At 41.8% G+C, this 1008901-nt stretch overlaps 4 protein-coding genes and 2 long non-coding RNA genes across 23 annotated transcripts; 3 read left to right on the top strand and 3 right to left on the bottom strand.

Annotated features, from left to right (window-relative positions):
- The first annotated feature begins 6248 nt into the window (after positions 1 to 6248).
- On the top strand, positions 6249 to 91854 carry LOC142830044 (uncharacterized). Of its 3 annotated transcripts, none has more exons than XR_012905061.1 (7): positions 14523 to 14637; positions 17695 to 17816; positions 18746 to 18889; positions 52489 to 52570; positions 52799 to 52838; positions 53342 to 53444; positions 90459 to 91854. It is a non-coding gene; the product is annotated as an uncharacterized LOC142830044 (long non-coding RNA). The 3 variants fall into 3 exon arrangements; XR_012905059.1 differs by lacking the exon at positions 90459 to 91854 and adding an exon at positions 79530 to 81075; XR_012905060.1 differs by lacking the exons at positions 14523 to 14637; positions 17695 to 17816; positions 90459 to 91854 and adding exons at positions 6249 to 6303; positions 79530 to 81075.
- A 19081-nt stretch (positions 91855 to 110935) lies between these two features.
- Positions 110936 to 710303, top strand: TRPM3 (transient receptor potential cation channel subfamily M member 3). Of its 2 annotated transcripts, XM_075931703.1 has the most exons (26): positions 110936 to 112547; positions 532798 to 532877; positions 533607 to 533811; positions 542873 to 543086; positions 547171 to 547295; positions 552923 to 553094; positions 575755 to 575929; positions 590129 to 590252; positions 617044 to 617116; positions 630613 to 630713; positions 632398 to 632532; positions 634669 to 634719; positions 651061 to 651096; positions 651238 to 651378; positions 652930 to 652959; positions 655204 to 655493; positions 656306 to 656534; positions 659598 to 659765; positions 670040 to 670180; positions 673892 to 674020; positions 677311 to 677562; positions 683370 to 683544; positions 695381 to 695531; positions 696735 to 696934; positions 697998 to 698130; positions 702332 to 710303. In XM_075931703.1, exons 1-26 carry the CDS (start codon positions 112371 to 112373, stop codon positions 703776 to 703778), a joined length of 5154 nt encoding a protein of 1717 aa, XP_075787818.1. In that variant the 5' UTR covers positions 110936 to 112370; the 3' UTR covers positions 703779 to 710303. The 2 variants fall into 2 exon arrangements, with proteins under 2 accessions (XP_075787818.1, XP_075787817.1); XM_075931702.1 differs by lacking the exon at positions 651061 to 651096 and having other exon boundaries at positions 110937 to 112547.
- LOC112543827 (uncharacterized) lies at positions 620669 to 773713 on the bottom strand. 8 transcript variants are annotated; one of them, XR_012904672.1, is made up of 4 exons: positions 772989 to 773713; positions 763908 to 764022; positions 747283 to 747436; positions 620669 to 633000 (listed from the first exon to the last, which is right to left on the bottom strand). It is a non-coding gene; the product is annotated as an uncharacterized LOC112543827 (long non-coding RNA). The 8 variants fall into 8 exon arrangements; XR_012904669.1 differs by lacking the exon at positions 772989 to 773713 and adding an exon at positions 772097 to 772223; XR_012904673.1 differs by lacking the exon at positions 772989 to 773713 and adding an exon at positions 772097 to 772223 and having other exon boundaries at positions 620669 to 621589.
- Positions 773714 to 776852: 3139 nt separating this feature from the next.
- KLF9 (KLF transcription factor 9) lies at positions 776853 to 799684 on the top strand. 7 transcript variants are annotated; one of them, XR_012904668.1, is made up of 3 exons: positions 777944 to 778084; positions 786661 to 787378; positions 788561 to 789078. XR_012904668.1 is itself a non-coding variant. In XM_006137837.4 (2 exons), exons 1-2 carry the CDS (start codon positions 777583 to 777585, stop codon positions 796501 to 796503), a joined length of 732 nt encoding a protein of 243 aa, XP_006137899.1. In that variant the 5' UTR covers positions 776853 to 777582; the 3' UTR covers positions 796504 to 799684. The 7 variants fall into 7 exon arrangements, 1 of the variants encoding a protein (XP_006137899.1); XR_333023.4 differs by having other exon boundaries at positions 777945 to 778084; positions 779813 to 787378; XR_003087072.2 differs by having other exon boundaries at positions 777946 to 778084; positions 786720 to 787378.
- A 17438-nt stretch (positions 799685 to 817122) lies between these two features.
- On the bottom strand, positions 817123 to 900873 carry SMC5 (structural maintenance of chromosomes 5). 2 transcript variants are annotated; one of them, XM_075931701.1, is made up of 24 exons: positions 900497 to 900868; positions 894334 to 894475; positions 893144 to 893196; positions 887351 to 887513; positions 886124 to 886258; positions 883974 to 884114; positions 876872 to 877033; positions 857996 to 858067; positions 856622 to 856877; positions 854906 to 855060; positions 850508 to 850621; positions 848409 to 848503; positions 848052 to 848184; positions 845574 to 845747; positions 845261 to 845430; positions 840622 to 840745; positions 838314 to 838436; positions 832299 to 832424; positions 830023 to 830118; positions 828719 to 828823; positions 824486 to 824605; positions 821040 to 821219; positions 820835 to 820930; positions 817123 to 817462 (listed from the first exon to the last, which is right to left on the bottom strand). In XM_075931701.1, exons 1-24 carry the CDS (start codon positions 900670 to 900672, stop codon positions 817325 to 817327), a joined length of 3249 nt encoding a protein of 1082 aa, XP_075787816.1. In that variant the 5' UTR covers positions 900673 to 900868; the 3' UTR covers positions 817123 to 817324. The 2 variants fall into 2 exon arrangements, 1 of the variants encoding a protein (XP_075787816.1); XR_012904664.1 differs by having other exon boundaries at positions 817325 to 817462; positions 821129 to 821219; positions 900497 to 900873.
- Positions 900874 to 905194: 4321 nt separating this feature from the next.
- On the bottom strand, positions 905195 to 1006810 carry MAMDC2 (MAM domain containing 2; the record flags this gene model as incomplete). Its single annotated transcript, XM_014581011.3, is given in 16 exon segments — positions 905195 to 906201; positions 907293 to 907377; positions 910636 to 910895; positions 921102 to 921254; positions 922865 to 922958; positions 939377 to 939642; positions 942020 to 942166; positions 947867 to 947960; positions 949594 to 949850; positions 952177 to 952314; positions 956510 to 956594; positions 959004 to 959275; positions 1005875 to 1005988; positions 1006380 to 1006472; positions 1006475 to 1006528; positions 1006531 to 1006810. Coding segments are annotated over 16 exon segments (2457 nt in total), but the record flags the coding sequence as incomplete, so codon positions are not given.
- Between the last annotated feature and the right edge of the window lie 2091 nt (positions 1006811 to 1008901).

Here is a 1008901-nt window from a genome sequence, read left to right as displayed (position 1 = left end):
TTTCAAAAGAAGCTATTTTGAAATTACCTCAAAATAAGCTACACAATTTGTGTAGCTTATTTTGAGATAAGGTTGTGTCTACACCCTTAACTGCTCAACTCAACTTATGATTTTACAAAATCAAAATAGCATGTCCCTGATAAGAGGAAGCCTCAAAATTAGTCCAAAGCAGGCTCTGTTAATGTGGATGTGCTACCTCGACTTAGAGCCCCAGGAAGCTCAGGGGAATAATTAGTTTGAATTGCTCTGGGGAGTAGTCATTTAGAAATAGCGGAACCAGAGCATCCACACTCCTGCTATTTCAAAATAACTATTTTGGAATTAGCATCATTCCCCGAGAAAATCAGGAGAACAGATTTCAAAATCAGTGGCCCCTTATTGTGAAATAGGCTTGGTAGTATGGATGTTCTGCTTATAAATTTGACCTAAGGGAGGTTATTCTAAAATAAAGACCAGGGTATGAGCTATTTTGAAATAGAATTCCTGACTCTCTCCTGTTGTGTAAATCACAAGACCTTTTACCTTGTGTAAGGGTGAAGTACATCGGAGTACAGTTGTACCATTTAGAATTGGTAGTGTTTTGTACCAATTCAGCATGATTATACAAGGCAGTGGCAAATCAGGTTGATAAAATTTACTCTGGAGTTTGTTTAGGGTATTTGTTTCAAGTGATACTTTTTAGTTATGGGTTCTATAATCCAAAATCCTGCCAAGGACCTTCCGGCTTTGTCTACATGGCAGGGTTTTTGCACAAAAAGCTTTTTGCAGAAAAGTGCATCCACACCTCAAAAGCACATTGCAAAAGCGATGTGCTTTTGTGCAAGAGAGCGTCCATACTGCATGGATGCTCTTGAGCAAGAAAGTTCTAATGGCTATTCTGTGAATGGCAATCAGAGTACCTGCACTTTTTCTGGTAGGTTCTTTTAGCACAAGGAACCCCTGCGGAGCGTCCGCACGCACCTTTTTGCTCAAGAACTTTTGCGCAAAAAGGAGTTATTTCTTGTAGAAAGAGGTATACCTATACCACAACGCCCTCTGTTCTGCCACTTTACTGTACATTTTCTTGTGCAAAAAACGCATTTGAGGTGTGGATGCTCCGAGGTTTTTGCACAAAAACCCTATTGTGTAGACATAGCCTCCAGGTAAAGGAATATATATCCTACTCTCCACACATGACTTCTTGTCATAAAATGCAATTCTCTCCCAGTGGCATCCAGAGTTTTTTTTGAGGCACCTTCCCATCCTCTGCTGTTAGCTATCCCAGAGAGGCATAAGGATCTTGAGCAAAACGGAAGCGGCTACGCTTCTTTTTGCGCAAAAACCCCTTGCACAGAAAGAAATGGAAGAAAATATGCTAATGATGTCATGACTTATGCTAATGAGGCTCTCTAACACATTTTCTGCTGAAAAAACTTGTGTAGACATAGCCTAGATCAGGGGTTCTCAAACTTGTGATACCATGACCCCCCCTCTCCATTGCTACACCCAGCCTCTCAGTTGCTCGCGACCCCTCGGGGGGTTGGGACCCAGAGTTTTAGAAATGCTGGCCTAGATGATGGTTTCTGCAATGATATTGATGTCCAGGGTGCTATAAACCCAAGAGATAATCGTGGCTCACTCCCTCCCCTCATCCTCCGCTTCACCCTCATATCAGTTGGCATTAAGAGGCTCTTGGGTCACAGTATAGCTATGCTTGTTGACATCTGTGGTCTTCATTACTTAAAGACCTTTTAGTTTTTTCCTGTGGACTTCAGTCAATGTCCTAACAATACCTTTGAGAATGCCAATGCCTTTGGTGTTTCTAGGGTTTTTCTGGTCTTATGATCTAATTTCTTTTCCATTTCCCACTGATGCTGTGGCAAGCAGATACACAGTAACAATCTCCAATATCACATTAGGCTATGTCTAGACTGTAGAGCTTTTCCAGGATACTGGCGGTTTCCCGGAAAAGCTCTGCCACATCCAAGGATCACGTCTGCTTTTTTGGAAGTTTCAAATAAGGGATGTTCTGAAAGAAGAGTTTTTTCCAAATTTTGGAAAAGCCTCTTTTAGGAAAAAATGCAGAGAGATACACAAATTGCAGTTCTTAATTTGTGTATCTTTTTCCATCTTTTCTCAGCAGTAGATGTAGCCTTAGTTTGTTTTAATACCAGATGCAGGAGAGGGAATTATCAAAGCATGTAAACCAAACTCACTTAGCACTGTGATGACTATGGGCTTCATTAACCATCTTGGGCATTTCATAGTTATGTAACAATCTAACATGTTGGCAAAATTTTGTCTTTGACAAAACTGTTCTGTGTGATGGGGTCAGACTTGCAGACAGAATCCTTTTAGCCCATCTCACCTGTCTTCTGCCATGTAATACACTGTCCTTTGTTTAAACAGAAGCCCACAGCTTTTATGGCAAGACCTGAAAGTGATAGAGTAGTCTGGAAAGATTCAGAGCCACTGATGTAGAGACATAAATCATTCCATCATATGAGGTCAGTCATGTTTAGTGTCTCCTTGTGTCCCTTCCTCGTCCTTTCTCAAACCCACCAGCATAAATACAGTGCAAAAGAATTTTAAAACACACATATTCTTGAATTGTTTTGTTACCGTAATGTATTTGGTATATCAGTGACATAGTTGTATGACCAGCTCACAGAGCTGCTCAAAGGGGTTTTTAAATTGTGCCAAAAAAATCTCAAAATTGTTTGCACTATGCTTGCCTGTGATTCAGTTTAACAAATCATTTACACCACAGCACTGCAAAGTTGCATTGAAGTTGAAATATGGGCACACCTTAGCATCAGTGTTTGTAAGTCTAATGCTCTCTCCTGCATTTATCCCCATTAACGAGGACCACTGGCTCCGCCTGTAACCGACATTTAGTAACATGCTTTAAAGAGGAATGTTGAATGAGTGGCCTTAAACCACAAAATTAAAGTACTAAAAGATACTTCCTGCAGCTGGGCAGCCCTCCCGCTGATGCTCTCCCTAGGCACCCATGCCCCTGGCGGTGGGAGGAGACCTTGCACGTTCGCCCTTCTGCCCCTAGGCCAATCAGGGCTTGGGCCGGGGGGCATGTGCCAAGTCTCCTCCTGCCCTGCTAGGAGTGTGTGGCACCTCTAAGCACCACACATTCCTTGTAGGGTGGAGGACACTTCATGCGCTTCCCCCCTGCTCCCAGACCCTAATTGGCCTGGGGGCAGGATCAACTCGCTTGGTGTGGCGGATCCTGCCCACAGGGGCCCCCTTGTCTACCCCTGGTTTAACATGTAGGTACTGATGTATGTACAGACAGTACTGTGCTTTTCTTTTCTGAACAGAACCACTTCAGCACATCATCTTGTTGTGAATACAGGCACTCTGTTTCCACTAAGGCCAGGTCTATACTGCAGGAAGAAAGTTGGTTTAAGGTATTCAATTCCAACTATATAAACAACATAGCTGGAGTTGATGTATCTTCACCTGAGCTTGGTGCCAGCTCCACAGCTGGAGGTTGATGGGAGAAATGCTCCTGTCAACTTCCCTTATTCATGACAGCAAGGCATACTGGCACCAACGGGGGTCTTTACTAGACCCACTAAATTGAACCCCAGGAGATTGATCACCAGAGCATCCATTCTTCGGTAAGTGGAGACATGGCCTATGAAGCTTCATCTCTTGCATTCCAAGTGCCATGTTTCCTTTTGCTTTTCCTGAGGAATGGCCCATCAGTATTTCCTAATCATTGTGGGAATTTGGAGTTGTGATGCCTTTTCAGCTGTTTTCTCTACCCCCATCTCTTTTTTTTTTCCCACATGATCCTCTTTAAAGGTTCAGTGTGTCTGAAAGGCGTCATTACCCTGAAGATAGTATCCAGGAAGTAGCATGAGCACAATTTTGTGTGTGTGTGTGGTATAAAACTTTGTTGAAAATGAATAAACTCTAGACTGTGTGGATCCAAGCCAAGGTCACCCAGCCAGCCAAGTTGAGAGAATTAAATGGAACAGAACTGCTGTGAAAACATAACTCTGCTTTCTCTTCAATATATAATGCTATTTGTTTAATATCAGCCCCATTGTAAACTGTGGTTAAAGGCTGGGTTTCTGTTCTTAAAGGGCTGGCTTGTTAAATCTGAATTGTGTGCTTATTGTACAAGAGTTTTATAATCAGTATTATGTGAATTAGCGATGTGAAACTTACAAAGAAAAGCGATGTTTGTTACTACTTAGGACTCCAGTTACATTACTTTCAGATCAGTGTCTTTAACTGAGCTGCTTTTAAAAAAAATTCCTAGAAAAGGTTCTAAGCAAACTACATGATGTTGTTATAAGTGGCGTGTAACCTGATTGCTAAAGCAAGGCTAGTAAACTAAGGAACATTGTTAGCATGTGTTTCTATGATATTTGATTGATTAGAAGAGAACAGCTTAGAAGAGAACAGATTATTAAACATGAACTGCAAAGCTTTATATATATATATATATGTCCTAACTCCAAGTTAAAAATTACAAAACTATTTTTTTATACTTAGTTGTGAAGTCCTGAAATTAGGGTTCCATGCAAGAGTAAGTGACATCATATAACTTTGGGTACACTTTTAAGTTTCAGTTATGCAGTCTTTTATTTGGAGGGGAAAAAATAACCCTGAATGCAGATTTTTATAGGTAAGCAAATAGTTTCTTCTAGGTTATATTGTACTAGAAGATTTACCTGGCATTGCTTAAGTTCTTAACTCCAAATAATTTTTGTCTTTTGGAAAATAAAATGAAAATGTACGTGCTTCATATAAATCATTGTTCTAGGCTGAGAGGTTCAGTATGAAGGCTGACCTGGGGGGAGAGGCCTACCCCAGCCTTCTCTCTCACTACAGTGGCTGGGGGCCAACTGAGAAATGACTCTTCATGGCTGCTGCAGTGGGCACAGCTAGGGGAGTAGTGCATGTCCCTCACCTTGGGAGATCCAGGTCTGTCTGCCCCTTCCCCCTCCCGCCGATCCTCAGCAAAAGTAGCAATGTAGCAAACTGCACACTTTCCCATTGTTCCCTGATGAAGCAGGACAGTCAGCAATGTTTCAGTATGAATCTGGGTCTGTGGGAGGCTCAGGGCTGTGGCAGTCCCCCAATGAGCCCTTTTCACCTGTCTGGGGATGCTGTTTCTCTTCTGTCTGGTTTTATGAGAAGCAGTCCTATTCCAGGGACAGCATATTTTCTTGGAAAAAACAAACCCTGACCTTGCTTTAAGTTCTGATAAGAGGAAGCTGTATACCAAATTTGGAGATCCTGGCTCTTACTGTTTAGAAGGAGTTTTTGAACAAACAAACAGACAAACACTCTCAGATATATAGTATCAGAGGGGTAGCCGTGTTAGTCTGAATCTGCAAAAGCGACGAGGAGTCCTGTGGCACCTTATAGACTAACTGAAGTGTAGGAGCATAAGCTTTCGTGGGCAAAGACCCACTTCGTCACATGCATCTGACGAAGTGGGTCTTTGCCCACGAAAGCTTATGCTCCTACACTTCAGTTAGTCTATAAGGTGCCACAGGACTCCTCGTTGCTTTCTCAGATATATAGTAGATTAAGATTTTAGTCTGAGTTAAATATCCTTGATACGCTGTCGTAGATGCCCACAAACACGGAAGACAAATCTGAAAAAGAAAATGAATCCATATCTGTAGCTGACGGACTCCTCTTCATTTGTTTCCTAATGATACTGCAACAAAGTGTGCTTTACAAATGTGAAAAAGTTGGAGAGATGTGGAAAGAATGTCAGGGCAAAGTTCATGAGCAGCTTGGCAAAAGAGATTACACTATGAAAATAAAAATTGAAATTGTTCATCATGGCAGTGTTCCTAATTATTGCCTATTGATTAAACAGGGCTACTGCAATATAAATGTTAATAATATCCTGAATGTTCTACAGCACACAGAAGAGGTCATGGGCACTATGCAGAAGCTAACTGTCTAAAGCGACCACACAAATGGCATGCACGCACAGAGAAAAATTGTTAGGCCTCATTCTCACAATGAGCTTTATACAGGGATATCCCTGCACTTCCACACAGAAGGATTGGGCCCTTCACATGTTTTTATGCATACATGCTGTGCCATGGCAGGTTAGAGGGCTGGATGAGTGAGAGGGTTACTTCAGGGCAGGCAGGAGCAGCCAACCTAGGCTATTAAGGGCAAAATGGAAGCAGCTGGGGTGGGGCTGCTATAAATCAGTTAAGAGCCAGGTGATTTGACTTCAGGCAGCCATGGAGCCTTTTGAAAAGCATTCCCTGCTGTGGGGTGGAAGAGGAGTTTGGAGATGAAGAGGAACTTGTAACGGATAAGGTGAGTCAGAGAAGCTGAGAGACTCAACATCAGCATGTCCAGAGACTACAGAAGAAGGTGATGGGCTCTGACAGGGAATCTTTAGGCTCCCTTCCTTCAATAGCCTGACTCTCTAGCCAGTACTGGTACCTGGGGAGGACTGGTCACTCAGCTCGCCCTATTAGCTGGAAAACTGAAGTCCAACCTCAGCAAGGGCAGGTGGAGCCTGGTCCACAAAGCCATAAACTGTAGCATGATGAGCTAACCAGGGGTCTGGGACCTATGAGTGGGACTGGCCCTACCACAACACATAGAGAAGGCAGGAGGCATGCACCCAGAGAGATGATTCTGAAAACATTTATTCACATTGGCAGTCTTAGTAATTTCTCACATGTATGAGAGTACAGACTCAGAGCTTGTATGTGTAGTGATTGGATGGCTGTGGTGGGTTTTTTTTTGTGTGTGTTATTGTATATGAATTTTGCAGTGTGTGCCTGGACACAGTATTTGTGCTTTATTTAATGTTAGTTTTTGCTTTATTCACTACTCTCATTGTGCAAAAGGGAACTGCATTCTTATATTGTGAATGTGAGGCCCCTTCATGTACAGTTTATCCCCACTGTGTGTAATAAAGGGAAGGGAGGGCAGAGGTTTTCAAAAGAGTCCCTTAGGCCTGCGCTGCTTACAGATTTTGCACTGATAGAGCTGTTTTGGCTAGGAGCATGATTTCTTTGACTTGATTGTTAAAAAAGCATTATACAAGTGGATGCAGTAACACTGAGGGAATGTTTTAGGAATACATAGCACACAAACCTGTTAGAGAACGTTTTAACCTGTGTGGGCATTCTAAGGCTATGTCTACACATCAACATAGTTTAACAGCACGCATTCACACTACAAGCTTTATTTTGAAATAACGTTGAGCTGGAGGATTTCTTACTCTGACTCATGGTAACGCTCATTTTGGGAAGTGTGAAGGAAGAGTGTTCTTCCTTCAACTTTTTGCTGTGTAGACAGCACCAGAAGTCAAATTAAACTACTTCAACTTCAGCTACACAATTGATATAGATGAAGCTGTGCAGCTTAATTCAACTTTAGTCCTACTGTGTAGCTGTACCATAATGGACAAGATTTCCCCCCCCCCCTTCTCTTTCCCTCCCCATGCCCTCTTTTTCTGTTATTTATTTGCACCTCTAGACCCCTTACTTCTATATGAAAAAGTGGGTTGTGTCCATGAAAGTTTGATACCATCTACAATTGTTTTTGGTCTCTAAGGTGCTGCAAGGCTATTTGTTGTTTGTTTCACTTATATCCATATAACTGCTTTTGCACCTGGAAACTGGGGTGTATGGCAGTAGGGGATGGAATATTACTTTAACTATAGGGTATAGCTAAAGCAGCTCAACTTGTGAAGTAGACATGAATTTAAACCTGAGGTATGATAGGAAAATCCAAGGCCATTGTTAAATGTAAGTATTGGGTGTGTTTAAGCCTTTGCTGACTTGTTTTAAGATCCTTAATAAAATTCTGTTTTAAAGTTTGGCAGCTCTTTCAAGCTTAGAAGTTGAGTTCTTCTAGAGGTTTCCTTTCACAGGGGTGGGGCTGAGGTGGAGGGTTGTGGTGGTGGTGGTAGTGGTGGTGGGGAGAGGAGAATGGAGGAAGTCATAAAGATGCAACCACTGCAGAATGCTCAGAGTACAGTAAGAGAAGCAGATCTGATTCTGATGATGGATTATTTTGTTTTAGAAAAAAGGCCTGTGAAAGTTACTTGGTGAAAGTTAACATGTTTCTTTCCTAGATAAAAGTCACAAACAGGAATAGGTTGTCATGCAGGAAACACTTCTTCTGTTAAACAGGGCAGAGCACAAAGTGTCTTAGGGCATGGCAGCAGCAGTGCAAACACAACAAGGACAAGCAGCTACTGACTTCCTTCCCGTATTTAACAATTTAGTGCTGCTTTGACAATTTTTCCCAGGTCCAGAACAATTTCATCATAATGTGGATCAAAAGGTACCTGCTTAAGGAAGAACAAATGGAGCCAGCTGCATCTTTGCTATCAAAGTGTATCTTCTGGAATGATTTAAGTTGAGATGTTAGCTGGAAAGAGGAAGTTCTCTTACTGAGAATTATTAAAGGGAAAATGAACATATAGACTGCAGAATGTGGCTATTAAGAGACATTTCATTCTTTGTAGAACCAGTTGGCTGGTGTTCATATATTACAGGAAGTGCTGAATGAAAGAGATACAAGGAAGATTTAGAATAAACATTTCCTTTATTGGAATTGCTAGAGTGTAAAAGGGAAGTGTCACCTACAGAGCATTTCAAGGCCTTCCCCACTCAGCAAACATATGAGCATCCGCAGAAAAAAAGCTTTCTGAAGCACATGCCACGTTTGTGCCATTCACCAGACCGCAATGAAGAAAGCAAAGCAATCTGAAACCAGAGCAGGAAAGTGATTCCACAGCCAAAAGGGAAGAAAGCGGTGCTTTCTTTTTGACTCATAAATTTAGGCATATAAAATACATCAGTGTATTCCAACCCTGACTAACTTTTGCGTTACCAGGATCTGCTGGCATAGTCTCCCCAGATGGAGACTAAAATGCGTGCTGATAACAGCCATTTTGTGGGGAACTCTAAATTCCCTTGAAGGTTTATAGCCACAATAATCTCAATTCCTTAGGAAGGGACTCTGTCTGGTGCCTACTGTGGGGATCTTTTGTTGTTTTACCACTTGGCGTCTACCCAGCAGAGGTTGTTGTCTAAATATAATTGCTGTCAAGGAGAGAGGGAGACAGACAAAAAAGGACTTACCATCATATTAACTAATTAAGGTGGAACTGCTTTAATAAAAGGGGGTCACTTTAATTATTGGGTTAATGTGAGCCACTAAATTGAAACTATGAGGGAGGGAATTAGAATAACCTTTGGTTGAACTGAGTTAACACCATTTACAGAGCCTCAGCCTAAAGAAATGTAAAGGGCTGTTGCCATGGATACAAATGAAAGGATACCTTGGGAGGGGGCATTGGAAGAGTGAGGGATAGATTAAAATAGGCACCGCAAATGACTTTGACTAAAGATGAGATTTTTTTTCCCATGTCTCTATCTTCACTCTGTCTAGAGAATTAAGTTCCAGATGTTCACCACTGAAAATATTCCAACAGATGTCCATCTTCAAACAAAACGTGTTGGTTATTTAATAAAATATCAGAATCAGCCACCTTTCTTAGGACATGGTGCCACATTTTAATCAGCACAAACTCTACTTCTGATTTACATGGGTACTAAAAAGATAGAGGCAACTTTTGAAAGCTGCTGTTCGCTGCATCAAACGTGGAGAAAATGCATACTAGATAGGGGCAAAGTGATTCCTGATGAAACAGGCCTCCATTCAGCTCATCTGTCTTTGCCAGTTCATCTGAGTGTTTTTTATAAAAAGCTATGATCATTTCAATGTAACAGATGTCACTTGCTGGTACCAGAGAGCATATCTGATTAAAATAATTACTTGTTTCACAGACAAGACTTAGGAAGAGCTTAGGCCCCAGATTTAAAAAACAAAACAAAACCAGAATGGAGAATGATTCTCCTCCCTCCTCTCCCCCCCCCCCCCATGTATTTGGGGTCAGCTAGTGCTCCCACCACATTATACTGCCCAATATCTGGTGCCAGGGTCTGTTTAAAGACTAAGCAGCACTAGGTTTAAGCAGCACTAGGTTTAATCAACACTTTTTTTTATAATCCCTTTCAGTATTACAGAGATGAACCTGGCATGGAGGAGGAGCTAATCAGACCAGAAAGCTTCCAGATAGGTGGCAACACTCCTTTCTCCCCCTTCCCCACATATTGCTCCTCCACCAGACTTTCAGATTAGTCAAATGTCTAAAGTTGATTAGTCCTCAATAGCTGTCTAAGGAAGAGCTAACTAGCTGTGCATTATTTTAGATTCAACTCTCCCAGTTCTGCCTTGAGTTGTCCATGTTTTTTCCTAAATCCATTTAAAAAAAATTCAATCCAACAGTCAATAAAAGCCTACTTATTATTAAATGCCTCTTCTTTCAAAGTATTAGGATTACATGCTAATTTTACCTCTTCCATGTGCTCCTACAGCTTGATAATATATCAAGGTTTTAATAATCAAATACTTGCAAATCAAAATCAACCCTTCCTACTTTGCTGTTATTTTCTGCTGCCATTGTAAAAGACAGGGTAGGTGCGATTATAGCTTTTATGGACTACAGCCTGTTGGTGAATGCGACAAGCTTTTTGCTTTTGAATGACTACCCACCACATTCACTAGTGAATCTCGAACATCAGATTAGCTCTCTGAGATGGTGGTTGAAAACCGTGATATGTGGCTATAGCATCTATGTAAAATAAGGAGTGAAATTTTTGTACCTAAAAGCCTTAATGTAAAGGGAAAGCCACAGGTACTCCTAAGCTTTTTAAGGCCAGTCTTACTGTTTGCACACTGGAAAAAAAATCATGGCAGTATCATGCCTGATGTATTATGGAAATTGTGTGGAGTTTTTTTGGTCGCAGCTCCATATTTCAGCAGAGGGCACTGTGACCTTACTTACAACTGAGTGTTTTAATTGGACCACATAGGACTAAGGGAAAGACTGTAACATTTCAGTTTGTAAGTTAGAGTTATATGTGCGGAGACAACTTGCTATACAGTTAAATCATTTTCATGATCCCTGCTAAGTGATGTGGCGGAGGGAAAAGACCCTTCTGTAGAATTAGTATATATTTTAAAAAGCCCTGACATTTTAATACAGGAAAGTTGGCTAAATAAAGGCTTGGACTTCCCCTCCAGAGAACGTAATCTTCCCCTTTACGCTGTGCAGTGGGAAACATTTATAGCAAATATTTTATAGTGACTGCTTTATATTAATAAAAGAGAACCTCCCCAGCTAACTCCCCTGCCAGAGACTTCTACTGGTATGAAGTACAATCTGCTATTGTATAATTCATTGGGGCTATTCACTACCAATGTAGCTCTCTTAAATCACATCCAAGCAACTCAAACAAAATCAATGGGATTGCACAGGCGTAACATGTAGACAGAACATTGTCTTTTGTAGTCAAATTGACTCTATCTAAAACCAGGGGTGGGAAAAATACAGGGCCGATATGGCCTGCCAAACTGTCAGATCCAGCCCATGGGCCAGCAGGAGCCTCAGTCTGGATCCCTGTCTGCCCCCCCCCGTGCTGCTCAAAGTGGCTGGCTGTGGGGGCCATGTGCTTCTCTGAGTGCTGAGAGTGGGGAAGGGGTTGGAAAAGCTTTGCGTGCTGCCCTGCCCCCCCCCCCAATCTTTCAGATTTAATTGGAGCTGCCTGGGCCATGTCTGCAGCACAGGTAGCATGCAAAGTGCCCCCTCCTGCCTGGGGTTCTTAGTGCTCAGAGAAGCACATGGCTCCTGCAGCTGGCCACTTTCAGTGGCATGTGGGGACATAGACGGTAGGAGCCTGCCTGAGGGATTTGTTGGGTTACTGGTCTGGAGCCAAATAGATAAGCATGTCTTGGCCACAGCCTACCTCTAGTACTCTGTCCCCTTCCTCCCTCCAACCCTCTTCCTGAACCCCTGCCCCAGGTCACAACCCTATCCCAGACCATGCACCCCTCCTCCAGATCAGAATCTTCTTCTGCACCCATACCCACTCTTCAACCTACTACCCCAATCCCCTGTCCAAGGTCACAACTCTCTCCTGCCCTAGATCACAACCCAAACCTCTACCTCTCCTCCTGTACTCCATTGTCAGAATTGTCTCCTGCACCCATACCTTTCTAGTCCCTGAACCTGTATCTCTGCCCTGAGCTCTCTTCTGCACCCAACATGCATCACAGACCCTATGCCCCTTCTATCAATGTCATGGAAAAGTCTAGCCCTTGACCACTTACCAAATTCTTGGAGTGGCCCCCAATCAAATTGTTCTAAAGTGTTTGGCTCCTACCTTTTCTATAATCTTAGATGGGGAAACTCACCTTTCTTCTGTGCCTTTGCTGATCAATGCTTAGCTATGGACACATGATCTGCTAAATTGACACCACTGCATTAGTCACAGCAATGCTGATCTACAAGCAAGTCTCAACATGGCTATGACAGAATGCTGGATTCTTTTCTTGCTTATGCTAGTGTAGCTCTACGAATGTCAGTGGACTTATTTACATCAGTTTAAATGAGAAGTGAGAGGAAAACTAGGTCCAGCCCTTTTTCAGAACTTGAGAGCTAGTTTAAATTGAGGCCATAATAATATGAAAATGGCTTTGGCTCTGAATGAATACAAGGAAAGAGCACATTAAGCAATAATGTGATTCTAAATGAGCTTTTAAAAAGGCGCGCGTGCTCTCTCTTTTGTAAGAGGAGGAACATCAATATAGGCAGACTGCTTTTTGTCACATGGTGTAAATTGCTGCAATTGGAAACTTATCAATCCTTCTGTCCATGCAAAGCCAAGCCATACTGTAGTAACACAGTTCCCACATTGTAACATAACTAGCCTGGTGAGAGATTAATGACTTCTTAGCAGGCAGGGGACAAAATGTCCCTTCTAAATACATTTCATCATTATATATCTTTTTAATACACTAATTACACAGCTAGTCACTTACAAAATGGGGGCAGAGAACACCTAAACAAGAGAGAACATACCTAACACTGTGTGATTTGATATGGCTTGCAGTCAATGCTACTGCTAAACCAGATTCTTCTTCTAAATATGGAGACGTCTATGTGACTGCAGGCTTCTTTACAAAGAAGCTTTTCCAGAAGAAAGCGCCCACACAGCGAAAGTGCATAGGAAAAGCGATCTGCTTTTTTGAAAGATAGCGTTCACATTGATTGGACGCTGTCTCGCATTTAAGTTGTGATTACTATGGATGGAGTGGCCTCTTGGGCACCTGTGCTTTTTCCTGGAGGCCTCTTCTTTTGGGGGGGAAACCCCCTTCCCCCATACACACACGTCTTTCTGCAAGAGCTCTTTCTATGAGGAAGAAGCCTCTTTCTGAAAGAGGTTTACCGTTATTGGAAAAACCTCTGCGTTCTTTTGACTTTTTGTAGAAAGAACACAATTGCAATGTGGACATAAGTGTAGCTTTTCTGGGAAAATGGCTGTTTTTCCAGGAAAAACTCTGCAGTGTAGACATACCTTCTGTATGTATGTGTCTTATACATAAGAGAGAGAAGAGAGCCTGAATGGATGCTACTATTTTGGGCTATGTCTACACTGCAAGGTTTTTGCACAAAAATGGCCGTTTTTGTGCAAAACCCTGTGGAACGTTCACACCTCAAATGCGCTTTTATGCAAGTAAATCCTCAGTAAAATGGCAGAACAGAGGGATTTTGCAGGTAGGTAAACCTCCTTCTACAAGGCATAACCCCCTTTTGTGCTCCAGCTACTGCGGTGCAAAAAGGCAAGTGTGGATGCTCCAGAAGGATTTCTTGCACAAGAAACCCATCGGGGGGAGGAAGGGGGAGAGAGGCCATCAGAGCTTTCTTGCACAAGAGCAGTCATGCAGTGTGGCAGCTCTCTTGTGCAATAGCATGTCACTTTTGCAATGTGGTTTGAGGTATAGATGTGTATTTTGCGCAAGAACTCTTCCGCAAAAGATTTCTTGCGCAAAAAACTTGCAGTGTAGACATAGCCTCAATCTTTGAATTGTCTCCTCCGTCACAATGTACTTGCCTAACAATTTTCAGTTGCCATTTTTTTTCCCCTTAGAGGAGATACTTTTATTCCTTATGAATGACACAAAATTTGACAAGTACAATGGTTAGTTAGAACTCCCTAACTAGGAAAGCTTAGCTAAGCTAACATCTGCTACTCACTCCCTTCACTTTTTGGGGAGGGTTTTGCCAATCTTTGCAGAAAACCAGCTTAATGTCGCAAACATTTCTCCCCCTACCCCAATAGGGTTCATCGTACTATAGTTCTGGTTTAGAATCTTGGACATTCTGGCATGTGCTTTAATTCTCCAAACTGACAAATCCTAGGTACGACTTCTCTATAGGCCTATTATTTGTATTTAGGAAAACAACTCATTTCCTTGTTCAGCATTAATGTTTTGGCTTGGTATTGGTTGGTCCAGTTAAATTCTTGCTTCCCCCGAAAGGTCTCTTTATAGGGCATGTCTACACTTACTGGGGGATCAGTGCTGTGGTGACTGGTCCCTTGGTGGTTGATTTAGCAGGTCTAGTGAAGACCTACTAAAACGATTGTTCTCTTATTGACTCCAGTACTCCACAGAGAAGAGAAAATTAGGTGGAGCCAACAAGAATTTCTCCCATCAACTCCCCTCCCCCTCACTGGAGACCCCACATCAACTCAACCTAAGGTACAACAACTCCAGGTATGGTATTCACGTATCTGAAATTGTGTAAATTAGATTGATATTGTCTCATAGTGTAGACCTGCCCTTATAATGGGTGTGGGGGCCGTGGTGGAAATGAAGTCTGCAAGTGTCTAGAGTTGATCCTGGAGATCAGCTTTAATGCTATTACCAAGAGGTTTTCCTTTAGCTGAAGTGGGAGAACCTTGTCGTTTGGGAGCTAAGCATCCTAAATTCTATTTCCAATTCAACAACTGACACCCACAATGGCTGTGTACTGTACACAGGAAAAGGTTCATAACAGCAGCACTAGCCTTCTTGCTGACTGGACAGATTGCCCTGGAAGTGACTATCAGCAGAATCTCTTTATTGAGAGACATGTTTCTTCACAGCAGATTTAAACACAAACCCATCTAAAAATAGATGCCACAAGACACCCCAAGAGAATCCCAGTTCATTAATTTCTTCCTCAATCAGTCAAAGTTGTTTGAAGCTTTCTGAATTTTTTTTTTTTGGGGGGGGGGGGGGGGAGAAGGGGAATGATAGTGAATAGGGACAATGACAAATTGGAAACAATGTTTTGTTCTTTAACGTTCACACACCGAGTGTCACCAAACTTGCTCCTTTGTGAAGAGTGACAGGTTTGACTGACCAGCTTCATTTGCTTGGTGCTGTTTTCGTAATGATGCCTATGGCAGTAACAATGGCCAGAGCATTAAAATCAGAGATCTCTTCATCACAGTAATGATTGAAATGTATTTGAGGATGCATTATTCAACATTTCTCACACACAGTTTCCCCCGTCTCCTCCCCCAAGTCATTAATGGGTCATTTACAGGCCTGTACAGAGGAATTTGTGTGTGGGGAGTATATGCTTTATATTTGTAAATGTGGACTGCAATTTTTTTAAATACAAAGGAATTCCAAATAGGCATGCAATGAGTGTGCATAAGACAGGTTAATGAGAAATTTGAGTGGAAACGGTGACTGGTAAAATTTTGGTATAACATACTAAATATGTACACAGTAATCAAGGTTTTATAGAAATTACCTTCCGGGATCACGGTGGGCAGTGCAGCTGCCATTGCCCCCACTCCCTCAGCCATCTTTGCCTGCTGCTGTTCTACTTGCTCAGTGAGGCTGCTGCGGGCAGGGCTTCTGGCCAGTGGGGCCAGGCCTGGGCTGTTCCTCACAGGTGGGAGACACCATTCTCCCACTCCTGTCATGCTGTCACCAGCCCCCTTCCACAGCATGGTGCTCTCCTTTAACCCTAGCACGGGGGGAGGGTGCAGGAGTGGCCTGGGATGTGGGGGTCTGGGGATGAGGGGGTAGGGCCAGATTCCTGCCAATGGGAGCAGTGGGGAAAGACTCCAGGCCAGGCATCGGTGTGCTGTTGTGCTCCCAGTGGGGGAAAGGGAGCTCTTCTTCCTCACAAGCTGGATAGCAAAGCACAGCAAGGCTTTCCCTCCATCCCCTTCCCACCAAGTGGGAAGCTGATACTAGGGTTCCAACCTCGTGAGGGGGAAGCTGGAGCACCAGTGTGGACTCTTCACTGTAGGAGGAAGAAGGGGGGGGCTGAGCTTGATCCATGGAGCCCTCTCACATTTATGGGAGACCATGGGGGGGGGGGCGAGGGTGGAAGGAAGAGGGATGTTTACACCCTTTGCAATACCCCAGTGTATGGGCCTGAATTAGGTGGATAATTGTCTTCAGGTTTTCAATGTCCCATGATCATGTAGGCTACGTCTACACTGGCACGATTTTCCGAAAATGCTTTTAATGGAAAAGTTTTCCGTTAAAAGCATTTTCGGAAAAGCACGTCTAGATTGGCAGGATGCTTTTCCGCAAAAGCACTTTTTGCAGAAAAGCGTCTGTAGCCAATCTAGATGCAATTTTCCGCAAAAAAAACCCCGATTGCCATTTTCACGATCGGGGCTTTTTTGCGGAAAACACTACTATGCTGTTTACACTGGCCCTTTTGCGCAAAAGTCTTTTGGAAAAAGACTTTTGCCCAGACGGGAGCAGCATAGTATTTCCGGAAAATCACTGACGATCTTGCGTGAGATCATCAGTGCTTTTCCGGAAATTCAAGTGGCTAGTGTAAACAGCTGGCAAGTTGTTTCGCAAAATCAGATTTTTGCGGGAAAAACTTGCCAGTCTAGACACAGCCGTAATGTAAACAGACTGCTAGCAAATCTTGGTTGGTAAATCCATTTAATAGGACTATCAAAATAGTTATATTATCACTCTCAGTACTGCCTCCTCACCCAAATGCTCTTAGAATTATATTGATAGTCCCAAACTGGGTTTTTTTTATTCCTAACCTTTGAATTAATTAAAAACTATGCTTGGTTATGATTTATGTATTAGTTAACAGCAATCCTGGTTACAGAATGTCACTTACTTCTAAATATATGCCTGCTACTTCCATTTTTTTAAAATTCAGACATGCCACATCATGCTAAAAAGCCAACTCGTGCCACTGTTGTTTGGATAGCACTAACTTCTAAAAGTGGTGAAAAATAAGGGATGGTTCTTGGTCCTGCGTGAGGGCAGGGGACTGGACTAGATTACCTCTCAAGGTCCCTTCCAGTTCTATGAGAGGTATAACTTTTAATCTCCTTCCATGAAAATACCTTATACTGTACTGCAAACTTACAATACAGACTTGGCAATTATCTCTCATCAAAACCCAATTACAAAGAGAAACAACTGAACTGGAGTTCATTTTCAAATTAAATACATCAGTTTAGAATTGAATAAAGATCTTAACTGGTTAACACCTTACAAAGGCAATTTTCTTGACTTCTACGTCAACTGCTGTGACTGAGCCACTTCTACTCTGACTTGATGAGCCTCATTTACACAAGTAGCCTTTCTTCCATTGTCCTTATATATGCACCTGTAAACTCCACTACAATTCATCTGATGTGGGTTTTACCCACAAAAGCTTATGCCCCAATAAAGTCTCTAAGGTGTGACAGGATTGGTTTTCAGTATAGAGCTATTTACCTGACTCTGCAAACAGCCTGCAGGAATAATTTGGAAAAGGAAATTGTCCCCTTTGCTTCACTGTAGTGTTAACATTGAAGATTAATGGTGGTGATGTGAATGGCAACACTGTTAACTGTTTCCTGGCTTGAAGCAGGAGAGCTGCTATGTTGAAATTCTGCACAACTTGCTGTGACACTGTGGAATGGGTGAGCTCAGTGTGTGGACCAGGGGTTGGGAGATTGGGGAGGGTGGGAGTAATTAGTAGCCATCTGATTGCTGTAATCACAAAGTCCCATGTGGCATCTGAGGCTCCTCTGTACCCAACAGTGAGTAGAACTAGAGTATCTCAGTATAGTTAGGGTTGCTAACTTTCTATTTGCAGAAAACTGAACAGCCTTACCTCCTCCTCTGAGATGCCTCTTCTCCAAGGCCTCATCCCTGCTCACTCCATTCCCCCTCTTTCTTTTACCCCCACCATCACTCACTAATGTATTTTCACCATGCTGGGTCTGGGGTTGGCATGTGGGAGCCGGGGGAGGGCTCCAGCTGGGGTATGGGCTCTGGGGTGAGGCTGGAGATGAGGAATTTGGAATGTGAACAGGACTGGGGCAATGGTTTGGGGTAAATGAATGGTGAGGGCTTTTACTGGGGATGTGGATTCTGAAGGGGACCAGGAATGAGGGGCTTGAGATGCAGGAGGGGGATCAGGGCTTGGGCAAGGAATTGAGGAAAGTGAATGGAGTCGAGGTGCAGGATCTGGATGGTGCTTACCTCAGGCACCTCTCAGGAAGCAGTGACCTATACCTATGGTTCCTAGGAGCAGGGGCATCCCAGGAGACCCTGTGCATTACTCCCCAGCACCGACTCCTCAGCTGCCATTGTCCAGAAACTGCAGTCCTTGAGAACTTAGGGGGAGGAGCTTGGGGACAGCTCTCAGAGACTCCTTGGCCAATGCTGCTCCTTGAAACTGCTGGGACATGTCACAACTTCCTGGGAGGCACCCGAAGTGAGCTCTGCATTTCCCCTCCGCGCCCCCCATTCCCCCCCCCCCCCGCCGCATGTCCTAACCTGTTCAGGGCTGATTAGATTTTTAATGGCAGTGCTGATGTGAGCATGGTCCCTCTTTTTCAACTAGGTGCTCCAGTTGAAAACCGGATGTCGGGCAACCATAGTTGTATCCTGGTGATTATCCAAGCTCCAGTGAGGTGGGACCAAGCCAACCCCAGGCTACTTATTGGAACCCAGGAGAGCCCATCAGACTAACCTAAATGTCTTACAGGTATATTGTATTGCAACCCTCTTCCCGTGCCAGTCAGGGCTGTTCCCCACAATGGCACTCCAAGTGTAGAAGGCAGGGGCCTACAAGAAACCTTAAATACCATGCCTCTATAGGCTTCTAAGAGCTCCCCAAGGTCACAGATTCCTAGCTTTGGAAGGTAGCTGCCACCATCAAGCTCTTTTGTCACAAGGGAGCTTGAAAAAAGAAACCAAGTACAATTCAGTCTAGGCAGGCACCTGCACAGACCTCCTGTTAACTTCCGGGACACAAGAATCAAATCACCTTGTAAAATCACCTTTTCTTTAAAAAAAACAAACTTTGGTTACTAGCAGTTACAGGGCAACTAAACAAAGAGCAGATTAAAAGACAGAGGGGGGAAAATGATATCTCTGAGCACAGCTTGAGGTATAGTGAATGGGGGGGAGGGAGAACTTTCACACACAAGTTTTACCAAACAGTAAAATGAAGTAAAATAACCTGATCATGAATAAATATACACTTTCCCTTTACTCACGATCTGTACTGATCTGTTCCTCAAGGCCCAGTCCATTTCCATGCAAACATTTCTTATAGGCATCTCATTGATTATTTCATGTTCCTCCAGCTGCTAACTTAGAACTCTCTCAAAAAGAAAGGGCAGCAGGATTTAAATTTTAGCACTGTATCCCATTGGTTCTTCTGAGCCCCTACCAACTCCCTTAGCTACCTGAGTTTAATCCTTTAGTCACCGAGTGCTGGCCAGCACTCATCCTATCCATCACACCCCCAGGTAGAGGGTTGGGAAGGTGGGGTTGCAATAGAACAGTATCTGTAAGAAATTTGTGTGTGTGTGTGGAGGCTCAGGGCAGAGGGCAGTTGTGCGTGCGTGTGGGGAGCAGGGGTTGTGAGGGATCAGGGTAAGAGGCTAGAGGTTGTGAGGGGTGCAGGGGTCCAGGCAAATGGTTGGGAGTTGAGGGACTCAGGGGTACAAGCATCAAGGCAGGGGTGGGGAAGTGGCCCGGGCGGGGAGGGGCAGCTCAGAGCGGGGGTATGGGGGTTCAGGAGGCAGGGCAGGGGATTGTGAGGGCAGGGCTGTGTATGGGAAGCTCAGGTCTAGGGGTGCAGCCACCATGCTTGCCCAGCCACTCGATCACTAGGGCAGTGGGAACTGTGCTTGCCCAACCACTGAATCACTGGGAGGGCACGGACCAAACTGCCTAGCCACCTGAGCACCAGAAGTATACCCTGGATGCACTGTGGTCACCCTGGATGTGCTGTGGTCACACTTCCCAGAGTGCTGGCAGCATCCAGAACTCCACCCCCAGTCTCTTACAGGTATGCCACACAGGGGCGCACCAGCTTACTTTCACCTTTGCTGAGCCCCAAAGAAGGGGGCACAAACTTGAGGAGTCCAACAGAACCCAAGAGGTTTTCTGTGATCATATTTTGAACATCTGCACGTTCTTCTGTAATTTGTTGTACTGACTGGGGTGAATGGCACTCCACTTGTGGGCAGTTCAGAAGCATGACACTATGTACATTTCCCCTCAGATTCAACAGCCTCTTTGGAGGTAGGTTGGGCCTCAGTGAGGAGGGTGTTGTAGGAATCTGTAGGGGAGAGAGAGTATATCTGGGAAGAGAGGAAATAGCTGAGATGATCTGGTTGAACAATTTGCCCCATATGCAATTCATTTGCTCTGACCACTTCTTTTCAACCCTCCTGAATTCCAGCTTGTAAATATTCTCCTTTCCTTGAAAGACAGAATGTCTCTTGTCACTTGATAGTGTCATTGCTGAACAGCGAATGTATACAATGCATGGTATTAGCACCAAAAATTATTTGAATCACTAATCCTATTAAAAGCTACCTTCAAACAGTTTAAGGTAATCTTTGTACATTTCAACGGTTCCATATTCCTGCCTTTAATACCACAAGTTTTGTAAACCCGAATGGCCAGGCTCAGCATAATAAAAGTGGTATAAACATAAAACAGTGAAGCAGTTGTGATTTCCATTTGACAATCTCTTCTGGCAAATTTGAGCTCAGATAGCCCTGAAAACAGTCAGATGCACGCTGACTGTGACTTGTCTGATCACGACAAATGAATGGATTTTATTCCCCTTCATCTCCCTTTTATCTGAAGCTCTGTTTAGTTCTGCTGATTACTGGTTAGCCCTCTCAGCAGTAGTATTTTTCATAATAGATTTATTTAGCATCTGTTGCTGTGTGTACACACCGAGACTGGTGATTAGGAACTCATTGGATGACAATACACCATGTCATTATCTAATGAAATTAGTGTGGGTTGAAAGATCTGTGACTATTTTCATAATACCAAGACATTATCAAAATTTGCAGAGCCAGGGTGTTATGAATTGATTGAAGTCAATATTTGTAGGACTGTGAGGAGAGAGTAATTCCTCAGAAATTAGTGATGGAACATGATCTTGTAGCATTCTTTCCTGCAGCTAGGGGATGCTGTGAGTCACAGACCTGATGTATAACTTAGACAATAGACCTTTCCCAAAACAATTCCTACAGCAGATCTTTTAGAATGACATTCCCATCTTGATTTTAAACATATCAGTGATGAACACTCTACCATGACCTTTGGTAAACTACTCCAATAGCTAATTACCATAACTGCCTTATTTCCAGTCTGAATATGTTCAACTTTCAGGCATTGAATCCTGTTATCTCTTTCTCTGGTACTGGAGAGCCCATTATTAAATATTTAGTTCCCACGTATGTACTTACAAATCATATCTTCCCTTAATGTTCCTACTCAAGATTCCCCTGTTTATGCATCTCAAAACTACATTAGGTTTTTGGGGTTTTTTATTGACCACAGCATTACATTAGGAGCTCATGTTTGGCTGATTATCCACCACAACCCGGAATTGCTTTTAGAGTCCATGCTTCCCATGATAGACTCTTCCATCCTTTGAGTATGGCCTATTCTTTGTTCCCAGATGTACACATTTACATGTAACCCTATTAAAATATGTATTGTTCGTTTGCACCCAGTCCACCAAGCAATCCAGATCCCCTGAATCATTGACCTGTGCTCTTCATTATTTACCCCTCCCCCAATGTTTGTGTCATATGCAAACTTGATCAGTGAGGATTATTTCTTGGAGATCACTGATGAAAAATGTTCAGTGGTGAAGATCCCAGAACCAATCCTTCTGGGCTAGTACTAGAAACATGTCAGTCCATGATGTTTCTGCACTTTCGGTTACATTTTGTGAATTATCAGTTAGCCAGGTTTTAATCCATTGAATGTGTGCCAAGTTAATTTTATATCACTCTAGATTTTGTAATCAAAATGGTGTGCGGTAGTATGTCACAAACATTCCAGAAGTCTAAGTGGTATATTACGTCAATACTATCACATTTATCAACCAAATTTGTAATATCATAATAAGCAAGATATTGAGAGTTTGACAAGATCTATTTACCATAAACCTATTTTCTTGACAGATATTTGTGACAGGCTTATAATTATCTGGGTCATTCTATTTACCCTTTTAAAGAAGTCACAACGTTGGCTTTCTTCCAGTTGTCTGGAACTTCCCCAATGCTCCAAGACTTATTGAAAATCATCGTTAACATTCTAAGAAAGAACTACCCTGTGTTGGCTGCAATACTTAATAGCTGACAATTTCTTAACTCAATGTTTAGAAAGTCTAAGGATGCTTAAGTACTGGCCTCAGCGTGTATTACTCAAATTGAAGTACCCCAAGATTATTCAGGTTCCCCCCCTTACACAATATATGCTGATAAGGAGGTAGCCAATTTATACCCTAGTGTAAGTTGGTGGTCTGTAGCAGACATCAACTAATCACCCCAATGGCACCTCCAAGCGGGAACCCAACTGGAACTGGGGTACCATCCAGACCTCCTAGCCTCATATCCCTTTAACACTGTGCTGCTGTGACAAGTTGGAAATCTGTCTCTAGCCTTTCCCTTCACCAGCACACAACCAGGTAGGGACACACCTAACTGCAGATACATGCAGGTGATGTGATCAGCACTGCATTGGAAGGTTCCAGATTGGGAGCTTCCCAGCTACTAAGCAGATCATCTAGCAAATGCACAAAAATGCAAACTAAGCTTAATATTCTAAATAGACTGGATAGTAATAGCAGATCCTATCCAATCTTATAAGCAGGCTGCAGATTCTTAAGGGGTATAGCTTGGCAGACACAGGTGTTCCATTTGCAGGCTAAAAATCTCTTTAGCCTGGGCCCAGTACCCCCGTCCCCAGCACACCCACTTCAGTCTTTTTTTCTCAGATGTTTCCATGAGTCTCTTTGGGTGGGGAGTCAGTGAAGAACCATGAAGTTGACACCTTTTTCTCCCTTACGTAGCTTTTGCATATGGCAACAGCCCTTTGTTTTAAAGCTTGGTTCACATGCTAGTTAAGGGAATAATTCTGATATTCCAAGATGGAGTCCAGCACCATGTGATCTGGTCATGTGTGCCTGTAGTATCCCAGCGACCGTTACTTCAAGGCTGTCTGCAGTATTCTCAAAGCTTCCCCCCCTCCCAGTGTAAGAGAAGCTTCTTCTAAGGCCTATTGTTTTCTCTAAATGGTGCTTCCACACCCAGCTTTTCAAAATGAAAGCATCTTGTGTAATGGGTGCTTCCCCAGGTGAAAACATTTGAAATACAGATGGATATGTGATGTGCCCACTTTTACAGAACTATGTTATTTAATAGGAATATGCCTAACTTGAATATGCTTTTTTGTAAAATGTGGCATGTAATCTATCATTGGAAAGCTTCTGAATGTGTATATTCTATTTGCATGCATATACCATTTCTGTATTTGTTAGATATATGAAGTATAAACGTGTATACATATAGGGCACATCTATGCTACACAGAAGATCAACACTGCCACAGTCAATATTCTAGGGTTCAATTGAGCAGGTGTAGTATAGATCTATTAGATCCAACTCAAAGGGTACCCCCATCAGTGCCAGTACTCTTGCTCCTCATGAGGAGCAGAAGGGAAGCTGACAGGAACTTATCTTTCTTTGACCTTCCCATGTAGTATAGAACAGGCCCTAGAGGTGCTAATGAAAGCCAACAGTAGTACTCAAAGAACATAATGGCCCAGTACTCAAAACAATGATCTGTAAATAGTTTTGTTCTTCCTGTAAGTCGGTCAAGACACATGCTCAGATTGCTGGAACCCATGTGGATGTGAAATTTTTCCTCTGGAGAGTGAACGGACTGAAACGGAACATAAAGGAGTCTTACCTTCACAAAATCTATTTATAGGCAAGGAACTAAATAATAACAGAGTTGGCTATTACCAGACATGACAATACTCCTGCTTACCACTGAGATGACTACTGGAAACATCTCAGACCGAGCAGGGGAAAGGATTAAACCTGAACTAGGAGACTGCCAAGCTTGTAAATAAAAATAGGGTAAGAAAATTGTGTGTAACAAGTTTCCTGGAGCATGAAGTGTAGCTGGTGTGCTTTGTGTTTAGCTTAATTTATTTTGATCTGTCTGTTATCACTTGCAACAACTGGACCCCTAATTCTCTAATAAATTCACTTTTATCATTGAACCCAGTACGGGCAGGGAGAGCAACAGGTGTGCATCTCTCCTCCATTGATAAAGGGGGCCAATAACATCTGAACATGCTCTGTGTAAAACTTTTATGCAGCATAAGATGGATTTTTCAGAGGGTTCTGGTCCCATTGGGGCTGTGAACCTAGGTGCTATATCAAGTTATTGTGATTGATCATTCCCTAAGCTGCGCTGCTCTGTGTCTATATTGCTTTGCTATGGGCTCTGAACAGAGGTTCTAGCTCAGCAGAAAAGGGTGGGTGGGTGGGGTGGGGTGGGGTGGGGGGGGGGCCCCAGAGGACAGACAAGAGGGCTCAGTGGTCTGATCATCCCATCAGGTGACAGTCACAGAGATCCCCTTGAGACTGAACCTATCACAGCTTAATCAATATTCCTAACTTCAGATACAAAAATGATACATGCATGTAAATAAGTTCATCACATTTAGCAAACCATAATCTCTCCAATGTCATCTCAGATGACCTATCTTTCAGCAAATACATCACAACTATGTCATTATCATTATATGGGGTGCAGTGTCACAAGCCCTCTTTTTTTTTCTGGTAGGGTGTTGATGCATAAGCATTCAAGAAAGTTTTATTCTGAGTTACCAGTGTCTTAGAAACAAGATACTGTAATTTTTGACATTGTGTCATTTCCCCTTTTGCCTAAATAGGATATAGGTAGCCATTGATTTTTAACACTTCTTCTGTTCATGTTACTTGAATAGGAGGAATAAGGGATCTTGCGGAAAAGGGTTTATTTTCCGCAAGATCTCGTCTAGACTGGCGCTTTTCTCCGGCAAAACCCCGAGCCGGAAAAAAGTGGCAGCCATGTTCATGCAAATGCCGTGGGGGATATTTAAATCCCCCGCGGCATTTGCAATTCTGACTGGTCTCATTAGCATCCCTTTTCCAGAAAAGGGTGCCAATGTAGACACAGCCCTTGTGCTTGTATCTTCCCTTTTTTTACTCTTCCCATTAGCTATTAGCATAACTTTCTCCTTTAGGTAGCCTGCCTATGAGGAGATTGGGCTGCCTTCTACTGTGGATGCCATCCAACCTATGCAGTCCCTTCTACCCATAGAGTGTGGATTGATGTATCGCAAACCGAACCTTGAATCAGTTTAACAGTGCTAAGACCGAAGCTTTTCCAGGGAGACAGATGATCCCAAATTCCAGTATCAACTCCCACGCATATGGGACTGGCAAGTAGATTAGTGTTAATGGCAATCACTGATAAAAGTGGCTGCTTACAATGCCCCTTCTACACACCCACCAGTAGGCCATCTGAGCATGTGTCCCCTACAATAGGCAACTCTCCACTGCAAACACACTCAAATGCAGTTCAAAGACAACAGTAGCTAAAGACTAGTTTTCATTAAAACCGATCTCTGCTAAATTAAAAGTAGACAGCAGGAAAAATCCTGATGGCATGAAGATCTCGGGGATACAGGCAGTCCCCGAGTTACGTGGATCCAACTTACGTCGGATCCGCAGTTACAAACGGGGACCTCTCCCTGGTCTCCAGCAGACCAGGGAGAGGAAGAAAAGCAGCAGAACACGCGGGCAGCGGACAGCCCAGACGGGCAGCCCAGCCCAGACAGTTCCGCCGCTTTGCTCTGCTTTGCTCTACAGACCAGGGGGACGGGGAGCAAAGCAGAGCAAAGCCTCGGAGCACGCGGGCAGCGCAGACGCATCTGGGCTGCCCGCGTGTTCCGCCGCTTTGCTCCCCGTCCCCCTGGTCTGCAGACCAGGGGGATGGGGAGCAAAGCAGAGCAAAGCCGCGGAGCCCGAGGGCAGCAGGACAGCCACAGCGCGTCTGGGCTGTCCCGCTGCCCCCATGGTCTGCGGCTTTGCTCCGGACGCCTGTGGTACAGCAGCTGGGGTGCTGCCGGTTGGTCCCGTAGCGCCGCTCTGGGCGCTACTGGACCAACCCGGCAGCACCCCAGCTGCTCTGCCCCAGGCATCCCCAAGTCAGCTGCTGCTGAAACTGACCAGTGGCTGACTACAGGAAGCCTTTGCCCCGGGCTTCCTGGAATCAGCCACTGATCAGTTTCAGCAGCAGCTGACTTGGGGACGCTTGGGGTTCTTAAGTTGAATCTGTATGTAAGTCGGAACTGGCGTCCAGATTCAGCCGCTGCTGAAACTGACCGCCAGTTCCGACTTACATACAGAATCAACTTAAGAACAAACCTACAGTCCCTATCTTGTACGTAACCCTGGGACTGCCTGTATCTACAGCTTGAATAAAATCAGGAGGATGGTGTAAAATTATGGCAGTGTGTAATAGTCCTAGTGCCAACACTGGGGGAAGACACAGGCATTTTGCATTATATGTAGTTTTTTAACATAGCTATTTGTGAAGTAAAACTGTTTCCTGCTTTTGAATGATTGATTTACATTTATTACAGCAGCGGTTCTGCAGGTCAGCATCAGGCAGATTGCTTTTTCCCTGCAGGGAGCTGGTAATTATTATATTATCAAAACACTTTTTAAAATGTATTCTATCCTGTAAGCAAGAAATACAGCTAAGCCTCAAGAGAAAAACTCAATTATTTTGACAGTATTTCCTTGTGCTGTGCAATATGCTTATTTTTAATTCTTGAAAGAATGGGGGGAGAACTCATGATAAACTTAAAACAAAATACAGAAACAACTCCTGGCACTCAATGTAGCTTCCCATCTCAGACTTCTGCACTGTCTTTCCTATAGTCTTCCTAGGGACACCCTCAGGATATGTCTTCCCTCCCCCAAAATCCCACTGGTTTCTCCTCTGGTGTGTCCCTGAAAGGCTCTCAGCCCACTGCAATCCTTTGATCTTTAACCTCTTTCCCAACAGCCCCTTTTGCTTTGACCAAGATTCACGGCCGCCTGTGATCTCCCCTACCACTATCCAAAGGTCTCTTTAAATGGCTACTGGCATAACCACCTCCTGATAGGCTCCCAGGATTACTCCTTCTCCTTCTTCACTCTGTCATCTTCTCTAAGCCTCAAGGTTTCTAGAAAACAACTTTAACATCCTCAAGGTGCACACGCATCATGTGCTGAAGGAGCTCTGTTGGGCCCTCATTATTGCAAATTGGATGCTATTTGTATTGAGTATATTAGTATTCCTGAAATATTCAAGTTGTCAGAGGTGAATGCTATGAGATTTGAATTCTGATTTCATCCCCTCATTCCTTTCCTGCTTTCTCACCTCACCTCTTTTTCTCACTTACCTTGAGTCATTTTCAGTGGTTGTGACAGGGAGACGTGGCAGTTGATTACATATCCTGTTACATTTAAAGGAGACATTTCATTCAACCATGTAAAACGCATGTCAAGCGAGTACAGAAAGGACGTGTGGAGAAATCAGTTTTTGCATCACTGTATTATATTAACAGTAAAACAACTTAGTGGCATCCTCTACTGGACCACATATTTTACCATTTATTAAATCATGTTCTAAAACAGTGTTTGTGTGGACTTTAATCTTTGAAAGAAATTGGATTTTATTTCTTTTTAAAAGACTTGCTCTGTAGAACTTTTGGATAAAGTTACTTTTCATTTTCTTTATCTTCTCTTCGGGCCACTTGCATGTATTCTTGCTGTCTACTATTTTGATTTTTAATGACACACTCACACAATACATGAGGATTATAAATGAGGATTCTGCACCTGAAAGACACAGCTAATAATCCTGGATTTGTTTTACATACAAAGGTTCGTAAGGTCTTTTTGGTAACTGTAAGTCATTGTTAAAACATGGGTGTCAGTAACCCCAGGGCACTAATATGACTATGCCAACATTAGTGAGAACTGCTGCTTAGTCAGATATTTGGACGAAAAAGCAATGGAGAATAAAAGGCTTTGGATAATGAGAAGTAGCTCCAATGGCTCAGTCCTGTGTCATGCTTCAGTGTCACTCCCATTAGCTCTATTAGATGTTAAAGACACTTAGCCCCACAGGATCAGACTCTTAACTGTTGTTGCTCTGTTCTCCTTTGAATTTGTTTTTGCATTTTTGTCACAAACTAATTGTTCTGGTGAATGGTTGACTTTAAATGTATAAAGAATGATGTGTGCTATATTTATACTGTGTCCTCAGCTCCCATTAGCCTATGTAAAAATCTGAAGACTTAGAAGAAGCTACATTCAGGGAAAATTAAGAGAAGCCACGTGACTCAAGCTCTTTATATTGCAACTAGAAGATTTACCCAGCATTGCTGAGAGAGGACTAACCCAGCCCTTTTCTTACCGCAGCACCCTGGTGCAGATCAAAAGCACCTCTTTGTGCTGCATGCACAGATGGAGGAGAGGTGCATGTCTCCCAGCTGGGGCAGTTCCAGGGTCATCTGCTCCCTGCAATCCCCAGCCAGAGTGAGAAATCTAGCAAACTGCACTTTCCCCTGATTTCCCCAACCAAGAACAACTAGCAATGTTCCCATTTAAATTGGGGAAGGGGGAAGCTTTATCCCCCCCCACTCCCTCCCTGGAGGGTGGCAGGTTTGGGGCTGGGGCAATCTGGAATGGGGGATGCACCCCCCAGCCAGCCCCTTTCTCTTGCCTGGTAATTCTGTCTCTCTTCTGTGTGGTTTTAGGAGAAGCAAACCTATTCCAGGAACATCTCATTTTCCTGGCACAACCAAACCATTATGTTACTTTCAGTTATAAGAGGAAGTCGTATACCGAATGTGGTAGTTCTAGCTCTTCCCACTTAGGACAAGTTCTTAGACAGACAAACATTCTTCAAATACATGGTGGTATGTGTGTGACAGAGAGAAGACAGAGTGCGTGCCAGTTGGTTAAACTGCGGGTCAGACAGCTGAGTTGTTTCCTCATTCTACTCTGGGAATCCACAAACATAGATTCCTGCCCACGAAATACACATGCACCCTTAAATCCTAGTAGAGCCAACTTTAGGTTACTTCTTTGTGCTCTGTTGTTTAGGACTAAGGGAACTGAAACACAATAGTTGTGTCTAGACTGGCAAGTTTTTCCGCAAAAGCAGGTGCTTTTGCAGAAAAACTTGCCAGCTGTCTACACTGGCCGCTTGAATTTCCGCAAGAACACTGACGATCTCATGTAAGAAATCAGTGCTTCTTGCGGAAATACTATGCTGCTCCCGTTCGGGCAAAAGTCCTTTTGCGCAAAAGCTTTTGCACAAAAGGGCCAGTGTAGACAGCTCAGATTTATTTTGTGCAAAAAAGCCCCGATCGCGAAAATGGCGATCGGGGCTTTTAACAGAAAAGAGCGTCTAGATTGGCACGGATGCTTTTCCACAAAAGCACTTTTTGCAGAAAAAGCATCCGTGCCAATCTAGACGCTCTTTTCTGTTAAAAGCATTTGCGGAAAATCATGCCAGTCTAGATGTAGCCAATGTGTTGGCTCGTTGAAAGAGGCCTGAAGTAAGACTAGGGATTTTTCTTTAGGCCAGGTGCACTGTTGTGGAATCTCTTTGCAAAGAGTCACTAGACCAGTGGTGGCAGCACCATGATCAAGAACTTTACTGCTTCAGGGGGACAATAAGGGGGTAATCCCTAAAAAATGGATCAGGCAGAGAGGAGGTGAGAGAGATCTTACCTTTATGCTCCCCCCAGGATAAAATAGAATGGAAAACAGTCTAATTGACCACTTGGAAAGCACCCGTATGTAAGAGGAGGATAGCTAATACCCAACAGATGTTGAGAGTGAATGTAGTAAAAGGCTATGAGGCAGTATACTGAAGTTGGGACAAAGATTAAGCAAGGAACTGGTGCCATCAGAGACAGGAAGGAATGCTGCATGTAAGGGGCATGTCTTTCTCCTTTCCTATGAACACACTAACATAGGAGCACCAGAAGAACCATGCTGGTGTGTGTTGGGAAAATCTTCACTTTTGACTCCCCAAGACAGAGAAGAAAGCTTCAAGGTGATGGGTTCAGACCGTTGGTTGCCTTAGTCTTGACTAAATTTTAGGTATCTGATGCTTTTTCAACTCTCAGTAGTGTGAGGTCTTGGAAAACCAACTTATTTTCCTTAAAGGTGTCAATATTCCCCATCCCTGATCATGACCTGCTTTATTTTCTTCTTACATATTACACTAATGTATTTTAATAAGGACAACTGTGTTCTTCCACTTTCCTTGAATTTGAGCCCTCTTTTGGCTTAATGAATCATTATTTTTCTTTCAAGGTGTTAGCATATCACACATTTGTAAACCAGTCTGATTAAAAACAAACTAATGAAATACAAGATGTTCTGTTATGGTAGATGCCAGACTCCTTCAAGAAAAATGTTTGATGCCAAACGAAAAAATATTGATAGAAATATGGCTCTTTTATATGAATCCTTTCAGTTTGTGCTGAGTTGTGATCACTTATGAGAACTGGAATGCTTTGACTGAAGGCAATAAACAAATTAATCTGTCAAAATGAAATTATACATGTAATTTTTTATATAGCACTTAGCACACTTTTGTTGCTATCTAAAGTAATAGATACAAAATACTTTTTTATATTTGTATGCTTTACCAATGCAATATTTCAAGTCTTCTTGCAATATTCACATTAGCCTTTGGACATTTTTACATCAAAGCAATTTAGATAACATTGGGATCAGTTACTCCAAGATATCTAGCATGCCTGCCAAAATCTTTTTCAGCAAGTAACATATATGCAGATGGTATCTGTACTGGAGAAAAACTTAACTGTTTAATAATAGAAATAAGGAAAATTCAGGTGCAAATTTTGGAAGACTCATCTTAATTTTTCTTGCTTGGGAGTATAACAACCTGCTTTTGTATGTGTGAAAGGATAGTCACACTTATAATTAGGTACTTGTGAGGTTGAATACTGAATTTCTGTTTTTTCTCATGCACAGATGCCACATAAATATTGCAGGTGTAGCTATGGAAACCCTTTGAAAGTTTGGCTTCTCATGCTCAAGTTTTAGATGGACTTCAACTATAACTCCAGATCTGAACATGCTTGTATTCTGTAGTATCTGAAATCCAAATTTTGTGGGTTGGGCTCACTCCTAGTAAAAAATCTTGTGTTACTTTTTAAGGGCCAAATTTAGACCCATGTGAAGTCGATGGAGTTGCATGTGCCTGACAGCAGCTATGTAGTTAGCCCGAACTGTTAAAGGCAAAATCTTTTAATCAGCATAAGCTGTGTCAACAGGAGACCCTAATATAATAATTTAATTAAGAAAGCTTAATATTGAATATATTTTACAGTTTATGGATGGCAAAAGTTGCACCCGCCATGTGAATATTCAAAGTGCTCTACTGAACAATACGGGTGACGTTTTGTAGAAGTTGTTATTGACTGATTATATTTTGTTTATGACCTTGTGTAGATGGAAAGTTATGTCAATATGAGCTAAGGCTTGAATTTAAATCACTATGGGTATGTCTACACTACAGCACTAATTTGAACTAACTTAATTCGAATTAGTTTTTGGGTCTAGATGCACTAATTCGAATTAGCTTATTTCGAATTAACTAATTCGAATTAGCCTTTTGCTAATTTGAAATAGCACATCCACACTGATTGGACGCTGAGTCACATTTAAGGGCAGCTGAAAACCGGTTCTGGCAGGGCATCAGGTCAATAGTTGCTTTGTGTGGCTGCTGTCTGAGGCTATCTGAGGCTCGTGCTTAAAGGGCCCCCCCCCGGACAGCCGGTTCTCAGCTTTTCCACTTGCTTGCCTACCTCGCCAAGGGACAGCAAAGCGTTTTCCTCTCCGCTTGTCTGTGTCAGTGGTTCCCATTGGGGACGCCGCCACAGTTGGCCCCATGGAGCTAGAGCTTGCCCTGGGCATGCTGCTCCAGTTTTTGGACTTGCTGCTGCAAGCCTGCCAGAGGTGGCTGGAGGCTGCTGAGCACCATCTGGTGCATGTCAGCCCCCTGCCTCTCCCCCTGGCCTCCCTAGGGGTTGTGGAGGAGCGGCAGCAGCGCACGGATGCCAGCATGCCCGGATGCCAGTGTGTCCTGCTGCATCTGGCGTCTGGACACTAGCAGCAACTGGTGGGACCGCATCATCCTGGAGCACTGGGGAGACCAACAGTGGACCCAGAACTTCAGATGAAGAAGGACACCTTCCTGGAGCTCTGTGAGTGGCTCGCCCGTGCTCTGCGGTGACGGGACACTTGCATGAGGCCCGCCATCCCCCTCCAGAAGCGTGTGGCCATCGCCCTGTGGAAGCTTTCCACGTCGGACAGCTACCGATCCGTCGGGAACCAGTTTGGCGTGGGGAAATCCACCGTTGGAGCAGTGCTCATACAGGTACGGCACCCACCAGCCACTGGGCCAGGGGGGAGGGAGGGCTGCAAGGAGGGGATGGGCCGCCCCAGGGAAAACGGGGGGGGGGGAGGAGAGGAGGTGAAAGTGCCCCGCACTTTCAGTCTGTCTCGGCCATACTACACACCGCCTGCAGAGGTTGCTTCTGGGAGTGGGGCGGCCGCTGGGGCTGGAGCAGGAGGAGGCAGGAACCTGTCCACCAAGGTCTGGAGGTGACCTCTGAGGGCACGGCTCTGCTCCTCCAAGCTCCGCTGCCACAGCCGCAGGTCCTCCTGGACCCAGTGGTCCTGGATGTGGAGCTGGTGCTCCAGTAGCCGCAGGTTCCGCCGCTGATAGTTTTACTATGCTGACTTCTAGTTGGTAGCATTCACTAATGCAATCTGAATCCAACAATGTTGTTTGTAGATATTGAAGGTGAACCCAACCCATCTATTTACCTGAATGTTCATTTTTGATTAACTTATGTTTCCAGGGAAGCCAAGCTCAGCAGCTTCCTGTGCCAAACAAGTTCTGAGTCCCTTTAAAGACATACAAGCTAGGAAATGGGACGGGACGGAAGGGGAGACTTCCTCCTCCAATTAACCTCTAGTTGTTTTGAGAGAGAGAGAGAGGCCTCTCCTACTTTGAGCTATCATTCTGAACTTTCCCAAAGCACAGTAATCTGTGTTTCATGTTTCTTTCCCTGGAAGCAGCATTCTCTGTCCGTTGTTGCCTCTTTTAAGTAACATCTAGGTTACTGGCCCTTGAAAGTGCCTTTTTCTTCCATGTCCCTCAGACGACTGCCCTGGCTGCATCCCTTCCCTTTGTCTGCATAGTCTGCTCTGCCTGATGGTAATATTCTCCCCTGCTCCTCCAGGCAAATAGCCTTGTTCATGGTGCATCTTCTCAGGCTACTTTTCCCCTTAGCTGCTCATCTCAGCACTGTGCATAGTTTCTGCAGCTCCTTGTGTCTGCCCCTGTTCAAACCACTGGATGACTTTGACCCAGCACCTGCTCTGCAGCTTTTCCTAAGTGGCTCCCCCAGGTTTCTCCCAGCCCCTTAGTTGCTTCCCCATTCACTGGACTGTTTAGTTTAGCTCTGAGCTTCATTCCCTAACTCTTCATTGGCTGTATCTCATGGCTTGCAGGATGTTTGTATTTTGCCTTGTTCTGGCCAGCTCTGCCTCTCCGACATTCCATTCTTGCCTTCCCATCTTGATTACAGAATCATAGAATCCTAGAACTGGAAGGGACCTCGAGAGGTCATCAAGTCCAGCTCCCTGCCTCACGGACCAAGCACCGTCTAGACCATCCCTGACAGGTGTCTGTCTAACCTGCTCTTAAATATCTCCAGTGATGGAGACTCCACAGCCTCCCTAAGCAACTTATTCCAGTGTTTAACCACCCTAACAGTTAGGAAGTTTTTCCTAATGTCCAACCTAAACCTCCCTTGCTGCAGTTTAAGCCCTTGTCCTATCCTGCGGCCAAGGAGAACAATTTTCCCTCTTCCTCTCAGTGACACCCTTTTAGATACCTGAAAAATGCTATCATGTCCCCTCTCTGTCTTCTCCTTTCCAAACTAAACAAGCCCAATTCTTTCAGTCTTCCCTCATAGCTCATGTTTCTTAGACCTTTAGCCACTTTTGTTGCTCTCCTCTGGACCTTTTCCAATTTCTCCACATCTTTCTTGAAATGCGGTGCCCAGAACTGGACACAATACTCCAACTGAGGCCTAATCAATGCAGAGTAGAGTGGAAGAATGACTTCTCATGCCTTGCTCACAACACACCTGTTAATGCATCTCAGAATCATGTTCAGTGTCACACTGGCTCATGTTTAACTTGTTGTCCACTGTGTCCTGTTGTCCATTGTCCCAAATCCTTTTCAGCAGTACTCCTTCCTAGATAATAATTTCCCATTCTGTATGTGTGAAACAGATTGTTCCTTCCTAAGCGGAGTACTTTGCATTTGTCCTCATTAAACTTCATCCTGTTTACCTCAGACCATTTATCTAGAGAGTCCAGATCATTTTCAATTTTGACCCTATCCTCCAATATGCCTAAGATAGTGCCATTGGGAAGGTGTAACCATCCTGCAATATGCATTTCCTGTTTATTGGATGGCACCAGAGAGAGCAGCCGTCATCTCAGGCCTGTGTGTGTGCGCGCTCTTCTTTTTAGTGTGTGTGTGTGTGTGTGTGTGTGTGTGTGAATATGGACTGCAAGGATACGAATGCATGGTCCCCAATGGTCCCCTAAGTAAGCATGCTCTGCCCAGCTGGGGGAAGGCTGAGGCTGATTTTCCTCCCTCCATCAAGAGCAAGGTCCAGCTCTGGCCTCCCTCCCTGCCTTCCCCAGTCAGCCAGAGCATACTTACTTGGGGGGCCATGAAAGGGTGTATTCACACACTTTGCACCTCCCTGCCCCTGCATATGGACCTGCTATATCAAACATACACCTTTGGGTTATTTTGTCTTTTACATAGAAACATTCATCCCTTTCTTGTAAATTTTGATCCTCACACACATCCCGCATTTTCATGGGCCACACATTGAAACATGTCAATGGTTTTCCATTGTTGATTTTCTTTTATATGCCCAGGAATGATGATCGGTGGAATACATAAGTAATGGTTTTTGTTAGCTGGATTCCCATAGGTACCACTGGATCGATATCAAAAGTTAGGCTAGGGCACGGGTAGGGAACCTCAGGCTCAGGGGCTGGATGCAACCCCCCTCCCCAGCTCACCTGGATCTGGCTCCTGAGGCTCAGCCCTCCCACCCCCCACATTGGGGAACCCATCTGGCACAACAGCCCCGCCCTCACTGCCTCCCCATGGAGCTGGAGCACACAAAAACATCTATTAGGCCTGGCCCTCTTAAGCTCTGGTGTGCAAGGGGAATGTGAGGAGTGTCTTTCTCCTTCTCAGTCAGGGGCCACATCAGTGAGGTTGGTGGGTTTTTTGTTTGTGTGTGTTTTGTTTTTTTCCTTTTCACTTGTGTGCAGACCCAGACTACTTTTTTTGTGGGCCAGTGGCCTCCGACTCAAAAAAGGTTCCCCACCCTTGGGCTAGAGTGTACAGTAATTACATATGCTTGTAGAACCGTTTGATCTTTGTTTAAGATGAAATTTACCAATTTCCACCATGCCATTAATTGTCTATCTCCTTCTGTAACATTTTTCCCTCAAGAGTTTTCTTATTTCCAAAAGCAAACTTCCTTGCATACCTTCCTGGATTATTTGAATAATCAATTGCTGACTTATTTCCTTGGGCTGTGTACAGGCTAATGCTAGGGACACATTTTCTTGCATTGATCCCATAGTTCCTGCTAACAGTAACAAATCTTTCACCCTGCTGTAGCATTACTGGCAATAATTATCCCATTCCTAATTTTGAGAAGGAGGTACTGTTTGGCTTGCACGACTCTTCTGTTTCAGCGGTAACATAACTGCTCAGTCCTGACTCCCACTGCCCCAGGAGCTAACCCCCTTATCGACTAATAGAAATTCCAGCAACTACTCGATTAGCCTACTAACTGCAATTTAACATCCCTAACCTTTAAGAGCACAGTCAGGAAGCTGCTCTGTACTCCAACGTCAGTACGTTTTGCCCTGAGAGGGGAAATGAAACACCCTCTCTGTGCCCTTCCACTCCTGCCTTTGCATACTTGGCAGGTGGTTCACCCTCCTGTTAACTGTTATCCCTTTGTTCCTCCCTATGTGGGGACAAAACCCCTGTACAGGGGCTGGGAGTATCTCCCCCCCGCCCCCGAGCCAAACCCCAGCTCTTACTGCCTCCCCCCACATACCTGATTTTTTTTCCCCCCTCCAGCTCTTCTGCCTCACCCTAAAGTTACTTGACCCTCCCCTTCGGCTGGTTAATATCAGCACCCTGCCCATCCCCCTGTTGTGATTTGCCCCAAACCTGTTTTTAATGCTTGTAAAAGACCAGAAGCAGAATCTGAGTGAGTACAGTAACTCTTATTAAGCATGGTCAGTTCCAGTGCGTGTGCTCAATACATTCTAAGTAGCAAATTCTGACAAGCAGTTGCGTCTGTCGCTATAGCAGCATAGGGGAGGGGTTGACTTGCCTCCTCACATTTGGCAGACCATGGGGGATTCTGGTGGGGTGTTTTCGCACCTTTTGCACACCCCCTGCATATAATCCTGCATCTGAAGATAGTCTGTCTTCCTGACCTTCTATTAGACAGATTATTTGCCAAGACACCTTTGGTCCCTATCCTAGCCATCTAGGTCATTCCAGAGTGACAATAGAAGTAACCTAGTAAGAGCTCCTGGGATACTTACAACAGGAAAACTAAGAAAAAAAATCTGAAAATGTAAGGCAAAAGGAAAGGAGAGGTGCGTGTCATTTCTGTATTAGTAGATTTTCAAATTATACCAACTTTACTAAAATATTTAGTAGGCCTCTCCCACCCCCCTTTTCTGATCCCTACACACAAGGTTAGTAATTCAGAGCATTTGGACATTCAACATCTTCCTTTGGGTGTCTGTCTTCTCTCTCTCCTACCCCTGCACTCTTACTATTTCATACTGCATCAGTTACAATGCCAATACCAGCCTGTAGCTCAGTGGTAGAGTCAAGTGAGAGCCGGAACCATCTCCAGACCACAATGAATCATCTCTGCCCTTTAATCATATTACGGGAACCCACATTCAAAAGAGACACAGTAGATCCCTATTACGATAATATGTTTATGGCATAGTTACCCTTTCTTCATGCCAGTTTGTTCTCTTATTTTCATTACTAGAAAATTTAAACAGACAGTAATGTGATAGATAAAACTGATATAGCCCACAAAACATAAGCAGTTAAGTAAGTGACAATAATATTGATATTTAGAACACTTAATGAGCATACATAGTGAATTTGATGCCTCCTATTGTACCACAAATTCTCTTTAACTTCAAATGCTCGTGAAATGCTTTAAAATAAATAAATGCAATAAAATACATTTTTAAAATTGATATATAATTGATTTATTACCTTTTTACTGGTATTTAGGTAAGTTTTCCTGTGTTATGACGATCAATTTTGTAAACAACTTTAATAATTGTAATTGATCCTTTTTGCTTATGTTCTTAAGTTGTCCTAGTGTTGTTTACTTATGCAACTTCATTCATAGATGCCAGAAGGGCATTCATGGCCAAAGGGATCATGTAGTCTGACATCCTGTATTGCACAGGCCATAGAACTTCCCCAAGTAATTCCTAGGACAGATCTTTGAGGAAAAAAATAACCATTTTTCATTTAAAATGACCCTTGGCAAACTGTCCCAGTAGTAAACTAGATTGAGCTCTTCAAGTCTATCATGTATGGTTTCTAATCCTTTAATCATTCTTGAAGCTCTCTGAACCCTCTTAATTTTATCAGTGTCTTTCTTGAATTGTGGGCATTGAAAGTGGACACAGCATTTCAACAGCAGTCACACCAAAGGCAAATAGGAGACAAATAATTTCTCAGCGCTTATTCAAGATCCACCTCTTTATGTATGTCAGACTCACATTAGCTCTTTTGGCCACGGTATCACATTGGGAGCTCATGTTATCCACGTGGCACGTTTCAGCAGTTACGTCTAAATTAATTTTTAAAATGTGTGGTGGTGTTGGAACAGAATCCTCAGTGCATGCTTTTCCAGGATTGTTTGTATTTCTGTGGTGAATGTGTCATTCAGTTTATACAGTTTGAAAAAGCATCTTGAGACCGGTTTTGAATTCTGGACGAAAGGGATGTTATGTTACATCAGCTCAGTTCCTGTAGCCCAGTTCTTTTCTTAAATCTCTTTTTACATGAGATCAGACTTGTCCTTGGTGTATCTCCACTGAAGTTGAGTGAGTTGCACTAAGGATAAATTTGACACATGATGTTGGAATAGTATCAGTAACACCTGCCCTCAATGCAAACTTGTCATTTTAAGGTGACAGAAAATTTCAAGGGTCTTAGTGACTAAGGCTGCATATTAGGAGTGGGATATTAGAAAAAATAAATTATCCATCTAGTTACATAAACTGGATGAGTGAAGTAGACCAGTTAAACTAAAATATGACTGTGCAGAAATGAGAGGAAAATCAAACAAGTAAATATTCCAGGGACAAAAGAGGTAAGCTGTCCTCATCTATTTTGCATGTTTTGGTTTGACAAATTGCTGCAGATATTTTACCATGTTTTACTTTGTATTTTTCAGAGCTTTCATTTAAGGTTCTTAAAGCACTGTAGAAAGATGAGGTTCCAAGCAGCATCCTTCTACAGTTGGGGAAACTGAGGCAGAGAAAAACCTGAGTGATTGTCCATAGTTACAAAACAAGCCAATCAGTGTCAGAGTCCTTAATAGGTCCTATCTTCTGCATCAGGACTAAACAGCACTACACCTTTATCATGAAAAATTTCCGGGGGGGGGGGGGGAGGGAGGGAATCACCAAAATGAGTATGTGTCATATATCTAAATAACAGATCCAATGGACACAGACAGAGGATGGGTGCATATCCCTTGGCTGGGGCAAATGTAGGTTAGGCCAGATGGGGGCCATAGAAGGACTACCTGGGCACATCTACACAGCAGAGCTAAACTCGAAATAAGCTATGCAACTTGAGCTATGCTAATTGCGTACCTCAAGTTGAAATAGCTTATTTTGACTTTTGGTGCTGTCTGCACAGCAGTTATTTTGAGAGAGAGCACTCTTCCCCCAACTTCCCTTACTTCTTGTAGTCCTAGCTTCATTGTACTCTACAGAGTTTTTGCGCAAAATGCATGGAGTGTCCATCCGCACCTCAAGCTCATTTTTGTGCAAGTAAAATGAAAGAACAGAGGGGGTTTTCCAGGGTAGGTATTCCTCCTATGAGGAATAACTCCTTTTTGCACAAGAGGTCTTGCACAAAAAGGTGTGTGTGGACGGGGAACAGGAAGTTTTTGCACAAAAAGAGGCAATCGAAAAAAGCACAGGTGCCCTGGTGGCCATTCTGTAAAGAGCAATCAGAGTTTCCTTTCAAGAGAGCGTGAATGCAGTCTGGATGCGCTCTTTCACAAAAGCGCATCACTTCTTTGATGCGCTTTTGCAGTGTGGATGCACTTTTGCACAAGAAGCTTTTGCTGAAAATTTCTTCTGCAAAAAGCTTCCTGCGCAAGAAGCTTGTAAAGTAGACATAGCCTGAGGATTACAGGAGTTGGAGTAAGAAGTCCTCCAGCTCAACATCATTTTGACAAAGTCCACATCTACACTACAAGCAGTTATTTTGATAATGTTATTTCAGAATAACATTAGTTATTCTGAAATAATGCTGCTGTGTAGATATAAACCTTGTCTCCTGACAGTTGCAGCTCTGGGACAGTTCCAAGTTGGGTGCCATGACTGGGAGAAGGGGGAGGGGGATAATATATGCCTCCTCCTCTGGCCCTATCATGGAGCAGACACAGCTGTGGGGGGGAAAGGTGCTCCCTCCCATGGCCCCAGCACAGAGCTGCCACAGCTAGGGGGAAAGGCACAATCCTTTGTGCCCATCTGTGTGCTGGGGCTGGCAAGCAGATGTAAATAGGTGCATTCTGTGCACCCATCCTGAGCTCTACTCTTCCTGAGACCACTCTGAGTCCTCTTTCAACATTTGCTCAGTTATGTCAGTTTTGAGGACTGTACTCGATTTGGTGATGGGTTTTTTTTCTATTTGATTTTTATGAGAAGCAATTCCATTCCAGGCATATCCCATTTTCCTGGCACAACCAACTCCTTACCTTGCTTTAAGTTTTGATAAGAGGAAGTGGTATACCAAATTTGGTGGTCGTAGCTCTTAATGTTTAGGAGTTCTTGAACTAACAGACAAACACTCAGAAAGACAGACAAACTCTCTAAAGGTTTGTCTACACTTCATTCCTCTTACAAGAGAGGAATGCAAATTCAGCTGAATGACATTTCAAATGAAGCAGGGATTTGAATTTGCCTAATCACATCCGGCTGCTATTTCGAAATAACCACGTCTAGACAGCATTTTTTATTTCGAAAGAAAACCCTCCTTTTCAAATAACCCTTAAACCTCATTTTATAAGGAGTAAGGGTTATTTCGAAAAAAAGGGTTTTCTTTCAAAATAACCGCGTCTAGACAGAGTTTATTTCGAAATAGGGTATTTCGAAATAGCAGCTGGATGTGATTATGCAAATGAAGAGCAGGAAATTCAATCCCCGCTTCATTTGCAATTTTGCTCTGCTGAATTTGCATTCTTCTCTCGAAAGAGGAATGACGTGTAAACATACCCTAATATATGGTCGATGAGTTGTCCTCTTTAATGGATCATTCACCAGGCTACTCCTTTGTAACTATTGAAGGAATTTGTTTTAGCACTTAATATATTTACTGTAAAATAAATGTTGTTGTTTGTGATGTGCAATGTCTATGGTTTCCCCTATCTGCTTCTCCCTTAACAAAGAGTTTCTGGTCAATAGATTCTGGGAAATACCAAGATCAGCTACTGCCCATTTGAATCACAAAATTATTTCATAATTCTGTAATAACTGGTAGGAAAGAAACCATACAGTACATTGTACTGTAGATTATTCATGTGCAAATGAGGTCTGCTCATTTTACACTGACATTTGTACTTCATTTATGTTAGGAATACATTTTGTGATAAGTTCTACCTACTGAAAATGCTCAGGTTTGTGAAACCCACTGCTGATTTTCTGTATGTGGGTCAGGTGCATCTTTTTCTGTGCTAATGACCACTACGTAGGGCACTTATATACCCCCGTTCCTTTTTCATAGTTCTGTGCATGCCTAAATAATTGATTCTCACTATATTCTTATTAGGTTAATAATAATGACTATCTTCATTCATAGAGATAAAGTGATTTACCAGTTAATCAGCAGCAAAACCGAGATTAGAATTCAAGATTTCCTATATCAAACCGTGAGTTATTTCCTCTGTCCTATAATGTCTCTCCCTCTGACCTGTTTAGACTTTTTTTTCTCCTGGCAGTTTTTATACTGCTTGAGTGAATGGCTTTGTGGTGCTTTTTCCTATCACCTATTTATATAAAGATTTTACTTTGAATTTTTTTTTTGAACTATTGATGGTTCCTGTAACCAGTGGTGGATTTAGAGTTAGTCGGGTCCTGTGCTCAACTTCATTTTTGGGGGGTCCCTGGGGACCCAAACAAGAAAAAGAACATTCACTCTTCCTGTCCCTCCTATTTTTCATTCTCTTTTCTTCATCCTCCTATATCGAATATATAAAGGAGAATGTTTGTATGTTTGTGTGCTAATAACGTGACTACTATAAGAGCTACTGCATGGGATAACCTTTCCTCCAGGAGAAGGTTTTAAGGTAGTGTGGGAGGGAAGAGATGAGAGACCGACGCCTCCCCCCGGGGCTGCATGGAGCTTGGCAGTGTGGGGAGAAGCGGCTTCCCAGGGGAAGTGGTAGGGACAGTTGCTCACTAAGGCTGGCGGAGGGACAAGGAAGCGGAGGGAGGGTTTGGGCGCCGGCGGCAGGCTCATGGCTCCCTTCTCCCTCCCTCCCTCCCCTCAGGCTCCTCCCCTCAGTTATATCAACTGTCAACTTATCCATCAAAACTTATCCATTTATCGTTCAAAAAATGATAATGGACTACTGTTTTTCTAAATTTTGTTCCTCCACTTTCCCGAGCAATGCCGGGTAACTCCAGCTAGTTGTAAATAATAAGTAAATGAAAATAAAGTGAGGTTCCTTGATTGTTTTTGTAGTGTAACTTTTTTTTATAGATCTCTTGAAATTGCTGAGGGTCTCAGTGCACTACTTAATGATCTTTCCAAATATTATTTGTATCATTAGCTGACTATTGTAAAGTGCTCTTGATAAGAGCAATTTAGTAAAAACAAAACAAAGACAGCAAAAACCTTTCCTCCATCCATCTGAATGGAGTTCTTGGAGCACAGTTTGAGAATGTCTGGTCTAAGTGAGAGCTTGTATTTGCATTAAGCTAACGTGGAAAACATGTTTAAAAAAATTAAATGTATAGATGATGCATGAATGGAAAAATAAGTTAACTTCCTCTGAAGAAACTTACTCCATGTATTTACCTGAAAGTGGGGGGCTAGGGGCAGGGAGGGGCACAGTTCCATCGGCCACCTGACTGCCCTCCTGCCCCGGCTTCTCCATCCCCCAGCTGCTCTCCCCTTCACCCACAAGCAACCACCCCTTACCAGGTGGCAGCCAACCAGGGCTGGCTTGAGTGCTCTTCCCCCCTCCCTCCCCCCCCCCGGAATGCAGCATACCTTACAGCTGCAATAGGGCGTGCAGCGCCGGATTGCAGCTCTAAGGGGCACCGTGCAGCCGGGCGCTAGCCCCCTCCCCTTAATCCGGCCCTGCAGCCAACAGCAATGCAGCATTACAGGGGCAGTAGAACTCAGGAGGAGAAGGCAGCACAGCCAGATGCCGGAGAGAGGTGATGCCTTCTCTCATCAGAGTGCAGCTTTTTCCTGCTGGCTGTGCAGCTTGTGGTTCCTCCATCTCATGGCTGCACCCACCCTTGCCACAGGCAACTGCAGTCAGCTGCCCTTCCCACCCCGTGGGCTTCAGAGGAGCACGGAGTAGCCACATAGCCCTACAGCTGGAGAGAAGCAGCTTTCCCACTTCAGAGAGCAGCTTTTCTCCCGCCAGCTGTGTGGCTGCCCCATGCTCCTCTGAAGCCTTCCGGCCAGTGTTCATGCTGCTGGCCAACTCCTGAAAAAATGAGGAGTATGGGTTCTTTTTTTCGAAAAAAACACATCTAGATTGCAGTTTCACTTTTGAAATACTCTTTTTCGAAACAGCAATTGGATGCAAATATGCAAATGAAGCATGAGATATTTAAATCTGTGCTTCATTTGCACTTTCAATTGGGCTCATTTACATTCCTCTTTCCATAGAGGGATGTAGTCTAGAGCCCTAAGACCAGGAGTGCCCCGTTAGCCTAGGCGAGATAGGCAGCTGCCTAGGGCACTGCTGGCCCGGGCGCCTGATGATGACATCACGGGGTGCCGCGGTGCCCTGTGATGACGTCATGGCCATTGACGGCCGTACAGGCAGGGGCGCCGATTGTGCCGCCCCACCTAGGGCACCAGCTGCTGCAGCCGGCCTTGGGCTGCTCCTGCCTAAGACAGACCTCACATCTGATTTGCCAGAATGACTTGGAGGGTGATATTTCTAAACCACAAGAATCCATGGTCAGGCCAAGAAGACTTTTGGCTTTGACCAGTCTCTCTATGCATCTGAAGGAGGCTTCTGGCAAGAAGTGCTGGAATGGGTCATCAACATCAACCTTAGATATCGAGCAACACAAGATATCTAGCAACACAAGTCGCTGTGGATTGTTAAAACACAAAGATAAACACGTGAGCGAGCGGAGAAATGCTGTGACCATGTATATTCATCTGCTCGTGTGTATTACCATTGTTTTTACCAACTTATACCATTGCATGAAGTAGTCCACCACTTGATTATTTTCGTGTTATTTTGGGGACGGTTGTGTTTGTCAAAAAAAAGTTCCCTAAAAAAAATCGTGCTATTGCAAAAATGTGTTAAGATGGCACGTGTTAAATGAGTAATTACTGTGGGTGTGTACATACATACATAATATTCTATAACAAGAATAATTATATAAAGAGACATAATACATACAACTATAAAAAAATTAAAGATTATCCAATTTTCAAAACTTAAAATCTAGAGAATTTAAAAGTAATATTGCCATTTTTAGTTCTCTCACTTAGCACCTTGGTAATTAGATATTTAAATAGCATTGCCTTTATATTTGTAGTATTCACCAAATATTCTATGGTAATTATGGAGAAGCAATAGAGAGGGTAGTGCAAATAATGGATATTTTTAGATAAAACTGACAAGTTTAAAGGATGACCTCTGTATACAATGCATATAGTCAACACAATTATTTGTCTTTCTAAAATGTTTTCTGTATCTTGCAGGCAGTATCTTTTTTTCGTTGTTTATCTCTGAATCCTATTTGACACTAAATGTCCCCCCTCACAGGTATAACCACATGATCTCCCACTTACATGAACAAGCATTTGCGAACTAAAACCAATAGGTGCTAAGCAGTGTTCCCTGTAAGATAAACGCTTGTGCAGCCACCCAGAAGAGATTCAAATGCCACCCAGCTGATTAGAAGAGCACCCACAGCACTAACAGCTGGTACCACGTGTTTCTATTGGTGGTGCACATAGGCACATGCCTCTGCACATAAAAATTAGAAGGGCTGCTGGTGCTAAGTATAATATATCTGTATAATATGCAGTAGCCCACTGGATCCCTTTGTGCCACTGTGTCAACTCCTCCGGGTGCACTAAGCTGCTCTTCCTGAATTCTTCACTGTCCAACGATCCTGCCTCAGGCTCACTGTTATCACTCTGACCTTTCTGAACTAGCCAGTGCCTGCCATTTCAATGTTCCTTCTAACCTGGAATTGATCATGACAAAAAAGAACCAGAAAATAAGGTTATAATAGACTGCTATTTTATTTTGCACCTTCTGATGCCCTTCTGATAGCTTTTCCTGCTGCAGTTTTGCCCTCTCTTTTCTCAGTATATAAATTACAGCAACTCATACTTGCACTGACCTGCCAACATACAACCTTTGCACCAAATTTGCTATAGTGATCTAACAATTTGGGTAGCAGTGCTGCATTAGCCAGTCATTCTGTACTTCCCTCTGTGTTCAAGAAGAAACTGTGGGATTAATTTATGCTGTAGAAATAAATTCAATGAGCTATTTCCTTGGGAGCTGGGAGGCAGGAAATGAGAGAGGTGAATAAGGTACAGCATGCCACCAGGCTCACAGGGGGTAATTCACAGATTTGCATTTTATCTCTGAGGTTGCGGTGATTCTGTCTTCATATGAACTATCAGATAGGATTAAAAAGAGATAAGATAAATAATGCATAGTGTTACTGGCTGAAAAAGTATTGCTAGAGTTCACTTCAAACAGCATACTGTATTACATTGTTAGATTCTTAGAGAGCTTGTTCCATTACTGTCCATTTAAATGTGTGGTATATCCCAATTAAATATGTTGGTAGAAATGATTCATTTTAATAATTAAAATGTTTCCAGAGCTCCCTAAAGAGTGTTACCATGGAGGATTAGACCCACTGCTGGCAATATTCTCAGCATGCTAATGTACAGGATAGGGTGACTTCTTAATGTCAATCCCACATACATATGAAATCCACACCTCAAGCACGTAGCAGTAGTAACTGCATATATGAGACCTTTCTGTGCATCTTTCAAAGATAAAGGTTCTTTTCAAGGTCTGGGTCTTGTAAAGCTTAAGAGTAGCATTTTTTCCTTATAGTTTATGTTGGTGTTTCCCCTTCTCCCTTCCCCCCGCCCACACACATTTTTCTCTCTCTTAGGTTACCTCATCAAGACAAGAAGGGATGGTTTAATGTGCTCAGTGTTGGTTCTAACATTCTGAGGCTACGTCTATATTGGCAAATTTTGCCACCTGTCAACACTGGCTGCGAGTACTTGCGCAAGAACACTGATGTTGCACATTCAGCAACATGAAAATAGTTCAGACCTAGAAATTTGTGCCAGGATACTGCTAATTGTCAGCCAGGCAGAATTTCTGTTGGTTGTTTTTTGCAATATTTGTCTTATATTTGCACATTGCTAGAAGCTATAAGAAGCAATAGTTTATGTTCTTTGAACTCTGTTCCATAGAGCTGATCGGAAAATTTTTCACAGCAGATTATTTTCCTTTGGAAAAATATCAATTCAGCATTGTTGAAACTTTGTATGGGAAAGAGTCAGTTTCAACAACTTTTGAGCTCCAATTTTTTTAATTGAAATGGTCAAACTATTTCATTTTGATACTTGAAATGAAAAATTCCAGTTTTGGGTAATACTGATTTTTGTTCATAGATTTAAGAAAATGATAGCAAACTTTTTAAAAAAAAAATTGTAAAAAGAAACAAAACGTTTCAAAATCGCCAAAAAGAAAATATTTAATTGACCTGACCCAAATTTTCTCAGAATTTCAATTAACAAAAAAATTCAAGATTTTGCTTGTGTGTCCCCTTTAATCTCCTGAGAAAAAGGAAATGCATGTAAATTAGGAAGAAATATCCCCTATGGGCAGTTTATAATAGCAGTCTATAATAGCAGTCTATAATAGCAGTTTTTTACTCCTTCATTTGAAGCATTTGCTATAAAATAAGGTCAGACGAGATGCTGGACTAGACGAATCATTGGTGAGATGTGGTAGGAAAATTCCTACATAATGAAATCGATTGCCTACCAGCTTTCACTGACTTAATGGACCTATTGCAATTTACACCAGCTGAAGATGTGCCACACTATTTTGTTTTAAGCTAATTGGATCAGTTGTGATATATATGTGGTATGTTCTACAATAACTATTTGTTATAAGCCTTGCCCTTTTTGTGCCCATAAATGTAGAGGGAGTAACAGACAAATCTGAAAAGATCCAAAAGTTTGACTCAAATCTACAGAAGCTCATACTTGTATCCAAATTTACAGTGCTGAACCCCTTAGATGAAATCTTCTTTTTCACAGTCCTTTCCTGTATTACATATTTTTATCTTCCCGGTTTAATAAAATTGTTTCCCTTTTCCTCTATCACTGCTGCCTATTCAATAGCCAGTTCCAGACTGACCTCATCATTCCCCACTATACATAAGACCAGCAATTTTAGCTCTGATCAATGGTCCCTCTATCCCAGCATCCTGTCTTCCTGTGGTGGCTGATGCCAGGGGATTCAGGACTATTCAGTTTACTATTGACTTCAGTGGCTTCCACCTACAAACTCTTATTTCTTCCTCTATCTTTATAGATGAACTCCTCTTTCCTGCCTTGAACCCTAATCTTGCTTTCTATGGCTCTTCCATCTCTTCCATAAGGGCTGATATACTGCCACGTTCATCTTGTGGTCTCTGCTTGAGCTGTCTTCAGATCACACGTGTTCCAGGGTCTTCCCAGGTTTGGTATCCCAGAATGAATCATGTGCTTATTCCAAAATAAGCCACACCATAAAAGATTTGACTCTACATGGGCTAGCAGGCCTGTCTGGGTGCATCTACACAGCACCCTAAACTCAAAATAAAATACTCAGTTGGCACTACACAAATTGTGTGGCTTATTTCGAATCTAATTTGAAATTTGATGCTGTCTACACTGCACCTAATTTTGAAATAAAGCACAATTTCGAGCTATCACTTACTCATACAATGAGGTTTAGAGGGATGGCAGAATAGCGCGTCCGCTATATTTCGGAATAGCTGATGCATTCAAAAGACCACAAGGTAGCTATTTCGGGATAATGCTGGTACCCTGAAATAACTTTGATGTGTCGTCATACCCTCTGAGACTCTGCAGTGGATTTGCAATGGATGGGATCAAAGTTAGAGGAGCTAATTTAAGGTAAGGACAACTGTATAATCCACAGAAATTTGTCTTCAGGTGTATTAAAGCTGAAGTTTGGGCCAATAAACTTTATTCCTTAACTGATTCACGCACCCTTAACTATCGTGATTTGCAGTGTTTGTAGCAATAAGGGGACATCATTGCTCGTAATCCTGCTTGCATCAGAGAATAACCAACCCCAGAGTCATTTACCCAACCTCTCCTCCATAAATATTCTAGATCTGAACCACCCTGGGGGTTTTGCTTTTGCTAGATCAGAAACTACCCATAATTTTGCATAATTTAAAGCCATCCAGTTGTTGTTCATCTCTAATTTGAATGCCACTTATCAAGATTATTTTAATCAACGTTAACAATTTTTCATATCCCTTGTGGTCTTTAAACTCCATCTACATTTTCTGATTAAACCAAAATTTCTGAGTAGTATTCAGCTGGATATCAGAGAGCAAATTTGGATTTGAACAATTTATTGTGGATCAGGGCTATGTAGCGTTATGTGGGACAATTAAAAACTTGGAAGTGCATTTTGCACATTAGATTCTCTCCAACATTCACATAGCTGAGAAGTCTGTATTAGGTATCCCATTGGAGGCATATAGTTTATTACATCTTGAATCTGGGAAGATGAAATTCAGATTTAAAAGAAAAGCAGGTGAAACAAACATTTATACCTTTTTGCAAAATTGTATCCAGAATGAAGTACAGGATGCTTATTTGTCTCCCCTTGGGAATCATATATACTGCAGTCTGGATTGGCGAGGGGAAGGAGCTTATGTGATTGTTCTTATTTGTTGCATTGGACAAATGATGGCAGCAAGGTCAGAGATATCTGTTGTCCTTATCCTCAATGTTAATGGAGGAGCACTAGAGTGATCCAATGGCAGTAGAGCAGCGGTGGGCAACCTGCCGCCCATGAGGGTAATCTGATTGCAGGCTGTTAGACATTTTGCTGATGTTGATTTGTCGGCAGACACTATTCCCCACTGCTCCCAGTGGCTGTGGTTCACCATTCCTAGCCAATGGGAGCTAAGGGAAGTGGCAGCCAGCATGTCCCTGCAGCCCCTTTGCCTGCAGGTGCTGCACCCACAGCTCCCATTGGCTGAGAACTGCAAACTCCAGCCACTGGGAGCTGCAAGATGTGGTGCCTGCAGACAGTCAAAGTCAGCAAAATTTCTTGTGGCCTGTAGTCAGATGATTTTCATGGGCCACAGGTTGCCCACCATAGCAATAAGACTAATGTCATTTTTTTGGTCAAGTGTTTTTAGTTTGCGTAGTGCAAAGAAAGAAAGGAAAGAGATAGGCACTGCCCTTGGATGACAGGTGCCACAAGAGCAGTTATTGTATCTTCCCACCTCATGGTTAGAAGCTACATCAGAATTATCCAGTTATCAGACTTCATTGTCCACTGGAAGGATTTGTTGTCTGTGTGTGACTTTACAAATCTCTGTGGCCAAATCTAAAGTTGGGCCCTCCTGAATCACAATCATCCATGCTTCCATTGTGCACCAAGCATTAGGATCTAAACTTCTTCATGTATTGCTCTGTATCATATTTTAAATTCATGTGCCAGTGGAACCCTTCATTATCCAGTGTTAAGAGATTGTAAAACACCCTTAAAATATAAAAACGCATTTAGAAAACTCTAGGGAGATGGGAGATAATGCCATGCACATGAGCTAAGACGGTTTTGCCTGATGGCATATCGGTCAAAACAAAAAGCTATTTTCTACATCTCCAACAGGTGCAGGATACCTGGGAAAAATCTGACTTGCATTTAGTGTCTATCTTTAGGTTAGGGAAATTGGCTGGTTGGCTGATCAGGAGAGGCATAGAAGGTTCACCAAACCCGATTAAAGAAATCTATACACAAAATGTCCTATTTTTAGTGACAGCCCTTTGCTAGCTGCTGAAGCAGTAAGAGTATATATAGCAAACCATTCAATTTTCCCCATGCTTTGCTACAGTCCTGACCTGTTTCTTCTCCACCCAGCTCCCCCTCCACCTGCTTCCAACTGGTTACCAATCTGTGACATTTTTGCTCATTTGTTACAGTTGTGCAAGCTGGTCCTGCTGTGCATGAAAAAAAACCGGGCTCATTTCCTCTCTGTGTTGCCATCCCATATGCACACCATCAACACAGGGCCCTCTAAAACGATATTACTATAGCAACTGGGCTCAGATCTCTCTCTTAGATCTGTTGTTTCAGAGAAGGGATTCAGTACTATAGGAAAGGCTCTAAACTGGATGTTTTAAGCTCTCAATTTTACCTTGCTACGGTTTTTGTTATAGTATAAAGGGGCATTCAAAAGTGTAGAAAAAATAAACAGTTTATGTGTCAGATAGAAAATATTTAGCACTCTAAAGCATTCTGTCTGCTACATTTTAACATTGATACTTGTGGTACTTTTATACTTATTTATGAAAGTTTTAAATGGTAGCAATTTTTTTTCAAATTCTTTTTTTATTGGTAGCAATTATGAGGTCCATGCTATAATCCTAGATTTTGTAATTTTTTATTTTTGAGAGATACTTTCATGCAGTATCTTACTAGCAGTGACAAACTGTTCCTGCAGCCCATATCTACACACATAAATCACTATACTTGTGAGTAGCCCCTCAAGTTCAAGGAGGTGACTCAACTGTGTAAGTATTTGTAGGATCAAACCCAATAGCTGATTTAAAAACTGGGGTGTTTTTGGTGCAGAATTCTAAACGTGACTACCTAAGGCTAGGTTCCTACATAAGTTGATTGAGCATCGGTTGAAAACAAAACCTTTTTGAGTTCTAGAGACAAAAAGTGCAATATAATGCCAATGTCTTTATCATGGTTTTAATTATTAAATAATTTAAAGAGAAGCTAGATAATTTCATAGAGGTTAGGTCCATAAAAGGCTATTAGCCAGGGGATAAAATGGTGTCCTTGGCCTGTCTGTCAGTCAGAGGCTGGAGAGGAATGGCAGGAGACAAATCACTTGATCATTGTCTTCGGTCCATCCTCTCTGGGGCACCTGGTGCTGGCCACTGTCGGTAGACAGGATAGTGGGCTAGATGGACCTTTGGTCTGACCCAGTACGGCCATTCTTATGTTCTTAATATGGAGATCTGTTTCCATTCCTTTAAAACTGAGGCTCTTCATACCACATTCTTCCTAGTTTTAATGCTCAGTGTTATTCTTTAAGCCCTTACTACTACTTATTTTTCACTTAAGGGAGATTGCCAATTTAAATTTGTTTTAAAATTCAAATCTAAAACCACCAGATTTGTTTTGACAATTAAAAATATTAATAATGGAAATAGTTATTTGAACAATAATACATGCTCCCTTCTGAGTCTTTTTATTTTGAAATAAATGGGGCTGTAGTTCTTCTTCTTTCCAGGATGAAACTAGAGAAATGTTTGACACATTTCTACTGTTGCATTCACACATTAACTCATTTAACTAAGATGAGAAGATTCAGGACACTTATGTGAATGAGTCTCTTCTAGCCAGTTTCTCTTTCTTGTTCTCTTCCATTTTCTAGATAAGTCTTAAAAGAATGAATTAGTCAGCACAAAGAGTATGACTAAACTATACAGCTATCAGCAACAATGCTGTGCACAGCCCTGTCACTAAAAGTCAGTGCGTGTGAATGCTGTTTGTTGGCACTTTTACCACCAGCCACTTTCACTGTGTCGACAGGAGCATGCTCATTCACATTTGCGTTTGCCATGACCAAACTTTTGTCATTCGGGGGAGAGGAGGAGTGGTTAAGCATCCATTAATGAGAAAAGTTTTGTCTGTCAGTTGCAAGTGTAGACATAGAAAGAAAGCAATAAAAGAACACCTAGCTTAGCGCACAAAACAGAGAAAAACACGATTGAAAATGTATTCCTGCCAGAAGCTGAGTCCTCCAAGGCTCTGACTAGACTTTAGCTTTTGGACATGCTAATTAACATGAGAAAACATTCATCTAAGATACTTAGAGGGCCCCAATTATTATGTTTTTATCTTCACACCCCTGCGATGTGGGGGAGCATTGTAATTCCCGTTGTTCAGACCACTACCTTGGAGCAGTGACTCACAAGGCAGTTATGTATTTATTCTATCCCAGATATTAAGTCTTTAACATTATTCTTTTTGTGTGTGTACTGACTCATATCTATGGCCTGGATCCTGCAAACAGTGGGTCACATGAGCAACATTTCAGATGCACGTAGTCCCATTGAACTGAGAAAACTCTGGAGAGTTAATTTCTTGCAGCAAACAAGTCAAGTTGTGAGCTGCCCAACATATTTTCCAAGGCCACATCCACCTACTCTTTGTCCCAAAATTAAGAAAAGGAATAAAAACACCATTTTGTCTTTTTTTTCTTCTCAGAACTATAACTGGCAATCTGAAAGAGACAATATGGGTTGTCTCTCCTCTGATTCTGACCATTGTAGAAAGATGAATTGAACTGGTAAGTGTTTTCCTTCTTGGGGCAATAAACAATGCATGAAAATAAAGAGTATGTTGGGTGGTGCTTTTTGTGGTAGCCAGAAGATGCTGTTTTGACCTCTGATTGAAAACAGTCCCTTTTCTGTTCCTATATGAAGGTAGAGCAGCTGGTACACCTTAGTCTTAATTTATTCAGACATATTTAAGCCAAGTGAACTGTTAAGTAATCACCAACTATTTTTTTTCATAGTATGCCATTATTCTGAAGTGGCAAACACCTCGCAAGTATAGTAAGTATTGATATTTCCTAAGGAAAAGTATAGTGGAACAGTCTCTTCCTGAATCCCACAAAGATCAGTAAACAGAGATTGCTTAATCTATAAATAGAATTACACCAAATGAATTCCTGTGTCAGAAAGCATTTCACACCAGTGTTGTTAATAATCATCAGTCTACTTCACAAATCATTGCAAGAGACAGCTGAAATAATTACCTACTTTTAAAGTCAACATAAGCACTAAATGGAGGAAATTGATCATTTTAACCTCAGGTGTCAGGGGACACAATTTTTTCCTCACTATGCATTTATTATCTCCACAGTTGACACAACAAAAGGGCTTACTATAGGAGTCAGCTTAAGGTACACAGTGATTAGTCTTCATTTGCACACTCACAGCTCAATAGGCAGTAATGTCACAGGCGAGAAGATCAGCCAAAGCTAATTATTGCAACCTGTGGCAGACACACCATGCCAGAGCCCTTGAACTGCTGTAAGGTTTGACTCCCTTTCCAGCCCACTGCCACACTGATTCCCCAGAATGAAGAGACAGCTGGATTCATATTGGTTCATCTGTTGAAAGTTACCTGCCCAAATGAAGAATAAGCAGACAAATTTGGTGAGTCTCCTCCACTTCTCTAAATGTATTGAAATGAAAGTAAAGGCTTAATTTTTATTGCAGGAATTCAGGACTGATCTTTCAGGCATCTTTAGTGACCTTGTTGAGTCTGAAATTGTTGGAAGGAAAGTTTCATTTAAGCATTTTTTAATCAAATCAGTGTGCAATATAAAATAGAGTATTTATTTTTTTACAACAGGGACAAAACCTGAATGGATAAAGGCGACATAGTACCAGAGCATTACAGATGTTATCTTACAGAGAAATGAGTTGAATTGTTCTGAGATTTGTCACCTTAGAAAAGACAGATCAGATAACGAAGACTTCAGGTTTCCCATTTTTAACTAATTTGACCTCTTCCACATGATAGTTTTAAACTATAGTATTTCCATCATGGAGCTTAACATACCTTTAGAATGTGTCTGTACAATGTAAATGATTAAAAACAAATAGAATAATTAGAAGTTATGTTTTTGGAAAATGGTGGTACTATATTAGATAAAATAGTTGTTAATTTCTATTTAGGCTCAACTGAAGACCTTTTAATGTTTTAATATATTTTAATGACATTTTAGTTCTGTACACACATGCATGCATACACACACACAATCTTTTTGGATGGTATTACATATGCTTTGTTGAATAAGCTGTTTCTCCACTTGTCTTTTAAAGGACTGTAACGCAAATAAATTGAGAAGTAAAGCATCAACTTCATCTTCTGTATGAAGGAATAGAAAATAGCTAGTAGATGTGATACGCATAAATATAGAAATTTGTTTTAGATGATATATATGAAAGCTAAAGCTGCATTTCATTAAAAAATATGGCTTGATTATCAACTAAGAAAGTGCAGTTTTCATCTGAAACTTTTGTCTTTATTATTTAAAATGCTGAGGGGAAATATAATTGAAACAGATATTATAGTGTCTAAAATTGTATAAAATTTGTTTCAACAAAATGCAGATAGCAAAACATTTTCTCAATACATCTGTGAAAGGTACCTCAGTGAAATTCTATTTATGACTAAGATTACGAAAATCAAAATAATTTCCCTGCGGGAAGTTAATTTGGAAAAGTACATTGTCTATGGTAAGTGATCATACAATGAGTAGACTGTAAACTTCAGCTTTCTTTGATATCTTATTGCTTCATTCTGCTATTTTTTGGCATCTTTATCAGTACTTCAGAAAGGTAGATTTGGTGAAACAGCCTAACAGAGGTAAGTTTAAGAGCTGGCATGTACCAGCGAATCCCTACGTGGGGGTCTGCCTTCTGTTCTTAGGGCAAATACTAAGCATTGATGCATTCCTTTGCTTGATAGTCTTTTATTTGGTACATGGAAATCATCCTTATAATTTAAAAAAGATGAATGTATGTGCGGATTGTAGCACATTGCATGCCAGCTTGTTTATTTGCCAGTCTAAAGTTATTTTACTATTGTAGTTTGTAGATGTTTCTTGAAAGATTTTTAAACTATAAATGTATCTTCTTGTCCCTGGGTTGTAACATATGTTAGGTCCCATTCTTCTGATATTATCAAATTCCATGTTTGCATCTCTGACTTGAGTGTGTCAACGTTATGGGTGCCAAAAGCATGTAATACAATTGGTATTAATCTCTTGGGACTAATAAGACTGTCATTTAGCTCCTTGAAGAGTGTGTGTGTGAGGCTACAACTTAACAGAGCCATAAAGATTTATGGGAACACAACCCCAGTGTATGTTTTGCTATAGCTATTGGAATGCAATCCACTTTGCAAATTCTTTCAAGTCACATGGCATTTGTCTTGGCTGGTAGGCGTCTTAAAAGGTTAAAATTATGGCTTTGTCTACGCTGTAGAGTTAGGCTAATATAAGGCATCTATTTTTGAGAGTGTACACATTACAGCCTGGCCTGTCACCACAATGTAAGTGCCCGACTAACCTAATAACTGCACCCCATGAGAGGTGTAGGGCTTATACTGGTGTAGTTAGGGTGATGCAGTGTCTGTGTAGGCACTGCATTACTTACTTCCGCTGTCAATTTCAGTCCTCTGGGCTTCCTGCCCAACTGCTGCCTGGACTCCCCACTCCATGTGATTGCCACTAGTAGAAACAGTGTGCAATTCCTTAGCTCTAAAATAGATGAAATCATTATAAAGCACATTAATAGGATTTTAATATTTTCTTAATTCCATGACAAAAATAATAAAAGTTGATGATTGTTCATAACATTTTATAAGCCACTGATATGTCAGGGGAAACTTTGAACAATATTCCACCTACATTTTCAGGGCTTTATATTTTCTCTAGCCCTTTTTATTAATACAGACATTTGCACAAAAACAGGATATTTGGTGATTAAGATCTCATCTACTTCAGCTGCTTTTGACATCATAATGATCTCCACAGCAGTTAAATAATGTCACAAAGAAAGGATTATAATGGGAAGTGAGACATAATGAGCAGGGGATGAACACTTAAGCAATAAACATATGCTCTTATCAACTTGTGATAATAAAAAAGGAAATAATATATCAATATTAGAATTCTCTCTAAAGATACTATTTTCAAGGGTTTTTTAAACTATTAAACTAGATTTAGAGGATCACACACATGACAAAGATGAACATTTAAGTTTTAAATATTTCACTATTCTACAGTGCAAAGCCTATATTTCCTGGTGTAATGTTGAAAATCTTAGCGATTTACTATGCTAGTCATAAATAAAATCACCTACAATGGTTAAGAGGAATGGTACTGATGTATTATAACTGAATTTATATTGCCATAGGGCAGTATAACCAATGCAAGTCATACAAAGTCCTAACTTCTACAAAGTCAGTGTTTTTATAGACAAGATTAATACTGTGTTAGTATGTGCATATGTTTATATGGATACAGGCACATTTAGAAAGCGTTTATTTTCTTTACATTGCTGTGTTATGCCAATGCTACATTTTATTGTTTGAAATAGAATTTTGTACTGTATTAAAAATTTGAATTTCATAGAATTAAACCAACATATTTCATCTGCTACCAAAAACAAAATTCCTCACACAGTTGGTATGTAGTATTTTGTTAAAAATCTTTAGTTTGCAGCAAGGAAAATATCAAGCTGCTGTTGAGAAAATCATGCTGTGACTGCTAGAAAACAGCAATGGCATATTGGGCTTTTGATTTGCTGGGGGCTAGCGCTGCCACTTTCATTCTCGTAATAAAGAACAATCTTCTTCTCTAGAATCTGTAGACTTAATTTCTCTCCTCTACTATCTGTTACCACTTCTATACTCACAGATCCAATGTGGCAGACAGACCTTGACTACATCACCAAGTTTTGTCACCAAAATCTGCATTTTAGCAACAAAACAGAGAGAGCAGTTCACATTACAGGCTAGACATCCCTTGTCTAGCACCCTATTCTGAATGATGGAATTTGCCAGATCCGAGGAGGTCCCCTGCTGCCAGCCTCCTATGATGCTCCCTTCTCCCTAAGGTTGGCTCTGCTCCAGCCCCACTTCCACTGGGCTACAGCCTGCAAGACTTGGACTTGGGCTCCAGCTCACTGGGGCTCTGCAGATTTGCTTTTGCGCAAAAGCATCCGTGCCAGTGTAGACGCTCTCTTGCGCAAGAAATTAACGTTGCTGTCTACACTGGCCCTCTTGCTCAAGAGGGCCAATCCCTGAGCGGGAGCGTCAGAGTATTTGCGCAAGAACCACTGATTTTGTACATTACAAAATCAGTGTTCTTGCGCAAAAACTCGTGGCCAGTGTAGACAGGTGGCAAGATTTTGCGCAAAAGCAATTGCTTTTGCGCAAAATCATGCCAGTCTAGGCGCAGCCATGGCGATCAGCTCTACATTCCCATAATACTGCACTATGGGATACATACCCACAGTGCATGCTCACAGTGTTCATGATGGTGCCCCCGATGAGGACAAGATGTGTCAATGGAGGGGGCAAGTGTGTACACCCGCTGGTGATTTTTGCTTTTGGGTGTCAAAGTAAATTTTGGTGACGAGACTTAGTAGTATAGACAAGAGGCTATAATTCAGGAAAACGTGGGGGGGGGAGGGGAGGAAGGGGGAGAGAGAGTCCATTCCTATTCAAGGAAGCATGTGTTTAAACTGTCCTTATAAAAAAAATACTTTGTCCTTAGGGTGCTTTTAATCCAGAGTCGTCATAGGCGTTAGAAAGGAAGTAAGTGTAATTTATCTTCATTTTACAGAGGCACGTGCGTAACTGCTGTTCTGAATCAGGACTAGCACTTCCCAGGAAGTTACTACAACAGTTCCAGTTTGTCATGCTACATATCTATTCTTTACAGTTATAAGTTGCGTATTCCTGTGCCTTGCCCCCGGACATAGACACCCCCAGCTTTCTGTCCAGCTGCCATTGGCCTGCTCAGCATGATTCCTGAATTGAGGCTCCAGTGTTTGTCTTATTGTTAATAAGGAATAGACTGTGTTAGTTTTGGTTAGCATCTGAATTATATCTTGGTGTTTTAGAAACACATTACCATTAGACTGAGCCAGTGTTTCCCCTAATAGGGTAACATACAAGCACGCAGAGGAGTTGCAACTGTATCCAATTGAAGGGCTCTTGAGCTTTGCAATGATAGGCTCTGCATCATGCATCACAATCACCTTTCACAGAACAAAGTGCAGACTCTCTCCCTCTTATACCCTCTTGATTTCTGACCATGGAGTGGCTTTTTAGAGTATAGAAAGAACTTGTTTGTCTGCAAGAGTCAAGCCATGATGGTGGTAATTTTGGATAGGAAGGAATAGGCTATTAAAAATGACAGGGATGCTGAAAACTCTAACATCTGACTCAAGAGACCTAATAGAATTATGTTAAAAGGGCAATTCTGATTTAAGGATCACATTTGTATGTGAATGTTTTAGCCCAGATGGCAACTAGATGAATAGCACTAAAAAAGTTGAGAGGAAAAAATATTTTCCTTGAATTTGTTTACTTTTTGTAAGAGACAACACTTTATAAATAATCACTTCTGTTTCTAATTTCCCTGTTTTTGTTGTCATTTTCAGAGGCTGTAGCTGAAACCTGAAACTACCTTTGACTCTCTTTTTAAAATTGCCTGATTTCAAACTGTCTTTTTAAAAAATGGTATCTCTTCTGAATGCTTGTTATATTATCATGCAATATATGGATCTACTAAAACACACTTTGGAGCTGAATAAAATTTGGATTACACCTTTAATAATAGACAGCCCAGTTTAATATAATTACAGTCTGATATCTCCTGGAGCAGACTTTCCAGGATTTCTGAGCTTGCAGTGTCTTCTCAGGTGTATGTTCTGAGAACTAAAAGTTATTAGAACAGTCACATGAAATGTAGATTGGATCATTTAAATATTACCCAAAGATACTGCAAACAGTAGAGGCTGTGAATTAATCCTTCTTCTTGCCTAAAAAACCCTGAAATGTACAGAAGTTCTGTTTTTTTTTCTTATAGGACAAAATATATGTAGAGCAGACTGTTAACAGCAGACAGGAATTATTCAAAATGATCAATGTTGCTTTTTGAGCATTTTGGTGTGAGAGTAAAAATCCTATGAACATTCAGATATGTTAATTATTTTCTGCCAGCAAACTTAGTGCAGTTTTGACATGGCTTGGAAATGAAATTATGGCTTTTGTACCAAGAAATTGGTGTTTCATCATGTGCAAAATAATAATTTTACTTAGGAGAAAAATTGTTCCTGGCTACTCAGAGACCCATGGAAAGGGAAAATCTACAGGTGAATTGGCAAAATGCTTAATAATGTTGGGAAAGTGTGATTTCCCTCCCAAGCTCTCTCCGATGCTCTGGTTTTGCCAGTTGTGGAAAATATTTGCATGCATTTCTGTTCAACAGCCCGTAGAAGGGGAGTGGAATGTATGCAGAGGGGATGTATGATAGTGTCACACTGGAAAGATGAGGTGGTCAGAGAAAACTGACCCTCCTAATGATGAACTCTTCTTTTTTTCAGCTAGAATTTTTCAGAACATAGAACTTACTTTCTGAATTGCTAGTTGACTTACACTTCAGTTTTAGGACACTTCAGTTTTAGGACCCATAAAGCAAAAATATATTGGTACAGTGAAGAAAGGTATGAGTTTTGGCTTTTTTTTTTTTTTTTTTTTTTTTTTTTAAACCATGGAAGTTCTGATACTACAGATACTTAGGCACATGCATAATTTGAATATCAATGTAATCTTCTCATTGAAGTAACTTAGGACCCTAACATTTACCCCCCCACACACACTATTATTTGCAAGATAGGGGCATATTATTGCTTAACTGTTATGTAATTAATAGTGAGGTGTAAGAGTTATCTATTTAAACTTTCAAAAGGCTTTTGAAATTCAGGATCCAATTGTTAAGAGGCTTTTCCTTGATGAAACCTGGCTGAAATAAATAAAGAATAAATGACCAGTGTGGAATAAATCTCAGTGTGGAAATAATTTAAAATAGGACTAGTAGTAGGAGTACTGGAGGCAGTAATGTTCAGTGTACTGAATTGGTTAAGCATTGGGAAAAAGTAGAGGACTTGAAGATTAGCAATCTAAAGTTATTTGTGTTCAAAGGAGCACTGCAAAGAATTTTAGATGGAGGCAACAGATCTAGTTGTGATATGGACCCCGTAGCACAAGAAATTTCTGTTTAGAGTAAGAGCTGTTGATGTGTTTTAAGTTCAGCTGTACTTTTTAGTGTGTAGAATGTCAATGCTGTTTAAGTATTTGTCACCTTCTCTTAGCAGCCTCTAAAAATAATTAACTGCTGACAGTTAATGGAAATTCTCCTTTGGCTTATGTACCACAAACTTTTGTTCAACTCATTTAACTCTAAAAATCAATACTGTTGGTACATCTACAGCACACCAACTAGTTACAAACTGGCACTTCATGATTGAATGCTGCATTTCGCTTGCTTTTTGCTTTGACAGTCATATTGCCTAATGGAACTGTGCCACTGCCCTCCCCTCGATAGCAGCTCAAATGTGTGTGTGATTTCTTTTTGCCCTCTAGTGGCTTGCTGATGTCCAGTGGAACTAGCCAACCTAAACAGCAGAAAAGAATTTCATGGGGAGAGAATTCACTGTCTCCCCCCCCCCCGCCTCCAGCTTTGTCAGGTCTATGGACAAATGTTAAAATAAATAAAAGGGGGTAGATGTTGAAAAGTGTACATTTTTGAACATCATATATGCCTACTAGACAGTGTAGAGGTAAGTAGAAATAATGTAAAACACAATGTTTATGGTATCTTCTGAACAAGACACTGAATCCACTTTTATCCAACATGTTCTTGATGCAATAGTTAAATAGAAACACCTTACTGAAATCTGTGGCATTCTGCTTTTTTGAGGGTACTACAGTAGTGTAGGGATTTTCATATGAAACAGCAAAATGAAGGCCCAGCTGTGTAGGAATGTTTGTCCCAAGAAGGCTTTAACTCCACTTTACTGCTAAGGAGCTTTGTTCCTCAAGCTTCTTGGATAAAACCAGAGTTCTTGACTGGGTCCTCAGCCACCATTTCTTCCTCATGACCATCCTCTTTACACTTGCACCACTGGAGAGTAGCTAATCAGGGAGCTAACTTCATGCCTATATATTGCATAACATTTTGTTCATGTGTATTATATATTTAAAGGAATGTTTCCATGATGAGCATGAGATGATGAGCATCTTAATGTTACTGACAGCTAAGACTGGTGGGTAGCTCCCTTGGTAGAGCTGGTCCAGTTTATTCGGTGACTGTGCTATCTGTATGCAGCAAATTTGTTGCAATAGGAAGGTATATTTTTCCTTCCTACTGATAAATTCTCAACCCTTTGTAATGTGTAAACTCCTTTTGCTCACCTTTTTAATTTTAATTTTCTATCCTTAGTTTTATTCTTTTTCTCCTCTTTGAGTTCTCTCCCTTTTTAATTTCTCTTCTCTTTCTCTGTTTCTCAATTTCTACTCTTTTTCCATTCTTTTTCTCTTTCCCCTATTCCTCAATTACATGGTTGTTACCATGGCACCTTAGAACTTAAGCACTTCCCAAAGTCTCCATCAGAATTGCTATCTCTCTGCACACATGTTCAAGCACCCTTGTCATGCTGTGTCTCTTCTGCAGCCTGACAATGTAGTCCTTTCATTTACTTTTCCTCCCTCCCTCCTTCTGTCATGCCCCATGTCCTTGGCTTAGGAACAGTGAAGGTGACCTGGATTCTGCTTCTTTCTGTCTCAACATCCCTTCTCCTAGGAAGTTGTCTGCTTTGATGGCCTGACCAATTTCCAACCAAGAAAGGACTAGGTGATTCAGAACTCCCAACTGGTCAATTGGGAAATGCTTCAGAAATTGGATCAGACATCCTGCACCTCAACCACTCGCTGAGTTCCACAAAGAACTAGTAGGTGGCAGCAATGGCTTTTCCCTAAAGTGTAGTACCTAGGTAGCTACTTAGCTTGTGATTGTAGCTGCCAATGTTCAGAAATGCCTTGCTTTAAGTTTAAGGGAAACATGTATGGAAGACTGCCATTGGAAGACACTTCCAGGTCTTAAAAATTATGATAAATTCTATTTGGAATATTTAGAACAAACACATCATTATTCTTATGATTTATTCTATTATAAACACCATATTTACTAAATGCAAAATACGTTTTATTAATTTATATTAAAAATGCTACAAGATGAGACATTACTTTAAGAAATTGGCAAAGGAGTGTCTCTGAGAAACATAGCAAAAGCAACTGAGTCATCTCAACTCAGAAATAAATCCATTCCCTCTCCCTATCATTTATTAATATGACACTATATTTCAGACCAGACAAACTTGCATTCCTGAGATTTGTACCACAGGAGTTTTTGCTTCCAGGAGTTTAAGTATTAGGTCAGGGTATAGTGCATGTGTCCAATGAAAATAATACTAGAATAAGTGACGCTAATGAGCAGTAACCCTGAGGTGGGTTTTTGTCTCTTTCTATTGAATTGAAAGGATGCCTACACTCAAAATAGTGAGGGGTTAATCAGTTATAATCCAGTTTTGGGGTTAGATTTGGGAGTCTGCTCAGGACCATGCCTCACCTGCCACAATGTTTCTGGAGGAGCAGGGAAGATGAAGAAAGCACACTGGCAGTTGGAGAGAAACTCTGTCTAATCTAATTAATAAGGAATGGGCAGGATCATGCATGGTGAGGAGAGGCAGGACAGGTAGGACAGATCCTAGAAATATCTGTGAAATATGAGCCACCACTGGGGTCACCAGAGCTGCAATTAGATCTCAGCACTGGCAACACTTCTGACAGAGACAATGAAGCGTACAGAGATGTAAATTACCATCTGCTAATTTAGTGAATAGCTCTCAAGATTAAATAGTGACTTTTTTGTTTTTAAAATAAAAATCTCTTCCAATTAAGTATACTTTTCTATTCTAAAGGACTGAATCAGTTTGTCTATAGTAATAAATGTATTTGCTAAACGACTAATGTGCATATTAGTAATAAAATGTATTATAAATAAGTAAAGGAATGTAGGAGTTAGACTTAGTGTTCAGTCCATGTAAAAATAGCTTATTGTTTGAGAAATAATAAATGTATTTCTTCTTTTTGCATAAGGAATAGACATCTTATGGTTACTCAGTTTCCCCGTAGTGCTTCCTAAAGGAAAATCATTAGTAAATCTCCACATTTTTAAGGGCTTGATTTTATAGTCCTTTTATTATCCCTATTGAAATCAATAATCTATACTAGAACTGGTTGAAATATTTTAATAAAAAAATGTCTTTAACTGAAAGGAAATTTTCAATTTTTTTCCCCACTTTGGTTGATATTTTCCAATTTATGGGGGGGGGGGGAAAGCTTTGGTTACTGAAAGTGATTTTTTTCATGTTTTGATTTTAGTTTTTTTCTGTTTTACTCATCTAGTTTTACTTTTCCCCCGTGGCAAAAAGGGGGAGAAAGGAGAAAACCCTAAAATATTTTTTTCAATTTTGACAGCAAAAATGTTTTCAAGCTTTTTGCTTTGTCTCAATTCTGCTTCAAATTTCAAACCAATACGATTTTTTTTTAGTTTGAAAGTTTTCATTGAAACTTTCCAGAATTTTTTTTAACCAGTTCTCATCTACATGTTAATAGATAAAATTGCTTTTCTTAATGCTGACACTTGGTACACTTTTGCTGGTTCAACAAAGCATTGTACTTATTTTAAAGAGATGGTGTCATGTTAAAAAGGGATAGGATATTTACTTAATATATGTGTTTATCTTTTAGCTATCACATTTTCTCATGCTGAATTTAGGTGTAAATGCTTTAGATTCTCTCCTCTTTTTCCCAAGCAGTTAAAAATTGCTTCAGTAACTTGTCTGAGCATAATGTAACATTTTAAGCAGAAGTAGGCAACACTGGTAGCATGAACTATAAACCTTATCTCTTGCCACAGAGATAAAGAGGAACTTTACAAATGATTACTTGTTGACTGTCACACTTAGAAACTTTTTCCATGGAAGCACAGGGCATCCATCAATCACCTGGTATTTCCAGCATCCCACCATAGATTCTGTCCGTCACTTGTGCCGTTTTCACAGCATTACTGTTGTTCTATCCAACATTAGCTTTGGCAAGTCCTGAAAAGATTTGACTTAGATACTCAGCAGCTGGGTTTTCAAATGTATGCTATTTACCTTCAGACATCATTTTATGACAGCCATGGCATCTCTGATGTAACAAAGAAACCACAGTGTACATGCTTGTAGTTCATGAATTCTTTGTTTGACCATTCATCTAATGTAGGGGTGGGCAATAAGCAGTCCACGGGCTAAATGCAGTTCACCAAGCTTAGCCCCTGGCAGGCCACCAGATGGTTTATTTTACCTGTGCGCCCCTAGGTACAGCCGTTCGCAGCTCCCATTGGCCAGAAACAACATACTGAATCCAATGGACTTGGCCCACACCACTTCCCACAGCTTCAGTTGGCCAGGAACAGCGTGGCCAATGGGAGCTAAGAGCAACTGTGCCTGCAGACATGCAGGTAAATAAAGCACCTGGTGGCCAGGCAGGGGCTAACCCTGGCAAACCACGTTTGGTCCATGGGTCGCTAATTGCCCATCCCAGATCCAGGGGCATAATTCCATTTTGTTTGTTCTTCCAATAGCTACATCAGCATGGAAGAGGGACATAGGCACAAGTCCTATTTGGTGAGTAAGAACACTTGCCACTGAAACATCATCTCTGCATATTGTGAAGGGCAATTTCCAGACTTACAGCTGCTGGGGGTGTCCCTCCCTTGCCAGACTTAAATGTGGTCATCTTAGCCATGTCAGCAAATATTTTGATGACAGATTTATTGATCATGGAGGAACTGTGTGCCTCAACAGAATCAAGTGCATGTCTCTCAAAATCTCTCCATATGTGCTTCACCAACAGCTGTTCTTTTTAGTAGAGGCTCTGTACATCTGAGGCTTTATGCAGTAAAGTAGATATATTGATAAGCATGTCTGGATGAGATTCAGGATCAAATGGGTTTGCCATATGGTTGACCTGTTTAGTGAGAGAAATATTTTTTTCGTCACTCTTCAGTGCAGAGGCACAAACTTTTTTGTGGACTTTCTCTTCACTAGTTCTTGCTAGGCCACTTCTTTCTCTCATAGCTTTTTCATGTTCATAATATGGAACAGTATATTGTCATATCTAGCACTAATTTGACCTGTGCGTACATGTCACTGAATTAAAAAGCTGGTTTCTAGAATATTCCCAAGGCTAGTGATGCATGCACAGTCAATTACATATTCAAACCTTCAGCCAGGCAGACTAGATGCTTCATTGCATGTGCAAAGAATTACAAATGGAGAAACTATATTATACAGAAATGTACATAGTTTGTACTGCATAGCATACAGGAATTTATGTGCACCATAATAGCAGTAGCTTGCCCCATCTTCAACGTGAGAACGATCAGGTCAGAAAATTTAAACTGAAAATATAGAAAACCTACTTTTGAAAAATATTTTTGATGTTTAAGATTCTGATATATGAAAATATTTTATAACAGATTACAAAATATTGATATTTGCTATGTTTGTCACTTGCTAAACAACTTTCTCATTTCTGGGAAAAAACCTTTTGTCCATGCAATATCAATAGAATTTTTTTAAGTTACATTGTCATTTAGTAGCTTGAACCAATAATTTCAATACCTTATCACAGTTACTTTAAACATCAAAAACAGTATTCGTCTTGCAGTGTTTTATGGAACTGTATAAAAAACGAAATTCCCATTTTGGGAACCATGGTTTCAACTCACTTGCAGGTCTGTGTCACTGCTCGACACATTCATGACATATAGGACTGCCAACGCTCCCATCTGGACACCAATGACAATTTGTGCAATGGTGTCCAGTTCAAGAGAGATGGCAACCCTAAATGTATACCTCATGTAAATAAACATAGAACAATCTTTCAAATGATGTATGATATTGGTGTCTCTGGTGTGGATACATTCAGTTGAAAATATGGCCCTTTTCTTGCTGAATGCCTTTAAGAAGGGACTGAAAAGAATAACCTAGAGAAGGTCCCATTAATTGTTCCAGAAAGAGGGACTGCAAATTTCGGAAGGAAAGTCTTCTGAAGGAAGCTGCCAGATATTGCTGGTTGGACTAAGTCGAAACAAATGAATGTTCCCAGATATGTGAGTAAATTCTTACCCATGCTTATGGCTCTTGCTAATAAATGAGACCGTTGGAAAAGAATGTGCTCTTTGGGGGGGAGGGGATCTTTTTGAGCTTCTCTGAAACATGGGAGAAGAGAAGCGAGAGAGAGCGCAGAAGTGGAGTTGCACCTGACTGAAACGGGTTGCATAAAGGTCACCTCCACACCAGCAGGTGCCTCCTCTTTTTCCCGCTGTTTCTTTCATATTTTACTTTCTGCTGTACAAATTCAGCACCCAGCATTCTGAGCACCATGCACAAAGGTTAATTAAGGGTAATTACTGCAACTATACAATTTATTTTTTTAGCAGTTTTAAATCGCAGTGTTCATTATAATCTTTCTACAGCACCTGACTTAAAAACCATTTGAGCACTAACTAAAAATGCATTTGCAGAAAACCAGTGAAACATTTTCTGGCTCAGGTGTTTAATTACATTTGTGTTTAATTAAGAGGTGGATTTTATTTAACTTGCAATAATGATCTATCTAAATCCTTATTAGAGAAACATGATTTCAAGTGTTACTAGACTTCACTAGCGTTACAGAAACACTTTCAAATTTTTTTGCCTGGAAAATGTTTTTAATTTTTGCTCATTTTTGTATTTTACTTTCCAACTAAAAGTTTTAATATACCACAATGAAGACTCAAAGGAGAGTTTAAATTCAAATATAAAAGGCTCTGGTTGTGTTACCTAATGCATTTTATCTTCAGTAATGCTGGTTTCAGAGTTTAATTAAAGTATTATAGTTAGGCAAACGCAAGCAAATGAGTAATTTACAAAATTAATTTTGCCTGAGCTAACTACAAGCTAACCAGAATATTAGCTGCATTGTGATCACAGTGGCCTTGATCCTGCAAGAGATTAACCAAGGAGCTTAGGTTTAGTTTTGGAAAAATAGATATTGTTCAAATCCAAGTTCAATAAAGATCAAGGGAGGAACAGTATACATAAAAAATTGCTTCAGCCTATCTTCAGTTAAAATTAAATATAAAACTAGAGTTTACTTGGGCTGCATAAATGTTTATTCAACTGACAAGCTGATTTAAAGCTTTCATGTGAATGAGATGGACCTGTATGAAAATAAAGGCAAAGTTGTGAAGCTGAATCTTAACAGTGATAAAACTTGAGTGCCATTTTAGTACAAGTTGGATCTCCAAAAACAGGGACTGCCTTGTCCTGCTACATTTGTGGTATTAGAATGAATGGTGAAGGAAAGAATAATTAAATTCCTAGGGTGAAATGGTAAAAGTCATGTAATGCAATATGTTTGTACCAAAGGTAGTTCATGCCAGATAAACCTGATTGCCATCTTTGAGAAAATAACTGATTTTTTTTCTAGATAAGAGAAATGCAGCGGTTCCAAAATACTTAGATTTCCGTAAAGCATTTGACACTGCACCACATGGGAAATTATTAGTTAGGGGATCAGTACAAGCATTGTAAGGTGGATAAAGAATTGGCCAAAAAGGAGAAGGCAAGAGGTTCTGCTGAAATGTGAATCATAGGACTGGAGTGCAGTCCCTCACGGATCTGTCTTGGGACTTATTTTATTTAATATTGATTACCTCGGTGCACAACGTAGGAGTGTGCTAATGAAATGTGCTGATGAGAGGCATTGTCAATACAGAGGAGGTTCAGAACATTATATGGAAAGATCTGGAAGACTGCAGTGATAGATGTGGACTGAGATTCAAAGTGCAAAATCTTGCCCTTAGGCTCTAATATGAATTTCTGCTACAAACTGGGGGTTCATCAGCTGGAAGTAACTGAGAAGGAAAGAGATGTGGGTATGTGCAGGAGAACCAACAGACTGGCTAGGCCCCTAGGCAAAGTGTCAAGGAGTGGCTCTGTGCTCCCTAAAAGGGCAGGGCTGGGGGGCAGTGGCCTTCAGTGCCACCTGGATTTCATCATGTCCCTCCTCATAGGTAGCCCTCAGGGTGCACCATCTGGTGCTCTGGTGGTGGTTCACAGGGCCCAGGGCTCTGGCCACTGCCACAGTAGAGCACCATTTATGAGGGGTTTGGGTGGCAATAGCCTCCTCCCCCCAACTTTGAACTCCTGGATTTCATCCTTGAGGTCTGCTTGAAGCTGATGCCCCAGCTGCAGAGGCAGCTCTTAAATGCAACAGAGTTTGAGCTGCTTGCAGCTTTGCCTTTGAGCAGGAAATTTGTTATAAGAAAAGGGAGGAAGGATGATTAATAACAACAAAAGGCTGGGCATTCAAGTAATTGAAGGATCATTAGAGCAATGTGAAACCATTGCCAGGTTCTCCACTTAAAAGATGGGGGGGGGAGGGAAATCGTGGGAATGTGTTGTGCTGCTAGGATTTGCATTTGGATCACTATGTTCAACTTATAAATGTTCTTGAAATAGGGGTGAACAGGGACTAATCCAAAGTTGACTGCAAAGAGTTACAAAAGGATTTTACAAAACTGGGTGATTGGGCAATACAGTGGCAGATGGAATTCAGCGTTGATGAGTACAAGTTAATGCACATGAAAAATATAATCCTAACGATAGATACAAAAATGATTGGGTCTAAAATAGTTGTTCCCACTCAAGGAAGAGATCTTGGAACCATTGTGAATAGTTCCCTGAAAACAACAGTTCAATGTGCAGTGGCAGTCTAAAAACTAACAAGCTAACAGAATCCTGGGAATCATTAGGAAAGGACTAGATAAGACAAAATACCATATTGCCTCTACATACAGTCATTGGTCATTGTATGCCCACATCTTGAATAGTGTATGTGGATCTGGTCTTCCCATCTAAAAAAAATATTGGATTTGGGAAAAGGTACAGAAAAGTCAACAGAAGTGATTAGGGCTAAGGAATAGCTTCCATATGATGAGATTTACAAGACTGGAACTTTTCAGCTTGGAAAAGAAATGACTAAAAGGTGTGTGTGTGGGGGGGGGCGGGAGAAATGTGTTAGAGGGCTAGAAAATCATGAGTGGTACGGAAAAATCGCTTAAGGAAATGTTATTTATTCCTTCACTAACATAACACAAGAGGCTGACCCAATTACATTTATAGGCAGCAGCTTTAAAACAAATAAAATAAATTATTTTTTCACAATCAATTTGTGAACTCTTTGCCAGGAGATGGTAGAAAGGTCCAACCTATGACAGGGTTCCAATAAGAACAAAATAAGTTTGAGGATAGGTCCATCAATGGCTGTGAGCCAGATTGGGCAGGGATGGTGTCCCTAACTCCTGTTTACCAGAAGCTGGGAATGGGTCGTCATGATTGCCTTTCTGAAGCAACCTGGCCACCATTGGAAGACAGGATACTGGACTAGAAGGACCTTTGGTCTGACCCAGCATGGCCATTCTGATTTAGAGCTGAAATGTATCTGCTCCCTTGCTGTAGCCCACTAGATTCCACACCCCTTGGAAAGCTGAGCTAGACTCCAGGGGTGTGTCTAGACTACATGCCTCCTTCGACGGAGGCATGTAGATTAGCCAGATCGGAAGAGGGAAATGAAGCCGCGATTAAAATAATCGCGGCTTCATTTAAATTTAAATGGCTGCCCCGATCTGCCGATCAGCTGTTTGTCGGCAGATCGGGGGAGTCTGGACGCGATGCCCCGACAAAGAAGCCTTTCTTCATCGACACAGGTAAACCTGGTTTCACGAGGCTTACCTGTGTCGATGAAGAAAGGCTTCTTTGTCGGGGCATCGTGTCCAGACTCCCCCGATCTGCCGACAAACAGCTGATCGGCAGATCGGGGCAGCCATTTAAATTTAAATGAAGCCGCGATTATTTTAATCGCGGCTTCATTTCCCTCTTCCGATCTGGCTAATCTACATGCCTCCGTCGAAGGAGGCATGTAGTCTAGACACACCCCAGGAGTCCTGACGGGGTCTGTCTCTTCTCACAGAGTTAATAACAAAGTAAACTATACGTTAAAATTTTAAGACTAACCAGTGTCCCTTAAGCGACTTACTACAAGATGTCAATGTTAGTTTTAGATCTGAGTGGGTCTAATATTTTATTTAATTTTCTCTTTTTTACATAGGAATTAGATACAGTGCTCCTGTCGGCTAACTGCTAAGTTGTCTGCCAAAAAAGTAGAGTTTTCCAGTGCTTCAATAGCTCTTTGATGAGAGGAGTGTGTGTGTGTGTGTGTGTGTGTGTGTATATGGAGGAGGGCTGATGGGGTTAGTTCTCCCCCACCCCATTTGGTGCTTGGCTTGTACTGAGCATGCTCAGTAACACTGTTAAAGCCTCTGTCCTTAGTCCCTCACCATGCTCTCACTCTCTTCTCCCTCCTCTCAACACAGCATGCATAGGTTAGCCCCCCCAGTCTAAAATGGTGCCCCTTCCCTTCCTGTTAGCAGGCCTATAGATGTGGATGACTCTGAGCAACTAACATGATGAAGCTTTGAAAAGGCAAATATGATCCTAGAATATATTAGCTGATACATTTTCCAGTTAATACAGAGGAAATATTAATGTGATTACACAAGGCATTGGTAAGCCTTCACTGGAATACTGTGTGCAATTCTGGTCACCTATGTTCAAGAAAAATAAATTTAAACTGGAACAAGTGCAGAGAAGAGCTACTGAAATGAGAAGCTAAATGAAAGGAGGCTGAAAGAGCTTGGCTTCTTTAGCCTAGCAAAAAGGAGGCTGAGAGATGGTATGATTGTTCCCTATCCCCATAATACCTTGAAAATGGGGGTGAGGGTGTTTTGAGCCATTTAAGCTAATGGCCAATTTTGGCACAAAAAGAAACGGATACAAATCAGGCAAAAAACAAATTCAGGCTGGATTTTAGAAGGTTTCTATCGATCAAAGAGTTGAGGTTCTGGAATAGTTACCTAATAGGAATTGTGCGGACAAACAACTTAATTAGTTTTCAGAGACGGTAAGAAAAATTTATGAGAGCATTTGCATGATGGTAGGAGGGAGTCTCAACAGCCCTGAGGCTCATTTCTGGTTTACATGTTATGTCCTAATACTCCTGCTTCAGGGTTTGAACAGGACACTAGCCAGGGTCAGGAAAGGATTCACCTCCCCCAGAGCATTCCGGAAGGCTTAAATCTCCTCCTCTAAAGCATCAAGGATGGCTAAGGCTTGATATGGGGGACTGAGCTGGGTAGCAAAGGCTCTGAAGTGGCACAGAGCATTCTCTTTCTCACAGGTAGTGGGCTGGCTGTTTCTTGCTTAGTTGTGCAGCCTCTAACTGATTGCCATACATGGGGTCAGGAAAGTATTTTCCCCAGGTCAGATTGTTTGTTTTATTGACTTTTGCCTTCCTCTGCAGCATATGGATGTGGGTTACTTGCTAGGATTACTGGTGTAGATCTCACTTAATCATTTCCCTGCCATTGCAGGGGCCTCAGGCATCGACACATCTAAGTCCCTCCTATTACCTAGCTGTGGCCCATAATAATCTAGTCTCCCGTGGGTTGTAATACTTCAGTCTCATTTCAGTTGTTAGTCTGTGTGTAGGTGCTAGCTGTCACTGGTAGCTTGTGATCTACAGGAGGTCAGCATACATGAGATAGTGGTCCCTTTAGGCTTTAAATTCTACAACTCTCTGAATGCTGTTATTGGTACATGATCGTGCTGCAAATTAGCGTCTACTTAGCTGCTGTATATTTATAAAATATCTAAAAATATCTAGATGACTGAGTTGAAAGTTAGTCCTCCTTTTGGAGTGAACTGATATCTAATAATTAAAACTCTAATGGAAGAAGAATGGGAGGCATGGCTATATGATGTAGCGCACATTAAAGAAGCTACATGTGCTATATGCACAAATTAGCAATAACTGTTCCAACTAAAAGTTTTTCCTGAGGTGGTATAAGATTACATAATAACAGTCTTGCTAAATGAGGTTTCAATATCTCTATGGCAACAAATTTTGAGTTTAAATGTGTAAGCTTTCTGTGATTTGGGTAAAGGAGATCTAAAATAAAATGCATTGGAACCCTGATAAAGAGAAACTCACCTCCCCCCCCCCAAATTACCTGTTTATTGGGAAAGCCATTTCCCTCTACTTAGATATCTGCACTTCTACAACAATTGCAGCTGTGAATCATAAGAAAAATGTGGGGTTTTTAATGTAATCTTTTGGCTGGGTAAGGACAAGCCTGAGTCCTTCAAAGCATTGGCTTTTAGGTACACTTCCAGATTTTCTCTGTTCTAATGAAAGGTATTCAGTCTGTTTACAAAAAGACCCAGTTTACCAGCAGTTGAGTTTTCAGATTATTTTATAGAAAAAAAATATATAATTCCAAATCTCTTGGATCTGTTTTATTCAGGACTGTGATCTATCTTGGCACTAACGGAAGCTCATGTTAGCTCTGTCTGGACTATTACATTTGGGTGAAGCTAGGAGAGTTTATAGAAATATAGAAGTGTTGATACATTGTCATTATCATATTCAGTAAATATGTATGGGAAAATGTTTTTTTTTTTTTTAGTGCTAAGTGTACGATCTACAGCCTGAGTGTTTCTCTGTTTTCATCCTCATTGATTAATTTAATTTCAGAGCAAGTAATATGGAGCAAGTACTCTTTAATTATTTGATTTAGGATCAATATAGAGAACTCCGTTTCTGTGCACCCTGCTGATGACTTAAAATTAGAACAAAATGCAATGCAAAGAGCTCAATCTTTCAACCCATAGCATAACATCGCCAACCCACATGTATTGGCACATACTGTAATCTCCCTACCTCTGATTAAAAGTCAAATGAAACCAACTTGCCATGAAGGTCAACAAACCGGGGCTGGGGTAGGAGGGCATTCTGAAGTCCTAGAAACCTTACACAAAATGCCCTGCTAGCCACCCCCTCTCTTATACCTCAAGGGGGATCTACTATCAGCCCCCCTGCTGCGCACACTGCACTAGTGTATCACAAGGAGAGAGGCTGATCTGCCCTAGACCATTTAGGGCTATATAAGTCAAAACCAATATCTTTAAACCCAGCAGTTGTCAAGTGTAACAAGTAGGGTATAATTTCCAGTTCAAGTAAAAGCCAGACCTGCACTGGTTCTGTTCAAGCTGTAGCATGAGCAGTGAGATGAGCTAGATGGCCTGAGGAGAAGCTCATCTGAAAATGTAGGTAAATACTCAGGCAGCTACAGGCCATGTCACGGCTCGTGCCATTGTGGCCACACAGTGCTTTTCAGCACAGTACGTTGATCAGAGGTATGTCTACTTGAGCTAGACATTGCATCTCCAGCTGCAGTGTACACACATCCTTAGAGTCCGTGTACACTGACCCCAAATCACATTACAGGGATCTCACCTTAGGCCGGGGGGGGGGGGGGGGGGAGAGTGCTTGCCAGCAGTCCTGTGTCAGACCTTGCTTTCACTAGTCACTTCAGACACATTCATGACCCTCTGAAGCTAAGTGATTACAGGCACGGTCTGGTATAATCAGTCTGTAGCCTGGAAAATGAGACTAAGGTCACTGCACAGGGTGCACTGAAGTTGATGTGTGGAAAGAGTACTTGTATACCCACGAAAGGCAGGGCAAAATCTGTCTCTTGACCCCGTCTCTGCCACCACCACCAGGAATAATAATTACATGCCTCACAGTTAGGTATAGTTAAATTCAGTATATTTGTTAGAATGCTTTGGGGTCCTCAGCTAGAAGGCACGATATAAGCACAACCTTATTAATGTTGCACTCAATACAGGTAGGACCCACTGACAGACCTATTTTTTCCCCTCTCCCATCACTTTCTGTGTATGAACGCCAGCCAAGCCACTGAAGGAGGACTGGTTTTCAGAACCCGAACAAGTTTCGTGGGATTTCTTATGGTAACAGATGAAAGACTACTAAATCCCTTTGGCTACGTCTACGCTACAGGCTTTTTACTCAAGAACCGTTTTGAGCAAAAGGTCTTGCACAAGAGCATGTCCACACTGCCATGTGCTTTTGCACAAGAGCGTCCATGGCAGTGTAGATGCTTTCTTGCGCAAGAAAGCACTGATGGCCATTTTAGCCAGAGGGGTTTCTTGCGCAAGAAACCCCTGTTGCCCATCCACACTGCCTTCTTGAGTAAGAGCTTACACAAGAGGGCTTATTCCTCGTGGGGAGAGGAATAACTCTTGCGCAAGAAGCCCTCTTTTTTCCGATGCTTTACTGTAAATTTACTTCTGCAAGAACATGCGTGCAGTATAAACGCTCCAAGTTTTTGTGCAAGAACAACTGTTCTTGCACAAAAAGCCTACAGTGTAGACATAGCCTGTACGTATTTGGACAAGTGTGCCTTAGCTCCTCACCTTGTATCTTGCATCACCTGAGACTCATTGGGAGGTAACAGAATGAGTAAAGATGAGGAATAAAATGCGAGAAGGAGCCCTTTTATGTCCATTGAGATAAACATTCAAAACATTCTGTTGTTGATGCTGATGGAATGGCTGTTTAGTTCCATGCAGTGAGGACTGGACATAGTATCCATGGGAAAGAGAATCTCCAGTGGACTGACACGTTTTTGTGGGCTTCTTCAAGGTTCAATGCCAGCCGGGCCACATCTATGGAGGGAGCTGAACTACAATAAGAATCGCCCATATTCCCCATTTGCTATCTCTAGGGGGAAAAAATGGAGATCTGCAGAGGAAGTCTCTGCATGGGAAGAAGTTTTAAGATCTGTCAGGATAACTGGATAAAAAGGATAACTAAATATTTGTCTGCTACCGGCCAAGAAAAGAACCCCAAGAGCTGTAGCAGATGGAGAGATGGAGCCCTAAAGGGGATTGAGCAGATTCAAGGGGGGCATCCGGGTCAGGATCAGAACTGGAAAAGATCTTCTGTTTCAGATCCACAACAAAAAAAGATAGGGAATGGAGTGGGGTTTTTTTATACCTGTCTGTCAGACAAAGAGGATGATTAAATGTCAGAAATAGAAACATTGTTTTTCAAATATATATGTAGCAAATAATTTTAGTAACATGATATTTGTTTATATTTTCCTCATCAGACTGGTTCAGTGAATTCCAGGGTTGGAAACAGAGTGGGTGTCACAGTATGAACAATTACTTAGTGTGGGGAGAAGGTTTGGGGTCTTATATTGACTCGCCTACTATAACTAGATGTTTATATAGGAAAAAGCCATCTGTTTTATTAATCTTTGATATAACAATCCACTTTCTAATATCACATGGGTGCCAGCTTATTTTAGAATAACTGAAGGGATACAATTTTACCATACAGCCAGTATCTCGAAGTTAGCAGTTTTATAGACTTACTAGAAGATTTACCCAGTGTTGCTCAAGTCCTTAACTCAAGTTTTGTTTTCTTTCATTTTAATCCTTGTTCTGAGGATGAGGGGTTCAGTATGCAGGCTGCCCTGGGAAGACAACACTGCACTCCATGGAACCCAGCTCAGGCAGCTGGACTCCCACATTGAAAGCTCTCATCCAGTATGTCTAATTTTATCCTGGAGGAGTGCAATTCTGACTCACAGGACTGCAGCTGTGACCAGATCCCAACTGCCCAGTAAACTCCCTCACAAGCTTGGGGAACTGGAATGCGGCAGGCTGATGACAGCCTAAACCACCTCCCCCCCTTTACACAAACTCTTGAAAGCCCAGCTGTGGGATGCAAGAGAACAGCAGTCTAAATCCTGTTTGTACCTATGTTTCTGGGAGTCCAGTTTGGGGAATGAGGAATCTGTTAGTCGCTCATGTTCCTTATACATAGTTTTCCCCCACCCCCTTCTTGCTGGTCCTCTGACAGTTGCATTTGACAAGATGGTCTCTAGACCAAAAAAAAGCTGCCCTCATTTGTACTGTAGGTTCCAGAGCTACTCAGCATGCAGGTTTCACAACTCAGTACAATATTTGTATAAGACTTATTTAGCGCTTAGCATTTCACCTTTTTTGTTTCCTTTCCCTCACCTGTTTTTGATTTTTCAAAATCTTTCTTTTGCCAGTTTGCAGCAAGAGAGGAAAAAAAACCCTAAATACATATGTTCTGGATCATTATTCTTTTTGTTAATACAGTTCTATTTCTGACTTTTTTTTTTAATGAGCTGACTCACTGTTTACTTGCCAGGGACTCCTGCTAAAGAAGAAACTATTTTCCTGTAGCCTTCCATAAAGCCATTAGATCTATTAAATTCTGTGCTAATGTAGAGATTAAACTGCTCACCAAAAAAAAACAGTAATCAGGAGCCCCATTCCTTTCCGTGGAAGAACACTCCTCCACCCACCCCCGGATGTGACTCAGAAGGATATCTCCTGGATGTGATGCACTCGCATAGGCTGGTGTGTGGTAAGGTTCATATTTGTCATATGTTCTATGGAAGCAAGAAAAACATAAGGGACGTAGAATTCTGTGGTAAGGGTCTCCCTTCATTCAGCCCAGAAGGATGCTAGTATTGATATCCATTCTCTAAATTCTGAAGAACTAAAAATGCTTTGAGCAAATCACATCACCCTATAACAGGGTACTGGGTCATCTGGTGGATGGGCCTATTTTGGTGCATCTGTCATAGCACTGGAACCTATGAAACTGGAGCTGTTGGTCATAGAATCATAGAGCTGGAAGAGACCTAAGAAGGTCATCAAGTCCAGCCCCCTGCTCTAGGCAGGACCAATCCCAAATAAATCAACCCAGCCAGGGCTTTGTCAAGCTGAGACTTAAACACCTCTGGGCTACGTCTAGACTGCAAGCCTCTTTCGAAAGAGGTTTTTTCAAAAGATACTTTTGAAAAAGCTTCTTTAGAAAAAGAGCATCTAGACTGCAATCAGTACTTTTGAAAAAGCAAGCTGCTTTTCGAAAGAGCACCCCAGGCAGTCTGGATGCTCTCTTTCAAAAAAGCACAGTTTGCATTACATAGCGCCTTTTTTCGAAAGAGCACTTTAGAAAAAAGGCGTTATTCCTCATGAAATGAGGTTTACTGCCGTCGAAAGAAAAGCTGCATTCTTTTGATTTAATTTCGAAAGAACATGGCTGTAGACTAGACGCAGGTGAAGTTTTTTCGAAAAAAGGCTACTTTTTTCAAAAAAAACCTGCAGTCTAGACACAGCCCTAGGGATGTAGACTCCACTACTTCCCTAGGTAACCCATTCCAGTGCTTCACCACTCTCCTGGTGAAATAGTTTTTCCTAATATCCAACCTAGACCTCTCCCACTTGAGATCATTGCTCCTTGTTCTGACATCTGTCACCACTGAGAACAGCCTTTCTCCATTCTCTTTGGAAGCTCCCTTCAGGAAGTTGAAAGCTGCTGTCAAATCCCCCCTCATTCTTCGCTTCTGCAGACTAAACAGACCCAACTCCCTCAGCCTCTCCTCATAGGTCGGCTCATGGTCCCATGTAGCTATGTGAGTGAGCCAATGACTGCATGGGTTGTGAGTGGGCAATGCTACAGGGAGGCACTAGTGATTAGGATGGATCGATCTCCATGGCTATCACTAGATATCCCTAGGGCTGTACTGGTCACCCTCTTAGCCCCTTGTCTACAGTGATAATTTCCTCTGGAGAGAGAATCTGCTGGAATCTTTATAAGGTTGATGCACTGAGCTCTTGGCATTTTCCTCACTCCTCCCAAGTTTTGTTTTCTTTGGAGAGGCTGGTATCAGCTGGCACTTAGACTTTGAAAGTGCAGGCTGAATTTTTCCATCTTTTTTCAAAAGGTGAACCATATTTTTGTTGCAGGAAATGTGGGAGAAAGTAAATGTTATACTTAAAAATGAAATAAAAATCCATGCTCCTGCAAAGATTAAGTAAATAAATGTCTATATAGCTGCAAATCAGTTCAGCCATAAACAGCATCCTAACATGGGATGGCTACAGAAAACATGTTAGTATGACTGGCAAGGAGTGGTTCGGATAAAATTGCACTATATTATCAATAGTATTTTGGTGCAACCTACAGCCTCTCATAGCATTTAATCAAATCACACTCAGCAAAAAAAACCACCACAATTGCTTGAATTTTTTAAACAAAGGAATGTTTTGCTTGTCAAATATTATTCCATAATGTTGTCAGTTCCCACTAGATTCACTGACTTTTCATTCTTAAAGACACTAAACATGCATAAGAAGGGACTATTAATTGGACTCTCTGTTCCCTGGGCTCACTAAGCATACAGACCACAAGGATTTTTGAGAACCTTGCATGATCTGTAGAGAAGACATGCATAATCCATTTCATTCTGTATTGGGCATAAGAGTATTTTGATTCATTTATGAACCAAATCCTTCACATTGTTGAGACTGCAATGATGTTGTGTTCCCTATTGTTTGTGTACCTTTTCATTTCTCTGTAATATTTGTTGAATCTAAAATTTTGAACCCATATTTTTTATAAAGGTGATCATTAATTACTGTTTTACTATTTCTGTAAGAAATTCATATTTGAAGTTAAGGTACAATGAAAACCTATATGTGATCAAATTCCAGAAATATCTAGCTTTATTCAACTTTTTCATGTCTGCTCCATCTCCACCTATTTTTCTTTCCTAATATGGTTCCAACTCAGGATCTCCCAAGCCACTTTGAATATATTTTTAACTAGAGGGATGATGCCCAATATTAATCGTTATCTGTGATGAGCACTTCTAGCCAGCTTTCTATCTTGCATTTTGGGAAGTTGCAAGCTTCCCAAACTGAAAATTCTGTTAGTTTAGTTTTCAGAGAATTTCCCCGATTGAATTTTGAGAGCTGGCTGAATCTGGCAGGTAGGGAAATTTAAGAAGCGAATTCTTCCAATTTACATCTACATTTTTTTATTCTACCAGAGTAACTGTTCCTGTTGAATTTGAGAGAAACTCCTACTGACTTCAATAGAAACAGAATTAAATCCTTTATTTTAAACTACTGTTTAAAGAGGGCGGGAAATGTCTGTGTACTGTAATCAGAAAAATGTCTTATTCAGTTCTGTTTGTTATGGCAGTTCTCTCTCAGATCTGATGTGGGTGAAGTGTCCATGTCTGTGCCTCTTCTAAACCTCTGACTTTGCTTCTGTCTATGTATGTGCAATTTAATTGAAATCTTGGCTCCATTGAAGTGAATGGTTGAACCCCATTAGGCTGCCTATTTGTTTCCTAGGGAAGTAGCTCAAGTTAGGATTACATTCAAAGTCCCAGAATAACATTTACACAGCAGCAAGGCTTGTCCCTGTCACTGTGTGAGAAGTACAAAAATTTCAGCTATGACACATGTGAGTAGATACTCTGAACTGTCATTCCTTTCATTACAGTAAGGTGTGCAATCTCATCGCCCATTTATATAAGCATTTTCTGTTACTCATTCCCGCATATATTTGTTGTCCTGAAATAAACAAAATGAATGGCTAATTTTCATTATTTTTTTTTTACTTTGACATATTAAGGGAAGACTACTAATAATCAACTATTTTTCCCCATGAAAGATTTCAAAGCGATTCACTTAATTGATATGGGAACGTCTTGAAACAATTTTTCTTTTGTTTAGATTTTAATCAGTCAACACTGAGGAGCAAGCACCCCTCACAAAACCGGAAGAGAAGCAGCAGCGGCAGCAGCAAGTGGTGTTATAATTATTTGTATAAAATGGAATGGCTTGAACAGGAAAGAGAGATCCCACACAGACTATACCCCATGTTGCCTTCAATGTGGCAGACCCAAGTTCAAATCCCTGTTCCAAATCCAGCAGAGTGGAGTCTTGAGCTCAGGATTCCACATTTTGATCAAGTTTTCAATAACAGGGCTACACAGGGGAAATCATCACTTCCTCCCACTGCATTCTTGTGGATAGTGACTAAGTCTCCTTGTGGAGATAGAAATGTGTTTGGGATGGAACTATCTGGTGACTTGTACTATATTAATAAAGAGTTCAGTCAACCTGAAACTGCATTTTTTCAGTGAATACACTTAGTCTGAAATTCCACCTAGGGGTGCATCTAAACAGCACCTTAAACTTGAAATAAGATATGCAATTTGCGCAGCGAAAATTGCATATCTTATTTCGAATCTATTTCGAAATAGCTTATTTTGAAATTTGGTGCGTCTACACACTATTTTGAACCATCCCTTAGCCCTTATGCAATCAAGTTTACCTGGAAAATGATTGAGTATAGAATGACTACCTGAGGCAAAACTGTGTGCTCTGAAATATCCGTGCAGTGAGACGTACCCTTGGTGTGCTGCCAACCTCTACAATTTAGTACATCCAAAATTGAATTTCTTCTCTCTCCTCCCAAAGTTGTTGCATCGCTATCATCCACGTCACCTGAAGTTGAATTTTGATTGACCATCTTCTATTGCTCCTTCATTCCTTTCCCAACAGTGATGTGCCAGTATGACCTGTTACTTCTTGCTCTTTCTTCTACTGCTAAATCTGCGTTCTATACCTCAGGTAGTCATTTTCTCAATTGGTGTCATTTCTTCTTCTGCATCTCAATTTATTCCTCACCTATCCAAAAGACCACTGCTTTTCACTTTTGCTATTTGACCCACATCATACTTGCTTTTTTTAATCTCCTCACTTGGCCCCTTTAATTTACAACATCAGCTTCAAGCTTCTCATCTTCACCTCCAAGGCTCTGTCTCTACTGACATCTCTGCTCTCATCTTTGCTTCTTGTGATACTCCCAATCCTTTCTCCTAATAGCCTCCTTTCTCTCCAGTCTCCTGGAACTCTGCTTCACCCCTTCCATTCTACCCTCAACACCTGGAAGAGGCATCCAGTCCAAGTATGTCAACCACTTTCTCGCTACAGTAAATTCCTACACCAAGTCTGCTACTCAATAAGCTTTCTCATGTTAATCTTTTCTCACTTGAGACTTGTGGGTGCATACACACAATTGCTCTATCTTAGGTGTTTCTAAGGTAACTATCCCTATTGCAGCTAAGCACCAATATGTGTGTTGCATGATTTGGCTTGAAAGCTTCTCTATATCTTGCCAAATGCTGTTTATTCTATTTTACAGTATTCCATAACACACCCTTTCCAAAACATTTCTATTGTTAAGATCCTGCAAATTTGCTAAAGCTGTATATAGTTTGATGTAATTGAAAAACATGCCGTGTTGTATCTTATATAAATGATAAAGATACTGAATAAAAGGTAATTTGTTGGACATAAGCAAATTAGGATATATAATTTGTTGTATGATAGTACTATGGGTGCATGCAGTTTTATGCATGTTCTGTAAATAGCAGAATTGATTTAGCATCTTTCAAGATAAAGTGGTGTTGTGTTGAGGTTGGTTATCTTTATTTCTTGCTTTTCACAAGTCCTTCATTGTTTAAAGCAAATCCTTCAGGTCTTGAGACTGTCTCATCCAAGCTATGGTTTTTCTCCAAATAAATATTTTTCTGTATTCTGTAGAATTGGGAGACTCCCAAAACATAGTAACGCTAGGCATTTTTCAAAGGTGGATGTGGAACGATTGTGTAGCTCTCTAATATGTCCTCATGGTATTTATAGTATACATAATGTAGGGCAAGTAGAAAGTATTTTACCCAGACTCTTTGAATATCTGCAATTTTTTTGCTATTACGTGTTAGCTGAACCTGTGCAACTGACCTCTGTGGAAAAATATATTGGGTTTACATGATTTTTGTTTTTAATGAGCACACAAAGTAAACTTGTTTGAAGAAAAGAAGCACTGAAAGTCTCTGAGAATTTCAGAATCCTCTGAGAGTGCTTTAATGGTGTGTGTGTGTGTGTGTGTGTGTGTGTGTGTGTGTGTGTGTGTGTGTGTGTGTGACTGAGATCAAAAAAGGCCAAACCAACCATTCATTTATTACATGGTAATCACTCCTACAGTAATTCTGAAGAATGGATATCTGTAGAAGAGATTAAAAGCAAAGCAGAACTATAAGTCTGTGTGTAGCACATCAGCAGTGTGTATGAAGCACCACTAGGTATTGAAATATTGTAAGACAAAGAAGTTGTACCATGATTTTGGTGTATAATTTATGCACACAAATGTATGTACAACTTTTTTAATTTTGTAATTAAAAAGAGTATGAGAATATGGCACTTGAAGAGTGTAGTGGAACAGCAGGACTGGTTTCCAGAGGGAGGAGGAGAGGGAGAAAAGTGTAATGCGCACTGCTAGAGGGCTTGAAGAGGACACTGTGGTCCTGGGAGCGACATGGGACCAGAGCAAGTGCATGGAGAGACTATGGAGCAATGATGGGTGACACACAGGACAGAAGGGGGCACCCAGACAGAGCTAATTCCCAGTGTGACCATCAGGAGGAAGCATGATGGTGAGTCTACAAGTGGGCACTGACTTGGGGTGCATGGCTATACGCTACCAGCACTGTGGCATAAAGCAACCTGCAAGATCTGAGATCAAAGCTCTAAATATTTTCCATTAGTAAAGTGTATATTCCATATCCTGCTTGATATTCATGCTTTTTCTTCAGGAATGCTATCAGCAGTCTCAAAATATTCTTTCATTAAGAGAACAACTCTTTTTCCTTGGCCATGCGATGGAAACATCATTGAAATAGAAAATTCCATGTTTTCCACACTGAATACTCTGCCTCCTTTCTGCTGGAACTGTTTTTGCATAACACCATCCCTACTTTTCAGGCGGCTATGCTAAAATACCATTCTGTATACTGTAGGGGGTCATCTTGAATATGAATAGCTTGGAGATCAGATAGACGATTAGACCTATGGTTAGCAGGATTGAAGTATTCAGACCTGTAAGCTAACCTTTACAAAATCTTTTTAAAAATGTGAAATAAAGATGTGTATCTTTTATCAAGGACTCCACAACTTGTAAAAATCATAATGAATGTTCTAGTCTCCCTATGTCCTCCTTATGTTCCTTAGCTACCATTTGCCAGATGCTAGGAACGAGTGACAGGAGATGGATCACTTGATGACACTCTGTTTTTTTCATTTCCTCTGGGGCACCTGGCAGTGATCACCATCAGCAGACAGGATCTTTAGTTTGACCCAGTATGGCCATTTTTATATTCTAGGTCCCATTTTGCATTTTTGTGATACACATCCGCACCAACTTAAAACCCAAATCTGTAGTCATGAAACTGTTGTGTACAATGTGAAAATAAGTAACTCCATGAGAACCTTGGTCACATTTCTGTTCTTCCTCACCTGACTTCCTCACCTCTCTCCCTGTCACATATCTCTCCTAAGGCCAGCTCCGGCACCTGTTACTTACAATGAGCAGTACTTTACTCCATGAACAGATCCTGGCAGATTAAGGAACTCCTCAATATAAGGAAGGAAGGGAGAGTTCAACCCCTACACTGGATGATCACAGAGATGGTTCTGTTTTGGGCTAAGTCTCTTGAATCATGACCCATGAAGTATGCAAAGCACTTGGGCTCTCTCTCCTCTGCCTTTTTTTTTTATTTTATCTTATCAACATGTAAATAGCTTTCAAATTAAAAAACATCTAAAATATATTACCATGCTCTCTTTTCCATTTTGGTATTTTAGCCCTAAACAATAGGTAAATAAAATATTGATCTTTCACCTATTTTTTAAAAAATTTATTCCAATGACAGGACTGGCTGTCACTTGACAGAAGATAGGAATTGTGGGTACTAGAAAACATTCTTTTTTGGTATATCTGTCATTTTGAAGAAGTAGTCACATTAGATGTCAACAGCAACAGCCCCAAGAAACTATGAGCTTTCTAAAAAAAACTGAGGGCACCATGGTAACTCTTATTTCCAGCATTCTCACGATAGACATCTTATTAACTCAAAGTATATCACTATTTATGAAAAATATCTTACACATATAAATTGGATAAAGAGGCCAGAAGCTAGAGCTGAGAGGTGCAGGGTGGCTGTTGTACTGGCTGTGGCCATGATGCAAATGGTGACCACATTTCCCCATCTCCTTCTGCTGGTGCCCGAGGCCTCAGGGCTGCAGTTACTCCATGTCGCTCTTTGTTCGCAGGCAGTAGCAGTAGGTCAGTCGGGGCTGCAGTGGGGAACCCCAAACCCTCCATCTGCCCTGAGCAGTATGCCCCAGCAGGTGTGTACATGGGCTGGGAGGGAGGGATGCTCTCAGACCCCTCATCCGCGCGCGCACGCACACACTCTCTCTCTCTCTCTCTCTCTCGCTCTCTCTCCTTCTCTGGCTTACTCCTGCAATGCTGGCTGCAATGTCAGAGCTGGCTGCCTGGCCAGCAACTATCACTCTTTCCACTCGGCCTTCAGAGTTGGGTGACTATAGAGTGGTGGCTGCCATGATGTGGCTAGTGGGATGCTTGGGAAAATTTTGGGATGGCGGTAGCCCCCACAGCTTCCTAGTGCTGCCCTTGTTTTTTCCGATAATTATAGTACTGTATATACTTTAATGTAAAATAACACAAATTCCTCAGATCCTTTTTGTATGTCTAACTTTTCTGCCAAATGCTGTCACCTGCAACCAGGGCCATACTCAAATAGCCAAGGGTATCTCTTAAAACAAACACTGCCAGCTCAAGCCACTACACAATTTCTGGCATTGTTAAATATCTTTCCTGAGCACCTTTAATAGGCAATACTTTCCCACTAACAGAATAGAGAATTATCTTAACATAAGAATGACCATACTGGGTCAGACCAAAGGTCCATCTAGCCCAGTATCCTGTCTGCCAGCACCGGCCAATACCAGATGTCCCAGAGGGAGGGAACACAAACAAGGAATCCTCATGTGATCCCTTTCCTGTCATCCATTTCCAGACAAACAGAGGCTAGGGACAACATTCCTACCCATCCTGGCTAATATCCATTGATGGACCTAATCTTCATGAATCTATCTAGCTATTTTTTGAGCCATGTTAAAGTCCTAGTCTTCACAATATTCTCTGTCAAGGAGTTCCACAGGTTGACTGTATGCTGAGTGAAGAAAAACTTGCTTTTGTTCTTCTATTCTGGGAATAAGTAAATAACTTTTCCTTATTCACTTTTTCCACACAAGTCCATGATTTTATAGGCCTCTATCATATCCCTCCTTAGTCTTCTCTTTTCTAAGCTGAAAAGTCCAAGTCTTTTTAATCTCTCTTCATATGGGACCTGTTCCAAACACCTAATAATTTTTGTTGCCCTGTTCTGAATCTTTTCCAATGCCGATATATCTTTTTTTTTTTTTTTTTTTTTTTTTTTTTTTTTTTTTTTGAGATGAGGTGACCACATCCGTACACAGTATTCAAGATCTGGGAGTACCATGGTTTTATATAGAAGCAATAAGATATTCTTTGTCTTATTCTCTATCCCTTTTTTAATGATTCCTAACATTCTATTTGCTTTTTTGGCTGCCACAGCACATGGAGTGGATGTTTTCAGAGAACTATCCACAATGACTCCAAGATCTCTTGAGTAGTTGTAGGCAAATTAGTTCCCATCACATTGTGTGTATAGTTGGGGTTATTCTTTCCAATGTGCATTGCTTTACATTTATCAACATTAAATTTCATTTGCCATTTTGTTGCTCAATCACTTAGTTTGGTGAGATCTTTTTGAAGCTCTTCACAGTCTGATTTGGTCTTAACTATCTTAAGCAGTTTGGTATCATCTGCAAATTTTGCCACTTCACTGTTTACCCCTTTTTCTAGATCACTTATAAATAAGTTGAATAGTATGGATCCCAGAACAGACCATTGGGGGACCCCACTAGTTCCCTCTCTCCACTCTGAAAACTTCCCATTTATTCCTACCCTTTGTTTCCTGTCTTTTAATCAGTTATCAATCTATGAAAGGACCTTCCCTCTCATCTCAGGGGAACACAGCAACAATACAGCTATATGAATATGTAAAACACTATCCCATGGTACGAGAAGCAGTAAGCCATTACTGATTCCCCGCCTCCTGGTGTGGATGTCCACTAGGCAAATGTCCCGTTACCCTATTCCTACTTCCTTCCTCATCCATTAGACTCTACTCACAGTTTGTCACTGGACAGCGTAAATCTGAGTTCTGTCTGGCATTTGGGCAGGCCTCTCTGTAGTACTTCTGGGAAGTGCTGCCTTGTTCTTTCCTGAGAGTCCACTACCTAACCCAAATATATGAATTTCAGCTTTTTTTAGTGACTGTAGAAGAGGGGCTTCCTCAAAATCAATTCAGTTTTACTGCTATCCTCCGGTTCAGTAAGAGCGATCATTGCATTATCTCCTGTGCAGTCTGACAAACAGCACAAGTTTGTCAGGGGAGGGGAACCTGTAGCACATAGGAAACTCATGTGCAATTCCAGTGATTCCCAAAGTGTCACTAGGAGGAACTGTGGATTGGAAGCCTGTGCAAATAAAGCTCTCTTGGTAGCTATGCTTCCAACCTGTTCACCAAAAAAATCCTAGGGTCAAAGCGAGATGACAGAAAACTTAACAATGAATAAAATGAGTCATTTCAGAAAATTATAACAGGTTACTACTGTATAGAAATGATTAAATATCTAATTAAGCAGTCTACTTTCTTGCCTATTAAAATATAAAAAATCTCCATAATTAACCTTAATGTAAGAGAGAGAAAAAGGTGCACAAAACTTGTGTGTTGAATTCACCCTAAGAGGCTTGTGTGGATTTCAACTTGCAGAACTAATTGCAAATGACAAGTAAAGAGAGAAGCCCAAATCTGCACCATTACATCAGATGGGAGCTTTGTCATTGATTTTGGTGAGCATGAGATCAAGCCTGAATCCTGCAGATTCAGGTAATATCACTGTTGACTTTAGTGGGAATTCCATATGAATAAGCACTATGCAACTTTCCCAAGGAATTTTCCTCTAGAAGTGAAGAAGGATAAAAAATAAATCTCTATTTTATTGAAGTCACTGAAGACCTGTCTCATGCACTGAATGGCGTTTACCCTCGGAGGACTCTTCTGTACGCCGCAACAGATTGATTTCCATGTGTGTGGGAGAAAAAGTAGGTGTAAAGACTGAAAAATAGTAAATGATTCAGAAGTGTGTGTGTGTGTGTGTGTGTGTTTACTAACTGATTTTTCACAGTTTTTGATTAAGTGGGAATTGCTCTCCCATGTAAATAAATTTGTTGATCATTACAATGAAACTAGGATGTAATCCACACGGATTAGTAGGAGGATCACTCGTAACTCAAGTTGTTTTTTAAGATGTCCAAATTATTATATAAATGTTAATGTTTATATAGTACAAAAATGTGCATCTGCTAGAACCAAACAAATAGACTCCAAGACAGCTGAACAAAAAAAAAACCACCTGTCATCTAAGGGTTACATAATGGTATAACTGCAGCTCATCCTATAATTGTCACATCTCTTTTAAACTTCTCATCCAGAAAGCTATTAATTAGAATGTAGGGACTTGCGCTGGAAAACAAGGTAGAAATTTGTTCCTTTCCAAATCAGAAGATGTTTATTTCCTTGTTCACTTGTTGAATGATAATGGGAACATTAGATGGCTGGGGTTCATGTTTTTACCAAAAGTGACCTCACTTAGCTGTGCATTGCAGACCTAACCTTTTTGTATCTGGTAAAAGTGAACACACAGCTTGCTGAAAGTACATAATGTAATTAAATATTGTGTTTATTGTCACTCACCTGAAGCTATGTGATGATATAGAGATCATCATTTTCATTTCCTATCAGTTGACTACAGTTACATTCAAGTACAAAATAATAATACATGCTTGGTAATTAGGGCATTCCGGTTATCTAAAAATTCTTGTTGTCTGAGGATCCCATCAACCAAGGAAAAATGCATGGACAATAATAGTAAAACTCAAGTTTTTAACATGGGTAGTTTTGTAGTGTGAGGCTGTTGGTCTCACATTTCTATTTTGAGTTAAAGATGATTAGTACTTCTTAAATAAAAAATTAAGCCAATCATGGTAAACCAATCCAGGCCTGTGTACCTGAAGATGTGACAGTATTGTGGCTGGGGCCTTTGCTGGTTAACAAAATTTTCTGGTTAACAGAGTGCCTGATAACGAAGGTTTCATTGTACTATGAACTCACACCACAAAAAAATATATATTAAGGCCATATAAGGTACTACTAATAAATCTGTTTAATTTAAATGAATTTGAATTAAATGTTGATTTAAAGTTGTATTTTAACTAAGTAAGCAGAATAGCCTTCAGATTTTTTGTTTTTTTTTTGGTTTTTTTTGGTTCCCTGTAACTTTTATATGGTTGAAGGATAATTTATCTAACTATAGTGCATTAAGAAAATGTTGCAGTCATTGAAGAAATGTGTCTAAATTAATTGTGATCTTTCAACCATGATTAAATATGACACTATAAATACTAACTAAAAAGTAGTGACAAGAAAATGTGATTGGCCCACCTTAAACGTCAGTAAAATAATATTGCCATCCTTATTCATAGGCAATATTTTAAATTAACGTTCACTAACAAAAGCAATGATGGGGCTATCCCTAGGTTTTTGGAGGACCATACCTGATTTGGTCTTTTGAGGATGGCCTTCTCAAGGTATGTCTGCACTAAAGAGGTTTTTTTACGGAAAAACGGCCATTTTCTGAAAAAAATGTGAGCTACGTCCACACTACAATTGCATTATTGCATTCTTTCGAAAGAAAATTGAAAGAGCAGAGAGATTTTTCAGCTATTGGTAATCCTCATTCTACGAGGAAGAAGCCTTTTTCCAAAAGAGCTCTTCTGGAAAAAGGCATGTGTGGATGGGAAAGAGGGAGCTCTTTTGAAAGAAGAGGAAAGAGGAAAAAGCACAGGTGCCCTGGTGGCCACTCCGTCCATTGTAATCACAGCTTACATGCAAGATAGCATCCACACTGAATAGACACTATCTTTTGAAAAAGCAGATGGCTTTTTTGATGCGCTTTTGCAGTGTGGACGCTTTCTTTTGGAAGAAGTTTTTCCAGAAGATGCCTTCCGGAAAGGCTTCTTCCAAAAGAAGCTTGCAGTCTAGATATAGCCTCAGAAAGAGATGAGTAGTGTGACTTTTTTTTTAAAGTAGAATTTTAGTATTTCTCTTTCTTGAGTGGGAAGGGGTAGCCTGTTCCTCCAACAGGATGACTCCATACCAAGTTGATATTCCAAGATTCTTATGGAAACCTCAGGAGAGACATTTGGGAAGCATGATTTGCTTCTGATTTGAGACCTGTGAGATTAGGTCACGAATAGTGCAAGATCATTAAATGATTGAATTAAACTAAACCTACTTAAAAGTAAGTCCTACTTGTTGCTTATCTGTTGTCAGCTAATACTTGAAAATCTTTCTATGTTCTATGTCTTTATTTTGAGTGAAATGAGTGTATTATAAGAGATACCGGTTGTGATGCCTATGGTTGAGGTTGCCTAATACTTCTGAATAAAAGAATCTTTAGTTGCTTATAAGCTTACCAAACTTCGGCCATTTAGGTTTAAATTTTCTCTGATGGGTGACTGCACTGGGATTAAACTAAACAAAATTCAAATAAAATGGTTCAGCTATTTTTGAAAAAATATGTTGGTCAAAAGCTGGGGCGTGGATAGGAGCAATAGTGGCAGGCAGCGGACACAGAATCTATAATCACCAGAGAAATTGCTCCTGCAGATTCTAGACCTGAACCCACTAGTGCTGAGTCTCACTATTCCTGTGCTCTTCATGAATATATGTGAAACCTAGTGGCAAAGTACATGTTTCGGCCCCTCTTTAGAGGCTGGATTACATAGAAGATTACAACCAGCTACTCCTATCAGTTACTCTACTAACTCAAATGACAGAGGTCTAACCCAGACCCACTGATGGGAAGCTGGGGATGGGCAAAGGGGGCAACTGCCATGGGGTCTGGTGATTCTAAAAGTCCTGGGGCTCCAGGCCACTGCTCAAAGCCCTGGGTCCTTTAAATCATTGTTGGAATGCTGCACCATGTGCTCTGCACAGTTCTAACATCTGTTGGGCGGCGGCATGGTATACTCCAGGTGGCACTGAGGGCAGGCTTCCCCACCCCTTTTGCCAGAGGCTTCTCGCTCCCCTCCCCCCACTTTGCCCAGAGGTCTGACATGACTGTGAGGCCCCCCTGGTTTACCCACGCAAATTTAAAGATCCAAAACCTGCTGCTGATGCAAGCTATCAGTGTATTTCCACATGATAGAATTATTTTTTAATTAGGAAACTATATCCAAAAATCTATTTAAAATAACTTTGTGCTTGTATGTTTAATTTTGAAATGTTAAAGACCCTTTCGGGGGGAGGGGGGAACAAGAAATAGCATGTGAGCTTATAATTAAAGGATTTTTAATAATGCTTATACACAAGAGGGCAAAACTGAGGTTTCACATGCAATCTTAATTCTGCCTCTTCCTAGTTTTTTGATCGACTTCTCAACTGTAACGATTTAAAATTTGGTTTCTTAGATATGTGTACAATGTATGTGAAGGATGGGAAAACAGGTAAATCTTTCATCTATTCTGCAGTCTGCTCAATATGAACTAAAGGTGATATTCTCTCCATTTTGCAAAAGCAGGGCTTCATGTGGATGGAATGTAAGGAGGTGATATTTAGCCTCTCAACCATGCCTACCATGAAGCTTCTTCACAGCCTGCAGTTCTAACGCTAACCTATGAGCTGGAATAGTGACTACTACCCATCAGACCTGCTTGCACAGAGCCCTGGATCTGCATAAATGGGTATCTTCCATGCTTCGTCCATTCCCAAAGTGACCATGTGTTGGGCTGGAGACCAAGTATCTAAAGGCTGGCCATTCTCTTCTGTGCAGATAGGAGCTGTATATAAACTGAATATGTGCTATTTAATTAGTGCTTGTGCTAGTCCTCCATATCATGGGTGAATTTCATCTTTGGAGCCCAATTACATATTGTTGAAACATCCTCTGAGTATTGTCGCAGCAAAAATAGGATCTGAGAAATTTTCTTCTTATAATTAAAGAATCTTATTAAATATTCTGGAAATGGAATCCAGTTCAAGCAATGTAGTTTCTTAGTTCTATTGTAAATTTGCTGCTTGTTCTTATACCAGGTAAAATCCAAGAGTCTTAATCAACCATTCGGTACAATTTATTCATGCTGACTAGCTACTTTCCTCAGAGACCTTGCAAGTATTCCTGACAGAGTCACAGTGGAGGATTATGACCCTTCACCATGAAAAGAAGGAAGAAGAGAAAATTAGATATAATTAAGATGTAAATATTGAGGGCTTGATCCTGCAGTCTGTACTCAAGCTAAAGTCTCATAGACTGCAGTGAATAAACACTATATGCCAGGGCTGCTAGTGCGTAGAATAAACACATATTGCATAATTAGTTTTTTTGAGACACATATACTTTATCTTAGAGCTGAGCATATATTTAAAAATGTGTCAATTATGAATGTTTATCATTCTGTGTATTTACAGTAAATGAATGAGTCAGAAAGTGGTATAACCTACCTATTCATGATTTACCTGCATTGTCCTAATGGTGAGGAAGAAGAGTCTAATGGAATGGGTACTAGAGTGGGACCAAAAGATCTGAATTCAAATCCTTATGTAAACCACAAACCTTCTGGATGTAGTGTACTGTCTTAGCTAGTGGCACCCAGTGCATTTATATAGAGAACAATGAGTCTGTTCCACAGCCTTAGCTAATAACACATGGCTTTTAGCTCATGAGTTGAGGCTCATGCACTAAACTCTAGAAGTCCCAAGTTCAATTCCACCTGTTAGCTTTACACTTGCTCAGTTGTAGAGATGTGGTGACCCTATAGAGGTCACGTGATTTGTTCTATCTCAGTTCCCCATCTCTTTCTTACCTCACAGGGAGGTTGTGAGAATAAATTCCACTTCTGCTTGTCAAGTGCTCGGCCATTTGCACCCATTGAAGTCAATAGCAAAATCCCAGTTGACTTCTCTGAGAGTAAGACTGGGGCTTCAGCATTCTGTACAGAATTTAGGTACCCAATTTGGTCAACTTGATGTATCCCCTTTCTACACATGTATATCATACATCATTTGAAAGCTTATTATGTCTGTTTTAGGATGAGATGTAATGCAGATCTATCAAATGGTGCTGTTACTTTACAAATGGGGATAAACAATGACCCTGTCAACACATTAAAATACCTAATGTGAAACATTTATATTTACCTGCTAATTCAATGACTGTATTATTGCAAGACAAATGGAATTTCTTTGTGACCCCATAGCATAAGTAACTAGGGGTAAGGATACAAAGAGGGTACCAGCCATGTGACGTCCCCACTCCCATGTGATTTCTCCCTACACCAACCCTAGTCTGGGGGCCACACACTGTGCCAATCCCATCCTGCCCCCTCGCATATTACTAGGGGCAAAAGGATTTCTGTCCCACTATGATGCACTGCAAACAGCATCCCCTAGAGCATGCCTAGAGGCTGCCAGGGGGAATGCAGCCACCTCCACCCCCATACTACAGCCTGCAGGGCAGCATCCCATGTAACGTGGCTGGAGGCTGCCTGGAACTCAGGCTACATCTAGACTGCAGGCTTTTTGCACAAGAAGCTTTTGTCAGAAGAGATCTTCTGTAAAAACTTCTTGCACAAGAGTGTGTCCACATTGCAAAAGCTCATCGAAAAAGCAATATCCAAACTGCCTGGATGGTCTATCACAAGCAGTGATTGCTATGGACAGAATGGCCACCAGGGCACCTGTACTTTTTCCTCTTCCCTCTTCTTGCACAAAAACCCCTTCTTCCCCATCCACACATGCCTTTTTGTGCAAGAGTTCTTCCACATAGAATGAGGATTACCAATTGCACAAAACCCCCTCTGATCTTTCGATTTACTTGCGCAAAAACGCGCTTGAGGTGTGGACACTCTGAGTTTTTGTAGTGTAGACATTGCCTACTCTGTAGTGCAGACATAGAGTGCTGCTGCACAGTTCCCTTTCCTTCCCTCCTTTTCCTATTACCTGGTGGGGAAGGGGAATCTGTCCTTCTCTGCTGTATCAGGCTGGGCAGCATCTCCTCTCCTAGACAGCATGGTTGGAGGCTGCCTGAGAGAGTTCAGCAGCTGAACAGTGTGGCCAGAAGAGGGAAATCTATGGCACTGCTGATCCTTGCCTCCCCCTTATGCATTGGAAGGCATGTGACTCTGCTCCTCCTACACACAGCCCCTTTCACAATCCAATGGGTAGAACAAAACCTAGAAATAAATGTGTACAGGTATCTCTGAAAAATAGTAACGTGTGGATCTGAGGCCTTTTGCAGTAAGGTTTTGCAGCCACAGCTATTAGCTAAAAGTGGGAAGCTGCATCCCATGTAAGCTGTACAAAAATAGAATATTTGGTTATTAAGAAAACATTCCTGCCCTAAGACAGTATAAGCACGAAGAGTGACCAGATCAATAGACAGACCTTAAGATGAGAATAGAAAACCTTGCATGATAACATTCTGTCTGGCAAGGTAAGTGTCAGTTGAGAAAATCTATACTTTCCTTTTATGTTTACCTTTTGTCTGTTCTTTAATTGCTTCTGTCAGTTATGCAACTGATTTCACAACATTTAAATTAACTTTTACATATAAAAGGTGGTGAACTAGGAGTGGTGAAAAATAGTGTTTAGTAATATTTTATTTTGAAATTATTGGTTAAGGTATAGCTAAGTAGGACCCCCAAGTTTTAACTAGAGAGCCAAGAAGAAATTCTTTTGAACCTAACTCCAAGACCCAGCCCAATGTCAGAGCTGCTAGACATCAACACCCAGTAGAGTTACTACACTGAAGCCAGAACCCCAAATGATCCTCATCTGCCTTATTGGGAGTGGTGAGCTGCGTATGCTTTGTGTGTTCTGTTGATTCATTGTTAATAAATATAGGTTAAAGTTACCATGTAAAACTCTTTGACTGGAAAAGAACCCATAGAGCCCTGAGTCCACCAGAAAGGAATGTTAACCCTGAGCCCATAAAGGGATAAATTTGGGTCCCTTACTCCCTGAGTATCCAAAAGAGAAGGTAGGAGGGTGAGAGTCCTAAATTGTACAGGTAACAGATGGTGACATTTCTAGTCAATATCATTATCATCATCTCGTTCATCATTATGATCTCTGTTGAGAATGCGTGGGTAACCACAGTCTTCATTGTCTTGGCATGTACACAGTTCTTTTCAGGGAAGACTATTCTCGCTCCAGACATGATTGTTCAGGTACCCCTATTGTTATAGGCACATATAGGGCTTTGTAGAAGCAGAGATGCCACTGAGCCCTTGAACACCAGAAGTAGTTTATCATCTGTGTTTTTCCATCTATGTTGTAGTTGTGATCCCATATCTGTTTTACCTACGAAAAAAGATATCCACATCTTTGTTTGCCAAGCTGCTCTTCTGAAATGTCCTTCCCTAGTGGGAGTTTGGCGAGTGATTTGTTGCTTGTGATAGCTAGATTAAGGTGAAAGCAATTCAGATCTTTCTGTGTCTTCTTTTCCCCTTTGCTCTGTGCCTCTTCTGTCACACTCTCCCCATGTAGCACGATCTCTCAAACAGAAAATTCCCTTTGTTTTGGGAACATGAAACGGCTATTTTCCCCTAATACCAAGTAGGGATGACACAAAGTCACATCCTATCAAATCAAATACATCAGGTCAAAAAAGCAAACAATGTTAGGAATATTTTTTTTAAAAAGGGATAGTGAATAAGAGGGAGAGTGTCTTACTGCCTCTATATAAATCTATGGTATACCCACATCTTGAATACTGCATGTAAATGTGGTTGCCTCATCTAAAAAAAAAGAGATCTTGGCATTGAAATAAGTTCAGAAAAGGGCAACAAAATGATTAGGGGCTTGGAAGGCTGCCATATGAGGAGAGATTAGAAAACTGGGACTCTTCATTTTAGAAGACTAAGGGGGGATATGGTAGAGTTATGTAAAATCATGACTGGTGTGGAGATAGTAGATCAGGAAAAATTATTTACTTGCTCCCATAATACAAGAAGTAGGAGATCACCAAATGAAATGACTAGATAGTAGATTTAAAACAAACAAAATGAAGTACTTTTTCCACTCAACGCATAGTCAACCTGTGGAACTTCTTCCCAGAGGATGTTGTGAAGACCAGGACATTAACAGGGTTCAAAAAAGAGCTAGATAAATTCATGGAGGTTAGGTCCATCAATGTCTATTAGCCTGTACAGATTGGAATGGTTCCCACCGCCTCTGTTTGTCAGAAGCTGGGAATGGGAGACTGAGGAAAGATCACTTGTTGATTACCTATTCTGTTCATGTCCCCTGGAGCACCTGGCATTGACCACTTTTGCACGACAGGATACTGGGTAAATGGGCCTTTGTTCTGACCCAGTATGGCCATTCTTATGTTCATTCTCAAGTTCATTTTGAATCCTGTATTCACAAAGGAATTTTACAAATGACTATTAAATGTCACAGTTAGAAACTTTTTTCATGCAGGCACAGAGTGTTCACCAATCACTTGGTGATTCTCACATTGAACTTTAGATCCGGTCTGCCACTGTCTTTCTGCAATTTTTAGTTACTGTGGTCCTGTCTGTCAGACTTTGATTACAGCACTAGCTTTGTCAAATCCTTTCAGGACTTGCCCTATGTACTGAGCACACAATTCCCCAAATGTATGGAATTTGTCTCCAGACATCATTTGTATGATTGCTATGGCATCTCTGATGGACACTGTGGTTTCTTTGTTGTATGTTCTTAGCTCATGGATTATTTCAGCCTGAGCATCCTGATAAAGCTCTAATTCAGCTTGGTCTGTTGTTCTCATGGTTTCATCAGCATGGAAGAGGGACACAGTCATTGAATAGGACCCGGGCCTAAGAATACTTGCCATTGAAATAGCCTGTGTTCTGCCTGTTGTGAAGAACAGGGCTGTGATGGATTGAATAACAGAAGTCCCCTTAGTGTGTTCTGATCATGCCACTTGTGCTCTGCCTTTTTGCTCTCTGGTGCTCCCCATCACCCTGTTCTGCTGGTCAGACCCTCTGGTCTCCCCAGAGACAAGGTGCAGAATTGGGTTTATTACCACCTTCTTGCAAAGCAACATAGGCACTGATCCAGTTCAACTCCAGGAAGGCTCAGCACCCATGAAACCAACCCTCAAAAGGGACTGAAACTCCAAACAAATTCATCTTACCACATGTAAAAGTTTTACATGATGAAAGCTCATAAGGTCCACCCACTTTATCAATGAAAGAGAGAGATGCACAGTGGTTGTTCCCCAGTCTAGATAACAATTATTTACACTGGGCTTGATAATAAAATAAAGTGTTTAAGAATACATTTTTATATATTAAGTATAAAAAGTAGGATTTAAATGGTCTCAAGTGAAAAATGATCAAAGAATATACTAAATTTAAATGAACAAAAAATAACTAGTTCTAATCCACTAAGAAACTTACTTAAGAATGGCCATACTTAGTCAGACCAAAGGTCCATCTACTCCAGTATCCTGTCTACTGACAGTGACCAATGCCAGATGCCCTAGAGGGAGGGAACACACCTCATGTGATCACTCTTGTTATCCATTTCCTGACAAATAAAAGCTACGGACACCATTCCTACCCATCCTGGCTAATAGCTATTGAGGGACCTAACCTCCATGAATCTATCTAGCTCTTTTTTTAACCCTATTAAAGTCCTAGTCTTCACAACATCCTCTGGCAAGGAGTTCCAAAGGTTGACTGAGGAAAAACTTGCTTTTGTTTCTCTTAAACCTGCTTCCTAATAATTTCATTTGGTGACCCCCTAGTTTTTATATTATGGGAACAAGTAAATAACTTTTCCTTATTCACTTTTTTCACACCACAACTTATTACATGAAAATTCTTACTGTAAACAGCTGTTCCTATCTCAAGTAAAGAGCTTCAAGTTTGAGCCGAGCTTTATCTGACTTGGGTCTACAGTTTCTTCAAAGTTCTTTGTATCATCTTAGAGCGTGCCAGGCAATTTCAAAGGCCAGCTGAAGAACAGGGCTGATTGCGACCCACCCAGGAAACCAAATAGATGTCCCCCCCCCAGGGTGGGAATCCTGTGTTTGGCACCCGCCCATCCCCATGAAAAATACCAGATTCAAGATGGATTCCAGTACCAGGTGGCACAGTCAACAGAAGCTCACAAATGGAGAAGCATTACATTAGGAATTTGTGTCCTTTTTTTTTTCTATTTGCCCACTATACCAGGGGTAGGAAAACTTTTTACTGTGAGGGCCACATCAGAGCTCCAAAATTGAATGGAGGGCCGGGAAGGGAAGGTTATGGCTTTCCAAACACTCCAGCATGGCTTGCCCCCGTCCCTCCTTTAACTGCTCCCCACTGGGCCTCCCATCTCCTTTTTCACCCCCGTGCTCTCCACACCCTAGCCACACCACCCAGCCGGAGATGCCAACACACTATCCAGAGCATTAGGGCCGATAGTGCTGCAGCCATGCTGCAGGCCAGAGTTCAGAAGGAGCCATGACACCTGGACCATGGGGGCTGGCAATGTGGTGAATGTGTCACCGAGGCCCTGAGGGAGCTGAGGCTGTGGGGGAAGGGGCAATCAAGGAGTGGCCAGGGGCTACCCTCCCAGGGCAGGAGCTTAGGAAGGAGCTGGGCAGAAGGGTCTGGTGAGCTATATGTGGCCCGCTGGCAGTAATTTGCCCCTGTCTGTACTATATAGTGCTGCCTATCAGCATGCAATCTGCTGCTACTGGTGACAACTTTCTTTGTGAAACAGATCTGGTCAGCAAAATTGAAATGAAAATTTAAAGAAATCTATTGTAATCACTTTAGGCTATTTTGACGTTAAGAATATGCAGTATGAAAACCTTTCCTCTTGGTATATTGCAAAATGCTACCGTTTGCTATTTTTGCCAGATGCTCAATAGCTTCAATATTTCTTAAAAAAACAAACACAAAATCTTGTCAATGCAAAACGAATCAATACCTTTTAATGCATTAAGATGTTGAAATTAACTTAAACAGTTAAAGCACAAGATTTCAAATGATATGTGAGTGTGTGTAATGGGTACATTGAACATATAAGGCCCTTTTTGGAGATTCTCTATACACCTAATTTAATATAAAGTTTAATGCATACTATTTTTATTGTAAAACCTGCTACAGCTTTGTGTTTATTAATAACAAAATGTTCATAGAGTATGGTTTCTTTTGCAAAGTAAAACTTACCATTGTTATTCTCAGGGTCTTTTTAATTATTTTTGATAATTACCTGAATTTGATATTCTAGAGACTCTTAAATAAGCCAGTTCAGAGAGTGTTTTTTGGTTCTGTTGTTTAGTTTTCCCAAACTGTCTGATAAAGTGAATGGTCATTCTAAATAAAAACAACTCAAGATTACTCACTCTTTTGTTTTTTTAATTAAAGCACTCTTTGATATGTCTGATACTCAATAACAGTAGCAGATACTGTGTTTGATGTAAATATTCTGTACATAGCAGATATCCATATATGGTGTTTGGATATGATTTAACTAAATAAAATATTTAATGGTATAATTTATTTTTATAGATGTACAAAAAAATGTCTGTACTGCATTAGGAAATCTTTTGGTTTGATTAAGAAGGAAGGACATCAGGGAACTTATGGCATCTCCACAGAGCCAATAATTAGCATAAAGATGTGTGTGTATTCCTCTTGAAGATTCATCCAGGGAGAAGGTGATCGCCATGAAAAATTTATCTGTACCAGTAACGTCTCATTGTTCGTTCTGGAAGTTGAGACTAGAACATCAACAACGGCTTTGGGCCTCTGTGAAAATTATTAGCGCTGGAAAGTTCTCCCTTAAGTCTTTCTGATCCTGAGCATGTGAGTGAGTTTAACTTCCATAATTAAACCCCAATGAAAAAAGAGGATGAAGGAGATTCCCTTATGATACTAATATTAGATTCATACAAACATATTTTCCTCCTATTAAGATTTTTAGGCAGGAGAGAAAGTATATGATGTTAATAATTCTCTCATTAGGCATGTTCTGATCTTAATAGCAACAGTGAAAATTCACAATAGTTCTCTAAGGATTTCTTTTTAAAGAATGAAATTTTTGAGAGCTGTTGAGTTTTTCATTTTTGTTTTTTAAAGAAAATTAAAATCTTTTTATGTTGGAACTAATAAGAAAAATCGATAGGAAATTTTGCCTTAGAAAACTTGCCTTTTCACATTGTGACTTGCAAATTCAAGCAATTCTCATGGGCCATATCCCTATAGCAATTGCATACATGAAAAACTAATATAGGTAAAATATATAATGTATGTTTGTATGTCATTCATGTGAGTTAGCAGCTAGAAACTCAGAGAAAAAACAGCAACTACTACATCTCCAGCCACCACTCACAAGAAGCAAGTATTCTGCAGAGCACACTTTGAGATTCTCCGTTGTATAAGATATGTAAGTAGGAACGGATATAAATATTTTAGATCGAGTTTTACCACAATGCACCATAAGATATTGGTGAGGACAAATTGGTGAGGATATTGGCAAAAACAGGACCGACACATGCATGGAATTAAATGACAAACAACAACTTCTATTAACGTTTAATAGAGGAGAGATGCATTACCCACCATTGTTCTCTGTAATCTCTTCCATGCATGTATGGATTTTTTTTCCATCCAGGTGCAGAATATTTTTTTTCTGTGTGCACAAAGTGTGCACTACCAGTAGAAACAAAACCTAGTTGTGGGTCTTTTGCTAATCAGATGTGTGGCATTTGAATTGCTCATGAGCAGCCAGTCAAGCATACAGCTTACAGGGAATGCTGCTACCCCCCATCACCCTACTCTCCTGTACCAAGTATTTAACTGGCTCCAGAGCAGGGGTTACAGAACTCCATACCAAATAACCCATAATGTGTGCCATGGTTACAGGGCTCTATCCAGTATAACTCCCACCTCATAGTAAGCTCTTCTCTGCCTACCCATCATCTCTGTCATAGCACCTCCCACCTGTCACATGAGCCCAATTCCAAAATCCCCAGTCTTTTCTTCTTGGCACCATTCATTTTAGTTTCTTAACCATTCTGTAACCTGTCTATAAGCTGTGAGGTATAAACAATTCTGCCCCTTTGCTTGAGTTAGATCCTTAGCCCACTTCTACTCAGCCCACTGGGGCTTGAAGGTTCTGTGAGGAAGGAAAAAAAACCTCCATCTCTGCCAGTTGTCCTATGGAAGAAAAAAATCCCTTCCTGATCCCCTAAAGAGATGATCAGCTAGACCTGCAGCACCTGTCAAACTGGATTTCCATTAGTAATTCAGGTGCATAGGGTGGGCTGCTGGAACAGAATCGAGAGGGGCTCCACAAGAAGGCTCCACCCTGGGCTAAATCCTGGGAGCTAAGAAATTATGGTTAATCAACAGCTTTCTCTCCCAGCTGTCCAGTGGGTGCCAGAGACTCTCAGGTGAGGAGCTACCTACTGACCCTTAATTTCTCTGTCCCTCACCGCTGGGACTATCCCCCTTACACTGCTAACCCCATCAAGTTCTCCCACTTGTAAAAGTGGAGGGTAGCATGTGTCTTTAGATGGGGCGAATTATCAAAGCTCTCCCATGGAGAGAAGTTGCACACAATATATGTGAAGTCATAACTTATATTTTTATTTTCCTGTGCACATAATTGCTTTTGTGCATGTAACTTGTATAATTGCGTATTAAAACAGGCTTGGCAACCCCAGCATCCATGCAGGCAATGTTTCTTCTGAGTTCAGGATTCAAAGGTCACCATAATGGCCATGGGACTATTCCAAGTAGCTCTTGGCTCAGATGGTCACATTCTTGATCCAGTATTTGGGTTGGGATTAGACTTAGGAAACGAGACATAGGCACCAGTCTTACAAAAACTTAGTCACATATTTAAAATTAAATGTAAGCAAGCACTAAATAGACACAGATTCAACTCTGCATGTACAGAGTGAGCTATCCCAGAGCACTACATGAATGTGACATCATCACGTTAATACTGTGGTATGAAACAGCTGAATAATGCAATATTGAAAAAACAAAGTGCTGTCCAAGTGCTCAATGTGTACAACCTTTCCATCTAATACTTTTCCATCTAATCTATTCATTATACTAACCTCAAAAGTTAATTGTTACAATAGTAGGTGTAGAATTTGTACCTGGAAATATGGTTTTTCAGGTTGACTATTTATTTTATGGAGTGTTTCACTGGCAACATGTGACATCAGCAATTGACAATATGCCCTGGCTCCTATTAGTTTCTGTACAGGGTTTATGCAAGGTGTTGGTATTGACTTTTAAAGATCAACATGGATTAGAATTTGCCTGCTGGAGAAATGGTCTCATATCCTGGTTAAAGACACTAAAGTTGTCACTGCTTTATTGTAAAAGACTAGGCCTATCATTAAGGTATCTTTCAACAGGAGCCTTTAACTTTAGAATAGACTCTTCCCCACATATGTTTTGAAATATCCCAAAGTTCTTAGATTTTAAGGCACCTTGAAGGTCATCTAGTTTTTGGAGCAGGAAGTATTATATGCAGAGTTTGACTATCACACTTTTTATTTTTAGCCTTGTGGGTAAGGAGAAGCTGGTTGATATAATCTTGTTCATACACTTATACTATACATAAAATGTGAATAGAGCCTTTGCTAGATGGATAATATTGTTAGAAAACCAAAACCAATCATGAAATAAAGTCCATCACCCAAAGAACTTCTGCAATAATATTTTGTGCACAAAAGTACTTGTGCGTTTTGACCAGCTCAACACTCTGAAAATATTCCCAGAAAGAATTAAAGTAGTGTTATGATAGTCCTGTCTTAATGTCCAGACAAAGGAATCCACTAAGCACCTGAATGTTAAATCTGAAATTCCAAATGGTTTTAAGATTCATGCTTCAGCAATATTTAAACACATTTTGTATAATTATTCTCAGTTTTTCATCTCAGTAAGCAACAACAGATGATGGTCTTAGGAGAGATTATGAAATATTTGTATTACTTTGTGTATATAATGAAGCATGAAGCAGAAGTTTACCATAACAGATGCCATAGTTTGAGTACAAGCTTAGAATGAAGCTGTTGATATCAGTAAAATGACTGAAGGTTTTAAGACCTCATCATTTTAAAAAACATATTAATTTGAATACTCTACAAGTTATTTTATAATGCAGCAAAACTAAGATTGGGAATGGTTTTATTTATGCAAATACATTAGTAAGGAAAATATTATAGCCTACTACTATTTACTCAATAAAATGTATTATATCCAGACTTCTGTGTTCCTCTCCTAGTAATAGGGCATGGACGTGGGAAAAAATCAGCGAGTGCCACAAAAATGTGTTGCACACGTTGTACAGAGGTGAAAGATGCCTATATAATAGTATACTCCTTTGGGAGCATTATCTTAGACTTGGGCTCCAGTTCATGTCCAGAGGTCTACATCACATTTAAATAGCCCCTAAAATCAAACCCGGCAAGTCCCAGGCAGCTGATCTGGGCCAGTCTCAGATGTAAACATGCTACTGCTGGGGGACCCAGACAGTGACAGGATGACCTGCTTGCTAGCCAGGTCTGGAGGAAGGGGCAGGAGGAGCATGGATCATGTGAATTAGAGTGAAGATGGCCTGAGAACTATCAGGTTTTTCACAGCTAACTCCTTGAGAACAGTTGGCTTCTTTTCCAATTGATGTCCATGGCTTTAATGCAGAATTGCACAGAGGCTGGTTTGACTGAAAGAGGGGAGGAGATAGTGGAATCTAGCCCAGCAGGTCCCTCCCTTTCCTTTTGTTGTGTGGCATATATGGGTCTGTTTAGGAAACTCACTCAAAATCAGACTGATTGTCACACAATGGATTGTCTTCAGAAAATGCTTGGAGTTGGGACAGTCTGTGAATGTTTTTATATTTTAATGTAAACACTACTACTTCAGAGGAAATATTTACCCATGTTGTGAGTAATTAATCATGTAATATTTATAGTAGCAAAAACTTATGAGTGTGTATTGTTCTACTATAAACACAACATCTAGATAAAGTGTATATTTTTAATAATGGGAGGACCTGATTCAGGACAACATTTTAAGCATCTGCTTCTGTCAACGTATAGTTAGGAAAGCACCACTGAATGTGTAGGACTGACACACATGTTTAAAAACCCTTTCTTAATGGAGGTATTTTCCTGCAGGGCCCAGGTCAGTAGGTGGCTTCTGTGACTGTCAATTTGATTGGGCCTACCAGAAAACACTGGGGAAGAAGGTGGTGGTGGCACCTCCCTTATAACTTTAAGCCAGGAGATTAGACCATTCACCCACAACATAGTGGACTCATGTTTAATTCCCCACCCCTCCATCTGCTTTGTGGCAGGGATTTGAACTTAGATTTCCTCTATGCTACGGGAGGGTCTGAAATTGCTAAGATATAGTTAGTTCTTTTGCATGAATTTCTCAATCTCTCCTATTGAAACTGTGCACGGTGTATAAATTAAATAGTAATTAGGACAGAACATAAATGAGTGACTCTTTGGCCAAGTGGTTAGCACACTTACCTGTGATGTGAGTAAAGATCATGCCCCCTGCTCAAATGCATATTTAAATTTTAGATATAGTGATTCCTCATTTAACTCTATAGATATGTTTCAGAAAATGATCGTGTTAAATAAAAATGTGTTATGCGGGGTCAATTTTCCCATTGAAAATAATGGAAAAGGTGGGTGTCTGTTGGGACCAGGACATAAGGTTGGGGGAGAAACGGGACTAGGTTACAGCAAGGAGGGGAGGTGTTTGGCTCTGGGGAAGGGAAGGGCAGGAGAGGGGAGGGGGATTGATTTGGGAGTATGCCCCTCTGATGGGTCTGCTGGGACCTGCACTGTATCAAGCAAGGGGGGGAGGATCGCTGGGGAACGGTGCAGCAAGCGGAGAACCCTCTTCTGCTTTGCAGGGAGGTGGGGGAAGCCCCGTGCAGCTGCCAGCAACGGGCCGGCTGGGAAATCGTGTTATTCTGGGGACAGTCATGTAATTCAAAAAACGCTCCATAAAAAGAATCGTGCTATCGCGAAAACCTAGTAAGTGGGCACGTGTTAAATGAGGAATTACTGTACAGTAGAACAGCTCCAACAGAAAAAATTAAGAACAACCTACCCTAGAATATCCCAGGCCAGTGGTTTGGACACCTTCTGGAAGATGTGAACTGAAGTCCTTGCTCTGCATTAAGCAGGGAAGGGAATTGAACCCAGATATCCCATGCCTTGATGAGTACAGTAACTAGGAGGTTGAAAGTTATAAAGAAATACATTTTCCTTCTCAACTCTATACAAGAAAGGGCAAAATCACCTAACGGAACAAAATGGCAGATGAAATTCAATGTTGATAAGTGCAAATTAATGCACACTGGAAAATGTAATCTAAACTATGCATATAAAATGATGGGGTCTTAATTAGTATTCAAGGAGGAAATCTTGCAAGTCATTGTGGTTATTTCTCTGAACACATTCATGCCATGTGCAGCGGAAGTCAAAAAAGCCAACAGAATATTGGGAGTCATTACAAAAGGAATCGATAAGACAGAAAATATCATATTGCCTCTAAATAAATCTAGGATATGCTCACAGCTTCAATATTTCATGCAAATATAGTTGCCCTATTTCAAAAAATATATATTGGAATTGGGAAAAGTTTCAAGTATCAGAAATAATTAGAGATGTGGAACAGCCTCAGTATGAGGAGAGATTAATAAGGAGTTTTCAGCTTGAAAAGAGATAACTAAAAGGGGCCATGATGAAGGTCTCTTAAATCATATCTGGTGTGGAGAGAGTCAATAAGGAAGTGTTGTTTACTCCACATAAACACAAGAACTAGGAGTCACCAAATGAAAATATTAGGCAGCAGGTTTAAAACAAACAAAAGAAGTCTTTTGTCTCATAATCTTCAACCCATAGAGCTCCTTTCCAGAGGATGTTGTAAAGGCCAAGACTGTAACAAGGTTCAAAAAAGAATTAGACATTTCATTGAGGATAGGTCCATTCATGGCTATTAGCCAGGGATGGTGTTCCTAGCCAGTGTTTGCCAAAAGCTGGGAATGGGCAATAGGGGATGGATTACTTGATGATTATCTGTTCTTTTCATTCCCTCTGGGACACCTGGCATTGGCCATTGTTGGAAGACAGGATACTTTGTTCTGACCCAGAATGGCTGTTCTTATGATCTTCTCTCCAGGAGAGGGTGCACCAGCGGCAAATTGCAAGCAGAGAAGATGGTGTTTCCATCCACCCCCAGCTTAGGCACTGAAATACTTTTGAGAGATGTGACATAGGCTCCACCCTTTCATATTAGCTAGTTTAGGTAGCTTCCTGATCAGCTTGCTGGCTTTTGTGGATTACTTTGTTAGGGGCCGAGCCCTTCCCACTAATTGTATAGAAAGCCTAGTTGGAGCAGAGGATTCACAGCAGGATGCCTAAAAATTAGATATTGAAAATGCTGTATGAGTCCCTCTAGTGGATTTAACCCTTTGAGCTTTCATAAAAAGGGACAGTTAAATAACTTTCACTTCACTGACCAATGACCATGAAAAATGTGATGTTTCAGTAACAGTGACATGTAAGCAATTTTCAATGCATGCAAACACTTCCACATAAGAGTTCATAGGTGTAATACTGATGACACAGTAAATGCCTTTGACATTGGTAGAGTATCATTTTTGATAGATAGTGACAAAGTTTTATATATGGCCAAATTTCTCTCTCATGTAGTTTCACTGATGTTAATGGTTAGACAAGAGATTAATTTCATGGTCCATTATCTTTCATCTACCTAGTGTTGCATTTAAAAAAAAAACTATAATACACACACACACACACACACACACACACACACACACACACACACAAAACATACATATTATATAAATACATATTTTGAAAGCAACCAAGGAAAGGTAGACATTCCCTTAAAATCTTTCAGTACTATAATAGAGTCCTTTTTCCTGCATGGAATAATATTACAAGAAAAGATGCTATATTACTGTTCAATAAAAAGTCAATATTTACCAGCCTGTATCATTTGAAATACTGTAGTATTTTGCTTAGCATAGAAGGTAGCTGCCATAATTTAGAAAAAATAATTTTGATAAATTCTCCCTACTTCACAGCAATCAGTGTATCTAATTCAGAGTGCACAATTTTCTGGACAATGCTTTATTATACTGTCTGCTGACCGGTCTTGTTCTTGTGTCTTCTGGCTTACTTAAGTATTGTGATAGTTTTCAGGATAATAAAACATCTAAGGCTATCCTAATAGCTTAGTGACCTATTTGATTTTGATTTCCAGTTCCTTGCTTCCAAGGCAAGAAGTGATTGGAAGTATTGGGGAGAGATTGCATTCAGTCTCTTGGATCAGTGAACAACGGCACATCTGGAAACTAAGCAAAACTCTCAGATGCTTAGGGAACAGCAGGTAATCTTCCTCAAATGGAAGAATTGATGGCAGTGAGATAAGGTTGAAAGATGTAAAAGGAAAGGCCTTGTACATTGTAAAATTTTCAGTGTTTGGCATAATTATGTATTATTAGGAAGATGAAGTGGGAATTAGATTGATATTTGGTGTGTACCTGAACTATAAAAATAATGTAGGTATTCATGTACTCTTCTGGCAGTGGAAGATGAAATAGAAGATAGCTTGTGAACAGAATGAGTATTAGGTGTAGTGGGTTAAGAGAAACAACGGCATAGTCAGTCTTGAATTCCATCTGACTATTGTAATATAATCATAATATAATATAAATCTTCTGACAATTGGAGATTTAAACAGAGTTTCAAAGTCTTCCCAACTACCATGGGAATAAAATATATATACAACTTATGTGAACAGAATATAAGGGGCATTTGAACATGACACTTCTGCTGTTCCCTAGGAGAAGGTGAACCTAGAGGAAGATGCACTGGGCTGGGACCCAGAGGCTATGTCTATACTGCATATTTATTTTGGAATAAACAATTTCGGAAGAAATATTCCAAAATAGCTTATTTCAAAATAGCATGTCTACATGCCAAGAGCTCATCAAAATAGTGCCGAGCTTTTTAAAAATAGAGCTCCCACACTGATTAAATGCTAACTCGCATTTAAGGCCACCAGGAACCACTTCAGACAATCCCTCAGGCAGCAGCCATGGGAAGTATCTGAGGCTCTTGCTTAAAGGGAATTTTCGAATGAGGAAGGACACCTTTCTGGAGCTCTGACTGGTTCACCCCTGCCCTCAAGCAACAGGACTCTCACATGAGACCCACCATCCTCCCTCAAAAAGTGGATTGCGATAGCCCTCTGGAAGCTTGTGCAGGTATGGTGCTCTCGGGCTATTGTCCCAGGATGGGGGAGAACTGCTGGAATGGAGTTCCCTAGGGAAAGGGGGAACTTTGGGGTGGTAGCACTGGTGCAAGTCCCCAACCCTGCCGGGGGATGGGGTAAATGGTGGAGTTGCTCCTGGTGTGTGTGAAAGGAGGGGGGATGGGGGGAGTACATCTTCCAAGGGCTCTTGCCACCCTCTGATTCTGTTTCTTTGTCTGTCTCTCCTTTTACAGGTGGTGCTGGCCATCAACACCATTGTGCTGCACAGGGTCAAACACCTCAGCGTAGTGGAAACCATCATTGCCGCCTTTGCCAACATGGGCTTCCCCAACTGCAGGGGAGGGGAAAGTAAGGGCACCCACATCCCTATCCAGGCATCCGTCTATATCAACCAGAAGGAATATTTCTCAATGGTCCTGCAGGCCATCAAGGACCACTGGGACCAGTTTACAGACATCTACGTCGGGTGGTTGGGGAAGGCTCACAACGTTCCTGTCTTCTGCAACTCCAGCATGTTCCAGAGGCTGCACGCAAGAACTTTTTTCCCCAACTGCACCATCAGGGTCAGGGACGTGGACATGCCCATGTACATGGTAAGGGATGTGGCCTACCCTCTGTAGCCCTGGTTCATGATGTCCTACACCAGCCACCTGGAGCACTCTTGTTTAATAATTTACATAAAGATACTTGATTATCTAAGAGGCATATGAGGCTAAGAAAGATACGATTATCGATGAAATAAAAGATCCCAAATATTATGGTTATCTATCCATTCCTATTCTAACCCATTATCATCTATTGCTTTTCTTTTTGCTAAATTTTAATTATTTGGCTGAAATTTTCTAGATACATTCTTTCTCTGTTTTTAATGTTTCTTTATTTAAGTGTTAGGAAAAAATGTGAAGCACTTTCTGACAATGAGTGAAGTGAAAATAGGTAGTTTTAACAATCTTAAAACTATCTTTTCAGAAATGTTCCCTCTAATCTTTTTAATCTATGTGAAGATTTATTCTGTCCATGTGCAGAATAAATTTTATGTGCACCAACACATGTCAATGTGCACCACTAGTAGAAACAACAACCCCTAGCTGTGGATGCTCTACTAACCAGTTGGGCGGCATTTGAATCTCTTCTGAGCAGATGCACAAGCACACAGCATACAGGAAACACTGCTTTCCAGATTTTTTTAAAGAGCTCTAGCTCCTCAGGAGTTTTCAGCAAGACTTGAAGGCTACGTCTAGATTGGCAAAAGCACTTTTTGCGGAAAAGCGTCCCTGGCCAATCTAGACACGCTTTTCCGCAAAAAAGCCCCAATCGCGAAAATCTGAGCTGTCTACACTGGCCTTTTTGCGCAAAAGTTTTGAGCAAAAGGGACTTTTGCCCGAATAGAAGCAGCATAGTATTTCCGCAGAAAGCACTGATTTCTTACAGTAGGAAGTCAGTGCTTTTGCAGAAATTCAAGCGGCCAGTGTAGACAGCTGGCAAGTTTTTCCGGAAAAACGGCTGATTTTCCGGAAAAACTGGCTGGTCTAGACACAGCCGAAATGTATCAGACAGTTCAGTGGTGAGAAAGGTGGCCTTGTTTTCCCTGTGAAAATTCATCCAGACTTTGCTAAACAACAAGCTTCAGAGAGCCACTGTCTGCACATGTGCAGAAGAGCTTAGAATCATAGGGCTAGAAGAGACCTCAGGAGGTCATCTTGAATCCAGCCCCCTGCCCAAAGCTTGTTAAACTCTGAACATTCTCCCTGCCCTGCACATCCTTCTCAGTCTTTAATGAAACTCTTCCATCATTTTGAAGCAACCATATAGACAAAAATGTATCCTGCTCCTGCTTCTGACCTAGCATAAAATGCATTGGGTTGGGACCCAGGGAGACCTTAGTCCAGTGACTCTGCTTTCCTGCTGACTGATGTTGATAATTCTTGTGCCTTCACAATCCTTAGTACTAAACTAAGCCTCTACCCCTTGATTAAAAAGGGAACATGACTCAGCCCTCCTTGCTCCTCTCTCAATTTCACAATAAACTTTACCCCCTTACACTGAATGAAGCATGGGACTTCTGGAAAAAAATGGAAAGTGATATGTAACTAAAGACAGTACCATAATTCATCTGCATAAAGGGAATTGAATTATGGTCACAAAGGCAATTTTGGTTTGTTTGTTTTGTACTTGACTTTGCATCCTTAATAAAAACTGAAGAGATACAAACATCAGCCTAAGTATTTGTTTGTATATATAAATTAGATTGTGGCCATTCACAAAATCCTGCTTTTTCATGCCATTATCCTTATGAATTACGCCTGGTGTCACATGCACGATGAGAGAGAAATTCTACTGTTTATGGTTCAATTTTTTGTTTAATGTGGAGTTTTGATTTTAATCTTTTTGCCACAAAATATATCCCCATTTTGTAAGTGAGGCTGTCAACGCCAATACTCTAAATCAGAACTCCCACCCTCCCTAAAATCAAACTTCACTACATTAAATTAATGTCTTTCTATCACTGGGTAACAAAACTGGTGAAATAACCTCACTTGCTTTTTCAAGCACCAAAGGGACTGACTTCTCAACTGTCTATAGCTTAGAGTTCTAGTTATTGAAGTATTTCTGTATTCATAAATCCTGCCATAGACTCTTACTCTACTCCCTCCTCTTTCTGAAAGACAGAGAATCCCAGCTTCCTTGAATCCTATCATGAAAGGGAATCTTCTGTCTTCCTTGTGACCAGAGAGTGTCCCACATTTTTGGTGGGTTCTAAGATATTTTGAATACAATAGACAAATTCTCTAATGAATTAACGTGAATAAAAACCATCCACACATAAGAAGGCTTTAGATTTTACAGTGGCTAACTATATTCCCTGATTTGGGTGGTTTGCTTTCTAACAGTTACGGTCAGAGCTTCAGAAGCCAGAGGAAACATCATAGTAGACCTTGGCTTATAAAGGTTAAAATATTAATTTAACTTTTTACAATGTGTGTGCCCATTGTAAACATAAGATTATGAATTTGCTTCTTATGACTCTCTTTATTGGGCAACCCTACTGATTTGAGTGCAGATGCATTTCACTAAAAAGCCATTGAAGCTACTTAGGAAAGGAACTGAACCTCATTGCTATGTAACAAAACCTTGGAATATTTACATCTCTTGGGAAGAGAAATATCCTCTCAAATTACCTACTTGATCAGATTCTATAACAGAAGGCATTAGGCTTCCTAAACTCATAAAAAGTATTTGGCTATTAGCTTCCAATCTACATTTAATAGAGCTATTAGCATTATTTTGCATTTGCTGACCTAGCCTTCCTGCTATTACCATGGCATTAAATATGCTGTGAAGCAAGTGCCAACAACTCTCGACTTTACTGAATCACATTAGATAACCTGGATATAAATGGGAATAATGTGCACCAGGCTATATAGAATGGATCTGATTTGGTTTAGATATTTAATTTAGATGAGTGATGTACACAAGTATAGCAAATTACTTCCACTAAAACATTTCCTTAGAAATTTGTGTAAGGAGGGTTAACTGGTATGTGCAAATCAAAAGCTTTAAACATTTCTTAGGTATTCCTTGACACCTATGTTATACCTTGGCATCCTAAATGATCCTTGAATAAGTGGAGAATTCCAGATGATCTTTTTAAGCATTACCTTTATAACTACAAAAAGTACAATGGAATGTGTGTTCAAGCTCAAGGATTTACTGTGCTGCACCTTGAGACACCTTGTAGTCAATATTCTAAATTTGAATTTGGAGACAAGACCATTACAGTGCTCTAATCGTTCCTAAGCTGTAGCCTAATAATTACAAAAGGGAACTACTAGCCCAAAGCCTTTCCTGCTCTTGAGTTGTACCGTCAGTTCTATGCTATGGTCTGCCTGTGACCTCCTATAAGTTACTGTAAACTTTTGTTTCTCAGTTTCTTCATTTACAAAATGGGGACAAATAAGAGTGACCTACACCTCACAGGAGTATTGAGGGACTTGGATTTATGTTGCGGAAGCTCTTTGAGATTTTTAGGGCGCGAGCCACTTTACTACTGTAAAAATGTTACTCCGTAAACCAAAGGATACAACAACTCTCCTGCTCCATCAACAACTCCATTAGCAATGGCTGAATCCCAAGCCGGGAATGATTTTGTGTCCTACACGGCGGCGTGCGCTGCCTAACCACAAAGAGCATGTTCCAATAGCGAAGGCAATTTACCTCTCCTTCTCGCACAAGGTAATGTATTTCCTTGCTTGCACTGCCTCAGATAACAATTGCATGCTTAATTCCCTGGTTCCTGGGTTGCAACTTCAATACACTCTGTTGCAAAATAATAACAGTTTAATTGTCTCTCCGCTCTTGCTTCTGTGAATGAAACTTGACCTTTCACATCACGGTCGTTTCGGATCAAATTTAGCAGGTTAATATACAGCCGCTTCTTCATAGCTCTTCGCCCTTGGGGATCAAAATGATTAAAACCGAACAAACTCATGGGGGGAGGGGAGGAATCCCACACGTGTCCGGCTTGCTGCTGCAACAATCAACCTGCAGTGCAATTCGGCGGATGAGTTTCACCTGCCACCTCTCTCCAAACTCGGACGGGGAGTTATTTTTGCCCGCGATGGGAGGCACATCCCGGTAAATGAGTGTCAGGAAAGGGGAAGGAGACGCTTCCAGCGTCCCCTGCAGTTGGCACTGACCATCTTGGGAAAGACCAAGGCACAGTGGAGCCTTTCTCCAGCGGGGAAGGTGCTCGGAGAGGGACAAGTTCTGTGCCCACGAGCTGCCGCCAGCCTGTCCCTCCTTCGCCAGGTGGGATCAGGTGTGCGAGAGGCTGGCAGGGGAGGGGGCAGGGCCGCCTGTCCCGTTATCTCCTCCCTTGCCAGCGGCTGGGGAAGAATTGGGCGAGGGGAGCGGAGACGGAGGGAAGAGCGGCTGGTTCTGCGCCAGCTGCTCCCCCCGGTCTCTTGGCAACGTCATGACAAGCGCAACCTGGGCGCTGCTGTGGTAGCTGGCGAGCAGCGGGAGCCGGCTCCTCGCGACCCCGCCCCAGCGGCAGCCCGGCGCCTCCCGGGCGCGCAACAGGCGCGCGGAGCGGGCGAGCCAGCGGGATCCCGGCGTGGCGGCCCCGCCGCCGCCGCAGCAAACTTGGCTGGAAGATGGGGAAGAATTGGCGGAGCCCGAGCGAGGCGGAGCGAGGCTGCTCGGAGCAGGAGGACGCGGGCAGGAGACGGAGCCGCAGCGCCAGTCGGGGGCGCTTCGCCGAGTCCTGGAAAAGGCTAAGCTCGAGGCAGGGGTCCACTAAGCGGGCTGGGCTCGCTTCCCAGCAGGTGCCGGTAAGTGCGAGAGCCCGGGCCAGGCGCCCTCCCTGGAAAGCCCTTGGACTTGCTGCGGGGGGACTCGAGGAGGGCTCCGTGAGCGGCCTCTCCCGGGGGCAGGGGAGGGTTTCTGCGGGCAAAGCGGCTTCACGGGGGCACCCGCTTCATTGCGCGGGCTGTGGGCAGCTCTGGGGCTCGGGTCCATCCTTCATCCTCCCTAACCGCTCCAGCGCTGAAAACCCGTCTGCGCGGGGGGAACGCCACTCCCTCCTCGCACTTGTTGCGCTAGAAGCTTTCTCCGTGAGCCAGTCGTTGCTTTGGGTCTCCCTCCCCTTGTTGAAATGACCAGATACAACCGCGCCCCCCTTCCCCCCCAGTTGCTGGAGGTATTCTAGAAAAACATGTCTTATGTCTTCTGACTCTGTCTGGAGACAGGGGCAGGGAAACCTGTTGCTTGTAGCTGCTGGAAGAGCTGAGGAAAAAAGAAATGTGTTTACTGTCTTGGTTATACTGGTGATGGAATGGACTGAATCCTCAAACCAGAGCCCCCAAAAACCATGTACATACCTACTGGCATCTTCACACGACATTGGGATTTTCAGTTTCCTAATGGTCGGTAACTGCTACTGGAACCATCTCACATCCCTCCTTTTATGGTGGGTTTTTCTTTCCCCTTAAACTCGCGTCTGAAAGTTTGTCTCTTGAAATAATTTTAAATCCTCTTTGGAGGCAATGCGCTATGAACCGTGTGAGCTGTTGAAACGTGAGGGAAAACTGCATTCAATGAGACACACCCTATTTTAGGTTTTAACTTTTATTTTTCCCAAATATGAGGCTTTCATAAAGTGTATTAAAAAGCTTGTATTTCTTGCTTAATAGAAATTTTGTAAGGTGGAGTGACAAACATATTTATGCATATACACGCGTACATGTATTTGAAAGTACATCTCCAGTATCTTTTCCTGACAAAATTAACAAGAAAACTGAGGGGACAGTATAAAACTCTTTGGGCTGTTACAAATTTATTTTTCTCACTTTACTTTGAGTACTACTGCTGTCTTCATTTGCTTAGGAAAATACCATATGTTCTTACCAAAAACCTGTTGCTTTGGTTCTCAAGTTGTGCATTTGGTTTGATAGAATTAGTAATCCTCCCTCGTTCTCCTCTCCCCCCCTCCCCCCCCCCCCAAAGTATATGATAACTTGTTAGCTGTCATATTGGAAGGAAAATATCCACAGGTTGACTGCCCTATTGGGGGGAAAACATAAGGGTAAAAGGTCCTATAAGTGTGCTATGACAACCAGAAGACATGTGGCGAAGCAATACTACTCTCATCTATAGGGAAAACTCAGTCATCTGTAACACTTGTAGTTTAAAATTATAATCTGTTTTTTAAAAGATGAAATCATGGTACTGTTTCAAACTTTTTTTTTTTACAGTAGAAGTATTTCAGTTTAATTTGCAGATGAGTTCTATTGATATTTCAGAACAATATTGTATGGTCTTTTCTAATCTTGGTAAAACACCAGACAACTATTTTTGTGGGTTATAACTAAGATTATGACTGAGTTAGATTCATGTTATAAACAAAATGTCATAACAGGTTGAAACAACAGTACAATGTTAGCTAATATAAGCACAGTAACAAGGGGAGGAGGGAAGGAAAAACTTTTTCCTTTAGAGTCTCTATATGTAAATGACCAATTTTCACCTCTTCTTTCTTGAAATGGCATCAAAGTGGTTTTACTTTCTACTTCTAAGGTAATACAACTGCACCATCACTTCAGTTCCAGAAAGTGTCTGGAGAGAAATCACAATAAATAAGAGACTGATTGTATAAAGCTTTGTTTATTGCCGCCTATTAAACAAATGGGTCAATGGCTGTTTTTACAACATGTCTTCCTATTTTGTGATACTCTTATTAGTTATTCTCAAATTTATATGAAAATATTAATCTTCTATACACTGTATAAAAGCAAGTAAGAGTAGGATATCTTCTCAACTCTGTTCAGAACATAGTTAACGCATGTTTGTTCTGTTTTTGGAATTAGAGATGCAAAACCCCAAGAGCTGTGGGGACTGAACTCAAAACAGAATCAAAGTTCAGCTCCCTTTACAGAATGAAATTTTGACTTGATCTCATCTATATTCTAAAACTTTTCTCATCTCTGGCTTTGTTCTCAACTGTCTTGGTTCTTGTGTAGTCTTTTATCTTTATTCAACCCAGTATAATGCTACAATTCTGATTTGTCATAAAAAGACTATAGCTGCAAAGCAGTGGAGACTCAACTCTAAACTTTTTTTTAATCAATAATCTGCTCCTAAGGGTTTTTATGTTCTATTCATATGCACAGTTACCCTGCAGGAGGAACAAATAATGGAAACACGCTTTTATGTAGCATTAAATGGTTCAGGTTGAGAACTGGGAAGTGAAATCTACTGTACATTCTTATGCAAGTACGGGAAGCCTCAGTCCTGGCAATACTTATTGTAAAGGAAAAGCTTTGTAACTCAGATGTAACCTTAAATGCTAAAAAATTAATCTTTTACACTAAATCTACTGTTCACACTAACACCTTTAGATATGTGGTATTTGTCCTGGCCTCCTCCACTTGTACCATATGATTTTCACAATTACAGGCAGTCCCCGACTTATGCGGATCCGACTTATGTCGGATCCGCACTTACAAATGGGGCTTTCTCGCCCCGGAGCTCGCAGGCAGTGGTCCCGCCACCTCGAACTCCGGGGCGAGAAAAGCTGCTCCCGGTGCCCCTGGTCTGCTGGGGACCGTCTCCAGCAGACCAGGGACACCGGGAGCAAAGCCGCAGCCGCGGCGGGTTCCCGCGCTTCTGAGGCTTTGCTCTGGCAAAGCCTCAGAGGCGCAGGACCGCGCCGCGGCTGCGGCTTTGCTCCCGGTGTCCCTGGTCTGCTGGAGACGGTCCCCAGCAGACCAGGGACACCGGGAGCAAAGCCGCAGCTGCGGTAGGGTCCCGCGCCTCTGAGGCTCTGCCAGAGCAAAGCCTCAGAGGCGCGGCACCCCGCTGCCGCTGCGGCTTTGCTCCCCGTGTCCCTGGTCTGCTGGGGGGGGGGGGTGCAGCTAGTGTGCCCCCCCCCCCCAGCAGACCAGGCTTTTGTTGTGGACCCTAGGGCAGAGCAGCTGGGGCGCTGCCAGTTGGTCCCGCAGCGCCGCTCTGGGCACTACTGGACCAACCTGGCAGCACCCCAGTTGCTCTGCCCCGGGCTTCCTGGAATCAGCCGCTGATCAGTTTCAGCAGCAGCTGACTTGGGGACGCTTGGGGTTCTTAAGTTGAATCTGTATGTAAGTCAGAACTGGCGGTCAGTTTCAGCAGCGGCTGAATCTGGACGCCAGTTCCGACTTAGATACAGATTCAACTTAAGAACAAACCTACAGTCCCTATCTTGTACGTAACCCGGGGACTGGCTGTATAATGGGTTGATGGATCTTACATCTTTAAGGCAGTATATTCAAATAATCAGTAACTAATATAGATAAGGAAAATACTATTTTACGTCCTGACATATTGGCCAAAGGAGGGATGTTTCCATTAAACTACTTGTATATTATATTGTTAAAATGTTTTCCCCATCACACACACATGCTAGTAAGGATATAAACTCAGGGTATGTCTACACTACCCCGCTAGTTCGAACTAGCGGGGTAATGTATGCATACCGAACGTGTAAATGAAGCCCGGGAATTGAATTTCCCGGGCTTCATTTGCATAAGCCGGCCGGTGCCATTTTTAAATGCCGGCTTGTTCGAACCGCGTGTAGCCGCGCGGCACGGGGTTCGAACAAGCCGGCATTTAAATATGGCACCGGCCGGCTTATGCAAATGAAGCCCGGGAAATTCAAATCCCGGGCTTCATTTGCACGTTCGGTGTGCCTACATTACCCCGCTAGTTCGAACTAGCGGGGTAGTGTAGACATACCCTCAGAGTTATTTATTCTAATGCAAGGTGTCTGGGCTATTTGCCCAGAACATGTAGTTACCTAGCACTGTCTTTTAAGAGAGGAGGTTCTATTTGGTAGGTATCGGCGACAGAGGGGCAAGATGACATCTGCCGCACCCATTAGCTGCCTGGCTGCTTACTGAGTGTAAACTGTATGTTCTGGAATTGTAAGTTCATGCTTCATGAGTACAGGTACAACCAAATCTTAAAAAGACCCAATCTTTGATTTCCTAATTTTGCTACAGGAAAAGGCAATTATAGCCAAATTTTAGACATTATACAAGGTATAGTTCCAGTATCTTTATTGCATGCCCTAACATGGAGGAAAACTTTGCTCAATCTTCTGAGACATGGTGATGCTAGGTTTGTAGTACAGGCAGTCCCCGGGTTACATACAAGATAGGGACTGTAGGTTTGTTCTTAAGTTGAATCTGTATGTAAGTCGGAACTGGCGTCCAGATTCAGCCGCTGCTGAAACTGATCAGTGGCTGATTCCAGGAAGCCCGGGGCAGGGGCTTCCTGTAGTCAGCCACTGGTCAGTTTCAGCAGTGGCTGACTTGGGGATGCCTGGGGCAGAGCAGCTGGGGTGCTGCTGGGTTGGTCCAGTAGCGCCCAGAGCGGCGCTAAGGGACCAAGTGGCAGCGCCCCAGCTGCTGTACCACAGGTGTCTGGAGCAAAGCCACGGAGCACGGGGGCAGCGGGACAGCCCAGACGCGCCGTGGCTGTCCGTTGCCCGCGTGCTCCGCGGCTTTGCTCTGCTTTGCTCCCTCCCCCCTCCTGGTCTGCAGACCAGGGGGATGGAGGGGGGGGGCAAAGCAGAGCCAAGCCCCGGAGCGCGTGGGCAGCGGACAGCCCTGTCCGCTGCCCACGTGTTCCGCCGCTTTGCTTCCTCTCCCTGGTCTGCTGGAGACCAGGGAGAGGAACCCCGTTCGTAACTGCGGATCCGACGTAAGTCGGATCCGCGTAACTCGGGGACTGCCTGTATAGTATCTTTCAGGGTCTTAAATGTTAGCATTCATATCTTTCTTATGAAAAATAAGAAATAGCTGAGAAAATATCAGTTAATATGCAGCTAAGGTGTGTCTAAACTGCACCTATAATCAAAATAAGCTATGCAATTTGAGCTATGCGAGTTGCATAGCTTATTTCAAAATTTGGCACTGTCCACACAGCACTTACTTTGAAATAAATAGCTGTTCTGAAATGTCCCTTACTCCTTGTGGAATGAGGTTTACAGGGATGTCAAAATAACGAGCTCATTATATTTCAAAATAATGGGCATGCTGATAAGATGCAGAATAGCTATTTCAGGGTACTTCTGGTATCGCAGAATAGTACTGCAGCGTAGACATAGCGTTGCTGCCTGAGTTGATTGACTTCACTTCCCCCTCATCCGTTGTCGCTGGGAGGTATTTATCAAAGTTATTGATGAAAAATTGTTTTGTTATAAATAAATCAGTAACAAAACCCCACTGTGCCATGGTGCAGGAGACATGTAGGTGCTAATACCTGTCTGCTCTTTTTAGCTTCTGTAACTGGAAACATTTAAACCATGAATAGCCTAGTAGTACCTTAAAGACTAACAAAACATGTAGATGGTATCATGAGCTTTCGTGGGCAAAACCCACTTCTTCAGGTGACTGGAGTATTAAAAAGTCCAGATCAAGAATAAATAAGGGAAGTGTGTGTTTGGGGGGCGGGGCAGGGAGGAGGAAAAGGAAAAAGAAGAAAAGACAGTGAATAGATACTCTGGTCATCTGAAGAAGTGGGCTGTGCCCACAAAAGTTCATGATACCATCTACATGTTTTGTTAGTCTATAACAGTGATCAGCAACTGGTAGATCTTGGAGCCTCTGACAGGTAATCCTGACTGGTTTGGCCAAGAGACTATCAAGTGCTGGTACTTCAGCTGCCTCTCCCTCTGCTGCTGCGCACCTCCTGCCCTTTGCCTTGGAGATGTCTCCCCCGCCCCCCGGAACAGAGGGAGAGGAGGCTGCTGATGTCAAGGTGCCCCTTCTCCCACCCTGAATCCTATCTCTACAGAGCAGAGGGGGCACAACAGGACTTGGGATGGAGTTTGTTGGCTGCTTTAGGGCATGGTGTGGGGCCAGGGTAGGGGTGAGCCTGCCTTATTCCCACTGCACCACCACCCAGGAGCAGCCTGAGGTAAGCAGTGCCCAGTTGGTGCCCACATCCTGAAATCCTACCCCAGTCATGAACCCCCTCCTGCATCCCAAGCCCCTGCCCTAGCCCCGAGCACCCCTGCATCCAAACATCCTCCCAGAGACTGCACCTAGAACCCCTCCTACATCCCAACTGCCTGCCCCAAGCTCAGCTCAGAGCCCCTCTCGCACTCCAGATCCCTTAATCCAAGACTGGAGCCTGCATCCCAACCTCTTGCCCCTGCCTGGTAAAAGTGAGGGAGGATGGAGTGAGCAGGAATGGGGCCTCAGAAGGGTCACCAAGGAGGCGGGACAAGGGTATTTAGGTTTGAGGTAGATCTTGGATTGCACTTAAATTCAAAAAGTGATCTCATGCTTAGAAAGGTTGAAGACCAGTAGTCTATAAAGTGCTACCAGACCACTTATTGTTTAAGTTTAGTGAATAGATTGTTCAAGTAATTGCAAGAGGCTGATGAGAACAATTAGCACCTCCATTGTTTGGTTGATTGGCTAATCATAGAATAATAGGACTGGAAGGGACCTCAAGAGGTCATCGAGTCCAGCCCCCCCCCCCTCAAGGCAGGACCAAGCTCCACCTACACCATCCCTGACAGATGTCTATCTAACCTGTTCTTAAATATCTCCAGAGAGGGAGATTCCACCACCTCCCTTGGCAATTTATTCCAATATTTGACCACCCTGACAGTTACGAATTTTTTCCTAATGTCCAATCTAAACCTCCCCTGCTGCACTTTAAGCCCAAACAAGGCTAAGCACACTTCCTTCCACATCCTAATGACTTAACCAACCAAACAAGAAAAGTCCCTTCCCTTATTCACTCTTGGATCTGGACTTTCAATACTCTAGTCATCTGACAAAAATGGGTTTTACCCACAAAAGCTCATGATACCGTCTACATGTTTTGTAGCACCTTTAAGGTGCTACTAGACTATTCATTGTTTAAGGTGGGGTTTTTCTCTTGTTTACAAATGTAGTCTCATAAAGCTCCAGATTAGTTTATGGAGAAGAAGATATACCTAAATTAAAATTTGACAGCACTTCTCAAGGTAGAGGGGTTATTTTCTTTACCAATGTCTTTCTCAGCAATACACTTGAATTGTCACAGTGAAACTATCTGTTTGTTTTTTTAAATAAAATTTACATATGAGGATGCAGTAATACCTATTCTAGGTATTTCCAAAGTTTTGGAAATTGGTTGCTTTTGTAACACTGTTTCATGGACTAGCATTGCCACCTGGATGGGTTGGACCTTTAGGCCACAGTTGAACTAGTGTGTTATGACAAACCTTTTCATTGAACTATTTCTCTGTTTCCAGTTTGTTTTAAGCCTCTGTTTCTTAAGCATTAGAAACTCTTAACCTGACTCCAGCCCCATTCTTGTCACTTCATAGTTTTCCCTCTTTGCCATGACTTATTTTAAAGTAACCGTACTTTATGGAATATGCAGCCTCATCAAACAGTTGATTTGCATAGTCTTGCTTAGGTCAGTAATGTAGAAGATAGTTTGTGTGGATTTTTTTTGGTCTTGACCCTACTGTCAATAATTCATTCTTCGCTGAGTTGGCCTTACCTATCTCTCATTCTTTGTTCTGGAACAGCTTCGGTACCCTTGAAGCTTAGCTTTTTTTGTTTGTTTGTTTTTTGATGTAACCCTTTGCCACCCACGCCCCAGCTAACTGTCTCCTCCTCTTGTCCTTAAGCTTCTGCTCTGCATTAAGTTGCTGCAACCTTCTTGCAGTATGCCTTAGGGTAGACGACACTACTGCCGAAGCCCTTTTGACCGAAGATTGTAGGTAGGGTCATGGTTATGCACCAGAAACACCTTATCTCAGCAGCTCTTTATGGCAGTTAAAGATTTCATTTCTTTGGGGCCACCAAGCGAAGGTATCGACATCAGAATAGCCTTAAAAACAAGATTCACTGAAAATAAAAGTTAGTGGTTGGTGGGTTTGTTGTGTTTTGCATAATATATCACATCTGAGTATTTTAGAAAGCACAGTTAGGCTTTAAGTAGGTTACAAAAGGGTACAGAAGAAAATTATGCATCTTTACAAATCAGTTCTTGCTGAACAGTCTTACTGCCCATCTGACCTGATATATAGTTCCATGCTGCTTTATCATACCAGGGTGAAGTTGTAGCAACAGATCCACAATTTGTTTTGGTTAGGAGCATTGCCTGGAGGAAATAACTAATCTTTTGCTTGTACAAGGGTTATTGTTTCCTTATTGAGAGGTTTCAAAGTCCAGCATATTGAAATCAACTTTTTCAGTCTTTGCTTATCACAAGGAGTCTGGATTTTTCTCTTTCATGCTGGGAAAGTTGACAAGGATTACAACAAGCAAAGTATTGATGGCTATTACGGATATTATTGCTCCAGTTCATCATACAATTATTGCATAATGCCCAAATGGACATTGGAGAGCTTCAATTCTGCCTAAACTTAAATTCAGGCATCACTTGCATGGCTGTAGAGTTCACGGAGTGAGTACGAAACTTCAAATTGTGAGAAGTAAAAAGTAACAGTTAGTAATTCGGTGTCATTTTAATTTTGTTAGTCCTTTCTCTTTGGCTAGCAGCCTGTAACCTTTTTCCTTTTATAGGTGAAGTTTTGTCAGTGTTGTGGTGGTTTTGGTTTTAGATTGTGATGAAGAGTGACTAAACCAGTGTTGAAACAAAAAACAGGACTATGTAGCACTTTAAAGACTAATAAGATGGCTTATTAGGTGATGAGCTTTCGTGGGCCAGACCCACTTCCTCGGATCAAATTGTGGAAGAAAATAGGCATGACCATATATATATATACACACACACACCAAAGGGCTACAATAAAAAAAAGTGAACACACAAAAAGGACAAATCAAATTTCAGAACAGAGGGGGGAATGTGTGTGGGGGGGGAGGTAAATGTCTGTGAGCTAATGATATTAGAGGTGATAATTGGGGAAGCTGTCTTTGTAATGGATAAGGTAATTAGCATCTTTGTTAAGACCCCAGCATAAAGTGTCAAATTTAAGCATGAATGACAGTTCAGAGGTTTCTCTTTCAAGTCTGGTGTTAAAATGACTTTGAAGCAGTATGAAGGTAATCAAGTTGTTGAGACAATGCCCCTTCTGGTTGAAATGGCAAGAAACTGTTTTTCCTTTGTGACACTGTCTGATATCTGTTTTGTGTGCATGGATTCTTTGGAGAAGTGTCTGAGATGTTTGTCCAATGTACATAGCAGACAGACACTATCGGCACATGATGACATAAATATATTCCTGCTCAGCCAGAAATACAGTGTTCTTGATCTTATAACTGAATTGGTTAGGTCCAATAATGGTGTCGGCAGAGTAAATATGCGGACAAAGCTGGCAACGGGGTTTGTTGCAAGGAAAAGTTCCAGGGTTGGTATTCGTGTGGTATGTCCCGTGGTTGTTGGTAAGAATCCTCCTGAGGTTAGGTGGTTGTCTGTAGGAGACTATGGGTCTGTCTCCCAGAGCCTCTCGAGTGTAGTATCCTGTTCTAGTATAGGTTGTAGTTTATTGATAATGTATTGGACGGGTTTAAGTGGGGGCTATAGGTGATAAGTGGTGTTCTATTGTTAGTTTTCTTGGGTCTGTCTTGAAGTAGATGGCTTCTGGGTATTCGTCTGGCTCTTTCAATTTGTTTTCTTATTTCTCCAGGTGGGTTATTGAGGTTTATAAATGCTTGGTAGAGATCCTGAAGTTTCTGGTCTCTGTCAGTGGGATTAGAGCAGATGCGGTTGTATCAAAGGGCTTGGCTATAGACAATGGATTGTATGGTATGTTCTGGATGGGAGCTGGAGGCATGAAGGTAACCTGTGTTAATTGTGGACTAGAGAGATGAAGGGGAGAAAAGCTTGCCTGATGTTGGTAACTTATTATAATAAACAACCCATAGACCACAGAAAGGTACAAGCAGCAAGATCTCAACAATCTTCAATACAGGCAGTCCCCAAGTTACGTGGATCCGACTTATGTTGGATCCGCAGTTACAAACGGGGCTTTTCTCGCTCCGGAGGACGGGAGCGGCGGGATGCCCAGATGCGCCGCGGTCCGCCGCCCCCGTCCTCCGGGGCGAGAAAAGCTATTCCCCCTTGCCCTGCTCTGCAGGGAGACGGGGAGCAAAGCCTTGGCGCACGCCCACAGCGGGACGGCCCGGGCACGCTTGAGCTGTCCTCCTGCGGGTGTGCTCCGCGGCTTTCCTCCCCGTCTCCCTGGTCTGCAGGGAGACGGGGAGCAAAGCCTTGGAGCACGCCAGCAGCGGGACAGCCGCGGTGCGCCTGGACTGTCCCGCTGCCCGCGTGCTCTGCGGCTTTGCTTCGCGTCTCCCAGGTCAGCAGACCAGGGAGACGGAGCCAAGCTGTGGAGGACTTGGGCGGTCCCGCCACCCCTGTCTCCCTGGTCTGCTGGGGAGGGGGTGCAGCTAGTGGGCCCTCCCCCCCCCCCCCCCCCCCAGCAAACCAGGCTTTTCTTGCCTACCCCTGGGGTAGAGCAGCTGGGGGCTGCCGGGTTGGTCTCGCAGCGCCGCTCTGGACCAACCCGGCATCACCCCAGCTACTCTGCCCCAGGCGTCCTGATTCAGCCGCTGCTGGTCAGTTTCAGCAGCGGCTGAATCAGGACGCCTGGGGCAGAGCAGCTGGGGTGCTGCTGGGTTGCTCCAGTAGCGCCGAGGAGCTACTGGAGCAACCCAGCAGCACCCCAGCTGCTCTGCCCCAGGTGTCCCCAAGTCAGCCGCTGCTGAAACTGACCAGCGGCTGACTACAGGAAGCCCGAGGCAGAGTTGCTCTGCCCCAGGCTTCCTGGAATCAGCCGCTGATCAGTTTCAGCAGCAGCTGACTTGGGGACGCCTGGGTTTCTTAAGTTGAATCTGTATGTAAGTCAGAACTGGCATCCAGATTCAGCCGCGGTTGAAACTGATCAGTTTCAGCAGCGGCTGAATCTGGATGCCAGTTCCGACTTACATACAGATTCAACTTAAGAACAAACCTACAGTCCCTATCTTGTACTTAACCCGGGGACTGCCTATATTGTAATAGAAAATGACAGATGAAGTAAAGATGAGAAAATGCAGCTAATTTACGGGTGGGATTTGAAGAATATAATGGAAAGTTCACAACTTAAATGTAGGATACTTGGATTATCTTTTTCCTGTCTTCATCCTCCTTTATTTAGATGTGGATGAAATCCTGATCCTATTTAAATCAATGGGACTCTTATTTTGACATTCCCTTCAGTGGGGCCAGGATTTCATCCTACATCATAGAATTCTGGCAATAAGCGGTGCACTTAGTCTGTCACCAAACTCAGTGGCCATACTAAGTGCTTCCTATATATTGTGGTGTTCAGGGGTTGGCAACCTTCAGCATGTGGCCCATCAAGACAATCCAAACTGAGACATTTTGTATTTTGACCATCCACAGGCATAGTCCCACTGCACTTCCCAGTGGCCATGGTTTACTATTCCTGGCCAATGAGAACTGGCAGAGGTGGTGGCCAGCATGTCCCTGTGGACCACGCTGCTTCTTACAGCTCCCATTGGCCAGGAACAGTGACCCGTGGCCACTGGGAACGGCAGGGTTCTGTGCCTGTGGATGGTCAGTGTAAAACAAACAATCTCTCAGCCCATCAGCGGATTAACCCAAAACTGATGGGTTGTACGCCAAAGGATGCCTAACCCTGTTTTAACCTATTATGGGTTAGCTTTGCAATACAGAAGCTAAATAACAGTATAACCACTCACTTTCCTTAAAATATGATTTTCTTTTTAATTGAAACCTTGAATAATAATGAAAAGACGTCTTCCTCCAGGTTCTATACGGTAGCACTGAGATGAAAAGAAAATCAGTGAGATACTTTGCTTATGTCTATTTTACATTCTGAGCAGTGTCTGTGGTCCTCTTTGAAATCTTCAGACACAATTTCTCTCATGCAGCACTTGAAAGTTAGAGTGTATCCGTCAGCGAGCTCATGGCATAGGTAAGGTGTGGGCATATACATATTTGGTTTAAGGATGAATATGGGGGTTGAAGACATATGCGCTTCATGACTTCATTGTGCTGACTCAAACTTGGGAACAGAACGCTCAATTGTGTTTTGTCATTTACATGCTGGCTGACCTTCAGTCACTTGCACTCTTAGAGGCCTTAGTATCCTTACTTGTAAAATAGGGGTGAGGCTTGCTGCCAGTGTTTTTTGAGATCTGTTGATGAAGAACAGTAGGTAAGACAAATGTATTCTTATATATATATTATGTAAATGTGAGGAACTTAAAACGGTCATCATAAGATTGCAGTGTATTAATTTTTTTTAATGGAAGAACAGTGTTAACCTAAGTGTCAATCTGGCAAAAAGAATTAACACCCTTTAATAGGGTTTCTTCAAATAAGAAAAAACACTTTCTGCAAAGTTTTATTCATTTTTCAGAGGGAGCATTTCCCCAAAACTTCCAACAATGGTTCAAATTTGTGGCATTATTCTATTTTTTTAATTTGTTTTCCAATATTGGCCAGTTGGAAAACAGTAACAATTTGTTTCAAGAGGTAACATTTTTGCTCTTTAAAGTGAAACACTTTTCATACTCTTGTTTCCTGACCTTATCCAGTAAGAATATGCAAATATGGAGGCGGAGAGGAACTTTTCAAAAATATAGAGAAGTCACTTAGAATTTCTAGAGGGGAAAACTTTGAGAGGGAATTCTTGTAGGGAATCTTGTTACCCAGGTAGAGCTGGCTGGGAATCTTTAAGTTAGAATTGTGTTCTGCTTGCCTAATTTCTCTTTTTAGCTACTGAATGTAGTACTGTATGCTTCACTTCAGTTCATATCCTAAGCAGTTGCTTCTGAGCATGTCTTATTAAGCAGTGTGTGTATTCCACTCCAGAGAGAGTTCACTTGAGTTTATGCAGAAGTTACGCCACCCATCCTCTAAGTGCTTTGGGATCTTTTTTATGTTGTATAAAATAAGTAGGACTTTCTCAGTCTTAGGTTATGAGCCAGTGTTTGCAGTCACAGTAGAATGTTACTTAACGTAACAGAAATATGTAGGAAAAAGTGGTTAGTATATAGATATATTCAGTATTTGGTTTCAGTACTCCTTCTCCTTAACTGTGGAGGACCCAGACCTATCAGAACAAGGACAACAGTGTTGAAGAGAGTAGGAGATGGACATACTGGTTAAGTGCAGGGAAAGCTTCTCTGGTTCTCTGTGCTCAAGCAGTTACGGGAATTGGGGAGGGACCCACTACATGAACTCGGGAGAGGTATCCACTTTCCTTCTTTCAGTCTTAAATTCCTGCAGAGAACCCCAGACAGTTGCCTGGACATTTGTCCTATCTGGTGGGTTACAGTATTTAGCCCAAACAAGATCGGACACAGGTGTGTGGTTTTTTTTAAACTGAATGGGTATTTCCTCATTTTTATTCAAGATATCAGTACATGGATAGTGAAGTCATCAGAAATGCAGTAAAGCCTTTGCTAGCATACCCATTGGTTTTGACTAGAGAGAGAGGGGTGAGGACTAATGCCAGTAATTCAGAAAATTTGTGAAGATCAGGCATCTGGTGGATCAGATATTGATATGCAGTTCCACTACAATGAATGTCAGTACTGAAATGCTTAGCCTTAATGTTCAAAATTTGTTTTGTCATTCTTACTAACAGTTCTTTATACTGGTGGTGATTCTCTTGCTGAAAGTGGAAGTAAACTTTTGCAGAGGGAGCCCACGGTAGTAGCAAGGTTGAATTTTGTAGAAACTACTCTAGTCATTGGTTGTCTTTGTCTAGATATCACACTTAAAAAATATTGTTTCTTAAATCTGTGTGTGTGTGTGTGTGTGTGTGTGTGTGTGTGTGTGTGTGTGTGTGATGGCCTCCCAAAAAATACCGAACATGCGACCCCCCCCCCCAAAAAGACACTTCCACGAACACACATGCTATGTTTAATAGTTAACTTTATAATAAACAGTCTTCTTTTTATCCTGCAGCTGAAAGGATTGTAGAGAACTCCCAGTGCCGGTCGTGCCCCACCTCCCAGTTAGTCCCCCGCGTTACACCCCCCCCCCCCCCCCCCCCCACAGCTAGGCTTCTGATGTGCCCAGAGCAGCGATCGTGGGCCCGCCTCCCAGCTGGGATTCTGAGGCTGGGAGGCGGGGCCACGATTGGTGCCGGGAGCCTGTGTTTGCGCAGAAGCTTGGTGGGGGAAGTGGCTGGGAGTCCATGCCCCCCCCTCGCCCCCACCAGGCTTCTGCGCAATCACAGGCTCTTAACAATGATTGTGGCCCCACCTTCCAGCCTCTCGCCCCGCCCATGCCAGGCTTCTGTCCAGTGTGCAGCCGGAAAAATCTGAAAATACCGGCCATTGCACATGTCCGGTATTCTGATTTTTTTATACTGGACTGTCTGGTAGAATACCAGACACCTGGCAACCCTGTGTGTGTGTGTGTGTGTGTATATATATATATATATATATATATAAAAAAAAAAATTTGGTTCAAACAATTTCCTGAATGTTGTCTGTTTATATGCTTTTTTTATTATTATTATCCGTATTTAAGCATAAACATTGACTTGCTGTTCCTTAACCTGTGTGTGAATTAATTTGACTGAATTCTCAATTGGTCTGTGACCCAAAGCTGTGATTTGCCCAAATTTTTTTTTTTTTTTTTTTTTTTTGGGCCATTTATAGTCTCTTTACACCTACTGTAAAGTTTGTATGATTGCCTTCTCGCTCTTTTATTGCTTTTTTTTACTTCAATTTGATTCTAGAATAAATCATCCTGTATTACTAATGAGCTAATCGGAAATTGTTCCATCAAATTCTGTGCTGACATGTTTGATCGCCAGCTCTTTTTGAAGTTAATGGGTTAGATTCTGAGCTGAATAGTTCTGAAGAATGTATCAGTGGCGCTGAGACCAGAACTTTTGGTTTAAGGACTTCAGTGGGTTATATGGAAGGCAAGTCATTACTGAATTTAGCTTTCTGGTTTCTCTGTAGGATCAAAAGAGAGCTGTAGGAGGGAGGCCAACCTTGTTATAACACATAGCTTTAGTAACTTTACAAACATGGTAGGGAAAACTGGCAAGTTTGAATTCGAGTATTTTTGAATTTTTTTCCCAGTATGTCAGGACCTCTTGGATAGGCCTTGAGGATCTTTTATTGAGCAATGAGATTTAGTTGAGTTTTCTAGGAGAAATGACTCCCCACTTTGTTAATTCTGCAATGATATAAGTTAGGTAAACATCGAAGCATCCAATTTAACTTAGTGAGATGGTGTGTATGCAGTCTCTTTCCAAGTTGGAATTAAAGCAATTGCCTTATTGTATTGCATCAAGAGGAGATGGAAATTTATTTTTTAAAGTGGGATAATAGTGTTCAATTCAATGGATGAGACTTCAAAAAGTGATTAGAGGTACAGGTTGAACCTCTCTAGTCCAGCACCGTTGGGGCCTGACCCAAGCCAAACCAGAGAATTTACTGAACCACAGGAGGTCAATATTGTTTAGCAGTATTACCAACATTTTCACTGCTTACTGGGCTTTAACAAGACGTTTAGGAGTACATTAGAGATAACTAACAGCATAGAACAGTGACAGCCAGGACTGGTAGCTAGGGTTGCCAGATGGCTTCAACAAAAATACCGGACACACTTGACATTACATCACAATCTACATTACATCTTATTTAGAAAATACCGGACATTTATATTTTCTCAATTGTTTTTCCCTAAACAGAAAGCTCAAATACTGGACTGTCCAGTTCAAAACCGGACACCTGGCAACCCTACTGGTAGCTGTAAACAAACTTTATGGGACTGCAGGAAATCTGGCCACACCCCTGATAAGTGGGCGTTTGGCTAACTAAAATTTTGCCATACCATGGGTGTTGCCAGCCCAGAGAGTGCTAGACTAGAGACATTCAACATGTATTTGGGTGTCTAAATTTTTAAGCAGGTGACTTTTTAAAAAAGTGGTGCTTTTTATTCAGGAGGATGGATGAAACTTGTCCCCCTATTAATGAGTCTTGGTCTGAAAATCCAAAGTCAATAAACACTTTAAAATGTTAACCCTTAGTTTGGTTGCCTTAATTCAAGCAAAGTACCCAGATATGGCCCTTCATTTACATAGACACCAAAGGCCACAAAATGTTTTTTTTTTATTTTGTGTCAGTAGTATGTAATGAGCATGAGAGATGGAGTCAGCCTAATTACAGTCCACAAACACTTATTGTGTGATAAGCAGTTGGCTATAGTGTACTAGGCAGGGGAACATGGAAAAATGCTGCTCAGAAAGAACATGTTGGTTCAAAGCAATGTTTGTTGCCTTTCAAAAAATTAATGCACTGGTCAATAGTTGGAGGAATCTCTAATAGAAAAGTTTAAAAAAAAATACTGCAGTGGCCATACTATGATTCTTCCGGCTTGGGAATGCAACTGGAGTGGCATATTCTTCTTGATGCATGCAGAACTGATGACGTGAATGGGAATATCTTGTGTGCATCCAGACTGGATTATTTTCTAAGTACATGGGTGGGCTATAAATTATCTGATAAACATTACACTTTGCAGGTGATGCTGACCATTAACCGCTTTTTGCCTGGGCTGGAACAGACCCTTCTGCCCCTGCCCACAGTGTGCCATGGGAGATGGGCCGCTCCAGCCCAGCTGGGCCCACCACGGCGCACTGGGGAAGGGGACTGCTCTAACCTGACCGGGCCCACTATGTGGTGGGGGAAGGGGGCAGTTAACTGGTTCAACAGCTTAATCCATTAAAATTTTAAATGGGATTTTACATCCCTGGTCATTGCTATAAAATAATTTCATACTGAAAATACAAGCTGTGCAAGTTCAATACAACATAAAGAAGTCTGCTTCTAGGCCATTTCTTCCTCCACCCCCTTTCAGGGTGCTTACTAAGCAATTGCAACATTGTATGAGAGTATGGCTAAGGCATTTTGAGCCTTGAGCTGAGAATTTTTTTGGACTCGCATAGTGGTAATCTCACTGCACCGTAACTATTATAACATCAACATTTTTCACTGGCAACTTAATTTCTTTCTAACTTTATCATCTTCTCCATGGATACAATCGCAGAACAATCTGTTGTTGCAAATGTGGATGTGTGTAGGTATAAACTGCTTATACAACCATTTAAAATTTAATATCCTGGAGGCAGAGTTTTTTTTATAGGATACAGTTGAATATTTTTTTCAAATTATGCAGTTTTTATTAATACAGATTAGAAAGCTAATTGCACCTGTTATACTAATGATCAGACTGTGTGTAGGTGTCATAGCCACCTAATGAGATCATACCATACTACTAGTACCATGCATGTATGCTTTCTATTACCAGCTACATGCACTGTAGAATAAGTTTTTAAAGTTGTTTAACCATTTAGGCAATCTGGATGGACATCCTACTGAGCCTTGTGATCAGATCTAACGGCTTAGGAATGTTCACTGTACAGATGTCCTGAAGTGTTTCCTAAGTTAATTCATGTCAGAATATCAGTTACTGTAAATGTGAAGTTTCTGTGTCTTGACTGTTGAAGGTAGGAAGTTATTGATGCTCTGCTAAAGATATAGGGGTGGGTGGGAGATGATCTGTCTCAAAAGTTGCCATTTATCTGTGGGAGAAGATAAAATAAGATGAACAGCTAATCTTGTATGTTAGAGATACTTATCCTGCCAGGGGAACGGCTGGTTACAACTAGCTATACTGGTTTTGCAGCTGTGTGTTAATGAAAATGAATTGCATATTTACTGATTAATAATGATCTTATTACTAGTATCTATTTTGTTGCATAACTGTAGAATCAATTAATTGGAAACTGAGTGTGTTGGCTTAACAGGACAAGAAAATAAACTGGCTTGATGGAGCAGTTCTCAAACTGTGTCGGACCCCAGAGTGGGTCTTGATCCCCTTTTACTGGGGTCACTAGGGTTGGCTTAGACTTGCTGGGGCCCAGGGTCATATACATTCTGAGCTCCATTGCCAGGGGCTGAAGCCTGAGGGCTTTAACCCCATGCAGTAGGGCCCAGGTTATTGGCCTCTGTCTGGGGCTGCACTAGGGCTGCATCTTTGTCTCATTCCAGGGTAGCAGAGGTTGGGTGGGCTCAGCTTCAGTCCCTCCTTCCAGGGTTATGTAGTAATTTTTATTGTCATAAGGGGGTCATGGTGCAATTAAGTCTGATATCCTGCCCCCCCCCCCCGCTTAATAGATGCCCTGACAAGACCTTGCATCAACAAGTAGCATTGAAAAAGCTCTACTGTCTAACTTCTTAGCACTGTTTTTTTTTTAATTAATACATGTTGCCAACATTTAACATTGCTTAATGTTTCTAACAAGAGACTAAGACATGTTTTTAGATGAGCTGTGCATGACCAAAATGCAAAGGAGATTTTTTCTAACGTTTAGCCTTAATTTTTGCCAGATTTCTGATATTAAATACATCCTGCATAGCTCTATAATCTTTGAGGTGTTTATATATATATATTTTTCCCTTGGAGTAAAATGTTTCAGTAGGTGCAGCAAAATACCTGATAGTGATCAAAGCCTATTTGAATGAGTTAAAAGAAATACACCATCGGGAATCTAAAAGGGATTATAGTTTAGCCCTGATTTACTTATCTTTCTCCTTTCACATGTATCCCTCATTTAAAAATCAAAATATTGTCAACTTTATACGCCAGAGGAGGCAATATGGGAGAGGCATAGAATTGAAGATATATTAAAAAAAGCCCTTCAAACTAGAAATTGTCCTGACATCATAAAGGTTGTGTTGTAAGCCTGGAGCCTACAAGATGAAGGCTACGTAAGCTACCTAACTATGGAAGTGCCTTCAGTTAAATTGGGGTCCGCTGATGTGAGTGCCTCTCTAAGCAGGTTTAGTAACATCACTTCTCCAAGAAGTATAGTGTCCTGGTCGATTGTAAACGAGTATGTACACCACAATGCTTATGTCAATAGTTACTGGCTTTCAGGAGCTGTCCCGCCGTGCTCCATGCTGACAGTACAATAGATACAAGCATTCCTGGTGTACCCTCTAATTTTCCCCATCCCTGAGTGGAATGGATTTTCTTATGTACATCACTTATGTGGTGCATGTGCACTACTGACACAATGAATCAAGTGTGTGCGCACACTTGGCTCATTAATGTATGTTGATGTAAGTTAGCTTGACCCAATTTTGTAGCGTAGTCCTATTTTAAATATGGATCTTGTTCTGAATTTGAAAGCTTGAGTATCTAGTTAAAAAAATAGGAGGAATGCGTGTTTGTATACCCATCCTAACTCTTCCAGGAATGACACTTTAAATATACCAGTTGAGAACTATGAGAGAGATCAGAGATTATGACTTCCCTTCCAGTTTTCTTTGTTTCATTGCTGAAGAGACTAAGAATACAGAATCGGTCACTCAACGGGGGGGGGGGGAGTGTTGTCTGGTATGTCTGCTGAATAAAAGCAATTCTTAGTATATAGCTTAACAGTTATGCAAGTCAAATTCAAAGAACAGTTTCTTCTATTGAAATATTAACCTAAATATTAATGGAATGAAATGGTGGACTTTAAAGACATAAGGCTGGTGAAATAATATCTTTTATTGAACTAACTACTCTTGGTGGGAGAGAGAAGAGCTTGAAAGCTTCTTCAGGTCATGAATGGAAAATGCAACAAAGCTAGTAACTGCAAAAAGAGAACAATATTGGAGTGGATTTTCGCAAATGAGGTTAACTTGCTATGATACATTTCAAGTTGACTTTTACATAATTTGAATATGGAACAAAATGAGTGATTTACTTTTCTCTTCTGCTGTTGTCTTAACAGTTACTCAAATAACATTTATTAAAAGTCTTATAAAATTCTTCTTAAACTTAGTAACAAATGCCAACAATAACCCCCCCCCCCCCCCCAATAAATCAACTCTCAATAAATAAATAAATTTTTAAAAGGGCAGATTCACCTATTGCTTTTGGAAAGAAAGGCAACATTAAAAATTTATATATTTGAAGGGCACATCTATGTACCATGACTTGCTTCTTGTAAGCAAACATCTTGCTTTTTTTAATATTATCCATTTGACAACTAAATCAGAGGGCAGATTTTTGGAAAATACTAGGGAAAAATATCAAAGTTCCATAATTATGGAAAAGCACAATGAAAACTAAGCCTCTTCAAATCAATTTTGAATATGCCACTGGAATTTCTCCACACATTATAATTATTATGCAGGTTTTCCCTGACAGAATATTCTGTAACCTCTGGAATTCTGTAACTTTTCAATTCTGGGGTTTGAATAATATACATATCAGCTGAGCCTGATATGATTATTGTATACAAAGGCACATAAGAAAAAAACAGGAATATGAAAGTCTCCTATGAGGAGACAAACATCTAATTTAAAGGTTAAATTCCCCCTCAAACCAAGCAAACTCACTTTACGGTAATAGAATTAATTATGACTTTCAAAACCTGTGAACTATATAAAGACTATCAACAGCATTTTATAACATAGACTCATTAATTACAGAAGACTCTCCAGTCATGGAGATAAAAATGTGGATGTGACTGAAAAGTTGGTGAAGGCCTGAATTCCCCCCCAATGATTAAAATCAGTTTTTTGCAGGTATATGTAGCTGCTTTTGTTGTTGTTTTTTTTTTTATATATATATATATATATACCTGCAAGGTGTGTGTTAAATGGAAATGAGCTGGTACAAAAATGTCAGAATTTGAGCCCCCTCTTTCTCCTCAGGCCCGGGCCAAATGGCCCTCCTGGCTTCCCCTCTGATAGGGCCTGACTGGAAGCTAAATCTTTGTATAGCATACTGTGCATGAGATGCCCCGTATTGCTTGCATACTTATTTTGATGCTGTACCCTTTTTCTTTGGGCAGAAAGCAGATGGATAGGAAGAATTCTCCTGTCCATGAATACTGCAGTTTCATCTAAGCAAATGATTTATATTACCTTTGTATTGCATTGCATATGAAATTCAGCAGACAGTATTGTAGGTGGTATGAAGTACATCTGTTAAAATGAAGCATTTAAAATAATCAAAAGAAGAAGAAACTATTTTTGTGAAAAGAAGGAAAAGCAAAGATTGAAGAAGCTAGTGTTATTTAAAAGCAGTTTTGCCAGAAAGTGTTTTAACTCCGAAAACAGTATTAGAAAGCTATTCAGGCAGATCTCCTGTAACTAAATCCTACCATCCTTTTGAAATATCTTCTGAAAAGCCTGTTGAGCAGGTCTGGGGCCCGTGTTCACACAAACAATACAGGAATTGTAGTTAGAATATTTGTAGTATAAAATGGATACATTTTATTATGTCAGTTGGCATTTTTACAAGTTATAATATATTTATGCTAAATGTGATCTAGTAATGGTGCAGTTTACGTACATTTTTTTTTTTAAACATCAGATCTAGTTATTGGGAATGCAGTCCACTCTGCATTTCAACACACATGAAACTTTTCTTTCTCTCAATAATAAGCTGAGGAAAGATTCAGGCAAAAATTTAAACCATTGGCATTGTTCCAGTAGCAGTTAGTGTCTTGATGTGCAACAGATGCTTTGATTAATTTGCTCCTACATAATTGCAGACATCTTTGTTTTATCTTATTTTTAAATATGATATACAATTTGATGCTCATAATGATTTGGCATATGTCTCGCTGGCAAGTTTTCTCCCTCTTATTTTTGATATTTATATTTGATATTTATATTCAAAAAAGTAAAAATTAATGTGCATAGCATCAATATTTTAGAATTTTGTGCATCTGGAACTTGTCCCTGAATATAGGTTATCAAATGTGACAAGTGGTGTTAGGTTTTTTTGGGGGTTTTTTTTCTTCTTTTTTTTCATCTCAACTTAAACTAATCTCTTCTCTGATCTTCAGACCTGGTTGGCCTGTGTTCAGCCCAGGATTTGAGCAATGTGACAATACAGTAGAGGCCCTATCATCCGACCTAAACGGGACTGACACATGGTTGGATTACTGAATATGTTGGATGATACGGACTCTACTGTAAAGAGTAACGGAACAGTCGATGCCACTCCTGCCGGGACAAAGTGTCCCCGGCAGAGCAGCATCAGCTGTTCCCTTGCTGCTGCTGCCGCTTCTGCTGGGGCCACTTCGTCCCTGGCAGGAGCGGCAGCAGCTGCTCCTACAGAGCAACAGGGCAGCAAGTGGGGCCGTTCTCTCAGCCCGCGCTGTATCTGACCCTGCAGCTCCCGGGGACTTTGTCGGATTACCAGGTGTCGGTTAATCCCGACTCCACTTGTACTTTAAAGCACTTGTGAAGGTGTTTTGCTTATTGGCACAGATGGATAAGTTTAGACAGTCCTGTACTAAACTTGTTGTACATGGTATATGTGGGCAAGTAGAATGGCCTGCCCTAGGAGCACTAGATTGTGGAATGAATTGCAGATGATATTTCAGTGGTCCTAACTGCATTCTGTAGATGTGCAGGAATGTCATGTAGTAGGTTAGATACACATTCTAGCTGATGGTCTGAACTGCACCTCTTTGATTTCCCAGAGGAAAAGCTCGTCTGTGCAGGCCCATTTCTTGATACCAATTGCAGTCTTTTAGGAGAGCACATTGTATCTAGAACCTATAATGTACTATGATTAAATGTGCTTTCCCTGTGGGATAATCATGACTGCTGTCCATCAGTCGCTGTGCATCAATCTAGTCTATGCAGGGTATCTCCTAATGTGCCTTCCACTTAATCACCCTTGCCATATTGTTACAAGTAAAAAGCTTAGGGTGAGATGGTGGGCAGAGCCAAGGCATCTCAGAGGGTACAGCACAACATGTTCTCACTGCCCCCAAAAGAGCTTGCAAGAGGGTACTCGGAGGCAACCCTTAGAACTGGCCCCTGCAGTACTGGTTGGACCTGTTGGGTCCAGCACCCTTGGATCCGAATAGCCTCAAAGGAGGGATTTTGCTGGACCACAGGAGGTCCTTTCTGGCCCCTCCACCATGGGCACCCCAGCCCAGCTCCTGTTCTCGCCTCCCGGCCAGCTCTCTGTGCACTACCAGCCCCGCTGCCCTACCTTAGCATCCCACGGTCCTGTTGCTGGAGCTTTCAGCTCTGCTGCAGCAAACCACTGTCCTATTGCTGGCTCTCCCTGCTGCAGCAGCAGCGGCTCAGCCAGCCCACAGTCCCATTGCCAGTACTTCCCTCTTCTCTCTTCCCCCCCCCCCCCCCAGTGCAGAAGACCATTGCTTAGCAGCTGGGGTTTCAAATCCTTCCAGCCTTACTGGGGCAGAACCAGCCCCACTGCCAGGGCTCCCTGGCCCTGCCAGCCCTGCTCTGGCAGCTTGCAGTCCTGCTTCTGGGGCTCCCAGCCCCACCACAGAAGACCACTATCTTGCTGGAGCCTGCTTGCATTCCAGCTGCTCTGCTATCAGCTCAGCTAGACTCCCATGGTAGGGCTTCCAGCTACGGGCCTCCCTGCAGCCAGCCTGGCTGGGTTCCCAGCCCCCACAGGGTTCCTGCCTCTGGCCTTCAGCTGGGTCTCTGGTCCAGAAACATCTGTGGTCATGGAGCATCTGGACCATGGATGTTGCTGGACCAGGCAGTCCCACTTGAGAGAGGTTCAACCTGTATTTGCATTGTTGGAATCCTCCTGCAACTTGGAGGCCCCAGTCTAAAGGGTTGGCATGAGGCAAGTGTCTTGGGTGCATTTTTTTTTCTCTACTATTATATCTGATTAGTTAATGGATATAGCAGAATATTCTGGACTTGATTCTGCTTGGAGCGGCTATGTAGAAATTGGCATTTATATCAGATTTGATCCCTCTTGCTTGTGAAACCTTCCTCCCTTGCTCATACCAGTACTTCCTCCTGGTCTAGAGATTTCAGTGCATGTACAGCCTTGTTTAAATGGATGTAAATTCCTTTAGCTTTGTGTCACTGGAGTCTGAGGGCATATCTGTTCTTTTTCCATTTCAGAGGTTCTGCCAATCTGCTTTTTCTGTGCCTGAGTGATTTTTTTTTTCCCTACTAACCTAGGATCTTGCAAAGAATGTTTGTAGGAATGTGAAGTTACCTAGGGTACAATTTGTTGTGTTGAACAGCTGTGTCCCTTCAGTTCTCCAGCCTGGGGTGCAGTAGCACTGCTTTGCTAGGGGAGCTACCGTTCCTGGTCTGCTCTCATACAACCTATTGCACTCCCAGCTACACTGTGCGAGCTTTATGGCTCGCAAATTTCCATTCCTAGACTTCCCCAAGAAATGCGCATCTTGTAATGACCAGCCCTCTCCTTTTCACATTCTCTAATATAAAGTCTGTCGTTTTAGCAGTTAGTAATAAGATGGGGTGTGTGTGTGTGTGTGTGTGTGTGTGTGTGTGTGTGTGTGCGTGCACGCGTGTGCAGGCACCCCTCCATCTTATTACTGAGTTTCACAGACACTATAGTCAAAACACGGTAGCCTCAATGAAACAGGTTTATTAACTACAGAAATATTTCAAACGGTTACAGTGAGGCATAAGTCAGAACTGGTCACAAGGAAACAAGTAAAATGCACATAATACCACGCGTATAAAGCTTAACAGTCCAAAGCAGTTCTCTCCCCATATGCTTCAGCAATCTAACTGTCTGAATTCCTTTGTCAGAGCTTTTTTTATTTGTTTTTGTTCCTCCGGTATTAGGGCTGCTGTGGACTAAGAGTAAGGGAGGAATATTTTTGGGACATCTGTTCCCCATTCTTATACTTTCTCTCTCTCCTTCTGAGAATTCTCTCCAGCTGGGCTTCAGAAGACGATCCATGTGAATGGGAGTGAACCCCCAATGTTTCTTTGCCAAGATATACATTTTGCGTTCACACCCTCTTCCCTGCCATAGAATGGCCACTTAACTAGGTGACGGTCCACTTGATTTAGATGACATCTGGCCGAGGTGTCAGTTTGCTATTCATGGCTCCTTCCCCAGATTTGGAATATGCTTTATCATACAGTAGAATCTCATAACTTTTTATACGGTGTTGCCACACTCATTTTACCAGATCATACACAGCAAATTAAATTTTCAAATGATTTTCAAATGTTAAAGGTCACTGGTACTGTAGTCCCTTCAGCTCTCTGCTACCTTCACCCAACTGGTTGTAGTATTAACCCTCAGACCTAGGCTATGGGATTCTACATTGATCTGTCCTCCACCTGAACTAATTGGAGGCTCTGTGAATGTCAGAGCGGTCAATGAACTGAATAAACAGTTCAAAATGTGTGACCATTTTAGCAACATATAGCTTTTAATAAAACTTTGTGTACTCCTCCTTTCTTCCCCCGCCTTATTTTTTGGGCAAAGAGAGTTTCTCTCTATTCCCTTATATATGTTTATACAAAGGTATCCTGGACCATGACTGGAGCTCCTAAATGTTGTTACAATACAAGTAATAAATACTTTGTGTGAAAATTCAAAGAAGAGCAGTTCTGTCCCTACAGTTCTTCAGAGTCTCTAGCCAAAATTTCATTTGCCTCAGGTAAGGTAGAAATGGTTTATAAAGGTTGGGTCATCAGAGAGTAGAAAAAAATACCAAGTAATCTCACAGCTATAGTTTTAAAAAAATCCAACACAATGGATTTACTTACAATTGATAGGCTAAATATCCTTATTTAATGTCTATTAATCATATTGAGAGAGATTATTCTAATTTGTTCTATTTGCAAATAATTGTCAGAAAATGGGGGAGGTGGGGAGATCAGGAAGGATAAAATCACTGAATAATTCAACTGATTCTTAATCTATTTTCTTCAAACTCCAGGGCCAGTATTTTTTGTTTACATATCCTCCTGAAGCATTGTGCAACAATTGGGGCTTTTTTAACAGATAAACAAATCCCAAGAGTTTAGGAGGATTTAAATATTTTTGAAGGAGTTGAATAATATTTGTCCAACAGAGAAGCTATTTCAGACTGCACAGTTACTGTCAACTATTTGATTGTAAGTTGCTAAAATGTTTGAACTTCAAGTCTATATTTGGGGAAATTGACACTTCAGATTCTTATCCTCCTTTTAATATTACTAGCTTTAGATGACCTCATATCTTGTATAATCCTGATCCAGAGGGTTGCTTAATGCCTTGGAGAGCTCTCCATTGAAGCAGTTGGAGATGCACTGTCCCTTTTTCAGGATGGGGATTTGTGTATACAGGCAGTCCCCGGCTTACGTACAAGATAGGGACTGTAGGTTTGTTCTTAAGTTGAATCTGTATGTAAGTCGGAACTGGCGTCCAGATTCAGCCACTGCTGAAACTGACCGCCAGTTCTGACTTACATACAGAATCAACTTAAGAACCCCAAGCGTCCCCAAGTCAGCCGCTGCTGAAAGTGATCAGCAGCTGATTCCAGGAAGCCCGAGGCAGGGCAACTCTGCCTCGCTGCCGGCTTCCCCGAGGCTTTGCAAACCCGTGGGGGGGGGGGGGGGGGGCTCGGGCAGCGGCTTTGCGCCGCGTCTTCCTGGTCTGCAGACCAGGGAGACGCGGAGCAGCTTTTCTCGCCTGGAGTACACGGGCGGTGGGACCGCGAGGTCCCGCAGTCCGTGTACTCCAGGACAGCCCCGTTCGTAACTGCGGATCCGACATAAGTCGGATCCGCGTAAGTCGGGGACTGCCTGTATAGTAGTAAAAAGAGAAGGCTTTAATAGTGAGGGACTGAGAGCTCCTTCCACTCAACAAAGACTGAGATCTGAACTAACCTTGCCAAAAGGCACTTAGTTATGGAAATCAACAAATGGAGCAATTCTACATGTTTCCAAACCAAGAATATTCCATTTTAATAGAGGAGATGGCTTAAAATAGATACTGGAGAAGAGGTCTACCCTAAAACGTTCTGCTGCTGCTATTTGTGAAATGTTCAGAGAGCTAGTTTCAAACCTCTTCCTGCAACAAAGGTGTCCAGGCTTATTCTGTGGCTAAAGGAAAACTACATTTCATCTAAGACTTGTAAATGCACTTGCTTTGTCCCCAGTGCAATGTTGATGCTTTGCTTTGTTTCCTTTTGACTCCGTGTGAGAACCTCTTATTCCAACAAGTCCAAAAACTATTGTCTTTGTTCTGCGGTGTCTTCCTGTTTCTGCATCCTGTGTCTAGCTCCTCTCCTTTTTCATAATCCACCTCTTTGCTATTTTGCTGTGTATTCCACCTACTCATGCTATTTCACACTGACAGCCTCTGTTAATACAACTTACTGATGCCACTACATTTTGATGTATCAGAATGCTGTTCAGGATGCATGTTACCCACAACCATTTGACACTTTGGCTGAAGCTTCTAAGAGAACCTTTGTTTTTCCCCCTAAAGTGCACTTGGCTAAGTGCTGAACCAGGGTATTTCTTTCCTTCTCTCTCTCTCTCACGTAATTTGGAGGCATGGTAGCATTTTGCTTGAGGAAGATGTTCCCAACTCAGTTGTATTGATAACAGCAGCTGGCTTTCAGCAAGAGTTAGTATTTTACCATTAGAAGATATGAATTTGGTTTCACCTTAGACAAATTGTCACATCCCTAGGCTTAATGTATTGAGTTTGCCAAGGTCTTTCTGAAAATGTTGAACGTGGTATCTGTTCATCAGACAGTCCTAGAATTCTTCATGCATTAACCAAGAAATTGACAAAGCTTTGAGAGCTGCAAACATTACCTCTTCTGCTATTCCTGTTACAATTTAATCATTGTTTCTCCCAAGTAGAAAGCAAAATGGATCTCAGAAATGAGATAATAAATAACTCTCCTCTTAAATCTTAGTCCTTGTCCTCAATTAAAAAGTTAATTCTACTGTTTTCTGCAGCCCACTGCCCATATACAGAGTGATCATGAACTGAAGGAGCAATTCTAAATTGATTTTAATATTCATAAGAACAGTAGACTGTTAATGGATCTACATTTTGCACTTACATTTTCCTTTTAAAATGGAATGTTGCACAGAGGGAAAAACCTCAACTGATGGTTTTTAGCCAAAGGTTTCTTAGAGCTACGACAGTCAATGTTATCCGATTTTACACACTAAGTCTAATTGAGTTAAAGAATCTACAATACAATTAGCAGATTCAGAGGAGAATCTTACCCTTAGGGGAGTTCTAAGTTTTAGCTAATATGTAGCTAACCTAGGAAAACCATCATTGGAAAGAGCAGTAACTGACAATAGTCATCTCTCTGAAAGATTTGGTTGAAGGATTGAATATTGTTTAAAGCTCTCTTCTGAGATGCCAATGGAAGAGGATAACTTTTTTTCGGTTTAATAGGAAATTCCTTCTAGATTACAGAACACTTAACTTTGTCATGGGACACTTTCAATATTCCAATATCATACGAAAATAAAAGATTCTCCTAGACTTATTAGGAGAAACAAATAAGCACTGGATATGTCTGTCCATTAATAATCTCCAATAAATGCTGTAGACCTGGATTTAAACCATATATCCTCTGGTTTTTTTGATCAAACTGAAGTAGTATATGATCTCTGCTGAACACAAGGCTAAAGGTTCCAGATATGTAGGCAGAGTTGGAAGATTCTGGTTCTCAAATGTAGGTGTTTGTGTAAAGGAATATGTGGTGTCGTTCTGGCTGAATAGTCAGAATTAGACACTGGTGCAGGGGTGGGCAATAATGTTTGATGGAGGGCCACTTCAAGAATTTGGAAAGTGGTTGAGGGCTGCACTCTTCCATGATATTGGTGTGGGGTCTGGGATGGAAGTTAGGTGCAGAAGGGAGCTTGGGATAAAGGAGGACATTTGGGTGGAGGAGGCAGTTGTGATATGGGTGTTTGAGCAGCATGCAGGTGGGGCAATGCAAGCTGGGAGCCTGCCTGGGGCTCCTGCAGGATCTGGGGCTGGATCCAGTGGTTTGGCAGGCCATAGCCAGCCTGCAGGCTGTATTTTGCCCAGGCCTGCTGTAGTGAATGGTTCCTACTGGGATTGCTGTATATCAGTTATTGGAATGCTAGGTGAGTCAGAGGAGGAGTTAATAGATGAGTAATTTGATGGATCCACGGGCTCTTCTTCTAGTCCTTGGGGCCAATGCAAGTTTGAAGCAAAAGTTGCAGCCACAAAGTAGCTTTGCTGTTTATGGGCAGAAAGATTTCTTGGTAAAAATACCTAGGACTGAAAAGAAACCTAAAAGGAGGAGCAAAATAATACTGTAGAAAACTTTAAATACTGCTGGTGCTACAGAGTGTTAAGTCTATACACTGTATAAAGTAAAAATGTACTTATTTAAATAGTTGCTTTTTTGTGCTTAGACACAGGGTTGTCGTTAGGCTTTATGGGGCCCTATGAATTACTATTTAACCTGGTGCCTCATGCCCGATGGCAACCCAGGGAGGGATGACTTAGATGGGATTAAAAAAAAAAACTTAAACAACATAGTAATATTTCTAAAGCATAGTTAAACTAAGGTCCCCTAGACTAACAGTAAACGCAAGCTGCCAGTATGTTCCTGGGGTTGGCAAATGCCTGTTAAATAGCTTCCTTACCACTTGAATAGTTCTTTCACAGGTTCAGTATTCTGGAAGGCTTTCTTACTTTTACTTTAACTAGATCTTATCCCTGTCCTGTGGTTCTGTTTCCTCTGGAGAGAGAGAATGAAGGGTGGGGAGGGTGGTCATTAAGGGCACGTCTACACAGCAGAGCAAACGTTGAATTAAGCTATGCAAGTTAAGCTATGTCAATTGCATAGCTTAAAGCGAAATAGCTTAATTCAGCTCTTCCTTCAACTTCCCTTACTCATAAAATGAGGGTTACAAGAGTCGAAGACCTCCAGCTCAAGTTTATTTTGAAACAGTGGCTTGCTGTGTAGACGCACATGATGTTATTTTGGAATGTCAGTTATTCCAAAATAAAGCTGCTGTGTAGACCTACCCTTACTCCTCATGGAAGCAGGACTACCACCATCGACCGGAGTGCCCCTTTCAGTTTGAATTAGCGTGTTTTCATGAGATCCTTTAATTCAAACCCTGGAAGATTGACAGTGGCAGCTTTGATCTTCTGTCATCTTCTCTGTAGTGTAGACATACCCTAAGACACAGTGATACCACAAATTTTCATGTGCCCTGTGCAGCTGCATATTCTGCATATGGGTAAGGATGGTCCTGTGCATGGGCTCATGCAATGAGGCAGTAGCAGGAGAATGGGCTTCTTAAGTCTCTTGTTGGGCAGGAAAAGCTGTGTGATCTGAATATAATCTACATGAGGAGTTGGAGATGACTTCCTGGTTATGGGTTTCTGATAGCATGGGAGTGATAAACTAAGATGCCCTGGGTCAACTGTCCTAGTCACAAAAGGCCTGTTGACCTGATCTTCACCAGTCACTGAAAGTATGTGTGTGTTCTCTTGCTGCTCTGTCAGCTAGCCTCTCTACCTCTCACATCAGTCTCTTGTGTCTCAGCCTTTCCATGACTTCCATTCCATCAGTGCAAATGATTTCTCATCTGCTTACCAGACCTCTTCCCTCAGTCACTATGGTTGAGTCTCTCCGTTTCTCATTCCCATGATCTTTTTACTTTTCTATCCCTCTCTCCCATGTAAGGTCTGCTCTGCCAACCCTGAATCCTGACTCATCCCCGCATTCTCTGCTCTTGTGCGTGGAGCACTTCTGACTAATCTCCTCTGCTACAAACTCATTCTCTCCTCTTTCAGCTCTATCTTTCTTATCTAAACAATTCTACTTCTCCAATTGAATTGAATCTCACACCTACAGTCCTAACCACTTTTTTGTCATGTTTGGCTCATTCCTCAAATAATTTATCTCTTATGCTGTCTGTATGGGATCTTGGATTTTTTTTTTCAGACGATTGTAAAAAATACACTGTCATTTCCTTCCTCCCACTACAACTCTCTCCTTTTTCCTGATCGCAAACGTGGAACCTCTTCTATCAGGCTTCTACTTCTTGCATTCAACTGAAATCTCTCTCACCCAAAGTCACTTTATCCTAATCTCTGTGCCAATACTCCATTCTCTTTTCCTCCTTGATTTTCACCAAAGTCACTTTATCCTAATCTCTGTGCCAATACTCCATTCTCTTTTCCTCCTTGATTTTCACCAAAGTCACTTTATCCTAATCTCTGTGCCAATACTCCATTCTCTTTTTTCCTCCTTGATTTGTCTATCTTCAACATAGTCAACCATGCTCCTCTTCTTGAAATCTTATCCTCTCCTGGGTTGTCCTTCTTAATTATTCCTCATTTTCCTTATCGCTCCCTATTCCTATCTTTATCTGTAAAGTTTCCATGGGGCTCGCTACTTGGTCCCCGCTGTGGATGAGAGAAAAAAAACACAAATTTAACTATCATCTCTATCCAAACAGCTCACAGATCTACCTTTACTTTAAACCTGGCGCTAAATATCTAAAGTAGAGGTAGATGATCTGTTGAAACTAAAATCATGCCTTCTCTCTCTGATACCTTTTCATGAATGTCTAGCCATCAGCATGATCTTACTATGGCTAAAACAATGTTCTTTTTTTTTTTCTCTCTACCTATTTTCTCCGGTGGTGGTGGTGTTTTTCACAACCTTAACATCACTCAGCCCACAAACTGGGTGTCATCTTTGACTCCTGCCTTTCTTTCCCTAAGCATTTCAATCAAAGCCACAATTGTTTAGGTAAAACATAAAACAGGTTTAAATGCAGAAAAATAGATTTTAAGTGAGAAGTAGATCAAAGTAAAGAAATAGAATTTACACCGAGATTTTTTTTTTTAACTTGATTTGACTAAAGATTTGAATCAAATAGAATCTTATGCCACTGGAAGCTTCAGGACTCTTGCTGTTCTCAATACTCAGACTGAGCGCCTTTCCAGCTGGGGACTAATCTCCCAAATTCAAAGAGTTTGTCTTGCATGAAGTCCTCCGCCTCCTGCTCCCTGTACAGACTATTTATGGGTAACTCAGTAGAGGCAAGAGTTACCATGTTAATAGGTACCTCTGAGACCTTCTCATTCTATTTGTTTTGATTCTTCATGGGGCCCATTATCCTTTCAGAATTCCAATAGTCTTATAGATAAAACACTTCAAAATGATGCAACCTTGGGCAGTCTTGAAACAATTTTAAAGCATGCCCACAACTCCAATTCTCCAACAACATTCCAGTGTGCATTGGCTTTTTCTTAGCATGAGGTTGAGGAACAGCATAAAAAGTCAAGAGAAAGGAACTATAGGAGTATACTGAGGCAGTCCATGGTATCTTGTCGAGAACTGACAAACTCAAATCATTAGGTCAGCCTGAAAAGCATACGCTTCAGCAGTTACTGTGACCCTGGTTCCCCTGGCAACCACATTCCAACGGGCCTCACTTTGATAAGGCTGGTACCAAACAACCGCGCGGGATTGTTTTTACGGTTTGCTTTATTCCTAGGAAATAACGTTGGTTCCAAAGGAGCTAGCTGGCTTTTAGCTCAGAGAATAGAGACTCTTATGTCCATCAGTGAAAGACCCCGTCCCAGAACCAGGACACCTGTCACTGGTCCTTACCTTGGTGATGTTCCACACTGGTATAGACCAGCTGTATGCTAGACTGGCTAATCAAGTTGGCAAGTGCCTGATTAGGCAATGACGGGGCTTAGCAGATACCATCACAGACTGGTTTGGGCCTGGAAACTCTGTCAGCAACACTCATGTCGTAGCCCAGAAATTGTATGAGAATCCAGGCTGGTAGATGCAGTAAAATCCAGTGCCCGTAATGGCCTAGACACCAGCCAAGCTAATCAAGTGATCCTAAATCGTTTGAAAGATCTGTCCAGCTCTGTGTCCACTTCACTAGACCTAACCAGATATTTGGACCAGAGACTAATTGGATTGTTAATTAATGGAACTTAATGGAACTAAATTAAAGGTATTAGAAGAGCAATGTTGGAGGATAGCTTTGACCACCCAGCCCTTATGGTGGTGAGTCCCCATCTCCCCTGTGCCTACCCATGGGAGTAGGAAAGTAGAGAATCCATGAGGACCCAAAGGCCCACCTGCACAGGCCATAATATAACCGTTTGTTTTTGGCCCCTCTGAGGATTCCTCACTCAGATCAGATCAGAATAGTAACCTCCCTGCCCGTACCAAAGCAGGGGCATATAGATAGAGTTGAGGGCATTGCTTATTTTGAAGGTGTGGGAGCCTCCCTATACCCAGGGATTGTTGCACCCACTTTGATAAGGAAATTTTATGTACCTGCCCATTTAACATCATGACGAATCTGCCTAGGTTTGATGTGGTTGTCTCAGAGAAACAAAAACATAGAGCTGGTCCAAATGAACGGTACCTACTGGTGTTTGACTACCCAGACAGATCACTCCATCCTGCCCCTCTACATATCCGTCTGTGTGCATAACAGCCCCTCGCTGGATGATCCTGACCATTGATGGAATGCGGCTCTATTGCACTTTGGCAGTAATGAGTAACCTAACATGAGATCCTGAGTGGCACGGCGGAAGTAAGTACCTAGAGGAGGGTTTACTGGCCCTGCAGGCGAAGATCGAGGAGTTGGTGGCCAATGCCCAAAGATATATCGGGGCTGGCCGTCTGAGGTACACACAGATAGGGAAACACCGTGGACCATGCCAAACACCTACCTCTGCAGCACTCAAGCAGGCAGTAGAGGTCAAACCTATAATCGTGGGCAGCGCCAGTAAGGCAACGAAATATCTTGGGGATGGATTTGAATAGTGTTTGCCAAATTATGTGGTAAGTTTTGATTTTAACATGTATAATAATGCTGGTGATGTACCAGTACTTCCAGAGTAAATTAAAACCCCTTAAATTGTTGTATTTAACTTGGTGAGTTAAGGAGAACCCCAAAGTCAAGTATTTACCCACAATTTCATATGTATCCTTAAGTCTATCACAGTCTGCTTCCTGTGGACAAGTCATCTTGGTCCACTGTCTCAACAGTCCACTACACCAGAATTTTTAGGACAGCTTAAATGGAGCACCTGCCTTCTATTTGCATAATGTGAACAACTAACCCAAGAGTTCAAAATTGCTGTATCGAAGATTACAAAACTTAACTGATTGCTCCTTAATTAATATCTTGTTTGTTCTCAGTGAGAAATAGATTTGTATTTCACTGTTACCACTTCCTTAATTCTGAGGTTAGGTTTTCTCGTGTGTCACTGGAAATATTTGTGTCTAATTTATAATTGCAAAAGCTTCTGGACATAGTATGTCACTTTTTAACTTAGAATTCTGGAACCAGTTTTACCAATTTTTTTTAGTTAGCTGCATATACATACTTTAATTAGCAAAAAACCCTAAATTGTAAAGTATGTAGTCCACCTCGTGACTCATTTGTTTTCACTTGCTTTTCTCAAGATCTTTTTAGTACCTTTTCCAGTTAAGAATCAATTAAGATTCAGAATGTGACTATAAACATATGCTGACTTGGGAGCACTAACAATTTTCTTTTGTGACCAGGAAAAGGTTTAGAAATCAATGATGTCAAAGTAGCAGGGCAAGCTGGACATATATTACTAGCTTTGCTTTTTGCTATTTTGTTGTCCTAATTGGCAATTGTAAGAGAGCCTGAAACTATCACTTAAGTGTTTTGGATTTTATGAAATAATGGCAATTGTTGATTCTCAATAAGCCTTCCCTCTTTTGTACTATACATAATTTAAATAAGCAAAGCACTAAATTTACTAGAGGCATTTGGGTTTATGAAAGATAGATGTCCATTAATAGATAAAGGAATATGCTTCACTTTTTTTTTTTAAAGGAATACTGTGATATTACAGGCCAGTCATCACTACACTGTACAATCCTAGAATTTGGTGATGAACAGTAACTTGTACATAAGATGCCTTTTTGGTCTGTTGAAGCATGGTAAAATGTGTACAATAATATTACATGAAATAATAAAAGTAGAGATTTCATAATGTCCAATAGAACTGGTAATGTGAGTTTTTATGTGGAAGAGTGCAGGTATCTGCTAGATTTCGATGCACAGACTGGTCTTAGGCTCAGTGCTATAATGCTCAGCTTCTAGGGGCTTTTTTGGTGCCCTAGAATCATTATCCCTGAATAGGCATCCAGGTGCCATGTACAATGCATGGGGACAGTTGGGATTCACTGAAAACAGTACTCTGGGAAACCGCCTCAGCCAGCACAAAATGTCAAGGAGGTGGTTGGTGTTTAGGCCCCAGCCCTGAAATCTGGTTAGAATTTGGGATTCACAGCTGTAAAAACTCTTCTGGATTTAGGGATCTTATGCAGATCAGTTTTGTCCCCCACTCAGTACTAGTGGCACCACCTTAAGTCTTTAGAGCATGAATCTGGATGTGGGAGATACAGGTTCAGGACCTCTGTCTGACTTGGAGCGGGGACTCAAACTCAGGTCATATAACCTCAAAGATTAAGTGACTATATTCCATGTCCTCATATGCATTAGGAAGATATAGAGGAAAAATAAAAAGGTGTAATTTTAAATTGCGTTCTTGCACACTGGGACTAATAAGAGTACTGAATATGCATCCACTTATCTGGGAAACAGTGCCTCTGGAGTGTGCATCCAAAACAATTTGAAGGTTGTTTTGCATGTATATCAAAGTTGTAATACAATATGGTATAGTGCATCATCACAAAGCACCATATCAGCAATCAAAGCATGTAACTCTTGTTAGTGTAGGCTAACATTGTATGTGTGGCTTGAGAACAATATGGTGCCTACAATGTGAAATGCTTAATAAAGACATTTACAATTGCCAAGTAACAATTGTGTAGTTTAGGGGTGTGGGGAGAGTATTCAGGAGAGCTGGTATTTTTTCCTCAGTTGGCTGCTGTGCCTATGCCAATGCAAAGGAAATATAGGAAGAATAGTAAGATGTGTCTGTTTCAAAACTGAAACCTACAAAAAGTGAAAACATGGACAAGTTGTTCTTTTGTTCTCATTCTGAGCAATTCGACCTGTAGAGACAAATCAGAGGTAAATGCACAAGATGAGTTAAACTTGACAAGGAACTTAAAAGGCAATAAGAAGAGGCCCTAACTATGTGAGGAAAGAAAGGCAGAGGGAAGTCTAAGGCTATAGCTGAGGAGAGCTAATAAAAGATGACACACAAGGCTGAGATACTTAATTCGTCCTTTGCTGTAAAGGTTAATGGTGACAAGATAATTAGTACAATTAATATTAAGGGAGAAGGACCACAAGCCAGAATAGGGAAAGAACAGGTTAATATAAATTTAAGTAAGCTAACGACATTCAAGTGGTAGGGCCCAATGAAATTCCTTGTTGGATACTCAAGGAACTAGTTGAAGCAATCTTGGAATCATCAGAGATTATCTTTGAGAACTCGTGGAGGATAGATAAAATCCTAAACCATTAGATAAGGGCAAATATGGCAGCTGTATTTGAAAGGCAGAACAAAGAGGACCTGGGGGAATTACACAACAATCAGCTAACTTTTGATCACTGGGAAGACACTAGAACAAAATGATGAAACATTCATTCATTAACTCCCTCCAGGGGCTTAAAGATTGACTAATAGCCACATGGAATTCTCAAGAGTACATCATGCCAAATGAACATAATTTTCTTCTTTGGCAGAATTATTGACCTAGGAAGCAAACAGATGTGGTAAATCCTTACTTTTGATGAAGTCTCTCATGACCTTTTCATAAGCAAACTCAGGAAATGGGCTTTAGATGAATTTACCATGAGATGGGTGGAAAAACTGATTGAAAGACCTTACTCAGAGTTGTGGTAGAAATGTAGCCATGTTAGTCTGGTGCAGCTGAAACAAAAAACAGGACTGTGTAGCACTTTAAAGACTAGCAAGATGGTTTAATAGGTGATGAGCTTTCGTGGGCCAGACCCACTATTTGATCTGAGGAAGTGGAAGAAAATTGTCACAACCATATATACCAAAGGATACAATTAAAGAAAATGAACACACATGAAAAGGACAAATCTAATTTCAGAACAGAAGGGGGCCGGCGGGAGGGAGAGGAGGTAAATGTCTGAGCTAATGATATTAGAGGTGATAATTGGGGTAGCTATCTTTGTAATGGGTAAGATAATTAGCGTCTTTATTCAAATTTGAGTGTAAAGTGTGGAATTTAAGCATGAATGACAGTTGAGAGGATTCCCTTTCAAGTGAAATCTTAAAAGGTCTTTAAAGCAGGATGCAGATAATCAAGTCGTTCAGACAATGTCCTTCCTGGTTGAAATGGCAAGGAACTGTTTTCTTTGTGATCCTGTCTGATATCTGTTTTGTGGGCATTGATCCTTTGGCAAAGTGTCTGAGATGTTTGTCCAATGTACATAGCAGACGACACTTTTGGCACATGATTGCATAAATAATATTTCTGGATGCTCAGGAATATGTATTCTTGATCTTATAACTCGGTTAGGTCCAATAATGGAATCAGCAGAGTGAATACGTGGACAAAGCTGGCCAACAGGGTTTGTTGCAAGGGAAGGTACCAGGGTTGGTATTAGTGTGGTATGTCCTGTGGTTGTTAAGAATCATCTTGAGGTTAGGTGGTTGTCTATAGGAGTCTATGGGACTGTCTCCCAGAGCCTCTTGGAGTTTGGTATCCTGTTCCAGTATAGGCTGTAGTTTATTGATAATGTGTTGGACAGGTTTAAGTTGGGGGCTGTAGGTGATGACAAGTGGTGTTCTATTGTTGGTTTTCTTGGGTCTGTCTTGAAGTAGATGGTTTCTAGGTATTCATCTGGCTCTTTCAATTTGCTTTTTTATTTCTCCGGGTGGGTAGTTGAGGTTTATAAATGCTTGGTAGAGATCCTGAAGTTTCTGGTCTCTGTCAGTGGGATTAGAGCAGATGCGGTTGTATCGAAGGGCTTGGCTATAGATGATGGGTCGTATAGTGTGTTCTGGATGGGAGCTGGATGCATGTAGGTAACTGTATGAGTCGGTGGGTTTTCTGTAGAGTGGTGTCTAATTTTCCATTGCTGATTTGTACTGTCGTGTCCAGGAAATGGATCTCTTGTGTAGAATGGTCCAGGCTGATAGTGATGGTGGGGTGTAGGTTGTTAAAATCTCTGTGGAATGTCTCCAGTGTTTCTTGGCCATGCGTCCAGGTCATAAAGATGTCATCGATGTAGCGTAAGTAGAGAAGAGGTAAAAGGGGATGGGAGTTGAGGAAATGTTGTTCTAGGTCAGCCATAAATATATTAGCATACAGTGGGGCCATGCATGTACCCATGGCTGTGCCGCTGATCTGGAGGTATAAGTTGTTCTCAAACTGGAAATAATTGTGGGTGAGAACAAAGTTACATAGGTCTGCTATCAGGTTGGTAGTGGTGTCCTCTGGGATAGTATTTCTAATTGCTTGTAATCCGTTTTCATGTGGGATGTTGGTGTATAGAGCTTCTACATGCATAGTGGCAAGGATGGTGTTATTGGGGAGGTTATCGATGTTTTGTAGTTTCTTTAGGAAGTCAGTAGTATCTCGGAGATAGCTGGGGGTGTTGGTTGCATAGGGTTTGAGAAGAGTCTACATAGCTGGATAAACCAGTAGTGAGCATGCCGATACCAGAGATGATGGGACGTCCAGGGTGTCCAGGTTTATGGATTTTGGGAAGCAAAACAATCCTGGTCAGGGGTCAGAAGGTATTTGTGTGGATTTGTTCCTGAGTAGCTGTAGGGAGGCTTTTAAGGAGACAGTGTAGTTTCTTTTGGTATTCCGAGGTGGGGTCAGAGGAGAGAGGTTTGTAAAATGTGGTGTTGGAGAGTTGTCTGGTTGCCTCCTGGTTATAGTTGGCCTTATTCATAATGACCACAGCACCCCCTTTTGTCAGCTGGTTGGATTATAATGTCCAGGTTGTTTTTGAGACTCTGGATGGCATGGTGTTCAGGGTGGCTGAGATTGTCGCTTGTTGTCGTTCGCGAATAATGTCAGTCTGTGCGCTGTTTCGGAAGCTTTGTTGATTACCTGCATCCTGCTTCAAAGACCTTTTAAGACTTCACTTGAAAGAGAATCCTCTGAACTGTCATTCATGTTTAAATTCCACACTTTACACTCAAATTTGAATAAAGATGCTAATTCTTACCCATTACAAAGATAGCTTCCCCAATTATCACCTCTAATATTAGCTCACAGACATTTACCTTCCCCCTCCATCCCCCTTCTGTTCTAAAATTAGATTTGTCTTTTTCATGTGTGTTCATTATGTGTGCACATAATGCTTTGATATGCCATCTTGTCCTCTTCTGTGATACTCACTGAGGCTACATCTACACTGAAATGCTATTTTTGGGATTCCAGAGTGTAGCTATCCTGGAATAGGTAGCCCTCATCTTAAGAACAAGCCTGTTATTTTGGGCTCACTATTCCAACATCCCTGTAAACCTCATTGCATGAGGAATAAGGGATGTTTCGGAATAGTGGATTATTTCAAAATTTGGCGCTGTGTAGACAGCACCAAATTATGAAATAAGCTATTGTAAAATAAGATCAAAATAAGATATGCAATTTGCATAGTGTAAATTGTGCATCTTCTTTCGAACTATAAAGTTGAGAAGTTCATTTTGGTTGATGAAAAGTTCGCTTAATGTTTGTAGGGTTTTCAAACTTTTTGAAAAATAAAATGCAAGTAAAATTTTAAACAAAGTTGCTTTGAATCAAAATGTTTAGTTTCAGCTTTTTATACGGAACACTCATATTTTTTCCAGACTCTTCTTTTGGGGGGGGACTTTAATTGAAACAATTTGGGAAATTTAACATGACTTACTAAGATGTTTGAGACAAATCTGCATTTTTTTTCAGGGAGTGGAAAAGTTTCATCCAAAATAATTTCCCAGCTCTAATTATCATACTGCTCCGTGAGTGCAAGGAATCCCTGAATACCTTTCAATCTTGCCATAATAAATATCTTTTTAAAACAAACTACCTGATCATCTGACTAATTCCCTTTTTAGTCTCCCTGGTGTGTGTTTGCGTGGGGTTTTTTTTTGGGGGGGGGGCAGGTTTGGTGTGTGTTTGGTTTTTAAACATAAGATCTTGGGGGTAGAAACACATTGTCTCCAGTATTTATAAAATTATGGGCATTATGGGACATGAGCAGGTAATTTGATTAAATGCTGAGTGCTATCCACATGTAGGAATATGCACATCATGCCCTGAAAGCTCAGTTTAATTAGGTTCTTTTGCACTTTTAGTATAATAGTTGTAAGGCGCACAGAGATACAATACAGTAGTTAAAAATAAAAATGTCACAGTTAGAATATAATAGTGGTAGCTACTGCGCTAATAAAGAAATACCATTCAACAGTGTGTTGCAATGTAAAAATAAGTAACTTAAACTTCATGCTTCACTGCACTTGTATAGGCTGAAGTCCAGATTCTGATCTCAGCTACATCATTGTGAAATCTAAAGTTCTTCCACTGATTTCAATGAAGTTGCTCTGGATTTATAGATGTCTCTGAAAGCACACTTTGGATCTGTGTCAGAAATTTTGAAAAGTTTTAAGAGTTTAGAAGCTTCAGAATTTAGTATTTGCAGGAAAAAATACTCCACTAAGCTCCAGTTTGAGACTTCTACATTATGAGAATAGCAGGCAAAAATAGATGCCTAAGAACTGGATTAGAGTATCTAATAAGCTTCTACCCCTTTGGACTAATCAGGAGATGGAAGGAAGTCAGAAACTGACTCCAGCCAGCAGAGAACTTTCTGCTAGGAGGGGAAATTCCTGGATCTGTGAGCTCCAAGTATTGCACCTTTCCCCTCTATAGGGTCCAGGCATGGGTGGTGGATGAAGGTAGGCTGGGGATAAGCAAGTCCCCAACCCAGCCCTGCTCCTTTTGCCCAAGCCCCACCACTGTAATTGGGGGAAGGAGCAGCACATAACCCAAGCCAAGCTGCCTTGGCCCTGGCCCTGGAGTACAGGGAGGGTAGGCGTTTCGGGTCAGCAACACTCTGCTCCCAGCATGCCTACAGTAGGCATTGTGGGGGTGGAGAATGGGTGGGGTCAGGCTGGTGGCTTGGGAAGGTAATGTCTTCCCTTGCCTATCATGGCCAGGCCTGTTGATGTGGGGAAGGGTAGAGGGGACAAATGGGGAAACTGCCCCAGGGCCTGCTAATTCAAAAGGCCTGGGGATCCAGCCACTACTAGTGCTGCTACCATTGCAGCGGTGGCACTCTGGGACCTTTAAAATGCCATTGGAGCCCCATGTGGTTGTGACAGACTAGGCCAGGTCTGGCCACCGCTGAGAACGTCTGCTCAGGGTGAATTGCTCGAAATCAGGGCTATTTACAGCCCTTGCCTTGGAGACCTTTCCAAATAGGCCACAAACCAGTTACCCAGAGCACTTCAGCTGCCAATATGGCCAGCAGGAAGCCTCACCAGCAAAACCCCTCAGACACTCCAGCTCTCCCTGTGCCACAATCAGCCCCGGGCCTACACACAGGTGAGGGGTGTTATGACCCAATCTCACCTACCCCGAACAAATCCTCCGGGTCCCAAAGAACCAGTCATAGATCTCTGGTCAATTTATACTTTAGATCTTACCCACAAGAGCACGCTGTGCCAATCCTTTAGAATTTAAAGGTTTATTAACAAAAGAAAAGGTTGAGTTGAGAGTAAGGTTAAGGAGAATACATTACATGTACCAATCACCAAGTTCTTAATGCAGGCTCTTAGCAGAGATGGTACAAACAGCTAGCTTAGAAGTCTCTGGTATACATCCTGTGTTAGGACGGGTCAGCAGTCCTTCCCAGCTCTTTGTCCCTAGCAAGGCTGCATCTGGGATCAGTAGCAAGACTGAAGACAAGATGGAGAGCACCACATGGCATTTTATATCCCTTCCTGGTACCTCCCAAGCTGGAGCTGGTCACATGGTCGAGTGACCTATCTCTGTTCCACGTGCCAGCTGCCATTATGCTCTGGCTGGTTGCAGGTTTCCAGTTGCATTCCTCAGGTGAGTATTGGCCTCTCTGAGAGTGATTGTCCCTGAAGCCGTGCTAGTTAGCATAGTCCTTCATTGGACATTCCTTCCTTACAGCAGGCAGTCCAGGCCATTGCTCTCTCTGACAAAACATTCACAGTACCAACACAGAGTCCCTATTCATAACTCCACATACAAACATCACACAAGCACGTCAGTAGCATACATAGGACATGAGCTTTCATTTGATACCTCACACGGCCCACTTTGTACCAAATTTGGGGCAAAAATACCCCCTCCCTCCTGTGGATGTAGCTGTGATCTATCTGATCATTATAAAATCCAATAATGTGACAGTGGTGTCCTCCAGATGGCGCTTAGGGTTGGCGGGGATGAGGCATGGTACAGTTTGGGCAGCACTGCGGGTTGGCTGTCTCCAGTTCCCTCTTTCTGCTGGAGGATTTGCCACTTCTAGGAGCGTGGAGTTGCACCCCCACCTTGCTCGGGGGGCCTGGCAATTCTGTTGACCTCCCTGGTCATGACACAGGTGACTTGTGATAGAATGTGGGAGTTTCAGCTCTCCTGTGTGCCCCTGCCAAAATGTAATTGTAAAATGGGGTGCTCCCTCACACCTGTACTCTGGCCCTCAGGGTGGCCCTTCCTCCACCACCTCCCACAAAGGCACTAACTTATGGGTCAGAGGAGGAATGAGCTGGGGGTGTGGCTAAATTCCACATTCTGCACAGGTGTAGGATTCGTTAAGAACAGTGGCAGAAGCTATAGGTGTATGGTTTCATCCTGGGATAGCATTAAATATTGGCAAGTTTAGCTTGGCAGAGAAGAGAATCTAGCACTAATTCTTCATGAGCTGTGTCTGGGATCCTTGGAAAATGCTTGCTTCTGTATGACCAATGCTATTTGTGACTAAAAGTCAGTGAAAGAAACTCGCCACTGTCAGTAGGGTTTTGGTTAATTTAAGAAAAGATAAATATTGAGCCATTTAATTTGCATAATATTAGGATTGAACAATGCTCCATAATTTTATATAATGCAGAGTATTTTGGCTTTATTCAGCAGGAAAAATGCTGACTAATTTTAACTTTTTGCCCCTAAAATAATACAGACTTCAAAATTGACTATATCCAGGTTCACTAATCAATATGTTCCTAGCTTAATGCACGTGGTGTCCACTATTTTGCATGTTTTTAGAACCCTAATAGAAACACTGAAGAATGAATGTCAGATATGAGAATCATTTTCATTAACTTCCTTTAGCCTGACTTTAGGAAATATACTGGGGAGTCTCTCTCTTCATTGATGTGTATTTAATGTAGAGTTTAAATGTCACTGATGGATTGAAGTTACTGGCAGCTTTCAGTCCATAAAGGCAGGGGCAATGTCTATTCTCTGCTCTTCAGGAGCAATAATTAACAGTAATTGGTGACTCATAGAACACTCCGCTGCTTGAAATCAGTCAAGCTTAGCAACTGAAATGCTAGAAGATTTACATTTGCTAAGTATTTGTTATGTTTCAAGACTCTTGAGAAGCCTAATTTGTTAATGTTTGTCAGAATGCTTTGGAGCCCTAGACAGGGAAATGTTATGTAAGTGTAGATGATGATGGGCATTATGATAGCAATTTCAGTATCTTCATTAGACAAACCATTGAAGGTAAACTAACAGATATAAATATCCTACAGATAAAGTTTGGTTGCTGGATATCAGCGTGTTTTCTTAATCCTGTGATTTAGTTGCCTTTTACTTGAACTCGCTGTAAGCGGGGGAATGGTCCCGCTATTGTGGGGAACTTTCCTGGCTTCTATACACCCCGGTGAAATGAACCAGCGAAAGGATCTGAGTCCCCGCTCCCACTTCCTTTACCCCACGGCTCCCTGATCCTGAGGGCTCCCCCTCCACTCTCCTGAGTAGCAGAGCCCTTGAAACCCCAACAAGGCTGGGCCCAGGTTTCCTGGGGCTTAATCCCCGACCTTGTAGTCACTAGGGGCAGGAGTTAGGGTGTCCCCACTCCAAGGTGCTCTCTTTACACTGCAGGCCTTGGCCCAGTGATCACTTCATAAGGTTCAAAGCAAATACAATTTATTAAACAACAACGGATTAAAGAGAAAAGAATAAGAAAAAATGAGAATGGTTAAATGAGAACACACAGCCCTGCTCTGTAGCACGGGGACATCAAAATAGCAGCCTGCAGAGTATAAGGACAGTCCACAGTCTCTTTCTTAGAGGCCCTGGATATGCTGCGGGGGGGGCTACAGGCTGGACACGCTAGCTCTGGTAGTGACCACACAGTTTCAAGCTCGAAGTGGCCAGACCCCTCTCCCAGTCCAGAGCCTTTCCCCACACTTTGCTGGTCCCAGGTGCTCACCACATCCAGCTGCAGGCTGTGCTGCTTGGCCAGTTCCAGCTCCTTGTGTTGCTTCTCTGTTCCTTTTTGCTCTCTGAGCCCTGCCAGTCTGCTGCTCAACACAGGGTCTGCATTCCTTGTGCTCTGTATGCCTGGCTCTGCTGCTGCAAAAACTGCCCCTCAGCACAGCTTGCACTCCTCTTAGCAGTGTCTCAGCTCTCTGTTCCTTTTGCAGGACTTCATACAGCTTGCACTGCTCTTTTCAGCTCTCTGTCTTTGCAGGACCTCTTCTGCACACAGCTTGTTTGTTCAGAGAGAGAGAGAGAGCCAGAACAATCCCAGCTCACAGGGAGGACGGGGCCTGGCCTCTCCCCTTCCTCACTGGCCTGTCCAACCTGTCAATCAGGCTGAGCTGGAGTATTAGCTGCTTTCCATTGTCTCTGGGGTCAGTCAGTCTCATGAACTCTTCCCCTTCAGATACTGCGAGCTGGCAAACCAAAAACTCCCACAGAGTTTTAGTAAGGGGTAGCAGTCCCCTTACATCTCAAACTTAAATTGGAGCTGATCTAATGCTTTAAAGTTTAGTATAGACTCTTTTTTATTTTTGTGTTCTGAATGAGAAGGGTCTGAAACATTTTTTTTCCCCAAAGGTAACATGACTATAACAGACTCTGAGTTTATTGAAGTCCTTTATACACTATGAAGCCTACTATATCTGGAAGCTAATTCACAGTGATCCTAGAAAGTTGAGATGTTGCAATAAAAACAAATACCCTGTACTATCTGGACAATACCTAGTGTTCTATAGCAATTTATATGTATATGTTACAGATAAAAATAAATTTAAGTTGAGGAACAACAAATCTAGCATTTCACTCTTAACTTGTATTTCCCTTTTTATTTTTCATGATGACAATATTCCAATATCGATATCCCAGACTCAAGAGATGGCTTCTGGCCCTGACTCTTGGACAAGCAGATGAGCTAATGACAGAATTTCAGAGTTTTGTTACTTTCTTCCCCTCATATTTAGAATGCCTGCTCCCAGTGTTGATTCTCTATCTGCTGACCATATTAAAATCTAGTGGGGGAGGGGGGGGTATCAAAGAATTTCCCCTTCCAGTTATAGCCACTGTAGATCAAAGATAATCTGCAGGTCACCTGGGAGCAGGCAACTGCTCACTTCTTGCGTGGGTGCTTGGAGTTATTGAGGATAATGGAGATCGTGGGAAGATCCTTAAAGCCTTGTGCAGATACAAATTTTGTATCCTCATGCATATCTGCAAAAATAAGCCATAGATATCCATGGAGGGCCCTAAAGAGTCTAAATATGGTATTGAATAAGTGGAAATATTCTACCTATCCATCTGCAGCTATTCTCCAGTGATAGGAAGAATATCACTTGGTGCTCCATCTGGGTATGTCCTGTATTGTTCTGTTAGGGTACCTTGGTAGCTTCTGTTAGCAGCTACTGCAATAGGAATAGTCAGTGAGAATAAATGGAATTTTATGATTTCTTCCTACTGCCAAAGTTGGAAGTAGGAGCATTACACAGCAAAATAAGGTGACAATGCAATAAACTAAAATGGAATACTCATTGTAATGATAATGAGAAGTTCTCATGGGACATTTAATCAGTTCAGTTAAATGTGGCAACTTACAGATATGGATAAGATTTTTGTCAATATGAAATTAAGCACAATTCACAGAATAGTCATGGTAAAACACAAAATTAAGGTATGTTCATGGGAGGGGGACGGGACGGGACACACAGGGTCCTGGCCTTAAAGCGTGGGGGCTGAGAGCCACAGCTGAAGTAGTCAGGGAGGTCTATTTCAGTCACAATCTGTGACCAGATTGTATCATTACTTAGACATTAAAGTAAATGTAACCACTAAACATAACTGCTAACATTTACTTTTATATTAACACATTCAACTCTTTGTGAAGTATGCACTCTCCCATAGTTTTAAAATTCCAGATACTTTCTTGTGTTGATACACTTGTTAAGTGGCATTCAGGGGCAGGACTAAGTACTCTTTAGGTAGTCTGAGTGAGATACTTTTGCATAGAGCTGATTAAAATGGATACAGTGGTAGTTGGTAATAGTCATAGTTACAAAGCAGCCACCAACTCTAAGTAGGTACCTCACTTTTCTTATATGCTCTTTGATCTTCACCTGAGTTAGCATGAGATGAGACACTGTCCCTAGCATAAAGTATTTCATGCAAGATCTCCTAGAGGATGAACATGTTGTCTCCACACAAGGAGAATGGTTGGTGTGCTTGAGGGCACTGCTCAGCCTTTCCCAGTACAACCTGTGTCTTTGAATGATTGGGTGCTGAAGTGCAGTGCATGTGCTGGAGGCTGGTGCTAGCAAGTACAGCATAGGGCTTTTAGTCCTGTGGTCTCAGCAGGAACAACTTGACAATGGAGTCTCCCAAATCTCTAGATCTAAACACAGGCAACTGCTACCAGCGCCTTTTCTGCTGAACACCTAAACCTTGTAAAGTTCCTGCACAGAACTCACTCATGGTAATGTTGGAATGTAAATGGCTCTTAATTACTCGTGTCCACTCAAAGGACATGAGAGCCAGAATTTCAATGCAAAGGATACAAACTTCTAAAATTGTTAGCTATTATAATCTTTAAGGCTCCTTAATTCCTCTGCCCTGTTTACAAAGGGAGGAAAAAGTGCTTTTTAAATCATTTGCTCAGTTATGTTGTCTCAAGGGATTTTGCAATCATGTTAACACTCTCATAGACGCTTTCACAACAGCATTTGCTGATGATGTTCCATATGTGATGATGATCTGAAAGGATTATCAAGGTTTTAAATGCATCAACAATTAAGGGGTGTTTACAATTCATGTTTGCTAAACTACACTTTTTTTTTTTTTTTTTAAAGCACCATTTTCTTCAGATATTGTGACTGGACAGGGCATTGAAAGATCATTTCTTCAGTTTCTTATGATTGCTCTTTGGAGCAGGGTAGGATTGAACTTTATTCCCTCTTCACTAGTATCACTTTTCATGCTTATATTCAGTCTTACAAAGAAGAAATTGGACTGCACGTGTAGTTCTGCCCTTTCACTATATGTTTACAGTGACAGACTCTTCCCCTACTTTGGCTATGTAAATAGTGACTGTTCAAATTTTTTAAACTTCCCTGGCAATTCTGAAAAAAAAAATTAAATGTTTTTGAGGATCATGACCAATTTTATTTTAGGCAAATTGAAACCACCCCCAACAAAATGGATTTTGGGTGAAATAGTGTTTCATTTCAATTCTGAACATCTTTGTTTTTCCTTAATATAAGGAAGTCAGTCCTCATAGCTATGGCTAGAAAGCCAGTGTAGTGCCATTGTAAATAATTCTTTTTACTAAGAGCAGGTTAATTTTAGACATGTGGAGTCATTTTGTGATGTTATCAGAAACACAGTATATGAAACAAATTCAATTTTTAAAGAGAAGGAAAAGGCATGTTTCAAAACTGACCTGTCTCTTTCTATAAAAATGGTCTGTTTATTTTGAGGTTTACGTCTCTGGGTTTTGTAAATATGTTTGATATTTGTCAGCAACACTTTTTTTAAAATAAATCATGGGAGAAGCTCTTATTCAGGAAATAAAAGAACCATCCATTTGCAGCCAAGCTGGAGGAACTAAACAGCTTGTTGTTTACCTGGTTTTTTTTGGTTTTGGGTTTTTTTCTACCTTGCAGCTAGTTTCCAGTCTCTCAGGCATATATTACAATCTTAGGGTCAGTGGTTAAGGTGTTCTGAGTTACTAATTGATTACAAATTAATTTGTAAAGTACCAGTTAAGAATTCTTTGAATTATGAGTTTACTGTAAAGCACTGTTCTTGATCCATCTAGCAAGAAGGACCCCTAATTATAAATGTAAATAATCAATTGAGACACAAGCCAAATATTTTGTTCCAATCAAATTTTTGTTGTCAAGTTTCAGTATTGTCTCAGATGAGGATGCAGTGAACATGTTGAGGAAAGAAATTTTGGTCCCACACTTCCTTCACCAAAAACCACATGACACATACAGTGGGGGGAAAAAATGCATACTAACAACAAAATTCAGCTCAACCTTTCTTCTCCAGGCTTGGCTGCTGGTACATGAGAATGGCCATACTGGGTCAGACCAAAGGTCCATCTGGCCACTGTTGGAAGACAGGATACTGGGCTAATGTCAGATGCCCCAGGGGAGTGGACAGAACAGGTAATCATCACGTGATCCCTCTCCTGTCACCCTTTTCCAGACAAACAGAGGCTAGGGACACCATTTCTACCCATCCTGGCTAATAGATGTTGATGGACCTAACCTCCATGAATCTATCTAGTTCTTTTTTTGAACCCTGGTAAAGTCCTGGTTTTCACAACATCCTCTAGCAAGGAGTTCCACAAGTTGATTGCGTGCTGGGTGAAGAAAAATCTTCCTTTTTATTTGTTTTAAATCTGCTACCTATTAATTTTATTTGGTGACTCCAAGTTCTTTCATTATGGTAACAAGTACATATTTTTTCCTCATTCACTTTTGCCACACCAGTCATGATTTTATAGACCTCTATCATCTTCCCCCATTAGTCTCTTCTTTTTCTAAGATGAAAGGTCCTAGTCTTTGGAATGGGTCCAATATGAAGAGATTAAAAACCCCTAATAATTTTGTTGCCCTGTTCTGAACTTTTTCCAATGCCAATATCTTTTTTTTTTAGATGAGGTGACCACATAGTACACCCACATCCTGAACGCTGTGTACATATGGTTTCATATAGAAGCAATAAGATATTCTCTGTCTTAGTCTCGATCCCTGTGTTAATGATTCCTAATGTTCTATTGGCTTTTTTGACTGCCTCTACACACTGAGTGGATGTTTTGAGAGAACTATCCACAATGATTCCAAGATCTCTCTCTAGAGTAGTTGTAGCTAAATTAGTCCCCATGACATTGTATGTATAGTTGGGATTATTTTTTTCCAATGTGTATTACTTCACATTTATCAACGTTAAATTTCATTTGCCATTTTGTTACCCAATCGTTTAGTTTGGGAAGATCTTTTTGAAGATTCTTAGTCTGATTTGGTCTTACCTATTTTGAGCAGTTGAGTATCGTGTACAAATTTTGCCACCTCACTGTTTGTCCCTTTCTTCAGATTATTTATAAGTAAATTGAACGGTATCAGTCCCGAGACAGTTTGGGGACTCTACTAGTTACTTCTCTCCTTTCTGAAACCTGACCTTTTATTCTTACCCTTTGTTTCCTGTCTCTTAACCAGTTATCAGTCCATGGAAGGACATTCCCTCTTACCCCATGGCAACTTAGAGCCTTTGGTGAGGGACCTTGTCAAAGACTTTCTGGAAGTCTAAGTACACTAGGTCCACTGGATCCCCCTTGTCCACATGTTTGTTGAATCAAAGAATTCTAGCAGATTAATAAGGTGTGATTTGCCTTTTTCTCAAATTGTTTTTCTATGTGTTTGAAAATTATATTCTTTACTGTAGTTGCTATTAATTTGTCTGGTACTGACATTAGATTTACCAATCTGTAATTGACAGGATCACTTCCTAGAGCCTTTTTAAATATTAGCATCATGTTAGCTATCTTCCACTCATTAGGTTCAGAAGCTGATTTAAAGGGTAGGAAACAAACCACTGTTAATAGTTCCGCAATTTCACATTTGAGTTCTTTCAGAACTCTTGGGTGAATGCCATCTGATCCTGATGACTTGTCACTGTTAAGTTTATAAATTTGTTCAAAAACCTCTTCTAATGACACCTCAATCTGAGACAATTCCTCACACCTGTTGCCCAAAAAGTGTGTCTCAGGTTTGGGAATCTCCCTGACATCCTCAGCTGTGGAAACCAAAGCAAAGAATTAATTTAACATCTCTGCAATTACTAGATTGTTCTTGAGTGTTTCTTTTAGCATCTTGATCGTCCAATGGCACTACCGGTTGTTTAACAGGCTTCCTGCTTCTGACATACTTAAAAATTTTGCTGTTACTTTGAGTTTTTGGCTAGGTGTTCTTCAAACTGCTTTTTGGCTTATCTTTTTACACTTAATTTGACAGTTTATGCTCCTTTCTATTTTCTTCGCTAGGACTAACTTTCACTTTTAAAATGATGCCTTTTTATCTCTCACTGCTTCTTTTACTTGCTTGTTAAGCCACTGTGGCACTTTTTTGGGCTTTCTTACTGCTTTTTTTTTTTTTTTTTTTTTTTTTTTTAAACATGGGGTATACACTTAAGTTGGGCCTCTCCGTTGTCTTTGAAAAGTTTCCATGCAGCTTGAAGGAATTTTACTTTAGTCACTGTCGCTTTTAATTTCTGTTATAACTAACCTCCTCTTGGTCTAGATCCTGCGCTCCACTTAGGACTAAGGGTATGTCTACACTACAACGTTAATTTGAACTAACTTGTTTGAACTAACTAATTCGAACTAAGCTAATTCGAACTAACGGATCCAGACTAAAAAACTAGTTCGAATTAGCGTTTTGCTAATTCGAACTAGCATGCCCACATTAAGTGGACCCTGAACCGGACTTAAGCATGGTCAGAAGCCGTTCTGGCAGGGCATCAGATGAGGACTTAGAGCGTGGAGATGCTGTCTCAGGCTAGCCGAGGACTGTGCTTAATGGGTCCCGACCCCCACCCCGGACAGACAGTTCTCGGGGTGCCCCGCTTGCAAAGCAGTCCTGGCTTGAATTGCCCAGACTATCCACACTGGGCACATCACACCACTCAGCCATCAGCCCGGCTGCACTTGCCGCAGGCTGCCATCTGGGCAGACGGGGCAATTGGGGGGCTGCAGGAGAGCTTCCACCCCCAGAAGCCCGCAGAGCCAGCCCAGTCCTCCCCATCGGGGGCTTGTGCCCCATTCCTCCCTCACCTCCTTCCACTTACTCTTCCCTAGCCCCTCTTCTTGATGTACAAAATAAAGATAACGTGTCTTCCAAAATGGAATCTGTCTTTATTGAACAAAACTGGGGGAGACTGGGAAAAGGAGGTGGGAGAGGGGAAGAGAGAGGCTGGGAGAGGGGAGGGCAACTAAAATGATCAGGGGTTGGGAACAGGTCCCATATGAAGAGAGGCTAAAGAGACTGGGACTTTTCAGCTTAGAAAAGAGGAGACGGAGGGGGGACAGGATAGAGGTCTCTAAAAGCAAGAGTTGGGTGGAGAGGGTGCATACAGAAAAGTTCTTCATTAGTTCCCATAAAGAAAGACTAGAGGACACCAAAGGAAAGGAATGGGTAGCAGGCTTCAAACTAGTAACAGAAAGTTGTTCTTCACAAAGCAAAGAGTCAACCTGTGGAACTCCTTGCTGCAGGAGGCTGTGAAGGCTAGAACTAGAACAGAGTTTAAAGAGAAGTGAGATCAAGTCATGGAGGTTGGGTCCATGGAGTGCTATTAGCCAAGGGGTAGGAGTGGTGTACCTGCCCAAGGTTTGTGGAAGGCTGGAGAGGGATGGCATGAGACAAATGGCTTGGTCACTGTCTTCGGTCCATCCCCTCCAGGGTCCCTACGGTCGGCCGCTGTCAGCAGACAGGCTACTGGGCTAGATGGACCTTTGGTCTGACCCAGGACGGCCATTGTAAGCTCAGGGCTCAGGGTCGGGGGTCTCAGTGGACCCCCTTGATTCTCTTGCACACCTGCTCCTGGGTGGCCAGGCTGGCAGCTCTCCTGCCCTAACCGGCCACTTTCCTGTGCCTAGTGCGGAGATCGTGGACGAGGTCCACGATGTCTGCACTAGCCCAGGCGAGTGCCCGCCTCTTGCGGTCTCGGGCAAGCTCCCGGGAGCCGCCAGCCTGGTCCCGGGAAGAAGGGGAGGGCTGGGGGGCATCGGGTGGGTGGCTCGATCCATGCCAGGTGCAGGGTCTGCTGGCTGGGTGCTGGCAGGCTTGCACCTGGCACGGGCACAGTAGCCAGCCCGTGCCCCTTTAAGGGATCCGGGGCCAGGAGGGGGGGCAGACGAGTTTCCCTGGTGTTGGCCAGAGGTGGCCACCAGGGAAACCTGGGGAGGGCTAGCCTCCCACTAGTTCGAATTAAGGGGCTACACACCCCTTAATTCGAACTAGCTCGTTCGAACTAGGCTTAATCCTTGTAAAATGAGGTTTTCCTAGTTCGAACTAAGCGCTCCGCTAGTTCGATTTAAATTCGAACTAGCGGAGCGCTAGTGTAGCGCCTATTAAAGTTAATTCGAACTAACGTCTGTTAGTTCGAATTAACTTTGTAGTGTAGACATACCCTAAGTCAAGAATTGCCTCTATCCTTGTGTGTTCCAGAACCTGCTGCTCCAAAAAGCAGTTATTTAAGGTATCGAGAAATATTTCTCTGCATCTCCTCCTGAGGTGATGTGCACCGAGTCAATATGGGGACAGTTGGAATCTGCCACTATTATTGAGTTTTATTTTGATAGCCTCTCTTATTTCCCTTAGCATTTCATAGTCACTACCACTCTCCTGGTCAGGTGGTAGATAATATATCCTTACTGCTTTATTATTATTACTACTATTATTATTACATGGAATTACTATCCAGAGATATTCTGTGGAACATTTTGGTTAATTTAAGATTTAGACTTCATTTGACTACATTTTGTTTCATGTATAGGGTCACTCCCCCTATGGCCTGTTGTGTCCTTTAGATATTTTGATTTTGTACCCTTTATGACTGCCCCATTGATTGTCTTCATTCCACCAAGTTTCTGTGGTATCTATTCTATCAATATCCTCCTTTAATACAAGGCATTCTTGTTCACCCATCTTATTTAGACTTCTAGTATTTGTGTGTAAGTACTTCAAAATGTGTTCCTATTCATCTGTCTGCCATTTCCTGATGTTAGACTCTTCCATTTGACTGCTGCTTATCTGATCTCATCCATATTTTATCATCTTCCATCCTCTCCTACTGACTAGAACATAGAGACTCTCTACTTACAGACCCTTCCCTAAGATGTCTATCCAATCCATGTGCTCCTCCACGTGTGTTTGCTTTCCCCCCAGCCCTTAGTTTAAAAATTGCTCTACGACCTTTTTAATGTTAAGTGCCAGCAGTCTGGTTCCATTTTAGTTTAGGTGGAGCCCATCCTTCCTATATAGGCTCTCCCTATTCCAAAAGCTTCCCGAGTTCATAATAAATCTACCCCCCTTCTCTCTACCTACACCATCGTCTCATCCATGCATTGGGACTCTGAAGCTCTGCCTGCCTACCTGGCCCTGCATGTGGAACTGGAAACATTTCAGAGAATATTGCCATAGAGGTCTTGGATTTCAGCTGCTTTCCTAGCAGCCTAAATTTTGGCCTCCAGAGCCTCTCTCCTACTCATCCGTCATTGGTACCTACAGGTACCACAACCATTGGCTCCTCCCCAGCATTACACATAAGTCTACCTAGATGTCTCAAGTGATCCACAACCTTCACACCAGGCAGACAGGTCACCATACAGTTCCCCTGATCATCATAAACCCAGCTATCTATGTTTCTAATGATCAAATCACCCATTACTAACACCTGCCTCTTCCTAGTGACTGGAGTTCCCTCTCCTGGAGAGTTATCCTCAGTGAGAGAATACCATAACATCATCTGGAAGGAGGATCCCAACTAAGGGATCATTTCCCTCTGCCCCAGTTGAATGCTCTCCTTCCCTGGGCCTTTCATCCTACTTAACAGCACAGGGGCTGTCTGACTTGAGGTGGGACAGTTCTACAGTGTCCCGGAAAGCCTCATCTACATACCTCTCTGCTTCCCTTAGCTCCTCCAATTCAGCCACCCTCGCCTCCAAAGCCCATACACAGTCTCTGTGGGCCAGGAGCTCCTTGCATCAAATGTGCACACATGCCACCTGATCATAGGGCAGTAATCATCCATGCTACATTAGGTGCAATAAACAGGATAGCCCCCACTCTGCTGCTGGGCTTCTGCCTGCATTCTCTCCTACAGAGAATTAGATTGATAGGTTTTTTTAATTTAAAGCAGGTAGTTTGGTTTTTAGGGTAGTTTAAAAGTTGTAAAGCATGTCAAGTGTATTAGCCCTCTTCCAACTATCCTTCTAAACTCCCTCATGAAACTCCTTGTTAGCTTTCCTTGTTTGTAAAGCAAGGTAGGCTTCCTGCCTCCTGAATTGCCTACCCCAAATCCTCTTGGGGTATGTTTGTTTTTAGGGACCAGAGATCCATCTCTGTTAGGTCACCCTTTATCCATAGGAATGCCTGCCTTTTCCCTTCACACCCTTGCCCTTCTCCACCCCTGCCCTTCTCCAAGGCCTTGCTCACTACTTTGCTTACACTCCCCACTCTCACTCGTTCATTTTCCCTGGGCTGGGATGCAGTATTGGGGTGTGGGAGAGCGTGCTGAGGATGAAGGGTTTGGAGTGTAGGAGGGTGCTCTGAGCTGGGATGGAGGGGTTCAGAGGGTGGGTGCAGGATCCGCACTGGGCCAGGGAGCTCATGAGTACTGCCACACTTAGCTCAAGCAGCTCCCAGAATCAGAAGCATGTCTCACCTCTGGCTCCTACCTGTAGGTGCAGCCAGGCGGCATTGTGGGCTAACCCCAGGTGCCAGCCCCGGAGCTCCCACTCACCACAGTTCCTAGCTAATGGCCGCTGCAGATCTGGCACTTGGGGTGGGGACAGTGTATGGAACCCCGGGATTCCCCCTATGCACAGGAGCTGGGGGAGGGGAATGTGGCCAGGGGCCAAGTGGCGCCCCAGCAGGTAGGGAGTCTGCCTTATGCAGTAGGACTAACTGACCAGAACAACCAGGGTCTCTTTTTGAATGGGCACGCCACCTTGCCGTCACGCCGTCAACTGTACACCTGACAACTCTACCCATCTGCCACTCCATCAGGCCAACTCTGTAGCTTTCTCTTGAGCAAATACCATTGTGATGGTCAGAAGACCTGCTGTTAATGGCATCTACTTTCATGAAGTCACAAGCTAGTTTCACATAACCCACTGAGCAAACCTGGAAACTTATTCAGTCTTATCCCACAATAATGGGCCAATGCAAGAAGCAACAGCAACTTTACCATCCCAGCAAGATACGAAAGCGTGCTTGCCACCTCCAGGAGTGCATAACTTTCTGCTAGAAGGGAGCAGAAGAAACAAAGGAGAACACCACAAAACATGAAAAGCTTAAACTGAAATGGATTAAAATGAAATGAAAAGCAGAGAGATCAGAAAATAGTTGATATGTATGTACTACACCAGGCAATGGTGTTGGTGATATGAGGGGAGTGGGAGTACAAAACCTTGTCACCCTGTTGCAAGGAAGGCAGCAATAACAGCATGCTAGATGCTGGAGGGAGTATTGCATGCAGATCAGAGACTGTATCCATCATATCATAAAAGCTGACTTTACTCAATGGAAGATGAACAATAAACCAAAGAGCAGATCCCAGTCCCCAAATACCTTGTCTTGAAAAATATTGTATGTAGATACCAATGGAATTGAAATTAGTTTCTAAACCTGGATAAAACTAGGGGAAAATGCCACCAATTGTAAGATCTAAGGTGTGTGGGCACTTGATTACTGTGCTGCATTTAATCTACTTGCAAAGAATCCTTTTTGTTTCTTTAGGTTGTGTTTATAATTCCAGTCTTGCTTGAGACTAAGCCTCAGTAAAAGCCATGCAAAAAGCATGATAGCTTAATTCCTCTGGATGCATTATTGTTTAGGGTCTGCTGCATTTATTGTCATTCAGTAAATGATAGTTGAATGGGTTATATTGATATTGGAGTATCAACAGTGTGTAATCTGCCCAGAAGAGCAGGGTCTACACTAAATCTGGGCATACTTGAGTTATGGTAAACAGCAAAGGAAATAATCATAAATTTAGAGTGAGATTATCCTGCTTTCAAATTAGTCTTACTGATTTGTATTATCACTAATTACGAGGAGATTTGCGGTCTTCTCAGTTTCATTACCAACACTGTGCTCTTAAAACCATTTTTTAAAACTTATTTCTCTTACGTGTGTGTAGGGTTTTCATTATAAAGCTTTCTCCAGTAAATAGATAGTGAAGGAGATATCTAGGAGAGAGTGAAGCACTGACGGTGAAAGTTTCCTAAGGAAAGTTAGTGAGCTGTGAACTTTTCCAATGGAAAGGACTCTATAAACATTGTTTCCTTAAAGTCTTGCTTCAGTTTTCATATATAAATTAACAGTTCACCCTAATTTATGATTATACAGATGCATTTGCTGCTAAATATGGTTACTTTTGTCAAGCAAGACTTCACTACTATAATTTTTCTTCCTACAAGTTTCACAGATGTAGCCTGTCTATTTACTGGAGAAAGCTTTATAATAGAAACTCTACACACATGTAAGAAGTTTTAAAAAATGGTTTTAAGAGCACAGAGTTTGTAGTGAAACTGAAGATCGTAACTTATTCCTAACAGAGGGATATGGCAAAGTTGATTTTGTAAGAGGCATTGAGAGCTTTTTGACTCTGAACTACAAAGATGTTAATTTCTTTCTACTACATCTTAAACTGGGATTGGAGGCAAATTTATTCAAGCTTAGAGTGACGGCATCTCCAGTGTTTGTGCTTCCTTTATGGCTGTGTGAAGAATGTCAGAGTTCAGTTGAATCAGGAATAACTATCCAAGGGGAAAGGAGAGCTCATTAGCACAAGCTCTTCACTTTGTAAGGCCCTTCTGCTGCCTGGAGCCATGAAAATAAAAAACTAGAAAATAACTGGGAAAAGTCAGCCAGGTGTAGAGGCAGTGATCTGGCAACTTGTTTAGTGTAGTTTGTGGCAGAAGTCTCTATGAAAGAGCTAGTCTTATTGAATCCAGATGGGTATTCTGTACATGTAGTTCTCAAAATCCATTGGATTCACAGAAGAGTAAAATACCTATTACTGCTTGATATCTGAACTTTGGAGGGGGGGGGGGGGACACGACACTTTTTGCAGAGGAGTCAGGGCAGAGTTCCAGCAGAGGAGAGATTGCTCTAATGCAATAAACTACTTCTGTGTAACACCACAATAATAAACATTAGAAGTGAACTTAAAAATGTTTTCCCCATTGAATATGAAGGGATATATTTTTTTTATTTCAGTGAAGGGCCAAATTACTGTCTTTTAAATGCTGTTTCATTCAATGCGCTGTCTGAAAACCATTTTCATAGTAATGTCCATTAGCTGGAAATCACAGATGTTTTATGTGCTCCGAACAGAACACTTCATCATTAAATATGTAAAATCAGAGGGCCTCTTGGTAAATTTAAAATGTCTGCCTGTTGAATTTTTTGAAAGTCAGCCAGTGATTTCATGTATTTCTAATCTTCTTGTGCTGAATCGTTCATGTTGCTTTTCCTTAATAGGCAGAGACATTTTTTAAAAAATATTGAAAGCTAAAATGTTTTAAGTCTAACCATGTCAAGATCTAGTGCCTGTTAATTGTGGACAGCAGGTGATTTATAGTCTTAGAGAGAGGAAGGGATACCTTACTATTTATTTCAGAAATTATAATGCACACTCAATCAGATGAGAGAGAGAATATCCAAAATTGTGAGAGCAAACCTATTTCTGAATCATGATTAAAAAAGCTGCAGATCTAGAATGTTATATGTATGCTGAAGATATTGGTCAACAGCCTGTCAGAATTACCAAGGAAAGAAAAATAAATAAACTTACTGACAAAATTGGCATTCAGTGCTTCCATTTTACCTTCCTGCTTGGGGTAAAAGGGACAAAAATGAGGGCAATCCAGATCTCCCTCAAATTTTTTTTTGGGGGGAGGGGGAGGAATGCAAGTTCTCAGAACCTTGAGTTGACAAATCTGGAGACAAAGGAATGTTATTGTAACTGTGGACAAGACCTGGAACAGTAGTATGCTAAGTTTCTGTGCTAAGACAACATAAATCCATCTAGAGCAGGCCAAAATGTGTGGCCCTTTTTAGAAGCTTTGGGTTTACGAAATTTGATTGTTCCTCATCAGAATGAAACCAAATTTGCTAACATTTCTCAGCAAAAAATTTTGTTTCTGAAATATGATGTTTCCAAACCAATATGTGAAACTGATGTTTCACCACTTTTATTTATTTTACACTCTCTTTAACCCCTTTTTTCCCCTAATGGGAGTGAATGGGTATGGGTGGAATTAAGTGAAAGAGAAAAGTGGGTTTCTTTTTTTCTTATTTTATCTGAAAAGGTGCATACTATTTTTTTAAGCGAATTATAGTTTTTATATTAAATCTTTTTTTTCCAGGAGTAAGGAAAGAGGTAGAAAAGTGAGTAGTCCTCATTTTATTTTTACTTTTCATTTTGACTTTTCATTTTGTATCTCTTCCTCCCCTCCCCCCCTTGGCAAAGGAAAGGATGGAAGTAAATAGGTTTTTAAAAATATTATCCTGATGTATTGAAAAATAAATAAGGTTTTTTACTAAAAACGTTAGTTTTCAATCATTTCAGAAATGTAATCTATATTGAGAACTCTAACTAGCCTTACTGAACATTGCTAGAATAGCAAATAATGTGCTTTTTTCCACTCTGATCACTATGAAAGAAGTAAAATGACTTTTTTCCTCAATTTTTTTAGACTGATGACATTTTGCATTAATTGCATTAATCACATCAAACCAAACCAGAATAATAAAGCCTGTTTGAATCCAGTTCAGATTAAGCCAACAAGCTAACCCCAACTTGCTTATGTATGCATTTCCTTTAATGCAGTGGGAGAAAGATACTGGAGAGAGATTTATTAAGGGAGAAACAATGGTTCACTGGTTATGGTACCACCCTGGGACTCGGGCACAAGTGTTTTCCCCACGATTTGAAATTAGAGGAGGGTGTTTGAATTCATGGAGATCAGGGAAGTTTGAAAACAACTAAATCGACAACACAGCAATGATGTAACAAGTCGATCGAGGTGCTGAGTGAATTTGGTGGGTAGGAGGTGTGCAACTGCTACAAACCTTCTGGATGACCTTAAACAAGTCAATTTTTCTTACACTTATTCCCATTTTAAAATGGGGAATAAAGGCTATCCTCTTCTGAGGGTAAATCTACTGAGACTGTTACAGTAGAGTTCACATAAGTAAAGATATGTTTGCGCTTAGGAATTTATCAAGCAAACAAAGAGCTAAGAACATTCATTACATATTCCTCCAATATTAAAACAGCTCATTCTGTGGAAGGCATTCAAGTAAGAGATTTCATGCACAAAATATAGATCAGGCCATTCATATGATGAATTTTACAACGGTCTCATTCAAAGAACCAAACAACTTCTCCATGCTTCTGTTAACAGTGGGAGTTGGATCTCTTATGGTACATTGTGAATTCATTGAAAGAGGAGGGTGAGTAATAGCACAATCTAAACAACTAATAGTTTAGGGGTGCAAAAGAATATTTGCAAAGGGAGAAACAGTTTTATGAAAAAGAAGCTGCCATGGTTTTCTTCAGATATCAGCTACAAGAAGTGGTACCTTGAGCGCATTCCATACAAGAGTATCATACGTGCAAACTACCATTCACTTACAATGTGGGCAAAACAATAGGTTGGTAGTATTATAGCTAGTCTAGAAAGAGAAGCAAAACTTATTTTGAGTTAGTGACTTGCAGTGTTCGCTTTGATAAATAGTATGCAACATGTTGTGTTTAGAGCCAGAATCCCAATTGGCTCTAGTACATAGATTTTGAAGCATATGGAGATAACTATCGAAAGCTTCTCATTATATTGCAGGCAGAGCACTTCTGTTATAATAATCTTAGATGACAATCTGAATGGTTTTATATATAGTCAAAAGATTCATCCCATGGATGGTGGTAGAGAGAGTGAGCCAGCCACTCTAGAAGGACAGACACTTGGGAAACATAAAATGGAGTGTTTGTTCTGGAGTAGCATTGAGGACTCATTGAGTGGTGAGCCAGTATGAAATGACTACAAGAACTGTTGGTTAGGTAGGTCTGATGGAAGAAGTAGCTACAGTAGGAAAGTTTCAGTTTCTTGAGCAGAGGTAGCCAATAAACGGATCATAGGCAAACTTGAGCCAACAGATGCTTTGGGATGGATCCAAAATTTTTTTTCGTTTTTTATTTTCTCTGGAGTCTGAACCTTGAACATACCTTAACAAAGAAATTTGGACTTCAGCAAAAAATAGACTACCCCAGTTCTTCAGCCTTTGGAAAGTTTGTCATATTGCTGGTCCTCCTGTAAATTTATTATCTTTATAGCCTGTTAGGAGGGAGGGGATGCTGCCCCAAAGGCTCATGTGAAGCTAAATCTTAAGGGAAATGGAAGCTCAAATTAGTAGAGGTTAAATATTCCACCCTAACTTGTATTTGACAGAACCTTCCTGTTGCTGATAAAAGGAGGATGGGACTCTTGACTGCCTTGCTTGCTTCTGTTCAAGCAGGTTTCCACTCCTTCCCAATGCCATTGTCACTTGCTTGGTGATGGCTTTTCTGGCACCAAAGCCAACTCTTCCCTTCAGCTTTCTAAGCAACAGCAAGCCTTCATTCTCCCATTGTCAACACCTACACTTTTTTTTGTTTTCATTCCTCACAGGCCATTTCCCTATCTTCTCCCGCCCCCAGTACAGCTGAGGATCCATCGTGACTTGTGTGCTCATGTTAAACATTCTGCCTGGAACTTTGTGAAGAGTGTAATATAAAGCTTCAGTCTGACTCATTGTTAGCGCTTCAAAAATGATAATGTGTGAAGTCTCTGTGGGCAATTCAGATGACATCAGGTTCTGATATTCAAACATAAAATCTGCCGACTTGTATCTGATGAGAACTTCTTCAGATGTTAGTATCTAAAAACCCCTTTAAGTTGCCACTGCTTGAGAAATTAAGTAGGAAGATTTGAAACATAAATTTTAAAAGTTTGTGCTAACATTTCATTCTTTTCTATACTCTATATACAAAAAAGACACATTTTATATTAAGTAAATGTATGGCATAACCCTGAAATAAAACACTAACATGCTAATTTCATATGTTGCCAAGCCCGAAGTTACTAGTAGACCTTTCTTGCAAAATTCACATTGTCAGCTGGACCTACTGATTTCAATGCAAACTGGGATGAGTCCATGGGAAAGACAAACCAGGTGTAAATACAGCTGAGCAACAGATTATCTTTCTGAGAATTTAGCTGCCACAGCAAAAAGAACCTTTTATACAGGCATCTGCTATGGAGGAAAATCAATTGTATAATCTGTCCACAGTAAAACCTTTCATATCAGCTTGTTTTGGTACAGCCTAGCAGATTCATCTTTGAAAGAATTACTAGTAGCAGCCTGAGAGCCTAGTGGAAGGCAGATAGAGGGGGAGCTGGGTATTCAGTTTTATGTTCCCATTATAGGCTGCCAGAGACTGTGGCCCAGCAGTTCAACACCTGAAGCCTATCTGTGGTCAGCCTGAAGGGAAGGCTGATCAGAACACCTGAGGCCAGTTAAGGCTGATGAGTGTACCATAAATAACCCTCCCTCAGGCCAGGCAGGGGGAAGGAGTGGAGAGATGGACCAGAGGGGAAGTGAAGGAGAACAGCCCAGCACAAGAGACTGACTCTAAACAGCTGGCAACAAAGCCTGACCCAAGGCATTGGGAGGAGGTACTCAGGAGGAGTTGGGGAAGTGGCCCAGGGAGGGGCCACTGTTCTAGGGGGCAAGAGCCAGGCCTCACAACCCACTTGGGTCTACACCCCCTCTCCTCCACCTCATATGGCCCTGAGCTGGAACCTGGAGCAAGTGGGTGGGACCGGGTTCTCCCCCCCCCCCCCCCCTCCTGGCAGGTGGGCTGCCTACAAGAAACAGGAGAGGCCCTGTGGTCTAATGGAGGGACTGACCTCCCATACCCTGGACTTGCCTATGATGAAAAGGGCTTGGAAAGTGGGATACTCTTGCCTTTGTGTTAAGGACACTGCGAGCCTCTGAGGCACACGAAGAAAACCTCACCAAGAAGCACAGAACCTAGGGGCTTAGCACCAACCGGCCACATACTTCATAAGAAAAGATTGTTTTATCAGACCCTTCCTTACTTAGTACTTCTGTCCTGATGATCATCTATATATATATGAACTGAACAGAAGGTTTTTTTTTATTTCATTGTGATGTAAGATAACATGCTGTAAGGACACAAGCTGTCTTAGCCATTACAAAATAATGAATAAATATCAAACTTGTAAATTTAATGGTACCTGAAATTTTTTCACTGGTATGAAGAGGTTTAATAAAGAGAAATGCAAAGTGCTCCACTTAGGAAGGAACAATCAGTTCCATACATACAAGATGGGAAGCGACTGTCTAGGAAGGAGCATGGCGGAAAGGGATCTAGGGGTCATAGAGTTGAATATGAGTCAACAGTGTGATGCTGTTGCAAAAAAAGCAAATATGATTCTAGGTTGTATCAACAGGTGTGTTGTAAGCAAAACTCGTGAAGTCATTCTGCCGCTCTACTCTGCGCTAGTTAGGCCTCAGCTGGAGTACTGTGTCCAGTTCTGGGCGCCACATTTCAAGAAAGATGTGGAGAAATTGGAAAGGGTGCAGAGAAGAGCGACAAGAATGATTAAAGGTTTAGAGAACATGACCTATGAAGCCAGGCTTCATGAACTGGGCTTGTTTAGTTTGGAAAAAAGAAGATTAAGGGGGGACATGATAGCGGTTTTCAAATATCTAAAAGGGTGTCACAAGGAGGAAAGAGAAAATATGTTCCTCTTGGTTTCTGAGGACAGAACAAGGAGTAATGGGCTTAAAGTGCAGCAGGGGAGGTTTAGATTGGACATTAGGAAAAAATTCCTAACTGTCAGGGTGGTCAAATATTGGAATAAATTGCCAAGGGAGGTGGTGGAATCTCCCTCTCTGGAGATATTTAAGAACAGGTTAGATAGACATCTGTCAGGGATGGTGTAGACGGAGCTCGGTCCTGCCTTGAGGGCGGGGGGCTGGACTCGATGACCTCTTGAGGTCCCTTCCAGTCCTATTATTCTATGATACCTTGTTAGAGAAACAACATCATGCTGTGTATGCTGTGCTAAATTAACAATCACATATTTTGGTATAAACTACAACTATTTTGATTTCCACTGAGATCTGTAAATAATTGGTAATTTAAAATAACTGGGTTAGTAAGGTTGATTGTCAGAATTATTATCCTGCCCCACAAATAGTCATTATCGGTACCATTCACTTCAGGGTATGAGTCCTGTGTCTGCATTGTTAGTCTGCATAAGCTGCGAACATGAGCTAAGGTGCAGCCCTTCTCTACTAGAATGAATTTCACTCCTTGAGTAGTCTCGCTGATCTCCTTTGTCTTGATTTTTACTTCTACTCCTTAGTCCAGGGGACAGTAGAAGTGACATTTCATTTAAATACTTACTGTCAAGGAAAATTTTGCCTGAATTACAGCTCCATCTTTTTGCCCATTAAAAACCGTGATCCATCAAGAGGTTAAGCAATGAACAACTTAAATATATGAATTGGATCAGAAGTTCCAAGCGGAATGGGACCATTTTCATACTGGAAGTTACAGCTGTTCTTAAGTGTTTGCTCCTTTCCGGTCGTCATGCTACACAACCATATCATAAGCATCCAGGAACCCAGCCCTACAATCAACTGTGGTGCCCACTCTGCCCACGTATCTATACATGTGAATTCATCACTGGAGCCAACAACATAAGCTACCAAATCAAAGGCTCATTTAATTGCACATCCAGTAATTTGATCTATGCCAGCAATGCCCCACTGCTATACATATTGGACCTCACTGCTATACAAACTGCTATACAAACTGGACCGTCCCTACGGAAAAGAATCAATGGACACAGATATATGTAAAAGGAACATACAGAAACTTGTTGGAGAACACTTCAATCTATCTAATCATTCTTTAAAAGATCTCCAGTGGCTGTCTTGTCTCAAACCAATTCTACAAGCCAAATACACAGAGAGGCATTGGAATTACAATTGATCCACAAATTCAATTCTCACACTGATAACCTCCTTAATCGAGATAACAGATGGCTGGGACATTATCAACCTAACATTCAACGAAGGTGCCAACAGCTCTTTGTGTAGATTCTTGTTTGTGTTCTTCTTAATCGAGATAACAGATGGCTGGGACATTATCAACCTAACATTCAACGAAGGTGCCAACAGCTCTTTGTGTAGATTCTTGTTTGTGTTCTTCTTATCTAATTGCTATCTCTACGATCCTTATCTGCTTCTTTTTAACTGTCCAATCTTTAGGTGCTTATGGGTTACCAGTTCTGCCTACTTGTTTTTTTTCCTTTGATATTTTCATATCCTCTGCTCCTTGTTTCTCGCTCCCTTCCCCCCCCTCCTCTATTTTAGGTCTCAAAACTCCAGTCATCTGAAGAAGTGGGCTGTGCCCACAAAAGCTCATGATACCATCTGTATATTTTGTTAGTCTATAAAGTGCTACCAGACTCTTCGCTGCTACAATATTGCTAGACGTTTTGACCCTATAAAATTGGGCTCTTTCACTTTTGAGTGTATTATATTTTTCTGCCATTTGTTCACACTTTGGTTTCAGAAGTCAAAACATTTTTCACTTCATAGCAGTTTCCATGGCAACATTGTGGTATCCCAAACAGAACAGTTAATACTAGATTTTCAAAGAGCTGCAAACACTTGCATGCACCTATTTGTTTGCACCTGATGTATGAAAATACCTGATGGGTTATGTCAATTAAATGGTTAAACTGTTTTGTATGCATTTGATCCCTGAACTACTTTACTTTGAAGTTCTGTTCTTTGGATTTCAAGTGAAGAATAAACAACTGCAACAAAAAAGTAAAATTCCTTTTTTTATGTATGTATGTGTATATATAGAAATAAAACGGGAGAGAATAAATGCTTGTATGACCTCACTAAACAGACATAAGAATAGAATTCTTCCTGAATTTATCCTGTGAGCTGGTCTTCTAAACTACTGGTAAATCCTACTACATATATTAGAATGGCAGCACACTGTATTTTATAAATTCATAAATTGATAAATTCATTTGCATTCCTAAAGTGATTGTTGCCTGCGCCTCTACTCTTTAAAACTAAACAGAAAGCAAAATCAGATTCTAGATTTGAAGGCTTGGTCTAGGGAAGAAGTACAATTTTTTTTCTCTATCAAATTATGATGTGAACTAAAGATTCCTGAAATTGGCACATAAGCAGTATTAGAATTCTACAAGGGTTCCTCTCCCCTCCCCCCACACTCAGCAAAAAGAACATGAAACTTGATTTACACAAGACCTATTTGGTTGATTTCCAGTGCTCTGGTCCTGGCATAGATGTTAAGCGCACAGTGTCTTCTGACCCTAAATTGTTCCTGAGTATTTGATAAATATAAGTGTGTCCTCTTCTCCTCACCCATTTGTTTGTTTTTGTGTGGCTAGCTGTATGGAACTGAAAGCATTCTCTCCATGGCTCTGGATTCTGGTAATCTAAATTTTACTACAACTATGTCACTGTGCCAGTTTGTAATGCATATGTAGGTTCCTTCCTATTACTCACTAGAAGTGGAGTGAATTCAGGGATTACAGATCAAAATCCCTAGTCATATGGTAGTTATTAAACTTAAACCAGGCAATGCAAATAAAAAATTACAAGCAGTATAAATAGACAGCTAAGGTACCTTAGATAGAATCGCCAACTACAGTGTTCTATTAATCCATGAAATTATTGCGTTGTAACCTTCACCTCAAAACAAGGGTAGTCAGATGGAGCCTAGGTCCAATGTGGGCCAGTAGACTATTTTGGATAGACCCCAAAATCTTTACTTAAAAGTTGAAAATTGTATCTGGAATATAGATTTGACTATCCCTTGATCAAGTAATTTGGACCTTGACAAACAATTTAACTACCACTGCTCATAACTGTCATGGTTTAAAATTTTTCAGAGTCCAGGATCTTGACCATCATGATTCACTGAAGGGTAAATGGTTGATTAGACAAATTGCAGACTCAAATATATTATTCACAACTTCTTATGCCCCAGATTTGAAAGCACTTGAATGTATTCAGCCTCTTGTATGATCAAAACTTGTGAGTATACGTGCCAATCAATGATCAAAGTGTTGTTAAAATCTGAACTAATGTACCTACAATGAAATAATGAAGTCAGTTATACTCTTGCTGTATATTTATGGCACTCAATCTGTCAGCTGTGTAAGTACAATGCCCGTTCAGAATTTAATCAAAGTTTTTTTCTGTTTTTAATACGAAGTAACTTTAAAAGGAATAAAAAAGGTATCATGGGAGGTAGGGAATCAGGGCGTGACAGAGCTAGGATTATTTGAATATGTAAATAAAATGATAGCCTATGATTGTTTAATGCAGACTGCATTCAGCATTGCACAAGACAGAAGACAGCCTACAATACAGTAAATGAACAAAAGAAGCGCAATGTACTGGTTGACGAAGAATGGTTTATCATGCACTTGAAAGGAAATATAGACCCTCATGATCTCTTAAGCCAGCTTTCAACTGACAAATAGGAAGAAACTTAATCTATAGTCAAGTTATTTCATTACTGATTGTATTCCTTACTCTGAAGCATTTGGTAGTAGTACTCACTGTTGGAAACACAACATTGGAGTAGATGTGCCTTTCATCTGATCTGAGTTTACAACTTTTGAGTTGCTATGTAAATTTTAATGTTGAATTGACTCAGCCTTTAGAAGATTTGATCCTTTGCCCTGTTGCATATTAATTAAAACGTGAACTCTTAAGACTGTGTAAGAGAACTAATAATCTCATTTGATTGGGAAGCCCCAGAAATGCTTAAGGGCCAGATGTTTAGAGATATTTTTTCTTAAAGATTGAATTTTAACAGTGACAGTTGTTTAAGAAAGCTAATATGATTAATATATATTTTAAGTAGTTTAATTTGGCAGAGGACTTGAACTAATGGGTTTATATAAACCTTGACTGTTTTTCTTGAAAGGGTGAAAGTACCATGGCTATACTTAATGGAGACACTTCCTTCCTAGGGTACTGGTAAATTTGAAAGTCTTTCATTTTTCTCGTAAGCTATTGGTTTTAGGTAAGTATTTAATAAAGCATGATAAATTCTCTCGCAGCTAAAATGTTGAGTGTTTTCCATAATAGAGATTGAAGAACAGGGTTTTAATCTGTCCAGAACTCCTCAAATAACTGCATGAGTGTTATGCAGCTTTTCAGAATTAATTACATATAGTTAGTAACAAAGGAACTACTGTATAATTTGTGTAAAATTCTCCTTGATTGAAACCACATAGTTTACTAAATTGAGTAACATTCCCTTCTTCTTTGAGAGATGTCCCTGTGGGTGCTCCACATTAGGTAGGTATGGTGCCACCAAGCCTTAGATTGGAGATTTCAGAACAGTGTTGCATATGAGCCTCTTAGGCTGCAGCAAAATGCAGGACAATGTAGCACTTTAAAGACTAACAAGATGGTTTATTAGATGATGAGCTTTCGGGGGCCAGACCCACTTCCTCAGATCAAATAGTGGAAGAAGCTGCAGGTATGCATGAGTCTTCCCCCAGCGCCCCTCCCCCCCGCCCACTCCTCAGTTCTTTCTCTATTGCCTCTGGCTACAGATGGACTCAGCAGTGCTCCCTAGCTTGTTCGTATCTACATAATTATCTCCATTTAAAACCAAGTATTTTCTCTCCCCAGTTTGTTACTATTGTAGTTAGTTAGCTAAAATAAAAAACTAGATTAGTGTAAGTTTTTCTCCCAGTTAACGCCTTCCTGCAGGTATTGACCGGTTTCACAGTCATGCCTGGCTCACTGGGGTTTAAATGCTGCACCTCCTGTAAAGAGCTTATCCCCTTATCAGATAAGTATTCACAGTGTGTCCGCTGCCTTGGAAGGCAGCATATCTCCCAAATTGCTCTCAGTGTGCAGAGTTGAAATCGCATGCATGGAAAGACAGAGACCTCGACCTCAAGCTATTTTTATTTGAAAATTCTCTTAGACCAGCTTCAAGAATGTAAACAGTGGGGAACCAAAAAGCGAGCTGCCTCTTTACCTCAGGGGCCTATGGCACCAGAAACAGCCAGCGCTGAGAGCAGTACCTCAGCACCTATGACACTCTGGGTATCTCTGGACCTAAATAACCCCCCGCCCCCCAAGTGGAGGAAGGGCTGTGCCCCCAGCTCCAACTACCTCATATGATGATGCACATTTCCAAGACTTTTTTTTAAACATTTGGCTGCTGAATTAAACATTCCTCTTCAGGGGATTGTGGAGAATCAGCATGAGTTAACTGACATATTGCACTCAGCACCACAGTCTAAAATAGCACTGACAATTAATCCAGCAAGAATGCAACCGGCAAAGACAGTGTTGCAAACTCCAGCACCAATCTCTTCTTATGTTTTTTTTAAGTGGTAGAAGTATTATGTTCCATCCAAAGGATCTGAATTTCTTTTTACTTACACAGTACCTAATTCCCTTTTGGTGGAGGCTGCACATCAAAAATCCAAACAGCAACAATTTCAATCCATTCCATCAGACCATATTGCAAAAGACTCGACTCATTTGGATGCAATATACATACGTCTTCCGCTTTACAATTTTGCATTTCTAACTACGTGGCTTTATTAAGCAAATATGACTAGAGAAATTACACCAAACTTAATGACTTTACTGCAGATATTCCCGAGGCTGAGACAACAGTACACAGCACTAGCATCGGAAGGGCACACAATTGCTAGAACAGCATTGCAAGCTGCCTTAGATGCTGTTGATGTGGTTGCATGATCCACAGCAAGAGCAGTAGTAACGAGAACGGTATCATGGTTTAACTCCTCTCCATTACCCAGATGCTATGTCTACACTGGCATGACTTTTCGGAAATGCTTTTAACGGAAAACTTTTCCGTTTAGATGCTCTTTTCTGAAAATGCTTTTAAGTGGCAGGACGCTTTTCCGCAAAAGCAGTTTTTGCAGAAAAGCATCTGTGGCTAATCCTAGATGCGCTTTTGCGTAAAAAAGCCCCGATCGCCATTTTAGCCATGGGGGCTCTTTTGTGCGAAACAGCACTGTGTCTACACTGGCCCTCTTGCGCAAATCATTTGCGCAAGAGGGCTTTTGCCCGAACGGCAGCAGCACAGTATTTCCGCAAGAACACTGGCGATCTTACATGAGATCATCAGTGTTCTTGCGGAAATTCAAGCAGCCAGTGTAGACAGCTGGCAAGTTTTTCCGCAAAAGCACATGATTTTGCGGAAAAACTTGCCAGTCTAGACCCAGCCAGAGAGATTTAATCTACAGTGGAAGATCTTCCTTTCAACAGTCAAAGTTGTTTACCACTCACTCCAATGAAGTTCTTTACTTCATGAAATACTCCAGAGTAACACTTCGGTCCTTGGGGAGCCACAACCAGGCACCTAGAAGAAGGCAATATAGGTATCAGTCCTACCCAAGACCTTGATACCCTCCATATGCCCAACATTACAACAGACAAGACCAACAGAACATAGGCAGAATCCAACAACAATGCCCTTCCTCTACCAACTCCCAACAGTTGCAGCAGTCCAATAAGCAAATCTGAACATCAGGCTGATGGTTGAGAGAAACTCTCACCTATTCTAACACCGTGCATGTAGAATAGTAAGAGATGTAGCTGTGTTAGTCTGGTCTTGCTGAAACAAAAGACAGGACTATGCAGCACTTTAAAGACTAACAAGATGGTTTATTAAGTGATTAGCTTTCGTGGGCCAGACCCACTTCCTCAGGTCAAATAGTGGAAGAAAACTGGCATGGCCATATATACCAAAGGGATACAATAAAAAAAGTGAACACATAAAATAGACAAATCAGATTTTAGAACAGAGAGGGGATGAGGGGCGGGAGGTTAATGTCTGAGCTAAAGATGCTAATTCTTACCCATTGCAAAGATAGCTTCCCTAATTATCACTTCTAACATCATTATCTCATAGACATTAACTTCCCCTCTTCCCTCCACCCCCCTGATCCTCTTTCCGTTCTATAATCTGATTTGTCTATTTTAGGTGTTCACTTTTTTTATTGTATCCCCTTGTTGTATATGTTCATGCCACTTTTCTTCCACAATTGGATCTGAGGAAATGGATCTGGTCCATGAAAGCTAGTAAACTATCTTGTTAGTCTTTAAAGTGCTGCATTGTCCTGCCTTCTATTCTAATACTGTTGTCGTAAGCAAACTTGTTTCTATCACCAACTGCTACCCTTCTTTAACAACTGGCAATGTATAACCTCTGAGAGATGGGCCTTCCAGATAATTGAAAGGCTATCTTATTCCCTGTGTGTGTCTTCCCTCCTCTCACCCCCTTCCTAGTCCCCCTGCCGGGACCACTCTCACGAGATTATGCATCAAGAAAAGATTGAGCACCTTTTGCACATAGGTAGGATTGAACCAGTTCCCACACAATTTAGGGGCAAGGGGTTCTACTCCCATTATTTCTTGACCGAAAAGATTGGGAGGTTGGAGATGCATCTTAGAACTTTGGATCCTCAATAAATTTGTTAAAATAAAAATTCAAGATGGTAACGCTTACCACTATATTACTGGTATTGGAACAGATGATTGGTTCTCATCCCTCGACTTGCAAGATGCATACTTTCACATTCCATTCACTCTGTTCAAGCATTTTTGTTGTAGATTCTCAACCTTACCAGTACAAGGTGCTTCCATTTGGATTCTCTAGGGCCGTGGTCCCCAACACGGTGCCCGCGGGCGCATTTCCCTGCGCCCGCCAAGTGCTCAGGGCTGGCCTGGCCCCGGGCACGTGGTGCATCCGCGGTGCCGGAGCCGGCCCCGGGCGCGTGGCGCACGGAGAGCGCCGGCCCCGGGGGCGCCGCGGATTCACGCCCCACGGCGCATGGGGGGAAGGAGGGGGAGAAAGCGCTAGCGCCGGGCATGCGGCGCTTGGGGGAGGAGGGGGAGGGGAGAGAGCGCTGGTCCCGGGCGCGTGGCGCTTGGGGAAGGGGGGGGGAGAGAGCGCCGGCCCCGGGCGCGCGGCGCTTGGGGAAGGGGGGGGGAGAGAGCGCCGGCCCCGGAATGCGGCTATGGGGGGGCCCTGCCCCCCCGGCCGCCCGGCGGGCGAACGGCCACGCCCCCTGGCGCCCGGCAACCCCAAATGGTTGGGAACCACTGCTCTAGGGTACTGATGGTCTCTTCAAAGGTTCTGGCAGTTGTCACTGCATATCTGAGAAAACAAAGTGTTAGCCTATTTCCTTAGCTGGATGACTGCCTCCTCAAGGCACACTCACAGCGATTCCTGCCATTCTGTCAATCACAAGACACCCATTCTGACATCTCAGCTCCAGGTGAATGAAGCCAAATTGAGATTTGTCTCCTACACAAAAGATACAATTTATAGGAGCCTGCCTTGACTCAACAAGGGTCACTTCCAAAAAATTGTAGCCTTGGTAAACACCTTAAGATCCACCACCCAGACAGTGGCATTTGAATACCTTGGGCTGTTGGGGCACATCACAGCATTCAATTTAGTCATCAACAGTGCTTGCCTTCACATGAGTTGCTTACAGGGCTGACTGCGACACATTTACAGACTCAATGTCCAGCCATTATCCAAATCCCTGGTCCTCCCAATGATAGTAAAGGGATCTTTACATTGATGGTTAAGACCACAGAACCTTTGTTCTGGAGTCTCCATCCACCTAGCAGAACCATCTGTCTTCATGATGACCGGTGTGTCTCAAACATTATGGGGTGCCCACCTACAACATGATACGTGCCAGGGTCTGTGGTCCAGTAACAACAAGAACCTACAGTCAGGAATTCATGTATCAAATTTCTCCTGTTCACCAACAGTCATGTCAGACTAAACATAGACAACGTTACAGCAATGTTTTATGTAAATTGTCAGGATGGAACCCAATCTCAAGCACTTTGCACAGAGGCCATAGCAGTTTGGACTGGTGCCTGAAATACAACACAATTATCACTGCAGTGCACTTTCAGGGCACCCTGAATACAACAGCAGATGCACTCAGCAAAGCTCTTCTGATGGAACATGAGTGGCAAATGAATCTGCACATATTGGCAGACCTCTTCCAAAAGTCGGGTCACTACACCATAGATCTGTTTGCCACATAATCCAACAAGAAATGTCCCCTATTCTGTTCCAGGATGGGCATCGGCAAGGGATCAATGGGAGATGCCTTCCTTGTCAGCTGGACATCCCACCTAATGTATGCTTTTCCTCCCATGCCCCTGTTGAAAAGGGTAGTCCACAATACAAGAGACAAAGCCCATCTAATACTTACAGCTCCAGCATAGCCATACCAACCATGGTTCCCCTTAAACAAAGGGGCCTTGCAGTAAGTTCTATTAAAGTTCATCCTGCTATTACTACCTTCCAGTTGAAGATAGATGACTTGGCGAGTGGATGTGTAAATATTGACAAGAGGCTTTTAAAGGATCTTCAGGCACTCTATCCAGACCTACATTTAGTACTGAATGCTTTAACTTAGCCACCTTTTGAACCAATGGCCACCACCTCCTTACGTTTATCCATGAAAACTGTTTTCCTCGTAGCCATTAACTTAGTGAGATGGGTAGGGGAGATCACAGCCCTACCTAATCAGCCCTAATATCTTTTTTTAAAGACAAGGTCACTTTATTTACCCATCCCAAATTCTTCCCCGAGGCACACTCATCCTTCCACCTCAGACAATACTCCTTCCCACCTTCTTCCCCAGCTACATGCCAATTCCTTTGAGTTGAAAATGCATGCCCTTGATCTTCAGAGAGCACTCTTTTTACCTGCAGTGAACTAACCCTTTTTGAGCCTCTCTGACACTATTCGTGTCGATAGCCTGGCCCTTATTATGGTTTGCTGTCCTATCACAGAGACTCTCCCATTATGTCTTGGATTGTATCAAGCTCTATTACGTGCAGTCAGATGTGTCCCCTCCAAATAGCATAAGGGCACACTCAACCAGAGCCATGGCTACCTCAGTAGCATTTTTCCGCAAAGTACCCATAAGAGACATTTGCACAGCTGCTACGTGGTCCTCCGACCACACATTTGGAAAGCTCAGTGAACTTACACAGGGACCTCTCTCCAATCTGAAACTAGCTAAGGGAGGCTCTTTCCACTACTTTTCTGCCAGAGCTGAAGTCCCTACCTCCCTAAACAGAAAAAGCTTTGTAGCCACCTAATGTAGAACAACTATGGGAAGATATCTCTCTCTCTCCAAGAGGAGGTTATTCACCTCAGTAGTAATTGACACTCTTTGAGATGTGTCCCCGTGGGTGCTCTACAACCCTCCTTTACTCCCCTCTATACTGAAATTCTGGCCTTCTCATGGCGTCGCTCTGGGGTAGAGCAGGAACTGAGGAGCAGGGGAAGTGGAACGCAGGAGGGCTTGTGCATGCGCTATGCTGCAGCCTAAGAGCACACTGATGCAGGTGCACGCATATGTGACCCCAGAGACACTGCTCTGATATCTCCTGTCTGAGGCTTGGTAGCAGCGCACTGACCTAATGTGGAGCGCCCATGGTGAGACTTCTCAAACGTCAGTTACTATCGAGGTGAGTAATCGCCTCATACAGTGTACAGACAATGTTAGTCAAGACTGAAAAGGCAATTTGTTAAATAGTATTCATCCTACTTCCTTTTAAGTTTGTCTTATTTCATAAGCTTTTAGTCTGAGAACCATCAGACCAATCACAATATAAATGTAATATGACAACCATGAGTTGCTTTTCATTTGGAATTGTTCATCCCTGACATCTTTGAGAACTACATGACAAGATCTGCAAAGAACTGGTCACACGTAGACGTATATGTATAAAATATAAAATCAGTTGATTAAGGAAAAGTTGTATTTTTTAGTAAATGTACTTTCTCTTAGGTGGAAGGAGGGAGGATTGGTCTTATCTTCCCTCCCCTACCCCAATCTTCTTTGTAGCTCAAGTAGGAAGTCAGGATATATGCAGGTGGTATGCTATGACCTTTTTTTACCCATGTGATGTTATCATGTGTTGTAAGGGATTTTACTTATGACATAAAGCCATATATTTCTGTGCAGCATTGAGCAGATATTGTAGAAAACATCAAATATTTAACTTTGATTTCAACATGAATATAATGCAAAGTCTGCTTAAAACTTTTGAGATAGAGGAACTTCACAGTACAGGTAATAGAGGTTACTGTTTTAGATCTTGAGGTCTCAGATTCAAGTCCTGCTGAAAGGGCCCCTGGGGCAAGATTCTAATTTATTAAATCTAGAACAGTTTTAAGATCAAACATAGATTTTCATTCTGTCTGCTTCTGTAGAAAATGTGGGTACTTTTCGTCAAAAATTCAAATGCCCCAAAATAAAAATATTTTGTTTCATTTATGTCAACACAGTGTCTTGTGCTGTAATTCTGTTGCCTTATATCCCAATTGTCCTCTTTCGAGTGAGTTCTTCACTTGGATTTCAACTCCTACGATGCATTGCCTCCCATCCCAAAGAGGGGAGATCATGGTGCACTATGATTGATGTGGATTGTTCCAGGAATCCATTCCATCGAGGAAAATAGGAGCATGAGACATATAAATTAGAACTCTCATGAGGCACTCTGGCATTTCTGAACAAATATTTAAATGAATCAATGTATATTTTGACATTTTGGAAAAATATGAAATGTTCTGCTAGGGGGAAAAAAATCTGACCAGCTCTATTGACCACCCATCCATCCAAGGGCATTTTATTACAAGTGATGAATTAGGTATGGATTTTAGTTGTAGTAAAACTCAGGAACTTCTTCCCTGATCAGAAGGAATTATTCACACCCTGTATGAGTGTCAGCCATTTTCTCGTATGTCCAATCACAGACGTGAGACAGCTGTATTGCCTTGATCTTTCGGCCATGTTTACAGTTACAATTTTGTCATAGTAAAATTAAGCAGCAGTTACATGGAAAAATGTACAAAAACAGGGTGTGAGGCTGAAGTTAAAGCCAGAGTTGAAGTATTGTTGATCTGTTATTGAAATCCTTTACCTTCATGACAATCATGTGCTTGTCAATGCCCCAATCTTGGCTTAGGTACTGTCCACAAAATTCAAAGACAATGTTGTTGAGGGATGATTATGAAAAAGGACAACATGAACATTCAGGGGAAAATTAAAGAGCACTAACATTGTCATCAAGATTGAATAGGACATATAAGACAGCCTACACTGAAACTTTTAGTTGAATTTTTTCCAGATTATTATCTCAGTACTATAGCAATCTATTTACTTAAAAAAAAACCAGTGATCCTTGAGCTTGCAGTCAGTGCCCAGATTCCTGTAGTGGCTACAACTACAACATGTATGTTCAGATTCATATCCTTGAGAACAATTATGTTGAATAAAAACATAAGATGCCATCATAAAAAAGGTTTTCAGTTATTAATTTAAGAACCGTAGGAGGAAAATGCAAACTTTAATGGTAAATGTTAATACAGGTTCAACCTCTTTAGTCTGCATCTATTTGGAATTATAGAGGGTTTTTTTTCTTTTTTAATTTTTCCCAAATGATTAGGTCAGTGGACAGCAACCAGTAGATCAGGGTATACTGGTAGATCTTAAAGCCTCTGACAGGTGATCCTAACTCGATAGCCATGGGACCAAGTAAGTGCCAGCCCGTCAGCTGCTTCTCCTCCCACAGCTGTGGATCTCTGGCCCTTTGCCTTGAAGCTGTTCCCCCTGGAGCCTCCTGTTTGCTGTGCAGGGCAGGGGAAGGGGAACAGGGTGCTGATGTCAAGGTGCCCCCTTCTCCCACTCTGTATCCCATCTCCACAGAGCAGAGAGGGGGCACAACAGGACTAGAGGTAGAGCAAGTTTGCTGGCTGCTTTTGGGAGTGGGGCTGGGTTAGGGCAGTGGTGAGTAGGGTTGCCAGATGGTCTCCCAAAAAATGCCAGACACCCGGTATTTTTTGGTCGGGGGAGGGGGGAAAAAAGGGAATGAAGGATAAGCGGTGGGGCCATGAATGCTGCTGGGAGCCTGTGATTGCACGGAAGCCTCGTGGGGGCGGGAGGAGTGGCTGGGACTGGCAGCAACCGAAGTGGCCAGTTGTTCGTGTGATAATCGTTCTGAGCTATGGGAATGTGTGATTATTAGAAGATCAGTAAAAGTCCAAATCCAATATAATTTACCATACCTTTGTTATATTATCACGGTCTGCAAACATACAATCTAAATGTGTGAATGTTCTTTTACTGGGAATATATTAAATGCTATAGATAAGAGACATGATCAGAGCGCTGATCTGGGAGCTAGAAACTCCTGAACTGTAATCCTAGCTCAGTTACTTTTTGCAAATCTGGCTTTTACTGTTTCCTCTCCTTTAAAAATGAGGATAATACATACTACTTTGTGAGGACTAGTTAATGAACTTTTTACAGTTTTAAGATCTGTATAACTACAGATCTTCTCTTGTTTTCCATATGATTGTTTGCATAAACCTTGCCTTGTACTTCTGTCTCCCCATCTACGATTCATGTTCAGGGCCCTGTGTATTCCACAGTATGCAGAATTTGCCACAAAATGTATTCCTTGCCATGGAATTATGCTTCAGAACCAATTTCTAGCATTCTGCAGCAGAATGCCACAGAATGCAAGAATCTTGCAGCAGAAGTTGTCTAACTTGCTATTGGGCATACAAACTCTCAAATGCCTTGCTAAGATGCCCATTATTACTGCTGTCATTATTTAATTATAAGGCACCAGTGTATTAGACACTGCACAAACAGATTTGAAGACAAATTCCCAGAAGTGTTTTAACTGGAAAAAATAGTCCATTCTTCAAATGTCATTGAGATGAGAAACTTAGTTGTTTAAAATATTTTCCTGGCATCATTCTTTTATAACTTAGTTGAATTCTAGTTGTAGCACATTTTATCTGAAGCTTTTCATAGACTTAATTGTTTAATAAATGAACTTATTTAAGATGATGATCTGGCTTTTTAAGTGTGGCTGTGTTTGGAGTTTAATTCTAATTATAGTTTGAGTGTACAGCTGCTGCAAATTTGTATAATTAAGGGATGAACAGCTAATTAATAAAAATAAGGCACAGGTGCAATGGTGCATGTTAGCAGAGAAGTCTTCTCACTGTATCTTGATTCTCTTCCTTTTTTCTCACTCCTCCCCTTCCCTCTCCCCACCACATCGCCCAGTGTAAAAAAAATCCCAGAACTTCTAACCTAATAATCGGATGCCCAGAATTGTATCTGGAAAATGTACTTGTGCGCATTCTTCCTAGGTTATAAGGTGCATTTTGGTGTGAAACGTGTTGTGATTGTTACTTTGCATCCAAAAAAACTCTGTGCACATTGAGACCCAGAGTCAGTTGAGATAAGACTCGTGGGGCTTGGCATTATAAATGGTAATACAGATGTTCCTCCTTAAGCTGGAGCCTAGGCTCTGAATCCTAGGGTGGGTCTCAGGCTTCATCTCAGGAAGAAACATCTACACTGCCAGTTGTAATCAATTGCACCAAGTCTGAGCCCATGGCGGAGAATTTTTTTGTTGCATTGTAGATGTTCCTTCAGTTCTGTCTGTAACAGGGTAGCATACACCTGCTGTGAGCACCCCTGTCTGCCTGAGTATGTGTTTGTGCACTTGCTCAGCCTTTTTTGGGCTGGTGTGAGCCACTTCAAACCCCTTCTAAGGTACATGTTAACCTCTTCACTCAAATGGAGAGTGGTGCTGCCAGGGCTGTCCCTCCTGGAGACAGTGCCTTTGCCCTTACCTCAGCCTGCACCACTGTTCATCATATAGTCCACAATAAATCCCTTCACAGAACTTTACATGGTGCTGCCGCTTCTTCAGCCAGCCATCCACCTGTGGTGGTCTTTACTTGTGCTATCCAGTGGCACTGAGCTGACTCGGGTCCTGCAGCTCCTTTTATAGGGCCTTCTTTCACCCTGATTGGCTGCTCTCTCTCAGAGGACTTCTCTGTGGTTTTCTGGGATGGGGTATGGCGAGGCCACAAGCCTTCAGGGGCTTTGTCCACCCTATCACACTGCGTCAGTGTGTAATGTCTTTAATATGTTTGCATAGCGCCTACTTGCTGTTTGGCTGGGGCCTTTCCATACTATCACAATACAGCAGAAATTGTAAGGAAGAGTAGTTCTTCGGTTGATGTCCCTATGGGTGCTCCACAGTTTGTCGGGCTCATCCTGGCACCACAGATCGGAGACTTTGAGAGCAGTGATCGGGCAGGCTGCGCATGTGCGAGCAGAGAGTGGAGTTCCCGGCTTCGATGTAGTGTGCGCAGCCCGCATATCCTCAATTTCTTCTTTGCTGCCCTTGACCATGGATGGAGCTCAATTCTCTCCTTTTCAGCACACTCTGCAAGACAAAGCAGAACCATTTAATCAGCATAAGCAGCGAGGAGTCCTGTGGCACTTTATAGACCAACAGAAGTGTTTGGCGCATAAGCTTTCGTGGGCAAAGACCCACTTCGTCAGATGCATGTAGTGGAAATTTCCAGAGGCAGGTATAAATATGCAGGCCAGAATCAGGCTAGAGATAATGAGGTGAATCCAATCAGAGAGGATGAGGCCCACTTCTAGTAGCTGATCTGGAGGTGTGAATACCAAGAGAGAGGAAGCTGCTTTTGTAGTTAGCTAGCCATTCACAGTCTTTGCTTAATCCTGAGGTGATGGTATCAAACTTGAAGATGAACTGTAGTTCAGCAGTTTCTCTTTGAAGTCTGGTCTTGAAGGTTTTTTTGCAACAGGATGTCTGGCTACCTTTAGATCTTCAATTGTGTGTCCAGGAAGATTGAAGTGTTCTCCTACTGGACACACAATTGCAGATCTAAAGGTAGCCATCGTGCAAAAAAATGGCCCCTCTAACTAATAAAAGGGCTGATAGGAAGTATTTTGTGCCATCTTAAGGCATGGACTTTCTCTACCTGCACCCTCAAACAAACTCCTTAATGGTTGACACTGCCAATTGAAGGTCCAAGAACCCTCAACACAAAACTGTATCTTGATAAACAGGACAAGGACCACAGGACCAGGACAACGCTTGGATGTGTTTGAGAGAAAAGTGTACTCCTCATTGACCCTCCAGCTACGCATAGCTAACTCTACAGCACTGCTTGCAAATCATGATTTTGACAATTACATGAAATTAACAGAATTCATGCATGATATTGCAGAGGATAAAAGACCTATCCTCAAGGCAATCATTAAGGAGGGTCACACTATATCCCGTATGGTGCTGCAAATGGCCCTGGATGCCACAGACACTGATGCTGTGTCTAGACTATATCCCTCTGACGGCAGAGGGATGTAAATGAGGCACTTTGAAAGTGCAAATGAAGCGGGGATTTAAATATCCCATGCTTCATTAGCATAATTGCATCATAGCGCTGTTTTGAACAAGCGCCATTTCGAAGGTAAAACTGCGGTCTAGACGTGGTTCTTTTGAAAACGGCAGACTTTTTCAAAAGATCCTGTAAACCTCATTTTTTGAGGCGTTTCAATGAGCAGAAATCCATATTGCGCTCCACACCATCTTTGGAGTTCATAGAGGCACGTATAGACTCCAACAGCGTGAGCCTATCTCCCCAACCACCATTTTGACAACATAAGAAGCCTCATTATGACCATTACCACCAACCTAATGGTACCCATCGTAATGTGCCTCAACCTTATGGGGCACATGGTGGCTACCTGCATGCCAGGCTGCGCTTCCACTGTTTCCAACATTGAACTCTTCAGTGTGTACACCAGATCCACAGGCACGTTTCGCCTCCCCTAAAAGTCCTCACCTCCGTACCATGGTGGACACAGGTACATGACCTCTGCAATAGGGTACCTTCCTATCATGACCAGCTGTCCAAACAAATTACGAGGGATGCCTCACTGATGGAATGGGGGAGCACACTCCCAACAACAGTTTGCTCAAGGGAAATGATCTAAAGATGAGTCAAGATTGCACATAAATCTGCTCAAGCTTTGAGCAGTCCACAACACATACAAGCACTTCCTCTCTTACATCCAAGGCTCTTCCATGCATTTCCTCAATGACAATGACTACTATGTTTTACATTAACCACCATGGGAGTGCGAGATCCCAGTCATTATGCATGGCTATCAGGCTTTGGAATTGGTGCATCCGCCACAATATTACCATCTCGGCAGAATATCTGCTTGGAGACAAGAAGGTTATGGCAGATACCCTCAGCTGCAACTTCCTCACAGAACACCTCTCATGGGAACTACGTGACTAGATCACCCACAAGCTGTTCCACCAACGGGGGCGACCACAGAAGGAGCTCTTTGCCACCAGGCAGAACTCCAAATGCCCTCAGTACTGCTGACGAGCGGGCATAGGATGTGGCTTCCTGGGCGATGCCATGATTCTCAGTTGGGGGCTCACCTATTATATGCCTTCCAACCCATTCCTCTCATTCCCATAGTCGTGTGGGAAGATACAGACGGATGGGGCTCGAGTGAACTTGGTAACCCCAACCTGTCCCTGACAGACATGGTTCACTTGTCTTTATCACCTTTCTCTACGACCTTCCTAGCTGCTTCCGAAGTGCCCAGATCTGCTCTTCCAGAATTAGGGGTCAATACCTCTCCCTCCCCCCCAACCACAAATGCTGCACCTGACAGCATGGTACCTATATGGTTCTCAGAAGCGGAGCAACAGTGCTCCCAACAAATGTAAAATGTTCTTCTGCATAGCAGGAGACAAACAACATGCAAGACTTGCCTATACAAGTGGCACCAGTTTACACAGTGGTGCACGCACAGGGCAATCGAACTATCCAGGACACCGCTCCACCAAGTACTAGAATACATCTTGCACCTGAGACAACAAAATTGGTCAATTTCCTCATTCCAGGTACATAAGACCACCATTATGGCCTTCCACCCTCCTATTGATGAGTTCTCCATATTTCCACACCCCATCTCTAAAAGATTCTGGAACTGTCTACAGAACTTTCACCCACCTCAAAAACCCATTTTCCTCCCCACTTAGAATTGGTCCTACACTCACAAGACCACCCTTTAAACCAATGGCAACCGCACCACTTACCTTTCTTACCATGAAAATGTTGTTCCTTCTGATAATTGCTTCTGCAAAGAGCGTCAGCCAACTTGTAGCTTTCACGGCCTCATGTCCATACACAAACTTTCACAAGCACAAGGTCATCCTGTGGCCACATCTATCTGTCCTTACCCAAAGCGAGCTCAGAATTCCATATAAATGAACGGATAGTCCTTCCCACTTCCTTTCCAAAACCACATCATTCCAGAGAAGAAGCCATATTACCCACCCTGGATGTCAGAAGGGCAATTACTGTCTGTCTGGATAGGACTCAATCCTTTCCATTATCCCAGAGATTGCTCATATCCCTGGCTGAAAGGTCCAAGGGAAAACCACGGTCTTCCCAGCGCATATCAAAGCTCATAATACCATGCATTACTACACGCTCCAGAATAGGGTATTACCAACATATCCAAAGGCCCACTCTACCAGAGCTATGGCGACATCAGCTGCTTTCCTAAAGGAAGCCTCACTCCAGGAAATAGGCAGAGCAGCGACATGGTTGTCTAATCACACCTTCATAAAGCATTACGCTATTCCACCATGCTCCACAACCAATACCGCAGTAGCCAATGCGGTTCTCTCCACAATGTGTAGCAATTGATTGAAGCCTACTGTGTCCATCTGAATGAGCACTGCTACACAGACACCAGCTGTAAGCACCCACAGGGACATCACTTGAAGAAGAAAGAGGAGTTACTCACTGCATGCATCCTCATAGGTGCTCTACGACCTGCCCTCCTCCCCAATTTTTCAGGCAATAGCAGCAGCCCATGAGGGCATCAAAGAAACAGAGGCGAAGAGGGCTGTGCGTGCTACTTCAAAGGCGTGAGTGCCGTTCTCCCCTCGCATGTGCACAGCTGATCACAGCTCTGTCTCCAGTCTGTGGTGCCAGGATGAGCCCAACACCAACAGTGGAGCACCCACAGGGATACACATCTTGAAGAGAAATAAGTTACTCGCTTGTGCAGTAACTTTCTTTAAGTGTTTCTTTTGACTCTTGAAAAGTAGCCTCTGGGCCACTTTGCGAATAGACAATGAAAATGAACAGGAGAACCTTGCACAAGCAGTTATCATCTGCCTTTCAATTTAGTGCTGGAGCAACCGTTACAGGAATACTGTGGCCTATTACTGTATCCCATAAATCAAGAAGTATGCTGAGAATTGGCAGAACATTCAGTAAAGAACAGGAATGATTATAGATTTTGTAAACAGATTAAGTGCTAAGGATGTTAAATTGCAGTTATGTGGCTAATGGCATAGTTGATACAACTACATGATTAGTCGATAAGGATCACTCTGCAGAGCTGTGGCGGGATTAGCTCTAGGATCTGGCTCAAGTTGGGACACAGCAGTCCCTGCTCCTGACAGCGCTGGGAGCCACCCACACTGCAGCTCTGCATTTTAAATGTACGAAGAGTAGTACTTTTAAAATGCACGGGCGCAGCGTCCCAGATCATTGTGAGCCAGGACTGTTCGGTCACAGCCAGCTTGGACTGTCACAAACCACAGCTGCTTGGCCACAGCAGCCCCTGTCCATGGGGAGGGGGACTAGCTCCCTGCTGGGACCCCCATAGACAGGGACTGTTGCTGGAGCAGCCTCTGCCCACAGCGAGCCTCGGCTTCACAGCAGCCTCCCATATCCCCTGTCTGATGGAGGCGGGGGGGGGGGGGGTGCACTGTGGAGACTTTGCTGGGGGAACTGGCTTTTAAGCCAACTCCCCCTAGTGTTGCCTCCTGTTCTTCCCCTATCTCCTGCTGCCTCTCAGAGGTAGCAAAGCTGGACGGTTTGGGGGGTGGGCGGGAAGAGCGAGTAGTCAATACTTCAGTCGACTATGTAATTAGCTTATTCTTATTGGGTGCCCGACTACTTGCTAGCACCCCTATTAAGCACCTTTACTCTGAAAGGAAAAGGTTTCAGGGTTCAGTTTATAAATAAAGTTCAATATTGTTTTTGTTTAAATTTGAGGGTAATTAACTATTTGAACAATTTAGTAAGGGATGTGGGAATTTTTAAATCAAGACAGGCTATTTATCTAAAAGATACTCTAGTTCAAATAAGAATTAATTTAAGGAAGACCTATGGCTTGTGTTAGGCAGGAGTTGCTCTTAGTAATAATAATGGTACGTTCTAGCTTTATAATCTATGAAAAATTTGTTTTCTCCATCAGGTTAACTGATAGACTTGTGTCTACTTTTCAAATAAACAGGAATTTATTAAACATCTTACTACATGCCCTTGACAGTACCCACTACATGAACAGGAGATGTTAAATTGTGAGTAATTTACTAATTGAATAGTCGATGCATTTTGCATCGACTATTCGATTAGTTGATAGGCCGCCTCCGCCTTTGGAAGTGTAGGGCTGTTGAACCCTAGGGCTGTTGCTACACTTCAAAGGTGAAAGTGACACGTGGAGCACGGGGTCAGCTGGGGACTCTCCTGCTGACCCAGGGCTCCCTGCAGGACTCCAGGTGGTATTTCAAAGTGGCAGCACCACACTGAGCCCAGAGCTAGTGGGGGAGTCCCCAGCTGACCCCAGGCTCCATGCAGAATTGCCATTTTGAAATACCCCCTCCTCTTTCCCACCCTTGCTGCCTCTGTCTGATAGAGGCAGCAAGCGGAGGGGGAAGCAACTAGTAGACTAGCCTGTTGACTATCTGATAAGCATTTGCTTATTGGATAGTTGACTAATCTCTCACATCCCTAATATGGACCAATATTAAAAATCTCTATTTCACATTTTGTGGTGGTATGTGATTTAATTTTTCTAACAGACTTGACCAGGCCCATCAAAGGGGGCAGGGGCAAAGGGAACAGTTACCCTGGGTGCCTGGTGATTGAAAATGACCCTTAACTCCCGGTTACTGCTGTGGCTGCTATAGTCCCGGGCCCTTTAAATCCCTGCTAGAGCCCTTCACATCACACTCTGGGTAGCACAAAGATCTGCTTGGGGGGAAAAGGGGTGGGGAGGACACACGTCCTGGGTGGCACCGAGAGCTAGCTGCCCCCAGTCCTACTCCTCCCTTTTCAGAGTGTGGAACCAGCTCTTCTCCCACCAGATAGGTGTGAGAGGCATGCACGGAATACAAATACTTTCCCCTCATTCCCTGATAGTCCAGGGAACAGGAAGAAAAGCAAGTCGCGACTGAGAGCGCACAGCTGTTGCCATCCTTACCCTCCTGAAATGCTATCCTTGTCTTACTAGTGCACATTTTTGAGTGGATTGATGTACATTGAGTATAGATTGATGAGCGTTTGCAAGTTTTACTCTGGATAAGATGTTCTTTCACCATGTCTTTTAGTGCAAAGATTGTAGATTCACCCTTTCCTTGAAGATTTTATTAAAATAGAAATGAGGAGAAACTTTTCCTTTGTCGGTATCATGAGAGAAACCTATTCCTGGTGAGTTAAGAGCAATTACCTGGACCTTGATAAATCCCAAGGAATCAATTTGTCATCACAACCCTAAATTGTGGTAATCGTCAGTGTTTAATCTCTGGAGAACTTTTTAAATTGAAACTTTACTACAGTGTTTGCAACTTCTGCCTCATATGTCATTTTGTTAGTTTCTCTTGCAGGCTGCGTCTAGACTGGCATGATTTTCCGCAAATGCTTTTAACGGAAAAGTTTTTCTGTTAAAAGCACTTGTGGAAAAGAGTGTCTAGATTGGCACGGACACTTTTGCACAAAAGCACTTTTTGCAGAAAAGCGTCCGTGACAATCTAGATGCAGTTTTGCGCAAGAAAGCCCCGATTGCCATTTTTGCCATCGGGGCTTTTTTGTGCAAAACAGTTTTTAGCTGTCTACACTGGCCCTCTTGTGCAAATACATTTGCGCAAGAGGGCTTTTTCCCAAATGGGAGCAGCATAGTATTTGCGCAAGAACACTGACAATCTTACATAATAATGTCCGTGTTCTTGCGCAAATTCAAGCGGCCAGTGTAGATAGCTGGCAAGTTTTTCCGCAAAAGCACATGCTTTTGCGGAAAATCTTGTCAGTCTAGACGTAGCCACAAAGTATAGCAGTACTATTAGTGTCAAAGCACTCTTTTATTTTGGCTGCTGAAGTGTAAAGTAATTTATAATTAGAGCATACGCACAATTCCTAATCTTAGCTGGGACAAGAAAAGAAAATGGTTTAATATTTTCAATTAAATTTTAGTTAATAAGAGAACCTTAATTTGCAGTTAATAAGGAATTGTGTGTGTATAATGACAGGTCTGTCTAAAACACATCAAGACTTAGAACTGCAATTTATGATAGGTGGCTGTTGGTTAAATGGTTGCTTATTATACCTTAAAGGTTTACATCAGCAATTGCTATTTAAATAATATACCATGATTCTATTAATTCATTTTGTGCCACTTGTGTTCACACTAGAAATCATATATATATTTAGCACGAACATACTCAAGTGCATGTTATATATGGTAACTGTGGAAAGGATAAAGCAGGAGTATGACAAATGGCAAATAGTTTAAGTCAATATTTTCAGTTCTATATCCCCAGGAGGTAAATGCACCTCCTTAGGATTTGGAGGCAGGGAGGAATAAACAATTACTCAGGTCCTTACAAGATAGAAATAAAATTGGGTGCTTGACCTTTAGTGGTGCTTGTACTGAGATTAATAAGATACCTGAATCTAGAGTTGGGGAAATAATTTCTCATTAAGGCACACATTACCAGGTATCAGATACTTTAATCTTCCTCCATAGAATTCAGCAGAAATAATTTGTTTGCATCAGGAGGGCATATTTCATAGTAACACTTTTCTGCATTCACAAGGATGGATGGGTAATGGAGTTCCTTTCCAGTTTCTTAGTTAAACATTTTGAATATACTAATGCTCTTGCAGCAGTTTTTTCCCTGTTAAGTATTCTTTATTCCTCAGAATGGTTTTAATTCTTGAACTAGGCAGTGTTTCTGTCAAGGTAGAAAGATATATTGCATACTTACTGATGCTTAACTATATTTTCTCATATGTAAGTTCCTTGCACTCTTGTAAGTGAGAGATTTGCATAATCACTTTGTAATAATCAATAATAATGTACATGTGTTTCTGTGTTTTGGCTGCTAATAGCTGTCCACCAATCACATGTAAAAATATATGTAATTGCCCTGTCAAAATTCCTCTTTTTAGTGCTTGTCTCAGAATTTATTTCTTATAAATGCCTCCGTCAGAGAGTTTAATCAGGCCTAGAGACTGTTCGGATGATTTGCCTTCAGTTGTTCATCGTGGCAACTGTGATTATTATTTTTTTAAGCATATAAAACATTTAAATATTTAACAAATGAATTGAAGCTATCTTATTTGGTGTCACCCCACAGTCCCTTATTTCTGTTTGTTACATAAGAACTGGGTATAAACTAGTGGAACTGGACTTGCATAAAAATTAAGGCCAGATCCACAAAGACATCTCTAAATTCCAGACTTCAACCACAGTTGCACGCATCACAGTGATACATAAGAATCCTGTTTAGCTGCCACCTAACTCTGGTATAGGCACTTAGTGCCTAAATCTTTGGTGTAAAAATTCCTTCATCACCTAGATGTTCTTTATTTGGCAGCGCATGATGGGCCAGAATCTGTTGTCAATTACACAACTATAGGCCGATTGCACAAATGTAACTGGGAGCACAATTTGAATCCTTTCCTTTATTACTACAGCTCTTGTTTGTCAGTAACATGCTTTGATTCTTGCATGTATGTTAATGCATGCCCTACAGAAAGGAAAAGCTCAGGGAGATGAGGCTAATAATGGATAATAAGCTTGAAAAATAAGGTCTGCAAGCCCTTGAATGTTGAAGTCTCGTGCTAATGTATGTATAAAGATTTGCATACACACAAAAAGAGTTGAGTAGTAAGCTAGAAAGGCCTAGACCTTTTAACAGATATGAGCATTATACAGTCCTGATTTCATTAGACAAATCTTTTCAAATACAAATATCAGATAGTGATCTCAGAGGTTCAGTAAACACAGAAACCGAGAACTCCTGGTCTGCAGACGAGGGAGACGGGGAGCAAAGCAGAGCAAAGCCATGGAGCACGCGGGCAGCGGACAGCCCAGACGCATCTGGGCTGTCCCGCTGCCCCCGTGCTCTGCGGCTTTGCTCCAGACGCCTGTGGTACAGCAGCTGGGGTGCTGCCGGTTGGTCCCGTAGCGCCGCTCTGGGCGCTACTGGACCAACCCGGCAGCACCTCAGCTGCTCTGCCCCAGGTGTCCTGATTCAGCCACTGCTGGTCAGGGAGACAAGCCCCGTTCGTAACTGCGGATCCGACTTAAGTTGGATCCGCGTAACTCGGGGACTGCCTGTATAAGTGACTGGAGCGGAGGGGAAGGGAGGATGGATCTTTTCTATTTTTTTAATCATTTGTCACAAAGTAGCACCTAAAAATGATAAAAGGTTGACTAAAGAGACAAAAGGCATGGCCCAGTATTGCTACATAAATGAATATATTTAATGTAGACATTGCAGAAGCTCAAGATGTTATTTTCTGCTGGATTGCTGAAATAAGTTGATGGCAAGAACTCGGTCTTAAGGAGGCTTAGAGCAGCAAATACACTGAAATGAGAATGTGAAAAGAAATTCAAAAATGTCTGAATGAATGGAAAAGCTCATTTGAGATTAAATGATCTTGTGACAGTCAGCTCTTTGACAGCAATAACTAATTTAAAAGATTGAGTTCGAAATACTGGAGTTCTAGAATACTCCTGTTTGTTAGTGGGCGTTCTTATTAACCACTGAACTTGAAAATAATGTAAATAACAAATTCTGTACAGCCTTGTAATTATAATTTGGCATTTTATGTATTAATTTTATATAATCTCATGGCTGTTGTATTAGAAAAAGCAGTCTTTATTAATATTGCCTTACAAAATTATTCTAGAAACTTGCTGACCCTTCTATGAGTCATACACAAAGGAGATGTATGATAGCTTTAAAAATCTATCTATTTGCAATAGGATCAAGGTTTTGTCAAAGGTTCTTCTCTTAAACACTTTTTTCTAAACAGCACATTTTTTTGGCTGTGTCCTGATGGCAGTATTCAGGTGTTTTCCTTCCTTCAAAGCAATCTGAAAAGGATCCTGCAGAGCTTCTTTGAAGTGTACATTGAAAGAAGCCTCCATTTTCTTAAATATTAAATGTTCTATTAAGTAGAAAAGTTACAATGAATGTTGTGTGAGTGCAGATTTAATATTTCATATGTCTGCTGTAGAACTGGAATGACCTAAAGGGCAGGATTCTTACGTGTACCAGGATTTGTGAACCCATTCTTCAGCTCTGCCAAATCCATCTGGATATTCCACTCCATCACCATGTCTGACCATCCGCCCTGTGGATGATAGACAGATTCTCAATGCTCTGAGGCTTTTAAGAGAAGTGGCACTGAGATGGGAGCCCATGATTCTCGTTTTATCTCTGCTGACTTGTGTTTATATTTGTGCGTTTGAAACCCCGTGTTACAGAGCAAGGCATCATGCCCTACTCCAAAACATAATCAAGGTTGTTTCCTCTATTTTACAAGCTTAACTGAGAAGTTGTGTGAAATCACTTGTAGCAACTTTGGCAATAGTACTCATGTCTGTGGGTCTCTTCACCCATCCACTTTGCCTCTCACTATGTATGTACCATGCTTATGGACCTAAGGTATTGTGTCTAACCACTAAAGGCTTCTCTTTTCAAATACAAAAGATCCCAGAATTCCTGATCTGCAACATTCTACTATTGTTTAGCAAATTCTTGTGTAACCCATTACATGTCAAGCCCCCTTCTCTTTACTGGTTCATATAAAGATGGTATTATTTCAGTTAAAATTAAAAATCTGTTCTGGGGAATTGATCGTCCAGGGCAAATTCTGCAGATAACCCATGCAGGTGTGCCTGATGGCTGCATTTGCTGGAATTCTTCTCCTCCTCCCCCTCCCCCACCCCATTTTCTCACTTTAAGAAAAAAAAGGTTTTAATTCATATTACAAGCTATCAATTAAGCCAGTAGTACAGCATGCCATAAAACACATTTAAGCAGGCTGACAGTTCAGAGGTATGCTAAATTGAAAGTAATTGATAATTGACAGTGGGCTTAGTTTATATTACAGTATGATTTTGATTCCTCCACCTTAATTTACTTCCCTGTGCATATGCATTATGATACAGACTTTGATTACATGATCACGTGTTATTTTTTTCTTCTTCGGGTAGTGTCCCCATGGGTGCTCCACTGTAGGAGACAGGCTCGTCCTGGCACCACAGTTCAGAGATTCATCATCCATGCCTCTCGCGCGGCTCCTGAGTGCGCGCGGTCCAGCTCCCGCCAGTTCCTCCTAACCATTCACAGTCGTAGTTGGAGTGAACTGCTTCTCCTTACTCTGACTGAAAAAAAATCAGAATTAGTTAGTTTTTAGTTTTAGTCATAGTTACTTGTTTTAGTCATAGTTTGATCTGTTAACTTAAAAAAAAATTGTTCTTTACCTGTCTAGCTTAATAGTGTTAAAACTACTCGTCGGGGAAAAATGCTGGGTTCCCCCGGTTTCAAAAAATGTGCCACTTGCTGCAATGCAATGCCTGCATCAGAGGGCCATGCCAGCTGCATTAAGTGCCTGGGAGAGGGCCACATACCTAAAAAATGCCTGCACTGTTCCAGACTAACGGCGCGCACGAGGTGAGATCGTGAAATGCGCCTCAAAATGTTGTTGCTCAGCAAGGCATTGCAACCTGCTGACAATGAACCGGTGGCAACCCCTACGGCCGCAGGAAAGCCGTCAGCCCATAGGACCAGCGTGGCAGATAAACTCAGTACATCTGGCTTGCCCGTCAGTACACAGGCTCACAAACATAGAACGAGCCATACTGAATGGGAGCCTAATCCAGCCTCACACAGGGAGGTGACACATGCAGCGCCAATCGCCCCAAGAGTGGATTCAGCATCAGCGCCGAGTAAGCAAAGGCCATTGGCACCATGGGGGCACGTGACGGCACCGAGATTGCCGTCTCTGGCACCTCCATTAAGCCCATCGATGTCTTCAGGTTCTACAGCAAGCTCAACAGCGCCAAGTTCTACGGTGCCAAGCCGCACGGAACCAACTCGCATGGTGCCCGAGCTCACCACACCGAGCCCAATGGCATTGCCTACAGCAGCACCGAGCCTTGCGGCACCGGCTGCAGCAACGCCATCTTCCACCACGCAAGCACCAACGTCAAAAGAGCAGCCAGCACCGACGTCAAAAGAGCAGCCAGCACAGGCACCACATACAGCACTGATGTCTAGAAGCTGCAAAGCTACATATAAGTCTAGGAAAATAATTACACCTTCCCCTAGCCCAGGCCCAGAACCGGAGGTTCTTTCCCCCACACCCTCTCCTCTCCAGCCTTCCTTTCCAATTTCTGTATGCTCGGTCTCTATGCAACAGGAAGGTGGTCCCGGCTCCTACCAGAGACACTCATCATGATACACGCCATCACCTCAGCATCGCAATTAACGATCATACTCTCCGGCATACTACAGAAGATGATCTCGTTCTCCAAGATCACCTAGGAGGTCATTTTACACCAGATATCACAACAGCCTACATAGGAGATACTCACCATTTTATTCTTCCTTGCCGTTATCGTTGTTGCAGCAATTACTATTCCTGCCACTACTCCTACAGCCATTCCTGTTCGTCCTCTTCACACCATCATCGAGGACACTCACACAGTACCACCAGATTGCCTCCATCACCTCAAATGGTAACAGACCACCAACTCTCTCGGAAGATGTACACCCACCACAATCTGAACACGAATCCCCCTCAGAACAGGTTCAACCACAGACGCGGTGCCCAACAGACCAGTCTTCCTCATCCCTGGATGATGCAGATTTTCCTGGAGATTCCTCTCCGGTGGGCGACATTAAACAATTCCATGACCTGTTCAAAAGAGTGGCAGAGTCCCAAGAAATACAACTAGGTAAGGTGCAACAAAAACAATACTGATTCCTTAAAAACCTTCAACCCTCACAGAAAACCAAGATGGCCATACTTTTGGATGAAGCCATATTGGAAATTGCAAGTGACATATTGCAAACTCCAGTTTCCATCCAGGCGACGCATAAGAGGGCTGACAAGAAGTATTTTGTTCCCTCCAAAGGGATGGAATTCCTATTCACGCATCCACAATCAAACTCTCCTGGTAGTCGATGCAGCCCAACAACGTTCTAAGACATGTCCCCCCCCCCCCATATAAAAATACTTCCTCAGACAAAGAGGCCAAACGCTTAGACCTGTATGGTAGGAAAGTGTACTCGTCTGCCACATTAACGTTAAGAATGACAGATGACTCGGCTCTTCTGTCAACTCACAACTTTGACAATTATTCAAAACTGGCCATTTTCCTAGAACATTTGCTGGAAGACAAGTGGCAGATCTTAAAATCAGTGGTTCAGGAAGGTTATGTGGCATCAAGAACAGCACTGCAAATTTCCTTAGAAATCACGGATGCTGCAGTTTGTACCACCGCAACATCTGTAGCAATGCAATGCTCTTCCTGGCTTCAAATGGCCTCTGTCCCTAAAGATTTACAGGCAAAGGTAGAGGGTGTGCCATTTGACAGGCAAAGCTTGTTCACCACTAATACAGATCAAGTGTTCCATTCTGGGAAGGATTCGAGAACAACACTTGGCATATATATGCCACCATGCCGCCGCAAACATTATACGCTATACTACACACAGTGACTGGCACCATACACCAATCCCTGGTTTAGGCAATATGATCCCCAACAAAGGGGGAAACCACAACAGCAGAGACGCTTCCCACAGCCAAACAGAGCACCCATCCAGCACAACAAGAAACAGACAATTTGACGGGACAATCGAGGGACTACTGACCATCTCCTTAGTAGAACAATCAGAAGCTATTTCATCATTGATTTCAACTTTTCCAACACAGGGGGTTTGCCATCACCACTGACCGGTGGGTACGGGAGCTCAACCTCTGGATACACTCACTATACCCCTTCTATCTCTGCCACCCACCTCTCCCCTGCCCACATCCCTTTTCAGGAACCCATCTCACAAGACGCTCCTGATGCAGGAGGCCCTGTGTCTTGTCAATATTGGGGCAGTAGAGAGAGTGCCACAACAATACCACGGCGGAGGGTTTTACACCCACTATTTCCTCACTGAGAAAAAGTCAAGAGGGTGGAGACCCATTCTGGATCTCCAGCATCTCAATCGGTATATCAGGAAACACAAGTTCAGGATGGTGATGCTAGCTTCTATTATTCCAGTGCTAAATCTCGGAGATTGGTTTATGTCTCTCGATTTACAAGATGCGTATTTCCACATCACAATACACCCTGCACACAGACGTTTTTCTCAGGTTCGTCATAGACAACCATCACTTACAGTACAGAGTCCTCCCGTTTGAACCTCTGTCCGCCCCCAGAGTTTTCTCTGAAACTCTAGCCATAGTCTCAGCTTCTCTCCATCGCCAAGGCATCGTGATATTTCCATATCTGATCAATTGCCTAATAAAAGCTCCCACATGCGAGCAGGTACTTTGAGCCACTCACACTACAAGAGTCCTGTTTACGGCTCTAGGACTCATAATCAACGTTCAGAAATGATCACTCATTCCGCAAACATCCCTCGAGTTCATTGGGGCTCGGTTAGACTCTACAACAGCGAGGGCTTATCTTCCCAGGGACAGATTCAACAAAATACAAAGTCTTGTCCACAACATCTCTATCAGCCCTAGAGTAACCATACTAACATGCTTGAGACTCATGGGATATATGGCGGCAACCACCTATGTGGTATAACGCGCGAGGCTTTGCCTTGGAAGCCTATGGTACTGGATAGCGTCAATCTATTGCCCAGGCAACCTAGATGTCTACAGACTGCTCACTATACTGCGTCAAGTGAGACACTCCCTGGAATGGTGGATGTCCCACATCAACATGCTTTCAGGACTTCCCTTTCATCGCCCACAACCAGATATCCAGATTACTACTGATGCATCCCTCATGGGATGGGGAGTGCATTGTGCGGGCAAACACGTACAAAGCCAATGGACTGTGGCAGAAACGCTTCAGCATATCAACCTGCTAGAACTAAGAGCAGTGTCCAATGCCTGCAAAGCATCTCCTGCCCAGAATCTGACAGCACACGGTACAGATTCTTACTGACAACACCACCCACGGTATAATCTATCAACCGACAAGATGGAGCCAGATCCAAGTCCCTTCATACAGAAGCCACACAACTATGGAACTAGTGTATTCGCTATGGGATCACCAATGTCATAACATACTTACCGGGCAAAGACAACACTTTTGCCGACACACTCAGCAGGCACTTCTTTCCCCAGCATGAGTAGGAATTCAGTCAAAGCATAGCGCAATCTCTTTCACTGTTGGGGATAACCTCACATAGACTTATTCGCTACACACGCCAATACAAAATGCCCGAAGTACTGCTCCAGAGCAGGGCTCAGACCAAATTCCATAGGGGATGCTTTCCTGCTAGACTGGGGACGAGGCCTACTCTATGCTTTTCTCCCAATTCCACTTCTTCCGAGAGTGTTGGAAAAGATAATCACAGACAGGGCAACAGTTATACTTGGAGCCCCGTACTGGCACAGACAAACATGGCTCCCACTTCTAATACAAATGTCTCTACAACCACCATATCGATTACCGGAGAGACCAGATCTGACACAACACGGGCAAACCATGATACACCCACAAATAGACTGGTTACACCTCACGGCCTGGCTCCTAACTCGTTCCACGAAACAGTAACCATCTGTTCTCAAGAAGTAAAGCATGTGCTAATGCATAATGGGTGCGACTCCACACAGAAAACTTACCTTTACAAGGGGCAGTGATTCCACTCTTGGTGCAATGACAATAACTTTGATGTCGTGACAGTTCCTATTCATCACATATTGGATTATGGCCTGCATCTTCAACACTCCGGTCTAACGGTACCAATTATAAGAGTTCACCTCTCGGTGATATCTGCCTTCAGACAAACAATAGGTTATTCAGTATTCGCCCAACCTATAACCAAAAGATTTTTAAAAGGCCTCATGAATCTCTACCCTAGTGGCAGAATGCCTCCGGCGCCCTGGTACCTGCAGTTAGTCCTGGATACTCTTACATACCCACCATTTGAGCTGACAGCCATCTGTGAATTCTCCATACTTACCATGAAGGTGATCTTTCTTCTAGCTATTACTTCAGCACAATGGGTGGGTGAACTCGCAGCCCTTTCAGCTTACCTGCCCTACACTTTATTTACTAACCAAGCAGTAGTGCTACATCCATACCCCAAATTCCTACCAAAAGTGAACTCAGAATTTCATATCAACCAATAATTCTTCCTATCTTCTATCCCAAACTAAATGTGTCATCTCTCAAAGCTTGACTTCATACACTAGATGTCAGAAGAGCCTTTGCATGCTACTTGGAGAGAACTCGACCCCTCCAACAGTTGCAACATCTCCTATTGTGCCTGGATGAACGATCCAAAGGTCGTATTTCTAAAATAATTGTAAAATGCATTGCACATTGCTTTTCTTTGCGCCGTAAACCACTACCTATTTACAAACACACACATTCCACCAGAGTGACATCCAACAACCATGGCCTTCCTTCAAGGTGTTTTGCCGCAAGATATTCAAAGAGCGGCAACATGGTCTTTCGATATGACATTTGCAAAGCGCTATGCAATCGATACCATTGTTCGTGATGCGACATAGCATCAGCGGTGCTCTCTACAGCACAAAGATCCTGACTCCGATCCTCCTGCAGTGGTTAGACAACGGCTAGATACTCCTGTACAGTGGAGCACCCATGGGGACGCTACCCAAAGAAGAAGAGGAAGTTGCTCACCCCGTGCAGTAACGACAATTCTTCGAGGTGTGTGTCCCCATGGGTGCTCCATGACCCCCCTCTTCCCCGCTTGGAGTTTCTCTTTGTCTTACAGAATGACCTGATCAGGAGGAACTGGCAGGAGCTGGACCGTGCACACTCAGGAGCGGCGCGAAAGGCACGCACCATTGCGGCGCATGCGTGGCCTGGCTAAGCGATGGGGATGAATCTCCGACCTGAGACGCTGGGACGAGCTCGTCGCCTACAGTGGAGCACCCATGGGGACACACACTTCGAAGAACCACCGTTACAAGGTGAGTAACTTCCTCTTTCCACAGGAACATGACTCAATCAGGGTGTGTCTTGACTACAGGGATATTTTGAAAAATGTGGCCTTTTTTCAAAAAATCTTTACTTGCATCTATACTGCTGCTATGCTCTTTTGAAAGTAAGTCAAAAGAACGTGGCAGTTTTTTCAACCACGGAAAACCTTGTTTTATGAGGAATAACGCCTTTTTTTGAAGATGCTCTTTTGAAAAAAGGTGCTATGTAATGCAAACTGTGCTTTTTCGAAAGAGAGCATCTAGACTGCCTGGGTGCTCTTTCAAAAAAGCAGCTTGCTTTTTCGAAAGTACTGGTTGTAGTCTAGATGCTCTTTTTCAAAAGAGGATTTTTTGAAAGATACTTTCAAAAAAGCCTCGCAGTCTAGTTGTAGCCTCAGTGAAAGGGCAGGTTTTTTTTATCCTCCTTATTCAGTGACGCCCCAACTCCTATTTAATCCAAATCTGTGCTGAATACGAAACCATTTTCCTCTTGGTCATTTCTATGGCTTTCTTTTCAGAATACCTGAGTGTTAAACTCAATGTGTGAATTTCCAGAGTTTCCATAAATGAATGAGTGTCAGTATTGCCTTTTTACACAAGGAGAACCAAAGCACAAGAATGTTAAGGCAAAATTTGTCAAGTGTCTCTGAATTGTAGGTGCCAGTTTGAAACACCAGGAGCCTGATTTTTTTCCCTGAATATTTACCATTTTGATAAAACTTGAAACAAGAAGTTCAGATGCTCAGTCTTTCTGAAAATCCCAGGTGTCTAAATGCTGGGCACGCAGAAAATAAGAAATGCACACCATTGTTAAGGCCGTAAGTTTTGGCTTAAGTGGATAAGCCAAGCAGCATCACAAAGGAGCCCTGTGGCAGAAGTGTAAATAGAATGTGACACTAAAGGACAAAATTCTATTTCCTTAAACATGAAACCATATTTTCTCCTCCTGCAATCCCTTGCATTGTTCACTACACACTTTCCAACTTCTGCAACAAATAAGGTACTCCAACACACTGCACAAAATCCAATGACTGTCCGACTTAATGTGCCTCCTCCATGGTTCTAACATGGGGAACAGACATGCTCTAACATGGCAAAACATGCCTAACTATATAGCCGGTATCCCACATCCAGATACACTTACCTCCACAAATGGCAAAGTTTCTCATTTTGGTGCCATCAGAAAAAACTATCACTGACCATGGCACCCCTAATCACTATTCTGTGTATTGCATACTGAATCTTAAAGAATCAGGACTAGCCATAGCACTCCCAGTGACCCTTAAAGTCCACTTGGTAACATATAAGAACAGCCATACTGGGTCACACCAAGGTCCACCTAGCCAGTATGCTGTCTTCTGACAGTTGCTAATGCTCAGTGCCCCAGACAGAGTGTACAAAACAGGTAATTGTCAATTGATCCCTCTACTGTCATCCATTTCCAGCCTCTGACATACAGAGGCTAGGGACACCATTCCTATCCATCCTGGCTTACAGCAGTTGATGGACCTAACCTCTATGAATTTATCTAGTTCATCACAACTTTCCATGAGCTGGTAGATGGCTCATCCATTTTTTCCCCCCTATCCTGCCACTAAACATTTCTTTCCTGGAATCCAGAATATATACCCAGCAGAGCATCTATCCATGCCTCCCTGGTACATAAGCCATGTCCTCAAGAGACTTATAAGAATTTGACCCTTAAGCCACTTGCGCTCTCCTCTATATGTTGATGGAGGATACATTTCTAGCGGCCATCACTTCAGCCAAAAGTATTTGGTGAAATAGCAGCCCTTATGGCAGACTCTCCCTATTTGTGAAAATAGCAAGATAAAATTACACTATGATTTCATACCATATTTTTTCCAAAAGCTACTTCCACTTTCCATATCAGTGAATCCATACATTTACCTGCATTTTTGGTAAATCACATAAGGACACAATGGAAGTGTCCCTTCACACTCTAGACATCAGGTGAGTTGTTGCCTTTTACCTAGACAGGACCAAGCCAGTCTGCAACTCCTCTAGACTATTTGTCTCATTGCAGAGCACTCCAGAGGTGCAGTAATCTCTTCCCAATTTTTCTCCAAGTGGATATCCTCCTGTACAGACACATGCCACACAATAAATGATAAACCTCTCCCACAGGAAGTTACAGCACACTCCATCCAAGTGATGGCTTCCTCAATGGAATTCCTGAAGACTGTCTCATTAGACACATGCAGAGCTGCAGCCTGATTTTCTAAGCATACCTTTGCTAAACATTATCTCAAGCAGTCCTATCCCTGCCACCACCTGTGGCCTTGCTGTACTATTCTCCACATCGAATACCAAAGACCTTTATGGGAGGCACTGCTTTACAGACATCTAGAGTGGAGCACCCAGGAGGATGCCACGTGAAAAAAAGTTACTTACCTTGTGCAGTAATGATGGTTCTTAGAGATGTGTGTACATATGGGTACTCCACTACCCACTCTCCTCCTCTTTGCTATAAAGTTGACCTACTAAATTCTGTTGTACAGAAGGAATTGGATGGGGGGATGGGGATGTACTGCATCATGTGAGTGAGAAACGGGCACCAATGGCACCATCAGATGGGCTACTGTACATACACAACATGGTGAGGCACTGCTAGTGAAAATCTCAGATCACCAGTGCAAGGATATACCGACATGTAAGCTGGGGCACCCACAGGGGGACAGGTCTTGAAGAGTCATTGTTACTGTACAAGGTGAGTAACTACTTCTTCTCTCACCGCTCTAATTATAGCTTGCAATGTTCAAGGTAAAATCAGTGAAAAATTCTCCACTTTTTACAAGCAGACAACAAATAGGGTAGCAAGTATGTAAACAGTGTAAGAGAGTTTTCCCATACTTTCTTAAGCAAATTGCATTGGGCTAGACATGACTGAATTACCATCCAATAACCTGTTCAGTACTAAAACAATGATGGAGCTCTGAGTTCAACAGCCAGATTTCTGTGGTATGTTTGGGGAAAGAGATATGTTGGCATTTACTAGTAAATATGCCAATGTAAATTTAATGAGCCATATGTCGTGCTGTGATTTAAGCTACCCAGTTAAATGACTGTTCATTTTTTCAGTTCAATAGCTATTGTGTATCTCACTGACTATTTAGACAAAATATCCTTTCTGTATAACTTGAATTACAGGGTTTATTTACCAAACAATAGCTCTGATGCCATCAATTCTACATTCTTTGTTGGAATAATATATTCGGAGTAATTAATTACTGATAGAACTGTGCTAATGTTTCACCCAGCTGCTCAATTTAGCATTCTCTTAACAAGGTTATTTTGAATGGAACCACTAGCCATTCTGGTGAATGAAATAAGCATAATTTGGTAATAAAGTGAAATATCATCCTAATTTTGGCTATTTGTGGCTCTCAGATCTGATGAATGGCATATTGTATACATCATCAAGACTGACGAGTGATGTCATGCAAGGGTCTACTACAGACCACCTACCCAGGTAGAAGAGGTGGATGAGGCCTTTTTTAAGCAACTAACAAAATCATCCAAAGCACAGAATTTGGAGGTGCTGGGGGACTTGAACTATCCAGACTTATGTTGGGAAACTAACACAGTGGTACACAGAGTATCCAATAAGTTCTTGGACTGCACTGAAGACAATTTTTTTATTTCAGAAGATTGAAAAAGCTACTGAGGAGAAGGTGTTCTAGATTTGGTTTTTAACAAATAGGGAGGAACTGGTTGAGAATTTGGAAGTGGAAAGCAGCTTGGGTGAAAGTGATCATGAAATCATTGAGTTCACAAGTCTAAGGAATGGTGGAAGAGAGAACAGCAAGATAGAGACAATGGATTTCAAGAAGGCAGAATTTGGTAAGCTCAGAGACCTGGTAGGTAAGGTCCCATGGGAAGCAAGACTAAGGGGAAAAACAACTGAAGAGAGTTGGCAGTTTTTCAAAGGGACATTATTAAAGGCCCCAAAGCAAGCTATTCCGCTGTGTAGGAAAGATAGACAGTATGACAAAAGACTGCCTTGGCTTAACCACGAGATCTTGCATGATCTAAAAATACAGTGGAAACTAGGACATATATTACAAAGGATGAATATAAGCAAACAATACAAGTATGCAGGGGAAAGATTAGAAAGGCAAAGGCTCAAACTAGGTACAGACATAAAAGGAAACAAGACGACTTTCTGTAAATATACTAGAAGCAAGAGGAAGACCAAGGACAGGGTAGGCTCATTGCTCAGTGAGGAAGAAGGAACAGAAACAGGAAACTTGGAAATGGCAGAGGTGCTTAATGACGACTTTGTTTCGATCTTCACCAAGAAGTCTGATGGTGAAGGAATGCCTAACATAGTAAATGCTAGCAGGAATGGTGTAGGTTTTGAAGATAAAATAAAAAAAACAAGTTAAAAGTCACTTAGAAAAGTTAGATGTCTGCAAATCATCAGGATCTAATGAAATACATCCTAGAATACTCAAGGAGCTGATAGAGGAGATATCATCTTTGAAAAATTGTGGAAGACATGAGAGATTCCTGAAGACAGGGAAAGGGCAAATATAGTGCCTATCTATAAAAAAGGAGATAAGAACAACTCAGGAAACTATAGACCAGTCAGTTTAACTTCTGTGCAAGGAAAGATAATGGAGCAAGTAATTAAGGAATTCTTCTGCAGACACCTGGAAGATAAGATAGGTAACAGCCAGCATGGATTTGTAAAGAACAAATCCTGTCAAACCAATCTGATAGCTTTCTTTGATAGAATAATGAATCCTGTGGATAAGGGATAAGTGGTGGACATGGTACACATAGACTTTAGTAAGGCATTTGATATGATTTTGCATGATCTTCTTATAAATAAACTAGGCAAATACAACTTACAAGGGGTTATTGTAAGGTGGGTGCATAACTGGCTGGATAACCATTCCCAGAGTTGTTGTTAATGGTTCACAATCCTGCTGCAAGGATATAAGTGGAGTTCTACAGGGGGTTTGTTTCAGGACTGGTTCTGTTCAATATCTTCATCAACGATTTAGATATTGGCATAGAGAGTATGCTTATTAAGTTTGCAGATGATACCAAACTGGGAGGGGTTGCGACTGCTCTGGACGATAGGGTCAACATTCAAAATGTTCTGGACACACTGGAGAAATGGTCTGAGGTAAATAGGTTGAAATTTAATAAGGACAAATGCAAAGTACTCCACTTAGGAAGGAACAATCAGTTTCACACATACAGAATGGGAAGCAACTGTCCAGGAAGGAGTACTGCAGAAAAAAATCTAAGGGTCATAGTGGATCACAAGCTAAATATGAGTCAACAGTGCGATGCTGTTGCAAAAAAAGCAAACATGATTCTGGGATGTATTACCAGGAGTGTTGTGAGCAAGACACGAGAAGTCGTCATTCTGCTCTACTCTACATTGATTAGGCCTCATTTGGAGTATTGTGTCCTGTTCTGGGCACCACATTTCAAGAAAGATGTGGAGAAATTTGAGAATGCCCAGAGAAGAGCAACAAAAATAATTAAAGGTCTAGAGAACATGACCTATGAAGGAAGACTGAAAGAATTAGACTTCTTTAGTTTGGAAAGGAGAAGACTGAGATTTTCAGGTATCCAAAAGGTAGTCAAAAGGAGGAGGGAGAGAAATTGTTCTCTGAGGATAGGGCAAGAAGCAATGGGCTTAAACTGCAGCAAGGGAGGTTTAGGTTGTACATTAGGAAAAACTTCTAACTATCAGAGTGGTGAAACCTTGGAATAAGTTGCCTAGGGAGGTTGTGGAATCTCCATCTCTGGAGATATTTAAGAGCAGGTTAGATAGACATCTATCAAGGATTGTCTAGATCAGTGGTTCACAAATTTCTTGGCATCATACCCCATTTTTGAGAAATCCACACACCTCCTGTCCCCTCCCCCCCAAAATAGCAGCAAGACTTGATGAGCCAAAACAAACAAAAAAAGGAACTGATTGGGGCTGAAAAACAATCAGGGGCCCTTTAATTCCTGGGATGGGTGTTTAAAAAAAGTTCTGGTGCTCCAGGGGAAAGGTTGTTGCCCCCCCCCCACCCAAAAAAGTTGCCCTTTAAGAGCAGAACAGGCATTGCCCTTTTAAGGCAGCCATTTTGAAGTCATCCCAGGATGATCGTCCCCCCCCTTCCCAGCAGATGGAACAGGCTCTCTCTGGGGAAGGGATTGTTGGGGGGAGGAGAGAGAGGGTTGCCTCACAGCCCCCCTGGAATTGGTTCTAGTTTGGGAACCTGTGGTCTAGATGGTACTGGGTCCTGTCGTGAGGGCAAGGACTGGACTCGATGACCTCTCCAGGTCCCTTCCAGTTCTAGTGTTCTATGATGATTTCTATGTCTTAAGAATATAGATTTATAATGGTAGTGTTGAAGGAGCCTCAAATGTGGCAGAGCTTTAAGCACAGTGGAATTAGCTGTAACAAGCAAAGCACAATTTCTTAACAAGGCTACACAACATGTTAGACAACCGACTACCAGAAGGATTACTTGCGTAGCTCCATCTCTCTGTGTGTCTCTAGTAAAGCAATGTTGCTGCTTACTTAGAACATTTCAAAATTTCTACAAGTTTGTGCCTTTCAATGTCATGGCTTTGACAGAGGGTCAACACTGATCTGCTTTTTTATGTTCATATTTGATCTTATATTTTTCCTCCAAAGGGAAGGCACCTCCTATTCTTCTATTATTGCATGATTTCTCAGAAGCTGTTGCTGGGCCTGTTATGTCATAATGGCAGGATACCTTATACGACTGCTGTTCTGAAGGAGGATTTTTTAAAAACTTTATGTATTTGTATTATAAACAAAAATAATGATGTACAATATACATAAATGCATGCACAAGATGGAAATGCCAAATAAATAACAAAATTCACTGTTTGTTATTTGTAAAGCCTAGAAAAACAAAACAAATAGAGAGCCTGTAGAGATTATGCAGGGCATCAAGTGACTATAACAAAGTCCTGGCGGGTCCTTTAACCTTCTGCAGTTTCTGTCTCCACAAACCAGGCAGATATGTCCGCTTTGGTGCAATCACCAGTGCTTTTTATGGACACAACCAACTCCTACCACCTTATATTTAGACTTCTTCAGGCTTGCTGCCTCAGGAATGTTAGTTTCTGCTGCCTAGCAAGGGAGCAAGCCTTTGACTCCTTGGCTTCTCCTTTGCTTCCCCCTATTTCCTTGCAAGCCTTACGTAGAACCTGGCCAGTGAATCCGGTAGTTGTTCGGTAGCTGCTCCCGATTTGCCACTTAGGCTTGGCCTTACTCAGCCAGCTCCAATTAACTTTTCTTAATTGGAGCTCATAAGACAGAGGTCTGGCTCAGGGCTTCCTAGCTAGCATCCTGTTGGTGACTAGATGGATAAATAAGTAAACTTAACTTAGTATATACAATAAAAGCCTCAATACTCAACTCCAAAAGTATGAAATAGTCTCATGTCAGTAAGAATATTTGAGATGTTTCATATTGCTATTAAATGGCATTTGTTAGAAAGGGCCTAGTAATAAAATAAAATGTTAACAAAACGTATCTTGCATAATTTGGCATCATTCTAATGCGTTTGAGTAGTGTCTGCTTAAGAGATTTTTGGGGCAGACTGGAGAGATTTGCAATTACGTATGTTCCTTAAGTGGTCCCACTGGATTAAAAAAAAGATAAAACTTTAGAAATGGGAAACTGTCCATCCCTGATATACCTTCATTTTAAATTTACCTTAATCCAATTTTCCTGGTGTGTGTTGTTTTTTTTTTTTTTTTTTTAAACACTATAACCCTAGCAGCAAACCTGAATGGATTTGTAGCATCTGCTTCAATAGTCTTCCCTGGAAATTGATTCATATTTTCATTTCACTTTTCATGAAATGCTTCTAGAATTCTCCCACATTATTCTGCAACTGTTTGGGTCAGCTATTTTCATCATATACTCAATAAGCTTCCAAACAGATTGTGCCAAAGAGTTGGTGATGAGGCCACCTCCTAGTTTTTGTAGCCCAGTTTGTGCCCCTCCTTGCTTTGGAGTAAGTTGCACCCACAAGAGCAGCTTCTATTTCCTCAGGCCTGGGAGAAATGACAGATATTTTACACCCATCACATAGCAAGACTGCTAACCTAAGGAAATGAGAAGAAAGCGCCAGTCTTTTACTTTTCATTATTTACAGCATCATGAGTCAAATATTCATCATCCCAATGAGAATAAAGCATAACTCTTCATTGCATCTTTAGATTTTTGAACAACCCCAGAGCAACTTTTTCTGTGTCAAAGAAAAGCTGGTTCTGAACACAGTATTTAAAATCTGAATACCAGTGATGCTCGTACCACCACTTCCTTACATGAAAGTTATCCTTATTTTAGAATTACAAAATAGGGAATTTTATTTTTATATTAAATTATGTAGCAATAATGCCACATTGCTGCCTAATATTTCCAGATAACTATTTTTTCTTAGTAATAGAAATGTAATGCATTTGATATGTTAACTGTACATATGTCTTTATAATGAATGCAGCCAGGGACATCTAGTGGCTTAAAGGGAAAAATGTAGCTAGTTTTATACCTATTCTGACGCTGACATAAGTATACTTTATTATGCCTTAATAGTGAGAACTAAATTTTATTCAAGCACCTCTAGTTGCAAACACCAGGTTCTATGGATAATCCAAAAGATTATGTTGACCCTAACTATGATAGCATCTTGATCTTTTGAGCTGGGAATGTGAAAGAACAGGAAGACATGCCAGAGAGAGAGAATGTGAAATTATCAACAGTATCTCTTATCAGACCTGTGATTAAATAGCACACACAGTCTGAACTCAACCTTTGCTAGACATAAGGACATATGCTAGACATAAGGACATATGTCCAGTGGTTCATCTAGCTCAGTTTCCCGTCTCTGACCATGACAAAAAAGATGCTTCAGAGGATGGCATAAGAGCCCTATAAGGTGTATGGGTAATTTACACTTTTCTCTCTATTTGTTACTTTTCATTTATGGATATTGATTTCCATTTGCAACAGTTGCCCATTAGCTTAGCTTGTTTAGGTTTTTCTGAACTTCCTCAGAGTCTTTTCTAGTGAAAACTAACTTAAATAATTTTGTCATCTTGACATTTTGCTAAATCATGAGTCATCCTCATTCTAAATCATGAATGAATGCATTAACATGGAACCTAGTTTAGAACACTAAGGTGCAACCTTTTGCCGTGTGATGACTATTTTAATTCAACTCGTAGGTTTTTGTCTCCCTGACAGAAATTTACCTCTAATCCAGGGGTGGTCAAGAGAACCTCCATGGGTGGAATCCAGCCCACCAAGCAGACTGATCCAGCCTGTGGCCAACCTGCTGCTCCCCTGCCCCCAGGCCAATTGAGACCTGGGGATAGGAGAATGCGTGACGTCGCCTCCCCTGCCAGGGTCATGTGATGTCTAGAGTGAACTGACAACTGTTCAGAGCAGCTGGCGTTTCTTTCTAGGTGCTGGGGATTGGGAGGCAAAGACCTCACACGCTCCTCCACCCCCAAGCCACGGAAAGTGTCCTGGCCCTGCCCCTTCTGACCTATGCCACACCCTTTTTGGGCAGCCTGGGGCCACATCAAAAATTTGAAGTGCCCCCCCCCCTTGTAAAATTATTGCCTGTCCCTGCTCTAACCCCATAACTACTTTTACTTTTATTGTAGCCTTGTGTAGGACCTTGTCAGAAGGCTTTTGGAAATCTAAATACATGATTTGGTTCTCCACTATGCTGTAGTCATGTTGAAAGAATTCAATGCGATTAATGAGGGTATAATCATGATTAGGGCCCTGCCAAATTCACGGTTCTAATTTTGGTGAATTTCACAGCCATAGGATTTTTAAATACAAAGTAAAATAACTGAAATAATGAAAATCTGAAATTTCAGTGTTTGTAATTGCAAGGGTCCTGGCCCCAAAAATCAGTTATGGGTGGGTTGCACAGTAGTTATGGATGGGGAATATGGTACTGCTACCCTTATTTCTGTGCTGTTGCTGGTGGCAGCATTGCCTTTAGAGCTGGGCAACTGGAGAGCCGTGTCTACTAGCTAGTAACCCATCTCTGAAGGCAGAGGCGCTGCAGCAGCAGCACAGAAGTAAGGAGGGCATGGTATGGTATTGCTACCCTTTCCTCTGTGCTGCTGCTAGTATGGCATGGCCTTCAGAGCTGGGTGCTTGGCCAACATCTGCTGCTTACTGGCTGCTACCCCTGAAGGCAGTAGTGCAGAAGTAAGGGTGATAATACCATACCCTAAAACAACCTTGTTACCTCACTGCAAATAATTTTTGGGTCAGAAGCCCCAATTTGAGAAGTGCTGGTTGCTCCCATCAGATCTGTATAGTATAAGATAAAAGCACACAGACTACATTTCATGGAGGAAGACTAGATTTCATGGTCTGTGACATGTTTTTCATGGCTGAATTTGGTAGAGCCCCAATAATGATCTGACCTCCTGCACAATAGTCCAAAGAATTTCACCTTTACTCCTGCATCAAATCCTTAACTTCTGGTTCAAGCAATGGAGAACCTACTATGTCTTGTGGTAAATTGTTCTACAGGTTGAACCTCTGTAATCCAGCTAGTTTTGGTCTGGCATAATTATAGTTAGCTGAATGCCCACATATCATGGTTGTGGCCAGGTTTCCTGCGGTCCCATAAAGTTTTTTTTTTTTTTTGAGCTACCTGGCTCTGTGTTCTGTGTTGTTGTTTAACTCTAATTTACCCTTAAATGTCTTCTAAGTAAGCAGTGGAAGTGTTGGTAATGCTGCTGGACCAATTGTGGTTTGGTAAATTCTGCTGGACAATATTGACCGGCTGTGGTTTGGCACCGATCGGGTTCCAGGAGTGCAGGACAAGAGAGGTTCAGCCTGTAGTAGCTAATTGCTTTACTTTTATGCTTTAATCCTATTCTGAATTTGTTTTGATCTTGCTGGCAGCCATTGGATCACATACCTTCGCTGAATTTCTATGTTTCTGTCTGTTGTGATCCTCTGCATTAAACCATGCTGTTGACAATAGATTTTAAACTTCTTTCCTTTTACAGTAATGTAGTGGTATTTTAAGATTTCTGGTGATGCTGTGGACCTAAAAACAGCCCCCAAAGCATGGATTTATTTATGATATTTAATTTTGGCACTGATGGTGCAACTGGTGTCTTGCCAACAATCTTCTAAAATCCTAACACCACTTTGAGGTTTTGTACGTATGTGTATAAATTAGCAAAGAGTGTTGTAATTATTTGTAGTAGCATGTATTGGGCAGAGACACTGATTGGTACATTAAAGATGGAAAATACTTTTACTTGGTAAATCTAATTTTGTAATTCCTTTGCATCTCACACCCTAGCTTGGATCTAGCTAGCTCCAACAATAGTGGCAATGAACCCACCACAGTACAAGCTAGCAGTTTGAGTATAAACTCAGGTTTACAGATGGGCTTTTAGAGGCCATACTGCTCTAGCTTCATTGGTACTTTTATTCGTAAGAGCTAGATGATAGCTTACTCAGGAATGTCTATGTGTACTGCAGTCACAACACTTAATTGGCACATAGACCTACCATAAGTATAAGATCAAAGACAACAGGTGGAGGCAGATAGTTGGGGGAGTTTAAAGAAATAAGGAGACAACATGGGTCAGTATAATGTGTGAAAATCATTGCCTGACAGCTACGGAACTGTTGTCATGTTTTTGGTGAGTATTATGGCAGAGAAGAATCTTGAAGAGGAATAGGAAGGGAGATAAGATGATTTTATGGTTGTTTATCTTTCATCCATGGGGGTGGTGGGGGGGGGGGGGCAGCATGAGAGAAAGAATTAAGGGACTTGCTTGGTGGTTACTCTGGCATGGAGCCTGAAGAGAAGTAGTTTGTATTTGAAGTGATGGAGAAAGAGGAGTAAATGTTGTGATGTCAAGAGAGGGGTGACATTCTTAAAGTGATGAGCTAGAAAATTGACACTACAGTGTTTTGAATGTAAACATCCTATCCACTCTGCAAAGACATCCAGACTTACAGGATTTGAGAGCTAGTTTAAAAAGTGTTTTGAGCCTATAATGTCACTGTGAGAGGGTCCTGTCCCCTCCCCAGGGCCCCCAGCCCCTTTTTCTTGCTTTAGTCAATTACACCCACACTTGGGATAAGTCCAATATCTTTATTGCTCACACTCCAGTCTCACTCGGACTTCACTGAGGCCCTCATGACTCTATGAGCACTCCTTGCCTTACTAATGTGGGGCGGGGAGTAGGGGGACCCGGGCCCGCCCTCACCTCTGGGTCCCAGCCCCGGACCCTAAGGAAAGGGAGATTGCTTTCTCTCCGCCTCCTGTGGTCAGTGGGGATGCCGCCCGAAACGCACTGACCGAGGGCCAAAAGTCCTGTCCTGGGCCTCTTTCTACTTACCCCTTCACACTCCTGGGCTAATGTGTCACAACTCGAATGCACCTCTCTCCGGACCTTTCTACCCGGATGCGTTCAGCCCACTGGAACCCGGGCACTCTCTGGGCTCTGTCCTGTCTCTACCTAGGGGTTGGCCAGTATTAATTCCAGCGCCCTTGGGGTCACCCTGCCCCCTGGGCGCATCCCCACCTGCGCCTACGCCCCTTGCTGCAATAAGCAGGTTCCCCCGCGGGTACCTGCGGAAACTGGTGCGACTGCACCGGCGTCTGGCCGCAGCGCCATTCTCCCACTGGCTTCTCCCCCGGACACTAGTGCGCCGGCATCTGGCTGCAGTGCCATTTCCCACCGGCTTCTCCCTCTGGCGGTGCATCCCGGGCCGCATCTCCAAAGTGTGTGGCCCTGGTGCAGCTGCCGCTGCGGTTCCCTGGGTGAGCCGGGGGGGCATCTGGTTGGGGGTGCGAAGCCCACCAGCTCAGTCACACACTCAAAAATTTCACCATATTATTGCTGAACATGAAGAAAATATGGTTTAATTCATGTTGGCATTAATACAGTTTTTTTTAAATCTGATTCCGATTGCCAATTTAAGTTTGCCTTGTATTTTTAGAAATCTAAAATCTGTATATGAAAAATTGTCATTTTTATCATAGTGAAAAAATAAGGCAATTCCAAGCCAAACAAACTTGAAGAGATACCTAATTTTAATCTTAACTATCTAATTTTTAAGTAGGGGAGGGAACTTATGTGTAGTTCAACTGCAAACATTCCAGTGTCAGTTAACATTACGGAATTAATTATTTTTTTTGGCAAACTTCTCAGATGTCCTATTCTGGAATTACAGAGTAGGTGTCAATTACACTTGACGTCAATGTGAATTGCTTATACCCTGCAGAACCCAGGAATTTATTAAGAAATCTGGGTGCCAATACATATAACTAACACACATAATTTGAACCAAGTGATTGTTTGGGCACCCCAAACCTCTCCTACCTATGTAATAGGAAAAATGCAATCATGGGCACAGTTGTTGATGTCATTTTTCTAAAAATCAGACATTCTGAGGGGCATCCTAGTGCTGGGAAAACAATTTAGTAATACTTAAATCCTTCTCCTAAGTAGTGTTTCTGTGAATCACATGACATTAGAGGGTCTTATAGAGACTGGTTAATTTTATTGCATTGATCAATATTATATAGTTCATGTGAGAAAATGATATTAAATAATAGTTTCTCAAATATATTGATATAAGTATATAGAGTAAAATTAACTAACCTCATTCAAAAGACTTCGCTATGCTGATCATCTTCCCAGATATTAACTGCTGTACCATACTTATTTAGAGACACCCTGCAGAAGGAATGAGTCATCTGGATTCCATTTTATGTGATCTCAAGCTAGTTGCAAACAGAGTTTTGCTTTTATATTATGCAACTGTCTTCATTTTTTGTTGTAAGCTATTCAGTTGACCGATGTTACTAGTAAGCTTTAGACCAGATTTGTGCAAGTTTTTCAGTAGTATTGCTAGGACTTTTATAATAAGTTGACTGTAATCTAGAGCTGTGTGGAGAACAAATTCCATTTCAGGAAGGATTTTGAGATTTCAGCTTTTGTCTCCACTCCAATTAGAGACAAGTGTATGAACTTCACAATCTTGATTTCTGTAGATCAAAACCTCTCATCTGGAAAAAAAAACTTTGTTTCAATTATGCTGACTTATATAATGCAATAGAAAATTTAAAAAAATGAAAAGTGATTTTTCATTCTGAAACATATCTGTCACTTTGGCATTATTGGATTTTTTTTGTGTTTCTTCAAAATGAAATTGTTTGCAAAATCTAAATGTTTTTCCAAACCATTTCAACTTTTGATGGAATTGCATTCCTCAGTGGAAAATAGTTCAATTGAAGATATTCCAACTAGCCTTTTAGTACAGTCAAGCATTTAAAGATAGCAGCTACAATCTTTGAAAAAATTAGTCACCAAATGTATTCACAATTGTGTGGCTAATTTGCAATGCAATTATCATAATTGCGTGCTCAAATCAGGTACTAATTCATACATATGGTTAGTTAGATACACTTCTGCTACCAAATATGCAACATGAATGAGATATGCATTAACATGTTGTGCACCTAACTTGATTATAAATCCGACACCATGGATTGTTTTTCCTTTCAGATTGAAATTACAAAATGCTATGGGGATCTGTAAGTATAAATAATTAAAATAAATTTGTCATTTATATTTAGAAGACCACTGTAGTACTGATATATTATTATACTAAACGTACCTGAATATACAAGTATATGCTGGTAGGCACATCACACAATTTTCTTAAACCAGATATTAGTCCCTCTGTTTTTAACATGAATCATGAATATAAGCTGAACCAGGAAACTGTAGAATTTGTAATCTACAACAGCAGTCCTTTGTTAGACAATTGGAACAAACTAGATCATTGTCACTATATGTTTTCATTAAAAGCGTGATACTCCTGAGATAAATATACTTACCTGATTTTGAGAGATTTTTTTTCCCATATTGTACTCCAAAACTGCTTCAGGGAGTTTAAGATGGATTGTTCCTCAACACAGATGGTTTGACTTGCCTCTCATCATTTAAATATGTTTGAATTTTGGATGAGGTGAAGGTAATGGAGAAAGATCTAATCCAAAAGTCAACTCCATTTTGATCTGACTCTGTGTTCTTACATATTATGGTGTCTGTCTCCAAAGAAGAGGACAAGTTGTGGGAGTTGAGGAAGAATATTTGGGGTAGACAAGGAATAGTTAGTGGTCTTCTATAGAACGATAGAAATATAAGACTGGAAGAGACTGAAAGTCATCTAGTCCATTCCTCTGCACTGAGGAGGAATTAAGTGTTTTCTAGACCACTTCTGTCAGGTTTTGGAAAATCTTTAAGAACAGGCTAAACAATGACAGATTCAACAGCCCCCTAAGTAATTTGTTCTAGTGCTTACCTACCTTATATTTAAGCTTTTCCTAACGTTTCAAAATCTTTCTGGCTGCAATTTAAACCCAGTGCTGCTCTTCCTGTTCTTAGTGGCTAAAGAGAAAAATGATTAGCTTCTTCTTTATAAACGTCTTTTACATACTTGAGGACTGTTATCACTTCTTTCTCTCTGGACTACACTCATACAATTCAATCTTTCCAATAGATAAGTTTTCTAGACTTTTTTCATAATTTCTGTTGCCATCCTCTGGAATTTCTCCAATCTGACTATATCTTTCCCAAAGTGTCGTGCCCAGAATTGGACATAGTACTGCAGTTGATCCTTATCACTTCTGAGTAAAGTGGAAGAAATATTTTTGTGCCATTATCCAAATCATTTATTAATATAGAAAGTAGAACCAGATCCAGGACAGATCCATGTGGGAACCCCACTTGATATTCCTCTCCAGATTGATTGTAAACCATTGAAAACTATTCTGAGTATAATTTGCCAACCATTTGTGATCCCACTTTTATAGTAGGTTTTTCTAGGCTATATTTCTCTAGAGAGTCCTGTGAAGTAGTCTCAAAAGGCTTACTAATGTTGAGATCTTAACATCTGCTCATTTCATCCTCCCCATCAACAAGGCTTTTTATTCTGTCAAAGGAGGATATTAGGTTGATATAATTTGTTCTTGCCAATGGATTATTGCCAACAGATGGCTGGTTAGTTGAAGTCCCTCACCATCACAGAGTCTCTCGTTTTGAATGATTTTGTTAGTTGCTTTTTTAAAAGCTTCATCTGCTTTCTCCTGTTTTATGGTGTTATGCTGTATCTCGTTGAAACAGATTAGAGAAGTGTCATGAAGACCAGCTACTCTGAATAGTTACATTAAAACATAACCTGGTCTCATCCGCTAAGGGATGGTATCTTAGGTGTGGATCCTTTACCGTATCTAATCACCGGGAGTGTAATTTCTCAGGGATATTGGACACATATTAAAATAAAACGTAACATAAATTTAAGCGATAACCACAGGACTATATTTTGAACAAAATAAATTTAACAAACATATACCTCGAGTGACTCTGTACTACACTAAACCTATCCTAAAAACAAAACCCTATCTAAACCGCGATGCGCCCGACGGACAAACTCGACGACGGCCGATATGCATCCACCGACGCAGCCTGCCGAACAAACTTGATGACGGTATCTAATCTATCTAAGGCACTAATCTAACTAAAACCTAATCTAAGAAAGAGGAGGTCTGACCTTCCGTCAGCCTACCTCTAAAAGGACTATATTAGCTTAAAAGGAGGAAGCATGACCTTCCATCAGCTTCTCCAAAAGAATACTTTACAGGACCTCTTTCATTCTAACCTAGGACAAGATTAAATTAACTCTCTCTGTCTCTCTCCCTAAGCCTTAAGTCCTATCTCGACGGAACCCAAAAACCCGACGCGACAGCAACTGCTGCGCGGCAGAGGCTTATATAGTCTAGGTTCATACATATTCATAGGTTCCGTGGTACAACCTGATTGGTTAATAGAAGATGTGCTTTAAGCATGGTTTAAAATTATTGGTTGGCACTGTAACTCATGCATATTCATAGATCCAGTTGTTATTTTCAAATCTCAACTGATAAGTACAGATAATTGTAGGACGTGATTGGACCTTAATCTGAAATGGACGTCTATAGAATTCTTCCAACTTAAAATGGAGTTTTGGACTCCATTTTAAGATAGGACCATGTTTTCTTATATATTCAGATCTTACATTCATAAAACATAATGAGCAGATACATATACATGTACCAGTTCTATAATTCACATGGACTGTACAAGGTGATACATTATAAGCTCACATTGGGAGTTTTACAGTTGCATTCACTTGTTTACATTTGCAATACATAACTGTTGAATTGTTACATATTACATTATTCTGCCATTCTGCTTTACAATGGTCTATAGCAGACCCCTTGTTTTTTACTCTTTATCATTATCTAGGCTTTCAACCAGTGTGCTTCCTCTTCTATCTCAACATCAGTGTTAGTATGTACATCTTCTATATATAAGGCAACACCTCTTCTCTGCCCTTCCTCATTGAGCTGTTCCTTTCTATACCAGTATTCCACTCACGAAGTATCCCCCAAATTTCTGTACTGTAACTGTCATTATTATTCATTAGTATTTCTAGTTCTTCCTATTTATTCTTCTTGCATTAATGTTCATACATCTAAAATGTTGATTAGATTTTCCCTCTGTTTTCTCTCATCTCTCCTTTGTTCATGCTGTAATTGTCCCTGTTTCCTCCCCAATTCTGACCCATCACCTAGGTCCCCATGTTTGACTTACCAATGAATTGTTGGTAGTTTTCCTCTTCCTTGGCAAGTGCTCCCTTCTCTGCTCAGCAGTCCTTCAAAGAGCATCTTATGGATATGGCTGCCAAAGCCGTCCTGGTGACAAAATTAGTCCAGCCATGCATGCACCTCCAGAATGGGTCTGCCTCTACTCGTGGCCTTACCTTTAATTGTAAGGATTGGTGAGAATACCACCTGTGCCTTCAGTGCCATCACCTTCACTCTGAGCTGTATAGATGCTTCTGATTTGGTCAGGTCATGCTTTCAGTATCATTTTTACAGCGCAGTATACATTTCCCACTCAAGAATGACCCACTCTTACAATGTCCTAGAGATCTGAATTTGAGGGCAGTGGGTCAGTGACTGCAAGACCTGTTCTAACAGAGGTAGAATGGCGGTATGTACTATGCTGAGTGAAATTCACAACTTTTGATGTTAGGGCATCTGACAGAAAGGAAATGTCTCATGAAGACAGATGACATCTGTTTTAGGCTTGTTGGCAAGAGATTAAAGAACGGAGCATTGGTAGCTCAGACACCTTCAATTTTTGGCTGAAACACTAAAAGGGTTGGGCAAAGGTCCAAGATTTCTTGATCATTGGTTAAGATCATGGAGATTGCTTGAAAGTTCATGCTGGCCAGGATCTCAAAGTTTTGGCATGCTAGTTCCAGCTTTTTCACCTGCTGAAGCAAGGGTATGGGGTTTACATTCAGATCACAGGTGGATACCCCCGTGATCATCAGTAAATAATACTAGTGTAGTGTGTATTCTAGTATTCATTGAATGTAGTAAAGAAGAAATTTGACTATATAGTATAAAAAGTTAATAACTTAGTTATCTTAAATAGTATTCAAGATATGGATATCAAATATATTTTCACTGAAAATGGGAAAATTGTTGAATTATGTATTTGACAAAGGTCAGCAGAGAGAGTCATGCAAGCCTCACTTACATGTTCAGAAGAATACACATGATGAAGACCTACAATGAGATACAGGCTAAATTAAGATTTTTCCAGTTAAGTGAAAAAAGCTTTCCTGCCAAGAATAAAAATGGACACTTTTTCATTAGCAATGAAAGAGATGCCATAGGAACAAGTGTTTTGTCTAAAACATGCATTCAGTTGTTGGTAACTATTTTCAGCAACCTGGCATTGAACTTTTTTTTGCTACAAAATATTTCCTCATTTGTATGACAGAAAACTCATGCTATGAAACGAACTAAATTATAAAATTATTTTGCAAGTACGTTATTTTTTATTTGCAATCATCACTGGTTTTGACTTCATAATTTCACATTGTGCTTTAAACTACTTAGGTAGCTTTTCATTGTGATTTGGGGCACAAAATGATACTGAGGATTTTAGGCTGGAGCCAAAAACATCAAAATGTTATGATATCTGACTAGAAAAGTATTACGACAGGTACAGGCAGTCCCCGGGTTACATGGATCCGACTTACATCGGATCCCTACTTACAAACGGGGTGAGGCAACCCCGCACTAGCTGCTTTTCCCCCTAGCAGACCAGGGAGACGCGAAGCTGGCGCCCCACCCAGCAGACTAGGGAGACGCAGAATGGCTTTTCTCAGCAGACACCTCAGCTTGAGAATAAAGGACTGAGGGAAGTGAGGTGTGGGAGAATAAAACTGAGCTGTGGAGAAATGTTTGGCTAGAGTTTCCCCTACAATATGTACCAGTTCCGACTTACATACAAATTCAACTTAAGAACAAACCTACAGTCCCTATCTTGTACGTAACCCGGGGACTGCCTGTAAATGATTTACCCCCTCCTCCTCTCTCACACAAACATAAGAACAGCTATACTGGGTCATACCAAAGGTCCATCTAGTCCAGTATCCTGTCTACTGACAGTGGTCAATACCAGATGCTCCAGAGGGAGGGATTACAACAGGCAATCCTCCCGTGATCCCTCCCCTGTCACCCACCTCCAGAGAAATAGAGGCTAGGGATGCCATTCATACGCATCCTGGACCTAACCTCCATGAATCTATCTAACTCTTTTTTGAACTCTGTTAAAGTTCTAGTCTTCACCGCATCCTCTGGCAAGGAATTCCACAGGTTGACTGTGCTCTGAGTGAAGAAAAGCTTCCTTTTTGTTTTAAACCTGCTGCCTTTTAATTTCATTTGGTGATCCATAGTTCTTTTATTGTGGGAATAAGTAAATAACTTTTCCTCATTCACTTTTTCCATACCAGTCATGATTTTATAGGCCTCTTTCATATCCCTTCTCCCCCAGTTAGATCTTACACCGGATCTACCTTCAGGTCATCATGAAAGTTGCTACCTATTTGCACAAGAAAAGTCCAATCCCTGAAGGCACAGTAAAGTCCACTGACTAATTTAAGGAATGAAATAGAAGAGAATAATGAAAGCAGCTTGAAATGACTTAATATAATTGGAAGCTATGACATGCAGATTTTTCTTTTATCTCAGATGCAGCAAATCAACAGCACAGAAGAGAATTGATCAGCAACTAAAATTAATTTTGCTTATTGCCCGTTCCTGGTTTAGAATGCACCCTAAGGGCTATGGGTTTCAGGTAATTAGAAGGGGGCACAGAGAACTGTATATGTCAACAACACATTTTCAATGTGTTTTAATGTCCATTTCTCAAAAAGGCAAATCTCAGTAATGGAATCTGTGGGTAGAGAAGGGGAGAAATGAAGTCTATCCTGTAGATTAACTATTTTCTATTTGCATTCTGGATCAATTAGTATCTGTTCAAAACATTTAGTGCAGCTGTCTGTTACTTAATTACAAAACTATTTGCTGTCAGAAAATGATTTATTTATTTTATCAAAACTAAATTTGTTTTCAGTTACTCTGTATCCAAATAAAGGGTCACAATTGTGAACACACAGTCATTTCTTACAATAGTATTTATAATATGTGCATGAATCTTTGTAATTACCCTCTCTCTTACCCATTTCCATTTTAACAAATCCCCTTTATTCCTTTCTTAAAAGGACATATATCTTCCATGTGGAGCAGAGATCAGTGTCACCAGGGGAGGCCTCAGAATCCAATGAAAAACTGGCACCTCTTTCTCTTGGCTATGCTATTTTGGAAGCAGTTACCCACATGTTATGAAGACAGGTTTCTGAATAATCAACACTAGAAAAAAATTTGTGATCCATTAGCAAAGTGTGTATCACATCCCCTTTAACCCGTGTCTTCACTATGACAAAAAGGTGTGTTTTTAACTCAAGTTAGTTTTCAAATGAGTTACAGATCAGGTTAAACACTATGGGGGAGCATACTCTTTAATTCAGGGCTACTCAACACGCAGCCTGTGGGATGCATGTGGCTCACGGCCTGTTTGTTTGCAGCCCACGATGCGGTTTGGATTTATGCGGGGCTCAACATGCAACTCGCAGATGGGAGCCAAAACAAAAAAGTAGTCAATATAATAGTCTTTTGTTGATATGTGTTTTAGTAGTTAAATTCCTGGACTGTCACTGCTCATTAAAAGTGCTGTCATATGGGTGGAAATTGGATAAATATTGCATTTTATTAATATCAGCAGAACTGACTTAAATGGGGCCTGTGTGTTGTGTAGTCTTGCTTTAATCTTTGTATTCATGCCCATCAGCATGAAAAGCTATTTGCATTTATTTGCATATATTTTTGCATGTATATGCAACCACTTAAGTTGTACCCCTCGGCATGTGCTGTGAGTATCATTGTGGTCCCCAGGGCTTCCAAAGTTGAGTAGCTCTGCTTTAATTCAATCTGGTAACTTGTGTGAAAATTACAAACTGCTTTGTCTGCATTCAGGTTTTACCTCATGTTAGCTGACTTGAGTTAAGAACACAGCTTTTCATTTCTCAGTGAAGTTACAACCATAGAGGACAGTAGATTACTTCTGTGACCTTTAGCTTAATGATAAAAATTTGTTCTGAGGCTCTTAAAGTCTGGGGTTCCAATCTTGCCCTATGGGGGATGTTAAGTATGGTTCCACATAATTGATTTATTGTCTCAATTTGTCTCTTTGGGGAGGGGAAAAAAACCTAAGGAATTGCATAAAATGCAACAGTAAAACAATATTATGGGGCAAAGTCAAGCATTTAAAAGTTAGAAAAGCCATAGTTAAGGTTACACATTTAATCTAAAAATCAGCGTTCATATGTGCATGAATGATGATACAGGATTCCCGTTTAACTCAGTGCTCTGGATGGGCAATGAATGAGACAAAGGTCTGCAAGAAGAAAAAGGATGTTTTCTTCCTTTTAAGGCCATGTACCAAGATCCAAGAAAGCTGAGCTCTGCCACAGTGACACTCACTGTGTGAGAGAGCTTAAATTAAATTTCATGAACAATTTTAAAATCGTACTTCCTAATTTTTATGTGCTTGACTTAGTAACAAATAAGGCTCTTGAAATATAGGTGATTCTATGCCAGATAGGAAAAGTAGGTGTGACAATCTGATGCTAATTAAGGCAAATGACTGCCATTCTTTCTCTCTCTCTCGTGTGTGTGTGTGTGTGTGTGTGTGTGTGTGTGTGTGTGTGTACACGTACATACACGTGGTTTTTATCTTGTTGATATTCCCTTCCATGCATCTCTGGGCTAATGTATCTCATTTATAGTCTCCCAACTTCTTAAAATGGAAATGGACCACAGCCCAGTAAACAGGAATTAGTGTCAGAAAGTGTTTACAGTTAATAGTGATCCTAAAAAAATAAAATTGCAGATAATTGACCTGCATTAGTTCATAAAATGTTTATTGATGCTTTTTAAAAAGATATAATTTGCTACTCTGCATTTTTTTTGCTATAGTGCTTTGTAAATGTCAGTTCATTTTTATACTTTGTGTCATGCCTCTCCCTTCCTTGCTGCTGATTTGAGACTGAGATTATTGGTCCTTACTGGGTGGAAGATATAATGGCCAAATGGGGTACTTGGGATTAACAAAAAAAGTAAAGTCAATAAAATCAGAGTGTTCAGCTTTTGACCTGGCTGATGTATGTTACAGAGTGATGTTAATCAAGTTGATTGGCACATGTCAAACCAGTAGTAGGACCCACATATACTCATTCAGAATGACATGATAATCTTGATTTAGTACCCAATATGCACTTGGGGACACTTGTAAGTGACAGGAAATTATTCTTAAACTAACTCAAATGATCCCTTTGAGGAAGAGAGGGGGGAAAATTGCCTCTGATTGCTTGTTTGAATATGATCATATAAATGAATAATTTGAATTTCACCAGCATCTTTGATCCAAGGATCTCAAAGTAGTTAAATGTCTGCAAAGTGTATAGGTCTCATGTTCCTTGTGAGATGGATAAGGGTTATGTAGGGACCATTTTATCCATTCCATTTACTGAAATGCTACTATGTGTGCAGTGGAAAACAGAGGCTGTTTAGAATCACTACACAGTTTGTGTGTGTGTGTGTGTGTGTGTGTGTGTGTGTGTGTGTGTGTGTGTGTGTGTGTGTGTGTGTTTTTAATTCTTAAACTAAACTGGCTAATCAGAATGCATTTCTCTAGTTAATTCTTACTGTTATAAAAATGCAGATCACTAATTACACTGAAGATCTGGCCTTTCTGTATTGCATTAAATCCAATGTGATGACATTCTGCTTTCACAAAGAATGAGCTGGGTGTATCCATGGGAAATGGAATCAGTGTAGCCGTCAGAAGACAAAATCAGTGTAAGATTTGAATGCTGTCATCTGTGTCAATATTATCATGAGCATTTTCTGTTTAAATGCCATAATTGTACATCTCTGTGCCCTAAACTGGAAGTTTCATTAAATCCTGAGAACTATTTACACTTGAAATTGGATTAAAAAAACCCAACAAATCTGGTTTATGCTAAGATGGTTTTAGCTTAATGCTTGCTTTGAATCTTTCTCTGATAATACAGTACTGCAATATTAATCTTCCTAAAGGTATTATTCAATGCAAATAATTGCAGTTTCATTTGGAGCCTATTTCTAAGAGTTAAGCACCTTTTGACAGTGTGTATTTCAGCTTCTTTTAATTAAAAACTGCAGTTTTAATAATAAGGTAACTCAGGGCAATGCTTTTTCTCAGAGTATATTCCCTTAGGGTATTGTTGCCCTAGGGACGTGGACAAACAATTAAATCAAAATGGCCGATGGAGTGGATATAAAAGGGGAGAGGGAGTCCCTACACAGAAGAGAGATCCGTCCTGAGAGCCGTATCTAATCACCGGTGGATCTTTAGCCACAAATCAGGCATACACAATTTAGGGCCAAACCATGTATTTTTGAGTAAATAATGGAACAGATATACAGTTAACAGTAATTTTCAACAAACCAACCCTCCCTAACCCGAAGAAAGGAGATAGGACAGTTCCCTAAATACATAAGGTATATACAAAGCCTGAGGCGATCGATGCCTGCGACCTGCAACCCTCGGGCTATTTGTAAGCCTCTGGGGAGGACAAGCAGGGAGATCCCACGGTAGTGAGTCCTCTGTGAAGAGACGACCCCGATATGGATCCTCGATCTGGAAAGGAATTCCCTCTGGACACAGTCTGATCTGTCCTTCGACAACACCGTCTGCTCCAGTAGGTGAGTAATCCAATAAAGATGACAGGAAAGAGAGTCCCAGTTCCAGTGACCAGTGCAGACAGGAAAACCTTGTGGGTATTTACCACACAAGGGTAGCACAGTTCAAAAGTCCAGGCCTCTGATTACATAGATGGTATCCAAGCTTCAGGCAAACCATACAAGGAGCAACAACAACAACAACCACAAAAAAAAAAACCAAGGCTGGGGAAAATCCAAGGACCCAAGCCCCTGATACCTCAGGGCTCTTATTGGCCCAGAGGCAAGAAAAATATGCTAATGAACTTAGGGGTTGAGTGCAGCTTCTTAGGGGCTGTGTGCAGTGGTTTTGGTGCTGAGTGCACCTCTTTTGGTGCTGAGTGCACCAGATAGTAACGGGTGCACAGCCTGCTTGAGAGGGGTGCACAAGGTAGTGCCGTGTGCAAATCAACAGGTTAGCGGGAAAAACCTCCATCATGTAGAGAAAAGAAACTGTCTCTTTCAAAATGGAGCCCACTAAACTAAACTATAATACAGCCCCCCTTTTCTAGGGTAACATATCCCCTCCTTGATAGTCGGTGTACATACACAGGATGGACCAAGACTATCATGATTCAACACTATTTAACAACAATTAAACTATATTTACAAAATAGTTTACACCTCTGGTGTAGGCAGGTTAAACTTATATAACTTGTGCTGGTGCGCATCTTGAGATTTTTTACAGATACAACATGTTAAAATATAAACATGTAAGATGAGATATCCTTGTATAATAATACACAGAATTAACGGATGACTAAGAAAAGATGAAACAGATATATTACTTAAATCTATCTCCCACCATTTGGCTTGGCTATTCTCTTGTATAGCTTTTCCAATGTTTTTGATACCTTGAACAGTGTGTTGTATTACTATCCCTAATTTTGACCCTGTGTCTTCTACTTCTTTGACCATGCCAATTAATTTTTCGTGATGTAATAGGGATTGAACGATGTTAAGGTCGGGACCAATGTGTATGGGCTCGATTATTCGCACCATACGAATGTCTATAGTGATATCCTCGTGAGATGGTTCAAATAAGGACAACTCGACATCACATCCCTGCACATGGAATACACCACATATACACAAATTAGCTTTTACAGAGGCATTTACAATATAAAAGTGGTTTACAGTGAAGGTGGGACACAAACTGCGCACACATATACATCCTTCACTGGTTTGTACTATGACAGAGTGGTTTACCTCAGTGGTAGAGGGGTGCAAGTCATAGTGACATTCCCCTTCTTCTGAATTTAAACATAAATGGGTCTCTTCCCACAATCCAGTGGTGCATGTATAGCCTAGGCCTTTTTGTTCGACGCAGGCTTGTAGATTTACAGTCCAGATAGTGTCGTCTTGGAAGTAAGCCCATACGCGATCATGTATTGGGAGCATGATGGTGTGATTAAGGAACAAACCTAATGGGATAATGGGATAAATTCTTTCTTCAATTGCTTCATGGATGGTCAGAATCACTAGTTGTAACACATCTTGTTCGGGATTGTATTGTGAATCTAATACGGATCACCATTCCGTATGTGTTCTTTCGAAATCATTGACGTGCCCTTCTAGTAAGTTGGTTATTTCTACAGGTACCTTCCCTGATAAACTATCACGTATGATGTCTTTGGCGAGATCAATTAACACTGCTTGTATTTGCACACAGGTTATGGCCAAAGATAGGTTGGCTTGTAGCGATCCAATTACGCCTATTATAGTACGATGGTCTTGTTCCTGTATATCTAACCATACTGGTAGCACTTTAGTGACATCTAAATGAATCTTATTCAATGATAATAGTGCTTTATTGAGTGGATGAGTCATGTCTGACAAGCTAGTAGACAGTGTAGACATCCTTCGGGCCATATTCAATTGATTCGCTGTAGTAATGAGTCCTAAACTGGATCCTATGCCTCCCATAATTTTCGCTATTCCATCTCTTTTTGCTCTTCTGCCTCGAGAATGGATGGGAGACGTATTCATCACTTGGACCCATTTATTCCATCCTACTAACATAGGACCAACGAACGCTCTGCACTTTGGATTGATCCCGACTGTTGATAGATGTAGAGGAATGTTAATATGCTTAACACTGTATTTAGGTTCTACTAGGACCATTCTGGAGACGTCTCTTTTGATAACATATGGACCCATGAATTTAGTAACAGGCGGATGGGCTACAGTTAAGTTTAACTGATATTTCACTCCATATGGACCTTGGATTACCCACATCCCGGATTTGGTAGCATTAATCTTAAAACTTCCGACACAACCATATCCTACCATTTGATCGATGTCTTCTAACTGGCAGAATGGAGAACTCTGATGTGTGGAGATCTGTGCGGATTGTCGAGGAACCTCACATGGAATTTGCATCTCCTGTGTTCTTTCTTGTGGCCCGAGGATCGTGACTGGGATACTCTTCACTGTTCCTTCCTGATGTGTGAGTTTTATAATCGCCACATGGGGTCCAGGTTTTATTATAACAGGACTCAATACATCTAGGAAAACACACTTGGTTGCTGTCCATCCTTCTAACTGTTTATTGCAGTTTATTATACAACGGAGAGGGGTTTTTAGATGACAAGTTGGATCTAATTCCATGTTCCAATCACATTTTCCATTCGGTCTTAGACTCATGGGCATCCAATTCTTAGTAACGATGACTACTTGCTCTCTTTGTGGTTTTGGGGCAACAAAAACTAATTCCTTATATCCCGTATTCACATCAGTAATTTGGTGATAACATTTACCATCCCATTCGTATCCATACAGGAAAACGTTCTGTGATTTGAAAACTTCCGTCACCCGAAGGTTTCGTTTCACTGGGTTGACAATCATCATGGACGTTCTTGGAATGTTCCAAAACCGTAAAGGTCTATCGATGATGGTACATTTCCATATATCATTTTCACCAAATTCCAATCCGTTTTCTGAGTACCAGATAGTAAATAAAATAATCAACGTAGATAACTTCATATTCCTGTAAGTAAAACAAACATAAACAAGTATTATATACAAATCAAGGTGTCTTGGAAGTTTTTTTTTTTTTTTTTTATGGAGGTTTTGGCACATCCGAAGCAGCAGTAGTTGATGGTTGTATCTGAGTGATTGCACTACTCTTCCACCTTTTCAGTTGAGAACTGTGGAACCATTTCTTATATTTCCGTTTTCCAACAGTAAGTTCTAATTGATACACTGTAGGACCTGCCTTATTTGTGACATAGCAAGGTCCCATCCACCTAGGACTTAATGGATGTGATTTTTCACTGTAGTAACGATATAGGAGTTGATCTCCTACTTCCCATTCCTGATTCTGCAACTGTGTACCTAGTCTCTGATCTACTTTTGCCATGTTCCTTTTTAAATTCTTAATCACTGATTGTTGTATCAAGGATATAGTCTGTACAAGTTGATGGATATATTCTTCAGTAGCTTGCCTTGGTTTAAATCCATCAGGTGGCACCCCTCCTTCAATCCACCACAGCTCCGGTGTTCTCATGGGCCGTCCCACTAGCGCTTCATGAGGTGAGTATCCATTGGCACTAATGGTAGATCGCACAGCCATTAAAATTAAGGGTAGATGATCATCCCATTTTTTCCCAGATGACTCCACTACTTTTCTTAAGGCAGTTTTTAGAGTTCTATTAGTTCGTTCTACTAGACCTGATGACTGCGGGTGTCCAGGAATATGGAACTTTTGTCGAATTCCTAAGGCTACACAAAGTTGCTGGGTGACCTCGCCTGTGAAATGGGTACCTTGGTCAGAATCTATAACTTTGGGGAGACCAAACCTTGAAAAGATGTCGTTTAGGAGTACTCTTGCTGTGGTTTTTGCTGAGCAGTTCTTAGTGGGAATTGCTTCCACCCACTTTGTAAAAGGGTCCACAGCAACTAAACAATACAAATTTCCTTTCGAGGTCTTGGGCAATGGTCCAATAAAATCAATTTGCAGTCTCTCCCACGGTCCTGTGACCGGCTGGTGGCGAATAGGACGACTGTGCATATCTTGTTTCGGATTATTTAATGCACACCGTAAACAGTTATGTACAAAATGATCTACATCCGCGGCCATCTGAGGCCACCATGCCACCTTCGACAATCGGTCTGTTGTTTTTCCGGCTCCATAATGACCTTGTGCATGGGCTAACGATATTAATTCGGAGCGGAGGACTGTAGGCAGGACCACAACAGGTATCTCGGATGATCCTAAGTCGGTTTGTTTTTGGGCCATAATAATTCCACTGTTATGTCGAATAATAAGGTAATTCTTGTATTTTCCTTGTTGGGCTAGGTTTTCAACTTCTCGGTCTTTAGACTGTAACTGTCGCAAATCTAGCATGTCTGATGCTTCAGTGGACTTAATTAAAGATATGGGCACAGGGGGTGACTTCCATATTTGATCGGAAGGTAGAGTAGCTGCTCTTTTCGCTAATTGATCAACATAGTTGCTTAATTGAGAAATTTCTGCTTGATTTTTCCTATGGGCTCGTACTTTAAAGAGGAATACTTTCCCACTGCGATTTTTGGCAAGGTTCCAGGCATAATTCAAGAGATGTCCGTGTGCTACTGGTTTTCCGTTTGTAGAGCACATCCCTCTCTCCTTCCAGATTGACATCCAGTCCACGAATGCACGAAGTACCCATTCGGAATCTGTGCAAATGGTGATATCTTCTGTGGGTGCACTGTTTTCTAGGGCTAGTATAACTCCTATGATTTCCGCAGCTTGAGCAGATATGACTTGTATTGGCCGTAAGATTTCTTTACGAGATTTTGTATGTAAGGCAGCTGCTCCTGCCGAAAGCTGTCCTTCATTCCTATGGCAGCTTCCATCCACCACCCATATATGATCTGGAGTGTGTTCTTTTACAGCTTCATACTTTTCTAATAGGATGAATGGTGATGATTCTAAATGCATCGATACATCGGGTATAGGACATTCATGGTCTTTCTCTACTGGTAGAGGTTGACATAATAATGCTGGAGCTAGGTTGTAAGTTTTCGATGGTTCTATCTTAACTGGGTGATTCATTAAGGACAGCGTCCACTGGGCAATTCTGGGATGGCTGACGCGTCCATTATTGGCTCTCCCTGATAATATATATCTCACAGGCGTATGACAAGTTTTTAATATCACGGGGGCCATACCAATGATATATTCCCAATGTTGTAGGGGCCAAACTAGAGCCAACACCTCCTTTTCACAGCTATTATATTGTTGTTCAACTTCTGAAATTGTTCGGGATCCGTATGCGATAGGTTTAATAGAGGTCCCATGCTTCTGTAATAATACAGCTCCTATTGCTTCAGGACCAGTAGACAATTGAAGATGAAATTCCCTACTAGGATCCGGATATGCTAAGGCAGGTGCTTGCATCAGTGCAGTTTTCAGGCTGACAAAGGCCTTCTGTTCCTTTTCTCCCCAGCTCCATTCTTGAGACTTTTTCAGCAACTTGTAGAGGGGTTTTGCTTTTAAGCCGAAGTCCTCAATAAAATCCCTGCTGAATCCTAGTAGACCGAGGAACATACGTAGTGTATGGACATCAGTTGGGGCGGGTAGCCCTGCTATTAATTTTACCCTTTCATGGTTGGGTTTTCGGCCTTCTTCTCCCAACTCTACTCCAAGATAGACAACCCTTTTTTGGAGGAGTTGGGCCTTGGACGGGTTAACTAAAAATCCCGCTTGTTTTAATGTACTTAGGACCTCTTCAAGTGCTTTCAGGTGTGTATCTCGGTCCTTGGTGGCAATAAGGACATCATCTACATAGCTGATAACATTTGAAGCATATTTCAGGGTTTTCCATAATGCAGACACGGCTCGATGACAGATGGTCGGTGCGTTGTGGAAGCCCTGGGGTACTCTGGTGAATGTATATTGTTGGTCCTTGTATGTGAATGCAAATTTGTACCAAGATGCTTGTTCTAAAGGTATAGAGAAGAATGCATTAGACAAGTCTAACACAGAAAACCATCTAGCCCCATTGGTGATTTGTGCAAGGATCTCGTGGTATTTAGCCACGACTGGTGTCATTCGAGGCGTAGTCTTGTTAAGTTCTCGAAAGTCGATGGTTAAACGCCAGGATGTCCCGTCTGCCTTTTTCACAGGCCAGATGGGGGAGTTACAAGGACTATTACACTTGACTAGGACTCCTTGTGTTAGCAACGCATTTATAGTCTCTTTTATTCCTTCTTCAGCCTCTTTTGGGAACCGGTATTGTTTTATCGGTTTTGGATCAGGACCTTGCACCACAATGGTTTGGTTAGTTTTTCCACAACTGAGCTTGTGTTTGGCAAATACTTCTTGGTATTGTTTGACCAAATTTTGAACCTCTGATTCCCAGGTTGGCATCACAAACTCTTGACATCCTTTAATAGCTCCTAAACGATGACTGGATGGAATTGTCTTGCCAGCTTCCTTGATGTTAGTGGTTTTATACAGGCATTGATTAGGTAAATCAATAACTATTCCTAGTTTTTTGATTAAGTCAATACCTATAATACCTAAATTATCAGGCAAATCTTGCAGTCCTATCTCATTATTCGTTTTTAAATTTCCTATTGCACATAATACATTGTCTATAAATGGCACTGTAGATGATTTGCCATTATAGGACTGTAATGTTTTTATAAAATCAACTGATGTTCTTGTCATTGCTGGTAGCTTATCAATATTAATCAAGCTGGTGGAGGCCCCTGTATCCACTAACGCTTGTTGCTGGATGGTTCCGAACTCCCCTTGGTATTTGATTGTAGTAATAGGTCTTCCATAGAGATCAAATGATAAGAAGGCTATTGGTTCCATGGGATGGGGCGAAGGAGCTCGGCATCTTCAATTATGATTGTACTGGTTCCCACGGTCTTCTTCAAAATGGCGGTGGTTCCCACGGTCAGTATCGTCATGATGCTGGTTCCCACGGTTGACGTTGTCGTGATGTTGGTTCTCACGAGGGACGTCATTACGGCAGCCTCCGTGATGATCAAAATGGCGGTCTTCACGCGACGAACCAAGATGGCAGCGGTTCTGTGATGCATCACAAGATGGCGGTTCCGTACAGTCTCTCACAGCACAACATGGCGGTTCTCTACTCTGATTAGATTTACTTTCCCAGTAAATTAATTCTTTAAATATTTCATCTGTGTTTAATGATTTTATCTTTTCCCATGGCATAAATTTTGACAAACGCTTTAGCAGCACCTTCCTAGTGACAAATATTTCATCTCGCTTCCCAACCAAGGTCCTCGGGGTGAAGTTAGGGTTTTTCTGAGACTTTGCTTCCTTTTTAGGCAGCACCTCAGACTCTTCTAAAGCATTAACCTTCTGCACTGATGGTTGGCTGCCAATGCCAGCAAGCTGCTGCAACTCAAACACCTCCCTCAACTTATTTTCCAAGTCTACAAGTGGAGCTGTCAAATAATCAAAGGACCCTAATGCCAGCTTCAAAGAAGGCGTTAGACCTTGGAAGCATATCTTTTTGAAACGGGGAGTGTCACACTTGACTCTACCACCTCTCTGCTCACCTATTCCCGCTAACCAGTACAACAGTTTTTTCCTTATTAAATACTGATCCGGGTTTTCAGTGGGTTTTTGTCGGTCTGTATACAAAATACCCAAAACGTCATCATGGGGAAAATACAAATGATACACAGCTTGATAAATTAACACATGCTCAATATTCACATCATTAATTACAGGGTAAGGCAATGAAATAAATTCACTGGATGACATACACTCTTTCAGCAACATGACAATATCTTCAGCACTTAAATTAGGAGTAGCACTTAATTGGGCTAACCAATCCAGAGCTCGGTCTTTGTTGCAAGGTCCCAAGGTCTTGCCTAGAGCTCTTGCCTGCTCGGGGGTGAACACCTTTTGCTCTCGCTTGACCACTGGTCTACCTTGGTCAGGGTAATGGACCATAGTAGTGGTAATAGGTGCCATTGCCTCTATTTCCCCTCCTTGATTATAATAAGCAGGGGGAGCCGATGGATCACAGCCTTGCTGACAAGCCAGTTGCTCATCTTTTTCCCCAAGCCAATCTATATGCTGGGAATGTGGCTGTATAGCTGCTACCATTCCCTTGGCTTTTCTTAGCTGTTGCTGCAACTTTTCAATTTTTAAGTAACACTCTGCGTGGTTTTCCACCATCCTTTTATTGCTGCTAGCCTCTTTGAGCAATTGCCGCACAGTAGCTTGAGTGTCATTCAGCTGACTGGTTTGTTCCAAGATCACCTCCTCAGAATTTTCATTTTTATGTTCTAAATCAGTAATTTTCATTTCTAATTGGGACACCTTTACATTTAGGTTATGGATCAGAGTATTTTTAGACTCAACTTCAGTAACACTCTGAGTTAATTGAGTCTCTAGAGTATTCACCTTTGTAATAAACTGATTATTTACAATATTTACAGATTTTACCTGGGCTGATAACTCAGTGCTAACCATAGCAAGCCCATACAATAAAGCTCTTTTCTTGGATTTTCTATTTGGGAGAGGCTTGGTGCTAATATATTTTTCCCATAAAACACATAGTTGATCAAATGCATTTTCTCCCTTAAACACTCCTTCCACCCAAGGATTTGACCCACGACCAAAATCATTAACAGCCAGTTCCAATGGATTTTTATTGTTGACTGGTCTCCAGCCGTCAACACCGAACTGCTGGGCAGATGTCATCTTCTGTAACGGGTCGCTTACCAATCAACCCGGGCTAGGAGAAACTGAGGGACCAGGTTACAGGCTTGGCTGAATGGTATCACGCCTGCCTGTGGTCCTCACTACAAAATTTTCCCCAAATAATAATAAAATGAAGTACAGTTGGTATCAGGAAGCTAACCGGCGCGTATAGAGAAAAACTGCAAAAGGGGTTTAAAATCGGGCGGCTCTGGCAGCAGACCAACTGCTCCAGAGAACCAAAATTTGCTTCGCGACCTGATACCGGGGACAGCCAAGCTATGTCTACAGCCCACAGGGTTGGGAACCTGTGGCTCTTGGAGAACCATAAACCTTTTACATTCTCCGTACCCCAACGGGGGCAGAATGGGTAGGGAACGTCCGCGACGGATCGGTCTGACAGAAACCCGCGCTGTATATCTGTTCCTTTGGCCCCACCTATATAAATGTAGGTGGGCCTTTTCAGGGCCTGACAAGGACTAAATAAATCCTCCTCAGGTCCTGCCGCGGTCGCCAATCTGTTGCCCTAGGGACGTGGACAAACAATTAAATCAAAATGGCCGATGGAGTGGATATAAAAGGGGAGAGGGAGTCCCTACACAGAAGAGAGATCCGTCCTGAGAGCCGTATCTAATCACCGGTGGATCTTTAGCCACAAATCAGGCATACACAATTTAGGGCCAAACCATGTATTTTTGAGTAAATAATGGAACAGATATACAGTTAACAGTAATTTTCAACAAACCAACCCTCCCTAACCCGAAGAAAGGAGATAGGACAGTTCCCTAAATACATAAGGTATATACAAAGCCTGAGGCGATCGATGCCTGCGACCTGCAACCCTCGGGCTATTTGTAAGCCTCTGGGGAGGACAAGCAGGGAGATCCCACGGTAGTGAGTCCTCTGTGAAGAGACGACCCCGATATGGATCCTCGATCTGGAAAGGAATTCCCTCTGGACACAGTCTGATCTGTCCTTCGACAACACCGTCTGCTCCAGTAGGTGAGTAATCCAATAAAGATGACAGGAAAGAGAGTCCCAGTTCCAGTGACCAGTGCAGACAGGAAAACCTTGTGGGTATTTACCACACAAGGGTAGCACAGTTCAAAAGTCCAGGCCTCTGATTACATAGATGGTATCCAAGCTTCAGGCAAACCATACAAGGAGCAACAACAACAACAACCACAAAAAAAAAAAAAACCAAGGCTGGGGAAAATCCAAGGACCCAAGCCCCTGATACCTCAGGGCTCTTATTGGCCCAGAGGCAAGAAAAATATGCTAATGAACTTAGGGGTTGAGTGCAGCTTCTTAGGGGCTGTGTGCAGTGGTTTTGGTGCTGAGTGCACCTCTTTTGGTGCTGAGTGCACCAGATAGTAACGGGTGCACAGCCTGCTTGAGAGGGGTGCACAAGGTAGTGCCGTGTGCAAATCAACAGGTTAGCGGGAAAAACCTCCATCATGTAGAGAAAAGAAACTGTCTCTTTCAAAATGGAGCCCACTAAACTAAACTATAATACAGCCCCCCTTTTCTAGGGTAACAGTATGTCTACACTACCCCGCTAGTTCGAACTAGCAGGGTAATGTAGGCATACCGCACTTGCAAATGAAGCCCGGGATTTGAATTTCCCAGGCTTCATTTGCATAAGCGGGGAGCCGCCATTTTTAAAACCCCGCTGCTTCGAACCCCGTGCAGCACGGCTACACGGGGCTCGAACTAGGTAGTTCGAACTAGGATTCCTATTCCGAACTACCGGTACACCTCGAGGTTTTAGTTTTCAGTCTTTCTTTTATTTCTTCACCACAACATTTGGGAGGGAGACCATATTTTACAAAGGGACAATAGGACACTGCCAGCCACCATTCCCACCCCCATCCCCTTGATAGTGGCTAATATGGGACCCTATCTCCCTTCCCCCCCCTCCATCTGTGGTTTCTGTTCCTCCCATGCTGAAACACTACCTTCCCTGGTGTGACATTTCAGCTCACTGTTCCCCCCCCCCAATATTTCTCTCCGCTGCAGCCCACCTTTTTCACAAAAGTGGGCATTTATCTCATTTGTTCATATCAAATTGGCAAAAGTAAACAGGATAAATGACACACAAAATGGGAGGCGGTTGATATAGCTGGGACCGCATTTAAACACTGTCTAGGCCAAAATGAGATGTATGCTCACTCTACCTTTTTACTGATTCATTTTAGTATACAAGGAAGTGTCTTTTAAATAAATTAGAAGATGGAAAAATAATTAATAAATATGGTATTTATTTTAAAAGGTATAATACAGAATCAGAAAAATATTGAAATAGGAGCTATCATCTTTTCTACTTTCTATATGATGAAAATTCAGTCAGTTTCCCTAGCTCATAGTGCAGTGATATCTCTACATTTTCATCTGAGAGATTTAAGTGGGTGTTTCACATTAGCCAGAGAGAACAACTTGTTTGTTATCAGACAGATTGAATTTTGCTCTTTGTCAAAATGCCTCACAACCAGATTTTATCTATCTATTCTAGGCATGGATAAGAAAAGCAACACCCACACTCTGCTGAAATTTTCTGAAAAATTTTATATTTAATCTTGTTTCTTTCTTAAAGGTTATTCTTTGTGTTATACCATGAGACATAAATATCTTGTTTGGTAATGAACTCTAGGTAGTTAAAATTCTTTAGCTGGAGTGTTACTAAGACGTACCCTATATATTTAATTGCAAAAAATTTATAATGCTACAAGATCTACCTGGCATTTCTGAAGTCTTTAACTCAATTTTAGTTGTTTTTTTGTTTTTTTTTTTTAAATAAAAGAAAATGTACATGCTTCAACTGTGGGGTTGGGGATGAGCGGTTCAGTATGCAGGCTGCCCTGGAAAAGAGGACTTCTCCAGCCCTCCATAGCTGCAGCAGCTTGGGGGAAGTTGAGGAGTGCTTCTCCATGGTTGCTGCAGCTCCAGAGGGCACAGACGGGGGGAGAGGTGCATGTCCCCTGGCTGCAGTAGGTAAAGGTTTGTCTGATCCCTAATCTCCCCAGCTAAAGTGAGGAATGAAAAAAACTGTACACTTTCTCTTTGCTCCATGATGAAGGGGAACAGCCAGCTATGTTCCTATTTGAGTTGGAATGGGGGTAGGGTGAAAGTTTCAGTCCTCCCTAAAGTGTGCCTGGTGGTGTGGATGGCTCAGGGCTGAAGCAGTCCCTGACCGGGGGGATTTTGTCTCTTTTCTGTATGATTTTGAAAGAGACAGTCCCATTCAAGGCACATCCCATCTTCCTGGCACAACCAAAGCGTTACCTTGCTTTAAGTTATGATCACCTGTATACTGAATTTGGTGGTCCTAGCTCTCACCATTTAGGAGGAATTTTTGAACAGACCAACAAACTCAAATACATAGTAGATTATGACTGAGGAATAGTTTATTGGTAGTTCTAAATGGTGTCAGCATTACTATGCTTTAAAATTATTTTTACCTGCAAAATACACTGCTGTGATTGTGTCCCTCAGTGCCAGCTGGAAGTGGACCCCAAATTATTACTCACATCAGACCTGGCACACTTGTTGCTCCCAACATATTGTTGTCCTAATGTGTGTGTCAAAGATATTGCATCAATTATATATCAGTAGTTTACATGGTATACAGGGGAGGACAAGAAGAGAGCTGCAGGAAAATATTTGTATTACATGTAAACTGCTGACATTCTAGTCCCAAAATCACTGTGTGATGTGTGAACAGGTAATAGACAAAGTTATACATGTATACTGGAAATATGTTCTTAAAACATGTTTTGAGATGCAGTGCACAAACTCAGCCTGCCCTAATAAAAAGGAATGTGTATGTATCTAACCAACTGGCTTGGCTAGGCAAAGAAAACAATGAAATTGGAATTACATATAAGGTAAATGTAGCTATCAAGATGGAGTTGACTACTAAAAGAGTCCTCTTCAAAGCTGCATTTAAGACATATTGGCCTGTGACAGAAGGACACTTTGGAGGAGTTTTACAGATGTGGGATGGTCAGACACACATTAAAGGCAGGCCCTTGGGGAAGTGTGTGATGTTGCTGTGAATGAATAAGAATGATCTTCAGGATACAATCAGTAGGGAAGAAGCATGTATAATCTATGAACAGGAATATGCAAGCCTCAGGAACCTGAACTGCAGCAGGAAGGGAAAGTGAAACCCCATAGATTTGGGGGAGGAAAGTGAACCATAGAATAATCCACCAACAAAGATGTCATAGGGCAGATTTTACACACACCTTCTCTCACTCAGGAGTAGACTGTTCCAGGAGTGGACAGGAAAGAGATGCAGGAAAATATTTATATGGCTGATGAGAATTGAGTGGAGGTTTTTGACTAGCCCAGCAGTCCTCAGACCCAGGTGGCAAAATGTTTGGGGGCGCAGGCGTTGAGTGCATCCTAGGCCATGTTGAGGGTCAGGGAACAGAACTTTGAATTTAATACTGAATGGTGTATATTGGGAATGCAGACATTGCCCCATAGGGAAATGCTGAATGTGTTTGTAATTACAGCTCTTCCCTCATCGTTATACATGATAGCAACTGGCAGAAGAATGTCAGGAAACTCTGGGGGAGGGGGAAGGGGCATCTACTCTTGATTGTGAATAAGCTTGAAGAGGGATTGGGGCATCTGGATGCACAGAGCTGAAGACAGAAAATATAAGTTAACTGCCTATGTGGAGTATAAGATGTCAGACTATAAGTTGCCGTGTTCCTTTTAAAAGTCATAGAATCATTCTATCCTCTGGTCCACTGACCTTTTCAGTATGAAAATGTTGAAAATCTTTTCTGATTTAGTGTAACAGAGACTGATTGTATACCAGTGTTCCCTCTAAGCTGCAGGGCAGCACAGATTCACAGGTGATTAATCAGCCCAGCTGAGTCAGAGGCTCAGGGCTCCCTGGATGGAGCTCACTGACTGGGCAAGGCTGCTTAATCACCTGTGAAGTTGTACTGTTGCACAGCGTAAAGGGAACACTGTTATATACCATTATATATTTCACAATATATACCTAATAGGTAAAGAGCTTTTTAAGTTTTTTCATTATTAAAATCTATGGGAGGTTTCTTTCTAATAGATTCAGTTCCATATGTAAGGGAGGGAGGAGAAAGTGGAAGGGATAACTGCGATGATATATCTATGGTTTTCCTTCAGCTATAGTACATATTATAACTATCTAAAGGGAAGTCTCCTATGTATTAATGAAAGAAGAACTTTTCTTCTATCCCAAATTTCTAGGCTGGCACAAAGGAGGCCACATCACTCGCCGTTGCAGATCAATCTTCCAGACTTTGATTTAGCAGGTGTAGTAAGGACCCACTAAATCAAATGCAGAAGGTTCCTCTGGTTTGAACTGATTCACGAGAAGTACAGGAAGCTGATATCATTTGCTCCCATCGACCTACAGCTATAGAGATGGTGCCAAGCTCAGCTTTACGTAGTTGGAGTTGTGTACTTTAAGCTGACCTTCCAGCTCTAGTATATATCTGGCCTGAGTGTGCAGAGCACTATTTATGGTATAGAACAGTCTACTGTGGTTTTGTATTAAAAGCTCTCTGTCCATCTTTTTACTTCTTTATTTTTCCAGGTCACCAATTTTTCCTTGGTGCAGCTAGTTACTAGCTAGTTACTAAATGATACTTGGTGCAGCTAGTTACTAAATGATACATTTAGTGAGGAATAGGAAGACAACTTCTAAGTGTCAGCAGGTGCTCTGAGAGTAGTATTTCTTTTCTAATGTCAACAGTTCTGTTTGATTGTCTTTGATGTATCCTCAGATGCCTATTTCAGATTAATAAACCAAACTATGTTTTTTCCATTGAGTAACACAGGTATATAATACATTTTAAATTATTCTATTTTAAATTAATTGACATGCCTTGTTGCTTAATATGGCAATAAGTGTAGGTGGGGTTTTTTTTGGAGTGTAATATTGAAATGCCTTTACCTTTAGCAAGAATTAGAACAAAGTTGTGCTACTTGTTTTCAGCTCTGATATTCTGCTTTCTTTTGGATGCAATTCAGTTAGCTGAGTGAGCTGCTCAAAGCCCTGACCTCGACAATGTAGTAGAGATGTATATCATGCCATCAAATTTCATTTCTGTATGTATGTTAAAGGAAAAATACTACTATAGTTTATTAATCACCTGCAGATACATTAAAGGCAATCAGATGAAAGTGTTCACCTCAAAGTCTATTGACTTTCATTTTAATATCTTGTGCCCATGTTGAAAATCAGAAATTATTTTCCTTCTCTTCTCTGGATTTAACCATCCTAATTGTTACTTAAGGAACATGAATTACAAGCCTCGTAATTTATCTTTCACAATGCTTGGGGTTTTTTTTGTTTTTTTTTATAAAGACTCTTGTACACTGCTTAATATTGGTGTCAGGTACTATAGCTCTCTCCTAGATAGTTTTTTCTCTACTATTTTGTCTCCCCACAACTGTCTCTGGTTGTTTTTTTTCAGGAGAGTTCTGAATATTATTTACTTTAAATCTGCAGGAGCTGCATTGCTTTAGCCTTCTTCTGTCTATTCAAGTAAAGGTGTTTTTTCCCCCCCAGAAAGCAGAACAAAGGATATGTCAGTGAACAGCATCAACTTGTACACAGAGTTTAATCCCAAGCAATGAGAGCTCTGCAGTCAAAATCACATGGAATTTGAATTCTTGATATCTGAAAACTGTCAATTACAAGTAGCATTTAATAGCTAATTTTCATATTATTTTGTTTTGTATCAGCACACTGTACAGAAAGTCTGATGCCAAACTATGGAAGAAAAAAAAATTGTTGAATTGTATTCTGTCTTCACTAAAATATGTTATAGAATTCAAAAGGAAGTAAACCAATAGAGTTGAAGAGAAATATAATGGAATTTTATAGCTATACAGAGTGGACTTCCCTGGTGTGGCACCATAGACACTTGACTGATCCCAAATGAGGGCATTTGCTCATCAGGCCCCGCTGTCCCTCCCCGCTACTGGCTCTGCTCCTAGCTTGGCTGGGCTGAGAGTCATCAGCAACCCTTACCACACTGCTCTCTGCCCAGGGCTCTCTGTTCCAGAAACATCCAGGCTGTGTCTACACTGGCATGAATTTCCGGAACTGCTTAAAACGGAATACTATTCCGTTTTCAGTTTTTCCGGAAAAGGAGCGTCTACATTGCCAGGCTGCTTTTCCGGAAAAGCCCTTTTTCCGGAAAAGCGTCCGTGGCCAATGTAGACGCGCTTTTCCGGAAAAGAGCCCCGATCGCCATTTTTGCGATCGGGGCTTTTTTTCCAGAAAAGACTACTGGGCTGTCTATACTGGCCCTTTTCTGGAACAGTGTTCCGGAATAAGGACTTATGCCCGAGCGGGAGCAGAATAGTTTTTCCGGAATAGCGGCTGATTTTGTACAGTAGAGCGTCGTTGCTTTTCCGGAAATTCAAGGGCCAGTGTAGACAGCTCGCAGCTTATTCCGGAAAAGCGGCTGATTTTCTGGAATAAGTGGCCCAGTGTAGACACAGCCCCAGGGTCCTGCTGGACCTTGGATGTTGCTGGACCAGAGAGTCACGGTTTAGAAAATTACAATCTGTATCTCTGAAACCCATATATTTAAATGAAGAATGGTATCTTTTTGCTGGCCTCTATGGCAGGGATACAGTTTTTTTTCCAACTGCAGTCTGTACTAATTCATAAATCTTGTAATTGGCTTTAAATTACATGTGCATATGCACAGGATGATTTTAATGAGAAATGTACTGTTACTCTATAGTATTAATATTCTTTGTAACAATTGGCATAGTATTTTAAAATGGCTATAATCTAGTAAGAACAACGAGAAGTCCTATGGCACCTTATAGACTAACAGATATATTGGCGCATAAGCTTTTGTGGGCAAAGACCCACGTCATCAGATGCCCACGAAAGCTTATGCTCCAATATATCTGTTAGCCTATAAGATGACACAGGACTTTTCATTGTTCTTGCAGATTCAGACTAACATGGCTAACTCTGTGATACATATAATCTAGTAAAGGTTCATTTCACAACTGATATTTCAGATATTTACAGTTTATCACTAGGGTCTTAAATGTGCCTAATATTGTAATTCTTTTGAATTAAACCAATGTGCTCTCTTCCTTTTAATTTAAAAGCATGGCATGAGGGGGAACTGAATTATTAAAATTCTTCTATGAAAGAATTTAGGGGATTAATTAGGACAGGAGTCCATAAATGTAAAATTCATAATGTCAAATGACAATGTAAATAATATTTACAACACCCACTTGGACTAGTTCTTCAAGCTTTTTTCTAAGGGTTTGCTAATTTTGACCACTAGATGGTATTATAGTTGAATCATATCCCCAATATCATATTAACTCCCTAATCTCTTCAGCCACTTGATGGCATCTTTCCATCATTTTCAAAAGGAGGTCTTTCTAAAAAGAAGCTGACCTATGCAACTGATTACTTTTGCTTTGTTGCCTTCAATTAGTCTTCTGATCAGTCTCTTCTTTTTCTAAATGCAGGCAAATACTAATGTTATATAGATGTCTCCTGTATTAGTTTTCTTAATGAAGATTTAAAACTAATTTGACTGATACATGAGACACACTATTACGTAACTGCCTTATTTAAATGGAAACTTCTTTAAATGTAATGGAACACTAGAGGAAATGCAATCTACAAGATCCATTAAATCTGTGATAGATCAGAGAAACATCAAAGAAGAAAATGTTTTTAAGATTTGTAAAAGGAAGTGATTGCTTTAGTGGTATTTGTGCTCTGTTAGAAGCAGCATTGTATACGACAGCTGTGTCTTTACCCAAAATCTTTAGTATATGAAAATCCCTTTGACTATTCCAGTACCTATATAATTAAAAATGCAAAGATTATTTTCAGAGAAGCATCACCTTGTTGTACATACGATCACATTAAGAATTTGGATAGTCATCACATCATAAACAGACATTACATATGCTTGTTTAAAAAAACAAATTCAGCTGTTTTGAATTTGAATGGTCCCCCTCTTTTTGTAATCTGCCTTCAGATTAGTTTACCTAATTCTTCGGTAAAAGGATTTTATTTAAACGTATGATTTTGTTAGAATTTTCTGCTAGAGGTAAATTGGTGGGGAGCAGGGGAGCTTAAGTGCTGGGTTACTACCAATATAGGAGGCATACTCCTCACAAGCCACTGGTGGCATCCTGTATTAACCTGCACCCTTCCACTCAGCTACCCTAGTATGGGGGTAGGGGTAGGAGCCTATTCCTGACATTACAGTCCTTCCAGATTCATTCCCACAAATGATAAAGAGAGGTATGGAGAGATCATGGCAGACATGGAGGGCCTAAGAGAATAGGTGGGGGAACCTAGGGCAATCTTTCTCGTTCTCCTCCTCGTCATATTTTTGGATTTTAATGGGAAAAAACAGATGCACTCACTGTTATGTGTTTGACTCAAATTCTGCGCAAAGTGGGCCAAGTGAGGTGTCTAATGAAAGCTTATGCTACACTGATTTTATTTTTTCAGTTATAGCCTACTTGTGTGTATATATATATGATTTTTGTATGTAAGGTTATGCATATGGGCTCTGTACATGTATTTCTGTCTGGGAGACAGCAACAGTCATCGATCACCTATTGGGAGGGGAGGTAATGTAATAGCTATGTTGCATGGACAATGCCACTGAATTGAGATTTTGTATACGTTTTGTATCTCCAAGTCAGCGGCACAGCCATGGGTACCCACATGGCACCATAATATGCCAACATCTTTATAGCTTGCCCCCTAATACCTCTACTTTACTTATGGTACATCAATGACATCTTTATCATATGGACCCACGGTAAAGAGACTCTTGAATAATTTCACAAGGATTTCAACAACTTCCACCCCACCATCAACCTCAGCCTGGACCAGTCCACACGAGAACCTTTGGGACCCGGAGAACCTGTTTGGAGTTGGTGTGATTGGTTTTCATAACCTCTCACCTGTGTAAGGAGTGGTGCCGGTTGTGGCACAAGAAAAGCTGGAGTGTCTAAGGAGATTGCTGGCGTAACTCCTCGCTGGCCAGAGTGGCAGCTGAAGTGCTCTGTGTGACTGGTTTGGTGTCTTATAGAGGAGGACCCCAGTTTTGGGCTGCAAATAGCCCTGGTTCTAAGCAGTGCTCCCTGTTTTGATCCTTGTGGTCCACCCACACTACCTGGTATATTACACCTGCATCCTTCCACTCATGGCTACTCTGGTGTAGGGAAGGCAGGAAGCTATTCCTGGCATTCCTTATTTGTGGGAATGAATCTGAAGGGATTTTAAGGATAGAGGGAGAGATCCTGGCAAACATGGAGGGCTTTGGTAGGAGAACCTACAGCAATCTTTCTCATTCATCTTCTCCTCCCTATAAACCTCTGTAGAACTGACTCCTGTCTTGCCCCCTTCTATCACCTGCCCCACCAACTTCTCTGTCTGCATTCTGTCTTTTCCAGTTGCTCATTTCACTTTATCAGCTGCTGTCCATGCCAGCTCAGCCTTTTCTCTGGGAGCTCCACTGTAGCTTGGCATGAGTCAAGAGGTATGATAAAGAGGTTATTTGCCTGTAACCTGCCCTGCTCTGGCCCCTGGCAATCCGGGGTATGAGTTGTCTCTGCATTCATGACATCTCAGCTGGACTGTGGGTAGGCATGACAGGGCTGCCAAATGTGTCATGCAAGATGAATGGCAATTGGCAGCCCCGACTGTCACGAGCAAAGCCCATCTGTGCTTCAGAGGGTGAGAATATTGGGGCTTAATTACATATCCTGATTACTCCACCATGAGGAAGATGTTAACTTCATACTTTCTGATCCTAAACCTCACTAAGCTGTTCTCTACATTCAGCTGAAAACTTTTAAGTTCTCTATTAAGGCCAAGTTGTTATTGCTTACTGGTCCAAGCAGTTAAGCTGTGTGAAAGGAGATGTGCTAGTACGTTTTAGACGGGACCCTTTCATTTTCATGTCTGTTGTTGATCTGAAGCTTCAATTTTTCCTTGTTGGATACTTTCTGTCCCCTACAGAGAAGGGGATTGTAAATTCCATCTTGCCACCTATGTGATGGGGCACAGCCTGGCACATTGACAGAGGGAAGGGCCAAAGGGGCAACTGCCCAAGGGCCAGGCGATTCTAAAGGGCCCAGGCCTCCCAGCTATCCTATCTTTTTAAATCACTGCTGGAGGGCTGTGCTGTGTGGTCTGGTCTGCTCTAAGGGCTGGGGGCACTGGGGGGATGGTCCATGTTCCTGGTGATGCTGAGGGCTAGGGTGGGGGCTTTCTGGCACACTCACTGCCTTAGCCATGCTTCTTTCACCCAAGCCCCACCCCTTTGGGAACATGGAGTTGGTTTCCCCCACCTTGTCCGGGGGCCCAGCATGGCTTTGGGCTCCCCAGGCATAGCAAGTTACCATCCATCTGTGTTTCATGGTGTACAAGAGAGTTTGCATCCTCTCTGTGGGTATCTCAGGACTTGGCAAGTGCACTGAGTCTGCACTACTTCTGCTCCCTACTGTGCCCTTTGTGCTGCCTGAGGAGATAGCTAGCAGGGTTAATCCCTCAACATTGATTTATAGGTGTGTAACTTGTAGAAATGTCTATGAGCCAGTTTGTACTGGATTTCATCAGTTGTTCAGTTACCCAAAGCACAGATGAAACCAGTGAGCGTTAGACTTTTTTTAGCCAGGTACATGTATTAAATATTAATTACTGCATGATAAATCATAGCAACTCTAAAAGCCACTGGAAGGGGGAAACCTTTTATGGCTTGGTCTAGGACATAGCTGTTTTATTTATAAATAACAAAACCTCTTACATATTGCAGAGGTGCAGTATTTAACCCCACAGAAAAAACAAAACAAAGCTATACTTTGTTTAGAAGCTTCCAATGCATCTTTGATTATTGTGATACATTCCAAGGGAATCCAGGTCAGTGAGCCACTTCGGTAACTCCTGTTCTTACCATGAGGAAGCTTGTCTGTGCCTGCTGTAGATGAGCTCTCTGACTCCTGCAGCTACAGGACACAGAAGGGCTCTGTTCTGCCTCTGTAGCCAAGCCATAGGCCCTCTGAACCCTCAAATCCTCTGAGGCTATGTCTACACTACAGAGGTTTTTTTTGAAAAACGGCCTTTAAAAAAAAAAAACTCGAACATCCAAACCTTAAGTGCATTTTTGCACAAAGAAATTGAAAACACAGAAGGGGTTTTTCCGGCGTAGATATTCCTCATTCTTGGAGAGAGAACACCTTTTTGCGAAAAAGCTCTTTTGCAAAAAGGGGTGTGGACAGGGAAGAGGGTATTTTTCACAGAAAGAGGAAAAAAGTACAGGTGCCCTGGTGGCCATTCTGTGCATAGTAATCAGAGCTTACTTTTGAGAGAGTGTCCATGCTGTCTGAATACTGTCTTTCGCAAAAACGCATTGCTTTTTTGATGCACTTTTGCAGTGTGGACGCTTTCTTGCACAAGAAGTTTTTGCGGAAGATCACTTCTGATAAAAGCTTTGTGCATAAGAAGCCTGCAGTCTAGATATAGCCTGAGTGTCCCCTTGAAGCATCCAATCCCCGAGAACTGGGCACTTGAAGAATTCACAGATCTGCTACTCCCAAGGGAATGCCATTTACAAGCCTATCCATTTCACTTCAGGATCACTATGCTGCTCAACTTGCAGCAGTTAATTTGTTTGGTGAAAACAAGTAGTCCTTTATTTTAACAGGGACTAGAGGTTTGAGAAGAAACAAGTTGTTACATATAAAATGTAATCCAAATGCTAGAGACTAAACTAAGGGTATGTCTACACAGTGTGGCAATTTCAGGATATTGGCGGTATCCCAAATTAGCTACCTCACATTTTAACAAGCCACCCATTATTTGGAAATATTTTTTGAAATATTATTTGGAAATATTTCAGTATCCCTGTAACTCTTGTTCCATGAAGGTTAAGGGATGTCTCGAAATAATGAGTTATTTCAAAATATGGTGCTGTGTAGATGCACCAAATTTCAAAATAGACTGTTTTGAAATAGAATGGAAATAAGATGCACAATTTGTGTAGTGCACATTGCATATCTTATTTTGAATTTAGGATGCTGTGTAGACGCACCCTAACATAACATCCTCCTGTCTCCTAAAGGGTAGCTGACCCAAAATGTATCACTACCCGTGTTTAAATATGCAGGCTTTCAATGATCCTTCTAGATAGTTTGTTTTATCTCAAAGTTTTCTCCCTGGTGAAGGGTACATAAGTTTACTTTCTCCTCCTCTCCCCCCCCCCCCCCCCCCCCCGCCTTCCAGATGTAGTTCCATTCATGAATTGTCTTCATTTGTAAGGAGAGTATCTCTTGCATCTTGTTGTTTTTCCTTATAGAGGATCTTAGGGAGACTTGACAATCACTGGATGATATTTTGCTCAGTCTGTGGGTGTCAGTTGTGATCCGTATAATAGGTTGCATGTGGCCAGCTAAATAAAAGTCTCCTGCCTGAAAAAAAAATCTGTTGTTCCGCCTCAAATCACAGGCTTTAAGAGCAAAATGTTCAACATATATGTATGTATCTTACATATTATTCATACATATATGCCTCAATGATTGGTGCTCAGTATGACACAAGCTTTCAGAAGATAACTTGTGTGACAGCCTTTAAAGTATTGTGTCAAGACCACTCCCAGCAGATCCTTGTAATCCCCTTCACCTTATGACAGTTGACACTAAGAGGTCCTGGGGTCCCAGTTACACATGAGGGTACTTCATTATATGTCATTTAGTTCAGTATGAAGTTAGAAGTAAAATATAAAATCTGATCCAATACTGGGATTCGCATATACATTTATTTTATTATGCACATTAAAATAATCCTGCTCCACTGTATTCACTCATCAATCAACCTAATCTAAAAGTAAGAAAAACAAACAAACCTTCAAACCATTGAGAGGTGGGTTTGAAGTGAAGGACATCCAGAAACTGAGGAGTGAAACTCTGGATCTTACCTTTAGAAAAGGAAATTGAGCTAATTAAGAGAGCCTAAAAAGTTGCTTCTTTTTTTTCTGTGTAACTTGTTTGCTTTTCCTTCCAATTTAATCTTCAAATATTAGATTTTGTATATTAAACTTTTTTTTACCTCAAACAGGTGTGTGGGTTGTGTCCCTCAAAGTGTACTATCCGTTGCTAGGAGCAGGTTTAGCTTCTGGGGTGATGAACCAAAGGGGAAAAGTATGAGTACTTGGTAGTGAAGAGTTTGAGGAGCTGGACTTTGATAGACTTGGGACAAGATGTTCTGTTGAAGACACCCTGAAAAGAATGAATAGTGGAAGCTGGGATAAGACCTTCATGCTTATGGCTGGCTACTGGTACCAGTAACCCTTCTCTGATCTAGATGATTCCCCAAAATATCACAATTTACTCACTATAAAAATGCAAATGGAAGGTATCCTTATACTTAATATGAGGGGTAAAAAAGAAGCACATCTTTACATGTGTTGGGATAGTTTAAATATCTTGTACTCTTAAAAAAAAAAATAACATGTTTTAATTGAACATGTTTCTGAGGGAAGTCCTTTAGTAGGTTTACTCTCTAGTAACAGATCAATTACTGTAGCAGATTAAACCAACAGGGTAAGAAGTCTTCCATCCTTATGGTAACAATGTCAAGTTTAAACTGTACAGAATTAATCCATTATAATAATGCTTCACACACAGTGCTTTAGATTTTCAAATAGCTGGACAAACATTTATTAATCTAATTTAATATTGCAGCTACTTGCTTTTTTAATTTGAAGCTTGACTAGTTTTTATTCAGTGTTTCATACTTAGTCCTCTTAGATGTCTCTTGTGGGGTAGGTCTCCTCTTCATGTCCCCTGAGTATTCCATGAAGCTTTTCGGGACAGGGAGGGGTTGGCGCTATAACAATAAAGTTGTATGCCACTGGTTAGTGAATCACTGTTTTTGTTTTCCTAACTGCCTCTTCCCTGTTTGACCACTACCTGTATGTTATCTGTATTGTAGTAGAGGTTCCAGACACACTATCTTAGGAAACACAGGAACTATCTCTGCAAACATAGGAACAAAGAAACCATTATTGGCCTCAAAGAGATTACAACAAAAATAATCTTCATGCAGCTCATTTCTCCTGTTCCTCCATCTATTATTCCAGTTACAAGATCTCTCTGTACAGGTGTTTTTCAATAGCTACCTGTTTCCTGCCACATTGATTCCTATTAGGTGGCATTAATTCCAAACTCCTATTTTTATTCAAAAATAAAAAAAAGTAATCAAGACCAAAAAGGTTAATTGGGTACAAGTAGGCTAATCTACACTAAGAATATGTTGAATAGATCTGGTCAGAAAACTTCCCATGAAACACTCTTCTGTCATAATCTGTTGATTAGTCAAAATGAAAACATTTTGTGGAGACAGTTTGATTCTGACAGAGATCAGAAGATTTTCTGAGATCACTTGTAGGGTTACCTGCTGTCCGGTTTTGAACCAGACAGTCCAGTATTTGAGCTTTCTGTTCAGGAAATAAATTGAGAAAATATAAATGTCCGGTATTTTCTAAATAAGATGTAATGTAGATTGTGATGTAATGTCAAGTGTGTTTGGTATTTTTGTTGAAACCATCTGGCAACCCTACTCACTTGCCCAGCTCTTTTTGGCAGCTTACCTGGCAAACCAGCTGGGAACATCAGAGCATCCAGCATCCCATGTGTTGGGGACAGTCCGCCAGGCAGACTTGTCTCAGAACTGTGCCCCATTCCCTTTTATAGAGCATTTCAAAATGTTTGGCTTTCATTCAGAATCAGAACAAAATTAAATTTCAAAATATTCCATGAAGCAGAATAAGTTTCTCTACCCAGCTTGAATATTGTTTTTATTTATTGTACAAAATACAGCAGTAATACTGATCCAGACACACTCAGGGTAAAATACTAGCCCTGCAGAATTCAATAGCAATAATTCAATTGAATTCCTTTGGCCAAAATCTCACCCTTGATATTTTATATCTGCCACCGAGTGAATAAATTGTTCAGCAGAATAGAAAAACCCTCTGACTTTGGCCTTACACCTACTCTGTATTTGGCTCTCTGATAATTCCTATTTGTTAAGTGACAGTAATTTGCTGTCCAAGATTTATTTGCAACTAGTTTCAAATGTAGAGTGTAATTCAGAGTTGGTTATAAAGAAAATAAAAGTATCTACAAAACTCTTTACATACTTTTTTAAAAGCAAAAATTAATAATGTGTTTTTGAGTGCCTACCTATGTATATAGTAAATGAGTATATAAAAACACAATGTATACCCTTATTTGCAATCAATAAAGAAAACTACAGGTTGAACCTCTCTAATCCAGCAACATCAGATTAGAACCAGATAATTTGCTGAACCATAGGAGGTCAATATTCTCTAACAGCATTTCCAAAACTCCTGCTGCCTACTGGGCTCTTAGAAGACATTTAAGAGTAAATTAGAGCTAAAAAACAGCACAGAACACTGAGAGCCAGGACTTATGGCTGTAAACAAAATTTACTGGGCCATAGAAAATCTGGCCATGTCCATGATAAGCTGACATCTGGCTAACTAAAATCATGCTGGACCATGGATGTTGCCAGATTAGAGATACAACCTTCAGGTCAATTGAATCTGGTTCCACTGCAATGCCGTGCCAGTAATCATCAGAAAAGCTAACACAATCTGACTAGTGAAAGGATGAATCATAAAAAAGTAGAAAGGAAAATGGTTCTTTACATTTAACTTCGATTTAGACCAATGAATTTACATTTGTAAAGGAAATTCAGGTCAATAATTGCATTTTGTGCAAATATCAAACTTTTGTCAAAAAATCACTTTATTATAGTAGGGTTGTTTTTATAACTAGCACTGTCAGTACAGTGATGTTGGGCAAATCTCCCACATGTTTGCAGCAAACCAGTATCCCATTGAACACATTGTATTAACCTGCTGCAGTAAACTGTTGCGTACTCCAAAGATAAGGAGCTTTCAAGTTACATTTATTGTTCTGCCATAATCTTGTGCACGAACACATAATAAAGCATCCTGAATGTCACATTTGATATGATTTGACCATATTTAAGTTTTTATCCCTGAAAGCATTAAAGATTCCTTCTGTAAGTCATAAAACCTACGTCTGGGTTTTAAGCAACGGAGTTTCTAGCCCTGCCTTCTCACTGGCACCCAAAAGGAGTTCTTGGTAGGCACACAGGTTGGAATGCAGATCTAATGGCACTTGAGGTTTGGTGACTGTATCTGTGCTCCCTAAAAAATCTATCAATGGCTCTTATCTGGGTGTATGAGGCATGGTATCCTGTGGCCTTCAAAAATTGATTTTCATATTCATTAATATAGAATGTTTTGTCAATGAATACCTGATGGATTTTTTAAAAAGTGTAAAGATAGCTTCATTTTCCACTTATTTATTTATACATGGTATGTTCTGTGTTTGTAAACATCTTTTACAAAAGATCAAAACCTTTCACATTAATGACTATTGAAACTTGTATGTAGTGGATATAAGGAATAAATCTGCAAGGTGTCCCCTGCTAATGTCAGTTACTCAGAAATACAATGAAATCCATTTTAAACCTGGTTAGCTTTTATAGTCTTCTCTCTATTTAATAATGGCATACATCAATCTATGTATTTCTGCTATGTCTATAGTAATGATCACTGTATTCAGTGTGGTATAGTATAAAAAGCAGTGTTTGCATGATGCTTTTAGGATATGCATTGACGTTTTCATTTCAATATTGGCAAATGTCAGTAAAAGCTTTCAAAACCAATCTCACATTCCCTGTTTTGAATAGTAGCTCTCATGTGGCTGAGTAAATGTCTGTTTCAATTGAGCTTTTAGCTTGCTGATTCCTTAATTTAACTGCAGTGCAGATTTATGCATTTATAATGTAGTTAAAAATAGAGGAGTAAAGAGTGATGTTTTAAGGATGATCTATACATACATGCAAACACTGTAACATCTCAACTATAGCATGTCAGAAATAGAGATTGCTTATAGGGTGGTTGTTGTTTTTTTTAAATATACTACTAGAAAACCTCAAATTTTGAAATTAAAGCAAAAGAATGAACTGAATCTAAATAGACATTGTCAAAATACATAAACCTCTTTATCCATTTATAAAAATAAACTGACTTTAGAAATAATGCATTTTCCACCTAAAACAAATGCTCCAAGTGCTCTTTTAAAAAAAAATCAAAATAAAATATGCCTATGCTGGTAGACTAACTATTATGTTGTGTACAATAACAAGGCAGTATGGACGTGTGAAATTCATCCATGTGCACAGAGGGTTCACAGAAGCTCTACATTGTGAACTTAACTAGTACATAGGATTTTGTGTGGTTGTCTTCTCAGCATGAATTTTTCCTGGGATGAAAGAGAACAAACGTCATCAAGAGTGAGGTTTTCATTTTTAGGCTTTTAATGTTACTGATATAATAAGCAATAAGATGCTTAAAGCAAACAAAAATGCTTTGTCTTTTTTTACCCAAGTATTACTGAGATGAAATCAGTTGGATGAGTCAGTTATAATAAAAAATAACTGCTAAGCTGAATACCCAGTTAGGGACAGATTTTCATATGTGATCCTCTATGTTGAGAGTAGGGATCTAAAACCCAGGTTAATCAATTAACTGGCTAAACACTACGTTTAACTGGTTAACTGATTAAACATGGGGAGGTAGTAGGGTGCTCCAGCCCAACAGTTAACTGAAACCACTAAGCATCACCTGGTATTGCTTACCAGTTAACTGATTAATCATTCACGATCCTAGCTGAGAGTGGTTATTGCAAGTACAAATGTCCCCTTTATTAACCATTAGTAATCTTTTTATTTCATCTATGGTTGTCTCCTTCCAAAGATCTTAAATAGTTTCACACACAGCCTCACAAGACCCGTTATGGGTTAAATATTTTAGGACTTCCAGGGCTTATCAGGGCTGGTTGTAAACTGCTGTGAAATCTGTTCACATTGAAATGGAGAATAGAAATGTGATGGTAAAGGACTCTTCAAACTAGCAGACAGTGGGTATACAAAGATGAAATGGTTGGGAGTTGATTTAGAGAAATTCAGACTAGAATTCAGTTTAACAGTGAGGTTCATTAATCATTGGAATAACTATTTATAGGTTGTGGTTGATTCTCTTTCACAGGGAACTTTTTTAGAAAAAATAAATTAAAAGGTATGCTCTCGTTCAAATAGGAATTAATTCAGGGAAGTTCTATAACCTATGCTATGCCAAGAACAGACTAGATGATCATTGTGGTTCATTCTGACTTATAACCTACCATCCTAAGGTAACAATACAATGCTAGTCTTTAAATGTAGCTCTATTACAAACTCACTGTCACTGCTTGCTTCCCTCTCTCTGGCTGGGGTTACAAACTAACCATTTTTGCTGCTTATTCCTCATAACCTTGAGTTGCCATTTCCTCTCCTTTCCTCTCTGTGTGTGGTTGTGAAGGCAATTTCATCATGTAGAAGGAAAATCAAATTGATCTTCAGGAAACCCATAGCACAATTAAACCAGGTTCGGTCCTCAGGGCAGTATGGGGCCTGAGACGTAAGTAGAGAGTTTTGAATATGCTGGGTGAGGGGCTCCCCCCCCCATCTCCATCCTTTGCCCCAAGGCCTCACCTCTTCCCTGATTCTTCCTGCCTCTCCCCCACCTAGTTCTGCCCTCTCCCCCACCTAGTGCTTCTTGGTGCTGCAAAACATCTGATCCATGGTAGGTGTTGAGAGAAAGGCACTGATCGGCAAGGCCTGGACGTTGGCAGGAGACACTGGTGAGGAGGAGCTGGTTCTGGTAGGAATCAGCCAATGGGGGCTCAACACCTACCATTTTCCCCCTCCCCCCCCCCCCCCCCCCGTGTACCCATGAAGTTGGAATCTATCCTATTGAAGTGTGGGATCCTTCAAAGTGTGGGACCCAGGGTGATCTGCCATACCCAAGGGATGATCTTCTATACTTGGTGAGAAGGTGCTGAACATGCTCCATTGCAATTCAAGTCAAATTGATCACTACAGAAGCTGTACTCAGCATAGTGCCAGATAGGGCACATTTTTGTGTGAAAGAGAAAATTGAACTTACTTGCACAATTACCCACTTAGATGTGCAAATACCTTGTTTACATACATGCAAAAATGTCCTTGTCTTAAGAGCATGCTGATCTTTGGGAGGTGCAATTTAGGGTTCAAATTTTCCTGTGTAAACAAGTCCTCATTTGTGTATGGTTTAATAACTGGTTAAAATCCACAGGTTGAAACTTTATGGTCCAGCATGATTTGAGTTAGCTGGATGTCCACTTATCATGGGTGTGGCCAAGTTTTCCATGATTCCATAAAGTTTTACAGCCACCAGTCCTGGTTCTCAATGGTCTGTGCTGTGGTTTAGCTCTGATTTATCCCTGAATATCTTCTAAGACCCCAGTAAACAGTGGAAGTGTTGGTAATGCTGACAATATTGTCCTCCATGGTTTAGCAGATTCTCTCATTTAACACGAGTGAGGTCCTGAGTGTGCTGGACTGGAGAGTTTCAAACTGTACCGAAATTAGAGAGATCACGTGGTATTTTTGGATAATCTGGTTTGTGGGGACAAGGAAGGGACTTCCTACACTTGTCAAGGAAATTGCTATCTTCTTCTACAATAGTTGTATTTAAATGTGGTTATTGCTAAAATGAGTTTAACTACAATGAAGATTGTGAAAGGAATGGGTACGTTGTTACCACTTAGTAGCAAGCAGCATTTCTGAGAAGCTGGAAAGCCAATTTAAATGGTTTCTCTGAGAACTGACCTTGTGACAGGAAAACCCCAACTGCAGGGATGGCTTAGCTCAACCTCTAGACAAAGCCCTTTACTAGTGTGAGCATTCAGGATCAAACTGAAGATGTATCAAGTATGGAACAACCTAACCAGAGGGACGGCAAATATTCTTGTTAGTCTATCTCTTTGCATTCGTGAAGACTGGTCAGCACCTCTGGAAATAATCACAAGCGCTAACTGAATTCAGCTACACTTGAAGGTAACATTTAAAAACTGGATGTACTGTACTTGGCAATGAACGTCCAATTCCCACTGATTCCAGCTGCACTTTCTTTGAGGGTGAAATAGGGTTCCTAAGTGTCTGTGATACACTTTCATTTGCATGAAAACAATTGCAAGGCAAGAGTTTCTTCATATATGGCAGTGGTAGATGATAACCAGCCCTCAGGCCGTACGCTGTTCACCAAGGTTAGCCTCTGGGGGGCTGCTGCTGCTGTATTCATCTGCACCTCCAAATGTATGGGCACTTGCAACTCTCGTTGGCCACAGATCACCATTCCCAGCCACTAGGAACTGTGGGAAGTGACGTCCCAGTCCTCACCACTTCCCGCAACTCCCATTGGCTGTACCTGTGGAAGTGCAGCTATATAAAGTGGTGCTATCACCACTGTCTTATTGTCATCCTGATGAATGGAATACCCTCTATTACAAATACACACCATGCATGGAGCCTGGGTTATTTGTAACCTATACTGTACCCTTTTCAAATAAAAATTGGGGGCATATGGTCATGTACCTTGTAGTCTCAGAAAACATTTTGAATGTGAACTGGTCCAGTACTAGATATTGTCTGGGTCTGAGGTCAATTTAAAATAAAATCAAAGAAGAAATGACTACTGATGTTTCATGAGCAAATAAACTCCCTCTCGCTCCAGTACTCTGCTATATGTCAGATTCGCTGTTGGTTTGTTTTTAACCATTGTTCATATTGATGTTTTTTCAGCTTTATACAGCTATGGAAATGGTTATGGCCATCCCAATTATCACTTATTTCATATTTTCAGAATGAAAACATATTTCTGCTCCAAAAATTTTTGAATGATTTAAGTTGTGCAACTTTGCTTAATCACACAAACTATTTAAATGATAAAATGTCAACTAATTGCTTAGGTACGTGCATTATAGATACGCCTATTTTCAATTTGAAATATTACAAATTACTAATCCAGGATATAAGATTGGGGTCTTCAAAATGCAGAATGCATGCATTTTAAGTGACCACGGCTGATCATGTGTTAATATGGAGAATGAAATATTTTAGAAGCTAGCGTGTGGCATTGGTTCTTGTGTAAAATGCACAGTGCAAAAAATCAGTGTAATTTCTAGACCTGCAAGTCATCTTGCCAGGCTATATTGGTTTCTAGCTGCTGTAAAGCACTTCAAGGAACAGGCATAAAATTTTAATCAAATCATTTTCCTTGAGAAATGCACACAAATTGTTACTTGGCTTTGTTTGAGTAGGGGAAAATATCTTAAGATGTTCAAGGTTCTTTATAGTTATAAGAACAGCCATACTGGGTCAAACCAAAGGTCCATCTAGCCCAGTATCCTGTCTGATGACAGTGGCCAATACCAGATGCCCCAGAGGGAGGGATCACAACAGGTAATCCTCACGTGGTCCCTCCCCTGTCACCCACCTTGTGAGAAACAGAGGCTAGAGATACCATTCCTACCCATCCTGGCTAATAGTCATTGATGGACCTAACCTCTATGAATCTATCTAGCTCTTTTTTGAACCCTATTAAAGTTCTTGCCTTCACTGCATCCTCTGGCAAGGAGTTCCACAGATTTTGCGCTGAGTGAAGAAAAACTTCCTTTTAATTTTCATTTGGCAATCCCCAGTTCTTTTATTGTGGGAATAAGTAAATAACTTTTCCTTATTTACTTTTTCCATTCCAGTCATGATTTTATGGACCTCCATCATTCCCCCTTAGTTTCCTCTCTTCTTATTTGAAAACACTTTTTTATCTCTCGACACGGGACCAGTTCTAAACCCAAAATCATGTTTGTTTGCCCTTTTCTGAACCTTTTCCAATGCCAATGTATCTTTTTTGAGATGAGGCGACCACATCTGTATGCAATATTCAAGATGTGGGCATACCATGGTTTTATATAGAGGCAATAAGATATTTTCTGTTTTATTCTCTAGCCGCTTTTTAATGATTCCTTACTTTCTATTTGCTTTTTTGACTGCTTCTGCACACTGAGTGGATGTTTTCAGAGAACTATCCACGATAACTCCAAGATCTTTCTCTTGAGTAGTTGTAGCCAAATTAGTCCCCATCGTATTATGAATATATAGTTGGGATTATTTTTCCAATATTTATTACTTTACATTTATCAACATTAAACTTAATTTGCCACTTTGTTGTCCAATAACTTAGTTTGGTCAGATCTTTTGAAAGATTTTATAATGTCTGATAGTGGATGCTGATTTTTTTTGTTTTGTTTTGTTTTCCTTTTTGACCTGCTTGCATCCAGCACAAGAGTTAGATGATACTGAGTAACCTATTAATTTTATATAAATTACAATAAAGCATTTTATAATCCATCAGCTGTTGAAATTTTATGAACAATGTAATGGATGAACCCATAACGAATTGGCTATAAAACTACTGAACAATTCTCCATGATGTGTATAAATCAGATTCATCTTATTCAATCTTCCAAATAATTGTGGGTGAATACTTAGCAGGATACAGTTAGACACCAAAGCAAAATTTAAAAAAGCACAAGAAGTTGAGAAACCATAAGTAATGCAAAACAAAAGTTTCTTTTTAAAAAAGCCCTAAAATTGTTGTATGGTTTTTATGTGACTTGGTGCTTACTGTTCTTGACACTTTTAGAAATAAGTAATACACATTCACTAGGCTGTGTCATGTATCTTAATGTGACTTTCATGTGCACCCAGAGATTTTTGATGCAAATGGTTCAAATGTAAATACAATACATACAGAGTATCTTTCTAAAAACTAAGGTGGTGTCTTTTATTCAAATCAATTTTAGTGGATGAATGCCACTTCTATAAGCACTTTTAGTGTTGTTCATGCATTAAGAATAGGAAAGAATGGAACTATGAAATGTCCTGATAACTATTTTTTAGTGTGGGTTGGGGGGAGGGAACTTCTGCCATTATTTCATTTCTCAATACATTTGAATATAGATTTCTTAGCAGGAGGTTTGTGGCATGCTCTCCCATTTTCTTGGTTTTGGGGGAACCTTTCCAAGGGTCCACCATAGTCAGCCTCATTGGTCAAGAGAAGGCGCTCTCCACTTTTATCCCCTGCAAATTAGGAAGAACAAGATACAGGCAGTCCCCGGGTTACATACAAGATAGGGACTGTAGGTTTGTTCTTAAGTTGAATCTGTATGTAAGTCGGAACTGGCATCCAGATTCAGCCGCTGCTGAAACTGATCAGTTTCAACAGCGGCTGAATCTGGACACCAGTTCCGACTTACATACAGATTCAACTTAAGAACCCCAGGCGTCCCAAGTCAGCTGCTGCTGAAACTGATCAGCAGCTGATTCCAGGAAGCCTGGGGCAGAGCAACTCTGCCTCGGGCTTCCTGTAGTCAGCCGCTGGTCAGTTTCAGCAGCGGCTGACTTGGGGACGCCTGGGGCAGAGCAGCTCGGGTGCTGCTGGGTTGGTCCAGTAGCGTGGCCGCTCCTCGGCGCTACTGGACCAACCCAGCAGCACCCCAGCTGCTCTGCCCCAGGAACTGATCAGCAGCAGCTTAATCAGGACTCCTGGGGCAGAGCAGCTGGGGTGCTGCCAGGTTGGTCCAGTAGCGCCAAGGAGCGGTGCTGCGGGACCAACTGGCAGTGTAAATATTTTTAACGGAAATAGATCCCTGAAGATTTATAGATGAAGATGTTTGATTATACTGTTTTACTAGCAATACGAGCTAGTGGTAGAATAACAAGAAAAGAATCTGCTTTTAACCATGAAGTGTGAAGTACCCAAAGGCTACGTCTACATTGGCCCCTTTTCCGGAAGGGGCATGCTAATTTTTCAGATCGTAATAGGGAAATCCGCGGGGGATTTAAATATCCCCCGTGGCATTTAAATAAAAATGTCTGCCGCTTTTTTCCGGCTTTTAGAAAAGCTGGAAAAGAACGTCTACACTGGCCCCGATCCGGCCCGATCCTCCGGAAAAAAGCCCTTTTCCGGAGGATCTCTTATTCCTACTTTTCTAAAAGCCGGAAAAAAGCGGCGGACATTTTTATTTAAATGCCGCAGGGGATATTTAAATCCCCCGCGGATTTCCCTATTACGATCTGAAAAATTAGCATGCCCCTTCTGGAAAAGGGGCCAATGTAGACGAGCCCAAAGTGTTTAAACTTGAATGAGGAAAAACTAAACATGAAGCCCTACATATTGGCAGACTACTGGAAGAAGGAAATGTTGTTACATAATTTACAGTGTTTTCTCCCCCATACCCTCTTACCTCTAAACCTAAACTCTAGTACCTGAGGTCAGAGGGAGGCTATACTTTTGTTCAGACAGATTTTCTAGTAAATGAGTTCTGAACTAGTTACATGGCTAGAGTAGCGTGACTGTTATCCTGGGTTCGGCCATATATGAGGCAACTGAGTATTTCTTGGCGTTAACCAAGAAAGAGCGCTAGATGAGGATGTAGATTCTGACTTCAATAAGTGTAATATATCATGCTTAGTTGTCAACAATAAGCAGGTTGATGTGATGTTTGTAGCCAATAATCCTCTTGTTTTTCTAATTGTTTAAGTGGATATAGCTTGATTTCAAGTACGGTACTCTCTGACCTAGAAGATGATGCATTTTATGCACTATGAGGGACAGAGCAGAAATACTGCCGGGAATGCTTAATGGTGTAGAGGGAGTAACTCCAGTCTGAGGACCAATGCAGAGATGGGGGAGCTGTTGCCCAGCTCCTCCCTGCCCCCTTTACGCTTCACAGGCAGGAGTCAGGGAAGGTGGCAACGAATAGCCCTCCTCAGTCTCTTCTATAGTGATGGAGCTCAGAGGCATCTTGTATGTACCCACTTCTGACTCCCACTATCTCTCTGGTGTGCTTTTCCCAGGCATGCTCACAAGCTATTACTGTGTTTAATGCGGAGCATGCTACATAGGAAGGCATAAGGTTTTTCAATTAAAGCTGCTTTTACTCAATTTGCAGTCTGCAATGAAGTGACAGAAATGATCCATTCTTGACCCTTAGATTTAAAGGCCAGTAGTCATCTCTATCTTATCAGTGAGGCTAAAGTCTCTACCCCCCTTCTTATTTCTCTGCAGATGGGCTTTTTACATCTGTGTGATTTTGTACTAGTTATGAATTGGTTTCAAGAATAATCTAAAAGTTACCTGGATTGCCCTATCTTAATTGGCCCTATCCATCTCTAATGAATTGCTTCTCTCCGTTCCATTGAAGAATGTTAGGAAGCAAGTAACCTGTGATTTATGCAGTGCTTACATTAGAAAAAGAAAATGACTGGGTAGGTGCTTCCTTTCCCCACAGTCAAGCAGCATAAAGAGTGATTCTCCCCTCTGATCATGTTTAGACTCTTCCCTTGCTTTCAAATCCCTTTTTCTGCAAGAGCATTTAAATCAAATGTAGAAATAAGAAAAGTTGCAGATGCTTTTCATTGCTCTTGTACTCTCCTTTATTCCTATTTCACCATGACCTTTTTCCTTTCTCATCAACCATTTCTTGGTTTCATCTTTTCCCTCTATTTCCATGTTCCTTTTCCTTCTTTCTGCTTGGTATTTTCCATCCCCTCTTCCTCTTGCACTGAAAACAGTACTTAGGTATTGTCAGGAGGTCTTAGTCGTGTATTTCAAGGCCTCAGCAATGCACTATATAAACAAATAATGAAGACAGCTCATAAAGAATAAGACACAACAGATGGCACAAAAAATAAACAAGGAAAGTTTAAGGTGATAATATAGTAATACTGGTCAGCATGATAAGCAGTGGTTATAGGAGAGATCATGGCAGAAGTGAATTTTAAAGGGAGGATTTGAAGGAGGACAATGAGGTGGCTTTGGGAATGTTATTTGGTTGCTTCTCCCATGTTTGGTGGGCAGCTTAGGAGAAAGCAGGCAGATCCTTGTTCAAAAATTTAACCCATGAGCCATGAACGTTGGTATCATTGGTCGAGGCAAAGACTTGAGATTTCAATAATTTGAGAGAGCAGTTGGGCAATGATGGGCCATAAAGGGCCTTAAAAAGTGATGACAAGTAGTTCATGTTTGTGGAGGAGATATTCTATTACACCCTGGGAAAAATAACTGTCGCTTTCTCTTTCCTCTCTGCATCCTAAAAGTCTTTCTGGGTTAATTTTACCAGTTTTGTCAGCAGACAGTTCCTTGACTTTTAAAAGCACAGTTTGACATACATAGTGGCACCAAGAATTGTTTATTGGGAAGCAATAGTACAAAACTTCATCTCAAGACTTTTCATAATTTCAGACTGATCTGAAAGTTTGTGTAGACATAAGAGAGAGAAAAGCTGATGTTTATTGTTCCCAAAAGCCCATTTTAATTGGCAGGGGGGAAAAGCAGAACACATTTCCTCAAGTTTCACTCAGTATTGAATGAACTTTGAATTAACATCAAAATCATAGTCAATCCTTACTGTAGGAAAATGATTTTCGGTTGGGGGAGAGGAAAGGAGCAAGTTATTTGAAATAGCAGCACTTGGGTGTATTTTTAATACATGGCCATTTTCATACAATTCTGTCTAAGATGTCTGTTAAGATGGGCAGATTGTGTCACCAATTAACAAGCCATGCAAAAAACAGTTTCCCAAACCTGACCTTCATGTAGTGGAACCTAGGTAGCTGTCTATGGAACCTAGGTAGCTGTCTATCTGCCTAACCGTGCTCTCGGTATCAACTTGTGATACACTTTAATGCTAATAGCTAAACTGAATTATAAAATTTATTTACCTACATTTGGGTTATTACTGAATATGCACTATATGTATCCTATGAATTTCAAAACAGGCTTTCTATTCATAGATAATTTAAGCACTATATCCAGATGTACTGACACTTTCTTAATGTGCATATTATGTACATTTTAATATTTAATAACAATTTTAACCTAGGTTGCTGTTCATGTGACAGTTTTTGGTATTCTTTTAGCTTCCTTCCTTTTGTTACCATTAACCACTTTACTACCACCAAGGAAAATTTGAGTTCTTATTTAAAATGGATAATTTAGGTTTTGCGCAATGAGTCCATTTGTATTAGCTTTTACTGTAAAATCATTGCTATGAGAGAGAAACATACCCTGTAGAGTTGAATAAATGTGTTTAATGTTGTGTAAAAAGATTTTGGAGAATATTCCAATTACTGGATTTCTCTTTGTTCTGGCCCTGGCTCTAGCTGGTGATCTGTTCAGGTTATATACTTCTTTTATTTATTGTGCCGTCTTACTTTATTGTATAATATTTAGGTCCTTCACAAATATAATCAAATAAATCTTATGACATGAGCACAACTATCCAACCCTAGAAGTGATCCTTAACCACGATAAAGCCCTACAGCTACGCTGTAGCCTTCTTCCAAAAAAGCGTATGCAAATGAAGCATGGCATGGAATATCGCCACACTTCATTTGCATAATTAATTAGCAGCTGCTTTTGTGCAAGAGGCTTTTGCGCAAATAGGAGCTGTGCAGATGGCTCCTTTTTGCGAAAATAACCCTCTTGTGCAAGAACCATTCTTCCTGAAAAAATGAGGAGGGAACTGCTCTTGCTCAAGAGGGGGGGATTTGCACAAAAGCGGCTGTTAATTAATTATGCAAGTGAAGCATGGCGATATTCCATGCCGTGCTTTGTTTTGCATAAGCTTTTCTAGAACAAGGCTACAGTGTAGCCGTAGCCTTAGAAGCAAAAGAAATACAATACAAACTCTTAAAATATCAAGCAAAATGCAGGGCAATGTAGCACTTTAAAGACTAACAAGATGGTTTATTAGATGATGAGCTTTCGTGGGCCAGACCCACTTCCTCAGATCAAATAGTGGAAGAAAATAGTCACAACCATATATACCAAAGGATACAATTTAAAAAAATGAACACATATGAAAAGGACAAATCACATGTGCTTATTCCATCACTTTTAGCAGTGAACCACTTATTCAGAGCTCTCAATAGCTAATCACATTAGTGTTCAGGAACAAAGGGGAGTTCTTTGTGGAAGAATGTCTAATACAGTTCCAGATCAATCAAATTTCTTCTTTGCAGGAAACAGATATTGCAGGAAAAAACTCCTTTTTTTTTTTTTTTTTTTTTTTTTTTACCATCTTGCAAAGTACAGGTAACACTTCTCTTACCCGGCCCAGCAGCATCTGTAGCCAGAAGGACCAAGGATGTTCTTGGACAAGAGCTCCAGGGCAGGAGGCTTAGCAGCTGGGAGCTCAGTAGGGCTGGGAGCCTGGAGGGCTGGTGGTATAGGGGCCAGAGCTGCCACAGCCTGATCAGCAACGGGACCAGTGCAGCCCAGCATAGGAAGCCCAGCCTGGACCACTACAGCCTGGAAGGGGCTGCGTGCCACTGGCAGTGGGGCCGGGGCTGCAGGTCACTTGGGTGGCGTGGGTCCAGGGCCATGGCAGTCCGTCAGGGAAAGCCTGGCTGGCCACGGCAGCCAGGCATCAGAACCAAGCCTGCAGTAGTGGGGTCTTGGCCACTGCAGCTCAGGTGGCAGCAGGGCCGGAGCCACCTGTTTCCCGGAATTGGGGCTAGAGCTGCAGCAGCCCAGCTGGCAGTGGGGCCAGAGCTGGGATCTATGGGGCAAGGGCTGGGGACAGTCAGAAGGCTGCCTGTTTCAGATGGAATGAACCAGTGGCAGGGGCTGAGGGGTCATGGCAAGGGGACCTCCCTTGAATCCAAGGGTGCCGGACCAGTATTTATATATCTAAAGCTTATTTCCTTTACCGATAAAGCCTCTCTTTATTCGCCCTTTGGTCTTTCCTTTTCTGAAACCTGAGTAATTTTCTTCATGCGATAGCAAATCTTGGGTCAGATTTACACTTCTCTTGAGATGATATTGCTAAATGCTGTCTTGAATGTCCTAGTATCTCCATTTTATGTTAACTCATGGAAGAGTTATAGCAGACAGTTGTGTTTACATATTCAAATTGAAGTTTAACATCTGGGATTTAGGCTAATCCTTGTGATTTAATCAAATACTTATTGCTGTTACAGTGGACGTCTTAGAACTGCTAGATCGTTAATAGTACTTCAGTACTTAACTATATATTGGTGGTATTCATATAGCAACACTAAACATAGTACCAGGATATTAAAACAGTAGTGCTTATATAATTTAAAATAGTGGATTTATAATGCTCAGTTTTAACAGTGTAAATTAGTGTGTGCAAAATATAAACCTTGTTATTACTCCTATATCAGTCAATTCAAATTTATTTTGCTATGGCCCATGGTGCAGTGTGCTATGCAAAGCAATATGTCCTGATAGTACATCCTAATAACTGACCAATGGGGGATGCTCTAGAAGAGTAGCAATATTAAACCAATATTTAAGCAAATATGTGTAACTACTACTCCTCTTAATTTTGTTCTCTGTAATCTCTTGAAAGAGGAATCTTAGAAATAAACATTAGCTAATGTATTGCCCAAACCGCTTAAATTACAAATAGGTAGACAAAATACAATTATCATGCAATTGTGTTTGACTGCAAAAATCACTTTCACTTAGTGTGCTCACTTGCTTCGCCCCTCCAAAAATAGGATGTGATTTTTTTTTTCCTTTTACTATATGAACAGATGAGCAAAATCAGGACTGGTTTTACAAAAACTTGGGGTTTGGTTTTGGATTTCCCATTTCACCAGAATTCTACCCTTAACCAAAGTTTGGGAACAGATTGTTTATATAAATTACCTGTTGTTGCTCATTTCTCCCTTCACCAAGCAGCTGTGAGAGGCATGAACAGAATGCAAGCACTTTGCCGTCACTCTTTAGTGTCTGGGGAACAGGATGAAAAGTTAGCTTCATCCCAGAGTGCATGGCTGCTGGTCCCCCTCCCTCCCCCATACCCTCCCGAAAAGGTGCCCTTCTTTGTTACGTTTCTGATGCATTTCCACCTTGAAGACTTTTTAAGGAGAAGTCTGCACATGTAAAATAGTTCATATTTAATAATGTACATTTAAAATCTGTTTGTTATGATACTATTACAAACCAAAGTCTGGAGAATCTAGAGAAACAAGCACGCTCTTTAGACCTGTGAGAGTATCCACCGGGGATTTCATGTGAAAATGCAATTCCCTCTTGTGATAGGGTGTCCACCCCACACAAGGATTGATGGCATAAATTAGGACAATTAATCTATAGGCCACACTTGGAAGAGAGCTAGGGAGTGCTCAAGCCTAAATTCCTGATGGAATCCAAGTGGAGGAGGAGCTGCGCCAGGTTTATAAAGCCAAGAAGCCAGCAACAGAAAGGGACTATAGGAGAAGTTGTCAGAGGGGTGTGTTTGAGGCTACAGGACTTAGTAGTAAGAAGAAATCTAGGGAAGAAGCTGCATGAGCGAGGGGAGAGCTGACCAGGTTCAGGGTCATAGAATCCCAGAGCTGGAAGAGACCTCAGGAGGTCATTGAGGCCAGCCCCCTGCCCAAAGCAGGACCAATCCCAACTAAATCATCACAGCCAGGGCTTTGTCAAGCTGAGACTTAAAAACCTCTAGGGATGGAGATTCCACCACCTCCCTAGGTAACCCATTCCAGTGCTTCCCCACCCTCCTAGTGAAATAGTTTTCCCCAATATACAATCTAGACATCCCCCACTGTAACTTGAGACCACTGCTCCTTGTTCTGCCATCCGTCACTACTGAGAACAGCCTTTCTCCATCCTCTTTGGAACCTCCCTTCAGGAAGTTGAAGGCTTCTATCAAATCTCTCTCTCCCCTCTCCCCTCCCCTTCTGCAGCCTAAAACCCAAATCCCTCAGCCTCTCCTCATAGGTCATATGCTCTTGCCTCCTAATCATTTTGGTCATCTCCCACTTGACCCTCTCCAGTGCGTCCACATCCTTTCTATAGCGGGGGCCCCAGAACTGGACACAATACTCCATATACGGCCTCACCAATGCCGGATAAAGGGGAATAACAACTTGTCTAGATCTGCTAGATATGCTCCTCCTAATGCACCCAAATATGCCATTAGTCTCCTTGGCTACAAGGGCACACTGTTGACTCATATCCAGCTTCTCATCCACTGTAATCCCTAGGTCCTTTTCTTCCAAACTGCTTCTTAGCCAATTAGTCCCCAGCCCATAAGATCCACAGTACTTAGGATTCTTCCATCCCAAGTGCAGAACTCTGCACTTGTCCTTATTGAACCTCATCAGATTTCTTTTGGCCCAATCCTCCAATTCATCTAGGTCACTCTGGATCATATCCCTGCCCTCCAACGTATCTACCTCTCCCCCTATCTTAGTGTCTTCCACAAACTTGCTAAGGGTGCAATCCATCCCATCATCCAGGTCATTAATAAAGATGTTGAACAAAACCGGCCCTACATCTGATCCTTGGGGTACTCCACTTGAAACCAATCGCCAACCTGACATTGAGCCATTGGGGCCCGACTATCAAGCCAGCTTTCTATCCACCCTACAGTCCATTTATCCAATCCATACTTCCTTATCTTGCTGATAAGAATATTGTGGGAGTCTGTAGCAAAGCTTTTGATACGGTATATCATATCCACTGACTTCCCCATGTCGAAAGAGCTAGTTACCTCATCATAGAAGCTAATCAGATTGGCCAGACATGTCTTGCCGTTGCTGAATCCATCTTGACTATTCCTGATCACTTTCCCCTCTTCCAAGTGCATCAAAATGGATTCCTTGAGGATCCCCTTCATGAATTTTCCGGGGACCCAGGTAAGGCTGACTGATCTGTTTTTCCCTAGATTGTCTTTCTTCCCTTTCTTAAAGATGGGCACTACATTTGCCTTTTCCCAATCATCTGGGATCTCTCCCGATCTCCATGAATTTTCAAAGATAATGGCCAAAGGCTCTGCAATGACATTTGCCAACTCCCTCCGTACCCTCGGATGCATTAAATCCAGACCCATGGATTTGTGTACGTCTATCTTGTCTCAATAGTTCTTAACCTGCTCTTTCTCCACCGAGGGCTGCCCGCCTCCTTCCCATACTGAGTTGCCTAGTGCAGTAGTCTGAGAGCTGACCTTGTCTGTGAAGACAGAGGCAAAGAAAGCATTGAGTACTTCATCTTTTCCCACTTCATCTGTCACTAGGTTACCCCACTCATCTGGTAAGGGCCCCACACCCTCTCTGATCATCCTTTTATTGTTAATATGCCTGTAGAAACCTTTCTTGTTACCCTTCATATCTCTTGCTAGCTGCAATTCCAATCGTGGTTTTGTCTTCCTGATTATTCCTCTTTCATTCTTGAGCAATATATTTATATTTCTCCCTAGTCATCTGTCCAAGTTTTCACTGCTTATAAGCTTCCTTTTTGTGTTTAAGCTCACCAAGGATTTCCCTGGTAAGCCAATCTGGTTGCCTACCATATTTGCGTTTCTTACTGAGCACCGGGATGGTTCCTTCCTGTGTCTTCAATAAGCCTTCTTCAAAATACTGCCAGCTCTCCTGGACTCCTTTCCCCTTCATGTTAGTATCCCGGGGAATCCCAACAGTATCCCAACAGATGTCAGGGTGATTAAAATCCCCCATGAGAACCGGGAACTGTGATCTGGAAGCTTCTCTTAGACGAGGCTTTCTTCAGACAACTATCTCGTCCACCTGATCTAGTGGTCTATAGCAGATAGCAACCACAATATCACCCCTGTTGCTTTTGCCTCTAAACTTTACCCAAGCCTCTCAACGGGCTTTTCTCCCTCTATACACTGGAGTTTTGAGCAATCATACTGCTCTCTTACATACAGTGCAACTCCTGCTTTTCTCCCCTGCCTGTTCTTCCTGAACAGTTTATTCCCTTCCATGACAGTGCTCCAGTCATGTGAATCATCCCACTAATTCTCCATGATTCTAGTTTTTTGACTGTGCCAGGGCTCCTGTTTGTTTCCTAGGCTTCTTGCATTCATGTATAAAAACCTTGGGTAACTAGTGGATTGCCTAACCTTGGTGCTAATGCCAGGTTGATTTGCGCTTATAAAAGTGCTGCTAAAGCAGTCATGGGACCTTCATGAATATATAGTGTTGCTGACATACTTCATGAAAATGTCATGGAATTGATAGAATGCTTCTGGGATTTATTTAGTCCAAAGTAGTTCTGAAAAGGAAATCTGAGATATGTGTGACTCAAACTTGATGAGCTGCTTTGCAGCAGATTACAATAGTTTTTGTCTTTTTCTGGTTGTGAGCTTACTAAAATGTTATCATTCAAAATAGCCATTGATGATGTTTCTGTAGATTGTAGTAAAACTAGTACTTTTTAGGCAAAAGCAGTTTTGCATTATATTGCAACAGATGCTTCAGCAACTAAAAACCTATTTTTTGATTAAATTGATTAATTCAGTTTAGCTGCTGAATTAGAAGTAGGAATCAAGACACATTCAAAAAGAGAGCTTGTTAGCTATGAAGGAAGTTACAAGGAGTTGCTACATGCAGTGCTGTTTTATTTCCAATAATTTTGGGACTTCTAGGTTTTCAGTATTTTGCATCTTCAATGGACATTGCTGGGAATCTCATGTTATTCTTCTTGATTTCATGTAGACTGATTATAGGGTATTATTTTCAGCGGCTGAAAATGTGGCCTCTTCACTTAGTTATGGTAATTTGATTCTGTGGAGTTTCAGTGGGTAACCTGAATAGTGCTTTTAGCCAGAATATGACTGTAAAAAGAGACATTCTTAGAGAACACATTTGTGTTTTTGCTACAGTGAGTACTGCAAAGCCAATATCACGATGGAAGAATAGCCTGGATTTAGTTTGCTTCATTCACCCTCAACAGAACTGTCAATTAATTTTGACTGAGGAATTCTCATTACCAGGCAATGTGAGGGGCAAGAGAGCCTGAATGTGTCACTAGTTTTGTTGTCAGACAAAATAATTTATTTACTTGCAAAATGAGCAAATTTCATATGCGAGTCACGGAGAGAAAATACTTTTTACAATAGATAACAGCATTTTGGAAACCACTACATCTGTGCCGTTGAACAAAGTGTTGAAGGGAAGCAAACCTTATACTATTCAATCATTTTGGTCTGTCTGCATAACATGATGTAGAGCTTCCTACTCCGCTTCCAGAGACCTTAAATTTTGAATATAGTAGCAATGTACAGATTGGTACATTAACAATTGGAAAAAAATCTATACATATGGAGGAGTAATAGAGTTTGGGGAAGACACAGTACTCTGAGTTAGCATAGATTACTTCCAGGTTATTGTACTGGATAAAATTGTATACTACAAACATGAAAGCACTAAAGCAAGCTCAGGGAATTTTTAGCTACATTTTCATTCTTTCTCTGTCACGTGCCAATAATTATAATGTCGTAATCTCTGAAGTACTCTAGAATCTAGGAATGCAAAGTGATTGTTGCAGTAATGGAAATTAATCAAGAGAAACTTGCTGACTGTGAAAACACAAAATAATAACTTGTTCTTAATACTGGGCATGTATAGGGAGAAGCTGTATCCATATTTATTTGCTGATATTTCAAATGTAAAAATGGTCATTCTATAGTAGCAATTATTTGCATAGGGGGGCAATGTCTAGAGGTTTAAGAGCAGTTCAGGATTTATTTTTTTCGAATTGTGTATACAGTAGGTTTATAAATGTGTCAGATTTGTATATACGTTCAATATTTAAGGCCAGGTCTACACTACCACTAATTGATATTGCTCAGAGTTGCGAATTAGCCACCCCTCAACATAAGTAAAATCGACCTAAGCACCAGCATGAACAGCAATATACCATCAAGAGAACTTCTCCCAATGAGATAATGTCCATCTCTTTTAGAGGTGGGCTTATTATGTCAATTCAGACAATTTTCTCACCAGTGTAGAGTGCCTTCACCAGGTGTGCTACTGCGGTACAGCTGCCTCAATACAATGACAATTTCTAGTGGAAACCAAGTCGTCCTGGGTTTAAATGTAAGAGTATTATGTATAGAACACTTTACTCCCCTTTGCCCCAGTTGAATTTAAATGTTCCAAGTGACTATGCTTTTAGCACTTACATAGGCAGTAGTAATTCAACTGATACAAATAACTGTCAAAGTTTTCTGTGAACCCCACTGAGGCAGGCATTTGAGTCCTAGTCTCTGAATGGGGCTTCTAGGTGCCTTGGATATACAAGTAATAAATGAAATTAGACTGATTATTTTCTTTCTTACTCCAATTATTCTTAGTTAATGCACTTGAATCACACAAAATAATTCCTTTTCCTCTACAGTACTTATATAAATTTCAAATATTTTTTGTTATTGTCCTATTCCCTTCCCACAAAAAACAAAATCCCAACAACCCAGCAGCATAGTCTTAGTCATTTCTTAGTCAAACTATCTATATTTAGCTCTTTTAATCATTTGTCATGGAATGAGGGCAGAATAAACAAGCTTATCAGGAAACATTAAAGAGCTTTATATAGAGTGCTTTGTGGATTTACAATATGATGGCATTCAAGTTCTTCAAAGTTAGTGAATATTTTTGTCTGAAATACCCATCTTTTTCGTTTCAGTCTAGTATATCTAAGAATGTCTGAGTTGCTTAAACACTTTTATGCATTTTACTCAGGGAAGTGTTGAGTTGTGGGGCCTCGTAGGTCATTTTCCTATACAGAGTGGAAATTGTGATGTAGATTCAGATGTTTTGAGTGTAATTTGTTTATGGAGTACAAACAAGTCTCTTTCCCTTTGATAGGGGTAATAACATACTGTACACAGACAACTCTTCATTTCAGTAACCTCTAACCTGTCCCCAGGAACAACTGTCTCTCTCAAATGACATTACTTTACAAAACAATTTCCTCTGCCTGTCCCAGTCCTTGTTTTTTACATACGGGGGGTACCTCTAGTCCAAGTCCACTCATTGAAGCTGTTGGGAAGTCAGGTGAGCCTGCACATGTATTCTGTCTTTTTGGTGTGTGTGCCATGATCACAAAAAAGAGTGATTTAGAATAGCACTGTAAAACTTACTGGGTGTAACTACTGCATGACACGTTGAACTCTTTCTATGGAGAAATTCACCCTGCACGCTTGTATACGAGTGAACCGTAATGTACAAGCCATTAGCATCTTTGTGATATTTTGGGAAATAGTGGAGGATTAAAGGCAAAATATTGTTCATACATTATTTCTGGGTGCTATCATGCTTACCGATTATGCTTCCAAGTGAGTGACATGGGAACAAAGGTATTGGTTATATTATACTTTCCTGTATTGCTTTCCAATTAAAAATTTCAGAGGGTGTTTTTATTACTACACAATGAAAAATGTCAAAGTTTTGACATTTCTTTACATAAAATGGAACTCTTATTTGTGACCTTTCCTACTAGTAATTGTGGAGTTTTAAAATATTTTTTCAAGTGTGACCCTTTTAATATTTGTCAAAGCTGAAAATCATAGTTGGCATAAATTTAGGAATCTGTAGACCCATATACTATTTGGGTTTATTTTTTACAGTAGCTGATAGAAGCAGAGATGTTTTCTGGTTAATACATTTCTTCTTAGGTGCTAAATCCTGGGAAGATTTAGCTTTCTTTTGACTTCCATGGGCCTGGCCATCTACATAAAGTCAAAGTGTGTCTCGTAAGGATCTGAGCCTTATTCTCCAGCTTATCCATTGAATCCTTTTGTAATAAAGAATTTGACATCTAAACCAGCAAGAAATTGAGTATTTTTCTTATCTAGTGCTAATAAAGAAAAATTAGAAAAAGCAACAGAAAATATTCTGGACAATCCTGTATTGGCAAATAGGACTGCAATATATATATGTCTCTCTAATTATGTTGAGGAATGAACAGACATTGTGGTCTTAAATTTTGGTGAGGTAAAAGAGAGCACACTGGCTGTCTGCTTTTTCCCATATATCTCACTATATATTTTAGAAGTGTGCATCTGTCTGGGCATCTGTGAGTCTGCTAGTTCAAGAACTCCTAAACACTAAGAGCTAGGACCACCAAATTTGGGATGCAGCTTCCTCTTATTAGGGTTGCCAGGTACTGGACAGTCCAGTATTTGAGCTTTCTGTTCGGGGAAACAAATTGAGAAAATATAAATGTCCGGTATCTTCTAAATAAGATATAATGTAGATTGTAATGTCAAGTGTGTCAGGTATTTTTGTTGGAACCATCTGGTAACCCTACCTCTTATCCTAACTTAAAGCAAGGTTGGGGTTTGGTTGTGCCAGGACAATGGGATGTCTGTGGGATGTGATTGTTTTGCATCAAATGGAAAGGGAGGAGTATGATAGTAGGGACAATTATACTCACAAATGAACATGGGGGGGGGGGGGAAGCAAGCACTCAGTCTCCCCAAGGAGCATACCCACTCTGGCAACACAGCCCCTGCCACCTCTGGGAGATTTTGCTGGGTGGCTCCGGGTGGTTATACCACTCCAGGCTGCCCTGTAGCTCCAAGCCTGCCTTGTGCCCCATCGCTCCTGGGCAACCCTTGGGCCGCCTCAACTGCCGCATGGCCCCTGCCACTCGAAGCCGCCCCTGCCCTCCAAGCCACCCCCAGGGGAAGCCTGCAGGTGGGCCACACACCTCCTCACCCCACCTCAGGCTGGCCTGTGAAGCTTGTCCCAGGCTGGCCCAGACCCAGGAAACAATATATATGAGAGAGAGGGAGATTGGTGTCACTGTGCGTATGCACATTATAACCTATCATATTGTAACTTGTTTGCTCTCCAGGTAAGATAGCAATGACACTACACTCACTTTTCATGGCAATCCTTGAGATGAATTTCATTTACCTTGGCTGCCTGTATGTATGAACCAAATCCTTTGTTTTGTTGGATTATTTCCTGCAGCTCTTCTTTGCCCTCTAGTTTCCCTTTCGATTAGTTTCTGTTGCAGTAACGGGCACTCGTGTGACTAAGATTCAAGAGTAAGTAGGAATGGAAAAACTGTTAACAATTTCTAGCTGCAGATCACAGTTCAATTGGTTAAATAGTTAAAGGCTGATGGAGCTGCCAACTCCTGATGGCTGCCATCCCTCTGGCCTCGCAAGCTGCCAGTGCTGTGGACTCCCAGCCCCATGGGCTGCTAGCCAAGAAGGCTGCTGGTGCTGTAAGCTCCCAGTACCACCAGCCCATGAGAGTTTAACAGTAGTAGAGTAATAGAGTACAATTGGAACTTTGAACAGTAACGCAGAAGAACAATTCTGCAGATGAATGTCTAAATGGCTATATGTCACCTTCAGGGCAAACTGTCTGCTCCCGGAGCTCCGTCTGCTCCCATAATTCTTATGTCTGTTTCATTTTTTTGGAGCTTTACTAGATGAGTCTGATCCTTAGGTCTGATATCTAATTTATTTCTGTTTTTTCCACATGCTTCACAATTATGCGTAAATCTGGTGCTGTTTTGTGGGTGAAATTATTAATAACATAAAAGTTGTCCACTCTGCCACGTGAGGGTGACTTCATTTGCCCACAGAGTGCCTTATAAATTACAATGTTAATTTAATGAAAGAGCACTCATGCTGCACGTAGAATTACACTACACCTCTTGATATTCTGTTAGACATCAGAATCCCCCTACATGACATACCTTTGTGCTTTCTGGAGGTATGGTATGGAATGGATGACTAGAAGATGTGGTATTAATATTCTTAGTTTCAGAATTTTGACCTAGCAAAGGTAGATACTTTAGTAACTGGGTTATTCAAGTGTCAGCATTATCATCTTTGTTGCACTCTTACTGGCATGCATACTTATGTTTTTTTAAATTAAACTTTCAGTAGATGAATTTTAACAGGATGATAATGCATATCTAAATGGAGGGCAATGAATTTTTTTTGGTTTTTGTTTTTTGTTTTTGTTTTTAACTGATGAATTGGAGGCTGCCATGTTTGCATGTTATTTTTTGAGAAAAGAGATCCAACTATTAGTCAATCAGCATAACCTGATAGTATAAGATCAATATGGTAAATATAATAAACAATATCATTAGAGCAGGTGTGGATGCTGAATGTGGTTCATGAAGAGATTAGGAAGAGCAGGAAAACTGTGACCTTCCTTTTGGTTTGCTATCATCTAATTCTTCAGACCATGTTTGTAATAGGATACTACAATACTTTAAGTACTATGTGGAACCATAATATTACTCCCATTGAGCAAAATTTTAAGCATATCGTATAAGATGTCCTAGATGGACCATTTTTTTCCATGAAAAATTGGTGGAAAAGGACATTACTTTCATCAGTTTGCACAGATGTTCAGTATAATGTTCACATGAAGACCTGGGCATAGGTAATAAGTTGCCAAATTTCTCATAAAATATGGGGAATTGTGTAATTCATACTTTCTTTTGCTGTGTTAGCTATACTGAAAACTGCTGTTACTTTATTGCTATGTTCCATTGCTTACTGTCTTTTGGGTAGAAGAGATTTAGATTTCGGTAGGGAATGAGACATTTAAAAAATTTATGAATAAAATCTTTTTACTTTATTTGACCCAAATTAGTATGATAAAACTAGATGTTCCTGCACCACTACACTCAACCAGCATTGCTTTTATCATGTGCAATTGATTTCTAAGGAAATTCAGTAGCTGTGACTGCTCTGCTGCTGCAGTGAGAAGATCAAAAACTCTATCAAGCGGAATTTATATATGCTTGGATTTGTTTTCCTGAGGATACTGTTTTTCAAAACCATAAAGCTCTAAACACAATAATAAGAGTTTGCAGAAGTGTGTGTGTGTGTGTGTGTGTGTGTGTGTGTGTGTGTGTACACGTACGAGCGTGCATGCGCACACTAGCTAGGATTTGGTAAAAGAGAACTCAATGCTAGAGCCCTCTAAAAAGTGCCTACAGGATGCCACCAATTTCAGCCAGCAGGGAGCAGATGTTTGTGTGCACACGCATGTGTGTTATATGGAGGCATCTGGAAGTACTTCATAAACAGAGTTGTTTTCTAAAGCGGACTTGCAGTTTTGTGGCTGTTGATAAAACCTTAATTTTGTCCATTGTGAATGTCCATCCTGTGGTAGTGAGACCATGCAATTGAAGACTGTATCTTAAAGCTTACATACAAGGGGACTAACAAGTTGGATTGGTTCTATGCAACTACAGTCTTATCCTCACTCCACTGGTTGCTGCCAGATGTTCCCCTCACAGTGCACTGCTACTGCTTTTGGTGGCAGCAGCCTGCCAGCCTTACAATATTCATTTGCAGTTACTTTATCAAGTTGCTGAAACACTCATGAGGAGTACATGCAAGGGAACAAAAGGGAAGTAGTGACTTGTTTAGTCTCAGCAAAAGTTGAATGGAATTCCATGGATAAAGGACACACATTGGTCTATCCTGAGGGCTTCCTCCACCCTCACCCCTGTAGAATATTATGTCCTGTTGCAAACCCTAGAGGTATGAAATCTTCTAAATGAACAGGTCACAAAAATGTCTTGTAATGCCAAGTGTTAGGAAGGGAAACCTAAATACAGGGGTTACTACTAGCTCCCCAATAACAAATGTCCGTGTATAAAAATGTAATGACTATGCCTATTGAATGGGGTCTTCAGATTTAGCTTTCTTATGGAAAAAGTACATTCAAGTATTTGTTAGTTCTTTACCTGACAGGGTGGCTTCCCCTCCTGTCTTCTGCTCTGTCTACTCAGAGTGAGACCTTCTGTTGTTAAATGTACCCAATGTAGTACATTTACATTTACTCTTCTCCCCACTTTACTGATCCCTTTCTCTGAGAAGAGATTATTGTAAATAATTATGATGTATGGAAGAGAAATCTCTGCCCGGAGATTCTTCTTTGTTGCAGCAGATATTGCGATTTAGGTATTTCACTTTATCATTTGAAAAAAAATAAAAAACCCTCTACAGTTCAAAAGAGAGCCAGACTAAAGAGGTTCAACCTGTATTAACATTTACCAGGAAAGTGTGCCTCTTTCGTCTATGATTTCTAAAAGAATAGCTGCAAAAACTTATTTTTATGATGTTATCTTTTTTATATTTTTATTCAACATAATTATTTTCAATTAGATGAATATGTACATACATGTGGAAGGCGAATCCACTACAGGAATCTGGTATAGACTGCAAGCTCATGGAACAATCCAGGAAACTACAGACTAGTCAGTTTAGCTTCTGTGCCAGGGACTATAATGGAGTAAGTAATCAAGGAATTAATCCGCAAACATCTGCAAGAAAATAAGGCGATAGGTAACAACCAGCATAGATTTAGAAAGAACAAATCATGCCAAACCAATCTGATAGCTTTCTTTGATAGGATAACAAGTCTTGTGGATAAGGGAGAAGCAGTGGACATGGTATATTTAGATTTTAGTAAGGCATTTGACATGGTCTTGTATGACCACCTTATCAATAAACTAGGGAAATACAACCAAAGATGGGTCTGCTATAAGGTGGGCACATAACTGGCTGGATATCCATTCTCAGAGTAGTTATTAACGGTTCACAATCATGCTGGAAGGGAATAACAAGTGGGGTTCTGTAGTGCTCTGTTTTGGGGCTGGTTCTGTTCAATATCTTCATCAATTATTTAGATATTGGCATAGAGAGTACGCTTATTAAGTTTGGAGATGATACCAAGCTGGGAGGGGTTGCAAGTGCTTTGGAGGATAAGGTCAAAATTCAAAATGATCTGGACAAACTGGAGGAATGGTCTGAGGTAAATAGGATGAAGTTTAATAAGGACAAATGCAAAGTACTCACTTAGGAAGGAACAATCAGTTTCACACAAACAGAATGGGAAGTGATTGTCTAGGAAAGGAGTACTGCAAAAAAGGGATTTAAGGGTCATAGTAGATGACAAACTAAACATGAGTCAACAGTGTGACACTGTTGCAAAAAAAAAGCAAAACTGATTCTGGAATGCACTAACAGGAATGTTGTGAGCAAGACACGAGAAGTCATTCTTCTGCTCTACTCTGCGCTGTTTAGGCCTCAGTTTGGAGTATTGTGTCCAGTTCTGGGCACCACATTTTAAGAAATATGTGGAGAAATTGGAGAAGGTCCAGAGAAGAACAAAAAAAAATGATTAAAGGTCTAGAAAACATGAGCCGATGAGGGAAGACTAAAAGAACTTTTGTTTAGAAAAGAGAAGACTGAGAGGGGATATGATGGTGTTATAGGAAGGAGGGAGAAAAATTGTTCTCCTTGGCCTCTGAGGATAGGACAAGAAGCAATGGGCTTAAACTGCAGCAGGGAAGATTTAGGTTGGACATTAGAAAAAGCTTTCTGCCGGTCAGGGAGGTTAAACAGTAGAATAAATTGCATAGGGAGGTCGTGAAATCTCCATCACTGGAGATATTTAAGAGCAGGTTAGACAGACATCTCTCAAGGATGATCTAGACCAGTGGTCCCAAACTTTTCCAGATGGGGACCCATTTTGACAATTCAGGAAGACTTAGTGACCCACGGCAATTCAAAAATGGGGGGAAGAGAGAGGGCAGAGCCACCTGGGGGAGATACTTGGTGACCCTTTTGAAATGTAATGACGACCCATATTTGGGTTCTGACCCATAGATTGGGAAACCCTGATCTAAATAGTGTTTGGTCCTGCAATGAGGCCAGGGGTCTAGACTCCATGATCTCTCAAGGATAAACCAGCTCTTCCCCTGCCTTGTTCTTCCAGCTTTTTCTTGCTGCTTGCCACTGGCATGTGGTTGTCTTTCTGCTCTTTGACTGGTATAGTAGTATTTGCAAAACCTGTGCTTAAAAAAAGGAAGCCTCCCCAAAATCATGTGAATGTCTTTAAAATGATGAAATTTTTAAAGAAAAAATAAATTGTGTTTATATTCTGGTTTTCAAAACTTTGTCCACAACTGTGAAAGTTAGAAACTGATTTGGCAGAGAAAAAGAAACAGCTGAGATTTGCAGATAGTCCAGGAGTCGAGGCTTTATGAAGAACTCCAAGTATCACTAGATTCATCTTAAAATAATGAGAATTGTCAACATTGTTTTAAAGCAGCATGCCAGCTAGTAGTTACTTTGGGTCTCTCTCTTTACCTCATGTGTTGGCTAGCTCTGTACGCTCCCCATCTAACCCACTGCACCCTACTCCCTGCTTTTCTTCCTCTCTTCTGACTAACCCGGTCCCAGTGTTTCTTCTGTTGGAGTCTCATACACCACAAACCTTACTGCTTCATCTTCGATCTCTTCCTCCAGATATCATTATTCCCCACACTCTTCATATTTTGGAAGAAGTAATGAATGAGAGACTTAAGCCTTGTAAACTTGATGTTACTGATGGTTAAATTGATAGAGAGAGATTAAAGCTAAATCTTCACCCTCATTTCTGGAAATATTCATTTCTATTGTGTGAGTGAAGCTAAAAGCATCAATCAGCTACTGTGCACCTATTCATTTGTCTTCTTGTTGCTTATGCCTCGTCCTGTCACTCACGCATTCACTAACAAACGATGGGCACAAAACCATGTGGGGATGAAGCCATCTGCCAATAGCAGATAGTGGTAGGCAGTTTTTGCAGATAGATATGGTTAGACGACATACACTTAGAAAGAAGGAAGAAAGAGACAGAACATCCAACAATTTGACAGAGGTAAAGAGAAGGGAAGACCCCCGTAGAGAGTAGTTGTGTGGTTTGAGAGAGATTTATTGGGTGGGTAGATAACTTTAAATCAGCTTCTGTACCCAAGGACTGGAAGATAGCTAACATAATGCCAATATTTAAACAGGGTTCTAGAGGTGACCCTGGCAATTATAGGCCAGTAAGTCTAACATCAGTATCAGGCAAATTACAGTATACTTCCGATAATCCAGCACCTTTGGGACCTATTATCAGATATGCTGGAGTATTGGAACGTACTCCGGCAGGGGGCTGTGACAGGTTTGCCGGGACCTGCACTGCATCTGGGGGGGGAGGGGGGGGTTGATGGGGAACGGTGCGGTGAAGGGTAAACCCTCCACTGTTTTGCAGGAAGGCGGGGGAAGCCCAGCGCCGCCGCCGAGAGTTTCTGGGAGGGGAGCGGGCCTCCCCATCCCACAGACTGCAGTAGTTATTGCCAAGGAGGGGGACGAGGGGCAGTGCTGCGGGACCAACCCGGAAGCACCCCAGCTGCTCTGCTCCGCCGCTTGTCAGTTTCAGCGGTGGACCTGGGGAAGTGGCAGAGTAGAGCAGCTGGGGTGCTGCCGGGTTGAATCATTGGGAAATACTGCTATTGGGGAAAAAGAGCAACTAAAATAATTAGGGGTTTGGAATAGGTCCTATATGAGGAGAGGCTAAAGAGACTGGGACTTTTCAGTTTAGAAAAGAGGAGACGGGGGGGGGGGGATATGACAGAGGTATATAAAATCATGAGTGGTGTGGAGAGGGTGAATAAAGAAAAGTTATTTACTTGTTCCCATAATAGAAGAACTAGAGGACATCCAATTAAATTAATGGGTAGCAGGTTTAAAACTAATAAAAGAAAGTTCTTCTTCAGACAGTGCACAGTCAACCTGTGGAACTCCTTGCCAGAGGAGGCTGTGAAAGCTAGGACTATAACAGAGTTTAAAAAAGAGCTAGATACATTCATGGAGGTTACATCCATAAAAGGATATTAGCCAGGGGGCAAGGAATGGTACCCCGGCCTCTGTTTGTTAAAGGCTGGAGAAGGATGGCAGGAGACAAATCACTTGATCATTGTCTTCGGTCCACCCCTTCTGGGGCACCTAGTACTGGCCACTGTCAGACGACAAGATACTAGGCTAGATGGACCATTGGTCTGACCTAGTATGGCCATTCTTATGTTCTTAAATGTGGAAGGGCATGGAAATGTAGGTTACTTCTACTAAGTTTCATTGAATTTGCCCTTGTGGGAGGGAATCTGAATAGTATTACACCTTGAAGTGAAATATTTTTGTCAGCTTTATGGGTTTTCCTCTTGTGTTTTTGTTTGGCAAAAATTATTTCCTACAGGGTACGTCTAGCCTACATTCGTTCTCTCTCCCTGTCTCTGAACCTTTAGGATATGACTTGAGAAATGTTGATAGAATTTTCCAGGAGGTTCAGAAATGGAGAGCTCTGATCGGCTGCTGAGGAGGTAATGCTTTCAAAATTCTATAAAGAGCCTTGCAGTGTTAGAGGCATTTGTTTTCAACATTCAGTTAGCATTTGAGCAGGGGACAGGGTAGAAGAGTTCACATGGAAGGTGCATTATAATGATTTTCTCTGAAGATTTGCACTATTGACTGGATGTAAGTTGAAAGTTTACTTTCAAGTCACTGAAGGGATTTTACCCTTCACTTACAGGGGAAAATCTACTTTCAGAATTTATTTTGCTACTTAGTTAAACTGTCTCAATACTCTAAGGTGTATTAAGACTAATATAAATAAGATTTAGCCACAAGGGAGAAAGAAATCTATTACAGACAGCATAGAATTTCCTAACAATATCAAAAGTATATTCTAATGAATACTTTTTAAAAAATCTGAACTCTTCAGGTCTCATTGTCTCTGTTAGATATAGATCCTCTGAACATATTTTTTTTTCTGTTGCATAGAAACAAAGTCCTTTAAAGTTTTGTATGTTGTTAGTGGCTGTTCTTCCACAATAAAGACACCTTGAAAAGTTAACTGACATTAAGGGCTTCACTCCTAATTGTACTCTGGATAAGCAGGGCTCTTGTTGACCTGACGGGACAGTAGCAGTAGTTTATATTCTTGCAGGCCAGCCACCAAAGCTAGGCTTGTGGATAATCCTGTTTAGCAGAGACTGCACAATTTTCTTCAAATGGGCCAAACTCAGTGTTGGAGTAAGCTGCTTTTAATGGAGATGTCTGCTTAAACCAGGACTGAATTTGACCAAGTACTTTTGGTTTCCTTAGGGAAAATGCATTTCAGTTACTTTTCTCCATTCCATCCTCAGCCAGAAGAAAGCTATAGAAGAATGAAGGGAAGGGGAAGTTTCAAAATAAGAAAGGATGTAATGTACTGTGCATGTATTATTGCATTAAGCCAATATAAAGGGAAGGGAAAAAAATATAGTCCATATTGTATACAAATAATAGTCTTTGGTGGAAATCATCTCTCTCTCTAAAAGTTTTTCCTGACGCATGCCAGAATGACATCATCAGGCTCTCTGGCTATGAAAGCAGCCAAAGAGGAGGGGGGTTGGCGAGCATAGCGAGCAGTGGGCACACACCCCTATTTTTTTCTTATTGTCACCATTTTTCGAGTAACAATCTTTTGAAGGACCCTTCATGATTTTAGCTGAATGGATTTTACCTGGGATTAATCATCTGATTTTAGGTGACTGAACACTATGATGTATCTGATAAATGTTTTGCTTTCACTTCTCAGTAGCCAGTTTTTTACTACGCAGACAGGTCTTCAGGTTGAGTATTAGTCATGGGATTTCACAAGTATAGTGAATAATGCATTAACTGTAATCCACCTTACTTACAGTGTTCAAAGAGAACATATCAATATTAGACCTGTTACCAACTATGGAGAATAATGGAATTGTATCTAATTATGCAGTTTCAAATTAAAATACCCCCAAAAAACTATATTTGGCATTATGCCACACTTTTTGTAATCTCCAAAATAAATGTAAAAGATAATATTTAAACTCCTAAATCCAATATCCACTGCTGTTGATTTCAGCACAGAATCTAAATCAAAATTGCATTAATGAGGGAAGTGAAATTGAAGGAATGTTAAAAAGTTATGACTTAGTCCTCCAATAATATGCAAAACTTCTTACCTTACTTAGAAATATTTTTCTATATGAGGATTCAATCCAACCTTCTAGATTTCTGTGGGAGTTTTCCATTTATTTCAGTGATAATAAGATGGGGATGTACATAGAAAAAAATTCACAGAAGAACATTTTTTCTTTTTTATTAATATACATGTTAAAAACTACTTTAGGTCTTAAAATTGAAACCGAAAACTTAAATAAACTGATTGTTTCTATACTGCATATAATCAGAAATAAATGCTTGCATTGCTCTTTAGCGATTCCTGCAGTGGGTGTGAGGAATAGCATTAACTTTCTGAAATAGGTGCTTACATGAAATAAGACATTCACAAGCAGTACCATGTGGTAGTTTTCAGATTTCCTTTGGGTGTCTGTTGCCCCCCAAAACAAAAAAACCCACACCTTTTACATCAGAGAATAGCAGTCCTAAATAAATAAATTGTGAAAATGCATTTCTTTTCAACTTTAGCAAAATAAATCTCTGCAGACAGGTTGGTGTTATATTTCTCATTACGATGATGTCCTTGAAGTTTTAAAGTTTCATTTTGTATAGTTGCTTCCCCATACAGAGAATAACCAAAAATTTTACTAGACTTTATCTTTTCAAAATGAATGAGTCAGTCTTTATTTTTAATGTGGCATGGATAGGTTTGTTAGAATTATTCTTTCTAGTCCTGTTCCCAGAGTTCGTGACTTGGCTACAAAGAAGCAGCTTGAAAATGAAAACTACTTGTGCTATGTTTCAAGTGATTGTTTCAACTGTGTTTTAAAATAATGGCGAGGAAAAAAAGGACTAAATGTTTACCCTGAGTACTAAGATTAATTTTAAGATGGCGTATAGAAAACATAGTACATTAACAAATTAGGTACTAATCTTAGTATGTTATCCCCTGTCTACTTCCAGACATTGTGAAAAGGGATGCGAAATAACAAGTGCTAAACTGATGCATGGATCATCTTCCACAATGTTTGTGCATGCAACTTCCATTCCAAATCAATAATTTAAATTTTTTGAAATCTACACAATACAAATGTCTTCTGAGAGTAGGCGGAATTGCTACATGTCCTCTATGTTGTAAACAGATGGTAGCACAATTTGAATCTCTCTAGTCCAGCATTTTCTGGTCAAGTAACATCCATGGTCTGAATTTATTATGATTTTAGATAGCTGGATGTCCACTTATTATGGGTGTGGCCAAGTTTTCTGTGGTCCTGTAAAGCTTGTTTACAGCCACTAGTCCTGGATCTGTGTTGTGTGCTGTTATTTAGCTCTAATTTACCCCTAAATGTTTCCTAAGAGCCCAAGAAACAGTGAAAGTGTTGATAATGCTGCTAGACAACATTGGCCTTTCATGGTTTGGCAAATTCTTTGGTTCAGTATCAGTCATGTCCCAAGGGTGCCAGACTAGAGGTTCAATCTGTAGTTGTGAAATTAACAAATATTCACTCTTAGCTTGATTCTACATGTCTCGAATGCCTGCAATATCTTATCTAATTTGTCTAACCTACAACCATAACATTTATAGCTCATAAATGACTTGCGAGCCATGCTAAGTAGAACTTGCTTCCAATGTCTGCTGCTAGTACAGTTTGGGTATAATATGAAGAAATCTTTCCTCTGAATTAGGAAATAGATTACCAGAGGTGTTCATTCTTGAATGGATGACCACCTGCCAGTTGCACAATGTTTATATTGACCCTCTTTTCCCATGCAAATTGTACAATACACCTCTTCATTTTGAGGCTGCATTTTAATTCTGCATGTCTCATTGATCTATTTTCTTTGTGAGACCTTAATCTCACAGGGTACTGTGGTTACTGAAGCCTTGTTGATATGAGAAAATTATATTGCTATAACTTAAGTTGTGATGGGAGGAGTGCACTTGCTGACTAAAGGGTTAAACTCAATTAGCCAGTAAGGGTATAGGCAGGGGGCCAGAAAAACCAGTGGGGAAACAGTGCTGAAATTTGAATTGGATATAGTCACCTGGTTTGCTCTTCCTCTGTGTATTCTAAGTGAGGGCTGGAGAGAGCAGAGGCAGAGACCAGAATTATCATGCCTATAAGAAATATTGGTCATGGGAGTAACTGGACCTTGAAGTACGGATCAGCATGGATCACAAATAGAGGGAAATGTGTATTTAGTCGCAGTTAGAGGATTTTTCTTTATTTTTGTGGTTTGGTTTGAACTTCTCTGTGTGACTCCATTGCCTCCCCTTCCCTGTTCACTATCTAAGAGTTGTTCCCAGAGATTTTCTGTTTTAATTTAGTTTTGCTTAGTTGCTCTGTAACACGTTGTCAGCCGACGGTCAGGGCAGTGTGTGTGTGTATGTTTCCGAGAAAAGGTTTAACGTCCGTGCCTTTACTGCTAGGACCGGGGTCCCATCGCAGAGGGTGGCCAGCAGGCCAACAGACGCCCCGTTATATAGGAAGAGCTTATTACATCTTAGATTTCAGCTGCTAGAATTTCATAATTCCTTCGCAGCGGGCAGCCTTGTGGAAAGACTGAAAGATGCCCCAGTGGGTCCTGTCACCTGGGAGTGACACAGATCCAAACGCCCAAGCTCTTCCTATAACTGTCCCTTTAGACCGGCTGAAGTTCTTTTAAATTGTGCTTGGTTCTGTTACAGCAACTGAAGGAGTCAGGTTAAAGCTTAAACAGTTACAGGTTTATTGAGGAAGCTTATAAATCATATGGTTACAATGGCTATTGCTCTATTTCTTAACTATTAGCAAAATATAGGTCTTAAAAATGGTTACAAAGAAGATAAAGATAGAAAAATAGAAATAATGGTACCAAGTAACAGCTTACTCTTTCTATGTGTACACTTAAGACAGAGGACCACATCCAGGTACCATTTTTACCCCCTTCTGTGCCTCTCGACTCCAGCATGTCAGGCCAGGGCCGGTCCCTCAATTCCTAGGAAAGACGAAAATACGAGGTGGGCGTCCCCATAGAACCTCGGGAGGTCAAACACCTAACCCGACCAGCAGGTAGAGGGTAGAATGACACTCAAAGTGAGTGTGTGCTGGGCCCATCTTTTATAATCATGGGGTCACGTATTTCTCTTTCTTATCTCTCATGCCAATTGATGCTGGTCTGTCTGCTGTGAGACCAGTTCTTACAAGGGAGTTGTGAACTTAATTTACACTTGTAAGAGATTTGAGGTGATTAAATTTTGAAGTACAGGACATTGTTTTCTCAGTGGGAAATTCCTCTTCCTGGGACTGTGTGTGTTCGAATCAACATAGATGCCAGCCGCCTCTCTATCCACATATCTGTGTTTCAGCTTCTCAGGATCAGATGAGCCAGCATAGACTATGCTGATATTATTGCTCCTTCTCTGCCCTGTGCTTCAGAGAGGCAAATAAGATGGATGATATGGAGGCAGGCTGTCTGGCCACACACGTAGCAATCAAGTATGCTTTATCAGGTGTAGCCCAAGGTCCAGTGTGTTTCAGCAGCAGCCCTGGGAACTACAAGTTGTGGACTACACACTGCGGCATGTTGGGAGAACTTACTGGTTCCTGCCAGGATGTGCCCTCTGCCTGCAGCAGGGTCTCAGCAAGGACTGTGCTAGAAGCAGCACACAGGGTGCATGCTGAGAGAAGGGGCTGCTGAACTGTTTTCCTCTTCTATGGTTTTTACAGAATAAAGCCTGTTCCTGGTGATTTGTCGGAGTGGGTCTGGTCTGAGGTGCACTCACACATACACAACGCAGAGCACACCAAGCAGCCTCAGGCCTAGCCCCCCCCCCCCCAGTGGTGTAAGAAGTCACAAGCTTCCCCTATGCTGAATAACCTCACACTGGGCTAGCCAACAGGAGGGGTTACACAAGTATATCTTTTGTTAATAAACAATAACTTTAATTTGATGATTTGATTCTTGTGTCCTGGAAAGTAATAGGGTGTGTGTATTTGCCACCTAAGACTGGTTGGTCATTTACCAGAGTGAAGCTTGTTTCTCTATTCCTTTTTCAAGCTCTTTTGGGACAAAAGAGCTTAGGGTACACCTAAGGAAGGAATTCAAGTGTTCCCTCCTAGTTTTTTAGGGTGAAATCACTTGATGGTGGCAGCACTTTGGTGGGGGTTTTTTTTAGCCAGTCCATCTGACTCTGGGAAGGTTTTTTTAAATTTTTATTTTATTTTATTTTATTTTTGTAAGCAGAGCCTATAGAGGAAAGGAATTTAAGGTCTTTGCAGGGGCCCCCACCTTTTGCAATCTGAGTGACAGAAGGGGGAACAGCTATGACAGAAGTGCAAGAGGTGAAGTAATGCCCACATCCCACACCACCCTAACACCTTCTCCATCTAAACTATTGAGTACTGATGCCATTGCTAGATCCACTGGCTGAAAAAAAGGACATTAGCTTTCATAATGCTCTGTATGGTAAAAGCTGCCATTCTTTCTTTTGTACAACTGTCTACTTAGCTGATGATGCAGGTATAGTTGTGCAAATAACCATTTTTTGAGCTTGGTAGCTGAACCAAAAAGTCAATTTTTGTTTCAAATCAAACAAAATATTTCATTTAATCTGAAAAGAAATGATTCTTGTTTTGTAAAAACTATTTTACAAGGAAATGAAGTAAAATTTTGAACAAGTAGTAGTTTCAGATGGAAAAAAAATCCAAATCTCTTATTTCAAAAACTGAATAAGAAATGTTTTTTTTTTTCAGATTTTTTTTTTACAGTCAAAATTTATCAAATGTTTCAGTTGAACCAAATGTGCATTTTTCAGCCAAAAAAAAAAAAAAAAAAAAAAATCCAGTTGCAAACCTTCAGCTGAAAATTTAGGAATTGGGTTCTGGTTTGGGCCATTTATAAGGAAGGCACATTTCTGAAGTGTAGCATTAAACTTTCTCAGAATTTCAGGGAAGGAGGCTCTGAGTGGGGCTTCTAGTTCAGAGTGATTGTGCTAATACTTGTATGTTCTTTTGCCATCCAACTCTCAGCAGTACAGCACCGTTTCTATGTATATTTTTCATGAGATTGATCTGCACTAACACTTTGGGTGGTAAAACTTCTGTTGGTCAGGGGTGTGAACAGGCCTGTTGGCAGGAGAGGCAAAGGGGGGGACAGTTGCCCCAGAGCCCAGCAATTCTGGCAGCCACCACAGTTAGTGCAGCAGCGGTGGCACCCAGAGTCCTGGGTCCTTTCAATAACAGCTAGAGAGCTGTGCCGTGTGCTCTGGGTGGCTCTCAGGGATTGCAGGGGACCTGCCATAGTATGGGTGGCACTGAGGGCTGGCTGCCCTGGTCCTGCCCCTTCTGCCTGAGGTCCTGCTGCTTCTGAGAGAATGGCTGTTGGCTCTCCTTGGTGTGGAAAAATCTCCCCCAGAGCAATAAGTTTCACCAACAAAAGTGCTGGTGTGGACAGCACTATGTGGAGGGGACATGCTCTCCTGCCAACATAGCTACAGCTGCTTTTTTGGAGTTGATTTAATTATACCAGCTATAGAACTCCCCTCCACTGCTCACATAGAGCCACACGGGAGACCTTACAGGGGCACAGCTGAGTAGCTGTCAGGTCTTTCTGTAGCACACAATGGTTGTCTAAAGTTCCCCCATATCTTTTCCATGCATGTGCAGATTTTTTTTTCCATCCATGTGTGGAATAAATATTTTTATATGTACCAAAGCATGCATGAATGTGCACCACCAGTAGAAACAACAAATCTACCTGTAGGTGCACTGCAAATCAGCTGGGTGGCATTTGAATTAGGGATGTTAAGATGATACTTTCACACAAAATACCGAACATGATGGGGGAATAAAACAGGTTGAGCAAAAAAAAAAAAAAAAAAAAAACCCAAAAAAACACACACAGAAGCATGGAGGGCCAAACTTGAGTGCAAAAAAAGAGGCACTGTGCCTTTAAATCCCCACATTCACTGTTCCCCTTCCCCCTGCCATACGTGGCAGGGGAAGAATGTCCCCGACGGCCTTCCATATGAGAAAAACAGAAAATACCGGACACTTCATATGTCCGGTATTTTCTGGGTTTTTTAACCTGACAGAGGCCATAAACACCAGACTGCCAGGGCAAAAACAGACACCTAGCAACCCTAATTGAGTAGTGGATAAAATTTGTATCTATTAGTCAAGAAGGGAAGGCAGCCTCACTTAGTCCCAGCTCAAACTGGGCCCGGAACCTACCCCTGCTGCGGCTCTACATTTTAAATGTGGTAAGAGCCAGGCTGCCCACCTGCCCAGCACTTAATATGTTTAAACTGCAGAGCCGCAGTGGAGGCAAGTCCCAAACTCAGCGTGAACCAGGCTTGAGCCAGACTGTTTGCCTGGCTGCAGCAGTGTGAGTGGTGGGGAAAAGGGGAAGCTGCTGCAAAGCAGCCTCTTCCTGCAGCAGACCCAAGGTCGCTGCTGGCAGAGGCTGCTCTGCATCCAGTGGAGCAGCCTCTGTCTGCTGCTGAGCCTGGGCCTGCCCTGGGCAGAGGCTGCTCTAGCAGCAACCCCTGTCCATGGGGTGGTCCTAGCTCTCTGCTCTGATAGATGCAGTCACACAGGGGAGGGAGGTGGCACTTTTGATACAGAGGCAGCAGGGGGGAAGCGAGTAGTTGACTAGATCAACCGATAAGCATAGGTGACCACGCAAGCACACATCTTACAGGAAACACTGGCTATGCCTTTGTTAAACTTCACTATAGGTGGTTGAGGAGGTGGTAGTCACCTGTGCAGGCTATGTCTATACTACAAGCTGTACAGCTGCAGCTGCCAGACCGTAGCACTGTAGAGTAGACATAGAAAGAAGGAAGGTATTTTGAGGGAAGGTATTTTGCCATTGTTATAAATTCACCTTCTCCAGGCAGTAACTAGATTCATGGAAGAATTTTTCTATTGATCCAGTGCCAACTATATCGGGGCTTAAAGTGATTTAACTATCTGTCTGTGGGGTATGAATGTTTACACTCCATCAGAGATCTAGCTATGTTGACCTGGTGTAGACCAGTCCTGAGATTTGAAGTAGATACCTCTCTTCTCTGGGCATACAAAAAAAAAATCAATCAAGTAGGCAATCAGTTTGCAGACATCTAGGAGATAAAGCGATAAAGTTCAGACAGGAATCTAGGGGTCATAGTTAAATATGAATCAACAGTCTAACACTGTTAGATGAACACAGTCTAACAACAGTTTAACACTGTTGCAAAAACAAAACAAACATAATTCTGGGATGTATTCACAGCAATGTTGTAAGCAAGACATGAGAAATAATTCTTCCACTTCATGCTGATATGACCTCAATTGGAATATTATGTCTAGTTCTGGCTGCCAAATTTTAGGAAAGATGTGGACAATTTGTAAAAAGGAACAAAAATGAATGAAGACCTAGAAAGCATGATCTTTGAGGGAAGACTGAAAAAGTAACAGGTTTGTTTTAGTCTAGAGAAGAGAGAATTAAGGGGGGGACATAACAATTTAAGTTTACAAGTACAAGTGTAACAAGGAGGATGAGGAGAAATTGTTCCCTTTAACCTCTGATGATGGGGCAAGAAGTAACTGGCTTAAATTTCAGCAAGGGCAATTTAGGTTGGATGTTTTGAGAAAAAAATACCAAACACTCAGGATAGCTAAGCGCTAGAATAAAAAACCTTCCTGAGAAGAGAATAGTGAGCCATGATTACTACAGTCATAGTTTTGCTGCAGAAGATGCTTATGCCCTGAATCCAGATTATGGGGATGGTTCTGTTTCTGTCCAATGTTTGTTCAGGATTTGGAAGTAGCCCAGAACACTGCCTTTTAATTATCCCAACAATCTGTCATATATTCTGAACAGCACAAATAGAATTTTACTTCTGCTATCATATTCTGAATACCCATGAAGAACTACCTAAAGCTCACCATTTCTTTAGAGGTTTTATTTCAGGTTTGAATGGATTTCTTCATGCCATCGATCCACTGTTGCTTTTTTTCCTGTTAGTTGGTTTGTGGTTTTTTTGTTTCCCATCAATTATATGAGCCACTTGTGTAATCAGGGAAATTAAATCAAAGTTTCAGAGACCCAGTATTTGAAAAGCCTTATTAAATATAGTACACTGCTATATACTGATATAGAAAAGAGGCCCTTACTGATGGACAGTTTTTCAAAAGGTTTTCAATGAAATTTCTATTTAATGTAACCCCATGTACTTCGCAAGCCACATCTGTGTTTTATACTGTTCTTCCACCATGATATTGCAGTTTATTTCCAAAGAAAGGAAGGATAAATATATGAATTATTAAATACTTTCAGATGTACCCATCATAAAAAATTAAGACTGAGTAAAATAAGAGCCAACATGAGCTTTCACCTAAAATACAAACTGAACTACAGGCTATGCAGTTCTACTCCTACCGTGACCCTGTCTTCTAGCAGGGCTGTATGACCCTAGATAGGAGAGACAGGTCACACCCTGAATGTCTATGCAGAGCTGCAGCCTGCCAGCACACTCCAGTCACACCCTGGTTCCTATCAACTTGGTGTTAATTGCAGAGTGCCCTCCTCAGACATCCAGATGTCCCCTCAAACAGGTGTGTTCTGCTCGATTTTGGAGAGTCCCGTTATTGGAGGTCAGTTTTCCCTTCATTTTCTAAAACGAGAGATTTTAAGTGAGTACAAGAATAAGGCATTAAAGTCAGAAATAGTTATGGGAAATCAAGATAAAAATTACTTCTAGAAACTAAACTTAACAAACTTAACTTAGTCTTGATTCAAAATAAAATTATTACCACAGGTTCCCAGAAAATCTCATTGAGGATCTGCCCACAATGTCTAAAGAGTTTGTTTTTTCCCTCTCTTCTTTTTTGATGAAAAAGCTAGATAGAGAGAGATTTCATGGGGGTGTGTGTTCTTTTGAAATGCATTTTCCTGAGGATTACGCTAGGCTAAGGATAGAGTTACCCTAGTCATAACTGTGAGGATGGAATGAAGTCTTGTGGTAAAAGAGATGTTCTATGCTGTTTGCTAAAATGCAGATTGACCTGCGTTCCTGCCTCTTTGCTATCTGAAAAACCTTGATCACTCTGTACATGTAAATTCAGGCAAGCACACATTCCTTTGTTTAACAGAGAATTGTTTACCCATTTCTGCCTTATTGGGGCTTTGTGGGGTTGAACGAGAGCTACAAACATTATTCAAGAGGAATTTGTAACTTTACATATAATGTTGCTGCTTACAGTTCACCATTATATTATTGACCATCATAGTATTCGAGAGAAGTGTATGAATATAGGGGATGCATTTGGTCACAATATGTGGTTGCTAATAAATATTAAACATAAATATGTGATAAAATCCAATGTTGACAGCTCCAGTGGTTAGGAAGAGTTTGTTACTTTTACTTCAGGAGATTCCTCCCAAAATGTATTAATAGTGTTAAATTAGAATTAGTGAATTCACACACTAAAGATTTTTGAAGGAGCCCAAGGGAGTTAAGCACCTAATCAGTACCCATACGTATGCAGTGAGATTTGGGTACCTAATTTCCAGTGTTTCCTTTGAAAATTCCAGCCAATGGGAATATTCTAATCATTTTCAAGAACCTTTTAATGTATGCTGTACAGCACTCCATTTTTCATTAACCTTATTCGCATCCAGGTTGTAATACTAACTAGATAGAAAATCTGATCTTTCTTTGAATATTCTGCTGGTATTATATAATTACATTGCTGTCTCAGTCTCCTTTCAGTACAGGCAGTCCCCGGGTTACGTACAAGATAGGGACTGTAGGTTTGTTCTTAAGTTGAATCTGTATGTAAGTCGGAACTGGCATCCAGATTCAGCCGCTTAAGAACCCCAGGCGTCCCCAAGTCAGCTGCTGCTGAAACTGATCAGCAGCTGATTCCAGGAAGCCCGGGGCAGAGCAACTCTGCCTCGGGCTTCCTGTAGTCAGCCGCTGGTCAGTTTCAGCAGCGGCTAACTTGGGGACGCCTGGGGCAGAGCAGCTCGGGTGCTGCTGGGTTGGTCCAGTAGCGCGGCCGCTCCTCGGCGCTACTGGACCAACCCAGCAGCACCCCAGCTGCTCTGCCCCAGGCGTCCTGATTCAGCCGCTGCTTAAACTGATCAGCAGCGGCTGAATCAGGACTCCTGGGGCAGAGTAGCTGGGGTGTTGCCGGGTTGGTCCAGTAGCGCCAAGGAGCGGTGCTGTGGGACGAACCGGCAGCGCCCCACCTGCTCTACCACAGGCCCCGGGCTTTGCTCCACATCCCCCTGGTCTGCTGAGGGGGGCACTAGCGGAGCAAAGCGGCGCAGGACCCGGATCTGCGTAACTCGGGGACTGCCTGTATACAAAACTGTCTACAGTGTGAGAAGTATTACTTATCAGCTGCTGAAATGCTGAAAGCAAATTTAACTGCATAACAGTTTTTCTGCTGAAGCCTGTTTGGCACAAACATATCTACCTAGGCCTGCTGATGGGCAGGCGGGAGCAAACGTGGCAATTGCCTTGGGGCCTGGTAATTCAAAACAGCCAGGAGCACTTAGTCGCTGCCACGTTCTGTGTGGTGCTGAGGGCTGGCTGGCCCCAGCTTTGCCCTTTCTGCCTGAGGTTCTGCCCCTTTCAGGAGCACTGAGCCCTGCCCCTACTCTCACACACCTTGCCCTGGGGCCTGCTTTGACAAATTGACTACAAGTCAACAAAAGATGATGCAGTTGCAGAAAATGCTAATATCATTCTTTGGAGTATTAGCCTGAGTGTCAGACTTGGAAGGTCCTGCTGTGCCTGGCACTGACTTCAACTGCAGTATTGTCTATTTTTTGAGACCTCAGCTGAAGCACTTTGTCCAATTTTGGGTGCCACACTTTAAGAAACATGAGCAGATGGAGAGGCCGCACGAGAGCAATAAAAAATGATAATTTCGGAATGCCTGACTATCACAGGGTGGGATAGGCCCTGAGATTCCCTGGTGATCCTGCCACAGCTCACTCCAGAGAAGGGCAGTAGAGAAGTCCTCCAACTTGGCTGGGATAGCTGCGAGGGAAGCAGCTAATCAACGGCCAGCAGGTCAGTGTAAAAAGAGCTATAGGGTCAGAGAAAGAAGAGTTGCTTGCTGAGGAAAAGTGCTCTGGGCTGGCTGCTGGAACTCCACTGGGACAAGAAGGTGCTAAGGCCAAGGGGATGTGGCCAAGGGAATAATAGTAGTAATGCAGTTATGTAAAGAGCTGTTGCAGATAACTGCTATCTATAGGGTCCCTGGACTGGGACTCTGAGTTGAGGTGGGCTCAGGTCCCCTCCCCGACCCACCATTAGCTACTGTGGGTGGAAACATCTTAGGTAGTGAGCCATAGTGACCCAGTGGAAGGCCTGGGGCCAGAAAGGCCCTGAGAGGACTAAGATATTGCTTTCAGAGAAGGATCCATGGGGCACTGTTCTGTTCCAGAGCGTGGACAGAGACATTACCAAGGGCATTGAGAGATACATCTGTTTGACTTGTACCCCAGAGAGGGTTTGTTTCTGCTTATTTCACATATAGACTATGTGTCTTGGCCGGAGGACTGTCACTGAAGAGTCACCACAAACAAAGTGCAGGCACGTGCGAATATTCATGGGAGGGGGGAGTACCCCATTACACTGACCTATGAAGAAAAGTTAAAAAAATTAAATGTTGTTCTTGAGAAAAGATGGAGGAGAGACTTGATAGGCCTTCAAATGTATAAATGGCTGCTCTAAAGAGGATTGTTGATCTCCATATCCACTAATGGCACAATAATACATTTATTCCAAGCATCTCAATCTCCTTTGCTGTAGGTTAACTTTCTAACTATAAGGGCAGTTAAGTTTTGGAACAGGCTTCCAAGGGAGGTAATGGAATTTCTATCATTGGAGATTTTAAAGAACACAATGGACCAATGTGTTATGCTTAAACGAAGCATACGAGATCTTTTATAGGGGAAAAGGCAGTACAGGCAGTCCCCGGGTTACGTACAAGATAGGGACTGTAGGTTTGTTCTTAAGTTGAATCTGTATGTAAGTCGGAACTGCCGTCCAGATTCAGCCGCTGCTGATTCCAGGCTGATTCCAGGAAGCCCGGGGCAGGGGCTTCCTGTAGTCAGCCGCTGGTCAGTTTCAGCAGCGGCTGACTTGGGGACGCCTGGGGCAGAGCAGCTGGGGTGCTGCTGGGTTGGTCCAGTAGCACCGCCGCTCCTCGGCGCTACTGGACCAACCCAGCAGCACCCAAGCTGCTCTGCCCCAGGCGTCCTGATTCAGCCGCTGCTGAAACTGACCAGCAGTGGCTGAATCAGGATGCCTGGGGCAGAGCAGCTGGGGTGCTGCCGGGTTGGTCCAGTAGCGCCCAGAGTGGCGCTACGGGACCAACCGGCAGCACCCCAGCTGCTGTACCACAGGCGTCCGGAGCAAAGCCGCAGAGCATGGGGGCAGCAGGACAGCCCAGACGCGCCGTGGCTGTCCTGCTGCCCTTGGGCTCCGCGGCTTTGCTCTGCTTTGCTCCCCGTCTCCTTGGTCTGCAGACCAGGGGGACGGGGAGCAAAGCCGCAGAACACGCGGGCAGCGGACAGGCCAGACGCGTCTGGGCTGTCCGCTGCCCACGTGCTCCGCTGCTTTGCTTCCTCTCCCTGGTCTGCTGGAGACCAGGGAGACGACCCCGTTCGTAACTGCGGATCCGACATAAGTTGGATCCGCGTAACTCGGGGACTGCCTGTACACCTCATTTATTGAGAATACAACAGTTACATATGCTTTTCAATCATTCACACACAAACACCACACACACACACACACACACACACAGTCCCGTCAGACGATGTTATAGTTACCAGTCCAGAGTCTGGTTCAATCTAGCAGCCAGCCAGATTAATCACAAAGCGGGAGCCGGGTTCTGTTGGTTGGTTGATCCGATGCTCCTGGAGTTAGTGGCAAGACGAACCCAAAGTTCCATAGCAAAGCATCCTGCTTTTATAATTCTTTTCTCTGTTGAAGTCTATGGATTCCGCTGTGTCAGCCTGTGACCGGAGTGTTATTTTTTTGGTGCCAGTGTTCCGAAAACATTTCCAAAACTCATCCTGTAATCAATCATCTTTCAGGGGTGCTGGCTCTGCTTTAAGGCCATCAATATGCCCTGTGAATAGGGGTACGGATTGATGGTTATAGATGGTTCTTCTTTGACTCCAGGTAGTCTAATTTTCACCCTCTTTCTTTGGCCATTTGGTTCTGAGCAATAACTTTTTCACCTTTTATCTCGACACATACATACCACTTTCACACACAAACAGTCTTTTACAAGGACTCTCGAGGAAGAGCATTACATCAATATCTGCATTGGGCAGAGGAAAAAAAGGCATTGTAAATCAAACAGTTAAGGCCTTAGCCTTCAACATTCCTCTAGTCTCATTAACACAGACACAATACCAAAACTCTGTTTTTCTACTTAGGCCAATTACTAAACTCACTAAACTTTAAAATGAAGTAATATGCATTTAACTAAAAGGACTTAGTTTAATAAAATATTAAATGTGTGTTAATGTTACCTTACATTACTATATTATTGCTACATCATTAAACTACACTGCTACTTTGCTTACATCATTAAACTAAAATACAAATATAAAAAGGATAAAACTTTTAATTCTAACATGCATCTCCTCTTAGGGAGAGTCTAGGTTTGCTTGGTCTCGCGTTAGCACTAGGGACTTATAGTCCCTTCCAGCCCTGTATTTCTCTAGGAGTACATCTCTAGGAGTACATCTCTAGGAGTACGTCTACACTGCAAGCTTCTTTTGGAATAAGCTTTTCCAGAATATATCTCCGGAAAAGCTTATTTTGAAATAGAGCTTCCACACACAAAAAGTGCAACAAAATAGCAATGTGCTATTTCAGAAGATAGTATCCAATCAGTGTGGATGCTATCTTGCATTTAAGATCACCTGGAATCAGTTCAGGCAGAGCATTAGATCAGCAGTTGCTTCCGGTAGCTGCTGCCTAAGGCTATCTGAGACGTGCTTAAAGGGACTCTTCTCCCCCCCTTCCCCCCTTCAGATTGTTGTCCTTGCTTGCCTACCTCTCTGAGGGACAGCAAAGCATTTCCTCTGTTTGCTCAGGTTGCCTGCCTTTGGACACCACAGCACACCTTACTATGGAGCCGGAGCTGCCTCTGGGCATGCGATGGTCCCACGCTGCCATGTTGCATTTTCTACAGGCTACCTTCATGGCCCTGCATGAGCTTGACCCTGAGCTCATCTTTGAGAACCTCTGCCTGTGTGCAGGAGCAATGCCCTTGCAACCACACCCCACGGTGGAGTGATGGTTCTGGAGGCTGCACACCAGTTCCAACTGTTGATGGAGTGTTGGGACACCCAACAGTGGCTCCAAAATTTCCATTTGAGGAAGGAGACATTTTTGGAGCTTGTGGCTCACCCCTGCCCTCCACCAACATGACACCCAGATGCGACCCGCCACCCTCCTGGAGAAGCGGGTTACCATTGCTGTCTAGAAGCTCACCACACCCAACAGATACTGGTCTGTGGGCAACCAGTTCGACATGGGAAAGTTGACCGTTGAGGCCCTTCTCATGCAGGTATAGCACACTTGGGCTGTAGTCCCTGGAGGGAGGGTGGGGGAAGTACTGGAAAGGGGGACACTAGGGAAAGGGGAGGTTGGAGGTATGGGGGGTGGGGTTAGGGGTGGTCGGGCAGAAGCCCCGTTCCCGGGTGGTTCTGCAGTCTTGCCCTCACACAGCCCTGCTGGGCTGGCTCCTATGGACAGGCAGAGGAAAGTAGATCACAAATTTAAAATAACGAAAAATGCATAGCTAATTCTGAAACTAAAATCTCAGTACAAACTTATTACAAACTCACCCTAAAATTGTTGTTGTTCCAGCTAAGCCTCCAAACCAGGGAAGTCTCCTTTTCCCTGGGGTCTTTAGTTCATTCCCTTAGGTGTGCAACACCGGACAAAGACAAACTCCTAGTTTCCTATTGTTTTATATTTTCCACCTTACGATGGACAATTACTTGGTCAGCCCTTACCAGATGGGGTGGACAAGTGACTTCCTAAGACCAACCATTGCGAAGATTTAAATGACAAAAGAGAGTGTCTGCAGTTGGTCATCTAGACATTGAGGATAACACCCTTGATGGCTTCATTTGCACATTTAAAACCATAAGCCATTCCATACTCCATATATCTAACTTTACACACAAGAATGATAAACACCCCAAACTAAGATATACAGAGCCAGTGGATTATGACATGAAGATTGATAGGTTACATGAGATAATTTGGGCAAAGCATATTTGAGTTAGGCATATCTGTGTCCACAAGTCCAATTTCTAAAATATCGTGGTGCGGTGGAGGGTCTGTCACAATCTACTGTGTAGGAACGGATATCCAGCCAGTTATATATCTACCTTATTATAGCTTCATTTAGGTTGTATATACTTAATTTGTTAATGAGAAGGTCATGTGAGACCGTATCAAAACCCTTACTAAAATCTATACAGGCTGAACCTCTCTAGTCTGGTACCGTTTGGGATGTGACCGTTGCCAAACAAAAGAATTTGCCAAACGGAAGGAGGTCAATATTGTCTAGCCAGCATTACCAAAATGCCCACTGCCTTCTGGGCTCTTGGAAGGCAATTTAGGAGTAAATTAGAGCTAAATAACAGCACAGAACACTGAGAGCCAGGACTGGTAGCTGTAAAAAAAAACTTTATGGGGCCACAGGAAGCTTGGCTATGATAGGTGGACACCTGGCTAACTAAAATCGTGCCAGACCACGGATGTCACTGGATCAGTGTGTGCCAGGCTAGAAAGGTTCAACCTGTGTTCGTGTCTCTCTCTTCACTTTCCAGCTTGATAAGTATAATAGATATTAGTAAATAATTTACACTACATTTTTTTGACTAATTTTGGAGGCTATTATTTTCATAAGAAATTAGATACTTCTTAGAAAATATCAGCAGAAATAGAAACAAAACAAATTTTAATGGTGATACAAAACATGGGGGGGGGGGGGCTTACACTCCCGAATTTGTCTACTATTATTTTCCCCACCCCTTCTTTATTTAATCTACATCTCAGAAATATTCAAATGAGACAGTTTTAAGTGTTTAAGCTCTAACTTATTTGTTATGCCAAATATTACTCAGCATTGCACTACTGAGAGATGGCATCTGGTTTAAATGTCAACTAATATTAACTCATCAGATATTAACTAATGGTGACTGACTAAATATCAAACGGTTATCGATACCTAAAATATGTACACAATGTCATGTTGTCACGTGGGTGTAATCATATCAGGAATTGTATAATTAGGTGACACATCAATTTCTGCTTGAAAGAACATGGAATTAAATGCACATCCATAGAATTATTTCTTCCAGACTGCTAAATTAATCCTGCCATCTAGATTACATAGAGAAAAATATTGTGTACTCCCACAATAAAAGTTAGTTATTGATTGTAAAACTGCCTTCAATCATGATACTTAAAAAAGGACTTGATAATAGCTAAGCTGATATGGTATGACTCCTGCTTATTGCACTTAATTTTCTTCACTGTTGTGTTGCCATGTGTTTTTTTGGTAAACTGTTGGAGAAGGTAGGGGCCTGTGTGTTACTGCAGTAGAAATATTAAATAATAATCAGTGTGGTTATTTTAATTAGGATTACATTTTATCCTCAAGAGTTGCAGACATCCATTCACCTATGGCCTTTCAGTTATATTTCAGGTAAGCCATTATGCTATTTCCCAGGAGTGAAGGATCTGTGCTTGCTGCTCCCTTTTCTGGCTTTGGGCCTAAAACAGTGAGTTCAGTTCAGAACAGCTTCCATAGAGGCCATTGTTGTTTTTAGCAACTTCTGTGTTCCTAGCTTGATGATCCCACCCACATCTCCAGAAAAATAATAGATGGCAGGCTGCTACAGGAATAGCAAACAACAACTGTGCTTCTGACCTGTCACTTCTGTGATGTTGTGCCCCTCTCTCTCTCTTTTACTAAAAAAGATAATGTTATTCCACAATAGATTTCAAGGGAAAGCTGTACTTTGAAATTTCAGTTGTGAAATGTTCATGAAATATGATCATTCTCTTGGTTTTATTGTTAGAAAATCTGTGGTTCAGTATGTTATGGACAGTATGTTGTGCCGTCCTAATTTAATTTTAGAGGGCAGTTATGCATGACTGAGACTGGAATTTTAGCAATACCTAGCCTGTTGAAACTCCTTTCTCCAAGGGATTTAAAGATGGGTTGGCTGTGCACAAAGCACTCCAGATGGACTCCCATTAGGCAAAACAGTGGTATAAGTGATAGGAATGTTATTTATTTCATGCAGCGTAGGTTTCTAATTTCTGTTAGTGTTTTTCTTGTTGCTGTCACGCACTTTGCCTTACTGATACTGAATGACTGAATCATTTGGGAGTTCACTCCCCAATGTACTTCAAGATTTCAGTTAAAAAAGCTTGTACATTATCTTGATATTGAAGAAAATGTCTTCCTTGTGACCAGATTAATTTTAAACAACTACACTCATTTTTCCTTGTTTTGCATATTGTAGAGAGATTATTGGGCAGAATATGTAAAACACCTAAGATAGCAAACATCATTTACAGTAGTTTATGTAAGATGTGGTGAAACTACTGTATGGAGCTCAAAATATAAATTTGGGTTGTCATGGATACACACGAGGAGACTTTCTTATAAATTTATTATGAGTCTGACAATTATTTTTAGTACATAACAGTGGTTTTTCCAAAGAGACAGATGAGATGTAATGAGGTTAATTATTGTTACTCTTATTAAACCTAACTCCATTGTCCCTTTTTTTTCCCCTGCTCTCAATCTGAAGATATTTGTAAGCCTATAGGCGCTCTATACTGTCTGATGTCAAAATGGCTGATCAGGGCTCTAGGCTTTTCTTTGACTGACTTCACTCCTTGTGTGCCAATGAACAAAAGATACTTAATGTATAAATTGTATATCATTTAAAACTTCAGATTAAACTACTACAGTAAAATAATCTAGCAAGAAAAGGCATGCTTTTGGATTTGAAAATGTTCCAGCTGCTGTTGGCTGCCTTAGTAATTAAATTAGATGAGGTATACAACATAAAGCTGCATGAGCTTAATAATTTATAGAACTTTCATGTCAGCAAATAAGTGAGTACTGTGTGGTACTACTTTACATGTGCAATGAACTATAACATGCAATTTGTTTAATATGCTGTTCTTTATTTCTGAAAAATGCTGGTTAATCAAGTAACAGGAATCTTGATGAGGGATGATTATATCAGAGAGAAAATGGTTAAGAATCAAAAATGGAATTCAGTAAGGATAATTCACAATAATGAAAAATGTAAATTAAATAAAAACATGACTCTTAAAATGTCTTTTAAAAATATACAAAATGTAATTACAGTCTAAATTACCATTTTTATGGTATTTAAGTGTCAGAATAAAAAATAACTCTTCAGAAAGAAAGGAAGGAATTGAGTAAAATGGTTTGAAATCAACGAGCAGCTACACAAATAATAGAAAAGCAAATATAAACCCAAAAATCAGATTGGTTATTTGGGTTTCACTTTCAATACAGAAGTCATTTAAAAAAAATGTTTTGCCCAAACGCATTGATCGGGATTTATTCATTGTCGTTTTCCTGATTTCCCTTTCCTCCTTTCCCCCCTGCATTCTCACTCTCTCAAAAACAAACATAATAAAAATTGCAAATTATCTTACAGGCTGTGGCATTATGACATACATAGTAGAATGACCCTGTCTTCTGGTTTAAAAAAATCATACGGGCTATTTAATTATAAAGAGTAAAGTATGCATTCTATTGATAACTGTAGTTTATGCATAGTCGTAGATCACAAATGCTTATGCCCTAATACCCTAATAAATTTGTCACTCTTTAAAGTGGACTCATTGTTAAACTTAAATGATTTTATAATTAATACTAGAGGAAGTCAGAGGGCAGTTTTGTAATAGTGGTAAGTTTTAGGCATAGTGAGATTGATCCTAAAAATAGGATTTGTACTGAGGAGTAGCTGTGGTAGTCTGAGTAAAGCCAATGAGGAATCCTGTGGTACCTTTAAGACTTAACACATTTATTTGGGCATAAGCTTTTATGGGATGGAACCCACTTTGTCAGATGCATCAATCGGAAACATCATTTTGGCAGGTGTGTATATATACATTACTGTGTGGAGGACCAGAGCTAATAAGTTCAGTCCATTCAGGGTGAATGTGTCCTATTCCCAATAGTTGATGAGAAGGTGTGAATACCAACATTGCTTTTTGTAATGAAATGACCATAACCATTTTCTTAATGCCAATTTTGAATATGAATTCCAGTTCTGTAGTTTCTTGCTGCAGTCTGATTTTGAAGATATGTATTTATATTTTGCTCAAGTATGGCTGGCAACTTTCAAATCTGTTACTGAGAATCCAGAGAGACAGAAGTGCTCTCCTACTGGTTTATGAATGTTACTGTTCTTGATGTCGTCTTTGTAATCCATTCGTTCTGTTGTGAAGAGACGTTCTGGCTTGGCCAATGTACATGGTAGAGGGGTATTGCTGGCACGTGATGGCATATATCACATTAGTAGAGTGATGCAATGACTGATGTGGTTAGGTCCTATCATGGTGTCACTAGAGAAGAGGTGAGGACAGAGTTAGCAATGGGGTTTGTTGCGGGGATTGGTTTGTGGGTTACTGTTTCTGTTGTGAGGTATGTAGTTGCTGGTGAGTATTTGCTTCAAGTTGGGGGAGGAGGGGGCTATTCTTAGGTGAGAACTGGCCTGACTCCAAAGGTCTGAGAGAGTGTATATTTCAGGATAGGTTGTAGATTCTTGATAATAGCTGGAGAAGCTTTAGCTTTAGCTAGGGACTGTAGGTGAAGGTCAGTGGTGTTCAGTTGCTCTCCTTTTAGGCCTGTCCTGTAGTAGATAACTTCTGGGTACCTGTCTGGTTCTGTCAGTCTGTTTCTTCACTTCACTGGATGGATATTGTAGTTTTAAGAATGCTTGATAGATATCCTGTAGGTGTTTGGCTGAGGGATTAGAACAAATATAGTTGTATCTTAGGGCGTGGCTGTAGACAATGAATTGTGTGATGTGTATAGTAATTAGTAGGTTTCCAGTATAGGGTGATGTTTGTGACCATCACTATTTGCATTTTTAACTAAAAATGTAAAGTACATCGGGGAGTGAACTCCCAAATGATTCAGTCATTCAGTATCAGTAAGGCAAAGGTGTGACTGCAACAAAAAAAAAAAAACACTAACAGAAATTAGAAACCTATGCTGCATGAAATAAATAACATTCCTATCACTTATGCCACTGTTTTGCCTAATGGGAGTCCATTTGGAGTGTTTTGTGCACAGCCAACCCATCTTTACATCCCTTGGAGAAAGGAGTTTCAACAGGCTAGGTATTGCTAAAATTCCAGTCTTAGTCATGCATAACTGCCCCCTAAAATGAAATTAAGAAGGCACAGTACTGTCCATACTGTGGGGCCATTTGGGTATCCGTATCAGTGCCTCTGACTTGAAGGTATTAATCGTCCCTGTTACGGGGTCCACAGGCCCACCCCGCCCGGGGCAGCCACACTACCACGGTTGCCGCCCCAGAAGGTCCCAGTCTCCGTGACGCGGCGCCGGGTCGACCCTCCCGGCGGTTGTCCAGAAGGTCCCACGAGCGAGGAGGTGAGGGGAGTCCGGGCCCTCCCTCTCTCCAGACCCCAGCCCAGGGCCCTAAGGCGGGGGAGATGCTCTCCTCTCCCCCGACCTGGCTGATGGGGCACAGAGCCGCAACGCATCAACCCTCGGGCTCCAGTACACCCGCCATGGGCTGCTTCCTCACGCCCTCGCTCGTCCGCTCATCAGCCGGCTTGTCCCGCTGCCTCCTCGTGTCTCTCAGTCTCTTCCTCCAGCGTCCTCCTCCTCGTCCTCCCCTCTGCTTCTGCTTCTACTGACTGTATACCTGAGGAAGGTGCCGCCCCCGCCCCTCCAGAGCACCCACACCTGTGTTCGTCCACGGCTCCAGCTTCTCCTCCCCAGCTGTTTCCCCTCACCCCCAGCGTCCTCCCTGTCTCCCGCAGCTGTGGGGCATAGGGCTGGCTGGGGGCATCCGCGGGGCTGCCCGCCCCGAGGCTGGTGGGGTGCCGTTCCTTCCCCGTTGTCCCTGCTAACCTTGCCGCGGGGGAATCTTCCCCCGCGATGTCCCGGGCTGCGTCCCTGGAGCCGCCAGCCAGGCGGCGTGTCCCGGCTGCCCCGCTGCCTGCGTCCCCGGTGGCGGCGGGTCCAGCCACGGCGCTTCTTTCTGCCCCGCTGGGGGGGGCACCCTCGGTGCAGGGTTGCCTCACCCCGTCACCACCCTCCCCCATGCTGCTCGGGGTCCCGCCAGCTCGACCGCCTGCCGAGCGGCGCGTCCCGGTTACCCCACCGGACGCATCCTCATCAGCAGCGAGACAAGCCGCGCCGCTTTCCCCCTCCTCGCTTGGGGGGGGGGGCCCTTTAGTGCGGGGTTGCCTCACCCTGTCACAGTCCCCAAATCTGAAATGGTTGTGGGTGAAGACAGAGTCATAAAACTCAGCCACCAGATATGCCGTGACATCAGGGATACTGTTCTTGATGGCTTGTTGTCCACCTATAGGTGAAGTTTTGGTGTAGAGAGCGTCTACATGCATACTGTCTAGTATAGTGTTTTCTGAAAGAAAATATTTTAGGATGTTTGCAAAAAGCAGTAGAGTGAGTGAAATTATATTTTCCCCAGCTGATTTACACCAGTTTCCTGTTGCACTGATTTCTTTCCTTTATTCTTTTTTTCAATCTGGTTATTACAACCAAAAAGTCTATCTTCTCATTAGAGTGGCAAACAAACACTGTGTAGACTAATATACACCAAGGTTGGTGACATGTCTATTTAAATGAATGAATGTATTTAGTCTGAGAAACAGCATTCTAGCAAGATTGCCATTCCATACACTAAATTAGAATGATAATTTGAGAGTTTCTTTTGCAAAGCAATGTTACTCCACATTTTGTTGGATTTCTGATTTGAGAAGTTAAAACCTTATTAATAGGAAATAATTACTATCCTCTCCACATGGCATTGGATCACACAGAAGCATGTTGTAAATAGGCCCCATAAGCAATACATTTCAGAAGAAGGCTTTGGGAATATGTCTAATCGCTTAAGAGCTAAAATGGACCAATTTTATTAAAATGTAAAAAATGAAATTTACATGTTGTAGTATGAGTTCATTTCTGAGTTTAATTGCTAATCCCCTGACTTCTGTGGCTTTGCTCCTACAAACAGCTGAATTAGTATAATTAAAATTTTCTTCTAAAAATCTGTATATTTCATATTCTTAAAAATTTCTCATAGATAATAGCCATTAATAGCCTCTTTTTTCTTTACTAACAAGAAATGTTTTAAGTGATAAACTGTCCAATTCCAAATAGGGTATTACTGTCACAGCAGGAATTACACAGAAACAAGCAAGCACTGATCTTTGAAGGGTCTTCTTATGTGTAGTAACAACTGTTAAATTCACAGTACACAGAGAAATTGAACAATCACAGTCTTTACTTCCTAAAATCCAGAGCTGGAGCACACAAGAACCAGAAAACAGAAAGAGCAGGCACTAGCAGTTCCCTAAGACAGAGAGGCACAACTCACCTATACTATGCTTTAGGCTTCCTCTTTGCAGACTGATTCCTGAAAGACCCAAATCATGTGCTTTCCTATAGGACCTCATAACCTGCAAACCCCTGTAATTTTAAGTGTTGTTTTATAATTTTAACTCCATTGTCAATACACCATTTTAGGTTACAAAACTGAATTAGAAATAGCCTGTGGTGTAAGGCAGTGTGGTTTGTTTCCAATTCTAATATATTTGTGTGGGGTTAAGAGGACTTCTGATAATTCAGTGTCCACAGCTTGTCTTATCTTGCACCTCCATCTCTCCTCATGCTTACAGAACCTTGTCATCTGACAATGGTTAGGGAAGTGGAAAGCTGAGATTATAGCTTATTATAAAGCATGCTCACTCTACTGTTGCTTCATCCCATCATCACCCACCCAGTTCTTCTCTTCCCTGTGCCTATTACGTCATGATATGAACATGTTTCCTGGCGCAGGGACTGTCTTTTTGCAAATTTGAATGGTGCAGGGCCTATAGGAATGCTGATTCTCAATTTGGGTTAGTGATTGAAAAAGTAATTGTTGAAACATTTTTCCAAGGTAAAAAATTGACTTTCTTGTTATGGTTTTTCATGATATCCAGAATTTGTGTTACTGTCCAAGTGTGTTTATAGTTCTAATGAAAAGACCTATGTATTTTTTAAGTATGCACAAGTGCAGGATATAGGGAAACCTATTTTAGTGTTCCATGTGTGTAACTGAAAAAATGTGAATGTGTAATTGGTATTTATTTAGCATGTGCATAGTCATCTAGCCAAGTGATGGCATCTTCATTCACTTGATGCTGTTCTTGTAATTGACTGGAGGACGGTGACTAAGGGGTTAAGCTCAGGTAGCTAGCAGAGGTGTTGGCTAGGGCAGTGTTTCTCAACCAGTGGTAGGAGTACCCTTAGGGGTACTTGACAGAAGTCTGGGGGGTACATCAACACAACTGAAATTCGGAGAAAACTGAACTTTTGTTTTACAGAGCTTTATTATTTTTGTACTTTTTACACCCAAAAATTTCATCGCCCGCCTGGCTACGATTAAGTTGTTTAAACAAATGTGGTGCAACGATAGAAAAAAATTTTGTCTGAAAACTGTAGGTACTGGGGGTACTTATTTTTTTAAAGGGGTACTTTATAAAAAACGGTTGAGAAACACTGCTCTAGAACAGTAAGTATTAAGAGTATATATGCCTGAGCTTTTCAGTACACTAAAAGGATAGGCATACAATAGAAATATTCAAATGATTACCATTGACAGCTGTTCTGTTTCCTTGTTAACTATATATTACTGAGCACTCATTTATCAACACTTCGTGTAATTTTAATATAACATGACCACCGTGTGCGTGGGCACATGCACAAACAAGGAATAGTGAATTTGTGAAGTGTCTTAGGAAAAGTAGCAGTAGAAGAGAGCCACAAAACCATATTTCAAAAACATCCAACAGCAAGAGCTGTGTACAACTTCAATCTATTATTTATTCTAAATCCAAGACACAGACTGAGTTATACTTAAGTTACATAATCTTCAAGTAAATCTGGGCCAATGTATTTGTTTAGATGACTGGTGGTGAAGCTGTTTTGGGTTGGGGGCTGCTGAACCCCAGAAAAATCAGTTGGGGGGAGGTGCACAAATGCGAGAAACAACCCCCCCAAAACAAAAACACCTCACTGATGTGACCCCCAATTGAGAAGCAGAAAGACACTCCCCTTACACACTAGAGCCTATGGGGGCCAGGGTCAGTAGATTCCTCCAGGCTCTGGGATGGGGCCAAAAACGAGGGATTCAATGTGTGGGAGGAGGGCTGCCAGGAAGCAGGCTTGAGGTGTGGAGAGTTGATGGGTCTTAGAGGGTGGTAGGATGCAGGAATGGGCTGGGGTGGAAGGGCTGGCAGGAGCAGATTGGAGGCGCATCAGTGTGGTGGGGGTGCTGCAGGGCTGGGAGCACCAGCACCGGCTCCCTGATTCTGGTGGCGGGGAGGGGAGCCCTGAGCATTGAGGGCTGGATCCATGGAAGTTGGAGCCTGGATCTGGCTCCCAGGCCTTAGGTTCCCTAGCCCTCATGTAGATGAACATCCCATTAAACTTGAGCTTGTAGCATGTTCACGTTTCTAGTTGGTTAGAAATCACCTTTCTGGGGATGCAAAAACATGCAAGGCAAAATGGAAAAGATGGTCAGTGCTGAATCTTGTCAACTAAAATTTAGAGGTACTGAACAAAGATAGTAACTACGCCATATTTGTAAGCAATAGGTACTATTCCCACCCTGTAGTGCTGGAGGATGACTTTGTCCATAAGACAACTGGTATTTGATCATGAATTGAAAATGTGTTTCCTAAACTATACCCTTGATTTCTAAATTCAAGTTTTAGTTAATCCTATGACTAACAAGAAGTGGTTGAGGGCTTCAGGAGTTACTCACTTCAGAGCTTCAAACTTTGAGTAGCTGCTTTCTCTTCCTTGTATCTACTGCTCAGCAGCTCCCCTGCTGACCTTGTGCTGCTGAGAGAAGAAAGAAGTGAGTTTCTTGGATTATCTGCTTGCCTATTGAACTATGAGACCCAGCGAGAAAAAGATAGGACAGAAGTGTGAATTGTGGTTCTTCGGGTAGTGTCCCTGTGGGTGCTCCACTCTAGGCGTCAGGCTTGTCCCAGCGCCGCAGGTCGGAGACTCGTCAGCCGGGCCGTGCATGTGCAGCAGTGGCGCATGCTGTTCGTGCTGTTTGTGAGCTTGCGCGCCGCCCAGCTCCCGCCAGTTCCTCCTAACTGTTCACGGACACAGATGGAGCAAACCCCTTCTCCTCAGTCTGGAAAAAGAAACCTGTAAAAATTGTAGATAGTTACTCTAAGTTTATAGTTAGTCATATTTATAGTTATATACTTCGTTTTAGTTCCCGTTTAAAAAAAAAAAATTTATCCTCATAGTATTGTTATAGTTAAAGTAATGCCGGGGTCTCCCGGATTTAAGAAGTGTGTAGAGTGCTGCAACACGATGCTGGCCTCAGATGGGCAGTCAATGTGCATAAAGTGTTTGGGCAAAGGTCATATCCCTCATAAATGCCCAGACTGTTCCAAACTCCCGGCCCAGGCTTGACACGACCACGAGATGCAGCTTAAAATGCTTCTCTTCAGCAAGGCCTTGCAGCCTGCTGACACCGAGTTGCACGGACCACCTACAGCTTCAGGGCTGATAGCCGGCAAAAGATCACCCCTGAGACATTCTTCGTCTTCATGGAAGAGTCTGGTGACAAACAGGGTACCTCAGGATTGATGGCATCCCAGCATGCTGACAGGCATAAGACGAGCCTCAGCATTTCTGAACTGAGCCCTTCCTTCCATAGAGAAGCGACTACGGCACCGGCCATGGCCCCAAGGCCTGATTCTGCACCGGCATCTGTGAAACCAAAGTCTATGGCACCGACGACTAAGGTCCCGTTGGCGGCATCGGCCAGCTTCACACTGATGCCCAAGTCTGCATCAGCTACCTCAGCACCGGCCTCCACAGCACCGTCTCCGGCACCATCACATAGTGATGCCACGCCGACATTGCCACTGATTGCCTTACCTGCACCAACTTCAACAACTAACATAGCAGAACCACCTACTCTTCAACGAATGGCAATGGGGCAGCACATGTCCCACTCGGGTGTACCTCCTTCCTTGGTGCCAGTGAAGGCTAAACAAAAATCTTGGAGGATAGTAACTCCCTCTGCAAGCCCGGACCCATGGTTTTTCTCCTCAATCACCAGCTTCTATTTTTTCGGTGCCGTTAAAACAGGAGTCCCATATCACACATAGACGACAACAACAACGATGCAGACCATCACCTTGATATTCGCCACGGCCTCAGCAATACTACAGGCATTCACATTCACCATCTTACGTCACACGTAGATCTTGTTCACCTCGCTCACCCACACGCTCGTCATGTTCTAGGTATCGTCCTGACTCTAGAAGGAGATACTCACCGGAATATTCATCAGGGCGGTATTACCATGACCGGTTCTATTGGCACCAAGATTATCATTACCGCCACCGTTACTCTTCAGGACATTCGTCTTTGAGGTCACCACAATGCTATCGATGGTGTTCTCACAGCAATGTAAGGTTACCAACACCACCAGAACTTCCTATAAGGCCACCTACACCATCCAGAGATGTTCCTCTCCCTCTCTGACAGCCAGAACCAACAGAACTACCCGCTCCTGAACAGACACAATCGCAAGTGCAAGCCCCAACGGACCAATCTTTGTCTTCTCCGGACAAGGCAGTTTTTCTCAATGATTCTTCTCCCACGGATGGCATGCGTCAATTTCACGACCTCTTTAAGAGGGTAGCAGAGTCACAGGAAGTCCATCTAAGTGAGGTTCAGCAGAAACAACATTGCCTCCTAAAAAATCTCCAGCCATCACAAAAGTAAAAAATGGCATTACCGTTAGACGAGGAAATTCTAGATATCGCTGATGATATTTGGCAGGCACCGTCCTCTTCTCAGGCCATGCACAAAAAATATTTTGTCCCCTCAAAGGAGATGAAGTTCTTGTTTGCTCACCCACAACCTAATTCTTTGATTGTTGATGCAGCTCAACAGAGAGCCAAGACATCCCAATATAAAAATGCTGCTGCGGATAAAGAGTCAAAATGGCTAGACCTGTTCATCAGAAAGGTCTGCTCCTCCACCACATTGATCCTCAGGATGGTGAACTATGCCACCCTCCTCTCCAACCATAGCTTTGATAACTGTACGAAACTAGTGTCATTACTGGAGCACCTACTTGAGGACAAGCATCAACGTTTAAAATCTGTAGTGAAGGAAGGCTATGCAGCATCAAGAACAACCTTGCAGATCTCTCTCGACATTGCTGACACAGCAGCTCGTGCCACAGCAACATCAGTGGTCATGAGAAGACCATCTTGGCTGCAGCTGGCCTCAGTGCCTAACGAACTGCAGGCCAAAGTTGAGGATTTGCCCTTCGACAGGCAGAGTCTCTTTGCCAGAAAGATAGATCAAGTCCTACACTCGGGCAAAGACTCCAAAACAACCCTGAGTAGGCTAGGGATGTACATGCCACCATATCAGCATAAGCATTTCACACCCTACTACAAACACCCCTTCTCATACTCGAGGCCTACATATAGGCAGTATGATCAATAGCAGCGCGGCAGACCTCGACAACAGAAGTGTCAACTACAAATGGGTAGGGCACCCAATTCACAAAACAACAGGCAGCAAGTTTGATGGTCCTGTTGAAGGACTGCGAACCGTTCCCCTCACATACCTCTGGGATCACAAAAGTTATTTCACCACCGTTTAAGACCTTATCCCCTCAGGTGGTTTGTCATCACTGCCGACTGTTGGGTTCGGGAATTGATAACATACAGATATTCTATTCCGCTTCTGTCTCTTTCTCCTACCTCTCCTTCGTCCCCGTCCCTCTTCAGGGACCCATTTCATGACACTCTGCTAATGCAATTTCAGGGGAGAGGATTCTATTCTTGGTACTTCTTCACTGAGAAGAAGTCAGGAGGATGGAGGCCCATTCTGGACCTTCGACATCTCAATCGGTACCTCTGGAAAAGCAAATTCAAGATGGTGACATTGGCTTCTATCTTCCCAGCATTGAACACAGGAGATTGGTTCACGTCCCTTGATTTGCAGGATGCATATTTCCACATGACCATACACCCAGCTCACAGATGCTTCCTCAGGTTCGTCATAGGCACACAACACTTTCAATACAAGGTCCTCCCCTTCGGCCTGCCATTGGCACCGAGGGTTTTTTTCAGGTCATTGTCAGAGGTCGTTGCGTATCTATATTGTCAGTGTATTGTGATATTTCTGTACCTGGACGATTGTCTACTCAAGACGCATATGTACGATAATGCTCTTCATGCCACTGAACTCACAAGAAATATATTTTTGGAGCTGGGTCTTGTGATGAACATCCCAAAATCTTCATTCATACCGCAGAGGTCCCTAGAGTTCATTGGGGCACAGTTAGATTCTACAACATTCAGGGCCTATCTTCCTCAGGAGAGATTCCACAAAATATAGAATCGCGTGCAGATACATTAAATCGATCCCAACGTACCCATACTCACCTGTCTGCAACTCATGGGACACGCGAGGTTACACCTCAGATGCCTCCAACATTGGCTGGCTTCAATCTATTGACCAGGCAACCAAGATGTACACAGACTAGTCATGGTACCATTCACGGTACGACAATCCCTAACATGGTGGACTTCTCCGACCAACATGCTTACAGGAGTGCCTTTCCACCATCCACATCCCATGATTCAAATTACTTCGGATGCCTCTCTTCTGGGGTGGAGAGCCCGCTACGTTGGCAATTACGCTCAAGGACAATGGGATGCGCAGGAAGCCCTCCAAAATATCAATTTCCTGGAGCTCAGGACAGTGTTCAATGCATGCCAAGCCTTCCTACCAAAGATTCATGGCCAAATGGTTCAAATTTTTACTGACAATACTACCATGGCTTACTACATCAACCAGCAGGGTGCAGCCAGATCCAAGTCCCTCTGCGCAGAGGCCACAAGGCTACGGAATTGGTGTATATGCCACAGAATCACCATCATAGGCACATATCTCCCAGACAAGGACAATACCATTGCAGATGCCCTAAGCAGACATTTTTTTTCCCCGGCATGAGTGGGAACTCAACCCAGCTGTAACTTTTTCTCTATTCCAAAGATGGGGATTCCCCACTATAGACTTGTTTGCGATGCATCTCAACGCAAAATGCCAGAAATACTGCTCCAGTGCAGGTCTGGGACTGAAATCATTGGCGGATGGACTGGAGTCATCAGCTACTCTATGCCTTTCCTCCAGTTCCACTTCTTCTGAGGGTTCTGGAGAAGATATCCAAAGATCGAGCCATGGTCATACTCATAACCCCGTTTTGGCCCAGACAAACATGGCTTCCCTTCCTGCTCCAGATGTCAGTCCAACCCCCATATCACTTGCCAAAGCAACCCGACCTCCGGATGCAACCAGGAATGCCCATGATACATCCCCCAAATCAACCGACTACACCTTACTAGCTAATTTCACCGAACAGAAATCCTCTGCTTTCAAGAGGTGAAACATGAACTAATGTATAGTAGACGCGAGTTTACTCGAACGACTTACCTTTATAAATGGCATCGTTTTCACTCATGGTGTTCAGCCAATAGTCTCGATGAGATGTCCATTCCAATCCATCATATTCTGGACTATGTGCTTCACTTGCACCACTCAGGACTGGGACTTTCTTCCATCAAAGTCCATCTCGCCATGCTCTCTGCATTTAAACAACCCATTGAAGGATTCTCAGTACTTGCCCATCCAATGACCAAATCTCTCTTAAAAGGCCTAACAAATCTTTATCTTCCGTGCAGAAGACCTCCTGTACTATGGGATTTGGAGCTGGTTTTGGACACACTTGCATATCCACCCTTTGAGCCATTAGCTATCTGTGACATAGCCACACTCACAATGAAGGTCACCTTCCTCCTAGCCATAACATCAGCTCAAAGGGTTGGAGAACTGGCTGCTCTCTCCGCTAGTCCACTCTACACTCTATTTACCAACCAGGGAGTAATACTTCGACCCCACCCGAGCTTTTTGCTGATGGTGAATTCAGAGTTCCATATTAATGAGCCCACAATACTCCAACATTTTACCCTAGACCACCACCTCTAACCAGGAAATCGGTTTACATACCTTAGTGATAGAAATGTAGCCGTGTTAGTCTGGGGTAGCTAAAGCAAAATGCAGGACAATGTAGCACTTTAAAGACTAACAAGATGGTTTATTAGATGATGAGCTTTCGTGGGCCAGACCCACTTCCTCAGATCAAATAGTGGAAGAAAATAGTCACAACCATATATACCAAAGGATACAATTTAAAAAAATGAACACATATGAAAAGGACAAATCACATTTCAGAACAGGAGGGGGATGTGAGGGGGGGGGGAAGGAAGGAAGGTAAGTGTCTGTGAATTGATGATATTAGAGGTGGGGAGAGTGGGATGTTTGTGAGTTAATGGTATTAGAGGTGATAATTGGGGAAGCTATCTTGATAATGGGTAAGATAGTTCAAGTGTTTGTTCATTCCTTTTTGGAGAGTGTTGAATTTTAACATGAATGACAGTTCAGAGGATTCCCTTTCAAGTGCAGATGTAAAAGGTCTTTGTAGCAGAATGCAGGTGGCTAAGTCATTGAGAGAATGTCCTTTCTGGTTAAAATGGCAAGAAACTGTTTTTTCTTTGTAATCTTGTCTGATATCTGTTTTGTGGGCTTTACATACCTTAGACGTCCGAAGAGCCTTGGCATTTTACCTTGAGAGAACACGCCCCTTCCATCAGTCTCAACATCTCTAATTATGCATGGCTGAACGAGTTAAGGGTCAGCCATTGTCATCACAGCGTATCTCTAAGTTGATTGTAAAATGTATTACAACATGCTACTCATTATGAAACAAGTCAATACCTACCTCAACTGCTCACTCCACCACAGGGACATCCACCTCGATGGCCTTTCTCAAAGGCATCCCACTTCAGGACATTCATCGCACAGCAACCTGGTCTTCGGACATGACATTTGCAAAACATCGTGCAATTGATGCTATTGCTTGTGACTCAGTGCTGGCCTCTGCAGTACTTTCCACAGCAACTAAATTTTAATACCAATCCCACTTCCGTACGCGAGGCTACTGCTCTGTACTCACCCGGGCCCGCCCTCTCCACCAGGTCCCAGCCTGGGACCCTAAGGGCTTGGGGATTACCACTCCCTTACCCGGCTGACGGGGTTCCAACCCGGAGCGCGTCAGCCCACGGGCGCCAAAAGGTCCCTGTTCCGGGCTGCTTCCTAGCCGCCCCCGTAGGGTCGTCCCTGACCCCCGAATTGCCTGGTCTCACCTCTTCGCCCGCAGCGCCGGGTCCTTGGATCGTGTGCTCCCCCGACGCTCTGCTCGTCCGGCTCCACCACAGCGGGAGGGATCGTCTCCGCGGCGTCCCTCCTCGATGCCGGGTCCGCGGCCTCTTTTTAAATGCCCTGCTTCCGCCCTCGTCGGCGTGGGCGTCCCCGCACTGGCACGAAGGGGGCGGGGTCGTTTCTCGGCGTGCTCTGCCGGGGCCACGCACGTCCGGCTCACTCCGCCGGCTCCCGCTGCCTGCATCAGCCGCCGGGCTTTGCTCCCCGCCGCGAGCGGCAGGCGCGTTTCCCTGCCGGTGCGCCGGTGCAGCCGTCCATCCCGGGGTTTCTGCTGGCGGCGGGGATGTTCCCCGCCCCGTTCTAGTGCGGGCCACTGCTGGCCCGTCACACACATGCTCGCTTAACATGTTTTTGCAATAGCACAATTTTGGGGGGGAAAGTTTTTCGAATAACACGACTGTTCCCGAAATAACATGAAAATAATCAAGTGGCGGGCTACTTCATGTGGCAGTATAAGTTGGTAAAAACAATGGTAATACGCATAAGTGGATGAATATGCGTGGTCACAGCGCTCCTCCGCTCACTCGTGTGTTTATCTTTGTGTTTTAACAAACATCAGCGACTTGTATTGCTAGATATCTAATGTTGTCGTTGACGACCCAGCACCAACAAAAAATTGATTTTGCTGCCGCCAGCACCACCTGAAACGTAACCCCCACCTTTTCCATTATTTTTAATGGGAAAATTGACCCTGCATAGCAAGTTTTCGATTAGCACAAACATTTTCAGAAACTCATCTATAGTGTTAAATGAGGAATTACTGTATCTGAGTGTCTCAAGTAACTAATTTATTTATCCTCACAGTAGTCTGTGGAACAGGAAAGGGCCAATCCCGATACTGCATTTGAGAAACTGAGTCTCAGAGCACGTTTGAGTGATTTGCTCCATGTCACACACACAGAGTTCACCATAGAGCCAGGAACTGGCTCTAGGTCACTTGAGTTGCATTTCTATGCACTGTGGCAGACTATGGACCATATTTGGACTGCCAGACAGTTTTGAATGAACTCTGAAATCTTTTTATTTACTTATGATTACAATTATTGTTGTCTTTCTAAAAAAAATTTTGAGTCTGGACTTACACTGTACTTTAAGAAATATGGACCTTGACAAAAAATAGACTACTGCTATATCTGTGAAATTAGTAGGTAGTATTTTATATCCCCTTTGTATGAGCCTAAATTACTAGACAGGAGGTCATGCCATAGAGAAGCAGGCCCATGAAAACATATGGGTGCACACTAAACACAGCACCATATAAAAGTGATGGTTTCTAAGCAGCTGTGTGTAGCATTTATAGAGCTCTATCTTAAGCATTTAAAATGTAGTGGAAGCTAAGATGCATTGGACTTACTATTTTTAGTTTATTAAAACAATCCGTTACGTTTTTATTGTCTTCTGCTCTCTAACCTCCTTAGAGGTTTGTTATCCTACTTAGAGTGAAGAGAAAGGCAGCGTTCTACAATTTTTCTAGTTTCCCTATCTCTAGTGCAATCTGTCCACTTTATTTTTCAGCAGGTGCCCAATGAAAAAGCAGATGGGGGGGAGGTAGGGGAGGGAAGGGTTTATGGTGGGGAATGCTGTTTTTCTTACCAATGAGTCTCTCAGCAGCCTTTTGAAGAAAAAAGTGGTTATTCAAGGCTTCAGTTTTTCTTTCTTTCCATAGGAAACTCCTCATCCCTCAGTTTAGCCATCTGAGGTCACTATATGCTACTACTTTCCTAACCCAGCCAAAATGATCATGCTGTGTTCCTTTTCTACGGTATTTAATGCCAAGATTTAGTAATGTTCTATCTGCTGATTTTTCCTTTGCCTTTTTTCTATGTCAGGACCCAATGTCAGGTAATGATATTTGAGTCACACTGTAAAACATTATCCAACAGTAATTTTTTTTTCTATTTTTACATATTATGTTTGCTGATCAACTGAAAAATAAAGAGCATGAACATTTAATCCTGTGAGACCTGGGAAACCCCCATTGATCCTACCTCTTTTCCTTTTCCTGTTGTGGAAGGGGTCCAAGAAAACTAGAAGTCAGTTGCTTTGGCCAAAATTTTATCAGCATGAAGATTTAGAGTTTGTTTCATTTCCTTAGTCCTTCATGCTCACAAAACCCCCTCAGTCTTTGCACATTTAGATCACTGCTGTTATAGCATTATCAGTGAGATCTGGGCAGAGCTGTTCTGCTGAATAATTCTTTGACAAGTCTTGTCTTATTCCATTTTAACAAGCTCCTCTATGTTCCCCCATAACATGAGTTTATACTTGGTGCACAGTTAGAAAACCATCTGGGGCTCACCTCCTAAGAGAGAGGGTCAGAAAGGAGCACTGAGGTGCTTGGTTTCTGCATGAGGGCACCAGCTTTCAATAGATGTCCCCAGATTTGTAGGTTTTTACTGAGTGATCTTGAAACATACACGGGTCTGAAATAGGGATGTTAAAGACTAGTCTACTATCCGAAAAACATTTGCTTATAGGATAGTCTTTTGCCTAGTCAATTACCCCCCACCCCCTTTGCTGCCTCTATATGCCCCAAGGTGGCATTTCAAAGGAGCAGCCATAGCACAGCTGATCTGTGGATCAGCTGTGCGGCAGCTGGCCCTTTAAAACACTGCCTCCGTGCATTTCAAAGGGGCAGCAGTGGAGCCAGGGATCAACTGGGGACTCCCCAGCTGATCCCAGGATCTGCGCAGCATTTTCCCAGAACCTGGGGTCAGTTGCAGAGTCCCCAGCTGACCCCGGGTTCCACTGCCTTGGGGAGCCCAGGATCAGCTGGGAGTCTCCAGCTGACTCCAGGTTCCCTGGCTGTGCAGAGTTCAGGATCAGCAGAGTGTCCCCAGCTGACCCTGGGCTCCATTGCAGCTCCACAGCAGGAGTCCTGGGTCTGCTGAGGACTCCCCAGCTGATCCCGGGCTCCCCATGGCATTTCCCCAGAAGCCGGGTTCTATTCGAATCAGCTGTGTGGCAGTTGCCCCTTTAAAACGCTGCCTCTGGCGTTTGAAAGGGGCAACTTCCACACAGCTGATCCACACAGAAACCGGCTTCTGGGGAAATGCCATGGGGAGCCTGGGGTCAGCTGTGGAGTCCTCAGCAGACCCCAGACTCCTACTGGCATGCAGCACAGCATGGAACCGGGGGTCAGTGGGAGACTCTGATTCCCCCGCTGACCTCAGGCTCCATGGCTTTGAAATGCCCAAGATCCCATGCTGGGGACTCTCTCTTGTATTTCAAAGAAGGCACCCCCGTGCAGCCCGGAGTCAGCGCCACTTCCTGCTGGCCCCGGGCTGTATGCGGAGTTCTACATTCCTCCTTTTAAATGTACAAGAGCCCAGTGGGGCTCTTCTACATTTAAAAGGAGTTATGTAGCAGTTCCTATTGACTAGTTGATGGAATTTCCATCCACTAGTCGACTATTCAATTAATTGCATTTTAACATCCTTAGTCTGAGGGTCATCCATGCATCCACAACAATAGGGGTGTAGGTACAGGCAGTCCCCGACTTACACGGATCCGACTTATGTCGGATCCGCACTTACAAACGGGGCTTTCTCGCCCCGGAGGTCGAGGTAGCGGATTGCTACCTGCGAGCTCCGGGGCGAGAGAGCCCCGATCGTAAGCCGCTCTGGTGCCCCTGGTCTGCTGGAGACCGTCTCCAGCAGACCAGGGGCACCGGGCGGGTTCCCGCGCTTCTGAGGCTTTGCCAGAGCAAAGCCTCAGAAGCGCGGGGAACCGCCTCTGCTGCTGCTTCAGTCCCGGTGCCTGTGGTCTGCTGGGGACCGTCCCCAGCAGACCACAGGCACCGGGACTGAAGCCGCAGCCGCGGGGGGGTCCCGCGCCTCTGAGACTTTGCCAAAGCAAAGCCTCAGAGGCGCGGCACCCCGCTGCCGCTGCGGCTCTGCTCCTGGTGTCCCTGGTCTGCTGGGGGGGGGGGGCGCAGCTAGTGTGCCCCCCCCCCCAGCAGACCAGGCTTTTGTTTTGGACCCTGGAGCAGAGCAGCTGGGGTGCTGCCGATTGGTCCTGCAGCGCTGCTCTGGGCACTACTGGACCAACCCGGCAGCACCCCAGCTGCTCTGCCCCAGGTCCTGATTCAGCCGCTGCTGGTCAGTTTCAGCAGTGGCTGAATCAGGACGCCTGGGGCAGAGCAGCTGGGGTGCTGCTGGGTTGGTCCAGTAGCGCCGAGGAGCGGTGCTACTGGAGCAACCCAGCAGCACCCCAGCTGCTCTGCCCCAGGCGTCCCCAAGTCAGCTGCTGCTGAAACTGACCAGCGCTGACTACAGGAAGCCCTGGGGTTCTTAAGTTGAATCTGTATGTAAGTCAGAACTGGCGGTCAGTTTCAGCAGCGGCTGAATCTGGACGCCAGTTCCGACTTACATACAGATTCAACTTAAGAACAAACCTACAGTCCCTATCTTGTACGTAACCCGGGGACTGCCTATATACTCAATCCTTGCATCATGTCTTGGAGAAGATGATTCATAGGATGCTCATTGGGGGCCCAATTCAAATACATTGGAGGTTCCTGTTGTCTTCAATTGGCTTTGGATCAAATCCTGAGTTTCCCAACTCTTGCAGAAGCTTGTCCATTTAAGAGTGACTTGGGACCAGAAATACTGGTTTACTATTATTTGTGTGACTCTTGGGACCCCATTGTGAAGCATTATAGACATATAGATATGTATCGAATAGAAAGCTATATAATGTTCCAATCAGCACAGCCTCACAAAAACAATGTAAATTGAATTGTGCCAAATCCCTAAGGAGTCATTATAGTACTTTTCTTTCTTTTTCTTGTGTCACTTCTGCGTGGAGACTTTAGCTGTGGAATATTGAATGGGAATGATAATTTTAGATACTTACAGAGAAACAACATCCTTATTAAGGAAAGTCCTGTGTAAAATGTAACATGAAAATGCCTTAAGTTTGTCAAATGTCCTCAAATTCAATCAATATCCAGTGTGAGGCTTAGGAGTGAAGAAACTGAAGATGTTGCTGTTAGAAAGGGATTGATTATACCCTTTCCATAGTTTGATTAAAAGTAACTGTTTACTCCAGTCACATTAGAAAATTCTAACCACCAGAGCCCAAATTGATGTTAGCTGTTTCATTTTAACTAGTCACCAACATAACTTTTGTTAAAATAAAATCAACAACTTCATTTTCTATTATTATAAAAGCTAAAGCACACTTTAAATGTTGTTAATTGGCAAACCAATAATTCTCTAAAATGGATTGTATCTTACTAGAAGTGTACCAGCATTATACATCTCCTGTATCCGTAAATTACAAAGTAAAAGCCAAATATCCATTTTGATACTCCAATATTTTTATTAAGATGCAATTTCTTGATCAAGATATCATGAAATAATAAATAAACAAATAAAAATATTTCTGTTCAAATGCGTCTAATGGTCTAGATTTGGTGCATGGTCTGCCTACACCTTAAACATGTTCCTCAAAGGAGTTCTCTTTCAACAGATTACTATTACTATTTTTTTTAATAGTAATAGAGAGGTATCCGTGTTAGTTTTTCCTTTTGTTTTAGAAAGATCAGACTATGTAGTGCTACATAGTTTTTCCTTTAATTTTTTAAAGTGCATTACATCAGGACATAACCCAGCTCATTTGCTGATAATTTTTCTGAACTATGATAGTGCAATAAAATGGATCAGGTTCACAGCCTCTCTCAATTCATTATGTCAGATGAACCCAGGAAGAGGTAGTTTTTGTCTTTTATCAGGCAGAGCCATCTCTCTTCTATCTGAATGTCAGCCCCTCCCCTCATGCTGGTTTCTCTCTCCTCACAATGCTTTGTGAAAGAAAGTGGAAGTACCTTGTCTCTTGCTGTATCTTTATTCTTTCATTCCGTTTTGCTTTCACTCCCACTCCAAAAAAGGGAAAAAGCAAATGGCTTGGATTCATTCAGAATGTCTAACCTGCCTGTACTCTGAGCAGTGTGAGAGAGAGAGCAAGCTGCTCTTACTGCAGGTTTTTTCATGCAGGCTTTCCCTTTCCTTTAAAACTGTGCAGCCCACCCTTGAGCAGAAAGCTGATTGCTTCCATTCAGCCACATTTGGTATGCATGAGCACTGCTGCTCCAAGACAGGAGGTTGCTTTCTTAAGGAGGATCAGTGGCTAAGGCAAATACACTTTGCCAGCCTTCCATCCAAGTTCCAGGAAGCATCTGTCCTACGGAATTGCAGGTGTGGACATGATGAATGTGGGATGTCAAAACTGTGGAGGACCATTTGTTTTGTAGGCATTATAAGGTTTGCAGTTCATTTTCCAGTGGAATTTTTAGAGGGTCATGAGTCAAACTGATGCTCCCCGACCACTAAACTGGACCATTCGGAAGCTATGCCATGCTGCTTTTCTCCCATCTGTCAGACTTCTTAAGGTATTGTAAAATGGTCATTTTAATATAAAATGTTTATTTTCGTTTTTTATTAAGACTGTTCCAGGTTTTGTTACTGGAGGGTGATCCAGAAACTTTGCTTTGAATTATTTTCCTGTCATATTAGAGTTTTGCTATCTTTATGCATATGGTATGATTAGCAAAAGTAGAGAAATCTGACTGACATTTAACAATGTGAAAATGTTATTGATTCAGTCTTTGCTTCAAAACACAAGTTTGGGGCAGGGAGGAACCTATATGAACTTCTAGGGAAGAAAAAAAATCTATTTAAGGGAGTGTGTGTGTATTGTGAGAAGTCTTCTAAGCAGGTATTAATTATATGATATTGGATAGTCTCTAGAGACATCTATAGGTAGAGTATCAAACAGAATGAACTCCTAAATCAATCCCGTGTGAGTGAACAAAATATTTTGATGGCTTTTTAAAAGCTATACATACTGGTCAGTTGATGGGTAATTGAGAATGCAGATTGCCTGACTGTAATTTTCTGCTAGTCCTTTATTTTTAAACCAAGTCTTATGCTTTGTTTTCATAAGTAGTCTTAAAGATAATTTACATACCTAGATAATAATTATACACTATATAGTAAATGATAGAAGGGCATGAAATTCAGCTATTTGCTTAAGTACCTGGGAGTATCACTAATACAGTACATCCCAATTTAGCCTTCCTTCTAGAGGCATATATCAAAACAAAAATATTGTAAGTCAAAACCCTTCAGAAGAAAATTTTATTGAGCAGGAAAGTATCATTTGTTCTTAGGAAAGCTAGTCACTTAATCTGTCTGTGTGTGCCATACACATTTTAAACCCCATAATAATCACTCAACAGTCTGAAACTATTCTGTTTGGCTTCCATACCTGTAATATCTCTCTTGATCCAGAACCTCTGTAATCTTAATGTTTAATTGGCTAATTCTGAAATGAACATTTAATCAGCTGTAATATGAGCAATCTATTTAATGTCTTTTAATATAAAATTTGATGTACCCATTGATTTCATATAGTTAATTGGCACTGTGAAAATGAAGTCATTTAGAGTATTTATATGTACTTTTGACTATATAATAGCTTACTTTTTATTACTTTTCCAGGGAACTACTGTATGTATAATAATTGGAATATATGTGTTGAACAAACTACTACCCTAGCATCATGGCAGGCATTTGACAGATCTTAATTTGACAGAAAGGGGCTATCCTAGGAACAATTGCTATTCCCAGCCTAGGTAGGGGTGTGTGTGTGTGTGTGTGTGTGTGTGTGTGTGTGTGTGTGTGTGTGTGTGTGTGTGTGTGTGTGTGTGTGCGCTGCAGAAAAAACAGTGAGCACTACAGATAAGTAGATGCACAATATGAATTATACATATGAGTAAATGAAAATGCAACAGAAGTAGATCATAGAACAAATGGGGAATGTGTGTTTATTTTAATGAGAAGCAATTACAGGAAGCGCATAAGCTAGAATGAGCAACACATTAATATCAAAATTCACTTTGGAGACTATAATTTCCTCCGGGGTGGGGGTGGGGTGGGCAAGAAGATCTCAATGTGTTGATTTATCAGCAATCCCATGATCATGAAAATTATTTCGTTATCTTTTTGACAGATAAACATGGCCCCCTCTTGAGCAGTTTTTCATCACTGTGCATACATTAAGAGTATCTGTCTTTGGTTATAGTTAGAGTGTGATGTTTAATAAATATTCCTTTTCTTGCTGCAACAATAATTCAGAGCTGAATGATGACTAGTCCGTACACAAGTGAACAAGCCTTAGAAGAGTTCACATACAAGAATTGGGGACAACAGTCCTTGTGTTCGAGGATATGCAAGGACCATGGAAGGCTTTCTGCTGATAAGAGTCCTTAACCACACTAGAGAGGATGGGAAAGAGGTAGTGCCTTGGCCCCCTCCCAGTCCTTCAGCAGTGGTGGCTGGCTATGGAAGAAAGCGCACGTAGTACCATCTTAAAGGGACACCAACTCAAAAACTGTGCCTTGTAAAATGTGTGTCTATTTTTATTATTATTATGGAATATGTACAGAGCAGTATCCTGCAAAGGATCCAGGTAGAAGCGGGGCCCCAGAATGCTAGCCACTCTGCATGCAAAAATCTCAATCCTTGCTCCTCTAAGTACTCGCTTGTAATAATTAGAGAATATACTTGGTTTGGAACACCTATGTTTACTAGATCTAGCAGAGATAAGATTGAGAGATTTTTCCCTAATTTTTTCCCCAATGTCCTTGACAGAAATTTCTGTATAAACTAATTCACTATTTCCTCTAGTTAGGCAGTTTCCTTTAGTGTATGTGAACGACACAAGAGAAGGGAAGAGAATCTTGTACTTTTCTCCCTGGAAGAGGAGTATCCACAAACTTTGCTAAGGAGATTTAGGAAAAGGTGTATTAGTGTATTACCTGACTCTAATTTGAACTAATTTTTAAAAATTGTCCTTTTAAAAATGATACAGGGGTTGTCTTGATAAATAAATGGTGTAATAGTTTCCTTTATTCGTGGATATCTTTATTTTAGTTATGTTCTACTGATTTTCTCTTTAGCACAGGACTCCATAAATTGAATAGGTAATAAGAATACATATGGTCTCTGTCCAGCATTTTCACAAATGGCATAAACTTTATTTTAAGTCTTTACTTAGTTTTCTTCTGTTGAAGCTAGCAGGAATTTGCCTGTGTAATGACCTCAGTCAGCCCTTTCTATTTAGTTTCTCTTTTGCCTAATGTACTGTATTACTAAATGTGATTAACTTCTTGCACAATGAGTGTGCTCAGTAAGATTATCTTTGCTACAACTGATGTTTGTCCATGTAACATCCATTTAATCATCACTCTGTACGTGATCTGATGTTGCCAAACTATTTCAATATATTTTATATGGTGTCCTGAGAGAGGGTAGTTTTGATAACTGCACTTGTGTACCTAGAATTTGTGGGGTGTGCCACATGAACTGTAGTAGCGCTTGGATTAGATGCAGAGCGAGCACATAGCTGTCACAGTGTAATCAACATGTACCGTATTTTCTGGCGTATAAGGCGACTGGGCGTATAAGACGACCCCCTAATTTATTAGTTAAAAGATAGGTTTTCGTCTTATACTCACCGTATAAGACTATCCCCCCCTTAAGAGGCCAACCGGCAGCGCCCCAGCGCCCCTCCGCCTCCCCGGCTTTGCTCCCGGTGTCCCTGGTCTGCTGGAGACGGTCCCCAGCAGACCAGGGGCACCGGGAGCAAAGCCTAAGTGGCGGCGGGGTGCCGCGCTTCTGAGGCTTTGCTCTGGCAAAGCCTCAGAGGCGCGGGACCCCGCCGCTGCTGCGGCTTTGCTCCCGGTGCCTCTGGTCTGCTGGGGACCATCTCCAGCAGACTAGGGACACCGGGAGCAAAGCCTCTGAGGATGCCGGCAGCGAGGCAGCCCAGGCGTGCCTGGGCTGCCTCACTGCCGGAGCCCCTCCGCGGCTTTGCTCCGCGGCTTCCTGGTCTGCAGACCAGGGAGACGCGGAGCAGCTTTTCTCACCCCGGAGTACACGGGCGGCGGGACCGCGAGGTCCCGCAGTCTGTGTCCTCCGGGGCGAGAAAAGCCCCAGCGTATAAGACGACCCCTGATTTTTGGGGGATGTTTTTTAGCCTAAAAAGTCGTCTTATATGCCGGAAAATACGGGTACCTCATTTCATTTGCTCTTGCTTTTTTGTGTGTGAGACACTTTTTAATATGGGTAAGGAACTATGTGAATGGAAACCAGTGCATGGGCAATCTGGCAACCCAGTGCATGGGCAATGGCAAACAAAATGTCTGACGGGCCACACACACAACCCTGATGGCCCCTGAGTTGTCCACCAGTGATGTATGGTGTTTTATTTATTCTTTAAAAAAGAAAAATTTACAATGACATTTATACTGTCAGAGCAGAATAACAAAACAATATTTTTTAATTGAAAACTGACAAACTGCAAGAGTTGTAACAAATTCTAGGAACTTAGAATAATTTTCCAGACTGGCCTCTGATGCAGTGCGTACTTAGTAATAAGCAATGTGACTCCTCTCCCACCCCATCTTCATCTGTATATTAAACTAATCTCTTTAACAAGGAGAATAAAGTCCTCTCCCTTCACTCGGTCAGTTGAATTTTACCTGTAGTGATCTATTAATTTTAAGATACAACAGTAACAGCCAGGACTTTGTGCTGATATTCCTGTGGGATGTACTTGAAATGACTGGTTTTAAATTACTAACGTAATTCTTCTCTTCAACAGGTAACCCAGGTTCATTATTCTAGTATTTTTTGAATTGGCATAGCCTTCTCTGTTACATGGATTGACAGTAGATATAGTGTGGGACACAGTGGCCTGATTTGATTTTGCTAAACTAGGATCATTCACAGATGCTGATAGCCTGGACACCATCCAGCTCTATTTCCTATGTTTGTCTTCCAGGCATGCATATCTGTTTTAACCTACTTCCATAATACCCTTATGTTTAGAAATGGTTTTATAATCCTATTTTCTTAGTTTCTCATTTTCTAACAGAGAAGCAGAATATTAAAGAAGTAGGAAGCTATTACATTTGAAGCATGAATTAAACCAAATTACTGTAGGGCATTTTTACAGTTGGTGCTATCAGCTCATCCTTCACTGGCTTGAGTTTCTTTCTTTTCTTTTATCCCTATAGCAGAGAATATTCTTGCAGCACATGCTATGTGCATTTATTACATTCTACACAAGCATAAAATATCACAGTATTCTTACTTTATATTTGAAACACAGATGAGCACTACTTGGGAATCCTTATGCAGATAGAATGGTTTTGTGTTATAGGGAAGAACTGTCATTTTTCCCCCAGATGAGCACTTCTCTTTTTGATGATATTGTCCAAAGAGGGCTTTCCATCTGTAACAATTTAGCTTCAATTTTTCTGCTTTAGCTGTGTTTGGGCAGGACCATGTCATTTTGATTTTTTTTCTCTGTGAATCTCTAAATCAGGAGTTGGTTGTAATGGCATACTATTAATTATGCAAGGAATTTGATAGCATATATATGCAGTCTCAGTTCATTCAAGTGTCATGCATTTTAAAATGTTCTATTTTGAGTAGACATGGGGAAATAAACTCAATGTATTAGTTGAAGAGGAGATGCTTGGTAATAAATACACTGGCAGAGACAATAAAGACAGAAGGATTTAGAATAAATAGACATTTCTGAGCAGATCTGTGTGTTGATAAAAATGATATTAATAACATCACCACCAAGGCTTCACTTTGCAGACTGTGTGCCTTTAGGAGAGTGTGCTGATGTTGCATCTCTGGTTAGAACAGATATGGGATTGACTCATACCATTGAGGCAGGAGATGGAATAATACATAGAAAATCCGGGGAGGAGGAGAGGGAGGAAAATCAGTTTCCTCTGTAAGCTTAGTGCTTCTGATTTAGAGACATGTTCATATGGAAATAAAGTACATCAATGTTGACATAACTTTTAAGCAATGGTTTACTTCCCTCCTTCTACGGGAATGTTTTTACAGTAGGTCTGGAATTTACTTTCAATAAATATAGAACAGATGTACCAGCATCATAAGAAAAGGGAAAAGTCAGAAGAAAGAATGGAGAAAATATATTGGATATTTCTTAACCACATGGTTGAGTGACAAGTTTCCATTTGACTATACCAATTAACTGAAGAAGAGCCCTCTTAGTTTGGGGATAATCTGATTCAACTAAATGATTGCCACATAGGAACGCTTTCTGGTGACTTAGAGGAATCAGACACTAATTTCAATTCAAAATAGAAACCAGTTCATGTCTTCTGAAGTTGCATTACAAAAGAAACTGTGTATAAGAAAACTGAGAGGGCAACAACTTAAGAGCCTGAAAAAAGAGAGGGTATTGGCAGGCCAAAGGGTGAGAGGAACAGGGAAATTGCCCAGGGTCCTGGCAACTTAAAAGGGTCCAGGGGCCCTCATCACTGCTGTGGAAGGTCTGCTGAAAAAGTCTCTTCTGATTCAAAAATGCTCTTGGAGTTCCACATGCAGCTTCTGGGGCAGGGTTACTCCACCCCAGGACCTGCATGGGGCATTTCAAAACTATCTTGGAATCAGGAGACAATGTTGCATCATTCCCCAGAGCAGGCAGGTTGAGTCTGAGGAAGGGAGTGGAGGTGTGGTATGACTCCCTGGAGCTTACCCGAGCTGTCCGAGGGTTCCTCTGACACAAGGGAGGAGGGACTTAGGGCTTCTCCAGGTGGAGATAGGGCACGTTGATATCTACCCTGCGGTTCAGGTAGCTGTTAGTGGGCCCATATATTGGGATATGGCATGGGGTCTTTTAAAGCAGTGCATCTCAAACTTTAGCAACCCAAGGACCCACATTTTGATGTAAATATTTTGCAGCCTAGCTGGCTTCTAATTTTCTCTTGGAATGCTCAGTTCTTACTCCACCATGCCCCATTGTCCAAGCATGTCCCATCCCTGCTTTTCTCCCCACCCTCTCCCTCTCAGTACCTCCTGTATGCTGCTGAACAGGAAGGGAGGGTAAGAGTTGATCAGCAGGACTGACAACCCCAAACATCACTCATGGAGCCCTGGAGTACCCTAGCAAAGCCCAGTTTGAGAACTGCTGTTTTAAAGTACCAAAAAATTATATTGGGAGAAATCTTTAACGGACTGGCAAAATTTCCATTAGCTTGGGTGGGAAGCTATAAAATATGGTATATGTTGATTAAGAAGTCATTTAATGGAAGAAAAATGAAAATAGTGATTCTGTGTTTTATTAACAACACTTGAAGGACTCCATCAGCCAAACCTCACATGGATTTTGTTCAAATTATGTTCTGGAATTCCATTATTGTTGAATTACGAAATCAATGCCCTTTACTTTAAAGCTAGGTTGTTCTTCTTGTATCCAAGAAAAATATAGTAAATTGAATAAATAATTTACTTCTGAAGAACTTGATGTTGAACAAAATATATTCTCTGGGAAACAGTAAATGATTACGCTACACCAGCTGTCAGCGTTGGAAGTCTAAACTCATAAAATATGAAAAGTGTGTGTATGAGGAAAAAGCAATTACAATTTCACTTATTCACTAAGTCACCAAAGGGTCATCCTGTAATTCATGGGATATAACCCTAGGAAATCTGTTTTTGTTAATTTAGTTGTAAATAGGTTGGCTTGCCTGCACTATTAGCTATCGAGATCACCATCTGTGACTATATTAAATACTTAAACATCAAAAGCATATATTATGGTATATAATTCTTTGAGATGAGAGGAACATGGTCTAGAATGACTAAAGATGTATAGGGATAGGTAAGTATGAAGATTAACATTTGTTGATACCATCCTTTGTAACCTGATTTGACATACTCATTTCTCTTGCCATACTCATTTCTCTTGCTTAGGAGAGAAGAGTTACTCTGAACTGTTTAGGTGTGACAGACTGTTTGAGTGCATCTGCCTTCCAGACTGCAGCAAAATGAGAGAGTAAGCTTACTAGATCCCAGATGAAAAATAAAGGAGTTCAGAATAAGCCTGGTATGCATACACTGTCACTTGTATTCAGTAAAGGAGACAACCAGATAGTATGCACAGTGCTAGCAACAAAGAGTGTGTAATGATTTACCTTGGTAGTCTGTACTTTCATCCCACCTTTGACTAACTGGAATTGCTGCAGAAAATGAGCTGTTACCTATACTACCTTCAGAAATCTACCTGGATGTGGTGCACTTGATGAAAGAATGATAGGACTGTTTAATATATGACTATGTAGATGATCATTCAGTGTAATTATTCTCTTTTAAATTCATCTATGGGAAAGTGGATACACTTCAGGGATTAGTGTGCAGTTGTGCATACTATGCAGTATAGATGATTTCGTAAGAGAACGTATGGTCCCTATATAGAGCAACAAGGTGTAACAAATAGGTAAAGTTCTGTTTTCTCCTCTGAATTGTCAGTTTGCAATAGACTTTAAATATTTTGGCTCTGAGTTTCAGCTGTATTGGGAACACTTTGCGTTGTGTCACCAGCATCTAATGGCCCTAAATCCAATTTACCTGACCACTGTCAGAGCATCACATTGTAGAAAAATAGGTGTAGATGCTCCATACCACCCCTCATCTGACACTAGGTATAAGGGTTAAAGCTAGGAGAGAGATAACATGGCCTGGATATTTTTGGGCCACGACATTTCCTTGATGCTGTAACTAAGGATGTTAAGTATCGTGTAATTGACTAATCGAATAGTTAATGCACTTTTGCATCGACTATTCTATTAGTCAATAGGGCAGTGCTGTCCCTTTGAAATACCGTGGAAGCGTTTCAAAGCGGCGGTGCTGCACAGAGCAGCTGACCCCAGGCTCCATGCGGCGCTGCTGCTTTGAAGTATGCCCCTCTTCTCCCCTCCCCCTTGCTGCCTCTATCTAATAGAGGCAGTAAGGGCAGGGGTAAGTGAGTAGTCAACTAGTTCTTAATATCCTTAGCTGTAAGCTAAGTTTTAGACAAGTTTGAAGCCCAGAATGAGGGGAAGGAGAGGTTGCAAAGATGTCTTTTTTTTTTTTTAAGCCACCTTTGAACTTTTACTCTCAAATCTCCACCTCCCATCCACCATCTCAAACTTTAGATACTTTTCAGTTTTTCAGACAAATACTTAACACAAAATTATAAGCTGTAGATACTGAGTTGTAGACATGGAACATGTAACAAAAATGAGGGGTGTGATGGGAATAGCACAAAGGTTACTAAGCCGCCTTTGAATTTCCCTAATGTTTGGGCTATTAGGCACTGAGGTGATCCCCTCATATGGCAGTTGGGGATACCATAATTCCTCACTTAACACATGCCCGAGTTAACACATTTTCACGATAGCATGATTTTTTTTAGGGAACATTTTTCAAACAACACGACCCTGTCCCCGCAATAACACAATTTCCCCTAGGGCTGGCCAGTGGCCGGCAGCTACGCAAGGCTTCCCCGAAAAGTGGCAGAGGTTTGCCACTCGCCGCGCTGTTCCCCGTTGACCCCTTCAAGCCGGACGCAAGGCATCTGGCCAGAGGGGGCCACCGGGGAACGGCGTGGCGAGCGGCAAACCTCCGCCACTTTGTAAGGAGGCAGAGGAAGCCCCGCGAAGCTGCCGGTGACCGGCCAGCTGGGGAAACCCAGCCGCCAGCTATAAGCCTCCTCCCCGTCCTTCCTTTCCCTTCTCCAGAGCCAAACACCTCCCCTCCCAGCTATAACCTAGTTCCCTTTATCCCCCCAATGTTATGTCCCGGTCCCAGCTGCTAACAAGTGCAGGCTGGAGCTGCGAGCGCACGTGCACTTGAAACACAACCCCCACCTTTTCCATTATTTTCAATGGGAAAACTGACCCCGCATAACACATTTTCACTAAGCATGATCATTTTCTGAAACGTATCTACCGTGTTAAATGGGGAATTACTGTATTCGTATTTGGTGAGGTTTGAGCTAATTAAATTGAATCAGTTTTCCTAGAGGAACAAAATTCAGTGTTTTATGAAGATAAATCCCTTTAAGTGTGCCTAGTTACACTGCAGGGATATAGGTGTGCACTATTTAACTATATAAATATGAATGAGATGCAATTTTTAGTATGCATGACCATTTGCTTGAAAATGATGCAGCAGAAAAATCTATTTTCACAAATAGAAAAATGAAGTTGAAGAAGGGGAGGAAAAGTCTACATCACTTTCCTGTCTGATGTATAATCACACACACACTATTCCTTTTCAAGAATTGTATCTACATCAGTAGATTCTTTTACTCTTGGGAGTAAAAAATGAATCAAATTTTCAGGTGCAGTTGAAACTGATGTAAGTTTATTGCTTATACATGAAGCTGTTTTTTAATTAACTCTAATTTCATCTGTACTTTGACACATGGAATCTTCTGTAACTTTTTAATGACAGAATGTTGCCATCTAATTGCACCTAACTATCAGGTAGCACACACGCAGCTACAGTGTCTGAATGCTATCAGGTGTATTTGCAATGCATTTTGACTTGAATTTCCCTGTGATTGATTGTCTGGGGAAAAAGTAAGAATCTAGATTGAAGCCCTTTAAAACTGTGATAGCGTACAAACATGACAACACCACTCCGTTTAAGTCAAAGAAATTTATTACAAAAGACTTTCTCTCTCTGACTAGGCTTATCACCAACATGTTTGATTTGCTTTCCATATATTCAGAAATAGAAATCACAATATAATTTGTCTTAAGGCAACACCAGTTGAGGATGTTAATGTATAAAAAAGTGAGGACATTCCGAAGCAGTGGCTTTCAATCTTTTTTTTTCCCTCATGACCTAGTTGAAGAACATTGTTGATGGCTGCAACCCAGCATAGTTTGTCTAGTGTGTGACTCCAGAGTGGGGCTGAGGATGAGAGCTTCAGAGTGTAAGAGGGGGCTCTGGCTTTGGAGTGGGGCTCAGAGCTGGGGCAGGAGGGGCTTACTTTGAGTGGTTTCCGGTAAGTAGTGCAGCAGGGGTGTTAAGACAGGCTGCTGCTTCGAGTGATGTCCCCACTCCACTGTTGGTTTTGGGCTCATCCCAGTGCCTCAGATGGGAGATTTTTTTCTAGCAGTATCTGTTTGGGCCACGCATGTGCGACAGGGTCATGTGCCGTTCGCACTTCTGGAGTTCGTGCACACAGTCCAACTCCCCTTAGTTCCTTCGTACTGCCCTTGGTCACAGATAGAGCTTGGTCGCCCCTCCTCCTCTTTGCATATCTGTTGAAAAGAATTGAGTCTTTAATGGGTTACTGCAATAAGTGCCAGTGCAAACAGTTTCTTGTCACCAGGAGTGCTCTCCTGCAACAAAATGAATCCCTATGGGCGGCTTGTGAACCTCTGGCTGGGGAAGGCTAGCCCCCTGCCCTGCCCCTTTTATGCACCGTGGAGCTCAGAGACACCTCCCCCAAGTGCCAACCCGGGCCTTAGTTTGGTGAGTGCCCACAGGGTTTCCCCCAATCCTAGAGCCCGCTACAGTCTCCCCTCCCTGCACCCTGAGCCCTGGAGTGCTGGGAAGGGAGACCATGGGACAGCACCACAGTCCCAGGAGCCCAGTGGTGCCACTGAAGTGGGGCTCTGGGAGTGGAATACACACTCGGCCATTTGGGGAGACTCAGCCTTGCCCAGGCTCCCTAACCCACTGCCCATCTGAACACCGCTCATTCAGGGTGGAAGTATTTTGTCAGCAAATGAGCCAATAAATAGTGGCTGCCCTGCCCAACTTTTAGTGGCATGGCTGTCTCCATGTTGCTAAAAGCTGTGTAGTGTACACAAAGTCCTTGGCTCTGTCACTGACAGGAGTTGGTCCCATAAAAAATGTTACCTCACCCACCTTGTTTCTCTGTTAATCTTGGAATTTTTTTTTTTAACTTTTGGGTGCCCAACCCTAGACACTGTAAAAGCTCCAATTTTCAGAAAGTGTTGAGCACCAAGTTCTTTGAAAACCAGGCTCATTTCAGGCCTATTCTATTACCATCCCAAAGTTGAAGGACTTGGAACATATAGACTTTTTTTTAAAAAATTAGGTTTGTTCATTCCAGCTGGAAAAGAATACATGTGCTGCATTGAATTTTTAGCTCTCTCATGATTTCCTCTGAAGTGTGTCCATGATGCAGTAGTATATGACAGTGAGTTTCAGATCTGAGTACTTCATCTGAAACTTCAAGTGAGCTGTCATTAAAACATGTTGCTTCCTGCTGTGTAGAATTTTCAAGCTCATAGGGAGGCCACAAACAGTATAATGTAACGCATTAGTTGCAGCTCAAAGAAGAAACATTAATTAAGGGATGAAATACCCACAGTTAATGCAGGTAGCTGTGGTGTGATCTGAATATACTGAGAATACATAATACTAAATCACATGTTTATGATCCTCATAAAGCAGTGATGATTATTCCCCAATTATCTGAATTACTTTCTGTGAGCAATTTAAAGGCAAAACATACTGACAAACTGGAATCACAAAATCAGTTTTATATGAAAATAAAGCACAGTAGCACCTTATTGAAGGTTTAGCTTGTGACTGAGAATGAGTAGAGTTTTAAAGAATGTCATATACAGGCTAAAGTGAAAGATAGGTCTTAGAATGTCAATTTGCTAACCTTGATCAGTTTATTTTCTGAAAGTGAACCTTTTTCTTGGAGCCAGGAAGACTGACTTTGACCAAAATGTCAAGTTCCCTTTTAAAAACTTCTGTTTGCTCTCTTCATGTGTGGAACTTATGTCAGAGGTTACAGATCTGTATCCTGAGTACTGTATTGTATTCCAGAGGAAGCAGGACAGTCTGAAATCCACTTCTTAACATTTAAAAATGACAAGGTCAGAATGATCCATCAGGAAAGGAAACTATATTCTAGTAAGCACTCCATTTGGGACTTGCTTTTGTTTATGGTATATCTTATGTTTGAGGAAATAAATCTATTTTATATAGAACACATTTTTAAAAAGCTGGTGCAATTTGTTACCTGCAGCAGGTGAGCAATTAGGTTTGCATGGTCTTGATTGAATGATGAATCCCACGACATTGCAAAGGGACCGTAAAAGAGAGTTAATTTTTTTAGTAAACATCATTGGTTTTACAAGAGCCTCTTTTGGTTTGACTGAGAGCAGTGATCCACCTTTCATCACTTTGCATCTTCCTGGTCAATGCAGGGGCATTCTAGCTGCTAGTTGCTTATGGTGGATATTCCTTGAATTAATGTCATCAGCACAGTTTCCTAATATTATTTCTAAATTCTGTATGAAGGCTGGAGATACAGGAAGCTCAAAAATAGCAAAAGACAAAAGCAGGCACTGAGAAACGAGCCATTTTGTGGAGGTAGGCCACATTGTTTTCTGGGATATGCACTAGATTGCAATCAAATTCTGAGATTGTTTTGCTGTGGAGGCTTAGCTCCTACAAAGTTTTTGTTTTGGTTTTGGTTATATGTTTTTTGCCCGGATAATGATCGTAGGACATGAGTAACAGTGATGAGCAAATAGAAAGATTCAGACAATTCCCCCTTTGCTTCTCTATGACCCTGTAATAGTCCCTCAATGCTTTACTAATTACGTATGCTACTTGCAGCCTACAACTGTTATCTCTGGTCTCTGACTCATTTCAAATTGAAGAGATATGTATGGCTACCCACACACAAGTCTGGCATCCTCTCTGCTGGAGATTTCACGCGCCTCTTTGGTGTGTGAGGGTGGGGAGCAATACCCACAGCAACACACACACACACACACACACACACTCTCTCTCTCTCTCTCTCTCGACTATAAGGTTTTGTTGGAAATAGGTATGCAAAATGCACTATGCATTTTGCGTACCGTTTTCCCATTCTTTTGTCGGAAGAGGCTTTTCTGACATTTGGCCCATCTAGACTGGGCCAAATGTCAGGAAAAAAACCTTTCAGAAGCCCCCTTCTTCCTCATAAAATGAGGATACAAGGGCTTCCAAAAGAGTGCATTTATTCTTCTGCAAAAAAAAAAAAAAAAGGGGGGGGGGGCAGAAGAGCAAATGTGTTCCCTGGACATGGGAGAGTTTTTTTCGGGATACCTCTGTTATCCCATACCTCCGCAGTCTAGCCGTACCCTCAATGTGCTAGTTGCCCACGATTTCTTGTTCATCTATTGGCCACTCAACATCTGGCTCAGGACCATAATGGGTGGCTCAGAACAAACATTTACTCCTCTCTTGGTTTGAGAGTCGGATATATAGATTTGCTATGGCCCTTGTACTGCAGGATAGGAGAGAGGAATTTAGCAGTGGAAAGAAACGTGACCTGGGAGGGAAGATTCAGAGGAAAATACCTGAAAGAAGAATGGAGGGAAACAAGAGAGCTGAAAAAAGAAAATAAGTAATGGAAGGGAACTGAGAAAAAAGAAAAGGGAAGATAAAGAAGAGCAGATTTTGGGACTTGCATTCAGATACTGTAGTGATGTGGGATATCTTTTTAATTTGCCTTGGGTTGAACGGTAATGGGAAGAAGTGCAAGCTACGAGTGTCATCTTCCTGCCACTAATATAATCTCTTTTCCTAAAAAAAAACTGTTACTTAATCATTTTTTTAAAAGTAATTGCTAGGAAAGCATGCTCTTGGATTTCTCTGCTAGAGTTTTATAGCACCTCATTCTCATATTTACTTCATAAACTGTAGTGTATGAAAAAGAGAGATGGTAACAAAATTTGCTGACAACAAATTTGGCCACACCTCTACCCCTAGTTTAGAATATTACATCCAGACATAGGTTCATAAGTACCACCACTTGTTTCATGCTTGTATCTCTATCCAGCTTCCAACTTCTGCCTTACACAACAGACTTTCCCCAGAAACAGTTTTTAGTAATTTGGTTGATGGGTCACTGTGTTCTTAAATGTTACAACTGGGAATCTGCACAGTCTCTTCTCAGGAGAGATCTTCAAGGAAGAATCCTCTTGTGGATCTCTTTTTAGAAGGCAAGAGGGATCATCATAGGGACTTGAGGTTTTCCCCTTCTTCCTCGGACATAGGAGATAAGTGGAAGACTTGCACAATCCACTTTGCTTTCTCCCACTGTCTCACATAAGAGACATCTGGGAGAGTATGGGCAAAGAAGTCAATGGTGCTCTACTGAATATCTATCCACTTACTTGGTTGCCCAAGTGGGATCTAAACTCTTTGAAAAATTGTCCTTTAGTGTTTAATGTCTTCTGCTTCTGTTTTTGTGTTCTCAATAACTCTAACCCCGTGGTCCCCAACCCGGTGCCCACGGGCACCATGGCGCCTGCTGGGCCCTTTACGTGCACCCACGGAGCACTCTGGACTGGCCCTGCCCCCGGGCGTGCGGCAGGTGCCAGCCCCAGGCGCATGACCAGCCCCAGGTGTGCCACGCATGCCGGTGACGATCCTGACCCCCCGCCCCCGCTCTTGCCGGCCCCGGCGCTGGCCTTGGCCCTGCCCCCGCCCCCGGGGGCGCCACGCATGCTCTTGCCGGCCCCGGTCCCCGGCCCCGCCCCCGGCCCCGGCTTGTGGCATATGCCGGTGCTGACCTCGGGCGTGCGGCACATGGTTGGCCCCGCCCCCAGTCACGTGGCCTGTGAGCGGACCTGCCCCCGTACGCGCAGCGCGTGAGCGGCCCCGCCCCCCAGGTGCCTGGCAGCCCCAAAACGTTGGGGACCACTGCTCTAACCTATGACAAGTTTTGACCAAATATTATTTTAAAAAAGAATCCCAACTAATCCCATTGAAATCAATGCTGTTGTACAAGCAATACTAAGGAATGACCTTTTAAATTCTATGTAACGCATAACAGTAGAAATTCTCAGAAATGGTCTCTGTTGCTTGATTAGGATTTTTTTCTCAGTAGCAAGTGGGGAACAAAGCATATTGCAATTAAAGGATCTATATCTCACCTCCATCTTTCAACTCAATAACAAATGGTCATTTGATGCAAACCACAGGAGGAAAAAGATTGGTTTTGGCTTTTGTTTTTGGTAATCCATTATCATGTTGTCAAGCACACTGCAATAGCCTATGTTTCTAGTGCATTTCCTGTCCGGCGGAGAAAAAATGTGGCTGTGGACTTTTACTTATTTATATCAGTCTGTTTCAAATATTGTATGTTCTATTCTATCATGAATTTATTTCTCAAACTTGATCCAAATTAATGTTATCTCTTAAGTTAAAGAGAAATAATATGCAGCTGTCTGGAAGACTTTAAGAACATGTTCATTTTACTTCAAGTTTAGCCTCAGGAAAAAAATAGACCCAGCTTCTATACCATCTCAGGTTGTGATCTTGTCAGATTTCATGAGTCAAGGAGGGCTGAATCTAATTATTGGTAGGGTTGGAAGGGAAACCTTTGAGTGCTTCTGAAATTGCAATTGTTGGTTCTAAGTTATTGTATAGAAACAGTACTCAAGTGTAATGTACTGTCTGTTAGAGGTAATGCCATTCAGACGGGATGTAAAATTAAGGTCCTAATTGTTCCCTGTAGTTTCAGTTGGATAAGTGTTTATCATCAGACTCTCACATACTCCAGTATTACTGTGCCCTTTGTCATATTCCAGCCCAAAGATTGTATTATTTTTAAGTGATAGATGATGCAGCTATTGCACAGACACCAATGCTGTACAAGAAACAAAGGATGTTTTTATAATGTCACCTTACAAATTTAGAGCTCACAAAAATATGAAAATTAGTCACATTTCTGAGGCTTACATTAAAGTAAAATAGCCACCAGAATGCAAGAACAGCAGGGATACAAATTTATTTTTAATCTTTGCAGCAGTCATACAAAATACATAAAATTAAACTGATTAAAACAAAATCTGTCATTTCTTACATTTTCTATATGTTTCTAGGTAGCCAAATTGCAGGAAATTGATAAGAGTTTGAATCACTCCCTAATAATGCAAGCTCCAGTCTTTTTAAAAGGTGGTTACCTGCTCCAACTATCATCTGCATCAGAAAGAATGAAAAAATACACAATGTACTGTCATTAAGACAAAAATGAAATTGTCCTCCAGACTGTTACCCAAAGATTGACAAGAATAAATTTATATGACAGTGAAAAGACACCAAATAACTGTCCAGGTATCAAAACAAGTGCCTCTCTGCACATTTACCAGTATGTCCTCATTGTATCAAACTGCCGATAGTAATTACTCGTCCATGAGCACATCAAGTTGCAGAGATCAGATCTTGTTCCTAACTTTCCTCAGATTAGGGGTTATTTAGCTCTAAAATTTTTGTTTATTCCATAAAAGAGATTGGATTAGCTGTCAAATTCATATGTGGATGCAAATTTCCTTGAAGCTGAGGGGAATTTTTTTATCACAAGTTCAAATTTATGTATTATATATGTAAACATAAATAACTGAAAGGGTGTTGGGAAAGCTGAAATTAATATTATTTATTCAGTTTTAAAATGAATTTTTTTGCTGGGGCCATTTTAATTTTTAAGTGCCAATGTTCTTATAAGCATAGTTACCATACCATTGGATTTAAATTCTCTATGTAGCATGTAATACATTATATCGTAGAATATCATCTCTCCTTGTGCATTTAGTTGGTTATTTTTGTTCTGATTTTTGCTAGGTGGGGTCATTTTAGGATGTTTTAAAATCTACTGCACTTCCCAGATATTCCTGGAATCTCCCCAATGTTTCATTATGTTCCTAATGTGGTGTTGCAAATGCAAGAATGTAATGACTATAGTTGCAAGCATTATACACAGGACCGAATTGTCTGATGTCTTCAAATACTACTGACTCTGAGGAAATTCCAAACCACAATCTCTAGCATTGTAGGATGGAATCAATGAAATGTGTCCAGCCTAGGTTAAGATATAATTTGAAGTGAAGTTAAAGTTTTGGCCCCCTCTGTTTTTGAGATGTATGCAGTAAAGTGTAGTATTCTCTCTGGAGTTTGTGACTAAAGCATTTTAATTCATTTTTTCTTACCTTGTGATAACATATGTGGGTATGTTATCTATATTTGCCTTTTTAAGTAATGCTGCATTTGAAAGTCATTATGCTTTTAGTCCACATGCTTGCTCAAAGATGACTTGTCCTACTAGTTTGCACAGTTCCTTTTCTATTCTTTCGTTTGAGCAACTGGTATAAATGCCTCAGCTGTGAGCTAAACAGTCCTTTATTTTACTAATAAATATGGCAGCATATTCTGCTCGTTAGTTTCTTAATGCTGTTTTTCACTTTGGGAGCAAAGACAGGTAATGGTAAATAGTTGGATGCTAGTGGTTTGAGCAGTGGCCTGCTAAACCCAGGGTTGGGAGTTCAATCCTTGCAGAGGCCATTTGGGGAAAAATTCATCAGGGATGGTACTTGGTCCTGCTGTGAAGGCAGGGGACTGGACTCGATGACCTCTCAAGGTCCCTTCCAGCTCTAGGAGATAGGCAATCTCCATTATAAAAAAAAAAAAAATTATAAAATACGTATCCAGAGAAACAAGAAATGTTAGGTCATGTCTTAATGTTTTTTATGCTGCTGGTTATTAATAATAACCAGACAGTTTTTAATTGGGCATAGGAATTAATCTTAACTAAATCCTATGAAACTGAAGAGAATATTTAAATCAGTTACTTAGAAGAAGCCATTCAAGGAGCTGTGTGAACAGATGAATCACAAATATTAAGAATATTAATTCCCACTCTTTATTTTATTACAAATGATTAGCCTCAGTCTCGTCTCAAGGCATACTTCATGTAACCATTTGGTGATTAACAGGAGAAGTGTTAATATTTTAAATTACAACTTTTTGGTATTCTAACACAATTATTACAAGAATTTTTACATATCTCTTGCCAATGCCTTGGTTAACTCTTTCTCACCAGTCCAAAATCTGGAGAAGTTTTCCATGGGTTGGTTTCTTAGCTGTTACAATAGCATGACATCTGAAGAAGTGAGTTGTGCCCATGAAAGCTCATGATACCATCTACGTATTTTGTTTGTCTATAAAGTTCTGCTAGACTGTTTGTTTGTTTTTCCTGTTAGACTAACTTGGCTACCCCTCTGAATCTCTTCATTCATTTCAATTTCTGAGATACTACTTCAATTTTAAGAGTTCAACCTGAAATTAAATTCTATTTTCAAAAGTCCAAACTCTCCGACCCTTTATTTTACAGATTTTAGTTTTTAAGATAATCTTTTAATATTTAATCATTCTTAAAAGTATTTAATTTAAATAGCTATTAAAGAAGATGATGATTCTACATGACACTCTTTAGAAAACTGTCTTCCTAAAATGGTTGAGTCCAGCTAGTAAAAATTATTTTCCGTTTAATATAAATGTTCTCTACTTACATGGCTTCTTGAATTAGCAATTAAGTTAGCAAAGTCAGCCATACTTATTTTTGAAAATTCAGATTATTTTACCAGCACCTGGATGTGTCTTCATCAGACTTGGTCAATCTCTGCTCAATTAATTTTTTTTAAAATTTATTTCTTTAACTGTGTTTGATATAAAACCATAGATTTCTGAAGATTTGTGATGATGTGAAGTGTCACATAGCTTTTTACCAAAGTAAACTAATCTCTCCACAAATGCCATGGGTTTTCAGTTTTATGGAACATTCTCTTTTTTCTGAGAATACGGTTGACTAAACTTACGACGAGTCTTTTCTGGATGGATGACTTGTCTTTTGTGGTTATGTGCACTTTGTTGCACACTTGAAGCTTCATTTATTTATTTTAGGTCTGTAGATGAGACATTTCCAGTCCTTTACCATATAGTGAGAAATCCATGAAAAGGATTTCAGTCCTTGGAATGTCCTCACATTTTATATGTACTGGATATTTATTTATTATTTCAGATAATCACTTTTTGTTTATGGGGTTTTCACATTTTGGCTAGTGTCCCCAGGTGTTTAATGTTCATCTGTTGATCAAGGATTGTGTTGCTTGGACATCTGTTGAGCATCAAGAGGCATTTCGGTGTAAGATATTTGGAAAATTCTTCTTGGCATCGAGCATATTTGTCTTCTGGCATTTATTGATCTTTATTTATTCCCACTATATATACTTCATATCATTTTAGTCCTATGCTTTATAGAAGTAAACAATTTTCTTACTGTCCACAATGTGTTTTGTGGACCAGTAGCTTCTAGCTATTGATCATATATATTTTCTGTACCATTTGCAACATAATTAATCTCTGTTGTACCCATATGAGTAAAGGATGGTATTGTACTAGGAGATTGTTCATTTCTGGGTTTTTTTTTTCTAATTTTAGCATTTTTTTTTCTGGCTGCTTTAATGTCTTGTAATTTTTCAGGCAAATTAATTATTTTTGTAGCATTTTATAAGCTCTGCAGTTCAGGGGCCATCTTTTTGCTTTGTATTTGTACAGTGCCTTGCACAATGGGAACCTGGGAGTGCTACCCCGATACTTATATTGGAATTGTATCTGCATAAAGATGAGCAGAAATCAGTTAGAAATAAAATAACACACTATTTTAAAATGTCCTTCAAGCTTTTTGAGGCAGCATTTATTGTTTGCATTCTATTTCCACACTGTTTAGGGAATAAACATCTGCTTATCGCACTGTTTCTAGTTGTATCCTAAAAGTGGAACACATAGCATAGGCAGAAATTAAAATTTGTAAAAGATAGTATGATCTGAAATTGAATTTTATTGATAGTCTCTTGCCATTTTCAGTTTTCCTCCCAAGTCTTTTTTTAAAAACTATTTAAAAAAAAAGAGCAGTTGTTTTATAGATTGTTTTTAGTTTGATCAAAGGACTCCCTAGTTCTGATATGTTAATTTTTGCTTTCAAATTCTATTGTTCGTACTTTTAAGTGTGAAAGGGAAAAAAATCACATTTACAACAAATAAATGTCATGTTTCGATTTCATTTCTTCTCGGTAAATAATCAGTATAAACTTATCTTTGATCAAGACTATAAAGCAGCACACACACAAAACGTATTCTTTTCTAGGAGAACATCTGGGGAAATAATCTACAAGTTGAACCTCTCTCATGTAGAACACTCTAGTTGGGCAGCATCTGTTGCAGAATGATTTTAGTTAGCCGGATGTCCACTTATCATGAGTTTTGCCAAGCTTCATATAGTGCCATAAAGTTTTGTTTACAGCCACCAGTCCTGGCTCTGAGTTCTATACTATTTTTTAGATTTAATATACCACTAAATGCCTTCTAACAGCACAGCAAGCTGAGCGTACCAAACTACAGAGGTTCAACCTGTACTACATATTTGAGAGTTTGTCTGTTCATCCATCCATCCATCCATCCATCCGTCTGTTCAAGAACTCCTTCTAAACAATAAGAGCTAGGATCACCAAATTCGTGCTATAACTTCCTCTTATTGTGACTTAAAGAAATGTAAGGGTTTGGTTGTGCCAGGTGTGATGGCACGTTGGGGGTCCCCCGTCTCCTGCACCCCGAAATGGCACAAACAGACTGCACCAGCCGGTGGAATAGAGGAAGTTTATTGCCTCTCCAGGATACAGCACAGCACAGATGTAATCTGGTCACGGAGCTGGGCTAGGATGCCTCAGACCCCCTTGAGATGGGGGAGACTGGGCCCCTAAACTCCAGCCCCTTTCCCTAGGCTGTCTCCTCCATGCTCTCAAACAGCACTAACTAACTCTCTTCCAGCCCTGCCCCCCAGCCAGGGCAGCATTCCACCTTCCTTTGTTCCTCTCCATGGGGGGTGTCTGGTTCAACAAGTTTGGCATTACCTTTGCATAGTGAGGTTTTCCCTGCTGGGTCTTGCTCCAGACAGCAGGGGTCACCACAGCCCAGCAAGTACCCCCACTACGTCACACCAGGGAAATAGGATGTGCCTGGAAGAGGATTCATGAAATCATACAAAAAAGAGACAGAATCACCAGACAGGTGAAAAGGTTGGCTACGGGTGTCCGTCCCCCCACCATCTGGGACTACCCCAGCCCTCAGTCTCCTACCCCCAAGCGCCCTTTAGGAAAGGCAGGGTTGGGTGAATAACTTTCCCACAATTTGTATGGGAACATTGCTGGCTGTTCCCCCTTCATCAGGGAGTGAAGGGAAAGTGCACAGTCTGTTGCATTTCTCACTCTGGCTCAGGAGCATAAGGGGCATCTGCTCCTATGAACCTTGACCTGTCTCAGTTGTAGGATGTGCACCCCTCTTGGTCTGTGCCTGGTGGAATTGCAGTAGCCATGGAGAGGCACTCCTTACCTGGTCCCAAGCTTCTGTGCTGAGAGAGGGATGGGGTAGTCTGTCCCTATGGGGCAGCCTGCATATTGAACACTTCATCACCAGTCCCAGCCCAGAGCAATGTTATAAATGAAACATGTACATTTTCATTTTATTTACCAAAAACAAAAAATTAAGGACCCAAGCAATGCTGGGTAAATTATCTAGTAGAAAAATTTCATGAACATTGATTTGCATTACAAAGTGAATTAACTTCTGTGTTCACATGCTATTTGTGGTTACTTTCCATGAATATTTTAGTAATTTCATTACTGACAGGGAATGTTTCACAGATTGTAATGAATATTGGAGAATACTGACTAAGAATATTTTGAGTGAACAAGTCCAGGTATTTACACTGTCAGAAAGTGATGCTGTATTGTTCTGTTTGATCATGTCTTGTCCCTGCTGCCTCAGGGTAAGTGCTGGTACCTTCACCACTACAGGCCATATGGTGATCTTAGGGTCAGAGATGTAATGGAGAGACTGGCAGCTTCACCTGGATGTCTGGATCTAAGTGAGTGCCATTTATTCCAGTGAGAGTTGGACTCACGTTCTCCAAATTGGAATAAAATCCATAATGATATTCATTAGGCTTTTCATAAACCATCCACATTCAGTGCCTGTGCTGTAATTTTATTTTCAGTTGATTTATGCTTTATTCCATGTGTTCAGAGATCTTGAGATTATTTCTCTACTGCCTGCCTCCCTGTACACTCACTTGCATCTGCACAAATAAGTGCAAAATGTGAATAAAATGCTAATAACCCAGAATGATAAGGCCTGAATCTCAGCTGTACTTGAAAATCCAGGTCATAGTATTTTACAACTAAATTGCACAAATATAAGGACTACCCAAGAATCAAGACAGTGAAGAAACATGTTTCTTGCATTTTTGCTGAGAATAATACAGGCAGGGTCATGGATATCTTTGTGAAAAAATGTAGCGTTTTTTTACAAATGAATCACAGTGGTCCTTGGAGGTATGAGATGGAAAATCCTAGGAAACAACTTGTTACCTTAATCATACTCCCTTACTCCAACAAGCCTCAGGACACCCTCTTCAATATAACTTACATTAGATGTCTTTCTGTGGACACTGGAAGGTCACTCCTAGAAGATTCTTCAGATCTTGATTGCAGTCATATGTGTTTAATATTGTAAGTGACATGCACAAGCCTTATTATTTTCCTTCCTATCTCTCCATTGTTTGTTACTTTATAGCCATATATAATTGATTGGGTTTTTGCATATAATAGTAAAAAAGGATATATTGGAAATGCAGTCAACTCTCCTGTGTTTCTCCCTATATAGTGCAATGTAAATCATCATGAAATTATTGTAGCATTTTGGACAAACTATATATTGTGATGGGCTGTTAGTGTTGACCCATGCTAATAATAATCTGAATGTCTTGTGTTTCTACCTTGCTTATTTTTTAATTTCCAGTTCATGGTAGCATTAAAATACGCATTTTGGAGGGTTTATTGCATTTTTCGGCTGGCTAAATCCACTTGGCTTTCTGCCACATACCTCATATCACCACCAGAGAGAGGCATGCAATAATTTTCCACAAAATGCATTCCTGTCATGTCTTATTATTTAAATAGGTGATGATCCATTGTATGTAAACACACATCTCAGAAAAATATCTAATGATTCATGCATGGAGCTTGCTACATTTTGACTGTCTAATCTGTAGCTTTAATTTTTCTGTTTTTAATGCTACGTTTACACATGACTGGCAGCAACTATAATCACCAACACTGGGGATGTTGAACACATTACTGTGGTTGCTCCTGGTTGTCCTTTGCTACAACACAACTCATCATTCTCGAATCTAATAGCATTACAGATTTTATTCAAACTTCTTAGTCACATCTCTGGGGGAAAAAAAACTGTAATGAGACCTATTCTTCAGTGTCTAATGTGAAATTTATGCACCTAGCAGGCCCAATATATGTTAACGAAACAGCAACTGATAGTCGTATAAACTATATTTTGATCAGCAAACAGTATGTAAAGATGGCATTGTGTCACAATATATAGTAGCGCCACAGTAAAATTTAATACATAAATACCGTGTCATGGATTCATACTCCCACTAAGTATAGGTCTCTGTATGTATTTCAGCAGGTAACTCTATGCAATAAAGAGCTGTAAGAGTAATTTAATTTTGTATTCTTTCAAGCCAACAACCCTTGTCTCTGCTCAACCAGTGATGCCAAACTTTATCAGCCATTACTCTTCCAATTAACGTGAAACACCCTCTCATTTTTTCCTGTATCACCAGTTATGCAGTAAAGAATACACTATCACAAAGCTACTACAGGTTGGACTTCCCTGGTCTGGCACCCTTGGGACCTGACCAGTCCTAGTGGAGGGAATTTGCCAGATCAGGGAAGGTTCCCTCCCACTGACCCCCTAGGTCTGGCACCTCTCTCACCGTGGGCTCCTTTGATCCCACTACTGGCTGGATGACACAGCTCCCCCACTGTCCCAGCCCCCGATTGGGTTGCTGACCTGCCACGGCCCCAGCTGAGTTGCCGCACCCCAGCTCCACCCCTGCAACTCCACTGCGGCAGCCCAAGTCAGTCTTTCCCTGCTGGGCTTCTGTGGCCTGGCTTTTCTGTCAGCTAGGCTGCCACAGCTTTGTCCCCACTGCTGGCCAGAGCGCAGCCCTGCTCACGGTGCTGCAGCATAACACCGGGCTGCCCCAGTCCCACTACCACGGCCCTGCTACTGCCATCAGACTGCTGAGGCCTGGCCATGCTACCACCAGCCTTGCCTTGAATAGGGTTCTCAGCTGCTGGCCCTATGCCCTGGGGCTCTTTTGTTCAGCAACATCCATGGTCCTACCAGAACACAGATGTCGCCAGACAAGAGTGTTCCAGTTTAGGGAGTTGCAACCTGTACATGGTATCTCTTACTATTATTTCTCAAATCCCTCTCTAACCTCCATCGTGGCGCCTAATGAAAAGTACACAGCAGCTAAGCAGCTGACGTGCTGTAACTGTTGCATATGATGCTAGCTAATTTGTCTCACTGTTATTTTGTTCTCCTTTTGTATCCCCCTATTGTCTCTTCCTCCCCCCAAAGAATCATTGCTTCATACAGTCCATCGTATGAATTGAATCACTAGTGATGAACAGGTGTTGTGTTGTGAATGAGGATATTGTAGATCCCTTCTCTATTGCAGAAGCTGGAAGCTTTGTGTTGAAAGAGGCAGGAGAGTGCCGAAAAAGAAGGGATAATCTTATGATTAAGGTTGCTGAGTACTGCCCTGCAGAACTGGCTTTCATCTCTGCCTCTACAGTGAAATTCTGTGGGATGTAACAATTTAAATGAAACTTTCACAGGTAGTCATTGTACTTTTTGATTATCTGAATGCCCAATTTAAGATACTCGGGGCCAAACTTGCGAACGTGCCACACAAGATACAATGTAACTGCAAGGGGTTCAATGAGAGCTGTACTCTGGTCATATAAAGGGCTATAAAATGCCAATTACTCTGTGAAATGAAGCAATTGTATGTTGTCATATCCATAGAGTGAAATGACATTGTATTTTGTGTGATGGTCTATGGCACAAGGAAGAGAATAGGGACAGGGAAATAAATTATATGGAAGGAATTCAGGCCCCTAGGCAGACCTAACTCTTGTAAAAGAAAAATGTGTGTGCATTTGTGTGTTACACCGGCAGGTGAACTGTACCTCAGACCTCGGGAGCTTAGTATATGAACCTTTAACATCTTGAGCTATAAAGCCAGCTGCCTCTCAGCTTAAGCTGTAGAGAAAACTCCTTCTTTCTCTCTAAGTGGTCTGTGCCACTACATGGGACAGCAAACCACACCCAGTAGATGTGTGGGTTACATGTGCACATATGGGTTCCTGTGGAGTTCTAGGAGGGAGGAGGGAATTAATAAGTCAGTTATGTTTTCCCTGGATTGGCTAGAAGGGTAGTGGCAATATCCCCCTTTTTCCTTGGAAGAAATTAGTTAGCGGCAGGAAGTTGTTGTGTCCCCCTGGAGAAGAGAGGGAACAGTCAGGGGAAAGATCTTCCTGTTTATTAAAAAAAAAAAAAAAAAAAAAAGGAGGGAAAGGTCAGATGGAGATTATAGCATGGGATCATGCCACTAAAGATGGTCTCATAAGTTATATATGCAAGGGGACAAAATTACGGTTAGATAGGCAATCCTAATTTTGCTATTGCCTATCTTTTAAGGACTTTTTGTTTTGCAACCTTAAAGTTCTTTGCATGTAATTTAACATATTTCAGTAGCATAAGAAGGCGATAGACCGATTGGGCTCTGTTGTGGTAGGCAGTGTACAAACGTATAATAGAGTCTCTGCCCCCAAAGAGTTTACAATTAAAAAGACAAAATGCAACAGGTGCATGCGACAGACAAGTGGGGTGAGGGAGTTAGCGTAACATATTGTAGGTTCTGGACAAGTCGTACTCATTCAGTAGACTTGGTGATAATGCATCACTTGCTTCTCCTGTCTGATGGGTTGTCATTTAGAGATCATGCCACCAGGGAAAGAGCAGGGCTGTGTGGCTTCTGACAAGAGAGATGTACCATCTCCTTTACTCAACAACCTACTAATACTTGCAAACACCTGAGCCTGGATAAGGATCAGAACTGTATCTATGTACCTTGCTCTTAAGTGCTAACTGTAGGGATTTGGTCCAAACTGAAGAAATTTCTCACTGTTCTTAATATGTTAAGACTTTTTTTACTTTATTTTCAACACCACACTAGATTGTAGCTTTCACTATAGCAACCTACAAGTGTTGTTGTCATATTGTGAAATTTATGTGTATATATAAAAATTGTGGAAGTGTCTAATTTGTAAAACTAAGTCAAATTTTTAGACAAAACTCGTTCACTGAAAAACATACATTTGGATTGATAAAAAAAATTTCAAACTGTCAAATTTGCTCACTTGTTTTTAGCTAACTTGTCAAAAGAAAATTCCAGATATGCCACGGCATTTCATTTCACTATTTTCAAAACAAGAAGTTTGATTAAAATGAGTATAGATTCAGAATATAATTTCTTTTAAAAAAGAGATACAGTAATTACTCGTTTAACGTGTGCCCGCTTAACACTTTTTCTCAATAGCACGATTTTTTTAGGGAATTATTTTCAAATAACACGACTGTCACCAAAATAACACAAAAATAATCTAGTGGACTACATGCATCAGTATAACTGGTTGAATATAGTGGCAATACGCATGAGTGGATGAATACACATGGTCACAGCGCTCCTCCGCTCACTCACGTGTTCATCTTTGCATTTTAACAAACAGCAGCGACTTGTGTTGCTAGATATCTAATGTTGACGTTGACGACCCAGCACCAACAAAAACTTGACTTTGCCACCACCGCCTGAAACGCAACCCCCACCTTTTCCATTATTTTTAATGGGAAAATTGACCCTGCATGGCATACTTTCACTAAGCAGGAACATTTTCAGAAACGCATCTATAGTGTTAAATGAGAAATTACTGTACCCTAAAATGAAATAAACATTCTGATTTCAGGTTGAATAAACCCTTTAATTTGCCCTGAAAATAATTGTTTTTGTTCAGCCACTGAAAAGAAAAGCTAGTTGTTCTTCCAGTGATATCCTCATTGATACTCCACATAAGGTGGCGGGTCATCCCTGGAGCTGCAGAATCGTATTTTTTTTGTAATAGTTAGCAGTCAGACCATGCATGCACAGCAGGTGGCTCACACTGTTAGCAGTTGGACTTTTCAGACGCATCCTGACTCCTTCCCTCCCTCTATATTTCCTCTTCTACCGCCCTAAATCGCGGATGGTGCTCTCCTGCCGCATCAGGCATTCCTCTCCTCACAGGAACTTTCACTTTCTCCTACGGACTTCTTGACTTCCCTTCATTAAAATTTCCCTCTGTTACATTAATGCACTTAAAAAAATAAATAAAAGGGTGATGGTGGAGCAGAACGAGTTGTTTCCTCAGCACAGAATGCTTCAGCTGCGGTTGCTTTGTTTTTCTTCACCTTGCCGCACATCTCATTACTTAATATTTTTTTAACTAACTTGAGAAAAGAGAAGCTTCAGGAAGTAGCCGAGTTAGTCTGTACAGCAAAAACAACAACTGGTCTAGTAACAACTGTTCTTCAAGGTGTGTGTCCCCATGGTGCTCCATGACCCTTTCTTTCTCCCAGCTACTCAGACTCAGATTGCTCTGTGGTAGACAAGGAACTGAAGGGGTACGGGGCGGGCCCCACATGAAATATCCATCCGCCAGCATTGCTAGCCACCTGCTATGCATACGCGACTACTAACTGCTGCAAAAAAGCTCGGATTCTTCAGCTCTGGAGATGACCTGTCACCTTACGTGGAGCATCCATTGGGAGACCCACTTCAAAGAACAGTCCTAACTTCCTTTTATTCACTTAGTTGTGCTAAGATGTCTAGACACTAAAGGACACTCTCTGCTCTGAAGAGCTCAATGAGGAACAGTTATTATCTTGCTTTCCTTTCTGTGCAGTAACTTTGAAGGCCCCTTAATGCAACTCCTCTTCCTCCAAGGGCAATAATAATTTTAGGAGATACTGATTGTATTTGACTATTGTGGAATATTTTTAGTCTAGTTTATTTTGGCCAATGAAATGAAGATAATAGCTTGATATACTATACCTGACGTGGTGTTTTGCTTGCTTGCTTCTGGTAATAGCAATCTGTGTTTTACTGAAACGCTGTTCAATGGAATACAATTCTTCATCATGAATTTGATTTTATTTGGTTATGCAGGTTCTCTTTATAGGACATTGTTCTTTTCAATTGACAGGAACTACTTTTGCTGTTATATTTATCTTGGATTCTGTTATTTCCACTCCATCTCATCTGATGAAGTGGGTCTTATCCATGAAAGCTCATGATACTAAATATTTTTGTTAGTCTCTAAGGTGCCACAGGACCACTTGTTGTTTTTACAGTTTCTTACCATTAAGCCTGCACGTAAGCCTTCCCTAAGGATCATATTAGACTTATGGTTACATGATGCATCTCCCTTGCTGCTTCTCTAGCTTGATGATTAATGAAAACTTATATTTGTCTCGATATAACATTCCTGGCCAAAGAATGCAGAGGAGAAAAGGAAAAAAAAGTTTTATTAAAGGTTCAAATCCTTACTTGTGATTATCTATACAGGAGAGTTAATCTACACTGAGTTAAAGCAATATTGAGTAATAGCATGGGCACAGGAGAGCTGTGCCATCTTTTAGTTCACATCATTGTGTACACATGGTGTCAATGTTCTGAGTGCTAAGCACATGGGTGATGTAATAGTCTTGGAGGCTATAACATGGTCCTTTACTTCACTGCTGCGTATGGTACATTCTGGGTTTTTCTTGCTGTTGTAGCCAATGATTTTAATTATTATTCATATATGGTGGGGATAACTCCAAACTGTTGAATGAGGATTCCATCAGGAAAATAAGAGGCAACAAAAGACCTAAGCGTGAATCATCTAAGCAGCTGAAGAGGGAGAGAATAAGGCACAGGAGATTCTAGCCAAGGATTTAATGACACTGAAACATTCCTCACAGACCAAATGGATTCGATCTCAAAAAGGTACTTGTGACCTATCTAAACATTTATGCGATGTAGAGGCCCAATGCCTCACTTGAAAAATGAGCTACAAAAGCGGTGAAATTAAAGAAACTGCCTCCTTAAAGCTTAAACGAGACACATTGGAAGAAAAACAGGATGATTTTGAGAGAGATCTCAAAGAAACAACATTCACCTCTTGGGCATTGCTGAGGCTCTGGAGGAGAAAGATATTATCAGATTCTTTCAGAAGCTGCTCCCAGACATACTTAAATTAGCCACCAGCTGCCCCTACTGGATATGGAAATAGTTCATCAAATGCCTGGTACTAGAAGGCCTGAGTCTGTTAAGCCAAGACCCATCATCTTCAAGCTACTGAAGTTCAATGATAAAATAACATTAACACTGACAGAAACGCTGAACTCCTTATGTACAAAGATCACAAAATTTTGCTTTTCTGACTTCTCAGCCAAGCTTGAGAAGAGAGCTCAATTCAGTGGTATAAAACAAATCCTGAGGGGGTGACCACCATCAGCTACAGTCTCAAGTATCCATCCACTTCATTAGGGATTTAGTAGGTTCAAGAAGATTTTTGCATAACCCCTTTGAAGACTGGCAAACACTTCAAACAGGCAGAGAAGGTCTACACTTTAAGCACTACACCTCTGAAACATGGTAGCTATGTTGATGGGAGAAGCCCTCCTGTTGACATAGGACTGTCCATATTGGGAGGTTAAGATGGTATAAGCACACTTCTGAACAATGCAGATTTTTTAAAACCTTCAGTGACATAGGTATACAGATGTAAGATTATAGCATACACCTGGCCTAAGACTAGATCTATCAAAATTAGCAGAATGGTTTATTATGAAAATCACACCTCAAGTTTAAAAATCAGTGTTTCTCTGCTATAATCTTCCAACCCCTGGGTGATAAGCAACTAGGTCTCTTCTGTTGATTTCCTTTGGAACTGAGCAATGACAACTGTGTAGCACTACAATACATAGAGTAACAGTTAAATGCAAAGCTGGTGATTACAGCACCATCTACTGACTGAAGTGTTATCTGAACCAATCATCACAATTTGCACAGTTAGGCAGACTCTCTTCACTAGGGCTATGTCTAGACTTCCCCCTCTTGCACAAAAAATATGCAAATGAGGCGAAGCATGGACTATCACCACGCCTCACTGCCATAATTAACGAGGCTCCATTTTTGCACAAGAGGCTTTTGCGCAAAAAAGAACCATGTAGCTGGCTCCTTCTTGTGCAAAAGCCTCTTGTGCAAAAATGGAACCTCATTAATTATGCAAATGAGGCATGGCAATAGTCCACGCTTTGCCTCATTTGCATATTTTTTTGTGCAAGAAGGGGCAGTCTAGACATAGCTTAGGTGTGTGTCTCATGGATCATCCAGAGGACAAGGTGAGTGAAGTGGTATCTTTGGTGAGAGAGAGAAACTTTCAGCTTACACAAAGCACAGTTACAGAAGAAGAAGAAGAAATGGGTTGTGCCCATGAAAGTTCATGATACCATTTGCATTTTTTGTTAGTCTCTAAGGTCCTGCCAGACTCTTCCCAATTTTTTTAGTTTTTTCAGTTACAGATTAACAGGGGCTACCCCTCCGAAACAAGTCGAAAAGAGAGGTGTGTTAGTGGGCCACTTCACCTGGAATGCTCCCTTGAAATGTCAGTTTAAGTACTTATGTGAAACAATCCGTTTCATCTTGTATTTCAGTGTGAGGCTTTGAGGCTATGTTTACACTCTCTAGTATAGAGAGTGCAGCCATAGCTACACTAAGCCAATGGGAGAGAGCTTTCCTGTTGATTTAATTAATCCACATCCAGCAGTCTTTCACTGACATAGTGCCTGTCTATACCAGCACTTAGTTTGGTGCAACTTATGTCTCTCAAAGGGTGGCTTGTTTGCACTTCTGAGCAACTTAAGTTATGCATGGTAGTGTGGCTATAGCCTGAGTATTTCTCCCAGATGTGAAGAACAGCTCTGTGTAAGCACAAAAGCTTGTCTCTCCTACCAACAGAAGTAGGTCCAATAAAGGTTTTATCTTACTCACCTTGTGTCTCCAATATCCTAGGAGTGACGCAGCCAGCTACAACATTGACACAACCAGATACAACTCTGCATAGCTCATGTCATGGTAACCTTAAGTCCCTTGGCACAGTCAATACTTCTGACACCTGGCGTATACTAAAATCTAAATCTTAAATAGCAGGGCATTTGACATACAGTGAATATGAATTTTATATTGTATTTTTCATATTTAGATGTTGTACTAATTTATATTTGATTTACCAAATATGCAAACTTTCATGTATGCTCTGTATATATGTGTATGCATCTGTGTGGGTATGTATAGATTATACATGTTCTACAATACCTAATGGTATTTACAGGGTATTATCTGATTTTCAGTGTATTTGTATGTAGAGATGTTTAGACGATTATTAGATAGTATAGGAAAGGAAGAGGGCATGCAGCTGAAATCCTCAGCAATGCGAACACACCCACAGTAATGTTTTACATCTGTTAGTTTTGTTTCTACACCTTTGTTTTGTTACAATACACTTTTGAGGATTCATAGCCGTTAACTATAGATCCCTTTTGTATGTCAGGCAGTCTTAAAGACTCTAATGAAGGAGCTTTAATCAACCTTCCTAAAGAATTAAAATCCTGAGATACCTCAGGTCTAAAAAAGTGGCTCTTTTGACACCAGCCTCTGCAGCTCCCTATCTTTCTTCACAGTGTGTTTTGCCATGGCAACACTGTGACACTGTTCACACTTCAGAGATGTCTCTGGATAGCCCCCTAACCCTTTTCTTTTCTCCATCCAATCATAACTACAACCGCCAATCTTCCTTTTTGTTTTCTGGTTTTGGGGGGAGTTTGCAGTGAAGGCTGAAAAGATGTCATCCCAATTTTTTTGTCCCTATTCCACATTCAGACATTGATAAAGGCCCCTATACTTGAGCATCCATCTGCCACTGTGGAAGAAGGATATAAAACCACAATTGACTATACTTCATTCTCCAGAAAAACGGTCATGGCATTTTTTTAAATATGTATTTCTGATTTCTCATTCAGAGATTCTTCCTAGTTATGGCGGAGCCTTAGAGATGGTGAGTGGTGCAGATGAGGGCTGCTAGATTGGGATTTTTGACTGTGCAGTACATGCTAGCTCAAGATGTGGGGGAGAGGGGAATTGGAATTTACATTTCTGCTTTGGCTTTTGCAGTTTTGCCTTGTCTTGGAGGTATTGAAAGAGAATAGCGGGTGCGTCTGAGGCTGAGCTAGCTAGTACCCCTTTCTGCATCCCTATTAGGTTTCACTTATCTCTCTGCTATTACCTTTAGGTGGGGTCTTATTTAAAAAAGCAAAGGATAGCTTACAGAGAGAAACAGTAATGTTTTTCATCCAGACGATATCTCTAAAAGTGCTGTAGGAATGGAAGGCAAGCTATACCACGCAATGACTGTGCAGCCAGCCATCACACAAAATGTCCAAACCAAAATGGAGCCATTTGAGCTTTACATTCTGCTTTATCTTCCCTGAAGACACAGTGAAAGCGCAGAGAAAGGACAGGGTTCTTTACTGATTGAAGCATTCAATGTCCCCAGTCTTTCTGTGTATAAACCTCTGAAGAACCGTTAAGAGCTTTGTCGCCCAGGAGGGAAAGCACTTTTCCTGTAAGAATGAGTGGGGAGATGCAGACTTTGTACTTTTATAGGATTGCAGTGTCTGTGTCTACCTCATGAAAATACAGACTACCAATCAGACTTTTTTCTGGTAACTACTCTCTCATTAGATTGTTGAATTTTGCACAGTGGTTATTTGAATACATCATAGGATGGGTTATGGCACGGTGAAGTTGCACCATGCTGCCATTTTGAGCTGCTAAATGAGTTTGGGGGCATTCAGCAGGCAGGACAGCTGCAGGAAGAAAAATAAAATAATGGGCAGGCTCAAAATCAGTTGATAACTGAGGCATTAGCATGCCACAGAAGCTGATGGTGAAGCTGGAGCAGCTGCTGTTTTGATAACATATTCAATAGAGCTGAGCAGACAGTGTAGGCCAAGGAGAAGCAGGCAGGGGCTGGAGATGGGAAGGCTTCTATTTCACATCTGAGAAAAATGGCTGCAGTCCTAAGGTACCCAGCATAGATGCTAGAATAGCAATATAGCAACATCATAAACTGTAGAGAGATATACTGAAGTGTCAAAGTTCCCACAATGGCCTATGCCGTTTCAGTCCTTATCTGGGTTTCTGGATAGGAAGAGGGCTGGGTTTCTGAATAGCAGGAATAGAGTTTGGTTCCTACATAACCAGCATAAGGATTCTGTGTCCTAAAGAAATTCTGTTTTTTCAGGGACAGCTCTTCATTAACCTTCTGGTGTTTCTCTTCCAATGACTCTTATTGTTCATCAGGAGGCAGGGCCGGGAGGTGCAGAATGGAAGAGACAGAATCTGCAACCTGCCTCAGCTTATCAGAAAATGGACATGTTATATTTCCATTGCCAAATCTCTTCCTTGTCGCTGGGTGGTGTGTCCAACTCCTGGGGCGGGGGCGGGGGCCTTTCGTGTTCCTGGGGGTCTTTAAATCTCACCCCAACCCCGCTCGTATAGTAACTCAGTTGCTGTCCTAAACACCCAGTCCCCTTGCTGGGATAGGGCAGCCTAATAGCCAAAGTCAGTAACGAGCACCTCTCCCACTGGGGCAGTGCAAGTCCCGTAGCTGAAACAAATAGGAAGCACCCCTCTCACTGCCCCAGTGAGGCCTAACAGCCGATGTCTATAGTAACAGGTACAGGCCCCACGTGCTGCGGATTGAAGAGGGAGTAGAGGGTATCCGGGCTCTCCCTACTCCACTGGGTCCCAGGCCGGTCCCACTTGTGGTTCACTTCCAGGCTCTCTGGCAGTACCTCCTTCCTCTTCATCAGCCAGCCCAGACTGAGCCTCTCTCCAGACCGTTATACCTGGGCTGTAGTTTGAGCATGCCCAGCAGAGCTGCAGGGGTGGAACTTCCTCAGCCAGCTGTGCTTGGTTAAGCCTTGCTTTCCCCCAAACTCAGGGTGGGGCTGGTACACCTTGTCACATTCATGATATCCTGGGTTTTAATGTAAATCCTCATGGTTTTTTTGCTCTTTATCAGACACTGGCAGGGCCCTTGAGTGCTTCTGTGGGCCCCTGGACAAGGTGAAGGGGGCCCAGCTCCGTGCTCGTGGAAGGAGTGGGACCAGGAGCAACCAGCTCTCCACACTGCCTGGAGTGCTCGCCACACTGGTCTGGGTGGTGATTTAAAGGGCCTCAGGCTCTGACTGCTGCCACAGTAGCAGTGGTGACAGCCAGGAACCCCAGGCCTCTTTGAATTGCTGGGCGATGGGGTAATTGCACCCTTTGCCAACACTGGTCAGTGTCCTGATTGGGACCCCTTCTGCTTAGGAAGATCCACAAAAAGATCTTTATATTCTGGTGGCTAGCCACAAAATCTGGCTGCATCAATGCTTCTCCCCAGATAGTGAGGAAATCAGGGGGCCCAGCATGGCTGAGGGAGTACTATGGTAGCAGTGATGATTCTTCAAGTCCAGGAGCAAAAGGGTAAATTCAGGCCCCATGCCTGATTAATTTCAGTTAATCTGGCATGGGCCCAAATTTGCCTATTTTTTCTTGGATTTGAAGACATCAGCATTGCAACAGTGTTACTTGAGTCCACCCACTAGTTTGGACTCTGGCACAGGAACTCTAAGGTACAGGCAACTGACAGGACTTTTTCCTCCAACCGCAGTCCAGTAGCCTCTTCCTTGGGCCACTTCTCCAAACGCTCCCCCCTGTACCTTTTCCTGAGTATCCGAGTGAGTCTCTCCTGCTCCTGCACAGCATGCATCCCTCCTTGCGGACCTCAGCTCTCCAGCAGTGCTCCTCTTACTCTCAGACCTCAGCTTTCCTCCTCCCCCTGCCTTTCCCAAGGAGAAACGTTTTCAACTAGCCCCAGTAGGCCTTACTGGGCGGAAGGGGGCCTGGTTAGCCTGCTGCCTTAGGCAAGCTCTTTATTAGCCCCAGGTTCCATGCCTGCCTTGATTAAGAGGCCAGGTCACTCAGGGAACAAAAAACTATTTACCTAGTTCCCTGTATATTTGTCCCCCACCAAGCTATTGTAACCAGCTCCCCATGGTCTATCATGTGGGTGGGCAAAGTAACCAACTACCCCAAGGCTCAGAGATACAAAAGGGCCTGAGGCTCTCAGCTGCTGCTGCTACTGCAGCAACATTGGTGGCTGAAGTTCTGTGCCCTTTAAATTGCTGATGGATCACTACACAGCATGCTCCAGGGAGCCCTGAAGGCTCCGGGGGAAGCCTGGCACTCTTCAGGGAGTGCTGAGAGTTACCTTGCCCCAGCTCTGTCTCTTCTATCTGAGGCCCACCCCTTATAGGGGCACAAAGCACACACCCCCACCTTGCCCAGGAGCCCAGTGAGGTTGTCGGCTCCTCTGCCATTGTCTAAATAACATCAATATTTCCTTTCCCAAATACATCTTACCCCTTTAATCCTTTGGTCGTGGTGGTGGTCAGATGTGTCAAAGATTTCGTGCACAGTATCTGGAAATATAGTGTGTCATCAGTCAGGCGGGGTTGTCCTCATGAGTTCCTGATAGACCCTCTACTCTATCAATGATGAAAAATTTTCGGCTGTCTAACATGTTAACCAGGCACAATTATTCAACATGACAGACTCCCAGAGAGCCCCCAGAGACCACAAATCAGATAAGGATCGAAAGCATCCGAGTAGGTTTATTGGCAAGCAACGTACAATAATATTTGTTGGCGAACAGACTTGCCGCTACGCCACTACACCCATGTAAGCTGACAATAGATTAACACCCAACTAAATGCTCTGGATTTTAGCATACCCTTCCTTCCCCCAATCAGTCAACGACCATCCTTTGGGGTGCACTTTCATACACAGATACAAACAAGTTATACCTCGCTGCTGACATATCAGGTTGCCACACACTTTTAGCTAGTTACCACCCCATATCTCTCACAAGGGGGGTTTGGTTACTATCCATCATGCTGTCAATTTAGATCTGGTCTTGAAACTTAGTCGGTGTGCTATTTGTGGATGTGTGTTGGTACCAAGATGTTTTTTAATGAGGTGTTCTGTTATGACCCCTCTGGAATGTGCTTACAGCCAGTGCCTCTTGGATATGAGTGTTTCTGTAATATCAGCTGCGTACTTGCCAATTACTGTGAGCAGGGCCTGCCTCTTGCCAGAGGAGGCGGTGAAGGCTAGGACTATAATAGAGTTTAAAGAGAAGCTGGATAAATTCATGGAGGTTAGGTCCATAAAAGGCTATTAGCCAGGGGATAAAATGGTGTCCTTGGCCTCTGTTTGTCAGAGGCTGGAGAGGTATGGCAGGAGACAAATCGCTTGATCATTGTCTTCGGCTAACCCTCTCTGGGGTACCCGGTGCTGGCCACTGTCGGTAGACAGGATATTGGGCTAGATGGACCTTTGGTCTGACCCAGTACGGCCGTTCTTATGTTCTTATGTTCTGTTGCTCACCGCTTCACTCTGCTTTGTATTAGCCAAGTTTTGACCATTGCTGTCCAGGCCTCAGGCCTCGTACCCAGTATGTGATGCATAGGCTTATGTTTCAGATCCTCATCTTACTATGTATGGTTGCCTCTTAATCTAGCAGTCAATGAGGTATTTTGTAACCCCATCTACTTACAACTTCACAAATGAATGACACTAATATATGTTGCTCAGACTATCATTTTGAGCTGTACAGGGTGCTCATAAATGCTTAGAATTGTATGTGTTTTTTATTATGGTACTTCTGTGCATTCTTTGGCATGAAAGCAGAATGCAAAGGGTGTTTGAATAGAAGGCATATTTTTATCCTAGATAAGTTCATGGAGGATAGGTCTACCAATGGCTATTAGCCAGCATGAGTAGGGCTGGTGTCCCTAGCCTGTCTTTGCCAGAATCTGGGAATGGGTGACAGGGGAGGGATCACTTGCTGATTATATGTTCTGTTTGTTCCCTCTGGGACACCTGATATTGGCCACTGTCAGAAGATATGATATTGGTCTAGATGGACCTTTTGGCCATCAGCCCAGTATGGCTGTTCTTATTCCCTGCATATCCATATTTGTGACACTCTGGCTATGACTACACTACAGAGTTTTTCTGGGATATCCGAGGTATCCCAGAAAAACTGCTCTGTCCAGAGAACGCGTCCACTTTTTTGGATCAGTTTCCAAAAAAGTAGGCACGCTCTTTCAGAAGGTATTCCTCATTTTATGAGGAATAAGGGCTCTTCCAAAAGAGGAGGTTTTTCTCCCATTTGGCCCTGTATAGATGAGCCAAATGTCGGAAAAGCCTCTTCTGAAAAAAGAATTGGAAAACAGTACGCAAATTGCAAATAACTGCAGTGTAGACATAGCTTCTGATGCTGAAGTTAACAGAAAACACATTTTAGTGCTCGAGAGAGAGAGGGAGATGTATGCTGCTAGTACCAGAGGGCTTGTTTGGACAAAAAGTGAGAAACAGTGGATTTAAAAGAAAGATATACATTTATAAAAATGCATCTCTACTAAATTCCCTCTTTGTGGAAATGAAAAGTCATAGAGTCAAAGTGAACTAATTTCTATTTAGACAACGTACAACTGGATTTCAAGGTACTTACATTTTAAAGTGCAGAGGAATGTAATTAACACACTGGGATTTGGCTGGGAGCTCAGGAATTACATCCCTATTCTTACAGAAACCGCTGCAGGCTTTTGATTACCCAATATGGTAATTAGATCTTTACATCTTTTCTGCAAGATGGCATCTCTACTAGTATAGTGTCCCCTAGAACAGCAACACTGAAAGCATTGATTCGTTTTCAATCAAACTGCCTAGTAAGGACGTAAGCCAAATCTCATTTAAATGAATGAACCATCTCCTGTTGTCAGCAGTGTGCTTTGCATCAGGCACTAAATCACCAACACTACTTTACTACTTTGCAAAGTGTGTTTTACTTACATAACCGTTTGTTGTTGAATTTTGTGTACGTTAGCCAGTGAGACTGCAACAGTGCAAGAGAAAGTAGTGTCACATAAACCTTACTCACGAATTGTAGAAGTCCTGTATTAGCTTGCATGCTGAATACAATTAATCAGTTTTGTTTATATTTGTTTTATAATAGGAGCCACATAATAGAATTCAGAGTTCAGCTTCTTACAGTAGTTAAGCTTCAGCTCTAAATTTATGAGAGTAGACTAGTCAGTTACATCATCTCAAGTTATACTCTGTAAAATGTTCTATACAGTCTGTTGAACATAAAGGTTTTCTTTTAAAATGCAAGAGAAAAGCCTAATGATGTTTTAGTGTCATTTAGAGAAAGCTAAATAATTGTTCAGACTACATTATTTGTTTTTCTTCAGATACTGTTAAGTTGCAGGGCTGAAGATCAAAGCAATGAACTTTTATAACAAATTGATATATTTTGCCAAAGGCTGTTCTTGATCCTAGAGATACAGAACTAGTTAGACCAATTTTTCAGATCAGGAATATTTTTCCTGAGAGAATAATTCAGAAATGTTATTTAATTGGGAAACGTTGTGAACATCAGTTAAGGTTAGTGCTTGATCCAAAACCTTCTGAAGTCAATAGAAACACTACTGTTGACTTCAGTGGCTTCAGGATCAGACCGTTAATGAGCCAAATGCTGTGCTTTCTTTTATTACCTGTGCAAACTTATTGAACTGAGTAAAATTTCATGGGTATAATCAGAGCAGAATCTGACGTACTGTTTTTAAAATCCTTTGTAAAGCACTAGATTTTCTAGATCCTAGAAAACCACTCATCGAAGCGTGACTTTTAAAAACAGGAGTAAAAAAAAATGTACAAATCTGGAAAAGTTCCAGTGATTTGATTTTTTTTCTCCCTGTGAGCCTGATTGGTCATTGAATATATGTGATGTGATGTGATATACACTAGTTCAGCTGTGACTCTCTCAGTTTGGGTCAAAACCATGCTTTAATACAACATAGAGCACTGAAACTGCACTCACTCACAGCACTGGTTGCCAGTCCCACCAAAATCATTTTATCAATCTCCCCCCTCTGGGAAATAGCTGATGTTTAGTTGGCTAGCAAACTGACTTCAGTGGTCTTACAGTAAGTGATAGGTGAAGATTAGTTGAAATCAGAAGCATCAGAGCTTGTGTTTGTTTGGAATTCTTATGAGTTTCAGGATTGCTGAATGATCTTGTATCCTCTGGTCAAATCCTGATTTAATATTGTACATTGTAAAATCTATTACTTCAGAATAAATGTCTTTATAAAATCTCTTTACTGAATTTAGGCAGCTGGATTCACCTTCTCCCTGTTTGCATTTTGTGTCAATTTTTCTTGCAAGCTTAGAAATATAGACTTTCTAGCTTTAAACTTTTCGAGTAAATAAATTCCCACAATAACGTGTTATTTTTTTTCATTTGACTGGATATAATGAAGAGGATTAAGTGACATTTTCATAAAATAGACTTCTATTCCTAAAATATCTGACCTTCCAGAGTTTTGGACACAGTGCTTACCTTGTTTAGGACTTTGCTCAATAAAAAAAGAGGGAGTTATTTTTTTTCCATTTGAGCTGCTATTCCACCAATTAGAGCTGTCATTTCAGGTTCTCTGAAATTGCATTCTTTGCAACCTCGTAAATTACACACAGCATAAGATAACTCTCAGAATTTGAAAATAATGCATGTGCAAAAAGAGAGAGGACATTCATGCTTGGAGAGAGGAGTAGGAGAGAGGACATTCACGTTTGGTGTTGTATCTATGCCCTTATGGGGACATACAGTACAGATTGAACCTCTCTGGTCTGGCAAATCTGTGGTCTAGCAGGAGAGCTCATGGACCAGAGAGCCCCAGTGGCTGTCAGCTGGGAGTCCAACGGAGAGGAACCAGTGGCTGGCAGTCTACAAGTAACATGACATCTGTTGGTCCTTTGACCCCAGAAATTATGGGACTGTGATTAGAGGACAAAAAACCAAAGGACGGGGGGGAAAAAAGTGAAGAGAACATGAAACCAATGCAGAGAGTGGGAGAGAACGAAAGAGAAGAGTCAATCACAGGGTTCTGATAGTCCATCAGAGAGGAGTGGTAGCCCATTGGATCAGGTCTCCTTGGGAAGAGGGGATCAGGAGTCCTCTTACACAGAGAGAGCATCAGTAGCAGCAGTCTGAGAGGGAAGGAGAGAAACAGCCAGCTCAGTTGCTGAAAGAGAGAGAGAAATACAGGCAGAGGGTGTTCCGTATTTCAAAGATGTTTGGAAGCAGACAGCATGCTAGAGATGCTTGTTCTGTATGTCCAGAATAAACCCAGAAAAAAGGAAACACAAAATCCGTCTAGAAAGGGAGAATTCATTGCTAGTGACTGAAAAATGCAGAAAGTGACCACCTTGTAGGTCTATGTATCTTCCATGATCTGTTGTAATAAGTAAAGAGTGAAGGAACCAGCACTGCACAAATAAGTCTACAGTCAATTTATTTTATTTCTGCTGATATCAGTTATTCTTTTTCTTGCTGAAGAAACAAATGTCTTGTGTAAATCTTTATATCAATGCTACATCTGCATGTTTTTTTTTTTTTAGCTCTTGGAAAGCTAATATACACCGATTTTGTAGACTCAGGCCAAACAAAAATCACCCTAAGTAAACACCCCTTTTTCCTTCAACAAGGGGCCTTCATATAATTTATTATTTTGGGCCCAAATGACTAAATTCTATTTCTAAATGAGTGAATGCAGTGGATTTAGAGCCATGTGCATCCATCCATGTACAGAATGTTCCCACTTACTTGCTAACGGCCTATAGTGGAAGAGCCAAGCAACAGTCACAGCTTCTGTTTAATCTGTAGTCTTGAAATTTCAAATTAAATAGTCAATAAAACAGAGTGTTAAATTATAATTCTGTGTGCTTACAACCCCCTCTAGTCTGGTGTCATCCATCTTCCTAGTGTGACGAACCATTGAAAACTACTCTTTGGTTATCAAGTTTAAATTTGTCTCCTTTAAATTCCATCAAATGCCCTCTTGTTTATATATTACGAGAGTTCACATTTAACATTATTTTGTATACTTGTGTCATGTTCCCTATTTGCATCTGACCTTAAAACTCAACAATCCGAAATTTCACAGTCTCTTAGCATATGGGTCTCTTTCCATGCTTCACTTGTCTCTGTATACCTGTTCTGCTATATACTTGAGATAGGGTGACCTAAAATGAACACAGTATTCTAACTGAAGACATAGCATTTCGTGTTATAATGGAATTACATATTTTCAAAATTAGGTTATAACTTATTCCTGACACATCTTAACTTCTGTTTACTCCTGTGCTGCTGCTGTACACTGAAAAGAAGTTTTAACTGAGCTGTTCATAATAGTGCCCAGGTATTTCCAGTAGTAATAGTTAATGTGGAAAATGATGAATTGCTTTCTTTAAAAAAATTATCTGGCAATTTGCTCATCACAGTTTACTTAATGGGTTGTAATTATTTTTGTCAACTAATTTACTATTTTAGCTCCTAAATGTGCCTCTGTCTGGTCTACCAGTGCCTCACTTTATCAGGAGACCACTTCCATTTGTGAATTTATGCATGTAATTTTGATATCAGCAAAGAATTTCCAATGCAAATATGAGCACAGATTGAGGGAACCATTTTGAAAATGTAGCCCTAGAACTGGTTTATCCCTTAATATGAGCTAATGCATTCATTTTCTTGCATGAAACTAAAATGCTCAAATATCTCAAATGGATCTTTCAGCTGAATGATCAGGCCTTTTGTAAAGCCAGTTTCCAGTTTTGGAGTTGGTCTTTTGAGTTATAATCTCATTCATTCTGCTCCTAGGGAGTACACCAATGTACGGACACTAGCTAAGGGCTTGTGGTAAAGTCACAGTTCAGTATTAGTTGGGCATACAGGCAGTCCCCGGGTTACGTACAAGATAGGGACTGTAGGTTTGTTCTTAAGTTGAATCTGTATGTAAGTCAGAACTGGCGTCCAGATTCAGCCTGCTGAAACTGACCAGCGTCTGACTACAGGAAGCCCGAGGCAGAGTTGCTGTGCCCCGGGCTTCCTGGAATCAGCCTCTGATCAGTTTCAACAGGCTGAATCTGGATGCCAGTTCCGACTTACATACAGATTCAACTTAAGAACCCCAGGCGTCCCCAAGTCAGCTGCTGCTGAAACTGATCAGCGGCTGATTCCAGGAAGCCCGGGGCAGAGCAACTCTGCCTCGGGCTTCCTGTAGTCAGCGCTGGTCAGTTTCAGTAGCGGCTGACTTGGGGATGCCTGGGGCAGAGCAGCTGGGGTGCTGCCGGGTTGGTCCAGTAGCGCCCAGAGAGGCGCTGCGGGACCAACTGGCAGCGCCCCAGCTGCTCTACCACAGGCGTCCGGGAGAAAAGCCTGGACTGCTGGGGGGGGGGGGCATACTAGCTGCGCCCCCCCCCCAGCAGACCAGGGAGACGCGGGCGGGGGACCGAGACGCACCGCGGTCCCGCCTCCCGGGTCCTCCGTGGCTTTGCTCCGTGTCTCCCTGGTCTGAGCTGTCCCGCTGCCCGCGTGCTCAGCGGCTTTGCTCCGTGTCTCCCTGGTCCGGGCAGCGGACAGCCCAGACGTGCCGCGGCTGTCCCGCTGCCGGCGTCCTCAGAGGCTTTGCTTCCCATCTCCCTGGTCTGCTGGTCTCCAGCAGACCAGGGAGACGGGCAGCAAACCCCGTTCGTAACTGCGGATCCGATATAAGTCGGATCCGTGTAACTCGGGGACTGCCTGTACTAAGATTAGGTATTGCAGATTAAACTCAACCCAGTGGTCACTGTGAGTTCTATAACAAAAATTATGGTGTCAAGTCACAAAAGGTCTAAACCCCTGTGGTGCATGTGGATTTCCTGCAAAGCGCTGACACTCTCAGCCTCCTGTTTGTAAAATGAGGCTATGTCCTCTTTCTTGCTTGTTTTACAGGGTACATTGTGAAAACTAGTTAATAGGTCAGTTTTACTGCCATGGGAAAAATGGGATATGTGTACATTTCACAACCCCATCCAACACTCCATGGCCTGAATTAGGGCCACGTTGCCCCTATGATAGCACTCCCCCTGCTTTCCTCCTGGGGAGAACAGCTTTAACATGGAACACCAGATGAGACCCCACAGTGGAGGCAACTTGGGAGAGGAGTTCTATGCATCCTGTAGTTAGCCTGTACTTGTCTGCATCTGAATGCTTTGGAGTTATGCTGTCTGACTCCAAGCTGCCTGCCAGAACAAAGGATGGGCTGTGAAAGACCTTGCACAGCTGCATCCCTGCTCCAAGTAGACTTTCTGCTGCTGGGGTTCCAGCGCTGAGGTTCTGCCAGTAGGTTCTGCCCTCATAATCAGGACCAGTATCTATATTCATTTAAAATAAAAGGGCAAAGTGCTGTGTGAGTGTAGAATCTTATGACTATTATTAGCATTTACTGCTCAAATAACCTCTTCCCATGTGTAACCTCCCTCCTGTTGGCTAGCCCAGTGTGAGGTTATTCAGCATAAGGGAAGCTTGTGACTTCTTACACCACTGTGGGGGGAGGGCTAGGCCTGAGGCTGCTTGATGTGCTCTGCGTTGTGTATGTGTGAGTGCACCTCAGACCAGACCCACTCCGACAAATCATCAGGAACAGGCTTTATTCTGTAAAAAACATAGAACAGGAAAACAGTTCAGCAGCCCCTTCTCTCAGCATGCAGCCTGTGTGCTGCTTCTAGCATAGTCCTTACTGAGACCCTGCTGGGGGCAGAGGGCAAATCCTGGCAGGAACCAGGAAGTTCTCCCAACATGCCGCAGTGTGTAGTCCACAACTTGTAGTTCCCAGGGCTGCTGCTGAAACACACTGGACCTTGGGCTACACATGTAATCATTGTTTATCGCCATACAATGAATACCATGAAGACATTATCATAGGCATGGTTGGAGATACAGCCCTTGAATCTGTCACTTTGTGTGCCAGAGAAATCTATATTAAAGAGGATTGTCAGAGGAGAGCTACCTCTACAGATTAGTTTGTAACACTTGGTTGCTTCAGAAAAAGGGGAATTTTCTTCATTACAAGATCTCATCTCATCAATATTACATTGCTTTCATTCTCTCTGGATAGGTAGAATATGCATAGTACATCTCTACCCGTCTACTCAAGAAAACACACTTCACTACAGCACATCAGAGATTTTTAAATGTCATTAGATTGGCTACTGTAGAACTGGCACTGAAGGTTTTAGAAGCAGTTTCTCCTGTAGCTTTTAAAAATGTGCTTCCAGTGGCAAGTACAATTACAATTAGCAGCAGATAATATAAAGTGGAAAGTAAAGACTGCTGTGCTTCATTTTCATGTAATAATTGAACATTTCTTTTAAAAAAAGAGACAAACTATATGCAATTGAAGGACATCATAAAAGGATACACAACTTAAGTATGATTTTTATAGTTTTAGTTCTAGTATGTTATTCTAGACAGACGGATTCAAATATGTGTTGCCTATTTTTTTTTAAATCACTGCATGTGATAAAGAATACACTGCTGCTGCTAAGCAAGTAATACCAGAGACTGTAGGGATTTGTTTCATGCTTGTTGTGTGTATTCATAGAAACCCAGTATGCATATTTAAAATTTTGCTATTCATCTGGTCTTTACTGCAGTTCTTAGACCTAGATAACTATCAGATAATGTCTCATTGGATTCTTTGTTGTTGTTTTTGACAACAGAAAGGAATACAATGAAATGGAAGATAGGTTATTCTTACAAGTACTGTAATCATCTTTGGTGGTGGTGTCCCTTCAAAAATGTTTTTGCCCACTATCTGGGCAAGGGAGAAACTGCTATTTGATCTGACAAATTATTCAGAATCAAAATATCTCACTACCCAAACCAAAATATAATTTGCAGGTACCCCCATTTAACCGCAAATATTTCAGTTAGTGTTCAGCTCCTAAATAATTTTACCTAAATTGCAGCCTACTAGGGTTAGAGGAGATATTAGTTTACTGGAATGCCTTAACCTTGCAACAAAGTAAAGAATCATCAACAACAAAAACAGGAAATAAAAGGCAACTTTAGCAGGGGTTCATGGGTTTGATTGCACCTGCTAAAATAATGAAACCAAGGTTGCAAAACATACCCTGTAGAGGGAACAAGGATCCATATTTGGTCCTTTGCACAAGTAGCCCTGTGCAGCTTGGATAGTCAAATAGTGTTTTGTTTAGCATGGATAATCAAATAATTTTGTGATTAAGGAATTCTATAGATCTCAATATATATGTATGAGGCTAGCCACTACAAGAGGCTAACCCCTTCACCTCGTAAAAATGAGCTGTTCGAGGGAGTGGCGGTTCTCCTCCAGGAAGGAGAGCTCATGCAATAATACTCCTCATTTTAGCTAATCCATATCCTCAACCTATTCCTTTACCATTGGCATAATTTCAGAGGTAACAGAAGAGTCCTCTGTTTGCCGATGACATAGATTTACTACAACCTAAAGCAAATTATCAACCTTTCATTTTCTTTTAATCTGTCTTCAAGGCATGTGTGGAGAGGGAATGGGGCTGGAGTAAGTGTGGGTGGATTTCTGCCCATTTTGTCATTATGATGACAGGGGTTGGTCCCCCTCTGAGGAAAGTTTGGACTCCCCACAGATGAGAATTTCTTTTGAGGCAGAGAGGATCCAAGTGAGTATTAAACATTGTGTCTTTCTTGCTGCTACTGCATTATCTGACAGACAAATCTTGCATCTAAATTTTTTCTTTATTTGATCATTTATAACTTGGTTGAGAAGAACCAATCCCTTCACTTCCTCTCCTCCGCCTCATGCCACTACCTTATCCAAACCTCATCATCATTCCCATGGGTAGAATTGTCATATGATAACCCCACTGTTTGAACTCTGAGTGTGCTTATGAGAATTGTACAATCATTGGTTTCTGTGTAGTATTAACTAGTCCCTCCGAAACCGGCTCTGTGGCTGCCTAAGCCAAGATACTTGCACAGTTCTATAAACACTGCTTTGCTTCCGTAGACGGATTGGCAACAACTTTGTCTTCCAAGTAAATTAATTTGCAGTTGTAATTAAAAATGGATGGGTTCCTAATGATACACAAATACCTATACCAATCTGTGTAATGCTTACAGAGACAGTCGTCCAATAATGGCAGCTCAGCTCAAATCTGTAGTACCATTGACCAACCCATGAAATTATGTAAGAAAGTGCCTTCTATGATTAAGTGGACACTGCCTCATAATAGGGAATTCATATAATGGTCTATCCAGTTTGTTTTAATCACAAGTAACTCCATTTACTTCCACAAAGTTACATTAAATTTGCACAAGATATGTGTACAGAGGTGGCCAATTGCTCTTCATAATACTGCTCTCTTAGCTTGCAGTTATAACACTAGGTTTTAATCTTGCAGCAATTTCTGTCACATAAGGAAGTTCTTTTGTGTCTGTCATAGTATTCCTATCATTTTTTCTAGGCCCATGGGACTTGTATCATGCCTTTATTAAAGAGACAAAGTGTTGTTAGACTGTAGCTGGTAGCAGTGATAAGAACAGAAGTAGAAATAATGGGGACAACAGCCGGCACCTCTGATAAAGCTTTGGTGGATGTTATAGAACTTTCCTGCGTTGTCAATAGATGCTATGGACAACTTTCTACTTTGTGATTTTTCTCTTTTTCGTTACATAGACTCTGAGCCAGACTAATAGCCTTTAGCAGTGCATTAGACAGATGAGAATGCAATCCAGAACAAAATATAAAACAAGTATAAACATTGGAATGAGTAGATTGTGGCAATGACTTGGGATACAAGTAAAATGGCAGTGATAAAATGAATATTTTTGCCTCTCATCGATGTTAGCTAGGGTTGACAGATAAATGGATGACTTGTAACTAGAGAAAAGGAATGAGTCATGAATTATGGATTCTGTTGCTGGTCCTTCCAGACTTCCTGTGTGATCTTGGGCAAACCATTTAACCACTGTGTGTCATCGTGGGAATAATATGTTCATTTATAGATTGCTGTAAGGCATAATTCATTAAAGTTCATAATTAATGTAGATTTTTAAATATACACACACAAACGAGAATAGAATGCAAAATATCACCAGCTGCGGTATTGCAGCTTCTGTGCGTACAACTCTTTATTATCTCTTCTCTCCCTATCATCCACCCCAAATCCTTAAAGTTTTCTTATCTTTAGCAATGCAAGGTGAATGCCCAAAATATCCTGACTGAAAGGAGAATTCAGCACATTATTAATTCACAATTTATTTTCCTCCTTGTCCACAAAAGTTTTAATCAAACAATGAAAAGACTGTCCCTCTTTGCCTGTTATACCACATACTATTTCTGCTGAAGTAATTTTGTGACCACAAATCTTAGGTCACTTTTAACCACTTATGTGGGTTGGTTCGTAGACTGTATAATACAATAGTACAAATTGAAAGAAAATAAGGTTTTTGTGAGTTTGGAAGTCTCCCACATTGGGCCTATTTCTCCAGGGATAGCATTTCATATTTCGTTTACACAGGTGTAAGAATGTATACAAGATACTCAGTGTACTCAGTACTGTACAAGGCACAAAAACATAGTCTCTCCCTCTCCTTCCTTCCCCTGACCCAAAAAAAGTGTATACTTTAATAAGACATGTAGAATTGACAGGATGCACCAGACAGCCCAGAGCAATAGACAACTAGGATTTTATTTAACTTCACAGTTAAACTACAAGTAGTGAATCAGTAATACAGGCAGTCCCCGACTTACGCGGATCCGACTTATGTCGGATCCGTAGTTACGAACGGGGCTTTTCTCGCCCCGGAGGACTATTATAGAAATGGTTTTTTTTTTTTATCAGAAAATGCTGATTCATGGAAATCTAGACTTTTCACAAGTCTACCCTTTTCAATGAAACAGTCAAGAGGAAATGTTTCTCAGGCCTAGGATGGAACTTTTGGAGGAAGGGCAGGAATGAAGAGACAGCAGAGTAACCTATACCCCAGTAGTTATAGCACTCACCTGGGTTGTGAGAAATCCAGATTCAAGTTCCTGCTCTGCCTAAGTCAGACCAGGGACTTGAACCTGGATCTCCCTCAGTTGAGTGCTCTGACTATCGGGTATTACCCAGGGACCTCTTGATGACAACTGGCAAAGTGTGCAGGGGTTCTTAGAGGCTTACAAGGATCTTTTGGGTCAGATGTATGCATACTAATTCACCAAAGTTTGGCATGTGAGGACTGTACTGAGAGCCAGTAGCCTGCTTGTCATAATTATTGTGAAATGTATCTGAGGGTAGTACTGAAGAAATTATGTATTTTATACTCAAAATTATGTTCTTAAGGTATGATCATGACACACTTCTTGTTTGAAAGGAATCTGTCTGAGGCAATAGACATATCACTTTTCCTACAGACTAATAATTGCCCACTTGACAATGGTGGTCTATTTGAACAATAAAGCCGGATGCTAACTAGATGATTGTGAAATCTACAAGAGAGAGAAACTATAGGAAAAGAACAATTACGAGGGCTATGTGCTACTTATGTGTAAGATCAAAGGATTAATCTAGTATATCAGATACTGTAAGTAAACATGGAGCATTTCCTAGTGAGGAGGAAAGTTAACATAACTTATCTCATGATCAGATTACAGCCAACATGGCTGTAAATCACTGTAAGAACATTAGATAAGCATTGCTCTGTAAGACATAAAAGTATCCAGTTAAATAAGTATAGGTTCTAGAATGTGTGTCATGATTTTATTTCATATATAATCTTTTCTTTCCAGTACACCTAGTTTCTCTGATTGGAATCTTTATTCTTTGTTAAATAAGCTTTTTTTCATTGTAAATAACATTTCTAAGTGCTGTGTGTTAGGGGTAGCAGTGAGTTGGGATATACTGTCCCTTTGGGAGCAGTAAATCTGTGAATTTGGCGAGTGTCAAGTGAAACAGTATTTGACAATCCAAGGAAACTCTTGGAGGGCTTGTATGTTGTAATATGCTTATCACTAACCTGTGAAGGGGACAGTGAGGTCTGTGTGATCTAAGAAAGGAGTGTTTGTATTGATAATGGCTGAAATTTGGGAAGTGCCTGTGTTTCAACATTATTCTTAGTCAGAGATGCAGGTAAATAGCACAATATTGATGATATGCTTGTGATCTAAATATAACTGCATATCAGCTGTCAACATGCATTTCTCTAAGAGCTAAATTGTTTATATATTCTGATAAATAGCACTTTTAACCCATTTATAATAATGTCATCCCAATAACATTCTACCTTTGTACTGTGATAATTTAACTGATAACCAAAGAAGGATTCTAAATCATTTTTTGTGGGTGGCATTACACACTGCATGGATTTGTGAGACTGAACCTTGCTAAGCTATCTTTCTTATTTTTGCTATGTCTTACTTATTACAGTGTACACAGGGCAGTCACAGGCACCAAATAGCTTGATTTTTTTTTGTATAATCTAGATTTCCCCTAGTTCAGCCAGACTGATGTGACCCATTTAGAATGGGATCTTTCAACAGGTTCAGGATGATTGATGACAAAATATTCAGCTAAGTTAGTGCTGGCTGGTTCCTCAGAGTTATTTCATGTCCTCTTCAGTGACAGCTTCTGTTCCCCAGCCTTCATAGCTAAATTCATTTGAGGCCTAATGCAATTCCTATTGGAACCAATGAGAGCCTAGTATTAATTTTAACAGGAGTCTGTCTGATCAAGTCTTTAAATAATCCTATGCAATGTTCAAATTCAGGCAATTCTCATTGACTTCAGATTTAAAATTTTGTGTAAGGGTGTGTCTATACTACATTTATGGTGTTGCAGCTATTCTGCTTTAGTGAAAATACTTCTTATGCTGACAATTTTTTTTCTATTAAATAGGTAATCCTTGTCTCTGAGAGCTGATAGCTTCTTTGTTAGAATCATCCATCAATTTAGCTGTGCCTGCAGTAGATTTAAGTCACCCTAACTATGGGGTGTGGGGTGAAGAATTATTCACAGCTGTGAGTGATGTAGCCTGCTCAACCTTACTTTCAGGAGAAGACTAGGTCTTACTTGAGATACAAGTACTAAATAGGATCACTAAGTAGTCATTTTATCTGTGGGCAATAGGTAGCTGTTTGCTTGACACCCGTCTATGTTTCTCTGCATCTGATGACAAAATTTGATCTATTTTTCAGATTAGTGTCTTTAAGAAACAATGGGAGTAGAAGCTAGAAATTGCTTTTACATGCTGGATGGAACACATTTTTACAAGTGTAACAATTTAAATCCCATTTTTCTTTGTATCCATATCTTGGAATGCTACCACAGCTGTCCTGAAGGGATATTCAAAAAGTAGTTATGGGGCAAGTGAGATGTAGTGCAATGGCTAAGCCTGCCTTAGTATTGTGATAACATTTTGCACATATAAAATTGTTCCTGTAGTAATGCAAGTAGTGGTAGTCAGTTGGACTCTATGAATTGTTCTTCTGTAATACTGTACCTACACATTTTAATTGGATCAAAGATTAAAAAATAAATTCAAAACTCCCATCCCACCCATATTTTCCATGCAATTTAATCAGAAAATACCTTCCAAATTTTAGCTTAGTACTAATTACTAAGTGAGTTGTTTCACCCTGGAAGCAGAGGGAAGACCAGCCTTAGCCTGCACAATACCAAACAATAAACCTGGGGCTTGAGCTTGTACCCATTCAGGTCAATTAAAATTCCCATTTGATTCAGTGGTACAGGATCAGGCCTTTACGGTAGCTTTACACATCAAGAAGCAATGGAAGCCAGTGACTGATGATGACTACACACCCCTTGCTTGGCTCACGCCCTTGGTCCATGTGAAATTCCTGAACACCTGCAGGAAGTGAAGGGATGTGAGCTGGGTGGTGGATGTATTCTGCGATTGGTCTGGAGTGGCCTTCATGGAGCAACTCAGTAGCCAAGGCTAGTTGTTTTGTTCTGAACATACAGGGTCATGATAGGTCATGTTAAAATGCATTCATTTATTTTGTTCTAGTGTTATATTGTCCTTTTTATACATTTGCTGATTCTTTTGTATATCTGGACTGGAATATTCATATAGTATTTTCAGTACAAATAATATTACTGGAATAACTATCTAAAATCCATCTGCTTATACGTACAAAACAACTCTTTAAAATAATAATACCTGGCTCTTCTGTAGTGTTAATTGTGGTTCTTATTTGTGTATTTCTAGCTTTGAGAGATTTCGCTTCAGTGGGGTTTTCCTGGAACTGAATATGAGGGTTTAATCAGATAAACATAAGATTGCTTTTAGCACATAACTTATTCATGGGCCATTACATCTGTTTCAATTACACAGCTATCAATACAGATACATGATTGGAACCTTTCATATGATACAGCTGAGAGAGATTATAGCCCCTGAGGTATGACCGATTTGCCTAAACTCAGAGAGAATCAAAGCCTGCTTTTGCCGCTGAATTATAAAGTGATGATACCTGTAGTTTGTGAAGTACCTAGGAATTGTCATACAGAACAGATCAATGGTCCAGCTAATCTGCTGTATGATTTCTGACAGTGATCAGCAGAAGAAGGTGGTATATGAAACCTATGAAGACAAGTTATAAAAATAACCTGGAGATAAAGGATGTTTCTGCCTATTTCCCCCATCCATTGGAGGTGGGTTTCCACCCTAAAACTTGAGGGTTTATACCTCCTCCAAAATATAAAAGAAAAGAGAAACAGATTGTTATCATGTAATTAATCACATAGGCACAATGAGACAAAGTTAAGTGTGTGTATAGAATCTTATTGCTGTTTGTCACTGTTTCAGGGTAATTTCAACGTCTCTTTCCCCCTACCTTCCATGTGCTTCACTACAGTAGTATCCAGATCAGGTCTCCCACTGTTACTTGTCTTTTGGTACGAATTCTCCCACTCCCCTCTGACCAGGGGATTTAAGGCTGCATAGCTCCCTTACTAGAGTTTGCCTTGTACTAGAACAGGGGTGGGTAAGACACAGCCTCTGCTGGCCGGACATGGCTGGCAAAGACAGTGGCCTGTGGCTGCCCTACAACTCCCAGGCCAATCAAGACTTGGGGTGGGGGAAGTGGTGAAGTCTCCTCCCCCTTTGTTCTGAACATACAGAGTCATGATAGGTCATGTTAAAATGCACTCTTTCACCTGAGAACTGACGTATTTAGGTCATTCGGTTACTCTTGTGCATCAAGTTAAGCATGCAAAAAACTTTGTACAGGGCCCATACTTTCTCCCCTCCAGGATACGTGGCATTAGAGGGAACTGCCGGCTGTTTGAAAACAGACAGTGGTTCTCTCTAGCTAACATGCACCCTAGCAGGGCAGGAGTAGGGGACAAGGGACTTTGCATGTACCTCTTGGCCCCAGGCCCTGTTTTCAAACAGCTGGCAATTCTCTCTAGATGCCAGGGGTGGGGGGGCAAAGACTTCACCTGCTCCCCCACCTCCAGGTCACTCAGGGTCTGTGGCAAGGAGCATGAATAGTCCCTTCCACCCAAGGCCCTGCCTCTTCTGGGGCAGTTTGGGGCCACTTCAGAAATGTATGAAGTGGCTCCCTTTTAAAAATATCCGTGCTAGAATATCCATACTAAGCTAGTCTGCCTAAAGCCCTGTGCCTGTGCTTTCCTTTCTCTTTGAGGTTTATACTAGCATATTGCCAGCAGTTACAAGTTACCTCACAGCACTTTCTAAGCAAGCACATTTATTCTTAAGGTCAAAGCATTATAGCAAAAACGTTAAAAATAGATTAGAGTTCACCCTCCACCTAAAGTATTTCTAACCTTGAAGGATGGCTCTCCCCTCTTCCTTTGGAGAGAAAGTGCTGCCTGGGGACCTTCTTTTTCATTCAGCAAACAAAGTCAGTTCAAGGCCAACCTTCTTAGGTCAAAAGCTTTCTTTGTTGATTTCTGGCGAGGGGAATAACAGCTTAAGGCAGTATATGCAAGCCTTTCCAGAGTGGGTACCGATCTGGATAGGTTATTAACTTAAGCGATTCACCATTTTTTAGCTGTTCACAGAGCATCCGTCCTTGGAGCTGCAAACAATCCCTAGCTATGGCATTAGGTAAACTATTCAACACAACACAACACAACGTTATTTGCACAGATATTGCATACATTGCTGTATCTATCACACTGGCATTTCCTGAATTTTGGATCCTTAATTGTGCAATCTGAAATTTCTTTTAAGTAGGTCCTGATCCTACAAGGACTTTCACCTGAGAACTGACGTATTTAGGTCATTCGGGTTACTCTTGTGCATCAAGTTAAGCATGCAAAAAACTTTGTACAGGGCCCATACTTATTTTTATGTCCTGTGGAGGAAAATATTTATTTTGTACAAAATGGTTTTTTTACGGAAAAAATACTGAGATGCACATTGTCATGATGCCTACAAAACCCTGGATTTTGATTATGGGAAGGTGAATGAGGCAAGTGTTTTATAGGGGAAAATATGATCATGAATTGATATAATAATTTATAGATGGGGCAAATTAAAGTTGCACAAGCAATGCTGATTCTGCAGTTTCCTAGCTTTTCTATGATTGACTTTGAAACCTTGATATACCTTCAACATAGATATGTGTAATTATTTGTAGGTATAGAATATCAAATAGCACTTTACAAAATAAATAAAACACAAAAGTGCACTAACAAAATGAGATCTAATATCTATTTTCCATTTAAACTCTTTTGAGGGATACACATACTTTCTACATTAGAGGGATATGAAATCAATTTAGACAATAAACCACTATACACATTTTTTCCATCAATATGTTTTTTTTCACAATGGTAGCAGTTAACTCATCTTGATTATGCACATCTAAGAGTATCTACTGACATCTGACAGTGAACAACTAGTTCAGCCCATAAATAAAAAAAATATAGTCCTATACTAACAAGTAGGGCACCTACCAAATTCACAGCCATGAAAAAACATGAAATTTGGTCTCCCCTGTGAAATCTAGTCATTTAGTGTGCATGCGCGTGTGCACACTTTTACCCTGTACAGATTTCACAGGGGCAATCAGTGTTTCTCTCCTGACCCAAAAGGGTCTTTCAGGGGGACTGAAGGGCTATTTTAAGGAGTCATGATAGTGCTACCCTTATTTCTGTGCTGCTTTCAGAGCTGGTTGATTGCAGAGCAAGAGCTATTGACCAGGCATTCAGCTCTGAAGATAGCACTGTCACCAGCAACAGTGCAGAAATAAGGGTAGCAGTACTGCAGTTCCCCTGCCCCCATAGAATAACCTTGAGACCTCTGCCCCACAACTTTTTTGGCTCAGGACTCCTACAATTACAACACGATGAAATTTCACATTTAAATATCTGAAATAATGCTGCATGACCCAGAAATTGACCAAAATGGACTGTGAATTTGATAGAGCACTAGAAATGGGGCTTGAACTGAGGGGGTCTTGGAACAAGGATAATGTAGTGTTCCTGTTAAAAGTAATACCCTACATATACATGCAAAGAGGGTAAAAAGGAATCAGAATTCTTCTTGATAAATACTTATTCAAACCCTGTGGAGAAAGTTTGATACAGTATTTCTACTAAAAAGAACTTATAACTGTGTATTCAAGTGTCTTAAGTGTGAACGTCCTTTAATATTTAAAATTCAAACCACTTTAAACTTATATGCTAAACACAAGTAAATAAAAAGGATTATAGAAGCTTTCATTATGCTGTTTAATATTAAACTTCTTTATATTTCTGATGGATCAGGGCTGATCAAAAGCCCATTGAAGTCAATGGGAATCTTTCCACTGACTTCAGCAGGCATTGGATCAGGTCCTTTCTGCAGATTATTGGTTTCTGCTTAGTGACATACAAGTGCAAAGGGATGTAAATATATTTTTTTTTTAAATCTGAAAAAGCATGAAATATTGTTAAAAACCACTAAGGTGTTCTTTACTGCTCCAGTCGTAGTTCTTTAGTGGGTGTGGCATTAACAACGTAAGTATATTACAATGAACAGGTACTAACTATCTGCAGTCGAGCCTAGATGTTGACCTAAAAATCTGAGTTTTAAATTAGTAATGTGCTGAGCAACTCAGTTCCTTGTGTTACTGAGAAGCACTCAGCACTTATTATTGAAATGCTGCTCAGAAGCCTTGTTTTTAAGTAGGTCACTTTCACAACTCAGTTGATCAGGCCTAGACTCAATCAGCTAAGAAACTTGAAAACAACGTTTCCTTTTCATGAGTGGTTTGTTTTCTGTTTTGCAAACATGGGCCCTGATCCTGAAAACTTTTACACACATGAGTAACTTTATGCACATGAATGTTCCCTCTGAATTCGGTGAGGCTATTCATGTGAATAAAGTTACTCTCATACATAACTGTCACACAGGATCTAGGCTTGCAATTTCCCCAGCATGTTTTCATGGAACGCACACCATGCTTCCGGCCAAACAGAACTCATCCGAACTCCCTTCTCATCACTTCAGCAACCTTTTCAGCCTGCAGCTTGCTGTTGTATAGTATTATCAGCATCTGAAAAATAATCCTTTTTTGGATGACCCTTTCCATGTGAGATCTAAGCCCAAAGGTGAATTTTATTTTAAAATCTTTAGTAAAATCTACTACTCATTACTATGTTGTAGAACACAGAAGGATATAAATATATGTGGAGTAGCTGTGAACAGTTTTTGTGCACACCACTCAAAAATAGTAAGTGGGAAATTGAAACTTACTAAGGGGCTATTGCTTGGTGAGAGTTTAATCACCAAGCAACTTCACAAAATGGCAAGAATTAAAATATAAAATTAAATAAAAGGCTATTTTCCCAGTGATGTATCAGAAGGGGATCACAGTATTTCCTCAGAAAAGTGGCTTTTTGTTCTTGTTCATTGCTCTGCTTTCCATTTTAAGCTGCACGAGTGTGGAAAAGTGATGCAACCTCCCTGGAACAGCTGCTACCTTTGCCCATGGCAGAACCATCTTCTGGGCTTCCCTGGTGCCATATAAAAGCAGCAGAGGACTTTGGAAGCCTCTCTGCCTCTGCAGCCATATGTGTAGCTGGAGGCGGTTCACTTGAAAGAGGCTGTCATCTAGCAGGGTGCATAGGAGAACAATGGGAGCACATACCCTTCAGCCATCAGGACACCTGCTGAAGCAGAGAGTTCTTTGTTCAACATTTCTTATAAATAGAGGAATGGCCTGGGGAGCACAAGGAGGCAGCTCCAATAGGGAGATAGGAAAGCAAATGATAAGAAGGTGGGGAGATGAGAAGGGAGCTATTGCAAGGTGGTTAGAGAGGATCAGGCCAGATAGACTCACCCAATCTTAGCCTTTTATACATAGTATATGGTCATTCTCCATTAAATATGATTAATGTTGCTTATAATGCCATAATCTAATAAATTTGTTTTTAAGAGCTGAACAAACAGGATATAGTTTTCCATTTAGTTCTCTGAAAACTGTGTTCCTCAGCTACATATTTAATTTACTTTGAGCTTGCCGCTTTTAAATGGTTTCATGCTCGTAATTTAGCAAATGTTAAGCATAAATGTAAAATCAATGTATTCTGCTTACAAAGTAGCAAAGATAAGCATGTAATTTGCTAAATACCATAATACAAGAATAGTATTGAACAATGTAACTCAAATCATCTCATATAGTTAATAAAGCTGTTCGAAAATCTATTTTGAGTAGTTTTGTTCATATAACTTCTCCATTATGGCTTCTAATTTAACACTAATTTTGATGATCAGGTTGTGATTTTAATTTTTTCCCAATTGCTAGGTGCATAATTATTTATTTAAAAAAACTTTTGTTGTGCCCGCAATGACAAATAGACATAGAGGGCTCAACTTACAACAAATTCCAGCTTGACCTCGGTCAAGTAAAGGTTAGGGGACACATCTGTGATATGTCCATCAAGCTTGACAGCAAGCCACTGATAACTGATCTTTTAGTTTGTTTTTCAACCAGTTTTTCACCCATCTTCTAGTAATTTCATCTATATTTATTTTGCTTATGAGAATGCCATGTGTGACAGTGTCTAAAGCCTTACTAAAATTAAGATACATCACCTCCACTGCTTTCCTCTCAACTGCTAAGCTAGTAACCCTGTCAAAGAAGGATTTTAAGTTCATTTGATATGATTCGTTCTTGACAAATCCATGTTGGCTATTACTTAATATCCTATTATTCTCTAGGTGCTTCCAAATTGATTGTTTAATAATTTGTTCCAGTAGCTTTCCATTTATCAGTGTTTGAATTATTGGCCTCTAATTCTCCATGGCTTTTTGATTCCCATTTTTAAAGCTACATATTATATTTTCTAGGATCTCATCTGTCCTCAATGAGAGTTGAGGTCACTTTAGCTAGTTCCTTATGTACCTGGTAATGAATTTCAGTAGGTCCTGCCATCTTGAATACATTAACTTATCTAAATATTAATGAACCTGTTTTTCCCTTTGTCTGGCTTTTATTCCTTTTGCCTTCTTTTTATATTGTGTTAAGTAGCTGGTCACTATTAACAATTTTAGGAAGGACTGAAGTAAAGTAAGCACTCAGTATTTTCATGTTACCTGTCATTAGCTCTCTTGTTCTCACTAAGTAGTGAACCTACATTTTTCTTCATCTTTCTCATAGCCTGAATGTATTTATAGAACCTCTTCTTACTGTGTTTGTCACTTGCTAAGTGTTGCTGATTTTGTCCTAACATCCTTGCACTAATCATTTGTGCTCATCTTTAGTAATTATCTAACTTTCTACTTTTTGTAGGATTCTATTTTGATTTTCAGACCTTTAATGTGTTCTTGATGGACCCATATCATCCTATTTCTGCCTTTCCTTAACGTTGGGGTAGTATGTATGAAAATGACTAATCAATATGAAATGAGACAGAATCATAGAATACTAGAACTGGAAGGAACCTGGCAAGATCACCAAGTCCAGGCCCCTGCCCTCATGGCAGGACCATTCAAATCATATTTGGATTTCTGGGAGACATTCCAGTGGAATGTGTTTTGTTTCTTTAAAGGTGGAAATGTGCAAGATAATTATTATTTATATAGTATATCACTTTACATTTTCAGAACTATATGTGCAGGATTAATTCTCTGAGCCACTTGTGTCAGGTAGTAAAATATCTGGAAAACTGAAACAGAGGGCTGGATGTACAAAGGAATTTAGGCATCTAACTTCCATTTAAAGTGCCTAAATACAAAATTAAGAGCCTCAAAATCACTGATAAGCTGCTGCCTAATGTAGGCATCTTTATGACTCTGTGCTTTGTTAGATGCCAAGGAGCTGTGACTCTGGTCCTCTGACTCATGTACCACAATTGCATCCCTTTAATCAGACAGTGACAATCACTAGAAGTCAAAGATTTTAAAAGTGGCATAACTTCTGTCCTCAGCGTGGGTTTGTTTTCTGCCTTTGTGAGAAAAGAGGCAGCTCCCTCTTATGTGTTCATTTCTCTACTTGCTTCTAAGACTTTTTCCCTGCTTGCACCTGGTTTGTCAATATGTTCCTCTGTCTCCTGTTGTTAGAATCTTAAAGGAGACTGAAACCAAAAAGAGACTACATCTGCATTATGCATGGCAATTCTCTGAAGTCTTTTATTCTTCTAATTTATTGCTAATTTGCAATTTATACTGTTTTTAAAATCCAAATATAAATAGTATTCCCCAAGGAATAAATATGTTACTGCCAGGACCTATGCACATCTGTAGTAAAGACATGCTATGCAATGGGGAGGAAAAGCTGCTCCTACTCTGCTGATACTAGAAAAAACAATTGCTTGACTTGTGTCCCTGACTAGAGCCTAGAAAACTCGATTGATAACAAACAATTTATTCACCAGCTTTGCCCTGTTTTTCTGGTTGTGTATTTTTCACAAATGAAACTGATTTTTATAAATCAAGTTAAACAAGTAATACAAAACATATTTCCGCTTGTGGCTTGTTCACCAAACAGTCTCTGTACGATGCCCCCGTGTGACTGTTCACTTCAGTCTCATGGAGAGCGCAAGTGAAATTATGAATGGGAAGGAACTTCAATACACTGGGCCTTTGATTCGAGGTGGGTGTAGGATCAGTTTGGATAGGACACTTTGTACTTGAAAGTTTGCTTCCTGAGGGGTTGTTCCCACAAAAATAAAATGATGGTAATATTAGAAGTAGGAGACTGATTTAAACTGAATGAGCAGCATTGCGACATAATGCCCAGGTTTGCAGCACTACGTGTCCCTGTGTGACATGCCATAATACCTGAAGCTAACCCAGCTCAAACCTGCTGGACAGGAGCTGTTTGGTGAGCATGGGAAGGCCTCGCTTTCCACCATTCTTGTCTTTTGTCAGTTGCATATGTTTGCAAAGGCACCATATTCATGTCTAATGGCTGCTGGAGGATGGTTGCCTACCTGGTCAGTCTATGAGCTCTGCCACTGGCCTGGAGTTCTGGGAGCACAGTTAGTCACTTGGGCCCGGGCGGGGGGCAGGGTGAGGAGGAAACACCATACAGCAGTATTTCATATTTTGAGCTTACTGATTATTAATTTTCTGGCATTTATCACCATTCACCACAGACATTGCAAATGAATTGGTAACTGCAGTGTGCATATATGCGAGTTGACCTAGTTTGGAAGATCCCTATAATAGCCTATACATCCGTGTTCATCAGTGATTAGGCCATGGATCTGGGGACATTTAAACATACAATCATCTCTTGTACTTAATTAGGCATTGTGTTATATGTAGCTGTTTTGACTAGTTCTTACTGCACACAATGGACAAGAAGTAGCTGTGGGTAAAGAAATAGATCTGCCAGATAGACAGACACACTGACACCATGCCAATGTCAGGAAATAGTACTAGCTATAAGACGCCTCACAGCAACAATATGGAAGCCATAACTTTTGTTTTTCAGTACTCCTAGACTTCATTGACTGCCAGTTCCAATTCAGTACAGTATAACAGGATAAGTTTGAGTGCCAGCAGTAATTAGGGCAGCGGGAAGAGATTTTAGTCCAAAGTCACTGCTGGCATAAACACAAGCAATTTGATTGATTTGATTGGAATTGTCCATAGTGAGTTTGGCCTTTTGTATTTAAAAGAAAATTAGAACTCAGTGGGACCCATTTTGCATCCCAGTTCAGGAAAAATGGGTGAGGAGAACACAAGTCCCCTAGCCCTCTTATATGTACACTAGTGGCCCCACCCCAAAAAAGTGTAAAGAGTTTTTTTAATGTATTTCAGGAGTTGCATAGGAAAACTTTCCGTAAAGCAGCAAAGTCTATTAAAAGGGTTGCACAGGATACTTCCCAAAATCACTAAAAAGTTGGGGTTTTTTTTAGCATTACAGTCAATGAAGTCTAGGAGTACTGAAAATGTGAATTTCAAATGTGAATAATTTCAGAATTTTTTCCTGACCAATTTCTGTCGAATGGGCACATTTCCATTAAATATTTGTTTTTATGGAACAGCATTTTCTGATGGAAAATATTCCATTGAAAATGGTTTGACCAGTTTAATTTGTTATGGGTGTCACTATTAGCTGAGGAATTTAAAATATACCTTTTTGAGGGGGTAGCTAAGTTCCAGTAATGCTACCTAGTTCTTTATAACACTTTACACCTTAAGGCAGTGGGTTTCAAACTTTTCTTCCTCATAACCCAGTTGAAGAAAATTGTTGAAGCCTGAACAATTGAAAAATTGTTGTGACCCAACATAATTTGACTAGTGTGGGTTCTGGAGTGGGGTTGATAATGAGACCATTTCTCCAATTTGCCCAGATCATTTTGAATTATGACCCTATCCTCCCGAGCCGTTGCAACCCCTCCCAGCTTGGTATCTTAATAAGCGTACTTTCTATGCCAATATCTAAATTGTTGATGAAGATATTGAAGAGAGCTAGTTCCAAAACAGACCCCTGCGGAACCCCACTAGTTATACCTTTCTAGCAGGATTGTGAACCATTAATAATTACTCTCTGAGTATGGTTATCCAGCCAATTATGCTGCACTCACCTTATAGTAGCCCCATCTAAGTTGTATTTGCCTAGCTTATTGATAAGAATATCATGCAAGACCGTATCAAACGCCTTACTAAAGTCTAGGTATACCACATCCACCACTTCTCCCTTATCCACAAGACTTGTTATCCTATCAAAGAAAGCTATCAGATTGGTTTGACATGATTTATTCTTTACAAATCCGTGCTGGCTGTTCCCTATCACCTTGCCACCTTCCAAGTGTTTACAGATGATTTCCTTAATTACTTGCTCCATTATCTTCCCTGGCACAGAAGTTAAACTAACTGTTCTGTAGTTTCCTGGGTTGTTCTTATTTCCCTTTTTATAAATGGGCACTATATTTGCCCTTTTCCAGTCTTCTGGAATCTCTCCTGTCTCCCATGATTTTCCAAAGATGCTAGCTAGATGCTCAGATACCTCCCCTATCAGCTCCTTGAGTATTCTAGGATTCATTTTATCAGGCCCTTGTGACTTGCAGGCATCTAACCTTTCTAGGTGATTTTTAACTTGTTCTTTTTTTATTTTATCTTCTAAACCTACCCCCTTCCCACTAGCATTCACTGTTTTAGGCGTTCCTTCAGACTTCTTGGTGAAGACCGAAACAAAGAAGTCATTGAGCATCTCTGCCATTTCCAAGTTTCCTGTTACTGTTCCTCCCTCCTCACTGACCAGTGGGCCTACCCTGTCCTTGGGCTTCCTCTTGCTTCTAATGCATTTATAACAAGAGCATGATCAGAAAGCTAATAAAATAACATTGAAGCAAATTTGTGGCTCTGATTGCTACTGCCGACTGAGGCAATAAAAATCTGGTTGTCGGTACAGCAGAGGACCAGGGCTAATGCTACCTCCCTACCTGGCTCAGTGCCACTTCTGGAAGCAGCTGTCAGTTCCCTGTGGCCCGTAGGTGCAGGTAATCTCTGCCTGCTGCCTCCATCCCAAGAGCTTGCTCTGAACCTCCCATTGGCAGAGAACTGTGACCAATGAGAACTGTAGGCAGCACCAAGCCTCCCTAAAAGATCACAGGAACCTGCTGGCCACTTCCTTGGAAATGTAGTAAGCACAACTGGGAACCCAAATCCCTGTCCCACACAGAATCCCTGATCAGAGACTTTCTGCAAATATCGCACAGCAGAGTGGTACTGCTAGAAAATATGATTTGGGAAAACTATCTGAGTGATGTTGCTTTATGCTGCAGTAATATTCTCTTATTCGTGGCTGTCACGGGGCAGCCACTCGCTGCCATGTTCGGCTCCTGCTGGTTGCTTTGGGAATTAGCTCTGTAGCCCTGGATTGCCTCCTTTTTGCTGTTGTCTCACCCGCAGTTACCTCTTTTTCCTCCACCTCTGAGTTAGGACCCTCATCCTTCCCAGACCATGGTGTTCTCCCACCTGGACACTGCCCTACCACAGTGCCCCCACACTCTGGGGTCCTCCCACCCCAATGCCCACCTTGCCTCAGTGACTCTACTACCAGTCTTCATCTAGCCTTTGCCTTGGGGCAGTCTGAAATGGCCACTCATCATTGGGAAGGAGGTGTGGACCTGCTGCCTTTGCCTACTCTGGATGCTCCCCTGCAGCCCTAGCACTCTTAGGCTTTGCTTCAGGCTCTGAAGCCTGGGAGCTTGCCTGGCCAGAGCTTCCCCAGCCCTGCTCTAAGTCAGGAATCTTCTAGCTTCCTGGGCAGCTAGGTCACTCCTGTTCCCCAAGAACAGTGGGTCTAAGTGTTTCCTCCCTTCCAGGAGCCTTTACTTATACTGCCCTCAGCTGGGCCCTAATTGACTAAAACCTGCCACAGCTGCTAGCGCCACAGTTCCGCCACTGCAGACCTCTCCCAGGGCTGGGTTTTAACCCTTAAAGGGCTAGTGCAGGGCAGTCGCCCCATCACAGTTGTCTCTACAAATTGACTACTGAAAATAAGTGTGGCAACTCAGCAAAGAAATAGGGTTGCTTGCAAGAAACAAAATGAATTCTAATCATTTTTATAGTGTTCATGGAGTTGACATTACATTTACGCTATAATTTTTGGATATGGAACATATCAGATTCAGTATGCTATCAGATCTCTTTGAGCTTTAGATTATCCAGCTGTATAAAAACAAAAAAAAAGAACTTCAGTGAAAAACAAATCCAATCTCAGAACAGTGACCACAGACCAAAACAATGATGTTGACTAATGCAAATTAAGAAAGGTTAATTAACAACCACATGTATAGTTCTTCTTCTGCTATTCAGCTATCCTCTTGGTTCAGTCCATGTTCATTTCTATTCCACCATCTTGCAAACTTACTAGACCTCCTTTGGACAAACACTGAGCTTCTGAAAATTACTTCTATCCCCACCCTCCACCGTATTACTCCTAGGGGCCCTAAAGGCTGTTCCCATTTCTCACCCTTACTGCCTCCATCCAGGTGGTCTGAATGAGCAGCTAGCTGGTAAGTTCTTGTACTACTGGAAACAACTTTCTCTATCTCAATTAATTTTCGAAACAAGGGTTTTGTTTTAACTGGTTGAGGCAGTGTCCCGAGGAACATGATTACATCTTTGCTTTGGGCTTTCTGTTAAGCTGCTTTGAAAACTTTGTCAACAGTTTTGGCTTCCAGTTTCACTAATGTCAGATCTACTATAATTTCATCCTTTATAACTCTTCTGTAAAATTCCAACTCTCTCCCTTCCTCTTCAAAAAAGTGATTTCTGAAAATAGGCATTTTGACAGGTTGCATTGATTTTTTTTTTCTTTGCAGAATGTCAGGGGGTTATACGTAAGAAACAACAGCCTGGCTAACAATGGATTTCTAGTTTCCTAAGACTGACTCTGGAATCATCAACTTACATAAATGTGGGGGAGGAGGGAAAGGATGAGGTGTGTGTTGGAAGAGTATTAGAGTCAGCCTGTATTATGCAACTAGGAGACCTCTATGCAAATTATTAGAAGTGTCAGGATGAGTGCCAATAAAATGATTCTGTGACTTCATGATGAATACAGGCTGCACTTACATGAGTTTATATGTGCATGCTATGCATTCTCCTAAGTTTGAGACTAGGAGAAATGAAAAGGAAATAGCTAAGAGGTTAGTTGCATACTTTTATATTTTAGAAAATAAAAAGAAATTGCATCAGGCCCTGACTTTTTGGTATAATATTGTTCAAAGGAATGGGTGAATTCCTATGATTTCCCAGGCAAAAATATATTCTTTTAAAGTCTAATCAGTGGATGTTATCTATGTAACTTACTTAACCAAATATCTGCACAGCTAATTAATTCTTTCACAATACAGGAAAATCATATGATGATATTTGTATGAATTGTTTAATTTGCCAATCAAACCAATTAATTGCAAGCATACTTGAATAAAATTATTCTATACAATGGCAAAGAAGGATGAGGAGAAAACTAACTTTCAGTCATGGGTGAGAATGGTCCAATCAGCTGAGGAAAAAGTGGTAGATAGCACTCCCTGGTACAAAGATTAATAGTGTTCTATGTTCATTTCCCTATTGTTTCCTATCAACATACAAACAATGAGAGAATAGAAGATGCAAATAATCAAACATTCTCATTCCATGCTTTGTTCTCATTTTACTCACTGTTCTTGTTTACAGGTGTAACTATAGCTATGGATGGCATTCAGCCTTAAAACAGGAGAAATCAAGCATTTGTGTGAAAGACTTTTCATTAGGAGATGTAGGTATAAGGCTAAATCCTCAGCAAGTATAAATTGTGCATCTTTGATTAACTCAGTGTAGTGATGCCACTTTACACCAGTTAAGGACTTGACCCATGCTGTTTATTAAGCAATCAGTAGTCTGGTTTAGCAAGGAAATGCACAAACATTCATTTCAATTTGGCTCTGCCTATATATAATTTTATTTACTTGTTTATTTATTTTATCCTGGACATTCTCAGAGGTTTAACGTAGGCATTAAGCAAAGTAATTATCATGCCTGTTAGAATTCATTGTTACCTTAATATCAAAAAACTCCTATATGTAGTTTCATCATCCGTTTAGTTACTAATTACTTTCCGTGGTTTTCTTTGAAAGTAAACTCATTCCCCTCTTTCCAGGAGACTATGTGGAGTTTTATGGCATCTGTTCCATAAGCGGCTTTGAAGTGTGTTGTGACCTGTCAGTGCATGTGCTGGAACTGTCAAGCCATGACAGTCAGATTTAAATAAGAATACTCATTAGAGAGGAAATGAATATCCTAAATTGAGGACAAAAGTAGAGAATTTTTCCACAAAATTAAATACAGCAGTTAAGGAACAAACAAGGATGAATGGAACATTGATACTAAAAAGGAAATGGCAAATACTAGGCTGTCTTTCATATTTAGGAAAACTTGTTCAAATATCTTGAATTTCAGTATACAAATAATCAAAAATTCAATTTTAAAATGCAAAAAAAAAAAATTAAATGTTTTGAACATTTTAAGGTTTTTCAGAATTATTCTCAGAACCAGTCTGACAACTGTTAAATATTTCCAAGCTGCTGTATTTATCTTATCTATTGCATGGTTGGTCATGGTGTATAAGGAAAAGGAACATTAATGTTTTGTCTTCATCCACACATAATGCATGATTTGAAATTGAAAAATATATATGTAAATTGCAATATGTTATCTGGACTGCACTGTCTGTATTTTGTATAGCACTGTTTTATGTGTTTTGTAAAAAAATTGGACAGTACTTAATAATTGTATTGATATACTAATTTAGAAAAGCAAGATAGGAAACTAAAGTAATTGATCTGAAGCACCTCTTATCAAGAATCTGATTCTATAACAGGAAAACAACTGAAAACTTGTAGAAAACCTGTAATCGTTATTGAAAATACTATTTGCACAGACTAGGTGGTGTTATATCAAGGTCCAATGTCTTGGGTCTTTCAAAGGCTGTAACAAGTGCAGTATCCCACTGGGACGAATGTATTACTTTTTACTTCTTCTATAGGATATAGGACTCTTTTGGAAAATAAAAAAAAAAGTGGTAGTTCAAATGGTACTGTTCCTGTAGCCTATCAGGAGTGAGTATTTCTTAATCTGTATCTTTACCTATTGCACTTTGGAAAAGTATAATATATTTGAGATTTGGAACGGGAAAGGAGATTTCTAATAGTAAATTGGATTTTTTTTAAATAGAAACACACACTCCTTGTCTCATTATCATTCTCACACTGATTCTCTCATCAGCCATCCAACAGGCAGATGTCTTATTGTTTGCTCATGTAGTTGGAAGGCTTCAGTATTATTCCTACTAGAGATAGTTTAATACTTATCTAGGTTATGATAAAAGTATACATTAAAAACACATTACCTTCTTATTCTGTAGGCACAATAAGTGGTATTTTAATACATTTTAGCAAGGGAGATGAACCCATTGGGGTTCATGTCTCCCAGCTAAAATTCATCCTGCCCTGTCTGTAGTAGGGGCTTAACATTTTAAATAATCACCTTTTTTCAGTCTAGACTTAGAGTCAAAAAACTGAGATGGACAAAAGTAAAAGATAAATGCTATTTATTGCGTGGCTTTGAAATTTGTATCTACATGTAATGATGGTGACACATGTATGAATGTGTGTCTATTTATTCCTCATACAAAACACCCTTCTTATGAATTCTTTATATTGCTTACATGAAAAAAATAGTAAAAATAACTGAAAATGTGACGTTGAAAAACATTTTTTTTTCTAAATTTAGGATTTTTTGAGGTGAGAGGGAACTACAGATAAATCTACTGTTCATCATTACTGGTTATACTTTGTGATACAACTAATTCATTAACAGGTGATTTATATTTGTCCCCCTCATACAAATTAATCTTCTACCCACATTTCAAAATAAATAGCCTAATGTAGCTAAAAGTAATGCTTTCCGCTATAGTCATGTCATTAATTGTATTAATTAAAACTTATACGGCATATTTCAGGAAATCTGACATTTTAACAGTGAATACGATACTACAGCTCAGTCTGTGCAGAAATATTAGTTTAGTGAGAGATGTTAGTCCGAGATGAAATTTTGTAATTATGCTACTATATGTGTAGGAATTAAATATTAAGAATATGTTGGTGTCAAAATTATCAGCAGAATTATTTGGTGTATTCTAATATTGTAGTCAACAATAGATAAGAACTAAACCAGGAGCTGCGAGCCCTTTCAGTTGCTTCTATTTCAAAAGCTTGCACCTGCTGGGTGGCTGCTACCGTGTTGCCTGGCAGCTGCCAGGAAAGCACAAGCACTTCAAATAGAAGCCATTGAAAGGGCTCGCACCTCCGCAGGTGGCTCTCAGTCAAAGCATTACTGGGGAGCCCGGAGCTGCCACAGGCTGGATGAAAGTGCTAGGTGGGCCAGAACCAGCCTGCTGATAGCATCTTGCCCAGCCCCGCTGAAGACTCAAGTCCTGATTGAGCAATGCACTTAAGCACATGCTTAATTTTAAGCGTACATTTATGTTCATCCCTATTCCGCAAGGCACTTATGACTGTTAAACAACCACTTAAGCATATTGCAGAATTGGAGCCTAAGTGATGATATTTTCCACTGAGTCAACATTAAAATGGTGTGTCCGGTGTAACGTTAGAGACTGCTGTGCTAATGTGAAGATGTTGTGTCACGTTCCAAAATGCTTTTTCTGCTGGTTAGGATTTTCAAACTGTTTGTGCTATTTTATTTTTTACATTCCTGCTCTGTCTGTCCACTCATAAGCAGGTGTTCAGGAACAATTTTTATAGTGGGGGTACTGACAGCCATTGAGCCAAACTGTAAAACCTGTGTATAATGGAAACTATTTCAAGTCAACGGGGTGCTGCAGCATCCTCTCTTCTAGTTCCAGTATCTAAGCTCATGAGAAACAGAAAATCAGAAATTCAATGTTGTGTTTTCAGAGTCTTCCACACAAACAACAGTTGAGTATTCTACACGGGAGGGATATACAATTAATCCTAGAGGTTTCAATGATGGGGTGGGGGGAGGGAGAGATTAATGAATTAAATGGAAATATTACATTCAATGTAATGGGTGCAAAATCTAGCCCTTGAGTGAGAAAGTAGCTATACAATTATTCCCAAGTTTAAAAACTGTATGGATCGTATGCATTTGGTATCAGTAAATCCCACAAGGAGAATATTTTCTGCGCCACTGCCCCTCAGCCTTTTCACATGGTTTAAATCTCCTAATGGTTGTTCAGAAGGTTTTAGGGTCATCACAACATCTACTTCTGCTTTTTACTGCAAGAGAGGAGTAATTTATCTACAGAGGCCTCATAGCCAGTAAGCAGTTCTTAATGTATGATTAGCCTTTTTATTTATCCAAATATTTCATCAGTGTGCAGGGCCGTCAATGGGAGAGGGCAAAGGAAAGGAGCAAGTTGCCCTGGGGCCTGACAATTTAAAAGGGCCCTGGGGCTCTAGACTGCCATTGCGGTTACTGTGACAGCAGCAGCAGCTGGAGTCCTGTGGGATGGGAAGATCGCTGGAAATGGTTTCCATATTCAGAAGCTCTGCTGGCAGGTCCATAACAAATAATCCTCCCTGTCTTGATAAATGCATTTCATTACTCCACTCTCCATAACAATATAATAATAGTACACAGTTACCTAATCCCTTCTGAGGCTCACTTCTTCTCTGCTTTAACATTAAAAACCAGATTCTGCCACCCTCATCTATATGGAGTAATAGCTTACTCCTTAGTCCAGTGGAAATGAGTAGTCCCTTGAGGTAGTATTCAAGGGCATAACCTGGCCCTAACTGTGATGAGTAGCAAAGGAAACATTATCATTCCAATACAGACGCAGAGGAACAGATGTTATATGTTATTGCTCAAAAGGAGAGTCAATGTCAGAGCTGAAATTAGAACCTAGGTCTCTTGATTTCTCTTTCTATGCATGCTATAACTACTGGAAAAGCTACAGTAAAGGGAAGGGGATTAATTTGAGGGCCAGAGATAAGCCAGAGTTCTACATATTTTGAATCAAATAAAAATATTGGGTGAAATCTTGAGTCCAATGAGGCTAGAATGTCACCCATTAGTCATTATGTTAGAGGGGCAGGTGATACCTATTAATAACATTTCAGAAATAAATGCAGAAGTTATGTGCGAGAGATGCTTGAGACCAAAGATTGATGCTTGATAGTGTTTTTCCTGTGACTCTCTGCTGTCAGCTTCATCTCATATTTTTTTATTTCACCAAATGCCTTTATAGCCAAGAAATCCCCTGCAGCATCTGCTCATCAATCTGACACATGCATGTTTGATATAAAACAAAATGTAACATGAACAAAGTAGGATTAAAATATCTGTTCATATTTTGTATTAATAATATTTTACACTAACATATTTAGCTCATCATCTGATGAGAAATATAGGAGTATTTCCAAAAGGTTACAATGGAATTTTTAATGAAGAGAACAGCAAAATAAAATTTAAGCAAGTGTCTCCTTTTGAATTTCATCACAGCAAAATTTCAGAAGCTTTACAGAGATTTGCTTAATTTTCCTAAGGTAGCTTTGCAATTCTAGGTGTTTGCTAATTCACCTTGTAACAGCACTACATGCTTCCTGTGAATGCCCAACTGGTTTCTGAGCTGCAGTATTTGTATGTGCTCAGGAATACATCTGTTCATATTTATAAATAATGCATTTATTTTTAAGGTCCTAATCTACCCTAGCATGCCTAAGATGCTTTCCAAGAGCAAAAAGAGAGCCTGCTACTAGTGCTTTTCCCATAGACTTGAATGGGAATAGTATGATGCCCATAAAAGGATCAGGTTATGGCATAGACACTATGAACAGTGCACTTGATTAGAGTTCCAGCTGCTGGAGTCATGTGATGGTAATCAGAATATCTGCTTTCATTATTTAAAATTGTTTCTACCAGTCATAATTTTAAAGAAAAGCCTGAAAAATTCCACATGTGTAACTGAGGAAGGGGTGTGTGCCAGAACATGCACTTAGCTCTGAGAAGGGCAAGCCATACCCTATTTATCTTAATGGGTTAGTAACTCTGAAATATACCACTTTGGGCATCAACATTAACCCATCAGAGCACGGCCCTTGCTGTTGTCACTCCACCTTGACTGTGAGTATGAGCTGAAGATTCCTTTTCAGTTCCATTAGAATCTTTTCAGTTTCCTTTTCAGTTCCGCTGGTTGGATGGGGGAAGAGTTCTCCTTGTTCTAGGGCAGACTGCAATTCTTCTGAAGACAGGGAAGAGTATTCTGTGGAGGGGGAAGGCCTCTATAAGGCTCCAAGAGGAGTGGTAGCATCTCTCATCAGCCCAACAGATGGCTCATGAGTAGGTTGTTCTTACTTCTTTCATCCCAAATAGCACTTTTCAGGGCAGCCCCATATTTTAGAGTAACTCCTCTGACAATTTCTTGGTGCTTCAAGCAAGAAGTATTGCCAACCAGGAGCCAGTCATTTTATCCAGAGTGTTTCTTCTCTACTCACTTCACATGAGAAACTTGCATTCTTTGAAAAATGTAGCAAGATTAGCAAATTGTGTCCTTTGGGATGGTAGTCCCCTTTTTCGTGTTCGTTTCAATTCAGTTTACAGCAGAACAAGTGCTGGACTTGACCATTGGTGGAACTACTATGATGACAACGTTCTCCGTTTCAAGTATTTCAAGCTCTCATCTTTGAAATAATGATTAAGCTCTTTTTGGTGTTTTGTTCAAACGTTTCATTAAACTTCTTACAAAGAAAAAGAAGCACAGGCAGTTAAGAAGAAAATACATGAATATGAAACTACGAATAAGTAGAAGTACATCATTGTGAAATAGAGCCTAAGCAAGTAAACATTATAGTCAATAAATGGGATAGAACACGCATACTATTGATACAGGTTGAACCTCTGCAATCCTGTCACTCTGGTCCAACAACATCTATTGTTCAGCATGATTTTAGTTAGCTAAGTGTCACCTAATAATGGGTGTGGCCAAGTTTCCCACGGTCCCATGGAGTTTGTTTACAGCCACCACTCCTGGCTCTCAGTGACCTGTGCTATTATTTAGCAATTCTAATTTACCCCTAAATGTCTTCTAAGAGCTCCGTAAGCAGTAGAAGTGTTGATACTGATGCTAGACAAGATTGGCCTCCCATGGTCCAAACATTGTCTGGTTCAGTACCAGTCAGGTCTCAAGGGTGCCGGATAAGAGGTTTAACCTGTAATGAAGTTGTATCAATTGTATAGCTGTTAAGAGAATTTCTCTTTGTGAAATAGTACATGTAAAAGATGAAATAATGGGTAGTAGTTGATCTGTTTTTCATGTCTCTGATTTGATGCTAACACCATTTCTTTCCCATTCATGAACTGCAACAAAAGATTGATTGTAGAACTGTATAAGCTAAAATATCAATTCACCTTTTCGTGTTATTTCCAAAGTTGTCAGATGGATCTGATCATTTCATTACTATAATGCAGTAGTTATGTTTAAGTATTTTTCTTTTTAAAAAAGATCAGATCATGAATTCTGTCATTTGTGCTTTATGCACAATTTTTGGTTTAGATAATGACCTCTCTTTCACTCTTCAGGTGGTTGTCACCTTAAGGGTAGCACCAAGTTGAACACCTTTACCTGTGACTTCACTTGAAGTCCATCGGAAATTTAAGCTGGTGCACAATGCACCTGCTCACTCATTAAATGGTGCTTCATGCATATAGACTCGTGCTCTATGTCTGCACTAGCCTTTGATTACTGGATAGAATGTAACGTATTGGGTTTGACCTGTAAAGCCCTAAATAGTTTGAGTCCTGGTGACCTGAGAGACTGATTCTCTCCTCATATGACTTCACTGCAGTTGCAATCAGCAGAGATTGCAGTTAGTAGTTTGTAATCAGTTAGTAGTTTGTCTTCCATTCAAAAGGGAAGGGCCAGTGGCAGGTCATTCAGAATACCCTTGACTCTGTAATTTTGTACTCCTTATTTCAGCAGATCCCAACTTTTAATATCAAAACACTTAGCAAAGCTTGTCTATCTTCTAGGAGGGATTTGAGGTTGTTGGTTGTGAGAAATTATTCATGGTGACTTCTTTATTGGTCTTGTATGTGGATTGGTTGTACTATTAGGTGAGCTTGCTGAAAAGTCCTTTGTACAGTTGCTATTTAACTCTCTTCCTAATATTTGTGTGGATGCTTAGGTTTTGGACAAGAATTTAATACGTTGAATGTTCTGCTAGGAAACAAGAAGAGCAGCGGAGGTCACGGAGAAAATCTAGAAGCACATGGATAGCCCTGTAATGTAGCAGACTCCTAGGTATCTGTGGAATTGTCTGGATTATGTGGAGGGAACTGTTTGTGCCACCTGTAATGAAGGCCGCTGGCTGCTTTCCATTATGCAATACTGATTTGAGTTGCTTTCAACTTTCCCAAATGTTACACATTTGGACTGACATTTTTCATGCCAAGGTGTCTGCTCAGGCTGCTTTTGGGAAGTTTTCACTAAAATAATGTATTGAGAACAAGATCTGGGCAAAATAAGTTAGGTCTTTAGTACCTTAGCACACGTTTAGGTGTGTTTTTTGTCTTTAAGGCATGTTGTAGAGTGAGGTTACTTCTCTCTGACTAGACAAGTAACACAAGAGACACAAATTTAGAAAATTAAAAACTAGCACTGAAAACAATTCTTTTCAGTCTCCCTTAGGCTAATGTGTTCTGACTTATAATGAAGTTAAAATCTGAACTATGGCTACCTGAAGCCTTGCTACAGAGTGTAGACTCAGCCATGTAACCGATAGCTATAGGCAAGGCAGAGAAGGCCCTGCTCTGTGACCTCAAAAGGGATGGGGCCTTGGGTGAAAGGGCCAATACTGAGACTAAGCAGTTCTCAGCACTGGCCAGAGAGCGTAGTGCCCCACCCGGGCAGCCCTCCGTGCTGCCTAGAGTGTGTTGCAGTGCTCCAGCAGCAACTTAAAGGGCTCCGTCGGTGGGACTGATTAAAGAATAGAAGGGGAAATACAATCTTTTAAATTAAGTCTCACCACTTCTTCTTATCCTTTTAACAACAGGAAGGGACAGATGATTCCCACAGAGTTGGTTCATGTATAGGTCACATTAGAACTGAAGGGGGAAACCATCTGAATCCTATTGGATACATGCCAAGTGGCGCCTCAGATGTTGGCACTTACTTTCTCTGCTGCTTCCATTGGAATCCAGGGGATGGCACTAGTGTATAGCAAATTTCCTAACCCCTTTTCATTTCAAGGACCGTGTTTCATTATTTGCCCCCACTATCAACTGACACACCCCTGTTACGAAATTTGTTAATATCCCAAAACTATATTCTGGTTTCTCTTTTAACCTTTCTCCTTCCTTGTGCCACACTATTCCTGTTATTTCTAGACTGCAACATTTATTTACAATGAAAATAAATAAAATATAGTCTCTAAATCTGGAGGCGTACATTCTTCGATTATGCTAAGAATTTCAGATTATTTGAGACTTAAAAGAAGAGACATTTTCTACATCTGGAGGATATAGATTGAGTCACAAGGAAACAAATATTCAGATTCCAATTTGGGGTAAAGAGAGATTATTCATAGTATATGTGATTTACAAGCAAACAGTGGGTAGTTCATAATTTGGGATTTTATTAAGAGAAGGATTGAGTGCGTAACTGCAACCAGAGTTCAAAAAACACATGTGCACAATTCTCTTAATAAAACTTTTGCAGTCCTAACACATCCTATTATCCAAACTAAAGATATTTTTTTAGAGGGAAATAACTATTGGCATGCATTACAGAATATTTTTTATTAAGGACACACTTCAAATATCTGAATAAAGTAACGCAGAAAGTTAATGCAGCTATATTTAATCTGTGAAGATATGAATTGCTGGTTTAGGCCCCCAAAGAAAATGTGTTGGATACCTGATTCTGTTCCCATTGAGACCAGTGGTAAAGGCCATTATTTTCAAATGGCTATCTAAAGTTAGATTGTTAGTGTATATTTGAGCACTTAAATTACCAGTTTTGCACAAGTGCTCAGGACACTAACTCACACTGATTTTGGTGGTGGAGGCTTAAATCTTTCACAAATCAGAAGACTCGGCAGTATTTGCTGAGGAGAAGCCCAAATAATTAGTGGTGTAGATCATAACCCTTGAATTGGCTGAGCCTTTCAGGGGACTTACATAGCATCTATTTGTGCAATACTTGGTTATAGTCATAGTTATTAATTTCCCCCCTTTGTGAGCCATGAATTCACTCAGAATTTAATATTTGTATTATTATAACATTTGGCTGCTCTTACATTTTACATCACAAATTTGACTGTATAGTATAGACTTCATGTATTATAAAACGAAATGTTACAGTCCATGATGTCATGCAAATGCTTCAGCACAAACATTCCATAATTGAATAGTCTGATTGAATTCACTCTAATTAGACTATTCGCTTGCAAGTTTTCTTTGCATTATCCAAGCCATAACTTGCATTATTTTTAACAATACTATGATGCATTGAGCGTAATGACCTACATGATAATGTGTCTTTCTTTTTAAAAAAATTGAGGCAAAATGTGAAGCAGCTTGCAAATTTTATAGCATTATCTCTTATCAAAAGTCAGAAAATCCTTACCACTTTTCCCTGGATTTTTAATTTTAGGGTTTTTTTTTCATTTTTTTCCAACTCCCACTGAGAGTCTTGATCTCAGTATCTCATTACAGAATTTATAATCAATATATTCTTTTAATCTGACTGACTTTAGTTTCTGGCCTGAAACACAATTTACACACAAAGGCATAAGATTACTTTTTTCTTGTTGAAAGAGGATTATTTTACTTAACCAGCATGTTTAATTTACTTTAAAGATGGGTAAGTTCCATTGTTTGGTCACTAACTCTAACAGAAAAGCTCAATAATTTTTTTAACACAAACACAAATCTCAGTGCTTCATTCAAGCTTGAATAAAACTATTGAATATTTCTCTATCATTAATAATGTCCTTGTATTTTTAGTTTTGTTTATTGATGACTGACCTTGTAGGAAAGCAGTCAGGTCACAGACAAATAGAACTGTGGTATTTTGATACACTAACAAATGTGTAACACATTTAAATGGATTAAAAGAAACAAAAAATAAAAACATAGGGGAAGACTTCCAAAAGCCTCAATTATAGTATAGAAACCAAATGTCACCTGTGCAGCTCTTTCAGATAAGATCCTTGAACTTTGAACTATAAAGGGCTCACCTTTATCTTGACCTTGGGTACAGAGGCTCACCAAGACAAACATGTAAATGTTGGAGTCACTGACCTGAACTGAAAGTAAAATGTATAACTACTGATGAGCAGATACAGGATTTGAAGAGGTTCCCCCTACCGCCATCCTCTTTGTTTTGCTGCTGTTATGATTTCCCTGCCAGAAGGGTGCCAGGTCCATGTTGTTTGAGGGTGGGGCTTGAACCCTTAATCTCTGGCTCTGAAGGCAGGTCCTTATCCACAACACCAGTGGAGGAGCCCCCTAATCTGTCCTGTGGCACTTTAAAGACTAACAAATGTAAGGAATAAGCTTTGGTGAGCTACAGATCACTTCTTCAAATGCTTGAGGAGAAAAGGGAAAAAAGGAAGAGAGAAAGAGATGGGAGTGTGACAACAGTGCTAAATAAATCAGAGTGAATGTGGCTGGATTACAGCAGTGATGAAAGGCTGAAAGTACCAGAAGAGGAAATTACCTATTGTAATGACAGAGCCATTCCATTTTCCTATTTTAAACCCCTTTTTGATGGCGTCAAATTTGCATATGAGTTTGAGCTCAGCAGTTTGTTTTTGGAGGATTTTTTTTGCCTGAAAATGGCAACTTGCAAGTCAAACTGTGTATCCGGGAGGAGGTTAAAGCGCTCCCCACTGGGTTTTGTATGTTGCCATCTTTGATGTCTGATTTGTGTCCATTTATTCATTTGCGTAGAAACAGTCCAGTTTGTCCACTGTACATAGCAGAGGGGCATTGCTGGCACATAATTAGTAGATAGGCATGTGAACAAGCCTTCAATGGTATAAGTGTTCAGGTCCTGTGATGGTGCCACTAGGGAAAAAGCGTGGACAGAGTTGACAACAGGATTTGTTTCAGGGATTGGTTCCTGAGTTAGTGTTTTTGTGTTGGGGTGTGAAGTTGGTGGTATTGTCTCCGGTTTAGGGGCTGTCTGTAAGCAAGGTCTGGCCTGCCTTCCAAAGACTGTGAAAGTGAAGGATTATCATCAGTGATAGGTTGTAGTTCCTTTCTTACTCATCATCAAGGTTCTCCTTCAAGAGGTGCCTCTGGGGGTGCTCCACATCAGGTATAGAGCGTCCCAGCGCTTCTGGATGGAGTTTCTTAGCAGTGCCTCAGCAGGGGCTGCACATGCATGGCACGCGAGCTCCCTGACTAGCTATGTGCAGGCGCAGCCCCCGCCTCCCTTCACTTCCTTTCTACTGTCCTCAGCTGTGGACGGAATGCAGCAGTGCTCTTCTCTTGTCAGCACACTTAGTTCTTAAAATAGTTAGAGTTTAGTTAGTTACTAGTTTCTGGTTAAGTCTTTCACTGTTTGCTGTTATTTAGATTAGATTAGTACTAGTTTGACAAAAAAAAAAAAGCGGCGTGGGGTTTGAACCGCTGCTTCAGCATACAAGCCAGTATGAGCTCTCCGGGCTTCAAACGCTACGTGCTCAGCAGCGCGATGTCTGCCTCTGATGGGCATGACTCCTGCCTCAAATGTCTGGGGAGCTCTCATTCATGCAGAGATTGCCCCCACTGTGTCAAAATGAGGCCCAGGTCTCTCAGGGAGGAGCTTAAATTGAAAACGCTCCATAATGACGACAACAAAAGACATGCCTCTGACCCAGGCTCTGGGCAGGGCTTAATACCTAACAAAGATAACTCTAAGCCAGTGGTCCCCAACCTTTAGAGGCTGCCAGGCGCCAGGGGGCGTGGCCGTTCGCCTGCCAGGCGCCAGGGGGTGGGCAGCCCCCCCCATAGCCGCGCTCCCGGGGCCGGCCCCCCCCCCTGCAAGCGCCGGGGGCCGGGGGCCGGCGGCCCCTCCTCCCCCAAGTGCCATGTGCCCGGGCCGGCGCTCCTCCTAAGCGCCGCGCACCCAGGGCCGGCGGCCCCCCCCAAGAGCCGTGCGCCCGGGGCCGGCACTCCCCCCTTCGTCCTCCAAGCGCCGCGCGCCCGGGGCACGAGCGGCCAATTTGCGGCGCTCCCGGGGCCGGCGCTTACCATGCGCCAGGGCTGGCTCCAGCACAGCGCATGCACCACGTGCCCAGGGCCAGGCCAGCCCCGAGCACTTGGTGGGCGCACAAAAATGGCCCCGCGGGCGCTATGGCGCCCGCAGGCACCGTGTTGGGGACCACTGCTCTAAGCCCTCTAAAAGAAGGGCAAGCTCATGACCTAAGCAATCCACCAGGAGGCAGTCTGAGGGGAAAAAAAGTCAGACAAGAACCATCTGAGCACATTTGACCACCCAGGTACTTCGGGCGAACAGCGTAGTAAGCCTGAAAGGGCTTCAAATGCTGCACCAACAGAGGCAAAGTGCCACTCTGTGCCAGACTCAGCAAACCTGGTAACGCTGACCCCAATGACAGCTACACCGGTACCTCAGCCTGTCACAGTGTCATCCAGAGAAGGGATAAAGCATTCTTTGAACACTGCCCCCCCCTCTTCTCAACAATTAGGGGCTACAGCTCTCCCTCTTACCTCTGAGGTAAATAGGGGCGCCTTTCAGTTAGTGCAGCCCTCCACATCACAAACTTCCCTGGTTACTTACAGGGAGAGTAAAGATTTGGGCATTGACTCAACCCTTCACTTCCCGATACTGAGTGAAGATAGATATATTCAGTCCTTATGCTCTGACGAATCAGATCCGCAATCCCCCCTCTCACCCGAAAAGGAGGATGAATGTGAAGTTTTCTCATCACAGCCATCCCTCAATCCCAAGGGGCACTGGGGTCACATGGTTACATGCAACCAGACCTTCTCAGAGCACAAATGGCTCCATGGACTCCCTATATGTGGATGGCCCCAACTGTGGCATACCCCCCCACAGTGGCAAATGTGGAACCATCCTCTACATCACCACAGAAAGAGATTATGTAAAACTAAACACATAGAGAAGCCTCTCTCACGCTTCGCTGAATCTCCTCACAGAGACACGAGGAGTGATAATGACAGCCAATACTCCCCCAGATCACCCATGGGTTCTTTGGCTCACACGTCATCACTAGCAGAGATGGGAGAAGCAATGCTACCTCCCACTGGTAAAACCTCAAAGGACGTCTCCTCTTTCAAGACTTATTTAAACATGTCGCGCAAGACCTGAACATCCCTGTGGAAGAGGTACAAGATGCTCCCCACGAGCTCACTAACATCCTACAGTCCACCTCATTCTCTGAAATTGCTCTCCCTGTCAACCCAGCCATTATGCAACCTGCAAAAACTTTATGGCATACACCTGCCTCAATTCCCCCCTACTAATAGAAAGGCCGACCAAAAGTACTTTGTGCCACCTAACGGATCTGAGTTTCTCTTCACACATTTCCCCCTCCCCCCAAAACTCTTTGGTGGTGGATGCTGCACAGCAGAGAAACAAGCAAAAATCGCTCAACCTCATCTGATAAGAAAAACAAAAGACTAGATGGATTTGGCAAAAGAGTATACACCTTAGCCACTCTCTAGCTGAGGGTGGCAAACTATTCAGCCCTTCTCAGTAAATACGGCTACAAGAGTTATACCAAAATTAACTCATATTTTGATGATCTGCCAGACCGCAAAAAAGGGCACTTTAAGGCCATTGTCTCTGAAGGTCAGGCAATTTCACGTCCAGCACTCCAGGTGGTGCTCGATGCAGCAGAAACAGCCACTAGAGCTATGGCTACAACTGTTACTATGCGGCGGGCCTCTTGGTACAACTTCTTGGCCTTCCCGAGACAACTTCAGACGGCTGTAAAAGATCTGCCCTTCGAGGGGGACAGTCTCTTCTCCTCAAGGACCAAATGAGCTTCTTCTATCCATGATCCTTGGGTATTCAGGCCCCTACAACGAGAACCAGGCAATACAGGTATCAGCCTTACCACAGACCAAGGTACCAACAAGTACCACAGTACCACAGACAAGAACAACTCCCTTACCAACAGTAGGGTCGAAACAGGCAGCAAAGACGGCGGTCTCAAACTAACACCCCCAACCTCTAGGGAAAATCCCATAAGCAAATTTGAAAATATAGTCAAGAGATTGAAAACCAGATTGCCATCTCCAGAAAATCAAAACCCTTCCAATCTCTTTCAGTTTCGTTTACTTCCCTTCCTTCACCAATGGGAAATAATTACCTCACATAAATGGATACACCATCCCCTTTTTTTCCCTCGCACCCTCCTACCCCATCTCTCTTTAGAGACCCATCTCACGAGATCATCTTACAACAAGAGAGAGATCACCTGTTACACATAGGAGCCATATTCCAGAGAACAGGGTTCTAGTCCCACTATTTTCTAATTGAAAAGAAGACTGGCGGGTGGAGACCTATCCTGGGCCTCAGATACCTAAATAGCTTCATAAAGAAGCAGAGGTTTAAGATGGTTACACTAAATACAATCATCCCAGCTCTGGAGGTGGGTGATTGGTTTTTCTTTCTCAACTTACAAGATGCCTATTTTCATGCTCCTATCAGACTATCTCATAGACATTTTCTCCATTTTACTTGAAAATGGTGTGAACCTAAATACACGGTCCTGCCCTTCGGACTCTCTGCAGCTCCGAGAGTTTTTTCCAAGATCCTAGCAGTAGTCACTGCCCATCTAAGGAAACAAGGGATTACTATATATCCCCACCTGGATGACTGCCTAGTAAAAGCAAGGTCCAGACAGGAGTGCCACCAGCATACTCACGTGGTGCTAGACTATTTCTGCTCTCTAGGGCGTCTGGTGAGCCACCCCAAATCGATGCTTACTCCCTCACGGACCATCCAATTTATTGGGGCACACCTCAACTCTGTCACAGCCAAAGCCTCCCTCTACTCACACCAGGCACCTGGCATTATCCCTACAGGACATGCCTACTGTCACCGCACTCGACTGCCTCTGACTTCTAGGCCATATGGCTTCCTGAAACCTGGTGGTACCCAATGCGAGACTATTTACGTGGTGTCTCCAAGGCTGACTCCTAACCCAGTACAAACCAAACATTCATTCACTGACAAAGAGGCTAACTATGCCTTCATCAGTGAAAGCATCATTAAAATGGTGGACAGAGGTGTCCAACCTAACTACAGGCATGTCCTTCCAATCCACAGAGCCTACAGTGGTCATCACCATGGATGCCTTGCTCACAGGCTGAGGCGCTCACATAGAAAGGAGAACAGTTCAAGGACTGTGGTCCCCTGTGGAGTGTGCTCTGCATATAAATATCTTGGAACTGAGAGCCATCCACCTAGCGTGTCAAAAGCTACTCCCTCAGGAAAAAGGGATACACGTCCATGTCTTCATGTACAACACGGCATGCATATTTGTGTAAACCAACAAAGCAGAGCACAGTCACAGCCCCTGTGCAGAGAAGCTATAGTCCTTTGGAACTGGGCAATAGCATTCAATTATCCACCTGCCATATACCTGGGGCTTTCAATACAACAGCAGACGCCTTAAGCAGGGCCCTCCCCCAGGAACATGAATGGGAGATGGACCATACAGTCTTACGAGAAATATTCAGCCAATGGGGCCACCCTTGCTTACATCTGTTTGCCATCAGATCCAACAAAAAATGCATGATGTATTGTTCCAGAGCGGGTATGGGCAAACACTCCCTAGGAGATGCTCTGATTCTGTCATGGAATGCAACCCTACTATACTCATTCCCTCCATTTCCCCTCCTGAACAGAGTCATCATAAAGATAAGAAGAGACAAATCAAAGATCATCCTCATGGCTCTATGCTGGCCGCAACAGCCTGGGTTTCCCCTACTAGTCAGGATGACAGTCATCCAATCACATTACCACAAGTACCTCAAATCCTCTATCACCCACAAATCAGGACGCCTCAACCTCATCTCTTGATGTTCCATCTAAAAGTGTGGCACCTCAATGGTTCACTGGCATAGAGCTTCAGTGTTCCCAACAAGTCTAGGAAGTTCTTCTGCACAGCAGAGCTCCTGCAACAAGGAAAACATATATCAGTAAATGGACACAATTTACACACAGGCCTGCAAACGCAATATATCACCACTAACAGCCCCACTTCTAGTAATATTGGACTATTTACTGCCCCTGAAGCAGTCTCATCTCTCTTTAGCCTCAGTGAGAGTGCACCTAGCAGCTATAACACTGACAACAGGACAGATCCAACAAAGAAAACAGAAAAACCTGCCTGGCTTTCTTAATCTGTTTTTTCTCTTCTCCAGGTGGGTGTTGTAGTTTTAAGAATGCTTAATAGAGACACAGTAGGTGTTTGTCTCTGTCTGAAGGATTGGAACAAATATGGCTGTATCTTAGGGCCTGGCTGTAGACAATGGATAGCGTGATGTATTCTGGGTGAAAGCTGAAGGCATGTAGTTATATATAGCAGTCAGTAGGGTGCAGGTAGAGAGTGGCATTTATGTGACCATTACTTATGTGCACTGTGGACTCAGTCACTTCACTAAAATTCCTCTGTTGGAAACTCATATGCCTCTATAAAAGATCAAGAAAATTACAGGATCTGATGCTGAAATGTTTTGTGAAATACCAAGTTTAAAATCAAGACAGTATTTAAAGAAAATAGCCTTGTTAAAGCCACAATTTAAAATTCTTCTAGATGTGTTTCTTTTGGAAACTCTGAAAATGCTATCATACCTTTTAGGTCTCTTCTGCAGAGAGAAAATACCCAGAATTACATCGCTATGTATAAATACAGTTTCCCCACTCGGGAATTTTAATTAGACTATAATATAGGATAAAAATAAACCAAGAGCAACAAATGTAATTATAAAAAGAAAGCCTACTAAAAAGTGTCTAATGAAGACATTTTAATTTATAACACCATCCTTGGGAGCCACACATTTTAAATAACAGACATTTTATTGTAAAAGGAGTTGTTATAATAGTTCCGTGTCATTAATAGCTAAAGAGAAGGAGGATTCTATGGAAAGTTTATATGTGTATGTGTGTGCATGTGTAAAAACGTTTTAAAGAGGGTGAGATGTGTTGGAAAATACTCTATTAAAGAAATTATTGCAGTGGTGGTGGTAAATTTTATGGGTGAAATGGAGAACTCTGCTGTAATTGCCTTAATCAATGAAGATAAAGGCAATCTAAAGAAGTGGGGGTTGGCCCCACAAAAGCTCATAATACTATGTATATTCTCGTTAGTATCTAAGCTGACATCAGACTACTCATTGTTTTGAAAGCTACAGACTAACACGGCTACCCCTCTGAAACTTTTAATCTGCATAGACAGTTTGTGTATTTAGTCCATATTTCAAGGAGGACAATTCAACCAGAAAGAAAAATCTTTTCTAACTGTTAAAGGGTGTAATTTTGTAGTCCTTAAATGAAGTCTCATTGAAATCAGTGGGCCTACTGCTATAAATATAGACCAGTGGTCTCCAGCCTTTTTACACCCAAGATCACTTTTTTTAAATGTCACGGCATGCCAGGATCGACCACATCCTGTCCCCAAAACTCCATCCCTTTCCATCCCACCCTCTCCAAACCTTTCTGCAGACTACCCTTTGCTAATGGAAACTCACCATTAATTACAACTGAGCCATTTTTCTAGTGCTGCAGCTAGGAAGAATGGTTTAATTTAAATTATTAAACAGATTAAGCATTTTAACTTTCTCATGTTAGTTGATCAAACTTCATTTTAAATAAAGTAAAACATTATGTCCAACACAAAAGGTTTCAATGTTTTCTTTATTTATGGCAAGGGTGGGGAACCATTTTTGAGGACCACACAAGTGAGAAACAAAAAAAAACTCCTCCCAAAACCCCCAACCCTCACTGGTGTGACTCCCAACTGAGACACCTCACTCCTATGGCGCTCCAGCCCCCACAGGGCGAGGGGAGGGGGCAGGGAGGACTGGTTCAGAGCTTCCCAGAGGCCAGATTTACAGATTTTGTGGACCCTTTAGGCTCTGGGTTGGGAAAAAATTAGGGGCTCAATGTGTGGGACAGGGCTGCCAGAGAGAAGGATAGGGATGTAGGATCTGGGTGGGACGTGGAGTGCAGGGTCAGGAAGGGAGTTTAGCAGCAGGAGAGGGTATGAGGTAGGGGTTTGCGGGCAGGAGCGGGTTGGGGTAGTAACACAGAAAAAAGTGAAAGGGTGAGAATGCAGCCAAATAGCTAGTTGGGGTAGGGGGCAAAAAAGTGGGGAGTAAAGGAAAGTGCAGCCTCTGCAGAGTTATATTGTATCTCCCCTTCACATCGTCCCTCTGCTCCCGCCTCGCTCCTCTCAGCCCTATGATTCCCCCCAGCCTGAGCCCCTAAATCACCCATGCCCCTTGGTTCAACCCCTGACCCCTCCCATCCTGCCCCCAGAGCCTGATCCCCTTAAATTGCTCATACCCCTCAGTGCTAATCCTGCTCCATTCCATCCTGCCCCTGCATCCTCCTTCAACCCCCTTCTTGCCACACACATCCCTGTGCCCCCAGCGTACTCACCAGCAGGACAGCAGCACTGGGACTCGCAACCTCCAGGGAGCAGCACTGAGAAGAGGAGGGGAGGGGCCAAGTCTTCTCCCTGCCTGGCCCAGTCCTTTGCCTGGAGGCAGCAGCTCGGGGGCTGGGGCAGGCAGAGTCCGTTGGCACCCTGGGCTGTCTTCAGCCAGGCCAGGTGCAGCAAGGTACCAGGGAAGGGGCTCCCCAAACCTGCACACAGCCCAGCCAGGTTCAGCGAGTTGCTGGGGAAGGTGGCTCTCTGACCCCGCACACAGCTCATGGAGAACAATGCAGCGTTGCCTTGTCCCCAGTGCACCACATGTGCCAGCTGCCCAGCCTGCTCCCGGAGCAGGAGGCGAGAATGGGGATGCACATGTGTGTGTTTGCACACATGCCTCTTTCCCTCTCTGCCCCGGCCCCCAAGCCAGCAAGTTAACAAAGAGGAGCAGCTACCCCTCTTTCATCCAGCCCAGCAGGAGCATGGCACAGCCTCGCACCTTCCAATGCTGCGCCGTGCTCCAGCTGCGCTGGATCAAAGAAGATCAGCCACCCGGTCAGCAGCCATGGGGTACGATGGCTGGGCAGTTAGATGCCCCTCTTTGATCCAGCCCAGATGGAGCCAGGCACAGCCTCAGCCAGCTGAACACTATGGCCAGCTGAGCTAAAGCAAACGGGGCAGCCACCTAGTTAGCTGGCCATGATGTTCAGCCTGCCAATGCTGCACCACACTCCAGCTGGGCTGGATCCAAGAGGGGCAGCTGCCTGGACAGCTGGCTGCGGTGATCAACCCCTAAGGATGTCAGATCGATCAGTCGATCGCGATCGACTGGTTGGTGATCACTGATATAGACTGTAAAACTGGGCCCTAAGATGGCACTAAATGTGCCATTTACTAATAATCATGGTTATTTGTCAACATCTTTGAGGCATGTGTCAGTGAATCATATTTTAGAGCAGACATAGATATTTAAATATTCTCTTTTTTTATTAAAATCCATGCAGTTACACAATATAAACATAGGCATCAATGATTTTTAACAGTTTTTAAATAGTTGATAACAATAAACATGCCCAAATCAGTTAGTCTATTGAACTTTGGAACCTTTCTGGATAAGATGAATCTCTCTTATCTGGAACTCTCTGGTCCAGCAACATCCATGGTCAGGCAGGATCAAGGATATTGCTGGACCAGAGAGCTTTTGGACTTGAGCGCTGGGTGGCCATGGGGTTGGCCACGGCAGCCCTCACGGCCCGAAGGAGTAGTTCCCTGGTGGCTCTAAAGCAGCAGATCCACGGCAGCCCTGGAGTAGCGAAGCCATGGAAGCACTGGCGGCCTCAAGAAGTGGAGCCCTGGTGGTTCTGGGGAGTGGACCACAACTGCTGCAGCACAACCGAACTCCTTCCTCCCCAATGCCCTGAGCCCCAGCAGCACTAGAGCTGGGAAGTTGCTGCAGCCCTGGGATAATAAAATCCAGCAGTCCTGGGGTACGGAGCCCCAGTAGCTTCAGAGCCACAGCAGCCCTGGCACTCTTTTCCTGAGAGCTGCGGTTGCCCTGCGTCAGTGGAGTCCTAGCAGTCCTTGGGCATTGGAGCTGTGGCAGCCCTATGGTGAGCAGAGCATGATGACCCTGAGGCAGCAGAGCTGCTGTGGCGGGGACTGGCCAGCAGAGCTGGGAGCCAGTGGAGTGAGGGCAAGGGAGCTCCACTCAGTCTGCTATGGAACTGACCTCCCAGGTCCAGCAAACTCCCTTTTTGGGACCACTCAGGTGCCGAGAGGGAGGTCCAGCCTGTACTGTGTGAGCATGCTGTTAGCGGTGCACTATATTTTAAACATGGAAACACCCTTTTAAAGAATACAAAATTTGCTACTGGTCAAATCCTACCGTCTGGCTTTCTGTTCTCCATACTACAGCTTCTCAATATTTCTACTGATTTCTGCAGAAGTTCTGCCTATGTTAAAGACTGTAGGATTTGGCATCTGTAATTCATACTTGCTTTCTCCTATGAATTATGGCTGTTAAAATCAAACTAACAAGCAAAGAAAACAAAAATAAACCAACATTTTTTGACTTTTTTTTCCTGTTATAATGACTTATTTTGCTTTTGTTCTTTTGAGTTTCTTTTGATGTCAGGGTTGTGAAATCATTATAAATCATTCATTTAGATCTTCAAGTTTCACGGACTGGTTTGACTATTTTAGGCAATGGACTGAATTTATTTTTGGTTTTAATATATTGCTGGATTATCCACCAAGCTCTGCTTTAGTGGTGTCTGCTGCAATAACAGGAAATAATGTCACAATACCCAACAAATATCTGTCCCAATTGTCACCAGGATGCTGTTTGCTTGGTATGACAAATGTCAACACTTCAGTCAGATGAATAGATGGCTGTGGCCTACGAGACACAGTTGTTGAATTGATGAGAGTTTTGGGAATATTAAAAAAAAATCTGTGACAAAACTCCTTTAATAACCAGCTTTTAAAATAACAAGCAGCTCTTTCTAACTGCTTTCACAGTGTTACTCTAAAGCTATTACTTTTTAAGAATTGCTAGGATAGCATTTTAAGCTTATTATGAAAATTTGGTATAATTAAAACCTTTCTTGAAACAACACTGAGGCTCCAAACTTGCTGTGAGCTCTGTGTGAGTTAGGGTGACCAGATGTGGTGTTTTTGAATGCACAGACCAGTATTTAAGCCCTTCTGCAGGTGTCCTGACTCTCTTAGAGACAGGCAAATTACCAATTACCTCATTGCTGTATTGAATATTAACAAGACAGATGTGCTGTCCCAAGTATCTTAAAATCTAATATAGGCTGATGTGATCTGGGATGACAATTGATTTGGTAGCAGGTGCAGAGACAATGCTGCTGAGGTGACCAGTGCAGGAAGGTTTTATGACAGTGTCATCTTAAGAGGGGATTCTGGACTCTGTTAATAGACCGTGCTTGATTTCTTTTATTCTAAAAATTCTTCATTACTTAGTTTGTATACTTTAATGTGTGTGTATAGTGTTTGAACTGAATGTGTATTCATTGAAATAAGTGACCTTCAAGACCAATGACAAGAAGTTGCTATTAACTGTCTGGAACAGATGCTGGAAAATGTACCAAAGTTGTCAGAAATATTATTAATGAAAAACCTTCAGATAAGGCCATTGTCTCTTACTGCTTATTTCCTTCCTTCTAGTTTGCAGTGTTAGGGCTGCCAATCATCCTGATTTCATGGGGAGGTACTGAAGCCTTGCTAGAGCCCCACAGCACTGCACAGCCACTGATACCCTGGCCCCCTGCCCTAGCCCTAAGCCACCTCCTGCACCTGAGCTCCCTCGCAGAGCCTGCACTTACTCCTACGCCAAACTGGGTGGGGTTGCAACTTCTTTGGAGGATAGGGACATAATTCAAAATGACCTTAGCAAGTTAGAGAAATGGTCAGAGGTAAACAGGATGAAGTTTAATAAAGAGAAATGCAAAGTGCTCCACTTAGGAAGGAACAATCAGTTCCATACATCCAAGATGGGAAGCGACAGTCTAGGAAAGAGCATGGCGGAAAGGGATCTAGAGGTCATAGTGGACCACAAGTTGAATATGAGTCAACAGTGTGATGCTGTTGCAAAAAAAACAAATATGATTCTACTTTGTATCAACAGGTGTGTTGTAAGCAAAACTCGTGAAGTCATTCTGCCGCTCTATTCTGCACTAGTTAGGCCTCAGCTGGAGTACTGTGTCCAGTTCTGGGCGCCACATTTCAAGAAAGATGTGGAGAAATTGGAAAGGGTGCAAAGAAGAGCGGCAAGAATGATTAAAGGTCTAGAGAACATGACCTACGAAGCCAGGCTTCATGAACTGGGCTTGTTTAGTTTGGAAAAAAGAAGATTAAGGGGGGACATGATAGCGGTTTTCAAATATCTAAAAGGGTGTCACAAGGAGGAAGGAGAAAATTTGTTCCTCTTGGTTTCTGAGGACAGGACAAGGAGTAATGGGCTTAAAGTGCAGCAAGGGAGGTTTAGATTGGACATTAGGAAAAAATTCCTAACTGTCAGGGTGGTCAAATATTGGAATAAATTGCCAGGGGAGGTGGTGGAATTTCCCTCTCTGGAGATATTTAAGAACAGGTTAGATAGACATCTGTCAGGGATGGTGAAGACGGAGCTTGGTCCTGCCTTGAGGGTGGGGGGCTGGACTCGGTGACCTCTCGAGGTCCCTTCCAGTCCTATGATTCTATGATTCTATCTCTGTTCAGTCCATTTTTTGTAAGTATCTAGCAGAGTAATGAAGAGCTCACAGGCTCATCTTTTGAAAATGTGCTGGTGTCCTTTGAGAATATGGACTGGTAAGTCAGATATAGAGTGACTGCTTTCTGAAATGTGTTCACCTGCAGGCAGTAAGGTGTTCTTGTCTTAACATTTTCCCATGTGAGTTCATCGGGCAAGTAGTTTTGGTGTCACTGTTTCAGTCACTTGGGGTAGAATAGACCAATAAATGGACCATGGACTTCATTTATAAACACTGGGAAAACTATTAGAGCCAGATTCCACAGCTTTTAGCTCACGTGTTCAGTCCTATTGAAATGGATACAGATATCAGGGAAGCTACTCTCTTTAATGCTTCCAAAAATCACATTTAATCTTTGTCCTTTATCCCAAAATTAAATGCAGAAATTGCCAATGTACAGTGTTATCTGTGCTTTGAACATAACTTCTGGATGGAGGATCTTTTCTTTCTTTCCTAGTACTGTTTTCTTTAGGTTCAATCTTTTGCCTCTTCAGGCTAAAACTCAGACACTATTCTCCCCATTTCTTCTCCATCATCATAAAATACTACTAGTAACAGGACTGCAAACATTAAACAAATTAAACTCAAATGTTATAGTTACAGTTGGTCATAAATTATCCAACAGAACATTTTTTCTGACATAAAAAGTCTATTAGTCAAAAACAAATGTTAAGTGTTGTGTTCAATAAGATTTCTTTAAAAGAAAGAAAAAAATGAAGGGAATATTCCAATAAGATCAAAATGGAATATTTCAGACTGGAATGTTGTATATTTTCACGCTGAATTTACTTTTTGTCAGCTTTTTATATTTTATAACCAGAATATCTTGGGTCCTTACGTGAAATAATTTTTGTTTTTTTTTTTCATTTAAATCATTGCTATCAGGTGGGGGTAGGGATGAGTGGTTCAGTATGGAGACTGCCCTGGGCAAAGAGGACAACCCCAGCTCTCTCTCACCACAGTAGCGTCGGACCAGGTGAGATGCGCCTCTCTGTGGTCTATGCAGCTCCAGCAGGCATAGCCAAGGGAGGGATGCACGTCCTCCAGCTAAGGCAGGTTCATCTGCCCCTAGCCACATTGAGAAATCCAGCAAACTGTGCACTTCCCCACTGCTCCCTGATGAAGGGGAACAGCCAGCAATGTTCCCCCTATGAATCAGGGAGGAGGGGCACATTAGCCCCTCCCCCGCAAAGGGCATCTGGGAAGTAGGAGGCTGGGGCAATCTGGAGGGGCACATCAGCCCCTTTCACCTACCTGTTGATTCTGTCTCTCTTCTATATTCGGGGTACTCCCATATATTTAGGTGAATAGAGTTGAGGCTAATCAAACAACATCCACGGCATTCTGTCCTCCTCCTGGTGTAACTGGACAATCAGCCAATAGTGGAGGGGGCTTTTGATCACTACTAAATTGGATGGGATTTGCAATGATGGTGGAAGGGTTCTACACAGTTTGGGTACTTATAGGTACAGGTTGGGCCTCTCTCGCCTGGCAAACTCAGGACCTGACTGGTCCCAAACAAGGGGATTTGCCAAATGAGGAGACGTCCCTCCCAACATGGCCTGTGCTACCCCTGGCCAGGACTCCAGCCAAGCTCCACTGCTGCTTGTCCAGCCATGGCTCCCCAGACTGGAGCTCTGGGGCTGCTGGGGTTCCACAGCTGCTGGGGCTTTGCGGCCACTGCCAGTCCCCCGACTATTTTCTCACTACAGAAAAGATGCAGATGAGTCTCTATTGCTGTCCTAACATTACTTCTCATATGAACTAAATTCACTTTATTTCTCACACCACACATACTGTTTTATTCAATACATTGCCTCATCTTATTCTGAGCATTATCCTTAGTTCTGGTGTTAGAGGCATCATAATGAAAGGAGAGTGACAACATGAGCATTGCAGCTGATAATAACTAAATACATCATTTTGTTACTCCATCACAGGATTTTCAAACCTCTAATACATTGATGCCTTTCAGGAGTCCCAAAGGAGCATTTTCAACTGCAGCCTCTTTCTTGAGGGGAAAATACTATTTTTTACTTAAAAAGAACTGTCACGTTGATCAAGGGAAGCACAAATCTACGCAACTAAGGCACAAAGTATTTTGACATTAAATTATAACACTTTCAGAACACTTTTAGGTCTATTCTGAACCACTAAGAGGGTGATTAAGTGCTTTGGTAATGTCTTTTGATTTGCTCTGAGACAAGAAAGAGATCTAATATTTTTTTTTGGGGGGGGGGTTATATTGTATCATTTTCTTCCCTTTATTTTCCCTATTTTTTCCCTCTTATTTAATTTTTCCATGGACTTCAGTTCAGTTCTGATTGATCACATGAACTTTTAAAACAAAAAGGAGTGTGTTTGCTCACCAAGCAGATCTTTCCTAACTTTGGTGGGCCATTCTGGCAGAAACTCCATTATGAACCACAGCTTGGTCCTGAAACTGACTTCACAACAGATTTCCATTGATTTCATCTACACTACAATTGATTTACCCCAGAATAAGTAAGATCATAATGTGATATCCTGGTACCCCCATATTCACCACAGTCATATAATTATATATGTGCTTGATACAAAATATGTCTTGTGAGGTAGCATTCTAAAAGTTTTGATCTGCTAGCTATTAATATGTCATTAGGTTGTGTGTGATAACATTGTACGTGAAGTTATGAAGTTTTTCGATTTATGTATTAATGAAATATGTTGTGAGATTAACAACACCCACAAGCAGCCTTTCAGATACAACAGTTAATAGGCCAAAAGTATTAAGGGCTGATTGAGGAAATGCACACAGACATAAGGATTACCGCAGGAATGGAGTACAATAGAAGCCTTTCAGAGATAGCACTGCACAATGGAAACTGTTTGACCCTGGTCACAACAAAAGAGCTTTCCAGCAGGTTGGAAGAAGATATAAAATGAGGAAATGCCAACATGAAAGCACCTAACACACCTTGAAAGTATTGGAGGCAAAAGATTGAATTGGGGGAAGTGCTGGTCCCAAGCTAAAGGGATTTCTAATGTGTGTGCAAACCTTGTGGACTGCATGTATCATCAGTCCGAGTGAGATTTTACTGATTCAGATTCTGTATAGAATTGTAGGCTCAGTTTGTGTTTTTGTTTTCTTATGGTAATCTACTTTGATCAGTTTGCTATCCCTTATAAAATAGATTAATGACAGAAAGATAGCTTTTTATTGTATCTACAATACTCCATGTGGTTAGAAGTTCAAAGGGGATAAATCGCAGCTCATGTCCACAAGCCCAGCCAAACAATGTGCGGAGCCCAAGGCAGCATGCTGAGCTGTGCAGCTCCCGACCAGGTGGACGGAGCTGGGCAGCGTGGGGCCCAAAGCAACCGCCTTGCTCAAAGGCTGGGCCTGCATGTCCACTTTCCTTTGTAGAGGTGGCAGACTGGGTAATAAATTCATTCTGCTTTGGTTTTGACCAGGACAGGATGGTACAGTTTTGGGATATTAGGCTGGAAAGCTAGAAGCCATTTGGCAGTAGACTTTTGTGAGTTAATGGCTGGCCAGAGTATTCATGATCAGAACTGGGTGTGATAGCTGCCTGTGGAGGTGTTGTGAGGGAAAGCCTGAAGAGGGAACCCACATTGGTGAGACAGAAGGTTCAGCTGAGTCAGTCCCTGGTAGCATCTCAAGTGAACCCATTGCACATAAAGATCCCTAAAAGTTGGTTTAATTCACATTTTCATCTACAGCTGTTCCCGAGAAAAGAGTTCCAGAAGGGAAATTGGGGATAGAAGGAGAAAAGGAAGGAGATGAATGAAAATAGCACTCATGAGAAGAGATGCTAACGAACTGAAGATTTATTTTTCATATACAGTACTAGTTGATTAATGTGTGAATTAAGAAGCTTAGGCAATGCAGACATTTAAAAAAAAATATCCGTTCTGTCCCTGAATAGCTCCACATTTGCTCTGCAGTCACACCATGCCTTCTCTCTTTGTCTTCAGTAAGCCAGGTGATAGAGTTTCTTTGGCAGGAAAATGCTTCCAGATTGAATTTACTTAGGTAAGAGCAACCCCCATCTCCCATTTGTCTACTACTGTGTGACAGCTGTAGCACTGGTGATGTAAGATCACTTTGTCTGCAATGGTTGTGCTCAACCCATATGTAGAAGTGCCTCCTTAAGGATGATTCCAACAGCACCTTTGGAAGAAAAATGCTAATCTGTACCTTTCTGCTCAGAGAAGTTGGTTTGCCATCTTTTTGTTAATCTTCTATATATTTGAGAGAGCCTTTCTGTGGGCCTGCCTTGCCTATCTATTCAAGAACTCTTCCTAAATGGTAAGAGCTAGGATCACCAAATTCATTATGCAGCTTCTTCCTATAACCCTTACAAACAATTTTTGGCTTTGAAATTTGAAAATAAGAGAGTTTTAGTTTTTCTGAGTGTTTTTCATGAAAGAATCTACAACTTTCATTGGAAATTTTCATCTTTTTTCAAAGATGAAAAAAAAGGCTACTTTTTTCAATAAAATCTTTTCTCAATCTATATAGCAACCAGTTCTAGAAATAATTTAAGAAATACGTAAAAAAAACCTAGCTTTACTAGGCCACACTATTACAAGAAATAGTATAAAGAGGTAATAACACAATTTCCTTCTGCGCTAGTTCTAAAATCTATTTCTATTGCCAAAGCCTTCATCAACATGATAGTTATTTCTGACCTGGGCTCAATAACACCATGAATGATTTAGTCCAGAGGTGTGCAATAATTTTTGATGGGGGGGCACTCCAAGATTTTGGTAAGTGGTCAAGGACTGCACTTTTCTATTGACGAGGTGCAGGGTCTAGGCTGGAGGTTAGGTGCAGAAGGGAGATTGGGTTAGAGAAATTGAGTGCAGGAGAGGGTAAGGGGTATGAGAGGGAGTTTGAGTGAAGGGAGGGGGTTGTAACCTGGGGCAGGAAATACGGTTGCAAGATCCAGGAGGGGGTTATAGGTGCAGGAGAGGATTATGGCCTCTGGGAGAGGTTTAGTAGGTATGCAGGGTCTCGAACAGATTTGGAATATGGGCAGTGATAGGGTACCAGAGGCAGGCTCTGGCCACAAGATTCTTACCTAAGCAGCTGCCAGCCAGCAGTACTCTGAAACAGGCTTCCCTGCCTGCCAGCAGCCGCAGACTGCTATATTCCACGTGGCTCTCTGTGCTGTAGTGGGAGGCTTTGTGCACTGCCCCTGCCCCCAGCAAAATCTTTCAGCTCCTATTCGCTGGAAACCAGCCAACTGGAGTTGAGAAATTGTGCTGCACTTCCCACACTCCAGCAAAATCTCTCTGCTCCTATTGTCTGGTTCTAGGAGCTGTAAGAGATTTTGTTGGGGATGTGGCAGTGTGTGAAGCTTCTCCCCCTTCCTAGCAGTGTATAGAGCCACAGTCATTTTGAGCAGTTCTGCTTCCTCCTGCAGTGGGAGAAGGGGGAGCATGCAATGGAGTAAAAGGCTTGGCAGGCCGGATTCGGCCCACAGGTGGTATCTTGCCCTCTCCTGATTTAGTCCATGGTTTCTACCTTTGTATCTTCCTCCCACACACATCATTGTCATCTTCCGATTGTGTCTGTCCTCTGCCCTACACCTGCTACTCGCATCTACCCCGGGACACATATCCCTCCAAAAGTGCACTATAATAGGTTTGGTTAAGGAAAATACTGTTGTCACTGTGGCACTGTTAGATTATCTGCAAAGATATATAGTAAAGTACATATTAAAACCATAGAATGCAATGTAAAACAATATATTATCTTTAGTATGTATGCACTACCTGTTCAATATGGAGAACAGTGCACATCACTAACATTAAAGGTTTGGTTTTTGTGCATCTAATGCCCATTGTAACAGTACTCAGAGAGTATGCTGGAGTCATGGTGTTCTCTGCTGTCTGCAGGCATTTTAAGAGAATGGGTATTTGTCTTGTGGTTTGGGAATGAAACAAGACTTTAGGCTTTAGGTTTTTAAACTTTAATCCTATAGGTTAGAAGAGGAACATAAATCTACTGGCTCTTTTTCAGGTTCTTGAAGAGTAAAATATGGAAAACCTTAAATGATTATTTTGCAGGAAATGTAAATTAAAAGTTCCAAGAGTTTTGTAAGAGTTTTACAAAACCATTTGCACAGGTTGAGGAGCTTTATTTACTTATAAATTGCATTTCTGCCATGCCTACACATTATTTGCCAACTATTCTCTCTAGGTCTTTGCTGAATATTGCCTATCATAGCTGGTTAATACATTAATATCTATTGTATAGACTCTAGTGTATGATACAGACATGTGGCGATCTGAGAACATTTGAACATGGCATAAGCCACAGACTCCTTCACCTGAAGAATGTATAATTTAGAAATCTGTATAAATAGACGTGTGTAACATCCAAGTAGGAGACCCAACATAAAACTGGTTTTAAATGTTAGGATGCAGAAGCCAGACAATATTCAGTGTTTTTATTTGCATTGTAAGGGTATTTTTATCTTTGACAAACTGAATTACAATTTCTTTCTCATCTGCATTGATTTCTTTTTGCTTGCTTGTTTGTTTTTTAAATCCTTATATTGTTCTCCATGGCAGCAAATGCTTCATAGAATTTCTTATTTAAGGGTTTTGTTGGGATTTTTTTTTCTGGTATGTTGAGGTATGGGGTGGTTGGTTTTTTTTTTCTGTTTCTGTACTATTTTCCTCTTGCAAAAATAATTGAAACATTTGTGGGTGCTAATGGGGTGGGAACAGTGTATTCAGGAAGATTCATCAGTGCACTTGAAACATTCTAAAAACATGGCTAAATTCATCTATTTGCACATTTAAAAATCCATTAAAGAAGTGTTTCTGAGATCCACATTTGAATGCAGTTCCAGTTCAGAGTGAATTTTAAGATTGTTATATAATCTTCCTGAAAAGAGACACTGGGGATAAAAATGCTGACATCGTTAGCCACAGAAGCATGAACAGCACCACTATAATAATATATAAGATTACAAACAATCAAGAATTAGTAGGTGAAAGGAATCTTCAAGATACGGAGCCTAATTCTCCTATGTGCTGAATACTTCATTTGAAACTGTTCAGGACTTCTGACTCCTGTATGGAGTGAGCAAATCCCATGATAGGATTCAAAGCATTGTGAGAATTCATCAGTAACTGACCTGCATTTGACCTACATGAGTGATATTTTGGAGTTAGCAATCAGGATTCTATGTAGGATCACAAAGCAGAAAACTTTGGGGGGGGGGGGGAAATTGTGCAGTTAGATTGAAAATTGAATACAAAACAGACCATTTCTGTCTTGTTCTGGTCTTTTAAAACACAGTCAAATACTCTACAGTACAAGGCAATGCTACTATCACATTACCCTTTGTACCAAGGTATCCTGGGGAACCTTATCAGTGGAAGGGGAGGGCAACTTCTTCTTTAAGTTCAAAAGTTAATTGAATATGCAAAGTATTGGGACCTATTTTCTGTTTAAACAAAGGCTATTCGGAGTGGGAGGAAATTAGTGAGGGATGTGGGTGAGGTGTTTCAGACAGGTGTAGAAACATTTGGAGGCACTGTCAGGCAGTTGCAGATGGGGGGAAAAAGGCTGGAATTGGATGAGAAAAATATAAAGGGACTATTTGATATTAGAAAATATTTTCTACACGTGGCTGAAGTGACAGGGAATTTGTTTTTGAAAAAAAATGGGCCTTTCTCCACATTACCCAAACCATCAAATTTTAGTCCTACTATTACATTATTAAACTGTCACAAGAAATGCAGACAAAGATGTAAGTGGAAAATTTGGAATTAAAAAGTAATGTTAGCTGTGCTTAGTGGCAACATGTGAGAGAGACACATTTAATATCTGAGACCACTATCTCCTCTGAGCTGTCAGAGCACCAAGAGATCAGTCATCACCAGGAAGAGGGACTTGCTCTCCTCCAGTCCTTTTGTCTAAGTAAGGAGCAGTATAAGTGGGAACTGAAAAGAGCTCTATCTACACTTCCTCAGTTTAGTGTACCTTCAAGAACTGGGACAGGAGGGAACATTTCCCTGTGAGGACCATGTGAAGGAGAGGCCACTATTGGGGACAAGGTGGCAGCAATCCCTGCCTACCCTGATACCCACTTGAAAATCTTTACTGCCTTTCTATGGCTTGTGCCACCAGAAGCTGTTGCAGTCCAATGTTTTAATTGGCTCAGCAGTGCATACTGGGTCTTTTTCACTGTTATTTCACCCTGTAGGTAACCATTTTCCTCAATGCAAAGTGGGCATAAAACATTACTAAATCAGAATGGTCTCGTTTGACATTCAGTTTGCATGAGTGAAATGATTATGCAAGGTACAGAGCAATGGTGAAATAGGCCCATTCCCTTTGCACAATTTAATATTTTCATCTTGCCTTGGAGAAACTGCCAGCAGAGTCCATTTCCTACATTAACTGCTGAAATACAATGCTTAGTATATGAAGGAAAGATTTGTAGGATGGCCCCGGCCTCTCACCCAGGACTACTGCTCTCACAGAAGCATATCTGTCAAGTAATTTAGTTTTTCTTATCTCAACAGTAGATTTTCTTGCTCTTTTGACACTGTATTTGATGATGGGTCTGGGAGAAGAGATTGAGGAAAGAGTACAAACAGTACTTCCACTGGCAATGTTCAGAAATGTGGTGTGTTTTGCCAAATTTGACAGCTGGCGTTGTGATGCTTATTATGCCTTTTACACTCAGAGACAATACTTAGTGTTTTTGTGAGCACTTATTTGTGATTACAAAAAACCGGCAATTGGGGAAAAATGCTGTTTCTTAACAGGAAAAGTGCTGTGTGGTGCTTTCTCCCCTATATCGATTATGAACACATACCAACTCCACAGGGAACACTTTTTAACAGGCACAGTTTTTACAGACTTACCAGGAGAACTACTTCACATTTAAGGTTGATGTACCTACACAAGAGAAGCATGACTTCTCTGTAAGCTTTTATGCACAGAATGTTCTTCAGCACGTGTTTGTTGGATTAATAAAAAACAGAAAATGCCGCCTGCAAAGGTGACAGCATGACAAAAACAGAGGTGGTTATGTAATATTCAAATTTGTCTCGGGTTGTTGAACTAAAAGAATCTCTAGAAGTTATTACAGTTGTATCCACAGTAAGAGCTCTGGTTATTAACTTCCCATTAGTTATTTTCCCCTTTTGAGTTTGAGATTCAGAATGAAATTTCTTGCAAACAATTACCTCTACTGCCTATTGCACTAAATTCAAGCTACCTTGAGATACGTAATAGAGAGAGAAAATGGGAGGAAAAGTGAAGTGCAAGTCTTGTTACTATTAAACAAGGTGATATATATCAAGGCATAGTGTCTGAAGCATACTAACAAACAGATTAACGCATCAACAATAAATGCCTATTTTTTCTTGTTAACTCTCAAGACCTTTACTATCAGTGCCGTTAACATGAAATTAGAAGCTATATCTAGCTTGCAAGCAACCATGTGCAGACATCTTGAAATAGCTAAACGTAAATATAAAAAAGGAAACTCTTGAGTCATCCCAGTCTCTCTCTATGGTGCCACAACAGCTGTCCCAAAAATAAAATATTTATAGTGTTTTGTCCATTCTAGTCTGAAAGTTCACAGGAGAATGGGACCTTATCCCATTACTGCTTTACTTTGCTTGCAAGCTTGGATCATCCTGATCCACACATGAATTGACCCCATCAAAGAATTCTAAAAGATTGGTAAGGCATGATTTCCCTTTATAAAAGCTATGTTGTCTATTCCCCAACGTATTGTGTGGACCCATGTGTCTTATAGTTTCAACCAGTTTGCTTGGAGCGCAAAATAGGCTTACTGGCTTGTTACCAGGATGGCCTCTGCAGCCTCTTTTTTTTTTAAAATCCGCATCATGTTAGCTCTCTGTCAGTCATCTGGTACACACCTCCTGGGTTAGTAAGAAAACAGGCTGCTAGATACAATGATGGTGGTCATAATGTGCAATCAAACCACAGGCAAATTATTGTAGTTAGAAAAAGGAAGACCTTTTGTTTCACAAGTTTTAACAATATTTCAGAGTCATGACATATATAGAATTCTTCGTACACACCCAAAACAGTAGAAAATAAATACATTTGAGAAGTTTGTCAAATTAGAAATTCAAAGAAATTGAGGCTGTGAGGCTAAGAAAGATTAGAAGGATAAATATGTGTAGTTTCACTGAGCATAAACTTCTAAGAGGCTGAACTGGGAGAAGCTGGGCAAGCTACTGCCTAGAGGAAAGATCCTAGTCAGACCAACAGAGGTATTCTCATGGATCAATTACTGGTTAAAAGATAGGAAGCAAAGGGTAGAACTAAATGGTCAGTTTTCACAGTGGAGAAAGGTAAATAGTAGGGTTCCCCTAAGAATCTGTACTGGGAGTAATGTTGCTCAGCATATCTATGATCTGGAAAAGGGGGGTAAAGAGTGAGATGAGAGAGTTTGCAACTGATACTAAGTTACTCAAAATAGTTAAGTCCAAAGCTGACCACAAACAATGGAATCTCGAAAAAAGGGATGATTGGGCCAGATTAAGTGTTGATAAATGCAAAAGTTATACACGCTGAAAAACAAACATAATCCCAACTACAGATACAAAATGATGGTTTCTAAATTAGCATTTAACACTCAAGAAGGAGTCATTGTGGATAGTTCGCTAGAAATATCGGCTTTCTGTGAAGTGGCAAGTCAAAAAGCTAATAATGTCAAGACCTTTGGAAACCGATAGATAACTGAAAATATCATGCCACTATATAAATCATAATACATCCTCCCACTTTAATACTCTGTGCAGTTCTAGTTGCCCCATCTCAGAAAACATCTATTCGAATTAGAACAAGTACAGAGAAGGGCAACAAAAAGTTTAGGAATATGGAACAGTTTCCATATGATGAGAGATTAAAAAGCCTGGGACAGTTCAACTTTAAGAGACACCCAAAGGGAGACATGATACAAGTGTGTAAATGTATTAATAGTATGCAGATAGGAAAGAAGAAAGTGTTATTTTATCCCTTCACATAATAATGAACTAAGGCTCATCCAGTTAAATGAATAGGGAGTAGGTTTAAAACAAACACAAGGAAGTAATTCCTTATCAACCTATGGAACTCATTGCCATTGGATGTTGTAAAGTCCAAAACCATAACTGGGTTCAAAAAAAGGAATAAATATATTAAAAAAGGATACAGCCATCACTGGCTGTAAGGAACCTGGGCATAGGCAGTTTGGCGTAGTGGTCATATCTATGTTGAGCTCTGCCAACTAGGATCAGTACTCAACAGATAGGACTCGGAGGAATCACAAGAACCACGTTCTGTATGCAAGAGTCAGGATCAGAGGCAGACAGGATTCAAAAATCAAGAGATCATGCAAAGTCTAACACTGCTTCAAGCCAAAGTCTATGAGTTTGCTCAGACAACTTCCTAGGGCAACCCCCAGGGTTAAATGTGGTGTGTGGCCAATTGGAGTGGTTCAGGGTACCATTATTCTGGGTCTCCTGAATAGCACATCATGTGAAGCCTACTGTCCAAAGTAGTTCCTGGCTGTGCCTCCTGCTGGCATTCTGGGAGTGTAAATTTTCCCAGCCTCTGCTAATCCAGGTTTTATTCTTGGGTCCTTATATTAGCTGTTAGCCAAGGTGATCAAGAATAGTGACCCAAACCTCTTGACAGAAGTTGGGACTAGATGACAGGATGGATCACTCACTTCAGATTGAACAGAACAGGACAATTTATTATCTGAAATAGTTGGAAGACAGAATAGTGGGCTAGATAAACCAGTGTCTGGCCAGTATGCCTCTGCTGATGCTCACAAAGCAAGTATCTATTTTAAATTGTATAAACCTTTGAAAACTCATAGCATGAGTTTCAAGACATAAATGCGCACCTCTTGAATATTACTATATTGTGCTATAGTTACACCTGCAGTTAGCTGAGTTGATTATTTTTTTTTTTTTTTGTATTTTGTAAAATCATGTAATGTGTTTTATTAAGAGGACAATACAGTCTGAAATAAATTTGGAAGAAATGCTACCTTTTACTAGGTTTCTTGGAAATCTATTTTCTTTCAAGATTTTTACAATGACAACAAAGATATTTCTGTACATTTTTAAAACAAATTGAGGTTAATTAAAGCAAAATGCAGGACAATGTAGCACTTTAAAGACTAACAAGATGGTTTATTAGATGATGAGCTTTCGTGGGCCAGACCCACTTCCTCAGATCAAAAAGGTTAGTCACTTACTCCTTTGAAAAGCATTGACTCTTTCGCTGTTTGGAGAACAGCTCTTGAAATCCAGTTAGAAAGCATTTGCTTTCAAAATATGACACTATAGTTACATATAAAGAAAGTATTTTGAATTTTTTTTCTGAAGAGTGGATATCTGTCAGTGGTGATGTCAGTGTACGGTATGTAAATGTGGAATTTGGTCTAATGCATCTTTTTCATGAAAAAAGGTGAATTTCATTTTATTCTGCCTCATACTGTGTGTGTGTGTGTGTGTGTGTGTGTGTGTGTGTGTGTGTGTGTGTGTGTGGTAAGAGAGAAGATCATCATTCTGTGAAAAATTATCTAATTTGGTATGCAATCCCAAAATTATCACATCGTATATGTACATAAATAAATGAAGCAATATATTCTGGATAACATTTATGTTTTTGTTGTTCGCTTACCCAGGGTAAACAAATTTAAATGGCATGAAAAGTATCCAGCTCCTCTGGAAAGAGAACTTCACAGTTTAAGCATCACAACAGATATTAAACAGCATGGTGACTGATGACACAGGCCCTATTCCACTTCAGCATTGTGCCCCTACCATTTTAAGATCACTAATTCTCCATGGCCATTCAGCCTTTGTTCCCAATGTTGAGGCTATCAATAAGGGTGACAATTAGTATCAATCATACTTAAGGCTTTCTGTGCTGTGACTGTATATCACTTAGCAACTGGACTAAGCATACCTACTCATTTCAAATTAATGTTGTTTTTGGCATCAATAATTCAAATATTGTGAAAGCTGATGTATAAAAACAATATTTTTACTTTTTTAAAATTCATAACCAAAGAAAGACGCATGAAGTAAGGCACGTAGTCAGCTAGCTGTTGCTAATGTCTGATTTTTTTGACATTACATTTCACATAGGTATCAAACAGCCACAGATATGTAGTCACACAGACCTTAAGACAGATTTGATGCTAGAAGTTAAAGACTTCATAATATAGTGCAGGTGTGGGGAACCTAAGGCCTAGGGTCAGGATGCAGCCCCTGGCCTGCCTGGATCAAGTCCCTGAAGCTCAGGGCTCCCTCATTCCCCCAGCATTGAGAATCCCATGTTGGCACTCCAAAATCTACTAGTCTAGGCCCCTGACTTCAGTGGCCTCAAACCCAAAAAAGGTTCCCCACCCCGATATAGTGCAACGGGGGTCCAATGTGACCTAGTACATCTTTTCTATCTTTAACTTTTGTAAGTCACTTTAATTGCTTGTTCACTTGTGATTATTTGTTATTGTTCTTAGGATCCTCCGTATTACTACTTTTTGTTGATGTAGTCAATACAAGTAACAACCCGCTCATAGGTTGGCAAGGTCATATATTTACATCAGACTACAGCAGATGTGTTCCGTGTTATCTATTTAAATCAGGGAGACTTCGGTAATAGTTGTTCTTGTACCTATGTTTCTTGTCTCCCTCCTTGTTAAAAAAAAAAAAAAAGAAGAAGAAGAAGAGAGTAGCACCTTAAAGACTAACAAATTATAGTATCATGAGCTTTTGTGGGCAAAACCCACTTTCTCAGATGTGCAGAGCGAAGACATCTGGAGAAGTGGGTTTTACACATGGAAGTTCGTGATACTATATATTGGGGATTTTAAATTGTGGTTAATAAGCTAATCGAGTGGTCGATGGAATTTCCATCGACTACTTGATTAGTTGATGGTGGGAGGATTCGCTATCCCCACTGCAGCTCGGCAAAGCTGCAGTAGTCCCAGAGCCGGCTCAAACAGAGACTGGTTAATGCTGGCTTGCACCGGCCCCAGGAGATAATCTGGCTGTACCTCTGCCTTTTAAATGAACTGAGCTCTGACAACATTTCAAAGGCAGAACCACAGCAGGGTTAGCTTCCGGGGCTGGCACGAACCGGGACAAAACAGTCTCAGTTTGTTAACTTTGGGACCTATGCCTCCTACCTCCTCCCGGCACAACAGAGATGGTGATGGGGGGAACTGGCTTGTAAGCTGGCTTGCACTAGCTCCTGCATCCCATCCCCTTGTTGCCTCTGACACAGAGGCAGTAAGGGGGTGAAAGCAAATAGTCAACTTGACTACCTGATAAACACATGCCTATGTGGTAGTCAACTACTCTTTCCTATATAAGTCTATGCTGGTCAGTTATATATCACTGTATAGATATATATCTTACATGCTAGCCCTTGAGGTGTGTAAGAAGAATTTTGAACCCATTTATGTATTGATTTGGTGGGAAATTCATTAAACCAGTTTACACAGCTGCACACCGTGTTTGATAGGAATATCTGATATCTGAGATTATTTTAATGAAATAGGTCTTAGTAAAGCATTAATGCCCTGATCTGTATTTTATTCTTTATTAGGAAAGAAACTTCTTGCTATTTTATTTATTATGTAGATCAACTTGTTTAATAATAAGATAAAAAAGCAGCAGAGATTTTTATAATTTTAAATCCTGTAGGGAGTTCCACAATTTAGCTTAACTGAGTTTGAGGCAGGTCATGGCTGCTTAGAAAATATTTCATACAATTCAAGCTACTTGGCAAACAGGGCATCAAGCATTCTGAAGCATGTTACATTCATATAATTCCAGGAGATAATGTCATAGCTTCTGAGATTTACAATTTGCAAAGGTACTGTAGAATATGTAAGCACAGCAGAGAACTAGATAATTTTTAGTCTAAACAGAAATTCCATTCCTATGACTGTCACAGGTGAGCATTGTTTGTTCATAAAGTTGCAACAAATAGCAGGCAGACATTCCAGATGACTCCTTCCATTAGTTTGTTTCTTTGTGATCATTCATTAAAGAACACCTGTCACCTATGACAGTCACAGCTATCCCAGATAGGATTTTTCTCTCTCCTTTTATTCACAGGGAGTGAGGTTGAGCTATTCAAAGTGGGAGGTTTGGTGACAGGGGAGACAGAAGAGAATCAGAAGAGAGCAAGTCTGTCAAACTCATTTTCGCATGGATTTTACTTGTGCATTTTCCTTCTAGATTTTGTAAAAAGTTGAACAGAGCTGCTGTGACCTGCCAGGCATGTAGGCTGAGGGGTTTACTTTTCACCTCTGAATCAATCAACTTTCTCTCTATCTCTCTCGTATCTCATCCAACTTGACTATTCTGGCATTTATATTGCACTTATCACAGCTGAATTTCAATTTCTAGCTCAGTATGGAATATAAAGATGGGGAAAATGAGATGGAAAGTGGGCTTTTGTGCTTTACCTGAATTCCAATGCATCTCAAACAGAAACAGTGCCTTTATCTGCTCCTTACCAGTGTCTTTATCTTGGGCCAGTGTCATTTTCAGCAACATAACAGTGCTCTGAAATATGCACATTTCATGCTTTAAACAAAAAAAATCAATCTTAATTTGTGTGACAGCCTAGTCTCTTGTCAGCCCCATATAAGTAAACTGAACACTGATAAAACCCAGGGAAGAATGACCAAAATCATAGGAGTTCAGAAACCCTATATTCCAGGTGGAAAATTGTTAGGTTCATGTGTTGGTGACTTGAGCAGCTATTTCTGGTACAAAGGATAGACAGGTATCATCAGATCAAGAAATTTGCCTTTAGACTATTGCTGATGGTGGATTAGGGCCATTTGATCTTTTTTCCTGGAACTGAAACTTGCCTAGAGTTGGGGTGTAAGGCTTCCCAGAATAACCATTAATATTGCAGTAACTTATGACTGGGGTTTGTTTTCCATGCACATTCCTGTGGGAAAGCACACCATGATGCTTGTACGTCCTTATAAAATTCCCACAGGCAATTCCAGTGAGGAATTGGAGCTGCTGACTGTTTCATGCACAATGTGTGGAACTCAGTGCAGCTTACACTGAACTGCTTACACTGAACTGGTGAAATGTCATTAAATCCTGTAGTCTGTGTTGCCCATTTGTCTGAATTGCTTGAAGGCTAATCCCTACATGGTCTCTGTCCACTCCTGTCCTTTAATAACAGTTCCTCCAGGAAACACTGTCCCTATACTCCAGTTCAACTGAGTATGATACATCTTCCCTATTTTATAGACATTTTAATTTAAATATTACAAAACAAATAATTGATACCCAGGATCCAGGCCTGCTCACAGTTTGGGGAAGGGGGCACAAAGAGGAGCAGCTGCCCCAAGACTCTGCCATTTAAAAAGACCCAGGGCTCCTGGCCACCATCACTACAGAAGCAGCAGCAGGAGTTCCATGCCCTTTAAATCACCACCAGAACCCCAGGTGGTGCTGATGAGCTGGCTGAGGGGAGTATGGCTCCTAGCCCTGCTCCTTCTGCCTGAGCCTCTGCATCTTCTGAAGGCCTGTAAGCTTGCCCAGGGCCTGGTGAAGTCTCTCAGCGTGCTATCCAGACTTCCACCCCCTACCACTTTGGCCAGAGGCTGCAGGCACATAGCTCATTGAAATTTCATCTTTATCACAGACTCAGCCGGTTACAAAGCCTTTGGAGATATTTTGGTCTTTTCAATAGGAAACCACACCAGCAACAGTCTCTCCGTTTTCCTGTCCTCTGTCTCTGAGTCTCTGTGTAAAGTCTGTCAGTCCTTGTGGGACTCTCTGTGCTCTGCGATGTGCTCTGAGTCTGGATGCCACTCTACCCGTTACTTCTCCTTTAGTTGTGTGTGTGTGTGTAGGTATGTAAAAGTAATGGCTGAGAGAGTGTGTGTGTGCGTGCTTTCTTTGATTGCTTGGCTTCTCCTCTCAGCAGGAACAGGTCTCCTCTCATTGGTAGTAGGGTTTTGACCCTTTCCTCCAGCAGGGGCTATGACGAGGTCTGAACCAGAAAAAATAAACTTGTGTAACAATCTCGCAGCTAAGTCCAACTTCCCTTTTGTCTGTGAACATGCCAGAGGGGAAGAGAGAGAGAGTCAAAGTCCCCATGTGAATACACATTCCTTGAATTATTCTGGGGCAAACTGGACTCCATTGGTGGTGAATGCAGAGTCTGGAATGCCGTATGTCACAAAGTGGACACATGGTTTGCCAGGCTCTGGCTTGCTTCTTGTATGAGGCAAGCCATCGACCTTCCGAAAATGTGAATCGTAGTCTACTGCAATGAAAAATCCTGCTGGTCAAGCCAAGAGGGCAGCTCATGTGGTAAGAGTCCCTTTCTGCTGGCAATTTATAATATGAGCAGCAGGTGTCACATATTTCTGTCATTCCCATCCACTAAACGCACACTGAAGCCCATCTAAGATCACTATCAAAACCCAGAAGAGGCGTGTATTTTTTTTTTTTTTGCATGTCATTCTGCGAATTGAGATGGGGAACAACACCTTTGCTCTCAACGTGTGACTTCAAGCTGCATATTCATAGCTTTAATTTGAAAATATGGTTCTTCTGCTACTGTAAGTAGGTTTTTGTCTTCTGGGCACCCTGCTAGTAGCTGTATCTTGACTTTCTGTAGCTGGATGTCTTACAGCCTTTGCTTCACTGTTGAAACTGGGAGATAGTGCAGCATGTAAATAGATTCGGTGTCCTGATGCCTTTCCCACCACTCACTGATGCTAGTTGTATTTGTCCTGCTCATGGCGCCAGCCAATAGCAGTCATCATCCTGGACAAAATCTGATCTGTACTTAGCAGTGCCGGAGTTGCATAAACAGGTGCTGCAATCTCTTTGGTGCAACAAATAGGAGCTTAGCCATCACCGTATTTAGGGGCGTTCTGATCTGGTGGCAGTATTACCAGATGGTGATGGGGTTACCGATAGAATTGCCGTACTTCACATACCACAGTCAGGGGTTCTTGTTCCATCTGGGCATATCCGTTTAATCTCTAATAGGGCTGTGCTAGCATAAGCAACTGGCTGTTCCTGCAAAAGAGCTACATTCAACCCTTTCATTGATACATCACATTGGGGTCTCAAATGGTTCTGCAGCCATTATTTAATTTAGCATATCCAATGCGGGTAGTTGAGGATCTGCTGCCAGTGCTACTCAACATCCTATATTGTCAGCTGACATATGCGTTGCCCTACTGCAGACAGGTGTGGCCGGAACTTGGATAAAAATTTTATCATCCCTGTGAAGCGCTATCACCCTTTCACAGCCACTGGAGCTGGCATGTCTCTGAGTCGGAATCTGCTTTCAGTCTATGCTGTGAGCAGGTGTACAGTCTATGTAACCTTGCACTGTTTGAGTCTGGAGGGCCTTATACTTTTTGTGGGTAGAGTTTTGTTCTCGTCCTTGCATCACTGGCAGAAACCCTGTACACTTCTTTCCTGGTCTCATTTATCTTCTGTGTCATTGCCAATTTCCCCTACGATGATACTATATGCAATTGTTTTCACTCCAGGCAGCCTTTCAGCATTTTGATTGAATCTTTAACACCTTTGGTGTTGGGTCTACATGCACAAACATGTGCAGTCATCTGTAGCAACCAAATGGTGTTGCAAAGGTTTTAAGCATGATGTACACTTCATCTGGGATTATGTATCAAAACCCATTCCTATAAAAATTGTGGTGTTGGAGAGTTTGGGCAAAATGTCATCAACTGTGGTTAGTGAATAGTTGCATCTTTTCAAAACTTGGGTCAGTGGCTTTGTGTCCATGCAATTTGCCAAATGGTTTCTTTATCACCACCAAAGGAGTCAACAGGCATGCTGGGTCCCTAGGCAAGGTAGAGGAACCTGGCTCCATGGTTTTAGAAGGGGCAGGGCCTCTGGTGAAAGGAGCCGGGGCTTCTGCTGCATACCTAATATCTAAATGTGTGTCTAATGTGAGATCACATTTCTCGATGTTACCTCAGAGACTTCAGGTAAACAAGATATTGTGGCCAATTTGATGGAATAATAAAGGTAAAGGGGTAGAAGCCAGATTCGGCCTGGTATAACATATCTATCACCGCTATGTTTAACTAGTCTCAGAATGAAAACAGAGACAGGTGTTTAGGGCCAAACCATATATTTTGAAATCTGTTGAGCACAACAATTATATCAAATAACAAACTCCCCCTAACCTTGAAGAGAAGAATGATAGACAGATCCCAACACACTAGGATAATAGACCTTACAGATGAGGTGGCGATGGATGCCTGTGACCTACAACCTCTTAGCTATTTAGAAGCCTCAAGGGAGGACAAACAGGGAGATCCCTCGGAACGAATCCTTCCGTCCGGAGAGGCTGCTGAGAAAGGAAGGGATCCTCGCCTCTGTCGTGGATGGCACTCTCAAATAAGAACCACACCAGTCTGTTGACTCCGTGGGTAATCCGAGGTGAAGTTGGGATGAGTTAGATGTTGAAGTCCAAAGTCCAGTCCCAATGATACCCAACACTCATCTTGTGCAGAGACTTCTCCCATACACACACAGCAAAAGCAGTACCTAAACCAGGCTTTGATATCTCCAAGGCCAATACCACGAACCAAAATGATGGATCTTCTTGGGGAAGTGGAACAGAACTTGACAGACAGACGAAGGAGTGAGAAGAACCCGAGTTCCTCTCAGAATAGAGTTATAAAGGGTCTAAGGCAGGAAAATCTGCAGTAGAATGCTGAGTGCAAAAATAGGGGACGTGTGCAGGACTTAGGGCACCTATTGACTGAGGGCACCTATTGATTGTGTGTGCATCTAAAAAGGGTGAAGTGCAAAGGTGGTTGGGAGGAGTGCAAAGGTTCTTCTAAGCCTGGTTTGGTGGGAAAACCTAACTGTCAAGGAGAGCCAAAATGTAATCCAACATAACCTCCATTTTATAAAATAAATCAGGGTAACATGGAGCGGCCTTCCTGTAGAACAGACTGTAATCCCAATTGCTGCAAACCATCCTGTCCTAAAGCAGTGAGTCTGTCAAGTCTCCAAAATTGCACATAGCAGTCAATGTGCATAAGGCTGTATCACCCATTCATACATTATTTCATATTTAAGTTTAAGTTTAAGTACAATTGCAGTATTAAGTGGTAATTACATGCCTGTTTGCTTAAATAATTATTTTCCTTGAGACAAGTTTTATATAAATCATTTAAAGGGTTGTCAACTGGTCCTCTACCAAATTAGTTTTGTGACCAAAAGGCTCAAATGTAAAAAAAAAAGAGTTGTTTTATTGCACCATTATCTTTAACAACCTCACAGTAATTAAAAAAAATCTCAACATAAAGATTAGAAAAGCTTATGCAGCTGCTGCACTGGAGAGGACGGATAGCTCTGATGCTGCCAGTATTTTTCATTCACAACTTATGAAGCTGAATGCCATTTAAAATGAATAAATGAAACTTCATTAAACCCTGTGGACTGCTCTGCCCATTTTGTGGAGTTGCTTCCAGCCTAATTGACTGCATTTCTTGTTCCACTGGTGTTCTGTCAGTAACAATCCCTTCGGGGAACACTGACCATCTGACTCAAGTTCCAACTGATCATGTGATAGGGAATACCTTCCTAAAAGATCCTTTCAGGCAGCTGAGATTGGGCAGTTGGCTCCTCCTTTTTTGGTTGTCCCTCTTCAGAGAATGACTATGATTTCAAGTCCCTGTAATCCTCAATCCATTAGTCTATTCTGTTGCCTTCTCTAGTTCCTTTTAGGAATCAAACTGAGGAAAAAATCACACTTGATCCTATCCATCTCTCTCCAAGGTAGTAAGACATAAATTGGATGCTAGATTCCCTGCTATAACCTCTTACTTCTATATTTTGGATTTCTGCCTCCTACGTGAAGATTAGGAATAGATTCAGGAGTAAAGAGGCTGTTGTTTGTGACACCTATGCAAGCATTTATGTGATTCAGACATCACTGAACAATTAGAATATTTACCTCCACCTAGGGTTGCCAGGTGTCCGGTATTTACCCGGACAGTCCGGTATTTTCGCCTCCTGTCCAGTAAAAAAAAAATTCAGAGAATACCAGACTCCTAAGAGATCCAGTATTTTCTAATTTTTTTCCGCCCTGCCCAGGAGGCAAAAATGCCGGGTACCTGGCAACCCTACAAACACTCAGCGCCCAGCTTCCGGTCCCTAACACCTCCGGCCCCAGCACCCAGGCTTACCTGGTTCCGCAAGGCTGCTGGCCAAAAGACCAAGGGGAAGCAATGCTTCCCCTGGGTCTTAGTGCTCAACCACTCCCCTGTTCCTATCACCTCACTCTCTCTTAAAGGGGACATGCTGTTTTAATGCGATGGGGTTTTTTTGTGTGTTTTGCTTTGGTCTCTCCCCTCTCCCCCCAACAGAATTTTTTCCTAGTGGTTTTTTTTTTGGGGGGGGGGGGGAGTGGGGTGTTTGGTATTTTTGTTTCAACCATCTGGCAACCCTACCTCCACCCAGCTGCTTATTTTTCTAGACCAATTTCTTGCTCCTATGAGGTATCAGGTGGCCACATCAGAGATATGAGGTGTCAGGTGCCTCTGCTTGCTTTAAACCACCTACCACACAAGGAACAATATCAAAGGACAATAACTTCAGACTTTATTTTAAGAGTCAGTTTTCCTATAAATACCTGTTGCCTTGTGGATACTACAAGGGACTCTTGCAGTAAACACGAAGGAAAAGATTTATCCTACTAAGCAGCAGCATGTTCAGCAGGCACTTATCCTGCTGGCCTTTCTCTATAGCTGCTGCTAGTGCTTTGTCATTTTTGTCTTCCTTCTCTGTTTCATGCCCCCACCCGTTCTCCTCTACAAAATCAGTGGAAGAAAATAAGCTTGTGACATTTCTTTCAAGCATTCCCCATAGCCGCTGTCTCTAAGCTGGTATTATCTTGACTTTTTGTAGTCCCAGTGACTGACCAGGAAGAATAGAATCACCATGGACCCTGAATCCTACACCTTACTTTTTCTTAGTGTTATTTTAACCTGCTGATGGAGCTCAGAATTGTTTCAAAATCACTTAAAAAAAAAGTTGGTCGGGGTGATAGGGAGAGAAATTTTTATTGAGCTTCATGACCATAAGAAGCATGTAACTAAGGGTGTGTCTAGACTACAGGGTTTTGTTGACACAAGTGGACTTTTGTCGAAAAACTATACCTGCATCTATACTGCCACTGAGTTCTGTCAACATAACGTTGACAGAACTCAGGAGTTTTGTCGATGGCTGTAAACCTCATTCTACGAGGAATAATGCCTTTTGTCGACAGAGTTCTGTCGACAGAAGGTGTTATTGCATCTACACTGTCTTTTGAGTCTACACTGTCATGTCCACAAAGCGGCTTGCTTTGTTGACAGAACTGGATGTAGTCTAGACGTTCTTTGTCGACAGAAGCTTTATCGACGGTATCTGTCGACAAAACTTCTGTCGACAAAAGCCTGTAGTCTAGACGTACCCTAAGAGCTTTTTGTCAATGAGGAAAAAACACTTTCATTGAGAAAATGAGCATTAAATAGAACTGAATTGAATGATTTGTTTTAGGATCATTCTGCATTTCTGCTTCTGAGTTTTGAGGAATGAAGTGTGAAAGGTCAGACAGTCCAAGAATACTAATCTCTGAGACGAGTATAAGCAATATTTTACTAAGGATGCTCTACAAAAATCAGTCTGTTGGCTCTGGCTTGTGCCTATTTCAAGTGCCAGTCACCTCCTTCCTATACTTTGTGTTTAATAGGCTTTTTTGACAATAAAAGATTATTCTTTGCAGATGTGCTTTAACGGGGCAGTCCTACTTGGAATGTTCTTTCTTTTTTAAAGCCAGCAGTTCTGTAAATCCAGTCAATATCCTCTTAAACTGCTGTTTCCTGAGACCATTAGAAAATTTTGTTTTACTGTCCCTGATCAGCCTGTTCGGGTGAGAAGTCATAAGTATTTTTCAGTGGATTTGTTTGGGTGATTTCATAGCAGTGCTCCGCAATCCTCTGAGAACAGTTTCATTTAATTGGATTGCAGATGTTGCTGACTGTGTCCAAAATTTTCTTCCTTGTGTAACGGGTTCACTCACTTTTACGCACGGCTGATTCTCTCAGGGTGGCTGGTGGGGAAGTCACTGGCTGCTCTGACGCCGGCCTGCCCCCTTTGGGTAAGGTGTTCTCTTCAGGTCACTGCCGTCCAGCAGTGACCACTCCATTCTTGGTCCGCTCCCCTTTCTGGGAGAGGAGGGTTCATTGTTCTTCATTCGCTTCTCCTCCAGGGTCCTCCCTAGGACCCCCAGTTCTTCTCCCACTCTGCCTGCCCAGTTGCCTCCTGCAACCCTGTCTTGCAGACTTTTGGCCTGGGGCTTCCCTGGCTCAAACTCCCCCAGCCTACCTTGGCTGCCTCCTTGAAGCTCGGCCTTTTAGGGCTGCCTTCATGCGAGCCTGCCCTCCATGACTGCCTCCTTGTAGCCCCTAGGGCCTCAGGCCGGATAACCTGGGTTTGCCAGGTCAAAGCCTCTCTCACTGCAGGCAGGCAGGTCTTTCTCTTCCTCCCAGGAGCTGCTTTTATAGCCTCCAGCTGGGCCCTCCTTAACTGCCTCAGCTGGGCTTCCCCCTGACTCCAACTCCTAGCCCCTTAAAGGGCCAGTGCAGGGCAATGCCCTGCCATACTTGGTTTCATAGAGAAAGCCCTGCTTACCAATTAACTGTTTGTACATTAATTTCATTCTAATTCCACTCTTTTCATTTTATTTTATTTGGCTTTAAGGAGCATCAGATGTGTTCCATCCCCATGAAACAACTCACATGTCTGGGGGCTTACCATGTATGTGTGCTAGTAATTTTAAAAGGTGAACTATTTTGTTTTTTGTATAAATCAACATTTTAGTTATAAAATTGATATAATCTGATTAATCAAATCTCTGTCTTGAGGTTTAAATTGATCACCTGCATGGCCATTTGTTCATACAATTTTTTAAATAAAAATGTAGAATTATTAATATAGGAGTAGTGTGTATCTGCTCAGTCTCACTGGTTTTGTTTCTCCTCATTCCTGCCATTCTCTCTATGTATATATTATCTACTCAGGGCAGGCCTATACTAGATATGTTATATCAGCACAACTGCACCAATGCATGTGTGTCACTGTAGCGCGTCTGATGAGTACTCTTTATGCCAACAGGAAAGTGCAATGTCATAGACATAATTCCTCCACTGCTGCAAGGTGTGGAAGCTGTACTGGTGGGAGAGTGCTTTCCTGTCAACATAACACCAGTGTGGACAGCACTTAGGTACTTTAAGTGCATCACTTAGGGGATTGTCTTTTTCACATCCCTGAGCTATGTAACTTAGATTGACTGACATGAGCAGTAGCGTCGATCTGTGCTTAGATTGCAAACTCTGCAGAGTGGGGAGCTTCTCTTTATACTTGTTTGTAAAGCATCTAGCGTTCTGCTGGTACTATACAATTCACACGTCATAATGTCAGTGACTCAACAGAGTGCAGAGGAATTCACTAATTAGAGAATACCGAAAAAAGCACTTATAAATCATGTTGGAAAAATGATTGGTGGCTCTGAATGTACTGTATGCACTTAATCATATTTAACTTAAACTACTCTATGCTTTGGGTGGCTGTTCTACATCATCATTTACACAGGGCTCAGTGCTAAACACACAGTCTAGTCTAATAAAATGTTGCCTATTCTCTGAAGGTCTGAATACCATCAAATAGGAAAAGACCCAGTGCAAGGGTGGGCAATAATTTTTGCAGGGGAGGGCCACATCACCAATTTTGGAAGTGGTTGTGGGCTGCCCCTGAAGGGGTGGGGCCTCGGGTGGAAAGGAGCTGTTCCCTCTAGACTGCCCTTGGTTGAGGGAGGAGACTTCACGTGCTTCCCTGTCCCCAGGCCCTGATTGGCCTGGGATGGGGGAGCGCACGAAGTCTTAGCCTCCTGCCCCCACACTGCCAGGGGCTTGCAGTGCCTAGAGAAAACCTAGCTGTTTTGAACAGCTGGCCATGAGCTCCTAATGGAGAGATAGGGGGGAGGCTTTGTGCTCTCCCTCTGCTCCCAGGCCTGCCAGGGGTGTGTGGCTGGAGGGAATCACAAGCCATTTTGAACTCCTGGCACCCTTGATTGGCCGGGGGGAGTGGCAGGGCAGCTGTGGACTGGATCAAACAGCCTGGTGGGCTGGATCTTGCCCACCCCTAACCCAGTGTGTGTTAAATAATGAGACAAAATCTATGGAAAAGTATTTTAATTTTCCTAAACATATATAGCAAGATTCTGGGGTACAGAATAAACGTTATAACAGTTCCTTGTCCAAACACACTCTTCTGGCCAGTGCAGGGGCATGAGACTGAGAGCAAAGGATATTGCCAGGGCCTCTCAGGACTCATGCAGTGTCTGGGGTGGTTGCTGGTGTGAGTCAGAGCATCCTTCAGGAACCAAGTCAACAAAAAAATACCCCTATGACTGGATGAAACAAAAGACAGGACTATGTAGCACTTTAAAGACTAACAAGATGGTTTATTAGGTGATGAGCTTTCGTGGGCCAGACCCACTTCCTCAGATCAATATGTGGTGGGTCTGGGCCACGAAAGCTCATCACCTAATAAACCATCTTGTTAGTCTTTAAAGTGCTACATAGTTCTGTCTTTTGTTTCAGCTACACCAGACTAACACGGCTGCATCTCTATCCCTATGACTGGGGAGTGCAATATTTTCAATCCACCATTGTCCTCTGCCCTACCCTTTGCTGCAGTAAGTAATCCTCATTCACAACTGAGGATCTGTTACTGTAGGATCTGTTTTACCAGTAATGTTTATTTAATATTATAGATTAGAAATCTTGAATTATTTTTTCAACTACAGACATCTATGTAGGATATGTTCCTTTTCTGGCTTGCAGCAATTTTTGTCTAAAACATACCCTGTAATTTATAAATCACATTAGCTTTCTGTTCTGAAGTGTTTAATACAGATGGAGAGCAAAAGATAAATGTTGATCTGAGAATGGGTTGCTGGGCTTCTTCTCTGTTGTTGTGGGCACTTGATATTCCAAGTGATTTTGACAGAGTATGTGTTAGGGTAGAGTAGTTCTTTGGTTGGCTGTTTTAAGATGTTGAAAGACGGGAAGTTATCTGAAATCCTGCGAACACAGTTGTCAATGAATCTAACCAAACTAGATTTCCTCAGGCTTTTCCCCAAATTGTGAAGTCTTATCTACAACACAAGGCAGAAAATGAACAGAGGGAAAGGCTCAGGGATTATGAAAAGGAAATGGGGAAAAGAAGGGATTCCTCTTTAGGGATATGACACATTACCAAACGGATTCTTCCATATCCCCAATAAAATACGTTGATACAAATTTAAAAGTAATATAGTGAGCAATGCAATCAACCAAGAAGTTTCTCCACACGCATGTGAATCCTTGTGACCTCAGGACATCATCATTAGGGCAGTAGCATCTCCCATAAATATAAACAAACTTGTTTCTCTAAGCAATTGCTTGAACAAGCAAGCAGGACTGCGTGGCCTTTGTAGGCCCTAAAGTTGTTCATTGTTTTTGGTTTTGTGCAGTTATGTAACATTAAAAAGCCTACATCATAAATTGCACTTTCACAATAAAGAGATTGCACTAGAGTACTTGTGTGAGGTGAATTGAAAAATACTATTTCTTTTACACTTTTTATAAAGAAAATATTTGTAATAAAAATACTATCAAGTGAGCACAGTATACTTTGTATTCTCTGTTCTAATTGAAATCAATTTATTTGGAAATGTAGAACAAAATCAAAAAATATTTAATGAATTTCAATTGATATTTTTTTTACCAGTGTGATTAAAATTGACATTAAGCACAATTAATTTTTAGTTAATTGCATGAGTTAATTTTAATTAATCAATAGGCCTAGTATTTATTATGCCATGTGTTTTTCATAATGTTGAATACTTCTAACATATCCTCTCTAAATAATTTCTTGTCTAGGCTAAAGAGTCCTGATCTGTAGTTTCTTGCCATATGTAATCCAAACTGTTGTCCCTTTCTAGATTTTTTTTTCAAATTTAACTGTATTTTTCCTAATCTGAGAAAATGAAAACAAGATGCTTCCATCAAAGAGTGCTAGGAATAAAACTCACATCCACCACCTCTTATTCTGTGTTTAATCGCAAGACTATTCTTCCTTCCTTTATTCATGAAGAAGTTCTCCATAATGTTTTTTGTATATACACTATAAAATAAACCTTCTGGCCTTAAATTTCTATGATATTGTGGATATGATCAAATGGTACTGGATAGCAGTTGCTATTATCTAGGGCAGTGGTGGGCAATAATTTTTGACCAGGGCCACTTCAAAAAGTTTTGAAGTGGCCCCGGGCTGCCCTGCAAAGCCAGGGCTGGGACACTTCCATGCTCCCTCACCCTGATTGGTCCGTGGGTGGGGGAGCATGTAAAGTCTTTGCCCCCGCCGCCTCCCCTAAACAGAACCGCTAGCTGTTCTGAACAGCTGGAGGTTCCCTCTAGGCACCCACGCCCCTGGTGGTGGGAGGAGATTTCACTTGTTCTTCTCCTTCTTCCAGGTCAATCAGGGTCTGGGAGCAGGAAGAGCAAGCAAAGTCTGCCCCCGCCCTGCAAGGGAGTGCTGTACTTAGTCGTCCGCCAGCTGAGCAGCAGCTGATGGTTGACTCTAAGGCTCTGTCTAAACTACAAAGATTTTTTGAAAAAGGTTATGCAAATTCCACGGCACTTTGCATATCTTCTTCCAATCGCATTTTCGAAAGAGAATCTTTCAAAAATAAAAGTAGTCTGGACATGGGTTCTTTGGGGGAAAAACCCTTTTTTGAAAAACCGCATAAACCTCCTTTTTTTTTAGGAACAGTGGTTTTTTTCAAAAAAAAAAAACCCCAGTATCCAGACTACTTTCATTTTCGAAAGATCTTCTTTCAAAAATGCGATCAGAAGAAGATATGCAAATTTCCACTGAATAGTGAACGAAGGAGCATTTAAGTGTTGTGAACAAGCTACAAAGAATTATTTTTTGGCGCTCACCCTTTATTTCTATTTTTATGGATATCAGAGATGATCCATAAACTGCAAAGAGAGGGCCAGAGGAGCAACACAAATCTGTCATGGTGATTGTTCTCTTATTGATAAGCTGCTACAGATGAGAGCAGCAGTAAATATAGATCAAGAAAGGCCAATAAAGGGTGAAATAGTACAAAGACTTGACAAGACTGACTTGCTAAGACAAAAAACCCACACGGTTCTAGAAAGGAAAAAAAAATACACCTCTATAACCAAATTGAATTCTTAGAACAAACAACAAAACAACAAATCAAGGTGGCCATAAATTACTACATTTGCAAAAAACTACTTTCCGACAAAGCTATACAGGAAATTGATCACAGAACTATTGAGACAATATTTAGTTTAAAAAAAGGAATAAAACATGCCTACTTTTCCTGGGGTCGCCCTCTGTCCTAGGTGCCATAATAGTGGGAGATTAGAATAAAAATGCTACATTATCACTTGAATATTCCTGTTATACTAAGGATCCTCAGGTTTTAGTGTCTTTAGTGCAAGTGCTCCTTGCAGGACAGAGGCAGGGCAGGAAAAGACTTCACATGCTCCCTTTACCCCCAAGCCCTGACTGGCCTGGAGGCAGGGAGGGCGTGCGAAATCTCCTCCCACCCTGCAAAGGGCTCAAAAGGCTACATCTAAACTACAAAGATTTTTCAAAAGAGGATATGCTAAGAACACAGCTACAAACAGCAGATTTGTGCATATGAGAGAATGGCTGCCTGGTCTGGTAAATGGCCATCTTCTTTGTAAGAAGATAAAGCAACAAGCCCAGGGCACATTGCATCTGGCTATGACAGCATTGGTGCTGTGCGGCGAATAATAATCTTGGTATCTCTGAGCAGGAATTCTAAGGAATTCTATTTTAAGCAAGTGTCATGCAAATCTTGGCTGAATGATTTTTCTTTCTGTGGATGCATGGAGAGCTATTTTGGTACTTTTGTAAATGTAAAGTCAGAAGGCACTATTATGACAATTGTCTGATCTCCCTATGTAACACGAGCCATAATATTTCACTAAATAGGGTAATCAAACCTAGTTAATTAAACTGTTTATCTAATATATATTGCAGCATTCAGTTACTACTAAAACAGTTTTTCTCATGCACAATGTCTTTTTTGCAGGTCTATTTTACTATAGAGTATAATTTAACTGGCTATAATAAAATGCAGACAAATGTGTTGCACAGTGCTTAACAGCAAAAAGTAATCTGCACAGGTAAATAACAGTAAATGGTACAGTTAACAAAATAGTGTATCTCTAACATCAGTAGATAATGACAAGGGCTTAGACTTTGTGCCTAGATAGTGGGCTTAATCTAAACCAATGTACAGAGTTTGGGGCAAATGTAAACATTGTTGAGGCAAACATTAATAACGGCAATTTCAAGTTTCAGAGAGAAAACTGAAACTATTTGAATAGCACAGAAATGAAAATATACTTTTCTTTTAATAATAGTTTGGGTTCATGTGTATTTCTATCTTCAGCTAGGCTAAAAAGCAAGGCAAAGCTGTTGTGTATTATGAATCTGCAGGAGGTACCAAAGGCAAGGAGATATGAATCTAAGTACAAAGGTAGACTAGGGGGATTTTTTTTTGGGGGGGGGGAGTATGGGGAGGAGATTTGAAGGAGGAAGTTGTCTGTAAGTGTGTGTGTGAGGGGGAAGGCATCTCATAGTCTGACCCTATTTTTCAAGTTTCAGTTTGGAAATTGTAGCAGTGCTAAGCAATAAACTTCAGGAGGTAGGGATTAATAGTAGAAATTTCATTAAATGCTTAAATAAATTGGCATGAAAGTACCTCTTGAACAGCTACTGTAGACCCACTTATATAGTATACACAGTGTTTCTTATTTATTACTATACTTGTATTTATAATAGACACTGCAAACATCAATGGGTATTTCAGATTTCATGAAGTTGGCATTGAAGATATTTATGCAAAAGGTTTAAGGAGGATGCACTTACACACAGATGCAGTACAGTAACTTCTTACTGAACATGTTATGTAATGTTGGTGTTTTATAACATAAATGTGAGGCTCTATTTCAGCAACTATTCATTTCCCACTATAAACCCTAGGTAATTTTTTAACCAAGTCTGAACAAAAAGCCTTTGCCTGCAATAACTAAACATGTTTTGGTGAGACTCATTGCAAATTATGTGTGTTTTGGGATAACTGTGTATTAATGAGGAGTGAACATCAAGAGTATTTAAAGGTTTCATTCAGATAAACTCTGCTAGGGAAATACACACTATAAGGATCTTTCTTGGCTTCAGGAAAATTTAGACCACCACTGAGAAGGGAGAATAGGGGAGAGATAGGAAAGACTTGTATTTATTGCATCAAACCTAATCAATACAAATTTAAAGCAAATTGACACCAGAGCAATTGGAAAGAAAGGGTGAACTGTCATAAATGAACATCTTAATAGAACTGATGTTTTCTCTAAGACTTTGTGTACACTACAAAGTTTTGGTGACAAAACAGTGAGAGGTATGTAATTTAACACTGACAAGCAGAACCAAACCTGGTGTGCATGAACCTCTACACCTTGAGCTATAAAGCCAACTGGCTTTCAGCTAAGGCAGTAGAGCACATTCATTCTTTCTTTAAGTGCCACTACATGAGATGGTGAATCACATGCAGTAGGTGTGTGGGTTACATATACACATTGCATTGGGACTTTTGTCAGGAAAAATGCCTAATTTGAGCGACAAAAAACTTCCATCCCAGTGAGAGACTTTTTTCTTTCCCTCTCTTGTAGACAGGGAACCAGTGAAAAGACTGCTGCTTTTTGTGGACAGAACTAGCTTCCCCCAGTTTCCCACAATGCCTACCTTGATGGCTCTGCTCAGCTTTGATCTCTGCTGCCTTGCAAGCATGTACCCCTCCCTTTCAAAGTACTAGGACGTACCTGACAGCTGAGTGAGCTGCTCCCTTTGGGGACCAAAGAGCAAATCATTGGAGTGATCCTGTTTTGTCCTGCACTAGGAATACAGCAACAGGCAGGCTACTGCTGCAGGGGGAGGGAGGCAGACGACTGTGCTGCTTTGACATTCCTCAGTACCAAGAGCTCACAGAGCTAATCATGATGCCGCTCCTGACAGCTGAAGATGCTGTGTGAGAACTGAGGGGGAAGACTAAGATGCACAGAGATCAGCTCTGCCTTCCCACAACACGGCACTGTGGGATACATACCCATAATACATTGCTCCCATTGTCACTGATGGTAGCCCCAGCGTGGACATGATCTGTCGACAGAAGGAGCACATGTGAACATCCTCTGGTGACTTTTTTGTTTTGTTGACTTTTAGATGTCGACATAATTTTGTTGACAAAACTTGGCAGTGTAGACTTACCATAAGATTCTTAAGCAAATATTCCATTGTTTGGATAGGTGATGATCTCTCTCATCATTTTTCACATATCATGAAATATCTTCATCACCAGGCTAACTAATTTAGTTGAAAATTGCGTGGTGAGGTAGCCAGCCTACACAGGCTTGGAAGGGGTTAAGATGGCCAGGCAGGCCAATTAATTCCACAGGCTGCACCTGAAGGAGGAGTTAGGGAGCAGGGAACTAATTGAAAGCAGGCTCAGCTGTGCAGGAACAAGCAGGGCCTATATAAAACCAAGTAGTTAGCAACAGACAGGGTCTGCTGGGAAAGGCTGCAGGAAGGTAGGCAACAGTTACTCCCTAGAAAGAGAGAGGAGGGTTTTGGAGCTGGCACACCTAGAGGGTGAAGGGAAACCAAGTGTGGTAGAAAGCAGTCCAGGGAACAGTGAAGGCTGAGAGGAAAGCTCTGACCTGCTGGGCTGAAGGTGCCTGGAGCAGAGGGTGAACTCATGTTCCCCTTCTTGCTACTGAGGGAGTGGTACTAAAGCTGTGAAAGGGAAGACTGTGTAGGACTGTGAGGAAGAAGGGACATTGATACCCCAGAACGGGGGAACACCGAGTGACCTGGCTGGAAGGCTAAGTCACAAAGAGGAAAGTGCGGATCCTGGATCAAAGAGAAGGGCTGCAGATCAGAAAGAGAAAGACAGAGCAACAGTGTGTGATCCACAGAAGGGGGCATTGTACTGAAGAGCTAATCCCCAGAGTGACCAGGAGGCGATACCAGACCAGTGGTGAGTGGTGCACCCTTTAACAGCTAGTGAGGGACCCTGTAATTGAAAGAATCCTCCCCCACTGGCTGACATTCCTCTCTAGTAGTGTTCACAGATGTAGTGCCTTTTCCCTCTCCGGCATTTTCTGTAAAGTGGGCAAACCCTAGAGGATTGGCCTGGTGGTGGGTCCTGTGGCCTCATGCACAATGGTATACCCTCTGCACTGTGTGGGCTTTCAGATTCCTGGCTTCCATATGCAACAGAATGCCATCAAATCCATGGCAACGAGGGCCTCCACCTTCAGGAAAGCAATTTTTCCTCTCTTGTTTTCCAGTGCTATTGAAGCATTCAGTCACCATACAAGGGTTACTATTCACGTCTTCGCTATTCCCTTTTGTATAATTAACGCATTACAAAAGTAATACGGCATGTTACAGGGTTACATTAATTTTCAGAAAACAGGCAATTGTAACAATTCTGTTGGTAACTATTGCATGCCTCTCAGGTCTTAGAGTATGAAAAAGCTTGTAAGGATCCCTCAAAAGCCTAGTGACTTATACTAGTAAATTTCCATAGACTTTGTTTTTGTGTTTTATTTTGTATACTATGTTTGTTTTTGAGTTAGAAAAATCTCATATGTTTTGGGTTAGTTCTGTGGAAGCAAGAGTCCATCAAATATATATATATTTTAATTTGGTATCATGGTTGTTTGAAAGCACTTATTCTGTCACTGCCTTTGCGTGCACATATTCTGTACACTCTGAACTAGTAAGATATTGCTGCAGGCACAACATTGTCCATGTAACAAGATGGGCTGGAGAGCCTGGGGCTAAGCCAATCTGATTGCAGAAAGAGCCCCCCTCTGAGGGGAAATTAGGGAGCAGAAAGTGGTTGTATTGAAGGGGGGAATGAGTCAGGCTTAAGTGATGAGAGCACCCAGCTGGAGAAGGAAAGACAGGCAAAAGCTCAGAGTAAAGAAAGCTCTCTAGCTGAGACTCTGGCCAAACTGGGAAGAGCCTAAGAAAAGCTCTCCAGGCAGGGGAGTCTGGGAGAAATCCTGACAAAGCAGGGAAGACAGACCTCTTCAGAAGAAAACTTAAAAGGCTGGGTAGGATATAGCCCAGGGAAAACTACAACACAGGTAAAGGAGCAAACCCAGTACAGGGCCCACAGCCTGAACCGTATGGTTAATGGTGGGACCGGGTTCCCCTACCTAGCTCAGGGAAGGGGGCATACAAGCCCACTACATGGTTATTGGACTGCTGGCTGAATTGAAGACAGGCTGAGGAAGGGCCATAGAGGAGGAATGATTTTTGTTCATTAAACATTTTGGGGATTTTCAATTCAGACTATAATGACCACAGAAGGGGTGGACATAAGATGGTGATGCAGCCAGAGGGCCAAGTTACTGGAAGAGGAACTACCAGAGCAACCATTAATAGGGGGGGTGCTAGACCAGCGAGGGAGTGATTATGCTGCACCTACCCATGCAGTGCAACATTGCAGTGAATGGATTCTACTCCAGTCTGATATACTTACAGCTCAGTGTATAGATATCCTGCCTCCCTATTATAGAAAGAGTTTAAATTAGATTGAAAATGATTCTTTTTTTTTTTTTTTTTTTTTTTTTTTGCTGCTGCTGCTGTTGGAAAGTCAGCAAATGGTTAAACAAGTTAGTCTAACATCTTGGTCTGAAGTGTCTGGTTATTTTTATCTTTCCCAGACGGGAGCTCCTTAGCTGTATTCCCATTGCTGGGGCAGCTCTATCTTCAGCTATCCTTCATTTGACTTCTGAGCTTGATAGTTCATGATGCCCGTGAAACATAATCATCCAGGCCAGGAGGGTCATAGTCCCTTAGTGAGAGTCACACTTTTTGGGGTCCAATGTTATGGACGGACATTTTGGGGACCACCTGCACTGGTAAGGACTTTTTTCACCACCTGCCCTGTAACCCTCGGGGCCTTGTAGCTGTGGTTTGGATCCCAGTAGTGAGCCAACAAGCATAGTGTTTGACCTTGGCTTTCACCAGCCCTGTTACCCACTTGCATGGATACTAACAGGACATCCAATCCTTAGCCTCCCCAAATTCATTATCAGTGAATTTTTAAACACCAGACACCTAGGCCAGTGGTCCACAATGCGGTGCTCGCGGAAGCCATGGTGCCTGCCGGGGCATTTATGTGCACCTGCCTAGTGACCAGGGCCAGGCTGAGCTATTCTTACGCCCCTGGCGCATCGCAGCCCCCGCCCCAGGCGCCTGGCACATGTGCGGTCCCCGTGCCCGGTGGCCCCAAAAGGTTGGGGACCACTGACCTAGACCATTGCCCTCTGGTTTGTCATCCCAAAAAGGCATGAAATCAGACCCCTCTCCCCGGTTATTAGCTCTTTGGCATATGTACTCCATAACAGTTTGCACACTAGAAATCTGTTTGGTATATTGAATAGAAAAAACACCAGTTCAAAGATGAAACAATATGGGAAAGTAGAAGAAAACAGTCTCCATTTTGATTTTCTACTTAGGCTTTACATTTTCATATTGGATAACCTTCTTTTTCTAGTGAATTACCTGTTGCCTTAAAACCATGTCCCAGTGTGCCCCCTAAATATAAGAGGGATCCAGTATGGACAGCCTCCAACCTTCAGACTGTCCCCCATATTCTGGATTAAAACAAAAAATCTTCATTCCAAAACTGTTCTTAAAAGCCTTCTCCATTACTCTTCATTTGATTTTTGGAAGCTGAGATGTTCATGTAAATTTTTTGAGTTGTCGGTGTTTTTTCCATTAACTCTGATCCAAAAATGTCCTTTCTTGGGCTGTGGAAAATGAATAGTTATTTGAAGCCGGTTTCAGGTTAAAAAAACCCGCAGATTTGGGAGGTGCTCCTGCCTGCTTGCAACCCTACTGTGTGGTAGCATTGAAGTTGCATCACAGATTATAAGCACCTTTTTCTGAATGATGAAATTGACAACTACAGACTGGATAGATACTGAGTTTAGAACACTACAGAATTTAATAAAGGATATTACTCTGTATTTCAAGTTATTATACTATACAAATAATCAGTTGACTTGTGTGATTATTCTGGTATGGGGAGGGTTATATCTATTGTCCCCTGGTGGCATCTGGACCCCGATTGTCACAGAGGAGAAGGTTTGGAATTAACAGTCTTCTAAGAGGAGCAAGAATGAGCAGTATTGTTCAGGAGGATTTATCCAGTGTTGCTTGGGTTCTTATTGGAAATTTTTTTTCTTCGTTTAAATTATTGCACTGAAGTGTGGCTGGAGATGAGGGGTTCGGTATGAGGGCTGCATGGGGAGAAGAGAACCCCAGCCCCCCTCTGACTGCAGCATCTTGGGGTCAGGTGAGAAGCACCTTGCCATAGCTGCTGCAGATATAGCAGACACAGCTGGGGAAGGGGTTCATATCCCCCAGCTGCTAGACAGAATGACACCAGATAGAACACACACATTCTGTCATCTATAATAGCTATCCTGGTCCCCATCTCCAGACCCTTGCTGCCTACTTGTGGTCATTATCCAGTTTAACTGTTCCTGCTACTAGACTCACCCTTTACATTTTATGAGAAAGTTGTGTACCAGGCACAGCCTATTGTCCTGGCACAACCCACCCTTTACTTTGCTTTAAGTTATGATAAGAGGAAGCTGCATACCTAATTCGGTCCTAGTTCTTACTGTTTAGGAGGAGTTCTTGAACAGATGGTCAAACTCTCTCAAATATATATTTTACAGTATATCCACAACCATTGCCTACCAGTATGTCCCTAAAGATTGAATTCGGGTCATTTATCCTAAAGATTGATTAATCCTTTCTGGTCCTGTGTCACAAGTGCCCATTTTGAAGGGCTGAAGCTGTAGGTTCCTTCTTCCTTGTGGTGTACAAAGGCGCATCTATGTTCTGCAGCATATATGGTATCCTGATCAATTTAAATGGGGGCATTAATTAAGCACAAATAAATGCCCAGCTTGGAAGTGCTAAAGCTTTGATTAACCTTACTACTCTCCACATCAGAAAGAAAAGGGTAAATTTTCCAGAAACTAAAAGATGGTAATAGCCAGTATATTGAACTTTTGCTATGAGCCTTTCTATGCTGAGAATACACCTGAGTGATATTAATTCATCTCTCTCGCTTCCCCTGTGTCAGTACTTCCTTTCTTCTTCTGCCACTAAAAATCTCCTCCTCCCACCCCCACCATCATATGCACAGCAAGAGATGCCAACATAGTAATTGTTATTTTATGCTCTTGGGCCTTTAAAGTATATGTTAATACAGAAAAAAAATATTTATCTTGGAATATTCACAAGATTACCACTGGGAAACAAACAGACTTTAAAACCCTTATTTTTTCATTACTTAATGTAATTTTAAAAAGATAATGTTCTAGTACATCCTGTTGTAGCCCTAAGTTATGCAAGCAATTAACTGTCATTAATTACTGATTAACCAGCATTAAAAAATTTTAGATCACCTGTCAGAAACTTCTTTCTCTCTAGCTCAAGCTTCATGAATTTTAGGAGGCTCTCACCAGGTGTTCTGTTACTGGCATTCTTCTGCATCAGTGCAGCTTCATCTGAAGTATCAACTGTGGAAAATAGTGTTGCTGGATCCCAAGAGTTTTTACAACCCTATAACTCTGCTTTACTCAGTGACTTAAAAAAAAATATGCTGGTGAATTGTCCTGATGTAGCAAAAGCCATTGAATTCCTTGAAATCTAAGAGCTAACCCGTGGGGGTTGCTCTGACTCAGGTTGGAGTATCTTTTACATGTAGGCTGGTCTTTGGTCCTTCAGCTAATGTATGTGCTTTAGAATAATAAGTCTTAAAGAGAATTTAATAAACAGGAATTTATTACCTTCTGTCTTGAAGGGGAGAGTTCCTTATTTTTCCTTTTAACCTTCTTCCTCTCTTAATTTTCTGGAATATCATTCCAGTTCCACAAATATTTAAAAATTTGAGAGCTCTTTTTAATTAAAAAGTCTGTATCAAGACTAAGCATGCCACTCAGTTAATTAGTTCCCCCAATTAAAATATTCTGTAGTCATGCAGCTTCTCAAGTATCACTCAAACATCAATCTCTAACAAAGTATGGTTACATATTTGTGACTAATATACCTCATTGTTCACATTAAAACTGAATTAAGGAAAAAACATGACAAATGTAACTATTCTAGATTTTTTTTATGCTTACAACCATTTTAGGTCTCAAAAGTAGATTGTACAGTGGTACAGTTTGAGCCTCCATGGTCTAGCACCCTTGGGACCTGACCAGTCCTAAATGCGGGATTTTGCCAGACCAGGGGAGGTCCCTTCTGGCACCCCTGACACTGGTCTCCTGGCTGGCTCCCCCCAAGACTGGCCTAGATGGGCTCTCAGCCAGAGAAAGATTGCTGGATCCCTTGGCACCACCCTCCCTGTTGGCTGCCCCCCTGATGCCAGCCCCACTGACCCACCAGGCTTCCAGCCCCACTAGAGCCAGCTGATGTTCCTGCCACTGGCCCACCTGTCTCCCATGGCTGTGCTCCTGGCCACTGGCCCCTCTGCAGGTAGTACAACTGGACTTCTGGTCCCTACAGGGCTACTACTGCCAGTACTCCACTGGGATTCTGTGGTCCTGCCAGACCACAGATGTTGCCGAATCAGAGAGTATAACATAATCAGTGTAGGAGAGCTCAGAATCAGTATGTATAATTCGTTAAAGATAAACTTCAGTCTTCAAATCATGTCGATCACCCAAAGAACATACACAGCGACTGAGTCAATTTTGAAGTTTTCAAATACAGGAATAAGGCTGATAACTTTGAGGGCTTTTTTTCCTATTATTTTGAAAGCATGTTTAGCATTTTGTTGGATTTTTTTTTCTGAATGTCCTTCTGCTCTATGCTATTTGAACTTCATATTTGTAAATGTTTTCTGGGTCATTTTAAGGTCATGTTGTAGGGAGAAACTATGAACAATTAATTCTTCAGTCAGCTAAGTGCACCATAGCAAGTAACAGAGCAGTGGCTTGTGAATGGAGGAATTAGGAAACAACAGATAGAAACAGCTATCTTTGGCATTTTAAAAGGTGTAGGGTTGCTAGAGGGAAGACATGAAACACAGAAAAGTATCAGGCTGGCTGCTGAAATAGAAGACAACAGAACAAGAGCTCTCTGACTTAAGCACAGAAAGGGAATGGGTCTGAACTTTATGGTGGAGGGGAACCTTAGAATTTTGACCAAAAGAGCATAATCAAATGGTCCTGAAGCCTGCAAGCTTATTTATTTATTTGGGGTTGTGTTTTTTTGGGTGGAGGCACTAAGTCTTCATAATAGTGACATGCTGGTATTTTGATACACTACTGTAGGTGGTAATGTTTTGTGTAATTTATTAAGTAAAGTATATTTTATTGTTCTTGAGGTACTTCCCCTTCAGCATATATGGTAATAATGTATTAATGTCCATATGTCCTCACCTCTTGGGTGTGCAGGTATAGCACAGTCATGTATACTGTTAATTCTACACTGTTTATATATACCTGTTTTGCCCTTCTAATCATAAAAATGTGACATTATACAGGTTGCAGCTCCAAAAACCCCCACACTGATCCGGGCACATCTGTGGTGTGGTAGGACCATGGTTGCTTCTTGACTAAAGCCCAAGAGCCTATTGGTAGGAGGGCCAGCAGTGCAGGGGCAGCAGAGCCAGCAGCCTGGCCAGGGCAGCGCAGGGCTAGGGTCAGAGCCCCACAGCAGCATGGGGCCGAGGCTGGAGACCTATGGCAAGCGGGGCTGGGGCCCTATGACAGTTCCCCACCAACAAGTGGGGCTGGAGCCGAAGCACTGTAGCAGCCCCCTGTAGTTGCCAGCATGCAGAGTTGGGACCCTATACCAGCCCCGTACAGTCCCCGGTAAACGGGACCAGAGCCCCGTGGCAGCCCAGCTGGCTGGGGAGCCAGTGACAGCTGGGAAGCAGCCTTGCCAGGCTAGTGGTGTCGTGGGGGGAAGCGGGGTACCTGCTGGGTAGGTAATTTATCTGGCAGCAGACAAGGGTTTGGGGGCTAGTGGCAGAGACCTCCATGGAGCCAGCAAATTTTTTCCTTCGGGACCAATCAGGTCCCAAGGGTGCCAGACCAGGGAAGTGCAACCTGTATTAACCAAAGGGGGCTGGAGCAGCCCCTGCCTGTGGTTAATCCTGTGTATGGTGGGCAAGGAGCTGCTCCAGTCCCAACTGGTTAATCATTCACATCCCTAATAAGAGGACCCTGGGTAGTATTTGAAGCCTCCTCAAATAGTAAGAGGATCTTCCAGAAAAGGTCTAATTAGGGTATAAAATCTGAGCTAAGAAGAGAGCTGGGCTGAAAGTGACATGCCATTAAAAGATTGTTTTTATATAATTGCATTCACTGCACTTTTCACTGTTGGCTTCGTTTATGTTACAAGTTTTATTATGATATTTTTGTAACACGTTCATGACACATTCATAAATTGCCTAGGGAGGTTGTGGAATCTCCATCATTGGAAATATCTAAGAGCAGGTTAGGCAGACACTTGTCAGGGATGATCTACATGGTGCTGGGTTGTGTGTAATCATGCTCATTTTAACGATTTTGGTAATTTATTTCAAAATACCTGTTAGCAAGCATTCCTGTAACACACACATGTGCAATTCCCATGAGTAGAGAGTTAAAGAAATCCCATACAACAGCCCAGTTCCAAATTCTCTGCCCTGTCCTGCATGGAGCTCAGCCAGGGACCAAACTCGCACCCCTTCACTCCCCGGAGACCAGCCTTCCTAGCCCAGACACACTCAGCCTCAGTCCCCATACCCCAGGGGGCAGTTGTAGGGTCCTCCCAACTTAGATATTTTCACCATCTGCCCCCCAGAGCCCAAGGATCCAGAGGAAGAAACAGCCTGATGCTGGGTTCCAAGCTGACAGATTCCTGCACATCACTGCAGCTGCTGGGAAATGTCCAGTTCCATCCATCCCTTCTCCTTGTCTTATGTTTGAGTTGGGCTTTGCAGGGTCCAGCAGTCCATAGAGACAGCCAATATCTACAAAAGGAAATTGTATGCGCACATCAATTTCTGTAAAGTTCTGCATTTCACAGTGGTGCAGAATTCCCCCTGGGAGTAATGGGTTGGAGGGGTGTGTGTGTGTGTGTGTGTGTGTGTTCAAAAGCAGATTTAGAACCAAGGTCAATTACTGGTTATAAACTTTGCTTAAAGTGTTTTAGATAGTAGTACTGTTCTTGTATCAGCATAACTCCCTAGATTGATTAACTCATTAGCAGCTGTTTCTGAAAGAAAATGTAAATAGATGTGATTACAATTATTTTAAAAATAAATGTGTACATTTATAAACAGTACAATCTCTAAAACAGGAAACCATGGAGGTGACCCATTTCTTTTGTGTGCAAATTATGGAGTATATGGCATGAAACATTAAATTATGGCCTTTTTTTGAAAACTACACCTCAGGGATAGTCAATTATTTTTGTCAAAGTTCAGATTTCTTGTCAAGGTATATTTGGGGTCCAGACTCCCGAGAAAATTAATTATGATAAAATAAGTGAATAAGATTTGGGGTGTGTTCAGAAGCAGCTGGTGGTCTGAATTTAGCAATGGTCCACCTATTGACTATCCCTAATTCAGCTAATGGACTGTTTGCATGGGGAGTTAGTGCACAGCAAGCCAGGGTGTCAATCTTTAGCATGTCTACTTGCAAGCACTAACATGCCATGTAGACAAGCTCCATTTTAAATATTTGGTGTGGAGCTATAGTAATAGTAGTAACTACTAGATAGCTAATACTGTGTCACAATGATCTGTGCACCTTCATTCTGTCTTCATTCAAATGATCTGTCTAGGCACTACGGTTGCTAGGTGTCCAATTTTGAACCTGACAGTCCAGTATTTGAGCTTTCTGTCCAGGAAACAAATTGAGAAAATATAAATGTCCGGTATTTTCTAAATAAGATGTAATGTAGATTGTGATGTAATGTCAAGTGTGTCCGGTATTTTTGTTGAAACCATCTGGCAACCCTACTAGGCACAGTCCCAGGATGAAGTATCTAGGTTTTGGCCAGACTTCCTTAGTGCTGCACTTAGGTCTAAATGAAAATATTATCATACATTTGACTCTCTCTCAAACCATCCATATAACAAGATCCATAGATGCCTGTAATACACCTATGTAGTGTCTGTATATCTGCCTGTTAGGGTGCTAACAAGTCATAATTTAGATGTAGTCTGTATTGCTACACGTTTTAGTATTACAGGAATAATATTTAGTGTTAACCACACTTGCTTTGTACTTCTGGAGGCGATCCTGATGCCACCCAAAGTCAAAAGCACAACTCTGTGTAACTCAAACAGCAGTAGGCCTTTCATGCCCATGTATGAGAATTGACTATGGGTAACACAGGAACTACGGTGCACAAATCATGTTTATTAAGGTAGTGCCTAAGACCAAGCAAATATAGGGTCCTTCTGTGCTAGATGCCATATAGACAAGACTAGCCAACAGTGCCTCCTGCTCCAAATAATTTATAATATACACAGATCAGTCAGACACAGGTAGGGAAAGGAGCATAAGATACAAGTACATTGAACAAATATGGTGGCAAATGTCAGCAATTTTTTGTGAGGGAGGTGACTAGGAGGGATCAGCTAAATGGAAATTAAAGATGAGGGTGAGGGGCAGAGAGAGAAAAAGGGGCAGACAGAGACTACAGCCCCTTTCAGCTCTGCTCCAGCAACCAACTCGATCCACCCAAACTAAGAATGAGAATCTGGCCTGACAGGTGCTTTGTCAAGCTGATCACCTATGTATGGGATGAGGAAGGACTTTTTTTCTCCCATGGGCCAGTTGGCAAAGGACCAGGGAGTTTTTGCTTTCCTCACAACTCTTTCAAGCGACAGAGGGTTGAATAGGAACATGCTTGGTACCTAACTGAGGTACGGGAGCGGAGTTGTTTGTTCGTCTCAACTTGTAGTCAGTTTCCAATGCTCTTAAAAGAATAAAATGAACAGTTCCCAGAGGAAAAGACCTAGAATTTCAGTGTTGGGCTTTGAACCCATATGATAGGGTGAGATCCCATGGCCTCTACAAGTCCAGATCTCCAGCCTGCTGCACCCTCTGTCCCTCTTTTGGGAGGTAGGATGCTAGGACTCAGAGATGGCTGAGACCTTGGGATTCAGGTGAGGTAAGCCTACCCTACATTATGGGTTATATGGAAAGGAGCCCTGTAACTCGGGCATCAGGTAAATGTTCTATGATAAAAGCCTGGTAATTTGTGCTGAAATCAATTAAATGCCCGTTAAAGGAGAATATGGCTGATAGGTATGTAGGACCCCTCCACTTTGTTAAAATTTACAAAAATTATGGCCCGATGCCTATTCTGTGCTTGTCTGGCCTCCTTTTTCTGCTGTGTCCACATTAGTAACTGCCTGCACTATAGTTTGAGCAGACGTTAAACAAACAATGCTCTGTTACTCTCTGAGGAGCATAAATGTTTCACAGTGATAGAAAGGCAGAGAACATATTAAAAATTAAAATCCCACAAAACATTATTGCGTGAGAACATTCACCATGTGAATTTGATAGCTAAAGGGAACAGCACATTTACAGACCAACTGCTCACTCTGAAAATTATGAAATGTAATGTGACTCGGTTTTGTGTCAAACCAGTGAGTAAAATTATCAACATTACCTAAATGTGGTTGTGGATATTGTGTGACAGTAGTCTGAAGAGTGACAAGATATTGACACATGGTGTCAAAGCATACATTCTCATAGTCTAAAATCTAAACTGATTCCTTTGACAACACTTCCGATATTTAAGCAAAAGAGCAAAAAATGCATTGCTCTTCTAGTAATTTGATATGTTTCTGAATTCTCTGTATTCTATTCTACAATCCATTCCCCTGCTCTGATGTTGTTGTTTTAAATTATTTTTCCTGGAGCTCTCTGTGAAAGAGAATCCAGGATCTTTTGGGGATGGCACAGTGTGAATGGACAGGTTAAAGAACAGGCGGCACTGCACTATCCATTTCAGATTTTATAAGATTTCTGGGCAGAAACCATTCAATGTTCTATATGTATCGAAGCTGCATTCGTTGCCTTTGCATTTCATGTGCCGCTGCTTTGGCGAAGCAACAGAAAGCTGCAACCAAGAGCAGCATAACTCTTGCAGGAGACATGTTGCCATCAGCAGATGCTACCTGCATCGATCTAGGGGTTCCCTTCCCTGTGAATTTCTATTATCTGCTGGATTAGAGGACTCTGTCTTTAGTGAACTTTGGTGACCTGAAAGACAACCCCCTTGATGAAATGCTTTATTGTAAACTCTGCAGGGGTTACCTCGATGAATAGTTCCTGCCTGTCTGGCTCATGTAGAGTTTCATTTCTGTCAGGAACATGGGCGTTACTATGCTGTGTAAGATCCATCCCATTTTATATATTGCTGATGGCGATGGACAATACCAATGCTTCTATGGAAGACAAAACTGCTATACAGAGATAATGCATGATAATACCACATTCAACTAAAGACAATAGTAAAAGAACCCCCACATTTATATATTATGCATTTCATTAGAAATTTGAGTGAGACCAGTGGAGATGAAGCCTACGCCTAAAACATCCCTGCTTCTATATGGAAAGGGTAGATTCATCTGTCTCCATAACACCATTCCTTTTTCTCTAGGCCTCAAAGAAGGCTCTCTGCCTAACAGAGCAGGGGAGCTGCGTTCCAAAGAGGAAAAAAAAATACTTTGCAAGAATTCTAGCAGAAAGGGAATTAAGCAAGCAGAATAAGAATCTGACACCCCTCTTCCCATCTCCCATTCCTTAAAAGGATATCTCTCCCTGAGAGATTCAAAGCACTTCATATCCTATTTCTAACTATCAGCTAACTTCTGTAGTCAGGGAACAGAAACAATGCCACGTGACTTATGCAACAAATCACAGCTAGCCAACAGAGATCAGGTAGCTAATACTCACAGAAAAGCATTTCTGATTAATCCTTCTGTTAAATAAAAGAGTAAATTTGAATTTTGATTGAATTAGACAAAAATCACAATCTGTTCTCAGACACACTGGGAACATAGTCTAAATTCATTATGTAAATTATTCATTGATGAATTATTTGCTCATTTATGAGAAGTTAGTACCATCAGTAAAACCATAAGCAACTGAACCAATAGCTTTTGTGCAACGTGAGAGAATCTTGTACTGAACATTCAGATGACAGCTAAAGAGTGTAATCAGTGGAGTGTAAATTTAAAATGCAATAATCATGAATGTGTCTTAATACATATTCAGTAACAGACTACAACTTTTAACAAGGCTGGAGACCATTCTACGTAGCTGAGAGAGTTCATAAGCTGTAGCTTGCAAATGTTAAAATAATCAAACAGTTTGCAAAGTATTCATGCAGAGGGATTTTCTGGAAATTACAGCAAAAGCAGTGGACCTGAGATGAAAGTATTGCATAAAGTCTGAAACCTGACTAAACTAAATGATTGTACCAGAAGGAAGCAATGATGCCATTCTGCAGTAGCCAAGATAAGATGACCAAATATGAAGAAGGTAGCTAATAGAATCCTCTATCTGCCTTCTGTTCTTCGCCACACATTGTCAATTAACAAAGCTGTCCAAACTGAAGCATATGAAGCACTGTAAACATTTTCTGTGGTATAAGTTGTGACCTTACATGAGTAAAATACAGGATCAATTCTTAGGGAAAATTTCTGAAAACGCAAACCTGTTCCTCGCTTAGTCTGTCTCTGCTACCACTCATGCAAGTATAATTTGTCCCGTGGGATGTAAATAAGCAACATAAGTTGCACCAATCTTGGTGCTGCTGTGGACAGTTGGATGTTGCTGGCATAGCTACCACTGCTTCTTGGGGGTGGATTAAGTCAATGGGAGCATAAGCAACAACTCAGTGGGTGCTCTGGTCTCAAGCATTCCTGGGGAAAAAAATAATTGGTCAGCACCCACTAGCCACAATGATTCTGCCTTGGGGCTGGCTGGTTGGCAGCCCTGTGATATTGGCAGGTGGGCCTTGGGGGAATAGGGGCAGGAAGAGCAGAGAAGGTGGGACTTCAGGGCAGGGCACATGGCGCATCTCCCAGGAAAAATAAGTTCACAGCTGTGAATGGCAGAGCTCTCTACCACTGGCTTCAGGTGGCATCACTAGAGAGTTACAGAAAATTCTTTTCTGATTCCAAATATGATGATCAATTATATCCTGAGCATCTGGCCAAAACTCACCAGCCAGATACCAGAGGGAGAATTTTCTGTATAAATCAGAACCGTCCCCCCCCCCCCCCCCCTCCCCGGGCATCTAATGCCAAATCACTAACTTTTGGAGATATTTGCTGCCGACAATTGCAGATTGGCTTCATGCCATTGTAGGTAGTGTCAACATACCATCCCCTCCATACATTTACCAAGCTTAGTCTTGAAGCCAATTAGAATTTTTTTGTCCCTATTATTCCCTTTGCTTTCCCAGTTTGACTCATTTCTGTATAGATATTATTCAATTTTCCTTTAAACCAAATGCCACATGTTTTGAACATGTGTGGATTTTAGCCATGCAGTTGCCATGAAGTTGGGTTTTAGTTCTGTGGCTAAATGTATTTAACTCCCTGAAAATGAATGACCTTATTCTCCACAATCCTGCCTGTCTGATCTACTCAAAGACACTGGAGACTCAGACCTGTAGAAGGTAGTGGAGAGGTTGCACAATATTTTCACCAAACATGAGGCTGACCATTTCCTTGCATGTACTTGCCCTTCTCAGAGGGAAGCATGAACTTAAACCAGTCAATGGCAATCAATGGGTTTCAAGGCTACAGAGGTGGTCAGATTAGATGGCCATGATGGTCCTTTTGGCTTTAAAGTCTGCATTCATGAATCTAAGTAATTGTATTAGTTAAATGAGAGAACTTTCTTGAATTGAATCCTGTGTAGCACAAAGATAAAAATCCATTTATTCTAGTTAATGTGGCTCCAGATAAATATGATGGTGATATACAGTAATTGGGGCATTATGCTCTTTTAAAAAGTGACATAGATTAATAAACAATCACATTGTAAAATCATTTCAACATTGGATTACTTGGATCTATTTCTTGTTGCAAAGCCAATGTTTCTTTGGAATCTTTCCAGGAAGATAAAAGAAACATCAAGGCTTGATCTAGACCTTTTTGGAAATTCTTTTAATATACTGGAAACTAAGCTTCTCAGCGCATTGATTAAAAGTTGTCTTTTTAGTTGTGTATTGATAATCAGAGTTTAGAGGGAACAAATACAGATTTTGAATCAAGACAACATGCATGTGTTTGTCCATATATAAAGATGGAGAAAACAGACAGGACAACAAAATAACTTTAACAGTGTGTTTCATTTAATAAATATTAAGATCAAAAGTATGCCTTTAAGAAATAAATTTGTGATTCAATTGCTGCCTCTTTGTAAGGGGGGGGGTGTGTGTGTGTGTGTGTGTGTGTGAAAATAGGAAATTAGCATTATTAAACAAGAGAGATGAATATTTGTCATTTCTTTAGACTTCTTGGTTTCCCTTGGACTTTCTAGATGGAGAGCAAAAAATCTCCATAGAAACCAAAGTTTTCAAAGGTTATGGTCCATCTTCACTGTTTTAAAACTATCTTGTGAGCTATAGTGAGTCTGGGTTTGAATTTTTTCCACATCCAAATAGTAAAATATTTGTTTTCTATAAGAAAAAGTAATTAAAAATGATCAAAAGTGTACCAGAGTTCTGCTATTCTCTTCTATTCCCCATTTTCCAATGGCTGTTTGCTTTGGAGACATCTGTTCAATTTCTTAATGATGATGTTGATAAGGTCAGTGCCTAATTTAATGAATTCACACTAATAGTTATGCTTTTGAAGCTACAAAGGTGCCAAAAGTTGATACATGAATTGTTAACTCCAGCCTTGACCTACTTTTTTTTTTTTTTTTTTTTTTTTTTTTGGTCAGGAGACCTTCCTATTACTATTTTTTTTTCCTGAGTGACATAAAATGTTGTAGCTTCTCTTCCATTTCTTCCAAGAAGACTACTATGCCTGGTTTGGAAATAAGTTAGTGAATAAGTTTGCAAACTATCATCATGTTTCTAATTTTCTTTCTTTTTACTATGAAGTTTTTTTTGAAGACCATAGCACCTCAGCTTCCACTATAACGTTAATTTTGGTGATATTCCTTGTGGCTGCCATTCAATCTTTTGGTTGTTTCTGTCACTGAGGATTATGGTATAGCTTTTGTAGATCATTTACAGAAACTTAGTATAACTCTTGTAGCTTCCCTAAAATGTTTTTTCCTAGGTGCTTCCCTGTGCTTTCAGTTTATAAGCCAAGGGGAATTGCCATTCCAACACTTGTTAATACCTCTATTTGAAAACTGGAATTTCCCTTCCATTAGAATTTAAGGTATTTTAACATTTGGTTTTGGCCTGAACTAGGGAGGAGGTGAAATCAAAATATCAAATGTTTTTGGCAGAACAAAATGTTTTGAAACTGTATTTGGAAATATTGGAACATTTCACTTCAACATTTTGGTTCAAAATTGTACATCCCAAGTTGAAATATTTTGTTGAATTTTAACAAACTCAAAACATTCCATTTCTGCTCATTTGAACATTGATCTGTCACAGCATCTCGTGGGAGTTGTAGGTTGGATGCCTCAAGCCCATGGTCTCTGGGGTCCCCAGCCAGACTACATTGTCTATGATTATTTGGACTACAATAGGGCACCTTCTATATTGCACTATAACAGTTCAATGAAAGGGCATCTCTTGGGAGATGTAATTCAGGTGCCTTATGCTTCCCTCATCCTGCTCTATGTGCTGGGCTGCTTTGCTGGACTACAACTCCCATGAGACACTGTAGTGACTCAGGAAGACATTGTTTCTAATTCAGTTCACTCAAAATGAATCTTTTCAGTTTGGTTCAACAAACCAAAAGTGTGTTAAATTTGGCTTGACACAACACAAAAATACTTCATTTTGATGTTCCTGACAGACAACGGGGAAAAAACTGAACAAAATCAGCATCTTCCACAGGAAAATGTAAAATATCTATCTACATACATACATTTCTTTAACTGCCATATAAACATTGGATTGTTTTGCATACATCAATAAAACTTGCAACATCATGAAGACAAGTATATCCTCAGTATCTCCATTTTTCTGGTGTAAAAACTGACAGAGATATTGTCAGCCACTGTAGCAACAGCATCCCTCATATTTTCAATTAAGAGAATGATTCTAGGCTTTGCTAGGTCTCCAGAATGCATCCCAAAAGCAGTCAGCATTTTTTCTCTTCAGCCAGCATTTCTAAGAATAAAAAATACCTTGTTTGTGTTTTCTGAAGGCTTGTCCACCTTTTAATGATCACTTCAGTTTAGTCACATGTTAGCATTTTTACCATCTCAGGAATCCTGCAAAATTGCATCACATTCCCCACCAGATTGATGAGTTCTTCACAATATGGAAGCTAAAAGTGTGAAGAACTTTTACCAATTTTTGAATTCAAAAAATCAGCTCCCATTTTCAAACAAATTCCCAAGATCAGATAGCCACTTAATTTAAATTGATTTTTCAAGTTAAATATAATTTATTTTGAATTAAATTTGGAGCCTGTGCCATACAAATATTAGTTATTGCTAAAAATACTTGTCCTACAGATTTTGAGATGCCTAGTCATCAGCTCCAGCTCAGCTTGGCTAAAACAAAGCTCTTAATCTTCTCTTCCCCCATCCCCAGCTCCTCTTGCTACCATCTTTTTCTGTCACCGTGACCTGTCACTCAGGCCCAGAATACAGGTATCATTTTCATTCTGACCTCTTTCTATATCCTCAAACCCAAGCTATGTCTAAGTCTTGAAGATTCTTTTTTATAACATTTCTAAATCATAATTTTCTGTCCACCTACACAGACAAAACTCTTATAGTTTCTTGTCTAGATTACTGCAATATCCTTTTCTCTAACTTTGACAAATGCAACACTTCTTTGCTCGTATCCATTCAGAATGTTTTCTGTACAGATCATTTTCCTAGTCCAGAGCTTTTTCCACTCTGTTTGCCTTCCTTCACTGACTCCTGCTGCTTTATTGTGTCAAACATAAGCTACTTATTTTCAGGGCCCATTATGGTCTCTTCCTTCTACTTTCAAGGTGAAAACTTCAAAACTAATTCACTGTCCTGCTTAAAATATTTCCTTAAAACTCTTCTTAGCTGCAATGCCTACTGCCCTCTCCAAAATGATAATGGTTAGGCTGCTGCTATTCTAAGACATTATCATACTGAACAATGCCATCACATTGTTTCCTTGTATTCCCCTTTTGGTGTGTCTGAATCCATCTATTGTCTCTCCTCTTATTCATAAAATGTAGGCTCTTTAGGGCCATAGAGACCAGGGCATAGGCAGCCAGGCCTAATGATTAGAATCAAGAGCCTGTAACCGGAGCCTGGATCAGGTGCCAAACAGACGGTCAGAGAAGGAGACAGAGCCAAGTGTCAAGCTAGGGGTTAAAGCCAAAATCAGTGTTTAGATAAGGTGTTGGAATGGGGACCAAAAACAAGTCAAGAAAGCAGGAACTGGGCGCAGAGAGGGGTATGGGAGAAGGAGAACAGACAGTGTCTGGGAGGTAGGACTCCAAAGTTCAGCAAGTAGGCACAGGATCCATAGTAACAGCCAGACAGGGATTCCTGTAGTTGGGACTGTTGACAATTGCTGGGCCCCAATCAAGGTAAGGCTGAGCCTCTGAAGGGATAGAGGTGGGAGCTAACCTTCCCAGCCAGCTTCTTTCTGGTTAAGTTTCTGAGGTAGCCCTATTAGTCTATTTCAGCAAAAAAAAATAAGTCCAATTTGTTAGTCTTTAAAGTGCCACCAGGCTCCCTCGTTGTCTTTTTCTGGTTTAAGTAGAACTTCCCAGACAGTGGGGTTAGACATCTCTCCCTATTGGGAGCTTTGTGTGCATGGCCCTTTGAGAGTTTCACTGGCCCCCTTCTCCTGTTGTTCACATGGTTGCAGCCAGGGTCTGAGCACTGCTTGGGGACACTTGAGCCTGCTCTGAGGCCCTCTATTCCTCATTTGGGCAAGTACTTTCTTCGTTCTGTCTTTGCAAAGGTTCTTGTACCTGACAAACTCCTGGTTTACACCGAGGTGAGAGAAGAGTCAGATTCTACCCTAGAGCCTGTTTTGCTATCAGCAAACTAAGGTCCTTGTCCTGCAAGGTGCTGAGTGCTTTCAATTCGCATTAGCATCAATGGGTGTTGAGTATCCTTTGTACCTTTCTTTTATTCCATGGAGTTACCTGGCTGATTGGGACCTAAGATTGGTCAATTCAGAAATAACTGTGCTATTTTCATCTGATTTTTTTTCCCCCCCTAGATTCCAGGTATATGTTAAAATAGATTTGTTCAATACTTTTTTCTTGGTGAGTAAAACGAGTAATGCCACTGATACCAGGATTCTGGTAAATAGCTACCTCTGTTCAGCACATGGGAGTTATGCGTCTTGTTCATTTTTCAATGGGAGTATACCACACAGTATATTCACTCTGAGTTGTCAATCTGTGTTGTAACTTGTTTATTAATGTTTGTTGCCTTTTACAATTCAAAAGCTACCAACATCTGTAACAAACTTTGTTCAGTAACCTTGAGCTATGCTTGCTAAACAGCATTACAAAGTTGAAATCCAAGTTATGGATGTATGCTGAAATGGTGAGAAACTTTAGATTCTTTTTCCTATTCCCCCTAGAAGTTCTACTCATTACACATTGTTGGCTAACAATTTAAAATGCTGGTACTACAGTGCCATCTGCTGAAGAGTAGCAGAGACCCACCAGAATGTTTTCAGGTTCTCCCATGCAACTCCTTCTGTTTTACTGGGTAAATTGCAAGTTTCTACGAGCACCCATAACTTTTCAATGATGATTACCTGTTGGTTTTTAAGTGGATTGTAGCATTGTTTCTCTGTCAGTTCTAAGAAACATCATTTGCTACCAGTATTTGCATAACACTAGTCACAGAATTTAAGCAAATGAAAAACAGAGATCAAGCTAGAGTTATGATAAAATCCCATGAAAAGCAAATATCACACATTCCTACACTTGTCTCATTGGGACAGCATTTTATGTAACTTCAGCTATTAATCTCAGGGTCCTCCAAGGCTGTCCTGAAAACCAAAGAACAAGTTCTTTGGGACAGTGATGTCCTCTGTTTTTCAGCACCCTTTCTTTTGTTGTTTTGCATCATAATAATGTTCTACATTAATTCACTTTCGAAATCAAAGTTAACTTTTATCTCCTAGTCCTAAAACACCAGTTAGCCCATGTAGGGTGCCTAGTTGTTTGCAGGGGCCCAGTGATGGGTGACCCACCCACTCATCCCTACAATATGTTCATGTCCAGAGGAGAGAAGACAAAGATATTCACTCATGTCCTTCACAGAGAAGGACCAGAATTGCACTTCCTGTGCTAAAGGAATCTCAAGTTCAGGGACTGCATCCTACTTGCACCACCTCAGTGCACAAACCACTTCAAATGATGAGGGATAGCAGAGACATGGGCCCAGATCAACCCTCCCCATGACTAATGTAGCAAGTCAGCCACAAAAGTGTTCACACGTTGCACTACAAATAATGGCAGGGTAGGCAGGCTTCCTATGTGTGGGAAGATTCATGAGGGAGAACTATTGGAAATAAGGATGTTAAATTGCAGTTAATTAACTAGTTGAGTAGTCAATGGAATTTCCATGACTACAGGACTAGTTAATAGACACTTCCATATTCCACTTTGGGGCTCTTACACATTCCTCCTTTGAAATGTACAACTCTGCGTGTAGCCCGGGTCGCAGTAGGGAAGTCCTGCTGACTCAGAGTCCCCAGCTTACCCCAGGCTCCACAGCTGCCCCCTTTGAAACTCAGAGGCAGCATTTCAAAGAGGCAGTGCCGCCCAGCTGCTCCGTGGCTCACCTGTGTGGCACTGCCACTTTGAGATACCCCTTTCTCCCCCCCCCCTCTTGCTGCCTCTATCTCATAGCGGCTGAGTGGGGGGGGGGGGGAGCAGGAAATCGACTAGTCCTTGCTATCCTTAATTGGAAACTGTTTCCTAGATTTCCTCCTAGGACGTAATCTGATTCTGAATCCCTCTTACCTGATATTTTAAGGGCACAGAACTCCAATTTTGAAACTAAAGCAGCTTTTAAAATGTGAAGGGGGGTGGGGGAGTCTGAAATTGTTCACTTTTGTGTACTTCTGTAACTCTTTTGACTAGTCTTCATTCTCCTTCCCTCTAATTTTCATAAAAATAAACGTGCTCTTAGCGCAACTTCGTAAGCAAAGTTTGTTTGTTTGACATAACATGGAGAAGTAACATGTGAAGTACTGAAATGTTATGGGCATAGAAAAGAAAACTATGCATCAATTTATAGCAGTATAGCTAATGTATCCAGCATAACAGCTGTAAAGATTTGGTCCAAGATTTTAAAGAGTGTCCAAAGTTTGAAGCCAATGGAAGTGTTTGCATTTTTGAAAATCAGGCCATTTATTTAAGTTCCTAAATATAAACGTAGGAGATTAATTTTATGCATCATCCCCTAGAATTTTTACCCTGATGGCCTTTTCTACATTGACCATTTTTGTCCATTTCTAGATAGAACTCTTTTAAAGATGCACTTGGAGTTCATTGTGTAATACAGCAAACCCAATTGTTAGACCATAAGAACAAGATTAGAGTCACTTTGCAGTTAGAATGAAGTGCAGAAAGGTAGGTTTGCACTGTCATGAACTCAAATATTTATGTTCCTCATCAAAAATACAAAAAATCAAGCTGTTGCTATTCATTCTTTAGGTGACCATATCCTTAGGCTCATCCTAATGGCTTCATTTTTTGTTTGCATAAGTTCAAGCAAATGTGTGTTGGATTTAGTTTGAGAAATAGTTTTGCTGACCTGGTCTTGAAAAGCATGCCATTTTCATTTTACAGGGAAAAATAAATTTGCAGGGAGTTCTTTGTTTTGTTTTTGTTTAAGCAAATACTTCCCTTTTAGAAGATAGGTGGATTTATGTGAATCTCTCTGAATAAATACAACACTGACAGCCATATATAAATCTCAACAATAAAGTATTGATATGGAATATAGTGTTTGTCTTTTTTAAATTAGGTATTCCAAGATACAATAAACTGGTTATGCAAATTCTATTTCACAGAGTACTGATGCTCATGAGAGAGCTAAACATTTTGTTGGACGTCTTTGCTGGTGCAGAGGGTAAGAGCAAGGCTATATGTAAATATTTTACCTTTACTAGCACCTAAATGCAGACCACAGGTAGAGTGGCTTAAGAGGGGTCTCCATTCCCCCGCCCCCTCGTATAGCAGAATGCGTCTCCTTGCCAGTGCTGCATAAGCTGCAGTCAGGTGAAGATGGGGCTGTCAGTCTCTATTTATGCGGCTCCACTGGTCCCAATATGTGTCAGAGCTATCATGGGAGGACTGCAGTCACTGTTTAGCCAATAGCCCCCCCAGGCTGTGGAGGCCTAGACTTCACCCACCAGAAGCTTCTCTGTATTCTCTTCTCTTCTCTTCTTCCCCCCCCCCCCTTAGAGCCTAAACATGCCATTAATTAATTTCACTTTTAGGTGTGTTTAAAAAGTTTTATGGGTATTGAAGATTATAATGTCAGCTGAGGGACTCTGTCAGCTACTCTGCTTTTACTATCTATTATTCGTAGCCATCCCTTAAAGCTTAAAATAATGTTTTGCCCTGCTGTTCATCTGTTTTCACCTGGAAAATACTGCATGTTTGTTGTGCCATGAGAATGACTCTGTGGGCACTTTTGAGTGATAGCCTATTTATGCAGATAACAATGCATTGTTAAACTCCAAAAGTTCTCAGGTCCCAACTTCCTAGAGCCACACAACTGATCTGATGGGTTTTTCCAATGTACTTCATTAGTCAGTTTATTAGGGTTGCCAATTTTCTCATTACAGGAAACTGAACTCTCCTGCTCTTCCCTGAGGCCCTGCCTAGCCCCTTCTCCAAGACTCATGCCCCCCTCCTTCTGTTGATCACTGTTCCCCACTCACTCGCTTTCTTGTTTTTATCAGACTGTGGCAGAAGCTTGGGGTTTGGGAGGGGATGCAGCATGCGGCTCTGGGAGAGAGCTTGGATGTGAGTGGGGGGCCCAGAGCTGGAGCCAGAGGCTGAGGTGTGGAGGGGGCTTTGGGCAAGAGCCCCAAGTGGCATTGACCTCAGACAGTTCTCAGAAGTAACCAGCAAGTCTCTAGGCATAGGGGGTTCCACGTACTGCCCACATCTGCAAGCACTGCCTCCCGTAGTTTATATTGGACATAGTTCCCAACCAGCAGGACCTGTGGAGCTGGTGCTCTGGGTGGTGCCTGCGCCACTGGCAGAGGTGGTGCCTATGAGCTGAAGGGACATGCTAGCTGCTTCCAAGAGCTGTGTTGGCCCCAGCAGCTAGCTCAATCAGACACTTAGTGTCCTGGTCAGCTATGCTCACTGGAAAAACCAGTGTCCTGTTTTGACTGGGTGTTCTGGTTGAAAACTGGATGCCTGGCAGCCCTAGTTAAACCCCTGACAATTAATAACAAAACAAACACTAAAAACACAGCACCAGAGAATTACACTAATTGAACATGATGTAAATCATTGCAATTAAATATCACATCAAATTAATGTAATTATCTTAAATTCAAATGATGTAACAAAGAAACCAAATATTTTGTGTATATGCTCATTAACCATCGTCCCCAAAGAGCATGGTATTATCACTGCCAATTAAATCTATACATATATATTCCAACCAAAAGAATAATAAAAAGGGAAACCCCTAACTAAAAATACTACTCTTATTCTACACTTTAGAAATGTGCATCTGTCTGTCCATCCATTTGTTGAATACCTCCAAAAGTTTAAGAACTAGGGCTACCAATTTTGGAATGCAGCCACCTCTTATAACTTATAGCAACACCAGGGTTTTGTTATGCCAGGATGATGGGATGTAGGTGAAGTGCCATTGTGTCACTTCAAATGGAAAGAGGTGTGTGACGGACAGTTACTCATACATGACTACAAGGGGGCAGCAAGCATACATGACTACAAGGGGGCAGCAAGCACAGGGACAGTTATATTCAGAAATGGGTAGGGGATACAGCAAGCATCCCATTGAGCAGCCGCTGGCCGGCATCATGGCCTCCACCACTTCTTCCTGCCCCAGGGAGCACCTGCTGGATGCCTTGGGAAAAAGCCAGTGGGGAGCCTGTGTGGGCTTCCCACTATTCCCTGCCCAGCTCTGAACTTGGGCAATGCCGGGTAAGTCTTCCAGTTAGTTCTCAGTTGGTATTTAAATTATTGTCTAACTACCCAGATTTTAGTGGTTAGATGAGGATAATTCTTTCCATATACAATTCATAAAACAGACAAGTTATATTAAACCAATTTGAGTGTTACAATTTGATTAACAAAGCAGGTGACAGTTACACTTTAAAGCTAGTCATATGTTTCTCTCTAGCTCATAAATGGGTGATCTCTCTTCAAAGCAGCAAAGTACTTAACAAAACTGCTTTTAAAGTATTTTTAATGGCGCTATCCTCATGTAGATTCTGCTGCTGAGTCATGCACATAATCATAGACCCATGTACCCTCTTATCATGCTTTCTGGCAAACGGGCAGCTGTAGCTTCTTCCTGCATTTCTATGACCTGTGTATTTCAGGAACCAGAGGGAGACCTGGGAATATTAAAGTATATAAAACAGCCATCTTTATTAGATATGTAACAAGGCTTCTCCAGACTTTGAGCATGCAGAACTTTGAGATGCTCTTTGAGATGCTTGGGAGGCCTTTTGGTAAATTCTCAGACTTGTTTGAAAAAGACATTACCACAGCATATTACATCTCCATTTTTTTATTCTTAAAATCCCTCCCAATAAATAACTTTTCAAATAAACCAAACCATGTCCTCAACACCTGGCCTAAGGCAGGAAGTATATTTCAGCACTTTAATTTTTGATCTCCTGGAGCCCAATCTGCTTCTGCATGTATTTCCTATATATATTTTTTCATACAAGCTTTGGTATCATGCTGGCCTGTGCAACTAATGTCCACTCCTTGTGAATTTACTTTCTGATGGTTCTGATGCAACCTGTCACTCAGATGGTGGTAATTCTGTCTGCTGGTTTTCCACTACAGGTACTGTGCGCTGCTCCTGCGATGCTTACAATTTAGATGTCTGGGCACGGAAGGGGGTTGGGAGGTTAGGTGTTATATCAGGTCTTAGGTGCATTCTATTAAGACTGTACCTTTCTCAAGGTATATGTCTCAATGTGATATGATCTTGGCTCCAGATCTGTAGCTTCCTCTTCCCTCCCCCCCCCCCCATGCTTGTTTCCAACATAGTTTCCATGCTCAATGGATCTCAGGGATGAAAACAGACAGTAGTAGAGCTGTATTCTATTTTTCCTGTAGCTGTTTGTGTGGTGTAAGTACTTTGAAGTATTTTGGATTGCAGTAGTGCATGTGACGTTGGGAGAGTTGTTCTTAATATTCTTAGGAACCCTAAGTACTCCATGTTTGTCAGTAGAGTGTTCAAATCCAACAGAGCTAAATGGGAATCTCTTAGACGCAGCTCTTTTGTGAAGTATTTGTATTGTCTGAGTGGTTCTCAGCCACACCAGTAGATTGTGGGTTTCGAGGACTGGAATGAGCAAGTTTAACTCCATAAGATCTTGGAAGTTACTCAGATTCCACTTGCAAGTAGAAAAATGATCACTCACTAATGCTTTAGGGAAGCCATATCTTGCAAATACAGGTTTCACTCTGGCAGTAATGGAATGTACTAACTGGTGGTCTTGTAGCACTTTGCAGTGTTTATTGATCTGTTGTGCTTGTGACAACTGCAGTCAACTCTTGCTTCATATAGAACGTGATAATTTCTAATATCAAGTTTTGCTTTTTGTGGCATAAACAATGAAGAGTTCTAAGGCACTCTAGAGGCTAACAGATTTATTAGGGCATAAGATTTGTGGGAAAATCCACTTCAGCAGATGAACTGGAGTGCAGTTTTCAAAGGCGTGTGTGTGTGTGTGTGCGCGCTGTGCGCGCTGGGCTGGCCATGTTGCAAGGGTGCCAGACCATCGCATCCCTAAACAGCTCTTCTATGGTGAGCTGTCTCAAGGAAAGCGATTGCACGGGGGACAAAAGAAGAGATACAAAGACACGCTTAAAGCCTCTCTCAAGTCCCTGGATATCGACACCACCTCCTGGGAGACCCTGGCACAAGACCGATCGACATGGCGCATGCTGATCCACCAAGGCTGTCAAACATCTGAAGCCAGAAGGACAACCATAGCACAAAAGAAGCAAGCACTCTGTAAAGCCAGAGTTGCAAACGCTGCAACAGTGGTGCCTGCACATGTCTGCCTGACATGTGGCAGAACATTTCGTGCCCGCATTGGCCTTATCAGCCATCTGCGGACACACCGTGGACAGCCCACAACTCGTTATATGTCAAGGTCCTCTTCGAACACGATGGACAAACATCATCATATAAATAATATGGCTAAAAAAAGAGGGTGTTTGTGTAAATGAAGCTAATCAAGACAGGGTAGAAGTGGCTTATTCACAGCAGGTGATGTGGGTATTGAGAGAGAAAGGAAATTGCCTTTGAACCTTATTAGTATGCACTCCATTCCAAATCATCTTCTGAAGTGGATTTTCCCCCCAAAAGCTTATGCCTTATGAAATCTTATGCCCTATGAAATCTATTAGTGCCTAAGGTGCCACAGGACTCCTTATGTTTGTTGATACAGACTAACACAGCTACCCTTTTGAGACTTTCTGTGGCATGGTCAGGAAACAGAGTGACTTGCTTGTGAGTGAGAGGCAGCTTTTGTACCTCAGGAATTAGAATAAAACATTGAAACCACACCTATCCTGTCTTTATCTGCCTTATGGGGGGAGAGTCCTTTTACTGGCTGATTTTTAGAGACAATACTACAAGGTACTATACCCTTGCTCCATCAGACATAGTTAAAAATGGTGGCTGGCCAGCAAAGGACATTTCCGTTATAACAGATATGTAAGGGGAAAGAAAGTTGTAGGTGTTTGTTCTAATGTTTTAATCTGGTTTTCAGTCTCTGGGAAATGGTCTTTTTCATAGGGAAGTGAAGGGGTAACTGGTTAACTGGTAAACATTGCCCTACAGGCATGCTTACCAGGGTAGTCTGTTAACCAGTGTCTGGCCTGGCTGGAATAGCGCCCTACTCCCAGAGAGGGCTTACTCCAGCCCAGCTAGGCTTGCTGCACCATTGTGGGCTAGTTAACTGGTTAAACATATTGTTTAATTGCTTAACATTTTAAATAGGATGTTGTTTAATAGGATGCTACTTTCCCATGGAGTGGTGTCTTCTGGGATCATCTCCCTATTGTTTTCTTCTCTATGCACCATAGCCATTTATCAATATAAATATGAAAGGGCATATCTCTGGCAATAGTTTTGCTTTGCAGATGTCATACATATTGCTGTGACAAATCTGAATAATTGATTACTGCTGGGATTTTTACTGTTAATTTTGAAAAACATAGGATTTGGGATTATAAAAAGGCTTGATGTTGGATGGTTTTGCTTGCAGCTATATTAGATATTCTAGGTCACGTCTGAGACACTTGGATTCAATTGAAGGTTTGAATTTCCTTCTAAAAAATTCGATTCAATGATACATGTAGAACAGCTCTGTGTCGTTCAGTGAGAGCTTTTCCTGTGCACTGAAGAGGATAACGTGGGCCTCAGTCATGGTAAATTGCATTAAAAGAGTGCCTATTTTCTCTAATTTGTGCTGCCAGCTTTGAAAGAATCTCTATTTTAGCTGTTTATTTCTGACAGGTAATCTCAGTAGAACTAGAAACAAACCTGGCGTGCTGTCCATTTCAAATCTACAACATGAAAGCTAAACCAGTCATTATCCTGGGAGATCTGGAAAACCAGATTGAATAAGAATAATAGCAAGTGAGTGACAAAGAATGGTTAATGCGAGATGTTTTTATTCAATTATGTATTTATTGAATATTGCTGTGCAATTAGCAATAAATCCCAATAATTTCACTGATGTTAGAATGTTATAGTCAAAAATAATACCAGAACTGTGTTTGACAATTTAAAGTGGGAATACCATACCATTTTACTATACCATTTTATGCCATCTTTCTTTCTTACTCACACCATGATCACAACACAATGTGCAAAAAAGGACTTGTGGTGTTGAGGATGGAGCTTCGGAATGATCATTTGTATCTGCCCAAATATTTAGACAGTCCTTAGTCCATGTCACCACACTGAGATAACTATTAAGCGCTCTGATTCAATCTCTACTTAAGGTGAAAATTCACATAATCGCATGTTTAAAGCTGTGCACTTGTCAAATGGCTTGAATTAAGTAAAACTAAGAACTAGCAGCTTCCATTGACCTCCATGGATGCTGCAGGGAATAGCACCTTTTAATAAATGATTAGGTGCCTCACTCTGAATACCCAAATATGAGAAGTTTTGGTGCATCTGACTTAAGATCGATTAGAGTTGCTGTCACAGCTGGGATTAGAATGCACAAGTTCCCTGCTTCTAGGCCCATGCTGAATCCCTTAACTGCTTCTCATGCTCTCTTGCACTCCCCCCCCCCCCTTTTTTAGTCGGACACATTGGCTGCTCAGCAGAAAAGTGATTCGGCAGCAGGCAGATGGCTGGCAGCCAGAAGGGAACTTGTAGTGGTTCCAATACTAGGCATGCAGCTCAGATAGCCCTTGCATCCTGGAAAACCCTTCTTTAGAATCCTACTGTGCTAGCAAGTAAACTAGGTAGGGCTCATTCACTCCCATCCAGGGTATCCGTGTGTTTATGTGCCTTTGAGGCAGAAAAGGCAACCGAAAACAGGGAGAAATCCTGGGAACAAATCAAGTTTGGGAGGAAAATTTAGAGTGAGGTTCACACTGTTTAAGTTAACAATAAAGCAAATCTCTCTAGCAGGGGTAAATTTTGAACACTCAACCGCGGGGGTGCTAAAACAGTTTGTATAGTGGGGATGCTGAGAGCCATTGAACCAAACAATAAACCTTGTATATGATGCAAACTAATTTAAGCTAGGTGTGGTAGCATCTGTGCTAACCCAAGGCCTGTGTGTTCTGTATTGTGTCCATTCCACACCCCAGGGCGGACAAGTCGATATGCCCCAATGCGCATACAAATCACAGACTATGCCTCTGCTGTCTGGTGCCCAATGACCTGCCAGCTGCACTGCTGAGTGTGCACTTCTGGCATGGCCAGGACTTTCACATGGTCACCTGGTAAGGCTGCCCTCTGTCTAATCATGTAAGCCCAGAGACCCTTGCTCTTCCTCTCCCTGAGGCTATGCCCCTGTCTTGCCCCTTCTCTGAGGCCCCTTCCACATTCACTCCATCTTCTCTTCCTCTATTGCTCACTCTCTTCCACCCTCACTGTCTCTCATCAGACATGGGCAGGTTGGTTGGGGGAAGATGGGGGGGGGGGGGGGGGGGGAGAACGGAGTGTAGGAGAGGGTGTGGACTCTGAGAGGGAGTGTGTGTGGGCCCTGGGCTGCGATGGGTTCAGAACTTACCTTAGGTCATTCCATGAAGCAACCGGCACACCCCTGTGGCAATGGCTTCCAGGTACGTGGGCCAGGGTATCTCTGTGTCACTTCCCACAGGCACTGCCCCTGCAGCTCCCATTGGCTACCGCTCCTGGTAGAGATATTGGTAGATAGTCATTTAAATGACTAACAAATAAGCCTGAGCTTATTTGTTAATTCTAACTACTGCACATAAACCCTCCACCTCCAAGGAGGTGGAGTCAGGAGCCAGCTTCCTCGAAGCACTAGATCCCATGGAGCTGCCTGTCCCCCACTTCCCCACACACACTCCTGTACTGCTGCCTCTATCAGACAGAGCAGCACGTGGGGAGGGGGAAGCAGGATTTTAAGCTAGTTCTCCGCCTATGTCGATTCCATGGAGCCACCTGCCCTTCTTGCTTCCTCCCACAGAGATGTCAGAGCAGAAATGGCATCCCACAGAGATGTCAGAGCAGCCTCTGTTTAAGGGGAGCTGCAGTCCCCCCCGCCCCCCCCCCCCCCCCCCCCGCTCTCCCATGGACAGGGGCGGCTGCTGCTGCTGCTGCAGAGCAGCCTCTGTCTGTGGGGAGGTTTGGCGCTCCATGCTGCTGCCTCTAACAGAGGCAGCAGTGCAGAGTACTAAGGGGCTCCCTGGGAGTACAGCCGGGAACACACGGGCTGTCCTCCTCCCCTGGGGAGTATTTTAGTAACCATATAACCAATAATTTTTTGCACTGACATGATTACTAAAATAAACGTCATCTAACATCCCTAGTTCCTGGCATATGGGAGCGGTTGAGTCAGCATTCGGGGAAGGGGGGGAGGAGGTGTTAGTGCAGAGACGTGCCCTCCCTCAGGGCCTCAGTGACGTGCCACTTCCAGGAGCGGTGGTCAGAGAGGGTAGGCAAGCAGCCTGCCTTTAGCCCCACTGCCCCACCCTTTAACGCACCGCGGCATCTGGACAATTTCATCCTATCCTTTCTCCTTCCATCACCGATTGGCAGGCCTCATCCATTCACACTTTAACCCAGGAGTGGGCAAAAGGGCCTCCACAGGCCGAATCCAGCCCACCAAGTGGGTGAATCTGGCCCACAGAGGCCCTGCTGCTCCCCCGCCCCCAGGCCAATTGGAGGAGTACATGGCATTTTGAAGTGTCGTGGGCTCCTCGCAGGGCCGGGGAAGGGCAAAAAGCTTCACGCAGCTCCCCAGGCCCTGATTGGCCTGGGGGTGGGGGAGCGCACACAGCCTACTCATGCACTGCCAGGAGCACATGGCGCTTCAAAGCTCCATGCTCACAGGGTGGGTGGGGGAGAGTGGAGGAGGCTTCATGCGCTTCCACACCCCTAGGCCAATCTGGGGGTGGGGGAGCTGTGTGAAGCTTCTTTCATCCTTCCCTGGCCCTGCGAGGAGCCCGCGGCACTTCAAAACGCCATGTGCTCCTTGCAGGACAGAAGGAGGCTTTGCATGTTCCCCTGTCCCCAGGCCATTATTGACCTGGGGGTGGGGGAGCATGCCAAGTCTCTTCCAAGGCATGGGTGCCTGCTGGGAAGGGGGGCAAAGGGGCTCCCCCACCTCCAGACTATTCATGGTGTGTGCATGTGTACAGTGTCCAGCATGATCAGTCCCTAATCCTTGACTTGACCTCTAGGTGCTACTACAAAAATTGTCCACCCCTGCTTTAACCATAATGATGTACCACTGTTTTCCTCCTTCCCAAATGGAGGAAACTGCAGCTATGGTTTTCACTAGACAAAGGCGAGCCTTGAAATTCATGTATTTCACCTTACTCTAGTCTAGTCTACCCACACACACAATGAAAAAGGTTCACTATTTTCCAATGAAACCTAAAATTAGCCTTGATGTTGATAGGCTCTCAAAATTATTGGTGAGGGGCCTTCAGCCACAAACATCACGGGGCTCTAAAAACTAGCTCAGCTATAGCATTATATATCTTTTTAAATACATTGTAAGTACAAAAAGGGAGGAAGAACTTGTTTCCCTCTCTATAATGTACAGTGCTGACAATGAACTGAAATATTTTATAACACTTTTATAAATTCCATAGTGCTTTCCATCTTCACAGGTGAGCTTCTATAGATTCAAGAGGAGAAGGAGACTGCAGCTATGGGGCAAGGCTCGCATTCCCTCCCACCCGTCCATCTGGGACCTACTGGATTCTTATTTCCTTAGACATTGGAGGCATAGGGGGATAATTTTGTTGTACCATATTTACGTTGTTAAATTCTGGGGCAGAGACCATGTGTGCAGTGTCCAGCATAATCAGTCCCCAATCCTTGACTTGACCTCTAGGTGCTACTATAATATAAGAGAAGAATAATAAGAAATGTATTATTTAATGATGTAAAAGAGGGTTGGTAAAGTATATAGAAATGGAAATTGAAATCAATATATTGCCTTAGATATTTTCATTTTTACTGTAGATTGAAAAAATAGTGTACTTCATATGGAATTGCCTTATCTCAAAACCGGATATAGTTAACAATCAAGTAACATTCTATGGGGAAGGGGAAATGTGGTGATTTATGACATCAGCACTTAGATGGAATTCAGAAATGCTCCTTGCACCACAGAAATGCAGTCTCAATTTTATTTGTCTGGTGCCATCTCTAAATTGTCTTACTATAGTACATAAAATAGCATTTTTAAAATGTGGTTTCTGACAGTAATCCTATTAATGATCCTTTTAATATGCAATCCTTTTAAATGTTCACACCTTATTAATTATTTAGATAATGTATAGGGCAAGATAAGATGCTATTGTTTGAAAAAAGAAAAGACTGGCAAATATCAGTGACCTGAACTGATTAGTGTGCAACTCTCTTTCAGACTTTTGGATGGCCTCCTACTTGTACTTTTGTTTCTGTAATGGTGCTGATTTGTCACGTACACACAATGGCTATAATCCCCACAAGCAGACTTGTCTGTCATTTTTCACTGAACAATGCACTGAGAGTTTAAAACGTCTGATGATGAGTAGCATCTCATCTAAACCACAAAGAAAACTCAGATAATTGTTTCAAGTGTAAAGCCCTGCTACAGAGCAGATTACATCTAGGCCCTCCACATTGTCCAGAATCAGTGACCTGGAAATTAGAACTACAGTACTAGCACAGTGACTTGAAGCATTACAGTTTTCAGTACAGGGAATGAACAGGATACCAATACAGAATCTTTGGATGTCTTTTATGAGAATTCTGATCTGATTCTTGTAAAAGATTCTAACCAAAAGTCATTTTTCTCGGATTGCTAAGGAGCAGAGCCTGCTGGGTGACAATTTCATTTTATCAGACTGAGAAGTTTCAGTCCCGGCATGACAATTGTCGCATTTTCCCTATTGCTGCATTTTTCCTGTTAGAAGTGAAAGTGCCAAGAGAGCAGGCTCAAGAAGTTGAAGTACTTATTGACCTGAACTTTTATAAGCCCTGCAACATATTCACTGTGGCATGGATTTTTCAGAGCAGTAGAGTATTGCCTATCAAGAGGCAGTGCATACTGGGAAAGAAATCAGGTCCATTCCTTCCAGTGGAATGGAAAGTAAATAGATGCTTAACAAACAATTCTGGCTCTTGTTCCAATCCCCATATGTTGCTGCCACAGTACACTGGAGCCATGTAGCAGCTACAAGGCCAGGGGGAAAATTCCCCTGCTGCACAAGCTGCACAGAGCTAGCATATGCAGCCCTGAGTTGACTCTCCAGAGTCCCTAACATAGAGATTGGAGGGGGTCATGGTGGTAGTGCCTACTGTTATGAGTATTCTGGACTAATCTGCAGGATAACTCTATGAAGGCTGCTGGTACATGCAGAGGCTGGGATGTGCAAATGTGGTGCTTAGTCCCCTCCAACTTCAACTCCACACTCCTACCCCTGTACTTTATAAAGTGCACCTTTTAGCCCCTTAGTATGTGGTCAGTTGGTTGGCCCACATATAGTCTCCTCAAGTATCTTTCACCTCTCACAGATGCTCAGAAAATATGTATTTATTTTAATTGTTCTGGACCACTTTGTGTAAAAGTTGTCTAGGTTATTTTCTGTTTTATCTTGACAACTCATGGCTTCAATCATCCAAACATACCCTGACTCCATAAAACCACTTTGATCAAATTTAGACTTACAAACGGAAGGCCATAGTTTGTACTGAGCTATACCCAGCCCAGTGATCAGTTTCTGGTGCATATTTTTAATATCTCTTATGGTTTTTATTTTTTCTAGCTTCTGATGGGCATTGTGCCTGCAGTTTGTACAAGTTTATTATCACAGTGATTTTTCCTAACACAGCCTGTGAGTAGATTTCACATCTGATGGAACTGTGCACTACTGAAGAAACAGTTAAAAGGCCATCAAAATATCACATGTACCATACTTACTAGCAGAGGCACTTGCTGGTTTTCTTCTAGTAAAGCGCATAAATTCTTCGAGTGATGTCCCCTTGGGTGCTCCACATTAGGTGCTGGGCTTGTCCCGGCGCCGCAAGACAGAGATCTTTAAAGCCATAGTCAGCTGGAACACGCATGCGCGGGGAGGGGCGTCTCGTGGCGTTCACGCTCTCCCGCGCTGCGCGATCCGGTCTCAACCAGTTCCTCTTCAACTGCCTCAGGCTGCAGATGGAAGAATCATCTCTCCTTCTTGTCCAGCCTTTGTGAGGAAAAAAATTTCAGCTTTACTTTCAGTTTTTAGTGTTATATGAAGTTCCTTATTAAGTTCTTGTTACTACTCAAAAAAAAAAAAACCTGTTCGTTGTTAGCTCCAAATTCTCTCCCTTACCGAGTACATAGTTTAAAAAAAAAAAAGAGAGAAAAGAGAAAAATAAAAACAAAATAAGAAAGCACAGACCAGTGGCATAAACTTCGTAGCAGCGGATATTAGAACACAGGATGCTGGGCTCTCCCGGATTCAAAAAATGCTCCTCGTGCAAAGACCCCATGCCCGTCTCTGACGGCCATGCGGCATGTATACGATGTCTCGGTGAGAGCTGTGTTCCGCAAAAATGCACATATTGCTCCAAGCTCATGGCAAGGGCTCACCGGGACTGCAAAATGAGGCTCCACATGATTTTGTTTGATAAGGCCCTTCAGCTGCCTGCGCCAGCCTCCCCAACTCGGGACGCGCACCAGCCTCAGAAACAGAGTGCCTCCTCTCCATCAAGGGCTCCCCCTAAGAGGCCCAGACTGTTGCAGAGTAGATCTCTCCCTCTAACATCTCAGGGCAGAGCTACTCAGAGATCTAAGTCTGATACAGCAGTTTCAGGTGCTTGTCCCGCTTCAAAGCCGCCTAAAAAGGTGTCCTCAGCCCCCCATCATGCGACTGACACTTCTCTGGCACGAAAAGCTCTCCCGGCACCGAAGCTGTCAGCACCGGCTATTTCACCGGCACCGAGGCCACCCTTGGCACCGTCACACACCGCATCTACTTCATCGTCCTCTTCAGGGGACTTGATAACTCTGGCACAGGAGCAATAGGCACCGAGCTCCGTGCGGGACCATTCTCTACCTTCACAAGCTTGAGATGACTGTCACCCGTCCCACATTCTCAGGGCTGACAACCTATGGCACCGCCTCGGGACGTGCCAGCCCTGACTCAAATCTAATCAGCGCCACCTTCCACGTGCCCGGCACATGATTCCTGTGTCGAGAAACATCGCTTGGCACCAGCTTCCGCACTGACACATACGACACCAACCTCAGCACCAGAATGCCCAGCTACCAAAGCACGTACTAAGATGCATCACATCTGTAGCCCCTCTCCGGCCTCTCCAGTGCCTGTGTTCTCGCCTGCTCCATCTCCTCCTTCTCCATTGAGCAGGAGATCACCATGGCGATCTACGAGGTACTCCTCACCAGACAGACTGCCATCTCCCTTTTTGATGCCTCCTAGACGATGTTGAGGTTCCTCCCACTATTTTTCAGCCTTGCCTTTGCCATTACAGCGCAGATCATACTCCCCTTCTCCATCTATTCAATCGAGAAGGTCTTCTTCACACTTCGACTACACAGCTCATCGTCATTATACTTGCTTCCCATCCCGCTCCTCCCATTACTACCGGGACCATTACCTCCATTCCCGTTATCACAGAGATCCATCGCGTCACTACCGCACTGGTCATTACTCACCTGGATCACCTCCATGTTTGATAAGTTTGCTCTTCTTCCAGACATTCTCCTTCTATTCCACCTGCCGGCCAAGCTTTGCCATCCACTTGTCCGTCTCCTCTTCTCCACGAACAACCTTCCACTCAGTCACAACCTCCTGATGTTTCTCCCACAGACCAGTCCTCTTCTCCTGATGATGCTGTTATCCCTCGAGACACCTCACCACCAGATGACTTGAGGCAGTTCCAGGACCGTTTCAAGAGAGTAGCAGTCTCTCAGGAGATCCAACTAACAATTTAAGGACAAACAACATCGTCTCTTAAAGAATTTACAGTGTGCTCACTCTACTAAATTAGCCATACCTCTGGACGAGGCTATCTTGGAGGTGACTAATGAGCTCTGGCAAACTCCTGCCTCTGTTCCCTCCCACTAAAAAGCGGGCTGATAAATACTTTGTGCCCCCAAAAGGTTCTGAAATCTTGTCTCTACACTCAAATTCTCTGGTGCTTGATGCAGCCCCGCAGCACGCAAAGACGCCTCAGTATAAGTCTGCCACTGCTGACAAGGATTCAAAGAGGCTCGATTATTTGGGAGGAAAGTATACACCTCTTCAACTTTACTCCTCCGGCTCTCAAATTATCTGGCACACTTGTCAAACCACAATTTCAACAGTTACGCGAAACTCACAGATCTTATGGAGGCACTCCCAGAGGCTGAGACCCCTCAAGTCAATAGTCCAGGAGGGCTATGCTGCCACTCGTACTAGCCTCCAGATCACTATGGACGTGACAGCCACTGCAGTTGTTATGCGCAGGGCCTCGCTCCTCCAGTCTGCAGGAGTACCTAGAGAGCTTCAGTCCAAAGTAGAGGACTTACCATTTGAGAGAGATTTTTCTCTTTGGTGATAAAACGGACTCAGTCCTACATTCCAACAAGGACACGAGAACAACCCTGAAATCACTGGGGATGTACATCCCACCCCATAGGAGGAAACGTTACTCCCCCTTTCAGAGGCGTTACGACTACTACCATCCCAGACAACACTGGCAATGGCAACACACGCAGTTTGACCAAACTGTCAGCGACAGAGGCGTTGAAACCAAAGTAACCAGACGCAAGCGCAATCCACCAAAAACCAGCATGCTTGACGAATTGGTCGAGAGTCAGCAACCCCCTCCTCAAAGCGTCGGTCACATCTTTCACCATCATCTGAGACCCTTTTTTCAACCAATGGGCAAAGATCATTTCCAAGACCCACGTGTCTGTGGTTATCCGCTCCGGTAATGTCATCCCATTCCGGACTCTCCCCACAACCCCTCCATCCCCGCCCCTTTTCAGGGACCCATCTCATGAGGATATGCTTCGGGTCGAAATCGCTCATCTCCTCCCACATAGGAGCAATAGAGGAAGTGCCACCTCAGTTTCAAGGGGGAGGATTTTATTCCCGTTATTTTCTTGTCAAAGACTGGTGAATGGAGGCCCATATTGGATCTTCATCAGTTAAACACATTCAGAAACAACGCTTCAAGATGGTGACTTTAAACATGATTCTGCCCGTGCTAGAGCGCGGAGATTGGTTTGCTTCTCTCGACCTCAAGGATGCCTATCTCCACAAGACAATCCATCCCGCTCACAGGAAATTTCTTCACTTCACAATAGGGGAGGACCACTACCAATATCGAGTACTCCCATTTGGTCTCGCCACTGCACCACAAGTTTTTACCAAAATGTTCATAGTTGTGGCCTCTTACCTGTGGCGCATGTCGGTCATCATCTATCCTTACCTCAATGATTGCTGGATAAAAGGATGCTCCTCTTCGGAAGCCTCGCACGTGGTATGGATCACGATCAACACTTTCCTCTCATTGGGTCGTCTTATCAAAGAGGACAAATCCACTCTAGTACCTACCCAGAGACTTGAGTTCATAGGTGCGCTCCTCGATTCAGTCACAGCAAGGGCATACTTACCACTACCCAGATTTCAAACGCTGCAGAACTTACTGGATCAGCTTCTCTATAGTCGCTCAGTGCAAGTAGCAACCGTTTTCAAGTTAATGGGTCACATGTCCTCCACTATTTACGTCGTTCCTCATGCCAGGCTCCACTTCTGTGCTCTACAGCATTGGCTAACCACAATATACGATCCCATAATGCACAATGTGGTCAAATGGGTATGCGTTCCTACCACCGTCAAGTCTTCCATCCAGTGGTGGACAGTAGGCGACAATCTACTCTCCAGCATGCCTTTCTGGTACCCATCACCGCGCGTCCACATCACCATCGAAGCCTCTCTCGTTGGCTGGGGTGCTCACATGGGTGACCTAGCCATGTAAGGTCGCTGGTCTCCTCAGGAATCGCTTTTACACACAAACCTTCTCAAGCTGAGGGCCGTTGCCAATGCTTGCAGACACTTCCGTACACACCTCCGCAATTCCACAGTGGCTGTTCTCACAGACAATGTAGCCACCATGTTCTATATCAACCGCCAAGAGGGTGCACAATCCCGTCCTCTTTGTGCGGAAGCAACCCGACTACGGAATTGGTGCATTGCCAATGGCATCACACTTGTGGCCTCCTACTCTACCTGGCATCAACACGATGGCCGATGCCCTCAGCAGGAATTTTGCGACACGAGTGGGAGATCGATCGCTCTGTACTTCACTCTGTATTTCGCCGCTGGAGATTTCCTCAAATAGACCTTTTTGCCATGGCTGCCATCAGGAAGTGTCACCGCTTCTGTTCCAGGGCAGGCTTAGGGCACCACTCGCTAGGGGACACCTTTCTACTGGACTAGAACGGTCCCCTCATGTACGCTTTCCCCCATCCCACTTATCTTCAGAAGATCAAGTCCAACACAGCCTCAGTCATCCTCCATAGCACCCAAATGGCCTCACCAGCATTGGTACCTGATTCTGTTGTGCCTGGCACAACATCCACCATATCGGCTACCACTAATGGACAACCTTCTAAGACAGAGGCGAGGTTCTCTCCTTCATCCCCAACCCCACACACTGCATCTGTTGGCCCAGTACCTAGTTGGCTGAATGCTTCGGAAGCCCTCTGCTCCGATAGTGTTCAGAATGTTCTTTTACAGAGCAGAAAACAAAACACACGAGTCACTTACCTGTCAAAATGGCATTGCTTCACTTCGTGGTGTTCTGACCGCAACCTTGATCCTCAAATTGTCCCAGTCCCTCTCATCTTGGACTATATGATGCATCTACAAGAAAACGGACTGGCTTTAGCATCTTTAAGGGTCCATCTCGCAACACTAACTGCATTTAGACAGTCAATATGGGGAGCCTCACTCTTCGCTCACTCTCTGACGAAGCGATTTCTTAAAGGTTTAATAAATCTAAACCCTCCTGTACATTCCCCCACGCCATTGTGGAATTTGGACTTAGTACTCTCCACTTCGACTACATGACCATTTGAACCTCTGGCTACCATACTTCTCCAGACCCTCACCCAGAAGCTGTCTTTCCTTATTGCCATCGTGTCGGTGCGCTGAGCGAGTAAGATCTCCAAACTGATGGCGTCGCCTCCATACACTGTCTTCAAAAAGGACAGTGTTGTCCTGAGACACCACCCTACCTTCATCCCTAAGGTCTACTTGCAATTCCATCTTAATGAACCTATAGTTCTACCGGCCTTTTACCCAAAACCTCATGCATCTTCTCTCGAGGCCACCCTTCACACCTTAGACATACAGAGGGCCTTAGCATTTTACTTGCAGTGCACTAGGCCCTTTCATAAGACCGATAGGTTTTTAGTTTCCCTAGCAGAATGATCCAAAGGACATCCCAGAGAATTTCTAAGCTACCTGTCTCCTGTACATCACATGCTATACTCTACATAATGTTCCCTTGCCTCAATGCCTTAGAGCCCATTCCACTAGGGCAGTAGCCACCTCTACTGCATTCCTTAAGGTGACCCCCTTGGCGATACTTGTAGGGCGATATTTGTACGGCAGCCACCTGGTCGTCTTTGGACACATTTGTTAAGCACTATGCCGTTCACTCCAGATGGTCCTCAGATACTTCTGTGGCTACCACAGTGCTTTCCTCCTTACATAACACAGTGACTTCCAAATCCCACCTCCTTCTTCAGGTGGGTATTGCTTCTCAGGGACAGACCAGACCAGGGAGACAGAGAGCAAAGCCGCTGGACCCCCCCCCCCCCCCCCAGCAGACCAGGGACACCCGAGCAAAGCCGCCGCCTGGGCAGCTTTGCTTGTTTGCCCGGGAGCAAAGCCGCCCAGGCGGCGGCTTTTCTGGGTGTCCCTGGTCTGCTGGGGGGGTCCAGCAGCTTTGCTGGACCCCCCCCCCCCCCAGCAGACCAGGGGCAAACGAGCAAAGCCGCCCAGGCGGCGGGAGTCCTGCTGCCTGGGCAGCTTTGCTCGGGTGTCCCTGGTCTGCTGGGGGGGTCCAGCGGCTTTGCTGGCCCCCCCCACCCCCAGCAGCTCCGGGGCGAAAAAAGCCCCGTTTGTACGTGCGGATCCGACATAAGTCGGATCTGCGTAAGTTGGGGACTGCCTGTATATGAAAAATGTGAAGAAATTGCAGATCAGATAGATATTCAAAAGATTAATGGTCAGAAGTATAAATATAAGGCAGGGGACCATACAGCATCCTGAATCTGCATATGCAACATCTGTGGACAGAAACAAGTATTCATTTGCAGACTCAAGAATAGTATTTTGGTTCTTGGTATGTCTAGTTGGTTGGTTGTATGGATAGGAGATAATTACATAAGTGCTTCAAGGGCGCACACACTGAGGAGAGAGAATAATAACTTGGGTGGTTAAAGTTTTGAAAATACTCTTTATTAATTCTTGTACATTTATGTGAATGACTTTTGTTTGCAAGAATGTCTCATGAGTACTTGTACAAATAATCGCTTGCATGGGCATCTTCAAATCTCTTACATTTTCACAAGACAGACAACAGAAAATAAATCACTCAATATGTGAGTAGAATCAGTACCAGGTACGGGTGACCAATAATACTCCACAAATATTTACTAAATAGTCTTTGTTGAAGCAAGTTATTAGCAGCTGAAGCAAACCGTTTCTGAGCAACAAGAGAGAGAAAATACATAATGTTTAGTGAACAATATCCAAGAACAAATGTTTAAGAATATCTAACTTATGCATGAGTAGAAAAATCTAAATGTATTGATCGAATTCATTCCAAATAGTTTGAACAGTTTTAACCCAGAATAAAGGTACAAAACATAGGAAAAAGGAAACTAAGGCTGGACACTAAAAAAAAATTCTCAACATATTTTAATAAACTGTGAAATGTGGTTAATTCAAATGCAAATAAACAAAACACTTAGAGAAACATTTCTTGCAGTATATTCCTATTTGGAATGAGATTGAACTCTTAGCTTAATAGATCTTTCCCTTTGAATCCCTGATAATTAGGTGGCAGATGGGAAGGAGAATTAATTTGGTCCTATGGGTAAGATGCTAGTTTGGGACTCAAGAGACCAAGGTATATTTCTGGATCTGCTCTTGTCTTGTTATATGAAATTGGGCAAAAAACTACCCATTCTATGCCTTTTTCTCCTCCTTCTGTGTTGACTATTTAGACTGTGTTCTTAGAAGCAGGGACTGTCCTAACTGTTCTTTATGAAGAATGTTGTTGTCAGCATTAATTATTTTTCTTAGTGTGAGAACTTTCCACCTGGGGAAATATAGTTCAGTTTCCACCGTTCCCTCCATTTACAGGCAACAGAAAATATATTTTAACCAAATGTCTCAAATTATCTCCTCAAAACTTAAGTGGTGTTCTCGTAAACTCTTATTTCCATTGGATTATTTCAACTTTTAGAGAGCTTGCAAACAAGACCCTGGACAGTCTGATTCCATCACATTTGCCAGTATGCTTCCTCAAAGCACACGTCTTCCACTAGTGCACAGTAATTCCAGTACCTGTGAGGCTTATTTGCTGAGACAGCGAGGAGTGAAAATTCTCAAGTCAGCTTGTGTGAAAGCATATATATAAATAAATTAAATAAATAAAGATGAGTTTCAAGAACTCATCCAAAATGGTAAGAGCTAGGACCACCAAATTCAGTATACAGCTTCCTTTGGTTGTGCCAAGAATAGGATGGCTTCCCAGAAAACCATACAAGAAAGACAGAATCACCAGATGGGTGAAAGGGGCTGGCTGAGGAGTCCCCCCTGGTCTAGGACTCCTTCTGCTCTCCTCTCCAGAGCCCCTTTAGGTTGCGCAGGGAGGTCCCTCCAGCATGGCTCAACTTGAGTACCCTCTTCCCTCCCCCCCCCCCCCCCCCCCCCCCACCTGCTGTGCGATGTGGGCCCATCCCTGCCGGTGCAGGCGGCTACTGTCAGGCCCACCACAGGTGGGGATCACTCTGGTTGGGCTGGAGCACCCTCTGCCCACCATATAGTGAAGCAGGCCCATCCCTACCTGCCATGGTAGTCCTTACCGGTTAACCATTCACATCTTTTATCTAGGATGTTAACCTTGCTAGCTATACCCTTTCATCATAGAATGAGGAGGAAATGCACAGGTTGCTGCATTCCTCACTCTGGCTAAGGAGTGCAAGGGGCAGCTGGACCTGGACCTGCTCCAGGAGGGGGAACATGCACCCATCCTCATCTGTGCCCACTGGAGCTGCAATAGCTATGGAGAGGTGCTTCTCACCTGGCTCCAAGCTGCTATGGTGAGAGCAGGGGAGGCCTGTGAGCATAGACAGACTTGGCGGTCACCTAGGGTGCCGCCAGCCCAGGGCGCCCTATGATTACGTCACAGCCATTGACGGCCGCGCAGGCGGGAGTGCCAATCGTGCCTTCCACCTGGGGCGCCAGCTGCTGCAGCTGGCCTCGGCCCACTCCTGGGTGAGAGAGGACTGAGGTGGTCCTCTCTTTCCAGAGCAACGTGCATATTAAACTTTCCATCTCCATCCCAGAACAATGATTCAAATGAAGCATATACACTTTCACTTTAAAAAAAAAAAAATTAAGAACCTGAATAAAAGACAGATAAATCCGTGTGTGTGTGTGTGTGTGTGTGTAGTTGCTCATTTATCTTGCTAACATTTTGGGGGAGTGTGTGTATTTAAAAAAAATGAGATGCTTCAGTATTCTACTCCATAGGTGCTGTGTGGTTGGAGTCAGGTAAGGAGAAGGCAAATTGAGGCTATTCCAGTTCTTATAATATTTTATGATAACTTTGTGGTAAGTGTGCTCTACTTTCTACTACTCCACGTTGTGAATGTAGTACAAGGTCATAGACCACGTTGTGAATGTAGTACAAGGTCATAGTACAAGGCCCCTCCTCTAGTTGAAATATGGGCTCCCATTTTTTCTAAGTCACAAATAAAAGTTCTTTCTAGTTGAGAATCTGGCCTGTGCAGATAGATAGTCAGCAATGTAGCATGAGGAGATCAAAATCTCTTTCCTCATTTTCAGATTTTTCTTCTTTCTACATACCTCTCTCATTCAATGCCTTCAGTTCCTGTGCCTTCAAAGCTTGGTGTCTGAATTGGAGTGGGCTGAATCAGAGAATTCCAAAGGAAAAAAGATAACGCCTGTGTTTTAGAAGCGGGAGTTCAGTGAAACAATAAAAGCATCTGGAGGGGAAAGAGGAGTGGAGGCATACAGATGAACAATACCCTGCAGAAAAGAGAGAAAGCTTGGTACTTGAGTGCCATTTGTGAATGAAAATATCTGGAAGTCATTTGTGGATTAAATAATCACTAAACAGATAAGCTTCAGGAGGTAGCCGAGTTAGTTTGTACAGGAAAAAAACAAATGGTCTGGTAGCACTTCATAGACTAACAAAACTTGTAGATGGCATCATGAGCTTTTGTGGGCACTGCCCACTTCTTTAGATGACTGGAGTTTTTAAACAGATAAGATTATTCTAGTAGTGTGCTGGATTTTTTTAGTTGTATTTTATATGGCAAATCAAACTTCAGTTTGAGAGGCTGCCTATGCACTAATTGTGAGTTAAGATGTTAAGTCTTTGAAACCTGGAAATTTGAGCTTAATTTGATTTCACTAGTAAAGTAACTTTTTGGTGGTCTGAACATAGCTAAATAAGTTTTGGTTCAGCATGGTTGGTAAAGTCCATTCAAACGAAATCTCAGGCTGGAATTGTAAACTATGATAGGTCAGGACTAAGGTGCTCAAAAAATGTAAAAAGCTACATAGAAAAGGTAGGGCTTGTTTAGCCTGTCATAAGCTTGTCTTTTGCTCATTTTCATATTCTCCAAATAGTATTATGAAAAACTAGCTTGTGAATTATCAAGATTTCTAGAGCATACAATTTTTAAAGAGTACTCCAGTGATGGCATGCTGAGGTGGTATTTTCCCTTCTAGGAATTTCAACTCTGATCATTTTTTACTGCCTTTAGCAGGATGGGCAATACTTTTTGCTGGGGGAAAATTTTTGAAGTGGCCCTGGGCTGCACAGGAAGGGGCGGGGCATCAAGTGGAAGGAGCGGGGTATCAAGTGGAAGGGGCGGATCTAATATATTTCCAGGTTCCCCACCCCCATACAATGATTGGTCTGGGGGTGAGGGAGTGCCTTTGCCCCCACCCCACGATCCCCCAGGTGCCATGCCTCTGGCATGGGAGGAGACTTCCCTCACTCCCCTACCCCTAGGCCAGTTGGGGCGTGGGGGAAGGGGAGTGTGCAAAGCCTCCTCTGGTCTCCCTCCCACCCTGCTCGCAGTGCACGGTGCTTCGAAGCGCCACACACTGCTCGCAGGACTGGGGGCAGAGCGGAGAAGGCTTCACACACTCCTCCGCCCCCAGACGCTAATTGTCCTGGGGGCAGAGAAGCAGTAGGGTCTGCATGGGCTGGATCCAGCCCATGTGGGCCCTTTTGTGCACCCCTGGTCTTCAGTGTATGATGGCCATCTTATAGGAACTCTTTTTCCCATCATGCCTTCCTGGGGGTCTGTCTATAACCCATCTAGGCTTCAGCAGCTTACCTCTGCCAGTTCTAAAATAGCCATTTTATAACTGACCACTGCGTCTTCCTCTCTTCCAGCAGGTTAATGTTCTTCAATTTTTATTGCATCATCTTTTTCTAATTCCTGAGGAGATGGCACAATACAATCTGTGAGGTTTTCTTGAAAACTGTATTAGCTGTGGTTCACATCCCCCTACATAAATAAATCGCCTAAAAGTGTGCATACAGGGAACACAAACTGAGTTTTATTCTTTTTTACAAATATTTATCCCAACACTTCAGCTCTTTCATTTCCCGTTCTCGATTCTTACTGCATTTTCTCCACCTCCTTCCTCTACCCCATTACTCCTTCCATGAAGTCTTCCTCTTAAAAATTTTAAACATCATTAGTTTGGAATGGGCGGGGGCTTATTATTTTCCTTCCCTGAAAGGGTATGACTTGTATAACATACACTTAAATGGCAGTTATACAGTCTCTAGATGTTATCTACTATTTTTCTATACATTTAATTGCTCTGTTAAACTGAGTATTCTGGTAATGCAGGTACTTGTATTTTTGGATGAATTTCTCATTCTTTCTATCAATGTATTCATAGAAGAGATATATAATGCATTCACACTTGAATAATCCTCATGTGTAGTATAACCAGTTACATATTGCGATTCCCCTACCCCTCCAAAATTACATTTGTATACCCCATTTTTAGGGAAATGTTGATGGACAAATCTTTGAAGCATTTCCTATCTAAGGTCCGTCAAGGTCAGTCTTCTGACAGTGGCCAATGCCAGGTGTCCCAAAGGGAATGAATAGAACAGGCGATCATCAAGTGATCTATCCCTTGAGACCCATTGCCAGGTTCTGGCAAATGGAGGCTAGGGACATCATCCGTGCCAACCTGACTTATGGTCACTGATGGTCCTATCCTCCATGAATGTATTTAGTTCTTATTTGAACCCTCTTGTTATGTTGACCTTCACAACGTCCTCTAGCAAAGAATTCCACTTGCTGACTTAGCAATGTGGAAAAAATACTTCCTTTTGTTTATTTTAAATCTGCTGCCTATTAATTTCACTGGGTGTCCCACTAGTTCTTGTGTTACGAGGAGTCCATAACACTTCGCTATTCACTTTCACCACACCAGTTGTGATTTTTATAGACCTCTGTCGTATTGCCTCTTGGTCATCACTTTTCCAAGCTGAAAAGTCCCAGTCTTATTAAATGTCTCCTCCTATAAAAGTCATTCCATAGCCTGAATCAGGTGAGCCAAGACATGAGAAATCCACTATTTTCCTCACAGGTTATGAGTTCCAGATGGATAGCATCAAACAGTTTTGTTTCAGTATCTCGGGTGTATTATACTCCTCCACTAGGCAGGATGCATGGGGCATGGGATCCCCCAGGCTCCTAAGCCCAGGTCCCGCTAGACAAGAGGCTAATCTGTTGTTGATCATGACCCCCTAAAATAATCTTGTGCCCCCCCACTTCAATTTTATATTAGGTCAGAAGTCAGGACCCCTAATTTGAGAAACATTTGTATTCCCCCTGTGAAATATCAATAGTATAGGGTAAATGCCGACAATAAGACCATGTTTCTCAATCTGATGCATTTTTCATGGCCTTGAATTTGCTGGGCCTTATTTATAGTTATTAGTAAAATATTACCTTAAAGGGGCTTATCCATCTGCTGTTTTGCAGATCTATTTAATCATTTCAGCACCTTCCTTTTAAAGTAGTAGTGCAGAAAGTTTCTGGTACCATTATAACAGCATGCAATTTTAGATTTGGAATAAAATGCTTTGTTTGGCTTTTCCTGAAAAGCAAAATATAGGGAGCAGTGGAGGAATCTACCTTTTTTTTTTCTTGAATTAATGTAATACATGTTTAAGCTTTCAAATCAACAACTCTAGAATTGAAGTTACCTATTTAGCCATAGAACTGGTACAGCATGGGCAGCAGCAAGCTTCCATAAATCCCACCGTGCTCTGCCTTTTTCTTTCAATCTTGGGACTGGGTCTGGGGAGGACAGGGTATATGACTTCCTGTGCTAAACCAATCCTTGGTCTCCAGGCTGTGTCAGTTGTGATGGTGGATTTTGTAGATGGTGTGGATGTTTTTCCTCTCAGAACTGGTAATGACTTTCAACCACTGTCCCCCTAGAACTGGATTTGAACTGGAGACCAAACAGTGAACATGTTATCCAATTACCAGTTCCCAGAGTCATCCAGGGTTTGAGTTTAACCTCTCCTTTATAGCCACCTGATTAAATTGATGGAATTTACTAAGCTGTCTCTCTTCAAGTTTCCGGGCTGACCATTTGACAGGAATGATGCCTTGTATCCACGACAGCAGCAAATTTATCTTTAAATCCCCAATCCCACTCCAAGCTCTGTCAGCATAGACTATTGTACACACAAAGGGTGCCAAATTGACTGAAGTCTTTGACAGTTTTCACAGCTTCTATTCAGAACAATGGTCCAACTTGCCTCAGTTTCACAATCATCACACACTTGCATTCTGTTGATGCTCAAGAAAGCTCTTAACTGCAGTGAAAGCAGGCAGGACAGCTGCTCACAGGAAAGGACTATATGAAAACAGAGGCTGTGAAAAGTCACTGTTAAATGAAGGGCCTTACCCTGTGATGTGCTGACTGCCTGCATCTTCCACTGATTTCAACAGGAGTGAAAGACACTTAGCATTTTTAACATCAGGAGGTACGAGAACAGAAAAACAGTTGCCTTCCAATGACTCTGCAGTATTACTTAGTGTTACTGAGCATTAAAAGGGCCATAAAACTAAGTCTAATATTTGTGAAACATCATAATTACAATTATTTTGTTATAGCACAATACAGTTAATATTACTGGTTTTGGCTTAATGAAGCTTGCTGTAGTCTGTGCCAGAGGTAATTAAGGAATGGTTCAAATGGCAGTCTGGAAAGCTTTGAAGTCATCTGTGGGAAATAGGCTGGTCAGTGGTTCTTTACTACCATTATGTATTAGAAGTGACATTACTAAAAACAAACTTGTTTCTCTGGTCTGGTAGACCAATTAAGGCATTCACATTTGTCATCCCATGATTGCATAACTGTTAGTACTACTTTTATTCTTATAATGGCTTCAGGGAAAGATCTATAATTTTATGTGAAATCTTTTTATATTTGTGCTTCAGGAAAAAAAAAAACCTATAAGCAAAAGAATAAAATGCTGTCTAGGAGAAATGAAGAGGAAAAACAGATTAAAAAAAATTTGACAGGTAAAAAGAACACATGCCATTTTCATATGCTGCTGAGTATGAGTAAGTTAAATGGTATACACTGAAATTGTATATTGTTATAGTTGTACCCCTCTGGGGTGTGAAAAATCTACACCCCAGAGAGCATAGCTATGCTGACCTAACCCCTGGTGTAGACATGGGGGGAAAAAAACTTCCATTGACCTAGCTGCTGCCTCTCAAGGAGGTAGATTAACTACAGCAATGGGAGAACCACTCCCACTTCTGTTGAGGGTCTATACTGAAGCACTACAGCAGTGCAGCTACCATTGTGTCATGATAGTAGTTTAAGTGTACCCTTAGGCTAGGTCTATAGTGCAGGGCATGCCTCTGAGGGTGGGTTGGCTGAATTAAAGTGTACTGTGTTAGTGTGCCTCACAGCTACCCTGTGTGGACACTGCTTATATAAACTGAAAATAGCTAATTCATGTTAACATAGATCTCATTATCACAAATAGGCACTACTTAATTTATGCCAATAGAGTCTATGTAGGGGAAATGTAGTTCAGAACCCAATAGACTATAGTATGGCTTAGTGCAGACAAACCCTAAGTAAAGAAGATTAGATATGGTCAGATGCCTGCCCTGCTAGTAGAACAGTTGATCTTTGCAGTTTAGTTTAGTTTTTTTAATTTCTGTTAAACTCAGTCTGAACTCCTCAGCCTGACTTAGGGCTTAAGGATTTACGTCATGCACAGTTATAGATGTGAGTGCCTTTATTTAATCATAGATTCCCTAAACAAAATATTTTTCCACTACAAATCTTACCTAGCAAATATACATTAATATTTAACCATGAATTAGTCCACAAAAGCAAGATGTTCAGTAACTGCATTAAATTACTTTGTTTTAATATTTACAAAATTTACCTTTTTATAATGAGTTTTTGGGTTAATAATTGAAAGTTCCTAAATCCCCCTTTCGAAATTGGAATGTTGGATTTCTAGATGGCTGTCACATTTGAAAATAGGACTTGGTCTCTTAGGCCAGTTGGGGTATGTATACGCAGCAATTAGTGTGACTACAGCTCAATAGACATGCCTGACAGTAGCTTTAATCTAGCTGGCTCAGGTGTTAAACCTGAACAGTGAAGCTGTGGCAGTGTGGGCTGGACAATCCTGCCTGGAACCCTGGGTAATTATTCATAGGACTAGACCACACTGCATCACCAGAGCTCCACTGCTCAAGCGAACTAGATTAAAATTAGCTTGGGTATATCTACTTGAGCTGCCTTCATTCTTACCATGAGATTGCAGTATACATATACTACTAGGCACTTTTGAAATATTATGCATAGATGTATTTCATTCTGTCCCTGTTTAATTAGGCACTGCTGTCACATACATTATAGTATTAAGGTTTGATCCCTCTGCTACTAAAGACCCCTGATGAATGCAATAGGAGCTGTATTGGGACATACATAAGAATGCTATTGTAAAGTCATTTGGGGATGTTTACACCACTGGTTCCATGCTATTTATGGCAAGCAGTGTATCCAGAGCTGTTACTGGGACAGAAGCATCATAAACATAATCTGAATGTTACAGAAGATTTTACAAGCTTCAAGATGTGACTGTACACAATACAAAACCTGTCCTGCAATATGGCTGTCGACGTAATTTTCTTTTTATAAAAGTATTAAAATAATTATTTGACAGGCAAAGAAAAAACAAGTTTTATTTTAACTTGCTTTCCATTTTCAAAAGGCCAGAACTCCTGACAGGCATAGTAAATGGTTAGTCATTGTGGTGAAAATGTCAATGTATAAGACAAAAGGAACTCTGCACTAGTTAGGCCTCAGCTGGAGTACTGTGTCCAGTTCTGGGCGCCACATTTCAAGAAAGATGTGGAGAAATTGGAAAGGGTACAGAGAAGAGCGACAAGAATGATTAAAGGTTTAGAGAACATGACCTATGAAGCCAGGCTTCATGAACTGGGCTTGTTTAGTTTGGAAAAAAGAAGATTATGGGGGGACATGATAGCGGTTTTCAAATATCTAAAAGGGTGTCACAAGGAGGAAGGAGAAAATTTGTTCCTCTTGGTTTCTGAGGACAGGACAAGGAGTAATGGGCTTAAAGTGCAGCAGGGGAGGTTTAGATTGGACATTAGGAAAAAATTCCTAACTGTCAGGGTGGTCAAATATTGGAATAAATTGCCAAGGGAGGTGGTGGAATCTCCCTCTCTGGAGATATTTAAGAACAGATTAGATAGACATCTGTCAGGGATGGTGTAGACGGAGCTTGATCCTGCCTTGAGGGTGGGGGGCTGGACTCGATGACCTCTCGAGGTCCCTTCCAGTCCTATTATTCTATGATTCTATGCAATAGTGTGTTCTGTCGTTTTTTCAGGCATGTAACTGAGATTGTTAGGTAAAGGTGAATAGCACGCCAGTGTTGTATAACATGCAGTTGAGGGCATAAGGCCATGATGGTAAAATGGAAGCAAGTTAATTACAGTAAATTATGGAAATTGTTAAGCATACTTTTCTATAGTCTCCATTGTTAACGTTTCAGTAGAGATGTTAAAAAAATTGGCTCTGTCACTGCAATTAAATTAATGTTTTTAGAAAATGATTTGAAGTATAATTCCATTCTACTAATGGAGAAGCAATAAAATTAATGTTACCTAGTGGATTTGGGGAAGGCTTTTTTGTTGGTGGTGGTGGTGGTGGTTCTGAGGGTTTGTGTGTGTTAAAATTTTGCTAGAAACAAAAACAATAAAATAAAACCTCAAGGAAGCATGTTTTAAGCTAATATCTGGAGTTTGGTGTTCCTTGTAAGCTATATGCTTGGGAAGCCACTCAGGAGAGATTCAAATGCTGATTAGTAGAGCACCCACACTTAGGTTTTGTTTATACTGGTGGTGCACATGGCTCAGTTCACATACACATTATTCTTCACATAGATGGAAAAGTTTGGAGGGAACATTGCTGGAAATGCCCTTTTCTTTAAAGTTAATGCCTTAGCTGGTACATGGATATTTGTTTCCTTGATTATTCTCTCTACCCCAGATGTGTTAATCTTAATAATACTCAGTAGTGTAATGTGTGCACAGTATTTAAATGTAGAGCTACCCATTTCAAGTATGATAAGTGTATAACACTTTTGTTTAATTTGTTAGTCCATATAAAGTCTTACAGTTATCTGATAGTGTTGCATGGTTGTTTCAACATAGCCTCACTACCATTCGGAACAGTTACCAGTTAGTAAATGTCTCTTGTGCAGTGTTTCTTCCTATTCCTTTTTGAACGTGAGCATCTTTTTATTGTGGTGACCAATTGTTCTATTACATAATGTGGAATCTGTGTAAAGTAATGACTGCCATTGAGAAATAGGACCAGTCTTTAATTGAATGGGGCCTTTAATGAGCCAGTTATGAACCCCAAAATTAAATTATCTATTGCATTTAACTCCTGTTGTTCCCCCCCCTCCCCCCAGTCTCCTCTGCCTCTAATATCAAGGAACTGTTCAGGTCTCGAACACTAGCCATGTTTAGAACTTGCTCAGAATAATCACACTATACAATTCTCCAAGCAGATTACCTGAAAACACCTGCATAAAGGTGATATAAAACATTAATGCCATATCTAGGGTCTGAAAGATTTAATGTGGCAAGGACAGTGTAGATTTGGTTGCATTGAAAGCTAACTTTGCAGGCTATTAGGTCTGCCTGGGCAAACAGTTATTCTGTTATTTCCTTGGACCAAAGTCAATAGTGTTTTTAAGGCTGAATTCAACCCTCTGTGTTTCAAGCTATATGTCACTTTTTATAAGATCAATCAAAGAAAATTCTATTACTGACGAAGGATATAGTGGGGGGAAGAGGTGGGTTTGGTTTTTTGACTTGCTTTTATTTCAAAGGTGAAATATTTGAGAGGAATAAAAACTGAGTCTCGTTCTAGGTGTAAGATTCTAACTAAGAGCAGGGTGCTCTGTCTTCAGACTTTTAGTGGCTAAGTAACAGTGATAATTCTTTCTGTAGGATTGTTTATCTTTTGCATAGTGCTGGATATGCTTCAGTCATTTCTTTAAATATTTTAAGAATGTTAAGAGAGGGATAATTCTTAAGGCCCAATTGCTACAGAACAAACACTATTATGAAGCAATTATATATTGTTTGGAGACTGGGGCATTCCCTATTAACTACTAAATAAATACTGTATGTTTAAACATATTCTGTGTTAGGCAAACTAGAACTTAGTCAAACTAAATTGACTGACTATAAAGACTGTAAAATAGATTGCATATCTGCCAGTGAATTCCTTGTGGTCAGTCACACGCTTTCTCTCTATTTGTGGCCTCCCTAAATCTTTTTTTTTTTAAATGTGTTTGTTGTGATGAGCTGAATCCCTTGTGATGCCACCTAACGTACTGAAGATACCACTGAGCCCACCTTTTCTGCCAGCCTTGTTCCACTTTACCTGGTCTTGCTGGGCCAGGCTCACTGGCTTCTTCCAGCCATGCCACACCCAACTGCAGAATGATACAGACACTGAGATCAGCTCTGGGAAAGCTCAGCTTAAGACACTAGCCACAGCACCCAGATGTTCAAACCCACAGTTATATACAATTTCCCTTCTCTCTCAATTTTGAGACAGGTATGCACATTGTTCTGCCTCTGTTCCCCCTCTCCCCCCCCCCCCCGCCCCCCATCTCTCAGTGGAATGATTCAGCAGTCCAAGATGCAAGTTAGTATTGGGTGAGCAGGTCACCTGACTCTGTAGTATCACACCGTGAGAATAGAGTCCCCAGGAAAGCCAAGCTTTTTCACAGACCATTGTCATCACTAATGGGCCACCAGCCCTGTCTGGCTTTTCCAGGGTAGTACTTGAAGTGTTAGCAGTGGGCATTATCCAGAGTAGCATAGCTGTAATACAGATACAGAGTTAATATTTTTAACTTCAGATACAAAAATGATACATGCATATAAATAGGATCAGTAAATCATAACCTTTCTAATGATACCTTACATAAGTTGCCTTGCACGAAGTACATCTCAGTTATGTCATATTCACATCATAAGCATATTTCAATAAAGAACATGGAATGTAATGTCAATGCTCAATGGGTGTTTTTATGTATTTAACTGTTTTATGACTTAGCCACGTTTTCCATGTGCATCTTGTTCAGTGGAATTTAGGGGCATGCAAGGTATTCAGGAATAGAGCATCAGTACCCAGGTGACTGGACAGAATTTCAACCACTCGTGTGGCCGTGCAGCTCGAGTGTGTGCTGATACATAGAAATGCTTTGACCATTATCGCTGGTTCTTCCTCCTCCATTTTTCAGACTCATTCTTAGGGTACTAGAAAGGAAGATCGAAGCTGTTGCTGCTGATCTTCCATGGTTCGAATTAGCAGTTTAGTTAAAATGGCTAATTCAAACTGAGGGGCACTCCAGTTGATGCTGGTAACCCTGCTTTCACAAGGAGTAAGGGAAGTCAAAGGCAGAGTGTTCTTCCTTCGCTTCCTGCAATATGGACTGCACCAAAAGCTGAAATAAGCTACTCTGAGTTAGCTACTCTGTTAACGTAGCTGAAGTTGTGTCTCTTGATTCAACTTTGTCCTGTAATATAGACATACCCTTAGAATTTAATCCTGCATGTTGCTGAGCACTCCTGCAAGGAAGTACATAGGTTCTCACTCTCTTTGAAGTTACTGAGAGTTGAGAACACTCAGCAATTTGCAAATTGAGCTCCTACATTGCTCATCTTCACCTTGGAATTCCCGTTCGCCCTTCCTCAGCTCCTGCATTCCTATCTGTTTGCAACTTGTCACTTCAGGGAATTTAGAGGTAAGGGAAAATACCCTGAAAATATGCTCAAGTATTTATTTATAAAAATAAATTCATAAAAATAAACTGATTCTGATCTTGTTAACACTGATGTAATTCCATTGACTTCAGTATAATTATTCCTAATATTGATCATCCTACACCAGGGTATATCAGGATTAACAAATCCAGTGGCACCTTAAAGATTAATCGTTTTATTATGGCATAAGCTTTTATGAGTTGCAACTCCCTCTACACACAGTTCCCGACTTGAAAGGTTGCTGTCTTTAAGCTAAAAAACAGGTGGCAATGTGAAAATGCTGCGCTGGAACTCATATGCAAATTTGATTTAATCAGAACAGGTCTGAATAGAGACTGGGAGTGGCTCTCATTCTAATGAGTAATTTTTCCTCTTGAGGCATTCTCACCTCCTTACACATATCCCCACTGATTGAATTAGCTCTGATGATATACTCCCATCTCTGTTCCCCTGTAATCTATTCCTTTTTCTTCATGCATCTGATGAAGTGAGTTGCAACTCATGAAAGCTTATGCCATAATAAAATTATTAGTCTTTTAGGTGCCACTCAATGCCTTTTTGTTCTTGTTGAGACAGACTAACGTGGCTACCTCTGAAACCTAAGAGCAGGATTATACAATTTGATTTAGCCATCAAGTAGTGCAGCAGATCTACGGCAGGAAATCAGTCAACTGTTGGGATCTATTGTACGACAAATTATTATGGCTCAGAGCTTAGGTGACCTATATTTCCCTAAGCTGACTATGGGACACCTGGTAAAATGACTCCTATTCAAGTGAGTTCAACAGCAAGCAATTGTACAACCATTCAAATTAACATCAAGTTGACTGAACTGTTAAAAAGAAAAACTGCATGGTTGGATTCTTTTTATTTACCTTATTTTTAAGGCTTGAAGGAACAGATAGACAGGAGTGTGTGCGATGGACTGACCTGACCCTCCCTGTCTGGCACTCTGTCCTCCACACCTGGCTGGACTCTCAGGGTGGATCCACTTCTTCTTGTACCTAGAGCAACACGTGGGTAGTAGGATTGCAAGGTCACATGCTCACTTCCCAGATTTCTGCCAGGAATCTTACCAGAATGTGGCCAGGAGCAGGCTGTAAGCACTGTGCAGGAGGGAAGGGGTGGGAGCTGATTCCAACTGCACAGGAGCAGTGGGGGGGAGTTGGCAAGGGATGATCTGACAGAGCTCATCTCTTCCCTTTCTCCTCCCACCACTGCTTTCAAGTGGCTGGTAGCAGCTTGTGCTTGTGTGTTCCTGCCCACACGGTGTGTCAAAAGGCAGCTAACATTTTCAAGCTGCTGCTGGCCACCAATATAACCCGACCACTAGCTCTCCCCTGGCTACAGCATATGCAGAGGGGGTTAAGCCCTTAGCATGCAGTGTGCACTGGAGCTCAGGATACCTGACTGCAGAGGCTTCGGGAGGGTGCTTAGTGAATAGAGCATGACCCATGCTGTGGTGAGGTGGGGGTGGGTCAAGAAGGTGCTAAGTTTCTGCCCAGGGGGATACGGTGGAGCCTGCAGGTTCAGGTTGTGAACAGGATGTGAATTGCTTCCCCCTCTCTTAGTATGCCAGAGCTCTGCTAAGGGGCAAAGAAGCTTCCTTGTGCCGTACAGGGCTTGGCTCTTCCTGACCAGTGCCCCAAGCCAGAGTGTCTTGGGCATTCCCAAGCTACTGCTCCAACCTGAGGCAGTTGGGGAAGGAGGAAGCCTGTCAGTCAGGCCATTGGTGAGCTTAGTACTCTGATCAGGGGCTGGTGCTCTGCACAGGGTTGGGAAACAGGATGTGCCCTACTGTGGAGTGGGATATGGAAGAGCATCTGGGCTGGAGTTGAAGCTGGGAAAAGACAGTGAGAAGGGAAGCACAGAAAGGGCTGAGGGGTGTGCAGCAGAGGTGACATGTAACCGGCTGCTGTCTGGCACAGGGCCCTGCTTGCCAAGAGCCCGCATGCAGCAGGGGCTGCACTGATAGACTAGCAGAGGGAACATCTGGCTCCATGTACTGTATCTTCACCCCACCCCTAGCAATGTTCCTTAAAATTTTTCACACCTGGGTGGAAAAAATTAGATGTCCACCAAGGCATGTGCAGATGTGCACCACAGTAGAAACACATGCTGCCAGTTTTGTCAGGTGAGTGGCACCTGAATCTCTCTCGGGTGGCTACCCAAGCAATCAGCTTACAGCGAACACTGGCCACCAGTATTGCACCCCCAGCATCAGCCACTGGATCCCCATCCCACTCACGACTGGTGGGCGGGCAGCTGGCAAGTAGAGAATCTGACCAGCAACAGGACCTGCATGCACTAATGCTGGGGAAGACACACAAAATGGGACAGTTCTGCCCATTTTTAAGAAAGTCAGGACACATGGAAGAAGGCTTAAATAGGACATCTGGTCATCTTATTCTGGTCCAAATCTCATTGACTGAGTTTGAGCCCAACCTGTTTGGTAAATGCAGTTGTTACTTTTAACTTTGAGATTACATTCAAAATTTCTGAGTTTCTTTGATATTCATTCTGCTAAAACCTTCCCAATTCTGTATATCAAAGTCAATAGGAACCTGCTTGAGTTAGAGCTTAAATCAAATTCAAGATGCAGGGTCAGATATTTAATAAATATTTCGGCACTTAAAGATGGAGATAGGTGCCTAGAAGGATTTTCAAAAGTATCTTCAAAAATCTGACCTGGAGTCCTGAACATACTGACATCAATAACAAAAGTGCCATTAGAAGCAAGTGTCTTAATCAGCTGAACAAAATGGGGGTTTTTTGTTTTGTTTTTTGTGGGCATTCGGGTTGAAGAAGATACTGCACTTTGTGCCAAAAAACCACAACCGTTCATGGTGGAAGATTACAAGACGCTAGGAGGTTTTTTGTTTTGGGGTTTTGGGGTTTTTTTGCTCACCCCCATGCCATCCCTGACTCAGGCAAGCATACTTTTTTGTGTAACATTGGGCTTTCTTTCTTTGGGTAAACAGGATTTTTCATCCAAACCACCCAAAGACATGTTTAGCTAACTGACTTAGACAGTAACCAAAGTGGGTATTTTTCAGATTATGAAAGTAGAACACTTTTAAGAAATGTGTGAGAGTAGAGTGAGTGAGAGGTGTGAATTTGTGTATACATAAACATCATAGCTTGCGCTGCTAATCAATGAATGGAACATATGTTGCTAATTCCTTCTCAGAAGCTACTGTCGTATGGGAAGTTTCAATTCATTTTTTTTGTGGTGATGAGCTTTAAAAGTATCAAAGCTTCTCTGATAGCTATTGTGGCTACTCTTTTTTTCTTTTTAGGCTTTCATCTCTGCTACCTGGAATTTTCTTATTTTACTGTGTGGTTCATGGTCAAACCTTTAGGATTTCATTAAAAGGATAAATTGAATGCAAACTGTTCTCATTATAAGAGACACATACAAAATAACAGGTTTCCTAGATACATTTCTTTGTGAAATACCTTTTTTCCTCCCCAGGCTTTACAACTTTCCCACAGCACTTGAACATTTCAAGAAAGATGTGGAGAAAGTGGAAGTGGTCCAGAGAAGAGCAACAAGACTGAAATAATTGGGCTTGTTTAGTTTGGAAAGGAGAAGACTGAGGGGGGACATGATAGCAGTTTTTGGTTATCTAAAAAGGAGTCACAAGGAGGAGGGAGAAAAATTGTTCTTCTTAGCTTCTGAGACTAGGACAAGAAGCAATGGGCTTAAACTGCAGCAAGGGAGGCTTAGGTTAGACATTAGGAAAAATTTGTCAACTGTCAGGATGGTTAAACATTGGAATAAGTTGCCTAGGGAGGTTGTGGAATCTATCTCTGGAGATATTTAAGAGCAGGTTAGACAGACGTTTATCAGGGATGGTCTAGATGGTGTTTGGCCCTGCCATGAGGGCAGGAGACTGGACTCGATGACCTCTCAAGGTCCCTTCCAGTTCTACTGTTTTATGGTTTATTCAAGTTTAAGTCTGTGAGCATGCTTCAAAGGGAATTGTGGTAACCACAATCTAAATGAGATGTTCAAAAATATATTTACATTTATTTTTAAAATATTCTGTTCCTCTAATCTTATCACTCACCATTTTTATGAAAATTGTTTGTTTTTATAGTAAAAAATTTGGTTTCTGAACATAGTATGACAGTGTCATGTCCCACACGCAGGATAAGATTCTACTTTTACAAGTTGGCAGTGAGAAACCTGCGGCATTTCTTTCTCTGTTTATTGCAGTTAATAGCTTCAAAGCCTGTAAATAACTGGTCAGATAAATTGGTCAGACAGCTGGGGAATTCCCCCATATAGGAAATCCCTAAGTAACACAGCCAACCATGCCAGAGTTGTAGCTGGGAGAGAGATGCATAGAGTGCACATCTAGAGTGCAAGTGTGCACCAGTGAGCCTCAGTCATTAAAATATCGTAATAGTTCAGGATTTCCAATTCACACTGCCAGCCCACTCTACAGATATAGCAAGGCAGAACACATTTTCATGTTATGTAGCAGGCACAGATGCATCTACCTAGCAGAATCACAGTTTCATTGCCTTCAGGGAGAGAATTGCACTTTAATGAACTTTTAATAGTATGGCTAATGCTTTATTTTTTTTTAAAAAAAGTAGTGTATGTGTGTTATGTCTGTGATTTCTCTGTACGACACTTCTGACTTTGGTAGGAGTTCTTCCTATGTGCAGACACAGCTTCTGTTTTGTTACCAGACCACTGTAGCCTGTATCATAGATGCTGGAACTAGAGGTGTGGAGAAGAGGGTGCTACTGCTCATACACATACACCCCCGGCCTGAAGTGGTTTCTATTGTATAGAAGGTTTATAATTTGGTTCAATGGCTCTTAGCACCCCCATTATACCAATTGTTCCAGCACGTCTGGCCCATATAGAAAAGATAGTGCTTTCTCAATGACACAAATTATTTTTGTTGGTATTTTCCTTATTCTAACATAAATGTGATAAAGAATATGACTGCTCTTTGGGGGGGGGGGAGATAAAAGAATGCTCAAAGTTTATGCCTATTGTGAGTGACAGCAAAAAAAAAAATAGATTGTGTGATAGTCTCTCATTTTCAATTTTTTTAAAAAAAATTGAATATTAAATTCTTTTTCTTAAGATTATTGGTAGGCTTTGTGCAAGAACAAGGCAGAACATTTTGTTTTCTTGCAAATGACCTTTTAGGTAATCTAAAATATGATATGGTCTGTTTTTATAGCTATTAGAACTGAATGAGTGAGAAATGAAATCCTGGCTCCACTGAAGTCAATGGTAAAACTGCCATTGTTTTGGTTAGAGGTAGGATTTCAGCCTACTTCTCTGTAACATACAGTAATATAGCATCCTACCTATTGCAAAATAACCATTCTGAACCTATTTTAAATTATGTACAACTTTTAAATATTAACTTTCTGACGAGTGAACAATAAATGGAGCACAGTTTTTAATCATACAGTTAAGCAAGGTGTTTCTGCTAGTGAACTTCAGCTATTCTATCTAAAAGTTAAATCTGTGGGGGGAATGCCATTGGAGGCACTTTTGGAATCCAAGTTAATTGAAACATACGAACAACTGTAAGATAGAAAACTGTCTAGAAATATAGAAGTCCACAAGCACTATGGTAATGCCATCCCTTAGCAACCCAATGGGGGAAAATAATTACTTTTTTCAACCTTTTTTTGAGGTAGAGAGAGAGCGCAACAAATTAAACCAACTAATCCACTTCACTGAGCAGTTCTTAATGAAGTTTAGAGGCTTCAATTAACCACAGTTTATTAAAAGTGCTAATCTGTATTAAATGAAATACTTCAAGAAATCATATTGAAACAATGCTTCAGTAATAATCAGCAAGTCCTGACAGAGGAGCCTGCTGTGATACATAGCTGGAATGCACTGTATAATCAAATTCCACAAGATTCAAACCAAACAAAAATCAGAAAATTCCCAAGTTCTTTAAGTACAAAGTTTGTTTTCCATAGCTAAATTCTTATGCTTAGCATATTCAAAATTACGTATTTTAAAAAATACAATTAAAATCAGTACTAGAGATGCAAGTCAAAACAAGAAAGAAATTTAAAGCTGTTTAAATATTCCCACTATGAATGACCTTCATCGTGCTGCTTTGATCTCCTGAGTTGTTTTTCATGTTTCTATCATATTGATATCCACTTTACCTAGAAGTTCTAATAAACAGTGTATGTTAATTTCTTTTCAGAGCCATCTTAGAAATAACAAACTTCAAATTACTTACAATGTAAAGAGCTCCAAAAACTTTGAGTCCAAAGATAGAGTATAAAAAGAACCTTCATTAGGCAACAACATACAATAAAACTCCTTTAGTCTGGCATCCAATGCTCCGGGACTCCTGATGGTCCGGCACCATCAGGAACCCGTAAGTGCTGGGGCAGCCGGACAGGCTTCCCCCATTCAGCTGCTGCTGAAACTGACCAGCAGCTGAATCGGGGAAGCCGGGAGCAGAGCAGCTGGGGTGCTGCCGGGTTGGTCTCATAGCGCTGCCCCTCGGGGCTGTGGGACCAACCCGGCAGCACTCCAGCTGCTCTGCCCCAGGCGTCCCCAATAGCAGCTGGGGTGCTGCCGGGTTGGTCCCGCAGCCCCGAGGGGCAACGCTACAGGACCAACCGGGCAGTACCCCAGATACTCTGTCCCAGGCGTCCCCAAGAGCAGCTGGAGTGCTGCTGGGTTGGTGCCGTAGTGCCGCCCCTCAGCGCTGTGGGGCCAACCAGGCAACACCCCAGCTGCTCTATTGCAGGCATCCCCCATTCAGCTGCTGCTGAAACTGACCAGCAGCAGCTGAATCAGGGACGCCTGGGGCAGAGCCGGACTATCGTAAGGGGGGGCTGAGGGGTCTGGGGTGGCATCCCTTCCCACCCCACTCCAGACCCCTCATAGCCCCCCCCTTCTGATAGTCCGGCATATCTGATAATCTGGCACCCTCTGGGTCCTAAAGGTGCCGGATTATTGGAAGTTTACTGTAATAACTTTTTAGGGTTCTTTTAGTTCCTTAACAAAGAAAAGGGATTTAAGATTAATTTAGTTTTAGAGTATTTATTAAATGTCCTTAACAAACTAATAGTATACGATGTAAGAATGCAAAAATTGTGTTGGTATAAGATTTGTGTAAAACTAACTAAAAAATTGGCCAGCACGACTATTCAGGTTTTCAGAATCAAATCACATAAGTGCAAAGAAAATAACACGTATACAGAAGTAGAGGCTGAACCCTCTCTCCTCCAGCACCCTGGGGACCTGATCGATTCCGAACCAAAGAATTTGCTGAACCCAGGAGGTCATTATTGTCTAGCAGCATTACCAACACTTCCGCTGCTAACTGGGTTCTCAGAAGACATTTCAGAGTAAATCAGAGCTAAATAACAGCACAGAACATTGAGAGCCAGGGCTGGTGCCTGTAAATTTTTATGGGACTGTGGAAAACTTGGCCACACCCGTAAGTGGACATCTGGCTAACTAAAATCATGCCAGATCACCAATTTTGCTTGACTAGAATGTGCCAGAATTGAGAGGTTCAACCCTATACTATCTTGGGAAACTCTTGGATTAGATTTTCCCTTAGAATAGGGTGCCACTTGGTTATCAGATTCTATGCTGCTAACACAGAGGAAAAACAATTCAAAACTGGTTCACAAGACAATTTGGTCAATTATGTGCCAACTCACCCACGTCTCCTGCACATTTGATCTGTAGTAGTCAACCTTTGTTATCTTTTTCCCATTGAATGATATTAGTCTCAGGATTTGGCTTACACTCCACATATCTAACAACCTCCTACGTTTGACTGATGGTACTAAGAAGTGCGGTTTGCAAAGCTTACTCGCTTTTATGTTTGTCTACATCTAGAAAAATCTATAATCTTTAACAATGACTTGTTTTGTGTTAAGACTACTTGACAGCAGACTTATTTGAAACCTGTCAGAAAACAAAGATCCACTGTAACTCTGTGACAACCTTTAGAACACATTCCCAAGCAGAGTTGAAAATGGTCAACTGACTGATTTGTCTGCTACCTAAGCAGAAGTTTGTGTTACTTATCAACAAATCTTTGCTAAGCCATCAGCTTTCAGCTCAGTTATCATTCATGGCAGGAGTTGACGCTGCAAATGCCGATGGAGTGAAGGACAGACATGACCATAGGAAGTGTTACAGCCTTGACAGGAAATCAGAGAGGTAAAGTGAGTGAAGGAATATCTTCTATTCGACCAGTTTTTTCCATTGCAGATCTTAACTCTAGAGGGTAAAAGGAGCCACCCACATCAACAAAGTGCTCAGTGTTAGCCAGCAGATTCCTAAGTGTGAGTGGAATCGCTGGCAACAAGGAATAGACATGCCACTGAGGACATTATCCTGACAAATGGCTCAAACCCCTGCCAATAGACACTTGTTCTCTCCTGAGTTTGAGTTCTATTTGAGTTGTTTCTCTTCTAAACTCCCTGTATATAGTGGCCTTGCAAATTACCCATAGAGCATGTTGCCACTGTGTGATGAACTATTGCTGTCCAAGGCAGCCTCAACATGCAATAATTTTATTGATGTATCATGGACCTCTCCAGGATTTCCTGTAATTCACATTTCCTGTTTACACCTCCTACCTTGGTGCTCAACATGCTTAAGACATTTTGGATAGAAAAAGGATGAACAAAAATTACAAATATAATGCAAGATGATAGTCTCCCCTCCGTCAATTGTATGTGATAAATATCACCTACTTGAGTCCATGCTCAAGGATTCATACAAGGATGGGAGATAATTGGTCTGTTTCAATTCTGTTATGGTTAAATCAACATAAGAAATAAGGAAACAAAAGTCACTTGGTAGGAATTACTCATAGGTAACGGTGATAATGATAGTGTTTGCTATCTTTCCTTTTGCAAGCTTGTGTATTACAGAAATGTTGAATTAATTGGTAGAAACACATTAAGAAATTGACAGTAAACTCTTTGTGGGCAAAGAGTAGTTTTGAGAAAATGGAAATCTTCAATTCTTCGTCAAGTGGAGTCTCTGTGGGTGCTCCACTCAGGTCTCAGTGCATCCCTGTGCTGGTGATCAGAGAGTTTTGCATAGCAGAGTCCCTTGAGCTGCTCCTGCACACTCAGCCTCCCTCTCTTCCCCGGGAGCACGTGCACGGCGTGAGTCCCATCAGTTCCTTTTCAACCGTCCCTGGCTGAAGACGGAGCTCGGCAGTGCTCTTCCTCCTGAGGGAGAAAAGGTCAATTCTTAGTTAATTCTTCCCGTTACGTCATAGTTTAGTTAGTTTATCCTTTCTTTAACTGGGAAAAGAAGAAAAGCTTCCCAGAAGGCAGAACATTATCATCTTTCCTTACCTGAACGACTGCTTAATCAAGGGCCCCACCCATCACCAAACCACTATCCGGACAACTACCACCAGGGAATGTTTTTTGCGTCTAGGCTTACTTATCAACATATAAAAATCCACCTACAACCCACGCAAAAGATAGAATTAATTGGGGCATTATTAGATTGTCACAGTGAGAGCATACCTTTCTCTGCAAAGACTGTGTAGCCTGATCTGATGACTTCTAGGACCCATTTGTCTATAGCAATCTGTGACCTTGTCTAACAGGTTCAACAGGCCCCTTTATCCATGGTCTGCACGTACCTACAACTGCTAGGCCGCATGGTGGCTATGACCTTCGTGGTCCTCTTCGCAAGACTGCACATGCGTTGCCTACAGCATTGGCTCACAAACAACTATATACCAGCTCGACACAGCATTGCCAAACACCTCTCACGTTCTCCAGTGGTATTATGGTCCCTAGAGTGGTAGACATCCCCACACAACCGTCTTACTGGTATACCCTTCCACCGACCAGACCCCTTAGTCACTATAACAGATGCATCCCTTATGGGAATGGAAGCCCACTTCAGGTCAGCATCAATACAGGGCACATGGACCCAGCATGAGAGAGACCTCCATCTTGGAGCTCAGAGCCATTTGCAAGGTGTGCACCCACTTTTTGCGTCTTATAAAGGGCAGAACGATTCATGTCCTCACAGACAACACACCATCCATGTTTTATATCAACCGTCAGGGGGGTGATCTCACTCTCTATGTGCCAAGGCAGTCAGATTTTGAATTGGTGCATCAGGAACCACATAACGCCAAAGGCAATGTACATTCCAGGAGAACAGAACGTGAGGGCCAACAGACTGAGCAGACATTTCTCAGATCAGCACGAGTGGGAGATCAATACCAACGTCCTTCTCTCAATCTTCCACAAATGGGGCTTTCCTGACCATAGACCTCTTTGCAACACTGCACAACCGCAAATGTCACAGATTCTGCTCTTGGGCAGGACTAGGCAAGAGTTCGGAAGGGGATGCTTTCACCATCAGCTGGACAGCTCCTCTTCTTTATGCCTTCCCACCATTCCCACTCATCTCCAGAGCGATCAACAAGATTGATCTGATTGGGCCACAGTAATCCTGATAGCCCCAGCATGGCCGAGACAACCCTGGTTTCCTTACCTATCCTACCTGGCTATAGACCGGACCGATCCATCTCCCAGCATTTCCAAATATTCTCCCACAATGCCACGGTACTATATACCACCTCAATATCAAGACTATGAAACTTACAGTTTGGCTCTTCAATGGTTCCAGAATGAAGAACTTACCTGCTCAGACAGGGTCAATCAAGCTGTTCTAAACAGCTTTCGTACCTCCACGAGCAACACTTACCAGAACAAATGGGTGCGTTTCCACATTGTTGCATGAGACACAATCTGCATCCACAGTTCCCATACCTATCTTACTTGACTACCTTATGGTCCTCAACGATGCTGGCCTCTCCATCAGCTCCGTCTGAGTCCATCTGTCCGTGATCAAAGCCTTCCATGACTCAGTAGACGGCTTCTCCCTTTTCACACACCCATTGGTAAAGCGTTTTCTCACAGGCCTGCAGAAAATGCAGCCAAACATCTGCCCTCCAGTACCTTGACATTCTTACCAAGCCTCCATTTGAACCACTAGCCACTATATCATCACAATACCTATCTATGAAGGTTGCATTTATAGTGGCGATAACATCAGCTAGAAGGATAGGAGAGATTGCAGCCTTCAGGGCAGGCCCGCCCTTCACTACATTCACCAGGGATAAAGTCATACTTATACCCCATACCAGGTCTCTGCCTAAGGTTATATCTAACTTTCACATAAAGGAGCCCATTTACTTACCAGCCTATTTCCCTAAACCTTGGATGCGAGGAGGGCAATTGCGTTCTACCTTGATAGAACCAGCAGACCAGGAAGTCAGTCAGACTTTGTTGCATGGTCAGGACCACACATAGGAACAGCAGTTTCCGCTCAGCGCCTATCCAAATGGATCGCAGGCTGCATACGCACTGCCTATGAACTTAAGGGCAGACAGCCATGACAACCCATTAGGGTGCACTTCACACGAGCGATGGCCACCACAACAGCCTCCTCAATAATGTACCACTGACCGACATTTCTAGAGCAGCCACATAGTCTTCACACCATAATTTCAGCATCACTATGCCTTTCACAGCGGGCTGATACCTTCCACCTCTCTAGCAGAGGCGGTTCTTCCCTCTTCCACCTAGAGACACTCCAATGCCCACCTCCATTAGATGGATACTGCTGTGGAGCACTCAGAGGGACACCGCTCGATGAAGTAGTAGTTACTCACCCTGTGCAGTAATGGTGGTAGTTCTAGATGTGTGTCCCTCTGCGTTCTCCACTACCCTCCCGTCCTCCCCTCTGCTTGGAGTCTCTGGGACTTCAGATAGAAAAGGAAGAGATGGGACTCGCACTGTGCACACGCGACATGGCCTCCGGGGGCAGAGAGGGGGGTCAGAGGCTGAGTGTACAAGCATAGCGCGAGGGGCACTGCTATGCAAAACTCTCCAATTGCCAGCGCAGGGACGCACTGAGACCTGAGTGGAGCACATACAGGGGGACACATCTTGAAGAACGACCATTACTGCACAGGGTGAATAACTTTTTCTTCCTGCCTTATACACAGACTGCTTACAACTGCATTCATTGCGGGGGGTGGGAAAGGAAAGGGGGAGGGAGAGAGTTTACTCTAATAGAAACACTCGGAGAAAACATGAGGAAGTCTGGTCCTGCATTGAACCATTCATACTTTTTCAGCTTAGTATATATTAGCCTTTGGTACTCATAGGTAAGGTTTTCACTTACCTATATAACACATTAGTGGTCTCCAACCTTTTTACACCCAAGATCACTTTTTACATCTCAGAACAGGCGAAGATCTACTGCCCCGCCCCTTCATTGAAGCCCCGCCCTCTCTATTCTTCTCCTGTCCATCACTTGCTATCCCCAGCCCTTACTTACACACTCTGATAAACAGTTTATTTTAAAATTATGTGATACGTACAATTAAAATCACATACAATTAAAATCACATGTTTATAGTTATGAAATAAATGGTCTGTTTTTTATTCATGCTATTTAAATCTAAAATGAAGCATTTATAATTATACATTTTGTGGGGACAGAGTACTGTGGCTGGGGGCAGGGGAGAGGGAACAGGGTGCTGGGAGGGCAGAGAACAGGATTCTGCAGCAGGGGACAGAGTGCCAGTAGGGACAGAGTTCGGGGAGTGGGGACGTGAATGGGGACAGAATTCAAGGAGTGGGGACAGGAGAGTGGGAACAGTTCTGTAGCTGGGGACAGAGTTCGGAGAGTGGGGACAGGAATGGGGACAGCATTCTGTAGTTGAGGACAGGGGAGTGGGATGCCAATAGAGGCAGAGAGTCCCCTGCATCTCCTTCCTCCCAGCATTCCCCGCCACGGAAACCAGCGTGTGCCTGCCCAGGGGGCCGATCCCCCACACACAGGGAAGCCTCGCGCGTGCCTGCCCCAAGGCGAACCTCCTGTGCAGGAAAGCCTCACCCGCGCGCCTGCCCAGAGGGCCGACCCCCCCCCCCCCACCCGCGCACCTGCCCAGAGGGCCAACCCCACCACCCGTGCAGGGAAGCCCCGCGCGTGTGTGCCTGCCCCGGGGCCGACCCCCCCCACCCACGCAGGGAAGCCCTGTGCCCACGCCTGCCCCGGGGCCAAACCCCCCGTGCAGGAAAGCCTCACGCGTGCTCACCTGCCCCGGGGCCAACCCCCCGCCACCCTACTGTGCAGGAAAGCCTCGCATAAGGGCCTAATTCAAGAAAACATGCTTAACATTAAGCATAAACCTAAGTCATATTAATTTCAGTTGAAATTCAGCATGTGCTTAAGTACTTTCCAGAATGAAGTTCTAGCATGGGAGAGCAAATGGGGTATAATATAATAAAATCTTGTTAGCAAATATTAGCAAAAGTAATAAATGCAATTATTAAAATTATATTAAATAAAAACTTATGTGAGCATCAAAGTCCATCACAACATTTTGTATAAATGGGGAAGGATTTAAAAAGACTGAATAGTTTGATACATGCATTCTTCTATTACGTGAAAGATATGGTATTTGTAGATAAAAGTTTAAGTACTATGTATTTCTGTATGTGACAGTTCCTCTCTTTAAGGGAACAGAGGTAAGCATTTTGGATCCCAAATTTTGACCCTTTTCTTTCTGGCATTAAGACCACCGTTAGTCAAAGTCAATGTAATCTTTCAAATGTATGTGAAATAGATAGATTAATGTCAATGAGGCTTTTTGAAAGACAAAATTAACAAATTTAATGTGTAATGGCCAGGAGGAATAAAATAATAGTAAATAACTATGCATAATAAATAACTGAATGCATACACTGATGGAAAATAGTTCAGTAGGAAAACAGATTTCAATTTCAGACTCCTAGAATGTGATTATGATTCTAACCAACCATCAACAAAATATTTTTAAATAGTGTATATTCCCTCATATCAGAAATTCCATTCCTTTTCCTTACCTCCCTTCCACTCCCATTTGGTTGTAAACTTCTGTTTTATGTATTATCCTGACTGATATAAGCATGAAATACAATTCAAATCAAATAGGGAATTTTTTTAACTTATAAATGTACTACTAATTTAAAAAAGATGAATTTGTGTAGTGATGATTAAGTGAGAGAAGAAGGTATTAGCAAAAATATTTTTTGATCTAGACCTATTTTAAGATCATCTGAATTGCATAATCCCTAATTAATTTGAAAAAGTATCTAAAAAAAATAGTAATGCACAGATTTAGTTCAGGTTCTAATTGGACTTTGTGTCCATTTACAAATACAAAATTGCTGAACCATAATCGTATTAAATGTGTCACTTGGCTCACTACCCAATTAATCATGCATTCCACATGACAATACTATACCTGCATAGCATAAGGAAAGTTCATACAAGCAGTTTGTACTGTTCTCGAATTCCAAATCAAGTTTCATCTGGACAGTTACAAATTACTCATCCACTTGAATGTTAATGTTCATATTCTGGCTATATTTCCTCATCTATTTTTGTTTGTAGCTAGGCAAAATATATTGTAGACACTAGATGAAGAGATTAATTGTTTAAAGAGGTTGATTTTAAAAAATGTAATATCCAGAGGAATTCAGTAGTGGTGCTGCTAATTATGGTTGTCTCCACAATTTTACTCTAAATCTTACTTGTTATGTATTTACTACAGAACTGAAAAAAAAAATGCCCCCGGTGGAAACTTGGTACTTTATTCAGATCCTCCCCCAAAAGTGATATTTTTTTCTTTTGGAAATTAAATATTCAAAATTCTGACGTTGTTTAGTCTGTGCTGGAGTTAATTGATTTTAATCAGTTCATTGCAAGAGAAGTGGTACCACAGTATTCTTCTTCGAGAGATGTCCCTGTGGATGCTCCACATTAGGTGTCTTTGAGCCCTTGCACCATGAATCAGAGACTTCAGAGCCGTGTGCTCTCAGTGTGCTGGCATCGTGCATGTACAAGTCTCCCCAAATCCCGCTTCAGTTCCTTCTCTATCATCCCCAGCCAGAAACGGAGCTCTGTAGTGTTCCTGACAACTTGGTTCCTCATTCTTTACAATTAGATAAATAAAACTGTTCTGCTTATTTCTTAGGTAGTTTACATCAAGGTTTTTATTCTCTCATTTGGGAGAACACCCAACTTTCTCCCCCGTTTTTTTTCTCTAATTAGTAGAATGCCTGACACTCCAGCATTTAAACGTTTCTCCTCATGCAACAAGCCTACTCCAGTTTCTAATGGGCACTCCCAATGTGTCCACTGCCTTAGGGAAGCCCATGTCTCTCAAAAGTTCCCCACTGCTCAAAACTAAAATCAAAAGCTCAAGTCAGAGACCTCCCTCTTAAATTAATATTACTTGAAAAATCATTACGATCTGCCTCTAGCACATGGCAAGATTCTGAGGCTTCCCAGTCTTAGAGTCAAAAAGCCTGTGAAAAAATGAGCTTCTTTGGTTCCACAGAACCCTCCAGCACCAAAAACCCTCACCATCACTCTTAGTGCTGAGAACATCCACGGCACCTTGCTTCAGTGCCTATGACCTGCCCCCTAGTATGGAAACCCAAGGATGCCATCTCCAATGCCCTATCCACCACAGTGGCAGTATTGGATCCCATGGGACTCACGCCACAGACATCAGTCTACCATGAAGCACGTCACATCAAAGCAACAGTCTCCTCCACCTCAATCACCATCTCCACATTGTCAGCAAGAGGACACAGAAGTTACTCAGACCCAACTCCAGATAGCTCTCTGGATACTAACTTCTCTTCCTTGCCTGATGAAGCCATAATGCCCCCACCTTCTGCCACAACTGATGACTTCTTGCATTTCCAGAACCTCTTTTTGCATGTTTCTTTGGAACTCAACTTCCTGCTGCAAGAGGTTGCAGAGAACCAACACGAGCTTACGAACAACTCCAGTTGGTAACATCTTCAAAAATAGCCCTGCTTATTAACTCAGCAATCATGAAGCCTGCTAAAACCATTTTGCACCACCACCATCACACCTACCTGTAAAAGGGAGGACAGAAAGTACTTTGTCCCATCCAAGAGCTCTGAGTTCCTGTTTCACCTAATTAACTGGTGGCTGCCCATCAGAAAAATAAACAGCAGCATTTCAGATACACCCTCCAACCACGACAGTAAAAGGCCCAGCCTATTTAGATGTAAGGTCTATGTCATCCATGCTGCAGTTTTGAATGGACAATTATGCTGCCTTGCTGAACAAATATGACAACAGAAACTATTCCAAATGTAATGACTTAATTGCTGACATACTGGAGGCAAAGTGACAACAATTTAAAGCTGTAATTGCTGAGGGACACACAATCTCCTGAACAGCATTGCAGACAACTCTTGACATGGCAGACACAGCTTGAGGTCCATGGCTACTGTAGTTGTCATGAGGTGAGCCTTCTGGTTTAACTTGGCTTCCTTCCCCAGAGAGATGTAATCTGCCATTGAGGATCTCCCCTTTGACTGTGAAAAATTGTTCGTAGCCAACACCACCAAGGTTCTGCATACTATGAGAGATTCTAGGGTAACACTTTGATCCCTCAGCATCCATAATCCAACACCTAGGATGTGAGAGATTAGGTATCAGCCATACCCCAGACCAAGATACCCCCAGTATACCCAATACTATCCTAGGCGGGACCAACAGATGTGTAACAGGAATAGGTCCCAACGCCATCGCCCACCTTCCAATACTATGCAACAATCCCAGCAGCCCGATAAGCAGATTAGAGGCATGTGTTGTGCGTTTGGAAAATAACTCACCTTCTCCATCATCACCATCCTCACCTAAACCTTTTCAACACCGTCAACACTGCCTATTACCCTTTTACTATAATTGGATATCCATAACATCGGATAGATGGGTGCTACAGATAATCAAGTATGGCTACACCACTCCCTTTATGACCACACCCTCTCCTCAACCTCCTATCCCATCCCTCTTTAGGGACAACTTTCACAACAGGGGGTACAAGATCTCCTTCCTAACTGTCAGGGTGCCTAAACACTGGAATAAATTGCCTAGGGAGGTTGTGGATTCTCCATCACCGGAGATATTTAAGAGCAGGTTGGACAGACATCTATCAGGGATGATCTAGATGGTGTTTGGCCCTGCGGTGAGGGCAGGGGACTGGTCTTGATGATCTCTCAAGGTCCCTTCTGGTTCTAGTATTCTATGATTCTATGAATAAGTATATGCAGAAGCAGAGATTTAAAATTATAATACTTGCTACCATTATCCCAGCATTGGATTGGGGCAACTGGTTCTCATCCCCCAACTTGCAAGACACATACTTTTATATGTTTATTCACCTAGCTCATAGATGTTTTCTTTGATTTGTCCTAGGTCCTAATCGTTATTAATACAAGGTACTATCATTCAGCCTATCTACCAGTCCAAGGGTATTCTTGAAGGTACTATCAGTCGTCACGGCTGACTTAAGACGACAAAACATTATCATATTTCCTTACCTGGATGACTGTCTCCTTAAAGCATGTGTGGCAGGGTGTTGCCCTGCACTTGCCCTTTAAGGGGCTGAGACCTGGACTCAGGGGAAGCCCAGCTGAGGCAGTTAAGGAGGGCCCAGCTAAAGGCTATAAGAGCAGCTCCCGCCTGCTTGCCTCCAATGAGAGAGGCTTCGGCCTAGCAAACCCAGGCTACCTGGCCTGAGGCCCTAGGGGCTACAAGGAGGCAGTCCTGGAGGGTGGGGCTTGCATGGAGGCAGCCCTAAAAGCCCGGGCTGCAAGGAGGCAACCACAGTTCGCAAGGAGGCAGCTGCGGTAGGCTGGGGGAGTCTGAGCCAGGGAAGCCCCAGGCCATAAGTCCGCAAGGCAGGAGGCAACCGGGCAGGCAGTGGTAGAAGTTTAATGTAGATAAGTGTAAAGTAATGCACGTTGGAAAAAATAACCCCAACTATACCTATAGTATGATGGGGGGCTAATTTGGCTACGACAAATCAGGAAAGATCTTGGAGTTATCATGGATAGTTCTCTGAAAACTTCCACACAGTGTGCTGTGGCGGTCAAAAAGGCAAATAGAATGTTAGGAATTATTAAGAAAGGGATAGAAAATAAGACACAGAATATCTTACTGCCCCTGTATAAAACTGCCCCTGTATAAAACTATGGTACGCCCACATCTTGAGCACTGTGTACAGATGTGGTCTCCTCACCTCAAAAAGATATTTTGGCCTTGGAAAGGATTCAGAAAAGGGCAACTAAAATGATTAGGGGTTTGGAACGGGTCCAATATGAAGAGAGGCTAAAGTGACTGGGACTTTTCAGTTTGGAAAAGAGGAGACTGAGGGGGGATGTGATAGAAGTATATAAAATCATGAGTGTTGTAGAGAGGATGAATGAAGAAAAGTTATTTATTAGTTCCCATAATAGAAGAACTAGAGGACACCAAATGAAATTAATGGATAGCAGGTTTAAAACTAATAAGTGAAAGTTTTTCTTCACACAGCGCATAGTCAACCTGTGGAACTCCTGGCCAGAGGAGGCTAGGACTATAACAGAGTTTAAAGAGAAGCTAGATAAATTCATGGAGGTTAGGTCCATAAAAGGCTATTAGCCAGGGGGTAGGAATGGTGTCCCTGGCCTCTGTTTGTCAGAGGCTAGAGATGGATGTCACGAGACAAATCGCTTGATCATTGTCTTCGGTCCACCCTCTCCGGGGCACTTGGTGCTGGCCACTGTCAGCAGACGGTCTACTGGGCTAGATGGACCTTTGGTCTGACCCAGTACAGTCATTCTTATGTTCTTATGTAAGAACTGGGGGTCCTGGGGAGTGGGGAAGACCCTGGAGGAGGAGCAGAGGAAGAACAATGATCCCCCTCCCTCCCCGGAAGGGGGCGCAGACCAAGATCGGAGTGGTCACTGCCGGAGGGAAGTGCCCTGAAGAGAACACGTCACCCAAAGGGGGCGCGTCGGCGTCAGACCGGCCAGCTACTTCCCCAAAGCCACCCTGAGGGAAGAAGCTGTGTGTGTGACAGTGAGTCAAACCCATAACACATGTTCCAAACTCGACTTCCAGTGCAGTACCTCCATCACAATGTGTGTCTTCTAATGTCTCTGTCAGCATATAAATAAAAAGTGTACTACTCTTAACACAGACTATACAATTCATAGGGGCTCAGTTGGACTTTACAACAGCCACAGCCTCTCTTTCCACAGACAGGTTTCATGAAATAAGGGAATTGGTCCACAAGCTACAATCCAGTCCCAGAGTGATAGCGTACGGTTACTGGGGTGCATGGCCGCATGCAACTTTGTAGTAACAAACACATGGCTTCACATGCTGTGACTCCAGGGTTTGCTCAGAAGGGTGTACAGACTGAACATACTCCCACTCTCCAAACCCCTGTCCATCCCCACAACGGTGAGGCAATTCCTCCATTGGTGGACTGTATACATAAACCTTTGCTCGCGGGTTCCCTTTTTCACCCAGGAACTTACCATAACTACAGATGCCTCCCTCACAGAGCTGGGAGCACACCTAGCTCACCACACGGCACAGGGCCTGTGGCCCAATGCAGAAAGAACTCTGCATATAAACGTCCTAGAACGTCGAGCCACAAAGTATGCCTGTGGACAATTCCTCCCCCTCATTACGAACAACCATGTCAGAATATATACAGACAATGTAGCGGCTATGTTTTATATAAACCGTCAAGGGGGCACCCGCTTACGTGCACTATGTGCGTGTGACAGTGAGTCAAACCCATAACACATGTTCCAAACTCGACCCTATGGAACTGGTGCATAAAACAAGAGTCACAATCACTGCCTTTCATCTTCCAGGCAATCTCAACACATCTGCCAATGTGCTTTGCAGAGCTCTAACCCCCAAATATGAGTGGCAAATCAATCAGGATATTAGACCATAGACTTTTTTCCTACTCAAGCCAACAAGAAGTGCCATCTCTTCTGTTCCAGAGCGGATATGAGAAAGGGATCTCTAGAGGATACCTTCCTAAAAGTTAGACATCTCATCTTCTACATGCATCCCCTCCAATATCCCTTCTAAACATCCACAAAATAAGAACAGACAGAGCGGGAGCTCTATCATGGACAGGACAGCCTTGGTTCCCATTCCTAACCACAAGGTCATTGGTCCCACCAGACTTTACTGGTTATTCCAGATGATCTCTTCTAACTGGGAATCCACATGAACTCCCCCAGCCGTACATGTTGCCCCTCAAAGCATGGTACCTGGATTGTTCTCTGCCCAAGAATTAGAATTGCTCATCCAATGAGTGCTGCTGCACAGTAGAGCCCAGAAACATACAGCTTTGCAATCACCTCATGTGGAATACCCACAGGGATTTCTCTTGAAGAGGAAGAGATTACTCACCTGTGCAGTAACTGACATTCTTCAAGATGGGTGCCCCTGTGGGTGCTCTACTAGCCGTCATTCCTCCCTTCTACTTTGGAGTTTTGTATCTTTTCAAAGGGGTCTCTCTCAGAAATAGAAAAGGAACTAAAGGGGGGGCTCATGCACGCGTGATGCCAGTACACTGAGAGTGTACAGTTCAGGGTCCGTGCATGTGCAACTTCAGGGACACCACTCTGAAGACTCCAACCCATGGCATAGGGGTGCACCGACACCTAGTGTGGAGCACCAATGTGGACACTCATCTTGAAGAACATCAATTACTGCACAGATGAGTAACCTCCTCTTATCCATCTCCCATTGTAGTACGATTACTCTTTTGTCTGTTTAAAGACTTCTGGTTTTTAAAGTTGGCTTCAACTTTGTTTTCTCTCATACACTTTCATTCAGAAAGCACTTGTGATTGTGCTTAACTTTAATCACCTGCCTAAATCCATTCCTGTTCAGCAAAGTATTTAAGCCCCATTGAAGTCAGCAGGAATTAAACACATGATAATGGGTTTTGCTGAATAAGTACAATGTTAAACATATGCCTAGAGTTAAGTATATGCTAAATTCCGTTCCTGTGTTGATGCTGGGGTTAGGATTTGTTCTCACCAGGATACATTTTAAGACCACCATCTTAGTGAATTTGTATGGTTCTGATCCATGTATCACCAAGTCCTTTTGAAAATCTGGTCCCAGATAAATTATAATAGTAACTATAGATTACTCTTCTCAGTGCAATTTCAGATACTCAAATATGCATACAAATGGGAAGTCAATAGCATAAAATGTCTTCTACCACAGTACTAAACTGTTTCTAATTACGTTAAAAATGACCTGATTATGTCACGGTTCTTAGGGAGGAGGAAACGCCAAACTTTGTAGATGTATTTGTTTAATAAATCTAACTGATGTTCTTCTCTTAAAAAATCTGTTTCTAAGAGCTTATTTCAAGAAATACATTTTTAGATTTATATGCTGGATTTACAGTATTCCTTCAAAAGCTGTCATTTTTCAACCTTTTTTTTTCATTTGTAGAGCCCTAAAAAGATTTGAGTGACAGTGCAGACACCCTTCAAAAGGTTAAACACCACTGTTCAAAAGGATATTTTTGAAGAATAATTGGGTCACAAGCATTTCTGGAGGAAAAACAAAAAACAGATTGGTCTGACAAAAAATAAAAGAACTTGCTGTGGATAGGTCAGTCGAAGCATCAGATTAATCTCATGATGGCTGTTTCCTGCTGTTTCATATCATACTAGTCCGCAACTGGATAGGAGCATTGCAAAGGAACACAGGAATTGGAGCATTATTTATGTACTTGTGCAATGGAGATAGAATCAAGCTACTTGAATGCCTTTCTCAAGCCTACTCAAAACAGAATGATTGACACTGCAAAGGAAAAAGTGTCCATTATGGCTGCAAGAGCCATTGACTTGACAGGAGCAGCTGTGAAGTAGCACCATTCCACTAGAGACATTCTGACTGTGGAGTGCCCATGCCAGCAGATTGTCTCAGCAGCAGTGCCGGGGCGCCCTGACGAGTGGTGTTTCCAGTTTCTTTATGAATATGCAACTTCTCTTCATGTCGATGGCATTCCTCAAAAGGTACAAGCATGAAGGAGATGAAGTCGAGGCCGTCTTCCCTCTGGGAGCATATTTCCCCATCTTTGCACAAAGACAGTGTGAGCACTAGCTTAGTGACTGCCCCTTGTATGGGTGCTTCTCCGGCCCAGCCAGTTTGTACGTCTGATAAGAGGCAGCCGTAGTCTGTGTCAAAATGTCCACTACGGACTCATTGGGTACATCTAACCCTGAAGTTTACAGGATCTTTCAAAATGGGGCATTTCTGTCTAAAGATCCCTGTCTTGACTGCAGGGGCTTTTTTCTGAAAAGCTGCTTTTCCAAAAAAAAATGCCGCAGCTGCCATTATGTAAATGAAGCGTGGGAAATTCAAATCCCGGCTTCATTTACAATTTCAATACTTCTAATTTACATCCCTTTATCGAAAAAGGATGTAGTTTAGATGTACCCATTTTGTTGAGATACTTTCTAGTTGCACCCATGTGATTTTTAGCACTGTATTGCTAATTTTCCCCTACATCGCACAGCGTCAACTAGTACTGTATGCTCTTAGTAGTATCCTATATGCTGTTCCCTTTGCCTCGCGTTTGTATCATGAATATTTTTGCTAATATATTTGGCTTACTGTACGCATGATTTTTGTTGCAATTGTCACTCAGTTAAAAGGTCATTTCAGTTGTGCTGTCCAGGGAGCATAGACTCTGAGCGCCTTGATTCAAGCTGGAACTTTCAGGTTCCCAACTCTGTAGCAGGGTCCTTGGAAACACTAGAAGTCGTGGCATGGCAGGGTTGCCATGAGACCACACATTCTGGAAATCCGGGAATCTCTGACCCCATGACAGCCCATGTGATGAGGCTGCCATGGACCTCAACAGTCCCCTGAGCTGCAGACTCTAGAAACCAGTCCCAAACAGCCTGCCTGGTGAACTGGCAGGGAATGAAGCAGGTTTCTTCTGGAAACCTTTGTATGATTGCACTAAATTTCATCAAATCCAACAATTTCTGAGATATTTTGTATTGGTTGGAAAATTTCCAATCAGATCTACTTCTGACCTCAGTCTGTCTCTACTGTTCTTACAATCAGGAAACCTTCTACAGGCCAGCTGTAGCAGCAGGCGTAACACCCCATTCAGGAGTCACTTGGCAAATTTACCTGCAAAAAGAGGACGTGGGTGGAATTTGAGAGCTGAAAGCTTTAGTTTTGATGGAAATTTTTTTTAAACTATGATGGCCAAGATATCAGTGCAGTTATTTGTAACCTAAACGACTAATGGTGAACCTCACATTTCCATTGTAAGCCTTCATTGCCTTAAAAACATCCTTTTTTGCAACTATACCCCAAAGGCAATGGATCCTTAATGCCTGGATATAGATGTAAATCTTATAGTACAGATTAAGAAAATTTCAATCAATAGTCATTCTGCTTTAAGGTTGTCGAAAAAAGGTCTTTTTCAAAAACCAAGTACGGATTGTTTTTAATATTTTAAAAAAGAAAATCATAGATGGGGAAAGGAGTATGTCATATTTCTGGGGTTGTCATATTTGAGAAAGCTGTTCTATGCTTTTAGTTTCTAGAGTAATTTGATTTCTCTAGAGTTTGTTAATCATAGCCTTGTGTGTAGAATATTTGAGCATTTTCTGTAATATCTTTCTGTACTTTGCTTCCATTGTAGAAATCCCTCTGCTACTATTTCTGCAAAGGCCCATTAATGTGCCCAGTCACACATTAAAGCAAAAATGAGTGACTTTGGCAGGCAGTCCAAATTTGTGTCTAATAACCTTCAACAGCCTGAGTAATGTCAAATTAGTCCTGCATATCACACAGAAAACTTATGAGGACCGCTTTGTTTTCTCATTAGCATTCAGGCCACATCATTAAAGTCCTCTTTGAAAAGGAGGAAAATTTGAATAGAAAACTAAAATATTTCCATAATGCTTAATCTTAAACCCTTCATTGTACTAGATGGAAATATAAATATTTTTACTTTTATACTGCTTGAAATACGTGCTTGTAGATTGCTCCCTATAAGTAAAATTGAATTTGTTCTTTGTACCATATCATAACACTATCCATATATCAGATCATGCTACATACAAATAGAAGATAGTCTTACATTTTCCCTATTAGAATTTTTTTAATTCACTATTTGTGGGCAAAGCATTGCAAACATTAAGGCTGTGTCTACACTAGCACGATCTGGCGCAAAAGTGGCCTCTCTTGCGCAAAAACTTGCTACCTGTCTGCACTGGCCACATGTTCTTGCGCAAGTAAACTGACGTTCTAATGTATAAAATCAGGGCTTCTTGTGCAATAACTCTGGCGCTCCTGCTCAGGAATAAGCCCTCTTGTGCAAGAGCTCTTCCAGAAGAGGCCAGTGTAGACAGGCAACATGAATTTCTTTCAAAAGAAAGCCCTCTGATTAAAATGGCCATCAGAGCTTTCTTGCGCAAGAGAGCATCTACACTGGCATGGATGCTCTTGCGCAAAAGCACATACCAGTGTAGATGCTCTCTTCTGGAAGAGCTTTTGCAGAAGAACTCTTCCGCAAAAGAGTTTTTGCGTGAGAACGCACCAGTGTAGACGTAGCCAGCAGCATTCAACATAAGGAACTCTTCTCTCCAAATCTCTCAGTTGCAGGCCCCACGCTATATCTCAAGAAGTTTCAGATTCTTCTTGTATTACACGGGTTAAATTTCTTCCAAATATAACGTAAAAGTTATGTTGGGTGACTTCTGATGATAAATGGCCATATTTTATTCCCTCCTACTGTGTGATGAATACAGCTTGTTTTTTTTTTAATGTGAATTGGTGACTGCTTTTGGACCCACTTAGATGATTCAGTTTTCTTGGTATCAAATAGAAAAGGAACACAGTTTACAGGAAGCAAGCTATAGTAAGTGAAGATTTAATGTCCTGGCCTCTATAGTACTACAAGTAAAACATGCCACATAAGTCAGAGGAACATTGCAAAAGTCATTTGCGGGCAAAATAATGCTTCAGTTAGAGAAGTATCCCATCTGTAAAAGTAGCCCATGCCCAGTGTTTCAGCTAAGACACTAACACATCATAATGCACTTAATTGTGTAATGGGGAAAGAGAAATTTCTTCTGATTACTAGTAGCAATAAGCTTATTTTTTTGAAGCGCCTGAATGCTATGATTCGTAACTTTGACTTAGCTAAACTAACAGCAAATACTGTTCCTGTTCAAGTTGAGAGGATAGGCATCTAAGGGTTTATTTGTACTGCAGCACAAATTCACACTCAAGCCTAACCCCCCTTTCATCTACACACAAATTATACTAATCAGGGCTTAGAACCTAGGTTGCAGGACCCTATGGGGTGGAGGTTATGAGCCTAGAGTCAAGACAGGGCCCAAAATTCAAGGTCTGTGCCTTACAATGTAGACACACACCACTGGAGATATGCTGTAGAAGTCGATCAAAAGTACAGGCAGTCCCCGGGTTACGTACAAGATAGGGACTGTAGGTTTGTTCTTAAGTTGAATCTGTATGTAAGTCGGAACTGGCGTCCAGATTCAACTTAAGAACCCCAGGCATCCCCAAGTCAGCTGCTGCTGAAACTGATCAGCGGCTGATTCCAGGAAGCCCGGGGCAGGGGCTTCCTGTAGTCAGCCACTGGTCAGTTTCAGCAGCGGCTGACTTGAGGACGCCTGGGGCAGAGCAGCTGGGGTGCTGCTGGGTTGGTCCAGTAGCGCCGCCGCTCCTCGGCGCTACTGGACCAACCCAGCAGCACCCAAGCTGCTCTGCCCCAGGCGTCCTGATTCAGCCGCTGCTGAAACTGACCAGCAGTGGCTGAATCAGGACGCCTGGGGCAGAGCAGCTGGGGTGCTGCCCGGTTGGTCCAGTAGCGCCCAGAGCGGCGCTACGGGACCAACTGGCAGCGCCCCAGCTGCTGTACCACAGGTGTCCAGAGCAAAGCCACGGAGCACGGGGGCAGCGGGACAGCCTAGACGCGCCGTGGGGGACGGGGGAGCAAAGCGATGGAACACGCGGGCAGCGGACAGCCCAGACGCGTCTGGGCTGTCCGCTGCCCGCGTGCTCCGCGGTTTTGCTCTGCTTTGCCCCCCCGTACCCCTGGTCTGCAGACCAGGGGGACGGGAGGGGGGGGCAAAGCAGAGCAAAGCAGAGCCAAGCCGCGGAGCGCGGGGTCAGCTGACAGCCCAGACGCATCTGGGCTGTCAGCTGGCCGCTGCTCCGCGGCTTGGCTCTGCTTTGCCCCCCCCCCCGTCCCCCTGGTTTGCAGACCAGGGGGACGGGGGGGGGAACGGGGGGGGCCAAAGCAGAGCCAAGCCGCGGAGCGCACGGTCAGCTGACAGCCCTGCTCCGCGGCTTGGCTCTGCTTTGCTCTGCTTTGCCCCCACTTCCCCCCGTCCCCCTGGTCTGCAAAGCAGAGCCAAGCCGCGGAGCACGTGGGCAGCGGACAGCCGAGGGGACGGGGGGGGGGGCAAAGCAGAGCCAAGCTGCGGAGCGCGCGGTCAGCTGACAGCCCTGTCCACTGCCCGCGTGTTCCGCCGCTTTGCTTCCTCTCCCTGGTCTGCTGGAGACCAGGGAGAGGAAGGGCCCCATTCGTAACTGTGGATCCGACGTAAGTTGGATCCGCATAACTCGGGGACTGCCTGTATTTCAGAATCCTCTGGGCTTTCGTTGTCCTCTGGCTAGTCAAGTTTTCCATATAGCACCACGAACAAAGGCTGGAGCTGCTACACTTTGGAAGGACTCTAGGAAGTCTGGGAGATGGTTTGTCTAGATATACCCTTAAGGTAAGTCTAGTCTACAAGCCTCTTTTGAAAAAGAGCATCTAGACAACAAAAAGATTTTTTTTGAAAAAGCGGCTTGCTTTTTTGAAATAGAGTCTAGACACTCTCTTTTGAAAAAGCCCTGTTTTCATGCAATAGCGCCTTTTTTGGAAAGTCATCTTTTGAAAAAAAGGCGCTATTCCTCACAAATGAGGTTTACCAAAGTCAACAAAACCGCCATGTTCTTTTGAATTACTGTCGACAGAATGTGGCGGTAGTTTAGAGACAGGTGAAGTTTTTTTTAAAAAACCCTGTAGTCTAGACACACCCTAAGTGACTTTGGATCATCAATCCTTTTGACTTTCAATGGGACTGGTGTCCTTGAAATAATTTAGTTGCTTTTGAAAATTCCACTTGTAAATATCTAACCCATATTTTAAATGTGTGAAGTTATGTACTTTGGAAATATTCTGGTGTCTGTCCAACTGCATTAGCCCACTCTAAAGCAGATGACAAACTTTTTTTCAGCACTGCTTCTGCCTTGCTGAAGGTTTTTGTTTGTATTGTCCAGGTATATTAGTGAGATTGTGACAATGAAAGCTGGTTTTTCCAGCTAAGCTGAGTTTTAGCAGAAATTATCCTCCCTAACAGTACTGCTTTTGGGTTCCTTGTTAATTATTTGTGTTAGTCTAAGTTTCCAATTCTTAGATTAGCAGTTAAGCATCATTGCTACTTAGTATGTTACCTTCTTGTAGAGTTTCTTGTCCTGTGAGACTTCTGCTGCTAGCTTTTTAATAATCATTGTAATCTCCCATGTGAAATGGATATTCAGCTCATCACTAATGACTGTTCCTGGTTTTAGGACTCCCGATTTCACTTCATTAGCAATGAACTGAGTTTTACATTTTATAGCATTTATGCTGTACCTTTCTAAACCTGCAGCCTTTTTTAAAAAGCTTTGCTTAAGAAACTGGAGTACTGTTGCCTTGTGTGACTTACACAATATAAAATGGTGCTCCCTGCAATGAATGTATGGACTATTCTGTTTATTAATACTCTTATTGGTCTTTCAAGCTCATCAGGAGCACCTCAGCTCTGCTCCTGCAAAGTATTTAAGTAGATGTTCCACTTCAAAGTGAAGTTTGGGTGCTTATGCAATCATCCAAACCTTCTGATGTCTATCTTGTCCCTCCCACTTCTCTGTTCCAGTCTCTTCCCCTTCTCCTTTCTGGCAAATCAGATCCTTCTCTTTAAAGCCACCTTACTCCTCTTCTTCTCATTCCCAAACCTCACTCTTTAACAGATTCTCATTTACCTGCTGTTTTCCTGATAACCCTGTTCTCATCTTGGTTGGTATCACACAGAAAAGATCTCTCCATTTTTCTTGATCTCTGTTTCACTGTGGCTCGCTCCACTAGTAAAATCTTATGTGCAAGAGAGAATCCCCACCACAGTAATCCCAAAATGGAGTGGAGCTTGTCCATGGGATGCCTCAGGTCACTATAACACTTTGTGAGAAATTCCAGGTGTCACTCAACCTTCCAGAGGCTACCAGTCCCTAGTGGAGTTCAGTAAGATTGGATGGTCTATCTGGCGACAAAAAGAGTATATGTGTCTGTGTGTGAAGGAGGAGAAACTCATTCAGAATTTTAAAAAGTTTAAATTGGTGTTGAGATTTGAGCTCATTCTTATTTATTTCTCAAAATTAACTGTTATACACACTGCTGCTGGGTATGGTGTACTATACCATCTAGTGGCACCGAGACCATTTACAGAGAGAACTGTCTATAGCCTTAGCTGAGAGCCAGTTGTATTTCATCTCCTATGGTAGAGGCTTATGCACTAAGCTCCAGAAGTCTCTTGTTTGGTTCTGCCTGTACGTGTTACATAATCACCCATCGAAAATATAGAATTGCTTTCTTCTCAAGTATTCAAATGCGAAGAGATGGTTTATGAAGTTCTTCTTCAGCCTTACTGTTAGACCATTGCAAGCATGCTTTGGTTTTCAAATTTGTAGTCAAGCAAGTCAAATATACATCACTGATTTTTAACTAACACAAGCATATCACAGCTGCTGCCTCTGTGTTTAAAATTCAAACCTTTGAGTATATGAAATAAATTCATGACAATTTATCACAAAACTGTTGGCAAATGCCATATTGTTGATCAACTATAACACGTACTTTGTATGTAGAGTCTTAGCTGTTGACCAATAAACATTCTATTTTCATTCTTTAGAGATTAACAATATTTCTTGTGTGGTCAGGTTCTTTCCAGTTCCATACACTGGTTCTTTTGAAGGATGTGTTTTCCTACGTTCAACTTTTTTAGAATCACACTCTCACAAGCCTTCTTTCTGAAAACAAAATACAATTTTAAAAAAAGAGCATGTCAGGGCTTGTGCCAGTTAAATCCAAGCTCTCAGGGGATTTGTTTTTCTTTTGGCGTCAGATTTGATGTTCAAATCAAGCAGTGTTTTGGGGCTGTGGATGAATGTCTATAGAACTCTTAATGAGGCTAATCCCGCAGCAGCACATTCCAAGCAGTTAATGGGTGCAAGTTCATTGCTTACTTTAACATCTCTTCGGTCAGAATGGAGTGAATGCCTTGCGTAGTGGTAGTCATGAATGTGTTATTAGCAGAATGACCAGCAGCAGTGAAATGTGGACACCACAACATACTTTGGGACTGCCTTAAACATCACCCAAATTTCATGCTCAGGTAAACATTATATATGTACATCAGCCTTTAATCTGGGTTTTTAACTTTTTTATAAGAGAGCAATATTGAGTCCAGGGAACTAAACTATGAGAAAACTTATGTCCATGGATAAAATATCAGATAATTTATTAGTTGAACTCATTGTATTAATTTGCGTTTTGCTATTTAGTACCAAGAGATCATGTCTGTGTTAGAATGAGAAACAAAGACAAAGTGTAGTATCATTTTCTACTGTATTAACTCATATTTTACATCATAATTCATGTATAGACTGATCATATCTGACTTGTGTAACAAAATTTTAAAAAGTTCAGTTCCTCTGGTCACTTATCTCTGCCTTTGATTCTATAGTGAAGACTGTTACAAACAGTTTTATTATATCTTTCGTTTCTGAGAATGAATGAATATAGATAGTACACTATTTTTCATTGCAAATTTTCTGTCTCAGGAAGCTCTTGGTTCAGTGCAATACAGTTGGATGCTTTCTTTTGGGAATGAAAAGAAACAGCGAATTACAAAGATAAAACATATTTGTTATTGTGCAGGCAAGGTAATAGATCTTTTAAGAGCAAAGAACTGGAAACCTTTACTGGACTGAAAACTACATTTTATTTTAATTTGCTTTTTTAACAGTTTTCTATACACTTGCCTGTTAATTAAACTTTTTTGAAATATGTGCTTCCCCACTTATTTTAAAAAGTATTGTTCTGTGAAGTCTCTTTTGTCAAGTATTTTCTATTTGATTTTGTTATTGTTTAGATAAATTCAGTCCTGAGCTATCTTTAAAGAAGAAATCTTAAACTATCTTTAAAGGTATATTTCAATTAGTGAATTCTCCAGAGTCTGCTGTAAATTGTTTTTGTGGATGTCCATAAAACATCAGAAGTGTATCTAAAAGGCAACATTCTAGGTAACCCTGCCATGTTGCTGAAGCAGAACTTCACTGGAAGTGTTTTATATCCCAGGAAATTATTTAGGAAGTCATTCAGAAATGTAACATTGAACAACTAACGTTATGCTTTCTAGAAAGATGATAGATGTGCCAGGCACTTACTTGAATGTTAAAATAAACAAGTAAATAAACTTAGCATAGCAGATGTTTCCTTATTTCAAGAAACATTACCATGTATAACAAAGAAGCAATTCATCAATCCATTTCTGCTTATATTGACAACCCGTTCCTAAGGCAGTAGTACAAAGTGATACCTGAATAAGCGTGGCATTGGAATTGTAAAATTTTAGTCAAACAAAACAATCGCCTGCCCCAGCATTTTGAAGTTCCTCTCTTCATTGTCCCAAGCTATATGTGGTTGGGATTTCAGTGGCTACAAATATGCACTGTAGGTAAATATTCAATTAAAGTTTTAGAAAAAATTCACTTTAAAACTCATTAAAAACTTAGTTGGCTAATAAGGAAATGGCTCATTGCATCTGAAAAGCTAATTAAATTACTAAGCTGAAAATTGGACAATTTAATATTGACTAATAGGATATCACGACGTGCAAAAATATTGTTCTTACACATTTTAAATACTTATTTTGATAGTGTTTCAGAGCAGTCCAAGTATTCACCAGAATTTCAGAACAAAGAAGGCAAATAAAGTCTGTTTTGAAAATTAGATACTTTTCTTGACTTCCAGGGTTTTTGATACTCTTTCTCTGTATGTTTAATATTTGCCACTGTGTCCCAGGGTTCCATGTCATAGCAGCCCTCATTCCATTCAGGAGGAAATGAGTGTCTGCCATGGCTCCATGGAGAGTTCTTAAAAGCCTGTCTGAGGCCTGGCTGGTATCACTTGGGTTGACTCCTTCCATAATGTAAAATCCTGACTTTTTAATAAAAGTGTAATCTGGTACATTCACTTCAAAATACAAAATTTACTCTTGGTATTTTTAACACCATCAGGTAAATAAAGTTAATAATTAAGACACAAGAATCAGTTCTTCTGAAAAATACAAAGAACAGTTTTTATTTAAATTCAATGCCAAGTAATAGATTTAGCTATGAATTTAGCTGAGATTTTATAGCATTGCAGAGATGTAACATTGTTTTTAAAGTCTGCACATGTGAAAATTCAAATAGCCTGAGGATTTTCTCTGATGAAACAATTTTTTTGCATGAATCCAAGAAACGTGAGCCTTGGAGATTAAAAATAAGTTGCCGTTTTCTGTGTTGCAAAACAATTGACAGTAAATGGAATGTCAAGCAGTGATGATTCCTCTCCTTCTATGTGTCATGTTTCATTTCCTAAAGGCAATTTTTTTCACTTATATAGTCATTATCCCATTGCTTAAATTTGTGTGAAATTCACTTCCATGTTGCTTAAACTTCATTCTCTTCATATACTAAGTTTCTTAATTCATTGCTCCATCACCTGTATGTGATTACTATTAACAATACCCCTGTTTTTGTTGTGTAACTTTATAAGCTTTACCTGTTTGTGCTGAATACTTAAGATTTTCCTTCAATCAAATGAAAACTAAAATGGAAATAATTAAGTTCTATCTTTAGAAGTCTGTTGTGTAATTTGTCAGGACTCTCACTGACTTGACCCATTAAGAACTACCTAGAGAATTAAAAGTTCAGAAACTCTGAAGATAGTTTCCTTCTCTTTTGTTAAAAAAACAAACACTCTCATATCTCTGCATTCTTATCTGGAAATAAGATCATACTGAAGGAAAATCTTTTGCATTACCATTGTGGCTAGAGGCTCAAATAGTATGAAATGGCATAGCTTCATCTAATTGATGGAGCTACATCAATTTGCACCAGATAAAGGGAAAAACTTTCTTCCAGGGCACTATAAGTGACATTATGTTAAGCTGTTGAACCACAGTTTTTATGAAATGTTGCAGTGGATCAATAGTAGATGACCATTAATTTATACTGTAGGATTTGTTCTGATTTCTAAACATTTTACTATACTTCAAACTGAGCCACATTAGTTAAAAGATAATTTAAAGTAAAAGATAATTTAAAATTGTTTATAAATTGAAAATAAGCTTTTTTCCTAGAACAGACAATTTGGATCAATCATCGTATTTAATTTGTTCTGCTTTAATTGCTTTTATGTGCCTATAGACACAGGTATCAAATTTATTTGGCCAATAAACATGAAAACATTATAAATATAAATGTTTACCCTATATATCACATTTGCATGATCAATATTTAAAGATTCTCTCCGTATTTAAGTTATTTCTTCATTTATACTTGAAATTCTATTTAATGAATAAATAAAGCTTATGGGATCTTTCCCCCTCTCTTTTTCAGGCTCAGAAATCATGGATAGAGCGAGCATTTTACAAGAGAGAATGTGTTCACATCATACCCAGCACCAAAGACCCCCATAGGTAATTGCAATGCTATATACTGCCTATTATTTTGCTACATTTTGTTAAATTACTACATAATTACAAGAAAATGATTGTGTAGATGATAATTTTTCCAAATTCTGAGTATGTTGGACAAAGATTGGATTGTTTTAGAACCCTCAGAAGGATGGATTTCTATGACATTTGGCACCAATACTTCATACACTCCAGTAGGTGTCAATTGAAATACAAAGCCTGAACTTATATCAGTGTTTCATTTCAAACTCATTCATCTGCTTGGTGATTGTATTTGAGTCCCTTGAATATTTATAGGCTATATTAGAGACATGCTAGTATTGTAAGAGACTGATAGATACATGTATGACTAAAATAGGTTGCTGTCTATGTGAAAATTTTTTTTAGCTTAATATGATCTTTACAAATGTTTAGCGTGTATTACAGAAAAAAGTCTTTGCCTTATTTTTTATATTTAGGACAAAGTGCTTTTTATTTAGTTTTAAATAATAACAGGACATGACATAAATGCGAATTAAGAGTCCAGAAAGTCATAGCTATATTGTAACAGTCTCTTCCATTGATATTTCAATGCATTTGCTACAAGACGGGACTTCTGACAACGCTATAAAGTTGCTTCATCCTGAAAATGACTTTCTAAGACCTCTGCAATGCATACAATGAGTTTCTTTAAATATAATGTGTTCCATTGTTAGTCCAAAAAACACACATAATTTTTGCTTACTACCGTAGGTGTTGCTGTGGGCGTCTAATAGGTCAACATGTTGGATTGACTCCAAGTATTTCCATTATTCAGAATGAGAAAAATGAGAGCAGACTGGCTCGAAATGACAGCCAGCCAGAGAAGTGGTCCATCAGCAAGCACACTCAACTCAGCCCAACTGATGCCTTTGGGACAATTGAGTTTCAAGGAGGGGGTCACTCCAATAAAGCCATGGTAATCCAAACTCTTTCTTAAAATACTAAATAATGCTAATAACCCCCAAAAGGCATTCACAGACTAATGAACAAATATCTTCTCCTTTCTGAATTCATTTAACAGTTTTACTTGCTTGAAACCATTTTTTCTTTTTTTAGGTTTCATGGGTCATGGAAGGAAAAAGGTAATTGGGCTATAATATAAAATCAACGGCAAAAACTGCAGTTCTACAAGAAAGGGGCTATTGGATACGATAGAGGCACTATCATTGAGTGATTTGAGTGAGGGACAGGATGTCTGGGCTACCTCTACATTCCTGACATTTACTGAGGCTACGTCTACGTTGCAGCATTATTCAGGATACCAGAGAGATCCCCAAACATCTATCCCGTGTCTTAACAGCAGCACCGTTATTTTGAAATATAATGGGCTTGCTATTCCAATGTCCCTGTAAACCTCATTCCATGACAAATAAGGGATGTTTCAGAATAATGGGTTGTTTTGAAATTTGGAACTGTGTAGACAGTGCGAAATTACAAAATAAGCTATTTTGAAATTGACTCAAAATAAGCTACATTATTTGCACAGCTCAAATTGTGTAGCTTATTTCAAGCTCTTGGTGCAGTGTAAATGCACCCCGAGTGACCAAAAGCAAGTCAGTTACTATTTCAGGAAAAGGTATATACTATGTGGTTTCCTTCAATTCACATTTATGGTTCTATGGATATTTTTCATGGAGTTGTGTGTACACCCTCCGACAGTGTCTATTCTTCCAGTGCAAACCCAGCTTTTCAGGTATGAGAGTAAATGTTTGAATTTCTAGTTCCTTTTGTCCACCTTTCTAGCATTCCCTAGAGTTGTACTGTTACTTCTTCCTTCTCTAAATTCTTGCTTCCTCCTCCTTGTTCCTCTCTTTGATAGCCATCCCCCATACTTTGACTAATCCATAACATTATTAGAATCCTGGTAAATCATAACCTGTCATGTTTTGGTAAGGTTGAAATGTACTTTATTTCTCTTTCATTTTGGACAATATGCCTGTCAGAGTCAGTAAATCAACATAGGGAAGGATTTCAGAAAAGTTGAGAATTTGAAAGTCAATGGCAGTTAGTTGAAGCAAAATGCAGGACAATGTAGCACTTTAAAGACTAACAAGATGGTTTATTAGATGATGAGCTTTCGTGGGCCAGACCCACTTCCTCAGATCAAATAGTGGAAGAAAGTAGTCACAACCATATATACCAAAGGATACAATTAAAAAAATGAACAAATATGAAAAGGACAAATCACATTGCAGAACAGAAGGGGGATGCGGGGGGGGGGGGGGGAGGAGGAGGAAGGAAGGTAAGTGTCTGTGAATTGATGATATTAAAGGTAGGGAGAGTGGGATGTTTGTGAGTTAATGGTATTACAGGTGATAATTGGGGAAACTGTCTTGGTAATGGGTGAGATAGTTCAAATTCTTGTTAAGTCCTTGTTGGCAAGTGTCGAATTTTAACATGAATGACAGTTCAGAGGATTCCCTTTCAAGTGCAGATGTAAAAGGTGTAGTTAGGTGCTTAACAGGTGTAGTTAGGTGTAAAAGGTGTAGTTAGATGTAAAAGGTGCAGTTAGGTGCTTAACAGCCATTTGTGCCTTTGAAAATCTCCACTTGTATCTGTTCCTGAGGTAGTAATTCTGGGTTCTGATACTTCACAGTGTCACTCATGATGAGTAGATAGAGAAATAGCTAGAAAATTACACTGTTTCCCTGAGGGTCTAACAAAACCTTAATGCTCGTTCAGTGGAACCTGAAAATTGAGAGAGGAAATCAGCTCACTATTCACTGTAATAGAAAAGAGTGTACAAATATGTCTATTTCAGTATAAAATAAAATAGAATTTGTCTAAAAGGAATAAATCAAGCTACTCATTTCACAGTGCTATATATTGTATTCAGTAGAAGCAGTATGCTTCTTACCAATGCAATTGAAGTACAGTGCTCTAAAATATGGCAAGGAGCAAAAAACTGTACTCACCAGCTGGTATCATGCTCATTGTAAGAACTTCTGCCACATTTGTACAAGTAGTACATAATAAGTGTGATGGTAACACTGTTCTTGGTTTTCTTTTAAGAGTTTTTTTCTTAGGGTAGATGTAATGAATCACCTTCTGAGAATCTGTCAATGTTATTGTACCCATGCATGTCCTAGAATATTAGCGAGACCAGATGAGTGAGGTAGTATCTGTTGATGGACCAACTTCTGTTGATGCATGAGAACAGCTTATTCAGATCTATAGAAGTGCTGTGTGTAAGCTCAAAAGCTTATCTCTTTCACCAACAAGAAACTGGTTCAGTAACTTAGGCACCTGTGTCCTAAGAATTTGAGAGACATGGTATAAGAAATCAGCAAAACCAGCGAAACCTATGTAGTAATATTCTTTTCCTTATTTAATTGATACTGTGTATTTGCCTACAGCAATAAAGTACCCTGTAAGCTAGTGTTTCTTAAACTGTGTTCTGCGGCACTGGTGTGCCGCAGAGAGCAGAATTCAAAATGGCCACCCTTAAAGGGGCAAGTGACTTTTTTTGGCTCAATAACAAAAACTTGTTTGGTGTTCCTTGGTCTTAAAACGTTTACGAAACACTGCTGTAAGCTGTATGCATGTATGGCTACTCAGAAGAGCTGATTAGAAGAGCGCCCACAGCGAGATTGTTGTTTCTACTGGTGGTGCACTTTTGCATGTGCCTCAGTGCACATAAAAAACTTATTCTGCACATGGATGGAAAAAAATCCACACATGGATGGAAATGATTAAAAGGAATATTTACGGCAGCATTGACTAATTCAGAATATCTACTTTCTATCCACATCTCCAGCATATGTAAGATGCTGCTGCATTAATAACATTTGAAGTAGTTTTCCACTGGCTATGGTGGAATTATATTTATAATTCTCTCTGCCATTTATCCTTTTAATGCTTGAATGGAATTATTTGGATAAATTAACTCTCTTATGACAGTATATTTTTTGAGATAAGATGAGTGATGGTTGAGAAGTTAAAAAAGGGGTATTTCCTCATTTCTTCTGGCATTTGAGTGACCAGTTAGTACCACATACACATTTCTAGATCAAAAATTAGTCAGTATTTTCTTTACTTTAATGAAATGGTTAATCCTGCTAATACTTAGGAAAAAAATTTTGAACTCAATATTTAACTTAAGGAAACCCTTTAGAGTTTTATATTTAACTTCTAAGTGCCGCCCCTCTCCACCCCCGCCGCCCGCAATCAAAATAAAACACCCAGGCATAAACAAAAAAGAAAGGACTCTTGCTATTAATTATTTTATTATAATTAAGGACCCAGACACACACACACAATTTCCCCCCAAAGTCCCTTACTGTCTAGCTGTAACAGACACAGAAGACAAGATATATTGGAAAACCCAGAGGAGGAAATAAGTAGGATTTTGTTGTAATAAAGTTAAGTGGTAATATAAACCTGCATTAATAAATCAAAACTGTGAATTTGCAGGACAGAGCTCATTAGGGTATCGTTAGTCTGTCTCCATGTATTAATCTCTCCTCTATTTGTTGGGATCAATCTTCTTTTTTATCAAATTATTTGAACTGTTTTATTACCAAAGACCTCTTAAATATAGACCTTGTCTCACCCAAAAACTGGTAGCATGAGTTAATAAAGCACTTTGTGTTTCTCCAAAAATGTTTGGGGTATTATTTCATGAGGACTACCACTGTATCACATACCTATTGTACACTGCTCACTCAGTGTTCTCCTGAAAAAGACCTCCATCCCACAAAAGGCTGGGAAGGAGGCTAAGCAGTGCTAACTTCCATCCTCTTTTGAAAGAGGTCATGTGCTATCAGAAGAAGGGAGACAGGAATGTTAAAACAAAAGACGGGACTATGCAGCACTTTAAAGACTAACAAGATGGTTTATTAGGTGATGAGCTTTTATGGGCCAGAGCCAAGACTTTGTCAGTTATAGATCACCTAGATTGAGGGGGATACCACCCAACAGATTTGTTAGCTGGATTTGAGAGATACAATACCACGCTTTAAGGCAACTGTTTGAAAAAATTGAGACTGGATTTAGGTGGACTCCTAGTGAATTATAAAACAGTACATGGTATGCCATCAAGTTTTATATCAACACCAACCCCAAGAATAAATGTATGCAAATGTAGTTTGACAGTCCTTTTTTATTTGAGGGAAGAATATATAAAATAAGAAAAATGAATTGACTGACTAAACATATTTTGGGGATCTGGTCCCTGGTAAACCAGATGTAAACAATCATTCATTGCTGCAGCATGCACTGAATTTAATGGACTTAACTAAATTGTTGTCTTGAATTTTTTCTCACACATATAATTCTGGAAACTCTTTCATTAATTGGGACATCTGACTCCTAAAAAGATTTCTAATGAACTCTGCTTTGCTGAACTAATGTTGCTTTGGTCATGGTTATACAAGGTTGGATGGAGATGATGGCTTCTTGAAAGGTTTCCAGTGAATTAAACACATTAGTTATATCTTTAATAACTTCCTGCTAATCCAGAGTGTTCAAATGATATTTTTAAAATGCTTATTGAGTAGTTAGCATATTTTGCAACTGCAGAAGACAACGTTTATTACTGTGGAATGGGCTCAGTGTCCTTAACATTGTTTTTCATGTTGCAATCCATTTGAAATAATAAGGTTACTAGAGAATAAAATACACAAAAGGGCTAGATCCAAAGCCCCCTGAAATCAGTGAGAATTCTTACATTGAGTTTTATGAAATTTTAATCGGCTCTAAAATAGCAAAACAATATTAACTAATAAAGCTCCAATCCTGCTTATGTTAGCTAATGAGTTTTTGCTCTTATAATGGGAGCCCGATCAGACCTTTTGCTGTAGGCACAAACAGCAAAAGATTCAGAGATTCAGTTTAGTTTAGAAAAGTATCTGAAGCTTGAGACACTTATTTGAAATGGCCATCTCCTTATGCAGTAGTCACTAGTGAGAAAATGTGGAAGGAAGTGCCAGATTGCATTGTAGAAGGCAAAGTATTAGGCAATATGTTGATCTAGGGAGAATTCAGAAGCACTAAAGTGTTGTATCTTGTCAACAGCAGAATGGGTCTGTACAGTGAGTTTGTAGGTTTCTTCCTCAAATTATCATTATCAGTAATAAGCCAGACACGATGCATATTGCAGTTTATAATATGTATTCAAATAGAGGTATTGTGATTGGAGTACTGTATGGCTCATGTATGAAAAATTTTACCAATAGCTACTACTGTAGCTCAATTCTAACCTAGGTTGGGCTATTTTGCCGCCATCTGGGTTTTTATTGATCAGTGAAAAATGAAATCAAGCCTCTGGTTAATCCCTTGAAAAGAAAATTAATCTTCATCGTGACAGCTATTAAGTGATATTCTTCCTGGCAAACTCAGTAATCAAGCCATGGATTAAATGGACATGGAAATTTGAACTAATCTTTCAGCCGGTGAGGCAAAGTGTATTAACAAATTGCTGTGGTTGAAATTGTACTTCTGTTTCCTATCTTGGTACCTGTTTTGTTGATGCATAGTAGATGTAAGTCTTTGATACTGATCATCTGGCTTCTGTCACCACATTTTTGTTTATAAAAATATAATCACTTCTGAAACTTGTAGTAGGGAAGCTGCCCACTTTGGAGGGGTTGAAAACAGTCCAGAGGGAGCCCAGGCAGATCCTAGCCAAGAGGAAAGGGCTTCTAGAGACAACCAATAAGGAAAGGACTTGTTGAGGCAGCCCAGATATAAGGGGCTGTTCAGCAGAGGAAATCAGGTGAGTCTCTCTCTTCACCAGTAAGGGAGCAGAACTGGTTGCCTGGGGAGGTACCTTAGATAGAACTGTACTGGGCAGGGTAGCGAGGTAGAGGAAGACCTTGAATAAAGTGTTATGGGAAGTGGCCCAGGGAAAGCAAGCAGTGAAGGGGGAAGTGGAGGAGGGCAGTAGGGCATTGCTAGTAAAAAGTCTCTGGGTCGGGGAAGGCCTGGATCTCACCCACTTGCCAGAAGAGAAGAGACTGGGGTGAACCAGACTGCAGTTTGCTTCTGAGGTGAAGGGGGCTGGACTCGAGGCTGCAGTTTTTTACTGAGGCAAGTGGGAAGACCGAAGGACTGGGAGCTAGGGCACAGCCAGAGGGCGGTATCCTGAAGAGGGCACTGTTCTGGGAGTGACGTGAGTCCAGAGCTGAACTGAAGGAGAGAGAATGGTGTGACAATGGGAGAGACCTCATTAGAAGGAGGGTGAAGAGCTAATCGCCAGGCAACCAGCAGGAGATGTAGTGGTAGTGATTGTGTGCCCTGTTAGAGCTGAAAAGCAGCTATCAGATAGAGACACTTGAGGGAGCCTGATGGAGCTGAGAAGTGGTTCCGCTCAAGTTCATAGTTAACTTTAAAAATGTTTCCGAGCAAGCCGTGGTGAAAGAAGCCAGTAATGGCTGCAGTATTCTAAATGGAAAAGGCCAAATGTTCCACTAGAAAACTGAGAGAGATAAATTATTAATATGATCAAAAATGCTTTCAAAACCATTTATTCATAATTTACTGGGTGCTTTGGCAGCAATGACAAAAGAATTATCTCATACACATTTAATTACATCTGAAATGATGACAAAATAATTATCCCAGGCACACCAAACTGAAAATGTTCTCCCACGAGAACTAGAATGAATAAGATAATCACAAAATTGAAGTCTGCGCATTTCTTCTATGGAAAAGAGAATCCAGCATTTTAGCTGCTTTGTCCTTTCTCAGAGGAGTTTCTAAGATTTAAATGTCCTTTGCATAGCTGGTTCTTATAGCTGAAAAAGCCCACTTAGATTTGTGTTTACTCAAATTTTGCCTTAAAATGAAAAATGAAATTTTATAATGTGGATAGTCCTTTTTTCTCTAATAGATGAGAAAAAATGGTCATTTGAAGTTAGTAATAGAAAATTTTCAGACAAATGAGGAAATATTTCCTCAATAACTTGTAGTCTTATGGATTTGTTACTGCTGGAAACCATAGAAGTGGCTGAATAAGGAGTTAATATTTTTACCAGTTGGTAGTTATGAAAGCTAAACTGGGGTTAATGAAATCACATGTTTTATTGAATAAACTTCAGAAGGAAAGCTTCTGTCCTCCGGTCACCCTTTTACAACATGGTTAATGTTCACCATAATCAATTTTTGCTTTCATTTTAAACATTAGGTTTCTGTCATGAGTAGAGGCAGAGTACAGGACTTGATCTGAACGTGAATGGCACATGGGATGGTCCTGTGATCCCTTGTATTAAATCTATATGAACATCGTCAGTTAAAATGCACATATTCTCATGGGCAATGAAACACATGGGCTGTCATCACTAGCAAAGCAGGAACATAATACTCAGGCCAAAAGAAAATTTTCATTAGGGTTGCCAGATGGTTTCAACAAAAATACCGGACACACTTGACATAACATCACAATCTACATTACATCTTATTTAGAAAATACCAGACATTTATATTTTCTCATTTATATTTTCTAAATTTGTTTCCCGAATAGAAAGCTCAAATACTGGACTGTCCAGTTCAAAACTGGACACCTGGCAACCCTAATCTTCATTCCTTCAACTATATAGACAGTTCAGCCTTTTGAGATGTTGAGCATTCTCAATAATAGTTAAAGTATGTGGCTACTGACCCCTGCCATCGATTAGTGGTATAACCTTTTGTAACCCTTGTCTTGTGACAGGGTACAAGAAATAAACACCAGTGTCTTACCAACATTCCCGTGTCACAACTCTGTTATGCCTCAATTTTGATTGAAGTCTATTATAGTCAGCACACTCGAATGCCTAGCAGAGCTTACCTTTCAATTTCAACAATCTAGCCCTGTGCCCCTTAATAGTAAAAAGACTTAGCTGTCAGCTCTGTTAGGAGCAATATTATTATAGCAATGAGAATTAATATTTTTGAATTCTGGCATGTTTTTCAATTTGTCTAAGTTCTATTCTGTTAGCTTTCTCATGATCATTTGTGCAAATGGGATTCTGTTCACAGGAATATTGAGAGTGGCTATTCACGTGAAGATCCATATTTACACGAAACCATATATATTAGTATTCATGCCAGAAATGCTCACTCCAACCACTCAGGAAGCAGAAACAAATTTACTGCAGCTGACCAATCACAGACCACCAATAAGAAATAGACATAGTAAAAGTGAACAAAATTTAATGAAATATATTAGCATAGCATGTTTGTTTGAAATTTAGTAGTAAATGTACTAAAACCAGATACACCTATCTGTGCTGAAGGTTATGCTAAGAAATATATAAGTGAGAAATATATTAGTGGAACACTCCAGAATAAATGTGTGCTCTCTAGTTCAACTAGAAGAGTTATTGGTTTGATGCAGGGTGAAATTCTATGGTCTGTCTTATGCAAAAGTTTAGTGTGCATGAACCTAATGGTGCCTTCTGGCTTTAAAATGTATAGTCACTGGGTAGTAAGTTATTCTTTATTGATCCTTACAAATAAAACAAGTTCAAAGGGCAACCTTAATTCAGCATTTTCCTAACTTCTGAGTGCTCGACTTTGTAACCCATTTTTGTATACAATATTTATTTAATTTAATATGTAAATTAAATGCAGATGTGCTCACTGTTATTATTTTCTTGATGTTTTCTATGTGTTCATCTAAAATAAAAAGTGTTCTAAATGGAGCTATGATGCCAACAGCCTCTGTGATCTTGGGCAAATCACTTAACCCCTCTGCCTTGATTTTGTCATCCAGAAGTTAATGATAATATTTATCTATTAGAATCTGACAAGGGTGTTGACAGGGGTGATTAATTATTGGGAAGAGCTTTAAAAAGGACCACATTCTGTGAAATTGCTACCTATAATTATATCACGGTCTGTAGTTTCATAAATTCCTTTCTAATCCATCAAAGTTGCAATTCATTTTTTTTTTTTTTTTTTTTTTTGTGGCAAAAGTTGTATGTTTTTAAAAATATTTTCTTGCGGTCAAGAGTCATAACCAACCTTTTTCTTTATCAATGCCCTTAATTCTGCAGTATGTACGTGTGTCTTTTGACACAAAGCCTGATCTTCTTCTCCATCTGATGACTAAAGAGTGGCAACTTGAGCTTCCCAAGCTTCTCATCTCTGTGCATGGAGGCCTTCAGAATTTTGAACTTCAGCCAAAACTCAAGCAAGTCTTTGGAAAAGGCCTCATCAAAGCGGCCATGACAACTGGAGCATGGATATTCACTGGAGGAGTAAACACAGGTAAGAAGCAACTTTTAAAATAAAAGCTTTGTGGCATCAAGCATAATTTTAACATTGTGGTTAAGAATCAGTCCAGTTGAAAGAGGCTGAACCATTTCATGTAATCTTTTTTTACTATGCATTAACAAGAAAATACCAGAATAATATGTGTTATGCAGCTCTTGAAGAATAAAATATTCACTAAAGCATGGAACAGACTGTGAAGTCAAAAAGTAGAACCTGCTGTGTCACAAACTAAAGTGTTCTGTCCGAGGGAATTTCATGAGACTCACATCAGTGGGCCAGTGATAGAAATGTAGCCGTGTTAGTCTGGTGTAGCTAAAACAAAATACAGGACTATGTAGCACTTTAAAGACTAACAAGATGGTTTATTAGATGATGAGCTTTCGTGGGCCAGACCCACTTCCTCAGATCAAATAGTGGAAGAAAATAGTGGGCCAGGTACCTTTGGGGAATAGAGTGATCTACAGCTAGTGGCCTGAAAGGATAGTTCATAGGTGTTACAAAAAAGAAACTTTTCATTTAATTAAAGGAAAATGTTTGCCTCAAATAAAATAAGGAGCCAGCTTTTATCTTTTACTTATAAAAACAACTCAGATGCAATGGAATAGAGTTTCTATTTTGTGTGCCTGAAAAAAACCTTTAATCTGAATCAGTCTTTTTTTCTTCTTCTTCTTTCTAGATTAGGAATCTCAGGGTGCATCTACACAGTACCCTAAACTCAAAACAAGATACGCAATTTGCACAACAAAAATTGCATATCTTTTTTCAGCTGTATTTCAAAATACCTTATTTTGAAATTTGGCACATCTACACAGTGCCAAATTTTGATATAATACACTATTTCAAGACATCCCTTAACCCTCATGAAATGAGGGTTACAGGGATGCCAGAAGAGTGCGCTTGTTGTTTTGAAAAATATTTCAAAATAATAGGCATGTTTAAAAAACTCAGGGTACCTATTTTGGGATACCTCTAGTATCCCAAAATAGCCCCGCTGTCTAGACATACCCCAAGTGGGTTTTTTTCCCCTAATTGTCTTTGGAGAAACAGAAATAGCATATTTCAATTTTTATTCAAAGTTGAACACGTCTGGATTTTAGAGCTCTGTCAGGGAAGTAATTTGTTACCTGTCCACATGAGTTTCACTGTCATGGAGAGACTGGAATAGGGGTTGGGAGAGAGAGCCAGTGAGGAGAGGCACACCATTCTACATATGATGAATGATATTCCAACTTTAAGTTGCAGTACACACATGTAAATTGTTCTGACACGTTGTTTGTGTCTGAGTCAACACAGCTACCCTACGTCAATTTTTCAACATTATTTAATCCTTTCAGTGCCTATGGATGGTTGCATATTCATTCTAACATATGGACAATATGGGCTGATACAAAGCTCATTGGAGTAAATGGGGCTCTTCATATTGCTTTAAGTAGTTTGGATAAGGTATAACATATTTTGGAGCTCAGTTCAATTAGATGGTTTTTTGTTTGTTTGTTTGTAATGTTTGTTTGTATTGAATTAGAGATGTTTGGAGTAATTGTTCAGTTTTCTTTGTTTTTTGGCTGTGAGAGAATTTTGTCTTCAACTCAGCTTCAAAAAGACTGTTAGATAAACCATTGCAATGTATTATCCTAAAACCAATCCTGCTCATTTGCACGTACAACTATAAAATCAAATTCACGATTGTAGTTAACTGTAGACTTAAATTGGATGTCAATTGTACATATAAATTGGGTATCTGTTTTTTTTGTAAACCATAGTTTTGGATAAAAATTCTTTCCTGCATTTCCATTCTGAGTATATTAACAAGCCTTGTGACTGTTTATACAATCAAAGAACACTATAACTGGAAGGGACCTCAATAGGTCATGAAGTCCAGTCTCCTGCCCTCACAGCAGGACCAAGTACCAAATCAATCCCTGACAAAATGTCTTTCCAACCTGGTTTTAAATATCTCCAGTGATGGAGATTCCACAGCTTCCCTTGGCAATTTATTTGTGTTTAACCAAACTGACAGGAAGTTTTTCTCAATGTCCAACCTAAAACTCTATTGCTGGAGTTTAAGCCCATTGCTTCTTGTCCTATCATCAGAGGTCAAGAAGAACAATTTTTCTGCCTCCTCCTTGTAACAACTTTTTAGATGCTTGAAAACTGCTATCATGTCCCCTCTCTTCTCTTTTTCTAAACTAAACAAACCCAATTCTTTCCATCTTCCCTCATAGGTCATGTTTTTTAGACCTTTAATCATTTTTTTTGTTTGTCTCTGGACTTTCTCCAATTTCTCCACATCCTTCTTGAAATGTGATGCCCATAACTGGACATAGTACTCCAACTGAGGCCTTCTCAGCACAGAGTAGAGCGGAAGAATCACTTCTTTTGCTCACAACACTCCTGCTAATGCATCACAGAATCATGTTTGCTTTTTTTGCAACAGTCTCACATTGTTGACTCATATTTAGCATGTGGTCCACTGTGACCCCTAAAACCCTTTCTGCAGTACTCCTTCTGTTATGGCTGTTAACATGAAGTGTATATCTACATAAGCTTCTGTGGCTCCCAATGTACCCATAATATGGTGGTATTCATATGCCATTCCATGCAATATGATAACTAATGCAGTAGTTACAGTTAGAGAGATAGTTTTAAGTTAATAAAAGTCATGATAGAAACCACCCTGAAATGTTGCCCTCAGAATATTTGTATTCATGACATAGCATAGGTAGCATATGCTTCACACCTCTCTCATCTATAAACAAATTGCTTTCTATATTCATCTGGTACCAGAAGCTGTATTCACAAGAAAACAATCGCTTTGGCAGACAGAGAAGACCTGCTCTGCACCATCAGGATGTTCACAGCTGCATGGGGTTGAGATGTGGGCATTTTGCCCTCATCTGCCAGACAATGTGGTGGCAGCCTGGGAGATTAAAAGATTAGGTGTCAGGGTTTGGTTTTTTTTAATGTTGATTTAAATGGATATAAGAGGGCAGTAGCTCTGGAGAAACTTGAGGTTATCATCTGACTGTTGAAATGCCGCTCATGTCACTCAAGGATTCATGAAACCAGAGGAGGGAAACAGTAAATAAAGCTGGTTTCTAAAAAAAATCAATCTAAGAATGTAATTCGGGGCCAGTCATCCTCTCAGTGAGTGCAAGTAGATTTTATGCAAAGTTGTCAGCAAAGGAGAGCAAGTGACATTAAATTCCTCCGTGCTATTGTGCTACTTAGCAGCAGTCAGGTGATAAAAATAGCTCTTCATACAAGCTGTGTCAAAACTATTATGAAAGTGAACTTACAAAGCAGAACAGAAAGCATGGGTCCAAGGGTAACTGCCTAGTTTGGCATATGGTCTTGTATATGTGCATTGTGCAGGAATTAGCACAGGAATGTAATTAAAGTAGCCAGAAATTGCTTTAAAGGACACAGACAGTGCAGATAGTAATTTCAGAGTATGGCAAGCCATGGGGCAGTCCTTTGTGTGTGCACTTGTCTTTACTTTCTTGTGATCCCTGCTGTTTTTCCCCTTGCTATGATAAACTATCTCAAGTGATTAGGCTTGTAGTCGATAGGAGGGCACCACTGCAGTCTACAGCTATGTGTAATGATGTTTTCACAACATTTCCATGAATATTTCCATCACCTTACTTGTGAATTACATGTCTGCAAGGCTTCACAAGTTTGAGGTGACAATTATTACATATTTTCTTCACCTTTTCTGTGTATTTCTGTGTACTGCAGGCATGTGGGTTCAGCTGAGAAAGAGAACAAAGTTATGATGGTCAATGTCTTTGTTTTCATTCGTTGTGCAACACTGTTGAATAAAGTTATATGCAAAATACACTTAGCTAGCAAGACCCTGTATGCATCAATCTAAATCACTTTATTGTGGTCCCAGATCTGCACGTGTAAGTGTGTGCTTAAAATTAAGTATTTCTCTAAGTGCTTTGCTGAATAGGGATGGGATTATTCACATGTTTAAAGTAATGCATATGATTAAGTGATTTGCTGATTCCAAAACAAAGTGACCAAAATGCTGTGCTTTGAATTTTTTATTATGTACCTGTGTCGTCTTTTTCAGGAGTCATTCGGCATGTTGGAGATGCATTAAAGGATCATGCCTCAAAATCCAGAGGGAAAATCTGTACCATTGGTATAGCCCCCTGGGGAATTGTAGAGAATCAAGAGGACCTGATTGGCAAAGATGTGAGTCCTAGGGGATATGTGTCCTCTACTACATATCAGTATATTCTGGGGTATTTTCCAATGCTTCTCAGGTACAAGCAATGCTTGTAGTGAAGCTTGTCATTGAAATGCTAACATACATTTTCATGTTCTTAAATGTATACGTTATGGGAGCATATCAAGATTAGAACAGGAAATCCCTCTTGTGGATTACGTAAGGCTCATGAAATAAGGCGTTGCAGCATGGGTGATGGTAATCAGAGGCAGGGAAAACTGCCTCCCCTGGCCTCACTCATGCTCCATTGGAGTCCCACAACCTGTTGTGGTGCCAGAGGCTGGGGATGTAATGCCAGTCCTCCGAGTGCTAGGACCACTCTGACTGTCCAGTGATGTAGCTAGCAGCTCAGCTGCGGAGGGGCCTTACTGGTCAGTGGTGCAGGTGGCTGGGGCAGGCTACAACTGTACTGGCCACTAAGACTCCAGGATTGCAGGAGACTGGTGGTGCCACCCTGGCACAGGGAAAAGACAAGTTCCAGCAGACACATGAGCGGTGGGTGCTCAGGGTCCAGCAGCAGCCACTGGGGACTGATGGGTGTGGAAGGGGTGAGGCTGTGGGGGATTGCCTCCCCTAAGCATGGGGTCACCCATTTCCCATGCACTCCAGTTACTTCTAGTATCTTTATTCCTTTTAAAAATAAAATACAAAGAATTTCCATTGAAAATCTAGTTTAAAAGCATGTTCAAGTTGCGCAGTAAATCATTAAATGTCAGAGGATGACAAAGCGTACGTTTCATGCACAACTTGAAATCTGCCCTCCTTTGCAAATCTATTGTGTTGAGGTCTTTAATTCCATACTATACCCTAGCTACTATATTATATTTAATTATTCCACAGACCTGGAAGGCACATATTATGTGAATTCATTATTCATAAGCCAGGGCTCCACAAGCCAAGGCTCACATATCTTATAAAAGACAAATAACATTTACCGTGCGTCTTTCTTCATGTCATCCTTTTTATCGGTCCACATGCTTGAGAATTGTAGTCTGGCATAGCTAATTTAAACTGTTTAGCAATTTTGCAAGGATACCATAGTCTCAGTGTCAGATGGTATTTTTTTGGCTGAAGGTTGCCATCAGTTACAACCATGCAACCCCCACTGAAGTCAGTAGCATAGATGAGGTAATATCTTTTATCAGACCAACTTCTGTTGTTGGCATGTACAAGCTTTTGAGCTTCACAAGGCTAGAACATTTATGGCATTTGAAATGTATGTATAATAGACAAATTGTACTTTATCTAAATCCTTCATATTTTGATAGTTTAGATAAAATGAAACTAGACTGATCAATGAGGGAGTGCAAAATTAAACCACTTCTGTGTCTTCCCATCCTTAATATGTAATATCTTTATTTTATTCAATGGTTCAAGTTCATGGTTTTTTACGTTTTTTGAAGTGTATGTGCATCTCTCAGCCACAAACCCACAATGTAGTTCATTGTTTTGGAGAAAAATAATTAAAGGAAACAACGATTCAAGCAAGGAGGATGACCTATAATATACATAAAACATTATCATCTGTATATTTAAAAACAGAGTTCAATGTCATGAAACTTACAGAAAAGATTAATAGAAAACAGAAGAATAATGTACATCTTGGTCCATGATTTGGTAAAACAACTCATAATAAAGTAAAGGAAAAAAGTACAATGAAAAATTAATATCATAAATATAAATCCACAACAGATCCACCAACAGTAAAAGACTTGGATTTGATATCTGTTGTAGTTCTATGCTTTTGTGCATTATGTCTAGTTAGCTTAATATCACAACTGAAAAAAATGTCAAAACATCCCTTCGTTTGGGTGGAGCAGGAGATATTTTTACCACCACTGGAGATAGAAAATTTGCTTCCACATGTGATATTTTGATATTTACAAGGGTGATATTTACAATGGTGAGAATCTCTCTCACACATGTTCTCTCACATGTGCTCAACAGATATCAGGGGAAGAAAGGAGTCACAGTAGCAGTAAGAATGCAACCTAAGTGCTTTTAACGGGAAAGTCCAGTATTTAAGCCCTCTTGAAAGTGTTCCAACTTTTTTTTTTTTTAATTGGTGAATTGTCCAGTATTTTCAGCTCTGGCTGAATTCTAACTACATAGTGATAACTTCAAGCCTCTCTGAAGGTTTCAATTTCTCATTTTTTACTGATTTCTTGTCCTTTTGTTCTTTCAAATCCAAGTTTTCTGGGCAAGTTAAAACAAAGTATTATGAAAACAGAATACAACTTTTTCAGAGACTTCATCTTTATCACAGTTAAGTTGAAATGTCTACTCTTGAATTAACTTCTCTAGAGTTATCCTGGTTCAATTGAGTATGTGCACGCTGAGGAAAAAAAGCACTCAAATTTCACACACGGATTAAATTACTGCACGATGATTGTATCAGTGTCTCAGCTGTGTTACACTGAGATGTAGTTCTCTGATCTTTATTGTAATAAGAAGTATCACAGATATAATGAACTGTTTGTGCAGTCTCCTTATTCTCTCATTTCTTCTTTAGATTAATAGTATAGTTCACATCCTTGTAGATACAAATCTTCTGGCTTGACAGCAGACATGAAAACAGACTATTTCCTTCTAATCTCCATCTAAGCAGCACTATTGAAGCTGCACAATGCTATCCCCATAGCACCTTTTGAACTGCACCTCTTTAGCACTATAGGAACATTACTATCTGAAGATACTTAACAGTTGTAGAAATCCTTGCATCCTATTTTGCAAACTACAGGTTAATTTTTTTCCTCTTTATAATCTTGTAGTAGGTAGGCAATCTTCTCAGAATAACTTTCTTTGGTTACATGCCAGAAAGTTAGGGCAAAACAGTGGATAATAGTAACCAACTTTAAGGTTTCTTTGGCCCTAGGCAAATAATCCATGGTCACTTTACTAATATAAGAAAATTGAGCTGATTAGTCTATTTCAACAAAGCATTAATATTTATTACCATTTACTCCTTTGTAGAATAAATGCTTTATGACTGAGGGGGTAAAAAGGAAAAACATAAAAGAAACTATAGTCAAAATCAATCTCCTATTCCAGTACAGGGAGGAACTGCACAATATTGGCAAGCCACCTGGTCCTTTCAGTACTACTTATTCTCTCTCCCTAGCAAATGCCTTACTGAATACTGCTCTGTGTGATAGTTTATAACAATTACAGAGGTCTGTAGGTTTTCATTTGCTTTCAAAGGACCAGAAAATACTGTAAGTGCTGACATTTTAAGAGCATAAAGAGAGCCCTCTGGCCAGGGAATTTTAAAACCAGTGCTGCTATTTATACTTTACTTTTTCATCCTAAATCTTTTTCAATAACAAGAGAAAAGGGGACTTCAGTTCTTTCTCAAGACTTGTTTACATGGAGAAGCTATTGCAAAATAAACTAGGGGTGAATTTGAAGCACAGTAACTATTCCACACTGGCTCCCCATATGGAAGTTTTTTCTGCTGAGTGCCTTTTTGTGGATTCGCTTTATCCACTTCCAAAGTGGAAATTTAACTCCAAAAAGGCACTCTTAATATGGAATATGCACACCTACATTGGGAGCTAGTATGGAATAAGTATTGCCTAGCTATTTCCTCAGGTAGACAAGCCCTTAATTAATAGCAGATTCTCTTCCCTTGCCCCTTTAAATTAAGATTTCCCTGCTTCCATCTGATAGAGATAAGAACATGTACCCAAATCAGCAGGACAGTAAAAGACATAATTTGGGGGTGGGGAGTGTTAAATAGTAATACTAATCTAGAAGAAAATTGGTTTCATACCAAGTACAGTGCCATGATGTGCTGTATTAAATCACTCAGTCTTATCATAGGTATTCACAATGAGCCTATAGCTCATATATGTCAGAGCAACTTGGTTTGATCTTACAGAATTAACGTGATAGCTCATTGACAATTTACCAGAACTATGCTTTAGTCTGCAAAATAGTTTTGTCTTATTCATTAGGTGAATAAGTTATAGGAAATGTATGAACTCCCTACTAAATAGAACATTTTAATCCTACTGTACATTTCTACAATTTTTTGTTTTTGACATAATGTAAAATTTGTTGAGTGGGGTTTGGGGAGAGGGGCTGGTTAGGTCAATAAATTATTGCTGAAATGAGTATCAATTCATTTTATTTTCCTAAGATTTTTCTCTGCCTCTAACTCTCCACCCCCCCCCCCCCCCTCCACCCACGCTATGGGAGCAGCTGCTGGAAAGCTACATTCAGAGCTGCTTCCTTCTCCCCATGCCAGGGTCCAAACCACAGGTGTTCCTAAATCAGGAATACCTGAAGTATGGAGGTTCGGGTGTATGTCCAGATAACTTGTAAAAGCATTACATTAGTAATGGATGGAACTAGTAGTATTACACCGCAGTACAGTTTTATAACTACATCCCATGGTAATACCCTAGATTACTATTGGTTGTTTTTAGTAACAATAGAAGTTCTAGATGCAGCACAGGAAACAAACAGAAGACCAGCCTTCATCCCCAAGAGCTCACCAACTATTGTTGTCCACCATGTCTTACACCAAAATTTGATTGTGCCTCCTCTTGCAATGTATCATGTCGCACTAGTACAGCTATAAGTCATGACAGACAACATTATCTTTTAAAATGTTAAATAATTTGTCACCAAAGTTATTTTATTAATTAAATTGGATTGGTACTAAATACTATACAGCTCAGTAGTTGAATACGTTCTTAAAATATAGCACTGCTGGCACAACTGGGTTACTTGTAGTAAATTTGCAAGCTTGTATATATTAACTATTATATTTGCTGATATGACCTGGGATGTATAGTATATTACATGGCTGCAATGTGTGTATTCCTCCGAGGATGAAATTCATCACAATGCGGGGGGCCTGCACATGGCCCTTTCTCTATTTTGAGGTCTTCAGCAGCCTTTATCATTTAAGTGGTGTAAAGGTTTTGCCTTGGCTATCTGTATAAATGTGAATTTCACCTTGAGTTAAGGAGGAAAACAAAGTGGAAGGAGACGTTTGAGCAAAGACAGCACAAGTGGTAGAACGTAGATTAGACTTTTACAGAGAACAGTTTTCATTCTGCTGGTGAATGCTATGAAGAAAGAATGAGGCACAGAAATACTGCAGAACAAAAACTCCTTACTGTTGGATTTATAGGAGGAAAGATAATCTCACAATGGAAATATCTATTTGAAGCACAGACTGATGAAAATAATATAAGTAAGGGGTGTGTAATTGTTTAGGTAGAATAAAAAATGTGATGAGTGCTCTAAAATGCTTAAAGATGACTGAAATGTAATAGTATTCAGACTACCAGTGCCATTGAAATAGAATACTGTAAAATTCTTTTTAATAGTAGTAGCCATTTTAAGTCAATATTTGCCAAAAAATACTACGCTGTTGCAAGTGTCACAGCTATTTCCTATGCATTGTATACATGGCAACTGCAATATCTCTCATATTCTGACATAGTAACTATTGGCAAACAATTATTTCAATAGTAACCACTCTACAACTCAGCAAAATTATTTTGGACCTCATGATTGACTTTAATAAGAGATGTTGACTGTTTTGACCTATTGAGCCATCTTTGTGTCTCTAATGCAGGTGGTACGACCATACCAAACAATGTCCAATCCTATGAGTAAACTCACAGTACTCAATAGTATGCATTCCCATTTTATTCTGGCTGACAATGGGACCACCGGCAAATATGGAGCAGAAGTAAAGCTTCGTAGACAGCTGGAAAAGCACATCTCACTTCAGAAGATAAACACAAGTGAGTAACATCTTTTCTCTATTATTGTGTACATTACAATTATAGGAGGGATACTGAGATTCTAAGTAGACAATAGTATATCTAAAAAGTACGTTTGTTTTTTAATTGGTGAACAAGAGTTACTGTATGTTAAAGTTAACAATCACATTTTAGGCGTACAAATGTAGAAGCAGAGCTCAATGATGTAGGTTGAATTTGTTTCTGCTAGTTTATCATCATAATGACCAAAGCTATTAGGCTTCATTCCATAGCAAAGTTAGATTGAGTCCAAAATCTTTCTGTCGTGGTACTAATATTTCTATATCCCTTAAGTACTTTCAAAGATAAAATTAAAACTTGGGATAATGTTCCATTTTGCAAGCTGGGAAGAAAACAGTTGATTTTTAATAGTTATTGAGTCCATGGTCTCTTTGCTGTGAACTTTCAACAAAGGGATATTTTAGAGCCAACTGGGGTGGTCACTTTTATAATATGTATACCTGAAACTGTAATGAGACCACAAAACTCATTTAACTAAGCAGCCATTACATTGTAAATAGGGTGTATTGGAAACTTTGCGGCCTCATATTTTCATCAAAAAATGGTCAGTTTGTCAAATCTGAAAGGCTGCGTCTGGATTGGCATGTTTTTTCGGAAATGCTTTTAACAGAAAAGTTTTCTGTTAAAAGCATTTTCGGAACAGAGCGTCTAGATTGGCACGAACGCTTTTCCGCAAAAGCACTTTTTGCGGAAAAGCGTCCGTGCCAATCTAGACGCGTTTTTCCGCAAAAAAGCCCCCATGGCCATTTTCGCGATCGGGGCTTTTTTGTGGAAAACAAATCTAAGCTGTCTACACTGGCCCTTTTACGCAAAAGCTTTTTGCAAAAGGGACTTTTGCCTGAATGGGAGCAGAATAGTATTTCCGCAAGAAGCACTGATTTCTTACAGTAGGAAGTCAGTGCTTTTGCGGAAATGCAAGCGGCCAGTGTAGACAGCTGGCAAGTTTTTCCAGAAAAGCGGCTGATTTTCTGGAAAAACTGGCCATTCTAGACACAGCCAAACTGTTTACAAAACTCATTTTAGGCAAGAGAATAAATTTACTGGTAGTCATTATTCGTATAGATGAATTAGCCTTAAAAGCGTCAGAGTTTCAAGTCAGATACATATCTGACTGTTACCAGAATCTCCTGAACTATGGAGGACCCCTCTCCTTGACCCTCCTCACTGGAACCCCCTGTCCAAAACTATTGAACCCTTTCTCTTCCATTCTTGTCAACACATTGGTTGATCTTCCAGTGTATTCCCAACCTATCTCTGACTGTGACTCTTGCCCCTTGCTTGACCTTCCATTCTATCTCTGCTATTTCACAGTAAACTATTTCATATGCACACCCTCATATACTTCTGCCTTCAGATACACACATCTTTAAAGATAAAATATAAAGATGTCTCCACGCTCTGGAACATCTGCTTGAACTTTCAGCTCTGACTCATTTGCTGCAAGCCATATTATACAAGGTTCCAGAGTGGAAGTATAAAAACAAATAAATAAATACAGATTGGCTTCACAACATACCTTCAATGGTGGGGGAATCCTGCAGCCAAAAGAAGACAGATGAGGAAACAGGATGTAGGGAAGAACTAGTAGATAGGAAGGCTGCTGAGTGGGAGTTCACAGGTAATGGTGCAATGGAATCTGGAACGTTGGTGGCTTTTCAAGAAGAGATGTAAAACTAGGAAATAACCTTCAGCCAAACAAAATATAATGTTGTTTAGTTTGCGTCAAAAAGAATTCAGAGGTTTGCCAAAACTTAATTATTAAGGTTTCCATATGGATAAGATAAAAATAAAGAACACCTGCACATTTGGGTCAGTCAAACAGATGGCTGCTCTCCAATGCCTTTCCCTTATACTTGTAGCAGAAAAAAGCAGTATAGTGGTCATCTTAGTTGCTTGCCTAAAACTGCATAGTGGCACGACTGCAAAGAGATTTTATTTTGAACCAGTGTGCGCACAATTGTGCATGCATGTTCGTATGTACAGTTGTAAATAAACAGCAGCTTGAAGTAGAAAATGCCAGTTGTCAGTATCAGAATCCAGTCCTCAGACAGAACAGTCATAGAATCATAGAACCATAGAGCTGGAAGAGACCTCAGAAGGTCATCAAGTCCAGCCCCCTGCTTTAGGCAGGACCAAACCCAAATAAATCAACCCAGCCAGGGCTTTGTCAAGCCAAGACTTAAACAACGCTAGGGATGGAGACTCCACTACTTCCCTAGGTAACCCATTCCAATGCTTCACCACTCTCCTAATGAAATAGTTTTTCCTAATATCCAACCTGGACCTCTCCCACCATAACTTGAGACCATTGCTTCTTGTTCTACCATCTGTCACTACTGAGAACAGCCTTTCTCCATCCTCTTTGGAACCTCCCTTCAGGAAGTTGAAGGCTGCTATCAAATCCCCCCCTCACTCTTCGCTTCTGCAGACTAAACAGACCCAACTCCCTCAGCCTCTTCTCATAGGTCATGTGCTCTAGCCCCCTAATCATTTTGGTTGCCCTCCGCTGGACATTCTCCAATGCATCCACATCCTTTTTGTAGTGTGGGGACAGAACTGGACACACTACTCCAGATGTGGCCGCACAAGAGCCGAATAAAGGGGAATAATCACTTCTCTGGATCTGCTGGCAATGCTCCTCCTAATGCACCCTAATATGCCATTAGCCTTCTTGGCTACAAGGGCACACTGTTGACTCATATCCATCTTCTCATCCACTGTAACTCCTAGGTCGTTTTCTGCAGAACTACTACTTAGCTGGTTGGTCCCTAGCCTGTAACAATGCTTGGGATTCTTCTGTCCCAAGTGAAGGACGCTGCACTTGTCCATGTTGAACCTCATCAGATTTCTTGTGGCCCAATCCTCCAATTTGTCTAAGTCATTCTGGACCCTATCTCTGCCCTCGAGCATATCTACCTCTCCCCATAGCTTAGTGTCATCTGCAAACTTGCTGAGGGTGCAATCCATCCCCTCATCCAGATCATTAATAAAGATATTGAACAAAACCAGTCCTAGAACCGAACCTTGGGGCACTCCACTTGAAACCAACCGCCATCCTGACATCGAGCCATTGATCGCTACCTGCTGGGCCCAGCCTTCTAGCCAGCTTTCTATCCATCTTACCATCCATTTATCCAATCCATATTCCCTTAACTTGTTGGAAAGAATATTGTGGGAGACCATATCAAAAGCCTCGCTGAAGTCAAGGTATATCACATCCACTGACTTTCCCATGTCCACAGAGCCAGTTACCTCATCAGAGAAGCTAATCAGATTGGTCAAGCATGACTTGCCCTTTGTGAATCCATGCTGACTATTCCTGATCACTTTCCTTTCTTCCAAGGATTCCTCAAAAATGGATTCCTTAAGAATCCCTTCCATGATTTTTCCAGGAACCGAAGTAAGACTGACCAACCTATAGTTCCCTGGATCTTCCTTCTTCTCTTTTTTGAAGATGGGCACTACATTTTCCTTTTTCCAATCATCTGGGATCTCTCCCGATCGCCACGACTTTTCAAAGATAATGGCCAAAGGCTCCTCAATGACATTTGCCAACTCCCTCAGTACCCTCAGATGCATTAAGTCTGGACTCATGGATTTGTGTACGTTTAGCTTTTCTAAATAGTTCCTAACCTGTTCTTTACCCACCAAGGGCTGTCCATCTTCATCCCATTTTGCATCACTAGACATATTTTTGACCTAACCACAGATCAAAAGATTAAAGAGCTAGACAAAAGCATGGATTGAGGAACTAATGAACAGTTGACAACCAATCTCATCCATGGATAGCAGGATTTCTTTTTTACTCAAAACATGTTATAAGAACTCTTGACCTTTCCCACACAAGATCTACATTTGACAGGTATTTTTAAAATCATCTTTGCCTTGATTTTCCTTTTTCAATGTATTGACCAGTATTTTAAAGGCTCAGTAATGTACACCACGTGTAAACAGAGGCTTTATAGTCCACAACCCGTACTAAAGTAGCTGAAAATTAGATCACAAACACGTATATTAGACAAGTCAAAGGGGAGTAGAAATTAGTCTTATTATTAAAATGTAAGAATAGAGGAGGCCTCCAAGTGTGCCAGATAATTTGGAAAATAGAAACTAGTTCTCTCATTAAAGTGAAGTTATTCTTGATTGCTCAACAGCGACCAAAGTGCCTGAGCAGATTATAAAACAGTGTGCTTAGTTTAGGCTCTGCATAAATGTATAAAGCACAATAGGGAAATATCCTTAAGGAATATTTTCTTTGGAAATCAGTAATTAGTACTGTTCCTCAGATTTAGAAAGCCCTTGCTCAACGCCCCAACCTTCCCCTCACCTCGCTTCTGACCTCCCTGATTGTTGCAATACAATATTTGGTTCCATTCATTTAGAAATTTAAAATAATATTTTCAGACACCTGGAAAGTTACCAAGAATTGGGCATTGTTGTGTCTGCAGCTTACGGCCCAGCACTCAGGCTCATATACTGGCCATGTCAGTGTGAATTGCGCATGCAGTTGGAGGTCAATATATGAGCCAGAAAATGTGCAAATCTTGCCCCCGATCATGAGTGAAACATACTTTAAGCATAAGAAAGTTACCGATCACCACTCCATGCCTGAGAGCTGTAGAGCTCTTTGGAGAGAAAGGAACTAGAACTGTGCCTTTTATTGTTTTAAGGGGGAAGTTGAAAAGACAGGGGGTTAGGAGGGGAACTGTCTTTCTTCCCCTTCTCCATCCATCCTCTAATTGCTGGGAATAGACTATACAAGGGGGAAAAAACCCTAGTCTTCTCACAGTCACACGGATCTATTTTTAAGCGTCCATCCAGGAACTCTCTCTTTCTTGGGATGTGCTGAGGTATTGCATCTCCTCAGTTGCAAGTCAGTTAGAAAAGACCCACCTCACTTCTATATCTGTGCAGAGTTGGAAAGATATTGTGTATGTTCATGGTTTCCTTGACTTCATCCTTGATTATATCTGGGTTGGTGAATGTTCCACTCCTTAACCAGGGGGAAAGTGTTAAGACAGAGTTTGAGCACTGCCTGATTGTCCCTATGCAGGTCTCTCTAAACTACCTGCTAAACTTATAACCTATTATACAGGATTACAAGGACAATTTGTCAAAAATAGAAGCGATGATTATACCCAATTTAAATGCTGAATAAAAGCAGTATTTTTCCATTATATTTTAAGAACATTTTAGAAATGGATTGTAAAAATTATATTAATAGCTTCCATGAGAAGTGTTTAGAGAAAGTTTCACTACTCAAAGGGTAAAAGGCTTCATGGACCTATATCTCAAGTTCAGTTCTCTTCAAGCAGTGATGGATGCTATGAGTAGACTATTTCTGCAACAGAGCATGCATTTTGGTTGCTTAACAGCCAGAACTAACACAGGCAAGTGAGATCACAATTTCTAATTCAGAATTGTCATCCCTTGCTACTACCACTTTACTGATTTCTGGTTCAGTGCTTCTGAAAATGCACTTAATTCTGAAATATCTCCCATTACAGTATATACATCACAGATGTTATCTAACTATATCAAAATACTGCAAGTTTTGAGACTGAACATTTGGATAATCTATAGCGTGTGAGCTGCTGCCAAGAAATAAGATGATACTGCTGCAGTTACATTATAGCAAGCTAAATACAAAAGCTCAAGTTCTACTCCTTTGGCAATCAAGCCAGTCATTCGGGTGCCAAAATAAGGATTTAGGTGCTTAAAATGTGCTGAAAAATATGGCTAACTCTAATATCCAACATGTTGGGGTTACACAGGCACTGGTACCTGAAATAAAGCACTATAGTATGCACAGTATCCTGATTACTGCTCTTCTGGAATTCTCATGCCTGCCTGTCTCTTCTTGACCACTGTAATTGCATCTTGAAAATACATCTAAATCTCACCTTTCAACACTTGAATATGTTGGTATGGCAGATTACATAACCCCCATTTTCCAAAATCTTTATAATTTCAGAATCCATTACAGAACCTTCCCTTTAGTTTTCAGTAACCTTTGTGGACTTTATTACTTTGTCTCTCCCTCCTTTCATCTCTCTCTCTTTCTCCAGCCCATCTCTCTCCAAATACCAGACCCACTCTTCTTTCATTTTTTCTTGTAGACAGTATATCCTTCTACCAAACAGATCTTCACCTTCTAAAATTGTCTTGCTATAGGCTCTGTTGCTGGTTGTGTTACATTGACACATGGCCATTGACAAATCACTTAACCTCTCCCTTCTTTAATTTCCCTATATATAAAATGTAAAGAATAATACTAATCGAGAGGAGTGTTTTGAGGGTTAATATGTCAATGTTTACAAAATATTTTCAGGTATTTGGAGAGAAGACATTACAGAAGTGCCAGATATTAACTTTTTATACATCATGATCCACCTATTCTTGGTACAGGTTGATCCTCTCTAGTCCAGCACCCTCAGGGCTTGACAAGTTCCAAACGAGAGAATTTTCTGGACTATGGGAGGTCAGTATTTTCTAGCAGCATTATCAGTACTTACACTGCTTACTGGGCTGTTAGAGGACATGTTGGGGCAAATTAGAGCTAAATAACAGCACAGAATACTGAGAGCTAGAGCTGGTATCTGTAAACAAAATTTATGGGACCACAGGAAGCTTGGTCACACCCATGAAAAGTGGACATCCAGCTATCTGAAATTATTCTGGACAATGGATATATCCAGATCAGAGAGTTCTGGACTATAGATGTTCAACCTGTATATGATCCAACTTCCTCTTTGCTTAAGATACTCAAATCTCACTAACTGTTTTTCCCATGTTCAGTAATTCTCCCCAACAGTAGGTCATTTTGCCATTCCTCATCTTTGTCCTTTCACTTCTGTAGAATCTACTGTACTTCTGGCTCTCTTATAAATATATTTGGCAATGGAACTTTTTAATGGAGCTATCCAGAATAGTTTGTGTTGTATTAGAGAAAATGGATAAAGTTTGAATGATGGAGAGAAGTAGGTTTCAAAAGTGCCAGTTAAAAGGAAAAAACAATTGAAACATAATTTTCTTTTCCCTCTGTATGATTTTGTTGTTAAACGTCATATTAGAGATTAAGGTTTACTTTATCCTGTAGAAGTAAGAGCTCAGCCAGACATTTGTTCCTGTGCTGGGAAAATATTAAGGGACAGAATGGACAGAGAACTCAGTCCATCATCTAACTCTATAGATGTACCCACTGAACAGAGAGTGGAGTGCAGTGAAGCATTTAATTACTTGAAACAGCCTATTGCAAATCATCCAATTATAACATTCCTGGACATTAATGAAGCATTTCTATTAAATATTGATGTGTTAGATATGACTGCTAGTGTATTGCTAGCTCACGTTTCAGAATGGTACTGGAAATCTAGTTGCATGCCTAAAAATTGCTAAGTAATGCTGGTAGACCATAAACAAACCCAAAAAAGATGTCATTCACAGTGCATTAAAAGTTTCAGGCACTGAATTGTTCACATTTTCTATCTTCACAAACCGTAAGTTTTCTATATGGCTTGAGATAACTACCAGTGTTAGCACCATGCAACCAGTAGGTGTCAATCATAGACTGCTTAAGCTTTGTTGGAGCAGAAAAATCATCCCAGTTGGTTGACATTCTTCCGAGTAAACATGTTGTTATTACAGAAAAGTTCTTTAGGTAATTAAGAGCACTACTGAAGTGTATTTCATATTTTAAATGCTACCCAATATTTACAGAGTCTCACATCAGATATTCTTAGCTCTTTTCCCACATGATATGTTGATGCCTGTTTCATTGCATATATATTTATTTGTAATTCACTATTCTTGTGATCTGATTGGTTACTTAAGTCATGAGGTATTGTTACTGCTCCTTAGTTGGATGACTCTGAAACCCATCAAGAATTTTCAACATGTCTGCCACTCACTTCAAACATGTATATACTGCTTTTCCTGTTCTTGTCAGTTCTTCTGGGAAGGAAAGGGTGAAATTCCTTCAGAAAAGGGCCAGATCCTCAGATAATGTAAATATGGAGCAGAACTCCAGAACATCTCTTCTACAGAGATTTATGGGAAATGAATAAAAGGTGTTGTGACAGTGTAATAGAACCAAATTCTGAGGTTTTTGTTTGAATGGATGTGCATAAATACTTTGTTGCCTGCTCTAGTTAGTATAGTTTTCTTATTAATGGATATACTGATCTGGATTTGCAAACCTGGAAACAACACCAAAAATATATATATTTAAAGAATATCTCACAAATATTCAAACAAGCAGGCAATTTTTGTCCTCAGTTTGAACATGCCCAATCCAAGCGTTTGTTTTGTTGCTTTATAAGATGGAGTCAAACACACATTCATCTTCAGTACACAGTTTGAAGTTGTGTAGCTCGAAAGTTTTGATCTGTAACTTCACTTCAAATTATCAATGAACTAAGTAACCAGCACTGTTTTAGAGTATTAAACAAGGGCATCAATGTATTTTGTTTAATAACTCATTCTGTACAGGCAAAGTGAAGGAACTAACAGCACGGTTGGGATGGTTCTGGTTGGGTGGAGAAGGGAATTTCAACAATGTAACATGTCTACAATATCTATTCATGTGACCCGTGGACTTCCCTTTGTCATCCTATGCCTGAGAATATATGAAGGGGGCTGGGAAGGCAAAGGGACGTTCAATTGTCATCACTGGCATCTTTTTTGATCATTGCACTATCATCAAATGCATTGGAAGGCTCATTTATATCAGACTTTCCTTTCACATTCTGTGCAGCATTTGTTGCATTTCCATATGTTTATGGTTAGTTAGATGTATGTGCAGACTTATTTTTAACAAGTGGAAAATCTCCACTGTAAATTGGAACTGTGTGAAATGTTCTTAGCAAAACTTAGACCCATCTGAAATTGCCTTGTTTCAGGTTTCATTACACCCTGGAAGTTCAGACTATGGTCATCAGAAAATTTACTATGGTTTGTGAATCTGGCAGTGAACCTGATGACACATGAAAGGGAGTAGAGAAAATGGACTTGGGGAAAAGTGAGTTCAGTCAGTGTACAATGTCAGGTAAAGATCATAGTGTGTGCCAGTCAAGATCTGGCGTTGTCTGCCATGACTACCCAGAGACGCTTTCATCAGAATGTGAGTTCAGCTTTGAGCAGTGATAGCCGCCTGATTTCTAGTTTTACCAGAAGACTGTTTGAAAAGTGAAGTTGAGCATGATTTTGATATGAAACTAGGGGGAACTAAATGATTTTAACTCTGTGCACTGACATTTCAGGTTTCCTCAGACTCAAAGGGCATAGCAAGTAATAAGGGACTAACCAACTGAAATATCGATTTATTAAGTTAGAAAGTTATTATTGTAGTATCTGAGCACCTCTCAAAAGGAATAATCATAATAATGTATCAAAATTTGCCAGAAGATAGGATGAGTAAGTAACTTAATTAGTGAGCTACAATCTGTGAAGAGGCTCTTTATAAGAACTATTGAGGGAAAACTAAACTGTGGAGTTTTGTCTGAAGCGGGAATGCACATTTTATCTTAATGAAAGGCATAGCCTTTGTCCAGCTCTATTGAAAGTTCTCTCTCCTCAGCTCATAAATCTTCCCCTCTTGGCCAATAATTTAATTGTTCTGGTGGAAGGTAATGGTACCAGACAGAGACACAATATTTCAGGCTGCAAGAGCCTGAACATTGGACAGCCAGTACAGAAAGCATGAGTACTGGGCTGGAATGTTCACTTTTGTTGCTAAGTAGGTTGACCATTGTGTTATATATATATATATATATATATAACGTTTTTCAGGATGTGAGACTTCCTTCCTAGAGATAATACGCTGTAGTATTAAAGCCTGAAGGTCATGGATGGGTGATCATTGTGGCCTAATCTATGTCTCATTGGCAGGGATACAATCTCCCTACTAGTCATAGATAAAAGTGGACTTTCCTTGTTGCAATAGGTATTTGGACTTCCACTAGCTGTGAAGTATTCTAAAGGAATGTAAGATTACAGACCAACTTGATGATCTGAAGGCAAATGCCCTCAATATGGAAGATATTATGGAGAGACATATTCAACAACTTGTTTTCTTCTTCCCACCAGCGTTACTGCTGGTGCTGTGCTGACTGTCTCAGGTTCTGATCTAGGCAGTTGTTCTGCTATCTAGGCACTAATCTGAATTCACTGTGGGGAGAGCTTCAGAAATACTGTCTTATGTTGACATAAAGGTGTGTGTTATCTGTATAGTACCATCCATGCTGTCTCTAAAGCTTCATAGAGATATTGTGTAGTTTCAGGCAGAAAATTGAGCCTGGAGGGCTTCAAAGATAGTAAAATAGTTTCATATAATAACCTTTTAGATTTAAGGAAGGACCAGAATCATTTAAGGGTTTTCTCTATTACTCCTGCAGCCTCTTTGAGGAGGTACAGGACTATCTAGTGGTAAGTAGTATCACATGCAGGGGTGAGCAATAAGCTGGAGTCAGTTTGCCAAGGTCATGGGCCCCTGGCACTTTATTTGTGTGTCCACAGGTACAGCTGCTTGCATCTCCCATTGGCTGTGGTATCATGATTCACACCACTTCCTGTAGCTCCCATTGGCCAGAATGGCCATTTGCAGCCAATGGGAGCTGTAAGCAGTTGTACCTGAGGACACGTAGGTAGGTAAAGTGCGAGCTACCCACTGGGGCTAACCCTGGCTAATTGCCTACAGCCTGCTTATTGCCCACCCCTGATCAAATAGCACCAAGGCCCAACAGGATGAGTGTAGATGCATTTGCTTTTCCGATGAACTGGTTTCTGTCTTTTAAACAACTTTAAATCAGTTACTCTATTTAAGGCTACTGTGAGAATACCGCTTTGCCATATTCTTTCTAACAACAGCTAGTGAAAGAGGACAAGGAGTTCATAAAGTGTTGCTGGAGGGCAAATATTAGAGTTTAGAAAGTGAAAATTCCTATCTCAGAGTTTTTGATTTATGTTAGCTGTGGACTTTTGTTTCATATGATATACATGCTGCTTCAAGGCACGCAAGAACATATTTACCTGTTTACTGTTCCTGTCAAAGTTCCTTTCACTGTTGTATATGAGCACTGCACAAAATGAAAGAGCAAATGCCAAAAACAAAAAAAGTAGATTTGGAAATCACAAAACACATTCATGCAATGTACTTGTGTCAGCTTTGCTATTCAAGCATGCTACTAAATATTGCACTAGCACCAGTGTTTTTATTGTCCTTGCATCCAATTCCCACTAATAAGGTAATTTCAGGTCTGGTTGTTGACCTATACACAGAAAATATTACTACATTTTTCAACTAGAGCTATGCAATTAGCTGCTGTTACAATTCAAAAGGGTTAGCTAGAACATTATCTTTTCAGTTTTGGTTCCCACGGATCCCGTAGTCCTGAAGTTAAACCTTGAATTTCAGGCTAGAAAAATCTCAAAATCCTAGTGTGACCCAAATATGTCTGAACTCATACCAGGTTTGATCAAAAGCTAGTTCAGAATTGTCAAAGGATTTGAAAAATGGGTGAATTTTATTTTATTAGCCTTGATCTTTCCTGCTGACAACCAAGGGGGATTCTCCTTAGTGCAAATGGAAAAGGACCACTGGAGCAAAAGTCCTGAATTCTAATCACTTAGATGAGTGCTTTATACAAACATCATGGCTGTATGAATGTGGAAATGGTTTTGTTACTCTGACTCACATAAAATCAATTCCAACAGAAGACCCAGCTATGTTTTTAAAATAAAGTAGTTCTGACACTTGCACACACACTTTTTGCACTTTTTATTTCACTTTTAAAGAAAATATGCACTCACCTTATAATCTGGTACATTCAAATATATGTTACAAACTCCCCTAATTTTAACCCAAAGCAGCTGTTAACCGGAGTTAGGAACATGGTTTGGGTTTTAGGTTCAACAATTATCTGAGGAGAAAGTTACTAGGTTTTTTGTCCACCCCAGTCACAGGAATTAAGAACTAAAGAGCTCTATGTCTGGAGGAAGATCTTGGGAACTGCAGTAATCACACTCACTCTGTGGGCGGTAGCAATTTTTATTAAAAAAGGTATTAAAATTATACACAATAAAATACCTATGGTGACCACTGCGTAAATTTATTCGATCACCCCACGTGGTAGCACAAATACTCCTTTAGTATACAGTTGCAATTGCCTAGTATAACACCAAACTCACACACCCTCCTGAAGACCCTGAGGAGTCGGAGGACCAGCCTCACTCTACTGGTGGAGCAAGGGTCCCAGGGAGAAGTAAGAGAGTATTGTAGCAGAGGAAAATAAAAGACTTAAAGGTGTACTATTACTGAAAAGGGAAATGAGGAATAGAGTTTGAGGAAGAAAGTCCTGCCAAACACTACCTGCCATGGGGTATTATAGGCCTTCTTGCGTCACCTATAGCCAAACCCCTTAAAATCAAAACCAGATTTCTGCACCCTAAGATTTTGAGGGTGCACGCAGTTAATTGGAGAATTAAACTAAGGCACCGTTTTGAATATGCGTGAAATATCACTTCATGCCCTTGTGGACAAATTCGTAACATGGGCACTTGTGTCTAATACCACAAGAAATGCCACACGTCACCCACCGCCTCTGCTTTCTTCCTAAAGCAGGAGGTTCAGCCTGGAAGGCCATTGTATTTTTGGGACCTTCAGATACCACACAAGATAATGATGTGTACTTTGTCAGCACACTGGCCTTTTTGTGGTTAGACTGACCTAGTTAGAAGATATACTTTATATATTAACTCTTACTTATAACCAATATACACTACTGCTAAAGCTAACTTCTTACAGGATAAGATCCCCATAAAATACAGATTACTGCTAGAATAGCATAAAACAGGTTTAGGAGAGTATAGAGGTATACAAACTACACAACCAACCTTAAAAAACTTACTTTTTCTTCAGAGCCCACAAAATTATTAGATGTGGATATCCAAAGATGCATTTGTAATACCGTTGTAGTCATTGCATAAACTCAAATTATTTACTATGCTATGTTGTTGTACTGTATATATGTTCTTGTCCCTTCTGAGCCTCAGTAAACATTAACAGTGGTTTATTGGTGAGTCATGTAGTTTTGTAGAGCCACCATTTTCAGAGGGTTAGTACTTGCTAGCTGCAATTTAAGCCCATTTTTTTACTTAGCCTCGGAGGTTATCAAGAACAATGTTTCTACTTCCTACTTGTAACAACCTTTTATGTATTTGAAAACTGTTATGTCCCACTTCAGTTTTCTCTGGTCTAGACTAGGGAGCTAAGTGACTAGTTGGCTCCCCGATAAGCGTAAGCAGTCACTGTAGCATAAATAGTAGTTGAGTAGTCACTCAATTAGTCACTTTCCCCCCTTGCTGCCTCTATGAGAGAGAGGCAACAAGTGGGAGGGGAGCAGGAGCTGGTGCTGGGGGCAGCCGGCTTAAAAGCTGGTTCCCCCAGCACTGTGTCTGCAGGGGGCAGAGGTGTCCCTACTGCTGCACCTCTCTGTTAGAAATGTATAAGAGCTGCCCGCAGCCCTTGTACATTTCGAAGAGAGAGGTGCAGGAGTAGGGACCTAAGCAGACCTGCTGAAAGCTCTTCCTTTGAAATGTACAAGAACCAAATTTACAAGAACTGCCCATAGCTCTTGTACATTTCAAAGGGAGAGAGACAGTGGGAGAGCAAGTGCCCCCTTATCCACTAATCAAGTACTCAATGTAAATTCCACTGACTACTCGATTTTAGTTGATTCATTGAAATTTAACATCCCTAGTCTAGACCAGCGGTTCCCAACTGCTGGTCCATGGACCAGCGCTGAAGCCAGAGGTTGGCAGCAGCTTCAGTTCCAGTAGCTGTGGTGGATAATTTTACCCAGCTGTGGTGCTGAGGGTGAGGAGGCGGAGCAGGAGGCACCTCCCTCCCTCCTCCTCCCTCACACACAGGTAAGATGGCAGCCCAGCCAGGGCAACGTGCTCTCCTCCCTCCTCCCGCCTCTATCCATAGGGGGGTACGATATGCACTTGAGGGGGGGAAAGAGGAGAGAGCACATGCTCTGCCAACACCCCCATCCACGTGGCAGTAACAGCCACACTCCCTACAGAGGGCAGCTTTGATCCGGGGAGTGGGATGGACTTAAAGGGCCTAGAGGTATTTGATGAGGGTGTGGTGGAGTCATGGGGCAATAGAGTGTTCGCATGGGCTGTAGGGTCAGAAGTTAAGGGGGCCAAAGGGCACAGAGCATGGGGTGGGGGTCTAAGGCAGCACTCTCTTCCTCTAAGATTTTCCATCCACGAGAGGAGTGAGTTTTGTCTTATGCATCAATATGGAGGTCATGTGCGCATGTTTGGATGTGTGCCACTGTGACACCCAGATTATAAACCTCTCCCCTTTTCCCTCTGCTGCCATGTCTCCCACCATCTCCTTTCCCCATCTGCTCCCCTGCTGCTGCCCCACACTCCTCACCCTCCTCTGCTGTCCTGGCTCCTGCCCTTCTCACTCCCCTCAGCCCTCTTGGGACCTGCCTCCCTCCCATCCTCTCTGACCCATGCACCTGCCCTTCCCTTTCCCCCTGTGCCCATCCCTCCTCTAGCCCCCTTCCCAATACCCTCTCTTAACTCACCTCCCTCTGCTCACCTGCCCTGCTACTCTCCTCTGCCCTTTGGTGCACATTCCTTCCTTCCCTGTGTCTGCCCTTCTGCTTTACCCTCACAATCCCTCTGGCACCTGCACCTTCCCTTACCCCTGCACCCTCCTGGTGCCTCCCCTTTCCCTCACTGCCCTTGTCCTCCCAACACCTGTCCCCTTTCCCCTCTTTCTCCCTGGTGCCCAAACCCTCACCACCCTTTGCCCCAGTTTTCCTCACACCCTTCTGAGCCCTCACACAACTTGCTCCATCCCCTGCCTTCCTCATGCCCACCCCCCTTTCAGCCCCTCTGCTCCTGACACCCACTCTTCTCCTCTCCTCTTCCTTCCTCTTGCCCCCATTGCCACTCCCCTCTCCTCTCCCAGCATCACCCAATCCCCTCCCCTCTCCCACTCCCACTGATACCTTCCCATTCCCCACCACCACTCCTGCTCCTCCTGCCCTTTCCCCTCATTATCTCCTCTTGGCTCCCTGGCATTGGCCTCTCTTCCACCCTGCCCTTGGTGTTTTCCCTTCTACTGCCTTGGCCCCCTCCTTTCCCCTCAGAACAAGCCCCTTGCCCTCCTCACCCCCACCTTCCCCTTAGTTTTCCCCCTGCCCCTTCCCTCACTTTCTGCCTTCCTGACATCTGCACCCCTCAACCCCCTCTAGCTCCCTGGTTCCCTGGGCTGGGCTGTGTGGTGGGCAGTTGCCCCTTGTGCCAGGGCTGGAGCTTGGTCTGTGGTGCTATTTTTAGTACCCTGATCCAGGAGCAGCTGCATCATATCCCAGCTCCAGTCCCGGCACAGAGGACAGCCATCTGCCATGCGACCCTGCTCTGGGAACAGCTGGGGCTGTGTGGTGGCTGGGGCTGGGACCACAGTTCTATATCCCTGACTCCAGTCCACACTCCATGTGCCGGAACTTGAGCCAGGGCCATGACTTGAGCTGGGGCCACGGTGCTATTTTTAGTATCGCAGCCCAGGCTCCAGCTCTGGTGACTGCCCAGTTGTTCCTGCCATGGGGAAGCCATCCACCATGTAGCCCCACCCCCGGGAGCAGCTGGGGCCACAGTTGTGTAGCTCTGCTAAGGGGGTGGGCGTGACTCAAATTCTTGGTGCACACCCATGCAGGTGCTCACCTTACAGGGAACCCTGGTGAAAGGGTGTTAGGCACAGTGATCAAGGGGCTGGGATGAGGTTAGTGTTGGCTGAGGGAGGGCATGGGTTAGAGGTCCAAGGGCAAGAGGGATCAGTGGTTATGGAGCCAGGTGCGGTGCAGCTCGAGCTTCTGTCTCTGGGGGCAGCAGATCTGAGGGTGTCTGAGCTGGGTCAAGGATCTCAGAGCTTGTGGAACAAGCAGGGTCAGTGAGGCAGGATCAAGGTTTGACACAACAGGCAGTCATGGATTAAGGGGCATGGGAGATGGGGAGCGGTGGAGCAGGATCCAGGGAAATGGGAGGTTGCCAATGTAAGTTGGGGGTCACCGGGACACAGTGTGCCAAGGTTGGTAGTGACAGCGGATGCAGGACAAGTACCAGACAAGACAGAGATGGTTGACAAAAGGAAACTGGCAGCAAGGGGGTATTGGGAAGCGGGAGACAGTGGGCACTGGTGTGACAGGCTTGGCAAGACAGACTTGTGAGGTAATGGGGTTAGTGGGATATAGGTGATATCAGATGATGGGTTTGGCAGGTTTAGTAATACAGAGACACAGAGTACCAGGTTTGGGTAGACGGGGTCAGAGGGTTCCATGGTTGGAGGTAGAGGGATGTGTAGAGACAAGTCTGGGTGAGTGGGTAAATTTGGCAGACAGGTAATATTTATTTGCATATTCATCACTTGCTTAATGAATATTCAAACATGTAAATAAAACAATACTAGTCCGCCAAAAATTTGTGACTGGGTTTGCCCACAGGATAGAAAAAGTTGGGAACCACTAGTCTAGGCTAAATAAACTTTTTTTTTTTCAATTTTTTTTTCAATCTTTCCTCAAAGGCCATGTTTTCTAGACCTTGAATTATTTTTGTTGATCTTCGCTGGACCGCTTCCAGTTTGTCCCCATCTTTCCTGAAGAGTGGTGCCCGGAACTGGACACACTACTCCAGCTGAGGCCATGTTAGTGGAGAGTAGAATGGAAGAATTATTTCTCATACCTGTCTCATAACATTCTTGCTATTACATTCAGAATGATGTTTGCTTTTTTTGCAGCAGTGATCTATTGTTGACTCATATTCCAGTTGTGATCCACTATGACTCCCAGATCTCTTTTCCACAATGCTCCTTCCTAGGCTTCCGTTTTGCGTATGTGCAATTGATCCTTCTTATAAGAAGTACTTTGCATTTGTCATTATTGAATTTCATCCTATTTACTTCAAACCATTGCTCCAGTTTATCCAGATCATTTTTAATTTTAATCCTGGCCCCCAAAGCACTTTCTTAGAATCATCCCAGCTTGGTGTCATCTGCAAACTTCATAAATGTACCTGCATGCCATTATCTAAGTCACTGATGGAGATCTTGAACAGAGACAGACCCAGCACTGTCATCTCGGGGACCCACTTGTTATGCCTTTCAAGCTTGGCTGTGAACCACTGATAATTACTTGTTTTTCAACAAGTTACGCACCCATCTTATAGTAGCTTCATCTAAGTTGTATTTGCCTGGTTTATTTGAGGTCATGTAAGACAGTATACAAAAGATATACCACATCTGCAAATTCTCCCCATCCACAATGCTTGTTATCCTGTCAGAGAGAGCTATTAGGTTAGTCTGGCATGATTTCTTCTTGAAAAATCCATGCTGATTGTTTCTTATCAACTTATCTTACAAATTGATAATTTACTATATTATCTTTCTGCATACTGACATTAAGATGACTGGTCTCTAATTCCATGGGTTGTTGCTAGTTCCCTTTTTTATAGATTGGCTCTAATGTAAATAATTATTTAATAATAATGAAACATGAGAAACCCATAGAGCTAGGTTTCAGGAAAAAAAGGAGCTCAAAAATCTAACTCAACTCTAGAAATAGCTTTGCTATTGGATCTAAAACAATGTCAATCAGGGATTTTTAGACTAAACTGGTTTTAAAATGTTGATTCCAAATCTCAGATTCTTCCCCAAAAGTATTACATTAATTTTTCCCTGCAGCAAATGCCAAATGTATTGCTCTACAGAATGCAAAAAGTCTATGTAGCTTCCCAAACCATTTGCAGTATGAAGAAAACTATCAAGAAAAATAATTCATCTGTTGTTAAAGCAAAAGCAGAGTTAATAAAATATCCATGCTAAAGCCTAGAAAATAAGCTTGTGTTGAAATCTTTTCCTAGATGCATGATGTTGCACAAAGGAACCTGCTGGGACAATTTTGAAATTTAGGTTTTAATCTCTCAGGCGTGCATATTTGGTAAAGAACAGAATTAAGGTTATCAAGAAAGTCTAAAATTTATGAGTCTGGTCACTTTAAATGCCAAAGGAAAGGAAACAATAAAAGTGCTAGATTACCACTTTAATTAGTTTTTTTTCTTTTTTTTTTTTTTACCTAAAGATGTTTAATTGTATTCATGCTGTGGAAATATTTTCACATCAGGGGAAAATAAATAGTGCCATCTGACTAATCACAGTCGATCAAAGTTTGGACAATTGCAGAAAACACTTATAAATCAGTCAATAGAAATGTAAAGACATACACATTTGATGGATACTTTTGAATAACAAACAAACTTATAAGCCAAAAATAGATCAGTTTCTTTATACCTGTGTAAACTATTTATTGAAAACTATTTCTCAGCTGTAGTAAGTGTAATCGTTCAAAAAAGTTAAAATTAGCAGATTGATCAATATCCCACATGTCACTAAAACAGATCAATTCTTCCAGCAGAGTGAAGGAAGGTGCACAAATCTGAAGGCTTTATTGTCTGATAAATTTCTCTACTGTTGCTCCTCACAAAATTTTGAACTTTGCTTTCTTTCACATTTGAAAAAGTAAGTTTTCCTCCTATGGAATCCAGACACAGTGAAAGCAGTATTGTTCCAATGTTACTGCATTCTAATTGCATGTAATACAAAAAAAAATTGATTCAGAAGACTGGCATGTGTTTGAGTATTGTTACACAGCCGTTAGACAAAATGTACCCTAATGCACATTGTGCACTCCTTTAAAAAGGCATCATATTGACCCCATTTGGTGAAAGAGATCAGATAAATATTCTCCTAATGCATTCTATAGTTTTCAGACTGTTTCCATTGTATGCAGCCAGAGCTGGCCCACAATATTTTGGCACCTGAGGCGAGGAGCTCAAATGACACCCCCATACTCCCTCGCTGCACCAGCAGCAGACACAATTTTCTACACTCTAGGTCCTAGTGGCACCCTTCCCCCAACAGTCTGGCTCCTGAGGCAGCCACCTTAGTTTGCCTCATGGTAAGGCCAGCACTGAATGCCAGCTGTCTTGAGCCACAAAGAAATGTGTTCTTTTGTAGTGTACATAATTACCACAAATGTTGTTCCTTTGCAGTCTATACAGTTGTAGTAACTCTGATTTCTATGAGACTATCTACCCATTAAGGCAGTGATCAGGAGCCTAGGCTAATGAGAAGACATCTCAGTGGGCCACAATATTGTTGTAACCATGACAGTCTCCTGGAACAGGGTAGTTTTGCTAACTGCGCTCGCATACCTAGAATTTGCAGGGGTGCTTTTGCTGGGGCTGCACAGCTCTCACAGTCATTGATGTCTGCACCTTGCTTCATATGCCCTTGTTTTACATGCATGTCACTTGAGTAATACCGATAGTAAAAAAAACCAAACAAAAAAAAACCTATGTGGATGGAAATTTAAAGAATCTGGCAACCTTGCATATGGGCAATGATAAACAACATGTTTAATGGGCAACAGGTTCCCACCACTGCATTAAGGTACTACTTAACATTAGTAAGTGGCAGGTCTTTAAATATCTACTGTATCTTTTCTACATTGCTATTTTAATCAGCAAATGGTAGCATTAACAACCTTGTTTTTAATTTAATTAGAGAATTTTAACGAGGTTCTAATAGCACCTGTGAAGCTGTCCAATAATTATGATGATCAGCAGGAAATATATTGTTCTGTGTGTCTCCTTATTGGTGCTGTTTTCTTGGCTGCTAGTTACCATAATACTCAAACAATTTAGAAATCACATACAAATAATATGCCTATTGTTATCATGTACAGGTTAAACCTCTCTAATCCAGCACACTCTGGTCTGCAACATCTGTGGTCTGGCATGATTTTAATTAGCCGGATGTCCACTTCTCTTGGGTTTGGCCAAGTTTTCCACGATCCCAGAAAGTTTGTTTTTAGCCACCAGTCCTGGCTCTGTGTTCTGAACTGTTGTTTAGTTCCATTGTCTTCTATATGTCTTCTAAGAGCCCAGTAAGCAGTGGGAGTGTTGGTAATGCTGCTAAACAATATTAACCTCCCCTGATTCAGCAAATTCTCTGGTTCGACGCTTTTCAGGTCCCGAGGGTGCTGGACTAGAGAGGTTCAACCTGTAGCGATAAAAAATTTGGAATGCTTAAAAGCCAGCCAATTTTAAGATCTTGGATGTGTAATATTAAATGTATCAGGGTTCCACTAATTCTTCAATAAGCAGATTATTTGTAAAATGCATGTTTAGTCTTAATTTTTAAACTTACTTTTAATTTGTTGAATATTATGCATGGTAAAAACAATTGTATTTTTTCCAATCATGTGAAAGGCTGACAAAATATATACATTCCTGTCTTACATCCATTGACGTTAATGGACATTCACGAGGCATAATTTGGCCAGTCATTCTCATGTCTTTTTTTAATGCAAAGTTCTTAATCATCCTCTGTCATTTAAATCTCTCCTGTAAACTCGCTATGATATCAATACTTAGGAGAAATTAACCACACTTCATCTTTTCACCTGTGTGTCATTTTAGACTTTCAAGAGTTTCAAGGGAGGGACTAAGTCATCTTTTGTAGCATGCACAGCATCTACTCTGTATTAGGAGCTACTTTAATATAAATAAAACAGTTGTAGTAATTTAAAGCAGGTTTCTATTTATAACCATATTAAATCTGCTTTGGTCATTATAAACCATGATATGCCTAACATCTGTTTCAAATGATAAATGACAGCAGTAATATTGACAGCAGATTATGGCTTTAGTGAAGCACACTGGAAACTGTCCTCAGAGAATGTAGGACAGCATTCGTGTATGCTGAAATAAGCAAAGGTAAAGTCAGATAAAGTTTTAGCCTGCCCATTCGTGTATGTGAAGTGTCTGAGCTTCCTGGTCAGACACCATCTCCCATGATATACCATGGACTCTACTGTTAGAAGTGGGAGGTAGTACATCATGGTATCATGGGAGTCCATGGCCGTGGTGCATCATGGAATAGGGTGGCCAGATGTCCCATTTTTAACTGAAATGCCTATTAACAGTCCAGGCAGTGGGAAGCCAGGAGGCTAATACATGTTTCCTATCTTCCCTGGATCCGTGTAGCTCTCAGAAGCAGCCACCAAGTCCTTGTGGCACCTAGGCACAGGGAAGCTCCATCCAAGTATTACCCTCATGCCCACAGGCACTGCCCCTTCCTCTCCCATTGACCGGGAACTGTGGCCAATGGGAGCAGCAGAGGCAACACCTGCATGAGGACAGCACGTGAAGCTTCCCTGGCTGCAAATCATCACAAAGACCTAGTGGCTGCTTCCAGGAGCTAGAGTAAGTGCCACAGGGATCTTGAACTCTTTCCCATGCCCCAACCCTCTGCTCCACCAGGATTCTCCTCCTGCACCCAAATTCTTTGCTGGAGCCTACATCCCAACCTCCTGCCCCAGCTGTTAGGCCACTCCTGTGCCCCGAATCCCTCATCTCCAGCACCATCCCAGAGCCCATAACTCCAACTGGAACCTGCACCCCCTCCTGCACTCTAAAACCCCTCATCCCCAACCCCACTCCAGAGTCCACACACTCTACTCCCTCCCATACCCTGAGCCCTTTAGCCCCAGCCCAAAGTTACCTCCTGTACTCCAAACCCTTCATCTCAGGCCCAACCCCAGAGCTTACACACCCTGACAGAGAGCTCACTCCTGTCTACACTCCAGCCCCAGGTCAGAACTTTCTCTCATGCCCCTCATTTCTGGCTCCACCTAAAGCCTACAACCCTAGCCCAGAGCCACACCCCCGTGAACCCCAACCTCCTGCCCCATCCTGGTGAAATTGAGTGGGAGAATGAAGTGATCAGGAATGGAGCATTAGAGAAGGCATGGGACAGGGTGTGTGTGCTATTAGGAAGTTGGCAACCTAGCATGGGAAAAATTCAACCAGTACATCTCTCCTGATGACATGTGGAAGTATTTCCACATAGAAATTGTTCATTTTGTGGGCATTTGGGTTCTTGATTTAAATTGTCCACAGAAAGTAAACATTTTTCACACAAAAAACCTTCATGATTTTTCATCAAAAACAATGTGAACAGGAAAATTTCAGCCCCTTATTCTATACCCCATTTCAGATGTTACCAGTTCTACTGTTAAGAAGGCACATGCCATACAAGTTGCTATATCATTAACCTTTTGTTAATGATATAGTATGCAAAACTGATTTTCACTCAGGTGATGAATCTGGTCTATCCACATCAGTCTCATGACTTGAATATAAGTGTTGCCTCTTTTGCAGAGGAATCCTATCTAATTGCGTTACAGGTGTTGAAAATCAGGTTGTATTACTTCTGTCCCATGACGTTATACAGCAGCTCAGACAAGACTATCACAATGGTATCTTCTGAACTTAAAACTATAAACCTATCAATCTCTTAATACCCTTTCCTGTAAGAGATCAATATGCAGTTAGTATGCAGTAATTTCAGTTTATTCGTTTGTTTTTCTTTTTTTCCCCTTTGGTTGTGTTTTTATTTTATTTGCTGGATCTCTGGCTTTGTTTGTGTTTTGGTGGTTTTTTTTCTTTTCTTTTTTTCCCCCGTTTCTTTCTTTTACTCCAGGAATTGGGCAAGGGGTTCCAGTAGTGGCACTTATTGTGGAAGGTGGGCCCAATGTTATCTCTATTGTCTTGGAGTACCTACGAGACACTCCGCCTGTTCCTGTTGTGGTATGTGATGGCAGCGGCCGTGCGTCTGACATCCTTGCTTTTGGTCACAAATATTCAGAAGAAGGAGGGTGAGTCATTTGCCTGGAAACATTCATGAAACTAAATAATTATTAATGTGCATGGCTATTTTTGGTGCTAATATGGAGGCTGGGAAACTATTAGCAACATAACACAATACTGAATCCATTCTCAAGTCTCAGTTTCTAGCACTGAGTCAGTGCAAAAACTGACATATTAACATAGTCAGTGCAAAAACTGTCTGGCTCCTAGATGGTGAAAGCCAATGAAAGACTGTAGAAACCCTGATGAACTATATTCGCAGGTGTATCTTTGAGATAAATCCTAGCCATATCATATGAACATCTGCATATAGGCATGCACACTGTAATGAAAGTCTGGCATAAGCAACATCTTACCATTGCAGGTCAGGCTGTCAAAAAAAGGGACCAGAACAGTGGGCACCTGAAATTGTCACAGCAATCTGAGCTGGCTTATGAATTTCGATACACTTTGGTGGTATGCTGTTAGCTATCTCTAGCTTTTGGCATAGCCGTGTCCTTTGTATATTCATAGTCCTTAATTGTTCACATTGGCCAGGTAAATCTGCTTCTTGCTGAATTCTGTACAGGAATTCCATCTGTCTGCCTCTATTCATGCTCTGCTGCTTTTGCAGTGGTTTTAGCATCTCTTTCCCCCTTTTTTTCCCACTAATTTGAGGAAAGGCAAGGACAATATTTAGATGATTGTGTAGATATTGTAAACCTGTTTTTGGCTGAATTGGTGTCTAAATTGTACTTTTGTGAATCCCATGTGTGCTTAATGATTAAGTGCATACATTTTTAATATAATGTGTTATTTTTCTGTAATAGTGATGAATACATAAGAATTCGTGCTGGGAAAATTAAGTCTGAGCACTTAATGACTAGCAATCAATGCTCTCATTCTAAAACTTACGGAATTAATTCATGGTTTTCCTCTATAGTTCCTTCATACTGCTTTGAGGTGGTTCAGATCCTGGGTTCTTATTGGGACTACTGTGCATGTATATATATGTAAATAGATTTATAAAATGAGAGCACATGTATAAATAATATAACAGTAGATCTTAATCACAAATGTAAAATATACTTTAATAGTGTAATTATCAAGAACTTTTGTTTTACATTTTAAAATATTCTTATGGGGAATGAGGGATCAAATAATGTTTTAATTCTCAAGTTTTTTAATCGTTTATTTTAATTGAAAAAATCACTCAAATATAAGATTTAAATTCTGACAATTTGTTATGGTCATGTCCTGGTACCAAAATGTGTCCTCACTACACCAGTTTGCAGTTGATGGAAACTTAATAAGATTAAGTTACCTAGCATCATAAGCAGCAAGCCATTTTTAATCTGGTTCTCAAGCGTGAACTTCCTAGATTTATCCATTCCCTTTGTTCCTGTGAATCACAATTCGTTGCTTGATTTGACCAATTCCCAGGATTTCCTAGGTGACAACTGCAGTGTTAGCATATTTAATGAAACACTTGAGGTTGTCCCAGTGACACTAGGTATTATACGCATCTGCTTCCAAGTATAAAATAAGGTTGGGGCATGCTAGTTTTTAGGAATAAGTACAAAACTCCAATATTGTGCTCATGAAAACTTTTCACAGAAGTAAATTATACCTTAAGTTTCATTCTGTTCCAGATTTTATTAACCTTTGTAATTTTGTTCAAATGCTATTTAAAATATGGCACAATAATACTAAGACAAAACAAAAAGCTTACAAGAGAGCACACTTTGCACAAAAATTGAAGTGACTGCAGTTACAAATCTTTCTTTTGGACTGAGTCTCCGTAAGTAGATAAGGCAACTCTCTCCTCCAGAATTCAAGTTTATTTAGAAGGTCCAAATTACATCCTGAACTCAAGACTTCTTTTTTTTTTCTTTTGTCTTTTTACCCTGTGAGCTTGTAGAGTTCAAGAAACACTCAGGGCTCGTCTACATTGGCCCCTTTTCCGGAAGGGGCATGTTAATTTCAGAGATCGTAATAGGGAAATCCGCGGGGGATTTAAATATCCCCCGCGGCATTTAAATAAAAATGTCCGCCGCTTTTTTCCGGCTTTTAGAAAAGCCGGAAAAGAGCGTCTACACTGGCCCCGATCCTCCGGAAAAAGCGCCCTTTTCCGGAGGATCTTATTCCTACTTTGAAGGAGGATCTTATTCCTACTTTTCTAAAAGCCGGAAAAAAGCGGCGGACATTTTTATTTAAATGCCGCGGGGGATATTTAAATCCCCCGCGGATTTCCCTATTACGATCTCTGAAATTAACATGCCCCTTTCGGAAAAGGGGCCAGTGTAGATGTAGCCTCAAACTTTTTACAAGTTGGGTATTTCTACAAGACATAAATTATCATCATCTTCTTCATCGGTTGGCTGATCTGACTCATTCAGAAACTAAACATCATCCTTGATTGCAATTTTTATAGGTTCAGCTCATTACCATCAATATTATCAAGCTGTTTGTTTCAGGATTCTAAATGCCTAATCACTGCAGGCTGCACTGGTTTTATACACACACAAAAATGTACATACTGGGTGATGCTATGAGGCACTCACGTTTCTTTGAGAATATGATCGCTAACATTTCTTTTGAGCTGTTTCCATGGGTGCAGAGCCAAGTCTGAAAGAATAGGACAAAGAATAGTCAGTCCTCTTGCTTGGATTTCAATCAGTGTGGCTCAGTTGGTGTGGGTTTTTGTTTGTTTGTTTGTTTGTTTGTTTGTTTTTCTGAGAGATCCCAGAGTAGAACTGGCAGAGCTGGCCTTACCATTAGGCGAACTGAGGCGGCCACCTCAGGTGCCAGACTGGGGGGGGGGGTGCCACTAGGACCCAGAGAATTGAGATCTTTCAAAGTTTTGGCCCAAGCGAGGGGGTAATGGGGGCGCCATTTGAGCTCCCTGCCTCAGGTGCCAGAATGTTGTGGGATGGCTCTGAGAACTGGACAAATGCTCATCTGTATAAAGAGCCCTTTTATGTGGATTTCTTCAGGGTTCTATCTTGTCTCCCCTTTCTCCTGTTATTCACATTTTCCTCATATAATATATATATATATTTATAAAAATATGAGGAAAACATTTGTTTTAAAACTTCTTATTTAAGAATAACTCTCTGCAAGTGTAAGCATTTTATAGGGAAGACAACTGTTCTTGAAATCACCACTGACAAGGTCAAAACTGGAGGCTGTTCCTTATTGGAGTAAGTATCTTCTAATTACGGAACAGTTGAATATAAAGAGAGGAAATTTTGCACAATAAAACTGATTTTCTAACATAAGCAAAACGTTGTGTGGCTACTGTGATAGGAGGTTGTATGCACAGGAAAGCCCCAGACCTGTATCAGTTTAAGAGCTGGGCCCAAAGCACTCTATACCTCATGGAACCTGGCTGTATTTTTATTTCCATGATTACAGCGACATGTTTTAAGAAGAAAAATCAAAGGGAACCCTGAAACACAGCCTTACAATAAGAAATAATTGGTGATAGGTCAGTTTTGTGGCCTAATTACATTTTGCCTTGCAATAAAAATCGCTGCATGTTAAAGTAATAAGGTATGCAGTGCTTCCTAATGATTAGGCTGAGTTTGAGTACCATTTATACTGAATTTGCGTTTTTAATGTAGCTGTTGCTGACACTGGAGATTGTTTTATTGCATTGATTTTGAAAGTTTTGCAGCAGTGCATGGAAGGAAGACAGCTGTTATAATATAGTTTAAGTATAAAGAGAGGTGACAGGGATGCATAAGCAAGGTTAACCTCTAAGCTGAGACATCTGCATTAAACAGTAGCAAGCCCTTTTCATTCATGCTTACTTTCTTTAGGACATAGTAGAAATGGTGTATTCTTTAAATGCAATACTACTTATGTTATTGATATCATAAAATATTTGTGATATCAGGAGTAACTTAGTGGCTGAAATGCTGCAATGTCATTAATGCAAGATCAGATTCCTGCATATTTCCTCTTATCCTGCTCCTTGTGTTACCCTTCCCAAATAAAGGTAAAATAGCATTTTTATTTACAGGTGCTTGACTTCAGTGAGACTATTCACATACGTAAAGTTAAGGACATGCTTAAGTGTTTTTCTGGACCCACAATCATAAAATCTGTATGAGCAGATGAACTATTGAAGTGGTTAAGATAGAGGTTAAATTCTGGCTTCTCACCAAGTAACTCTCCGCAAAAAACTTTTGACTTTGTAATCAAACATACCTTCCCGTTCCCCTTTCCTACATGCACGCGCACACACAGACCAAATCAACTTTAAAGTGTGACTATTTATAGACTCATTGATACTGTGAGAGTGGTGTGCAGCCTTCAGGCTCAGTTGCTAATTAATTCTTGCATTTAAAAATAATTAGATTAATGTTATTTCACTGTTTAAACAAATGTTTCCTGTGGAAGAGGAAACACTTAAAATAGTTGAAGGTAATCTCCCAAGTCTAAGTGTTAGAATAGTGTCTTAACTATTGCATCAGCTCTACCCTTGGTGAGACCTTTAATGAATTTGTGAATATAGTAGTAATGTGCTTTGAGACTAGTATTTATAAGGAATGACACATTATGTATGTGTTCCAACTGAGCTATAACATCATCTTCTGGGGTTTAATAGGGATTGCCTTTGGGAGAGTCTCTTTTCAGGTTTTGTATGGCACCCATCGCTGTATATTTTCTTAGCTGCCATCACCTGAGGATCAATGATGACTAATAATTACAGTTTAAAAAGCAAGAAGAAATCACTGAGGCTTCTCCATTGAGAATTTTAATTCTTGTTCTGAAAAAGTTGTATCATAATATAATGGGGACATGCACTCAGTGAAGCTACATCTACACTGCAGCGCTATTTCAGGATACTAGAGTATCCCAAAATAGCTATCCCGCATCTTCAGAACATGCCCATTATTTCAAAATATAATGGACTCGCTATTCTGATGTCCCTGTAAACCTCATTCCGCAGGAACGAAGGGTCGTTTTGGAATAGTGGGTTATTTCAAAATTTGGCTCTGTGTAGGTAGCACCAAATTACAAAATAATCTACAGGCAGTCCCCGGGTTACGTACAAGATAGGGATTGTAGGTTTGTTCTTAAGTTGAATTTGTATGCAAGTCGGAACTGGTACATATTGTAGGGGAAACTCTAGCCAAACATTTCTCCAGAGCTCAGTTTTATTCTCCCACACCTCACTTCCCTCAGTCCTTTATTCTCAAGCTGAGGTGTCTGCTGAGAAAAGCCGCTCCGCGTCTCCCTGGTCTGCTGGGGGGGGGGTGTTAGCTTCGTGTCTCCCTGATCTGCTGGGGGGAAGCAGCTAGTGCGGGGTTGCCTCACCCCGTTTGTAAGTAGGGATCCGATGTAAGTCGGATCCATGTAACCCGGGGACTGCCTGTATTTTGAAATAAGACTGAAATAGATATGCAATTTGTGTTGCTCAAATTGTGTATCTTATTTCAACCTACGGTGCAGTGTAGACATGCCTTAAGACTGTCGTGACATTTAGTAATTGTATCTAAATGGGACTTTGTTTTTGTACCATGTACATTTATAAGGTGCTTGCTTTTCTGAGCCATCCCAGAATGCTTCAGAGACTATTAACTGTACAGATAAGAAATGCTTCTCTGATGAAATGCAGTCATTTCAGCTGTAGGAAGACAACAGCCAAGCAAACAGCTGTATGGGATGGGAGAAAAACACTAAGCAATGGGCCTCAGGCAAATACCTACTTTTATTAAAGTGCCTACGGATCTTTAATATTCAAGCAGAAAAAAAATAGCCAAGTGGCTTATTAGGTCTCCTCTCAAAAACAGACACATTGCAAAATACATGGTACTCAAACGTATGAAAAATTAAGTTAGTCCTACTGTAGTGCAAAATTTTGGCTTATTTATGTTTCCTGAAACAACCAAAACACAACTACAAGAGACTATGGCTGCATTTGTTATATACAGTTTAATAATGTAAAAACAGATGACAGTGTAAAAATCCCTTTTTATCTTGAGAGCTCCCTTCACTGGCCAAAACCTCTTCTGAGACTGAAGCCCCAAAACTTTTGCCACTGTTCATACTTGGTTGGGTTTCCTAACTGGGTCATTTATGGGTCTGGATGCATCATGACTGTAGGTCCCTTTCAAGAGGCACCAAAACCTTGTAAGCCAAATCAGACTCTTATTTAATGTACAGTTCCAACATACTGCGGTGGGTTATTTTTTCTACTTTTTAGCCTGGCGCAAACTGATATATCTATCTAATGTATACCTGCATGATAATGATATTCTTGTATTTTCCTTTGATTAATGCAATTCAGCCACTAAACAAAGTTGCTTAATTCAACTCACTTTTGTGCAGTACAAGATTTATTACGACAATGTGTCTTTTAAAATACTTACATAAAGGTACAGATGAATCACAACAGGTTGAGAGAGTAAAAATCGTATTGACTGCATGGTCCAGTGTCATCAATATCCAGTACCACAAGTAGTAGCCTGGAGCTGGCGGTAGTCATTACACATCATCAGTATTGAAAATACTGAAGTTACCTTTAGACAGCTGACTGAACAATGTAGAGAGCTTTGACTCCTCTTCACTGTTCATTGCAGCATGGCATGGCACACTGTGCAGATGTTGACGTGATTCAGTGTAGTATGTATTTTATCTTCTCTACTATTGGGCATCATCTCAAAAGAGATTTCCATGTGAGGCAGAAGTATGCCAAAACCTCTCATCTGTCTCTTTTTTGCTCTGGCTGACCCAACAAGGAGCTGTACTTGGAGAGTACATTTTAGGCATAATTAAAATGCAGTTTTAAAAAGGCAATAGAAATTGAGTATTTTAATTCTCAGGTGCCCTGTTAAATAGCTCCCATACATCTTATGACCATGTTTCTTTGGGGAATATATATATAAAGCCCAGGTTCCCTTACTACTAATGCCTATTTCATATCTGACAAGTTAGGTGGGAATGGTTATAGGCTTAATGCTTTTCACTGTTCTTTCCCCACTTCTTCTGAAATGGCACATCTTAATTTTTTTGAAGGCTTTTTTCATTTAGTGGGTATTTTAGTGCAGTTTTGGAGGTGGGAAGGCAAGTAATGTAAACATAAGATACATTAAAATATTAATGGTTTGAGTTATCTTTCACCTGTAATGCAATACATTGCACTTTAAAGTACTGCAGTATATGAGAATAGAAATTTCACTTACTGTGGTAATATCTAGGCCTAGAATAATATGAGGACAGTCTTAACTTGGTTTCTGTGCTTTTGTTGCTTTGTCGAACCTTATTTTTGTTTGAATTTTGCTTTATTTGATTGCTTAACAGTAATAAGATTATTTCAAATGTTTTTTTCTTTATTGATTATTAGATTACTTGTACACATAAAATGAAAATTAACCAGAAATAAAGGAAATAATATTCAACAGAATCCTCATAATGACTGAGATAAACAAAAACAAAAAGTATGGACATTTCCTTAGCAAGAATGGAATAGATAATGAGATATCTACTAACAAAGCTTTACTCCCAGTTGTTTTATTGTTTACAAAAATGGAATCTGGGAATTCATCAGTTTCACAGATAAAGACCCCTTCCCTCTGCCCCCCAAAAAATTACCTCTCTCAGGCAAAGTAAATAATCAAACCAAAGAGAGAAATCTAAAGAAAATTAGGGAGAAGAATAAAACATCAACAAAGTTGTCTTATACCTAGGGTTGCCAGGTGTCCGGTATTGACCTGGACAGTCTGGTATTTTTGCCTCCTGTCTGGTTTAAAAAAAAAAAAAAAAAAAAAAAAACAGAAAATACCAGACACCTAATATGTCTGGTATTTTCTGATTTTTTTTTTTTTTTTTTTTTACCAGACAGGAGGTGAAAATCCCAGGTGCTTACCTGGTGAGGAGCAGGAAGACAAAATAGCGGACAGCTGCTGGCAGCCTGTTAGGGCCAAAAAGCACCAAAATCATTTATTAAAGGGGCCTTTTTTTTTCGCTCAACAACTTTAGTCTCTCCCTTTTTTTCTCAACAGAATTTTTTCTTCTGTGTTTTTTGTTTGCTTGTTTTGGGGGGGGAGGAGAGTGTTCAGTATTTTTGGTTAAACCATCTGCCAACCCTATTTATACCATGCTCCTGAGATGTCATGCAACAACATGACAGATTATTCAGGGTTCAAACAGGTGATGAGGAGGAAATCTGTCATCAAAGATAAAAATACAGCTGATGACTAAAGGGAAAGACTAAGGTGCAGGTTATGGGTTGGATTACCCAAAGCAGTACAAAGTGGCCTTACACCATCCCTCTAGCCCAGCATATGAGAGAGACAGGCTTGTTGGAGCTGGACACCGGGAGGGCCATGAGAGAGCAATCCTGCGGTCACCTGAAATCCCAACCCTTACTTGTGCCAGGATCAGGCAGCCCTGAATCAGAGATAATCGCTGATACTAGTATTTAATATTCTTTCCAAAGAAGAAACATCAACTTTACAAGAATACTGTTCCTTGACCATATTTTCAAGGGATCAATGTGGCAGCAGATCCTCCTTTTGCTATGATTTTAGATATTCAATACATAAAACAGAAGCTATTAGAGACCCAAAACTGCACTAGGACAACAAAGTATGAAATGATGCCTCTTAAACTTCCACGTAGAGGGCTGTATTTCAGAAATGGGTGCTGTGCTAATTTGTATATGTGAAACAAAAAGTTGTGAGCGCTAAGCAGGTAACTGCATGTGTAATTGCCTGATTTTGTTGCAGATGCTAGTACAATTACATGGTTTGCTTATGCTTTGTTTATATGTGCATTTTAAATATATATAAAACAATTAACAGTGTACAATATAATTGCATCCAGTGCAGTCAAGGATATTTGATTTGAACAGCTTCTAGCACTTTTAGGGTCATACATAGGAAATAAGGTTTAGCCTTGAACCAAATTATTTCACATTTAACACAAATCTTAGCTGACATTCCTATGTATGCTTTATTAGAAGTAGAAAGTTATTAGCCCTGGTGTTTTTGTTTCTCTTTCTGGTATAATTATTTTCAGTTTGCTATATCGCCAAGACACTGAATAAGAAAATATTAAGGCTGACCATAGGCCTACAAACCACTCTGCTATAAATAAGCATATTTATAAGCATTGAAAATTAGTGACAGATCACATGATAAATCATACAAACCACCAGTTTGAAAACTTACGGTACGTCTAGACTACCGCGTTTTGTCGACGGAAGTTTTGTCAACAGATAATGTCGACAAAACTTCCGTCGACAATTTGCGTCCAGACACATGGAGTTCTGTCGACAAAGCAAGCCGCTTTGTCGACAGAACTCCGTAGTCTGGACGCAATGTTACAGGCAATAACACCATCTGTCGACAGAACTCTGTCGACAGAAGGTGTTTTGCCTCGTAAAATGAGGTATACCAGCGTCGACAAAACCGCGGAGTTCTGTCGACGTTATGTCGACAGAACTCTGCGGTAGTGTAGACGCTGGTATTGTTTTGTTGACAAAAGTCCACTTTTGTCGACAAAACTAGGTAGTCTAGACACACCCTTAGACTGTCAATTCATGCCGCTGTTGTTTAAAAAAGGAACTGCATTAGTTTCATCTGGGCTTTGCTTTTAAAAACAATCTGTGGCATGATATGGCCTGGGTAATTTTAATACATACAAAGGATGTTTTAAAAAATTATGGGCCAGACCTTGAAAGTCTTGTCCTGTTTTCACTCAGTGCTTACTGAGGCAAATTCATGCTCAAGAAGTTTGCCTGAAGGAAAGCTGACAACACTCTAAGTAAAATTTCAGGATTTGGAGCTAATTTTGTTTTTAGAAATTTACTGTGGTCTGGTTAGAGACTAAAAGAGTTTTGGAAATGTTTTTTATATTTGTCCATAGGCCACATCACATCTTATTACAGATTCTGAGTTGTTTCACATGCTTCACATCTTTTCCAGTAAGGGTTTTAATAATATCAACTGCCCTTTACTGAACATTTTTCTCATTATAAGATGGAATAACACATGTTAAGGCACCCTTGCTGGATTAGGAAACATTTTTTTAAAATATTTGCCCTTTCTACACCATTTTAGACCATAAGACCCTTTTTATTCGGTTTTTACTAAATCAAAATTTCCTTTAATTTTGAAAAGTTTTTCCTGAATGAGGCTTGGCACTGTTTATGTAATCCACATACTAACTTGCACCATAAGAATTATGTTTGACTATGAACAAAACTATGTGTTTCGGTGTATTGAAGACTAGCTGGTTTGGGTGTAAGTATAGTTGTGTACATAGTTGAATATCAGCTGTGTGCTAACTGCAGTGATGCACTGCACAAGGAATGCAGAGAAGTTGCTCACATTTTCATATATTGTGGCATCTTATTACAGATGCTTCCATGCAGTGGCCCAGATTGTGCCGCCAAGATCCTCATGTTTGAGAGCTGCACATTGAGAGTTCTCTACTCTTCCCACATGGAAGGAGTTTCATCTACTTTCACAGTATTATCTCCATGCCCCTTCTTGTGCAGTACCCTCTGGATAATGTTTAGATTTTCATAGGGGGAGTAGGCATGCTGGTATCAAGGATGAGTGGCCCCGGAGCAGATGGAATTACATTCATTATGTGTATAGAACAGCCAATATCCCAGATGTTAGGATACTTCACAGAGATGTGGGAGACCCAGGATCAAATCTCTGATGGAGAGCAGAGTTCTGTTCTGGGGTAGTGCTTTCTTTCTCTCTGGCTTTGATGAGAAATTTCATCTGAGACCTCAGAAACCTACCTGATGCAAGTTTTAGTTTGACAAATGAGCATTTGGCCCTTAAAAACACTTTATGGAAAAAATTTCCAACCAGTTCTAATGAGAAGATGTTTCCAACTCCATTTTGTGGTGATTTTTTGCAGCTCTGATTCATTTCTGCACCCCTGTATTTTGTGAAGGAGAGCATGTGATGCTGCAACTTTGTTTGATATTTGCAAGCCATGTTTGTATATCCCAAAGCAATTACCTTAAGCCATCTCTGACTATTACATACTCTGCTACCTCACTGCAATTGCTACAAGATTTTAAAATCATAAACCTTTGTTATATCTAACATAAAATGGGAGCTGTGAAGATTTTCTGGTTCTCATACTCCGTATTTGATTAACATTGACTTGCACTAAAACATTGACTCATCTAATAAGCTGGAAAACTACAACATTTTAAATGAGAAAACTGCATTAGTATGGAGGCTTTCACATTTCAAAAGATACATTTCCTAATTTACTTAACCCACTAATTTGTAAGATATTAAGAGTAACTATGTTGTATCCAGGACAATAAATTAATTGTTTCAATTATCAAGCCCTCTACTATCCAGAAGCTCAGTTCATATACTCAGTTCATAGCTGCATGCAGTATTATTTCATTTTGATGTTAAGTACTAAAATTTGTACTCCGAAAGGAAGGTAAAATCTTGAACTTACCAAAAGCAAATCTTGCATATGATTTCTTGGTTGGGTTCAGTCACTAGGTAATTTATTTTAACTCTTCCTTTCCCTATTCAGTGACTGTCTACTTCAGGAAAGAATCCGTAAGCAAAATGTGGGATATAAACAGCTAAATACAAAATTAAATGTATTCACAGACTGTTTTTCTAAATAACCAAAGTAGCTTAATAGGTTTCCCCTATTCTTCTCCAGAATTTAATCTCCATGATAAGGACAACTACTATCTGAAGATCCATTTCTTCTGATATGACCATATCACTTATACATTCAGAGTTCACTCAGCTATGTAAAATGTTTATGATCTCCAGTTATTTGCTACCTTCTACTATATTCTTGGATAATCATGCTTATTTTATGTAGAACATCAAAGCTGTATTTTCAGAGACGACAACTATCTACTGTAGACTTTCCTCACATCTTCTATATTTGTTAATTTCTTAGCTGGCTCATGCAAAATATTACAGCAGTCCTGACTTTGGCAAGTTTTCCACATACTTCAGAATTTTAGACTGCTTTTACTACTGATTCCATAAATTATAATAACACCATCTTTCATTACTAAAATATCATAATGTTCAATATCTGTTTCAACTGATGACTAATTTTATCACATTATATTGCCCAGAGACTAGATCCTGAATAACTTCATCTTTACTTGGTCAGAACTTGTGCTTAAATCAAGATTTCAGCAAGATTTGGCCCTATAAGTCTTTGAGGGGATTCACTAGTACCACATTATTGGTCAACAGCTTCATCATTGTTCTACATATGTATGCTAATGATGCAAAAGTATATGCCAGCATATCAGTAATATTGTTAATATATTGTAACAAACTTACATGTAGAAGTATTTGCTTATTCCAACAGCAGTCAAGCACAATATCTGGAAGTTTAAGAAGTTTGGTGTGTGTTTATTTTTAATGTGGCAAGTCATCCATACAGATGATTTACAGTATCTTACAACAGATTGTGCCCTCACTGTGGTTTGATGGTAATTTGTTAGAAGTCCCGTTAAATGAGTAATACTGACACTGCAATTTTAGGTCACTCTGTCTTGCCTTAGAGGATACTAAAGCACTTTATGGACTTTACATAGAGGACAAACATGAATTACTCTCAGCTACTGAAATGTAACCACCTCCAGTGTGGACTGTGACTTCCCTTTTGACAGTGACAGATCAGTCCTCTACAACAATTTAAGACAGGAAGAGAAAAGAAATATAATTAAAATTTGCAAATGGAGTTGAGAGAAACTACAGGCAGTCCCCGGGTTACGTACAAGATAGGGACTATAGGTTTGTTCTTAAGTTGAATTTGTATGTAAGTTGGAACTGGTACATAGTATAGGGGAAACTCTAGCCAAACATTTCTCCAGAGCTCAGTTTTATTCTCCCACACCACACTTCCCTCAGTCCTTTATTCTCAAGATGAGGTGTCTGCTGAGAAAAGCCGCTCCGCGTCTCCCTGGTCTGCTGGTGGTGGGGGGGGCGCTAGCTTCGCATCTCCCTGGTCTGCTGGGGGGAAGCAACTAGTGCGGGGTTGCCTCACCCCGTTTGTAAGTAGGGATCTGATGTAAGTCGGATCCATGTAACCCAGGGACTGCCTGTACTCTAGAACTTGGTATAACAGTGAAATCAACACCTTTACTCTGGCAAAAAGTGCAGAGGGGATAGCCACTGGAAACAGGTAGCCAGTAATTCAGTTTTAAATTTCATCTGAAAGATCAAGTGTTCAGCTGCACAATTGACAAATGATGATTAAGGATAAACGTTCCAGAAGTGCCCACTGAGACTCTCCAGTCAGATAGGGTTATGTCCACATAGTAGTAATAAATCTTGGCACTCCGAGTCTGGGTCTACTGGCTCTGGCTGCACACTTAAAAACAGCAGTGTAAACATTCAGGATCAGGTTGGAGCTCATGTACTGAGACCCTCCCTCATCACGGAGTCTCACAGCCTGGACACCAGCCCAAGCCCAAATGTCTACACTGAAGTTTTATAGCCCTGCATGCCTAAACCGGCTGCCAAGGGCTACCCATGAGCCATGCAACAGAGATTTTATTGTAGCATAGACACTGAAAATTTTACCCTTTGCATGTTGTGGCCACTTTGCATCTCTCAGTACCAGCCTGACTTAGACTTATCCAGAGTAAAATATGTCATTCATCATAGTAGCATATAAAACCTACTGTACAACCTGTGTTTTAAATATGTTAATATTGGGAAATATGGTTGTTCCTTTGCTGTAATTCATATGGTATATTATGATTTATTAAACTACAACAAAAAAATATTCACTAAAAACAGAGAGACAAAATTTAAAAAGTCCCCAAAGCTCCACCAGCAGAACCCTTCACTGAGTTTCTGCAAGCCCGCTGGCAGAACTGTGTGTTCAGCTCGTCCTGAAATCCCAGTATGCGTCAAAGCCAGGCTGTCAACTTGCTTTCATTATGAAATACCCCATAGCTGGTAGACTCAAGTGACTTCTGTCAGGAAATATCTGGGACCTGAAATCAAATCTAGAGGTAAAGGACCATTCCACTGTGTTAAGAACAACATGTTTTCCCAGCACAGCATTTTATGACACTTTTAGGAAACCTCTGCCTTTCAGTCCTGTGCTAAAAGAATGAACTTTTAACACTTTGTTTTCTAATTCTTATCCCCTTGGCCATTCATTTGACACTAATCCTTTTCATTGCCGGTTTTAATTATACACTTCTGTATTTTCTCTGCTTTTCTGAATTTCAGACTTATCAATGAGTCTTTGAGGGACCAGTTACTAGTCACTATCCAGAAGACTTTTACCTACACTCGAACCCAGGCACAGCATCTCTTCATAATCCTCATGGAGTGCATGAAGAAAAAGGAGCTGGTATGTGAATGGTTTTCTAAATCTGAAGTAAGGGACCTAAATGCAATTCCTCATCATGACTGATATTTTCTAAAGTCACTCAGAGATCTGGATGTGCAAACTTCCTAGGCAGCTTTGAATGCATATGGAGAGATTTTTCACTGCCCCTTACAAGTCCTTTTATTTCTGAAATATTTTCAATTGATGTCTCATCTTATTTACTCATTAGCTTAGGCACTGTATTTACATCATGTATTTTAGCATTGAAGTGGCTTCTCTGTTTTGCTTTGTGAATGGTGTTGTGCATGTTTTCTGATGTCCATAATGTGACTGACAAAACAACATGTGCCTGCTAATGGTGTTGGTATATCTTAATCAGAAGATCACTTGCTGATGCTTTCTTGCCATCCATGCCATCTGTACACACACACAAATGCTATTCGTGCTGATAAGAGCTCTGCTCCCATTAAGGCAGGAGGCTTAGGCCTTTTAGTTTTTAGCATTTATTCTCATTTCAAGTGACAATGAAGCAGTAAAGAATTCACACATTGTGTGTCTTAAATTTCAAGCAGTATGTGGGCAGGGGCGTGAATAAATAAGAGCAGAGATGAGCAATAATTTTTTTTATGGTGGGCCCACTCCAAAAATGTGGGAAGTGGTCAAGGGCTGTACTTTTCCAGGATATTAATGGAGGAGGTCTGGGGTCTGGATGGAGGTTGTGCAGAAGGGAGCTTGGGTGGGGGTTTGGGGTACAGGAGGGGTGCACGATTTGGATGCAGGGGAAGACTCTGACCTGTGGGATGGGAGTAGGAGGAGGGTCAGGAGGGAGTTGTGAACTGGGACAAAGAGGTGGAGTTCAGGAGGGGGTGGAGTGCCAGGTGCCCAGAGGGCACTCATTGTTGATGGCTCCCAGCCAGCAGGCCAGTGGGACATTAGACAGGCTCCTGGCCTGCCACACCCCCACATGCCACTCAAAGCGGCTGGCTTCTCAGGCCATGGTGTGTGTATCTTTACAGTAAACCCTTTGGAGAGGTCTCCACTTGCTGCATGCACCTGCAAGCATAGCCCAGGCAGGCCCCATTGGCTGACCACGAGGATTGTGCAGGGGCTGGGGCAACTCACAGAGATTCCCGCCGAGGGGAGCACCACACAGGGATGCACACCATGGTCCCAGCAGCCAGCTGCTTTGAGCAGTATGTACAGGCACAGCAGACAGAGAGCCAGCCCACTGGACATTGGCAGTTCAGAGCATTGTGGTGGGCCAGATCTGAACGTTTGGCATGAGGCTGTATTTGCTCACCCCCGGGTAAGAATAACCTGGAGCTAAAACAGCAACTGGTGCTAGTATTAGGAAACTGATGCTAGTATTTAGGGCTCATTTCTTTAAACCTGTACAATCTCAGAGAACTTACTGACTTTAAGGTAGCAATATAATTTGGCTCATTCTGTAAACAATTCACAAAAATGTGCAACAGAAGAGTCGGGTACTCATACTACAATACAACTCCAATAATACTATAGATGATTTTGTTTGAACGTTGCTGATTTAAAGAAGTGACTATTTAAAAAGGCACTTTCCTAACCCAGCAGACCTGCTCCTTGCATGTATTCTACCCTGGGCAAAGTCTAACCCAGTTAAAAGAACACCACTGTTGTTCCATTTCATGTATCATCAGCCATATTGTTTCTTAAATTCCTACCAGTTGCATCTGTGCAAACCCACTGAAGAGAAGCATTGCCCAGCTGTCAATAAGAACTCAATTTGAAGGCAGGGTGTTGCACATGTGTCACTACAAGCACCATTCAGCCTGTAGAACCTTTGGTGGTGATGTGTGAGGAGAGAACAAGCTCATTTGGAGACCTGAAGTTGACTGTGTAGGCTCTCCCTTAAAAAAAATTGTTTACTTGTGAACTGAACACATTTTAATATCAAACCATAAGCATTAAAACCCACCAAGCCACAATTAACTTTTCTGAATATTACCACCCTTTAAATACTGGTTAAGTCACTAGCCTAAAAAACTGCTAAAACTTTAAGGCAACGTGGTCTCATGGGTGGAGATCTGGACAGAGACTCAGGAGATTTGGATTCTATCCCTAGCTCAGCTCCAGGCCTGTAAAGCAAGACATGTCACTCCATTTCTTCACCTGTAAAATGGAGCTAATAATGCTTACCTCCTTTGTAAAGTGCTTTCAGATTTACTGATGAAAAGTGCAATATTAGAGCTAGGTATTTATTATTATTCATTTAAATGGACTGAATGTATTAAATGCTATTAACCTTGATTTTTGACAGGCTGACTGAATTGAGACTTTTATTTTATAACGCAATAATTCTAAATTCCACTGTAGAGTCACATCAGTCCAAATGTATTCCTGAAATTTCAGGTTGTAGATAGCTTGCAGTACTTTGCTCAAATCACCACTTCTGAAAAGAACGGATACAATCTGATTTAAAAAGATACATTTATTTTTCTGCAGTTTACTAGCATCTTCATACCCTACTGAGCTTGATTATTTCCATTTGAAAATCCAAACAGTGTTGCCTATGAATTCCCATGTAGCATTGGCTAGCAGTTTTGCTTCATAACATCTGTACTTGTCTCTTAATTAAATTATTATAGCTGCTGTACATAAGGTACAACCTTGATTACAGTGTCAATATTACAGAAATACTTGCTCCCTTCCCTCTTCTTTATGGTTGCCAAGCATTTATGGGCATGCCAAGCAGTGTTGTCCCAGTCCTATAACAAAACTATAGAGATGCCAACTATAATAAAAATGAAGTTGCCAGATATACTGCTGCATCTTCACTTCTGCATGCAGCATCACTTGCCAATCACTAACAGAAACATCTTCCTTAGGAAGACCCAGATCAACTTTGCAGAGCATAAAATATTCAGGCAATCAAATAATGAAACTTTCCTGGCAGAAACACTTGAACCCTCAATGTGTGAGGGCCAGTTTTCCCCCCTTGGATCAAAAAGGAGCTCTCACTGAAGACATTTGTTTTTTGGAAGAACCATTTGGTCTTTAAAATGAGCCATGCTGCATATGTGCACACAGAGAGAAAGGAGAAAGAACACGCACGCACGGAGGGAAGAAGCAATAGGTCAGAAGGGAAAGGGAAGAGCTAGGTCAAAGAGAACAGAGATTAGATGGGAAAGCCTAAGAAAATGGAGAATAGATTATATGGATATAATGGAGAGAAATAGAAGATTAAACAGAAATTACACACACACATTCTGAAGAAATATGTGCATTTTATGGTATTTCAGTTTCTCCTGCATTTTAGCAGTTGAAGCACATTTTGGAGTATCCTTTAACAAGTTTATTTTGTTCATTTTACCTTGCCTGAGAGAAATGCAGAGATTAGGAGGATCTTCAAATATGAATTAGCTAGCTGGACTTACATGGTGTAGTCCAGGAAACCAGAGGAGCAAAATTTAGAAAAAAAGAAGCTGGTCCTGACAACCTCCAGTCACACAGCAGCTGCCAGTACCTGACATCTGGCCATTATGGCAGACCCCCATGCTTTTCTACTGCTGCATAAAACAAAATCTCTGACTCAAAAAAGAGGCATTTCAATGTTGAGAATCAGAGCTATTTGACTTGGCAAACTTAGATACAAAAGTCACAATAGAAACTGTATCTCTGTTTTCTTCCCATGTCATGAGTTTGGAGCCATTAAAAGCACAGTGGAAGGGAGAGCCCCCACATCACCATGGCTTGTTTTCCCACCATTGCTGGAAGCATATGGAGGCCCCTCTTCAATAGTGCAATGTTTTGCTTCCTATCAGATGGTATTTTTGCTAAATATCCTTGTAGAAGCTAATGTTTTTTTGGTAGGGAAGTAGGGGATAAGCATGCTGGGTCTGCAAATACTCATCCAAGAGCTGAGTATAGGGATGCCTCAATCAATGGGGCTGGCCCTACTGAATCTGAGAGATTTCAAGGTGACACCTCAAACTCTTCTCCCATCTTTTTTGATGAAACTATGAGTCAACTACCTGAGCCTGCTGGCACCTCTATAGTCCTTCCTCCAACACCACCCCCTTGACCAGCTTCCCCTCCCACGGACTGCATCTCACTCACTCACTCACTCACTCACACACACACCATCCAGTATCAAACCCAGGACCAGTGCCCAGATTTGAGGGGTCCCCCCTCCACCCTGGATTAATTTCTCTCACACCCAGCATCATCCAGTGCTGCCCCTTGGGCTAGTGCCCCTCAAAGGAGGCACCTCCTCCTTCCCCTCCTCCTCCCCCCCGCCATGGGCTTCATTTCTCGCTCACTCCCTGCAGGACTGTGTAGCCCCACTTGCTTCATCCCCCTACAATCCTGCCCTCCCCCCACTCGACCCCAACTGTCCAGCCCCCCCCACAATCCTGCCCTCCCCCCACTTGCTCCCAATGACCCAGCCCCCCCAGACCAGCCTGCTCCCCAATGATCCAACCCCCCCATCCTGTCCTACTCCCCACTCGCCCCCAACAGCCCAGCCCCCCAGACCAGCCTGCTCCCCAATGATCCAACCCCCCCATCCTGTCCTACTCCCCACTCACCCCCAACAGCCCAGCCCCCCCAGACCAGCCTGCTCCCCAATGATCCAACCCCCCAATCCTGTCCTACTCCCCACTTGCACCCAATAGCCCAGCCCCCCCAGACCAGCCTGCTCCCCAATGATCCAACCCCCCAATCCTGTCCTACTCCCTACTTGCCCCCAACAGCCCAGCCCCCCCAGACCAGCCTGCTCCCCAATGATCCAACCCTCCCATCCTGTCCTACTCCCCACTCGCCCCCAACAGCCCAGTCCCCCCCAGACCAGCCTGCTCCCCAATGATCCAACCCCCCCATCCTGTCCTACTCCCCACTCACCCCCAACAGCCCAGCCCCCCTGGAAAAGCCCCCCCCCCCCATTCATTCCCTCCCCCCATTCATGCGCATCCTTCCAGACAGTTTTTCAAAGTGGCAGCTGAGCGGTAACACCAGCCTCGCCCCCTCTGCCTAGAGCGAGCCCTGACAGCAACCCGCCCACCCATTGGTTGGCCGTTGGGCCCTGAGCCAATTGCACTATTGAAGAGGGGTCTCCATATGCTTCCAGCAATGGCGGGGAAGCTGCTTTTCCCCGTGCTGCCAAGCTCCATGCAGCCCCGCGGAGAGGTGTTGGTCTCTCATCTCTTCCCTCCCACAGTACCTTAAAACCTTCGCCTGGAGGAAAGGTTGTCCCATGGAAAGTTTGGTTGCGATCGCTCTTATAGTGTCCACGTTATTAGAGCACAAACATACAAACATTCTCCTTTATATATTAGATATAAGGGAATTAGAATTTTAAAACATTCCCTTGCTCCCAGTCATATTGTCTGATGTTAAATCACACAGGTGTTACACCGTTTTATGTCTCATCAACCTGGCAGGCAAGGGTGTTCCTTGTCAGTATGGGATCATCCCAGAGGCCAAAAGAAGCTAGTGTGCATAAAGGCTGTCCCATAGCGCCCTGCTAGAGCTAAGAGCTGCCTTTCTGTAGCTAAGGGCTGCCCCATATAGCCCTGCTGTAGCTCAGACAACACAAGAGAGGATTGGGCTGGGATGTAATAAGGAAAAAATTCATCTTCACATGCCCATGAATACAAAGATAATTCACTACATCTCTCTAGGGACATTTGTGGCACGTAGCTGCTTAAATCCTGTCTGCAAGCATGATGATGTTCAGCTCTATCATCACCCCCCTCCGAACAGTAGAGGCATCCCTGGAATTTTTTAGTGCCTGCCTGACACACTGTACTCCCTTTGGCTCCCAATTACCCAAATAGCATGAGGGGACATAGATCTTATTCAGGCAAATCAGGAGTTCAGTTCATCAAGAAGGCAGGAGCCATGCAGCAGCAGAGTTGCCTACCCCACAGCTGGGGGCTTGTCCTCTTCATAATCCCCAGAATCCTGGCTAAGGGCCTCCGATTTGTTCCACTCGATCACTTCCATGATAGCAGGGCTGGTGACATCCCATCCTTGTAGGCAGAGCAGGCAAGCTGTAGTCCTGGTGGAGCAGAACAGAGACCCCTCCATGCTCTGCCCAGTCGGGACCACAGCAACAGGATGTCACGGCCCCTGCGTCACAGCAGGGAGCCCTCTTCGGTGTCGTTGCCACAGCCCCACTCATTCACTCGTGTGACAGTGCTTCCTGCCATTCCGCTGCAGGATGGCCACCCCTCTGATTGGAGGCTAATCCTCCCCCAAGTTCTGGCTGATGGTTTCTTAGCATATCCACAAATGCTGCAGCCCCCAGAGTGAGATGCACACTGCAGCAGGCATTTCTCTCTCATTGAAAGACCAGGGATTCAGATAATGAGGAAGTTCAGATAATAGCATTTCAGATCAATGGGAATATACTGTACTCAGTATTAATACACAGATAAATGAGATTAGTAGGAACCCTGAGAAGAGCCAGATTGACAATATGCACTCTTACACATAGAAAGAATAAGAAAAGGGTCTACCTCACTGTGCCCTTTGGACACTTGTATGCAGCATTCGTGGGAATACTAAGAACTTTTCTAGCTTGGTCTAGCCTCATGCAAGTCTAGAGTCTCACAACACTCGTACTGAGGCAGCTATTGTAAGGGAGAGCAACCTACCCTAGAAACTTTATACCCTCCTAACTTACGTACATACTTCACTAAAGTCTCACTCCCCACCCCTGCTTGAAGCAGTTTATATTTGTGTGGGTGTGAATCAGCATTCTGGAGGCAAATTCGTAATTCAGAGTAAAAAGGATGGAATCTAAATACTCAGAATTTTGGGAAGGTTCAGATTCAGATCTGGATCTCATACCGTTGGGTAAACTAGATTTATAAAAGACCAGACAAACCATTGTAGAGCTAACTGTTAAGTTTGCATCCAGGTATTAAATCTGGCCTTTTTGTTCAGGCCCATTTCTGATTCCCTTTGCAGATAGCTACATACGTATGTCACCTCTGAGATGCTGCAGTTAACTCTCTGGCATGGATTGGCAACTAGAGAGACAGCTGACACAAAGATGTTATCTTATTTTTGAATCATTGCCATATTCACTACTAACCTACACATAATATGCTGTCAAATGTGCAATGTAAATAAACTAGAGAAAAATAGATTAAATTTGTCACTAATCTTTCAGTGATAGTAAGGTGTTACTTCAGTGAAAGATTTTTTTAAAGAATCTTAAGTAAATGACCTTTTAAGACTGAGTGTGTCACACTTTTACAGAGAATAATGAAAGAGGAATTGAATTACTTTAGAGAGTCAATATATTCCCTTGAGTGGGTGGAGACCTCACCAACCTTGTACCATCAGCCTTTCTCCCCTGCTGCTCCCTATTTCTGCATCTATTCCAGCTCTTTTTCTGTCTGACCTCCTGATTATATGCTCAAGACAAAACATTGCCTGATAAACTGATTTCACACTGGTACTCAAATATTTGCCAAGAGCAAACAGCAGGAAGCTCTAAGGGCTTATCCTTTTCGGTAGAACTCTGCAGTGGCACAAACAAATCACAGCTCCTTTTTATCACAATTTTTCATTTAACTAAATGATGTGATGCTCTCCCATAGTGTCCAGGTTATCTTGTTACCACCCTACCTCCAGCCAGAGAGAGACTTGCTAATGCTTAATTAGGTGTCAGCTCCTTGACCCCACCTGTCTGTTAGCCACCCAAGCAAATGCTTTCAGTAATGTTAGCCCTCAATTTGCATTGCAAAGTAATGGCAGGTGCAACTTTGTCCCAGGCACCTTGCAGAAGTCTCCTCTGATATCCAGTCCCCGTAACTGGCTACTGACAGAAATACCTTGTTTGCTACCCCAAATGGCACAGTGTACATAGCAGCTGAGGATCAGTTCTTGTGTAACATCACAGCTCTGAGAGAGATTTTCAGTGAAATCAGGCGGGCGTGTATTATCAGAGGGTAAGATTTGAAAGAGTGGTGTGTAAGGACAATAATGGGAACAGGCTACCTATACATTCATAATGTACCTTCCAGAAACTCAACTTAATGTTCACAGGCTAAGCAACCATCTAAAAACGATTTGTTCTCACTCAAAGCCTTTCTGTAGCATTTCCAGCCAGGGGTGATGGTGGGGGAAGGGGCCATGAATGAGCTGAGGGCAGCTGAGGGCAGAAGGGGCCAGAGCCTTGGGGCAGCTTGGAGGACTAGCAGGGGTACCCGGTGCTGGTGGCAGAGGACAGAGACCTCCATTCACTGGCAGCAGGAAGAAGAGTGACATCTTCTTAGCCCACTCCTCTCTCCTGGCCACGTTCCTCAGGGAGGGAGCGGGACCACCCCTCACACTCACTGGTGGCAAACAGGTGAAGACACATCCTTTGTCTGGCAGCTAATTATTTCTCAATCTTGCCTGGACTCACATTTTAGGAACATATTTTCTTTTTGACACTATTTTTCATCAGGGTGTTGCAGTCTTTCATTTAACATCTGACATGATATTCTTTATGGCTATACACTGAAAGCAGTGCACTAGAACTCCCTTGCCTCTTGGCACTGAGAGACTCTTAGGGTCATAGATGCATTATTATAGGGTCAGTTCGTAAACAGCACACTAAAGGGCTCTGGAGAGGCTCACTTTATTACAGTGGGCACAGGCATTGCTCGGCTGTAGCCCTGAAAACTCATAAATGCAGCTGAAGCATAAATAGAGAGAATAGGGGATAAAAGGGTTCTGCAATTTAATGAGCAGTTGCTGTGTACGCTGTGTGAACTCTTTGACAAATGTAGCCATGGGAAGCCCAAATCATTACAATAAGGAGAGCTGGTCAGACCTGGGTCTGACCAAAGTGAGGTAGTCTGAGTGCCAAAAAGCACCAATAGCCAATAATCTAGAACTTTTTATAACATCTATTTCAAGAAGATAAGGTCAGAAACTTTTTTTAATGGTTTTTAGTCCTGTCCTTCATCAGGTTATTCTAGGATAGATTTTATCACAAAACTAATTAGTCAATAAGTCTCAGAGGGGTAGCTGTGCTAGTCTGTAACTTTAAAAACAGACAATCCTGTGGCACCTTAGGGTATGTCTAGACGACAAGCCTCTTTCGAAAGAGATCATCTAGACAGCCACAAGACTTTCGAAAAAGCGATCTGCTTTTTTGAAAGAGAGTGCCCAGGCAATCTGGATGCTCTCTTTCGAAAAAGCCCTGTTTGCATTCAAGAATGCCTTTTTTAGAAAGAGCTCTTTTGAAAAAAGGCATTCTTCCTTGTAAAATGAGGTTTACCGCTGTCAAAAAAAATGCTACATTCTTTTAATTTAATTTAGAAAGAACGTGATGGCAGTCTAGACGCAGGTGAAATTCTTTTGAAAAAAGGCTACTTTTAAAAAAAAAAAAAACTCTGTAGTCTAGACATAGCTTAGAGGCTAACAAAAATACATAGATATGTAAAAATACATAAAACCCGCTTCAGATGAATTGGGATGACTCAATGTCATCTCAGCTGAAGAAGTGGGTTTTGCCCACGAAAGCTCATGATACTATCTATATTTTTTGTTGGTCTCTAAGGTGCCACAGGTATACTCATTATTTCTAATTAGTTATTGTTTGTAAAGCAGTTTGAGGATTTAGCTAATCCTATTCCATCAAAGTCAATGGAAAAACTTCCCCTGATTTCAATGGCAACTGACTTTGGCCCATAAAACACCATTGGCCTGATTCAGTGCAAGAGTCCCATTCACTTCAGTGGGCTTTGGTTTAAGGATGTTAGGGACAAGTCGACTATCCGACAAGCAAATGCTTATCAGATAGTTGAGTTGAATAGTCGCTCCCCTCTCCCCTTGCTACCGCTATTAGATAGAGGCAGGAAAGGGAGAGAAAAAGGGGTTACTTCAAAGTGGCAGCACTTCACGGAGCCCAGGATCAGCTGTCCAGCGCTGCCACTTTGAAATGCAGCCATGAGGTTTCAAATGGGCAGCACTACATGAAGCACAGGATCAGCTCTGCGGTGCTGCCCCTTTGCAACGCCACCTTGGCGTTTCAAAGCAACAGCACATCACAGAACCTGGGGTCAGCTGGGAACTAGCTCCATTTCCACAGACCCCGGTTTCTGCGTGGCATTTCCACAGACCCCAGGATCAGCTCAGGACTCCCCAGTTGACTTTGGGCTCCATTCAGCATTTCAAACCCAGCTGACCCTGGGTTCCATGGAAATGCTGCATAAAGCTTGGGATCAGCTGGGGAATCCCCAGTTGACCCAGGCTCCGCGCAGCATTTGAAAGCAGCAGCACTGCATGGAGTCCAGGGTCAGCTGGGGACTTTGAGTCCCCCACTGAACCCAGGCTCCATGCGGGTGTTTCCGCTTTGAGTCCTGCTGGGGACTCTTGTACATTTCAAAGCTGGCACCCGTGTGCATCCCAGGGCCAGCGAGACTTCCCGCTGACTCCGGGCTCCATGCGGAGTTCCAACTTTGAAATGCACATTTCAAAGGAGGAACGCGGAAGTGCTTATCGACTAGTCGAGTAGTCGATAGAAATTCCATCGACTACTGACTAGTAAATTAATCAATATTTAACATCCTTACTTTGGGTTGGGCCCTATATGCTGAAATACAGACACACAGGGTAAGTCTATACTGCCATGCAAGCCTGGTGGTCGAACTCAGGCTCAATACTAACCCTGCCTTCATCTACACACACATACCACTAACCCTGAGATCAAACATACCATCGCATGGGGGAGGAAAGTCTGAGCTGAAATAGGAGTCAGCATTCAAGTCCTATTTCTTTGCAGTATAGATGCAACCCCACTGGACATATGCTCTGGGAATCCATCAAAAGTATCCCACCATTCCACAGTCTGCCTTTTTTTGTGCTCTGAACAGTCAAGTTTTCTGACACTGCACTCAAATAAAGGGTTACAACAGCCATAGTTTGGGTAGGAGCTAGGAAGCTGAGAATATTGGTGACTAGACTTAAACCTACATAATGCAGTGTAAATGCTGGGCCCTATCATTCAGCAATTCCTAATGTAGAGCTACAAATAAGCAGAGGTGTTCAAGCCCTAGGTTAACAAAATCCAAGTCTGCTAACTCAAATTCCACTAACCCTGGACTTACACTGCAATGTAGACATATCCACAAAACCTGTGGTGACATGTAACATAGAAACACACATACATGAATGCTGGAAAAAGGTTCAGTGTTGTTACTACTATCGAGGACATTTTATGGCTGAAGTAAAACTTCTGAGTATTTCAAGTGACATTTTTAAAATGCTGACACTGTCTTAGCTGAGTGGCACCGCTGTTATATTACTCAGGTATAAAAAGAGTTCATGTAAGGAAGAAATTATAAATAGTGGCTGCAAGCTAATGCCTACTAAGAAGAAACTGTCTTGTGAATGTTAAGGAGCCACAATGTAAGATTTAATTTGTCTCTTGCCAATGTGAAACAAGAGAATCCCATCTCTATTTGACATCCATGAATAATGAAATCTTTTCCCCCCTTTCTTTCCTGCCATGTTTTCATTTACTTTAGTGGCAACCACTGTGCTGCTATAATGAAGACTGGAGCTAGGTTCCCATTATAATCCCCCTTATTTTCATTATGTATAATCTGACAATTAAACATTTATTCTGAATTGACACTTGGCACACAAGGTGGTTGTGCCATTAGTTATTCTAACATTAACAAATCAACAAGTCATGCTGGAATATCCAGGCACAATGAGCTGAGTTCAGAACAGAGGTTCACTCTGCATAGAGATTTTACTGGCTGTTCGTTGGCTTTTCTCTCAACCGGAGATGGATCCAAACTTTTCTAAAACTCAGAGATGTAAATATCCAAGGTACTGGTCTCTCATGCAATAAAGTTCACACTTATACCCAGATCCATATTTTTCTACAGATACAGGGTTTAGATGCAGCCCATCTGTTATTTATATTACTCAAATGCCATGGGAAAAGTCTAATTTTCTTCCTTCGTAATTATTGTATGAATGGAGATTTTTGTCTTTCAAGAGTTTGTTAGACCAAGATCTTTCCTGATGGGAAGGACTACTCAGTGGAATGATACAAACGATGATGCAGGTAGCCACCATCATGGAAAATATCGAATGAGATAGCTGGGTCATTTGAGACCCTGAGATGTGGGGTATGTTCCAGACAGAACAAGAGCTAGTAGTCATGAGAGAAAGACCCAGAATAACTGCAGATGGAAATGAAAAAGGGTGGCATCAGCTTGGGAAAATATAAAGAACATTTGGAGATGAAGAACAAGAGCCACCAACTCCCATTGATGTGATTAAGGGTATGTCTACACTTGCACCCTCTTTCGAGGGAGGGATGCAAATGGAGACATTTAAAATTGTACATGAAGCCGGAAGTGAAGTATCCCGTACTTCATTTGCATATTCGTGGACAGCTGCTATTTCGCAATAGCTCTATTTCGCAAAAAAAACCCGGGGTTATTTCGAGGGAAAACCCTTCCCTCGAAATAACCCTTAAACCTCATTTTTTGAGGAGTAAGGGTTATTTTGAGGGAAGGGTTTTCCCTCGTAATAACCCTGGGTTTTTTGGTGAAATAGCGCTATTGAGAAATAGCGCCCGTCTGCGACTATGCAAATGAAGCACAGAATAGTTAAATTGCAGCTTCGTGTACAATTTCGAATGTCCACATTTGCATCCCTCCCTCAAAAGAGGGTGCAAGTGTAGACATACACTAGGGCTACGTCTACACTGGCCCCAAATTCCGGAAAAGTCATGCAAAGCAGGTAAGTCAGAATAGGGAAATCCGCGGGGGATTTAAATATCCCCCGCGGATTTAAATAAACATGTCCGCCGCTTTTTTTCCGGCTTGGGGAAAAGCCGGAAAAAAGCGTCTAGACTGACGCGATCCTCCGGAATAAAGCCCTTTTCCGGAGGATCTCTTATTCCTACCTGAAGGAAGGTATAAGAGATCCTCCAGAAAAGGGCTTTATTCCGGAGGATCGCGCCAGTCTAGACGCTTTTTTCCGGCTTTTCCCCAAGCCGGAAAAAAAGCGGCGGACATGTTTATTTAAATCCGCGGGGGATATTTAAATCCCCCGCGGATTTCCCTATTCTGACTTACCTGCTTTGCATGACTTTTCTGGAATTTGGGGCCAGTGTAGACGTAGCCTACGTGAATAATAATAAGAAAATAACCATCCTAACAAAGTTTCTAGGACAATGGGTACAGGCAATGAACCTGACCCTGTGAGATACTGAGAACAATCTGCTCCCAATGAAGACAGTCATACTTAGGAGCTTGCTGGATCAGACTAACTGAGTTTGCAGTCTGATTAGGCACTGTTCACAAACACAATTTTCAGCTCATTACCACAGGTCAGAAATGCTATTTATATTTATTCTTTATTATTTCTTGGTCAGTAGATTTTAATGCTTCATTAAACTATTATATCTTCCCCTCCTTCTGACACTTTCCCAAAGTCTGAAATATTTATTTAGCTGCAGTATAAAAAATTAGCTTTCAAACACAAGTTAACAAATAAATTATTTTAGATAAAATTCTTGATAGCTGATGACATTTTTGTACTGGAGCAGGAAAAGGAGGTACCATATTTATGAGCAGTAAAATCTGATTTTCTGGAGGATGATAGCTACTCTGTTGAACATATAATTTGGCAATGAAGATCTGAAGAAAGTGAACATCTTTTCAAGGTAGCAGTGATTTACTAGGTGTTAGAACAACAGGCCTTTAGTCCATCAAAACGTGAACTTTTTAACATGAAATTGCTAATATGAAATTATCTAGTTCTTCTGCATCTAAATGGAAGGGACTAACCTGCAACTTTCCTTAATACTAATGCAAATTGAGGATGCTAGGGCTTAGCAGAAATTAAATCTTGGGTACAGGAAGGTAGCTAAGCCTGATCCCATTCAGGGAAACACCATAGCATATGACCACATCCCATTGATTTCAGTGAGATTTATCACCAGTTCCTGCTGCCATTACTCACATAAGCAGGTCTTCTCTCCCGGTCCTATTGAAGTCAGTGACCATGCTGACTTCAAGAGAACTATTCTAATAAGTAAGCACTATCTGCATAAATAAGGGGTGCAGGATCTGACTAATAGTGGTTTTCACTGTGTTTTATTTGCTACCTAGCTTATCTGGCTCCTTTTTCTTCTGGAGAAATGCTTCTTCAAAATTGTAAGCTAGTTGTAAAGATTTGGGACTGTTTCCATTAAAGTCAATTAGGCTTTTCCATATACTTTAATGAGACATAATTAAAATACTAGGTGTTTATGAAACAGTTTGTTGCAATTTTATTTCTTATCATTTCATAAAAAAACAACCAGTTAGTTTGCAAGGTAATCATTGTGGTATTTTATCACAGCAGTTGTTTTGCAACTTGAAAAAAAAACACAAGAATGTCAGTCTCTAGTATAAACTAGATCTGATCTCATGAACTTCTTCTATCCAATCCCCACTATTAATATTTAAAGACCAATAAAAATACTCCTTGTTAACTCAGGGAACTTTGAAGTGCTAGGTAAAATCTCTGACTATTAATTTCATTCAGTAAATGTCTTTCATTTGATCTGATATGCATTTCTCATACTTTTAATTCAAATGAAACTAGCTCATAATAAGTGGTTTTAATCTAGTAGAAACCATGTGCTTTTATTTTTGCACACACTCTGACAAAAATTACAGTCGGGAAAATTAAATTTAATAGTTTCTGTTGCCACTTAAAGCACAGATTTGCTAACACATACTATGTTTCTTGTAGCATTAGCAAACATTTCAGGAGAGATCACTTTCTATCATTTTACAGCCTTGTTTATCTGTAATTTCAATAAAGAAAACAAGGCCAGGTCCTCAGCATGGGGGAAAGTTGGTGTAAGGTTCACAATTCCAGCTGCATAAAAAAACATATCTGGAGTCAACATACTTTAAGACAAACTTCAGTGCCATCCTCACAGTAGGAGGTCAATGGAAGAAATGCTCTCGTTGACTTCCCTTCCTCCTCACAAGGAGCAGGAGAACCAGCACTGATAGGGGCACCCTCAGCATTCGATTTAGCAGGTCTTTACTAGATTTACTAAATTTAATGCTGGAAGATTGACTGCCGTAGCATTGATCTTCCCTTTGGGAGGAGAGAAGAATGTTTTACATGAGGATGCAGAAACTGACCAGGTTCTGGGACTAGAAATCTGGGATGGCCTGGGACATTGTGCAGTTTATATGTTGTGTTCATTGTTCATTTATGTGCCCAGGCCTTTAATGGGTATGTCCAATTATTCCAGATATCTTTACCTTTTCCAGTTCCCTCAGGAAAACCCACCTCCTCAAGCAGTCCCTTCTTCTCCTTGCCTCTATTTGTCAGTAATCCTCTCATCCTTACCATCTCTGTCCTGATCTGTAGCCCTGAGTATGTGTTTCTCTTTCTTACTCTGAGCTCTTTAGGCAGGTAATAGCTCTTGGACCAGATGGACTGATGCACCTACACAAAGCCTTATTGTTTATTACTTCTTTGCATTGCAACAGCATATAGGAGACCTAATCATGGACCAGGACCCTGTTATACTAGGAATTGTATAAACACCTTTGGCAGGTCTGTGCATGAACATGGCAGGCATGTCTCATGCTGTGTTTTACAGGAGGGAGACCAGTGTTTCTAAAGTGCAATGTAAATTTCTACACTATAAATTCATCATCCATCTCCATCATCATCATCATCATCATCATCATAATGAACTGGTCTGTTCCAGTTGCTTAACTGATCAGTAGTTCAAAAGGACTGTTAACCAGCTTGGAAGGTAATAATTCATAGCTATTTCTGATTATATGTTCCTGCCTCAGCCAGTCTGATTTTGTTATCAGTCAAAATATGGAATATTTACACAAATTTTGTAATGAAAAATAATCTGCATACTCATGTATTATATGGGATTTGGGGGGGGGGGGGTTAAAAAGCAAGAGCAGAGTTTGAGGGCTGAGCAAGAGCATTAAACTGGACCTCGCAAGTGGCAAGATAGTGCCCTAGCCACTGAACCTTCCATTCTCTCCTGTGTCTGAAGCTAATTTTTCCAGTTTCAGTTAAAAGCAGGAGGCGTAACGGCTGATTCGGTCAGTTTCAAAGCAGTGCATGGGAGGAATGCAGACAAAATTATTTAAAATAATAACATTCAGACAATATATTTCTAGTACCTACAGCTATGGGCATTTACTTAGTAAAGCTTTATTCCCTTAAAGCACTAGTACTTCAGTTCTAGATCTCTGGCTAACCCATAGCCCTGCTCATGGCTTCCATATTTAAATCCTGCTCGAATACCAGTCCAATTTTAAAGTTCTTTAACAGGTGTGGAAAAGAGATGTTTTAGGCCAAGACTCTTTCAGTGAAAGCCCAGTGTGGCATTAACTTGCTTGACTTGCTTTTACAGTTACCTATAAAGTTTTTTTTTTTTTCCAAGACTGGTCAGCAAATGCACCACAGACCCAAGGATAGGGAATAACCACCACAAGTCTTACCAGCTAAACCAAAATACCTCTCTCCGTGGAAGAGAGGCCCGTTGCTTCATTGTTCTCTGAAGCCTTTCCAAAATATGCACCAATGTAAAAAGGCAATAGTTTCGGTGCACTTTCTCCTCTAAAAAAGTACTACAAAAAGCTTCTTCCAGACATGTCCTGGGAGCAGTGCCTGATTTTTCTGGAATAAGTGGGACAGTGATAGTAATCTTTTAGTCTCCATTGGGGTTAATTATCTGCAATACGTCTCTTTTAAACCCTTCAAAATTCCTGTTGTTCAGAAGTCAGACTACCTTCCAAGAGGTTAAACTTCAATATTTAATTCACTATGCCACTCAATTCCCATTTTAACATCAACCTATTTAAGTCACTTTTTATTTGTAGAAAAGCCTTGGAAGGAAGCTTGATTTTGTCTATAGTCAGATTCAGGGCAGCTAACGAACTCACCTTGTCTCTAAAGCATAAGAAATGAAGGTTGTTCCTTTAGCATTTTAAAAATTAAACAAGATATTTGTTTGACATTATGTCCCAGAGTCAATGTGATGAGGCCAGGAATTACTCTGCACTTTTTTAAATATTCGTGTCTCTTCACCTAAAGACACTTTACTTCCCCTGCCCACCTTATTCCATTTCTGAAATTCCCAGCTCTGTGGAAACACATTCCTTGTGTTTGTATTCATGCACTGTCTATGTATAAACATGGTTTAGCATAGGAGATGGAATCAGATGTCTAGATTATATTCCTCTGCTCTGCCAATTCCTTGCTATGTGGCCTTGAGCAGGTTACTCAATGTGTTCAACTTTCCTCATCTATTAAAAGAGACAGAACACTGTGTACAACTTAACCAAGAAATTGAGACCTAATTTGTTAGAGTTAGTAAAATGCTATGAGATCCTTTCATGGAAAGTGCTAAACAAGTACAAAGGGTTTCTGGAAGTGTTGTTTCCACAACCATCTGATTTGCCCATCTGTTCCTTCCAAAAAAATGAAATTTCTAGTCAAAAGACTGGTAACACTGGCAGGGTTAAAATGAGAAAAAAAAAGTTTGATAATCTAACTTTTTATACGGATTTGTCAATTGATATGCTTGATAACAGAGGTATAAGTTCTAGACACAGAGATGGAGATGTGAAAGTTTCACACACACCCCATTATAGGGTGGTTGACGTATCCGTGACTGTGTTGAACCACAAAGGAAATCAAGTTAGAGGTGAACAAAGCCAACATTCACACTTTTGTATATTTCAGAATTTTGACTAGATCTGTATGCATTGTGCTTTTCAGAGGAACCATTTCCCTATATGAGCACTTTTGTTGTATGCTTTCCTGCTTTTCTCCATGTTGTCAGTCTGAGGACTGTCAACAAAAAATGCAAAGAATTCTCATGCTACAGGGTAAACTCAGAACTTTTACAGCTAATGTTCTGACAATGTTCTCCTCAGTTGCTTGTCCTCACCTCCTCTTTTGACCTGCAACCCTGGATCAATTCACTCACCAAGGTGGCCACTGACTAGATCTGATTATCTCTAAACACTTTACTCTCTCTTCTTTGCTGAATTTTCCCAATTTGACCACCATCTTGTCTTCACCCACCTGTTCACCAATTCACAGTGCTTTAATATAAGCTGTACCTCTGTCCCAGACAGATTTTTAGCCCAGTTACATAGGATTATTAATTTCCACAGTTCTCAGGCATTGTCAAGCTGGCCACCTTAAATGGCTTGTTTTACTAAACTCTGATTCTGCTCCAAGTGTCAGGGGAATAATCAGGCAGAACAAGCTGAGTTATAAATGCTAAAATGTACTGGAATGGTCTGACTACTCTGTAGAACCCGTTTGAGGATGAGAAACAGGAGAATTTCAGAATATATTACCCCTCCCTGCTCCACTGCAAACAGTGCTGATTTTTCTTCCAGGTATATGTAATTATATGTCACTGACATACTGTTCTATGTTAAGAAGAGGTGAGAGAAGGCACTAGCAATATATTCAAAGACAGAACAGGAACATCATTTGGAATTAATATTGGCTCACTAGACATTCCCTTCCACACCTACCCCCAAAAATAGTCATAGTAAAATGAAGGTAGAAAAATATAACCTCTGTCTAAAAGGATGAATATCCTGCCATGTCTTAATGCATTTAATAGGCTGTAATATGATAGAAGATATACTGGTGGCTGCTCTCCCTGTGCACGTCACTTGCTGCTGCAGCTTAGCCTGTATCCTCAGCTGTCCCTAGGTTTGACAGCAGGCACCATCAGTCTGAGATATAAAGAATAAATTTGCTGCTGTGCTTCTGGGCTTTCTCCCCCGAGACGCGGAGTAAAATGTTTTTCTGTGTAGCTGTGTGCTGTGTCCGCTCTGCTAAGGCATTATTATTTCCTCTCTCTTCAAATTGACAGCAGCTAGAAATCTGAGCTTATTTCAGTCCTTTCCGCTCCTTATTGGATGGCTGCAATTTACTATATCAGCCCAAATTAAAGTCGACGTTTTAAAAATGAGGCTGCACTGCCATGTTGGGGACACCTATTCATTCCCAAGCTCTTCCTGCTGGCATGTGCAGCAGGCATAGCAGAATCATGCAGTCAGATGCTAGGGGAGGGGGGGGGGCAGACACCGTGCTTTGCCTTGTTCTTAAGCCATTCCTGGGTTTCCTGTCCAGGTTATCCCAGGATCAACCCTCTTTTGAAGTAGCTGACTCAGGAAACCTCTAAAGATACTCAATAAACGCTGCCAGCTGACCCATTTTTTGGCCTCAGGATCTTTCCAGATGTTCCATTTGTATGTTTTGTATTTTAGCGGTAGCAGCCCTAGCCACCCTTATGACAGATGTCTGGGATAGTTACAACAGAAGACGTGCTGTGATGAGGAGGGTCACGTTGAGTGGCCAGGAAAAGAATGAAATGCATCCATGGCCCAAAGAATCTTTGTTTCTTAACATTTGCCAAAACCAAATTTATTCATTCACATTCCATGCTCCAGAGATGCATAATCTGGTGTAGAGTTGTGACTGCTACATGTAACTACTGCTGCTTCTGCTCCTTCCAGAACATTCTGCTCCTGAACATTCAGGCTCTGGTGTATGGTACACCTGGGGAGGAGGGGAAGGGGGCTGGAATAGTGGCTGCAGTCCCTCTGTGTCAATTGTACAAGGAACTGGAGCTAGTGGATCCACACAAACATGGCTCTACAGTCCATGCATATCCCCACTATGGGCTTCTGGTCCTTACTAGACCCACTACATTGAATGCTGGAAGATCGACCTCCACAGTGTCGATCTTCCCAGAAGTGGAGACATGCCCTTAGACTGAGGCTCATGAGCCGCAAGTGTCTCATCTCCTGCAGCTCTTTATAGCACATGATATTTAAACACAGTGGGTACATCTACACAGCAGCGTTGTTCCAAAATAACATAGTCCGCATCTACACACAAGCAGTTATTTTGACATAATGTCAAAATAATGTCCAGCCAGAGGACTTCTTACTCCTGTATCCTCATTTTATGAGGTTTAAGGGAAGTTAGAGGAAGAGTACTCTTTTCTCAGACTTCTTGCTCTGTAGACAGCACCAAAAGCCAAAATAAGCTATTTCAGCTTAAGCTATGCAATTGATGTAGCTCAAGCTGTGCAGCTTATTTCGGATTTAGCCCTGCTATGTAGACGTACCCTGTGTGATTCAATTTTTAACCAAAGTTATTAACCAATCAAGATGCTTTTACTATGTTCTTTGCAAATTCTAACTGATAACATTATACTACTTGTTCAGTCATTTTTCTGTGAGAATAACACAAAACATTTTCCCTGTTGTGCTGTTTAAATATGAATATATATCACTATAGTAAATGAAACACTGAATTCACACTATTGTGGTTCTTTGAGTACTGCTGATCACTGCTGGGTTTGATTACCACTGCACTAAGATGTAGCTTTTCTTAAGGAAGGTTGTGTCTATATTGAGCAACAAAATGTTTGAATAAAAAATAGAGGAAATTTTTCTGTATGTAACTACACGTTTTCCTTAAGAAAAATAGCCATTTTGTTGACATTTCATACAGTAAAATTGTGTGAATGAAACGGCCTCTCTTCACAGCATACATTTGTTGCCTGTGTATGTCACAAAAGTTACCAGTTTAGAGTGCCTCCCCCCCCTTTTTTTTGGTAATTTGCCAGTGTTCTAAGAATCCAAAATATTCCAGCAAGACTACTGTAAACTGACGTGTTTTAAACACTTAACCCAAATTATCAATAGTCCCCATAGTGTGCACGTCTGGTCTGTGTGTCTTGCAAACAGGCACTGCAAAATAACATATATGTGTTGTGTAAACATGTCATCTGGGAAATGCTGTATATGTAACTCCTGATGCAGCATATATTCTTTAGTGATGTAAATCATTTTTGAATGTCAGTATTTGCGAGGATGCCTTCAGCTAGAATGAAACACTCTACTGTTGTTTGCAGAACTGCAATGCCGAATCTCGGTTAAGGCTGTTAACCAATGGGGCACATCATATTAGATAAAACCTACTATGATGAGGCAGGAATTGCTCAGAGAAGGGGAAGAAAAAAGGGAATCAGTCAAGAAAGAAGGGAGTTTTCACTAGGGAAAAAACAGTGCTGATTTAAAATGACTGTTTTGGCGAAGAATTCTGAGGGCAGAGCAGTTTTTCCCCCTAATTGCTTTCTATCCTGCCCCTACCTTGGTTTCTATTTTGGTTTCTTGCCTGAAAACGAGTTTACCACCCTACTGGACTTCAGTTACAGCTAGCAAGTGTCACAGTGTGCTGTGATCATTGGGCTTGCAGAGATAGTCTGGTTTGGTTCAGTGACCTCCCATTACTTTTTCTTAGGAAGGATTAGAACACATCTAGTTGTCTTGAGAGGATAATGCTGGTCACATTAACATGCATTCAGTAAAATCCACACTTGGGAGAAAAAGAAGCTTCACAGGCTTTCTCTTTTTGTAATATTTTAGGAGGTGAATCCTGGTCCATGTACAGGGCAGGTTTTGTGGGAGCAGAGAGGGGACAATACCATCTGGAACTGTATCTATTCACTGGCTGGTATTGTTTATCCTTCCCCATCAAACTCATGGAGGAATTTGACTAGTGGACCCACCCTGTGTGACTTCACATAAACCGCCCCCTCTCCTGCCCCATGCCTGCATGAAAGGAGCTTTGCAGTGCTGTGTTCTGTGCTACACATGCGGCTTTCCTGCAGCTTTCTCACCTAAAGAATGTTACTGTTGAGCCTACAGAATGAGAGGCACTCTGCTTTATCTTTCATAGAGATTAGATGTTTATTCCTTCACTAATATCAAGTATAAATCATCTGCACTGAAAATAAATGTTTTGCTCTTCACATAGAGGAAAAACAAGGATGCCACAAGGAGACTTTGCATAGAATTAGACTGCAGTCATTCAAGTGTACATTACTGCTGCTTTTGCAACTTGTTAGTGCCACCCATTGTTGGAAATGGGGCTCTGCTCCTGTTTCTAGGACCAAACTGCAATATTTAGCAGCTCACTTCAGGTGTTGTTCTCACCTAGGCTATTTACTTTTGTGAAGACAAGAAAACATTATTTAAAAAGAGGAAAAAAAACCCCTTCACTCCCATTTAACAAGGCTTGTGCTCTCATTTTAACTTGCATTTTTCTCTAGCAGGCCTCATGCCTCAACCTAGGCCCCTTAGGACTCAGAGCATGTCAGTAAACAAGACCCACATTTCCAGAAGATGAAAGCAGCAGCCACAACAAGAGCGAGCACAAATCATATTTTCTTGAAAAGGACTCAGGTTAATAGAGATTCAAACACCCAGCTACAAATGAAAATAACGTGGCTCAATCTAGAGGAAAAATGGAAGGTTGGGTTTTTCTTCTCTGCTTTCTACCAGAAAAAGAACATGATTTTTCAGTGTCAAAAGAAATAACTGAGTAGATAAAACAGAAATTTTCTCTTTAATACAGTTTTAATCATGTTTGGAAGAATGGAAAACTGTTTAAAGATGTGGTTAAAGCTAGGTCAGCATAATGTGAAATCCTGAGTCTAGACTAATAATTCCCTTTTTCCAGTTAGCAGACAAATGGCTATACCAGGCTGTATAATACTATACATTTTTCCCTTCTTTTCTCTTACCAGATTAAAAATAATGCAGTCTTAAGAACAGGCATATAGTTCTTTTTGAAATATCATTTAAAATATGTTTACTTTAGTTAGCTCTGTAAGTAAATGCTTTAAAATGTATGTTTCCTGTTTTAGGGATGTTTGATTGTTCTCTCTTGATTGTATATAATCTACCAAACTGAAGTTTTCACTTCATGCATCTGACAAAGTGGGCTCCAGTACGTGAAAGCTTACACTCAAATAAAATTGTTAGTCTTCAAAGTGTCACAGGACTCCTCAGAATATAAATATAATATATAAAACAGAGTAACTATATACTGCATGACTTGATTAAATGATAACTAAGCCACCAGTAAGGTAAAAAGAATGTAAACACTGAGGGGGCAGTGGGATTCTTTAAAGTGGTCCATAAAGTGAAATAATTAGAGTAATGGAATAAAATTTAGAAAATAAAAATGTAGGTGAACATCAAAGAACTGTGGAGTAGTGTCTGTTGCAAACCTATGATCTAAGTGCTATTATTTTAGAATTGTGGTAGCAACCCAATAGTTAAGCTTAAATAAAGTTCCTTTAAATAAAATAAAATTTGATCGCCCCCCAAAAAGTTTAGCTTTTCTCAATGCCTAGATGTACAGTTCTCTTTTCATCTTAATGAGAGAATGATGTATACACATCAAGTGAGGGAAATAGTGTGATTACCATTAGAAAGCCCATCTTTGCATCGCTGACACTTACCTTTATTATCTGTACTTAGAAATGGTTACTCTGCAAATGTCAGTGCAAATTTTAACTACCCCAAGTGGTCAATGAGCGGTTTTAAAAGTATCAAAATTCTTCTTTTCAGTCTACTGAAAATATTTTCTCTACTAGGCTAGCTGGAAATAGTAGCAATCAGGAGACAGACATTAATGATATGTGAGACATTCTATTCCTTGGTGGATACATTGGGAGCAAAAGATTTGGATATTCTATCTAACTCCTTGCTCACCCAAAACCTTCATTATAGTCCTGTATCGCAAAGGTGTTCAACATGAATCATTCAGCTTTATTTCAGTGTGTATTATGGATGCTTTGCATTTATCAGGTTCAGTGAGAGTTTTGCCTCACAGGATTTGGCCCTAAATGCTCATCCCTGGGAATGTGGAAATTGATGGGCACCTAAACAATCCATAGCTCTGCAAAGCACATGTAAAAATCCCTAATGGATGGCTAAGTAGCCTCTTTACAATGCAGTTCATTTCTGGCCCCTCATCCTTTATCTCTGAGAAGGTGAAAACATGGGTATTAGTAAAATTCATGATTTCTACACAGGCATGGCTCCTTTTCCCCTCATCTCTCTGCTTCTCCCAGGTATTATTTTATCCCTTTTGTTGTTTCTTAGAGAGAGATGGTAAAAAACAAATGAGTGACAGGTGCAGATGTATTCCTAATAAAAGCTGACAGGAACATGCAGCCCCGTTCTTTAATTAACAGCCCAGGAATTACAGCAGCCCAATAGCAACCACAGTGCATCAAGGTACAAAAGTCAGCTGTGCTACTGACAGTTTTGCACATATTGCTGATCTTTGTTCTATGGAGATGTATAAAATATTCCTCCAAAAGCTTTTTCCTTAACCTTGTAATTATTACCTCAGAAAAAAAATTACATCTGAATCCACCTAGCTTGATGACAAACTGCTGACATTGGTAAAAATAGTTTCTTGGTTCTATAATGAGAACTCTACTCATAGAAGGAACCCAGCTTTCTGGAATTTAATTCCATCAGAGAGACGACTGTTAAATATTGTCTTGTTTTATTGTTTTAAAGACTGTTTTCTCTTGCATGCCTTTAATTTAAATAAATAAGACTTTGCTTTAGTGAGACTGTCTAGTCACTCTAATAACCAGTCATTGCTCTTGAAGGGAAGAGAATTAGAGGATCTGAGCCTCTGTGGCTATGTCTACATTACAGCCTTTGTCAGTTTTTGCGCAAAAAAACACAGTATAGACCTGGCCATTTTGTGCAAAAAAAAAAAAAAAAAACCCCTTTTGTGCAAGAACCATTATTCCTCAAAAGAGCAGGTACACAGGATCTTGCACAAAAGGGGTTTTTGCCCCATCTACACTGTGGTTTTTTTGTGCGAAAACCTCTTCTACAAAATGGATCGGAAGAGACTATGCAACTGAGAGTGCGAGAAGTGCTAGTGAGCGCTTCATTTGCATTGTCTCTGCCAACAAAGGCTGCAGTGTAGACGTAGCCTGTCAGACCTGCTGAAGTTATAACAGTGAGAGCCAAGGGAATGAAGCTCTCACCCCGAGCTATGAGTGGGAGAACTGCAAAATTTTTAAGGCAGATGATGTTTTGAAGACTAAGACATAGAGGAGATAGATTTATAGGAACCGTAATGACTGACAGTGAGCATCTGCAACCCTCTTTGAGTACAGTGAGAATGGCAAGTGCTCACTAGGATTTGGACCATGTGTTGCTTATTGTTTTCTTCTCTAACATATTATCACTTTAGTTTGCATGCTGTCTTCCATACAACTATATGTGTTGTGAACATGAGAGAGAGAAGTTGTGTTTTTGCCTGATGTCACAGATGAACCATTTTCCCTGGCTCAAAACCCATGCCATGGTTTTTGGCTCATTCCATAGCCATCTAGACCTCAGGATAACAACCTTTATCTTGAGATTTTGTCCCAATATGGTGGAAATCTGACAAGGGCTGTTCATCTCAGAAGATTTCAGCTATTCTGCATGACTAAAAGTTTATGAGATCAGTTGATCCTCTGGCTCATCTACCATTTGGAACGAAAGTCTGACAAAATTTTGTACTGATTAGATCGAAACCTGATCTGGATCTGAATGCCACTTTCATAGTCCATCTCTAATTTAATTATTTATATCTTTTTCCTTTCCCTCTTTTTAGTCCTTGGGTTTTGCTTTGTGTAAATCTCTTTTTCTAGCAGCTTACATGGCCTCTCTATTTTTAAATTTGTTTGCATTTTTTACATTTGGCTCTGGCCTCTTTTAGTGTTATGGTAATGAAAGGTTTGTAGTTTTGTTTTATTTTTAATAGAGCAGCAATCCATTTTGGTGGAGTGGTATTGTTTGTTTGGTTCAATGAGTTGGGCTTTTTGTGTGTAGTTATGTGAATATTGCTTCTTTCTGCTTTTACCCCAGTGATAGGTTTTTCAACCTTGGTACTGATTCCATGGCATGTGGCTACAGCCTGCTTTCTGAGCTACCATTTGTTGACTTCTGCCATGTGTGGTTTATTTTTCTATTATCCCCAGTTACCTCTTTGTTTCAATGTTTCCAAATCCTGAAACATTGGATAGACATAATACTTGGCCTTCCCAAGTAGGAAAGAGACTGTGACGTTCAGTGGCATTACCGAGAGCCACAGAATGAACACAGCATAACGTTCTGATAACACGCGGAGATGTTTGCTAGGTGATATTGCATCATCCAAACCCCACGTCATCACCCACTGATGCAAAAACGCAAAGTCACGTCAGGATGTTGTGCTGTGACTATTTGGTGGTTCTCCCCAACCTCATACAATACTATCCCTCCCCGCTCCTGCTCTGTGGCTGGCAATGATGAGAGAGTGACTGGTCTAAGAGAAAGGACCCAGCCCTATCGTTATTCAGTGATAGAATTTCATTGGTTCATTACAAGATTTTAATGCCTCCTCCCCAGCAGCCAACCAGTCTAGTATCCACTTCAGAAATGTCCATATTTTATGACTAGGTCAGTGATCTTTCTGCTGTCTGAAATCATGCTGCTAAATAGGGTTGTGGTCTGAATGATAAACATTTAACGAGGGTCCATCAATTCTGTTCTCTGCTTATAAGCTTACTGCACAAATTCATCCCCGATAAATTAAAATGAGATTTAATGGGTCAAATTTATTATTGCACTGGGGTTTAACACAAGAATATAATTTCCTCCTCAATTTTGGCCCTGTCGCTCTCAATCAAAAGATTCTGCCTACGTTCCATTGTATGGTCAATAATGGCATTTACTGTGGTGAATTATATGGCACAGAAATCTTATTCATGTTAATGCCATCTAATATACTTGTTGCTCTATAACTATGTCTAGATGATCAGTCTGCAACCATGGGGGTCTTTTCATATCAAATGTACTGTTTTAATTTCTATATGAGCAAAAACTGCACACGTTTCTGATGGTGGAATTGTCTTCTCAAATTGCAGATTACAGTATTTCGCATGGGATCAGAAGGACACCAGGACATTGATTTAGCTATCCTGACAGCACTGCTAAAAGGTAATAGTTTCACTGCATAGTCAGTCCATGAAAAATCAAAATGTTTTAATTCTGTCTCTGAGGTGCTATAACCCTGCATATACTGGCAGAGTATAAAGTATGTAAATGATAAATTATAGGAGGAAACAGTAATTCAACTGCTTCTCAGACTTCGCAATGTAATACATGCATTAACATTTAAAACATCCTGTTTCTTCTCCTAAAATCCTTGATCAGTACTAACTATGTCAAAGGAAACATCAGTGTGCATAGAAAAGAAGGCTCAACTATAAAATTCAGCTATCTCTATGCTCTGTAAAACGTACTTGATAATTTGTCTAATTTATAACGGTCTATTGTAAATTAGTGTTTGTAATTGGTTCTTAAACAATAGTTGATAGTTTGTCCAAAAAATTGGAACCAATTTTAACCAAAAAAAGAATTTGTGGCACAGTCATAGAAACGCAGGTAAGATGTACTGTATGGGGGTGTGTGCTTACATTATGATGAATCACCAAGTACAGGTTGAATCTCTCTAATCCAGCATCCTCAGGACCTGACCTGTTCCAAACCAGAAAATTCTTCGGTCCACAGGAGGTCAATATTGTCTATCAGCGTACCGACACATTCACGACGTACTGGTCTGTGAGTGGACATTTAGGGATGAATTAGAGCTAAATAACAGCAGAGAGCACCAAGGCCTAGGACTGGTGGCTATAAACAAACTTTATGGGACCATAGGAAACGTACCCACACCCATGAAAAGTGGACATACAGATAACTAAAATCATACTGGTCTACACATGTTGCCGGACCAGAGAGTTCTGGAGTAGAGAGTTTCAACCTTTAATTAGTCAATTGACATAGACTCTTTCTCAAAAGATGTCAAAGATACAGTCTGCAAAAAGCCATCTGTCTTCTGTGTTATTCATTTGGGCTCTCTAGGGAACCAGCAGAATAATGGACTGGAAGACTTGCTGTAATACTGGGGAAGACGTGGTGGCCCTTAAAATCTTACCACTTACCTTAGATAACAATCAGTGTTTGCAGACAGATAGTCATAGTATTGGCAGTATTCAGAGTCTTTCGTATAATTAGTAGAAAGGCATACAACTGGAGGCTTCAGATAGAGGTAACCTCATATGCTTAGGTAAAATTGGCAAGATTTTAAGAGGAAACTACATCTTTAACTCTAACTTTGGCGACTCTATGAAGGAAAATAAGAGAGAGCAGGGAGATAGTGGGCTAGGTTCTTAATGGAATTATTCCAAACTGACACCAGCATATGTGATACCTAGGCTTCTGGTAATGATCATATACTCTGTTCTTCTATTCAATAAGCTTAAAATATTGCATTATGGCAAGTCACCTGTTTATTTGCTTTTAAATGTTTGCAGGTTTTGATTTACTTTGGATTCAGTCTTGCAGACACTCTCACAATTAGTCCTACTGCACATGATTGTTCTACCGATTTCATGGTATGATGCATCAAAAAAGGTTCAAGCAGTTTGTGACAAAGATCTGCTTGTAAACACAAAAATAATTTAAACTGGGATTCTGAGGCAAAATAGAACTGTTCTTCGTCTGAGCTGGTGTTTGGAGGATCAAGCTCATCTTTGTAGAAAGAGAGAGTAAAAATAAGCTATCTAGAACTGCTCTCATTGTTCTTTATCACAATCTGCATTGGATGAAAAGTTAAACAATATTGCTAAACATCAAGTAATTCTTTTGGGAATATTTCTGGTAATATTTATTATGTAAACTGTAATGGGTGACTGCCATCTATAAACAGCACATGTTCCCCAGAACTAGCATTTCTGCCATCTCACTTGCTACAAGCTTCAAATGCACAACTCAGTATCTAGGTCCATTGTGAAGAAGGTCCAAGTTCTCTTTCTTTCATACGGCGATATGAGTAATTTATATAGTATTTACATTCAAGAAGTTTATTATATTTATATAGTATTAAAATTCAAGGAGCAGGACGGGTTTCATATGTTTTACAGTCCTAAAGTGTCAAAGTATGCAGATAACAAACTCTTTCTAATGTTTCTGTACTCTACCTGAAATGGAAAATAATGAAATGTGATCGCCTCTTTTTTTTAAAAATGGTCTGATGTTTGCATGGAATCCCAGAAATATGATCCCCCATGACTGATAACAAGGCCAGCTAAATCACTGTGCTGAATTAAGAACCAGAAGGCCAGGTGGTAGTTTTGGGGTGCCATTCTGTTGCCTATGAATGTTTCCTACAGCTGTCGGCAAGCTGCTGCCACCGCTGGATTTGGCGGAGTATGGTACTGCATGGGAGACTTGGGTGTGATAACGTGGCCAAATTAGTACTGGATTGACATGGTTAATGGGAATTGTGCCTGTTTATTCCAGGGCTGAATTTCTCCTGGTCTCTTGCCCTGGGCTTGTGGTGAAAGAATAGCACTCAGCCTGAGCAGGGAGATGAATGCCTTATATAATCAATAGCCGCTCCTTTGGTTGATGAACTGGTGTATTGTGAGACTCAAAGAATGAAAAGAAGGACTGTGACATAGCTTACAAAGAAGGGGGAAGTATGGGGAGCTCCCTCTAGTTCTAACATAGCTGCAAATAACACCTTCTCTCTCCCTAATCAAGTCTTCAGGTGGTTCAAGTTTGACTTGCTTAAGAGCTTTACTTTGCTTTTGATTTCTGATGACTGAGCATGATTACAAGGCACAGATGAGCCAATGTACAATGCAAATATCCAGGCACCCATGTCTGATGATCATACATGATGTGATTTTACCAAAAAAATCTCTAAATGGTGTTGATTTTGTTTTGACTCATAAAGCCAAGCCAGGCATTAATTTTTGCGCACCCCATTAACTTTCCTTATGCCCAAGCAGAGAATATCATGTCTATCCTTGCATTTTAGATTTTGATTTGGTTTTCTAGACAAATGTTTCCTTTCAAATGTGTAGGAAATGTCTGCACAGAACTGTAAATTAGCAATGTCCCGTTTAAATAATTTTATTATTTAAATATCAGTGCACTGAGCCCATACTCATTTGGTTTGGTGACTGCCAAACAAGGAAATGAGCAGACATTATTTCACTACAGCGGTAGCTGTTTCTTTGTTTAAAAAAATAGAAGAAACCAAAGGCTTTTTAAAGAACATATATGGGTCTCTTTATTTTTAACACAATAAAACACAGTGGCATTTTTAAAAGATGCCATCATTTGGTTTGTGATTACCATGGATGTTTTGTTGCTACTCCATAGTAAAAAGAGTAGTTAAAATTTCAAGGCATTCATTGTGGAAATTTTTACATGGACTCAAGGGAAAGTAATTGAACCAAACAAACCAAAAATCATGTATTGCTTAAATTAAATAAATAAAAGCCCAAGTCCAGGAAACATGTTTTATTTTGATTTTAACAGGATCCTTCATTTATCCTCTGCTAAAATTGTGAAAACTTGACATTCTGCAGTCACAGAAACTGCAGGTCTTGATCCCTATTTGTTAGTAGGTATTGCCAGCAAGAGTAAGTCTCAGGTCTGACACTGGGTTCTCAAAGTACAAAGGACGCTACACAGGAATCTGTCAAACACAAGCAGTTTATTTTCTGACAGCTATCAGCTGTGCCCCTTAACTAAAAAAACAACATGATAGGAAAAGCGGCATTTCTTACATCCCTTCGGCTAGCTGGGAACCCATTTCAGCTGCAGATGAAGTGGGAGACTGTCTCAGCTTCCGAGGCACTGGTACCCAAAGCCCATCGGTGAGGTCCAAATTGCTGTGCTCTTGTGCAGCTTTAAATACTGTGTATCTACCTTGTTTGTGGCAGTTTGGAAATATCTGGGGGTTACTCATTGCTTGTTACAGTATGGCTTAGCTGTACTGCTTGTCCTTTGACTTTGTTTACATGATCGGTACATTTAGGTAAACAAGATTATGTTCCCGCCCTTATCTACAATTTGTTCTTGCTACAATGGCGTATGTTCCTAGAGGCTTGCTTCTGGCTCATCAGTAGTAGGGAATGGGGAGGGGGAGAATGGGAAAGGAGGGAGAATGCAGGCCTCACCGCCGCTATACTTCACATGTATAATTTACCCCTACATTCCACCCCTAGGTGGTGGGGCACTGCACTCATATTCATGGATGGGAGGTATACTAGCTGTCTGGTTACTCCAGGTAACAGGTGTAGTAGATACCACACACAAGCACTCCACACGATTAGTGAGTACCACAGTGGTCTGCTTGAATATGCCATCCATAACACACTCTCCCACTGTATTAATTGCTATTCTACTAGGATCCAGAATGTGGTGTTTAAAGGGACACATCCATTCATTCCAGGGCATTTAGGCAAGCATGCCTCTCTTTGGATGTAAATCTCCAGCTCCCAATTAGCTCACAAGTTTGGATCCTGAGACGAGCCTCCATATTCTGATTGGGATGCATACGCATTGTAATGGTGTCTTCCCGATAGGTGATAGGTGTAGTCCATAGGTGCTTGTCTAGGGGTATAAAGCAAAAACAAAACAAAGAAACATATGCAGCAGCAATTGTTTATAATATGTCTTTGGTAAATTAGCAAGTTGGGCTCATGAAAGGGGGGCGCTATTTCTAGTTCCTTAGCAACAATTCGTGGTTGGCCTTAAGAGGGCAGCTGGGTATCTCTTTCCCATGCAGACTGTGGGGCACCTCTCAGGGCCATAAACTTGAGTGTATATGCGAAATTCCTAATAGTGGTATCCAATTATGGATGTCCGTTTGGTGTTGTGCTGCCTAGCTTATAAACAAACAGGGCCGCTTTTCTGTGTCTGGCCTGTTAACCTGTTTTGGCTTCAGCTAGGCCTGCTAGGCTTTGTCTCTTTGCTCCAACTGAACAGCAGGTTTCTGGGGGATAGCTTGGCCACAGACCATAGTTTAGGTTTTACCTATGTATCAAAGGGCTACTGGCTACAGTGGGTTAAAAATCTGTTCCTGCATTCCCTTCTCTTAACCTAAGGTTCTTTAACCCACCAGGTTATATACAGCAATGTTAATGTTTGTAGCTTACTTTGGAATCATTGGTAGAGCACTAGTACCAGTAGGAATGTTATAATCGATACACCCCACATAATTTGGCAAAACAACACCCAAATTCAGCCCCAGGGTATTCCATCCGCTGACATAGCACTGCAGATGAGCTCCTTCAACTTGAAGTTCTGCTTTTTTTAATGTATTTTTGCCAAGTCTGAATACCACCATGTATGCCCCAAAGACTTCAACCCCAGCAGTGCTCTGCCTATCTGCTTCTCTGGGAAGCTAAAGAGGATAATTTATAAGCCAGGGAAGGGTCATACTTTGTTTATTTAAAAAGTTCTTGACTGTACCAGCTCCTATCGCAATACTAAGTTAGTGATCAGATTATATACCCTGCTGTGGGCCTGTCTGATCCAGAACATCGTTTTTGCAAGTATCAGCATAAGTGTAAGTACCAGTATAAGTGTCTTCTTTCTCAGTAAATGTGAAGGTGATCCCTCTTCATCCCTATTATTAATATAAAACAGCATTTTCATTGAAGTGATATTCTCTTATCTCAGGAGGAGATTGAACCTTTGAGGGTAATTTATTTACATAATCTTTGATGCTCTGTTGACATATGTGATTTTGTAGCACACCGAGGGCAGCACTGATATTTTGCTCAAGAGTTTGAAGACCTAACATTTTAGTTTGAACACCTCATCTTCAATCTTTTATGCCTCTTGAAATTTGCTTGATTTCTGACTATGATGAGAGATGAAAGAAGAGAAATATTCTAGATTCTACTTTACATAATGTTTCTTCTTTTTAACATCAAATTTCTTGATCCTAAACAAGAACCAGAAAATGTAGGGAACGTGTGTAGCTTTTTTAATTAACATGTTCCACTAAATGAAACCTCTTCTGTTCTAAAAAATAATTGTTGGTTGTCTTTCTACATGTTTGCATGTAGAGTGAATGATAGTTCTGACCCATTTTTTTGTAGATATGCATGTTTTAATTAACTTGAATCAAGAAGTTTAAGGCAATTACACTAACCAGTTTGCCTCATTTTTTTACTAAGAAGGAAATCTGGACCAAAGCTTTGAAAATTTGACCTGAGCTATCCTGAAATTCAGGGGCGTTTCGTTTCTATGCAGGCTCTTAATTCCGGCCCATCTTTACAGCTGTATTAAGGAAGGAAAAGAGGGAAGGGAGAATGATTACTGGTCCATTTGTTACCATGTTATTGAGAAGCATTTTGTAACCTTTGCCCACTACACTTTGGCAGTGACATTTAATGCTAATTACTTATCCCACGACCTACAATGAAGACTTCATAGGAGGTGATAGAAAGGAGGAGGGTGGGAGCAGAGAAGCATCAATTCTTGCCTATTTTGAGTCTTGCTATCAGCTGTTGCTTCTTAAGATAGAGTCGGGCATATTTCCTTATAGTACAGGAGCGCTCTTAAAACATTTTGCATGTTTAAAGCCTGTACAGGGCTTAAGAGATTGTTTCCTTATTTGTTCTAAAAAGTCATGAAAAACCGTCATTTTGCTAAATTGCATCTTCAGCATCACTTTGCTTTAAGACAGTGATTTTCAAATTATGGGGTGCAACCCCGTACTGGGTCGTGGAAAGTCAGGCACTGGATCGCCTTACTGTAGGGTGACCAGTGGGGGTGCTAAGGTCAGTTTCCTGCCTATCCTGGCACTGCGGACTGCACTGTCCCCTGGAAGCAGCCAGCAGCAGGTCCTCCTCCTAGGTGGAGATGAGTAGCCAGTTCTCACAAGATTAAAAAAAACAAACAACCCAAAAAGCAAAGCCAATCTCATTTCAAAATAAGCCCCAAATGAGCTGAATCTATTTTTGCTCGGCAGTGTCTGGCAACAAAGCAGGAACCAGCCAATGGGAGTGTGGAGCCAGAGCTTGGGGTGGGGAAATGGACCTGCTGCTGGCCACTTCCACGGTGCAGTGTGGTCCATTGTGCCAGGCAGGAAGCCTGCCTTACCATCCCACCGCCTCACTGACTGGGAGCCACCAGAGGTAACCTGTGTCCTAACAATCCCCTCTCCCAGACCTGAGCCCCTCCAAACTCAGAAACCCCTCCTGCACCCTAAGCACCTCATTCCTGGCCCCATCCCATAGCTTGCATCCCATCTCCATGCCCCAGCCCAGAGTCCCTGCCTACATGACTCAGAAATTCCTTTATATTATTCCAAGAGACACTTGAACATGTGGGAAGTGAATTTGCAATTAATATGATGTTGTGCTAAGTAATTTTTTTGCTACAGCTCATGAAGTCTATGTTTACCTACCTTTAATAATGGTGGCAATCGATTTTGTGCGGTTAGAGCTGTTCTTTCCAAGAAGTATGTGACTAGCAAGTTAAAGGCAACATACCGTGATTAGTACAACAAATGCCTTTGTTTTGTGGTGTCTCAAAGGTGCTCAGTTCATAATATCCTAGAAGGAAAAGGCTGGATACTGCAGGATCACTAGGCTGTTGCAATGCCTGTAGATTGTTGACAGCACTATCATGTTTCCGTCCAGTGAATACAAAGAATTGCCCAAGCCCTTTCAGTGTCTGAATTGTTAATCTTTTGGAAGAGGCACACTGTGTGGTATATACTCATTATGACATTACTGCCACATAATTCACTGATATGTGCACTGAACCATATGCAAAGCTAATGCAAACCTGATGCTTGTGCTCTCCTTCCAGCTTGTAAATAAGTCATGATTCATTCTTACATGATTCACTCTCACATCATATAACATGTGATTGTCCTGGAAGGCACAGTGTGATGGGTCTGTCAGCCATGAAATCACTGCACATTTGACACACAAGGACACGGCATTAGCTCAATACAGTATGTTTCAGAGATAGACAGGAGTCTGTTAACAGCTCCCCTTTTTATTAATATAATCATTGTTACTGCCTTTTTTTGGTTAAATGTCAGTAATGTTTTTTGAGCTGTGCAAGATACAGATGTAGTAAGAGATACAGAGAAGAGAAGATTTTTATAATCTAATGCTCTTCAGCTCTGATGGAATGATGAAACATGTTTGAATTAAGTTGTGCTTTAAAATATTGTGGAAGATGTGAGTCTTCTGGATTGTCTTTCAGACATGGTTATCTGAACAATGTAATGTGTCAGGGCAACCCCTCCAAATACTTGACCATGAACATCCAAAAATATATATATATTATCCTAGAGTACCTATCACTGAGCACTGTGTCTCTAGGACATGCCAGCTAATACATGATGCTGCCATATGTCTCCTCAGCAAAACATATCAAACAAGTCCTCTGCACTCTCTATTCACTTTTCATAAATTATCAAGTCAAGTTAGGGCTCAGTCCTTATTTTCTCAGTGGCCTGAGCCCAGGATATCTAAAAGATCACCTAAAACTTCGGGATGAGAACGGCGGTTTACAACTCTGCTCCCTGGATACAGCGGAATTTTCTACCATAAAAGGTAACTCTCGTCTGTGCTGGAGACAGATCTTTTCAACAGGTCAGTCTAAGACTGTGGATTTAACTCCGATGGAAATTAAGGACCTTCACAGACCTCACCATCTTCCACTCCAAATGGACAGTGCATTTGTTCACCTTTACTACTATAAACCCTCAGCAGCCTGTACATTGGAAAAACAAGCCCCTTCCAAAACAAAACATCACACTGCAAAGATAATTTTCCCTCTGAGGAGAGGAAGAATCAATTACATATGACAGATGACGTGAATAGAATAGAAAAGTGTCCAGAGGAAAAGGAGTCTGGGAATATAGAGCCTAGTCCTGTAAACTCTTCTATATGTAGAACTTGGTTTCAATAGGACTATTCACAGCAGTGTTTGTTGTAACAGCTTCTTGGTGAATATTTTGTGGATATGCCAATACAATCTGATTTGCTCCATGGAGCTCAAAGATAAACTTGTTAAGTTGCAGAGGGGTAGCCATTTTAGTCTGATTCTGCAAAAACAACAAGGAGTCCTGTGTCACTTTAAAGACTAAAATCTGACAAAGTGGTTTTTACCCACCAAAGCTTATGCCCAAATAAATCTGTTAGTTGTTAAGGTGCCACATGATTCCTTGTTTTTCCATAAACTTGTTAATGAGAAATGTAAGTGCTTTGATCTAAGGAGGGTGCTAATAATCCAGGACACAACATTCACCAGTCAGGCACATTACTACCAAGTATTAGCAACAAAAGTAGTTATTCTATGGATTACCATTGTGTGCATGCATCGGTGTTTTCGTTTAGCTGTGTTGCAGCTGAAGTTCTTGATTCTGAGCTCCAAGGAGGGGTCCTCTTTTCTAGAGTGGGCTGAAGTCAAAGTTTGGTGGTCTTGGGGAAACTTCCAGTGGCACTACATAAAACATAAAGCAGAAGCAGCGGGGAGCAGAAATGCTAGTCCCTCAGCATAGACCATATCAATGACCAATGATACTACCAGTGTTCAGGCTAGCAGATGAATGAGAGGAATGGATACTATGTTTACTGTGCTCTGCTTTTGTATTTCCAACATATTTTGACTTTGATTTCTTTATACTGAAGCAACACATGAGAATGAGGGAATCCTATCTAGAGAGTCAGCCTTGGGAATAGGCAAACTGGTTAATTCACTAGGGTGCCAAAACCTGGTAGCATCCATTGGAGTTAGAGGTGAATCTGTATCCATAATTGCAGTGTTTTTTCTAAAATATTTGCATGTTTTTTCCTATTTCATACCTGTTGAAAAGAATGTATCTTACTCCAGTGGGCATTTTTGTTGCTTGTTCTTAGGGCTGTTTGAAATTTAATCTTAAATAGCTTGAATTTTCTTTTTCTATTAAAAGTAATCAGTGTGTCATGTAATAAAATGGACTACATTGCATCCATAGCCTATATATTACTTTATATAAGTATTCTACACCTCTGAGTTTGTATTAGCAGCATAACCTAAACAAGTCACACACTGAAGAAAGCAGCCCTCCCAACGTGGACAGACAAATGAAGGGGTTTCCTAGCAACAAGAACTACATGATGGCTCTCAAATCAACTTCTCTGCCTGGGTCAGGTTTCCCTCCACATTAATGGCTCTCATGGAAGACCTGGAATCAAGATGCCCGTGCCTCGTTAGGTTACTAACTGATGGTCTAATGTTGATGAAAAGTGAGAACACCCCTAAGACACCATCTGTTTCATTAAAGTGTGACATCCTAGTGTTTATCAGATGTGCTAGATAATAAAATCAACCAAGTACAGTAATTAATCCATATTAGAAAAGTGCTGCCTGTGCTACTCCTTGGACGTTCCACTAGAGTTAGACAGCTCTGTTGGCCAGTGCACCAGTTAGGAGTGGGTACAGGCTGGACTGTGGCTCCACCTTTGCCATCTCTTCTTAAAGTTTTTGAAGCAGTGAATGCCCATCAGGAGTTGAGCCCTGGTCAACCAGCATAAACACTCAAGGGGCTCACCAATGCACAAGGTGGAAAAGAGGCTTCTGGCATCCTCTTCAGGGCAGGGGAGATGCTTTCCACATCCACTCTAATTCTTCGATGGTTTGAGTTTAGTTTAGTTTCGAGTTTTGGCTGAGGTATGGCCAATGCTTATTTATTTTTCCAAACCACTTCTCCCAGCTGCAGCCTAAGGTGGCTTTGGACCAGGTTACGTGCCTCTATTCCCAGGATGGACTACAGCCATTGGCATCAGCAGAGATGGGGGAACTGGAGCTTGCTTGCTACAGATGAGAAGGAAGAGCTGGCTGTGTGCGCTTCATCAAGGTTCTGATTCTGGAATTCATCCTTCTACCTGATCCACCAGAGCCCAGATCTATTATTTATCAGAGTGACGCTGCAAGCCTCTTCTTTCCTCCCAGCATTTGTGGAGGGGGTCCACTGAGGGCTTGAGAGGGTCTGTTATTTTTCATGGACATATTAGAATGGAAGACCAATGAATTCCAGACATGTACCAAGGAATGCCACAACATGACCAACAAGCACATGGGAGCCAGAAACATGAGTGGCATGACAAGACTGCCATTGATGGACACAAACTGAATATCCAGTCAGACCGCCCTAAGGACTTAGGCAAAAATCGATCTGGGTAGCACTTGATCTGCAAGGAAGCTACATCCCATTAGGGCTTGCTCTGATGGTTTGTTTTGGGGAAAGAGAGATTTCTATCTGGAAATAGGTACTGAATTTACACCTTTTGAATGTTTTTGCGTGATTAAATAATGTCATGGTACACAGGGCCTGATCCTGCCCCAATGTAGTCAGGGAGAGTTTGCCGCTCGTTTTGATGGAAGCAGGATTGGGCCAAGAGAGCCTGGGATGGAATTTTTTTTTCCTGTTTGCTTAAATAGAATTATAGGGATCTTCTTTTGCCCCTTCCGGGTACAAATACACTGGGCAAGATTCTGCTCTTGTTTATACATGTGTGTCATCTTAAGGGGGTCCACTTGCAGATGGACCCCCACTGATGAATGAACGAAGACTCCAAGTCTATATGTTTATATAAATAGCAAGCACCTATGTTTGTCTAATTTACGGTAGTATTTCATTGTTTCTTAATTATCACTTCAACGGTTTATTCTGTCGAAGTTCTTTCTGTCTTTTTCCTCTTTTTTTCTTTTCTCGCCTGCATTGTTTACCTTTAAGTTGTGACTCTTTTTGTTAGTGATATGAAACTGTCCTATGTGACACACAATCACAACTCTTGAATGTAACACCAAAAGAAAAATAATTGCTTTAGGGGAAAAAAAATTGGGCATTGTCTAGCTACAATGAGGTGGCTGAAAAGTTAAGAATTAAGAAATTAAATTGTCGTCTAATCCTTGCTACGGTGGACTTATCCATCACATGAATTTTAATGATCAAAATACTACATAGTACTATGCTTCTGATTCAAAGGTGCATGATTCTGTATAGTAATTAAATGGGAGCAGAACCACTTTCAACTATTTTACAGCTGTTGTCTGTGCCCAGCCAGTAGGAACTAGTCTTCAATATGATGAGTAAAAACTCAGGAAATAAATCAAGATGTTAGATCAACTAAAAACAAGACTTGGTGCAAGAGTTTTCTTCTGCTCCCTTGCCAGCAAAATCAAAAGGGCCCTCATTTATTTTGGTGATCAGTCTATTAATAATACTTCTCATTGTGAATCTGAAGTTCAGATATTGGTTTTGGTTACAAATCAGCTGAGTAACCATGAAATCCTAGCAGAAAATTTAAACAAACAAAGCAGATCAGGAGTGTCCCACAGAATCGGTTAAAATTGAAGTGAAGAACTCTGCCTCTCCAAAAACAACCCCCCTCTTGTAAGACTGGGCTGCATACTCTCTTACTTAGAGGTCACATTTTACAGGCTGGACCTCCCCGGTCCAGCACCCTCGAGACCTGACCTTTCCTAGAAAGAGAGTTTGCCAGACCAGGAGAGATCTGGTGGGGGGGGAGGCTCACTGCTGGGCTCCTCTCCCCAGACCTCTTGGGCCATGAGCTGTGGTGGCCCCATGGGAGTTCCCAGGGCTATGGGCTCTGGTGCCCCACTGGCCCTGCTGGCTGACTCCACTCTAAGCTGGCAGCAACCTCTATCGTGGGGGCACTCTAGTCCAACAACATCTGGAGCAGATGTTGCCAGACTAGAGCATCCCAGTCCACACAGGTTCAACCTGTATTTCATTTCCCCCTATATATCATGCTTGCTCATGAGTGTTCGACATTGGGACATATGCTGTTCATCCGTACTGGTAAAAGAAGCTCTAATCCAAGCATTTCCTTTATGGGGAATGGAAATCCTTGTTATAATACAGAAACCTCAAGTAGGCATAGAAAGTGGAGACGTCTTTATACTTAATCAGTAAGGGCAGGTACAAGATGGACATGTTTGTGGTTTGGACACGTCTCTGTGTATATGATCTTGTAGTCTGAGCAGGAGACAGGACAACTGGGATCTATTTCTAACTGGCATCTTTCAGATGTGGATATTATATTTGTATTTCACAGGGATGCTGTGAGGCAGACCTCTGTGTAGGTGAAAAGTGTTCTAAGTATTGTATTAAGGAGTGTGGGAAAAGGGTTCTGTTTGATATAGTTCTTACTTAGGCAGAATTGCCATTGACATCAGTGGGAGTTTTGATTGCGTGAAGATTTCATATTCTGGTGTGGAGGCACTGACTGGGTCTATAGTACAATGAAAGCTTTGTTATCCTGCACTCATGGAGAATGGGGGTTGCTGGTTAATTGAATGTGCCAGATAACAAAGCTTATTGCTCTGCCTACCAGCAGATCTGGCTCCTGCCAACTTGAGGCAGGCTGAGGGGGAAGGAGGTGCCTGCTGATGATGTCAACTGGCTTTTCTGGCGTTCAGACACTCTACAATGACTGTCAGGACAGGCAGGAGTCAGGCATACATGCCTGAAGACATGGCAGTGTTGTGACGGGGGACAATGCTAGTTAACAAAGTTTGCTGGTTAACAGAGTGCCAGATAACAAAGCTTTCACTGTATGCCTTTTTTTTTCTCCCTGTCTGCATATATACAGGAGCTAATGCATCTGCTCCTGACCAACTGAGCCTAGCTTTGGCCTGGAACAGAGTAGACATCGCTCGGAGTCAGATCTTTATTTATGGGCAACAGTGGCCGGTACAGTATATACCATCTTCTATAGAAAATGTTTAAAATCAGGCAAGAAAATGAATGCATTTTTTAAAAAACAGACTAATATGGGGTTTCCAAAATACTGAGATGTTTAGAATCCAACCCAAGTTTCCCTGCTCAGAGCCCCTGAAGACAGGGTAGATCACAAAAGTGCCCTGCTCTTCTTAAAGGAAATGATGCCATTTAATGATGCATCCCACTCTGTGGCCATTCCTTCCAAGAGATAATACACACACACAAAGCTATATTTAAAGTGGTTCTACAAACTACCATGAAGTGCCTGCTGCAAACTGTTTTGTATGCAAAAAAACAACAACATTAAAATATGGTTATGTGGAAAGTGATTTTTTAAAAACTTTTCTAAACATCCATGCATCATTGTATGCTATAGCTTATGATACTATCTCATGATATAGTACACCAAAATTATGCTTCACACCTATCAGGTATCAGACATTAGTGATCAGACCTCCCAGAGCCACTGTATCAGAAAACTGCTTATGTTGAAATGTATTCTCCATGTTTGCTACTCACAAAGACCGGAATTTTCAAAGGAGCCTTGCTAGCCAGTTTTTCAGATTACATGAATATTTCTCTTGCTTTCTCCATTGGAATTAAGCATGCAAAACACATGTAGCAGAGATGTTGCAGGGAAACCTTGATTAGATGATTCCAAACAGCCACACGTGTCTCTCCATCACAAAACCACAGTGGCAATCTGTCTAAGAGCTAGGGTGTGAAATCAGTTTTAGCTTTGTACCACGGTAAAAGCTGTAGGTACAAAGTACTTTCCCAAAAGAGGAGGCCGCCTGGGCTATGAATATAATGGATATGATCTATCTGTTGCATGTGGCTCTTCTTGGAAAAGCTGTTTATAGTGGCTTCCCTGCATTCAAATCCTCGCTGGGTGCTTGTGCTACAGTATTTACTTAATAGGAGGTAGGACTGAATGAGCACAAAGTGCAAAATCAAAAGCAACGTAAAATGTTTGTCAAGAAAGTGAAAATAATAATGAGAAGTTGACAAGGCTAGTGACTTGAACTGAACCTCTCAGCCTAGCTGACGAGGCTACCTAAGAACTGAACCTTTCAGTTCATAGGGCCTGATCCAGGTTTATCTAAGTACATTGCTCTTATTACCCAGATATGTTCATTTTTGTATTGCTACTTTGAATCAGGGAAACCAAAATAGATGTAAAGTGTGATGATCTCCTTCTGAGTTCAGCAAGTGAAGGGAATTCTGTCCAAACACCAACCCTCCTCATGCTAGAATGACAATAGTGTTTACAGCAGTGATTCTCAAATGGTGGGTCAGGACCCTGAAGTGTGACCCTATTTAATGGGGTTGCCGGGACTGGCATTAGACTTGCTGGGGGGCAGGACCAAAGCCCAAGACCCTACAACCAAGGCCAAAGCTTGACAGCATCAGTCCTGGATGGCAGGGCTTAGATTACAGAGCCCCTTCACACAGGGCAGAAACCTTTGGGCTTTGCCTCCTGCTTGGGGCAGCAGGGCTTAGGCAGGCTCGGTCCTTCAGTCCCCCCTCCTGGGGTCATGTCGTATTTTTTTGTGTCTGACAGAGGTCATGGTGCCCTGAAGTTTGTGAATCCCTGATCTCTAGACTGGACTCTAAATGCAGGACCACTCTGGATAAATCATTTCCTTTGCAGGTGGGGTCTCTTGAGCAGGCAATGCTGGATGCCTTGGTGTTGGACAGAGTGGATTTTGTGAAATTGCTCATTGAGAATGGAGTAAGCATGCATCGGTTTCTCACCATCTCCCGACTAGAGGAACTGTACAATACGGTAGGGCCAAGCTAAGGCAAATTTTCTATCTGTTTGTTCATGTGTGTCACCACTACCCCCATGCTACAATGACACCATGGTGCACAGCACAGCAAACGCCTTCTCCACAAACGTGTTAACATTTTCTTGCATCACAAACTAACATTGCTCACATCAGGAAGTGTGGTTAAATAAAGGTCACTGAAGCTGCAGATTGCTCTGGGTGGTTGCTGGGAGTTGTAGTTCATTATGAAAGAGGTTGGCAGGGAAGCTGTGAGCAAGATAGGACCTAAGGATGATGCCGCATGACTCCCGTGCATGCCAGATCCCAAGAAAAAATATGTTGGTTTTTTTGTTTCTCTGATTTTTGGTCCTTGAAATCCACGAGGCCAGGTAGAGAGTGGCAGTGTTGCCAACTCTTGTGATTTTATAGTAAGATTAGCAACATTTGGTGGATTTTTTTTAAGCTCCATCTGCTGAAAACATTACCTGAAAATAAGAAAATGAGACCTTCTGTTAGAAAAACAAATATTTTAGCCCTTGTGGTTGCAGAGAAAAGCTTTCAGATTTGTATTCTAAGTACTCTAACACCAAAAAGTTTATAAACATAATTCTGTATATTGTGTTATTGCCAGAATGTTAAAAAAACAGGACTTTAACAGGGTTCAAAAAAGAACCAGATGAATTTATGGAGGTTAGGTCCATTAATACTTATTAGCCAAGATGGGTAGGAATGGTGTCCCTTAGCCTCTGTTTGTCAGAGGCTGTAAATGGATGGCAGGAGAGGGATCACTTGTTTACTGTTCTGTTCACTCCCTCTGGGGCATCTGGCATTGGCCACTGTCAGAAGACAGGATACTGAGCTAGATGGACCTTTGGTCTGACCCAGTATGGCCGTTCTTATGTTTTGTAAATCTGATTTTTAAGAAAAATGTCATGATTGAGGGAGGGAGGGCTGACTTAGGGTTTTTGAGTGTCTGGAGATGGTAATACCATCATAATAAATGTCACCATTTTTGCAATCCCCAAATTTTCCAAAATTAAGTTTTTACATTTACAAATGTTATTACCAAATGTTTTTCTCAAGAAAGCAAAAGTCCTTGAATCAAATGTTTATGTATTGCAGTGCTTTAGTTGCTTACAGCACTTCCCACAACAATGCTGCTCTCTGTGTCCCCCCCCCCCCCCCCTCCTCAAAACAGCATGTGACCAAAAAAATTATTTGAATGCTTTTTGGGAAAACTCCTGATTCACATCAGTGCTTGGTTCTGATTATTTCTATTTCAATCCAACTGAAAGGACCTTTTCACACAGCTTTGTACCACTTACCACCTAGCCATAGGGCTGAACTGGAAAGAGGATGCTGCAGTTCTGGAAGCTCCGAGAGGAGCTGCAACATCCTCTTTGCAACTCAACCCTATGGCTCGGTCATCATCTGTGTTTTCCCCTTCCAGCATCTTCCTCAGTGGCAAGTTGTGGGGACCCAGGCCCACCCACTACTCAAAACGCAAATCCAGGGACCCTGTAAATAGCATATTATGGACTTGGGGAACATATATTCCTAATGTATTTATAGTGGCCAGAAGTTGGTGTCTCCAATATATCAAACATTAAAAGACTTAATTCAAAAACATAATAGACAAACTAGAATCTATACTGCCCTTACACCAAAGGTACAGAGTGCTTTTTGATTGGCTTGTCCCAGGTTAAACAATTAATTGAGAAAAAACTGAGAACTTTCTGAAGGAAGGACAAAGCTCTGCTATTGTAGTTACCGACTGAAGTGCTACTGATTAGTAGAAACAAAAAACAGGACTATGTAGCACTTTAAAGACTAACAAGATGGTTTATTAGGTGATGAGCTTTCGTGGGCCAGACCCACTTGATCTGAGGAAGTGGGTCTGGCCCACAAAAGCTCATCACCTAATAAACCATCTTGTTAGTCTTTAAAGTGCTACATGGTCCTGTTTTTTGTTTCAGCTACACCAGACTAACACGGCTACATGTCTATCACTGATTAGTAGGTGTGTGCCTGTTTGGATGGTTGATTAACCAGGAAAACTTTACATGAATGGAGCCCCTTCCAGAGTTCACATTTTTTCCTGCATGGCTTCTAAGGCAAAACTGTTTCTTTCTCTCTCTTTCTGTCATTTACAGAGACATGGACCGTCCAACACTTTGTATCATCTAGTGAGGGATGTCAAAAAGGTAAGAGTCCAATAGACGGTAGGTTGGAGATAATGTCATGATAGCGTCTCATAATTAGAGACAGTCTCTGTTTTGCATGAACTTTCTGAGCATTCCCCAGTTCCTTTCTTCCCCCATACTCCCATCCACCATGCCATTTCAGACTGCATTGTTTGTATAGAATCTGAAACTCTTGCACACAATGCACAACTAAAAAGTTACTGGGCTTGCTATCTCAGTGGTTTTAGATGCTTTCAATACAGCGCTTTTGCTAGTGGAATTGTAGGCTTTTTCATGCCATGTGGATTTATGCTTTTATCTGTATTTTTCTATACCCACGACTATTTTGGAAGCTTAATATCCATGTTGTCAATCAAACCCTGAGATTGTAATAGATCTATAATTTTTATGCTCAATCTTGATCCACAACATTTCCAGTTCCGTCTTCTGTGATACGCTGTAAAGTCCTCCATCTTAAACAGCATTGAAAAAGGGATAGTGCAGTAAAACAAGACGACAGCTTGTCTCTTCCCCATTATCAGAAATTTCAAGTGAATTTCAGGCATCTTGAACTATAAAGGCTACAATGCGGCTGAACCAGTCCACTTTCTTTAGCAATACTGTTGGGAGAAATTTGTCATGGGGTCAGAAATAAAGGAAAAACTGGTATCTTCTGTATGCAGATGGTTTCAAGTAAGGAACTGTAACCCAGTGCTTACCACATCACCTTTAATTTTCTTTCAAAGGGTGTGTAAACTGCAGACATAATCAGTGCACATTGGTGCCTGTATTTCTTTAAGTAACTTGTGCTGCCAAAGAGGATTCTCTATATACAGACTAACCTGAAAAATAAGAGAAGGAGGAGGGAGATTTTTTTGTCGGAGCACAAACTAATTTTGTGGTGTGCCTTTCATCAGTGAAAGTTAGACAGAGTTAATGGGGTTTTGGTACAATTGACATTTAGGGACCTTTAAATATCACAGTGTAATGGCAAATGTTTGGTACAATGCTACTGTATTTAATGCTACTGTATTTAATAATGTTACAGAATCATAATTATATTAAATAATAATAGTTTTGGGGAGTCAGGCCACTGCCCCATTGGTTCTGCCATGCACAAATGGAAATAGCTAATGGCTCTGTATGAAAGGATTAAAGCATAAAACCCTATTCCACCTCAAAATCTGATCACACCCCATTTAGACCCTTTGTTTCAGTGGCATTAAATAGGAATTACACTGGTATAAAGGAAAGCAGAATCAGAGACCCTCCAAGTTCCTATTGCCCACCTCTTACCTGCCACCCCTTGGCCTGTAGTGTGGAATGTAATGGCCAAAGGGCTGTTTGTACATGAGGCAGAGGAAGAACTTTCGTAGGAATAGCTAAACCATAGACCTCAACCTTTTAAAAAAAAAAAAAAAAAAAAAACCTCTTGGGTGCAGTTTACCACTTTGATGTGGTGCCCTGGATGCTTTCTGAAGAAACTGAGTAATGGTGGACCTCAGGGGCTTGTCATGGAGGTGCCAGGCTTGGTTTCTGGAGGGAACCATAGTTCCCTCTAAGGCACATGCCTGCACAGGCACGCACCAAAAATTTGCCTCATGCCCACCTCCTCAGCAGAGCTGCACAGAGGCAGCTCAGCTGCTCTGAGGTGGGGCCCATGTGGCAGGCAGCTGCCCCGGTCGAGGAGCAGCTGGGCAGCTACCACACCGCCCTTCCCCAGGGCTGGAGCTGCAGCCAAGGTGGGATACGTAGTGGCTGCCGAAGATGGAGCCTGGGCCATGGTACTAAAAATAACATCCCTGGCTCCAGTCCTGGCACATGGGCAGACAATCATCCAGTGTGCCAGGACTGAAGCCAGTTCAGTGCTATTTTTAGTACCACTAAGGTCACAGCCTCAGCCACCATGCAGTCTCGGTCCCAGTTGCTCCCAGGGATGGGCCGCGTGGCAGGCGACTGTCCCATGCGCCAGGACTGGAGCTAGGGCTGCAGTGCTATTTTTAGTACTGCATTCCCAGCACCAGAAGCCACCACACAGCCCCAGTCACTCTCAGTGCAGGGCCGCATGACGGGTAGCTGCCCCATATGCCAGGACTAGAGCTGAGTCATGGTGCAGCTGCTCCTGAGTTGGGACCAGGATGCTAAAAATAGCACCATAGTTCTGGCTCCATCCCAAGAACACAGGGCCTGCCATGCAGCCCTGCCCCAGAACCAGTGTGCTAGAGGGGGTTGAGAGGTGCAGGTGTCACGAAAGCAGAAGGTAAGGGAAAAGACAGGGGGAGAACTAAGGGGGAGGTGGGAATGAGGAAGGACTTGTGCTGAGGGGAGATGAGGAGACCAAAACAGGAGAAGAAAGGGGAAGGCACCAAGGGGCAGGGTGGAGGAAAGATCAATGCTAGGGAGGCCAAGAGGAGACAATGAGGAGAAAGGGCAAGAGGACAAGAGAAGAGGATGGAAAGGTGGCAGTGGCAGTGAGGGGAGAGAGTGATTCGGGGAGAGGAATGGGGAGAGGCAGAGGGGGGGAAAGAGTAATGGGGGCAAGAGGAAGGAAGAGGAGAGGGGAGGAGTAGGTGTTGGGAGAAGAGGGACTGAAAGGGGGGTGGGCATGAGGAAGGTGGGGATGGAGCAAGTCATGTGTGAGGTCACAGAGGGGCATGAGAACTGGGGCAGAGGGTGGGTGCAAGGATCATAGAGGATGGGGAGGGATGCAGGTCCCGGGAGGGCTGAGGGGAGTGAGAAGGGCAGGAGCCAGAACAACTGAGGAGGGTGAAGGGTGGGGGGCAGCAGACTGAGGATGGGAGACATGGCAGCAGAGGGAAAAGGGGAGAGGTTTATGACTTGGATGCCACAGTGGCACACATCCGAACATGCGCACATGACCTCAAAATTGGTGCACAAGACACGACTTACTCTGCTCATGGATGGAAAATCTTAGAGGGAACACTGAAGGGGGAACACCTTGTTTGTTGCCCCATGGAACTGTGTAGCAATAGCAGGAGCTTGGAAAAAATCACAGGTCATCGCTTTTGCTTCATACATGTGTGACAGTGTCAGTCCTTGAGTGGGAAGGCAGAGTCAAGGTTGAAATAATGGGCAGACATGGATAGTACATAGTAACTTGGCAAGAGTCTATTGCTGGGCTTTCCAGCACAGAAACAAAAGAAAATAAACACTTGAAAATTTATTAGAAATATTTGAAGAAGTTTGGGTCTCTTTAGTTTTATTAAGAAAGAGCCGACAGTATCATCTGTAGACTAGACAGCATTCACTACTATACAAGCGGCAATGAGAAAATAAGAAATGTCTGCAATGTAATTGGAATCATTCTCATGCATAAATCCCTTGGATGGAGCACAGTACTCAGATTAAGCCTGAGTGCATCTAGGCTGCCTGCTTCTTTCTGTACTTTCTCTGTGAGGCGCTAGCTAGTAGTACATTTTGCTAGTAAATGTGTGGTCATTTTTGTGCCTTTAAGTGCTTGGAATGATTATCCATCTGTCTTTTAGAGTAAATAGATTCCATTTCAAATTTCTCGGCATCCTCTAACATCTTTCTTCAGAAGCAAAGCATTTCAAGTTTAAAAAGTGTTATAATAACAGTAATTAGAACATTGTTTACCAAGGTTTTCCATGGCCTTTAATCTGAGAAATGTTTTTAGAAGAGCATTATAGTGAAAAATTAAGTGATTTACAAATCTCTTTATAAACAGGAGGCTTTTTCATAAAGCGGCAAGAAACTAAAATATTTTAAATATATTTTAACAACATCTATCCCCTGTGATTAAAAAATATGCAGAATATTGGAATTTTCCCTAAAACTTATCCTCTTAGGTTTTTGTTGTTGTTTTGTTGTTGTTTCCTCATGTAGAATCTTTCTTCAACACCTGCCTTCATGAGGAGCAAACTGGTGTGCTCTGATTAGAATACAGTTAATGGCTTCAAATACAAACAGATTATGAGCAACTGTTCACTAGTGCTCTTCAGAAATAGTCCCAATTATGGCCTATACTTCCCATGTTATTATTGATGAAAGATACCTTTGCCACGCTGACTATCTCCCAGTGTGCCACAGTCCTGCACCTGAGCATTCAAATCTCTTACTAATCAATCAGTGAGTCAGGACATTTGACATGAATTTAAATGTAAACACATTCTTGAGAACAGCCTCTCAGTAGAACATAGCATTATTTGACAGCCAAGAGTTTGCTGGGCATGACAGAAACAGATTGGTGTGTTGAAGCTAGTTTTTTAGTTTAGATAAATGTTGAAGCCAGATAGTTAAACTTTCAATCTTAATGGCAGTCTTTAAAACTATAAACACCAGAGAGATTTAAAATCTGTCACCTCAATCTGGAACAAGCAAAATCTGTATCTTTATTTAGTAGATATCCCACTGTAAATTTATTTAGTAAATATCCCACTGTATCTTGGCAAATTTTAGAATAAAAAAATCTGCTTGGAAAAGCAAACATGAAAATAATGTTGAATTTGTCATAATATATTAAAATGTGTTCTGTATTATGCCTTGAATATCTTAAGATTTTTCCTTTCATTTGAGAGCGATCCAAGCTTTACAGGAGTTCTAATAGTACTATTGGGGATCCTGTTAGAGCAAAGTATTATGTAATGGGGAAGGTACATTGCCACAGTCCTGTTTATGGAAGCTTGTATTTGTTTTGTGGATTCTGATTCACCTTCTTCTGATAGTTTCCAAATATTGTTGTGGAGACTGTTGCTTCAATGTAACTGTTTACAATGTATCTCTCAGGGAAGAGGGGAGCTAAAAGAATTACAGCTACGCTCAGGATTTGAATTCGAAGTGCAGCAATTAACAAAGTGACTCCTCTCTCTTTTCTAATGACTATGGTTGATAGATAATTGAATCCATTCTACTTTTGATCCCCTTACTTGAGCCACTAAAATGTAAAGCTAATTCTGCTTGCCTTATTTACACATATAGCCTCACTGATATCAAAGGGGCCTGTATAAGGGCAGATAGAATCTGTCACACAGTGGTTACTTTCATCACATTATTCTTCAGGTGATACACTCAAAAAGCAGAAAAAAATGAGTTGACTGCGTTTTGTCATTATTTTTGTGGGCAGAGATTGCCCTCTACTGGTCACTTTTTAAACATAAGATTCTGCCCTACCTTTGGAGCCTATTCGTGCAGATCAGCAGGTCAGTATTTTTCATTTGTTTATTATTAATGAATAGGTGTTCGTCCTTCTTGTTAGTTATATATACATTCAAATTTCACTGCTCTTAGTTCTAGAAACAGTTTCTCTATTCCTGTATCTGCAGGTAACTGTGAAACAATTTTATCACTAGTCAGTTTTGAAAAACTGTTAACCTCTTAGTATAGAAAATCAGAAATGGTCATGTATTTGTTCCAAATAAAAACAGTTCTTAAGAAGCAAAAGGAATGCCACCGGTGTTTAGAATTTGACAAAGGGAAAAATAGTGTGTTAGTCATAAAGCTTACTTAAGTGTCATTGCATGCATACTGTAACAACAAGGAGTCCAGTGGCACCTTAAAGACCAACAAATGGATGGGGGCATAACCTTTCATGAGATAAAACTCACTTCTTCAAATGTTTGAAGGGATACAGAGATGGGAGTGTAACATCAGTGCTAACTATATCATAGTGGATTAATTAGAAGAAAAGTGAAAAAAATCAGAGTGGATTCATTAACTTTAATATTACACTCCCATCTGTGTGTCCCTTCCTTTTCTTTCTCTTCAAGCATCTGAAGAAATGAGTTGTATGTCACAAAAGCTTATCCTCTAATAAATGTGTTAGTCTTTAAGGTGCTGTCAGACTCCTTGTTTTTACTGAAACAGACTAATATGGCTACTTTCTGAGAGATTGCAGACTGTAGTACCATTGGTTCAAACTATCCTATTTCATACCTGTGTTGTATAAGTAGAGTCCATGCTGACTAAGGAGCCAGGGTTGTGGGATGCTTGCATCATTGTGCTTCTGTTACACCCAGACTTGGTGTATGAACTGAGCCATACTATCAATCAGTTTATTTTCTATAATATTCACAACCACTGACTTAACTATAATATAGTTAACAGTGGAAATAGCTATACATCTTAGAGTATTTACAATAGTATAATGGAACCTAACATTGCCCATTAGAGTTAAAAACAGTGAACAGTTTCATGTCTACTACAGAATGGACATAATTGCTATGTGAGCCTGTTTCTGTAAACGGTCTGGCACATAGACAGCTTTTCTTTCCCATTGATTTTAATGAGATTTTTCACTAAAGCTATGTCTACACTGCAGAGTTTTTCCAGGAAACCAGAGGAAGGTATCACGAGGAAGAAGGGATGTGCCGAAAAAAGGGGGTTTTCTGATATTTGGCACCGTGTCGATGGGCCAAATGTCAGAAAAGCCTCTACCAACAAAAGAAGCGGGAAAAGGTACACAAATTGTGGTTTGCAATTTCTGTACCTTTTTCTGAAAGAACACCGCAGTCTAGAGACAGCCTAAATAACATTGTTATCATGCTTAGCAGGATTGAGCCCTGTGTATGTATTATGGAATGTGTTTTTGTGATTATTTTAAAAGGTTTCTTCATCAGTGTCCACTAATACTAAATTGACTGAAATTGTTTAGGGGAATTAGGCACACCTTTCATTAAAGTACAGGTAAATGTATTGGGAGATATTTCTAAATTCCCTAGGCCATTTCGAAAATCTCAACTATTATATTAAAAGTACCAAGTTCAATATTATATACATATTAATATTTATAATATGTATTAAAAGAAGTACAATATATTGAACATCCTATAGCATATGACAAACATACATATAGTTATGCTATAGGGTATTATATATTGTATTTTAATTGCTTTGTGATAACATTATTTACCACTTAATATGTTTACACTTCCAGACATTCATTTACTGAGGTGTACAAAACTGCTCAGGAAGTTTTGTAAAGAGATGCAGTTCTCATTAAATTCACTAACAGTTGTTCCCATTTCTGCCAGTGCATGATTTTGAACTTTCCCTTTAGAACATTTATAAAGCTATAAAGCCTCAGGTAAAACTAACATTGACTCAAACATTCTAGAGAGAATCATATTTAAAAGCCAATAGATTTAATTTTTCTTTTTTAATGAGAAATGTTTATTCTTCGAGGAGTGTTCCTGTGATTGCTCCACTGTAGGTGTTTTGGCACCCTGCGTGTCTAGCCAGAGGATTTTGGTAGTAGTGCCCTGGTTGGCCATGCATGCTCCAACTGGCTACCCCAGACTTGCAGCCAGCAGTCACGTAGTTCCTTCTCTAAAGTTGTTGGTTTCAATTGGAACAGCAGCAGTGCCCTTATTTACTTCCAATTTCCTGTACTCTCTGCCCTTTTCTCAGTTTGAATTCCTTCCTTGTTGATCTCCATTTTTCTCTCCCCCCTCTCTCCTTTAATAAAAACCTTCCCTTTCTCCCTCTGCCTCAGGTGGGCAGTCCCTGAAGAAGCATTAGACCAGGACTATTCCCATTCTTATTCAGCTCAGCCTCTTGGACATGCCTGGTTCACCATGTTTCAAGCACTGTCTGACATGCAAGCTCTCAGGAACAGACCTGCACTCTGTCCGTTGCTTGGCGGAGACACATGTTACACACAGGTATCCCCACTGCCAGACACTCACGGTACAGACAAGAAAAGCTAGGGACCTCCAACTCTCTTACTTCTGGAGAGATCTCTCCAGGCCTGCATCCAAGACACCACCTCGCCAGTCCTCACCTGCAGCTGCCTCAGATCTAGGGTCCTTCTCCAATATGGCAGTTAAGGACCCTGCTCCTAGCAAAGCCACAAAAAGCAGACTGAGACTTCCTGAAGGGCAAAAGACCCTGTGTGACCTCACTGTCACAGATGTAGCCGCTCACCTAAGCCTGACAGCTCTGCACCAAGGAAATAAAAACTCAACCACAGAGCAGCAGTTTGTTGCCTGTACTGTCAGCACCAAGTGTCCCAGAGCCCCTGCAGTTTGTCAGTCGTGCAGACTTCCTCATGCTTCCACCCCAGGAACTCTGCTCTTGGGTTCCAATAATCTCGTCTTGACAAAGCGCTGGCTGGGTTGATTTAGTTGGGATTGGTCCTGCCTTGGGCAGGGGGCTGAACTTGATGACCTCCTGAGGTCTCTTCCAGCTCTATGATTCTGTGATAGCACCTCGGCCAAGTCAGGAACAAGCTTTATCAATATACCTGCTAGCTTGGCCCCATCTTTCTACAGTGATGAAGATTAGGAGAGGAGATGAAAGTGGGCACATCTCACCACTCCTCTCCTAAACCTGGACCCACAGGGCATGGGTTAGCAACCCCCACAATGGGTGCCTCCTTCTATGCGTGTACTGTGACACCTGGGCATTGAGACCCTTGACCCAGTGATCACTTCCACCATCTGCTCTGGGTTCCCGGGAATTGCTGGAGGAAAAAGTTGATGAATTTGCAGAAAAGCTGGAAAGTGACCCCCCTCCACCTACTCATTTGTCTCTGGGTGACACAATAAGACTGCCTCCACCTCCCCACTGGGAGATTACTTTAAATCCTTTCAGCATTTGTTTAAAAGAGTAGCAGATTTTTTTTTAGACATCCCAGTGTCTGAGTTACCATAGACTCAACAGTCTGACAAATACATAGCAAGTTTCTCCATCAGCAAAGATAGCACTACCCATTAATGCTGCCATTATGGACCTAGCAAAAACCGTAGGGCAGACACTAGCCACAGTCCCACCTTCTTGCAAGTGTTCTGACAAGATTATGTGCCAGCTAAAGGAGCTGAATTTGTTTACTCACCATACTGCAAACTGGTTGGTGGTAGAGGCAATTAATCAGAGGAGTAACATCAAACCAAAATCACTCCCTGTGATAAAGATTGGAAACGTCTAAACTTCTTAGGAAAGATCGCCTATTCCTCAGCAACTCTCCAGTTGCGCATAACAAACTAATCTGTGTAACTTGTCACGTACACACACAACATTTGTTCTCAGATGTCACCTTTTATTGAACACATCTCAGTGATTTAAAAAAAGAACAATATAAGGATGATAAAGCAGAAAGCTTCCTCATCCCCATAACCACCCTGCAGGCATCTGTGGACACTGCTAACACTGTGGTTCACTCCATTGCCACATTGCCATCCAGAGGGTTGCATGGCTCCACTGTTCTGGCTTCCTCAGAGGTGTCCAGGCAATGGTGGAGGACTTACCTTTAGAGGGGCAAAAATTGTGGAAAACATGGATGTCTTCTAACACACCCAAGACAAGTCCCACATGACAGTAAAGAAGCTTGGTCTGTCCCTGCAATTAAAAAGAGGGCAGGTTCTACTGGCAATGATTCCCTCCTACTCTCCCTCCCCTTTGCAGGCTGTTATGCTGTTCCCTGGGGTGTGAAACCAGTTTCAGGGGAGATTTATTACAAGTGGGAGTGACAGACTAGATTGTCTCCAGGCAGGGACCAAGAATGTGACAGGTGCCTATAGTCCTGGGCTTAAAGGGGCATCAGTTTGGGGTGCTGCTTTTGTTAGTGTCATTATACCTACCCACTCTCCCTTCCCTGTCCCTCTTCAGCGACCTTCTCACAAGTACCCATTACAGCAGGAAACATACCATCTCCTGAAGTTAAGTACTGAGGAATTAGTTCAGCGCCAGAGTCAGGGATTCTACTCGCACTGCTTCCTCAGCCCAAAGAGAACACGAGGCCCGTTCTGGACCTACGCAAACTGAACAAGTTCATGGAAACACCGTGTTTCAAGACGGCAACCCTAGCAAATATAGTTCCAGCATTGGAGAAAAAGAGATTGGCTCTAAACCCTCAACCTACAGGATGCTTATTTTCATGTCAATATCCTCCCACCACACAATTCACACTTGGCAACCCATGCTATCAATACAAGGTACTTACCTTGGCCTTTCTATGGCTCCATGGGGTTTTTCCAAAGTATTAGCCAAGGCAACAGCATATCTTCACAAGTGGAATGTGACCATATTCCCCTATTTAGACAACTGTCTGATAAAAGCACTGACATATGACAAGGCAGTTCACACCATCTTAACCCCATTTACAAACTTAAGGTTACAAATCAACCTACAGAAATCTACCCTGATCTCAGCTCAACCACTGGACTTCATGGGTGCACACCTTGGCTCATCATGGCATCAGCCCATCTATCCCAATAACAGTTTCTTGCCATAATTGGCCTAATCACAACAGTAAAACACTGTCCACAAATGTCTGACAGAAAATACCTACAAATTCCAGAACACGAGTCAGCTACCACAATTATCATGAAACATGCCAGGCTGCATATGCAGTGTCTGCAACCTTGGCTATGCACTGTATACATTCCTCACAGACGCTCAATCAACAGGCAGCTCATAATGCCCAGCAGACTGACAGAACCCTTCACATGGTGGACAACACAAAAATCTGCTCGGGCGTTCTTCTCCAAAAGGGAAACCTCATCAATCACTATCGCTATGACTGACTCTCTAGTAGGATGGGAGGCACAGTTGGTTGACAACACCATCCAGGACAGATGGTTCCTGCTGGAATCAAATCTCCACATAATATACTGGTGCTCCAAACAGTTTGAAATACCTGTTAACCGTTTTTGCCCTGATCTGCAACAAAACTGTTGAGATTCGCACAAACAACCTGCTGACTGTTTTATATAAATCACCAAGGAGGGGCTCCATTTTACCAGCTATGTACAGAAGCAGTCCATCTCTGGCAATGGTGCATTTCAAACAACATAGACATCACAGCGTTCCAGAATGCCACAAGAGACGACCTCAACAGGTTCTTTTCATGGATGCATAAGGGAAAACTGGACACACAAATTCTGCAAACTATATTCCGCAAACTATATTCCAACAGTGGGGATTCTTCTTAATAGATCTGTTCGCCAAGACTCAAAATGCCAAATGCACACAAAACTGCTCCTGAGTGAGACTGGTACACATCTCTCTCAGGGATGCCTTCCTCATCAAATGGGAGGTCCCACTCCTGAATGCCTTTCCCCCAATCTCTCTGTTGAGTCACGTACTGGACAAGACAAATCCCGGATCATTTTATACCAACATGGCCCATATGCACTTGGTTCTCATACTTAATCCAGATGTCTGTCAGATCACGAACCCTGCCCCTCCTGCCTCACCTATTGTCACAGGATGCAGGACACCTCCATTGCTCAATAATCTAACACTTCTCAAGGCATAGCTAACCCAGGGATGACAGAACTTAAAACATGCTGCTGCTCCACAGAGGTCCAAGCTGACATCTTTCCACACAAAAAATGTACGCACACAAGTGGAAAAGATTCATTTGGTGCAAAGACAAGCAAATCATTCCTCGATCGGTTCTGTTACTCACTAACGTTGATTACATTTGACACTCAAAAAAATTGGCACCTCAGCTAGCTCATTCAGAGTGCACATATCAGTCATCCCCGCTTTTTATGACAAGGTGGATGGACTCACTGTCTTCACTGACTAAGCACTTTCTCAGGGTTATTGAGAACCCTTAATGTGGGATAAGTGACCCAACCCTATGTGGGACTGCAATCTTGTTCTCCGTGTCCTCCTGGGCAAACACTTTGAACTGCTAGTAACCCGTTTGTTGTTACACTTATCCATGGAGGTCACCTTTTAGTAGCAATCACATCAGCATGAGGAGTGGGAAAATTGGGTGCCCTAATGGCATGCCTGACTTATACCACATTCCTCAAGGACAAAGTAATACCAGAAGTTGCCTCTTTCTTCCATCTTAATGAATCCATTTAGTAACTTGTATTCTTCCCCAAGACGCGTGCCAACAAAAAGGAGGCATCCCTTCACCCACCAGATGTTGGCAGAGCACTGACGTTCTATGAAGCAAAAACAAGAACATTCATAAAATTGTCCAGGCTATTTATATCTACAACTATCAAGAGGCCAAACCACTTCTAGACAGAAACTTTCTAAATGGATCTATAATTGTATCAAACTATGCTACCAAAATTACAATTTGCAAGCTCCTTCTGGACTTTGCACACACTTCACTAGATCTTATGTCCACATCCATAGCTTTTCTCAAACATGTATCCCTCATTTGATATCTGTAAAGCAGCCAGCAGAGCATCTCCCCATATTTACACCAAATATTACGCCCTGGAACAGCAGTCCGCTTCAGATGCTCATTTTGGAATAACTGTGCTCTCTACTGTACAAGCCCCAACTCCGAAGCCCCTCTTCCCTTCTGAGGGGCACTGCATCTCCTAAAGTGGAGCCCTCACAGGGATATTTCTCGAAGGAGGGGGGAAGGTTACTCCACTTGTGCAGTAACAGAGGTTCTTTGAGAAGGTTGTCCCTGTAGGTGATCCACTACCCCCCATTCTTCCCCTCTACTTTGGAGCTTCCACTCAATTTTCCTGGGGAGAGAAGGAAATGAATGATAGTTGGCTGCATGCCTGAGATAGCTATGTGGAGTAGTTTGAGACGGCTGTCCCACAAGCATGGGCAATCAGGACACTGCTACTAAAAGTCTCCATCTAGAAGTGCAGGGACACCTGAAGTGGAGCACCTGCAAGGACAACTCTCTCTAAGAAGAGGCACAAGGTGAGTAGCCCCTTTTCATTACACTGCCCAGAACCCACATGTTACCAGTTAATCGGTATTACAGCATAAAAAAATGTAATGGTCACATGAACAGATCATGCCTACTAGGTTCAGCCTTTTGTACGGAGCACTGGAGAGCCACTGCCTAGTCCCTGTAGCAGTGGTACAAGGAAACAAAAGTTCTTACTGGTACAGACAGGGGAGGGCGCACCAGCTAAGGGGACACATGGCCTCCCTCTGGGACTCGACCTCGCCTCTAGACCAGGGCCCCACATTCTTCCCTTCCCGTATTCACACCACATTACCTGAGGGAAGAGAGGGCTGGGGGAGGGGAGAGAGCGCTGCCCCTCCCAGTAGGGAAAGGAGCAGAACTCCCAGCCCTTTGCCCCTCTATAGAGTTGTTGTGCCTCGGAGTTCTGTTCCTTTCCCTGCTGGGAGGGGCAGCAGAGAAAGAAGCAGAACTGCCAGCTCCATCTCCCCAGCCCTATACACAGAGCTGGAGCTCCACAGAGAGTCTGGGGGCAGGGCTGGGAGCAGTATGGTATCTGGGAGCTACCAGTGTACTGCTCTTTTCCTTGCTGTCCATCCCTGCAGGAAAAGGAGCAGAACTCCCAGCCCTGCCCCTCCACAGAGCTGCTATGTGTCTACGTACAAAGCTGGGGTGGTGGGGCTGGCAAGTCTGCTCCTTTCCCTGTTGGGCAGGGCCACGGGGAAAGAACAGAAGGACGGCAGTTCCTCCAGCTGCCATTGTGCTGCCAGCCCCACCCTCTCAAGCCCCAGACCTGTGCACCAAGATGTGTTAGCCAGTATAGGGGTTGGGGATGGCCAGCAAGGAGTTTTTTCAGTATGCCATACTGGACTGGACTGCCCCCCCCTCCCCCCCCCCCCCCGCAGCACTGCTCTCTAATGAGTGCAAACCCCTTCAGAGTCCCCCCCTCCCTCCCCGCCATAGTTTGATCACATCCTTTCCCAGACCTCCAGCCTTGCTTGGCATTCTGGCTGCAGTGTAACTTTTTCAGAGCACATGGTGTGTGTAGCACAGAGCACAGACAGACATTGCCCCAAATTCTAACACGTTCATGATCGTTCTTTAATATCCTGAGAAATACCTGCATCTATATAAAAATAATAAACCACGCGTGCCTTTTCCTACCTCAGTTTCCTCATCACCTCAGAGCATTCTTTGGCTTGATATGTCAGGACTATCTGGACCATCCAGGATCTTTCTGTTCATTGTGCATGGCTTGGATTTTCAAACATGGAGCCTTCTCTCCCAACCTTGGGTTCTCAGACCTTGGATAGTCCATCTGCTTCTCCTCTCCTGCCCAAATTCCCGGTGAGTCTCTCTCTGAGGGTTCCCCCTTGTGAACCCTTTTACTGCCTTCCAGTCCTTCTGTCAGTTGATTCCTGGATCAGCCTCCTTAGGTGACCCAGACTCATACTAGGAGACCTTGTTACCAGCAGCCTTTCTCCCAACTAACTAGTTCTTCTGTGTGGGAACCCATCTGATGTCTTGGATGTTTTTATTTGAATAGAGGCTCATCCCAAATTAATGACCCTTTTATTATTAGCCCTATATCACTACCCCTTGGAATTCCAATCCAACACGGAGGTAGAAAGACCATGGAGAAGGCAAGCATATAGCTGGCCAGATACAGACACTTTAGGATCTCTCACAGAAATCATAAATTGTTCTCAAACATTCCTAAAATAATCACAGTTTGTTCCTCACAGAGTTTTATAATTTATGACTTACGATACTCCCAATCAATAAACACAGAGAATCTCTACTGACCTCTGTCTGCAAAATAATCCCAATGAGAAAAAAGAATATTCATAAAATAAATTATTTTAAATTAATAGCCTCAGTGTAAGGATATTAAGAACACTACAGATTGACTGCTGTAATAATATGCAGCATGGACTGTAAACATGATGGTTTAACTAGAGGACATTAAATATAGTTTTAAGATAAAAATTGAAATTGTGCTGCCTTACTCTGGTTTTACTATAAAAGCTACCATTTTCCCCTGGGATACAGTTCTGTTTTTACGGATGAACTCACTGGTCTCTTAGGATGAATTCCATGTCTAATTAGCCCAAAATTGTAAAGTTTTCTATAATAACTAGTTTATCTGGAGTTTTACTAATATTATTATCAGAGTTCGGCAAATTATTCAAAACTACTGATTTTTATTAATTATGCCTCTTTTCAGTTTGCAAATTGTTCCCAAGCACAAATTTGTATTAAAAAAATGTTTTTGAAAAGACCTATCCCCAACTTAGTCCCTGATTAGCCCTCTGCTCTGTGAGTGGACCAGAGCTTTCTCTTGCAGAATTCCCCATTGAAATGAGAAGGAAGCCAAACGCCATCTTTGTAGGATTATCCTTCCATCCTTGTATCTCTGTCATGGGAGACCTGTGGGGGCACTGCTCTATAGGATTTTGATGATCAGCTCTTGTATACAAAGGACTAGAAGAGAGGACCTGTCATTCTCCAAACCATTCCATTCTGTTCTATGTATGCTCTTATACCACTCTCATCACGGCAGTGTCTGAGCAGAACTCACTTTTTATGCAGGACAGAGAGAGCTGTTTTAAGGTCTGATTTCACAGCTTCACATGTAGTAAGCTGCATGGAACTCGTGACCTTTGGGTCATTATTAGCAGCATTGATAACCGAGAGTAGAAGGGAATGGGCTAGGGAGTGCACAAAGTTGGAGCCATAAATATTCTGTATATTTATTTACTGTTGGCCTTTTCCATTTTAAATTAAAGGTGCTTGATAATGGCCTGGGAAATTAATATGAATTTATTCCAGTATCAAGAAGAGTAAGAAGCAGTGGAACAATGACTGAGAACTCAGGAGTGAGGGTCAACACAAAAGCACCCAAAATTCCAGGGGTGACCCAGGATATCAAGGTTTTTTTTTTTTTCAAAGCAGTATATGTCAAATGAGTTCAGTATCCCCCACTGGAATTTACTGGAAGTTTGTGTGTGTGTGTGTGTGTATATATATATATATATATATATATATATATATATATAACCCTGTGCAGAAAACTTACCATTAAAAGGATCTTAAAATAAAAAGCATTGAATCCACAAGAGGGCAGTGTGATATTTGCTCCTAAAAAGAACAGGACTGGATAAGATTCAGAATTACTTGATGCTCACCTCATTCTTGGCATATGCATGTAAAATAAAGAAAGCAGGCACTTTGAGCCAGCTCAATGTTTTCTACAAAGCAGATTGATGACACATCTAACAAGTTTTTTGAAATATTCATTTCAAGCAAAAGAGATTTAAGTTCACGACAGTGGATTCCTTGCTAATGAAACCTCTTCCTCCCCTTCCTTTGGTTTGATGAATGATAACTATTAAAAAATTTGGTGTAGAAACGTGCTTTTAGAAAACAGAAATCACAATTTAGGAGCTGCAAAAGCATCTGTATGCAGACGAGTTGCCTTCCCAGTGGACTGATGGAGAAGGCAGCCCAAATATGTACCAGTGCAAACAAGAGCTGCTACGCCCATATTGTGAGAAAACATTCATCCCAGAGGGACTAGAATTCAGCAAGCGTGCGTCACCTTTAAGAAAATGCTTGGTCCTTGTGCTTTTTGTTCTGCAGTGGTATTTCTTGTTCCTTCCCTCAACAGAAGAAATTGAGTACTGTTTTCTGACATCATTAGCTTCTGTTACTGTCAAGGATTACTACACATTCTTATTTACTTATGTCTTCTTTCCAAGCGAGAATATCCAGGTTTCGGTTGGATCTATTTTAAGGTGAATTAATTAACCAGCATAATACATTCTTATGTTTCTTACCTAATTGTATTTGTTTTTCTCTAATATAGTTAGAGGAAACTGGAAATGGTGTCTGTACTAATCAGCTTTGTCTCTGTTTCTTTTTCTTTAATTTAATAGGGTAACCTACCTCCAGATTACAGGATAAGTCTGATTGATATTGGCCTGGTGATTGAGTATCTAATGGGAGGAGCTTATCGCTGCAACTACACCCGAAAACGGTTTAGAACCCTCTACCACAACTTGTTTGGACCCAAAAGGGTAAGAAATTGGTATTTCTTCACCAGTAATACTGCAGTGATACAAAAAAGGTGTTGGGAGTCAATTTAGTTAGGAGCTGAATTTTGATAGTTCTCGACCCATCACAGAAGTTAGAAGAAGACGACTCAATACATACATGCCATTTGCTGCTACCATTCAGCTGATACTGGCCTGAATCTAGCATAAAGAATGCTAGTGTGTTCTAGCTTTTTAAAAAGCAACAATTCTCTCTAATTAACCATTCACTATGATCAAGGTTTTGTGCATAGCAGAGCAGCTGCCTCACTGCAAGCTATTTTATGGGCTGGATATAGAAATTACTGAGTGAGGTTCTTTGGCCTATGTTATGTAGATCAAACTAGATTATCATCATGGTCTCTTCTGACCTTAAAAGCTATTAATATGACACTGTGAATGGTTCTGATACAAAGTCTTATAGAGGCAATGAGCGTCTTTCTATTGACTTTCATGGGTTTTGAATCAGTCCCTGTAATAGGTAGTGTACTGCAGTTACACTGAAATACATGAATTAAGAGAGAGAAATTTCCCTAGTATGTGCTCAACCCTTTGGTAGTCACATCAAGATTTCAGAGCAGGTAAAATTATAACTCTGGATAGAACCAAGGCACAATTTTTGTATTTTTGTCATTATACTGGTGTCAAACTTGAGTATTTCTTCAGTCCTTATAAAACAAAGTGCTGTTTATTCTTGTCTTTAATGAAGTCCCTTCAGATTCACAGACGTACAACTGAAAGCAGAGTTTGGTCTTTCTGAAACTTCTGCTTAAACTAGCTTCTCTTAGCTTATTCTCTAGCCAACATAAATATTTCACATATGGGTTCACATTCTAGAGACATATATGACTCTGACGATCTCATCCTAGCAAACAATGGACCTGTTAGTACAACAGCTTCTATGAAATGTTTACATCAAAGGAAAACTGGAGACCTGCTGGGTTTGTTTATTTGTTTGTTTTTGCCAATTCCATTTTGTGTATGGCATTTCTGTCATTTCAATTTAGTTTGCTGTTTTTGTTGGGGTTTTTTTTTTTTTGTTCGTTTGTTTGTTTTTTTGTTTTTCAGTAATAAGATGCTCCCCTCCCTCAGCCACTCAGAGGAAAAGCGATATAAATTAAGGTCTGATAAATTTTGGTCCAGATCCTTGATCCCTTTGAATTGCTGAAGCAATACAAAGAAAAGGGCCATATATCGAGGAATTGGGAGTACTATGAGGAATTGGGAGAATCCCTGAGAGAGATGCAGAGCCAGCAGAATGCCCCCTCTTTTGCAGCTTCTTGTTAGGAGGATTGTCAGGTGAAGCGTACATTCCCAGAATGCTAGTGAACTCCAGAGATCCTCAACTGATGGAATGATGCCCTCATGTCTGCTGCCATCCTGCACAAATTAAAGCTGCTCTAACTTAGGCGAGGAGCCAAATTTATGCAAGGAATTTTAGGGGAGTGGGGATAACTAGGAATATATAATTTTGTTTAAAATGGTGTTGGTATGAATTGGAAATATAATAGATTTTTAAACTCTTTTTTTGTACAGCCAAAAGCCCTGAAACTGCTGGGAATGGAGGTACGTGACGTAATAAACCTTAGTGTTAAATTCTCTTCCCTTTCTCACCAAAAAAGTTCATCAGCATTATACAACTTGAGATTTCTTGTAATTAATATAATTTAAAAATTGCCCAGATTTAGGAGAGGTTGTTCACACATACAGCATTGTATTTTCCACTAAGGTAAAGTGTTTATCTAAATGCAAATAGAAAATCAGATTCTTTGTATGCTTTCCCTAGACAAACTAAAAAAGTAAAGTGTTGGGGAAGGGAGGGTAAATCCTGCTGTGCTTCAAGTCTCTGTTGGTGAAATCAGTACATACTGTTGTAAATAGTACAGTCTATTTGAAACCAGTAAGTATCCCAATCCAACAACTAGAAAAAGAGAAGGTTTTCAGAGAGATGAATCAAATATAGTACATGAAGCTGAACTTCCATTGATATGGGTGAGGTTTTTGACTTCTTTTCCCTTTGTAGAAAAGATTAGAGGCAATTGTTTGAGGTGTAGGAAAGCACAAAGTTCCACTTTGCCACTCCAGAATCTTTGAACAGAAACTAGATGCATTGCTGTCTGTAGCCAAATACCTGCTACCACATCAGACAGCAATGGATAGATTACCACATTACATTAATGTTTCTGCTAAAATAGGGTCCGATTCACATGCTGCTATTTATATTAAGTAGTGCCTTGCTCTACAAATAGTCCTGTTTACTTCAGTGGAACTATACGAGGGAGAAGGCGCTACTTAATGTGAGTAAGGGTATCTGAATCCAGCCCATAGCCACCAGGGAAATTGCTAACTATTAGATTGTTTTTAAACTTCAACGTGAACTGAATGTGACAGTGGTTTGCACTTCTCAGAGCAGTTGTTTCAAGCTGTCTGTTTGCAGACTCCGCAGACTATCACTGCACTGTTTTGTGCTTTTCTCATATATTGAAGGTTTTCTTTACAAGTATATGGGTAGACACTTTTTTTAAATGAAAATGTCAATTCAGGAGCCTTATTCTGAGTCTAGTGGTTGGATTCTGTAGCAATTTCTGTGGCATCCTAATTAAGGAAAATGCAAAGCACTGAAGTATAGTTTTTAAAGATTATTTTACATGCTGTTTAGGCTGGAATTCTCAAAATCCCTCCACTTTGTCCTGTCTGTGCTCCCATTGACATTTCACAAATCCCAGCCTTAATTATTTTGTAAATATCATAAGGGCTATAAATGTTGCTTTTATGTTCACTTTTTAACTACATCTAATTTAAATAATTTTACTTGAATATTGTTTACAAAGTAAACAATATCTTGACTTGAGAATCTGAGCTGAGAGAATGGAGAGCATTAGTGTCATATAATGTCAGTGTTTTAGCCAACCTCAAGTACACCACATCCTTCAGCCTCGGTAATGCTGTACAATACACTTCAGAGAGCTGAGATTTTGTACGATAAGTTTCACTGCTCACGCAAGATACAGAGTCCAGCACATGCAGTCTGGGAACAGAAGGATGAAGGGAAGTTATAGGACAAGATGAAAGGAAGGGAATAAACAGGACAAGTTATCAAGAAGAAATAACATGGAATAAGAGGGGAAAGGGGGAGAAGAAAGGACACCAAATTGAGACCATGGGGTTGTACGTGAGGAGAGAGAGGATTAGAGGCAACTTCCCTAGTTGGGTGAGGAGGGGAGAAGTCTAAGAAGGAGACAGAAGTGGGGAAAGGACAAATCAATGCCCTCCTATCATCTTTGGATGAAGCATCCTCTAGTATCCCCCCGATTGTTCTCTTAAGAGTAGAAAGAGGTGAATGCATCCACCCCAGTAAGATGGTTAAACATTCACATTCAGAGATAAATATAGACAAACCAAAAGCTTTGGTGGCTTTCCCAGGAGCGACCTGGGCACATTGTGATTGTGCTCTGCACTGACCCAGGGAAGGACCAGGTTAGGTTGACATTTGCAGTCTCCAGGCAGGAGCTGGGAGTGTTGCATCAGTATTTCATATGCATCGCGTTGACTCTGTGAATTATTATTTTCAGTGAATGTCAAATTAGTTATGTAAGTTTGTGTAGGGAGGAGGAGTGGGAAGCAGCAGAAATTCTCCTCGTGGAAGCTCACAATGTGGGCTGGTCATCGTGAATAATTAGTCAGTCTAATCATCAATTAAAAGAAAATAAGTTACATGTGCCTGTGGTGAGGGAATCAGCTTGTCTTCTGTGTCCAGTGCTCACTGAATCATATTGTTCCCTAGCACCACATTTTCTCCTTGTTTGGCAGGATGACGTTCCTTTGCGAAGGGGAAGGAAGACCACAAAAAAGCGAGAAGAAGAAGTGGATATTGATTTGGATGATCCTGAGATTAACCATTTCCCTTTCCCCTTCCATGAACTGATGGTGTGGGCCGTGCTGATGAAGCGTCAGAAGATGGCCCTCTTTTTCTGGCAGCATGGGGAGGAGGCCATGGCTAAGGCTCTAGTGGCCTGTAAACTCTGCAAAGCCATGGCCCATGAGGCATCAGAAAATGACATGGTAGATGACATCTCCCAGGAGCTGAACCACAACTCCAGGTTGATTTGCTTTCATGCATACTTTCTGGGGAGTAGCAAAGAGAGGCAGCTGAAACTGCCAGTCATCATCTGAGGAGTGGTTTGCTTTAACTGCTATAGCTGTAGGGACAATGCAGTCCCCTCAAAGCCAAGGGAGTGGCTTTTAGGGGCATGCTAACAAAGCCCTTATGAAATCTGAGCACACCATATCTGCACTGCAAAGAGTGCAACTTCTGAAATGGATAAAACAGAAGCTAAAAGGTGAATGGAGCCTCTGTACTGACTGTATGATTTCCTCAATCTTGAGGCCACCAGAGCCAGAACATGTTTGTTTGAGTCACTTTGCCCATCCCAATGAAATGCAGTTTGAAATTTACTGCAGTAATATCCAGGCACAGGAAGTAATTAATCAAGAAATCAGACTACCTGTCAGGAGATCAGACTCAAACGTTATAATCCCATCTGGCTTTAAAATCCATGAATCAAAGACCAAAAGGAATTTGAACATTGCAGGGACAGAGATTAATAAAGCCTCCCTTTACAGAGTACCAGACCGTGAGGTCATGGACTAGCAATGGGGCCCTGGATTGCCCAGCAGCAGTAGAGAGAACAGCAGGCAGACAGGTGGGAACAGATGTTTAGGAGCAGTGGGTACTCAATACATCTAAATCAGGCCATTTATTTAAGTGCCTAACTTCAGGCTTTCAGGTTTGAAACTGTGGGCCTCCATATACAGTGAGCGTCACGACTGCTTTCCATGGCGTGTGATGCAGCTCTTTCAGGAGCTATCACTAACAGTGTGTGCTGGCTAATGAAAATGCCCTTTGTTGCAGGGATTTTGGCCAGCTGGCGGTGGAGCTGTTGGACCAATCGTATAAGCAGGATGAGCAGCTGGCAATGAAACTGCTGACCTACGAATTGAAGAACTGGAGTAATGCCACATGCCTGCAGCTCGCAGTGGCAGCCAAACACCGAGATTTCATTGCTCACACTTGTAGCCAAATGCTGCTCACAGACATGTGGATGGGCCGACTCCGGATGCGCAAAAATTCAGGTCTAAAGGTCAGCACTGCCTTAGTATCAATTAAGAGCAAGAGATCTGGGGGATGGCGAGGGGGTTGATAGCAAATCAGCAACAACTAGATGTCCTAATAAACTAATTGCATGGCCCTGGTTTTTTGTTTGTTTTTATAGTGATGACACAAAGTACACGTTCTTGCTGTCCCAAATCCTGAGCTCCTTACTCAATCCTTGGTCAAAACTCTCTCCAAAATCAATAGGAGGGTTGCTCACATAAAAACTGAGCCAGAGCTTCAGAATGTTTCTCTAACTGGAGACTTCAGGGTTAAGTTGTAATTTTAAAAAATAATAATAAATTAAAAGGGTGTATGAGGAGTGAATTTATTACTAGTGAAAGGTGCTAAATTAACAACCCTGGAGAATGGTTCTTAGAACAAGCATGCACACCAATAGTGCAAATACCCGTGTAGTCCCAGGTCAAGCTGCCTCTTACCTGACCTGAGTGGACCACCCTTAGGAGATGTGGAGGATAATTCAGTCAAGCCAATCTCATACTTAAACTTTGGTAAAACAGTCAATGAGAGTGGTGTTTTCTAATGGGCATTTGTTTCCGTCCAAGAGGAACTAAGCTGTGGTACATTCACCTTCACCACAGTATTCACCAGTCAGGGCAAGGATTGCCATTTTAGTTATGTTTTGTGGTGATATTCCCTAACAGGGAATTCCTTCAAGTGATATTCCCTAACAGGGGCATTCCTTCACCTTTATCAGATTTACATGAGAAAATCAACCTTTGCTTTTGGCTATTCCTGTGCTGCAAAAGCATGTATCCAAGAAAATAATTATGAACAGTACAGATGTAAATATATCACTGTCACAGGGGAACTAATGCGCACTCACTAAGAAATGAGTGTCAGTGGCTGATAAGATTCTTGTCTCACTTGTGTCAGAGCTCTGCACAAATACCTTTCTTTGTAAAATCAGGACTTTTGTCTTGCATTTTGAAAAGTCCTCCCCCATAGCCACAAGTTTTCCGAAACCATCTGTGCCCTTACTCTCTTGCTTTCTTTGGAGGTCCTGGCCCTCCTGACTTTTGAGATGTTCCAGTTGTTGATTATTCAGTAGCTCTAGCTTAATGAAGTGAATCTACCCTTTCCCCTCTCCCCCTTGCTTTTTCCTTTGCATGGTAAGTTCCTCAAGGTGATAAATCCATTTTCCTTCTGGTTTATTCCAACACCGGCTCCTCCCAGCTGTCCACACTCAGCTTATTGTTGGCTTTATTCCATGAACCATTAAATTTCCCTCCCTGAAGCAACTCTCTTTAGGCAGTAGAACAGCATAGACTTTTTCATGCAGCTGTGGTCAAGGCAGCTTAATGCACTATATGGCAGTGTTGGGAGGAGATGTACTGTAAAAGCAGAGAAACTCCAGTCCAGACACCTGGAATGACCTATGCAATGCCCTACATGTTCACCACTAGGTACCAGTAGACAAAGCAGGAGTGTGTTTTCTCTCATGGGATAGAGTTGCCTCATGGATGTCAACAAGCCTACTAATTCCATTGGCATTACTGAAGTATACATTAAAGATATGTATAAAATGATTTATTCCATGAGATTCAGGCAAAAATCAACCTTTGGGGGGGCGTGGGGGAAGGTACAAAAGAGCCAAACCATGATGGACTTGATCCTACATAACCCAGGTGTAGGGTGTTGCATGTATAAGCAGAAGGTAAAATTGAGGCACAGCACAACACTGCGAACACAGGAGAATATGAGCCCACACTGATGGGAGGAGTGCTGCATGGCTGCCAAGATTGAACAGCTAGGCACATAAGTTGCATGCTGTAGATTACTTTAAAGTCCATCTCCTCAGACTCACTCATGCCATTGCCCTGACCTATTGTAGCCTATGTACTTGCAAGTTAAGGGAGCACAGGGAACTTACTAAGCACTGATCTGCACCACATTTTGCTGACTCAGCTGTGTCAAAAAATCATTCCCCTCCAAAATGTAGATGTAACTATGCCAACAGAAGAGTGTTTTTGTCAGTACAGGCAGTCCCCGGGTTACGTACAAGATAGGGACTATAGGTTTGTTCTTAAGTTGAATTTGTATGTAAGTCGGAACTGGCTCCAGATTCAGCCGCTGCTGAAACTGATCAGCGGCTGACTACAGGAAGCCCTAGGCAGAGTTGCTCTGCCCCCAGCGTCCTGGAATCAGCCGCTGATCAGTTTCAACAGCGGCTGAATCTGGACTCCTGGGACAGAACAGCTGGAGCGCTGCCAGGTAGGTCCCCGCAGGACCAACCCGGCAGCACCCCAGCTGCTCTACCCCAGGCGTCCCGCAACAAAAGCCTGGTCTGCTGGGGCGGGGCACACTAGCTGCGCACCCTCCTCCCCCTGCAGACCAGGGAGATCCAAGCAAAGCGGCGGAGGCACAGAGGTCCCGCCGCCTCTGCGGCTTTGCTCCTGTCTCCCTGCTGTGCTGGGGGGAAGTCCAGGGCGAGAAAAGCCCCATTCGTAAGTGCGGATCCGACGTAAGTCGGGGACTGCCTGTATAGCTAATGCCTTTTGGGGAGATGGCAAAACTCCTTCTGTTGGCTTATGCAGTGTCTTTACTAGTGAGCTCTACCAGCATATAGCTATGCCAGGCTCTGTAGTGTAGAAACAGCCTAACACTCACTGCAGAGGGCTATGTCTATTGCCTACTATTTCTTGTGAATCACATTTACACTGGAACACTCTACTGTGCGATGTGCCAAAAATTGTTGGTTCTGCCTACTAACTAGTATTGTAATTACTAATTGTTCTAACTTGTAACAATATGTTTGTTATGAGCAATTAAGGGGTGGATAAATTATTCAGCACAATGTGTTTGCTAGACATTATATGGCTATGTTGCAAGGCAATCTATGTTTTTCAGAGGACTATAGGGAAGCTAATCTAAAATGATAGATTTTCAGGTGCCACTGAAACTTACACACTGAAATGTTTGATTCTCAGATTTTCCCCAAGGGGTTTGTTCCATTTGATACTAAGCAACCACCATAATCATAACCTTTCAATTGTGATTATTATTATCATTATCATTATTATTGCTTTAGGTAATTCTAGGAATTCTACTTCCTCCTTCAATTCTCAGCTTGGAGTTCAAGAACAAAGATGACATGCCTTACATGTCTCAGGCCCATGAGATCCATCTACAAGAGAAGGAGCCAGAGGAACCAGAAAAACCTGTAAAGGAAAAGGAAGAGGAGGACATGGAACTCACAGTAAGAGCAAGCAATAAAAAAAAAGGCCTGCATTCTGTCAATTTAATATTCCTACATCTATAGGGACTATAGATCAGTCACCAAATTTGACTCTTTGGGTCCGGTTGTTGCATCAGTGCATAACAATACTGCATTATCAGATGGTGATGTGACAACACGTATTGACCAACACTAACATGGTACAGTACTGTCTGAAATAAATATAACAGACTAGTGGAGAACAGTCCTTCAGAATACATCTAAGAATGTCAGGCTGAGAGGCCTGGATGAGACTGAGTACTATCCTTTCATGTGTTGAGAAGGCAGGGAGAATGGAAGTTCCCAAAGCTTTGATGGAGACTGGAGGGGTTTTTCTCTTAGTGTTCTCATTAAACAGACATTAGTGTGCAGGTAGGTGTGCTGTCTAATCATCAGAACTTCACCTCTTTGAGTCCCTCACTCATCCCTTCCTCACACTGGTGATTACTTACTAATACATCTAGTACATCTGTGGAAATACCTAAAAAGAATTGCTCAATCTAGCTCTGGATAATAATGGAGGGTTGGGGTTTTTTTTTTTTTTTTTTACATTTGAGTGTGCTCTTCTGTTTTTTATAATGAATATTTTTTTGCTTTATTTAACATATTAGAGTTGCATACTGTCACCCTAAATAAATAATTTACACTGCAAAGGGACTCAGATGAAATTCTGATGATTAGACAGATTTCCACAATTCCTTGTTTATATCAAGCATCATGGTCATTTTTTTATTTGTAAAAATTGCAAATCCCATCATCATTTCTTTTTAATATCCAGGGAGCACTGGAAGTCTTTAAACACATTCTCATCCTCAAGGGTCAAGATGCAACTGCCGCACAGCAGTAAAAAAAGAGAAGAGTTCTTTCTGGTTCTTTTTTTTAAAAAACAGCCTATTTCCCACAGGCAAACAGCAGGCGCTGCCCCCAGGACTCCATCTGCAGGCAGGCAGAAGGACCTGCCTACAGGACCCAATATGCAGGCAAGCGGAAGAACCGGTCCACAAGACCTGCCTACAGGACCTGTTTGCAGGCAAGAACCTGGCCATTGGAAAGATCAGATGCCAGCATAGCAGTAACGGACTGTTTTCCACTCATTAGCTATTAATTTAATTACAATTAACTTATTGCTGGCTTCTGCTCAATTCATGAAGAGCTTATTCAAATCCAATAAGCACTTCACACAGTGCTGTGTTTATCACACTGGCTAAAATATGCCAAAGAGGTAAATATCATCTCTCTGTGAACAACCTGGCTCTCTGTTTCTTGTCTCCAATACTACATTTCCCTTTAAAATTCCCACTACAAAATCACTCTATGCTGAATGATATATATTCTTGTTTCCAGGCCTCAGTGCTTAAGCTTTCCTTCCTCTCTCTTCTCAGTCCTATGGCTCTCTCCTTTCATCTACCCCCGGATATTGACTACACAAGCCATTGATAACCCAGTTCAGGGAGAATGACTACAGCCTTTTCTGCAATAAGCAAGCGCAGGGGGCCCCAGCTGGTGGTGTGGAGTCCAGCAGCTCCTGCAATATGGTCTTGGTGCTCTCTGCTACTGAATTACAATTTTTTTCCATGTGTCCTTGAATTGAGCCTTAGAACATCCAACTAATTAATTTAGCATCAGTCAACAGCAGGCAAGTTGTTGGGCTCTCTCTTTTTGGTGGTAGCCATAGGGACAGTTATATACCAGGAGGGACTGAGGGCTTGTCTACATGGTACAGCAGTGTGTGCTTCTGAAGTGCACTACTAATGCATGCTTCATTGGATGGGCCCTGCTTTAATGTAGTGTCATTTGAAATAATATTTCATAATAGAACCTTTAGAGTGCACCAGAAGAATCTACATGGAATAATAAATGTGCTTTAGAAATCACACCTCCATAGTGTTCATTACCCTCTAGAAAAGCCTTAAATTATCACCCATAGTACATGTCACTAGCATACTGAATTTAAACACTGTAAATTATTTGTTACTCACTTTTCCTTTTTTAAATTTCTATCTGATGCGTGGGAATGCCGGTTACAAATCCCATTAACACTTTGGTGATAGGCCACAGACTTTTCTAATGCAACATGCCCACAAGAACAAATTTGTGAGCGCCCCCTCTTTCATCACTGCATCCCCATCACCAAAGAGTTAACAAGCAACAGAATCTATGCATAGAACTTTCTTATCCTTAATATTTAAATCTGAGGAATTATTGGATAGGGGAAAGGATGGTCAGAGACTAAAATCTACAGGAATAAATCTCCCACAGGCAATTTTATTTCCAGGAACAACGTGCCACATCACATGTGAATTGTGTATTTTCTTTGTTGGCATGTCTGTTCTAATTTTCCACTTCAGATAAAGAGTCTGCCCTTTTACCATTACTAAGACATTCCCCACTTTAAGAAGAAAAATCTAAAGTGTGTTTTTGTTTTTTTGGAAATAGGGTCTTTCTAGAATTAAAACCGACAGACTGAACTCCTAAAGCTACCACGCTAAAACTCCGGTCATCTGAAGAAGTGGGCTGTGCCCATAAAAGCTCATGATACCATCTACATGTTTTGTTAGTCTATAAAGTGCTACCAGAGCATTTGTTGTTTTTTAAGTTTAACTTGTACAGACTAACTCGGCTACCCCCTGCAGCGTCAAAGCTTTGAAAGTTAGCTTCTCCTGGGGTCAGCACTGCAGTGGTACAGATGACAGCAGTGAGATAGCGAGGCTGTTTTGTTTTTTCCTTACTCATGGTAAAGACCAAATGAACTGGGGGGAAATGAGCAAGGTCATGTGGGAAATGTTGGCCAAAAAAATGGTTCCCTCTGCATGCCAAGAATCACTGAATAGCTATCTGTGAGGGAGACTGTTTTCCCACAATCCATGGACATATTTCAGTGTCGCTGTCCCCCACACTGTCAGCAACTCTTAATCTGTTGTTATTGGCTGGCAGTAGGAGCAGTTGAAAATACTAAAGGGGGCTGCTGTGCCACTGAGTTAAACTTAATACCATTACCCTGAAGGTGCTGTAACTCATCACCACCTAACATACAGTAAACTTCCAATAATCTGGCACCTTTAGGACCCAGGGGGTGCCGGATTATCAGATATGCCGGGTTATCGGAAGGGGGGGCTATGAGGGGTCTGGGGTGAGGTGGGGGGGATGCCACCCCAGACCCCTCATAGCCCCCCCCTTCCGATAGTCCGGCTCTGCCCCAGGCATCCCTGATTCAGCCGCTGCTGGTCAGTTTCAGCAGCAGCTGACTTGGGTACACCTGGGACAGTGCTGCTGGGTTGGTCCCGCAGCCCTGAGGGGCAGTGCTACGGGACCTACCCGGCAGCACTCCAGCTGCTCTGCCCCCGGCTTTCCCGATTCAGCCGCTGGTCAGTTTTAGCAGCGGCTGAATGGGGAAGCTGGGGGCAGAGCAGCTCCAATGGTCCAGCTGCCCGGAACACTTCTGGGTTCTTGATGGTGCCGGACCATCAGCAGTGCCGGACCATCAGGAGTTTTACTGTACTTCTGTTCACTCTCCATTTACTCATTTTAAATCAAGATTGTCTACTTCTCTATAAGATGTGCTCAAGGAATAACGTCCCCAAAATAATATGTATGATCTGTGTTACACAGGAGGTCAGACTAGCACATCATAATGGTCCCTTTTGGATTCAGAATCTATAAGTCTGTTGACGGGCTAGGAGGCTCACTCCAAAATGCTGCGTAGACATACCCTAAATACCTAGCACTACTGTTTTGCTTAGTTCTTTCAACAATATTCAGCAGAGTCTACAGGACTGAGAATGTAGAGCTGCAGTCATAGGCAGCGAGTTATATGGGCTCATGGTGCCCATGGTCCAGCAGTATTCAGAGCCAGGGGCCCTGCTCCACCAATATTTGAAGCGGGCCCCGCCCCCCCACCTGTTGCCCCCCCCATGCGTCCTCCCACCCCAGCCCCAGAGCATCTCCCCGACCCTGCTGTGCACAGCTTTCAGTCCGGCGCACACTGCCAACTGCTGCTGCTATGTATTTACAGGTGAGCAGGGAGATGCCCGGGCGTGACATGATGTCATGGCCTGAGACTTTAAAACTGCTCGGTGCAGGGTTGCGCCGCGTGGCCTAGCTCTGGGTTTGGAGTTGGGGGACTTCTGGGGCCTGAGCAGAGACTCTGGCCCCACAAAGTGGAAGGCAGAAGGTAGGGGAGGAGAAGGGGGAAAACAAGGAAGAGGTAGGAGGAGAAGGGGAAGGCATCAAGGGACAGGATGGAGGGAGAGACAAATGCCAGGAGGCCAAGTGCAGACAATGAGGAAAAGGACAGGAGGGGAGGTGTCAGTAGGAGGGGGGACAGGGTGATGCTGGGAGAGGAGAGGGTAAGGGCATTGCGAGCTAGAGGGGGGAGGGGCGGTGCTGGGAGAAGGCTTGAAAGAAGGGGTGGGCATGAAAAAGGCAAGGATGGAGCAAGTCATGTGTGAGGGCACAGATGGGCATGAGAGGAATGGGGGCAGAGAGTGGTGAGGGATGGGCATCCGGGAAAAGAGGGCAGGGGCAGTGAGGGAAGGGGGAGGCACCAGGAGGGTGCAGGGGTAAGGGAAGGTGCAGGTGCCAGGGGATTCTGGGGATGAAGCAGAAGGGAAGACACCTGCAGGGGAGGGACCAGCACCAGAGGAGAGGGGTAGGGCAGGTGAATAGAGGCAGGTGTTAGGAGAGGGGATGAGGAGGGGTAGATCACAGGGTCAGAGTGGGGCTACTGGAGGAGGGGGCACAGGGGGGAGAGAAGGGCTGGTGGAGGGGGGCAGGTTGCAGAAGGGCTGAGGGCAGTGAGAAGGGCAGGAGTCAGAACAGCAGAGGAAGGTGAGGAGTTGGGGGGCAGCAGGCACCAGGGGAACTGAGGGATCAAGGGGAGGAGACTTGGCAGCAGAGAGAAAAGGTTTATAAAATATATATGAATAACTTGGGTGCCACAGTGGCACATCCAAACAAGCCACATGAACTCAGTACTGGTGCACAACACAACATTCATTCTGCTCATGGGCGGAAACTCTTAAGCTATGTCTACACTGGAGGATTCTTGTGCAAGAACACATCCACACTTCCGTGTGCGAGCAGTGTTTTTGCGCAAGAGCATTCACGGCAGTGTGGACGCTCTCTTGCGCAAGAAAGCTCCGATGGCCATTTTAGTCATAGGGGTTTCTTGCGCAAGAAATCCCTGCCGAGCATCCACACTGCCCTCTTGTGCAAGAGAGCTTACACCTGTTAGAAAAGAGCGTAGCTCTTGCGCAAGACGCCTTCTCTTACCACGCCGTATTGTTAATTTCCTTGCGCAAGAGTAGGTGGGCAGCGTGGAAGCTCTGTGGGTTCTTGAGCAAGAACGGCTGTACTTGTGCAAGAAGCTGCGAGTGTAGACATAGCCTTAGAGGGACCACTTCCCCCAGCCTCTCTGCCCCCGAGTTAATGTCTCACACATTGGGTTAATGCAATTGCAGGACGGTTGCATGGGGGACCAAACTAATCCCTGTTGGTAGGAGGATGGTGGGAAAAGCCCTTTGAGAGGGGTGACATGACTCCTTTTACTTCTGGTCATGTGTCCATCTTGCCCCAAGTGTGTTACCTCCAGAGGCCTGGCTAACAGGGATCAGGGGGTGTGGCTAAGGGGGCACCACCAAAAATTATACAAACCTGCCGTCCCTGGCTGCAGTTGGTATTTATCTGTGTCTAGAAACTGTTCACGGTGTTCAGGAAAAGGAACTATAGAGCACACAAAAAAGCTCATTTTTACATGTTTGCATCTCTGGTGTTTTTTTAGCTATTTTCATCCTAGAAACAATGACAGTGCCCAATCCTGAGCAAGGAATAGCCACCCGGAACTATTACCACCTGCTTATTATTTCCTTCTGTATAGTGGGAATGGTTGTGTAGTGTGTGTGTGCACGCGCACACGTGTATAGATGGATATTCACCAAGCTATGTTCCGTTTTTCACTAGTGTGGAAATACAGTACTCTATAAATCGTGTGTACACTTTACTAAGCATGAGTTCTGAAAAGCCTACACTCCTATTCAGTGGGACCAAAATTCTTGTTATAAAAAAACAAATAAATATACAGGTAGATACTGCCCTACATGTAGCACACAGCATAAAACTGCAGGCCAAGGGAAAGCAAAGAATGAGGATGCTGCTGATACACTGTACTGTGCATATTGCACTGATGCCAGGGTTACCTTGACTGACTCATGGCAAAGTTGTACATTAGAAATTGAAATTCCGCCTCCACCAAATAATCTCAACATATTCTCACCCTTCCCTGGACCACCTTCTTTCCCTCAGAAATAGACACGTACGTTTGTTCACATTCATAGCTTGCATCAGCACAGTGCAAACTGTTCATTGACTCAGACTCTTTATATTTTTAATGGGAAAGCTTTTCAGATTTGTTAATACCATCATGAAATTAACATCCAGCTTAACCCATAGCAGTTTAAAAGCTATTCCCCATCTGCAATGTGGGGGGGGGATGATTTTTGGTATTGTGTGGTAATTTTGAAATGATTGTAACATATTAACATGTCAGCATCATTATCCACAAGACTAACTAGGCAATAAAGCAACAATAGTGAAATAAGAAATAAACCTGAAGCAAAGTACAAAAAAGGGCTTTATCCTGAGAACATCCACAACTCACATTTACTGCTGTGGGAGCACAGTGCCATTCAGAGTCACACCTGTATGAAACTGAGAAGGGTCTGGAATTTGTTAAATATTCATCTCCCTTAAAAGGCTGCCCTTTGCATTAGCTAAAGCTGACCATACCCTTTTTCCCCTTCCTTCAGAACGCTTGTGCACAAGCAGGCAACTGAGCTAAAAGCTCCCATTAAAGGCCCTGCAGATTTGTATAGCATTAGAAATCCGTGTGCCCCATAAACATTATCAGGAAGCAGAGAGAAGCAAACAGACCAATGACTTTCTCATGCAGGAGGAGCACAAATTGTTCTGGCCATCTCAAATAACATGTAAAAAACTATCATCCCTCATAAGCTAGGACATAACTGTGTCCCTGTGTTCCTCAGGCAAGTTACCTTGGGTAATGGGAAGGGTTAATAGTCTCAAATATTATATCACTGAGCGCTGCAGATATTCTGCAAGGAGTGAGTCAGTCTGCTTAGCAAAAGTGAATCCTGCTCCATTTCCCTCTGGTCACTAACCCCTTCCTCCTTTTATTCTGCTATTATACCCCACCCAGACTTCCTGTGACTTATTTTTTGAGTCTAAGTTGGATGCCCTGTGTTAATATTTAATACTGCTTATTTTAAACACATTTAGTAATGTCCCTAGAGTCTGGGATGGACACGGTGGGCTAACAGATAAATAACTCTTCTAAATTGTGCCACAGTTTTAAGAAGACTCAGCTTCTGAATTACTCCTGAGTCTTAGATCTTTGTTCTTTTTTTTACTACAGAGACTTAGTCAGCAGTTGCTCAGCCAAATACAAGAAACTGAGCAACAACATGACAAATAGCTATAACACTGAGAAAACTAACATGAACTAAATGAAGTGAAAATATTAGAAATGGCAGCATAAACTTAGATTCCTTAACAACAAGTACCCTATAAATATCTAGACAGAAATAACTGCATAGATACATGCTTTGATTGGATTATGGTTACAATTTATTCTTTAACAAACAAGTCCACAACATATAGACAGGGCTTATTAGAATATATAGAAAGATACAGTGCCTGCCCTTAAGAACTTACATTCTAAATTTTAACTATGACCCAATAAGGTGGGGTGTCGAGCAGTTGGGATTATCTTCCCACAAGTACCTTCAAATTGTTTAGCCCAAGGAAGAATGGCACAGGATTGCAATGTCATTATTCCCCGAAATAACATCTAACACTGCAGACAGTAAAATTCATTTCTTTGACTTGGCTTTCCCCCAACATAATCTCATTTATTTGTGCCTGTATCATAGACTGTCATATTTATTTTTAAATACTAAGGAATTGCTCATCTATTATGGTGATGAGCCATATCACATTTCCAGCAAGGCAGTTCAAGCTTGCCAATAATCTCATTGAGGTCAACTAATTAAGTATGTGATTAAATGTCTTGCAGAATCAGGACCCATATAGGTTGGTACATGAGTGAGGGAAAGGTAGTATCCTTGAGTACAAATGCTGGATTGGGAGAAAAACAACTCTTCTACTGACATCCACTTGACCTCTCTGTGTCTTAGTTTCCTCCTTTGTAAAATGGGGATAATAGCAATACCTGCAAGAGGGCTGTGATGCTGCATTAATTCATGTGTAAATAGTAAAATGCTTTGAAATTTTCAGAAGGAAAGTGTTATAGGCACATTAACTAAAAGCAGCAGTGCAGCCTTGGTGCACTTAAGCGAATCAAAAGGTATCAAAATACTTGATTTGCAGGTTTCACGACATGGAGAAATACCTAAATCTGTGCCTGTTGCAATAAATTTACAGAGTGGGAACTTGCTTGCAGCATGAAAAATCTCATAAAATTCCAGCTACCCTGAGTGTCCTATTCAGAGAGGCATGCAAACAAAAGAGTTCTATAGTCAGTATTGCAAATACAAATACTTTTTTAAATTTAACTCATTTCTTTAAGGGAACCAAAGCCATTCTTCAGAGGTTATAAAATCATTTCAGTTTCAGTGAGTTGTGTTTATTATAATAACACTCTATCTCTTTCTGTCAGGTTGAGGATCAATTTCAGACTATCTCTGCATGTAGACATCCATTGTTGATATTCAGTCCCCATTAGCATTATATTTATTAATATCTTATGTATCTATTTCTAAAACACCTAGTGGCAGATCCTCAGATGGCATAAATTGTAATACAGGTGGAACCTCCCAAATCCAGGTGTGTCTGGTTCAGTGACATCCATGGTCCACAGATGTTACTGAACCAAATAGCCCCAGAGATGGGAGCAATGCAGGAGCTGAGGAGCCCCAGCTGGGTCAGGCGACATCTGGGGAGCCCTGCCCTGGCCAGGGAACTCCTAGCGTTAACAGGGCCAGGTTACCGAGGAGTGCTGGCCTCAGCCAGGGAACCGACAGTTGCAGTGGAGTTATTGGCAGCCAGGGCAGCCGCAGCCAGGAATCCTGGCAAACTCCCGCTGGCAGCAGGGCTGTGGTGACCGGGGAGCCTCTGCTAGGGAACACCCCCTCCCTCGACCCCAGAAGCGGGGCCAAGTGGAGGCGGGTGGCCAGAATCCCCACTGGCAGCCCTAGCAGTGGGATGGGGAGGCCAGAACTCCCGGCAATGGCTGGATGGCTGCGGCCGAGAACCTCAGGCTGGCATCAGTTATGGGGAGCTGTGCCAGTCCAGTATGAGGGGGGACAGCGGCAAGATAGGGATCCCCAAAGAGAGGAGTCTGGAAGCAGGGAAGCACTGACCTCCCCTGATCAGGCAAATTCCCTGTTCCAGGATAGCTCAGGTCTCAAGGGTGCTGGACCAGGGAGGTCCAACTTGTAGCACCAATGAAATCAAGTCATTGAAGTCAATGGAACTACAGCAATTTATACCATGTGAGAATCTACCCTATAAAGTATGTTCAGCATCCTGGAAAATAACCAGGGAAGATGATATGATCTCTCTAGCAAATTGCTTACAATCTAAAAACTCATTACTCCCAATGGACAGGCCTCTGCATTCACATGGAGATCACTGCAGGACTGCAGCCTAAATAGGATCAACAGTCAACACGAACCAACACCCCACTTTATTTCTGCAGTAGTAACTTTTAGTAACCTCTGCTTTCCTCCTTCCTCTATTTCACCTCCCATGTCAACTCTCTGATCACTTTCATATGACAACTCACATTCTAGCCTTCTCTGCTATGCTGATAACTACCTAATAGAAAGTGACAGTTGGGAGAAGAAAAGTCAATATAGCAAAAAGCAGAAGTCTCACCCACATTTTATTCTTGTCCAGATCCAAGATGTGAATGGAGCTCAGGAGTCACACTGACAGTTCTGCTGAAGTGGGGGCTCCTTCTGCTTGTGAGGGAACAATTGGTATGATCTGAACAGGAGCTTCCTGTCCAAAAGAGATTATTTGCAAACAGAGTAGTTTGACTGTTGCAGCTACATGGGGCTGTCTGGTCCTCATTTTAAGATGAGGATATCAGAGAATCAATCTGTTAATGTGGCTCCTTTTGACATTTTCAAAAATAACAGTCCTCCTCTGGGATTCGATTAAGGTCTAGTTCGTAGTTCAGAAGGAAACAACTACAAGAGTGGCCTTTCTTATTACAGGCAATGTTGGGACGAGGGAATGGAGAATCAGCAAGAAAGAAAGAGGAAGAGGAAGTTCACAGCAGGCACAGACTGATCCCTTTTGGAAGGAAGATCTATGAGTTCTACAATGCTCCTATAGTTAAGTTTTGGTTCTACACGGTAAGCTATCTTCTCCATGCTACTAGCACTTGTAAAGAAGTCAGTGTCACTCTGTTGTCAACTGTGTATCTGTTTGTATTGGCACAAATTTTCAGAGAACCTCCACTGATATATTCACAATGGGGAATATATTTGGGGAAGCAGACCAGCATTTGCAAGTCCAGCCACTGTATTTGTAGATACAAAATGCTGATTTATATGGACAAATGGGTGAGACTATATATATATCTCATAGAGCTGGAAGAGACCTTGAGAGGTCTTTACGTCCAGTCCCTCGCCCTCATGGCAGGACCAAGTACCATCCTTGACAGATTTGCCCCGGATCCCTAAATGGCCCCATCAAGGACTCTGGAGGCCAGTATTCAAACCACTGAGCTATCCCTCCCCTTAACTGTAAATGTTGTAGATCAGGGGTGGGGAACTTTTTAAGGTTGGGGGCTGCCCACTCTCAGAAAAATCAGTCAGGGGCTGCATACAAGTGAGAAGCATAAAATAAAACAAAACCCTCACTGATGTGGCATCTGAGAAAGAGAAAGATGCTCCCCACATCCACCCCTCACACACCAGAGCCTGGGGGGCCCAGCATAGTAGATTTTGTGTGCTTCAGCCTCATGATGGAGTAGTGGGGGATTGGAGCTCCCAAAGGCTGGGTGTGGAGGGACATGAGCCTCAGGAATGTGGGGGGACATGAGCCTCATTCCAGCAAGTCAGGGACCGCATCTGGCTCCTGGACCTGTGGTTCCCCACCCCTGATGTAGACAAATATTTGGATACATCTGTGTCTAAGTACTACAGTGATAGAGCCAAATTCTAAAGTCCACCATCAGGCTGTTCTCCCACTGAATTTGTTCCTGGGCTCAGTGGATGCTTAGTATGAGAATTGTAATTAAGTAAATTAGGTTTCAACAACAACCGCAATATACTTTATTAGATTTTTTTTTTTAAGTTTCGCCTAGTTCTCATGATCTACCTGCTGCTGAACCCAGCCCCAATATCGGCAAATCACAAAAAATAAACTCACTGTTTTTGGAGATGATTTCCTGCTGAGACCTTGATGATACATTTAAAGGCAACACAAACAGTTCTCTGTCCCAGAGATCAAATCAGAGTGGGTAGAGCATGCTGGTAACCAACTCCTACCTGACAAGTGTAGTCCAACAAGATACTACTGAACTGCAGCTAATGTTAGTCAGGGTGACGAATCTAAATCCATTATCGTTATAAGTATCCATGCACATTACCCAGAAAATTCTTTCCATTATTAGCAAACTGGGTATCCTGGTTTGCACTAGTATTTCAATCCTGAAATGGGAAATGGAAATCATCATTGCATTTCTCTTTAGGCCTATTTCTACCTGAGGCAGGGTCACTTATTAATGCTGAATCTTGGCTGTAATGCAGCTTCCAGAGCAAAGTCAAGCTGTGGGGCCTGACTGATTGTACTTAAATGAAAACTGCTGCATAAGCAACTTCCAAGAGAGGGTTGGAAGAGCTCTGAAATCTGTCTGGCTCATTTTAAAAAGAAGCAAAGCCTAAAAAATGATTAAAAAAGAAATCCATAAAATCTGTGTGTCCAGGGTTCAACAAGCAAGGCGAATGTTAGTGTCAACTTTAATTGTCAATGTGAATGGCACATAATGGCACATAAAACAACTTCATTATTCTTAGCCCACCTCTATTTTAATCATTCTTAATGTATATCACAGTGGGCCAAATTCAGTGTGTTCTGACTGTGACTATTGATATGGGCCTTGGTTTTTGTTTGGTTGGTTGGTTGGTTGGTTGTTTGTTTTTTTTTACTAACATCCAGTCATTCAAAAAAAGGGCCCAATTCAACTTGGTGGGATTAGTTGTCAAGAACAGCCAAGATCTATCTAATTTTAACTGAAAAAGACACTGAATGGTGGGACCACTTTGCTTTCAAGAGCAATTCCCCTGAATTGTTCCAGTCTTGCCAGACCCATTCAGTTTAGATGTCTGACTCAAAAGAACTAGACCCCACTATAGATTAGCCTGGTGTTCCCCTTTCTTCAAACATGTTGAGAGGATCAGGCTGGCTCTGAAGAACCAATCCAGCCAGCAGATACGGATCTGAAAGACGGGAGTTTATTTCCTCCTACTGTTTTAAGTAGAAAAGAGGCAAATCTTAGCTGTGCTTTTAATTATGGTCAATTTAAAGAATATTAATTAGGTGATTTCCAAGCCAGAGACTGAAAATAACACCAGCACTCAGTGGTGCAAGCTTTATGCTTTCCTGTGCATCAACAAATTGTTTCTAAGAACTAATTCAACAGAGCAGAACTATGGACCCAATTCTGTGAGGTGCTGTTTATTCTCTACCACCACTGGACCAATAACCTACCCAGGTATAGCCAATCTTATGTTCATGGTTTCTCCCAGTTGGATGATCAGAGATACTTTGTTTAGTTTATTTCTTAGTTTTATATAGATGACCCATGTCCCAGTTTTCTAATACCCACACACAATCATAGTGTTCACCCCCAATAGGTAAATTATGGCCGAAATATGAAGTTCAAGGCTTTGATTCTCTGAATCCTGGGAACAAATAATCAGCAGTCACCCTCTCCCAATTCAAAACTCTGGGTTTTGCCATAACTGGAGGTGAGGAATTTGCATTAACCTTTCCGTAGGCTTTTTCCAGATCTACTTCACATGTGTTGCCCCACAAAAAAGTCCATTCTTGTTTGGTGCAATTTCATTATATTAAACTCCCTGCTTTGTGTCATATCCTCCTCCAGAAGAGGTTACATACAATTCCGGCCCACAGGATTACATAAACTTTGCATTTAACACAAGAAGAGTTTCTGAGGATATGGCAGGAAATTGATATATATATCACAGCATCACCCTGGATACAGGAGATCCAGACTGAAAGGGTTGTGCATTATGGGCACAGGAAGTCAGGGTGGATCTGAGATAAAGCTACGTCCAGACTGAATCACTGTTTCAGGTTACCGGAAGTATCCTGAAATAGCAATGCTGCATCTAAGGAACATGTCCACTATTTCAGAAAAATTTCCAAAAGAATGGATGCACTCTTTTGCCATCCCTGTAAATCTCATTCTACAAGAAATAAGGGATGGCTTGAAAGAGCACTTTTTTCCAAAATTTGGTGCCAGGTAGATGTGCCAAATGTCAAAAAATCCTCTTTCGAAATTAAATAGAAAAAAAGATGTGCAATTTGCATAGCGCAAATTGCGTATCTTTTTCTGATTTAAGAGTGCGGTCTAGATGTAGCCAAAAGAACTAAATCAAAATGATTGTATGTGTGGGCAAGAAAAGTAAGAGAAATAAAAAGCAATAAGTAGGAGGAAAATGGAGTGGACTGGAAATTTTCAAACAGGTAACTTAGGAAATCTGGGCCTATAGTGGCCTCATGGAAGATATAGAACCATGACTGATTCAACCAGGGGTTATGAAGATCCAAGTGGGTTTTGTTAACAGTGATGGGAGTGATTTGAAACAGCAGTAGCAAGGGAGAGGAGATTCACCACCACCACTGGAGCAAGAGCTTCAACTTGGTACACAGATTCCATTTGCACAGCTGCTACTGATATTGTTCTCCCTGTTTACAAATAGAAGGTGTCTGCAAACTGAAATTAGAGTTTTAAAGCCACCTTAGAGTATCTGATTATGCTGTATAATTAGTTATAGATGCCACGCCAAGACAAATTCTTTGTTTCCTTACAGTTGGCATACATTGGGTACCTGATGCTGTTCAACTACATTGTGCTAGTGAAGATGGATCGTTGGCCTTCTACACAAGAATGGATAGTTATCTCCTATATTTTCACATTGGGAATAGAGAAGATGAGAGAGGTAATACTATCCTGGATGAGCCAGAAACAAAAGAGAAATACATGTACCTTTCACAATTTTTTTTTGTTTTAATTTTTTTCTGAATTTTTGGTTGTAGGTAGACTTACCACAAAATTCCTTTTTTCCAGTAAAACAGAAGGGATGTTGGAATTTCTATTGCTATATTTCTCAATTTTACTGTTTTTAAAAGTAACCATCTGTTCTACACTCATACAACTCCAGTGTTTGGATTTCCATAAGTCTAATGAAACTGTCAGAGGCTGTTATCTTCTAACATAGCCCCCCTTTCCATGGTATTTCTTAGTGCTCTTCACACTGTTTCTCATAGGTCTGGCCACTGCAGTAGAACTGTGCGGCTTGTTTACTTTTTGGTGTATGCAGAAGAGGCTAGAGATAGGATTTTTCAACCAGAGCCTCACCTATACAGGCAGTCCCCGGGTTACATCAATTTGACTTACGTTGAATCCCTATTTACAAACGGGGGGGGGGCGCAGCTAGTGCGGGGTGCCTCCCCCATTGTCGCCGCCTCTGGCAGCACGGGGGCGCTTCCCCCCAGCAGACCAGGGAGATGCGGAGCTAGCACCCCTCCCCCCTCCCCAGCAGACCAGGGAGACACGGAGCGGCTTTTCTTGCCGCGGAGGACACGGGTCTGCTGGGGGGAACAAGACACCAGCCAAAAGGGGGCACCCCAGAGCGGAAAAATTAATTTCCTAGGGAACAGCAGGAGCAGCAGGCAGTGAGACCCATTGTGTTACAGTCCCCACCTTGGGAGCAAGAGCTCTTTCCCTCTTCAGCACTAGAGCTGCAAGTATCTTGTTAGTGTCACGTGAAATTAACAAGTCCCTTCCAGCCTGGCAGAGGTGAAGCTGAAAAATTACCCAGTGGTGTGGGTGGGCAAGAATGGGGAGGAGCAGGACAGAAGGGAAGAAGGGATAAAGCCCCAGCCCCACACCCTGGCTGGAGCGGAGCAGGGTAAGCCCCAAGGGGATGGGTCTGGTTGCAAAGTGGGTGAGTGGACAATGAGGACCCACCTGTGGCTAAACTCCTGTTCCCAACACTGAATTTTTCTTTAAAATTAATCCTGTGGATAAATTCACACACACTTCACAGGAAGGGATTTCCATTTTCTGATCAGCAGAATACAACAACAGTTTTGATTGTATCAATATTTCACTGTGCTCTCCAATGACTATTGATTACACTTAATACCCATTTCACTGAACCATCTGTAGCGAATTCTATTTGGAACAGTAATATGCATTGAATAAACTTTTTTTAGTTATAAAAAACAAAGATTCTGACTATTAAATGAATAACTGGGATCTTTCAGGTACCCCAAAAGGAAAATTTGGATATAGCATGAAACCCTGAAACTTATGATCAATTTTTAATTAAAATATCAAGCAAAAAAACCTTCATATCAAAACAGTATGTGTTTTTCTTAGAATAAGGAAGTTGTATGAGAATCAGGGTCTTTTCCACCTAACTCCAGCTCCCCCCCCCCAAAAAAAATATGTACCAGTTCCGACTTACATACAAATTCAACTTAAGAACAAACCTACAGTCCCTATCTTGTACGTAACCCGGGGACTGCCTGTAAATGCCCCCAAACGTGTGGTTCTATAGTCAATATTTGCATTCAATTCTCCTGTGTCTCCATAATGTGATGAACCAAAACTCTGGATCCAAACATCCCGAGCTCTGGAACCATTCGGACCTATAACCAAACATGGTGATACATTGCTTGGTGGAGAGGAGTTCTCTTTGTTAAAGTTTGTTCACTAATTAATCAACAAATGACAGGTATTGCCCAAAAGATTTGAAAGCACTTAAAGAAAGAAGATGAACATCATTTCATGAGTGATATGAGAAGCAGAATTGTTTTGTCCTCTTCTTCCCCCATCTTCCTTCAGCTACAGCTGTCCCCTTTTCACCTAACCTAATAAGGGTTTATTTCTGCCAAATTTAGCCCAGATGGGAGCAGGGGTATCTCCAATTGACTACACTTGTGCCCCTTGAGCTGAATTTCATCTTGTCCTCAGTCTCTACCATCCATGTTTGCATTTTCCACCAACAAACCTATTTTAAGTGCCTTGGACAAGTAGTGAAAGAATTCATCCTAAAACAGTTTTAAAAAATTGTGTTTTAGTTTTAAAACAAATGAATAGAATTAGGACCATGGAATAGGACAGTGATTCTGTGGGTTATAATTAATGTATTTTTTAATATATATTTATACTCACAAACACACACCCCATCAATTAGCCACAAGAGGGCTCTGCACTACTGATAAAAAGTTGCAGAGAATTCAGTGGATGAAAAAACAAGTGCTGTTAAAAATTTTCTGTGAATATTTGTTCTGCTTTTCTAATCATTCACTTCAACTGTGTGTGCACTTTCCATAAACATTTTGGAAAGAATGTTTGTAGAAAAAGAGTTCTAAGTGAAGAGTGTAGATTTTTCACAGAAAACCAGTTTACAGTTTGTCTAACAATTCTGCTCACTAGATCAGGGAACAAAAACAGACCATATAACTGTGCTTGAACATATTCAAATTTCAAATACAAAATATTCAAAACAAACTGCTTTCAAGCAAGCGAAAGGCAAGAAATTACTCATAAAAAATGTTTGGTGACTAGTTTCAAATCACAAAAATTCATGATAAGCTCCTCTCAGATGATTTTATAAACAGAAAAGAAACTAAATTCATAGAAGACATTATTTTATGTAGTATTTTCCTGGAAGTGGAACTCTCACTTCCAAAGCTTTGTTGAAGTTGCAACATCAGTGTTTTGATGAAATGCAAACCAAGGTCCTTGTGGTTTTTATGGCCTTGTGGCTATTTTATGTGTAGTCTGGGGATGCTTTTCTGTAGTTTCTTTAAATGAGAATTGTTTTGATTAAACACCTTTCTACCTATCTTCCCCTCGCCTTTAGTCCAAAATTGGAATATTCAGTTTAGGGAATGAAAAGTCATTGTGATTTTCTATCACTTATAGAGGATTTTGGAAATATGTATTTGGTTTTGTTTTACAAAGGAATAACTCGATTATTTTTTTTTAAATAGTACATTGTGCATGTATCACAACTTGGCCAGACCACAAGGTATCTAGAGATGGAGCAGAAGCATGTATGATATCCATGAAGGATGTCATAGCAGGGATTTCATCAGATTTGTTTTTGGCCCGTATAATATTAATATATATATATGAATGTTTGCTCTGTGTTTTCTATGGGGCTTAAAGTGAAGATAAATAGATCCCCTTCTGTCCCTCTTTCATACCCTTTAGATATTGATGTCAGAGCCTGGGAAGCTGTTACAGAAGGTAAAGGTGTGGCTCCAAGAGTACTGGAATGTTACAGACCTCATAGCCATTCTCCTGTTCTCTGTTGGAATGATACTTCGTCTGCAGGATCTGCCATTCAGGAGTGATGGGCGAGTCATATACTGTGTTAACATAATTTACTGGTACATACGTTTGTTAGACATCTTCGGTGTGAACAAGTATTTGGGACCATATGTTATGATGATTGGGAAAATGGTAAGAGACACTTCCTTTGTTCTTTCCATAATTTTTTTAGCATTGGCTTTATTGTATTTTGGGGAGTTGGCAGAATTAAATCAATACAAATCTCTAGTATTTTGTTATGATCCTAGGAAATAGTTTCTTTATCCTATGTCAGCATCATGGCAAACTCTCATCCCCCAGCCTGAAAGAATCTAGCTCTTCTCCAGACTTCTACAGATTTGTATACTGGAATTTTGCTTGGAAACCGCAGAAACCCCTTTTCAACAGCAAAGTTCTTGCACTTGTTTGTGTCTCAATTTACCTATGTATAAAGTGAGGGATAATAATTCTCTCCTACCTTGCTTTGAGGTCTCTTTAATTAATTAATATTTTTAGAAGTACTTTAAGATCCTTAACAAGAAGGGTGCTACAATAAAGCTGGTGTGCTCGTATATTGTTAATATTAATACTTTACATTATATAAAATATAACGTATTAATATTGTCTTTCTATAGCTTGCTGCCCCATATCCTCGATCCCTTTTGTCTCTCTTCCTATGGGCATACTGCTGTCCCTCCTTGTGAGAACTGAAAATCCATCCATGTGACTACAACATCTGTAATTGAGGGACATTGCGTGTACATATTAGGGCATTAATGTTAATATTTTGTATCAAATATAACACAGATGCAAATATAGAGAGTTAGAAATTCTGTGAGATCCTCAGCTCTGAATTTCCTCCCTTTTGCTCATTTAAAATTTCATCTGTAGCACTCCATTAATGTTGGAATTTTTCCTTCTAAAGCCAGATTCTGAAAAGATAGAGGGTCAGGTCCACCTACTAAAAGGTGCCTTCAGTGAGTGTCCAAGAAATAACTGCATATAAATGCCCATGCACACTGTGTGAATATGTAGATGACTAAATTGCCTCGTAAGTGTGTGAGAGAGAGAGAGAGAGGTCCATTTTTTTCAAAATTAGGCTGTCATGTTCCAAATGTTTAAAATATGTTTAAAAATCAATATTAAAATATCATTAGCACACAGCAGAGATGGTGCAACTGAATATTAAATTTACCAAACAACACAGTTTTTAATGATAGCTGATTAATATGAAGGTAATGCTCACTAACCCTGGTAGCAGCCACATGATTCATAAGTAGTCTGCCTTGGAGAACACTATACTTTTAGCAGCAAACCTACTAAGTACACTAAAGTATAACTTCCCTCTTCTCTTGCATGAGGTATTTCAGGAACAAAACCTTCCCTTACACTGTGCAGCTAAGGGTTAGAACCACTTCTGGGCCTTGGATTAGGTTATGCCTATAGAACCCCATACTTCAAAGCAATGAGTGTCAGGAGACTTCTAGACTTGGGATATACCAGTACAAAATACTGGCTGTCTTCCTGACAGAGTCACTAAAATAACATTTCACCCTCTCTTTAGTATATTAGCTTGGTAGGGTCTGAACGGTTAGCACAGAATCAAACCTATTTTATGGAAAAAGAGAAACCACAAAAGAAAATAATTTTCCTGCCAAAGGGACTTTGAGAGTCTATGGATTCCTTCAGAGGAGCCAAGGGAACAACGATTCCAGAACAGTAAAGGGAGAGACCTCCCAGAACTGCAAAGTCCAAATAGAAAGCACTCAATGCATCAACAGCTGCTGCTGCTTTAGATTACTGGAAGGAGAAAACAGGCTTTCAGAAAGAAAGGACGGATGAAAAAAGCAGGCAGAAACCATTGCAATAGCTCCTGCCCTACCTCAGTCTAGCTTACCCTAGACTAATCTCTCTTTTGATGATCTTTACCAACACTGCCGATCAAACTGCCTTTCTCATAAAACTAAAAAAGAATGTCAAAACAGCAAAGTAGTTCTCTGCCACTGGTACCATACACAGCCACTCCCTCCCCCCCTCCCCCCCGCCTCCCCATATTCAGCAGAAGTAGCTTGGAGACCAATTTGCTACCGGACAGATTCTTAGACCTCCTACTAACTGAGGCACTGGCAGGCAACATTATGATGAACTGACATTAAGTTCACTGAACCCAGTTCAGCAGTGACATGAATGGTGTGGGGTAACAGGACCTGCAAATGGGTGCAAGTAGAACATGCACAAGGAGTGTAACCTCTTGCTGCTTTGGTATTCTGTGGTGCCAGATTCATCCCTGCTATAAATGAGTTTGACACCATTGCAGGCGTTGGGAGTTGTACTCATCAAGTCCTTGGAGCACTATAACAGGGGTGTTGGTGCAAATTAAAGTAGGGAACTGTTGTATGCCCTTTTGCTATTTGTTTTTATTCTTTATCAGTTTCCATGCACTCAGCATTTTTGACCTACCTGTTTTGCCCATACTATAAATATCCAGTTTGTACAAGTTACACAAATTTGTCACTCACCCATTTTCTGGCCACCTCACACCCCATGCATAACTGACAGCCCCATTTATATCACTCCTATCCTTATCCGCCATTGCTTGCTTTGGGCTGTATTTGGTTCACTGACTACATTTTTGTTTAAATCACATTTCATTTTAGTTCTCCGGGTTATATCTAATCTCCTCTTTCATCTCATGTGCTTAGGAAGTACAGCAAAGCATTGTGAAGGATCTACTTGATTAAACATATTTCTGCCAAGCAGGCGTTATCACAGCAACTGTAGTCTCTAAAAGGCCCATACTTAAATATAAATAGGATGAGGGTACAGATTATACCATGTGGAATATAAGCAAGATTTTAGACTCATTAGACAATGGACAATCCTTTCAGACCTTAATCCCTCAAGTATTTCATTAATTTCATGAGAGTAAGACAAATAATTCTCTTCAACTCTGTCTGCATGGCACCCAGCACTATGAGGCACTGATCATCACTGGGGTCTTCACATGCTGCCATAGGATAAATAAGTGTTGTCCCTAGATTCATGAAAAACTGTGCATAAAATTGTGCATGCTGAAATTAAATCAGGAATAGGACGGGACACTAAAGATATAAAACAGAGAAGCTGGTGCTTGTTAATCGATGAATTTACCATCTTATTTCAGTGGCTGGATGTGAACATTAAAATTAATTAATCACTTTGAATTTGCAAGTAAGATGAAATGTCTCCGACATGGTGTCACGAGATTAAGATGTGTATCAGATACTTTTCCATACAAACGCTAACATCAAAACTTTTTCATTTGTCAGCAAATCAGAAATTGCAGTGCAGTTACACTTTATATATTTATAAACATATTAAATAAATATATTAATACAGGCACAATTCACATTTTGTCACCTAACTGAGCATTTTCAAATAAAAGATTAAGAGAGTTACTATGAGGAAACAAGCAAGTTAAACTAGCAATTGTAATAGGCAAACAAGCCCTAATTCAATTTCCAGGGAAATCAAAAGAAAGATTCCTATCAACTTCATTGAGTTTTAAATCAGGCAGATTGAGAGGGCTGAGCCTACAGATGAGACAACATCTTGCTTGTGGACAAGACAAAAACAAATCAACTCGTATTTCTAGCAACAAGGGCCCTAAACATCATGATTACTGACAAACAATACATCAGAAGGTTAAAAGGTTCTCTTAGGTAACATCAAAGATAATTGTCAGCATGTTTGGTTACTTCCCTGACATTTTTGTACACCTGTCTGAAGTCAGTGCTTGAGTTGCAAGGGGAGAGCAATAGCATGCTCCAGCTTGGTTTCACATGTTTTCTGTCTGCAGCAGTAAGAAATGTCTGTGACAAACCACTTCTACTGCATCTCAGCATTACCAGAACCACAATATGCTAGAAATCTCCTCAAAACAGGTTTTCTCAAGAAATAGGATTAACAGTCCAAGCAGCATTCCTGAGGATTTTTTTTCTCTGAGTGGTGGCATTACAGATGCTATCAGACAGAAAAAAAAACCTGTGGCTGTTATACTTCCTTCAGCCATCCCACTTTCACGCTTTCCCCAGAGACTGTATCCTAACCTGTAAATATAAGTCTGAGATTCTTGATTTCTTTTCCCCCCTCACCATTCCATTAGAGATGCATACAAAAAAAATGGTAAATACACAACTAATCAGAAAGTTGGCTGTATATGTTTCCATTCTTTATACCATTGTCTTGCTCTTCTTTCTTTCTATATATATATATATATTTCCCAATTTCTTCCTTTTCCTGTCTGCATTCCATTTTATCTCAAGATTTTAATTTTCTGTCTCTATTTTCACTGATCCTTGAATTACTTCCCTTCAGAGACTCAGCAGTAATTCCTACATTGCCAGATCCATCAGTTATAAATGAGTTATTAGGCCCTCCACCACATTGTTAACCTGTGCTAGACTCATCTGAAGAAGTGGGTTGTGCCCACGAAAGCTCATGATATCATCTACATGTTTTGTTAGTCTCTAAGGTGCTGCAAGACTGTTTGGTGGTTTTTTAAGTTTTTTTCACTTCCAGACTAAAATGGCTACCCCTCAGAAACTCCTCCACCTCTGTTGTCAGCCCTTTCTGCTGAGCGGCCCATGCACAAGTGGCTGCAGATAACCAGGATGTGAGAGAGAGCGAGTGGCAGTCATTCAGTGCTGACTGGCATCTGTATTTTGGTCATACTGCTGTTCACTGCTTGCAGTGAATACTGACTTTGAGTCACTCCCAATCCCAGCCGCCACCAGAAAGTAAAGAAGAACATGGAAATAAACCTCAAGAAAGTTGACCAAACTTTTTCTAACATTAAAGGTAGATCAGGTTGAGTTCTGGACAAAGGTTTGGATTGGTTCTTTTTTGTCCAATCACCTCCTCATGATAAGCACATAGAGACTGAAACTTTAAAAGAAACTTAATCTGGTCTCTGAAATCGGTTCCCTATAATTTTCATATCACAATATATTGTTAGTTAATTTATTATGTTTATTCTTCAGCTTACATGGCACCTATGATAGATACTCTAGGCATTCCCCAGGATTACTCTTCCTTTAATATCCATTCTTGGGGTTCTCATCCCTATTGTTGATGCAACATCTGTCCTCAATGTCATGCCTATAATCCTATACAGTACCTCTGGGACTCTGAGGCATGAGTTTTCAGGCACTGAATGGATCCTTTTTTCTTAAGCACTCCCTTGAATGCCAGACATTATCACCATGTGGTAATGAATGATTTGCGTATGTGAATAAGACAATACAGAGGGGAGATGTATAGTACTGGGCCTCTATGATATTTGTATGTTATCTTTTTAAAAGCCCTTCCCTGAGTCCTCTGGCTGCTGACTGTCACCTCCAAACATACTGGTCACCTCTGGTCCTTGCAGAGGCACAAGCCTCCTGTCTCACTGGTTACCACTGTGCCTGTCCATTATGTTGCACAAATGAACTATTCTGAATCCTTGCTAGACCCCCATTTCCTTTGCCCTGTGACATTGCTGCTAGCTAAGTAGATGACTATGCCCATGGCCTGCCACTTCTTTTTGGTAAAACCCCCACCTGTAGCATAAGAGCAGTGTTTTGTCTTGCAAGTGTGGGCTCTACTGATCTGAGCGGACATCAGTGACATAGTAGGTGGAGGCAGCATGTGCAGCCAGAAAGTAGTCTGTGACTTCAAACCTTCAACCCACGCACAGCACACTTTGAAAAGCTACTGAAAATGAACCCCGTCGAACGAAACACCCAGTTTCCCCACTCACCACGTTTGAAAATGCCAATCCACATGTGCAAAATTACAAGTGGTTTCCAGAAGCCACATGTGAAAATTGCATTCTTAAACTTCATCAATTTTTTTCAGTCCATCAAGGTTGAAATACTGTATAGTCAAATAATTTCCTCTAACTAATTACCTTTATCTTTGTTTCTCCCTCATTTTAGATGATAGACATGATGTATTTTGTCATCATTATGTTGGTGGTTCTGATGAGCTTCGGTGTTGCAAGGCAGGCAATTCTCTTCCCCAATGAAGAGCCTTCATGGAAGCTGGCAAAGAACATTTTTTACATGCCCTATTGGATGATCTATGGGGAAGTGTTTGCAGACCAGATAGACCGTAAGCAAGTTTATGATTCTCATACTCCAAAGTCAGGTATCCAATTTTGATCAGGCGATGTCTTACAAGATCATTTGTGTGTTCTCAATAAATGGCTCGAAATAGGGGACTCATTCACTGAAGAAGATATTCACAGAAAAGCTATTACTTTTAGCTGCTAATATTGGGGTACCAATTTCTGCACTGCTAAATTTTATCTTTCATATAGACATACATAAATAACTTTTCAGGTGATTGATTCTTTTTAAATGCTCAAGGGTATGGGTGGGGGAAGAAAACCTAGGTATACAAGAGGAGTTCATGGGTATATCTAGGACATATAGCACTCCACTCCTTTTCCATCCATTGGTTTAATTTTGGAATGAATTCACCAGTTTTGCTTAACTTGATATTGAGAGTCCAGTCTCAAAATATAGAGCCATCTTTTCAGCTGGTGAAAGTTGGCATAGCTACCTTGAAGTGAGTGGAGTTATGCTGACTTACACCATCTGAAGATTTGATCCACTGAGTTTTGCTTTCATTGGGACCTGTTCAGCACTACCCCCCTTCGGTTAAATCATGTGATGCAACCCTTTGTGAATGATGGACATATTACTAAAATTTTGTTTAATTATTTATTGAGAGGCTTGAAATTGTGCTCAGTTCCATGCAAATAGAATGGAAGTCACCCTTTCCTACACATTTATTTGGCCGGCCATCTGGAAAATGCCAGTTTTCTATTTAACATTAAACCTCCTGGTGCCATCAGGCACAGTACAGAACAGGAGATAAGTGATAATGCTAAAAGATGCAATGTGAGGAATGGGAAAAACTAAGAACCCACCCTTTCAATAAACACGGACATGCAAGAGATGCTCTGCCCCTTCATTTCTACTTAAACAGGCATAGGTCTTGGAAGCATTTACAGATTAATCCTCTCTCCTAATGGCCGAGAGAGACATTGAATCTATATAAACATATTAATTCAAATACTAGGTTACAGTCTTAAAGGAGGATTGTGCTTGCACAATATATCATAGGCTCATTCGACACTGAAGAATTTAGACTGGTTTGTTCACTTTCCCTAGGGTACGTCTACACTGTATGCTTATTTTGGAAAAAGCTATTCTGGAAGATATCTTCTGGAATAGCTTTTTCAAAATAGAGCATCCACACTACAGGGAAGCCTCCAAATTAGTCCAAGGCAGGATTCCCTAATGTGGATGCGCTACCTCGATTTAGAGCCCCATGAGGCACTGAGGAGGAATAACTTAGAATGGCCTTAGTGAGGAGTTATTTTGACATAGCAGCAGTGGAGCATCCACACATACCCCCTTCCAAAAGAGCTTTTATGGAAAAGGTGTTATTCCTTGTGGAATGAGGTTTGCCAACATTGGAAAAAGCCTTCTGTTATTTCGATTTTCTTTCTAAATGACACAGTTGCTGTGTGGACGCTAGTATTGTTTTTCCGGAATAACGGCGCACACCCCTAGATTGTTTGGAGATCCAAAAGTAATACATATATCACCATTAATCCCTTTTAATGCCTTTTACATGTACACTGTGTGTTCCAGGAAAGGTGACTCAGCGAGTCCTATGTGCATTCTTTCCCCCTCGTGTCCATGCAACTCTACATCAAATGCAAATAGAATCTCCTTTTATGGTTACCCCTCCATTTTGTTCTCAATGGCAATGTGGCATGCACGCAAATAAACAGCTTGAAACACAGCAAATTTCTCCCTCTATTTACCTTTCCACTTGGTTCCATCTTTTTTTTTTCCCCCTCCTCCAGAAATCCATTTTAATTCCAAGGGTATAATAGTTGGGGGCTGATATCATCCCTTTAACTGTGACTCACTTTTACAAATGGAATTGTCTGTCCTTCTACAAGAGGCCATTTATTGATGTTGTACTAAGAAACTAGCATAGTGCAACGAGTGCGGCAATTTGGCTGGATAAGAGGTTTTCTAAATGAAGTGCTGATTATAGTTTAGAACCCTGTAATCGGGGAGAGATTATTTTAACATGAGTGGAGTATGGCTACTGGGAATCTGTAACAGGCTGGCAGACTCTCTGTCTTTGCATAGGGATCCAAGGCTAATCTAGTGAATTTTCCTGATGTCCAGTGCTTAAACCTTGTATAAGGAAGCAGCTGAGTCATAAAAGCAGGTGCATCATCTTAACTCCCAGCAAAAATAAAAGTTGTTGTTTTGTCCCTCTATCAGGCCCTACACAGTACTCAGAGAGAGAGAGAGAGAGAGAGACTGATTGTGCAAGGCATTAAGAGTCTGCCACTCTTTCAGTGTTTTTCAGTACATCACAAATTACATGCAAGATGCTGTATATGTGAGGATAAATTGACTCCAAAATGTTACCCGTGAAATAGAGTGAAGAATGCACTGATTAACGGACACACAATTGTCTTATTTTTTTGGATATTATTATTTTTTTCACTGGAAATGTTCTGCCATATATTCTCTACACTGTTCTAAGCTAAATCAGCCACTGTATTCTATTTAGAGTGACTGTACATTCTCAAATGTGATTCTAAGCTGGACTGTCCTAAAGCTGTCTGCCACCTCTAAAATATAATCGGATGTCACAACCTGTGGTTTTACTTTTCTTTTCATATTAAATTGAAAGGAATGCTCAGATTTTTTTTTTATATATATTTGTGTTTTGGCCATGAATTCTGGATTCTGCCAGAGTGTTGGTCTCTGACATATTATGAAATGGAGCAGCATTCTACAGATTATTCATGCCTATTTGAGAAATGTACAAAAAGTGTATGTTACTCTAAATTTTTTTTTCCTTTTATCTCTTTCTGTTGATTTGTGAAGCATGCTGTAAGGCTGGCCAAATCCACCTCATCAATTGGCAGTCTCTCCATCTGGTAGATCTGCTCTTATTTTTAATTTTCTCAAAATACTGCACTCTTAAAACACTAAGCAGTCATATTTTTCTAATTTACTGCATGGACTATATGTGTTTATATAAAATCAATGAATGCCTGCATTTGCTTCACGTGAAAAAAAATTCTTAATTGAAATGTGTAGAGATGTTCAACAATGTACTGTGAACAATGAAATCTCACTTGCAACTCAAAAGCAAGGACAGTTATACGCTCATTTCTTGGAGTTAATATGTAACCAAGCAATATGTTCTATTACATATGCAGTATACATATACACTCTATACTCATATAGATTATTGGCTAGAAATCAATCATAAAAGAAAAAAATATAGAGCAAAACTTCTAAGATTACGTTTACAATATGTTCAAATGTTAAAGTTAGTCCTAAAACTGAAATGAAAAATCTGCTTCTCTCAGACACTATCTTGTTTATTGCAGAAGAACTGGCTGGATAAAACAGGGAAACTAGCACTGATTGATAGTGATTCCCAGTCAACTGCTGATTAGTTGTTTCAATGCACTTCTAGAGGACAAGTGTCCTCATCATAAAATTTGCTCCTGCAGTTTGTACTAATATATACCCTTGTTGGAAATCTGAACAGAAAACCCAAAAATTGAATTTCCACAAAGAATTTTATTCTCACTGTTAAAAGCTGTCCCTTCAGGGAAAAAACAGGGGGCAGGGGGCTTGGGAGGGGGGAGACTGAGATGGCATCAAAGGAAACCTGATGCTGTTGTCTATAGAGTTGTTCTATAAACAGAGGGTGAATTTGGTTGGTAATTTTTATGTGATCAGATAGTAACTGTACAATGACATCTTGATGGACAGCAGTCATCATTAAAATCCAACGCCTAACATTCTTCCTGGACTTAAAATATAGAATAACTGTGATGGCTGTTGGCAGATATTGACGTTTTAATGGCAACCCTTGTATTGTTGGCTCATTGTCTTCTATATAAAAATTTGCTTCATGTATAGATCAAAACAAGTTTTTCTTTCCACCTGACAGCATTTCAAAAGCAATCTGAGAATGAAGAATCAATCTGGATTCTTTCTGCTCCATACATCCCCTTATGGAAAAATCCCATCGAATCATAATAAATAGATAATAGACATTATGGGCCAGATTCTCTTCCCATTTACATTTGAGTAATGCCAGCAATTAGAATGGGGCCACTTCAATGTATAGTCGTTATATGCAAGAGGAGAGTCATTTCTAACAAGTCTTCATAGGTTTTTGGACCATCATAGAGAATGTAATAGAAAATTACATCCTCATTATAGAATGCTCTAAAGAGAGGGAAAACTCTGATCTCAAATCCCCAACCATGGGTTAAAGGAAGTAGTGTGTTTGGTAGTGGTTGGAGGTCCACCAGGTCTATGGCAACAAAGTGGAAAGAAAGTGAACAAGTATTTAGTCTAATTGAGGAAAGGCATTTTGACTGTAAAATGTGACAGTGATGCCAATTGCCCTGTATAGTGCTTATCAGAGCAAGATATCTAGAAGAATATAGAATTCTATAGGGTGGCTAAACAAACTATAGGAAGGGTGTATTTTTCTGTTAAATTTTATGGACCCAATTCACACTTCTCTTAGCTTAATGGGGCCTTACAGTGAGTATAAATTGCATCTGTATCCACTTGAAAGCCACTTAACACTGACAGAGCAAGATAAAAGTAAATATATGTAAGTGAGAATTCCAGGCTTGTAGATTTTATAATAATTTGCATTGAGCCTTATTACAATACTAGCCAATTAGCCCGCCATAAAATGGGATTTTCAGGTCTCTCCTCCACGTCAGTCTTCTCTCCTGAGCCTCTGGTCTCTCTCTCGCTCTCTCCTCCTCCTCCTCCTCCTACTGCCTTCCCTTCTCTTTCTCAGCGCTCCTTCGCCTTCTCTCTCTCTCTCCATCTCTGTCTTTCTCTTCTCCCCCTCCTGCCTCTCACTCTCTCTCCGCTCTCCTCTGTCTCCGTCGGGGATGCACGCTTGTCCAGGCCCTGCTCCCTGGGCATATACGTCACCACCTCGCTCCTCTTCACCTCCCACCATGGCGCTCAGCTGACTTCTGTGCCACTCAGCCAGACCGCCACGCGGGAGCAAGTGGCGCAAATGGCCTCTCTCTCTCTTCTCTTCCTACTGCCTCGCCCTCTCTCCCTCTCAGCTCTTGTCCACCTCCTGCCTCTCTCTCTCTTTCTCGTCTCCCTCTTCTGTCTCTCAATCTCTCTCTCGCTGTCCTCTGTCTCCTCCGCATCCTCTGTGTCTGCTCCGCTTTCCTCCTTTTGAATCTGGCACCCTTTCCTGATGTGGGAGGGAATCTGGCACCCTTTCCTGATGTGGGAGCATTGGCCTGCTAAACCTAGAGTTCAATCCTTGAGGAGGCCATTTGGGGCAAAAATCTGTTAGGGATGGTCCTGCTGTGAAGGCAGGGGACTGGACTTGATGACCTTTCAAGGTCCCTTCCAGTTCTAGGAGATAGGTAATCTCCATTCATATCAAGACGTCAGAGACACACGCTCGTCCAGGCCCGCCCCCTGGCTGTTCCCTCTGGGCGGCGCTGTTGCCTCCCGCCGTGGTGCTCGGCTGACTTCTGTGCTGCTCAGCCGGGCCGCCACGAGGGAGCAAGCGGTGCAAGTGGCCATTTGGGCCCCAAGCTCCCCATGTAGCACCCCCATGCCGAGCGCCATGGCGGGAGGCAACAGCGCCACCCAGAGGGACCAGCCAGCGTTTCAACGTTACAGAGTCACAGACATTGGGCTACTATATTACAATATATTGTAAGTTTCAACTTTTTAAAATTTCTCTGGAACTTTCTCATATGGATCATCACCAACAAGAAGTATTCTAGAATTAGAACTAATTTTGTACAAGATGGAATGAAATGCACCTTTTTTCTTCCGTGACTCTACTGTACATGAACTCCACATCACTGCCCAGATTTTTTATTACGCTAGACAGAGATACTGGGTGATATTCCTATGAGGCCTCTGTACCACTCTGTGTTGTCTTTTTCCTCTTGTTACAAACATGTTTATTGTTCTTAATATATGGAGAAGGAAGAAACTAGAATTATAGAGAGCAAGTGTAGAATAAATAGACTTTTTGTAAAAATGTGACTAAAGCACCAATATTGTGAGGCAGAACATATATTTTCAGGAAATGTTTTAGCACAAGCCAGGACAAAATGTTAAATACAAGAACATGGTTTACTTAGTCAGCTCATGGTGCTGAACAATGTCCCTTCCAGCTCTACATTTCTATGACTTAATATCAGAGCAATACTATCTATTAATGCTAAAACAATCATTTAAAATAATGAGGTATCGTCACAGTTCCCTGATGGGTTTTTTCCACTAGTGGCTAAAGCAAGGATAATCAGGGTTCACAGATTTTAGTGCCTTCTTTGTCTCTGATCACTCTAAAGCAGTCATTCCCAAACTTTTCAGCATCACACCCCCCCTTTCTGATTTTTGAAAAATCTTCATGTTCCCCCCCCCCTCAAAAAAAAAAACTTGTTGAGCATCTTGTTGTTCAGTATCATTCATTTGGTGAATGAGGATAATTAATAACTAACTCACAAGTTTGCTTAGCATGTAATTAATGGCTATAAAGTACTTTAAGATCCTTGATGGAATGTTCTGTGGAAGTGGAAGTATTAAGATGGAAAAAACACCAAGTTATCAATAAGGATATAAGTACATTTCAGATTTCTGGAGCATCACAAAAAATAATTAATATTCATATTGCCTTCATCTTGAGAAACATGACTGTACGTACCCATTAAGCAGTTCCTTCTAATAACATATAGCACACTATAGAGGTCTTATCCATTTTTAAATGCAAAGCTTTATACATAAATTGTTTTTGCTAACTATGTAGTACCTTTCTCTCTCTCTTTTGGGGCAGCAGATGGGGGAGAGATTTGCAACAGTCCTTTCACAAGTCCTCAGCTAAATGCACATTAAAAATTAGCAATGCCCATGTCATGGCTGGTGTAATTACATTAGAGAAATAGACCTTGGAGTAAACATTGCCCTGGGTCTAAATTTTGCAGATGCTTTAGGCCTGAACCACTCAGAGATGTGGGTTACAGCTGTTTGCTCTCATGGGATGAGCTAAGCTGGGCTATGCAAGAGGAAGGGCTGGAGAGCTGAGAGGAAAGACTTGTACAGGAAGCTGCAAAAGTGAGCATGGAAAAGGAAGGGAAAATAGCATAGGAGGGCAGTATGAAAGAAGAAAAAACGGTGCAAAAATAACTGTTTTTACAGATATCAGGATGCAGGGTCCTAAAATTTAGTGAAGTTGCACATGTGTAACTGAAATTGGGGATGGGCCCTGTAGAGCCAAATTGTTAAAAGAAAACTCTGAGAGCTATACTTTCATTTAATGGATTCCTATGTATCCAACTAGCCATGTCCCTGTGCAGTCACCTAGGCTGTGTCTAGACTGCATTTTTTTTCAAAAAAAAGTAGCCTTTTTTTTAAAAAAACTTCACCTGCGTCTAGACTACAGCTGCGTTCTTTCGAAATTAAATCGAAAGAACGTGGCTTTTCTTTCGATAGCGGTACTCCTCATTTCATGAGGAAGAACGCCTTTTTTCGAAAGAGAGCATCCAGACTGCCTGGGTGCTCTCTTTCGAAAAAGCGGCTCACTTTTTGAAAGAAGAGGTTGCAGTCTAGAAGTTCTTTTTCTAAAGAAGCTTTTTCGAAAAAAAGCCTCTTTCGAAAGAGGCTTGCAGTCTAGACGTAGCCCTAGTGTATACATGCAGTTGTAGTAAAAAGCTTCAATTCAACAAAACACTTAACCTGCTTAAGTGCTATGCTGAATCAGGGCCATAGCGTGCACAAATGTAAGCAATTTGAAACTAACATTGCAACTCTGTTTTGAAAATGTTTGTCATTGTGACCCAATTCTGCCTTAAAAATACAAAATAAATGCATTTCTCAAAATCTGTTTTTAAATGGCTAAATAGAATTATGTTATCTTATGCCAGCATGAGCATGTATAATTATTGTCTAAACAGAATACTAAGAAATTTGTATATAATCTCTATTAAATAGAGTCAAGCAGTTTGGAGCAGCTAGTCACAGTCAGACTATTTGGTGTTTCATAGCATAAGAGACTTCTGTGGTACTGGAATTGTTCCACCAGTGCCTCTGTGTTTCTCATTATCCCTAGGGTGGGTTTTTGTGGCACATGCTCATGTTGTACCTGCACATTTCAATATGTTGCTGCAAACATCTCTTTAATATAGATTGGACACTTCACAATACAAATTGAGCATGGGGTATTTTGCTTGCTTATTTGTAAGTATTTGATTATAGACTTGTCAGGGAGCTCAGATTTTCTGGTACCTACCACAATTCAAATGAAAACACCCTCTGTGATGGTCCATGCATCAGAAACAGAAGAAAAATGGTCTTTATCTTAGGGGAGGCTGCACTGTACTGGGATCTAGGAGACCATGAGTTCTAAGGTCACCTCTTGCACTGCCTGCTGTTCATGTTTCTGTGCACTTCAGTCATTATTACTGAGCATATCCTCCGACACTCTCTTAGCCTATCAAGGAGAGAGGCAAGTATCGTTCTCCCATTTCACAAAAAAATTAACTGAGATTTGGACAAGATCTCTCACACAGTAGAACCAGGAATAGAACCCAAGTCTGTAAGTCAACAGATCCAAGGTTGAGTTATGCTGCCTTTAAGAATGAAGATACCAAATCTATGTACTTGGCTAACCTGTCTTCAATCAGTAAATTAGGCTCCTCTCCCAGGGCAAGAACAGAATCAGTTAATTCTGATCACCCACCATTCTACTGTTGTAGCAAATAGTTGTATAACTCATTGACAGTGTGTGTCACTTTTCCCCCAAAGCTGGCCCACATGGGGGCTGACACACATCTTGCTTTAGTTCAAGTGGTAGAGGTCTATGCTGTATTTAAAGGGTCAGTGTTCATGTGGTAGGGATCTTATGATTGTATATGGTAACATTTCTGTTTTTCTAGTTTTCTTTTTAAAGAATTGCATTTATTTAATAAGCAATAAAAATTATCTTTAAGCAACAATTGAATAGTTTAAAAGACTGCAAACTGTAATTTCTGGTGTGATGTGCAACAAAACATAGGTGTTCCATATTTGGGTCATTTGTCTCAACTGAATTGTTTCAGGCACATGTGAAGGGTGAGAGGTATGCTTGATTATAGCAGGGTAGCTGCCCATAGGGTACCTCATAAAATTGATACTGAGTTGTCACTTAAAAGCAGCTGACTGAAACACAACAGGCATAGGCAGAAAGCTTTTGGAAACCTGCATGGAGAAAACCAAACACCTGTGTATGTATAAAACCTGTGGAATGAAAGCAATTAGAGAGCTGTTGTCATGCTAAGTCTAATTGTCTATCGTACTGTATAACACAAACTGACAGGACTACATTAATTATGTTTTAAATCCTCTGTAGGGTGCTGCTATCTTAAGGGAGGCTGGAGAGAAATCCTCTTTGTCTAGATATTTAAAGCTTAATATTTTAGTTGAAAATCCTTTTTTTTAATTAGAAAACTAGGATAAATGGTGCCAGAGTTTGGGCTAATATTTGATTTCCCTCATCTATGCGACACAATATGCTTTTGAAACCTTTCTTTCAGCATACATCAAGAGGTTATGTGGTGTATCAACTGATTTTGTGCATTTCTTGGAGTTTTTACAGGGGCAAGTTATGAATTAGGCTTTGTATCCTGCTGGACTATCGTAGCGTGAAATCAATGCATACACACAAATCGCTCTCCCAACCTTCCTCCCACCCCACCAGAATTTTAAAAGCACTTTGTTTGTTTGTGGTTTGATCCTGAAAAGTGCTGTGCACTCTTAACCCCTGTTGTATGAGGCTGAGGCAAATCAGCACTTCACAGAAAATGCTTGCGAGTCTCAAGGCAGAGAGCCCTTGATGCCTACATGAAACTACAGTTTGAAAAGCTAAAGGAAACATGAAATAAGCAGCTAATTGAAAAGATCTGTTAATAGCATGTTGTTTGTTTGAAGAAATATTCTCTTTGAATTCATCCCAGAGAGAGAAGTTTGGATCCCTCCCTCCCCCCCCCCCCCCCCCCCCGTATGTGGGGAAGACTAATAATGAGCATTAGCATATGCACATGGCTACATACAAAGCACAGCTTTTGCAGAAGGGTATACGTGAAATTGATTGTTTTGACAATGTTAAGCATTTTCTCTGGGTGGTGGTTGTATATTTTACCCTGGGGTAGTAAGTCAAATATTCACCTCTCCCTATAACTGCATCAAGTACAGATTTAACAGGATAACATTTTCAAACACTGTCCAAAAAACCAAAGCCTCAGGACTACTTGATACCACACAAATAACAATATATCATCCACAACTGATTCCAGTAGTTTGTGGGTCAGGCCCAGAGTAAACACTTTGAAAATCTCACCTACATCAGAAAATCTGTGATGTACAAATCAAGTACTATTTCTTTTCAGAGGTGCTCAGTGTTTGCCAAACTCTGATCCCACTGAAGCCAGTGGTAAAACTCCATTGACTTCAGTAGGAGAACTATTAGGCCAATGCTGAGTTCGTTTGAAAAATCGCACCTTAAATCTTGATCTTCTTTGAAGGGAATGGTGAAAAGCTATCAATAATGTTCATTGTGTCATGCTAATATTGAAGGGATATATGTAAGCCACTTCTTCAGTACAGGAAAGGTACAGAAAAATTAGTCGCCAAGTAACATGGTGAGAGCAGGGACCACCACATGTTATAAGGCTCACCACTTAAGTTGCTCCAGGAACCCAAAGCAAAGAAGGTGCTCTGACATTACATACCTTTTCCCTGACAGCTAAGGCCCATTTTAAAACACGGCTGATGTGGTGGATATATTGAGGCCATGGCTGCTATAGCCAACCTTGGTGGGTTTATGGTCTCACAAAAGGCTACTCAGCACTTCATTTCTCTTGCTGATCTTCAAGAAGAACCTTACCAAATATAACAGTATTAAATGTATCAAGCTAATGGGGCTGCTGTAGTATTTTGGAACACTTTTTTTTTACATTGCCTTATTCAGACCAGCTTTTAATGATGACAGAGTGCTTAAATGGATAAGACGGGGATGTAGATTTCTTGAGACCAAAAGGCCAATCGGAGTTATGAACTGAATTCATATTTATAAAGGGAAGTCTCTAGACAAAATGTTATCAGAAAACTTAAAAAATCCTTTCTCCCTTCCCCCACACTTCCACAAAATTAGTACAGAATGTGTTTGAATCTAAAAGCGCCACTGCCTACGTGATCCTATGCCTGGTACAATAAATACTTGATTATCTCCTGCATTATTCTAAGCAGGCAGTCAAAAGTCCTTTATAGCAAAGGGTCATTATAAACATTTTTCCATGATGGTTCTCATATGAAATTATTTGGCCATTACAATTGCTCAAGAATCTAATACCTTTGTGCTGTTGATAGAAGGGACTGCAGATCAATTAGCAAAAGCCAAAATATTCATTGCAAACAGAAAATAAACGCTAGCTCATAGGGATAAGCATTTTGGTCAGTTCAGATGCAAACTTATAATTACCACCAGTGAATAGCACTATTTCAGAAGCAGCTTGACAACTTAATGAGGGATGGGCAGCTTCAACTAAACCCACTCAAACTATATAGACTTCTTGAAATTTCTCAGGGAAAATCTTGATGCTGCTAACAGAAGAGCATTCAATATCAAGAGCAATAGCTTGCTTGTATAATCTATAGTGAATTTGACAGGTGTTTGATCACAGCATGAGGCAAGTGCATAACCAAAACCTCTTGGGGAAGCATCATCCCACTGTGCTTTGGAAGATTGGGAGGGAACGTTCATAAATATTTAAACGGTTTCATAGTTTATGCTGAAAATTAGGTTTCTGTCTCATTTGTTTGTTTATACCATTTCTTCCCAGCTCCTTGTGGCCAAAATGAAACTAGAGAGGATGGCAAAATAATCCAGCTGCCCCCCTGCAAGACAGGAGCATGGATCGTTCCTGCCATCATGGCATGCTATCTCTTGGTTGCAAATATCCTTCTGGTGAACCTTCTCATTGCTGTTTTTAAGTGAGTGGCAGACTGATGCATGTGGATTCAGGCGGTTGTGATGGTAATGTTTTCCTGGGGCTCCATGTGTTATGAAGCTGTCGCCACCACCTGAAAAAAAACCCTGCCTTTCACCTTTCTGGTGACCAGTCCCTAATCACGCAGCTTAAGAACATAATTTTAAGTATATACACACAGCTCCTTATGCAACATTCATACATCTCTTTTGCAATAGATATGATGACCACTGTGATGCAGGCTTTAATTACAGACTTTATATGAAATTCTTTTGATGAATTCATAGGCTCCCTTTACTATCCAGAGGTCCTGGGGTCTGAATGATGATTTGGCTAGCATGATAGCCTTTGCAGGCTGCTATGCTGTTCCCTGGGGAGATTTATTACAGGTGGGAGTGACAGAGTAGATTGTCTCCAGACAGGGACCAATAAAGTGGCAGGTGAACCTGATGTCTACCTGTAGTCCTGGGCTTGAAGGGGCATCAGCATGGAGTACTGCTTTTGATAGTGTAAAAAGGGAAAATAAAATGTTTTAAGCAAAATGTCTCAAGTATTGATATTAGCACATTTCAGTTATTTTTAAAATTAAAATGTTTCTGTAATTTTACAGGATTTTTAAATTGGCTTACATATGGCAAGAATAAATACAGATGTATAGAATCTAGCATGCAAATGTATCCTCTTACATGACCAGAATAAATCATGCATGCAAATCATGAATCAAAGACCTGAAACAGGCTACAAATACAATAAAAACTAAGGTATTCGAATGGTGAGGGGTGCCAGCTGATGTCGGTCCATCGGTTTCCAGGATATGAGGTGGCTATCTAATCCTTTAGAATGTGTGCTGTCCACACTACAGAGATCCATTGGAACTAAGATCAAGGAAGTCCTGCATTCTAATTTCATCTGTGGTACACATTCACTTAATTTTTCTGTGTCTCACTTTACCCATACAAAAAATGTGGATAACAACATTTTGTGAGCCTAACTAATGGTGTAAAGGGTTTATATATTGATATTCTGTCATTCCTATGTTTGAAATGGATGGTACAGATATTGTGCTTTCTTGAGAGAATGGTGTATCTTGTCCTGTTTTTTTTTTATGAAAAATCTCTCTTGCTAGGAACTGTATTATGTGGAGGAATACCAGAAGATGGTTTCAATCTCACTTTATTTTCCTTTATCTCTCTCCTTTTTCTTTTAGCAACACTTTTTTTGAAGTCAAATCTATATCCAACCAAGTGTGGAAATTTCAGAGGTATCAATTAATCATGACTTTTCATGAACGGCCAGTCCTACCACCTCCTCTGATCATTTTCAGCCACATGACTATGATTTTCCAACACCTCTGCTGCAGATGGCGGAAACATGAAAGTGACCAAGATGAGAGAGACTATGGACTAAGTAAGATTCAGCCAACTCACACCTTTAGAGAAAAAACATGACTTTCAAATTCATTTGATGGTCCTCAAAGTTTGAAGGATACATATAACCTGTACTTAAGTATTATAATAATCTTTTCATTGAGAAACAACTACATAGGCACACAAATGCTACCTGAAATTAATCGTTCAATTTTACCAGTGTATCTCTGAAAAGACAAAACCAAGTCATGTGTTCAGTCTCACCCCCCCCCCCCCTTTACCACTGCTCAATATACAAACATATTCTTATTCCTTCCACTTGACAACAGGGAATGATGAAACTTGAAAATTTTGAAAACAGCACTGGGCCCAGCAGAGATGCTAAGAATTTAAATAAAATTAATAGTCTTTGTTTGGAAGATGTTAGAAATAAAAGAACTCGCCCAAACTTTTCCTAGTAAGATACGGTTCATAAGAACAGCCAGACTGGGTCAGATCAGTGGTCCATCCAGCTCAGTATTTTGTCTGCCAACAGCGGCCAATACTAGATGCCTCAGAGGGAGGGAACAGAACAGATATTCCTCACATGATCCCTCCCGTCACCCACCTCCAGACAAACAGAGGCTAGGGACACCTTTCCTACCCATCCTGGCTAATAGCCATTGATGGACCTAACCCCCATGAATCTATTTAGTTGTTTGTTTGTTTTTTGAACCCTGTTAAAGTCCTAGCCTTCACCACATTCTCTTGCAAGGAGTTCCACAGGTTCAAATTTAGAGTTCAAATTTGGCTAAGGGTGAGGCCTTATTTTAAACGAATTCATCAAACCCTTATAATGATTTTGTAGAAAAGTAGGATGACATTTTCAAAGTCACATTCATCCAACTGCTAAAATTTGCATCAGTAGTTCTGTGTGCACAATATTTATCAGCCTACCTGATGGCTAAGGGTGATAATTTAGTAGCTGATTCTCATACAAAAGTATGTGATTTAGATACAGCTTTTAAAAGTTTTGCCAACATTCTACAATAATAAAAATCAAGATTTTGTTTTTTATAAATGTGTACTTAGTCAGTGTTACACTCCTCCTATCATTTCCACAGAATTATTCATAACCGAAGATGAACTGAAAAAAGTGCATGACTTTGAGGAGCAGTGCATAGAAGAATATTTTAGAGAAAAGGATGATAGATTCAATTCGTCCAATGATGAAAGAATACGTGTCACTTCTGAAAGGTGATTTTTTTATGTGGTTTGGTTGTATTTATTCAATACATTATGTATCTTTAAATGTGTTCCGGTTACCATTGCTACTCTTTTTTCCTCTCCTTGGCTACTTTTTAATTAACCTTTAAGCCTAGAAACTACAGTTGGTTGGAAAATGTACCCCTTTTTTTACTATGGATTTTCATACAGATTAAGAAAGTATGAAATATTTAGTCAACCCAGCTAGAAAATAATATAAATAACAAATCCATGTATTCTTCTTATATCCTAGCTTTCCAAATCATACCCCTAGAACATTGGTGGTTAAAATACAACCTAGAGTCTCACTGTGGCTATTATGCTCTCTAAGGCAACCTGTAGTTTTAGTGCTGAGATATAGCCCACATAGAGTGGTCAAGAGCAGTGGATGTCTGAACCTGTGGAGTGGAATGGGAGTTCTGCCATTTACTCATTTATTTTGATGGGACCAGCATTTCAACCATAGTGTTTGTTTTCTATCTCTCTCTCAACGATTTAGGTAACTGCAATCAACTCCATTTTATGTAAATTCTTTGTTTCCTGGCAAATTCCCAACACAGATCTCAGATCTCGCTCTTCTCTCTGTTTTTAAATGGGTATTTAGGTAGCCTTCATAACCACAGTAAATGAGCAATTTAGTTAAGTTTGAGCTCCCCATCACAGAGCATGTCTATTGACTCAAGGCATTGTTCTTAATAAATATTTCATGCCAATATCCAGTCATTGTATTCATAACTAACTCATATGAGCCAATAAAAACTCTAATTCTTTCTGTTTATGTTTTTGAAGAGACAAAGAAAGAAATAATTGTAATTTATTTAAAAAAAATGTCTCTTCCAATTATGCTATTTAAAATATCTGAGCAACCCCAATCTTAGCTATTAGAGATATTAGAACCCGGGTCCTCACATTATAGCTGCATTAGAACATGGAGGACCCGGGTTCTAATATCTCTAATAGCTAAGATTGGGGTTGCTCAGATATTTTAAATAGCCCCAATTATTTTAGTTAGTATTTTTGGTAAAACACATTTTATGAACTAGAACCACATATCTTCCCCAGTTCCTTCCCGCCATCTTGAACTCTGGGAAATTTTGGATCTGGACCTCGACTCTATCTAATTGTTCTGAACCAGGAACATAAATCTAACCTATCTATTCTTACCACAAACTAAGGAATGCCCCAAACCCTCTCCAGCTACATAACTCCGGGCTAACTCAATAGAAATTAATAAGCTGCAGAAGACTGAAGCTATATGTATTTACACACCCTATCACTTTTCTATCCCAATGCCTGGTCGTTATCCTATAGCAGAGGCTATAGAGCATTATATCCATTACAACCTTGAATTATATGCAAGGCTGACTTAAATCCACTAAATCTACTTTGTGTGCCATGAAGTGGACTTGAAACAGCAAAAGGCCTGTGGAGAATTCCCTGAGCTGGGGAACTGTCTCCCAGCAGGAAGAAGGCAGCTCTGCCACCTCCTGAATAAGCCACTCCTACCTCTCCAACCCCTAGTGTGATGAATGGGGGAGGAGAGTAAAAGGGGAGAGCAGCACAGCAGAACCTTGCTATTCCAAGTCCCTCAGTAGTGTAAAATGGTACTTCATGCTTGTGGTATAAGTCAGAGCTGCTCCCCTGTTGTCCTGACATGCCCAGATGGCTCAGAATCAGGCTCCCTGACACCCTTTGCTCACATGTGCTGCCCACCTCATCCAGGATTGATGCTTTAGCTTCTTAAACAACTTATTGAACCCTGTGCATGTGTGACTGCGTTTACAGAGTCTGTTCTGTGGCCTAGGTCGAGAAAGGACAATAGTTACATACTATAGATGCAGGCAGGCTAGTTATGGGGAATGAATGAATTAAAGAACGTCTCCAATAATACTACAAGAGGAGATGAGATGTGTAGAGTTTGGTGGGGGGATGTGAGAGCAGGACTGAGTCTTACAGTGAGAATTAGGAGAAGTAATCTCTAGGAAGAAAGAAGAAATTAGAAAACAGTTTGGGGTGGGAGTTCCTATACCTTGATGGAAATCAACCATACTTCAGCCCTAATCCTGGAAAACAAATATATGCTTCACTTGCATTATGTATGTAACGGATAGACACATGCTTAAGCATTTACTGAATCTGGGCCTTGATCTTTCCTTTTGACTTCTATGGATGAATTAATAAAACTTACACCTTTACCTTGGGCTGTAGCTGAAGGGAAAGCCCTATGTACTATTCACAATAAAACACACCACAAAGGAGTTCAGACTTGGTTTCCATGCAGGGCTGCTCACAGAACTGCTGGATCCCTGAGCAAGATCGGGTGGGCCTAGCTCCGGGCCCTTGGAAGGGGCAGGGCCTTGGGTGGAAGAGGTGGAACTGAGGGCTCTCCTCCGCCAGACATCCCTTCAGCGCTGCCTAGTCTTTGGCACTCTGGTGACAATTTAAGGGACCGGTAGCTTCAGCCATTGCTGAGATAGCGGCATCTGGGAGTCCAGGCCCTTTTAAATTGCTGACCCCAAGGCACCGGCCCCTTTTGCTCTAACCTTGCCAGCATCACCTGTCTTAGTGTGTACAATCTTTTCTACTCTCACCAGTTTGTCATAGAAACCTATAATGAAAAACTGAATCGGGAAGGGGGGGGGGGACAACAATATTTTAGCTAATCCCAAAAGTTGATAGTGCACACTAGTCAAATAGCTTAGAAAAATATCTACCTACCTCACTAATAGCTCTCAGGCATTCATCACAATAGTATCTATGGGTTAATGCATGCTTCTGGAGACAAAAATGAAAAGTAACACAAAGTTGAAAGGTGGTTCCTCTTATTATATTATCTAGAAAGGTTAACCTTGTTGCATCTTCGGGAGCCCATGGGGGAGAGCAAGTTGAGATTGATATATGTTTTTACATGAAGTTCCTCTTGTAGAAGAGTTACAGTCCATTCTCTTTGGAATCCTTATTTAATAAACAATAAATGACTGTCAGCAAGCAGCTTAATTCAGCAGCCTGGCAGTGAAGCATTATATATTTACATGAGGATAAATTACTTTACTTAAACTATATGCAGCCATTTGCTCAGTCTATTCTGCAAACATTGCTTTCTAATTGACAGTCAAGTCCTGTTTTGAAGCCAATGAAAAAAACTGCCATTGACTCCAAAAAGAGGAGGATCAGACCTTAATAGTTTTTAAGGAGTGGTTGAGCAATGAGCAGTCTTCAGGCCATCCATGGTTCACCAGGGTTAGCCCTTGGCGGGCTGCTGGACACTTTATTTACTTGCGCATTCACAGGTATGGCCACTTGCAGCTCCAACCTCAACTTGCAGCTCCAACTTGCAGCTGCAGATCACCATTCCCAGCCAACAGTAGCTGTGGGAAGTGGCACAGACTAGGACACCATTTCCTGCAGTTCCCATTGTCAGGGAATGGCAATCCACTGTCAACAGGAGATGCAAGTGGCTGTACCTGAGGATGTACAGGTATATGAAGGTCCAGTGACCTACCATAGGCTAACCCTGGTGAACTGCAGCCAGCCTGCTGGACATTTATTGCCCACCCCTGATTTGTTATTAGGATCTGCTCGTTGAAATCATCCCTAATGACTATATTTTAAAATCTGCCCTTAAACAGTTTGCCCAAAGTCAGACAGGAAATGTAGGCACTTGACCCATGGTGTCCCACAACCCAAACTGGATCCTTAATTCTGGGCTATCTTTCCCCTAAAATATTTAAGAATTATTACTGTACCCAGAGGCAACATGTATACTCTTGAGGGGGACAGACACAATTTAAAGGTCACAAGGTGAGAGACATCTGACGCTCTCCAAGGGGGCACAGAGTAACATTTGGGGGGGTGAGCAATGCCAGGTGGGGCAAGCCAACTGTTTGGGCCAGCCCCACATGGCAGAGCTCTAGGAAGGAATTACCACCACCATGCCCTGACTCACCTCAGCAGGCCACCCAGCCTATAGACTTTTTGAGCTGATTCCTCACTTTGAGTTACAACTTTCAGCTGTGCCCCCCCAACCCGGCTTTGCAGTAGATGCTACAGTATAAAAATTAGAGAAGAACAGAACATTTGACCTGGACTTTTTAATCACTATCTGTTCCCATACACTTTGGCAGGCTAATAAAATGACACTAACAATCACTCTCCTGTAGAAAATAACCCTACATATGTTCTTCTTTTGAAGGGTAGAGAACATGGCCATGCGTCTGGAGGAAGTGAACGAGCGAGAACATTGTATGAAGGCTTCACTTCAGACTGTAGACATCCGGCTTGCTCAGCTGGAGGACGTGATAGGACGAATGGCTGCAGCCTTAGACAAGCTGACTGGTATAGAGAGAGGGGAAACTACTAAGATACGATCTAGAACCTCCTCAGACTGCACAGATGCAGCCTACATTGTGAGACAGAGCAGCTTCAATAGCCAGGAAGGGAACACTTACAAGCTTCAAGAGAGCATAGATCCTGCAGGAGAGGAGTCAATGTCCCCGACCTCTCCTACCGTCACACCCCGCCTGCGAAGCCACTCGTTTTATGCAGTGAATATGAAAGACAAATGTGGGTTAGAGAGGTTGGAAAACATTTTTAAAGAAAGGTCCGTGAGCCTGCATCGAGCCAGTAGCTCACACTCGGTATCGAAAGAAGCAAAAGTACCGTTAGCCCCTACAAGCACTTTGTCAATCGCCCCAGACTCCAGAAGGCCTTCATCTTGCATAGATATTTATGTTTCTGCTATGGATGAATTGCATTCTGGAATAGAACCTCTCGACAGTTCAATTAATATACTTGGTACTGGCGACCCATCTCTGCAGGCTCAAATAGCCTCTTCAGTTCTAGCAAACAGCACCTATATTAGTAGTACTCCCAGTGACAGAATTTCTGGCAGGAGTATTGATTGTGAGGAAACCTCTACAGTAGAAACAAGAGTGTTTTCTTCAGACTATTCACATATCACAGATACCCAAAACCTCTGGGATTCAGAGCCACCTTTGTATCAGACCTTAGAGCGATCTAAAAGCAGTCGCTATCTAGCTACTGCCCCATTTATTCTAGAGGAAACCCCAATCGTAAAATCTCATAGTTTTATGTTCTCTCCTTCTCGGAGCTACTTCAGCAGCCTAGGGATGCCAGTCAAAACAGCAGAGTACACAAGTATTACAGACTGTATAGACACCAGGTGCGTCAGTGCTCCCCAGACCATTGCTGAAAGATCCAATTTTCCGGGAAATCATGGAGATAAAGTAGATGACTTGGGATGCTGTCACCCAGAGAGAGAAGCGGAGCTAAGTCACCCATGCTCTGAAAATGAGGATATTGAAACCAAAGACAAAAGGGGGGCTTCTTTATCTCCTCAAGAAAGCAGCACAACAAGAACGCTGTCCAACAACATACCACTTCCAAAAATAGAACGGGCCAACAGTTATTCAGCAGATGAGTCCAACATGTTGTATGCACACACAAGGAAAAGCTACTCAATCAGCGATAAACTTGATACTCAGCGTAACACAACGGGCCCACGAAATCCATTCCAGAGGAGTAAGTCATCCAAGCCAGAGAGTAGAGGAGACAACTTATCTATGAGAAGACTGTCCAGAACAGGCGCCTTCCCTAGCTTTGAAAGTAAGCACAGTTAGACATGCATTACAGGAGGTCTAAGAGTCATCTGCTCTCCAGTCCATTTTCCTTAGCAGAATAAAATAACCTCATGCTGTGATATGCCAACTAAAGTCAGAGTCTGCCAATGGTCAGGTTAGCACTTCGTTAATCTCATTGTCACCCACTGAGTTACTGGATTCTGACCGAGTTGACATTTGCACTTAAGGAAAGAGGGAGGGAGGAAAGCTTTATAAAGACTTTAATTTAAAAAAAGAAAAAACCCACCATCATGAAGCCTTGAGTAATGGAGGAGTACGGTCAGAAATCTGCCTTTTGCTAGAAGACATCCTAGGATTTCTGATAATTATTCAGGATTTCTAGGATTTTTTTTTTTTAACACAGGGCTAAATTGACAAAAAGAAAAGCATAAAAATGAGACACTCTAAACTGATTTCCTTTTATATCAGTTCCATCTGAAAGAGATTATCATTGGGGTCTATAGAAATCAGCAGTAAACACATTCTAAAGTCCCGCCCGCTCCCCCCATCCCCCGCTTCAAATCCCCACACTGATCATTGTAAAGACACACAAGGCAACACTCCTATAGTACACCAGTTTCTCTTTATATTGAATTCTAGTGTCACAAAATATTTATATTTTCAAAATGGGAAAGGAAAAAGAACTGTCTTTTGCAATGTAAATGAAGGAAGAATTTCTGTAAAAAAAAAAAATGTAAATTGTCAGGTGGTTTCCTGTACTAAACAGGCACTGTAGTACAGTTGAGCCAAGCTCAGGACGAATGTAATTAAGTGGAATAGTATATATTTATTTTTTTACCACAGTTATCAATATATTGTCTCACTAAATTAAAAGATGTCATGGAACAGTAAGAATAATGGGCTGAAATGATCAAAGCAGAGCATGAGTGATATCATTATATTCTCACTGTTCTCTGCAATATTTCCATTGCTTCCATTAATTATCACCTCCCAATTGCTACCATATTCTTGCTAGTCCGTTTTCAGGCTGCTCACATCATTCACCCAACACAATCATTAATATTTTGCTTACTGAGGCAGTTGTAGCTAAACATTCAAAACATCCCATACAAAGTTTATCAAGTAGCTTGATTTCATATTATCGTTGTTTAATGGAAATGTTCCTGGCAGAGTATTTCAAAACAATAAAAAAAAAAAAAGACTTTAGTGGTAAGCTAAAGCACCAAAGTGAAAGCCAATATTTGTTAAGAGCAAAAGTCATCGGTTGCAAGTATTCTTCCATTAAGTAGCAAAATAGAACAAATCACAGCATGCATTTTAATAAATATTCTGCCCTCAATTTATTTGGGGTCCCTCCACACAAAAGTAATGAGTAACTCTTCTTATGCATCTGAGTGCAAAACTTTGTTCATCATGTTCAGAAGGTGTTTGCCTTCTTTTGGTCATATAATAGTCTAGAGCCTTAAAAATAGTAATTTAATCACAGTTTCACATCATTTTAGAGGGGGAAATCTTTGAAAATCCTATCCACATTAACCATAATAAAGGGACATGGATGGTAGTTTGTTTTAGACTGTTTTATTTTTCAATGTATGGTCACAGCATTAGCTTCCAGACTTCTCTAAGTTACCTATAAGGTTTTGAAGTATTGCATGTCCATTAATTTTAGTGGAAATCGGCCATGCAAATCTCGAGAGGCATCTCTGAAATTCTCAGCCTAATTTATCTCTCGGCATTCAATCCCAGGGGCCTCTGAGTGATAGGCAACAAAGCCCTACCTCAAAATTAAGTATCTGATCTTCAAGAAGAGACAAAGGGAGTAGCAAAACAATTGTGAGCAATGACTCAATTTGTGGAAAGTTGGTGAAACAAACAAATGCAAATGTGTTGATTTTAAAACACAAATGTATTATTGTTAGTGCACCAATTATTTCCTTTTCATATTTTGTTAAATCAACCCTCCTGTGAGCTATATTCAGCTTGAGCCACAGACTATGTTGACTCAATTGCCTTGAGGTCTACGTACTGCTTTTCTGTCACATGTGTCACTGATCAAGGGTACAATTTCTGACCTGTCACTCAGTGAATTATGAAGTGTGCTTGTGTTGGGCTGATTGTTAAACAATAGCTTTCCCAGGGACAATGCATTCTTTAACAGTCTGCTTCAAATGTGCCAACTTTTGTATCAGTCTGCTCCTAAGGTTTCTCTAAATCAGCCTTTGTCTTTATTGCTTTTTTAATTTATGGATGTTTTATGAAGGTATTCATACATTTTTCCATTTTCATCAATATGATTAATATGTACAAGAATTAATTTGTGACACACACACCCCATCACTTTATTAGTTCAAGGTGCAGAGCTCCCCTCTAGGTGATGCATTCTTAGTTTTTTCGGGGTAAAGGGGTTTCCCAAACACAGGAGCTTGGAATATAATTAGAATACAGCACTTTATTGGCTTGGAGCATAAACTCTAGGCCTGGTGAACCAGGACACTTTAGTTACTACTATTAATTGCTATTATATATCTAAATTCAGCTATTTAAACAATGCAATTCCAAAATAACAAAATAAAACTTTTCCTGAATGTTTCCCATTTACCTAATACAAGGTTTCTATAGCATGTATTATGATGGATGGTAGAGTATTTTGTTTATCTTCACTTGTTAACTTCAGTGGGGTGAGAATTTTGCCCCCACTCTCAACACTGAATGGTTCAGGTTGTTATAACTTCTTTTGCAGAGATTAAAAAAAACCCTCAACCTTCATCATCTTATAACTATAGCTTGTGCCATATGATATATTATGTATTGAATGATATTTTATGAATTGTGTAAATATATATAGCCCATGTGTAATCCAGTATGGTTTTGACATGTGCTTATATAGTGAATGTTACAGGTCAGCTTTAACATTGCATTGTCATATTTATAAATCTGTAACATTCAATAAAATAGCATATGTTGCATTGAACATTGTTTCACTATCCAAGTTGATAGTATACATACATATGGATTATGCATTTTGATCACAATCTGTAACTGATGTATGTCTCTCACAATCTTTTGTACAACGCCACTGTAAATGTCCGTATGAGCTGATGTATAAGTCTCTAATGAGCCACTGTGAGCTGTGATTGGTGAGTTGTGATAGTGTGAAAGATGAACTGGCATGTTTATGCAAAAAGATAAGATAAATGAATTTTAAATAATATTTTGAAACTCAGTTGACTTAGCTGTTTGTTTACATATGCTGGCCAATTAAGGAAGCAGTGTACAGTATTTTATAAATTTTCATATAGTAATCTGTTCTGTTTCCAGATAAGTGAATCTATTCTATAGTTGGGTGTACACTTGTCCTAAATATTGGATTATAGCATAATATTCTTTCACAACAACGTGATATGACTAAAGTAATTTCTCTTCCTTAAAGTCCAGTCTTTCTTTGTGTCAATAAGATGCATGCATTGTTCCATAAATTTCTTTGGACTACTATGAGGCTTAACATTTTATTATTGCCTGCCTGTAATGATGAATCCAGTTAGGAATAAAAATATGAAGTTTTTACACTTTTACATTATGTCCAATCTTTAAGCAAACTAAAATGATTTTTAATTTTTTGTAAATTACACTTCAAAATTTCATGAAATTGAAGTATTAAACACAAAGATGTGAACTTTCAGCAGTGCTGAGACATTTAGCTCTCTGCTTTGGAAAAGATAAGGTTATTTCATTACAGTTTTTAGCACAGCTATCTGGTAACTAATGGCAATGAGATACAAATTGCTAAAACATAAGAAACAGGGAGAAAAAGCTCATTAATCCACATGGCAAAATTGCTCTATACTCCAGATAATTAATGCTGATTTAAAGACTTTTAGTGAAAATAAATCTGTGTATATGGATGGGATGGATGATTTTGTCCTGGCTTAAGAGATGTAATATTTGTAAAAGAAAGCAGAATATTTGTTTCTTAGAAACTGTCTGGCACTTTGAAAATGCAAAAGTAAAGCATATCAGCCAAGTTTGAACAATTACTCATAGGCTGTGTCTAGACTGGCAAGTTTTTCCGCAAAAGCAGCTGCTTTTGCGGAAAAACTTGCCAGCTGTCTACACTGGCCGCTTGAATTTCCGCAAGAACACTGACTTCCTACTGTCTGAACTCAGTGTTTCTTGTGGAAATACTATGCTGCTCCCGTTCGGGCAAAAGTCCTTTTGTGCAAAAGCTTTTGCACAAAAGGGCCAGTGTAGACAGCTCAGATTTGTTTTGCGCAAAAGCGCGTCTAGATTGGCACGGACGCTTTTCCGCAAAAAGTGCTTTTGCAGAAAAGCGTCTGTGCCACTCTAGACGCTCTCTTCCACAAATACTTAACGGAAAACTTTTCCATTAAAAGCATTTGCAGAAAATCATGCCAGTCTAGACGTAGCCACACAGTAAAATGAGTGCCATTCTCAGCAAAGGGCCTCCATCTTAATTCCTGTAGTTGGAGTGACAAGGCCTGTTCTCCCAAAAACAAAAGTTATCAGTTTACAAGTTTGGACTGAGCACCCTGAAATTATCAAAAATCTCTCTCTAACTGCAAGATCTTAAAATGAAGGAACAAAAGTCCTTTTGTATTTGCTCAGGTTAAAGTGGATTCAGCGACCAACAGTAGGAAAATTGATGACGTCATTCTTGGACTTCCAAAGTGGGAGTTGTGATTAGGTGGTTGTGATGGTTATGAATTTCTCCTACACCACCACCTAACAGATAGAAAAACAATAAATTTGCATTTTTGCACAAATAAGCCCATTTGAGACAGCAAAATCATGTTTCCAGATTAATGTAAATTTATAATAAAACAACTTAAGTAGATATTTTTTCTAAGAAAGGCACCTAAGCGTATTGCAGCATGAGCTCTCTCCCTCACCAATCTCACTTAAGCCAGAGCACATTCCACATAGGAGAGGAGGACAAAAGTAAAGGACGTGGAAGGCACAGGATTTAGATAATAAATCCCTTCGTTGCCATACATTAGAATTTACCTGTCTGTCATCTGACAAATACATCACAGTACTCCTCATGACATGAAATAAGTGGCTGTCTCCACTCCCATGACTGTTACTCTCCAAAATAGTTGGCTATAAAACAATGTAATAAAACATGTTTCATTCTTCCCCTTTCCAAGGTAGATTACTGGCTAGATCGGGAGGTGGGGGCAAGATGTGGCCTGCCAAACCATATGATCCAGCCCGCCCTGCTATGTCCCCACCCCTAGACCAATCCAAGACCGTGGGGTGGGTGACCATGCAAAGTCTCCGCCCCTTGCCAGGGTCATGCGGCACCAGAGGGAACCACCAGCTGTTCAAAACAACTGGGAATTCCCTCTAGGTGTTGCACATCCCAGCAGGGTGGGGGTGAGAGACTTTGCGCGCTCCCCCTTCCCCAGGCCAATCAGGTGAAGTCTCCTCTCCCCATCAGGGGCATGTGGCACCAGAGGGAACTGTCAGCTGTTCAAAATGTCTGGCAGTTTCTTCTGGGCACCGTGTACTTTGGGTGGTACAGAGGGGGAAAGACCTCCCTTGCTCCCCTGCCCCACGGGGGAGCACACAAAGTCTCTTCTCCCTCTCCCACTGCACACAGTGCCTATAGGGAACTTCTCCCTTGCAGCTGGCCTGTGCCCACTACCAACATTGGTGAAGTGCCCCCCCCATAAAAGTTATTGCCCATCCTTGGGCTAGATTATGATGCCTATTACATTGGTGTAAATCTGCAGGAAGTCTACTGATGCCAGTGGAGTTACTGTGTATTCACCGTGAAGTAACAGAGAGTAGAATTGGGCTTGGCAATTCCAACTTTATGCCACTTCCAGCCATTACACACATTAATACTGAGGTTAAGGACAGAGTGAATTGAAGTCAGGCAAGCCCAGTGGTTTATTCCGTAGACTGCCCACAGAGAGTGTGTTAAAAATGAAAGTGCAGCAGATAATTCCTTTCAGCTCTACCAGGTGGGTTCCACAGACAACTAGTTCTCTTGAGGGAAATGGTTGGTTATGGTATTGCTGCTGCTGTTGCTGGTGGAGAATGGTAACTTTTGTTTATATGATAGTAGAGAGGAATGGCAGTATGTGTGCACAACAGTAAGCTATATTAAAGGTATGTCCTTCTTCCACCCTGCGAGTTGTTTAATGTGAGGAGAAGCTACGTGCTGCTAGTGCTGTCTGGAACAGTGTTTGCAATATTACTGTACTAATAGCTATGTAATGATATAGTATCTCAGTCATCATTTGTAACTGTTATACCAATCATTTGTACATGGAGGGAGAAACAATTAAAATGCCATTTTTAAATGAATTCCTATAAATATGAAGGTTTTGAATTTTGATTTATTCAAATATATATATATATATTACTAGGGAAAATAGTTCTTTTTTAAGAGTCTACTGGATTCACAATGCACTTTTAGACTGTGTCGTTAGATATATAATAAAAAAAAACAGAAGTTGAAGTTACTGCAGTAGAACTTCCTGAAATTTCTGTAACAAAATGTTTTGCAATAAAAAAAAGGATGTTGTTCAAAACATTTCTACAGCTTTTCAGTGTATTTATTTGCTGTCATCTGTTTCCAACATCACAATGGACAATGAGGCAAGTAGCAGCTGCCTTTCTCCAAATAAAGTCTGATTGTTTTACTTCTATTTTTATGTCAGCCTTGGCTATAACTGAAGTATCCTCCCTCAGAGCAGTTTATACATCCAATACAAAAAAATCAAACTGGATTAAAAGCTCTCACAACCAAGTCTGGCTCCTGGTCATAGATTGTTAAAAATTAGACACCTTTTCCTGCAGTTCTTTATTAGTTCAACTCTGTTAGGTCCTCTGATACAGGTACTGCTAGATTTACATATGGCCCACATACTGTAACCAGAGTAAATGAAGAAAGGTAAGGAAACATCTCCTATTGGACCATCTTCTATTAGTGAACTGGACAAGCTTTCACAAACCTCAGGACAATACCTTTATCATCAAAGGATGTAGAGAAACTGGGAAGATTCAGAGGCAAGCAACAAAAGGATGAAGTGCAAGTCATATGATCAAAGGCTGAAGGAACTGGGTAGGTTTAGAAAAGAGGAGATGGGTGGGGAAAATATGATAGTGGTCTTCAGATACTTAAAAGGCTACTATTAAAAATGTCCTGCCCGTTGAATCCATTGCCTCTTGTTATCTTTTGCCACAAACTATAGCATAGCAGATGATATAGATAAAAATGTAAGGGGAAACTTTCTAATGGAAAAAACAGAAAAAAGGAAAAGATTGCCTGGGAAGGTTGTGGAAGCTTCTTTACTGGAGATATTCAAAAGGAGGCTGAATAGCCATCTGTCATAGGTGGTTTAGATACAACAAATCATGCATCTCAATAAGGGGGTAAACTAGATGGCCCGTGAGGTTCTGCCTAACCTCATGATTCTAAACAATGTTCTGGGATCAACACTGCAAACCAGAAAGGAGGCTTACAGAGACTCTACGGATGTACGATACCCTTAATGCCTTACAGCAGAGTGGAGGAAGCCAGGGGGTAATGGGTATGGGCAATGTAGGCAAGTGAAGGCATTGCCTTCTCCAAACTGCCTACGCTCCTGGGCCACTAGGGAAGGCTGCACCAGGTGACCAGCAAGGATTGGGCAGGCCTGGACTCCATGGAGCGGAAGGCCGCCTTCCTGAGCTGGGCCTCACCCACCACCCATGTGTGTCACTAACTTGCTATTTCATTTTAGGTAATTTACTTAATTCCTGTACCTAAGTTTCCCATCTCTAAAAATAACTTTTGTCCACCTTTTTCATGTATTTTGGAATTTTGCAGATGAAAAGCTGTATGTAAGTGGAAAAGAGCATTTATTTTTGACTACATGAAATAGTATCATTTACTGTTAATTATTACTGCTAGCAAAAATAGCAAATGCTTGTAATCATGAGCCACAAGGCTATAGAAAAATAAACAAAGCTGATTTACAAAACAAAAGTGAATGGTGCAGCATGGAGTCACCCTCTAGCTTTGTACTGCCTACATGAGCCTAGGAACAAGTATGGAGTAGGCTTGACTAATTGTGTTTGGGGGGAGAAGGGGAGCAGATGATGCCAAGCCATATGTATCCTTATTAACTGTGCCTGCTCATTTGTAAAGTGAAATGTTTTGTCCCCTACTGTGTAACCTTAGTATTGACCAGTCATGAGAATGAAGAGCAGTGGTAAAGAACCTACAGCCCCCAGCTTCTCTGGGACCCAGCCCCCAAAGCTCAGGGCTCCCTCCACTAGCATTGGGGAGCTGGTACTTCAGCCCTGTGGCCCTCTCCCAACCACAGTCCCACACCCCCATTCTGTTCCTGCACCCTTTCTCCCATCCAGATCTCACACCCCAAATTTTTGGCTCCACCCGAGAGTGTAGGTGCACAAGGGGAACTTGGGGTTTGTTTTTTGTGTGGTACCTGACCTAAAAAAGGTTCCCCTCCTCTGAGTTAGATGCCTTCTCAGCAGAATAATAAGGTTAAGAGTATGCAGTGTAGTTCTAGCCATTTCTGTCCCAACCTATTAGAGCCCCCTGGTGGATGAGGCAATTTTCTCCTTGCACCAAATGCTGTGGATGAGAAAGATATTACTTCACCCACTTTGTTTCTCTAAGGTCAGGTGTATTCTGCCAGTCCAGTACTATGGCTGGAAAGCCCTAACCACGTTTTCATAAGCACCTGTTGGTCCATATACACCAGAGTTTTGTATCAGTTTGTGGGCACAGACCCTAGAAGAATGATTCAGCAAGGTAAGATACCATAGCAACCCATTTGCTGGTGCCTTGTGACTGGCAGATTCCAAAAAGTTGCACGAGAAGGAACAATGTGCTGATTCAGAGAAGCCCTGCTGCAATCGCCTTAAAAAAAAAAAAAAAAAAAAAAACCTTTGTTACGGAATTAAAGCCACCTTCTCCTACCAGAACTCCTGAGAGAGTGAAAACACAACCTGCTCCACCACAATAAAAGCCTTTATTGGTTCAGAAGAGCTCAGGTGCAAGGATTTAAATTTTACCCTTTTTTGAACAATGCAGGTGACTCTGGCTGTCCGCTGTTTGATGAGGTGAATGTCAAGAATTACTTATTTGAGTGGGAATTATCAGTACAGACCAAGCCTTTTTCCTTATTTGCTGAGTCAATGAAATGCTATAGCTATTCCAATATAACTCTAAGAAGCTTTGTCAGAAATGTTGAAGGCTCTGTGTTACATATGTAAATTTTCTTTGAAAATAACCTTAGAGACCAATGTCTGCTAATCAGTGCACATACACAAATGGTTGCATGCAGATGTCCACAACAAGGGAAAATTATTTGTTAGTCTCAAAAGTGGTGAATGATCGATTTTTTAACCTCAGTTTCAGTTTTGTCTTCTGAGAAGATGAAGAAAATATTTAGGGCAAAACTTGGAAGTGTAAAGTTAATCACTTGGGCTACATCTACACTGCTTCCTTCTTGAGCAAAAGTCTATGCAAATGAAGCGCAGATTAGCATATTGTTGCACTGTATTTGCATACTCAGGACTTGCCAAGCAGCAGCAAGCCACGCTCACCAGCCATGCAGCTGTGCCAGCTTGTGCAAATGAAGCATGGGGGAATTCAAACCCGCACTTCATTTGCAATTTCGCTCAGCTGCATTTGCATCCCTCTCTTGAAAGAGGGTGCAAGTGTAGACATACTCTTAGGCTAGGTCTGCACTGCCGGCTTCTTGCACAAGAACTGTTTTGTGAAAGAGTTCTTGTGCAAAAGGTCTTCCACAAGAGTGTGTCCACACTGCCATGAGCTTTTCCGTAAGAGCATCCATGGCAGTGTGGACGCTCTCTTGTGCAAGAAAGCTCTGATGGCCATTTTAGCCATAGGGGTTTCTTGTGCAATAAATTCATGTTGCCTGTCTCCACTGCCTTCTTGTGGAAGAGCTCTTGCACAAGAGGGCTTATTCCTTGTGGGGAGAGGAATAACTCTTCCAAAAGAGGCCCTGTTTTCCAACCTGTACTGTAAATTTACTTGCACAAGAACACGCATTCTGTGTAGACACTCTGCAAGTTTTTGCGCAAGTACAGCTGTTCTTTAAGGTGCTCCTAGACTATTTGTTGTTTTTTAAGTTTTTCCTGGTAGTCTGCAACTCAGCTATCCCTCTGAAGCTCAAGGATAACAATGCTCATCTTTCTGTGTGGAGTACTTTGAAATCGACATATGGAAAAACAATAAATAGAAAGTCTCCTGTCCTTATTAACTTAAATAACTTTTGAATCAGGGCCTGTATGGCTAGCACACTACCTTCCACATCCTAATGACTTAACCAACCAAACAATGGGTACTTAAGAACAATTTGCACATTTTCTCTATCAGCTTCTTGTAACATGAACACTCTAACTCACTATTTTCCCCCCTTTCTTCCCCCTCCCCATCCCTTTTTTATTTTGGAACAGGACTTTTAATATTCCATTAATCTGAAGACGTGGGTTGTACCCACTAAAGCTCATGATACCATCTACATGTTTTGTTAGTCTTTACGGTGCTGCTAGACTATTAGTTGTTTTGTTTTTTTCAGTTACAGACTAATTTGGCTACCCCTCTGAAGCTTTTAATAGTAATATATAAGTCCTTCTTCAGAAATGTTACATGGGATTTCTCGTTTCCCTGTCTTTTTTCCTTTGGATTTTTTTTTCCTTACAAACTGTAGCGAAGCATGAAATAGGTTGCAGACACATGAATTTCTAATGCCTAGACAGCAGTTTATATGGTCCATAAAGTACTCTTGTATGCAAACAAGTTTTTACATTGTACCTGTGATTAGCTTTTCTTTTGCTGTTTTATAGAGCTGAAGTTTCTCTTCTGAAAGACAGTCAATGTCCCTTTAAATTCCAGACAAAATAACAGTGTTTCACTTTGACAGAGCTATTACCTTTGATATCAATGACATCAAAAAAATCTAGCTGACTTTTCTGTAGCTGCTGGATTGTGCTGTTCTTTTAGAAAACGTTTCTGTGCTTCACTCAGCCTGCACAATGAAACTAGATGGTCAATTTCATTTCTTATTTTTCACACAGATTCCACTTGCTGACACTTCAGGGGAATGCTTAAACTGAGATCTGCAGTAGGTCTTGGACAATTGGGCCTTTGCCCAGCAGGTCATTACCATGAGCTACAGTTGCCTGTTTGCTCCCTTCTAAGAGTATGCACAGATAGATACATTCCCTCTTCCATTTGCCTGCCACAATACGTACAGCATCTCATCTGAAGACATTAGAAAAAAGTACTTTCTGCTTTTTTGCTATTCCCTGATGATGTGTGTTCCAAAAACAATATTGCACATAACAGGAGCCAGCACTTCCCACCTTTACCCCCAAAATGAAACTGAGTCTCCATTTATTTGACTTCATAGCCATCAGTCCATCTAGATAAACTTATTTCATTCATCATGGGAGATTTGACATTGGGCATCCTCCCCAGAGAGCAAAATGCCTGAAACCTCTACAGAGATTGAGACTAGGACTTATGCGAGTTCCCCTCCCTGGATCCCAAATTCTGTTGGTGCATTATGTATGGTCAGTGAGCTTCTTTTACCCCTTTAAGGCTGGGTTCAATGGATGAGTAGAGTGGTTTTAACAGGACTGAGGAGGTGAGCAAATCATAGGATATCAGAACAGGAAGGGACTTCAAGAGGTCATCAAGTCCAGTCCCCTGTATTCATGGCAGGATCAAGCACCATCTAGATCATCCCTCCTGACAGATGTCTGGCTAACCTGCTCTTTAAAATCTCCTCCCTAGGTAATTTATTTCAGTGCTTAACCACCCTTACAGTTAGGACAAGAAGCAAGGGGCTTAAATTGCAGCATGGGAAGTTTAGGTTGGACATTAGGAAAACTTCCTATCAGCAGTTAAAGAGAATAATTTTTCTCCTTCCTCTTTAGGTATTTGAAAAGTATTGTGTCTCCTCTCAGTTGTCTCTTTTTCAGACACTAAAAAATCCAATTCTTTCAGTCTTCCCTCACAGGGCATATTTTCTAGGCCTTTATTTAATCACGTTTGCTGCTTTTCTCTGAACCTTCTCCAATTTCTCTGCATCTTTCCTGAAATACGGTGCCAAGAACTGAACACCCTACTCCAATTGTAGCCCAGTAGAGTCAGCATAGGCAGGAGCAGCCATCACCTATCACCCATTCCCACATTTTTCTCAGAGTGGCAGCCATTTTCTCTCCTTCCACCCCAATATAAAAAAAAACAAGTACCATTCTAGTTTTAGTTTTCTAATTTATACAATCCCTGTCTGGCCCAATTGCCACTTATGGCACGTCATAGCAATGAAGAGCTGAGTATGTCACAGCAGAATTTTACATTATAAGGTCTCTCAGCTGAAGCTGAACAGTGCTATCTCTGGGCAGATCAGAGGGCAAAGTATGCAAAGATGGCCTGAAGCCTCCTTTGCAGTCCCTCAATGCTCGGATGGGGAAGCGGCTGCAGCACAGTTCCTAAGAATTAAAGGTCTGCACCCTGATCCTATATATCTGCCCAAGCAATTACTCACTTAAATAGGGAGACTAAATTCCCACCTGTTGGCCAGAGAAGAAATGCTACTAATAATGGCAGGGTCTAGTTATGCCTGAATGAGTTAGGATTTCTTCAACAACTAGTCCCTGGACCAACAGGCAGTGATCCTGTTTTACAAATGGACTGTGTTTTAATTAAAAGGAAGGATAATAAAACACAGTTCAGTAACTAAGCTTTTCTTTTTCAAAGAGGGTGACTTGTAATTCCTTTAACTCTTTGTGTATGTCAATCCAGTTGATGTCACTAACTAGTTATTTTACATTTTAAAGGAATTTGAGAAATAAAATCAGATGTGCGAAAATTATCTGGAATTTTAAGCCCAAACCAGGAAAACAAACTTGTGAAGAAGGACTCCAGACCACAATGGGTGGAGGCAAAAAAAAAAAAGTCCAATTTCAAAAAGTAAACCGAGAGCCTCTGAGGAATGGGGAAAAGGCTACTCAGAAGAAAACTGCACTCTGGAGCTCAAAAAGCATAGGGATGAAGTGAGAATTCCCAGAAGTCTAACTAAGTTAAACATTGCAAAAGAAATTCAAACAAATAATTAAAGGCTCACTCGCCTTTATGAACAAGAAAGCTAAAAAAGAAGTAGAGACTCTAGGCAGCAAGGACAGGCCAGACATTAAAGCTCACAAGGTATGGACCAAAAACTAAATGAATGTTTTGCCTCAGTTATCAGTTAGGATAACAAGTTCAAAGGCTGATTCTTCTCAGATGAGAAAGGCAGAAAGAAAGACAGGACTATAAGGGTACGTCTAGACTACAGGCTTTTGTCGACAGAAGCTTTGTCGACAGATACTGTCGACAAAGAGCGTCTAGACTACATTCAGTTCTGTCGACAAAGCAAGCTGCTTTGTCGACATGGCAGTGTAGACGCAAAGGACAGTTTAGATGCAATAACGCCTTCTGTCGACAGAACTCTGTCAACAAAAGGCGTTATTCCTCGTAAAATGAGGTTTACCAGCGTCAACAAAACTGCTGAGTTCTGTTGATGTTATGTCAACAGAACTCAGCGGTAGTGTAGACGCAGGTTTAGTTTTGTCGACAAAAGTCCACTTTTGTCGACAAAACCCTGTAGTCCAGACACACCCTAAGAGGGGTGAAAATGCCCCAGGTTCTGTCTATGGAGGGGTAATAATCAGGAACGTATCTCCAGGCTCATATTTGCACATATGGAAGGAACGTTACCTTTGAAATGTAGAGTCCTGTGGGGAAAGCGTTTCCATGTTGCTGCTTGAAAAAATGCCACCAGAATTTCCCTTCCTCCCCCAAGAAAAAACTTTGAAAAAAAGGTCAGTTTTCAGGGCAAAAAAACACCTTTGACGTGTTGACCAGCTCTAAACAGAAGCAAGAATATAACCCACTGAGTACTAATTTACAAGAGTTGAGTACATATGAGATAATTTAGAAAAATAAGGCAGTGTGCTTTTGGACACTCAAGGCATGATGGCAAAAGACAACTTGAAAACATTCAGGGTCATTTGACCATCATGTGTATATTTTATTTCTCATTTAATGCATAATATTGCTCTGAATTATCTAAGTGATAAATCTATTTAAAAGCTAAGCCTTGTTTATAATAATAAAGAAGCTGTCCAGAAGTTATTGGTGAAGGTTTGAAAGTTTAACATGCTACTGAGTCTTTGCTGGACATCACAGCAAAGACCAAACTAGTCCTTGATTACCAAATTGCTTCAGGGGAAAGTAATTTGTGTCAGCTCTGTAACCGGTACGGATTGTTCCCATGACAGCACAGCTAGCAAGGAGTAGCAGCTCCATGGAGGACACTCCCTCTCATACATTACTGTTGGCAATATGGGAAACATATGCGCAGGAACAAAGGGGCAAGGACTTAGTCTCTGATGTCATAATTCAGATCCTGGCTAAGTCCTTTGATTTTTTTTCTGAATTTATTTGGACTGCAAAGCTTTAAAAAGAAAAAAAAAAGGCTCACTCATGAAATACCCAATCATTTATTCCTGGTTGCACAGTGACAAGCCCTTCAACCTGGGGAGGGCAAAGGAGGAAACTGCCCTGGGGCCTGTAGATTCAAAAGGGCCCATGGCTTCCAGCTGCCACCACTACTACTGTAGCAGCGGTAGCGGCCCGAGCCTCAGTTCCTTTGGATCACCACTGGAGCTCAGGCTGGTATGCTCTGAGCTGCCCCCCACCTTGACAAGGGAGCCCCCTTGCGTACACATGAGATTTATGTGCAAATAATCATTTTGTGAAAAACTGCTAAGCTTCTCAACAACTCTGTAACATGTCGTTCAACCGGTTCCATTTCTTGACTCACTACAGGTTGGCCCTCTCTAGTCTGGCACTCTCTGGTCCAGCATCCGTGCTCCGGCATGATTTTAGTCAGTCAGATGTCCACTTATTATGGGTGTGGCCAAGTTTACTGCGGTCCCATAAAGTTTGTTTACAGGTACCAGTCCTGGCTCTCAGAGCTAAATAACAGTCCAGAACACTAATTTACCCCAAATGTCTTCTAAGAGCCTAGTAAGCAGTTTAGCTTCTCAGGAGGCGTCGTAATGCTGCTAGACCAGCGGGTCTCAAACTTTTTCGGCTCAGGAGCCCTTTACATGCGTAAAAATGTATGCGGAGCCCCAGCGGTCCACTGATTGTATGTGTTGTACTTATCGATGTTTCCAGTTTGTCAACCTCGCAGAACCCCTGGAGATGTCTCGTGGCGCCCTGGAGCTCCGCGGAGCACAGTTTGAGAAACACCGTGCTAGACAGACAATATTGACCTCCCATGATTCAGCAAATGTTCTGGTTCGGTACCAGGCAGGTCCACAGGATGCTGAACTGGAAAGGTTCATTCTGTAGTAGGAAACAGTGCCTCCTGGTATTTCAGTACCTCCAATTTAGGTCCTGGCCAAGTGGCAAGGGTTGTGAGAATATTGTGCCAAATCCACAGCTGGTAAATCAACCTAACTTCACTGAAGTCAAGGCAATGCTGTCTTACACCATCTTAGGCTCTGACACACTGTTTTTAATTAACCTTATTTAAACGTCCAGATGGATTACTGGTTTTGGTTGGGACTGTGTTTTAGCCATAAACCTCCGTCTGGTTCAGAAACTATAAAAACTATCTTGCTTTCCTGTCAAAAGAGAAGGCCCAACTGCTGCTGCCCTGCTTCCACACACCCTGGCTGTATCTACACTGGCACCTTTTTCCGGAAATGCTTAAAACGGAACAGTGTCCGTGGCCAATGTAGACGCGCTTTTCCGGAAAAAAGCCCCGATCGTCATTTTCGTGATAGGGGCTTTTTTGAGGAAAAGACTACTGTGCTGTCTACACTGGCCCTTTTCCGGAACAGTTTTCCAGAAAAAGGACTTTTGCCCGAGTGGGAGCAGCATAGTTTTTCCGGAAAAGCAGCTGATTTCTTACAGTAAATCGTCAGTGCTTTTCCGGAAATTCAAGGGGCCAGTGTAGCCAGCTCACAGCTTATTCCGGAAAAGCGGCTGCTTTTCCGGAATAAGTGGCCCAGTGTAGACACAGCCCCTCAGTGAAAGTAAATGGGCATGGAAACCAAAGGCTGCTTTGGAGCCAGATCAGCTTCAAAATCAGAGCCTTCAACAACTGAAGGCAGAAAGTTTACACGCCACCCTCATCCATTCACCTTTCTGAGACTGGACTTGTTTAAATCTCCAGGTTCAAAAGTTACAAATAAAACTTTCCAAGAGGACAGTTACAATGTCATATTAATCTTTAAGACCTTGGAATATTAATAGGCAGTGACGATCTTATGTAATAGACTCCAATTCAGTAAGGTATTCAAGCTCATATTATCAAGCACTTGTCTAGCTTCTTAAGCACAAGCAGTACCTTTGAAATCAATTATCCCTACCACTGAAGTTAGTGAGACAAATGTGCTTAAGTAGCTTGCTGAAGTGAAGTTGTATTCACTGCTGTTTTCTTAACCTTACTCTGGAGTAAGGGGCTGATCTCTGCACTCACCCAGATCAAAATTTTACTTATAAAGGTAGGCCCACTGATTTCAACTTAATTATATTCATTTTCTTGTCTTAGTAACTGTATCTTGCTTGGATTAGACGAGTCACATCTAGTCAAATAATACATAGCATGACAAGATGAACATTATTAAAGCTGGGATTTTTTAAAACCTCTATACAATTTAGGAGTATAAGTCCTACTGAAAAAAATTGTGCCCAAATCCTAAAGCACTTAGAGCAAGCTTTTCAAAAGTGCCTAAGGCACACAGCCAAAACTACAAACATTTGAAAAGTTTACTTAAAAAAAAAAAGAAATAGAAATTGGATTAGAGGTCAAAATGTTCTTCTTACTAACATTTTATTATTTAAGATCACTTAGGGTACGTCTAAACTGCACAGTTATTTCAGAATAAGCTACTCCGAAATAGTTATTTTGAAATAGCATGGCTACATTAGGGAAACTGGACCTTGCAGTAATTTTGAGGCTTCCCTGCAGTGTAGACGTGCTATTTTGAAATAAGCTCTCTCAATTTAGAGCCCCGGGAAGAATAACTTAGAATGGCCCTGGTCAGGAGCTATTTCGAAATAGCAGAAGTGGAGCGTTTACACATGCCTTATTTTGAAATAGCTATTTTGGAATAGGCGTTATTCTTCGTAGATTAAGGTTTACAGAAGTTGCAATAAGTTGAAATAACGGAATTGCTATGTAGACACTTGCATAGTTATTTCAAAATAACTTTGCTATATAGACTCACCCTTAGTTCTTTTTACAATACCTGTTCCAGAAGGGCAACTAATGTTATGAGTAGAGCCTTGCAAATCCTCGGATATCTGCTTATTTTATCCTTGTGTATCTGCACCCATGCCGGTATCCGCAGCTCATTTTTGTGGATAAAGATGCAGATACAAATTTTGTATACATGCAGGGCTCCACTTTTGAGAGTTTTTTTTTAAACTAAGCCTTTTTTCCATGGCTAAAATTCTATCCAAGGTTTTTTCTGCCTTTAGGGAGATGTCTACTAATCGATCATTTCTGCTTTGGTTGATATGAATTAGGCTAAAACCAATAACGCTTACTTATTGAACTATTTGTGGCTGAGATATTGGAACAAACCTCAACTCTTTGCAACGTAGAGGGGATCAAATCTAAGATAACTTTGTTGTCCTAGAGAAGGCTGGGGTAGTACAGGCAGTCCCCGGGTTACGTACAAGATAGGGACTGTAGGTTTGTTCTTAAGTTGAATTTGTATGTAAGTCGGAACTGGTACATATTGTAGGGGAAACTCTAGCTAAACATTTCTCCAGAGCTCAGTTTTATTCTCCCAAACCTCACTTCCCTCAGTCCTTTATTCTCAAGCTGAGGTGTCTGCTGAGAAAAGCTGCTCTGCGTCTCCCTGGTCATCTGGGGGGGAGCGCTAGCTTCGCGTCTCCCTGGTCTGCTGCAGGGAAGCAGCTAGTGCGGGGTTGCCTCACCCCGTTTGTAAGTAGGGATCCAATGTAAGTCGGATCCATGTAACCCGGGGACTGCCTGTACCACAAAAAGTGTCATTTCCCACTGTCAAGGCTCTTCCTTTCTACTTTTTAAAGACATCTTTTGGTCTATGGTGATCAAAACTAAAGGAAAGGGTGAATCATTATATATATGAGGGCCAAATCACAGCTCAAAAGCCACATGCAGCTCTTTTATATGTAGTATGTGGCTAGAGCAGGCACACACTGCAGGGGTGAAGCCCCAAGCACTGGCAGGTGCGCCTGAATCTCAAACACCTGAAGATTATTGTGTGTGGTTTGGAGAGTCAGTACATTCGGCTTGTGGCTACCTCTGATAGAAATATAATGCAACTGTAACTTTTCCGCTGGCATTTTCTTTCTTGACAGATCCTGGAGTCCTGATCACATTTTTTAAGCACTGCTGTGCATTGAGTATGCCTGCCCATGAATTAGAATCCTTTCTCTGAGGGCTATGCCAGTTAACTATATTAATTGTGCATGTCATTCATTTCAGAGCCTTATTTATGTCTTTTCAACACAAACCTTACTATATAATAATGATAACTATCACCATAAAAACGTTGAACCATTAAGCAGACATTATGGGAAAATATACTGTACATGTTAGGCTATGTCTAGACTACAGAGCTTTTGGTATCTTGCAAAAGTTCTGCCACATCCAAAGAATGCGTCCACTTTTTCGGTACAGTTTCCAAAAAAGGGGAACATGTTCTTTTGGCAGCTCTGTATTCCTCTCAGTGAGCGGAATAAGGGATGTTCTGAAAGAGGAGTTTTTTCCTAAATTTGGCCCCGTGTAGATGGGCCAAATTTCAGAAAAGCCACTTTCAGAAAAAAAGCTGAAAAAGATATGCAAATTGCAGTTTGCATATCTTTTTCCGACTTTTCCCTATAGTGTAGACATAGTTAGAGAAATAAAATTTCTTCGCCTGCCCCATCCCTCATTCTGGGTCTTCGTCACACAGTTTAAAGGCTAGGCTCACAGAGTTAGAACTTGGCAAGTTAAGAGCTAATCATCAGAGTGATGCTCAGGTAGGAGATTTTATACCTCACACTGCATTTATCTACTGAATTTGATCTCCCATCAAGTTTCCCAATAACCTATTTTTGGTCAGATCCTTCTTGGGTTCCTCAATCCTTGACAGTTCTCACTACATTGTAAATAGGCAATGGGGGTGAGTAAAATCGTCAGGAAGAGGAGCTCCGTGTGTCTCAAAAGCTTGTCTTATTCACCAACAGAAATCGATTCAATAAAAGATACTAGCACCTTGTCTTTCTAACAGAATGTTGTGAATGCAGAGTAGTTGTAGCCTGGTTGGTCCCAGGATATCATTTTGTTTGAATGGCCACTGGATGTCACTGTTTTGTCTCTGAAATACAGACACAAGGGCATATTTATCTAGCTCCCTATAATGAAATTGGGCGCTTAAAGACAGGGTTGAATGAACATATAGGCTGAGGCCTAGCACACGGTTTTGAGACTTCCTCTATCCTTCCCCCAATATAAAAAGAATAGCCTGTACCATGACTATAGTCACTGGGGTTGCCAATTTTCTAACTGCACAGAACTGAACTCCCTTGCCCCACCCCAGGATTCAGGAGAGGGCTCTATGACAGAGAAGGGAATTGGGGTCCCAGTGGTTAAGGCTCTGGCTGGGAGGGGTGTAGGCTCTGGGATGCCTCCTGGGAAGTGGGGTTTGGTGTACAAGTGGGGGGGCTGAGGGTTGTGGCGCAGGAGAGGGTTCCGGGTACAGGCTCTGGCCAGGTGGCAAGTACCTCAGAACTGCTGCCCCTTCAGCTAGGATCCAGACATGCCACAGTCGCTTCCAGGAGTTGCCTATGTGCTGCCTGAGTCCACAGACACTACCCTCCAATTCACACTGGCCATCATTCCTGGCCAGTGAGAGCTGTGGAGCCAGCACTCACGGTACGGGCATTGCACAGAGCCCCCGTAGCCTCCCCGTCCCGAGGAGCCAGCCATGTCTAGGAGCCTTGTGGAGCAAAGGCAGATAGCAAGCCTGCCCTAGCCCCTCTGCACAGCTGACCACACTTTTAGTAGCCTGGTCAGCAGTACTGACAGGAGCCACCAGCATCCCTTTTCATTCTGGTCAAAAACCGGGCACCACACACCCCTAGTGCTCACCCCATTTGAGAGGCTAGTGGGGAACCTGAAGCAATGTGGCATGACTAGTAATCAGGAAGGCCTGACGGAGCAGCATATGGCCAGCTGGCACACAGTTAGCAGCAGCTCAAACTGTGCTGGACAATGCACAAGATAAGCAGCAGCAGAATACTGGCAGTGCAGAGTACAGAAATTGTTTGCCAGCTTGCCTGGGGATAAGTGGGGGAAATGGGATGAAGAAGCAATACTCATGAAGATGACAGGGAAATGGACAGGAGCTGCAGTGTGGGCCATGAGGTCTCTGTGACAACTAAGTGTTGCCATAAGGAGGGAAAGATGTAACCATAACATTTCTGAGCTGCTCCCTGTGAGCCTTGATAGCACTGCACTGGAATTAGAATTACAAATGCTGAAGGGTGGAAGTGAAAGGCCTTGTGCAAAAAGAGTCAGAGGTCTGTGAACACAGATTGACGTGATCTAGCCTTGTGAAAACCAGCGTTAGATGAAATATCCAATATTTTCCTTTTACTGCCATTTTCCACATTCATCACAATTTTCATTTCTCACTCCACAACCATGTGTACTTCCAATAACAGCATCACACCCCACATGTCATTTATCACTAATTTGAGCTGTAGTGTATAGGCATCAGCTATCATGAAGACTGCTTGCCTTTTCCATTTCTAAGAGCCCATTATATTGCTTATAGCTTTAACTTTTTCTGGGGATGCCAGCATGCTAGGGGGAGGCAGAGGTACAGTTGCCCTGACCCCATCGATTTAAAAGGGCCTGGGGCTCTGAGCCACTGCTACCATGGCAGCAGTGGCAGCTGGAGCCCTGAACCCTATAAATCACTCCTGGAGCCCCATGAGACAAGGTGCAGGCAGTGCTAAAGACTAGCTAGAGGAGGTGTGGTGCAGTCCAGGTAGCACTGAAGGCTGACTGCCCCTAGCCCCACCTGTTCCACTTGAGGCCCGCCCCTCCTGAGCAGCCCAGAGCAAAGCCCCCAACACAAACATTGCCCAGGCCTTGGCAAAATCTGTCACCAGCCCTGATGCTTTGGTCTGAATTTTCTACTCTGTCTGCCTCAGGCTGAAGGGTTTGTTTTTTTTGTTTTTTTTTTGAAAATTTCAGCCAAAATGGATCAGCTGTTTCAAAAAATGAGGCCAAGGGAAAAGATGGGGGGGCGGGGGGGGAGTCTGTTGTGGAATCCTAATTCGGCCTCCTTGCATGTGTGCATTATGATTAAAGCTGGCTGGCAATTCTCCAGTGGAACAACTGTAATCTTCCTCTGCGGCACGGGGTATGTGTAGTTTAAACTAGTGTAAATGGTGGATACGGTAAAACCTGAAGTCTTTAAACCACAAATTGAGGAATTCAGTAACTTAGCCAGAGGTTAGGGGCAAGGTTCCTTCTAATTTTTCCCATACATCTACAACATTAATTGTATTACGTGCCCCATTCTTGAGCCCCTTCCCACATTCTGAACCCCTTGCCATGGGTAGGGCCAAGAGGTTTGGTGTGTGGGAGGGGGTCAGAGTGAGGGCAAAGCATTGGGGTATAAGACCTCCAACTGAGAGTGCCAGCTCCGGGCTTCTCCCGTAGCCCTCTCCCCAGCAACTCAGGGTCTGAGGCCAGGGCTGGGGGAGAGGTACCCCTCCCTACTGCAGGCCTGAGAGCCTGCTATCCAGCCATGTGGCCACGCAACTGAGAGGAAAATTGGGTTAGGAGTCTATTTCAAAAGTGCGGTTTTTGAAATAATAACTCCTGCTTTCCATGAGGAATAACACTCATTTCATTTCAAAATAGTGGTAGTGTGGATGCTCCGCTGCTGCTATTTGGAAAGAATTACTTCCCTGTAGTATGGACACGCTATTACGAAATAGTTATTTCGGGAGTTATTTCAAAATAATTTCCTAGTATAGACATGCCCTGGGAGATGTATTTTGGAGCAAGAGCAGAGCCATCATTTCTGGGGCTAGGTTATCCAAGCACTATCCTAGTGCAAATAACAAAGCAATAGGTAGCAATTCTGCTGACGATTAGACTCTAATACATAGAAAAACCTTAAAAAATAAAATATTGCCACCCTCACTACATTTGTAAGTGATGAACTTAGGTAAACAATTAGCTCTGTTCAGAGGGTGAAACTGCAATGTCTTATTCTCTGCAGCACAATAAGACAAGAATACAGAAGTGAAGAGAACAATTTTAAGGGCTAAATGCTCCTTAGGTAAACTTGTATCAACCTGGATTAATTCTATTGAAGACACCCAAATTACTCAGAGTAGATGCCTCTGTAACTGGGAGCAAAATTAGGTCTTAAGGATAAACCCTCAGTTCCATATCTCATTAAATTAGCAGTGCAATGTGCTGTCTGCAAAACCATTTTACTCATCTAATCCAGCATTCTGAAATTCCCAACCAGCTCCAAATAAAGTACAAGGTCAATTTCATATCCTTCCTGAAATTTGGCTATATGGATACCTAAGATAAGAGCCAAAGGATGTAAATATCAAGCTAAAATTAACCCTTAAGCCGAGCTTTTTCTTAGGTTTGCCTGCACAACCTCCTGATCTTTGCCAATTTCTCTTACATGCTAGTGGTTTACAAGCTGCACCTGCCACAGTGAGTCAGCAGGATTTACTCTCCCGCTTTCTTCAAGGTTGTAACTCAGGACACCAGCATGGGTCAACATAAGAGCACTCAATCTCTATTCAAGGTCATAGATCCTGCCAGCCTATTAGAGACATTTAGGGCCAAATGCCCTTGCCTACAGCTACACAACCCTAGTAAACTTGGCCGCGTAACCAGAACTTGGCACTGAGGTAAGAGTTACAATTACTTCTTATTTCCAATCCCCCTGCTCTTTTTTCAATGCATCAAGACACTAGAGTAACATACAATATTTATTTTCTTACTGAATCCAATATTTTCAATCCTAAAGCCAAGCACCTAAATTATAGCAAGCTGATTTTCTGAGGTGCTGAGCACCCACAGCTCCTGTGTCAATATAAAGTTAAGCACTTCAGTGTGAAAACGTTGTCCTGATTTTTTACATCAAGTAGGAGGCATGTGTCCCTTGACCTGATAGTGTCTTAGAGAAGCACTGCCTCCAAGAGCAGAGGCAGAAATGTAGAATAGTGACAGGGTTAAGATTTGGAAGAGAAAATGTTAATAAATCCTAGGTTTGGGATACACCCTGGAACGAACATATTAGTTTCTCTTTGCAATTTGATTCCCATGACTCCAGTATGTTTGGGTCAGAGGCTGTCTTTGAAGTCAGCCTCTTACCATGCTGTTGATTAAGATATATTCGATTTGCAGGGTCTCTATGATGAAATGCCTCTATAAATATGACATTACATGGCATCTTTAAACAGATTGCAGATTGTCTTTCTTGGCTTAGATTTGCCTGTATTTAGATGCACAGAAAAAGTATGAGGTACCTGCTGTGTTTATGGCCAAGTGGCTTTATGAGTTTTGTAGCATTTTCTGAACAGATACCATCTGAAAAGGTCATGTCATATGCTCAGATGTGGCAACTCTTCCCAGAGGGTTATTGTTTACATGTTAGAAAAATTATTTCGAAATACTCCCTCTCTCTCCAGTGCTAAGTGTTGCAATACACAAGCACTTAACTTTTTTTCTACACTGACGTCACAGAAACAATGTTTATTCTAGTCAAAATGGTAATAAAAAAACCCAACATTGGAAAGCATGGAAATAATCAAGAGAGAGTAGGATCTTGCTGTCACTTCCATTTGTATGGGATCTCTGATTTAAGGGCTCCCTAACTCTTCAAGCAGTTATCTCTTTAAATAGTTATTAGCAGTGGCAAATAATTTGTAATGACTACAGTAATTTATTTGATAATGTTCACAAATTGTCCATGCCATCAACAGATTGTGACTTACTCCAATTTTATTATTTGAAATTATGTCACATGATTTCAGCAAATACATGCTTTGGGGGGGGGGGGGAAGCAACTGTATGTGAAATTCAAGCTACACACACATAGGTCATATGGTATGTTTACATCCCCTTTACTAGACTGGAATAATTGAGATTCAAATTTCTGGTGTGAATAATTGCAAAAACAAATTTGAAATTAATATTCTGTGAATACTATGCAATTGGCACTTAAGATTATTTGTTTCAATTAATACCTTTAAAAAACTTTACCTGCTTGCATATTCATGGAAATCAAATATAATCTGAATAAAATAAAATAAAATAAAATATTCACTGAAAATGTCAGCCTTATTTCCCTGCTGGTGTCCAGGCCTTATAAAAGGTTTATGAGTATGCCCTCACTAATCAGTAGGAGTTGGACACAGATTTTTAAAGGCCATTTTGTCCTTAAATATGTAAACAGATAACCATGGGAGTTAACCACTTAGGGGCATTTGAAAATCCTGGTATGTGCCTATATATGACGTGGAACCTCTTCCATTTGTCTAACTCTAGAAAGGGGTCAGCACAACAATGCTGCTCTAGTATGAACAACTCACTGTTTCCCAGACAGCTGTAGAATCTTTTATGAAGCGAAGAAGTAAAATGAGCAACAACAAAGAGGCTACTTTGTATCTAGAGAGTTCAGGGAGAGAAGACCATCGCAATACCTGGTTTCCTGGTATTCTGCTTTCAGCAGTTTAAAAGGTTTGGAATAATGAGATGTGCCAGTGCTATTTCATAGTAAATACACATGCACTAAGGTTACAAGGTCAAGCACTTAAAAAAAAACAGGAAATGTCGAAATTAAGGCTGCCCATGCCATCTTAATTTGGCCCTCTTGTGCATATGCATTATGAAACAGTGTTTAATTACATGATACATATGTGTTTCCCTGGGCACAGAAAGGATAGCGCTCACTAAAATTAACAGCTATTCAGTATTAACAACAAGGAAAAATGTGACCCTCCAAGCCTTATTTATTGCACACTATTCAAGCCCTGCTCTGAATATAGAATTATTAATATCCTCATAGCCTTTTTCTCTGGCACTCCTCACAATGGCATCCAAATTCTTCACAAACATTCTTGAATTTATTTTCACAAAAGCCCTGTATAAAGAGGGAATGTATTATCTACATTTTACAGACAAGGAACTCATATTCAGATATCTACTGATTTGGGTGCTAAGTTAGGAAAAAGCCTAGGATGTGATTTAGCATTACATAGCACTTTATATGTTCAAAGCACAGCTCCCATTGACTACAGTTGTGCCAGTGAGTGCTCCACATTTCTGTAAATGAGACCACATGTTTCACGTTGGGTACCCAGAAAATGATGGATATACAATTTGTGACCTTCCCACAGGGTGAAAAGCTCAGTGTAAGTGACTAGCCCAGCATCACACAAGAACTCTGGGGCAGAGGGAGAGATAGAATCCAATTCTCCAGGGCAGCATTCTCTTCCTGCAAGCCTCTGCCTCATTCACTACACACTTTCCCATTTTTGTGACAAATGGGACAGCCTCCCTCACTATCCAACCCTGATACCACCACAGAGCAAGCCCATAATGTAAACCTCAATTTTTGAGGAATAAGGGATCTTACTAAAGAGGGGTTTTTTCCGACAAATGGACCCGTCTACACAGGGCTTTTTATCCCTTCTGCAGAAAGAATCAGAAGAAGATATATGCAACTGTGAGCACAATTTGCATATCCTCCAGGAATTTTCCTCCAAGGTAGACTGGCTGAAGCCCTGGAGGTTGTTCACCTTCCTCTGTAGCATGGGGCAAGGATCACTTGCTGGAGGATTCTCTGCATCTTGGAATCTTTAAACCATCATTTGAGGACTTCAGTATCTGAGTTATAGGTGAGAGAATTATTCCAGGAGTGGATAGGTGAGATTCTGTGGCCTGCATTGTGCAGGGGGTCAGGCTAGATGATCATAATGGTGCCTTCTGACCTTATAGTCTATGAGTCTATATCCTCTTCTATAAAAGAACGGCAGTGTAGCCGTAGCCTAGGTGATACAGAGAGCTAGCTGCCTCAGCCCCACTCCCTTCCAACTGAGGCTCTGCCCCTTCTTAGAGTGTGGAGCCAGCCACTACACCCACCCAGGGCCCTGCACAGGCTCCCCTGCTCCTTGCTCAGCCACTTTCACAGTCCCAGTCCTCTCTTCCCCAGCCTCCAATGCCAGTTTCCCCTACTCCCCATCCCAGGTTCCTTGTCCAGATCTCCTCCCCCTCTATACACCATTCAACTTTTGTTCCCTCCACATCTGAATCAGACAGCTTCCTCTTCCACTCTGTCTGGCACAGCAGGAAGTCATTGAGAGCAGAGGAGACATTTCCCTGTTGTCAGTTCTGGTGCCCAGAGCCTGCAGCAGCTCAGAAAGTTCTGCTCACCCCTAGACAGAAAGCATGCCCAATACATATGGAATTGTATGGAAATTAGCTGCTCAAAACTTGTACCGAGCATTTGCAAATTGTCTTTTAGTTTGAAAAGCCTATCATTTGACAAATTTGGGCAATTTTCCCACACATAGCAAAACGCTCATCCCTGCCACAAAGGCCCTGCACCAGATTTCAAGTCTCTGAGCCAAAGCACAGGGGAATTAGAGATTTTCAACAAAAGTGTCACCAGAATCTTTTAATGTTGGCAAAACATTTTTTCTTTAGCCTCTTTCTGAAAAATGGTTGAACCATTTCATATTACATTTTCTTGGCAAATACAGTCTCAAGCAAATATCTAGCAGGAATATCTGGGAAACATTTAAAGTCTGGAAAGTCTATAAGCAACTGAAAATATGGTATAATAATAAGAAGTTCTGGGCAACCTTAATAATAGTCAATGCTAAAAACCCTTTCAATGATGAATCCAGATTCTTTTCCACTCCGCTGCCTGGTTTATTTAATTGAGGCATTTCAAGGTAAGATCAAAGGTGAGAACAGTATCAGCTATATGGCAAAGCACCAAGCCTAGCCAGTCTGAAAACTGGTTGTATTTTCTGTTAAAAATCTATTTTATCATAGTCTGATAATCCTTTGGAAATGCTTATCTTCAAGTCAGTTACATATTAAAGATCACCTTCTGGCATACTTGTATCAATGAAATGGTGACACAGCATTCAGATGAGCCTCTGATAAGGATGTGCAGATTTTGACTGTGTGTTTATCAACTGAGTGATTGTTCATGTAGAGATAGTTCACACAGGGAGCAAGATGCTCAAATGACATCTGAAACAAAAACATTGGTAACAAAAACATGGAGAGGGAGATAAAGAATAGCTATGGTGGATTTAGCACTTTGCTAGAAATATGAAAGGCAACAAACCCAATTCTCCTCACACTTATTTCCATGCAACATATTGCTCATTTAATTGCTGCGGAGTTATCCTAATTTAAATGAGATCCCCACAATCAGACCCACTGTGTTTCTTTATAAGGTAACTAGGTATACTAATTTTAAAGTGACCTGTCAACCTGAAGTCTTATTGATTTTTAAAAACTATTTAAAATTAGTTTTGAAGGGGCCAGCTTCTCTGGAGTCCTCCCCTAACAATTTTTGAAATGTGAGGATCTTTCATGCAAGACTGATTTGTAAAAGAGGGAAACTAACAGACTATACAAGGAAACAAGTCAAATTAACTATACTCTAGGTCCTACATAAATAAATTGGAAATAAAACCAAACACCAAATATTTTTTCCTAATTTCTTCTAGTCGTAACAAATGTAGCTATTCCTTGAAACAAACAGTAGTAAACTGTTTTCAGAGAGAAGTGTGATTTCTAAATTGAAAGGATCCCTTTAAATTATCACATTTTTAAAGTGATAATCTGTTCTCAAAGGCTCTGGTCTTCTCCTGAAGAGTCATTAGGAAGCTACAGTCTCCTCTGTGTTGTACCAATGCAAAACCATAAGCTTCAGTGGGGTTGCACTAGGATAAGAGAAGAATTTAATCTGGGCCTTTTAACTAGTCCTTGATGCTCTCTGAGTTAGTAAGAACATATACTGAGGTTTTGAACTTCTGGTAAAGAGTTGGCTTTTCCTTACACTATAGGGTTTTATTAACAATTACAAATCATGGCACTTTTAGTGCTAGTCTTGCATGATCTTGTCTTTTCACTCTCCCATGCAGAGACAGGATAAAGAAGAAAATCAGATACCAGCATGGCACAAAGGATACTGATCTTTTTCAGGCCCGGAGAGTGCTTCAAGAGTGTTCTCTAAACAGCTTGTGCCCCTATCATGCATTGTTTACTATCTACTCTTTGGGTGGTGTCTTGATTTTGTTTTCATGTGATATTTAAGTGAGCAGAGCTTTCCATTCTCCCTGTTTCTCAGCACGTGTGAGTTTTTGCAAGTTGCCCCATTTGTGCAGCATTAGAGAAAGCTCTGGGGGAGGAGGAGATTAGAAAGAGATTTTGGCAATGAGGGCAAAAAACAACCCAAAAAAATCAGAGTTCAAAATAAATCCATTTAACATCCTGTTCTTTTCCAAGCTTACCTTGTCATGTGCTCTATTTGCTAAAGATACTTGGCTCATACAGGAATTTTAAGCACGATTGCTTAAAGGGCCTTAATTTAGCCTCCTTTGCAAATTAACTAAGGATAGGACTATTTGCCAGGGCAAATGGGGGGGTTGAAGCTGTCTATTTTATTTGTGGCTATAATCAAGGAAGCCTGTACATGTAATTATTTGCAGTTGTAAATGAAGACATGTAAAACTGTTCCTTAATTATTGGAGAGTGCAAATATTACAGGAGCAAAAGCAAGATTTTTTTTTATTTCTAATTATTAACAACAATAAGCTTACAGGAACTAGTCTTCCTACTATGTCAAACTTCAGTGCAGCCCTCCCAAAAGTATCCATGAAAACTAATCCCATCCAATGTAATTAACTAGGCATTGTAGGAACGCCATATTTGTAACTTGCTACTCATTTTAAGGTTTGTTTTTAACTCTCTTGGAGGGCGGGGGCGAGTGGGAATCATGCCTGCCTGAAACTTCTTCTAAGGGATCTCAAGTCAGAAGAGAGTTTTTTTTAAAGTTTCAGGTTAATTGGAAGAGACAGTTTTGAGCTATAAAACTTTGATAGACAAATCAGAAGATTATAAATGCCCTGGGCTAAATAGGTTTAGTTTTAGAACCATAGTGTAGAGGTAAAAAAAAGAGTGGATAATCTAACCTAATCTCCATATTCCCCAGAGCAGAAGTGGGAAAAAACAGTTTATCCACATTTACCCTTGACTACAATACTGTTTTAGAAAGCTTAAAATCCCGTAGACAACAGTGCTTGTAAATTCTATAGGCCAGATAGCTCAGTGTCAAGATTTACAAAGTTAGGACTTGAAAATTATGTTCATAAATCCATATTCAGGACACAACTACACTATGAGATAAGGTCATAAGGTCGAATTTATTAAGGCTCATTTCTTACCACCCAATTTTGTAAAGTCAAAGGTCCATGTCCCAACTGTAAGCAAAAATGCAAAAAAGCTAGAGGTAGCATGTTGATTTTGAATGCAATGCACTGTGGGTAGCTATTACTACCCTGCACCACTTTGTCTTCTGGGTTATGCTCTCAGTACACATTGGGACCAAAACTGTGCAGCAGGTGGTTCTGGGTTCATGTCGTCAGCGGTCCATAATTCATCTACTCCCTCCCTGCTTTCTTAAGATCAATGGGAAACAGTCTCTTCACACCCCTTTTGGCCTTTGTTACCTGTGTAGACACCACAGCACCATGACCACGGACCCCCTCATGGATCCGGTTGTGCATCAAAGGATTTTGACAATGTTTACCTTGGTGCTCCTAATGGTGGAGTATGTCCAGAGCATATGCATGGCACTCCAGCGAGAGGATGAATCTCAGGAGGCTATAGAGACACTGTTCATTCAAGCCCTTGAGATGAGCAAACTGGAAATGCTGCTAGCATTCAATCCTCTGGAAACAGTGGAACACAGGTTCTGGTACCGTCAGACAAGCACAGACTGGTGGGACTGGGACACTCAGCAGTGGCTGCAAAACTTACAAATATGAAAGCTCACTTTTATGGAACTTGTTTGTGGTGATGCTCTACTCCAGTGTTTCTTAAACCTTTTAAGACCAAGGAACGCCAAACAATTTTGTTGAGAGGAAGAAAAAAAGGAAACTTGCCCCTTTTAAGGACAGCCATTTGAATTCTGTTCTTTCTGCGTATGGTGACCATATTTTCTGAACCAAAATTAGGGACACACCCCCTGATCTTTGCTTATTATGCCCCTGACTCTTGGGGTCAAGATGGACACATGACCAAAAATCAAAGTAACCCCCTCTAAGAACTTTTCCCATCATCCTCCTACCTGTAGGGGACTAAGTTGGCCCCCACTGAACCCTCTCTCTTCTGGTGCTGGTCTCTCCCCTGCAGATGTCTGCCCTTCTACTTCACCCCCAGAATTCGTTGACACCTGCACCTTCCCTCACCCCTGCACCCTCCTGGTGCTTCCTCCTTCCCTCATTGCCCCTGCCTCCTTGCCCTCTTTCTCCCTGATGCCCATCCCCTCACCACCCTCTGCTCCAGTGCTCTCACACATGACTTGCTCCATCCCCGCCTTCTTCATTCCCACCCCTCCTTTCAACCCTTTTCCCAGCACCTCCCTCTTCCCTTGCTTCCTCTTGCCCCCAATGCCCTTCCCCTCTCCTCTCCCAGCATCACCCTGTGCCCTCCACCCTCCCACCTCCCCATCCCCACTGACACCTGCCCTTTTTCTCATTGTCTCCACTTGGCTCCCTGGCATTTGTCTCTCCTCCACCCTGTCCTTTGATGCCTTCCCCTTTCTTCTCCAGCCCTGGCCCCCTCCCCTAAGCACAAGCCCCTTCCTGTCCCACCCTCCTTCCCCCTAGTTCTCGCCGAGAACCTCCCCCACCTTTTGCCTTCCAGTTTGTGGGGCCGGAGTCTGTGGTCAGACCCCAGAAGTCCCCGCAGCCCTGGCTCCAGTTGCTTCCAAGGCAGGACTGCTTGCTGGGTCTGGAGCTAGTGCTGCATTCCAGTCCCCACACCAGCTTTGGCTCCCATTAGGAGGAATGTGGCATGTGCTGTATGGGAGCTTAGGGCTCTGGACACTGCGTGACACCAGCAGTGGCCCTGGCTGCCTGCACAAAGCACCAAGGGAGCCGCTTACGTGCTGGGTGGAGGTGGGGAGTTGCTGCTGCGCCGCGCTAGCTCTGGGTGTCTTTAAATCCGGGACTGTCCCGGAAAAAAAGGGACATACGGTCACCATATCTCTGTGGCACACCTCCCACTGCCTTGCGGCACACTGGTGTGCTGTGGAACACAGTTTAAGAAACGCTGCTCTATACTGTCTATTTGCCTCCTTTGTCTTTTGGAAGGACTGCCTCAGCTCCTTATTTTCATTTGGCACTTCTGGGCATCCCTGCTGTATTCTTTCTCCACCATAGACTTTGCAATCTTCACATAGATATTTGCATTTCATTTGCTCGCTCAGAGCTCCACAAGAACAGATTCTTCTCCCCATGCCTCGATGAGATACAAGATCTCCTTCACACTCCAGGCTGGTGCTCGTCTGTGCCACTGGGAATTGGAGCTCATGGGACTTGAACTCATGGTTAGATGAGATGCTCAGGTGTGCTGCATGCTCTGAGGTGTGTTCACCACACTGTCCACACAAGAAATGAAACAAAGTTTTCTGAGGCTTTTCCTGTTCACCTGGAGAGCAATAGAGTCGCAAGTCCTAGCCAGAGCAGTCACAGTGCAACACTGTGGGATGCCTCCCAGAGGCCAAGAATGTCGATTTTCATAACGCTGTGCATTCACTACTGTAAATACAACCCTGCAAGGTTGAATTTAGCATTTCTCCTCACATAAAACAGAAGTGCTGAAACTGACGTTAGCAGCCCTTAAAGTCAATGGAAAAGGCTTGTTTAGAAAATTGACCTTATTTTGCAACTAAATTTGACCTAAACTTCTGGGCTACGTCTAGACTGGCCCCTTCTCCGGAAGAGGCATGCAAAGCAGGCAAGTCAGAATAGGGAAATCCGTGGGGGATTTAAATATCCCCCGCGGGATTTAAATAAACATGGCCGCCGCTTTTTTTCCAGCTTGGGGAAAAGCCGGAAAAGAGCGTCTAGACTGGCGCGATCCTCCGGAATAAAGCCCTTTTCCGGAGGATCTCTTATTCCTACTTGCAAGAGATCCTCCGGAAAAGGGCTTTATTCCGGAGGATCGCGCCAGTCTAGACGTTCTTTTCCGGCTTTTCCCCAAGCCGGAAAAAAAGTGGCGGCCATGTTTATTTAAATCCCGCGGGGGATATTTAAATCCCCCGCGGATTTCCCTATTCTGACTTGCCTGCTTTGCATGCCTCTTCCCGAGAAGGGGCCAGTCTAGGCGTAGCCCTAGTGTAGACCAGGCATCACGCAACTAAAGTAGTACCTTGATTTTTCAGAAGTACTAAGCACTCAGTAGTTCCTGGTGCCTTTACTGGCTCTGAGAATAGCATACAATCTGTCTTAATAAAATTCCAAATAATGCCAGCATTGGTTGCCACTGTTCCTGTACCCATAGGTCTATTTCAATATATATATAGGCTATGCCAACAACACTAGCAAGTTTCCCTGTACCCAGATCCAAACATCCCAAGGACCCACTGACAACAATGAGTACAAATGACAATGTATATGTTAGAGTCAAAAGACAAACTGCTAGGTACTAGAGAGCCTGAAGAGGAGAATTTGAACTTCCTGCCTCAAATAACACGTTGCTTATTAGACTATGAAACAAAGCTATCCATGTAGTTTAATCAAAGAAATATTTAAGATATGTAACCATCATTATAATTTATGATGACAATAAAGGAGAGCTTTATTAAAGGAGAATAATGTAGTTTAAAAAAATATCAGGAAAGTCAAAATTAAGGTTCCACAGACCACCTTTGGTATCATTGTCAAAGGTTTGGTATCATTGTCAAAGGTTGTCAAACACCTTTGGTATCATTGACCTGTCTACACGTGCATTCCTGAGACACCCTAAATCTCAGATCATAATTCTACAATTCTCAGCATGAGCCATACGAGGGCTACATATAAGAAAGCCAATTCTAAAAAGAGATTAGTGCTCTCATCTTCCTCTGCTTTCCACATACAGATTAAAAACTTGCCCATCCCCCAACCCACTGTGGTCAAGGAACATTAACATATTCACTTATTTCTCTCACATTTACATACCACTCACAAACACCAGCTTCCTCCAGCCACCATCACAATATATGCCATGACCCCCAGCAGATCTATTCATCTTCTCTCTGTTGACAACTTGAGACATACCTTTCAGCCTCTCACATTTGACATTTTCATATGGATCTGAGACCCTATCACCCACAGTCACCCAAACAGTCAACCTGTTGGAATTTGGGAATGAGGGGTCAAATTCAAGCCCCAGATTCAAACCTATCCTTCAGTGTGTGTTCTGGATTGGATCCAAAACTGGAAGGGGTTTATTTTCCACATGTACATTAGCTGGTGACAAAAAAAAAAAAAAAAAAAAAAAAGCATAAGAGCAGCTATTCTTAAAATATTTAAATACAAAATGATAGAAAAAAATTCCCAAGATTCACTTTTGGTCCAAAATATCATAACCTTACCATGCAATTAGTCTTGTTTCAGCTTTTAACCTCAATACCAAACCCTGTCTGACCTCAACCTCTTTGGGATCAGAACAAGAAAATGCTTTCTTCACCTAGCTCCAATTATAGCTTGGCTCCAGGTATGTTTGAGCTTAATTCTAGCCTAGAGTTAACCACCATAACACGGCTCATTGTAAAGAAGCTCACTTGTTACTTATCCAAGATAGAAGTCATAACTGAGGCATGTCTGTCTCTGGAGGAGAGGAGACTTTGCCCAGATGCAGCTGCTGTCAGTAAAGCTAAAGATCTTAAACTAACACTAAGACCTAATGATGGCTGTAGGGTACGGAAGTGAGCACCGGAAAGGTTCTGAATAAGGCTTAATAAAGACTAGAAAGAGATTCTGACAGGTTCTAATTAAGTCAGAAACTTTCATAAAACTGTCAATTATATGACCCAAATACAGAAAAAGTCACATTTATTTCCTAATATGCTTTCTTCAAGGTCATATTCATATCCCCTGTCACAGAGATGAACTTTTATACTATTAGGACTTTAAGGGCTAGAGACAGTGCTTAAGGTTTGATTCACCATTAAGTCCAAGGACAGCTCAGGCGATGCAAACAAAGGATGCTGCAGCCAGTTGGCTGAAGCTCCCTAGTTCAGGGACACATGACCGTAGAGGGAAAAAAAGCTGCATGGGATCTTCCATAATGTATGCCACTAACATAAGGTCCCTTGTACCTTGCATTAGTGTTGAGTCAGACCTAGCAAAGCTCCACTAGACTATACGCTCTCCCGTCCCCTCCCTGACCAGGCCCTGTCCCAGCATACCAACTTCATGGGGGGTGGGGAGCAGCTGATGCAGGTGGCAACCAAATTGCCACCAATACCTGCTCAGCAGCTTAGTGTAGTCTTCACGAGCTGTAATTCTTCACTGGTCTTCTCTAGCTATTCCTAACCATTTTGCACCCCACATGCAAAGCACAGTGGCTTGAGAAGACCAGAAAATGTGTTTATATCAGTCACAGTAACCCTGTTCAAGAGTTATAACTGGTACTGCCACTTTCTCTCCTGCCATGGCAGCACAAGCCTTAAGAGAGTATTACTCACCTTGTGTAGTATCGGAGGTTCTTCAAGATAATTGTCCCTGCAGGTGCTCCACTTTAGGTGTTTGGGTGCCACGGCGCACCCACTCAGAAATTTTTGGTAGCCGTACCCTCCGGTAGGCTGCGTATGCAGAGCAGACAGCACGCATGGTGCTGCTACTAGACATGTACAGCCAATCGCCCCCTCCGTTCCTTCTCCAAGAATAAATTAACTATGTCCGAAGCAGAGGGGAGGAAGGGCAGGTGGTGGAGCACCCACAGAGACAACCATCTCCAAGAACCTCCATTACTGAACAAGGTGAGTAACCCTCTGTCATGACCATGAGGGTTAGCCAGCAGCCTGGGGACTAAGGGGTTAACTATGTCCCTTACCTAAGCCAGGTAGAGTCAGCCAATAGGAATGTAGGCAAGAATTTCCAACTGGGACAAAGGAATTTTTGGGTTTTTTCCTTCTTTGTCCCTGGGCAACTTCTCTCCAGCTACTGAGGGGGACAGACACTATGTCTCCCTCCAAGAAAAGACTCTTCACTATCTGTAAGTAGGTAAAGCTTAGATAATTCCATTAGGTTTTATTGTTTTATGGTTTGGGAATGGGAATCTGGTGTCTGTGCATTTAAAAATGGGTTTTCCTCTACTTTGTAACTAAGTTTTGGCCCATGGTGGAATCTCCCCCATGAATATATTAATTTGTGACTTTTCCATCTAGTCATTATGCTTGCAACAGGAATACTGTGGTGATAACAAAAGTTCTTTCTCTTTTCATTAACGTTGTATTGGTTAATTTGTGTGTCCTGGTTTTACTTTTGGGGCTGAGATTTCCCCAGAAGTCTCTCCCTGGTTTCTTTATTATTACTTGGGTGGTGGCCGTGAATTTTTAATCCCCAAAATCTAGGGTTTTAAGATTTTGGGGAGAAGCTTTACACTAAAGCCTGGAAATATAAAGTTTTGGGGTACTTTTGCAGGCTCCCACTTTCTGCATTTATCATGCCAGAGTGGGGAAGAATCCCTGACACCCTCTCTTCTTCTTTGAGGAGTGTACCTGTGAGTGCTCCACCTTAGGTGACTACAGAGCAGTACCCATGATTGGAGGTGAGTGCTTTGGCTATTCAGTATCCTGGACAGCAGCCAGAAGAGTGTCCAAAATGAGTACCCTGGAGAGGTATCGAGGGCATAATGTCTGGTGAACATGAGGACAGAGGACCACATAGTGGATCTGAAGATGTCTGTAAGAGATATATTGTTGAAGTGGGCCATAGAAGCCACCATGGCCCTTGTAGAGTGTGCACATATTTGTAATGGAGGGTCTTGGTTGAAGATGAAATAGGCCAACTGGATGCAGTCCACTATCCATCTAGGCAGCCTCTGGGTGGAAACTGGCAAGCCCAGGGATTTGTCTGTAGTGGATATGAACAGTCTAGGTGTTTTGCAGATTTGTCTCATCCTGTCCAGGTAAAAGGCGATTGCTCTACATTCATCTAGTGTGTGCCATGTAGCCTCTTTCATATCAACATGAGGCTTTGGGAAGAGACAGGTAGCATTATAGGTTCATGCAGTGAAACAAAGTGGTTACCTTCGGTACAAACTTCGGATGAGGGCGAATGGAATACAGTGAAGGGGGGTATGCCATAAGTGCACCAATTTCACTCACCCTCCTGGCCAAGGTGATGGCCACCAATAAAGCCACCTTCATGGAAAGGAAAGGTGCATGAAGCACCATGTGCATGTGATCTTATTTTGTTGAATACTCGATGGAGGAGGGGGATTGGAGGAAATGCATATGGGAGAGATGCATTCCGGGGTACTGTGAACACGTCTCCCAGGGAGTGTAAGCCAATGCCCATATGGGATCAAGAATGTGGACACTTCTTGTCGGTACTGGTTGCAAACAAGTCCACCCATAGTGACTGAATTTCTGTTGCAGAATCTTGGGGTCCATTTCTGATTTGTGATTGGAGTTGAAATTCCTGCTGAGGCTGTCTGCCATTAGATTGTCTGTGCCCGGTAGATAAGGGGCTAGTATGCAAATGTTGTGTTCAATGCACCATGTCCACAGGCCTCTGGATTAATAGATACATGAAAATAGGTGTTCAGGAGGTTGAGAGTCAATAACCAGTCCCCCTTGTTAAAGACAGGAATTATAGTAGATAGGGTGACCATCTTGAACCACTGAGGTTGTATATGGCGGTTGAGCCTTCCGAGATTGAGAATCAGTCTCCATCCCCTTAATTTCTTTGTTGTGAGGAAGAAATGGGAATAAAACCCTTTGTTCCTGTAGCAATGAGGTACGGGTTCTATGGCGCTCAGGCAAAGCAAATGGTCTATCTCTTGGAGTAAAATGCTCTGGTGAGATGGGTCCCTGAAGAGGGAAAGGGAAGATGGATGCGAGAAGGGGGTAGAAGAGAAGGGGATACAGTATCCACCCTTTATAATGTTGAGTACCCACTTGTTGGTCGTGGTGGAAGACCAATGATGGTAGAAAGGTACTAGATGCTGGCGAAATAACTGATGGGGCTGAGGTTGCCTTAAGCTAAGAGATGTTGTCAGACTCTTAAAACTGTTTGTCTCAAAGTTAAGGGCAGGTCAGGGGTTTGCTTCCATTGGGTTTGCCGTTGCCTCTTTGTATTGTCAAAATGCTTCTGAGCTTGAGTAAAATGCGAAGTCTTGTATCGCTGTGGAAAATATCTTCCCTGTTTGCATTTTGGCACAGGGACGTGGATACTGAGTGTCTTTAATATGGCCCGTGAGTCCTTGAGGGAGTGGAACAATGCATTGGTGATGTCTGCAAACAGTTTGGCCCCCTGGAAGGGAAGGTCTTCAACCATGGCCTATACCTCATGGGGAAAACCGGAGAGGTGAAGCCATGATGACCTTCTCATCACAACAGCCGTCGCAATGAACCGGGATGAAGTTTTTGAGGCATCTAACACAGCCTGTAATGCTGTGAGAGAAATCAGTGTGCCCTCATTTATACTGGCCATAAACTATTCTTTTTTGTCATCAGGAAGACTGTCAAAGTGTGATAGTTGCTCAAAAATAGGAAGTGTACATTTTGCGAGCAGTACAGTGTAATTAGATATGCAGAGCTGTAAAGATGCAGAGAAAAGGAAGTTACTCACCTTGTGCAGTAACGATGGTTCTTCGAGGTGTGTTCCCCCATAGGTGGTCCACTGTAAGTGTCAGGCTCGTCCCAGCGCCACAGGTCGAAGATTCATTAGCCGTGGTTTAGCCGGACAGCAGTGGCACATGCCCTTCATGCCATTTCTGAGGCTGCGCGCAGTCCAGCTCCTGCCAGTTCCTCCTAACTGGGTACATCTGAAATACATAAGAGAAGACTCCGAACGGGGAGGAGGGCAGGTCGTGGTGCACCCATTTGGACACACACCTCGAAGAACCATCGTTACTGCACAAGGTGAGTAACTTCCTTTTCTTCTTCGGGCAGTGTCCCTGTGGGTGCTCCACTATAGGTGAGTACCGAGCTGTCGTCTGGCCTACAGAAGAGGGATTGGAGTCAGGAGCTCTGCACTGTGGAAAGCACTGCCGATGCTAGCACCGAGTCCCAGACAGTGGCATCAATTGCGTAGTGTTTTGCAAATGTCACGTCCCAAGACCAGGTTGCCGCTCTTCGAATATCTTGTAGCGACATGACTCAGTAGAAGGCTGTGGTTGCAGCTGTCGCTCTGGTGGAATGTGCATGTATCAAGGCAGGTACTGTTTTATGGCACAGCGAGTAGCAGTATGCTATGCATTTCACAATTAGTTTACAAATATGTTGCAATGATAACAGCCGATCCTTGGATCACTCATCCGTGCATAGGCATTGTGATTGTTGGAAGGGTCGTGTTCTCTCTAGGTAAAACACTAAGGCCCTCCGAACATCTAGCATATGAAGTCAAGCCTCATAAGGTGAGGCATGCAGTTTAGGATAACAGGTAGCAAGTATTATTGGTTCGTTAATATGAAATTCCGAGTTCACTTTCGGAAGGAAATTCGGATGTGGCTGTAATATCTCTCCAGTATTAGTAAAGAGCGTGTAAGGCAGGTCAGCCAAAAGAGCTGTGAGTTCACCAATCCTTCGCGCTGCGGTGATGGCTAGAAGGAAGATAATTTTCATGGTAACTACGGGAAAGTCACAGGTGGCTATCGGCTCAAAGGGTGGACATGTAAGAGTGTCCAAGACTAATTGAAGATCCCAGGGTGCTGGGGGACTTCTCTGCATAGGATAAAGATTTGTGAGTCCCTTAAAAAATCTTTTGGTCATGGGATGGGCAAATACTGAGTATCCTTCTATTGGTTGTCTGAAGGTGGAAATTGCCGATAGGTGGACCCTTATGGATGGTATGGCAAGACTGGAGCATTGAAGGTGTAGTGCATAGTCCAAAATACGATGGATTGGAAGTGTCATAGTGTCACAGCTGTTGTCGTTGCACCAAGAGTAGAATCGCCACCACTTAAGGTAAGTCTTTCACGTGGAGTCGCGTCTATTGTGCAACAAGACATGCTTGATGCCTTGAGAGCAGATGATCTCTGTCTGATGGAACCAGCTAGGAGCCAGGCTGTAAGATGTAGTCAGTCGATTTGAGGGTGTATCATGGTTTTCCCACGTTGTATCAGGAGGTCTGGGCTCTCCAGTAAATGATATGGTGGTCTCAGGGACATTTGTATTAGAAGCGGGAGCCATGTTTGTCTGGGCCAGTACGGAGCTATGAGTATGACCGTGGCCACAATCAAACAGGGCACCCATCCAGCACAACAATAAACAGCCAGTTTAACAGTATAGTCGAGGGACTACAGACTAACACATCAATCAGAAACCCGGGAGCTATTTCACCATTGCTTACGGCCCTTACAACAAAGGGTTTGCCATCACCACTGACCGCTGGGTCGGGAGTTGATAACCTCAGGTTACACTATACCCCATCTCTCTCCACCACCCACCTCTCCCGCGCCCCCATCCCTTTTCAGGGACCCATCTCAAGACTCCTCATGCAGGAGGCTCTTCGTCTTCTCAATATTGGCACAGTAGAGAGAGTGCCAGAACAATTCCATGGCAGGGGATTTTACGCCCGATATTTCCTCACCGAGAACAAATCAGGAGGATGGAAACCCATCCTGGATCTCCGTCGCCTCAATCGACATCTCAGAAAACACAGATTCAAGATGGTGACACTAGCTTCTATTATGCCAGCCCTGAATGTGGGAGATTGGTTTACGTACCTCAATTTACAAGATACATATTTTCATGTCACAATACATCCTGCACACAGACATTTCCTCAGGTTCACCATAGAGAACCATCATTTTCAATACAAAGTCCTCCCATTCCGCCTTTTGTCCGCCCTCAGAGTTTTCTCCAAAACTCTGTCCGTAGTGTCAGCCTATCTTCATCACGAGGGCATTAGGATATTTCCATATCTGGACGACTGCCTAATCAAAGCACCTACATACCATCAAGCGCTACAACCCAATCACATTACAAGAGACTTATTTACAGCCCTAGGTCTCATAATGAACATTCAAAAATCCTCACTCATTCCGCAAATGTCCCTCAAGTTCATTGGAGCATGGTTAGATTCCACAACAGCGAGGGCTTATCTTCCAATGGCCAGATTGAGAGCTGCCGCACCCAAACACCTAAGGGTGAGTACCCATAGGGACTCTCCTTTAGGAGGAGCTTACAGTTCTTACAACCTTTCCTTTATTTGACATTATTGGATTTAAATGACAGCTAAAGAGAGGCATAGGAGGGGGAGGTTGAGGCAAGAGGCAGAAGCTCTTCAGGCTTCTTTAAAAAAATGTCTTTTTGTTTACATGGTAATAAACTTGAGACAGTACTCCATCCATTCTTACAGTTCCTCTGGGTGCATCAGCTTGTTGTCACCATAGCAACCATCTAGCTGCAAATATAGTGCCATATAATTTATTTTGTGATTGGGGATCTGCCCCCAACGAATCTGGCAGAAAGAGAGACAACGACTACACAGCTGCTCAGCTCAACCACCACTCTTGGTAATATCAGGCTGTTAAGCCCAGCAACTGTGAAACCCAATAGCATAGCAACAGTGACCACAACCTAATGCAACATGATTGCTGGAGTCAGTGGAGCCTGACCTCTGCCATATAACACCAATATTAACCCTCTGTGGCCCTAACCTATTTTATATGAAAGGGGATAAACTGGAAACAAAGGTAATTCTCTTTCCAGCTCTCTTGAGTACCCAGGGGCTGTGGAGTATCATTTAGAGTGGGAAGGCATGCATGGGAAGGGGGTCCAGACCTGCCTCCTCCCCGGAGATGGGAGGAGCCAGGGGAAGGATGGAGACCAAGCTTGTACTACATTCACACTGCTGCAACTCCTGTCTGAGGGGGTGGGCCCAGCTCCCCTCTAAGGCCCACAGACTCTTGCACCAGCATGCAAGTGGGGCCCACCCTGCCTCAGTATTGCCCTACCCCCTTCTGGACCTGGCACCAGCAGATTGCATGCCCGGAGCTGGGTTGTGGTGAACCAAAATGTAGGCAAGTCATGGCCCAAGGTACTGCACCCACTCACTGGTCTGTGTGCATGTATCACATTGTCAAGCTATGGAGTCAGAAGCAATCAGTATTTGGCAAAAATGGAGCAAATAAAGGCTCCTGAATCTCCTGATTGGGAAGAGAATTTGGCAGAGAACTGTTGAAGGTAGCTGCAATTAGAATTAGGTGACATTTTTTGGTTGAAACTTTTCTCAGAGGAACATGCAATTCAGTGATTCTGAAAAATTTCATCTTTGTTTATAGGGAGCTCCTGTCAAACGAGTGGTGCAGCATAGGAGAAAGTAGGAAGGTGTTTATCTGAAAATTTAACAACTGAGCAGTGGAGGCTGAAATCATGAGTCCAATAAAGGTGCATTAATACCTCAAATGTAAGTGAAAAACTGTAAGTGGAGTATGGATAAAACCCTGAAGGACCTTGCAAGTGAATACAAGTCATTTATTGTTAATGGAACAGAAAAAAGAGAGTGCCAGTGAAGGGTTAAAAAAAAAAAGAGGTGATGTGTTCAAAGCAATGGGTGAGGGAAATTATATTTGTAGCAGCATTCTAAATGGCTATAAGTGGGGCAAGTTTGCATTTTTCTCAGCCAGAGAGAAGCATGGTGCAGTAATTGAGATATGAGATGATATAAGCCTGGAAGAGAGAGTTTTAGTAATGTATAAGAAAGGCTATATCTTAAATATATCATGCAGAAAGAATCAGCAAAAGATGTAGTATATGCCTATGCTTCACGCTGGAGGTGTAATTTCCCACTCAAGACAACATACTCATGCAATCTCTGATTGAGCAATCATACTAAAAATAGTGTACCAATGACAGCATAAGTGGTGGGGACACCTTGTGCCATTGTAGCTACACTCTATTTTTAGCATGTTAGGTCAATAAGAGCTAGCATAGGCATATCTCCTCCACACTTGATCTTAGCCTTGAATAGGCTGAGAAGCGATACCTCTATCTTGAAGTGTGATACCTTAAACACAGCCTGACTGCAAGGACCTAGAGACAGGTTCAAGTTGAAGATGACACATGCATTATGGGTTTGCGTGACAGACACACAGGATGATGGTGTTACCAGTGCTTAATCTGTGCCAACACTTGCCCCAGCACCTCTCGGCTTAACAGTTCATAGCCTTGGCACCTCCAGGCTTGTAAAAAAGTTGCTTGAGCTCCAGTATCTATTTCATTACAAATTAAGCACTGGATGTTGCCCACAGTGATCAAGAAACAAGGTAGTGAGGAAAGCTTGGAGCGAGGGAGATCTGAGGAAATTAGGAGTTCTCTTTTAGCTATGTTGAGATGTCAGAGAGGGAGGCAGAGATTTTAGTTAGTCTAAGGTTGATGCAGATTTATTTCAATTAACCATAAAAATATTACTTCTGTTTAGTGGACTGCATATCACATTATGTTTAAATTAACCTCTTAAAAGAGAGCTGAGTTGCTATGTAGTTGTGCTGATGTAATGCCAACAGGCAGACTCGAACCTGAGAGCTCTGGAACCTAGTACATGAGCCTCTACAGCCTGAGCTAAAAGCCAGCAGCCTATCAGCTAATGCTGTAGAGCAAATTCATTCACCTTCTCTCTCTGTAAGTGGTTTGACTGTCATTACCTGAGACAGAGAATCATACCCACTGGTTGTATGGGTTACATTGATCCGTAGTAATCTTATGTCCCAGAGTTCCAATGGAATGCTGACAACAGACTATTACCTCATTCTGCTGCAACAGGTTAAAACGACTATTCTAGCTCTTCTGATGCTTGTACACCTTCCATGAGTGCTTCAATATTGATAGCCTAAGAAAGGACAAAGCTATCCCTAGGGAACCCTCCTTAAAAAGTTGCACCATATTAGGACGAATACTCAAATAGCTTCCCCATAGCCACAGCTGCTATGTTCTGCAAAGCCCTTCTCAGTCACTGGTGGAGTGAGGCACATTTTCAATGCCCAATTTTAGAAAAGAAACTTAAGTGTGATGTGGGGAAAATAAATAAAAAACCTCAGATGCTTAGTTAGAACAGATACAACTAAAGAAAATCCATTAACCCATCTCTGTGAAACTAGGTTACAGTTTGTTCTTTAAAACATTTAATGGTTTAGCTTTTGATACTAAAGTTTAAACAGTGACAATACTAATGCTTGTGATTAAATCAAACCTTTTGGTAGTTGGGCTTTTCCTGTGAGGGGGTGGGAGGGTTTCTCTTTCTCTTTCCATATATTAATGTGGCTCCTGAACCAAAGTGGGCTGAAGAAGTTCAACTGCAGTTCACAGAAGAGAACATTCTGTACTCTGCACAACAGGCAGGACTGCTGTAAAACAAGATCAACAACATGATCTCAGCAGCAGCACTACAATAGAGACACTTTCAATACTCAAACCATCCAAAGGATTTCTCAATTCAAATTTTTTTAAATGGCACACACAAGGATATATGAAGACTGTCAGTGAATTAACTGACTTTCTGCCATAGAACTAAACAGTTACATTTCTACACCACTCTCCTCCCCCTCCTTACGCACTCCCAACAAATTTGGGAAGATTTTTCTCCCCAGAATTTGATCATAGCTGAAGCATTTCCAAGGAAACAACTCCTCCTCCCCCAAATTCCCTCATGTGCACGCTGCTCAGGTTTGACTGAAGTAGTTCGATATTTTCTGCCAGTGGCACCTGAATGCTAGGTTTTTCAGCCAGATCCTTTGCTGATATAATCCCTGCAGGACTCCACAGGGTAAAAATGAACAGATTCCACCCAGCTTGTGCCTTATACTGAAGCCAAAGTGTTGCCACTTTAAAGGGGAAAAGGCTCCATTTGCTGTTCTTTGTAAGCCTTTTCTAGGTGATAAACAGTATGACTTCATCTCCCAACCTGTTCACTGTTTAAGATGGTCAATAACAGAATCACTGAAATTTGGCAGGCTTTTCTAAGAGGCTTCTGAAATGCAGGAGTAAAGGGAAGCATAGATTTAAGGGGATGTTTTTATCTATGTATTCAGATCTGACCCATACCTGTAAATCAATGATTCATTATTTCATAAGTCAGTGGGTTTAGCTGCACTTTAAATATAAAAATGTGCAGCTTTGAAATAGCTGTTCCATCGTTTCCTCTTTCAGATCCAACACAAAGAGCCAATGGAAAGTTTAAAGTCCACACACATTCCACACTAATAAGAATGTTAAGATCTATTCCTGTATAGTAACCCCTCCCCAAACAATCTCAACACTTGACAAGGTGTCACTCTGGATTCCCACCATCACTGTAAACAAAATCACACTGTTGGTGAACAGGTGGCTGTTAGAGTAAGAGACAGGAAGCAAAATGTCCTGTAGTGGTAGGCCCCCCCAAAAAATTGTGAATCGGACAGTAAATTATGTTGTCCAACAAAGGAACAGCTTTGAACACAGAGCTGTTGTCTATGCAGGACATGAATACAAGGTTTAATCTTGTGGCTTATGATAGCATCAGAATTTCTCTAGCTGGCATTACAGCCCCATCACTCATCCTCAGGGCTAGTTCAGGAAAATATTGCCAAGGTCATTGATGACATAGGTCACATCACAGGGATCCCCAGCCCAGCAAGTACAAGTTGTGTGATGGGGTTATTGTTCATACACCAGTGCTGTTCTGGGGAGCACATGCTCTGAATCTGACTAAAAAGTTGTCAGGCAATAAACTGAGCCACTTGTGGCATCAGGATCTCTCCACTTTTGTCCTTGTCATGGCTGAGGTAAACAAAAGTTTGGACAGGGGGCTGGACTCGATTTCCTGAGGTCTCTTCCAACCCTAGGAGTCTATGGTTTTATGATTCTATGAGGAGAAAGGGGGAACCTGCAATGTAACAGGAAATCATTATTCCACTAACACACACACCCTGTTCTGGACACATTTTTTTCTACCCCCTGTCCATGAGACTGAACCCTTTATCAATTTGGCATAGGCATTAGAAGCAGGTTATAGAGCAAAATAAATACATAAATGAATGTCACACAACAAATCACGGGCCTGAGAGCCAAGGGATCCAACTGAATAACTAACTGAACTGACCCTGACCTGCTTGTTTTCTGTGCGTTACTTATTGTGCTGTTTTTACAGCAATAGGGCTGTAAGCTGAAAACAAACAGGATCACAACAGGATAAGATAGAACATTAAGGAGCACTGAAAGTTTGCTATAGCATGGTACAGAGGTACAGAGCCCTTGGTGCAAATTCCTGCCACTTCCATATATTCATCATATGTTGCACCTGACATCACTGCCCACTTGAAAGTGTCACCCTTTTTTCTCTATCACTTTATGCAAGTCCACAGGGAAAACGCTAATCATTTTAAGATGGAAAAACATCCTTCCCCACTCATCCACTTTCCTTTCTTCATTTGAATGGATTAAAGTTCATATGCATGTTGCCAATGCATTAGTGCCCAATTATTCATAATTAATCTCTGGGTGTACTATGTTTTTATTTGAGCTTCAAAGGAATTGATCATACAAGGTTTTTTTCCTTCATCTTTACTGTTCACTGGTAATATGCTGCCCCATTTCTACAGAGACTTGTGAAACATATGATTAATTTTTTTTAATATGTAGCTGTTGGTGGGGGGAACCCTGAATACTTTTCCTTAGACTGCGGATTGTCGGTCTTCAGATAAAGTACATTTAAAAGGCAAATATTTACCCTACCTAAATAAAAGGTTCTACGTCCGCTACCTGTGCATGCACAGCAAAGGGAATTTTCCAGAAAGCTATCACTATTCAGGATCTGAGCACAGGCTGATTTAGCATTTGTATAGCTGCGAACATAAGAACGTTGTAAGTCTTCAAAAAACTCACTTCACCTTCCGAGCTGTATCTGAGACAGCTGGGAAAATCATTATCAGTTTTAAATAATGAATTTCTCACAAGAAAACTTTTCAGTTTTCAGCATTCCTAACTATATTTTTTTACTTATATCCAACCTTTCATTAAAAGTTCCCAAGACATTTCACATGCTATACTCCAGAACTGTTTCACTCATAAAATCCTAATGTGAGTTATTTTAAAGGGATGTGAAGTAAGATTCAAGAGAGTTGATTCATGATGCAAGGTTTGCTGGGAGAAAAATGATATTTTTGGAGGAACTCAAAAGAAAAGTGTGAGGTAACCTGATGCACAGAAGGAGAAAGGTTCCTACAGATGTAGGGACAGCATGCAGCCGTTGAAGGGGCTGATGGACAACCCAGTTATTTTACTGCTTCTGATCAGTGATGATTAGCAGCTGAGCTAAAAGGTACTCAAGCAGAGAGGAATGGTCGCCAGAGAGACTGGGGCTACCTCAAGAAAATTCCTTAGCAATAGCCTGGCAAGGAAACACTCAAGGAAGAGATGCAGAGGCCTGCCATTGGAGACAGAGAAGGGAGCCTTCTGGGAAATAGTAAAAAGGACATTTCTTTCCCTCCTACCCTTTAAGGAAGGAAGGGAGAAGGCCAGACTTTTAGAGGCCCACATCATACCTTACAGAGGGCCACTATGTGTGGCACTTGAGACATTTTATTTACTATTACTTACACACAGGGTTGCCAGATTCCACTGTTTTCCATCCATGTTGGTTTTATCCTATGGACAATACTAAAGTGACACACATGTAAAATAAGGGCACATGAAGTGAGGTGTATGCTGGTTAGGGATATGGAAGGTTAACCTTGACAGGTGATGCTTACCAATTTCAGTTAACTGGTTGGGACTGGAGCAGTCCCTCACCTGCCAGTGAGACGCCTCTGTTCACAGCAGGCCAAGGTGCCCCGCAAGCAGGAGCTACCAACAGCAGGGGGACTGCTCCGGACCAGTGGCCCTACTCCAGCCCACTGATGGGCTGGAGGGCCCCTCCGCCTGCCCCCCGCTTTAATCAGTTAACTGGTGAAACAATACATTTAACTGGTTAACCAATTACACAGAATTTTACATCCCCAGTACTGATTGTACGCAACATTGACAGTGAGAGCTGTCTTCCCTCTTCATCCAATCTGAACTGTAACACCGCTTTACCAGCACACCCCACAAACTGAAGATACACAAAGCTGCAGCCCATTCATGCAGCACACTCATTAGCCTAAGTTACTATGTTTGCCAGATGGTTTCACAAAAAATGCCAACCGCCCGCCCCCTCCCCCCCCCCCCTCAAAAAAAGCCGGGAAAAAATTATGTTGAGCAGATACACACAAAGAAGGCCTGGGGCCAAAATGCAGTCATGGGTCGATCCCCCCTCCCTTCACCCCAGCATTTCCCAAGAGGCCTACTGACATTTTAGATGTCCGTTTTTTCTGAATTTTTTAACTGGATAGAAGACGCAAATACCAGGCTGTCCGGTTCAATGCCAGACACCTGGCAACCCTATTAAGGTTGTCCATTACTGTTACAGAGGGACAAGGAAGAAATTGGGATACTTGAGGTCACAGTCAGCCCCCAGAGCAATACAGAGCAAGTGAAGGACAAAGTATTAGAAGCAAGAAGAAAGTGGCAGATTGGAAATTTTCAGCACTTGTAAAAGATTTTGCCTCTCTAGTTTTTAAAATCAGCCTTTCAGAAATAGTCTGTGAACAGCAAGTATGCCACCTCCTCCTTTTCCTCATCACTGCTACTTTAGCTGCTATCCCAGGATTAAGAAAAAAAATGTATTAGTCTGTGTTACCAAATGATTACTCTGTGTTCGTCTCTTCCTCTGTCTCTGCTTTGATGGTATTTCCCCACCACCATGTACACAATACACTCTTCTCAGTTCCCTTTGTTACAAATATATAAACTTTATCCCCATTTCTAGATATGAAGTACCCATAATGAGGAAGTTCTCCGTATCCCCCCATTCTCCACTTACTGCCATAAAAAAGGAAAAGCCAAGAAGAAAAGCCAAGTAAATCCAAAGTAGAATTTTAAATAAGATTACAATTTCAATACTCATTCACAAAGTGGATAGTAAACAAATGTCACAGAGGGTTCCTAAAATACACTGTGATATCAAGTGATTTATACCCTCTTGTGCTATTGGCTCTGCTAATATCAAAAGTTTCAGAGCCAGAGCATGAATGTGGAGTCCTTACATCTTGGAGTGCCTATGACCCAGGATTGCACTAACCCTACCCCAAGACTCACAGCAACTCAAAGAGAAATTGGCATGATCTCCTAACTAAATGATTGATGATTAAAACAGTACAAAGTTATTAGGTCCCTTTTCATTAATAAGGAGAAGGTTTTGTTAAAAACAAAACAAAAACAATATAGCAGAAGGTATAAATACAAAAGAAAAATCAGGAAGTTTACATCTAATTCTCAAATAATAAAAAAACAACAAAAGAAAATTCTCCTCCCTGACTAGTTACCCACACAAATGTATACACACTACAATTTTCATTTCTTATGGCCCAGATATAGAAAGTTGAAATTACCTACTGTGCCAAATTAAAGCAGAGAGAGATTACATGTGAGACCCTGATGGGGAAGTGTATCTTCTTTTATATTGAGAGCATGGCAGGTATTAGAAACCATGTATTATCTTCTCTACATGTCTGCTTTTCTACTCCAAGGTCTTTGAGCAGATAATTTTGATCTGAGGATGAAAGAGAGAGTGGCCGTGTGGATACTAAAAATCACTGGAACTCATTCAGCCACACAGACTGAATCTCCATAAATACCAGCCGCCCCCTTCCCCCCCACCTCCTTAGTCCTGGGCCCTTCTCTTATCTCATTAGCCCTTTACTTGTACCAACAGAAGCAAAAGAATTATTGCAAGCTTAGCATTTTTATTGTAGTCTACTTATTAAGCAGTCACCTAGCCCTCAAAATCCTTTATGGTTGGATATTAGGGATGACAGAGAAGGGACCTGGGAACTATGGTACATAAGAGGGATTTTACTCTGCTGCAGTGGTGTCCTATTCATTCCAAGCTACTAAGCCTGTTTCTACCATTAAATTTTACCTAGAAACCTTTTGTCCTTATCTTATAAAGCAGCTTGTGTGTGTATTTTTAACACACTTTCCCATCATACTGTACCCTCTTCTTCTACACGTGTTTGCATATGGAGAAGGGAGATTTAGCAGACAATCCAATACTTGAAACCAATGAATAGCAAAGTGGAGAAGCACACACATGAATTTTCACACATCTTCAGTAGAGCTAAGCCAGTTGCTGTTACTTGTGACTTTCTCATTACGATCTCATCAGTTTGGGTTTTTTCACACCCATCGTGTAGAAAAGGCTCTCCTGAATGAGGTGGCTCAACTGCACTGTGACTGTGGTGTAATGGATGTAGTTCAGACACCCACTTAAATGAAGAATGATTGCCATCAGTCCTTTCATAAATTGTAACTAAGCCGAAAACTTTAACATGGGATAGAGCAGGATGGTCATAAGAGAAAGGATGTCATTTGGGTGCATAGTATCAAAATAAATTATATTGATTATGAGGAATGATGTAAGACTTTTGTTGACACATACTATACTTAGTTTAAACTTAAACAAATGGTCTGGTAGCACTTTACAGACTGACAAAACATGTAGATAGTATCATGAGCTTTCGTGGGCACTGCCCACTTCTTCAGATGACTGGACCATTTGTTGTTTTTTAAGTTTATCCTGTACAGACTAACTCGACTACCCCCTGAAGCTGCTATACTTAGCTGTGTCTAGACTGGCAAGTTTTTCCGCAAAAGCTGTTGCTTTTGTGGAAAAACTTACCAGGTGTCTACACTGGCCGCTTGAATTTCCGCAAGAACACTGACGATCTCATGTAAGAAATCAGTGCTTCTTGCGAAAATACTATGCTGCTCCCATTTGGGCAAAAGTCCTTTTGCGCAAAAGGGCCGGTGTAGACAGCTCAAATTTGTTTTGCGCAAAAAAGCCCCGATCGCAAAAATGACGATCGGGACTTTTTTGTGCAAAAGCGCGCCTAGATTGGCATGGACGCTTTTCCACAAAAGTGCTTTTGCGGAAAAGCGTCCGTGCCAATCTAGACACTCTTTTCCGCAAATGCTTTTAACGGAAAACTTTTTCGTTAAAAGCTTTTGCGGAAAATCATGCCAGTCTAGACATAGCCAGTTTGTTCAGGCAGGGGAGCTGGTAAGCTTTTTGCCTATCTGTAGATATATAGATCATTATCATCAAGAAGATGAGGTTAAAAGGAGGGAAGTTGTTTTCTCATCTCTTTATAATGTGCATGACAACCCTAGTGCCTGTAGTACACTACAAATCACTAGTAAGAACAGTTTCAATATATATCAAACCTGTGAAATGTTGCATACTGAAATTCATTCAGTTGTTATATATGTGTATGTCAGTGATCAGGCGCTTAGGTCAACAACAAAAACAAACACTCTACCCCTCTTCTCCCTTACATATACAAACCAGTTATAAACTGCTTTATAATGCAAAACTGTATGAGCAAACAGTAATACAGAATAGAGTCTGTGTTCATCAGGTAATGCCTGCACACTTTTAATGTGAGTAAAACAATCAAACTATTATTTTAATACAAATCATTTCACTAGAGAACAGCAGCACTGTTCTAAGCAGTTGGAACAAATAGCAATTTCTTTGTTGCTATCTCCACAAAGTCACATGACTATAAAAGACACCCGGCCTGGTCTGCTTCAGTAGTAATGAAGATTCATTGTTACTAATACTGGCTTTATAGTCTCATGAAGCCTTGATTATCAGGCTGCTAACTAAAAAAAAAAGTGTTAAGTGGAATGAACAGAGTAAATGCAGATGCTCCAAGAAGTAAGGGGGCAAGACTGGGAACAGGACAGCTACAGAAGAAAGTTTCTGGCTAGCAAGCGCTCAAATCTATAGAAAGATACCCCTGCAGCAGCTTGGACAAATAAGAAAAGGTATTTAACATTTTAAAATATTTCCATTATTTTAATTAAATAAAAGTCATGCAGCCAGATCACCTTCTGCTTTGGTCCAATCAAATCATAATGAGCGGAGTCAATATTCGGATGGGAGACTACCAGAACTACTTAACTGCTACATAAAGTTGAGCTGGTCATTCAAGTAACAATATTCCTTAGAATCAGAACTGAAAATGTGCAACCATAGGATCCAGGGTTGCCAGGAAGCTGGAGTTGTTATTTTTTGAATGAAATGACAAATTAAGGTCCTGTTCACATGCAGTAATGGAAGGTTACCACTGCATTCTTCACACAAGCAGGGCTACTAACTTTCATCTCTTGCCCAAATGCCACCTAAACTCTTACAGTGCTGTTTCAGAATTGCATGTTTCACTTTTGCAGAGAGCTGGCTGATTCTCATAAACAGTTTTGGGGGAAAAAACTGGAGTCTCTGTAAGACACCATATAAAACTAAAATTATCAGAATCCGTTGGTACTCAGAAAAATCAGTCATTACATCTTAAATGTTTACTTACATGATGCCTATTTCTTGGTGACCCAAAGGACACAGTGATTTCCTCCCCTGCAAGTTTTTATTTCCCAAGTGGGAAATACCATAAAATGCAAAGAGCCTTTTGGTCAAAGTTAGAGGACATGCTTCCATGCATCAGCTGTCATCATTACTAACATTTCTCCATGAGAAAAAATATATCCAAAAGGACTACTCAGGGTCCATAAGCCATAATGCAGATTGCTTGCTCTCTCCTTTTTTATTGCATTTCATTAAAAAAATAAAAATGTCTTAACTTCAAAAAACTACCTATGTCTTATTAATTTCAGAATTCCGCTTCATCTGCTACATGACATTGCGTCCCCCAGGTAACAAGCAAGCCTTCATGGAAACTATCATTTGCAATCAACGAGAAAACAAATATTACAAGTCTCTGTTTTCTGTAAAATTGTTTGTGTTGGCTCCATAGCCCAGACAGCATCAGTCACAACAGAACAAAGGTGTAACCACATATATTAGTTCATAGATGGGAAGTTCTGAATCCAACCAATCCCTCCTTCCAAAAGTTTATGGCCTTGATCATTCTCCCACTGACAATGAAGAATAGGCTTGGGATTTAACAGAGTATCCCCATGAGGAACAATCTTTGAAACTATACATTAATTTTTATTTTGCCTGAAGGGAATGTTGTCGATTTTTCCACTGGAAGCTGAATCTTAGGAAGCCAGGAGTATTTTTATTAGAGAATTTTATTGTTTGTATCACCTAAAAATAAACTGTACCGCATAACCACAGAGCAACATTGAAATAAGTGTTGATAACATCGAGATGCTTGGCATGTTAAACTATTCTTGTAAGCAGTACTGTTTTAAGAAGCTATAAATCTTCATACATAGCTTTGAAACTATCAACTGTACAAAATGAGAAGAACAGACAACCCAAACAGATGGAACATCAAGTGATCAGACTTCTGGCTGCAAAACAAATTGCTTGGGAATGTAAATGGCATGCTAACCTTTTAAGAGAACTCTAGACAGAGTTGTTCCTAACCTGAGGATACTAGATAAAGTCTGGATTTGCACATTCCAGTGTATTAAAAGGAGGCAAAAGGGCATGTTTCCAGTATCACCCATTTATGTTAAAACTGGTTCAATATAAGTAAACCAAGATATTTATTTTATATATATTTGAGATTATCTCTGTAATCACAGATCAGAGAGGAAAGTTTGACAAAACTAACATTTTTCATTGTTTATTATATAGTAGAACCTCAGATTAGAGAAACTTAAAAGGAGAGGGAATATTATGCATAAAGTAAAATAACAAAATTGGCTGATATTAAATCTTTCAGTAGTCCACAAGAACTGCAATAATTAATCAAATTATTTAAAAGTAAATCAGTGTTTCTGAACAGTGCTGGACTGGCATTCCTAAACCTGAAGTCTGTAGATCCACAACACAGGTAAAAAGCCATGGCAAATACTAGCTTCTTACTAACATGTTAGTGTGCTATCGACAGATCTAACAAGTTCACATTGTAAAAGCAAATGAGCACAACTGGAAGTGCCCCTGAGTGAGCCCTGGCTAACTCAGAGTATCTTTTTGAGCCCCTGTATAGGACAAGCCACAATTTAGTCCTATATGTTGAAAGACTACATTAATCAGCATTGTGAGTCCCCTTTCTGGGGATCGGGACACAGAGCGTAGAATGGAAAGGTTCAACAATTTAAAAGGCCCATTTATACAGTCAAGATGGGTATGTCTACAGGAAGTTGCTACTCATCTGAAGAAGTGGGTTGTGCCCACGAAAGCTCATGATATTGTATACATTTTTGTAAGTCTCTTAGGCAAGGGTCGCAAGCCATATATGTCTCACTTAGGAGCCAAATATGGCTCACATCTCGAGCTCAGCTCCCCTTCACTCTTCGGTCCTTCCCACAACAGGGAGCCCGTGTTGGCGCTGTAGCCTCGTGACCCTCACAAGACTGGAGCCAGCACCTGCTTCCTGCAGGCGCAAGGGAGTGGAGAAAGGCCTGAGCCTTGCTGCGCGATCAGGGAAAAAGCCGGTGCTACAAACGGCTCTGCGCACGCCTTTCCCCTCCCTGCTCCTGCACCCCCATTCCTACCCTACTCAATGGCCATTCTGTCCCACACACTGGACCCCTCATTTTTTGTTCCACCCCAGAGCTTTAGGAGGGCCCACAAAATCCACTAACCCTGGAACCCCAAAAGAGTTAATCTGGCCTGAGGCCTTGAACTTCAGTCCTCCCTGTCCCTCCCCCTCCGTGGGGCTGAAGCACCAAGGGAGTGAAGTATCTCAGTTGGGGGCCACATCAGTGAGGCTTTGGAGGGATTGGTTTTTTTTTTTTTTTTGCTTCTCACGTGTGGTCCCTGACTGATTTTTCTGTGGGTGAGTGACCCCTGACCCAAAAATGGTACCCCTGCCATAAATAAAGACAATGTTGAAACCTTTTGTGTTGGGCATAATATATTACTTTACTCAAAAATGAAGCCTTGCCAACAAGCCTCCAATTATGGCCCAGTCCCCGTCTGGCTTCAGCATCATAACACTCCTGCACCACCATAGCCCTGAGCCCATCATACACTTGAACCCCCTGTTCTGAGTCCCTCATACCCCCACATCCCCAAACTTATGCACCCCCGCATCCCCAGCCCTCTGCCATAAGATTGACCAAAGACAACCTGAAGCTGGTTTTGACTTCAAAGAAATGTGCAAAAAGATGCAGCAGCAGACGTCCCATTAAATAAAGTCTGTGAGTACTGTTTCATTTGTGCTATTATTAATCATTATTTCAATTTTCAATAGTATTAAGTTGTCATGCAACTGGACATTCTTATACGGCATTTTGTTGATCACTTGTTCTGAACTTTGATGTAATCTGGCTCTTTGGTTTGAAAAGGTTGCTGATCTCTGCTCTAAGGCCCACTCGTTTTTTAAGTTACAGACTAACAGGGCTACTTCACAGAGCATTTAGGACAGCTATCAAAAGTGTTTGACTCCATCTACATTACAAATTGCAATTGTATTATAATTAGTTTAGGAAACCACCATGTTCTGAGCCCCCTTACTCAAGTTGCATTTCTGGTATCATTGGTCTCCTGAAGTGATGCTCATCTAGCTTAGAATCTGATGAGATGTTTTTAGAGTCTAAATAACTGAAGGAGGGAAATTAATTCCTCAATTTTAGAACAAAAAAATAGCCATTATTTTGGCAAGTTACACACACAATGTATTATAAATTGACACTGCAGCAACAACAGTGTAACGTTGTCAGAGTTGTACTGAGATTAATAATTTCACGCACAAGAAGTTTTAGAATGACAAAATGCCACAGGGTCATGCTAAAAGTAGCGTACCCACAAGGCACCACAAAATTCCACAGCACCAGCTTGCAGCTGCCACGCTGAATTTGATTCACCTGAGAAACAAGCCTCCACAGCTGCCTATACAGCTTTTAAAAGTTGGGGTTGGTCTGATTTACGTTTATATTATATTAGACTTGAACAATGCAAAGCAATCCATACCTTGAGAACTAAATTTTCTGTCTTTGTCATCCTGTGTTTTGTTTTCTGAATAGTACACAGTGAACCTCTCTAAACCAGGACTCTGGTCTGGCAACATCCATGATCCAACAGGACCACGAATGTTCCTGGACCAGAGACCCAGCAGCGGGAAGTCCAGTGACAAGAGGGCAGGTAACTGGGAGCCCTGCCAGGCCAGCAGCAGCAGAGCCAGTGGCCCTCACGGGGGTGGGAGCCCAGCCAGGCCAGTGGCAGCAGGAATGGCAGCTGAGAGGAGATCTTTGGGAGCAGGGGCCGCCAACCAGCAAGGGAGCTCAGTGGCTGGGGAGAGACCAGGAGCCAGCAGCAAAGGGGCCAGGTGTTGACCTTCCCTGATGCAGCAAACGCCCTGGTTTGTTTTCTCCAGACTCTCTATGCAACTTTTTCCAGATATTGAATATGACAAATATAAGATTGGAAATTAAATAAAATCAGCCACACTATGGTCATATATAAACTATTTGGAAATTCACTTAGCAAACATTAATTGATAACCACTGCAAACAAAAACCTAACTAGCTATGCAACCACTTATTTCACTTTCTGTGTCCTGAACCTAAATTTCAAAGAATCTGCTATCTGTTGTAATTTTGTAAAGCAAAGTTGATGCAGTATGTTAATGCTTCCACCAACGTGCAGAAATGGTGGGAAAGCAGCATCGCTTGCCCCATAACATCAGCCGTGAAGAAAGCAATGCCATCCACAGCCTCAGAAACAACTCTGACATTATAATCAAAAAGGCTGATAAAGGAGGTGCTGTTTTCATCATGTATAGGTCAGTCTAACAAAAGGAGGCTGCCAGACAACTCTCCAACACCACATTCTATAGGCCACTATCCTCTGGTCCCACTGAGGAGTACACAAAGAAACTACACCATCTGCTCACGACACTCCTTACAAAAGCACAGGAACAAATCTACAGACACACACCCCTAGAGCCCCAACCAGAGTTATTCTATCTACTACCCAAGATCCATAAACCTGGAAATCCTGGACGCCCCCATCATCTCAGGCATTGGCACTCTCACTGCAGGACTGTCTGGATATGTAGACTCTCTATGCAAATCCTACGACACAAGCACTCCCAGCTATCTTCGAGACTCCACTGACTTCCTGAGAAAACTACAACGCATTGGTGATCTTCTAGAAAACACCTTCTTAGCCAATATGGATGTAGAGGCTCTCTACATCAACATCCCACATAAAGATGGAATACAAGCTGTGACGTAGTGGGGGTACCTGGCTGGTTTCTATGCTGCTGGCTCTGGGGTAACCCCCACTTGCTGCCGTGGGTACCACGACCCAGCAAAACAGGATGAGTCACTATGCAAACCAGTATGGCCAGACACCCCCCATGGAGAGGAACAAAGGAAGGTGGAATGCTGCCCTGGCTGGGGGGCAGGGCTGGAAGAGAGTTAGTTGGTTGCTGGCTGGGGGCATGGAGGAGACAGCCTAGGGAAAGGGGCTGGAGTTTAGGGGCCCAGTCTCCCCCATCTCAAGGGGGCCTGAGGCATCCTAGCCCAGCTCTGGGACCAGATTACATCTGTGCTGTGCTGTATCCTGGAGAGGCAATAAACTTCCTCTATTCCACCGGCTGGTGCAGTCTGTTTGTGCCATTTCGGGGTGCAGGAGACGGGGGACCCCCAACGCGCCGTCACACAAGCTTTCAGGAACAGTATCCCTGATGATGCCACGGCACAACTGGTGGCCGAGCTCTGTGACTTTATCCTCTAAGTTACAATCACATTTGCTCCAACCCCTCAGACAGAGACAAACACCTACAAGATCTTCTCCAAGCATTCTTAAAACTACAATACCCACCCCAGGAAGTGAGGAAATAGATTTACAGAGCCAGACATGTACCCAGTTGCCTCCTGCTACAAGACAGGCCCAATAAAGAAAATAACAAAACACCATTGGCCATCACCTAGAGTCTCCAGCTAAAACGTCTCCAAGGCATCATCAGTCATCTACAACCCATCCTGGACAATAATCCCTCACTCTCACAGACCTCTCTCAGACAGCCCACCAACCTGAAGCAAATTCTCACCAGCAACTATATACCACACCACAGTAACTCTCACTCAGGAACCAATCGCTGCAACAAACCTCGGTGCCAACTCTGCCCATATATCTACACCAATGACACCATCACAGGAGCTAACCACATTAACCACACCATCATGGGCTCATTCACCTGCACAGCTACCAAAGTAATATATGTCATCGTGTGCCAGTAATGCCTCTCTGCCATATACATTGGCCAAAGTAGATAGTCCTTACATTAAAGAATAAACGGACACAAATCAGATATCAGGAATGGTAACATACAAAAACCTGTAGGAGAACACTTCAATCTTCCTGGACACACAGTAGCAGATTTAAAAATAGCCATCCTGCAAAGAGACTTCAAAGAGAAACTGCACAGCTACAATTTATTTGCAAATTTGACACTATCAATTTAGGATTAAACAAAGACTGTGAATGGCTAGCCAATTACAAAAGCAGTTCTCCTCTCTTGGTGTTCACACCTCCACATCAGCTGCTGAAGCGGGCCACATCCCTGACTGAACTGACCTCATTATCTCTGGCCCTCCTCGATTGGTACTCTTTTCTTTTCATGTGTCTGTGTATATATATATATATACACACACACACACACACACACACACACACATCTACCTCTAGAATTTCCACTACATGCATCTGACAAAGTGGGTCTTTGCCCACGAAAGCTCATGCTTCAATAAATCTGTTAGTCTATAAGGTGCCACAGGACTTCTTGTTGTTTATGCAGATTCAGACTAACACAGCTACCCCTCTGTTATATGTTAGGCAAGTGATTCATCTTGTGCATTTTCATAAGCACTTTCCTTTTGCTCTTTAATATTTTCTGTCCTGTACACAAACTTGCACCAATGAATGAAACCACATTTTTTTGAAAGACTGTGTGAAAGACTGTGTTTACTCTATTTTGGAGTAAACTGATTTAACTGAAGTTAGTTTGCTACTGTCTTTAGCTTAAACAAAAAAAGGGCCTGGTCATCTATTTTGAAGCCAATTTAAGTGACTAAACTAAACTTGATATAAGCCTGTTGCAAACAGGTTTAAAGGGCCCATTTAAGTTGATTTAAAAGAGAGATTTTAGTTAAATGATACAATTTCAGTGTATGAAAGGCCACAGAATTAAAATGCATGGCTAATTCTCTGTATAAAGGAAAAAAACATATCAAATTTAAACATAGCTAACACTTCAGCATTTTGCCAAGATCCGAACTATCCAAAGGAATGCTTACTTTTTTTAAGCAAACGCAGCTATTAAAAAACTTAGGCTATGTCTGCACTGGCGCAATCTTGCACCAGAAGTATGCAAATGAGGCTAAGTGTGGAATATCGCCGAGCCTCATTTGCATATCTAATGAGCCGCCATTTTTGCAGAAGAGGCTCTTGCGCCAGAAGGAGCGTCTACACTGCCCCTTCTTGCTCAAGAAAACCCCTCTTGCACAATGCCGTTATTCCTGAAAATAATCAGTGTAACGGCATTGCGCAAGAGGGGTTTTCTTGCGCAAGAACGGGCAGTGTAGACAGCTCCTTCTGGTGCAAGAGCCTCTTCCACAAAAATGGCGGCTCATTAGATATGCAAATGAGGCTCGGCAATATTCCCCGCTTAGCCTCATTTGCATACTTCTGGTGCAAGATTGCGCCAGTGTAGACATAGCCTTATTGTGAACGTACAGCTGCACAAGCCACAGAATGATACAAATGTGATTATACTAAAAATAGGCTTAAGCAACTAATACTACAATTAAAGCATGAAGTAGGGTCTCAGCTATTTTTCAGGAAGATGAGTATTCTGAATCTACAGAAGATTCCTTGAAAAGGGACATCATTTTTTTTTAATGAAGTGGGAAGCAGAAAAAAGAAAAACTGGTTAATATGCGGCATAATTAACCCTTTGTTTGCTCTTATGCACAATCCAAATGTGTGTCTAAGAACCTACTCCCCCTAAAACCTGCTGACCCACTCAACTATCAGATCCCTCTTCCTTCAAAGAGAGTTGCCTCTCATGCACATTTTCCAGTGATCCCGTCTACAATAGTCTACGTGATGAATTTGAAACAAAATTACAAGATATTATTTCATTTTGTAAACTGTTTCCTGATCCTGTTTGCAGGCCTGAGGACTCTGTAAAATGCATTAATTCGGAGTCTGCAGAGTGACAGCCTATAGCAAGACAAGTACGATTGTGCCTGTTTTAGTTATTCCGAGTTCTAAGAAATAAAGTAGCATTGTGTTGCAGCATTTCATAAAGAGTTATGTTGTGATCTAATTTTTGTGTTTATGGCATGAACACAGGCCTTGGGGCTGGAGGGCCCCACCAGCTACTAATGTAGCTCCACCTCTGGTAGCAATGGCAGGAGCAGTTGTGCATGTTAGACAATGTCATGCCTACTACTGTAGCAGCTAGACCTGTTCTCAGCAGGTTTAGATGCCACAGTGGTAAAACATACCATAGGCCACCCTCCATTAGTATTCTAGCACGTCCCCTGGAGGAACTACACTGGGTGGTAATTCAATATTGATAGTTTTTGGTGGGAGCGGGGGGTAGAAGGAAGGAAGCTAGTGTAAACACAGTTAAGTAGAAGTGATTGCAAAATAGTTCTATAGAAAATTCTGATTTGTCATCAAAAACCGTTTTTTAAAGGAAGCAGATGCTATCCATGCGGTTTTGTATGACTAAAAAAAAGCCACAAAAAGACTCAGACAACATTTGACAAGTTATATGTTTAAGCCTCAATTTCCTGTTTATACCCAAGCCTTTTTGTTTTCCTTACCTCTTTGGTTGCAATGGTTCTGATACCATGCAAAAAGCTTTGGATGCTTCTTTTGATACAGCTTTAAGCAGCAAAGCCTTCAGGGATATATTAGAATTCCTTCAAATAAGTAGACCTATTGGATAGAAAATAAATGGATTCAGGGACTCTGAGTACTCTAATAGAGCTGCAGGCAAGGTTGTGATGAAGTGTTGTAGCAATATAGTACCACTACTGCCGTTTGCCATGGGAAACAGAAAGTAGGTTCTTATTTCATAACTTTCCTTTCAGTCTGTTCTGATGTGGGATTATGGTTAAATGTGACCTAGATCAATGAAAAATTCAGGACCACTGAACCATTAAGTCAAGAAGGGCCAGCTGCTACAAAAAATCTAGCATCCCTTTCTCCAATACATTGGAACAAGCTATGGGTGTCATAAGAGTACAGAGCCTAGATAGGCTGATCTACAGGATGGACCTTTTCAGCACCTATTCTGCTGACTTAGAGATAAAGTGTTCTCCCTGTCACTGACAAACAGATCTGAAAACAAGGGATCCTAATTCAAGGAGCATACTTGGAATAAGTAACTACAACAAAATAAAATTACTAACTCCAACAGCCAACAATACTCCTGGATACTTTTTCCACCTTGGCCCTAATACCATGCACACTACACTGACCATGATGCCCATCAGATCCTTCCTCTGCAAAACAATTAGATGCAACATAAGAATGGTCATACCAGGTGTGACAAGGTGGGGAATTTTTTTTAAATGATTTATATTAATACTGTGCATATTTAATCAGGTGCTGAGAGAGGTGTTTATTGTTGCAGAGGATCAGGCCCAGGTCCACGAACAACGGGGGGCAAAGGGGAAAATTGCCCCGTGGCCAGAAATGTAAAAGGACCCAGAGCTCATAGACAATGCCACTGCAGCAGTGACAGTGCCTAGATCCCCGGGTCCTTTAAATCACTAATGGTGTGTCACAGCAGCATGTTCTGAGTGACTCTGAGTGCTGGCTTGAGGGGCACATTGCAGTCTGGGCAGCGCTAAGAGCTGGCTGCCCCGATCCCACACCCTGCCCAGGGGCCCAGCAAGGCTAGCAGCTCCCCTTATCAGGTGTGACCTGGCCTAGCCAGGTGGACTACACACAATGCTCTGGACACAGTGGACCTTTAACAACTGATGACCAGGAGGCCTATCTTGGAAGCCAGCCAGTCTCATCCAGTGCGAGAATCACAGAAGTGAAAGAGACCTTGAGAGGTCATCAAGTCCAGTGCCCTGCCCCCACAGCAGGACCAAGCACTGTCTAGATCATCCCTGATAGGTATCTGTCTGACCTGCTCTTAAATATCTCCAGTGATGGAGATTCTACAACCTCCCTGGGCACTCTTGCTTCAGAACAAAGAGAGAGGGCCCAGGTGATATGAAAATCAGGTAGTTCTGTCAGTGGGAGAACAAAGGGATGACAAGAGAGGACCCAGGTGATCTGATTGTCTGGGACAGAAGATAAAGAACATAAGAACAAATATACTGCGTCAGACCAAAGGTCCATCTAGCCCAGTATCCTGTCTTCTGACAGTGGCCAGTACCAGGTGCCCCAGAGGGAATAAACAGAACAGGTAATCATCAAGCAGGCCTGCCAACTGGAGTGGAGGGGGGGGGGGGAGACAAAGGGGCAACTCTCCCAGGGCCCAGCAATTCAAAGAGTCCTTTTTTGAACCCTGTTTTAGTCATGGCCTTCAAAACACCCTGTGGCAAAGAGTTCCACAGGTTGACTGTGCATTGTATGAAGTAATACTTCATTTTGTATGTTTTAAATCTACTGCTTATTAATTTCAGAATGTGACTCCTGATTCATATTATGAGGAGTAAACAGCACATCCTCATCTCCTTTCTCTATATAAGACATGATTTTATAGGCCTCAGGCATGTCCCCGCATGACAATCTCTTTTCTTTTTCAAGCTATAAAGTCCCAGTCTTATTAATCTCTCCTCATACGGAAGCCACATGGGCGGGCAGGCAGGCAGTGCAGCTGGTCCTGGGGAAGGCAGGCCCCCAGGCCCATCTACAGCCCTTCCCCCTCCACTCAGGCCCTGCTCTCACCACAGAGAGGCAAGGAGGAGGAGCAGTGCACCAAGCATGCACATGTCCCACCACCACGACAGGGAAGGGAAGAGCATGTGTGTGCCCCAGCATCCCCAGAGAAGTAGGGAGGGAAGAGGCTGCACAGCCTGAGCCTCCCCAACTCCCAGAAGCAGTAGGGAGGGAGGTGGCCATGTGGCTCCAGCCTCCCTGGCTCTGGGAGAAGTGGGGAGACAGGCGGCCATGGCCTGAGTCAGCCCATACCTCCCCAGCCCCAGGAGCAGCAGGAAGGGAGGTGGCCACATGGTTCCAGCCTCCCCTGCCCCCAGAGCACCGGAGAGGGAAATGTCAGCATGGGCAAACCTGCCTCAGAGCACGGGGAGAGGGTGCTCTGGGGCAGCAACACTCCGCCCCCAATACACCTACAGCAGGCGTTCTGCAGGTGGGGCCAGGCTGGCAGTTTGGGAAGGCAGACCCTTCCCCCACCTAAGCCACACGACACCCATGAGAAGCTGTTCCATATGCCTTAATTATTTTTGTTGTCCTTTTCTGAACCTTTTCCAGTTCCAATATATCTTTCTTGGATGACCAAAACTGTATACAGTATTCAAGGGGGCATACCATGGATTTAAATGGTTACATTATGACATTTTGTCTCATTTTATATCCCAGTCCTAATGGTTCCTAAATGTTCTGTTAGCTTTCTGCCTGCTGCTGTAAACTGAGCAGGTGTTTTCAGAGAGTTAGTCATGATGACTCCAAGATTTCTTTTTTGAATGGTAATAGATGATTTAGACCTCATCATTTTGTAGTTACAGGTGGGAATATTTTTTCCAATGTGCATCACTTTGCATTTATAAATACTGAATTTCATCTGCCATTTTGTTGCCCAGTTACCCATTTTTGTGAAATCCCTATGTAACTCTTTACAGTTTGCTCCAGTGTAACAAGGTTCAGTAATTTTTGCATCATCTGCAAATTTTGATGTCTCACTATTTACCCCTCTCCACAGGCCCATCTTCAGGGAGGGATAAGAAAGGGTGTGAACACCTCCCATAGTCTCCCAAGTAAGCATGCTCTGGCCAGCCGGGGGAAGGCAGGAGTGGTGCATTGCCCGAGCCTCCCTCCTCCATACTCCCTCCTCCCTCCTCCGGCTGGGGGGAAGGCTGGGGCTGATTCCCTGTCCCCTCCTCACCCAGGAGCAAGGCACAGCCCTGCTCCTGGCCTCACTCCTGTCGGTGGGGGGTGGGAGGGAAATCAGCCCCCCAGCCATCCCATCACCGCTGGAGCATGGCGGAGGGAGGCTCAGCAATGCACCACTCCTGCCTTTCCCCAGCCGGTCAGAGCATACTTATTTGGGGGACCATAACGTGGTCCATTCGCACCCTTGCAGTCCACATTTACCACACGAAAAAAGCATCCCTCCCCACAGAAATTCCTGTGTACGGGCTGTTTCAGGTCATTCATTAATATGATGAACAGCACTGGTCCCTGTGCAGATCCTTGGGTGACCCCACTATTTACCATTCCATTGTGAAAACTGGAAACAAACGGTATGACTAAATGGGCAATCTTTTAACTATTTACTGATCCATGCCAGGACCTTCCCTCTTATTCCATGTCTGCTTACTTTGCTTAAAAGCTTTTGGTGACATGTCAAAGACTTTCTGGAAGTCAAAGTACACCGTATCTGTTGAATAACACTTGTCCACAACTTTGTTGACCCCCTCAAAGAATTCTAAGAGATTAGTGAGTCATAATTTCCCTTTACAACAGCTGTGTTGACTCTTTCCCAACCATATCATATTCATCTGTGTGGCTGATAAATCTGTTCTTTACTATGGTTTCAAATAATTTACCTGGAACTGAAGTCTTTCAGCACAAGATGATAGCAAATGCCCTGCCAGCTGTCCCATCTCTTTTAAAGTGAAGGGGTATCATTCCGATTACCTCTGGTGATCACGGCTATAACATGGACTCAGCCAAGATCACAGGACTTTATAATGTAATGCTGCTTGCTGGGGGTTGCTGGTGTAACAGCCTCCCTTTGCTAAGGACAAACATAAGAAGCTATTAGGCTCCATTTGGAATAAGATTGCTGAAACAATAAAAGCCATTGCCTCCTAAGACATAAGGCCACACACAAGGCTGGTCAGGCCCCACACTACAGAAGTTGTAAGGGGGAGGAGTGAAGGGGAGACTGAATGCTAATGCAGTCAGCTGGGTATTGTTTTTGATGGAAGTAAATGTTCTGCCAGCGGTCCTATATCGTTTTAAATGAACTGGTACCATTGTTTTTGAGTGAAAGTAAATGAAATCAGACACACCTCAGAAGTAGACAGAGAAGGAAGCAGAAACCCAAGGAGATCAGGAAAAAACTCTTGGTAGTGTAGTGTAACCCTTGAAAGCCAATAGCTTTTCGGGTAAAGTAGGGGTAGAAAAAAGAGGCTTGGACTATTAAGCAAGGAAACTGTCTCCAGTGTGATTCCTACCAGAGATTGTGTACACTCTCTGTGAAATACCTAGCTCCGCCACTCTTCTAACAACCACCCACAAGCCCCCAAATACTAGCAAACTACTCAGGTCAAAAGGGTTAATGATAGGTTTGAATGTAGGGATCATCTGCAGTTTGTGCACCTTGTAAGGACGGATTTGGTTAAATCGATGCAAACCCTTGTGAGGATGCAGCAGTTGTAGCAGCCACAAAGCATTGCAGAGCTATGCTAAGTATTGAAGCCAAGCTACCCAATAGCGAGCAACCCCTTCATGGTGAGAGAGCTGCACTCTGCCCCCGGCCCATATTGTGCCAATTTCATGAAATCGGTTTTTCTACGGGTTTACCTACAACGATCCACTCCTGCGTGGAGACAGGCTGCACAGGAAGCCACATGGCCTGGGGTTAACAATTAACAGGGCTCCCGGGAGTCTGCGTGCGCTCTAATGCCAGGATTCACACAGCTGCGCTTCGGAGCCGTGCACGTCACCGCCACCGCCCCTCCCGGGAGACGCAGTGTAAACACCCCCCCCCCCCCCCAGTCGGTCTCACGGCTGCACGGGTTGGGGGGGGGGGGGGAAGAGGGGACGGACACACCCACACCCCGCGGGCTGCCCTGCCCACTGCAAGCTGCAGCCGTAAACAGCCCCGGCTCGGCTCCCTCCCCCGCCCCTGTGTAGGAAGAGCAGGGGGGGGGGCAGCTCCGCAGCGACCCCCCCCTCCCCGGGGTGCGCCCAGGGCTGAGCCCTCCCCCACGCATGGGTGCGGGGCTCGCTAGGAGCCGCTGCTGCGGCGGGGGCTGAGCCGGAGGAGAGGCCGCGAGGGGGCGGGAGCTGAGCAGCGCGGGAGAGGGGAGGGGGGACGAGCAGCCGAGGGCATCTGAGGTGAAGCGGGGAGGAGCCCGGCCGCGGCAGGGTGGGCGGGAGCGGAGGCGGCGAGGCTGTGCCGCCGGGCGGGGGAAGGGGGCGGGGCGAACGAGGCTGTCGAGCGGGCGGGGGGCGCCCCCCAGGGGGGCGGGCGAGCGAGCCCCGGCTGTTTACCCAGGCGGGGGAGACTGGAGACGGGGGAGGCGAGGCAGGGAACACGCTGTGCAGCAAAACAGCCCCGGGAAGGGCTGCGGGACTGACTCATAGGGGTGGGGAGCTCCCCGGGGAGGGGGCCGCCTCCTCGCCCCCCCCCCCCCCATTGCCCCCAGCACGCATGGCAATGGCTGATCTGCAGGCATATGAGCCAGCCTGCCCCACGGCTTGAGCAGGTGCTTTTACAGCCACCAAAGGAGGGTGGCATGCCCCGACCCCCATAGTCCCTGCCAAGCACGAGCAGCCTCCCCCTTTGCCCTGTACCTCAGCATGCCCAGCCCTGTGCCCTCCCCCTTACCCGGCACAACACCAGGGCACTCCCCCCCCCCCCCCCAAGAGGGGGTTAAAGCGGATTCCGCTGGGGCTCTGCAAGGCGCGCCCCACAAGAAGCGCAGGGAACAAAGGGATACACTATTTGCATGGAATGACATTAACAGGGATGGTGGCCCGGGGCCAAAAGGCAGCCAGCAACCTTTGCTGTCAGAAACCCCAGCAATTGGTTCCCCTCCCCCGCCCTGCACTGTCTGTCTCTGAGGTGTAGGTGCTAATTTCAGTGCAGCTCACGTGGGCTTAGGCGCCCTGAGCTCCGTGCACGAGCTGGGGGCGGGCTCACCAGCCCCCAATCTAGGGCAGTTTGTTCAACTGCAGTAAAGGGAGCTCGATGTTCCAGCAGCGAAGGGATTTCTGAGAACTGGGACTGTGTCCTCAGATGAACTCCACTCCTCCATCTCCTCCTCCCTTCTGCTGCCTGCGGAACAGCGTTAAAAGGGCAATGCCTGAGCAGCCTGGCTGCGATACACGTACATCTGCAGCCTGCAGTGCAGTTTATTATTGCTCCCCCCACCAAGCGTCCCTCTGCAGTGAATGGGGCTGGTTTGAATTTATGCAAGGCGTGAGGGTGGGTGACGCTATAAACTTTGCAAAGACTGCATGTGTGGCCTTTTCTCTAGATAAGTTGAGCAGTCTGGGTACTGCCTGAACTGTGGTGCATTCAGGAGCCATGACCTTTCACCATACATTTACATTGTAATGTATAGGTTTTGCAGTTCTGTAGTATTTTTGTAACAGTAAGGAGCTTTAACAGTAGCCTCACTAGAACTTGAGCTAGTCAGCCTAGTCCAATCTGAATTATGATTTAGTCTACATATCAGACCTTTTGTCCATTGCAGTGACATCAGCCCCAATGCCCTCTTTATTTCTGTGTCCCTGCTTTCTTCCTTGCTGTCCCCTATGCTTAGAATATTCTCCCAATCTTTCCACAACAAACCTCACTCTCAGCTTATTCGTATCCCTCAAGGCATTTCTTTAACCCCTCAAAACCCAGTCAGAAAAAAAAAGAATAGAAAACCCTATACTAGCCTCTTCCCCTGATCACCAGTCCTAAGGTATGTCAAGCCAGTGTGTTAGAAAAATATATCAGCTGCCACAATAATCAATTAGCCAACTAGTGTAGACAAGAGAAAAAAGTCATGTGTAAAAGGTGAAAGGAAAATTAGCTTATCGTAGTTAACCCCAGAAATGGAAGGTCATCTAGGGTTTAAGACAAGGAACTTACAACTTTGTCTACATGAGAGTTTAAAGAAATGTTAGTTGTAACTGGGGGGGGGGGGGCGGCGCGCTGGACCAATCCCAGTGGCTGCATGGTACAATATCTGTTGTCATTTCTGATACAGGGAGCATGAAGTACAGGTCCATAGCCTTCTTGATGTCCATTGAACAGCCTAGTGAAACTGCTGTAATTTAGCAATGTAAAGCCACTTTGCCCTCCCTTCCTCAGATAGGTATTGCACAGAACCTCAGCTTTTGCTTAAGGATGTTCTATTTTCCTAGTTTAGGCATGACTGCAGCATAGATAAAACATTAAGACACTACTGTGGCTTATCTTATTTGCCTTTCAGGCTATACCTACTTTAGGGAATATTTTCCAGAAAAATCTCATCCATGGGAAACCTAGCATAGAAATACTTGAATGGCTTCTCATTTTTCCCCAATGGTCTCCAGTATTCTAACCATCATGTATGTTTAACTAACAGTGATAAAAACTAGTCTGTGGAGCTGTGTCCACAGTAAGATTCACACTAATATAGACAGAGCCTTTCATTGTAGGCTTCTCAAGTCAGGGAATATTTGTGTGTGTTATACAGTGCTAAACAGATTAGGACTTTAAAAAAAAAAATTCAGACTCAAATGTAGTAAGCCACTACATAGATACAAGTCATCTCCTTCAATGCACATGATTTGCTAACTTACACTAGCTTAATCCATTTCATGCCCATTCCTCTTCCATACTAGTTTGTAAAGTTTTGAAACATTCCAAAACCCTTGCATAGTTCCTGAATAGATAAACCTGTGAGGGTCAAAGGAGATAAATGTGCACATCACATGATCATTTCACTCACATACTCTGAAACCATGAAAGGAAAATTGTTAACTTTCCTACTTTACATTAGTCTGAATCCAGCTATGCAGTGTTTGCTACTTCCCTTTTGCCCCATCCCCACAATAGTCTCCCTAATAAAGCATTAGAGTATGGATCACTTGTCCTGACCTGAATCCTGATCCATTTCTTTATCCATTCTTCCAGGGGTCACCATTTTCATCTTATACACTCCCGCACAGCAGACAGCTACTATTACTGTGCACTTCCTCTTGGCCAGAAAGAGGAGGAACATCCCCAACACTGCACTACTAATGACCTCAACCCTAACATGAGTAGAGTTTGCTTCTCATGAAGAAAGAGTAATTTAGCACAGCTGGTGGCCTGTGTGTGGCTGGTTTACAATGAGAACACCTGTCCATTACACACTGATTCAAGGCCATAAACATCTATTTGGATTTGAACTTTGATCCTTAACAAGCAAATGCCATTTTCCCATTAAAGCACTCAAGTTTACAGAAGTTTTGTTAAATGGGATATTAAGTTGTATCCCTGCAAACTAAAATAGTCATTCATGGTCACTAAAATATTAATGCATTTTAAATATTGATTAAATATAATCAAATAGGTCAGATTGTGTGAAGGTTTTGTAAAACACATCTCAGATTTGTTTGTCTGGATGAAAACTGCTATATAGATACAAAATATTAATATACTTACATTGAAGTCATGGCCCATATCCTTGATTTCCTGGAAAGAACAAGTTACAGCAGTGCTAATATGCAATGTGCAAATTATACTACTTGGAAAGACATGGCAGTAATGATTACCCAGTTCCAGAAGTATCAATATGTTCTTCCAGGAATCAGTAAGCCTTTTTGAGTTTGAACTCATACTTTTGCCTTCATGATGAAGATGTGCAGTTTAGAGGCATATGGGGAGTTATTAGAAAGCTCTATGTACTCCACGGCCTCTAACTTTACCACAGAATCTTCCTTTGCCTTAGAACCAAGTGCCAATAGTTTAGCTTTAAAAATTATATTTGTAAGAAACATGAACTCACCAAGCAAGCTCCCCTCTTGAAGTTGGCTCTCCTCCACCCATGGCCCTAACAACAATCACTATATCCTTCAGCAGTCTGCTTCATCTTGTGACTCTGCCCTTCCTCCATTTTAGTTCTACTCCTTCCAGGTGAACAAGCATCCAAATGAATCATAGTTTCCATCCTTCCATTCAGTCTTTGAAGTCTTTTTCAGTACCTCAGTTTCCCATTGATAAAATGGGGATAAAAACTTCCCTGTCTCATATGGTTATGTCCACAAGTAAACATTTTGGAGACAAAACTCAGGTACTACACTGAAAGGATGTGTGAAAAAGCCTCTCCCCATAAGCACATGCCCTCATGGCTAGGCATGGTAGTAGTTTACCGCCTTTGGTGTCCTCCGAATTTGCAGTGATTTAGCCCTCTAGTTGGGTCACTTAGTCCTGCTCCTTTCAGGGAAACCAGAATCCAACATACCAATGGCCTGACATTATCACACCAGAGGTTCAATCCAACTTCAGGATTTTGGGCCTGCCAGCCCTTGGCACCAGGGTCTTCACATTCCCGCCCTAGATGGTCCAGGAGAGGAACCCAGAGCCATCCTTTTCTCCAGGTTCCAATCAAGAGACTCTACATGAAGCAAATGGGGTTTATATGTCCAGAACTTCTGCTGGATTCCCAAGCTGCTTCCTCTCATGGTTAGGAGCTAAGCATTTCTCACAGCCTCTTCTCCAGCTGGCTCATCTGCAAGTTCCTGCAGAGAGGGGGAGGTCCAAATTAATTTAGGAACAAAAGTAACATGCTATACTAGGTCTACTTGCCCCAAGGCAGCTCTGACATTTAGGTGTGTCTAATTAGATGCTAGCCTTCACTGGTCCTTCCTTCCATGAAGTCACTAGTTAGGCTCTAGCCCTAGCCAGGTTTTCCCTAATAGGGCTTCATTAAATTATATATTTCTTCCCACATTCAACCATCACTAAGTTAGGGTTTTCTTCTTTTATCTGCTCCTTCCATGTTTGACACCTTTCACAGGTTTAACAGCATGGGGGCGGATGGAGCTCGCGGACTCTCAACCCTTTTTTGGTCAGTGTGGTGGTCTTGGTAACATGGCAACATAAGTATTTTGGTAGATATTTCAAAGACTACTTCTTTGTACCCATATTTCCCTCTGATATTTACCACAAGATGGACTACAAAAGTTATCTAACTACAAATATAAATAAATTGTCCTTGTTCAGGAAATAATACTTTCTAGTCTGACAGCACAAGTTAGTTAGCCTTCAGGGTATGCTGAAAGGACTGTTTCCTCAGGGTTTTACTTGAAGTGATTTGGAGAAGGAGGATATGGTGCATTGTAAAGGAGCACACAGGATTTTCTATAATTTAAATTAGTTTTTGGGAGGAGTGAAAAATGGTTCTATTTGCTCACTGTGTTTTGTATTAACAACAAAGTCTATTTCACAGGTGCTTTCAAATGGTAAACACGTTTAATACATTAAAAGTAAACATTCTCAATAATAGTAGTAAAGCAGATGATATTTCAAACATTAACTATATGGCAATAAGTATGACAATAATATGGAGAAGACAAGCATTATCTCTACACTGTGTCCCATAATGTGCAGATGGCCCTGGTTTTGTTCAGTCACCAGCAGTTCATCAAGTTGTGTAGATACAAAAAAAAAAAAAGCAGTCAAACATTAAGGTGAGGTAAGTAGTGTAAAATCATAAGAGAGATGGATGGATAGTTAGAAACTAGACAAGGATTGGACAGGTTCTCAATGTCAACAAAAGGTTTATTCGTACCTGTGTATCAAATTGGCACCATCACCTCCATGAAGAGAATGCAGGACAATGTAGCACTTTAAAGACTAATAAGATGGTCAACCATCTTGTTAGTCTTTAAAGTGCTACATTGTCCTGCATTTTGCTTCAGCTACCCCAGACAAACACGGCTACATTTCTATCACTATTCTCCATGAAGAGGAAATTGTTAATAAATCCCACTCAAGGGAATATTAGCTCACCACTAATTTTCACAAACCCTACTGGGCGTTGATCTCTGCAACAAGTCGAACTTGCCACCACCTTGCTAAACCTTTACATCAAAAGGTCATATGTGGTTAAAAGTCAAATCCACCTATGGTAGCAAATTAATTCACAGATCTTGTTTAGATACTATCCGCCCAGGGTGAAACGACTGGCTCCAGCATGGCTGATTTTCTGTTCAAAGATGGAAAATTGCTCAGCGCACTCAGTTTAATGAGACTCCTCAGGCTACAATTTTGATGAACCAGTCTAAAAAATATGTGTATAAATATGTACAGTCGCTACTTGTCAAATAACTTTTCCCAGCAAAAGAAACAAGTTTCAAATAACAGAGATATGATCTATTTATTTGGTGAGGTTATATTCTACTTGTTTAATTAAAATACAAAAGTCTTTGAAGGGAATTACAAGATGTTGAAAAAAAGAAACAGCTGAAGTATGTAGCATTAATACTGAACTTTTATTAGGCTTGTCAGTGAAGGGAGACTATCTCTAATAGCAGCAAATAACCCACAAGCATTTTAAATGGATTAAAATTATTTTTTCACTATCCATAAGAGTTTTCCTCCCTGACAACATGTACCCATAAAAGCATTCCTTGGCTACAGTGGGCACCCTTAAGAAATTACCTTAAATCTTTATCTCTTTATTTGCTGTATTTTAGGTACCTAGAGTATGCATCGGGAAGTTTACACAATACAGTGCACATTGAAGTAACTTCACTTAAGACAAATTTAGCATATTTTGAAGTGTAACCCTTCTATTGATATTTTATAAAAGGAGGCCAAAGAACTATTTTTAAAGTTGCAATTCTTTCCCTAAATCCAGAAATTAGCCAAACTTTCAATTACTGGATCATGATGGGTTTCTCTTTCCATGAGTAATTGTGTACATTATGGACTTTTGCCCTGTCCTTCCTCTAACTCCCACTAACTTCAGGGGATAGACGAGTTAGTCTGTTACAGAAAAAAACAACAAATGGTCTGGTAGCACTTTTTGTTAGTCTATAAAGTGCTACCAGATCATTTGTTGTTTTTTTCCCATTAACTTGTCTCATTCTTTGTTTCCATCTGATACTAGTTTTTACATTAATCTGGGCAAGGATCGTGCCATTTCCTATATATGGCTATTGGATTCTTGGACTCTGTAAAATCAAACACTACTACTGTTTAAGGTTTGCAGCTCCTGGACGTTTTTAAGCATATCAGAAATCCAGTAGAGTCCTATCTCAGTTTAAAAAAACCTCCCTGGAATGGAATGTATAGGATTTTAACTGGGGCGGAGAGGTGGCTGCAGGTCAGTGACTTTACATTTATTTTCGCCCTATACGTCTGCAGTCTAAACTCCCACGACAAGCACACTCCCGATCGGGTCTCCCACTCCTGCTCTCTAGGTTTACAAGTATTGAGCCCTCTTTGGAATTTCTTTCTGATTGGCTAAACCAATGTTAGTGACATCAGTCAACTTACTTTCGATTGGCCAACTGGTTGCTGGGACTGTAGGACTTTCAGCTAGGCAGTTAACCCGATAAGTGCTGCAAAGACAAACTTGCAAACCTGGTAGGCAGGGAGGGCTGAGCGCTTAACCCAAAGGGAAGGGATTTAGCCCAGCTGGAAGGATCATGAAGGTGCAGTCAGAAGAAGCTCGCTAGAGAGTTTCATTCAGGCTGGCGCTGCAGACTAAGTTATGATGCTGATCTGTTTTTCAGGGCTCTTCCTTCATCGCCCTTTTAAATCGCAGCATTAAGACTCCCGGAGTAGCACGAGGCATTGGGAGGGAACATTAGGATTGGCCGGGCTCCTCGTTTATAGACACACCTCTCATGCAAAAAGGCTCTTCTGACTGGAAGGGGGAGAAGGTAAACAGAGTTGAATCACCCTCCCCGCTGACCAATTGGTGGGGGGCTTGGAACCTTACGTGATGGGATTCTGCGAAATTGTTACTGAGCAAGAGCATGCCGGAACAGTGAGGAGCTGCAGGCGAGGGGGGAGTGGAGCAGGCAGTGGGCAGAGGGGGGGCGAGTGTCTTGTAGACCTGGAGCTTTGTCTGCTATTTCAACAGAGCGTCTTGATGAGTGGGTGAATGTGCAGGGAATTCTAACGAAGGGAAAGCGGCTGGGTGCATCTCCTGAGCAACTCCTGCGATTTTGTTGGGGCGGGAGGGGGGGGGACACACCTTGAGTCCGTTTAAAACGCTGAATTACTTGAAATCACCACTAGTGACAGTATTTCCAAGAGAGCCTTCTTGTAGCCCGTCAAAGTGCTCGTCATTGGGATTGAATTGAAATCTGGAGTTTCTGGTGATCACGGATAAGGGGGCTAGGAGTGCGAGAAGCCCCAGTGTAGCACCAGATTGTGGATGCTGCTTTTGGAGTCATGGATTGTTATATAAAAACCAGTGGCTGAATTCGACTCCTTGCTTGGATACCAACGCACAGCGCCCCACCCCCCTCTACTGATCTGAGAGGCTGAAGGCACCCAGTGTGCTGAATAAAAAAACCCGGGGGGTACGACAGAGAAGTTTCGGTGCCTGGATTTTGGTTCTCTGGTGGTTACTCGTCTGCAGAATGTCAGCAGTTGCCTACATGGATTTTGTTGCTGCTCAGTGTCTGGTTTCCATTTCCAATCGCTCTGTGATACAGGAACAGGGGGCTCAGGATGCAGAGCTACTGAAAATGCCTGATGAAGAAGTGACCAAGGACCTAAATGACCCCAGGGATGCCTGGAAGGATTATTGCACATTGGTCACAATTGCTAAAAGCTTGTTGGACCTGAACAAGTACAGACCCCTCCCAACCCCTTCCATCTGCAGTGACAGTGTAGAAAGTCCAGATGAGGATGTAGGATCAGACAGCGACGTGACTACTGAATCTGGGTCGAGCCCTTCCCACAGCCCAGTGGAAAGACAAGATTCTGGCAGTGTGCCCAGCTCTCTCTCTCTTCTCCACAGTGGAGTGCCTGCAAAGGGGAAACTATCCACTGAAAAGAGACACAAGTGTCCATACAGTGGATGTGGCAAAGTCTATGGAAAATCCTCCCATCTTAAAGCCCATTACAGAGTGCATACAGGTTAGCTGTGGTCTCTCAATTACAGAGGGGGGATGTTGGGGTTAACCCAGTGGGTGACCAGGGCAGCATTGGCTATTTAAGTCATGCTTTTAAGTCATGAACATTAACCTCTGTTCTTAAATGCTGAAAATATAGACACATATTTATGTTAAAAATTGATTGTCCTGATTTGAACTCCTTAGAGATTATTTTACTATTTAACGTGTTTTCTCCCATCCTCCATTTTTGTCTCTCATCCTTGTTATTAGCTGTGAATGCAATGGCTTTCTGGCTACATTCAGTCTATGAAAGCACAGTGTGTTACAGAAATTGCATGGACCATATAGGGCAGAAAGGAAAGGGTGTTCTTGTGATTTGTCATGTTATTAAGATGTTTTTTTCCCCCCTCTTCCCTGTATCTGTGACACTGAGAGGATCAGACCAGTAGAGGAGCTGTTTAGACTCAAATGGTATAATCTGCTTCCATGAGAGTAGCAAGAATTAACCAAAAATTGCAAGGAAGCTGCACACCCATAGGCAGTAAAGCCTTTTAGGGAATTCTCTGTGTTCGTCCAGCCTTATGCTTGTTTTTGTGCTTGCCAAACTGCATTTACATTTGGGCAGGAGCCTTCAGAGAGTTTTAAAATAACATTGCTTAGTACAACATAGAATTTTTGACAAGATAGGGGATAGCTTCTGACTAGCTACTTACCAAGTCAGATTTCAGAGCTTCATTTTATTCATCCTGTGTGTTAGGACCTGTCCCCCTGAGCTCCGCTATAATATTAAGGGCGTGGTCAGTTTGAGGTTGTGGATTGATGACGAATTTTATGAATTCTCATAAGGAAACATGTAAACTATAACACCTACATGAATCAGAATGTGAAAGATCTAGTAATGAATGAGCTAAAATATGAAAAATGGATGAGGCCAAAGGCAGGGAAAACTCCAGCTTTAGAATTGTAACCATCCTTGACAAGACAAATACACTTTGATTAATCAGATATACTGAAGGAAAGTTGTTAGGTGGTTATAATTCTAATATACCAGTCCATCTTCTATGTAAGCCTCTTAAATCAGACCTGCTGGCATAAGGCTACAGCACACTGGGTCGTAAATTATGACAGCCACCATCACTATAGCCATTTCTTTTACAACACTGCTTTTACAGCAGACTATTTTTGTAAAGGTATTGAGCATATTTTTAATGAACAAATGCTTTTAAATAAATGCTTTTTTTCTCCAATAAGCACAGCAAGAATAGAGGGGCAAATTCTCTGCTGATGTAAATGGGCACACTTCCATTGACTTCAATGAAATCTTGCCCATTTATATTAGGAGAGAAATTGGCTTATTTTTAAAAAATACAAGCACATGAGTCTGATACATACTTAACAAGGAGGACAGCTGTTATTAAAGATCAGATGTAAGGTAAATCTCAACCTCTGTTAACTTTCAAAGCTATGTGCATTCCATCAGCTTTACAATTTGTGTTTTGATGGCACCTGTTCACCATCATTATTTTAGTCTGTTCCCATGAGGGGAATGGATGGCTCAAAATACTGGTAATACAGAGTTACAGAGCTATTCATTTTTTACAACAGTGTTCTGAGTGCAGAATAGGTTGGTCCTGGTGAAGGTAAATTATCACATTATGGCTGGTTGGGCCTATATGGAATTAACTGGTTGTCTCAGTCTAGTTTATAGTGGATGAGTTGCCAAACTGTGTTCCCTTTCTCTCTCACACAGAAGACAAACTCCATCATGACAAACTGACACCTTTATTGGCAAACTCAGCAGAGACCAAGGACTCCATGGACATGGAGTGAGGGGAAGATTTTCAAAAACATGTAGATGACTTAGGACCCAGATCTGTGATTTTCACTATTTAGGTGCCAGTAGCATTTTCAAAGTTGCCCCTGAGCTGCCACCTCATTCCATAGATGTCTAAATCTCCTAACTGCCTTGCCACTGACCAGCATTTGCAAAGCTACCCCCCACAGTTAAAGAGCTGCTCAGAGCTCCAGCCCAAGACAAAGCCCCCAAATGAGATTAGAGGGGGGAGGCTTGTCTTGCCAATGGGGCCTGGACTGATAGGCATGCTCTGAACATGTCTGGAGACCTGATACCTGTTAGAATCAACAGCTGAAACAGGTCATCAGTAGGTGGAAGAGCAGCATAGTGCCATACAAAAGACACATGGGGGTACAGAGAATGTAGAATGAGTGGGAGAAAGGTATCAAGCATGAACAGGGGAGGAAGTGAGAGTGTTTTGGTTGGTAGGACACTGGCTAAGTGGCTGATCTGGCTTAGGTGCCTAACTCTAGGAGCTGTTGACTCTGACTGAGGGTCCTGATTGGCAGAACCCAATCTCTAAGCCAGATGCACCAGTCATCAACTAGTGCCTAAGGGCCACACCTCTCCTTAGCATTTCATTCCTGGCTAGCTTAGACAACTCTCAGTTCTGCCGACTGGCTTCTGAAAATCCCTTCATTAGGTGCCTAATTCTCCCCCTGCATTGTACAGAGCATTTCTGGCTGTCTGCTTGGGGTTTTCGCTGTCAGACACTGAGTGGAGCAATACCTAAATACCTTTAAGGATATGGGCCTTAGTCCCATGACTTCCCAGGGAAAATATGCTCCCTATCATATCACTTGGCAATTTAAAAAATGTTACCCTTAACCTAATTTTTAACCACACTCTACAGGTGGCCTATTTAGGTGGGGTCGGGGGGACAGGACACAGTTGGGTCAAATTGACAGGGCAACAAGGGGACTACTGCATTAGTTCCATAGAGGACATCGGTCTTCAGTAGTGTCACAATGGTGTTTTTCACCAAGACTAAGTTAATAAGACTGTATATGCTACCTCAAGTGGGTGAGATAGTATGGCAAAACATTAACCTGACAGTAAAATAAATAAATAAATAAATGTTTAAAAAAGATCTGCTATAGTAATTCAGCTGTCCCTACACACTCCTCAAAAATTATAAAGATAGTCATTGTCAGCTTTTTAAAAAAACCGTCATAAGTCCTTTTAATTCATGTCTGGATGAAACCATTGCAACACATGTACATTGCAATAGTAGACAAAGCTGGTGCACAGGACTGATTAAAAGTTGCTGTAAATAAGAGTTGTGCATAAGTGCAAGACTAAAGTCAGAGGACACCAACATCACCAGAAGTTGGAAGTATACCTTCCAATCATATAGTATCTCTTTTGTAGATTACTTGGTTCTTTTCTGAGCTTTCTATAAAATGGTGGCAGTAGGAAGAGAAGAGATTTTTAATCACAGAAGATCTACCACAGGGCACTGCGGTAATAGTTATGCATGAAGAGCAGTTTTATGAAAGAAAATGGCTAATTCAGAATTACAGTTAAACTCCTGTTGAACAAGATTTCCCTTTAGCCTAGCAATACTACTGTACATTACAATAAGGTAGACCTGAGTTTGATTACCTGTCTTGTGCTCTCCATGCTATAGGGCTACTCAGCTCAGGGAGGACAGGTGGACAAGGAGAATGTTGGCATGTCATTCAACAGCAGGTTAATTAAGGAACCTCACTGATTGCCTATAGGACCAAGGAAAGGAGTGCAGTCGTGCTCTAACTTGTTGGGCTGGTAATAATGCCATAGAACCTTATGGAGAAGGAAAGTTCACCTGAACTCCTAGTTATCTTCCTGGTAGTGAACTTTGTGGATTTCTAAGCTTCAGAGGTGAACTGTGTGAAGAAAAAATACTCCATTTGCCCATTTCCAGCTCACAGATACAGATAGAAACTTGAGAAAGGCCTAGGAAGGGAAAGCCATTTATCAAAAAACTAGATTTAAAAAAAAAGGCCCACCATTCTCAGTCCTTTAACCTACCCTAGGGCCTGTGTGGTGTCTGACCCGTTATTTCATGTCTAATACATAATCAGAAATATGGTAGCTAAATGTAGGTGAAGACTTGCAAATTTGTGGCTTGCAATAGACAAAGGAAATGACAGCATCTTTCCAATTTGTTCCCAGAAATCCATCTTGTTCTGATGTACATATCAGCTGGCATATTGCATTCTGCATGCTGACATGTAAATTAACATACTACATTGCTTCAAAATTCCTATCATTAGTTTTGTTATAACAAGTCGGTTTTTAAGTGGAATAGGATTTACCTAGGCCAGATATGAAGTGGATACCCATGGAAATCTAATAAAGGTTAATGCTAATAACAGTATCGTTTTCGGTCATTAAATATGAATATAGCTGAATATTTGTGGTGTAGGGTAATAAGCTCTCAGCTCTTTCCAGTGTAAGCAGAGTTACCTTTAGCTGATAGAATAGTAAATGATACTCATCAAAAGAATTACTTCATGAATGGGAGAACTGAAAAAGCCGTGTGTAGCCTCTAAGTTCACCTAAAATCTGTACTTATAAATCAAGGATTACTCCAGTCCTATCTTTGGAAAGGGAGCAAAACAGATAAGTCACTAAAGGAAATCAAGACAATACCCCCTAGGCAAATAGGATTCTTGAACTCTGCAAACAATTATAAAATGCATGTAGCAGATTTGAAGTCATTCCAAGAGTGATACATTCCGTAGCCACAGCTATGTATTTCTGGATTGGATTGACCAGGAATAGACATGACTACACATTATAAAGTTAACTATCCATCTTCAGTGATTCATTCATTCAAAAAAGTTGCTGTCCATCATTTCATGAACCCTTAAAATCAGCCTGGCATTTCTAATGTGAACTTGCTTTCCTAGGCAAAGATTTGATTTCTCACTGCCTTTGCAGTCGTTAGCACTCTTAGTTAAAATAGATCCTCATCAATAGTTACTGGCTGCCATTGTAAATATTGAATGTTTATCTTATTCTGTCTTGAAAAACGGTTTCTGAATGTCTACTCATTGTACCCATGGTCTGTGTCTTACTAATATAAATATCCCCTTTCACTCATGTATACTCACTAAGTAAGTTAAAAAAGTTTAGTGACTACTTATGTGCATGTTGTATTGGTGTGAAATTAAAACCACACTGGCACATGTTGTACAAGCTGATAGAAAATGAGGGATGAAATACCAGACTAAGTTACAAGAAGAGGGAACTACAGATCAGATAATTATTAGTAACATGCAGACTCTTTTATCCCCTTAACTGCTAGTTCAAACCAGCCCCTCTTGCAGACTCCAAAAGGAGCCATCTGAGGACTGGATGCTTATGGCCTGTTTCATGACTCCTGCTCAAAATTAGCTTGACAATTAATATTTAATTTTGGTGATGTCTTGGATTTTGGACTGAAACCCAAGACATCACTAAAATTAGTATTATGAATTATTTCTTGTAGCACCTATGAAGTGGTTGGGACTTTTCTGATGGAAGAGAGAGCCTGACCATATTCTTCAAGGATACCACAATCTAAAGACTTTCTCTCTGCCTTGAGGCTACAGGAAGGATGCAGTACACATACAATTAATCTTTAGAATGTGCATATATACATATAATGAAAATAGGATATGCAAAATTATACCCAAACTACTTTTCAGACTTGATATCAGTGGTAGCTTTCCCAAAACCATCATGACAGAGGTCAGGCTTCAGGAGAGACTTGAATATGACAAGGGTACAGTTCTTCCAGATAAATGCCATAAGGCCATACCATGCACAGAGAGTAGCATAGAAAGCATAGAACCACATAGGAGATGCAGTTGCAGACAGATGGGCAGTCAGGGCTGAAGTCTCCGGTGCAGAGGAGAGTCCAGGTGGAAGTGGGTGGATGGTTGATTTAGAGTAGCACGGGGCATTCGTTTGGCAATACAGAGTCTTTGTTGTCAATTTATATTGTTAATGAGGGTAGAGCTGGGGCTGAACAGTCTTTTTAGAAAGTTTTAATTAAAATATATATCTGAAAGGTGAAAGAAGGAGGGTGTGAACAAGGACAGCCAGTAAATGGACACATGCCACATGGGAGAGACCATCACCACTAATTGCCAAGAGAGGAAATGAGAAGCAGTATAGGTAGCAAGAGGCTAATTATGTGGGCTGTCTGTTATAGGGTTAGAAGAAGCCTCAGTTAGGAACCCTGTAAGGATGTTAAGTATTGAGTAAATGACTAATTGTGTATCGAGTACACGATTAGTTGATAAGGGGCCGCTGCAGCTCTGCAATTTAAATGTAGTAGGGGCCAGGCGTGCAGGCAGTCCAGCTCCTACTACATTTAAACTGCAGAGCTGCAGCGGGAATAGGTCTAGGACCCAGCACGAGCCAGGACTGCTTCAGTCCTGGCTTGCACTGGGTCCCGTGCTGCATCTCTGCTCCTCCCCCTCGCACTGCAGAGACACTGCTGGGGGAACTGGCTTTTAAGCTGGCTCCCCCAGCACTGGCTCCTGCTCCCCCTCTGTTTCCTGCCTCTGATATAGAGGCAGCAGGGGGGGAGAATGTGAATAGTCAACTCAACTACCCAATAAGCCTACATTTATCGGGTAGTCAACTATTCAACTACTCTTTTATATCTCTAGAAGCCAGAGAGACTAAAGGTCCTGAGTGCTCCATGTAGCAAGGTGCACTTGCTCCTAAGGTTTGGCTGATGATCTTTGTATCAAATATTCATAATGAACAAGGATTTCCCTGTATTATAAGTGCTTGGAAGATAAGATTTCCTAGAGAGTGCTATAAAGTGCATGATGAGGCATACACATTCTCTGCCTCCTCAATAGGGCCTTAGAACAACCCATGTCAACAGGAGAGTCAGAACCAGTGCAAGAGATTTGTAATACAACAGCAGTTATGCCCTTAAATGCTTCCTTTGACATTTTGCCCTTAATGATATTCAGTGGCAGGTTAAGGGCAGAGACATGGAACCACAGATCTGTATTCTGCTGTCCGGAGGGAAAGCTTACAGCAGCATTTCTGTCACAAGAGAAAGGCAACTGATTGATGCCACAACACAAACACTGCACCAGATAACCAGGCCCCTTACCTCTTTAGGCTGCTCCTGACTTCGTTACTTTCCCATTTATTTTCTGAAGTATCCCAAGTTTGTCAGAGACAATACAAATGCGTATTTTAATGGGCAGTTTGGAGCATTCATTGTCTTTTGAGTTTAAAATGGAAACAATCTGAAATCTAACAGTTTAAGTTTCTTAGTCGAGACACGTTACACAGGTAGCACCTTTATAATATGGCTGAAGATAACAGTGGTCACAGGGCATCTTGATAAAAATGTGTGAAACCATTATTCTCAGGGATTTATACAAATGTGAAAGTTTGTATTGTTATCAGAACAAATGGACAGGTTTTCTATCTAAGAGAAAATTGTCATATTTGATAATATTTGATTACATTGCTTGAAAGGCTAGTAGATTTTTGATGCTTTTTTGTATTTCAATTTTTAAAAACCCAATAATTAAGTATTTAATTAAATTTCTCATTGGGAAAATTATTAACCAGTGTTAGTGGTCACACTACCCATCACAGCAAGGAAAAGCACATGTGGAAGGGGAGCGGAGAACAACAAAGTGGCTGGACTTCAACTGCTTTACTTTCTCCTTTCACATCAACAATGTAACTCCTGTTGCCAGCAGAGGACATATTGGAAGTGTTGATTCTAAGGAGTTATTGCACCCTGTTGTGCCTTGGTATTGGAGACCACTTAGTATATTTCTTTCTCACCTGATTTTGTCAGTTCCTGTGCAGAACCATTGGGGTTGCTGAGGGGAGTACATTCCCCTTTAGTTCAGTGAACTGCAATATCGCACCATCCTCCCCATTCACTGATAGAGCTGCCAAACCTGAAAAAGCAGAAAGTGTTGGGGAAAAACCAAGTTAAGTTTAAATGGCCAAGTCCTAGGATAGCAAGAATAGGGCTCATTTTAAATTATCTGATGTTTGTTTTAACCCTGTGTTTAGATACCAGGTCACACTCTTGTATCTGAATGTTCTGAAATATCATGCTGGCAGTTTTTTTGGGGGAACCAAAATGGCGTTCCAATACTATTGCTAATTGTAAAATAAACTAACAATAGTGGTTATTACCTTCATTCTTCATCTTGTACTATTGGTGGTTGCACCCATTCAGCAAAATGGTGCATTCCGGCTCTTTTTTAATGGCTAGAGCGCTGATGCTAATTATAGTGACTTGCACCCTATAAAAACCTAAGACGGACAGAGTCTCAGGTTGTCCTGTTGAATAGTCTAGCGCACGTGCATGAATAAATAATCAGCTAGGGAATTCATAGACAATGATGAAAACAATGTTTTGTACTCCTGAATATAGAGACAACAGGTGTAAATTTGTGCAGAGGTGTACTGAAGGAATCATGTAGCATATTGATATTACGTTTGGTGATTATGTGTATGTTGTGGCTTTGGCTCTTCCCTATATTAAATCAATTTGGCAAACGAACTGCCATTAGCAGCACACCTTCAGCACACCTGTCACGTATCCGCACACAAAATTGCTCTCTAAAGGGCACAAGAACATACCACACTGTGGATTGTACTTGCTCTAAGCAAAACTAGCTATTGTCCGTTGATACAGTGTCAGTGCAGATATCAAAAGCTGGTGTAATAATCTCTATGGTGCAAATTTCCCTTCCATCATTGTCCCACAGAGCACTAGCCACCACAGAAGATCGCTGTTTGACCTAGTTCTTCTGCTTTGTTGATTCAGGATCAAGTTCTCCAGATATACCTTGCCTACTACTGCATACCTGTAATCTCATGGTGTGCTGTTCTTTGCCAGCACCCATAGCTTTGCAGTTATTGTGTTTCAGCAAGCCAATCTTGAAACACATTTCAGAAAGAAAAAGTTATTGTGTATGAATGCTGCCAGCTGGCCAGAAGCAGATACCCAGGTGCTTGTGAGATTCAATTGCATTTGTACTCTAATTAGGAAAACCTTGGATTATGACTGTATGACACAAATAGAATGTGTGGCAGAGAATCACCCATTTGGGAGAAACAACATCAAGACAAATGTAAAAGGGCCAAAGGAGCAATGCACAAAGGCCTCAGATAACTGCACCCAGTCTGGGCTACAGAGGAAAACCTGCCTTTTTTCCTAGTGAATTGGAAAGTATTTTTGGTACTCATCAATCTACAGTGTGTGAGGTACTTTGGATGGCACTGAGACTCCTAGCACCTGGGAGATCTGGAAAAGAGGAAGGACAAATATTCATCATAGCCTAATCCATGACAAGGGATTTGGGCCAGGACCACGAAATGTCTGAGACCTTACCGGGATTCCAAGACTGCTTTGGAGAAGCTCAAGATCTGGCTACAGCAGCCAAAGAGTTTGGGGTGAACTTAGGAGACAAAGGAGCACACAAGGTACATTGGATTTTATTATTTATAGCAATCAGTATTGGTTTTGCATGTTTGGGGACTGTGGGAACATGTTCTTGGGTTCTTTCAAGCATCATACTCTTACAGTGAGTGGTTATAATCTCACATGATGCTAGAAGATTCCGTTCTCCCTGGATCTGGCACCACAGTTAAGTGGTTGCTTCCTTTACATTCCCTCCCCTCCTGGTTGAACTTCTCTCGATTCTGTCAAGATGAACAAACTCACCATAATTCTCTGCTTTTGTCTACACAGCCACATGCCAAAGTAAGGGTAGGCATGTAGTGTCATCTGGCTCAGATGTCACATGACCAGACAAAATGGAGGTAAAGAAAGGAAAACCTGTTCCAAGAGTCAAACAAACTCTGAAATGTATTAAATGTAAAAGCAGAAGAGCATTACAAGAAACTGTATAATGAGCAGCATGATCCCACCACGTACATGACATTGTCTCAGCCCATGTAACAGACAAAAGCATCTGTTTAGCTTTCTGCTCTTATCACACTGCAATTATATTTCATTCTGCTTTTCTATTGAATGTATGAGACCCGGGCATCAGCATTACGTGATAACAAGCTGCTCTATACTAACTGCCAGTGAGGATGTGGAATAATGACTCTGTTAAACCTCACTGCTGGCAGCCGAAAAGGTAGGACAGAAATCTAGAAGAGAAATCCATGTATTTTCACTATAATTTTCTCCAGTCCACGCAGAGTAATCCCTGAAAGTATTTTATAAAAAAATCAGTGCTCAGTCTGAGCAATTAAACTACACTCTTCAGGCCCAGAACATATATTTAGCCAGTAGAACAACTCAACTGTAGGATTATCAACTTTGCCATAATTTGTTCAAACTAAACTTTCCTGTTCTGGAATCCTCAGCACAAAGGTTCTTTCTACCCTTTATTAGTCCCATTGAACTATAGCTACCAAGCCCTACCCCTGCACACATTGTTTTCATTCCTCCTGCTTAACAATTGGTTTTAATCTGGGGGGAGAAATATTAGTGTATGTGATTATCTTAAATAGTAGTGCAGAGCATCCTGCTGTAAGTAGGCATTGGCATGAGAAAGGTACCAGAAGTTGTTACTTGTATTATATTCCTTGCTATAGACAACCCTGGAATGTCATGAATTAGCTCATTAACATTCTACTTATTTCTTATTTCAGATGGCCCGACTGAAGCCAGGCCCCGTGTGGAAATGCTGGCACATCACAGAATGGGATCACAAAGGACTGAACACTTTTTTGAAAAACAAGACCAATTTAGGCTAGAGGACAGAATATCAATTATGGAATATATCTGACATGATAGTAAAATGAAGCTGCCGCTCAAGAAGTCCACAGAAAACTTCTTCAAAGAGAATATGTGGAGAAGCAAAGGCAGCTGACATCATTCTCCCATCACCCTGTACCTATTTGCCTTGTTCAGTCACCTCAGCATGATGCTATCATACAGAACTGCAGCACCTCATACTGGACTGCCTCCTTCCTATCTGCTCCCTCTCCGGTAATTTCATGGAACACTGGTGGTGAACAGGACAACACTGGAGTATGCAGAACATGCTTTTATGGTCCTATAGCCCCATTACCCAAATCTGTGTGTGCTTGATTTGTTTTTCTCTGGTTACTCATTGAAGCCAGCTTGAATGTTTCTGGTTTTAAATAAAGTAAATGTGCATAATTTATTTCAGTGTTAAGAATCCAGAAAACATACTTTTAATTTACTCTTATTACATCACCACTCCATTATGCCATAATCTTCTTTACCAGTCTCAAGCCAATATGCGCACAAGATGAAACCCACTGCCACCAAAGGAAACAAAGACATTTAAGGGCAGCACATGCTAATACTTTAGGCTTGAAACAGGAAGAATGATCATTATCACAACCTCCTCCTCTTTACACTACCCTGGCAAGATCTTACTCATTTAGTTCACATTCCTGGTATAGCCAGCATTAACATGTGTTACAGATTCCACTGGCAGTGCTCGTCTGCCTGTGCATGAATTGCTGCAAGTATCTCATTCCACAGTCTCTTAAAACTTCCCTGTTGCTTTCACAAATTTTGTGCAGAATGCAGTGGGCAGATATGATGCCTCCTGTTGCCGTTTGCACTATCAGTGCACGTTAGAAGACATCTCTACCTTGTTTAAAGCTTTCTAAATGCACACTCCACTACCACATTGCCTCTGTCAAATCAGTCAATTAATTACTATTTCTCGTTGAGCACTGAGTAGGGCTTCATGGCCAAGGGGAGCAGTCGATTTACAGGCTCACAGAATCACAAGCTCTGGACAAGAAGATGGTCTCTTCCCCTATCTCTATCTGCTCTCAAGAGTCCAAAGTTTAAATATTTTCCTGTATCATGCACTAAAAACTTATGCTAACATCTATATGAGACAGGAATGGAAATGAATTTTCTGTTCCACAACATTTAAGACATCAAAAATGTTCCCATTCTGCTTAACAATGAACCTGACATTTTAAAATTGTTTGTCCTGGGTGTGTGGGGGTGGGGGGAGGCGAGGGGCAGAAATAGGCTGGTGGTTAGGGCCTTTTGATTATCCATGGGTAATGCAGAGATACCATATATGGCCTCTTCTACCAAACACAAGTAATTATATTTTAGGAGCTCCAGCAGAAAATTTTCTGGTTGAGCAAAGAATGAGCTCTGACATTTCAGCCTGACTTCCATTTTAAGTTTATGTCCTGATTATTGCTGAGCTTTCCAAAAATTGATGGGATTTTGACCTCTTTTCCCACAATTCTCTTGGAGTCCCAGTATGCATTTCCAAACATCCTGCAAGACAGTGCTTTAGGACACTGATACAGAAAGTGAGAGAGAGGGGCACTCAATGGGCAGCACAACTGACATCCCTGAATACATCTGGGGTAGACCTTAACCCAAAATAAGATGGCTAACATGGACACACAACACCAATGCTCTGCACTGTGAACTCACAACAACTCCATTCTGTAGTATAAATGCAATCATGACGTGTGTGTGAATGTACAAGGTGGTCTTAGAAACGGAGAAACTTGGATAACGATATTCAGAGCTCCAAGGGGTAGAATTATTCAAACACATGGCTTCTCTCCGTTTCTACTGGTGCTCTAGAGTGACTCGCTATTTTGCTACTCCTTTCATTCGTCTTTGACCAAGGGCCAGTCTTTCTCTGGACTTACTCTAAATCAAGATAGTTTCAGAGTCATGATCCACTCCTGTAAGATGTAAGGGTACGTCTAGACTACATGGCTCCGTTGACGGAGCCATGTAGATTTGTTTGTTCGGCAAAGGGAAATAAAGCCGCGATTAAAATAATTGCGGTTTCATTTAAATTTAAATGGCTGCCCCGCTCTGCCGATCAGCTGTCTGTCGGCAAATCGGGTCAGTGTGGACGCTCCCCTGTCGACATGAAAGCCCTTTATCGACCTCCCCAGTAAACCTCATCCTACGAGGCATAATGGGGAGGTCGATAAAGGGCTTTCAGGTCGGCACGGGAGCATCCAGACTAGCGCGCTGAGCTGACAAACAGCTAATCAGCTGTTTGTCGGCTCAGCGTGGCAGCCATTTAAATGTAAATGAAGTGGCGATTATTTAAATTGCAGCTTCATTTCCCTCTGCTGATCCGCCTAATCTACATGGCTCCATCGACGGAGCCATGTAGTTTAGACACATCCTAAGAGTCCTAGTTTAACAACATACACAGCATTCTTGTATATCCTTTTCATTCTGGGCAGAAATGTCTGACAGCTCCCAAGACATGCCACTTAGCTAGAAGACTAAACTTCATAATACTTGATCTAAGTGAGTGTTTGCATCCATTAGACTTAGCTTTTACCACATTCACTAAAAGTCATGCATTCCAGTCACAAAGTCTAGCAAACTAGCTAGAGACGGAGCAGAAATTCTCACCTGGACAAGAGAGAATACTGGTGACAGCAAACTCCATCCCAGATAGGTCAGTGGCACTGCCAGAGCTTTCAACTGTGCAGTTAAAATGGTGGTTGGAAGGTTCTAAGTGTAGACATGAACCTGACCTGATGGCTCCTTTTACCAATCAAGAGCTCGAGCTGGCTATATATTGGCTGCAGCCTGACAAGGCTCCTGGTGTAGATTACATCCACGAGCTTCTCTCTTACTTTGAGCCAATTCTAAAAAATTGGCTACTTTTATTTTTGAATCATTGTACTTAGGTGCAGGGCAAAGTCTAGCTGTTCCCATGCCAGAGGAGCCACTAACAGACCCTGATCAATTTCTCTGCTCTGTGTTATTTACAAGCTGTTGGAGAGACTAATCCTGATGTGAAGTAGCAAGTTAGTTGGTCCTCAGCTTCCTTACATTCAGGGTGGAGGCAGGATGAACCCAAGAGCAGATACTCTAAAACACAGAAAATGCATGTGAGTCAGGAAAAAGAGTAGGCATAGTCCATATGGATCTGACAGCAGGCTACAACTCTGTGGCACATTAAGCTAATTGCCAAGCTGTTGCAAAATATTCCTTGTAGACTGATAGTGCAGTTCATTAAAGAAATGACCAACAATCAAAGCTACATTCTGCAAGTTGGGGAGAAAAATCAGTCACCCCACATATCTACACAACGGCCTTCCAAACGAGGGTCCATGTGGGCTCCACTTTTGTTCAATGTGACCTTCTTGAAACACAGGCCAAGAAGTACATGCTGCTATTTTGACCATATATTCCAGTGGCGGTGAAGAATTCTTCATGAAACTTAGCCAATGGCGATCATTTGCCATTTAAACAATTGCCTTGCCAATCAATTCATCTTAATCTATGTCCCAGGATGGATATTGAAATTCCCTCTAGTTATCAAACTAACATAATAGCCTCGCTTGAGACTCCTGAAAATGAAGATCTTTTCCCATGCTGCCTTGACATGAAAGCTGTTGGGAGTTTAACTTTGGTCCTTCTTCATTTGCATTGGCACTGCTGTTTGGTGTAGCTGAATAGGGCTCCATGGTCTGGAGAGCAGTTGTCACATTCAGCCTGTTGACATGAAGAATTGTATTCCTACACATTATTAGTGACAGCTTAAATTATACCCCAGCCTTCCATCTATATGTGCTAGCGCACTTAGCTCCTTCGATGACAAGCTGACATGTCTGACAAAACTAGCCTGTTACATCTCTGGCTGGCTGATGCCTTATTCTCAGACCAGAAACAACACACAGTGCTAATTCAAAGGTCATCTTATCTTTGGAGGAGGAGCACCACTCATGTGAACTAGGAATGTTGTACCCCTGCTAATCTCTTAATATCCATTTGCTGTGGAAACTCACGCACTTTTGGACAAGAGCACAATGTGCACAGGTGATCAGCATCATCAGGGAGCTGAAAACTGCATCATAGATTGTAAGCATCGGTAGGAAAGAGCACCTAACTCACTGAGTACATTCAGGAGTCCATCACTGCAGCTTCCTGTTTATATGATTATACAGCTTGGACCATCCTCAGTAGCTACTCTCTGGCTTGTATAGAGTTTCTAGAATTATATGATAGCTTGGCCTGGTTTGTTCCCTACACTCTGACTCTCAGACAGTATTGCAGACAACAATGCATGTGATAGAAGTGTGCCCAACCAATCAGAAGGGCAGTTTACAGTGCTTAGCCTCCATGGATTGGAGCCTGCATATTGAGCTCTGATGTTTTCATAGAGACTATTGTCTAAACCCACCATTCTCTGGCCAAACCTCAGAGAGTTTACTCCAATTATCATTCTCCCTAAATTCTTTGGTGCTTTTTATGCTGTTGGTCATCCTCTCCTTGACATCTTAGGGCCTTTGTGATACTTTCTTTTTCTAGTTCTCCTTCTTCCTCTAGTTATTGCTTTAGCTCTAACTCCTTCCCACTCGTGCCATCTTCACTGATTCATTTTTAAGATTTTGGTATCTGTGAACGCAACCTGTGAGAGCCTAAGACCCTTCTGATGGTTACTGCATTCTTGACATCTTTGTTTTTGAAAGTATTCAGTAATGCATTATGGGTTAAGATAATGGATTTTTCTCCCCACGCCCAGAAGCATACCAGTCCATACTGATGGACTTGAGGATAAAGGGAAGTTAAATTTTCAACCGAGGTGGTTGAACTGAATTGATTTCAAGCAGCTAACCAGGAGATTGAGCAGTTTTGTTTTTCTCTGTTTGGAACTGTGTCGGGGATGTGTGCGCCCCTTCAGTTTCTTTTCTCACAACTCCAGATAATTTGATTTAGTGAACAGGAATATAAGAGGAGTCTGTGTATTCAAAAAATAACCATCGCATGTTTGAGGGTGTTTGTTGGCATGCTTCAGAAAGCAAAGAGAAAGCCAATCCAAGTTTTTGGATACAACTCACACAAACCAAATTCTAGTCATTTTGTTCTATGTAGCTCTTTATGTTGCACTCATCATCACAGGTTTAAGTGTCTATAGCAAGGTATCCCATACTAATGCGCTGGGGGTTACCACAATGGCAGGTGAAAAGGTGAAAATTAAAGATCCCACAATACTAGTGGCCTAATCGGGACTCTCTGTCTCAATTTAGAAAACCAACAAGAAGTAACAGATTTTAGGCCCTGATTCAGAAAAGCAACCCTGTTCAGGACAGCACTTAAGCATTATGTAAATAAAATTAAGCATATGCTTAATTTTTTTTCTAAACCGCTGTAGATGACCTATTCATGGAAACAAATTGGCATTTTGCTTACATTGTCACTGTGCATCTAAGGTGAAATTCTGGCTCCACTGAAGTCATTGGCAAAACTCATTGACTACTTCAGGATTTCATCTCAAGTATTAGCATCGTTTTAAAGTGCTTTAGATAAGCCAGAGTATAAAAGGTAATATTATGGAGTTGCTGGTCTTGACTTCATAGTTTAAAAACAAATCACAAGTTTTCAGTGTAAGTTTAAAACCTTTGTTTTGTATAAATCCATTAAAATGGCAAAGGCCCAAAACAGACTATAAAAGATTAACACTGTATATTTTTTAATGGCAATTTAATTAAAATTGTTACAGAGACTAGTCAGCTTCAGACTGTCCCCTTTTCTGTATTTTTACACTGGATTGTCTCACCTGTTTTCCAACATCTTTTGAAAGACAACAAAATTGCTCTGGGATCTGTGCTTTGCATCACATGTTTCTCTTCATGCATCTGTAACCGATTCTGTATTAATAAGGTTCTTTAATTGACATCAGTTTTAAACTTTTCCCTGTAACTGAAAAGAAATGCATTACACTGACCTTGCTGTAATGAGCAGGGATGTTCACTTGCAGGTGAGAGAGAATGAGAACATGAGACACATCTGTACCCAATACTCCTCTAACCTCAGGGAAGCTGGACATCAGAAATTCAAATTTCATTTCTACTGAGTGAGAGTTATATGCCCATGAACCTCACCACCCTTATTATCCATCAAGTCCACGAAACCCAATTCTAGAAGACAAGTAGGAATTAACATGTCATTTTACAAAATATGTTAAAAGAGACATTGTACAAGGTCACTGCAGGCACAATCAGAAGTAGACAACAGGATTAACAATACCAGACCAATTAGCATCTCTTAGCCACACAGCCTTTCAGATTGATGTTGCTTTGGTTAGTCTGTCTTTAACTCTAAACTCTCTTTCAAGACCCAGTGATAGTCACTAGGATCTCCTGTATGATTCTGTTCTCTGGTAAACAGTTTAGTAACCCCTTGGGAATGTATAAGTCCCTCATAATTATGATTGACCTGATTGGAGGTAGCAAATACTCCTATAGCTCTAGTAGTAGAGATTGGGTTTGAGGGTTAAGGGAGTTCAAAGTTTGCTGCTGACCTGTGTGAGGGGCTATTCTGGTTGCACGTAACAGTTTATCTTTCCGATTTTCCTTTTTAAAAAACTGGTTTATTTAATTCATACAAAGTGACAATATCTCACACATTAATACTTTACTATAAAATGAATTCTTGCAATATGTAAATTATAGCATGACATAAAAATACAGATGTTATATTTCAGCCATTAGCTTCTTTCCCCTGGGGACCAATTCACTCAAGTACTTCAACCCTGTATAAAACATTAGGAAATGAACACACAAAAACTTAATTTAGTGACAGATAAGGTTGCTCTAGGACACTCCCCACAAACTGACAACATGAAAGTCATGGAAATACCAAGGAAAGGGAAAAGCATCCTGCATTTTTTGCCACTTTCATTTTGCCTGCAGTGCTGTCAATAACATACTGTCATACAGGTTTCAGAAGGGTAGCCGAGTTGGTCTGTAACTGAAAAAAACTTTAAAAACAATGAATTGTCTTGCAGCACCTTAAAGACTAACAAACCATGTAGATGCCCATTTCTCTGAGCACTCAGGGGTGAAAGGAACTTAAAATTTCTTACAGGCACTATCCTATCACAGCCCAGGTCCCTGTCAGCTCTGTAAATAATTCCCTGCTGGCTTTTGCTGTAGCTCAGCCAGTTCTTCTCAGAACTGTGCACCAGGGCACACCCCCTTACTTTAATCTCTGCTCCTCTCCCTTCCCTGCAGCACCTCCTACATGCTGTTTAACAACTGATCACTGGCTGCCAGGAGGCACTGGGGGGAAGGGAGAGGAGCTGACTGGCAGGACTGCTGGTGGGTGCAAAGCACCCAATATTTTTTTCCCATGGGTGCTCCAGAGCACTCATGAAGTCAGTGCCTGTGGTATCCCTGCTTTCTATGTGAGAGTTGGTGGAGAATCTTCTAATGCAGCCTTAATTGTCATAAGCAACATGTGTGTAAGCTTATCAATGTATGTGTAAGCTCTGAGTATTGCTTGGTTTTACTCTGCTGTCATCTTGATTCCTGTTTTTTTTTCCTTCTAAACTTTCTATTTTTGTTACCACCATCTTCCTACAGGTGAACGACCATTCCCATGCACGTGGCCCGATTGCCTTAAAAAGTTCTCTCGTTCAGATGAGCTGACTCGACACTACAGAACCCACACTGGTGAAAAGCAATTCAGATGCCCTCTCTGTGAGAAGCGGTTCATGAGGAGTGATCACCTGACAAAGCACGCCCGTCGCCACACTGAGTTTCATCCAAGTATGATCAAGAGAACAAAAAAGTCCAACTCCACCTCATTTTGAATGATGGACTACACTGGGGGAAAAAAGACATTGGTAAAGGCATAACTGATCAGCACAAGAAGTCTGCCACTGTATAATTAATATTCCCTACTTGCATTTTAAAGCACATGTAGCTGAAATTCAGAATAATTTGTCCCCCGTGCTGATAACAACAGTCTTAAACAAGTGACTGCTAAGTGAGGTGGGGGGCAGAGATGGGGATCAGAGTAGATGATTAATTTCTTTTGTAACTTAAAGAATCAACACTGGTGTATATATGTCTGACTGGGTGGTCTGACCTGTGACTCCACAATAGTGATTCCAAGGTCTTTGTGATTGCTGTGTCATAAACATGTTTTGTTGAACAATGTAATGCTGCTTGTATTTAAAATTTGTTTAGTAAAACCACTTTCCAAGTCACTTAAATAATTAAAGTAAAAACTCCATAGAACACACTTTAGAAGTGGGTTCACTTCTATCTCAGAATGCTCCATCATTTAAAGACTGTTAAGAAATGCATTACATGTGTTACTAATCTATCTGTTTGATACACAAAAGTAAGTTACATTTATAAAGAAAACTGGGTCTAATTTCTTTGTATAAACGACACGTCTGGATTTTTTTCCAATAAAACGGTGTCTAATAAGCTGAAAGTTTAAGCAAAAAACAAAACTCAAGACGACTTCTGACATCACGCACCTTTAGCTCTATTATTCAGTTGCCAGAAAAGTCATTCTAAATAACGTGGCAGGAGTATGAAAACAGAAATATACTTCTCTGAATTGTTCCTATAATTTCATTTGATAATATATACTGTACTATATAAATGCCACTAACAGTGCTTTGTTCTGTTGTTTTATTTGAATGGATGCATAACAACAGCTACCATCTTTAGAAACTGCTGCTTTTTAAAAGTTTTTTCCTATTCTTATACTTGCCTTAAAGGTTTATACTCTTCATACACTTTCCAACTCCTATAAATTCCAGTGGGAGTTGTGCGCACTATGGAGAGACTAGACCTTTCCTTAAGAGCATTCTATGGTAATGGAAACAGCTAAGGCTTCTTTATCTTTTCATAGCTGTTATATAGAGTTTAGGGGGAAATCATGAGATAATTAGAACTACAATAGAGAAGGCATGTCATAACATTCCTTATGGCATGAACCTCACCACTAGGTACCTTGTATAGTACTTGTGTATCATGTACAACATATTATAATGGCAATATTACATTTATTTAAAAGGTATGATTTGCTCTTTAAGAGGAGTTAAGACATCACTGAAGGAAAATTAAAGATAATATATTATCTGAGTTTTCATCTTTAAGTTAAAAGCATGAACTTTTAAAAAACTATTATGGATTTTTCCTCCTCATCCACTTATATGGTGGAGAATTATGTTTACACACACTTCTTTCCAGAAACAGTCTCCTGGTCTTTTGTTTTACCCCTCCTTCAAAAGAAGGAAGGTGAGGTGCAGCCCTATTACAGGCATCTAGGGCCAAATTCATCTCTGAATTAACCACAATGAAGTCAGTGGTGTTGCGCTGGGGATGTTATTTGGGTCCTCTTGTAAAACTTTGTACATAAAAAAATCTTGTTAGTACATTTGCAGCTACAATTTTCTTCTTCTTGTTTCACCTGATGAAAAAGCTTGCTTCCTAGAAAGAAACAAAAATCTACTAAGAAGTAGAATGTTTTCTTCTACAATTATACCTGGCTTCCAGCTTTAGAGATCAGTTTGTCTATAGCATTTCCACTTGTGTAGTTCATTAGAAATTCAGTCTATGTAAAGAGAACTGCTTTTAAGGCATTAGGGATATTGAGCAGTCTGTGGAATAAAAAGGGAGGAGTTTTCTTCAATGAAGACATCAGGAAACCAAGCACACTTTCTACCTCCGTTTCAGCTTTTTGAAACAGTTATTTAAAAAAAACATTTCTGGTGTCCAAAATAAGTTGTAGGGACATTTGTTCTTCCTAATAAAATAGGTAGCCTGGCTATTTCTATTGACCTAGTGTAAAAAAACATATTCTGCTTACCAGTACTGTAACTGCTGCCTTGGGGTCAGGACCATGTGGTAGCCCAGCAACTCACAAAGTAATATTTTTACACTCACCTTCCCCTTCTCTATCAAAAAATATAATACAGAGTTTAGAGTCAGTTCTACAATCCAGCAGTTGTTCTATGTGTACTGTTGCCATTATGTGGGACAAGTACAGTACTTAGCAAATTAGGGACTGATCATGTGAGATGCTGAGTGTCCTTACCTCATATTGACTATGTTGGGAGCAATACCTCTTAAAAAAACAAAAATCAGGCCACTAGCTACCAGCAAGAGCCTAAATATGGATATGGGTGTCAAGCTATAGTCAACGAAGCTTTACCATTTGGGGCAGAATGTACATTTAAACAAGTGTTAATTGCTTTTCAAATTCTAAAAAAATTGTAAGGTACTCTCACAGGTACAAAATGGAATGTATAAACTCATGTCTATATTTGTGAGAAGACCCTGTTTATAAAAATTCCCCAAAAGAAAGCAACATCTAATTTGCTTTAATATATACTGTATCTCAGTTCAGATGGGATTAACATGGTTCATTAACCACTAAAAATACATGAAGAAATATTTTTGTTTGTTTTGAGTGAAAACAGACAATGGATTTCACATACAAAACAAATTGCAGGATAGTCATATGTATCTTAAACTGAATTTCTGTAAGAGACTGTTGCAGGTGTTGGAAGAGAAAGAAAAATCAGGTTCTCTAATACTATATGTACTTGTCATACTATTTGGGAAATACTTAATAGTGCTGAAGTTAGGACAGCTCCTCTCCTCAGTTAAGAAAGCCCTTCACTATTGCATAGAGAAGCCATGGCTTTAAAGGTATAGGTATACAACACATTACATTCTATTTTGAGTTTGCAGACGGACTTCGTTCAGTACACACCAGACTGGGCGTGTTCTTCAAAATGCTGGTTTACTACAGATTAAAGATCTGTACACTGTAAAATACCAACCTTTACAACAATTTAATCAGTTTTATTTTTGTACAGTATTCGTATCCTTTATAAGTTATTTTGCTGTCCTGTTTTGTAAATCACATGAACTTGTAAAAAAAAAAAAAGTAGGCATAGGTGTTTTTGTACATATGTATATAAATTGTCCAAATAAAGAAAGGAATAAAAAAAATTATCTTCTTGTTATGATTTTAAATCAGAGTTTACCTGCAGAAAAGTCAGTTTGGGTGACCAAGAAAACATCCACTATTGCAGATGAACATCCAGGTACTCTGCAGTGGTCCCCATAATTTTTGTATGTCAATGTGCAGAATGAATTTTGTTATGTGCACCAGTATAAAGATGTACTGCACATCACCTCCACATTGGTGTCATGACAAAATTCCTTCTGCCTATGGAAGATCTCTGGCAGAGATGGGGCCGAGTGATTTAGAGTGTGGGAGGGGGCACAGGGTTGGGGGGTGATGAGGGCTTTGGTTGGGGCTAGGGCATTTTGGAAGGGGCTCTATGTGGGGGCCAAGGGGTTTGGAGTGAAGAAATGGGCTCAAGGCACAAGGTGGCGGTGGGGGATCTGGGTGGGAGTTGGGGGGCTGGAGCAGGATCAGGGCTGGGGCTTTGGTTTGGAGTATAGAGTCTGGGAGGGAGATAGGGATTTAGGGTGCAGGACTGGGGCTCAGGGCTGGGACTGAGGGGTGCAGGGCACTTACCTAGGGCAACTCCTATTTGGTGGTAGAGGGGAATGGCGTTCTGAGTGGCCTACCCTGCCCTGTGTTCATCTGCAGGCACCACCCCCCACAGCACCCGTTGGCCACAGTAACACAGCTCCAGATGGGGGAGGAATAGGAACTGTAGCACCTGGAGGAACTGTAGCACCCACATCAAGAAAGGCTGGCCCAGAACACAGGGGCTTTAATAGCTGCAGCCCTGAAATCTCCTTTCTTAATCTGGTCCTGCAACTGGGACAAGAGGAGCTCATGGCTGCTCCAGCTCCCTGCTGAGGCCAGAAGAGCACACCTCTCCTCCAACCCGAGGTAGTTGCCATGGCTGGGAACAGGCGTGCTCTCCTGGCCCCAGCAGGGAGCTGCCATGGCCTCAGCAGCTCCATCCACAGCAGCTCTGAGCCCCTGCACAGGGCTCATTAGGCAGCCCTTTAAGCATACACCTCCAAGTTAAACTAATAAAAGTGACATGGCTAAATCCCTGTGTCAGCTTCAAAATCTTAAACTTTGATGGTGACTTAAGAAATGGGGTCATATTCAGGACCATATTTTCTCCTTCACTAATAGAAGGAGCTGGGAGCTTAATTAACCATCTATAACTTGCTGAGGAGAAAGAGTACCAACTCTGCAGCAGGCTTCCCTTTTCTGGGAACCTGAGAAGCTTCTCTGCCATAGCACTGTGGTGTGAAGGCTCCACAGATGTTTGGAGGATAGGAACCAGAAAAAATGCGGCTGGGAAGCAGTCACTAGGCAGATACCCAACCAGGACTTAAGTCTGTTTGAAATTGTGTAGAGGCACTGGGCCTTTGCTGATATCCTAAGATGTGTGGGGTTCTTGAGACGGTCTCTAGTTTAAGTAAAACACCCTGATTGTTCCATGCCAGGAGGAAAGGATGGTGAATACCCAATTGTAGAAGCACAACAGTCACTATTGGCAATTCTTATAGTGAATTTCAAAGACGTTACTCAAAGAGCAGCGGTCAATGGCTTGCTGCCAAGCAAGGGGGATATGCAATAGGATCCTGCAGGGGCCTATCCTGTGTTTTCGGTACTATTGAATGTTTTCATTATTGACTTGAATAATGGAGTGGAGTGTACGCTTATTAAATATGTGGATGACACCAAGCTGGGAGCAGTTGCTAGCACTTTGGAGGGCAGACTAAGAGTTCAAAATGATATAGACGATTTGTAGAATTGGCCTGAGAATTAACAAAATGACATTCTGTAAAGATAAGTGCAAAGAGCTACAATCATAAAAAAATCAAAATGCACAATTACAAAATAGCTGGGTAGGAAGTAAAACTGCTGAAAAGGATCTTGGGCTTCTGGCAGATCACAAATTGCACATGAGTCAATGTGATGCAGCTGCTAAAAAAGCTAATATTCCATGGTGTATTATCAGAAATGTTATATGTAAGACAGAAGAGGTAATTATACTGCTGTATACAGCACTAGTGAGGTCAGGGCTGGATTACTGTGTTCAGTTCTGGGTGTACTGTACTTGAAAGAAAGATGAACAAATGCATGGAGAGAACCCAGAGGACAGCAACGAAAATGATAAAGGGTTAGAAAACTTGACATACAAGGATAGGCTAAAATACTGAGTTGCTACATCTACACTGGCATGATCTTGCGCAAAAACTCTTTAGTTCAAGAGTTCTTGCGTTAAAGTAGTTGTGCAAGAGAGCATCTACACTGGCATGTGATTTTGCGCAAGAGATGTGCTTTTGCGCAAGAGCATCCATGCCAGTGTAGATGCTCTCTTGCGCAAGAAAGCTCTGATGGCCATTTTAACCATAGGGCTTTCTTGCGCAAGAAATTCATGTTGTCTGTCTACACTGGCCTCTTGCACAAGAACAGTTGCGCAAAAGGGCTTATTCCTGAGCGGGAGCATGATAGTTCTTGCGCAAGAAGCCCTGATTTCATACAGTAGAATGTCAGTTTACTTGCGCATGAATACACGGCCAGTGTAGACAGGCAGCAAGTTTTGCGCAAGAGCGGCCTCTTTGGCGCAAGATCGTGGCAGTGTAGACACAGCCAGTATGTTTAACCTTGAGAAAAGAAGTAAGGGGAACTTTACCTGCTGTCACTATTCCTGCACCTCTGGAGGTACAGGCAATTGCAGCTTCTATTGGCCAGGAATGGTGATCCATGGCCAATAGGCCACATCCATAACTGTGATTCCCCCAGACCTGCAGAGGTGCAGGTAAATACAGCGGTGTGGGGGCCTGCCAGTGGATAAACAGGAGAAGTGGATCATCTACACATGCCTTATCTCAAAATAGCTATTTCAGAATAGGTGTTATTCATAGAATGAGGTTTACAGAACTCAGAATAAGCCGTCGGTTATTTCAAAATAATGGAATCCATGTGCAGATGCTCACATAGTTATTTTGGAATAATGCCCGGAATAACTTTGCTGTGTAGACACACCATAATTACCCACCCCTTTTATAAAGGTTATTTAAATACTAAAATAGGCTTCCTTCCAAAGGAGTTTATGCAATCCCACTCACTGGAAGTTTTAAAGTACCAGTTGGACAAACACCTGTCAGTGATGTTTTATGTTTGCTTAGGCCTGCCTCAGTGCAAGAAGCTGGACTAGATCAAGGTCTATCCCTGATCTATATTTCTGTAATTATAGGATAAAGGTCTATCTCTCTAGAGTAATTTAATTATCAGAAAAATCTTACCTTTAATCTGAGGGTGGGGGACCCAAAAGGGTGTCTTTTGCTCTCAGGGTTGCAGAGAGAAGCTTGAAAATGAACATCAAAGGCTCAACAAACCCAAGACAAGCAAAAAAAACCAAACAGTATTTATGTAAAATCGATTTTTAAGCAACTTTCGTGATTTAGGAGGCCAGATTTTTTTTTAACTCTTCAGAGCTGCAATGCCATGTTCTTTTTGTAGGTTTCACTCTTAGAGGGGCAAATCTGGCCCTAAATTAGGGGGCTCTCAAGAGATGCACTTACCTGTTTTTAGAGGCATCAAGTTGGCACTGAAAGGTTCCCAATAAGAAGTGAATTGTATCATTGTAATTGTGTATCAGTTGATTAATTTTTGAAAAGTGATTACTTGTTTGTGTAACATGATATCCGGGGATGTTATCTTTAACAAAGATCAAATGACTGATCTCTGCATCGTAAAATAGGACTCTTTATATGCCTTTGTTATAGGACCCAACTCTGTTATTGCAAAGACTGTACAGCAGTGGTCATCAACCAGTAGATCGGGATCTACTGATAGATCTTGGAGCTTTTGATAGGTGACCCTGACAGTTTTGGCTGGGAGGCTATTTAGTGCTGTTATTTCATCTGCCCCTCTCAGCACTACCGTGCTGCTCCTGCCCTCTGCCTTGGAGCTGTCCCCCACTTCCGGGGGCCTCTTGTTTGCTGTACAGGGCACAGGAAGAAGAGGAAGGGGGGAGGGGTGATGTCAGAGTGCCCCGCCCTCCAAACTTTTCCTCATCTCCACAGAGCAGAGTGGGGACAGAAATAGAGAGTTTGCTGCCTGCTTCTGGGAGTGGTGCAGGGCCAGGGAAGGGAGGAGCCTGCTTTAAGCCCTTGCACCACAACCCAAAAGCTAAGTGTGATAAGCAGTGCCCAGCTGGAGCCAGCATTTCGAACCCCAGCTCCAGTCCTGCACCCCAAACCTCTTCCCTAGCACTGAGTCCCCCTGAACCCAAACTCCCTTCCAGAGGCTGAACCCCCTCCTGCACTTCAACTCCCTGCCCCAGGCTCAGTTCAGAACACCTTCCACACTCCAAATCCTTTAGCCCAAGATCAGAGTCTGCCTCAGTGAAGATGGGGTGGAGGAGGGAGGATGTAGTAAGCAGGGGTGGGGCCAGGGCTGGATTACCCAATAAGCAGTCTAAGCACGTGCTTAGGGCACCAGCAAAGCAGGGGCACCAAAAAAAAAGAGATTGTTTTTAAAAATTTTTATATTTGATATTTCAAAAAAAAAGCATCAAAATAGTCATCATGGGAAAAAATCAGAACTCCGCAGAATGTTCTTTTTCTCAGCTGAAAAGAATAAAAAACCCTCAGAGAGCAACATGTCAGGACAGACTTGATTCACTTTCCCTATTGTGTATGGAAGCAGACATGCTACGTCGAGTCAGCTTCGATGAACTTACCCAGAATTTTGCAATCGGAAAATCTAGAAAAGAAGCTATTTTAATTTCAGCAAACATGTACGTGTTGTGTCATTTCGAAAAATAAAGTTTTATTTTACAGTATAGTATTTTTATTTTGAATTACATATGGGGGGCACCACAATCTTTTCAGTGCTTAGGGCCTCTAAAGGTCTTAATCCGGCCCTGGGTGGGGCCTTAGAGAAGGGGCCGGAAAGAGGTGGGGCAAGGATGTTTGGATTTAAGGTAGATCCTGGATTGCACTTACATTTAAAAAGTGATCTCATGCTTAAAAAGATTGTAGAACACTGCTGTACAGAGTAAGAAATCTATGTATGATTCAGCCATTAGGGCAAGCCAGAGCCACAGGGAGTCAGCATGGTTATAGCTGCATAGTAAGACTTTTAAAAACAGTAAGGCCATGGACAGAGGGTGGCAATCTTTGTTTAAAAAAGGCATATTGTCTATTATATAAACAGAACAAAAGGAGGGGCTGGTTTAATTTTAAATAGAAATTTTGCAGACAAAGTAACAAAACAGATTGTCTAACAATTTGGGATTCTGTCTTTAACAATGGGAGGTGGGGGCATTGTCACTGAAGGGCCACACTTGACTGTGGTTTATATCCAGTGGGACCTTACAGAATGTAAAGTCAAGGCAGTATATTGTTCTTCATTTGCAAATTTAAAATTACAAAATAAAATGTAGAAGTAATTATTTTATCCTTTGCTTACCCTCTGAGACCTAAGCTTAGGGGTTTGTTTCCACATTGTGACAGTAAAGGGCCTCACCTAATCTTTCCTTTGATAAAATGAACATATTGAAAAATGGGAAGGAGTTCAGAAAAGAACAGCTTATGTATCCAGCAAGCTGGAGGGACTGCCATTGGTGGGGAAGTAAGAGATTTGAAAATATACAGACTAAGGAAAGGATGTTATCCCCAATATTTGAATAATGTTGACACAAGGAAGAAAGCTTATTTAGGTGGTACAAGAGTATTCACGGGATGAAGTTCAGGCCAGATGTACACTTAAAATGTTCTACTGGCATAGTTATATTGGTTAGGGGGTTGGTTTTTACCAACATAGTTATGCCTGTAAAAGCCCTGGGCAGATGCAGTTACATCAATATTACACTGTGCTTAAACTACCCCATTTTTATACTGTACACTTAAAATTCAGGTTGATATCTCTCTCCAAGAAGAGTGTGAAAAATCAGGCTATGCCATGTTAATCTCTTGTGTAGATGCAGCTAGGAGAGGAGGTGATCCTACAGTGACAGAATAATGTGTTCCATCACTGTGGTCTGCCTCTATACTGTGGGGTTATGATGGCATAGCCCCCATAGTGTAGACACACCTGATACTGCATCCACAGTAACAGGTTGGGGACAGTGTAACCAATTGGCAAAGCCCTCTTAATGTAGATAAGGCCTCAATTTCAGGCAAAATCTTCATGATAATGAGCTTTCCCCAACTGTGGAATATTTTCTCCAAAAGCAAGAGTAATGCACCCCTCAGTGCATGAACAATTTAAACACAAACTGGACTAACCACTAGGTAAGATGAATGGCAAGTCTCCATTGGAGCACTAGCCATAACATGTAGTTTAGTCCACAGAGTAAGCAGATCTATGACTCCAGATCAGTTGATTAAGAAAGTTCAATTTTTCCATGAAGAAAAAAAAACGATTATTGTTTTCATTTTATTTATGCTGAAAGAAAAAAAATGTAGGACTCACAAAGTATGGAAAGATTCTGGTTAAATAAGAACATAAGAACGGCCATACTGAGGCAGACCAAAGGTCCATGCAGCCCAGTACCCTGTCTGCCGACAGTGGCCAATGCCAGGTATCCCAGAGGGAGTGAATCAAACAGGTAATGATCAAGCGATCTCTCTCCTGCCATCCATCTCAATCCTCTGACAAACAGAGGCTAGGGACATCATTCCTTACCTATACTGGCTAATAGCCATTTATGGACTTAACCTTCATGAATGTATCTATTTCTCTTTTTAACCTGTTATAGTCCTAGCCTTTACAACCTCCTCAAGCCAGGAGTTCCACAGATTGACAATACTTATTGCTGTGTGAAGAAGCAAATCTGCACAGTTGTTCAACAACAAAGACACAAAATTAATTTTTTTCTGCCAATAAGATTTCTCAGTGCCATAACATGCCAGCCTAGACAGTGGGTATTAAATCCTTCTTGCTGTAAAGACACGGGAAACAAACTGAAAGGAGTGTCCATGGAAAAACAGGCAAGTCTGAGTGGGATACTGCAATCAGATATTGCAACACATAGAACTTTGGCCCAAATTTCTAAAAGGTATTTTGGCATTGTTACACTCAGCTCTGCAAGACTAACTGATTTAGGCACCTAAGACTTTTTTCAAAAATGATTTCACAAGTCTAAATCCCATAACTCAAAAGGATTTTGGCTCTTAAGTGTCTAAATATCCTTGAAAATGAGATTTAGGCCTTGCAATGCTAAGTGCAGCAGTTACCTAAAAACCTTTAAAAATCTAGGCCCTTCTGAATAATGCAACAAGGATACCCAGCCAGGTACTAGAGAAATAGTGGCACGTGGGACTGTAGCAACGAATCTAGTAAATAAGACACCTTGGTTTTAGCTTGGTTGCAGTCTTTAAAGCATCCACTTCCCTTTGTAAGAATCATGCCACTGTGAGCAATTTATTTATATTATCTTTATTTATCTATGTTATCTTAGAGCCCTGACCACAGAGACCTGGCCCTCAAGGCAGCATGAGCCTGGCCTCTATGTAGACCCTCAAACAATAAATTTTTATATATACACACACAGACGTATGTGTACATACATATTATCATGAGCTTGTGGGCAAAACCCACCTCCTTGACTCAAGCTCATCTGAAGTGGGTTTTGCCCACAAAAGCTCATGATACTGTATATATTTGTTAGTCTCTAAGGTGAAACTCATTGTTTTTAAAGTTACAAATTAATATGACTAACCCTCTGAGTCTTCTATACATCACCTATTTATGGTTGTGACCAAGACTCGTCATCAGCCTGCAGTTTTCTTAAAATTCCCTTTAACTCCTGTTACTATTATCTTTCATTATCTTTTCAACGACTATCTGCTGCAAAACAAAATATCTCTGCCCTTTTTATTTATTTCAGAAGCCCTGAAGTACTAGATTTCATATTAAAAGCAAACAAATGGAACTAGAAAACCTTTGTGGACAAAAAAATAGAACTAAAGTGTTGAAGACTTTTGGAGGGGTTAATTATTTTGCTAAAAGGGTAACGATCAGGTTGGTAGTAGGGATGTGAAAGTATTACCATGTACATGGTTAACTGATGAGTCTAGACTCACTGGTTAACCTTCACAATTACACGCAGGTTCCCGGTGCACATTGGGGCTCCCCGTGCCCACCAGCTCCTACCTGCCCCACCCTTTCCACACTGCTGCCTCTGTATCAGAGAAAGCAGAACAGGGGGGCAAAGCACAAGGTACACATGTCTCCTGGGGAGCCAACTGCCCTTCCCTCCATGTAACCGCAGAATTTTTCAGCGGTTGCATGCTTACTTAACTACATTTTAACATCCCTAGTTGGTATAAACTACTATACCCTTTGCTATCTGTTTCTGGATTATAAACCAGGACAATTTATTATCAACCCTCCCCCCCAAAAAAAAATCCTTTGCTCAAGAATTTTGCATATAATAAACAAAAAATCCTACCATCAAATCCTGTATTTTTGCACACCTCAGCTTTAGTGGATGATGGAGAAAGGAAGTTATATTTCTTTTAATGAAAAAGCTAGCAGAAAAATAAATACCCTATATACTTACTTTTCTTCCGAATGGGTCCAGATTCCAAAGTTCAGAGCAGAATCCAAACTTTTCACAGCTCCAAATGCTTGGAGATTTGGTTTGAGACCTTTCTTGTTATGAATTGAAACAGAACGGTATGTACAGTACTAGCATGTGACAGGTAACATGTCAGATCCTCAGCTGATATACATTAGCTTAAATGGAACAACGCTAATTTATACCAGCTGAAGATTTGGCTCAAAATTTAGCTCTATCATATTTATTTATATTATTTTTTTTTCTCTGAGGTATTTACTGTAATGGACATGGAAGGAAAAATGAACTTTCTTTGCAAAGTGTGACCTATCATTAGAAAATAGGAGAGAAAAACACTGAAAAATCCCTGTCCTATTTATGGTACTCTTTCCAGCCTTTTAAAAAAAATGGTTAGAAAACCTGAACATTTTACCACATACAGGTTGAGCCTCTCTATTGGCATTCTCTGGTCCAGCAATATTCATGGTCCAGCATTGATTTTAGTTAACCAGAAGTCCATGTATCATGTGTGTGGCCAAGTTTTCTGAGGTCCCATAAAGTTTATTTACAGCGACCAGTCCTGGCTCTATGTTCTATGCTGTTATTTAGCTCTAATTTACCTTTAAATGTCTCCTAAGAGCCCAGTAAGCAGTGAAAATGTTGGTAATGATGCTAGAGCTCTTTTCCTCCCCAAAATGAGAAATGTGCCATAGTTGCCAAGTATTTTGCAGCTCCATGTATAACAATGTATTGAAATTATTTGCAAGTATGAAAAACTCTATTACATAATTTATAAACTTCATCTTAAGGTGAATACACCTGTCTGCATGCAGTGGTGGGTGTAGGTCATCATACAGCTGCACAAATGTCACAGTTAGGTGGGTGCTGAAGAGTGTCTGGGAAGTGGACGGGTTGAAGATGGAGTGGGCAGAGGTCACAAGATAGAGGCAGTAACTAAGAAAAGTTGGATTTATAGACCATGTCAAAAGAGACAGGAACGGGGAACTGCTGAGTTTATGGGGAGTGCACAGAAAAAGGGGAATGGGGGGTAGAGATGGGGTGGCTGTGGGAGCATCTGAGAGTACATCGTGGCTAATGGCTGATGGAAAGATGGGACTTAATGTGGATGGGATTGTCAGATTGCTGTGAAGGGAAGCCTGGGCCAGGCCTGTCCCAATCTTACCTTATGTAACTACTGTTGCCACCTGCTGCTGCCACTGGCTTTTTCCTTGCTCATGTCCAAAAGGCACCACACACCACAGCATCTGGCATTATTGAACTGCAGTTACATGACATTTAGGGCCTGTCTACATTTGGAAGTTAATATTAAGTGTTTATTTCTGAATAACTCCATCCTTAGTCTGGGCTGAGCGAATGTGCTTGTGTGAGTGTGACATGAGCTGCATTGACTCCCATGCAAGTCCCCTTGCAGCATACCTGGTAGAGCTTTTTGAAAGAATTCTGCAGAAATTCCAGTAAAGGTTGGACATCTCTTATCCTATGCCCTTGGAACCTGACCAGTTCCAAACCAGGGAATTTGCTGGACTAGAGAAAGTTCCTGACCACAACCCCAAGCCACCAAATTTGTGGCAAGCTGGGGCAGAGAGGGCAGTCAGGCTTCCTGCTGGGTTGCTGGCCCCGCCGCTGCCGCCCCAGCCAGACTGCTTGATGGGCTCTAGCAGCCTGCAGCTGGCTCTGGCCCTGGTCAGGTTGCCAGGGGCTGCTGAGTACTTGGGCTCCGGTCCCAATCCTGTGGCAGCCTGAAGGCTATGGCCCTGCTTCCACAGGCTGTCCAGGGCTCCAGCCCCATGCTGTTGCGTGTTGTTGAGGCTGCTGCTGGTTTCGGTCCTGCGGGCTGCCGAGAGTGCAAGCTCCTGCCCAGCACCAGCCCGTGGGATCTGGTCCCACTTCTGTGGGCTGCTTGGGTCTCTGGCTCTAGCCCCGCATTGCCACGGGCTGTCAGCAGTCCAATCCTGCACTGCAGGGGGCTGCCCGACCTGGTTCAAGTGCCACAGACTGTCAGGAGCTGCTGTTAGCTCCAGCCCTGCTGCTCCAGGCTGCCACCCCTTGCTTCAGCCCAGCCCCTCCTGAATTTCCCTCCTGCCACTAGACTACCAGGGTTCTCTGATCTATGGAACATCCATTGTCCTGCTAGATCACAGATGTTTCCAGACCAGAGAATTCCAGTTTGGGGAGGTGCTACCTATATTTTGAAATTTGTTTTGTTCCAGTTAGGGACAAATCTGAAACATTAAATTCTTTTGTGGACATAAAAGTTTTCTGACGTTTCATTTAGACATTCCCAAATTGACAGATTCCGTCTTAATTCAGTCTAACAATCTACGGCTTCATGAGCTGCCATAGAGTCTCATGGCCCCATTATCCTCTATGGCTGGGCTCCCTTGCCAGGCTATATCTCCATGCTACATTATGATCATGTGACTTCCAGAATACATTGTGCTAGTTCATCCTATAGGGAAGTCTATTATGCATCATGGGAAATGGGCCATGCGCCCTGCCTAGCCTATGGAGAAGAACGGAAGCCCGAGGCACTCAAACTACAATGCCCATGAGGCACTGAAGCAGCTAATGCAGACACAGATTAACATGGGACTAACTCAGAGATACCTGTTTCTTTAACTGCTGTTCTTCGAGAGGTGTTGTTTGTGCCATTCAGTGTAGGTGTGCGTGGTGTACTGGTACTGAATGATTTTCTCTCAGCAGTACCCATAGGGTCCAGCTTCAGTGCCCCCTGGAATGGCATGCATATGCCATGCTATATAGGGTGTTGTCAGACCCCCTCCATCCTCTGTTCCTTTTGCTGAAAACTCCAACAGTGGGGAAGGAGAGCAGGGTGTTGCTTGGACATAAGCAACATATCTTGCATAACATTTGCAGAAACAGGTAGGTCTTTTCTTCTTCAAGTGCTTGCATGTATCCTTTCATCGTAGGTGACTACAAACAGTATTTCCGGTGGTGGGTAGGAGTTTAAAGATGTACTGTTTACAACAGGGCTCTGCCAAACCCAGAATCCTCTAGGGCTTGTGTGATGGTATATTATGTTGTGAATGTATGAACCAAGGACGTCACAGCCTTGCAGATGTCATGTATGGGGATATGAGCCAGGAAGGCTGCTGAGGAAGACTGTGCTCTGCTTCAGTGTGCCCTCACCAATGGAGGAGTCTGAAGACTTGCCAAGTCATAATATGCCCATCTATAAAAATGGAAATAAGAACAACCCAGGAAACTATAGACCAGTCAGTTATCTTCTGTGCCGGGGAAGATAATGGAGCAAGTGATTAAGGAATTCATCTATAAATATCTGGAAGATAATAAGGTGATAGGAAACAGCCAGCATGGATTTGTAAAGAACAAATCATGTCAAAACAATCTGATATCAAGCCTTCTAGGCTAAGGGAGAAGTGGTGGACGTTGAATACCTGGACTTCGGTAAAGCATTTGACAAGATCTCGCATGACCTTCTTATCATTAAACTAGATGGGGCTACTATAAGGTGCATAATTGGCTGGATAACTATTCTAAGAGAGTAGCTATTTACGGTTCACAATCATGACGGAAAGGCTAACAAGTGAAGTTCTGCAGGGGCTTGTTTTGGGACCAGTTCTGTTCAATATCTTCATCAACGATGTAGATGATGGCATAGAAACTATGTTTATTAAGTTTGCATATGATACCAAGCTGGGAGGTGTTGCAAATGCTTTGAAGGCTAGGCCCAAAATTCAAAATTATCTAGACAAACTGGAGAAATGGTCTGAGGTAAATAGGATGAAGTTTAATAAGGACAAATGCAAAGTACTCCACTTAGGAAGGAACAATCAAGTTCACACATACAGAATGGGAAGTCATTGTCTAAGAAGGAGTACTGCAGAAAGAGATCTAGGGGTCATAGTGGACCACAAGCTAAATATAAGTCAATTGTGTGACACTTGCAAAAAAAGCTAATATGATTCTGGGATGTATTAACAGGAGTGTAGCGAGTAATTCACAAGAAGCCATTCTTCAGCTGTAATCTGCACTGATTAGGCTTTGGTTGAAGTACTGTGTCCAGTTTTGGGCACCGCATTGCAAGAAAGATGTGGAGAAATTGGAGAAGGTCCAGAGAAGAGCAACAAGAATGATTAAAAGTCTAGAAAACATGACCTGTGAGGTGAGACTGAAATAACTGGGCTTGTTTAGTTTAGAAAAGAGAAGATTGAGAGGGGACATGATAGCAGTTTTCAGGTATCTAAAAGGGTGTTACAAGGAGGAGGGAGAAAAATTGTTCTCCTTGGCCTCTGAGGACAGGACAAGAAACAATAGGCTTAAATTGCAGCAAGGGAGGTTTAGGTTGGACATTAGGAAAAACTTCCTAATTGTCAGAGTGGTTAAACAGTGGAATAAATTGCCAACAAGGCTGCAGAATCTCCATCACTGGAGATGTTTAAGAGCAGGTTGGCTAAACATGTATCAGGGATGATCTAGATGGTACTTGGTCCTGCCGTGAGGGCAGGGATCTAGACTTGATGATCTCGAGATCCCTTCCAGTTCTAGTATTCTATATCCAGATATAAGAGGCTATCCAGTTGGAGATTCTGTGCATGGAGACCAGGAGCCCTTTCATTCTTTAGGCATGAGCAATAAAGAACTGGGATTACTTATGAAAGGGCCTAGTGTGATCAAAGTAAAAGGCAGGTAGTCTCCTAACTTCCAAGCTGTGGTGGTGTCACTCCTCATTTGAGTTATGTGGCTTGGGGTAAAAGACTGGAAGAAAGGTATTTTGACCCACGTGGAAAGAGGAAAGTACCTTCAGGTGGAAGGTTGGATGGGGTTTAGGGATGTGAAGGATTAGTTGACTATCCAATAAGCAAATGCTTATCGAACAGTTGACAGGATAATAGTAGCTTCCCCCCAAAATCTTGCTGCCTCTATAAAATAGAGGCAACAGGGTGGGGAAGAAGAGAGGGTACTTCAAAGTGGCAGCACCGCTTGAAGCCTGGGGCCAGCTTCTGAAATAAATAAAAATGGTAGAGGATGTTAATAAATAATAAATTAATGGAGATTGCCTATCTCCTAGAACTAGAAGGGACCTTGAAAGGTCATTGAGTCCAGTCCCCTGTCTTCCCAGCAGGACCAAGTACCATCCCTGACAAATTTTTGCCCCAAATCCCTAAATGGCCTCCACAAGGATTGAACTCACAACCCTGGGTTTAGTAGGCCAACGCTCAAACCACTGAGCTATCCCTCCCCACTGTGTATCACAAGGGGATTTGTGATTAATTACTTAACTATGAATACAATGTATGTGAAAGTTTTTTATTCTTTGCCTGTTTCTCCAACACTGATTCCTCACCCTCTAACATAAAAGTACTAAAGGTCTATGGAATGCTTTTACCTGTCCTCTAGTCATAGAATCACAGGACTGGAAGGGACCTCGAGAGGTCATCGAGTCCAGCCCCCCGCCCTCAAGGCAGGACCAAGCTCTGTCTACACCATCCCTAACAGATGTCTATCTAACCTGTTCTTAAATATCTCCAGAGAGGGAGATTCCACCACCTCCCTTGGCAATTTATTCCAATATTTGACCACCCTGACAGTTAGGAATTTTTTCCTAATGTCCAATCTAAACTTCCCTTGCTTCACTTTAAGCCCATTACTCCTTGTCCTGTCCTCAGAAACCAAGAGGAACAAATTTTCTCCTTCCTCCTTGTGACACCCTTTTAGATATTTGAAAACCGCTATCATGTCCCCCCTTAATCTTCTTTTTTCCAAACTAAACAAGCCCAGTTCATGAAGCCTGGCTTCATAGGTCATGTTCTCTAAACCTTTAATCATTCTTGTCGCTCTTCTCTGTACCCTTTCCAATTTCTCCACATCTTTCTTGAAATGTGGCACCCAGAACTGGACACAGTACTCCAGCTGAGGCCTAACTAGTGCAGAGTAGAGCGGCAGAATGACTTCACGAGTTTTGCTTACAACACACCTGTTGATACAACCTAGAATCATATTTGCTTTTTTTTGCAGCAGCATCACACTGTTGACTCATATTCAACTTGTGGTCCACTAGGACCCCTAGATCCCTTTCCGCCATGCTCCTTCCTAGACAGTCGCTTCCCATCTTGTATGTATGGAACTGATTGTTCCTTCCTAAGTGGAGCACTTTGCATTTCTCTTTATTAAACTTCATCCTGTTTACCTCTGACTACTTCTCTAACTTGCTAAGGTCATTTTGAATTATGTCCCTATCCTCCAAAGAAGTTGCAACCCCACCCAGTTTGGTATCATCTGCAAACTTAATAAGCGTACTCTCTATCCCAATATCTACATCATTGATGAAGATATTGAACAGTACAGGTCCTAAAACAGACCCTTGCAGAACTCCACTTGTTATCCCTTTCCAGCAGGATTTAGCACCGTTAACAACAACTCTCTGACTACGCCTATCCAGCCAATTATGCACCCACCTTATCGTGGCCCTATCTAAGTTATATTTGCCTAGTTTATCAATAAGAATATCATGCAAGACCGTATCAAATGCCTTACTAAAGTCTAGGTATATGGCATCCACCGCTTCTCCCTTATCCACAAGGCTCGTTAGCCTATCAAAGAAAGCTATCAGATTAGTTTGGCATGACTTGTTCTTCACAAACCCATGCTGGCTATTCCCTATCACTTTATTACCTTCCAAGTGTTTGCATATGATTTCCTTAATTACCTGCTCCATTATCTTCCCTGGGACAGATGTTAAACTGACCCGTCTGTAGTTTCCTGGGTTGTTCTTATTCCCCTTTTTATAGATGGGCACAATATTTGCCCTTTTCCAGTCTTCTGGAATCTCCCGTCTTCCATGATTTTTCAAAGATCATAGCTAAAGGCTCAGATACCTCCTCTATCAGCTCCTTGAGTATCCTGGGATGCATTTCATCAGGACCTGGTGACTTGCCGACATCTAACTTTCCTAAGTGATTTCCTAGTGATCAAACATGGAATGACCCTCCAAAATCTGAAGGTGGAAAGGGACCTCAAGTACCACTTCTGTTAGAAAAGAACAGAAGAAAATAAGCAGGAATTTTTTTTTTTTTTTTAAAGCAAATTCCATTTTCTGTTAAAAACAAAGGGCTATTTGAGCTGTCTTTTCAGTTCTGGTTTTGTGAAGGGTACTTTATTAAGCAATATTAAATCTTACATATTACCCATAATATATTAATCTGACATTCTGTCTGCCTTCTCTGATCCCTTTTCTCACACACACACCCCTACATTTACTATCAATTGAAAGGTTTTCATAGCATTTCAGTGTCTGAAGTTGCTGTTCTCAAACTTCATTGCCCTGAAATTCATCTTCTGACAACAATTACTACATAATGGGAGGAGGGAGAGGGAAAGGCCAAACCTACTCTAGTCCTGCTGCCCCAGGCAAAGGCGGAGAAGTTGGGGAGGTACAAAGCTGAAGTCCAGGGTTTTCTGTCCTGGGCAGAAGCAATGTAGCCTTAGCTCTGGGCTTCACCCCCAGATGGTGGGACTTGGGCTTTAGCTGGCCCTAGTCTAACACCAGCCTTGGCAAACCCATTACAGTGTAATCATGGCCTCCTACAAGAATAAACCTTAAGCCCCTAAATGTCTGTCATCCTAATATATGTGTACCATATCTCAGTGTGCAGCTTAATCCTCATTGGCATGGAGTAAAAATGGCATCCCTCTTACAATGATCTTCAAAGGATAAGCAGGATAGCACATTCATTTTAACCAAGTAAATTCAATATTAGGGGAAGGTCAACTTAGTCGTGGGGTTACAGACCATTTGTAAGGACCAAAAGTTAAGCTAAAAAAGCTTCATCTTCTGGTGAGGAGCAGACAGACTTTTATGCGCATATAGAGCCTCACTGAAGTGAATAGGAGGCTTCCTGCATCTACTACTACAGGAGTATACTGCATAAAATGAGTTCCTTTATTCATTCAGTCCCTCTCCCAAATATGATTTCTATTATATGGACACTGGTCCTCAAGAAATTGACCAGTTCCAGGAATTTATTTTATATTAGGACTGATATCTGTTGATTAATTTTAATCTGCAATTATCAAAATTCAAGCCAGTTAATCTAAAGGTATACAGTTCTTTACTCCTTTACCAACTCCTTCAGTCCCACCCTTGCTATTTAAAGGGACCCTCCAGTCAAAAAAAATTGTTAGAAAACAAACGTAAAGGTGTTTTTAAAAATCAGGGTAATTTAAGAACTGATTTTTTCAGAATCTAGTTTATGTTTTGCTGTTTATGCTATTCATTTTTTCTTCATTGTTCTCATTTTGGAGAATTAAAATAGTCACGTGAGCTTCACTTTCAGGTTCTCCATTTGCTGTAAACGGTGAAGTAGATGTCTATTGTAAGAGTGCATTAGTGAAAAAATCCTAAGTTTTATACAAAACCTACATAAAGGGCTAAATTTGACCGGACAGTGGCCTGTTAAATAAGGCTTTAATTTCTAAAATGTGACTTGTCTCACTGCAAATTAAATGGGATGCAAATCAAACTAATGCCATCCTTCAAATGGCTCTTTCAGTAGTGAAAATAAAGATATTACATATTGCTATATAGAGCATCTAAGACTGGTTCATTTTCCTAAAGATTAGATGTAAAAGGTAACTGACAGCAGTCTTCCAATTTTTTAGTTTTGTATGACAGATTAGTTAGACAGATAAGAATTTCAACCAGCTGACATTCTATTTTAGGAGTTCACATTTACTCTTGAAAACAGGATCTATTGTATATGTATGCTTCACAAATATGTCCAAAACCCCACCAGCAAATGTAATGGCTACTTCATGAGAGATCTATCCTTCACTAGGAGTATAAAACCATTCCAAAGAAATTAAGAGTTGTGAGGAATAGCTCTGTTCAAGTGTAAAATCCTACAGGAATAATTTCCACAGTCAACACCAAAAACAATCAACATTTAAACTGATTTTATTTCCAGAAGCTATCTTGTTTGTAGTTCTCCAGGAGAGAACACAATTGTTTTTGAAGTGATGAAGGAGTCTTCCTTCGGAGAAATACAAACAAGGCTAGTGACCCAAATACATTTTTTGTTTAAAAAGCTAAAATTTGGGGGGGAGGGGGGGAGGTGGGGGCAGAGTTTGGCTTAGGAATTCACTACTGATCCATTTGCTCAATTTGTCGTCGCCTCTTACGAAATGCCTTTAAGTTCCATTTAGTTGGTTCTAGCATAAAAGGTCCATTGTAGACAAACAACACTGTCATTTTTTCAACATATGTGAGATTCTGCAGGAGCTGTGAAAAACAGGGGGAAAAAAAAAGATCACAGTAAGCAACACCTCTTATGTCAAGCATAACTTTGTATTAGTTAAAACACATTAACCTTTCTCCCAAAGAATTTTTGCATTTGCTTTTACCACTGTTTGCCATTGACCACATACGCATGTCTCCCAGTGCCTCGACAGTCTGGGTTAAGGAAGTGAAAGGATAGAAATAATTACAAATACCACCACGACTTTCCCATTCTATAGCCATATCTGCATGAGAGGGACTGCAGTGGGAAAGCCAATGCACTGTAGTCACACCAACAAAACATTGTAGCGTAGACATAGCCTACAGCAATGGAAGAGGCTTTCCATTGCTGTAGGAACAGCATCTCCCCAAGTGATAGTAACCAGGTCAATAGAAGCATTACTCCATTAACAAAATGCATAAAAAGTGGAAACTAGGTCAAATTATAAAGGCCGAATACAAACAAATAACAAACAAGTATATAAAGGCAAAATTAGAAAGGTCAAGACACAAAACGATATCTAAAGGCATAAAGGGTAACGAGAAAACATTTTTCAAATATATTAGAAGCAAGAGGAAGAGCAAAGACAGTGCAGGCTCATTACTCAGTGAAGATGGAAAAACAGTAACAGCGTGGAAATGGCAGAAGTGCTTAATGTCTTCTTTTTGGTTTTCACCAGGAAGGTTGGTTGGGATTAGATGCCTAACATAGTGAATGCCAGTGAAAATGCAGTAGGTTCACAAGTTAAAATAGAAAAAGAACATATTAAAAATTATGTTGACAAGTCAGATATCTTCCAGTCACCAGGCCCTGATGAAATGCATCCTAGAATACCCAAGAAGCTGACTGAGGAAATATCTGAGCCATTAGCTATCCACTTTGAAAAGTTATGGTAGATTGGACAGAGACCAGAAGACTAAAAAAGAGCACCTATCTATAAAAATGGAAATATGGACAATCCTGGGAATTACAGCCAATCAGCTTAAATTCTGTACTTGGAAAGATAATGGAGCAAATAACCAAGGAATCCATTTGCAAACAATTAGAAGATAATGTGATACAGTCAGCATGGATTTGTCGAGAACAAATTATGCCCAACCAACTTGATAGCTTTCTTTGATAACTAACAAACCTTATGGATAAGGGAGAAGCGGCAGATGTGATATACCCTGACTTTAGTTAAGCATATGCTATAGTCTTGGATGACCTTCTCATTAATAACTAGGGAAATAAAACCTAGATAGGATACTATAAAGTGCGTGAATAACTAGTTGGATAACCATTCAGCAAGAATAGTCATCAAAGATGGTTCACAGTAATGCTGGAAGGGCATAACAAGTCGGGTTCCACAAGGATCAGTTTTGGAACCAGTTCTGTTCAACATCTTCAGCAATGATTTACATAATGGCAAAATTTGCAGATGATACCAAGCTAAGAGGGATTGGTACTTTGGAGGATAGGATAATAATTCAAAATCATCTAGACAAAATGGAGAAATAGTTTGATGTAAATAGGATGGAATTCAATAAGGATAAATGCAAACTACAATGCTTAGGAAGGAACAATCAGTTTCACACGTACTAAATGAAAAGTGACGGTCTAAGGAAGGGTTACTGAAGAAAGAGATCCCAGGGTTATTGCAGACCACAAGCTATATGCGAATCAGTGTGTCACCATTGCAAAAAAAAGCAAACATTCTGGGATGTATTAACAGGAGTGTTGTAAGCAAGACATAAGAAGTCATTCTTCTGTTCTACTCTATGCTGATGAGACCTCAACTGAAATAGTGTGTGCAGTGCTGGGTGCCACATTTCAGGAAAGACGGGGATACATTGGAAGTCCGAGAAGAGCAACAAAAATAATTAAAGATGTAGAAACCATGACCTCTAAGAGAAGATTGGCAGAATGTGTTTTGTTTAATCTTGAAAAGAGTCTGAGAGGAGACATAACAGCTTTCAAGTACCTAAAAGGTTGTTATAAGGAGAAGGGAGAAAAATTACCTTCCTTCAACTGCTGATAATAGGACAAGAAGCAATGGGCTTAAATTGCAGCAAAGGAGGTTTAGGTTGGTCATTAGGAAAACCTCCTGTCAGGGTGGTTAAGCATTGGGATAAATTGCCGAGGAATGTTGTGGAATGTCCATCACTGAAGATTTTTAAAAGCAGGTTAGACAAATACCTGTTAGGGATGGTCTAGATGGTGCTTGTTCCTGTCATGAGTGCAGAGGACTGAACTTCATGACCTCTTGAGGTTCCATCCAGTTCTATTATTCTAGGATTCTATATACCAGGGTATTAGGACATCATAGCTACAGTGCTCGGGGCGTGTTTTTTCACACCCCCAAGCATCACAGTTATGTCATTCAAGTTTTAAGTATAGGCTAAATTGAAATTATGCCAGATACTGAAGTTTAGGTGACCAACCAAAAAAAGTCAACTTTTGACTGCCATATAATCAGATCTGTTAGCTCATTTAAATAAAATAAGTTTTGAGATGTAGGGATATGATACTTAATATCCTCATTGGTGATCAAACAATTTACCCCTATAATCTCTAATTTCCTGTAGTAAACAGTGTAGGTACTTGCTGAGACTGCATTAGAGCAGGCTATCCCATTAATCCTTTCAAACCAAACCACTCAGCTCTGCTAAAGTACTTCAAATAAATATAACTTGTAAATAAGTTTCCTTCTTGGGGCTGTTTGGATGAGAGTATAAACCATTCATCTGGTTGCCAGAGCCACTGACAGTACTTCCTCTGAGGTCAGTCAATTCTCTGCAGCCCTTCTTCCAGAGAGTGCAACATAATTCCCTTTCAGTCTCTGCAAGCCATCAACCTTGTGCTCAGGCTTAAATAGTCTTTCCTCTCTAGGAGCAGGGCTCTCTGAAGTTCTCCTTCCCAGGACTGCAGCACTAACCTTCCTAAGCCCTCAGGTTGACTATTAAGGGAAATTGTCTCACCTTTATCTTCCTCCTTCATTTAAGCTACAGGCTTGCCTTTTATTCCATATCCCTGTCTCTTTAGGCTCCCCTGGTTGCCAGCAGTGCTTACTTCAGCTTGTTTGTACAATGGTTCATTCCAGGGAACCACAAGTCCCAGAATGCTTGTTCTTAAACAGGCTGAATCTTGGAACAGAGTTGGTTGAGCCCAGGCCAGAACTATTCTTAAAGGGGATAAACTGCCCTATTATAGTAATCTTTTATTTTATCCATCATAGGCTCAAATGAACAAACCAGAAGATATTTAGACATCACCTATACCTATGCAATTTATTGTTTTATGTGTGTGAGAGAGAGAGAGACACACACACACACACACACACACACACACACAGTCCACACAATAATCTTTTTACTTAGTTTCCAGTTACCTACCTTTGGTGTAATAAAGAAATACTGAGAAGTGCTCTCTTTACAAGCAGTCTTCACAACCATTTCAAAAACTCTCCTCTCATTGACTGGGTCCATTCCCTTTAAAAAAAGAAATTATATATATATATATATATACTTTTACAATCCCTTTGATCGCTCTATGGACTCCTGTGGAATAAAGTCTGGTTTCATGCACTCATGACATTACCTGATTTATTTCATCTACAACCCTGAAAGGACATCTGTTGAGTTCCTGCAGAGCCATCAAGTACAACATAGTTGAAACACTTCTCTCACCTCCACTCTGATGGTGGGGAGTCAGTTCATGCAGTTGGGTATTACTACGGAATTTAACTCTAATTCGAATCCCATATTTGTCGTATTCCTCCTGTGAAAGTAAACAGGAAACATTAGCTATCTACAGCTTCTTATGGTGCATCCTACTTGATGATGAAGCAAAAGTTAAAGGAAATCGTTTTACGCGTGTCCTATGTTAGGAAAATCAAAAGAATTTATGTATGGTTTATCTCTTAGAATTGATCTAGTCTTTTTACAAAAACTTTTCTCTATACCATCTCATAGCTAACCAATTTGGCATGTAATTTTAAAGCTGGTAAGATATTAAAATTGCTCTTATAACACTTTTCTACACACTTGTTAGTAAATTATCATCTCACAAATTAAACCTTGGCAGCAAGAGATTTATAAATAAAATCATAATTGAATACAAAAGTGAACGTTTCATGAGAAGTTTTGTTGTACTAATTCGGCCTAGAAATTTACCCTACTTGTGAGTTTAACTGGAAACAGTGAGTGAAAAGTTTATAAATGTCATAACCTGTAACTATAAATGTTAATGGCAAAAGGTTAAAAAAAAAAAAGAATCAGTAGAAATGAATTAGTTTAGACAAAAAGACCTCCTGATTTAACTCGAGGATTGTGTTAAGATTAAACTTGTTGAACATGCAAGAGTGGAATAAAAAAAATCAATTTGTAGGGATAACATATTAATGTATTGAAAATGATTCCCCCAAATGGAAGTGACTCCCCATAATTTGTTCCTCACAACTTAAAGTGTTTAGATTTATTATTAATTCTTATTATTATTATTAGTTAAGATTGTTAAATGTTTAGATTTATTATTATTATTGCCCCTTTAGAATATAATGTATTAGGTCATGTAACTTAGAACTGTTAAGAATATAATCCTATGTAGCCAGAAACAGCCCCCCCTCTGTGTCCCAGGGCATGCTCAAGCTTGTGCAAGGGGCTGCTTGAAATTGACATTGCAGAGATACATTGTAACAATGCATTGTCAAGCCACTAACTCTGCTATGGGAGCCAAGCCCTGTAATTGACTAAGGGCATTGTTACATAATTGACGCCTGTTCTCTTCAAAACAACTGTAACTAACTCAGCACTCAGACAGGGAATGTTTCAAGAAATGCCACCCAGAAACTTGCCTTTTTTGTAACTACAACTCTTGAATATGTAAAGTTGTTATTATACGAAATACTGTATGGGAAACATTAATTAGGTAATGTATGTGAGAGAGAGAGAGTGCTTGGACGATGAATGAATGGTTCTGAGAGGTGCCAGCCTGAGAATACAGAAACAAAGGGCTGAAAAAGGCGTCAGGTGCCAGGGCAACCAAAAGGTGTCAAGAGGAGAAAACCAAGTACAGTGACCCGATGAGATCACTGATGAGCACCTGGCAGCCACCCTGGAGACATCAGCATGATGCAGCAATTTCCATAGACTGGCATAGGAAGAAATTCCTATAAGAACTGGACTAAAAAACTATGGAATCAGAGTCCAAGGTTCTGCTGCCAGCCCACCAGGAGCTTCAGATGCGCATCTGATCATGACTTCGCTCCCCACTACCATCACTTGTGTACAGAGTACCTGGCCAGTATTCTGTCACAGGCAACTTCCAGGCTGGTAACTATACACAGAACTTGAATGAATGGATGTATGAATGGATGTTTTATATATATATATAAGTGTATAAGGGTTAAGTAGTGATAGGAATAAATAGTTAAACAACGTTGTTTGCTTCTATCTTTTCTTTATTCTTTATTATTTTTACAATAAATGTGGCTTTTTGCCTTATCCCCCTCATAAGATCCTGCTTGCTTTTATTGGTACAACAAATTGACCAAAATTGTTGCATTAGAAATTAGGCCTAATATTGAAAAAAATAATGATGGAATGGGCTATTCTGTCCACCACTTCCTTCTCAAGTTCTTGAAGAAAATAAAAGCTTTTGCTGAAGAAGCTGTCTGCCAACAACTGCTGCAGAGAGCCTTACCATTCTGGCTGCCACCCTCGCCATTTCTTGGGATTCAGTGTATCATTGCTGGGCATTTGTCACCCTAATCTCAAGAGATGTCCTAACTTCAGAGAGAAGAACCAACATGAAATCCCCACCAACTTTGGCTAAATCCCAACTTCTATCTGTGAAATGAGATTTTGTTCCCCCTTCTCATGTGTTCTTTTTCTTTTCCATTTTATTTCTTCTCTTTTCTACCCCTTTCATTTTGCCTTCTGTTTAAGAGTACTCTGGCATAGCCACCTAAAATTGCATATTTTGCAATGCTCCTGTGAGCCAGGGAGCAAAATGATAGGCAATGACCTAACAAAAGCAATGACCTAAACAGCCCAATGCTGAGATACATTTGCCATGTCTTGCAGTGGCTAATAAGACCGAATGTGTTTCCCCAACAGTGAGAATCAACACAAGAAACAGAAGCTTAATTTTCTCTCTCTTATCATCTTTTCTTTCCCCTGGGTAGGGGAGGGAAAAGAGAGTATGTGTGTGACTACACCAGTTTTAGCAACAATAACACCGGTTACAAACTATCTCAATTGTTTCTCTTTTTCCCCAAAAAAGGAGTTACCATCTAAGAATGGGTCAAAGAAGGGAGAAGTTTCTTTCTAAAATCCCTCTACAGCTGAAAAGGAACACGGGATACAGTTAAATTAAAACGCTTATTTAATACTTTACATTTATATGGTTTAACTTTTTCCTTCTTTTTTGTATCTTTAATAAAAGGTTGAAAAACAAGGTTTAATATTGTGTTTGCTATGGCATTAAGCATTGTGAGGGTGCTGTATACCAAACAAATACACTATCACATCCCTAGTTTCCAATCTACTGAAGCGAACAAAAAGGGAACTTGGGGTAAGGTCCATGGTTCTTTGAATCCCCTGGGTTTTTATGATGAAGCATTTAGTTAGCTATAATAGTCATTGATCTTTCCAGAGGGTTTTTCTTGACAGAGAGATACATGAATATCTAGGAAGCTGGGATCTAAAAAGTTTTAAACCTCCTTAAAAAGAATGTGACAGACAAAAAAGTCTTTGGAATGAGTGCATCACTCAGCTCCATCTGGCTTTGGAAACCCAATTTACTATTCCACAGCTGGTGGTAGTCCTTCTTTCCTCTGGGGACACACAAATTAGTGAGTTCTGATATTTAAAGAGAAGTTAGATTTTTAATGTAAAAGGTTCAAGAGAACCTAAATTTAATGCCTGAAGGTGGTCCTCCTTTCCCCATAAACCAGATTATTCCCAAATTATTTTGTATCCTTGAGACAATTGAGCACAAAAAAGTAGAAGTTATTATTCACTGATATGGAAATATAATCATACCTCATTTTCTGTATGAAGATCAACTTCACCAGCACACTGCATAGAACTAAAAAAACTACTGAACTTTTCATTAATTTGTTCAACCAGCTGTTTCAAAGGTGTTAGCCACCTTTCTTTAACCTAAAAATAGAGAGATTATTATAAAACAACGTTTGAAAGAATTTATAGTTTAAGTTATAATTAACAAAATAATAAATTTAACTATTATAGTAAAATTTAAATTAAAAATTGTCCACAGACCCCCACAGATCAAGTCCACAGACTTCACAGATCAAGTAACTACCCAAAATGTACCAAGAAATCTGTCTCTACAGCTAGGCACTCGCACCACAAAATATGCTGAGGAGAAAATCTGGGATATATACCTTAACACAGTGTTCTCCAATCTTTTTACACCCAAGATCACTTTTTACATGTCAGGGCAATCCAAGATTTATTTCTCCTCTTCTCTGAGGCCTCACCCATCCCGTTCCCCCCTCTGTCCATCACATGCTCTCCCTTACCCTTACTCACTTTCAGTGAGCTGGGACAGGGGGTGCAGACTCTGGGTCAGGCCCAAGGGATTTGGGTGCTAGAAGGAGTGAGAGGTGCAAGCTCTGGGAAGGCACTTGGGTGCCCAGGCTGGGCAGAGTGTTGGGTATAGAAAGGGTACAGGGGCTGTCTCTGGGAGAAGGCTCAAGGCTGAGCAGAATGTTGGGGTCAAGTGGGGGTGTTGGCCTGAGCAAGCTTCCAAGCCAAGGAGAAAGCTCATACTGCTTCCCATAAGCATTCAGTCTGCATTTCCCCCCTCAGAGCCCCCTAACATGCAGGAGGTTGCCTCGCAGGCTGGAGGCCCAAGGGAAAAGCCTGTGTGGATGGGCATGCCACAGGGCTTGGTGGAATTTGCTTGTCCAGAAGCCCTGTAATGGGATGGTCTGGGTTGTTATCTAACGTCATCTTTGCTACTAGCTGAGACAGTACCTTCTCCTCAATGCTCACAGGCACCAGCCCCAACTCCCTTGGCAGCTGGTTAGCCAATTTGTTATAATCTCTTCCTCCCCCACCTCTCAGAACTCCCTCCTGAATGCACAGGGAAATCCGTGCAAGCAGCCTCTCCTACTGAGGCTGTGGGTGCCGTACTCAGAGAAATACCTTCTTGCTGGCCAGATCCACCACTTGCCACAGCAGCTGGATGAACACTCTCTCATCAGATCCCATGTTAACCCCTCATGCACCAGCAAACTTCCTGAACAAGATTACAGAGTAGTGGCTTGACGTAGTAGCAGAGGGCTGAGGTGGCGAATTGATGGTGGGAACACCAAAGAGTGGGAGAAAGCAACAGCAAAAGGGTGAAAGGGTGGGGTTGGAGGCAGCAGCAGCAGCAGCAGCAAGAAGGATGAAAATTAGAGGGGTCCCAAGAAGGAGGGGGAAGGCAAGGAGTAGCAAAAACTGAGGGATAAGTGGGTGAGAGGCAGCAGGAGATAGAGGAGTAGGAGCACAGGGAAAGGGCAACAGTAACCCAAACGTAATAAGGCAGGAAAACAAGGCACTTTTAGCAAATGACAAGGTAGTCTATGAGATCAGAATGTCTTCTAGGGTTCAAAGGAGTTCAACTTAGACCCGATAGTTCAACCCCTCACTCACTCTGCATGCTCATTGCAATGGCCCTTCTCCCTGCTGGAGAAATGAGAACAGCTTTGACATGGCTTCATTATTGCTAGCATCTCAGTGCTGCTCTCTTGGGGCTCCATGAAAGGAGAAGGGAGGGGTTCCTGGTTTGTCATGCTGGAGGACGTTCAGAGACTATCGTGTTTACTGCCTACCCACCCCACTGAAGTAAAAAGAAACTCCAGCACTCACAACATTTTAAAGCCCAAATCAATTCCACAAGGAAACTGGCTCTGCTGAAGATTTGAGCAGAAAGGGGGGGGGGGTTAGAGGCAGGTTAGGTGGAGGGTTGGGTCACCAAAGGGAATGCGGATTGTGGGGAGTGGAAGATGGGGAGCTAGGCTTCTAAGGAAGAGGAAGGAGATGACAAAGCACAGGTAAGGTGAGTGCTGGGACTGGAAGAAAGGCAGGGATCCCGTGGAACAGAGGGATAGGCATGAGGCTGGGAGCAGACGGGAGGCAAATGTGCAGTTTGCCAATATAGCTTACAGGTTGAACCTGACTGGTGCTGAACCAGACCATTTACTAAACCACAAGAGATCAATGTAGTCTAGCAGCATTACCAACACTTCCACTGTTTACTGGGCTATATAGGGGTAAATTAGAGCTAACAGCACAGAACACAGACTAGTGGCCGTAAAAAAAACTTTATGGGATCATGGGAAACTTAGCCTCACATAAGTGAACATCCAGCTAACTAAAATCATGTTGGACCATGGATGTTGCCAGAACAGAGTGCGTCGGACAATCTGTATTTTGCTGAGATATGCTGATAAAAATGCTGGTTGTGATGGTCCCCCAGAGCACAGCACAAACACAGGCACACACCTGTCCACATAACCACCATCCTAGTTCCATTCTCTCCTTGCTGAACACCCCATAAAGTGACTGGATTTTCTTCAGGAAGGTATCCCATCTGCAGTTAGTGCAGCCCAATCCCCCGGCTAATTCCTTCCTACCCCAACCTGTTGCTGCAGCTGGGGAGCCTGCAATGATTGGGGAAGGAGACTATATATGGGGGGGTGGGGAGCGGAGATTCCGTTTGGCAGTGGAAAGGAAGCACTCTGACCCATTGGATATTGCTGGAACTTGTTCTGCATTACAGACACAGCTACTGCCCAGGTCAGTTCTCTGCTGACTCTTTTCAGGACCAGAGGAGGAAACATAGCAGCAATTCAAAGCAATAGACTCAGCCCACACCAGAAAAAGACAACCCAGCTCAGAAGGCAGCCAGCAAATCAGCCTGGGGCTACAGCAACATGCAGCCTGTACTTTTAGTTTAGCTGCTGTTTTGTTAAAGCATGGTCTGCTCCTGGAAAACAAAATGGAGGAAGGAGATGTGGGACTGAGACACAGATTGACTGTTAGAGCCTCCACGATCAACTGCTTGGAGCAGCTGCCTAACACATTCATAAATGCCTTCACCAAACAAAGACATGCCTCCAGGGAATTACATTGCATCATATGGGCCACCCAAATACTCCAAGAACCTGCTTCAAATACAGAAATAAAATTTGCTCCAAATGCACACTCTTAGTTGTCACTTAATACCCTCAGTGGAACCCACACAAGGTATTATCACATAACTACTACTCATAGTAGACCTATCCTGAAATAAATTTTTCCTCAACCCTCTCTTTTGAGCTTTATACAACTCCCACAACCTCTTCAAGCTCATTACCAAAAGCAAGTTCCTGACAGACCAGAATACAGCAACTCAAAGCAGCATCACACCATGCCAGAACAACAGACATGAAACCACTGAAGACACATCTCTACCAATACCTCCTACAATACATCTTTCAAGAACCACGTGTCCCTATTGCAACATGTGGAAAATCTCATCCACTGACTCAATGCCCCAATGGCAAATATGTGGGTGAAATCAGATAATCACTACGCTCTGGAATGAATTCATAAAGGAAAATGATAAAAGACAAAAACGCTATCACCTGTGGCTGAACACTTTTTACAAAGCATTCACTTTGTATCTCACCTACCAGTCCTCCTCCTCAAAGGAAACCTGCATAACGCTTTGAAAAGATGAGCTTGGGACCTTAAATTCATAACATTTTGCTAGATACTAAAAATCATGTACTGAATTGAGAAACTTGATTTACGGCTTATTATAACAATTTGTAACACACTAACATCCACCACCCTGAGTTACTCCTCCCTCACACTTCCTTTTCTCCCTATCATTGGAGGGCTGCTAAAGAGCTACTTCACCTTGAATGGTCCCTTGAAACATGTGTTAAATATTTGTGCCAATTTACCACTCTGCCCCCCTACCTTACATTTAACAGTGACACTAAGTTTCTCAGACTGAAAACTTTGTGTAAGCTTGTCTCTTTTACCAACAGAAGATGTCCCAATAAAAAAGTATGACCTCACCCACCTTGCCAATATCCTGGGATCAACACAGCTCACTACTGCATACAGGAAATATCAACATGTCAGTTTTCCTATCATCAAAACTTTAAATATCTTTTTAAATGAATATGGTATGTTTTAAAAGGAGTAAATGACATTCCATTTAAATTCCTCCTACATTCATTATACCACAGTAATGATTTCAAATATTACTTGTGAAATGTTTTGCCTATAGCTCTCCAATTCACTTTTCTTTTCCTCTAGTTCCTCCGTTACTTGCTGTATTTCTTGTGCCCTTTTATTGTATTCTTCCACAACCTGTCAGGAAAAGGCATCATCCTTTAAAAACAGTTTTTCATATTAACAGAATAGATACTTATAAATTCAAATTTTAACAGTAAAATACATATGTAAACACTGCATTTGTTTACATACAATTAAGTCATGCATGCATTGTTTATATACAGGCAGTCCCCGGGTTACGTACAAGATAGGGACTGTAGGTTTGTTCTTAAGTTGAATTTGTATGTAAGTCAGAACTGGCGTCCAGATTCAGCCGCTGCTGAAACTGACCAGCGGCTGACTACAGAAAGCCCAAGGCAGAGTTGCTCTGCCCTGGGCTTCCTGGAATCAGCCGCTGGTCAGTTTCAGCAGTGGCTGAATTTGAATGCCTGGGACAGAGCAGCTGGAGAGCTGCCGGGTAGGTCCCCACAGGGCCGCACCTCAGCACTGCGGGGACCAACCCGGCAGCACCCCAGCTGCTCTACCCCAGGCGTCGTCAGCGAGAAAATCCTGGTCTGCTGGGGGGGGGGGGGGAAGGGGGAGCGGGAGGCGCACTAGCTGCCCCCCCCCCAGCAGACCAGGGAGACGCGGGTGGCGGGACTGCCGAGAGGCGCCGCGGTCCTGCCCGCGTCCTCCGCAGCTTTGCTCCGCATCTTACTGGTCTGCTGGGGGGGGGCTCCCCCCAGCAGAGCAGGGAGACGCGGAGCAAAGCCACGGAGCACGCGGGCAGCGGGACAGCCCAGACGCGCCGCGGCTGTCCCGCTGCTGGCATCCTCCGAGGCTTTGCTCCCCGTCTCCCCGGTCTGCTGGGGGGGGGCTCCCCCTCCAGCAGAGCAGGGAGATGCGGAGCAGCTTTTCTCGCCCCAGAGGACGCAGGCGGTGGGACCATGGCGCATCTGGGCATCCCGCCACTCCCGTCCTCCGGGGCGAGAAAAGCCCCATTTGTAACTGCGAATCTGACATAAGTCGGATCCACGTAACTCGGGGACTGCCTGTATTGCACTGGACATGCTTGTCTCTTTAAAGCAAAGCGCCATTGCTGTATTTATGGTTAACCAACTATTTTCCTCTAAACAAAAGGCAGAGAACATGCTGTTCCTTTGGAAGAACCTACTTAAAATTCTAATAGATTCAGAATCTGGCATTTATAGCACATTGTTCCTGCTGTCTAGCTTATTATTACCAAGAGTTTCAGTACAGAGTGGGAGGCATGTACAGTACTGGAGAAAACATACTGAAGCATTTAGGCCTGTGAAGCAGGAAGCTCTTGATTTCTCTTCATTCAGTAAAGCATCAATTTCATCCAATGTGTTTGGAAGGTCCTGGAATGCCTACAGGAAGCAAAATAATCTATTCATTAGATAGTTTAATGTTGAGAGAGGCTTGAAAGAAGACTAAAAATAGGAAGAAACCAGACAACCAAGAACATTGCTAGTTAATAGATCACTTTACTAAGAAACAATCCATTTAAATTAAAGTGGCTAGATCAGTAGTGAGCAACCTGTGGCCTAAGGGGTCATGAGGCCCATTGGGTTCTAGGTGTGGCCCATAAGACATTTTGTTTACTGTTGCCCGTGTGCAGGGTTGCCAAATTCTGGTGCTTTCCAAGCACATAAGTTTTTTTCTTACCCGTATTTCTAATGTGACATGCACTTAAAGCAAAGGCACATTAAATGAGGTGTATGCTCATTGCACACAACACTGACTAAGAGCTATGTGCTCTCTCTGCATTTAATCAGAGAACTGCTATGGTTCAGTTGGCACATCCTGAAAATTCTAGGTACATAAGTACAGTTAGCAAAACTCCAAGAGATTATCTTGATTATGACAATCTTGCAGCCCACCAAGAGGAAGGAGGGTCACTCGTGCAGTCCACTCATTAGCCTAAGTTGCTCATCTCTGGACTAGATTCTTTCCTGACAAGTTCTTGGAGATGGAACTGGGGGTAGGGTGCAGTGAGGGGTGAAGAGGTCACGGGAAGCAAACTATGGCTCTCTCATTTTCTGCCTGTATAACCCCAACCCTGGTGCAGCTGCTCTAGCCTAAGATACCTGGCAATAGTCCACAAGAGCCCCACAAGTTGAAAAACTGTCAGGAGTGCAGTGATACTGCGGTCATCCACCCAGAAAGGGATGGCAGTATACGAGCTGGCTATGCCAGATGAGAGCTTCTTGATACAGGAGGAACACTCAGCTGGACAGACTGATCCAGGCACTGGTCCTTTCATGTTGCCTAAGCTGAGTCAGAAAGGAGAATCTGGCCTAAATTTTCCCCCCCTAAATTGGACATTTTGATTAGTTAACCTAATACATTATCCCCTCCCCCCGCATTGTGGATATAGAATAAGCTAGGAAAAAAATCTTTTTGTGATCACAGGATATATGTTTTCATGACAGCATAAAAACAAAAACAAACTACACTTAAGATACTATTTAGTTCCTAGAAGAAGAAGGGGGGGAGAGGGGCGGGGAAATGAAGGGAAGTAGTAGTTAAATTTATATAGCACCAACTACACAGACATGGTCCCTATTTGTAAGATGACAAAGTGCACAATGCAAATTTTTACATGAATAGTTCTTTATATTGAAGCAAATGGTAAAAACCTCATACAAAAAAGGTTTTGTGAGACTAAGTCTTATTTTAGAAAAAAATAAACAAATCACAAGGGTTAGATGGAGGATAGTAGGGGAAAAAAAGCGAAACTTTTTTTGAGAAGTGCTTGCCAGACACACACACACTTTCTGTACAGAAGAGATATTAAGGAATATAGAACATAACAAGATAAAATAAAACTCAAAGGTCTATGTAGGGTGCAGGTGAAGAGATCAGAGACAAGATGAACATTCAAAAAAGCTTACTAGCATATATTTTTAAACCATTTATTTCAGGATGATTTTAAAGTCATAGAGAAGGCAAGGATGGTATAAAGGAGAAATCAAAGGAAAGCTAAGAATTAATAAGAACAAAGAATAGAGGAAAGGACGGACAAAAAGAAGGGATAAGTTGATAAAAACAAAGGGAAGGAAGGCTGTCGAGGAGGAACAATATGGCCAGGAAAAGTAAGGCCAGCAGCAGAGGGACTATAGCAACTGGAATGGGTAGAAGATAGTACAAACAGCCAATCAGTAGACTGTCCGAAGCTTAGGTTATAAAAGGGTTCTACCTTCATTCAGTTTCTAAAATTTTAATTGGAGCTCAACATTTTTGAAGAATGGGCCACTTATCTAAACACAGTTTGATTTTCAAGTCTATTTACTCCCAATATCCCCTTTGAAAAATTTAGCATAATCACATACACAATTCATCCTAAGATAGAATATCTCTTTAAAATCAATACATTTTCAAGTTACAGCATTTTAAATATTTTACTCGCATAATGAAGTTTTTTCTTAACGTAGGTGGCCTCGACCTACTTTCAAAATGGTCTTACAAACTCCCAAATGAAGGATGTAACTATCCAGCAAAAAAAATTACCTTTGTAAAAATGTGGCCTTTTGTTTTAAACACTTACCATCTGAAAGTCTTTTGGAATTTCTTGATCAGGTGTGAGATTACATGCCTGTCTAGCTTTCTTCATCAATCCCTTGCACCTCTCCAAAAGAACACGTTTTCTTTCACCCAAGTCAGAAACTTGTTGCTAATATAAAAAGAGGGTTTATTTTAAAGAAAATTCCTTTGTCTTTGGTTACATAAACATTAAATACAAATAAAAAGCTATTTACTACCTTTACAATAATTAAAAAACTAAACATAATTTAAAATATTTGTTCTATACACCTAATCACTGACAGCACATACAAGGTGTAAGTTTAGTAGATGCTCTGTTTATGAACAAGTTTACAGCAAAATTATATAATAGATCTTTTTTCACTTTCAAAGTTTATATATTCTACTGGATCAAGTGTTTGTTTCACATTTTAAAAATATACTGACCACTCGATAGAGGGGAAATGTGTTTAAATTATTCTGTCAATGTAATTAGATTATTCTTATCTTTGTTCTAATGAATAATACCAAACAAGTAGTAGTCATAGTTATAATTAAGACAAATGCAACTTCAATTCTTAAAGGTGTTTGAGAGTTTGGCATGCATTTTTTTTGTGACTGATATTTTCCATGTTACGTATCAATCAAAAGGGAGAAGTTTTTCTTCCCAAAGCAAGTGTTAAAATATGTTCAAATTTTTAAGCTCTGCACTTCGGGGAAGGAGTGCAATTAAGTGCACAAAACAAATATCCCATAAATCTTGAGCAGAAATATTCACCTGTATAACTTGCAAAGATTTTAATCCAAGTGGTTCAGTATTTCTGAAGTTAACCTCCTTTTACCTGTTTCACTTTTTGTAAAATAAGAATCATACTTGTCTATTGCCTTTCAAAAGATGTTACGATACTTAATATATTTTTCTGAAGTGCTTCAATCTCTTCAGAAAAAGGTGCAATTCTTGACAGATGCTTGTCTAAACTGTTCTTAAAAATGTTCAATAATGGAGATTCCATAGTCTCCTTAAGCAATTTATTCCAATTTAGACCCAGAACTGAACTCTGCAGGACCCCATTCATTATGCCTTTCCAGTATTACTGAAAGTTTAATGACTATTCTCTGGGAACAGTTTTCCAACCAGTATTGCACCCATCTTATAGTAGCATCATCTAGGTTGTATGTTTCTAGTTTGTTAACGAGAAGGCAATGCAAGACTGTATCAAAAGCTTTATCACTCAAGACTTGTTACTGCTTCCCCTTATCCACGAGGCTTGTAATCCTATCAAAGAAATCTATCAGGTTGGTTTGACATGATCTGTTCTTGACAATTCCATGCTGACTGTTACTTATTACCTTACTATATTTTAGATGTTGCAAATTAATTGCTTACTTATTTGCCCCATTATCTTTCTGTGTATAAAATGTCAATTTTCTGTCATCTCTGGAAATTCCAAGGCTAGAAGTCCCTTATGGAAGGTGGGACTCTCAACTTTAAAAATGCACAAAGTCTCCATTTCTAACCCTGTAGGACTGCATAAAATAGGCCCTAAAGTGATAATTTTAAGCACAGAAAACCTATGATAGGCAAAGGACTGAATTTTGACTTTCCTGGGCCTTGGAGAGCTGTAATTTTGGGAAAACACATGTATTTGGGAAGAAGAAAAAAAGGAAACATATTGGGGCAAACTGATTATTTTTTTAAAAACAGCTGTTTGAAGCTGTTCTGGGCTGGAAGCATTAAAAAAAATACCAGGATAAATGGATTAGTGAGTAGGTGAGGCATTCAAATGTGTGTAATAAATTCATCACAACTGATATTTATTATATGGCTATTACATCCAGAAGATAAGATGGATATTTTCTCATTCACACTTAAGTATTTACAAATGTAACCTTCTACAGACCAATCCATTTAGGATGCTTTAACTATTTCATGGAAACACTAACATTGCGGCAAGTACAGTTAGTTATATAAGAGATATGGGAGTGCCCTTCTCAGAACAGGGAAATTCTATCTGGAATATATGGGTTTTAGAGGGGAAATTCTACCTAAAGAAGAAGGCTTGCAGTGATTACTGTTATCCCAACTGACAATATAAGAACTAATTCAGAAAGAGAGATTAATTTGGATAGTGAAGGAGATAGTTCCACTCTAGCATAGAACTAAGGCATAGCTACCAAGAGGCATGCTGATACTAGAACCCTCTGATGTTGTATATTCATAAGTAATTTGTATTCTTTTGTATTCATAAGCAGTGCAATTGGTTTTTGGGGGAAATGAGAAACTAGTCAAAAAATATAGTAGCCAGTAGCCAATATTTTCCCATGAAAGTTTGTTTGAATGCATTCACAGTGACAGCAGTTAAATAATTAAAGACGGGATATTCATAAAGAAGGAAAACAGCATTTGCATTTTCTTCAAACTTGGCCTAAAAGAAAAAAATTACGTACATACTGAGTTTAATACCAATTGTTTAAAAATTGCACCAAATGAACGTAAAAATTATCAAAGCAAGACAATTAGCAAGTCTCTTTCAATCATCATAAACACAAAGGCGACTGTGCCAATTATCTAATGAGCAGATGGGGCTAACAATCCTCCCTACTGTTCAATATGGGTCATAAACACACATTTGCTTCTCATGCTCATTAGACAAATTAAATACAAAAAGTTGTTAAAATAATACTAAGGTTCTGACTTGAGCTGCCATGACAAATAAAAAAACCCACAAATCTGTTGCTAACTAACATGACACATTCTGAAGCATACATGTTGGGAAGGAAAATGCCTTTCAATCCAAGTGTCTAAATTGCACCCAATGTGCTGCTATTCCCACGGAATCCTCGAGCTGACAACAACATATGCAGCCCTCTTTCTTCAGGAAGAGAGAATGAACTGGATTTTGAGGGCACTTTAAGTCTTACAAAAATATTTTAAAGATAATTTTGAATAAGAGAAACATTATTAATAAATGCAATGTTAGCAAAAGTACACTGTTTCTCCCAGGGGCACCATTAGAAAATGTTGACGTGGTATGTAGAACTTAACCATTCTTACTAACTCAGGACAGCACCACTCTAGTTTGGCCGACTGACCTGACCATAATCACAGCAGAACTACGGGATCAAATTTCAGCAAATAGTATTGTGAACCCACTATGCAGTGTTCCAGTGTCACTTAGCACCAAACACATGAGCAGTTTTACACCACCATCTGTGAAGTGTATATAGCTGCAGGCACCACTGGGTTGTGGGGTTTTTTGGGGGTTTTTTTGGTCCCCTGCTCTGGTCTTTGTAGGTTTTAATTTAGTTTCTCTATATAATTTCTGTAATACTTAATACTAATCACTTCTTGTGTGCACTAGTCTCTGTACCTTTGCCTGCAATTTAATATTTCTGAACTGAAGTGTTGGGACTCCTCTTGCATTCCTTACACACCCAAATTATCACTGCCAGGAAACGGAGTTTTGTACTTGCAGGATCAGGCCACAAATTAGGAAAGTCCTCATGTTTACCATATATGCTAAATTCCTCCACAGAATTGGTTTATGCGGAACATTTAGCACAGCACTTTTTAACAATTGAAAGTCACAGTACAGGAGAACTGGCAATGAGGACGGAACTTGCTCCCACTTACTCCACTAAGCCTCCGCAAGGCAGAATTTTAATAAAATGGATAAGCAAAATAGAGCTATGGAGAAACTTTTGTCCAGATCTTTGTTTGGGCTCTGACATGTTCCATGTGGATGAACCTACTACCAAATCTCAGCTCTGGGAGAGTGGTCCCTCACTGAACACTGTTTACAATGCACATCTTCACAGAAGAGGTAGCTATATTAATCAGCATAAGAAGTAAAGCTCCTTTCTATTTGGAAGGGAAGGGGTCTGGAGAATTGATATAAGCTTCAGAAGGCACAAAAACCTTAGCAACAGGAATAGATATCTCCAGGGGTCGACAAATTATGGAAAATCCTACTTGCCAGACAAAAAAGGGACTCACCACCCTCCCCCCCCAAAAAAGTGGTTTTTTAATGGCATAAATTCCTAATAAGAATAAGAACAGTAATTATTAATAAGTTATTAATACATATCACCCAGGTTATTAATACATATCATATCTCTACCTTTTCTCTCTGCTGCCATATCTCCTCCCCTTGCTCCATCAGCTCCCCTGGTGCCTGCTGCCCCCCAACCCCTCACCCTCTGCTGTCCTGACTCCAGCCCTTCTCACTGCCCTCAGCCTTCCTGAGACCTGCCCCCCTCCTCCAGCCCTTCTCTCCGCCCTGTGCCCACTCCTTCAGTAGCCCCACTCTGATCGTGTGAGGTACCCCTCCTCATCCCCTCTCCTAAAACCTCCCTCTACACACGTGCTCTGCCTCTCTCCTCTGGTGCTGGTCCCTCCCTTGCAGGTGTCTGCCCTTCTGCTTCACCCCCAGAATCCCCTGGCACCTGCACCCTCCTGGTGCCTCCCCCTTCCCTCACTGCTCCTTCCCCCTTTGCTCTCTTTTTCCCTGATACCCACCCCCTCACCACCCTCTGCCCCCGTTCCCCTCATGTCCCTGTGCCCTCACAGATGCCTTGCTCCATCTCCACCTTCCTCATGCCCACTCCTTCTTTCAAGCCTTCTCCCAGCACCTCTCCCTACCCCTCTAGCCCCAGTGCCCTTACACTCTCCTTTCCCAGCATCACCCTGTCCCCCCTCCCACTGACACCTCCCCTCCTGCCCTTTTCCTCATTGTCTGCACTTGGCCTCCTGGCATTTCTCTCTCCTGCACCCCTGTCCCTTGGTGCCTTCCCCTTTCTTCTTCTTCTTCTTCTTTTCCTGACCTCCTCCCATCAGCACAAGCCCCTTCCCCATATTTTTCCTCTCCCCTTCCCACAGCCCAGCCCCTTCCCCTTCCCAGGGGCCAGCTCTAGGTTTTTTGCTGCCCCAAACAAAACATTTTTTGTCCCCCCCCCTTTGTTGTTGTCTTTTACGTATGTTTGCATTTTGCAATGGTTTTTTTTGTTTTCTTTTTTGTCCTGGCATTTTAGCCCTATAAATAACAAATAGCATTTTCATTCGTTTTTTTCCATAAAGGCAAAGACGCTTCAAGTGAACTCCCCCTTTCACTCGCTGCTGAATCACAGCAGCCTTTTCCCTGCCCTGTCCAGCCCCTCCCTATGGGCAAGCACCCTTCAGTCCCGACCCACAGGGGGAGCAGGGTGCAGGGACAGCACAGAGCCAGAGGGGTGCAGGGAGCAGTGGGGAAGTACAGGGATGGCGCGGGGAACGGGAGGCACAGAGCCAAAGGGATGCAGGGATCGGGGGTAGCAGGGTGCAGTGGAGGCACGGGGAATGGGAGGGGCAGAGGGATAGGGGTCTAGGGGCAGTGCAGGAAATAGGCAGCACAGAGCTGGGGGGGCAGAGATCGGGGGGAGCAGGGTGCGGGATGTAAGGGCAGCGAGGAGCCAAAGGGTCACAGGGAAAAGGGAGAGCAGGGGAGGTGTGGGAAATGGGCGGCGTGGAGACAAAGTGGGGCTAGGGCCGTGGCAGGACTGGAGCCGGTGGGGCGGACCCTGGCTGTGCCACGCGCCGCACCCTGACTGTGCCACGCGCCGCAGCCAGTTCCGAGGGACATGCGGCCAAAGCAAAGCTGCCGTGGCCCTTTAAAATCAGCGGGGCCAGGTCACACCAGCATCCTGGCATCCCTCCCCGCCTCCTCGCGCCGGAGCTGCACGCAGGCAGCCCAGTGGGAAGAATCACCGCACTTCTCCCTTCCCAGCGGCGCTGTGCTCCTCCGCCGCCTGGCGGATATGATGGGGCCGTGCCGCCCGTAGTGCGGGCTTCTGCCAGCCCGTCCCAACGGCCCACCTGGCCAATCCGCCCCTGCACTCGCCAGCTGGAAAAATCTACTCACCACAGGCGAGTGCATTTGTTGAGCCCTGGATATCTCTATTACTAAGAAATTAAACAGAAACTGCCCATTTCCAAGTGGGGAAGCCTCCAAGCAAAAAGTGTGTTTTCATGTTGATACACTGAGAAATAAAAAACATAGCTTACCTCTAAAGCTCTTAGTTGTACAGTTGCTGCTTTATAATCAGATTCTAGTCTATTCTTCTTGGAAGTCACTGTAGTGCTCTCAAGAACCAAATCCACTTTGAGGATGTTCAATGTTATGCAGTTCTACAGAGCAAACACATACACACACATATTCACAAACCTCCTTTGTCATGAAACACTCAAAACTGATACACTGTCAGCAGCATCAGGCTTTAAAAGCATTATAAAAATGATATCTTATAAAATTTTTGGACTCCAGATTCAGCTCTCCAGCAACAAGGTTTTTTGGTTTTGTTTTTCTTGCATAGGAGACTTCTCGTCTCTCCCACACAAGGAACCTAAACATCTGATTTGTTTGTAGCAAAAGCGCAGCTTTGCTGATGCGTGAGATGAGCAACTAAATTAATATTACTCACAGCTGTGAAGATTAGGTAAAGAACATCTAGGAAAATCCTCTGCTTCAAAGTTACAAAAATTGTGAAGTAATATTTTAAAAAACCTAAGTCACGTTACATTATTTGAAAGCTGTGAAGTCTTAAAAGGTTACAACTATTTAACAATAATTAAAGTTCTGTAACAAAAGAGGGAAAGAAACTGTTAATTCTTTTAGGATTCACCCATGCCAAAAAAGAGTTCACAGTCAATTCTATGCCTCTGGAGCGTGGTAATTTGGCTGATAATTTAACTCTTCCGTTTGAAACACTGTAGTGAGAAGGTGGTGTGACTAAACTGTGGTAAAACCAATGATACATTCCTGTCATACTCAATTAACTATTATTATTCTTCCATGAAGCTGGGCAATAAAATACTTTCCAATCTGTATTGCCAAGGAACAGAAAGCATATGAGAAAGCCAGTTTTCTCCACAGAGATTGTACACTGGCCAGTAACTGTATATGCCACTTTAACTGTGCTGTGTATGAGAAGCAAAGGAACACTAACTGCACCCAAGAAGTATGTATGCTGACTGATCAACAATCATCCTAAAGTGTGCTGTTGCTCTCCTAAATGGATATTTTGGAACTAAATTTTTGTTTATAAAAATGTATTGTGTTTAAAAAGTGGTGGCTTATTAACAGCATATTACCTATACAAAATTACTTTTTAAAAGTAATTTGCAAACCCTGGGGGCACATCAGGCCTTAAAATTGTTTTTTTTTCTGCAAGTCTCTGAGATTTTCAAAGCTGCTTCAGCCAGATGACCATCTGTGAAAGATGCCAACCACTACCATTCAAGGATTACCAGTTTACACCAGGACAACTCATCTGTTTGACATGGTAAACAGAAGTTTCTTTTAATGCCAGCTACTCAGAGCAGTAGAACCAGTGTTTTTTCACAGGCAACACCCAACACTGACTGAGATCAAACACTTATCAAAACACTAGGGGCCACAGAGGGAAGATAAAAGTATGAAGTAGTTTGAAGAAGTTCAGAATATCCCCAAAGGCACCAGGAAGGTTTTTACATAACACAGAAGACTATTTAGCACAAACAGCATCCAAAAGAGTCCTGGGAACTGAAGAAGATAACTAAGGAGTTGGCAGAATATCTAGCGTGATTATTAAATCTTAAGGATTTTAGTTTATGGATATCTACCTTTCCCAAAGTGTCCATTACTATTTATATAACAAAGGTATATACAGTGTTTTAAAATATGTCTGATTCCAAATTCTAAGGAGTTTAAAATGATTAAAGGGCCACAGAAAAATTAAAAACTAATCAATCAGTTCTTTAAAACCTGAATTCAACGTAATTTCAGCTAATGCACCTGACCCTCCACCTCTTGATTTTTTGTGATTTTACAATTAAAAATAAGGGCAGGGTATGTCTCAGGTGCTCTATGAAAAACCCACCGGAAGTAGACAAATTAACTATGGAAACAAATAAAACGTGCACAAGTACCGTCAAAGACAAAATAAACATACCCGAAAAAAAGACAGCAATTTTATTCTTTTTTAATGATAAAAGAAGGTATTTCTTGTAGGACCAAATATATTTTCATATAGCAACAGTAAAAAAGAGTTTTAAAGAAAATAAAATTAATTGAAAAGTGTATAAGGTGATAGAAGAAATGTGGTGAATACATTTGAATACTGCACATTTATTTTTTAGGCAATTTCTTAGGCCGGAAGCCTTTTCAGACAGCAAGATGGCAGCAGAATTAAACTTAACCCTTAACAATAAAAACATGAATTTCAAAATATCTCCCACTATTAAGGCAGCTTCCCCTCCTTTGTATTGTTTTGAAAACTATAATAAGCCTTTCATGGCAAGGAAAAATGTGTATAAAGCTAAGAAGAATCTATACCTTTATGAGTTGCATTAATTCTGTAACAAATTTTGCTTTTTGGATATTAATTTCTTTGATCCTGGCATTTGTTTGTTGAGACTCCTCTTCTAGATTGATGGTATCTTGCTCCATCTGTTTCAAACTATGAAAGAAACCAATTTCTTCTTATTACTGATTAAATAATGCTGAGATACTCAGGTTCTTAATCCTAAAGGATCCATCACAAATAAATACACTGAAAATTAGAAAAGGTGCAATTGCCCTTATTAAATAAAGAAAAAGAGGAATTGATTTTTGTCTTGATTTCCTGCCCCTTCCTTCCTAAATGAGCTTGTAAAAAAATTCAGCAGAAAATGTTATCTGTAAATGGAATCTCATTTTTAACTATGCTTCTAAAACAAATCTTACATTCCTCTAGTCCCTTTCTTTATTGCCATGGTCACCAACCAGGAGGCTCAATCAGTCGATTGCGAGGCTTTGGGGGGGTCCCCTTCGCTCCCCCCACCTCCAAGATGAACGCTGATGCTACCTCCAGGGACAACGGAGGTAGCGTGGGCTTCCTGTGGGTTGGGGGAAAAGTTCTGCAGCTGCATGCCAGGCCCTAGAAGCGCACAGGCTGCTCTCCCCCAGCCGGCACGGTACCTAAAACACCGGTCTGTCGCGCGCTGGGGACTTTGTTCCCCTGCTGCCTTCCTGCGTGCAGGAGAGGGGATGGGGGTCTGGGACTGCGCCGGTTCCGGCCGCTTGGATGGCATGAACATGGGGAGCGGAGGAAAATAGCACGTGCGGCCCGAGTGGTTGGGGCTGGCGCAGTCCATGACTCCCCCTCTCCTTCCTCCCACGCTGGAAGGCAGCAGGGGAATAAAGTCCCCAGCACACCAGCTCCAGCTGCTTGGGCAGCGCGTGCTGCTATGAGGAGTGGAGGAGCAAGCTGTGCGCTGCCTCAGGTTACCCGCCCCTCTCATAAATAAAAACAATGCTGAAATCTTTTGTGTTTGAAATAATATTTTATTTAAAAATAAAGCCTGGCCAACAAGCCCCCAATTGGGGCCAAGCCCCATCTGGCCACAGCATCATAACACTCTTTCACCCCCCACCATGACCCCAAATCTGAGCCTATCATACACTCTAATCCCCCGTCCTGAGCCTCTCACATCCCCAAACTCCTGCACCCCCACATCCTCAGTCTTCTGCCACAACATTCTTGCACCATTCATACACTGCAAATCTGTGTCCTGAGCCCATCATACTCCCAACCTTCCTGCCCTGAGCCCCTCACACATCCCAACCCAAACTCCTGCACCCTCACATCCACAAGACTGGCTTGCTCAGCACCCCAACCTGCCACCTCAGCCCAACACTTTCCAGCCTGGAGCTCCCTCTCTGAGCCAGCATCCCATTCTCGACATCCTCCTGCATCCAAGTTCCATCCCAGAGCTTGCACCGCTCACCTTTTCCCACACCTAAACCCCTCTTTCACACCCCAGAGTCTGCACCTCTTGTCTCAACCCAGTGAGGATACAGCTAGATTGCAGGAGTTTTTCCAGCAAACATGCTCTTTTGGCAGCCCCTGTATTCCTCGTTCCACAAGGAATGAGGGGGCTTCCAAAAGAAGGGGATTTTCCAACATTTGGTCCAGTCTAGATGGGCCAAATGTCGGAAAAATTTCTTCCAACAGAAGGATCGAAAAAAAGCAGCAGTATAGCCATACCCTGAGAGTGTATAAGGGCCGGGGATAGCACGCGATGGAGAGAAGGGGAACAGAGAGGGCAGGGCCTCAAGGAAGGAGTGGGGTCTTGGGGAAAGGATTGGGTAGATCTTGGCTTGTCCTGAGTGATCTTGGGTGTAAAAAGGTTGGAGACCACTGCTCTATTGTCTGTAAGCTTTCCATAAAAGGTAATGTTTTTCTATGGAGTAGAAGACCATCTCTCTCAGAACTCAAGTCTGAATTTATCCTATTCCAGAACTTAGATTATTCTACATAATTGTACCATCACTAGATACTATAATAAAAAGACTTATGTAACTCAAACATCTTTTGACGATAAAAACTGAGAGTATGAACTGCTAAGGGTATATCTCCACGACAGACACTACAGTCACACAGCTATGGCTCTGCAGATATCTACACTAAGGATGTTAAGGACTAGTCGACTATCTGATAAGCAAATACTTATTGGATAGTCAGTCGACTAGTTGACTCTCCTCCGTCTCCCCCGCCCCCGCTTGCTACCTCTATCAGATAGAGGTAGCAAAGCAGGGGGGAGAAAGAGTGGGTACTTCAAAGCGGCAGCACCGCACAGCTGAACCAGGGCTCAGCTGTGAGGCACTACCCCTTTGAAACACCGAAGGTGATGTTTCAAAGCGGCAGCGCCACATGGAGTCTGGGGTCAGCTGGGGAGTCCCAGGGAAATGCCATGTGGAACCCCCGGTCAGCTGGGGAGTCCTGCAGTCAAAGCTGGCATGTCCGTGTGCAGCCCAGAGTCAGCGGGACTTCCTGCTGGCCCCGGGTTGCACATGGAGTTCCGCATTCCTCCTCTGAAATGTACAAGAGCCCCAGCAGGAACTCTTATACATTTCAAAGGAGGAATGTGGAAATGCCTATCGATTAGCCGAGTAGTCGATGGAAATTCCATTGACTACTTGACTAGTAAATTAACCGCTAGTTAACATCCTTAGTCTACACTACAGTGCTAAGGCAGGACACTTCCTACATTAGCAGAAGTGTTTTTTCCATCAATGTATGTAATCCACCTCTCTGAGAGGTGGTAGTTAGATTGGTATAAGAATCCTTCTGGCACCTTAGCTGTGTCTACAGTACGGGATTAGATCAACCTAACTATGTTACACAGGATGCAAAAACTTTTGCAGACCTGAGTGATGAAGCAACATTGACCTACGTTTTAAGTGTAAACCAGGACTAATTTTACAGTAAAGAATATAACAAGAATATTCTAAGTATCCTCAAACCAAGCATTTCCAATGTAAGAAATTGAAAGTGTTAAGATTATACCTGTAAGGAATCTGAACATGTTAAGGCAAGAAATGCACAATTAAGACACCCAAACAACCCTAACTCTTATAATGATGTCATTGATTATATAATTACTAAAGGCATTTTAGAGTGTGTGTTCCTTGACCAGATTTAATTGATTTTCCACTCCCTTCATGGAAATACTACAAGGCAGAGTTAATGTTGTATTCTTTAATTTCTGTTATATGTATTAATTTATAAAAAGCAGTGAATTATCTTCTATTATTGCACTCACTGCAGAAGAGTGTTAGGAATTGTGGCCTACATTTTTAAACTGGTTGCCCAAAGTTAGGCTTTTAAATAACAGTGGCTTTTCAGAAATGCTGAGCATCTGCAGCTCCCACTGACTTCAGAAAATGTAGCCACTTATTTAGGAGTTGAGTTTCAAAATTTTGGTCAAATATCTCAAAAGTGTTTATACACTGAACCAAAGAGCTTCAAAAATTATTTGACTTCTCTTTTAGTTGACACAAATATTTTTCCACAATAGGATAAACCTTAAAAAAAAAAAGGTGACTGAGTTTTCTGGTACTGAAGCAGTGCAACGTAACTCATCCTAACCAGCTGTAATGAGAAACTTCAGGAATTTGTCTTCATTGGAGATTAAGAGACAGGATTAGTTTTGAAGAGGAAGTTTTAATTTGCTGTAACCCATCCTTGGCTGGCCATCAAAGCAGAACTGAATCTGATTTTAGAAGCCACTGCCTATACTTTATGATGTCCTAGAAAAATAATGCAACATTGTAACACTAAAATGGAAGGAGACTACATGACCACGTTTAGGCCAGTCCATTTATCTTTGTACTACTTGTTAGAAGGTACCTTAATTTCCCATCTCACCAACAAAAAATAATATAATTGTGTTTCATGAGAGTACTGAGGTAATATATGAAGATGAAGTTTTTAGGGTTGAGGCTTCAGTTTGGTTTTTGAAATGTTTAAAAACAAAGACCAAGAAACTTCCTTGTGATTATCTTGTAACAACCAGATTAAGAGTTTGTCTATACACAAAGGTTATACTGCTCTAACTAGACTGGTATTTAATGTGTACAACCATCTAGTGAAGACACAATCTCACAAGTGAAGGGAGGGAGAATCAAGTCTGTGTATCACCTATATCAGTGGCTCCCAAACTTTTCCAGCATACTGACCCCTTTTCAATCCATTACAATTTTACAGACACCTCAAACAATATAGCTGTGCCTGCAGCCTGCATGTCCCGCAGCCTGCACTGCTTCCCAAGCCATGTCCCTCAGCCTTCTCAGGAAGCAGTGCGGGGTGAGGGACTTACTGGCTACCAGCATGGAGCTTCTCAGCTCCCAATTTCCTGTGGATCCCCTACAGTACCATCGCAGACCACAGATTGGGAACCAGTGACCTATATCACTCCATTTCTGAAACCCAACTCAGTTTAAGAACAAACGATATGTGGTCAGAATCTACTGACTACATGTAGCCAAGGTACATTTTAGGGATTGCTTGTTACTTCCATTTTGTTATTAAAATGCCCTAGTAACTGATGTACAAAATCATAACTGATATTAATATTTCAGACTTATTTCTGCATCTTAATGCTGTCTCAGCAAAACATTTGCAATCAAGCAGGCTCATCAGAAGTCATACCTATCATGTTTCATACTAATTTTTGATTCCAGTTGTTTCCTTTTGTTTTTTCTCTCCAAATGTTCTTTCTTTTGCTGTCTCAGCTCATTATCTTTGCGTTCCAGACACTTTTGCCTCTCAAATAATGTACGCAATTGGGAATCCCGGAGCTGCAAATTTCTATTAATTTCCTATATTAAATAATGGCACAAAAATGTCATAATTACAGTCATATCAGATGAAGGCCAAATAATTTAGTTGTATTGAACAAACAACTGGCAGTATTTCAATCTATGTACTTAATTATTCTTTTTTAAACACTCAAACAGTCTACCATTAGTTGGTTTTCCAACTGCTTTCTTTCATCTGCATCCACTGTGACGGTGAGAAACTGCGCTGGTCTCAGAGATGTGTTACTAGAAATAGTTTGGTTTGTATAAGATGACACTTTCACTGAATACCTTTCTTCTGCTGTGTAGATTTGCTTAAATTTGGTTTCCTGTATGACCTAAACATGAAAAACAAGATTTCTGTCAAATAACTGTGTCAGGCTAACCTATTCTGAACAAAGATTAAACAAGTTTGTTGTATCACAAATTTGTAGTTTTTGCCATCTGAATTAAAGTAGCAATAAAAATGGCAGTCATGTCATACCAGATTACACTCATTCTGTGCTGTCATACATTGTAAAACAACTGCTATACTTCTATGGTGACTAAATAACTCCTACGCAGACACAAAATTATACAGGTAACTCTTGAAGATTCTCAGAGAAAAAAGATGCAATATAAATGTTTGTTATGGTGTTCCAAAGAATTACCGGTTCAGGTGAGTTCTAAAGCAAAACTGAGACTTTAAGAACAGACACCTGAAAGGAGTAGAATTTATTACTAGAATACATATTTAACTATTCTTTGAAAATCTCATACATTCCTTGATATCTGGTACTTCATGATTCACTGAAGACACTCCAGATGGAAACATCAGAAATAAGAGAAACCTCATTACAACCCATGGTACTGCAATATTTCAGAAGGCTTATGTGACATTCTTAATGAACCATGATGAATCCAGAAATTTCAAAAATGGAAAATAATTTGAAAATTATTACTTAAAAATACCTGTACAAAATTCTCCCTACAAACTTGATACTATAAAGTCACTGAATACTGATATCTGTGCTTAAACTAAGTCTTCATTTTGTTTCACTGTTTGCCTTAAAACTGAGAAGGTAATTCCATTCTAACTCTTTTTTCTCTTTCACAGCTATGAGTAAAACTTCCGATGCTTGGTCTGAGACCAGAAATGAATTTGTTTGAAATGTTCCAGCAAAATTGGTTTAAATATTGGAGTTTAAAACAAATCTAAAGTACTTGCATTTTTTTTTTTAATCAAAACAAATATAGTCAGAAGGTTACAAGACAGACAGTACTTCCCAATTTTAATATGTCACTGTTTCAAGAAGGGGTCATGAGACTTCCTAGCTCCAAAACCAAAAAAATTAGTTGTAATATTTAGAAAATTAGTAAAATGCTTTGAATTATTTTACTTTAAAAAGTACCCATAGGTTTTCAGGCATACCCACCCAAAAAGCTAATATTGTTATTACAAAACAGAATCATATTTTTGACTTTTTACCATGATAAATTTCTGAATTTTAGACATTTAATTAGTTGCATTACTGGGTTAAGATGAACATTTAATTTCCTATGAGTGTTGCAACTGTTTGCGCCAATTTGTCAAAATATGCTGTGACGGGTTAGACCCGCACAGCTCGGGGACGCAGCCCCAGACGGTGCTGTACGGCGGCCAGCCGGACGGCAGCCGGCTCTGTCCCGGTTGCTTGGCCGCCGCGCGCCCCACTCCGACCGACACCGTGGTGATCGGCGCGGGCTGGAGGCGGCGGGAGCAGGAGGCACGTCGCCACAGCAACGCGCCGTCAGCCAGACGTGGGGGGGGGGACGGGGCCGCCGGGGTCATGGCCCCGGCGCTGGATTTAAAAGAGCCGGGTGGACGAAGAAAGGGGGGAGGGCGAGCTCGACCGCCTCGGAGGAGAACCGAGCAGGGGAGGAAAGTGGCTGACGAGCCTGAGCCCGCTACCCCTGGACCCGACTGAACTGCGCACCAGCGGTGAGCTGCGCGTCCGGGATACCTGGGACAGGAACCGCAGCAGCGCGGGCAGGGGAAGGAAGCACCCCAGGGCGGAGCCCAGATCGGCTGGCAGGCTGACGCGTTAAGGCTACACACCCCGTCAGCTGGGTCGGACCAGAGTGAGTCCGAACCCTTAGGGCCCTGGGCTGGGGCCCGTGAGAGTAGGTGGGCCCGGGCCCCCCTTCCCCTCCCGCTGTGCAAGGGAGTTGGGGAACCGAAGACAAACTGTGGGATTTATTGACACCCAAGGGGGTAGTGACACCTGAGAGCGTCACAATGCTCATAATATAACATAAGAAGAGCCATACTAGTCAGAACAAAGGTATCTTGCCCAGTATCTTGTCTTCCAACAGTTGCCAATGCCAGATGCCCCAGAGGGAATGAACAAAACAGGGAATCATCACTCTCCTGTCATCCATTTCCAGAGCCTGACAAGCAGAGGCTAGGGACACAATTCCTACTCATTCTGGCTAATAAGTATTGATGGACCTAAACTCCATGACATTGTCCATGGCTTTCTTCCCATTGAGTGAGTGAATTTTTTTGTATCCAAAATAAGGCAGGTTACAACTTTTATTTTTCATGTTGATCTTCCAGCAACTTTCCTAAATATAGCCTTGACAAAATCATAGTCCTATGCATGTTATTTAGCACCTCTCACCCTTTCAATCATGCTTCTGGTCTTCTCAGTTCCCACAGGGACTTCATGAACACGATACTGGGAACAAAGGTAACTCATCACAGGATGAGGAGCATCAAATAATTCTCGTAAATAAGAGAAAAAACCATATTGGCTGAGGAAGAGAAAAGGTAAGAAAAAAATCACAAACATATCTTTAGTCTCGTTTGTTATAACAAGTTAGCACAGATATTCAAAAGGAAAAAAACAAATATACAGATCTTGAGGTAAAAGATTGATTTGCAGGGAAAAGCATGGTTCACAGCTACATCATTCTGCACTGACACCAAAAAATACTATGTTGACAATGGTTTTAAGATTAAGTGTTTTAAAACTTACTGCAATTCTTCAACTGATCTTGAAGGTCTGTTTTCAGCACATGACTCATTGGGTGCACATACAGCGTTAACTTTTAATTTCTGGTGGTCACGCACCTGAACAAACATTACATCAAACAAAATACTCAGTAACAAAACCCAAAAATTTTGAATGAAATTAAAAGGATACTAAGATATGAAAAAGATGCATTTCATAGAGACAAACATTTCCTTTAAATTGATTTAATCTCCAAACCATACATTTAAAATTATTCTGACTCCCACACAATACCCAAAGTTATTTCCATCTATTGAGGGTTTTTCATTTTCTCTACATTCAGTTAGCATAGTGGTTCTCAAACTTTTTGGCCCAGGGTCTACTCTTCTCAATTCAGACCTTTCCGTGAACCACCAGTCAACCACTCATGATGACAAAATGGGTGCGGTGCAGGATCTGGCTGGGAGGTATGGTGCAAGAGCAGAGTGGAGGTGCATGGTCTCGGCAGGAGTAAAGATGTTAAATATCGTCTAATTGACTAATCTAATAGTCAATGTATGTTGCATCGACGATTCGATTAGTCGATAGGGCGCATCCGCCTTTGAAGTGCAGGGCTATTGCTACACTTCAAAGGCGAAAGCGCTGCATGGAGCCCGGGGTTAGCTGGGGACTTCCCCACCGACCCCAGTCTCCATATGGCACTGCTGCTTTGAAATGCCACGTGCAGGCTGGGAACACCCCAGATGGCCCTGGGCTGCATGCAGCGTTTCAAAGTGGCTGTGCCATGTGGAGCCCGGGGTCATCCCAGCTTCAAGCAGTGCTGTCACTTTGAAGTACCTCCTCTGATAGAGGCAGCAAGGGGGAGAGAAGGGGAGCGACTAGTCAACTATCCTAGTGACTATCCGATAAGCATTTGCTTATCAGATAGTCAACTAGTCCTTCACATCCCTAGGCATGAGGAGGGTGCAGGGTCTGGCATGAGGAATGGGGGTGCTTACCTGGCTCCATGCCTCCCACTACTCTCATTGGCTATGGGAGCAGCGGGGAAAGCCTCCAGGAAAGCAGTTTCCACGCTGCCATTCCCCCATCTGGGAGTGCAACAGTGTGCTGATCTGCTTCCTTCCCCTGCAAGCTGGATTTGGCCCAGAAGGTTTGTTCCACCTCCCCCTGCAGTGGGAAGCCAGCACTTGTGCTCCAACTTCATGGTGTGGGGGCACATGCGGGGTAGAAGTGCTAGTACAGGCTCCCCAGTGCAGGGGGCGCATAAGCCCTGAGCCAATGGCCCACCTGCAAGACAACTGTGGATCATGCTTTCAGAACTATTGCATTAGCAGAAAACTGTTGTCAGTTGGCCAGTAGAAAATAAGAAGAGAGACCTCCTCATGCTTATTTTTTCCTATTAGTGAACAATCTCCTTAGCAATATTGCCATGATGATCTACAAAATCCTGGGCAGAAATTAGTTACTATAGCAAGAAAATCCTTTCTGCATCAGCATCTGATAACTATGGAATACAGACGTGAAATAACCACTAAAACCTTGAGATGTTTAACTGATCTTTTTACCAATTCTTTAAATATATAAGTTTTCAATTTACTAGACAAGTTAAAATATCCAATAAAAAACATGTCTTAACACAAACATGAAAAGAACACAAAACACTACAAACATATGCAAGCATCCATAAAAGCCCACAACTGTGGTGCCCCAACCAGCTGAATTCGCCAAAAGCCACAGCCTGCCTAATTACTATTATGTAGGGAAAGCTTTTCAGAAAACACATTAGTCAAATCAATGACAGATTTTGACAGTCAAATTCAGAGCTCACTATCCCATCCAAGTAGCTGGTGTTAGTCAGATACACAGGAATGCAAGACCAAAATATCCTGCCCTATGGATTTTGAGAAATCTTGCTCTTTTATTTAAATTATACAAGAGAACAATCAGGTAGGAGTCTGTAGTATAAATAGTTTATTTAAAAATTATCGTACCTAGCGAAAGTATTACATAATAAAGAAATTATTTAGTGGTCCTAATAGGTAGGCCCTAAATTGTAGGGCTCCTACATCAATATTCTTTATTCTAAACTACATTTTAAACATATTATATGACTGAATACTTGCCTCCCGAAGAAATATTTCCATGTCCTCTTGACTTTCAAAAACAAACGCCCTCATATCATTAGCTGAAATATGATTTTCAACATACTTAGCATGTCTATGGTCTTTCATGTTTATCTGCGCAGATAAAAAGACAAAGGTGGATCATGAAAAGACTGATGTAATATAATTATTAGGACAGTCAAGCAATTAAAAATAATAAATGAATCATGATTAATCATGCTCTTAAACAGAATGCCATTTATTTAGTTTTTTGGATATTTTCTACATTTTCAAATAATTTCAATTACAACACAACAGAATGTGAAGTTTACAGTGCTCACTTTATATTTATTTTTATTACAAATATTTGCACTATATTTTTCTATCCATCTAATACACATACTACAATGCAACTTCTTTATTGTGAATACTCAAATGTAGAATTATGTACAAAAAACTGCATTCAAAAATAAAATATGTAAAACTTCAGGGCCTTCAAGTCCACTTCATCCTACTTCTTGTTCAGCCAATCACTAGGACAAATAAGTTTGATTGCAGTTTGAGTGCTGCCGGCTTCTTGTTTATAATTTCAACTGAAAGTGAAAACAGGCATTTGTATGGCACTGTTGTAGCTAGTGTCACAAGATATTTATGTGTCAGATGCACTACAGATCCACGCAGGGTTGGATTAGCCGATAAGCAGACTAAGCACATGCTTAGGGCACCAGCAAAGCAGGGGCACCAAAAAAAAAAAAAAAAAAAAAAAAAAAAAAAACATTGAAGTTGTCATCGTGGGAAAAGTCAGAACTCTGCAGAACACTCAGAGAACAACAATGTGTCAGGACAGACTCGATTCACTTTCCCTATTGTGTATGGAAGCGGACGTGCTTCGTCAAGTAAGCTTCGATGAACGTATCCAGAATTTTGCAATCAGAAAATCTAGAAAGAAGCTAATTTAATTTCAGAAGACATGTCAGTTTTGTGTCATTTCAAAAAATACAATTTTATTTTATGGTATAGTATTGTTTTTATTCTGAATTACATTTGGGGGGCAGGGTTTAGGGCCTCTAAAAGTCTTAATCTGGCCCTTGATCCACGTTTCCCTTCATGCTTCAACCTCTATTCCAAAGCATATGCATCCATACTTATGATGGGTTCTGATCAATCATGGTCCAAAGCAGATTGGACAACACATGTTCATTTTCAGCATCTGAGACAGACGCCACCAACAGAAAGTTACTCTTTATTTTTGATGGATTGGGTTCTGTAATTTCCACAATGAATTGTTCTTTTAAGACTTCTGAAAGCATGCTCTATACCTCATCCATCTCAGGTTTTGGACAGAACTTCAGATTCTTAAACCTTGGGTCAAGTGCTGTAGCTATTTTTAGAAATCTCACCTTGGTACCTTCTTTGTGCTTTGTCAAGCCTGCTATCAAAGTGTTCTTAAAACAAACATGTGCCGGGTCATCATCTGAGAATGTTATAACATGAAATATATGGCAGTGTGGGTAAAAGAGAACAAGTGACAGAGTTCTCCCCCAATGAGTCCAGTCACAAAATTTAATTAATGCATTTTTTAATGAGCATCATCAGCATGGAATCATGTCCTCTGGAATGGTGGCCAAACCAAATCATGAAGAGCCATATGACCGTTTAACGTATTTGGCATGTAAAGACGTTGTAACACTGGCTACATAAGTGCCATAGAAACACCCGTTGGCACTCTCAGGTGACATTGTAATGGCTGTGTCACTAAAAGTTAAGCAGCGTAAATCTTTTGTGCACAAAATACTTCCACCCTCTAAAAGCGGGGTTTGCTTTATCAACAGGAAAATGCTCCTGGGGACAATGAGCTGTTTACACTGCCACTTGGCTTTAGCAAAATTTTTGTTATGGGGAAGTGGGGTGGTTAAGTATCTGTGAATGACAAATATTTTGTCATTCAATTGGCAGTATAGACAAAGCCTAAGAAGCAAGGTCATTGCCTGTAAATGTAAACAAACTTGTTGGTCATAGAGCTTACTCCTTGTGCTAAAAAGCTGTATATTGTTTATCCAAAATATTTAATACATTTCAATTGGAATTCTATTGTTTAGAAATGTGATTAATCAATCATTTTTTGAGATAATCACATGCGTTAACTGCAATTAATCAATAGTCCTAATAATAATAAAAATACATGAAAAACAATAAATAACTTTAAGGTAATATACAAGCCAACACTTAATAAACCTAAGGAAATACTTTGTACTAAGGAAAGGTGTAAATATCAGAAAACGCCAAACTCATCTTTACGATATTCACATTCAGTTCTTATTGATTTTACTAGTAGCCATTGAGCACATCTAAACATATATATAGAAATCCACGGCCCTGTCAGGAGACAGAGGATTTGGAATTTACTAGAAGTTAATCTGATTTTCTCAAAAGAATTCTCAGACAAAAAAAATCCATTGTTTAGGATGAAGGAAGATTTTTGTACCCTGCAAAATATGGTATTATCAGGATCAAATATAGCTACTGAATACAGGCAGTCCCCAGGTTATGTACAAGATAGGGACTGTAGGTTTGTTCTTAAGTTGAATTGGTATGTAAGTCGGAACTGGTACATATTGTAGGGGAAACTCTAGCCAAACATTTCTTCAGAGCTCAGTTTTATTCTCCCACACCTCACTTCCCTCAGTCCTTTATTCTCAAGCTGAGGTGTCTGCTGAGAAAAGCTGCTCCGTGTCTCCCTGGTCTGCTGGGGGGGGCGCTAGCTTCACGTCTCCCTGGTCTGCTGGGGGGAAGCAGCTAGTGTGGGGTTGCCTCACCCCGTTTGTAAGTAGGGATCCGATGCAAGTCGGATCCATGTAACCCGGGGACTGCCTGTACACTAAAATTATGTCATAATATTAGCTTTAAAAGAATAAAATGTTTGAGAAAACCAATGCACACCACTATAAAATTCTGTTAAACAGGGTGTCAGTTGACCAAACCTGGATTGCTTCCCTTAAGGATTTCAGAACTGCTGAGTCAGTTTTAATTGGTCTAAAAAGTTTCATATGTTCCTATACCCTTCAAAACAAACAGGGATATTTTGTACCATACATATTAAGGGAAAAAAGATCCAGATGTTCAGGGGCATTGGGAAGACTAGCCTTGAAGGAGAAAGGTAATGTCCCTTAGAACAATATGGGTGCATCTAGACTGGCAAGATTTTGCGCAAAAGCAGTTGCTTTTGCGCAAAAGCTTGCCAGCTGTCTACACTGGCTGCTTGAATTTGCGCAAGAGCGCTGACTTTGTAATGTACAAAATCAGTGCTTCTTCCGCAAATACTTTCCCGCTCCCGCTCGGGAAAAAGCCCTTTTGCACAAGAATACTTGCTCAAGAGGGCCAGTGTAGACAGGGAAGAATTGTTTTGTGCAAAAAAAGCCCCGATGGCTAAAATGGCGATCGGGGCTTTCTTGCGCAAAATCGCATCTAGACTGGCCATGGACGCTTTTGCGCAAAAGCAAATCTTTTGCGCAAAGGCACTTGCCAATCTAGACGCACTTTTGCGGAAACACTTTTAACGGAAAAACTTTTCCATTAAAAGTATTTCTGCAAAATCATGCCAGTCTAGACGCAGCCTATATGTTTTTGATTAACTTGATATAACAGTGCTATATCCAGCAGAATCAAATCATCTGAAAAGGACAAAAATATTATTTGATTCTGATAATGCAAAACCATTTCTGGCATTTCCAAAAAACAGCACGAACAGGTTTAGAAAGTTTAGTTAAACTCAGTTACTGATTCTTGAGTACCCTAAAACCTATATAAAAATAAACATTACTGACTACCATTAAAAGTAATTGGAAAGTCTGGTCAAGAAACAAACCAAGACTGAGCGCAGACTGACTATCTCTGGCCCAGCAGCTATTTGTGGGAAAGAAGCAAGTGAAACTGGTGGGAAGCAAAGTCCTCTTATAACTTATGCTCTGAATATTCAGAACTATGAGAAAGTTTCCATGTAAGCCAACAGCTACTGCTTTTTTTAGAAGATGCTCAAATTTCAGAGGAACATGAGAAGGATACATCTCACCAGCTGAAATGTGTAGAGGCCAACTTGAAAAAGGGCAATTCCACTGCAACCCTATATGTTGGATGGCTGAAAGCATTCTGTGTTCCTCCATGATACTTAACATAACAAAGGTACAAGGGAGTCTAGTAAAACTTTCATACTTGTTACATTACTCACAGGAGATGTTACACATCTTAACCATCTGCAACAGTGATTTACATGTACTCTAGTTTTAGTAACTCGTAAAACAGTAGATAAAATAGTGTGCCTCTAGACTTTAGGTTTATAATAGAAATAATCAATCTAAAATTCATTTTTTAAGGAACATCATTAGCTACTAATTAGTATTAAATTCAAGCAACTTTTCTTACTGCAAGCATCATGGGTTCACAAACACTTCTTTTAAATTGGTCTTTGTTCTCCCTTAGCCACAGAAGAGCATGGTATGTGTCTCTGTATCTCCCTCTGAGCTTATCTTCCTTCAGATTCATCATATTATTAAACTGTACAATGCGATCAGTTACGCCTGTAATTTTATTTAAGAAAGTTTTATTAAGTCATGCCTATACAACACAATAAAGATGTCTAATAGTTAATAACTACAGTGCTACAGTATTAAAGTTAGGAAAAACATTTCTTATTTTCAAACACTTATAATTAGTACCCCCATCTATTCTAAAGCATATACTCCATTAACATTTTAAGTTTTAAATCCCAGAGCTAAGTGAAATAAACAAAAATGTACTCCAAAACAGTTTAACTATGTCCAGGTATAAATATTAATATTCACATAAAATTTTGCAATGGATCTATTCTAGCGTATCTTGGTGAAGAAACATTCAAGTAAAGAATTGCCAAAAATCCTGAACTGCCCCATCTTAAAAAAAAAAAAAAAAAAAAAAAAAAAAAAGAGAAAAAAACCCCCAAAACTAACCCTACCTTTTCCACTACTAGAAAAAAAAAAAAGAATATTTTATACTTTTAGAGGAGGTAGGGAATAAGAGCCCTCTATTTTGGAGTACTTTTCTGTTTATTTTCAAGAGAGAAAAGGGAGAATTCATTCTCCTTCTGAAGACACAGAGAAATAACATTCTTCTTGTCACCTCCTCATGGGAGGGACCTTGAGGTCTCCCCCATGATACTAAAATCTTGCAAGAATACACAAAATGCTTCCGATCTACATTATTCCAACACTGGGGAGGGAAGATAGTATTCTGCTTAAAATACTGGACTGGGATTCAGGAGACAGGGTTCAATTTCCTGTTTTGCTAGACCTTAGCAGGACACTTCGTAACTCTGTGCCTCAGTGCCACAACTATAAATCCATAAATATATGGGAGATATTCCAATACGCCCATGGAGGTCATATACATAAAAATGTTTGGAAATAAGTTAATCAAGACGAGCTCTAAAAGGATAATTTTTAATTCTACCTTTCAAGTTACATCAAGATAGAACTAACATGAAAGGCTAGGCTAATAAAAAAGTGAACCTAATTAATTAAAGATAAAAAACACTGGCCTTCAAGTTCATCTAACAAAGACAGAAGGTGAAACAGTCATTAAGATAGCACCATTTTACACATAGAAGCATGCATCACCCCACATTTAATGCGTTAGTTTAAATGATTATCAATTTAATAAAAAGACCAATTGTGAAGATTGTTACTTAATGTTACAAATAGCTAAAAATATTAATTAAAAAGCTGCCTGTATTTTGTTTACTTATGAATTTGACAAGACTGAAAAAATCATTTTCCCTATTTGTCCTGTACAGTTCATCGGTTTTCCTTTTATTTGTATGGGGATTTCCAACAAATAATTGGAAAAAACATACAAACTGGCAGCATCTGTGAAATGCAGGTTTACTGCAGCTACATGAAATCATTTTTTGAAATGGAAATGGTGTCCCTTCAAAAATAAGCTATTCCTGCCACTTTTACAGGCCTTGTAAGGATGAAAACAATAATGAGACATACAAAAATACAGTTACCAAGATTTGAAATGATTTAGTGTCACAATTAAGCAACTTCAACACAAAAGGATTTCATGTAGTAACCATAGTAGGAAAGAATCTAGAAATCTCACTTTTCTTTTCTCTCTCTAGGTTCTCTCTCTCTCTTCGCAGATCAGTCATTTCACCATCAATATTTGCCTTTTCTTCTTGCAACTGTCTCAGCTCGTTGTTAATATAATCAATTTGCGGCTGAAGATTCTCAGAGTTTTCTGTACTGTTAAGCTCATTCTGCCAGTCCTCTATCATCTTACGAGTGATGTGTATTCTTTTTCGTCGATCCATTTCTTCATCTTTTTTCATTCTCAATGCTTGCTGAATTTCTTCAATCTAAGAGAAATGCAAATATTTTCCCAGAATGACATTTACAAATGAATTTTTGCATGCACAACGAAAGACAGTTACAAAAGATTGTTGTAACAGATATTGAAATGTTGATGTAGCCAAGCAAGTTTAAAAATGTAAGGTCTCATACTTGCTCAAAAACCCACCTTGCCCCACATCTCAAATTGATGCCTTTTTGTAAAATAATTAGAATTTCTGCCGAAGTTTTAAAGAACAAATGTATTACAATCCAAATATTTAAACACATTATTACAGATTTGTAAACATACTTTATCTGTAATTATAGTAAAAGTTGCATGCTAATAGACAGTTTGAGAATTAGTACAGAATTGCATAAGTTTACCATAACAGAATGGAATGTGTAACATGAACTCTCCTTCTTATGTTTAATTTTCAGATTTCTTGACTGACTGCTTAGACATCTACCCTCTTGCTTTATCAGTTTTTTGCTTTTTTTTAATATATAGAAGCTCTCTAAATCAAGCAACTATTCTGCTTCTTCATCTGGTCAGATTCAAGCTATCCAACTATAGCAGATAAGAGTAAGTAAGCACTAGAAAAATATTCCAATGGAGTAAAAATAGTCAACAAAATCAGAAGCTTGTAATATGCATGTTGAATTCAAAAAGTAAATTATTTATAACAAAACACTGCATCTAGCTTTTCAGAGAAGACAAACGTTCTGTGAAAGTACTCTGTTTTACTGATAAGTTTCATTTTCTAAGGGAAAGCAAATTTAAGGAACTCCACAAGTCTGAGCGCAGAGGATGCTGAGAGATGCAATGAATCTCCTGGGTATTCTGTCCCTGTTGCCTCCAAATTTGCATCTCGGGAGGGGGCTGTATGAACCAGTTGAGGGTCCCTAGAGGAAAATAGGATGCAGACAGCTTGCAACATTATTTGTTTTCTATACAGATGAACTTTCCATCACCATCAGCTAAAATATGGGTGTCACTGATAAGATTCCAAACAGTGGCTCGGACACAACATTAAATCCCGTAATATTTACCTGAAAACTTTATGTAATGTATTTAGTATTATGTCAGTGATTCACAGCATCAGCAAATAAGAATACCCCCTCGCCCACATTACGGTTCTCTTACTAGTTTGTCTTTCTTTTCAACAGCATCTTGTTTTTGTTTACACCTTTGAGAAGTATCTTTGATTTCAGCTGCCTGCATACAACGAAATTATGAGAAAAAAACAAGAAATTAGTCATAATTATTTTGTATATCTACCTTTTTAAAAATGATAGGAAATATGAAAAAATATCAGACTTTGGAAGGACATTCAGTTTGGAGCACCAAATGTTCGTCTATTATAAAATTAATTTTTGATAAAAGCCACATGTTCATCAGAAGAGAACTGTTCCTAGACACCGTAGTTGCATTGTAATTACTCTAGTGTGATGTTTACTACTTTGACAATTCTGTATAAATTATACACACTTATACTTGCAAGTGGTTTAGGAGCTATAGTGCAACATCAGCAATAGATCTATAAATCTGAATATACTTGCCAATAAAGAAAGGCTCACAACATAATTCTGAAATTAAATTCACACCTTTAATTGTCTACCTTAGGAATGTGATAGTGTACATGGTTAACCTTCATGGTTACAGGCATGGTCACCTCCTCCCTCTCACGTTGCTGCCTCTATCTCAGGGAGCTGGCTTTTACAGAGGCAGCAGGGACAGCCCTTGTGTGTAACTGTGAAGGCAGCAGCGTGGAGAAGGCAGCACTTAAAAATTGGCTCCCTGCGAGCAACGACTCCTGCCTGCTCCCTGAAACAGGCAACAGTGCATGGGAGCTGAGGGGAGGAGGCAGGTGGCTCCATGGGAGCCAGTGCTTGCAGGAAACTGGCTCAAAAGTCACCTCCCCCGTGTGTAAATATGTAACCGCTGAGATTTTCAGCAGCTACACATTTACCAAAAAAATAAACTAAAGAGCTTTTAAACATCCCTAATCTATCTATTTTAAGAGAGTTTGTGCATCTGAGTTGTCCGTCTGTTCAAGAACTCCTTCTAAATGGTAAGTATAGCATGCAGCTTCCTTTTATCATAACTTAAAACAATATCAGGTTGTAGTTGTGCCAGGAAAACGGGATGTGACTGGCATGGGACTGTTTTCCAAAACACAGAAAGAGAGAAGGCTGATAAAATGAACAGTTATACAGCAGAATGACCCCTGGGAGCAGCTAGTGCAGGGGACAGCTATATTGTTGAGTAACCATTGGGGGAGCTGCCGCACCAGGAAGAGGCCAGGGCTCTTCATGTTGCCAGGCATGGGCCCAGGTAAGTAGCCCTGTTAGCCAGTAGCTCTGCAGCCTCAGAGGAGCCGCAGAGTAGAGCCAGGCAGCAGAGATCTGTCCCTCCCCATGAGAAGCTGCAAGCCAGGGCCAGGCAGCAGTGCCCCGGCGACATTCCTCCCCTCCCTCCGATAAGCTGCATGGTGTGAAGCCATGCAGCTCTATCCCTTCCCCAGAGGATCACCACCAGGACCAGGTACTGCAACTACACCCCACCCTCGCCAGTGTAAGATCACCAGGGCTGAGCACCGCAACCAGGCCTTCCCTCTTCAGAGGAGCACTGCAAGGGTACGTCTAGACTACATGCCTCTGGCGACAGAGGCATGTAGATTAGACTACCCGGCATAGGAAAATGAAGCGGCGATTTAAATAATCACCACTTCATTTAAATTTAAATGGCTGCCGCGCTGAGCCGATCAGCTGTTTGTCGGCTCAGCGCGGTAGTCTGGACATTCCGCGGTCGACATCAAAGGCATTTGTCGGCCTCCCAGGTATGAGAAGACAAATGCCTTTGACGTCGACCATGGAGCATCCAGACTACCGCGCTGAGCCGACAAACAGCTGATCGGCTTAGCGTGGCAGCCATTTAAATTTAAATGAAGTGGCGATTATTTAAATTGCCGCTTCATTTTCCTATGCCGGGTAGTCTAATCTACATGCCTCTGTCGCCAGAGGCATGTAGTCTAGATGTACCCCAAGGGTTGGGCACTGAGGAGCTGGAGGAGAGGGGTGCCAGCAACCGCAATGCTGTCCTTGCTGCTGTGGGTGGCCCTAGTAAGCCCCCCCCAAGCCTCCCAGTCCTGAGTCCCCCACCCCATGCCCTGAATCTTACACCCACCCGCCTTGAGCTCCCCAGCATCCAACCCTCTACATCCCCCACTACCTGCCCTGGCTCTTGAAGGACCCAAGCAACACCGGGTAAGTCTTTTAGTTGTAAATAAAAGAATTACATTTAGACTTTTATATTTAAAAAGGTGTCCACTTCCTCTTCCAAAACTTTTCCAAGGAAGATCTAATTGACTTAGTGCTCAACTGTTACTTTACAAAAATCCCAGAGTAAGGAGCTAGTGTATTGTAGAACTGCCCCAAGAGCGACGCAGGAGAGTGTCTGACTCAGAGTATCTCTCACTCCAAGGTCTGCTGTAGTTCAAGGAAGAAATTAAAATCTACTGCATCTAAACTAGGGATGTAATTGTGTAGTCAATTAACTTATTAGTAAAAGGTTATAGGTTAATGCTATAGACTACACGCATTCCCACCCCCCGGCCAGTAAATTGTTTAGCAGAATGGCCAGCAGCCCAACTCAGTCCTGGCTCATGCTGGGTCCAGGACCTATCCTTACCGCAGCTCTGCATTTAAAGTGTATTAGGAGCCATGCGGGCAAGCACTGGACAGGAGCTGCTGCCACCCCGCACTGCTGCCTCTGATACAGAGGCAGCAGAATGGAGTGGCAGAGACGCCAAGGGAGAAGGGCCGGAGCGCACTGGTTGCCAGCCCCATCCCTGGGGACTATAGAATAGTTGAATAATCAACAAGAATTCATGAGATTAATTGACTATTCAACATCCCTATCCTGAACATTTATGAAAGCTGACATTTTGAGAGTGAGATGGTGTACCAAGTCAATGTTCCTTTCCCAAGCCCATCCTATTCATTCTCCTTCAATTAACCAGTGAGAAGAAAGGGCATAGCAGCTCTGAAACCTGTTTTCTGACTGAGATGCTTTCATGTGGTAACTAGTGTAGGGCCATAAAGGAGGCAACTTGCATGGGGAACCTCAGGCCAGGGGCTGGATGCAGCCCCCAAGGCTCAGGGCCTCTCCCAGCATTGGGGAGCCCAAACTGGTGTTCCAGCCCCCACCTCCTGCTGTCCAACCATGGGGCTGGAGCACACAAAATCTATTAGGCTAGGTCCCCCTAAGCTGTGGTGTGGGAGAGGAATGTGAGGAGCATCTATCTCCTCAGTTGGGGACCATGTCAGTTTAATTTTTTTTGGTTTGCTTCTCACTTGTGCGTGGCCCTCAACTGATTTCTGTGGGTCAGCAGCCCGCAACCCAATAATAGCTCCCCACCCCTGTCTTTAACCACTGCCATGCTAAGCAGGCCATAATTTGGCTTAGTAAATCTTTCAAGCTAAAAAGGCAATTAAAAGGGACTCCAAGAATGAGAGATGTAATATGTATTTTTAAATGTACTAAAATAATTTCAGATACTATACATGTCTGAGTCCTTATGTATTCAAGACTCTTGCAGACAGAGGGAACTGATTGATTAAAAAGAGGAAACAGTGAAAATGACCACACACAAAGGGCATAAACTGATCTCAGAGTGTCTTGAATTCAATAAGGGTATGTCTACACTTGCACCCTCTTTCAATAGAGGGATGCAAATGAAGCCAAGATTTAAATATCCCGTGCTTGATTTGCATACTCACGTGATGGAGCTATTTCGAAATAGCTCTATTTCGGAATAACAGATGCTGGTAAGACGTGGTTATTTTGAGAGAAAAATCCTTCTCTCGAAATAATCCTTATTCCTCATACAATGAGGTTTACCGGTTATTTTGAAAGAAGGGTTTTCTCTTGAAATAACCGCGTCTTAACAGCGTCTGTTATTTTGAAATAGCACCATTTCGAAATAGCACCATAATGTGAGTATGCAAATCAAGTGCGGGATATTTAAATCCCGGCTTCATTTGCAATTTCAAATGTCTTCATGTGCATCCCTCTATCGAAAGAGGGTGCAAGTGTAGACATACCCTAGGAGTCTTTCCCTCCCTGCCCTACCCCTGTCACCCATGCTCAGCTTCTGATAAACAGAGGTTAGGGACACCATTCCTACCTATCCTGGCAAATAGTCAACGATGGACCGATCCTCCATACATTTCTTTTTTTGAACCCTGTTAAACTCCTGGTCTTCGCAACATTTTGGCAAGGAGTTTCAGAGGTTGACTGTGTTGTGTGAAGAAATACTTCCTTCTGCTTGCTTTAAACCTGCTACCTATTAAGTTCATTTGGTGACTAGTTATTGTCTCAGAAGAGTAGCCATGTTAGTCTGTAACTTTAAAAACAATAAGCAGTCCTGTGGCACTATAGAGATTATATATTTTATTCTCTAAGGTGCCACAGGACTACTTGTTCTTTCCCTAGTTCATGTGTTATGGGAACAAGTAAATAACTTTTCCTTCTTTACTTTCTCCACACCAGCCATGATTTTATAGACCTCTATCATATCCCTCCTTACTCTCCTGTTTTCTAAAATGAAAAGTACCAGTTTTATTAATTTCTCCACACGTGACATCCGTTCCAAATCCCTAATCATTTTTGTTGCCTATTTCTGAACTTTTTCCATTGCCAAGATATATTTTTTGAGATGGGGCACCCACATCTGCATGGAGTATTCATGAGTGTACAATGGATTTATATTGAAGTAATAAGATATTTTCTGTCTTATTCTCTCTCTCTTTTTCAATGATTCCTAACATTGTTTTTTGATGGCTGCTGCATATTGAATGGATGTTTTCAGGAAACTATCCACAATGACTCCAAGATCTCTCTTTTGAGTGGTAATGGCTAATTTAGTCCCCATCATTTTGTACATATACTTGGGATTATGTTTTCCAATATACATTACTTTGCATTTATCAACATTAAAATTAATCTGCCACGTTGTTGCCCAATCACCTAGTTTTGAGAGATCCCATTGAAGCTCTTCACAGTCTACTTTGGACTTTAGCAATTTAGTATCATCTGCAAATTTTGCCACCCGTTTACCCCATTCTCTAAATCATTTATGAATAAGATGAATAAGAATGATCCCTAGCATAGACTACTGCAGGATACCACTAGTTATCTCTCTCCATTCTGAAAACTGAATATTTATTCCTACTCATTGTTTCCTATCTTTTAACCAGTTATCAATCCATAAGACGACCTTCCCTCTTATCGACTTACAGGACCCCTTTTTGAAAATTGGTGATGCATTAGCTATTTTCCAGATATTTGGTACAGAAGACGATTTAAAGGATAGGTTACAAACCACAATTAATAGTTACACAATTTCACATTGTGTTTTTTTCAGATCTCTTGGGTGAATGCCATCTAGTCCTGGTGACGTGTTACTGTTTAGTTTATCAATTTGTTCTAAAACCACCTCTAATGACACCTCAGTCTGAGATAATTCCTCAACTTTATCATCTAAAAAGAATGGCTCAGGTTTGGGAATCTCCCCAACATCTTCAGCCATGAAGACCGATGCAAAGAATTCATTTAGTTTCTCTGTAATTATCTTATCATCCTTGAGTGCTCCTTTAGCATCTCGACTGTCCAGTGGCTCCACTGGTTGCTTAGCAGGCTTCCTGCTTCTGATATACTTAAAAAAAATTGCTATTACTTTTTGAATTTTTGGCTAGCAGTTTTTCAAATTCCTTTTTGGCCTTCCTAATTATATTTTTATACTTCATTTGACAGAGCTTATGTACCTTTCTATTTTCCTACTAGGATTTAACTTCCACTTTTAAAACAATGCCGCCCTACGTTTTTAACTTGGTTGTTAAGACATGGTGGCAATTTTCTGTCTCTCTTACAGTGTTTTTTAATTTAGGGTATACTTTTAAGTTGAGCCTCTATTATGGTGTCTTTGAAAGTTTCCATGCATCTTGCACGGGTTTTCCTGTACCTTTTAATTTCTGTTTTACTAACCTCATTTTTGTGTAATTCCCCTTCCTGAAATAAAAAGCTCATCAGATACTTGACCGGTTCCTCAACTAGTCGCTTCTCCCCACCCTTGCTGCCTCTATGAGCCAGTCCTGGGGGAGACACCTTAAAATCTAGCTCCCCCAGCACAGTTTCCGCAGGGGACAGGGGGTTGCAAGGACCGGGCACAAGCCAAGAATCAGCTGATTCCTGTCTTGCTCCCATTCTCGGATGCTGTGCCTCTGCTTTTTAAATGTATTAAGAGCCTACTGGCTCTTAATACATTTAAAAATCAGAAGTGCAGCACAGTAAGAGAATGCAGCACAAGCCGGGACATCTTATTCCTGGCTCGCACCTGGTCCCTCCGCTGTACTCCAGCCTTTTTACGTTTAAGGCTGTTGCACAGCAGGGGGACCCGGTAAAAGACAGGAATCAGCTGTCCCATCTCGCGCTGGGTCCCCCGCACTGTGCTTCAGCCTTTTAAATGTATTAAGAGCCTGCTGGCAGGCTCAAAATACATTTAAAAGGCAGAGCAACAGCAGAGTTAGCTCCCAGGGCCAGGAGCAAACCTTGCGGCAGCTCCCCCGCTTATCTACTAATCAACTAGTCAATGGAAAACCCATTGATTAGTCAATTAGTTGATTAAACTAAACTTAACACCCTTACTACAGTCTCCTCTTGGACCAGATCCTGTACTCCACTTAGGACTACATTCTATTGGACTCTGAATTCTGACAGAGGTTTCAAAAAATTTAAGAATGATTCATCAATATTTTACAGACAAATGCCATTTCTCTAAAGAAAGAGAAGAATACAATATCTGCTTGCTGTTATTATGAATGAACTGAAAGTACCGTATGGCTGCATATGGATGAAGTTTAAAAATACTATATTTGAGGCACAGAGCCAAAACACAATTGGTAGATAAAGTTCTATTTGGCTCCCTCAGCAATTGGTATATAGATGCAAGACTTTAAAAAAAATTCCAAAACCCCCCAAACATTTTCAAGGTCAGCACAGGGGCCCTTGATATCAAATGGAAAATTAATTTTACTTAGATTATGACAAATGTTAAATCATATGTACATTTGATTTATAGTCATACCTTATATATGTGAATAACCAACATATTTTATCTGCCTTTTCACAGAATCATAGAATACTAGAACTGGAAGGGACTTCAAGAGGCTGTCAAGTCCAGTCCTCTGCCCTGATGGCAAGCCCAAGCACAATCTAGATCAAAGCTGGGCAAGATGCGGCCTGGGGGCCAGATCTGGCACGCCTAACACTTTGATCCGACCCACAGACTGCGTTTGGTTGCTTTCTATTGATATGCTGTGGCCTGTGCCATAGAATTTCCAGATAGTAGGAAATGGCTCGTGGCTCACAGTTGCGGCAGATGATAGATCCATGAGGCCTTTGGCAGCAACCCCGGGTGGGTGCCAAGCAATGCGGTAGCAGCAGAGGCACAAGCCCTTTGCTGTGTTTTTAATTCAAAGCCTCCAGCCTCAGATAGCTCTGTAAGGAGGCTAGTCCCCAGCTCCTCCCCTTCTGCCTCAGGCCCCATCTCTTCTGAGGGTGGACCTGGCTGGTTAACAAGTACCAAAAATCATTAAGTGGCTCCCCTGTGAAAATTATTGCCCACCCCGATCTAGATCATTCCTGACAGATGTCTATCAAACCTGCTCTTAAATATCTCCAGTGATGGAGATTCAACAACCTCTCTTAGCAATTTATTCCAGTGTTTAACTACCCCGATAACTAAGCTTGCCAGATGCTTTCACCAAAAATCCCAAACATGGCAAAAAAAAAAAAAAAAAAAAAAAAAAAACCACACACCCCGGGAGACCACACTTGGTTGGGAAGGAAGGGTTGGGGAGGGAAGGCGCTGCACCTTAAGAATCCCTGCGTTCCTCACTTGCCCCCACCCATGCCAGAGGAAGATTGTCCTCACCCGAGAGAAACATGGTTTGTTTGTTTTTTACTGGACAGGGGCCAGAAAAAAATTAACTAACTGAGCAAAAACCAGACACCTGGCAACCCTATCGATAGCTAGGAAGTTTTTCCTAATGGCCAACCTAAACATCCCTTGCTACAATTTAAGCCAATTGCTTCTTGTCCTATCAATTTTTCTCCCTCCTCGTGGTAACACCCTTTTAGGCACTTGAAACCTGCTATCATGTCCCCTCTCAGTCTTCTCTTTTCCAAATTAAACAAACCCAGTTCTTTCAGTCTTCCCTCATTGGTCATGTTTTCTACACCTTTAATTATTTTTGTTGTTATCCTCTGGACTGTCTCCAATTTCTCCATATCTTTCTTGAAATGCTGTAACCAGAACTGGACACAACACTCCAATTGAGGCCTAAACACAGAGTAGAGTAAAAGAATGACTTTTCATGTCTTGCTCACAACACTACCGTTAATACATCCCAGAATCAGGTTTCCTTTTTTTGCAATAGTGTCACGCTGTTGACTCATATTTAGCTTGTGGTCCACTCTGACCCCTAGCTCTCTCTTTCTGCAGTACTCCTTCCTAGACAGTCATTTCCCATTCTGTATGTGAGAAACAGATTGTTCCTTCCTAAGTGGAGTACTTTGCATTTGTCCTTATTAAACTTCATCCTATTTACCTCAGACCATGTCTTCGGTTTGTCCAGATCATTTTGAATTTTGACCCTATCATCAAAAATATTTGCAATCCCTCCCTGCTTGCAATCACGTGTAAATTTTTTTATGACTGAAAAATATATTTTTGTATCCATTTGGCATTTTGGTAAAATATAGGGCCAAACAGCCTTCTTTGTAAATCCCTTTGAAGCTCCCCAATGGGAGGAAGACTCAGCCAGGTTCCCCTCAGGGAATTTCCCTAAACTGTTCAAGGGGAAGACTTTCACCTAACTTGCAAAATAAGCAGGATTGTCTTCCTCCAGATCCTGTGATTCTACCTAATGCATGAGGTCATCCCTTACGCTGAGATTCTGCTTTCATTCCAGTTATCCAGTCCCTAATCCTTCTCCTAACTGCACCTTCCTTTTCACTAAGAATGGGTTTCTTATTTAGAGAAGACTCATAGACAAGTTAATGTAATATCAGATTAGAAATGTTACATTGGGGTTAATCAGTTAATTGAGTAGTCGACGGAATTTCCATAGACTACTCATTAGTCAATAAGGGGGAGCTCACTACCCCCCACTGCAGCTCTGCATTTTAAATGTAGTAAGAGCCCACTGGGTCCTTACTACATTTAAAATGCAGAGCCACAGCAGGGTTAGCTCCCAGGGCCAGTGCAAGCTGGGACTAAACAGTTCCAGTTCGCTCCGTCTCTGGGACGCTGCAGCTCTGCACCTCCCCTACGCCCCATGGAGATGGTGCTGGGAGGGAACCAACTTTTAAACCGGCTCCCCCCACCACATGCTCTTGCTTCCCCTCTTCCCTATGCTGCCTCTGACATAGAGGCAGCACGCTGGGGGAGCAAGTAATCTACTTAACTACCCCATAAGCATATGCTTATCGAGTAGTCAAGTAGTAGACTACTCCCTTACATTCCTACATCAGATGCATTAATTTTCCTACTGATTTGCCTTAAGACTTGCCTGCTTACCAGGAAAGATGCCCAGAACTACAAAGGGTTTTTTGCAGGCCAAGGTTGTGCACTAGGGACACAGATGAGATAGGGGAGTGCAGATCTCAGGGAAACAGTCAAGCTTGTAGATTTTAGATACTGATGCATGTCTGGAATAAATGGCCTGAAGAAAAAGTCTGTTACACAATTGGTTATAAAATGCTGGAAACTGAAGCAGAACTTTAAAGTTGGACTGCTTCCACCCACCACCAAACTGAGGATAAACAGACCACAAAGTTCTTGGACCAAAAGTATAGATTTATATTGTTTTCCATAACAAAAATAAGAGTCAATCTTTTGATTCCAATTATGGAATAACAATGTTTTCTATGAGTAGATTGTTCATCTGAAGTTTGTAACTGGAAGGAAATTTTAAATAGACAGAGTATATTGACATAGTGATGCGTTTTTAATCTTTAAGAATGTGTGTAGTTTCTCTGACTTATTTTAAGAAGATGACAGCCATATGAAGTAGCCTGTGTTCACATGTACTATTAAACTGTTTGAGTCTTTAACATAAAACAAAAGAATGTGAGCGTAGTCTTCCCATGACGGTACAAGCACTTTAGTTGCTGCCCCCACATCTTTTGCTAATGATGCCAGTGAACATTCTCTGGCAACAAATCAAAGAGCATGCTTAGTTTTCACATGCCAAGAAAAGGCAGGATAGAAATCAATTACCAATCCTCAAAAGAGAATTACTGGCACAAACAATCAGTAAAACAATATCAGTGGCTCTATGGAAATACTTACTTACAAAATACTAATCCTGCAACAGTGAAAACGAGAATTTAATTTGCTTATTAGGACTATTCAATTTATGTGGTCCCTAATAGCATAATATACAACCCACATACACACTAACTTTTATTGACAAAAAATGAAAGACAAACAAATAATGGGGTAAAATCCTGGCACCATTAAATTCAATGGAATCTTTGCCATTGACTTTTATAGAACCAGGGTTTCACATTAATTGACTTGCCCAAAGTCATACAGAAAACATATGGCACAATCAGGCACAGAACTTGTATTTTCTAAGTTCCAGTCTATTGCCTTAACCACCAGGCCATGCTTTCATCCCCAGAACAGAACAGTGCTCCTCAATATTGAAGGGAACTGTCATCAAAACAAGTCATAGGCACACCAAATTAGGAAAGCAAATATTGATCAAAACAGTTAACTGGTTAAAATTATATTGTTTAACTGGTTAACAGTTGGTGGATTCAGAGTTGCTGGGGTGGGGGGTCCTACTGTGTCTGGGGGCAAATAGGCTGGAAACCGGATCCCATCTTCCCTTGCCAGGATAGCTGAGGGCCGGGTCCTGGCAGGGCCGCTGCAGCACGGCCAGCGTCCCACCTCCCCCACTGCGCCACAGCCAGGGATCGTATCCCGCCTGACCTTGCCAAGGCCATTGTAGCGTGGCCAGGGTCTTGCATGTCCCCACTAGTGCTGTCATGGGAAAGTTTGGGGCTGCTGCAGCACAGCCAGTGCTGATGTCCCCCTGACCTGGTCAGACTAGCAGTCCCGTTAACTGCTATACATTCTAGTAAGCTTAGTCCTTACCAGGTAACCAGTTAGCCTTTTACATTTTTAAACCAAATAACATCAGCACAAAATCTTGAGTTAAGGCAGTATCACTGCAGATTAAATCAACCATAACATAGCTATAAATTAAAGCAACCATAAAACAATGTTATAATATCTCAGAATATACTATTACTGTCTCATTTGGAAAAAATGTTTTAATTTCCACTACATCCTACTTATTTTTTTTGCTGGTAGGAATACAGATGGAGTACCACTGAACTACATGCACGTAATTTTTACAGGAAAAACTTAAAACACAACAAATAGTCTAGTTGCACCTTAAAGACTAATGAAATATGTAAATGGGATCATGAGCTTTCACGGGTGCAACCTATTTCTTCAGATGACTGGAGTATTAGAAGTCCAGATCCAAGAATAAATAAGGGGGGTGGGAGGGCGAAGGGAAAAAAAAGAGAGAAAAGGAGGGGAGGGAAAAAGAAAGCGAGACACTGAGTAGATGGTTCAAGTAATTACAAGAGACTGATTAGAACTATTAGCATCTCCATTGTTTGGTTGGTAGGTTAAGTCGTTAGGATGTGGAAGATAGTGTTGGAGGATGTGGAAGGTAGTGTTGGAGACAGCTGATGTCATTGTTCATACCATTTGCATAAGGATTAAACTTGTAAATGAAGTGGGACATTGTTGGCATTTGATGGCATACATCCACTAATGTAATCTATGTGATCGAATGCCAACAACGCCCCACTGCCATGTATATTGGCCAAACTGGACAGTCTCTACAGGAAAAAATTAATGGACACAAATCAGATATCCAAAAAGGCAATACTCAAAAACCTGTTTAATCTGTCTGGACACTCATTAATGGATCTTTAAGTCACCCTGTTGTTTCAGGCCAATTCCACAAGCCAAATACACAGGGAACGATTGGAACTTAACTTCATTTCTAAGTTTAATTCTCATGCAAATGGTATGAACCGGGACATCTGCTGGCTTGCACACTACTTTCCACATCCTAATGATTTAACCAAACAAACAATGGAGATGCTAATTGTTCTTATCAACCTGTTGTGACTACTTGAACCATCTACTTACTCTCTCTCTTCCCGCCCCCCTTTTTCTCTCTCTTTTTTCCCCTCCTCCCTCCCCACCTTATTTATTCTTGGATCTGGACTTCTAATACTCCAGTCATCTGAAGAAGTGGGTTGTGCCCACGAAAGCTCATGATACCATCTACATGTTTTGTTAGTCTTTAAAGTACTACCAGACTATTTGCTGTTTTTTAAGTTTTTCCTGTTACAGACTAACTCGGCTACCTCTCTGAAACTAATTTATACTCACAGGCCCTGAAATCACCATGGAACTACTCACTTGCTTAGAGATGAACAAATGAGTGTTTGTAAAATCAGGGACTGAATTTATTGATCTGACTTCAGAAAACCAATGTAGATTCAAATATATCACTCAGTAAGATAGTCTGACCCTTCTCCACTATTTTTCTCATTTTCATCATCCCATTAGCTTTGGATCTGACATTGACAGCACATATCCCCTAACAATGATTGTTTTTCTGTGAAAGTTAAAACAAAAATGCTTAAAAATGGCTACCTACTTGAGATGTGTTGTTCATGTCCATTCCATTATACGTGTGCATGTGCCCACATGTGTGATCACTGCAGATTTTTGCCTCAGTGGTATCCTTAGGGCTGGGCTGGGACACCCCCTGGAGTACCACGCTCATGCCACTGTATATCAAGTGCCGCCAACCCTATGCCCCTTCAGTTCCTTCTTGCCCACAACTCTGATAGAGGGGTAAGAGGTCAGGTAATGGAATGGACATGAACACCACATCTCAAAGAACAATAGTTAAAAGATTAGTTTACAAAAGGTTAGAAACAAAATAGTTTTGTTTCTTCAAGTGCTTGCTCATGTCAATTCCATTCTAGGTGACTCAAGAGGAATCTTCAAAGATGGACTTAGAATGTACAGACTTGTAGGTTGGAGCTGTGCCAAAGCCTTCATCATTTTAAGCTTGCTGGTTCAGCACACAGTGTGACGTGAATGGAATGATGGATGCCCAGGCTGCCACCCAACATATTTTTTCGACTGGTACCTGAGTGAGGAAGGCTTCCAAGGGCGCCCGTGCTCTAGTCAAGTGAGCAGTCACTGTCGGCGATAGGGGCACCCTGATTAGCTCATAACAGTAGCAGATGCAGGCTGTGATCCACAAAGATATTCTCTGTGCAGCTACTGGGCAACCTTTCATCTTGTCTGCAATTTCCACAAACTGTTTCAACTTACGAAACAGCTTTGTTCTATTTATGTAGAAGGCCTATCTCACATCCAGGGTATGCAACCTGCATTCCTCATGGGTCAAGTAAAGCTTTGGACAAAGGACTAGCAAGTATAGGTCTTGACCAATATGGAACCAGGGGCAGAAAGGCTGGGTGCAGCTGCAGATGGACCTTGTCCTTATAGAAGATTGTGTAAGGGGATTCAGATTCTAGCACTCTTTTTTCAGGCACTCGATGGGCCTAAGTTAGAGACTAGGAAGGAGATCTTTCAGGAGAGAAGCAGGAAGGAGCAGGAAGCTAGGGTCTTGAAGGGAGCACCCATGAGCCTTGATAACACAAGATTCAGGTCCCAAGGGGTACAAGGTCCCAGACATGCAGGTAAAGATGCTCCAGGCCTTTCAGTGCTGTTACACATGGAGCAGGGCTCAAAACCTTGAAACCAGGGCATGCCCCACGTTGGATCCTAAGTAACCATTAAGTGTTCAGTTAGTTAACTACTAATTAACAGAACTATTTACAACTAGAAGCACAATGCTAAGACAAGAGAAAGAACCGCTTGCAAAACAAGTGACAGAAGCGGCCACCAAGGATAGCAAGTGTAGCTGAAAGGGCATAGGGATAGTGGTGTCTGACATACCACAGCATGAGTTCAGGACTACAGAGCGTGCCCTACCGATACTGCTAAGGCAAAAATCTCTGATGACTGCTCACGTGGGTGCATGCACACCTAGAATGGAATTTATATGAGCAAGAACTCAAAGAAGAAAATATTTTCCTGTGTTTCTCACACAGAGCATCACTTTTTCATCAATACAGCCCTGTATTTCCAAGCATTATGACAACAGTGGTTCACAAAAGAATTTCCTCCTGCTCTTAGAAATCAGTAAAAACATTAATTAAAAACAAGAAAATGATTAAAATAAGCAGATAATACCAAGCTGTGCAAATGCAGCTTGGTATTTAACAAGCATGGAGGACTATATAGTATTATGCAAATTAATCTCCGGCTTCCAGCTGTTAAATTCCCCCTAAGGAAGCATACTTTAAAACAAAACAGGAAATAGTGCAAATTGTTTTAAAAAAGTCATTAGCAGCCAAAAATTTTAAACATTTTTGAGAGCACTTTTGTACAGCATGAAATGCAAACTTGTTTGCATTCATTTATTTGTAGTGGACTAGTTTAGCAAAAATGTTTTGTCTTTGAATTGCTTGAACAATAGAGAGTTTGTTTACTTTGAGCATCAGCTCCCAATGGCTGTTTTGCCATTCCCAGCCAATGGGAGCTGCAGGAAGCGGCAGCCAGTATGTTCTCTGTGGCCTGCACCCGTTCCCGCAGCTCCCATTGGCATGGAACAGCAAACTGCTCAACATACACATACTGTGTTGTGGTCTACCAGTGGATTACCCCAATGGTCTGCATGCCAAAGATTGCTGACCTTGCATTTATCTCTTAAAAACAAAGTAGAAAGAGACTTTACACTCAGAATCACACTAATGATACCTGTTCAAATTTCTGGCATAAATATTTGCTACTGAAAAGTGATATTGCACAGTACAATCCACTTAATCTGCCAGAGCAAAACAAATGATGAGCTGAGCCAAGTTCTTCTCTCACTAAAAATCAATGGTCAATCTTAAATTATCCTCAGTGAAAGCAAAACTAGATCCTAACTGATAAAAAATAAAATATTATTTACACAAGCTCCAATTTAAAATGATATAAAAGGTTCTCCTGATTAAAATAAATTGTTAAATTCCACATTAAATATATTAAATCATCATCCACCAAGTTAATACTATTGAGTTTCTTTTAAAGAAAGAACTTGATAAAAAGAATAAAGCTACTTAAACTGTGTTACGCAGGTATGTGTACAAATGATTTTCATTTTATCAGTTATGCTAGCTTAAACCAAGTGATCTGTGCCCCAATATGATGAGAAAGATCTTTGGCTTTTTTAACCTCTGGAGAAAATACAATGAACAGCTGGACCCAGACTATGTCAGCAGGACCCACCAGCTAGATACTTCAGAAAGAATTCATTTTCCTGTCTTATGTCAGAGTATTGGAGTGGGGGATATTTGCTATCAGACAATTCATATTAAGGATGTTAAAGAGTGGTTATTTGGGTAATCATGTAGTCAGTATAATTTGAAGGGGACCAATCTGCACAGCCACAGTGAGGGTAGCTCCAAGAGCCATCTTGAGCCAGAACTGAGCAGTCCCGTCTCGCACTGGTTTTAGACCACTGCGGCTCTGCATTTTAAATGTAGCAAGAGCTTCTGGGCTCGAGCTGGGACCACTGTGCCAGTGTTCCCTCTAAGCTGCGGTCCACCCACATCATTTTAAGAGCTGCTCAGCAGCACTCACCCCTCACCTTCCTGCTGGAATGGAAGGTGAGTGGTGGCAGTGGCGATGGTAGCCACACATTTTCTCTACCTGGAGCCGGGGCATGTGAAGGGAAGCTGTTTCGGTATGGATGTCCCAGCCAGAACAGCCTCACCTCGCGTACCCCAGCTCCAGCTGGAGCAAATCGGCAGCCGCAGGAGGCCCGTTCCAGTAAGGCTGCCCCAGCTGTAACGAGCCTCATGAGGCTGCCACTTCACTCCAGCTGGAGCCAGGGCCACTGGGGTGCTTTTTTTAGTACTGAGGTTCCACAGGAGCCAGGAGCATGGTATTAAAAATAGCAGTGCGGGTGGCCTCTGCTCCAGTCCCAGCACACAGTCTGACCCCAGGAGCACCTGGGGTTGGGGATGCGGGAGCTTCAGGGGCCAGGACTGCGGGACCAAAAATAGCACCGTGGCCCCAGATCCAGCCCCCACAAACTGCTTTCCACGTCCAAAGTAGAAAGGTAGGGAAGGGACAGGGGGATAACTAAGAGTAAGGGGGGGGAGTGAGGAGAGGAAGGGGCTTGTGTTGAGGTGAGAGGAGGGGGCCTGAGCAAGAGAAGAAAGGAGCGGGCACCAAGGGGCAGGATGGAGGAGACAAATGCCAGAAAGCCAAGAGGAGACAATGAGGAAAAAGGCAGGAGGGAGGGAGGAGAGGGAAGGTATCAGTGGGGGTGCCAGAAGGGAGGGGACAGGGTGATGCTGCGAGAGGAAAGGGGAGGGGTAATGGGGGCAAGAAGGAGGAAGAGGAGAGGGAAGGAATGGGTGCCAGGAGAAGAGGGGCTGAAAGGAGGGGTGGGCATGAGGAAGGCAGGGGATGGAGCAAGTCACATGTGAGGGCACAGAGGGGGCTGAGGAGAACTGGGGCAGAGAGCGGTGAGGGGGTGGGCACCAGGGAGAAAGAGGGCATGGAGGGCAGGGGCAGTGATGGAAGGGGGAGACACCAGGAAGGTGCAGGTGTCAGGGGTATTGTGGAGGTGAAGCAGAGGGCAGACACATGGAGGGAAGGGACGGGCACCAGAGAACAGAGGAGAGAAGCAGGGCAGGTAGGTAGAGGGAGGTGTTAGGAGAAGGGATAGGGAGGCGTAGCTACAGATGAACGGAGTGGGGCTAGAGGAGGAGTGGGCACAGAGGGAAGAGAAGAACAGATGCAAGTGTCAAGGAAGATGGGGAGAGGGGCAAGTCCCCAAAGGGCTGAGGGGAGTGAGAAGGGCAGGAGCCAGGACAGCAGAGGAGGGTGAGGGGTGGGAGGAAGCACAAGCACCAGGGGGGGCAGATAGGGCAAAGGAAGGGTGGGAGACATGGCAGCAGAGGGAAAAGGGAGAGGTTAAGATATTTATTAGGAACTTGGGTGCCACAGTGGCACACATCCAAATAAGCGCACATGAACTCAATACTGGTACACAAGACAAAATTCACTCTGCTGGGACCCCCATGGATAGGGGCTGCTATTCCCCCTGAATAGTCGAGTATTCACTTACATCCCTAACTCATACTATCCCTTTCCCCCTCCTCCCATAAACTTATCAAGCTCAGTCTTAAAATCAGTTAGGTTTGTTTACCCCACTGTTGTCCTTAGAAAGCTGTCCCAGAACTTCACTCCTCTGACTGTTAGAAACCTTTATCAAAATACAAGTCTGAATTCCATGGTCAACTAATATCCATTTATTCTTGTGCCACCTTTAGTGCTTAAGTAACTCCTCTCCATCCTGGTATGCTGAGTGTTTGATGAACTAAGCTATTAGTGCTGTTTCTACACGCTAATTGGATGACATGCCTTCAGGATGGATAAAAAAAATACATATATTTTTTTTAAAATCAGACTTTAAATTGGATTTTTGGAATTTAAATAATTAAACTATATGCTTATTTAGGAAAAAAAACTATTTAAAATTCAAATTTTAAACTGACTACTTATGGTAAGGCCTAAACTTTCTACCATCTATTAAAAATGATTCACATTAAATACAAAAAATAAGCAGTATGTGTTTATTGTCAAGTTTTAAAGAAAGTGAAACTAGTGCAAGTCACCGGAAAGCATTGTTTACTGAAATGATGAACCTGCTTTTGACAGCAGCAGCCCCTTCTACAGGTGCCAAGAGAATTTTTTTTTTCATTTCAGTTTATTCAATTAGTTCAGTTCAAGTACTAATTCATTCAAAGTTAAGAAACCATTTGGGAGTTAAAAAGCAGCAAAGCTTATTTTCCCTCTTCCAATTTATGAATAACATTACGTGTGAGAGGTGCAAGTATTTATAATAGAATGAAATGTAGATGGAGAAGCAGCTCAGGAAGTCAGTAAGGCCAAAATCTTCCAAGTTGGATGCATAAAGGTAGCTACCTAAACTAAATTGCCCTGAAGGTGCTCATCACCACAGTTCCCAAATTAAGTAAATTGAAAGTGCTGCAGATGCTCAGCGCCATTTAAAAAAATCAAGCCACATTAAATTGCTGCCTAACTTTATGGAAAGAAGTCTGAAAATGTTGGCCTAAATTTTTTTTTAGTAGGAGGAAATCATAATGCTGTGTCTATTCCGGGGGAGCTGACAGACACATTGGCTCGCAAAGCAAGGTGTGGGCCCAGCTCTATGCTCCCAGAAGGGGCCTCAGGCAAAAGGAGAGGAGATGAGATGAGAACAATTGGCCATCAATGCCATCAAAACTGTTGCGTCTTCCCTGCAATGCCTGGAACATGCAGCACCGAGCAGCCCTGAGAGCTGCCTGGAGCTAACTATGAAGTGATCTGGCAATGATGTAAAGGTCTCAGGGCTCTAGGCATGCCACAGTAGTGGCTGGGGCCCTGGACCCCTTTAAATCACCAGGGCAATTGCCCGTACAATCCCCGTCAATGGGCCTGATAAATTCCTATGGTACTTTCTCAGTAGTATACGAAATGTGATAATAGAAAGTCAACTAGGAAATACCTAACTCTGCACAGTCATAGTTCATTTCCTTTTAGGAGGAATAGCACAGGGGGGCGGAAAAGGATTTTCATTAAAATCCATCCTAAAAACATGCTTCTTCTACTATACAAAAATGAACATATTCTAATTGCTTCATGTTCCATTTTCAGCTTTATTGGACACATGGAACGTCTAAATATTTTAACCGAGAATCCAAAGTGCATACCTTCTCTTTGATTTTTAAATCCAAATTTTTCCATTGCTTTTCTACTTCTTGGATTTGTTGTGTCATTGGAGACTTTGCTTGTTGTAGTTTTTTCAATTCTTCCTTTGCACGATCACGGCTTTGTTTCACCTCCTCATGCTGTTGGCGAACATTTTCATATTCCTTGCAAGAATTTAAAGCAAAACAATGAAAGCTTTTTACCCTTCTGTGTTTTAGCTGGATACACATTATGCCCCTGCAGTACTCATGTTTAATTCAACAAGAATTGTACACAAAGTCTATTTTACAGAGAGAGAGTTTCAGTAGTAGTATCTATACTAACTTGCTAGGTAAGGATCAGCTTGACCCTGAGGTACAGTGGCCCTGCTATTCCCTGCTGATCAAAAGCATGCAATGACATTTAAACATTTTGATGTACAAGTATGAGTACACATCCAGTTCTTCTGTGAATGTCCTGACTTGTGTGTGTGTCCTGGACAATACTGAACCCCAGGAGTTTGTCCTGGTTTTGACTAGCCCATCAGTTGACAACATCAACCCATCATTCCTCTGCAACTCCCAACAATAGTCTACTATTCGATAAGCAAATGCTTATGGATAGTCGAGTAGCGACTTGACTAGTAGCTCCCCCCCACTTGCTGCCTCTATCAGTGAGAGGCAGTGGTAGGGGGGGAGTAGAAGCCAGTGCTGGGGGGAAAGCGGCTTTAAGCCAGTTCCCATCAGCACCATCTCCGCAGGGAGCAGGGGAGGCAGAAGCATAGCAGGCAAACGGCACGAGCAAGTACTGTTTCAGTCCCTGTTCACGCCATTTCCCACTGCAGGCGCTTCTGCTTTTGAAATGTACAAGAGCTCTGGGGGGCTCTTGTACATTTCAAAAGCAGAAGTACCTCAGGGAGCACAGGGCAAGCAGGGACTCAAGCAGTCCCCACTTGCGCTGTGCTCTCTGGAACCGTCCCTCCCCCACTTACTGGCTCTATGATAGGGAGCAAGGGTTGGGGACAGGAACCAGTGCTGGGGGGAGCTGACTTAAAAGCCGGTTCCCCCCAGCACTCTCTGGGGTACCTCCTGTCCTCCTCCGCTTCCTCTATCAGAGGCAGCAGGGGGAGGGGAGCATAGAGGTGCCAGAGCTGCCAGCAACAGAGGCTGCTCCGGCACCACGCCCTGGCTGCTGTAAACATGGGCTGTTGGACTCAGCGCGAGCCGGGACTGAGCAGTCCCAGCTCATACCGATCACTGCGCCTGTACATTTTAAATGTACTAAGAGCTCAGTGGCTCTTACTACATTTAAAATGCAGAGCTGCAGAGCACATGGTTGTGGAGCCAGCAGGAGCCAGGACTGCTCAGTCCCAGCTTGAGTCAGCTCCTGGAGCTACCCCCCACTGTCACTGTGCAGAACGGCACTTATCAATCAATCATGCAGTTGATTCAAATTGTATCGACTAAACTATCAGCCAGATAATCACATTTTAACATCCTTACTCAACACCAAGGTGATCTTGGATAGTCTACTGGTATCTCCATGACCCTGAAATGTGAGTTTAAAGGCACAAGTGTCTGAGGTAGTCCAAACTCTGGGGTATGTGAAAAACAGAAATGCTCAGATAGTAGTTTGAAATCCCAATATATTGTTTTTCCCTTACATGTTGCAGCCTTTTCACACCTAGATATTAATTTTTCTACTTGTAACCTGGGAACATTTTTGTATTGCTGCCAAGAAACATTCTTTGTTAATCCCTTCCAAAATGGTCAGTCTCAGAAGATCAACTTAATCTCTTGGTGACACTGATAAACAGTTTGCTCTCGAGTTATTGGAGTTCAAGATTACTGGAGGAACTAATTCATACTATTGGGATGCACCTCTCAATGTCACATTCTTGCTGGAAACATCTAGAAAATCTTGTTCTATGGACAATGTGGTATCAAATGTTGAGACCCAAAGGGGGTATATATAAAGGAAGCAAAGATCTGGCCTGCCCCTCACTATTTCCAAGTCGACTAGGAAGGCTCACAAATAGTTGGAAAGGAAGGAAGAACTAATGTCAACTAACTTATACAAGCTAGCACCTCCATGTTATTCAGTTATAAATGAATAGCTATTGCTCTTTGCAAATATTTTCTTGAGAGCGCTATTTGCTGAATCTGATTAGCAATGATTCTTGAAAAGGTGGTAGGAGGATCTAAACTAAACAAATATTCTACTAAGTTGAGTGTCAAATGTCAAGATAAATCTAGAATAACATGTACATGTACGAACAGAGGACCCAAGTTACAGCTCTACAGATATCAAGTATGGGGATTTTTTTTACAGAAAACTAGAGATTTAAAGTATATTCCATTGCTTTATTTGTAGATTTTTGGGAATCATAACCCTCACTAGATCATAACACTTTGCCTGTATACATATTCTCTACATATATACATACATAAATATATAATTTTAAACAGTAAAGAATCTGTAGAACTACCTGATGGATTTATTTCCACTAAAGGCAGTAGCTAAATGCTCTATTTATATCAAAACTATATAGCAATGATTTTCCCAGTAATTAATGTAGTCTTGGGAGGAAGTTGGTTTATGAAGAGACAGAGAAGATTCATAGATTTTAAAACCAGAAGAGGCCTTTATGATCAGATAGTCTGATCTCCTGCATGACTCTAATCATAATAATACCTGTACTGTACCCAATAATTTGTTGTGGACCTAAGCCATGACTTCTCAAGAAGACATCCAAACTTCCACCTCCCCACCAGCTTTGCCATAACAACTCTTGTTCCACTAGTTATGAATAATGATTGCCAGGTCATTTTCAAAGTCATAGACTTCCAACATAATCCAGTAACCTGGAAGTATGTAAATGATCTTACATAAAAAATTGGACTAGACACAAAATCACCACTGGATCTTTGTAGAGAAGCTTGATAAAGTGAAATAGTAGTCAAATAAATGGAGCTCAGCCTGATAATTGATTTTGTGTCAAAAGATAATCCAATATCACCACAATAGTAACAGATGTTGGGTTAATCTGGTTTTGGGCTGCTCAAAAAGGGAATCTCTTACAATTTGCAGCACATGTTTGTCTAGTAGAGTGCTTACAAATCTGCACCAGTAGCAGCTGCACCTCCAAAACACACTAATGATTCTGCCCTGTTAATATTTCAAAATCCGAACAGGTAGTTGCAAGGATTTTAGGTCCAGATGTACCATGCTATCATTTTCAGAAAAAGAAGAGGCAGAATTAGTGAAGAAAAGGATGAAAGCTCCAGATTAGCCCCTAATTGGACTTACTGGCTATAGATATATCAAACATTTTTGCTCCATCCTCTTCAATTTTCTGTTATTCTTGGGATCAGAGGCATTGGAGTTAAGATATTTAAAAAAAGAAAGCATGAGACAAGGTATTATACTTAGCATTCTCTTTCGTTGTCAGAAGATCTTTCTGAGGGGGTTTCCCATTTCAGAAACAAAGGACTTTTTACTTTCAAAATCATCTGTGCTAAAAGGTGAACATTTTGCTGAGGTTCTAGACCCATGAACATCAACCAGCAAATCAAGATTGACTGGTTGATTGTGGGGGCACAGTCAGTCAATCACAAGGTAGTGTTCCCAGCCCCTCCTTGCACACCCTACCCCCAACAAGGAGCTCATGCTGGCGCTACAACCTCCTGCCTCCCCCCCAAATTGGAGCTAGCTCCAGCTTCCTGCGGCATGGGGGGCAGAGGGAGTACCGTGGCTCTGTGCCAGATCTGGCCCCCAGGACTTCCTTCCTGCAGCATAGGGTGGGGGGTAAGGCAGGTAGGCAGCACTGAGAAGGAAGGGAAGAGAAGAAAGTGCACGCTCCTCCCCTGTCCACAACAGTGTGCATGCTTTCTTGTCTTCCCCTCCTTCCCCATGTTCCAAGAAGGTAGGGGGAGAGTGTTTTAAGATAGAAGCACAGGATCCGGAGCCGCTGGATTTTTTTTAAAGGAGCTGCATGTGCACTTCGTCCAGCGCTGCCCACAGATCCTGCCCAGAGATCCTTGTCTTTGGAGACCCCCAGGTACCAGCCTAGATGCCCCTATCCCCCCTCACCAGTGGCCAGACCCCCCCCCCCAGCAAGTTGCTCCTGCCCTCTCCTCTGGCCAGACCCACACCAGCAGCTTGCTCCCTTCCCCGGCCTCACTCCCCACCAGCACTGTCCCCTGGGGCAGATCCCCACCAGCACCCTGCTCCTGTCCAGACATTCACCAGTACCCTGTCCCCTGGCTAGACCCCCACCAGCACCCTATTCCTGCTCCCTGGTCAAACCCCCACCAGCTCCCTGCCCCTTTCCCCAGACAAACCTCCCACCAGCATCCTGCTCCTACCTCCTGGCCAGACCCCCACCAGCACCCTCGTCCCTGGCCAGACCCCCAATAGCACTCTGACCCCTTTCCTCTGTCCAGCCACCCACTAGCACCCTGCTCTGCTTCCTCCGTCCTCCCTCCTAGCCAGACACGTACCACCAGCTTGCTCCTGTACCCTACTTCCACCCAGATTCTGCACCTTCCATCCCTATCCCTCACTGGCAGCCCCGTCCTGCACACTAGATCCCTCATTTTTGGCCTCACCTCAGAGCGTGGAGGGCTCCACAAAATCCACTAACCCTGGAACCCCAGAAGAGTAAATTTGGCCTGAGGCCTTGAGCCTCAGTCCTACCTATCCTCCCCATGGGGCTGGAGTGACAGGGCGAGGTGTCTCAGTTGGGGCCACATCAGTGAGGCTTGGGGGTTTTGAAAGGATTGTTTTTGTTTTTTTTGCATCTCACTTGTGTGGTCCCCGACTAATTTTTCTGTGGGTCAGTGGCCCCTGATCCAAAATAGGTTCCCTGCCCCTTCCATAAATAAAGACAATGCTGAAACATTTTGTGTTGGACATAACATTTTATTTAAAAATGAAGCCTGGCCAACAAGCTCCCAATTGGGGCCAAGCCCACATCTAGCTGCAGCATCATAACACTCCTGCACAACCCACAGACCCCATCATACACCAGAACCCCCTGCCCTGAGCCCCACACATCCTCAAACTCCTGCACCCCCACATCCCTGAACTCCTATACCACCCATATCCCCAATCTTCTGCCACAACACTCCTGTACCATTCACACACCTCAAACCTGTGCCCTGAGCCCATCATGAACCCAACCCCCCTGTCAGCACCCCTCATGCAGTCCAACCCAAACTCCTGCAACCCCACCTCCACAAGCCTTCAGCTTGCTCAGCACCCCAACCTTCCACCTGACCCCAACGCTCTCCAGCCCGGAGGCCCATCCCTGAGCCAGCAACCCCTTCTCCATCTCCTCCTGCACCCAAATTCCCTCCCAGAGCTTGTGCCTCACACCCCTTCCCACACCCAAATCCCTCATTCCCACTCTAGAGCCCATACCTCCTGTCTCAACCCAGTGAAAATGAGTATGGGCTGGGGACAACAAATGATGGAGAGGAGGAGAATGGAGGGGGGAGGATCTCAAGGAAGGGGTGGGGTTGATCTTGGCTTGCCCTGACATTTAAAAAGTTATCTTGGGTGTAAAAAGGTTGGAGACCACTGTTGTAGACTAATGCACTTTATACACCTCAAAGGTGGACATTGTTGAGAACACTCGATTTTTGAATGCACTACCTCCCCAAAGAATAGCTCTGTTACAAAGAGCAGATCTAGCTCTGCCCTCATGGATCATACTACTGCCTGCTAAATATTTGTATTACTTGATCCAATACTTGACAGATAACAGACTTAAGAGCCAACTTAGCCACTTGCCCCAATACAGTGGTATGTAACCTAGCATCGGCCAAGTTACAGAACTTTAAACTGATTTATTTAAGTGAGCACACTAGCTTGTGGCAGATACACCTGTTGCAATTATTAAATTGAAATTCACTGGTTGGAAAATGTGCTTTATTCTCTGTTCAAATGCCCTACACAAGTGAGCATTCTGAGGAATAGCCACTAACAGGTCAGGGTCAGAGTGACTGTTTCTTATCCACATTCAGGCCAAAATGTTCAGGAAAACTAAAGTGTGTTGAAAGCCTTCTACAGAGTGCTAGGAAAAACTTAAGTATTCAGGTGTGTCTCAGCTGTATGAATCTACAAAGGCATTTCTCAAAGAACCATTTGTTTCCAAATGTAAGAGTTAGTTCAAAAATAGCTGTGTTATGATTCGTTAATTAGTTTTCCCCTTGGTCTCCACTAATGAGCCTTCAAAGTATCACCCCAATATAATGATATAATACCACTGCATGCACGCCCAGCTCCTACTACAGTTCAATTGCAGCGCTGCAGAGGGGCTAGCTCCTGGACCTGGCAGGAGCCCGGTCAGAGCACCTCCCCTTATCAACTAATTGTGTACTTGATACGAACTGTATCAACTACACGATTAGTCAGTTACTCACTTTTTAACATCCTTACTTTGTACATTTCATTAATTTAAGCCTGTAAAGGAAACTTTAGCTAAGGCATGAAAGCAGAATAAATATAATAATGGCATAATGCCTCAGAGATTGACGGCTCTGATTCTCCTATACTGAGTCAGTTTTGAAGTATTACATTTTGTAATTCAAATAATTCACTCTTGTGGACATAAAACAATAGTTTTTAAAGCAAGTCAAAATGATTTACCCTTAACCCAACAAGTCTTGTTTATTTTGATTTCTTTAAAGCACTTACCTAGAGCTCTAGGTATTAGTACAACAAAACATTTTCTTAAACTCACTTCAAGGCTTAATTCTGATGCAACCAGAAGACCCATCATTCATTATGCTGTAGGATACAAAATGATCAACTGCTTGGAAATACCCTCACCCCATAATACAGTACTGAACGGCTGGTTAAAAGAGGGAGTCACTCAGTATTCCTTTTAAAGCATAAAACACAAGCCATTGCTAGAAGCAGTAGATGCAGTTAGGAAGAAGCTAAGTGAGGCTATGAGTAGAACACAATGTTTCAGGACAATTATACATTTTCTGTAATGTTGGTAGTGCTCAGGTTATTCTAGTTTGGAAAAAAGCTTATTTGATTGCAAAATAACCCTCTCTTTTATAAAGATGACACATTTATAAATTTTTCAGAAAATTGAGAAAATAAACTTACCACCCACGGTCTTTTTCTCTCAAGCATCTCTATTAAATCTAGATGACGCTTGCGTTCATAGTATCGCTCCACATCTTGCTTATACCGTTCGTTCCTTTGCTTCATTTTCTCCAAGAAATTGGTTTTCTCTTGCAATGAATTCTGTCAGAAAATATATTTTACACTAGTTGCTTTATTAAAATAAATACAAATGGGATATGTGGCAATTATGAAAAGAATGTCAACTAAGCAGAAAATAAGGATTTAACAAAAGCTTTGGTATAGTAGCTTTTTGTATTTAATTGCAAGTAACTTTCATTCCTCAAAAAGGGGAGAGTCAAACCACTAGTTACAGCCAATAGTACTGGAAAGTGCAGGACAACTTTCCCACATAGCTGTGCCATGGAAATTGAGGTTTGATATAAGTAATGAGATGCAAGGTGGATCTTTTATTGGACCACGCTCTGTTGATGAAAGAGACAAGATTACAAGATTACAAAGCAAAAATGTTTCTTCCACCCACAGAATCTGGTCCAATTATAGATATTACCCCACAAACCTTGTTTCTCTAGCATTATGGGCTCAACACTGCTAAAACAACAATGCAAATAAAAATAAACAAGAGCAATGCAAACACAATTTAGATAATCAACAAACATTTTCTGATAACACAAATAATTCTCCATTGATCAAGCTGCTTTATTCATTTTGTTCTTTCTTGAATGAATTCTTAATTGAACAAAAATGTCTCTACTTTCACTACTAATTAGACAAAATAAACTTAGTTTTCTGCACCTCTTTCTAATTCCTTTATATATCTTGTTTAATTAGATTAACAGGTTATCATAAAGATTACAAAGATACTATATGGCAAACAAAGTGACATTTAATCAACTGTTAGCTTTGTATGGTCATAGTATTTAGTCAAAGTCACTGCTTGCCATACAATATTCTAGTCCTTAAATTAGAAGCTGTGTGAATGCCCTTATTCATCCCCTTTTCCCTCACCATTATTTTTCTTTATGGCTGGTATGTTAACATACTAAATTTTATTCCAGTGACTCTCAAAGTGGTCCAAGGATCCACTCTGAGGGTACGTCTAAACTACACCCCTTTGTTGGCAGAGGGATGTAAATTAAACGTATCAAAAATGCAAATGAAGCGGGGATTTAAATATCCTGTGCTTCATTTGCATAATGGCGGCCACTGTTTTTTTCAAAATGGGGCTTTTCGGAAAAAAACAGCAGTTTAGACGGGGCATTTTCAACAGAAATGCCCCGTTTTGAAAGATCCTGTACTAAGGAATACAGGATCTTTTGAAACAGAGCATTACTGTCTAAAATGCCCCATCTAAACTGCCATTTTTTTCTGAAAAGCCCCGTTTTGAAAAAAGCAGTGGCTGCCATTATGCAAATGAAGTGTGGGACATTTAAATCCCTGCTTTATTTGCACTTTCAATGTGTCTAATTTACACCCCTCTGCCAACAGAGGTGTATAGTTTAGACACCCCAAGAAACCTGCTAACGGGCCACTATGGTGTGTTTATTAACTGGCTCTGCAGCCGCAGAGCCTCATTGCTCCCATTGGCTCCAGTTCACTGTTTGCAGCCAAGATAGGCAGAGATGAAACAGGGTACTGTTATGTTGCTAAGCATTAATGGGTGTCATTAATTAGTTGTTTGATCTTCAGATAATTGCATATGTGATTGAAACTGTGGTTGTACTAATGAGATGGAAGAGGCTTCAAGTGTCCCTATTTTTCCCCTTTTGGTTTTCAGATTTTCATCCAAATCAGTAAGGTTCTGGATACTTTTGTCTAAAATTCACTTAAAATTTGGAAGGGATTTGATGTTGCCTATTGTACTAATAATACAGAAAACAAATGGTACTGAATTGAGTACAAAGCTTTTGCAAACTTGGCCATTTAGCTCTATACTGACACCGCGTTTCCTGGTCAAAAGCCCAACTTTTAAATAGGAGCATTTCCTTTTTATGCCATTATATAAATGACCATACAGTCAGAAACAATTATTCTTGTAAAAGTATCACATTGTAAAAACTACCTGACATCTACTTAATATTGGTCAGATTGAAAAAAAAAAAAAAAAAAAAAAAAGAGAAGGTTCATGAAAATCTCTCCTATCGCTGTTCCTTTATTATGCAGATGATTACCTCAAGTTCTTTCTCTCTCTCTCTGAAGGTTTTTAGTTCACAGTGAAATTGATACATTTCTGGTGGGCCAACTGATTTTTCTGTGGCTTCAAGAAGCTCAGTCTTGGACAGCTTTGCAAATTCCCCAACTTTGTCCTGCAAAACAGGGACCCAATACCAATAATGCTGTACATCTGATATAGTACTGCAACAAATGATAATATATTGCAAAATATTGGCCTCTCTCAAGCTAATATTCACATATCACATAGATTTATATGTCAAACACCTTTGGAAGTTAGCTCGAATTATTATTACATGTGCATATCAGTTATGACAGACAGCCCTATGACTCTCTAATCCAGATTCCCCCAGTATCCTAACAAGAGTTAGCACATGACTTATTCATAGTTCTCCTGGGTGAAGAAATTAATGATCAAATTTTGTTCAAGGCTTTCTGGGAATCACTTGGAACGCTTCTCCAACTAACCAAAAAAGCACTACAATACCCAATACTCAAAATTTCACTGCCACATTGCCAGAATTTGTTCTAAGGTCATTTTCCCATTAAGGACTCATCAACACTGAAAAATTGATTTTTAAATATTAGTTACTGCATTAACAGTTGAAATGCCACCCGATACAAATTATGTTGCCCAACATGTTTTCAAATGTCACTTTTCGACCCTAACCTAAAGAATGTATAATGAAATTTGTCTGTGCTGAATTTCAGGCATTGTAGGCAGCCAACTACCTACATGATAGCAATCTGTTCTACTTTAAATGCAGAGCTGCAATGGGGGTAGGTCCTGGACCTGGCGCAGTCAGCCTGCTAAAAACATTTACTGGCTGGACAGGGGGAAATGCATGTAGTCTACAGCATTAACCAATAAGCTTTTGTTTATCAATTAATCAACTGCACTATTACATCACTATCCTAAACTTGATCCCTATCCATTGGACCATATCATCTCTAGCACGTGATCCGTTTGTTATGGAAGATTACCTAATATGACAAAGTCAGAGAGCCTTAAAACATTATGTATGCCAAACACATCTACATACAAAAAAATATTAAAAATCATTCATGATTCAATGGTTAAAATTGGGCTTTTTGTGCCCATTTTGGCCTTCCAAAGAGCCATTTCTAGTCCCCTATTGAAAGTCAGTCACAAACCCCTTCTCCCTCACTGCCCCACACCCAAAAAAAAGCAGTACTCCAGTTGTGCCTGTTATTGTCTCTCCTACCTGTGGAAGAAACTGGCACAGATTGCCCACTTGAACATTTAAGGCTGCAATCTGCTCCTCCACTGTTTTCAGGGTTGAAGGTTTTTTATTGATAAACCATGTTGATGCATTGTTTGCTACTTGAATCTCACGAGTGATGACGAGATTACTAGGAATCTTAAATCTGATTAACAGAAAAAAGAGAGGTTGAGTGTTTACAGTTTTGGCAACTTTGTAAATATGCATGCAGACTGCACTGGTAACACATCTTACCATTTTAAATAAAAAGTGGTCCAAAATGTTTGATGGTAATTATTCTACTACTAACTGAATTAGGGATGTATAAATCCTGCTTATGTTTAATAAGTGAACCAATTAAAGGGGGACAAGCAGGGAGAGGGGAAGTTGGCTCCAGTTGGGATGAAGTGTCCCCCTCCTCCCCCCCAGTGGGCTGGATCACCCCCCTTGCCTGCCACTGGGCTGGAGCATCCCTTCTCCTGCACAGGCAGGGTATGCTCTGGTGTCCTGATTAGTTAAACCTTCACACCCCTAAACTGAATGTTTCAATTTAAAATGTTAATACAAAATTACTAGAGACTAGAGAGATCCAAATTCAAGAATGTAATAAGAACTGCTGCATATTATTTAACGGTATAAGAAGAATAAGCAGTGAAGTCCATATGCAAGTTGTCATTAATCCGATTTAATTTATTTAGTATTTATTCAGTTAACACTTCTTTTAAAAAAACTTTGGTCTGAAATAGCTATGTTAAGATGCACGTCATTCATTAAATGTTGTCAACTATATGATTAATTGATAAGGGGCTGCCGGGTTGGTCCGGTAGCGCCGCTCCTCAGTGCTACTGGACCAACCCGGCAGCTCCCCAGCTGCTCTGCCCCAGGTGTCCCCAAGTCAGCCGCTGCTGAAACTGACCAGCGACTGACTCCGGGAAGCCCAAGGGAGAGCTGCTCTTCCCCGGGCTTCCCGGAGTCAGCCGCTGGTCAGTTTCAACAGCAGCTGAATCCGGATGCCTGGGACAGAGTAGCTGGGGCGCTGCCGGGTTGGTCCCCGCAGCGCCGCACCTCAGCGCTGCAGGAGCGCTGCAGGGACCAGCGCTGCAGCACCCCAGCTGCTCTGTCCCAGGTGTACCCAAGTCAGCTGCTGCTGATGGAGTCAGCCCCTGATCAGTATCAGCAGCAGCTGACTTGGGTACACCTGGGACAGAGCAGCTGGGGTGCTGCAGCGCTGGTCCCTGCAGCGCTCCTGCAGCGCTGAGGTGCGGCGCTGCGGGGACCAACCCGGCAGCGCCCCAGCTACTCTGTCCCAGGCATCCGGATTCAGCTGCTGTTGAAACTGACCAGCGGCTGACTCCGGGAAGCCGGGGCAGAGCAGCTCTCCCTTGGGCTTCCCGGAGTCAGCCGCTGGTCAGTTTCAGCAGCGGCTGAATCGGGGACAGCTGGGGTGCTGCCGGGTTGGTCCCACAGCCCCGAGGGGCAGCGCTACGGGACCTAGCCGGCAGCACTCCAGCTGCTCTGCCTCCGGCTTCCCCGATTCAGCCGCTGGTCAGTTTTAGCAGCGGCTGAATCGGGGAAGCTGGGGGCAGAGCAGCTCCAATGGTCCAGCTGCCCGCAGCACTTCCGGGTTCCTGATGGTGCCGGACCATCAGATGCCGGACCATCGGAGTTTTACTGTACTATAATGCTGAAATGTAAAGAAATTTAAAGAGAGGTGGGGACAGGTAACCCCATCAGGAGGCTGCACACCCTTACGCAAGGTCCTCCTGAGAGTGATTCAATCAGTTCCTCTTTGTAGGGTCAATTGCAGAAAAACTCTGTACATGTGAAGTATAGGAGTGGTGAAGCCTGCATTCCCCTCCCCCCCCCCCTTCCCTACTACTGATGAGCCAGAAGCAAGCCTCTAGGAACATAGGCCATTGTAGCAAGAACGAACTGTAAATAAGGGAGAGAACATAACAATCTTGTTTACCTAACTGTCCTGATCATGTAAACAAAGTCAAAGGACAAGCAGTACAGCTGAGCCATACTGTAACAACCAATGAGTAACCCCCGGAAATTTCCAAACTGCCACAAACAAGTTAGAGACACAGTATTTAAAGCTGCACCAGAGCACAGCAATTTGGACCTCACCGATGGGTTTTGGGTACCGGCGCCTCAGAAGCTGAGACAGTCTCCCACTTCATCCAAAATGGGGTTCCCCAGCTAGCAGAAGGGATGTAAGAATGCTGCTTTTCCTATCATGTTGTTCTTTTAATTAAGGGGCACAGCTAATAGCGGTCAGAAAATAAATTGCTTATGTTTGACAGATACCTGTGTAGCATGTCTTTGTACCTTGAGAACCCAGTGTCAGACCTGAGACTTACTCTTGCCGGCAACACACTTTTATCAAGGGGGGTTTAGGTTGGACATTAGAAAAAACTTCCTGTCAGGGAGGTTAAACACTGGAATAAGTTGCCTAAGGAGGTTGTGGAATCTCTGTCACTGGAGATATTTAAGAGCAGGTTGGCTAGAAATCTGTCAGGGATGATCTAGACAGTGGTCACCAACCAGCAGATTGGGACCTACTGGTAGATCTCGGAGCCTCTGACAGGTGATCCTGGCTGGTTTGGCCAAGACACTATCAAGTGCCAAAACTTCAGTTTTGCCTCCTCCCACTGCTGCACATCTCTGGCCCTTTGCCTTGGTGCTGTTCCCCCAGGAGCCTCCTGCTTGCTGTGCAGGGCAGGGGAGGGGAGGGAGAGGAGGGTCCTGATGTCAAGGTGCCCCCTTCTCCCACCCTGTACCCTATTTCCACAGAGCAGAGATGGGGCACAACAGGACTAGGTATGGAGCAAGTCTGTTGGTTGCTTTTGGGAGTTGTGCAGGGCCAAAGCAGGGGTGAGCCTGCTTTATCCCCATTACACCATCACCCAGGAGCCACCTAAGGTAAGCAGTGCTCAACTGGAGTCCACATCCTGAGCCCTTACCCAAGTCTTGAACCGCCTGCTATACCTCAAGCCCCTGCCCTAGCCCTGAGCCTCCATGCATCCAAACACCCTTCCAGAGCCTGCACCTAGAAACCTCTCCTGCATCCCAACTGCCTGTCCCAAGCTCAGTTCAGAGCCCCTCACACTCTAAATCCCTTAGCCCAAGACCAGAACCTGCACCCCAACCCTCTGCCCCACCCTGGTGAAAGTGAGTGAGGATGGGGGAGGGAGGGAGCAGGGGTGGGGCAAGGAGCACAAAGGAGGTGGGGCAAGGATATTTGGGTTTGAGGTAGATCTTGGTTTGCAGTTAAATTCAAAAAGTGATCTCGTGCTTAAAAAGGTTGGCGATGTACATGGTGCTTGGTGTACATGATGTACACGGTGCTTGGTCCTGATGTACATGGTGCTTGGTCCTGATGCGAGGGCAGAGCACTGAACTTGATGACCTCTCGAGGCCCCTTCCAGTTCTACTATTCTATGAGTCTATGTCAGCAGCTCAAGGACAACAGCATACTGTTCAGGTAATGGATCAGTAACTGAATACTGTTGCTCAGTAAGTGAAATGGACTTTCCAAAATCAATTTGGTACCAATATGGTTGTGCTGTTTTACTGCACATATTAGGAAATTTTGGGTAGACTCGGGTTTGCTAGATCTGGTGTACATATAGCTTGCTCTGAAGATCAAATGCTTACCGGTAATCAATTCTGCAGTGCTCACTGTGGCTTGACTCTAGCATTTGAGGACTGGAGCATGCTGTACAAATGTATTATTAGATTTTGTTACACACTTCTATGTTAATGGAGGGGGTGCGGACTGGAGGATGGGCACAGAAGGGAGCTCAGAATAAGAGGACAGGGTGAAGGTAGGGATGTTAAATTTCAATTAATCAGCTAATTAAGTAGTTGATGGAATTTCTATCAACTACTTGATTAATCAATAAGGGGAGTGCTCACTATCCCGCTGCACCTCTCCCTTTGAAATATACAAGAGCCGCCCGTGATACCTGTACATTTCAAAGGGAGAGGCCCAGCGGGAACCCATACCAGTGGCGACTGAAGCAGTCCCTGCTGGTGCAGGCACCCCTCAGTGCCTCTTCCTTTGAAATGTACAAGAGCTGCAAGCGATTGGGACCCACATGAGCAGGACTGTTTCAAATCCCACTCACACTGTTTCCCCGCTGCCCTCTGCTTTCCCAGCCCCCCGTAGAGATGGTGCTGGAGGAAACTGGCTCCCGCCAAAACCAGCTCCTGCTCCCTTGCTGCCTCTCTCTGATAGATGCAGCAAGGGGAGGGAAGCAATTAATCGACTATTCGCTTACATTCCTAGGTGCAGGAGGGGACATAGGGTCAGGGAGAGAGTTTGGGTGATGGAGGGGGTTGCGATCTGGGGCAGGAGAGGTTTCTGACCTGGGGGAAAGGTATAGAAAGGGTGCAGAGTCTGGGAGGGGGGTTGTGACTTGAAGCAAGGTTACATGAAGGGGTGCAGGGCTCTGAATGGTGACCCGGGGCAGGGATTCAGAAGTGGATGCAGAGGGCTTGAGTTGTGATCTGGGGCAGGAGTGTGTTGTGACCTAGAGCACGAAGGTGGGGGAATGGATGGGGTGGGTTCTCAGGGGCAGGATCTGGCCAGGGGGCACTTACCATAATAGGCCGTTCCCACCCAGTGGCCCAGCCTGCTGCACCCTGTGCAAAGCGGCTGGCTGCTAGGACCATATGCGTCTCTGCACCATATGCTCCCTGAGGCGGGGGGGACGGGTGGGGCTTTGCATGCTTCATGTGCCTTTAAGCATGGCCCAGGTAACTCCTACTGGCTGGTTTTCTGCCAATGTGAACTGCGAGAATAGTGCTGGGGAAGCATGCAGAGTCTCCCCCAAGGGGCGCATGCCAAAGAGACATACATGGTCCCAGCAGCTCTCCATTTTGAAAGGTGTGTGGGGTGGGGCATGGCAGCCAGAGAGCAAATCTGCCCACAGGGACCATTGGGCGGGAGCTGCCTATTCTGAGGCCTCCAGGCCAGAGCCTGCACCCAGTATTCCCTCTGAGCTGGCAGCCAGTATTCCCTCTGAGCTGCGCAGCTTAGAAGGTAGGTGCCAGCAGTGTTCCCTCTATCTCCCCCCGCCTCCCTAACCCAGATAACACCAACCCCTGAACCCCATCCTGCACCTGTGCCACCTTTCACAATCCAAAACCCTGTATCCCTTCCTGGATCTCTAGCCCCAGCTCACAACCTCACCCCCTCCTATACTGCTTCCCCAGGCCAGATTTTTCTCCTGCACGATACCCCCTCCTGGATCCTGTCTCTCTTACGCTCTCCAATCCCCTGATCTAGGTCACAACCAGTGTTCCCTGTGAGTGGCCACAAAAAAAAAAAAAAAAAACAAAAAACCAACAAAGGACTATGCAAAGTTATGTTGAAATTTAAAGTTGGAGAAAGATTCTTGAAGAGTTTCAATTTTGTTTTTATTAAATATAGAACTGGGATATAATTACATGCTGCATTAATGGTTATTAATATTTACATAAAGCAATATTTGCATTATTTAACACTAAATACATCAACATCTAAATTGATTGAATCAAGGCACCTGCTTTCTATATACCATTTTTCTTTCCTTTTCTACATGCTGGAAGTCTCCATTAAGATCAAGGAGAAAATGAATTTATTTGACACTTCAAAATTGATTACACTAAGCTTGTGCTTAAACAAAATACTACTGACACATCACCAAACACCGGTGCCTCAATGGGTGCAGTATATACAACTTTACAAATCTATTTATTAAAATTGAAACACGTGGTAAAGTGAGCAAAAATGGTTTTAATACTTACAGTTCAATTTCAACCATGCCTTTAGAACACCCTCGCTTCACATACAGACCGACCTGTAGAGCAAAAGTTATAGGAACCAGTATTTTAGCATAGGAAATACAAAAAGGTATTTATTAAAATACTTATCAGACTTATAAACCATTTAGATGTAATGATTAATTTGGAATAATTCTGCTAATATAACCAGAACCAATTTACAGTACTGCTATGCATACAATTCCCTCACATGTAATTACAATAAAAATTATGCCTGGGTTATAACTAGAGAAAGCGCATTTGTTTTCTTCTAAAAGGGGAAGAGGAAGAACAGCTCTTTTTTGTCTAGAGCTCTACATCTTTTTTGTACTTCATGATACATGCCAAGACTGACACCCTGTATTAGACTAATCCTTGACAAGTTATACAGAAGAAAAAAATTCAGATGAAATCATATTGCCTACTACTAGCAAATACAAATGAATGTGATTAGGAGAGGAGTACACTGATTTGGTCCCAAGCCTATCTATTTTTACAAAAAACTAAACCTCTTGGCTACGTCTACACTGGCCACAATTTCCGGAAAAGCCATGCAAATCAGGTAAGTCAGGATAGGGAAATCCGCGGGGGATTTAAATATCCCCCGCGGATTTAAATAAACACGTCCGCCGCTTTTTTTCCGGCTTGGGGAAAAGCCGGAAAAAAAGCGTCTAGACTGGCGCGATCCTCCAGAATAAAGCCCTTTTCTGGAGGATCTCTTATTCCTACTTCAAAGGAAGTTATGATGGAAAAAAGACTTATGTGATTAAAGTAGTATAGTGAAACACTTACAAATTAGAAAATGTAAGAACTAATGCTATTCATACAACCTGAACTCTTCCCCTCCTTGCAAAAATGACTAAGCACACTTCAATTTCACTAGCTGGTTTTAACTGGACAATTTTAAAAGGGTCCCAACATGAATTAAGTCTAGACTGAACACAAGAGCTCATCCAGGTTGATAAGCATAATATCAACATTACAGCCGCAGATATCTTGGTGGATCTACAGGAGAGCTAGACAATTCAGAGAAATTTTGTTTTTGCAGCAGACAAATCTGCTGAACTGTTGTTATCCATGTGCAGTTTACAAAACACAGGGATTGTGCCTATTCCTGTTGGAATGGGCACTAAATGATTATGTTAAATATCTAGATCTCAAAAATGTATACTCACCTTGTCTGCACGCCCTATGAAAGAAGGTTTTCCAGCCAATCCCAGACAGATGGCACACACAATGCTTGACTTTCCTGTTCCATTGGCTCCTACTATCATGTTCAAATGGGGCCCTGGAGACACTTCACAATTATCATATGTTCTGAAATAAACCATTATTTTAGGTTAATGGAAAAGTATATGGACCAGAAAAAACAATCACAATTTTATTCAAAACATAGTTGCTTCAGCTCCATTCTGACATTGTTTTAAATATAAAGCAATATTTTAAATAATACTGCAGGTAAGATTTAAGTCTTTTCTAAATATTGTTTTCTAGAAAAGCTCAATACATGACAAAAACCTAATACTATATCAATTAACACAGTGTAGTGAAAATATACCAGCTACAACAAATGTTTATCCTTTCTCATGACGACTATGGAAAATGAAAAGCTTAGCATAAAATCATGGCTTCACTGCATTAATGGAGCCAAGATTCCAGCCTTACTAGCTTACCTAACAGTCAAAAAAAGTTAGTAATTTAGGGAAAACAGACTAGTTGAAATTTGCAAGGCTGACAAACACTTTTTGTTTCTAAGTCTGTCAGATGTCTTGATTCTTATTGTTTGTCAGATTTGACACAAGGAAGATCTGCAGCAGTAGTTCTTGACATCTGTGCCACTCCAGTCAGTAGACTGCAATTTCTGTGATAAATTAATTAAATTACAAAATCTGAGAATTTTAATTAAAACAAATATTAAAGAGCTCTTTGGGGAAGGGATAGTCTTTTTGTTATGTTTGTACAGTACCTCACACAGTGGAGCCATGAACTATTTATCAATGGAGTCCCTAGTCACTAATGCATTACAAATTAAACAAATACAATCTACACTGTACCTTCTCTGCCATTTATTTTTACATTTAAATTCAGTATCTTCTACAGTCCATTCATTTTTAATTATCCAAATGCCAAAGAGATTTGACTGATAACACACAGTCACATTGTACAAGAACTCAAAGAAAGAAGTAAGGGTTTATCTTCAGGGACAGTGCACAGCTGTACCACTTTAGCAAAGATACTACTGTCGCATAGTTAATTTACGTCCTTGAAAGGCAGTAGCTATGACAAAAGGAAAAGTCCTACCATCAACACAGAACTGTCTACACAGGGGGTTAGAGCCATACAGTGTCATCGCTCAGTGTTGTGAAAAATCTATACCACTAAGTGACAGTTATACTGACGGAAAAATGTTTAGAAAATCTTGCCTAAAGGATTTGGCTGTTGTGGCTTTTAGCACCTGAAAAAGGAGTGGGGGGAAAAGTTGGTTGGGGAGAAAGACACACAAGCTAAATATTTTTTTCTTAAAATGACCAGCAGTTGAACACTTCATGTTAATATTTAAACTGCCATACGTTAGGCAGCAGGCCTTGTCTACATTACAAGACAAAGTTGAATCTATTAAGGTCAATTTCTTGTCAACAGATTTTGCAAAATTGAGGGTCCATGCCCCCACTGTAAGAAGTCAACATAGAGCATAGTAGCGTGTTGCCTGAGGGAGACTGCCGTTGACTTTGAAAGCTATGCACTGTGTGTAGCTATCCCACAGTGCATATGCTGCTTTGCATTCCGGGTTATGCTCCCAGTGAATGCTGGGACCAAAACTGTGCAGCAGGTGATTACAGGTTCATGTCGTCAGTACTCCATAATGCACTCATCTATTCTCTTCCCCCTTGAGATTAATGGAAAACGGTCTTTTTGCACCCTTTTTGGCACTGGTTATTCATGCAGAGACCTTAGTAGCATGAACATGGCCCCACTTGTGGAACCTCCAGGAAACGCAGCCAGCATTCAATCCTCTGGACAGTGAAACACTGGCTCTGGTGCCATGAGATGAGCACAGACTGGTGGGATCATGTAGTGCTGAAAGTATGGGATGATCAGTAGTGGCCGCAAAACTTCCAAATGCGCAAGGCCGCTTACACGGAACTTCACAAATGGCTTTCCCTGCTCCCTGAAGCATAGGGACAACTAAACTAGATCCGCTCTGACCATGGAGAAGCACTTGGCAATTGCCCTGTGGAAGCGTGAAATGCTAGACAGCTACCAGGTCAGTTGGGAATATATTCGGAATAGGGAAATCTACAATGGGGGTTGTTATACAAGTAGCCAAAGCAATTAATACAGTGCCTCACAGACTGTTACAGAGGATAAAGACTCTGGGAAACGTGGATACCATAGTGGAGGGCTTTCTCCATGATGGGGTTCCCTAGCTGAGGAGGGACAATAGACTGAACCCACATCCCCACCTTGGCACCAACTACCTTGCCAAGGAGTACATAAATCACAAGGTGTATTTCTCAATGGTGCTATATGTGCTGGTGGATCACAAGGACCATTTCACCAACATCAGTACAGGATGGTCAGGCAAGGTGCATGATGTGTACATCTGTGGGAACTCCTGCCTCTTCAGAAAGATGCATGCTGGAACATTTTTCCCAGACCCGAAAATTACAATTTGAGACATGGAAACACCAACAGCGATCCTTGGTAATCTAGTCTGCCCCTTGCTCCCATGGCTCATGAAGCTGTAAACAGACAGCATGAACTACAGTAAGGAGCAGTTCAACTACAAGCTAAGCAAAAGCAGAACGGTGGTTGAATGTGCTTTCAGGAGTTTAAAGGGAAGGCTTAGGAGTCTAATGACTAGACTAGCCATTAATGAATGCAACATTCTCTGTGTGGTGGAAACCTGCTGTGGCTCAATATTTGTGAGGGCAAGCGGAAGAATTGTCTGGCAGGGTGGGGGCCTGACGCAGAATGCCTTGCTAGAGTTGAGCAGCCAGACCCAGGGCAATAAGGAGAGCACAGCGCAAATCAGAAAGGCTTTGAAATAAAGTTTTATGAATAGCCAGTTTTGAGAGTAATGCTTGTTGCTCTCAATGAGGTGCCCCTGCATTCAGTGTGTTTGCCACCTCACACTGGAAATACGAGCAATGCAGACTGTTGTTCAGACATCATGTGTTTTTAATTTAGGGAAGACAGTAGGGACAGAAAACAAGTCCATGGTGGGACTCAAAACAAAGAGGCAGTGAGAAACACAAGGACAGCCTTTTGCCTCCTGAGGCCCTGAAAGTTGAATGTGATGCTGGCTTTGAGTACCCTGTCCCCCATGTCCTGGGGTCCGCATGGGAGTAGAAGCTATAAAAATGGGTGAGGAGGGAAAGTTGTTGTCCACGAGGGCCAGGTTGTCTGCCAGGCATTCCATCACAGACATGCGGGACGAGAGAATATTCTCTTGTTGTTTCACTTGCAGTTCCCTGCACATTTTCTTTCCTGTCTGCCGCTGCCACTCCACTTGTATCTCCTTCAGGAATGTATTACTCCACTCCATTTGCTCTTTAAACATGTCTTCTCTTGTCCATTTTTGCCTGCGGATTTGTGTAATTTGGACAGCTGCTGGAGCCAGGGAGTATGCAACAAGCTCCCTGCTGTTCCCACTGTAACAAAGTTACAAGGACACACATTACAGGAGATGCATTGTGGAGTCTAAAACCTAATCTATAAATATACAGTGAAGATCTCTCTAACGACAATGAAAATGTGCAAGGTAGGGATGTTCAATATCAGTTAATTGAATAGTCAATTAACTTCAGGAATTCTTATCAGTTAGTCAACTATTCTATAGTCCCCGAGAATAGGGCCAGTGTGAACCGGAACTTAGGAGGCTGCCAGTCCACCTGGCTCCTAATACATTTTAAATGCATACCCATAGCAGGGGTAGTAGGTCCCAGTAGGGGTTCCTTGAAAATATTTTAAGCTGAAAAGAGTTCCATGGCCAAATAAAATCAGGAAACACTGGTCTAAAGAATTAACCTATAAGCTTTTGCAAGGCCAAAGTCATGCTTTAAAGCAGACACTGTAAAGCAGGTACACAACAGGGTTCTCAAGAGAGCCTCTGGACTCACAATCTGGAGGCAAGCATGGTAAGGGGCCTGCCAGGGCATGATCCTGCGGGCGGGGGGGAGGACGCTGGGGCAGGACAGTGACTCACGTGGCTTTCCTCCTCTGCATTCACTACAACCTGCTTCTTGGGAGAACGCTATTCTCCCATCTTGCAGGAGCCTGAGGGGTAGGAGGATAGCAGAGTCTGAAGCCATGCTAGCAGCAGAGGCAGCAGCTAAAAGCTTCTCCCGCTCCTTCATCCAAGTTGTCATGCGAGATATCAGTCTTCTCCAATTCACACAGAGTGATAGGGAGCTGATGTTGACTGAAGGTGGCCAGAAACCTGGGCCTTATGCTGCCAGGCTTTGTGCTGCAGTGACACCAGACCACTTACTGCTGACTTAGCATGGGAAGGAGTCCTACCATGGATGATGGAATAAGGCTGGTCTCCCCAGAAACACTGTGAGAGGGATCAGAGTTCCTCTATGAGAGCTTCATGGAGATATGCAGGGAGGATTCCTTCTCCATCTCCAGATATATTAACAAGCTGTTCTGTGCCCCCATCTTGCATGTAGCACAGTTTATGCATCACATCCAAGGAAAAAAAATTGTGAACTCACCAGAAGTGTCCTCCCCAGAATTATTGCTTGATTGTGAGATGTTCTGGGAGGAGGGAATTGGCTCCAAAGTGATGAAAAGTAGGCGGCGCTCACCACTCACAAGCTGGCTGTTCTCCTTGTCCTCCTCGTCCTCTTCCACCACCTCCCTATCCTCCACTCTGTTGCCCCGTGTGTCTTGGGAGGATTCCACAATCTGGCCTGGGAAGTGGGTCGAGTCCCCCCGTAGGATAACATGCAGCAATTTGTAAAAGCAGCATTTTTACAGCCATGCACCAGAGTCCATTTGCTTCTTATTTTGTAATAGGACTGCCTCAGCTCCTTTATTTTAACTCTGCACTGTTAGGAGTCCCTGGAGTATTTTCTCTCCACCAGGCACCATGCTATCTTAGCATGGTTATCAGTGTTTCTTTTGCTGTTTCAGAAATCAGACAAAATGGATTCTTCACCCTATGCCTCAATGAGGTCCAAGATCTCCTGCACACTCTATGCTTGTGGTCTTTTGCACCTCTGGGAACTGGCACCCTGGGAATTCGAATTTATGGGAATCATGACCAGGTATGCGGATTACTATGAGGTGTGCTCACAACGCTGGCCACATAGGAAATGAAAATTCAAACTTTCCCAGGTCTTTTCCTGTTCACTTGAAGATCAGTAGAGGCACAATTTCTGGCGAGAGCATGGCACTGAGTTGCCTCCTGGAGGACAAAAACCTTGACTTCCTCCATGCTGGATCTACACTAGGAATGTAATAGCTTAACTGCTTAAATAGTTATACAAGAAGCATTAGCTTATCTGTTACCATAACGATTACAGATCAGCTTAGGCTTGATAACGTGGACTCATTTTTTAGAAAAATTGACCTTATGCAGTAAAATTCAGCCTAATCTCCTAGCATAGACAGGCCTTGGTGTTTACTTATTGTGATAAATAAGCCCAGCCCACAACTCCAAACACAGTCCTTTCCCAGCCTGTCTGCAGAGTTCAGCAAACATCCAGGTTGCTTGTCCCCAGCCATAAGGCTACGACTATTTTTTTTCTGGGGATGGGGAACACAGTTCCAAATAAGGCATGAGAAGAACGCGCTAGCCAACACACAGCACCTTGCCCAAGCTGTGTGCAGTGGTGCTGTCCAACACTAAAGGTACCGCCAGTGACACACACCCTGCGCCAGTGACACACACCCTGCGCCAGTGACACACACCCTGCCCACATCTTACAAAAGGCCTGTGAACTGGCTACCATGATCACTGGATGGAGGGGAGGGGGGTCAGGAGCCACATCAGCCACACTGGCCCAGCACAGGCACCACCCAACAGTCCTGCCACCTGTCAGGGGGTGGGAGGAGGGGGCGGACTGGGAGCCGGCTCCCTCTCACTGTGGGAGAGGATAGTAGGGGTAGGACGGCCCTTCCGTGCAGTTTCATCAGCCCCTGGCACAACCCAGCTCCAGGAACCGGGGCCGATCCCCTGACTCCCGGAGCTAGGTCCCCCCCCCCGAGCGCCACATACTCCACACGCTCCTCCTCACGGCCTGGCGGAGCCCAGCGGCCAGGGACTCGCGGTAGCCCCCTGGCACGAGCCACGCCCTCCCCCCGCGGCTCTTGCTGCCCCGCACTCACAGGAAGTTCTCCATGGTGACCCTGACTACAGAGCCCTCCACGAAGGGCGACGGCGGCTGCCCCAGGCCGCTCCCCTCTGGCCTGGCAGCCCCCGAGCCGCGCTTACTGCACCCGGCGCCGCTCCCGCTCGGCCCGCCAGTGACGGCCCCGAGTTTCCGTTTGCCCGGGGCCGCCATCTTCCTTCGCACCAGGCTAAAGCACCGCCCACCATCCCGGCGGCGTGGGGCGCGCGCCGTGAAGATGAAAACGGGCCCGAGCCGCGCGCCCTACTCCCATTGGTTAGACGGCGCGGCCTGCGAGGGGAGGAGGAGGCCATTGGCTCGTGGAACCCCCAGGCGCGACGTCGAAAGCTCATAGGCTGAGAGGTGGAACGGCGGGGCCAATTTGGTACTGTCCGTTCAGCGACAGGGCTGTTTGCCAGCGGGTCTCGCGAGACCGACGGGCGGCCTGTGTTGTTGCTGTGGGCTCTCCGATAGAGCTTCTCCCATAGGGATTTACATGGCGATCTGGCTGGGGTGGTGGGCGCCTTATTTGCATGAAATGGAATCGCAGAGGCGTATTCTTCCCCTCCCCCCGCCTTACAGGGCTAGTTACTGACATCGGGATTCTGCCTTCACGTGTAATGCAGCCACATCAAACTACACCGCCCAGCATGCAGCGCGGCAAGTGGGCCGTCGCGTTCCCTATCAGTAGCTGAGCTTTGCATGCTGGGAGACGTAGTTCTCTAGCGCTCACTGCCCCTCCCACGTTTTGAGAGCTACTCTCTTGTTTGGGGTGGCAGGCTCAGCATTTCGGGAGGTAGGGAAAGGAGGAGACTTGTTCATTCCACCCGCTGCCTTCTCCCAGGGCCAAGGGGGAACCCTGAGACCGCCTGGGCCCATCCCCAACACTGGGTTTCTGTATTAAAGTGGCACCTTGTAGACTAAACAGATGTATTGGAGCATAAACAAAAGACAGGACTATGCAGCACTTCAAAGACAAACAAGATGAAATGTTTCTGGCAGGGGACAGGGTAATAGCTAGTATCTTCCTATTTGCTGACACCAAAATCATTTATACTTTTAATATGGCTAAGTGTGTCATTTTTAAATCACTGATCCCTTCCCTGATATTTGAAGTTGGGAAGCATAAAAGCTTTTGTTACAAAAAATGTATTAAAGTGATTTCAAACTAAGGATTGTGATGTTGTCTTTCCACCAGATGGCAGCATAATCTAGGAATTCTTACACAGAGAAAGAATTTTAAAGACATATACCGGATATACAGAAGTATTAAAAAAAAACCTTCCAGAACATGCATGTTTTAGCTATTTGCAATCAACCAATGAACTGGGGCAGAAATAGCCTTCAAAAGGGAAGCTGATTGATTGAATGGATAATTAGCCAGAGACATTGTTCCTAAAAGTCATTGGTTATTTAGCATCCCTTTCCCCTCCTTTTGAGGAGGATCCTAACCGGATTCATGTTAAGAGTGGGTAAGTATATTATCCCATAACAATTGGAACTGGCAGGACTTCCACCAATGGCACTAAGGTTTCTGCAAGTTCCTTTCCTTACAGCGAAAGTGACATCATCTCAGCCACCAATACAGCTTCCAGCCTTTAAGAACAGGGCAACTAGATTAAGGAGCTACATGAAAGCAACACTGGAGTAACAAAGTGATAAATCAGGCCCTTATGTTAAACCAGGATTAATCTAATACTGAGTCAGAATCTGGTCTAATTTACACTAATGGAAATCCAAATGAACGATTAAACTCAATGTAGTTACTCTGGATTGAAACCAGTATAACTGGTAAGAATTTGTCCCTTTTAAGTAATAAAAATATGCAAAAAGATGAACTAATAGAACACACACATATAAACAGCAAAATAAAGAAGACAGTATTACCAACAACAAAGGGACAATGGAAAGATCTGTCCTGCTCTTAGGATAATGCCTGTTTTATGCAATACAGTTTGTTGTCCATGGTCATTAAAGGGTCATGTGTTGCCCTGAAGCAGTGAATTCAAGAGGCACAAAGTGGCTTACAACCACCTTTTCCCCCCTTTCATTCTTCTGTCTAGTGCAATGGTTTTCAACATTTTTTCATTTGTGTACCTTAAACAATTTCAAATGCAGGTGTGGACCCCTATCTAAATCTTAAAACGTAGTCTGTGGACTCTCCACTGTTCCATGGACCTCTTAGACATAAGTCTGCGGAGTGCAGGTTGAAACCAACTGGTACAGTGCAAAGAAGCAGAAACATCTATCATGTCCTGGTGACGGGAGAAATGATGTTTCTTCCTGCCCTCAGAATAGTGTCTCTCTCTCTAGGGGACAAGTTCTGCCCCCAATTGTACCCATATAAACCTGATACCAAGGGGGTTGTCTACATTAATGCATGCATTCATAAGCATGCATTGTTAAATTCTTCTCTCAGTTGTAAGCATGTATCTTTATCTCCGAGGACTTTTGACTTTTAGCCATTCACTGATCTAATTTAATCCAATTAAAAGATCAGACCTACACTGCTGAAACAGAGATCAGCATGTAACATCATATATATGTATTTTGAAGAGATTTTGCATTTTACTTCATGTATAAAACAAGGTTCTCAAAGATTATTCTGAAGTATCCAGAAATGCAGAGCCCATTGATTATAACCATCTTATTTTCACAGTATTTCCCTGTTACATGATTTGAATTTGTATATAAACTGAGATGGATGGCAAGTGACGAGTTAGCAATATAGCTGATGTACATATCATTAACTCTCTAACATTGCCTAATTCAGAACAACTGAAAACTACATCAACATTCCCTTTTTTATTGTTTCCATTTCCTGTTTCTAAAATCAAAGATGATTTTAGTGTGGAGGCATTTCCCAGGGAGTGGTAGCCAGCTGGGATTGATGACCTTCCACTATCAGGACATCAGTCCTTCACAGCTAATCAATAATCCCCAGGAGATGTGCTGTATTTCAGGAAATATTAGCTAAATGACACATCTTAAGATTTTTGTTTTATGTATGTATTGTATTGAACAAATCCTTTGATTGTGCCGCCAATGTTTAGGGGAAAAAAAAGACATCAAAAGCCAGCTGATTGGAGGCAGAAGTCTACCCAGCAAAAATAAAACCACTGCAGCTGTAAGTCAGAGAGCCTGAGTAAACCAAGTCAGTCTTATGCTATTGGGTAACAGCAGCAGCGTACAAGACATTTGGGTTTGGGCTTGGGCCCAGGCTCTGAGACCCACCCCTCTCACCAGGTTTCAAGAGTCTGGACACCATTCTCAATCTGAATATTTACACTGCAATATTTAGCCTCATAGTGCAAGCTCCCCAAGCTTGAGTCATTTGATCCATGCTCTGAGACTCACTACTGCAGTTCTTTTTTTGCAGTATATACTTACTGATAGAGAGCCAGATCTTCAAGTTGTGACCAAGGAATCACCTTGTGGCAGGTTGGTGGGGGAATGAATTGGACTCTTAAGTGCAAGTCAGAGCAGCCTGAAGTCTGCTCCAATATGCATCAAGGCCATCAGTCCTACGGCAAGCCCGTTCAGGGGGTGGTGCGAAGGATGTGAATGCGCCCTTCGTATAGTTTCTCAAGTTGCCCCAGCCTCCCTCCCCCATGTTTCGGCCGGCCAGGAAAAGGCTGGGGCTGACCCCCACCCAAGAGCAAGGCAGAGGGCAGGGCTGGGCTGCTGTGGCAGGAACAGGGCAGCAACCAGCCCCTCTCATGGCTTGGGGCAGCCTGCCACAGCCAAACCCCAGCCAGACAGGCTGATTCTGCCCCAGTTCTCTCAGGTGGCCGGGGAAGTGGACTGCCAGTCTGCTTCATGATCTATTGGTTGACTGCTTGTGATTGACGAGTCGACAGCAATCGACGTCTTGTGCACCCCAGATATAGGATATAATTGGGGCCTGCTGGGCGACCCACAGTCATTGGGCGACTAGCGCTGCTTGGTAGCAAAGATGGCTACCAGTTAGGACGCCAATATAAAGCAACAATAGACAAACTGATTAAATGTACGTGTTAGCTTTCTATCACTGACAGTTTATTTTGAAATGGCTGTATATAGGCAATTTCACTGCAACTTGTTTGATTCCGTGTATTACTAATATTATTCTTGTTTAAATTAGTTTTTTTTTTAATTGGTTTTTAGGCACAACTGGAATATAACTGGAAAATAAGGAACCATTTCAAATTTAAATGAAAATTATTTAAAAATAAAGCCCTTTATAAAAAACTGTCCCTTATATTGCAGTTGTTCCAATTTTTATTCAAAACAGATTTAAATATCACTCTGGGGAGAAGGAGCAGCAGGAAATCTCTATTTAAAAAAACTAACCTCCACATTTACAAAAAAAGCACACACATACACACCCCCAAAATTCCTGCATATGGGTCTGAAAGGGACTATTACAGAAGCTGGGGATCACTGGGGTATAAGGGACTATCGGCTACTCCTGTCTTCTGGGCCACATACCCTGTAGTCAGCAGCCAGAATAGTGATTGACATAGGAACTGTTAGAGTGTCTACATGCAGACTTCTCCTATAGCTGGACACATTGGCTTTGGGGTTTCTCTGGGCTTCTCTGCAATGCCAAATATACTGGAAGGTCCAGCCCATCATTTTTTTCTGAAAATTCTGAACTTGTCTGAATAGCCTGCCAATAACAAGAGAACACCATGTTTGATATGGAGCAATAAAATAAGACATTATTCAAAATTACATTTTATTAGCTGTTTTTAAATTATCAAACTAGCCATCTTGTATACAAACACGCATATAATGTCTTAAGAGTTAACAGGTTATGTGAGTGCTGTTTCTTTTTAATATAAATGCAAAACAGTTGTGGTTGGGTAAAGTATATAAAAATTGTGAGCATAGAAACTGACTTGTTTAAAAAAAATGAGAACTGCGGTCCAAATGAAGTGCATTTCCTCTACTGCATACAAACCAATAGCAATATATTTTAATATAGTTTTAATTTACACTGAATCACACTGGAACATTGATGGAAGTGCATTTGTTATTCACAAGGATGGCAAATAGATTAATTATAGTAAATGATCTGGCAAAGAATAGAAAAAAATCATTCATGCGGAACATTTAAAGTATTACCAGTAAGAGACTACATTTTCCCAAAGAGATTTGTCATTATGAATAATTGCATTCAATATGCAAGGTATTATTAATATCCAGTATTAACTTATTTCAAAATATTTATAAGTCTTGAAATAAAAACAAAACCCACTTTCTATCCAATACAAAACATTCATTGAATGCAGATTTAAGATAACACAATATCAAATTTTAATTGTGCCCTTTTTACCTTCTTCTCTTTACTTATGTGACAAAAAAAGATTTACAAAAAAGCATTAGTATTTTATTGCTTGGTGTGTGCAAAATGGGAAGCTCTTATATAATAACTAATATCACATGCAAAAGAGAAAAATACAATAAGAACAGTAAGCCCTGAGTCAGTACTTTTATTGCAAAGGCCAAAGACAGCGGTGAGCTTTCTTCCTATACATAGGTGACGTATTCAAAGTAGTCCAGGATTTATCATTTTATGTAAATGGTGGGGGAGAATTGTGCAGTTTCTCACATATAACTTACATGGTGCTTCATTCAATTCAGCAGAACTTATTTAATACTCAATTTCATTTAAGTCATCAGAATCCCCAGATGAATGCTGAGTAAGTTCTTCCATTTCTAAAACAGAAAAAGAGGGATGCTTTTTAAATTTTTACACACACAGAATTGAATTACCATATTGGATTTTGACCAACAAACTGGGCTTATTCCTGTGTACTTTCCAAATGTGCCATGGGATCTTTACTTGCTACAAGCTATTATGAGGATGGCCAAAATACAGCCCACAGGCCTCAACCAGTCTGACAAAGCTTTGGATCCAGCCCATCACAATCCTCTGGACTGCCAATGTCCCGCAGCCCAACAGGACCCTCAGGCAATCTCCCTGCCTGCTGCAGCCTCACACGCTGCTCAATGTGTCTGACTGTTGAGGCCAGTGTCTGCATCTCTGCATGGCGCACACATTTTGGGAGGGCTCCACATTCTGCCCTTGCCCCAGCACAATCTTTGTAGCTCTCATTGGCCAGTTTCTGGCCAACGGGAGCTGCGTAGGTCATGCTTATGGGCGTGAGCAGCACAAGGAGTCCCCCTCCCAGCACAGCGCAGCACACAGAGACGCACATGGTCCCAGCAGCCAGCCACTTTGAGTGGCATGCAGAATGTGGCAGGCACGGAACCTGCCTAAAGGTCCTGCTGGAATGATGTCTGGAAGCCACCTAGGATAAGCACCTCCTGGCCAGAGCCTGCTCCTGGCAACCCCACCCCCTCCCACACCTCAATTCTCTACCCAAGGTCACAACTCAAACCTGCTGCATCCCCTCTTGTATCTCTGTCCCAGGTTACAACTTGCTTACAGATTCCACTCCTGCACCCAAACCCCTCCCAGACTCTGCACCTCAATGTCCTGTTCTGAGCTCCTTTCTGCACCCAATCGCGTCACAGATCTCACACCCTCTCAATAGAAAAGTATGGCCTTTGACCACTTACCAAAATCTTAGAGTGGCCCTCCCATGAAAAATTATTGTCCACCCCTGAGCTATCAGGACCCTGGTTTTACATCTCTTCCAGCAGCACAGTAGTCTTTGACGCCACACTACTGTGGGACTGATTCAATGTTGACTTGGAAAAATAGCACCAACTCATTATAAACTGCTACATGTAGCACCTTGGTGTCTCCTAATAAGAATATTATAAGCAAGTTTAAAATGTACCTAGACAAGGTCCCGCCTGGAACAGAATATCATCTATAGCAATGTCACTTCTTATTGACACTCCACGAACTGCTTCAACAATAATCTGTTAAAAAATGTTATCATTTTCATAAATATCGCATCTAAGAAAAACTACATCTTTTACAAAATGCAAATCTGTGATGCAGGCTATTTTAAAATATAATGCAACCCAAAGACTGTTCTAAGGGGAAAAATATATGTTCAGTGATTAGCATAGTTTAATAGACTTTATTTTAATTGATCAGAGAAGTGACATACAGGTAACACCCAGAAAAGGCCAATCAAATCTCAAAGTTTGGTACAGAATTTGGTATTCCTATAGTTGAATTTAGCTTTCAGTAAAAAGCAATTTTTCTAATCAATCTATAGACATTTAAGACAAAATGAACCTATCACTGTATATTTTCTATTAATGGTTAATATATTTTGGGACCAACCTTGCTCAAATAGACATTAAAATTTTACCTCTGACTTTAATAGGTCCAGACACAGGTTCTTATTCTACCCACTAGAGTTAAAATCCAAGCCTCCTTGAAGTAAATTGCAAAGCTCCCATTGATTTCAACAGGGCCAAGATTTCACTCCAGAATTACTGAGGCACAGTCACAAAAGGAAACACAGCTCTGTGGTTTGTTACAAATGTTTTTGATTTAAAAAAAATCAAACAAACTTTGATGTTTAAGTTCTAAGTACATGAGGGATTTTTAAAATAAACTAAATATAAATGCTGATAGACTTGGGTAGCTAAATTCTTCTCTCAAGAGAAAATTCTTATCAGAAAAAGTATGAAGTCACTCTGACAATAGGCAAATATCTATTCTGAATAGTTTACAAATTGAATTAAGCATGGCAAAGAAATACAATGTGGGCATATTTTATTTGGTTGTGTGTGTGTGTATGTGTTTGTTTCATTTATGCAAGGGCCAACATGTAGCAATTCTGATGAAAGCCAGGAAGTCCTGAATAGTAAGAGCGGAGATCTGCAACCCTGGCACATAGCCGGTCAAGGTAATCCACCAGCAGGTTGCCGACTCCTGAGCAAGAGGGAATAATAGGGTGGTTATTTTCACCCAAGTTACATAATTTTAGAGACTCCTCTAACAAGGTTGTTAGTTAATAATTATGAAATAATTGAGACTAAAGATGAGCTGGCAAATGAGGTCACTTAATAGATGACCAATGGTTGGACAGATGAAATTGGCAACTGTGCACAACTCTGAGACCAGGAAAATGTGCATTTTAACCAAGGGAGACACATCATTAATGAGTCCAAATTTCACTGAACTGAGAATTTACTGATCTACAGAGACAAAAGAAATGAAAAATCAATTGCAGAGAAGAAATACAAGCAAACATATACAGAAATCTTTAAAAAAAAGGATAGAAAGACTTTCCTCCTTAAGATGTTATGTGCATATATATGCAATCTAAGTATTTGGATCAAGAAGGGCTTAAGTCATTTTTATTGCTGTCCTTTGTAAATCAACATACTATTAGATTTAATAATCACTCACAGTAATATTCCAATAGCACAACTTGGGTACTATATCATCTTCCAGCTGTTTCATTTCCTGTTATAACTTGCACCAGTACATTTCTAACCTTCATATCTTGATATTCAAAAATGGGGTTTGGTTCAAATACATCTCTAAATGTAATGTCAACCGGGCCCAGATTTTCATAATTATCATATGCAATGTGACTGTATGAGCAAATGACTATTTAGACTTGCACAATCAATTAATGCAATTACATGGGCAATCATGATAGTTTTTATTTTTTAAAAAAGGCATGCAAATATGCCTGCCACAGAAATCTTACAGTTCAGAAAATCTAGATCAAGAACAAATATGATTATGGCCCAATCCCATGAGGTGCTGACTGTCCTCAAATTCAATTTAAAGTAATCTGGAGTTTAGGGTTGATGGCACCTTTCAGGATTTGGACCCTATTTGACAGTTTCATCCTCAACTCAAGCTTTGTGCCAAACTGAGAAAGCCACAACCCTGAAGAGGCCTTGAGAACTGTACCATAGTTTGGTAAAAACTTAAAAAATAACAAATAGTTTTGCAGCTTGTTAGAGACTAACAAAAATGTAGATGGTCTCCAAGGTGCTATAAGACTTATTTATTTTTAAAATGTTCTCAGTTATAGACTAATATGGCTACCCCTCTGAAACTTTTGAACATAGTTTGGTAATTATGCCAACTCCAGAGAAGGTTGTTTTGCAGTTGGGGAAAATAAAACATTTATGAGCTTAAGATAAAAATGAGATCTTGAAAAAATAGCTAAGACCATTCACAAGAAAGGGTGACACAATATCATTTACATTAATATATAACAAAAATGGACATGATCAGTGACACAAATTGAGCCGTTCACATTTCCAACCCATTTATGACTGTATCTGGTACATTTCCTCCCTCTTATAAACTGGGAGACATTCTCTAGTATTTCACCTTGCTGAAATTGAATGCTATATGCAACGCCCCCAGTCAGTAACCCTGAACAAGAAGAATCTCAGCATGTTCTCGGTCATGGACAGATGAGGACATAAGCTCTTAGCAGTAACATTAACTTGATTTAGACAAACACCTGTCAGGGATGACATAGATCAGCGATGGGCAACCAAGAATAATGAGTGGGCCTCATGAGTGTCCCTCCTTCATCTCAGTGTGTCACAGCAGGCCCCGACCTCCCCAGTGGGGTTCCACCTGTGACCTGCAGGCCCCGTTTGCCCCTCTTCCCCATGCGCCTCTCACACACTAGGGTGCTGGAGTCCTCTACTTCCCACTCATCACCTGATTTGCCTTCTGTGTCCACTCCCCTCACCCTCCTAGTCCTAGAGCTTGAACAGCCTCAGCATTCAATCTCTGGGATGGCCAGAGAGGAGCAGGCTGGAGCACAAAGCAGTCAATTTGTGGTGTTTCAAAAGTGCTGGGGAGGGGGGTGAGAGGAGTAGGAAGTGCTCCAGTGATCGAGTGCACAAGAGATACGTGGGGGAAAGATTCAGACAAGGTGTCCACGGGCTGCAGGTGGGCCCCAATGGTGGTGGAGGAGGACAGGTTGCCCACCACTGGTACAGATACTGCTTGGTCCTCCCATGAGTGCAGGGAACTGGATTCGATGACCACTTGAGGTTCCTTCCAGTTCTAATATTCTATGATTGCCTTGCTTCTCTAAAATCTCCAGATCTCTGAAACCACACCAATGTCAGTTTTTCCTTCTGACTTCAAGTGGAGACCATTTTCTAAGCTAAAAAACCTCAAATCCCAGAGACCAATGCACTTGAATCTTCTATGTGGCTCGGGCTTTTGCTTACCTGATGGTATTTATCACATTCATATTCTATCAGTCCCCTTAGCCAGGTGATGCTCTGTTCACCTCTCCTTCTCCATAAGAGGGTCTCTTTACTAGCACCTTCTTTTTTCACATAAACATTTAAATATCCAGTCCCAGCTCCAAACATATGATAGAAAAATGTTAAGCACTGCTTTCCAGAGATCCCTCTTAGTGTCCTTGAAGTCAGTCGTGCTTTCTGTCCATAGACCATATTGGATGCCTCTATGTACATATAGAATCCTTAAGAAAATACAAGACCAAATATCAGTAAAATAAAATGGCTCTTTCCCTCAGTATGTTCAATAATTATAAGCCTGTGTATGAAACCTGCTCTTGCTCACAATTCAAAAGGGGATGACTCTATGTTAGTCATATATTAGGGCAAAGTATATGAACAATTAATGAAAAACATTTTAAAATTAATATATACTAAATGAAAATAATATGTATAAGAAAATAATCTAACATGAATGGTGATAAAGGGATTACAGTGGAAATAATAAAGACCTGAAATATGTGAATACATTTTATGGAAAGTTTGCATATTTTAAAAATGTACACTGTTTTAAATTATTGCGTGTGTGTGGTGGAGTTGCACTGATGGAACTGCATGGAGATTTTTTTACCTTGGTGTATAGTACCTGAGTAAAGTAAGGAATATTGATTTAGATCAAAGATACAATCTCTAATAATTCAAATAAAGCCATGAATTTGACAGAAGTAGAAACTTATATGTTAATATATGGGCCAAATTCTCTCTTCAGATGCATACACAGGGATCTTACTGATTGCAACTGGGGTATGGCATAAGAGAGGCAGGGGTATGGCATAAGAGAGGCAGAATTTCATTGATCTGAGAGTTTATTGATCTCTTGGCATATAATTGGAGTTGTGTACGTGCATCAGAGGTCAAAATTTGGCCTTATTTTTAGAATTGGTACTTTTGATATTTCAAAGGAATAAAAACACGTCATTGCCATGTAAGACATCAATCATGTGTCCGTTTCAGCAAATAAGACATGAAGATACAAGTCAAGACAAGTGATTAGCCAGAGTGCATGAAGGATTACACTCTGACGTCTGAATTGTGGGAAATTGGTATTAACTGGCAGAAGACAAATGATTTTTCCTCTGAGGACCATCACAAAGCTATTTCTAGCTGGAGCATAGTGATGTATCAGAATACTGGGAAGCATCCCAAAGTCCCATCTGTTATGCATGGCAACTATTTTGCATGTTGCAGCACACACTCCACCAGTAACTGGTAAATTAAAATTTTGCAGCAGCTGTTCCTATGGTCCCACTGCTACCTTCTTATCATGTTGGCAAGGAAAAGCTGCTCTTCCACTCCTGTGAATAACAGAGTTTACAACACTCTTGGGGAGACAGGGAATTCTTAAGGATCAGTGAGACAGGAGGAGACCAGAGAATGGCAGGAACAGCTGGTAGATGCTCTGAATGTCTTTGATGATAGTCAGAGTCACATTATCTAAAATAATTCTGAAGGGGTCCTCTGTGGCTCAGATTATTTTGGTGATGCATAGCAGCAGGAGAGAGGAGAGGAGATTTGCGGGGGATGGAAGGATAGTAGAATATTTATGGCTGCAGATCTTCAAACAAAACTCACTCCCTGTAATCTGGCATAGGAAATTCCCAGGGCTATTATCTAGAACTGAAAAGATGCTGGTTACAGAAATGTTGACTATTGTTTGGCTTAAATTCGTAACCAATGAGGTTAATCTGAGGCGCGGTTACTACTAATTGAAAACTGATTCTTGAAGTAAAAAATCCAAACTCAGAACTAGTGCTATTACAATAACCTAATATAGCAAAGCAATAAAGTCCTTGGATTCAGTTTTGACAGCCAAATCAAGTTATAAACTAGCTAGATGTCTAGATCAGATCTTAATATCATTAGCACATGTTTGTAATGTTCCCAGGATACTTGGGTGTGCTATAGAAAGGAAATAATGGTCATCAATTTAAAAATTATTTTTATGTGACAGCAGTAAGAGTGTCAGACCACTATTACTCTCTTTTTCAGTACCTTTTAAAATCAGGACATCATCCTCTTTCTTGGCCGTCTCACTGGTTAGTGGTCTCTACAATCAGACAGTAGATCTGAGTTCAGTTTCTGCTTCAAAGGTCATGAGCACTGGGAAGAGAGCATCTTCATTTTCTAGAGTGGAGACTCTCTAAAATGGCTTCTTCAGCAAGTAAAGGGGCTTGGATTATGTACAAAAAAGGGGATAATAGATGACACTGTGTAGAAAATCCTGCACCCTGCATTTCTTTATGACGGTGGTTTATAATATATGACCTGTCAACTCCTAGGGGCCTGCGGACTATGTCTAAGGTTTCCAAAGGTGTTCACTGCTCCATTCATAATTTTTAGGGGTCCACAAATGAAAAAAATATGAAAACCACTTCTTTATGACCATATAGCAGGGGTGGGGAACCTTTTGGGGTCAGGGACCAGTGATCCACAGAAAAAAATCAGTGAGGGGCTGCACATAAGTGAAGAAGAAAAAAAACCCAAGCAAACCCTCATTGTTGTGGCCCCTGACTGAGAAACACTCCCCACATTCTCCTTGCACCCCAGACCCAGGAGAGCCCAGGCTAGTAGATTTTGCGTACTCCTGGCCTGAGGGGGATGGAGAGGGGGCTGGAGCACCAGCCCTCAGGGGCCGGATCCAGGCAAACCAGGGTCCACATCTATCCCCTGGGCCTTAGTTTCCCCACCCATGCCATATAGCCTGGTTATGAAGAGGGCTGTTAAAATGTGTATATTTTGATAAACAAGTAATCATTGACATTTTCAGCCGTTGCATGTTTACACATGGGGGCGTGCGCAGGAAGCTGCTCCCCACACTTATCAGCTCCTGTGGAGCTGCCTGTCTGCCATCTCGCCACCCCCACTGCCTCTGTATCAGGTGATTAATTAGCCCCGCCCAGACAGTCAGCTCCGTGCACAGAGCCCTGAGCCTCTGACTGGGCAGGGCTGATTAATCACCTGTGAAGCTGTGCTGCCTCCCAGTTAAGAGGGAACACTGGAGGCAGGCAGGAACTGGTGCTCACAGGAAGCCAACTTTTAAGCCGGCTTCCCCGCAAGCACTGGCTCCTGCGGAGCTGCCTACCGCTCCCTACCCTTTCCGTGTTGCAGCAGCATGGGAGGGGGAAGCAGCCAGTTCCACAGAAACCGGAACACGTGGGGCAGCAATGCAGGGGGCGGGGAGGAGGCGGTTCCTCAGTAGCCAGTACTTAAAAGCTGGCTCCCCACAAGCACCAGCTCCCGCCTATCCTCTCTCCTTCCCGTGCTGCTGTCTCTGCTACGGAGGCAGCAGCAGCTGCATGTAACTGTGAAGGTTAACTGAAGAGCCCAGGCTCATCGATTAACCGTTTACATGTGTACACTGTCACATCCCTAGTTATGAATAGGGATGTTAATGGTTAACTGGTAAACCTCACCCTTAAAAAGTGAGGCTTACCTGTTACAGTTAACCCATGGGGGCTGGAGAACTCCACCCCCCCACCCCCCACTGTGGAGCACTCTACCGGTCCACTGTGGGCCAGGGCCCCCAACCACAGTGAGTCCACCTTTGGTGCACTGTAGGCAGAGGCAACTCCAGCCTAGCCGGAGCAGCCCCTGTCTGCCATGGGCCCAGCTCCAGCACGCCATGGACAGGGGCACTCCAGCCCACCTACTCTGTTTAATCAGCTAACCAGTTAAGCTTAACATTTAACCAGTTAACTAATTAAATGAGATTTTACATCCCTAGTTGTTAACCAAAACAAAGCTGGCAAACCTGATTTAGTGCAGTATGTTTAGATGACTAGCCATAGAAAAGGCTGTGCCAGACGCTGCAGTGATAGTCTACACATGCCTATATAGGTATCAGAACTATCTTTAACAATTATTCAGTCAAACGGATTTAAAAAAAACACTTGGAAAAATATTTACCCGGTCTTTCTGGTTGAATTCATACAAATCTAGCTTGTGTAATAGACGTGGTGCTAAAGACTGCAAAGACCTACTGGTTGGTACTAGGTTATCTAGCTCATAGCCTACTAGTGTAAGATTGTTTCTCATGCTTACATTTTCTAGAATTTTTCTCAATTTTAAATGGCTCTAGCAATAAGATTTCTGATCCTTGCTTTGTGGAGATTAGTTCACAGTATCAAAGACATCATCATCAAGACATTTTTTCCTGTTATTCAGCCTAAATTTTTCCTTTGCATATTTAACCATAACAACTGCAACCAATATGACCAAATTTATACCTGATTTGGTTGCTTCCTTTTTTTATTTATAATATCCTAGAAGAAATTTGATTAGAGCTTTGGCATTCCTAGGCTCACTCATTCTTGAAATGTACTAATACTGTCTTCATGTAGCATTGGTTAGCACTGATTATGAAATAACATACCGTATATACTCGAGTATAAGCCGACCCGAATATAAGCCGAGGCACCTAATTTCACCCCGAAGAACTGGGAAAAAATATTGACTCGAGTATAAGCCTAGGGTAGGAAATGAGGCAGCTACTGGTAAATGTAAAAAATGAAGATAGATACCAATAAAATTACATGAATATTTATTTCAAAGAAAAACAATAACCTAGCTCTGTAAGTGGAAAAGGGGGTCAACAAAAACAATATGGTTCTGCAGGCACGGCCACAGCTCAGCCCCCGCCGCCCCCGCCCCCACCCCGCAGCCCCCACGTTCCGGCCCCCTCGCCTGCCAACGAGCCCCCTCTAAACGAGCCAGCGGGGGGGGGGGGGCTGTGAGAGACCAGAGCCGGGCATCAATGGGCCAATGAGCCAGCGGGGGGGCGGGGGGGGGCTGTGCGAGACCCGGGCCAGGCGTCGATGGGCCAATGAGCCAGCGGGGGGGGGGGGGGGGGGGGAGGCTGTGCGAGACCCGGGCCAGGCGTCGATGGGCCAGTGAGCCAGCGGGGGGAGCGGGTGCCGGTGCTGGCTGGATTTTACCACGGGAGGGGAGGGGAGGGGAGGGGGAGCAGGGAGCAGGGAGCAGCGGCTGGTCCTTGTGCACCTGCCCCAGAATCGGGCCCAAGCTCGTGATCAGGGCTCCCGGGCGCTTCCAGAACAGACGCCCACGGTGTCGAGTTGGCTCCTGGCCCAGCTGTTCCCGAGCTCAGCGCTGCACCCGAGCGTCATGGCGAACAGCCCCAAACGCCCTTCCTCCCACGCGGCAAGGACCCATGGTGCCGGGCAGGCAGGGGCTGGGAGGCCAGGAGAGCCAGGAGGGCAGGGGCTGGGGGGCCGAGGGGGCAGGGACTGGGTGGGCCAGGAGGGCAGGGGCTCGGGGGGACAAGGGGACAGGGGGGCCAGGAGGGCCAGGAGGGCAGGGGCTGGGGGGGACGAGGAGACAAGGGCTGGGGGGGACAAGGGGACAGGGGGGCTGAGAGGGTCAGGAGGGCAGGGGCCGGAAGGGCCAGGAGGGCAGGGGCTGGGGGGCTGGAGCTCCGGGCTCACGCGTCTAGACCCGGCCAGCGGCAGAGACGCGCTGAGCCCGCCCGCGAGCAGGAGGCTGACTCGAGTATAAGCCGAGGGGGGCATTTTTCAGCACAAAAACTGTGCTGAAAAACTCGGCTTATACTCGAGTATATACGGTAATTGCTTTGAAGACTGAAACCTAAAAGTGAGGTTAAAACTCTTCCATATATAGTCTCAGTTCCATGCTCAGGCTCTGGTCACAAAGCCCACATTTACATGTATAGCTGACGCTCTGTAAACAGTGAAGCATAGTCTCCTCTTTCATTAGCATCTCTTTCCTTTCCTGTATTAACTCAGAATTTTCCAATCCTGCCCAGAATACAGCTACTGGAGGGGCTTTATTAAGATCTGAAAGTGATCTTCTGTTGGGTATGCATCTCTTCTATGCACAAAGATCCGTCTAGATAGAATGTGATTAGAGAGACGGCAAGGCTCTTATTACTTTGCAAAAATAGTTTTGCAGGTGCTCTTGAATTCAGCTGTGTAAGACCGCACATACTCAGTTGAAACAACTGTGTTTAACAATGTTGCATGTTTAAATTCAGCTGTACACAGAATGAGTTTAAACAGTGTTTGGCAGTCATTTTGGATAAAGCCAAGCTGTGTTGTAATCAGGCTAAAAATAGATTCACCATAGCTATCAAAATTGTTATAATTCAGCTCAGCTACTGAGTAAAGGATTTCTTGTCTGAATTTCAGCTCTTTACAGGATGCCCAACAGAGGGCACCACTTAAGTCCTTTTAAATCTACTAAAGTATTCTGGAGATTAAGCAGTTGTTATGAGCGGTTATGAAACCTTGTTGGGGTTAAACTCATCCTTCAATTAATCTGTAAGCCTAAATCCCACCAAAGATCAAAGATATGTGTGAACCTGCCCAGGAACTTTTGGCTGAGGGATGTGCATGTACATGCGTGCACGCACGCACACACACACAAAATAAAGAAACTGAGGTCAGACAAGAACAGAGAAGCCTGAAGAAACAGCTAAAAGCACAGAAATTGTGACCTATTTGATTCCCTTTCATTTTAGAGACACGGGACTTTGTACATTCTTTGTAAATAAAAAAAAGCTGCATCAAAGAAATATCCATCACCAATTTCCACTCCCAACTAGAACATCTAGAGGCAGTGTTCCCTGTAAGTTGAGCGCTTGGGCGGCCACCCTGGAGAGATTCAAATGCTACTCAGCTGATTGGCAGAGTGCCCATAGATGGCAACATGTGCTTCTACTGTTGGTGCACATCCCCACATGATTCAGTGTACATAACAAAATGTATTGCATACATGTATGGGAAAAATTATAGGGAACATTGCCTACAGGCTCAAACTTTGATGAGTTGCTCAGGTCAAAGAGGACAGTACATAGCCCTTAGGCTAGCCTTCTGCAGAGATGAGTTTAACCCATTGTGTAGGCTATAAAGTCAGTAGAATTATTTACACTGGTGTAAGTAAACCATAACCCATACTATATTAAAGCAGCCAAGCGGCAGAAAGCACATGAAAATCACAAGCTTATTAGATGTTTCCTTGGTGAAGTGATGTAAGAGGCAATGAGAAGTGGAATTCTCTCCTTCTGGACAAGCAAGCTTTCACTTAGACACAAGGTGAACTGCTTTATAATGTAAGTCTGGTGAGGACTGCCACAATTTTTTTCATGTTTATAATTATCATTAACAAGCTAATTAATGGAAAGAATTCTAGTGCTTGCACTTTTGTTCTCTTAAGTAAACGGCTATTCTGTGCATTTTGCAAGTTCTAAATTTGTCACATAGCTGAAAGGCATCCTTCAGACCAAGCAGGGAGACTATATATGGAAAGTTTTATACTACAAATTTTACATGACTCAAGGAAAACAGTAATATGTATCCTGTTCAATACAGCCAATTAGTTATTTGATTGTTTTGGGTGGAGAAAATGCAGTAAACATTTTTAGGGTGGTCCTTTAGTCTCTTGTTTTAATCTTCTGCAATCTAGGAGTAGAAGCCTTCTGATTTTGGAAGTAGAAAGAAGACAACAAAAACACTTCAGATGAAAATAGAGTGGCCAGCCATAGAGGATGGGCTTGCTGGGTGTGAAATTCCCTCTCCTCTTAAAGAGCAATTGGGGGGGGGGGGGGGGAGGTGTCAAGAGATACAAAACAGCCCTCTGGATTTCTAAAGCCCAACTATCTATAGTGTATCTTTTTGTTCTTCATCTCTGGTCTCTTCCTAGATGTAAAAAGCTCATGCAGAAGGGCTAAGCACACACCCCTTTATCTTGCCTCTTTCTCTCCTATGAAGGGCTCACAGAATTTACTGAGAGGACCTAGGTTGGAGTTTGGGCTTAGTGTGAAATATAGACATACCCTGCAACTCCCACACTGCTGCTATGTCTTCAGAATCAGTGAAACTAGTGCTAAGTCCTATATGTAGAGTTAAGGGGCTATTTTCTCTTACATAAGACAGGGCTAGGATTTGGCATTTATGGTCAAGCTCTTCCTTTGTCTGCACATATGTGTCTATCACTGAAATCAGCATAGTCCTAGCATACCCATACAAGTTCTAAATTTGGCACAGCTTTTACAACTTTCAATCATACCCTGCTAGCTTGCATAAGGAGATGTAACTCTACTGAAGTAATATAAAATAGCTGTTTTGTAATCAATGGACGTATGCTGATTTACAACAGCTGAGATTTTCACCCTCTATACATATCCAAAGCCTGCTGCTAACAGAAGAAAAAGAAATCAATATACAAAAATGAAAAAGCCAAACCTACTTTCTATCCTTTTTGAGAACACTACATTTTATTTCACATTTATGTTTCTATATGTGAACATTTATTATAGTAACTAGAGAGTTTGTGTAAACAGATGGAAAGCCAAGCTCTCTTTAGCCACAGAAAATTTAGAGTACAGAGGTAGTTTACATTTCCCCCAAGCACTATTCTGAAGGACTATTGAAAGATGGGGAGGGTCTGTCTCCATATCCATTCAGTCACTGATATTTCTACTATTAACACCAACCAACCAACGTGGGAACTCTGATGACATCTGTTAGGAATGTGAAAGACTAGTCGACTCTCCGATAAGCAACTAGTCGACTAGTGTATTGACTATCCGATAAGCTTTTGCTTATTGGATAGTCAATACACTAGTCAACTAGTCGCTTCCCCTACCCCTATGCTGCCTCTATCAGAAAGAGGCAGCAGGGGAGGGGGAAGAAGTGGGGAGGCTTCAGAGTGGCAGCGCTGCAAGGAGATGGAGTCAGCTGGGGACTCCCCAAGGACTCTGGGCTCCACCTGGCACTGCTGCTTTGAAACACTGCAGGGAGCCAGGAGTCAGCTGGGGATTCCAGCTGACTCCAGCTGCACATGGCGCTGTCAGTTTGAAACATGGTGGGGAGCCCCACATGGCATTTCAAAGCGGCAGCACCACATGGAGCCCAGGGCATTTCAAAGTGGGAACATCGCATAGAGCCAGGGCCAGTGGCGGAATCCCCAGCTGGCCCCCAGCTCCACATAGTGCTGCCACTTTGAAATGTAATGGGGAGCAAGGGGCCAGTGGGGAATTCAATCAGTCCTCCACTGGGCCAATGCTTCCCGCACAGCTTTCGCCTTTCAACTACACTTCAAAGGCGAGGCTCCCTTATAGGCGAATTGAATAGTGGATGCAAATTGCATTGACTATTCGATTAGCCTATTAATCTAAATTTAACATCCCTGGTATGTGTGATGTGAACACTTTTCCCCTCTGACAGACAACTCATTTCACACAATCTGAACAAAGACAAGAGATACAATAGGAAACAGACCCTATCATCTGAGTCTCAAAGAAGTTGCATCAGTCTCCATATTATAAAATCTTATTCTGACAGATTTATAAATTTAAACATATTTTGTAACATTCACTTAATATTAGTTTTCTTTGAACTAAAGCCTGAGTAACATCCTACCTCAGCACAGAGAACAGACAGGTCAAAAAGGTAGTTTTTCAATGTGCATACATAGCTATCATTAATGGAATGAATACATGTAAGACCATCCAGAGAAAGATAGACACCTGGGTTCAAAAATGAAGGGAAAGAACTATGCTTATCACGTTAGAAGCACCCTTGTGGTGTTAAAAATGGCAATGATGACTGCACTGAAGCAGGCTGTATGTTCAAGAATGAGGAAAGATACTATAGAGCCCAATGTAGTACAGAGCAAAAGAGACAAACCAGTAAGTAAAGACATGGCCCAGAAAGAAGAGGCTGACATTGCATTATTCTACACTAAATTCCAGGTGATCATTTACAAGCAATATCTCACATCTTATGTCTTCCACTTTCACCATTATAGAATTTAATTTGACTTTACCTTAAAATTTCTAATGCAATTAAACTTCAGCAATTATCATCCCACATACATGATGAGGGATGTTAGCAAAAGATATTTGATTTGTGAAGATAAGTCAAATGACAAGTGAAATTAAAAATAATTTGCTCACCGGTGACAAATCTCTATGTGTATTTTTCATTACTACATTATAGGGTTGGATGTACCATTTGTATTTTCGGCAATGTAATTTTTCCCACTAAAATAAAATTTAGCCTAACACACAGCCCAAATTCTATGAGATAAAATAATTAAAATTCTACAGTTTGTTTCCTTTGTGGAAAAGCATGAATCTCTTTTTCAGATCAGCTATAAGTCCCCAGACAACTTGGTAAAAACATTTTCTTTTCAGCAATTTCATCTACCTGTTGAGTTCTATAGGCAGACACATGACACCGATTATCTCGGCTATAGCTTCTCTGAAAGATCTTACTATGAATATTACAGATTTCTTGTTTGTTTTGGCTAGGATGGAGATACACCTTTTTTAGCTTTGCTCCAGAATATTATTTCAAAGGACATTCATTTAACTATCACTCTGCTCTGAAAGTTCAATGTGAAGTTTAACTCACCTACCCCAGTAGTGTGGTCTCCTTTTGGTCCAGTGTAAGAAGTGGGAGTCTGACCCCTTCTCCTATGCCAGCTGCTTCGGTTTCTTCTCTCCTGGGTAAATTCACACTCATCCTTTTCAAAAGTACATTCTCCAGGAAAAGGTGACAGCAACTCTGCAGTGAAATAACACCTAGTTACATCTGAAAATCGGGGTGACCAGTTGTCTGATTTTTCAACTGGAACACGTAGTTAAAAAGGAATCCTGGCGGCTCTGGTCAGTACTGCTGACTAGGCCATTTATTGTTCATTTCGCAGCTCTGAGCAGTGGGGTTTTTGTCTCCTACGTGTAGGGCCAGCCATCAGGCTCCATGCATCACCCTGCCATGCCCATTGGTTGGGAACCGCGGCCAGTGGGAGTGGCGGAGGTGGAGTGCACAGAGCTGCTTGGCCACTCCCCTGCCCAGGAGCTGGATGGAGGATATGCCGCTGATTCCGAGAGCTGCTTGAGGTAAGCGCCACCCAGAGCCTGCTCCCCAGAGTGCCCACCCCCCTTGGCCCAGCCCAGAGCTCCCTCCTGCCCTCCAAACCTCTTAGTTCCATCGTGGAGCACTCTCATTCACCCAAACTCCTCATCCCTGGCCCCACCTCAGAGACGCTAGCTCCAGCTGGAGCCCTCACTCCCTTGTGTATCCCAGCCCTCTGAGCTAGCCAATGAAGATGAATGAGTGAGTGAGGGACAGGGGAGAGAATAGTGAGTGGGGATGGGGCCTCGGAGAAGGGGCGGGGCATAGATAGGGCCTCAGAGGAATGACAGGGTAGGGGTGGGACAAGAGAGTTCTCTTTTTTGCAAGTAGAAAGTTGGCAACCCTACGAAAATGTATGGCTGGATACATTACTTATATAATCTATTTTACCCATCCATTCACTATGTCTAGTGATGCATAGACATATTTAGGTTATACACACAGGCTACGTCTACAATGGCCCCTTTTCCGGAAGGGGCATGTAAATTTCACCTATCGTAGTAGGGAAATCCGCGGGGGATTTAAATATCCCCCGCGGCATTTAACTAAAAATGTCCGCCGCTTTTTTCCGGCTTTTAAAAAAGCCGGAAAAGAGCGTCTACACTGGCCCCGATCCTCCGGAAAAAGCACCCTTTTCCGGAGGCTCTTATTCCTACTTCAAGGAATATTATTTCAAAGGACATTCATTTAACTATCACTCTGCTCTGAAAGTTCAATGTGAAGTTTAACTCACCTACCCCAGTAGTGTGGTCTCCTTTTGGTCCAGTGTAAGAAGTGGGAGTCTTCAAAGTAGGAATAAGAGCTACTTCAAAGTAGGAATAAGAGCCTCCGGAAAAGGGCGCTTTTTCCGGAGGATCGGGGCCAGTGTAGACGCTCTTTTCCGGCTTTTTTTAAAGCCGGAAAAAAGCGGCGGACATTTTTATTTAAATGCCGCGGGGGATATTTAAATCCCCCGCGGATTTCCCTACTACGATAGGTGAAATTTACATGCCCCTTCCGGAAAAGGGGCCAGTGTAGACGTAGCCACAGTATATGAGAGACAGCTCCAAATTGGAGCTCCAGATAAAAAATATCCCCATTTTCACAACGTTGGACTCTTCTCTAACACATAACATTACAGCTTCAGTACGGAATGAGAAGTTAATAATTTTGTTAGGAAAACAGACACATAAAAGGCTTTTTTGTAGCATGGGACGAGATTACAAATGGCTGTAGTAGGACAAAACAGTATCAAGGATTTCAAATGCATAGTGTCTTACCAGCAGTTTGGCAGGTTCCCAAGGTCACTGATATGTCATCGAGTGCCACAAGCCCACAGTCCCAAAAGCTTTTGCACCAGCTTACAAAAACCACCTGCAATTTATGATCAATATGAATCTCTGGGGTTTTTTTCCATTGAAAAGCAGTCCTAAAATTCCATTGTAAGCAGTCCTAAAATTTTAGACTTTTCTTGGTGCATTCATAATTGTTAATTTTTTAAGTGTTGAAGGAATTAATTAAAAAAACCTTCTTCCCATGTCAGTGTGATTAAAATATTTAAGTTCACTGATTTTAGACATAAAAATATATCAGTACCAACAGAATAGCCTTTCTCCATTAAATTTCTTAAAGCAAATTATCTGTCTTAAACCAGACACCACTAATTTAAGTTCTCTCTACATCCTGAGATCATTTTATTAGGGCACACATCTTTTTTAATAGTGACAGAAATGTAGCCGTGTTAGTCTGGTGTAGCTGAAACAAAAAACAGAACTATGTAGCACTTTAAAGACTAACAAGATGGTTTATTAGGTGAGGAGCTTTCGTGGACCAGACCCACTTCCACTATTTGATCTGAAGAAATGGGTCTGGCCCACGAAAGCTCATCACCTAATAAACCCTCTTGTTAGTCTTTAAAGTGCTACATAATCCTGTTTTTTGTTTCATCTTTTTTAATGTAAGAGAAAGAAAATCTCTAAACTTGGATCTCACTTCATGACATTTCCTCTGCAAAAAGACAATTTTAGATTGTTTTCCATTAAACTAAAAGAATGTTTTCACCCCAAGAATAATTAGAGTTGAATCAGAAAATAGGCAAACAGGCACTTAACAGCTTTGACAAGATCCATGTTATTCTACAATTTCAGAAAATGAACAAATATAGGCTAGCCAAGAACAAAAGGTTCTTATTTTGGTTTTATAGTCTAATAAACTCCATCAGACAGTTTGGTTCTATGCACACCACAAAAACCTCAGAGCACTGGGATTTTGAGTTTTCAGGCTAGTATACACAATGGTCTGGTGCATTTAGCTAGAAATAGGGGGCAAAAGCAGGCCTCAATGCAGAGAAACTAATGTTTCCATTGCAGAGGGCAAGGCTGCTATAGAGTAGACACAGAAGGGGACTCTACACCCTTGTAAATGGACTCTCCACTTGCTTCTCATAGGTCAGTGTAGAGTTGGGGGTTAGATGGATACAATTAGTTGTTCTACTATTACATAACTCTATTTAACATCTTAGCAACTGTGTTTGTATGGTGTTACACAAGAGAGACTCCTCAAATTAAAGTGTTTTAGTGAAGGCTCTTTCCTAGTATGGAAAGAGTGGACACGTCTCACTAGTAGGGTCTAAAACTCTTCTTGTACTTTTTTACTTATAGTCTTGAAAATAAGAAACTATAAACTGCTGCATGGAATTTTCTGTGAGATGTCGCTTTCACACACCCATCACAGTAGCGAGCAGAGAATCGGGTTTCTTCTCCACTGACTTCTCCTGGCCAGGCGTCAGGGACTGCTATGATGTCAGCACTGAGAGAAAGGAGATTTCTGCTCAAGAAAATTTCAAGTAGGAATAAGGGATCTTCCGGAAAAGAGTTTATTTTCCGGAAAATCGCGTCTAGACTGGCGCTTTTCTCCGGCAAAACCCCGAGCCGGAAAAAAGCGGCAGCCATGTAAATGCAAATACCGCGGGGGATATTTAAATCCCCCGCGGAATTTGCAATTCCGACTGGTCTCATTAGCATCCCTTTTCCGGAAAGGGGTGCCAATGTAGACACAGCCTATGAGTGCGTCCATACCGCACCGTTATTTCGAGATAACTGGCATTATTTTGAAATAACAATGTGAGCAGCTACACAGCCATTCCTCTATTTCAATATAATTTTGAAATAACAGATGGCTTATTCCAAAATCTGTAAACCTCATTCTACAAGGAATAACACCTATTTCAAAATCGCTATTTTGAAATAAGGTGTGTATAGACGCTCCACTGCTACTATTTTGAAATAACCCCTCACCAGGGCCATTCTAAGTTATTCCTCCCCAGTGCCTCCTGGGACTCTAAATCAAGATAGCATGTCTACATTAGAGAAGCCTGCTTTGGACTAATTTTGAGGCTTCCCGTCAGTGTAGACATGCTATTTTGAAATAAGCTATTCAGAATAACTATTCAGGAATAGCTTATTTCAAAATAAGTGTGCAGTGTAGACATACCCTACCATATTATCATGCAGCATGAGGTGGAAAGTACTAAGCAGACTCCATAGAGCTCATCTGGATCCTGAGCTCTATAGAAGAGGTATCCTATATTTTGGCCAAGCATGAATTCTGTCATAAAGAATAAAGTATTCAAGTAAGAAATCAGCAATCAGTATAGCTAACAGAATGCAAAAGAACCACAGAAACCATGCAAGATCCCTAACTGCCCTCAGGTCAGAGTTGGTGCAGATATATCTGAATTAATCAAGAAAATACAAGGCTTATTTGCTGTATATATTGCTGCAAAGCAGTAGATGGGTAAGTAATACAGATTGTGTATCTGGCCTTAACAGAAGTAATTTGCTGCCATTGGTTTTTGGGAAACTTTTCAAATCTAATTTTGAGGGTTCCCTTTAGTGTAGACATGCACTTCCTCCCTCCAAGTATATCTAGCTAATTGTGTAATGTGGGAGAAAATTCCTTCCTAACTCCTGCAAGCAAGTGTTTAATACACTGATGCTTGCAATTGGAATATAATAATTGTCTTAATAAATAGCTGCAAGTGTTGTGAGAATGCTGTGGGCAATGCAAGCAATCCTGTTCTCCCCATTGCCTATAAAACAAAGGGATGAACAGAGGAACCCATAGATTCAAACTCTCAAAGCCAGAAGGGACCATCCAGCCTTCTTTCCACACACATACTTTGTCCATACAATTTCTCCCAGGAGATGGACTAAAGTGTATCTTTAAAAAATTGTAATGTTGTTTTAAAGATTCCATGCAATTGTGAGTCTACTGCCTTCCCTGGTAAACTGTTCCAAAGTTTAACTCCCTTTCAAAAGATTCTACAACATTGCATGTTATTTCAAATCTAAATGTATTTAACTTCAACTTCCAACTATTGGATCTTGTTATGCTTTAGTCATCCCACCCGACTCCCATGTTCAGATCTCTTTTTCTGATGTGTATGGGTACTTACATGTAATCAATTCTCCATTCAAGCTTTTCTTTGGTAAACTGAAATAAGGTTAGCTTCTTAAGCCTTACTTCATCAGGTTTGTTTTCCAGGATCTGGCTCACTTTTGTGGCCCTCCTTTAAACTGACTAGCATTTCTACATCTTATTTCAACTGCAGACACACTAACTGATTTTATGAGAAAGGCAAGATCCCATCCCTTCATAGTCCCCTTTTTAGCATCCACAGATCACATTAGCCATGTTTGCCACAGCATTGCATTGAGAACCCATAGTAAAATCCCTAAATCTTTCCCTGAGTCACTGATTTCCAAAATAGAGGAGTCCTGTGGCACATTAAAGACTAACATTTATTTGGACCTAAATACGCTTTTGGGGGCAAAAACTCACTTCATCAGATGCATGGAGTAGAAATTACAGAGGCAGGCATAAATATACTAGCACATGAAAGGAAGGGCTTTTGTAGTGAGCCAGCCAGTCCCAGTCCCTATTCAAACCCAGATTAATAGTGTCAAGTTTGCAAATGAATTGCCGTTCTGCAGTTTCATTTTGAAGGTCTGTTGTTGTTGTTTGTTGAAAAATGGCCACTTTTAAATCTGTTACTGAGTATCCAGGGACATTAAAGTGGTCTCCTACTGGTTTTTGTGTGTTACTATTCTTGATGTCTAATTAGTATCCACTTAGTCTGAAAATGGCTGACTCACTACAAAAGCAATTTTCCCACTTTTAGTATTCATAAGAACGGCCGTACTGGGTCAGACCATAGGTCCATCTAGCCCAGTATCCTGTCTGCCGACAGGGGCCAATACCAGATGCCCTAGAGAGAGGGATCACAACAGGTAATCCTCACGTAATCCCTCCCCTGTCACCCACCTCCAGAGAAACAGAGGCTAGGGATACCATTTCTACCTATCCTGGCTAATAGCCATTGATGGACCTCATCAACTGTTGGGAGTGGGCCACATCCATTCTGACTGAATTGGCCTCATTAGCACTGCTCCTCCAAGGCAAACTCCCTTCTTTTCATGTGTTAGTGTATTTGTGCCTGCCTCGGTAATTTCCACTCCTTGCATCTGATGAAGTGGGGTTTTGCACATGAAAGCTTATGCCCAAATAAATCTTTTAGTTTTTCAGATGCCACAGAACTCATTGTTTTTGCAGAGACAGACTAACTCAACTACCTCTCTGACACTTTTTCAAGTATCCTACAAGTGTAACCTGCATTCTTGATTCCCAGAAATACTATTTTGCATTTGGGTCTAGTAAGAGGCATTTTGTTAGATTGTGATCATTTAACTAGGCGATCCATATTACTCTCTAAAAGTAATCTGTCTCACTCATTATTTATCACTCCACCAATTTTTGTGTTGTCTGCAAACTTTACCAGTGAAGATTTTCTATCATCATCTGACTCATTAAAAAATATTAAATCTCATTGGACCAAGAAGTGATTCTCAGGGAACCTACGTGCCATATTAATTCAATATAATGCACGTTTTTAATCAAAACATCATGTGGTACTAAATCAAATGCCTTGGAAAAATCCAATTACACTGTATCAACACAGTTGCCGTTGTCAACCAGACCTATAATCCTGTCAAAAAGAGACAACAGGTTTGTTTGACAGGCTCTACCTTCCATTAAACTATGCTGACTGGCATTAAATATATTTTTAGATATGCAATTACTGATTAAATCTCATAGAAAGCAATATGATGTGATGCTTCTACAATAGGTATTGTCCAATCAAAGATTTAATCGAGTATGTACTCAACATTTTCCCCAAAAGATTCATTTATTTTACATCAACATTTTAGCTAACAAAAACTATCAAATGTACAACTCCTGTCCAAGTATCAGTATATGTACCTTCAATCTTCCTAAATTCCTTGTTTTTTTGAGGTAGTAAGTGGCATGCTATTGCCAGGTGGCTTAATGTTTCCATGGCTACTTTCCTGGCTTATGCTCAGGAAAAGTGGATTTTCCAACACAGAAATGGCATAATACAGTGTGTATGACATTGTCTAGTGTTCTCTTGACTAATTCTGTGTTCCTTGGCTTTAATTGCATTTCTGGTGCCATTGTGAAGAATTGGGAACGAGACTTTGTTCTTTACCAGATCAAGTGTACACACCACTTATCCCCTTATTTCGCCCTAATATCTTTAATTGTAATTTTGGCCAATTTAAGCCTGCTTGCAGCTTACCTGTCAGTTTGGAATGGTATCAGTATGTTATTCAGTCTTTTGCTTATTTTAATTTCAGGTTTAGCCTCTGAATCTGTCCTTCAGACTGTATCTAGCTGATCAAAGATTGTGGTTAAATTTGAACCTTGCAATATTTACATTTATATTAATTTGACTTCATTTCTTTTTCCAAGATAATTCTTAAATAAGAATCCTCCCATGCATTACTGCATGCTTTATGTGAGAGAATAAGGCAGAGGATCAGCTGAGTGTTTAGCTCACGTTTTCTTTATTTAACATGACAGATGAACAATATATTTATTGTTTTAGTCTAGAATGATTAAAACATCTTGGGTTTGTGTAATATCCTGGTGGTTAAATTGGAAACATTAATGGATGAAGTCATTTGTTGCCACTGAAGCTAAGAAGTGCATCCCTCCTTTATCTTTTCTTTTTGCAGCGAGTAATGGGAGGTGCTAAAGAATCTGTTTACAAATCTTTGCATCAAATTCTCAAAGCACGTTTGATTTATATTCCAGTGCTTAGTTCATTTCAATCACGTATCAGTAATTGGTATAGAAGAAAACAACATATTCATATTAAATTAAAAAAAAACACAAGCATGCAACTAATTTTGCAATAATGATTCAGAATTCATCTCTACCATGATACAAAGTTGAGTTTTGGATCACAGGTTACACTGAGTTAGGCAGAATGATTCCCCATTCTCTTTTTCTGTACCTGTACCAGGAGGATTCAGGTTGAAATCTGTATATATGTAGTTTACCAGTTCCTAGAGGGGAAGGGGAAATAGGAGGAGCTGCTCTAAGTGTTTTTGCCAAGGTGGAAACAGACTATAACTCTGATCTTCCCAAGGACAAAGAACCTGTCATAGAAGCCTGCAAAAGAAGTCTTAGGACTAAAAAGACTACACAATGGGCAGTTCAGGAACCCTGCTTGCAAAGGGCCAAAGCTCTGAGAAAAAGGAAGAAGATTCAGCCAGACCTTCAAGTAGCCAGAAAGGAGACCTTTGTTTCAGTCATAGAGCTAGACCCCTCGATCAGACAAGAAACTGAGGCCTTGGTCCAATCTGATGATGGGAAAGTAAACCCATGCCCCTGCAGCAGGTTATGTTGTCTGAGAAGGTCATGTGGTTTAACCTAAGGTATTGCTGTTTGATCTGAGCCTAACAAAACAAAGAATAATGAAGTTATACCATAACTACTACTATTTGTTTTTGTGAATTTGAAAATAACTTTTAGTTAATGTTTTCAGTTATGTTACTCTCGCTCACTACCAAGCAATATGCTTCCTTAGTGTCAGTGGCTGCTCCCCAAGCTGGTGCAAACAACCGTATAGACATTCTTATTTCAATTTAATCCGGGTTTATTTTGGTTAACTAAATTGATAGAAATTGATTTATGCTTAACTGAAATAAGTCACTTATACCAAAATAAGAACGTCCACAGTGTTTTTCATTGGATTAACCACATTGATTTAAAAATCACACTAAATTAAACCAGTGCAAATTTCTCATGTTACAGATTGTCCAGATAAACTGTCTATGCAAATGCTATGGATTATAAAGAACAAAAGAAATTTATCTGAAAAGCTGATGCATATTGAATTGGGAAGACTAGTAACATCAGCTTGTAACATTTGGACAGATATTTCTGAAATGCTCTTCTTTCCAAGAACAAATAGACTGCAGAAATGAAGAAGAAAGGGAAATGGGAAGCTCAGAGAACAAACTAAAGCCACTGACTGTTACTGCCACATCTAAATTTAATAGATTACACTCTCCAGCAGAGAATGTTGTCTGTACAGAAAAGTAAATAGACTGGTGAAAGGTTTAGCAGTCCCCCAGAACCCTGCGAGATTTTTCATGTCCTAATATTATGAGTTTGTTCCCTCTTAATGGGATTTTCAATGGCTAATGTTTTAGGTACAAACATTTTGTTGTTTTGGGGTGAAATTAGTTTCCCTGCTGCTTTAAGTTGCACCCCCACAAGGTGGAGGCACTGCTTGGACCATGATACAGCTACCACCCTTCCAGCAAAGAGACTGCATGGCAGGCCCTTTGGAATCTGACAAAAGTATGCCTCACCTGAACATAGAAGTTACATGTTAGGGAGTCCTAAGGCTTTATGACTCTTTCACTTGATATTGGCTGGGGGACTGCCTTTTATAAATGGTGGCTTGGCTGTGGTTATCCATGCTCTCATGACTTCAAAGATTGGATTATTTCAACTCTCCAGACCTAGGGATACAAAGACCTAGTTGACAAACCTTTTGCTAACCCAGAATGTAACAGCCCAGCCCCTCAGCAATACCAGCCAGCAAATGAGCATCAGCCTGATTCTGTGTGTTCTACCCTTGAGTGTACCAGCTCAGGTTTAAAATCTCATTTCTGGTTTTCAAAGTCATCTGTGGAACTGATCCAAGGTATACGAGAGATTCTCCCCCTCTCTTTTTTCATGTTAATGATCTCCCCAGTAGTTGTGTTTCTAAGGAACTAAGTTTGAATTTATGTGCCTGTCAACTTCAAATGTGGTACTCATGAGAGTAGGAAACAGGGATTTCTCTGTGTAACAGTGCAGCTTGTCCCTTAAGGACTATAAGTCTGGGGGTAACCAACCATAGTTACTTACGGCAGCACCACTCAGCAGGGGTCTGCTGATTTCCCTATAAATGGGTAGCAGCAGGAGGCAGAGTAGGAGCTCTCAGGGAGAACAGAATGGAGTACAGAGGCTGCTGGAAGTGAGTAGACACTGGTGGAGGAATCCTGAACTTGGGGAGTTAAAAAGAATACAAGCAGGAAAGACCTGGAAGTGACCTAAGGAGGAGGTAAATGGATGGTCTGTGAATTTTGTTTTGATCGGTTATTAATTTAATAAAGCAGAACCTAAGAAGAGCTGTGAAAGGACACAAGGGTTTAAGAGTTATTGAAAAAACACCTTGAAGGAGAAAACTGAGGTGGAGGCGTTGCTTGGACCATAATATGATACCCTGGAGGTCTATTGAAATTCAGCAATAAGGACGAGGTTTGAGAATGCATTCATGGAGAGTAGAATGATTACTAAATTCACTGCCACAATTTTGTGGGAGACTTGTTTGATTTTGCTTTCCCACAATTACAACTAAAAACAACTATGATGAAGAATGAGATGGAAGAAGAGCAGAAAGAGGTGAGGACTAGAAAGAAGAGGGATAGGAAAAAGGAGAGGTGAGGAAAAGAAGAAAATTAAAATTCCAAGTGACCTCTACTATGCTGGAGATGTGTGTGACAGGGGAGAGATGGAATTTAGATCATTGTTCTGAGTTTGGTTTTAAATCTATGGGACATACTTAGATTCTACTATGATGGGTACTGTGATAAAACCACACATGAAAGGCTAGATAATGTTAAATATTAGCCTTTGACAGCTTCTCAGAGGTTTGGAATGTGCAATCAATCCTAGGAGTACTGCTTGAACTGGACAGAAATGTGTCAGGTAGGTTAACTTGGTTTCAAAAGCTTTACTTTAAATTGAGGAATGTAGACTTTATTCTATGTTAAATAAATAAAAGATTTTTTCCATGGTTTCTCACACACACAAATGTCAATTCAAGCTATGTTGTTCACATGTGAGTGTTTTTGGAACATACTTGTTTTAAAGAGCCTTCCTCTCCCCACCTCCAAACATTCCACCTCTTTTAGGTACAACACTGAGGGTACGTCTAGACTACATGGCTCCGTCGATGGAGCCATGTAAAATAGCTTACTCGGCATAGTCAACGAAGCAGGGATTTAAACAATCCCTGCTTCATTAAAATAAAAATGGCCGCCGTGCTATGACCACCCAAGCCATACCAGAGTGGTTGACAAAGGCTTCCCTTGTCGACCCCGCCTCATCTAGACTGCCGCGCTGTGCCGGATCAGCTGATTGTCAGCACAGTGCGGTGGCCATTTTTATTTTAATGAAGTGGGGATTATTTAAATCCCTGCTTCGTTGACTATGCCGAGTAAGCTATTTTACATGGCTCCATCGATGGAGCTATGTAGTCTAGACGTACCCTGAGATAACAGATCTGGAGTCAATTTCACTAAAATGAAATGCATTTCAAAGAAACTAGACAGTTCAATGTCAATCTTCATGCTACTATAAACAAAACCTTAATAGATGGGTCTGATCCATGCCCATAAATGCCAGGATCTTCCCTCTGACCTCCTCATTTTCACATTCATTCAGAAGCACTGCAAAATTTAAAAAGAGTACTTTTTGTGGGCAGAACCATATGCACTTAGCAAAAGCTAAGGACGGAGTAAGAAAGGCTAACTTTGAATTCCCTGCCTTTTCTGAGGTTAAGTCCATCTGTTAACCTTATTCAATATCAGTTTTGTGTTCTCTTTGCAGAATGTACATTAAAATGTATGACTTGCTTGGGTGATTCATATCCATCTACATTTTCACATGGCATTTTCAAAATGCCACATAAATGCCTTCTGGACAGCTACAAGTTTCCTGCTCTCAGAATTTATCCAGCAAACTGCTCCCAGACTCCAGTTTGCTAATTCAAAAAGAGCCCATAAAATTATATAAACCAAGATCCTCAAAACTACAGAGCCTTTTATTAATCTGACACACAAAAGTGTCAGCAGACAAATATTACTTTCTTTCCAAAATTAATTAGAAAAATCTCAAAACATACCTTAAAATTTTGGGAAGTAATGTTTGAACCAGATGTCATTTCATAGAGAGGAGAAAGGTGAAGGAAATATGCAGTCAGAAGTTTTGGAACTATCATTGTCTACCACTAGAAGTTTTATAAGTTTTAAGATTCTCTGGCCCAGAAAGGAACAGCATAAAGATCTGGAGTCTCTGACTTTATTTGCCATTAAGGGGGATCCAAGAGATTACATCACCAGAGGCTGTTTGCTATTTCCACAGACACGTACTAAGCCAACCTACCAAATAACATCCGTCAACCAAAAGTTTGATCAAGCAAATTACTATGCACATTTAAGAGTTCTTACTTTTCAAGCTATATTTGTTCTCTCTCAAAAACATATACATGCCTCAACTATAACTGGCAGAGTTTTATAAATAAAATATGTAGAGCTAGTTACAGTGCCTATTATTAAGGTTGCCCAGCATCATCAAATCCATATAACTTAGCCAAATTAAAACCATTTATGCTGAAATTTTCCCTGTCAGGTTTGGGTTTGATTTGGGGAACTTTTTTGGGGGGGAGAGAATGGGGATGGAAAGAAAAGACTGGCTGGAAAAGGAGACTGGGACTAGAAGAGAAGCCTGAGAGACAAAGACCCATGGATGAGGAAGAGACATGACTGAGATGTGAACAAGCTGTATGGGATTAGGCAAGAGGGATCACATACATGGTAGGAAAGAGCTACAAAAATCAGTCTGTGTACTACAGAGCACACTTTCCCCCATAGCCTGGAATGAAACCCAAGGTTCCTGTGACTTACCATCCCTCTACTGTCAGCAAATATCTGAGTATCTACTGGCAAAATATACGTCTAATCCTCTTCCAGAGGATAACAACCTATTGTTATCAGTTATTTCAAGTGACAGAGGTCTCTGTGGTGGACCTAAAAGTGCAGATGACTAAGGCTACGATTTAACTGCAGGCATTTTAAGTAAAAGTCATGGACAGGTCGCAGACAAGAAACAAAAAAGCATGATCTGTTATCTGGCCATGACTTACATAAATACTCCTGATTGAATCCTGTGGAGCTGGGGGGGGGGGCAGCACCATGCGCAAGGAGCCTGCATAGGACCTGCTATGTCCTCCCCCCCCCCCCGGATTCAATTGACTCCAGCTGATGATGACCCCCCAGGATTAAACTGATTCCAGCTGCAGGGAGTGGAGGAACCCTGGTGAGACAACGGAGCCTGCAGCCACTCTATCCTCCACTGTGGGAGGAAAACCGGGGCGGGGGGGAGCCACTGCTCTGGCCACCCCCAAAATCGTGGCCAAGTTGCAGCGTGGCAGTCCCTGGGGCCAGCTGCATCAGTTGCTGCTTGGGTAGTCCCCAGAGCCAGCTGTCAGAGCAGCTGGCCCTGGGGCCTGCTCCAGCAGCAGCTGGTGAGGCTTGCTGCAGGGCTGCTCAAGCATCTGGCTGCAGAGTTGCTCCAGTAGTGGCTGGTGGAGCTGTCCCCAGAGCCACCCAAGCAGCAGCCAGTGTGAGTGTGCTATGAATACAAAGTATTGTGTAATGTTAAATACTCTAAAAAGTCAGGTCTTAGAGGTCTCCGATTGGGCACCCAAATGTAATGGACACATTTAACCTTAATCTCTCCGTGCCTTAATTTGCCCTCTATGAAATGGGGACAATAATATCCCCTCATCTCACAAGCGTGTTATGAAAATGCAGTCATTAATATTTATGGTGCACTCAGATGCTAAAGTGGTGAGAGCCTTAAGAAAACCCTGAGGAAATTATTAATTCTGTCTTTATAGCCAGAATAGTTTGCAGTAAATGAGTCCTGGGGCTATCCATTGAACAACGAAGAACAAATATTGAATAGCTGCTCATTAAAATGAGCATCCTCCATTGTGTGTCCTGAATGAGACAGGGGGTCCTGTCAAAAGAAATAGTACGTGATTGTGTAATTAAGGACTCTCAGCATGCAAACGTGAAAAGAGGCCAAATTAACCTTGCACAAGCAACCTTACTTATGGCATTTTCTAATTTTGGAGTATTTGACTTTCAAATCTTATTAAAGTTATTTTAATGTAGTTTTTTGTGTGGGATATATAGTCATACACACGCATATACATATACACCTCTGTGAAGGCATTATAGTTATTGTCTTTAATATACTATTTGTCTAATCTAGAATTTGTAAAACTATTTTATGTAAATTACATATGGCCATAGAGAAAGCTGTAAAACAGTGGATCCATTATACAGTTAGAACATTCTGTTGTGGTGGTTATTTACACATCAATGGCAGCTACAGCATCATGAAGATTGCAGCTTCATTTCATTTACAATCAACAAAAAAGTCATATCAACCTCAATATGAGTAGGGTGAGTCTATGCTGAGGTAGGATTTTTTCCATAATTTTAAGTAAATTATGACATCTTCAAAGTAGATATTCTCCACAGCTCAGAAAGTCCCTTGCGTGGGTGGGTGAGGGTAGGCTATTTTGAGTGACTGAGTGTTTGGCGATGAGGGGAAGGAACCCACAGAAAACAGAGAGAAATAAACCTTAAGTTTACAGAACTAACCTTATTGAGAATTTCTGCACAGTATAAAAAAATTAACTGATTACAGTCTAATTTCTGAAGCCATTAACTTCTGAATATATAATAGTGCTATAGAACACATCTGCTCTACTGAGCTGAATATAAACATCAAAGAACTGCTGGAGACCCAAGGTGCTATTAAAAAAAATAAGCTTCTCTTTCCCTTGCAGAGATGTGTGTCCCTTTGTTAAATCTATCAATGGGAAAAGGAATATTCCCCCCCTCCCCAGAAAACCTCTCAGGGAAGTGACTATATGAGACACCTAAGACTTGCCAAGAGGCCAAGGCGCCTTCAATTGCACCTTGGATTTCTTCTACCTCTGGCAGGTTCCTGGAGGTCCAAAGAAAGATAGGAATACTCTCTTGATCTCCTCTTTCTCCAGGTCTCAACCAGGCACCCTGGAAATTATACACTGTAAAATTATACTGTATTTTGATTATTTATTTGCTAATCAAGTGTTTAAAAGGTTTTTAAATACATCAGTTGCTAAGCAACATTTCAAACTATTAAAAAAATTAAATCGATATCTACAGATTTTCCATATATGTCAGATATTAAAAGAAATCAAACTAGAAATACGTATTTCTTCCATTGTCCTAGGAGGATTTTTACCAGAGCTATTTTTCTATTACATCTTTGCACTATTTTTCCATATTATTTATTGAGACCTTGAATTATAGTGGGCACTTGACAGAACCAGCTACTTTGTAGTTAAGATTGAGACTTTCAGTGCCAAACCACCTTTTCACATGTTCATTATTTAAAAAATAAATAAATCTTCTTTTGGCATGTGTTTGGTCTCAGCCCAAGGACAAATATTTCCTAGAAAGTTTAAACAAAATACCTTTAGCCATTTTAACTATATAAAGGTGGGGAAAAAACCATTTTCCCATAGTAGGAATATTCTAAGATGAATGGTTAGCTTGTGCACAACTCAGAAATGGCTGAGCTTTAAAATCCAGTGTATGTTTTTGCTGGTGATTCACACATGCATAGTAGCATTTTTTTAGCTCTCATTTGAAGTGGTGAAGCACTAAACTGCTGTAGTGTCCAAACAGTTCTGAATCAGTAGCCACTATACCGGCTACAACTATAGTGAACTAGACACACTCAACTGGCCAAATAGCCACATGTGGCTAGTGTGATGGATACCACAGCACTAAAGAAACAAATCTACACTTTTGTAAAAATAATTGAATTAGTGCCATGAGAGTGGCTAATGGGACTGTTCACAGAAGTGGGAACTACTCAGATAAAGATTTACTGGACCAGATGCTTTGTCGATACCATAGCTAAATGGCAATGTAGAAAGTTTCCCCATAGGCAGATTTTAATGCAGAAGATTCTTTTATGCTTTTGTAGAAATTGTCCTCTCTCTAGGAGGGAAGTCTCTGGGTCTGGTGATAACATGGATAGTGCATTGCAATACTCACCTCTCCAGGGAAAAAAGACAAAAATGATTGTAGCAAGATCTACATCTGAAAGACATGGGCGTATCCCAGATCATCTAGTGCAGATTGAAAAAAAATGCTGGCCTCATCTGCCACAAGATTCTGGCAAACCTGCATGACAAATGGCAGCTTGCTCCCTCAATTAAGATCATTAATGTAAACCCCACCAAATCTTACAGTTTCTTTCCCTGTCATCTAACATCACCTTAGTCTTGTCTGGTTGAAGCCTCAGCCAATTACCCTTAATCCCACTTGAGTTATATACATACACTAGCCCAGTCAGATACATAAAAGACAAAACTGGTGTCATCAACAAGAACCTATAATCCATATGTCTGCACAGACAAAAACATGTCTCATCCTTTTACAGCCCAGACTAGAATGTACCTTGAGCAAGAGTAGTAGCAAAATACAGCCTCTCAATACACAGCACTTCTGTTCTCAGGGCTTTTCTATGCAATAACATAAAGTTACACCCGTCCAGGATTGCTCAAAGGAGAAGCCAATCATAGTAAGTAGTGGAGCCAATCATGAGCAATTCTTTCTGCTCCTTGTCAGGAGCACAAATATAAGCACACTGATAGATTTACTGCTGTCAATCGGCAGGGAACTGTTGTCCGATATTGCACGAGTGATGTCCTAAACCAATAACTGTCAATCGGCAGGGAACTGTTGTTCTATATTGCACAAGTGATGTCCTAAACCAACAACACCACTGTAGTTTCCGTACAATTCCCAGACCTGAAATTAGACTGACTAGAGTCAAGGAAATGTGAGGCCTCCAAATACCAGCAACGTTAAGCCATGAAATCCTGCATTTGGGCACTCAAACTGATATTTAGTAGGTGCATAAAGCAGGGGTGCCTCTATGTCTTTGTGCCTTTGGAGCTCAGATTTGAAATTAGGCCTATAGTCAGAGAGAGAGTGTGTACACATTCTCCCTCTCCCCCCTTCATACATCTCCCCCCATGCAGGTATTGAATGCTATATTTAATTAAATGACAACACCAATGTGGCAGTCTCGGGAAAGATACGACCACCTTAAGATTCAAACAGAAGCATCTCATCTTGTCATTTTTCTCAAGTCTGTACTACAACCTCTTAAAGTTTTAAGGAATCCTGTAAACATATTAATGCAGGACAGGATCTATGAATGCCTGTCTCTGTTTCCCACATTACCATATTGTCCCTGAAGATCAGTTTTCAATTCCACCCTACCAAGGCATTAACATTGTTTATGTTTACTACCAAACTCTAAAACAAAAGGAAAAACTATGTAGCACTTTAAAGACTAACAAGATGGTTTAAAGTGCTACATCGTTTTTCCTTTGTTTTAGCAAGATCAGACTAACACAGCTACCTCTCTATTACTATCAAACTCTAAAGTAGAGAGTCATCCATCTTTTTTCGAACAGCGATCCTACATTCAGCTGCTTGCAATTGGTCTTTTGTAAATGTGTCCCAAAATCCTTTGCACCATTTGCAATGGTGCTCCAAAGGAATGCTGACACTGCAGCAAGGAGATGGGATGCAGAGCCCGGGCAGAAATACACATGCTAGCTTTATTTGAGCTACCTCTCTAAGTATAATAGGGCAGCCTTGCTGACACAGGCAATGGCTTGAGCGAGTTTGCCAAATATAATGCAATGACTTAAAGGCTGATTTTGGTATCTGAGGATTATGCAAGTCAAATTAACTTTGCGGGGAAGAGAAAGGCCACAGAAGGAGTGTGATGACATGCTTGAGGGTGAGTGTAGATGGTTCTGAGTTAAACATAGTTAACTCAACTGTTTTAGGTATAAAACTCAGACCAGATTCCACAGAATCTTCACTCGTATCTTTGAACTTGAACTGACTTCTGGATTCAGGTTAAAACTTGGCAGTTTTGACTAAGAAACTAATACAAATTCAGAAATGTTTGCTTTTGAGATTTTGGGTTTATTAAAACGTGAAAATGAGAATGGCAGCTGCAAGCAAAACTAAAATGATACGTACACGGAGCCCAGAAGAATCAAATCCACCATGGTGCACACCCCTATAGCTGTAACAGACATATTAAGATCCACTGACATCAAGTGAACACCAGGATTACTCAGATTGCAAACTCTGGGATTATCTCTTCATTACTATTTGTGAGGTGCCTAACTTGATGGAGGCACTGATTCTTGATTGATGGTATGTAGGCACAGCTCCAATACAAACAAATAATAAAAGCAGGATAAACCTGCTAACAAGTGCCCTAGATTCTTACAATCTGCTGCAAACTGATCGCCCTTCACTTCATCATTGATTTCACTGGCAGGTGAAGACTCTCAGCACCTTGCAACATTGAGCCAAAGATGATTAACATCATTTCACCATCTCACAAGAAGGGAAGTGAATGACAAAATTTCCATTCACACCTTTGAGAAAAACAAACACACAAAAAGTGCTGGTAGTTACCTTGCAAGGCATAGGCTTTTTGAAGGAGAATTCAGCTTGAGTCCAGACTCCCCTTGAGGATTCCAAGACAGACCAGATTTTCTCTTGAACCACATGATTCTCCTCAAAGATATAAACAGCTAGGGTGTCACTCATTTTGAAAAATCCATATATGGCATAATAAAACCGCAGACAATACTGCAAGTTTCCTGGCAGTAAGGGGCCATACAGACGTCCAATGTATCCAGGGTGTGAGGTAAACTTTGTGTTTGCCAGCAAGAAATAGCCTGCAAAACAGTGCAATTATTGAATCTTTCTAATAATTCACAAAGCCTATTCACAGGTAAAAGACACATTAGTCATTGCAGCAGATTTTGGTGCTAATGAGAGTTTCCACTAACAGGTTAATACATTATATAAAAACCCTGTTTGTAGTACTTAAATCAAAATCATATATAAACTCCCTGCTGTTACAAATTTTAAACTACATGTGGCCAGATTTCAGTCTTCACTGGAGATCAACAGTTCGCAGAATTATCTTAAAAAGTTTATTTTATAACATCCTGCTGGCTCCATTGACAGCCTGACTCAATTTCAGGGCTACCACTCCTTTAATGGAAGATGTAAAGCTAGATAAATGCCAGGGAAGATCTTTCAGAAGATGTAGCCCTCTCTGGCTTGTATGGCTGAATGGTGATGAATGCTACACAAAAGGAGCTACACAAGTGCTGGAAACCACAGGGTAAAGGATAGACCCAAAATAACCAGATATCCTGAGTTTCTGCCTTGCAGAGGTAGGAGCATTACTGGCATGCAATAGCAGGATGTTTGAATAGAGCTAATAGTCATATGTCTAACATGTCTCCTTATTAAAAAATTACATAACTCCTGACTGGTATAAATTCTTACAAGTAGTTCATTGTATGCTTTGAAAATCATTATGGTACAGATCCTTAATGGGTGTAAATCAGTGTCGCGCTATTGATTTCAGTGTAGCTCCATGGATTTATATCACCTGAGGATTTCCATAGACAAAGGACCCTTAAAAGAGTGCAGTGATTAGGAGGCATAAGGATCCTCCCCTCTTGGTGTGCAAAGGCCAGGCACAATTGCAATTCCTTCTAGGTATTCCCAGGGACATTGCAGTGTGCATGTTCCTTCTGCATGACTGGGAGTTTGTGATGATTTTCAGGGTGCCCAGGACTGCAAATCAGCTTGTTACCAGCAGGAGGGAAACTTGCTTGTGCTTACCTAGATGCCAGTGTAACCCACACACCTGCTGGGTGTGATTCACTGTTCCATGTAGTGGCACTGAGACCACTTACAGAGAGAAAGAATGAGTTTGCTCTACAGCCTTAGCTGAGAGCCAACTGAATTCCCAGGTTCAATTCCTCTAGGTTACAGCAGCTCATACTTTGCCTTTCAAGTTAACTATAGGTATACCCCAGTCCCCACCCCTTTCAAAGTGTTCAACCCCTATTCACTAAGCATTTCCAGATATAGTAGGTTTGCTCTTGCCAAGAGGACAGGGTACATACCTAGCTTGTTTGAGTCAATTCCGCATCAGTTCTTGTATAGTACCACATCACCGAGATATATTTATAGTGAAAACAATCATCAGTTTATTATCAATCATCAAGATTTAAGACATAGTGAGTGAAGATAATGGAAACAGAAGGATTACATAAAACAAATCGTAACATGATCCCTATAGACTAATCTTGCCTTAATTTTCTGTCTAAATACATTTACCTCACCCCAAATGTCCTTTTCAGCATTTTCCACCGACTTTGGTCAAGATCCTATTTTTATTAATGTAATTATACTACCTGATTATTTCCTAGACTCAGGATAAAAGGGTGTCTTCCTTGCCTTCTGCATTCACTCTCCCCCAAGTCCATTTTCTTTGCACACAGCCAGACTAACCCTCCCATGACTTGATTTTTTCCTGTGCTACTTTTTTGTTGACTCTCTATATAAATGGGGCTTCTATTGTGTTGGCTCACATTGCTTGATTTATATTTAGACCAGTTTTTCTTAAACTGTGTACCGTGGTACACTGGTGTGCTGCGGAGTACAGAATTCATAATGGCTGCCTTTAAAGGGGCAGACAAACTTTTTTCCCCTCAATAACTTTCCCCACAACTTTTTTTTTTTTTTTTTTTTGGCTCAACAAAAAACCCTTGGTGTTCCTCATAATAAAAAATTATTATTTGGTGTTCCGTGGTCTTAAAAAGCTAAAGAAACACTGATTTAGACAAATATGCATCTCATCTCCTGTCTAGAAGAAAACCTGTGTTCCTCTATGGTTGGTGACAGATATTAAAAATATAGTCTCAGTACATATACACCACTCTCTATCATCTGTACAGACATCTTGCAACAATTCTGAGGATCAGTATGAGAGAACCTTTTATTAAAGTGTACACATGACCCTCTTTGGTGAAATGGAATGTATATGCCAGAGAGACCTGTACCCTCTATGCACCCCCTCTGTGCTCCTTTGCCAACTGACATTAACGGGTTCTTGGATTACAAAACTCCCACTAAGGCATCTCCTCTTTGCCCCTCCTTCACTGCAGACTGGTTTGTGTCCTGGAATAAAGAGTAATTTAACCTCCATATACAGCTGGACTTTTCCAATTAAAAGAAGTTTTGATTTACCTAATCCAGTAGTGTGATCGCCTGACCTATAAGCATTAGGCTTTACTTTCACTCTGCTCCAGCCAGGGCCATCCTTGTGATCCTGATAAAAACGACACAGATCTTTCTCAAAATTGCAGCTTGCCTCTGCAGGATTGAAAGAAAATCCTGCAAAAAGATAAACATGCTCTGCTAAGAGGAGTACACCATAATATGCATACATATTTGAAGAACGAGAATGCCATAATGTATTGTTTTATCTCTTCCTGTTCATTAATTGTGTGTATTGCAGAAGACAAGCAGATACACACACACACACAGATACCTTATATATATGACACATCATCAGGCTGACATCTAGTTATCATTTTTATATCACAAATGGATCATATTTTCTTATATTTTGCCAAGGGGAAAAATACCTTTCACAGTCTTCATAAAAATAAATAGGCAACAGACGTCCAAGGAAAAGAAAATTCCTCCTTCAGAATAGAATATATAAAGACATCCAGACACTTTCTTGTGCTAGGTTTCCATTCAATGTATTTACACAACAAGAGTGCATATAAATATTTAGATTTCCAGTGTGATAACCTTCTAAGACAAACATTTAAGAAAGATGGTGGTGATTAATGTGTGAGTGTGTGAGAGAGAAAGACCTATAAAGTATTTTTATGGCTACTGGCATCTGCATGTTTCACTGCACACACAAAAAAATCACTATAAGAAGTGTAATTTATTAAAGCATTGAGCTAATCTCTTTAGCCATACTGAAGGTTTTTTTGGTTTCCCTGCTGTGTGGAATTCATAGGCCAGAATTTTAGTCTAAAAATATCCCCATTCAGCAGGGTGCTTCTAAGAGCAATATTTCTCTCTCAAAGATATCCACAAATCATTTGTACAGGTTATTGGGGAAGATCACCATATGGCAATCAGGTGATATCCCTATATGTGGTGGGTCATATGTAGGTGAGCCCTGTGGTAGCCTGGCTCAGTCTTCCCTAATGTTACAGCAGTGGTCTCCAATCTTTTTAACCACCAGATCTCTTTTTCAATGTAAGATCTACTTAAACACAAATATCCGTGCCCCACTTCCTTCTCAGCCCTTCTTTGAGGCCCTGCCTCTGCTCGACCCCTTCTCCAAGGCCTCCCCCTGCTCACTCCATCCCCCTTCCTCCGACTCCTCACTCACTTTCACCACGCTGGGGTAGGGGATTGGGGTGCAGGTCTTGAGTCAAGGAGTTTGGAGCATGGGAGAGGCTCCAGGCTTAGTCCACGAGCGGTTTCAGGGTGCAAGCTCTGGTAAAGAGTTTGAGTGCAGGTGGACTCACATCAAGGGCAGGAGGCTAGGACTAGGAGGAGGTTCAGGGACAGTCAAAAACAAAAACTAACTCACTTTGCAAGCAGTAAAAGAAGTAACAACAACGCCCCATGTGTGTTGGGTTGGGAGATAAAAGTGAAGGACAGTGTGTGTTGTGAGAATGAAAGAGACAGTGTGTAAGTGACAGAGATTTGTATTGCCAAGCTCCCTCCACCTCTTTCTCTGTGTGTGGAAACAGGGCCGGCCTGAGCCCTTTTGGCGCCCCGGGCCCGGGCGCGCAGCGCCGTCCCCAGGCATACAGCACATGCGCGGGTTGGCCTGGCCACTGGCGCACAGCCTGGGGCCTGCCCCTGGGGGCGCATGGCGCATGCGCTGCCCAGCCCGGCCCAGCCACTGCTGCTGGTGTGCGTGCTGGGCCGTGCAGGGCCCTGTGGCCGTGGGGGGAAGGGCACTGCTGGCCGGTGCCACAGGGCCAGCGCTGCAGGAGCCGGGCACGTGGTGCCTGATAGCAGCTATAAGGAATGTTGCGCGCCCCTTACAGCTGCCATCAGGTGTCCCCCATAGGTTGGCGCTCTGGGCAGCTGCCCGGCTCGCCCATGCCTCCGTCTGGCCCTGTGTGGAAATAGGGTACAGAAGTAGGAGGAGAAGGGACACTGACATCAGCAACTCCCCCCCCTCTTTTCCTACACCCTGCTCAGCAAGCAGGAGGCTCCCAGGGGGGCAGCTCCAAGGCAGAGGGCAGGAGCAGCATGACAATGGATAGAGGGGCAACTTAAGTGCCCGTGCTTGATAGCTTCCTGGCCAAACCAGTCAGGATCACCTGCCAGAGGATCCAAGATCTACTGGTTAGTGACCACTGCCATACAGTAGCTAATACAGGACTTGAAAAGTCTGCTTGCTACTGCCAAATAGGAGCTTTCCTATAGTAGGAGCAATTTCTGCAGAATCTAAGCTTTAGTTTAGCACACACACACAAAAGGTTCTAGCCCTAATATTTTTAAAGAAGCCTTCTGAATGTGAACCACATGCAAATGCCATGCTATATTCTTGAGTCTTCAGACATATAGCTTCCGTGCCTCAACTTCTGTTCATCAATTTCCCAAGCTACACAAGACTGAATACAGACCAGACCTATAAGTTTTAAGATTTACTGCTGGCCTCAGTGTAAGTGCCTAGAATGACATTAATTTCAATCTACTGATCCTTATATATAAGCAGCAGCAGAAATACTGGGGGTGAGGAGAGGGAAAGAATTGAAAATGAAAATAGGAAGAGCTAAGTAGCATGTGCACACACAGAGGGCAACCAGGAGATTAAGAGAGTGGTACATACACACAAATCCTATTGTAACACCTAGGAGGAAAAGGGATTGTTAATGTTTTGGAGATGTTACCCCTTATAAGAGCTGGAAGACTCTGAGCAGAAAGGAAAAACAGATTGACATATTTATTTAGCAAATGTTTAAGAACAAGTATCAAGCACAAGTTTAACTTCAGTGGAGTGGATAGAGAATCCGGGGACAGATTTTTGGGTTAGGGTGAGGATGGGTACATCTTTTACATTAAAGTAATGTGACACTTGAGCCTGATGTGCAGATTATATGCCTTTATGCCACACCACATTATGTACCCCATGGTAGTGACCCACGCATACAAAGAGCCTGCATAGCCCACAATAGAAATTGTTCCCCATATATGGCTATTGAAGAAGGTATGTAAATTCTGGTGGATTATGGGAAGGGGGAGTTACAGTAGGTGGCCTGTTGAGATACCCATAGAACATAAGGGGGGGGTGTTGCCCAGGATGTAGGTAATTGGCTGTTTATAGTAGCCCAGCATATATTTATTAGTGAGGGCGCTTTCTCTAAAGGGTAGGCATACTGTTTTTAGTAACCTAGACTATACTATTAGTAAGTTGTCCTCCTTTCCAGCAGACAAACAGGCTTTAAATTTAACAGACACCTAGAAGCCAGCTGTGAAGGATGGAGGTGCCAAACAAGGACCAAGCACTTTGAAAGAACCCTACTCCCTTATTCTGGGTTCTGGTAGAATTCAACTTCTCAGTTAGGGCACTAACCTGAAGAGCAAGACAGATCTTTTAAATTAGTCTTAGACTAGTAAATTTAATCCTCTGACTAATGGGTAGCTGGTAGATTTTTGAAGGCCTGAGCTAGTATTTGTGCTCTTTTGAATCAGGTCTCCTAGGGGAAACAATCACCAAATTTAATGTTAGTGTTGTACAACAAAAAATTTCAGATGGAGCTGATATATACAGTCTCCTGGGCAGCTAGAGGCAGAGAAATACTAAAGATTAATAGAAAGAGAACGTGATTTCAGAAGTACTCAGAGCAACTAAAGATGGAAATATGGGAACTGGTGAAAAGACTGAAGGGTTAAAAAGTAACTGAACTTATCTCATCAAAAACACAAAGAAAAGTAATAGCATGGATTTCTCATATTAACTTAACTTACTGGGCCCAAATCAGAGCAAGTTGTAGGTGGATGTAGCTCCACTGATAGACTGTATTTAGCCCATCAAATAAAAAACACATGAAAGTTCAAATAAAAAGGAAAATACGTTATCAGCATAAATAATAAATGGATCAAAACACAACATTATTGGAAACCATCAATAACTCAAAAATACATAAATCCCAAGCACAGATCATTACAAAAATGAGTAAACCCACAACAGGAGGAGAGAAGATACATTCAATAAACTAAGACTGGTAGATTAGCAACACATCTGGGTTCTCCCTCTCATGTCTGTTGCCTTCCACAGAATGTATCTTTAAGTTGTGCAGATAAAGTTTGCAGAGTTCACGTACAAATGTTAAATAAAGGGAAGAAACTGCTTTCCACTGGATCAGTAAAAGTTTTTTTTCTTCCTATGTCAAAAGAATTCAAAGTTTTGACCAAAAAGAATGAATAAGTTTAATAGGACAGCATTAAACTATTTTGTTAGAATGTTACTTAGCAACGAAAAGCAACATACAAAGTAAACAGTATCTGGCTAGTCCAGGGTCCTAGGCTTTTTACCAAGGGCTGAATACTGTCCCTAACTGCCCCAGAGCAACAATCATATTGATCTAGTTTATTTCTTTTGTTGTGGAAACCTAATAAAATCCTGATGGTACTCCCCTTTCAGAGGCAGCAAGTCACTCCATCAGCTGAGGGAATGGAGTAGGCCACATGATCCCAAGAAGTATATTCTGACTTATAACTCTGAAATGGCACAGGGCACACGGGAGGCTAGATCATAACCTCATTGTTAATCATTGTGGGAAGGAGATAGCCCTTGCAATTCATTTGTGACCTCCTCCCGCTATGGCACATGTTTATTTAATTTTGGGCACCTGACCCATTCCCATGCTCCCTCAGAGGCATGCTGTACCAGCTGTAGCCTCTGTGATAAATTGTTTAACATCAAGGAGATATAATTGCTGCATTCTAACTAACATTCCAGTTGTAGAATGGATCCCAGAAAGCATGAACTTGTCTGAGAGGAAAGCTAGACCATTCTATTTTTGATCAAGTACCCAAATTAATGACATTCTGCAAATACTTTGTAAAAGCTTTCATAGATTCTAAGGCCAGAAGTCTGACCTTCTGTGTAACACAGGCCATAGAAATTCCTCTAAATAATTCCTGTCTGAACTAGATAATATCTTTTAACAAAACATCCAATCTTTTGATTTTAAAATAGTCAGTGATGGAAAATTTGCCACAATCCTTACTAAATTGTTCCAATGGTTAATTACCCTCACTGTTAAAAGTTTAGGTCTTATTTCCAGTCTGAATTTATGTAGCTTCAACCTTCAGCCATTATCTTGTTATACTTTTGACTGCTAGATAGAAGAGCCAATTATCAAATATTTGTTCCCCATGAAGGCACTTACAGATTGTGCTCAAGTTACCTGTTAATTTTCTCTATTTTAAGCTTAAGAGATTGAGCTTGTCAAGTCAATCACTATAAAACATGTTTTTCAATACTTTAATTGGTCTCGTGGCTCTTCTCTGAACCCTCTCCAGATTTATCAACATCCTGCTTAAAGTGTGGACACAGTGTTCCAGCAAAGTGTGGACACCAGTGCCAAATATAGAGGTAAAATAATCTTCTTTATTCCTTCTCAAAATTTAAAATGTTGTGCTTTAATTTTGAAGCTCTGCTTTCGAAAGTGAGATCACAAGAAGATATGCAAATTCTTTCGAGAACAGAGCATAGTCTAGACATAGCCATAGACAATCCAGGAATGTTGTTTCAATAGTTAATAAATAATAATAATAATAATTAATACCTACTTAATCCATAGTGCTTTTCATCAGCAGCTCTCAAAGCACTTTGCCCTCACTTCTAATCTGCATGTATCATTCATTTGACAATTCCAATTCATTTTTTAAAAGGAGAAGGAACCCAGAGGTATTGCTAAATTGAATATTTGAATGTTACTATAGTATATTCCTAGCCCTGAAATGTATAGACTAATAAAAGAAGGCAAAAGAAAGGAGAAAAACTATGGAAAGTAAATACCCCCCAAAAATTCATACCTGTCTGATTTCTGCAATAAACTGGAGAGAAAGAAATGTCATCGAGAGCAACATAGCCTCCCTTGGCACTATTGAAAGCAACTTCAAAAATAAGCTGAAAAAATAAATGGCAATTTATTACTTATTTATTGCGTAGGTCATTGCAATGAGTTAACACTGCTTTACCATCTGGGATTCTGATCAGATTACCTTAAAACTAGAAAACTTCTTTGAGAGCATAGTGGGGATATTGGGATTAACTAGGTTATATCAGAGAACAATGCGAGTCAAAATCCTGTCCCGGGCGCAGGAGCATTCCAAGCGGGGGGAAGCGGTTCAGGAATGGAACCTTTTTCCCATTCTGTGAAGCCCATATCCTGCTGAGAGAGCAGGGCAAGAAAGGAGTTAGAAGGAGGGAAATAGTGTAATGGCTTCCTTCTGCATCACAATAGGAAGATGCTGACAGTAGATGGCTGGCTGCTGAACCCTCCAGATTGGAAAGCCAACAGGAAGGGACCTGGCACAAGCCTTGAAACTGATTAACCTAAGGCAAAAGATGTGAATCAGCTCCAGGGAACTGAGAGGCACTCCTGTTCAAAGGAGAAAGCTACTGACTGCCTTGAAGAAAGAGGCAAAGAATTGCTAGTAGTACAGTCCATCTGCTGCAGAGAGGAACTGAGACTGGCTTGTAAGAGGTGACCCCAGAGCTAGTCACAGGAGAAGCTATGAGAAACCACAGAGTAAATGCAGGAACAAGAGAGTCTGCAGATATTATGAGGACACGAATGAGTGACGTAGAGGGAAAATGGTGGTGGGATTGAAGGAACAATCCTTAACTGCCTAAATAAGGTCTCTAGGCTGGAACCCAGAGAAGAGAGCAGGCAGGTTCCCCTACCTCTTCTCCTACCAAGAGGGGGAAATTCAGGCAATAAAAATGAAAGAAGTTGAGAACATCAAGCCCCAGTTAGAGGTCAGGAGGTGGACTTTGAATTTACTATTTTTTGGGATGGTTCTATTAACCCCAGAAGGGGAATGAACTGATCAGGGACCTATACATAAAAGACTGATAAAAGAGAGTGCTAGATTGGGGACTATCCCTGCAATGTCATGCCTAGCCACTAGGAGACCCTCTGGAGGTAAGAGACATAACAACAGGATAAACATGTTCTATTTGATTTTGTGACAGTCATCGTAGAAAGGAAGTGGTACATCAACAGCACTAAGGCTGTGTCTAGACTACATGGCTCCATTGACGGAGCCATGTAGATTAGGGTTGTAGGCAAAGGGAAATGAAGCGGTGATTTAAATAATCGCCATTTCATTTAAATTTACATGGCTGCCGCACTGAGCCGACAAACAGCTAATCAGCTGTTTGTTGGCTCAGCGCCTAGTCTGGACGCTCCCCTGCCAACATCAAAGCCCTTTGTCGACTGCCCCGTTATTCCTCGTGGGATGAGGTTTACCGGGGCGGTCGACAAAGGGCTTTGATGTCGGCAGAGGAGCATCCAGACTAGCGCGCTGAGCCAACAAACAGCTGATCAGCTGTTTGTCGGCTCAGCGCGGCAGCCATGAAAATTTAAATGAAGCGGCGATTATTTAAATCGCCGCTTCATTTCCCTTTGCCCAATAAACAAATCTACATGGCTCCGTCGACGGAGCCATGTAGTGTAGACATACCCTAACATATGAAGCTGCAATGCAAACTATGAAAGATATAGCTATACTGCACAAGTATTTGATAGTCTTACCTCCATTGGATATGGTGCATCAAAATTAACCTCTGCTAAACTCCAGTCTGTACTCATTTCACTGTCTGTTTTCCAGATCTCTTCATAAAAACCATTCATATCTCTTATGTAGAGAGTAAAAACAATTCCACTCTCCTGCTGAAGTTGGTAATAAAATGATAGGCAACCGGCTATGGGGGTCGTTGTCTTAGGTGAGACCAGCTGGGCCACTTCTTGGAATTGCTTGATATAAATAGAGTCCACATACATGTAGTGACCTAAAACATAAATAAAAGCCCTTAAATATATACAAAGGTGAAAGTGGCAATAAGTATCAACAGATGAGTAGAAATGTGATATATAGCTTATCTACATTATACGCATTGGATAACTACTGTGAAGGCCTCCTTAGAAATGCTAATAATAGTAATGCTTTCTTCATTTGACAAGTTACAGATGTTGGTTCCCTTTTTCTTCTCTCCTCTTCTCTCTGCACAATCCTATGAACATCACTGATGGATTGTGATTTTGAGAAACTGGGATACCAGAGGTAAATAAGCCAATCTCAATCCTCACCTGTTGCATTCCAAGTAATCTTAAGCCTTCACTTTTACTTTAAATTGAAAAAAGACCCACTCTCCAAACTTTTTGATGGATGCTCACAACTGAAAATAAATCACGGGACAAACATTTACCATGTCTCAGAAAGATTAGAACTGAAATAGGTTACTTCCTGCAGACACGTTATGGGGTAGCTTCTCAGTTGGTATAAACTGATGTGGATACATTGACTTCAGTGGAGTTATGCTGATTTGCACCAGCTAAGAATTTGACACTTTATATGTATTTCTGATTACCTAAATTGTGTGTGCATATGCATATGTATGCATTTACAGTCTCTCTGTCTCTGCACACCCAGTGCTGTCACAGTTACAGGACATAACATATATAGATCAAAAATTTGATTTACAATGGAAAAAATGTTGTTCAGTAGATTGAAAATACACACAACAGTTGTTTGAAATGCCATAGTCACAGGCTATTTCAGAGTTAACATTTTAAGAATTGTGTTGGTTTGTTGCTGGGGATCTTCCTCATCTCTGTAACCCAAACAATCAGCTGATAGTTTATGAATTTTGGAAGCTTTAGCTGTTGACCACTTCATCTTGGACTATGAGAAGGGCCAACTTGGCCGCAACTGTCTGGTTTACTAGTCTGGCAAGTTCCTGCTTCGCCACGATCCTGCCAACCTTAGTTTCATTTCAACTGCAGTTGGCTGAAGGCCTTTTCAGTGCTTCAATACAGCATTACCAGTTGGCTCAGTTTAATTTTCACTGTTTGTGGCAAGCTTATCCACAAATGGTAAAAAGTTTTGAACAACTAGTCACCAAGTATAGGCTAGTGAAAGTGTAACATATTAAACTAAAGTTAAATTGGTTACCAACTTCTTAGCTGTCTGGAGGGCCAAGCAGTGTTAGACCAACAGTCTGAACTCAACTCATACAACAGTGGCTGAACGGGGCAAAGGCACAATGGCATGAGTTAAGAAAGGAGTGTCAGCTATCACTTTTAATTTCCTAATGTCTCGTCTTGTCACACACTTCACATTTTTTAAGATCTGAATTGTTATCCCTTGCAAATGATGATGGTCAGAACAGGGTCCCAATATAAAGATTTTTTATGCATGAGTTTTACTTAGACGTCTACCTGAATCATAGCCACTGCTCTAAATGTAGCAACATTACAGTCATTTGTTGTATTATCAAAATTAGTAGATCACATGAAAATCAGTAAAGTCTGTTACAAGAGCAAAAGTAGAAGACAGTACTATAATTTGAGTATGACACTATTTTTAGAGCACAAGTTAAGGTTTAACTAGCTTTTGCATTCATGTTTCTTAGTTCAAGTTACACAGGTACTTTTTAACTTTCAGAATCTATGGTCAAAATTTGTAGAAAAGTTTACTAATTTTGTGTGCCTCAGTTTCTCAATGCTCAAGTCAAGATACCTGTGCCTGATTTTCAGAACTGCTGAAGCCCTGCAAATGCAGCAGTTTCCTCTAGTCTAATGTTACCACAAATAAAAGTGATTACAAGAGATATCTTGATCTTCTTCCCCTTATACGAGACATTTATTTAGAGCGGGAACCATTTACCAGGATACTAGTTCTTGGAGCTATGTATAAGACAGTCACTTGCCTTCTGAATTTTGTGCCAAATCCATAGGTATTTACACTATCTAGGAAAGAAATGGAGAATAGCTGGCCTTTACACTACCTTTCTGTCCCACTCAGCCTAGATCTGAAGAAAGTTTCCTCAGGAGGAGAGGCACAAAGGAAAATTTTGAGTAGCTAGGACCTGGCCTGCTAACTTTCTCTTAAAGGGCAGCCCTTCCCTTGAGCATTATAAATGCCACAATATTATTCTCCAACCATTTATTTTATTTTTCATTGACAACAGGGTAAGCACAAGTAAAGAAGTCTAATTTATCTTTTGATCATGCAGCCTGGTTGGGTCCTTTAGTTGCTACCTCCACTTAAAAGTTAAAAGACAGATGCTTTTGTGGGTACAATTTAGCATTTTAAATAATCTACTTGCCGCTTACCCAATTCGCTGTTAAGTGTATGGTCTCTGGGAAAGATGGATTGCGAATTTCGAACGTTGCCTCCACCAACAAACCAATTTACATTGGGGTTCCAGCGGTTCATGAAGCCACAAAGATGATTTTCTTCAAAGTCACATTCTGCAATTGCAGACAGGGTCATGAAGATTTAATGCCACCTCAGTGCACATATACTTACTACAGAAGCTGCAAGAAAGACTATTGCTAAACATCTACATTATAAGATAATGGTATAGCCTTCTGCAATCTAAGGAAAAACAGCTACAGGGCTTACTAGCTACCTACCAAGGGAAGCAATGTAAACTGCCACACTACCATAGCCACTACTACTGCTACTACTGCTGTGTTACCTCCTGTTCAACCCCACTTGTTCTTTTTACATTTGCTAAGGTATCTACTAGTTACTGGACCTCAGCACCAATTAAAATAAAGCAAATGCCAAAAAAGGGATTCAGCGTACTACTTCTGCCCCTTATGTGACGGTGAGTTTGGGGTTTCCCAATCCTGCACCCCCGTAGCAGCCAGAACAGTCTCCCCTAGACAGTAGAATAGAGAGGGGTTTATTGATTTTCCAGAATACAGCATAACACATACGTGATGAGGCTACCGGGGGAGGGGCAGGATGGCTCAGGTCCCTAGGGTTAGGATCCATCACCCCTAGCCCCCAGCTTAGCCTGTTCTCTCATGGTTCCCAGACAGCCACTCCCTCCCTCCTCCACAACCCTGCCCGCAAGTCCTTTGTCCCTCTCTTCCCCTAACTTGTATAACCGGTTTTGCTACCATCCTGGGCAGGGCCGTCCTTAGGATTTATGGTGCCCTATGAGAGATTATTAAACTGGTGCCCCTATGCCTGACTTGCTCTTCCACGCCTACTCCTTCCACTTCCCAGAAACCCCAACAGCCAATCCCTTCCCTCAGACTGCTGCAGGCAGCGCATTCGGCTCTTTCTAGGACCCAGCCCTGCTGTTAAATGCGCCACTGCTTCCTGTCATAGGCGTGCACAGCACATTTCATTAGGGTGCGCACCCAAGAATTTTTTTAAAACGTACTCTTTGAACCCCATTAGCCACATCCCCGATCCCCATCAACCAGGCCTCTGGAGGCAACACTCTCGGGGCAAGATGGACACATCACCAAAAGTAAAAGGTGTCATGTGACCACCCGCCCCCCAGGACTTTTCCCACCATCCTCCTACTACTAGGGATTAGTTTGACCCCCACCAACCCTGCCCCCCATGCAACTATCCTGCAATTGCATTACCTCAATATGTGTGACATTAACTCAGGGGCAGAGAGGCTGGGGGAAGTGTTCCCTCTAAGAGTTTCCTCCCATTACCAAAATGAATTTTGTGTTGTGCACAAGTACTGAGGTCATGTGGCTTGTTTGGATATGCCACTGTGGCACCCAAGTTATTAATAAATATCTTATAAACCTCTACCTTTTCCCTCTACTGCCATGTCTCCTCCCCTTGCTCCATCAGTTCCCCTGGTGCCTGCTGACCCCCAACCCCTCACCCTCATCTGCTGTCCTGACTCCTGCCCTTCTCACTGCCCTCAGCCTTCCTGAGACCTGCCTCCCTCCACCAGCCCTTCTCTTCCCCCTGTTCCCACTCCTCCAGTAGCCCCACTCTGATCATGTGAGCTACCCCTCCTCATCCCCTCTCCTAACACCTCCCTCTACACACCTGCCCTGCCTCTCTCCTCTGGTGCTGGTCTCTCCACTGCAGGTGTCTGCCCTTCTGCTTCACCCCCAGAATCCCCTGGCACCTGCACCTTCCCTTACCCCTGCACCCTCCTGGTGCCTCCCCCTTCCCTCACTGCTCCTGCCCCCTTTGTCCTCTTTTTCCCTGATGCCCACCCCCTCACCACCCTCTGCCCCGATTCCCCTCATGCCCCTCTGTGCCCTCACACATGACTTGCTCCATCCCCATGTCTCATGCCCACCCCTTCTTTTAAGCCTTCTCCCAGCACCTCCCTCTCCCCCTCTAGCCCCCAATGCCCTTCCCCTCTCTTCTCCCAGCATCACCCTGTCCCTCCTCCAATTGACACCTCCCCTCCTGCCCTTTTCCTCATTGTCTCCACTTGCTCCTCCCCCCCCCCCCGCATCTGTCTCTCCTCCACCACTGTCCCTTGGTGCCTTCCCCTTTCTTCTCCTGACCTGCCCCCCTCCCATCAGCACAAGCCTCTTCCTCTCCCACCCCTTTCCCCTATTTTTGCCCTCGCCCTTGCCTTGCCTATCTTCTGCCTTCCTGTTTTTAGGGCTAGAGTTTTCGGGCCCCAGAAGTCCCCGCAGCCCAGGCTCCAGACCACGTGCTGGAGCTGGAGCTGGAGCTGGGCCACTCGGCGTTCGCAGCCCCGGCCCATCACAACACAGCCGGTCCCACCACACCCCGCTTAGCACGTCTCCTTCTGAGCCGTGGTTTGGTCATTTTTTAAAACGGCGCCGCAACACCAAGCCACGCGTGATCCTGCCCCCTCCGGCTTGCCATGCGTGACCCCACCCCCAGCACAGCCCCAGTTCCTTCCAACACTGCCGCCCGGGTTGACAGCTTCCCTTCTCCAGCTGGCCTGAGGAGCTTGCCGGCATCCTTACTGGAGTTCCTCGGCCTGGTGGGGTCTTCTGGCGGGGCCATAGGAGCCGGCAGCGCCCCTACTGGCTCCAGTGCAGAGTGCACGTGTATGCTTCCCCTCCATCCTGGACTGGCAGAGTGGTGCCCCAGAAAATGTGGTGCCCTACGCAACGGCATACTCCGCGTATGCCTAAGGACAGCCCTGATCCTGGGAGCAGCAGGATAACCCCTGCTGGGCAGTGCTTACAGACAGCCGCCAGTGGGGGTCCCCCACAGCCCACAGCCCAAGCACAGTAATCAACAAGGTACTGACACTACACCACACTTCATCATGTCTGTCAAACCAGTGCTTCCACTGGTGAACTATAGTGGAATGGGGCTCAATGGAATGGAGTGGATGTGCAGGGAGATACAGTGAGGGGCTGGCTGGGAGCATTGGTCATGTAGCTAGGTAGGCAGGCTAGAGAATGGAGCTGGATAGCTGAGCTTTATGGCAGAGACTGTTGTGACTGGTGCAGGGCTGGTGCTGTAAAACAAAAAGGATCCCCTGTCTATTGAGTGTCCATTGTAGAGCCAAACAGATGTAATGATTATTTTTAAACTTCTTTGTGTTTCCAAAGTAGCCGGCCTGTCCAAAGAAGAGTAAAGTGTGTGTAAATTATTAGGCATGTGAGGACTGTGCTAAGTAAGTTTTTAGAAGCACAGTAAAATGTTAGACTAAAAGATAACATTCCAAAGTAGTGTTATTTATTATACACACAGGAATGAAAAAATTCTGATTCGTCCACCATGAAAGTTATTTAAAAATGTAAATATTTCCTATTCATTGCAATTTTATAACTTTGGTAGGGATCTCTGAGATATATTATGGGGAATTAAAAGAGTTAAATTCCTTCTTTTAAGTACATTCATCCGTACAATTGTGACTATATGGAGCTGCTTTGTTGTCTCCATAAAGGACAGCTAGTCACAGAGAGTACATCTACACAGCAACATTATTTTGAAATAACTTAGCCCGTATCTATGCAGCAGGCAGCTATTCTGAAATAATGTTGAAATACTGTCAAGCTGGAGGACTTCTTACTCTGATTCCTGTAACCCTCATTGTATGAGGGGTGAGGGACGTTGGAGGAAGAGTGCTCTATTTCGAAATAAATACTGTGTAGATGCTCCCAATTTCAAAATAAGCTATTTTGAAATAAGCTATGCAATTGACGTAGCTCAATTTGCATAGCTTATTTCAAGTTAAGCCCTGCTATGTAGACACACCCAGGGTTGCAGCTATTGTGTCTACCTTCAGCTAGTCTACCTTTGTGAGACCTATAGCAGCTCTTAAATGTGCAATAAATAGCCCAGAAATAAAATATATAAATTTAAGTAAAAGCAACAAGGAGTCCTGTGGCCCCTTATAGACTAACAGATGCACTGGAGCATAAGCTTTCGTGGGCAAAGACCCACTTTGCCAGATGCAAGGACTTTGCCCATGAAAGCTTATGCTCCAATACATCTGTTAGTCAAAGGTGCCACGGGACTCCTTGTCGCTTTTGCAGATCCGGACTAACACGACTACCCCTCTGGTACTTGACATACATTTAAGTGAAGCTCTCTTGTCATATAGATCTATATATGTACACATACATCTGCTTGGTTTAAATATAGAAAACATTTTACATGGATTATGAGAGAGTATTTTCTAATAATTTTTTAAATTTAATCTATACACATGGTAGGAGGGATAATACTTACCAATACAATATCCGGTAGTTATTTTAATTTCAAAAACTGCTACACTGGCAGAATTATCTTGTCCCAGTACACCTTCCAGTACAAGCTGGAAGATATAAACACAATAGTATAATTGGTGCCAATATTTCCATTACTATATCAGAACTTTAAAACTGCTATATTGGAGTAGCTAAATAACTGTAGTGGTCTTGTCCTGGTTTAATCACTAGAGATGCCTTTGCTGGCAGTCCAATAGAGAAGCCAAGGAGAGAATGGGCACAGAGACTGTACTACTCTCTTTCCTCTAGTCAGTGCTAAAGCACATTGATAGGCAATAAAAGGAAGCCTGAACATTAATTTACTATAAAGAGATAAAACATCCACAGATTCTCTCTCTCAAATCCTCACAATTATGGCTTCCCTCAAGTAGGATGGGCTGAGGAGGCCCAGGCAGCTCACTACTGCGTTCCCTGCTCTAATACGCCTATGGGGGAGCGGGAGGGGAGCTATCATATGGCTGCAAGTGCTCCAGAGGCACATGTCCAAAAGAGACATGTGTGAGCAGAATGGGAACCAGGCCATGGCTCCAGCTCTGGGGCCCTAGCAAATGCTGGCAAGACAAACACTTAGAAGTTATGCATGCTACTGCTGCTTTATAGATGTATCAATGTGCCTCCCATTCCTCCTGGAGGCTATTGGGAAAAAAATTCATCTCCTAGATCACTCCGGTGACTTGAACAGCATTACATCACAGATCAATTTAACCTACCATGTTTTACACACAAGCATAGAACATGCTCCTGCTCCCACTAAAATCAACAGAACATTTCTCATTTACTTTCATGGGGACGGGCTCAGACATAGAACTTACCGCAGCTGCAGTTCCACTGTTGAGACAAAACACATCACACCCACCTCAGCTCAACACTCTTATGCATGTGTGTATGCACAGTTTGTGGACATTGATGCCCATCCTCCTCATTCCATCACCAGCTATTCTTTATTGTTCCCAGGAGCTTTATGACAAAAACAAGACCAAAAGCATAGACCTGCCACTTGTCAAGACAATGGAGGACTTGCTGAAGTTCTCTATGCTTGTATGTCTCAATATAAATGGAACTTGGGGACCGTTCTAATGCAGTCACTCAGTGAGACAGTGATGACCTGGAGAAACAGCTTCAAGATGGCTCAACGAGAGCTGGAAGCAGCTAGCAAGGGAGTATAGAAACTAGCATAGCACTGAGCTGGGAGCATTTGGACCAGACTGGAAAGTGAAGAAAGATATTACCAGATACCCTGTGGAAAGGCACTTGGATATCAGTTCTGCCCTGTAAGCTTCTAACCACCTTTGAGGATAGGGGAGCAGAAGCAAGAACCAGTGAGTACGGGGGTAACAAAAGCTCTCTAAAGAAGAGTGGGACTGGGAAGTAATTACTGATCTGGGAGCATAGCTGATTAATCCAAGTGGGGGTAAGAACTGATTTATTTGGAAAAGTTACTAATTGCTTTGGGGAGATTAGTAAATTACTAATTGATTTATTTGGCAAGGGACAACTTGAATTATTTAAATGATGGAAGTCAGCAATAACTACTTTATTTTAGAGACAGAATTAGTAGATAGATTGATGCAGATTAGCAAATCAGTGTTTAAATGCACAGATGCTCTGGAACCAGCAGCTAACAGGTTACAGTAGGGATTAATTCTTTCATCCTTCACAGTTACACAAACTGAGTATCATTCACTATAGGAGTTATTTTGACTGGGACCTTAAAAAGCGAGGTCCCATTTGCACCAAAGCTCATCTTTTGGGAAGTAGCAACTTGCTTATGTATGTGCCCTTGTATGCTTACTCTTTCTGTCCAATTACCATGCCGGCTCAGATCTGATTTTTGCATATCACTCTAGCAGCCCCTGCTTGCTCCATGGCTTATCTGGAGAATTGTCCCTGACAACACTGAAGGAACTATGTATTAATCTGAAATCCTTTGTGCACCTAGCTGCCACTGAATTTGCATATATTAGGCCTGCATATTCAGGTCCTCAAGCACATGGCAGAGGAAAGTGAGTGAAAGCCAAAGTCAAGGTTCCCATGAAAAAACTTTTATTTTCTACTGAGTTCTCTTTCTGTGTTCTCACTACTCAAAGATTCTCCTACAGAAAACAAGGAAAAGCAAGAAGAATGCCAATGTAGTTTGCAGAGTTGTTGTAGTTGCATTGGTCCCAGGATGCTAGCAAGACAAAGTATGTGAAGCAATATCTTTTAGTGGACCGATTTCTATTCATGAAAAATGCATGTTTATGAGCTATACAGAACTCTTCTTCAGGTCTATGACATTTGGCTGAATAATACTGAAGACTCTTTCCAAACCTAAAGAAGAGCCCTGTGCTGCAAAAAAGCTTGTTGGTCCATTAAAATATATGATCTCACCCACCTCGTCTCTCTATTTAACAAGAGTCAGTACATTCCAGCATCCAGATAGTAAATCCAGTACTATCTTCTACAACTGTGCTTACTTTGTAATTTTTTGTGGTGTTTCTTAAATCGAGACTGGCTATGAGCCAGCTATCTGAAGGCTCCTTGGCTGACCACAGTAAACGATCAAAGCTTTCTCCTTGTAACCTCAGATACAGGTTTAGCCTGGTAGGATCAAATGACGGCTCTGAGGCTGTTGCAATCTGATAGATAAGCCTGATGCAGCTCCACTCTTCAGAATGTAGTTCAGGACTGCTAAGTACTGCTTTCTCACCCTGAGTTCCCCAGGAAGTGTCCACAGAAATGTAATGACCTAGGAACACAAACACACAGAAAAACAGGACAATAAAATATCAGATGCTTTACTTGTTCCTCACTATATGAAAGTATTCATTTTAGGGAAGAAATGTTCTACAGAGGTCAGACCAGGGGATAGACTTCTTCCTTCCATTTCCAGCACCTCCACCTATTGCGCAAGCATTTAATTTCTCTGTGCCCAATTCACCCATCTATAGACAAAATATAAACCTACCTCACAGATACACAGATAACTCAAGTTTGCTTTGAGATCCTCATATGAAAGTTGCTGCAAGTGCAAAGAATTCTTTTTTAAAACAAATTTTGGTTATTTTACCCAAGTACTGTCCTTTAAATCTATAGTTTTATGAAGTAATTTTTATATAGATAATGAATTGATTGGATCTTTCACAGGAACACTCAGTTATTTTCTGGACAGAAACATTTCTAGCTTCATTGTATAATTCAACTTTTTAAAAATGAAAATGTATTTTAATGGACAATAAAATCTACGCATTTCTTGTAAATTTGCAGTAGACCTTGAAATAAGCCATTGGCAGTTCTTCCTCAGGTTACTACTGAAAATATACACGAATGCAGGGTAATGTGTTGGGGGGCCATGAGAGGTCACAAGACTCCAAACACTTGGGGCAGAAGGGGGCAAGGGACTGGCCAGTAGCCAGCAGGCAGACTAGCAAGGAATCCGCTCCCCCTCCTGCACTCACCGTCAGCAGAGGGGAAAGCAGACTACTGTGGTTCCAACTCTCTCTGCTCCTCTGTCTGCATTGCTGAGGGGAAGGGCAGGACTGCCCTTGCACTCACCAGCAGGAAGCAGAGCATCACGGCCTGAGATGCAGAGTAAGCTGGGGCCATGTTGTTCCTCTTCCCCCACCACTACCAGAGGGAGAAGAGGTGGGACAGGGGCAGGGAGAAGCGGGGTCTGGTGTGGAGGGGGGTCATCCTTGCCCTTCCCCAGAGCTCCCCTCACAAATGTCCTGATCCATCAAAGCACGAAAGTGTGTGCTTAACTTTAAACATGACGGCTACGTCTAGACTGGCAAGATTTTCCGGAAATGCTTTTAACGGAAAAGTTTTCCGTTAAAAGCATTTTCGGAAAAGAGCATCTAGATTGGCATGGACGCTTTTCCGCAAAAGCACTTTTTGTGGAAAAGCATCCGTGGCCAATCTAGACGCACTTTTGCGCAAAAAAGCCCCGATCGCCATTTTCGCGATCGAGGCTTTTTTGCACAAAACAAATCTCAGCTGTCTACACCGGCCCTTTTGCGCAAAACTTTTGCGCAAAAGGAACTTTTGCCCGAATGGGAGCAGCATAGTATTTCCGCAAAAAGTATTGATTTCTTACAGTAGGAAGTCAGTGCTTTTGCAGAAATTCAAGCGGCCAGTGTAGACAGCTGGCAAGTTTTTCCTGAAAAGCGGCTGATTTTCCAGAAAAACTGGCCAGTCTAGACACAGCCGACCAGTCACCCTCACTAAGTATTGTGTTGAACTGGCACCTGAGTGAGCATGACCCCACTCAACTGTGTAATAACAGGGAAAAAGCCCAACTCACAGTCAGAAGACTTTGGTTCTTTGTACAGCAAATAACCCAGAAACATAGACCTCCATTCACTGCCCTCTCCAAGCCAGGTAATAAGCAGTATATTTATGTTTGTTTATATCTTCTTACCAAGATCTAGAATGGAATTATGAAATGTTTATCTAAATAATCTTTAAAAGGAAAGGAATGCTATAACAATTAATATAGTCCCTGAAAAATAGTCTCCTCATCTCCATCGAGATTGTCCTTAATCTAATCCAGTCTTTGAGAGAGATTTTAGCTCATACACAATTTATTAAATACACTCTTGCTTGTGAAATGTGAATTGTTTTAATCGGGGGTTCTCTTTAGTATACAGTTGGCTTGCTGTCATTCAGATTGCAATTAAAAATTGGTATAGAAATATATTCATAAATATTTATCTGGTTTGAATGACCAGCTTGCATATATGTAAATCCCTATTTTTACATGCACAAAGAGAAAAGTTTAGATTTGATTCTCATCTCATACTAAATTTACATCATTGTAGCTCTACATATTTCAGGGATGTGACTTCTGATTTACAGTGGTAGATTACATTAGTCAGGTCCCACATTTATACTGAGAAAATGTATGTGCTGTCAAGGCTGTTCCCCATTCTGGCACTTTGGGTGCAAAAGGTGGGGACCTGCAGGAGATTTTAAAATACCTTGCCACTAAAGGCTTTTGTTAAAAACTCTCGAAGGTCACTGATTTCCTGGCCTTAGATTGGTATCATTGCCACTACTGAAATGCAAAAAAAATTTGAAAACCCAAGAAGGTGCATTTGGGAATTCATTCTTAACCCTCCATCTGAAGAGAGCTTGAAAACTAATTTCTCTCAGCAGTTTGGCTTTGCAGTCTTAGGAACATGGACACAGAAATGCTCACCTTCTAGGACACATGGCCTTAAAAGGGTGATTTCTATTAATATAAAAAAAGAGAAAACACTTAGGGTGTAATAAGATACACAGTACCAAATTTTAAAATAATGTGCTATTTCAACACATTCCTTATCCCTCATGGAATGAGGGTTACAGAGATGCCAAAATAGCGTGCCCATAATTTTGAAAAATATTTCAAAATAACGGGCATATTTAAAAGAAGTGGGGTAGCTATTTTGGGATACCTCCAGTATGTCCTTATGTACCCTTAGTGAAACATTGCTTGGTGGCTAGGTGTTACAGAACAACTGGGAAAAAAAGGTTTAAAACACAGATAATTGCTTCCCTGGGATTTAGTTGGAAAGTTACAGCGTAAGGCGGTAGTTAAATGAGCTCAGCACAAAGAAGTCCAAGAAACCCAAACCTGTTTGTGTCTGACTAAATATTTCCTGTTCTATTCACATTTCAAGACTTATTCCTTCCCTAGGCATGGATGTCGCTGGATTCTCCATCCATAGCTCCCTGGCTTATTTCTTGTCCTCTCAGGCTCTCTCTGGCCATACAACAAGAACAAAAAGGGCTACTGCCCATAATTCAAAAGCCCATACTCTGTTTCCATTGGTTCTCCTGACGTCCTGTCAATTCACTTCCTGCTTCCCTAGCATTCCAAGGGACTCAGTAGGACCCACTATGGTTTTAACTCTTAAAACAATTAGGGTTTGGTCTCAAGAGTTAACTATTGAGAAAAAACTTTAGTTAACTGAATGGCTGGAATGTCCAGAAAAAGGACCTCCTTCCCCAAAACACAACACATACTTTTTAAAAAATTCTAAACAGAACAATGCAGAAACATTGCTAGGGGTTTTTTATGTTTGTTTTGTTGTTTTTTAATTGAGTTAACCAGTAATATCTAGTTCAGTCAAAGATTTTGATTTTCAATAAGGTCCCACTTTTGCCCAGTTTTTAAACATGGATCCAAAGCAGCATATAATTCAAAGCAGTGCACTGCAATTGCTGTTTAGATTTCAGTCCTATTTTTGTCTAGAATGTATGAGACACTCCAGAGGAAACACAACCTCCGTATGACTGCAAACCATAACGCTCATCATTTTGTGTTTTTCAAAAATAGATTAGTATAAAGACAGGGAAAAATACATTCAAATAGAGACCTCAAATTACCAGCTACATGGCTCAACTGCCTTTCTAACTTGAAAACTTAATTATAAGTAGACTTGGATCTACTTTTCTTTTATAAACAGTAATTTATTTTAAAATGTTCTCCGGTGTCTGCCGTCTAGATGTTTATGCCATCATAAAATTTGATTCTGCTCCCTAAATACATTATACACTTGTTCTCATTTGCTGTAGACTCCCTGTTAAAGTGAATAGCATATTTGATCAAAGCAAAGCTGGAAAGCATGTCTCTTGAGTCAGGTCTCTTTCACATTGGTTTTGACCAGTTCATTGTTATTGTAAGGGGACTGTTACCCCTTACTAAAACTCTGTGGGAGTTTTTTGGTTTGCCAGCTCCCAGTTTCAGAAGGGGAAGGGTTCATGAGACTGACAGACCCCAGAGACAATGGAAAGTAGCCAACACTCCAGCTCAGCCTGATTGACAGGTTGGACAGGCCAGTGAGGAAGGGGAGAGGCCAGGCCCCGTCCTCCCTGTGAGATGGGATTGTTCTGGCTCTCTCTGAGCAAACAGAGAGCTGAGACACAGCCCAAGGAGTGCAAGCTGTGTGCTGAGGGGCAGTTTTTGCAGCAGCTGAGCCTGACACACACAGCTCAAGGAGCGCAGGCCCTGTGTTGAGCAGCAGACTGGCAGTGCTCAGAGCCAAAAGGAACAGAGAAGCAACGCAAGAAGCTAGAGACTGGCCAAGCAGCACAGCCTGCAGCTGGATGTGGTGAGCAGCTGGGAACTACAAAGTGTGGGGAGAGGCTCTGGACTGGGAGAGGGATCTGGCCACTTAGAGCTTGAGGCTGTGTGGTCACTGCCAGAGCAAGTGTGTCCAGCCTGCAGCCCCTCCCCCCTCCCCCCGCAGCACATCCAAGGCCTCTAAGGGGCCTCTAAGGAAGAGACTGTGGACTGTCCTTACACTCTGCAGGCTGCTGTTTTGATGTCCCTGTGCTACAGAGCAGGGCTGTGTGTTCTCATTTAACCATTCTCATTGTTTCTTATTCTATTCTCTTTAATCAGTTAGGGTATGTCTACACTACCTCCCTAGTTCGAACTAGGGGGGGGTAATGTAGTCATACGGAGTTGCAAATGAAGCCCGGGATTTGAATTTTCCGGGCTTCATTTGCATAAAGCCGGCCGGCGCAATTTTTAAATGCCGGCTAGGTCGTGGAACGAGGCGTACAGCTAGTTTGAATTAGGAAGCCTAATCCGAACTAGCTAGTCCGTGCCGCGTGTAGCCGCGCGGCATGGGGGCCGACCTAGCTGGCATTTAAAAATGGCGCCGGCCGGCTTTATGCAAATGAAGCCCGGGAAATTCAAATCCCGGGCTTCATTTGCAACTCCGTATGACTACATTACCCCCCCTAGTTCGAACTAGGGGCGTAGTGTAGACATACCCTTGATGTCTAATAAATTGTATTTGCTTTGAACCTTATGAAGTGATCACTGGGCCAAGAAGGCCTGCAGTGTAAAGAGAGCACCTCGGAGTGAGGACACCCTAACTCCTGCCCCTAGTGACTACAAGGTCGGAGATTAAGCCCCAGGAAACCTGGGCCCAGCCTTGTTGGGGTTTCAGGGGCTCTGCTACTCAGGAGAATGGAGGGGGAGCCCTCAGGATCAGGGAGGCCATGGGGTAAAGGAAGTGGGAGCAGGGACTCAGATCCTTTCGCTGGTCCATTTCACCGGGGTGGTATAGAAGCCAGGAAAGTTCCCCACAATAGCAGGACCATTCCCCCGCTTACATTATACACTAAAGCCCTTTTGTAACTGAGGTAATGAGGCAATGAGAAGCTCAGTTCAATAAGATGCTGAACTCTCTGACATCAGTCCAGCAAAGCATTTCAGCACATACTTAATATTAGCAAATGAATGGGTCCATTGTGGTAATGGTACAATTGATGTGCTTAGAGTTTAGCAGTGTTGTCTTCAAGTCATCATTGTCAAGTCCAAGTCAAGTCTCAAGTCACTACAGTTCAAGTCTCAAGTCAAGTTTCGAGTCCCTAAAGTCACTTTCGAGTCAAGTCCCAAGTCGAGTTTCAAGTCTTAATTTTAAAAATGTCAAGTCACTTTTGTACAAGCCATCAATATCAGCATTTTTGGACAATTTTTTCACCAAGTCGATTTAACAAAATTAGCAAGTTGAGTCTCAAGTCACAAACAATGAACCCGAGTCGAGTCTCAAGTTGTCACCTAGGTGACTTAAGTCGGACTAGAGTTCAAGTCGTGGGACTCAAGTCAACAACTCTGGAGTTTAGCATGTGCTTTAAGTACATTGCTAGACTGAGATCAGAGTGCTTGGAACACTGCAGGATGGAGCTCAGAAAGAGACAGCATTCTAAACCAGGGTGGGGAACCTAAAGCCTGGGGGCCAGATGCAGCCCCTTGCTTGCCTGAATTCGGCTCCCTCTGCCCCAGTATTAGGAAGCCTGCACTGGCACTCCAGCTCCCTTGTAATCCCCCCACACGGCCTACTAGCCTGCCCGCCCCCAGACTCTGGTATGTGAGGGGAATGTGGGGAGTATCTTTCTCCTTCTCAGTCAGGGGCCGCCACAGTGATAGTTTGGTTGGGTTTTTCTGCTTCTCACTTGTGTGTGTGGCCCGCAATTGATTTTTTCTGTCAGTCAGTGGCCCCTGGCCCCCCAAAAGTTTCGCACCTGTGTTTTAAACCTCTTCTAAATGAATGGTGGCACTGACTAATATGCTGCCATTGTTGCACAAGGACACTGTCAAGCAGATAGGACTTCAAGGACTTGGTCCAGAGTGATGGTGGGAGAGAAGCTAAGGGCTGTTAGCGAGGGCATAAACTCCCCCAAGTAGAGAGGTGGGCAACCTTCCATACTTGCAAATGCAGTGTTGTCCTTCCTCCAACTAGAAAAGGAGAAACATTTTGACTCCAGAAGTTCACTTCTGCTTGGGCAACCCTTAGGAAGCTGTTGAACTTGGTAGATCTCTTGTTAAAGGCTTATGGCAGAAATAACTCTTAAAGCAGAGTTCTCACCGGACCTAATTTTATTTTTAGCACATCATATGTACAAATATTCCTCAAAATCATCTTCCCTTCAACAGTACAGAACATTTAATTTATTAGTGATCACAGAGAATAATTAGAATGGGCCCGACTGTATCTTAACCATATGCCCGAAGTAGCTGCCTCCTCCCAGGTACAGATCAGAGAACAATGACTCACAATTTCTCCCCTGCTTACCCCTCACTCTGGGTAGGGAATATGATACTCCAACCATTTTCTTGAAGCAGTTTACTCCTCACTGTGCCACTTAGCCAGCTACTATGACTGGCAAATTGATGAGAAATAGCAGAGATAGGGCTTCTCCCATTCTGCACCCTCTCCCCACACATTTGCATGTAGCAGGCAGTATTAAGCAAATAATTCCTATTTTTCACTTGTGGCTATAACACAGTCTGAACAGGGCCAAACAAGGGAGTAAAGTTACCTTATTCCCCAGCAAGGGAAGTAATCTAGACCTATGGCTGTTAGAATAAATGCTGCAAATCCAACTGATGTCAGCGGGACTGTCACATGAATACTATTTGCAAAACAAGGTCTTTAAACTCCTAGGGGAGTGTATATCTCTGACCTTGCTTCTCTAGTAATCAGTTTTCTTAAAGACTGACATTCATTTTAAATTGATTAGGCCATAACCTTGCCACTTTTTCACACAAACACTGCACTTCTAGCTCACAAGGATTTTTATGTTTACTTAGCAAATTTCAGTGTTTTAATGCTATTATAGTAAAATCTAAAGGGCTTCAATATAACACTAAACACCAGCTATATCAGTACTTCTTTGAAGTATTTGTTCCTCAAAACAGTCAGAAAATTACACTGATTGCACATTCTATGAGTAACATGAAAGGCAGGAAGCTAAATATTGTGGCTAATAAACTAAACTACAGACCATTACAAAAAGATTACAAAGCATTTGTAAGAACTAAAATTACCAATTCTACTGATGTAACAGGGTGTAAACATTTAGAACTGTAACCACAGATGTGTTCCACCCTTCATGGGGCTTATGCCTGGTGCAGCTGTTCATTCAATCTAGCACCAGTACAGTTGTGCAGGGCGGGGGGGAAAGAGGAAAAAAAGGGGAATATTTTATGAACTGAAGAAATCTAAGTGAAAATGTTATTAGGCATCATTATAAAATGTATATCCACAAATATACAGATTTACAAGACAGTTACAAGTCATCTGTTTTCTCAACCTACCACACAGAAATTAGAAACAGTATAAAGGTTTCTAGAACCAGAAATTTCCTCCATGGATATCTCCTTTGGCACAACAATATCTAGTTTTAATTTTTAAACAGATCATTCTTCTGCCAAGAATAAAAGAACAGATTAGATACCATTTTTGTGGCTACAGCATTTTACAAATATGCATTAAGCTTTGCTCTTTCTACTGTAAGGGTTAGCTAACAAACACTATTTCCCACAGCCATCATTTGTGCAATGAAGTTTGCACTGTAAAGGCAGTATTTTGATCTGGTATAGGTTATACATGAAGGTTTGCTTTGACAACAGTGAAATCTTACTGGCTGCTCTTATGAGACTTTGGATGAAAACCGCAGAAGTTTCATTATATTATATTAAATTAGAGGTGTTCAGCTTCAAGATTCCATATTTGGTCCATACATGGCGGAAGTAGGGGTGTGGAAGATGCTGCAGGACCCCTGGGATTGAATGGTTTCTATTATATACTTATACAGGGTTTATATTTTCATTCAATGGCACTCAGCATCCCCATTAGAGAAACTGTCCCAGCACCTCTGATTTGGTCCAACTTTTTTTTCAAGGGAAAAGAGGATTTTTGCCTACATTAACTGTTTGCTGAAGTTGTCTGCCTCCCTCAAATATTTTCAATTTTTCAGCAGAAAACGACACCTGACAACCAAATTTGGCTGAAAACTTAAAAGTGTTTTGGCTTTCAGTTTTCCAGCAAAAAGTTGAATTTTTCTGCAGAATAACAAAGAGACTTATTTTACAAGTAGCTACAGTTATTTTAAGATACTTTACCTATAGTTTTACATTTTACTAAGTGAAAGGATTCAGCATTTTAGCATTCCTTTGCACATAAGAGTCAAGCTCAATAGTTCAAAAAATGATTACCCTTGAAGAAGAAAAATCTGTATGTACATTTCATTAATATTTGTCTACACTGGGGATAAAGAATTACTTTATGCCATACAAATCCATAACAAAAACCAAGGTTGTCCCCATGGGACAATTGGTTAACCAATTAAATGGGATTTTACATCCCTAACCACAACAAGGTTGGGGGTTGAGCCTCCCCAGGAATCCTGGCCCAGCCTCATCAGGATCACAAGGCTTCTTCCATCCAGGGTAGATTGGCAGAGGCCCTGGAGGTTTTTCACCTTTCTCTGTAGCATGGGGTACAGGTCACTAGCGGGAGGATTCTCTGCATCTTGGGGTCTTCAAACTATTTGAAGTCTTCAACATCTGAGATATAAGTGAGAGGATTATTCTAGGAGGGGGGTGGGTGAGATTCTGTGGCCTGCATTGTGCAGGAGGTCAGACTAGATGATCATAATGGTCCCTTCTGACCTTAAAATCTATGAGTCTATGAATGCCATAATAAGTATATGATGTGTTCAGTGGTCAATTATCATTGTGTCACTTGTACTGACTTCTTAATTATTTATCCTTAAAAGTGACTATGAAAATAACTTTGTGAGGTTCCATGTTTATTGTCTTTCGGTGACAGAAACATTTTGGATGAAGTGCCTGCTGCACTGATGTAGACATAATCCATTCTAATTGCAGTGTATGTGAGTTTCTGCCCACAATGGTGAGTCACTGTCCTGAGTGAAGGTAGAAATGGTTTAAAGCCTTCCTTTGAGAAGATAAGCCCCTACTATTACTAGCCCACAAAATATTTACTGCTTTTTGTATGTTGACACAAAGCACTTTTGAAGCATTGCTACTAGTCGCAGTGGTAGTGCCGTTTTGCCTTGATCCATCAGCCCAACTGTAACTATCTGGCACGTTCAGTATATGCTGCTGTTTTCTGATTTAAAACATCTGCTCCACTACAATGGTCTCACTGGTGATACTTAATTGTAGAATTTTTGGCAAGAATTATGACCTCTGCTTGCTCTCCTTCTAGCTGTCCCAAGATTCTTACATCATATACAGATTACACCAGATTCTCTGTTTGTTTCAAATGTAAGCATATGGGTTTGTTTTCTTTTATAATGTCCTCATATACTTTCATATTCTTCTCAAGTTAGCCTTTGTTTTTTGGTTTTTAAACAACCTTTGCATCAGCTTCAGGGACTGGTGTTCAAAGCGCTGAAAAGTCCTTTTAAGCTGCTCATTTCTGTACTTTGTTGGTCAAATCTGTTATCTACTGCTGTAAAACCCTCCAGATCTGTTCAATTTTCCATTGTTTTGCCTTTGATAGGTTTTTCAAGAAACTATCCCTGTGATTTTGTTAGTACATTTGAGCAGGATGAGGTCAGACTCTGAGACCCCTCTGTGATAGCGGTTTTTTAATTGGAAGGGAAAACATCTAGTAAAGTATTTCCTTTGTTCTTTGGAATTTTCGAAAAGTTTCCATTATTTTATATGCTTAGAAAATATTTAAAAATAAAAAGCAGCTAAAACAGAAACATTTATGTATTCATCTGTTCACGGAGCAGTTTTCTTGGGTTCTGAACTCTACCTCTTCTTTGAATTGTGTTTTTGACAAGAATCAACATTCTGGAGAAAGTGTTGTGGTCATTTTTACTAGACATTTGTTTATTCTAGTATACACTAATACAGGACAGCCTAACACTTCCAGGAGAAACATTACATTTTTCTCTTTTATCATCTACAATACTTCTGTTGTTTCCCTGTTTTATTTACACAGATGCACACTCACTCTGACAGAGTGTGATATTTCCATATGAAATAATGAACTCCATCTTGTATTGTATGTGAAACACATCTCAACAGTCTAAGGCCGTGGTCACCAACCAGTAGATCGCGATCTACCGGTAGATTTCAGGGGCTGTAAGAGTAGCTCTTGAGCCCTCTCTAAACTGTGCACCTGCGCAGTACATTTACTTTAGATTTCCTCATGTAATGTAGGCGGGGCTTCAAGGAAGGGGCGGGGCGGTAGATCTTCGCCTGTTCTGAGACTTAAAAAGTGATCTTGGGTGTAAAAAGGTTGGAGACCACTGGTCTAAGGTACTCCTAATCAACTGCATTCCAGACAGCATCTTTACCTTGGAAAGGTACTTGATATCTCACTTAGCCCTGGCCTACACTAGGGAGTTATTTTGAAATAACCCCCCTTATTTTGAAATAATAAGCAGAGTGTCCACACTATCAAGCCCGTTATTTCAAAATAAGGGGCTGATTATTTCAAAATAATAACTCCTGCTTTCCTTGAAGGAATAAGCTTATTTCAAAATAGTTATTTTGGGAGTTATTATTTCAAAGTTAGTTATTTTGAAATAATTTTCCAGGCTCTAATCTACACCAAAGAATTATTTTGAAATAACCCCCTTATTTCGAAATAATAAGCAGATGGTCTGTCTACACTAGGAAATTATTTCATTTCAAAATAATAACTCCTGAAATAACTATTTCAGACTAAGCTTATTCCTCCAGGGTGCATCTACACTGCACTGTAGGTCAAAATAAGAAACACAATTTGAGCCACACAAATTGCGTATCTTATTTTGATGTTATTTTGAAATTTGAAATTTGGTGCTGTCTTACACAGCACTTATTTCAAAATAAATTGCTATTCCAAAATGTCCCTTGTTCCTCATGGAATGAGATTTACAGGGACGTCAGAATAGCAAGCCCGTTATATTTCAAAATAACGAGCATGATCAAAAGACACGGAATAGCTATTTCAGGATACCTCCAGTATCCCAAAATAGCACTGCAGTGTAGACATAGCCCCAAGGAAAGCAGAATGTGGGGTGCAGGTGGGGGAGCAGGATGTGGGATCTGTGGCTTCTCAGGTGGAATACATGGATCAAAGACAGGGCTCCCCCCCTACTGAAGGGTAGATGAGATATGAAGGAGGGTATGCTTCCGGACTTTTGTTATTTTCAAAAATCTGTATTTCTTGAGTGCTTTAGGAGTAAAGGGAATATGGTTAAGAAATTCCTTTGCTAAGTTTGGGTTCCTTACTTTCTTGCTGTATTGTCACTAAAGGGGTTAAACTAGAACTAGAGCTTATAGAATAGGTAGAATTTTAAGGAAGCATGTGTAAGCAACTGAGAGAGAAGTACTCATGAGGTCTCAGGCACTGATTTACAGGTGTAGGGCAGATAGATGGAGGCATTTCATATCCTAAGAAAAAGTAGCAGCAAGAGGTCTGCTCTTAGGCGTGTGCCCTGGAATCCCAGAGCTAGGAACAGTTACAAGACTCTTATCTAGACCCAGGTGGCTTAGAAACACATGGGACCCAGTGATTGCTGGGCAGCAGATTAATGACTGTACAGACTGTAAAACATGCATGGGTCTGGTACAGGGATGATACTTGGTCCTGCCGTGAGGGTTGGGGACTGGACTCAATGACCTCTCAAGGACCCTTCCAGTTCTATGAGATAGGTATATCTCCATATATTATATATTATGCTGTTTGCCTCTTTAATTCTCTCCTCCCCCGCAACACTCAGAATATTCTTGATTTTATCTAAGATGGGTTTTTAAAAATGCTCTAAAATTAGGCTTTATTACAACACATATCTGCTCCATCTGCATTTTCCAGTTAGGACCTGTGGAAGATAACGAGCCTTCACTTTGTGTTGTGTTTAAGCAACAAGTTGCTAGAGGCAGTTTATTCGAGCAATATTGCAAGGGAAGACAGCATAAGCGGATCTTCAAATACAAAACAATTAAAAACCAATATATATACCTTTCTGTTACATATAACATTAAACAATTACTTCCCTGCCCACTCAGTTCCCATCGGACACCGTCTTATCTCTAAGGTTCTCACTGAGGTCAGCATTCCCCTCTTATCTTGGAGAGCGAGACAGAAAGGCAAACACAGCATCTCTTCTAGCTCTCGCGTTAGCAGGAGTCTGAGTGAACCAGACTCTTGCTCTGCTACTGACAAACCCTGAAATGGCCACCCAAATCCCCTCTCCCTTAGTCCTGCTTCCACAGACCTGTTGTTCTGTATGAGGCTGCCACTGTCATATGTAACTGCTTCTGATGAACCAGAGACAGTGTTAATACAATTATTTAATTCTTCCCTTCAAGTTTCACTATGGAAGGAACGATAGTTATCCATAAAAGTTTACTGTCTCTGCATAAATAAAACTGTTCTTATACCGACACATAAACGACTCACTTCTGCCCCAGTGCACCAAAATGCTTAAACTTAAAGCATGTAACTAATAGTTAACAAATGAATTGTCCCATTGGAACTATGTATGTGCTTAGAATAAAGAATACTGACAGGCAGTCAGGCTGCATATAAACACTGCAACCCAAAACTGATTTTAGGAGGAAAAGACTCTTTCCTTTGACCCAGTCATAGTGTAGTCTTTCAAACAGAACATGTGTGTCAAAAATACACTGTTCAAAATTGAGCTTTTGTGTATCAAAATATAAAGGGGAAGTTATAAGTATCTATGGGTATGTCTACACTACCCCGCTAGTTCGAACTAGCGGGGTAATGTAGGCATACCGCACTTGCAAATGAAGCCCGGGATTTGAATTTCCCGGGCTTCATTTGCATAAGCCGGCCGGCGCCATTTTTAAATGCCGGCTTGTTCGAACCCCGTGCCGCGCGACTACACGCGGCACGGGCTAGATAGTTCGAACTAGCAAGCCATTCCGAACTATCTGTACGCCTCGTGGAAAGAGGTGTACAGATAGTTCGGAATGGCTTGCTAGTTCAAACTATCTAGCCCGTGCCGCGTGTAGCCGCGCGGCACGGGGTTCGAACAAGCCGGCATTTAAAAATGGCGCCGGCCGGCTTATGCAAATGAAGGTCGGGAAATTCAAATCCCGGGCTTCATTTGCAAGTGTGGTATGCCTACATTACCACCCTAGTTCGAACTAGGGTGGTAGTGTAGACATACCCTATAAGACAGAAATGAACCCTTCTTGTGCATGTCTGAGTGAATGTATGTTTCATGTATTCTCATGATTTCAGTTCTACATTTTTAATTATGTTTTGAGCTAGAACTTTTTAGGATGGCTGAGATAATTTCTGTGGACTGACCCCCATGAGCTCAATGTCTCAAAATACGCGTGGATCTTTGGACTGATTGGGTATATTTTTGGATCCATGAATATCCACGCTTTAAGTTACTGGAATGGAGAATTCTTCATTTGCAGAAACTTGACCTAATCAAACCACATCCCATGATGCCAGTGACCTCAGAAGGCGTGTCCCATTCTGAGTCACCAAAAGTTCCTAAAAGGGATTCCAAGAGGAATGAATAAGCTGCTGTGACAAATGGCACGGCTGTTTCTGGCACTTGTTGCTAGCCTTTGGCTGTGCAATCCCACTAGGCCTGACAGAGAGGTCTGTTTGCTCCATTGTCCCACACAGCCACATAAGGTTAGGGGACCAGCATCATTTCATGTAAGTATAATGTATCCAGCTCCCAACTTGTTCTCTCCATGAAGGCATGCTTTAAATAGCTCACACTCATGCTTTAGCTCAGTGGGAGCTTATACCCAGGGGAAACTGAGCAGCAGGGTTTTGTTCCTGATGCCACTCCTTCCAGCAATTTACAGTTCTTTCTAAAGAAGAGAAGCAACGGCTTTTGGCTGGATACGCTTAAGCAGAAAATGATAAAATTAGGAAACCTTGAGACAGAGCTGGACTCTGGCACCCAGGAAACAATGGAGGGACTTCAGGGCACACTAATTTCAAGATTTGATAAATATCGAGGCTTATCCTACCCTTCTTGCTTCCAAGTTTACTCCACTTCTTTTCGTTAAGGAGATGCCTTGCGAAATATAAACAGGTGTAAATCAACAACTAGAACAGAAAGTTTGTCACTGATTTTTTTATTCCATAAACTCACATGATCCCCCAAACAGTTTTCCAAAGGTGACCTTACGAGTCCCCATTCAATTGAGCCTTAAGATTTTTCAGCAACTCCAGCCACATTTGCAGCTATGGTGTTTTCTAGGGTGTTATCCTGAAACCTGGATGATCCTTAGCATTTCACCGGAGTGTAGAACCATCTACCAGAGAGGCTCTGTGCTCCCGTGGATTCCCCTCTCTCCCAGTAATGGCTCTCCCTGGTATCACCACTGAAGGTGGGAGCTCTGTGGGACATTAAATACAGATCTTGAGAAGGTGGAATGTGAATTCTGTCCATCACACATGAATCTATGATCAAGCATGGCCTTAATCCATAATACAGATTCAGCCTCCCTAATCTGGATTTCCCACACCTCGCAATATCCCTGGTCTGGCATGGTGACCCAGTGGGTGCTCTGGGGCTGGAGCACTCACGGGGAAAACTGGAGGGCTGGGACAAGGAGTATAGCAGGATCAGGGAAGAGCCAAGCAGTGGGGTTTGGTGGCTGGGAGTGGAGCCCTGGCTGACCAGCCAGCAGAGGGGAGCCCCAGGTGGTCAGTGGAGTAGACCCCCAGACAGGCAACCACCAGAGGGGAACCCTGGTGCCCTTGGGGAGCGGAGGAGCCAGTGCCCTGGAAGCCAACGGCTGGGAGCAGAGGGAGTGGCACTGATCTCCCCTGGTCTGACAGTGAGGTCCTGAGAGTGCCAGAGCAGTATTGTTAAATCTGGGGGCGAGGGTTTCCCTAACACAGTCTGGCTGATCATCCTCGTGCAACCAAACATAAATGTAGTGAGCTAACTAATATATTAGCCCTTAAATATAAACAAAAGTTTAACTCAGTGGTTTCCAACCTGTGGTCCGCAGACCCCTAGGTGTCCACAGTGGTACTGTAGGGGGTCCGCAGAAAGTTTAGAAAAAGAAAGGAAAAGAAAAGTAATGATCAGGCCCACCGTGGGACTGAGACTTCCCACCATGCTGGGGCTCACGGTTTGCGACCGGCCACAGGCACGCTGCCTCCCATCCTTGGGATGGGATCTTGATACCCCAGGAGGCACTAAGGATGTTAAATATCAACTAATTGACTAATCAAATAGTCAATGCATTTTGCATCAATTATTCAATTAGTCGATAGGGCGCCTCTGCCTTTGAAGTGTAGCAACAGCCATAGGGCTGTTGCTACACTTCAAAGGCGAAAGCGCTGCATGGAGCCTGGGGTCAGCTGAGGACTCCCCCGCTGACCCCCGGCTCCGTGCGGTGCTGCTGCTTTGAAATGCTGCAGAGATCCTGGGGCAAGACCCCGGACTCCATGTGACACTGCCGCTCTGAAGTACTCCCTACTCTCCTCCTCCCACCTCCTTCTCCCTGCTGCATCTTTCTGATAGAGGCAGCAAAGGGGAGGGAGAGAGCAACTAGTCCTTTACATCCCTAGAAGGCACCATCCCTCCTCCTGCCGCCAGCTGCGCTGCCGTTTATGCTCCAGCCCTCTCCCAGGCCCACCGTGAGCCCAATCCTTACTTCTTTTTTCTTTTCTTTTCTTCTTTTCTCCTCCAGGGCTCCATGCCCAGCCAAGGGCGGAATGCCAGGGCAGGAGCTGCCTTTGGCCATGAAAGCCCCGTCGCCGTATGCCCCGTGGTAGGGACTGGAGTGGGCTGGTGCTGAGGAAGCAGTGTGAACCAAGGGATGCGCTGGCCACCACTTCCCACCACTTCCCTTTGGAAGGTCTGTAAAAGGGGCCCATATGCTCAAAAAGGATGGGAACCACTTGGTTAACTGATCCTAAAGATGCTTTTGGAGTGTCACATGCAGATGAAGATTATACCTTGAGAAATAGCTTTGCTGAATATGCCAAACTTTGTGTGGTCTTTCAATAAACAAAAAGTGCATTAAGTTCTATTCTGAGACTGCTTCTTAGAGCAAGAGTTATACTTGTCTATAAAATCATTGCAACCATGTGTACCTCAAGAGTAATTCAGAACAAGGCCAATAGTTAGATTACATCACTTTTGGACTCAAAGTTTAGTAAATGTGCTATAAACAAATAGTTTATAAACAAAGTCCTCACATAGCCTATGTATTCTTGAAACTTCCACATGCACAGTGAACTCATTACTGGAAAACTTTGTCCTGTAATGTGCAGTTTGGTTTAATTGGGAAGTGGAAATTTCAGAATGTTGGCTTGCAGGTTCATTATCTTCTGCACTTGACAATTCTGGCTGGAGTTGTGGCACGTCTGACTGGATCACTGACAATGACTCATTCCTTTCTTTCTGGTGTCAAGAAACAGATTTTCAGTGGGGCTGCTGATTAATCACAGTTAATTCATTTTATTAACTCAAAATAAATTAATCACAATTTCAAAAACTGCTATTAATCGCCACTAGCTCCATGTTAGCACAGATCTCATTGCCCTTTTCCTTAATTTGCATTCACTGCACTCAAATACAGTGGCCTATTTGCGAACAAAGCAGAAACCACAGTCCCCCAAGGAGTGCAGAAGCTCTTTTAATTAGTCATTTCATCGGTCACAGAGCTGAAGCAGCATGAATGGTTGTGTTCAGGCCCCTCATAAATGGTTATCAACTGAGAAGAGAGCAACAATTTCATAGTACGCTTTTCAACTAGGAAAGTACAGGGTGTAAAAGCCAAGCAGAGGCGCCTGAGACTATGAGAATGGTACGTCAAACTGGACACAACGTTTTCTGGTTTTTCTCAGTTTCAGTTTTCTTGCCTTTTTGCATTGCTGTTTCCCATCTATCCCCTGATCTCAAAGCCTGAGGAAATCAGATCATAGGCTGGATGCCTGCCAAATTTCATCTTTGAGAAGAATCAGAATAAGTGTTCGTGACTTTTAAGAGCCTCAAAAAAAAAATCCCAATCCACGTTTTCAGTTTGTAATATGGACATAACCTTAACTACTGAAGCACATAATCACTAACCACTATAATCTAAAGGAGGAAACGGCAGTGACTTATATACCAGTCACCAAAGCCTCCGGACCATAACATTATCAAGATGCTGAGCCAAGCTGACAATATGTACTGCAGCATTCCAGATCTAGTGCATTTCATGAGTATAGCTAAGCTCTTAGTTATAGTACAGATTTTTTTTAAAAAAATAAACCATTTTGGTGAAGGAAGGAATAAAAGACACTATCAAACACTTAACGAACTCACGGTTGCTGAATAGTATTTATTTATATAATGCCAATAGCATGCTAGGCTTTCAGAGGGAAATAGCATATAAACATGGGATGCCACACAAAGCAAGTGGTTAAAGTAGGATACTTAGCATATCTTGTTAGTATTTTTAAATCACTTCTTTGAGAACAGGACTAGAGTTTATAGGCCTCTTACAAACTTACAAAATCAAAAAGGCCTAGACCTTCCTTACACATTGGCACCGTACAGATGGATTCAACAACCCCTACCACTCCTTACACCAGTGGTTCTCAACCAGGGGTCTGGGACCCTGTGGGGAGCCCAAACACATTTCAGGGGGCTCCCCACTCAGGGTCAGTATTAGACTCCCTGAGGCCAGGGCAGAAAGCCAAACCCCTGCCACCTCGGGCTGAAGTCTAAGCAGCAAAGCTTGTGGAGACCCAGGTAATTGCCCTGTTTGCTACCACAGGCAGATTAACTCTTCTAGGAGCCTGGAGCTATTAGATTGGGGGGGGAGGCAAGCTCTCTGATGGGGCCAAAATGAGAAGTTTAGGGGTTAAGGCAAGAGGGTGGATGTGGGAGAGGGTGAGGGCTATGACTGGGGGTGTGGGCTCAGGGGTGGAGCTGGAGATGAGGTATTTGGGGTGCAGAAGGGAGCTTCAGGCTGGGGCCAAAGGGTTTGGAGTGTGGGAGGGGGCTTAGCAAAGGAAATTGGAGCATAGATGTGGTATCTAGGAGGGAGTTAGGATACAGGAGAGAGCTCAGAGCTGGGGCAAAGGATTGGGGTACAAGGCACTTAACTGATGCAGCGCCTATTTAGTGGGGAGGGAGCAGGTGGTTCAGCACAGCCCACAATGCCCTGCAGGCACCACTCTCCACAAATCCCATTGATGAAGATTCCTGGCCAATAGGAGCTGTGGGGGTGGAGCCTGCTGGCAAAGCCAGTGGGGAGATGGCATTTGCTTTGGCACTTGCAGCGATGCAGCACCAATCCACCATGGGGAATGGCACTGTGCTGAGTCATGGAATCATAGAATTATAGAATCCTAGGGCTGGAAGAGACCTGAGGAGGTCATCGAGTCTAGCCCCGTGCTCAAAGCAGGACCAATCCCAACTAAATCATCCCAGCCAGGGCTTGGTCAAGCCGAGACTTAAAAACCTCTAGGGATGGAGATTCCACTCCCTCCCTAGGTAACCCATTCCAGTGCTTCACTACCCTCCTGGTGAAATAGTTTTTCCTAATATCCAACCTAGACCTCCCCGACTGTAACTTGAGACCATTGCTCCTTGTTTTGCCATCCATCACTACTGTGAACAGCCTCTCTCCATCCTCTTTGGAACCTCCTTTCAAGAAGTTGAAGGCTGCTATCAAATCCCCCCTCACTCCTCTCTCCTGAAGACTAAATAAGCCCAAATCCCTCAGTCTCTCCTCATAGGTCATGTGCTCCAGCCCCCAATCATTTTGGTTGTCCTCCGTTGGACCCTCTCCAATGCATCCACATCCTTTCTGTCGTGGGGGGCCTAGAACTGGATGCAATACTCCATATGTGGCCTCACCAGTGCAGAATAAAGGGGAATAATCACTTCTCTAGATCTGTTGGCAATTCTCCTCCAAATGCACCCTAATATGCCATTAGCCTTCTTGGCTACAAGAGCACACTGTTGACTCATATCCAGCTTCTCATCCACCGTAATCCCCAGGTCCTTTTCTGCTGAACTGCTACCTAGCCATTCGGTCCCCAGCCTGTAACAATGCTTGCGATTCTTCCATCCCAAGTGCAGGACTCTACACTTGTCCTTGTTGAACCTCATCAGATTTCTTTTGGCCCAATCCTCTAATCTGTCTAGGTCACTCTGGACACTATCCCTGCCCTCCAATGTATCTACCTCTCCCCCTAGCTTAGTTTCACCCACAAATTTGCTAAGGTGCAATCCATCCCCTCATTACTAAAGGTGTTGAACAAAACCAGCTCTAGAACCGATCCTTGGGGCACTCTGCTAGAAACCGACTGCCAACCTCACATCGAGCTGTTGATCACTACCCGTTAGGCCTGACAATCTAACCAGCTTTCTATCCACCTTACAATCAATTTATCCAATCCATATTTCCTTAACTTGCTGGCAACAATATTGTGGGAGACGGTATCAAAAGTTTTGCTAACGTCAAAGTATATCACATCCACTGACTTCCCCATGTCAACAGAGCCAGTTACCTCATCATAGAAGCTAATCAGATTGGTCAGGCACAGGGGCAGCCTGTGAGCCTAGGCAGACTAGGCAGTTGCCTAGGGTGCCACCGGCTCGGGCACCTGATGATGACGTCACAGCCATTAGCGGCCGAGCAGGTGGGGGCACCGATCACGCCTTCCGCCTAAGGTGCCAGATGCCTCAGCCAGTCTCGGGCCACTCCTGGTCAGGCATGACTTGCCCTTGATGAATCCATGTTGACTATTCCTGATCACTTTCCCCTCTTCCAAGTGCTTCAGGATGGATTCCTTAAGGATCCCCTCCATGACATTTCCGGGGACTGAGGTAAGGCTGACTGGTCTGTAGTTCCCTGGACTGTCCTCCTTCCCTTTTTAAAGATGGGTACTACTTTTGCCTTTTTCCAGTTGTCTGGGACCTCCCCCGAGCTCCACGAGTTTTCAAAGATAATGGCCAATGGCTCTGCAATGACATTTGCCAACTCCCTCAGTACACTTGGAAGCATTAAATCCGGACCATAGATTTGTGTATGTCTAACTTTTCTAAATAGTTCTTAACCTGTTCTTTCTTCACCGATGGCTGCCCACTTCCTTCCCATACTGTGTTGCCTAACGCAGTAGTCTGAGAACTGACATTGTCTGTGAAGACAGAGGCAAAAAAGCATCGAGTACTTCAGCTTTTCCCACATCATCTGTCACTAGGTTACCTCACTCATCCAATAAGGGCCCCAAACCCTCTCTGATCTCCCTCTTATTGCCCTGCCGGCACTGGTTCTGGCAGCCTTAACTTCAGTTCAGGGTCCACTCAGTGTGGACGCGCTATTTCGAAATAGCAAAACGCTATTTCGAAATAGGTTTTGTGCGTTCATTAACTATTTCGAATTAACTATTTCAAATTAAGTTAACTCAAATTAATGCTGTAGTGTAAACATACCCAAAGGGAGTCAGTTAACTAACAAAAAGATCTGACCAAGCCCAAATTATGAGAAACATCTCAGTTTCTTTTGGAAGTGAGTCCTCTACTAAAGGAGGTGATTGTTTTCTTAGTGCATTCTTATAACCCTCGTTTGGCTTGTACAGCTCTACAACTGTGTTGATAACTCCCAGCTACTCAGCCCTCTGTTTTTAGGAAGAGAAAAAAAATGTTGACACTGACATTTCACTTTACCTACCCCCACTGGTGTGGAGATCCAACTTACACCTCTCTCTAACATCACTGCCATATATGAAAGCCTTACAGTGAAAAGTTCCCTGTTCTTTTTCAAGAAGAGTGCAGTAACTTACACAATAACTCCTAGCTTGACACTTAGTTTAAAATAAGCACTGAAATGGCTATATTTAGAAAACTATTGCTATAAAACCTCCCATGTTTCCACTCAAGTGCATAAATAAATCCCTCTGCAAATCTCTCACACTTCACTACAATGAACCTGAATAACCTTCAGTAATGTAACTGCAGATGAACAGGTTAAAATATATGTACTAAACTAAGCCTGTTAATTCCAAAACTTCAAGTAACAAAGGAAAAAAAAACAGCTTGAAATGGCAGATATGAATCTGCAAGTTCTATACTGGATGTTGTTACAAGTCATTCTATATCTAGACATGCATTTAAAAGAGATTTCATTGTATGAAATATTATATACTTATATGTAAGTTTCCAGAATTATACATATAGGTGAAAATGTCCAACCTTCCCATTAATGTTACTTGATTTGCCTATGCAATCACAGCAGTTGTGAATGTAAGTTGAATAAGTGATCGAGTGGGCAGCTTATAAACACAACTACACACACACATACAATTTTGAAAACTCTAATCTAAATTTTCCACACACAAGCAATATATTAACAGACTTTATCATTACATCTACATCCCTAGGGAATCTAGTTTACACTCACTGGAAATAAGCCATGTGTATAAATGCGTACATCTGAATAGGCTGGTATACAAGATATACCTGTAACATTTGTGTGCACAACTATTTCTTGTGTACAGCCTCTGTGGGCATGTATTTACATTAGCTACAAAACCAGTATTTTTCTCCCTCCTCCACCCAATTTGATGGTCCTAGAAATGTAAAGCAGAATCTCAATTTTTTTAAAAAACGTAGACTGCTAACATTTCGTCTTGCACTTGAAAGAGTACCAATATAAAAGTTTGACATTCCAAGATATATACAACCAGGATTGAAAAAGATGTTGGTAAGAAACCACTCAAATGAAAAGGTGGGAGAGGGATGAGGGGTCTCCATATGGAAAGGTGGATATACATTTCAATTTGTGTAGGTCGTAAAGAACATTTTTATAAATGACCATATAGATGGCATTTGAGTCCAGTCAAATATTTTTGCTACTTGGGGGGTGCTCTGATGGAGGGGTGATGAAAGGAGAACATACTTGCACATGTGGTGATTGTGTCAAGGAATTAGACAGTTCAGGGAGGAAATTATTAAAGATATTAATCTTATGACAAAATGCTGGCTTCCTAGAGCTCCTTGACCTACTTGCTTCATACTTCAGTAAAAGATTGACATTCTAAACAGAATGATAAATTAGCTTTTATTGTTAGCAGCCAGACTTTGTATTGCCCATTATTGGAAAACATGTGTTTCCTCTGATGGAACTTGGTAAAGTAAATATGGACTGACCTTGTTGTAATGGAAAAGCTTTCACACCAAGTGCATATACAAGAGAAGTGCCAAAAAAAATGGACTGATATTTAGACATGTGGTCATTTTTTAGCATACTTAGAGGAGGTCTCCCAGGAGCAAGCCAGAATCTTTAGCCAGGTTCTTTGAATTTTAACATGATCTGTATAATAAACAATGGGCAATACAGGATGTTAACAATGTATTGTAATTTTGCCTTAATACAATTTTAAAAAAACTAGCAATGTAAATTAATCATTAGGATTGAAAAGTGACAACTCCTGAAGATCAAAGATTATTGCAGTCCCTTCAAAGAAGCTTACGGCTGGTGTTTGGGGTCCAGGCCAACCATATGATTTTTGGGAGAATCGCAAATCAATTCACATCTTTGGGGATTAGTGATAAGCAACTAATCCCAGCTCTGATATGGATTTCCTCTTCAGTCTTCATCAAATTACATAGGCCAAAATTGTCAGTCACCTACAATTCCAATAAGGAGATTTTACTGGAGTGCATGGGCAATTTTGTAGCTACTGGGGAGCAATGTTACACACTTACTTGTAAATAACACTCTGGAGGGTAAATAGTTATGTACATGAACAGCAAGTGTTTGTAAATTTAGGATTTGATGACCCTAGAAAATGAAGTTCTATTTATTTACAGAACAGATGCACTGCAGACAGCAGAAATGCTGTACCTGCTTCACCAGTGTGCCTCCAATTTCTCGTGAAGGATTTAAGGGATAGTTCAGAGATAGGGTTGCCAACTATCTAACCACACAAATGCAAAAAAACGTTGCCCCACCCCCAGCCTTGCTCCTATCTCAAGGCCTAACTCCTTCCCCAACCCTTCTCTGAGGCCCCGCCCCTACTCACCCCATACCCACTCTCTCTGTTGCTCACTCCCCATTACCCTCACTCACTTTCACCGGGCTGCAGCAGAGGGATATGGTGTGGGAGGCAGTATGAAGGATTTGGAGTGTGGGAAGGGACTCCGGGCTGAGTCTGGGACAGGAAATGGAGGTACAGGAAGAGGGGTGAGGTGCTAGCTCTGGGAGGGGGCATAAGAGGGGAACTGAAGAAGGTTAGGATGAAGGCTCCAGGAGGGGGCTCAGGGCTAAGGTAGGGGGTTGAGGTGTAGGAGGGAATTTGGGGTGTAGGCTCCAGGAGCGGCCTCAGGGCTGGGGGGAAGTGGTTCAGGGGGTAGTGAAGCGGGTGGGATTCAGATGGGCAGCACTTACCTCAGGCGGCTCTTGGTCAGCAGCACAACAGGGCTGCTGCCCTAGCACTCACCACTTCTAGAAATGTCCAGCACTTCTCTGAAGCCCCTGAGGAAGGAGCAGGTGACTCCAGGCATTGCTCCTGCAGCTCTCATTGGCAGCCGTTCACAGCCAATGGAATCTGAGGAGTTGGCAACTTTGGAGTGGAGGGAAATGCATGGAGCCCTGTCCCCCTTTAGGGGCCACAAGGACATGCTAGCTGTTTCCATGTGCAGCTCGGGGCCAGGGCAGAGAGGGAGCCTGCCTTAGTTCGGTTCGACTTTTAGTGACCTAAAATCTTCTGGTTTGGCTTCAGTAGCCTCTAAGACAGTGTTTCTCAAAGTGAGCGATGGGACCACTCTGAGAAAGCTGCTAACGGACCACTCCAGTTTGTGTACACATGCCAGCCTTGAAGCCACGGAGCCTTGCAGCTCCCCTTGGCTGCTGTTTGTCATTTGCAACCAAGGGAAGCTGCAGGAAGTGGTGTGGCCCAGCCGCTGCTTCCCACAGCTCCCCTTGACTGCAAATGGTGAACTGCAGCCAATGGGAGCCGTGAGGCTCTCTGGCTTCAGAGCTGGTAAATAAACAAACCAGAGTGGCCTGATAGCAGCTCTCTCAGAGTGGGTGCATGGCATACCTTAAGAAATACTGCTGTAGGAGATAAAGCCCAATCCTAGGAGACTCCTGATGAACCTGAATAGGCAAGCCTATTCAGAGACTATCCCCAATTATTCTGCAGCCTCTCTGCTAAACAGACATGCCAATTACTGTCAAATATTATTGTGATTTCTGTCATGCTACTTGAGATGACATAACCTAACACTGGCTGAACAGTTATTAGATGGTGTCTCGGTCAAGGAGGCTCATTTATAGAATGAGTCACTGAGGGAATTTAGACAAAAACTTATTTTCTAAAGGCTTCTCATCACAACTGCACATGGACGAAAAGACATCACAGCAGAATCCTCCAAGAAGTCCATCATGGAGAATTCCATATAGAATTACCTGTGCTACACGTAGCACATGTCTATACTACAATTAAAAACCTGCAGCTGGCCCATGCCAGCTGACTCAGACTTGCAGGGCTGAGGTTAAGGGGATGCATATACACTTGGGCTGTAGCCCGGACTCTATGAAGTCAGAGGATTCCAGAGCTCAGGCATAGCCAAAGCCCAAGTGTCTACATTGCAAACAAACTTCCCTGCGAACCTGAGTCAATTGACACAGGCGTCTAACTGCAATGTAGACTTATCCTTAGATATAACCAAGATGTGCACTTTAGAAAAACCTTGGCAAGAGGACAATGAATTCCCCTGGAATGCATTTGAACTAGTGATCTACCACTATAGAACAAAGTTCCCATATCCTGTTAACAGACTCTTTATTCATCCTGTCTCTTGAAGAATCTTTGATTCAATTGGTTAACAGCAAAGGAAAAGAAAAGGAAAATTGTGCCCATTTTTTTTTTCATTTCTGGTGTATAAAGACAGCCTTAGAGTTACACACACACATGCAAACATTTGGTTCTTTTCTAAGTATCTTTTACCTAAGAAATATCAGGAATATCGACTCTGGTTTTGCTAGAGTACTCAGGTTTTGCTAGAGTACTCTTAGAAGGATTAGATCAGGGATGGACAAATACCAGCCAGTAGGCCAGATCTAGCCCATCAGGTACCAGCATGGCCACAGGTACCAGCGATTGCAGCTCCCATTGGCCTCAGATTGCCATTTCAGCCCAATGGGAGCTGCAGAAAGTGGTGTCCTAGTCCACACCACTTCCCGCCGCTCCCATTGGACAGGAAAGGTGATCTGCAGCCAATAGGAGCTGTGATCACTGGTACCTGCCACCATGCAGGTATATACAGTGGCAGCCCACAAGGGGCTATGCCTGGTGAACCACCGCTATGTTATTGCCCACCCCTGGATTACATAATTGGAATGAGAACTTTCTTGGCCTTCAATTATGTAAGATGTGGGTACTGAAACTTTCACAAAAAAGAGCATTGCTCCCTGGTGTGAGAGAGAGTTAAATAGCTATTAAAAGTATTAAGAGTTTTAAACTATGACTATAAGTCTTTTCTCAGTTACTAAGCTTTCAGTCTCTTTTGATGCAAAAACATCATCTCTCCAAGTCTCCAATGAATCCTCTAGCAAGAGCAGGGAAGCTAAGACCTGATATTTGTGATGTCAAAAGCTTGCAGAAAAATAAGCTTTAAGTCTGCTATTATGCCTCCTTTATATACCATACAAATATTTTTTTAAAAACCATTTTTTTCTCCTTTGCAAGCCACTTTAAGTATTTATCTCCTCTTTCAGCTGTCCTCCCAACTAAACTCATACAGTTCAAAGACTTTATATTATCCTATAAATGTAATTAGTAATAAAAGCTAAACATGAATAAAAATCAATGGATCAATCAAGTCCATTTTTATTCAGACTTTTCTGATTCATCAATAACCAGATACTAGTAAGCAGGAATTTTACACGCGCAACACTGGATTTGGCTAGTTTATTTCTCAAAATGCTTCATAAAATTGTTGTTATGGCAGGAGATGCAACTCCACAAAGCAACCAGATCTTATTCTCATTTTACTTTTCTTTATGCAGATTCTTCAGACTGAACCCATAATTGTCAATACTGCGTTTACAAAATTTCAGGAACATATATTTTTAATTATCCCTATTCTTTTACATGACTCTACAAAACCAAGAGGTCATAATTTCCTGTGGTTTGTGAAGCATAGAAGGAGCACCAGAATCTGCTTAAAAGTGCCAACCAGAATTTCCTGCTTGAGGTGCTGCCATATCAAATTACAGCAAAAAAAAAAAAAAAAAAAAAAGCTGATGCCACACAAGATCTGCAAACATCCAAAATGGCAGATGTGGCCCAGTGAAATATGAAAGGACTCAGGAAAACACCAACGTGCTATTTTATATTACCTAGCAAATTCAACATTTTTTATTATAGACAAAATACCCTAAGAACCAAATTATCACCTGTGCAAAAAACACAGAGAGGAGGGAAATTAAGGCAAAAATACTGTAAGATTTAATTTGCAAATGTTCAGACACATTATTCTTCCTCTGAGCATGATTACGGGCTCCAAGGAAGCTGAATGATATGGTCTCTTACCTACATGGATCCCTGAATGAATCTACTATTTCCCGGAAACCTGGACCCTCTGTGCGGAGACCTAGCTTACCCATAATGCTCCCCAGACACAACCGTCTCTTCCCTTGTAGCACATTGGTCCCCTCGCTGCAAAATACCCTAGTGAGAGTCAGTAACTACAAATGGTAACTGAGGGTATGTCTACACTACCCTCCTAGTTTGAACTAGGAGGGTAATGTAGGCATACCGCACTTGCAAACGAAGCCCGGGATTTGAATTTCCTGGGCTTCATTTGCATAAGCGGGGAGCCGCCATTTTTAAAACCCCGCTGGTTCGAACCCCGTGCAGCACGGCTACACGGGGCACGAACTAGGTAGTTCGGACTAGGCTTCCTAGTTCGAACTACCGTTACTCCTCATTCCACGAGGAGTGCTCTCTGTTGAGATATGTAAAAATTAATAGGGGTCTGGGATGGCTATACATTGGTGGTTAAGGAGTCTAGCCCAAATTGCCATTGCCCTTTAAACATGTTTTTCCCCTTTGTCCTGGCAGCCTTGGGAAGATGGTTGCACTGAACAGTGTCTTGTTTTGTATTCGCACTTGTTCTGTAAAAACATTTTCAGGGTCAAAGCGCTTTCCCCCTCCCTATAAGCTGATGATTAAGACCGTATATAATGCTGATTCTACTAAAAATCAGTAAACAACAAACAGTGGGTAGGTATAAGTATATTCATCACCTGCTTATTAATATACATTGTGTAGGAATTAACATTACTAAATAAGGTTTTAGATGTGATAGATGTGTGAATTAACATAATAAAATGATGAAAGGGTGTAATTGGTGCCAAATTGTTGCCCCTTGGATTGATGAGTTGGGGGTCCAAGGTTAACATGTATGGGTAATAAAGTGGTTCCGTTTATCCCATCCACTCCTGGGTCGCCTGTTTCATGTCTAACACTTTCCATCTCTGCCCTTCTAGAAACTCCCTCCAAAAATGTGTGAAGCTCCAGCTATAGGGGATGTTTCATAGAAGAGTACCAGAGGGTTTATGAATATGGGCAAAAAGTGAAGGCTCTACTGCCCCTTTGTTCCCCATTTGTAGTGGAGCCTAGAAACCTTACTGGAAGACTCAAGATCTCTTGCAATGCACGGCACCACACAGAGAAGTAATACTACCCTTTTCTGACCGAAGTAGCTAGGGGTCCTTGGGATGTTCTGGTTGGAAATAGAAATTGATATAATGGAGTTCTCTTTGACATGTCTTAGTTTTTGTTTGTTTGTTTTTTAACATGGAATTTACAAAGTTCTGCTTTTTAAGTGCAAGAAGAACTAAGAACAAGAAGAGCAGTTTCTTAGCATTCTAGCCCCAAGCCTCTTAGCCAAAAGACCTTAGACAAAAGCTCTCTCTAGCTTTTCCCTTGGTCGCATTGTGCTCATAGACTACTGCCTGGATTTCTTACTTTTTGCCTCTGCCTTATCTGTTTTTGTCTGTCCTCAGTTTCTGTGTGTGCTGTTCTCTCAGGGTATGTCTAGACTACATGGCTCTGTCGACAGAGCCATGTAGATGAGTTTACTAGACATAGGGAAATGAAGTGGCGATTTAAATAATCGCCTCTTCATTTACATCAAAATGGCCGCTGCGCTGTGCTGATCAGCTGTTTGGCGGCACAGCGGGGCAGTCTAAATGCGCCACGGTTGACAAGGGAATCCTTTGTCGACCGCTCCGGTAAACCTCATTTCATGAGGCATACTGGAGCGGTCGACAAAGGCTTCCCTTGTCGACCATGGTGCGTCCAGACTACCCCACAGTGCCGCCAAACAGCTGATCGGCACAGTGTGGTGGCCATTTTGATGTAAATGAAGTGGCGATTATTTAAATCGCCGCTTCATTGTCCTATGTCTAGTAAACTCATCTACATGGCTCCATCGACAGAGCCATGTAGTCTAGACATACCCTCACACTGCTGATAATAGAACCAATTCTGGCAACCTCCCACCCTCAACCTTCACATGGAATTAGCTTCTGGGCAGACTCTAAGCCCTTTTCTACACTATCCAGCACCATTGACCTAATTTAGCTCTGCAAGTAATGGAAGGAGGTAGACAGACCTTAGTTGAGAAAGAACAGGTTAAAAAATATTTTTAAAAGTTGGACATACACAAATCCATGGGGCCAGATTTAATGCATCCGAGGGTACTGAGGGAGCTGGCAGATGTCATTGCAGAGCCATGGGCCATTACCTTTGAAAACTCATGGAGATTGAGGGAGGACCCAGACAATTGGAAAAAGGCAAATGTAGTGCCCACCTTTAAAAAAAGGGAAGGAGGACAGTTCAGCACTTGGAAGAGGGGAAAGTGATCAGGAATGGATTCCAGGAGTGGTCAACATGGATTCACCAAGAACAAATCATGCCTGACCAATCCGATTAGCTTCTATGATGAGATAACTGGCTCTGTGGACATGGGGAAGTCAGTGGATGTGATATACCTTGACTTTAGCAAAGCTTTTGATACAGTCTCCCACAATATTCTTGCCAGCAAGTTAAGGAAGTATGGATTGGATAAATGGACTGTCAGATGGATAGAAATCTGGCTAGATTGTCGGGCCCAATGGGTAGTGATCAACGGCTCAAGGTCTGGTTGGCAGTCAGTATCAAGTGGAGTGCCCCAACGGTCAGTTCCAGGGCCAGTTTTGTTCAACATCTTTATTAATGACCTGGATGAGGGAATGGATTGCCCTCTCAGAAAGTTTGCAGATGACACTAAGATATGGGGAGAGATATATATGTTGGAGGGTAGGGATTCGGTCCATAGTGACCTAGACAAATTGGAGGATTGGGCCAAAAGAAATCTAATGAGGTTCAACAAGGACAAGTGCAGAGTCCGGCACTTGGGATGGAAGAATCCTAAGCACTGTGACAGGCTGGGGACAGACTGGCTAAGCAACTGTTTGGCAGAGAAGGATCAGAGTATTACAGTGAATATGAATCAAGCTGGATATGAATCAACAGTGTAGCGAAGAAGGCTAACAGCACATTAGGGTGCATTAGGAGGAGTATTGCCAACAGATCTAGAGAAATGACAAGCTTCACCAGGAGGCATTCTCCAATGCTCCCATTCACCAGACTCACAGCCAGTGGGAACAGTGGGGGGCACTGCCTAGGAATGGCAGGAGGCATTCAGCCAGGTAAGCACCCCCCATTCCCCTCATACCCAGACCTCACACTCCCATCACCCTCACACACACACCCTCCTGCCAAGACCACCCCCCCCACACCCTGCTCATGTAACCTACCTCCCACCCAGATCCCCACCCTCAGCCTGCTCATGCACCCAATGTTCTGGACAGACCCCTCCCACAGCCTGCTCCTGCTCCCACTTTGACATCATGGGTGATTGTCTTGTGGTCCATGGAAAGGTTTGTATTGAGCGGGGTGGGCCGCAGGCCAAAAAGTCTGAGAACCGCGGGTTTAAAACAATGTTAAAAGTGAGCTAATGTGGTTAATCTACCCACCAGAGTAACAGATCACTTTAGTCTCAATTTATGTTTGCCAAAATAAATATGTTGAGAAAATAACTATATGCTATATAAGAATTGTTGTGGATGAGAAAAGTGGTGCTATAAAGTTACATCATCTAATAAACCATCTTGTTAGTCTTTAAAGTGCTACATTGTCCTGCATTTTGCTTCAGCTACCCCAGACTAACACGGCTACATCTCTATCAAGATCCTTTAGTGTGATTCTTAGGTAGATGCTACAATAACTGATGGTAGCAACTAGACTAGAAAATACTGATATCCATAAAAACAAGAGAGTATGATGGTACAAAAAATACTGAGTGCTCTAAAAAGATAATAAACTATGTTGTGATTGTACTGATGTGGCTAACCAAAGATGACAGCATGAATTTAAAGGGTCACAGTCAATCACACTTCTGTCTAAAACATCTTTATAAACTATTATTACAATACCTAAGATATCTGAGACTGAAAATACTCGTTTCTTTATTTTTTCAGTTTGTTTACTTGAAGCATTTGACAGCACTTTGTCTTTGCTTTGACAAGTCAGCCAGTTAGTTAATTTCCACTGTTTCTTGTGTTGGTCTTTCACATAGCAGTCAAGAGAGAAAAAAACCATTTAAAATAAAAAGTGAAATGTGACAGGAAAACCACAAACATTGGCAGCAGGGCTCAAGGGAAAGGAGTTGAACTACTTTTAACTTATTTTGGAATCTGTCAAGATTTTAAGTTGACAGTGGCCCTTCTCAGAATAATAAGCCACTTTCAGTTAGTACCGCTAAGCTTACAAATCAGTTTCTATGATTCATAATGATAGAAAATAAAGTCTGATTAAATAACAGCGATAATAATGTGTATTACTAATTACTGTCAAAGCGATGAGCACTTATTTGTTCCCCAGAAATCCTGGCAAAGATTCACTCCAAGATTTACACAGTGGAGACCCAAAGAATTGGAAATGGTACACGGGAATTAAGCTGCAGCAATGCAACCTCCCCTAATCTAACATGGCTTTTAAAGAGGATAAGCAAAATCCCCAAAGTGTGTGATGCTTGTTAGGGTAGCCAAGAAGTGTACTAATTCAGCAACTCCTTTCTAAAGATCTTATCAACACAGCTATGATGAAAGTCTGGTGCAACTTAAGGGTTACACTACAAAAATCAAGCCAAAAACTAAGGAAAGTCCCTGAGCAATCTACTTTCTCTCTGAGGGTATGTCTACACTACAGCGCTAATTCGAACTAACTTAGTTCAAATTAGTTAATTCGAACTAAGCTAATTCGAATTAGCGCATCTCAACTTAAAAACTAGTTCGAATTAGCGTTTTGCTAATTCGAACTAGCGTGTCCACACTGATTGGACGCTGGGGTGCAGTTAAGGGCGGCTGAAACTGGTTCCGGCAGGGCATCAGGTCAGTAGTTGCTTTGTGTGGCTGCTGTCTGAGGCTATCTGAGGCTCGTGCTTAAAGGGACCCCCCTGGACAGCCGGTTCTCAGCTTTTCCGCTTGCTTGCCTACCTCGCCGAGGGACAGCAAAGCGTTTTTCTCTGCGCCCATCTGTGTCGGTGCTTCCCTTCGGGGCTGCCGCCGCAGGTGGCAACATGGAGCCAGAACTCGCCCTGCAGTTTCTGGTGCAGTTTGTGGACTTGCTGCTGCAAGCCTGCCAGCAATGGCTGGAGGCTGCCTGGCACCACCTGGTGCACGTCAGCCCCCTGCCTCTCCGCCTGGCCTCGGGGCGTCGTGGGGGAATGAGTGTGGAGGGTGGGGCAGGAGGGACGGGGGGTGCGGAGGAAGTGGGAGGGGGAGCAGGGGCAGCAGAGGCAGGAGGAGCAGGAGCAGGGGGAGCAGGGGCAGCAGGGGTGGGAGGAGGAGCGAGAGCTGGGGCAGCTGCAGGAGCCGGATCAGGAGGAGGCAGAAACCAGTTGACCAGGGTCTGGAGGTGGCCTCTGAGGGCACGGCCCTGCTCCTCCAGCACCTCCAAGCTCCGCTGGCACAGCGGAAGGTCCTCCTGGACCCAGTGGTCCTAGGTGCGGAGCTGGTGCTCCAGGAACCGGAGGTGCCGCCGCTGGTGGTACTCCTCATTCCTGGCATGCCTGCTGGCCCGAGTGCGGATGGCTCTTGCAGGCAGGGTGATGCGTGCTGCAGTCCCAGGTGCTGCGGCTGTGGTGAAACAAGAGCAGCGGTCAATTCTCCCTGGGGACAAGGTGGGTGAAACCCAGCCCCCCACTGCAACACCAAGGCCCCTGCATGACACCCAGCTGCTGCTCCATGGTGGGCAAGGCCCAGGCGCACAGTCCCTGGGCTCCCTCTCCCTCCACCCCCCCGTACACATAAGGGGAACATGATGGTACTCACATGTGGAGCCCTACCCGGTCTCAGACGACACAGGTGATGTGGTCTGTGGGATTCCTCGGGGGTCCTGGGCAGGCTCCTGGCTCTCAGCGTCCTCCTGCTCCTCCTCCTCCATGTCCGGGACGGGGCTCTCTGCCCCGGGGTCGATCACCACCCGGGGGGTAGGGACAGCGTGAGCCCCCAGGATGTGGTCCAGGGCCTGAAAATGGGGGCATGCCTCCGGGTCGGCCCCTGTCTGGCAGGCCCGGGAGTAGGCCTGCCGCAGGTCCTTAATTTTGTAGCGGACCTGCTCCCGGGTCCGCTGGTGGCCTCTGGCGGCCAGGCTGTCAGCCATGAGGCCGTAGACAGCCGTGTTCCTGTAGCTAGTGCGGAGATCGTGGACATTGGAGGCTTCCCCCCAAACCTCGATGAGGTCCACGATCTCCGCACTTGACCAAGCGGGCGCCTGCCTCTTGCGGCCCCGGGCAGGCTCCTGTGAGCTGCCAGCCTGGTCCCGGGAAGAGGGGGAGGGCTACAGGGCAGCAGGTGGCTGGCTCATCTTGTGCCAGGTGCAGGGTCTGCTGGCTGGGTGCTGGCAGGCTTGCAACTGGCACAAACACTATAGCCAGCCCGTGCCCCTTTAAGGACTCCGGGGCCGGGAGGGGGGCAGAAGAGTTTCTCTGGTGTTGGCCAGAGTGGCCACCAGGGCAAGCTGGGCAGTGCTAGCCTCCCACTAGTTCGAATTAAGTGGCTACACAGCCCTTAATTCGAACTACTTAATTCAAACTAGGCGTTAGTCCTCGTGGAATGAGGTTTACCTAGTTCGAATTAAGCATTCCGCTAGTTCGGATTAAGTTCGAACTAGCGGTTTGTATGCGTAGCGCCTATCAAAGTTAATTCGAACTAACGTCTGTTAGTTCGAATTAACTTTGTAGTGTATACATACCTTGAATGTGAATCCCTAGGGAGTATAATGAGCCCTAATGAAATGGTGGAGTTAGGACCTCCTAGCACCAGTTTTACTGAATCTAACCCCTACATGCCAAAGTGTTCTACATCCCAAAGTCCCTAATTATAAAGTCTAGTTGTTTGATTAATTAATATTTCTCATTTCTTGGGAAAATTCAAACTATTTCCTACTATTTAAAACAAATATGTTTGCATCTTTATACATTTTAAAACCAATATGCTAGAAAGTTTCAACAATATTTTAGCACAGTTTTTGCATAACTTATATAGCTATTGTTCTGTTTAAAAAAAATGCAACAGAGCTAAAATTGTTTTCTGATCATGGAACCACTCATCTCCACTGGAATTAGGAGTGCATTTAGAACTCACGAAGTCCTCTCTCTCAGTCCTGTGGTCTATATACATAACTCCTCAACTCTTTTAAAGCAATACATACATATCTTTACCTTTTACCATATACCCAAAAAATGTGCAAAAAATAAATCCATGTGATAGAGGAGGAATTGTGTCTTAGTTGTACAAGTTTAAGAAGAGGGCATTTTGCAAGGTGAAGTCATAAGACATTTGAATTAAGATGTACAGTGTCATGAAACAATGATAAAAAAATCACAGAAGTTGCTTTGTTCTAATAGTGAACAAGGAACTTTATTAGAATAAGAAAATCAGTTTTATTGATCCATTAAGCCCCTCCTTCCCTATCTCATTTACTGTAATGCTTTGGCTTGTAGTACCTTTTCCCAGCCCACTTTTGCCCAATTTCCTCCTACAGATTTAAAGAACCACTGCATACATCTTCATGTTATCTTATTAATTGTAAACACTGATAATCTGTCCGATTACCTGAGTGCTCCAAATCAATCTATACAGCTATATTAATCCGTATTAGCTGCTTTGTTTACAAAAAGAAGCATAAGAGAGACATGGTGAGTGAAGCAATCTCTGTAAATTGGACCAATTTCCATTGGTGAAAGAGATAACTTTTGAGCTTACACAGAGCTCTTCTTAAATTCAAGCACTTTAGAACATGCTTTAGGAATATTAAATAAATAAGAAATTTTTAAACAGCCAGCAGAGTCAACAGCCTTGTCGGGCTCCTGGACACAGAGGGGTAGGGGAAGACTGGCTCCATGTTCCTGGAGGGGGCAGGACCTCAGTTGGAGGGGGGGGGCTGGAGCAGCCAGCCCCAGGGATGTAATCGTGTAGTCGAGTAAACGACTGTCCAATAAGCAGGTACTTATTGGTTAACCCTATCGACAACACGCAATACGCCGGCTCTTAATGCTGGGATCCAGCATCAGCTCCCACTGTAGTTCTGAAATACAAGAGCTTCTAGTGCAGAGCCGCAGCAAAATTAGTTGCCAGGACCTAGCACCATAATAGGTCGGTAATGAAGGCAAGGAAAGGCTCAGCCTTCCCAAATCTGCCAACATGCCTGCCCACCTATGGCTGGGGTCATGGCACAGCAGCCTGGTTTGCTTCTGGAGAAGGCTGGAGTCACGACCCGGCAGCTCAGCTTCCCCTGGCCGCCGGGGAGGGATGGAACTAGGGCTGCAACTCAGTAGCACTGGCTCTCTACGTGGACAGGAAGGATCAAGCTGGGGGTGGGCAGGATTTGGTTCCAGGAGCAGGCCTCTGGTAGAAGGAGTGGGGCTGTATCTTGCCTTTTCCAGCTGGGCTTTCACCCGCTGCCCATCCTGGCAGGAGCCGGGACTGAGTGCTAACCCCTATTGATTAATCATGTAGTCGACAAAATTTTTGTTGACTACATGATTAACAAATTACATGCTTCTTAACATTCCTACCCAGCCCTCAGTGTCATGGAGAGTATGTCTACACTACCACCCTAGTTCGAACTAGGGTGGTAATGTAGGCAACCGGAGTTGCAAATGAAACCCGGGATTTGAATTTCCCGGGCTTCATTTGCATCTCGCCGGGCGCCGCCATTTTTAAATGTCCACTAGTGCGGACTCCGTGCCCCACGGCACGGACTAGGTAGTTCGGACTAGGTTTCCTATTCCGAACTACCGTTATTCCTCGTTTCACGAGGAGTAACGGTAGTTCAGAATAGGAAGCCTAGTCCGAACTATCTAGTTCATGCCGCGTGTAGCCGCGGGACACGGAGTCTGCACTAGCGGGGATTTAAAAATGGCGGCACCTGGTGAGATGCAAATGAAGCCCGGGAAATTCAAATCCCCGGCTTCATTTGCAACTCCGGTTGCCTACATTAACCACCCTAGCTTGAACTAGGATGGTAGTGTAGACATACCCGCAGAATGCATCACCATGCAGCACTGCAGTGGCAATTTAAAGAGATGCCAACACAAGTGGCCAGGAGCCCTGGGCCCCTTTGAATCACCAAGCCCCAGTGACACCCTGTCTCTTCCCCCAACCACCCCCGTCCCCGCTCCTCCCCTTGCTTCCCTGAGCTTTAGTGTCACAAATGAACTATCTGTAGCACACTGGAAGCTATGGGAGGATAGGGAAGGAGTTGCTGAGGGTGGGGCCACCAGCTTTTCCCCATGAATGCTCCAGCCTGGAAGCATCTGGGGATTCCGGACCACAGATGTTGCTGGACAAGGGAAGTAAATCCAACCTGTACTACAGTGCTAGCGTGATGGGAGAGAAGAGAGGCTAAGCTGAGGAATTAAAGCCAAATTGGCAATCATAAGGGATGGGGCTAGCTGATGTCAGTCACACAAAAAATGTCTAAAGAAAGAGGTGGACTCAGGAAGGAGTTTATAGCTGAGCACATATGAGGACGGACCTCAACTTGAATGTCATTTTTTTTCCGCTAATGTTCTGTTCAGAGTTGTGTGGTGATTGGCAAATACAGAGATTGGGCCTGGGCTTCTCAGCTACAGTCAAGTAGTCCAAATGCAACTCTTTCTGCCAGAAAGCAAGCAACTGTTTCATTTTTCAACCAAGCCAGAGGTGACTGTGTTGCAACTCTTACAAACTTGGTTGCTTTCATCTTGGATTAAGCCTTTATTCTCTGGGAAGGATTATAGAATTTTTTAACGAGATGGTTGCATACATGATAAGAAACTGTCCCAGAAATTCACAGCTGACAGCTAAAATTAACACTGTGCTAACAGAGCTGCAACTCAGCAAGAGTATGCATATATTAGAGATGTGATCAGGTAACCAGTTAACTACTTACTCAGTAAGCATCACCCTTGGATGATGCTTACAAGGTACTGGTTAACCTGTACCCAGAGATGCCCTCCATCTGCAGTGGTCTGGTATCCAGTAAGCAGTGGAAGCTGGGAGACTTGTGTGCAGAGGGCCCAGGAGTAAAAATAGTTTTGGACAATTAGACGTAACATAGGGGGTAGCAAAACAGCTGAAGATGTTGTGGTGACCCAGGTGGGGGAATTCAAATCAAAACAAATAGGCCTGAATTTATGAAGTTGTGAAAATGGGCTATTCAAACAGTATGCAGGTCAAGTTTAGACAAGATGCTACATATGAACATAAGAATGATGATATTAGCTCAAATCAATGGTCCATATAGCCTAGTATCCTATCTTCTGACAGTGGCCAGTGACAAATGCTTCATTGGGAAAGACCACATTGAATGATCGTTCCCCTGTTGTCCACTCTCAGTTTCTGGTAAACAGAGACTAGGGACACTTGTAACATGGGGTTGCATCGCTGACCATGTTGGCTACTAGCCACTGATGGAATTATCTCTTGTGAACTTATCTAGTACTTTTTAAAAACCCTATTATAGTTTTGGCCTTCACAACAGCCTCTGGCAAGAATGTTCCACAGGTTGACTCTGCATTGTGTGAAGAAATGCTTTTTGTTTGTTTTAAAACGTGCTATTAAATTTCATGGGGTGACCCTGGTTCGTGTGTTATGTCAAAGCATAAATAATATTTCCTTATTCATTGTCTCCACACCAGTCATGATTTTACAGATCTTTATCATATCCCCTTCTTGGTCATCTCTTTTCTAAGCAGAAAAACCCCAGGCTATGTGTACACTGCAGGCTTTTTGTGCAAGAATGGCCGTTCTTGCACAAAAACTTGAGGAGCGTCTACACTGTGCGCGTGTTCTTGCGCAAGTAAATTTACAGTAAAGCATCAGAAGAGAGGGCTTCTTGCGCAACAATTATTCCTCTCCTCATGGCGAATAAGCCCTCTCGCGCAAGAGCTCTTGCACAAGAAGGCAGTGTGGATGGCCATCAGTGCTTTCTTGCACAAGTGTGTCCACACTGCCATGGACACTCTTGCGCAAAAGCACATGGCAGTGTGGATGTGCTCTTGTGCAAGACCTTTTGCGCAAGAACTCTTGCGCAAAACAGTTCTTGTGCAAGAAGCCTGCAGTGTAGACGTAGCCTCAGTCTTTTTAAATCACTCTTCACACAGAGGCTGTTCTATATTCCTAAACATTTTTGTTGCCCTTCTCTGTATCTTTTTTGAGATGCAGACACACAGTATTCTAGAAGTGGGCATGCCATGGATTTATATCATGGCATTATAGTACAGGCAGTCTCTGACTTACGCGGATCTGACTTACATCGGATCCGCACTTACGAATGGGGCTTTCTCGCCCCGGAGGTCGAGGTGGCGGATTGCTACCTGCGAGCTCCGGGCTGAGAAAGCCCCGTTCGTAAGCTGCTCCTGGTGCCCCTGGTCTGCTGGAGACCGTCTCCAGCAGACCAGGGGCACCGGGACTGAAGCCGCAGCAGCGGCGGGTTCCCGCGCTTCTGAGGCTTTGCTCTGAAAGCCTCAGAAGCGCATGAACCCGCCGCTGCTGCGGCTTCAGTCCCGGTGCCCCTGGTCTGCTGGAGACGGTCCCCAGCAGACCACAGGCACCGGGAGCGAAGCCGCAGCAGCGGCGGGGTCCCGCGCTTCTGAGGCTTTACTCTGAAAGCCTCAGAAGCGCGTGAAACCGCCGCTGCTGCGGCCTCAGTCCCGGTGCCCCTGGTCTGCTGGAGACGGTCCCCAGCAGACCAGGGGCACCGGGACTGAAGCCGCAGCCGCGGCGGGGTCCCGCGCCTCTGAGACTTTGCCAGAGCCAAGCCTCAGAGGCGTGGCACTCCGCTGCCGCTGCGGCTCTGCTCCCCGTGTCTCTGGTCTTCTGGGGGGAGGGACGCAGCTAGTGTGCCCCCCCCCCAGCAGACCAGGCTTTTGTTGTGGACCCTGGGGCAGAGCAGCTGGGGCGCTGCCGATTGGTCCTGCAGCGCCGCTCTGGGCACTACTGGACCAACCCGGCAGCACCCCAGCTGCTCTGCCCCAGGTCCTGATTCAGCTGCTGCTGGTCAGTTTCAGCAGTGGCTGAATCAGGACGCCTGGGGCAGAGCAGCTGGGGTGCTGCTGGATTGGTCCAGTAGCGCTGAGGAGGGGTGCTACTGGAGCAACCCAGCAGCACCCCAGCTGCTCTGCCCTAGGCGTCCCCAAGTCAGCCGCTGCTGAAACTGACCAGCGCTGACTACAGGAAGCCCGAGGCAGAGTTGCTCTGCCCCAGGCTTCCTGGAATCAGCCGCTGATCAGTTTCAGCAGCAGCTGACCTGGGGACGCTTGGGGTTCTTAAGTTGAATCTGTATGCAAGTCAGAACTGGCGGTCAGTTTCAGCAGTGGCTGAATCTGGACGCCAGTTCCGACTTACATACAGATTTAACTTAAGAACAAACCTACAGTCCCTATCTTGTACGTAACCCGGGGACTGCCTGTAGTTTCTTTCTTATTATCTATCCCCTTCCGAATGGTTCCTAACTTTCCATTAGCTTTTTTTACTGTTACTGCACAGGGGCAGATGTGTTAAGGGAACTGTCCACAATGACTCTAAAATCTATTTTTTGAGTGGCAACAGCTAATTTAGAGACCATCATTCTGTAAATGTTATGATTATATTTTCCAATGTGTATTACTTTGCATTTATCAACACTGAATTTCATCTGTCAGGTTCCTCACGTTGGTGTGTACTATCTGGCCCACAGCTTTGTGCTTGCTAGTCTGGTTCTCAGAAAGTTTACTCTCATCTTTAAATGTTTAACTTTATTTTGAAAAACATTTTCAATGGTTATTATTTAGGTCCCAAAAGACAACAGCAACTTCAGCTCTCCGAAACAACTATGATCTCTTTCAGACATATCTGCCAGGCATGTTGATTTATTAATTAATCTAATGTTCCAATGCTGTCATCTGATGATCACCCATTTGGAATGTACTACAGAAACTGAGTCTGGACTGATGTAAGTCAAGTCATAGCAAGGGGATCAAAATAGGAAAATTTATGTACACTTTGTAATTCATTATGTACTTAATATCCATTCTGACTGGAGTTTCCCTTTTCAAGGGAGTCTGTTGTTGTGTGATTTGGTTATTTTGGGGGGTGTTTTTCTGGAACTCTCATCAGCTAAAAACAATCCTGCCTTTATGTCCAAAAATTACTTTTCTGGTTCTATAGCAACAAAGCAGAAAAACAACATAGAGTTGTTCTGTGTACTTGAAGCTATCATTGACCATACATATGCCAGATTCCACAGAATACAGCAAGCACCATTCACATAGCTCTAGCAGTTCAACTCCACTCAATTCATTATGGGAATGTACTAATTAAAAGTCTATTAGCCGGTGTTACACAGCTAAGTGAAAATGAGGACCTTTCATCAGGCATGATCTGTAAAATTGCTGCAAAATACCACTAAATCCACAAAAAATACCAATGCGTGCACACATTTAACAAAGCGTGCAATCAGAATACTGGTCTGCCTTTAAGAGTATTTTGCTGATGATGGAAACAATATTCTCATTGTCTCAGAACACTGCAGTGATTAACACAATGGTGATTAAAACAAGCCCACACCAATACGTCAGACACACCACAGTCCAGGACTTGGTGCAGATGAAAATCAGTGGCTCAAATGTGGATGCTTTTCAGCTGTCTTGAGTTCTTTCCTCCTGACTTGAAGGGAGATCAGGAAAAAAAAACACACTCACGGAAGCAAACAAATTGAACACTCAAAAACAGTAACAGGCAGCTGAATTGATGTGCTGAATTGAACTAGTTCTATTCTTGACAAAAGTATCAACAAATTGGTGGTTCACAGGCACAGCAAGGATGAAGCCTGATTCTTGAATCTAAGGAAATTATTACTTGTAATTTTGCTATGAACATGCTGTTCTTGGGGCCAGATTATCCCATTGCACCATTTATGCAAAGCTGCTACAAATGCAGGCCTTGAACTCTTCAGATTGCAGGGACTGTTCCCTTCTTGCATTCTAGGTGGACCTATATCCCTGTCTCTACCATTGCAACCACAATTGCTGTCTGGCCATGGACAGGGAGACTCCCTGAACCTGCCTAATGGCTTCACCTACCCTGTCAGTTTTGCCGGCAGTGCGTATGCAAATGAGGCATAGATTAGCACATCACTGTGCCTCATTTGCATAATATGTGCAAGTCATTTTTGTGCAAAGGGTTTTTGCGGGCAAAAAAGTAGTGTGGACGGGGTTTTTTTGAGCAAAAACCGCTTTTCCAACAAGCGCAAAAAGAAAATGCCCACACTATTTGTTTTTGCGCAAAAACCCCTAGCGCAAAAATAAATCGATAGAAAATATGCAAATGAGATCACGACTCACGCAAATGAGTCCCTCATTAGCATATTTTTTGCGGAGAAAACCCATAGTTTAGACATAGCCACAATCAATATAACTACAGCACACACAGCATGGGCCCATGATGTTGAGTCATAGAGGATTCTGCATAGTAATAGAGGAGATAAAATTATCTTCTGCTTAACAAAAAAGCATTGCATTTCAGATAAAGTATTTTCTTTAATAAGCTTCCTCTTCTGCCAAAAAGTTATGTGCAAGCGTAAGTTACTTGTAAAATCCAAAAAAAACCCTCAACATTAATGGTTTGTAATATAGGTAGCAGTGTCCCTTATTGGTAGGGAAGTCTGATTTCATTACTCTGCTAACCTTATAAACCATAAAAACCAAGTTTTGATGGTAAACTCATATTATCAGAAACTCAGCATGGAATTACAGCCTTGATCAGAGTTAGCCTTCAGGGTTCTGCAAATTAGTGGCCACAAAGTATCTGAACAAAAACCTGGGCTGAATTTCACCCCAGAATGTGATTAGTGACAAATATTATTGCAATAGTGAATTCCAACTGTTTGAGTAAATATCACTTTTAATGGTGAATATGGATGTGCCTTCTGTCTTTTTTTTTTAAAGTAATAGGTCTTGCTTGACACGGGAGAATGGTATTTGCCTCATACTCCCGAGAAGGAGTTTTATATATAAATTCCTCCTCAGACACACAGTGCATTCAAGGATATTTATGGTAAAATGGAAGTAGATCCCTTGCAGACCTTTCTAAAGATACTCAAGGTCACTAGCATGTTGGCTGATGCATACAATTGAATAACCATATTTAATATTCAACTCACATGGCTCATTATTACATCTTCAAAGCACTGTACAGGCATTAGCTAATCTCTTCATCAACAGTTCACATTTGAAAACAAGGATTGTGTAATGCAGTCTCTTTGCCACGCAACAAATTTGCAATTATTTTCTTTTTCACATAGCTAACAATGTGGAAACATTTTTCACTAAGGGCATTAAGCACACACTGGAATCTTCCATTAATCATACACATTACATTGCAAACTGAACTAGAACATGGGGCAATGTGCTGCTGGAAGTAGAATGTATTTACTTAGCCGTGACTCAGTTCTGTAGGGATGACATATTACTGGGCATTGTACAGTCTCCTCTGTTCTAGGTGGACATTTTTTTAAAAGAGGGTTTGTAATAACTTGACCCAGTTTTAGTTTTTAATATTATTTTTACCCAGTGCTTTTTAGAAAAACACGAAAAGAGTTTGTGGCATTTATATTTTAAAATGTAAAATTTTAGTAATAAAATGACCTCCCCAGACAGACAGGGTACTTTGTTGTCTATAATCCTCTACTTAGATCCACCCGTGCAGAACCTTAGTCCCACTCAAAGTACCACTAAAGTTCATACAGGTTCAATTGGGCACAAGAATCCATCCTATTGATCCAATTTAGGACTGGGGCCTTAAAGCCCAAGTTTACAGTCTTTTCTCATGCAGAAGTCCTATTGATTTTAATACTGAATACTGTTTGATTTTTCCAGTGAGAATTTTGCTAAAATTGGGACTGTAGCACCAGTCAAGTACCCTTGTCAAAAGATTGGGTAAAAAGTTATTTAGAATTATCTAAATTATTAAAATTGTAAGACACTCAATATCTGTTCCAACTATCTGAATAGGATGCTTATCTATTTGAATAAAACTGACACTCCCCACTCCCTGAACTCTTAGATAACAGAGAAGCCCTAACCACTGAAAAGGACAGGCATCCCCACTGATATAACTAGGAATACACAGATAATAAGCCAGAGCAAAATTTGGCCCCTTATATCCTTAAGTACACATTGACTTCCTTGGCAACTGGGCAAAAGATTTTCAAGTATGGAGTGGAAATTTCTCAGCAGGATTTAACTATGCACATATCACCTCAGCTGCTTGGCATGGTACCACAATCAGAGATTTATAGGATGGACGAACTGAAAGATTTTAAACAAGTCAAGGACTCCCTATAAGGCTATATACTTCAAATAATGAACACTACTTTAAAACAATAAAAGATTTTAAAGCAACTGAAAATAACTGAGGTAAATCACTGTTAAAGTTGCCATTCCCATCCTTTACTTCTTCTGTTATCCCAGTAGAAATACAAATTTATGCACACACTGATTAGAGAGACAGACATCCCTGCAAATACCAGCCCCCAGTAATATATTATAGAGCAAAACAGTATCTGAGACACCTGAAAGCAAAAGTTGGATGAAACGTTTTAAACTAGTTTTGATTACAATATTAAATAAATTTCAGACAAGTTAATACCATGTATGCCAAATGTCAGCCTGGAATGATTTGCTACCACTTAGTAACTAACTCCTGGAAAACAGGTTTATAACAGAACTATTGACAGAATCGTAACTATTACTACTCCAACTGTCTTCCTAGAGTGAACTTTACAACACAGTTATACAGTCCTTAATAAAAACGCCAATTTCCAGAGACAGAAGCTTAGCTGTAACTGGAACATCCTGACAAAATAGAGAGTGTAGCAACCAACCAAACTAGTGTTCCATGGGCAGGACACTGTGTTATTCATGCTCCAAGTTGGTTTATTTTAAAGCACCATAACAAGTAACTTAGTCTACATCTCTTAGGATATATCTACACATCAAAGTTATTTCTAAATAACAGCCGTTTTTTCAAAATAACTTTACTAGCATCTACACTAGTACTTTGAAATTTAATTAATTCAAAATAGCGGAGTACTTATTTTGAATTTGGTAAACCTCAGTCTATGAGGAAGAACGCCAAATTCGAAATAGCTATTTCGAAATAAGTGCTGTGTAAACACTTATATCAAAATAAGAGGCCTCCAGCCTTCCCAGGGTGCCCTGGTGGCCACTCCAGCCTCAACCAAGAACACTCCTCTTCCTCCCCCCTCCCCAGAGCCCATAAAGGGGTTGACTCTGGCCACAGTGCCTGTGCCAGCTCCAAGCCTGCCAGCCCAGAGCCAGCAGTCACTGGCCCTGACCCAGTGGCCCCAAAACATGAGCCAGCAAGCCACTGGCAGCCAGCCCTCCACTGCTCCCCAGGAGCAGTCTGCCAGCTCCCAGGAGCCTGACAGGGCCCAGAGAAGGAGGGTGCCTTCCTGGTCCAGGGTGGAGATCATGGATCTTATTCAGGTTGGGGGGGGATGCCCCCAATGTCCATGATCTCCACACTAGACAGAGGAACGCGTCTCTCCTCTCCCCTCTCCCGCCTCCTTTCCCAGTCTCACCAGAGTTTCATTCCCTCCCCGCCCCAGTTTTGTTAAATAAAGAGAGTTTGTGTTCATGAAAATACGTATATTTTATTTGACATCAGGAAGGAGGGTTAGGGATGGGGTAAGTGGAAGGACATGAGGGAGGAATGAGGCACAAACCCCCAGTGGGGCAGACCAGGGAGGCTCTTAGTGGTCCTCAGGGTGGAAGCTCTCCCACAGGGCCTCCTGAATACTGACATCCCCACCGATGGACCTCCCGGATGGCAGCCTGCAAAAAGCACAGCCAGGCTCACATCAACACGTCCAAGAGAAGCACCAGAGTGCCCTGGATCCATGCTGCAGAGTTCTGTGGTGTCCCGAGTGAGGGCAACCAGAGCTCGCAGAGACAAAATGCTTTGCTGTCCCTCATCGAGGTAAACAAGCAAGCAGTGAAACCTGAGAACTGGCTGTCCAGTGGCATCCCTTTAAGCACAGACCTATGACAGCCTCAGTAAGTCTTGACCTGGTGCCCTGCCAGAACTGGTTCCAGCCAGCCTTAAATGCAATTCAGAGTCCACTCAGTGTGGACGTGCTATTTCGAAATAGCAAAATGCTATTTCGAAATGCATTTTGTGTGTAGACGCGTTATTTCAAAATAAGATATTTCGAAATAACACTGTAGTGTAGACATACCCTTACTCTATACCACTTAAACAGGGCTTCCTCTCCTTCACACAGAGGAAGTGCTGTTTCTAAAACAGCCAATTTAATAAGGTTAGGTGCTACTCAATTACACAGAGACCACTAACACTGCTTCCAAAAATGGATGGGGTTCCCATTGTTTTGTGCTGTCATTTTAAATAAAGGGCAATTTGGAACTGAAAGAGTAAATCTTTTAGTAGTAGGAAGGCTTAAAGAAGCACAAATGACAGGATTAATCTATAGGTATCTATGTTCACCACTTTATCATACATAAATCCTAATAGGGCTCCCTTTTATTATGTGAAGCCAAATTTAATACTATGTATGGCATGGTACACACTACCATAACCCAATGTAAATATTTTCACTTCTCAGTTGTGTTTAATATATAGAGCACGACAAATTCTGTAATCATTACTCTAGCAAAACTGTCTATGAAATCCATGGGAACTTAGACTATCACATACTTTCCCAATATAGTTTAATTATACCATGTCAAAAATATTGACTCAACATTTTTTCTATTAAATTGTAAGGTACCACAAACTGGACTAAAAAGAATTTTGAAACACCACCAATACTTTGCAATCATATATTACTTTTCATACAGGGATCTCAAAACATTTAACAAACATTACTAGATACACCTCAAAACAACCCTATGAGATATGTATTGTAAAGAGAACATATATAGATATCACTTCTCCTGCCATAGAAATGCAGCCACTTCTGGGATGCAACACAGCATGTTTAATATAAACAGCATTATTACAGAGAAATTTAAGGCACAATCTTTCATATATAAAGGTAGAGAAAGAAAGTAGGTAGACCTACAACTTTATGGAGGTAAGCTAAATTTCATCTGAAACCCTGATTTTGTAAAAATGAGTTTCTCAATAGAAAGTTAAAGCAATAGAAAGTTACCATGATTTTGTAAGATTCCCGTGGAAACAGGTATTTTTAAACAAATTAACATCTCTCTGTAGTGCCTGTAAACTAAACATGACAAGACCTGAGAACCAGTGAAACAAAAATGAACCAACTTCAGCTGTTTTCATGTAAAAGTCAAATAGCATCAACTATGAAAAGTATATTGGATATTTAAAATTCTTGCATCCTTGACACTTTTACAGTTTATTGTAACCTCAGTATAGAAATTTATTTAGTTCATTTTTAAGCATAGCATGTCCCTGTACATCCCCCAAAGCCAGCCTTACCTTCTTCATTTAAAATCCATGGCAAAAATGTATAGTCTGACTCATAGCCACAAGTGCTGTCTTCAAAGGCACAAGACCCGGCAGAGAGCTTGACAGCTCCAGCAAACAGCCAAACTGTAGGGACAAAGAAAGCTCTGTTCACACAGAGAGCATTGCATTGCACTCAGAATAACAGAATTGCAGGGGAAACCACATGCTCCTCTGCAGCTTGGACAAGCAGGCTCAGACTCATTTACTCATGGGAGCACAAGGAGGAACCGCAGCTGATGGAACCTGTTGCATTCAATATGCCTCTTTTGCCGTGAGACCACGGGTTACAGAATAGCCCTCACAGAAAGATGCTGCCTCACTTACATCTTCCAAACTGAGGCTGCACAAACAGGATCTTTACAGGCACTTCAGGGCTTCTACAAGCAAACAGCCCACAGAAGCATGAAAGACATTAACAGGGATTAAATGTGCTTCTCCCTCCACCCAGCTTCTCCCCATATTTGGGCCCCCTTACCTTGCACAGTGAGGAGATACAACAGAAGCATAGTGGCCCTTCCAGTGAGGAACATAATACAGCTCTCTGGTACTGAAATCATAGAAGGAAGAGAGTGGGAGGAGGGAGAATGTGAAATAAAACTTCCAAAGCAACAGACAACTCTCTTCAGTGTGTGTGTTTGCACCAAGCCTCCTTGTCTGCTCAGGACAGGACACCAGAGTGGAAGCTGCAGCAGCCGCAAGATAAACTGAGTTTGGATAGGCTGAGGGAAACCTGCCAGCTACACAGCTGGTCCTGGGCTCAGATGAGGATTGGGAGGGGCTACTCCAGGGCTCTATGTTCCTCAGGCACTGCAGTTTATAACAGAGTTTGTCTCCACAGCCACTGGAGCAGAAAGGAAGAGTGAAGGAAAAACTGGGACAGAAAGTGAGAGTGAAGGAAAGGCTGAGTGCAATTTACACAACTTAGGAAATCTGCAAAGCAGATGGAGAGGTTGGTTCTTCAAGGGTGCTACGTCATTTAACAAATAGATAATCTGCACATTGCACACAGACCAACTTCCCACAACTGCATTTTGTCCTTCTCTAACATTATTCTGGTGTCCCTCTGTAAAAATGGGATCTGTGGCTTTTTCTCCTCAACATTCACAGTGCTGGGAGATGGAATTTCATTAAATTAGAGTGCATGAAATGCTGTCAATTTATAGCAGAAAGGATTTTTTTTCCTATTCAGCACCACTGAATGTTTCCATCTGTCTGTAATGCTTACATCACATATGCCAAGAAGTTGCATGCACACGCTCATAGCATGTTTAGTTGCTAATAAGACTTTTATGGTGTCACATTGAAGTTTTTATTTTTAAATGATATTTCCTATGTAGAAATAATAAAAGCCATGCAGCTGAATAGATCATAAGCAAACATTATTATAACAGAAAAATAGGAGCCATCAGATATAATGGCTAATTGTGACAAATGTTTGTTTATTACAGAATATTTAGATGTAAATCAGATACAGGTGCATTCTGGAACTGTGGATCAATAACCAAGCCAGTATAATATGGCTTAAAATCCCTTTATTTCTGTATTAATTGTTTTTCCATTGCACAATCTTTGTTGCATCCACAGTTGTTTTGAAATAGTTTTTCTAGTAAAAGAGCACTACTCACTCCTACCCCATGTGGTGTTCTAGTCTTCATTTCTATCGTGTAACCTTGATGTACCAGACATCCTTGTCTATGGGATTAAGGTAAATGGTGATTAGGTTTTTTTACACAGTATGGGGCTGTGCACAAAAATCATAATTCCATCTCTCCTGCTGAGCATATCATCAACTACGGCTTTTTTATTTTTCAGTCTTTGGCTTCTTAGAATATTCAATTTGCAAAATTGAAAACAGACACCTGCCAAAAAATATCCCTCGGTGGTATAATACACTATAGATTTTACCTATAAAACAAACAAATTCTGCCATCTTAATGCCAGAAAATGGATTATGAGTTGTGTATTAGAGAGATAATGTCCTGTAATATCTTCAACAAATCTTATAGCATTAACGTAACCTCTATTGAATTAAATTAAACTCTACTGAGTTAAGGTTAATGCCTTTCAGTACATTGTATTAAAATGCAGTTGTGTAGGTGCTACTGTGGCTTTGTATCTTCTCTGATGGAGATGCTAATGTACTTCTTCTGTTATCAGCTTTTTGAAGCCACATACTTAGAGAGGTTTGGATATACTAGTTCAAACTGTAATAGAGATGTAGCCGTGTTAGTCTGGGGTAGCTGAAGCAAAATGCAGGACAATGTAGCACTTTAAAGACTAACAAGATGGTTTATTAAATGATGAGCTTTCGTGGGACAGACCCACTTCCTCAGATTTGAGGAAGTGGGTCTGGCCCACGAAAGCTCATCATCTAATAAACCATCTTGTTAGTCTTTAAAGTGCTACATTGTCCTGCATTTTAGTTCAAACTGGATTCTCCAGAAACAGACAAAAAAGTCTTTTTTTCGGGGGGGGAGGAAATGCTTGGTTTTAAAGTGGCTCAGAGGATTCTTCCTGATCCAGCAAATGGTCAGGACCACCTATCCATAGAAGTCCTCAATTAATCCTGAAGGTAAGGTTTGAAGTACTGGGTGTTTGCTCTGAGATGAAGCTGTAATGAACTGTCAACACAAGGAATTCCTTTGGGAAGATTGAAGGACTGCTCCCACTAGATTCCATGTCAGAGTGATCTCTGGTAAACCTGTTAGTACGTGTATAGGTTCCTTTCAATGTTTTCTCTAAAACTTTTTACCTTCTTTCCTCTGAAGGAAATATAAACACAAATCACTATGAAAACTTCTTTTAGACAGAGATTCCAGAGAAAAAACCAAATGAGGCAGTGATTAAATAATTAGAATTCAGACAAAAGGGAAAGATCTAAATCCTGTTAATCTTACATACTAACTTGAAGTCCACTAGACTGCATATATGAGCAAGGAAAGTAGGATTTGTCTCAAAATCTAAGGACTCATTCCAGTTCCTATGCCAACCTATAGA

Source organism: Pelodiscus sinensis, chromosome 6, assembly GCF_049634645.1.
Source record: "Pelodiscus sinensis isolate JC-2024 chromosome 6, ASM4963464v1, whole genome shotgun sequence".
NCBI lineage: Eukaryota > Metazoa > Chordata > Testudines > Trionychidae > Pelodiscus > Pelodiscus sinensis.
Note: the sequence above shows the minus strand (reverse complement) of the source record. Positions and strands in the feature narration are given on the sequence as shown.

What these genes read in the sequence shown, in the direction of transcription:
- SMC5 (XM_075931701.1), bottom strand. Translation starts at nt 900,672, where the DNA reads ATGGCGGCCCCGGGCAAACGGAAACTCGGGGCCGTCACTGGCGGGCCG. An exon ending in TTCCAAAAGACTTTCAGATG is followed by an intron (nt 830,119 to 832,298) that starts GTAAGTGTTTAA and finishes TGCTTCCTGTAG; the next exon opens with GCATTCCAGGACCTTCCAAA. An exon ending in ATCTTCATACAGAAAATGAG is followed by an intron (nt 821,220 to 824,485) that starts GTATGATTATAT and finishes TTACTTTCACAG; the next exon opens with GAGGAATACGACAAATATGG.
- TRPM3 (XM_075931703.1), top strand. Translation starts at nt 112,371, where the DNA reads ATGGGGAAGAATTGGCGGAGCCCGAGCGAGGCGGAGCGAGGCTGCTCG. An exon ending in AGCACCAAAGACCCCCATAG is followed by an intron (nt 532,878 to 533,606) that starts GTAATTGCAATG and finishes TTACTACCGTAG; the next exon opens with GTGTTGCTGTGGGCGTCTAA. An exon ending in TAGTGAGGGATGTCAAAAAG is followed by an intron (nt 634,720 to 651,060) that starts GTAAGAGTCCAA and finishes CTTCTTTCCAAG; the next exon opens with CGAGAATATCCAGGTTTCGG.
- KLF9 (XM_006137837.4), top strand. Translation starts at nt 777,583, where the DNA reads ATGTCAGCAGTTGCCTACATGGATTTTGTTGCTGCTCAGTGTCTGGTT. An exon ending in CCATTACAGAGTGCATACAG is followed by an intron (nt 778,085 to 796,273) that starts GTTAGCTGTGGT and finishes ATCTTCCTACAG; the next exon opens with GTGAACGACCATTCCCATGC.